This window comes from Stegodyphus dumicola, chromosome 4 (assembly GCF_044657685.1).
Source record: "Stegodyphus dumicola isolate Sdum_Otavi_A_Nest chromosome 4, ASM4465768v1".
NCBI classification, from domain to species: domain Eukaryota; kingdom Metazoa; phylum Arthropoda; class Arachnida; order Araneae; family Eresidae; genus Stegodyphus; species Stegodyphus dumicola.
The window spans coordinates 122,293,663-123,447,095 of record NC_140771.1 but is presented as its reverse complement, the minus strand read 5'-3'; the positions used below and the strand labels follow the sequence as shown (position 1 = coordinate 123,447,095).

The window sequence follows — 1,153,433 nt, the reverse complement described above, 5'->3', positions numbered from 1 at the left end:
TTGCGTGGCCCCAACTTACCCGCAACAATAGTAGTGACTGCTATGAACTGGAAAGTACACAAACTCTTAAGAAGGGTTTAACTCCCTTTTTATTCTACTTTAGAAGTTACAGATGCGTTCACTTGATGCTCACAAACTACGCCAACCCGGCGGTTAAATAAAAATAAGAAAGTACCACTAAAAATGAATAATAACAAGTCACTACCTACGAGGCTCTCTAAACGTGACTAACTTAACCGCGTTCTAAGATACAGCTGAGATTTCAGCAAACTTTCTAAATAAAAAGTTGAAAGATTCAACTAACTGCCGAAGCAAGCACACAGGCCGAAACGCGCGGTTCTTCAATTTCTACCTAGCAACCTTCACGCTCGTGAATCAAGAAAGCACACCTACAAACTCGTTCCCCTTCTATTTAACTCAAAATTACTTCCGCTGAAAATTTGAATATTTTGCGCGTTCTACTAAAATTTACATACTCTGGCATTGGCAATTCCAGGGGAAAGTAAGGCTTGACAGGAAAGATAGCTTAAACTTAAAATAAATGTTAGTTAAAATAAATATAAACGCTACATTTGCCGCTGCCAGAATTTGGTAAACTTGGAAGCAGGTCCTAGAAACGACCTGTTTAAAAGTTTCCACATTCTGATCTAAAATTCAAGAGCCTCGTTTACATAAACCAAACTGTTTTCTCACAAATTAAAATAAATTTCTGTAGATAATCATTTTACCATCTCTTCTTACAGCAACCTTTCCTGGACTTATGTAAAGATAGTTAAAGAAATATATTGCATATTTTATTAAAATAATTTAATAAAAAATAAATAATAGAAAAAGAAAAGTAATTTACACATTCGTAGCATTAATTCGTGCTCGAGGTGTCGCCTACTCTTCTATTAAGTGACAGATATGCGTTTGCATTTTTTTTTACACAAACTGTTGAAGTCTAGTCCTATATTATCTGCAGCCGCAAATCATATCCTACATTTAATTTGCTTCTATATTTCTTCTGTTGCAGTGCATTTTGTAAATGATTTATCGCTTAAATATATTGCTTCGAATGGCATTCAATTGTTTACAGCTGTGTGAGACACTTTTATTTATTTTGCATGAATCTGAAAAGGAGATGATCCTGATTAAATTTAGATTTTTTCGTCAAATATGTTGCTATGTCAATAAGTTTTCCTTTACCTTCATTATTAAATCTTCCAATCGTAGTACTCGAAAGGATTTTTCACCCAGCCGTCACTCTAACTGCACCTGCACCCCTCCTTCTTCCCACATTACCTTGTCCCAACCATGTTCGCCACAGCCGATGCACCGTGCTCGCATCCATGTGGGTATCAGCTGCGATTTGACGTAAGGACCAACCCGCCCTTCTCAGTCCGATCATATATCCCTCGTAAAATCGACTATCTGCTGGAAGTGCCTTCCTTGACAGCGGCCTGGCATTCTCTCCTATTACACGTATCCTCCGGGACAAAAGCCAACTTTCTTCGATAATTCATCTGGCAGAAATAACAACACGGATATTACACATTCTTCACGTTCCTTCCCTTATATCTTACTTCACGTGTGTCGGAGAGATGCGCATTTCACTCATTCGCATAACTCAGTGACGTGTGTCTACTGTAAAATTTGCATAAATTTCTGACCACTTCTTCTTGGTGTTGCATTTTCAATGTCCAGCAGTGTAAATAATATACAAAACGTATTCCTTTCTAATAACATGAAATCTAAAATATATAGCAAATTAAAATACCGTATATACCCACGTATACGTCGATACCGCGTATAAGTCGACCCCTCCACTTCGACATAAAAAATTCGTAGAAAATAAGAAACCCGCGTATGACCCCCCCCCTTCCGAAATCGATCGAGAAACTTCGAAAACAAATTTTTAAATACTACATTTATTCAAAATCATCTGAAAAAAAATAAATATACGATAAAAAATACCTTGGTAAATAAACAAAATTAAAATCCTTCAACGTCCGATTCATTGTCAGATTCGCCAAACATTTCATAGAACTCTTCTGCCGTCATTGGCTCGTCATACATATTTTCAGTCTCGAACTCTGTATTGTTACAATCACTACTAGAGCTTTCGTCGTCATTTTCACTTTCAAAAACAGTATCATCTTCCGTGCCGTCTAGTTCGTTGCTAATACAACATTTTTTAAATGATTTGATAATCATTTTAGAGGATATTTCGTTCCAAGCATCTTTAACCCACTGAGCAATTAATGTAATATCGGGCTTTTTAATGTTGCCTCCCTTTGTAAATGTTGGTCGACCGGAACTAATCCACTCTGCCCAATATTTTCTAACATTTACTTTGACGGGCTTATTGAGGCAGACATCTAGGGGTTGAATGACTGATGTCAATCCTCCCGGAATTACGGGCACAGTCGTTTTTAGGTGTTTTGTTACTTTTGTCACTTCTTCAGAAAAGTGTCCATGAAAAAAACGTATACTAAAAGAGAAGGTTTTTTGAAAGCTCTGTGATTAGTTCGACACATAATTTAAGTCATGAAATTACTTCAAGTAAGTGACTTATTTGATAAGTCGTCCAATTTGAGTGCGGGAAGAAAACAACTGCATTATATAAAGAAATTTTTGAACTTCCGATTCTTTTAATTTTTTATGGTCCCGCGTATAAGTCGACCCTGAAAAAGACTTTGAAGTCTTTTTTTGTCCAAAATATCTCGACTTATACGCGGGTATATACGGTACATGCATTATTCTGATATAATTTTAATCAAAAGCGAAACCACGACATGAAATTTCATTAAAATTGAAAAGTTCAAATTCATAAAATCCCTCATTCAGTCTAAATGTTCAGGGAGGAAAACGGTGTATCTTTCGCCTAATTTTACATATTCAACTATCTCATCTATTCCTACAAAACTTACATTTATTTGTATCACCAGAGGGTCTGATATCAGCGTTTTACGCCAGGTGCACCGAATACACACATCTGAAATCAAGACGATGTAGTTATTTTCTTTTCTGTCAGGAGAGGTATTTTTCCCCTTCCCCAAGACTGCTGTTTGGCACGCTTCTTTTCAATTTAGCAAGAAGTGGAAGAATAAAGATACATATATCTGCCAAAGAAAGGCAGCATTCAGTCCTCTTCACAGATATATCTTTCAAAATAAGGCAAGGGGTCATTGTATTTGAAAAATTAGATACTAAAGATGCTTAGAAACTTCAATAATGCTTCCCGATTCCTACACTACTTATTAATTTCTCCACATTTATTCATTAAAACCTCTCTGAGCTACTAATGTTTCATGATATTTCAGCTCTTTTTTAAGTAAAACTTTTGTTCAAAATCAGTTACTATATCTGAATGGTTTTGTTTTAAATGAGAGAAAAACTTTTAAGAATAAAACTCATGGATCATAAAGAGTCAAACTAGGGAGATATGTTTGTACTCTTATTTTGGGTAGAAGTTTATATAAAAGATGGTTATACACTTAAAAAAAATAACACTATTCATTATTTATGCACTTTAGTATATAATACCATAAGGTTAATAAATGACGTAATCAAGATTTTTTTTTCAGGGTCCAGCTTTCCATTTAACAAGATATTAGTACTAGGTTATACTTTTATATAAACTATAAGCACCTTTATAAGAGGTTAATTAATTATTTTTATACCATTTATTTATCAATAAATTTTAATTCCATTTACTTTTATAACCCCTTTAAACTTTAAACTAACAAAGCTTTGGATAGCTCCTAAAAGCCACTAAACAGATAGTGGCTCTTTTTTTGATTGTCTCTTCCATATATTTTGTGGAATATTTATATAAAATATTGTTCTGTAGGCTCCGATCTTACACTCCATCTAAAATAGTTTCTTCAAGAATATTTTATCATTGGTCTTAAATATTAAGGTAGTCATTTATTTCATCTGCAGACTCATTCACTTTATAAATTGTAATAGTTAACCCACCCACTAAATTATTTTGTAAATTATACTTGAAAAATCCGTTTTGTTTTAATGACTTGTTATTTATTGGTATTTGTGTTAAACGAGAGATCGAATATCAATGAATTGTTTAAAACAATAGCATTTCCGTTAATGAAGTTTTTTTTAAGAATCTATTTATTTCTCGAAATATATTTTGAATCATAATCGTTTTCCTGAAATAATTAACATTCAGTATTTACTATACATTACTCAGCGAATTTCTCTTAAATTTCTAAATCTGTTTAAAAAGGATTATTATGTTTTTTTTAGTAATATAGTAACGAAATCATCTGATGAAACTACGTTTCTCTCAATTATAGATAGCAAAATATGTTTCTATTTTGTTTGAGTACTTGGTAATCATTTTAGCTAGGTCGTTTGCAAATACATATCCCTGCTATCTGTTATATTTAATAAATCTTTATATCATCGATAATTTCTTTTGTGTTATGTTTCTGTTGATCATAATTTTAAACTTAAAAAATCAGTCCAGATTTCTTTTGTTCGATGTCTTGTCTGATCATCATCATTATTATTATTATTGTTGTGTTTTTGTAAAATGAAAACGAAAGCAAATTATAAGCATGAGCCCTTCACATGAAATGGCCTAGAGTGTGTTTTACTATATTAAGATGAACAGGCATTTCAATTTAAGGAAACTTCAGAATTAAATATAGGAAAAATACACAGTTATACTATTCCGGAGTCATCCAGTGGGTAAGTGGTTAGAAATGTTGTGCCATATCGATGGGTTTGGGTTTGAATCAAGGAGAAGGTATGAATATTTGTAAATCTGTTACGAAAGAGTCCGAGTAGTGTCCGTGAGGCAAGGAATCGTTGAAAATACACGATGAACCAAAAATCCTCTCAAGAAGTTGGTGGCTGAGTAAAAGGGCCCTTTAAAAGCCCTCCAGGGTGCACATAGTCAGTGCGATAAGACTGTACCTGTATGACCGATAATGAAATTTTGATGTCCCACCCTCTACTACCTGAACCTGTATCACTCAGATACAGGTAGAAGAGACAGAAGAGGTTAAAATGTCATGCAAATTTCATTCTGTGTGAAACTTTGACCACCTAAAGTATTAAATAACTAAAATTACTGATAGAATTAAAACTCATAACATAAGACGTGGTGGAAGGAAACTGAGTGTAGGCATTTTTAAAGCGATATCAAGCTAGATATTCAATTTCTAATTACGCCTGGCTGAAGACAAAATTAGTGTACCACTTCCCTCCTTTAATAAAAATACCACGTAAAATGCTTCACAAAATTAAATTTCGATGCATTTTTTTATCAGAACAATATTTATAAAAATAAATAAGATTAACGGCGTCAAAACTTGACATTTTAGTAAAAGTAAAATAAATAGCTCAAACAGTAACACAAAAGAAAAAGGTTTGTTGCGAGTTTGAAATATTTCTTTCTCTGAACTTTTGTGGCAACGCTGCGCAAGCGCGAGTAGAGATCGTCTAGGCAACGAGAAAGAGAGTTTCACTCTCGGCCCGTGCAGTCATTAGGCAACGATAGTTCAGTTCTCGGTACGAAACAATGTAACTGTAATTTCTGTAATTGTAAATAATTCTGTTCATTAAAGTTTGTGTTGTAAAACTAACTTACAGTCTACTAATTCGACGGATACACGTAACAAGGTTTTTCTCCAAAATGATATTGGATAAAGTGTTGACAAACACAACAGTGGATAAAAACTGATTCTTATTTACAATTAGTAATTTATTACAAGTACCAATGACAAAAGTGCAAAAAAGCGTTTTCTGTGCACAACGTTATCTTATTGTCAGATATCTGATTGTCATCATAAAATCTCAGGTTTAAGTTTTCTAATTGAACAAAAAAAGAAAATTTACTTATTTTTGAAACATTTTAAATAATTATGAATGAACCTGGAAACAGAAGATTTCATTCATCATATTAAGCCCACCAGCGGCCAAGCGGTTAAAATCGCTGAACATTGGTAGTTCGGTCCGAGGTTCGAATCTCGCGAACGGGCTGGCTGCATGAGAGTTTTCGTGGTTTTCACCATGTGTAACGTGTATACGAGCCAGTTTCCCTTAGAAAGTCCTCCACGAAGGCATTCCTCCCCTTAGGCAGATAGCCCTCGAGACTTTGCCATACACACTCATCATATTATTACTTTTTACATGTTCAAATGAGATAATTATATTAACAATGTTTTATTATTTTTGTGCGTTTAAAAAAACCTGTTATTAAATTAATTAACTCTACTACAATTTTTGCTGTAGTTTCAAATGACCGAAAACTGGTAACTTAATTCATTTTTCTGGGATGCCCAATATCCAAAAGTCATTTATCCAAATCATCGCCAAGAATATTGCCAAAGTGAACCACCGGTTGAAATCAAATCTACCCTTGCAACAGAGAGGGAATTCCACCTTTGATGCAGAACAGCCCGACAAAGATCAGAGGGTCTCATTCATTTTTTCTGTTACCAAGCCTCTCAAGAAGACTTTCGGCACATTTTATTTTCGAAATTTTGCGTTGCTGGAAACCAGATACGTGACCTATAAATCTCCCTTTAAATTGTGATGAAGAATCGAATTAAATCAAATGGGTGTCTCTTATAAGTGTATCACAGCGATAAACATTTCAAAAGGTTCTCGGTCTTCCGTGGCACGTGCATCAAGACTACATCACTATTGATGTGAAAGATTTACTCGAGTATAATAAAGGAGAAAGTGTTACAAAAAGAACTGTGTTAGAAACAGTGAGACAATTGTACGATGTGCTTGGTCTTCTAACGCCGTTTACAATCAGACTCAAATGTCTATTCCAAGAACTGTGGCTTAGGAAGTGTTCATGGGATGCAGAACTTCCAGCAGACCTTCTTCAAACGTATACTCAATGGAAGCTTGAGTTATCTGATATTACGAACTTACAAGTCCCTAGGATGATCCTCGACTGTAGCCTAGGTGATGCCAACGAACTTCAAATCCGCGTCTTTTCCGATGCCAGCCAAAGGGCATACGGAACTGCAGTATACTTAAAAGTTAAAAATATTGACAAAATCTCGGTAAACTTAATTGCTTCGAAGAGTCGTGTTGCCCCAGTAAAACAACTGACTCTACCAAAACTTAAACTCATGGGGGCTTTGCTCGCAGCCAGACTTACGAAAGTTATGGAACAGAATGTAAAACGAAAAGGGACACTTACAGTTCATTTTTGGACAGACTCCCAGATCACATTGTTCTGGATTAAAGAAAGTCATCATAAGTGGAAACAGTTTGTTTCCAATCATGTGAAAGAGATTCAGGCTCTTAGCAATCCTGAAGCTTGGTCACACATACCTGGTAAACTAAATATAGCTGACCTTGTAACAAGAGGGACTAGTGTAAAAGATCTTTTAAAAAATGAGACCTGGTGGTCAGGTCCTGAATTCTTAAGAAAAAAATGAAGTCTCAGTATTTCAGGGTAATAATTCTGTTCCTGAAGAATATTATATTTCAGAATTGAAAAAAGGTTCTTGTGTAGAAGAAGATATACCTCTATGTTTTGCTATAACTAACCAGCATGTTTTGTTTTATAATGATCTGCTTAAAATTACTAATAATTTTTCTAAACTTATTCGTATAGTTTCTTATGTTTTTAGATTTATTTATAACTCTAGAAATCCTAAACACAAAAAAGGTGGGTATCTGAAGTGTCAAGAGTTGAACAATTCAGAATTTATTCTCTTAAAACTTGCCTAAAGTGAGTATTCGGAAGAAATTTCTGCCTTAATGAAAGGTGAGAATGTAAAAGGTAAAAGTAAATTAGCTTCTCTTAATTGTTGTCATGATAAAAATGGTCTTATTCGCGTTGGAGGAAGAATAAGCAATTTTAGTGTTAACGATAACATTAAACAGCCTATTGTCCTCTAATCTAAACATCCCTTAACTTACATGATTGTAGAGTATTTCCATTTGAAATATTTGCATGCAGGATCCCAGACTTTGCTGTACCTAATACGGCAAAGGTATTGGCCGTTAAGCGGTAGGAAATTGTGCAAATTGGTAATACATAATTGTGTCACGGGCACAAAGAAAACAAACCAGTTGTAGAGCAACAGTTGATGGGCCAACTGCCTAAAGAACGCATAGAATGTTGTCCATCTACGGTTACCGGCATAGATTTTTGCGGACCCTTTTACGTGAAATTCAAAGGACAGAGGAAAGGGGTATTGAATAAGATATATGTAGCAATTTATGTATGTTTTTGTATTAAGGCACTACATCTAGACTTAGTGAGTGATTTAACATCAACATGTTTCATTGCTAATTTAAAAAGATTTTTCTCTAGGCGAGGCAAGGCTTCTAAGATTTTCACTGACAATGACGAAATTTCGTTGGCGCAGATGCCAAGCTAAAAAGACTTCTCAAAATCGTAAATTCTCCAGATGAACAATTGATTCAATATTTCACGGAGGAAACAATTGATTGGCATTTTAACCCTCCAGGATCTCCTAATTTTGGAGGATTGTACGAAGCCGGCGTAAAATCTTTTAAGTATAATTTAAAACGCATAGCCGGAAATTCTCATTTTACTCTGGAAGAATTCATTACAGTATTAGCAGAAATTGAAGGAGTTCTAAACTCCAGACCATTGACTCCATTGTCGGCTGATTTTGATAACTTTGAAACCGTAACTCCAGGGCATTTCCTTATTGGGAGACCCATCACTTCCATCGCAGAACCCTCACTTACAGATATCAATGAAAATAGGCTTAGGAAGTGGGAAAAGGTTTCCAGATGCTCTCAAAGAATCTGGAAGCTTTGGAAAAGAGATTACTTAAATAATTTGAAACAACGCCATAAGTGGCAGTTCGGTAAGAATAACGTAAAGGTTGGAACCTTGGTGCTGGTAAAGGAAGAAAACCTACCATGCACCAAGTGGTTAACAGGAAGAGTAGAAGGAATATTCATTGGAAGTGATGGGAAAGTAAGAGTTGTGAACATACGCTTGCCACAAGGCAAGATACTTAAAAGATCTGTACGATATATTTGTGTGTTACCTGTGTATTAGTTATTGTATTTAAGTTTCATTTCTATATTTAATATTAATTATGTACTTTGAGTGTAATTGCTGTATAACTTTCATTTAATTTTATATTGTATTGTTTTATAAATGATAAAAATATTGGATTGAGAATCCAATCGGCGGGGAGTGTTACGAGTTTGAAATATTTCTTTCTCTGAGCTTTTGTGGCAACGCTGCGCAAGCGCAAGTGGAGGTCGTCTAGGCAACGAGGAAGAGAGTTTAACTCTCGACCTACGCAGTCATTAAGCAACGATACTTCTGTTCTCGGTACGAAACAATGTAACTGTAATTTCTGTAATTGTAAATAATTCTGTTCATTAAAGTTTAAGTTGTAAAACTAACTTACAGTTTACTAATTCAGAGGATACACGTAACAAGGTTTTTCTCCAAAATGATATTGGATAAAGTATTGACAAATACAACAGTGGATGAAAACTGACAAAGTGCAAAAAAGCGTTTTTTGTGTACAACGTTATCTTATTGTCAGATATCTGATTGTCATCATAATATCTCAGGTTTAAGTTTTCTAATTGAACAAACAAAGAAAATTTACTTATTTTTGAAATATTTTAAATAATCATGAATGAAACATGAAACAGAAGATTTCATTCGTCATATTAAGCCCACCAGCGGCCGAGCGGTTAAAATCGCTGAACGCTGGTAGTTCGGTCTGAGGTTCGAATCCCGCGAACGGGCTGGCTGCATGGGAGTTTTCGTGGTTTCCACCATGTGTAACGTGTATACGAGCCAGTTTCCCTTAGAAAGTCCTCCACGAAAGCATTTCTCCCCTTAGGCAGATAGCCCTCGAGGCTTTGCCATACACACTCATCATATTATTGCTTTTTACATGTTCAAATGAGATAAATATATTAAAAATGTTTTATTATTTTTGTGCGTTTAAAAAACCTGTAACTAAATTAATTAGCACTACTACAATTTTTGCTGTAGTTTCAAATGACCGAAAACTGGTAACTTATTAATTTTTCTGGGATGCCCCATATCCAAAAGTCATTTATCCAAATCATCGCCAAGAATTGGCGATGATTTGGATGAATGACTTTTGGATGAACCACCGGAGTGAACCACCGGAGGAAATCAAATCTACCCTTGCTACAGAGAGGGAGTTCCAGCTTTGATGCAGAACAACCCGACGAAGATCAGAGGATCTCATTCATCTTTTTCTGTTACCAAACCTCTCGAGAAGACTTTCGGCAGATTTCATTCTCGCAATTTTGCGTTGTTGGAAACCAGATGCGTGACCTCTAAATCTCCCTTTAAATTGTGATGAAGAATCGAATTAAATCAAACGGGTGTCTCTTATAAGTGTATCACAGTGATAAACATTTAAAAGAAAGCTAAATTTATACTGTAGGGATTAGTTTAGAAGCTTATAATTCGTCTTTAAATTTTGTTTTTAAACATCTCTTGCGTGTGACTAATTCGATGCATTAATAGCGTGAATGAATATATAAAATAATATCATTCCAATTCTACTGGAATACAAAGTTTTATTTTTTGACAAGTGTTCAATTTGATTTTGAAGTTAAGTTGTATTACCATTATTTGAATTTCACTGCTAGACATTTGATATAAAAAACTGAAATATTGTACTAAGCAATGTAAATACATTAGAATTTTCTGTCGTTATTTGAATATGCCATTAGAAGTTCAAAGCAGGTCCAACAAAATGAAAACATAAGCAGCAAGCTTGGCGAAGAAAAAAAGCTTAAGTTGAATTGACATACTTTCTTTTCAAAAATAATCTGACAACAATTTCCCTCCATCGCTGGTGAGATTATGTTCCGGGCACAGCACGCATCGTGTTTGACGGAACGTGTCATTCAACTCCTCCTGCAGCTCGAGAAATATTGTCTACCTGTAAAGAAAACATACATATCTGAAAAAGCTTTAAGTTGCATATTTTTGACTAGACAACTCTGAAACTAGCATCGTTCCTCGCGAACTTCAAAGCTGGCCTGAATGTTGCATTGTTGCTAGTTATTGAGTCAGCTTCTGGCACGTGCAAAAATACGTTTGCAAATATTTATTTAAAAGTTTCGAAAACATTTTCTACATAGCCGTTGGTATTTAGATCAGTTAAGACCAAATTTCTTGAAATAATACACAATTTACAATCAACTAACTACCCTAAATAAGTTAAATGTGCTAATCCATTAACAATCAATTTTCTAAGCAGTTCACTTTCAGAGTTGATACCGTATGACTAATTTTACAATGCATACTTTAATTTTTTCTCCATTTTTCGGATGAATTAAAAAGTGGGTTGTTATATTCGAAATTATTCCTTCATTAAATCGTCACAGAGTGTTATAATATTATCAGATTGTTTTACACTCCGTAATCACATCAGACTTCAGTCTTCAGTTTTGTAGGTAGGCCTGGAATTTTAATTTAATTCTTGAATGAATTCGATAAATCTTATGAAGCGTCCAATTTCATTTCTTTTCAAGACGCAAACAATTTTGCTCTAAAGCGTGCTATGCTAACATCTATAAAATTATAATTTTTATGAAATTACATATGACTATTAGCGTTTCATGTTTCTTTTTTGTGATGACTTTTATACAAGTAAATTCCAAACAAAAGAGGTGCTTTATTTATTGTAAAAAATAGGAAAAGTACATTCGTATGGTTTTTTGTGACTTAAGCATTTATATTTAACTCAATATACTAAGTAATATATTATGCAATTAATACTTTAACTTATCAACTACATATAGTTGCATATATGCAGGCTTATTTTTTATGTAAGATCTCTGTGAATAGCTTTTAAATTTTTCCGCGCATTGGAGAATGAGCATGCGCATAGACTTCTTGCAGTCTTTCTGCAGAGTCCGATGGTATTTGTATTTGAGGCGTCCATCTGCACGCTTTGTAATGTGAGATTAAATTGTTAAAAAAAAAAAAAACCGAGCCTTCAGCCAACTGTGAAATACAATTGCAAGATACATCAAAACTTATTCATTTCCGTATGTATAGTCTTAAAGTTTTTTTTTAGCCAAAGGTGCAATTTTCCCAGAACGGCATGGAGGTAGGAAGTAAGATGGAGTCGCCCTAAACAAGTTTCTCCGTACCCTGCTCTGATGCACCGGCGATCCCTACGTGGTGACCTAAACATTGGGTCATTTACCATTGAGTTCTATGGGATTTGACGCGTTCGGGTGTAAATATTTTGTAATTACGTCGCAAATATACATATAAATGTATATATATTGTTTTTCTACAACACTTCAGAGTCCTAAGTATGTGAAAACAACATATTTTTAAACAACATTTCATTCTGAGCGGAATTAAATGCTATATTTTTCACAGGACAGTTTTCTCAGAATGGTTTAATTTGAATGAAATATTTTCACAAGTTTTCGTTAATTACATTAAAAAAAAATTAAGGTAATTCGATTTTATTCGGTTAAGGTACAAAAATTAAGATTAAAGGTTATTGTATTATTAATATTAAAATTATGCATTATTTCTTTTCTATTTATAGAGCTTCTTCCTAAAATACTTTCTTAAATATGACATGATTTTTTGGTTTCTTTTTAAATCGAAAAATGTAAGTCAATTTATAATTAATGCTCTATTCGGTTCATTTTAAATTAGAGAATTATTAGGAATTAGCGAAATACTTTAAATAAGTATTTCGCTAATTCCTAATAATTAAATAGGTATTAAATAGTATTTGACTTTCTCTGAACATTTCTGAAAGGGAATAAAATATGTTTTTTTTAAAGTATTATTTAAAACTTGTAACTGAGTTATTATAAAATGTAAAGGGAATAATTCTTTTAAATATACTTATTAGATTTTTTTTACCCTTCATTTCAACAATACATATTCCAAAACTCTTTATTACGTTCTTAAGTGCGCATCTCATAGCATTTGCTTTACAATACCTTTTAACAGATTGCTTTCCAATACGAACAATTCTTGCTTAAATAGTTTTATAACGTATTTGTCAACAGGATTTCAATTTATGTTTACAATTCAATATTAAGGTTATTATATATTTAGATAACATTTATAATCATTATAAATTAGATACATTTAATCATTAGATTTCTTCACAGTACTTTCACAGTTGTTTATAAGTGAATAAATTCTTCATTTCAAATACATTTATAAATAATTTAACGAATATTTAAGTATTTTGTCAAAGGCAGATACATGCTTTTTGCAAGCACATGCATAAATACCCGTACATATTTCCTATTTATAATTTCCGGCATGTGCAAATCTTTAATTTCTGTGCACTCACTATATTTTTCGTGTAAAGTAATTTACACTAATTTAGCATACACCCGAAAGTTTTACATAAAAAATATATATGAATATAATTTGAATGAAAATTATAAGTATTATTTTTAATACCCACTCAAAGGTCAGTTTTTCTTCAAAATTTCTCCACGATGGCATCTCTCTCTTTAGGCAGATAGCCCTTGCATGCGTTACTCTATTTAATAAAAACTTAATCTGACCTATGTGCCTAATTACAAACATTTTAACATACATAATTTTATATTTACATTTAGCCATCAAGTTTCAAACTTTTCAAATCTTCTAGAAAATAAATTTTGGCAGATCTCTTTTAGCAATTTTCTTAAAATCTATATTTTTGTAGTGCAACAGCTTAGAATTTTATAAAACAAATTCATAATCAAAATCGCTGTTGTTAGTTATCGAAAAATAACCAAGATGTGATTTTTGTGTAAATGTCAGTAAACTATACAAATTACTATTATCCATCACACTATGAATGTTTCTTTCATGCGAGAGTGTCCCTTTTTCGATTTCTATGGAACTGTTGTGTGTCGAAATACTATCAGAATCTTGTCAAGCGAGCTTCTGAATGTAAACAAAGAACACCCCGTCTGGTGACCCAAGCTTCAAAGCAGTGCTTCACTTCTAGCGCGGAATGGCCCTTCCTCCCTTTCCTACCTCCATGCAGAAGGGCTATTAATTTCATTTTAGCATTTTGCGTTGGTTCACTATAAACGGAATTTCACTTTTCATATTGTTGCCACCAAATATTAGAGCTCTGCATTATATTAAAAAAATAGATAATGAAGAATCTGCATGAATATATGTATGTTTCTCGCACAGTGAAAAGACAACGGTACCTAGGGACATCAAATTTTGAATAACGTAGTCCTCCACTCCAATACAGGCATCTGGAAGCCCAAATTTTCAATATGGAATATGTTTCATTATGTATTTCATATTTTGTAATACTTTAACATGTTTTAGATTAACAAATTCAACGATTTCAAAGGGGAAAATGTCAACAGTGTGCGGGGGAAAGAAAAACATGTTTATCTCCAGCCGGGGGGTGAGACCGTGCATCGGAAATTCTAAAGATATGCTCTTTTTAAAATATTTTTTGTAGCATTGCTGTTCAATTGAATTTTATGGTTTAAGTGCGAAGAGCATGATATTTAATAATAAAGATAACAGACGAAACGTTAAAAAAGTGACCCTTTTGGCGTAATAGTACAATCATTTCGTAGTTTTGTCTGGAAAGTTTTGCGGGAGTTTTCAAAATTCGTAATTTTATAGATTTAGATGTGCTCTTTCCGAATTTCAACTTTGCCATCTCGTATGTTTGCCGCTTACGCCGCTATATTGGAAAAATGGCGCCTAATAGCAGTTTTTAAACAATATCTGCTTTCCGACTCAGTTTACGATAAAAACATTTATATACAAAATTAAATAAAGAAAATTCCCTACAATTTATGTGTTACCATTTTTTGTAAAATCAATAGTTTTGGCTTACGAGCGTCGCAAAGTATACTTCAATGTGTGTTTTGACTAAAAAACTTATTTCCACGGCACCTTGAGGTAGAGCAAGTGGCGCGTTCCTTTTATCGTGGTATCCAAGGGAAGGCGGGAGATGCCGTTGCGATCGGACGTGTTTTTTTAGCTCCGTGCTTTCGTGTAATAACAGCGGAAAAAACCATCGGATCTTCTCAGAAGCAGTTGCTACTAACAGCTTATGCAATAAGGAATGCGTCGATATAAGTTTTATGTTCGTATGATGATTAGAAAATTACAAATTTTTACTAATTGTAACTACAGAAAAGAGCTATTTTCGCTGCTCTTTGTGGCCTTCTACAGAAGCCGTCGCGGGTTGGATCAGCCTCATTCTGGTATCTAAATGTAGCTTGAAATCTCCACTTCAACCAGATACAAGTTTGACGTCGCGACGATAAGAGCATAATTAATTATGAATTAATTACTGTTTCAAAACATGTATCAGAACAGGCTTCGACGGTTCGACCGTTAAAAAACGACCGTTGAATGATTCAACTTCCCCAAGGACATTCACTTCCTGCGAAAAATTTGGTAGTGTACTAATTAACACCATTCATCAATCTCGGCTTATAACCAAGGGATTTAGTTAGTTCCAACGTTGTTCTTCATTAAAACATCCCAGGAGTGCAGTATTCAAATTTTGTGCCAGTCGGACAATTAGAACCGGAATTACAAATTTGTGTTTTAATTTTTGGACTTGGCATTTCCTTCAATTTTTGTGTGCAATCCAGTGTGTGCTTCAATTTAACGGATTACCTTGGATTAATTCTGGACTGCCTAGCTATAAACAGATGAATAACAGATGAAGCTATGTATCCAAGTAGGATTCTCAATAGCTAATGAACCAATTAATTGCGTCACTCATTAACTGCAATAGTGTTCATTTTTTTCCCTCTATGAGAATTTGATTCTGTGATTCTATGTTTTAGAAATACAATAATAATTAAAGCGCAATTACTGTTTTAATTGATCTAGTAATTAATAATTCTTTAATGACTTCTTCCCCGTTCGGGACTTCTTCCTATCCTATTTAGTTAGAAGTTCAGATGGTTTTGCGCCAACATCTTTGCAATATAACGAACTGCACAGTCTTTTATGTTACCAAGTATTAGGTACAACAGTGTAGGTTCGTACATAGTGTAAGCCTGTCACCTAGCTGTTAATTGTGCAAATACTAGCGCAGCGAAATCAAGTGATTTTAGTGAAGTGTTTCAATATTAGTGTAGTGATATCAAGTGATTTTGGTGAAGTGTTTCAACAAACGTTCAGTGATAACAAGTGATAGTGCAACAATATCAAGTAATTTTAGTGAAGTATTTCAAATAATAGTGTAGTGATATGAAGTGATTTCAGTGAAGTGTTTCAGTAACAGTGCAGTAATATCAAGTGATAGTGCAGTGCAAATTATAGTGCAGAGATAACAAGTGATTTTAGTGAAGTGTCTCAAAACCGAAGACCGCAGTGTCACGGTTAACCTATTTGGATTGCCAAGCACCATCTATAGCACACACGGAATTTACAGCAATTCTGAGTAAGTTCCACAAAGCCATGACACGTCCCTCGGTTTTGCCAACTGACGTCGACGATTCCAAAACACAGAGCACCATCAATGCCTCAGCTATTCTGACTTTTGATCTACCGCACGTCGAAAAGGTCTCACTTCTTTACAAAGAAATCAAGCAAGCGGCAACTGCAACCAGGAGAACTAAATATCTCCTCCCATCCGATCTACATGTAAGACTCTTGGAGTCACTAGCTGCGTTGCAGACACTAGCCCTGGAAGGGACAGCATACGTTCTAAGCCACCAAAAATTGACACCGGGGTTAACACGTCCACCTTTCTCTGCTGTGCAATAGCGCATTCACAGCAACAACAAGCAGAAGGTCTAAGTCACCCAGCCTATCATAGCAGCACGCAACAACCTACAGTTACGAGTCAGAGGATTCCACAGAATCATACGTACGCGGAAGCCACTCGAAGGGCTCCAAAGCCAAGTCTCTTAATCCAACCAGCAGGGGAGACAACTTCGTCAACACTCAAGGAGCAACTTAAGGATAAGGTTCCTATCTCAAAGCTACCTGTCCACATCAACAAGATTGTATCCACACGTAAGGGTGGATATCAAGTATTCTGCGACACAGACGAAGATGTCGGCACACTGGAAAAAGAACTACAAAAAGCCGCCATCCCGGCCGATGTTAAGAGACCTGAAAAACGACTACCAAGATGCGTCGTGCACAACGTCCCCTCCAACATGCAGCCAAAGGACATCATTAGTGAAATCAGCGCCGTCACCAGTGCTCCAGCCAACCACTTCAAGGCACTCTATCACCTCAAGGAACGACGAGGGTATAGAGTCAAATGGGTATTTGAATGCCAACAAGCAGGATTTGCAGCAGCAATCAAGGCACGATGACTCTACTTGGGATGGGCCGACCACACCATAACCGAATATCACGGCAGCACCAGATGCTACAGGTGTCAGAGATTGGGCCACACACTGGCCAACTACAAAAGCCCAAAGCAGTACTGCGCCTATTGTGGTGAAGAACACGGTACTCGAGAATGCCGGGCAGAATTCCCCTCTTGTATCAACTATGGTGATGCAATCCATCGCATCGGTGCCAGACGGGATCATAAGCACCCTGCATACCACAGAGACTGTCCAGAATTTAAACTGGCAGTGCAGAGATACCGGGATTCAGTCCAATATTAGCATGGGCACCACCGCACCTCGTAAGGAGCCAGCAAGCAGCAATATAAGACCACAGTTGCCTAAAAGCATAATGAATGAAGTCAGACTACAAGAGTACACACCAATCAGTTGTATGCAGATAAACTTGCAACGGGCACACGGAGCAAGCGCCCATGCCACAGCATACGCTATCGAGAACAAAATAGACATCATATTTATCCAGGCAAGGAAAAGTGGTAGGGTTCCCCCTCAAGTGGGGTTTATTTCAGAAAGAGAATACGGAATTCCTTCCACGTACTGCCATCATCAACTGCAGTCCGGTGTGGTCGCTCAGTGTCATCAGCCAAGAGAGAGATCACATCGCAGTGCTCCTGGAGACGCATGAACTGCATTTAGTCCTCGTTACAACCTACTCCGCACCCACAGCTGCGATAGAACCAACAACAACTTTCATGGCATCCCTCCTCAGAGACTATGGCAAGGCCAATATCATCTTTACAGCAGACTTTAATGCCCACAATGTGTGCTGGGGCTATGCGGATACGGAGCCCAAGGGCAGACACCTGGAAGAGTTCTTCTCGGCTCACAACCTGGTTCTCCATAATTCCGCAGATGCAGTTGATAGGGTACACGCAAAAGGCTGGCCAGACTTAACAATATCCACCCCTAGTATTGCCCCCATGTTACAGGACTGGGAAGTGATAGAGGGGATAAGTCTGTCCGACCACAATTATGTGACATTCAAAATTGCGCACCGGACAACTACTTCTATTATAAGAAGGTATAATCTGCCTGCCAACAAGCTGAAGCGATTCATCCAGCGCTGTCAACACCATCTAGGCGAGTTGCGCTCCAGGATAGAGTTAGCAGCAACACAAGCAGAGCTTGAAAAACTTACCGAAAAAGTCGTCACGGTAATACAAGAAGCCTGCGAAGCAATTCTGCCGGTCAGAACCACCAAAAAGCCGCAAAGTCTGAGCTGGTGAACAAGCGACCTTAAAGTACAGCGAGAAAGGGCCCATTATAAAAGGATGGTCCTACAGGCAAAGCTCACCTCCTGGAGGTCTTTCTGCACAGAGAACACAGCTCCCTTTGGCATACATCACAAGCTGGCGACCGGGAAGATGTATGCACCTACTAAGTTTCATCTCCTCCATGCAATGACAGAAGATGAAAGCCCCACGGTCAGCACACTGAATGCGATACTAGATGCAGTGTTCCCGCAGGATGATATGACAGGAGATACAGCTGAAAAACAACAACAATGGACTACGGCAACAGATACTTCCATCCCAGATGACAAAGATATCACAGCACAGGAATTGATACAAATACTACGCTGCCTCCCCAAGGAAAAAGCTCCGGGGCCGGACGGACTAAATTATAACATCGTCAAGGCCGTCTTAAGTGCAAACATTTAATTCTTCACTTCACTCCTGAGCAGGCTTTAAACACTGGTACATTCCTGTGGTGTTTCAAAGTAGGGCAAGCAGTGTTCTTTCTAAAGAAAAATAGAGACCCCTCCAATCCAGACTCGTACAGACCCATCTGCCTCTTGTCTGCGTTGGGGAAGGTGTACGAAAAGATCATTATGAATCGGCTGAGGCATCACTTGCACCTCACTAATTACTTAAGCCCTAACCAGTATGGCTTCAGAACCGGTACATCAACGGTTCACGCACTGGCATAAATCAAAAATGAAATTTATAAAAATCAAGGGAACGGTTACCACACGCCGTTTATCAGCCTCGATCTAAAAAGCGCCTTCGACACGTTGTGGTGGCCAGCCATACTCAATGGGCTGGCAGAAGCTAAATGCCCATCGAACATGTACAGAACAATCCAGCATTCCTTGTCAGACCGAAGTGGACATAGTCGTCCACAACGGAGGTATACTCCAGAGGAGGCAGTCCCGCGGATGCCCACAAGGCTAATGCGCGGGCCCCCACCTCTGGAACATAACTTTCAACAGTGTTCTCTCTGTACAGTGGCCGGAGCGTACAAGGGTTATAACTTACGCGGACGACGCGGCCTTTATACTAAAAGGTCGCACGAGAGAGGAACTACAAGCGAACAGCAATCACACCTGCTCCCTGTTCAGCGAAAGATGTCAGAAGATAAAATTAATAATAGCGGAAAGCATGTCACAAATTCTGCTTTTCCCCAAAAAAGGAGGAACGCTGGTCAGACAGCCTCGCATTACCATCAATGGCCAGCAGATAAAAATAGTTAAGCAATTAAAATATCTGGGTCTACTGTTTGATAATAAATTGAACTGGATCCCACATGTAATCGACCTCGAAAAACGTACCGCGACCATTGCTAAGAACATGCGGTTAATGCAGGGTCACAGTTGGGGCCTCAATCCGCATATTCATAAGATCATCTATCAGACAGTTGCAGAAAAGATTGTAACGTATGCGGCGGCCGTATGGGCCCAGCCGATGCAAAGCCGTAAAGTGCGGCATCTTTCAAGTATACAAAGGCAATTTATGTTAAACATCACGAGGGCCTACCACACGACAGCAACTAGCGCACTGAACATTTTAGCAGGTCTCGTTCCCCTTCACATCAGCGCCGAAAGGGAGGCAGTCCTGCAACAAGTTAAGCAACTGCGGCAACCAGCTGCTTTATATGAAGAAACTGACTGGCCCAGAAATTATGAATTTCCATCCAATCCACTTGAGTTCCACCCAGCACAGTAGAGCGTAGGAGTACGAATCAACCTCAAAGGGCGACCTGAAGATATTAACAGGCTCAATACCCGTATCTTTACTGATGGGTCAAAAATGGATGACAACGTCGGATGTGCGTACGTAATGTTTCAAGGCCAAGAACAGGTCGCGCAATGGAAGGGCCATCTGAACAAAAACAACAGCGTCTTTCAAGGGGAGGTACTGGCAATTCAAAAGGCAGTACAACATATTGCTTACCATAACATCAGGAATGTAGCAATAGTTTCCGACAGCATGTCAGCCCTACAAGCCATCCAAAATCCGGCACACACGTCCACAATTTTCAAAGAAATTCAATACCATCTAAGGCAGACAGAGCATCTGTATGTTCGCCTGGCATGGACAAAAGCCCACGCAGAAGACATCAGCAACGAGGCAGCCGACCTCCTCGCGAAAGACGCAGCCCTCAACATAGAAGCGGAGGAATTGGAAATTCCATGGCCACACTCTACTTTGAAACGACATCTCCATCTGCAGGCTCTCGCTAAGTGGCAGGAAGAATGAGACACTGTACAAACAGGCAGGCCTACACACTACCATCTAATGCACGTAAACACTGCCCGGCTATGTTCTAATACGCACTTGGTGCTCTATATCACGGGCCATTGGCCTTTCCCAGAGTACTTTGCCAGGCATGGCGTGACTGACAAAGATCAGTGAAGTTGTGGCCACCTGGGCACTGCGGAGCATTATGTCACAACCTGCCCACTTAACCAGCGAACTGCACATGCGTATTCCAACTGTCAATACGCAGGCCTTCTGTAAATTCATGATTAAGCAGAAGCACCTGTTTCAACATATCATTAAAATTATGAATTTACTTGCCAGACACGGCACTGACCTTTGCGCAGTCGAATAATTAGTGCAAGGCCTGCATGGCTTTTGAGAAATGTCTCCTCAGATAACGCAAATATAGCGCTGAACAAGCAAACTCTACCAACAGTAAGCCAAACATGCCAAGTATACCACGTATGTGTACATGTACTGTTTATCCGAAGCGTACCGCAACATCTCAGCAGTACTAATCAAAATTCAAGCAATGTAAATAACTTAAGAACCATTATATAAAATAGTTCATGCACATCAGCAAGTATGCGCGAACATCTCCACTATTTTAACAGTGAATATTAATATGAATGACGTGTCAGACAAAGAAAATACCCAGCTGACTTCAGGCTCTGTCTAGACCTGAATTGCAAGTGTAATGCTACCTAATGCCCATCCCCATAAGTGGCTGCACGACCTAACTCCTTTAAATACGTGTATTTAAATGTAAATATCGCATCGGATGTACTGAACAGTCAAAGGACAATATCTTAGAATATGTATGCAAAAGCATATGTACAATACAATCCTGCGGATACCGCAGTGACATAGCAAGGTGCTCCTATGAACAGTAGAAATGTATACTGTAAATATAATATCACGTAACGCAAGTGTAACGTCATTTCTGAATAGTAATGTAAAGTCATATGTAATGATGTATCGAATTACGTAACATAATATAGAAAATACTTACAGTACCGCATTATATGCAAACACTGTTATAACTAAGTATCTATGTGTCTGTACAAAAATCTCACAGGTACAGCAGGACCTCAGATGTAGCTGCCTTGAGCACCTATAATGTCTATATATCAGGTCTGCCTGTACGCCATCCTAAAGCTCAATCACATAAAAGCAAGAGCAAATATAGTGTTATACATATGTTCTATATGCAATGTTGCTTCTGACAATGTATTTACAGAGTTGAATCTGCATAATGTAATTCGTAAATGTAATGTCAATAATGATAATGTAATATCACTATTATCTCATATATAATGTCAATGCCGTATCGCATAGTGTATATATAAGACATGTAATTTCATAATTATGTAAATATGTATATGCACAGCACTATTTATACGTGCACTGAAGTAATTTAGTTGCAACCGCCTTCTGCACACATGTAGTGCATATGTACTAGCCCTGCATGAAAGCTCCCCCAAGTTCTTTTGCGTAATTACAGGAATAAATATTATGTTCTATACGTTGCTATATACAATCTCAAGCCAACTTTAGATAAGGATGGACGTGGTGCTGTACTGATTAATCTTTACGGCAAAGGGACAGTGCCCACGTCCACCGTCACTTATCACTTATCGTGGTAGCCTCTGTAGACCTAATCCACATGTAATGCACAATTTCGAGATTCAGCGTAATCTTCTTCGCTTTGCTGTTCCTGATTGACCAGGCGTTGCGAGTTCGTCTTCGGTATCAGTTGAGACGTCACAGACCGAAATTTCATCCTCATCATTTTCCTCATCATTTTCGATGGGGTTATCAGATTCATCACAATCCTCTTCGCTTTCGATTTCATCATACGTTTGCTCGAAAAGAGTCTCCGTTTCTTCCTCTTCATCGCTATCATGTGATGGAACTTGCGAATAATCACAAGTATCACTACAGTTCGTGCATATAACGGAGCATTTTAACCCAGCCTTTTTGCATCCACAGACTTTCTGACATCCTCTTTGCATTTACAAGAAATAATTTTTAACAAGGTTTCTGGAGCTGGGTTTTGCTCATTACAAAACCATTGCTGAACATGGTGATAGGTTCGGAATGAATGTTTTTGTGCTTCTGCTTCTGTTGGTGGGTAGCGACGTAATATTGAATTTACATTTATATGCTGATTTTGCAAAGCATGCATATCTATAGTCGTTTAAAGACATGCTTTTCTTACATTTCACATCACTGCAACTGTATAATTCAAGAAAGAAGCGTTCTACATTTTTAGAAATGATCTCTGGATCAGCGTCTGGATCGATCTCGTTTGCATACAGACCTCTTCTTTTATATCTTCAGTTGGTGGTGCTTGGTACATTTTTTTCTTGCAGGAAGTGTGATACTGTGCAAAGGCTGTGACCAAATCATTACCATGCTCAAGACGCTCCACAACTGCTCAACTAAAATTATCATTACAAGCTCTAGCAAGTTCTGAAATACTATTTTTCAACGATAATCTACGTACAATCTACAAAACATTACAATTGCACAAGCGCGTCTGTTTTTGTTTTGCTATAAACTCTGCTGTTATCTCAACAGCGCATAAAATGCATTGATCTTTGACAGAGAATGTTGAATGCGAGGATTGCAGTAGTGGTTGAGGAATTGCAGTAGTGGTTGAGGAATTGGAGTCGTGACATTGCTTCCTCTACGCAATGACACAGCGATAACTTTTCATTATTATACCGTTTACAACATACATCTTGAACCACTATCGATTTTAGTCCCTCCAAATGTTTAACCTTATTGTCCTTTCTTTTAATACTTGACTTATGAAATGTCTACAATCCTTAATCTTCTAGTTTTTGATAATAAACTTACAATTAAATGACCAGCTATTTTTGCAGCTAACCGAATTGATAAAGTAAAAAGTCGAATTAAATGTCTACTTCTTTCAATTAGTACCATTAACGGTGCTAAAAGTAAAGGTTTCCTTCACAAGAATTGTTTCACTTTCTGGTAATGGATTATCACAAATAAAACAAATTACTTTATTAGAAGCCATGGATCTACAAACGCAAACAACACTGTGAAACGATAGACGTATACTGATGACTGAGACTGAACTAAATACTTCTATTCAGTTCCACCGTCGAATGTTTCGTAGAAGGTAGTGAAAGAGAGGCCCAACACAAATGCAAAGCATTCTCTTATACCTATTTTATTGTTCCTCCAACAATAGTAAAACATTTTTCGGAAAAGTACAAAAAATACATAGTGATGTAGATGAGTAATGGTTTACGGCGCTCGTACGCGAAAACTATAGATTTAAGAAAAAAGTTCTTAATACATAAATAGAAGGAAATCTTCTCTAGTTTAATTTTGCATATAAATGTCTTTATCGTAAAATGAGTCGTAAAGGAGATATTTTCCAAAAATTCGTATTAGGCACCATTTTTTCCAATATGGCGTCGCGAGCGGCAAAGATACGAAGTGGCAAAGTTGAAATTCAGAAAGAGCGCATCGAAATCTATAAAATTACCAATTTTCAAAACTTCCGGAAAACTTTCCAGGTAACCTCTTTTTTCGAACCAAATGACTATACTTTAATATAAATCTCAAAGCTTTCAGAATTTTAAAATTTTATTTATTTATTTACTTATTTTTAATTTTTAAGAGCCCAAAAGGGACTATTGGTCTTGAAATGGCCATTTGTGTTGATTGACGATAAACGGCGTACCAATTTCAAATTGTTGCCACGAAATGTTATCCCTCTGTATTATTTTTAATGAAATATAAATAATGAATAATCTGCATGCATATATGTATGTTTCTCGCATTGTGAAGAAACGACAGTATATAGAGCCATCAAAATTTTAATAACTTTATCCTTAACCCACAACACGTACACCTGGAAGCCCGAATTTTGTCTTTCAAATTTGTTTATTATTTATTTGATATTTTGTAAAAAAATAATGAATTTTTAATTAAAAAACTGAACACTTTCAAAGTGAGCAATGAAAACATTGTATGAAATAAAACATTTTTATGTTCAGCGTGCGAGACTGTTGCTATTCGTAATAATGTAAAATATTTATTTTTAACTAAGAAACTCCGCTTTATGAAAGCAGTGTGTTACTACCGCCGGAAATAAAATACTATTCCATGCACCAGGGTGTTGCCATTCAGTAAAGCCTAAGATACCTTCAAATTTTATCTGGAAAGTTATTGAGTAATAAAATAGGCGATTTAAAAGCAATAAGTACAGCTCTAAAGAATATTTTTTGAAAATTTTGAATGCGATTGATTTAGACAAACATGTATTAAAGTCATGAGATGTCTTGTTAGAAATATTCAGTATTTTTATAAAATCGTTCTAAATTGGCTCAGTAAAATCGTTGTACACTTTTTCTTTTTTATGATAACTATTTTAGGCGACTGACCGAACGAGCCGCTAATGGTTAAAAAATAATATAGCAAACACAAAATATGTATGGCAAATTGTAACACTCTAATGGGAATTCTAAGGGTATGTTATTTTTAAATATTTTGTTAATTTGCTGTTTAATGCAATTTGGCATGGCGTAAGGGCGAAGAACTTAATATTTAATAAGTAAAGTTAACACTAAAAACCTTAATAATGAAAAGACGAAAAACGTTTTGTTCATGATCTTAATAAGAAAACTGAGTAAAGAAAATGTACAATAGTTTCCTAACACTTGACACTGTATCGAGAATTTTCAACATATACCTCTATGCAGCTTCTAAATTTTTTATGATTTTATTGTTGAATTGCATGTGGCGTAAGTGTGAAGAAAACGACACTTAATGATAAGCCTAAAATGGCAAAGAAAAAAAAATGGTTAATAGGAGTGAGTGGAAGAACAGACTGGAGCTCAGTGAGAGCGTAGAAAGCTTAAAGAAACCCTTTTGAATTACCGTTAAAATCTGAAACCATTCATAACTTTTTAAGTTAAGTACCCTAGGCTACCGTTTTAAGCTAAGTACCTTTAGCAACCTCCTTCAGACAAAAATATCACATTCGGTTTAATACGATGACTGAGAACCAACCAATTAAGTGTCATTTCTTTGCCTTGTGCATACATTACATCTCAGAGACAAATTTTTATTCAGGTACTCTCTCGAATTGTCTCTATTTTTGAGGTAAAATCTGATACAGATATTCTTACTAAAGGTCTCGATAACGAACTCTGCGTTGGATAGTCGGACAACTGCCTTCTTCTAAGCGTGAGGCAGTTTCTTAGTATGTTTATCTAAATTCTTAAAATCATGTCTAGATGTATACGGTACCCAAAAAAAAAAACAGACATATGGAGTGCTTATGAAAACTTGAATATTGGAAATGAAATACCCATTATATGATGTCAGATTTGTACTGTTTTGGGATGAAAACGAAGTTTATCAAAGCAATCATTTTTAGTCTTGGGACCATGTCATATTTGAAAGATATAATTGTAGTATTTGTTTCGTTCAACGAGCTTTTAACACCGACATCAAATCGATCATGCAATCCAGGGAATTAATGTTACTGACAAGCACTTACGAGTTCAAATTGGTAGTTGTAATTCTGTCACCAGTTAATGGTACGACAAGTCCCACTTTCCTGAATGAATATCGATAATATGATGGTAATTGTTTAGAAGTCTGATATTGCAATTTCTCATTAGGTATTGTGCTCCAATAATAATCCTCAAAAACATGTCCTAAATACTTTGAAGTAATTTAAATTCCCATTCCCAAGTGGGAGCCTAGTTATGAGACACATAAAGATAGCTGCATGAATGACAGCAAAGAAAATACAGTATTTTGCTCAAGAGCTGTCAAATAGCATGTAACTAAAACTAATTTTCATTGACAGAGATTTTCCCTTGTTTACAGCATTCCTCAATCTGCTGTACTGCCTGTAGTAGCCTGGCTAGGTCATCATGATTTTTCCCAGTGGGTGTATCATCCGCACAGAGTTCGATCATATAAAGCTAATTATTATCAAAATATAAAATATTTTTACGAAATGTATAGGCGTGGTGAGATAGCTTCCCCGCAAAGCAGTTTTAGGGTTGCCATAAAATTACATGGGCAGGCAGAGTTGCCACATTTGGCGAAATTTGGCGAAAAAATTGGCGATATACCATGGACGGATGGAGAACCTTCTGGAACGAATTCTTACCGGTTTAGCCCAGAATGTTCTCGAACACAAGCCGAAAGCTATATAAATCCTACTGGTCCGCAGTCAGAATGAGTGTGTCTCGCCTAGCGAGCTGATAGTCAGTAATTAAGAGTGTGCCTCATCTAGAGGGTGAGGTAGTCTGCCTCGAGAAGTGCGAGGTAGTTGGTGTCTCGTCTAGCGAGTCAATCGTGCGGAGTCGACCGAGTTGACAGACACACCAGGCGAGGGACTTCCGTCCCAGGTCTTCATTATACGGGACTCATTCAGAGTTTGAGATATCCAACGCCCGTGGGACCTCGTTCTCGCGGGCGCAACCCCCGCAGTCCCCGTCCGGCTTTTACTAAGCATTGGACAGAACGAAAACTTTGCTAATTTGAAACTCTGTCACTTTGCCTTCGGGCCCCACTCCATTGGCAAAACCACATTGTAGAAAGGTGCTCTGTCCGCTTTGACAGTCCCGGCCACGAGAACTGAATGGGGTTAAACCCCCGGGAACTCAGTCGACAGCCGGGCAGCGAGTGCCGAGTGGGTCGCATCGAAAGAGTCTCTTCGTATATCGCGGTTAGTGCATCGTCGAGAGAGCGTGTTGAGTCCAGGAAATACTGAACCAAAGAGTCGGGAGCTGTTCTCTGTGTGTCATCGAGTGCATCGCGAGTTGTAGCTTGATGAGAATCGAGAGTACGTGGAGTTCCGAGAACGACCAAGCAGAGTCGGGAGATGTACTCTGGTGCTTTGCAGTGAAGCTGTCTTCATCGTTATAGCCTGATAACCTGAAGGCTGTGTCGCTGATTGTTCCAGCGAGTGTATAGTAGATCTTCGACGACTGTAAAACGTGACTATGGAGTTGTCCTGATTAGTAATGGCTAAATAAAGTGTGTTTCGATACTTAATCAAGTGTTCTTGTTATTTACTCCAAATCTACGAACTCCTAATGAACGTGAAAGAAGAAAATAACGCAACAACTGGTGTCAGAAGTGGGATTTGCGAGTTAATGGCAGAAACTCGCCTGCAGAGGGAAGCCATGGCGGAGGAAACGAAGACTTTAATGGACTTCTTAGCCGAGATAAAAGCCGGACAGGAAGAGATGAAAGACGAAATGAAAGAGATGAAAGCCGGACAGAAAAGAGATGAAAAACCGGACAGGAAGAGAATCCGAACAAGAAGTAATGAAAGCCGGACAGTAGGACATAAAGGCTGAGTTCAAGAGCGAAATAAAAGCCATTCAAGAAAAAAAGAAGAAAAATCGAACAGATGGAAGTGCAACAAGAAAAGATTAAAAGCGAGATCGTGGAGCTTAGACAGGATTCTGGAGCAAAAATAGCAGCTGTGGAAGAACGATTTGAAGAAAAGTTGAGAAAATTCCGAAAAGAAGTAGATGTTTCGAAAGAAAATCGGACTGAGCCCAAGAACGAACATGAAAATTTCAAGGTTTCCCCAATGTACTCTCCTACGGTAATCAAACCAAGCACATGCGATGGAAAATCATCATGGAGCGTAATATATAAGACCCGGCTTTCCATCGTGGTGGAAAATAACAAGTGTGACTCCCACATGAAGACTTCGCAGTTGGCTGCGTCACTCCTAGGAGATGCTGCGGACATCTTAGGGGTCCTCTCCGAAGACCAGATTTCAAACTTCAACGCTCTCTCGAATGCTCTGGAAATGAGATTCGGAGAAATGTGTGCAAAAGACTGTAGTCGTCTGCAGTTGAAATCTGGCCAGCAAAAATCACGGAAAGCCTTCAAGAACTGGCGACTGTAGAGGTTGGCGCATCAAGTATATCCGGACTGTCCGCATGATGTCCCAGAAAATCTGGCCTTGATGCATTTCGTCGATGCCGTTAAGGATGCGGAAATTCAGAAAGCTCTCAGATTGGCGGATCTGAAAGACCTGAAATCTGCCTTGGTCTACGCTATGAAGTTTGAGTCGGCTCAACAAGCAACTCGAAGAGATTGCCATCCTATCAGAGTGGCTCAAATAGAAGACCCAAATTTTGATATCTCGAAACTAAAAAAAGAAATAAAAGATATTCGGGAGGCGTTAAGAAGACCTAATAAAAACAATACTGGGAAGAAAATCGTCAAGTGCTGGAACTGCGGATTGGATGGACATCTCAGCAGGAACTGTCAGGTGAATCAAGACTGAAAGAGAGCTTCCGCGAAATAAAACCAGGGAAACTAAAATGCGGCAATCACACGGGGCGGAGGTTGGCAGGCAAAGATGCAGCACCTCTGAAAGTTCTTCAAACCCCTCCAATGAGCGGCGGAGATATTGGACTGCTCGTCGAAGGATACGTGAATGAGCATCTTTGTAAGATGATCATAGATGCGGGAGCAAATATAACCATCGTAAGAACAGATGTAGCTCGAGAATTGAACGAAACGTTGCGCTGGGCTCCGCCCTGTGTAACTTTTCAAACAGTGACAGATGATACGATTCCTATTGAAAGTAAAATTAACATCAACATTATTTTCGAAAATGAGACCTATTAGCACTTAGCTTCGGTCGCTAACATCGCGGACGAATTAATACTCGGACTGGACTTTTTGCGGAAGTACGACTTTACTTTGGACTTTAAAAGTAACCAAATGCGCTCTGCAAAAGAAGATATAACTGTGTTTGCTCTTCCCTCAGCTCACTAAGTAACAATAGAAAACAGATCTCACTATCGCTCCGATGACAGAGTTATTAATAGTCTGCTCCATAGAAAAGAATAGCTTCAAATTTGGACTAATTGAATACCCTGCAAATAGCCCAAGATAGGTATTAGTGGCTTCCTCATTAGTAGAACTTTAGAAAGATTTCATCTCTGTGAGACGGGCGAATGTTTGCCACAGACCGAGAAACATCCAAAAGGGCGAAGTGCTAGCAGCATGCACTCCAGTTACTTGCGTTTACAAAGCTCTACTTGAAATTCCGACTGAGGCAACTCGTAAATTAATGGAAGAACTTATGCAGAGTGCAAAATTAATCCACAAACAATAACGTGCGGCAGAGAAAACAATTGAATAATTTGAAGATATATTTTCTAGGACATCCAGAGATGTTGGTCGCACAAAACTGACGCAACATTGAATTTATAGGGGGATCACTATCCGATAAAGCAGCATTCCAGACGTCTAACATTAGCAAAACAAGATGTTGGAAAGCTGCTGAAGGATATGCCGGAAAATGATATCATCAAACCATCCACAAGTCTATGAGCATCTCCTATAGTTCTCATCCGGAAGAAAGATGGCTTGACAAGATTTTGTGTCGACTACGGAGACTAAATAATGTCACTAAGAAAGACAGTTACCCTTTTCCCAGGATTGACGATACTGTAGACACCCTATCAGGACAGAAGTGGTTTCCCACTCTGGGTCTCAAGAGTGGATACTGGCAAGTGGAAATTCACCCGATGATAGAGAGAAAATTGCGTTCCCTTCCGGTCAAGGACTCTGACAGTTTAAAGTCATGCCTTTTGGACTCTGTAACGCCCCTGCAACATTTGAACGCCTAATGGAGACAGTGCGTCGTAGTCTATCTTACGAATTCTGTCTGTTCTACCTAGACGACATCATTATAGTGGGCCGTACTCTCGAGGAACATCTAGAAAATATAAGGAAGGTGTTCCAGAAATTGAGAGATGCTAACCTTAAACTGAGTCCTTCGAAATGCAAGTTGTTCCGCAGTGAAGATACCTACCTATCTCGGGCACGTCATCTCTGCCGAAGGTCTCCGCACAGATCCAGAAAAGGTGTTGGCATTTAAGGACTGGGAACGTCCTGTGGATATTCATAAACTAAGGAGCTTCTTGGGACTCTGTACTTATTACAGAACATTTGTGAGGGGGTTCTCCAATATCGCAAGCCCTCTGCATAAATTAATAGAAAGTAAACAAAAATTCGTGTGGACTGAGGAGTGCGAGAAGTCCTTTAATCAGTTAAAGGCGGCATTAACATCTACGCCCGTGCTTGCTTATCCCCAGATCGACAATTTATATCAGACACAGATGCAAGCAACGAAAGTGTGGGAGCTGTCCTTTCTCAAATGATTAATGGTCAAGAACGAGTAATAACCTATTGGAGTAAATGATTGTCCAAACCGGAAAGGAATTATTGCGTCATCCGTAAAGAATTGCTCGGTATTGTAAAGGCCATAGAACATTTCCATCATTGTCTCTATGGCAGAAAATTCTTATTGCGGACTGACCATGCTTCTCTAACCTGGCTACGTAATTTAACTAATTAATTAATCCCGAAGGACAAATAGCCAGATGGATTCAAAAACTCCAGGAATATGACTTTGAGATAAAACATCGTAAAGGCTCCTCCCACGGAAATGCGGATGCTTTATTCAGGAAGCCTTGTCCTGCACACTGCAGACATTGTTCATGAGCCAAGGCTAAGTACGGGTTGGCGAATCCGAGTATCCGGCAAGTAAGATCTTCAAGATCAACTATCCAGATCCGTGGAATGACGAAAACGTTAGAGAAGACCAATTAGCGGATCCTGGCATTAGGCCAATAATAGAACTGAAGGAATCATCCAGTACAAAACCCAAGTGGCAGGGCATTTTCATTTTCAGTCCGACAACTAAAAGGTACTGAGCTCTCTGGGATTCACTAAACTTCCGAATTGGAGTCCTATATGGACTATGGGAAAACGACGATGGAACTAATAAGAGAAGGCAGCTGTTACTTCCTCGGAACCGAATAACTGATGTTCTGAAGAAAATACACAGCAGCTCAACACAAGGGCAATTCGTTTATATGAAGACACTAAAAAAGGTCCGAAAGCGTATCTTCTGGAGTTCGGCGAGAAACGATGTTGAGAAGTGGTGCCGATCTTGCAATTCTTGCGCAGCCAGGAAAGGACCTAAGGGACGTAGCCGAAAAAGGCTGCAGCGATACAATGTAGAAGCGCCTTTCGAGCGAATTGCCCTTGACATATTTGGACCATTTCCTCGGACCACGGATGGCAGCAAATACATCCTTGTTGTCATGGATTACTTTACGAAGTGGCCCGAAGCTTACCCAGTTCCAGATCAAGATACTGTCACGACAGCTGAAGTTGTACAGAATTGGGTGCCCAGATTTGGGAACCCCCTCCAGATTCATTCCGGCCCAGGCAGGAACTTCACATTTCGGCTGTCTTCAAGGGACTCTGCGACTTGTTGGAAATCAAGAAAACGCAGACTACCCCGTTACATCCGCAGTCTGATGGCATGATGGAGAGATTTAACCGTACAATCCTGAACCACCTCTCGTTTCCCAAAACCAAGAAGACTGGGATCGCAAGCTGCCCCTGTTCCTGCTTGCTTACCGTAGTGCCGTCCACGAAAGCACCGGCTATTCTCCATCACAGATGCTCTTCGGTCGCAATCTCCGTCTGCCAAGTGACCTGCTCTTCGGCCGCCCTCCGGATGTTTATTCCTCGCCTAAAGAGTACGTGCAAGACCTCCAGGCCCGGTTGGAAACAGTACATAGGTTTGCTCGAGAGCGGATCAACATCTCGATGGACAGGATGAAGAAGAGATACGACGCAAGAGCCACCAAACATGAATTCCAGGAAAACGACAAAGTGAGGCTGTGGAATTCAAGTCGTTGTAAGGGCATTTCTCCCAAACTGCAGTCGCATTGGAGGTCGTATTGGAGTCGCATCCTTATACAGTTCTCAATAGATTCAACGACGTCATGATACGGATCCGTAAATCCCCCAATTCCAAACCCAAGGTCGTTCATTAAGACAGATTAGCCCCATAGTATGACCATAGTACTTAATGCTTCAAATTCTTAGGGGTACTCATAATTCTTGCGCATGAGTTTTCTTACCTAGTTATTGTGTTAAGTTTGTATGTAATGTAAATGTTTGTTTCTCTAGTTATGTTATATGTATGTTTTAAAACATTTCGATTGTATCGAATTTGGCTTCTGACTAAGGGTTGTACTGCCCGGGACGTGCAATCCTTGGGAGGGGGCAGTGTTACGAAATGTACAGGCGCGGTGAGACTGCTTCCCCGCAAAGCAGTTTTAAAGTTGCCATAAAATGGCAAGGGAAGGCAGGGTTGCCACATTTGGCGAGAAATCGCCCATTTGGCGAAAAAATTGGTGATATGCCCCGAACGGATGGAGAACTTTCTAGAACGAATTTTTACCGGTTTAGCCCAAAATGTACTTGAACACAAGCCGACAGCAATATAAACCCTGCTGGTCCGCAATCAGAGTGAGTGTGCTTTGCCTAGCGAGTTGATAGTCAGTCATTGACAATGTGCCTCGTCGCGAGGGCGAGTGATTGTGCCTCGAGAAGTGCGAGATAGTTGGTGTCTCGTTTAGCGACTCAGTCCGTGCGGAGTCGATCGAGTTGACAAGTGAAGAATCCTCGACCTGGGATTTCTTACGAGGTTGCTATCCGGGTCACGTAGGACCCCTCAGTGGCGGCACAGGCCCTACAGTCCCTGCCCGGCTTTATACATATCCTCAGCAGTACGAGAAAATAAAATGTCGCTTATGCAATAAGATTAGAACGCTATGTCACCTTTGCTTCGGGGCACCACTCCCTCGGCAACGAATAAATTGATTTCGGTGCCCTGCTTTACTCTGTCAGTCCCCGTCACTGGGACTCTAACGGCTGAACCCCCACCGAGAAAACCGCTAAATTATCTAACTAAATAGCTCCACCACAGCCGGAGGAACAGACACGACAGTACCAGTACGGTCCCTGCCAAGCCTGAACCAACCTGAGTACAATACTCAGGCTCTAGTCCTGTGAAGTCAAATTAATTACCCCCGTGGTTGAGACTGCCTAGGTACAGATTCTAACCAGTACTAGCCGGGCAGCGAGTGCCGAGTGGGTTGTCGAGTGCATCGAAAGAGTCTCTTCGTATATCGCGGTTAGTGCATCGTCGAGAGAGCGTGTTGAGTCCGGGAACGACTGAACCAAAGAGTCGGGAGCTGTTCTCTGTGTGTCGTCGAGTGCATCACGCGTTGTACCATGGAGAGTCTCGAGAGTACGTGGAGTTCCGAGAACGACCAAGCAGAGTCGGGATCTGTACTCTGGTGCTTTGCAGTGAATCAGTCTTCACCGTTATAGTATGATAACCTGAAGGTTGTGTCCCCGATTGTTCCAGCGAGTGTATAGTAGATCTTCGACGACTTTAAAACGTGACTATGGAGGTGTCCTGATTAGTACTGGATAAATAAAGTGTGTTTCGATACTTCATCAAGTGTTGTCGTTATTCACTCCAAATCTACGAACCCCTAACGAACGTGAAGGAAGAAAATAACGTAACAATTGATGTCAGAAGAAAATAAGGCAAAAATATCATAAATATATAACAGGTATATTGTCCTAAGCATTTATCCCTCTGGCAGATAGTCGAGATAATTCTGTGTTGTTGTGTCTCACTTGTCTGACACCAGCATCAGAACAAGCCCACAAAATTCATCGTGACAAGGTGAACAAGATTGCACCTGTCGTTGGGAAGTCGTTGACTACCGTACGGGTGATAGTTTGACTTTCCTCAGTTCCGCCCCCAATTTTGATAAAGAAAAAGCACCTCGCGGAGGGGGGACGGGTCCGAGGATCTCTCGTCCGTCTTCTCTACAGCCAACCTCTCCAGAGAACTTTCTGTTCGCCGCGTGCTTAGAGCGCCTCATCATGCGGCGCAGACCCTATTAAAGTTTGCAGTTTACTTTTGACTTCTTCTTTAGATGTTTATTAACAGCGCTTCTTAATTTCTACTTTTCCGACAAGCTACCGAATAAAATTCTAAGCCACGCTTTCGATCTGTGCTATAATTATCTAAAAGTCAACCAATTAGTAATGACGGTTATTCCCTTACTAACGAACATCTAAAAGAAACTTGCAGTTTATTCTTTATTTGTTGTAAAATCCTCAAACTACTGAGTTAAAGCGCTAATTTTCATCTTGTATTTTTTTTTCCTTCAGTCACTTCACTCATTTCAGTAATTTAGAAGTGACACTATTTCTAACAATAAAAAAGTAACTTTTTTGTAATTATTGAGTTACGTTAAGTGAAAAAAAAGGCCTTTTTAAAAAGAAATTCTGAAGTTTTTTTATGCAACGTGAAGAACGTGCATAAAAAAATAGTAGCGAAAAATAATGTGTACTAAAATCAGGCATTCTCAGATTTTGCTAATAAAAAATTTTATCCTGAAATTATAAAATCGCTTAATTTTTTAGATTTTTCAATATTTTGTGCCTGTAGCAATTAATTTGATGGAGATCAATGGTTTGAGAATTCATTAATTTTATTGAACAAACAGAAACTCAAAGTGAGAGATGTTAAAACTTACTATGAAAATGCATAATGACATCGCCGCATATTATGAAAAATAGGCTTATCTCAGGCATCACAAAATATTCGTCTCATCAATTCCCGTTGCTTTTAACAAAGCTCTGTCGGACGATTGGACGCATTTATTAGTCATTTTATCCAGCTGTTTCAGATTGTGTTTAAGTATTCTACTCACTCGAAGCATAGTTTATCAGATTCCAGCCAACCATAAACGTGTAGAGACTATCAAGCAGATGTTTCAAACTTTGAGAGAGGAGAGAACAACAGAGTGCTTAAAAATTATGGGCTACACGAAATTGTTCTGCACCAATTTATTCTGACAAACAGAGCTCTTCAGTTTTGAAATGTATTGGTTCTATGTCCTTTCTTTTACTAGACTACTTTCCGTAATATTGTGATGTTAAACCTCATAATCATGTTTCTGTATGAATAGTTAAACAGGCATGTTGCTGCATGCTAAGATTTTACTTAAGGTTTTCAGAACAATATTCCTTTATTGATTATTCATATGTCCAACACTGACAACTTTACCTTTCTTTTTATTCCTCCCAAACAGACAGTACGGAAAGTTCCCCGAATGGAGTAAAATGTCCTATACTACATATTTTTTAATAGTTTATAACTAAAAGTGTGAAAATTGCTGAAATATGCTGCTACATGTTTTAAAAAAGTTCTTAAAATATCAACGCCTGGAGACTCAGAGAAATAAATGAGCAATTCCAAAATACTTAGAAGGGCCATAACTTAAATTTTAAAGAGCCATTTTTAAGCATTGGTGCTCAATATACGCACTCCATAAAAATGAATGGTTTAATAATTTTCTAAAAATGTATTGCATTATTGTTGATAATAATCTTTAACGAATTTGTATCAGCAAAGGTAAAAAAAAAAAAAAAAAAAAAAAAAAAAAAAAAAAAAAACCTTATATCCCTCTAGAATGAACTTTTCCGTACGTTGCTAAAATTGCGTACGTTGTTTTTATCAGTTTACAATACCCAAATTATCAAAAATTTATGTATCACTATTAATGTACAAATATGAGTCTTAGAGCAATTGAAATTGCAATAGATTAATTTATGCATTGTAACATTCCCTGTTTAAGATACAGAATGGAGGTTATCTATATTTAAAAATTATACAGTGAATCATTAACTGTTATTATTCTACTTGTAAAGCCAAACGGCAAATTTCTGAATTTCCCTTATTTATTCTAAATTTAGGATTAGACCAATTAGAGAATACTGCTTACCTGAAGATAAATATAGATAACATAAATCAAAGTATAATGAATAAATGGAATGAATACTTTGCAATGAAATACCTTGAATACTGTTGTAATGAAATACTTTGAAACAGAAAGCATTGTTTTTCCGAATTACGAAGATGAAATATTTTATCTGAATGTTAGAAGTAATTAATCAATTTAAAAAATTCTTTTCAATCCACCGTCAATTCAGATATTTGCTATTTATTTCAGTCGTTACTTGATGAACTTTAGGCAAAATAGCGACAAAGGTGAGGCAAGTAACGCACTTGCGTCAGGTAGGGGATAATTTATGTAAACAATCCATGAATACTTTTTAAACTAAGGTGGTTCACTTTCCTCCTAGAAACACCTAAAATTATATTTAAGCCATAAATTACTTTCTGAACACTGAGTTTCATTATTGGTACTTATAGCCAACAATTTTTTCCATTAATAATTTCCTCAGTCATCTACGCCTACCAGATGCCGAAAGATAAGATCACTAAACACTAGCAGTTCGGCCTAAAATGCAAATTGAACTGGCTTTTTTGTGGTCTCCCCTATACGTAAGTGAAAAACTAGCCAGCGTTCCTTAAGGGGACTCATACACCTTAAAACCCGTAAGATGTTCGAATAGGTGACTGTTGCAAGAATTGGGATAACTTATTTATTTTAAAAGCAATTATTACCAACTTTTTACAGCTGACTAAATAATATAGCTGCTTTCCGAAATAGTCATCAGAAAGTTTGTGTTGCCACAAATATTTTTATAATTTAATCCGTTTTGGGACAACATTTTCCGTCATGTTTCCAACTTGCGCGCACAGTTTAAAACATTATGTTTCATAATTTAATTCCATATTTAATATATAGCTTTTACAACATTTGGAAACTACTGTGAACCTAAAATTCTAAAAATTTCACGTTAAATTTTTATTTTATTTTGATTTGAGTTTATAAAATGTATTTTATTAAAATATTTTTTAATGTTTTCGTCCATAAAATTTTTCAATACTAAAATATTCATCAGATTGTTGGTTCAGTTAGAAAATAATGCCCATATAAAGAATTCCATCAAATTTCAAGTGTGTACCATTAGCCATTTTTAAAATATCATGCGCGCAAGGTGGAAACATGGCGAAATATTTTGTCACAAAGAGGATTAAATTACAAAAATATTTGTGGCAACACAAACTTTCTGGTTACAATTTACCAAAGCAGCTATATTATGTAGTCAGCTGTAAAAAGTTGGAAGTAATTGCTTTTAAAATAAATAAAATATCCCAATTCTCGCAACAGTCACATATTCGAAGATCATGAGGGGTTTAAGGTGTACGAGTCCCCTTAAAAGCCCTTTATGAAAGCAGCCCTGCTCTTGAGCAAATACATATCTATTGTACGTTTTGTTATAATATAAATGAAACTAAAATGTTTTCATTTTACTCAGAGTCAGAACAATTAACACATAATAACTTAAGTATTAATTGATTTTTTTTATTACATTCTCTCATGAATATCTTTTACAGTTGCATGAGATTAAACGCGAAATTCCCGATTCATTCGTTGCTCCCATTTTCAAATAAATTTACCATTGATGAAACTCATGGTTGGAATCTTTGATATCCTATTGTATCCATATTTAATTTGCATTCGAAATAGTGTAGTGTAGTTAGTTACACTTAATGATTACTGTCGAAATTTAAAATCGTTGTTGGTTGTTAGATAAATCGAAACCTAGTTTACAGGTGATTGGATTTTAAATTGGAGACGATCAATAGCAAATTCAGGAGTAAAGAAAAGTTTAATTGTATATTACCAGAATGGCAACAGAATATATTCCAACGAAATTTTATTAAATGTAACCGAGCAGTCTGCAATAGGTGGAGTACATAGAACTTATAAGAAATAGACTAACCCAAACGGGTTTTCTCCCTCTTCTGAGGCGTTGCCGGCTGTCACCCTGATCACATCTGGAGGAGTAGGGACGACTTGCGGAAATTTAACATTAGTTGCCTATTGCAGATTGCATAATTGTCAAGAAAAAGCTGATTGTAGCGCCTCATTTCACAAATTAGAATTTCTACATATATTTATTTTTGAAATTGAGATTGATTTTTAAAAATTTAGCATATTTATCAAGCAAAATTAACGTTCCAAATAATTATAAAGCTATTGCATGCTTTCAGGGCTGATATATTTTTTTAGCTTTTCCTATGCTGTAAGGAAATTTGTAACAACTTCTTTTAGAAAATAATATTTTAAATATGAACTAACAGAAAATTTCAAACAATTCTCTCTTGCAATTTTTATGCTTTTTATTGGTGTAAATAAGTAAAAAATACTAAAATATTTAAAAACGAATTTTTGAAATTTTTGTTTAAAATTCTAAATTTTGCTGCTTTTTTAAATTTATAGATGAGTATTATAGCACAATTTCTATAAAGGAATTTTATTTCAATTATATTTCATAATACATCATAGTGATAAGCACGTTTGACATCTTAATTTTTATACATTTATTTCTAATATTAAAATTGTATTTAACCGTAATAATTAATTTTGCTTGTATTTTATAGTGATTATTTTTTAAAATTTATTTTTAGTTCTACATAAGATTTTTTTTTATTTACTGATAATTTAATTTATTAAACCAAAGCGGCGGTACCCTAGAAAGGCTGTTAGTTTCGAAGCGTCATTTTTCGCTGTTTTACTACAAGTGTCCGTGTCTCCTTGCAAATTGTTGTTACCAAATATTATCGCCCTGTATTATATGTAAAGAAATTAAATAATATATAATCTGCATGAATACATGTATGTTTCTTGCACTGTGATAAAAACGACGGTATCTAGAGCCATCAAATTTTAAATAATGTAATCCTCCACTCGAACATGGGGAACTGGACGGCCGAATTTCGAATTTGTTTTAATCTATTTCATATTTTGTAAAACTTTAACGAATTTTTGATTAACAAACTCAGCGAGTTCAGAGCAAGCACTGCACGGAAAATAACAGTTTTACCTCCAGTGCAGAAATTCTAAAGATATGCTGTTTTCAAATGTATGTGGTTTACGGGCGAAGAACATGATATTCAATAAATATAGGTAGCACACAAAACTTTAAAAAAATGGTTCTTTTTGGGCGTAATATAAAATCTGAGTGCTTCTATATTTTATTTTATATATATATTTTTCCCGTCATTACGCTCAGAAAATTTTATGCTCCGAATCTTATGAATTATTAAAATAATTAATCCACTTTAATGTTAATAATTTAATGATCATATAATCAAATAAATATGATGGTTTTGTAATGTTATTATCGTTTGGAAAATCACTGCCTGAAAATGCTCATTAAGTTTTAAAAATTTATCAGATCTTGTTTAATTTTACCTTATTTATTTCAAATCATCACGTACTATCAATCTTATTTAATTTTACTTTATTTTCACGGAAAATTAAGTTCATAAATTTTGTGCTTACAGTTTTTACCGTTTTACCAAAGTAAAAATGTTTGTTCAAGAATTACGCGTGGAAAAAAATGCGCGAAATGCAGTAAAATGTGCTTTAATGAGATACACTGGTGTGCAAAAATTAAGGACGAAGTCGAAAAATTAGCATATCAGCTGAACGAAGAGGCAGAGCGGACAGAAAGACCAATCAGGAGATTAAGGAAGGTGATGTACGGTAGCACATGCGCAGATATGCAGGTAGACGTAATGGGGGAGTGTCTGAGTAGTATAAAGCATGTTGTCGGTGTAAGATCAGTATTTCTGGCAAAGAGATTGCACGCCGTATAGCAGTTAAAATCACACCGAGTTGCTGCCTGAGCGAGAAATGGCGAATGATCAATCTGTTAGACGACATCTGGATGCTTTTACCCGAGGTCGAATGAATGGGAAATTGGAGGAAGACCGCAGTGTGACAAGTGTGGCTGCAGAGTTCGGAATGGCTCACAGCATCGTTTCACGACTTTGGAGACAATTTCAAACTACAGGAACAGCTATCCGGGGGTTTAGAAGTGGTCGTCCACGGGGAAACACACCCGCAGATGACCGGTATATTGCCTTACAGGCCAGAAGAAACAGGCGGCAGACAGCGGGAGAAATCGCTAGACACACTTCACAGGCGACAGGTCGACCGATGTCGCGTTTTACCGTGGCCAGAAGACTGCACGGTGGTGGTCTGTTTGCACGATGCCCTGTACGGTGTGTACCTCTAATGCCTGCTCATCGGAGAAGGCGTTTTCTGTGGTGCCGGGAACACCGGAATTGGAGAGACAATGAATGGGGACGAGTACTCTTTACAGATGAGAACAGATTCAGTCTGAGTAGCGATTCTCATCGCATACTCATCTGGAGAGAGCGGGGAAGCCGCAATCATCTCTCGAACATCATTGAAAGGGACAGGTATGGAGGTGGCGGTATTCTCGTTTGGGGAGGCATCATGCTTGGTAGTCGTACGGACCTTCACATCTTCGACGCAGGTTCAGTCAACGGGACCCGTTATTGTAACGAGTTTCTTCTTCCATATGTGCCTCTTTTTAGAGGCGCTATGGGTCCGCAGTTCCTTTTCATGGACGACAATGCACCATGTCATCGCACAGTAGCTGCCGAACAGCTCTTAGAGAGTGAGGATATTGAACGTATGGATTGGCGGGCACGATCTCCGGATCTCAATCCCATCGAGCATGTATGGGATTTTCTAGGCAGACGCTTGGCAGCTCGTACCTTACCACCCGTAACGATCGCGGAGCTTCGATTGGCGCTGCAAGACGATTGGGCAGCAATGCCTCAACAACTCATTGACACCCTCATTCTCAGAATGGACAGACGCTGTGAAACCTGCCTAGCAGTCAGGGGAGATCATATCCCCTATTAAAGACCTGATGTTTCTTGCTGGACACCCATCACAGGGATGTTTCGGCCTTCAGTCGCATTGCGCTGCATGCTACTTTTTCAATAAAGCTTCTTTTTATCCCTCTGATTTCTCTTTTAGTAAGTGTTGCTTACATTACTCATGTCCTTACGTATTGGGGATCTTACGGTATTAAATGTGTCGATTTAGAAAGCTTTTGTACAAAGTTATATTGAAAAAACCGTCTCGTCCTTAATTTTTGCACACCAGTGTATATTAAATTCTATTTGGAAAAAACTGTGGCTTTCATAATCTCATCATTATACAACGTATCACATTTAATAATTAAAAAGAGTTAAAATTAGTTTATAATTAAAAAGAGTAATTTAATAATTAAAAAGAGTTAAACGCCATAAGTTTCAGTGTTAAAGTAAACCAGATCGTCCCTACACATTCTCGCCGACATGTCGGTGACGCGCGCCCCGCCCACTGGGTTAGTCTACCTCTTATAAGGTCCATGGTGAAGTAAGCATGACGTCACAAAAATGAAGCCAAAGATATGTCAACAACGTGATGTTAAGCCTTAACATGACCATTATACACGCACGGATAACACTACGAAACAAAATTATTAAATAAAATTACACTGACTCTGACAGCAAATATCAACGTCCGGAGACTCAGAAAAGTGTCTTTAGACATGATTTGCCTAAAATACTGTTGAAGCTTCCGTTGTTGTTCTTGGTTCTACCATGTCATATAGTTATCTAACTACACATACTCATGTACCTGTATTTTATTGAATTTGAAACAATTATTTGCAATCCTTGTGATTTTTTGTGTACTAAATAGAAAATAATTTATGTTAAGTATGAAAATTAGAACGGGACATTTATAAACATTCAATGATGAAAGCTAACACGTAGGTTGTAAAGATTATAAGGTAAACAAAATTAACCAAAATTTCGCTTATGGCAGAGGCCATGATAAGTCGTCACGTCATACCATGACGTTTCATAGCTTCATTTTTGTAGCACGGGGCATACGGAGAAGGCTTACTCCATTTATTCTAACTACCTTGAATGTAACTGATTAAATTTTTAAGATTGAACTCTGTAACTTGTTAATATTTTTGTGTTTGTAAAATAATAAAATTAAAATATGTCAATATTGTCAGAAATGATAATTTCTTTAGAAGAACCTCTAGAGATTTTAGTTGAAAAATCACTGAAAATACCTAGAAGATATATGTCGGCATTGAAAACATTTAATTACAACCTTGCGACGAGACTAAGTAAGATATTACTTCTATTCTTGAAATTGTAATTTTGTTTATAGGAAGCAATAACATCAAGTATTTAACATCGGAGTGGGGCAAAAAAGTTTTGAAATTTGCCTTGAAAAAACTGAGATAAATGACCTTGCTAATTCTAAGACAGTTGATGATAAAAGAATTTATTTTGAAAAAAAAAACAGTTCTGGTCTGCTTAATCTAAGGTGATTAATATAAAAGAAAATATTTTAAAATTTCATTTCGCATATTCTAGTGTAAGCTTAAATGAAAGAATATATTTTAAAAGGAATATGATTTTTGTAAAAAAAATTAACCATTCCAATTTCAGAAAGATAGTTACTTGCAGAAAGAAAAATAGATTTATGCTTTTGCAGTTATCTTTTTGAACAAAATGTATTCAGAGCTACAAATCAAATTTATAAAATTGAATGCATTTAATCCCCATGAGGCAGACGTTGACAAGTGCGAATAGAGAGATGAAATATGGAAAAAAAATTATATCATATCAATAACAAAATCGAAATTAAATTTTTATCTGCCATCCGCGATTGATAAAAAATTTCTTCAAATTCTTTCATTTAAGAGAGAAGTTTAGTGAATAATATTCTAAGATTACAGTCTCGTATTCATAAAATAAAATATTAGTTACATACAAAATATTACTTTTTAAATTAGATAAATAAAGCTGTATTATTCAAAAAGAAATCCTATTTATAATCTGAGATGCAGAATATTTAGTGCTATGTTTTGGCTAAATATGCAGTGCAAAGCGTTGTATATAATTCTTAAGACTAGATGTAGCAAGATAAACGAATATTATAAATCAAGAGGTCATATTTTTTTTTAGAGTTTTAATATATTACTGTTTCAAATTTTTTTATTATTTCTGTAAAATATTTAAAAAATATATCTTTATTTTTTTATTACGATCAACCATGTAAATTTATGTATTATTATTAAATTGTTGATTCTGATTAATTAATTTTTCGATTTGCGCATTTTATAAATTTCATTCCATAATAAATGACTTGCGATGTGCTCTTGTAATAAAATAAATTTTTATACACTTCCAATTCTCAGTTTCTTACCATGAAAATGTTTTTCTCCATTTTCATGGAGAATATGTATAAATAACATCAATATACATGTTTACTGTGGATACGAGTGAGTTTTTCATTATAAGACCTCCACGAAGGCATCCGTTCCCTTACGGGGCTAGCCTTTGCATGTTTTGCGAAATTTCCCATGCAAAATCAATGCTACTGGATTTGATGATTAAAGAATCAGTCTGTAATTTAGATATTTGAATGATGTAAGGCTGAAAAAAATTGTAGTTTTAAAATCCAAATAACTATAATAATTTCAGACTCTAAAATAGATCTAGAATCTCTTAAAGATAATTTACGAATCTGTTTTAGTTCAATTACATACTAATCTGAAAATTTCGCGTATGTAGTTTTATTAAAACTAATTTTAGTTTTGCCATTTGGTTGTATGTCTGGTTGGTTTCAGCGATTTCCCTATATGTAACGAGAAAAAAAAAAAAAAAAAAAAAAAAAAAAAAAAATTCTATTTCCGTTGGAAATGCCTCCACGGAAACACCCCTACTCTTACACAGATAGTCATCGTGTGCTTTGCCAACAATAGAAAAAATAATCAACGAAACATCCAGTTATTGTTGCAGAAGTAAAAGAAACTGCAGCTAATTTAAAAAAATAAATTATTATGTAACACCTCCATTTAGCCAAGCGATGCTGTCAAAAAAGGATATTCACTGCGTAAAACATGAATTAATGTAAAATGATTTTTAAATTAATTATTGAGGATTCGCTACTATAAATTATAAATTTAATTATAAAACAATTTCTTTAATATATTGCTAAATGCAGTGAAATGTCTTTTATATTAACAACATCCAGACTAATAACTTTCAAAGTTAGTTAATTTGACTGAATTATCAAATATATACTTTCTAATTATTTTCTATTTCAAAATGGTACACATTTTGTGCATAATGTTTCTGAATACTGCGATTAAATATTATTATAAAATTAACCCTATTATGATCTGAAACAATTATTGGATACAAAAACATACAGGTGCAATTAATTTGTATTTTATATAGGAGAGTAAATTGACCCTCTTTCCTAAGTTGAAAAAATGCTTAGTCACGGTTCTGACTGTCAAACATAGTCATAAAACCATAAAAAGTACTAGTTAGAGATTAATCAAAGTCAGAAAAAAACATGGTGTTGAATAACAGTTCTGCTTATTATTTTTCAACTTTTTTCATTGTTTTCCTTTTTGCAGCAGATTCTGTATACATTTGCATGACTTAAAGCACCCGCATAATGTTATATTACATCCTGCATCAATTGTAGGAAGAAGAAATGGCATCATAATTTTCTTCAGCTGGTGTCTTCATTTTTTGCTTCTTGTTGTTTTTATTAGCTTATTCATATGGAAAGAGCGCTGGTTCATAGAAAACGAGAAATGAAATATATTCTTGCACTGCATTACAACAAATGTTTCTTAGAGTAAAGTTACTGACCACTTTTTTATAAGTAATTTAATAATCAAATAATACTTAAAACATTAAGTTTATATTAGTCCTTATCAATAACTGAATTGTACATTTAAAGAAAAATTCGATGATATATGTAAAACATAATAATACTTCCTTAAATTTCCAAACCGTGTACATAATTAGCAAAAACATTCAGAATAAATTAACTAAAGTGTAAATTCTCTGCTTCTAAATCAAATTTTAATATTCTGCCAAAATTTTGGTTATGAAACGATATTGCACATTAGCTTAGCAACGCTAAGCCAAAGATGTAAAATTTTGCAAAATAACGATTAGGTTGAGAAAAAGTAGATTAGAATTATTTATCTGAGGATAGGAATGTCTTCATGGGGCAATCTTGAACGAAATTTACTATATTTCATTCTTAGACAGAAGAAAAACCACAGTACTCATAATGCTCGTTTTGTAGGGATATGAATCTGGGTCAGAAAACTACTGTTTTTCAGCCGTCTTCTCTACTCTACAATCTACTACTGGTAGGGTAAAAAAAAATGAATGATATATTTTTAATTTCCTAATTTTTGATGTAATACGAAACGAAGTTACCAGAGGATCTATAGCTTAAGGTTACAGCGCCTCATTAAAACTCAGAAAGTTTCCAAGTACATAATGGATCAGCGGGATTAAATCCATACTTTAATGAATGAGTATACCAAGAATTTTTGATTAGATGATATTCTTTTTCCAAACGGAAGATAATAAGAAGTCTAAATTTTTACATCGAATAATGGAATTTTGAAATAATAATTATCTAGCTATCTGTAATCCGAAATACGAAACCTAAGATGTTATCGATTGTGTTATCTTTCAACATTTAAAGATACTCAAGAACTTTTTTAACCATGATATTAAAATTTTGAAGTTATCTTATTGGGAGACTTAAAAATGCAAATTAATGAACAAAACTTTTACTCAATAAAAATTCATTAGAAGCATACGCGAATTTTCGAGCACAATTCTGTTAGAGAATAGTTTGCGTAAGCAATCATAATTAATAAAAATTAATAAAAAAAAACGGCTTAAATACAACCGGGGCTTCTCTTTCTTTAGAAATCTTTATATGACGAAGTTTAAGCATGGCACCTTTCAACGGACAGCTCTCCAAAGTCGATTTACTTTTAACAATGTTCTGGAAGCATTTTCATGCCTCATAGACGTTTTCAGTTGGCTTTGAGTCCACTCAACACTGATGTTGACTCCATCATTATACAAAAACGACAAAGTGTGTCTTACTGGTTTTGAGACTGAAGAGTGTAGCCACCTATTTATATTTTTTTTGGCAGTCTCTTTAGGTTTCTAAAATTCATCTCCTTCATAATGCAATTTTTTTACGCACAGTAGTTTTTACATTCCCAATACTGACTGAAAGGATCGAAGCAAGTTCTTTGATAATGATGCACCTATTCTAATACAATCAGTGTTTCTCGGCTGACACATGCCCTCTGCGTACTATTGTCCCTCAATGACGCAACTGTAACACTTACACTCATGAGTACTAGAAAGGCTTTCCCATACTAAGGAATGGAATTATTCACGGTGGCCGTTTCGCCGTCAGGATGTTTAGCCGATGGGACGTTTCGCCTTCAATACATATGATTCATTACATGACTGTATTATATCTTGTCGTACCGTATTATATTAAGTTGACTTAGTTTAATAACTATGTTTACCTATTGCATATTTCAGAGATTATTTTTCTTTATATGCCTATATTTTATCTTGCCATATTATATTTTTAAGTTTATTTAAGAATTTTATATACCTATTGTATACTTCTGTTTGTCTTAAATTAAAAAAAAAACTTTTGCAATTAAACACATCTTCTAAAATTACTAAATATTACCTAGAATTAATGACTTTTTCCCCGGTAAACAATTTATTTTGGAAACGGTTTTCGGTGTGATACTTAGGTGTACTGTCTATATAATAGTGAACTAGCCGATTAAAATTAAAGAAATATTGATGAATCATGTATTATACCTGCATAATTTTAAAATCAATATACCTTCTCTTACATCAAAAGTTTAGCCCAGTCTCTTTGATACTGACATAATTTTTCTAAGTAACTATGTGTAATTTCTTTATATGTCATATTTGTTAATAACTATATTATAAGCAACCTTTCTTACGCATACAAAAAGTAAACAGACTTATTAAATAAATTTAATACGAGTACAATATGGCAAGTTATAATAATACAGACATGTAAAGAAAAATATATTTTGAAAGCACCCCAACGGCGACACGTCCCGACGGCGAAACGTCCACCGTGAAATGGCGACGGTGAAAAGTCCTAGTCCCCTCATACCGTACTTTGAGTCTCTCCAAATTTCAGATGACTGTACGTCTTATTGAACGAAATATTTGTCACAGATTTGCTGCAGCTGTTGTTTGTTTAGCATTCCCATTTTCCTCGAGGTTTGACTATCTGTAGTTAGCAACTAAAAACACTTTTCAGTTGAAGTTGCGGTTTCAGTTGCAGTGTGATGCTTCTTGTGGATGCCCGGAAGCAACATGGAGTAAATACCAGATATGGTGGAAATAGTAGATCGGTCTTGTAGGACACTGGTGTGAGAACGCAAGTTTTCATGAAGTTTATCGTCACTTATCCAATCGTAATAGAAGAGCTGCACGTGAGAATAAATTCTCGCCGAATTGAATGGAGCGGAAGCCGAAAGGCGAGTGGGACGCACTCTCCACACAATTGAGTGTGGTAAGTCGACGTAGCTGACGCTTAACGAAAGCAGGGAGTATTCAGACGAGGAAAACGATTCGAGCTGCAATTTTCCAAAATTTTCCTGAATTTGATTCTGCTGCAATTGTTTGTGCATTCCATCATGTTAACGGACGCGTATGTGAGAAAACAGCGAGCGGCTAAGGATATCAAATGTTAGAAATTGACAGATGGGAATTTGTCAACTCAACGGATCCTACTACATGAAATAAACAACTAAATGAGATCAGTGTAACATCGAGAATTATGTGATAGGATGTGATTCCGGCTAAAAAAAATTAACAATGTTAACAGATTTTTTTCCAGATCCACTTTCATATATCTGGTGGTGGCTCAACCAACTGATGATGTCCTAATATTTATCCCTGTTTAATTAGTCAAGAAATGCAAATAATTCTATTCATTAAGTAATTAAATAGACTAATTTGATTGAAATAAATATGTGTATTTTCTGAAAGGCACTGTATAGTAATTGGGGTAAGTGAAATATTTTATTTATTCCTTTCCTACAGTGGCGCTCGAACTAAAAGGATGTTGGATGATGATTCTCAATACCCAGGATTTGGCGATTGGGTCCCCTGAAAACCGCAATCGCCCTTTAAAAGAGGGAATATATAAGGTATTTCTCCCGCCTTCGTGGTGTGTTGGTCTGCACCCTGGGCGCGTATTCCAGAGGTCTGTGTTTCGATTCCCGGCGAAGGCGTTGCTAATTTTTCACTTCTCCTGCTTCCAAAAATAATTAACCTAATGTCTCTACAGCTAAATTAAAAAGGTACTTTAAAATCCGTATTGTAGTACAATGCATTGTGATACAATGAAGAGGAAATCTAGTAAATCTAACAGAAAAACTTACATGCATAGAAAACGAATTAAATTAGATGTTAAGTACACTCCAGTTTTATTTAATATTAATAGATAAACGCATTATCTTAGTGGTCACAGAAACAAGTTAAGTTTAACGAGTTTGTTATCTTCAAATTAATTTTTATCTTCATCATTTTTTATCTTCAAATTCAGTAAAGTCTCTTTCGTTTCCTAGATTTATGTGCCATGCAGCTAAAGGGATGAGAAGAATATACATACATTAAAGAACAAGTTTTTTAAAACATTTTTTGCAGTGCATGCTTATTTACTGTGGAAATACAATGAACAACATCTAATTGTTTTGCATTTTTATTTGCATCATGATATATTTGAATTAAGAATGCTTAGAACAAAATGTTTGAAAAATATTTTATGTTTCAGTTTGAAACTTTGGATTAGCCTTTATTATAATGATCTAGAGATATGACGTTTGATGAGGAAAATATAATATCAACCAGTATGACAATTAAAAATATAAAGTTCAAATTGGCGGAATGAAAAGTACCAAGGTCCAAGAAGCAATCAAAAGACTGTTAAGAATCGCTGTTAGAATAGACAGAAACTTGTGTTAGATAAAGTAAAGATAGAAGGACTTTGCCTGAAAAATTAACTGCCGTGGATTTTCTGGACTTGCTAAATGTCTACATGCGGGTGCTTATCGTGACACAACCGTCATATCTTTATGGGGCTTCTGTGAAATCGTTGGTCCTGCATGGAGGAAAGTTGTAACCTATTAAATTATTGCACATAGTAAACTTTAAAAAAAATAAATAAAAAATAAAAAAATAATAAAGAGAGAGATTAAAAGATGATTAAAAAAATCCTAGCGCCCAAACATAATTTAACGCAGTTTACTTTTCATGTGCCTGACTCTTATGTAAGAACATTTAAAAGATTGTGTACCTGTTATCACTAAGATAACAAATTCCTGCATAATTTAGTTCTTTGCGCATACTTAAACTGTAGTTGTTTTCCAAATTGAACCATTCACCTACATTTTCTTTCGTAGTACTTGCAGACAGGATAATACATACATAAGTACAAAACTGAATATTAAAGTGAAAAACTAACATGATACTGAGTACAGAAATACAGAAAGCTGATCCCTAATGCCTGCATACATAACACTTAAAAATGCATACATAATACATGAAAACTAAAAATAAAACTGATAAGCATAATACATAAAACTGATCATTAAGTACTGCTATGTAGTCTAAATCCTAGCCAAGTACGAACTGACCTTCATAGTACATGCTGAGAAGGAATAAATACAGACTTGAGTACTTTAAAGTGAACATAAACAGAAAAGTACAGCACCATACTCAGTAAAACTGATATCTGATTCCAAACACTTGAATACATAATGCTGATACATAATTACAAAGAGAAACTTACCTACATTAATTCCATAGTTAGTTTTATCACCTTAGAACATGCACATAATTTATACAAAACATAATTAAGCACGTAATGCTGATCACTAGGGAAGAGATTCAAACATGCAATTGATCACATAAATACAGATATTTCTTCCCTAAGATTTGCATAAAAAGTTGAATATTTATTAAAATTAAGAAGGCAAAAATGCCATACCAATAATAATATCATTCATAAACTTGAGGTGATAACATAAGTTGACCTTGCCCTTCTTGAACCTATTTATCACAAACTTGTAATTTAAATACACGATTAGTAAGTGTAGAAAAAACTCATTGCTGTTGAAGATTTTACTGGCACGATCTGGTCTTGCGAATCCTAGACCTGTACATTAATTGCAAAAGTAAACATTATAAAGAATATAGGCAGGTTGTTGCCATAGTCCTAATTATCTAAGTTAGTCTTGGGTTGAGAGGTTCGAGGTGTGTGCCCAGATTGATTTAGTGTGATTTATACATTTTATGATTCAGAGCGCTAAGCACTTGATTATTTCTATTTGGGGACACTTATCGTCGTATTAGAGAATACTTTCTCTGACAATGGCTGATTACCGCTTGTAGCTTTTTATTTGCTGTTTTGTTTGTTCTCATATTTGCCGCCCATTGTGGCCAGTAAGCTTGACTTGGCTTTCTTATATGGTACTGTGCCGTGTTTGTGCAGTGGAAGACGTAGTGGTCTGGATCCCCCACCTCTCCACATTGACATCTTTCTGTGTCACTCAGGCTGAATCTATGCAGATAGGTCAGGAATGGGCCATGACCTGTATAAAACTGTGTCTGATTACCACTATTGCAGTTTAACTCTAGCGTTGTTTTTGGGAAGAACATATACGTTCTCCTTCCTGTATCTGCTGTGTCCCATCTGGCTTGCCATCTGTCTATCAGTTGTTTTAGAGTGATCGTTTTGAGATGAGACCTAGGTAATTTATCTGGCAGTTCTGTTCTTGAGACCTCCTTTGCCGCTTCTTTTGCCAGGGTGTCTGCTTCCTCATTGCCTTTAATGCCCACGTGAGCCGGAACCCACGTGAGGCATGGCCTTTCTGATGGTGGAAGACTGAGGAGGATTTTTCTAATTTCTTGGACATACTGGCTTCTACTTTTGTAACCTTTGATTGCGTCAAGGCTAGAGGCAGAATCACTGTAAATAGTAATGTGGAGAAGTCTGTTCCTCTTCACATAATTAATTGCTGCTTTAAGTGCTGCCAGCTCAGCTTAGAATACTGAGTTCCTACTGCCAAGTCTTCTTTTCCATTTATACACAGCTGTATTACCTTTTAGAACGCAGAAGGCACTGCCAGTACCCGTCTCGGATTTTGAGCCATCTGTAAATATAGCTGTGTGGTTATCTTTTGGTGTCACATAGTGGCCTAGAATACACTTTTTTGGATGTGTTTCAGCCGGATGTCCTTGAGTCACTGGCTTGTGTTTTTCAAAGTCTTCAGCAAAGTGGTGTTGTTCCCATAGAACTCCATCCTCACCTAGCCTTAACACTCTTGCAATTAACGACTCCCTTTCCGCTTGCAGGTCTAGCGGAGGAATTCCTGCTAGAACCTGCAGAGCTGTCGTTGAAGTAGTTCTGTAGCCCTTGCAGTTGAGCAAGAGTTGCAGCCTTTGCATGGACAGAAGTAATCTACGCATGCTTACGTTGAGTGTATTTCCCCAGATCGCTACGCCGTAGAGAACAATTCTTTCTGTTATTGCTTGGTACCACCTCTTAAGCACCCATGGTGGTGCTCCCCACTGCAGTCCTGTTGTGCGTAGCATTGTGTTTGTGAGTGCGATACATCTTTTCCTGAGTTCTTTTAAGTGGGGAATCCAAGAGAGATTATTGTTGAGGATAAATCCTAGGTATTTTATGTTTGAAGAGCATTTTATTGAGCTACCGTTGAGTCTAATGGTAGGATTTCTTTTCATTACTCTTTTACGCCCTATAAATAGCATGGTAGTTTTTTCTGCTGAGATCGTAAGTTTATGTGTTTGTGCCCTCTCTAAGAACCTATTTAGCGCATTTTGTGTAATTTTCTCGATATTCTTTCTTCCCGAAGTTACTAGAAGGAAATCATCCGCAAAAGCCTGCAGATGTATTTCGCTCTCCATCTCAAAAACTTGGAACGCTGAATTAGCTACTAGGTTCCACAGGGTTGGCCCTAGACAGGAACCCTGTGGACAGCCTTTCTCCAGTTTATGCTGGATTATTCCATCGTTTGTAGTTACTTGGACTTGTCTGTCTTCAAGGTAGCTCCTTATCAACTTTAAGATCTGAATTGGGCAGTTGATTGAATCTAATTCTTTTGTTACATCAGGCCACCAGACATTATCGAAGGCTCCCTTTATGTCAATAGATATTACTATTGAGTGATTGTCTTCCTCTCTGTTCTTTTTCAGCACTTTCAGGAGATCTGCTACTGCCTGTTCCGTAGATATTCCTTCACGGAAGCCATACTGTTTTTTTATTAATTACTGAACTTTTATTCAGGAAATAATTTAGCCTCATTAGAATGATTTTTTCTAGAACTTTGCTAATTGTGGAAAGGAGACTTACCGGGCGGTAGGAGGTCGGATCCGAGGGATCTTTCCCCTTTTTGTGAAACAGAGCGATCTCTGCCAGCTTCATATCTTTCGGAAAGTGTCCTACTTTCCAGCATGCTTTGCAGACTGAGTGGATCAGCTCTGGAAACTCATTATGCAGTGCCTTGAGTATGATATTGTCTAGGCCATCCGGCCCCGGTGCCTTTTTCCTTGCCAAATCATTTATGAGTAGGTCTACCTCCTCTATTGTTGGTGGGAGATAGTCTCCATTTATGGAAGACCAGAATTTTTCCTGAAATTGCGTCCTTATTAATGTATGCGTTTCTGAGTCATTGGCGGGATCATCTGAAGGAAAAACCGTTTTCAGTATTACCGAAAGAATATTTCTTGTATTTGGTGCGTCAGGGGCCACATTCGCAGTCAATTGAGTCGGTCTAAAGACCTTACCTGCGGCGATTTTTTGTATTTTCCCAAAAATTTCCGGTATTCTACTACAGTGTTCCTGCCAGGAGTCGGATTTGGCCTTTATTATCTGTAGTTTGTATTGCGCAAGTGCCTTCTTGTACGTCTGCATTTTTTGGTCCCTTTGTATGGAATCTGTTTCTGACTGTGCCAGTCTTCTGAGCGCCCGAACTCTGCTTCTGTTTGCCGTTAGTTTGTCATTCCACCAGGAAAGTTCTTTCTTCTGGTTGGGTGATTTTTTCTTATACGTTTGTTTTGCTGCACTTGTTAGAGTTCCAATTAAATGCCTGTAGGCATCATCCAGTCCGTCTATGGTGTTGCTTGCTTGGAAGTTGAAAATCAATTGACCTACATAAGGACGAAGCAAATTAAGGAACTTCTGATGTCCTCCATAAGCTGTCTTGAACCTCTGTTTCAGAGTATAAGTTAACTGAGCGCCCATTAGATAGCTGATTATTCTGTGGTCGCTCAGAGAGGGAATGTCCATAACATGCCATTCCGACATTTGATTTGCTAATTGGGAAGATACCATGGTTAAATCCGGCCAACCTTCCGCCCTTATAGTGCGAAAGGTGGGCGGTGAGTCTGACGTGTTTATGATGCTTAATCTGTTTGTCATTGCATATTCTAAAACCATTTTGCCTCTTACGTTTTCCACTCGCGCCCCCCATAAGGGACTTGAAGCATTGAAATCACCTGCTAATAAGATTTGGTTGTTCCCTTTTCTGACGACAGTGCTGATTTCTATTAATAGTGGATCTAATTCCTCACTTGGTGGAAAGTACACATTAGTAATTTGAAGGTGTCCCGTAGTTGTCTCTAGTTTAATGGTAACTGAGTGTTGCGTCTGAGATGTAAGGAGGGGAGATAGCGGACCATTAAAAATTATGACAGCGTGTTGAGAGGTTGACTGGAACGTCTTGCTTGTGGGTGGAATTCTTGGCAGATGACTATGTGCTAAGTACGGCTCTTGTATGAGGGCGATATCGGCATTTTCCTTTGTCATAATATCCATGAAGTTAAGTGTTGCAGATCTAGCTCTCTGCAGGTTTGCTTGGAGAAACCTGAGTCCTGTGACTTGTTGGCGGAATTGGTTACTGCCTACATCCGTTGTTGCTGTGTTTTGCTGCCTCGTTGCAGTTCCTGTCGGTACACAGGACATTTTGAAGAACTTGCCGGATGACTTGCGTCAAAGTCTGTGCTATTATGCGTATTGGAATGAACACAATTCGCACAATTTTCCTCTTCTGCCGTACAATCTTGTGTTAAATGACCTTTTCCGCACTTAGTACAGGCTGGTGGGAATCTGCAGTTTTTACTTAGGTGGCCAAAGGTTTGGCAGTTGTAGCAGCGGGTTATTTTTACGTCTTCTCTAAACGGACACGAAGTAAATCCAATATAAACCCGCTTGTGGTCGAGAAGCCTGTCTTTGAAATCTGCTGTCACTTCCAGTATCCAATTACAGGTAATTTCGTCCCTAGGTCTCGGGCCTTTTGGAAAGATAACTGGCGACCGCGTTTCTGGCAAAAGATCTTCAAATGCTGCTTTTATTTCGTCTGCCGTTATGTCACAGGGTACCCCAAATACTATAAGAGAGCTCCTAAACGGACGGGGAATCCTTAGTTCTAAGTGCTCTGTCAGCACACTAGACTCTTCAATTACTTTTTTAAGTTTGTGCAGGTGTGTGGCTTCTTTGCACCTAATCAAGAGTTCTTTAGATCTCGTGGCCCTCACTTGCTGTATGTTGATGCCAAGCTTATGAGGTTTGATGTTGTTTAGAACTTGCGCTTTCACACTATCTGGCGTGCGCTCTGAATCTTTCCCCTTGATAAGTAAAACATGCTCAGAAGGCTTTTGCTTGGGAATGGCTGTTGCTTGTATGGAAGGGGGCTTCTTTTTCTGAATCTTACCGGCCACAGTTGCGTAACTCCGGCGGTCTTGTTGTCCTGTAGGATGGTTTTCCTGTAGCTCCGGGACCTTAAAACTGTGCTGCTCTCTTGCTTAAGAGAAGAGACTGGCATTAAGTTGTCGTTCTAGTTGAAGTATTTGTCCCTCCTGTCGTGCAATTAAGATTTCCTGATTAGAAGCTATAGCCAGTATTTCTGTGATATAATTGGACACCGCTTCGTGGTCTGCGATTTTTAGTTTAGAACGGCCTCTGTACTCTGCTAAAAGTGACTTGATGTGCAAAGTGTTAATCCTATCTAATCTGGAAGATGGATGGTCTAATCTCACTGGGCTCACACACCTCGAGCTGGTAGTCCTAATTGATCTAGTTGGGGAGGTTTCTCTTGACCCCATTTAACATGAAATAGTAATATTAACTTAAGAATAAAATACTAAGTGAGTCTCCCAACCTGTTAAATTTCTAATCCTAGCACAGAGTGCTCACTCGTTCGATAAAGAGTAATATTAGCTTAAAAATAAAAAAACTCAGAGGATCTCTCAACCTGTTAAAGTTCTAATCCTTGCACAGAGTGCTCACTCGTTCGATGAAGAAAGTCGGAGGAACACAAAGCAAATGTAAGAACAGTATATAGCACTGAAGTTACTGTATTTTTTAGGTGAGAAAACTTCATATGCTTGCAAGAACTAGCGCTAATGGCAGGAAGATGAATACTAATAACGAAGAGGGGAAAAAAACCGTCCGCAGCGCACTATGAAAGGTTACAAGTCCTCCTTTCACGGAACTTTCTTTACATCCGTAGGCGCCGCAGCGAATAACCATTTTTACTTAAATTTTATGTGACCAAGCAGAGCAGCAGTCTTTCGTCCCATAGAAAGCAATGTAAAGTATTTCCGGACTTTCGGAATTCGCGCAGCAGTCACGTGACACTAATGTTGGAACCGGTTGAAGGTTGCAATACGCTCTCTACCGGTATACTATCTCGTTGGTTGGAACCAGTCAGAGGTTGCTATAAGCTCTCTACCAGTATATATCTCGTTGCTGTGCATGGGAGTAGCGTTTAGCCCTAGTATGGTTTATGCTTCACGCATGCGGAATAGGCATATTTTATCATGGTAACCTTCGTCGCTTGGCCAAAGAACATCTATGTATGTTTGGCTTAACGATGAATTCACAATTCAGACTTCAGCATTGCGTAAGTGAAGTGCAGCATAATGTGTGAAATTTGTTCACTCTGTGCCCATTTATGGGGCAATTATTTACTGGGGACTTAAAAAAGCGCAAGGTGTGAGCTTACCCAAATATGCGAGAATTTATTAAATGAGGAATTGAAAAAGCGTATGGGAAAATAGACGTTATTTTTTTTTACTCGTGTTGATGTTTATGAACTGCTTAAATTAATGCTGTAGGTTTTTGTAATGTGCAATAATCAATTAACCGTATTTACATTTATTTCCAAATGCATGTTTTGTTTGATATTTTATTTTATATTTAGTGTTATCACAAAATTTCATTTCAAATTCATGCTTTCCACAAAGGAGGGAGCTTAACATAATCAATTAATTTTAACTCATTTTACAAATTTGTTTTTTTATTTTATATTTACAGTTTACATAAAAGTTCATCTTTGTCTTTGAAATCTGCTGTCACTTCCAGTATCCAATTACAGGTAGTTTCGTCCCTAGGTCTCGGGCCTTTTGGAAAGATAACTGGCGACCGCGTTTCTGGCAAAAGATCTTCAAATGCTGCTTTTATTTCGTCTGCCGTTATGTCACAGGGTACCCCAAATACTATAAGAGAGCTCCTAAACGGACGGGGAATCCTTAGTTCTAAGTGCTCTGTCAGCACGCTAGACTCTTCAATTACTTTTTTAAGTTTGTGCAGGTGTGTGGCTTCTTTGCACCTAATCAAGAGTTCTTTAGATCTCGTAGCCCTCACTTGCTGTATGTTGATGCCAAGCTTATGAGGTTTGATGTTGTTTAGAACTTGCGCTTTCACACTATCTGGCGTGCGCTCTGAATCTTTCCCCTTGATAAGTAAAACGTGCTCAGAAGGCTTTTGCTTGGGAATGGCTGTTGCTTGTATGGAAGGGGGCTTCTTTTTCTGAATCTTACCGGCCACAGTTGCGTAACTCCGGCGGTCTTGTTGTCCTGTAGGATGGTTTTCCTGTAGCTCCGGGACCTTAAAACTGTGCTGCTCTCTTGCTTGAGAGAAGAGACTGGCATTAAGTTGTCGTTCTAGTTGAAGTATTTGTCCCTCCTGTCGTGCAATTAAGATTTCCTGATTAGAAGCTATAGCCAGTATTTCTGTGATATAATTGGACACCGCTTCGTGGTCTGCGATTTTTAGTTTAGAACGACCTCTGTACTCTGCTAAAAGTGACTTGATGTGCAAAGTGTTAATCCTATCTAATCTGGAAGATGGATGGTCTAATCTCACTGGGCTCACACACCTCGAGCTGGTAGTCCTAATTGATCTAGTTGGGGAGGTTTCTCTTGACCCCATTTAACATGAAATAGTAATATTAACTTAAGAATAAAATACTAAGTGAGTCTCTCAACCTGTTAAATTTCTAATCCTAGCACAGAGTGCTCACTCGTTCGATAAAGAGTAATATTAGCTTAAAAATAAAAAACTCAGAGGATCTCTCAACCTGTTAAAGTTCTAATCCTTGCACAGAGTGCTCACTCGTTCGATGAAGAAAGTCGGAGGAACACAAAGCAAATGTAAGAACAGTATATAGCACTGAAGTTACTGTATTTTTTAGGTGAGAAAACTTCATATGCTTGCAAGAACTAGCGCTAATGGCAGGAAGATGAATACTAATAACGAAGAGGGGAAAAAAACCGTCCGCAGCGCACTATGAAAGGTTACAAGTCCTCCTTTCACGGAACTTTCTTTACATCCGTAGGCGCCGCAGCGAATAACCATTTTTACTTAAATTTTATGTGACCAAGCAGAGCAGCAGTCTTTCGTCCCATAGAAAGCAATGTAAAGTATTTCCGGACTTTCGGAATTCGCGCAGCAGTCACGTGACACTAATGTTGGAACCGGTTGAAGGTTGCAATACGCTCTCTACCGGTATACTATCTCGTTGGTTGGAACCAGTCAGAGGTTGCTATAAGCTCTCTACCAGTATATATCTCGTTGCTGTGCATGGGAGTAGCGTTTAGCCCTAGTATGGTTTATGCTTCACGCATGCGGAATAGGCATATTTTATCATGGTAACCTTCGTCGCTTGGCCAAAGAACATCTATGTATGTTTGGCTTAACGATGAATTCACAATTCAGACTTCAGCATTGCGTAAGTGAAGTGCAGCATAATGTGTGAAATTTGTTCACTCTGTGCCCATTTATGGGGCAATTATTTACTGGGGACTTAAAAAAGCGCAAGGTGTGAGCTTACCCAAATATGCGAGAATTTATTAAATGAGGAATTGAAAAAGCGTATGGGAAAATAGACGTTATTTTTTTTACTCGTGTTGATGTTTATGAACTGCTTAAATTAATGCTGTAGGTTTTTGTAATGTGCAATAATCAATTAACCGTATTTACATTTATTTCCAAATGCATGTTTTGTTTGATATTTTATTTTATATTTAGTGTTATCACAAAATTTCATTTCAAATTCATGCTTTCCACAAAGGAGGGAGCTTAACATAATCAATTAATTTTAACTCATTTTACAAATTTGTTTTTTTATTTTATATTTACAGTTTACATAAAAGTTCATCTTTTAACAGGCATTCAGCAAAATAACTTACTTTGGTCCTTTCATTTCGTATTCTTGATTACATTATCTTACCTTAGTAGTAATGCAAAAGGTAATCGAAAATAGGTATTTCAACATTCCAAAACATGCAAAATTAAATTTCATTATAATCACGCTAAATATAAATAATCAGTAATAGCTTAATTTCTTCAACGCTTCAAGCTTCTTGTTCAGGCTCAACTTCTGCAACGTGACAAAATTTAGTGGAATAACATCATGTCTTTAGTTATCAATCTCATGATACATCGCCAATTCTGTATAATGGACGCCAGCCAATAGCGCCAACGAAGCTTGTCATTAGGCATGAGTGAAGCATAAACCATGTTAGAGCTAGACGCTACTGTCTATGGGTAGTGGTTTGCGAAGGAAACAGCTCCGGGCATATAATGAATGCTCTTATAAATTACGAATACCTTGAAAGTAAAGTCTAGCGTTTTTATCATGCAGACATTTCAAGCTTCAAATAGTGTAAAATGCAGTATGCAGAAATTTACATTTAAATGCACCTACATAAATATTTAACCAAAAATAAATATGTGCATCAAAACATTTTTTTTTTTTTGTTTTGTACGTGGTAATTTATCTAAGTAATTGTATCAGAATGCGTAAAAGTCTAACATTCCGGCAATTTCTGAACTTCAATTATGTCAAATAGACAAATAAAATATGCTGGGTTGTACAATTTACTAAAATAATGTGACTAAAAAGAGCTCTTTAAACTTTATAACCCATTGTAAAATTTCAAAACTGAAATCTTGTTAAAATATAAGCTAAGAATATGCAGATTTTATCATTTTTAATCAATTAACATTACTGAATCTCTTGTAATGTTGTTTCCTGAATATTTCAGTATTTAAATTTTAAGTATTAAATTATATCTATATAATATTTCAGTATTTAAATGTACAGCTACTTCAGATAACACTCTGTAAATTTCAAAAATGTAATTAATACTTCGCTAGCCTTTATACTAACGAATATTATTTACACCATTAAATAAAACATTCTCCGCACTTTTCCACTCTTTTTGAGACTAGCGGAAATTTCTACAATAGATTTATTTTTATCTACTTTAAGTCACTCAACAAATTCCGTTTACAGAAAGTATGATTAGAGAATTACTCGAAGGAAGACTCGAAGAAAGCAGTAATTCAGAAGAGTTAACCAGAAGTTTATGTATTTTCTCGTCAATCATGATCAACAAACAATCTTCTTATAGTCCTTCTCCATGTTTGAACTAGCGGAATTTTCCAGAATTTCTCATCTTGGGCTTTCTTAATCGACACAGAAAATTTCTTTTTCGGAATAATATTATTAGATATTGTTTAAAGAAGCACTTTGGAAAACTTTCAAGAACTTCGAACGCTTAATCATAAGGAAGCTCAAGAATTATCTGTTAATTAATAGAATTTTGCTGCATATCAGGCAGCCTAAAAGGATTGTGTGCCTGAAAGAAATACAAAATGTTTCCAATTATATACGAATGATATGCTAGTAGATTTCTCATACATCATTTCAGGCTTTCTACATGCTACATTTTTAAATGTACTAAAGTAAGGGTACCGAATGTTTGCTGTATTTAATTTCGCTCAAACATAACTGTTTCAGATCGACTTTATATCTTACGTCAAAATTTATCGAAGAAACCATACGTAGGATTCTTTAAATTTGAGGACGTAAAATGGAAACATCTTCTTATTTAATGTATATTATCATATTGAAAAATGTAGATTGATTTCACCAAAATTAAAAAACTGAAACAGAGAAACTTGCACTAAGAATATTTATAATTAAATTAGTTCTGTATTAGTCATAAGAGTTTGAATTTGAAATGAGATTTTATATATTTAACTAACAGAATTTATGAAAGACTATTTAGGATGAATTCGTTGACAGTCATCACCTTCATAAGATAATTGTTTGGCATAGTTACGCATATTATCCTCTAATACGTCTCTGTCATAATTATGAGAAAAAAATTCAACATGTAAAAAAAAATGTGAAAGATTTTAACTGTTTTCCAAAAGGTTTTTTTAAGGTCTTTTACGCTCTTGCTGAGTTTGCAGTCTTGCGGGCTGGTTGTGTGGGTGATTTCGTGGTTTTCCCATGTGTAACGTATATACCAGCCATTTTCCCTTAGAACGTCCTCCATGAAGACATCAGTGCCCTTGGTAAGATAGCCCCGTGTGCTTTGCGTAACCTCCTAAACAAAACTAAAGCATCTAACTACATTTATAAAGTATCACGCTCATGCACATGTTCTAGAACCCTAACAAATCCCATTGAAATTAATAAGGAATGACTGATTATTCTCTACAACTTGAATAAACATAATTTCAATCTCTAATAAGTGAAATGTTTTCATGAATTCAGAAAACTGAGTATTTATTCTTATATGCTTAAAAATTAGGTATTTATAGGTATCTGAGAAAAAATTAGAGCACTTCATTCCTTTAGTGCATGTAAAATTCCCTATAACTAAAATCAAAAAGAATACATGGGATTAGATTTGCATTTACCTATATTGCAATATATAAAGTACACAAGGTTTATTTACCTAAAAGAAGATGCGCTTTGTTGGAAAGCTTTCGAAGAAAAACTGTTTCGCATTCACGTTATACGTAAAAGAATGCGGCTATTAATGAAATGTTATTGGGAAACAAATTTAATTGGTACATGCATTTCTGCTGCCTTTTTTGTCAGGGGGGGGGGTGAGAAAGTGATTTTGACTTTTTTAATTGTTTTATTTTTAAATGTTTCAGAATCATTTGATTTTTAATGCTATCATAAAAGCAGCTTCTGCATTTTATTCACATTAGTTTCTGCTTTACAGCATCTTATTAAAGCTTTATATTAAATCAAAATACGAAAAAAGAAAGGAGGAAGCAAATGCTAACATTATGACAAAAATATAAAGTAAAATTGCAGCTGTTTTTTTAATATACTTTTCGTCAAAATTTGAAGATATAATTCATTAATTTAAAAAAAATAAAAAATAAAATAATTAGTCTATATGTATCCATCTTGCAAGTGTAATCTGCTTTGTCAGAATTCAATTAAATATGCAGTACAGCCTTAAATTAGATTTACGAGAAATCTGAAGAATAATTTTAGCTATTTATAAACATGATTCAATAATTTCCCCCCGATTTTGAAAACACAGCGAGTTTTTATCAAAATATCATTTATAAAATATTAAATACATATAAGCGTTTTCTTAATCCAATTTTATAATATTTTATTCGACATGTAAATAAAAAATTTACCTCTTGCCTATTCTAGAAGTTTAATTCTGAAAACAGCAAAATACGCTAAATCAAAATTTTAAATTAACAACAGAATTGGAGAAATTCTGTGTCTTCTTGATGGTGTGTGTGAGCTGGGAGTTATTTAAAATAGGATTTAAAAAGTATTAAATCAATATATTTTAATTTTTAGTTCATATTTCCTGCAATTTTTTATTTATTATTTTGCAGTAAACATATAAATTTTACTATGTCTGAGTTCATCTCATATGCCTATATTTAATTCTGAATCGCACGGGAATTTCGGTATATATTTATTAGATATGGTAAGAAAAATTCCAGCTTTCATTCCAAAGGAAGTTCATTGACAGAGGCAAAAATGTAAGGTGAGTTTTTCTTGCCTATTATTTTAAAGCTATAAAAACTGAATTTTTTCCTCGGCACGATAACTATATAATGCAAACTTTAATTATGACATTTTTTATTTCAAATGTCCACTGAACCATTATCTTCGAATTCTGTAAATGAATCAACGAATATCTGCAGGGTTCAAATAGCCGCAAGCCTTCAATGCTTTTAGGGCACCATCTAAACGTTTCTTCATAAGTGACTGCTAAATACTAAAATAACATTTCGCTTTCACTCACTAGCATGTGTAACTTACACTGGCTATCAACCTCTAATAATAGCCTAGGGATTTTCAAATACTAAAGTTGGTCTTGAATTTGATTAATTCAAAAACATGTAAGTTGTAAATTTGCTCATGTTAGTTTCAATCTTTTTCCTTTTATCAAATGAGCAGAGCAAAAGCACTGTGAACTTAAATAAACAAACTGAGAGCACTTTTCAATAATAGACCATGTACATGAAACGAAAACAATAGAATATCCTAATCGAAAATAGAATGATATTAAGAACAGGTAACACAGATAAATAATAAATAAAATGATGTTCAGAACAGGTAACACAGATACGAAGGCGGGTTGATAGCTTAAGTTTGAGCCGCATACTTTAAAGCTATGACCTAGATGAAATTCTGGAGTACAAGACTTTACACTAAAGGAAGTAATTAACATAAATTAGCATGAAATTTAACATGACATGTCATTAGCAACTATTCCCAATAATAAAGCACAGCATTAACATCAAGGTCTCGTTTGCGTTTTGCTCTTATCTTTCAAATAAAAGGGAAATATAACTAAAGCATACAAAGCTTGTTCAGAAGATTTCAGAATTCTATTTACTGTCAATTCAAATACTGATTAAAAAACAGATCATTTCATAATTATTATATTAAATATTATAGCTTATTTCCTTTAAATAAAGATTATTTTCCATTGCAATTGTGAAATTGTTTATTGGAAAAAATTGCGTTTCATACATTTTCCTCAAAATTGCATATGCAATTCGTATGTCTTTTCATATTTTAATATTTGAGTCTCAGTATATCAGGTTCAATGTTCCGTCTTACTTTCTTCGGGAACATGCAAGGACCTGACTAGGAACAGGGAGCTTACTAAAGCTACGTTCAATAACTGTGGGAAGTAGACAGGATACACAAGAAGGGTATACAAAACCCCTTATTTTTCTCTATTTACAATAACTTCCGTACTTCGGAATACAAAGACCCACTACTTGTGGTCTAAACGTAAAAATATAAAAATAAAACTAAACTCTTAACTTTGAAATAATAAACGTGGAAGATTGGCCTTATATTAACAGGAAGCCGTATGTAGTACAGAGAACTGTGACCACTACAATACGTTTAAAGTTATCAAGAGGATTAAACCTCTGGCCTGGAAGGCAACCAGCAACTGAGTAAAACTTCTAAGGTAAGCGGCCTGCTTCGACTAACTGCTTCCTCTCTCTCGCTTGGCAAAAAGCCACAACTTAAATACTTGGCGTTCGCCAGACAAACTTTGCATAAATACTTTAACGCTTATAATTCTGGCCGGAAGTAGAAAATAAGAAGTGATAGTAAAGATTTAAAATAAAATAAACGTTAGTAAAACTTAAGATCCTTACATACTTCCCGCCAGAATTAATTAGTTTGAAACTGAGGTCTAAAACGACCTTGTTGAAAACTTTTAGCTCTAGAATCTAACGCGAGGCGAATCTTTTACAAAAATTTTTCGCTAGAAACTAGAAATTTAAAAGAAAGAAATTTGTTTTTACAATAGCAGCTCCCAGGACACGCAATTTTTTCTTCTGTACTGCATCTAAACAGGAGCTTTTATTCAAATCTGGTTCCTTCCAGAGATCTGGAAGGAAAACTAGTTTAATGAAATGTTACACAATGAAATGGCAAGTAACATATATAATTATATTTCTGTTAACATTCTTATTTCATTCATGACTATTTTAATTATCTCTCCCCGTGCTCTCTGACATGTGTTGTAAAAGAACACCAAACACGAATGTGTTTATGTCTATGTGTTCAACACTTCCTCCTACAATCAAAGTACTAACGTGTTATAAATTCAACATACCAAGACCTCGTAACACACCCTAACTTCAACTCTAAACTCTGAGGTACTATTCTGAAAGTGGCTAACTCTGAAGTGTAGCGTCAGAGAGCCTAACTACATTCATTCAACCTTTAACACATATTCACCATGATTTAGTCTTTTTACAGTCACACGAATAAAAAAAAAATAACATTACTTTCACTTTTACCATATAACGGTATTTTTTAACATTTGAAATAACAGTTCACATTGTATATAAGAACATATTAACATGCCGTTAATTTTACGCATTTGACAACATACATTAGTAGTACATTGTTAACTTCTATTCTTTTCAAAGCAAGTGCCAATTTTTCTACATTGAAATACTACATTTCAAAAAGTCTTTCAGACTAAAACTTCTTTCTTGCCAGAAAGTTTTAAATAAAATTTATACAATAATTTTTACAATATTTAAGTCTTTACACATCGCTATTATACATCAACTTTAGTTTTACACGCGAGTAATTGAAAAACATAATACCAAAATCGGTAAGAACTCATTTCTCGCCCTTTTGGCGATAAAGGTAGACCTCGCATGAGGTAAAACTTCTTGAAATCTGCCACTTGCAGTAAGAATGAAAGATTAACTTAAGTTTGCAAAGTAACATAAAATTTTACTTATCTTTGTGGTATTCGGACATTCTTTTCTGAGCCCAGTCTTGGAAAGTAGCGTAGATTGTTGTTTGATTTATCCTCCTTCGTGTGCGGGCTCGCCCTTCAGTGCCTTCCTCTAGAAGCTTTCTTTTTTTTCCAGTTCGGTCACCCTTGAATACCTTCTTTTTCGCGTCTGCCTGTGGTCTTGGCCGTTTGATGGCAGCTGGTCTTGGCGGAATCGGGAAACTTCTTTCGTGTTCCTGCTTGGATCTCGTTGCTGGCCGTTCAAATTTTCCTTGTAACTTTTCCTCCGCCGCTGGTGGCCCTTCCGCAGTTCGGCGACATTTGCTGCGGAGAGTCCTGTCGGATGAGTAGATCTTCCATTTTAGAGCCGGGTTATAGTTGCCGTCATTTCTCCTGGCTCTCTTTGCATTCGTCGTCCTTCTCCCTTCTTCATTCTGGGGGTGTTCGTGAGCTGTCTTTTCTGGACGGTGGAACGGCTTCTTTTTCTTGTTACCTTCACTTTTCCCGCGGGGAAACTTTCTTTTCACTTGCTCCTGCCTCTTAATGGCTTGCCCTTGTACTTGTCGTTGTTCCACCTCTGGAGATTGTGCCTGCGGTGTCTGCCGTGCCGGATCCTGCAAAAGATCTGTAAATATTTGCATTTTATTACGATCATAGTAGGGTTTGATTTGATCAATGTTTGCGGAGCAGGTTTCACCATTTCTATCTTTTAACACTACTACAGCGTGAGTTATTTTTTCTATGACATATGGTCCTTCAAATCGTGGAAAAAATTTGGCAGTTTTATCTTCTGGTGCTGAAGAAAGTGAATGCTTAATTTTTAAAACTTCATCCCCTACTTTATAAGTTACTCCCCGTCGTTTCAAGTCATAATACAGTTTTTGTTTTCTCTGTGCTACTTCAGTATTCTTCTTTGCTTCTTTAATTAGTTTTTCTATATCACCCATTTTAAATTCTGGGGCTCTTTGTTGCACATAAAATAATTTATCTAACAGCGTTATAATCTTTCTGCCTTAAAATAACTCAGCAGGACTTTTGCCCGTTGTATCATGTTTTGCGGTCCTAAGGGCGAAAGCAAATTCATTGACATAGTTATCCCAGCTTTTATGAAAATTTTTAACATAACTACGGATAATTTTCACTATATTTCTATTGACCCGTTCTTCTATATTTGATTGCGGCCGATATGGGAACATTTTTAAATGACGTATGCCCAGTTTTTGGCACATGTCTTCAAATACATTACTTACAAATTGAGGACCATTATCCGATACAACTTTTAGGGGCGTCCCGTATTTTAAAATATATTTATTTAAAATAGAATCAGTAACTAATTTCGCGGAGGCTCGTTTTAAGGTAACAATTTCGGTCCATTTACTAAAATGATCAACCATAACAAGGAGATAGCGACTTTTATTTAACTGACTTTTTGGGAAAGGCCCCAATAAATCGATGCCAATTATTTCATTTGGAAATTCGGATTTAATACTATTTAGGAACCCGGCCGGGCGGAAATTAATATAATTAACTGCTTGACATGTTGGGCAGGACTGGACATACGCCCTTGTTAACTTTTGCAGTTAAGGAAAATAGACTGCCTCGCGTACGCGTTGGATAGCTTTTCGAATACCAGCATGAGAAGCTAAAGGGCTGTCATGGAGCTCCTGCAGGATATTTAATCTAAGACTAGCTGGGATAAAAGGTCGAAATTCGTTGTTGGAATTCGTAGTTTTTGTATAGAATAATAGACCATCTATTAGTTCGTAATGGGCTGCCCTATTTCTTATCGCCACAATATCTTGGTGGCTAAAATTTTCAGGATCCTTTAAATACTCATAAATGCTTCCAAACTCAGGATCCTTACCCAGTTCGGTTATTACAGTTTCTCGGGAATGTATTGTACAGGCTGTGAGCATTGCCACCCTTACGGTATAACCTTCTTCATCTATTTTAATTCTAGATATGGCATATGCTACGATATTTTCCTTTCCGGGGTATGCTTGATTACCAGATTATATTCTTGTAGCTTGAGTGCCCATCTTATTAACCTTGGGGATAAGTTCTTCCCTGAGTACAATCTAGTTACCGCCGCATGATCAGAGTACACTGTTATTGGCGTCTTTCCAAAATAGACTCGGAACTTTTGCACTGCTAACAGAACTGCAAGTGCCTCTGTCTCGGTCGCGGAATAGTTTCTTTGTGTTTGATTTAAAGTTCGGTTAAAAAATGCCACGGGCTGTTGGTTTTGCGAAAGTACCGCTCCTACCGCATAATCCGAAGCATCCGCTGAAATTTCTATATTCTCATCCTTTTCAGGAAATTTCAACACAGGGGCTTGCGTTAATGCTTGTTTTAATTTTTAAAAGCACTATTGGCTTCGGCCGTCCACGAGAATCTTGCCTTTTTCCTTTTTAATTATAACAATGGTTCAGCAATTGCTGCAAAGTCTTTTATAAAGGACCTATAATATGAACAAAGTCCTAGAAACGAAGAGAGCTTCTTTGCCGTGTTTGGTGTCGGATACTTTTGTACAGCGATTATTTTTGATTCATTTGTCTCGACTCTTTTTGAGATATTTTGAACCTAAATATTTTAATTCAGGTGCTGCAAATTTGCACTTTTCGACATTAACTTTTAGACCGGCCTCATTTAATAAAGAAAACACCTGTCTTAAATCCTGTACATGTTGGTCGAGATTATCACTAGTAATAATGATATCGTCTAAATAGATAAATGTGGACTTTCCAAGAACAGGCCTTAACACAATGTCCATACATCGCTGAAATGTTGCCGGCGCCCCTGAAAGGCCAAACGGCATACGCAAAAATGCATAAGTGCCAGACTTGGTTACAAAATCAGTCTTAGGCACGTCCTCAGGCCTAACCCCTATTTGAAAATAACCAGTCGTTAAGTCTAAAGTCGTCATATATTTGGTGGATGTTATGTTCCTTAGAATTTCTTCAATAATAGGTAACGGATATACCGGATATTTAGTTATGGAGTTTAATTTACGGTAGTCAATTGCGAATCTCCACCTTTTTGGATGTGTCAAAGGATAGTCATTATTTTTCTTACGTAAAACCACCGGGCTAGCATAACTACTTGAGATGGGCGTTATGATCTTTTTACGCAGCATATCGGTGATATGCCATTCTATAATTTTTTCCTTATTCTTATCATACCGGTATGCTTTGTGGCGAACTGGCATTGAATCTCCGGTGTCAATACTATGGTTATTAACCTGAGTAAATCCTGGAATATCACTAAATAACGAAGCAAATTCACTTACCACTTGTCGGATTCTTCGCTGTTCTTTATTAGGCAGGTGGTCAAGATTTAACATCGGCGGTTCAGCCTTTTCTCCACGAACTGGTTTCATCGTCAGCTTAAGGGACGCTTAATTAAAATCCAGCGTTGCTTGTGCCTCTGAAAGAAAATCTATTCCTAAGATTATATGTGCTTGCAGATTCTTTACTATAAAAAACATAACCTTTACTTGTTCGTCCTTGATACGGACATACAGGGGTAATTTACCTATACACTTACATTTTTCTCCTTGCGCCGCTAACACTGTCGTATTATCCGAATTATATATGCGGTATTTCCGAAAATACTTCCTAAAAAAATCTTCTGCCACACAGGAACACTGCGCGCCTGTATCCAGGAGTGCGGTGGCTGGGATATTATTCACCAACACTTCAATCTTCGGAAGAGTCAAATTTTTCACCATCACTGTATTTAACTTGAAGGAAGAGGGGTTTTCTTGGCCTTCGGATTTCCGCACCCTCCCGTCAGCAGAAATCCGTTTTAGTTTAAATCATTTTTCATTTCCATGCTTTCCTTCTTTTTCGACTGGCCTTGAGACTTTTTTCCTGGATTGCTATTGAACTGTCGACGTTCGCCGGCTGTTTTTGAATGCTCGGGTTTCTTGCCCACTGATTCGCTTTGCTTCCGTAGCCGTGTGCTTGAGTTTGCTGTAGTCTTGGCGCACAAAATTGGTTTCGCTGTTGATATTGGCGTCTTCTTTCAATGTCCGCCGTTCTTCTACTTTCAAACTGGAATGCTAGCTCAAATAACTTTTCCAGTGTAGTCGGATTTCTTAACTCAATAAAGTCTTGCACTTGGGGCAGTAACTTCGGCAAAATCACTTGAATTATCTCAGGATCCGGACGGTTTCCATACAAGAGTTCGAAGACGTGAATTTTTCTTAAAATAAAGCTTGAGAGATTTTCGATTCTTTGCTGATATATGCTGAAAGGTTCCGTTTCTAATTTCGCTCGATCCCTTACGACAGGGAAGGCTTTTACTAGGGCAGTCTTAAAATTTTCGTAAGTATAGGTGGGACTTCCTGCTTGACCCAAGAGACTTCTGCCTTTACATTTGAACCAATTAAGCGCTTGGCCCCTCAAAGCGCTGGTAGCTAAGTTAACTTTCTGGAACTCGTGCACGGGATGCATCATGAAGTGGTCCTTTAATTTTTCCAAAAACTGGTTACCGGTTAGTTTCCATTAAATGTTGCTTCTGGTTTCATCGAAGCGCGCATGGTCTGGGCGATGTAACCAAATCCTTCCAGGGCGGCAGCTGGCATTTCTGGATTCTGAGCCGCTTCTGAAGGCAGCACGGGTTCTTCTTGAAACTCGGCCATGGTTATTCTTCTTCGTTGGGCGCCACTATCAGGTTCAATGTTCCGTCTTACTTTCTTCGGGAACATGCAAGGACCTGACTCAGAAGAGAGAGCTTACTAAAGCTATGTTCAATAACTGTGGGAAGTAGACAGGATATCCTTTATTTTTCTCTATTTACAATAACTTCCGTACTTCGGAATACAAAGACCCACTACTTGTGGTCTAAACGTAAAAATATAAAAATAAAACTAAACTCTTAACTTTGAAATAATAAACGTGGAAGATTGGCCTTATATTAACAGGAAGCCGTATGTAGTACAGAGAACTGTGAACACTACAATACGTTTAAAGTTATCAAGAGGATTAAACCTCTGGCCTGGAAGCAACCAGCAACTGAGTAAAACTTCTAAGGTAAGCGGCCTGCTTCGACTAACTGCTTCCTCTCTCTCGCTTGGCAAAAAGCCACAACTTAAATACTTGGCCTTCGCCAGACAAACTTTGCATAAATACTTTAACGCTTATAATTCTGGCCGTAAGTAGAAAATAAGAAGTGATAGTAAAGATTTAAAATAAAATAAACGTTAGTAAAACTTAAGATCCTTACAAGTATTCATGCATAAATGTTATTAAGAGGACATTTATTCGTTTGTTATTAAGAGCTGCAATATTTGAGGCAAATGTTTGTTTCCATTACTTAATATTCAGTTATGTTTGCTTCGCCAGAAGCTGTCACATTTATATTTCTGAATCTGTTATGTTAGATTAAGATAGTTTGAATTCCTTTATGCTGCCTTAATTTACATATTTAAATGTTCATTCTCTACTAATAAATAACTCCTTCTTTCTGCAGAACAGCGTTTCCACTAAAATATAGAAGTTTAATCTTATTGCCATTTATTATGTGTTACACTGAACATTTTCGAAACTTCAGTTTTCCGAGAAATAGCCTGCTCCATGTTTCAAATCTATCATTTGAAATTTCATCTTGATCTTTCATCGTCTGTTAAACAAGGCTTAAAGTTTTACCAATCCGTATGAATAAATGGTCTATTTCATTTCCCATCATGAATATCTTTCTACGTTTTCTTCCCTTGTGAATATAGTTCATACCTTCTAGATTCATGCAAAAGGTAATAGTTAGATGGAATGTAAATTTATCTCGGAATTTTTTTTTCTTTTTAAAGTATTATTTCCTTTCTCCTTTACTATTCAATATTCATTCTTTAATGTTGCAAATGAAAATCTGAAGTTAGGCATATATCTTTAACTCCAGATACCATTCGAAAATAATTGCAAAGAGATTTAAAGAAGTATTCAATACGTTTAAGATTTATTATAGTGAAGCGAGTTAAATGTTTATTCTTCTCGAAGAAGAAATGATGATATAAGAACATTCAAGTGCCTTGTTAGGAAATCATTCGTTATGTAATTCTCACACAATTTATTTAATAGAAATAAATACATACAAACTGTGGCAGCACATTGTGAGCTCATTTCGTTTAGCAATTTCCGAATGTATATCGATCGAAGAAAAGGTTAATATCAAAAACAGAATCAGTGTTCGTTTTTTTTTTTTTTTTTTTTTTTTTTTTTTTTTTTTTTTTTTTCAAAATCAGATATAAAAATTATTTGTAAAATTTTCAGCTAGAGTATTCATATATATTGCCAAAATAGTCGCTTTTAATCACGTGACAAAAATTTATTACCGTACTTACTTGCATTTTTTCATCTTTTCCTACTAAATTTAATAACTGGAAATCGGGAATACAAAACTACGAGGTGTATATTATTTATGAAGAGACAGTTTAAATAGTAAACATATCACATTAAAAAGTACTCATAAAGCACAATTATAATATGCACATAACTATATACACAAAAAGATACGTTTATGCATTTTCAATGATTTATCGTTTGAAATGTATAAACGATAGAGAATTCGATAGTGCACCTCTGGGATTACCTTGGGAGACTTGCTGCTTTAAGTCATTTATATTTGATCTTGTTTGGATGGTATTGTCATTCCATGAGTCATGAGACTTTTGAATTACCCTCAATCTCTCGAAGAAATGGCAATTCAGACAAGTGTTATCATTCTAACTTATATTTTTAATTAAAACATAATTTTGTTTAAAAACTGAGAAACCTGAAAGCAGTACACGCACTTTTTCAATCTTTATTTTATTATTTTATATAATGTTTAATAGATGTATTAATTTATACTACATAAATCATATGATTTTTAATTTACATTTTAAAAAATTATGAGTGTTAACACCAATAATCGTATTAATGATAAATGTTATTAACCTCGGAAAAATAAACTAAAGGACCTTTTATAATTTTTTATTTATCATTATTTTAACAAAATATAGCTCTACAAGTAATGTTACATGAATGTCTTGAATCTGGAACTAAGGCCTCGTAAATAATACGTTTATTTTCAGACATGACAAACACGATTATGTGCATTTTCCCCTAAAGGCGAAAACGTAACATTTATATAATTCATAAAAATAGGAGTGCTAGGGAATGAAACTATCTAGATTTTATCTGATGATTAAAAATTTAAACATGTTATATGTGTCTTACGTAAATGTAGGATGGAAAAACTTTTAATTATCAACATTATATTGCAAATGGGCACAATTAAATCTAATCTACTGAGTTCAGGAATGGTATCTATGTCATAAATATTTACTTAGTGATAAATATTTACTATCTATGTAATAAATATTTACTTAAGCGCTTTTGTAAAAGATGCTTAAGCGTTAGAAAGAATTAATAATTTAAAAGCTAAACAGTTGTAATTCTATGATTTTTCTGAAGATTTCAATTTTACTTTCTATCTCCTTCAGAATGGAAATTAGGAATTTCTAATTAAAATAGAAAAAATACACTTTAAAATTCTCGCTGAAGCTCCAAAAATATCATTAATTGAAGAAAATATTAGAATGTTAAAGCTACTGTGCGTGTTGGAATATATGTTTTTAACCATAACTCCGAAATCAAATCATATCGGACGGGAAGAAGAACCTTGGTACGTATAATGCGCCTTAAACTAAAACTGAAATTGTGGTCTGATACTAGAGATTATTAACATGTGAAAACGCTTAAATCAACTCAAAAAAAGCAATAAACTTCAGCTCTCATAATGCGATTTATTTCCTTTAGATAGGTGGTAAAAAATTTCGTATAGAAGGGTGGCTTTCGTATTCATTACACATGAAAATCCCTGCCAACTTTAATGTTTCCGATTTCAGGTGGTATGTATATTGGAAGAACAGTAATCAATGTACAAAAAGTCGGTTTTTAATCAATGTAAAGAAACCACCATTTATTCTTGAAATTTTAGGAGCTTTGAAATACCATATAATATTAAAAATTTTGATAGCGTAGAAATGCTGATCCATAATAAATACAAAATGGCAGCCGAGGCAGATAAAATCTTTTATTTCAGAAAACATGCTACGGCCACAAACAACCTGGCACATTATTTGTGCCTGTTTCGAGAAGTTTACATTTTTGATAACTTTGCAGTAAGAAGGAAGCAGTAGACAGCAGTCCAGCTAGGTCGAAAAGTAGCGAACAAGCCCGTTATGTTCAGGTTGAAATCTTAATTTAGACTGAGCTAGTTTTTATTTTAAAATGCAGTTTAATTGTTTATCTTACACACAATTTTTTACGTGAATTAAAAATAAGTAAATGAAAAATTCGATCCATATAATACAAAACAAACATTTAAAAAGCATTATGATTTGCAGATGGTCGCTTCAAGTTGAAAAAGCTACGTGAGGGTACAATCAAGAATATAACGCTTAGTGGTACCAATATTACATATGTTACGGTCCTTGAAGACAAAACCGGTGTAGATAATAAGGGAATTTCCCATGGGCCAGTTAAGAATTATATTATCCAAGCGTTTTAACAAATATTTGAAAGTTACTGCGAAAATGCCTTAAGTTGTTTTCTTGCTGTATGATGTGAAGCAGATATTTTGTCATTGCAGCATACACTGTTGAGAGATAACGTTTCCAATGTGAGTCACTGGATATAGAATATTGAGAGGGTAATTAAAAGGATTGGAAGCAAGTCCTTTTGATGGTTAATCAGACATCTCAGTGCCTAAAATGGCGGAGCGTCCTGGTACCTAGCATATATATGGACGACTATTCTAAAGTACAGCAAGAAGTTTCCAAGTGATTTGCTGAATAAGTTTAAACTGTTGTATAAGTACTTTGGGAGAGCATCTGTTGCGATACTTGATGCTGAATCTCTCTCTATATATATATGGTACGGGATTGCTACTTTGTATATTAGAAATAGCCTCTGAAATTGCAAGAATTTCGGCCTAAAAGACCAATACTCGATTGGTTAAAATAAATAATTATGTAGATTGAATCTGTGTTGCCACGTTGAAAATATCTTATTGCATTAAATGTTACTTTACTCAAAGTGTACTTTTCGGGTCCTAGAGGATCCAGGAATCGCTGGGTGTGCTGCGATTTGATTGTCTAATAATACATTCTCCACATTTCAGTCCGATTGAGTTATGGTAATTATAAGTTTGCCAATCCATTCAAGTAATATCTTCTTTTCCCATGGATTTTGAAACAGACGCAGTTTCGAACGAACATTTTTATCGATTAGTAAACATTCTAGGCCAAGGGCATCTCAGCCTCTTTTGCTCCATGCACTCTTCTTATCATTCCTGGACAAAGATTTCCCTCCTTTTTTGCAAACCTAAAAAGTACACACACATTTATTTAAATTTAGATTATTGTAATATGCGTTATTAATTAAGCGAGTAAAAGTATTGAAAATGTATAAAATGTAAACAAGTATCAAAATTCGAATAAAAGTAGTTTTTGTATTCATAAACTGAAAATAAATAATTTACAGACAAATAAAGTCTGGCTGCATTTCCCTCTAGAACCAAGAAATTCGGACCTGGTTGAGAACCCCTCTTCTAGGCTATCAACACTCCTAAAAATCCTACATTCGTTTCTAAAAACCTGTCTACCTAACTATGACCTGTCGAAAGTCCACAAAAGATGTAAAGCTTGATGACGTCATTTTTAAAACTTTTAGTCTAAACTATGAAACCGCAGTCATAGAAACGGTATCTTTCATGTGGGAAAGTTTCATGGGGGGGGGGGAAATTACGTAGCATGTTCCTCTCTGCTTGCAGATCAAAAACTATCTGAGTACATATGGGCTTGTTAGTAAAGCTCAAAATCATCTTGCTCTATTGAACGTAATGGCGAAGACATTTTAAACAAGTCTGTCTCAAAATGAAGTATGTGGGACACAAATCCTTCTAGAAGTCCAAACTCTTGGAAGCTTCTTGCAGTGATCGAACTCCTGGTTTGTATTTTTGTGGCAAACTGCAGGTTTGAAACTAACTCTCCTGTAGCCGTCTTATGGTTTCTTCAAGCCTACACTAAAAAGAAAAATTTCAAATGCAGTTACTCTTGTCTCTGACTATTGTGTCTACTAAATGATCCATTATCTAAAAAACGTTCCTATGTTCATAATATGATACTTTAACTGATATTCAAATCTTAGTGTCCTGTATTTGTGTTAACCAGCCTTCTAGTCTATCAATTAATATCTAATTTTCTTTCTTTACTTCGAGTAATAACTAACGAATGCCTTCGAGTAATAATTAATGAATGCTGATATCTTCATTAAACAACACTAGAAACTGGAATTCTAAGAGGTGTCTGTTTCGCAAGATATTGCCAGTTGCCTAATTTGCATATTTCGTTTTCTAGCTTAGGCACAGAAGTCCAATACTGCATTAATTTTCATATAATTAACATAAATAATTGTACCACTAGACCAATGGTTTTCAACCTTTATTGCCCAATGCACACCTTTCACCATTGCTAGAAGATCATACCCGCCTCTTTACAAAAACTTCAAATTATATATATATGCTATATTCATTTCTTTAGATTTAGGTTGCTTTCTTCCGTGTTTCATAAATTAAACAACAAAAAGTGCAGGAAATGTTGGTAAAAGCAAAGCTGGAGAAAAGTTTTTTTTTTTCTTTTTATTCATGAACCAAACACTTCATAGTTAAATAAAATGCTGACCGTATTTCTTCCCTAAATGTAAGAAATTTCCCTGCAAGTGGGAAACTAGAAACTAGAACCTGCACTAGAAATTTCTAGAAAACATAAAACAGCACAGATATTTTTTTTCATATTATCCTTGAACTATCATAAACAGATACATACAGATATCATACAGACTTCTTTTGGATAGATATAACATGTATTAATTATTTCTCTATTTTATCTTCATGCGTCGTTAGCTGCATATTTTGCTTAAGATTAAGGTATTGTATCTGAACACACTAAAGATGAGAATGAAGTGTCACTAGTGCAATGAATCCTACTGAAGATTACCTCTCATCATTCCAAATGTTTCTGACCTTTCGTGTAACTGGTTGTGCTAGGAAGATTATGTTTGGTATTGTTGCTTATTATACTCTCAGTGCTGCATCTACTTTCATATCCCTGTGAAAGCAGTCATTATGAGACGGTTCACCTTAGTTAAATATAATATTTTAGTAATTTGGTGTTAAACTATATGCTTAAGAATATTAATTACGTATATATGTTACTAGAAAATATTACAACAGACTACGTAACTAGTTAAATATTAAAATTTTCTTTCTTTTCAATTGATATTGACATCAATATATTAATATTGACATATTTCAGAATCCAATCCTTTGATGAGTTGATCGATAGACCAATAGAATGCTTAACTACTTGGCAGAAGCCAGGTTTGTCACTGAACAGAAAATTAAATTTTCTTACCAACTTTTCAATTCTCTCCTTTTCTTCAAGCTTCAGGTGGTCTAAGCCCATTCCCGGCATGGAAACTTCATCTTCTTCCACGGGATCCATGAGCACCTGAAACGTAAAATTCTGGAAATTAAGATTCGCGCCGGATGCGCGTAAAAAATCGACCCTTAATATGACGGACGTGAGTAAATTTTTCACGACTAAAAAAAATAACTTTTGACACATCAGTTTTAATTTATACGTGCAGTGCGGTTTTTCCCAAACATACGTACTCTTTGCCTTGGGCGGCAATTACGTTTTGTCCCGTGGCTCTAAACAGTCTATAACGACGAAAATGCTTCTTGAAAAAATCTGAGAGAAATGAACACTGAGCCCCTGTGTCCAGGAGCGCAGTGATTGGTACATTATTTACAAGAATATGTATCTCTGGCATGGCTAGATTTTGTACCACTACTGTATTTAAATGAATTTCGAGGGGCTTTTCTCCCCACTCGGCGACCATTGCCTCTTCTCGATCACCAGTTTGCGTTTAAATTCAGGTTCCCCACCGCCTGTTTGCGCTCACTTTTCTTTCCGCAACCGTTTGATTTATTCGCACTGTTGTTATTAGAATTTCCACCTTTTCCACTCTGCCGATACGCATTCTGTTGAACTTGCGGTTTCGCCTGAGGAGTAAACCAGTTGGCTAAACTGGTTCGCACGTGCTTTCTTCGAGTTCTTTCAGCTTTGGAACTTTACAGCAAACTGAAATTGATCTTCTAACGTTTGCTGGTTACGGACTTTGAGGAAATCTTGAGCTGACGGTAGTAGACAGGGTAAAATCACTTCGATGAGTTCATTATTTGGCCTCTTCCCGTACAGTAAGTTGAAGATTTGGATTTTCCTTAGAATGAACTCCGTCAGCTCCTCGAAACTGATTTGGTATATACTATAAAATTCCGATTCTAGCTTTGCACGGTCTTTGACAAATGAGAACGTTTTCAGTAATGCGGACTTAAAATTTTCGCAGTTGTACGATTCCGATCCTAGGGCCTCCAACAAAAACTTTCCAATCTCTTTATACCAGCTGAGAGCTTGAACTCTTAAGTTTTTGCCGCGATGGTGACCTTCTACAGCTGATTAACTGGGTAAAATGCAGGTCCTTGTTCCACGAAGGTCATAGCTGAACCTTTACCGTTAAATATTGCGGCTGGTTTCATCGCAGCCCGTATTGTTTGAATAATGAATCCGAATCCTTCTATTAGAGTTGTGGACGTCTGAAGGACCTGAAGGGTTGGAGGGGGTCAACGTAAATTTCCCGGATTCTAACGACATCATCCTTTGTCGCTTTCGGGAGCCAATTGTAGAGTTCCTCACTTTGTAAATGCTAAATTACAGTTGAGCGTGAAGAATCTTAAGAACTAGTAAGCGAATAATCGCTTGAGTTCGTGTAGATGAAACAACTAGCACAAAGTGTAAAATAACCCATTATTATTCAGATAAAAGTTAACAGAACTCCATCTTGGAGTTTTACTATAAAGATGAACACTCGGGCTTTGAACTTAAGACATTAAAAACTAAACTAAACTTAACTAAAGAGATATAGCCGAAGCTCTCAAAGTTTTAATGCAGTTGGTTCCTTAAACACGAGATGGCTGCGAAGCTATCAAGGGCCTGAGTATGGCCGAGCGTAATAACAGCTTTGAGAGAGAGTAGCCAAAAGGCAGACACGCGCAAATAAAAAACTCTGATTCTCTCTAACTCAGCGAGTAGAATTTCGCTGTTAAATACCGCTCTTCCTCATTATGTATTCAGAGTGATTCTAAAACGACGTTCTGGACGGAAGACTTAAGTTGAAGTTAAAATTTGATAGGAAAGGAACTTAAAATTTAACTGTTAATAAAATTAGCATAATCCTTACAGATGAATTTTGATAATACGAAGAAAATGTGAATAATAATAATTGAAAGCAAAAATTATAAAATTTTAAAAGTTAGGAAAGAAAACAGAAATGGAAACGATACCTCTATATACTGATTTCACCTAGAGTGTTTGGGATGTATACATCTGCTTTACGTGTGGTGATTTTATTTCTTTTATAACGCGTTTTTCTTTTGAGTTTCTTAGTTGAGGAGTTCAGGAACGGTAACAAAAATTTGAATAAAATGTTAGTTAACTAAAGGAAACCCTACATTTTTATTCAACGTTTGTTTGTTGTTGGATTGGCCTGTCCCCTCATAGGCATATGGCAGGCTGCTAGATGAGCTGGGGGCCAGTGCTTAGAGCTAACTAACTAATCGTAGGAGCTAAGATCAGAATAATTGCTCTGTGTCATAATTCGGTGCAAAGAAGAACAGATGAAATATCTAAAGACGTTGAAATATTATTTCGATACTTGATACCATGAATAAGTTTTTTCAAGATGAAGAATTTTCCGTTCGTAATATTTTATCAGCTGCTGTCTACTATTTGGAATTCATATTGCATACCCAGAGCACCATATTTTATGGCAACCCTACTTGTTTTACCCCAAAACATTTTTATGGCAACGAAGAAAGCTGCTGATAGAATTTGAAAGTAGCAATCATAGTTTTTGGCTCAAAAATTCATTTATACACTATCTACTATTAAGTAGTATATGGACACCCGTGGGATAAAGAATAAACAGAAACATTTTTCATAATCAATAGTTGATAGAACTTCCCCGAGCGAACATTAAAATTGTTTAGAAAATTTTCAATTTGCTGAATTTGCAATTTGAAAATTTGCTGGGGAGGTTGCTGGTGGAAGGCAACCTTCCCAGGTATGCTTTCCACAAGTCCTTGTGTGACTGTTATTAGATATTTCCTCCACTTGAGCTGAAGAAGACATGTAAGTTCCTTCATTGATATTGGTCGGTTGTTGCACCCCTTAATTCAGTGATCCAATTCGTCTTAGATATTTTCAGTAGCGTTCAGGTCGGGGCTTTGGGCACATCTGTCCATTCGGTTAGTCTCATTATCACCATACAAATCCATGATTGACCTCGCAACATGAGAAATGGCAATGTAATCTTGAAAGTAACATGGGTTCGATCCATGAAACTACCATAACTTAGGAAGCGCAGTGTCATCCAAATTAGAGCATTACGCGTTGGTGTTGAGTTTACCATGAATTCGGACCAAGGATTCGGTTCGTACCAGGAGAAACACCTCCAGATAACAAGCCCCCTCTGCCGAACTTTATTGTGGGCACGATGCATTCTTGCACTTACTCCAGGCAGACCACAGACCCAGACCCTGCCATCCAAGCAAGTGAACGTTGATTCGTTTCTCCAGAGAACTCGTTTATTGTGATCAATGGTTCACTGTCAGGGTGCTTTGCACCACATTTACCGACCAGAGTAGTTGGACTTCGTGATCAAAGATTTATGGGTAGCAGCACGACCATGAACACCAAGAAGATGTACATTTTTACAGATGGTATTCATTGAAACAACAGACCCGTTGCCTGTTGAAACTCCTGGAATATGAAGGCCATCGATTGGGTGCGGTTCCTCCGAATTTCTCGACAGCACCCATCGGCCCCTATTTCACTAGTCTGCCGAATCGAAGCACATTCTGATAATCCTCTCTCACATTTCATTTCTGAATCACACAAGCCACTGTCGAATTTGGATAATTCAAATCACTAGATGTAATGATTGGCCGTTTTTGTGATATCCGATTACACCTTTCTCTAAATCATATAACAGTGCACTTTATGGTACTTTGCATGCCACTAATGCCACTGTTGTTTCTTACATGATAATTAATGGGCGAGGGCTTGACCCATCAGGACCGCAAATATTGGTATTTGCGTTGATGGCAAATTCATACGAAAGAAAATAATTAGAGGAAAATATGGGACAAATTGAGACTTTAATACTCCATACTCCTATATTTTGTACCATATGTAGTAAGTATACCCTGCTAATAAGCGGATATCAACAAATGAAATTTGGATTCATGCTTATAAAAAACACACAGTTAGAAGCTATAGGTATGGATAGAAATAAAATGTTCATAGTGGTAATCATAGCAAATGGGGAGGGGGAAGATATGTAGATATGTACTCTTAAAACTGAGGAAATAAGTGAAATAAATTTTATGTAATCATCTTTATTACATTTGCAGAATGACTGACTATGCAATTATCTTTATGACATTTGTATAATTAACTATGATCCTAATATATTTGTTATTGCATTTACTAATAGAAGTATTTTGAATAGGCATTGAAAATGAAAAATTCTTCTTTCGGTGAAGAGAAGTAAAATTTTCCTTTCGTGATTTCCATCATATGGTTTTAAAATACTTCTGGTGCAATTGCATTTGAATAAAGCAATTATTCAATGAAGCAGAAAATAATGGTAGGGAAATTCCTATTCCTATTACAATTTCATTTTCATTGGTTTTAGACGGGTATTAAATTCTTTTCCCTTTTTATTTAATAAAATGAAGTATTCAGTTTCTGAGGAGAACATTTTCTACCCCCTCAAAAAAGGCATTTTCAATTTAAAAGAGTCTTAGAATTTTGAAGTTGAGTAAGAGATGGGATATCTGAAATTGAGTTCTGGTCTATTACATGCCACTCAAAGCTTGCATTCATATCTGATCACTCGCTGCGTACTTGAAAGGATAAATATCTAATGAATAGGTCTATAAATATCTTGTAGAGTATATTTTCGTTTTATTTACTCTGAAGTCTCGTTATTAAATCTGATCTATATGCCTTAGGAATAATGAATTTCCCGAGGATTTTTATGATAAAATCTTTACTTTAAGGTTCAAGTCCAACATTTTATGGACATTAACACCCTGTAAAACCATTTTACTTTTCAAATTTAAGGAAGTTTTCATAACATAGTGCATTTCTGTATTTGTACCGTTCATTTATTTGCGCTTTCATTTTCTGCTGCAAACAGACATTAGAAATTGCAGTGGTACTGAAGTACACATCCTTAATCAGTCACTGATCCTTGCACGCAGACGAAATTTACTTTTCCAGTAAGAAATAAAAAGAAAATAATTAATGCAGTCTCATAAAAAATATCTTGTTGTTATCCTTGTTTAATAAAATGCAAATGGAAATTCATAAATGAAGTACTTCTCATTGTACTGTACATACATTTTTCTGAAGTCTAGATCAAAAGAATTTTTTAAATGTCCTAACGTTTCTAATTTTTTTTTCTTGGTAATCGATTTGACTCTTGCAGATTTATCAGATTTAATATAGCATCTTTGTTTTCCACAATCGCATAGACCATCATCCTGCTTGGTAAGCGGTATGTAATAGTCAAGGTTCGGCCCCCAAAGCATGCCATGTTCATACTTTTCAACAATGTGTTATTTTTTACCTCCGTGGTGATCCTAACAATTATCTTTCTTGTTTGAGTTTATCATTACATTTCATAAGCAATTTATTGTTAACGAATTTACCAAAACTTATTACGTTAAAAATGCAAAATCACTTTAGAATTATAGTAAGGGTTGTGTAATTTAATATTCCATAGCAACAGGCGTACTGACGTTCATAGGCAGACGCATGGATAAGTATACGGGTAGGGTGAAGTACGGCATATACGCATTCTTTAACTAAAGGCGAGGAGGATTTTGTTCAGCTGCACTAAATATCCTTAACAGGGCTCATTAGCCATGACGTGCTTATGCTCTAATGCATAGCTTCGTGTCTCTTGTGCAAGTTCATTACGTTTATGGTTTCTTTTCCGAGATATTTGTTCTTGATATTGTATCTTATAAAAGGATTTATTTCTGTTTCTGAGTTCGGAAGTTTTAAATAATGTTCAGCTGTGAGGGAGCATTTAAATAAGTAGTGTTCAAGGCTACTTCTTTCTTTACATACACACTGATATGATGTAGCTAAATTTCTTTGTATAAGACTGCATGGGAACGGGCCATGCCTCGACAGGAACCATGTCACTTACTGCCATGTCACCATGTTAAGGAAATGGATGCAGTGCCTACTTTTGGGAACAGTTTTGAAACGTCCTTCTTTCTTGTTCGGCATTGTTCCAACAGTTCTGCCATTCAGGTTTAGACTCGTTGGTTATGAGTGTTTTGAGATGCAAGCTAGACCATGGACCATACGTTTGTGCATTTTATACCTAATTGCTTCTTTGGCCTGATAGTTCTCTTTTGTTCGTTGCACGTACTTTGAGCCGAGTGACAAAATAATGTAGATTTTTACTTCTTTTACGAAGTAGAAAGGAAGTATTGTAATCGCGAAAAGTTTCAGCCGTCATATTTTAACGAAAACATCCATTTTTACCGCTATCGAATGCAATTTAACGAATGTTTTTGTGTGACATGTGTACGTAAGGACAGAATAAAGTACTCTTACCCCGCAAAAAAAAAAATATAAAACTGATTTAAAATGAATTCTTAAGAGAATTTTTTTTTTTATTTTATCAAAATTTGCCTTTAACAGATGTAATAGAAATAAGTTGTGATAAAAATTCTGAAAAATTCTGCGTAGATGGCGTCCTTGCGCTACGTACTCGCTGAGAATCGCAATCAGCAGCGTGTATGCACAATGCCTGCAAGATATATATAGGAGGCACTTGTATGCACACACGATCGGCGTCTAGAAGTGAACTTGTAAGGATCTTAAATTTTACTAACGTTTATTTTATTTTAAATCTTTACTATCACTTCTTATTTTCTACTTCCGGCCAGAATTAAAAGCTTTAACTTATTTATGCAAATTTGTTGTCGAACGCCAAGTACTTAAGTTGTGGCTTTTTGCCAAGCAAGAGAGAGGAAGGAGTTAGTAGAAGCAGGCCGCTTGCCTTAGCAGTTTTTACTCGGTTGCTGGTTGCCTTCCAGGCCAGAGGTTTAATCCTCTTGATAATTTTAAACGTATTGTAGTGTTAACAGTTCTCTGTACTACATACGGCTTCCTGTTAATATACGGCCAAACTTCTCAGAGGCCCTTGTTTGTTATTCCAAATTTAAGTTAGAGTTTAGTTAATATTTTTATATTCTTACGTTCAGACCACAAGTGGTTGGTCTCTGTATTCCGAAGTCCGGAAATCATTGTAAAGAGTGAAAAATAAAGGGTTTCGTATACCCTTCCTGTGTATCTTGTCTACTTCCCACATTTATTGAACATAGCTTTAGTAAGCTCCCTGTTCCGAGTCAGGTTTTTGAATGTTCCCAAAGCAAGTAACGAAAAACGCTGAACCTGATAGTGGCGCACGACGAAGAAGAATAACCATGGCCGAGTTTCAAGAAGAACCTGTGCTGCCTGCAGAAGCGGCTCAGAATCCAGAAATGCCAGCTGCCGCCCTGGAAGGATTTGGTTACATCGTCCAGACCATGCACGCAGCGATGAAACCAAAAGCAACATTTAATGGAAACTCACCGGTAACCAGTTTTTGGAAAACTTAAAGGACCACTTCATGATGCATCCCGTGCACGAGTTCCAGAAAGTTACCTTGGCTACCAGCGCTTTGAGGGGCCAAGCGCTTAATTGGTTCAAATGTAAAGGCAGAAGTCTCTTGGGTCAAGCAGGAAGTCCCACCTATACTTACGAAAATTTTAAGACTGCCCTAGTAAAATCCTTCCCTGTCGTAAGGGATCGTGCGAAATTAGAAACGGAACCTTTCAGCATATATCAGCAAAGAATCGAAAATCTCTCAAGCTTTATTTTAAGAAAAATTCACGTCTTCAAACTCTTGTATGGAAACCGTCCGGATCCTGAGATAATTCAAGTGATTTTGCCGAGGTTACTGCCCCAAGTGCAAGACTTTATTGAGTTAAGAAATCCGACTACACTGGAAAAGTTATTTGAGCTATCAATCCAGTTTGAAAGTAGAAGAACGGCGGACATTGAAAGAGGACGCCAATATCAACAACGAAACCAATTTGGTGGGCCAAGACCACAGCAAAGTCAAGCACACGGCTACGGAAGCAAAGCGAATCAGTGGGCAAGGAAACCCGAGCATTCAAAAACAGCCGGCGAACGTCGACAGTTCAATAGCAATCCAGGAAAAAAGTCTCAAGGCCAGTGGAAAAAGAATGAAAGCATGGAAATGAAAAATGATTTAAACTAAAACGGATTTCTGCTGACGGGAGGGTGCGAAAATCCGAAGGCCAAGAAAACCCCTCTTCCTTCAAGTTAAATACAGTGATGGTGAAAAATTTGACTCTTCCAAAGATTGAAGTGTTGGTGAATAACATCCCAGCCACCTCACTCCTGGATACAGGCGCGCACTGTTCCTGTGTGGCAGAAGATTTTTTTAGGAAGTATTTTCGGAAATATCGCATACATAATTCGGATAATACGACAGTGTTAGCTGCGCAAGGAGAACGATGTAAGTGCATAGGTAAATTACCGCTATACGTCCGTATCAAGGACGAACAAGTAAAGGTTATGTTTTTTATAGTAAAGAATCTGCAAGTACATATTATCTTAGGAATAGATTTTCTTTCAGAGGCAGAAGCAACGCTGGATTTTAATGAAGCGTCCCTTAAGCTGACGATGAAACCAGTTCGAGAAGAAAAAACGACACCGCCAATGTTAAACCTTGACCACCTGCCTAAGGAAGAGCAACAAAGAATCCGACAAGTGGTAAGTGAATTTGCTTCGTTATTTAGTGATATTCCAGGATTTACTCAAGTTACTAACCATAGTATCGACACCGGAGATTCACTGCCAGTTCGCCACAAAGCATACCGGTATGATAAGAATAAAGAAAAAAATTATAGAATGGCACATTAGAGATATGTTACGGAAAAAGATCATAACGCCGATCTCAAGTAGTTATGCTAGCCCGGTGGTTTCATGTAAGAAAAACAATGACTATCCATTAACACATCCAAAAAGGTGGCGTTTCGCGATTGATTATCGTAAATTAAACTCCATAACTAAATATCCGGCATATCTGTTACCTATTATTGAAGAAATTCTAAGGAACATAACGTCTACCAAATACATGACGACTTTAGACTTAACGACTGGTTATTTTCAAATAGATGTTAGACCGGAGGACGTGCTTAAGACTGCTTTTATAACCAAGTCTGGCACTTATGCATTCCTGCGTATGCCGTTTGGCCTTTCAGGGGCACCGGCAACATTTCAGCGATGTATGGACATTGTGCTAAGGCCTGTTCTTGGAAAGTCCACATTTATCTATTTAGTCGATATCATTATTACTAGGGATAATCTGGACCAACTTGTACAGGATTTAAGACAGGTGTTTTCATTATTAAATGAGGCCGGTCTAAAAGTTAATGTCGAAAAGTACAAATTTGCAGCCCCTGAATTAAAATATTTAGGTTACAAAATATCTCAGAAAGGAATCGAGACAGAGGAATCAAAAATAATCGCTGTGCAAAAGTATCCGCCGCCAAATACGACGAAGAAGCTCTCTTCTTATTTAGGACTTTGTTCATGTTATATGTCCTTTATAAAATATTTTGCAGCTATTCCTGAAACATTGTTAAAATTAAAAAGGAAAAAGGCAAGATTCTCGTGGACGGCCGAAGCCAATAGTGCTTTCGAAAAATTAAAGCAAGCATTAACGCAAGCCCCTTTGTTGAAATTTCCTGAAAAGGATGAGAATTTAGAAATTTCAGCGGATGCTTCGGATTATGCGGTAGGAGCGGTACTTTCGCAAAATCAGCAGCCCGTGGCAGTTTTTAGTCGAACTTTAAATCAAACACAAAGAAATTATTCCGAAACCGAGAGAGAGGCACTTGCAGTTCTCTTAGCAGTGCAAAAGTTCCGAGTCTATTTTGGAAGGGCTCCAATAACAGTGTATTCTGATCATGCGGCGGTAACTAGATTGTACTCAGGGAAAAACTTATCCCCAAGGTTAATAAGATGGGCACTCAAGTTACAAGAGTATAATCTGGTAATCAAGCACACCCCCGGAAAGGAAAATATCGTAGCAGATGCCCTATCCAGAATAAAAATAGATGAAGAAGGTAATACTGTAAAGGTGGCAATGCTCACAGCATGTACAATAAATTCCCGAGAATCTGTAATAACCGAACTGGGTAAGGATCCTGAGTTTGGAAACATTTATGAGTATTTAAAGGATCCTGAAAATTTTAGCGACCAAGATATTGTGGCGATAAGAAATAGGGCGGCCCATTACGAACTAATAGATGGTCTATTATTTTATACAAAAACTACAAATTCCAACAACGAATTTCGACCTGTTATCCCAGCTAGTCTTAGAATAAATATCCTGCAGGAGTTACACGACTCCCCATTAGCTTCTCATGCTGGTATTAAAAAAACTATCCACCGCGTACGCGAAGCAGTGTATTTTCCTGAACTGCAAAAGTTAATAAGGGCGTATGTCCAGCCCTGCCCAACATGTCAAGCATTTAATTATATTAATTTCCGCCCAGCCGGGTTTCTAAATAGTATTAAATCCGATTTTCCAAATGAAATAATTGGCATCGATTTATTGGGCCCTTTCCCAAAAAGTCAGTTAAATAAAAGTCGCTATCTCCTTGTTATGGGTGATCATTTTAGTAAGTGGACCGAAATTGTTCCCTTAAAACGAGCCTCCGCGAAATTAGTTACTGATTCTATTTTAAATAAATATATTTTAAAATACGGGCGCCCTTAAAAGTTATATCGGATAATGGTCCTCAATTTGTAAGTAATGTATTTGAAGACATGTGCCAAAAACTGGGCATACGTCATTTAAAAATGGTCCCGTATCGGCCGCAATCTAATACAGCAGAACGGGTCAATAGAAATATAGTGAAAATTATCCTTAGTTATGTTAAAAATTTTCATAAAAGCTGGAATAACTATGTCAATGAATTAGTTTTCGCCCTTAGGACCGCAAAACATGATACAACGGGCAAAACTCCTGCTGAGTTATTTTTAGGCAGAAAGATTATAACGCCGTTAGATAAATTATTTTATGTTCAACAAAGAGCCCCAGAATTTAAAATGGGTGATATAGAAAAATTAATTAAAGAAGCAAAAAAGAACACTGAAGTAGCACAGAGAAAACAAAAACTGTATTACGATATGAAACGACGGGGAGTATCTTATAAAGTAGGAGATGAATTATTAAAAATTAAGCATTGACTTTCTTCACCACCAGAAGATAAAACCGCCAAATTTTTTCCACGATTTGAAGGACCATATGTCATAGAAAAAATAACTCAGGCTGTAGTGGTGTTAAAAGCCAGGAATGGTGAAACATTCTCCGCAAACATTGACCAGATAAAACCATACCATGACAGTAATAAAATGCAACTATTTAAAGATCTTTTGCAGGATCCGGCACGGCAGGCACGGCAAGCACAAGCTCCAGAGGTGGAACAACGACAAGCACAAGGGCAAGCCATTACGAGGCAGGAGCAATTGAAAAGAAAGTTTCCCCGTTGGAAAATTGAAGGTAACAAGAAAAAGAAGCCGTTCCACCGACCAGAAAAGAGAGCGCACGACCACCCCCAGAATGAAGAAGGGAGAAGTACGACGAATGCAAAGAGAGCCAGGAGAAATAACGGCAACTATAATCCGGCTCCCAAACGGAAGATCTACTCATCGGACAGGACTCTACGCAGCAAATGTCGCCGAATTGCGGAAGGACCGCCAGCGGCGGAGGATAAGTGATAAGTGACGGAGGACGTGTGCACTGTCCCTTTACCTTAATGGTTAATCAGTAAAGCACCACGTCCGCCATTATCCAGAGCCGCCAATGGGGTTCGCTGCCGTCCAACTGCCCGGGTCCCAGTGTTTGTTGATATCTGAGAAAAATATAAGTACATGGCCATACAGGGACTTTTTTAACATGCTACTTTTACAATACGTTACGATACTAATGATTCAATTATAATACATTTAAAAACTAATTTTGCAGCATGCACTATATATTACGATACTGATTTATACAATTCATACATTACCAATTATACATTAGAGTACTAATTATGCAATTTCAATACATTATAATACTAATTATGCAGTACACACATAAACTTTACAGTGTATGTTACGATGAATAATAGAAACATTACCAATTATACAATTATTATACATTACAATACTAATTACATTACCAATTATACAAATATTATACATTACAATACTAATTACATTACCAATTATACAATTATTATACATTACAATACTAATTCAGTGCTCCTGAAAGTAATTCTGATAAATATTACACATAGTTATGCAGTAATTCTCAAATGTATTCTCAAGCATGTAAGTACATATAGATTCTACCAGTTCTAATTAGTGTTCCTCACTAATGATTTCAATCTTCACAATGTAATAGTGTTAAAGTGTGTGTTTCCCTCTGAATTACCTGAATTAATGCCTTTATCAAGAACAAATGAAATACTGCAGCCAAGGTAGGCATTTTGTTATTAATTAATCCAGCGGCGGAGGAAAAGATACAAGGAAAATTTGAACGGCTAGCAACGAGATCCAAGCAGGAACGAGAGAGAAGTGTCCCGGTTCCGCCAAGACCAGCGGCCATCAAACGGCCAAGACCACAGGCAGAGGCGAAAAAGAAGGTATTCAAGGGTGACCGAACTGGAAAAGAAAGCTCCTAGAGGAAGTAACTGAAGGGCGAGCCCGCACAAGAAGGAAGATAAATCAAACACGAATCTTCGCTACCTTCCAGGACTGGGCAGAAAAAAGAATGTCCTAATATCACAAAGATAAGTAAAACTTTATGTTACTTTACAATCTTAAGTTAATCTTTCATTCTTACCGCAAGTGGCAGATTTCAAGACGTTTTACCTCATGTGAGGTCTACCTTTATCGCCAAAAAGGCGAGAAATGAGTTGTTACCTATTTTGGTATTATGTTTTTCAATTACTCGCGAGTAAAACTAAAGTTGATGTGTAAATACTTGAATATTGTAAAAGTTATTGTATAAATTTTATTTAAAACATTCTGGCAAGAAAGAAGTTTTAGTCTGAAAGTCTTTTGAAATGTAGTATTTCAATGTAGAAGAATTGGCACTTGCTTGGAAAAGAATAGAAGTTAACAATGTACTACTAGTGTATGTTTTAAATTGCGTAAAATTAACGGCATGTTAATATGTCCTTATATACAATGTGAACTGTTATTTTAAATGTTAAGAAATACTGTGATATGGTAAAAGTGAAAGTAATGCCAAAAATTTTAAACTTATTCGTGTGACTCTAAAAAGACCAAATTATTGTGAATATGTGTTAAAGGTTGAATGAATGCAGTTAGGCTCTCTGACGCTACACATCAGAGTTAGCCACTTTCAGAATAGTACTTCAGGGTTTAGAGATGAAGATAAGGTGTGTTATGAGGCATTGTTATGTTGAATTTTTAACACGTTAGTGTTGTGATTGCAGGCGGTAGTGTTGAACACTTGTACATCAACACATTCGTGTTTGGTGTTTTCTTTTACAACACATGTCAGAGAGCACGGGGAGAGATAATTAAATAAAGTCATGAATGAAACAAGAATGTTAGGAGAAATATAAATATTCATGTTACTTGCCATTTAATTGTGTAACATTTCATTAAACTAGTTTTCCTTCCAGATCTCTGGAAGGAACCAGACTTCAACTAAAAGCTCTTGTTTAGATACAGTGCAGATGAAAAGGAATTGTCTATGGAGCTAATAATGTAAATTTTTTTTTTAATATCTAGTTTCTTGTGAAAAATGTTTGTAAAAGATTAGCCTCGCGTTAGATTCTAGAGCTAAAAGTTTTCAACAAGGTCGTTTTGGACCTCAGTTTCAAACTAATTAACTCTGGCGGGAAGTATGTAAGGATCTTAAGTTTTACTAACGTTTATTTTATTTTAAATCTTTACTATCACTTCTTATTTTCTACTTCCGGCCAGAATTAAAAGCTTTAACTTATTTATGCAAATTTGTTGGCGAACGCCAAGTACTTAAGTTGTGGCTTTTTGCCAAGCAAGAGAGAGGAAGGAGTTAGTAGAAGCAGGCCGCTTGCCTTAGCGGTTTTTACTCGGTTGCTGGTTGCCTTCCAGGCCAGAGGTTTAATCCTCTTGATAATTTTAAACATATTGTAGTGTTGACAGTTCTCTGTACTACATACGGCTTCCTGTTAATACACGGCCAATCTTCTCGGAGGCCCTTGTTTGTTATTCTAAAGTTAAGTTAGAGTTTAGTTAATATTTTTATATTCTTACGTTCAGACCACAAGTGCTTGGTCTCTGTATTCCGTAGTCCGGAAATCATTGTAAAGAGTGAAAAATAAAGAGTTTCGTATACCCTTCGTGTGTATCTTGTCTACTTCCCACATTTATTGAACATAGCTTTAGTAAGCTCCCTGTTCCGAGTCAGGTTCTTGAATGTTCCCAAAGCAAGTAAGGAGAAACGCTGAACCTGATAAACTAACTGGTTAAGGAGGATGATGTCACTACAACAGAAAAAAATTTCTGCACATAGGTTTTTCTCGCCTGTACCTACAATCAAAATATGGAGTTTTTCTAATTACTTTGGCGTAAAAGTAAGAATAACGATTTAATTAAAGAGCAGCATAATGAATTAAAATCAAGACTATTTTTTTCGATGATCTTGCATAAGCAAAGGATTATAAATGTAGAAAATAAAGACATTTTATAATATAGCATATTCTGCGTGGAAGCAATGAGTGACTTTTGATGACTTCAGTGAATAAAGTGCTGGACAGGCTAGTTTTTAGATTATTTTGATGCAGGGGTAACTAACATGAACACATACGAAATTTATCTAGGTTTTATTATTTAAAACTTTAACTACCATTTAAATATAAATTACATATTTCACTTTATGGCTAGTGATTTCGGTGCGCGAGAAGAATTTTAATAATGCGATTTGAAATATGGGACTCGATACTTTTGAATCATATTTCACCCTTCACTTTTCATTTGAGAAATGACTTTAAGAAATGGATCGTATCTGTCTCGCAATTTCGAAAATTTCCATTTCCATTACTTGGAGGATAATAATTTTTGAATATAGATCATATTTGTAAGAAGAGGAAAAGCATTTATCAAATGCAGATGCTGAAGGTCGCTTGAATTATAGGAATATTCAGGAAAGAAAATGAATCTGCCTGGAAGGAAGATAGATAGAGTTGAGATCCTTTTATCCAACAGTCATCCATACAAGAGAAGTTTTGGCTTAGTTGTAACCGAAACTGTCATTTTGTAAGTTTCAGATGCTGGTGTCAGGTTGTCGAGGGATTTCGAGAAACCACTAAATAAAGATTTAAGTTTAGATAAAGAAATCCAATTTCTGAAAAGTAGTAAATGCTTTGAAATATTGTAAAGATGTTTGCATTGCAGGCCACTTGTGTCGTACTGAATTCAAAATGTCGTATCTTCAGATATAGATGATGGTATTCATAACGATTTTCAGCTTATTCTTTTCTCTTTACATTAAATTTTTCTTTGAAATTTTTAGAAAATCCTATTGACAAAATATTATAGAAAATTTTAAGATATGAAGAAACAGATACTTTTTTATAATATTTTCTGCATCATTTAAATTTTAATTAAAGTGAAGATTATTTTAAAAATTGATCACAAAGTGAGTATATTGCATAATCAGCAAAAGATAATATAAAATTATTTGCAGTCATTTGATAGCTAGAATTCCTTCGGAACTGAATTCTTCATATTAATTTTAATAAATACTACATCTTAGTTCCTTGGTCTCAAGCCATGATCATTCAGAGACATTTAAAGACTTATTGCTTTTCATTTCTAATGTAGTAAACTTGTCGTCGGTTTGAAAATTGTTAATTTCCTGTTTTTCACAGAAAACATAATTTCGTTAACTGAGCATTTGCTTAAGGTAGGGGGGCATCTAAATACTTTGTAGTATTATCTCACAAATATACTGAGATTTCACGAAGATGTTTCATAAGCTGTGTTTCCTTTTAAATATTGATTATTAATAAACATTTCCAAATAAAACATCTTTTAAAGAAAATAACAAAGACAGAAAATAACTTCAACATTGAGAATGGGAGGTTTCTAATAGAGTAAAATCAACTTCTTTTTATTCCATCAAATAAATCCAATTATTAAATATTCATTATTCTTCAACTGATAAAAATCCGTTGTTTTGCATCGAAATTCGCTGATGCATTAACAAAATTGTTGGTTTATGGCTTTTCCCTAGGATGAAATATCTAGTTTCTAGATTATTAAAGCAGTCCGAATAGATTATTAATCAAATCTGCACTACAAGGACCATATAAAATATCTGACATTTTGTATAAATCTGTCTCTTCCATACAAGTTCCAAATAAAATTGTTTTTATGAAACTGTATAATTTATACTACGCGATTTTTAAAATCTTCAACAACTTTACCCGAAGAATGCTTTGGTAATTAATTTTCAGAGATAAAAATTTTTCTGCTTGTGAAAAACTCATGTTCATTTTCGTTGAAGAAAACGATCTTAAAATTAACAGCATAACCTGAAACTAAAACTTCAAATGATATGTTCCACACAATAGTCGAGTGCAATCGATTGAAAAAAAATTACATAAATTTTCACTGTAGTATTTTTACAAGTTTTGAAAATTTGGTAGGACCGACTTTGGAATTATCCTGTATTTGCGTGAAACAAGCTGTAAATAAAAGTGTTACAAAAAATAAAAGTAAATACCTTAGTGCCTAAATATAACGATAAAGCATGGTCTCAAACCCACTTTTCGGATGATGAAAGGAACTCAATGAAACAGCTTAATAAATGTAACACTTAACATATATTAAGTTGAAAACACGAAAAATGCAACTTTAATTTCTTATGACTTTCTCTTAAACTTCTTTTAAAAACACATTTTTCTGAATATTTCTGTATATTATTTTATAACTACACTGGCTGTAGCATTTGAAAGGTTAAAAATTTAAACCTGTACGTAATCTGAGCTAGGTATACTCCATTATGTAGAAATACTGCATCCTTGAATAAAATATAATGTTAATTTTGGTTACTCTCATAATTTAAGTAAAACGCATAGATATCCGACGTCTTTAAATGTTTAATGTTTATTGAGTTTTTTTTTTTTTTTTTAATTTTGCGTCTTGATTTATTTTACTATATCATGTTCATGTTCCCCTCGATGTTCTGAGTCTTCATCTCGCATAACGTTTGTTAATGTGCTTTGAAAGTTATGTATTTTTTTCATTCTATACTTTTTTTAAATATTCATTTACTAGCGTAAATTAATGTGCTATGGAAATATACACAACAAATTCTTTCTAACATAAATCACAAAAAGGTACATATACCATTTGCAAGTAAACTCTTTTCTCGCAAATAACTACCGAACTTTTAACAGTTTTGTTCTTTATCAAAATACAAATTATCTATTCATAAGATCAGTAGGTTATTTAAATGTATTCCACATAATTCTCCTTTGCTTTCATTTATAAATTAAAAATGTATGTAATGAAACAAAGGCCGTTTCTCTTCTCTGTACTGAAAAACCAACAGGGTGTGTTTGGCGTTCGTTACAAAGAATACAAGGCGATAACTCGCCATTCCGAAAATGACCGCCAAGGAGACGTTTCATCAAATAACAGCAGACCATAAATAAAAAGGTCTGGAGGATTTTTTTGTAAAGCTAGCACGGAGCTTCTAAAGAATGTTTCACTGGATCAGTAGCATCACTGGACAGTATCTGTAACATCATATAGTAAAGTCCTGGTGTCCCATATGCTAATACGTATACTATCATATGACATTTTTTCGACTAGATCGCTTAAGCACGGGATTTTCAACAGCAATTTTCCTAACTTTTCCTTCAAATTCTATTTATTCATGACTCGAAATTTGAGAAGTTAAAACCAATAACGAATGTCTTCGATATAATAACAACTATACGTTTTCCCAATTACTCTACGCTCTCTCACTTTCATGTTTATTTAATTTTCTACGTTTCCGAATGTGACTACCTGAGAAAAACTGTATAAAAATTCTAATCTATAAATTATTTTCTACAAAATGTGTATTAATAATTACATAACACAGAACTATTATTAAGACTATTCAACTATTCATCTGTTTCTATCACACAGCTATCCAGCTATTTATATCACAACTATTATTGAGAGGAATAGTATATGAATGATATAATCAGATATTATATTCCATATTTTCTCTAAAAATCTTACAAAATACTTGTTACCTGCATAATGCTACGCTTTAAAGATTAAAAAAAAAAGTATATTCGTTTTCAGATTTGACAATGGAAAAATACTTCTTTGAAGGATTAGTTTATAACGATTAGTTTTAACTCGAAATCCAAACTTTTAACACTTTCTCCTGAAAACTGAGCCCATTAATCAATATCTGGTTGGTTAGTGACTGGTGATTTTTTTTCTCGAGTACTTATTATAACTTAAACTTAATTATTCGATTAAATTTAGTGAATTTAAATTTCAGTGGGATTCAGGTTGGGTGTCTTTCTTTAAAAACAAAGTAATCGTGTGCTGTTGTCTTATAAGATATACCTTCAGGAAGAATTTTCATAGGCAAGCTGGTACTTCTTTAAATTATGTTCAAACAGCCCATTCTGTAAAAAAAAAAAAAAAAAAAAAAAAAAAAAAAAAAAAAAATTGTATCATCAAGGAGGCAGTGATTTATGGCTTTAATCCTTGTTTACTGACAATCCATTCGTACTTTATTCAGAATATTAATTATTTTATATTAGACACCAATTCTGTAAGGGATGGAATTAATGGCGCATACGGCTAGCTATTGTATGACTCGGGAATGAGAACGAGGCAAATATCCGCCATGGGAAATGAAAATGAGAAAATTAAAACGGAAAGCATAAATCCAATCTTAAAATCGAGTATACGCTTTGAAAATTGGAGGTACCATACGACAAAAATTGATCGGGATATTTAATTTCAATGTTTGCAATTTTTGATGTCGTTTTAGACTTACATTGATGAATCTGTTAATTAAGTTAGAATAATTCGAGGAAATAAATTTAAGTAAACTGCAGCAAAAATGGGAATAATTAAATTCCCCGTGCATGGAAGTCATGCAATGTCCACATCAGACTTTTTATTATAAGGTCAGAGTCTTCCTATTTATTTCAGACTGACTAATCACGGCAATCTAACACATTGTAAAAAAAGGAATACATTCTGCTAGGTTCTATATTACAAAATTCTTTCAATAGATATTTCTTCTAAGAATGCTTAATATAGCATTTTATTTCAAGAAAGAAACAGTTTTTCTGGTTAGAAAAATGTTTTCTTTCCTTTCAAGCATATGCGAAATTCTTATCTAATTTTAACTTAATGAATAATGGAGTCAATAATTTTCTTACGGTAACTAAAGAAAGCAAACCGAGGAGATTCCCTTATAAATTCTCTCAAACTTTACAGATTCTTAGAGTATATTAATTTGTTCACTCTTCTAAAAAGAGCTTGGTGCATTTAAATAGTTTTCTAATTTTTTTTCAACTTCGGACTTATTTTTTTGGCAGAAAAAATATTTTCTTTAATAATATTTTTATTGGATTAAATTTCTTACATATTTTTTCCTTAAAGAATATATTCCTTTATTTTGAGAACATTGTGGCATATTTTTTCAAACTGTGGTAATTCTTACATTTATTGTAATATCATGTACAGTTAGTCAGTCAACCAATAAACTGTGTATATGCTCTAACTCCAATTATTAAAAATAATACCTTTTAAATTAGAACATTTATAAAATTACTAACTATTATAAACATTTATTCAAATCTTATAAAACTAAGTAATGTGTATATAAATTGATTTTTTTATATTTTGTGCTTATGTACAGTTTACTTTAACTTCAGATTTGTTTATTGATTTATATACAACCAATAAAATATTGAAAATCTTGCAGAGGTATACATCAAAGCTACATGTACAATGCAGATTACTGACGGATGTACTCTTCAGTGCCTCAGAATCAATGTTATGCTTAGTTAGAAACTCAGACTAAAGAAGTAAAATATATCAGTATTAAACTTAACTAGAAACTCAGACTGAAAAATCTGTATCATACTTAATATAAAAGAAGGATTTTTTTATTATATCGATATGGAGATACGTTTCCCCCATAATACATGCATTAAAATTAAATACTTTGATGAACTAAATTTTTAACCTTCACTCACACGATCACAACATTTTATGCCAAATTATTCAAAGATTCTAGCTGAGATATATTCTAGCTGAGATATATGCAGGTACTCAGCGAAAATGAATTCCAGCTATAAAGTCAGAAATAATGCACTCATTTTTCCTTTCCAGTATTTTCATAAAGTATATACTAAGAAATATCTGAGTCCCAGTCTCACTTTACATTCTACATGCCGGTCTTACATTAATGAGTATAGTAAGTACAAACTTGTTTGACGTTCCAAAACAAACCTATTTAACACGTCCCAGGCAACTTGCATTCGTAAACTGCACGCGAAAAATACGCGCAATATATGAATGTTAATTTTTACAGAAAACGTAAATCTTGAACGTAAAAATATCATAAAAAGTGTCCGGGAAAAATAGTAGATATTTACATATATTTTTAAATTACAATATACGTACAATTTAGGTATATTCATGTAAGCCATCGCGCTTTATTCACAGTTTTTACATACAATATACGTACATTTTAAGGATTTACGTATATTTTTGGTGAAAACGTACGTATATTTAGCGCATATATGTAAATATTCACAATTTTTTACTTCGTATATTACAGAACATTACATTGTTTAAATGAAGCTGTTTTAACTCTTCTGCTAATTGAAGAGGTGTCAGGACTCGTATGTATTTTGACTTGTTTAGGGAATATGATGTGTCCTGAATAGGAACGGCGAGCTTACTCAAGCTATGTTCAAGTATGTGTGGAATTGAACGATACAAACAGGAAGGGTTTACTTTACTCTTTATTCTCTATAAGATTACAGGTATTCCCGCGCTTTGGGATACAGAGATCAACTATTTTGTGGTCTGAACGTAAGGATATAATACTACTAACTAAAATTCTAAATAAGAGTTAACTTTGCATTACTTTACAAATGCTTAGCACTAAGACTGGCCTTTTAAAAGATTACGTATGTAGTACGCAAACTGCCGAAACTACAATACGATTTCAATGTTAAGAGGATTAAACCTCTGGCCTTAAAGACAAGCAGCAACTGATTAAAAACTCGTACAAAATGCAGCAGCAAGGCGGCTCACTTTCTCTCTCTCTCTAACTCTTGGCAAAAAGCCACAACTTGGACGTTAGCAAGTACAATTTGCATAAACAAGTTAACACATTTAATTCTAGCCGGAAGTAGAAAATAAGAAGTTATAGTACAATTTGAAAATAAAATAAACGTTAGTAAAACTTAAGATCCTTACAGAGAAAGCTATGCCTTGCATTAATTTTATCACTCAATTTATGGTAGATAACGTAGGCTTCGTTCCTGCTAAATCCAGCATATTATAGAAAACATACATAGGCTATCTATGTGAAGCAGCTCGAACAGAATATTCGAACAGAATCCTCGAATGGTCAAGGATATCAACTCCACATTTTGTTGTAGACTGTTTCTGGAAGTTTATTCGTATTTTGTGAGTCAACACACAATTAAACTCCCGGATGTAAAGTGCTTAGTAGTAGGACATTTTTATTTTTTTTTTCAGTGTATTTTCACCATTCTTTAGCAAAACTATTTCAAATAGCCGGGATTCTGATTTTCTTACTTCATGCGGGATTTCTTTTCGATGTCTTCTTACCTTGCCCGTAAAACTTTTGCTTTTCATTTTAAGTCTTTTAGGTAATGATAGTGAGGAAAAATAATTGTCCGCAGTAGAATATCTACTTGAATTAAGATAACGACTTAGAAGACGCATTAGTGTATTTTCACAAATACTTTCAGTTTCACTTCTCGATGTAGATTTCCCATTTTATGGAAAAGCATAGCACATAAACTACATACTCTACATAGGCTAGCATCCAAAATTTGATACCGAATTTGTCTGGTTTATTCGGCATACAACATACATGTGCAACATTTACATACATGTACAAACTTACACTTGGCTTTGGAAGGAAATAACTCCTCATCCTCAATTATATTTTCTTCTGGCTCATAGGAAATCGCACAGTTCTGTATAAATGTTTATCTAATATCTGAAAAAAAGCAAACTTATCCGTTCCTAAACGGTGAGTTATATTTGACTTCAAATCCAATCTTAGATATTTCATAATACCTCGAAAACGATAGCAAAACATTGTTTCTCGAAAAAACGAAGAACCCGTCATTTCGCTTCTAGTGTTAATGATCATTTTATTTTCGTATTTATTTTACTGTTTCGTTAATTTAATGTCTCACAGCTAATGGTGTTTTCAAGATATAGCGAAACCTACCAGAAATTTTATTTTTTCTTTAAGTCATTTTTGTTGAGCCAATGCCTTAATATTATAAATATTTTGACCATTGAAAAATAATATATACTAATTGATGTAGTATCAGTCTCTAAAATTATGGTTTGATATGTCTCTTGTAAATTAAAATCCAGTTTAAATAAATAATAACAAAGAATACATAAATTAGAAATAGTGACTGCTTAAAAGACTTTTAATGTTATTATTCAGAGAAAAGTCAATAGAATTTAAAAGCCATTCAATGTAAACTAAAATGCACCCTACACATGGTGCTTTTTCATTCTTAACTTGGAATGATCCTCTTTTCAGTTCAACAAAAATAATAACAGTAATTATAAAAATACTCAATCCTAAAATGTATTATGTCATTTACATTTCTGTTCAATTGAATTTTATTTGTTTTAGGTACCTTAACGTAAAACATTATTATGAAAAGGACAATTTCATGTTTAATGCTTGGATAGGCTAATTTTTGAAAACTTAATGACGTGTTATGATTTCAGTGTTATTTCTAAAACCTTTAGAAAGAATGAATTATAATTAATGATTGATTATTCATATATTAAATTTGTTTCTAATTTTACCTGTTGTTATTAAAATGATGAAGCCATGATATTAACAGACATTATTTTAATTACCTACTTCTACATTAAATTTCAAAATTTTACAAGTCTTCACAAAAATATAAAAGCAATAGAAAACCAAATTCATTTTTCCAAATTCCTCATCTGAAATATAAGCAAAGACAATAATTAGTAAGATAAACCTTACCAAAATATTAATGAAAATTAATAAATATTGAAAATTGAAAATATTGAATATTGAAAACTGCTACATATATATTGTTCACTTTCACGCCTGTCAAATTAATTTCTACCTTTTCGTTGCCCTGCTTTGGCAACACGCTTTTGAGATTTGTCGTTCGTAGAATTCGGTCGCTAAAAGCGTAGCTGACCTGTAACTGTTATAAATTCTTATTGTATGCTTATCTGTACTGCTGAATTATTACTAAATCTTTACGTGTGAATTTTATATCATTAAATGTCTTCAGTTTGATTTAAATACACCAAGAGTCGTTGAATTTATTAAGGATATTTAAAAACGAAACTGCGTCATCCATGTTGGCGCCATTCTAATACGAGGAACGTAAACATATATATTTTTTTTAATTTCAGTAACAGCAAATTAAGCATTAAATATTAAATTCAAATGCTGACAGCGGAACTGGCATAACTAAGTTTTTATAGGAGTAGTAAATAATGTAACAAATGAATATAATGTTTATGCTACATATGCCAATAAATAATACTTCAGTGTAACTCGTATCCTTTCATAACAATACAAACAAGAATTATTTAACAACAAAACACCCTTTCTCACTGCCAAATACAGTAGAGGTAAAACATTCACCTTCCTTTAATGCTATGAATTATATTATAAACGAAAATAATTAATAGTATTCTCTAAATATCTCCCACATAATGGCTATTTTAACATTTATTCCTCTATTCTTTTATTCTGAGAATATTTAAATGCTTATTTAAATAAAAACCTCGTAGGGTTTATATTTATTTTAACTAACATTTATTTTAAGTATAAACTATCTTTCCTGTCAAGCCTTACTTTCCCCTGGAACTGCCAATGCCAGAGTATGTAAATTTTAGTAGAACGCGCAAGGATTCAAATTATCAGCGGAAGTATTCTGAGTTAAATAGAAAGGAATTGAGTTCGAGATGTGCTGTTCTTACTTCACGAGCGCGGAGGTAGTTAGCCAGAAATTGAAGAACCCCGCGTTTCGGTCTGTGTGCTTGCTTGCCTCGGAGAATTGTTAATCGTTCAACGTCATATTCAAAGTTTGCTGAATTAGCAGAGGTATTGTAAAACGCGGTGAGGTTAGTTACGTTTAGAGAGCCTCGTAGTTAGAGTCTTGTTATTATTTCTTTTCAAGTTCTTATTTTTATTTTACCGCCGGGTCGCCGTAGTTTGTGAGCGTCAAGAGCACGCAATTGTAATTTCTTAAGTTGAATAAAAAATGACTTAAACCCTTAGCAAGATTCTGTCTAAATTCCAGTTTCAACAGTCACCTCTTGGTTGCGTGCAGGTTGGAGGCGTGCAACTCTACATTGGCGCCCGAACACTTGTCGAACTGAAATGGCCGAAAATGGGATGGAAGCCGCGGGACAACACCAAGAAATGGCAAGCCAATTGGAGGGATTTGGATAGCTGGTCCAGACTTTGAGAGCGTCAATCAAGCCAAACGTCAATTTCGACGGAAAAAAATCGGTGGCGATATTTCTAGTAGGCCTAGAAAATCACTTTTAGCTCTACCCTGTGCCTGAAAGACAAAAAGTTGCCATCGCCACATCTGCACTAAGAGGACAGGCCGCGCTATGGTGGAAGAATATAGGCAAATCTTTATTAGGGGAATTTGGAAGCCAGACATATACATTTGAAAATTTCAAAAAATCGTTATTAAAGGCCTTCCCCATAGTGAAAGATCGAGCAAGGCTAGTTTGATAGAAATCGTTGATAGAAACTATACAGTTTCTATCAACGGAATATAGAAGAGTTGACGGACTTTATTCTGCGAAAAATTAAACTGACGGATATGCTGTATGGGAAGAAACCCGACGCGGAGATTATTGAAATAATCTTACCAAGATTGTTACCTGCTGTTCAAGACTACTTCGAAATTAGAAACCCATGCACATTGCAGGAGCTCTTCGAATTGGGGGTGAAGTTTCAAAATCGCAGAATAGCCGAAAAAGCTAGAGGGGCATCGTATTCTCAAAGTACCCGAAGGCAATCTTCAAATGAGCAAACCAGAAATGCAAATCGCTCTTATGGGGGAAAGAGCTATCAAGCTAACTCATCGAACCTCGAAGGTCAAGGCCCAAAATGGTAATTCGAAAACAAACATCCGCGTACCCAGAAGGCAGAAGTTGAAAGGAAAGCTTTAAACGAGTAGAGGGGCCTGTGAAAGCGAGGGTTCAGGCTCCGGAAGTTTTTAAAAACCCTCAAAAAGACATTTAAATACGGTCATAGTAAAGAAATCACATCTACCAATTATACAAGTCCTGGTTGGCGATGTACCAGTAGAAGCCCTCATCGATACAGGAGCAGAAGGTAATTTTATTAGCGAAACATTCTTCAAAAAGAATTTTTATAGGTTACGATTATTTAAAAACAAAAATACGGAAATTATAGCGGAGCAAGGAAAAACCTGTCACTGCATCGGGAAATTATCATTAAACATACAGGTAAAAGAGGAAAGCCTCAAAGTATTAATTTTCGTAGTGAAGAATCTGCAAAATCCTCTTATTTTAAATATGGAGTTTTTAAGGGCCGCGAGGGCCAAACTGAATTTTCAAGACAGTTCTGTTGTGCTGGTGATGGACCAGAGGGTGGTGGAACCTGTGGAACAACCGCAAGTTGACCTTAGCCATTTGAATGACCATGAAAGTCAAGCCATCCAGCAAATGGTGAGTAATTTTTCAAACTTGTTTTCAGAAAAGCCTGGTATCTGTCAAATAGTTACGCATGAGATACAGTTAACTGCCGAAAAACCTTGTAGGACTAAACCGTATCGTTATGATAAACACAAAGACATAATCATCGAAGAACATATTCAGGAGATGTTAAAGAATAAAATAATAAAGCCCATAAATAGTGAGTACGCGAGTCCAGTCGTACTATGTGGGAAAAAGAACGAGTTTCCTCCTTCGGATAAAAGGGCTTGGAGGTTTGCTAACGATTACAGAAAACTGAATAGTATTACTAAATTCCCAGTTTACCCTTTGCCGGTTGTAGAGGAAATTATTAGAAAGATCAAATCTACTAGATATATGACTACTTTGGACTTAACGTCTGGCTACTATCAAATAGCTATGAGACCCGAAGACATACATAAAACCGCGTTTATAACAAAATCGGGCACTTATGCATTTTTACGCATGGCCTTTGGGTTGTGTGGGGCCCCATCAACATTCCAGAGAGCTATGGACATTATTCTAAAGCCTGTCCTAGGAAAATTGACTTTAATCTATCTAGATGATATAATTATAACGAGTAGTACGTTGGAACTGTTAAAGATCAAGAAGAAATTTTTAAATTATTAAAAGAGGTCGGTCTTACAATTAACGCCTCAAAATGCAAGTTTGCAACAAAAGAACTTAAATATCTCGGTTATAAAATTTCGCAAAAGGGTATAGAAACGCAAGATTCAAAAATAAAAGCAATCAAGAATTTCCCACCGCCCAACACCGCCAAGAAACTTTCTTCTTTCCTTGGGTTATGTCATTTAGGGGTCAGAAAGACTTTAAAAAGGGTACGCGAGGCGGTATATTTCCCGCAATTAAACAAAATAGTAACTGCGTTTGTCAGGTCCTGCAATCAATGTCAGTTAATAAATGATATTAATTACAGCCCGGCCGGGTACTTAAATAGCATTCGCGCTACATTTCTGAATGAAATTTTAGGCATAGATCTTCTTGGTCCCTTCTCCCAGAGCGAGTTAAATAAAAATCGTTTTCTTTTAGTAATTGTAGATCACCTTGCAAAATGGACAGAAATTGTTCCACTTAAACGCGCGTCAGCCAAAACAGTCGCAGATGCATTCTTACACAGATACATCTTAAAATACGGTGCACCGATAAAATTCATTAGCGATAATGGAAAACAATTCATTAGTCAAATATTTGAAAACATATGCACTGGACTTGGCATACGCCATATCAAAATGATTCCGTATAAGACCACAGGCAAACATAGCAGAAAGAGTGAATAAAAACATTGTAAAAATAATTCGCAGTTACGTTAGCACACATCACAAGCGCTGGGATGGCTACATAAATGAATTAGCTTATGCTTTAAAAACGGCAAATCACGATACTACGGGAAAATCCCCAGCAGAATTATTTTTAGGCCGAATGTTAATTACGCCTTTAGATAAATTATTCTTTGTGCAACAAAGAGAGCAAGAGTTTAAACAGAAAGATGTGCAAAAACTTATTGATCAGGGACTTAAAATCTCGGATACGGCAAGAAATAAGCAAAAAATATATTACGATAGAAAACGCCGTGAAGCAGATTTTAAAGTTGGGGATAAAGTATTGAAGCGGAAATTTTGTTTATCAAGTGCCCCAGACAATTTTACTGCAAAGTTAGCTCCAAAATGTGAAGGCCCCTATGTAATTCCGGAAATCAAAGGAGTAGTATTGTACCTTAAGAACGAGAGAGGGGGAAATCTATATAGCAACTGCCGACCAGGTGAAAAAATACTATAATCAAAATGATTTTGAAATCCTTAAAATTTTCTTGCAGGACTCAAGCGTAAAAGAAGTAGAAGGTCCCGAAATAACGTCACTCGTTCCACCACCCAAGAAGCAGAGAACTGAAGAGAGACCTAGCCTTTCTGCAACCCAGGCGACGGTACCGAAAAGAAAAAACGAAAATTTTCAGACTCCAGCATTTAAGAAAAACAAGAATGGAAAGCCACTGCGTAAAGAAACCTTGGTAAAGAGGAAAACACCACCTACAACGTATCGCAGTAGAAATTATACATCAAGGAGAACGCTCCCACGGCGAAAGAGTCAATTGCAAACAAGGCCGCCGTTCCGGAAACTAAAAAGACAGCAGGAGGAACGAAAAGAACAGCAACAACAGAAGAAATTCAAGAAGGACTCCAGACCTGAGGACGTCAAGACCAGCCGTCCAAGGGAAAAACGAAAAAGACAGCAACCCGACGATTGCTACGCCAAGAGGCCAGCATGCAGAGGACGGAAAAGAAAAACTAATGTGGACGACACTCGGAGGTCAGTAAGGAGAAGATTGACGTCCATGAAACCTATAACGTGGGAACAGTTTTGCCAGAAAAGAATGACGGAGTTTCAATCATCGAAAACTCAAAGATAAGTTAAAATCTTCTATAATTTTTTTTTTCTTTTGTTCCGAAATGTTATGCGTAAATACGAAGTTCTATGTTTTGACGAAAGTCAATATGTCTCGGTTGAGACTTAGTTTTGTTTTACTTTATTTAGCTAAAGCAAAAGTATTATTTTCTTTAAGTATAAAATCTAAGAACAAGCATTTTCTGTTGGTCGAAAGACTAATTCTGTTATGTTAAAGCCAAAATTTGGCCGAAGATAAAAATAACTTCGTATTCTTGTATTAATAAGAATTTTAGTTTCAGTGCCGCCAGCTTGGCGAAGAATGAGTAAAGTAAAAATGTATTTTCTCTTATTCATTTTATGGTAAATTGTAAAAAGCGTATGTATTAAAATTTCGTAAATATACGTAAATACTTGAAAGTTATGTAAAAGTAGAATTTAGTCTAGAAGCATAAAATTTTAGATGCTAAAAGTAGATGCTTAAAAGCAATGAATTCGAATTTAAGTATTAAACTGTAGATAAAATCATGCTTTAGAGCGAAAGTCTGCATGTCTAAAGATGAATGACGGGGAAGTTAGAATGAATGTGTTTTGTAGGGTGCTCCACCTATAAGTATTAAACCCTAAGTATTAAACTGTAGATATAATCATGCTTTAGAGCGAAAGCCTGCATGTCTAAAGATGAATAAGGGGGAAGTTAGAATGAATGTGTTTTGTAGGGTTCTCCACCTACACTTCAATTTTAAGAATTTTAAAGTAGCTCATCGAGTTGTAGAATGTCGAGTAAGGTGTGTCTATTTGGTCGTTGAATTCTAACAAATCATGGTGGTTAGGGAAGTGTTGTAAAACTAAAACACGAATATTCCCGTTTTACACCACACATGGTGGAGAGCCAGGGTAAAGTTAAATTAATGTTTGAATAAGTGAATGAATGTGAATTAAGCAGTAACTAAGGAAAACGAATCGTTTAAAAACAAAAATTTATTCAGTGTCAAGAAAGTGTAAATTATAATGTATTTAGAAAGATACTGATACTTATTCCTTCCAGATGCTGGAAGGAAAAGAACAAGATTGATTGCTGAAGTCCAGGAAAAGTTGCTGTAAGAAGAGAGATTTATATAAAAATCTACAGAAATTTAGTATACCTTTTATTACATAAGATTTTTTTGTGTAAACGAGGCTCTTAAGAGTTAGTTCAGAATTGTAGAAACTTTACAACAGGTCGTTTGTAGGACCTGCTTTCAAGTTTTCCAAATTCTGGCAGCGGCAAATGTAGGGTTTATATTTATTTTAACTAACATTTATTTTAAGTTTAAACTATCTTTCCTGTCAAGCCTTACTTTCCCCTGGAACTGCCAATGCCAGAGTATGTAAATTTTAGTAGAACGTGCAAGGATTCAAATTATCAGCGGAAGTATTCTGAGTTAAATAGAAAGGAAACGAGTTCGAACTGTGCTGTTCTTACTTCACGAGCGCGGAGGTAGTTAGCCAGAAATTGAAGAACCCCGCGTTTTGGCCTGTGTGCTTGTCTCGGAGAATTGTTAATCGTTTAACGTGATATTCAAAGTTTGTTGAATTAGCAGCGGTATTGCAAAACGCGATGAGGTTAGTTACGTTTAGAGAGCCTCGTAGTTAGAGTCTTGTTAATATTTCTTTTCAGGTTCTTATTTTTATTTTACCGCCGGGTCGGCGTAGTTTGTGAGCGTCAAGAGCACGCAATTGTAATTTCTTAAGTTGAATAAAAAGGGACTTAAACCCTTAGCAAGATTCTGTCTAAATTCCAGTTTTAACAGTCACCTCTTGGTTGCGTGCAGGTTGGAGGCGCGCAACTCTACAACCTTAATACTAAGACAGACAGAATCTTCAATAGCTGAGAACGGACAGCTTCATTATGTTGCCAACACCTTTATGCAAGTCGGTCAATTTTTGAAACAGAGAAATTTTCATAAAAGTGCTACTACAAAACGGTTTTCTTACCCTCATGACGACCAGTTTGTAATTTGTAAAAAACAACCTTCATACGTTTGCTACCTGGGCAGCAGAATTAACTTGTTTTGCTTTGCAGATTACCGAAATAAATGAAAGATTTACTTACATTATGGAAATAAAGGTGGATACCAGGAAGGTAGCTTTTTGTATATATTAGAAAATAATTAGCATAAGGATGCAAATCCTAAAGTACAATTATGAAAATTTTCATAAATGTGACATTTTGAACATGGGTTGACTCAAATAAAAGTACTGTCATTATTATGAAGCGTTTCTCTAATAGTAAAAAGTAACTAAATGACACCATTCGCTATTCTATGCTCATTGGAACAGCAGTTATCACATCCTTAATTACATATAATAATCTGAGATATGCATTTTTATATGACTTAAATTACACTTAATATGTAATATTTGCACAATATAGGATTACTTTCTAGTACAGAAATATACATTAAATCAAGTTGAGTTTGTAGAGTAGAAATGAGGAAATTTTCAAAAAAAGAAATGATTTTTTTACTTCATTTGGTAATACTTAAATATTAAGAAATTATTTTAAAATACATTATTTAACCTTTTGAACAGAGCCAAAGAGAAACATTTCGCTTAGCATCACGATCATTTTACAAAAGGATGACTCAGTTAACATGTAGTTCTCCATATTACATGAAATGTATGAAAAGGAAATATTTTGACTTAATTTTTAGACAAGCAAATATTTTCTGTTTTTAAAATTGGCCTATCATGTATTAGAACAAAATAAGAATACCTTATAAATATACATACTGTGGTTGAAAATTTTATCTAAATATGTCATGCTTAAGTTTTACAGATATCAGAGTGAATTATTTTAATTAACTGCAAGGAGAGGCATGTACTAAATTAGCAACATGACCAATAGAACATTTGGATATGAAATGGACTAGAATGAAATTTGTTAGCAAAATGTAAGATCTTCATTTAATAAAATAATTTAAAGATAAAGAACTTAATATAAATCAAAGGATGCTTAAAAATGCTATAGTTAAAAGCATAGACACTAAAATTAATTTTCAGTTTCAAGTTAAATTCGCTTAAGGGGGAATTCATTGTTGTTTTGTCAAGAATATTAATACAAATTATAATAAAATTTTACACCTAAGATGTGCTAGAACTGCTTGCTTAGGAAATTAACTTATGAGGTTAAACAGAATGCAAATTCAAGAGCCTAATACTATCTGAACTAATATAAATTGATCATCTAGTACATGATGATGATTAAAATATTCTGGCTGTTTTATTTAAAACAGAAGTTACAAATAATTTAAATTACTACACTCCTGATGTTTTATGGTTAAAATTATCTTTTGTTTACTTTGCGTAAGTAATAAAAACATATTTATTACAGGAAATTTTATGCATTTATTAGTCATATATACGGTTGTTTTACGCATTTCAATAAACCAAAAAACAATACACAATTAAAAGTATTATAATAAGGGTATATCAGTTTGCAATATAAAATATTTTATGTCTACAATCATTAGCATTTTCAGTAAAATAAGAAAACAAACAGAAAAATGAATAACAATAAAATTATAAATTACCGTAAAATGTCGCGTAGCAAGGCTAAATGATTGAAGTCTTCTTTCAAAAATCAATTTAAATTCAAAACTTCCTCTTTTAACATCTCAAAATAGGGTTACTGATTTCACTATGTAGATTCCTTGTCTTGGCAAAATAAAAATTTTCATTTCACTCGCAGGAAATATTTGCTGTAAAATTTGTATGCAAATAATTTTTAATAATAAAAAACTTCACTTGTAGCTTAAATTTTTCCTTTATTAAATAAATAAAAAAATCCCATGTAATATTAATTTATGATCCACATGAATTTTCTTGCTCTGCCACTTGACGCAGCTATTTTAAATAGCTCATTTATGTAAAAATCACAAAATGTTGTAGCAGTATGAATAGGGTATAAATCATTAATACATTTTCTAAAAAACAGCCCACAAATTAATGTATTATATACCCAAAACATAGTTCTGCGTATGCATTTGCTTACACATACGTAAAATGAATTAAACACACAATAATTTAAGTGAAACAATGTGAGTAAAATGATACATTTTAATAGCTAATAGCCATTACCAAATTTTCCCTTAACATATTAACTTTAATAAATTCTTAATTATCAGGATGACTCAATTAAGATAAATTACGAAAGAAATCTACCTAGTGGAATAGTTTTAGGAAGGATATATTTAAAAGAAGCTTATCATGTTTACATTACACATGGCATCAACAAGGACAACTCCATGCAGCTGAACTATTTATAAGAAATAGAAGTTATGTCAAAGTACTAGTTCTGGGAGGCTTCACCTATTTGGGTGCAAAGAAGCTGTTCAGTTTAAAATAAAATATAAGCTAATAGTATTTGGTACTTTTTGAATTCTAGTTTAAATATTGAATTCTAGTAACACTAAATGCCGCAGTTTATTTGTATATTTCCCCTCTTTTCCTTAATTTTTCAGCATATCATTTAGAAATTGACACATGGTAACAATGTATACTATATACACAAATACCAAAGTATTTGTTTATATAAAAAGCTTATTGCTGAAATTGATAAGTCCTTCGAAATACATAATATATATTAGGGAAAAGGGGGATAGAATATGTGAGTAAATATGACAAATAAAGAGCGCGGTAACGAGGTCCGTGACCTCAATAGAAATGATAAATTAGATAATAATAATGAACAAATAACATAAAAATCTAAAACAAGAAATTTTATTTGAAGTTATTTTTTAACTCGTAGAAAGAAAGACAGTATTTCCAACTTTTTCAATTCAATTAAACTTTACCTTTGTCATTTTTAAATTAATATTTTGCATTTTTATTATATTTTTCATAAATTTACTCATATGGGGAATACTAAAAATTATCTGTAACAGTGTATTAAGGTTAACTGAGCTAATGCAGAATAGAAAATTACCTTGCAACGTATCCAACACGATTTCGTGGCTATACATAATACGAGTAGTATTATCTATAACATTCTTTGCTTCAATCTCTAGAAAAAAAATTAAATTATTATACTTGCACAAAAAATTCATATTTGCTATAGAAAAATATCATTAACTAAAATTACTAGAGCTGAATGCATATCTAATTTTACTGCATTCTTGAAAATTAGTTTATTATTAGTCCACAGGGGCTTAGTCCCTGAAGGATTATTGTTTTCGTTTTGCGAATTTGCGTTGACTTACTATAAACGGCCAAATGTTAGAGTCCTGCACTATATTTAAAGAAATTAATACTGACAAATCTGCATAAATGTATGTATATTTCTCGCATTGAAATAAAACAACGGTAGACAGGGCCATCGAATTTTGAATGACGTAATCCTCCTACGAATATGGGCATGTGGAAGACCAAATTTCAAATTTGTTCTTCCCTATGCCCATATTCCACATGCTACATGAAGTTTTATTATCGATTTTATAGTTTGTAAACCTTTAACGAATTTTTGAATAACAAACTCAACGATTTAAAATCGAGCAATGGCAACACTCTACGGCGAAAAAAAACACTTTTCATCTCCAGCGAGCGGAACTGCGTATCGGAAATTCTAAAGGTATGCTCATTTTAAAATTATTTTGCGACATTGCTATTGAACTGAATTTTATAGTTTAAGTGCAAATAAGGTGATATTTAATAAATAAAGGTAACACACAAAACGTTAATTAAACGCCCCTTTGGAAGTAATTTAAAATCTGAAACCTTTCCGATTTTTTTTTTTTTTAATTTAACTTTCAAATAATAAATAAATAAATAGTAAATATAGCTTGTAGCTACTTTTTGTTTTTTTTTTTCCTTGTAAAGAATAAACATGTAGAATATTTTTAGGAAATAATCAGTACTTAAAGCATGCATTTTCGACATATTTAGTACAAATAGTTCATTCTAGCTCTGTTGCAATACATTACAGGATTTACATTAATCAGAGTTTTATTAGAATTCTTAAATGTAGAAAATTTCATCTTCACTATCCAAAAATGTAGTTTTCTTATTTTTCTTAAAAATCTGAAATCATAGTTTCATTTCATACTGAAACTATATTAGGACAATCTCATTTAAATTATCCCCCTCCATTAACAGAACAGATTTTACAACCTTTTCTATTGCTACTGATTTCTATTCCTTAGAAAACTAATGCTATATTATACATATATTTTTTAAATGTGAAAATTTTAAGTTAACTTAGAATTTTTAATAATTCTTAAAAAATTTGATTCATGCGGATGTTGTTAGATCAATAAAATAACTTTCTTGTGCAAAACTAACATTCCGTACAACAACATGATTTTACATATCATCAACGTATACTGAGTGAAATACTATAAAGAGAAATTTTTGGTTGCATTATTTACATTTCGAAATTAATAGAATAGTAGAAAATAAATCATACCTTAGCTTATTAGAATCTACTTCTGTTACATTCATAAACAAACAGTATTAATTTAAGCAAATGTACCATTATGATTTCAGTCCAAATCTGCCTCTCTGATGGTCTGGTAGACAGGATATCCTGTTTACTGCAACTCAGCATAGCACTGACTCACCACACCAATTTGTAATTTTTTTTTTTTTTTTTAATTCACAAGGAAAGGGCAACAAAAATATCAGCAATTTCTTGATTTTATACAAGCATTTCTGCACATTTACAATTTAATTTTTTAAATATCCAGCTATATCAAAATACATAGATTTAATAAAATATAATTCAAACAATTTAAGATATTTTAGATCAAACACTAACTTTTCAATAAATATACTCTTTTGAAAAAAAAAAAAAAAGCAGTGAAGGAAGTGGTTGTTTTGGATGAAATTCAATATGTGTATAGCTCATACACAGATAAAAAAAAATATTAAAACTTCAAGGTCATAGTACATGTTCACGGCTCACAATCACCTACTGAGTAGTTGGTCGAAACGCCCCTGGCGGCAATGCATGCTTGAATTCGTCGAGGCAAGGAGTGATAGAGGTTCCTAATGACATTCTGCGACACTTTCTGCCAAGCATTCATCAGTCGTCGCTCCAGATCTGCGATATTTTGGGTTGCCTGAATCTGGCGGCCTACCATGTTTCAGACAAGGTGAAAGGTCTGGTGACCTTGCTGGCCAAGAAAGAGTATCAACCGCACGGAGGCAGTCCAGAGATATGCGAGCGGTATGCGGCCTGGCATTATCTTGTTGAAAAATGGCTCAGGATGGCGTGCCATGAAGGGTAATGCAACCGGCCGCAGGATGGTATCAACATATCGTTGAGCTGTAAAGATATACGGAGGATGACTAAAGATGACCTGCTGTCATAAGAAATAGCGCCGCACACTATCACGCCGAAGGTTATGGTTGTATGCCTTTGTAAAACAAAGGCTGATTGGGACCGTTGGCCCCGTCCTCTCCAGACACGAACACGGTGGTCATCTGCTTCAAGAGTGAAGCGGAATTCATCGCTGAACATTATACGATGTCAGTCTGATGGCAGTCATGATGTTCGGCTGCGACACCACTTCAGACGACTCCGCCGATGTTGTGGGTTCAAAGGCAAACGTCTTAAAGGCCTCTGTGAACGTAACCCCGCCTCAGACAAGCACCGTGAGATGGTGGACGGTACCACGGGAGGTATAGACATGACTGTAGTGCGTTGAATAATCGATAATGATACCGTTAAGGCGATACGGGCTCGACGAACAATGATCCTATCTTGCCTCGGATTTGTCATACTTGACCTTCCAGAACCTTCATTTCGTAAATAATTTCCTTCTAGCAACCATTGCTGCCAATATCTTTGCACAGCAGTGTCTGTACGCTGCAGGTGGTAGCCTATTGCTCGGTATGACCACCCAGCTTCACGCAACCCTACAGTGCGACCACGGTCGAAGTCGTTTAGTTGTTTGTAAGGTGTTCGATATCGTCGTAATGGCATCTTTAGTTGCTTCTTTACGGAATTACAATGTCAGCAACAAAAAAAAAAAAAAAAAAAAAAGATAAAGTTTCCGCCTCTGTTACTAGTTGTATGCTTTGCGAATTGCGCGCTATGATCGCAATTCCTGTTCATTTGCCTTGAAACTTTGATCATTTGCATATTCTATCAAGATGGTTTTGCATACCAAATTTCGTAACGATCGCAAAAGTCCTTCTTGATGCTGCCAGGTTTTTGCAAAAGAGTGTATTTTATGCATTTCTAATAATCGACATAGTCAAAGTTTTGACTTAAAATATTATGTGTAGAGAAACCTGAAGCTGCAGTAAATAGTAATAAATCTATTAATTTATTTAAAACTGAAAGGAAGGCAAGCTTACTTGAATTTATTTTATTTCTTTAACTATGGTAATTCATTTGAAACAACAAAAATCAGACAAACTAAAGTAGCAAAAGACGAATGGATTTATGAAGGACTTAAAGAAAACTTTATATATTTCAGTAATTACAAGTTCATGAAAATTCAGTATAAAAAAGAGGAACACAGATATGAAACAAAAGTACCTGTGTTTTATCACATAAAATTTCCTCTTTTAAAAGCACGATATCTCTGAGTTAAAGATTATACATTGAGATAAATATTTATAAAACTAAATTCAAAAATGAGAAATTAAATTATTTTTAGGAAAAATACTAAACAAATAAAAAATAGAATTTTACAAATAAATGAATGTTAAATATTTAGTCCAAAGGGATTTGAATCCCGAAGGACTATTAGTTTCGTTTTGGCATTTTGCGTCGGACTCATAAATGTCGGTTCACTTTTCAAACTGTTGCCACAAAATGTTAGAGTCCTGAATTATATTTGAAGAAATTAAATAATGAAAAATCTGCATAAATGTATGTATATTTCTCGTATTGTGATAAAACAACGGTACATAGAGTCATCGAATTTTGAATAACGTAATCCTCCAACGAATATGAGCATGTGGAAGACCAAATTTGAAATTTGAAATTTGTTTTATGATCGATTTCCTATTTTTTAAAACTTTGACGAATTTTTGATTAACAGACTCAAGGATTTCAAAGCGAGCAATGGCAACGTTGTGCAGAAAAAACATTTTTATCTCCAGCGCGTGAGTCTCTGTATCGGAAATTCTAAAGATATGCTCGTTTTAAAACTATTTTGCGATATTGCTGTTGCACTGGATCTTATGGTTTAAGTGCGAGGAACATGATATTTAATAAAGAAAGGTAACACACAAAATGTTAAAAAACGCCCCTTTGGACGTAATTTAAAATCTGAAACGTTTCAGATTTTTTTTTTTTTTTTTTTTTTTTTTTTTTTTTTTTTTTGACACAAGGGTTTCAAGGGCAGTTAGTGTATGTATTTTTCAGAACAGATTTCTGAACAATTAATCATGTTAAAATTGCCTTTCTTTTTCCATTAATCATCCATCCATCATCCTTCCTGCATAATTACAGTACGTTTTAAGATAAATATTAAAATGTTTGAGTAAAAGACAGTATTAGTAAATGAAAAACATACAAACAGGAGTGAAACAAACAGTAAGAAACACACAAACAAACACAAGTACAAAACAGGAAGTTTTAAATTTATTGATTTGGTATTTTATGTCATTAACTGTACCAAATGCTAAAAATGAATGATTCGGCACGTTTAGCAAAAAAAAAGTTTATAGGAAAATCACATTCCCTAGACTGTCTCTATTCATAAAACTGTACACAAATGAAGAAAGCATGATTATTAAACACTGAAAATATAAAATGCTTCAAATAATACTGTAATAACAGATCCGATATAGAACATCGCCATTACTCACAAACGCCGCCATTGCTGTTGTCTTGACAAATATCTCTCCACTCTGCCGGAAGTATGTTTGGTTCAGTGAACATGAATTACAACGCTTTTTTTCCCCTTTATAATTAAACATATTAAGAAAGTCTCTAAATTAGCACATGAAATAAATGAATTTTTGCATTGTCAAATTTATATTCACAGCATCTCTGTAGTAAAGTAATAATTAATTTTTTCTAAGAAAAACAGAAATATATGTCTGTGCGCATGCTCAGTGTACAATCGTAAAAGCAAGTAATTTTATAAGTTAACATAAAATTAGTTATCATAAAATTAGTCACATAAATTTTGAGTTCATTTTACTGGAAAAGTCGATCTTCATATTAAGAATATCCTTAATTGTTTCAGCAAAAATATAAATATAAGATAATTATTTATCTACATTATTTATTTTTTCTCTTATATAAAAATTTTTTAAATTTACTGTATCATTTTCTCCGTACATTAAAAAAATTAAAATTTTTTAAAATTTACTGTATCATTTTCTCCGTACATTAAACAAAATTAAAAATTTTTAGCATCATGTGATTTTTATAGCAATGATTAAAGGAGCTGAAATTTATGTAAAATATCAGGATTCAGCATACAATTTCGTAGTTATTATTATTATTATTATTATTATTATTATTATTATTATTATTATTATTATTATTAAATAAAAATATTAGTATTTGGCATTAAAACGCAATTAAAAGAACTTCTATTTTTGCACATACTTCCTCTTTTTTTTTTGTTCAAAAGGAAAAAAAACTATAAAATTAGAAATAAAACAAAAGATACTCTGAATCATAGATTTTTTGTTCGAAGAATTCGTATAGTATTCGTAAAAGTAACGAATAAAATGTACTATGGTGTCGACTGTTTTTAGCAGTACATTTCGTTTCGTAAAAATAACGTACGTAAAATATGATAAAGCGTCGATAGTATCTTCAGCTTTTTTTATTCTTAAAACGTTCGTAAAAATATTGTGCAAAAAATACCACACCCTTATTTCAAAATTATACAGCCTGACGGTTGCACAAACACATACCATAGCAGATCTTAACACCGCAGCTTGCGGGAATTCACAAAAAATACTCAAAACAAATTAAAATATGAAATATAAATTAAAATGAGCTTTAAATAAATTTTGACTAGGGCGTTCAGTAATCGCGAAGCAAATACAAGTTACCGGAACTAAAGCCGATGAATCAATTTACATAAAAATGAGTCGTAAGTAGAATAACAGGTCAGCAATATTTGCCTAGTACTCTCTCCCAAACTCAAGAATTTTGCGCTTTTGTATCTTAAATAATTTGTATTTTGGTGGGAGTTGATGAAATTGAGTGATAATGGAGTTGAGCGAGAACTAATCAGATAACAGGATTAACTAACATAAAAACTTTTTACGCTTAATATATCATGTAATAAATATTTGATTATCTTATAAGGAATTAGGGCATTCCTCTGTTGTGCTCTTGCGGTGTAATGAATAACACACGTTGCTTATTTTGAAAGTTCACAATTCAAGAAAATAGCTCACTTTGTTTTCAATAGTTTCTCTCTCCCAACTTTTTTCTCTTTCCAGTCTTTCAGAAGCTTTTATAAACAGAGTAACAATTAGACAATTCATCATCAAATGTGTATTCAGTTTTGGACTAATGTTGCTTCGTAAGTCCCTAGTATATTTTAATTAATTTAATTTAACGTTTAAAGCTATGAAATAAAAGGCTTACCAAATATCTGCCTATCTTTTACTCGGAAAGAAATAAGCGGTTGTCCAAAGTGGTTGACCCAATTTCAAGTGAAAGTAATTCGCACCTAGTGATTAGGTGTGATATACGTAAAATGAAAAGTTAAGCAAAATGTCTCCCGTCTTGAAAGAGAGGACTATATGCTGCAGTTAATTAGTAATTTGAAAGTTATGTGAACCCCACTCTATTTTAACATTACGAAAAAATAACTTAACCGGGACGAATGTTCGTTCTCTTTAACAGTTCGCCAGCCTAACAATTTCTAAAACCCAAGAAATATCAGAAATAGTCTGTATATTTTGTGTGAATAAAAGAAATAAAGTTTAAGGGAAACTTAATCATCCAAATATGAGATTAAGAAAGCAAAGCACGGCTATAAGGTTTGGCTCAAGCCTTCAATTTATGTGAGCAATATAGCTGGCAAAGCTAAAAGGAATTCACGTAATTCAAAATCTATGAGAATAGTAAAATCACAAAATGATGCTTAGAACCTCTCTCTAAGACTCCAAACCTCTCTCCTTAAATCAAGGAATTAATTTGAATAGATACAAGTAGATACAAGTAGACCTAGTAGATCTTGTTAAAAACTGACAAAAGTACACGTGATAACTATGAAGAGTTGGTTATAAGATAACCGTGTAACTAACGTAAAACTTTACAAGTTAACTTAAAATGTAATTTTCATAAAAAAATGAAAATATTCCATTTTTCAGTTCATAATAATGGAAAAAAGGAAATATTCAAATCATAAAATTTTAAAACTTCACAATATTCAACACAAAAATGACAACTACCATACCTGTATTTATGTTGACCGCAATGAATGAATAACCTTTTTTTTCAGAAAAAAAATTACGTATGATCCATATCCCGATTTTTAGTTTTGGCATCACGTAAAACACTAAAAGTACAAAGAACCAAATGTTCAGTTACAGCTAGCTTACATAATGGCACAAGAGCGAAGGCACACGCCTCACCAGCAGAGATGCTCTCCAGCCGGAGATATGTCATATGTTTTTTTCAGTTGCCGGTGTCCTAAAGTAGAGCTTGCAGGTATTGGTGACAGAGAAAAATATTGGGAGCTTAACTGAGAAGATAAATGTCAATAAACGAGTTAAAAAGGTAATGACAATTAATCGAGTTATGCTTCCTATAAATAAAGTGTTTTACTGTTTTCATGAAGAGCAATGAATCAGAACATAGCTGATTCGACGTGGTTCTATGGTAAGACAAATACATGTAAAAGCGGTATATATTGCTATTCACTGTAGTAATTCATTTCTAGAAAAAGTCTTGCCAATATAATGCCACTTCAGCCAAATTAATTCATTTGCATATTCTTCACAGATCTCTAGCTCAAACCAAAATAGATAATACAGCAAAGGAAGACTTTCATTATAACAAATTTTCCTAAATATTAGAAGTTTGTTAATCGATAATCTTGGCAAAGTATCAAGGAAATCAGAAAAAGCTTGACAGCCAGTTTTAATCCTTTGTTGTCCTGTCGTAGCATTAACGATACATTTTTATTTATTGACGGGAATCAGGAGTAAATATAGGAGTCGTAGTGTCTAACTAATTTATTCTGATGCATTAGTTAAAAATTTATCGCGATGTCCTGAAAAAAATTATTGCAAGTTGTTTCAAACTATTTTATAGATTAGAGTCCCATGGGAAACATTAAATCTAAACCGTTACTTTTTTAAGCAGAATGTTCTAAAATGTAACTGAAGTGAGTGGGTTATCTACAAAATGTGTGTGCAAAGAAAGTTTAGAATAATTGTTCTTACATTTGTGAAACGTAGCGTAGTTATTAACAAAGATGCAGGGTGTTAGCATATTCATCTCTTCTCGCCTTTTTTTTTAAAGGGCTTGATATTTTATATAAAACGAATTGCGCTCTGCGAATTTATTTTATTTTCACCTTGTACACTGACTACCAATAAGTATTTGGACACCTGTGATAGAAAAGAAAAACTAACTTTATTTAAAATCAATAGTTGTTAGAGCCTCCATGAGAGGTAATTACAGCGTGGACCCTCCGGGGCATACTTTCCACAAGTCTTTGTATGACAGCTAGTGGTATTTTCTTCCACTCGGGCTTGGAGAAGACATAGAAGTTCCTTCACCGATTTTGCACGGGTAGTGCACCCCTGAATTTGGCGATGCAACTCGTCGCAGAGGTTCTCGATAGGGTTCAGGTCTGGACTCTGGGCAGGCCAATCCCTTCTATGAACTCCATTGGCACCATACTAAGCCTTGGTTAACGTCGAAACATGACAACTGGCATTGTCGTCCTCGAAGTAACAGGGGTCCAACCCGTAAAACTGCCACAACGTAGGAAGCATATTGCCAAAATAGTGCAGTAGGCATCGGAGTTGAGCTTACCATGAATGAGGACCAAGGGTCCCAGCCCATACCAGGAGAAACACCCCCAGATCATAATTCCACCTCCGCCGAACTTGACTGTTGGCACAATGCATTCTGGCAGGAGACGTTCTCCAGGTAGACGCCAGACCCCGACCCTGCCATTCGAACGTTAAAGGGTGAACCTTGATTCGTCACTCCAAAGAACCCGTTTCCACTGATCTACGTTCCGATTTCGATGTGCTTTGCACCACGTTAACCGAGAAGCGCGGTTGGACTTTGTGATCAAAGGCTTATGGGCAGCAGCATAACCATGAAAACCAAGCAGATGTGCTTCCTAACGAATGATATTCATTGAAACAATACTCCCGAATGCCTGTTGAAACTCCTCGCGGATGAGGGCCATCGGTTGGGTGCGGTTCTTCCGAATTTCTCTGGACAGCACTTGTCGGTCTCTATCTCTCAGTTTCGTTGGTCTGCCGACTCGGGGCACATTCCGACAATCAACACTCCCCTTCCACTTCTTAATCACATAGGCCACTGTCGATTTTGGGTACTTCAGATCGCTAGATATGTCCCTTAAGGATCGGCCACATTTGTGATACCCGATAATTATACCTTTCTCGACATCAGAGAGCTCCAAACTGCGAGGCATCTTGCATGCGACTAAATCCGATGCTGTTTCCTACATGATATATACCGGCGGAGCCCGTGACGTACCTTAGGACCGCAGAGATCGTCATTTGTATAGGTGTCCAAATACTTATTGGTAGTCAGTGTAACACGCAACTTTTCTTTCTTTCCCGTTTTCAACCTACGCTTCCTTGCCAGAATATTAATGAGTTAGCGCGCGTGTGTTCAAATGAGGTAGAAAGAAGTAGTATTTAAGGGAAGGTTTTGGAAGGCGATTTAAGCGCGTGTTGTGTATGCTAAAATACTATGTAGTTGTCTTTGATTTATTAGCGATTAAAGTCCTGTGGCGTTTGAGCGGCGTAAACAAGTCATTCGGTTGTTTACGCCGACGTTTATGAGTCAGAACCTGCTTGCGAGTTAAGTAACCTATGAAAGGCCGTGATGCTAATCTAATTATACCTTATTTTACGTTACTTGTTACCTTTTGAGTTAAGTCAACAGTGTTGACTTCTGTAAGCCCGAGTCGGTGCCATCCGTGAAACATAAAATGGATTAATAAGGGGTTCTCTACACCCTTCTTTGAACTTTTTATTCTGCGGAATTTTTCGTTTGTTTCGTGTCCGGAATGTTCTTGTGCATGATTTGAGGATTATTTCCTCATGCTGGCTGCTTGCCTGTATGAGGCCTTGTTAGATTATGTTTGCTAAAAACACGAGATGCTATAGAGTGATACCAGAAGATATTTATTAAAATTATACTTTTGCTTTAATACAATATTAATTCGTTTTCAGATTCTGTTGTTGATGGACCTTCGTCATTTTCGAACTAATTTCTTAATGTCAATATAATACTTTTCCGGACATTTACAGGCGATATCGAAATAAATTTTACCTCAGAATTTATTCTTCATAAGAATTAATTTTAAAAAAATCATCATTTATAAAATTTTGTTTGTTAGAGCGACTGTCAAAAACAGCACTGCGAAGTTTCTAAAATATCTATATTAGAATTGAAGACCAAACGAATATTTATACCACATTTTAAATCTCTTATATGATGGGATCAGAAACACGTGTTGCCATACTTTCAGCTTGCATAATGCAAGCAGAATCTGAGAGTTGCATATTGTATTTAGTTTGCTATTTTTTTAGTAGAATTATTATCAAATTCTTCCATTTACCCGTGCAATGCTTCACGCACCAAGTTTTAAGACAAAGCTACGGCGAAAAAGAAAAAAATACAGGAGCACGCCCATTTAACATTTAATAAATAGATATCTTGTAATTATACTCTTTTGCAATCCAGAAAAGTCGAGAAGACACCGGAATGTTCTTGTGCATGATTAGAAAGCTTATAAAAACCGGATTAAAACATCTCAATTTAGTTGTTTACTTAGTGCTGTTATTGACTGTAGTGAATTCTCAGTGAGATCGGATTAGCTTTCTCGGTGTTTTAAATTGTGTTCTAGTCCACCTTTTATTAGTTTAAAATATAGCTAATGTGAGATATTGCTACATTGTACGAATATCTCTGGGGAAATTTCAGCATTTTTGTTTTATTTGTTGTGATATGAATACATTTTATTCACGTTTCATCGGACTTGTGCATTCAATCCACCCGAACGCGTGCGAACCCGTGCGCACGGAACAGTATTTTAATTTGCACTATTATTTGACTTTTATTACTAAATTTATCAAGTAATACATTGAAAGCATCGAGGAAGCATTTTTTCCAGAATTTTTACCTCAATAATTGGTCTAATATGTTTACGAAGTATATACTTTTGACTGGTTTATTTGATTATGGCAAAGCAGATTAGGGCTATCTGCCTAAAGCGAGGGATGCCTTCTTAGAAGACTTTCTAAGGAAAAGTGGTTCGTATAAACGTTACACATCGGGAAAACCACGAATAGGACCATCAACTTGGAATCAAACTCAGGTCGGAACTACCAGTGTTCAGTTATTTTATAGCTCGGCCAGTGACGGGCTCTTGCCAGGTAACAACATTCATAAGATGATCTTGTTACCGTTGCGTCTTATCATACATTTATTGTTATTTTATAGCTTTTGATTGAGGCAAAGATTTCTTAAAGAAATTTATTTTTTCACTTCTTATTAAATACCAGTGAGGAAACGTGTCACTAAATGATTTGAGTTTAAATTCATGATAAACGATTTTGTATATTTTTAACCTGACACTATCGCGTCAAAGTAAGCAACAAACTGCTGAACCGTGACCATTTTGAACAGCGCATTATTACTTTGCCTACTATCTCGAAATAATTTTTCGTCTGTTATTTTTCATTTATATTTTGAAGGTGTTAGGCAATTCTAATGAATAAAATGCTACGTATTACGTGCTTGAAATCAAAATAATCGAAAATCAAATTGCCGCGCATCGATGTAACTACATATATACTATACTTCGCGAATGCGTAACGAAAAATTAATTCGTTTCGTGCATAGAGGATTATTTATCTATAATCGTGCATTCGTAAGTGATTAATATTTTAAGAACTGTATTAGTGGCGTTACAAAATTAACGCTTTACAGAATGTTTAAAACTTCAATTTTAATATGGAATTGAAAATTTTTAAATTTTATTTCATCGACGTGAACCTTTACTTAAACGAGCATTTGTGAATGCATTTTGTTTCAGGCTGCGTATACTATAACATGTTCAAGTGGCATATGCATGCATGCATAATAATGCGGCTCGCAGGCCGCATGTTGAGTACAAATTCTCGAACCGAATCTTAACGATAACTACTGTAGCTCATGTAGCGACTTTTGGCAAACTGTCTTCCCTTTCAACAAATCTGGGAAATTGTGAAAGAATGCCTTTTCGAAGCCCTGTTTGAAACTTGTCTATAAAAGTGTAGAATTGCTTCCATTCCCCCGTAGCAACGTTATTAATAGAGAGCCCGAGCGTAAGCCGGTCAGTTAGTTCAATTTTAGTTTAAGTATTGAAGCATTTGTTTAATAATGATTGCTTTGCGAGCGATATTATTGAACGGTAATATTCCTAGCATGTTAAGAAGCGTTTTGCCCTACTTCTTTTTACTTCCTCTAAGACTATTTATTTTTCTTTATCTTGTTGCATGAATTGTTATTTTATAATTTAATATTTAAGTCTTTCTGTTCATAAAATCGGGTCCTTGAAAAAGTGTAACTATGTTTCAGTGATTACATTTCTTGTAATATATGAGTCATTTTTGTAATATATGAATTCATGAAGTAAGGAATTCCGCACGGTATTGATATTGTCCAGCATTACGGAAACTTTCGACTATGCTTAAAGCATGTGTTTGAGTATTTAAAATGGCATCTTCGATTGAGAAGCCTACCGACTGTGAAATACAATCCCTAAGCCGTTTTTTAAAAGTAAAGAAAAAAAATACCGTCTCAAATTCATCTTCAGATTAGTGACGTTAAAGAATAAATATTATGAGCTCTGAAATAATGAGAAAATGGTTTACAGCTTTTAAAGATGGCGGCACAAATTTTGTGGTAATGAATGAAGTGCGCGACCTTCTTTCGTTACTGAAGATTTGGTGCAAAATGCTGACGAAGTGAGTGAAACAAAACAGAAGCTTTGCTATTTCGTCACTATCTGGTGATTATCACTATCAAGTTACCAAATATTGGCAGAGGTGCACAAAAACCAAACGTTTAGGTAGGGCTTTAACTTTCCTTCAGCGGTACAGTGAGGAAGGTAATGATTTTTGGTGCCAAATTGTAACAAGTGACGAAACATGGGTGGCTTAGGCTACTCTAGAATCGAAGCAGTAATCCATAGAATGGCGGCAATCATCATCACCCAGAAAGTGATATTCAAGCAAATAAGGGTTTCTATTCAGAAAATCAGAGGTACTGCATTTTGGAAGAGGAAGGGGGTATTACTTGTTAATTGTTTTCCTCCTGGTGACACCTTTAGTTCTACGACAGAATGTGAGACCTTAAAAACTGCTCCGTGCAATCCAAGCCATAAGAAGTGACATGCTGAGTTGGGGATTCACTTTGTTTCATGACAGTGCTCGTGCACACGCAGCTAAAGGAATTCAATATTTTTATTAGGTCATTTCTCTGAATTGACCCTCCTTACAGTCCCGATCTAGTGAGCTACTACAACATATCTTTCATCTGAATAAGCATCTGGGCGGTCTTCGCCATAATGACGATCATGAGATCAAAACCATCATAATGTAGTTGGTGACAAATCCGGCGGCAGACTTCTACGAAGAGTGGTTAAAGTGGCTAAACACTGGTTTTACAATAAAATATGTGCTTTAATGTAGGCTAAAATTATATAGAAAATAGTTTGAGGTACAGGTTTCCAATCATTATAATAAAATAAAATTTCTAAGACATTTCTGATTGTTACATTTTTATTTACAAACAGTACTTATGAGTACTTTATAAACATGCCTCATATACACATGTTTCATTTGCAACAGGAACTGATGAAAATTTAATCAAATTATGAGATGTTCATCCATTAGACAAACATGAGCATGATTTTATTCAGTTTAATGATTTGTTACCTATAAGTTTTAACTTAGGCGTTTTACGTTTATAGCTAGAAATGCATCCCATCATACTTCTGAATTTAATATCAGTAATTATATAGAACTTCTGTGAATTCGGGTAATTGAAACAGGCTGGAAATTATTTGAGATTAACTGTGAATTATTAATTTCACGTTAAGCATCATTTCGAAATCATGCGTTTTAAATTACACTTCAGGGTAAATTTGAGTTGAAAATTTCAGTGTATTACGTTGAAAGATGATCTTTAGAAATATGTCAATTGAAATTCATTGCAATTAAACTACACTGCTGAAAGCAATTAAAGGATATTTTAAGTTTTATATAAAATAAAGATATAAGCGAAATTTTTTTGCCGAAAATGGAAGAAGGGAATCACAAATGCAAATGTTTCTCATTTTCAAACTGTGGAGTATGCTAATTTTGAGTTCCACGTCAAAAACGTCGCCTCAGCGGCAGCGAATGAAATTTGACTTTCAAGTGAACAAAAGACAATGAAGACAAGGATGATCGGCATTCAGTGACTGCTTTGTTTCGTGTCTCAGCGAAGTTATTTAACCGATTTAGAAGCTTGAAGAGTTGGTGGTAGGTTAGAAGGGGGCCAAACTCAAGCCGAATTATCACAAGCCATTGGAGTGTCACAAAGTATGATTTCCAGGATCTGGAACCATTTTTTGGAAACTGGAAGTGCAGGCCGAAGACCAGGGCAAGGTTGTAGACGGGCAACAACGCCCAATGAAGATCGTTATTTAGTGTCAACGACTCGGAGACACCAAAATATGAATGCAACTCTTCTCCAGCAACACTTTCGCTCGGCTACTGGCACCACGGTTTCACCTCAGACTGTCCGAAACTGACTCCATGGTGTAGGTCTGTATGCTCGCCGACAGATGGTATGTGTTAGACTAACATCAAGGAATCGTCGCGACCGCATGGAGTGGGCAAAAGAGCATGTGAACTGGAGGAGAAATGAATGGAGCAATGTTCTTTTTTCTGACGAGTCCTGTTTTTCTGTTCCTCCTGATAATAGGCGTATTTTCATCTGGAGGGACCGTGTCAGTAGGAATAATCCTGCGTTCGTGCACTAAAGTGTCAGATTTGGCGGTGGGGGAGTGTTGGTGTATGGTGGCATCTCCATTGATGGGCGCACAGACCTCTACATTATTCGAGGTGGACCTCTGACTGTTCGCCGATATAGGGATGAGATCCTCAGACCTATTGTAGTCCCTTACGCTGCAGCAATCGGAGATGACTTCATTTTAATGGACGATAACTGCAGGCCACATCGTGCTAACCTGATGGAGGATTTCCTTTTCGAGGAAGGAATCGTACGAATAGAATGGCCAGCGTGTTCTCCAGACATGAATTCAATAGAGCACGTTTGGGACGCTCTAGGAAGACGAGTTGCTGGCCGCCAACCACCCCCACAAACTCTCCAAGAACTGGAAAGAGCTTTTCTGGAAGAGTGGGACAGAAAACCCCAACTCGTCATTAATAGACTCATTGACTCCATGCCTCAAAGGTATTCAACGTTGCTGGCCGTCCGTGGAAACCATACCTCCTACTGAAAATGATTTCCTTTGAAGAAAACACCTTTTCTTATTCTTTTTTTCTCATATGCACAAATTGTGCTTTTTTCCTTTTGTACAAAAATGCGCAATAAAATGCATTTTTTTCTGCCAAACATGTGTAATTTATTCTCATATAACCTACTACGTCTGTCGACCATGTATCAATCAGCTAAAACTTTTCCCAGCCACAAGATCCACCTAAAACCGTAATATCCTTTAATTGTTTTGAGCAGTGTATAATATATAACATACAATTATAGTTTAAATTCCGTTTCAAAATTAACTTATGAAGTGGTAAACAAGTTAGAAAATATTGTTGTATGCGTACGGTTTCGTAATAGATTAAATGTACACAGGTCCGATGACAGTTGGATAAAATTTGTTTTATGAAAAGAAGAACTTCAGAGTTCTGAAGCTTTCTACAGAAATACCATACACGCGTTCATAGTATGACAGAGTACAATCAGTAGTTACACTTCAAACTCCTAAGAACGTTAAACACAACGCAATGCAAATTGCATTTAAACAGCAAAGCTAACCCATAAATATGTCAGTACTCATGCTGAACTAGTAGCTAACAACAACAACCGTGGTCAGATGCTCATTCCGGCCTTATATAGTGTTCACTCGGCCGCCGAGATATTTCTATTACTTTCTGCTTCTCCTAATTACTGGAAGGCGTATGAAGGCTAGATACGGTTACAGAATAGTGTCCAATTACGTTTGTTCAATTACAATACCTTTTACGTTGATACAGGGACCAGAACAAAATGTCACCAAGTTTGGTGACTTGAGGAATGAATACTGCTATGTTTCTTTTAAAATTTTGTGATTTTGCAGCTGAACTGTAATGTTGCGTAAATGAGAAGAAAATTATACTTAATAATAAAGCTAAAAAGACAAAAAAATGTGGGTTAGTAAAATCGAGTGTAACAGCAGACTGGTAAACTGCGAATTCAGCAAGAACGTAAGAAACCTTAATAAGCCCTTTAGGGGGCACATTAAAAATCTGAAGTCTTTCACAATTTTTTTATACTCCTTATAATATTGTGTACTTATTTTGCATACTCCTTATAATTTCGAGCCTACATTAGCTGTAGAAATATATACATTATAGGTAGATTTATTCATCTCCTAGTCAATATCCAAAACCACTATATAAAATGCAAGGTTATCATAATGTAAGCACTCTAACTATCAATAACATTTATTCAATTCTCCTTTGAACTGCTTTTTTTTAAAGGTATAAAATTTAACGAATTTTGCTGAGGAAACAATAAATATTTTCTTCGACGAAGAGTTTTCCAGTTATCTGTTTCTTGAAAACATATGACGCAATAGGAAAAAGACATATAACGGCAGTTTCTTCTTTCCAGGCAATCGTTTTCCGCAATCCATCAAGCTTAATATTTAGCTGAAGAAATGGGAATCTTCCGACTAGTCAAAATATAGGTCATAGTGGTTACAGAGCGGAGGTAATCTTTCAAGCTGAAAAATGAGGGTACCAGCAGAATTTGTAATAGGTCATGGTGTAACTGCATTTGTAGCGTTATTGTCTTTTTTCCAATATAGCTGTATCCGCCTGGGAGATAGGATGTAGCATAAAACCTAACTTCAATTACTTATATTAAATTTTTCATCTTGGATGTAACGAAGATAAATAGGAGATTTCTTTGGAAACTTTGTTGTTCGCTTTCCGTTCCTAAATGATATGTTCACTAATTCAGATACTTTTGTATCACAAAGACATAAACAAACTGAACAAAGAATCATGATTAAAATGTTTTGCACATAGTAGCGTTTAATAGCATAGACATCTTAAATAAAAAATTGGCTTTTATACATACTGTTCATAAGACAAGCAAAAATAACAAAACATTAAATACGCAATGGTACGCATAGAAATGAACATCTACACAACAGTTAAGAAGAATTACAATACTGAAAAGTATATATTCCTCTGTAGTGCTAGAACATCATATTACACATACCGATGTTTGTGTAAACGTCATGTATTCCATATATGATAAAGGAAAGGAATTTTAATTAAGGATTTGTATATTTGTATAATGCATGCTAGAATAGCTGTGCCTTTTTTTATTATTCACCATATAGTCTAAGCCTGAATGTTCTGTAAATTCCCTGTTTCGTTAAACTAGTGCATTCTAATCTTTACTAAAACCATATTTCAATGTAAAGAAATTTAAATTTCACTTCTTCGCAAACCAATAACTTGCTCTGTCATACATATCTAGAGAAAATCCATTTCGAATGCGCGAAAACTAAAGAATTTGATGGTCATCAACAATAGACAAATAAAATATGAAAAATAAGCAGAGGTAACAGGTCAAAAGAGGTAAGCAACCAATCTTTGTTCAATCCAACTTTTTATCACACAAAAGCGCTACTCATTTTAAATAGCAAAATAACGGTAGTATAGAGCCTCACCTCAACTTAGTAGCAGCTGAGGTGGAGTTTTTGGAATTAATTACACCCAAAAGGGCGTTTTTCTCAACGCTTTGTGCTTGTTCAACGTTTTTCAAAGCAGTTTATTTATCAAATATCATGTTATTTGCCCTTAAACCATAAAATTCAATTCAACAGAAATAGTACAAAATATTTAGAAAGAGTATATCTTTAAAATTTCCGATACACTGTCTCGCGCGATGGAGATATTTTTTTTTTTTTTCGTACAGTGTTGCCATTGCTCGCTTTGAAATCTTTGAGTCCGTTGATTAAAAATTCGTTAAAGGTTTATAAAATAGATAATAAAACAAATTTCAGACTCCAAATTTGGGCTTCGAGATGCCCATTTTCGAGTGGAGGACTACGTTATTCAAAATTTGATGTCTCTAGGTACCGTTGTTTTTTCACAATGCGAGAAACATTATTAACATACATTCATGCAGATTCTTCATTTTTTAATTTCTTTAAATATAATGCAGGGCTCTAATACTAAGTGGCAACAATCTGAAAAGTGAAACGCCGTTTTATAGTGGACGATGCAAAATAGCAAAACGAAATTAATATACCTTCAGGACAAATTGTCCCTTTGGGCTGAAAAGAGAGAGAAAAAGTTTTTTTTATTATGTACTGTAATTTACTTTGTATATTAGTGAAAACAACGTAACAAGGCTCAAAGAAGGAACAACATTTTTTAAAACATTCAGTAAATGATCAACGAAATTATATCTAGGTGTAACAAAGAAATTTTATAAATAGGTGAAAGTTAAACTAAAAATTATAATAACGAAAAAGTGTGTTTACGTAAATATTGCTAAAGTGCGACAACAATGTTTTAAATTTCTGTAACTTTCTTTGTCTTATTTGTAAATGATGTAAAATTACAATAGCTCAACATACCAAACTCGCACAGTACAAAAAAATTCTTTTATCGATTTATTTTTAGAAATTATTAAGGGAATTTTGAAAACATTGGAGGATACTCGCAAGTCCCAGGTTTTCTGATGAATCGAATCATCGAAACTCGCTATGGTATGAATTGTCTTGGAAAGAGAAGGGAAAATTAAGAAGTCGAGAATAAATCCAACTTCAAATTTTCACAAATTAATTTGAAACTTTTTGATAATCTTAAACGAAATTAAATGCCAAAAAATGGTATTAAGCAAGGATTAAAAGAAGGTATTTTGTTATCTTATTTTACAGCATAACTCAAACTTTGCCCAACAATAAGCAGTTAAAAAAACAATTTGGCAAATTATTCAAAAACTTTACTGTACACATTATTTCGTGTAGAAACATTGTTAAATATTAATAAATATTAACCGGCTGAGTGTGTCCACTCCAAGCGAATTTTATGCTTTGTCTTTTATAATATATGGTGAAGCCGGTAAATGGGGTAACAGTATTTTTATGAGCGTTTTAGCATTTTCTCTAGGAATAACGTGAGTGCGAATCAGTGCGCCTCAGAAAGTCCTTCATAAATGCATCTCTCATTTAAGCAGGTAGCCTTAATGCACTTTGTCATGATCCTTTAAATCCAGATCATTCCAGTCCTTAGAAATTCTTCCAGAAATGCAACAGCGACTAAATAAATAACTAAAGCATTTAATTTGATTCTTGGAGAGGGAAATAGCAGTTTTATGCCTTTTCTTTATTTGATGTTTATTTAAAATATTAAACAGCCAAATGTTTCTGGTATGATTATAAATAGCATGGACTATATTAAGAAAAACAGCATACAAGAGAAAATTTTATGCTATGAAATATTAGCAAACTTGGACACAGAAGAGAAATTAAAAAAAAAGAATTCTTTTTCAAGCATTTACACACTTGATTTTACGGAATTTACAAGCGACGAACAATTAATATAATTATCATTTTCGTTTATATAACAGATAGTGGCATTCATTCAATAAAGATTTGCATTCCATTTTGGGGTGCTTTAAAGTACTGCGCACTGACAAAACTTCGTAGTTCATATTCTTTGCCAGAGTGACGGAAAGCATTCGTTTAGTGAAATTATATGTGCAATTGTAGTATTTTGTTGTAAAATGTAACTTGAAAATCTAAAGAGGCGGTGCTCTGTCCTGTCTTATACAAGTAAAAATACAGAGGAAAGTCTATTTAACACTGAGTAAATTGCTATATCGCTAAATTAGGGAGATATCGCCCAACTGACGATGGTTTTGGCTAAACGTTTTGGCATCCAAATTTTGCAGGAAATTGGGCTGGCATTGCGAAGGCCAAATGGCATGTACAAGTACTCAAAGAGACCAAATGGTGTAGTGATGGTCGTTTTCGGAATGTCTGCGAGGTTAACAGGGATTTGGTGATAGGCACGGGTTAAATCAAGCGTTGAAAATATGTTCTTTCCTGATAACATTTGAGTGCAGTCCTGAATGTGGGGTACGAGATAACGATTCGGAATTATAACGACGTTTAAGCAACGATAATCGCCGCATGGTCTCCAGTCACCATTTGTCTTATGAAGTATATGCAGGGGGCTTACCCAAGGACAATTTGAAGGTTGAATGATGCCTGGTGATAGGAAAAAGTCAAACTCTTGACGTGCAGCTTGAAGTAATTCTGGAGATAATCTTCTAGGTTTTTCAGAAAATAGGGGGTCCTTTAGTTTCAATGTGATTGAAAACTGTTGACATTGGTGTCCGCTCAAAAGTTTGCGAAGAATACGTCAAGCTGGGGTAATCGGCAAGAATTTTGTCAAATTCTGAGTTACCCATCAAAATATGAATGCTAGTACTGAGCCGGTGTACATTGGGAAGTCTACCACAAGAATCTAGTTTTGTTTGTCCATCAACTAAACGGTTGTTTTTAACATTTATAAGTAAGTTGAATTTCGTGAGAAAGTCAACACCTGTGATGGGTTGATTGACGTCTGCCAGGACAAAAGGCCAAGTAAATGAGCGACGTAAGTTTAAATTGATGGTCAAAAGTTTGGCGCCATACGTTGCTATTTTGGTGCCGTTAGCAGCACAAAGTACCAATGCAGCTGGGTTTTTGGCATGCTGACTGTAACTCTTGGAAATGATAGATAAATCGGCTCGAAGTCGATTAAAAATGTGAGCTTTGACGATGGATCGGCCAAAAGAATTTCAATAATGTGGTGGTCGCAACGTTGACCGACAAGCGATCGTCGATCTAGTTTTTCGACTGCCGAAAATTGCATGGAGAAACACATTTCCTTGCATTGGAACCAAAATTAGTATGGTAGAAACAAATGCTGTTGCACGGTTGTTTATACTGTCGATAGCGTCCATTGGATCTATTACGTCTTCATTTGCGTTGGGAATGATTGTATCTTCGTTCACAGAAACGCTCACGGCTATTTTTGATGGCTAAAAAAATTCATTTACTTGCTTCGTCAGCTCTGCAACTTTCGGTGAAATGGGAGAGGCAGATACCGTAGCAGCACTATTTATGTGAGAGAGAGTTGTGAGATCTGTAATTTTATCAGCTACGACTGCGAGTTTTGGGAGATCATCACTTAAGGCAGCAAGAATAGTCTGTGTATTTTGAGGGAGACGGGATATCCATAGAGATTTCAACAAGGGTTCTCCAACGGTCTCTCCAGCGAGGTTTCGCATGCGGCAAAGTAATTGTGAAGAGCGTTGATCGCAAAGTTCTAGCCCCTGAAGAAGTGTACGTATCTTTGACTCCTCACTTTCAGAATACAACTCAATTAAGCGTGCTTTTAGTGTATCGTATTTGCCAGTCACTGGTGGGTGTAAAATGATATCGCAAACGCTATGGAGAATATCGGATTCGATTTCAGATATCACATGATTGAATTTCGTGGAGTCAACAGTGATTCCGGCGATATCAAACTGGGCCTCCAGTTGTGCAAACCACAAAGTGGGTTTGACCTTGCAAAATGTGGGAGGCTTGACGGAAAAACGTGAGATATTCAGATCGTCTGCAATGGGTTGTGGTGGAGCCACGATTCACAAAAACAAATATATATTGCCAATATGACACAATAAATACACAATAATCAGTCACTAATAAGTTCACATACGATACTAGTGGAAAATAAATAAAGTTAATACAAACATTAAAGTGAGAAAACCACCTTTTGTATATATGCTATCCGAATATAAGCATAAGTTTTAAAGTACTACTAACTAAGAATTTGCGTGGTTTATCTGCGAATTATATACGAGAAATGTTTGCTCAGTCAGCAGCAGATTCAGCATAACACAAATCACTTATAGAAAAATATTCCGAAAAACTTATTTTGTGATATGTAACCACGTTGTAGGATTTATATGTAGATCACTTCTAAGCACTCTGACGTTTTGCATGAGCCACATTCACAAGCACGTTGTTAAGAGACACAATTGTTTTTTACACTAATTTGAAGATAACACGAAAATAATGGTGGATTACGATATTAGTTTGCATTAACAGACGATATTTCCACTTCACAGCACATTATGAGCACAGAAATGGAGAATGCAAGCAGGTTCCAGGAGACACGTGTTCACTAACTTGATGAGTCATCATTTATGGCTTTCGTTTATGGATGCCATTCTGAGTGAGAAACTATACATATTTCAACACACGTTCACTTATACACAGTCACATTGATTGCAGTTCACACGATAAGCATTTTTACAGATAGCAATGGTAAAAAATAATGAAAGTCATAGTACAGCTACGCAGACATCACTAGGCGGAAGAGAGGTGAGCGCGTGCTTCCCCGACGGCAGCCAGGAACAGAATTAATGTTATCGTCGCGTACAGTTACGCGAAGCCTCACGTGACTACTGACGTCACTTCACTGATTACCAACTGGATTTGACAGCTGGTGCCATCTCTTGAATAGAATTTAAAGTATCTCTGAGACCGCCACAGATCCTTTATGTAGCTGTAACCGTATCCGGCCCTCATAGGCTTCGAGTCATTTCGAAAAGTACTAGAGATTTCTCGGCGGCGGGGAGAAAAATATATAAGACAGGACAGAGCATCAGTTTCTCACTTGTAAGTCTAGAGCTGAATTCGCAGTAATGTTCTATCATAGAGAGTGCATGTATGTTGTTGTTGTAGTCAAGTATTGGACATATCACCTAGCTAAATTATGACCTAGCTCATTAGGTGGGATGTAGTGAAGCTACATCCAACCTAGCTAAATTATGAGACCATTGTCTGCATCGTTACTGGAGTCTCCATATTTCTGAATAAATCTCATAAAATATGATCCTCCGTAGATTACGGGGCCGTTATATTGGAATCGTGTTGGATTTATTAACCCATGAATTGTAATATTCACCTTGATGTTTCACTACGATTTCGTGCTTTGTTTTAAAATATCGCATCAAAATTCGGATTTTATTTTTTACAAATGTTTGATTTTATTTGCTGTTTAGTTAAAGATTAACTAATTGTATGAATGTCAGTGATTAAACTTCTAATAATGAAATAAAATTAATAAAAATGGTCTGAACGTTGTCTTAAATTATTTTTGCCCCTCAAACTGTAGCTGACCGACAGAAAATCAGAAGAAATCAAGTGCTCTATTGTTGGGAAAGACTCAAAGTTCAGTTTAGCAGACTGGAATTTTCTTTTATGATATCCTCAGTTTTTTCGAATTGTGATCCATATCATCTGATTGTCCAAAAATTTAAATTATTTCTGTAATGCGGCTTTGAAAATGACATTTTACGTCATTTCTCTGTGAGGAATTTATCAATTGAACGTTTTCAACGCGATTAGATAAAGTAATTATAGCGTCCCGTCTTCAGTTAGTGGTATAAAACCAAGAATATAGATATCATGCATCTCTGAACTCTACAGATGAATGAAGAGTCGCAGACCTCAATTAAAATTCTGAACAAATTTCTTATACAAGCATCCGACTAAATGGATTTTGTCATCAATGTTTGCCCTCATACTTTCCCTCTTCAACTAAAAAAAGTAAAAGTAATGCATATAGGAAGCTATTTGTAGCAATTATGATTTATATTTACCTGTTCAATCAAGTATGACAAAGAATCAGAGTGTTATCACCTAAAGGAAGATATGCTGTGGTCGAGGACTTACTCAAGAAAACTGGCTCGTTTACCCGTTACATGTGATGGAAATCACGACAACGTCGGTGTAGCTAGTCTCTTCGCCGCGGTTCGGACTTACGTCGACTACCAGTTTTCAGCGATTTCATTTTATTGGACACTTTACGAATGAGAAGGAATTTAAAATATGTAAGTAATGCAATTTGGAATTTTACTTCTTCGAAATTTAATTAAGTATTGAGTTTAAAACCAAATTTTAGGAAAGAATCAACTGATTTTTAACGTTTACTTTTCATTTGATATTTCTAATATGCTTTCATAATCCAAGCCTGAAACTAAGTTTCTCTTCATAGTTCATAAAACAAAAGCAAATAATTTAAACTTATTTCCGAAATTTCTACCTCAGCATTCAATTTAATACCACGTGGAGAAAGCTTCACTCTTGTAACTCTTATGGTACAGTTTAACGGGAAAAAAATTGAAAAAACGTAATTACTAAATTATCTTTTTTTGTATTATATAATTATTCTTAATTCAATGATTAATGTTATTTACTTTTAAATGATATGAATTATTGAATATATGAAAAAAAAAAACGAACAGTGGTTTCACCGGGGTTCGAGATCCGAACCTCCTGATTACCAGAGTGACGTGTTTCCAATTACATAAAGATTGTAACAGTAAGTAACAGTAAGGAAGGAGAAAAATCTCTTATATTCTCTGCCACTTAAAGAACGACCCAATCGCTAAATCTTGTTGGTGAATTTTTTTTTTTTTTTTTTTTTTTTTTTTTAAAGCGAGGAGACATGAAATTTCGGTGAAGTCCTCGATTGCTAGGCAGACCTGCTTCCAGTTTCACCACTAAGGTTCACGGTAGGAAGGGAGGAAAACTGATTTTGCAGTTTTCAGGAAAAGAACAGTAACAGGAAGGAAAAGAAACATTTCGCTGCATTTTACGTATTTAGATTTTCTGAAATTTGTCATATATTATAATAAGCACCAATTATTTTAAATAGAAGCAAATCAAATCTTCACCTTTTAAGCCATTACGTGTAGAGTTATTAGAGTATTTTGAAGAAGGAGGCGTGAAAACTGAGCAATGCCTTCGCCGGGCTCGAACCTGTACCTCTCTAAACGCGCTGCATGTGCTACCGCCATGAAGACATGCTGGAAAGAGGGAAGGCATACCTTATAACCTTCATCTGCAACCTTTTGTTTCTAAAATTATTAATTAGTCTTTTCGGAAAAACCTTAATTACTAACATACTGTGTCAAGTGCGTAGTGTGATTGTTTTACATACATCGCTAACACATGTTTAGATTTTTTTTTTTTACTGTTAGGAGCGTAAAAATTTGTACTTGTGTTCCAAATTCGTGAAATAAAAATGATATGACGTATGCAAAAATATTACATAAGCAGGTCTATTGGGAAGAAATGTTTCGAAAGGTTTCAGAACAGATTTAATTTTCATTTTAGTTTCATATTTATTATCATGTTAGTTCCACAAACAAATCCATTCATGTTCAGCTTTTTATTTGTTTATATGAAGGCAAAGGCGACATTTATTGCTTTTTAACGTCGCATTTATTGCAATAAATGAAGCATAAATTCAAATAAAGAAAACGCAAATGCAGTAAATGACACATTTATTATGTTTTGGAAGGAATTTTCTGCGTTTTCTGTTTCCGTGTCGAACAATTTATCATAAGCAATCTCAGACTTGTAGAATAATGCCCGTTTTTCTAAAATATGCAATTGAATTGGCATTTTAAAAACTTACAAGGAGTATTAATATATTTGTTGTAATATTTTTTAAATGCAGCATTATTTTTTTCTTTTAAGGTATTTCCACCCATATCCCCGTCAAAGCTTTAAACCTGATATATAACTTAGAGTTGCATCTTGGCAATTAGAAAAATCAGTTAAAACATTTTTGAAAAATGCTGGCTTGGAAATTTGGCTGTAATTAAGATTGCATTTAGAATTCATATTTTAACGTTTTAAAGTAAATGGTAATATTTTTAATATCATATTTTAAACTCAACATAGTATATGTGTATGTAGAAAACAACTTTTTCTCAGAACAATTTTCTATCGAATTCAGCCCACCAGCGGCCGAGCGGTAAAGACGCTGAACACTGGTAGTTCGGTCCGAGGTTGGAATCCCGCGAACGGGCTGGCTGCATGGGCGTTTTCGTGGTTTTCCCCATGTGTAACGTGTATACGAGCCAGTTTCCCTTAGAAAGTCCTCCACAAAAGGCATCCCTCCCCTTAGGCAGATAGCCCTAGTGTGCTTTGCCATAATTAAATACACCACTACACCACTATTGAATTCAATTGTAATAATTTTCCTGCGCTCATATATATAGAATTTCAGAAAATCCAATAAAACCTGGACAAAACAAGAATGTCCATTTTAATTTCTCTACGAAAAAAACCTTGAGACAGCACTAAGCAACATTCAAAATTAAGGTTTTGGCTAAATGTTAATTAAATAGCTAGCCTTTTAATTTGTGTCAGTAAAATAATTGCTAAGCAGCATTTCAGTTTGCAGTTTAACAAAAATACAACCGCAAAAGGACAACTGAAACCTTATTGCTGTCTTTCCCATAAGTGTAAAATTATCAGTGTTACATATTAAGAGTTAAAGACTTAGCTGAAGTTCTCGTATATAACTGCTAAATTGTATGAATGAAAATGGTTAATAAACAAAAATCGTAAGGAAATTCTTACACAATCAAACTGTCACAAAAATAGTAAATTAATTAAAGAACATAAATTTCATTTTTCGGTTCTCCAGAACAAGCCTTTTTACTAGAATCAGCCATTTACATTTTCCGTTCTTAATGTCTTTAATGACAGAGGCTCCACATTCTTCTATGATAGATTGACCTGTTGGTTAGGGGGAAAAACACTGATGGGAATAAGTAGGAATTTTCCAAATGGAAAATTAAGTAATATCATATTTTTTATACATTGCGCGATTATTTTAATTTTTGAAGGATGCAGTTATATAAAGAACATAACAAATTAAATGCAGTCATCAACAAAATACTGGTGACTATTACAAAATTATTTCCTTAAAAGAAACCTACATTCGAATAATAATGCATAGAATTTTTAACGTTACGAAAACCTGACGAATATTGAGCTGATATCTGACGGAAAATAAGTAGGACGCGACCCTCCAATCGCGATGAGTCCGGCTTAGCGACCCTCCAATCGCGATGAGTCCGGCTTAATTACATTCTAAAGGACCTGAGAATGAATGAATCTTGAACATGAATGAATCTTGACCGCAATTCCCGGTAAGGACATCAGAGGAGCGAAGGAGAAGAGATAGAAAAAAAAGAAATGATCCACACTTCGAAAGACGGAAAACATCAGCAGTAGATTAGCTGCAATGAATTTGAACGTAAATAATAGGAGTAAAGTGAAATAAGATCTTTAGAACGTTACTTATGTCTGAGAACCCTTCTACGTCCGTGCAGCTTAACGAAGAATCTGCTCACCTTCAGCAGAGTGTGGCGAAAATTGTCCGATTATTTTTACATTTTCAAGACGTATTAAAATGCTAGGCGAAAAAACACGTAAAGAAAGAGGTGATCTTATGACACGGCTTGATATTTAAACGGATCCCATCGCAAACATCCTTCGCACAACTCGTCTCATTTTTAAATATCTCCCATTAACTACTGCAGAAGGATTGAAACTGAATATGGCTTATTCAATGTATGTTACTTGGATCAGTTCAAAGAAAATCTGAATAATATTGATCGGACAATTGTTCACATGCGACCCATAGTCCTAATGACGTTTCCATTTTTAAACTTCATCTACTCTTTCGTGATATGAATTAATATGATTCTGTGAATGCTTTTCCCCAATACGTGAACCAATATAAACATTTTCGTCAAGCGTGCATGTCATGCATTAGAAAATATATTTCTGGAATTTTTTTTCTTCCCTTAAACCATGTTCTTTTACTGTGTTTATAGTATTCTATATTCAAGAATCAAAATGCAGTACATAGTTTTCGTAATATTATGTATATACAAAACTTTGCATTATATATTCACTATGCTTAAAATTTCTTCAGCAAAATGTTTAAAGTACACTCAAAATATGCTTCACTCGAGGAAAAATTATTTGCTTGAAGTTTAAATGTGAAAACAAAATCTTTTCTCTTTATTCTTTCAATCGTTTGAAAACTTTTGATACATTGTAAAATTTACGATTTGTTTACATCATTATTTCATCCGCAAATTTAGGTTCTACATAGCAAACGATACTATATTTACACTCAGAAAATTTCTTTAGAAAATAGTTTTTACTTGAAAGGAATTTTATGAGATCTATGAAGCAAAAATATTACATCTTTTGTTCTCCGGAGAATTTTAACTGATATCTAGCTGGTTCAAAATGATAGAGGAAAATATTTTGTTTTGCTAAGAATTATTGGAAAATATATTTTTTATTAGCTTCTGCATGTTATTTATTTTAGAAACGCCCATGTTTTCTTATCTGGAAAAATATGAGATAAGAGAGAAAAAATATGATATTTTCATTCTTAAAGAAATTTCTCTTTGAAAGCAAATTATAACAACTTATTATATATGACTCTATTATTCCTAAATTGTGCGATGCTAATTTCTGAATATATACATAATTTATGAAAAATAATAATAATCAGATGTGTTTTTAAATTACACATAAAATGTTATAAATCTCTAATTACGTAAAAGAGATAAGAAATTCATACGAAAATTACGGAAGTTATCATATAGCTCTGCAACACGGTTTAATTTAGCACGCTAATTAACAAGCGTAAACCCTATTACAACCCTTTATGTATATAGACGTACTCTGATAACAAGATTTTTATTCAAATTAATAAATAACTAAAATCAAAGATATTAATTAAAAACTCTAAAATCGCTAATTCTCGCCCTCATTTTCCCACGTGTCAACAGTCTCGCACGCTGGAGATAAAAAAAAAAAACTGCTTTATTTCAAGAAACGTTGCCACTGCTCGCATTCAAATCGCACAGTTTGTTCATCAAAAATTTCTAGGTTGTATATAAAGATGAATGTCTGTTTGTGTGTTTGTTTGTTCGCGAAATTGATTTCTGATCAGTGTGATAAATATTTTGCCACGTTTCATCGACTAAAATTGAATACAGGGGAAATATTGGAGGGAATTTGAGCTTCTACGACCATTTCATTAAGAAGACGAAAATCATTAAAAACTACGTGCCTTTGTTACTGATAATGAGAGAAAATTAGTTTATTTTTCTATCGACATTTTTATGTGGGTTCTTTATCGCATCAGACTGAAAAATGTATTACTTTGAATCGTATTTTTTGCATCATTAGTAGAGAAGGATTTCAGCGGTATCGTTCTCCTTGTTAGATGCATTACTCTGCACCTAACGTAACTGGCACTGGGAACTTTTGCTAGTTAAAAAAAAAAATCGAAGGCAAATACATGTTTTAAAGATCATTCATATGCTTCAAATTCTGGAAATTTTTCAGTGTAATTTTATATGCTACCTTTATAATCAAGAAATTTAATTGAACGTTAGTATAGGATAGGGTTTATCTACTGAATGCATTCAGAATTTTAGAAATATCCACTTTAGTTCAGTTGCATTCAGGCATTAGCCCAGAAAGGGCTATTAATTTCGTTTTAGTATTTTGCATTGATTCACTATAAACGGCGAAACACTTTTGTTGCCACCGAATATTAGAGTCCTGTATTATATTTGAAGAAGTTAAATAATGAAAAATCTGCATAAATGTATGTATATTTCTCGCATTGTGATAAAACAACGGTACCTAGAGCCATCGAATTTTGAATGACGTAATCCTCCTACGAATATGGGCATGTGGAAGCCCAAATTTGAAATTCGGAATTTGTTGTATTATCAAATTCCTATTTTGTAAAACTTTAACGAATTTTTGATTAACAAGCTCAAGGATTTCAAAGCGAGCAACGGCAACGTTGTACAGAAGAAACATTTTTATCTCTAGCACGCGAGTCTCTGTATCGGAAATTCTAAAGACATGCTCATTTTAAAACTATTTTGCGATATTAATAAATAAAGGTAACACACAGAACGTTAGAAAAACACTCCTTTGGGTGTAATATAAAATCCGAAAACTTTCAGATTTTTTTTATGGAATGTTTTTGTTGTTAGATTAATTAAAAGTATTTTTCCTTTGATAGCTTTATATCTTTTGTTTGATGAATAAATGATAACCGACTGAAGAAAAAAATTAAATTTTTCACTTTCCCTGGAGTAAATTTGTGCTTCACATGAAAGGGGAAAAAATTTATTATTTGCATTCGTGTTTCCCGTAAAATGTCGTAGAAACGTTGCTGCGTGGAATTGATAGCCTCTCTGCTGGCTCACGATCGACGGCTCAAAAACGATTTCCATTCTATTCTGATGTCGATTTGTGACCAGTTTAGTCCATGCCAATGTCTACTAAATGCCCTATACCGATGTCGATCTTATTCTATATTAATGATATGCAGTGTAGACTTAATATAGTGTTCGGTTATATATGTAACGACTCTATGCATGTGACCCAAATGTAAATTAATCCTTATTTGTTACTACATTACTATCTGCAATTCATTTCACCTTGTAAACTTTGTGTTGATAAACAGTATTAATCGTTTACAGGTATCGATCACATACCGACGTCAAATTTACGCAGTGTCTGTTTTACAGAGTATCGATTCCACATGAGGTAGTTTTTAAATAAAAATGATCCAGGTTCTGTAAGCCAATTTTTCTATAAGACGCGTTTCTAGTTAAGATATTTGGATTTATACAGTACATAAACAAACTAGAAAACCAAAACTGAAAAAAAAATTCTCCTAAATGGTAATGTTTTCACACGTTTAGAGTTATATTTTTAGCTTATTTAACTCACTGACTTAAGGAACTGTACAGAGGTCTCTTTTTGTTAACTTTACCTATGAATTCGAAAAAAAAAAAAAAAAAAAAAAAAATTAGCAGTATGGGAGCTCATAACTTTTTTATTTTTTTCCTTAAATTCACAAAAGCTAAATATAAATAAATAAATAAATAAATAAATAAATAAAAATTAAAATCTGAAATGTTTCAGATTTTAAATTACGTCCAAAGGGGCGTTTTTTTTAACGTTTTGAGTGTTACCTTTATTTATTAAATATCATGTTCTTTGCACTTAAACCATAAAATTCAGTTCAAGAGCAATATCGCAAAATAATGTTAAATTAAGCATATCTTTAGAATTTCCGATATACACAGTCTCGCGAGCTGGAGATAAAAGTATTTTTTTTTATATATAACGTTGCCATTTCTCGCTTTTAAAGCATTGAGTTTGTAAATCAAAAATTCGTTAAAGTTTTACAAAATATAAAACCTATTCGCAGTAGGATTTCGTCATTCAAAATTCGATGGCTCTATGCACCATTGTTTTATCACAATGCGAGAAATAGACAATCATTTATGCAGATTTTCCATTATTTAATTTCTTCAAATATAATGCAGGACTCTAACATTTTGTGGCAACAGTTTGAAAAGTGAACCGACGTTTATGAGTCCGACGCAAAATCGCAAAACGAAAACAATAGTCCTTCAGGGACAAAGCCCCTTTGGACTAATAAATGATGATATGTTTCACATTCAAGAGGTCGGTTTTGTCTGGCTCCTTAAAACAGCGCGTGCATTAATTTAAATGCAAACATGAATGCCCGGAAGATTTCATTTAGAAGAAACGAATAGTAGTATGGAATTGGGAAATCATTCCTTTTTATTTATGAAAAATATTCTGAAAGTCTACAATTTTTATAGCTGTTAACAGTCTACAAAATGTGTGACAATTTGAAAATTCCGGAAAATGAAACATCAAACAGAAATGGCATTAAGAAATTAAAGCAAAACATGGCACTAAAATATTCAAAAATTCAAAAATGCAAGCCATTCCAGCTAATACGTTTTTCTTTATGTCAAAATGTCTTTCCTGGGTAATTCGACGTTTGTTTAAAAGAAAGACAATAATGCAAAAGTAACAATGTTAAAAAAAAAAAAAAAAAAAAAAAAAAAAACACTTGGAAACTTAAGATAAATGCAATCTTACAAGGCAAACATGTACTGTTTTTAACGTTATTTATTTTTATCAGAAATGATATTTCACATTGAGATTGTTGAAAGTATATGATTATGTTATAAAAAGTATATAATTATGTGATGAAAAATAATTCCACTTTTATTACATAATGTTAGAGAAAAATGCGTTACGTTTAAGCATGCGAAAAGTAACGCTTTGAACTGTGTTGCAAAAGTCTTTCCTTATTTTTTTAAGTGACTTTAATGTAAAATAAGTGTTAACCATTTTTGTTTCGCACTGTTAAAGTTATTAGGATAACATAAATTTTTCTCCTTTAACGGCGGGTTCTCCTGGATTGGAATGAATCCCATGCGGAGTATCTTCGCACGTTCCAACATTTAAAAAGGAATTTTAAATGCCATAGGTACGCTTATATATGTGAGATATCTGACAACTACTTTGTTTCACTTTATCAGAAATGCACGAAAATCTGTTTCTCGCTTTTAAGTAAAGAGTAGTCATGAAAGAAAAAATCAAAAAGGCATTCTCGCGGGTATAAATTTACATTTTGCATCTTCTACTACACAAATTTTATAATGTTTATGATTTAGTAACTGAAAGGTATATAAACAGCGTTTTCGATATTTTCTGTATATAGTAATGTGAAGTGAGCAACATTGTTTTAAATTAAGATCGCCTATGTAAGGAAAATTGGCGTTTTAATAAGACTATATAGCATGCAAAATTTCTTTTAGATTTGATCTTTGGCTAGCTCAATTTTCTTATTAATTTTATCATTAGACAAATTTCTGCAAATCTGGGGTAATAATATTCCATATTTCGGCTACGCAAAGTATAAAACTTTTAAATTTTAAACAAACCTATATAATTCATAAGGATACAAGGGCCCACGCCCGTCAACAACGAATTTGTGCTTAATTGCATTTTATTTGTTATCCTGGAGTAAGCATTATATATGATGCTTTTAATAATATTTTTAAATCAAAAAAGAATTTTAAGTAGCTTTAATTTTTAATCTTCGTAAATGCTTTTGACATAGTTAGATGCTCTGTGCCCCGTATTTTGGGAACCAAAGCCTTCTCATGGAAATGTGCTACGACCTTTGCCACGCAAATATGTTACACATTCTCTTTCACTAGTTTTATTAATTGGCAGAAAGATCTTATAATATAGAATCCTAAGAATAGAAGTTCAACAAGCACCTAATTTGGCTACTGTGTACCCTCCATTTATAGGAAAACCACAAGTTCTGAAGGAAAAGATTTGTTTTCCAGTTGTTTCAGTTCAAAACGTATTACATAAAGTGTTATGTTAAAGTATCGTACTACGTTGCAACGATAAATTGATTAAAATATTAAATTCTAATTTAATAATTCATGGAAACTTTTGAAATTTCGGTATCCAAAAGCTATTTATCATTTTGTTTCTGTGAAAAAAGAAATAAAATTTTACGAGATTTATGGTCATCCCACATTCACCAAAACAACTGGAAACTGTTATTTTAAAACCGGAGGTTGCATTCATTTTGGAAATTTAAGAAATATTTCTTTTAGATCATTTCAAAGGCTATTTTAAAACATTTAATTAACAGTTCAATAATGTTTGGATTTTTACCTCTGGCATGATTTCAACATTACATATTTCGTAAAAGACTAGTTCGCAAAATATATTACTTATTATCTCTAGAGTATTTTATGTCTGTTCTTTTGGGAGGGGGATTTCTATGTTTCATATTGTTTTACGCTGCTATTTGTGGCACTTGTTTAATTTCATGTATTTATTTACATTCCTGCAATTTATTTTACTTTTTAAATGGGCAAAATGAAAAATAAACTTGCTACTCGAAAACGAACTTTTCGTGTGAGTCGTGATATTCGTACTTCAAACACTACTGTTGAAAATGTAAATAATGGGAAGGAAATTAAAAATTAAAATGAAGAAATCGAAGATGAATATGGACTCAAGTATTCAGATTTATTTGGAAATCGTTTTATTGACAGCGAAATGTTTGCGAATCTGTTTAATTCCTTGTATTACTCATTATGTTTGTAGTCTTTGAAGATATACAATTCAGAATCTGGTTTGACATCAAATATCTAAGATGTCAAAAATATTTTTCTAAATTAAGTTTAAAAACTGTAACACTAAGATGTAAATAATCATAATACATTTTCGACTAACAAAAAAAAGCAAAGAATGAAATGGATGAAACAAACATTCAATTTGTTTTCGATATAAGAGTAAAAAAAAAAAGGATATCCAGTCAGTTTAAAAAAATGGAGGGATAAATCCGTATTATTTTCTTTTAAAATTATTATAAAGGTTTTGTTTCTTTGCATGTACAAATCAAATACAAAACTGGAAACCTTCTGCGAACTTATTTATTTTCGCCTTTTCAGCTTTAATGCCTCATTTTCTTCGTACTTACACAACAATTAATTAGCAATTCAACAGCAGAATTAAAAAAAAAATAACAACAGCAGAGTAGTAGATGTTTAGAATTACGGATGCAGTGTTAAGTCTACGCATACGTTTTGTAAAAATTTAACGAATTTTGGGTTAAAAGAACACAGCGATTTCAAAGCGAGCAGTGGCAATACTGTACGGAAAATGCACATACTTATCTCGAAGCCAGCGAAACTATCTATCGGACACTCTTAAGGTGTGCCGTTTTAAAATATTTTGTGAATTTGCTGTTGAATCTAATTTTATGTGCCGTAAGCGTCAAGAACGGGATATTTAATAAATAAAATAAATACACAAAATGTTATTAATAAAAAGATAAAAACGGTTTGTAAAGTTAAGTTAGTAAACAACTGCACATTGACTACGATAAAGGCTGAAAGCAACAGAAAAATGTATGCGAACATTTAAGGCTATATCTGTAATACTAAACGCATATACTGCTACGCTGCTTTTGAAATTTCCGTAATTTTTCTGTTGAGTTGCATATGGTGTAAGTGCAAAGAAAACTATGCTTTAATAATAAAGCTAAAAAGGCAAACAAAATGGGTTAATATGAGTGTAACAGCAGACTGGTAGATTGCGAGCTCAGCGAGAGCGTAAAAACCCTTAGCAAATCCTTTTGTGCGACATTCAATATCTGAAACCTTTCAGATTTTTATTAAATATTATGTTCTTCACACTAACTCCACGTAAAATTTAATTCACGAAATATTTAAAAATAGTATATCTTAAGAATTTCAGATATCGCAGCACGGAAATAAAAATGTTTTATTTCAAACTCCGCACAGTGCTGCCTCTGCTCGCTTTCATATCGTTTTGTTTGTTGCTAAAAATTTCAATAATGTATGCAAAGTATGAAACATAGAATTCGAAATTCAAATTCTATATTCAAAACTTTGAAAAAATTCCTGCTAATGTATGTATGTTGCGCTGATTTATGCTGCCTTAGCAACTCCATTAGGGTAACAGTTTTTAATTAAGCATTCAGTTTCGTTGATTTGAGAGAACTATGAGTAAACAATATAAAAAAATACGTTACAGTTCTTAAAAACCAAAATTTGTAAAAGCAAGAAGTAGGTATGTAGTTTGTCTTAGCAAAAGCAAATTTTCCTATATAAGTGTTATTGATTACCTTTAACGGAATCCATGAACACGTAATACTGATATTATCGTACTATGAGAAAAGACCATACCATCAGGCAATTTGAAACGCAAAGCGAGTGTGAGGAAACCTTTTTAGTTAGTGTTCTGACAGCCACGGCGTTCTTAAATTAGGATCGTCTAAGGTTGATAATGTTGTTTTAGAGGATAAAGGTGATTCCTAAGTCGAATATTTACACAATATCTAATGAAAAATAAACCTATAGGTTTTACCGAAATATGTAATTAAATATATACCATTTTCAAGAAGAAATGCTGCTAATTTATGCATTGTATAAAGATAATATTAATGAAAGTCATCTGATAAATATTAATGAAAATTAAGTTTTATTTAAAAAGTATAATAAACGCTTTAATATCAAGCTATGGAAGATAAGCAGTGGACTTTATTACCCTGATTCATATTTAGCCGTCAATTAAGTCTGTTGGGGACTTCTGCCTTAAATGCTATTTTACTTTTGAATTCTACCACGAACATTCTTGCATTTGGAGCTGACGTAATGTTGAAGATAGTGACTGAGAGAGAAAAGGCAGACCAAAAGAAAATGAATATCCAATTTTTTATAAAATAAAAATAAATGAGTAATTAAAAATTTGTGTAAAAATTCTCTAGACGGAAAAAAATTCATTGTTGAATTTCATCTGAACAAAAAAATTGGTTAGAATTGAAAATGCTTCCTATTTTCACACTTAAATTCTATTTTAAATCTTAAAATCGTTCTGGGTGTTCAAAATATTCCATATTCTTGTTGCATCCAATGTTGTATGTTACTCTCTATCTTGTTTATATTGGACTGATATTTCTCACATATTCCATGTACGAATATTGTTGGTACCGGATTCGTCTACGTAAGAAGCGGAACACATTTTGAGCTCAGAAAGATAATAAGAGCTATTTTAGCGTTCATTAACTTATTTGGTATTATATAACACTTATATATTATTGCCGTATATAATTATACATGTGTGATTTAAATTGTTTCACATTGCTTTTTCTAAATTTTTTAATAATTTTGGCTGCAAAGTTGTTACTGTTTGTTGTTTTATGTAATTTATATATTTGTTTAATTTTTGCATTTGGGCTAATAGTTTCAGATTTTATTATGTATGTAATTGAAATTTTGGATACATGCCTTCCATATAAATATTTATTATTTATGCAGAATTGTAGATATTTCAAATTTCAACCCAACAGCGTTTAAATTAAATAATAATAAAAAAAAAAGCTTTAACTAGAACATGAAAAAAAATTTCTGTTGGATCTTTGCGGCAATTTCCATCGCACGTTGGCGTTACTTGATAATTTCTTGTCAACTTGGAGAGTTTTTAGAAGACTCGGAAAAACGTATTTTTGAAACCTCTAAATAGTGATTTTTTTCATAGCTTCCAGAAATCCGTGCAACATCATATAAAGACGGCTTCGACAGCTAACTGTAGTCAGTTGTTAATCAGCTGTGAGTCTTTTCGGTTCAGAATTAGCAGAACTGCTTTTCAGAGTTTACTATAAGTGTGATTTTAGAAATTTAGGATATTTCTCGTGCGCTGAGGAGGAACTTCATGAGCTATTTACGCTTATCTGTTTTGCTATTCGTTATTATGATTTGTAACAAATTGTCAGTTTCTTATTGCTCTTCTGGAGAGATTATTTAAAGAGACATTCACAAACCCTAATTTGCAGCAATATGTTATCCTCCCACATAATGTTTTTTTCATTTGTTTCTGGAATCTTGGCCTTACTGCGGATTTGAGGCAAACAATTTAGCATAAAAATTAAAGAAATATGTGTCGTAGCTAGCTTTTAATTGCTGATTGCTGCTGTATGGAAAACTCGCACCTCCTTCCATAAGAAGTCTTTTTTAAGGGTCATAGTCGGTCTTCTTGGAACATTGGTGGAAAGCGGCAATTTTTTTTTTCCACAGGAAATTTCTCTATAGAACGCTGTTCTTTCAGTATCTTGTTCATTTTCATTCTTCATATCTGTAGTTGTTCGAATTTCTGGCATTCTTATTATACGTAAAACTTTTGAAAACTTTATCCAAGCTCCCAATATCTCAGTCATCTGTTTCTTTGTTAAAATATTTATTCGTCATTTTTTTTTTTTTTTCTGTATCAGCACTATTTTGGGTGTCTACCTATCCGAGTCATTTCTTCTCCACCCTTGCATGTTTTTTCTCTTTTCATCGGTGCATCATTCTGAATTTCCGTCTTTGCATATTCAGCCCAGCTTTTGTCATTTCTGCTTTTGGATCGAAGAATTCCTTGCAGTACTAGTTCATAAAAATCCTTCTTTGAATCTTCAGTACCTTTTAAAAGCAGAAGACATTTTCTACCTGCTCATCTAGTATTTTCTACAATTTTGAATTTAAATGTTCTGAATTTTCGTTTCGAGCCGAGGATCAGAAATATATTATTTTCAGAATTTTATTGTAATATTGGAAACTTCTCTTTCTATTCCATATCCTGTAATGTAGAAATGGCACATTTAATCTCTCGTTTTTCGACTTTGTAACGAAATTTGACTTTGGCTGATGATTGACTTTTATACGCTCTAAGTTCCATACTGTATAAATATTTTAAAATACGTTACTTAACTATCTCCAAACTAATATATAATATCCCTTTAAATGGACAGACGAACAGTAGCATAGTTACGAATATATATGATCATAATTTAGTTTTATTGTAGATAATTTGATATTAGATGAGTGCGTGACTAGGGAAGACACTAATTATTCTGAAGTCGAAAGTGGGCTGAAGTTAGAAGATGGCTGATATATCGACTACGTAGTAGAAGGTGCAGGGAGTTTTAAGGAATTACAAAATGATAATCCTAACATATCTTTAATACTTGTTAATTACTCTGTAGCATATTACATCTCAATGGTGACGATCTGCATCCCACAATTTTGATGATGACGCATTGCATTTTTAACGGAAGCAGACAAGAAAGAGAAACCTTTCAGCTAGTTAGTGTAAACAGAGAAAGAGAAAGACTGGTTGGATTGAAGTGGTGTTTACAGTAAAACGTTTTGCTAATCTGATAGGCTAAAAATCATACACGATGCAGAAGGTTAAGATGATATGATGCGGAATTCCTTTTATGATAAGATGCAGTTTCGAAAAATGTAATACTATCTTTAAATTAAAGAGGAGGAATTACGAACTAAAAAAAGAAATCAAGACCCAAACTAAAAAGAGGAATTAAAGGTCTATTGTTAATTTAAAGTACATTTCAGAGTTACATGTTTTTATTCTTACATATATATAAACAATATTAAATTGTAAATGAAGATATCAATCATTGTCTCATATTTCATGAAAAAGTAGACAATAGAAATGCTTTCCCTCTCATAGCGAAAAGCAAAGTGACAGCTGAACAATGAATAATACGGTAAAACATGTTTCTATTTTGCAATTATAAAAATGACTTCTTCTAGAAAAAGATGAAAATTAAATCAACAGAGCATTCCATATTTTGTGGGAAACGCTGAAACTCTTATCTCTTAATCTAGCCCTAAAATGACTTGATCTTATAGTAGTTTCTCCATTAGTTTGTATCTTCACTTAGTTATTCTACAGAGTTTGACTCAGTTTGAAAGCATACACTTGATTCAAAATCCTAACAAACATAAGTGAATTGCCGCTGCGTCTGAAATTATTTACAAAGTCTTTGAAAGATTTTAAAATAAACTTTTCTACTTAAACATAAACTTTGAACATGAATGCACTTCTTGTGTTTACGACAACCACCACTTGTGGCGATATAACTAACGTAGACTAGTAGCCATAAGTTTGTTGAAATTTCGGCAATGAATAACACAAAACTAAATAACTGCAAACTTACCAGAGATGTCAAAGCTAAAGAGTCTCCAGAGGCAGAAATGCGCTCTGCCTTAACAAACTAAAAACCCAGCTTAAATACTCTCTAACTTATTTGCATTTTAATAAAGAAACTGGAAAGAGAAATTATAGTAAATCCTGAAATTTTAAATATTTAGTTAATTTAAATAATAAATTTTACATCTTTCCCTACGAGAATTTAAGTAATTACAACACGTGTCTTTAACGACATTGCTAAGATTTTAAATTTTAAACCTAACCAGAGTCAAATTTTACATCCATGAAATTACAATCTTAAAAATAAATATAAATTTTACTGACCACTAGACATTTGTTCAAGACTGGTTGAACCAATGGAAAGTTCTTCAAGATATCAATTTTTTATACATGCACTCATCTCTTTCCAGGCTTCTGAAAGGAAAAAAATACTTTAAAAAACATATCTAAAACATTTCATATATTTCACCTGTCATTTCAGTTTCATGAAAATCTTTCATACATTTTGCAGTTTCTCTACAATAAAATTCTACCGCCGCTCCGCCGCTTTCCAGCATTTTATTGCATGTAAGAGCATGTATCCTTGTACAAAGTATTCCAACACTTACACCTGATCGAAATCCTACATGTTAATTGCTTAAAGACTTTAGACCTCTGCGAATACCTTAATTCGAGGTCTTACCAAATGTGCTAAGCTCAAAATTTCTAAACTTTAGTGTTAGCTAGAAAGCCTAACATTTAACCACTTACATTCACAAGTCTAGTTTTTACTTCACATTTTATCACTTGCCAGCTTGCACTTAAAGATCTCAAACATACCTGAGTAGTTTTGCATACTTTCAGGCTTTCTCGCCCCTCTGCAAACCTCTCTCTGCACCTGATATCTAATACGTTGAAGTTTAAATTGATGTCATTTATCACTCAGTTGGCCGTTGCATCTGCTGAAATTAGTCCTTTTCTTCTCCTTCTGGATTATTTCCTTTCTTGGCGTTCTGCCCCCTTTTTCCACTTTTGCGATTTACCTTTGCGATCGCAATTCGCGGGTAAACATTTCTTCCTATTATCTAAACGTCTACCGCCGTGTATTCTTGCCCTTCTTTTCCCGTTCCAGATCTACGCCTGTGTGCGCTCGATCTCTGCTCGTATCTCGATGTTCGTGTACTTTCGGATATTCGTTTACTTTATAATTAAATTACATCTAAAGGAAACTGTTCTAGCGTGCTTCGGTTTCGCAATTTAAAGACGTCCTTAATTGAAGGCTACAATCTAGGCAAAATAATTTGTGTAACCTCTACATCGATTGTTTTCCCCATACAACTTAACAACTTATATGGTATTAAATATGGTAATAAATACAACTTGTATGGTGTGTAAAATAGACGTTAACAACTTGTATTTTAACGCCCGTGTACGAAGTAAAGGAAGTATTGTTCTTAATATATACAGGTGGACAAAATTAAGAGATAGGAAACATTTCCCCTCATTCTTCCTAAAATAGCAAGCAAAACCTGGACAGTTGATTGCCATATAATAGCACTGTGGCGCTGGTGTCTCTTATATGAGCTTATGTGTTAGTGTGCGCGTCGCTACGCCATCAGGAGGTATAAAATTCCGCGTCCAGCTACAGAGCGCATTCCGCTCTGCACCACAGTAGTCAATTTTATTATCTTTCATCTTTTATGTTGTCTTTTTATATTTTTTAGGTGAAATGGGTACATATCCTCGCTTAAACTAAGGCATAAGATGGAGAATCGTAGGAAGATTTGAGACAGGCAATCCGAAACTTAGCTTGGAAGAAGTAGATGTAACACCAATCGTCATCTCTAATTTGTGAAACTTTAAAATCAGCGAGAAAGTTTCCAAAAGAGCAGGAAAAGGTCGCGCGGGAACGACCAATGACCACCGATAGTTGATACTTTCTGCCAAGCGCCAGAGGTCGTCTACAGCCACACAAATGTCTTGTGACTGGCTACTGTCACAGGACTTTCAGTTTTAAGGAAGACAGCTGTTAGAAGGCTCCATGATACAGAAATTTATGCCAAAAGGCCCGCTATTTGCATCCCACCCAATCCCTTCCACAAACAATAGAGTTTACAGTGGTGCATACAACACGAAAACTGGACACAGTCGGCTAATGTTCCTTCATGAATGAGTCCATATTCAGTTTCTACAACCTGATTATCGGTGATTATTGATATGGCGGGAACCTGGATCCGATACTATGCTAGCCACATCATTTAAAGGGACCATTATGGTGGTGGGGGAGTGATGGTGCAAGATATCCACACACCGCTCCATGCTTTTGACACTGGTTCTGTGAATGTTCAGAGGTATAGGCAGGAAACCCTAGAGCCCTATGTGCAACATTTCACGTTAGTTATTGCCCTGAGTTCATTTTGGCGAGGCAAATTTCCTCACCTAAGTCCTATTGAATATGCTTGGAATGCTCCTGAGAGGAGTAGTATTGCAATACGCAAAAACCAACTCAGAACCATTCAGGAGTTAAAAACTGTTCTGGTGGAGAAGGTTGGTGCAAATTCCACAGGCACTTCTGAACTCTCTTGTTAACAACATAGCTACTTTTGTGCATTTCATTTATTTCTATGCAAGATTTCCCGTGGTATTTGAACAAAATTAATTCATCTCTTAATTTTGTCTACCAGTGTAAATTATGAGAGTTTTTCGATCTGAGGTTGTAAGGATCTTAAGTTTTACTAACGTTTATTTTATTTTAAATCTTTACTATCACTTCTTATTTTCTACTTCCGGCCAGAATTAAAAGCGTTAACTTATTTATGCAAATTTGTCTGGCGAACGCCAAGTACTTAAGTTGTGGCTTTTTGCCAAGCGAAAGAGAGGAAGGAGTTAGTAGAAGCAGGCCGCTTGCCTTAGGAGATTTTACTCGGTTGCTGGTTGCCTTCCAGGCCAGAGTTTTAATCCTCTTAATAATTTTAAACGTATTGTAGTGTTAACAGTTCTCTGTACTACATACGGCTTCCTGTTAATATAAGGCCAATCTTCCACGTAGGCCCTTGTTTATTATTCCAAAGTTAAGTTAGAGTTTAGTTAATATTTTTATATTCTTACGTTCAGACCACAAGTGGTTGGTCTCTGTATTCCGAAGTCCGGAAATTATTGTAAAGAGTGAAAAATAAAGGGTTTCGTATACCCTTCCTGTGTATCTTGTCTACTTCCCACATTTATTGAACATAGCTTTAGTAAGCTCCCTGTTCCGAGTCAGGTTCTTGAATGTTCCCCAAGCAAGTAAGGCGGAAAACTGAACATGATAGTGGCGCCCGACGAAGAAGAATAACCATAGCCGAGTTTCAACAAGAACCTGTGCTGCCTGCAGAAGCGGCTCAGAATCCAGAAATGCCAGCTGCCGCCTTGGAAGGATTTGGTTACATCGTGCAGACCATGCACGCAGCGATGAAACTAGAAGCAACATTTAATGGAAACTCACCGGTAACCAGTTTTTTCGAAAAACTAGATGACCACTTCATGATGTATCCCGTGCAGGAGTTCCAAAAAGTCACCTTAGCTACCAGCGCTTTGAGGGGCCAAGCTCTTAATTGGTTCAAATGTAAAGGCAGAAGTCTCTTGGGTCAAGCGGGAAGTCCCACCTATACTTACGAAAATTTTAAGACTGCCCTAGTAAAAGCCTTCCCTGTCGTAAGGGATCGTGCGAAATTAGAAACGGAACTTTTCAGCATATATCAGCAAAGAATCGAAAATCTTTCCACCTTTATTTTAAGAAAAATTCACGTCTTCAAACTCTTGTATGGAAACCGTCCGGATCCTGAGATAATTCAAGTGATTTTGCCGAGGTTACTTCCCCAAGTGCAAGACTTTATTGAATTAAGGAATCCGACTACACTGGAAAATTTATTTGAGCTAGCAATCCAGTTTGAAAGTAGAAGAACAGCGGACATTGAAAGAAGACGCCAATATCAACAACGAAACCAATTTGGTGAGCCAAGACCACAGCAAAGTCAGGCACACGGCTACGGAAGCAAAGCGAATCAGTGGGCAAGGAAACCCGAGCATCCTAAAAACAGCCGGCGAACGTCGACAGTTCAATAGCAATCCAGGAAAAAAGTCTCAAGGCCAGTGAAAAAAGAGGGAAAGCATGGAAAGAAAAAAAGATTTAAACTAACACGGATTTCTGCTGACGGCAGGGTGCAGAAATCCGAAGGCCAAGAAAACCCCTCTTCCTACAAGTTAAATACAGTAATGGTGAAAAATTTGACTCTTCCGAAGATTGAAGTGTTGGTGAATAACATCCCAGCCACCGCACTCCTGGATACAGGCGCGCAGTGTTCCTGTGTGGCAGAAGATTTTTTTAGGAAGTATTTTCGGAAATACCGCATATATAATTCGGATAATACGACAGTGTTAGCTGCGCAAGGAGAAAGATGTAAGTGCATAGGCAAATTACCGCTATACGTTCGTATCAAGGACGATCAAGTAAAAATTATGTTTTTTATAGTAAAGAATCTGCAAGCATATATCATCTTAGGAATAGATTTTCTTTCAGAGGCAGAAGCAACGCTGGATTTTAATGAAACGTCCCTTAAGCTGACGATGAAACCAGTTCGAGATGGAAAAAACGGAACCGCCAATGTTAAACCTTGATCACCTGCCTAAGGAAGAGCAACAAAGAATCCGACAAGTGGTAAGTGAATTTGCTTCGTTATTTAGTGATATTCCAGGATTTACTCAAGTTACTAACCATAGTATTGACACCGGAGATTCAATGCCAGTTCGCCACAAAGCAAACCGGTATGATAAGAATAAAGAATAAATTATAGAATGGCACATTAGAGATATGTTACGGAAAAAGATCATAACGCCCATCTCAAGTAGTTATGCTAGCCCGTGGTTTTATGTAAGAAAAACAATGACTATCCATTAACACATCCAAAAAGGTGGCGTTTCGCCATTGACTATCGTAAATTAAACTCCATAACTAAATATCCGGTATAACCGTTACCTATTATTGAAGAAATTCTAAGGAACATAACGTCTACCAAATATATGACGACTTTAGACTTAACGACTGGTTATTTTCAAATAGGGGTTAGACCGGAGGACGTGTCTAAGACTGCTTTTATAACCAAGTCTGGCACTTATGCATTCCTGCGTATGTCCTTTGGCATTTCAGGGGCACCGGCAACATTTCAGCGATGTATGGACATTGTGCTAAGGCCTGTTCTTGGAAAGTCCACATTTATCTATTTAGACGATATCATTATTACTAGTGATAATCTGGACCAACGTGTACAGGATTTAAGACAGGTGTTTTCATTATTAAATGAGGCCGGTCTAAAAGTTAATGTCAAAAAGTGCAAATTTGCAGCCCCTGAATTAAAATACTTAGGTTACAAAATATCTCAGAAAGGAATCGAGACAGACGAATCGAAAATAATCGCTGTACAAAAGTATCCGCCGCCAAGTACGGCGAAGAAGCTCTCTTCTTTTCCAGGACTTTGTTCATGTTATATGTCCTTTATAAAATATTTTGCAGCTATTCCTGAAACATTGTTAAAATTAAAAAGGAAAAAGGCAAGATTCTCGTGCACAAGCTCCAGAGGTGGAACAACGACAAGTACAAGGGCAAGCCATTAGGAGGCAGGAGCAATTGAAAAGAAAGTTTTCCCGTTGGAAAATTGAAGGTAACAAGAAAAGAAGCCGTTCTACCGACCACAAAAGAGAGCGCACGACCACCCCCAGAATGAAGAACGGAGAAGTACGACGAATGCAAAGAGAGCCAGGAGAAATAACGGCAACTATAAACCGGCTCCCAAACGGAAGATCTACTCATCCGACAGGACTCTACGCAGCAAATGTCGCCGAATTGCGGAAGGACCACCTGCGGCAGAGGAAAAGATACAAGGAAAATTTGAAAGGCCAGCAACGAGATCCAAGCAGGAACGAGAGAGAAGTGTCCCGGTTCCGCCAAGACCAGCGGCCATCAAACGGCCAAGACCACAGGAAGAGGCGAAAAAGAAGGTATTCAAGGGTGACCGAACTGGAGGGAAAAGAAAGCTCCTAGAGGAAGGACTGAAGGGCGAGCCCGCACTAGAAGGAGGATAAATCAAACTCGAATCTTCGCTACCTTCCAGGACTGGGCAGAGAAAAGAATGTCCGAATATCACAAAGATAAGTAAAATTTTATGTTACTTTGCAAACTTAAGTTAATCTTTCATTCTTACTGCAAGTGGCAGATTTCAAGACGTTTTACCTCATGTGAGGGCTACCTTTATCGCCAAAAAGGCGAGAAATGTGTTGTTACCTATTTTGGTATTATGTTTTTCAATTACTCGCGAGTAAAACTAAAGTTGATGTATAATAAGAATGTTAAGAGAAATATAAATATTCATGTGACTTGCCATTTAATTGTGTAACATTTCATTAAACTAGTGGAAGGAACCAGATTTCAACTAAAAGCTCCTGTTTAGATGCAGTTCAGATGAAAAGTAATTGTCCATGGAGCTGATATGTAAAAACTATTTTTTTTTTAAATTTCTAGTTTCTAGTGAGGAATGTTTGTTTAGTTTAGTTTAGTTTAGTTTAGTGACGGAGGACGTGGGCACCATCCCTTTACCGTTATGGTTAATTGGTAATAGCACCACGTCCACCCTTATCTATAGACTAGTGGGACTACAGGTCATACATTACAGTACTTACGATATCGTACAATATAAATAAACCATACAATTTCCTACATATGCATGATACAGTATATAATCAAACAGGATTATTAAAGCATAATGCTGGTGCGTATACAGTTAAAATGCAAAAGTTAAGATGTAAAATACTAAGTATCGATTTAAGTTATATGATTAAATAATATTATATTATTCATGCATAAAAACCTTAAAAAATAAAATAAAAAATAAATAAATAAAATTTAAAAAAAAAAAAAAGAAAAAAAAATACAATATCCTACATATGCATGATACAGTATATAATCAAACAGGATTATTAAATCATAATGCTGGTGCTTATACAGCTAAAATGCAAAAGGTTAAAATGAAAAATACTAAGTATCAATTAATTATATGATTAAATATTATTATATTATTCATACATAAAAACCTTCAAAAAAATAAATAAATAAAAAAAATAAATAAAAATAAGTAAATAAATAATGCGCTGTATATATCTATATACATAGAATATGATATACAAAATAATACACATACACATTAGGAGCAGAATGTGGAATATAGGATCATACAAATACAGGATTAAGTCGTGAGGATCATTGAAAAGTACATACTTAATGTGCTTCACAAATTCAGCCATAAGTATCATTCATACAAACTTAAGCATTCTGGAACAACAAAAACCAATAATGGTGTACCCTCATATTTGCTACAATACACTACACTGGTACAGTAATTTCTTATGAAATATTTTACTTTTACATTTCAGAGACACAAAATTTGATAGAATTTGTACTGAGTGACTATTTGAAAGGGTACGTTAAGACTGTGGTAACTAATAAGCAAAGTAAACATATTGTTTTTCATAGGGGGTGCATAAGATACAGTACAATGATCATTTCATTAGATCAGTCCGTTATAAGAATATCACTAAAATCTATAAATGTAGCATTAAACCAGAGTTTACCACGAAGATTATGTACTTTGCATCAATACATTATGCCTATGAATGCTACACCTGGCACAGGTCTATTCCAAGACCTTTAACCTTTTCCATAACCTTGTTAATTTTATTAATCAAGTACCTCTGCTTGATTAGAAATTTGCAAAAGGCTTGACGATTTTGCGAAGGGAATTTGATATGTAAGCCTTCTGTAAGAGGGCATGTTTCAAGGTAATGCTCCGGAGAGCCTAACTCTCCGCATGTGCAAAAACTGGAATCGCTTATTTTAAATCTCTCAAAATAAAGAGGAAAAGGGCCATGCCCTGAAATATAACGTGTCAGATGGGGATTTCCACAGCATCTATCTTGTGTAACGTAAGAAATATGGTAATAAGTACGACGACCAGTGGTACTATAATCCCATTCTTCTTGCCACTTACTGATTGCTTTGAGACGTAGTGCAGATTTCAAATGTGAATGCGGCCAAGGTATGTGAATTTGTTCATCAGCAATTCCAAAAGCGGCCTCCTTGGCGAGAGTATCTGCAACTTCGTTTCCATATTCACCCATATGTGCCTTTATCCAAGCTAAGTGGATGTCATGGCGTTGATATTTTCTAAGATCTTGTTGAATATCTCTAATGATTTTGGATGGGTGTTCTGGATTACTAATCGCATAAATAGCTGAAAGGCTATCAGATTTTATAGTAGCCTTTAGGATTTGGTGGGTTAGCAAGTAGCGAATAGCTTGCGCTATTGCTACTGCTTCCCCTTGAAAGACACTGTTATTGTTAGCCAAATGGCCCTTCCATTGTGCAATGACACTATTTTCTTGTAAAACAGCAAATGCGCTCCCCACATTTCCTTCAATTTTAGATCCATCCGTATAAATTACTATACTCGAGGGACTACGGTATTCTGTAGGCGGAACATGTAGTCTAATGCCAACACCATAATCCGCAGGGTGAACGCTGTCAGATGTTAGTTTGGTTTCATATTCCTCCGAAGTAAAATTTTCTTCAGCAAATGCTATTGGCTTGTGTAGCTGTATTAACATTTGTCGTGCTGCTTCCTCCTCAGTTCTAATATGCAGTGGGAGCAAACCAGCCAAGACATTTATTGCATCAGTGGAAGTAGTAATATATGCACGAGTTATGCCTAAGGGAAAAGGGCGCTGAATAGTAGAGAGATGCTTGATTTTTCTCCTCTGCATAAGGAGAGCCCAAATTGCTGCAGCATAAGTTACTAACTTTTCTACAACCGTTGTATATAAGATCTTTTGAATGTGATTGTTCAAACCCCACTTGTATCCATAAAATTGTCTTAATTGTTTGGCGATGGCCAGGGTACGCTTTTTAATAGAGAGAATATGAGGAATCCACGTAAGTTTTTCATCAAAGGTAACACCAAGATATTTTAATTCTTTTACAATTTTGAGCCTCTGACCATTGAGTACAATACGCGGTCTCCTTGCCAAAGAGCCTCCCTTCTTAGGCACCAGTAAAATTTGACACTTATTTTCTGCTATGACTAATTTCAGTTCGTCACAATTTCGCTGGAAAATTTGACAGGCCTCATTGCAGTTCTTTTGCAATTCTTCACGAGAATGTCCCTTGACAACCAAAGCCGCGTCATCAGCATAGGCAAAAATGTTCGTATGCGCAGGCCAGGAAGCATTGAGTAGCTTATTGAAGGTTAAATTCCAGAGTTGAGGACCCGCGCAGGAACCCTGCGGGCATCCTCTAGTCTGTGACTTTTCAATAATTCCCGCTGAATGTATAATCATTATTCTTCGATCCTGTAGATAATGATTTATAGTATTAAAGATATTGCTTGGGCAGCCAGAACTTCTTAGAGCCTGCAAGATCGCTGGCCACCATAAGTTGTCAAATGCACTCTTCAGGTCTAAGCTGATGAGTGCTGTATGGAGACCGTGATATTTGTTGTCCATGATAGCCTCTTTGATATCATGCAAAGCGTGTAAAGTGGAAGTTCCTGGCCTAAATCCATATTGCCTGGGACTGAGGATATTATTAACGTGTAGATAATAGCGTAGTCTAGTCATAAGGAGTTTTTCAAACAGTTTACCAAGAGCCGGAAGTAAACAGATTGGTCGGAAAGATGTGGGTTCCGCTGGATTGCGATCTTTTTTCAAAAACAACACCACTTGTCCGATTTTAAACGATTTCGGGAATGTACCCGTAGCTAGTAATTTATTGAAAAATCTAACAAAGATTGTTGGCTTGGCCAAAACGACTGTTTTAACGATTGCATAATCAATGCCATCAGGGCCAGGGGCCTTTTTCTTCGGCAAATGCGCTAATATATGTTTTAGTTCTTTCAATGTAATATCCCTATCCGGTGGCACGTTGGTAGACATCTGTTCTGTACGTATAGTTGCTTGTTGCTTAGAATCTTCGGTTGGGTCATCCTGACTGAAGACGGAATCCAGGATTTTTATTAATGTTTCCCTTGTGTAGTCCTGAGTAACATTTATTCGTGTAGGGATGTGTAACTGGGCAGGCCTAAACAGCTTTCCAGTCATAATCTTATGATGAATACCATAGATGTTTTGTGATTCTGTACAAAATGCATGCCATGAATTGATTTTAGCCTGCAAAATTGAACGTTTGTACTTCGCTCTTGCCTGTTGATAAATTGGGAGGGTATTAGCTGGAAGGTTTAGTCTACGCTCAGTCTTTAACCTTCGACGTAATGCGCGACATTGCCTCTGCTGAATACGAAGTTCACTACTAGTCAGTTTTTTAGTACTACGCTGTGGCAATATGTCATCACACGCTTCCTGTATACACTTTTGTAGAGTCACTGTGAAATTCTCCAATTCGTCTCTAAAGTTCGCTTGAGTTAGCTGTTGTTCAATACCTTCAATCAAATTCTTGACTCTAGTAGTAAAAGCACGTTTACGCCTACCAGGTAGGTTGTAACGACGAATAATATTAATTGTCGTTGGTTGCTCTATTGAGAAAGTAATGTAACGATGGTCGCTTAAGCTAATTTCATCATTAACCTTCCAATTTTGTATTAATGGCGCAGCTGAGGCTGAACTGACCGTCAAATCAGGCCAGCCTTGTGCGTAGATTCTGTCATATGCCGGAGGCGCGTCTGCTGTGTTATGTAAAACAAGATGATTAGCAGACAGAACATCCTCCAGAAGGCTTCCTTCGTCATTCGTAGAAGCATACCCCCAAACCGTGTTGTGGGCATTATAATCGCCTGTAATTATTTTAAGAGGAATTTTAATCTTTTGCAGGGTATCTGTAAGAAACTGTGTAGTAGCCAAAATATCTGCAGAAGGAGGAGAGTATTGTGAGATAAACAGTAAAGATGCTTCTTGTGCTTCTATAATGATTGCAACATTATCGCGTTCAATTGCTACGATAGCCGGAGACCATTTTTTGTTGCAGTTAATAATAATGGCCCTAGGAGGATATTCTACATTTCCTTGTTGATAAATTGTCCATTGCAATGGAAATCACACTGCAATTCCGTCTCGCGTGTAAGGTTCCTGAGCCATTATCAGGTCAGCACCAAATTCTGCTGCAAATTGTGCTAGTTGAGCAACTGCTGCTTTTGCTCGCTGTAAATTGATTTGTATACATTTGATAGATAATGTACTCCATATTGTATCTTTATTTATGACGTTTGATAAATCAAGATTAGCAGTATTCTGTATTATCTCGGATTGACTGTACCTTGCGCTGGTATTGTGGGCATTCTGGAGCATAGGCTGGATGGAAGTAGCTGTATTTGGTGCCATAGCGGGAGTTGGCCTCACCACAGTTGATACACTGTGGTTGTTGGGCTGTGCAATCACGGTTCCCATGTTCTTCTGCACAGTAGGAGCAATATTGTTTTCTACTTCTACAGTCAGCTTGCTTATGCCCATATTGCTAGCATCTAAAACATCGCTGGAGGCCAATATGCTGTGAGACTCTATGAGCCTGCCAGCCGAGGAAGATTTTTCTGTGCTGCATGATGGCTGCAAAGCCTGTCGGCTCACACTCAAAAATCCACTTGATTTTGCCTTTACGACGTTCTTGTAATCGGAATAGGGGTTTAAAGTTGGTGCTAGGCATTCCAGTGACGCCGCTGAGTTCTGCGAGTACTTCTTCTGATTGTGTGGATACCGGCAAGTCATGGACGATGCATCTTGGCTTACGTTTCCATGGACGGGTGACTTCCGCTGGGATATCTTGTTGTTGAAGCTGTTGTTCGAGGACTTCGACATCTTCAGTGGATTTACAGACAACCTCGAAACCTCCTTTGTTGAGCTTAGAAATTCTTTCTATACCTGCCTGTAGCTTGGAAAGTGGTACTTTAGTGTTTAGCTGCGCCTTTAGCTCAGCCTCTGTGACGTCCGCTTTGGGACGTATGTATAGACTTGGATTCTTATGTTTCTTTATAATCTCTGCAAAAGTTGGTCGAGAAGCTGTTGGCAAAGGTGGAGGTGCCTGTAAATCAGGTGGTTTCTTTATAATCTCTGCAAAAGTTGGTCGAGAAGCTGTTGGCAAAGGTGGAGGTGCTTGTAAATCAGGTGGTTGTTGTGCTATCGGTAGAGGCTGAGAGTGAGCCAATTCACAGCAAAGCACTGTTGATGTATTAACACCTGTGTCTATCTTTGTTGGCTTGGCTGCTAATTCTGCACCTTGTAAGGCCAGCGTCTGCAACGCAACCAGGGAGTCTAATAGTCTGGTGCGGAGAATTGTAGGTAAAAGATAGTTAGTACTTCTGGTGGTGGCCGCTACCTGTCTAATATCCTCACACAAAATAGCTACTTTCTCTGCGTAAGGCAAATCAGAGGTCAATAAATTAGTGGCGTCTACGTCACTTTGTGAATGCGCGGAATCACTGTCAATTGGAATCACTGATTGACGGGACATGCTGTCCAAGAACTTTCTCAGAGTTGCAAATTATCACACTCGTAGTGTAACTCTTTATCAAATACTTAACGTAAAACAGCTATTGCTTATTGCTGTATAACAACCAATATATGATAAAATTTAGTAACAATAGGTCCCTTTCTCACCAAGTAACAAGAAATTACAGTAATTAAAATATGTAGTAGAATAAGTAAGATACTAAACATAATTAACAGATGAACTATGACTAAAAATTCTCTAAATACAATCAAACTGACTGATTTATAAGTGCAAGTAGAAACATAAAAATACAAGTAATTAAAATACAGCAATTAATACAGTAATTAAAAGATTAAATAAACATTGCAAGTAATTAAAGGTAAAATACAGAGTGCATAAAGAACAGTTCTCATGTAAAACACATCAAAAGCACGCAACTAGAGCTTTATAACTAAATTTTTAGAGTTTGTCGAACAGTGTTCAAAGTTATCGAAAAGTTATTCGACGACAAGAGCTATAATGTCGAAACTGAAGATGAAAACGATGGAATTAAAATCACTATGCAAGTCCTGTAAAAATGTTAATAATTTTGAGAAAAAAAAAAAAAAAAAAAAAACCCTACCAGTTCTTGAAATTCTTGATTGCAATGGATCCGAAGATATATACATATATTTTAATTAAAAACTAATTTCTGGACATGGAATATTTGGCCGACTTCCTAGGCCTACCAGGGGCACCACGTGGTAGCTAGGCGGGACCTTTCCGTTGTTGTAGCGGCAGAAGTGGTGAACAAAAACACGGTAAATTGCGACTGCCTATTTTCTTTTGTTAGAAGCACTAAAACACAAAAATCTGGAGAAATATCACTCACACACACTTAAACAATGTATCCAAGGATGCAGGAGACATTCACGCACATTTTGATATATAATACACACATCGCACTCAAAAACTTCCACTGAAAATTGGGCAAAAACCAAGAGCTCGGCGTGATGGCTTCCTTCCTCGTTGCTTGCTCCAAGCTCTCCCGAGGAATGTTTGTAAATGATTGGCCTCGCGTTAGATTCTAGAGCTAAAAGTTTTCAACAAGTTCGTTTTAGACCTCAGTTTCAAACTAATTAACTCTGGCGGGAAGTATGTAAGGATCTAAAGTTTTACCAACGTTTATTTTATTTTAAATCTTTACTATCACTTCTTATTTTCTACTTCCGGCCAGAATTAAAAGCGTTAACTTATTTATGCAAATTTGTCTGGCGAACGCTAAGTACTTAAGTTGTGGCTTTTTGCCAAGCGAAAGAGAGGAAGGAGTTAGTAGAAGCAGGCCGCTTGCCTTAGCAGTTTTTACTCGGTTGCTGGTTGCCTTCCAGGCCAGAGGTTTAATCCTCTTAATAATTTTAAACGTATTGTAGTGTTAACAGTTCTCTGTACTACATACGGCTTCCTGTTAATATACGGCCAATCTTCCACGTAGGTCCTTGTTTATTATTACAAAGTTAAGTTAGAGTTTAGTTAATATTTTTATATTCTTACCTTCAGACCACAAGTGGTTGGTCTCTGTATTCCGAAGTCCGGAAATTATTGTAAAGAGTGAAAAATAAAGGGTTTCGTATACCCTTCCTGTGTATCTTGTCTACTTCCCACATTTACTGAACATAGCTTTAGTAAGCTCCCTGTTCCGAGTCAGGTTCTTGAATGTTCCCCCAAGCAAGTAAGGCGGAACACTGAACCTGATAAGGTGTTCTGAACGCTTCAGGTTAAATAGAATACAGATACGAACCAGATACGAAACAGTTCTGGTTCCAATTTCGCTATTCGTTTCACCATGAGGAATTCTTTCATAAGGGCATTATTAAACACTTCAAAAAACTCCAGCTTAAGTACTCTCTAACTAATTTACATTTCTGGTGAGGAAACGGAAAGGAGAAGTTACAGTAAAAGCTGACATTTTAAGTAACCGGTTAATTTAAATAATGAATACTAAAAATCCATATCCGGTTCGCTCTTTAATGTACTCATAATTTAACCCCAAATACTTTTAAAACATTCACTTCAAGGGCTGTTATGATATCTAAGACATATGCTAGATCTCTTGAAGCGTTATTGCTTTAGATTGTGCATAAATCTAATTCAAACCATTTCTGAGCAACCTGATATCTATAAGATTATAAAATTTTCTTTGTGTAACTTTCTTTTAGAAACTTGAAAATATCCCTAGTAAAGACTGTTCGTACTGGAAGAGGAACAAAATCGGCTTCTACACAGATGGTAAAAGTTGAGATTAACGTGGAATGGGACATAGCTTCAAAGCACTGGTATGCACTGGTATGCACTGGCAAGCACTGGTGTTCTCGTTTGGCAGAGAGTCATTGCTTCGTTTTCAGATAATCGTTGCGAAATATTCTCCGATGTTACCTGTAAAAGCTTTCATTTGTGTAGAATTTGCTTTTATGTGATGCTGGCGCACCATTCCAATTCTCATTGCACTTTCTTCATTTGTTTTCCATCGTCGATTCGGAATGGCTATGGAATATGGAATATACTAGGGGGAGAAGAAGCACGTTTTAATTTGGACGGTTCAACAAATATTCACAACTACCGAATTTTTAGAAAATTCTTACTCGATCCTAGATATTCCTTTGCATTTTATAAGAAAGTTTCTTTGAATATAGCAAAGCAAACAAGGGTTAACTGTCTAAGGCGCAGGAATGACCTTTTGAAGGATTTTCTAGGAAAAACTGACTTGAATTCATCATATGCGTAAGGAACTCCAATCAAGCAGCAATCATTTTTGTCGTTTTTCCTAATTCCGAGTTCCAATCCTTGATAAAGCATGCATATAACTTTTACGAACAATTCTAAATTTCTGGTATCTCGACTACTTCTATCGGTACCAGATTGCCTGAACACATGTTCGACATCAGCATTCAGCAGTTTTTTCCATATTTCGTTTATACGACTCAAATTATGCCAAACCGCCAAGATTTGTTAAAATCGCGCGCGTAGGTTTTAAAAAATTAGTTCCTCAATGTTAATTGAATTCGATACATATTTATTAATATCATTTTTTTAATTAAACTTATTTGATTCTTCCTTTCATATTTTGAAATTTAGATTCATTTCAAATAAAATACGCCCTTTTTTTATGATTTATTTAAAAATTTCCATTTTAAAATATATTTTATAAATTTTTTGAAAAAACTTTGAAAGCCTGTAAAAGTTTAACATCATCTTAAAGTAGATGTATTTCTAGGCAGTGGTTCTATTCAAAAATTCGTAAGATATACATCAATTTACATTTTGGAGCGTTTTGAAATTTGGCGTATTTATTAGAAGAGATAATAACGAAAATATGGTTTACGCACTTTGTTAAAATTATTTGAAAGAATTAAGGATGACCTTTTTTCCGCTCGTGGACAATAAAAAATCTGATGTGTACACCACAGGACTTCCTTGTACGGAATATTAAATTATACGCATTTTTTCTTGCATTTCATTTAAACTTATTGTATTGAATTAAATCTACTTCGCCGACAGCGCATAAACCACAATAGAATAAATGCATTTTTTGAAATTCACTCTAGTACTTGTTTACCATAGCGACACTCTGGCACTAGATTCACTTAAAAGTATTAATAATTATATAACAGTTAACTTATATAATAATTATATAACGGAAACTAAGTTAACTGATATATAATCCAATAATTATATAACTGTTTACGTTATTGTGTTAGAAAAACGCCGACATGGATGACGCAGTTTCGATTTTAAATATACTTAATAAATTCAACGACTATTGATCTGTTTAAATCAAACTGAATACATTTAATAATATAACATTCACACGTAAACATTTAGTAATAACTGAGCAGTACAGATAAGCTTTAAAATAAGAATTACAACTGTTACAGGCCAGCTACGCTTTTAGCGACCGAATTCTACGAACGACAAATCTCAAAAGCGTGTTGCCAGCGCAGGGCAACGAAAAGGTAGAAATTAATTCGATAGGCGTGGAAGTGAACAATAACAGTTAACTTATATATTTCGTTCATATTATGAATCATAATGCACAAAATTTATATAATTTAAAGAATAGAATTATCTAATCGTTGCTACATGTTCTATTCGAATACTATAATAAAGCTAGAATGATGTATAAAAGTAATTAAGCAAACAAAATAAAAAAGAAACAGTTTTTCACAGACGATTGTGTATTTCTCATTCAATTAGTTCAGTTTTCACTTCGCGAGAAGGCAAAAATACATAAAATCTCAAAATATCTATATTAAAAATTACGAAGTAAATCTTAAACCTTATTTCTTCGAAAAAATTCCAGAAAGAATTAAGCATGATTTAATTGGCAATAATAAATTAATGCGTTATCTTTGTTGTTGCGAAGTTAAGTTTCTCTAGATTGACAACAAATCCACTAGTCTCCTGTTTCAAATGTAAACATCAATGGCCGCCATTAAAAAAAAGGCTTAGCGGCACTTAGGCAACTTTAAAATTGTTGATAATTCTAAAAGTATTTTGTTTACAGATTTACTAAAAGCATAAAAACCTTAACCGGAAGATAAAAACAACATAATACAATCATTTTTAAAGCAAAAAATGTACAATTTACAAACATATAAGAGTAAAGAAACTGAGATCACTGAGCCGGTTAACAGAGTGGATACAGAGTATATAAATATATAAATATTTATATACGTTTGGTGCGGCCGATTGCAACCAAAATACGAGGTGCACATCTGCATGTTATAGCAGTCCTACATACAAAATTTCAACGTCCTGAGGCTACTCGTTTTTGAGTTATGCGAGATACGTACGTACGTACATACGTTCGTACAGAAGCCACGAAAAATTCTCTTCAGAATTAATTTTAAAGCAGTTTTATAATTTTTTTGAAGGAAAAGAGTAATTTATTCTGTCCTTACATACAGATATCACGCAAAAACATCGTTAAATTGCATTCGACAGCGGTCAAAATGGATATTTTCGTTGAAATATGCTGCCTGAAACTTTTCGCGATTACAATACTTCCTTTTTACTTCGTACAAGGAAGTAAAACGGAAAAGAAAATTTGTTGCTATAAATTCAGAAGTTTGGCAAGTGGTTTATTCTTGGCTGAAACTGAAAAAATGCAGCAAGATAAATTTTTAAATTTATCCAAAAATTACGAAATTTAATATCTAGGCATAATCTGAGTCGTAGAATCGAAATATGGAAAAAAAATATTATGTTATTTCAGAAAATGTCCGATTTTGTGTCAAAATATCTACATTAGAGAAATGTTATATATAAATCTAATATATATCCTAAATCGCGCTTTCGAGGCATAAGACTCAAGTTGAATCTCGTCAATCGCCCAGTAGAACGGGAGATATAAAACTGGTCCCCCCCTTTCTTTTTCCGCCGTGTACTTCTGGTCACTTTACACAAGGTCGATCATCAGTTTGCAGTTTAGTTCTTTTATTATGGACAGTCCTCCTGATATCCAAACCTGAATTCATACTATTTATGGCTTTCGGTAAACTGATACATTTGGTCAAACGGAGCATTGCTACCTGATCTTTTTGCATTTAGCAACCGATATGTACACAACGTGTTCAGATTCACGCTTGGCTCTTTTGTGAAACATGGATGTTTATGATCGCGGCTGACAATTATTGTCGAGTATATTTTTCTGTAATGAAAACTGTGCAAACAGAATAATGTAGCTAAATATATATTTTATTAATAAAATGGGTTGTAGTAACGCTTTTTGAAATTCTCTTGTTATCAGCCAAATATGTTTTCCAGTCTTACACAAAGCTTCACACTTTCTTGATGAATGATTGCGTTTCTGTCTTAATAGGTGAAATGTAATTTAATACTGTAATTGTAAGGAGGAGTTATGGTATGGGGGTGTATGTCGTCCACTGGATTTGGTATTCTTGTTTTTATTAACAGTATAATGGCTCAGTACAAGTATATTGACATTTTAAATCAAAATTTGAAATCTTCAGCACGAAAATTGAACCTTCATAACGATTTTAAATTCTACCAGGATAATGACTCCAAGCACACTGCTTTGAACGTTAGACTCTGGCTACTGTATAACTGTCCTGAAATAATAAAAACACCACAACAATCTCCAAACTTAAATCCCATAGAGAATATTTGGCAAAAATTGGAATCAAGAATTCGCAAACACACCATTTCTTCAAAACAACAATTAAAATCGGTGCTTCAAGAAGAAGGGGGTAAAATCACTCCAGAAATCACAAAAATATTAGTCGAATCCATTCCATGAAGATTAAATCATGTTTTAAAAGTAAAAGGAAATCCAACAAAATATTAAAAGCTTTTAAAAAGTAAAATTTTTGGATAAATATTTGATGGAAAAGTAAGTGTCCCATCACTTATATGAGCCATTTTTTGCTCCGTTCTAAACAACTGTATTTTTATTAAATTAATATTTTTAATATTTTGAGAAAATGCATGTTATGTAATAATTGTTACTAAATTTAAGTATGAAACACGCCCACAAAAAAATTTTACATGTTTTTTTTTTTTATTTTTTTATTTTATTTTATTTTACTACAGTTTCCTTTTGTAAAGCACAAGTGTCCCATTACTTTTGCGAGACACTGTATGTATTAATTTATTCTTCGCATTGTAAGTCGATTTTTGTAACTTTTTTAGAATACATTGTAGCAACATTGTGGACTCATTTTCTTGAATGCGAGCGGATTATTAACAAAGACATTTTCTCAGAAATCACAGAAACTGCTCTAAAGATTACGCCAACAATGACTTTCTATGTATTCTTTTCTAGTTTGGTAAACTATACGTTTTCTTTTCGTATGCTATTGGAGACTTCCTTAGATTGATTGTTTACATTAACTATTATGAAATCTCAAAAAGGAATGAACGAAATAAGAGAAACGAATTTTATGACTAAAAAAATGCAAGCTATAGCACATTAAAATGCTAATAAAACTAAAGAGGTGCAAAATAGCTAATAAATATTTAAATTTACTTATTTATGCCAAAATAAGGTGTTTAATAATATAAGCATCCATCACCCAGTAAAAAAAAACAGTAAATTCAACAGTAAAAAAAATGAAAACTCACGCTTACGCAAAATTAGTACAAAGTGTAGAAACATGAGAATAAAAAGTAAACTACTTAATAAAAGCGAAAATGTGTTGTATTATAAAATACACGGGAAAAATGAATATTTGCTTTCAAATTGCAAAATATTTGATCTGAAACATTTAGAAAATAAAAAAACAATAAATAGAATTAAATGATCCTTCCAAATTTATCGTATTCTTTATTCATCGCAAAATCATAAATGGAAATAGATAGAAAGTTGTGGTTCCCGACAAAATGTTCATACACACTTAAAGATTTAGTAGCCGTTTAACAGAGTTTAGTGTGCGTGACTTCTGTAGCGTGCTGGACATCTACGCGATGGTCCATTTCGTCTCACGTCAGATCTAGCATGACCTCCATAACGTGTTCAAGTGCTACACCGATGCCAGCTCGCACTTCCTACAGGTCCCGCATTGGATTATTGTAAACAATATCCTTCACTATCAGACTCCAGAGAAAAGAAAAATATAACGGTGTTATGTCCAGAGATGTTGGAGGCGAGCCAATGTATCCTCCTCGACCAATTCAGCGACTGGGGAATATGTCATTCAAAAGCTCACCTAAAAATCGTGGCCCAATGAGGAGGCTACGATGCACATGTCTTCTAGAGCTCGTGAAATTGAAAAAGGACAAGGAGGAAGTGAAGAATTAGCTGGGACAGTCAAAGCTATGCTTTTGCTGAAGTCAGGAAAATATTACAAGATTCGAAATTTGTCTACAACCTCACACAATATCAAGTTGCAATTTTTTTACAAAGGAAATGCAAACTGTCCCAATATTTTCAGATAAATGACGCCACCGCAACGTGTAGGAATTCAGCTTCAGCTTCTTGTGTAGCAGCCTGTTCACCGTGGTCATTGGTAGCTGTAGCTGATGATCTTCTTTACGGATTTGTTTGGTTCGGATCCAGCCAAATACATGTTGCACCCATTCCATATCTGCTTCACTCGTGCTCTCATGTCCAGAGTTCGTTCCTATTCATGACACTTACGTTTTCCCTAAACCGCGGGTACCACAGCTGGATAGTCGGATGTGATGGGAGTGAGCTTCTGTAACGCGTCCGGGAATACCACTGAATCCGGGTGGCAGATTGTCTCTATCTACCATTTCACACACGGTGCCATCTTTTATAGGTGGCCCTTTTTATGTGTTTCACTTGCAAAGCCAAAACAAAAAGCAACAGAGATTAGAGAAGAAACATTTGTTGGATGTGTTGGTAGGTTTGTGTGAACATTATGCTGCAAATCGCATTTTTCTGTCTCTCCCCATTTCTGTCTTACACGCAATCAAAGTTGGAAAGATCATTTTAGGACTCCCTGTAACTTACTTGATAAATGCTTCCGGACAGAAAATATATCTATTGACGCAAATTTATAAATATCTGAAACTTTTAGCTGGAGGTTCAAGACATTATTGGTCCATAAAGTCCTGGTGTATTGAAGAGAGACCGTAGAACAATGGAAGCTACGTGAAGAGATCGTATATATCGATATCAAAATGCCGTGAATGTTTAACGACATGATTAATGAATTAATTTAATATCAGGCGTGAAACCATATTAAATACCACAACTTTTTTTCTTATTTTGATTGTTATTGCCAATTTATTTAAATTTAATTATTTACTTTGCAGTTTGCTTTTACTGGCTAGGTGCCCATTTAAAGAAACTTTGAATGCAGTTTCATTGATCGTATTTTCCGTTTACAGCACTTAGAATGGTTTTATGCTTGTTTACTAACCTTTTTAATCCATTTCAATTTTTGACATACATTCTTGTGATGCCAAAGAGTAGACTCATCAGTTCAATTGCTATTTGCATGAACATATTGTGTATTATTATTATTATTATTATTATTATTATTATTATTATTATTATTATTATTATTATTATTATTATTATTATTATTATTATTATTATTATGAATGAGCTGACGATGTCAGAAGCGCATATGGCAGCCCTTGTTGAGACAAATCTGTAATATCAACATCCATTATTTTCATTTTCGGGTTGCTACTGCGGTTATATTTTTTTTAAATAAAAATAATTTGTAATTTGTGTAAGACATGCACATCATAGCCTCGTCATTGGGCCGCGATTTTTAGGTGCGCTTTTGAATGACATATTCCTCGGTCGCTCAATTGGTCGAGGAGGATACATCGGATCGCCCCCAACATCTCTGGACATAACACCGTTATATTTTTTCTTTTCTTTGGAGTTTGTGATGGATGTTGTTTACAATAATCCAATGTGGGACCTGTAAGAGGTGCGAGCTAGCATCGATGTAGCACTTAAACACGTTATGGAGGTCATACTAGATCTGACGTGAGACGAAATGGGCCATCGCGTAGAGGTCCAGCACGCTACAGACGTCACGCACACTGAACTCTGTTAAACGGCTACTAAATCTTTAAAGTGTACATGAATATTTTCTCGGGAACCACAACTTTCTATCTATCTCCATTTATGATTTTGCGATGAATTTGGAACGCGATAAATTTGGAAGCATCATTTTGAAACACCCTCTGTATCTGCCAAATCTTTGACTTCGCAATTCGGACGGATTAAACGATTGACTGACACTATAAAATTTATGAAGATCGACAGTTCCAATCGCATGTGTTTTCAACAGTTGTTTTAATACTAGAAATAAGATAAATTCATTTTTCATCATTTTATTCTTCTTTGAACTGTCTAGTGGAACGATTCACCCGGGATCTCAAACAACCCATCAAATGGCATAGCCAAACATGTTGGATTGAATCCCTGCCTATAGTATTTGTTAGTCTGCGATACTTCTTTAAAACAGATTTCTTTGTTACATTTCCTTAAATTACACTGCTGTCCATTAAAATTGCAGTACCATGAAATGAAGCAAATAGAAAAAAAGATAATTATTGTACGTAAGCAGTATGGCATGAAGACAAAATGATTAAATTTGTAAGCAGTTTGTGGATTTACCGGGGTCCGAATTAGCAGAAACTGATAGCACACTTCGCAACTAAAACGGACCTTATCTGGTTAGGCATGGAGTCAAGCTGGGCTTGGATGACAGAAACGAGCAACTCATTCCATCCTGCTTCAAGTCTATGTCACACTTCATCAACCGTATTAGCTGGAGAGGGGTGGCGGGCGAATCTCTCAGCAACTCATGACCACATATTTTCAATAGACAACAAAGCTGGAGACTGTACAGGCCAGGGTAGCAATCAAATACCTTGTGTATCGAGGAGGGTCAGAACAAGAAGTGCAACATGTGGCTTTGCATTATCTTGTTGGACGATGGCGTTTGGCAGGCCTCGAAGACCAGGCAAAACCACTGGACCTAAGATTTTAGAAAATTACCGATCTGCGTTTAAATTCTCTTCGATCCGAACTAGATATGTGCGCATTGTGCACCCAATAGTTGCCCAAACCATTTCGCCAGGTGCATGGTCCCTATGGTGATATCGCATGCAAACAGGCGACATGCGGTCTCCTCGGAGCCTCTAGACGCGTATGCGGCCATCAGAATACTGCACGAAAAACCGGGACTCGTCTGAAAAGATGACGTTGTGCCACTCCTGAATCAAGCTTTGTAGTTCGGCGCACTATAGTCGGTGTCTCTCTATGCTTGCATTGTCAATGGAAGACGAAGTAATGGTCGTCGTGCTGATACTACACGCGGCTGCAAACGTCGACGCACCATACGAGCGGATACGAGGCGTGATGTAAACATGCCCATTTCCCGACTAATGGTCCGTAATGTGTTTGTATGGTTTTGCAGGGCTGACATCACAATATGTCTGTTCTCTCAGACGTTAGTCATGGGAGGACGTTGAGATCCTGTGTGCCGTTCAGTATGACTCTCAGCAACCCATTGATTACACATTCGTATGACAGTGGATGGATGTTGACCAGTGCGACGGGCGATATCACGGAACGATAATCTGTACTCTCGATAGGCAACGATCCTGCCCCTATTGCATTCCGACACTTGCTGGTAAGCATTTCTTGTTATCATTCGAGACAGTTAAGTAAAGGCATAAAACCCTTAACTGAAAGATAAGAACAGCATAATTCAATCATGTTTGAAGCAAAAAATGCACAGTTTACAAATATATAAGAATAAGGAAACTGAGCTCACTGAGCCGAGTAACAAAGTGGATATATATATATATATATATATATATATACATACATATATTTGTATACTTTTGTTGCCGGCGATTGCAACCAAAATAGGAGGTGCACATCTATATGTTACAGTAGTACTATATACAAAATTTCAACATTCTGAGGCTACTCGTTTTTAAGTTATGCGAGATAAATACGTACGTACAGACGTACAGACGCCACGAAAAAATCCCTTCAGAAATTATTTTAAATCAGTTTTATAATGTGTTTTGGAAAAGAAGTCCTTTATTCTGTTCTTACGTAAGGATGTCATGCAAAAACATCTTTAAATTGCATTCGATAGCGGTCAGAATGGATATTCTCGTTGAAATATGATACCCGAAATTTTCGCGATTACAATACTTCTTTTTTACTTCTTACAAGTAAGTTAAATCGCCTTGCAATTTACGTGTTTACTTGATAGTCATCGCGTGAAACTGACGCTTCGTGTTCATCTTTGAGCCAATTATTGCAATAAAATAACTAGAAAGACAGTTATTTGCCTGAAAGAGATTGAAGCAAATTAGTTTAAAACATGTTTCGAGGATTGGAGGAAAGCATTGTTGTATGAGCATCCAAGTCGGAGAATATTACGAGAAAGATATGGTGAAACGGAGAGAAAACTACTTTTATCATTTAAATGCCGATGACATCGAATATTGCAGTTTTCATCATTGGAAGATGACAATTTGTTAGATCAGCCAACGCCACTTGATAAAGGCAGTTAACCAGTGACTAAAATGAATGGTTGGATTCCAAAGACAATGAGCCAAATACTGTGCCTTTTACAAACGCCTACAGTGCCAAAACAAAAATATAAATTAATAAAAATAAATAATGTTTAATAAATTGAAATAAAAATTTTTAAATAAGTTTTAATAAATTTCATTGAACTGACTACATTTATTTTACAACGTTACTTCTGTCGGTCCCTAAGAATTGACGCCGGCCAAACAGAAATTTGACTGTCGAGCCCTCCGGCGAAATAAAAAATTTCAATATCGGTCATCAGGGACCGATCCGGCCAAATGAAAAGCTCACTATCTGCCCCCAGAGATTGACACCAATTTCAGCTTTTTTAATAAATGTTGCTCAATAAATTAAACACTTGTGTTTCATGGGATTACACACAGCAAAGTATTTATTACATTAGTATGAAAGGAATTATCTCACATCCCCATGCGTAATTTGTGATGTAAGGGATTAGTACGTCCCGCTGGCAACTAAATTGTCCACTGTTCAAAACCAGGCATAGACACTGTGGCTTTTTCATATTACCTGGATTCCAAAATTCTTAACAATCTGAAATAAAATGTGATGAATAATATTCTCCCTCACTTTCTTGTGGTCAATTTGATTCCATGCTTCTTCCCAGTCGTTCTTTAAAGGGTCGCTCACACTAGGATTTATCTGAGCTCACGAAGACATTTGACACAGCCGACACTTACGCACCGAATCGAACAAACTAGCTTCTCTTGACAACGAAGCTAGCTGAGAAATTTGAACTTCATGTATAGATGAGCTAGTCGATACATGAAACTGATTCCGTTATATCAGATAAACTCCAGTGTGAGTAGCCCTAAATTGATGGAGAATATAGAGAAATTGCTGCATTTCGCCATGCATGCTGTTGCAGTGTAAGTGGTTAGCACCGCTATTTGATAATCGGACGATGCGTATTTCGAATACCTGAGAAGGCTCAATTGAATTTCAAGTTACCTGGATTGAAAAACCAATAATCTCTGTAAGCCTGTCTGTGATATTTACTGAAAAAATCAAAATGTCGTTTTACATATTGTCATTGCTGCTGTGAGGCAGTTTCAAATTCCTAGTAATTCGAACTTCTACATCTTGAATAAATGGTCATTATAGAATGAATCATTTATTTAAGACTGAAGTGATATAATATCTTATAGTTCTGCCTTTGTGTTGTCTTATACTGTAAGATGTCAAGCGATAATGTTTCAGCTGACATTTATGGTCCAGATGATGGCATAGGAAAAACAAACCACCTAGAGAAAGTCATAGCCATGCAAATGTTTGTTTACATAATATTTTCTTTTACAATTTATTTTTCATTTATTTATGATAATATCATATCAGTTACAGGGGAACCTCGACCCATTTCTTCCATAGGAAGGAAAGTACGAAGTGCGATGAAAGAATTAAGTTGGAAAATCTATTACACAATTTGTTTTTTGAGTAGCATTATCAAGTTCAAAAAACGTTTGAAAATCCGTTATTAAATGAATGAAACATAAAACATATTTAGAAGAAATGAAGAATGAAACGTATTTATCTCTACTAAAATACGAACGTATCTAATAGCATAACTTTGTTGCGTACGTCTTCTAATGAAACTAAATTTTCACCGGAATGAAATGTTATCCGAGTAAAAAGGTTTCAAGAAAAACATGGATAAGATTTTTCAGCTAATGAAAGTAAGCAAACATATCAAATTTCAGTCGAAGCATTATTTTGTTAATACTTTAATTCTTCAGAGTAAGTTCCGAAGTCTGATTTTGTTATTTAACAGTATCTCTTCGCTCCATCGTCTAAGAAGATCTAAACATATTGAATTCCTTCACTAAAATGAAACCGCTTCAAATCAACTCCTTATAATAAGATAAGACGTGTTTATATTGAGCACATATTTATCAAGATATAGCATGTAAGAATGATATGGCACTGCTTTACCATTCATTTATAATTTATATTCCATACATGTTTATAGCTTATTCGTTCAACCAATATAATTTGTGGATATACATTTATATTGTAAACATAAACGTATTGAATCTATATATCAGATATTCTTAAATGTATTCACTTTTTTACTTTACAATACACGACAGTTAACTATAACTGAATCTTAGCTTTAAATCATTGAAATCTAAAATCAGTTCGAAAGTAATTTTTCCTTGGTGGATAGGAATACGTTGTTTGAAAATTAACAAGTGTTAAATTCATTTTTAATTTATAGAAGTGGTATTTTCAATATTTATTTTCTTAAAAATTAGCTACAAACATTACTGGAAGCTTAGAAACATATAAGATATTACTTATATGAATGATGAATATTTATGTACATGCTCAATAGTGTCGCTTGGGACATAATTTGACGAAATGTAATTAACCGCAATTACAACTGCACTGTAATTAAATTTAGATTACATAATTATAGCTACATTATTATTACAATTAGATTACTCATGACTTTGTAATAACAATAGAGTTTTGTAGTTATAATTACAATGTAACAGTGTATTCTGTCATAATTAAAATTGTTCGTGACAGATCAGTATAATTAAGAAATTAGGAAAGCAATTGCTCGCAACAGTTGCCTGAACACATTGTCTGAATGAATTTATACAAACATATACTACAAATGATGAACTATAGCCGCCCAGACGGTATAGTGGTTAGGGAAGGCTGACTGCGATACCGAAAGGCCTGGGTTCGAATCCCGGAGAAGGCATGGTTGTAACTGTCCGTCCCTTAATATCAGGCGATGGTAGCCCACATATTAGGTGTCTCCATAATAAAGAGACCACCACATCTGGCCTTTTATAGATTAATGGGATGGGTTACACTGTAACTGTTCACAATCAGCCACTGGAAAAAAATGATAAACTATGAAAAAAATTATTTATTATAAGCCTGATCGTAAAGATCTAATGTGACTAATTATATACTATGATAAAATTCAGCAAACCTTAAAAAAATGTGTTTCTGACAAAATTTGTACTACCAAAATTCTGGAAATGACTCCAAAGTTTGTAAGTGCAAAGGCACCCACTACAAACTATTATTTATAATAGATTAATACAAATGGAAGTGTAATAAGGCTATACCCATTTAGTTATAGGAAACATTGGGTGCTCTTTTACATTTCAACCTGTACCTGTCTGAAGGAATTACCTGCCTCAAGACAATTTAGTAGTCTTGGAAAATCATTATCATAATTTAAAATTGCATTAAAACTTAGTATATAAAAATTAGTTAACGAGTTATTAAACTGATACGAAGCGATAATCGCTTGTAATACTATATATCCGAAAGATGACTTCCGACCCAACCGCAAATATCAAGTTGAATTTGAACATCATCCTTCTCGAGAGAATTTAAATATCTTCTATTCCGCAGTCTAGGATGGGAATGGCAGGCCAGATCGTATTTGATGATGTGTTGAAGTATACAGTTAAACCAAAACTGAATTACATTTCTTAAAGTTAATGGTGTTACAAAGAAGTATAACTGTTGCATTAGCACAGTAACACATATTATGGAAATATGTAAAAAGGGTATAAACACATAATACATTATGCATACATATCTATTATCATGCCTTTAAAATTTGTTCAAAATAATAATAAAATGAGACTGTACATACATTCATTAGTGCACAGACGAATTTAAGTCAGAGAATGAGATTACGTTCCACAGGGCACAGCTAATGTACACACAATTAAGTACATCTGTGTGTGTATGCACACTTAAGGGAAATACATATATGCATACAGATATATTGAACACAAAGATTATAGATTACAGTAAAGAATTTTAAAAAATATGTAATTGAAAAAGTTAGTATAAAAGTAAAAAACTGCATGAAGGTAAGGGTCATACGTATAATAGTACAAAGAAGTTACGCAAAAGAAAAATTTCCACTATACTTACTACATAAATATATATGAGCATTATAAAACAGTAGAGTACAGAAGAGCAAGAAAACAGTATCTTATAACTTCTGGTCTTTGTCAAAAAAAGCTCAACCAAATGCGATTTGAAATCACCGTTATTACTGAAATTTTTACCACTTAGTGGAGTTTTGTAACTTCGAAATAAATGATAATCCGATGCTGTATGGATGATGCAACATCACTTCTGAATACAGATTGAACCATTGCGCATCTCTGTTTAAATGTATCCCTGTACAGTTAACCAAGCTGTTTTGTATAAGTTCAGTAAGAACTATTTTATGAATTCCTTTAGGTACATAATATTATATGCGAAGACGAGTTCTAGGAGGTTTGCATATCGTAATTGAAATTGCATATCGCAAAGTATACCTCAAAATTGATTTGTAAGCGTGGTGTATTCTATAGATGTGCATGAATTGTCTAAAGACCCATTCGACTAAACTTGTTTTATATAAGACATAGAAAATACGGGACAGCTAAATTATTTGTATATTTGCATGTTTCAGAGTGATATTCGTTTATGCAAATTTTCTAATATTTTGAAAATGTTAGGCTTCAATTTTAATTTTGTTCAGTTTATATATTTTTCTATAATATGTGTTCCAGGTAATGAATTTCTTTTGTAACCAAACTAAAATGTCCTGCTACTGAAATAAAACATAACCGTAGAGAAAGATTGAAGAAAGTCACCGAAAAACGTTAAATTACATATATTTGTATAAATTAAAAATTCACAAATGCTGTGAAACAAAACAGCATTCCAAATTCCATTCGTCTAAACATATGCATCGAAAGTTTATGGGTTTATGGGTATTTTCTACTTTAATAAACACCATTTTAAATATTAATTTTTACACTAGTTTTGCACTCTAAAAGTTTCTCTTATACAGAAGATAGGACACAAGTAGCTGGCAGATTTAAAAGGGAAATAGAGAAAAAAAATGCAGGCTATGAATAAATTTGTATTGGTATACCACTAATGTGCAAAGTTTCAAACTTTAGTGTTCTAACTTATGCTCAGGCTGCTCTCCAACTTCTCGTGGAAAATATAATATTTTAGATAAACTCTGCCATTCTTCATGCGTTGTTGAAGTGGGCCATGAAGCGTTTTATGATTAGTGCACGGACTCTTCATGTGCATCTTCTGCAATGGATTATTTTAACTTCACTTCTGTAAGGGAAATTTTTAATTTCTCGGATTATGCAATTGCTGTTATCTTGCAGTGTTATTAGCTTGCGTGTTTAGCAATTCTTATATATGTGTCCCTAAAAGAAAGAAAATAGAAGGAAAAATATCCGACGAATGTATAGAAACATATTCTGTCTCCAAACTGGGAAATCGCATGTCCTTGAAATAAATCGAAAACAGTAATCATACTGATACGCTGTCTGTGAATTTTGGCACTGTCGTGTTGGAACTACAATTTAATTCAATTAGGTAAGCACTGAAAATCGAGGCAAGAAATATAGTCATCATAGTGGTTAAGTAACGCTCGATTATTAATCGTACTGAATTGCCGTTATCATCTTTAGAAACATAAGACCTATGAAAGACAAGGGATGACAATGTAACACAGTAATCTTTGTTTCCTTTTGAATAGTTGTCACAGACTCTGTTTTCATGCAGACCTTCTACACAGCATCATGGCATTGCAGTGTCGAATGCATAGCATTAAATAGCATTAAGTTTGAACATTGCTGCTAACCCATGATATAGCCATATTTTAAAAACCGTTGGATGTTTCAACCGAATTTCATATAATTTTTAAGCTAAAATTGCTATGTTTTCCTTAAAAATATATTTTCTAGATAAAGCTAAATAGTTATAATCAAAAAAAAAAGTTATAATCAAAAAAGTTAAAACTTTTCCTGATTAGATTACAAAATGTTGGCTTTTAAGCTAATGAGAAATTTAAGTAACTTTTAATTTACTTAAATATCATATCCTGATCTACTCTTTAATTTTTAAGAATAAGTTTACTATATGAAATTCTAGAAAATTTAAACATTTATGTTTCTCATGCAAATAAAAAGTTTTAGGATTTAGACATTTCCTCCATTTGCTTTCGTAAAGAAACTACGAGCACATCCAAACAGGTAAAACAAAAAACTCTGGTAAAGACACTATTTTTTTAGATAACCATTCTATTCCCATATAGCTTTCTGCTCTCTGCTAAGCATCCGAGGTCAAAATAAAAGAATGTATGGCAAGTAATCCCTAGGGATTCAAATTCAAATCGTTCCATTCTTTTCGAGTTGCCTTTAGATGAGAAGAAAAATGAACTACAATAAAATTCATCTCGTGTGCTTTTCTGATGTAACAGCTAGCCAGTTAAACGGGACTATTTGGATGTTCTAAGTTAGATTTTTAGCAAGGTTTAAATTTTATGGCACACTTCAATAATTCCTCTTAAACAATTTCCTTTCTTCTCCATAAATTCCTCAATGTATATAATAGAATCATTCTGGAGAATTTCTTGAAGGATTACACATAGATTGTTTGCTACACACCAGTCTGTTAGTAATGAATATTCCTATCAAATATTTTTTAAATGAAAAATTACGTAAATGTTTAATATATGTATGTGATAATAATTTAGATGTAATAAAATTGTTCCATTATTGTGATAAGACTGCTTTATTAGATGAAATAAGATGACTTGTTAGGGAAAAGTTGCAACGGATTAGCGTTGCATCATAACTTGAAGATTTTGCTGCGTAGTTAGCAAGATGACACTTGAAGAACACACATAACGGTAAATTCCACACATAATTTTACTTTTATTGATAATGCACATTATCACTATGGGTGCGCTATGCACCTCCCAGGTTCCCACAGCTCACATTTCTTAAAGAATTGACTAAATTTAGAAATGTAAACTCTACGGGGCTAGCGGCAATGCAAAGCAACGACACGAAGCAAGAGAAAGGAAGGAAGAGAGAGAGAGTTGAGACGCAATTTACGTTTTTATACCAAATTCCATTTCAGATCACATGATGCTTTAATGTACAGTATTTTGGTTTCAGATTTCATCGGTAAGTTCGCATCTGAACTGCAGAGAGACAAATTTATTGCTGTTTTTTTTAGAATAAGTTAGTTACAGGGCTAATAATTTATTATTTGAAAGCTAGATTTTTATATTTTACATATCCCCTCCTTCAAGAAGAAAGTGGCTGGGTTAGAAACAGTTATTTTAGAGAAAAAGCGTTAAAGCATTGTCCAGTCATCTACATAGCAATTTTTCCGGCCATGACTAAAAGTGAATTGTTTTCATCTTCCGCCAAAAGTACAATTATTATCAGATGTATATACATATACAGTACCTCTTAATAAACTCGTTGATTAAGAAACTCAGATCAGACGTTCTGATTTTCGAGAGCCAAAAGAAGTATATACTAATCAATAGCAACATCGCCATTTGTTAAATTCATCTCCGCTGCTTATAAATTAAGTCTCCAATAAACTCTTTGTAGTTGCCAAAGTCTATTTATGGTCCAGATATATTTCAGTTACGCAGTGCTTCAATAAAATGCCTTTAGCTTAAATGTCGACCACTGTAAACCCACTGGGGGTCCAAGTCCCACTCAGGGGATTGAGGGATAACCTTCTTTAATCCCTGTGGGGCACTCTGTAAACTTTTTTCTCCAGATTAGAGCTGAGGACGACAGAATACCGTTTTCTTGTAATTAATAAAAGCAGACTCTAGAGGCTGTAGAGACATTACGTTTTTTAGAAGCATGAGACGCGAAAAATGTGCAATGCCGTCGCCGAGACTCGAAGCCGGTACCTCTCGAATACCCTTCGAGTATGCTTCCAGTTTCACCACGAAAGGAGGGAGAAAATACCTTATGAGAAAATTGAAAAACATTCTTTGATTGTAAATGATAAATGTTGCACAAGAATAAAGGAAAGATAGTGCTTAAGTGAGCATTGACTCCTTTTCTCGAACACCAGCTGCTAAGGGATTGAAGTGGATACAGACTTTTAGACGTTTGTAGGGTGCTCTCAAGAAACGTTACAAAATGCTTACTTCCATTATACTGCATTATCAATATCAATCTTTAATTGGAAAAGGAGAATAGTCGTTGTAGTTTGAAAACGAAGGAAAAGTGTTTTGATTACGCCTATAATAACCATGAAGTAACATCCGACTTGACAGTCAAAGTGCAATCTTCCTGCTAGCTAAAAGCGATAATTTTGTATTTGAGCAAATCACTGAAGAATTTTTTTTGTTTGTTGTGTGCGTGATTTGTAACATTTCGAAAGCGCCAAGAAAAAGACTTAAGCCTGAAAGAATAGGATAAACTGCTGAAAGATTATGTTAAGTTTAGTAAATGAAGCCAAAGGTAAGCAACATTTATAAAGAAGAATCTTCCACACATCATTGTGCAAATTACTTAAAAGAAGAACTAAACTGGATAAAGAACTAGTAAAAAGTACAAATGTCCCAAGGAAACACAAAAGGGATGGAAAATCGAGAGACTTGAAACAACTCTTCTAAGATGGTTTCAAGTTATGCCACTAAATCACATTCCAATTTCTAGACCTCATTTGAACACAAGAGCTAAAATGCTAGACGTAAATGTTGTGTTAAATGATGGATAACTCACAAGATGAAAAGAAAGAAATAACATTGATTATCGGCAACTGCATGGTAAGAAGCAAAAGAACATTCTCAACATCATTCGGTTTAGAACAGGCTAAAAGACATACTCCGTTTCCTAAAAGATTGGAAGCCATTGGTCTATTTTACAAAGCATTACAGAGACTAAAATAGCAACTTCGTTTAAAAAAGTTAAAGAGTTCGTTAATAAAAAGGTTTCTTTAAGAAATTAAGCGAACGAGTTACCATGTTATTAACGTGCAATATGGATGCAACAATTAAGAAGACGCACTGAGTATCGGAAAATGTAGAAAACTCTATATTGAAAAAATTCAAGAATTTGACTTTAACGTACCTTAATAACGGTTTTAAACCACCATTATATATGCAAGGTTATTATAAATTGGTTTTACAAATTTAGAGGAGTGATAGCACCCATCCAGAGGAGCAATAATTACCATAAAACATAGGGCCGCATTCCACACTGAGAGGCAGAAAAGAAGAATATCAGAGTTCCAACCTTAACTTACAACAGTGTTGGGAAAGCGAATGAACGTGACCAAAAAATGCGCAGTCAGATTTATTGTTTAGTGAAAAGTTATAGAATGTGCTCAAAATGCCGACCACGCGTGTCGTTGTCAGTTGACATCGGATGGAAAGACTGGGGCACCTTCCCGATGATTCCTGACGTCGTGTTAATTTTGCCCGCGGCAAAAACGCTTCTCGGCATGAGATCTTCAGCTGAGTCCACAAGCGTCTCGTACACTAAAGATTTCATCTGCCCCGAGAAGAAAACTTCCAGTGGGTTGAGGTTCGGTGAACTAGAAGGCCAAGCCACAGGTCCGCCACGTCCGATCCATCCTGCGGGATATGTGGCATTCAAAAAGTTACGGACCGTGACGGCAAAATGTGCTTCGGCTTTCGTGCATAAACCTCATGTCTCTGTGAATGGGGAGCGGAATAGCTTGCAATAGACTGGGAAGTACATGTTTGAAAAAACTACGGTATTTTGCGCCGGTCAAACAGTCTGGCAGGACGTAAGGGCTTGCCAGATAATCATTAAGATACCTGGCCTAATACGTGAATCGATGGTATGTCTTTTTCAAGGAGATCGTTTGCTCTGATGGGCTTTCCCCGGTTCCAACTAAGAGCAAAATGCTGCTTCTTCTCAGTACAAATTTGCATACGGTTAATTCTTAATAGTCTTAGGAGATAGATAGTCTCCTTGTCCTTCCTACTTTCCTCTTTTCTGCTTCTTAGAGTGGAATGCGACCCTATGTTCAATGGTAATTATTGCTCGTCTGGATGGGTACTACCACCCCTTATAATTTTCAAAAGAAATTTAGAATCTACCTCTTTATATAATAAATATATTATAAAAGCTTTCAAATGTCATTACAGGAAAGATGTCGTTCATTAAAAGATAAACAAATCTGAATGTGAAAATACGAGAACTTTGAGATAACTATGTTGATATCTTTGCTAGAAACTATGCATATTATTGGCAAAGCATGAGTAGCAGTTTTCAAAGCAGAGAAATTGTTTTAAGTAATGTAATTTTTATTTAGAATTGGACTCAGAGAAATTGCAAGGTATTTATAATATTTCGGATGTCAGTGAGAAAAACTACGAAGATTATATTTTAGCGTACGTTGCAAATGATGATAATAGTGAGTGAGCATGTGAAAAGACTAACTGCGATATTACAGAATTGCAGAAACTAAAACTGATAGCAAAACGGATACGCAAGAAAATGACTACACGCCAAACTTAGCTAAAACCAGAAAATCACTGCAAACATCAAGAAAAATTTTTGAATTGAAATCAAAAATCAGAAATTCTACCAGCAGCTTTACGAGCCTAAAAGTGCAATTGAAAGAGTGTACACGACAATAAAGTAGACAAATACAAGACATTTTAAAATCTGTCTTGCTCCATATTTGTTTACTTCATTCGAAAGTGTGAATACATTTGCTTTTAATTACATCTGCTTTGGGAAAACTCTACTGGGAAGATTTGAATTGCTGCATTCCATTATGTTAATAGTCACATTAAAATTTTCTTTTTTGATTTCTTTTTCTCCTTTATAAACATTAGGCATCAAAGCAGCAGGCATGGGGACATGACTGCATCTAAGATTTTTCGGCTTCACAGTGGTCAGCAAAAAAGAAATTTTTTGGAGATAAACCTTCTTTTATACTAGGATTTTCTCCTAAACTGTAAAATGCTTCCATTCCTAGTGTAACATACATTGGTTGTGATATAGGTAATATATATATGCAGTGTATTCATTTTGTAATGCAATTACTATGCAAGGAAAGGGTTTATTTATTTAAATTTGTACGTGCATTCAGGCACATATGTCATTGTGTATTCTTTAAGAGCAGTATTTTAGATGTAATAAATATTTTTATGATATTTTCTATCAGGCACTGTTCTGAATGTTCAGCATCTACCAACCATCCTCAAACATGTATTCATTAAAAATACCCATCTAAAGAAGATTTTGTAATGAAACTATGTTTATTAAAAACTATTCTTCATTCATTTTCATATCTTTATGAACATGATCAACATGATCTCCTTATTCTTAGCGACTGAGAAAAATATCAGACGTGAGTATAGAGAGTTTGTTTTCAAAGGATGAGTGACAGCCTAATTTTTCTTATTTTCTTCTGCTGCTTAACTAATAGATCTAATTTTTAACATCGCCACCTCATGGCCCCCTAAAGTTAAATAAGTGTTTTAAAATCTTCTAATTCTTAATCTATCTATGCAATATAGATACGGCAAAATCCATGTAGATTGTTTTTGCATCCAAGGCACAGTAAAAACGTGGTCATAATGGCTTACACTTGCAACTTAATGCATTCATCAAGAGTGGTCAATACCCATCAGTTGTTTAGCTGTCTCATTATCAAGAACATTGTCCAGGCTGAACCCATGAGAAAGGGTAAGTTCCTCTCAGTTATGATGGACAATATCCCAAGGGTCTCCTATCCTTCTTCCCCTACCACAAATCTTTTGACTAGCCTTCGGACCAGGCACTTTTAGAACCTAATGAGGTTCTTTGACCCATAGAATAGATCTTTGTAAAAGACTAAAATGTCATCAGGTATGCAATTATAAAAATTTTATATATAATAAATATATAAATTAATAAATTTACAAATTTTTCAAAAAGTTTAATTTTAACATTATATTCCAATTTATATTTTAGACACTAATTAGCATATTAATTTTTAGTTACCACCTTATTAAATTAGCTGAAATTTGATACCGCAGTTTGCAACACTGAAATGCCGTTTATTAAACTCAGCCGAAGTATGTAATGAAAAGTCCAGAGAAGGGTTAAATGTAAATGAAATGAAAAGTCCAGAGAAGGGTTAAACTCAGCCTTTATTATTTCAACTAAGAACACAGATAGCCCCTTTCTCGGGCTTAGAGATAAATTTCTACTTGGGCTTTGATTCAAAATAAAAAACAAGATTTGCACCTAATGCTAAACTAAGCCGAAGCTGTACATAATTATCTAACTCAAGTATGTTTGGAACAATAAACTCAAGTAAATAAACTCAAGTAATAAACTCAAGTATGTTTGGAACAGAAGGGCTTTTTAAAACCTTCTGATACGATATATCTATAAAGTAATAAGAAAACGATAAATACAGAATTTTCGCTTCTGTTCTTAAATGAGCATGATATGTAATTCTGCCAAATAGTGAAACTGATTTTTTATTATTGAAAAAAGTTAAAAGTCGAAATGGAGTCCAGGTTCTCCACCAGTAGCCGAGTGGATAAAGCAGCTGAACGTCGGCCGATTGGAGAATGTGGTGTGGTTAGCTATAGAGTGACGTCACACTATGCGTCTGTTCTATGACTTTATTCGCTTCAGATTTAAATATGGGAGTTTTGGTCAATGTTTAGATTATTTTGCTTTTAAAAATGCATAAGAATTGAATTTCCAGAAACTTACGGACAAACTTACATAAAAGGTTGTAAAGACATTAGATAATTTGGAAGCAGGCAAGATGAAAAATTAGCAACGCCTTCACCGGGAATCGAACCGCGGACCTCTGGAATACGCGCCCAGGGTGTAGACAACCACACCACGAAACCATGCGAATGCGAAGAAGGCAAAAAGAATTACCTTATATACTCACACTTTTAAAGGACGACTGTGGTTTCTAGAGCACCCAATCGCCAAATCCTGGGTGTGGAGAGTTATCATTCGCCACCCTTTTAGTTCGAGCGACACTGTACGTAATTTGAAAGCAGGAAAGATGAAAAATGAGCAACCGCCTTTTCCGGGAATCGAACCGCGGACCTCTGGATACGTGGCCAGTGGGCATACCACCACACCACGAAGGCATGACAAGAAGAAGGCGGCAGAAATACCTTATAAGGTCTTTTATTCTTTTGCAGTTAAGTTTAATAGTTTAAGATGCATTATTTAAAAAAATATTCACGAAGTATTCTTATTATATTTTACGATACATTGTACAATTACTTTTATGCTGTATAATAATGATTTTTTAGGATTTAAATTTGAAAGTTGTAATGTTTCTAACTGCTTTGTCTATCCTTAATTTAGTAGAAATCTAGTTGAACTATGAACTTATCGCTGAGTCCAACTGTGTAAATGAAAAGTCCAGAGAAGGGTTAAACTCAGCCTTTATTATTTCAACTAAGAACACAGATAGCCCCTTTCTCGGGCTTAGAGATAAGTTTCCACTTGGGCTTTAATTCAAAATAAAAAACAAGATTTGCATCTATTGCTAAACTAAACTTAGCCGAAGCTGTACATAATTATCTAACGCAGTTGGTCCTTAATTAAATTAACCTGCAAATATCAGCAGGCACGTACATAGTTAGCTTTAAACAAGAAACTAGCCGGACGGCAAACACGGGGCCAGTAAGGACTCCTAATCTTTTCTGCTGAAGTAAGTGAAACCTTCCTTTAAGTACCATTCCGACCTCATTTACATGCAACTCAATGTTAAAAACTTATTCTGATAGAGAACAGTAGGTGGGAAACTAGAATAGACAGTAAAGTATGTTTTAAAAATTAAACAACTTTTAGAAACTTAAAATAAACTCTACAAAGTCAATAAATAAAAGCTTGTTATTTATTAACAAGATAAATTTATATGGTTTGATTTTTCTTACTTCATTGAAATACTTAATAGAATTCTTTAATAAATATTCCTAAAAATATGTTTACAAAATTAACTATTGATTTTACTGATCACATATTTTGCAGGCTTAATTTCGCAGTCATGAAGGAAAGGGAAATTTCGGGAATGAAAAAATTCCAAAGTATAAATAATTCACTGACAAATCATAAACATTATTTTGCAAATTAAAAGATATAAAATGTATTTTTTATATTATTACAATATAATTATTTATTGATCTTTATTGTAGTTTTTAGTCTTAACTTAAATGAACGATATATAATAGTATATCCAATGCTTTAAAACTGTAGTACATACTATAGAGCTTCAAAAATATACAAATGTATTTTTAATTCATTTCAGTTGTTATCTAATTAAAATGACAGCAAATGGAAAGTCTAAAAATAATTTCATCTCCTGAAATCCTCTTGAAATTTCTGATATGAATTAAATAAACTGTAATTATGCTGCATCATTACAGCAAGCGAATTATTACTAGTGCAATGATATCTTTACAATTCGATAATAAGAAAGAAATCACAAAAGACTGAACAGATCCTGCTTCAATATTTTCAAGATTCTGAGCATCGCCAATTAATGTTTTTTCCTTTATATGGCATCTTCTTTTTCACATGAAATTTATCACTAAATTCACCAGTTTTTTCTGTTGCAGTAAAATTTTAGCTTTACGTTTTATATGTTTCCTACTAGCTTAACTGTCTTTCTATTCTGGTAACTAATTTAGCTCTACATAGAAGTTGATTGCCGTATTTTTTTAACAAGTAAACGTAACTATCAATTTCAACTTAAAAGCGAAAATAGCCTAACTACTTTACTCAGATTTCGTAATAAAAAATCACACCAATAATGACACACTGTAACGTTAATGAACAGAACAAAAACCTGACGTAGAAATTCTTCGTTTGCAGTGTCAACAGTGCATCGGTAAACGTGAAACTTCAGACGCCTTTCGTGACGTCAAATCACGTGGCCTTGGAGCTAATCAGGCCTTATAAATTCCCGAAGGACAGAGCTGGCACTTCGAGTAGAGTGTTCTATTCCATGTTCGAATTCCACAAGTGACCGAGTAGCTAAGCTGATTTCTGGTAGTTCGACCCGGGCTCGAATTCAAGAAAACGGGCTGGCTGCATTGTTGGTTATCGTGGGTGTTTCCTCATGTGTAACGTGAATTCAATCCAAATCCCTAAGAAGGTTCTCCACGAAGGCTTCCTTTTCCTTAGGCAAATAGCCTCAAAGCTATTAAAGCTATAGATAGTGCTATAGATGTGCTTTACCGTAATCAAATAACTTAATCGATTGAGTTGAAATCTCAGAGAATGAGTTGGCAGGAAGGTGTTTCCACAGTTTTCCCTTGTGTAATGTAAGTATAATCTAAAAATAATTTCATCTCCTGAAATCTTTTCGTTAGAAATTCTATCTGGAAGACATCCATTTGCTCAGACAGGTAACCCTACTCTGCTTCACCACATTTAAGTAATAAAATACGAATGGTAATGGTAAATAATGCTGGTAAGGAAAATCCGTTTGTTCTGCATTTTCTTTTTTGAGCTGAAAAGTATAAAAAGGAAAAATCAGAAATAGAAATATATAGAGAATTTTGAAAGTTATATGCCATTATAAATATCCTTAAAAATTTCGTTACGATCATTAAATTGTGTTCTACGTACTGATGATAGCATTCCCAAAGAGAAAAATTAGAAACTGTTGTCCACTAATTGGAGAGTATAAGAAACCTAAATCATCACATGTGTAGTATAAAATAGATTTTGTGGTAAACTATCGTCTTGAATTCCAGATAAAATTGCTTTTTAAATGATTTTTATTGCACTGAACAAAACATTTATATAATATTGATGAGAAATGATTTTTTTTTATTATCCCTCAGCAAAAATGTCAGTTTGTCACGGAAGTTACAAAAGGGTTTAAAAAAGAATATCGACTGTTTCCTTCACAACAGAAGAGCTCTCGCTATAACTAAATTACATTTATGATGTTTCACGTAATATAAATAATAGAAGCCGAATCTTCTCTTACTTGAAAAAACTATAATATATTGATGAAAAAAACCTCACAATATATTATTTAAGAACATTTTTCTATTGGATTAGTATTGTACTGCTTTTTAATATACTCCACTGGCTGCATTTAGTTTCCTCTACATTCGGATAAAAGCCTTTCTCTCTTACTCTAATGTAAACACAACTACAAAATTTGTTGGAAAAAGAATCAAGTACTAAAGCACTGAAATGTTTAGGAAAATATAAATTATAAAATAAAATTAAGCAAACATCGGTGGAGGTTTATTCCATTAAACAAACTTCTGCCCAAAAGTTTTGAAAGCATGAGCTAGAACTAATGTATAGGAAAATAAAATTGTGTGGGTTCTGTGAAAAATCGATTTTTGTTTACTATAGAAAATAAAATAAAGTAGGGAGACCAAAAAGAGAAGTAATCTTACACACTCAAACATTTTGTAAAAAAAACAAGATGGAAATGGCGCAAGTCGGTGATATAACTAGGAAATTGACTTTTTTACTTTCAAAACGATATATTAGTTTTTTGCTAGCGAAGAGTAGGCACCTTTACAGAAGCTTCATATTAATTAAAACAGTTAATGCATGCATTACTATTCTTTCTTTTCTTAAGGGGTTTGCAAAGGAGAGATTTAATCCAAATAATTTTCTTGAGCAGTATTTCAGTTTGCTCTGCCGCCCTCTTGAGGTTTTTCGTATAAGTGCAGCTTTATATTAAAGCAAATTAGGTTTTGTCAAGATTCATACTGCACCTTCTGAACTGGATTGCTCTCGATAGTAAAGATTAATATCTGCGAGAAAATGAATGCTAATTTTCTAAAAATAAAGTCATTACTCAGACTATCTCTCAGATTTATGTTAAGCTTACGTGGATTTCATAGAAAAATCGATTCATTTCTTACAGTATGCTCTAAGACAAGCATTAGTACATTTTAACAGTTAGTTAATTCTGGAAATAATATATATTTATGAATAAAATTAAGACGTTTTATGTAATATGCAATAATTTACTTCAATTTCATAATAATTTACTTCAGTTTTGTGCAATAATTCATAAACTTTTCAAATCTGTTTATATTTAAGCTCCCTTTTCCATTCGGGCTTTCCATTTTACTCAGTAAATCATTTCCAAGGCAAAGCAAGCGTTTGTAATTTAACGGAATTCAAAAAAGGCATGGGGATACCTTAAATATGATATATTACTAATATCATCTGCAAATGAGACCTGAGAGAATTCGTATTTTCAAGAAAAATGCTTTGTTGGGGACACCTTCATAACGGTTCCCTGTTTTAAAGGTTATGGCAGTTTAGTGCAAATCAATTCTTTGTGATTGCTCCGACATGAAGTGCAAACAATCATTTGTAAATCATTTTCTAAATTAAAAAAAGTAGCCTTCAGAAAAGTGCAGATGCCTTTATGGCGAAATATCACTGAGCAAGTTGAATTTTGATTCGATTTACTAATCACAGAACCAAACCTGAACTATACTTAATTAGTGTAAAATTATCCAAATTTATGAAACTTGCTTTTTTGAAACTAGAAATTGATGTACAGATGGATTAGGGACTTTTACGCTAGGGCTTCCTTATAAAGCTGAATGTCTTTTCGAATACTGGCCAGCTTGCATTAACCTTTAACTACTGTGACTTAAATTGTCGCATAACTACTGTGAGCGGCCTCTCAGACCGCTTCTGTTAAAAACAAAATAAGATATTATTTTACTTTTCTTATTTGAATAAATGTTATTTCATTTCATATATTTAACATTTTCATGAAGATATAAAGCAATTTTTATACTTAAATCAGTTCATTAGAATAAAATATATACTATGATAATAATTTCTTCACTTACGTATCTGGATGGAAGAAGTAAATTTTAAAATTCAACTTTTTTATTTTACATTAAAATTTGCGATAAGAATGCTTTAACCCTTTAAAGTCCACCACAAGAAATTTCCAAACAAAAAATTATTTGTTTGTTAAAAGAGTGTTATTTTAGGTTAAATAAAACAAACATGGTGAAAAATTGTGAAACAAAAATTCTTTTAAATGTTTTTTTAATGGTAGCAAATATGCTACCATGGGCAGATTAGGGTACAAATAAAGTGTTTTTCAAAATTTTCAAACGCATTTTTTTTAGATTTCGTGTAGTTTATGTACAGTTATTTACAAATGATAAGCTCTAAAACAGTTTCTGTCCTTGTTAAAACAAAGATATTTTTCACATTTGTCACATTTAACTTGAGTAAATATTCCTCTAGGGCATATGTGGCATCTTTGCCGTATGGAATAATTACACTCGCCAGTGTGTAGCTGAAGAGGTGCTTGCATTGTTTGCTGCATCCATGCGTCTTCTAATTTTTTCCCTTTAAACTGGTGCTGCTATCTATGCGTAAAATTTGTTAATAATACATGAGAAAGGTTCAATCTATAAATTTATGACATAAAAGTTACATTTCATGGCGTTCCTGGTATAAAAACGTGGCATTTAATATATGGTAGCAAATATACTACCATGGGCATTAGAGGGTTAATAAGAATATAGAAAATTAATTTTTATTTTAAAAATTATAATTCGAGCTGCATTTTATACATACTTTTCTACTACATTATAGCCACACTGGTTCGTTGCATTCTTTACATTTGAAAGCTTTTACATTTGAAAGCTCCTTTTTGCATTCTTACATTTGATACAAATTCTTACATTTGTTGCATTCTTACATTTGAAAGCCTTTACATTTGAAAGCTCCTTTTTTTTTTCTTTTTTCTTTTCTTTTCTTTTTTGGCTCGATGGACAAATATAGCACTTCCTTTGTTTATCTAATTTATCGTCTTCGATCGCAATGTTTCATTCATCATCATTTATTCTGAAAACTCTTCTTATTGCAAGTTTGAGTTCTTCAGGTAAAAATGATGAAGTTATCCTCCGTTTTACATGAGACTGCACCGACTGAATTGCTAATGAAATCTTTTCGTTTCATTCTCGGAGCCAATAGGATAAGATTTAAAAAATACGAATGCATTTATTGCACATATATCCAAGTTTCTGAAGAATATTGCCATAGGCCAACGTCGGGTTCTATGAGCAGTTGTATAGATTGAACGAAGAATAATATTGTGACTACGAGTTCGAACACCCTTGTTGGGCACTTGAATAGACTATTTGAATTCATTTTTTCCAATAAAAGAATCTCTTGCAGAAGGAGAACATGGATTTTCATTTTCATCGGCAGATATTTCTGAATTTGCGTCGTGGTCGCTCTCTATAATTTCATCATGGGAACTTTCATCAGAGAACTCTAAATTAGACCAATTTCGAATTATTTATTAAAATTGTTTTTGGGTAAGATATATAGAACGTTTCCTGCACGCATTTGAAGCAATTTCAAGAATATTTATAAAAAAGCGAAATATGTAACAACAACGAAAAGTGAACTATATCGGCCGAAATTTGACTCGTATCTGCTGTGATCGGTCCCACAGACCGCTGAGGGGGGAAAATTTTTAAAAAATAAAAGAATAAATAGAGCTAGCCAAACGCACAAACGCAACTTGGTATGTGACCTTGGACAACTGTTTTAGGAAGGTACTAAGAATGGCAATACCCATTAATTATTCTAAGAGGTGGAAGCATTTAATGGAAAATGTCGCGTGGTCTGACAGACCGCTCACAGCAGTTAAAAGTTAAATTGAGGGCACCTTTAAGACGGGTCAATGATATGAAGCAGTCTCATTTCCTGCACTTGCAAAAGAATATTTTAAAAATCAAGTAGCTGCTATAAAGAACGGAAATTAAGATAATTAATATTTGGTTCTAATATTATGTAGCTAGTAAATAGGATTAAGTAGCTATTGCAAGACTGGAAATTATGGTTCATCCGAAGTAGATTTCTATTTGATTGAAACAACTGCGGTGCGAAAATTATGAGGAATAGTAGCTTGCTTTCCTTCTAAGCTTGAGGGACTTTTTTCTCAGCCGTGAAGAGTCATCGTGAACATAGGTAATGAGTATAGAAATTTTGCTTTTGATATTTTTGTACCATGCAGTTTGAAGATTTCATGATTAAAGTTTAAAAGCCAGAAAGTGTTTAAAATGAACATCACATTCTACTGGCAACAGGTCACCCACAGATAATACCAACATTGCACTCATTTACTTTACATGATATCCAAGAAAGGTGTCCCTGATTTAAAAAATAAATTATTTCGAAAACAAAGATCAATAGAGAAATACATTAAACGGTATATTTATTGTGAAAATTGCAGTATAGTTACTGAGAAGTTTTAAGATAATAGCTACAAAAGATGGAAATATACGTCTCTGTAATCGCAATAAGTAGGGCGTGTAAATAGCACTCCAAGCTTTCCAGAAGAGGTAAAAGCAATACTTCTTTTGCGGTTCATTCATTTGAGGCTTGTAGCTGAGGTAATTATGCAAGTTTCCTTTAATGGGGTTACCTTAGGTACTCGTAAGAGTTAAAGTTCGCGCTGAGCCCAGCATAACAACAAGTATAAAAGTAAGAGCGATCAGTTCCACTCTGGAACATGAAAGTAGGTTAGCGTATAGAAAGAAGAGATTTAGGTATTCTATTGAACAATGTGCGTTTCTGGTATTGTAATACCAGATTTTAGATCACAGTCGTATGGCAACAAAGCGTAGTTTTCAAACACGTTTGAATGTTCTGAATGGACCCTACGTAAAAACCATTCACAACGTCCTCGCTAAATGTCCAACGAACAAGGTAGCACGGCCGATCATCTGGTAGGGAGTTTTGCCTGCAGGCAAACTGTATTTACTCGTGAAAATCTCGGAATTATTCAGTCTCTGGAATTATTCAGTAAAATCCAACAAAATCCATTCGAAGAGCTGCAGAAGTAACTGGTTTGAGGCGTCCAGCAGGCAGCAAACACTGAGAAACGGTCTAGACATATTTCTATTCAAAATCCAAAGTCACCAGGCGGCAGAGTACAGTGCCATATATTGGTTATTTTATAAGTAGAGTTGCGAAATTTCTATATTACAATCTAATAGCTTTCACAATAAATATGCTGCTTGTTGTATTCCTCTATCGACTTTTGTTTCAGAGATTTTTAATTTTGAAATCAGGGATTCTTTCGCTGGATATCCTGTACTTGAAGCTGTAGAAGTCTGTTCCTGCAGCTTCATTGATTTGAAAGTAAGCAATGTCGTTAAACTATTGATTTAAAATACGTATTGCGTTTACTAACAACTAGTTCGTAATTAAAACTAATTCTGAAAATTTTAATATACCTGACAATTAAATAAGATGGTGTTGCATGGAAAGTGGGTCATTTTTCAATTAACTAGGGTATATAAGGCATTCAGTACGACAAAATTATGAAACACTTGTAGTTTAGCCTTGATTCAAAGGAGGGGCTAATTGAAGTTTCTATATCTTATCTCTTGAACAATGTAAAAAAGAACCAGCCTTTCTTGAAAAAACTTCCACAAAACCATCCTTTACTTAGGTCTATATCTTTGTGTGTTTTCTCTTAATTATTTAATTTGGATCTATGTAGCTGTCCGAAAATGTATTTCTTAATAAAGTTATAGATATTGACTTATGATATGTGAAACGGCTGAAATTAGCCTCTAAGTCCCTTTTACTTTATTTCTTTTACTTATTTTCTGAAAATATGCGTACTGTTTAATGAAGAACTATTTCCTAATTTATGCCACTATTACAAAGCGCAATGCTTAAAAACATTAAGCAGAATGATTCCGGATTGAAAATACTAATATTCTAAAAATGCTAACGTTTCTGTTATAGTCGAACATTCCTTCATGATTTTTAACAAACTGTTATCCGAAATGTCTAACCATCTCGGTTTACTTGGTCTTATGCGATGGTTTTTAATTATGAACACGATTTTCCCAAGCTAAATAAATATAACTGGTTAGTACAATTACGTTTCTAATTGCACAATTATAATTATCTGTTGTGTTGCGGTGCTAAATGTAAAAATGAAATAGAATTAAGGGTAGTGAATTAGAATTACTTGAGCACCAAAAATAATCACAAGGCGTTTTTTGAATTAAAGGAACAGCAAATGTAAATTAAATGAATTGCTTACTTAGTAAATCGCGTTATGTAGCAATAACCCATAAATACTTACTAACGTGCAGATCAAAATGTGTGATCTAGAAGGAAATACGAAATCAAAGTACTTACCCCAAAGTATGACAACTGTATGTTACCAAATCAATTATATTTTATTCTTCATCTTTGATATTGAAATAAGCATTAATATAAATAAAATTATCAACATACAGACGAATAAATTTGAACATCAAGCACGAGTGATGCGCATCACCAGAATTAACGTTGCACTCAGAATAAAGTCAGTCTTTCTCCATCAGCTCGAAACAAAGTCTTGGTGTAAAAGGAACAATCAAATTTTGATGGCAGTCATTAAGCGTACTTGATTAATTACGGTATTTCTGCTTTTTCTTCTTTAAATCAGGAAATTTCAGATCTCACAAACACGTGCGCGTTCTCGAAAGTCTCGAGAGTTCTCGAAAGGAGGAAAAAGCTGAACAAAAATTATTTTCTGCAACGATGTACAGGAACCAGGAGTAATTATTTTCTTGAATCTTCATGTAAAAATCTCGCTAAAAGGATTTCCATGTATAGCAGACAGCATCGAAGGAACAGCAAAGAGAAGCAGGAAAATGGCACATCGCATCGGCCAGGGAGAGGACAGACCGAAGCCCGTCCTACACCCTCGAACGCCAGCAGCAGAAGAGCGAGAAACCGGTTGTTGCAATCTTTTTAGTGCTGTCCTTGAGCGGTTGCGGTTAGCACACCTGACGCTGAATGTAGTGGTTGTAGAGGGTTGCCTGGTTATGTTGTATTTATATTGAAGTATATTTAGATTATAAAATTGCAAATGCATTATAATTGTAAGTAAATTATATAATTACTTTTAAATCGGAGTTACACAGATACTGCAGTTTCAATTATAATCGCACTAGCAGTTTCGCTGTCAGCCTTCGTCTGGCTTTTAAATGTACCGGAAAAATTGTTGAAGGCAACATCAAACGTTAAACTTAAAAACTGCATAGAATTTTACTTTGCAGAAAAACTTCATAAAAAAGTTATTACGCATAACAAAATTACAGTGAAATAAGCAATATCCCTTAATACAAATATTGATTACCTAATAAATAAATTAACCAACTTCCCTTTGAAAACTCTTAAGAACTCAAATGATATAAAGGAGGTTAAGGACTTTGTTTCCTAAAAAAAATCACTCAAAACTTTTCAATATCTTAAAGACAGTGAAATGAGCAATAAATAACATAAAAGAATAAATATATATATATATATAAAAAGCAAATTGTAATTAATGATATTTTATCTTATATTTTCAAGAGAAAAAATTACAATGAAATAAGTTACATCCCTTAATACAAATATTAATTATCCTAATAAAAAATTAACCAACTTTCCGTTGAAGAAAAAAAAAATATGCAAAACTTTTCAATATCTTACAAATAGTGAAATAAGCAAAAAATAACATGAAAGAAACTCAAAACAAAAAATTCCGAGGAGAATTTTACTCTGCAGAACAACTTTATCAAAACAAAACAAATAAAAAAAATCAATAAAAATGTATTGTATATATATAAAAAATGACAATGAAATATGCCAATCTCTTAAAAACAGTGACATACGATGAAAAATTGGTGCCAAATCCAAATTTGTAAAAGAATGAAACTATTCAAAATGATGCGATTTCATCAAAAATCTATCAACAACAATAAGAAAGGAAAATTGTTGCCAAAATCACATTTTCAAAGATATGAGATGTGAGAAGTGTACTCGGAAGCTTCATTTAATTAAAAAAAAAAAAAATACAAAATATTATCATTTTTCCAAAATTCTTTTTGTAAAAGCAGTCGCAAGGATGAAAGTTTAACGTGTCCAAAAATCAAAGAAAAATAAACTGTACATTTTTTAAAATAAACTTTTTTAGAAAAAAGTCCCGTTGAAAAGGTGTTAAGCTCACTTTGTTAAATAAATTCGTATTTAATCTATTTATTGAAACACGAAATTTATTTTATGTTCGTAAAATAGCTAAGTGCCTACATTTCATGACGATGTGAAAATCAGGTGCGTAGAGTAAAATCTCGCTTTCCTATAGCCCATTATGTTTCAAAATGACGCGATTTCGTCACAAAACGTAAATAAAAAAAATTCGAATTTCGAAAAAATCGCTTCGAGGTGCCCTGGCTCTTGTCTAGATGCATCTATGTACCGAATTTCGTAGCCGTGGTAGCCGAACTTCGTAGCCGTATTAGCTTACGCGCAACGCGAACGAAAGACACACTCACACACACACAGACTCTTTCTTTTATTATACTAGCAGCTTCGCTGCCAGCCTTCGTCTGGCTTTTAAATGTACCAGAAAAATGGCTGAAGGGAACACCAAATGTTAAATTAGAAACTGCATAGAATTTTACACCGCAGAAAAACTTCATAAAAAAGTTATTACGTATAATAAAATTATAATGAAATAAGCAATTTCCCATAATGCAAATATTAATTATCCTAATAAATAAATTAACTAACTTCCCTTTGCAAAATCTTAAGAACTCAAATGGTATAAAGAAGGTTAACAACTTTGTTTCCTAAAAAAATCACTCAAAACTTTTCAATATCTTAAAAACAGTGATATGAGCAATAAATAACATAAAAGAATACAAAAAACAAAAAATTCTGAAAAGCAAAGTATAAGTAATGATATTTTATCTTATATTTTCAAGAGAAAAAAATTAGGTGATACTTTGGTAGACGGTTGCACGGATTTTTGGCGATTTACATTAGCGCAATTGTTGGCGCGGTTTTTATAGTCATCAGCCATCTTGAAAAATACTCTTTTTACGTATTTTACCCATATAGTATTAGGAACTTTAAAAAAATAAATATCGTTAAAAATAATGGATTTATTTTCGTTGAAAACGTTGTTTTTAAGATGGCTGGCAAATGTAAATAAATACATTTACTAAGAGTATAAAATGCTAAAGTAAGGTTAAATTATTACTTTCATATAATAGAATAAAAATAACCCTATAAAAACATTGTGCCAGCATTTAATTGGATTAAAGTATAACTTAAATTGAATATCGAGTTAAAAACATCATACCAACTTTTAAAAGAATTAAAATATTACTTAAATACTTTAAAATAAGTTTTATAGGATTTAATTATTTCACAATAAAATATATGTGGCAATAAATATATCAGGAATTTTTGAAAATATTGTATTAATTTTTTAATAAAAGTGCCAATTTTTTTTTATTTCGATACCAATAATTCCTTGTTAATTACCAATAATAACATTCATCATCGAAACGGACATATGCATTCCATTTGAAATCTGAGGAATTCGAAGAGATGAATAATAAAATTTTAAAATGGCGCGGTAATGCACAAATATTCAGTAACCAATCAGGGGGCTGATTACATCACGCATAGAATTAAAATTATTTAAATAATCATTCATAATAAAATCATTTTTAAAACAAATGCAAAATTAAATTGTATTTTAATATTTAACAGCCATAAATAATATTTAAAGCATTAGATTAAATTTATAGATATTAATAAAACCAATTACTTTTTAAGTAAGGTGACATCATTGATTACATCATCCACAACATAAAATTTTATAAAATATTATAAACAACAAAGTTTTTATTTCAAATAAAAATGCAAAATTAAATAGATTTTTAATATTTAGAAGCCATAAATAATTTTTAAAACACGGAATTAATGCATAATAAAACGCATTATTTTTTAAATAAAATGACAACAAAGTATCGGTTAGCATAAATAACTTATCCAGCAATGGGTTTACTATAAGTCGTATTACTCGCCAAAATCCGTGCAACCGTCTACCAAAGTAACACCAAAAATTACAATGAAATAAGCTATATCCCTTAATACAAATATTAATTAACCTAATAAAAAATTAACCAACTTTCCGTTGAAGAAAAAAAATCATGCAAAACTTTCCAATATCTTACAAACAGTGAAATAAGCAAAAAATAACATGAAAGCAACTCAAAAAACAAAACATTCCGTGCACAATTTTACTCTGCAGAACAACTTTATAAAAAACATCAATAAAATGTATTATATATATATAAAAAATGACAATGAAATATGCCAATCTCTTAAAAACAGTGACATAAAAAATACGATGAAATATTGTTGCCAAACCCATATTTCTAAAAGAATGAAACTATTCAAAATGATGCGATTTCGTTAAAAATCTATAAACAACAATAAGAAAGGAAAAATGTTTTCCAAAATCATATTTTTAAAGATATGAGATGTGAGAAGTGTACTCGGAAGCCTCATTGATTTTTTTTTTTTTTTAAATACAAAATATTATCATTTTTCCAAATTTCTTTTTGTAAAAGCAGTCGCAAGTATGAAAGTTTACGTGTCCAAAAATCAAGGAAGAGTAAACCGTACATTTTTAAAAATAAACTTTTTTAGAAAAAGTCCCGTTGAAAAGGTGTTAAGCTCACTTTGTTAAATAAATTCGTATTTAATCTATTTATTGAAACACGAAATGTTCGAAATGTTTTATGTTCGTAAAATAGCTAAGTGCCTACATTCATGACGATGTGTAAATGAGGTGCGTAGAGTAAAATCTCGCTTTCCTATAGCCCATTATGTCTCAAAATGAGGCGATTTCGTCATAAAGCATAAAATAAAAAAAAAAATTCGAATTCGAATTTCGAAAAAATCGCTTCGAGGTGCCGTGGTTCTTATCTAGATGCACCTATGTAACCGAATTTCGTAGCCGTGTGTCTATTAGCTTATGCGCAGCGCGAACGAAAGACACACAAACACACAGACAGACTCTTTGTTTTATTATATGTAGAGAAGATATAGAGATTATAATGATGCACTCAATTTTAAAATTATCTCTACATCCATGAAATCAGAAATTTCTCAGAAAGTGTGAATTATAATTTTAAGAATTTCTGTGGAAAGTAAGATAGTATTATAACACATAAATACAAAGAAAAAATTCTAAAAGTATTCGGTACCTAATAAAGCTAGCATGAAGCAACAAAAATGGTAATAGTATGCTAATTCGAAAAAAAAAATGAATAACTCAGAAAAGAATTAAGGCTTATGAAGCTAATATGGAATGCACTCTCCCTTGATTTGTACGCATATTTCGCAATCTGTTTTCATGTTTTAATAACGTTGTTAACAATATTTTAGAAAATTAACCTATTAACGTCTTTTGTTGTTGTTGTTAATATTTTATGAAAAAAGACCATTTTCGAATTATACTTGTTAGAATCAACTGAAAAAAAGATACCATATGTTTTCACATTTTTTTTTCACAAAAGATGGATCTATTAATAAGTCGCTGAGCAATTCAGCAAACAAAGGCAATTTTTAGAAAATACTTTTTTTTTTGTTAAAATATTTAGTTTTTACAATAATATTTGCTAAAACAGGTAATACCGAGAGTAACACTATATTTTTTTTCAATAAGGTCAGCTTTTGCAAGAAATGTATCAGCATCGTGTTTCTGTAGACCGTTTCCCAGGAAAATACCCATATTCGTTCGTTCATGATAAATCATTCACCATTCGGTACTTGTGATATTGGAAGTGGATTCAAACTTGAGATATATCACTGTAATTTCATATTTAAAATCCCTCGATATTATTGGTTTTTTCCATTGATTCTTCTGTATAATAGTAATTAATTTGTATCAATTATTCTGGTAAATAAACTCAAGTACCAGTTTTTGTTTCGAATTGCAATGCATTGCTCCTCCAAAGCCAGTCATGGTGTTCTACTCTCCTACATACATTAAATGTAGTTATGAATCAGTCTAGGTTGAGGAATTGTTCATACGACAGTTTTCTAAAGTAAGTACTCCATCAGAATAAGAGAGAGATAAAGTAATACCCATAAATATTTCATCCGATTACATTAAGGAAATCTGCTGGCAATGGGGTGAAAGCATGTAAGCGCATACGTCCATCGAACATTATTCTTTCCCACACCAGCATACCTGCACTAACTAAACTGTCACTAAATAATGTTCGAAGGGTGATTTCGTCTCTCCTGACTTCACACTCCAGATATAGACATGTTTAGAAACTGCTGCAAAATTAAATCTTGACTCATCAGTAAAGAGAACATAGGGACATTAGTGTTCAGTTCTTTTGTGATGTTTTTTACACCAATTGAAACGACCCCTTTCTTATTGTGAAGACAGTGAAACACATAATCTGGATTTCTGGCAAAAAGAGCCTATTTAGCAAGTATTATGTAGACAATTTGCCGTCATAAAATAAATCCTGTGGCAACTTCTGAACTGCCGGGCAACAGATTTCCTATTACGACAAACAGTTTTATCCACATATCGATCTTAACTGATAGGCGGATCGTTACTGCCAAATATGACAAGAAGTTACTGCAAGATTTAGATCTAGTTCTTATTCGCTTACAGTTTCGTGCAGACTAGCGTAGAGACTGTCTGTCCTGAAGTATTCACACATATCACTGCTTCTATGAACCTCTGCCCTTTTTCTAAACATCCAATACTTCGCCGCTATTCTTCCAAATGATATTTTTCAACCATCACAAACCGTTTTCAGTTCTTACGCATTCGGCGAAAGCGATAATGCAGAAATTCATTCATACACGCACTTTGGATAAAACGCTTGATTCACCACCAGACGATTAACGCCTTGATTTAAATGCCAGAAACCGTCTGATAACGTTTTATTGGGTAATTCTAATTAGACTTGTCTTTCACGCATTCCCTACAAAAGTAAATTGCATTAATTGGATATTCGTGGAATATTATTATTTTAGAGTATGAGAACATTAATTTCCTGGGCATTAGTGTATTTTGCAAAACAGTGGTATATACTAATTAAATTGCGGGGGAAAATCCGCATTAAAACAAGAAGGTGATATTTTTGTTATTTATATTTTTACATAGGTATAAATTAAAAGTAAATATATGTTTTAATTTTATTTGAAAGGCTCAGAATAGCTTGGCTGAAGTAAGTTATTTGTACTAAACTTGAATAGCAGCAGTTAAATTGAATTTAGAGTAAGGAATTCAGTTGCATCCTTTTTTTATATAATGCTGAGTTTACGAGATTATAATGCTTTATTCTCAGATTTACCTTTATTAGCTTTTTTTTTTCACCCTTACTCCGAACTTTCGTAATGTAAATAGAAACACGTCTGGCTAGCAATCGAAACCTCTAGTGTTCAGATTCCGAAGACGGCAAAGCACAATTTTCATGTCTCCTGCTTACAAAAAACAAACAAACAAAAAAAAAAAAAAAAAAAAAAAGACTTGAAGAAGAAAAGTGGCCGTGACACCAGGATTTGGCTGTTGGGTCTTCAGATAGTCATAGGGAAGCCCGATTTTCAAATCCCGGAGGAATCATTGCACATTTTTTATGTCTGCTGTTTCAAAAAATAAATAAATAAATAAATAAAAACTCAACGATTCTTCAGCGTTTCTGAATTGTGAAACATTGGATCGTTAGTAGCAAAGAAAACTATGATTTCATTAGTGTGTTCACATATTCTTTTCACATGGGGTATTTAAAAAAGTGTTTTCATTGGCTTCTAATTTAGCAGTATTCGCAGCAGATGTCTTTCATTTTTTTTTTACCCTTTAAATTCATGCCGCTCTTTCATTCAGTTAGAATGATAGCTCTGTGTCAACAATACATAAATTGTTCTTGCTATATGAAAAGTATTTTTCCCTTCGTCTTTAAAATTTAACGAGTTATTGAAATTTTTGTTTTGAAAGAAGAATATTTCTAATGTTTTAAAGGATTTGTTCGTTTTTAATAGATTATTTGATATTTACATGCTGAGTCTTAGCTATTTACAAATTCAAATGTAACTTTGAAAGAAAAATTACCGAGCGCTTGAAATACCATTCATTTTTTAGAATCAAAAGCATAAATTTTAGATTACTTTAAAAAAATTAAAAACATTCAAAAGAGTAAAACTTTAAATAAATGGAACAAGAGTGAAGATCATTTAGGAAAACAAGGATAGGAGAATAAACAATCATAGGAGAATAAAGCATTATAATCTCGTAAACTCAGCATTATATAAAAAAAGGATGCAACTGAATTCCTTACTCTAAATTCAATTTAACTGCTGCTATTCAAGTTTAGTACAAATAACTTACTTCAGCCAAGCTATTCTGAGCCTTTCAAATAAAATTAAAACATATATTTACTTTTAATTTATACCTATGTAAAAATATAAATAACAAAAATATCACCTTCTTGTTTTAATGCGGATTTTCCCCCACAATTTAATTAGTATATACCACTGTTTTGCAAAATACACTAATGCCCAGGAAATTAATGTTCTCATACTCTAAAATAATAATATTCCACGAATATCCAATTAATGCAATTTACTTTTGTAGGGAATGCGTGAAAGACAAGTCTAATTAGAATTACCCAATAAAACGTTATCAGACGGTTTCTGGCATTTAAATCAAGGCGTTAATCGTCTGGTGGTGAATCAAGCGTTTTATCCAAAGTGCGTGTATGAATGAATTTCTGCATTATCGCTTTCGCCGAATGCGTAAGAACTGAAAACGGTTTGTGATGGTTGAAAAATATCATTTGGAAGAATAGCGGCGAAGTATTGGATGTTTAGAAAAAGGGCAGAGGTTCATAGAAGCAGTGATATGTGTGAATACTTCAGGACAGACAGTCTCTACGCTAGTCTGCACGAAACTGTAAGCGAATAAGAACTAGATCTAAATCTTGCAGTAACTTCTTGTCATATTTGGCAGTAACGATCCGCCTATCAGTTAAGATCGATATGTGGATAAAACTGTTTGTCGTAATAGGAAATCTGTTGCCCGGCAGTTCAGAAGTTGCCACAGGATTTATTTTATGACGGCAAATTGTCTACATAATACTTGCTAAATAGGCTCTTTTTGCCAGAAATCCAGATTATGTGTTTCACTGTCTTCACAATAAGAAAGGGGTCGTTTCAATTGGTGTAAAAAACATCACAAAAGAACTGAACACTAATGTCCCTATGTTCTCTTTACTGATGAGTCAAGATTTAATTTTGCAGCAGTTTCTAAACATGTCTATATCTGGAGTGTGAAGTCAGGAGAGACGAAATCACCCTTCGAACATTATTTAGTGACAGTTTAGTTAGTGCAGGTATGCTGGTGTGGGAAAGAATAATGTTAACTTAAAAGTATTACATATATTATTACTATTTGAAAATCTATGTTCTCAGTCGCTTAAGTCTGAAGAGATAGTGATGTCTTTCATCATCTGGATTTATGCTTGTGTAAAGTGTTTGTTAACAGAAGGCTTACAAGTGTTATAGGAAACATAAGCATTTTACTATTCCATACTGCTTTCAGTAAATTTGAGGTTTCAGCTAAAATATAAACCTTTTTCGTTGCATAACTTAACTGGAAAAGCGCAATGATTGAAATGTATTGGAAAAACGCACTGACTGGTAATAAAAGTAAAAGAATTAGTCGTGAATTATTTTGTACTAATTTCGGTAATTCAAATGAATTACCAAAAAGTTGCATACGTGTGTTAAATATAACTTTTAGAAATTATAAGTTACGTTTGGAGAGAAAAAAGTGCCTAAAAGAAAACATATATGTTTATGATGTTTACCACATTTGCTTATTATCAGTATAAAGGAAAAATGTTTAAGGGATTTCGAAATACTATAACAAATCTTTCATTCAACAGCAAAGTTTCAGACTGAAATCCCAAAAGTTACTATTTAAGGTGGAACGTGTAAGAGAAAGCTAATGAATTAATTTTTGTGTAAAACTGATTTCTAATGAATTTCAAATCATTTACCTTACCCAATTACAGTCTGAAAGCAGTAATAGTAGATTACTACGTAAAGTAAGAAATTTATTTTGTGCGAGGAAGCAGTTTTAGGAAACTAAAGCTGAAACCTCATACAATTCGCTAAGCTATATGCGTTACGAGGAATGCAATTTGTGTTCATTCAAAGTGATAATTAGCCTCCGAATAACATGCATTTCCACAGCCATATTTACTTGAGGCACTGATCCTTTAAAATTGTTAATTTATTCAGATTGGGAACTAAGTGTGAATAACATGAGTAAAATTTACGAAGAGATGTTGCACGGCTTAGCTAAACTATTTAATGTGATACATGCATTTAGATTACAGCATCAAATATAAATCATTGTCGTCATTATTTGCTTGAGGATTTGGTCTCATTTATTGATGGCACTGAAATTAAAGCCCTTACGAAAATCTCAATTCTAGTTAGTAATTTTTAAGTTATAGCACGACTCAAGCAGTAAAAGTGACTAAAGATGATAATTCTGCTTTCATTATTTTTAATTTTTATTGGTTGCAAATTAATATGTATCGAAACATTTTAACATAATTATATGTATATATCCCATTTAAAGAATACCTTTAAATGGTAAATAAATATATTTTTATGATTTAAAAGTTTTCGGTTTCATAAAAAAAATCATATATATCCATATCGGTACCTGTTACTTTCAAACGACACATTTCTTCAACATCAGAGTTAAAAAAATGCTTAACTCATTTGTTCATGGCACATTTAATAAATAATAATTAAAATAAACTATGACTATTAGCATTTTTGTGTTCACAGTTATGACTATAGCACAGACATTGTGAATAACCCTTTTTGTGTACTTTGGAACGTCTACCTTTCCAAATCTGCATAAAACTAATGACATGAATTTATGAATGAATCTAAACTTTTAATCATAAAAATACAAATTGGAAGCGTTATTTTGTTTCTTCAAATAACATCAAAAAAACAGGAGCATTAATTTAGCCTTAATTTATGTTAATTATTTTTAAGTACACATTTATGCTTAATCAATTCAAGCTCAATAACTTACTTTAATTATTAATATTAAGTAAAGTGTTAAAAATGTGACAATAAGAGTTTGTTAATATTTGCCTTACCATTTCATTTACTGTTAACTTCTGTTACACATTATTTATGCTTCTGCAACATTGAGAGTTTTCATTAGGACATTTCTGAGGGTCATATTCGCTTAGAAACGTGCGACCAAATATTTACCCTTCGTTTTAAGCAAAACACTCTTTCAATAGTAAGTAAACGAAATATGATTTGCACAGAAGTACTATTAATACAGACGCTCCCAATTTTACGAACTTTTGCAAATATTAAAAAAGAAACATAAACAAGCAATACCATTGTCCTATTTAAATGGGAAGTAAAAGAAAATTTTTTTCCGACAAGTTTAGACACTTATTTTCTTAAGGAAAACATTTCAGAAATCGGTGTTGCATATCTAACAATGGCAACTCCTTTCACCTCTCACACAGCCTTCGTATCAAAAATATCCCCTTTACTTTTCGATGAGTCTTCAGAGGGCGAGTTAGACAATGATTCACTCCAGTCATCTTCAAAGATCTAGTGTTATTTTCATTCCATCCTGGCATGTCTCATGATTTTTTATTTATTATAATGTAATGTATTTAAAACGAAAATTATTTAAAAATATTTATTATTAAAAATATTTAAATTAATTTTTTAAATATTATTTATTATTTAAATATATTTAAATTTTTTATACTTTTAGTTTTTATTTGATAGTATTTATAGCGCTTTTTTCACGAACATTGTTAAGGGATATGCGCATCGAGCGTAGTAATATTTTGCGAACAAAGTCTTGGTATGAACAGCCGTTCGGAACGTAATTCGCTGGCAAAGTAAGGAGCGCCTGTACAGAAAAAAAAATCTACAATTTATAATAACGCAGAATTCAATTTTTTCAAGTCGCAACTTAAACTAAGAGAAAATACGCCATCAGTATTATGCATTTTAAGGATGTTCAACTTGATTTATTTGGACAATCGTTTTAAAACAAAATGGCTGAAAATGATTAAATGATACCTCTTTTTGAATGAAGATGCAATATTAAATATATTATCCGATAAATTATATAAATACTACTTATTGATTTCTATACGTCTTTCGCGAAGTCATCAGGTACTTTATTCAAGTATCTCCAGGCTCCTTTGCAGTTTTCCGGTGAGTTGTTCTCAATAAGTATACAAATTATGACTTTTGTATACAAATAAAGACATTTGTAGAAGATTTCTTGTTTTACATACGCATACAGCTGATTTTATCTTAAAGGGCTCCATTTCTGACGGAATGTAAGAAGGTTAAAAGAATTTGTTTTTTTGAAGAAAAGTATCTTAATAATGAAACAAACGGAAATAAATCATGGATAAAAATTGGATTTTGTGACTGGAAAATAAATGAAGAAAATATTTTCTTATTTCAAGTGTACTTTATATTATTTCTGAATCTCTATATTTGCTGTAAAGGGGCAGTAGCCGCGTATTAAATCTTCGCAACAGTTATTTGCAAATACGAATTCATAGCAGAATTTGGTTGTAAATAATGAAACTCAACGAAATATGAAATATACTTTCAAAAGAGATAATACTGAAATGTACTTTCATTTTCCCATTAAAATGAGATATTCCATTCTTGCTAAATTGTGCAGCGAAAATTGATTCCTAGCATTTAATAAAAAAATCAGCGCTGTTAACTATTTCAGTCAGTTTTCTTGAAATTGAAGTTTATAAAATTCGTTTTGGGTTGTTTTATTTTTTGTACCATTAGACCTCCATAGAAACTGAAATCATAATTAATATCATTATATCATAATTAAAACTCGAAGAAATAAAGATCCTTATATGCATTGCTCACATCATCGCGTAGGCCATCGGGGCTCATTTTGTCATTCAGACAGTAGGGAAACTGAATTACATTGAAAATCATAAAACATGTTTACGTTCCATTTGTAAACAGCGTATCTAAAAAATGATGTTTTAGCCCAAAATGGAAAACATATCTACTTTTGACTTATATCGAAGCATCAGACCCAAATTTATACAAGTAAAAAATAATCCTAAATCTTGTGTTTCCACATTTATGCATAAATGTAAAATGTCGCGCCTATGTCCCATTATAGGAAATATACTCGTACATAAAAGGTTTTTAAAACCTAAGTTTCAATTATACCATCTTCATTTTAAAATATGAATTCGAGTTCTAATTTTTCACTGACTCATCACAAACTTGGATATAGAATGAAACTGCTTGTAAACGTCATAAAAATTTTCCCGCCACTAAATAAAAAAGTAAACATAAAAGTAAAATAAATTAAATTCGATTCTCCGTCGCCTAGTTTAGATCATTATGAAAATTTTCCAACTATCAAAATATCAAGCGAAAGCATAAAAATGCAACTTGGACTTTCCAAAGACAGGTAAGCTTTCAGATTCCCAAATTATTGTTCTTGTTGGAAAAGCTTCTAAATTCAGCAAAACTTCGAAAAAAAGATTATTTAGAAGAAATCTGATAAAATTGTCGTAAGTGACACAGCAGCAAACTTCTTGCTAGTCCAAAAGGCATGTAATCGTAAGAATCTAACCCTCCTTCTGACTTTAATGCAATTAGTAACGGTTACCTAATCTTATCATTACGAGAATATCATACCGGACAAGAAAGGCTTCGTTAAACCTGTGTCGCCATCTACACTAATCTTATCATTACGAGAATATCATACCGGACAAGAAAGGCTTCCTTAAACCTGTATCGCCATCTACACCTACCCTCAACTACGCGTTGACTAAAAGAGATTTTGGGGATTTTGACATTCGGGATATCTTTCTCAGAAGTAAGTTCTTTCTGAGAAATCTGTGAGCACAGTTTTAAGCAAAACATTTTCAGCTCTTTAGCAAAATGTCTCGCGCAGCTAAACGGGACTTCGATTCTAACGAAACATATTTCGGCTGCAAACACTCCAATAGTAGAAGAAAGAGAAGTTTGCTTCTCGGTTAACTTTCTCCTAATCTCACGGGTCGTTCGTTGTAGTAATCTCCTTATATTCATAGTTATCCAGTTTAAAATCCTGCAGTTTATTTTGTAGTCTAACTTGTTTAAGGTCATAACTGTGTGAGGTTTTGTGTCTACGCTTATGATTACAATAATGGGAAGTTTCATGTCATTAGTTCGCTAGTGACCATAAAAATAACATTATGAAAGTACTGAATATTATTAAATGTACTAAGCTGCTCAATAATTTGACTATCTAGCTTTTAAATTCAGCATTATTTTTACCATAGCGTCGATAATATGCCAAGGTTACTTTATGGCTAGCCGATGTTAGTATACTGCAAATTTTATTTAAATGTAATATTAATCGCGACTAAAATTTATATAAATGTGTATATTTATACCATTTCAAAGGTGCTAATTTTTAAATACCAAATAAAACAAATGAATAAAATAGAATTATAACATGAAATAACAAAAAGAATCTTATCTTTTCTATCTTAAAAAATAATTAAACAATAAAATTAATATTGTCATTCGTAATTAAGGTTTTAAAAAAGTTACAAAAAACAAAATAAAATTATTATTTTTTTAAAGAATAAAAGAGACTGTACTATGATTCTAAACTAATGAGTGGACTATATAGCAAAAGAACTAACTAATTTATTTACAATAATTAACTAAATTCAGTTCTAATACATGCTCTGGCATGTTGCTTAGCCGAATCCAGATCGATAAGTAGGCGTTTCTCTCCCTATCCAATAGGTAGTGCTGTATTCTAACTTAACATGCCGCCGCCCGTTGAAATTACAAATTTCACCGTGTAAATTGCAAACAAACATACAATTTAACTATTCAAGAAAACTAATTCTACAATACAATATGAAAGCTAATAGATAATCTTTCATCATGAATATAATATAAAATTATACGAACATTCAAGAACATTAACAATCACTATGCTACAATCGAACTTACTCTTTAAACAGTTCCATTTAAATGTAAGGCACAATTTTCAATAACAACATAATGTAAACTAAGCATTATTATCCTGGGTAGGTAATAAACAAATTTTACTAATACATGGAATATACACACCATTTGATGTTTTCACTTTAACAACTCTGGCCTTATTATCTTTACCAGGTAAAACTTCTAGAATTCTAGCTAAAGACCATCTAAATGGAGGAAGATTATCTTCCTTTAACACAACTAACATACCTTCCTTTAAATTTTCTTTATTAATAAACCATTTTTGCGTTGTTGGAGATGATTTAAATAATCAGTTTGCCAACGTTTCCAAATAACTTGAATGAACTTGGTAATAACTTGCCATTTAGAAAGTCTATTATCTGTAAGATGAGACAAATCTGGTTCGGGATATGAAGCGTCCAATTAAGGAATGGAGCGTTAGGAGGAAGAAAGGTAATGGAGCGTCCAATTAAGGAATGACCCGGCGTTAAGGCTTAAAAGTCATTCGCATCTGTTGATAAAGGTAAAATTGGACGAGAATTGAGAATACCTTCAATCTGTGTGACAACAGTCCAAATTTCTTCTAAAGTTAATTTATAACTGCCGATTGTACGTTGAAGATGATATTTAAATGACTTAATACCTACTTCCCATAAACCACCAAAATTTGGCGCTCTAGGTGGAATCAGTTTCCAATTTATACCTTCAGATGTTAAGAAATCTGCTATGTCAGAATTAGATTTAAAGACTAAGCTATGCAATTTTTTTAGTTCTGATTTTGCACCAACCATATTAGTACCGTTATCTGACACTATGTTATTATATTTTCCACTTCTAGCAATAAATCTTTTAATAGTAGCAAGTAATGAATCTGTTGTTAAATCAGTTCCTACCTGTAAATGTTGTGTAATTCATATGTTCATAATATACTACTACATATTCATATGTAATAGTAATTCATATGTTTAGCTTTAGAAGCTAAACATATAAATATAGCAACGCACACTTTTGGATAATTACCCTTTCTATGACTTTTGTACTTGATGAGGAATGGACCAGAGAAATCGAGTCCACAAGTATTAAATACAAACCCTGGGTTAAGCCTTTCACTAGGTAAATTTCCCGTAGGTTGTTCACATACAATTGGTTTAACCTTAAAACATGTTACACATTCATGTACAACCTTTCGAGCTATATCTCGAACATTAATAACCCAAAACTCACTACGAACCTGATGCAATAGTGCTTGAGCACCAAGATGTAAGTATTTAACATGGTAATACTGGAAAATTAATTTAGTAAATGCATGATTAAGACACAATAACACGCCGAATAAATACTAATTCAGAAGTAAAACAACAAAAATCAGCGTTATATTTTCAAAATTTGTTTATACAAAAATCTACTTTAATACATTAGATACAAAATTCTACGTTTTGCTTGTGTAACTTTAAATATCTTTCCTATACAATAAATAAATTTAAAAAGAATGCTCTTCAGAGAAGAATAAACAACTGTAAAAAGCTGAGCATTTAAGCATTTGTTATCTTTTATATCTCAAAGTATTCATCATATATGTCAACTTCCAAGATTTTCTGTCCTCAGGAAGTCAATCGATCTAAAGTGAGTGCTAGTTTAAGATTTAGTTACTAAGTCTCAAAAATATTATTTAAATATAAAGTAAAATATTGCTTGAAAGTGCAAGAGTAAATAACATTCACTTTGAAGAGCAACATTACTTAAATACATAGTTTTAAAATATGTAAGTATTAGTCATTAATTATAAAACAAATCCCCCAACTCTCTCTAAATCCTCCTACTAAAAACATTAGGATGGTGGGTAAAATTTGATAAGTCTCGAACTTATGGTAAATAAGAAACAGTATGCCTAAGGATGAGTAAATCAACAAACAAATAAACATTTTCTTGCACTAGCATATTTATACAAATAGGACTCGATGAAAGAGAAGCAACTATAAATTCACGGAAAACTGTATCGCTGATAAAAACGAATATAACAGCGTCTGAAAAAAAAAAGGTTTATAAAAAATATCTTACATGCCATATATGTCTTAATATATGGCATATATGTCTTCTCGGTTAATATAAAAAAATAATCTAAGATTCAAAATTCAAAGCCTAAACAACTTATCAATGTATACCTTTTAATGCTACAAATTTTCTATTGAATTGAGAGGTCGTTTCGTCTATACCTAACATGAGCAGAAGCCAGTTTTCATTAAAGACTACTAACACAGCCGCCTTTTCCTAGATTGCTTTGCCGTAATCTAAACAATCTGATCCAATCCAATCCAGGAAACATCTCTTAATCAATAACACCGGTTTTTCGTCAGAATAATACGCACACAAAAATCCAAGTTTTTTTTTTTTTTAATTTGTGTGAACAAGGTTACATACGAAGCAAGTCCACTTTTACGTATACCCTCGTTATGGGGCAGATTGGTGTGTGTCGTTTAAACGGATTATGTTGCTTGGAACACAGTTATTTTTCCCCTTGGTGAGGCTGGAGTTTATTTTCAAAATAATGTACTGATCTTTTGAAATATTTTTATTTTGAATCTATTATTTCCTCTTCTAGGCATATTAAAGTTTTATCCTGCTGCTCAAATCTTTTCACATTTATATGGTTTCTCTGATGAGATTATCTGATTATATATGTTAAACGCCTTATATTTTAGGTAATCCTATTAAAATATTTCAACATTAGGAAGATTTACACTAATCCTATTTGTCCTAATCCTATGTTTGAAATATTTAATACATAATAAAATTTTCCTTTGCCTTATATAAATAAAACAATCTATATATAATAAAATTTCCTCTCTTGCGTTATATATAATAAACGACTTTCGCACAGGTGACAGGTGACGGAGGACGGGGACACCGGGTGTTTAACAGAGGTAAACAGGCATATGTCCGGCGCCCTCCCCTATCTGCCGGGAGTTTATTGAGATCTCAAAAGAATTATTACATTGCCATACAGGGGCAGATGAGAGATACATTGGCTATTTATGTTGTATAACAGATTTTAGGTTTGCAAGGTATACATTACATAACATACTGGTTACACGTAAAAAATACATTAACATAACACATACATGGCACATAAACACTATTAATAAAGGAGGTACATGCGCTTAGCAGAAGGAAGATACACATAACTAGCACATTAAGCACACATTTGTGTATAGTTTAGTACTTATGCTGAGGATAAATTTTGAACATGCATTGGATATACAGAATACATAATGCCAAATACACTTAATGTAGATATATTATTCATAATACTGAATACACTGATAATACTGCTTACGACTACTATATACAGAATAAACTTGTGATTACTATATACAGGATACATAATGCCAAGTACACTTAATGTAGATATGTTACTCATGATACTCAATACATTGATAATACTACTTACACCTGCTGCAGATACCTGACTCATATTACATTGCTATGCATTTAAATATATATGTTGCAGATACATATCATTTACGGTATGCTCGAGATTGCTATATACACGCTTTAGACTACTATATGCAGAGTACATACAGAATGCCATATACAGAATAAACTTTGGATTACTATATACAGAATACATAATGCTAAGTACACTTAGTATTGATATGTACTCATAATACTGGATACATTGTAAATACTGCTTACGCACACTGCAGATACCTGGCTAATATCACATTACTCTGCATTTACCTATACATGTTGCAGATACAGTACATTTTCGATATGCTTGAGATTGCTATGTACACGCTTGAGACTACTATATAAACAATACATGCAGAATACCATATACATAATAGACTTAAGATTTCTATATAAAGGGAACATAATGCTAAGTACACTTATTATAAATATTATACTTATAATACTGGATACATTAAAGAGACTGCTTACACACGCTGCAGATACCTGATTGATATTACTTTGGTATGCATTTAATATACATGCAGATACAGTTCATTTACGATATGCTCGAGATTGTTATACACACACTTGGGACTACTATTTACAGAATACATACATAATACCACATACAACTCAAAGCGACAGGGAGGCTCCCGCCCCAGCTTCAAAATATACCACATACAGAATAAACTTGGGATTAATATATACAGAATACATAATGCTAAGTACACATAATGTAGATAATTGAAAATACTGCATATTCACGCTGCATATGCATGACTCATATTATTTTTAAATATACATGTTGCAGATACAGTTCATTTACGATACACTTAAGATTACTATTACGATACGCTTAAGATACTTATTGCTTGAGACACTAAGTGCCCGTACTGCTAGTACACTTAATTATTACTAGGTATACACAGTCTGTGGTCGGTGCACAGAGTTCATGACTTTACACATACTGTACATAGTCAACATGTGTACTGTAGCGCTTTTCGGAATGTTCGTCGTCATGATAACACGTACATAGTACAGTTAGACTTCGTAATGTTCGCATTAGGAGGACATATTAGGAGTTAGTTTGTATACAGTCTCTGCGTACTTACTCAGAGTTCTTGTACTGAGGGTACCACGTTGCAATTCAAAGTTTGGTGACGTCTTATTGTTACAGAGGGATGATTAAAATTCTACCTGAGGATGGCAGGTTAAAATCTGTATTGCCTTAGATGCAGATGAGTACTATATTCACTTAAGACCCTGAATTAGTGGGGCTGGCATAGGTCTTGCCCCAGGGTGGTTATCTGGCTGATTATTCTGCAAATGGTATTCACTGTTCCTTTATTCTTAACGATGAATCGTTTGAAGGCTATTTGGTTGTCCGCTGGCAAGTGGAGGTGATTATCCTCCGTGAGCGGGCATTCAAAGATGTAATGGTCTGGAGTTCCGAGCGACCCGCAGACGCGCAAGCCTGTATCAGAGATACCGAATCGCTCAAAATAGCTGGGAAAGGGCCCGTGCCCCGAGATGTAATTAGTAGTGATGGGAGGTATGGAGTATTGGCGCTCCATTTTCACTCTAGGCAGAAATAAATTGGTTCTGCGACCCGTATCACAGGTCTCCCATTCAGCTTGCCACTTCTGCAGACCTTTTTCCTTGAGAGTTCTCTTGAGATACGAGGGTGGTACAGGACGAAGGCACTATCTGTACTCTCGTCGAGCTTGGATCCATCTGTATAGTACTGCATGGGGTACCGTGGATCCTGTATTGTAATTTGCTCGTCACTTCTGCTGACGTGAATCTTTATATTTCTTCCCTTGTGCGCAGGGTGCGTCTCCAGGTGATTCCTTGGATGTTCATACTGAACTGGACTATAAGTGTTTCCGCAGAAGGTAGCTTCCTTCTTTAAATGGATAACAGTAGCGTAAGCAGCTTCAGTCTCCGCGCGTATGTGCAGTGGCATTAGACCACATAATACCGCTGCTGCACTAGTGGCCGTTGTTCTGTAGGCCTTACACAAGAGTAAGGCGTAAGGTCGGTGTATAATTCCCAGCTGTTTGACTTTTCTACCACCCATCGGATTGGCCCATATTGCTGAAGCGTAAAGGGCTATTTTCTCTGAGACTGTGAGATAAAGAATTATCTGTATGTGGGGGTTTTGACCCCAGTTTTGCCCCTGAAATAGGCGAGCTTTCCTTGCTATTTCGGAAGTTCGCTACTTTGGAGGTGGAGGATCCATGTTAAACTTGTTGTCGAACATAAAGTCAAAGTACTTCAAGGTGCTATTGATTTTAATGTTCCTCTGCATTAATTTGATGCATTGTTTGCGTCTCAGGTTGGCTCTTTGCTTCGGTATGATCAGAGCACAGGACCTTTTCAGTAGATAGTTGAACTTTAAGTTTGCCGCAGAGTTCTGCAAAGAGTGCACAAGACTCGGTGCCATTTTTCTGAAGTACGTCGCGGGTTCTTCCTTGTACTAACAATGCGGCATCGTCAGCATAGGCGACGATGGACGTACAGTCTCGCCCATGTGGCCTCCAAGATGGTGTTGAAAGTAATCGTCCAAAGGATCGGTCCCTCACACCAGCCTTGCGGGCAGCCCCTTTCTTGGTGTTTAGTAGTAACTCCGTTGTTATGAGTTATTAGTAGACTTCCTGCAGGTAGTGGCTGAGGACGCTGTAGAGATTGATGGGACATTGCGCTTTCCTGAGTGCCTGCTTGATTGCTGGCCACCAGAGTGTATCAAAGGCACTCTGGAGGTCCAGCGAAATGAAGGCGGTGTGCAGGTTGCCTGATCTATTCCTTTGTATTTCCACCAAGATAGCGTGCAGAGCATGGGTGGTGGATTGTCCAACTCTAAAGCTGAATTGTCTATTGCTGAGGTAGCGGCTGCGATGAAGGTGAAATCTGAGTCTATTGACTACTAACTTCTCATATATCTTCCCTAGGGAGGATAGAAGGCATATTGGCCTGAAGGAGCGCGGATTTTCTGCATCTTTATTCTTTTTTTTAACAAGAGAACGACCTGTCCCTGTTTAAAGACGCGAGGTAAAACTCGATGGTGCCAGAGCTGGTTGAAGAATTTAGCAAAGAAGGGTGGTCTTGCCTTGTAGGCTATTCTAAGGATGTTATAATCGATGCCATCGGGTCTCGGTGCCTTTTTGAGAGGGAGATGGCGGCAGAAATGTCTGATCTCTGGATCACTGAAGGGCTCGTCGGCTGGAGTTGCTGGAGGTGTTGAGTCTGCACGTATCTCCTTTGCTCTGTTGTGTCCTGTGTTGGATCATCATTCGGGAACAATGCGTCTAAGTAGGTGGCAGCTTTGGCTCCTTTTTGTTGTAAGAGAGGGGTGGGCGAAGATCTGTGATGGCTGGTAGATTTTATTAGTCGACAATTTATGGAGGACGCTGTATGGATTGTTATTCTGCGTGCAGAAAATTTTCCAACTTGTTATCTTTGCTGTGAGGATGTTCGTTTTGTATGATGCCCTTTCCTTACGGAAAATTGAAAGGTAGTGCATTTTGGTGTCCTCGACGGTTTCTGTTCTTATTTGCGCCTTAGAGCACGACATTTCTGATGCTGTTGCCTGAGTTCTTTACTCCACCAGGAAATGCTGTGCCGTTTCTTGGCAGCTCGCGTCGGAAGCCAATTTCAGCAGATGGTCTTAATATTATCCAGAAGATGTTCTGTAAATTCTTCCATCTCGTCTTTGCCGTTGTAGGCTTCTAGTGTCTCCTCTTCTGCTGTTAATAAAGTAGAGAAGGCTGCTGTCAGAGGACGAATTTTGGCTTTTGGTAACTTAAAGCGCTTTAAAATACAGATGTTAGTGTCATAGTTGATTGTGAAGGTTATGTAACGGTGATCCGAGCAGCTTAGTTCGTCGCTAATTTTCCAGTCCTGTACTTGCGTAGAGCAGTTCCTGTTGCCTGGGTGACATCTGGCCAACCTTTGTAGTGAATATTATCATAGGTAGGGGGTGAGCCGCTGGTACTGACCAAATGTAGGTCGTTTGCAGTTAAGTAGTTCTCTAGCGCTTGTCCCTTGGGAGTGATGTCTTGGTATCCCCAGTTTATATGATGCGCATTAAGATCACCCCTATAGACTTGTGGCGTTGAATGGCATTTAGACCGGAAGTACGTTGCATTACCTACGAAATTGTCAATGGAATCTGTTGGGGAGGAGTACGCAGATATAAGAATCAGTTGTGCATTTTTGAGCACAATTAAAACGGCAACAAAGTCTCTGTCCTGTTTAATTAGCAGCGGATTTCAGGCTGGGTTACAATATATTAAACACGCTCTGGGCACTTGATCTTGATTCCTTGCTTTTGACTGGAAGACCTGCCATGCTCTAGGGAAACCTGCAATGCATTCCTCCTGGCAGTACGGCTCCTGGATCATCAGGAAGTCTACAAAATGTTCTGTTGCATGTTGTATCGCTGTGCGTATCAACCTCTGCTTTTTGCAGGTTCATCTGTGTGCAGCCGATTATCTGTGCTGTCGTAGGGCTATTTGATGCTGTGCGTATCTGTTGATTATTACTTGTTGCTATTAGTTGGCTGTTAGTAAGCTGTGCTGCATTGTTGCCGTTCAACATATCGTGCGTATGTCGGGCATGAGGCTGTGTATACTGCATGCGCGCTATTGATTTTACCGCGTATTCTGAAATTAAAATCGGCACAGTTGATGCAGGTTGGTCTGGTGGCTCTGCATTCCTTAACGCTATGACTTCATGAGCAGAAGGCGCAATGTTGCTGGAATTTACATTCAATTTGTAGGTGTCCGAATGCCTGACATCTATAGCACCGTCGCGTATTAAAATATTCTGAGATTCTGTAGACTCTCCATCCGAAGCTGATTTTTTTGAGTTGCATAAGTTTGTCGTATGCCGCAGGTTCGCATTGGATAATCCACTTTGTTCCATTTCGTCCTTCTTTTAGTCTGTACAGAACCTTTGCTGTGGACTTTGTAAGAGCAAATTCTGAAGCTAGAGTCCTTTCGACCTCCTCCTGCTGTACTGGCGGTACGTCGTGAATTGCAACCCTAGGATGCCTTTTTCCCGGGAGTTTCGTCTGTACAAGTATTTGACCCTCTTTACTTCCCAATGTATTGGCTAGTTTAGAGAGGTCTCCTTTTGTTGGGCAATCTACTGCCAGTCCTTCTTTTTGGATTTTCCTTATTGTATTAACTCTCATTCCTAAGGTAGCAAGGGGGAATTTTTCATTCAAGGTGGCTTTTAGATCTTTGCCTGTTCCTTTGGATTCTTGGGCCGGATAGATCAGCAGAGTATGGGTGCTGGGCTTTCTAGACTGGCTGGGCTTCTGAATCAGCTTTGCCGCCTCCGCAAAAGATCTTGGGATGGGCACCTGGAGAAATACAGCTGTTTCTATGTCAGTGAAAGGGCTTGGTGCTGCTGAATCACTTGGAGCTGCGTTATGTTGGAAGTGCACTAAGCCGCAACAGACGAAGGTAGATGTTGTTTGTGCCTGTCTCGTGTGTTGGCGGTTTTGGACTGAAATCTGGGCCTTCGAGTGCCAAGCCTTGTAGCAGTTCCAGTGAATTTTTGAGCCTGTTCCTTAAGACTTGGGTAAGAACGTGTGTGCCTCCTCGATAAATGTCGGCAATTAGACTGATGTCCTTTGATAGAGCTGCAATTCGGTCTTCGCGTGTAAACTCAGACGTCAATAAGGCCTCCGTATCCAAGTTATCATGTGAGGTAGTTCCTGCTTCGTCTGATAAAGTTGTCGGACGTGTCATGTCAGAGTGGAACACAGCACTGAGCAATTATGCGCTTAACACTAAAACACTAGCACTTCGAGATGACACTTGCGTTACACTTGGTGAACTTATAACACTTGACACACTTTAACACACTGTTAGCACTATTGCGCGATTACTTGTGCCTCTCTGGGTATCTTGGTAGTCAGACTTCTCTGTTCATCTGATATTAATTAGTTGTAATCTAATAATTGTAATCCACGGTAAATGTATTTGTAACTTTGACACACACACTTGCGCTATGTAAACACTGCACTGCACTGAATTATGCCAAGTCCAATAAATAGAGGAAAAATTGTATCTACGGATCTAATTGTCGGAATGACACCAAATTTGGAAACTTCTGTCTGCGAAGGTGAAGTATGAGTAATGGCGTTGGTCCCAGATTGATGCGTCGAGTTGTTCTTTAATTACTACGTCGATTAAAATGAACCACTTGATAAAAATTCACTGTTGTGAATGACCTTCGCGAACTTCCTGCTTGTCCCGGGGTGGGTGGGCACGATTTCCTTCAACGGTCGCTACAACGGTCGAAAAGTGGTTGCTCAGCGGAAATTCGCTAACGTATATTAGTAAATTAATTATAATTCATCATCCAGGTTAGCGATTGAGATAAAATCAATATTAATAGAAAGCTGAAGTAATCCTCTTTCCAATGATACCAGTATTGGGCTGCTGCGACTTCAGGTGGCTTCATGATGCAGTTGTGAAGATGGAATTCACGTCTAAAATGGCGTCAAGGAACGCTGATTAATGTTAAAAATTTGTAAAATCCACAATTAATGAACTAAAAGTCCTATACGCATAAAACTGATATCCACGTACTCCTGAGGGTATACGCTATTACGTGACAACTACTTTTGCGTTCGTAGAACGATTATTGCCGCTGCTGTAGATCAAAACGACGGAGCGCTATCCGAGCGTGCTTCCCACAGAAATGCGTCAAGGGGTACTTACTGTGACCTTTCGCACAGGAGAAATTAAAATATGTATGCAAGAACTTAATTATTTAGCTATTTTCATTAACAGGGGAGTTCACTGATTAATTTTTAAGACCACCCAGGACTTGCCGTTCAGGCATTCATTAAGAATTACGGTCAAATCTATCCGTTACTAAACCCCTCATATATAAAAGTGTACATCACAGAGGTGATCAAAACCGCATATACAGAAAAAAGAAGAAGAAGGGAAAAAAAAAAAAAAAAAAAAACATAACGAAATCTTATACTGGTGTCGAAACTCGTATTTTCTGTCTTAATTAGCAGTTAACTTTTGCTAATTTCAGTGCTATCCTGAACTTTTGTTAATGTTTATTTTAAAGGCAGGAAAAAAAAAATCTTACACCTTTCTTGCATTCAAATCCTTTGATATTTTTTACATTTCTGAAATAAATTATAAGCGCATTTATGTTATTTATGCTGTTTACGTTAAGATCATCAAGGAAAACACAGCTCAGATTTAAAAGGTAAAAGACGACGAGACAGATAAAACTTAGACGTGCGATGCTAGTTTGCTGGATTGAGTCCATCTGTGACCCTTGTTAGCGAAATCTTTCTTCCACAGGTATGATTCACTAATGATTTTAATTTAGCTTTTTTAATGGTAGATAATAACAGTCTTCAAAAATTTTCCTTCAGTTCTATAGTTTTATTTAAGTTACTTATGATGAGCTTCATTATGGTAATAGGAAAATAAGATTGTCCTTAAGAGAGTTTCAATTAAGTTACTACATTGTATTTGTAGATGGAATATTATTGCTGGACAAGTAAAATAAACAGCAACAAGCTTATTTCATTAAAGTGCAGTTACAGCAATTCTATATTTACAATGTGTAGAGGGTTTGTAGAGCAACGTTTGAAAAATTTGGGAATTTTTGAAGTGATGAAATCATTAGTCATCATTTTCCGGCGGAAAAGCTTTCACACCAAGGAAAAAGAATTAAGTCCTGATGAAAAATAAGAATAAATAACAATTTCATATTCCAGACTATGAATGGATTTGCTAATTTGCAAAGCAATAAAGCATCTAGTGTTATCTTGAATCAATATGATATTTATATACATAATGTGTTTAATACATTTTGGAGGTGAAACCTTGCAGAAGGCCTGAGTTTAACCTTGTAAGAAAAACTTACCCTAAGTCATGGCATCACATACCCATTTGTTTCGAACGATAAAAGAAAAATTAATTTAATTTAAAAAAAAATCTTCTACGTGTTTGACCGTTGAAAGGAGGAAGCACAATTTTTTTCTTCCCCATTAGTTTTGAGCAGCAAATCTACTAACAGCCATACAATCTCCCATCATCCAATCCCGCGGTTTCCACCATTTCCCATGGAGCGCTAATTTTCCCTTTACACAATAACCCCAAGGCGATCAATGGCGACTGGCTGTTTTATATCAAGTGATAAAGCAGAAAAATATACTAATTGAAAATTACGAAATTTTTTAATGAAATCTACAAACTCAATAAAGATTGCGATTTTGGGGGGAAATAAGAAAGAATTAGTGGTTTAGTTAGTGACAGCGTAAACTTACTGCACGAGTACTGATATCAAAGTTCTGAACACGAAAATCCATGTTTATATTTATTATAAAATTATAAAATTTTAGGCTGTAAAATGCTGTAAATAATTCAAGATTCTGTTACTGGTAATTATCGCATGTATTGTTATTTTATTTTATTTATATTTTGTTTCACATGCAATGCACAACATTTCAGAGTTTTAGGGAGCAGCCCTCCGATTAGCAGGCCCACCCGTAACAGCGGTCACCCTCTTTTACCTCCCTTCATCTCCTTATGCAGTACGGAACTGCAATTAAAAAATTATTATCTTTATGCGTCCACAATAGATGCACCATCTGGAAAAGCCAGAACACGCAGTGTCTGTACACATTAGAGCTTAATTTCTAAAATAAGAAGAGCTGTAGCACTATTGAAGCCCATTAATCTTTATTTTTGATTTAGATGTTTTTTGATTAAATTCAGTATCCGTTTCATTTAGAAACAGTTAATATTTAAATGAAAAACTCGATGTCCTAACTAGCATTTAACACAAATTAAATTATAATAAAACAGTTCAAAACTGTTACTAAAATTGTTAGATGTCAGCTAGAATGTAGTCAAAGAATTACTTTGGTCTGAGTAACCATTCCTTTTAAAAGCATAAAATAATGGATTCTTGATTTGCTCAGCCACTATATTTACCTTCTTCAGAATTGTTTGAGATGTATGTTTATCATAGTATTAATCTGAATATATTATTCTAAGAATTTTTAGTGTTTGAAATTAATAATAAATTATTGCTTTAAAAATGGGGTAACTGTAGAGAACAATAAAATCGGAAATTTCGAATTTTTTAAACCAGTTTGAAATAATTACCACAATGAACACATAACACTCTAGTTATGTTCCATTATGGTTAAGTTTGGTAAATTGGTTCAAATTGATTTAAACACATTTTCGTAATGGATGCAAATTTAATGCTTTATCGTATTTCGTGTATTTCTTTTCACTTTTTCTTTTGTTTAATACTGCTTATTTCTCGTGCAATTTTAAAGTTTTAACATTGTCAATTTCTTGCGAGATTTTATTTCTTCCAAGTTTTTTAGCCCAAAGGAGCATTAGCTCAGAAGTTTTGCATTGTTTAATTTAGTTTTGCATTTTGCGTCCGATTCACTATAAACGGAGAATCACTTTTGAAATTGTTGTCATCAAATATTATCGTCCTGTATTATATTCAATGAAATTAAATAATGAAAAAACAACGGTACCTAGAGCCATCAAATTTTGAATCACGTACGTCTCTATAAATAATATTGCATAACGTAATCCTCCACTCGAATATGGGCATCTGGAAGCCAAAATTTGGGATTTGTTTTGCTTTCTATTTTATAGTTTGCCAATCATGAGTTTTTGATTTAGAAACTCAACGATTTCAAAGCGAGCAATGGCAACACTGTACGGGGGGAAAAACATTTTTATCATGCAGCGCGCGAGGCTGTGTATCGGAAATTCTAAAGACATTATCTTTTAAATATATTGTGATATTGCCGTTGTATTGGATTTTTATGGTTTAAGTGCGAATAACTTGATATGTAGTAAATAAAGGTAACACAGAATACGTTAAAAAACGCCTCTTTGGGGGTAATATAAAATCTGAAATGTTACAGATTTTTTTTTTTTTTTCTTTACTTATAATGATTGACTTGCATAGATTTTTCACTCTTTTTATAAGAAGTATTCATCCTTTTACATTTATAATTATTCTTATTGTTACGATATCTACATGAAATTATTGAAAATAATTTTAATTTAAAATTTTAATAATTATTTACTGTAATAACTATATCTGAAGACAATACGTGCTGAAAAAAGACATTATTCAATAATAATTTTTTGACGAAATCATTAATTGCACTATCGGAATGGATATGAATTAAGTGTTTTATTTCCATTGATATATTTCTTGAATAAAAGTTTTATTTCTTTTCATGTATTTCTGGAATATTTTGTGTGAGTGTTCATCGGCAAAATGTCATCTGTTTAGTCAACACAATGCAACGTATATTATTTCTGTGATATTCAAACAGATAATTACAAGTTAAATTTTACTAAATATCTGGTACTGATAAGAAAGAAATTTAGAATTCGTATTTATTCGTCAGCTGAAATTTTTGTACTTTTCAGTGCAATGATAAACAAAGAAATCTTTCTGTCTTCTTGGAATAATACATAAGATTTAAGATTAAAAATTCCATTGTGATTTCTTTTTTACAAATTGTAAACGGCAAGTGAAAGAAACAGGAGAAAGCTTAACTAAGTAAACGAACAAACTAAGCACTGGAGCAACGATCTTTTGATGCGACGTCACGCATTCGTGCTCATGCCCTATAAATATTTCGAATGTGTTGGTAGCACTCATTGGACATCTGTGAGCATCCGCAATGGACGCCAACCAAGCAAAATTTCACAACAGCTGGAACAGGTGCCACTTCCAGTGTACAGCGGACATCTCAGGAAAGACCGGCTCTATATTTTCATTTGGTTCAAGAAAAGTTTACGTTTTACATTATTTACGTTTATATTGTTGGTTACATTACACTGCCTTTGTATAATATCACTTAATCCATTGATCAGATTAATTCGTTCTTCATTGCACAACGCTACATAAAATTTAATACTAAAACAATATAGTTCTAAATACTATCCTTATAAATAATTTTGAATAAGTAATACAATCCTAATGCAGTTAATGATATATAAAATAAAACACAATCCTAAAATTATATTTCAATTAAGACTAGAATTTCGGAAGCAATAATTTTGACCTCAAACGAAATTAAATTGTTTTTATTTTTAAATATTATAATCTTTTTTTATTTTTTCTATATACCGAGATGAGAAAATAATTCATTCGGCCTGTTTTACTTTTATATGACCGTACGCACCCAGAATTATGGCTAGCAATCATTTGCACCGCTCTGCTTCCTTGTTTAGTGAAAGGATAACTTGGTTTGCTGTAGAAGTTTTGACGCCATTTATTTGGTTTTTCATTTTATTTTCTTGCTACTCGGCAACTTATTGGAAAGCCAGAAATGAAGCACTCCTCATTGGCTCCATCTTCGCAAAATAGGATGGTTTCAAAAGTGTTTCATATTTTTCCTCTGAATGTTTTAAAATGTTCTTCATTTTGTTCTGCGTCATAGAGCGCTCTTCGTTTCGCCTGATATTTTTGGAGACTTTTGACCCCTTTTTATACCCCGTTTAGTAAGTTTTTCTTTTCTGTTAATCATGTCACGTTGTACCGTTATAAAAAATATCTGTTAGAAGAAGACTTAACAAGAATATAAGAATTATCCGACGAAAATTTTGACTTAAAAATTAGTTCTATGAAGATTCTAATACATAAATTTAATCTGCTTGATCCGATGAAGACTGAATTATTTCAGATACGACGCCATCCTACTCATTAAAGGATGTCCTATTATTCCTTCAAAAGAAATTGGCACATACCTTTGTTCATCTGATTCCAATTTGAAATAATTCCTTTCTTATTTCCATATTATATTGATTCTGAAAATAAAATTCTAAAAAAAAAGAAGTTGCAGATATCAAGGGATTTTGCATTGAAAGAAAGTATACTCCATAACCAAGAATTACTCCAGGACAAAAAAAGGAATATGCGTTGAACGAGCCATAATCTAATAAGGAAACAAAGACAAATTATAATGGTCGCACGAATGAAAGTCGCACTTCCGTGATTGTACCATCGTTTTTGCACATGCCCCTATAGAGGAACGAAGTGCTGGGAACGCATGCCATATTGTCAGATTATGACAAATGATTGTGTGATAGCGTATGAGCAAGCTAAGTGGTATCGTTCATATCATGGATACATCCAAACGTTGTCAACGTGCGTCGTGCAGTTTTTAACTGCTGCAAATGTGTGCTGGATAAATTTATCGTCACAGCAAAATTTGTATGGCACAGAGTGTATGCCACGTTGATCAGTACTCAGATGTATAGCGATTTTCGTAAAGGACGAAACAGTACAGATGCCAGGGCACGACCATGTCAAGCGCATGTAGTTACAACTTAGGAAGCAATTGCAGCTGTGGTCAGTCTCGCGGAAAATAATCAGTGAATCTCCACACGCGAGAGAGCGGATGGAATGTTTATCACCAAAAGGAAATGTTCACGCAATTCTGGATGAAAGATGGCAATACCGCAATGGGATACGAAATATCTCACAGAGGAGCAGAAGGGTTATTTCATGGGTGATTCTATGTAAAAACTTCATCGTTAACACGAAATGGGAAACAATTTTCTTTCTCGGATTATTGCCGTTGATGAAATACGGGATCATCACATTCATTCAGCCACCAAACGCGTGAACATGGAATGGTGACACCCTTCATCCCCGCGGCCAAAGAAAGCTCGTTTAACCATGAGACCTGGAAAAGTCATGTTTACGTGCTTATTCAACGTCGATGGCCTTTGCTGTTGGAATGGCTCAATCCGGGCATGACTGTCAATGCTACCAGCTACTGTGCCACATTACATAAAATGAGGAAAAAGTGCAAGATCCGGGAACGTCGCAAGTTGTCACGCGGGGCTATTCCACTTGCATGATAATTCTCGTCGTCTTGTGGCTAGTGCGTCCAAAACAATGCCAATGCAATTTCGCTGGGAGACTCTGGAACATCCCCGTACAGTTCTGATCCCTCATCTTGTGACTACTATGTCTCTGATCCACTCAAGAAAATGCTTAAGAGACAGCAGTTTGGAAACAATATTGAAAGCTGCCGTTGAAAACTAATTCCACAACCAACCCCAGAGTGTGTTTCAACTTCCTACGCAACTACGTCTAGCTTATATATTCTGTATGTATTATCTTTTATTTTGTGTATTTAAAATTGTGTTTTATTTTATGTAATTAAACTATTTATCACACCGACTGCAGTGCTACTTTCATTTGGGCGACCCTTACAGATGTTTGAAAAATGAAGAAAATCAATCAAAAGACAATGAAATAGCTAAAGATAATACAGACTATAAAAAGGAATTTAATTCAGCTAATTCATTTGGAACACTTCCTCTTTTAAACGTTTTGCGAGAAGCAAGTGGTCCAACTACTGTTGCGAAGAGAACAGTAATTTTTGGAAACTCAAGTTTCGCGCGCAGACTTTTATTAGCGAAAATAATATTGCGTCTTATACAAAAATGCACAAAAACAGAAGCACATCAAAAGTCGAAAAATCTAAATTGGAGCTTGTCACTTGATGAACCGGACGCTTTTATACTGGCGACTAGAGGACTTTCTGTTTTGAGTTTATATTCCAAATAATGGAAAAATAAATTTCTTTAATGAAACTATTAATAGGGATCGATCCTTGGAAGAAAAGAATTATTTGTGCTTTGACTTTGAGTCAACTAGATTGCAAAGATTACAACTTGGTCCATTTGCTCTTTGTTAAAGGTACGTAATTACTCAAATGTTTGCTCTTTATTGAGAATTATTCATTGCGTTAAACGCCAAATGAAAGTATTACAGTTAAAGAACAACTGTTCCCTGTAAAGGCAAGATGTAGTTTTATTCAGTGTTTTTCGCAAAAATTTGTTAAATTCGGCATAAAACATTTTTATAGTTGATGTAAAAGCAAAATACCTTGTAAATGGATATCCTTTTTTAGGAGAAATTAAAGGAGACTATTTGATGAAACTGTTGGAGAGCACGAAAATTATCGGCTATTTGAGCCCTTTCATAACACCGAACTACATATTATTGCAGAAAACGTTTTACTTCTTTGATTTAGTAAAAGATTTGAGGAATAATGAAATTAGTTAAATTAGCTATATTTGCACAGTCAATCTTCAGGAAAAAAAAGAGTCCCTTTTTCATTCAAAAATATGAAAAAAGAATTTAATTCCAGTAAAGTTGGCAATTAGGATTATATAAATCTCAGGTCATATTAGAGAAAAAAGGACCAAATTATCCTCCTTATGAAAAGAACACTGGAAGTTGCATCGGATGAGAAAAAAAGCACCGGAAGCTGTGAAGTTTCACACTAAGAGCAGCATTTTGAGATCAAAAATCACATTACAGATTGCTGCTCCAAAGTGGTGCATGCTGATAATGGAGCGGCTATTTTTACACTGATGCTGCTTCTTTCTTCAGTCATGTAGCACCATATTGCCACCTATTGGTCAGTCTTTGAGTCACAAGGATAATTCCTAGCAACTTACATTTTGATCAAACAACCTGTCTGAATTTTATTGTTTTATTTCAATCACCTATGTATTTAGACGAAATCTTGGGTATTTGGTCTCGCACTAAAAGCTCAGCTTTTACTTTAATTTCTTTATGACTTTAATTTAAAATTTTCACATTTACCGTTTTCATATTCAGAAAATAAAAATTAAATATCCGAAATTTTGATTCATGTTAAGAGTGTTTTATTTTACACTGAATAATGAAATCTTTAGATACATCCATAAATTCGAAATAACGAATTTGCATAGAATAAATTAAAATGTGCATGCTAAGTGAAATCGGTTTTTGTTTACTTAATTACTTCCTAATGGTAAATAAGCGTATGTTTCTAAAACAGAAATATTTAGTCAAACATCTTGAATATATGATTGCTATGGGATAGTTAAACTTTATCTATATTTTATTTTAAATTATTCCTTAAAAATTAAGAATTCTTATGAAATAAAAAGAGACAGAATTCGGTAGCTATTTAAACAAGAATTCTTTCATTTGCTTTTTTATTAAGGGAAAAAAGTGTTGCAAACGAAACAATAGAATTAAACCACTATGTCTTTCGATTTTACTAAATTTCGTTGTTAAATATTCAGTTCGTTCTACCATTTTCCTTTTTAATATAATAATATTCATGTTCATTATTTAACGTATATGAAACAAGAGATAAATCTAAGAGAAAAGAAAAAAATATTCAATTCCTTTTTACCAACTTTGAGAGGTATTGAATTTGCATAATTATCTCTCATATGTACCTCCAATATTCAAAATATTATTCTTCCAAAGGTATTTAGCCAGATCTTTAAAACCTTTTATTTACGTAAGAATTTATATCTATTGAGGAGAAAGAATAATAGGATTTCTAAATACAAAATGCATTTAATTGTTTACATATGCAGACTAATGAAGAAACGTATATATAATAAGTACACTGAGGTAAACAGTATCGGAACCAAAGCTAAGACATTTTTCAATTATAGAATACTTTGTGAAATTCTCTTGATGATAATCTTCCGAAAAAATATGTAGGTATTAAATAAACTTTACCATTTTGATTAAACCTGCCTACGCATAAGTTTAAATTGCAGAACCCCGCATCACGTTTGGACCACGTGAATCCCTTATTTATTGAATATGTAGGTATTATTTTTGTCGCATAATAGAAAGTCAAGTTTCATAATTTCAGCATTTATTAAAAGGTTTTATGACATTCATTTAGCGATTAAATCCATGTCTTTTGCGAGTTATATCAGAAATGGGAAAGCATACTTCTGGCAATCGACAGTGTATAAGATCTCCCGTTTACCTTCCATTTTGTAAGTGTGGGTGAATATCAACATTTCACAATTACTCATTTAAAAGAAGTTTCAGTGTATGTTTGAAATGCATTTTCATCAAAAGTTACTTTTCACCCTAAATATCATAAATAAAACATATTTCTATCCATATAAACATGATACTGACAGCGAAATTGCCACCTCTGCTTTTCCTGTACCCATCCACAATAAAACAGTATAACTCTTAGGAAATTATCTAGCAATATACACATTTCAGTCGTATGTACATATTTCCTTTTACTTCAAAAGAGGTATTCCATCTTATAATTTTTCAGTTTCTGTTACGTGGGCTCAAGGATTGGAGAAACAAACTTCGAAACTTTTAAAATTGAAATACTTACTGGGATGATTTTTAGTTTTAGTTAAAAATGCAGAAACAGTTTCACGAGTTAGCCAAAGATGATATAATCTTCAGTTAAGAAGATAAGCGAGCTATTTCTATGTGTCTTAAATATTGATTATATTTTAATACAATATTTTTATTAAAAAACTCTTTCCTGGGGTGACTGTTAGATTATAGTGTGATGCTTTATGATTGTAATTTACAAATTTAGCAGCTTTTTTACTTCTATTTAAAGAGTGATAAATGCCAATATAATACCTACCTTGATTAACTATCTATATAATAAATTAAGCTAAAATGAAACTTATAATATACATATTCATTAAAACTATTGTGGTTTAATTTTTAGTTTTTATTTCATACTATGAATGTTTGGAAATTAAAAAGACGAAGGTGTATAGAAATCAAATCAAAATTCAAAGAAATGTGATCAGTTTACTTGTTTTGACTCCATAAGCATTTATAGCGAAGTTTACAGCGTCTTTGCAAATGTTTTCACTGCATGAGACATACGATCTTTGATTTGTCTACTGCCTGACAGATTGTGACTGCTCAAAGAGATCTCTCTGAACATCCCGAAATATGGTTAATTTTTAAATTATTTATGATAAGTATTTTGAGGTTAGAACTATAAATAGAGATGCCTTTTCAAATCCAGGACATATTAAGCCGCGCTTATCCTTTGTGCGAAATACTTTACTCTAATGGTAAGATTATTATAATCCAGTAAACATTTATTATTCACGAGGCCTGCCATATGTTATACTTCTGAAATATATTATAAAATTTTTACTGTAACTCCTACGAAGCCTCGCAGGTAGCTAGTTCTCAGAGTATTGTGATTTTGAGACGAGAAAGACTTTTAATTTGCTTCCAAATTATAATGAGCATAATTAGCATTAACAGTTTATGTGTTGACGTTATTTTAATAATATATCATACTGATGTAGATCATAATAAATAAAAAAAAATATTCCTAGCCACATACTATATTGCATATATATGCGTAAAATAGCTTAGTTTATAGGTTTCTTCCATTTTAAGAGTCTAACCGTCTTTAAAAAGAGTTAATAAGAACTAATAAAGCTTTTCCAATAACGCAAAATATTTAAAATTATCAGGACTGGTGTTCCTCTTTACTTGCTTTGGAAACATTAACTGTCCTGACTCGGAACAGGGAGCTTACTCAAGCTATGTTCGATAAATTGTGAAGTAGACAATACACACAGGAAGGGTATACGAAACCCCTTATTATTCTATCTTTACAGAGCTTTCCGGAACTTCGGAATACAGAGACCAACCACTTGTGGTCTGAACGTAAGAATATAAAAATACTAACTAAAACTCTAACTAAACTAACTTTGGATTAATATACAAGTGCCTACTTTAAGATTGGCCGTAAATTAACAAAAAGCCGTATGTAGTACAGAGAGCTGCTAAAACTACGATACGTTTAAAATTATCACGAGGATTAAACCTCTGGCCTTGAAGGCAACCAGCAACCGAATAAAACTACTATGGCAAGCGGCCTGCTTCTAATAACTCCTTCCTCTCTCTTGCTTGGCAAAAAGCCACAACTTAAGTACTTGGCGTTAGCAAGACAAATTTGCATAGATAAGTTAAAAGCTTTTAATTCTGGCCATAAGTAGAAAATAAGAAGTGATAGTAAAGATTTAAAATAAAATAAACGTTAGTAAAACTTAGGATCCTTACAAAGTAAATGTGAAGCATGCAAAATTTAGATATATTCCTACAGCATCATTTTTAAATGAAAAATAAGGAGTTCTTTATTATAAACTTACATATTCAATAAAAAATAGAACTAAAATTACATTTAATTGCAAATGAAATTAAAAGTATAATTTACTGCTATCAAAATGAAGCAAAATACAAAGTCCTCAATCTGTAACTAAGCGCAATTATTTAATTATGTAATCTAAATTTCCTTCCTCTGCTAGGTTAAAAATTATTTAATAAGTAAAAAATACTATTGCCAATAAAACTTTGAAAACTTATTTAATAAATTGCATAAGAAAAATTATATTGATATCACTGAAGACATTTAAAAGCTAGCATAAATTTCCATTTATAATGAATATAGAAGGCAGCCTTCTGTACAAAATATTCCCGCCGTAACGCTGAGAGGGAAGCATATTGTGATCATGAAATATTTTTTTTTGATTATGGCGCAGAATATCAAATGGATTAAGGCATAATCGTATTTTTATTTAATTTTAATTTTAGGTTTCTTTATCATTAAAAATCAAAGTTTCCAACTTTTTATGGATTAAAAAAAAAAAAAAAAAAAAAAAAAACTGTATTTTCAGTTCAAGCCTATGTTCGCTATTTTACCAATTTGAGTAAGCTAGAATCTCTTGCTCTTGTTTATCAATCTGAGAACATCGCTTTTACGGACAGATCTATATCGCCTGAGATATCCAAAGATACAGATTATTTACTCTGGATAACTTCAGCGTTAACCCCAAGACTCACATAATTTTATCTTGACTAAATGATTCTGTCATGACATTAATGAAAGTTCCCTCATATTGTTTGTAAGAAACAAGATTCTATTTAAAAAAATCTTGTTTCATTGTACGTAGTCTTCCTTTTTAGGCAGAAGAAGCGTTAGCATAGAAGGGCTATTAGTCTCGAAATGGAATTTTGCGTCGAATCCCTATATCATTATATCACTATATGGCTGAATCACTTTCCAAAGGTTTGCCACCTACTATTATCGTCCTGTATTATTTTGAAAGAAATTAAATAAAGGAATATGTGCATTAATGTAGGTATGTTTCTCACAGTGTGAAAAAAACGACGATACCTAGAGCCATTCAATTTTGAATAACTTAGTCCTCCAACCAAACATAAGCACTTGGAAGCCCAAATTTGTTTTATTATCTATTCCACATTATGTAAAACTAAAGAATTTTTTATTAACAGCTCAACCATTTCAAAGCGAGCAATATGCTGTTTTTAAAATATTTTGTGATATTTTTGTTAAATTTAATTTTATGTGGTTTTCGAAGAACAAGATATTTAATAAATAAATGTAACACACAAAACGTTATAGAAGCGCCCCTTTGGGCGTAATATAAAATTCGAAAGATTCCAGTTTTTTTTTTGTTTTTTTTGTTTGTTGTGTTTTTTAGTAAATGTAAGAAAAGTAATATTTGAATACACATGTATTATTTTTTACTATGTAACCGACGTCACGATATCATCCTGTTATACGCATAAAAATAAATGCTTTATTTCTAAACTGATTGGCATATTAATGAAGAATGCACCTCAAATAGCTGTTCAATTCACACGGCAAGCAAAACACTTATGTGAAAATATTATGATATGTTTTTCTGCTGTTATTTTATAAATTAAATGTGAAAAAATGAAAGAAAAGGAAACAGAAAAGACGCTGAATTGTTTTCCCTACGTTAATTATCATCTGAAAAATTACTTAAATCTGCTAAGTTGAAATGAAAAGAATGGTGGATAGCTTAAGTGTATAGTCTTTTATCTTTAATGTAAAAAATGCCTAAAAGTTGTATAAAATTTTCCGTTCATTGTTAGTCTGATGCGAATTAATTTTATATTTCTCCTATTTTTTCAGAAAGGGTTACTTTTTTGATTTTATCCAAGCGACTATTCAGAGAGTGAAGCGTCGTACTTCTGGGTTTGCCAATTTTCCATTTAAGTTTATACTCCTGTTTTCAATGTTCTCCTTTTCTGCGCTAAGTGCATAACATTTTCCGATTCCCTTTTGATCTAGAACTGGTTTCTTGTGGTGATTTAAAATAATGATATTTTTATGCGTTGTATTTCTGCTTTTAAGAGTTTTACATAAAATTTCGCATGCGAAAGTTTAGTTCCTTTCAAATTCACATACACCTGCGGCACAACGTATATTCATGTATAAGTTAACTCATACGCATTTTTGTCATTCACTGATGCAGTTTGAATCTGATTGTATTTTTATATGTTTTCCCTCCTTTGATGTGCATTAACACGCTTTAAAATACTTAATCAGTAATAAAATGTTACCTATCGCAGCATTCCGACTGTTTCAAATGAATAATTTTAATGATTTTACGTATTTGAAAAAAATATGTTGAGAAGGTACTTTTATGTAGCTACTAAATCATTTGCATTTTCCAGACCACTACTCAAATATCTCTCTAAGCGTTTGAATGTAAAATGTTGCAACAAATTATTTCTGCATCTGAAGTTCATAATTTGAGCTGGAAGCAGTGGAGCAGCACACTACCTTGATCTGTTTTCATGGAAATCTTAATAAAGGTTACGAAAATGTATTTAAGTAAGGGAGGTCTTCATAAAGGCCGAGTAAATGAAAACAAATAAGTAATTGCTCAGGAAAATTAACCTTTCAGGGAGCTTTATTCATGGTACTGAGATTAATAGTTATGCATCAACATGGCTTAGTTTAAGAATTCCATCATGACAAATCAAAATGTTTTTTGCTAAAGTGAATTGAAACCGAAATTTGAATAAGTGATATTTTCTTGATTTTAATTAAAAAATGACTATCTCATTTTGTACCTTGATTCCTTTTCTTCTAATATATACATCCAAACCAAAATCAGATACATTTAAAAGCTAGCATAAATTTCCATTTATAATGAATATAGAAGGCAGCCTTCTGTACAAAATATTCCGGCCGTAACGCTGAGAGGGAAGCATATTGTGATCATGAAATATTTTTTTTTTGATTATGGCGCAGAATATCAAATGGATTAAGGCATAATCGTATTTTTATTTAATTTTAATTTTAGGTTTCTTTATCATTAAAAATCAAAGTTTCCAACTTTTTATGGATTAAAAAAAAAAAAAAAAAAAAAAAAAAAAACTGTATTTTCAGTTCAAGCCTATGTTCGCTATTTTACCAATTTGAGTAAGCTAGAATCTCTTGCTCTTGTTTCCAATACAATATGTAATGCAATATTAAGTAAAAGGAAGTAAAACGAGACTAAAATAAATATTGAGATTTGTGAAAGTACTCAAAATTAGAAGATAAGCTTTCGATTGCGAATTATTAAATCTAAGCACAAAATTTCATTCAGAGAAATTCACTTTGTATTAACATCACTAACATATCAACATCCTTCTTAGCTGTAAACTTTTGCAACAAGCAAAGCTTAAACTCATTTCCCAGTAACCAGCTTGCTTCACAAATTCAGGTTACTCATGCAAGTACAGGTCTCGAACATGTAGCATGAAACTCAATAAACTGATAAATGAAGATATTAGTAATTATTCTGTACCTCAATGTCCATTCCATTTTCCTGCAATTATGTATTATACACTGCTGGACATTAAAATTGGTATACCAAAAAATCTCAGAATCTTATTATTGTATATGTATACAGTATAATGTAAGGAAGTTGAATAAATCTGCACATTGTTTGCGATACACAGAGTACAGAATTAACTCTACAGGGCTGCCATCTCTTTAAGCAGCGACGTAATCCGGCTGGGCATCGAGTCGAAATCAATTTGGGCTACAGATACGAGTACTTCATTCCACGAGGTTTCAACTCAACAGAATTCACCAATCGTAGTGACTGGCAGGTGGGTGTGCCAGCCTCTCGGCAACCTATGACCAGATAACGGTTCTCAACAGTTAAAGAGATTTGGATAACGTGCGAGCGCGGGCAACAGTCGAACATCATCTACTATATCGAAGAAGATGAGGATAGCACGCGGACGTGCGGCTTGTTAGAAAAGCGGAGTCGCACAGATCTCGAAGATAGACACAACCACGGGCCTTAACACGCCAGAAATGTAATGACGACTATCTACATTACCAACTATGCGAACAACACGTGGCCACAATTTATACCCAATAGTATTCCTTGATACACATCAGGAAACATTATTGATAATATTTCCCATGTAATTTTCTAGATAGTTATCCGCTAACATACAATTTACCATTTACACGAATTGGGAAGTTATTGTTAATTAGTTATTGTTATTGAATTAAAAAATTAATTCTATACTTTTTCTGTAAATTTCAATTGTCTATAACACACTCTTTGAAATCGATTCAAATGATATTGATTTTTTATAAATATTTTGACACATATCTATTACACAATTTTACATTCAAAGTAAGAATTTCTTTTCTTTCTCGTTGGCAACCAGCATACTATTTTTATTTCAAAAAAAGAAATTAAACATTTTAATAATTTCGTGTCGTACTTGATTTACTGATCTGTAAACAAGTACGCTATAGTAAATATTTTTTCATCGAAAAATATTTAGAATTTGAATTACATTTCGTTTTAAAAATTTACGACTTACGGTACGAGACAATATATCTTATTGTGTAAAGGGTCAATTTTTCTTTTATGCAAGTTTACATTAACTTTCAAATGCTGTTAAGTTACGTTGTAGTTACAAATAAAAGCGTGATTTTTTAAAATTTTCTTAAATTTTTAATAATTGCTTAGTAAGAGATGCTATATTATGCGTTTTAAGCTGCTGCATTTGAAAATAAACTATACTTATTTGGCACACCCATGTATATATTTTATTTAAATAAGACAATATTTGGGTGCTATCATACTGGAGCTTGCGGACTTCTGAAATATTTCCTTACCATGGGGTTATGAGATTTTTAAAAAGGTAGTGTTTACGGATGCAATCTTTGCACAACTAAAGCACAAGAGTGGTAGTAAATTTCCCTAATCGTAAATTTCGATTAGGAATACAGTATGCGAGCCGAGGGAAAATTTCCAAGCATCATTTATTCAAAAACATGTCAAAATCACACATAGCCGTTTACAGTGTCTGAGAAATTTTCTGAATAAGTGTCTGAAATAAATAACTGTTTCGGTATATATCTTGAATTTTGATCGTTTTAGTGTCAGTAGTTTCTTAGTAGAAATGAAAATAGGATATGGCACGGATTTCATCTGGGAACATAAATTTTGTATTTCGAAACATATAGTTTTAGGCGAAGACGATCGGACAAAGTGTTGATTGCTCTCCATGAGACAATGCAAAAGTTTATCTTTCCTATAGATAGAGTCAAATGTAAAGCTGAGCAATGGAAAGACGAAAAGAAATATTGCAAACATTTTTAACACGTTTTGTTTGCCCAGTGTTAATAGATTAAGTGGTCCATTATATCTCGAAGTCTTTTAATCTAATAAAAAGTGTATCATTGATTTTATTACTTAAAACACTTCGTATATTTTAATTCAGTAGATACCATTGTAACGATTCGTTTTAAGAATGAAATAATAGATTTACTGCTTCCAATTTGAGTGACTGGCTTAATTTTAATATCTTGTTCACTACGAGAAAAACCCAAAATTTAATCATAAGAAATTAACTTTAATATAAATTTTAAAGGAGAAATAAATAAAGTTTTTTTTTTTTGATAATCGAATGCTGTAAAACAAATCCAACGTTATGAGATCAAAATAACTCAAAATATCCTTAATCAAAGCTCGTGGGGACAATATATTGATACTGATATGTAGAAGTAGAAAATTAAGTTTTGGTATGCACATTTGTTAAGGTTGGAATACTTTTAAGGTTTGCAGGTAAGCAACGTTCCTTAAAACAAATATAGATTTAAAAGTAAAACAAAGCAGGCTTATTAAATTTGAGGTGTGTTTGAAAAAACTAACGCAACAATGCATGAGATGATTAAACTACTCTACAAGGAAGGTATCTTCTCCAATATAAATGTTCTGAGTAGAAAAAAATGCTGAAAACGGTGAAAATACTTGGAAGTTGATCCAGAATCTGAGAAACCTTCAGTGTCGACTATAAATTTTAATGCAAAATCGATAGTCGAAATCCTAAACAAAAACAATTGAATGATTGAATGATACAACTGAGGATGAATCTAATCAGTCCAGATTCTTATTTTGATATCGTTAAAAGAAATTACTTGATGAATTGTTAAAAAGAACTTATTCTAGTTGATGAAATATTCTAATGCAATTATGTTAGGTTATCGAAACGATGGAGAACTTTTATAATCAGCGTAACTTACGCTATTTACTAATTTTCATTTTAAGAGGCGGTGACATGAAACTTTTCATTAATTAATAGAATGCTGTAATGGATATCCTAACAAAATTTCTTTTCGAAAAATTATTCCTAAATTGAATAAGATGGCAAAACCACACAATAAGGTAAAAGAGTATTTCGGAAAAATGAAAATGCAACATCATTTACAGCATTTGTATTTTGCATCACACATAAAGAATTCTCAAAATCACTTAAATCATTACGTGTATATAAATAAACTGAAGTAGTTCCGATAAAAAAATATGCATTAAAGAATATAATTTTTATGCCTTGCAATAAGAGGTACATCCAACATTTGGAACAACAGATATAATGCTGCAAACATTACTCAAATATGCCTTTTCCTTCTCATATTTGGCTTAGATTACCTGTTAGCACAAATTTAGGTATTTTGCATAATGAAATTCGAAAGGCATACGAAACGAACGTGCGCCAAGATATATATTGGCGAGAGAAAGTACAGTTCGTGTGCAATGCAGTATATTAGATTTTCACCCTAGCTACTTGTACCTGGCCCAAAGGTCTAATCCAGTAGTACTTTCTCTTTTTTCAGGTGCGGTGTCAAAGTATATTCCTGTTTCTTTTTCTTATTGCCTAAAATAGGTAAGCCTGGTGATATTTAGTACTGATGATGATTCTATGTAAGTTATTCTTTTGAATACTTCAATTTTATTATCTGTGAAGATTATTACTTTATTGTTATGCTTAAGTTAAGCAGAATTATCCTATTTTATTAAATAAAGATTTCGTAGTTAAAATTTTGACTTATGATTCTTTAATTAAAACTGTGCTTGAGGAAACGTACTCATTACGCCTTCACTGCTAATGCACAATTAACAAAAGATTATGAGACTGAAATTTTGTAATGTTGTAAGATTCCAGGGGCATAAAGTGTTAAAACTCTTTTGTTGAAAATACTAGTTATAAAGTTTAAAAGAATAATTGTAACAAATAATAATGTCTATTCTAAAAGAATCAATTTGTATAGAAAAGTTAACAGATGAAAATTATTCAGTGTGGAAATTTAAAATAGAACAACTTCTAATAAAAGAAGGTTTAGATGATGTTTTATTCGAAGAAAAACCGGAAACTGTTAGTGATATCTGGTTAAAGAATGATCGTAAAGCTAAAGCTTTAATATGTCTAAACATTTCGGATTCGCAAATTATTCATGTTTTACATAGTAAATCTGCAAAAGAAGTTTGGAAGAAGTTAAAATGTGTCCATGAACGTGTAAATTTAACAAATAAGTTATTTCTTCTTAGAAAATTATATTCCAATAGATATAATGAAAGTGCTAAAATGCAAGAACATATCAAAGGAGTACTAGAATTGGCTGAAAAGTTTCGTAGTATAGGTGAAGTAATTAAAGAAAATAACTTAATAGCAATATTACTATGTTCTTTACCAAATTCATACAACTCCTTAATAACTGCAATAGAAAGTAAATCGGAAGCTGAATTGTCGCTAGAATATGTTAAAAACAAACTAATAGATGAGTATAGTAGACGTGTGGAAACTAAGAAAGTTCAAAAATACGATTCAGTTGCTTTAAAAAGTAAAAGCGAAAATAAATCATACATAGTATGGTCCGAAGTATAGTACACAATATTGTACTTATTGTAAGAGAAATAACCATACGATAAATGACAGTTTTCGTTTAAAACGCAACACTAAGAATTCCCCGAAAACAGATGTAAGTAACAGTAAAGTAAGAAATTATTCTCAAAATTATAAAAGTAATGCATGCCAAATAGCAAATACGCAAAGTGTAGAAAACATAACAAAACTTAAAGAAAATAAATATCTTAAAAGTATTGAAACTGAAAATTCGCAGATTCAGTTTAATCAAGTTCTAAAAGTGGAAAATAAACATGAAAACACAAAAACGCAAGAATGGTTTATCGACTCAGGAGCCTCAACTCATATGACGAGTGATAAGAATTTTTTCTCTCAGTTAAATGACTCTAATAAACAAATAGTAACTGTAGCCAATGGTGCTAAATTAAATTCTTATGGTATTGGTGAAGGATATTTTAAAGTTCAAAACTTAAAGGGTCAGGTTACACAAATAAAAATTACAAAGTGTATTGTATGTACCAGGTTTAGATAGTAATTTACTTTCTGTTCAATCTGTTACCAATAAAGGTTGCATTGTTACATTTGATAGTAATAAGTGTTACATAAAGCGTAACAATATACTCGTAGCCGATGGCAACGCTCAGCAAGGTTTATATAAATTGACCGTAAACTCAATTGACAAGAAAGCATACTTAGCTAATGATGTTTCATATTCTAATACGAACTGCATACTAAAATGGCATCAAAGATTAGGCCACAGAAATATAGATGCCATAAAAACACTTGAGAAAAATGATTTGGCAGACGGCATTAAACTTGGCAAATGCACTCATAATGTGGAATGTTCTATTTGTGTAAAAGCGAAACTAACTGAAAAACCTTATCCCAAAACTAGTTTTAGATCTAAAAATCCACTGTATTTAGTGCACACAGCTGTGTGTGAGCCATTTGAAGTCAACAGCTTAGGAGGGAAGATATTTCGTAACTTTCATTGATGACTATTCGCGTTTTACTTAAATTTATTTTATTACTTCAAAAGATGAAGTATTTGACAAACTTAAACAGTATGTTGCATCGACAACAAATAAATTTAGAAAGAAAATAAAGGTTCTCAGATCCGACAACGGCACAGAATACTGTAACGAAACTACTGAAAATTAAAGAAACTCAGTATTTTTCAAAAAACTACGGTTCCTTATTGTCCAGCACAGAACGGCGTAGCAGAAAGGAAAAATCGCTCCTTAATAGAAATGACAAAAGCTATGCTAATAAACTCTAAATTACCGAAAAGATTGTGGGCCGAAGCAGCAGCTACTGCCGCATATCTTCAAAATAGCTTACCAATTAAAGCCACAGATAGAACACCATATAAATTGTGGAATGGTAGAAAACCAAACTTAAGTCACTTACGAGCATTTGGCTGTAAAGCATTTTATTATGTGAATAAACAAAAACGGCATAAATTCGACAACAGAGCCGAAGAAGGAATCTTCGTAGGATACGATTTACGAAGTAAGGGATACAGGATTTATGTAGGTGGAAGGAAAATAATAGTAAGTAGAACTGTTAAATTTTCAGAAAGCGAGTCTTTATCTGACAAACATGCAGAAAATAATGCTGAAGATTTAGAATTAGTTCACTTCAATAACTCGCAAGAAGGTGAAGAAAATAATGAAGAAACATCTCTTGGCGATGATTTTACAGAAGATTCAAAAAGTTCCGAAAGTTGCGAGTTATCTAATTAAATGTAAAGAAAATGTAGAAAGAAGGGTTTCTAGCAGATCAAACAAAGGATCCCACCGGAAAGATTCTCTCATAAAGCAGAAGACGAAGAATCAATCGTACCTAAAAATAAAGATTCAGAAAGCTTTGAAGAAATTCTAAACTTACCAAAACGTGAACAAGAAGCTTGGATCAAGGCTATGCAAGAAGAAATACATTCTCTAAAAGAAAATGAAACCTATACACTTACAGAATTACCACCAGGAAAACATGCAGTAGGCAGCAAATGGGTGTTTAAGACAAAATATGATGAAACTGGTAAAAATATAAAATACAAAGCACGCTTAATAGCCAAAGGATTTACTCAAAAATACGGCAGTGATTATAATGAAACATTTTCACCAGTAGTGAAACACACTACGATAATAGTTTTCTTAGCATGGGCAGCGTATAATAATGCCAAGGTGCATCAACTAGATGTTAAAACAGCTTTTTTGTATGGCAACTTAAATGAAGAAATATATATGTAACAACAAGAAGGATTCGTGGTTCCGGAAGAAAGACATAAAGTTTGTAAATTATAGAAGTCGATTTATGGTCTCAAACAAGCAGCTAGGTGCTGGAATGCAGAAATTGAAAATACATTGAAGAATCTTGGCTTCAGTCAAAGCAAAGCAGATCCGTGTCTTTTCACAAAAGTGGTTCGTGATAAAAGAAATAATTTAATAGTGTATGTTGATGACATCCTAATAAGTTCTACAGAAGAAGGACTAATTCTTCAAACAATTAATGATTTAAAGAAACGTTACCAAATAACGTATCTTGGTGAAGCTAAATATTTCTTAGGCATGGAAATAAATCGCAAGGAAAATGGAAGTTATTTCTTATCACAGAAAAATAAAATAAATCAACTTGTCAAGCAATTTCAACTTGAAGAAGCGAAACCCGCTAGCACACCAATTGAAACAAACTATTATAACCTAAACAAGAAAGAAATACTTCTAACTTCAAATGATAAATTTCACCAAGCTATTGGAAGTCTTTTGTATATATCGTCTATCACAAGACCAGATATCACAGCTTCAACTCACATACTCAGCAGAAGGTGTAATAATCCACGTCAAAAGGACTGGAATGCTGTTAAAAGAACCATTAGATACTTAAACACGACAAAGAATCTATCCTTACAAATTTCGTCAAATATAGAACCTAATATTACAGTTTATTCAGATGCTGATTGGGGACAAGATATTGAAGATAGAAAATCTACATCAGGAAGTGTTATTTTATTAGGAAGAAACTGTATTTCGTGGTTTTCAAGAAAACAAACTTGTGTTTCGTTATCCTCAGCAGAAGCTGAATATGTTGCACTATCGCAAGCTACGCAAGAACTGTTATGGCTATTAAAATTAACAGAAGATTTCAATCTACCCCAAACTCTACTGATAAAGGTATTTGAAGATAATCAGTCTACTATAAGACTTGTAGAATCTGAAAAATTCAGTTCACGCACAAAACATATTGATACAAAAGTTCATCATATACGCGACTTGAATAACAAAGGAATAGTAAAACTTGCTTATCTTTCGACAGAGCAAATTGTTGCTGATATTATGACTAAACCAATTCCTAAAGCTAAATTTCAGTTTTGCAGGAATGAATTGCAACTGATATGAGTTTCATTAGAAAAACAGGGGCATTGTTAGCATAAATTTAGGTATTTTGCATAATGAAATTCGAAAGGCATACGAAACGAACGTGCGCCAAGATATATATTGGCGAGAGAAAGTACAGTTCGTGTGCAATGCAGTATATTAGATTTTCACCCTAGCTACTTGTACCTGGCCCAAAGGTCTAATCCAGTAGTACTTTCTCTTTTTTCAGGTGCGGTGTCAAAGTATATTCCTGTTTCTTTTTCTTATTGCCTAAAATAGGTACGCCTGGTGATATTTAGTACTGATGATGATTCTATGTAAGTTATTCTTTTGAATACTTCAATTTTAATGTCTGTGAAGATTACTACTTTATTGTTATGCTTAAGTTAAGCAGAATTATCCTATTTTATTAAATAAAGATTTCGTAGTTAAATTTTTGACTTATGATTCTTTAATGAAAACTGTGCTTGAGGAAACGTACTCATTACGCCTTCAGTGCTAATGCACAACCAACATTACCCCCTTTCTACAAGAATAATGCTTATGTATATTGATTTTTTTTCAATGTCTGATTTCAAATATGTCTGATATTCTTTCAAATATTTCCCAGCTGCTAAATTCTGGAATAAACTTGAGTATTTAAGAATCACCTTATTAAAGATATAACAGTTTTCGAAATTCCCACTTTTTATTCAGGAGAAATAACCTACCTAAGATTCTTTTCAATCCCTAATCAATTTGTAATGTTCTGCAGGTTTTTTTTACGATAAATATAAACGAAGCACTAAAAAAGCATAGGAACATTTCATTGAATTACGTAAGCACAGTAATATTCTGCCATACTTTGCCATCTCTCAGGCAGCTAGAAAATTCCTTTTGAAAAATGTATTACATTATTTATTATTTGATGTATTACTTGACAATATCTAGAGAAGCAAATTACAGATATTCAGAAAATTTATGTAGAGCCCACCTTTGTCATGATGGAAGACAATACTTCAAAAAGATTGGGAAGTTCTGGGCGATTTGCTCCATTTACTGTTTTTACAACTGCCTTTTGGGAACAGTACTTTTCCGAATTTAATACCTTATTGTGGTAACAAATCATAGTCAAACAATCACTCTGTTGTCTTACCATGCATAAAGCATTACATTTTTGGATTGCAATCTTCCGCCCGATGAGTACCTGCCGATAACATCGTGACAAAAACATCGCGGACGAAAAAATTGCAGAGAAAACAAAGCAAGGCGAAAGCATAGTGGTAAAAAACATCTTGGATGAAAAGAAAGCCTTTCTACTTTTCTTCAGTTTAAAAGCATTGCCGTCAAAAATATCCTAGTAAAAAATAAAGCACTTAGAAATCATCGGATGACGATAACATCGCAGACATGTGTTTCTCAGGCTTTAAAAGTTGTAAATGCGTATTCGCAAAATGATTTGTGAGCACAAGAAAGAAAGAGATATTTTTACTCCTATATCTTTGAGTTAACTAATAATTTTTCTGGAAAACTGAAAAGAAAACTAAAGCATTCAAAATTTAAAATAAGTAGAAAATTAATACTGCTTACAGCAGTTAACATAATTTTGCAATTTGTTAATTAATTAAACAATTTTAATAGGGGGAACTAAGTGCAGTTACTCATCTTCCTTTTATACTCTTTTTTAGACTGTGTTTTCGATGAAAAATTACCAATAAAACTTGATAAAAAGATTGATTAATGGGCTTCATTACTTAACTATGTAAGTTTGAAATTATGTTATGTTCTATGAGTTACATTTATTTCCTACTCATTTTCAATTTTTAAATGCTTATGTTTCCTTCTTAATATTTTAGCAAAAATTAGGTAATTCAAAAATAGAAATATAAAGTAAAAATTCCTCTTTCCTTTTTGCGCTCATAGGTCATTACGCGAATATGCATTTACAACTTTTAAAGCCTAAATAACGTATATCTACTATATCATCTTCATGCGATGATTTGTGGATGATTTGTTTTTTTTACCACGGTGTTTTCGATGACGATGATTTTAAACTGCAAAGTTTTGAATCGCTTTATATTCAACGACTATATTTTGAATCACGGTTCTTTAGAACGGCGATGTCTTCGCTTTGCTTTCTTTTCACCCACGTTCTTTTGTATGACGACGTTTTCTTTTCGCGTTGTTTTTTCCGCGCCGTTTTCTTCCGCGATATTTTCCGCTGTAACCTCCCAATATAACAAAAGGAGGTTTTGTAGGCCCATGTTCTTTTTCTTTATGATGACTTTCGTATAGTATGCATTATTGTACTCGTATACTATCTACTCATCTCCACTAATAAGCTGTTTCAAAAGAGAAGTTTTTTTTTTTTATTTTTTTTAGCAAAGGACACATGCCAAAACTCAAGCAAGCACATTCTGCTGAGTTAAATCAAATATCATAACATAGATCATAGCAGCTCATATATCACAGCAGCTGTATAACCAAATTATGATATGCAACACATTTTGGGATACTGATTCTGTGTGATAGTTCCTGAATATATAACATGGATTTTCAGTCATAGCTTCATTGAACAGGTCATTGTTTTCAGAAAATGATCGTCAGAGCGGGCATCATGTTATAGGCTGAAAATTCCATTCTTAAATTTTAAATTTCTCATTATTATTTTTAAATTCATGTTTGATTACTAATAGCGTTAGCAGAGAAAGCGCTTTTTCCATATATTACATACATTTTAAGAGTAGTCTGATTAGCATTTCTGTTTTGCTTTTTTAAGATCAAAGAACATAATATAACGAAAAATAACTTTTGATTTCTCCATTCTTTACACTTCACTGAAACAAAACTTCTAAAGTACATAGCAGAGTTATGTAGCGTGAGCAGAGAAGACATTATTTAATAATACGCTTCAGCAGTAACAAAATAATTAGAAGTCAACGCGCTTCGATTCGAAAAGGCGAAGAAATTTTTAGATACTCTAATGCTCACTAACACTTTCATCAAATTGCAATCTGCTATCTTCAGGGTAATAAGCAGAAACCTAGTTTTCAAAAAGCCATCATTTCAGATAGCTAGCATAATATCAACTGAATTATCTAGCTATAAAGAACTATAAAGAAATGCGTATGACACTGGAATTCAACGAAATGTCTATCAGACTGAAATTACGAAACATATCTTCTGGATTTAACGGAATTTAGCAAGAAACACCAGAACTGCAGAGCTATTTAAAAACAAAAGCGTTTAAGATGTGTATCATATTTTTTGCAGTTACATACATGTTTGAAAACAATGCTTAAGTTTTTAAATACTACATTTACTGCTCAAAATTTTAACTTCTTTTAATTTTTTTATTTAATTTTCGTATACCTCATCCAGGAACAATTTCTTGACAATTTATAAGCCGTGTGGCCACGATTCACTTGGCACTCTAATTGTGCCTATTTCTAAAACATAGCGACTTGAGTTATTAAATATTAATCTATTATACACAATATAAAATGAAAGAGAAAGTTAATTTTAAAATAAATTCTAATATAGTTCACTCCTTAAAGCTTTTTAAAGAAGTTTACATCACTACTTTCACACATAAGCGTACGCTATAATTATTGGCTTTCGTCCAAAGTCTGTTTTGAATCAAATGATCTCAGAATATCTTTTTACCCGGAAGCATGAGACATATATACATTTGTTTCGTTCTCCAGAGAATTGAAAGATGGCTGGATGCTTTCATTTCCAGAGTCTTGACAGTGCGTAATCTTCAAAAGCGGATCCGTAGTTCTCTTCCACTCAGGTATACCTTGTGACTACCGAATCTCACAGAAAAATATACTTGCTGATATTTCAAAGAATTTTTCATGATTAGACTTTATCTATTTTATATATATAACAACACACTTCCTTATATATACATTGCATCTGAAAAGAAACCTTTCCTTTAAATGTGTGCCTTTTTTTAAAACTTGTTCTGTAAACACCATATATTTAATTATAATGTTTCGTATTCTGGTTGTATTAAATGAAAATTTATAGATTTATATTTTTTTTCCTTCTATGTACATATCGTTTTTTTTACAAATTTCATTTGCGATCATTATGCTTTCTAGATACAGATGATTCTTCGAATCCATTAAAAACAAATAAATTTATAAACAAATAAAATTATTTTAACTGCTAAAGTTAAAACAGACTTCTAATGTGTATTTCTTTTATCATAAGTATAAAAATTCACTAAAACATTAAATTAGGTTTTTATACATATTCAGAACTAAACGTTCTTACGTCTGAGGTATTTTTTCGGATATTTCCCGGTATTTCAGATCGTTGGACGTGCACTAAACTGAACGTATACCAAAACGAACTTTTCCAACAAGAAGTAATGAAAAATATTTAATAATTTCTTATAAAAAATCCTACCTTCATTATTATAACATTGTTTAATAATAAAATAAAAAATGAAATATTTGAAATATATAATGTATGTAAACGAAATACTCTACATAATACTGTAGAGACAAATAAAATAACATACAAAAATGTATCTGTATTATACAAATCAAAAGCAATTGCTCTAGTGTCTCTGAGCTTTGTCTGGTAATCGATTTTACGATACTATTATATTAAAAACTAAATTCAGTGGCGTAACAGCCCTAATGGCCCAGGGCCTGCAGACCCCGAAATCTACTTGCTTGATAGTGGGCCGGGGTGCATAAGCATATGCCCTGAACAAGCGGTCAGCTTGGGGTCGCATGATCCCCAGTGTTTAGTTTCCAAGCGAACTTGGTACTTATTTTATCGACCCAAGTGATGGAAATCAAAGGATGAAAGGCTGAGTCGACCTTGCCCAGCCCGGGAATTAAACCCCGGACCTGCGATGCAGCTGCGCGATGCGCCACCGGACCTCAATATTATAATAAACAATTATAAATTTTGCTTACTTCTTTAGTCTTAATTTAAATGTAATTTAAGAGTTTTCTCTAAGACAAGTATAATATGAAACTAGTATTCGTAGTTACAAGTTTAAAAAAATAAAATAATAAACTCCCTAGTATTTATCAAAACGAATAGGATTGAGATTATTTATATTATACGAAGGTAATTGTGGGCTATCTGGCTAAGGGAATGAATAGCCTTCGTGGAAAACTTTCTAAAAAGAATTAGTTTGTACCAACTCATGGGGAAAACTACGAAATCTTTTATACAGCTAGCTCCTTCCCTAGGGTTTGAATACGAGTCGAAATACAAACTTTCGGTGATTTTTCCCTCAAGTACTTCTATTAAAAATGAATACATATGTTCATTTAATGGAGTAGTCAGATTATTTTTGTCGAGTTTAGCGTTAGTTTTACTATAAGTTTCTAAGAATTGTTAGCGTGAAAATACTGTTGTACTTATTTATAAACAAAAATGAAGTGTATTTAAATATTATACTTCATTCATTTATATTTATATATTATTTGCATTTATATTAATGTGTAAAAGTGAATTTTATCTACAAAAATTTAGATATGATAAAAAAATACTACATATTCGTTAAAGTAATTTAAGGCAGTAATTGGTTCAAGATCAGATGTCAAACGTTAATATCGATTAAAACACCTCCCAGCACTTCAACGGAAGTTTTTCTTTTGTTTGTAGCAAATTATTCCTCAGCCAGTAGTTATTCTATTAATAACTTGAAGAAAGACGACCTTACTTTTCAAAGGAAGAGAAGATTTTACCAGAGCTTATCATTTGCATTCATGAATTAAGCAAATAAGGATTACTATGATTAATGACTGAACTGTACTCTTATATGAAAGCAAATATATATGATGCTCCAGCATAGTTTCTTTCTTTCTTTTTTTTTTTTTTTTTTTGTTTTTTGTTTTCCTATAATCATTTTTTGACGATTTCAGAAATCGCAGAAAATCTTTCGTTTAGAAATGCTGTAAACAATAATTTATCGCTGACTAGCTCATAAACCTAATTTGCATACTTTTTATTTAGTATGTAAGCAAGCTAACAACAGAGATAAATAAAAATTAGATATGAATAAGTAAATAAAAGAAACCCCATAAAAAAGAAGTTTATCCTAAAGATTATTCAAAATGATCTTTCAGTTAATCAATAAAAAGTAGACACAGGTATAGATAAACGAAGCTACATGAAGTTTATTTTAAGAATATTCAAACTGTAATTTTGATGATAATTTAAGATGCAAATCTCGGTACTTACGTACAATCGCAACTGGATTAATAGAAAGTCGCCAAATTTCCAAATGGGCAATTATACGCGTAACCATTCTTCAGGCAACCGTGACCATAACAATCCTGCAATCAAGCAACTTTTTCTTGCATTCCAAGTTACAGCAGGTTTTTTATAAGCAATTCATTATATAGTTTGCATAAATTTAAAAATACGTGCTTTTTAAATTTGCCAGCAACGAATAAAACTGAGGTAAGATGTCTACAGAAATATAGTATTTTACCACAAAAACGCTAAAACGCTACAAGTAAATAATGATGAGAAGCGTATAATAGCTGGTGCTCAATGCCAGACTGTGAGCGATGCTTAGTTTGTGAAATGCTCTGATTTTTTTAGTGGAAATGGTAATGGATGTATACATGTAGAGAAGAACAGCACAAAAAAATTATAGAAGAATTTCTCAAAAGATTGATGTGTTTTATTTATTAATGTATCCTGAAATCTTTAATTAATCTTTAAAATTCATATCTCCATTTTCTTAAGTTTGTTTTTTTACATGTTTATAATATTAGTACCAAACGTACCAAAGGTCGCAAACTTGCACCCAATAAGTAACTTTTACGCTTTCCTCTAAAAGTCGCCAAACTGCACCAAGGTGTTTGCTTTAATATGTAAATATCAAAATTTATACTGTTTAAATTTTAATTAAAATTTTCAATGAAATAATTTCAATATTATAACTTTTAGCATTCCATTCATTATCGAAAAACACATTAATCATAGTATACAAAATAAGATAAATTATTTTTCACTGTCTAAGTTTCAGTATATTAGGTAATGAGAATGTCAGTGGGTTGATAGATGTTGATAATCTATGAAATTCTATATACTATATGTTTAAAAATTTCTTCTGATACCAAACCTAGATATTGCTGAAATGATATCATAAAAGAACAGGCTCTCGAATCAATATTACCATTTCCACTTTTTTAAATGTAATTAATTTAGAACGTATCGACAATTTAGTACTTGCTTTGTTTCAAGAAATATTAATCTTTTGGATAAATGTTCAAGTTCATTTTTAGCTAACCAAATCTAGCAGTAACAAGTATTTAATTTAAAATACATTTTAAAATAAATTACTGTGTATAAATTCCCTGAAACGTTTAATTAGATTTTTAAACATATTCACAACTGAAAATTCTTAAGTCCGAGGTATGTTTCCAAGTATTCCAAGTACTAAATTAAAAATGCAACGTTAAAAATATACAGTGGTGGCCAAAATTGTGGACACTTTTGGAAATTTTTATGTTTTTGAACTTTGTATGCTTGTAGAAAATGTTACGTTTCGCAAAATGCGAACTTGTATATATAATTTTAAAGAGAATTTATTACCTAATTCAATACAAAACACAAAATTCAATTATTTGCAAGACAAAAAAGTTATATGTACTTTAATATAAATAAAAAAACACAGTTATGAAGTGGTTTGTAATGTCTAGCTTTCCTGGCCAATCACTGTTCTTCTTCTGAGAACAAATCAAATGTTAGTAACTGCCAGTAGAAGCTGACATCATGTTTACACTTGAAACAATTCATTATTTTGCTTTGCTCTGTAGAAGGAGAACGTATTTCTTATACACTGCAATTAAAAGTAGTAATTTTTGTAAAAATTTTTAATATTAAGTCAAGAAGCAATGACATCAAATAAAAGAGTAGACTGGACACCTAGAAAGAGATGTAATATTTTTATGTTACGAGAAAGTGGTCTTTCCTATGCTGAAATTGCAAGCCAGGTGGGTGGTTCAGTGACAACATCTGGAGTCCGAAAGTTTCGTTTACGATATCAGGAGACAAATTCAATAAAAAACATAGAAGGAAAAGGCCGAAAAAGGTGCACCACATCTATTGATGACAGAAGAATAAAAGGACTATGTCTCCAAGATAGAAAAATGTCATCAGCGGCCATCAGAAGTGATTTGAATGATGCTGGTGTTTCTGTCAGTTCAAGAACAATCAGAAGAAGATTAACAGATTTTGGACTGAGAGGTAGAATTCCCCTAAAAAGCCTTATCTTAATTTTCAGCAAAAAAAAAAAAAGACTACAGTGGGCAAAGGAACACATTAATTGCACAGATGATCAGTGGTCACAAGTTATATGGAGTGATGAAACTAAGATATCGTTATTCGGTAGTGATGGGCGAAAATATGTAAGACGTAGAATAGGAGAAGAGCTACATCCTGACTGCATTCAAACAACTTTGAAAAACCCAGTTAGTGTTATGATTTGGTCATGCATGTCAGCAGATGGTATTGGTCGCCTTCATGTCATCGATGGGACACTGAATGCCAGAAAATACATTGACACTATTCTAGAACCAAAACTTCTACCTTCCATCAGAGATCTCTTTCCCAACAATGCTTCGTTTATTTTTCAGCAGGATTCTGCTCCTTGCCACACGGCTAAAATATCGAATGAGTGGTTTCGTACAAAGAGCATTAAATTGTTGTCATGGCCAGGAAACAGTCCTGACCTCAATCCTATCGAAAATGTGGCACCGTTTGAAAACTGTTGTCCGAATGAGGCGCCCATCAAATAAAAGGGAACTAATTGAGGCTATAATTGTTTTCTGGCATCATGTAATAGCGAAAGAAGAGCTTAAAACTCTTGTCAGCTCAATGAAACGTCGATGTGAAGCTGTAATCAAAAATAAAGTGTACCCTACTATGAACTAATAACTCACTGCAATCAGCACTGTCTAATGTATATCGATAACTATTATCGTTTAACTTTTTTTTGTATTGCAAATAACTGAATTTTGTGTTTTGTATTGAATTCAGTAATAAATTGTCTTTAAAATGATATATACATGTTTGCATTTTGTGAAACGTAACGTTTTCTATAAGCATACAAAGTTCAAAAACATAAAAATTTCCAAAAGTGTCCACAATTTTAGCCACCACTGTATACTGTACATAAATGAAATGCTCTACATAATACTGCAGACAAATGAAATACCATACAAAAATGTATTTTTATTATCCAAATCAAAAGCAATTACTCTAATGTCTCTGATGTTTGTCTGGTTATTGATTTTATCCTCTTCGCAACATTAACTAATTTAATAGCTTCTCTGCTTTTCTCAATCGTATTTTTGGCTTGGTTTGTTTAATTATGGCAAAGAAATATCTGCGTAATGGAGGGATGCCTCCGCGGAAGACTTTCTAAAGGAAATTGGCTCTTATACACGTTTCACATAAAGAAAAACCACGAAAATGCCCATGCAGCCAGCCCGTTCAGCTGAATTTGGATCCCGGAGCGAAACATCGTACTCGACATACGATATGCAGTAGCCAAGTCCCAGATTCACATGCCATCTTCATACACGTCAACAGTCCCTTTATTCATTTTCACGGTGGTCGAAAAAATTTTCTTCGTTGCTTCACTCTTTTAATTAACGTTCTTAAAATTCAGTATTAATGAATTCAAGAAACATTTATGTGTAAAAATACAAAAATCACTTGAACATTTACAGTACGACATAAGTTGTTTACTGAATGGTAGCAATAGGTATACGACACCATGGACAGTTGTAGCATTGTCTCGAAAGAAGCAAACAAGTGCAGTTCGTGCTCATTGAAATCAAATAATATTTCAAAGAGGGGTTGCACATCAAAGACTCATATTGAATGTACACAAGTCCGATGATAAGCTGATTAAATTTATTTTATCAAAAGAAACACTTTAGAGTTCTGGAACTTTTCACAAAAATAGTCTTACAATTTATCACAGCATCACAGAGTAGAAGCAATAGCTACACTCCAGACTGCTAAGAATGTTAAACACAATGCAAAGCAAAGCGCATCTAAAGAGTGAAACTAACCTGGAGATATCTTAATACTTCGTACTCGCGCTGAACTAATAACGCACAACTTCTACTGAAGGCAAATGCTGTATTGGGCCTTATATAGTTTTCATCTGAACGCCAATATATTTTTAGTACTTTCTGCTTCTCAAAATTACTAGAAGGCGTATGGCGGCTGGATACTGTTACAAACAACATCAATTACAGTTATTCAGTTACAATATCCATTACAGTTTTACAGGGACCGGACCCAAATGTCGGCAAACGATCGCCAAGTTTGGCAACTTTTGAGAATCCCAAAATTTGGCAGTAAATATAAGTCGCCAAAACTGTTACCACCTTGGCGATATCTCACCAAATTAGCGAAATAGCTCAGCGTTAAATAGATTTGGCCCCGTATTGTTACTTTCCTAGCAGAGCATCGTCTCTCTAGATTTTCAAGTTATATTATACAGAAAAATACAATACTTTCACACATAATTTCAATAAAAATACAATAATTTCACACATAATTTCAATTAAAATACAATAATTTCACACATAATTTCAATTAAAATACAATAATTTCACACATAATTTCAATTAAAATACAATAATTTCACACATAATTTCAATTAAAATACAATAATTTCACACATAATTTTTAAAAAATACGCATATATGTACAAAATGCGCAACAATATCAATATATATATACAGGCAGTTTACCAACTTTGCAGGCACTCTTCTGTTCAGACCAGAAAATGAACTCACATGACATGTAAAAAATTATTTTGAACTGTTGGGGACTCCTGGGATAATTAAGGCATAGGGCCAGTTATGGTCAGATTGGTGGGCTGCTTCTCACAAACACAGAAACGAAACAAACAAAAAAGGACGCATACGAAGCTGTATTAAAGCAGTCGCTGTCGTAATAAAAACTTTTAAATATAACTTTATTTCAGTCTGAGAAACTCGGGGCGGAAGTTTCTTTCCAGACGGCGTAGCGCCAGTGGCGCTCTGCCGCGCATGCGTATCATTTATAAACAGTTGCTTCTTCGTGCCCGATTTAAAGTAAGTATGCATTTCAAATCGGATGTATGGCAAGTTAACACAGTGTATGGATTGCAGAAAAAATAAATCCATCCGAAGAGCTTAAACATGTCTGATTTGAAAATGATATTATTTAAAGCTTGACATTTTTAGAGATATTGAACAAATGCACCTATTAAATTGAAAACAGTAGTGGGTTAAATCTGGGAAATATATCTCCTTTCAGTGCCTTATCATACATATACAAATATAGACCGGTTGCCTAGAGTACTTCTGTGTCGGCAATGATAATGTTTTGCATATCACTTGCAAAAAGGTAATGATTGAGGGACATACATTATGAACATAAAAAAATGGAAAAGAAGCTTACCTTAAAGTTTGTAGAATGTGATAAAACAGATCTGAAAAGCGTAGAGTTATTTTTTAATTGTAAATGAAAAGAATGAAAGAGCAAATTGTTAAACAGTAGCAATACGCCCATTTCATTAAAACACAGCGTCTTTCCTATCCACAGTGGAAGTGCTAATGAACTTAAGAGAATTTACGGTAATTTAACAAAGGCATGCAAGGAAACGTTTAAAGCAGTCGCTGTCGTAATAAAAACTTTTAAATATAACTTTATTTCAGTCTCAGAAACTCGGGGCGAAAGTTTCTTTCCAGACAGCGTAGCGCCAGCGGCGCTCTGCCGCGCATGCGTATCATTTATAAACAGTTGCTCCTTCGTGCCCGATTTAAAGTAAGTCAGATCACTTCGGCGTGTCTCAGAGGAAGTGGCTACGTGCGTAATGACAGTGAATGGTCTCGTTCAGAGAGTGTATCTATGCATTGTGCTTTCGAACAGTGTCAATATAATTTCAAAAGTGTGATTTCTTGAACGTTTGCGCATGCTACTCTGCTTCACCTAGCTTGAAATAAGGTTTGATCATTCTGCAATTTTCTTAGATTTGAAACCATTTTCTGATTTATTACATTTAGTTGTTCTTGATCATAAGGAAAGAAGATAAATTAATGTTTTTATTGTGCGAAGTAAATCGATAATTTTCTTGATGTTGTAGAGTAACTTCTCCAATTCTTGATATAGGGTTTAAATTACTTACTTGCAATTTCTATTATGATTTCGAACATGAATTATGCTCTAAATTTAAAGCAGTGTAAGATAAGATGTTTGCACATAAAACACTATTTGAATCCTTAAGCAAAGTTAAAATATTACAACAACATCTTCAACTTAAATGAATCATTGCAAGAACACTGTCAAGTTGTGCATGGAGATGATAAGTAGAGGATTCGTTCAGACAACTGAGAAAAAAAATATGTTAAATTTGCTTTTACAGTTTTAAACGTAACATCTTGAATCCTGAATCATAAACACATATTTTTGCGAATCAGGGTTTTTTCTATAAACGTGGAGAATGGTTTGGAAACGAAATTTTATTTAAGTTGCAAAGTGTTTATAAACTATACTCATGTTTCGCTTGCAGCAGTGATAAATATGAAGAAAATCTGCTTTAAATTGATTCTGGAAAAGAATGAATTAGTTGCGATAAACATAAAGTACTTAACTCTCAAAACATTTAATATTATTTTGCTTTGTAGACCATTAACTGAAAAGATTCAATTTTCAGATAAATTTCAAAGTTAATGCGAAAATCTCAGAATTATATCGCATAAAATGCTGTGTATATATAAGACGTAGATTGTTCTTTTCAGATAGTAAATAAAAAAAATGTCACTGGTAAGAAAATTTGAATTACCTTTAAGAAATTGAGAAACAAAAGTTTAAAATATTTTTCTTTCTTTATTCAATGTTAAGAATTTTAATAAGTATTCATTATTTGAAACATTTGACAATACAAGTGTATTACTTTAAATCTCATCATAAGTGAAAAAGACATTGTTCGCGGCAGAGTGCAAAATTGTATATTATAGTTGAAAACTGAAATTTACGAACGTTAATCTTTTAATTCACATATGCAAGCCGTGATTTAATTTTAACCGATGAGATCAGAAGAAATGAAATCAATTCATTTCAGACTAACTTGATTAAAGGCAAGCATTTAAAAAATAACTCTTGGAATAAAAACGAACATAATGTGTTGAAAACTTCATTCTCACCCAATAAACATTTCCACTCCATTTTATCGAATCAGTGTTCGTAATGTATTTTCAAGCAGGCAATTTCAACAGCAGAACAGTACTTAAATTATATCTTCTGGTATTGATGGAAGTTCGATTTGAACCTGCAGCTTCGAGGAACTTTACGATGGGTTACCTAACAGGCTCGCAGAGACGACCTGGAAATAAAGGTTATCCAAGGCCAGGTCTAACTATATCTGGAGCCATAACGCTTGCCGTGGATGAAATCAACAAACACCATCCTCTAATAAACAACCATACATTGACATTCACAGTGGCTGAAACTTATGGCGAAGAATCCGAAAGCATTTACCAAACAGCACTGCTTTGGACGCAAAACATTGCCGTATATATAGGTTCGCAAGAAACTTGCATCCATGAAGCGAGGATGGCTTCCAGTTTCAACCTACCCATGATATCCTATGTGAGTAGATTCATTTAAAATTTATTTCAGTGTAATATTTTGTTTCTCAGTTTGAATTTATGATTAACAGTTAAATAGTTTATTTAAATCAAAAATATATTGCATGCATTACAGTCAGTTGTTATATAAAATATCCATATTTGGTTTCACGTTATAAACCTATTATTTCTGTTTTAATCTTTTATGTTTCACATGGATTTTATCTTTATTCTTTACTCGAGTTAAGTTCCAATGTAAAATAAATTATATGTATATATATATATATATATATATATATAATTTATTTTATATTGGAACTTAAATATATATAAATAAATATAATTTATTTTACATAAGAATATATATCTATGTATGTATTTTAAGAGGAAATTTTGTTTAACAAAGAATGATTTTTATAAGCACCCATTAAAATAGTATGAGGAATGCCGTGAGAAATGTTTTATGTGATGGGATAAACGTATCAGAGGTTTTTAAATTGCCATTCTTGATAGAGACAACGTTTCTCATTTTTCCAAATGAATATATACCATTTCATAAATTTATATAACTTATAAAATGTTACATTAAACACAATTATTAAATCTCTTTCATTAAATTCGTTAAAGGTTGTAAATATATTATCTTTCATAAATTTATTTATCTTACTGTCTCATACGTAAAAACGTATACAAAATTTTTATTCAAATCTTTTAAATTAACAACTTATATCACGCAGTATTATTATTGTGTACTAGCAGCTTTCGAACTCTTCCTTCTTATGCAACAATACGTTCTTTCGAAAGTACTAAAGAACGATATCATTCTAACTTTTGGCCAAAGATACGTAGAACAAAATCATGAGTATGGTACTATTAAAAGACACTGTAGTAGCATTAAATGCAGTTTAATATCCGGTCGTAGGTCATCGTTTAAGAATTAAGAGCAGTAGTAAACCCAAGTTTCCGGGGAAAATATTTGCCACTCCGGAAATCGTTACCTCTTATTAAGTAATCAGCATAAGAGAATGAATGCAGAAGAAATGCAGACAAATAAGTGTCCATAAGTGGATATTTTTTAACATTTTGCGTGGATTGTAGGGTCAAGATTTATTTTTAAGCAATCGATAAGTATGCAAGTTATATGACTGAATTTTCTATCCAATCATAATTGACTCTTGTGCTCATTAAAATATTTTTATATGTACTTAAATATAAAGAAACATGATTAAAGTTCAAGGTCTTTTTAAGTAGTATAGCTTCTCAGCGTCCAAGAATATTCCCTCCGAAACGTCGTTTCAAACATTTCATTTTCCTAATGTTAATGTTCATTTTTCTGGTTTGAAAGAGGACTGCTTTCGGCCTTTTTACTTTGAATTAGGGGATAAATATGCTAAAACTAAATTACCTAATTTTGAGTCAATATTTGGAAGCTTCAAAGATTTTAGCGCATTTTATATTCTTGTCTTCCTTTAAAGATAATTAATGATCACAAAACCGAAGTTATGATTAAATACGCATTCATCAGGAAAATAGAAGTTAATGTACATTAAATTTGTACATTTATTTTTATACATTTAATTTTGTGCTTTATATGTGACGTTTTTGCTTTAAATTTATCTTTATGACTGATTTATTTGTAATCCTTATAACTTTCATTTTCCCAACTTAAAAATATATTTTCTATTTTACTTGGATATTAATCATTTAATTTTTTGTCGTCATGGAAGCATGTTTAATGATAACGGAACACAAGCATAATAAAAATTAAAAAAGTCAACATAAACTTTAGCAAAATAAAACGTTTGAAATGTTCTCGAGGAAAAATTCTTAGACATGGAAAAGCTATACTACTTTGCATCTAAATTTATAAATAAATTCCATTTATGCCGTTGATTCTTGTATAAATGAATCTCTTAATTTATTAAATTTATTTCTTTGTTATTTTTTCATTTTTGTTGTTTTTGAAGTACGATGGTATTTTTTCATTTTTCTTGTTTTTGAAATACGATTGGGGTGGGGCAATATTCCTTTTGTTATGCGAAATTATACATGTTCTTAAGATCAAGATTCAGGTATCATGTTATAGATGAAAAGGAAGCTGCTGAATGAAATATTTAGTATTTGTTTTTATAACATCTGACATTAAACAAAATTATCCTCTCTCATAAAATAGCAGTAGATTGTTCCAATAAGTCATGAGACCAAAGCGTAAACAGTCATTTTAAGTCAAATAATAAACCCGTAACTATCAAACAAATGAATAGGTTATTATTTCATAAATTACGATAAAAATAAATAAAAATGCATAGTAATGAAAGTTCAAAAGCTGAACTATATTAAATTCCGCTAGTCAACTGAGTTTTCGATAGGGAAGAACACATTTCCCAAAACTATAATGAGAAGTAATTATTTCCTAGATTTATAATCAAAATGCCCCTGGTACTTTATACCTGAATTCTAATATATTGCCTTAATTTCTTCTACGCATGTTAAGATGCACTTTTTTTTTCAGACATCACCCAAAATATTAATTTTATACCTCTGATATGTCTTTCTATGCCTTTTTCTATGCTTCTCATCTTTCTTTCTATGTCTTCTTTTTGCCTCTGATATGTCTTTCTATGCCTTTTTCTATGCTTCTCATCTTTCTTTCTATGTCTTCTTTTTGCCTCTGATATGTCTTTCTATGCCTTTTTCTATGCTTCTGATCTTCCTTTCTATGTCTTTTTTATTCCTCTGATGTTTTCTATGCCTTTGACCGGTTGCTGGTCAAGAGGGTTAATTAAACTATCAGATTACGTGCATAAATATAAAGCATTGACTTCTGATTCCTCTAAAACCAAACTAAATAAAAATTATTGACACTGAAGAGACTTTTATGTTAATACAGGATAGAAATGCTCATTATGCATATATGTATCACACGAAAGAAGATAAATATAGATTAATTCATATTATTTTGTTATAAGTACTTACGAGGAAATTTTCATATACTGCTTATTATATACTCTAAGTGACAGAGCGCGTAGTGAGTAATGTTTAATTCAAATCTTCCTTTCGTTTTCAGCGCGTATGGTCAAGCTTCTACAGTATTTAGTTTATTATATTTCCTTATACTATAGTTCCAAAGTTCATTACTATAGTTTTAAACAACATATTTATTAGTCTTATTTTGCTATGCGCAAAAGTTTAAAAATTCTTGTTTTACTTAGGTACATGTAACACTTAAGTTAATCACAAAGATAGGATTAGAAAAGACATGTATCGTAATATTTAAGTTAGGAATAAGCATGAAAGAATAAATATACCTCGTATCCATCAAAATTCTTTCCTGGCATTGTAACAAAAATGTTTTAGATGACAGAAAGATCCATGTTCTTGCATTTTGTTAACTTGGCATAACTTGCATGCAGTTAACTTTGCATAAAATACAAAACAAAATTTAACTTTTTGCACGTTCCTACGGTTCCTCTAATTATATTTACGAAAAGTTTTTGCTTGTTATATAAAAATAAAACATTAAACGTTTGACACGCGTACTTCAAAAATTTTACCGAAATATTAAATTTCCGAAGTGACCGAAAATTTCAAATTTGCGATATTTGACGCCATTTTCAGTTCGCATTTTGGGTCGATTAAGGAATAAATTACATTGATTTGGGATTAATATTTTCCATTTAAATGCTGTTCAATATTTTCCTTTTCTGATTTATTAATGTCTTTATTTATAATTTTGTTACATTTGGTCATGCTCAATTTTCAATTAAGTAATTTCTAAGTTTTCAAAGTCTAAAAATAAGCTATAAATATTTTCATGAAGTTTTATTACTTTAAAGTTAAAATAATAAAACAATTAATTAAAGTACAAGTAGTTCACTTTTAATTTAATGCAAAAATATTATTGATTGTCTACGAGCCAATACTTAAGCATAACAGTGAGCACGATTTCTATGAGATTAATATTCTATGAGATATGTGAATAAGATCTTCGTTTAAAAAATTGTGTTAGTGAATATTTTTCACAATAATTTGCATAGTAGGTACTCGTTACGTAATCTCTCATCAGAAACATTTTTCTAAACGATATTTTATTTTTAGTTACGTGCAGATGCGAAGATTTCGCTTTTCAATTTGTGTACTGAATATGACTCTCTAGATGCATGAAGACGTTAAAATGTTTTTAAGATATGAATGATATGAATATGCATGACGACGCTAAAAGAAATTTCAGATTAAAATAACCTTTTGATTCACGAGAAAAGTGGTAGCAGATCCATGAAAAGAGAGGAAAAAAATGACAGCAGTTTACAAGGAAAAGGACATTTCTCTCTCTTTGCATGTCTTAATCTGGTTCTAATGCTCAGAAGCTCACAACACACTTCCGTTTCTGTTTTAACTTTTGCCAAACATGAATCAAAACTCTTGCTTAGCTGCATCCAGAGGTCTGATAGGTTACCTGAATATCCTAATTCCTCCCTCGTAGCAAATTAATACATTAGAATAGTGAGCGAAGTCGCCAGCAAATATCTTGATGCTTTTCCTACATTCCCTTTGTTTCACAACCGCCGCATTACTTCATACAACTATGTCCACTCCAAAGGAAATTACACAGCCTTCTCGTGTTTAGCTTTTACTATTATTATATACCACCTGAAAAATTTAACCTGAAGTACTTAAATTCTCTATTTAGATTTAGTTCCAGTGACAAACTACTCTTTCATAAAAAAATAAAAATACAATTTAAGCAAGCTACGAACTCTTTTATGCTTCTTTGAATAATAAATCCAGATATGCAGGAAGAACTAAATAATTTATTTGTAAAATAGACAGAATAGGCAATACACATACCACAGTAACACCTAGAAATATCTATAGGAGAACGAAGATACCCAGTAATTCCTTCTTAACACATGAAGTAAATCTTAAAATTCCTCACATAATTCTGAAGTTAAAATCTAACTCGTTATTCAGCTAATCGCAAAGTTTCACAGACGATTCAAGATTTGCCGCCTCAGGAGTGTATACGAATCTGATGAAGGATTAACAGAAATCATAACTTTACACACCTACGAACTTTTTTTATTTCCCGAGCATTCATTTCAGTTTTCAGCAGTTTGAAGCGATTAAAATATCTACTTTTCGAAGAATTAGCTAGTAAATGCTATATAACCAGTCATCAGAAAAAAAATCTTCCTTATAGGAATATATTCCTTAATATTGTATCAACAAAGTCCCTAACTGTAAATTATTACTTAATTTTGTATTTCATTTTGCTTTTAATTTGTAGAGACATTAGATATTTTTGGAAGCAGGCAAGATGAAAAATTAGCAACGACTTCGCCGGGAATCGAACCACGGAACTATGGAATACCGGCCCAGTGAGCAGAAACACTACACCACGAAGGCGATGAAATACCTTATATACTACCCCTCTTAAAGGGCGACTGGGGTTTTTAGGCGACCCAATCGCCAAATCCTGGGTGGGGAGAAACATCATCCACCACCATTTTAGTTCAGGCGCCAGTGTAGAGACATTAGGATTTTTATGGAAGCAGGCAAGATGAAAAATGAGCAATCACCTTCGCCGGAAATCGAATCACGGACCTCTGGAATACCGGCCCATCGTGCAGAACCACTACACCACGAATGCACGTCAAGAAGGTGGGAATATACCTTAAAAACTGATTGAAAATCTAGGAGATTCCTGAAATAGATCATATAGGAACCTTTGTTTTAAGGATAAAAGAAAAATAACAAACATTTGGAAGAAAATAAAATCAAAATTTTAATATGCATAGAGTTGAAATAAGAAATACGATTTACTCTGAGATTGGAAGAAATTCAGAGTTGGAACTGTTTTACAACGGATGAAAATAATAAAAACTGAAATAAACTAACTGGATGCTACTCTAAGATCATGCATTATAGATTCTTTCTCAACGAAGATTTTTATTTCTCTACCAAATTTAACATACGTGTGCGTTTTTAATATATATAATTATTTAGCCTATAATAACTGAAGTTAAGACTAGCATCTTTTTGGATTCTTTTCGCCAATTGATGAATAACGTTTTCTTATTTATTATCATATATTACAGTATTATTATTATTATTCAATAACATTTTTATTAATAATTAGTTCAATATAATTAATTAAATTACCTAAAACAATATTAAATTTGTTGCAATTTTACCACAAAACCGGTAAATCAATTTCAACATAGAAGTATTTTCATGTACTTTTAGCAAAATACATCTGTAATTTAATTTAGGGTAATTTTTTTTTTTTTTTTTTTTAATTTTTTGACCAAATTCTACAAAGTGTGAAAAATTCTTTCTTATGGATAATATCACAAAGCAAACAGCTCTTTGTCGTCAAAATACTAAAGGGAGGACTACACAGTGAATTCTAAAATATCAAATAACTCTTCTGCGAAGGGGAAAAAGTATTTAAATATACCACTCTTCAATTTTTCAGAGCATAGAAAAGAATAAAGTAAATAATGCATGCCTTTCCATGAAAACGACATAGCGCCACTTTGTGTCGTAAATAGTTGCAGGCAAACATAAGTAGCAAAGAATGAAAATAAAAATAATAATAATTAAAAAAACCTTTGCGAACAGAATGAAGCAATGAAACAGAAGCTGCTTCTTTAAGAGTTTAAAAGTAATTTTTAAGAATATGAAAAATATGCCTGTCCTTTAACAATTCTTAAAGAGAGAATCAGGGAAGAAAATGAATATAACCTGAGATATTCTGAACTCCACGACGGCGAATAAAAATAACGGAATGGCATAAATTCATTAAATTTACGATTCTAGGGCCAAACTTGTGAATATTTTAATAATTGTATTTTCGAATTTAATAAAGAATTGTAATTATATGGTTATAATCATACTGTATATTAATAATTGCATTTTTTGTATAGTTCGCAGGAATAAAATTAATTTTTTAAGACTGATTTGATATGTCTTTGAATGCAGTTTCTATACAAATTGATATTGACTTTCATTTACACCATTATACTCAACTCCACCCACACGTCAAACTTATTTATTAGGGCCGAAATGAAATTTATTTACATATATTTGCAAGCAAAGTTTGGGGGTCATTTCCCTTGTATTAAAATTTAAAATTTCTAAAATGTATGTTAAACTTTAAGTTAAACATGTCTCGAGAAAGATAAATTTATGACGCTCTGAGGAGGCCATAAATTTCTAGTCGCCCGATGAAATTTCTTTATCTTCTATATATGTATAATTATGTCGATTTTCAATGCGTTTTCATTTTCGATTACTTTAATTTCAGATGTAAATCTGTTAAATTTCAATATATTTAATGGCAGGAATGTGTTCTATAGAGACACGAAGACTGCCGCCAAAAATAGATCATTTCAGAACAAGTGTGAAAAGACGTTTTGTGTTTCTTAAACTGAACACAGTTCAACAACTTATTTGCTTGCCGTCAAAGTAGGATGTTAAAAATTATCATTATATTACGGAACATAAATCATTTAATGATATTTTCCCTGGCGGATCTTTAATGAGAAGTGAAATTTAATCTTTCTTGAAAATGTTCTGTCGGTGGAAATTTCACCAGATGAACATCACCTGACATTTCTGACCTATATGGCAAACAATTTACCATTTAATGGCGCGGCAATTGTGAAATAATGCTTCATTATTGTGTGCAATGTAATATTTTTAAATTAATCAACAAAAATCAAATAATTACGTAAATTACAATTATGAAACTCTATAAAATTTGATTTGTGTTAAGGACACCAAAAATATTGCAAAATACATTTATAATTCTATAATAGAAGATTTTAAAACTTGTATAAATTTTAGTTTGTGTTTTGATTCTACTACCGACATTTGAGCAACATCGCAGTGTTCTTGTTTCTTTAGATACTGGCGTCAACAAAATTTAATTTATGACGAGTTTAGACATTTCTTTCAAAGAAGAATCAAATCTTAGGTAAAGCTTATCCTAATATCATTAGTACGTTTCTGGAAAATAATTATATTCACATTAAGAAATAAGTGAATGTATACGGATGGATGTCTGTCAACGATGATATTTAAAACTGAATTTATTTTTTTAAAAATATTTCTTTTTGGAAATATCCACTCCCTACACTCTATCATTTACCAAAAACCTTTAACAGCACATGTCTTAATGCATGTACTATACTGAATGCTATTCGTTCACCAGAACTAAACCATAGAAAATTCAGAAATTTGTAGAAAGAAATCAACTCTAGTTAAGGTCAAGTTTTGTTTTGTTCGTACTTCGGTGGGACGACAGAGGAAAGTTTTTGGATCGTTTTTTTTTCCTTCTGGATCGGATCTTTTAGAATTTGTTTTGCGCCATCTTAAAAAAAATAACAATAATGTGGTTTACATGGTGAGAATAAAGTCATTTCTCAGGGGGTTAAACAAAGTATTTGCTATCTAAGAGAAATTAGGTTTTCTTTACAACGAAACACAAAAGCAAATGCTGTATAATTTTCAAATCATAAAAATAGCTCGAAAATAATGTTCATCTTCAGAAAATTTAATAATAATTTCAACTTATTTAACTGCTTTAACAAATAAACTTAAAAACAGATTTAAAGATTTCAGAAATACCAAGAATCGCCTGTTACAGAAAATCCCTGGAATGTAGAAACAGAAGTTGTTACAGAATACGCCGCATTGGGAACGATTATGAAACGCTATTTCATGAATTCATCGAGCTTAAAAGGTTATATTAAAAGAAAAAACAAGAATAGATTATATTTAAAAAAGACAGAGAAATGGTTATATTTACTAAATAAATAAATAAAAGGAGGATGCTATTTTTCGGGAATTAGTGACTAAAATATACAAGATTGTACAAATGTGTCCGCAAAGGTTGCTTAAATTTTTTGCATTAATATATTTTTGCAAGTCTTTTGAAAAATGTAATATGCGATGGGTTTATATAGAAATAATTTTACACTTTCTCCTTAATTATGTATTAAAAGTAGAAAACAGCTGTTATAAACTTGATTTGTCAACATAACAAAATGTTTGACACAATGCCAAAAATTTTGTTAATTTTTAGGTAAACATTTTTACACATTAAGGTTTATTGTTTACTTTTATATTATGTTGCAGGCCGCATTATGTAGTAACCAGAAATAGAAAACGCTGAGCATGGAGGATTAGATACCTCAGATTGTGAGATAAGTGCATAATTTAGTGCAAGGATCCTGTTCAGGATATGTTAAAAGGACTGTAATCTGTTAGTGTCTTGCATGGGACGGAGCAATTCTACCACAGAATCAACGATGGCTCTGGATCTGTTTTATATTAATACAGATTGATTTCATTGAAATTCTTGCCAGAATTGCTATTTTTCTGCAGTAGGCGATGGGTTATTCTTTTGAATTACAGCTCTGTTATGTCAGTCATCTCGAAACGATTCAGATGACATCAGTAGAGGGCATTATGTGGCAAATGTTGAAATTAAAAGTTTCGATGTTGTTCGTATGACATTTCTAATTTCTCTGACAAGATGCTACACTGATTCATTGGTGTCGATTGTATGCGTATGTAAGAACTGTGATTTCAAGACTTAACAGCATCACTTCGGCTCTAAAGCCGGCTGACAGATAGACTAGAGAACTGATCGTTTTCAAGTCCACCGACCAGTCCCTGATTCTTCGCTTTTAAACTTGTGCCACCTATTTATAAGTTGCACTGAGTTGTCCTATAACATGTGTAAGAATTATGTTAATTTTATTAACAATTAAATTTTGAGTTAAAATTCTTTCCTGTCAAATTCTTAACTTACTACTTCCGGTCACAACGTAGTTTTAGAATCACGTCTTATTACATAATGAAAAGGAGTGGTATTTAAACCGCGAAGTTCTTCGGTCTAAACGAGAGAGTTACCAGGTATTCTGTCTACATGCATTCGCCTTCTTTAGGCTACTCTCTCGTAAGCTATTATTACGCTTGGCCGTACTTGGGCCCTTGATAACTTCGCAGTCATCTCGTGTTTAAGGGGCGAACTATGTTAAAATCTTGATAGCTTCGTCTATATCTCTTTAGTTTAGATTAGTTTTAGTTTACTTCTTAGCCTCTTAAGTTCAAGTCCAAGTGTCGGCTTTTATTGTATACTCCAAGAGAAAGTTCTGTTAAATCTTATCTGAATAATAAAGGGTTATTTATCCTTCCATCTCGTTGTTTCTTGTCACACGAAGTCAAACGATTTTTCGCTTATCAGTTCTTAAGAGTCTTCACTTTCTACAGTAATTTACAATTACACTGTGAGGAATCCCGCACATCGTTTCTAAAGTTTTTAAACGGCAATCACCTAAATCTGAAAATAAGTTCTTTCAATCCCTCCAAATTATACTTATATTTTGCTATTTAGGAAATTATATTTATAACAGGATAATTTAGGCATTCAAAATAAGTAAAAATATGCATTTACATATTATGCATAAAAATGAGTTTAAATGGCTATGCTACTAGTTTTTATTCATAGCAATGTTCAGAAATTTGTTTATATTTCCATTAGTTAAAGTATCCATGAAATGATTCAATCAATTGATTGGAGGCATATAGTAATTTCATATACAATTATTATTTTTTACTTTTCAGAGGGATTAATTCAAGCAAAGGAAAATTTACAAATTTATTAGTTTCAATTCAAAGTCCTGATTTTGTTTTGCTTTTTCAATAAATCAAGACAATGTTTCGATACTTGTTATGTTCTTATCAAATCTTTGCATTGATGCTAAATGTATCTGCTATATGGGCTAGTCCAAATAGTGCTTCGCTTTTTTTCAAAAGTTTTAACTAAATCACATTTTATTTCATTTTTAGTGATGTAATTTCCTTGTATAATAAGTGCTTAGCATGCAGACATGGGAGAGCCAAGCCTTCTTTAATTTAGAAAGAAACACAGTATGAACGGCATCCATTTCTTCGTATGAAACACTAAAGTGTCAGTGATTAAGCGTTTGTCCTGTGATATAATTTACTTACTACATTAAACTGCAACAGTTAAATATTGTTTTAAATTACCTGGAAAAACCTTTGGATGCAGTGCAAGTGTGAAATGCTCTGTTATAAATCGAGACTTTTGTCTTGAGATTAAAAAAAAAAAAAAAAAAAAAATTGGTATTATCTCTGCAAATTGAGCTTATCGAATTCATATACTATATAAACTCCAGTAGCTCCCAAATAAAACGTTTTTCAATATTTACTTTTACCTTTATACGTCAGACAAATATCAGTATCTAGTAAGTGCAGTTATCAACATTAGTTGATTATCCAGTTGACTAGTTTCAGGCGATTGATATTATACTATTTGCAGTAAAACTCCAGCACTCAGGACTTGAATGAACCAATGTTCAATAACGAAATCTACCGAATTTTCATTTCTGTTTCAGAAAAAGCAATACAATTCTTGCAACTTAAAATACACATCCTGTTATCAATTAGTTCATCTACTGTATAAACTTTTCCTTTTCTTTGACATTGGTGTGGTATTTCAAAAGAAGCTTCTAACAAGTGCTTTTGAACAGAAGCAACGTCAAATTTGCGATAAAATTTTGAGATAGATTTGCTGGTATCAAATCGTTCCTTTTTAGGATTTAAGATATAAAGACTACGCCATGCTGATTTGCCCCCATGCTGTTTGTTGAAATACTATTTTTACAAAGTTAACGGCTTAAGATGGAAGTTTAAAAATATTTTTCAACGTAAAATGCATTGTTGTCTTTGAGACCCATTTTTTTCTGTTGTACAAATTAATCTGAAATCTGGTCGCTCTGTTATCATTTTTCCGACATAGAAAGAGTTTCTACAATAAAAAAGTCAAAATTATAATAAAAAAATTGCAAGAACTCTTAGGTAATTAGTTGATTATTCGCGGCATGGGCTTTATTGACCGATTAACATTCGTAAATTAAAAAAAAGCCATTCGTTTCTGCGTCAAAATATTTATGAAAATTTAACTGCTTCTTTCTTGAATTTGTGTGTTTCAATTTGCTCTTATTTTCAGATATCGAGTCATAAAATGTTTCATTGTCTTAAAGCTATTATGAGCTCTCCTAATTACGCAAAATTATCTTTATACCCTCTTAGACTGACAAGCGAATTGTCGCTGAAATATTATGATAAGATTAAAATAAACTTTCTGTTAATCAAAGTACCATGTGGATCTATAAATAAATTCTGTCATTTATCAGGTAATTAAAGGCATCGTAGTCTAGGACTTCTGAGACAGGCCTTCTTAAGTTGGCTCAGTATTTTAATGGCGAATTTTGCCGTCGGTTAGCAGATTGGCTGTAGCCGTATTATTAACTTCCAGTGTTGGGCGATAGAAGTTAAACTGTAAGTGCTTCTAACAGGAGCTCTGTATCTAAAACATTCAAAACTCTTGACAGCTATTGAAAAGTTATAGCCAAATTTTTAAATCGTAATAATTGGATATCTAACATAACATATTCTACAAATTTTGTATCAGACGCTACTTTCTCACTGGCGGCCTGGGGTGTAGTTTCAAGAAGAATTTAGAAATTTCACTTGTACCACTGTAAACGCTTTCTTACATTTCTAGAGGTGTCCCAGGAGAACCACCGTTTTATAATCGGTACATATCGGTCATAACTGCCTTTGAGTTCTAACGTTTCTTTTTAATTCAGCTAAATACACAGTTCCACACGTTATTTGTAACTGGTCGTGATTTTGGATTATTTGCGTATTCGAGCCTATAGTACTTGTTTATATATTCTCATCCAGATCATTCGACGTTTTCTAGATGCGACGATTGTTCTTCCAAAGTATTATTCGTTTTGTTACAAAATGTGATAACGAGTAAATAATTTTCAGTTTCTGATAGCTCAACATGAAATGGACTTCAAGTATTCTTTCAAGATTGGTAGCATGAAGGGACCATGCTTGTTTACCTGACTCTAAATATCTGTTGCCCACATCCATTCTTGGTGCTGTCTTGTCATTCCGTATTACAAGCCCTTTCAAAATGATAAACTGTGGTTTGCATCAATCAGTCAGTTACTATCTTGTTTGTTTTTTTTTTTACATTATCATATTTGGGATTCAATATTGATATTTTACATTTGAAAAGCCTCTTTGTCAAGAAAAGTGTATATTTAAACACGTTATTTTCCTTTAAGTTCTGTTTACACATTTTAAACAATGCAAGGGAACAGTAAACTTTATGAAAAGGAATATAGTATGTTTGTGGAATCTTTGTGTATGTGTTGAGATCGCCATTCTGGCAACTTGTGACAAACAACTCTATGCATGCTGAAATTTTGATTGCTTTGTTCATAAACTTAAAGCTTATTTGCATAAAAATGCATAAGCCAGCAGCAGTTTACAGCAATATGAAAGTTATTTTTTCGAGCGGAACCTTTATTGATTTATGCTTTGACATAAATTTGTTGAAACCATTTAAATCGTTTAAGATAACTTTATGAAATTTAATTTTGTGTTTATTTATTTGATTATATCAAACCATGTAGGGCTATCTGTTTTAGTGGAAGGATATTTCCGTGGAGGACTCTTTTAGAGAAACTAGCTTTCTCTTTGCGTTATAGGAAAGCCAAGTAAATCGTGAAGAACTTACTTGCCGGCATTTGAAGGTACTACAGCCAAATTAAAATGTCCCATCGCATTTATTCTGGAGCAATGACGTCAAGTTTTCTTGCTTGCCAAACACTAAATGACCTGCATATATTCGAAGACACCTGTATGGCGGTGCGACACTCTGGAGACATCCCTGTCTACTAATGCAACGTTAACTTGCAGTGCACAAGTATACAGATATAACTGACATTCAATATGCTGTTTATTTATGCATACATTGCTTACAGGAATCAAATAAAAAATGCATAATTTATGTTTTACTGATTTAATGTTAATAATTTATTGAAAGTAAAATTGCATCTTAACAGCTAAACTGATGGAAGGTAACGAATAATTATCATTTAAATCGACAGCTGGCGATTATAAAGAAAGTTGAAGAGATCCGTCTTTTTGAATGTCTTCTATTTACTATTTATTGTCTTTATTTAATGTCTTCTATTTTATTAATGTACATACTATTTTAGACAAGATTCATCAGTCGTTTTAGATTCGGAAATTAGTTTAAATAAACCAAGGCTCTTGAAATATAGTTATGTTAGGCGCTTGAAATATAGATATGCTTCAGTAATGCAGAGAAATTCCGTAAGTATGCCTTCGTCAACTATGTATGGGAAAGTTCATTGCTAGCGCTAACTCCATATTCCTTAAGTTCCTGCTTAAAATATTTAAAGTTGTCTGTGAATTCTTGAAATTAAATATATTAATGTAATGCAGTTTCATGAAAGCATGCAGAATAATTTTTATGAAACAGTGGAGGAGAAAACGTAATTTATTAATCATGCGAATCACTCAATATCTGCGAAATTAACAGATGAGGTATGCATGCACCATCTTTCAAGCAACGAAGTTTGCAGTGCTTACTTTCATCGCCTTAATGAAATTAGTACGTTCCTGTGAAATTTTGGTAAGCTGAAAGCTATCTTTGGTAAAGAAACAATTGTTAGTAACTGACGAGGGTAAAAACGTATAGTTAAAAAAAGTGCAGCTTCTAAAGGGAACAAAAACTTACCTATTTCATATCAAATAATGAATAAAATTTGATATATTTCCGAAAGAAAGATCCATACAACTTACAACCCAAATAAAGAAAATAACATATGTCTAGTGTAATTTTATTACTTCAAAATTTAGAATGATCGATAATCATAAAGACCTGGAAGCGGGGGGAGGGTCGTTACAATAGTACCATAAGGTGAGGCATTTTTTACTCTAACGACGGTGCCGAAAGTGAATGCCTTGAAATGAATTTTGATGATTAAGAGTAGACTGTAAAAGAGAGAATGTTGTTGTTTATACCCATCAAATTACTATGACTAAATTTCTCTGTCTGCTTAACTCTGAAGGAAGAGGAGGATTAGTATCTCATCTGTCTGATGTTAAATTTAAACACTATTAGTATACTTGATTGTTTATATCGAAACCATTTATGCATTTATCCCGTTGAAAGCAAAGAAATTGGTAAATTATAGTGTTTTTGAAAAGTTTTACGATACTCCTAGTAAATGCACTTTATATAATTATGGTATTCAAAGCCTATCTTTTTCAGATGGTATGCTTTATTAGAGTATTAATAATTACATTATATATCGATAAATTTAGTAACTGTACACGCAGCAAATCTGTTCTGCCTCTGACCTGAACCGTAACTGACTGTTTATTAACCATTCGACATTTGCGAATTTTTGTGAATTTTTAAAACTGCCACTAATGAGTGTTTGTATTCTTAGAACATATATAATCATGGCGTTAGCAAGGTGTTAAAATTTACGCAAAAGAAAATGTGTAAAAGGAGAAAACTCGAACGGTATTTCCTATTTACTTCCTAGAAAACGTGAAATAAGGATTTCAACACAAATTGAGTATTCTGCATATGATTGGGCAACACGATATTATCTGTTGGGATTACTATAGACATTAATTAAATTTGAGAGGTCTGGGAACATTTGCTAATGGATAAGTTTTTGAAATTTCGTAATCTAATGTGTCTTATTTCACGTTGTTTAGAAGCAACTCGTGAAAAATAGAAGTTAGATCTAAATAAGTGTTCCAAGAGTGGAAAAATATTTAGAAGATATTTTATCACTTTATTTACACTCAAATAGCTGAACTATACATTTACTTACGCTATATGCATGCATGGGAATCAAGTTAACCGTTCATTAATGAATTAATATAGTGACAAAACCGTTCTAAAAGTGTGTTCAGTTTCTCAGTTTTACTGTTAAATTTGATGAAACCGCAGTTTCCAAGTTTCACATCTGTTTCAGTTTATGCTTATAACTATAAATTATTTACACTGCGACAGATTTAAATCGTATATTAAAGATACACTATCTAGCCAAAAGTATCCGGACATCCCCGCTCCAAAGAAATGGATCTAGCAGATGACATAATTCGATGCGTAACCGAAAGTTATAAAAGTGTTGGCAGTGGTTTGCCAAGTCATATTTTTACGTTTGTGAGACAATGAGTAAGTCAAAGGTATGTGGTGACTTTAATCGTGGCAGAAGTGTTTAATGCAACCTCAGTGGGAAATCAGTTTCTGAAATTTCAGATATTCTACGGAAGCCAAGAGCCACTGTGAGTGATGTAATTAAGCAGTGGAAAGGAATGTAGTGAAACTGCAAACAAATGAAGTGGCAGCCCGAAAAAAGTGTGAACTTAAAAGGTCAGTGAAACAAAATCGTAAGTCCCCGTTAGTTGAAATTACTCAGGAGTTCCAAAGTTTATCACGCGTTAAGCAGCCGGACCCTTCGTCGAGAGCTCAAAAACTGGGATTCCATATGCAGCCGCTTAGAAGCCGAACATCACGCTCCAGAATGCGAAGCGTAGATTGCAGTGGGAAAATCTTACGTCATTCGACAGAGGGCATATGGAAAAGTTTTCCTTGGAGTGATAAATCTCGCTTTACAATCTGGCAGTCCGATGGATGCGTCTGAGTTTCGTGGATTCCCAGCGAGCGCTTCTGCATTGTGCCGATTGCATTGTGCTGATCTGCATTGTGCCGATTGCATTGTGCCGATTGCATTGTGCTGATCTGCATTGTGTCGATTGCAAGTGACTGCATTGTGCCGATTATAAAGTTTGGCGGTGGCAGTATCATGGTGTGAAGGTGATTTTCATAGTTTGGCCTGGATCGCTTAGTGTCTGTGGTTTTGGAAGCATGAAAACTCGATGTATGTGAACATTTTGGACAATGGTGCTGTCCCAGCTCTATGGCAATACTTCGGGGAAGGATCATTTCTGCAGGATAACTGCTCCATTCACAAATCGAGACTTACGCAGCCATGGTTTGACGAAATGGATGTTCGAAAACTGAACTAGCCTTTTTGGAGCCTTAATCTAAATCCCAAAGAAAACCTTTTGGACGAATTTGAACGCAGATTTTCCCGCCAGCCAAATCTCTGCCAGCACTCACTTCAACTGTGACGGACACCTGGAAGTCAATTCTTATGGTTATCTGGCGCACCAGCTGCCGAGCGGTAAAGTCGCTGAACACTGGTAGTTCGGTCCGAGGTTCGAATCCCGCGAACGGGCTGGCTGCATGGGCGTTTTCGTGGTTTTCCCCATGTGTAACGTGTATACGAGCCAGTTTCCCTTAAAAAGTCCTCCACGAAGGCATCCCTCCCCTTAAGCAGATAGCCCTCGAGGCTTTGCCATAATCACACACACTTATGGCTCTCTGTCAAAAAGTGGTGGAAAGTCTCCGCAGACGTGTGCAGGCTACCATCTATGCAAAAGGGGAAAAACCAATATATTAATATATGCCTCAGAACTCCCCTAGTCCGTATAGTTTTGGTCAGATAGTGTATTCGATATCCGTTCTGACATGTTCCGTTTTTTTTTTTTTTTTTTTTTCTTTCCAGGATTCAGTGAAGTATAGCATGCATATGCACTTACAATTAACTTTTCCAGTGAGAGCGAATTCTATAGCCAGTAAGCACAATAGTATTTTCTTGAAAATATATTTAAACAAACTGGAAAGAATTTGTCAATACTAAATCTGATAATTTAAAATTTTCTAGTTTTCCCCCTCTATTATTCTTCCATAAATCGAACATAATTATCGGAGTCATAATAAAACTGTCCCACATATTTATTCATTTTTAATAGTAATTTTGAAATCATTTTTTGACGTTTGTCAGGTATAAACTGTATGAAAGCAGATACAAAATTTTGTATGTATTCATCGAGAATAATAAACATGTTACTAAATAAATGTTTCATGTACTGCGCCTACAGAAACTCTAAGCTTTGAATACAAATAAAACAACGTGTGTGTAAATCTAGTATGCTTGTGCAAAGCTGAAAGGTATTTTAGTAACTAGACTAATTTAAACCTTCCGGCTCGAAGTAATCAGCGAGTGATTTCATCTAAGTTGACCCTCTGGTGCAGCAGCTGTTCCTCTTTGGTTTCGCTCAAGCTGTTCCTTTAGCGTCCCCTTCCGGTGGGCAGTCCTACTTTGAATTTTGCATTCTGATTTTTAATAATATCAACTGAACCAAATTATGACATGTAAATAACAAGAATGGAAAACTAATGATTATGCAATTAATGACTTCTTGCATTTTTAAAATCTGGAAAAAATAAAATTTAAATACTACATTTAGTTATTTTTTCTTTCGATAATAACCATATTTTAAGTGTATATATATGTTAGGAAAATGCTTTTTTTCCTGTTTCAGCGCATCTGTTTCTAAGTATGTTTTAGCAATATACATGAAAATTCTTTACATTAATACTTCCATTCTTTTTGAGAATACAAATTTCATTTCACGAAAACAGATTGAATTTGCAAAAAACTCCAAAAAATTTAATTATTAGTAGCCTTTTTTAAGAATCAATAAATATTTTCTACGCTGTATGTGTTACATATTTTGTGCTTGCAACAAAGTAGTTCAGATCAGAGAAAATTACGAGGAATATAAGAGTATCTGTACCTGTATGATGAATGAAAAGAATATCTGTAGTAATCATACTAAATCTGATAATTTAAAATTTTCTAGTTTTCCCCCTCTATTATTCTTCCATAAATCGAACATAATTTAGCGGAGTCAGAATAAAACTGTCCCACATATTTATTCATTTTTAATAGTAGTTTTAAAATCATTTTTTGACGTTTGTCAGGTATAAACTGTATGAAAGGAGATACAAAATTTTGTATGCATTCATCGAGAATAATAAACATGTTACTAAATAAATGTTTCATGTACTGCGCCTACAGAAACTCTAAGCTTTGAATCAAAAATATGTAAATCTAAATTGTTAATTTCTTTTTTAAAACTATTAGATTTATTTAGAACTAAATTAGATGGGTAAATACACTGTCCTTGTATTTTCTCAAAATCGTTTATCACAATAAATATCATCAAAATACTAAAAGTATTATTGAAATAAATTTTATCAATTTAATAGATTCTTTTTTAAATATGTAAAGGTTACAGACATGGATGGAGAGTGAAGTTTCCATAGGAATCCCGTTAATATGTTGAAATATAGGGTCTCTGAATTGGATGAGCTGTTAAAAAGTGCAAAACTGAGGGTTTTTTTTTCAGTTATCTTTCGAAATAAATAAGAATTCAAGGAAAAAGCTTAGGAAGAGCTTGAATGTTGAATTAAGTGGAAAGGAGTTCACAAATTTTCAAAATCGTCACAACTGATTTCTGTTACATACTTTAAAATTTTTAAGTGAAGAATGAACAGGAATGTTATTGTTAATAATCCACTTGTAACGATACTGTTTATTAACAGATTCAAAAATAACAATGCAAATTTTTAAGGCTGAGACCAGAAACAGTGTCTATTATATTTTTGTAATTGTTTGTACCATTACCAATAAAAAAAGGATTTGATAGGATTTTTATGAAATTTAGGCAAGGCAATTTTTTGCAGTCAAATTGGGCTGACATTTTTAGTCTCTTGTGAAAAGCTCTAATCTTACTGACTATAGATGAAACGCTAGATTTTATTTTATTATATTTAATAATCTGCTGAAGTTCTTTTTTAATAAGCGAACGGCAAAATTGTTTTCAAATTATGCTGAAATTTTTACTAGTTTTAAGAATTTGAGTGATAGTAAATTTCTGCTTAAGCTCTAGAACTTTATTTTAATTACAGTCCTGTTTAAGTCAAAATGCAATTTATTACATTGAGAAAATTTATTTTTTATACTACTGAAAAACTTGGCAAAACTCATAAACTTTCTGAAGTTAAGGTCTTTAATGATATTTCTTGGGATAATATGGCCATGGTATTTGTAAACAAAAGGAAAATTTTTAAGTAAATTGCAGAAACACTCGACATTAGGATCCAAATCGACATTTTGCTTAAACAGTGCACTGCTGTGTAATTGAAGTCTCTGTAACGTTGTTGATGAGATCTGAAAATGTTCCTGATTTTAATTCTATCGTAAAATGTAAGGAGAAAGTAAATTTGCCAGTAACTTTTATTAGACATTGTTTTACTGCTTTAAGAAAGGTACAAAAATCATTTATTTAACTTTTTATAATTTGAAAATCTTTATAATCATTTAGGAAAAATTTCTGAATTTGAATTTAAACTTTGTTATTAAATGTATGAAGAAACTTAAATATATATTTACTAATGAAAGCAGTGTTTAGTCATTTTCCAAAATTATTTTGCAGATTCGGTATGTTGACGACACTTTCGCACTTTTTGACGGTTATAAAGAGGATTTATCTGAGATTCTATCTATTATGAATTCAATTGATCCAGCTATCCAATTCACTCTTGAAATTGAATCCAACAATTCCCTCCCCTTCCTTGATATTCTTATAATCCGCAATGAAACTGATTTTAGCACCACTGTGTACCGTAAACCCTTTGCAGTTTGTTTACCACCCCATGCCAAGTCATGCCACTCTGTTAAGCAAGAAATGGCTTCTTTTTACTATTATGTATTCCGCGCGCTTAAAGTTTGTTCCTCTGAATATTTGCTTACCAATGAACTTAATTATTTGAGAGCAGTTGCGATTGACCGTGGATTTTCTCCCGTGATTATTGATAAAGCCGTTAAAAATTTTTCAAATTCCCATCAAAGAAGACATTCCACTGTTAGAAATAATATTAATGACATTGTCGTGCTTCCATTTTATCCTTCTGTTAGCTATAAAATTGCACAGATTCTCCAGAAATTCAATTTTCAAGTCGGTTTCTCCCCTATTAATAAAATTCACCCTTCGATTCTAAAAGATTGCGTTTCTGTCTTGAATTCTTGGAGAATTTATAGTATATCGTGTCAGTGTGGTTTAAGATATATCGGCCAAACGAAAAGAGCGTTGAAGTTTCGTATCAAGGAACATGAATCTTATGTCAGAAAAGGCGAAATTAACAAGTCTTCAATAGCGTATCATAGTTGGACTTTTAACCATAATTTTGATTTTGGATCTGCAAAAATTATTTAAAAGGCTTCTTCCATAAGTGAATTGGATTTTCTTGAGGCTTTTCACATTCACAAAGATTTAGCAGGTTTAGTTAATGATTTGAAGTCCAATCCAGTCCTTCCTAATGCCTTTAAAATTCTACTATCTTAATTCAGTTATTTTTGCCGATAGATGGCGTTACCTCCTCGCGTTTGGTACTACCAGAGGGTATAAAAATCCGTTCAGTGGTTGTTGAAGTTTAGATTTTGAGCGTAAGGTGCATTTGCCCCTCGCTCCCTATTTTAACTTCGCTAATTTTTCATGCTCGATCAGATAGCCTGGCTCAATAAAAGTAGGCGGCCAGTGCAACTCTGATTAAAAATCTAGTTATAACCACGTGCAGTGCTGATGAGGACCACGTGTTTCTGTGACTCCTCCTTTATTTTCTTCTTTCTATGTATTTCTTTCTCCTGATGAGGAGGGACCTTTAGCTGCCCTCGAAATCGATTGAGTGTTTCATTATACCTACGCTAAATACAAGGTTGTTTTTACGATTTTGATTGTCACATTAGCGGGTTTCTCTTCTAGTCTATTTTGCAGCTCTTTTGTATTAAAAGTCGAAAAAACAATTTAATATTTTTATTACCTCCTCTTCTCCCTATTACCGTTATAGTATTAAAAATTTTAAGTATGCTATAAAACAGTAGAGTTATTAGAAAATTTAGAATTTCGAACATATGTATTACGCTAATTTAATCTATATAGTTTTAAATTGTTTGGATGTGGAATTGTGGAAAGTTTTGCTTTACTGCTGGAAACATTACCTAAATGAAATTTTAATATCATTAAAATCATATATTTGAAAATGCTCGAGTTCTGCTTTAGTTTGTTCGATATTCTTAAATATATTGGGATGTTGATGAAATTTTTAATGTGTGAACTGTGATTATTTATTCCTAGAATGTGAGAGCTCTTACATGCTTAGATTGTGAGAGTGATGTGGTAAGTACAATAAGGTTTTGAAGGTATTGCTCTTTTTACTAGCCTGATTACTAAAAAGAGCAATTTAAATCAATGGCATTAAAACTACAGGAAACATTATATTTAGAATACAAGTATCACATTTAGAGTTTTTACATTGTGCTAGCTCAATTATATTTAAACAAGACACAGCTAAAATTAGCTGAGTTTTATTATGGAGAAACTAAACCTTCTTTCCCGGACAGTAATAATCTTGAAATAATCTTGTAAGATGTGTTCTGAAGATATTAGAAATAATATCAAAAGATTGATTTAAATCAAGAGAAAGTGTAAATAAAACATGTATGAAATAAATCTGGAAGATGTGAATCTAAGAATAAATTCACTTTACACAGTTATCTGAAATGCTGATTTATTCAAAGAAGATTTTAATAAAATAATTTCTTATTATCGAGATAGTATATTCAGAAGTTGATCTTAAAAATAAAAAGCATACACTCAGTTGTATCACATTAGTCAAGTAAAATATTTATTCAAGTAAGAAATTTCCTAATATTAATAAGATGAAAAAAAATGTTTCTATTCGAGTGAAAGCTTCAGAAACGCTTCTAAAACTTGTAACTTGAACAAAATTTCTTTCCAATAAGTAAACGTTGCTGCATCTATTATAAATTTCGACGGAAAATTTAACCATTATACGGAATGTTTTGAGAATATTTAACATTATAGTAGAAATTGAATAAACTTTGAGTAAAGTTTTTCTCATCAAGCAAATCTTGACGCAGTTATATTTCATATTGAATTTTAGCATGAATGAGTTTATAATTATCCGACAGGAAATTCAGATATTTGAGAATAATTAATATCTTGATTGAGCTTTCGCACTAAAACGCTTTACAAAAGTGACTCAGGAATAAAGCCTGAATATTATTTATAAGAATCGAATTCTTTAGAATATGACAAATTGCTGTCCGAGATTAAAAATATAATACTAAGTAGTATTTATTTTGATTTGCTTTATATAACATACAATTCTATTCCATTCATTTTATACATTTCTTTGCTTTGAATAAATTTTGTCTTACAAATTATATACAAGTCTCTTATTTACGTGATTTGATCACTCAAGTAAATGATCCTGCGTTATTGGCTCTAAGAAGCAAATGATTTGTTTCTTGCATTCTCTTAGCATAAATATGTTAATAGATCATTTTTTAAAGATTTATCGTAAGCGAGAAATATATTTTTCAATTTTACTATGACGTTTTCAATTTTACTATGACGTTACTTTAGTTTAATATCTGAAACTTCAATTTAAGCAAAAAAATATTAGGCCTGTTAACTGAAAAAGAAACATGCGAACGTAAAATTCAAAGTTAGGTAAAATATCAACTTTAGATTGAATTTTATTCAAAATCTACAATCTAAGTTAGGGTATTCGCCGAATTTAAAATACAGCGTAGATTTAATACCCGGATATTAAAGACAGAGTACGCGATATCTCATTTTTAAGGTGAAACTTTCAAAACGGCAGAAAAAATATAGTATTTATTTGTAACAAATAACGAATAAAGATTTCTTCTTCATTTGATTAATAAAGGTAATGTTTAATTATTCATGGAGCGACTGTGCATTTATTTTAGTAGATAGCTGAGACAGAAGGCAATGCTTTCTACTCAGGCAGGCTGGGGTATTTGAGAACTGAAATTAATAAACATCTCGAAAAGATTTCATTAAAACTTAAAATAAAATCTATATAGTCGCGCCCATTCTGGATATAATATAATGGATACATATGAATAATGTAACGTTTTTAGATGTACGAAAATTTCACAAACTAATGTTGAAGTCCAAGAAAGGGAATACAGTGGATGAGTATCATATATTTCAATTAATAAATGACAGTTTGCATATCTGTTTGAAGCAAAATATCAAATGAAGGAACTTGCCAGGTTCATTTCAATATCAATTACATAGCATAAGAGAAATAAATCGATACTGTAATGAGGTATAATTAAACTAATATATACACTTGTGTTTTTAAGATATCTGTGTTCTATAAGAATTAAAATTCGAATAATTTAAAACTAAGAAGTCATTTTAATTCTTAATTTAGTTAGTATTATTTCTTAGATGCAATTCTGATTGAAGTCAAATATTCAGTAAATATAATGTTGAGTTATTCTGTGCGGTTTTGAGACTATTTTTATAGATACGGAAATTCTATGACAAACCCTCTTTCACATTAAAGCACTTCTAGAAACGTTGCGAATGTTTAGAAGTTGAAGAATCAGCCATTGACAATGGTTTTGATAGACACACTTTGTATATGTACTTATTTACATCTCGGAAGTGTGGGTGGCCGTTTGAATGAAAGGCATTCTCGCGCTTTTTAGCCCTGAAAGAGTTAAATTTACACTATAATTCCTAGTTTACCAAATAAAACCTAAATCTTTTGTTATGTTGATGTATTTCGTTCTTCTTGCTTTGAAGAGACGATTCTAACTGGGTTTATGGACACCTTATCCGGTGAACATTGGCTATTGTACCAATGCAAAATTTTGGAAAATGGGTCAGTTGTTTCTATTGAACTACTGAGACAATAACTGGGAACAAGAATTCGATGCTGAAGAATAGTGTCATTGTGTTGTGTACACTGAAGATTTGTCTCTCTTCCTCGAAGAGCATAATATTTCTGTGAAACCAACGGCAGTCTAAAATTGAAATTTTTGCTAAATTACAATATCCGAAATATCTTGTAACCCTTGAAGGGAACATTAAATATGTGAATGTATATAATGCGACAGGGTATCGCCAGTTGTATCAGCGACAGGGTATCGCCACTTTTATTATTTAAAATGTCATATAAAGGCATATGTCAGTTTGGGTAGTATATAGTAATTCAGTATCAAGGTAGGTTAGAAAGAAAGGAAAGCAAAATGACGATCTGGCTGTAGGAACAGCGGCTGGACACATGCCAGAAAACGAGATAACCACAAGGCAAAATGAACACATAATAATAAATGGAGCAAAAATAAAAGGCACTCAAAAAATCAAACAGAAAATAAATAAAAGCAAACAAGCAATAAATAAACAGAATGCTGACAATTAAAAACAATCTGAGCTACATGATATTTCACTGACACGAAATCTTGCTGGCACAAACTCTCTTTCGAGTACTCAGGTCCTTTCAGCTACCTATACGCATCGAGCATTCTAATTGTCCATTTCGCTGAAGAGACGTATCAGGCTGAACGTATGGTGAAGATCCTCTGAGTGCAGACGATCCCAGTGGGACATCATATTTAATCGAAACTTCGCTTGTTGAAAATTTGAAATTATATTACTTATTTCACTTTTGGTCTCCGACAGCAGACTTGGAATGGCAAATATATATTTATCACATATTTATTGCAACCCAAAGCCTCCGGATTAAGAAGAATATCCAAATGTTTATGTCTTCTAAATCGAGAGCGTAACACAGTTGTGCTTCGATATCAGCCAATAGTACATTCCGAGATTTACTGCTTAGATGTGAAACCACGGATAATAGTGGCATCTTTGTAAAACCGGATATTCGTATCACAAACGCAATAATGGTGAGGTTTAGTTGATACGCTATGAACAATAAGAGATTATTAAAACAAAACAAATTATTAGAATAATAGTCTCTGTAATACGAATGCACTGCATACCGTAACTGTGTCTCATACTTAAAGATTGATTTAACATTTTAAAATTATCATCAATAGATGAGTGAGAAAAGTAGGAAAGCATTTCTAATACTGTGTGTAGCTGAACATACTCTTTCAACAATGATAAGTGAACACTTCTTTTTTTTATTAATACTGTTACGGTTTTTGTATTTATTTAGCTATTTTTAGTATAATTTGTAATTAAATTTGTTTTAGATTCCCGTGCAATGCAGCATGAGACTTAGAGAAAGCTACGCCGGAAAAATTAAAATACAGGAGCACGCGCATTTAACATTTTAATAAATAGTTATCTAGTAATTGTACTCTTTTGCTATCCCGAAAAATCGAGAAAATACCAGAACGTTCTCGTGCAGGATTAAAAGGATTATAAAAAATGGGAAGAAAACATCTCAATTAAGTTGTTTTATGAGTTGTTTACTTAGTTCTTGTTGTTGGCTGTAGTGAATTCGCTGTGAAATTGGATTAGCTTTGAATGTTTCTATTGAATTGGCTTCTATTGAATGTTTCAGTAGTTTAAAATATAACTACTGTGAGATATTGTACGAATATCTCTGAGGAAATTTAAGCATTTTGTATTTATTCTTGGGATAAAAATAAATTTTCTTAGTTTCTTATCGACTTGTGCATTCAATCCATTACAAACCCGTATGCACGCAACAATACTAGGCTGAAAGGTGTAGAAAGATTGGAAGACAGTATTGAATGTTTCATATGCTATATTTAAATTGTGCAACGGAATATAATCAAGTCGCTTGCATTTAGAAACTAGAGACGTACAGCTATTCTCCTACCCCCCTGTGCAGCTCTAAGTTCCAGATAAATGAGACTGCAGATACTGAATTGGAATCGGAGTATGTTATTCTCTTCGAAAAGACAAAGTACGGGATGTGTTTATTTAAATGTGTTGGAAATAAATGTGTCAGTGGGGCTTCAAGGAAAACCCTGGACATATATGAGGCGGATGAACCCTGGACATATATATTTGGACAGAGCCAAAAGTTACCGGGCACTTCATATTTTAGACATTTTATCGAATTTCTAGGCAGTGCTTGACGAATGCATCCATTAAATAATATGCATTAACTTGAACTTTCCAATGAAAATTCAGTCACGAACGCATGTAGGGAAACGAACAACAAAAATATAAATAAAGGTATTTTTGATCACCTTGAATAATAGAAATCACGAAACAATCTGTAACTTTCGCAAAAATATTATGAAAGCTGTGAACAATAATCGTCCGCAATTTCGGAAAAATAACATATATATTTTTGAAAATATAAATATTTAAATTCCGATTTTTTTCCGATTTTTTTTAAAATTCCGATTTTTTTCGCGTACCTTTTGTTTATGCATCATTTTCCCTAACGTTAACCAAATATCCAGACAACACAACAGCGTTCAAGAGAAAAACTAAATTTAAATTTGAAATGAAAACAGCGAATATTCGATGAGATATGAAAACTGAAACAAAATTGTTTTTAACTGCGCATTCGAGATACGACTACTATCAACATTTTATGTCATAATTTTGTGGCAAACTAGTAAGAGGTTAACTTATATAAACGTTCTATGCCAATATATACAAGTAAATATATATGGCGCACATTCAGAAAGATATCCATGGCATATTAAGCCACACTGTACTTACTCTGTGGAACTAGCACGGTGATTCTACAAATAGTTTTCTACAATTTTCACATTTTAATTTAATGTTTGTTTAGCCATTTTATGCTCGGAAAATTTTCTCTTCGTCTATATGGAATCAGGATTACTATGTTATCATTTATTACCATGTAAACATGTAAAAATACGTTGAATTACAAAAACGTTCAACGTTGTTTACGAGATTTGTATGATATTAGACTTAAAAATAATCTTCTAACCCTAGTATTTTTAGTGAAAATGTAAATGGGCGTCCAACAAATTAACAAAATAGACAGTTTATAGAATCTAGCTAGTGACAGAAGGTAACAGCGATAGCATTGATAGCTTTCTGAATTTGCATAGTTTTTCAATGGAAGTTTTATATAAATTACATTTATACTTGGATTTCACGCATGCGCAATTAAAATTTATTTTCTTTAAATGCTTATCATATCGAATATTTTCTCTAATTTTTCCAAATATTAGTCTAGCTTTCTATTAAAGGTTTCCTATAAATCTCGCTGAATTTGTTGAAATCCCTGTGTATTATGAGCAATAAACATGCGAAAAACTTTAACTCTCAAAAAGAAACCTTTACATATTCGTTTACACAAAATGTCACTTTTCGAAAATTAATGCGGAAATTGTATTCAGCATGCAAAGTACTTTGTGAAAGCTTGTGAATTATTTGAGTTTATGATATAGGGCGATCAAAAACATTCTTTAATCATTTTATTGTGGATTTCCTAAGTGCACACATAACAGAAATTTTGCACCTGAAATATCGGTGGATGGTGTCTATGTATCTCTCGAAATTCAAAAGTATTTTCAATACTGAGCGGACTGCAACATGTTATGAGAAGCTTTCAGGTAATATGCATATCACATGCTACAACTGTTGCATTTCTGACACAGATGGTTAATAACGGTTAATAACATCCTTGAATTTGTACTGCATTTATCAAAACGCTATACATTTCAATACTGATCGGACTGCAACATGTTATCAGAAGCTTTCAGGTAATATGCATATCACATGCTACAACTGTTGCATTTCTGACACAGATGGTTAATAACGGTTAATATCATCCTTGCTTTACAGGCCAACATTCTTGGCATTAGTCTTTCCATAGGTTAATTCTTGGGATGTCTTTTACATTCCAAGTTTAATTAGGGAACAAGCATGCCAAAGCATATGGAAAATTCTGAACTAGCAAAAGGTTTTTATTACGTCAAAACATGTCATCAGGTATTAGAGAAATTTATCTGTAACCATGCCTTTGTTACAAGCTAATGTTTACAAGGTATTCCATAATGAGTTCAGGTCCAAGAAATTCAAATAAGCTATTGTTGCGTGTCAAGCCATATATTAATGCCGATTAATATTTGATAATATTGCACAAATTCGTAATTGACGAGCGTCTAATAGCGCTGGTCAATTACGAATTAGATTCGATAAATTCCCTAATTTTCCATTTAGTGCTTCTATTTAGCGAATTTACAGGAACTTCATGTGTCCACTTAATTTTAATATAATTAGCATGAAACCGGTCATACAAATGTATTGTAAAATAGATGAATATGGACTGTGTGTATTAATGATGGAGTATACTACATGTGAAATTTATGCAAAGTAAATCGTAAGCATCATTTATACAAGCAATATATTTCGAAAGAAAGCAATATGTAAAAAATATGTTGTTTTCCTATGTCGATTTTGAACATTAATTTTTTATTTTATTTGTCATCTCATTTTGCGTCAACAGAATGTATAAGCGCAAATTTTTGAAGCCCAGGTTTTGCTATCTTCTATATCCTTTCATCGATCCTACAAAACGCTTTTCCGATATACAGTGTTACATGCCAATTCTAATGGCCGTTACACGCTATTAAAAACCTTGCTTGAAAAAATTAATGTTCTATATATATATATATATTTGTAATAACAAAATTCCATAGTCAAGAATACACTTAAAATTCTAACTGTATGTTCTTTTCATTTTTAATGGCGATGGTCTCTTATTTGAAAGTACGTGGAATTAAATCTACAGCCCCTTAGTCAAGTTGTTTTTCCCGCCTTTTCTACACATACAGTTTTAGAATGTTCTGGAGATATTTAAAGCGAACTGGATTGGCTGACGAGGCTGACGTCATTTCTTTGAAGCTACGCCTTTCCAGAGGCTATAAAAGGACTCGCAAAAGAATATCGGGGGCTTTTCTTAAATGTCACGATGCAGTAAACTTCATACAAAAAGTTATTAGTAATTCTTTTTTATTTACTCTGGATGTCTGATTTTGTAACTGCTATTTTCTCCTGAAATATAATAAATGCATCCTGTTTTTTAAAGCTTATCGTCTGATAATTTAAGCTACGACTACATCTATGATTCTTCATCAATCTTTCTATTCCGGACAAAAGCTGGTACATCACATATATATAAAAAAACTTATGTATACTTATATATATATATATAAGTATGTAAATCTAGTATATAAAAAGAAGTATTCAGAGTAGCTTGATTTTGAATTACCCTGTGTTACGTATATTCAAATCGTAATCTAATTTTTTGAAAGCGAAGATACTTGTCTTTTAAGTCAAAACAAAACAATGATTCATTAAAGAAGGTGGATTTGAGCGACCTGATTACATAAAATAATTTGTCTGCTAATGTTTACAAAATATACGCAAAACTGCTTGTTGAGCACACATTTATTGTTATAACAATACGTCACCGATCCAAAATGTATCAAAGATTATAAAGATGTAAAAACATTTGTAGAATTCATTTTGAAAATCTGAAGATAGCAGTTTATGTTTCTATAAAAAATTTTCCTAAATATAGTTTAATTAAATATAATGGATAGGGTGAATGTTTAAAATACAAATACCATGCATTATGTTTAATAGCAAATAAAATACTGAGAGAAACTGCATGATAAATAATATTGTAGAAATCGGTAAGTGCTATCATTTTATAATTTTTTTATCTAATGCTATCAAATTCCTTGCTCCGAGCTGACAGAGACAGAAACAGGATATTTTATAAGAGATTAAAAATTTCAAATTCTGAAAAGAAAGTTGATAAAATTATTTTTATAAAATAGATTGGGTAGATGAGAAGAAAATAAAGCTTCTTCCTTAACTTGCAATATTGGATTAAAATATTTATTTGCAGTTTAGATTTAGAAGATCTTCCATTTCTTGATAATAGATATCCAGTATTAAATATGATATAGCTCTTGATCTTTTGTGAAGGAATAATCGTCGAAAACTATCAAGTTATTTTTTTCTGTCGTAACTAACTCATTCATGCTATTCCTGTTGATAATTCTGTTTTCCATTAGCTTAAAGGAAATTCGGAAAGATTATTTTCTATGTACTCAGTAACACTAAACCTAATTTTCTAAGCTTTGAATTTGAATTTTTGTGAAGAAGTGAGTTCCTTCTTTCTCCTTATGCATACTCAGTTAGCTATATTGTATTAAATATTCAGTTTGAATGTTAGATCCTTATTACAGATAACAGGGGTAACAAATCTATTTATTAATTTTTCTATATACTTTAGGTATATAATGTAACCATTAGTATTTGGACTTTTCTAGCGGCTTTAGGTTTTTAGAAGCAGGAATTTGCAGTGTCTTCTTCGGGATTCCAACTTCGCACCTCCCGACTGCTAGCCGGAAGTGATTCAAACTAGACCACGAAAGAACACAGAAAGAAAAGAGAAAACTCCTTAAATTCTTCCCCGCTTAAAAAACGACTAGGAAGCCGGAGACCTAGTTACCAAATCTTTGTAATGACGAATTATCGTCTACCGTAAAGTAGTTGGGCGCCGCTGTAGGGTCATTTGGAATTTGCTTCGAAGTCAGAGAACTGAAAAAAATTCGCAGGTAGGAGGCATGTGTAAACAACGTTATTTATTTTCTCAACTTCTCTCTCCAAACTATTTTACCGCAGTAATGATTCTTTCATCTCTGAACTATATATCTGGTAACATGTTACTGTAGTAGAGCTTTACACGTTGCCTTCAGCTCTATGTCCGCGTTTATCAACTGCTGAAAATTTTCTCGCTGTAAATCTATTAGTTTATAGGCATTCGAAATTGATTTTCAGGTTATGTCTAAAAGGAATACAGAGGAAAAAAATATAGAATAATACAGAGGAAAAAAATATGGAATAATAAAAACTTATTAACTAACCTTGATATAACCCTCAAACTTAAAAAAAAGGTCTAAAGCAATTTCCTTTCTGCAATGCTACACGCAAGTGAACCGTGAAAGGTGTTTCATCTCGATTTTTTTAATTTTAAAATTAAACTATGCAAGAAGTTAAGAGTTAGAAGTTAAACTATGTAAGAAGTAAAGAGCTATATGTGAAGTTTTTTATGTTATGCATAAATTATGAAAATAATGAATATTGAATTTCATATTCTAAATACAATCATATAATTACAAATGTTTCAATTAAATATTTAATAGGTTCCCGTTTCAATTGTTTTTTCGCACTCACTGATTTTTCCCCTCCTTTTAACAGAATACTACAGGTTCCATTAAAGACTGTAATTCCACATTTACAGAAGTCCTGCATTTATCTAAATCTTTTTTTCTTCCAAGACCAATGAAAGCTATGCTGTTAAACTTGGTATAATTTTTTTAAACTAAAACCTAATTAATCAATATAGCATACATATTTTTTCAAAAGCTTAAATCAATTTATTTTGATGTTTATGAATTTTTATTTTTTATTTTCAATACAATGTAATTCATGATACCCTCAAAAAAGGAGGGGAGAAAATTTCTTAAACAAAAAGTATTCAAAATTATTTATTGTCAGTTAATAAGCTAATCAATTTATTTTTCTCATTAAATTCAATCGCATATCAATAGCATGCCAGACATATAACTTGAAAATGTCAAAATTTATAAGCTATATATAGTATATAGCTTATAAATTTTGACAGATACAAGTATCGACTGAATGCCGGCTTTCAGTTTTTTGTTTACTCTGTGAATCATTATTTAAAGTTAATATGTGTATCATTTCTAAGGGCAGAGTAAAGTAAAATTTCGCTTTGTCGTTATATCTGTAATCGCTTTGCGGTGGAAATTTCCGTATTTTCATGCAGTGTGATTACAGTCAGTCACTACTTTTTAGCTTGTAATATTTCACTCTGACCAAAACGCATCGGACATGATACCGTGACTCTCAGTATTTCAACTTATTGGTCAATATTTGTTATATTCTATTGGTAATAATTCCCCTACTTTTGCAATGCACTTTTGCTAACGTTTTCCTAATATTCGATAAATGGTTTAGTTGCATTATTTTGAAACAGAGTCAAAACTCTAAGTGTAGCTTCTTTCATTGTGCAAATATCCAATCTTTTTGTCTTGCCAGGTGGTTTCTTGCAAATTTCTTTACGCTAAAGTCAGCAAAGCGCTGACATAATATAGTTAAAGAGTTTGCGCATTTGTAAATTTCGTGACGCACAGCAGGACAGCAGTAAAAATAAATTAGCTTTACCAATATTGTTTATCCATATTTAAGGATTTTTATACATATTTCGAGAGTCATTCACATATTTTTTGGATATGGATTTATGTCGTTATTTCTGTCTCAAAAGTGTAGATCCATGTTTCATCTCTGGTAATTACACATCTTTAAAAGGCTCCCTCAAAATAAACCACCTTTCTGTGATAACCTGAACACGTTATCTTCGGGGAGGGGGAGGGGGGAGACTTTTTCGAACTTTTTTGGAACAATTAGAAGCAACTCTCCGTAAACTCAAATAGTGTTTCATAACTGCTTTATGTGTTACTCATTAGTTGCCATGGCTGCTTAATTAAAGTGTGATTTATCTTTGACTCATTCTGTGCCTCTCGTAAACATCATATACCACTTAGAAATTCTCTTTTACTTACAAAGCACTGTCTTCAAACTCTTTTTATAACAATTCACACCATTTTGCAAACCAATTCCATTGTGAAAACAAAATTTAATTCATGTTCTTTGTTTTGTTGTATTCGCTATTTTGGTATACGCCAAAGAAAAAATTCCGTAGCGATTAACAGATTGAGCCAGTTCCGGTTTCTGTTACGTTTTCGATAGGAACATAAATAATACAGTATGTCGAAATTTATAAAATAAAAAATTTATAAAATAAATAAAATTTTTCAATCGCTTCTAATTACGTAGAATGCATTCACAATCAGTAAGACACACGAGTATTTTACGTATTTTAATATACGAACCTAATAATATACACAATTAATACAATGTAACATGTTTCAAAGTGCGCAGTTAGATGTACGCGATTAATATTTTTCGCTTAACTGATTCTACGGCTTTGCTGGGATTCCCTAATCGAAGAATCAAAAACCATTATTACTCGCGCTTCATAGTAATTATCTTCTTTACCATATGCGCCATCTCATGGTAACTGAAGCGTTTTCTGTTCTTATATCTTTTCAGTTATGATTTTATGAAAATACATAAAATTGGGATAAAAGTCATTGTTCAGTGTATTAGTTTCCTTACACAAAATTTCGTTTGCAGTTTCTCTCGAAAACAAGATCATCTCTTTCTGATACCTCTAAAAGGTCTGACTATTTTATTAGACGAATAGAAGTCTGCCCGTTTTATTTAATTCTAGCCATTCTAGCATACCCGTCTGTACTTGTAAAGAAGTTTCTCTACTTTGGCTATCTCAAAGATGTCCCTTGTGGTTCTCCATACTCACTAATAGGGGTTGCTCTACACAGAAGTCTGGCCACCAGCAGCCGAATCGCTAAACACTGGTGTTTCGGTCCGAGGCTCGAATCCCACGAACGGGCTGGCTGCATGGGCGTTTTCGTGGTTTTCTCATATGTAACGTATATAAGAGCCAGTTTCCCTTAGAAAGCCATCCACGAAAATATTCCTTTCCTTAGCTCTCGAGTTCTTTGCCGTAATCAAATGAACCAAAGCAAACCTACGCAGAAGGCTCCATTTATACTTCTTGTTGTTTGTGTTAATTCTTATAAGTATTCGTTGCCGAAGAATCTTCACGACTCTACATATAATATCTCACTGTTATAATTTGTTGTATCAACATCTGCTACTCCACACCACTTTGCTTCCTGTAAGAACGTATTTAAGATTTATACTTTTTTCCTCCGAAAAAATTTCGCACTACACTGATATTCAATTCCTCATGGCTGAACAAAAGAAGAATGTAATCTTGACGATGAACTGTGAGAAAATACTTCGAGTCAAAAGCATTCAATATCTTAACTCTTCAGGGACGTAAATCAGAAGTTTGTCATTAACCTCACGCAAAGCAATACTGATATATTCACAGAAAATTGAGGAATATTCTAAAACTGTTACTAAAAGAGTCTTGATCGAAAACTTGTTAAATAATTTCCGCCATTCTCCCCACCAAGTAGCTGTGGGTGGAATGAATGCCTGTGTGATTGAAATACTAAAACTGGGCTATTATTTTGTAACCTTCATTATACTTGATTTCCTTCCAATTTATAACTCTCAGTACATTTTTAGCACAATGCTGTTACCGTTAATATTAAGCAGTTTATCATTAGAATATCTGGCAGACTGTTTACCATTTTGGCGAGTAGATTTTCTCAATGACTGAATAAATGCTTCTGAATTTAGAGCAGCAATACGCTTTAAATGCATAGCTCTATAAATAGCACATATACTTACACTTAATGCTGTAGTCCAGTTTTAAGGATAAGAAACCCACAAATACCTATCTTAATAATATCATATGCAGCAGAATCTTTACCTCTTTCTATGTGTAAATGGACAAGACATGCCTTTTGTAACTTTTCAATAAAGCCGTGACATTTTATACATTCTGAAGTAACTTTCCTGATAGTTCTTCTGGAATTAATGATCCATTATATCTGTCTCGGACTACCAAAAACTGTTCTACTCCTGCATGACAGTTCTTCAAATGGTATTTTGTAATTAAATATATAACTAAATGATGTCTTATATTAAGCCCTACACAATAACGAAAGAAGCATGTATCTTATCTTCCTGTAATTTTCATTTTTAACCAAAGCAAGTCATTTTCATCTTTAGCCATGAATTGTTAAATCACTAAAATTTTAGGCGTTTTATACTCTTAAAACTTTAACTCATCTTAACTCGCTTATGGTGACGGATACTAACTGAAAATCAATCATCATATATCACATCTTAAGAACAATCGTATTGTTACGAATTTGCTATTTAAAAAGCTAATGTTAGTTCAATTATAAATTAAATGGTTTTATTTCTCGCGCAGTGCAGCGCGTGACGAATATTAAAAGAAAGCTAAGCAGGAAAATTGAAAATACAAGAGCGCGTGCATTAAATAAATAAATATCTCTTTTTTGATTTCGAGAAAGTACTGGAAAATACTAGCGCGTGATTTTAAAAGCTTATAAAAGGAGGAAAACATCTCAGTTTGTAGGAGTTGCTTAGTTTGTTGTTATTTAGAAAACTGCCGTTGTTGATTATAGCGAATTCGCGGATTAGCGTTCTTTAGCTGTTTTGAATTACGTTCTATTGTACATTTGAGTAGTTAAAAGATAACTACTGTGAGATATTGTGATACTGCATGATAATTTGAGAAAATTTAAGCATTTCTGTTGTGATAATAATAAATTTTTGTTCATTTTTTCATCGGACTTGTGCATTCATTTCATAACGAACCCGTACGCACACAACAATTTTTGGTGTCAGAGGTGGGATTTGAATGCCAATAACAAGAGCGATGGAAGAGCAATTAAGGCATTTAATATCAGCCTTTGCCTCATTTAAAGAAGAAATGAAATTGGGCCAGGAATCCCTCAAGGAAGAAATGAAAGCGGCACAGGAACAAATGAAGTTGGGCCAGGAATCCGTTAAAGGAGAAATGAAAATGGGCCAGGAATCCGTTAAGGAAGAGATGAAATCTCTTAAAAATGAGATGAAAGCAGGTCAGGACGAAATGAAAAGAGAAATTACCTGCGTAATAGAAAATAAATTTGAGGCTATGGAAGGCAGAATAGACGCGGTTGAAACTAAAGTTGGACAAATAGAAGAAAGAGTTTCTTCGGTAAATGAACAAGTAGAAGAAAGAATTTCTTCTGTAAAAGAACATATAGAAGAGAGAGTTCCTGCCGTCGAACAACAAATTGATGATAGGGTTTCTGCTGCCGTCGCCAAAGAAGTTGACAGCCTAAAGAAGTGCATAGCGACGGTAGGAAACAATTCTGAAGGTTTCAAATTTTTATCGATGCCCGCTCGTTCCGTTCTGAAACTATCTACATATGATGGGAAGACCTCCTGGCAGGTGTATAGGACACAATTTTCTATCGTTGCGGATGCGAATGGATGGGATTCCCAAGCTAAGGCCTGTCATCTCGCCGCTTCTCTGAGAGCAGACGCAGCGGATATCCTGCAGACGCTTCCCGAAAATCAAAGGCTAGATTTCGAAGCTCTATCCGGCGCTTTGGAGCTGCGCTTCGGCGAGAAATGTTTAAAAGACTACAGCAGGCTCCAATTAAAATCTCGTCAACAGAAGCTCACCGAAACGCTTCAGGAGCTCGCCACGGATGTTGAAAGGCTGTCACATCACGCCTTTTCGGAGTGCCCGACAGAAACAAGGGAAATCCTGTCCCTGCAATATTTCATCGATGGCATCCGGGACCCTGAAATACAGAAAGCACTGCGAATGGCGGATGTTAAAGATCTGAAAAGCGCTTTAGTGTATGCCATGAAATTTGAGGCAGCCCAGCAAGCAACTAGTAGAGATCGCTACCCAGTTAGAGCTGTGCGAGTCCATGAGCCAGTGGATCAACTGATGGCTCGTTTAGATGATTTAGCCAGACAAGTCGAAGATTTGATACGGAGTAGGAGCGAGAAGAAAGTGGCTCTAAGGTGTTGGAGATGTGGTAGTGAAGGTCACCTAAGACGGAATTGCAGAATACCCCAGGGTACGGAATATAAAGCAGATGATTTTACCAGACAAGTCAGTGGCTTGAGACGGAACAGAAGTGAAAAGAAACTAATTCTAAAGTGCTGGAACTGCGGAGTTGAAGGCCACATACGAAGAAACTGCAGAACACCCCGAGGTACGGAAAATAAGACCATTTCCCAGCAACAACGCAGTAAACAAATTAGTGACCATATCGAGGAACGGAGGTTGCCAGATAGTGAAAAACCTTGTTTTAAAGCTCTTAAAATTTATACAGTGAGTGGCAACAATAACGGACTGTCCATCAATGGGAATATCGATGGAGTTCCTTGCAGTATGATCATTGACACAGGAGCTAATGTTACCATCATTAGGAAAGATTTAGCTGAACAGTTTAAAGATAAACTTATTTGGACGCCATCCTGTGTTACCCTTCAGACTGCGTCTGGTGACAAGATCGACATAACTGGGAAGTTAAACGTAAACATCACGTTTGGAAGTGCCGCCTACCATCACACGGCATATGTGGCGGATATTACAGATCCATGCATACTCGGATTGAACTTTTTAAGGAAATACAATTTTTCCTTAGACTTGAAAAACAACAAACTGCTTTCAGGATCTAAAGACATGACTATCCATCCTAAGAAGGGATCCTCACCTGGAAATGCCGACGCTTTTTCCGAAAGAACCAGCTCGAGAAACAGCCGAAATCATGCTAGGGTCGAAAAGAAACACCCGACTACCAGCTATTCTCCATCTCAGATGCTCTTCGGTCGAGACCTTCGTCTGCCTTGTGACCGCCTGTTTCATCGCCGTACGGATGCGCCTTCATCGCCTGAGGAACACATCCAAGATGTCAAGGCCCGTTTTGAAGTGATGCACCGTTCCGCACGAAAGCGAGTGAAGTTGGCGACGGAGAAAGTGAAGACCAGATACAACACGAGAGCTGCTGGACATAGATCCAACGAAGGAGACAAGGTGTGGTTGTGGAACCCGATTCGACGAAAAGGAGTCAGGCCTGATTTACAGTCACCTTGGGATGGTTCGCACTCAATCCTAAACAGGCTAAATGACGTCATGGTTCGGATCCGTGAGTCTTCGAACTCTTACGACAGGTTAGCTCATTACTATGGCCATAGTACGTAATGTAAATAATTGTAAATAGTATAAGACCATGGTCCATTTTGTTTTTAAATGTGTATTTGATTTGATTTGTATTTAGTATTTGATTTGCATTTAGTGTTTGATTCGTATTTGATAGCATTTGATTTGTTTTACTTATTGCATTTATTGTTCATGTTGTTTAATATTGTAATGTAATGCTTATTAATGCATTTATGCCACAGTTGTAAGTTTAGCTTCCTGTCCAGGGATTGTACTGCCCGGGACGTGCAGTCCTTGGGAAGGGGGCAGTGTTACGAATTTGCTATTTAAAAAGCTAATGTTAGTTCAATTATAAATTAAATGGTTTTATTTCTCGCGCAGTGCAGCGCGTGACGAATATTAAAAGAAAGCTAAGCAGGAAAATTGAAAATACAAGAGCGCGTGCATTAAATAAATAAATATCTCTTTGTTGATTTCGAGAAAGTACTGGAAAATTCTAGCGCGTGATTTTAAAAGCTTATAAAAGGAGGAAAACATCTCAGTTTGTAGGAGTTGCTTAGTTTGTTGTTATTTAGAAAACTGCCGTTGTTGATTATAGCGAATTCGCGGATTAGCGTTCTTTAGCTGTTTTGAATTACGTTCTATTGTACATTTGAGTAGTTAAAAGATAACTACTGTGAGATACTGTGATACTGCATGATAATTTGAGAAAATTTAAGCATTTCTGTTGTGATAATAATAAATTTTTCTTCATTTTTTCATCGGACTTGTGCATTCATTTCATAACGAACCCGTACGCACACAACAGTATAGTGGTAATGGGTTAGTACAATAGGGCGCGTTATGAAGCCCACTAGGGAAAAACAAAAATCCAAATTCAATAAAAGCTCCATGTTACTTAAAAAGCCTCCCGCCTCAAACAAAAGGAGGGACTTGACAGACCACCCAAAAATATAACACACAAGATAAAAAAAAAAAAAAAAAAGCAATTAAATTTTAAACATACATATTTATTGTTTTCTAGAATAATATTATATTACTAAATATTGGATAACTGATAAGTCAATCCTACTACATATTTAACTATGAAAAGTAACATATATTGTCACACATAATTACAGCTTACAATAATTAATAAACCTTAAAATGAAAAGTAACACTCATTAACGCAGTCATATTAATTTGTAAGTTACTAGTTTTGACATTCAATAGTTCACTAAATTAAGCTTGTAAACAAATCTTTAAACCTTCATTTACAGACTTTAAATTAACTGGTCATTATTCAAAATATTCTAATCACTTAGTAATTTATACATATAAAACAAATGTTTTTCTTCTAATTTGAAAAGATAGAGAGGTAGACAAATTTTAAAATCACTCACAGATTTTCCGGAACTTACAATCTCGAGGAAAAGCAACCTATTTTTCTCACGAAGGAAGTCTATTTCCTTGAGCCTACACCTTGATTACAGCTAATAAACTAACGCTCGTGCGTGGAAGTCCATTCTACAAAAGAATTTCTGGAAAACGGGGTTAAGTCCTTTTTTGTAAAATTAACCGCCCGATCAGGAAAAGATCGTTCTTCAGCAACATATTTCTGTGTGGAACGTCTATGAGTCAGGAACCACAGGAGCTGGATAGTAATAACTCACGTCGATCCGGAACTTACAAGTGTCAGGTATAATCACTAACAATCACGCGCTAAAGTAGTACTCAGGAACATTCTTTATCAGGAACGCTAACGCTTCAACAAAATCAAGACCCAAGGAAAACACAGGTATCGGAATGCTTCTTTTAAATCAGGAACAGTTTTTATCAGGAACGCCTTAGTAAGGACCAATCTGGAAAAACACTGGTCAGGAAAAAGTAGGGAATTCCAGGACGAACACTTGTATTAGGATCACCTTGAGAATGTCTAATTAAAGTTCTCGGAAAAATATAACGAAGTAGCAGCGAAGCTATATTCTGCGTAGAGCAATTTGTCTCAACTCGCGCAAAATTCTCATCAGGTGAAAGCCGAAAGAAATCCATGTCCGCAGCCCGCTCGTTCACGTCGCTGGCGACAGCAAGACCCGCAAGGATTCAAGCCCCACTCTTTTCTCTTCTTCCTTTTAGCTCGAAACTCTGAATCAGAATTAATTCTAACAAGGTGCAAGCCTCACAAGAAATCTCGGTCTCTCTGCCTCCGTAAGTTCATCGGCTTACAAAAAATCATAAAATTAAATCACAACAATACCAGAATTTTACTTTATCTTAAACTGAGAAATTTTCACCCCCACGAAAAATCAAAAACAAGCTAATCTGTCAATGAAACCAAACATCTGTACTCAGAAATGTGAGAAAGTAAAGTGGACTCCCAACTAACAAGCGGAAACTAGGCTATACGTTAATCCAATTACCTAAGCTTATAACAACCCACACAGTCTTGAAGTAAACAAATCGAAAGCAAGGACGATTTTCGTTTTAACACCATTAGTAAAAAGGCCACCAGCAAAGAAAGCGACAACACAACACCCTAACTGCGTTCACTGTCAGTAAAAGGACTTGCAACCGTTTCTTGGCTTTGTTACACTAAAGTTTCAAAAATAATGAGCTAAATTAAGCTTTAACAGTTTAAGAATACTCTTTTTACCATATTAAAATATACATGAGTACAAATAAAAATACTAGAATAATGATAACTTAAAATACATTAATATAATTAAAACTCGCGACATAACAGAATGGCCTGTTGATAAAAACGCTCAATTGGATATTTAAAAGAACAGAGTGCTTTGAATAGATCTTTCAACCAAAATATTTTAGTTATTTAGTTAATAAGTTTTGAAATTCATTAAAAAAAATTGCTTCATTATCCATTGAAATAAGTGTCCTTGTCAAGTCACAACAACTGACTTATTGTTCATCTGGATTTACCTCCGCAACAATCAAACTTTCTTCTCCAGTCTTAAGTCACATTGGACCTTTTAACCACTAACTATCCAAAAGTCGCTTTAGACTACATTCTGTTGATGGCCGATCAGCTGGATTTAAAGCTTCAAAAATAAAAGCCGAAATTTATGTACTAGAAATCTGGACATCTTTCGAACTCGATTTCCTACAACTCTATACCGCTGGTTGTTTTTTATAATCCAAGTGAAGGATATAACTGAATCTGTTAAAAAATGAATAGAAGATATTAGAAAGACTTTATTATTATACCGTATTTAGCAAGTCTATCTGGCTTTTAAGTTATAAGCAAGAAGTTCCTTACGGATAGCGTCTTTAAAGGATATTTTTGATGCCCTAAAAGTTTCCCTGTTACTTTATCTGTACCTTTACATCGTAAAAAATACAGCGGTATACGCATGTCGGCTTCCATCACAAATAGGTATGTAGCGACCCATCTTGCTGTTTTCTGCATACGATTAATTCTTTCGCCAAACTTCAGTTCTTTAAAATGCATCTACTCCTTGGTACCACCTAAATACACCGGTGTGCAAAAATTAAGGACGAAGTTGAAAAATTAGCATATCAAATGAACGAAGAGGCAGAGCGGACAGAAAGACCAATCAGGAGATTAAGGAAGGTGATGTACGGTAGCACATGCACAGATATGCAGGTAGACGTAATGGGGGAGTGTCTGAGTAGTATAAAGCATGTTGTCGGTGTAAGATCAGTATTTCTGGCAAAGAGATTGCACGCCGTACAGCAGTTAAAATCACACAGATTTGCTGCCTCAGCGAAAAATGGCGAATAATCAATCTGTTAGACGACATCTGGATGCTTTTACCCGAGGTCGAATCATTGGGAAGTTGGAGGAAGGCCGCAGTGTGACAAGTGTGGCTGCAGAGTTCGGAATTGCTCACAGCATCGTTTCACGACTTTGGAGACAATTTCAAACTACAGGAACAGCTATCCGGGAATTTAGTAGCGGTCGTCCACGAGGAACCACACCCGCAGATGACCGGTATATTGCCTTACAGGCCAGAAGAAAAAGGCGGCAGACAGCGGGAAAAACCGCTAGACACACGACACAGGCGACTGGACGACCGATATCGCGTTTTACCGTGGCCAGAAGACTGCACGGTGGTGGTCTGTTTGCACGACGCCCTGTACGGTGTGTACCTCTAAGCCTGCCCATCGGAGAAGGCGTTCTCTGTGGTGCCGGGAACACCGAAATTGGAGAGACAATGAATGGGGACGAGTACTCTTTACAGATGAGAGCAGATTCAGTCTGAGTAGCGATTCTCATCGCATACTCATCTGGAGAGAGCGGGGAAGCCGCAATCATCCCTCGAACATCATTGAAAGAGACAGATATGGAGGTGGCGGTGTTCTCGTTTGGGGAGGCATCATGCTTGGTAGTCGTACAGACCTTCACATCTTCGACGCAGGTTCAGTCAACGGGACCCGTTATTGTAACGAGACTCTTCTTCCATATGTGCGTCTTTTTAGAGGCGCTATGGGTCCGCAGTTCCTTTTCATGGACGACAATGCACCATGTCATCGCACAGTAGCTGCCGAACAGCTCTTAGAGAGTGAGGATATTGAACGTATGGATTGCCCGGCACGATCTCCGGATCTCAATCCCATCGAACATGTATGGGATTTTCTAGGCAGACGCTTGGCAGCTCGTACCTTACCACCAGTAACGATTCCGGAGCTTCGATTGGCGCTGCAAGACGAATGGGCAGCAATGCCTCAACAACTCATTGACACCCTCATTCTCAGAATGGACAGACGCTGTGAAACCTGCCTAGCAGTCAGGGGAGATCATATTCCCTATTAAAGACTGAATGTTTCTTGCTGGACACCCATCACAGGGATGCTTCGGCCTTCAGTCGCATTGCGCTCCATGCTACGTTTTCAATAAAGCTTCTTTTTATCCCTCTGATTTCTCATTTAGTAAGTGTTGCTTACATTACTCATGTCCTTACGTATTGGGGATCTTACGGTATTAAATGTGTTGATTTGAAAAGCTTTTGTACAAAGTTATATTGAAAAAACCGTCTCGTCCTTAATTTTTGCACACCAGTGTATAGTAGTTTCCTCGAATTCTTTCAGGTAGTTATTCTTCTCAATTCGACTTACTAGCCTAGTTTCAGTAGTTTAACTGATAACAACACTGGTACTTAAAATCTGTCAGGATAAAACATTAGCTCTGTGATACATAAAATACCCGTTTAAATATAATATCTTGAGGGTGAGTTTTAAATTAAATTACAGAGTATTATTCTTTCGATTCTACTGAAAACATAAAGGTAACAGGTTTTTTAAAATATGACTTTAAATGTAGTTTTTCCAAAAGGATTCCAAATTATTAGCAAGTAGTGTAAATCGCTTGAAATAAGCAATTCAGTCTTTGGACATTCCTTGGACTTAAGTCAGAAACAGTCAGTTGTGTAAATCTCCTCTCTCTCTCTCTCTCTCTCTATATATATATATATATGTGTGTGTGTGTGTAGCTTAAGGCAATTTTTTCAGTACTATTAATTTTCGTAAATTGCTGTCTGTTTAAAATTTTGCGCTATATCTATTGCATAAAATTAATAAATGAATTTCTTCAGTAGAATCCGAAACTGTTTTCCAAGAATGTAAATAAATTAATTTTATCCCAACTTTTGTTTCTGATCGCATTACCATAAAACGTTTATTTAACCATTTTGTTGAATCTTGTATAAAGCCTTTTTTCAGCTGTAGATTGAAAAAGTACCTAATTGACACATAATTAAATTATTATAACTGAGTTTAAGTGAGTCAAAAATAAATTAAACATTTAAAACTAAGATATATGTGTATGCAACTATCCTATTTTAAACTAATTTCCAGTTAAAAAAACTTTTTTTCCCTGTCTTCAAATAAGAAGAAAATGATACAAGGCAGAAATACTTCGAACGGCCTGAGACATGTTACGTCTTTATTTTCAAAGAGAGAGAGAGAGAGAAAAAAAAAAAAAAAAAAAAAACTTTTAAATTTAATGTGTATATGTGTATGCTTATATAAAAGGTTTACTTTTAAGAAAATTAAAGTTGTATTTTAATTCAAAATTCTCTTTTCATTATTCATTGTTAATAAATATATATATATTTTTTAATTTTATTTAAACTTACACTGATCCCCAATACTCATGAATGCTCATGTTCTTTAATGTTATGTGTCTTGTTAAGCTATTAACGACATTGTAAGATACCTGGATATTATTATTCCTCTTGGGACCGAAATTCGAAATGTGTCAGCTACAAGCACCATTTTCCTGTATAAAATGCCAATTCGACCCAGTTTTCTGTAGTATTTTCTACACGAAAGTATTCTATTTAAAGCAAATAGTCGTTGAATATTAATTACAAAACATAAAAATACCTAATTTTGAATATTATGTTTTCTGAAAAAGAATTCTAATTTTTTTGGGATATTTTTTGTAATATAAAGTTATTACATCCATACAGTGGAGTAGCGAGGGGGGGGCAAAAGGGTGCATAATGCCCTGGGCGCCGTTCGTAGAGGGGCGCCAAATGTTCTCCAAACAAGATTTTCCGGAAAATTTCAGTTTTTATTTTGATCGATTTCTGGAAAATATATTTAAAATTAATAACTATTGTAATATAATTAATTATTTACTTTCTTGATTTGTCTGATAAAATGGGTAATAAAATGTTTGCAGTACATCAACCAAAACGTTCTTTCTGACCATTTTATTTCTCCAAAGTAGAGATATATTTTTATTTTTTAAAACGGAATGTACGTATATCTCTCGCTCTTTATTTTAAAACGATAACACGACCTTGTCCCGAATTTCTTAAACATATCCAGTTTCCAAAATCCGATTCCATAATTTGGAAATCACATTTTGGGAAAATCCTAACGCTTCCGCTACAATGGATTGCGTTTGACTCTCCTGTAAACGACTGATGGCCTTCCAGTCTACCGATTCTACTAAGTAATCTTGCTGAGACATCGGACTGACTGCTAAAAACTGTCAACTCTTGTCAATTGTTTTTAATCTCCTACTACAAAAGGAATGCTGTAGGTCGCTTTTCACTCCTTAACTTAAACACATAGTTTTCGACGTCACAGACTAAATTTGCATATTCCCAACTTTTTAAACATTATACTTTCCCTTTATAATCTCTTCTATTTCCTTTTGTTCAAAAAGTTTATCGATTATATGGTTAGTTCATACCGAAACCACAATACACCTCATTTGTTTTCAGCAGTGAATGTGACTGCATGACGTTACTCCGCAGTAGAAAAGAAACGGAACCTAAAACTCCACTACAGATCTATAGAGAAAATGATTTTCCAAACCTAAGAGTCGCACTTCAAATACTGCTTATTATTTCATTATCTATGAACGTTCGTTCAGCAAATTAAAATAAATTTTCACATATTTACAACGATGGGCCAAGATCCCCTAAGTCATCTAGCATTGTAATCTAGCAAGTGTGGAAAGAGAAAAATTTGAAAGGATCGACTTTGATGAAGTAAATGATAAATATGCTTCATCCAAGGTAAGAAAAATGTATACATAGTAATTAATTGTATTCATGTATTATATTATTATTAATAAATATAAGTGCCCGACCAAGTCGACGTGCACGTGAATGAAGCGAGATGAGGGCAAATTAAACTTTTTAAGTTGGCTGGTGGTGTGTCTGACAATTTTAGATCTTTGGCACTCCAAGCACAAACGTGTCTGATTGGCTATGTCCTTTTGCATGCTAGGCCATACGAAACGTTGCTGTATCAGTTTCCTCGAAGCCTTGATGCCAGGATGTGACAGACAATGTAACTGACTAAAAATGGCATGGCGAAACCCGGAGAGAACATAAAGTAGAAATCTTGAATCTTGAACATCACAATAAAGTGATTTTCTAGGTGAAGTCTGCATAGGCTGCAAGTTGAGATTGGTGGAATAATTGCTTTTCGAAGGGGTTTGTAGTTCTGAATACCAGTGTTGTTCATCCGCAAGGGTAGCAAAGTTTATTGGCGAAGGAACGCCTAGTTGTTCAATACGAGACAAGGTGTCTGCAACAATATTCTGCGAACCCTCAATATAACGGCTAATTTTTTGTTTATTTATACAGCAAATATTTGTACAGCAAAATATCTATTATCTGTTTAAACGCAGAGAAACCTTTATGGAAGACTTTCTAAGGGAAAGTGGCTCACATTTACACTACGCTTAGAGAAATTCATGAATATGGATATGCAACCAACCTCTTCTCTGGGATTCCAACTTTCGCATCAAACTCCCAGTGTTTAGGGGTCTTTTCCATTCGGCTACTGGTTGTTCATATTTTAATAAATTTTAAAATTTAGATTTCTGCCTACTACATACTTAGTATACATATACATCTGTTTAGTCACATTTCCATCTATATGTGTAGAAAGATATATCTCTACATATAATAAAACAAAGAGTCTGTCTGTGTGTGTGTGTGTGTGTCTTTCGTTTGCGCTGCGCGTAAGCTAATAGACCCACGGCTACGAAATTTGGTACATAGGTGCATCTAGACAAGAGCCAGTGCACCTCGAAGCTATTTTTTCGAAATTCGAATTAGATTTTTTTTTTATTTTATTTTATGCTTTGTTGCGAAATCGCGTCATTTTGAGATATAATGGGCTATAGGAAAGCGATATTTTACTCTACGCACTCCATTTTCACATCGTCATGAAATGTAGGCACTTAGCTATTTTTCGAACTTAAAATAAATTTCGTGTTTCAATAAATCGATTAAATACGAATTTATTTAACAAAGTGAGTGAGCTTAGCACCTTTTCAACGGGATTTTTTCTAAAAAAGTTTATGTTTAAAAATGTACAGTTTATTCTTCTTTGATTTTTGGACACGTAAACTTTCATTCTTGGTACTGCTTTTACAAAAAGAAATTTGGAAATGTTTCGTATTTAAAAAAAAAAAAAAAAAAAAAAAATTCAATGAAGCTTCCGAGTACACTTCTCACATCTCACATCTTTAAAAATATGATTTTGGCAACAATTTTCCTTTCTTATTGTTGTTGATAGATTTTTGACGAAATCGCATCATTTTGAATAGTTTCATTCTTTTAGAAATATGGGTTTGGCAACAATTTTTCATCGTATTTCTTATGTCACTGTTTATAAGAGACTGGCATATTTCATTTTCAGTTTTTAATATATATAATACATTTTTATTGATGTTTTTTATAAAGTTGTTCTGCAGAGTAAAATTGTGCGCGGAATGTTTTGTTCTTTTAGTTGCTTTCATGTTATTTTTTGCTTATTTCACTGTTTGTAAGATATTGGGAAGTTTTGCATGATTTTTTTTCTTCAACGGAAAGTTGGTTAATTTTTTTATTAGGATAATAAATATTTGTATTAAGAGGGATATAGCTTATTTCATTCTAATTTTTGGTGTTACTTTGGTAGACGGTTGCACGGATTTTGGCGAGTAATACGACTTATGGTAAACCCATTGCTGGATAAGTTATGATAACCGATACTTTGTTGACATTTTATTTAAAAAATAATGCGTTTTATTATGCATTAATTGCGTGTTTTAAATATTATTTATGGCTTCTAAATATTAAAAATCAATTTAATTTTGCATTTTTATTTGAAATAAAAATTTTGTTGTTTATAATATTTTATGTAATTTTATGTTGTGGATGATGTAATCAATGACGTCACCTTACTTAAAAAGTAATTGGATTTATTAATTTTATTTATCTATAAATTTAATCTAGTATTTTATACATTATTTATGGCTGTTAAATATTAAAATACAATTTAATTTTGCATTTGTTTTAAAAATGATTTTATTATGAATGATTATTTAAATAATTTTAATTCTATGCGTGATGTAATCAGCTCCCTGATTGGTTACTGAATATTTGTGCATTACCGCGCCATTTTAAAATTTTATTATTAATCCCTTCGAATTCCTCAGATTTCAAATGGAATGGATATGCCCGTTTCGAAGATGAATGTTGTTATTCGTAATTACCAAGAATTATTGGTATCGTAATAAAAAAATTGCCCTTTGAGACCTTATTTTGGCCAATCTGCCTTTCCTATCAAAGATTTATTTATAAATTGTTAATAGAGTGAGAGGAAATTTATTTTAAATTTTTGGAGAAAACCTCGTTAATTTCTTCTTCAAAGTGCGAGAGATGTGGATCACAGATGAAGATCAATACAAGAACTTCTTTATTTATTTATTTTTTTTTATTTTATTTTTTTTGTGATACTTTACTGTTATACTTTAAAAAAAATGTAAGTACATAATTTTCTTTTATTTTATAATTGCATACTTCAACTTTCAGTAAAAAATTAATACAATATTTTAAAAAATTCCTGCGATATTTATTGCCACATATGTTTTAATGTTAAATAATTAAATCTTATAAAACTTATTTTAAAGTATTTAAGTAATATTTTAATTCTTTTAAACGTTGGTATGATGTTTTTAATTCGATATTCAATTTAAGTAATATTTTAATCCAATTAAATGTTGGCGCAATGTTTTTATAGGGTTATTTTTATTCTATTATATGAAAGTAATAAGTTAACCTTACTTCAGTATTTTATACTCTTAGTAAATGTATTTATTCACATTCGCCAGCCATCTTAAAAAACAACGTTTTCAACAAAAAATCAATCCATTATTTTTAACGATATTTATTTTTTTAAAGTTTCGAATACTTTACTATATGCGTAAAATACGTAAAAACAGCATTTTTCAAGATGGTTGATGACTTAAAATCCGCGCCAACAATTGCGCCAATGTAAATCGCCAAAAATCCGTGCAACCGTCTACCAAAGTAGCACCTTATTTTTTTCCTCTTGAAAATATGAGATAAAATATCATTAATTATATTTTGCATTTCAGAATTTTTTGTTTTTGTATTCTTTTATGTTATTTATTTCTCATTTCACTGTTTTTAAGTTATTGAAAATTTTTGAGTGATGTTTTTAGGAAACAAAGTTCGGATGTACTCCAACTGCGCCAATCAAAATTTCTACCCCTCATTGCCTACAGGATTACAATTTTACTCTTCGAAGCCAACTGTAGCCAAGAGGAAAATAAAAATAAAGAAATACAATTACATATTACAATCACAGGAACAAGTAAAGAATGTCTTAACAAGCAGGCTAATTACTTGAATTACAGTAATGAATGCGAGAGCTAACAAAGAAAATAAAAGGTATTGGTAAACATACACATTAGCATTAAAAACATCTTTCATTAATTACAATATTACAGGAAAGAGTATTAGAATAATATCATAAATCAAATAATTGTAAGGCATACATACTTTTGGTTAAAATATGCACTTCATTTTCTTTTAAAGAAGAACATTTCTAACAAAAGAAGAATTTATTAGAACTGAAACTGCCTCTATTGACTAGTAGGTGGCAAACAAGAGTAAGAAGACATTAACACTCATATGTACGTGGGTGATTTTGATTCTACGAATACCGGGGAATCCCCATAGTGCAGTGGAACCAGAGAAAGGAAAGAAGTGCAGTGCCCATGTAATCAGGCGCTTTCAAACTTGTTATGTTAAAGCTCGTATATTCTTCTCTTCTTTCTATTGGAATAGGTATAATCCTCGAACGAATTATTGATACGGTCTATCACCCACGCATCAGTGAATCAAATCTACATAATTAAAGATAAGTTAAGCGTAACTCGTATCTTATAAATTCACAGCTATTACATTACTTATAAAACCGGAACTGGTAGATTTTTAGTGATTTTGTGAATCATTAAACATAAGCGACGAGCTAGTTAAGATATTTTAAAACATGTTAGTGTTTAAACTTATTATTTTTATAAGCAAAAGGAATACTGTGGACTTAAATAAAAAGTTACGTGGCGTTGCAAGATCTTCCTTTGAGAAGACTCTGAATATTCTAAAAGAAGATCCTAAAGCGGAAGCAGAGAGATGCACACTTCAAGATAAGCTCACTAAACTGGAAAAAAATGCGCGGCGATTAGCAAGATCTTGAAAAAAAGGAAGTTGATCTTAAATTCTGAGGTAGGAAAAGAAGAGTCAGTAGTCAAAATGAGTGGCGACGAAGAATATTATGATAAGTATATTACTATCATAAGCTCAATGAAAATTTTCTGTAAACAGTTCTGAAAGGTCAGAAGTAAGAGATTACAAATTTCTAAAAATAACATTTAAAAGAAAGTTAATGAATTAATTAACAGGCTTAGCATTTGGTCCCAGGTTACGAAGCTGCACAAGGATGAGTGGCAAGTTTCGATTTATGCAATATTTACCCTTAGGTATGCATATAAAAGAATTTTGGGGAATTGTCCGCAAACATCAGCGATTTATAAAAGTGCAGTTACTGGTTTAGAGTCATTTCGGCAAAAGATATTTATTAGTCTATTTGTACGTTAGAGAACTGCTAAAGCCTGTATTTCTTAATGCACGAAACAAAGTTATCATCATTTGAGTTATTTGATAAATTAAAAAAGTCTATCTTAACCCTGGATTCCATACGAATACACCAGGAGGTTAGAACCTCATTGTGTTTACCTTACGGTGGAGTCTAACGAGTGTAGAACTTTCCGCTGTCGCCTTTTCGCCGACAGGACAATCTGTCCACAACTGATTTGCAATGGGCCATTTCTCCATCAGATGGAAATAAAATACGTAACAAAGGTTGCTTACCATATATATATTTTCTTGTTTACAAATATTGAATATTAAAAAATTACACTTAGTTAATTAGAATATTATAACAATATGAAATACAACAAAATTACCATATTTCATAATTTTGAGCTAAATCTCTGAGATATTTTGTTATATTATCGGTTCTAAAATTAGGCAGGTACAGTGCTTAGCTTAGGTGATTCGTCGAATTTTTTTGAAATATTGCACACAAAAGAATTTTATGGGCTATTCGAACGGTTTTAAGAAGTTGCAAACAGTTATACTTGTATTTATAATATTTCTTGCGTAAATATATTATTACTTACTGCGGTTGGGTGATTAGCATTTACCTTATGAACTACGCACCAGCTCAGTTGGTTTCGTTTTTACCTTCTCTCAGTTTAATATTCTAAATTTAAAGCAATACTAATGTTTAGTACTTATTTAAGGAAATTTATTTAAGTTACAAGCAGAATTTAATTTTTAACCTTCTTTTTAATTCGACTAAAGATGCGGTCTATCATCCACGCGTCCTGGTGTTTGACACCGTTAAACCGAGGACATAAATTTATACGGTTAAAACCATTTCTACGGCTTCAGAAAAGTGTTCCATATTTTTGGTTTCCTGATTCTGGGAGCTTTTTTCCATAAATTGTTACATGATTTTTAACACATATTTTGCTGCAGTAACGTTTAAGTAATTATAATTTACATGGACGTAAGACAAGAAGTGGTAATTTAAAGGGGGTTGAGTTGTTTATTGAATGTTACAAGTCTAGGTGTACGCTTTAAGATGTTTGAATATTCGCTTATTATTCACTTTCTTTTCTAAATATGCTGTATTCATATTTCTATTGTAGCGTACTATCCGTCAAAATTTACTAATTTTTACTATCAAAGCAATGAACTCTTGTGTTACTTTACGATGAATTAAGTTTTAATAAATTTATTATTTGTATATTTATTATTTATTTTTATTTATTTATTTATTTATTAAATATTTATAAAAGTATATTCATACTAAGTACTGAACTGAATTTTAGGATAAATGGGACAAGAAAACACTAGAATTAATATTGGCTGGACAGAATATTTTACCTGATCTTGCTGTGGCTGTGTTAAAGTAAAAATGGATTCCGTGTCTCATAGATTTATTATTCAGAGTTTCGAAAACACACGAAGTCTATAACTAGTAAGGGAACTACTAAAAGAAGTGATGTCTTTATTAAGAATATTTTAAGGGTAACTGGGTCACTCTCAATATTACACATCAAGAAAATCACAGAAACCCTCATTCAGCGAGGCCCATTTGAAGCTAATTTTACCAATGTTCAGTGTTTTTACCTCTTGGCCACTGGTGGGATATCAGCTAGATTTCTTCTGAAACTATATTGTATTATTTAAAAATTCTTAGTTGTATGTCTTCTGAATGTTTCGCGTGATCATGAGGCCATGTGTTCTCATCTGTTAATTTATATGCATAAAGAAAACAGATTTTGCATGAGAATTTCAAAGTCCCTTTAATTTATTTTTACCTACGGTTGACATTTTTAATATTACTGTACAGTTAACTGCATTTGTGCCTGAATTTCATTTTCTCACGTCTTTCCCTAAAATTATAAATATAAAATAAATGTGGCGTGCCAAGGAAATTTAAAGAAATGGAAACACCTTGGCTTTCCTTTTCATTGCAAAATCTAAATAAATTTTAAAATTAAAATATGCAATTTTAACATAATATTAGAAGTTGTTTTATTAATTTATTATAAAATTTATATTAGTAAGCAGACAATTTTTATTATTTAGTTACTTAAATATAAATAAAACCTAGCGAAAAATTTATCTTCTGTTTTCTGGGAAACCTTGTTGAAACTCCGACATTTGTATCTTAACAATTATAGTTAATTTCTAATTCATAATATCAAAACCTTTTCTTTTCTTCCAGCTAACATGATGCTTTAAAAATATCATGAATGACAGTATTGCGCCTTTTTGAAATTTTAATAGCCTAGAGGAACAAAATGTAATTTTATATCTTCCTGATTTCCTGACTCTTCTCTTATATGGTCATTTTATATTTTTCTGACATTAAAATATTTGCATAAAGTTAATATTGCTGATATTTATTAACATCTTATAGTATAAGGTGCATATTATAAAGTAAGTAACGTAGGTAATTAAAAAAAATAAAGTTACACAAAAGTGTTAAATTAGACTTACAATATCTCTAAAGCAATGATTATAGTAATCACTGAGGTAACACTGCTGGATTTAATTAAAAATATCTTCATTTTTTCAGATCTAGAGCTAGTAAATTGAAAATATTATATGTGCACTACTGGTAAAAGAAATTAAATATTAAGTAATGGTATCAACTATTGACAATTGAATGCAGATATTATCTCATTTCTTTTAATTTTAAAAATAAAAGAAAGAAATTCGAGATTTCGGACTAAATTTGTATAACCACGATGTTCTTGAAACAAAAGCAAAGGACTTCTTCAAAATGCTAAAGTAACTATGATACGTTTTGGCTAACATATAAACGTATCTCTGTAAGTGCAAAAAAAATTACCTTTTTAATGAATTTCCTCGTGTATAACATAAAAACACAAGCCAATTTCCCTTTACCCGTCCTTCAAGAAGACATCCTTTCCTGTAGGTCACCTTTGCGTGTTTTGCATTAGAAAATTGTCCAATCTATCGCATCAAATGGACATTTTTTCTCCGAAATTCTTTGCGTATTGTTAGTCAAAAGTTAGTCAGCATCATTGCTTTAAATCACACATAGCGAATAATATCGCAAAGATGTGAGAAAAAGGCTTTGGGAACGAATTTGACGATATACCACAAGTTTTGCTTTTTCACCGCACAACCAAATTAATGTTTTTAACATGATTAAAATTTTCACCGTTCATACATTATGATATTCACGATTTAAAAGTTTAGTCTCGGAAATTCTCAAAATTAAATCGCAAATGTTATTATATACAGTGTCATGTATCTGGCTGCGGTGAGCCAATCAGCTGCCTGGCAGAGCCCAGCAAGTGAGAGAGACGACAGTTGCATGTTAGCTTCAGAGGAAGCAGGTGGTAGATTAACTATGTTGTAAGAGCGAGGTAGTGCTTCTAGTTTACCATTATTCTTTGAACGTTAATTTTTTACCATTATTCTTTGAACGTTAATTTTTAATAAATGTTTGTTTCGTTCGCTCTCGTGCTGTAATGACCTTACGGATGAATAAGGCACCATAAGGAAAACGAAACAAACATTTATTAAAAATTAACGTCCAAAGAATAATGGTAAAAATTAACGTTCAAAGAATAATGGTAAAAATTAACGTTCAAAGGATAATGGTAAACTCGGAGCACTACCTCGCTCCTACAACATGGTTAATCTACCACCTGCCTCGTTTGAGGCTGACATGCAACTGTCGTCTCTCTCACTTGCTGGGATCTGCCAGGCAGCTGATTGTCTCACCGCAGCCAGATACATGACATACAGTATTAAGCATTACTTTAAAGTAGGGGTCTTAAACCTTTCAAGCCCGAGGACCACATCAATAAATTCACAAAGATCCGCAGGCCACATGTCTGTCAAAAATGTAGTGTAGTCAGAAAATGTGTATAAAAAAGGAAAGGTTTATTTTGCAAGACCACAACAAATTCTAAGAGAAGAGATAGTGTTACAAATAATCTCACATTAAAATATTTGCGTATATACATTGGTTCCAAAAAGTCAAATGGAAATCGGATTAAAATGTTTTGCAACTTTCTTAACTATGGAAAAAAAAAGTATAAAGATGATTGTACAAAACGATGTTACAAAATGCATTTACTATAAAAAAGAAAACAACTTGCATTGCTGGCGGGAGATGATAGTTAGTTTTAATGGGAAATTTGACATTGGTTTTGCTTGATTAAACCTTCAATGTCCGGTGCAATCTGTGTTGTTGCAATTCATAAAGTTTCCTCCAAATGTTTGTTTATCAGCCATGTTCTCGTTTTTCATTTTAGGATTTTCATTTTACTAAAACGCTGTTCACATACGCAGGTACTGTAAAAGATAGAAAACATGAAGGGAGCATGTTTACGAATTCCTGGATACTTGTCTTCGGTCACGTACTTCGAATAAAAATCAATTAATGTAGAATTTCCAAGAAACTTGCATTTAACTGCAGAGTCACACTGTAAACCTGTAAATTCTAATTGAAGTTCAGGCGGAACATTGCCAACGTCTACTGAAAATTGCGAGGAGAACATTCTGATAAAAATTTAATTTTCACGAAAATCGAAATATCTGCTTTTGAATTCCCCTTTCAAATTTGAAATGCATTGTACATCATTATTTGAATTCCATGTTGTAGAGTTCTTCACACTTCCATCAATTTTTGGAAAGTGAGTGGAATACTTATTTAGCAACTAACTCTACCACAGGATTAATTTTGTATCAAAAGCTTTCGCAAAGTAATAAAGATTATGAACAAATAGATCTTTTCCCAGTAAGTGGTAGTTCAAATCATTGCGATGACCTGTAATATCGACAAAAAAATACAAAATCTCTCAACAATTTTTCATCACTGAACTCTTGAATAGATTTCCCTTTAAATTTCCTGAATTGTTGAACTTCGCTTTTCAAAGAAAACAGGCGTTGAAGCATCTTTCCTCGGCTCAACCAACGTATTTCCACGTAATACACAACATTACCATATTCAGCTTCCAAATCACGCAAGTTACTTTAGTTGAAACTGTTGAAATTGCCTGTGATTAAGTCCTTTAGACCGAATAAAATTAACCACTTTTACAACAACATTCATCAAATGTTCAAAGTTTGAGAAGGACTTCTTGCACAATTTTCTTGGTGGATGATGCAGTGGAACGTCATCATAGTATTATTTCCACTTGCCTTCACATCAAATTTAAGTAATGTTGTTATTCCTATTTTTTCTCCAGCAATAGATTTAGCACTATTCGTTGTTATAGCAGATATGTTACTGAAGTCTAACTCACACATTCAAAGTTTGTGTCAGACTCGAATACAAATCTGTTCCTCGTGTACCTTTAAGTGCAACGACGCTGGCTAATTCCCCTAGAATTGTGAACTCTCTATCAACGCCACTCATAAAAATGGCTAATGTATCTGTATAAAAATGGCTAATGTATCTGTTGCATCTGTTGATTCATCCATCGCTACAGAATAACACTCAAATTTTTTGCGTTTATATTTAAATTTTCTGAATATATCTGTTGCCAGATCATATATGGATCTCACTACGGTCACACCATACCAACTAATATTCGATATGACTTGAGACTGTGATGGACAAAGCACATCAACTGCAGTCTGAAGCCACTCTTTTACAAATTCTCCATCAGCAAAGGTTTTTTCGCGATTAGCAATATTTTCTGCTATTATGTAACTAACACGAACACTATTTTCAGATTCTTTATTCGCTGTAGTGAAGAAAGACTGCTGGAAATTCAGTTTTGATTTTAATTCACTCAACTTATTACTTCGGAAATGACCTTCCAATGCGGAATATTTCTCACTGTGCTTAGTATCATAATGTCTCACTGTCGTTGCAAATAAGGCAAATTGCCTTACCCTTATGCACAACAAAATATAAAGATCTGACCACTTTTCTTGACAAAATAATCGCCCTTTTCCTTCAACGTTTCTTTTTTTGTTATCACGGCCTGCCATTGTGTACTCATCGAAAGATCATAAACGCTTCTGAATTTTAGAATGTGGAATGCGGGTGAGTAACCTAGCTTAAAAGCAACTGTAGAAAATCTATTTATCACCAAAATCACACTGGATGTTTAAGATCACCGTTCCCTTTGACAACTAATTGTAACATTAGGAGAAATAGAATTGGGTTAATTTATTTCCTCTCCGTTCTATTTATATCTCTCTCAACACGCTCAAAGTTACTTTTGGCGAAGTATTGACGAAAGATTGACATCTGTTGCAAACCTATTAAAGATAAGTATCTACCATTTTTATGGAATCGAGATTTTATGCGTAGTGAAGTTTTTTATTTTTAAAATCTTATCTTATCAGAAAATCTTATCTCATCAGAAAATCTTATCTCAAATAATATCAGGCATGCCAATAAAATGTTTAAAGTATCAAGAATAAGATGGAAAAAAGTTTTTTTTTACGACAAAAAGCTGACAAGGCAATTTTTCTTGAAATCAAAATTTCTTAAAAATCTTTAATTTTTCTTCTTATTCAAATGTGGGGCCACTAAAATGCCTTCAGCGGGCCACGGTTTGAAGACCCATCTTTAAAGAAACTGACTTTCCAGATTTTTCTTTAATCAGTGGCTACAATAAAAGTAAAATCGACTTTAATTCGAAATCACTTTAGCTTTATAAGCAAATATTCACCGTATTATTACAATGAATGAAAAAGAGTTCATTTTTAAATATCATTAATTTTTAAGGTGCTATCTTTACTAACCTTGAACTTCGGAATTTAATTTTGGTGATCGTATAGTATATAAATAAATATATCTAAACTAAAAGGTATTCTTTAAATTAAATTTAACGTTGATTAAATTACATATTCCGTAATTATACAGCGAATTTATTTTTTACAACATCTGACTTAAGTCACTTAAAATTTATGAATTATTTAAAGCTTACGTTCGTTTTATGGAATTGCTTTTGAACAGAAGCTTAAAAACAGGAAAAATATATATTTATCTTATTGTGTTCAATTTATTCAGCTAACTAATTTCAAAATCATTTGCACTAAATTAAAAAATCTGAAACGTTCAAAAGACGACATAATTTTTAAATATTCGCTTATTCAAAGGATAATTAAAACTAAACAGATTATGTTAATAGGAATCTTGCCATGAAAATAATTTATCGCGCAATATTCTTTCAAATAATAAACTTAAATTTTATACATATAAAAGGAATATTGTTGGATATTAAAATATTTATTTTAAATGTATATGTAAAATGTATGCAAAAACCGTTGCGTTTACTCCAGTTTTGAAATGAAGACTTAATTATGGTCTTAAGGAAAGATCTACCAATGAAAGACAAGTTCTGCCGCTTAAATGAATTGAAAATTAAAGCATATAGGAATAAATAAACAAATAATTAACAGATTGATGAATGCGATTTTATTTAAATCCGAATTGTTTCGTCATAAGACATAAATTATAATCTGCGTAAGATCTAATCTGCTTATTAGCATTTCAATTATTTTTAATTAAACATTACTATTCCCTATTCAATTGACTATGCAATATATAAAACCTGGCTCATATCTACTTTGCTATAGTTTTATACTCATAAAAAATATTGTTCCGAATTTTGTATATATGTAAATATTTTTTGCGAAATTACATTAAATTTTAGTATTTCTTATATAACATAACATGAAAGCGCTCAAAACCGATGCATTGCGAAAAAAGTATGATTTCAGAGAATAGTGGTATTTAACTCACTGAGGTAATTGACTAACTCGGCTACTTTTGCGAGCAAAATAGAGCTCAGCTAGCGATAATTTTAGCAACTTCTCTTTGTAACCAAATTTCGCGAGGAATCGCTAAAAGTCTTCAAGCTTAACAATGATTTTAGTCGAACTCCTATGTAATTGTAACTGAAATCCTGCCCTATGTAATTGTGTATAACTTCCATCAATTTCAAGAAATCCGATCTACACTAAATTACCGGTCGGATGTTGGAAAACTATATGAAACCGAAGAAAGCATCAATTTTTCAAATTAACTAAGATTATTGATAGTTCAGGGTATTTTTTTATGTACTTTGCATTGTCTTCTGTTCAACGTCCTTAGTTTGAAGTGTTTACAACTAATTGTGCTCTGTCATGACGAGAAGAGTTGTGAGAGTACTTTGTGTGAAAAGTTTCAGAACTATTATATGTCTTTTTAAAATAAATTACATCAAGCTTCGTGCATTCAATCCGTTTGGGACCCTTTAGTATGTAACAATTCTTGGTGTCAGAAGTAGGGTTGAATGCAGGAAACAAGAGCTGTGCTTTCCAATAAGGCATTAAAAGGAATGTATGTTTCCGTTAAAAAAGCGATGAAAACATGCTTTAAGCAAAGATGGTATGGAAGCTAGCCAAGAAAAGTGAAATGGGTTGTCAAGTCAATTTGAAAAAAAAAAAAAAAAAAAAAAAGAAGTAAATCAAGAGAAATTGAAAATTGAAATTACATCCATAATAGAAAACAAGTTAGAGGCTAGAAAAGGCAGAATACACATTTGAAAAAAAAGGTGAGGAAATCGAAGAAAGTGTTTTTGCAGTTGAACAACAAATCGATGATAAACTTGCTGCTGCTGCTGTGGCCAAGGAAGTTGGCAGCTTGGAGAAATTCATAATGCCAGCTGGACACAATTCTGATGCCTTTCAAATATCGCGTATATCTTCCCTACCCTCTCTAAATATATCGATGTATGATGGAGAGATCTTCTGGCAAGTATACAAGACTCAGTTCTCTATAGTAGCGGATGCAAATGGATGGGAGTCTTAAGCTAAGGCCTGCCAGCTTGCCGTTTCTCTGAGAGCAAACTCAACCAGATATCTTTCACACTCTGCCCGAAAACCAGATACTACGCTTGGAATCCGGCGCATTCGAGCTGCGCTTTGGCGAGAAGTGTTTAAGAAGCTATACCAGGCTGAAAAGCTGTTTAATCTTGCCTTTCAAGATTGCTCAGCAGAAACAAGAAAAATCCTGTCCTGCGGTATTTCATCCGATGTTTTGCCATACAGAAATACAAACGGCAACAGATGATAATTTCCTGCTACGCTAGACCGCACAGGGCTGGCTTCGTGGATGATTATATTCAGCAGCAAACAACTGAGCGCATGGAGTGTCCAGCTCGATCACCGGACCTGAATCCTATCAAGCATGTTTAGGATGCTTTAGGAAGAGATGTATAGCTGCTCTTAGTCCTCCTCTTCAGATTATTGCCACGCTAGCTACTGCTTTGCAATGGCTGTCACACGCTACGGAAATAAAACACTGCGTAACTGACAGCATTGTACATCGCTGTGTGTGTTGTGCTTCTAGGGAAGATCATATTCGATATCATAGGTAATTTTCCTACACCAAAACTAATACTTTCAATTTGTTCGTTTGATAAATATGCTAATTTCTATAACACCTTAATTGTTTGGTAATTTCTTTTCACATTTTTTATACCTTGCTATGTGTTTAATATTTTGGATCAGTATCATTAAATTCTACATGTAACGTTTTGAGTAATCATCATTTTGGTTATTTTTTCTTAATGATAACAGGGTACACTACAACCATTATCCTATTTGTATTTATTTATTGATCTAATATTTAATTTGTTGTTTGTTAGTTACTGAAATTATTACTTTAGTATTGCATTTAATGTTCAGTTATTGATTTTCATTAGTTATATATAAGTAAGGATACCTGTCAAGGGATCGAAGGGAGCAATCTTACGAATTTTGTGTGCATGCAAGTACTTTTAGTGAAGTTATATGGAAATGGTTGTATTTATTGCAACTGTAAATTGGAAATCCTCAGAAAAAAAAAGCATCGGCTCGAAAAAAGAATCGGAGTTACAAGGGTAAATGCATTTAATATTAAGGTAAATGATAAAGTTAAACTAGGTTTTGGCGAGTAATTTTGGTCGCCTAATTTGGTAAGAAATCGTCAAAAGTTGCAAGCTTGTCGACATTTTGTTCCCATCCCTGTGTAAACCTGCATCCAGCACTGTGTATCCGTAAGTGTGTATATCTTCCAGCAATTTTGAGATATCGGGGGGGGTACTAGAAATTTCGTGTGGACGGGGGAAAACTAAATAAGATCGGAGAGAGCATCAGTTTTCGGTTTAGCTTAGAGTAATTGAGAACTCATAATATTGAGAGATGACTTTCTTAGTAGTTTGAAGTGGTAACTACTGATTGTGCTCTGTCATACTGAGAAGAGCTGTGAGTTTACTTTTATGTGAAAGGTTGCAGATTGTAAAATGTTTTTGGGAAAATAAATTTCATCATGCTTGTAATTCATCACGCATACACACGTAACAATTAACAACTTTCGTAACAATAAGAAATCCTTTACCTTTTTGATAAAAACTAAAGACCGAGATGAAAACTATAGCTTTATAAATCAATTTCTACTACTGCATACTTGTAAACGAATGTATTTTTAAACAGGTATTTTGCATGTATTGCAACGAGTCCATTTCTTGTACTTTCTTCTCTGTAATGGAATACTGCTGTGGATATTTGGTTAGGAATGGCCACATTCGATTATTAGGTATTTCATAATAATAATTAAACAGATAGTTTATTATAGGGGGTACTTTTTATCTGATTTTTAAAATAAGATTTTTTTATTTCTTTATCATTTTATTTGTTTTCATGCTTAATAATGATAATTTTAACCTTAAATTATGCAATAGGATAATTCTACTTAGATTCTGAAGAGAAGCCTAAACGAACCATGAAATGAAAAGCCCTAAACTGTAAATTCACTTCTGAATGCTTTTATATCCACATTGTTCTTTTTCTTCGGAACTATCTATATTGTACTTGCTGCTCTCAGTAATCTTAAATGCGTCCTGTCGTATCGTATAAAACTGACTGCATAAAACTGACTGGTATAAATACCGCCTGCAAGGAAGTACGTCATTCTTTTTCTAGCATCGCCACTGCTAAGATAACCGATGCAGAGGTCGCTCTGCGATTCCGCTTGGCTACAATAGCAATATATCGATCTTCCGCGGGGGTTGTAACATTTGGGCGACCGGCTACGGGCCTTCGGACAACTGTCTGTGTGGTTTGGAATTGTTTCCATAAACGTGAAACTATAGAATGATGAACGCCGAAGAAAAGAGCAACATCTGTGCTCGACTGTACTGCTTCAATGCGCCCCACAGCACACCAGCGCTCAGAATCTTCCATTCGTCTTCTGGAAGTCATACAGAAACGCGAATGTCTTGAAAACAATTTGTATGAAAGTTTTAAACACCTTCTATCAGCACTTACAATCAATTTCTGTAACCCTTCCTAAAACTGGCTTATTATAAGACTGTCTTTTTTGCATATTTCTTGACATGAAAGCGCAATTCGCTGTTACCTAACATATTTGCACACTTCCATCTACCTCTGCAGCGAATTGCATCCTCAATTCTGATTGGCTTCCGGAAATTAGCATTTTCCTTTCTGTGCTTAACTTTTGGAATTGAGTGTAAAATGAATATTCAAAGTTTGCCATGACTGCAAGCTTCTACATTTTGTGCAACTATATTCTGTTTACAACTCTAACATGTCCAAGTTATTCTTCATCCCGAATAATCTGTTATTTTGTTCTTAAAGAACTATCTGCGTTATTCCGAAATCATCCACTCTGGTTATCACAAATAAACGAAAAAATCACAAAAATCACAATTACTGAAAAAGTTACATCTAGAATTTAATGAAACTTTATAAATATACAACACATAGTATATATACAACATATAGTAAGGTATCAAATAACATAAAAAGAAATTACCAGAAAAATATGGTAGTATAGAAAATAGCACATGTATAAAATGAACAAATCGAAGGTGTCAGTTTGCTATAGGAAAAATACCCTCAATATGGAATATGATCGTCTCTAGAAGCAATACAGCAAATACAGCGATGTGCGATGCTTTCAATTATGCTGTCTATCAGTTCCATATGAAGCGAAAGCCATTGCTCTTGCAAAGCAGTTGGAAGCGCGACAAGGGTTTGAGGGGGCGGATTGCGAGCAGCTGGACGTCTCCCTAAAGCATCCCAAAAGTGCTCGATAGGATTCAAGTCCAGGGATCGAGCTCGCTACTCCATGCGTATAATTTTTTTCCTGTTGAAGATAATCATCTACGATGAGAACCCTGTGTGGTCTTGCGTTGTCGTCCTGTAACAGGAAAGCATCACCTGTTGCCCCGGCATATGGGCGCACATAAACATCAAGGATGTCATCTCTATAAATCTGAGCATTCACGGTTCCCCATGGAAAGACATGGAGGTCTGTGCGTCCACCCAAAGAGATGCCACCCAAACACAGACACTGCCCCTTCCGTATGCATTTCTTTCACTGATGTTTGACGGATGATAACGGGATTTTGGTTCTCTCCAAATTAAATAACGCATACTATCGCTTTCTAGACTAAACCAGGACTCCATTGATCCATGAACTCCATGAACCGCCCTTCATTGATCAGGCGTCCAGTGGACACATTGTCGTGCCCACGGAAAACGGTCTGTCCAATGGCGAGACGTAATCGGCACACAAATGGCTGGTCGCCTCGCCATACAGACCACCTTCGTGAAGCCTTCTACGCACAGTTGACGTTGACACGAACCTTCCATTCCATTCCATTGACGGAAGACGCGAGCACTGTACCTTTACCATAGGGTGAATCAGTTCAGCACCGCGCCCCCCAAGATCTAGAGCAGCCAAAGAGGCCACATGAGAGCCGCGCACAGCGAGACCAGGCCCAACGCCGGATCCACCCAGGGCAGTTCAACGAACCAGAGGCCCATAGGGGACCCACACCCCGTCGCCCAGGCGTCAGATTTATAAAAGAAATATTTACATGGCCAAACAAGGGCATAGAGAGATACAATTAAGTACATTAATAATATATCAAGGATTGTACAAATTTAACAATAAGAGGTAAAGATTACAAGATTACAAGATAAAGCAAGTTACAGGAAAATGAGTACAGAACACAGAGGGCGTGTTATAAGTTAAGGGCATCACGATAAGACAGAATAGGCCTATTACTGGTTAATGACATCACAATAATACTAAATATGAATCAAAATTAAATATATTAAATAGGCCAGAGTACATTTGGGAGGATAAAGTAATGGCATGGGTACATAACAAATACAAATCAAAAATATGAGTGCATGTGAGTAATAGAAATATGAGTAAGTATAAGGGCAGTACACTATAAATGCGTTACCAATTCAGTATAGAACAATTCAGTATATGGGAATGCAGTTAATATTAATCAGCACATAACCGATACAATACAAAAAATAAATAAATAATATAAAAAGTCAGTATAAATTAGGTAATACAAAGTCAATGCGTAATAAATAGAATCAGAATGGATCAGCCCTTAACCAATACGAATAATATAAATATAAATAATACACTACAAATGACAATATGCAATAGATAACAGGTAAAACAAATCCAATGCTGTAAAAATGCAATCAAGATAAAAACGCACAGAACAAATACAAATAAAATAAATACAAATGCATTATAAATTCAGTATAGAACAAGTAATACAAATATAATAAGTGATACAAATTCAGTATAGAACAAGTAATACAAATATAATAAGTGATACAAATTCAGTGCATAATTAATCTAATCAAGATGAACTCATATAAATGCAAAATATAACAGGTAATGTAAATTCAGCGCAGGTGCGATACAAATTTAGTATATGAGAGGTAATACAATTCAGTATGTAATAAATGCAACCAAGATGAATCAGCACATATCTAGTATGAATAATATAAATAGAAATATAAGGGTAGTACACTACAAATGCAGTACAAATACAGTATATAACAATGTGATCAATAGAATTCAGCACATAACAAATACTGTGAATAGAAATATATACAGATTCAGTATATAATAGACAATACAAAGTCAGTGCATAATATGTGCAATCAGGATGAATCAGCACATTATAAAAATGAAGAATATAATATGAGGATAAGGGCAGGACACGACAAATTACTAATTCATTACTAATTCAGTATGTAACAATGCAATCTATATAAATCAGCATATAAGAAATACAAATACTATTAAATATGAATGCAACACAAATTCAGTACAGAACAGATGCATATATTATGAACCATTACTTAACTAATACAGATGATATAAATATTAGTACAAATGCAATATTTGAATATGAGTGCAATATAATTCTATATGCTATTAAATATGCTATTATAATATGCTATTAAATATAAATGCAACACTAATTATTGAAGATAAATGCAACACAAATTATTGAAGATAAATGCAACACAAATATGAATGCAACACAAAAATTATAATATGCTGTTAAATATGAATGCAACACAAATTCAGTACAGAACAGATGCATTTATGATGAACCAGTACTTAACTAATACAAATGATATAAATATGAGTACAAATGCAATACAGAAGAAACTGCAAATTAAGTATGCAGTAAATAATATGTGCAAGTAATAGAAATCACAGATAAATTGTGTTACATAGTGCAGCATAATTCGTATTACTAACAGTATTGAAACAATACTAGAGAATAAATGACAACATACTAATTCAAAATGCAAAGGATATGGTAACAATACAGCTAAATTAATTGATAAATGCAGTAAATGAAACAATTTGACATATAATATAGAAGGTGTAGGAACGGCAAGTAATTAGACAGGTTGACATAAGTCGGTACCAAGATGCATAAGTTTTGACATGATGGCAGTCAGTTTCCGAACAAGATGTCGTTGTTTGATTAAAAACTTACTAAAAGCCTGCTGATGTTGAGCAGGAAAAGGGATATGCAGTTCTCGTGTAAGTTCACAAGAGGATACATAATGCTCAGGCGTACCCGCCTGGCCACAAACACATTGATCAGTTGATGTGATGTTAAAGCGGGCAAAATATACGGGAAAAGGCCCGTGACCTGTGACATATCTTACCAATTGTGAATTGGCAAGAAGACGAGTCTCATCAACATAGCCCAGGTGATAATGCGCTCTGCGGCCAGTATCCTCTGCATCCCAGAGGACCTGCCATTGCATAACTGACTGGAGGTGCAGTTTCCGAAGAAAATGTGATATGGGCCAAGCTAAAGGAGAATTAATAGCATCATCGTTCATGGCCGCTTGCTTAGCTAATTCATCAGCAAGTTCATTTCCAATTGTGCCCATATGAGCACGTGTCCAAAACATTTGAATATTAAGGTGAGCACCTAATCGAAGTAGTTCTTGAAGTTGCGAAATTATTATTGATGGATGCACAGGATTCATTGCAGCAGCCAAGACCGACTGACTGTCCGTTACAATGCAGCAGTTCAATATTTGATGTTCCAGAATATATTTAGTGGCATTGACGATGGCAAAGCCTCTCCCTGGAACACGCTGTTATGTCCATGGAGGTGTGCTTTCCATTGATGCAATAAAGTGCCATGGTGAAAAACTGCAAATCACAACCAGTATTATCTTCTATTTTTGACCCATCAGTGTAAATGTAATAATCACCATCAGGCAGTTGTGTGGATTCACCTAATGTTACATGAACACCAAGTCCATAAGCAGCTGGATGGAGACTTAGTCGATTGTAGGGTCGTTCATAATCTTCAGGAGAATAATGTTCGCCATAGAAGGTGACCTGTTGATTTAGCAATTTAAGTAGTTGTCGTGCTCCCTCCTGTTCCGTTCGGAGATGGAGAGGCAGAAGACCAGTTATTACTTGTAGGGCACTAGTTGAAGTCGTTCGAAAGGCTTTAGATATATTGAGAAGAAAAGAACGTTGGATTGATTGGAGAGACCTTACTTTACGGCCCTGCATTGGTTGACTCCAAACAGCTGCCCCATAGGTCACAATGGGGACAATAACCGTTTGGTACAGAAGTTTCTGTATATGGGCGTTAAGCCCCCACTGAAAACCACTCATCTGTCGGAGCCTATATGCTATGTTATAAGTTTTCTTTTTAATGTGCAAAAGATGTTGAGCCAGTTCAATTTATCGTCAAAGACGATGCCAAGGTATTTTAACTGACGAACAATCTTTATTCTTTTATTATTAATATCGATGCGGGGTCGACGTGCCAGAGATCCACCCTTTTTCGGGATCAGGAGTATAAAAGATTTATCTTCAGAAATCTGTAGATTTATATTTAGACATAGTGTAGAAAAAAGGTTGCACGTTTCTTGAGCACGGCGTTGAAGCTCTTCTCTTGTTTTGCCACGGACAATAAAAGCGACATCGTCGGCATAGGCATAAGTAGATGTATGTGCAGGCCATTGTGCAGCTAGAATTTGATTGAAAGTGAGGGTCCATAAGTCAGGTCCCGCACAGGAGCCCTGTGGACAACCTCGATTCTGCAAACGATGTACTTGACCGTTATTATGGACAAAAATAAGAGAGCGTTCCGACAAATAATTGCTGAAGGTCTGGAAGAGATTAACAGGGCACTTGGCTTGTTGCAAGGCTTGAATAATGGCCGGCCACCACAAGGTATCGAAGGCGCACTTCAAATCGACACTGATAAAGGCCGTGTGGTAGCCAGCCAGTTTATTCGTATATATGGCATCGGCAACATCCTTCAGAGCATGCAATGTGGTCTTACCAGCACGAAAACCGTACTGTCGATCGGAAAGAAAATTGGTGTTATGAAGATGATGTTTAAGGCGTTGTACTATTAGCCGTTCAAACACCTTGCCCATATCAGACAAAAGGCAAATAGGACGGTATGATTTTGAGAGACGGGCATCCTTGTTCTTCTTCAAAAAGAGAATAACTTGACCAACCTTAAATTCAGGTGGAAATGTACCAGTGCGGAAAAGCTTGCTAAAGAAGTCACGGAAGAAGGATAGATTAGATAGGATAATAACTTTAATAATGCCATAATCCACACCATCCAATCCAGGTGCTTTCTTCTTTGGAAGATGATTAACTACATAAGAGGTTTCTGAAAGCGTGAAGTCAGGATCTGGTGTATTATTAGGAGGAGATGTATTCCGGCGAATGTCAGCTTGAAGATGTGTATCTGCTGAAGCATCATCCATTGGGAAAATGTCATCCAGAAGGTTAGAAATCATTTCCTCCGTAGAGCAGATCGTAGGTGAGGCTTGTGATGGTGGAGGAAAATGCAAAACCGCAGGTTTGAATCATTTATCCGTTGCTAACTTATGATGTAAACCATAAGTTTCGGTATTATTGGTGCAAAAATCACGCCAAGATTGAAGCCTAGCCTGTAGAATCATTTTTTTATATCGGGCGCGTTCGCGCCGGTAAACTTCTAATAGTCGGTCTGAGGTGCCGAGACGTCGCAATTGCTTGAGCTTCCGTCTCAAAGATCTGCATTTCTGCTGTTGTTGTCCTAAGGAAGAGTTCCACCAGGTAATTGATTGCAATTTCTTTGTATTTCGTTGCGGCAAAAGATCATTACAAATTGCCTGTATCGATGTCATTAGATGGATTGTGAATTCATTCAACTCCGTTGACGTCGTGCAACGATGCAAATGTGGAACTAAATTGCGAAGACATGCAGTAACACGACGACGAAAGACAGCAATTTTATGCCCAGTCAGCCGATAGCGACGGACAATAGATGTACTGGTTGTATGCTCTAATTGAAAGAGAATATACTTATGATCTGATAGGCCACTGATATCATCAACCGTCCAATTTTGTACATGGACAGCTGCTGGAGGCGTGGATATAGTGAGATCAGGCCATCCATATGTAGAAGCTTGTTCAAAGGTCGGAGAAGCATCAATAGTGTTATGAAGGACTAGGTTATTTGAGTTAAGAAAATCGTCTAGAAGACGACCTCTAACATCTGTTTGAGGATAACCCCATATTGTACTATGGGCATTAAAATCGCCCGCTATAATATTATGTGGCACTGGCTAATGTTGCCGGATATATTCTAGAAATAGAAGTGCTGATTCCAATGACGCTGTTGGTGGAGAATAAATGGAATAAAGGATAATTTTAATATCAATTAATTCCAGTAATATAGCCACATGGTCACGATCAGTCTTGAGAACAAGTGGAGACCATAAGGGATTAAGAATTAATATTGCTGCTCTAGGAGGCTCTGCCTTATTTACATGTTGATATATCGACCAGCGTAGTGGAAAGCCCACAATCTTACCATCCCTCGTGTAGGGTTCTTGAGCAATTAATATATCGGCTTTAGCATTAACCGCGTAACAACAGCATGTGCAGTAGCAGCAGGAGATTTTTGTAAATTGATCTGGATAAAATTAATACGTTCAAGAGCTGGAGTAAAATCTAGATTCATGGCAGAACTTTTGACACCAGAAGGAGTAGAGGAATTAGCATTACTGTGTGAAGGCAGTGTATTAGAAATTGTAGAAGAAGAGCTGGTAGAAGTACTTCTAGTATTGGGTGATACTTCGAATGTATTCTGCTGTGCGTTGATATGATGGACATTCTGAAGCATAGGTAGGGTGTCGGTAGTCATACAAGGTGCCATGATGGTGGTTGCTGTCTCGACAGTTGATACACTCCGGTAGTTCGGCGTGACAGTCTTTGAGACTGTGGGGGCCAGCGCAATAGGCACAGAACACGGTTGGTGATGTATAGCGCTCCTGCGTGTGCCCATATTGCTGGCACTTGTAACGTCTGAGGATGCCCAGAAATTCCGAGATGGGAAGTGCATTCCAACCGAAGAAGAGCTTTCAAAATGCGATGACTGCCTGGAAAGTGGTGGAGTCACATTCGACAATCCAGCGTACTCTTTTAGGAGTACGTTCTTTAACCTTTTCGCGACGGCGCACCTTTGTTTAAAACGCTCGTGCGGGACGGAAGAGAATCGAAGGCAGTCACCGTACAGGACGGAGGTTTTGCATCGTTAAGCCTAATTATATAACAAAAATCAGAAAAACAAAAGTTTCGCTTCTAGCATCGTAATTTTTGGTATCTTAACTTGAGCTCTTATATATGTTAAAATTAGCCCTTAAAACATTTATTTCTTTATTTTACATGGAAATATACTTAAAAGATTGCTTATCTTCCATAATACTTTTCGGAAGAGCTATTCAAATTATTCTAAAGTTTTAATTGATAAAATCCATCAATAAAGTTTAAAATTATTAAAAAGAACACAATAAAGACTATTTACAGTAAGAAGTAACAAAATTTAAAATGAAAACGAGCGTGGTAAATTTCGAAGCACAGAGAAGTATCACCTTGTAACTCTTAGAAAAAGTATCACTTTTTAACTCCTTAGAAAATGAATCAGTACTCTCATTTGCGTTAGTAAATGGTTCACTAACCATACTAGGGTATTCTTCCTCTGATAAATAGTCATAATAGACTAGAGTCATAATAGTCATAAAATCCTTCCCGTCATAATAGACTGGAGGTGAGGCTTTCCTAAATAAAAAAAGAAGGAACGGAAATATATCTGAAGGCAATGCAAAACGTAAAAAAACTCCGCACAGTAACCCTAAAAGACCGTACAAAGTAGAGGAAAAAAATAGAATAAAAAAGGAATTGAATATAAATCAGATACGAGAATGTTTTCAATAGCACGCAGCGATTTAAAGAGCCGAGCTGCGTTTGTTTACATTACGATTTCCCCCCTCCCCAGCCACAGCTGACAAGCAAAATACCAAAAACAGCCAGAATATAAACAATCTGAAGGTCAGAATACTAAAACTACGTTCAGTTTAAAAGTAATGGACACAGAGTGCCATCTAGTGGCTATTAAAAATTGTTTCAGCTTAAAATGCATATCTGCACTGCCCGTTCACTTGGCCAGTTCTCCAGGAGTGCACGGGTGAACCGCCCGGGCCTCACATGCGTCCGTACGAAATGCATATATGATTCGCCCGTCGCGAAGAGGCTAAGTTTAAACAAAGGTAGGATTCCATTGTTTTGTATATGAGCAGCTGCACTTAATTCAGCTATCAAATCGTCAGATGAAAGATCTTCAGGAACGTTTCGAATCACACACCTGGGCTTACGACGCTGGCGACGTGTTACAGCAATGTCCAGATTTGTATCTTGAAGTTTATGTTCAAGGCGAGAAATGTCAGATGGAGATCGACAAAAGACTTCTAAACCACCTTGAGGAAGAGAAGAAATACGTTGGACAGCAACTTGAAGCTTATTAAGCGGTGCGTGAACCTGTAGGTCCTGACGCAGTTGAGCAGCTGTTTTCTTTGATTTGGATTTTATTATAATGCTAGGTTGTACTGGCTGTCGAACCACTTCTGTATAAGTAAAAGGTCATTGGGCTGAAGAGACAGCAGATGATGCAGGTGCTACAGTCGAGGCAGAAGCCAAAGATTTAACAGGCGTGAGAACAGTGGAATCGTGTGTAGTTGCAATAGGCAGAGGTTGTTGATGCAGAAGTTCACAACACACCAAAGTAGAAGTATTTACTTCCGCGTCAGCTGTAGTCGGCGGAGGTATGTAATCCGGACCCTGTAAGGCAAGCTCTTTGAGAGCGTCTAAAGACCGGGTCAATTTATCTCGTAATTCAGATCGTAGAATATGCTTACCACCTCGGAATGCAGTAGCAATAGAGTGTATACAAGTGTACAATAGATTAACTTTATCACTATACAATTGTTCGGTAGTAATCAGTTCAAATGGGTCAAAGTCCTCAATAGGTACTGTGTCTACATGTGCAACAGATGATCGTGACATTGTTACACATATAAATCAAAATCTATATATATCGCATATAAATAAAAATCTATATATATCACTTATAACGCAAAGTATATAAGAACTCAAGCAAAAGTAAAGGAAAACTATGATGTTAAGCACCGTTACAACGATATAAAACAATAAAGTCTAATAAAAACAATTAAATGACATAAGAAATACAGTTCATAAGGAATAATATAAAACAGTCAAAAAGTCAATAAATATGCTGAAAACACTATTTTTATCAATATAAATGATAGAAAACAAGATTTCGACAAAAAGTTCTGCGTCTCGACAATGTTCAAATATTGACAAAAATGAAGTGCCAAAAGGACAAACCCTTAGGAGCTAACATAAATTAAAAGTAGAGTTAAGGCTAGTATACAAGGGTGCAAGGTAAATCAGAAGTAGACATAAATATAAAATTTATGACCTAACTCGTTAAACATCAATGATACAGTAATATAAATATTATACAAAGAAAGAACTTTTAATTTTGATCATTTTGATTAAAACCATGTAAAAATAACATAATTAGGTGCTGAGAAATTAATTTTTAAAAACAATTGACAAATTTCTGGTCATCGAAAAAGTCGAAATAGCAGTTCTATTCCTGCGTGCACATAATCTCAAATATCGGTCATCGGCGTTCGTCGTAGCAGTTGACCGTCCTTGGCTTAATCTCCTAGATGCCAAATCTGTGGTTTGAAATTGCCTCCAAGGTCTATGAACCACAGAAGGACTCACATTTAGCCATGTGGCCACTTCAGTTTGACTTTGTCCTTCCTCCAATCTCCCAATGGGTCTTCATCGCAGTTCTGCAGGCAAATGATGCCTGAAGGTCATTGTTTCGAATTGGTTATCTCAGATTTCTGATGTCACTGTCACAGTGAAATATGTGGGCTTGCTCTCAGACATGGACTTTTATGCTCCTCGCAGATGACGCACTGCGAGTGCAGCGCCACTAATTTGCATATCGCAGTTTTACTCAGCTACTCTTACTTGGCAACATATTCACATTTTTGGTTAAAATGCGGTTTAGCCCACTGCTTGGCGATTGTTTTTCAATGGGTAATAAACGCGCCAGCATGGCTAACCCGATGTTTTGAAGCTGTGTTGTTATTCTGTTGCCACTAAATTTTATCGCCCTGTGTTATATTTAAAGAAATTAAATATTGAAAAATCTGCATAAATGTTTCTCGCATTGTGATAAAACAACGGTACATAGAGCCATCAAATTTTGAATAACATACGTTTCCAACCTAATATGGGTATCTGGAAGCCCAAACTTGGAATTTTTTTTATTATCTGATTGATATTTTGTAATACTTGAACGAATTTTTGATTAGCAAACTCAAAGATTTCAAAGTGAGCAACGGCATCACAGTACGGGAAAAATAAAAAAAAAAAAAAACATTTTTACGTGCAGTGTGCAAAACTGTGTATCGGAAATTCTAAAGATATGCTCATTTTAAAATTATATTGCGATATTGCTGTTGAACTGAATTTTATGGTTTAAGTGTAAAAAGCATTATATTTGATAAAGAAAGGTAACACACAAAACGTTGAAAAAAACGCCCCTTTGGGCGTAATGTAAAATCTAAAAGCTTTCATTTTTTTAAATTTATTTATTTATTTATTTTTAATTTTACTTGTTAATTATGTTGCGGTTTGAATGTTCTTATGCGGTGGTTCTTTTTTTAATCGAGTGTTTTCCCCCCTGTGGGTTTTAGCCTTTTTTCTGCATATATTACGGAAACGGCGTATAAAACGTTAGTAAATTTATTCAAAGATGAGGAGGGATCCAAAAGGGTTTCCCCCTGAGTTAAATTCATATATAAAACCCCTCAAGACTTTACATTTTTCTTGAAAAGGGTAAGTGAAAAAGTTTTTCTTGTATGGTTCGTTTTAAGTTGCTTATTTTTAACATTTTTTATTTCTTTTTGGATCAATCCTAGAAGATTGGAAAAGCTGACGTTGTGCTATTCTCTGATGTTTTTTTAATGAAAATAGAAAGATATGTACATGGGCAAAGCCAATGCAGTGCGCAATGCCGACGTTGTGCGCGATGCCGAGTATGTGCAATTCTGGGATTTTTTTTAAGTGAAAATAGATCGATGTGCACATGGGCAAAGCCAATGTGGTGCGCAATGCCGAGTTTGTGCAATTCTGGGATTTTTTTTTAAGTGAAAATAGATCGATGTGCACATGGGCAAAGCCAATGTAGTGCGCAATGCCGAGGTTGTGCGCGATGCCGAGTTTGTGCAATTTTGGGATTTTTTTTAAGTGAAAATATTCGATGTGCACATGGGCAAAGCCAATGTAGTGCACAATGCCGAGGTTGTCATAATAGTCATAATACAGGGAAGACCCAATCTCCCTAGTCCCACTGGACAATATGACCATAAAGGATCGACCCCTCAAGACCACAAAAGGAAAGAAGAGAGAAAAAGAAGCTAATTAACTAAAAATAATTGGAGATTAATTAACGAACTAAAAATAAGGAATAGAGATACAAACAACGAGCACAACACCAAACGTTCAAAATCCAAAAACAATTAAAAACCCCACGGGCAAACAGAGTGGCGGAAACTCTCAAGAAATATTCATTCACATGAATTTTCGGAACAGGCACAGGCGGTCCAATGGCATCGAGGAATTCCCAATTTAAATAACCTGCAGAAGGTCAAACCGAATTCCCTACATTATTACTTTAATAGCATGTTATTTGTATATTCATAATTATATTTAAACTATTAATTTATTTTAAAAATTTACTTTAATAGTCCTACCACTATCTGAATTGAAATGTATTAATTATCTTTAATAATCATAGAAAAGAAGCTCCAGGACTGCCAACAACCAAAAATGGAAAAATCCAAGACCGCCATGCATCATACTAAAACTTTAGTTATTACTCCATTAAGAACAGAATATAAGAAAAATTTTAAAACTTTAAAATTTCAAAACATTTTAAAATCAAAAACTACGATTAAAAATTTAAGAAAAAATATAAAAATTCCATAAAATTTAAAAATAAATATCCTAAAACTCAAAACCACCATTAATTTCGATAATTTAAATCTGGCAATCCATCAGGATTCTCAACATTTGCAAGGCCATATCCATGTAACAATCAACTGCATCCCCTCGAAATGTGCAAAACATCTACAATGCATTAAATAAAACAGTACACAGAAAAATTTCAAAATTTTCGTAGTAAACCTATAAATACTCATAACTGAGAATATAATACATATAATCAAAAGATAAATATACACAATACTAAACAAATATTCCAAATTCAACTCTATTAGAATTAATAAACTCCATTGCACATTTAGAATATGTTTTTAAGATTTCCAAGTTCCATGACTTATCTCCCAAACATTTCTTTCTCAAATTTTCCAATAAGGAACAATGATTCAAGAAGTGATCTGCGTTACCAACTTGATGGCAATGACCACACAAGTCTGAACTTTGTAAATTAAATCTCGAGAGGTACGAGGGAAATCTTCCATACCCAGTTAAAAAGTGGTTTAAATTAATATTACTAATTGGTCGCATACCATTTTGAATGTTAATAGACTCACGCACCTCTCTGATTCATTCCATCTAGTATTCCAAATATCATTATAAAAATTTTTCATGTTTCTAATTGCAGAACTTCTTGAACCAGAAATTTCTATTATATTCACAATCATCATTAGTGGTCGCCTCTTTAGCCAGCACGTCGGCCCTTTCATTTCCAACAAAGCCAACATGAGCTTTTATCCAGTGTAAATGAATGCACATATTCTGCATCAAAAATTTCAATAGACATTTAATATCAAATATTAATAAATTAGTAGGACGGGCCGAGGTCAAGGATTGAAGCAAAGACATACAATCAGTATATATATGAATAGAATTAACACAAGTCAAATTTTTCTTAACCCATTGAAGGGCTTTAAGTAAAGCACATCATTCCGATTGAAATACAGAATTATAATTATTAAGCTTATATTTTTTATTTTCAATTTCAGTTCCATAATGATAAATCACAAATGCTGCACCCAATTTATCATGTTGCCTGGACCCGTCAGTATAAATATCCAATTCTCCAATTATTGGGAGTTTACAATCAAATTCAAAAACACATAAATCAGAAGGATGTACCAAAATATTATTAATTCTTTCAAACATACGCCTTGTAATCAAAATATCTTTATACAATTTAAAATCAAGTCTACCAGTTCTGAACAAAAAGTTTTCAAAATATAATTTATATAAAATTGAAAGAGGCGGCGTGCCGGCTAGAACGCAGAGCACCTCAGTTGCAGTACGGAAACATCTTGTAATCATTAAGCACCAGCTCCTCTGTATCGCATCGAGTTTGTTCCTTAACCTCACCAAATCCCCGGCTCTGGATCCCCAGGCACCAATTCCATAGAAAACTCTAGGGATAATTACATTATTCAAAATATCTTTAAGAATGCATGATTTGTTACAAAGTGTCTCACTAGAAAAAGATCTTCTGTAAAACATTAACATATCATCTGAGCGCCAATGAATTGTTTTAAAATGATCTGCGAAGGTCAACTTGCAATCAATCTTGACTCCCAAATATTTAATAACATCAACAAACTTTATTCTTTTTCCTTGATATCTAAATCGTGGAGCTCTCACTTTGATCCCAGCCCGCGGGAAAATGATTGCAAAAGTTTTTTCTAAATTGAATTCAAGACCTTCGCCGATTCTCCAGTTTTCCAGTTTTAACGTAACATTCTGAAATGATTTCTCGAGTTTTTCCAATGATGCACCATACATCAGAACAGCAAGATCATCTGCATATGCAATAAAGTTTGGGAATTCCATCATTGGGGAATTCCAAAATAAGAAATTTGTTTAATATGATATTCCAGATCAGGGGAGCACTGCAGGAGCCCTGCGGAAAACCAATGAAAATCTTTAGTTCTATCTCTGCAGTCTCATCCTTAAAAGCATTAAACAAGATTTTGCGATTGTTAAAATAACTCATATAACGTAACATTCTGAAATGATTTCTCGAGTTTTTCCAATGATGCACCATACATCAGAACAGCAAGATCATCTGCATATGCAATAAAGTTTGGGAATTCCATCATTGGGGAATTCCAAAATAAGAAATTTGTTTAATATGATATTCCAGATCAGGGGAGCACTGCAGGAGCCCTGCGGAAAACCAATGAAAATCTTTAGTTCTATCTCTGCAGTCTCATCCTTAAAAGCATTAAACAAGATTTTGCGATTGTTAAAATAACTCATATAACGTAACATTCTGAAATGATTTCTCGAGTTTTTCCAATGATGCACCATACATCAGAACAGCAAGATCATCTGCATATGCAATAAAGTTTGGGAATTCCATCATTGGGGAATTCCAAAATAAGAAATTTGTTTAATATGATATTCCAGATCAGGGGAGCATTGCAGGAGACCTGCGGAAAACCAATGAAAATCTCTAGTTCTATCTCTGCAGTCTCATCCTTAAAAGCATTAAACAAGATTTTGCGATTGTTAAAATAACTCATATAACATTGAATCAAATTCCTTGTCAATTTAAGTTTAATCATGGTTTGTAAAATAGAGTTCCAGCACACTGAATCGAATGCAGACGAAACATCCAAGGACAGCAGCACTACGTGATGCGAACTCTTATAGCTTCTAATAAAGTCAATAGCATCATATAATGCATCATCTGTAGAACAGACAGCTGTGAAACCATACTGTCGCCGACTGAGTATCATTCTACTATTCAGGTAAAACTTCAATCTCTCAACCAAGATTCTTTCATACACTCGGCATCCAAAAACACTCAAACGTACAATTGGTCTATATCTGTCATTCTGCTTTGGAATTAAAACAACTCGACCGATTTTCCAATTTCTTGGAAACACAAAAAATTTAAAACAGTAATTAAAAAGCAATGTAAAAATATCCAGATATGTAAAAATTAAAATCTGAACAAATATAGGATTAAAACAGTCCGGGCCCGGAGCGCTTCGACGCCTCATTTATTCAACTGCACTTCTGATCTCTGCCTCTGTAATTACAGCGTCATTCAATGGGCAATCAGAAAGTCTATCCTCATCTAATGAAATATCCCCAGGTGCTCCCAATTTGAGTGATTGCAAAAGCTTCTGTCTATTGAGTTCAATCAATGCTGAGTTTGTGCAATTCTAGGATGTTTTTTTAAGTGAAAATAGATCGATGTGCACATGGGCAAAGCCAATGTGGTGCGCGATGCCGAGTTTTTGCAATTCTGGGATGCTTTTTAAGTGAAAATAGATCGATGTACATATGGGCAAAGCCAATGTAGTGCGCAATGCCGAGGTTGTGCGCGATGCCGAGTTTATGCAATTCTGGGATGTTTTTTTTAAGTGAAAATAGATCGATGTACACATGGGCAAAACCAATGTGGTGCGCGATGCCGAGTTTGTGCAATTCTGGGATGTTTTTTTGAGTGAAAATAGATGGATGTGTACACGGGAAAAGCCAATGTACCGCGCAATGCCGAGTTTGTGCAATTCTCTAATGTTTTCTAAGTAAAAATAGATCGACTTGCACATGGACAAAGCCAAGGCAGTGCGCAATGCCAAGTTTGTGTAATTATCTGAAATTTTTAATCTTATTTAATTGACTTCAAATTGTATAGCAGGCTTTTCTATACACTGTTTCTGGTATGCATAGTGACTGATATCTCTTTAAGAAAATATGTATGCACGCAAATAAATTTTAACAAATGAATCCTTCGCATGATTGCATGATTTTGCGAGAAATAAGCTTCCATGTTTGAATGAAAAATGTTGTAAATTTTTACGAAGTTTAAACCTCTGGCATTTGTTGTGAATTACACGTAGCGTTTAAGCGAAACTAATGGTATTTTGTGTTTTAAACTTAAATTTCAGATATTATTTTGTTTTTTAATTTCATTATATTTGTTGTCTTTTATAAATTTCCTATCGTTGACAATATTACTTATGGTAGCTTTAGATATCGAAAAGCCATGGCTTTCACAGCGTTTTTTAATAACTAGATACGAATAAATTTCTTCGGAGAGAGCACAAATGTCCGAAGACAAATTGTCAAGTAGCAGACGATAATTTATGCTTTCAAAAATATATACTTGCAGTTAAAAAGAATTTCCAAGCAGACGATTTCTTTTGGAATTTTTACTTCGTAATTTGAGCACTTAATTCAGTTGCCGTTTGAATGTTCTTATTAGGTAGTTATCAATCGAGTGTTTTTATCTGTGTGTTTTTGCCATTTCTCTGCATATATTTCGTTAAATAACAGTCGCTATGAATTTATCTGTGATGCTGAAAGAGGTGAGTGATTGTACATGTAAATTTATTACTTTATTGGAAGTGCAAGGGAAACGTTCCGTCATTGAATGGTGTATGAAAGTTGGTTTGATTGCTACGTTTTTTGTTTGTTCGAAATGTGGTGAAAATATGCGTTTTTGTGAGAGAAAGGGAAGTATAGATGGATTTGAATGGCGATGTAGAAAGCAAGTAAAAGTAAATGCGCATGATGTTTGTAGGAGTATAAGGAAAGGTTCATGATTTAGTCATAGCCATTTGAGTATATGTGATATTTTGAGAATTACGAGGTGTTGGTTTTTGAAAATGGGAAATGAATCTGTGATTCAAGAAGTGAAAGTGCATGAACATGCTGTTGTTGATTGGTTTATGTTTTGCAGAGAAGTGTGTATGACGACTGTGACAAATGATAGTGTTCCAATTGGTGGTGAAGGAGTAATAGTTGAAGTGGATGAGAGCCAATTCGGGAAAATGAAGTACGGAAGAGGAAAGCATATGGACGGTCATTGGGTAATTGGTGGTATAGAGAGAGGAACGAACAGATGTTTTTTAGAGAGGTTGAGAATAGATCAAAGGAGAGTTTGGAGAGAGTGATAGTTGAATGGGTGTTGCCGGGATCAACTGTGGTTTCAGACTGCTGGAAGGCATATGGTGGACTAAAAAATTTAGGTTATGGCCATCTGACTGTCAGCCACAGTCTGTACTTCCGTGATCCCGAGTCCGGTGCGCACACTAATTCCATAGAAGGTACCTGGTCTGGAATCAAACGTCATTTACGTCGAAATACAAACCACGTAGATGGCGAATTTGATTAAGATTTAGCGGAATATATGTGGCCAAAATGGCACAACCACTCACTAAGTGATGAACATTATCGTGCCTTTTTAGCGGCAATCATAAAGATTTATCCCCGGAAACGGCCGATAAAACTGAGTAAATTTTCTTAAAGACGGGATTTAGGGAGGTTTTCCCCCGACATAAATAAAATAAAAAAAAAAAAAAATTGTTATTTTCCTGAAAAGGGTAAGTGAAAATATTTTTTCTTTTTAAAATTGCTTATTTTTAATATTTTCTTATGTTCTTCCACTGTGAGAAATTAGATTTTTTAAACTTATTAATGTGTAGAATTCTAATACGAGAGTATAGAACGTGGTTTAGGAACTTAAGAAACATTGAAATGAAAGCTGTGTATGATGTTGATATTCAATCATAAATATTTTTCTTATTTTATTAATGTAAAGCTTAAAAATTTTTAGAAAATAATGAAGATTGTTTACTTACTAGTATATAAGACATGGTGTCGTTACGTAGCAATAAGGTAATTTTGTAAAGATGATAAGTTAAAATGTTCCGCAATATGAAATTAAAATTTAAAAAAATCTGTTTTTATTTGTATAAATACTAAAGCTTAAAAATATTCGCCCTGTATGAGAGACTGAGACGTTGTTTACAGTTTTAATAATTGTTACAATTCACTTACCGTATTATAGTAGTTTGAAATACAAAAAATTTAGTATACTTATTTCTACATCTGTAGAGAATACATTGTGACGTCACAATCTTAGTCCCACCCATTTATGAACGTCACATAGCTCCACCTTCGCAACTTTGTTTATGCAACGTATTCTGATATTTTACTGGCGATTTTAAATCGCCAAGCTGGGGCCTAAAGCACATTTTCACCAAATTTTACACGGTTTGGCTTATTTTGAGGGAGTTATCTCTATTTTTGTGACTTTTCCTTAATTTATGATACCCAGTGTATATGTATATACATACATGGATAAGAAGATAAATACACCAATTAGTTTTTAATCATGGCCGAGATGGTTAACGATGTTGCTTGTGTACAGAAAGAAAGCGCTGTAGAATTAGTTGCCTTGAATTAAAAAGCATCAGCTTTGTATAATAAACTTTATTGATATTCTAAAACATGAAATATTTAAGAGAAAAATTGCCTGCAGCGCAGTGCGGCTAAGAACGCTGTTCTACTAAAACATAAACATGAACAACTGTTGCCATTCACACAAACTTAATAGTAAAATAAAGGATGTTGCCAGTAACAAGATTATTGTAAATAATAACATAAAATTAACCAGTGAGAAAATAAACTATACAAAGAAAAAAATAAATGCAAATATTAAATATACATCCAACATTAACTCCCACCCTTGCCATTGCATTAACAATCAGATCATTTCCGATGCAATGACAACGGTGAAAGTTTTACTACAGGTCTTTTAAAATAACCATTAACAGTTTTTACTGTAACAACTCTAAAATTGCCATTAATTGATTATTAGATGACAATTTATATCTGTGACAAACAATACATTTATGGATTAATAACCTGAATAAGTTTTTTACCATTTACAATCCAATAATTTTGCTTTAAAATGTTAGCTAGTAAACTGCGCTCTGCATGCATATAAGTTACATGATATTGTTTAACAAGTAACAAGGCAATCCTGTGTTGAACTGGGATAATTATGGGATGTTTAGCATTGAATGATAAGTTAGAATTTTGCAGCCGACCTCCCACTCGTAAAACACCATCATCATCTAGAAAAGGAAAAAGTGAGCTTAAAACACTTTTTGGATTTAAAGATGAATTATTTTTTAGATCCTATATATTTTTATGGAAGTGCACAAACTGTATCCATTTAATGATCAACTTCATAGCTGCTTCCCTTTCATCAGATGAAGGTACTACTGCAGGATTTTTTAACCTATTATCTTCAGAACCAAAGACCCGTTCTTTGCACCTAGAAATAAATCTTAAACAAAAATAAATTACATTAACTATTTTAAATAAAGAAGAACAGTTCTGAAATAAATTATCCAGAGTGTCATTAGTCAAACAAGCTATTTAACAAAAAATTAATTTTGTCTTTTGTTCAGCTAAAACAGTTGCATCACTAGTGGTTTCATTACTGACAGAACATTGTAGAGGCCACTTTGAACTGTCAAACGCTAAGAATGGTGGCCCATGCCACAATAGGGATATGTTCGATAGAAGTTTAGGATCGATTCCTCTAGAACAGTGGCTCTTAACCGGGGGAAGGTGCGGGAATGTATTCTTGGGGATGCGGGAGAAGCCCCTACCTAACCATAGAAATTATTAAATATAATTTATTAAATATCTTATAAAATATTTGAAATCTGCAATAGTGTCCCCAATATTGAAGCTCATAAAAATTGGTAGCCTTTAACTCACTTATCGGCAAAAGACGCGGGAAAGAACCGGTGCCGATGGGCGTATACACTACGCTACGAAAAGGCATGAAATGCTACAAACGAACGCGAACAGGCAGCTAGGTGACCGAGAAAAGAAAAAACCTTTGTAGGAATACAAGCAGAGAACGTTATTCCAGCTTGCGCATGCGCTGAGTTCAATATGTGCTACTCCAATGGAATCTACGGATTCACAGATTTGTATCTGCATCTACTGCGCCTGTGTTAGGTTGAGTCGAGTCAACTATTGTGTCCGCGACATGTGTATTGTGTATTCTGACTTGTCCAGAAAGCTCTTGATACTAATACATTCTTAATTGCCCGTTCAAGCCGAATAGGATTCAGTGATATTACAAACGTACGAACATTATATATATTATATTACATTATTTCTAAATAATTAAATCGATTATAGTGAAACCCAATATGTCAAAAAAAAAAAAAAGACAATGGAACGATGAGTATGCCGGTTATGGATTTACTTGCACAACCGAAAAAGATGGCACGCAACGACCGCAATCTTCCTTCTAGAGTCTAGAAAGGAAGGTCGACAGGATTCTGTTTCGACGAAATATAGCTCCACTGTTGATAGGGAATAGTATCTAATATTTCTGAAGTCCTGTTTGCCACAAAAGGCTTCCATTTTCGAGGATGAGCTGCTAACCAACAGAGAACAACCTTAGAGTCAGTCCAAGCATGAAAGGAAATTTCAGTGCTGGGGAAGGCTTTGCGGACAGCTTTGATTAATCTGGCAAGGAGCAATGCACCTAGGAGTTCCAGTCTAGGTATGGACACTTGTTTAATGGGAGCAACTTTGGTTTTAGCAACCACCGAATTGACTTCATTTCTGTCGTGAGATGTTGGTTGAACACAATAGATGACAGCAACGTAAGCAGATTCTGACGCGTCACAAAAACCATGCAGATATATGTGGTTAGATGTAATTTGAAGCAACCTCGAAATTTTAACATTTCTGAAAACCTTAAGATCTTCTTGAAGTCGTTGCAACTTCTCGTCCCATTCTTTAGGCAGTGGGGCATCCCAGTCAAGTTTTAAAAACCACAACTGTTGATAAAATATTTTCAACTTGACTGTACATGGTGATAGCAAGCCAAGAGGATCAAAGATTTTAGAAGATTGAGAAATTAACTTTCTTTTAGTAATTTCAGTCCCGAAAACCATAGAAATGTTAAATAAAAATACATCTTCTGTAGAGTTTCAAAACAGCTCTAAAGTTTTGGCACATTCATCTGAGTGAACTTCCAGGTCACCTTCTTCATGATTATCAATAGATAAATTTTCGAGAATCTCAGGGCAGTTTGATCTCCATTTCCCTAAATTGAATCCACGTTTCTCTAATATCTGTGAAAGCTTAGAACATAGGTCAACTGCTTCCTGTAATCTGTTTGCTCCAGATAAACAATCATCTACATAGAAATCGTTTTTAAGAACGGAAGATAAGTGACAATGATCCTGTTCTGCATCCAAAGCAATTTGCCACATACAGCGTGTTGCTAAAAATGGTGCAGATGCAGTGCCTAAGTAACTGTACATAATTTATATGTCTGCATTTTTGAATTAACAGATTATCTCCAAACAATTCTTTGCAAATGTTGATCCTCATTATCTACTAAAATCTGGCGGTAAATTTTTTCTATGTCAGCAGAAAAAGCTATTTTATGTATACGAAAGTTGAGCAATATTGAAAATATACCTCGTTGTAGTGTTGCACCTACCCCTAAAACAGAGCTCAAAGAAACTGAATTTTTAGGTTTACATGATCTGTCAAATACTACACGAAGTTTAGTGGTAGAGCTACTTGGTTTAACAATAGCATGATGCGGTAGATAATATACTTGCTTATTTTCATCAGTCTGAACAACTGGAACCATATGATTTAAAATTTCGTATTCTTGCGTGAACTCCTTGTATTGCCTACCAAGCTCTTTATCTAAATCAAATCTTCTCTCCATGGATAGAAGACGAAAAATAGCCAAAGGTTGAGAATCGCCTAACACTTCAGCTTTATTGAAGTCGGACAACAAATCTGCCGTTTTCGTTTACTCGAACGTTAATTCTTCCAACTCCCAAAAACGCTTAAGTGTTGCATCGACGTTATCCTCAATATGTAAACTAATGCGATTAACACTAATGGGATGCGGAGTATTGCCTTCTGTTTTAATTCTGCCCGATACAACCCAACCAAAAATAGTATTTTGTGCAATTACATTTTTATAGCCAACAATATGCCCTAGCTGAAGCAGAGAAAAGAAATAGTCAGTTCCAATTATCATGTCTATTTGTTTGGGCGTACTGAAATTCGGATCTGCAAGATTAATTGAATTCAAATAATCAAGCTCTTTGCTGTCAATCTTTACTGAAGGAAAATGCGAATTAATTTTTTTAAGAATATATGCTTGTATTAAAACACCATTTTTTTCCAACTCAGATTTTGGAAACAATTTTACATTTACATAACCACGAGTCAAAGCTGCTTCAGAATCACCAAGTCCCTTTACGCAAATACGAGTATTTTGTCTGCGTATATTTAATACTTGAATAAATGATTCACTGATTAAAGAAGCTTCACTTCCATTGTCAAAAAGAATGATACATTCATGACCTTGACCAGGAGAATCGTTAATTATTACTGCCGCCGTTGGTAAAAATGAAGTACTCTGATCCTGGATAGAAAAACTCGAAATATTATTTTGTTCGTCTGAATTAGAAACTTGTTCATCAGATGGAGATGAATTTGACACCACTACATTATTACTTTTAATATCTTCATGCCGTAAAGTATGGCGTTTTGCTTTACAAATAGAACACAAATTCTGCGATGAATTTTAATTGATGATTTCCGAAACAATTGAAGCATAATAAATTCTTCCGGATAATATTTTTCCTAGTCGTGATATATGCACCTTTAAATTTATAACACTTTGATAAAATATGAGACCCACTGCAGTGCTAACATTTTAGAATGGAATGTTTATTATTATTATGTGAAACATTCTTAGAAACAGAGCACTGATTGATTCAGAAGTCAAACAACAAAAATCAGCGTTAATTCACAAAATTTTCACAGGACTAGTTTCGATGGTTTTACCGAACCATCATCTTCAGCTGCAAAACCGCAAATGAACAAGATAGGAAATAATGTTTAGATAAGATAAGAAAGCCTGGACAAGAATAAGCAAGTGGCGCCATCTGTTGGCGAAACCAGAACTAAAACATAATTTCTCTAAAAGCCGAAGGCAAATTTGGATTGGAATTAGGATCGTTAACTAGAACAGAAAGAATTTTATGAATGTGAAATGCCTCTAGAAAATCCAGTTCTCCAATGAAAGATGTTTTTTGAATAATTTTGGCAGCAGAAAAATTGAAAGTGTGATTTTCGGACCAACAATGTTGAGCAACAGAAGACTTCTGTGTTTCCTTTTTTCTAACATATGCCTCATGTTCTTTGACGCGAAATTTTAAGGCTCTCTGAGTTTGGCCAATGTAAATTAAACCGCACTGGCAAGGAATCCTATAAATACCGCAGGAATTCATATCCGGAATGGGGTCCTTGAGTATAGAAGTTGGAATTTTATTGATGGGAGAGCAAACAACCCGAAAGTTAAATTTCTGCAAAATATGTGCAACTTTATAGCTAATTGATGGAAAGAAGGGAATGACAACAGAATTTTTATAATCTCCTAAAATAAGAGTGTGGCTTTTAGTGTGTTGAGATGAGAATTTTTTAACTGCTTGATTAATAATGTTGGGTGAAAAGCCCCTGTCAATAGCTATTGCTTTTAAATAATTTAGTTCTTCATCAAGGGCTAGTTTGGAGGAGCAAACTTGAAGAGCACGGAAAACATAGGAATAAAATGAAGCTAACTTTTGTTTAGTCGGATGACATGATTTAAAGTGTGGTGGAAGGCAAACCGATAAAGGTTTACGGGAAACTGTAGTACTGAAGTTGGATGTGTTACGTGTGACCAGAATGTCGAGAAACGGAAGAGAATTGCAAGTCTCAAGTTTAAAAGCGAACTGAATAGCAGGATCAATAGAATTCATTGTTGAAAGAACTTTATTTAAATCATCTTTATTACTCTCAAACAGGGTAAAAGTACCGTCTACGTAGTGGAAGCATACCGGGAAGTTTAAAGTTTCAAACAATTTTGATTCATAATAATGCATGTAGATATCAGCCAGGATGGGACTGAGGGGGCTTCTCATGGCTAATCCCTCAGTTTGCTTGTAATATTTATTTTGGAAGATAAAATGTGTTTGTTTCAAACAGAGTTGAGTGAGAGAAATTAGCTCATCAATTTCGATGCAAGAGAAATGAAATTCGCGAAGTCTGGTTTCTAGACATCTTAATGCACTCTTCATTGGAACATTGGTGAATAATGATTTTACATCAAAAGAAACCATGAGTAAATTACGAGGAGAAATGTTTTTAACCTTTTTTACAAACTCTATTGAATTTTTTATGGTGTAAATGTTATTGTCTAATAGAGTGGAAAATCTAGAAACTAAATATTTAGCTAATGGATACGAGGCAGTACCTAAATTTGATACAATAGGGCGGAAAGGAATACCACTTTTATGAATTTTGGGAAGAGCATATAATCTGGCACAATTCGCAACAGATGGGATAAGCGAATGTTTTAAGTTGCTTGAAATGATTTGCGAAGATTTGATCGCAGTTTTTATTTTGGATAAGTCCGAAGGTGAAGGATCTTTAGGGATCGGATTATATGGTCCTTCGTTTAAGAGTTTAGTGACACCATCGATGTAAGTGTTCTTATCCATGACGACTATCTGGCCGCCTTTGTCGGCCTTTGAAATGACAATATCCGGGTTAGAATGAATCTCGCGCATTGTAGCTCTTTCTCTCGCAGTTAGATTTGGTTTCAAAGGTTTATTATTGAATTTCACATTATGAGCGATAAGATGCCTAATCATTTCTTTCTGTGAATCTGAAACTTTACTGAACTTGAAAGCTTTTTCGATAGGAGCCAAAATCTTTGGATTCGAGGATTTACAGGTTTGTGAGAAGTTAAAATTATATTTTAGAATTCTCTCTTGTTCTTCTGAAAGACTAACATTAGAAATATTAACTATTGGCTTTATGTTTACAATGGGAAGATTTTTTGAACTACTTGAACTGGAAGACTGTAAAAGAAGTTTTTCGAATTTAACTGTTTCGAATTTAACTGTTAAATTCGAAACAGTTAAATTCGAAAAACTTCTTTTACAGTCTTCCAGTTCAAGTAGTTCAAAAAATCTTCCCATTGTAAACATAAAGCCAATAGTTAATATTTCTAATGTTAGTCTTTCAGAACAAGAGAGAATTCTAAAATATAATTTTAACTTCTCACAAACCTGTAAATCCTCGAATCCAAAGATTTTGGCTCCTATCGAAAAAGCTTTCAAGTTCAGTAAAGTTTCAGATTCACAGAAAGAAATGATTAGGCATCTTATCGCTCATAATGTGAAATTCAATAATAAACCTTTGAAACCAAATCTAACTGCGAGAGAAAGAGCTACAATGCGCGAGATTCATTCTAACCCGGATATTGTCATTTCAAAGGCCGACAAAGGCGGCCAGATAGTCGTCATGGATAAGAACACTTACATCGATGGTGTCACTAAACTCTTAAACGAAGGACCATATAATCCGATCCCTAAAGATCCTTCACCTTCGGACTTATCCAAAATAAAAACTGCGATCAAATCTTCGCAAATCATTTCAAGCAACTTAAAACATTCGCTTATCCCATCTGTTGCGAATTGTGCCAGATTATATGCTCTTCCCAAAATTCATAAAAGTGGTATTCCTTTCCGCCCTATTGTATCAAATTTAGGTACTGCCTCGTATCCATTAGCTAAATATTTAGTTTCTAGATTTTCCACTCTATTAGACAATAACATTTACACCATAAAAAATTCAATAGAGTTTGTAAAAAAGGTTAAAAACATTTCTCCTCGTAATTTACTCATGGTTTCTTTTGATGTAAAATCATTATTCACCAATGTTCCAATGAAGAGTGCATTAAGATGTCTAGAAACCAGACTTCGCGAATTTCATTTCTCTTGCATCGAAATTGATGAGCTAATTTCTCTCACTCAACTCTGTTTGAAACAAACACATTTTATCTTCCAAAATAAATATTACAAGCAAACTGAGGGATGAGCCATGGGAAGCCCCCTCAGTCCCATCCTGGCTGATATCTACATGCATTATTATGAATCAAAATTGTTTGAAACTTTAAACTTCCCGGTATGCTTCCACTACGTAGACGGTACTTTTACCCTGTTTGAGAGTAATAAAGATGATTTAAATAAAGTTCTTTCAACAATGAATTCTATTGATCCTGCTATTCAGTTCGCTTTTCAACTTGAGACTTGCAATTCTCTTCCGTTTCTCGACATTCTGGTCACACGTAACACATCCAACTTCAGTACTACAGTTTCCCGTAAACCTTCATCGGTTTGCCTTCCACCACACTTTAAATCATGTCATCCGACTAAACAAAAGTTAGCTTCATTTTATTCCTATGTTTTCCGTGCTCTTCAAGTTTGCTCCTCCAAACTAGCCCTTGATGAAGAACTAAATTATTTAAAAGCAATAGCTATTGACAGGGGCTTTTCACCCAACATTATTAATCAAGCAGTTAAAAAATTCTCATCTCAACACACTAAAAGCCACACTCTTATTTTAGGAGATTATAAAAATTCTGTTGTCATTCCCTTCTTTCCATCAATTAGCTATAAAGTTGCACATATTTTGCAGAAATTTAACTTTCGGGTTGTTTACTCTCCCATCAATAAAATTCCAACTTCTATACTCAAGGACCCCATTCCGGATATGAATTCCTGCGGTATTTACAGGATTCCTTGCCAGTGCGGTTTAATTTACATTGGCCAAACTAAGAGAGCCTTAAAATTTCGCGTCAAAGAACATGAGGCATATGTTAGAAAAAAGGAAACACAGAAGTCTTCTGTTGCTCAACATTGTTGGTCCGAAAATCACACTTTCAATTTTTCTGCTGCCAAAATTATTCAAAAAACATCTTCCATTGGAGAACTGGATTTTCTAGAGGCATTTCACATTCATAAAAATCTTTCTGTTCTAGTTAACGATCCTAATTCCAATCCAAATTTGCCTTCGGCTTTTAGAGAAATTATGTTTTAGTTCTGGTTTCGCCAACAGATGGCGCCACTTGCTTATTCTTCTCCAGGCTTTCTTATCTTATCTAAACATTATTTCCTATCTTGTTCATTTGCGGTTTTGCAGCTGAAGATGATGGTTCGGTAAAACCATCGAAACTAGTCCTGTGAAAATTTTGTGAATTAACGCTGATTTTTGTTGTGTGACTTCTGAATCAGTATTTATTCGGCGTGTTATTGTGTCTTAATTATAGAGCAGTGATTTTTATGCGATACTCGCTTTTCAGTATTTGAGTGTTTAACATTTCGAGTGAAACACATCTTGAGTTTAAGAATTCTAAAAAACATTCTAAGGTAGGAAATTCTTCTTTACCATTTTTTTTTTTGTGACCATAAATGACGAGTTTCCAGATCGACCTTTTCTAACAAAAAATAAATTAGCCAAACATCTCTAGACGAAGCCTTTTTGCCAAGAGATTTTAATCCACGGATAATTTCATCAGATGTATCAGATAATTTTCTTAGATTAACAGAATCAGCGACAGTAATTTTGGGTTGCTTAAGAAATGTTCTGACAAGCGGCATTACAATTTGATTTTTTCTATCATAACGATTCATCAGTTTGTCCCAAGCCTCATCATATGTAGTTTCGGAAATCGGAATGTGCTAAACAATAGCAGCTGGTTTCTCCGTTAAAAGTCCTATCAAATATTGGAATTTCTGAATTTTCGCTAATGACTGATTGGTATGAACTGCCGCCATGTACGGATCTTGAAAATTAAGCCAATTAGTATATTTACCTTTGAAACTCGGAATGTTTAAACGAGAATGTTTAAAGCTAGTCTCAACTGCACTGGGAATTGAAATCAAAACATTTCTGGCCGTTGCGGGTTTAATGGCGGATTGATAAATTACTTTCGTTTTAAAATATTTAGCTTCGAATTCAGCAATTTCAGAAGCTTCTTCGGGTAAAGCAGCATCATATTGATCAAAGTCCTTAAATATTTGTTCAATTCCTTTCTAATCGTGCTTTTAATTCCGTTAAATTTAGCTGATTACTGAAACTATTGTGAAGCCGCGTTAGGGTAGATTTCGTTCGTCCTCTTAATCTTTTAAAATCAGCTTCACTTAATTCTGTCATTATTACCATGAATAATGATTAATAAGCACAAATAACTTCAACAAGATACTTAAGCAGCAAAAAAATATTTCCGCTTATTTTTCTAACGTCACGCAGACGATTCGCAGTATCAGTACTTAAAAGTTCGTTAAACACAGTTCTAGAGCATATAATAATAATACATTAAATAGCATTAAATGCCTCACCTGGGGAACCAAATAGTTGCCTTGAACTAAAAAGCATCAGCTTTGTATAATAAACTTTATTGATATTCTACAACATGAAACATTTAAGAGAAAAATTGCCTGCAGCGCAGTGCGGCTAAGAACGCTATTCTACTGAAACATAAACATGAAAAACTGTTGCCATTCACACAAGCGTGATAGTAAAATAAAGCATGTTGCCAGTAACAAGGTTATTGTAAATCATAACATAAAATTAAACAGGGAGAAAATAAAATATACAAAGAAAAAATAAATGCAAATATTAAATATACATCCAACAAGAATAATAGACACAAACGTATTTGTAGGTTCTTTATATAATTTTTATTTCTTGGTAAAGCAACTCTGATTCGCATATCATCATGAGCGCAATCTGTAAACCACATTATGAAAGTTTAATCTACCTTTACACAATTAATAACAGACAGAAGCGAGCGACGATGTGTTACGTTGATGCAAGCAATCGGGAAAGTGCATAATTAACCAATATGGAGGCTTAGTTTAAAAGAAAGGTTTCAGATTGTAATTTATGAAAGCCTTAATCACTGAACGGTTAGAATATATCTGCATTGCAACCTTTGCTTTACATATTTTCATCCTATACGTACGTGTAGATATATGCAAGTGTATACATATATTTGTCAGCGTAAGTTTATGTGTGTGTGTGTGTATACCGATCATTTGCTTTTAGATTGCGTGTTTGGCCCGCATGCAAATTAGAGTTTGAAATCACTGCCGTATATTAACGTTATAGTACCTGTTGCCAAACCGAATTCCAGGAAATCCGAGAGCATATTTGAAACTGATTCAAGCCTTTTGGGTTAAGGAATTGACGCGTTGCGCAAAATTGGTATTTAAATACAAGTGTCGCGCCACTATCGAGAGGTAAGTTTCTCTGTTACGGAATGGCAACGAGAGAGATTGTTGTTCAGAAAAGATGGATGATCGAACTGCGTTGTAACGATCACTTTTGTGGATGTTGCGTATTGTAAAATGAACCTATTACACTGTGCTAAATAATATTAAAATGATATATATTAAAAGATCTTTCATCTGATCTAAATTTTAACAAACCGCTCATTATTTTCTCTTAAACTCACAATGTTCACGACATTTCTGGCGCCCCCGGGTGGGCGTGTTTGTTGGAAACATGTTGTATGAAAGAATAGATAGGGTAAGTTGATTACCTTATACTTCCGTTTTGAAGTTATTGATTATTGTTTTACTGAAGTTTAAAATACTTTTGCCTAATTTTATCTGAATATTTTAAACTTTTATGACAAAATGGAAGTGATGAAAAGAAACAAAACTGCGCAACGTTCAGCTTTTACTAAAGCATATAAAAGACTAGATGAACTTTTAAATGATGATAATGTTGATTATGAAGAAGCAGAAATGTGTTTTTATTTGTTCAAGAAAAAGGCAAAAACATTAGAATTGACGCACAGTGCTTATTTAGATACTATAACTGATGATAAAGAATTCGGAACAGAATTTGAAATAACAGAGGACTATCGAGAGAAAGCTGTTAGGATACAGTTAAAATCGGAACGATTTCTCGATAATATTAAGAGTAAATTAAACGAAATCCAAAATACATCGTCAGAGAGTAGTCAGAAATTAGTTACTGATGAAAATACATGTAAAACGTTGTGCCAACGCCTACCGAAAGTAGAACTTTATAAGTTCGCAGGTGATTTAAAAAATTGGTTTACGTTTTGGAATCAGTTTAAAAACATACATGAAAATAATAACTTAACGAATGCAGACAAATTCCATTATTTGATACAGTCAACAAAAATTAAATCAGAAGCTAGAGATATTGTAGAATCTTTTCCGGTAACGAACGAAAATTATCCTTTGGCTATAGAAAGCCTTACTGAGAGATATGGCCGTAAAGAACTTTTAATTGATTTTTATGTTCGAGAGTTAATAAAACTTGTTTTGGATAACGCAGCGAAAAAGAAGCAGGATTCTTTGAGTAGTTTGTATAACAAAATTTCAACACAACTTAGAGCCCTGAGCAGTCTTGGTGTAACGACTGATCAGTGTGGAACAATTTTATATCATCTTGTGGAAAGTGCTATTCCTATTCACGTATCGCGATCGTTTGAAAGACAACGAAAAATTACTGAATCTGAATGAAACATTTCGAGTCTTGATGCAATAATTGAATTTCTGAAAAGCGAAGTTCAGTCAGAAGAAAAAATAAAATTAAGCAGAGCGGATATTTTTTCTAAGTCTGATCGTAAGCACTTGGCAACTAGCCAAAATATTCCTTCCGCGTCGAATTTGATGAATCATGAAGCAATACCTTCTTGTTCGTTTTGTTTAACCCCTTAACTGCCGCGGGCGTATATATACGCCTTGCTCAGCCGATGCGTTAACTGCCCCAGGCGTATATATACGTCCTTCCAAACTGCTATTATTTGCTTTGCGCTGCTACACCTAAAATTATTCGCAAAGTTAACGCATCGGCTGCGCATCTGGGCGCATCTGGGGCAGTTAACGCATCGGCTGAGCAAGGCGTATATATACGTCCGCGGCAGTTAAGGGGTTAAAAGATCATGAAACGCGTAATTGTAAAAAGGCGTTTTATATTCCGTTAGATGAAAAAATGTCTGCGGTAAAAAAGAAAGGTTTATGCAGAATATGCTTGGTTAAAGGTCACCTCAGTAACCAGTGTCGATCAAGTGTTAAATGTCAGATTTGTTCAAAAAGGCATTTGAAATTTTTTTTGTCCTAGTCTTGAATGAAATAAGTCTAGCGAAATGCATAATCAGGAAAATGATGAGAAAAAAGAGAAAAGAATCGATTCTTTGCATTCGCGTGCTACGAATGAAGTTTTCCTTCAGACCCTAGTTGTAAACATAGAGGGTAAGAATAAAAGGCGTAAAGTTAGATTAATGATTGATACGGGTAGCGCAAAAAGTTATGTTTTAAAGTCTACCGCAGAAGAAACGGGTTTTGACTTGCAATGGGAGGAAGAATTTAGTCACTCTTTATTTGATGGAACGAAAACTGAAATTTATAAACATAAATGTTACAAGATTCATTTCAGTAGCCTTGATGGTAAATATTCGTGTAAATTAGATGTTGTAGATCATGATGTTATTTGTAATGCTATTTCAAGCATAAGATACGGTTCTTGGATTCGCGAATTAGGAAATAAAGGAATACGCTTAACTGATACCCAAGGGAATTCAGGCCCTATTGAAGTACTGTTAGGGGTAGACGTTGCAGGGAAGTTATTTACTGGCAAACGAGAACTAAGAACAGGTTTAGTGGCTATAGAAACAAAATTGGGTTGGACTTTGATGGGTAAACTACCTCAATCCGAACATCAGCACAATGTAAATATGACTATAGTTTCTATGTTATCTCAAGAAGACCTGCTTATTTCATCGTTGTGGGACTTAGAATTATTGGGTATTCAAGATCCTGTTGAACAAAAAACTAAAGAAGAGTCAAGAAGAGCTATTATGGTTCATTTCCAAGAAACAGTCCATAAATTAGAAAATGGTAGATAAGAAGTTAATATGCCTTGGAAGATTGAGCATGCAGTCTTACCTGACAATTATGACCTATCTTTGAAAAGACTAATCTACTACGGAAAAAATCGGATATCGTGAAAGGTATCATAAAGTTTTTAATGAATGGCTGCAGGAAGGAGTGATTGAAGAAGTTCCCCAAAAGGAGTTGTCTTTACCCGTTGTTCATTACCTCCCACATCGTCCAGTCATTAAGGAAACGTCCCCACTATCTTCCATGAAAATTAGACCCATTTTTGATGCTTCGGCAAAGCTTTCTAATCAGCCATCTCTAAATGATTGCTTAGAGACTGGAATTAATTTGATTGAAACTATTCCGTCTATTCTAGCAAGATTTCGCTTACATGAAATTGGTGTGATTTCAGATATCAGAAGAGCTTTTTTACAGATATCTCTAAATGAAAGAGATCGAGATTTTTTACGATTTCTTTGGTATGGTGATGATGGTAGAGTGAAGACATTTCGTCACACCCGTGTGGTATTTGGCATTCATTACTTGTAGTCCATTTTTGCTGATGGCGGTTATTGACCATCATTTATCCAAAGAAACGTGGAAAGAAAAATATTCTGAAGAATTTCTTAAAAAATTACAAAGTAGTTTTTATGTCGATAATTGCGTAACTAGTGTAGAAAATAATGATGAACTAGAAATATTCATCGAATCTGCAACTAATGTAATGAAAGAAGGAATGTTTGATCTCAGAGGATGGCAAAAGTTCTGGCATTCCTGCATTGTCAGAAAGTAAAACGTCACCGGTATTAGGACTGGTTTGGGACAAAGATTTAGATACCTTAGAAATAGACACCGCATTTTTGAAATTTAATGAAAGAGAAAAAGTAACTAAAAGGAAAATGCTTTCACTAGTTAGTCGAGTATTTGATCCCATAGGTTTCCTTGCACCTGTTATGATTCAGCCTAAGATTTTGCTGCAGGTCGCTTGGAAGAGCAAAGAATCATGGGATGATGAAATGAATGATGAAATAAAGAAAAAATTTTTTAAATGGGGAAAACAACTGAAATACCTCAAAAATATAAAAATTCCAAGATGGTTAGGTGTGATGAAGGAATCCAATTTAAGTATCCATACTTTTGTCGATGCCAGCAAGACAGCTTATGCGGCATGCATTTTCTTAAGAAGTGAATCCAGTATGGGTTCAGTGACTGTTCAATTACTTCAAGCCAAATCACGAATAACTCCAACGAAGACTATTACTATACCACGACTTGAACTAATGGCTGCTACCATAGGTGCTAGGCTGTTTAGTTCTGTGAAGCAAGCTCTAAAACTTTCCCACATCAAGACTTACTTTTGGGCAGATTCTTCCACAGTTCTTGTGTGGATAACTCGCCGAGAACAGTGGTCGGTATTCGTTACAAACAGAATAAGTGAAATTAGAAAATTGACAATTTCGGAAGATTGGTTCCATATTTCAACTGACCAGAATCCAGCAGACATTTTGTCAAGAGGTTGGGGACCTAGGCAACTTCAGAAACGCAAGTGGTGCAAGGGCCAGCCTGGTTGAAGAATCCGAAGGAGCAGTGGCCAAAGTCAGCTGTAAATATTAACGAAAAAGAAGTAGAGATAGAGAAACGAAAGTCAGTCATCTCTGCTAGTAACACAGAGCTAGAGTCAATTCCATTACAGTTAGCCAGAAGATTCTCTAGATTTTCAAAGATGATTAGAGTTATGGCTTGGATACTGGGTTTTCAACCAAAGGCCAAGGACTTAAGAAAATGTAAGGAACTTCAAAATAAAGAATTGTTAAATGCACAAAGGACTATTTTCTGTGTAATACAAAAGGAATGTTACTCTAATGAAGAAACACGAAAAAATTTGAAAGGTCTTCTAATATTTGAAGATGAAGAAGGAATTTTACGATTGAAGTCCAGATTGATAAATGAGGAAGAATCGAAAGATTTTATTTCTCCAATAATTCTACCATCGAAACACCTGGCAGTGAGAAGATTTGTAGCCCAAGAACATATTGCTAACAAGCATGCTGGGACATTAACTCTACTGACTATTTTACGGGAAAGATTTTGGATAGTGAAAGGGAAAAGAACTGTCCGGAGTGTTATCAAAGAATGCTTAACATGTAAAAGGCAAAAGGTAAAACATCTTGAGGTACCTTTTCCGCCTCTTCCAAAAGACCGAACAGAAGTAGCAGCAGTTTTTCAAGTATCAGGTGTAGATATAGCTGGACCTCTGTTGACTAAATCTAAACAAAAGGTGTGGATAGTACTTTTTACTTGCGCCGTATTTAGAGCTGTCCATCTTGAGCTACTAACTTCACTGAGTACCAATGACTTCATCCAAGCTATGCGTAGGTTTATAGGTAGAAGAGGACGAATTTCTGTGATGTATTCAGACAATGGTACTAATTTTACAGGACTAAATAATGCTCTGAAACAATTAGATTGGACTACAATTGAAAGTGAATTTAGAGTCAACGAAATTCGTTGGAAGTTTAACCCATCCTCCTCTCCATGGAGGGAGGCTTCTGGGAACGCTTGATTGGGATTTTGAAAGATCTTTTGAGAAAAAATCTTGGACGCTCCTGTTTGTCTTACGAGGAATTGCAGACTCTCGTCTGTGAATGCGAATCTATCATGAACAGCAGACCGTTAACTTACATATCCGAGTAACAAGATCTGAAGACCTTGACCCCCTCAATGTTTCTTTAGGACATTCCATTAAATGATGTTCCTGATTTGGATCAAATTCAAAAGACTAATATTGTTTTGAGATGGAGACATATTCAAAAGGTTCGTGAAAATCTAAAATGAAGGTTTAAAAGGGAGTATCTGGGTTTCCTTCGTTCTTCAGTTAACAAAAGAGAAGATAAAATATATGTAGGTGACATAGTGTTAATTGGTACAGATGATAAAAAGGGCTCCATTGGCTACCAGGGAGAGTACTGGAACTCTTTCCAGGAAAAGATGGAATCATCAGACTTGTGAAACTGCGAACTGAAAAGGGAAACATATTAAGACCAATCCAACGACTGTACCCTTTGGAATTGACCCCAAATTACGAGCAAGTCGTATCGGAACCTCAGAAGGTTCCGGAAGTGATAGCTGAAAAACCTGAGCTTAATACTGACTCTAATGAAACTGTTCGCGTGTCTCGCTCAGGACGAAAAATAAAACCAGTTAACAGACTGGACTTATAAACTTCTAAACAAACTTTTGAACTTTCTGTGTTTGAACTCTTAAAATACTGATTTCAATTTGCATTCTTATATTTTGAAATATTACTATTATTATTATTTACGTTATTGTTATCTCAAAATTGTATGTATGTATTCTCATTATATTACTGTTTTGAGTTTGTACCCCCAAACTCAAGGTGGGGAGAATGTCGCGCCACTATCGAACTCCATGAGAGGTAAGTTTCTCTGTTACGGAATGGCAACGAGAGAGATTGTTGTTCAGAAAAGATGGATGATCGAACTGCGTTGTAACGATCATTTTTGTGGATGTTGCGTATTGTAAAATGAACCGGTTACACTGTGCTAAATAGTATTAAAATGCTATATATTAAAAGATCTTTCATCTGATCTAAATTTTAACAAACCGCTCATTATTTTCTCTTAAACTCACAATGTTCACGACATTTCTGGCGCCCCGGGTGGGCGTGTTTGTTGGAAACATGTTGGATGAAAGAATAGGTAGGGTAAGTTTATTACCTTATACTTCCGTTTTGAAGTTATTGATTATTGTTTTACTGACACACTGATTATTGTTTTACTGTCACAAAGCTGATTAAATTACAAAAATATTTGTGGCAAAAGAAACTTTCTGGTTACTAGTTTCCAAAGCAGCTATATTATGTAGTCAGCTGTAAAAGGTTGGAGGTAATTACTTTTCAAATAAATAAAATATCTCAATTCTTGCAACAGTCACATAATTCAAAGCTCATAAGGGGTTTAAGGTGTATGAGCCCCCTTAAGAAGCAATTCCAGTATGTCTGGACACATCTTGGGACCTGAATGTAAACATTCATTTAATGACAAACAATTCTCCGCATGTTACGAAGCGTCAAAAACCACACGGAGTATTGCAGTTTCCTTGTTTTCTCTTGGCTTGATGTGGCATAAAATACGTTTTTGGTCCAATTTCAGTGTTAGTCTCTTCGGCGATTCCTTCTTTGAGTTCTTATCAATTACTTCGCGATATCTGTTATAGTACTGTTGATTATTCTGAAATCTACGACTTAAACTTTTAAATCTAATTTTAGCAATCTCCAGATTATCTCCTAGCTCATTTGAATTATTATTCCAGGGAAGGCGAACAATATAACGATTGTTTTCAAATTTCACAGATCTTTTAAAATTATCGAAAACTAAATTCTCTTCTAATTCGAGTTCCTTATCCGAATCATAATTTATCCCTATAGAATCGAGCTTCCAGATATTCTTCAGCAAACTAGACAGTGATTTATTCTGTGTACCTTTATTATTATGAACCACAACATTCATAGTATTCACATTACTTGGGAAAATTCCGTAAGCCCTTTCTGTTCCACTAATGGTCCAACCCAATTTTGTTTCAACCGCTATTAAGGAATTAGACAGCCTGTGAACCTTACCCGTAACTATTTTCCAATAAAAATCCGCTCCTATCAGCAAAGAAATTTTCGGCGGTTTATTCCCTGGTCCCCATTCATCGGAAAGTTGTATACCCTGTTTTTTAATAAGATTAACTATTTCATTTCTAGGGGAATGAATATATGATCCATTAATGACAGGAATAATTAAAGCTTCTATTTTGATTTCATATCGATACTTCGAATTACGCAAAATGGGCCTGGTCTTTTTAACATTCTGCGCTTCAGAAGTCGTGCAACCGAAAGAGAATATTTTTTATTTTTTCTTCTCCAATAACGGGAAGTTTTAATTTCTTACAGATGTCCTCTCTAATAAATGTTCGCTGCGATCCTAAATCAAACAACAAGCGAGCGCTTTGCTGGCGCCAATTGCCTGTGTTTATAATTTCAGCTCGTGCTGTCAGAAGAAATGAGTTATTTGCTGTTGCGCAATCGGAAACAGAAGAGACTACTACCCCTTGGACGGGACTCTTGTCTGACGCATTCGTTTCGTCAGAATGTATCAATGTATGATGTCGTCGATCGCAAATACCACAAGTTAGTTTCGATTTGCAGTTCCTGGCTAAATGATATCTTTTGAGACATATGAAACAGAAACCCCTTCGCTTTAACGCTTCCTTTTTTTCTGGCACAGTCTTTTGACATGATTCTGACGTATGATTTTCAGAACAGAATAAACAGCTATTAGATAGTGATGTGTTTAACGCTGCCGCTGAAGGAATTCTACCCTTATTATAATCCCGATATTTTCGCTGTCTCGAAAACGTTCTCCAAACTGCCGCTTATTTTCAAAATGGGATTTCCTTTCAGTGACTTCCGAATTTGTTGGCTTAACTAAAAATCCTGTACGTTCTCGACTTTCTTTTTTTTTTCTTAGAAAATTTAGCAAATTTGTAATTTTTGTCTGAATATCATCTTCATATTTCCCATTAAATTCTAGTGCTAAATCATTCGGAATAACTTTTATTAATATCAGGTACAATAAGGTACTGTAAGAATCCTGTAAAATATTACACGATTCTAATCCTCTAATTTGTACTTCAAAACGATCATATAATTTTCGAAGCGATGTCACATCGCAAGACCTTTTAACCAGTGTCAGAGTTAATAAATTGTTCATATGGGTATCTATTGTTAGTTCTTTGCGTCCGAAGTGATCTTTTAATATTTTCACAGCCTTTTCGTAATTCCCTGCTGTTAACGTCAACCCCTGTATTGCAGTTTCTGCATCGGAAGTAAGAATTGACTTTAAATAGTTAAATTTATCTACTGCATGTAGACTTTCGTTTTCGTGTACAGCTGTCTCAAATCGTGCCCAAAACCCGGCCAACTGCACACATCCTTTCCCGAAAATGTTCCCAGTGCCAATTTGGAGAGTTTAATTTTGTTCTGCGATTCAGTGAGAGTTCCATATGAAGTAGAATTAGCGCTATGTGGATTAGTATTTAAATATATTTTCGCGCGTAATTTCCAAACAATAATTTTACTTTTATACTCTTCTCTAGACATTATTTCATCTTCTAAATTTGCTACATCAATTAAAGCTTCAATACCATTATCCGCTAAGATTATGTTTTCTTCTTTACTAATTAACTGAGCAACCATTTCTTCAATTACATTTTTATCCCCCTCATTAGCAATTTCTGTTTCTATCTTATTTATCAGCCTCGTAACTACTGCTCTTATAGCAGAGCGTTTCTTTTTAAATTTTTCTAAATCCATGTTTTTGCTTAAGCAAAATCTATTAAATTTCAGTTCAAATTCGACCCAATGGCCCCACGTTATGGCGCCACAATATTATTATTTATATCCTTATCGTAATCGTTACTTCTAACTAATTAATCAAGGTAAAACAAAACTTCTTACCTTGTTCCAATGGTTTCTGCCAGGGCCACAGGGTGCATTCTTCTCATGGACTCTATCTGCAAATCTTGAAGGGGATAATCCATAAATGATATATACTTTCTTTACACAAACATATTTAATAAAGACGCAAGTGGTTACAGAATATTTACATAGGTGCTACTTTGGTAGACAGTTGCACGGATTTTAGCGATTTTTTGGCGATTATTTTTCGGCGAGCAATACGACTTATGGTAAACCCATTGCTAGACAAATTGTTTATGGTAACCGATACATTGTTATCATTTTATTTAAAAAATAATGCGTTTTATTATGCATAAATTCCGTGTTTTAAATATTATTTATGACTTAAAAATAATAAAAATGAATTTAATTTTGCATTCTTATTTGAAATAAAAATTTTATTGTTTATGATATTTTATGGAATTTTATGTTGTGAGTGATGTAATGAATGACGTCACCTTACTTAAAAAGTAATTGGTTTTATTAATATCTATAAATTTAATCTGATGTTTTAAACATTATTTATGGCTGTTAAATATTAAAATACAATTTAATTTTGCATTTTTTTAAATATAATTTTATTATGAATGATTATTTAAATAACTTTAATTCTATGCGTGATGTAATCAGCTCCCTGATTGGTTACTGAATATTTGTGCATTACCGCGCCATTTTAAAATTTTATTAGTCATCTCTCTATCTATCTATATAGTCATCTATCTTTTTATTAGTCAATTCCTCAGATTTCAAAGTGAATGGATGTGTCCGTTTCGAATATGAATGTTGTTATTGGTAATTGCCAAGATTATTGGTATCGGAATAAAAAAATTGCCATTTGAGAACTTATTTTGGCCAACCTTGCTTTCCTAATAAAAGATTTTTTTTATAAATTGTTAATAGCGTCAGAAGAAATTTATTTTAAATTTTTGGAGAAAACCTGGCTAATTGCTTCTTCAATGAAGTGTGAGAGATGTGGATCACACAGATGAAGATCGTTAGCGGAACGGTTTTATCAATATACGACAGGTTGAAAAATGTGAGTACATAATTTCCTTTTACTTCATAATTGTATGCTTCAATTCTTATTAAAAAATTAATACAATGTTTTAAAAAAATTCCTGAGATATTTATTGCAGCATATGTTTTAATGTTAAATAATTAAATCCTGCAAAACTTATTTTAAAGTATTTAAGTAATATTTTAATTCTTTTAAAAGTTGGTATGATGTTTTTAATTCGATATTCAATTTAAGTAATATTTTAATCCAATTAAATGTTGCGCAATGTTTTATAGCGGTGTTTTTATTCTATTATATGAAAGTAATAATTTAACCTTACTTTAGCATTTTATAGTCTTAGAAAATGTATTTATTTACATTTGCCAGCCATCTTAGAAAACAACGTTTTCACCAAAAAATTAATCCATTATTTTTTAAGATATTTATTTTTTTAAAGTTTCGAATACTTTACTATATGCGTAAAATACGTAAAAACAGCATTTTTTAAGATGGCTGACGACTGTAAAAACCGCGCCAACAATTGTGCGAATGTAAATCGCCAAAAATCTGTGCAACCGTCTACCAAAGTAGTACCTTTACATAATGAAAAAGGTTTAATTTTCGCACGACGCAGCGTGCGACTTCTCAGTTCCAAGGTCTCGTGTTCTGTAAGAGAAAGTTCATAGTTCGAGATGACGTCACTCAGCCATCGGATCTCAGCAAGATTTGAGTTGCAACAAGCTCTCAAATGGCGACATACAAAACGAGGAAAAAAAAAAAAAGAATTCTAACGTTTAAAAATAAATTACATTCTTCGTGCGAGAGTCGCACGTGTCACTCGAGCCTGGTTTAAAATATTGCCATTCACAAATACCTTAATGTTCATCTATTTAAATTATTTAAACTACAAGATTTTAATAATATTGAAAGCTGTTATAACCCCTCCCCCAACGGAGAGACTTTTTCCGAAGGGAAAAGTTCTGTAAAATTCGAAAGTTTATAAGCTCGGTTTGATTAATTGCTTAAAGAGAAAAGGTAATTTCTCTTATAAATTTCCAAATTTCAGGCCAAAAATTTTAAGTTTTAAACAAATACTTTTACATCACATTTCAATAGAAGAAATGGAGAATGTTCAAATACATCAGTTGAGCATACATTAAATAATAAAATAAATTCTAAACGTGGTTACATACACTAAGAGTTATTATATTACTTAATTCTACTCAGAACATCTACGTTCTTGTGCAAAGATCCTTTGCGATGAATGACCTTAAAATTATAAGGTTGCAATGAGAGTGCCCAGCGCATCAATCTAGAGTTACATTTGGCGTTGGATTGTAGCCAGACCAAAGGGTTATGATCAGTTTGAATCAAGAATTCTTGCTAACCATCCAGATAAAAATGCAGTTTCTTGATAGCGTAGATGATAGCAGCGCACTCCTTTTCAGTAGTACAATAATTCTTTTCAAATTTAGTAAATTTTTTTGCTTTTATACAAGATAGGATGCTCATGTTGTTCATCATCTAATTGGCATAGTACTATACCCATGCCATTATCTGAGGCATCGTTTTGTATAATAAACCTTTTATCAAAGTCGGGAGAATACAGAATTGGTTTCTTGCATAGCAACTCTTTTAAATTTTCAAAAGCTTTGTCACATACTTCAGACCATTATATATTATTTCCTTTTTTTGTTACCCCCTTCAAAGCGTCCGTGAGGGGTGAAGCAATTTCCGAAAATCTCGGTATGTACTGGCGATAATATCCTACTAGTCCTAAGAAAGCACGTACTTCTGTTTTGGTTTAGGTGTAGGATACTCCTTTACAGCCAGGATCTTTACTTCATCCGGGGTTCGTTGTCCTTGTCCCACAACATGGCCTAGGTATCTCACTTGATCTTGTGCAAATTTACATTTTGATGGTTTTAGTCGTAAGTTTGCTTTCTGTGTTCTAGAACAGAAGTTAGGTTTTTAAAGTGCTCTTCCCAGTTTTCTGAGTAAATGGCAATGTCATCCAGGTATGGTAGAGCGAATCCTTCGCATCCAGCCAGGACTTTAGTCATAACTTTGCTAAAAACATACGGGGCATTTTTTAATCCAAAGGGTAAACGTAGAGGCCTGAAACGTCCAAAACTAGTTACAAATGTTGAATATCTTTGGGCTCTTTCTGTTAACGGAATTTGCCAGTAGCCTCTAGATAAATTTAATAGGGTAATATATTTTGCTTTTGCTACAGTTTCGATACGTTCTTCAATATTAGGCAAAGGATAGTATTCAGTTTTAGTAACAGCATTGGGTTTACGATAGTTAATACAAGGCCGAGGATCCTTTAATGAAGATTCTATCAAAATCATGGGAGATGTATAGTCTGATTCTCCCGGCTCTATAATTTTAAGATCGAGCATTTTCTGGATTTCCTTTTTGAGAATTTCAGTCTGTCGGGGTGACAGTCTGTATGGCTTTATTTGTATTGATTCGTTATTTAATAGCTCAATATCGTGACAAACTAAGTTTGTTAGTCCAGGATTATTTGAAAAACAACCAGAATATTTCCATAAAACCTTTCGTAAATCTTCTATTTCGTCGGGTTTCAACCTTTTCTCGAGTTCATTCTCCCCTATGATGTCCGAGATATTTAATATACTTGGATTGGAAGGTAAGTCTCCTTCCACTTCAGTTATCATATTAATCATTTCTGGTATTATGGTTTAAGCATGTCTGGTTAATATGGTTTAAGCATGTTAATGTGATATACTTGATTTGGCTGATTTTGGTACTCGAAACTTACAATATAATTGGTTTCTGAAATTTTCTGCTCTATTTTTCCAGGTCCTTTCCATTGTACTTCTAGTTTACTTTGACGATTCGTTGATTAAACAAGAACTAAATCTCCTCTAGCAAATTTCCTTTTCACTGCTTTTCGATCGTACCATATTTTCCTCCGTTGTCGAGCTTCTTTCATGTTTTCCACGGCAAGTTCCTGGCATTTCTTCATTCGGTTAATAAGTTCGAAAACGTAACTGACAACATTATTACTTTCTTCAATCTTTCTAGCCATTGCTCATAAAGTAAAGTGACTGGCGTTCGTAGATTTTTGGCATGAACTAATTCTGCTGGTGTAAAACCAGTGCTTTCCTGTGTGACTGTTCTGAGAGCAAAAAGAACTGATGGTAGATAATTCTCCTAATCATAAGTCGCTCCTATACATACGACTCTTAACACCCTTTTTAGCGTTCTGTGGAATCGCTCAACGAGATTACTCTACGGATGATACACAGAGCTTCTTACATGTTTAATGTCGAAACTCTACAAAAATTCCTCTGATGATGAGGTCCCCTGATCTGTTTGGATCACTTTTGGTTAACCCATACGACTGAAAATCTGTAAGAAAGCATCAATCACAGATGGCGAAGGAATGTCTGTCACCGCAACAGCATCTGGATATTTGGACGACATACACAGAGCTGTAATAATATATTTTTTTCCAGTCTTTGAAGTAGGTAGCGGACCAACAGCATCGACATTTATTTTAGTGAATATTTCGGAAATTACTGGTACTTATGTCATTGGAGCCTTCTTTTTCCTTTTCCAGCTTCTTCTTCCTTTCCTTTTCCAGCGCGCTGACAAGCATCACAGGTTCTTACAAAATCTTCAGTTTCTTTGTAACACATCGTCCAGTAAAAATATCTAGCAAGTCTGTCTTTGGTCTTTTTGACACCAAAATGGCCAGAAGTTCCTTCGTGGCGCATCTTTATAATTGACGACTTGAGTTTTTCAGGTATAACGACAAGCTGTCTTTCAAAGCCCATTTTATCCGTCGTTTTTTAACTAAAAGCTTTTTTCTTGTCAGGCTATAGTTCTCATTTTTGCATGTACCTTCTTTAACTTCTTGGATGATTTTAGATAGTTCCTTATCAGTAAGCTGAAGTTGTGCAACCTCTTCTGAGTCAATGTTTACCAGTTTCATGAGAGCTTCATCTTCCGTATTTAGTTCCGGTAAATTATCTTCTTCAAAAACATCTCTGGATGCTTTATTTCCTTCCTTCATCGGTTCCAAGATCTTCTCTTCAGCTATTTCTCTTTTCCTTTGAGCTCTAGTAGAGACAGCATTAACCTGGTGAGGACAAGTATCAGACTGCTTTCCTTGTTTATTCAACTCCGCTTTTCTGCTTCTTCCTGTCTCCTCGATTCTTCTCTTTCCTCCCTCTCTTTCCGTTCTTCTCTTTCCTTCCTCTCTTTCCGTTCTTCTCTTTCCTCCCTCTCTTTCCGTTCTTCTATTATTGTGTCTAAAACTCCTTTGACGAATACTTCATCATAATCTCTACTTTCAACAATTTTCTGTTTTAAATCGACTATTTTCAAATCTGCAGTCACATGAACTCCCAGTTCAGCCGCGAGATTTTGCAAATCTTCCTTACGAGCTCTAAGTAAGACATTGTTTCTATGTTTAAAATTAACAAACACTGTGTTCTTTATACTTCCTCAAAATAGCTCAATTCAATTACTTTAAATAATTAATGCAGTCAGGAATCACGAAATTGTTAAATATGTATACCTCAAAAATGAAATATTTAAATTATAATGAAGTTCATACTCTCTACCACATTAATTGTCACTAAAATAAGAATAATAACATAGAGCAATATATATTTCTACCGTCTGGACAATTAAAATGAATATTAAAAATAATATCCAATACGGTAATAAAATAAGACATTTCAATATTAACAGAAAATAATAAACTGGTATCGCTAATATTGCGTTCAGTGATGAACTAATAAAATAAAGCAATTCAATATTAACAGGAAGTAATAATCTGGTATCACTAATATTGCGTTCAGTGATGAACTAATAAAATAAAGGGTGAAAATGTGCTTTAGCCCACTGCTTGGCGATTTTCAGTAGTGGCGATTTTTTGAAAATCGCCAGTAAAATCTCAGAATACGTTGCGTAAACAAAGTTGCTAAGGCAGAGCTAAAACAGTCCATAAATGGGTGGGACTAAAATTGTGACGTCACAATGTATTCTCTATAGATATAGAAATAAGTATAATAAATTCTTTATATTTTAAGTTATAATAATGCAGTAAGTGAATTGTACCAGTTATTAAAACGGTAAACAACGTCGAAATCTCTCATATTTGTATTTCATACAGCTTCAGTATTTTCAAAGATTTTAGAATTTATACAAATAAAAAAAGATTTTATTATTAAATTTATAGCGGCAATTATATCAGAATGTTGCAAATTATTGCGTGTCTTTTAAATAAAATATTATATACTCCAATTTACGTTAAATCTATTAATATAGGGGCTTAATAAATTTCAAGACTTACCCCTTTGATGGTTTTTTGATGCTGGATTATATTCCGGATAAAGTAAGATAAATCGTGCACATGATTTTGATTTTTTGGGGGGGGCCTATATTGACATAATATTATTTACGTTTTTAGTTTAAAAGGATAAGCATTTAAAGAACAATATCCGATTACAGCCGATTCAAAAACTACCTAAAATCGAGTTTAATTTCTTAAAAAAAAAGTGCCAGTTCTACGGTTTTCGTCTTGTTTCTCTCTGTTGCCAATACGCTCGAACTATTTCCCTCTTTTTTTTTTTTTTTCTTTCTTTTACGGGAGTAGCTGCCAACAAATTTAAATTCATATTATCGAACATTTTAATTTATCATTTTTACAAATTACCTTGTTGCTACGTAACGACACAATCCCTTAGATACTAGTAAGTAGACAATCTTCATTATTTTCTAAAAATTTAAAACTTTGCATTAATAAAAAATAATAAATATTTTTATTGCAGATCAACTTCATATACAACTTTCATATCACTGTTTCTTAAATCACGTCATATTCTATAGTCTTACTAGAATTCTATACATTCTACAAGTAAAAAATATCTAATTTCTCACAATGAAAGAAAATAAACACTACAAATTTGGAACACTAAGCAATGCTTCACACATACACACACACATATTATCAATGAACTCATATTATCAAGTGCAATTGCGATACCAAATACTACGTATTAAAATAAAAAAAAAGTATAAGTTATAGGGTCAAATGTTGCTACTCTTGAGTAGATCGTCGGATTATCGATATTTTTCGGAAAGCATTATCAACATATCAAAACCAAACAATTAAAAATTCAATAAAAAAAGATGTCTAAAGTATAACTTGCGATTAAAACAACAATGCAAATTTAAAATACACAAACGACACATTAAACATTGCATATAAAATACGTTACATTACAGCTCGGTATAACATACAGCCTCGCTTTGTTCATGTGCACAACGATCTGTATTAGCCCGAAAAACTTCAAATCGCAAAAACTTGGTGTCGATGTACACATTCATCTATTTTCACTAAAAAAAATCACAGAATAGCACAAACTTGGCATTGCGTATTGCCTTGGCTTTGTCCATGTGCAAGTCGATCTATTTTTATTTAGAAAACATTAGAGAAGTCAACAAACTCGGCATTTCGTGCTACATTTGCTTTCATGTACACATCCATTTATTTTCATTAAAAAAATCAGAGAATTACACAAACTTGACACTGCGCACTGCCTTGGCTTTACCCATGTGCAAGTCGATCTATTTTTACTTCGAAAACATTAGAGAATTGCACAAACTTGGCATTGTGTGCTACAGTGGCTTTGCCCATGTACACATCGATCTATTTTCACTTCAAAAAACATCCCAGAATTGCACAAACTCGGCATCGTGCACAACCTCGGCATTGCGCACCACATTAGCTTTGCCCATGTGCACATCGATCAATTTTCACTTCAAAAACATCCCAGAATTGCACAAACTCGGCATCACGCACAATCTCGGCATTGCGCACTGCATTGGCTTTACCCACGTACACATCGATCTATTTTCACTTAGAAAAACATCAGAGAATTGCACAAACTCGGCATCGCGCACAATCTCGGCATTACGAAACACATTGTCTTTGTCCATGTGCACGTCGATCTATTTTCACTTAAAAAACATCCCAGAGTTGCACAAACTCGGCATCGCGCACAACCTCGGCATTGCGCACCACATTGGCTTTGCCCATGTGCACATCGATCTATTTTCACTTCAAAAAAATACCAGAATTGCATAAACTCGGCATCGCGCACAACCTCGGCATTGCGGACCACATTCGCTTTGCCCATGTGCACATCGATCTATTTTCACTTAGAAAAACATCCCAGAATTGCACAATCTCGCCATCGCCACAACGTCGTCATTGCGCACCACATTAGCTTTGCCCATGTGCACAGCGATCTATTTTCAGTTCAAAAACATCCCAGAATTGCACAAACTCGGCATCGCGCACAACCTCGGCATTGCGCACTGCATTGGCTTTCCCCATGTACACATCGATCTATTTTCATTTAAAAATACATCAGAGAATTGCACAAACTTGGCATTGCGCACTGCATTGGCTTTGCTCATGTACTTATCGATCTATTTTCACTTCAAAAACATCAGAGAATTGCACAACCTCAGCTTTTGCAATGTTCTAGGATTGAGCCGAAAAGAAATACAAAATATTAAAAATAAGCAACTTTAAAACGAACCATGCAAGAAAATTTTTTTCATTTACCCTTTTCATGAAAAATGTAAAATCTTTTTGAGGGGTTTTATATATGTATATTGAATTTATCTCAGGAGGAAATCCTTTTGCACCCCCTCTAATAAATTTACTAACGACTTATATTCCGTTTCCATAATATATGCAGAAAAAAGGCAAAAACCCACAAGGGGAAAAATACTCGATTAAAAAAAAGAACCACCACATAAGAACATTCAAACTGCAACAGAATGAACTGGTCAAATTAACAAGTAAAAATTAAAAAAAAAAAAAAAAAAAAAAAAAAAAATATTCTTTCTAAATAAGCTTTTAGATTTTACATTACACCCAAAGGGGCTTTTTTTTTTAACATTTTGTGTGTTACCTCTCTTTATCAAATATGATGTTTTTTACACTTAAACCATAAAAAATCAGTTCAACAGCAATATTGCAAAATAATTTTAAAATCATCAAATCTTTAGAATTTCCGATACACAGTTTTGCGCTTTGCACGTAAATGATTTTTTTTTTTTTTTTTCCACGTACTATGTAGCCGTTGTTCGCTTTGAAATCTTTGAGTTTGTTAATCAAAAATTCGTTCAAGTTTTACAAAGTAGCAATCAGATAATAAAAAAATTCCAAATACAATTTTGGGCTTCCCGATGCCCATATTACACTCATGTCCATAAATTAAGGATAATTCGGAGTCACGCGGAAATCGAACTCTAAAATAAATATATCACCTGTAAAATCACTACACACATCTTTAAGAATCATATGCAAATTTCAGGAAGTAACCAGATGACACTGATGATACGTCACAATGACGAGAGTGTAAGAGACTGATATATAAGGAATACAGGCAAAGAAGTAAAATTGTTCGCAGGGTCTTTATAAGCATTTCAGCGCAATAACCGAATGGTTACGACACAAAGGACGCAATTGGATGATTTTTTGCGTGGTAGAATTATCGACCGTCTGGAATGTGGGCGTACCCAACTGGAAGTATCAGACGAACTTGGAATTGCCCAGAGTGTCATCTCCAGGCTTTGGCAAGGATTCCAAGATGATGGTAATGTGAGTAGACGTTACAGCACAGGTCGCCCCAGAGTTACAACGCCGAATGTGGACCGGTATTTGGCAGTTACTGCCAAAAGAAACAGGCGGAGCACAGCCTCAGACCTGTCTCGTCAGCTCTCTTCAGCCACTGGTACGACAATTTCAAGGCAGACCGTGTACAGACGCTTAGGGCAGATTGGTCTATATTCTCGTAGACCTGTCAGATGCGTTCCACTTACTGCAACTCACTGTCGCCTGCGGTTAGCCTGGAGTAAAGAGCATGCATTGTGGTCACCGCAACAGTGGGCTTGTGTGATGTTTTCCGACGAGTCCAGGTTTAGCTTGGAGTCTGATTCTCGCCGGACTTTCATATGGAGAGCTCCAGGTACCCGTTACCAACAAGAAAACATCATTGAACGATACCGTTACGGTGGTGCAGGAGTGCTCGTTTGGGGTGGAATTATTCTGGGTTCCAGAACTGACCTGCATGTTCAAATTGGAACCATGACAAGCAAAATCTTTCGGGACGTCATTTTGAAACAACATGTACGTTTGTTTCGGGGCGCCATGGGCGCACAATTTGTGTTTATGGCCATAAACACTAATTTGTGTTTATGGCCGTCCTCACCGTGCAAACATGGTAAGCGAATGCCTTCAATCGGAGGATATCACCCGTATGGACTGGCGAGTATTCTCACCGGACTTGAATCCAGTACAGCACGTGTGGGGCATGCTTGGCCGACGATTTGCAGCCCGTCAACCTTCTCCTACATGTCTGCCGGAACTTCGGAGAGCATTGCTTTTTGAGTGGTGTAATATCCCCCAAGATCAGATCGATAATTTGATACTCAGCATGCCTAGGCGTTGTACGGACTGTATTGCATCGTCTGGGAGACATACAATGTATTAACAATCATACCAACCGTGTAATATTGGTTTTTTGTAAATAGGTTTTTTTTTTTTTGTAATTTGCTCCAGGGAGAAAAAATCGCTAATTTTTTTAATAATATCAAGCATATAGCATCTTTTTTTGCTCTTTACATTTTGTTTAATAAATAAGCTTTACAAATAAGTCAAATTTGGTTTACTTCTAACTCTTCCTTTGCCTGATTTTGCATTATCCTTAATTTATGGACATGAGTGTAGTTTGGAATCGTATGTTATTCAAAATTTGATGGCTCTAGGTACCGTTGTTTTATCACAATGCGAGAAACATTTATGCAGATTTTTCAATATTTAATTTCTTTAAATATAACACAGGGCGATAACATCTAATGGCAACAGAATAACAACACAGCTTCAAAACATCGGGTTAGCCATGTTGGCACGTTTATTGCCCATTGAAAAACAATCGCCAAGCAGTGGGCTAAACCGCATTTCAACCAAATAAAGCAATTTTATATGAACAGGAAGTAATAATCTGGTATCACTAATATTATGTTCAGTGATGAACTAAAAATAAAAATACGCACGATTATTCGATGTCAGTCGGTGCCTCCAAAATAATTATGACTGTGATACTTCTTTGGCAATATGAAGCAACTCCAATGATGGAACACAGAAAAAACTTTATTTAGCACTCAAATGGCGACGTACAAAACAAGAAGATAAAAGAATTCTAACATTAAAAAAATAAATTACGTTATTCGTGCGAAAGTCGCACGTGGCACTCGAGCCTGGTTTCAGATATTGCCATTCATAAATACCTTAATGTTCATCTATTTAAATTATTTAAACTACAAGATTTCAATAATATTTAAAACTGTTACAAAACTCGGGTGTTACAAACAATATTAAGACAAAAACGAAATAAAAAGATATACTAAAATACATTGTGCACGGTCACAGAAATAAAGATGTATTATAGGTATAATAATGGCTTCTACAGCTTCTTATTAGACGCATACAAATGAATTTTTTTATGGTATACTTTGATTTATCCATTTTCATGATAATAGAAAATACGTCATCCGAAAAGAAAATGACATTCTGAAGAGGAAAAAAGGATGTTTTTACATCAAAATGTTTTCTTCTTCCGTAAAGTAATTTTTACTGACAGAAGTATGATTGATTACACAACATAGAAAATTAAAATGTACATTGTTAGTATGAACATTGATTTATCTTGGTGTATCATGCACGTATTTTTCCTTTCATCGCTTCTTTAAAAATGCATATATACATATTTTAATTAGCTCAACAGCTCAAAGCTTTATGATATTGTATTTTCTACCGTGTTAATACAATTAGGGAAAAATTTAATAGAAAGGCCAGGAAAAGTAGTTTCTTAAATGAACAACATAAATTTTACGAAGATATGAATTTAAAAATATTGTTAGATTGTGGAAAATTTTAATAACAATATAAACTTTACTCGTACAAATATATTAGCCCAAAATCATAACTTGTAAAAGCGTAAATTTCAGATAGTTTGTTGTTGTGACTTATCTCACTTGTCTGACAGTGACGTCACAACAAGTCCACGAAATTGGGAAGGAGAGCAAGATTGCGCATGTCCTTGGCAAGAGTTTTGAGCACCATACAGATGACAGTACAACTTCGCTCAGTTCGTCCCCAATTTTGATGGTGAAGAGACCAGGGGGACGGTTCCGAGGATCTCCACCACTTTCCCCTACCATCAACCTATCGAGAAGACTTTAGACTCGCCATATATTTAGAGTGCTCCTATGCAGCAAAGACACTAGACATTTAGAAACATCCATGCCTTCTCCGGGATTAAACCCAGGATTTTAGGTAACGCAGTAGGTTCCCCTAACCTCTATACCGTCTGGCCGGTTCAAATAGTGTTTTTTTTAATCTAAAGCCAGGTCAAACCAGAACGTGTTCTGCCTACCTGAAGGCCTCGTTGCTGTCCTTGATTTTCTAAAGGGATAGATTTCTGTGGCGTTCTTTCTTGCCATAAGGCTTGCTCACGCCCAATTTTCGAGTCAGAGACAGCTTGCGGGATATTTAATCCTGCGATGTCGGCAGGCTAATTTAAATTTATTTGATTTTAAGTTATTCATTGTTTTTTGAATTAAGCCAAAAGTGCTGGCTTCTGTAAGCAGCAGTGGTGTCATATATGAACTTTATTTGAATTAATAAAGGGTTCTTTACACCCTTTCCCGGACTTTGTCGTACTTGAAGACTGCGGAATTATTCTCTAAACAGTCTTCTTACACCGAGCTTAATTTATGATAAGAAACCATACAAGGCGTTATCTCTTTGTTTCATAAAAATAAAAATTTCTCTTTGCTATGTTAGGGAATGGCATCCTATACAATTATTTAACTTTGTTTTCAAAGAAAAATCTTTGGGTAGGAGAGTAATGCTCATTAAAACTTTTGAATTGTAAAACATCTTAAACAAAATATCTTTGCTTATTTATTCATGCTAAAATTGACTTGACTAATGTTGCATTTGGAATTAAAACAAGATAAAGACGTTAATTCATGGTGAGTGATGCGGTAAGAAGCATGCTTTAAATTTATAATTCACAGACTAATCTTTATCTATGAAAATATTGTTTAAAAACGTAAAAAATCATACTTTTTCGTTATGAAAAAAACACCTGAATTCATTTAAGTACCGAATTCACAGATCTAATTACTCAAGAGATCCGAATGTAAATCATGTTTGTTTTAGAACAAATTACATAAAAAATACTCAAGACGGAATACCAGATCAGAAAATTCTTCATGTAAATTCTAAAAGCAGCTGCAATAAATCAGTAAATTTTCTTCAGTATTGTTAGGACAGGCACTAGACGGTATGTCTCTGTAACAAAACGGAAGATCTGGTAGATATTCACCTATGCATTTAAAGGCGTTGTTGCGTCGCAATACTGTTCTAGCACAACATCCATCACGGAGCATACTGCTCCCCGTCTTGCGAACTAGCTCAGCGAGGAATCCACTACACAACGTGTAAGCGTTCTCACCTTTCCCCTACTGAGCGGCCCCTCCATGTTCCCGGTCTCCGTCACGCATTCTGCGACTCTTTATACACTGACTACCAATAAGTATTTGGACACCTGTGATAGAAAAGACAAACTAACTTTATTCAAAATCAATAGTTGGTAGAGCCTCCACGAGAGGTAATTACAGCGTGGACCCTCTGGGGTATACTTTCCAGAACTCTTTGTATGACAGCTAGTGGTATTTGCTTCCACTCGGCTTGGAGAAGACATAGAAGTTCCTTCACTGCTTTTGCACGGGTAGTACACCCCTGAATTCGGCGATGCAACTCGTCCCAAAGGTTCTCGATAGGGTTCAGGTCTGGATTCTGAGCAGGCCAGTCCATTCGATGAACTCCATTGGCACCATACCAAGCCTTGGTTAACATCGAAACATGACAAGTGGCATTGTCGTCCTGACAGTAACAGGGGTCCAACCCGTAAAACTGTCACAACGTAGGAAGCACATTGTCATCCAAAATAGTGCAGTAGGCATCGGAGTTGAGTTTACCATGAATGGGGACCAAGGGTCCCAACCCATACCAGGAGAAACACCCCCAGACCATAATTCCACCTCCGCCGAACTTGACTGTTGGCACAATGCATTCTGGCAGGAGACGTCCTCCAGGTAGACGTCGGACCCAGACCCTGCCATCCGAACGATGGCAGGGTCTGGGTCCGACGTCTAAAGAGTGAACCTTGATTCGTCACTCCAAAGAACCCGTTTCCACTGATCTACGGTCCAATTTCGATGTGCTTTGCACCACATTAACCGAACAGCGCGGTTGGACTTTGTGATCAAATGCTTATGGGCAGCAGCACGACCATGAAAACCAAGCAGATGTGCTTTCTTACGGATGGTATTAATTGAAACAATACTCCCGGATGCCTGTTGAAATTCCTCGCGGATGAGGGCCATCGGTTGGTTTCGGTTGTTCCGAATTTCTCTGGACAGCACTCGTTGGTCTCTATCTCCCAGTTTTGTCGGTCTGCCGACTTGAGGCACATTTCAACAATCACCGCTCACCTTCCATTTCTTAATCACATAGGCCACTGTGGATTTTGGGTACTTCAGATCACTAGCTATGGCCCTTAAGGATCGGCTACATTTGTGATACCCTATAATTATATTTTTCTCGAAATCAGAGAGCTCTGAACTGCGAGGCATCTTGCATGCGACTAAAGCCGTGAGCTGACAAATATATAATGCTCGAGATAGCCCCTTTTCCTACATATTCATATATCTTTTCCGCTAAGATTTCAAACAAAATGGTATGTGGAAAAGGAGCCAGGTTCCGTTATGGATAGCTTCATCAAGAAATTGTGTTACATGTGGTCATACGTGGGTGGGATTTAGGTATTTCATATACTCTTCTATCTTCTTCTGCTTCAATCCGTTCATTTTTCCAGCTTTAAAGTTTTCGTTTTTCAGTTGGTTCTTGGTATGTGTACCTGGAGTAGTATTTCTAGTGCAGGTAGTGATTCATTTTGTGCTGCTGCTTTGGTAAGAGTATCTGCGTTTACATTATACGCTTGAAGAGCATAAGCATTTATCCATTTTATTACTATTTTAGTACTGTTGGTTTCTAGTGCTAAATCGTAAATCACTTTTAAAACTGATGATTTATTTCTGTAATCGTCAATGGCCGGAAATGCTGCCTCACTGTTCGAAAAAAATGATAATTAGGTTGATGTTTCGATGTGTTGCACAAATAATTGCTCGTATTAATGCTGTCAGCTCAGCCTGGAAAACGCTGTTATATGCAGGTGGCCTTTCCAAATTTCTTCTTCATATTTTGAAATTAGAATAATATGGTAACTCCTGACTCCGTTGTTAATTTTTCGACCCGTTTGTATAGGCCATTTAATATTAGATTACAGCTTTAGTTTCTGCTTTGATGTTAGCAGAGTTAGTCCTTTAATGACGTAACTATTCTGCGATAGCATCTGAATATTCTCATTGAACATACTTGTAAGATTTAATTAATGGCGAAAACGTAAAATGAACATTTATAGTGGGCCACATTTGTTTTCAGACACTTGTACTTTCCAGTTTCATTTGTAAATAGCAGTTACTATATATTAGCGAAATCATTTGTCACATTAAATGCTTTCCTTTCATGTGTAAGATCGGCCTTCTATTTAAAATTTTTATTTGTTTTAGAAATAGCTATTCGAAACGTTTTTGGTAAAAAGAAAAAAAAAAAAAAAAAAAAAAAAAAAAAAGTTTATTTAAAAAATTCTGAAAACGAACTCCAGAATTTATCAGTCTTAAACTGATAAACATACTTTACACTTATAGACCTAACAGACGTGAAACGAGGTTTCGCTATATCTGAGATAAACGACAAAGTCTTAAGAAGGTTATAAGGTATTTCTCCTGCCTTCTTGGCGTGCCTTCGTGGTGTGGTGGTCTGCACTCTGGGCGGGTTGGTTTGATTCCCGGCGAAGGCTTTGCTCATTTATAACTTCTCCTGCTTCCAAAAATATACCTAATGTCTCTACAATGGCGCCCGAAGTAAAAGGGTGGTGGGTGATGATTCTCCGCATCCAGGATTTGGCGATTGGATCCCCTAAAAAACCCTTTCGCCCTTTAAAAGGGGGTGTATATAAAGTATTTCTCTCGCCTTCTTAATGACCCTTCTATCGGTTTCAGGGATACATTTTATTGCGAGTCGTTCTTCTAAATCCGCTGTAAGTTTCACAGTACTAATGTTTGAGACGTGTTTGGTTTTTCGCAGGATAAATCTACAATTCCTTGCTGTTAGCTTAAAATGTGGTCCAGACCTCAGTACATTTTAAACAGTTGTACGCATTTTCCGTCGTTTTAATATATCAAATATAATTAAACTTATGCATCAAAGATGATTTGAATATTTTGAGCTATTTTATTACCTTTAAAAAAAGGAATAGTAAGATTTCTAACAGAATTTATTGGTAGTTTGTAGCTACTTGCCATGTTCATTTTAGGTATAGAATAGGTTATGCCTTCGTAGTGTAGTGGTCTGCACGCTGGGCACGTATTCCAGAAGTCCGTGTTTCTATTCCCGGCGAAGGCGTTGCTCATTTTTCATCTCTCAGGCTTCGAAATAACCTAATGTCTCTATTAGGTTATAATATTTAAATAGAACTTGGAACATACGGGCACGCTATGGTGCTAAAACAGCCACAAGTCTTGGTGATGCAAATAAATAGAACAGTCAAATTTAAATTAAACGTTGAACAGTTACCAAAGACTACATAACTAAATAATAAACTGGAAACTGGCTCAAAATTTCTATCAGTCCGTCAAAACTGAAGCATCGCTCACGAGAGAATCGAAAAGTAAATAATCGCAACTGCTACAGCTGTCAAGAACTAACATAACGTGGAAATACCAGAAACACTCTTTTTCTTAAAACCAAAAATATCAGCTTAAATACTCACAATAGTTTGCATTTTAGTCAGAAAAATGAAAACTAAAATTACAATAGCTGGTTAATTGGCATAAGATACTTTATATATTTAATGAAAACATGACAATAAAGGGGCATCTAATACTACGTTGAATATCTTTTACCAATATTTACACTTTTCATGCGGTTTTGTCATTGGTTTAAAACTATTATGTCTTGTTCTATTCTTCCTTGAGAAAGCTTCGATGCGATTTAAATCCGAAGAAAATGAAGCAGTTTTGATAACTGCAGAATATTTGTATAATAACTACAAGCTAACGTTTAAGACTGTATGTTTTGGATTGTTATGCTGACAGAGAACTAGAATGTATTTTGCATTTCAAGCTTTCATGCAAATGTTTTCAGGTCTTCATTAAGAATATTTGTATATTTATACTGATCCATATCATTTTCTCCAAAAATTAATTCTGATATCCGAGAGTCAGCGAAATAGACCAAAACTATTATGCTTAACAGTAAACAAAAGATTATTCGGATTCAGTTCTTCATTTACCTGTCGCCACACAAAAGTTCCTATTACGAGCCCAAATAATATGTTAAATTTGGATTGTGACTGGTCTGCAGTTATAATATGATTTCAGTATGATAAATGTTCGCTTAATACATATTTTGCGAACGCCATGTATAATTTGTGTGTACGAAGATTTTTTATCTTGCTTGTATTGTAATGACCCTTCTATCGGTTTCAGGGATACATTTTATTACGAGTCGTTCTTCTAAATCCGCTGTAAGTTTCACAGTACTAATGTTTGAGACGTGTTTGGTTTTTCGCAGGATAAATCTACAATTCCTTGCTGTTAGCTTAAAATGTGGTCCAGACCTCAGTACATTTTAAACAGTTGTACGCATTTTCCGTCGTTTTAATATATCAAATATAATTAAACTTATGCATCAAAGATGATTTGAATATTTTGAGCTATTTTATTACCTTTAAAAAAAGGAATAGTAAGATTTCTAACAGAATTTATTGGTAGTTTGTAGCTACTTGCCATGTTCATTTTAGGTATAGAATAGGTTATATATTATGATAAACGAGTAATAATATACATATGCAAAAGGTAATTCTTGAGATGTTTTGTAATTTATAACGAAAAAAAAATCTCAAGAAGCATCGTCTTTCAAAAAATCTCAACAAATATTTCAAATGCCCTAATTAATATGTTGCTTATTAACATTCTTGAAATAAATTATTTTCTTACAAAGAATATTTTATTATATTTATTTTTTAACAACCAAATCTAAATGCAGTGAAAAAATAATATATTAAGAAATATTTTGGAGTCTATGTTTCAGTGTAAAACAAGATGTATGGAAATAAATTTCAAAAATGCAAGTGTCGAAAAATAAACATGGGCCACCGCAGGCAGAAAAATATTTGTTAGAATGGTAATTCTAAAAAAAAATAAACGAGATTTCTTTACATTTATAAGCTATTTTAGACAGAAAATGTGCATTTCTAAGCTGTTATTTCTCTCAAATGAAATGTCTGCATTAAAATTTCGAGTTAATGAACATTTATTGTATTTATTGAGACAAGAAGATTTTGAAAAATTATTAACTTAATAACCTTTTCTCTTGAAATAAATTTCACTGCTTCATTCTTTCATTTTTAATTTTAGGGTATTTTGTAGGATTTAATAACACCTATCTTCCTATTAAACGAAAAACTCTTTACGCTAATTCTTAATTTCTGAGGCAGTAGCGAAATAATCCGCAATAATAACATAAGTTTTCACCTTCAGAAAGAAAACAAAATGATGGTTACCTTTGTGTGAGTTGTGATTCCTTAATTTACAGTTTAATGAAACTTTATATTGTCCTGTTTTACACTTTTCGCAGTATATTCTGCGTTTTTATTTTCCGAATTATTCTAAGTTTGTCTCCTATTTTTCAAAACTTTTTACGATAGTGCTTTGTTTTTTCCCCTCATGTGTAAAGTAATCAAATCTAGAATTTTATTTCATAACATTTAATCAGCCGTTTCGTCATACTAAATTAAAAGAATTTGTATGCTACCCATCTTCAAGCATTTAAGTTTTTAGAGCAAGATGTTGAAGGTAGAAGGTGGTTCCGAGTTGTTGTCCCATCGAATCATCTCAAAATACTCCTCTGCTTTCTTACCGTATCTGCAGACATTGTACAGCCACCTAGTCACTGTAAAGCCATGTTTCTCAGCTAAATTCTTAAATTCTTCAATAAGCCCTGGTTTAGTGAAGGAAGAAGGGCATACACCTGTTTACCGTTGGTAGACGCTAGGTGCCCCGTTCTCTGTCATATGACATTTGCTTTCAGTATTCTTCTCAGGCCAAGTTTACGAATATGTTTCCTTCATCTTTCAGCATCGCCAACAGGATGTTTTCAGAGTGAGAAAAATAACAGTTCTAAATAACTTTGTCAACGATTACCTTAAACGTTTTTGGCAAGAATGAACTTTCCTTGAACATTCCGTGAATATGACGTGCTCCATATGTTGCTCTAGGGTTTTTTTTTTATTTCAAACCAGGATGGCACATAAACTTTTGTAACCCGTTCGACTAGTAGTTTCAAGTCGTTGGTTCAACGGCTGATACATAAACGTGAAGAATTCTGTTGGCTGTAATGAGTCATCTTGAGTTTACCATTTTCCCAGGACTCCTTTTTGATAGGCCTGAAGGGCACTCCCCCGAAGATACTACCCTAGAAATATCAAGAGGTTATTTTGAATCAGTACTGCAGCCGTTTTTGTCAATTTTGAATAAATCAACTGAAATATGGACATAATCTGTCACGGGAAAGGTTTCGCATGTTTATCCGCATTTTCCTATTGTACCAGAAACCTGTTGTGGACCATATGTATTTTCATCAATCTTCTGAACAAAATGGCAAAGATGCAATTCATTGTGTGTAACAAGAGTACATACCAATGCAGCTTATGACCAATAAAGATCTCAAAAAGATCCGTTTCTAGTTGATGCATAATGCCATAGTCTTACATGAAGAGTAATTGATTGAAGCTACGTGACTGCTTACCCCAAGCTGGAACCAATAATCACATTAGAACTCATTCTGTATCTTGTAGTATATTTTGGCATTAAATTTTATATTTTGTGTGGCAAGCAATTTCTCGCGCTAATATTGTCGTTTTTGAAAAAGTAATTTATGAAAAAGAGCATAAAACCATTGAAAAGTTCAGTACAGATATTCACTTGAGGCGTGGAAGCTCAAGATATCAATATTTTGGGCTGAAATTTGAACAGAATTTATTCTAGCTTGTTTGAAACCATATAATGACTCAGGCAATATGAATTTCAAAATTCATTTTTGAGATGCTTTTGATCTGAAATGATCTGTATTGCAAAATGATGTCTCAAGTATATTTTTGTAGAATAAAAGAAAAGTAACTAAAGAAAATCTTAATTGCATTTGAAAGCCCAGTTAATAGGGTCACAAAGCGCAGTCATGAATATAAGGTATCAGCGTGTACTTAAACGGGCACATTTCGACTCCCATTTCCTACTTGACTATTAGTACTGTCGTTTAATATTGTTTTCAGAGCAAGATGATTATTTATGTCTTGACATTGTAGCTACTTTGCACGGTGATCACAGATTTTGAACTAGTATTAGCTAATATACTGAAAATTTTCTTGCATGTTTTTCATGTAATTCCTTTTACTGTTGGTCGCTTTACTGTAATTGCATAATTACGTATCGCTTTCTGTACTAAATCGAAAGCAACAATAAATTGTTAAATGTTTGAAATTCAGCAGAAGCGTCCATAGTTTAATTTACAAGAGGCATTATTTAACGCAACGTATTTTGAAACAACCTTATGCTTCTTACTATATTACATAGGTTTTGAATGAGGATGGTGAAATTTTTAAGGGAATTTTAAATAAATTTTCATTTGTTAGCCTTAGAACGGAAGTAATGAATTATTTACTTCTTAGAGTATGAGAAAAAAATTATCTGGACGAAATGAGAAACAAAATAACATTTCGTGTGGAATTAAAAGCATAAGAGCTTTCTGTACGAATGAAATAAAGTAAACAAGTTCAAAAATTTTTCTTTGGACAAGGAAGGAAAAAATTAAAAAGATATTCCTTTTATATAGTTTTTATAAGTATATTGAAACAAATAGCAATAAATGTTTTAAAAACTAACTTAAAATTCCTAAAAACAAGACAAAATGTAGAAACAGCGTTCTAAAAATAAATATTTGTAAAATTGTCAATCCTTTAATTATTATTTAATTTTTCTTATGGTCTTACTCATTCTTCTCTTCATTTTTTTAATCTTTATCAGTGGGTCCAGGTTTTGTACTTAAGAAAGCCAATGTATGATTTCCTCTTGGTACTGGAAGCTGCAAAATACATATTATTTAATAAACATAAGGTGGCCCAATGTAAACTGAACCGGAAAGAAAATATACCGAAAAGCGTCAGTGTTTTCGATGTAGCAACAAGTAATAACACTTCCAAGTGTCAGACAGACAGCTATGACGCATGTGTCTCTCATCTACTTGTATAAATCGCCTTATATTTTGGGCTGTGCAATATAAGGGATAAGTTCCTGAAATATTAGGCATGGCTTATTTCGACATATTAGGTTGTACAATTAAGTTTTATTAACAATTAAGATTGAACTAATTCCTAGCCTATCCTACTTGCAATAAATCTATCCCCGAAGTATTCTTCAAGGAGGTGGAACACCTGTTCGGTGTGGTGTGATCGAACCCCATCTTGCATAAACCTCCAAGTGCCGGGTCGATCCTTCAATGCAATGAGTGGGGCGACAAATTTTCCAACATCTCATCGTAACGGTCATTTCTCACAAGAAGGGGCCAATAATACCTTTACTGGATACTTCAGCTCAAACAGTAACTTTTGGGGCATCTAGGAGCATTTCGTTCGTGAAGATTTTCTCTCTGTTGCACAGCTGAAACGGAAATGGCTTGTTGACATTGAATCTTGAACGAAAACATGTGCAGCCTATTTCCCAGTATTCTGTGCATGTTTCCTGAATAAGTGTAGAAACTATCGCGATATTTTCTGGAGTAACTACAGAGTGCCTGGGACAAACATTCCCCATAACAAATCAGGCACGCTTCCTGTTCATTGAAATTTATCAAAAAGCACAAGAATAGTTTTCGAATTGGGATGTTCCACAACGTTAACTGGGAATTGAAAATTGCGCCTTGTTGCAGTAGGACTGTAATTTGTCCTCCAGTATCATAAAAATATGTTGTTCCATGGAATACATGATTTCATGCATATCCTTCGATACCCTAATGTTTTTTCACGTTTTAGCAGTGAAACTGACCGCAGGCTGGTCGCTATGGACTTTAGATCACTCTTTATGGGACTCCTTTTTTGTAATACAGTGTAGAGCGCCACATATTGGCAACTTTTGTGACAAAATGGGAAAATTCTGTATCAGATTTTCACAGTTATCCCAATAAATATACCTTTTATTTCATTCTTCTATCGATCTTTGTTTTCGAGTTATCAGTTTTATAAGCGAGGGTCCTTTTTGGGACACCCTGTAAATGGCTTCCACATTTTCTAACAATTAATTTTACAATTCAAGAATTATGCAAATATAATACATTTAAAGAGAGAGAATAATGACCGATTTTATCAATCGTCCTAGTTCTTTTTATTTGAACATACTTGAGCTCTTAAAGTTCTTCTTCAAGATTTTATTTGTGATTGAATTTTGATTATTTATTGAATAAATATAAATATTAAATATTTTGATTATTTATTGAATAAATATTAAATATTTCGACAGTCAGTCTTATACTTCGATAACAGCCGGAATCATTTTTTTATTAAACCTTAATGCTGAAAAATAGCAGCGATCTGTGCAATGACCCACAACGAGCGAACACAACTGCGGGATATAATAATCGTAACATTATCACTCTGAAATGTATTTCACCTTCACGCTATATAATTGTGGGGCAAATATAATTTCTTTGACTGCTCACCGCTACCGTCTGGGGCCGTGTATCTCATGCAAGTAGCATCGATTATTTCCTGCTATTTGCTTCTACATACAGCGCATAGAATAACAAATCTGATCCAGTAAAATCTTTGATTCATTAGACTAGCATACATTTGTCGTCAGTTTCCAGTCCAACATGCAATACTTTGGCTAATGATTTTATATGAGTAGTGGGATATCTGATATGGTGTTGTAACTTATGATCTTTTTTCTTATTTTTATTATTTACATTTAGCAACATCGATAAATGAAATTTTGCTTACCTTTCTTAATGAATATCCACATGAACGCTTGGAATTCCTTTTCATTTTTATCACACAGAAGCTTTATTTAGAGCTATGTACAACATTTGTATGCTTACATTAGAACGTTCAACATGTTTTATTTATTTATTTATTTTTTTGGTTGCCAGTACATCTATCTCAAAAATCCGCAATGCAGTAAGAAAAATATAACAAGCTAAAAGTAAAACGCTGCGCCTTCTCTTGGCCAGCTACATAAACTGTAACATATGGCAACTGCTTCAGAATTCTATACTAAACGTGCTCTAAATATTGCAGTAGGACCATTATTCTTCAATGTAAAACATTAAACATTGTACTGCAGAGTCATTTTTTCGTGCTGACATTCATAGTTCGCAGTTCTATTTCCATTCAAATGGCCCAACGTATGGAAGAATTGTAACTTTAGGGATACCCTTCCATTAGTGATTGGAGTATTCAATAAACGTTCAGTCATACTTATGAATTTGTTTTTTCCAATAGCAGATTGTAAACATTTACAGTGTAACCCAGCCCATTAATCTATATAAGGCTAGGTGGTGTGGTCTTTTTATTATGGAGGCACCTAATAGGTGGGCCACCATCGCCTACTATGAAGGGACGGACAGTGACAACCCTGCTTTCTCCGGGATTCGAACCCAGACCCATCGGTATCGAACTCAGCTTCCCTAAACACTGTACCGAATGGGCAGCACTCATACTTATGGACTTGATCGTGAAAAACTAATTAATGTCTAAAAAACTTCAGAGTTTGAATTTTACAAATTAAATAAATTAATGCAAGTTTTAATATGGAACTTTGGTGTGGAAAATAAAATATATATATATTTTTTTTTTCATTTCCCACCTTACAAATATATTTTAATTATAAATTAATATATTTGTAACATATTTCTTGCCTTGCATCAGGTAAAAAAATCACTAAATGAGTTACACTTAGAGTTAAAATTATTTTATTCACCCAAACGATTATATATTTATGCCCAAAATAATTAAAAATTTGTTTTCGTATATTTTAAGAATTTTGCATCTGTTTCTATTTTTAACGTGGATATCTGTAACACTGCATTCAATATAGCACATGTGTGCACAAAAAATTAAAGTTGCTGAGAACGAGACTTTAGTTTTCACTGACAATGAGGCTGCCATCCACTGAGTTAAATTAGCATCTCGGCCATTAAACCCCATTATCAGAACTATTTATAAACTTAAGCTGCATGATTTTCTCCCTCGGTCCGTCATTAATAAATCAAGATAAAGGAACGTATCTACTTAATGTTGAGCCATTCAACTTGGTAATAGATCAAGATTCATGAATTGGGAAAAGGGAGATGTATTGTTACCTCTATGAATTGTTTACTAAATAAAATTTGTAACTTATTTCTGCTATGTGCAGAGACACTACTTATATTTACAGAAGTCAAGAAAGACCAGTCTTATCTTTCAATGCATTATCTTACGAAAGAAAGAGATATAGGAGTAAGGAAATAGGGAAATATGAATAAAATAATATGAACTGTAGAGAGAGAGGGAGAGGGAGAGAAAGCGATGGAATTTGAGGGCGGATCTAAGTAAAGTAGCTGAAAATAATACTAAGCGAGTAATAAGGAGGATAAACGCAAGAACATATGATGCCATTTAATTAGTAAATGCACCGCAGGTACAATTCTGAGAATGAGAGAGTTCCAGAAAAAAAAAATTAATCAAAATTTTACACTTGAGATTTTTCATTGTGTTTTGATAACCTTCTTCCTACCTTTCCCACGTGATGCCAAATGATATATTATGTTTTCATTTTGAATTATGGCTTCTCTCTGAAACATCACTGTCGCGGGAATCTCTTAGGTAAAGCTTTCGTACCATGTTAATGAAACGGAGCATTTAATAAGATGCGTAAAGATGTAAGATTGTTAAGGAAAAGAGCAAATTTCGTGAGTTAAAACATTAGTTAAGTTTCAGACTCTTGGACATCTCAGACAATGCATTAGTCTCGAATGAACTAACATTTCATTAAGAATTCAACGTGAGGAACAAATTAGAGTTTTAATCAGTTTATTTCGAAAGCAAAGCCGAGATATGAAGCTCGGTTTCATCATACAGTTAACAGATTACGTCAGGCAACTTTGAAATTTTCTCCTGCAATTTTTAATGATACAGACCAGACATTTTTGGTATAAAATATTTAAAACTTTGTCTGTAATTACCTGTTTCTGCTTTCAGTGCTAACTCAAGTTTAGAAAGAAAATGAACGAAAAATATAAAACATTGAATAAACAGGATTTTTTTTAAAGAATCAAAAACCAAAGTGCAAGTAACAGTTGATATTTCGTTTAAATTCGTTGAGAACTTTCGCCTTTAGTAAAATCTCAAATTTACATTATTACGGATTTCAGATAATTTTTTATAATAATATTGGACATAATATATCTGCCTGAAAGATAATTGAAAAAAATTCTGATAATTTGTTTTAACTTATTGAAAGAATTACACAATAACTAGGTAATCTAGAATTGTAGGTAAAATATTGATGTGAATAGGCTAGTAGCACTTGAGATAATTGAAAGGAAACGATTTGCTATCACTCACTGGACATTTATTTCCGGTAAAATAATGGCTTGAAACTGGCACTATAATCAAATGAAGTTTAGATGAATCTGGTAACCAGACAACTGCAATTGTTCAAAGGAAGTAGTTAAAATATTGTATGTATCTTAGACAATTAATAAGAGTTAACAATTTTGTGGGCAATAGAGATAATGAGAAACTTTTAAACTCAGTGATCAGTGAGATAATTAACAAATTTTTCCCATTAAATTGTAGAACATTTTCATATTACTTTAAGAAATTACATTCGTATAATTTAGATAAGAGACTTTTGGAATGAGGACTATTTTAAAAATTAATCTTGCCGTTTGCATAGAAGTTTTCACTTTTATTAGTGTGCTTATTTCACTTTATTAGTGAACATGGGATTTGTCACTTTATTAGTGTGCTCATGGTTACATCAAAACAGCTCTTAAGAAGCGAATTTTATTTCCTTGCATTCTACCCTTTTCCGTGTAATTAGGAGGCTAGATAACCAAATCTTGTCAAATGTCATGTCATGGTTCACGATTTTAGTCTGGATGCCACTTGAGGAATTGAAAATTGTTTTGAACGAGGGATCTTTGAAACAACATTTTGAATTACGTGTACAGTGTACATGATTCATTTCCATCCTAATCTGAAGTGACAGAATGAAAAAAAAAAACAATTTGACTAGATTCCGTAGATGATGATCGTTGTGAAGGTAAATCATTGATAGCATTGGCATAAGAAAACATTGTGAGTGTACAAAATGAGAGATAAGGGATTAAAATTTATTGAGACAGGAGGAAGACTGTTTTGCATATTCCACATGCATTCTCTGTAAGATTGGTACCAAAACTACCAACTCGTCAATAATATTCAGAAGCATGAGCTAGACTTCCTCTTATAGCACAGATTTAGCTCCAATTGATTATTGGCTGTTTTCTAAAATATGACCCTCGTGGAAAGAGATTTAATGATGATGATGACGAGAAAAGAAATGTTAGGGAACATTTTGAGAACTAACCTTCAGGTGGCTTTTCTAGGGGCAAATAGCAATGATCCGTCATGTTTTAAATGTAATCTTTAGAATCCTTACCTATTTTTTGTATTGCTTTTGTTTTAGTCCCTAAAATTGTGCTCTCAATTGTCCGAATGGGTGACACTGACAGCCAGTCTTGGTACGGCTCATGGCGAACGGGTTGAATGAGTACAACTTTCGAATTTTTCCCATGCGTAACTTGAATGCGAGATAGTGTTTTTCCATGAAAGCATCCCTTCGAAAGAAAAATAATACGTTTTATTTTAATCGATTAATTTAAGAAGTAGTCTTTGAAATAGGCATATCTTTTATCAGCCAAGTGTACTTTTATTGTAAGAAAAACTTATTTGAACTTGAGCAGAATATCATATACGAGCTAATTCTATTTTAATCGTGACCAACAGAACGCCTATCAGATAAAATTTGATAACGTACTGTTCTCGTCATATTCCTACAAAAAAAGCACTTTGAAAATTATTAAAATTTAATATATCTTCATGGCTTTCTCTCACTTTATCCCGCTTTATTAGTTAACTCTGCAGACTTCAGTATGTTAAATGTTGCGACTATTATAGGTGTTTCTATTAATTTATGTTTTTCTATTTATTATGTTTCCTATAGATTTCCATTCTAATAATTTCGCAACAATTAAAAAGTGTTCAGTCTAATTTATGTTCTAACTTATTTTCATGTTTTCGTTTCAGTTTTTCTAATTTTTAAAGCAATCGCTTTATAGCGTCCATTCTTTTCTCTTTCTTCAGGTTTCAGTTGTTTCAAAAACTGTGTTTATTAAAATGTCTTTAACAAGAAATGTTTTTAAGTATATTATTTCTATTCAGTTACTCCAGAATCAAAAGAATGAAACTGAGCATTTTAAAACTTGTTCTTTTATATCTATATCAGTTATATTAGAAGATGCCAGAATATCTTGTCTTAAATCATAAAAAATTCAAAATTCAAAATTTCCTTTTTTTATTTATTTGGTACTCATAAGAAAGAATTCATTTTATAGTTCCATTATAAAAATATTTCCCTCTTGAGTTTTATGTGGCAAATGCAAAGAAAGATATGTTTAATAATAAATTAAACAGGACAAAGTTGTATTAGCACTGGTGAGTCCAAAAGCAGACCGGTAAACTGCGAACTCAGGAAAAGCATAAAAACCTAACAAATTCTGTGGTGCGAAGTTAAAATTTGAAGTTTTTTAGATTTTCTTTTATTTATTTTATTTATGATTTCATTTGAATTATTCTATCCACTGAATATCTATGTAATTTTAAACAAAATAATAGAGATTTTATAGAATAATGCAAAGAATAAATAAAGAAAACACTTTTTTATGGTTTGAAAAGAATTTCCTTTCTGCGGGTTTACAAATTCAGAAGAACTTAACAGGACAAATTTATTTATCTGTTTCATAAACTAACTACTGAGGTATCATCTAGGCGTAGGTGAAATACTTAAAATTTTTCTTATATCATGATAATTTATAAATTTTAAATACATAAATTGTTTATCATTCAGCATACTTCTAGATGGAAAACAAATTCTTATCAAGCCTTCTGGAAAAAGTTTGCATCGATCATTTTGATATCAGTCTGGGTGTATTTTTGTACCTCTGCAACATATTTTGAGACACCATAATAATTTATAAATTTTAAACACGTGAATTGCTTATCATTCAGCATATCACTTGATGGTAACCACATTCTTATCATGCCTTCTGGAAAAGTCTACATCGATCATTTTAATTTCTAACTGAATGTTCTGTTGTATCTTGCAGTATATTTAGAGAAACGGGAGACAAGTATACAGCATCACTTAGCTCCACAGTTTAAGATTATCTGATGAAATGTCAATTAATGGTTAAGTGCAAAATTCAAGTTTCAGCAATATTAATTATAATGTAATATGATGTGATGTGTATGTGTTGTAAAAATAAAATATTTATTTTATATTTATCATATTTACCTACCCTCAGATACATTACACATCATGAATAGGTGTAAAAACGCGACATCCTCTATCATGAACAGGTGAAAAAAAGCGACAAAGTATTGCGTTCTTTTTGAACTACATAAACTATTTTCTTAAACTTCTCAGTCTCTTTCTTAAACTTCTTAGTCATCTTTTTCAAATACATATAATGTTTTTAGCTTCCATAAATAAAATTTAAATACGTAATTATATTCTTTAAAATCTTCTACCTATTTAATTAGAAGAAAAGTTTGGATACTCTTCCTAAATAATTTTGTCTGCCGTCGCAGGGTGCATCATATATATAAATTTGTAGCATTTCCTATTTTGATTATTTAAAATATTAAGTGGTCTGTTGCTTTAGAAATCTCTAAAACGCCTTTTAACGTAATTAACTCATTTTATACTCATTTTCCTAGTAAACAAAGTACAGTACACTCCCGATTATCCGCGGAAATGGATGGTGCGGCCGCCGCGGATAACAAAAATCGCGGATAATCCGAAAAAAGCTAAAAACTGGTATAGCAAAAGAGAAAACAGTCATTCCAACTTTGAAAAATCGTTTTATGTACAATAAAACGTAAAATAAACAGCAGAAAATGTTTATCTAACGCTTAATATTTTAGTATATCACTCAAAACTAACCTAAAATGCATTTTGTTAATGAAAACAGAAAAACTAATACTTATGTACTGTTTTAATGCTGTTATGTATTATGTAATTACAAAACATAACTGTAAAACTACACCTTTTTGAAGAAATCAGTCATTGCTTCTTGCTTTGGAAGCATTTTCTCTTGATCCGAGATTGCATTTTTCGTAGCATAAGTTTCTCGGCCAACTCCGCGTCGTCTTGTTTTCCCAAATAGCTCAGCAGTCCGTGGACTTGTTGCAAAGCCGCTTCGTGAGTCTTCCGCATCTCCACAGTGGGTTCTTCTTCGCCTTCACTTCGCTTTCCTTCATTCTCGGACTATCCTCCTGCTTTCTTCACAATTTCTTCACCTGTCCAGCGTTCGAAGCCAGGTTCGTTGACGTCACACTCCAACCACTCGTTAATGTTTTCAGCATCGACGTTCTCACCACCCGGAACTGTTTTCACCATAGCGGCAAGAATTGCCGTGGGCGTGTCTGCATCTCCATTCTCTTCTTCACAACTCAAAGGGGTTGTTGTTGGCTTCAACATTAGGCATGAGTTTTCTCCATGATTTTATGCGGGTTGACAGTTTCACCGAGTCCCATGCAGATGCAATATCGTAGATGCTGTCCAAGATTGTGTAGTGTTTCTAAAACTATTTCAGATCATAACCTTCTTCAATTTTGGTCATTAGCAGCTTGGTTCGGTATGTTCGCTTCATTGTTGCAATGACTCCTTGGTCCATGGGTTGGATTAAAAAGCACAAACAGTAACGTTTGTGCTTTTTAATCCAACCCATGGACCAATCAAAAAGCACAAACAGTAACGTTTGGGGGGAGAAACTTTGCAAAAAATTGTCCATCAGAAGACTTTAGCATGCTTGTTGCTGGCTGAGAAGGGGCGTTGTCGATCAATAGCACAACGTTTTCAGGCAAGTTTTTCGATTTACGATGTTTACGCACTTGAAGAACAAAGATTTTTTCGAACCATTCTTGAAAAATGTTTCGGTTCATCCATCCTTTTTTTTTTTGGTTAAAGTAATCAAATGGCAAATTTTCTATTCTTGTGCCTTTGAAAGATCTCGTTTTTTTTTTTTTTTTTTTTTTACTTTCCAATGACAACAAGTATAAGTTTATGTCCACCGGTAGCGTTACTGCAAGACATGATAGTGGTCCTTTCCTTGCTTCTTTTATGACCCGCCGCTTTACTTTCACTTTCAAATGCTAAAGTGCGAGTGGGAAGACATTTCCACAAAAGTCCCGATTCTTCGGCATTGTAAATGTGTTCATAAGCTAGCTCTTCTTTTAAAACAAATTATACAAATTCATGGTGGAAATCTTCGGCTGCTTGTTGGTAACCACTAAGTTTCTCCCTATGAAGTCCAATTTCTCGAATTCCATGTCGCTGCTTAAAACGAGTCAACCAGCCAGAAGACGCATCAAAATTTCCTTCAGGCCTAACAACTCAAAAAAGTTTTTTGCCTTCGCCGCAATGTGATAGGGCCATTTACAGGAGTACCCTCTTTTCGAACTTGAGCTAACCACTCTGTCAATGCCGTGTCTAGCTCATCAAAGGTAGAAAGAACCCTTCATAGTTTTTCGCGTTTTCATTGCGGAAGCACTGTCCGACATTGATGCAAAGTTCACCAGTTTGTCTTTTTGCTTTAGAATGTCATGCACTGTTGTTTCCGCGATTCCGTAATCCAATTCCATCTGCTGCCTTGTAGCGCTGTTTGCTACTTTGGAAATTAATTCTAGTTTTTGCGCAATCGTCAACACAACCTTCTTTCGTTTTCCTGACATTTTAAATCGGTAACGAAAAACACAAAATCAAAAAGCACAAACACTATCAGGCTTAAACTAACAATGGCGAGTGGGAGTAAGTGGACGTGTCAGTAAGATTAAGACGAGAGAGGGCGGTGGAGCGGGTACTGCAAGGGTGAGTAAGAAATCACTCCCTCGATGATGGAATCTTCCCGGGGAAGCTATTGGCTTAGTAAATATTTCAATTTAAGTTTTATTGGATATAAGAATTTACTTCCCTTTGGCAGTAATATTCCGAGAAGATTCCGAAAAGGCCACGGGGAAGGTCCCGAGAAGGCCGAGGGAATGGTTCCGAGAAAGCCTGGATATTTTAGCCATAAATAAGCACCATGTTAGCAAATTTAACTTTTCGCTTAGTTTTGTAATCATTTTATTATTAATGCTAATCTTATTATTAATATTAATTCAATAATAAGATAATTAATATAATTATATTATAATATAATTATATAATTATATTAGTCTCTAATAAATCAGACAGGATCGAACTTAAAGAAAGTAATAAACAGAGAGCGTCATTCCACACACCGTTTATTGACGAACACCAAAGGCGATCTAATACATGTACAGAATTATGACATCACAGTTTCTTTCTACAAACAAACACTACTGCCATCTATTGGCGATCGGAGGATACATAGTCATAAACTTATATTTAACACCTAGTGAATATGCAGTAGACGAAGAATTTGCTTTTTATAAGCAATTTTCACAGAACAATTAGTAAGTATTATTCTGCATACTTTCTACTAATTTTTGTTCTCGTTAATCCTTTATGTTGTATATTATCACTGAAATTATTCCGAAGGTCTGATGTATATCCGGTTGCTAATAATTTATGAATTCATAAAATGTGGTGTTGTTTTAGTACTGATATTACCTCTGAGAATACCTGCATACTCAGTAACTAATACTTTGTGATCCATGACTTATTATTTCTTTATCCCTGTTAAACTTCCATGTTAAAATGTCAAGAATCAAACATTTTTCTTAGTTGTTTTCGCGTTGTGTTTACATTTTGTTTAAAAGAACCTTAGGGCATTTAGAATTTCCTTTATCGTGTATAAATCTAAAGAAAAATTTTCCAAAGTAATCTTTCAGAATAACTTAGCAAAGTAAAAAGAACATGAAATGAGTGCCCTCAGTTTGGTACTAAAATAGTCACTCTCGCCTTAAGGGTTCAAATCAAATGTATCAAATGATACTCCGCTTAAGGGTTCTGAAGTAATTTCTTAGCAAAGTAGCTTGTAAGAAAAAAAAATATCTTTGTCTTTTTATTCACTATTTTTTCAGTTATTTTTTTAATCTATCATGCATAGAAAAATACATTCTGAACGCACTAAATAAAATTAACAAAGCATCATTTTCAATATATTCACAAAACTTGACTACATGTTTTTTTTCCTTAAATGTTGATCTTATGGCTGTAATTTTAGTTATAACATTTCTTAAAATAAAGATCAGAATTTTCTTTTTTCTAATTTAGTTTTAAGGAATAAGCTCATTTAGAAAAGGAACCAGCTCAAGACGAATTAAGATCATCTACTGATTTTTGATTAAAAATAAATTGGTGAAATTCGTTGATTTCTCAACAGAGTGCTTTATTCGTACTTTATTGCTATTGGCTTAGTAAATATTTCAATTTAAGTTTTATTGGATATAAGAATTTACTTCCCTTTTGCAGTAATATAAGACCATAATGAGAATTATAAACTCATCATCCGAGGGGGATTAATTTTGAAGTCATGCACTTTAGAAATATATATATACTATATATATATGTTAGAAGATGACCTTATATCCTGGGGAGACTTCAATGCTTAGTTAGAAAGAAGCTCAAACTCAAAGGAAATACTTGCAGATCGACGTGGCGAACTGAATTTACTCTCATTGGTGGATAAGAACTAATTATCAAAACCATATTCTCCATCACACATGGTCATGGGCGGAATACGCATACGACATTTAGATAATATCGTATATCATTTAGATATATACATTTAGATAATATCGCATATATATATACATTTAGATATATCGCATTTTAGATAATGGCACAGTTAGTAGAACGACAAAGCAAACGGAACGAAGAAGATCTTGACTGCTGGAGAGCTGAAGCTAAAAAGGGAGCAGTTAACCAATATGAAGACTCAGCAACAATAGGAGAAGAATATGAAGACTCAGCAACAATAGGTTTTGGCTTAGATCGATAGGTTTCAGTTCTCGAAATTTTGAGTTCAGGTTCCGAGTTTGCTATGTCATCAGCGTTATACAAGCCATGCAAGACGAATTGATCTGAAAATGTCGCAGTCCGGAAAAGCAATTATTATGACTTTTAGAGTAGAGAGGGAGAATTAAGGGATTATCTCTAGTTTGCATTATAATTTTTATTTACATTATTGTTATCTTACACACACACATATAATACATATATATATATATGTGTGTGTGTGTGTTTGTGTATACATATATGTATATATATATATATATATATATAGTCATTTTAAACTTATACTCCCTTATGTTTGTGTGTTTAAAATGATTCAAATTTCGAAATTGTTACATCAGTTTACTTATTCAGAAAATAAAAAAGATTCAGACCTTGGCCATAATTCATTTCTTTACATTTAACTTAAGGTTCACATTTACAAATTTTAGTTACATTAATTTTATTGTTTTTTTAATTACTCTTTCTATTATATTGAAGAGGTTGATTGCATCTAAATATTCATTGCTTCATTTAAAAATATTTTGTGCTTTGGTGAGTAATGGTTTTTTTCTTAATTACATTTTTTGTCTAATCTTAGCTGCTTTTGCGATTATAGTTTGAATGCCTGAGTTTCCATCTTTAATTCTAAATTGAATTTAAATAATTGCTTTTTACTCGTATATGAATAGTCCTTCAGTGCAGCAAAGCACTGAAAGAAGCAGCAACGATGATTTTATATGGATTCTTTCAAAGCAGCAAAGTCATATTGTATATATATAAACACCATTGGATATGCTGTTTATATATATATATATATACAATATTACTTTGCTGCTTTGAAAGAATAGAAGAAGAAAAGAATCATTTAAAGGTTCGAAGTTTTTTTTTTTTTTTTTGTCTTTTATCTCTCTGTCTTCAATAATCTCTTTCGTAATTTAATATTCTTTCTATTTCAGAATAGTGTTTTTTATAAGTTAGTAGGTCTTATTGTTTAGCTTGAAATGCTTTTCTGGGTTAAACACAAATGTGTGTACCAAGATCAGACATAAGTTTCTTTCTAAACTCCTAATTTTTATGCTTTTCAATTTTAAAATATTTTACATAAAATCTTTTCATAAATTCTAATAATAAACTCTTCGAGATATTAGACCGTAATCTGAAGTTCTTTGTAGCCCCTTTTTTGTTTTTCGGAAGGGGGGTGAGAGAAAAAAATAATTTTCTTCCCTTACAGATTCGAAATTATTTTCGTGATATTTTACACTTCAGTTTAAATACTTCACTTCATACACTTCAGTTATCTTTGGTACCTAGAATTATATATTTAAAACCAAAATTTAAGGAAATAAATTCTGTAACATCAATTATAAAAAAGATTTTAGATACAAATAATCATTGCTTAAATTAAAAAACTTCCGTCATTTGTATTTTTAAAGGTAGCATAGTTCAAGAAATACTTCTATATACTACATTCATTGCCTGCTGTGCTATCGTTTTTAAAGTTAACTGGATAGCTGTTACTGATAACAGGAAACGACTCGGTTGCATTTTCGAATTGATACCATTACCGGAAGCAAAGAAAAGCAGGATGTTGTACTTGGTTATTATATTTTTTTAACTGTTCCCTCCCCCCTTGATGAAAAGGGTATGGCTTTCTTTATATGTTTGAGTATGGGTGCAAAGAAGTATTACGTGTTTGCACAAACAATAGAATCTAATATTAAACTACCTGAGAAGTGAAGTTCAGATTATAGATTTTCTATTATGTATATGTAGAAGATTAGAGGTATTTTCTATTATATAGATATAGAAGATAAGAGATATATTTTATTATATAGATATAGAAGATAAGAGATATTTTCTAATATATAGATAGAGAAGATTATAGATATTCCATTCTATATAAAACAGCTAAGTAAAAATATAATTTTCACAATTGTTTTGGATTACCTGCTATTATTACTTTTACACGGACACAAACACTAATTTCTGAAAACCTCTTGAAAAAAATTAAATGAATGTTTAGAATGCTAAATATCATCTTAAAACAAAAATTCAAATTAAAATATGTCACACAATAAAAGGGTTATAAAAATAACTAAACTAAAATATTAAAACAAATAATAAACTAAAATAGCTTGTGAAAATGAAATTTTTTAAAAGTAAGTACCTTAGAAATGAATGTAGATTCTTAATATCAATATGGAATTTTGTCTCTTCTAACTCATGCATATATGACGCAGTTAGATTTCTTATTCTCAATTTAGTGGTGAAGTAAACAGCAGACCCGCTCAATTATGATCTTTGAAAGCTTGTTACAGATTCAAATCTGGAGGTGTGGTTAACCAATTAGCTCTCTAAGGGCTTTCATTGTCAAATTTTATCACTCAGCATTGCTACATTAGAACTATCATTGTCGTTCCTAAAACGGAAATTAGCTTTACCTGCACCTCTTAAATGCATTATAGTGTAAAGTTGCAAACCTTCATCTCTACATAGCTGGGCAGACGCAAATATGTTATTAACGACATGCATGCAAGCATGCCCAAGTGATAAACATTTCTCTCCATGCGATCACTATGCATACCTTTACTATTTAATGCTAATATAATTTAAAGTCGGTAAGATTTTCTCTTATTTGCGTTTCCTTCGAGGTGTAAAAGCATTTAGAATTAATGTTCAAGTGAAACTAAATTAGAGATTCCATCTCACGTGTTCTCTACTCATTTACCCGGATTCCGATAGATTGTCTTTCGTTGTGAAATTTCTTAAATCCTAATTATTGGCTTAATTGTACAAACGCAATTTTCAGTAAACATTTTTCTTGGAATTGACCTCAGCACATAAAATCTTTTTTGCGGCTGCAGTGCATGAACTCAAACAGTTAACTGTCGGTTTTTCTTTGCAGGTGGTAGATACAAATAAAACTCAGGGTTGAAAAAAATTGTTTTTGTTTTCTATGACTTTATCTTGACCTCTTAGTAGCAATTCCAGAGTTTGTTTCTAGCTAGTGAAGATTATGTTTCTTGAAACAATCAGGAACTAGCCATTTTCTTGTTATCTGCTCTTTCTAAAAGGCTTAAAGCTCTTCAGCTCAATCTTCCAAATGATACTTGGTACCATCACAAATATTTTCACTTTATAAACACTGAAACTTAGCCCTGAAATTTTAGAGTTTGATGCGAAACATACTTTCTGCAAAATGGATGTCACACCAATATTTACATTTGAAAAACAAATTGATCTAACTAAAGTGGATATTTATGATTATATTTTTTAATTCTAAAGAAATATAAATTATACTGATGTTTTTTTATGAAGTACCATTGTTTTTATATATGCAGATGTAATTTTGCACATCACTGAAAATAGTATTTACCAAGCGCAGATAAAAGGCAGGCGTATTTTGTATGTGTATTTAGCGGAGTTGTTTCTAAATTTGGGGGTCATAACGTAAGGTCTGGTTGCATCACGTACTGACCGTTTACTCATGAACACAACCCTGGTAAGTTTATTCGTTGCAATGGACATACTAATATCCCATAGTTATCTTCCACACGCCATAGTAAATTTTCTATTTCCAGTATGTTGCCATTCGAGACATAAGAGTATATATCTTTCAGATCATTTGAAATGGATAAGAACACTTAAATTATAAAAATATTCAGGTTGTAAAATTATAAGCATTTTCAGCTTTTTTGCAAATATTAAAAAGGCTTTTCTTATGCATTATATCGTATAAAACCGAATTCTTACTCACATAAAGGAATATAAACAAACATATACTTAAACTTTATAAATAAATAATGTTAACTAAATAATAAAAGCTTCGACATTTAAACGAAATCATCCTTTGCTTTTCCAATGTATGTAAGCTCGTCGTGAACATAAATAAAAATTATTTAATTCATTCTATTCAGTTCCAAATTATTCTCCTCTCAGGTGAATTCTCAGGTGAATGGGCTGAATTTTGAGGTTCATCCAATGAGTAATACCTTAAGAATATAAGAACTTATTAATCTTATAATAAATGAAATATTTACATTGCTTACTATAGATTATCATATTTTACCGAATAAATTAAATGGTAAATTTTTATATTATTTTAAATTATGAGTGCAATAAATCTCTGTTAGAATATAGTAAAAAACACGCAATTCATTAATTGCTATATCTTCTGCGCATTTATATATTGGAGGCTCAAAATTTATGATACCTTTTGTAATTGATGTCTTTCAATAAGTGTATTGCCGAGTTTAAATTAATAATTCAGGATTTCTGAAAATATTTTTGATAAACCCGTCGTAAATTTAAATAATTTTTTTAAACCAGAAGCAGAATAAACACTAATGAAATTTCTTTTAAATGTATAGTAAAAGAATTATGGTCCACCTCCTTAACCATACCAACAAAAATTAAATGTCCTGCAAAATCTAGTATAAAAAGTACTATTATTGTTGACGGGAGGCAATATTGCCATTTAACAATGTTGAGAGTGTGTCTAAATGCAGTGAGAGGGAGTCAACAAGCACTGTGGAATTTTGTGACTGGGTCTAATTTACTGTAAACAGTTACAAATTATTTTTTGATAGGTTAAAAATTATTTTTTGTTATTAATAATTTTGTTACATTACAAGAGACAAATATTTTCCTTATTTTTCTGTTGCTAAAGCACAATGAAACCTCCCGCCCTCTTCCAAAAAAATAATAACACATACCTCTACGAAATTAATTTGCATTTTCGTTTAGTAATTTCTCATTCCAACAGATATGGTGTGGCTTGGTTTATTTGATAATGGGGAAGAACTCGAGAGCATTCTCCCGGAGCGGAGGAACGATGTAGGAGCAACTCGATCGTATCTACATGACACATGGGGAAAACCCAAAAAATGTCCATGCAGCCAAGCCCCTTTGCTGGGGTTCGAATTCCGGATCAAACTAGGACTGTTCAGCGGCTTTACCCCTCGGCCGTTTGTGGGCTGACATGCACGGATTGGATGGTCAAGAATATGAAAGCTAAATTGGAGAAGGTATCTAAAGATTGGGGAAACAACAAAAATAAATTAATGTAAGTGTCTTTTCACCCATTGAAACTACCGACCGTTATAAAGTATCATGTCTGTCAAACAGTATTATCTCTAATGAATCATTAGCTTATTACGTTAGATTATTTGGATACAAAGAAGCACATGACTGTTGTCTTCCTATAAGATGCCTAAGTAGAGGAAGCTTTAGGGAAATCGGCTGGTTTGGATGAACCTCAAAATTCAGTCCATTCACCCGAGTTCCATATCCGAGTGGAACTACCAGTATTTAGCGATGATTATCGTGCGGTAATCATTCTTAAGATTTCTTGAATTGCCGTAAATGGGTCATTAGCGGATCGTAAACGACACAATCAAGTGGTTTGATTTGTCATATTTGGATGTGACAGAGTACTCGAATTTTAACTCCTAAGAGAAGAAATGCATTCTCAGATAACTTTCTAAAGAAAACTGGATTGTAAACAAGTTAAACATGGAAACAATTTTGCCGTTTGATGGCTAGTGAGCCGTCTTTAGGTACGTAAAATTGCGCACAAAAAAGTATTCCACAAAAAACTATAAAGACCAAAGAATTAGTAAATAAATAAAAGAAATAAAAACTAATCTGAAACCTGCAGGCATGTTTTCTTAACCGGAGATGTCAAATAGAATATGTTTGAACAGATAAGTTTATTTTTGTTGTATTTCCCAAAAAAACGTTTCCTGTTTTTCATTAAGAAGTTAATTTCTTGAACATCAATAAACAGTAATCTATAAAATTCCATTACAATGGAATGCCACGCTAACTGTTGCTTAAGTGCAAACATTCCACTTAAAAACGCACATAAGTATTCGCCGTTTGCCAGAAAAAAACTTTCTGCCACATATAGGCAATTTCCGTTTTATTAACGGCATTTGCATTCGATGTTGCTTACACAGGTTAATCATTTGGAAACGGTTAAATCAGTTTACACTCTATACTGAAATGCATACTTTAACTGACCTTTGTTACATTTATTATTTTCACATACGCTGTAGGGAAATAAAAAGAAATACCTTTCAGTGACCAAGCAGTCAAGTAGAGAATAAGAACGCTCAAAATGCAAAAATACAGTGTTTAGTAATTCTTTTGTTAATTTCAAGTTAAATTCATACCATTCTGTGTGCAAATAAATGTTCTGCATATATGATGCTTTGATTGCCATAAGGAGATGCAGAAATTAAATAATATTAAATGTTGATACTTTAAGGGTGGGTCACGTTTAGAACTGATCATATCACTGCAAACTGTACACATTTTAGAAGTATTAGTCAAGAGCGCAGTGCCATAAGACTAATTAATGATAATTTTGATTGAAAACTTCTAATTCTCAATGTGAATCAGATGTATGAGGATTAATTTCAAGTTAGTTCCAATTTGCATAATTTCTCATAACAATTTCAGTATTATAAAAGCAGCAGCATTATTGTGGTCCGAAATTTTACAATAATATTCGTGAACTGTAATGGATATTCTAAGATTTGGTGAATATTATTATTGATTTTTTGAATGCGACAGACCATACAAAGGTTATTTGGGTAGTGGAAGGGATGTCTTCGTGACAGACTTTCTAAGAAAAACTGACTCTTATTCATAATACACATCGGTAAGAGCACGGAAACCAACCGTACAGACTTGGATCACTTGGATTCGAACCCGGAACCAATTATCAGCATTCAGCAATTTTTTCAAAGCTCGGCTATGGGTTGTGATGAATATTAGATTTTTCCTCTAAATTCGAATAAATCCGAAATTTTTTTCTGATTACTTTTATTATTTATTACACTTAGTAGATCATTTTTACATTCAAATTGTTTTATATTCCGTTGCATCAGAATTTCGGCAATAATATGTTACTAAGTAAATTATATTTTAAAATTTCCAAATTAAACTATTAAATTACCATGGATTTTGCTGAACTTCTGGAATATTATAAAAAGACCATTTCCATAATTTGTCAATGACAAATAGTTTCGGTGCCCCAAGATCCATCTTATTTTAAAGTGTACTATAAGTCAGGAAAGAAAATCTCTGCCTAAAACCTCTTAAGCAGAAATGCTTTGCATAAATTAAATTTAAATCTTGGTTCAAAATAAAATGGTATAGAAATCATTTCTAGAGCTTGATTAGTTTATAAAAGGAATTTGAATTAAAAATGTATTAAAGTAATGTTTATTTAGTTACATACTAGTTACCATATTCACTCACATATTTAATTGCATCCCCCTTTTTTTACTAACTCACTTTACTAACATAACTTTATTCTTTTGTACGGTAAGTACAAAAGAAAAAATTATGTGAATAACTTAATTTCCGTGAACATAGTTTCAGCAAGCACATAATAAATAAAAATATTCATGGTTAAACTACTGACTATCAAAAAATCACTTATTCTAACAATAAAATGCAGAGTAATAATAACGATGTCTAATAAGATATCTTTATTTTTACTTTCCTGCGTCTTGAATCTCGCCAGCTGTTATTGCTGACAGCTACTTCCATACGCCTCATATCGTTTAATTTGTATTGGACTTGATTGTGTTATCTACTACAACTTGCGAGTCGTCGCCATCGTCACCAGTGTCTTCTCACCTCTCAGTTTGTCTTTCTAAGTGCAATGCTCTTCACAACAATCAAAAGTTTCAGATATCCCGTTTTTTTTTTTGAAGGTCTTTACTATTGTTGCTTCATCAGTTTGACACTATGCACGGAAAATACGCGAGAAAATCAATAAGTTCAATTAGCAATACAGAAACGATCACTGTGAGGACGAAACAATGTTAAAATTTATTGCAGCTCGCTTTATGAACTCCTTGAGAAAAGAGAAAATTTCGTGAATATTTGAAAAAAATTCAGAATCCTATGCTAAAACGTTTACAAAAATCCGTATTTTGCGTAATACGCAAATATTTATTAACTTGTTTCTATTACAGCTTCGCTTTTTTTAGCCGAGATGAGCTCTTATAATCTCGAAACAGGTTATCGGGTTGTTCCACATTAATGCGTTGTTTCACTTTTCATTCGAGTCTGTTGTCATTCGGAAAAAAACGTAAGATATTATTCTTTCATAATTAATATGTCTATTATTAATCAACAAACTAAACTATCTAAAAGCAATAGATGCATAAAAATAATAATTTTAAACACTTTTAAACTTAGATTTCTCTTTAATCTGATAGGTCTTTAATTTCTGATTAATTTAAATTAAATGCATTTAATTCTTGATATATCTAATTAAAAACATTAAATGTTTTTATAGAATTACTTTATAAATTTTGCACTTTTAAGTACGCTGAAGGTATATAAGGTTCTCATGTTAGTCTAATTGCATATTCATCTAATATTCGATAAAATCTTCTGCTATTTCACATGGGCCATTCCTATCGATGATCTCTACTGGTAAACCATAATATACTTTAAAAGAGACCTTCTGGGCAATCGTTAAAATTTGAGTGCTTTCAGATGTTTTTCCTTTTTTTTTTCCAGATATCCATAATGTGAAATGTTTGTTATAAATCCTCTGTCATAAAATGTTTAGAAAATTATTAATTAAGTAGAACGGTGGCGAATTTAACTTTTTTCCCTTGACACAAAATTACTGCCTTACTTATAAGAGTTTAAGCCTGACGGTATGTTATCAACAGGTATTTAGAAAGTTGCTACTACACAAGATTAATGCTCACTCTGCAGTAAGTAAAAGGAAATCTAAATGGCTTTCACGAATACACCTGGTGTATATCAAGTGGTATTTCAAAACCAAAGCTGGCGTATGAATTAAAACCAGAGTAATAAAAATTTAGACGATTAGAAGATAATAAAGCTGCTTTCTTTGAACTGAGTGATATTCTTTTAAAATATGAAGATGTTAAAATTAAATGTAAATTTTAATTACATGTGCAGAGAGAAAGATAAAGTATCTGAATGCATTCCTTTGACTTTTTTTAATCGCAAGAGATGATTCCCTATCTTCGACACAATCTTAGATCTTCATTTCCCAGCTTTTAGTGATAAGACTCATTTATCATGCAGCATACATATTTTAGCCAACCCAGAATTCAACACGTTTTTGACCGGCCAACCCAGAATTCAACCCCTGCCGTCTTGAATATGTTTTGATTACTTTGTGTAAAACACTTCTAATAGTAAATACAGAAAATCGTTCACACTTTATGGAAATGATTTTGGTGATTAATTTTTATGCATAAAGGGTGCATCTTGCGTCGATATGCTTCTATCTGATAGCCCTGATGAGTTCCGGCTCAAATATGCCAAGAATGACAATTTTATTCTATTCCTCTTTGAGTCTTTTTTTCAAAGTCCATTCAATGATCTTGGATGCTGTTTTCCTAAGGTTAGTTTTAGCAAACTGAAGCGCAGAAGTCCATAGGAATGGCGTCAGATGATTTTACAGACATTTCGTTAATGGGATACATTTTATTTCATTTCTAATTCTTTCTTTAGAAAATATGCGGCAATTTATTTAGATGTGCAACTATGCCTGTGTGATGCTCAAATTTATTGATGTCCTTACTCTATCAGGTTGCAATTTCTTCTTCAAAAATTGGTTCTGTAACTTTCTGATAATAGTAAAGTGAATTTAATTTAGCCTTACTTGATATTCGTTTAAGTTTTAATTCACCGTTGTAACATAATCCTGCAAATCATAAATTCAGCAAATCATAAATTTTCTGTACATTCATGAAACCATTTCCTACGGTTATTTTTGTCCATTGAGCAATAGAAACTGATCATGTTTTAAAATTACTTAAATATAGACATGCCTCATCACCGAGTATTAGCACAAATTTTTACTTTTTGGCAGCTAGGTTTTTTTTCAGGCAATTTCCTACAATTTGTTTTTCTTTTCGCAGTATGCTTTGGTAAAAGTAGATGAACTTTAAGCTAATATCTCTTTAATAACTTCAAATCTTTATGAATCATTTTACTTACAGTACCAAAAGACATTCCCAGCTCCAATGCAATGGATCGTTGAGATTGTGAACTTTCATTCAGAATCAGAGACTTCTCATTCTTGATATGTTTCTTGATGTTTATTCTAACAGTCTCAAAAGGTGGTTTTGCGAGCATCCTTTTTTTTACTGTCAATTAGACGCTTTCCGGTTTTTAATTTAATATATTTAAAATACCTTTCTGTGAAATGTAATAATCTCAATTTATGCACTGTTTTACAATTTGTTAATACGAATACTTTTCCTCCGAACTTGCATTTACGTAACCTTCGAACCATCTATCAGTTCAAAGAGTCATTTCTAAACTAAATCTCTTGTTCCGCATTTCAGTCAAAACAAAATTCTAGCAGACAATGATAATGATATTTCAAATCTTTGTCTCGAAATGCTAACCAGAACATTTAAATGCAAAATTGTTTCCATAAAGTTCAAAGGACGTACTTTAATACGACACCGTTTCGAAACTCTGTTAGCCAATACTAATGCATAAAATAATGCAAAATTCATTCTATATTTATATAAATATTTTCCCATATAGACAAGGAAAATAAATTTGGAGTTCTTGGAAGTCCTGCTTTATATTTGTTACCTAATTAATTCAATCAATGTATTAATTGAATCAATGTACATTAACAAAATTTGCCGCTTTAGTTATTCTTAATTCTTCAAGCTTAGTAACCTTATACTTGGCTACATTGATTAGATTTACAGCCAAGATGAAATTCCGTGAAATTTTCTGATAAGATTTATGAAAAATAATGTTTTCTAGAGAATTTATTTTGGTGAGTGAACAAGAGCTTGTGCTTGTCATTTGCGCTTGGTTCAACAATCTATAATACAGTGTCATTTAGGTCACTGCTAATATGCACTTGACACTTGTCTTCAAATTTTTACTATATATACTTTTTACTGTATATTATAATTTACTGTACTTACTTTGGTATAATTTTAATATCTTGCTAAGAAATCTCATGAAATTTTCAAAATTAGTGGTAGATTTTGTATAAATATAGTTAAGTATTACACGCGAAATTTTACAAATGCATGCTTTTGTATGATTCTATTATATTTTACACGTATCGATGCAGTCTGAATGATTTCTAATTTAAATGTTTAATTCTTTGGAGAGGATAATCAGTGTAGTTGCAGTTCACGAGAAATATTTTAACTTAGCTTTACTTAATTTTACTACGGCAAAAATAAACTATGATGAGGCTTTACTAAGGTGAAAATGAGATTTTCTTGAGCATTTAAAGGAATGAAAATGAGTTATTAGGAGTTGTATATTTTGCGATTTTCTCCGATAATTTTTAAACCATAACAAAACGTGAAAGTGAATACAAATATCTTTGAATTCCATACATTTGAAAAGCATAACCTTAATATACATCATGAAAGAGTTTATTGGTGCATAATTTAAACGCATTAAGAATGTGTTTATGTGAGTTCTGTTAATTCTGTTGCACGATGCTATTTTATTTTCTATCATAGCTTGTAGCTATCAGAAACTACTGAACGTAAAGTAGATATTGTTTTATGTAATAGGAATTTGCATATTGATTCGTCATCCAAACCTGTTAATTAACATTACTTGTTGTGATGAGTGTGATGTTTCTTTAGCTGAAACTGAACGATATATTTGAACTGCCTCCTGCAAAGAAAGCCAAGCAATTTTAAATCGTAGTTATAATTTACTCAGCAGTAGATGACTTTCAGATTTTCTTCTTTCAGAGATTAGTTATTCAACTAAAAAAATTGCGTTTGATATGTTAAGAATTCAGTGTACCCCAGTTTCATCTGAAACCAGATATGAAAATAATAATTTTCACAAGCAGTATTTACTACTCATTGATATTTTACTACTAGGTCCTCTTACTAAAAATATTATATCTATAAACTAACTACATCTTCTAATTATATTCTGCTATATCACGAATGGATGAGAGTAATTAGGTATGGTACTAGAATCTGGCCACTAAAGGCATAGTTCGCCACTACAAACATAGTTCTGTAGCACTATTCTGCTCTATAAAGATACTTCAAGCCACAATGAAAAGTTAAAGACAAATATACAGGACGTCTGGACTGTAGTACTAGCAATCAGTATCATGTCGTTTCGCACTGGAGGAAGATATGCTAGAGAGATTTTGAATACATCTCTGCGTTAGACAAAGAATACAAACACATATGTATATTCATTTCAGGGTAAATTACAAAAATTCATTAAAGTAAATCAAAATAAACACACACGCTTAAAAGAGTTCTTGGTATGTGTATATTTACGAGCTCATAAGATCGTAATTTTACCATACGAATGGCGCCATCATATGCGCTGCCATCGAATACATAATTAGTACGACGTACCTCGTAGGTTCTTGTCGCACTTAACCATTTTGCAGATCTTTATATACATGTCTTTATTAATACATCAACTGTTCTGTTTTGTCATATAATAGTATACCCGTGGGAGTATACCCATTGCGTTCCCCAATGTTTCATTAAATCTTTTGTTGAGCTACGTCTCGATGCGATAAAATTTGTAGACTTGTTCAAATGTTACTTTTAGACAAGTTACGGGTACATAATGTGACGACAGCACAATTTACAGGTGAGTATCTATGATTTTTATTTATTTCTTTAATGCAAAATATATTAAGATAATGCCACTTATTTGGGTCACATGTAGATTTTTCTGTGTATTATAATCTTAGAACTGATTCTTTGAGATCAGATTCGGCTTTACAGTACTTGTTAGATATTAGGCGGCAAACGAATAGCTAATGATAAATGCTCAATTTCAATGATATACACTTGGTTTATTAGATGTCATATTTCTTTCGATTAAAGCATTAAGTAGCATCATATCAACACACACACACATATATAGGTGTTAAAACACAATATAGGTGAATATGAAAGATAAGCTTAAGATAAACAAAACCATAAACATGAATGTTCATTAAATGGCCTATTAAAAATAAACATATATAGCACAAAATCAATTATCAGTTGTATTTTATCAGCTGTATTGTGTAATTACTGAATGCGACCTAGAATAGAATATCTACAGTAGATATCAGTGTTCTTATGATTTCAAATATGTAAGTAATGTTACTCCAAAACTGTAAAGTAACTTTTATTAAGATAAGTATTTCCTTTTCTTTCTCTTTCTTACAAATTTCTTACAAATTCAAAATGAATTTTTGCATCACTGGTTCATGATATGATTTGTTATAATCTGTTTTTATAATATCATGTTCATATATTTTGTAAATATAAAATAAATTAAAACTTTCCGGCGAAATAAAACCATGGAGAAATTTGGAAAAATGAATTTTTATGCGTAAAGTACATAAATCTTATAAAGAATTACCTACGCATAAAATTTTCTATTTTTAGATATTATATGTAACATTTGTAATAATATAGAATACATAGACTATGTACTCATAGAATTACCTATACATAGAATTGCTGTTCTATCTTATATAGAATTCTTCTTATTATCGAAAGATCTTAATAGAAATATGAATGCTGTAATGCTTTTTGATGCTTTTTAGTAAACATTTTTCCGTTAAATTTATTTCAACACTCAGTTTAAGTATCTGCTTTTCGCGATGCTGATATTGGCAAACAAGACATATTTGTTGCTAAAAGCTTCCGAAGATAAAATTTAAAAAGAGAAAAAGAGAAATTAAAAAGAGAAAAATGAGAATCCGACACACTCATTAGCGTGTTCGAGCCACGACAGGCCGGTGAGCCCTGTGATCTTTTGGACTTTCTCTAGATCAAAGTGGGGTGGGACTATACGTACATTACTTATAGTAAACATTGGGTGTCCCACTACATTTCTACCAGACCAGACCAGACACACGCGTGAGTAAAACTGTCTATTTTTTCACTTGTTAATGTAATATACTATTGCAGTTTTAGGTCATTAATTTATAATTTTAAGACATAGAAAGAACAATGTGAAAATTTTAAATAAGTAGCAGGCGAAATGGGAGTCTCACGTGCAAAGCAAGTAAAATTAACGTTTATATTATGAAAAGAAATGCGTCGAAATAGTTTCGTTTTTCCTTTGTCTGTATTGTCTTATCTTCATCTATTTTCAGATACATTTTGTAAAAATATTTGGTAACTGTAAAATTATTATAATAATTTAAAGAAATATCAAAAATTCTAAAATTTTTGGCGACAACTGCTGCAGGTCCTGCGAACCACCCACAGTTTAAGAAACTCTGATCTAGATGCAAATGGGCCTAGTCTGTAAACCACACTAGGCCGACATTGAAACCAGAAACATTAATCATTTCGAGCATCTTGTTAGGAAATCTTATCTCTTTGCCGTTCAGCTTGAAATGGTATAGCGTGCCGACATTGAACTTTGTGAGGAAACACATGCAATGTCTTCCACCTTCCACAGGATTCCGTAAGTGCTGGATGGCCTGATTCCGGATTCAGCTGCAAGTCTGCGGACAGATTTATTCGGATGACACCAATAACTGCAGAAAGTCTAGTTGCATTTTCGGGTGTAATGGTGGAGTGGATGGGACCCACACTTCCGACTAACGCATCGACAACTTGGCCTGTCTGTTGAAATTTTTTGAACATCTCACGAACTGCTTTCCCATCCGCACCTTTTGCGAGTTGAAATCGCGTTTGAAAACTTAAACTTGTAACAGTAGGGCTGTGATTTAATCGGCGATACTTCAACACAATAAAACACACATTTCTTCACGGAATACATCATTTCTGGAAATTTGTACTGCATTTTTCAGGTTTCTGTATCATATTCTTACGGTTTTCTTAATAAATATATATGGTATTTCTCTCGCCTTCTTGGAATGCCTTCGTGGTATGGTGGTCTGCACCCTGGGCGCGTGTTCCAGAGGTCCGTAGTTCGATTTCCAGCGAAGGCTTTGCTCATTTTTCATCTTATCTTCTTCCAAAAATACCTAATGTCTCTACAGAGGCGCCGAACTAAAAGGGTATTGGACGGTGATTCTCCACACCCAGAATTTGGCGATTGGGTTCCCTAAAAAATCCCAGTCGCCCTTTAAAAGGGGGAGTATATAAGGTTTTCTCCCGCCTTCTGCGAATGCGTTCGTAGTGTGGTGGTCACCTCTGGAACCTTCACCCTAGGCGCGTATTCCAGAGGTTCGTGGTTCTATTCCCGGCGAAGGCGTTCCTAATTTTACTCTTCTCCTTCATCCAAAATACCTAATGTCTCTTCAAATGTACCACCTGTTTAATGTTACCAGTCATAGTTTTCGAGTTATTTATTTTCAAAGTTAAGGGTCCTTCGTGAAACACGCTGTATTTATATATGTAATATGTATGTATATATAAATATAATATGTATATATATAATATGTATGTATATATATATATATATATATATATAATATATATAATATGTATGTATGCATCTCTTCTTGTTATTTACAGTGCTGGATGTAATGGTGTCATAAGTGTAAAAACTAAACAAATAAAAAAAAAAGTTGATAAAAAATAAAAATTTATACTAAAAAATGGGTTTAGTGGCTAAATTGTTAAAAATTAAAACTCTTAAAGCATTGAGTTATTTGATTTAGATAACATACAAAAATGGTACATATGTATTTTTATTTACATGCCGAAGAAAAAATTAATGAGCGAGCGAAAGAGACAAATTTGGCATTATTTGTTCTCAAGCTCCCACTTCGAATGTTTTCTCCGAAACCTTAATTTTTCCACAATTTATTATTTTTTGGTTTAATTATTGATTAATTAACGTACTAAAATTAATTGAAGTAAATGTAAGTTTAAAAATTCAATATTACGTTGGCAATATCTTTGAATTACAAAGCGTAATTAACAAAACTTTCTTGCGGTTTCATATAAAAATATACATAACTTCGAAATATTTTCTTTTCCATTATTATTTTTATTATTACTTTCTACTACGTTTTCGTAAATATTTAGTAGGAATAAAGAATTGTGGCTCCTTCGCAGCTCTTTCCAAATCGAGCATCAGCCCGCATGCAACTGAAACTGAGGTCACTGAGTTATTCACGAGACGCTTATTCGAGTAGATCCAAAAAATAGCATATGGGACAAAATTGTAAGACCCTCAATATTGTAAAACTTCCTAAAAGTGTAACATTTCCTTATATTTGAGATAAAATTTAGAACAATGTAGCACACATGCATATATAGGATGGTTTAACACTCTTTTAAAGTAGTTTAAAGCGGGAGGATTTGCGTTTATTCATAAAATTGGGAAAAAAGAAAAGGTTAGTATTTTTTTAATAAATATAGCCTAAAGGTACATATATTTTAAAATCTAAAACATTGTTATGTGAAAACCCGATAATGACATTTGTTAACAATTTTCATGAAATTGTACATGTTTCTTATTCGCAAATTAGAACATTTCACTTTACGCAGTAAATACGGAATTATGTCCCATGTCTTCTTTATAATTTCAGAGTTTTCTACTCTATATTCCTAAGATTCTATGAATAACAACGAAATACTTTCAGTATTTTTCGGATAGTTTAATAATGAATTAATCGTTCAGAGGCGTTTTAATTTGAAAAGAGCGTATGCTGTAGAGGGAAGCAAATTGTGTAATTAGAAAACTATTTAGCATTCTTTGAATTCTGAAATTCGAAAGAAGTCACTAAACCTAGGGCACAGAACTTTTACAATAACTGCTAGAGCGTGGAAATAATAGGATGCAAAACTTCCATATTTTTAAATTGCGAAGAATTCGTTTCTTTCATCACCAATTGTAATTATTTTCAATAACATATACCCAAATGTGTTGAGTGTTGATGCGTTTTTGCTTTTCATTCCAATTTATTATACATTTAACAACAAAATAACTCTTTATAACTAATAGAAATTAAAACATTCGAAATTTAAGTTATACGCGAGTTAGATAAAACTATCTAAATTTAGATTGATGCTTTTAAGTACCAATTTACTTTGCTTTATTGTTGTTTTTAAGTTATAAATTAAATCAATTTGCTTTATTGAGTAACTAGCAATGCTAATATTTTTCCTCGGAGGAGAACAGAGTGAACTATTTCAATACTAAACATAAAGTCACTGGTGTGACAAAAAAATAATCGTAATCTTACAAAGCATATGTATAAAAAAACTTAGACTACTTAAGACGAATACATTAAATACTAAAAAAACGTTTCTAGTTATCATAATTGTTATTGAAAATATATTACTGAACGTAGTGGAGTTGGTTACAGTGAAGAATTAAAAATGAAAATTGCAGAATGAATTTAAATGAATTGTATGCAATGAATTCTTACATGGTTCATTTCTCTGCTACGGCTTCTAATATTCTATAAATTGTTATTAGTGTCCCAGTACATATTTTAGCACATTTGTGTTTCATATTTTGTGTTATAGGATTTTATATTTATTGCCATATGACAGAAAAATTCTGTAGCTGAAATAATAATTTTTTAAGTAGTAGAGCATTTAGGTAAAATTGAGTAACATTAAATTTTTTACGTGTGTTGTACTTCTTTGTCATACTTTTAGTGAACATAAGGGGAAAGGTTAAAGGGAAATCACTATCTCGTAAACGTACGAAAGTTATTATTTCTAATCTGCACAACAACGAATCTGAATGACGCTGCTTTCCTGCAAAATGTTTCGAGCTAGCAGATGCAGTAAGATCAAAATCAAATGATTAAATTTGTGTTTGATTTTGAAATTCGATCTCATCACTTGCATGCAATGATATGTTATTTTACGCACGATGTAAAACAGATATTTAAGCAAAAATATTTAAAACTTTTATATATATATATATTTATATACATATATATATATACGCATATATATATATATATATATATATATATGCATTTAAGCATGAAAACATTTAAGCTTTTAAGAAAAGCAACATACATAAATTTAGAAAACGAAGAATAATAATATTAGATGTGCCTCTGGGTACCACTGTTTAACTGAAGTAATCACTAAAGTTCGAACGATTTTTATGAAAGTTTATCAACTGACACTTTTTAAGTATCCTGAATTTCAAATCCAAATTTTCCATCCCTAAATTTTAATTTTGATTATCAGAGTAATCTGAATTTTGTTCTTAAAACTTCTGTAAAACTGAAGAGAAAGTAGTCTGAGAACTAAATGCTTTCATCAGAACAGCTGAGCCGTGCTATTAATTTTTTAGCCTTTCAATAAATTAAATCTTTAATTTAACACGCTGAAGCTTCACATTCGTTTCAAATGGAAATCAAAAGCATTAAACAAATTTGAGAATGCAAAAACCTGTTCATAATTATCATATATTAGTATCAAGGATGCTAATGCCATTAAAGAAACATCTAGGGGTACTTAAAACTGTTCAAAGTATAATATTTTCTTTAATATGTTAAGAGTAATTTGGATGAATTTATTTTGTGTGGTAATGATAAACCGAATACTCATTGCGTTGTATGTTATGAAGTGCTTGTAAACAAGTTTATGAAATTCGAAAAATGGAAACGGCAGTTGCAGATCAAAGGTTTGCCATCTGAATTCAAAATCGCACAGCAGAATTTTCATTGGCATGACTCGCGAGCATAAATATATTCTTTATTATGAAGTTCTCTGGCTGTCAATGGGCAAGGTACTCACACAGTGTCGGATTAGGACATGAAGTTCTGTTATTTTTATGCAAAATAAACGAAGAATTTATACTCTATTTTGCTGATGACACATTGGCGTATCTTTGACGTATGTACCCAAAATTAAATGAATTAAATCTCTATATACAAGGTAAATATTTGACTGTATTCAAAGACCATGAGAAAATATATGAGTTTAAAAGTCAACTGGTTTGTGGGATAGTAGAGTAAAACAAAGAAATATTTCACCATTTCGAACCTTACGTTCCTTTTTAGGAGAAAATTAATTTGTTATTCTAAAAGAATTACACAATGACGTATGTTCACATTTCGAAACTCTGAAGTGTAATTTAAAACATATCTTCCACATGAAAAGTGTAACGAATTTTCTGGGATTTGTAATCATTACCATTGCGATATTGAAAATAATAGCTTCCTGTAAGTGTTACTGAGTGAAAGAGAAAACAGTTAATTGGACATTCGAATGATATTAAACTTAAATGAAATTCGGAGATATTGTTCATTTCTGGAGTTCATTGCCAGTGAGATTTGAAAACTGTGAATTGTACAATGATGCTTTAAAAATTTTAAGTAAGATTGCTTCTACGTATCTACATAAAATAAGACCTGCATCGCAATTTCAAACAGAGCAAAAATACATAAATCGACTTCATACATGGGCCGATCTCAGACTGAAGCTTACCATTGCTTACAAGCAAGTCAGTGATATACCTCTAGCTTATGATAGTAGCAATAACTCATGGCTGACAAGTAATATTTTTGCTGACTTTCTTTTGAAATAGAACAGAGAGCTGAAAACATAAAAATGTAGCTTTCCTGATTGGATAATTGTGCACGATATAGACCTCTCATCTGTTTCTGAGAATATTTATAACTATTCTTTCAAATGCATCTTGTAACATTTAACCTTTAGATCAGGATATCAGAAAAGCTTTTATTACAGAAAACATGTTCAGAAAATGTAGAATTTTGTGAAAATACAGGACTTCGAAGGAGACAAGTACATCGGTATCTCTGATAGATGCTTTGCATATTATAATCAATGTTATAGGTCTATCTATTATAGTGCAGTCGAAAACTGCTTCCGAAAACCTGTTTTTTTTTTTTTTTTTTTTAGAAGCCTCAAAGGCATTGCAAGCCATAACTAATGTTCCAGATGTAAATGATCAAAGTTACGAAGCATATTTCTTGAATTCTTGAAGATGTGTAAGTTGACGACAATACTGAGATAGATGTGTAAACACTGACAATTGTGTTATTGAAAGTAATAAAAGAGTTTTAAAAATTACCAGCGAAAATGATACAGAAAAAAGTGATGACATTCCAATATTAATCGAATATATAAAAGCACTGCAAATTCTAAGAAAACTCTTGAAGTGAAAGTTACTGATCAAAACGGTCACCAGCAGTTTTGCAAAATTGAGAATAAAAGTGACAAACTGCAGATGAAAAATTGCTTTCAAAATGATACACTTTCATCATAAGGTAATTAAAAAATATTTATATTAAAATTAATAAGTTTAAAAACAGGGTAAATAGTCTACTTTTAGCATTAATTTTTAATTGCTATTTTAAAATTAATTATTGAATTGGGTATTAGTTCTTATTTCAGTAGTTAAGCTTAAAATGGTTATCACAATTTTCAGTTCGCAAATCGCCTTCTGTTAACTTGAGGGTTTAAGAAACTGATATATATTTGGAACGCAAATTATTTTAATAAACGGCAGTTAGTCCTATCGTATCATCTGTTAAATTACTCTTATATCGTAATTTAATTGTAGCAACTTAATTTTCATTTGCTTTTGGAGTTATCTGTCAATTTATATTTGACTAAAGATATTCAACAGATGCATTTTCAAATTAACATAAGTTCCAGATTAATCAATAGACAATTAAGATAAATATTGGATACACAAAGGCTACAACAATCAGTGGCTTGTGCATAAGTTTACAGGACTAGTTTCAAAGTTTTGAATTGAAATTTCTTCAACTGGAGACGTGACGTGAAAAACTGCATTCTATTTCAATACTACTTCTGCAGCTGATGAAAATTGTATTCGGGGCCTTGGAAACTGGTCCTGTAAATTTATGAATCTTGCCTTGATTTTTTTTTGCCTTAGTATCTCCAACATTTATTTGTCGCTGTTATTTTAGTTAAAATAAGGCAATTGTCTAAGGCCCGAAATTGAGAGAAGCTTCATCACAAGTAAGAGAGGTAATTTTTAGTAAACATTTAATAAATTTGAACATTCAGGATATTATCTTTAAATAAAATTAATCAGAAGTTTTGATAATGTAGTAAAATTAGATCCAGTGCAACATACCATATACGTGTATATCTAATACGGTATGTGGCACCGAAACCGAAATCCTCAGATACACTAGCTTGGGGATTAATGTTACATTTTTCACAATTTCATTTTTTACAAAAATTTCACAGTGAACATATATGCACATTATAAATCCAAATATTCATAATGTGCATATATGCACATTGTGAAAATAAAAATGAAAACGGAGAAAAATTTTTCTGATTACACATGTGAGAAAAAATGCCGGTGGTACTGATATTGAATAACTGTAACGATAATGAGCTGACAACACTGGATGATATAACAAAATTTAATGTTATTAATGTTATTGTAGACGATCCATTTTTAATGATAATTATTTGAAATAGATTTTGAAGACCAATGATAATTATTTGAAATAGATTTTGAAGACCAATGATAATTATTTTAAAAAAAAATGTCGCTTACATTACGTTTCAGATGCGTTTCAATAATACTGGTTCAATTTCAGTCAATTCCTGTGGAACTTAAATATCGAGTTTCTTAGCGAATACAAGACATCTTATATGATTTTCAATTGTTGTATGTGATGCAGTTAACTTTTTTGCAAGATCTCGCACAGTTATATGACGATTCGATTCAATTATGGCTTTAAATGTGCTATCATCATCATCAGATCGTGGGCCAGAACAATGGTCATCTTCAAGTGAGAAATTTGCAGAGGGATTTTTTAAACCAATTCTGACACATGCATTCTGTTAAGCGATCAACGCTATGAACTGAACATATCTCTTGGAGAGCTTCAGCCGCTCTTTTGCCTTTATGAAAAGTTAAAAGTAAAATATGTCGAAAATGTTTATTTTGTACCCATGTTAAAACTGACAATAACAGCTGTAAACAAAACACGGAATTAGATTCTGTAGCTGCCAGGTCTCAAAGCAAAAGGGTAAGGTTGACAGAAGAGTAACAAAAGGAACATCTATTTGTGCAAACCGAATTCATTTTCTTGCCAACCCAATCAATTAATTTCCTGAAATAAAATCTAAAAATTAAAACCATAAATGCTTTAACAGTGACAAATACGGAACGTTTTGCTCTCAAGGAAAGCTTTAATATGCAATTATTATTGTATTAGTGTTTGTTATTTCTATTATTAATAAGAATTTTAAGCTGAATTATTTAAGAATTAATTAGAAGGAACCAATATGAATAGAACTTCAATTTAATGTTTGTTTAGGACCTTGCTAGAGGCTACGTCCAAACGTGTTTATTCTTGTACAACATACAAGTAGTATTGATCTGAGACAAATGGACTACTTATGAGTCGATTTTATCCTCACTAAAATACGAAATTTAATTTGAGTAATTCCTTTTTACCAAAATCAGTGTGTACTTAATATTCTTTTAAACTTATCAAATTATCGTTGCTGAAACCAATAATATTTACTTTTATCTACAGCCAAATATAAGAAATGGAAATGTAATGGTCATTATTGGAAATGTATGAGTAATCGAGAAATCGATTGATTCGATATGTATTTTCTTCCCTCTTTTTTTATCCATCCGTTTCTACATCGTAACGATCTGTTGAACTACTCTAACCACTTTAGTCGTTCAAAAGATTTTTGATATATTCAATGAGGTGCCTTAATCACTAAGGAGTATGTCAGTAAGGAAAAGGAAATGAGCTTTTATTCTTGTTTTAAAATAATCACTTTTTCTAAAACTGAAAGTTAATTTTATTTATCTGCTCATATTTTGATGTTTTCTGTGTGAAAGTTAACGATAGTTATATGCAGTAAATTTTGAAACGAATTTAAGTATTTTCATACATATTAATAATTATCATAGAAATGAGGAAAAAACGAGTATAACAGATGGACAAAAATATAATTAATGACGGCTATTATTTTTTTTAAGTTACGAGACATACAACATACACCCCTAACACACGTTTCATGATGAAATTGATGTAATGTTTTAGGCATTCATGGAGAAATGTTTTAGATATAACGCTGTGTAATTATATTATATACAGAAAACATCGCGTTTACTAGCCCATCCATTTCGTAAATATAGCTTGAATAATTTAGTGCTTAAGCTTTTAATCACTCGCCTACGTTTTGAGCCACTGCCGTTTGCATTTACATGCTCTAATTCCTTGTTAATTGTCTATTTAGTGCCAAAAATATAACACTGCATGTTTTCATATTTTCTTCCCGTACCTGTAGCCATTATACTGTTTGAAAATGTTTGAGCTATGGACTCTTCGTAATTAATCTTAATACAAGTTTTGCAGACGTTACCTATTTACAGTCTTTGTAATTTACCTATCTTGAATTACCATTTTTACGTTTATTTAATTATTTTTAAGTTTATCCAATTATTATTCTTCAAATTTGATGAAGAAGCATTTCAACAGCTCAAGGTACCTGAAATACCAAATTTCCTTTATTTAATATCTTTTCTGAAAGAAAAAAGGAGAATTATTTCAGATATTGGAAGGAAGGCTTTAAAATAAGAACTTTCAGATCATTTCTTAAAATTATGCCAGGGAAAATATGATGGAGGAATAGATAATTCTCCTAAAAAAGTATTAAATTCATTCCATTGCATATCTATTGCATTGCATTCATTTTTATTATTTTCTATAATAAAAAATATTTTCTGACTCACATGGTTTGTTGCTTCGGTAAGCAAATAAAGAAAGTACAATTGAATAAATAAAGAAATAAACGAATACATTTCTTCGGTTTAGGATATCTAAAAAAATATTCATCTACTTTACAAGTTCTAAATCACTTAATTCTCCTTCTTTTCAGTTTTAACTGATTATAAACAACAAATAGACCTAATAGAATCTATGACCATAGAAATATTATCCTAAAGCATTACCAAATGTTAAGAAATGTAGTTGTTAAACTACGAAATCAGTTTCAGAGAAATTTTAGACAGACCATTTACGTAACATGACATTACTAAATTTAAAGATAAATTTGGATGTGATGGATCAATTCAGAATACCAACATAAGTGTTCTGAAAAAGCCGAAGGTATCATCACGTTCCAAAGGCAAGAAACGTTGATAGAAACATTTAGCCAGAATTAAAGAAAATGTGTGAGGTAAGATAATCGTGAGATATGTATTTCAAAATAATTTGTCCATGTCGTGTGAATTCCTGTGACTGAAAGATTTACATTCCAATAATAGTTCATATTATTCTCTGTGAAAATTATTCATAAAGTTAAGTTTTGTATGTGGTATCTGTCAATATGTGAGTATATTGTTTCTTTGAAAAAGCTACTGGAATGATTATGCTAAACTAGAAAAGAGGCAGGAACAAAAGCATTTTTCATTTCTGTTGATTCTCTTAAGTTTTTAGAATAAACCCATATGTGAAAAACTTTAAACACTGACTTTATTATTACTCAACTTGCGTATACACTTTTTCGGTTCCTTCAAAATACGGCTTTTGTTAATGTGAATATGAAAGATTTTCATTGTCTTAAAAATGTTGTGGACACAAATTTATTTTCCAGGTGTTACCTGCTACCTTTAACGATTTAAAGTATCTTTTAAATCTACTAAGTAATTTAATTCAACTATCTTATATCCTTATGTTACACTGATGAAGAATGAAAGCTCAACATATAGAAGAAAATCAGTTTATAGGAATGAAATTTTGCTGGATAATATATTTATTCGATAAATAGTTCAAGGCCATCCTCTGCAGAAAGTTGTGTCAGTCTCAAATATATATGCATCAGTCTCAAATGTCACTAGCAGCCGGCTAATGCACTTGTGCATCGCCGCTTCCATTGATTTTCCAGACTGGTGTAATATGCACTTTCAAACATTTAACTTAATTTGCTTAGATTTACGAGCATATGATATAAAAGAAACAAAACCCAGCTACGTCCGCAGTTGGGTTCAAGTGATATAAACATTGAACAGTTTCTGACGCTTCAAATTTGTATGGGGGTGTAGCTGCGGTTTTAGGAACTCTGGTTTGTATTCAGTTTGCATCTTCTTTAGATAGCAGACGAAAGTTTTATGCATCGGTTAAGAAAGTTAAACTAGTAGTGCGATCGACGTCTAAGAGAAAGAAGCTTTTAACAGAAGATGAGTATATTCGAACTGTAAAGCCCATGAGCGTCCATTCGAGCCCATGAGTGACTATTTTGACTCCGAAACTCTATATTTTAAGTGAGAATAGCGGTTTTTGATACCGAAGATTTCTCAGAGACTGAATTGGAAGTTTGTCGTGCTTTCACCTCACAATCCGACAAGCTGCTCCATCATGAACTCAATCTGTTAAATAACTGAAGCCTTATGAATTTACGAGAATTGCAGAAGTAAACTTAATTCAAAGTTATGAAGTTGATTTTTTTCATTAATCTAATCACATTAGTTGAAGAAACTAAAACATTCTATGAACAAAAATTAATGAAAATCCATCTGCATCAAGAAACAACATACTCCTGTAGATGTGCCTGAAAAGAGGGGATTCCTAGGATTAATTATTCTGCTGCGAAGGAATTTAAAGGTTCGACGTGAAAATCTGTTTCATAACAAATGAAATGATAGTAACTAGATTATCAAACACTGTCTCTTTACTGAATCATTTAGAATATAATATTTAATCATATATTTTATTTCCTTTTACGTATGTTTAGACATAGACTTAAGTAATGCATATATGATACATTCGTCGTAATGGGGTTAATAACCGCGATAGTTGCTACCAATTTGAATGCAAGCATGAATACGGTCGTGCATTGTGTCGTATAGGTGCCGCATGTAAGTTTAAAGGTCGAATTTCATGTCTATTCCATACTTTGTCAGTGAAATCAGAAACAGTCCGTGCTGGTTGTGGATGACGCTGGGTTTGTCTTCCAATCATTTCCCATACGTCTTCGATGGGAGAACGAAATGATGATCTTGAAGACTAAGGTAACATGTCGACACTCGCTAAAGCAAGTTGAATGATTGCAGCGGTGTAGGGAAGAGCATTGTCCTGTTCTAAAATACCCCCTGTAACATTGTTCAAGAATGGGAGCCTAACCAACGTAATCTACAGTCTAACGTACGAATGTGCTGTAAGGTATGTGGGATAACAACCAGAGGTCTCCTAGTGTCATGGAAAACTGCTAACCAGACTATAACACCTAGAGTAGGTCCAATATATCTACGCTGCAGGCAGCTTGGCTCCAAGCGCTCACATAGCCTCGTTCAGCCAACATATGCAATGGCACCAAGACAGAAACGGCTTTCATCTGTGAACACAACTGAACTGAGAACGCAGATCTCAACTCTGCCTTCCGGTAAGTTATAGCTTGTCAATACTGAAGTCGTAGATGGTGGATTCTCGTAGCCCTATTACCCCCCGTTGTTCAACTTCAATAAGCAGCTAATACACCTATTCGTCTTCTTAAAAGAATTCTTTATTCATATCTCCGTAACAACACCTAATCGGAAAGATAAATAAAGTATTCAAAACTTAATCGGAAAGATAAATAAAGTATTCGAAACTTTAATTAGTAATCGGAAAGATAAACACCTTGACACTTTAACACCTAATCGGAAAGATAAATAAAGTATTTGAAACTTAATCAAGTATTTAAACTCGAGGACTACCTCGCGTACGAGGAGGGATGCCTTCGCTAAGGAATTTCTAATAGAAACTGGCTCATATGCACTTTACACATGGAGAAAACCACGAAAATGCCCATGCAGCCAACCCATTCCACAGGATTCGGAACAAACTAACAGAGTTCAGTGACAATACCGCTCGGCTGCTGGTGGGCGGCAAGGAGCGACGACTATATATATATCAAAAACCATGGCCTGAGTAAAGAAAACACCAATGTAGCACTACCTATTGAAGAAAGTATTAATGAAACATCAAAAATTAAGATATTAGAATTTAAAACCGTTAGAAAGAATTGGATTGGAATCGATGTCATTAACTAAAGAAGATACATTTTTGTGAATGCGAAAATGTTACAAAATTTCCAATCACTAAATGAAGAAGCTTTATTAATAATTTTAACGGACCAAAAGTCCAAATTAAAATTTTAACTGATTCGCTATTAAATGTTTGTTTATTTCTCCTTTTCGGACAAAAGATACAAGTTACTTGACGCGAAATTTCAATATTGTTTTAGTTTGGCCATCTCAAATCCTACTGACAAGATATGCTAAAAATTCCCCCACGTTTAAAGTCAGGCATTATGTTTTTAAGAATTGAACAAAGAATTTTTGCTTACATTAATTTCGATATCAAATCCAATCAATGAAATCAAATCCTATCGATTCTTTCCTAATGCTTTTATAGTTCTAATATCTCAATTTTTTTTTATCACAACCTTCTTTGAAAGACGACGCTATGTAAGTATTCTTCTTGCTCCACCCATTTGTTTTTATACAAATACAGTCGTCGCTCCTCTCTCTTTTGCAGAGTTTTTTAAATCCTAAAGAAGAGTGATTCCTCAAAATAGGCACCAAAATAAAGCTGCCCTTTAGCCTAATTCTAAATATCAGTCTTAATTAAATTAGTACATGTTATGCAATTTTTAAATGATTACAAACGTTTTACAACAAAGAATTTTTAAGTTTCGTGTCTGAATTCCAACCTAATTTTGCCTAATTATATTTGGATGATGAAACCAGAAGCCTTCGTGCGCTTTTTTCTACAATAACCTCTTCGGCAGAATTTTTCAATGCACAGGTTTTAAATTACTTCATTCCACAAAAACAATATTCACTAATAAATATCCTCACTTTATCTAGCAATCAGATTCCATTATACAAAGGCTATTTTTTTAGAGGCAGCATGTTAGCATGTTTGTATCTTAGATAGGCTTCATGTTTGTAGTATAATAAATTAAAGGAGGAGAACAGTGCATCTAATGGCTTTTCTCCGATCAATATTCGGACACCGCATTCATCAATCGAATGTAAAATAATTATATATATATAATTATATATATAATTATATATATATATATATATATATATATATATATATATATATTAATTTACTGAATATTTATATTTGAAGCTTTCGAAGTAGCGTTTGGAAGACGTTTTTCACAACAGTTGATTTTTCTTTCCTAAGGTTTCCAATTTCTCCAGAAAGGAACTTCCTAATAATAGCAGTGCTATAAAAGCACTATTTCACTGATTCATTTGCAATTTAATCAGCGTAGTTCAGACAGTTTGTGATCCCGTAATATGGTAAATCATGTTTACTGTAATTTGAGGAGGGATTTTATTTCTGCAGAACTCTTATTTGCTTTCCTCATCAACAATAAATATTGTGCGAAAAGACGTGGAGGATAAAATTTATATTTACCACTCGATCACGTTCGGTAAATTTTGAACACATCATGCAATAAAATAGAAAGTTTCTTCAAAGAAATTTCAAACATGTCCAATTTGAGAAGCTAATTAAAGTTTACAGAATATTTCCAGATTTTTCAGCCGAGAACACAGAAATATTTTAACTTAACTCATCTTTGAAGACATATAAATGTAAGATAGTTTGAGATTAGAATTAACACAATTAACTGAAAATTTTGCTCTCAGCCTAAATTAAATTTTAACCGAAGATGGACGAAAGCATTCTAATTTTCTGCATTCCTTAGGTAAACTTAAATAAGCAAGTCTATAAATTGAGTCCACTGAACTGTTTGGCGAATGACTGTTTGAATAAGGATTATTTGTTTATAATTGCTGTATTTTACTTAATATATCTGCACAAAAATAAATTATTTTCTTTAGATGAAAAGTTGACAAGTGTAAGAATTTAAATCTTCTGCAATATATGTGTTCTCTCTCCCGAGTTTTGTTTTATAAAGTACATAATTTAAGATGGTTTGCGGAACATTTTTTTTTCAATTCAAAATTTTATGTAACCTTTAATGAATATGCTTGCAGGTACAATATCTCTTTTATTCATTTCTTGACCCACCAGGATCTAAATTTTAGCAACCAATTAAAAATATTTTAAAATTATAAGGTATCATCTGCTATTATACCATTTAAAATATAGTCTTTTAAATTAAAGCCAGATTTTTACTATTTTTTTAAATATCTGTTTGATACAGTAAAACAGTTTTTAAAGATTTTGTTATAAGGGTATTCAGTATCTGTTTTCACCTTTGTGTGTTTGTTTATTATCTTGAATTTATGCTACATATTTTACATTGAGTGCTTTCTAATTAAATTCTTAGAAAAATATATGTAAAAAATTCATCTTTTTGGTTGCGTCATTATTGAAAGAATTACCTCTCCCTCCCTCATTCGTGGACAGTTGTCGTAGTGCAAAGAGTCTGCATGTCTAGATGACAAACTGAAGAACCGTCTGTCGAATTCAGAGAGTTCCTGTTGATGCAACTTCAAAAATTTTCAGTCATTGCATTTATTTATGAATCTTTAAATGTAGCTTTATATGATTACAAATTTTCCACACAGATAGATGATTTTAGCGCAATTTGAAACTGTTGTATTTTACTATGTAATGTTATATGACAAATTTAGAGAGACAAGCTCTACCGGAATAGTACCATTTAACATTGAGTAAACAGGTATTTCATTAATCTGGCGAGATATCGCAAAGCTGGCAATGGTATTGGTGACTTACTTCGTCTCCAGATTTGGGGAGAAATGGCGACCGTTTGGTGACACTTTGGTTCTGTCCCTGTATCACTATAATAAGTATTGTAATTGAATAAATACAATCGATTGCATCTGTAAATGTAACTATATTTGGTGCTCATATGCCTTCAAGTAATTTCGAGAAGCAGAAAGTACTAGAAATATCTCGGCGGTCGAGTGAAAACGATATAAGGCCGGAGAGAGCATCTACTATTAGTTGTTGTTATTGTTGCGAATTGTCAGTTCAGAGTGAGATAAAAGTACTGAGATATTTCTGCGTTAGCTTTCTCATTAGATGCGCTTTGCATTGAATTGTGTTTAACGTCTTCAGTTTTGAAGTGTAACTACTAATTGTATTGTGTGATACTGTGAACACTTGTACGGATATTTATGTGGAAAATTCGAGAAATCTGATATATTTCTTTTGATAAAAATAAATTTCATTATTTTATAATCGGACTTGTGTGCATTCAATCGATTACGAACCTTTATGCACGCAACAATATTATTATCAAACAGGCCATATGTAGCAATTAACATTAATTCTTAAATAAAATCTAACTGTTACACATTTAATGATTATTATTCATCACTAGTGGAATTGTTAAAGCCTTGAAATATCATTTTATATAGCCGAGAGTTCTAATTCCTTTCTGACGGATTGCTTTTATATGTATTTTCAATGAATGCCTGTGAGTTTTGGCTTTCGCTTACGTTTAAAGTAAAGACTAGAGCAGAGATTCTCAACCGGTGGTACGCAAGAGAAAAATAGATGGTACGCAAAGAAACAAAGTATTTTTAACTAATAAGTTCGTAAATCTCGTAAAGAAAAAGAAAAATTGATGGAAATTTCCTGTGGTCAACCTCGAACTGAAGATTCCAAAAATAACACCCTCGTTAACTTTTGGCTGAACCAAAGAAAAGAATTTAAAGGCATCTCAAGTAAAGTTATTAAATACTTATTGCTTTTTTGCACAACCAATTTATGCGAACAAGGATTTTCTTCATTTTCTTCCATGTTTTATTTGAAATATAAATACCGAACAAAATTAAAAGTGGATCCTAATTTATGGTTAAAGCGAAGAGAAATAACGTCAGACATAAAGAAATTGATATCACTTAAAAGACCCGAATTTCATAACTTAAATTTTGATAATTAAAATAGTAACCAATTTTTAATCTAACATTTTTATGTGTGAATATTTAATACAAATAGCCAATCAGTTGTACAAATGACAAAATATATTTTTTTTTAATATTTCCATTGAGAATTTGAAAAATAATCATTATAAAACGTAGCGGTGCTGCTAAAGTTTTTTTAATTTTTGATTATTAGAGGTACGCGTTAGTCAAAAGGTTGAGAACCGCTGGACTAGAGTATTTGTATCAGAACGTCTTTTAAGTAAGCATTTGTTCCCATAAATAGATAGGCTTTAAAATCTTTATCTTAATTGCTTAACACCAATCAGCTTAAAATCAATCATGTTCACAGCTTAATCATTTAGTCACAATTTTGTCATTAGTTTTGCGAATAATATTCGCAGATTACAACTGGAGAATTATATATTCATGAAGCTTTTCGTATACATAAAAATTCACCTTCTTTATTTAGTAAAATTAATTTCGATATAATTATTTCCAGTGATTTCAAAATTTTAATACCGTAACTTTTTCGATAGATGTCGCCATATTTTTTTTTTTTTTTTTTGTTTGTTTGTTTTTTGTTTTGTTTTTTGTTCAAATCTATTCATTTTAAGTATGGTTTTTGCTGCTCTCTCCATACAAAACGTTTTGCTTCTATACAAAAAGGAGCTATGTATTATTTCCCTTGTTTATTCAGAATTTGTGGCAATTTAAGACTGTATTTTTGCCTAATTTTAAGTTTGTGTTAGTGTGTTTCTCTTGAAGTTAAATCTTCTAAAATCTGAAATAATAGTGCGGAATAAAATGTAACAAACGTTTTCAAGTGCCGTTGCAATATTCTGTAAAACCACCTGCAGCTAACTGCATTTAGAAAATAATATTGTTGCACAATTTTTAAAGCTCAACCTTAGTTTTGTTAGTCGGTTATTTTTAACCTTGTTTCACATCTGGTTTTTAATTTAAACCTTGTTTCACATCTGGTGTTCGAATGGTTATTCAGTAAATTTTCTCAGGTACTTTCCAAAAATACTTTAGAAGTTTACTTCTGTTTATTCTCTGACTCAGAAATGCATCTCCAAATATGAATCAGAAATGCACCTCTTTATACTTTCACTTGGTATGAAATATTCATTACAGAATATTCTGGTGTATGGCTTATTTAAAGTGCCCAACGCAAAAATTCTGGTATATATTTTTCATGCATTTAAAATAAATAATTAATTTCCTCTACACCATTACCTTCTATTTCTCTCAGTTGAGAAAACTATGTTTCTCAAAATAAAATGTTAGTTGTATTCAGAACGATTGATCATAGTGTATCAGTTTCGTTTCGCTGTTATCTGCTATAATATAAATTATACCAAATGTTAACTTTTTTCTTTTATAATCATCACATTGAAGACATATTTAACTTTTCGACGGCAACACAGGGAATTTTTGTGAGTTTGTATCGACTTTTAATTCATGATAATTGAATTCAAATTATATGTGAATTTGAATAGTCCATTAGAGTAACATTTCAGTTACATGCGGTGAATTTAGTTTTAGTAGCAGATTATACTGAAAACATTTTGTGATTTACGTTTTACTGATTGTTTCAATTTAGACGTCAAAGAAAGTCAGGTAGCTGTAATTTCTTCTCAATTAAACGTAAAACTTAAAATGATCTGTCTTCTAGTGTTTAGAATGGAATGATATGAATGGAATGATAACCGCTACGGATAAAAATAAAATATGCTCTAAAATAGAAGCAAATAGAATTTTGAAGAAGCATAACAGAAGGAAATCTATCAGAACAAAATTAATAAATTAATGTATGACCTGGATGGAGATTCTGGCCATACTATCTAGTCTATCTATTGAACAATCGGACAGAACTCGACTACTTGGAACTGCGGCTTGGGCTTGATACGAATTTTGTATATATGTAAATTATGTAAGTTTTATAATTTTAGTAATATATAATTTTAGTAATATATGTAAAGTTGTATGTCTTGTATATTTAAAATAGTACCTCTTGTATAATATAACATGAAAAGGTTTAAGACATTGAAGCTTCGCCTGAAAAATAAGGTTACATGCCGTTCTAGTCCGTTTAACGCATGCTTATTTAAATGGCTATCTCACTAAAACCAAACTGGCGATGGTTTTGACGACTAATTCTGATCAGGAGATTTCGCGAAAAATTGCCGAAAGTCATGTTGATGATAAATCTGTTGTGCATTTGATTCAAATCCCTGTATAATTGTAACTGGTCTGATCCCTGTATGTAACTGCGAATGTATCTGACTCTATGTATACATGAACTATTTAAGCCTTCCAGCAATTTCGGGAAAATGAAGGTAACTGAAATTTTGAGGACGGGAGATCATTATATAAGATCGGAGAGAGCATCAGCTCTCATTTTAGTTCTGAGCTGAGCTTAGAATGTTGGGAGTATTGAGAGATCACTGCGCATTTGAAGCTTTTTATAATTGCTTGTATTTAATGTTCGTAGTTTTGAAGTGATAACCAGTGATAGTGCTCTATGTTACAGTGAATAACTGTATGAGTATTTTTGCGAAAATTTCCATGTTTTTTGGGGGAAAACATTTTATCAAGCTATCATCGATTCTGTGATCATTCAATCCATTACGAACCCGTTCGCACAAAACAGGCTTCTGTACTGAATACCACTCGGCCACCCGGGATTTCTGCTTCGAATAGCTCTCGGCCACTCAAAACTTCTGCTTCGAATTATAAGCACCGAATATTAGAATGTTTCCATGCTTCTCTTGAACCACTAGTCGCGTACTAGTGAGGCCTCCTATATGGCCTGCAGAAAGGAGAGAAGAAATCTTGACTAACGTCACTATATGAAAATTTATATCTATAGCTTGCTGATCGCCATTGTATGAAAGCAATCCGGAATACGAAAATGATCATCAGCCAGTACCTGACATTGATTAATTTTCATCCTAAGCAAAAGGTGGTTCTGTTTTAATGTTTAATTGTCTATGTTAGTAACGATAACTGTCCACTCATTATGTATACAATTCAATCCATTAATTCTTAGACCTTTTGCTATTGACCAATGCTTCTTATTCTATATCGTTGATCAAGAGGTTAAAAGTTTACAAGGCATGTTATTTTTCTCCTTTCGTACAACAGTGAATAATTTTGTTCTGCCTTTTAACATCAGGGTATTGTCTCCAAATCCAACACGATATCTACCTTTTATTTACTTCACCGAAGTTTGTAAGCCCTTTTGTTCATGTCTAATGACAGATCACAACACTGCAGAATACATTTTTGTCACATTAGTGTGATCTGAGATGTCACATTCTTCACGCCACGCTTAGATTAGCGATTTCAATTCAGACCTGCATCCATTAATAGAGGTAACGGGTATGCCTAGAAACAAACAGATAATAATTGTTATGATTTTTTCCTGATTGTGAGACTGTATTTTTTAGTAAAAAGCTGTATATACTGCTATTATATAAAAAATGTTTTTAACTATAATTACAAGCGAAATTTTAGACCATTCAGTTTTCTATTAAATATTCCAATTTCTAAAATCTTTCTGAAGACTACTCTTTTCTCACAAAGGTACTAACAACGCTTCTCAATGATCTTTTTCTTCAAAGAGAAAGCAACGATTTCTTTTTCCTCCCAACATTTGACTTTACAGCGTTGCTTAAAGACCGACACTAAGCCATACACGGTGTGATACACCCCTATAGTAATTTAATGAGGCATTTTTTGCCTCATGGGTTGCATACACACATCAGCATGAGTGTTTTACCATGTGGGCTGTAATCAGTGTGGTCTTTTATGGACGGACGCTTTTGCCTGTGAAGACATGGGAGTCGAGTGGGTAATCATGACTGCAGACTTTCTTCTGAGACTTTTATCGCATTGGCTTTCGCCGTGTGCACTTTTATTTATTCATCCACAAATGATACTGAATATTCTAAGAGTGAGAGTTTCTGTAGGAAAAAATGAGAGTTTCTGTAGGAAAAAAAAAATACAGTGATAAAGTAAAAACACATTTTTAATTATTGTAACTTAATGCTCCCATTGTTTACACTAATTTCGCAATATTTTTTTTAAATATGTATATCGTTGTTGATCACCTTGTATAAATCCATAATATACCCTGCATAAATCCATACATAAAGGAGTTTTTCCAATTTTTAATTTTATTTTTATCTCATAGCAATAAAAACGAGAAAGTTTGATCACCTGATGACTGATTGAGCAGAAGCTGAGATTTCCCAAGAAGAGTTAAAATATTTATTTATATTCCATTATTTGAAATAACTCAGGGCAATTTCCAATACTCTCAGTGCTGCTGCATATATTTTCGTTTCCAAGAAACGTGAAGAACAAGACGCATGTCTAGACGCATTATTGTTTCAATTTCCCTACGGACTGTATCCATCTGAGTTCATACGATATTGACTGTTCACTGACAATAACTGGCTCCATCTGAATAATAAACCCTCCTAAAGCCTTTAAGATGCCAGTTTAAGATGAGATGGTAAACGAGCAATGAGAGAATAGAGAAAATAAATAAATCAACATGGAGGTTTCCGCATAACAACGAATGCGAAATGCACGTTGGAGAATTCGGAATAAATTCGGGTAATACACTGCCTTTTGGCTTACCAAAACTTATTATTTTCTGTGGAGCATTGAGAAAATAGAATTTCTGTGAAGGTTTTCTGTAGTTTGAGTTGAACATTTTTCTTCCCAGAAATGTATTACCTTCGTATCCACAAATATGTACTTTGGTTAAGAATTTTCTCTATTTTTAATTCGTTGTTTTCAACCTGTGACCTATAACTTCGGCTATACTTAGTAGGTTTACTTTAGGATTATTTATACTCTTCTCTCTTTCTTTCTTTTTTTATACTCTTCACGTGTTAGTCATTTTTTCATAAAGTCTCAGCGAATGGGCTGATTGCATGTCTCTTCAGACCCTACTAGGCTGACAAAGCAATTATCGCTGCTTTCTGAATCAATATGACAAAGTCCTACAAACGTAAAATAACCTTTTTACTAACTCTTTAAATTTAACATAAGGCACGATTTTGCGCTTACAAAAGAAAACTTCGGCACTTGCGGGTATACTTGTATAAAATAAAATAAGTTTAAATTCAAGTAATGTAGTCGAAAACTACAAAAAGTGATATACTTAAACGCAGCCGGAGACTAATTGATTTACTTAAACTAAAATAAATAACGTCGGCCAGCAAAATGGCTAAAGCCGGTATAATCTTTGGTAGATCTGACGACAGGGCGTAACTGCAAGCGAGGCTGCCAAATGCTGTCACACTAAAACATTTAAACCCTCTCTTAAATAACTCGCGCAAATTATATGCATTCTTGTGAAGACCACGGAAGTAAGAAGTTATCGTAAAGGCTCAAATCATAATAATTAATTAATTAAGTTAAAATTCTGAAAATATTTTAATACTTACGAGTTTAAAATATAAAGAAAATATTTACCATAATTGTGTGCCATCTAAATATTTAATTTCAGTTATCAACTTCACAAATAAACTAGTAAATTTTTTTAAATATTTACGTTGAAACGTAACTTCGTAAACTGAAATAATTTTTCTCATAGGAACTAATATATTTCGGATAAATTGTTTTTTGTTCATAGGTGTTTGTATATTTAAACGTTACAACAGCACTTTGTGCTCAAGTTCATAACCAAGGAAAATCATTAAAGCAAAAAATAAACATATTATTAAGCAGGTAAACAAGATAAAGTTTTATTTGATTGTATCTGGACGAAAGAGACGGCACGAAAACCCCATGTAGCCAGTCCGTCCGTGGAATTCGGACATTCCACCGAACTACTAGTTGTTCAGCGAATTTAATGCTCTGCCGCTGTTGGGGATTTGTAAATCTATATATATAGTTTTAATATCTTATACCACTTACGATTGTATTTTCTGTTTTTCTAATTTTACGAATGTATTACATTTGCTGTAATACATTTGTTTTTCCCGTAAGTACCTCGGTAGCTAGTTATCTCGCTAATCCAGTCAGATTCCACGCACGTTGCAAGTGACTTCTGACTGCACCTCTCTTTCCTGCAGTCTCCGGATCGCCTCCTGCTTACCTTTCTCCGATTTTTTCTTTAGTGAGATCCCCACGGTCAGAAACGAGCTGTATAATCATTGTCATAGCCATCACAGATAACACTAAAGCAGACGACAAAATCGCACCTGGTTGCTGCAGATCGGTCACAATTCGCATCATTCAATTTCAAGTAGATGTCGTTTTCAGTGAGCTTGCTGGTCACAATAACAATAAGCCTATGAAATCACGCTTTGTTAATAAAGTTTTACCGCAGTAGCTGCTCTACGGAAGTTTCGAAATTTGAAGAAGAATCAGAGAGTCCAATGAAGTTTAATAGCCCTGGTAAAATGAGAATGTGGGCGAAGAGGCAGTATCGTTTTCTGTTTGTCCTGGAAGAGGAAAAAATACGTTTCTGTAGAGCCACTAAAGGAAGTTGCACTTCAGGTGTTAGAGAACACAGCCTCAAACTTCCAGGCTAGCATTAGTGTTAGGTTAGCAGTGTTAGGTTTCCAGGCTAGCAGAGGGTTTGGATGAGCCACTTTCAACTATCCATAAGATCTTGCAAAAAATCTTACGATATTTTCCTTGCAAAATTTTATTGGTGCTGATGATGCTTCCACATGATTTTGGCACTCAACAGGTTCTTATTTCTGTTTCTTGCTCGCTTGAGGTCGATTCAGAACGGCCGTGTTATACCCTCCTGATAGACGAAGTACATTTCCAGTTGGACGATGCTGTGAATGCTCACAACTGAGGAATTTTGGAACAGGTGACAGGTGACGGAGGACGGGGACGCCTGGCGTATAACATAGGTAAACAGGCATATGTCCCACGTCCTCCACTATCTCGAAGAAGCAACTCGCTGGAGCCCCGTGAGGCTGCACCGGGAGTTTACATGGCCATACAGGTGCTAGATGTCGGGTAGTTTTTACATAGGACGTTGTTAATAACACAAAGTAACTTAAAAAAGAATATAAAGGATAGCATTAAAACACTAAAACACTCATATAAGCTGAAACACATAGATATACAAAATTAAACGTAAAAGCATAAAAACACACTCGTAATTACGTAACATAAAGACATAAAAACACACATGAGAATACATATCATGACACAAAGAATACATATGGAAACACGTAGAGCACATAAATGCAAATATTACACACAGAAGAAACATATGAGACATAGTAACGTGTGCGTAAAGCAGTAGCGCTGTGCGGAAATATGCTCAGTTCACATAATACATAATGTACATACTTTCATTAGGGGCTTCTGTTGCATGAATTACATATTTCGTTGCATACACTACATTCGTGCATTGTACGGATATTATATATTTCGATTTACGATAACACATCATTCCATTGGGTGCCCAGTGCTTTACACTGATAAACATGTCAGTAACATTATTTCTGCAAGTTGGTGGCTATTGAAAGCAGATGTTAACACGAGGCTCGAAATTGAATGTGGAATGTGTATTACAGAATGTGTACATACTGCGAATATCTAATCGTTGAGTACATTGTCTGCAGTACCATGCTACTGTGGCTCGCAAATGTCTTGCCCTAGGGCGTTGATTTGCTGTACAACTGCGCAGATACTCCTTATAGCTGGCGGGTGTTTGATTATGAAACGATAGTAAAGTGTTCTATCATTCGTTGGATGTGGTAAGTGGTGGTTTGTTGTTAGACCGCAGTCAAATAGGTAGTGCTCGGGAGAACCTAGCATGCCACAGACACAATTGTCAGATGCTGAGATGCCATGACGCATAAAATAAGATGGAAATGGGCCATGACTCGTTATGTACTGTGTCAGTGGGGCTATTGTTATAAGACGTTCCGTGTCTACCTTTGGTAGGAAGTTATACGTCCTTCTCCCTGTGTCGCAACTATTCCATTCTTCTTGCCACTTTTCTTTACAGATATTACGCAGAGTTTTCTTGAGGTGGGAGACGGGGGTAGGGGCTCTTATAGTTTGAGCGAGGATGTTGTTGGCAGCCTCATTAGCCAGTCGGTCTGCGACGTCATTCCCTTCGTTGTCGGAGTGTCCTTTCACCCATGCCATGTTAAAGCGGGCTTGATGATTATTGCGTAAAAGTTGCTGTATATCTATGATGATGGGTGAAGTGTGGTGATGATCCCTGAGTGCGTGTAGCACTGACATGCTGTCCGTGTAAAAAGTCGCATTGGTAAGGGAAAGGTTGAGGGCATGTCGTAGCGCATTAAATATTGCTAGTGCCTCTGCTTGGAAGATACTATTGCTGTTAGTGAGATGTCCTTTCCATTCCTTTACTAGTGTGCCATGTTCGTAGTGAACAAACGCGCAGCCCACTCCCTGATCATGTTTTGATCCATCAGTGAACAGTTGTGTAATCGCAGAGGAAGTGTGTTGTCTGGAGTGCGATTGCTGATGTTGGATTTTGACATGGATCCCTCTACCTTTGATGGCAGGGTGGATGTGTTGCACACTGCCAGGGAGTTCATAGTCTGTTGTTCTGAACGTAATTCCTGCATATGTGGCTTCTTGTCTGTGATGGGTGATTCGTACATAGGTAGCCTCTGCCTCTGCCTTTATGTGTAATGGCAGCAGGCCTGCAAGTATCGTGGCGGCGCTGGACGCTGTTGTGCGATAACCTCCGCAGATGTTTAATGCAAACGGCCGTTGAATTGTGGTCAGTAGCTTGGTCTTTCGGCTGCTCAATGGTTGTGCCCATATGACTGCTGCGTAGAGAATTATTCTCTCTGCCACTGTCAGATATAATAGTTTCCTGATACGGGGGTTTTGTCCCCAATTTCTGCCTTGAAATTGCCTGGCTTTCCTTGCGATGGTCGATGTTTTTGTACGTATTTCTTGGAGGTGCGGTAACCAGGTGAGTCTTTGATCCCAAGTGACTCCTAGATATTTAATCGTCTTCGTTATTTTTAAGTTCTTGCCCAGTGGCTTTATACATGGACGTCTTGTGGGATTTGTGACAGGACGTGGAATTACGATGGCTGCGGACTTTTGTCGAGAGATGATTAACTTAAGTTTATTGCATAGGTCCGTGAATATCGAGCAGGTTTCTGTGGCATTCCGTTCCAGTTCATCTCTTGTGCGGCCAGACACCAGAAGAGCTACATCGTCGGCGTATGCTATGATATCTGTGTGCAAAGGCCATTCATGTTGTAGTATGGAGTTAAAGGTGATTATCCAGAGCAACGGACCGGCGCAAGAGCCTTGTGGACACCCTCTTTCCTGCCACTTGATAGTGAGGCCATTGTTGTTGGCTACTATGAGGCTACGTGCAGGTAGATAGTCCGTGATGATGTTAAAGATGTTTTTGGGACATTGTGCCTCTCTAAGTGCTTGCTTTATAGCAGGCCACCAGAGGGTGTCAAAGGCGCTTTGCAGGTCCAGGGATATGAATGCCGTGTGAAGATTTCCGCCTCTATTTTGTTCTATGCTATCTTTAAGATGACTCAGGGCATGCGTGGTTGACAAGCCAGTTCGGAACCCGTATTGCCGTGGGCTGAGGAAGTTAGTCTGCTGGAGATGGAATTTAAGTCTGTTTACCAGTAATTTTTCATAAATTTTTCCCAGAGACGAAAGTAGGCAAATTGGCCGAAACGAGCTTGGGTCATCTGGGGATCTCTGCTTCTTCAGGAACAGGACCACTTCTCCTTTTTTGAAAGCAGTAGGGAAGATCTGGTATTTTAAGAGCTTGCCGAAATATTTCTCGAAGAAGGTAGGGCGGGATGTGTAAGCCACCTTTGTTATTGCATAGTCTAGACCGTCTGGCCCCGGAGCCTTTTTTATGGGAAGAAAACGGAAGATTTGCTGTATTTCAGCTGAGTCGAAGGGTATGTCGTCTGGTTTGTCAGGAATGGAATGGTTGTTCCGTATCTTCTGTTGTTCTGTTGAGTCATCATCCGGGTTATCTGCTAGGAAGATTGCATTACGGATAGCAGATGCTGTTTTTTCTGCAAGATTGGTGTTGTTTGAGTTATTGGGTGATTGGGCATAAAGCTGGTCAGGCTTGTAAACTTTATTTTTAGCTAGTTTATGCAGGATTCCATAGACGTTGGTATTAGCTGTGCAAAATTTACGCCAGCTATTGACTTTGGCTCGTAGTATGCATTTTTTATAATGCGCTCTTTCCCTGCGGAATGTGGTCAGCAATGCCATTTTGGTGGCTTCGTCCATTACACCTCGGAGACGCCGTCTTAGGGCTCTGCACTTTTGCCGTAATTAGTTCCTTAGTCCACCAGCATATGCCTTGTATGCGTTTAGCAGTGCGAGTCTTCAGGAGCTTGTCGCAAATGCATCGCAATGTATTGGGGAGATGATCTGTATAAGTGTCTAATTCCTATGGGCTGTTTATTTGGTCTATTACTTCTTCTTCACTCTGTAGGGTATCCGAGAAAGCCTTTGTTAATGCACGCAGTTTATTGCCTGGGATCTTGTAGCGCTTAAGGATAGTGATGCTTGTGTCGGTATTAATTGCAAAGTGGATATATTTATGATCAGAGCAACTCTCGTCGTCTGTGACCCTCCAATCTGTTATATTGTTGGCTATGTTACTTGTAGCTATTGTTAAATCAGGCCATCCTTTGTTATATGAGTTGTCGAACGTCGGTGGGGCATTCTGAGTATTTATTAACTGTAGATTGGCTGTCATTATAAATTCTTCTAACGCTGTTCCTTTCGGTTAGGTATCTGGGTATCCCCAAATGACGTTGTGCGCATTTAGGTCTCCACTTATTACGTGAGGAATGGTAGCATGTTTTCTGTGTATTTCTGCAATACTATATACTGCATTGCTGATGTCTTCTGGTGGAGAGCTGTAGACGGATGATAGGATAATCTGGGAGTTATTATAATTCAGAAGAATTGCAACATGATCTCGTGCCTGCTTGATAATGAGTGGGGACCATTGTGGATTACAACAAATGATCGCCGCTCTCGGGGGTAGTTCGTTAAGTTGCGCTTTCCGCTGGAAGATCTTCCATGAGAGTGGTAGGCAGGCTATTGCGCCATTTCTGCAGTAAGGCTCTTGGAGAAGAATGATATCTATCTCATGATCGAGGACATGCTGCACTAGTTGCGTATTAACTGCTTCTGCCCGCTGGAGGTTAATTTGCGTGCATTTTATGGAGCCTGCTGAAAAATGAGTTAGAATCAGGTTGACTGGGTTGTCGATATTTGTCGGTAGGATCTCTTGTGAGAAAGTGTTGCATTTTCAGACGCATTAGGTAGTAACATAGCATTGGTAGGCTGCTGAGATGTTATAGCTTTAGTATTGTGTGTTGCAGCGTGTGTTGTAGACGGCTCTCTGGTACATCGGGCATTCCGGGTGGTATGTCGGATGTTCAAAGTAGTAGGAGGTGCCGTTGCGGTAGTTACGGTCCCCGCAGTTGATACAGGCTGGTGACTCTGCTTGACAGATTTTGGTGTTGTGCGACCCTGCGCAGAAGGCACAGAACTTTTTCTTGCTGCGGCAGAGATCCTGGGAGTGCCCGAATTGCTGGCATCTATAACATCTACGGATTCCCAAGAACTCCGTGATAGTATGAGCCTGCCATGCTGTGAACAGACGTCTGATGTTGATGGCGATTCCAAAGCTCTCCGTGGTACACTCGAGAACCCATTTGACTCTGTTTGCTCGGCGCTCTTTAAGTCGGAACAGGGGTTTGTATACTCTTGCTGATAGACCTGCTGTTGCGCTGAGCTCTGCGATGAGCTGTTCTGGTTTAACATGTTCTGGAACATTATGGATGGCTATTCTCGGCTGCCTCTTTTGCCTGAGACGAACCTCTGCCTGGACCTCAGCTTTTTTGATGTGCTCCTGTAACTTGAGTACCTCCTCGTTTGTATTACAAAAAACTTCTAGTCCGCCTTTTGGAGCCGGTTTGATAGCGTTGACGACAGCTGGGATCTCACTAAGTGGAACCTTTTCTTGTAACTGTGTTCTTAGATCACGTGGATGGATACTCCCTAAAGGGTTGATGATCAGACTGGGTTTACTGAACTGTTTAAGCACTGCCGCAAAGGTTGGTTTCTGGGGCACAATCGCTGATGGTGTTGTCGCTGACTTCAAGTGGCTATGCCTTTTCCCTGTGTACCTGGGAGCCTGCGTAGTTGCTGTTACTGGCAGGGAGTCCGTGTTTGTACTTGAATTAACCACCTCAGTGTAAGGGGTGTTAGTGCCAGTGGTACAGCGCGGGATTACAGAAGTGTTCACGTCTTTGTTGACTACTTCTGTTCCACGTAATGCGATGTCCCGAAAGATCTCTAGAGTGGCTATGAGGCGTGGTAATATATTTTTATTACCTCGAACTGTATTGGCTATTTGTACGCTCTCGTCGAAGACCGCTTTTACTTTTAATCTATATGAGAAGTCAGTTGAAACTAAGTGATTTGGCAAATCTGGATCACTGCAGTGTGTGGAGGTACGCATTTCAGACATACTGCATTGAGTCTATTGTATGAAATCACTAATGATAAATAAAAAATATATAAATTATTCTGCTATTCCACAGAGTCACTAATTACTATTGGAATCTTTAAAGTTATGCACTAAGTCTCTAATTTCACTGTGTAGACTATCTCACTGAATGCTGTAGAAATCTCTATATTATGGCAATTAGAGGCACTATACTGAGCACTAAATTGTGGCACTATAACAAGGAACTATCTTAAGGCACTGTAATCTCTGTATTAAAGCACTACTGTTGAAGTCTTATATTAGGAAGCTGTTGAGATCTCTATATTAAGGCACTGAGTCTCTAATTCACTGAATACACTAAATCACAAAGCCACTGCATAACTGTAGTTCACTTGAGCAGTGCTTAAAATTGAGCCCGCAGGAAGAATTACAATGTAAAGTGCACACAAATTATCACTTGCGCAGAACTTGAAACTGAGCACGTAGTGAGAGTTACAGTACACAACACAGCAAATGTGTGATGGAAGTAATTAATTATTAATGCACAAAAGTTTCAGTAAGCACAATAAATAGCAGTACACATGATATTTTGTAAGTATACACATATATTTAAGTGATAAACACGTAAACCGAGAGGTTGTAGTGGTATGCCAGAGGCCCGAAGAATGTTAATAAGTCAAAGATAGCAAAGAGAAGAGATGAGTGATGAAAAATGGGGGAGAATGTAAGGAATAGCTGAAACGTGAACAGAAGGAGAATCGCAGGTGCAGAAAGAGTAGTAATAGGAGAGCCTGGACCTTAAAGAGGTTGCGGGTTTACAACAGGAAGAATGTGGAGGTGTTTCCACTAGAGGAAACTAAAAAAAAAAAAAAAATCTTAAAATAGTTTCAAAAATTGCTCGAAAATAAAAAGGATTAATTAAAATATAAAAAAAGGTATGCGGAGGGTTGGGGTGGAAAGAAAGAGGGGGTCAGCAAAAGAAAAAAAAAAAAAGAAGGTAAAGTATCAAGAGGGGAAAATGAAAAGAGGGCGCTATCTAATGTAGTTAAGGAGAAAACTTAGAAATTAAAAGGGAATAACAGGATAACAAGGGGATGAAAAGAAGAGTTTGAGGCCGCTAAGTTACATAGAAGCGAAGTTATCAGAGAAATAAAAAGAAGGGGAAGTCAGTTAAAGGGTTAAAGAAGAGGGGAAAAGGCTTGAAGACAGCTTAACTAGAAAGTCATAGAGATTAACTAGAAAGTCATAGAGGAAATAAAATTAATGTTGGACTGAGAACTTATACTACCCGTAACTTAAGCCACAAAATACAGACATTTTAGTAGGAGAAAGAGAGAGAGGAAAAAAAATAAAAAAAAAAAAAGGTTAGAAAGTGCAAACACAAAATTATTAAATTTATATCAATAGTCAGTAATTTATAATACAATCAGTAAATTTCATTATCATTAATCAATAAATTTACATCTATAAAGTATAAAAGGATTGTAACATAAACATGAATGGGCGAATAAATGACAAAGTTGAAGTTCGAAAACAAAGCCGCGCGGTAAAAAGTTCTAATGTCACGGGTGTCAACAGGTTCTGTGCCAAGCGCGCATGCGCTTTGTAGGTGGAGGGGAAAGGTCGTTGTTAATATGCTAACCCTGAGGGGCTTCTTGAGAAAACAACAACCTTGCAACCCCTGCGTCGAAAGATTCGACTTGGAAGAAGTTAGTAGGGGGGAATACGAGTTACGGATTATAAAAATAACACAAAAGTGTGCATAGCAGATGAACTAATAAACATAAATTCAAAGCAAGGGTACCGAAATAAAGAGTACAAGAAGACCTACTTTGCCGATGATAAATGATGATGATATTCCAAATAGAAGCCGAGATATCCTAGAAGAAATCCGCAAAAATGACACTTTATGGACTCTAATTAAAATAATTATAACTCTGCTTAAACACACACCACAAACACAATTCTTACACCGTTAGAAAGCGGAATGCACCAGCTTTCTCCAGATATCTGTGTTGAGAACAGAAGGCAATTTGGTCGCGAGTAATCACTTAACAACGACGGAGCATAAAGCAGCACTTCATTTTCTTCTTCCGGTTCTTCATTCGAAAACATAGGCTCATGCGTAGACAATGGATGAGAATTTAAAAATTTCAATAACTCCGGAATTATAAGACGTAGGAACACAAATCAAGCATCAAAATTTGTAGCTTGTTGAGACCTTTACGATGTTACTAACCTTGTAGGCACACGACAAATATTACCGCGGTTATAACTCGTTCAACGAGGAGCTCCTAACACACTGCTCGCTCAGTGATCACACATGGCCTGCGGAGAGGAATTTTGGAACAAGAAGTCAGCACCTTATCTTAGAGGTTCCGCTCCGTTTGCCAACAGTTACAGTATAGTGTGGATTTTCTTCATCATTTATTCTCGGCCCATACTTCTTTGAAGGCTTACGTTCTACAGGTCCACTGACACGTACAATCTTTATGCATAATGGAGCAGTTCCAGCTATTTCATGGTGTGTTACAAATGTTTTTAAATGTCATGTTCTAGAAGAACGCATCATCAGACGGCATTTATATAAGGTGTGGTGTGTCCGATCCCAAGACTATACTCCAAGCGATTTTCGGCTTATATGGACATTTGAAACATCTGTGTGTCGTGAAATCTGAGAACTTTATATTAAAGCCGGCATTTCACGCCACGTGCTTAACATTTCCTAGCACACACTTCTGTCAACTGTACGACATATCATTTTGCTATTTCAGACGGTAGCTGGGAATGACAACCATCCTGTAGAACATGTGTTTTAATTAAAGTTGTAAAATTGTAAATCTATGGTAAAGGTGTAACTAAATGGATAATTCCTTAATCCAATGCCTTCTAGTGGCTCTATTGGTAATTAATTATTTTCTCTGAAAGTCTGTCCCATCTCTTCATTAATTCCACCACAAAATTTCACTATTTTTTATTACTGATTTCGGTTGTAGGTAGCTTTGAAGTAGGGTTCTTTAATTCTGGTCACTCTCTCTAAATATAATAAATCATTTAAATCTGTTCCATATTCTACCCTAAACAAACAATTAGAAGTAATAAGTTCCGATACTAATTGTATGAAAAGTTGCCAAAAACGTGTAAACCAGAAATGAAAACAGTAAAGGGAAAAATTTATTTGCATCTTTTGCCACATTTTCGTCATGGGAGTTGGTGTAACGAAAGAAGTAAATGAATCAGCCTGTTTCTGAACTTATAATGATAAAAATTTATGAATAAGAAATTTATACTTCAATTAATTGTATAAATTTAATCATAAAATATTTAGAAGCAGGCTGATTCATTTGCTTCTTTTGTTACATCAAGTTCCCTGACGACGGTGTAGCGAAGAAGGCAAATAATCCTTTTTCTATTTTCCTTTTCGGTTTACATATTTTTTCATCTTGTTATGCAATTAGTCTCTTATCAAAATTATTTGTACTATATTGTTCCGGGTAGAAGATAGGATGGGTTTAAATATCTTATCTTTCTTACAATATTACCACTAGTTGTTGCAGCTAACAGGGCATGGTTAGATTCGGTTTTGAACTGATTTGCGTTCCTTCACTGTATATATATATAGAGAGAGAGAAATTTATAGATTTAGATAGATATACAATGAATGAATGCAAAAAACTTATGTATAAATAATGAATGAGAAAATAATATATACACCGATATATATACATATAGAGTATTAATTTTTTTTTTTTTTTTTTTTTTTTTTTTTTTTTTGTTTAAAACCATAACTATTCCACGTACTTCTGCGCAGCTTGCTGCTGAAAATTGATGAATATAGATAAAGAAAATTTTTAACCTTTTTCCTACAAATACCCAATAGATGTGAAATTTAATACCATTAAATTTCAAAATACCCTATAAATATGTAAAAAATATGAAACAAAAGCCTAAAAATTACAAAAACCAGACAAAAATACCAAAACCAGAAAAAATACAATTAAGAGGAATTCAATTGTATTTGACTTAACGTTATGAAGAGGAGGATAGATCATAATAAATTAAAATGCCTCTTTCACTTAAAAAACACTGCGCTTCTGTATTGAAAATTAAATGATACACGATTTTTAAACTAATAAATTAAAACACTTCATTGAACTGTTCAGATTGGTGTAATTTTGGTTTGACTTTATTTTAATTGGATTTTTATGCAAGTGTCTGTGTCATTAGCTTTATTCAAGAATTATATGACATGGATTAATTTTGAAATAACGTATTTTAAAGCGACTTATAATAAGGATATTATTTTTAAGAGAGTAAACGGAAGTAATAAAATTGAAATGGACAGTTAAAGGGCTATTAAAAATAAGTAATTTTAGTTTAGAATGTGAGAGTGCAAGTAACACGCTGAAGAAGCAGACAACGATGTTGAGACCACTTAGTTAGGACAAGTTAGAATCTGACAGCAGCCCAAGCCATCTAGTGAACATAAGTTCACTTTATAGCCAAAAATGAGCTGCAGTCGCAAAAGAAATAAGGACAGTGCAAAAGAAAAGAGCACAGAAAATAAAGAAAGCTAACTCAAAATAAGGGATTTTATGCAATAAAATAGACTGGAAGAAAAAACGTAAAACGTAAAACTGGAAGATAGGGGCCGACGTGAGCTGCTCAGAAAAGTTCAAACGAACTGCACCCAACCGATGTCATTGATACTTCAGGAGCTTCAGCAGGCAACCGCGAAGGTTGTTTCGATGAATACGATCCACAAGAAAGTACATCTGCTTGGTTTTCATGGTCGTTCTGCTGCTGATAAGCCTTTAACCAAAATGTCCTAACCCGCTGCTTGCTAATGCGGTGCAATGCACGCCGACAATGGGCCATTGATCAGATGAAATGAGCTTTCTGAAGACAATGAACCAATATTCACATTTTAGAGTTCGAGTGCAGGATCAGAGCCTGGCGTCTGCCTCGAGATCCACCATAGATTGGTATGGTGACAATGGGGTTAACCGAATAGACTTTTCTACCCAAAGCCCAGATCTGAACGTTATCGAGAACCTTCTGGACGAGCTGGATCGTCGAAGTACGGGAAGAAACAACCGTCCAATATCGGTGAAGGAACTGACAAGTCGAGTGGAAGAAAATTCCAATAGCCGTCATATAAGGACTTGTGGAAAGCGCACCTTGAAGTGTTGAGGCCATAACTGCTGCATGTTGAGGCTCTACCAACTATTGAATTTGAATAAAATTTCTCTTCACAGGTGTCCAATTACGTATTCGTACATAATGTATGCACACACACACACACACACACTATATACTATATATATATATATATTACATGTGTGTGCGTGCATAAGATGCAGATTTTGAGGAAGATGAAACCAGTTCACTCTTAGTTATGGCCGAGAAGACCGTTGCTTAGATGATGACCGGTGCGGAAATCACAACTAAGCTTGATGGTTAAATCATCATTTCATTTTGAACAGGAATAATTTTTCAGAAATGTGTTTTTGCTTAAATTGGTGTCACACAAAAATGCTAAAAAGGGCTCACAATTTGGATATATGCAGTTTATATTTTGGGCAGTAAAGAAAGAAGGTGAAGCGAAAGATGTGTTTCCTCAGGCAAGTAGCAGGCAAGAAAAAGGAATGCACACTTACAGCGGTTGTATTTATAGCCTGAAAATATTTGTGTTAATCTTGAGCAGCGATTACAAAAAAGTTTTCCGAAGTGCTAATAATCTAGGGAAAAGAATGAGGTAACATTCTGCAGTGACAAAAAATGATGCAAAGCGTATCTTCAAAGAGGGGATTTGTTTAATTAAAGTTTATGAATTTGAAGGTATATTGACAATTGGTTTCAATTAAGTTTAATAATTTTCTTTCATATTTAATATTTTTACAATTAACACGTATATATATGTACATATATATATATATATGTGTGTGTTTGAGATAAAAAATACGTAAATAAAAATTATAAATTATCAATAGTCCTTAACTTTTCTGAACTGCGCTATTTCTAAATTAATCTACGTCATATGGCTTGCGTAACGCTAATGACGTATTTATTTTGAACTTGAACTGAAAATTTTTTGGACTGAAACCTTTCTAACCTAAACCAAAACCTTCACGTCCATGTTGGATAATTCCATTCTTTAGCTTCATCTTGTGTTCCGCTTAAACTCTGTTTAATTACGCTATCTTTCTATATCAACTGCATTAAAAATTTAAATATTCTGAAAAACAGTCGCGATTTGAGTGTCAAGTAACTTTTGGCCAAAAATGTCGATTGAAATAAAAGATGAATATGTTTCAATTGTTGTTTATCTATTGAAATAAAAGATTAACTCGGCTGCAAAGTTTTCCAGTCATTACGTGTTCAACATTTTAGCATTCTACTCAATCAGAATTCTTTCCCTTCAATATGCATCTACGTTCTAAGCTATCTACGTGTTACACTATCAACCCTGGTACCTCTTTTTCTTGTTTTCATCACAATGAAATCTTCTAACGTTCTATACCTCTTCTATGCAAAATAAAAAGTATGCAAATCAACTTTATAATTTATCAACAGCTCTTAATTCCCCATTTTTTATTTGCGTATTTTCTCTTATATTCCGAAAGTCGTAGTAACTTTTCTGAACTGTGTAGAGTTGCGCGCCTCCAACTTGCACGCAACCAAGCGGTGACTGTTGAAACTGGAAAATAGACAGAGTCTTGCTAAGGGTTTAAGTCCCTTTTTATATAACGTAATAAATTACAAGTGCGTGCTCTTGACGCTCACAAACTACGCCGACCTGGCGGTAAAATAAAAATAAGAACCTGAAAAGAAAATAATAACAAGACTCTAACTACGAGGCTCTCTAAAAGTAACTAACCTCACCGCGTTTTACAATACCGCTGCTAATTCAGCAAACTTTGAATATCACGTTGAACAATTAACAATTCTCCTAGGCAAGCACACAGGCCGAAACGCGGGGTTCTTCAATTTCTGGCTAACTACCTCCGCGCTCGTGAAGTAAGAACAGCACACTTCGAACTCGTTTCCTTGCTATTTAACAGAATACTTCCGCTGATAATTTGAATCCTCGCGTTCTACTAAAATTAACATATTCTGGCATTGGCAGTTCCAGGGAAAAGTAAGGCTTGACAGGAAAGATAGTTTAAACTTAAAATAAATGTTAGTTAAAATAAATATAAACCCTACATTTGCCGCTGCCAGAATTTGGAAAACTTGGAAGCAGGTCCTACAAACGACCTGTTGTAAAGTTTCTATAATTCTGAACTAACTGGTAAGAGCCTCGTTTACACAAAAAAAATCTTATGTAACAAAATGTATACTAAATTTCTGTCGATACTTATATAAATCTCTCTTCTTACAGCAACTTTTCCTGGACTTCATCAATCAATCTTGTTCTTTTCCGTCCAGCATCTGGAAGGAATAAGTATCAGTATCTTTCTATATACATTCTAATTTACACTTTCTTGACACTGAATAAATTTGTGTTTTTAAACGATTCGTTTTCCTTAGTTACTGCTTAATCCACATTCATTCAATTATTCAAACATTAATTTAACTTTAGCCTGGCTCTCCACCATGTGTGGTGTCAAACGGGAATATTTGTGTTTTAGTCTTACAACACTTCCCCTAACCACCATGATTTGTTAGAATTCAACGACCAAATAGACTCACCTTACTCGACATTCTACAACTCGATGAGCTACTTTAACATTCTTAAAAATTCAAGTGTAGGCGGAGAACCCTACAAAACACATTCATTCTAACTTCCCCCTCATTCATCTTTAGACATGCAGGCTTTCGCTCTAAAGCATGATTTTATCTACAGTTTAATACTTAAATTCGAATTCATTGCTTTTAAGCAGTTACTTTTAGCATCTAAAATTTTATGCTTCTAGACTAAATTGTACTTTTACATAACATTCAAGTATTTACGTACATTTACAAAATTTTAATACATATGATTTTTACAATTTAACATAAAATGAATAAGAGAAAATAAATTTTTACTTTACTCATTCTTCGCCAAGCTGGCGGCACTGAAACTAAAATTCTTATTAATACAAGAATACGAAGTTATTTTTATCTTCGGCCAATTTTTGGCTTTAACATAACAGAATTAGTCTTTCGACCAACAGAAAATGCTTGTTCTTAGCTTTTATACTTAAAGAATATAATACTTTTGCCTTAACTAAATAAAGTAAAACAAAATTAAGTCTCAACCGAGACATACTGACTTTCGTCAAAACACAGAACTTCGTACTTATGCATAACATTTCGGAACAAAAGAAAAAGAAATTTATAGAAGATTTTAACTTATCTTTGAGTTTTCGATGATTGAAACACCGTCATTCTTTTCTGGCAAAATCGTTCCCATGTTATAGGTTTCATGGACGTCAATCTTCTCCTTACTGACCTCCGAGTGTCGTCCACATTAGTTTTTTTTTTTTTTTTTTTTTTTTTTTTTTTTTTTTTTTTGCGTCCTCTGCATGCTGGCCTCTTGGCGGAGTAATCGTCGGGTTGTTGTCGTTTTCGTTTTTCCATTGGACAGCTGGTCTTGACGTCCTCCGGTCTGGAGTCCTTGAATTTCTTCTGTTTTTCCTGGTATTTTCGTTCCTCCTGCTGCCGTTTCAGTTTCCGGAACGGCGGCCTTGCTTGCACCTGACTCTCTGGCCCTGGGAGCGTTCTCCTTGATGTATAATTTCTACTGCGATACGTTGTAGGTGGTGTTTTCCTCTTTACCAAAGTTTCTTTACGCGGTGGCTTTTCATTCTTGTTTTTCTTAAATGCTGGTGTCCGAAAGTTTTCACTTTTTCTTTTTGGTACCGTCGTCTGGGTTGTAGAAGGGCTAGGTCTCTCTTCAGTTCTCTGCTTCTTGGGTGGTGGAACAATTGTCGTTAATTCTGAACCTTCTACTTCTTTTAGACTTGAGTCCTCCAAGAAACTGTTAAGGATTTCAAAATCATTTGGATTATAGTATTTTTTCACCTGGTCGGGACTTGCTTTACAGATCTCCCCTCTCTCGTTCTTAAGGTACAATACGACTCCTTTGATTTCCTGAATTACATAGTGGCCTTCAAATTTTGGAGCTAACTTTGCAGTAAAATTGTCTGGGGCACTTGATAAAGAAAATTTCCGCTTCAATACTTTACCCCCAACTTTAAAATCTGCTTCACGGCGTTTTCTATCGTAATACACTTTTTGCTTATTTCTTGCCGTATCCGAGCTTTTAAGCGCCTGATCAATAAGTTTTTGCACATCTTTCTGTTTAAACTCTTGCTCTCTTTGTTGCACAAAGAATAATTTATCTAAAGGCGTAATTAACTTTCTGCCTAAAAATAATTCTGCTGGGATTTTCCCCGTAGTATCGTGATTTGCCGTTCTTAAAGCATAAGCTAATTCATTTATGTAGCCATCAAAGCGCTTGTTATGTGTGCTAACGTAACTGCGAATTATTTTTACTATGTTTTTATTCACTCTTTCTGCTATGTTTGCCTGTGGTCTATACGGAACCATTTTGATATGGCGTATGCCAAGTCCAGTGCATATGTTTTCAAATATTTGACTAATGAATTGTTTTCCGTTATCGCTAATGACTTTTATCGGTGCACCGTATTGTAAAATGTATCTGTGTAAGAATGCATCTGCGACGGTTTTGGCTGACGCGCGTTTAAGTGGAACAATTTCTGTCCAGTTTGAAAAATGATTTACAATTACTAAAAGAAAACGATTTTTATTTAACTCTCTCTGGGGGAAAGGACCAAGAAGATCTATGCCTAAAATTTCATTCGAAAATGTAGCGCGAATGCTATTTAAGTACCCGGCCGGGCTGTAATTAATATCATTTATTAACTGACATTGATTGCAGGACCTGACATGCGCAGTTACTATTTTGTATAATTGCGGGAAATATACCGCCTCGCGTACCCTTTTTAAAGTTATCCTTAAATGACCCGCTGTTTTCGCGTCCCTAATGACCCGCTGATCCCTAAATGACCCGCTGATCCCTGTTGAATGAAAGCTGATCCCTAAATGACCCGCTGTTTTCGCGTCGTGTAATTCCTTCAAAATGCTTAATCGAAGCGAGGCTGAGATGACTGTTTTTTACTCGAGATTTTCGTTTGTTGTTTTCGTATTAAATAATAAATTATCTATTATTTCAGAGATTTCTGCTCTATTTCTTATCGCATCGATATTTGTGTCCTCAAAGCTTTCGGGGTCTTTCAAATATGCATAGATATTTCCAAATTCAGGATCAGCTTTAAGTTCATTGGTAATCGTATCTTTAGAATCTAAAATTTTTAAAGTCAACAAAGCGCATTTAAGTTCATTTCCTTCATCGTCCAGTTTTATACGAGAAAGTGCGTCAGCTACATTGGTTTCCTTACCCGGTTTATATTTGATTATGAGATTATATTCTTGGAGTTTTAAAGCCCATCTTATTAACCTGGGCGTTAGGTTTTTTCCCGAGTAAAGTCTACCAACAGCCGCATGATCCGAAAAGACTGTTACTGGCGCTTTGCCGAAATAAACTCGAAATTTGTGTACAGCCATTAATACGGCTAATGTTTCTCTCTCCGTAGCTGTATAATTCCTTTGTGTCTGATTCACCGTTTTACTAAAAAATGCCAGAGGATGGCTATTTTGTATAAGAACCGCACCCACCGCATAGTCCGACGCATCTGCTGCAATTTCCAGGTTTTCGTCCCCTCCGGGAATTTCAAGACAGGGGCATTGATGAGCGCTTCTTTTAATCTTTCAAATGCTGTATTTGCTTCCGCTGTCCACGTAAATTTAATTCTCTTTCTTTTGATTACTAAGAGTGGTTCGACAATATTAGCGAAATCTTTTATGAAAGACCGATAGTAAGACCCAAGGAAAGAAGAAAGTTTCTTGGCGGTGTTGGGCGGTGGAAAATTCTTGATTGCTTTTATTTTTGAATCTTGCGTTTCTATACCGTTTTGCGAAATTTTATAACCGAGATATTTAAGTTCTTTAGTTGCAAACTTTCATTTTGAGGCGTTAATTGTAAGACCGGCCTCTTTTAATAATTTAAAAACTTCTTCTAGATCTTTAATGTGTTGTTCCAACGTACTACTCGTTATAATTATATCATCTAGATAGATTAAAGTTGATTTTCCTAGGACAGGCTTTAGAACAATGTCCATAGCTCTCTGGAATGTTGATGGGGCCCCACACAACCCAAAGGGCATGCGTAAAAATGCATAAGTGCCCGATTTTGTTATAAACGCGGTTTTATGTATGTCTTCGTGTCTCATAGCTATTTGATAGTAGCCAGACGTTAAGTCCAAAGTAGACATGTATCTTGTAGATTTGATCTTTCTAATAATTTCCTCTATAACCGGCAAAGGGTAATCTGGGAATTTAGTAATACTATTTAGTCTTCTGTAATCGATAGCAAACCTCCAAGCCCTTTTATCCGAAGGAGGAAACTCATTCTTTTCCCTACATAGTACGACTGGACTCGCGTACTCACTATTTATGGGCGTTATTATTTTATTCTTTAACATCTCCTGAATATGTTCTTCGATGATTACGTCTTTTTGTTTGTCATAACGATAAGGATTTATCCTACAAGGTTTTTCGGTATTTAATTGTATCTGATGCGTAACTATTTGGCAATTACCAGGCTTTTCTGAAATCAAGTTAGAAAAATTACTCACCACTTGCTGGATGGCTTGACTTTCATGGTCATTCAGATGGCTGAGGTCAACTTCCGGTTTCTCCACAGGTTCCACCACCCTCTGGTCCATCTCCAGCACCACAGAACTATCTTGAATATTCAGCTTGGCCCTCGCGGCCCTTAAAAACTCCATACCTAAAATAAGAGGATTTTGCAGATTCTTCACTACAAAAATTAATACTTTGAGGCTTTCCTCTTTTACCTGTATGTTTAATGATAATTTCCCGATGCAGTGACATGTTTTTCCTTGCGCCGCTATAATTTCGGTATTTTTGGTTTTAAATAATCGTACCCTATAAAAATTCTTTTTGAAGAGTGTTTCGCTCATAAAATTTCCTTCTGCTCCTGTATCGATGAGGGCTTCTACTGGTACATCGCCAACCAGGACTTGTATAATTGGTAGATGTGAGTTTTTTATGATGACCGTATTTAAATGTCTTTTTGAGGGTTTTTTTAATACTTCCGGGGTCTGGACCCTCGCTTTCACAGGCCCCTCTACTCGTTTAAAGCTTTCCTTTCAATTTGTGCCTTCTGGGTACGCGGATGTTTATTTTCGAATTTTCTTTTTGGGCCTTGACCTTCGAGGTTCGATGAGTTAGCTTGATAGCTCTTTCCCTCATAAGAGCGATTTGCATTTCTGGTTTGCTCATTTGAAGATTTCCTTCGGGTACTTTGAGAATACGATGCCCTTCTAGCTTTTTCCGCTATTCTGCGATTTTGAAACTTGACCGCCAATTCGGAGAGCTCCTGCAATGTGCTTGGGTTTCTAATTTCGAAGTAGTCTTGAACAGCAGGTAACAATCTTGGTAAGATAATTTCAATAATCTCCGCATCGGGTTTCTTCCCACACAGCATATCCGCCAGCTTAATTTTTCGCAAAATAAAGTCCGTCAACTCTTCTATATCCCGTTGATAGAAACTATATAGTTCGGCTTCTAGCTTTCCTCGATCTTTCACCATGGGGAAGGCCTTTACTAACGATTTTTTGAAATTTTCAAATGTATATGTCTGGCTTCCAAATTCCCCTAATAAAAATTTACCTATATTCTTCCACCATAGCGCGGCCTGTCCTCTTAGTGCAGATGTGGCGATGGCAACATTTTGTCTTTCAGGCACAGGGTAGAGCTGAAAGTGATTTTCTAGGCCTTCTAGAAGTATCGCCACCGAATTTTTTCCGTCGAAATTAACGTTTGGCTAGATTGACGCTCTCAAAGTCTGGACCAGGTATCCAAATCCTTCCAATTGGCTTGCCATTTCTTGGTGTTGTCCTGCGGCTTCCATCCGATTTTCGGCCCTTTCAGTTCGATAAGTGTTCGGGCGCCAATGTAGAGTTGCGCGCCTCCAACTTGCACGCAACCAAGAGGTGACTGTTGAAACTAGAAAATAGACAGAGTCTTGCTAAGGGTTTAAGTCCCTTTTTATTCAACGTAATAAATTACAAGTGCGTGCTCTTGACGCTCACAAACTACGCCGACCCGGCGGTAAAATAAAAATAAGAACCTGAAAAGAAAATAACAAGACTCTAACTACGAGGCTCTCTAAAAGTAACTAACCTCACCGCGTTTTACAATACCGCTGCTAATTCAGCAAACTTTGAATATCACGTTGAACAATTAACAATTCTCCTAGGCAAGCACACAGGCCGAAACGCGGGGTTCTTCAATTTCTGGCTAACTACCTCCGCGCTCGTGAAGTAAGAACAGCACACTTCGATCTCGTGTCCTTTCTATTTAACAGAATACTTCCGCTGATAATTTGAATCCTTGCGCGTTCTACTAAAATTTACATACTCTGGCATTTGCAGTTCCAGGGGAAAGTAAGGCTTGACAGGAAAGATAGTTTAAACTTAAAATAAATGTTAGTTAAAATAAATATAAACCCTACAACTGCACCATCAATATTTCTGCTTTCCACGTTTCTACGTCTCAGCGTTTCGACATCAGTACTTCTAAATTCCTTTCTATCACTCTAAATAGGTATATATATGTATATATAATATAATTACCTATGTATATACATGCAAAATTCGCTATACGAAAGCTATCTAATTTAGTATTAATTAAAATTTCAAACGGTTTCTATGATTTCAATGCATAATATTCTAAATTATGTGTAAGGGAATGATTTTATATGCATTCTACTCAATTAATGAAAATTAAAGGATAACGAGAAAATTGTGTAGTTATTTACGTTAAATAAATACCATTGAATAAAAATTGCGCTTCCGTGCATACGTTAGCGCCTAAAATATGCGAATTTGGTGATTGATAATTTGGTGTACCATGGAAGCATTTTGAAATTTCAGTCTGTAGTGTTGTTTACAGAGAATGTATGCGACAAAGGCAGTGGTTTGTGTCCCACTCACTCTAGCTTCCAGATGGGCCTGTTTATCATGGTGCCGTTATCATGCTCATTTGGAGCCAAGACGACTGAAACCGAGTACTCATCCTGATATAGTCTGAACATCGATTCTAGCTATGCTTTGATATGAAGAGAAGAAGGAACGCGCAACTTTTATTGTCCGCGAAACATTCCGTTTCCGTTACTGTGGTTTAAAGAAAATGAGAAATGGAGAAATGATGACAAATAGAGGCAGACGAAATAATGACAAAAATCTGCACCATGCTACATATCTTTCAAGGAGGCTCTGTAGCCTCTCGGAGGTATGCAGAAGAGTTATTGTAGACCGCTGAGGATGCTGTTAGCTTAGAGGTTTAGCTATGTGGGATATGCCTTGCTTCGCTGAATTCTTCCCTGTATCCACCAGGAACTGAAAAATGCACCTTTAGAAGAATCCTTGCGCGTTCTACTAAAATTTACAATTCACAAAATTACGTGTAATTCCTCAAGACTTCATCAACACTGTGGTAAAGTCTGTGAAATCAAGACGTGAGGTAGGCATATCTGTCCAAGGTGACCATACACCATATTAAACATTTTTTTTCCCTACAAGAGTAGAAGACTTAAAATTTTTCTATTAATTTCCAGTGTCTATGAATATGATTTTAATTTCAATATTTTTCGAATAATCAACTGCCAAAAATTATAATTTATTTTAACTAAATGCTTTTGTACAAATGTCTATAATTAAATTTTCATATTACTTATCAGTTACTTTTTAGTTATGTCATTATCCTTTGATTTTGATGACCAGCGTAATACTTTAGCGCGTCTAGGGTGTGATAATTATCAAGAAATGTACCCAAATATGTAGATATTTTCTTCGTAAAACATATATACGTGAAATGTATAAAAATACATGTTTGATCTCTTGTGCTTTACAGTAAAACATATCATAGGGTACAATTTTCTCTATCAGCATGAAGGCACCTAGTTTTCTTACATATATTTCCAGAAGTATTATTTTTCACAATGCATTGCTTGCTTAGAAACGAAACATATTTCTCTGATATGCTAAAAGGATCTTCTTTTCTTGAATATAAATTCTAAGATGACAAAAAATAGCTGCGACGGAATAATATGGCAGCTTTTCTTGATACATTTTACCCTTTTTTCCAGCTATACAGTGAAGTAACAATAGAGAAAGAGAGAAAAGAAAACAAATTTTCAAAAGGAATTGCTAATTTTATTCAAGGTTACTTTCCTGTTACTTTATATATATACTCAGGCTTACTAAATTTTAGTTTCTTAATATAAATATTAAATATGAAGGTAAGAATTTCGATATTTCATTTATATCTCCAGAAATGTATTAAAGAATATTTGAGCATTTTATGGAGTAAAAAAATGACATCAATGTACACAAGACTTTTAACAGAAGATTTCTAAAATAGTAAATTCAAAATTATTTTTATCGCTTGCATATAAAATTTAATTAAACGCATACGGCAGCGAACATTAAAAATATTGCTTATAATTGTTATAATATTAATCATGAATATTTGAATCCTGTGGGTTTGTCACATATATACGATGTTTAGTGTATGAAAACATTCAACTGTATACTAGAAAAAGTGGAGTAGTTTGGAGCATTCAGCTGATCAATGTTTTTTTATGTTTAGAAAAGTGAAAATACTGAGAGCAGTAAAACTTTAAACTAGTTTCATGAGTTTATTTATTTCTTTAACTTTATTTTGCTGCTCATTGTTGCTTTATCTTGTTGCCTATTGTTGTGCAAAGTTTGAATTATGTTGTAAAATCAAACTATAAAAAAATTATCCACCTTCGTTTAATCTTTATTTAATTAAATGATTTCGTTTAATCTTATCTCCAATTCACAAAATGTATATGCAACTTTAATGTTGGATTTATTCTCTACTTTTTAATTCTCCCATTTATATTTTCGGATTAACTAGAAGAACATAGAAGCATTTAATAAAATTTAACATTACATCATCATTTCTATTTGCTTTCATAACAATGTGCTGCCAGATTCCCTAACATTGGTTACATATAGAGTAAGAAACATAATTGATAAATTACTTTAAACGTTCTAATCGCAGCTTATTTTATTATCTAGCCTGCTTAGCATCTGTATTTTAAACAAGGGCTGCATACTTCGTAAGTCTTAGACATCAAAGTCAAATTATGAAAGGCAGCTCTGCTGATGGTGATGCTGGTAATTCACAATTCCATTATCAAAAACCTTATTGAACAATTATAGATGGAGCAGTAACTTTCCGTCAACAATTTGTAATCCTTGAATATTTGTCAAACTCAGCAGTGTTCCATTTCTCAATTAGATCGTTTCACGGACATGGAATCCAGAAATCTAGTACTCTTCTTACATTTACACTCTTTTTTTTTAGGTTTATACATTGCTGATATTCAATATTTGTTTATTGAATGAAGCGACTACGAAAATCTGCGATAGGTCATCAGATCTGATCAATCTGATCAGTCGGGATCCTAAACATAGCTCGGTAAAATTCTTTAGGAAAAGAAACAAATGTGAAATGAAATTGCGAAAATTGACAAGATTGACAATTTATTTTAAAATTATAACTTCATTTGCTAAACATTTTACACCATTTAAAAGAAATAAATTCAGCTCTTAGCAATTTATATTTAGTAAGGTTTTGGCGTTAGAGGTGCTATTAGCTCAAACTTCACTTTTCTGTCTATATCACTTTCCAAATATTGCTATTAAATTTTATCGATATGCATTATTCTTAAAAAAATAACTTAGCAAATACATATATACAGTGGTGGCCAAAATTGTAGACACTTTGGAAATTTTTATGTTTTTGAACTTTGTATGCTTATAGAAAATGTTACGTTTCGCAAAATGCAAACTTGTATATATCATTTTAAAGAGAATTTATTACTGAATTTAATACAAAACACAAAAGTCAATTATTTGCAATACGAAAAAAATTATATGTACTTTAATATAAATAAAAAACACAGTTATGAAGTGGTTGGTAATGTCTAGCTTTCTTGGCCAATCATTGTTCTTGTTCTGAGAACCAATCAAATGTTAGTAACTGCCAGTAGAAGCTGACGTGATGTTTACACTTGAAACAATTCATTATTTTCCTTTGTTCTGTAGAAGGAGGACCTGTTTCTTATACACTACAAGTAGGAATTTTTGCAAAACTTTTTAATATTTAGTCAAGAAGCAATGACATCAAATAAAAGAGTAGATTGGACACCTAGAAAGAGATGTAATATTATTGTGTTACGAAAAAGTGGTCTTTCCTATGCTGAAATTGCAAGACAGGTGGGTGGTTCAGTGACTACATCTGGAGTCCGAAAGTTTTGTTTACGATATCAGGAGAAAAATTCAATAAAAAACAAAGAAGGAAAAGGCCGAAAAAAATGCACCACATCTATTGTTGACATAAGAATAAAATGACGATGTCTCCAAGATAGAAAAATATCATCAGCGGTCATCAGAAGTGATCTGAATGATGCTGGTGTTTCTGTCAGTTCAAGAACAATCAGGAGAAGATTAACAGATGTTGCACTGAGAGGTAGAATTCTACGAAAAAAGCCTTATCTTAATTTTCAGCAACGAAAAAAAAGACTACAGTGGGATTAATTGGACAGATGATCAGTGGTCACAAGTTATATGGAGTGATGAAACTAAGATATCGTTATTCGGTAGTGATGGGCGAAAATATGTAAGACGTAGAATAGGAGAAGAGCTACATCCTGACTGCATTCAAGCAACTGTGAAGAACACAGTTAGTGTTATGATTTGGTCATGCATGTCAGCAGATGGTACTGGTCGCCCTCATGTCATCGATGGGACACTGAATGCCAGAAAATACGAGGGTAAGTTGAAAAATAAGTTTCTCCTGTCGACTGTGGTCAGTTGTGTATGAAAGTCAAAAAATAGAATGAGACATTAAAGATATGACATACCTTTACTTTTCCACATAGGTACCAAGTACATTGAGACATTTGTCATATCGCTTGATAAGCTTCAAAAAGCCTTCCAGGAAAAAATCAGGGCTTTGCATATGGAAGAAGCGTTGGACGGCTTGTTTCACTTCAGTATTGCTACCAAAGCGCCTTTCCCCGAGATTTTTTTCAAAGCCGGAAACAGATGGAAGTCGCTTGGTGCGAGATCAGGACTGTATGGCGGATGGTGTAGGCGCTCCCAACCAAGAGTTGCAATATGGTTTTGCGTTGCCGTCGCCGAATATGGTCTGGCATTGTCATCCAACAGCAGAACGCCAGATGTGAGAAGGCCAGGCCGCTTTTTCCGAATCGCCTCTTTCAATTTCGACAGGGTGTCACAGTCGCGCGTAACATTGATGGTTCCAATCTCAAAAAAGTCCAGCAACAAAACTCCTTGGGCGTCCCAGAAAACTGTGAGGAGCACTTTACCTGCAGAGTTGTCTTGAACTTCTTTCGGACAGGTGATGACGGATGTTTCCATATGCAAAGCCCATATGCAAGGCCCTGATTTTTTCCTGGAGGGCGTTTTGAAGCTTATCAAACGATATGACAAATGTCTCAATGTACTTGGTACCTATGTGGAAAAAAAAAGGTATGTCATATCTTTAATGTCTCATTCTATTTTTTGACTTTCATACACAACTCTGACCACAGTCGACAGGGGAAGCTTATTTTTCAACTGACCTACGTACATTGACACTATTCTAGAACCAAAACTTCTACCTTCCATCAGAGATCTCTTTCCCAACAATGCTTCGTTTATTTTTCAGCAGGATTCTGCTCCTTGCCACACAGCCAAAATATCGAAAGAGTGGTTTCGTACAAAGAGCATTAAATTGTTGTCATGGCCAGGAAACAGTCCTGACCTCAATCCTATCGAAAAATCGGCACCGTTTGAAAATTCTTGTCCGAATAAGGCGCCCATCAAATAAAAGGGAACTAATTGAGGCTATAATTGTTTAATGGCCTCATGTAATAACGAAAGAAGAGCTTAAAACTCTTGTCAGCTCAATGAAACGTCGATGTGAAGCTGTAAACAAAAATAAAGGGTACCCTACTAAGTACTGATAACTCACTGCAATCATCACTATCTAATGTATATCGATAACTATTATCGTTTAACTTTTTTGTATTACAAATAATTGAATTTTGTGTTTTGTATGGAATTCAATAATAAATTGTCTTCAAAATGATATATACAAGTTTGCATTTTGTGAAACGTAACTTTTTCTATAAGCATACAAAGTTCAAAAGCATAAAAATTTCCAAATGTGTCCACAATTTTGGCCACCACTGTATATAAAGGCGTATGTGTACATAAATATATATATGGAAACATAAATGAAGAATGTTATAGCCATGAATTATTTTTCAAGAAATGTTAAAATGACCAATAACACGCTTTTGTTTACAACCCCAGTGGTCTGTCTCGAATATTTTTTTCGATGCATTAATATTGATGTTTACTCGTCGAGCTTTCGGAAAGAAATAAAGTTTTTGGCTGCTCAATGATATCTCTCAGAAAGTTTTCTATTATTCTCATTTTCGAAAACGGTACTTGTAAACATTGATCAAATGTGTGTGTCCACGCCACACTTCTCGCTTTTTCGCCCTTCTCTTCTGCCCTATTTTTACTTCTTCGCCTTTCTGAACCATATTAACGAAGATGCTGATGTCACTGCTGATACTAGAAATAAACGCTAAAGTAACAATAAATTGAAACTAAGAAAATCATAACTAAATTAGGCAAATCTTGCCTTGAAGTTCAGTCATCTAATAATATCTTAAACATCAAAACATTTGGCAGAGTGTAAATCATGATATCAGATCATAATAATAATGCTTATATTAGTCTATGGTTTGCATTATTGGAAGGTTAAAATTCACAGTTTTAAATATATGAAAGTGATATCTTACTGTTTTCCAAAATAAAGTTTTAAAACTTATGATTACACTTTAAGATGCTTTACAAACCGTTGCCATAGATAGCTTCAAATCAAATAACAGTTAAATTAAACAATGTGATATATGATAAGATGTTGTAACGTTCCAGAAGACCGGCATTCCCAAGTAGTCATTCTTAGAAAACACAAAGCAAAATGCAAGAGAACAATGATCAGACCTAAGCCAGTATCATGGGAAAATCTCTGAAGCAACACATGTAAGAAGGATACTGCTTTTAAAGTAGCTCTCGATAAGGTGGGCCATTCTTTAAATTCTGGTATTGATATCTAGACAGGTGATCCAAACGAAATAATTGTATTCTTTAAGAACTACCAGAGTTCACCGTATTTGTGCATTCAAACTCTGATAGACTCGTAGGCAACAAAAAACAGGAAGCAAAAATGAGCATGCAATTGTTGGGGTGTAAATGACTACCTTGCAAAATAAGTTCTTTTTCCTTGCTTAGAAATAATGCTTTTATTACATGTCACATTTAACGTACAATAACGTAACTATATGATAAATAATATATGAATGCTAATTTAGCTGTTATCATCAATTGATATTAAAACACATTGCTACATACTAAGGATTCATATAAATCGGATGAATCTATAGATGAGATTCAGTGGAAAATATGAACTCTTATCTGCAGCTCTGAACGGTAATAATTTTATAAATGAAGAAAAACAAATAAGATAGTTAATGAGTGTCCGAGGGATATCACTGCAGTTCTTCTTAAGAAAGAGCCAATTATCGCAACTATATTTACAGTTGTGGCAGAAAAATTTTTAGGAGAAATAACCGCTGTAATACTCTGGCAAAAAAGGGATCTAATGCTTTTGAAAATAAGACAAAATTGTCGCAAATGAATTCTAATAACTTTGGAAATTTCACGCATTTTACGAGAAATTACTCGTACCATATATCGCCAACACGGCGATCACATTTTGCTCACATGACTTAATAAGTCCTGACTTTCACCCGCTACACAACACAACTCCATCATGTATTATTACAGAGCCGTAGTTGCTACAAAATAATAAACCATTTAAACGTAAAAAATGCAGCTATTACATACATAATACAAAATAATTTAACATAAAATAAAAATAAAATAAAATACAAATTAAATAAGCAATACTCATAAGCGTATAAAAGAAATTACATTGATACAAAATCAGTAAAAGTCGGTATGCAATTAATAAACACAAGCATATTAATAAAAATGAGAGCAATTATTTTATGAGATATTATTTAAAATGAAACATAGTGTACTAAACATATTTAGGCTAAAACGCGTGTCGGGGTCTATATAAAATATCTTTTGACAACGTAAGGAGAAAATCTGTAATTATTTTTAGTCGCATATGTTCCGTAATTTAAACGTAATAAATACCTTAACACATTTATTGAGTACACTTATAAAATTTGTAAACAAAGAATTTCCCTCAGGTGAGTAAAAATTAGAAATTCATATATTCATATCTTTATCACTTTAAAGTTGAAATTGACCAAAATATATAAGGCCTGAGATCTTTATGTAAACATCAAAAGCATAGTTTTATGCCTCATTTAAAATTGGTTTTCATTTTTCCTTTCTCAAGAATAATAATATATTTTATGCATAAGAAATAAATATATTATTTAGTTTCAATATTTCAGACACCTGCTCATATTAATTCATGTATTTTTATATTAAATGTTAAATCCTTATATTTGTTTCCGTGTAAGTTTTTAAAGTGTTTTTAAACAAAAATAAGATTAAATTTCCTTCTGTTTCTTTGCAAAGGCTGCAAAAACATTTTACTTTATCTATAGTTAGCTTTTTAAAAATGTATTTCTAGAGAAAATAGTGGATAAATTCAAAAACATGTTTGTTTCTACCGAAGGAAAATAAACAAAACATATCAAATATGCAATCCTAAAAACGTCCATCTAAAAACTGCAGTTGCGCGTCTTGTTTTCTGATATTTTATTTAGCAGGCGAAGAACTTCAGCTTCTTAAACATGAATAGTTCAATAACTTCTAGCGTGTTTTCTTTATAAAATACGTTTAGTTCATTAAATATGATAAGATTTGTGCCATTATTTTAACGACTGAATAATCTTTATCTTAATTAAATAAACTTATTAATTATGTGAAAGCAACGTGCAAGCTTATGAAATGTATTATCTAGAACATTACTGTGTAATCCGTAATGAAGTTTTAAGTAATTTATACTTGTTTTCTGAATAAAATTGTAGTTTCCTCGAAAACCCAGACGGGTGCAAACTATTTTTCCGAGCAAAATTGAATTTAAAAATAATAAAAAGAAAAATATTGTTCTATTTCTTCCTTTAATAAGAAGTCTAATCTTTACATTATTTAAACGGTTAAAAGTAGTTAAATGTTTTTAAAAATATTTTAATAGTTCCTTTATTGTTAACAATCGGACTTTAACATTAAACGGATCCCAAAATTTGTTTCTGCAGTTGGAGGCACAAATTTGGAATGCAGCAATAAAGGCATATCAAAAGAAATATTCTTTTTAACCTCCCATTGTAACTGATATATTATCAAAATTGTTGAATATTTTGATTAATCCACCAAAAGCTGACAACACCACAACAATTAAAGACAGGTTCATTTCTATCGTCGGAGACACTGAAACCTAAAGGACTCAGAAGCTTTCAACTGAAATAGAATTGGGTGATAAGAAACTTTGACAGCTATTATGTGAAATGAAGAATTTGACTATGGTAAGGTGAATGAACCTTTTCTTAAAACGTTTTGAATTCAAAATTTAGCAGTAGAAATGACGAACATTTTATCAATCCGTAGTGATGGTTTATCGAAATTGGAGAGATTCCTCCCTTAATTTTCTACTGACGTTCCTTAACCGATACACAAAAAAGATACAGACCAGGAACTTATGTCCATACTGCAATAAAGCGTTATAGGGTCTTGTTAAAAGAAATGTTTTGTTTCCTCATTTAGATGGAGCATAAATGTATCACTTTTGTTTTTCAACAAAATTTGGACGATGCCTTCCCCAGACGGGCAAGACATTTGAGTTACATTACTCAATTTTCAACAAATATTCGATACGCCACAGGTGAAAAAATTTTGTAGCTGATATTCTTTTCGGAATTAATACTATTTCTACACCGTGTCCAACTGATTATGTAATAACCGAATTTCAAGATGGTGAAAATCTAACAATATTGAAAAATATCCCGAGCCTGAAAATGGTTCAAATTCTCATTCCTATATTGGGCAATTCCTGGCCAATAAAGATTATCAATTATGTTGTCGGGTATATTGATATTTGGCCAAATGAATCTTTACATGATTAGTTTTCTGGTACTTTAAATCCTTGGAGGTGACAGGATATGAATAGACGAAAATGTCTGTCTACAGAAATTTGAGGGAATGTTTGCGCGGTTACTGTTGGTGGAAGCTTCCAATAGATTGCTTTCTCGGTGCAGGAAGGAGACAATCTTTATTGGCCAAATATCAATAAAAATTGTCAATTATGGTATCCAGTATGTCTGGATACCATAATTGACAAAGTTCAAAGACATATGCAATCAGCTGTGTTGGACATTAAAATTCCACTCGAAAGTTTACAACACATCCGTATTTATATTGTGAACCCTTAACTGCATGCCAAGATTACAGATATTTGCTAATGATAATTGATCTTATTAAAGATGGTATGGAGATCCCTGTAACATATAAATTACTAGAAACAGTTGCAAAAGGCATTATTTCAACCTGGATATATCGTTTCGGAATGTCTCATCTATTACCTCTAACAAAATAAGATAGTTTGAAAGTCAATCTTTCTTTTTTTTTTTTCTTTTTTTTTTTTTTTTTTTTTTATCTTTGAGCATATATTTTGAATTTGAGACCAGTAGGAGTACTTCAGACTGTCTTTAGCCAAATGTGTTAATGAGCGGCAGAACAGAACTGTAAAAGCTAGCCTGAAGTGCCGTTTACGGAAAAAAAAATCTTGGGTAAACGTTTTACCATTTGTTCTTGGATTACGCACTGCTGTAAAAGGAGTATAGGATACACTTTAGCTGAGATCCTTTTTGAAAGTCTCTCTCTGTTTATCTAGACAGTTTGCTACCAAGATTTCGAATGTGAGAGGCTCAGATTTTGTTCAGAGGCTTATACGTGGCATGAAACCTTCTGCGAGGACTCATCATGGCATTGAAACTGTCTTTGTTTCAAAGCAACTTTGGAATTTCCCACATGTTTTCGAGTTCAATACCGCTGTTACTTCATCTTTACAATTTACAAATCTATGCAGTTTATCTTGGTCGTTATGGTATCAAACACTTAGCCATAAAACACTTCGATTTAGAAATTAATGGAACTGTCAAAAGAATAGAAATTGGTATAATAAAACCATTTTTTTATTCTAAATGACAACACAGAGCAGTCACTGGGAAGTTCTATGTCCGAGGATAATGCAAGCTCATCTCCCTTCCTCGAACTTCCGGAAGAAATTATGCCTAAGAACAAACTCTAATACACGCAGCGGAAGAACTGACATGTTTCCTCCTCATTTAAAAGAATATATCTCTTAATCGTTTTCCCTGGAGTGTGTAAGACCACCTATTGTTTTGTTTCTTTAAACTATTTCTCTTTTGTGAAGTGACAATTTTATTATTTTTCAGATCTTAAATAATATTAAAAATAAAGCTATTGTTCTTTTTCTTCCTGTTATCAAGTTCTCTCATTTTTATTTTTTTTAAACTGTTAAAAGGTAGGTGAAGGTTAAGATTTAATAAAATAAAATAAAAATATTATGTTAACACTCTCTTCATTTGTATATAATTTTATAAAGATAGGCAGATTCATTCCAGATATCTTGACCTGCAAAGAATTGTTAATGGAATTGTAACAAAGACTCAGACGTTTTGGTTATTATTTTTCCTTATTAAGCATGTTTATGTGCAAACTTTTTATGAATTGTTAGCACACAAAAAATGCAAACTCAGTATTTGGAAACAACGGAAAATCTCAAAATGTTTAATTTAATTATTCTCTGTAATGAACCTGAGTATCGCAACGATTTGTAAGAAATTTGATACGGAATCCTAAGTTTTATGGATTTTATTTTGGAAAAACTGGTAAGGTGTTATTTTTTATATATTTAAAATTGTGAATTTTGAAATTCCAATAATATAATTAAGAGGGGGTTATAAGTCGTATTATTATGATCTAATACTTTTTATTTGGATTCTACGAACTGTTTTGATGTTAGTTTCAAGATATTTTGAGATGAATCAGATTTAAAGCATCAGTTGCGTACTTTAAGTAATTTTTTTACATTAGTTAATAGGTATGATTAATTTAGCTATTATTTCCAGCGTTGGCAGTGACATCAACATCTTTGTTAATATGATGTTGGATAAAATGTTAAGTTTAAATTTGTATTTATTTTCTACTTTATAATCCTATGATTCTCATTCGCATGCAGTTAATGCAGTAGCAATTTTCACGCATTTGCTTATTCTATTCGTCAGAGAACCGAAAAATTATTCATAATAGCTTAAGGTAGCATAATATTTTGGATAAGCAAGCTAAAGAATAAATGTCAATTTCACTTACATTTCTCGGTAGTGTAGCAGAAACAGATTTAAAAAAAAAAATATATTTCCTTTCAGACTACTGGTGGTTGCCATGACCGGAGCCGGAGATAAGTGAAGCACTTGCTTTAGGGGAACGGCTAAGAGGGCCGACAAATGAACTGAGAATTTATGATATGTATTTAAAAATTGAATAATGTTTATAAACTTTACGGTTCTGTAGCAAAGGCAATAAAAAGGGCACTATATTCTTCAGCAATTTCGTGTACAAAAATTCTGCGCTTGATACAGCGATGGATCTAATACCAAATTCTGACAGATGGGTTACCTGCATGAAAACTTTTGTGGTTTCCTCCATGTATAACTTAAATACGAGCCAATTTCCGCTAGAAAGTTCTCCGCGAAGGAATACCTCTATTTAGGTAAATAAGTTTTGTGTGTTTTGCATATTTAAACAAGCAAATATACATAATAGAAGAAACATTTCTTTCTTTACAAAAAATGACAGGAAATATTCTTGCTAAGTGGGGAAATTTAGCTTTAAATATATATATAATAAGAAGAAAATATGAAAAAAGAAAGAAAAAAGAAAGGAAAAATGATTTTTTTTAAATCAGGTTTTCAATAATCAATTTTAAAAGAATTAATTTTGTCAGAAAAATATTTTTTGGACATAAAAATGAAATGAAAGGTGTTGTGTAGATAATTCTTTGATGGCGTTATAAAAACTAGGTGAATGATTTTCTGATTTAAGAAAATCTTAATTTTATTTGATTCTGAATTATTTATTTTAATGCTTTAATTTTGGGGAAAAACAGATGCTTCTGGGAATATTATTTAGTTTCAAAGAATATTATTTATTTTCCTTTTATTTGCAATTTTTGTCCAAGCTTTGATTCATTGTGAAAAGAAGCAGGAAAAGGAGGCGATTTTGCTAAGTCATGATTTCGCGCGTTTTGTCCTTTAGCTTGTTCTAGAAGAAATTTCTTTGTGCAATTGACCTTAGGAAAGGAAGTACGTGACAGAAGGGTCAGAGGTTGCCACTTAACTTTCGATGTAAGTCATTCAGGTTTGGCGATCGGGGGTCCGGTTGTTGGCTAATTGAAGAAGGGCGCGCATGCGCGATCACCCTTATTTCCTCATTCAGGGGTTGAAACGCAAATTTTGCCCAAATTAAGGGGGCGATAGTTGAAGCCATTGGGGGAGCCCGCCTTTGTGAAGGAGACTAAGAAAATTCGAGTTTGAATCACTTACTTTCTAGACTTACGCTTAAGACTTATTGTGTGAACTTACTCTTAAGACTTACTTACCTTTAAGACTGTAACTTCGAACTTCCTCTTGGGTTGAACGATAGAAGAGGAGATGTAAATTAGTCGTGTGTTTTCCGGCGGGGAGCAGCAAATATGCTCCCCGGCCGCGTTTTGGCTAAGAGGCGAGATTGAAGATGGGCGAGTTTTACTGAAATATTTAAAGAGACTTTTTGACCCGACTTTCGAAGGTGAGGTGTGAGAGTTAAGTTTCTGGTGATGAATGAAGGAGGATAGTTATTCACCCAGTTGTGCCTACGACAGTGAACGACAGTTATGCTATCCGGCCGCAGATTTGCTCTATGCCATTTTCTGAAAACCGAGGACAAGGTCTTTTGGTCTTGTATAAAAAATACCTCGCTTCATAGTCTATGATGTCCTGTTGGAGCGGTAAGTCCAGGCAGGCGTGCGGGGCAGCAATTCTCTTGCCTTCCAGAGTGAAAATTCTTCGTCGTTAGAAAAAGCAGTTACCGGCCGTGTGTTTCGCCTATAGTGCCAGGACAGGACGATGTCCTCTGAAACTTCGATTTGTAACCGAGGCCCAGTGACAAGAGCCTGGCCCCAGCCACCACCCATGTCCTTATTGGTTGCCGTTTATGACGTCAGGCTAAAAACATTCCATTATGTGTTTCATTTGAGTTACAACGTGGAGTGACATTCTTTGCTTATAGTGCTTTGGTTTTGATTATGTCCTGTATTAATGTGAATTTGTAGAATGTAACATAATATTCGCAATTAAAACAAACATAACAGTATAAGAAACTATGTGGCCACTTTTTATCTGAATTGTTAAATCATGTTAATTGGAATCGATAAAACTTTATGATGCGTTTGGCTTAGCATCAGTATTCAGTGCAATTCGTAGCACTGTACTAATATTTAAGAAATATATTAAATAACTTCATATAGCAGGATTTGCTTCTTCAGCAATGTGAACAGATAGCACTTAACTCTTACTGTGTAGAATAATCTTTTCTGCCGCAGTTTTCATGAACTAGCGGTTTATTTTACAAAAAAGTATTTTTAAAAGCGATATGAATTTAAAAACTAGTTATTTCTTCATAAAAATGAACGGTTTGTTAACTAATTAACCTTCCTTTCATTATTAATTGTTTGTTATATAGAGATTGTTTGGAATCATAATTGTTCGTAGTCAGATTAATTTTTTACTTTCTAATTCTACGTATTAATTTCTCTTCATTTATGGTTAAAAATTAGGGAAAGTTAGATGATATTTTTAAATCACTTATGACATCGTTTATTTAACTTTGTCAATTGGAAGTATCATGTTTTTTTTTTTTTTTTTTTTTTTTTTTTGCGTTGTTTTGTTTCTCAACTTTTATATCTTATATATAAAAAGTAAACTTGTAGGTTTGTAATGTTTTATTTTATTCCTGCTGTGTAGGTTTGCAATGTACGTGCAAACTCAATGTTATTTCTCAGTAGTTGGGTGTTCTTCTCTTATCAGGACTGGATTCAGAAATGTAGATATGCATGCACTTATGTGTGGATGTACATATACATATGCATACATACATTTCTGAATCCAGTACCAATAACGGAAGAGTACCAGCAGTTGTTTTTAAAAATTCAAAAGTCTACATTTGATTAAAATGTGATATTGCGCGATTGAATTAGGTAAGCTATATCTACATTAGAGTAATGTACACCAGATTATACACGCCCCATCAGTATGATATATGAAACTTTTTCTATCACCTTCTTCAAAGCCAAATTTAAATTGAAATGATTTTATGATGCCTTTTGTTCTAACTTTACTATTTTAAATTTTGTTTCCTGATAGATAATGTTTGATTTAATAATAATAATGTAGGAAAATAAATAAAAAATGAAATGCCTGAATATTGGCTAATTTGTCAAAATATGTGCAATTTTCTCTCAAATGTAAGTAACTAAATAAATATTTTAAATTCTATATATTAATTTTGTCTCATTCTTGCACATTTGTCAGAAATAAATTTTAATTTATCCTTTACAAGCACAGTTATAAACAAGTCATCATGGATGTTGCAAGGTAAAAAAAACACATATTTTCAATGTACTATATCAATTGTGTATTTTGAAATACATACGACTAGATATACAAACATACACCTTTTAAACCTAAAAACAAGTAAGAATTATTTACATTTTGCAAGGTTAAATCATTTTCAGCATATTTCCAAATCAAGTTTAGTTTTGTGTGACCTTGCATGAAAGGCACCAATAAACCTGTTTTAATAAATAATAAACCTGTTAAACCACCAATAAACCTGTTAAATGAGGCTTATAAAATCCAAATGAAAAAGTTAATCGCTGTAATGAATGATAAGTAATAGTCAGTATTATACAACATCATAATGAGTATTGATGTATTCCATATATTTTTCTTGTTAACATTTGCACTGCTAGAGTACATAATTTTTGTGCAGGTGTGTGGGAAGACAGTATTGCGCATGTTTGAACTTCTGTATTTCAGCTATGAATTGATTGCATTTTGAAACTTGTAATGTATGAAACTTAAGCAATCCCCTCCCACCTGCAGCCATATTGAATCAGTGGATATGAGGACATCACCATATAAATAAAATTCATAAAAAAGATGAATAAATTTAAAAAAAATATTATTGTTTATTTAATTTTTTTATGTTGATGAAGATTTTTACAGTACTGAATTCTTGAAGAAAAAAAAAACTATATATTTAGAATTGTGAGAAATTAAATATTCTCTCTAATGTATACCGTATTTGAAGAAAAGTTACTGTTAAATAAATACCAGCAAATATGACTTATGAAATAAAATTTGATAATTTTCTTTTTTCTATTATAAGAATTGCATGCTGATTAAGTTAATAAAATTATTATGCCTACTTCTCATTTAAGCTTATGATGTTAATACCAGCATTTAAAAATTAACACTTCAATGCCTTACTGAGTTTGCAAATGTTTTTACAATATTTCACTATAGGAATTGTGATATCAGCTTTTGTTAGTGTAGATTATGGAATGACTATACAATTTTAAGCCTGCAACTATGGAAAAAATGACATGTCATTTAGCATTCATATACTATATATATACTTTTTAAACTGATATCGAATGGTCATTCATTTGTATAATTATAAGAACTCCGTTAGACAAGAGCAGGATACTTTCTCTTTCTGACTATTAGGAAAAAACAATCAAACATTCATTTATTTCATTAGACATCTTCTTTATTAGAAAGTACATGTTTATATTCATAATGTCCTTTTAAGTTAGATACTGGAAAAGCTAAAAAATAGTATGATCAGACATTCTCAACACTTCAAAATGTTTCATTAAAAGAGTGAAAGTTGAATGAACTGAATTTCAATAATGAATTTAGATTTTAATAATATTAATATGAAATTAGATTTTAATAATGCGGTATGCAATTTATTCTATTATTATTTAGACGATTTTATAAGGCAAGCATTATTTCATCTGGTATATATTAACTCCAGTCTCCCTTTCTAACTATGTTAGTTGTAAAATAGACTGGCTATTGTTGCCAGTCTTAAACTGTGTTGCTCAGCAAACCCTTAATTCTGCTGCCCATTGTCTCCTTCTGAAAATTTTGCTTAGTGCTTCTCTGAATTCTAAAAATGTTGCAGCCCAAGCCAGGTGGTTCCAGAAAAAAATATTATAATATTGAGTTTATAAAGATGAGTCACAACTTAACAACGTTCATGTGATGTTTTGCAATTACTTTGAACAGTAAATTCTGATTCAGTTTTCATACAATATCAATTGTATTTATTTTCATACAATATCAACTTTACAACATTTTTTAACTCAAAGTTATTTGCTACTTTCAGTACTTATTAGTTTATGGAAAACATTAAAGACATTTGTAAATATTAATGAGAAAAAATTACATTTCAATCACTCATAAACTAATTCTGGATAATTAAACTGATCACAAGAACATTATTCAATACATAATTTCGATAGATTTATAGTTATTTATGTAAAAAACAATATTATCCAAAAATATTCATTAAAAAATATTCCTTCAAAGAAATTTCAGAGATAACATACATATAAAAATAAAACTTTATAAACAGAAATATAGTTAAATATATAATTTGTGATCGTTCAACTTAACAAATGCTACATAAAATTAAAACAAATTAATGGCATAGAGGTACAAACATTGTGTAAATTAGTGGGATAGCACATGTGTACATACAAAAAGAGAGCAAAATCTAATGAAATATATTATCGCCCATTAAACGATCATTTAAAATAATTACATGCAAAAAGCAAAATCATACATATTTCAGTAACTTTATTTGGAAATTAGAAAGGAAGAATTTTCAATCTGTAGACCCTCTTTTAAAATATAAATGATCATTAGAAGAATCAGTAATCACTAGTGGTTGGCCCATTAGTGTGTTTTTCAATTTTCTGCTTTCAGAATTAGATGGATTTGAAATTTTCATCTTTTTTGTTCGGTTTTGTTTCTTAACTGTGAAAAAGCGTTTTTGTTTGGTTAAAAGTTTATTTGCAGGTTCCAAATTGTTCTTAGTTGAGGTTTCCTCATGTGTGTTTAGAAGTTGGTTAATCTGCAATAAATGTTCAATGGCATTTAGGTGTTCCATCATCTTCTGAGCTGTCGTGCTATCAATATATTGTGCAGAATTTAATTTTGAATATAAGGAGTTGTACTTATTAATGACTCTATCTAAAGGAACTGAATTGTTTTTGCTTACTTCTAATGAAATACTTGCTGCAGGAGATTCATTTTGTATTTTGTTTAAAGGGCCTGTGTAATTACACTGTTGATTTTCTGACATGACAACAGCATGTATATGTTTGCACATGTTATTAGAAATTGTAAAATCAAAACAAGTACAGTCATATGCAAAGACACAACAACAACATATTCTACATGCAATTATGCATTTGTCATTACAAGAGTGATTTTTTTTTAATGTTATAAATGATTTTGTCGTTGCAAGAGTGATCTTTATGAATGGTTGAATCTGACAATATTTCCCAGCTATTACTGGATGATTTTTTACAGTAATGTATGAGAGATTTGGCAGTTTTATGTCGGTTAAAATTCATGGTGCACTTTTTTGTTATTTTACCTTTTTGTTCTTTTATAAATTTATCAAATTGCTTATCATTAACTAAATTAATTAATTCTGAAATACACTTATCTAGTCGTTTAACTTTTTTACCATCCAGATATATGTGTTTTAATGTCCTATGAAAGGACTCTACATGCATATTTGTGTTCAATTTTACATTCTTGCGAAAACAGTATGCCCACATTTTTATGCGTTTATGGTAGTATGTCAGAAAATAATTGTAAAAGTCTTTTGTTTCACAATCTTCCTCCAGCTGCTCCATAAATTTTTCAAGCATTAAACAAAATGAATTTTCATCTAATTCATAAAGCAATGTTTTTAAAGTTTTATACACAACTTCCTTTTTTTCTTTATTTTTAATGCAATTTAAATGTCCTGTCCAATCCCTGTCAACATGCCACGAACATAACAGCCTGTGCTCACAGATACCAAATACATTTTCCCATGCATTGTAAAACATTGGTGCATCGTCGCTCATGAAAGTACTGGGCTTCACATTTGGCACTACACTCTTTATGCATTGAAAAAAATACATAAGATTTGTGTACTTACACTTGATGATAAGTGATGAAAGTTTTATACACAACTTCCTTTTTTTCTTTATTTTTAATGCAATTTAAATGTCCTGTCCAAGCCTTGTCAACATGCCACGAACATAACAGCCTGTGCTCACAGATACCACATACATTTTCCCATGCATTGTAAAACATTGGTGCATCGTCGCTCATGAAAGTACTGGGCTTCACATTTGGCACTACACTCTTTATGCATTGAAAAAAAAATACATAATATTTGTGTACTTACACTTGATGATACACAAAATGCAACTGGTATGCCCTCCTCATATCCATCTATGACTATTAAAGTAATTAGTTCAAATGCATAGCTTGATATATTATGAGTTGAATCGATGCATAGTCTGTCAAAGCCTAAATTTTGTAAAATTTGCCTTTGAAATGCTGTCATCAGCACAAGAAAAAGTCCTGCTTCTTTAGTTCCAATAATTCTTGGCACATCTTGAAGAATTCTTTTCTCAGATACCCCTTGTAGCAATTTACCTGCAAAATGCACACAATCATTACAATATTTTTTTTTTAAATAGAAACACATCAAAATTATGAGACTAAATTTACATTATCTTAATTTACTTTTTAAAATGGAAGTGGTTAGGTTACTTCAGTATGGCAAAGCACATAAGGGCTATTTGCCTAAGGGGACTTTCTATGGGAAACTGTATTCACATTACACATAGGACAAAAGCATGCAGCCAGCTTGTTCTCTTCGGCTCGAACAGTCTTAATAATTCAGAAACTGGTGTGCTACTACTTTACTGTAAACTTAAGTAATATGCAAAGTCATAAAATTTAATACACAATATTTTTATTACACTTCTATTCTGTTATCAGACTACTGAGGATCCCTAGCAAAATAAAGTAATTCTATACAGGTTTACTATTGTAGAGAAAACTTTTTTTTTAAGGAAGAATAAAGAAAAGTCATCCATTCCTTCACCAAGTTTCAAACCACAAATCTTCTGACTACTATAATCTGTTATTTTAAAATAGGCGACCATTTCCTTTCTCCATCACCTTCATTCATGGGTTTTCATGAAGTGAAATATGCTAAACAAAAACAAAGTGAAACAAACCCATTAGAAGCTCAACTATCTGCACCAGCTGTCATTACCATGGTTATGAGCCAAGAGAAAAATGACTCAAAAGTGTCTGTTCTATAGTAACAGACTATAGGTAAATGTGTTGCCAGTTACACCATAAGAACACATACAGAGAAAAGCAATCATTTCTTATGTTTTACTCCACTTGAAGAATGACTGGGGACATAATAACAATATCCAGTTAGTCATGCATGAGAGCATGCACAGGCCAAGTAATAATTCATTATATTTTCTACACTTTATGGATTGAAGGGAAGAAAGGAATGAGGCCCAGTTAGCTAAATCTGGATGGTGATGATTCATCATTCACCACAATTTTAGTCGCGCCATTGTAAATGCATAAGGTTTTTAGCTTTGAATGTTAAGTTGTTAGTCACATGAAGAATGACTGGGGACATAATAACAATATCCAGTTAGTCATGCATGAGGAGCATGCACAGGCCAATAATAATTCATTATATTTTCTACACTTTATGGATGGAAGGGAAGAAAGGAGTGAGACCCAGTTAGCTAAATCTGGATGGTGATGATTCATCATCCACCACAATTTTAGTCGCGCCATTGTAAATGCATAAGGTTTTTAACTTTGAATGTTAAGTTGTTAGAGCTATTAAAGTTGTCAGAGTCATTAATGTTAAGTTACATAGTTGAGTTAGAAAATGTGATAAATCACATATGCCCTTGTTTAGATCCTAACCATGGAATTTCGAATTGCCAACCAGAGTAACTAATTTAAATTATTACATTTTTAAATTAAAACTTCCATATTTTGACATTGTATGAGACTGATGAGTACAGCTACTATAAAGTAAATTATAACAACATAATTCAGGTATATGAATTCATAAATAAAAAATACCTGCTATAATTTCTTTTTCTTGCTTTGAAAAAGGAAGATAACAAAAGGAGTTATCATGCTTATACTGGTCTTTGAAGTATGTAACTTCTAAGTGCGACTCAAAAATTTTCACATTAATGCTGGCTGGGCAGTGATATCCAATTTTTGATGTTCCTTGAGCCTTTAATTGTCTCTTGCCTAGCCCATCAGATTTAAATGTTCCAGATCTGTAAACTATAACAGAATAGCTATTGTATTTTCTCTCTCCTCTAGGTTTAACAAAATGAGTATTTGTACTCTGTTCCTCTTCATATAACCATTTCTCAAATTCTGCGAAAAAAAAGAACATGCTATTATTGAATTCATAAAATATTTAACTTTTAGGAAGTAAATAATTGTAATAAAATTGTAAATAAATTAAAGTAAAAATTTTTTGTTTGCTAAGCTCTATGTATATAACATAATAAAAGCAAGAAAAAAGTCGGAACACTGTTGATGCGTAGTTATTCTATATTGAAGAGGAAGTATTCTGATTGCGTCGTAAGCTTATGTGTTGACTTCATAAATAAAACTTGGCAGTCGAGGCGATTTTAATTCCATTTTTACTTTCAATTAATATTATGTGGCCACAGATCACTTGGCACCCTAATCGTGACTGTTCAAGAACATTTACATTATTGATATTATTGCAGCAGGAAGCAGTGTAGCGAAATTGCGTTCAAGCACAGCACAGACGGAAGCTGAAGAACGTAGTTGTGAAAGATGGAAGCACGCAAAGATAAAAGTTTTGGTTTACAATAGTAGTTTCAGTTCCCAATTATTATGTCATCAGAGCTGCGCAGGCCATAGAATGATCTAGAAATGACACAATCCAGGAAAGTTATTGCGATTTTTTTTAATAGAGGGATAATTAATGTTTTACCGTTAGTTTAAATTATAATTTTGATTCACATATAAACCATATTTCTTAGCTTCCAGTCATATGCCTTCTGAGTAAACTATAAAATTATAAATAAAAATTTGTATAAGTCATTTCCAGATCTTTACCTGTAGACAATATTTTTTAATATTTTACTTAGTAGTCAATTTAAACGATAAAGCAAGGAAAATAGATGAATTAAGTTTTTGTTTTTCCTTCTATATTTGATGTTCTAAGTTCTGTTTTTTAGCAAATTTAAATAATTTTATCATTTTTTAAATTAGAAATTCCTTTCTTTTTTAATTGTTAAATTATATCTTAATTTTTTAATGAATATTATTATATACTCAGCCTTTTTCTATCAAAATAATTATAAAGTCCTAGGAGATTACTGAATATTTTAATGTTTCGCAGGATAGAAATTGTGTTCTTAAAATGCGAGGAATCCAATTTAACTTAACTTTGGTCATGATGCAAAATCAATATCTGGAGGCTATTCTTTAAAAAATTATAATAAATATTTTAAATTTGTAATGATTTAACTATTCTAAGATTTTTTTTAAAAAAATAAACGATGCTTATTGAATGAAATGCTATCTTTTCCTTGTAGTTTTATGTCTTTGAAAGTAATATTTTTTGGCCATTTATAAAATTTATATCTATGGTTTGCTGTTGAATAAAAAAAGCTTATCAGTATAATAACATAAGAAAAGTATAGTTCTTTTAGAAATATGTGACAATTTTTTTGACTAACTTATTAATTACAGCACTTGAAAACTATCTTATTTCATTTAAAAACTGCAAATAGCAAATTTGAAAAATGAAAATAATTTAATTGCTGCTTCTAATAAAATTAAAATTTTTATTTAAAAAATACTTTTTTAGAACTTTTCAGAGAATTTATGTTAAGTAAAAAAGAATTTAAATTATGATAAATCCTATATAGCCCAAATAATTTGTTTTCGTTTAAATATTTTTGATAACACACGGTAATACATGACACATAAATTTCAATAATTTATAAATTTTTAAAATTTAAAAAAAAACTTTTTCAGTTTTTGTTTACTTAGCTCATATTATCAAGTATTAAACTATCTAGTAATAAATTACTGTTTTGTTACTGCGCCTTCTGTAATGCATTTTTCATCATTATTTTATTTTCCCCATTTTTACTGTTGTGCACACAAATATATGATATACATTAACAAACATACACGTCATAAAAATATGTAGTAAATTTTAATAGTACAAATATTAAAAAGTGATTTTATTTACCTTCTCTAGTTGAAAAAGTGAGAATTTCTTTTCCCTCAATCTTCAATCTATGATTATCTGCTAAATGACTTCAGACGATATTCGTCTAATGACAAACATATTGTTAAACAATTATCGGCTGCACATCGAGTAGTACCTTTTTTTTTAATCCCATGTATATTAACAATATGTTTCTGAAGCTGCTTTTTATTTTTGTAATTTTTTTCGCAAATATGACATATTATCCTATCGTTGTCCATCGCTTCGCCCGTTTTATCGCTAAAATGACCTCGGGTTTAAGCTTTTGGCGCGCAAAAATGCCTCGGGAAATCCATTTCGTCACTCTATGACATCACAAGTCATGTCCAATAAGAGCTTGGGGTGGTGGCTGGGGCCAGGCGCTTGTGGCCCAGTGCCGTTCGTCGACAGCTGGACATTAGGTTAACGAGTTCTCCACTTCAAGATGTCTACCCAAGATTAAGTTTTTTTTTTTTTTTTTTTTTTTTTGTGTGTGTGTTTGACGTATGCCTGAATTTTTAGTAAGGGTCCAGAAACTTCCTTGGAATTTAAAACCAACTTTGAATCTTTAAATTAATTCTAAAGAACTAAATTGCCTCCCTTTTCCCCTTCTTAATTTACCGAGACAAACCTGAAAGTCTTCATATGAAATAGGATGTAAAAATATAATTTGTTTATGTAATCATCCTTAAGAACAGATGTTGAATTGCAGATAATATGTTTCTTTTAACCTCTTAGTAATTACTGCAGTGGTTCATATTAAATTAAAAGAGTCATATAGTAGATTTGCAAATCATGGATTTAAATGTAACCAAAAAAAAAAAAAAAAAAAAAAAAAATGAGAAATTAAAAAATTCACCTGTGTCTAAAATAAGAAAATTGAATTGTAACTTAAATAAGAAAATTGAGTCTCTGATTAGGATAAGATTAATTTTAATTGTTGAGGAATTTGAATAAACTTGTATTTCAATCTGGAAACCTATTACTTATGTTTTCTTTATATCTTTTATGTGTTTTTCTTATATATATATTGATTTTACATCTTGTTTATTCGATCCTCTCACGGCACGGTCCCGGATGCATTTTCACAACGCAATGCACAAAAATTTCACTTATACAATCACTAAAAGTGTGGTAATTAGCTAACTCTGAAGAGTTTAGTTGTCAGTTGATATTTAGTTAGTTACGATTTCACCTGTCTGTTTTTGCATTAGTTTCCTCCCGAAGAGGAAGTAGTAACACAGCATTGGTGCCCTGATTTTCACGGCACAAGATAGAAACAGAAGAAAGGTATTTTAATTTCTCAACTAAAGTAGAGATATTAAAATATAAACGACATAACTTTCAATAACTTGTCTAACTGATGAAAAATTAATGTAATTGGAATTGAGTAGTGTGAAAATGAAGACTTTATTATTTAAATAACCAAAGAATGAAAATTATTTATATATTCCATCAAAAAAAATCTTTGTTTTGAAAACCATGTTAGTTTAAAAATTCTGGTAGCTAAAGCAAAATCAGATCCATTAAAGATAATTCAGAAATGCAGTGTAGTTCAATCATATCTGAAATTCGTAATTTTCATTGAGAATATTTCTCAACATTAGTACGTTTCCAAATACTAATGTTGAATTTAGGAAACTTTAACTAAAAATAAATATGGAAAAAAAATCTGCTCTTCTCCCTCTTCGACCCTTCCCGAAAGACTTTTAAATATCACTGTACAGAAAACAAATTAAATAATGAAGTACATTTTGAAAACAATTGTTGTTAAAAGCAAGACAATTTTATTACGAAAGAGCTTTATGATATTTTATTATATTTTTTTAAAATTTTAAATGTAGGACTATTTACATTATTTAAATGAGTAGTAACCCACGGTACTCGAGCGACGGAAGTGACGTCACAGAAAAGGGGCGTGGCTTCCGCCATTTTGAATTTCTGGAAGTGACGACACCAGCGCCATCTTGTATCACGTAATGGAATGACGTAATCATGTTGAGTTTCGTTTTGATTCTGTTTAACTGGAATACTACATTTCTTACTTTTTTACTACGAAGTTGGAGATACTCAGAACTTTTCCTTCTAATGTATTTTACTAACTATACAAAACTTTGTTGATTCCCTTTTACACATCTTACTTTTATTCAAAGGATTCACCAAACTATGTCTGAAAAATGTAATTTTTACACTTTCCATTTACACATTTACCCTTATATTTAACTTATAAAACATATTCATGCTGTATTTCTGATTCCTTTTCCCCATAATAAAAACAGACTTACACATGTTTCTTTATTGTAAGACCTACTGACTTTAAATAATTCTTATAAGGAGCAATAAATTTTCATGGTATGAAGCCACTCAAACCAATGCATGGAACATTTCTACCCAGCTAAGTTTAGATACATACCAATAGTACTTCATTTCTTCTTATTTTACTCTACAGACATTTATACATATATATTCAGAACACTCCCTTTTATTCAGTAAGATTCATTGATAATACTAACACAAATTTTGCTAACTCTTTGAAATATTTTACAAAAAATATCTTATATTTTCTTGCACACATCCTACTTAAATCACCAAACATACCCTGAACTTTCATTTTTCCTTCATATGAAAACCTCACTCGAATTTTTAATATGATTCCACCATTTACCGCAATACTTTATAAACACTACTCTATTTGAACTTATCACAGCCTAACTCTCTTAACAAAATATAGAAGATTGAATTATATTTTAACTACAGAGAAGAATATCCACATTGTAACGTATTATTTTAAATTTCAATTCTAGTCACATTTCGTGAAGGAGAATTTAAAGTCTATAATACACATGGAATTAATATTCAGCCGTGGAAATGAAACTTTATCGCCTTTTTCCCAATTTGGAATAAAACATTTGTTAACTTGGAATATTTTTAACGTATTCATTGTACCTTAACTGAAAAATACTCATATTTCACATTGTCAATAATTTATTTAGCACTGAACTCTTACAGCCTTTTGAGAACGAAATTTAATTTATCATACCTGACAAATGACTCCTACGTAGTTATGATACATTACACGAAATATTGAGTAGAGTTCCAAATAATGATCTAACATAGTAATTAACATAAACGACCTAACACAAATAATTTTAAGATAGAAATTTCAAACTGACATTGCTTAATAATGAACTTTTACAGCTTTTTTGACATTTAACTTCTCATAGATAATAAATAAAATTACACACAAATAATTATACAAAATAGCTAATAGTGCCAGAAAGTCCATATAATGATCTACTATAGTCACCAGCTTTAAAAATTTAATTCATTTTTAATATGTCATAAGAAACACCACACTTTTTTGAAAAGCATTATTTTAATTAAACATTGGAATCACGCAGTCCTGCGCACATGTATAACATTTTTTATTTATCATAAGTATGACACATAATAAGTAAATAAAATTTTCACAAAGTACGAAACACATTTCTCTTTTAACTGAACTGTACTCTTAAGAAAAATGCAGTATGGAATGCTTAGAACACTCAGGGCCACAGTTCCTCATTTCCCCACGCATTGACCAAAATATACATGTACTTTAAAATCACTTAAACAAATTCAAATGTTAGTATTCAAAGAGGAATACTTTACAAATTAGATGAAAGAAAGGTACACAATGAACTTGTGTGATAAATACAGAAAAGCATGTAAGGACCGAGAAAAAGATGTATTCGTGGAGAATTTTTTAAGATAAACTTGCTCTATTTTTTGCACATGGGTTACATTTTGCATTTCAGATTAAGTAAACATTTAAGATAATTCCTGTATAACTAGGGATTTTCACATGTTAGTAATGTAATTTATAAGAACAGTCAGAGATATATAGGACAAGTATGCCATTTCCAAGGAAAAGAATTTTCCCAAGCCAGACTTTAACAGTGAAATATAAAATGGAATAAGAAAATCCCATATTTCAAACAAAATTAGTATCTGAGTATGCAAAAACATGAACAAGAAATGAATATTTTTCTGAAAATGTTGCAAATGGTTTAAGTCAGGACTAGTTTCATGAACAGAGAATGAAAAATAATGATGAATTTTTAATTTTGTTTTGTCTGTAGTACATTTAGTTATGCTAAAATCTTCCATTTGGTTGACTGTACTTTACATTTAGACCTAAGTTGATAAATCAGAGTGATTTTGTGTTTTAAAGCTTCAGATTCAGAAATAGTACAATTTCAGAAATAATACAACTCAAAAGCAAAAAGATTAAAACGACAGGAGAATATACTGCAAGCAAGCGAACGTGATAAATGACATTTTTTGTCTGAATTTCATGAATTCATAGATTTTAATGCACTGTATATGAACTATTTTTCAAATGTACTACGATTACCAACTTTACATAGAATTTAAGTAAACATTTCATTTTAATTTACTATTATTTCCTGAGATTTATCTACCTATTTACTCAATTTTTGCATTTTGTTTATAAATATAATACCAAAAGGACATAAGAGAACATTTGTTTCATGAAAATGTCCATAATTTTACCCAACTGTTATTTCTTCCATAGCTTTGAAGTAACCAATTAAACATATAGTTATCTTGTGTTGACCAGACAGCCGTTGGTCTTGCCAATGTCTGAGTTAAGTCACAAAGCTAGGGAATTTAAGTGATATTTTACCAGTACGGAGAACTTCTTACGGCGTTTTTGATGAAAATTGACCAAATTTAGTAGTTCATTACTAACCTATGAGCCTTTAACTATTTTTTTTATTCGAAAAAAACACACCAGAAATTATCCTCAAGATTTTCCATACAGATTTTCTATGTACTACTTTTCATGAAATTACATTTCCAATGAAATTTGATTCATTGTCCAGATAGTTAAATGTTTGTTATTTTTTCGCATACGAATGCATTTCGTGTCTCACATACGCTCATTACATATGATTTAACAAAATTACAAACGATTTAGAAGTTAAGTGAATATTTCCTGAAACACTGTACATTTAATTTCGGAAAGTTTACACGAGTATCTTCATTTTGAATCCTTTAAAGTTTCTTTTCCTGCATCCAAAGTAAATTTAGAGTAAAAATTTTCAGTTTGGACGAAAGTTATTTACCGATGGTTGTGACGTGTTCGTGTTTTCATATACTGTTTTTTGTGAAGTACATTATCGATAACATTTTGAACACTTTGAATATTACGGCCTCTGCAAATCATTGAATTTTCATAAATTTTCTTATTTATCTTTTACAAGTCCTTGTAAAGATTTGGGAACAAATTTTTATGAAATAGTTGTATTGTATGATTTAATAACTTTTTACACGTTTGGAAGATTTAACTTCAACAACACTACCACATTGAATCAGAAATTAAGAAAGGAAATGGAATTTTTTTTATCTTAGTATACTACAGGAATAGATATTTTTTCTCTAATGTATTCGAATGTAGTAGATAATGGAGACTTTTAACACAGATCATACAGACTTTGAATATTTTCTCTAAGTCACCAAAAATTGCATTGTCATAGATTTTTCTCATAAAGCCTATTTCTTTCATAAAGAAGTTTATATACTAATTTCTTTAGAAACATATCTAAGAAAATATCTGACATTCATAAGAAAATCAGCGCTTGTTTCTTTACTAAATTTGTACTTTCTGACTTCATTCTACTGAAACGAAAATATTCATAAATTATTGCGAAGAAAAATGTTATACTTTTTGATTAATTTTCATACCATAATATTATCTTTGAATTTTTTTTTCCTAGTCCACTGCTAATATATTGCAAATTTTCGTACGTGACAAAAAAACTCAGTTTAGAAAGTTTTCTACTTAAAACCTTGTATTGCATTGCTGAACCGGGTCCATGCTTTCATTTTTATCACATATCATGCGAATATTTAAAAAAACGCATATTTTTTCCTTCTGTTAGCACAGTATTTAACCAACATTTTACTATTACAGAGACTTCTTTAGTAAAATCTCAAGTGTTAAATTGAACGTTTCATTACTAATTTTGAAGATTCTGGATATATCCTACTTAAAAGTTCATAACCGATTAGCAAAATAATTTATATATGTACTTCGTTGTTCTCTTGGTTAATTTTTAAATCGTTGTTCAACTATAACACTTGATTTCTAGTGAAGTATCGAAATGATTATTTACTTTCTGCTTTTTCCAAAGAATTTCGTAGACACATATGTTCAGTACAGAACATTTTCCTAACTTACCAGTATCATTACCAAAATAGAAAACATGAAAATTTAATCATTTCGATACTTAACTAGAAATCAAGTGTTATAGTTGAACAACGATTTAAAAATTAACCAAGAGCACAACGAAGTACATATATAAATTATTTTGCTAATCTGTTATGAACTTTTAAGTAGGATATATCCAGAATCTTCAAAATTAGTAACGAAACGTTCAATTTAACACTTGAGATTTTACTAAAGAAGTCTCTGTAATAGTAAAATGTTGGTTAAAAATTGTGCTAACAGAAGGAAAAAATATGCTTTTTTTAAAATATTCGCATGATATGTGATAAAAATGAAAGCATGGACCCGGTTCAGCAATGCAATACAAGGTTTTAAGTAGAAAAGTTTCTAAACTGAGTTTTTTTGTCACGTACGAAAATTAGCAATATATTAGTAGCGGAGTAGGAAAAAAAAATTCAAAGATAATACTGTGGTATGAAAATTAATCAAAAAGTATAACATTTTTCTTCGCAATAAGTTATGAATATTTTCGTTTCAGTAGAATGAAGTCAGAAAGTACAAATTTAGTAAAGAAACAAGCGCTGATTTTCTTATGAATGTCAGATATTTTTTTAGATATGTTTCTAATGAAATTAGTATATAAACTTATTTTAAGAAAGAAATAGGCTTTATGAGAAAAATCTATGACAATGCAATTTTTGGTGACTTAGAGAAAATATTCAAAGTCTGTATGATCTGTGTTAAAAGTCTCCATTATCTACTACATTCGAATACATTAGAGAAAAAATATCTATCCCTGTAGTATACTAAGATAAAAAAAAAATTCCGTTTCTTTTCTTAATTTCTGATTCTGTGTGGTAGTGTTGTTGAAGTTAAATCTTCCAAACGTGTAAAAAGTTATTAAATCATACAATACAACTATTTCATAAAAATTTGTTCCCAAATCTTTACAAGGACTTGTAAAAGATAAATAAGAAAATTTATGAAAATTCAATGATTTGCAGTGGCCGTAATATTCAAAGTGTTCAAAAGGTTATCGATAAGGTACTTCACAAAAAACAATATATGAAAACACGAACACGTCACAACCATCGGTAAATAACTTTCGTCTAAACTGAAAATTTTTTACTCTAAATTTACTTTGGATACAGGAAAAAGAAACATTAAAGGATTCAAAATGAAGATACTCGTGTAAACTTTCCGAAATCAAATGTACAGTATTTCAGGAAATATTCACTTAACTTCTAACTCGTTTGTAATTTTGTTAAATCATATGTAATGAGCGTATGTGAGACACGAAATGCATTCGTATGCGAAAAAATAACAAACATTTAACTATCTGGACAATGAATCAAATTTCATTGGAAATGTAATTTCATTAAAAGTAGTACATGGAAAATCTGTATGGAAAATCTTGAGGATAATTTCTGGTGTGTTTTTTTCGAATAAAAAAAATAGTTAAAGGCTCATAGGTTAGTAATGAACTACTAAATTCGGTCAATTTTCATCAAAAACGCCGTAAGAAGTTCTCCGTACTGGTAAAATATTACTTAAATTCCCTAGCTTTGTGACTTGACTCAGACATTGGCAAGACCGACGGCTGTCTGGTCAATGCAAGATAACTATATGTTTAATAGGTTACTTCAAAGCTATGAAAGAAATAGCAGTTGGGTAAAATTATGGACATTTTCAAGAAACAAATGTTCTCTTATGTCCTTTTGGTATTATATTTATAAACAAAATGCAAAAATTTTGTTTATAAATATAACCAAAAGTAAATATGTAAATACGTAGATATTAAATTAATAAATTAGTAAATGCGATAGATATTAAATTAGCAAATACGTAGATAAATCTTAGGAAAAAATGGTAAAATAACATGAAATGTTTACTTAAAGTCTATGTAAAGTTGGTGATCGTTATACATTTGAAAAATAGTTCATATACAGTGCATTAAAATTTTGCAGCCTATCTATGAATTCATGAAATTCAGCCAAAAAAGTCATTTATCACGTTCGCTTGCTTGCAGTATATTCTCTTGTCGTTTTAAACTTTTTGCTTTTGAGTTGTATTATTTCTGAAATTGTACTATTTCTGAATCTGAAGCTTTAAAACACAAAATCACTCTGATTTATCAACTTAGGTCTAAATGTAAAGTACAGTTAACCAAATGGAAGATTTTAGCATAAGTATATGTACTACAGACAAAACAAAATTAAAAATTCATCATTATTTTTCATGCTCTGTTCATGAAACTAGTCCTGACTTAAACCATTTGCAACATTTTCAGAAAAATATTCATTTCTTGTTCATGTTTTTGCACACTCAGATACTAATTTTGTTTGAAATATGGGATTTTATTCCATTTTAGGCCCACCAGCGGCCGAGCGGTAAAGTCGCTGAACAGTGGTAGTTGGGTCCGAGGTTCGAATCCTGCGAACGGGCTGGCTGCATGGGCGTTTTCGTGGTTTTCCCCGTGTGTAACGTGTATACGAGCCAGTTTCCCTTAGAAAGTCCTCCACGAAAGGCATCCCTCCCCTTAGGCAGATAGCCCTCGTGTGCTTTGCCATAATTAAATACACCAACACCTTATTCCATTTTATATTTCACTGTTAAAGTCTGGCTCGGAAAATTCTTTTCCTTGGAAATGGCATACTTGTCCTATATATCTCTGACTGTTCTTATAAATTACATTACTAACATGTCAAAATCCCTAGTTATACAGGAATTATCTTAAATGTTTACTTAATCTGAAATGCAAAATGTAACCCATGTGCAAAAAAATAGAGCAAGTTTATCTTAAAAAATTCTCCACGAATACATCTTTTTCTCGGTCCTTACATGCTTTTCTGTATTTATCACACAAGTTCATTGTGTACCTTTCTTTCATCTAATTAGTGAAGTATTCTTCTTTGAATACTAACATTTGAATTTGTTTAACTGATTTTAAAGTACATGTATATTTTGGTCAATGCGTGGGGAAATGAGGAACTGTGGCCCTGAGTGTTCTAAGCATTCTATACTGCATTTTTCTTAAGAGTACAGTTCAGTTAAAAGAGAAATGTGTTTCGTACTTTGTGAAAATTTTATTTACTTATTATGTGTCATGCTTATGATAAATAAAAAATGTTATACATGTGCGCAGGACTGCGTGATTCCAACGTTTAATTAAAATAATGCTTTTCAAAAAGGTGTGGTCTTTCTTATGACATATTAAAAATTCGTTAAAATTTTTTAATTTGGTGACTATAGTAGATCATTATATGGACTTTCTGTCATTATTACCTATTTTGTATAATTATTTATGTGTAATTTTATTTATTATCTATGAGAAGTTAAATGTCAAAAAAGCTGTAAAAGTTCATTATTAAGCAATGTCAGTTTGAAATTTCTATCTTAAAATTATTTGTGTTAGGTCTTTTATGTTAATTACTATGTTAGATCATTATTTGGAACTCTACTCAATATTTCGTGTAATGTAACATAACTATGTAGGAGTCATTTGTCAGGTATGATAAATTAAATTTCGTTCCCAAAAGGCTGTAAGAGTTCAGTGCTAAATAAATTATTGTCAATGTGAAATATGGGTCTTTTTCAGTTAAGTTACAATAAATACGTTAAAAATATTCCAAGTTAACAAATTTTTATATTCCAAATTGGGAAAAAGGCGATAAAGTTTCATTTCCATGGCTGAATATTCATTCCATGTGTATTATAGACATTAAGTTCTCCTTCACAAAATGTGACTATAATTCAAATGTAAATAATACGTTACAATGTGGATATTCTTCTTTGTAGTTAAAATATAATTCAATCTTCTGTACCTTGTTAAGAGAGTTAGGCTGTAAGTTCAAATAGAGTAGTGTTTATAAAGTTCTGCGGTAAATGGTGGAATCATATTAAGAATCCGAGTGACGTTTTCACATGAAGGAAAAAATCAACGTTTCAGTGTATGTTTGGTGATTTAAGTAGGATATGTGCAAGAAAATACAAGATATTTTTGTAAAATATTTCAAAGAGTTAGCAAAATTTGTGTTAGTAGTATAAATGAATCTTACTGAATAAAAGGGAGTGTTCTGAATATATATGTATAAATGTCTGTAGAGTAAAATAAGAAGAAATGAAGTACTATTGGTATGTATCTAAACTTAGCTGGGTAGAAAGGTTCCATGCATTGGTTTGAGTGGCTTCATACCATGAAAATTTATTGCTCCTTATAAGATTTATTTAAAGTCAGTAGGTCTTACAATAAAGAAACATGTGTAAGTCTGTTTTTATTATGGGGAAAAGGAATCAGAAATACAGCATGAATATGTTTTATAAGTTAAATATAAGGGTAAATGTGTAAATGGAAAGTGTAAAAATTACATTTGTCAGACATAGTTTGGTGAATCCTTTGAATAAAAGTAAGACGTGTAAAAGGGAATCAACAAAGTTTTGTATAGTTAGTAAAATACATTAGAAGGAAAAGTTCTGAGTATCTCCAACTTCGTAGTAAAAAAGTAAGAAATGTAGTATTCCAGTTAAACTATATAGAAGGAACATTATGTATATTGGTTTAAAATTACAGAAAATGTTATTTAGTGAAGTTATATACATGTAAATTCCAGCTTAAAATTTCAAAGACGGAGAAATGTAGGTAAGTTTACTTTTGGAGAAATGGAAGTGTAACATGATGTTGTATTTAAAACAAGGGGAAAAATAATTAAGGGTAAAATAAAAATGTAGCAAAAAAAAAAAAAATTAAAGGAAAGGGGAAAAGAAATAAAATTTACTTTTGGAAGTAAAATGCATAAGGGAAAAAACAAAGAACTGCATATGTGTAAACAAAAAGCTCAAAAAATTAAACTCATGAAACTAAATATTACTTTTGTAAAAAAAATAAAGTTAAAAAAGTAGTAACACCTTTTTTTAAATAAAAAGCGGAAAGGAAAAATTAAATTTGTAAAATTAGGTATTACTTTTGTAAAAAAAAAGTTTAAACAAAAAAAACTGTTTAAAGTAAAAAAGTTAAATGTAAATAAAAATAAAATAAAATAAAAATACAAAAAAGGAATAAATTTGAAAAAAAAAATTGCAAAAAAAGTGAAAAGGAAAAAAATAAATTCGTAAAAGTAAAATATTACTTTGGTAAAACCAAAAAAAAAAGTTAAATATAAAAAAAAATTAAAATAAAAATACAAAAAGGAATAAATTTGAAAAAAAAAAAAAAACTTTGCAAGATAAAAAGTAAAAAGAAAATTTAAATTCACTTTTATAGAAAAAAAACGTCAATTTGCGAAAGTTAAAAATAAAATTTATCTTTGGGAAAGGAAAAACATATTAAATCAAAAATTAATAAATTGAATAATAACTTAAAAAATAGTAAGAATGAGATGAAAAAATGAAAACAATTAAATATATCTTAATAATGAAAAATTTAAGAAGCCAAAAGCAATCGTAGCCATCGTGTAAAAACAAATGTGTGACGCTATTTTCATGTCAAAGTGCATGAGCAGACTTTCAGCCTTATGACATCAATGGTGCAAATAAGTCAATGGGACAAAGAGGACAAGATTCAAAAGATAAAGAATAGCCTTGAGGTAACGTGCTTTTCTCCCATGTAAGAGATGGCGAGTTCGAATCCCGCTCGTGGAGTTATTTTTAAAAGTGAGGGAAAGTAATATTAAATTCAATAAGAATTCATTAAAGTTAATAATTAAAATAATACTAAATAGTTAAAAATAATAGGTAATAATTAAAATAATGACGTATTGAATAATTAATCACGTGTCAAATAATTAAAAATAATAAATTAAAAGTGATGTCATGCCAAACACGTGGCTTCAGAGCTTGTTGCCACAAAAAATAAAAGCTTTGAAAACCTAAAATCGTTGCCACAGAATCAAAACGAAACTAAACATGATTACTTCATTCCATCACGTGATACAAGATGGCGCTGGTGTCGTCACTTCCGGAGAAATTCAAATTGGCGGAAGCCACGCCCCTTTTCTGTGACGTCCCTTCCGCCGCCCGAGTACCTTGTGTTACTACTTAAATGCTATTTGATATTTGTGAAAAAATTCATTTCTTAACATTTTCGTTCAGAATTTCTAAATTATTACATATATTAATTTTCTGAATAATTTTCTGAAGATTTATTAAAAATATTCTAAGAATTGTAGTGTGACTTTGTGTAGTTATCTTTGCTGAATATAGGCAGATACAGACAGGGTTAATTTGATTGTATATACTGGCGCTCATTTACTTCTTTGACTCAGACGAAAATATATCTAGTACAGCTCTGGCCATGACTACGACTTCATTAATTTCATGACAATGAATGACTTGCACTTGTATAGTAATGCTCTGGTTTTCTTACACATATAAGGTGATATGTCCTCCTATGTAAAATGGCTAGTTATGCAGCAAATGTAAATAATTGTATGTTATATTTTATACCCTGTTTACGTTTTTGGGTTATGCTGATTCTTCATCTCATAAGAGGAGCTAGCTTACAAGCCTACTAAAAGTGTAGAATTTTATAGAAACACTCTTAATGCTTGAGTAAACTTAATTTCGTAGGATCTATTTCTTTTCGCTTTCATAAAACATGACTAGATCTACATGTTAATCCTTGCGAATTCTCGCCGCGCTTGAAGAAGAGCACAACCAGGTGAATGGTGTAAAAGTTCCTTTTATTCAGCACAATATAATTTATAGAAGACACGTACTTACGTGCTTACAAGCACCGATCGCTTACGATCGCTTAAAACAGACGTAATACTAATTTAATGATAAGCGTAGTTAATCTAACAGGTTAATACAGAACCTACACTTGAGGATAATAATTCGGCGGCAAAAATGCATAGTTAATATTTAAGGTTAACAGCTAGAAAACGTAGCAACCTGCGCTTACAATAACGAAATTACGCTCTAGGTAAACATTTCACTCAAGAAGTTTAAATACATTCTCGTTCACTCTAACCTGCCGAAGAAGCTCGAAAGAAATCAGAAAGGACTGAAAAAGTTAATAACGCCAAATAGCTATTAGAAAGAATAATATATCTCATAATGTTCCAGAGATGGTACTGTGTCAGTAAATTCCTATAATAATAAAATAATATATTTTTTTATACCTAGGTGAAAATGAGAGAATCCATAATTTCACCCTCTTAAGCGTATATACCTTTAGTACGTTTTCAAGCTCTTATTTTACAAAATTTCAAAACGGTTTTTTTCCCCCAAGATCATTCATTAATCATCAAATCGAGCAGATTTTTTTCAGCTTTTCTCGAATCCTTTCCCAAATGAATTGAATCATTTCGATAACAAGCATAGAAAAAATGACATAATAAGTTTGTTCTTGAACATCTCTGAGGTACTTGCATGTAGATTAGGAAATCTTTTGTTTTTAAATAGTTGAGACATACTAGATACATGTTAGAATATTTCCTTTATGTAAACCATAAGAAAAGCTAATCATTGTTCTTAGTATTTTTTATTCCACAGCAATCAGACTGATTAAAAAAAGATATGCAATGTAAATTTATAAAGTTTTGAAATATGAAAATGAATACCGTCATTCTTCGATTCTAAGACGTGCCTTTTTCTTATAAAAAACTGTTTAGGAAAAAAAAACGCTCTCATGATTTACATTTTAAAATCATAATTCCTCCAATACTTTTGCTCTTCATTAGCAATGCTAAACAATTTGCTGTCATGCGCTATTTATTTATTAATGATAATACATCATCAATGATTTCAATATTTTATTAAAAGTATTACCTTAAGATAATAGACAACTCAGAACAAACCTATTCTTAATGTGAAGACTGCTCTGGCAAATGTAGATATTGACGGCTTCAAAAAATCAGATCCTTCAACTGATTGAAAAAGGAATGATGGTAACTGATACTCAGTTACCATCAGTTACCTGTACCTACTGGTAAACTGATATGATTGTTATCAATAAATTTAACTCTTTAGTTCGAAAATTTTTATTAGGAATGCTTTAGAATCCTATCTGTTTGATTTTCTTGAAAATCCTTTTTTTCCTCCTAGTGGGATAAAATTTAGAATCGACGATAATTTAGAAGAGGAAAAGAAATAGATTTAAAGAAATAATACCGTATCTACCTTTATCAAACAGGTTCAATAATGATTTATACAGATAAATTTCTTTGTCTTCTGCTACCAAAAGGAAAAGAGAAAATCTAAAATATATGATATTACAGAAGTAAAATATCCATCTTAAAGAAAAATGTCTCAAACTAAAGATGTTAAATTCTAGCATAAAACAAAAACCTAGGCAAGTAATAAAACCATAAATCTGATGACGTATTCTAGTATCTTAATTTAAAATCTATAATCCGTAACCTTTATATTCCAATTCCTACTGTTTTAAAGCCTCTGCTAGTGTTAAGAAACAAAACCGTTCTTCACAATAGCGTTCTTTTAATTAAAGAAAAAGGATCATGAAATAGTGAGTATTTCTCTTCAAAAGATCGAGATTTTAAATATGCCTTATACATAATTTGGAAATAATTATGATGAATACATGTGTCCCCTCATCTTCTTTGCCCTATTTCCATTAAGTTTTCCTAAACTGCGCTTTAATAACATTACTAATTTGAATCATTTCAAAATTGAATTATATTATATGCTATCGGGAAAATTAAACCAAGATTTATTCTGCTTTACACCTGATTAGATTTATTCTGCTTAGAAATAGTGTGAATGTAATGTTATACATATTTCTTACCTGAAGAATTATTCTAAGGTTTCTTACATTTTATGCTCTTTCAGCAGTAATTCTTCTCCAAAAATGAATATTTCTATTGCTCTGACAAAGTAGTCTCTTCTTTCTGTCTATTTCAGCTTTAAAATACCCGTCCAAATCTGGAGTTCTCAACCTTTTTTTTGCCCCATACACCACTTTCACCACTGCTAGAATTTCATCCGGCCGGCCGATCCAAAACTTAAAACCTACATTTGCATTTATTTAGATTTATATAATTTTTAACGTGTTGTATTAATTAAACAAAAATTATATAAAACAATAGGAAATACCAAAACTGGAATAAAAGTAATTCTTTACAATCATAATATAAAATTAAATACTAATTCAGAAGTCAAACAACAAAATCAGGGTTATACCTACAAAATACCTTACGTTATACCTTCTGTGAAAATTTTGTAGGTATAACGCTGATTTTTGTTGTTTGACTTCTGAATTAGTATTTATTCGGCGTGTTATTGTGTCTTAATTATAAAATTAAATATTGAACAGATAAATTGAAAGTTAATCACATTCCCCCCAGAAATTAGAAAACTACCCCCTGGTTAATGAAGTCTGGTCCCAATGAAGATAATTACAGAATAAAGTCTTGTTCAAGAGTGATAAGGGGTAGAAGTCGAAGTGTAAGACCTGTGTTTTAATTAATATTTTTAACAACCAAATTTGGGATCTGACTTATGACTTGTATTGTATCGCTAGGACGAAAAAATACATTATTTGCTTTATATTATGAAACAATTTTTGTAATCTGTAAACAATGTCTTCGAATCGAGTCCCAAGACTGTAGCTTCGTAGGAATACCGTATGAGTATCGTTATTGGGAAAAATTTTAGTTTTCGCAGGTTTTTGTGAAATCTGTGTGAATAAGATTTTTTTTGTTAACTCTAATTTTAGCTCCTCGGGCTCCACAGATTATGAGGCTTACACAAGTAACTCACAGCACCAGCAAAATAGATAAAAAATGTACAATGGCAAATGGGGAAAAATTATTTTAAAAATCTAAATAAAATAATAAATATATAAAAAATGAGTACTAGAAAGATAAAATTAAATAAAAAAGTAATAAAATAAAGTAAGCCCAATAATTTATATTGAGAATAAAACTCCGAAAAGCAGGAATAGTCACTTTAGTCCGAAAAGGCTGAACAATAATTGGTGGCAAAGTTATAAGGCGCATCAAAGTTGTCTGAAGTACCTTCCTCTGCTGGACATGATGAACGCACTCAAGAAGAATATGCTTTACATGTTACGCCTCTACCGCAGCTACACAAAGCACTTGAGACAAATCCAAATCGCTTTAAATAACATTTACAACTGCCATGTCCAGTCAAAAATTTAGTTAATTTAAAATCTGTTGAAATTTGATCAACTTTTATCCTATGAAAAATTGTAGAAAAAAACCCTTTGGTGAATTTTGCTTTTGGTGAGACTACATATTCTCTGTTCTAAACACAGATAGTATCATTTCCATAAAAGCGATTGCAGTGAGAAACAGGAACACAGAGATTTAAATTAATGTGATGTTTCATGGCTAGCTTTGCTAGAGCATCAGCTCTCTCATTTCCAAAATTTCCACAGCTTCCAGGAACGTAAGCAAAATGAATGTAGATATCAAGTTCTTTCAAGGTCGTAATAATAACCTGAATTTCAACAGCGAGTTTCTCTAAAACACTGATTTTCTCTAATAATTATAGGAAAGAAAAGAAATCAGTATATATTAAAATGTACATTGATCTCAAACCACTACGAGAAATTTGAATCCATTTCATATCAAGGTTTAAGCCTAGCAACTCATCCTGAATCACAGAACATTTACCACGAATTCTGTACAGTTTGAAATATCTTTCGTGTTTATCATCATAAACAACCAAAGCAAGGCCAGCATTATCATTTATCTTACTTCCTTCTGTAAAACTAATTTGTACTGTTCAAGAGCAGCATCGGAATAGTCAACAAATGGTATTGGATTTCAGAGGTATATACGATCTGATGGAAAAGCCAGTTATTTGGATTAGCACTTAGTATATACATAGCATTTATAACAAATTTTTTAACCTACGTGCAAGATTTGATAAAATAGATCTTATTTTAATAGTGCATATAGGATTTGATTGGGATTATTATTTGCAAATTTATTTTTTTGAAACTTCAGATATTGCCCTATAAGAATTCGAAGCTTAGTGATACCAAGTTTGAGGAACTACTTTGAAGCTCTGGTTAAAGGTTGAGAGCATTACGTGTCTTCAAGAAATATAAAAATAGCAGTGTTTAGTTTCAATATTTATTTGCCGCTAGTTAGTAGTAATATTTTCCTAAATGTGTCATTTGCATTATTTGCAGCAAAGATGATGCATTTATCAATGCGAGTTCTGAATTAGAGGCAACTCCAAAATATTTTTTAGATGTACATGAGTAAAATGACTGAATATAACTTTGAGGTGTCCCTGTTTTTCTAACAGACAGAAAATATTAATAGACGGTGACACTGAAATGTTTAATGAAATTTCTATAAAAAGCATTATTGTTAATTTTTGTCTCATTACTCTCTGGTTTCTTATGCGCAAATGGTGACTTCAAAATTAGCTAATACAAAGAAAAACAACAGGTAAGAATTAAACGCTTTGTAGGTTACTGATCATTTTAACATTTTATCTTGTTCTGAAACAAATTTTGATAATTATTACTAGCCAGTAAAAGATGACCAGCTGGAAATTTATAATAGTATGCAACTTCAAATATGATTTATTTATCAAAATTCATGTACATAGGTATAAAGTTAGAATGATTAACACGTTGACATCGGCCTGACCCACCGGTGGGTCATACTTGCCTGTTCCGTGGGGCGGCATGACCCACCGGTGGGTCATCCTTGATTGTTCCGCGGGCCGGCATGACTCACCGATGGGTCACGCTTGTATATCAAAAAATAAGTAGTACAAAATTTTATTTTATTTTAATTATTCAACAATATACATAAACATTTCAGCATTATAATCAAATTTTCAATACAATGCAAATCACTTGAAATGTAACTTATATACTAAATATAATTATTAATTTTTCTATGATTAAGAATATTTTCTTAACAATTTCTGGTAATGTGCTGTAGTTTAACACGTTGCGATGGCGCGGATATTTATTGTTCTTTTCTTGCGGCGCAGCGCCGCTCCACGAAACAGACCACTAAGTCAAGCGCCGCCACCCGAAAAGAACAACGAATATTCGCGTCGCCGTCAACGTCTTAAGTATCAAAACATAAGAGGTAAGAATTGTAAGAATTGGAGACTCCCTTTAGCACACCTGGACACAAGTGTCCCCATAACTCAAAAGAAGGGGCCCCGTATCTTCACAAACGAGGGCAGCCAGTAACCCAGCCACCCCAAAAAACATAAGAGGTGTCGAAACATAGAAATATTACTTTTTTTTAGTATTGTCTGTGAATAAATTACATATTCAGAGAGTACGGACGCATGCGGACATGTTCAAGGAAGCTCCTCTGATATCAACGTCAAATTCCAGTAAATATCGATGCACCATCCTATACGTGGGATCATCTAAATGATCATAAAAATAGATTTATGTGGAGACTAAATTTAAGTATATTGTGGCACCTAATTAAGGATTATTGTCTTTTAAAACGTATCGTCATTGTGTTTACTCCGACGCAGAGCTAAGAAGGAATACGGAAGGAAGTGCCTAGCAGGAACCATACTTCTTAAAGTATCGATATTTCACGACATCGTAAGTGCCATCCACTTTCAATCTCCATTCCAGCAGTTAGCTGGAGCTCTTCGGATTATTTTAAGACAAGATTTGTGTTTGTGCAATGATTGTGCGTGTTTTTATAGTGGCATACTGAAGTGTCACTAATCGACCATTTTTTCTGATTAATCCGATTATATCTTCAAGCCCATGTTCCATATCAACAAGTTCTTTATAGCCAACGTAGGCCTTTCAATTGCCTTCTTTTTGATTCTAATTTTCTTACAATAGCCCAATTAGTTTGCAAGTAATATAACTTTTAATTACCATTTAATCGCAAAAACTTCGTTTTCCCCCCATCGAACTAAGTAAGGGCTCGTCTTTTCGACCCAACGTTTCCCTGTCCCTCATCTCCTTACGATAATATCCTAACATTCCACAAGGTCAATGTTCCAATACTCATGCGCTAACTTATACAGTACCCCTCCTGGACTTTGGCCAAACTTATCCACGTGGCTTTATTTACATTTTTGACTTGTAATTTGTACTGATAGCTACATCATAACCCAATATTGTGTTTTGAATTCATTGTTCTTAATTTGATCTCCTCACTTTGCACAATGTATTAATGTTACAATGTATTAATGATATAATGTATAAATGTTATATTTTAATTCCTGAATTTCATTACCTTATTACAACCTGTCATACTATTTTGTAAATTTGTTTGATATTATAACTATTTTATGTTCGATTTATTATTAGCATTATCTCGCCTATTTAAATAATTAATGTCTTATTTAAACGGTGTAAATTAATTAGTTAAACTCTTATTATTCAGTGTCTAATATAAGAATCTATATTTCCGTGCTTTTAATATTCTGCATTATTTACTTATTATAATTCTCAAATGTTATGCTTATCGTATATTATAATTTTAATGTCTGCATTATTTAAACATTCTTAGTATATGTTTCACCAGACTAATTTGAGCGTCAAAGTAATTACAATCATTGTGCTATTGACTAATTTCATTACAACTTCCTAAGTAAAATTGCAGAATATTGACCATAAAATTTGAACGTAGACCATAAATAACTGTGCTTAAAATCTAGCGTTATACCAAGGATTACTTATGTCCCAACCCAACATTTACTTAGTCAGCTAACTAATCCTGTTTGTGAGTTTCCTTCGTTACTCGTGTTTTCCTCTGTGACTCAATCAGCAGCATTCAACCATATTTACATCTCCTTTTATTCAAGTTATAGTGTCAGCCTATCAGGATTCCTACAACAAATTACTACGTTAAAGATCTCTTCACGTGTAATTCTTTCGCATCAACTTTAGACTATTCACTTTAAGTTAAATCTTCATGATTGTGTCTGATTCTTATAGTACAACGAAAGCCTATTTAATTCACCACTGCAGACAAAGATCCCACGTCACAAACAGGCACTCAGCGTATTCAGTTGAAGTATCAGATTGTGTAATCAGCGTACTCAATGCACACCAGATTTCGGTGCTAATATTAATGTTGTGACCGGTTTTCAGTGCAACTTACCACTTTCAATCTCAAAATAGCACTTTTGATTGTGTTATTGTGTTCATTTCTTACGAGCATATAACTTCGACCAAATATGAGTTGTACTAGAGCAAAATCTGTACACTCAGTTGACGTCCTTGAAACATTCCCAAAAGATGTACCTAAAAGTGAAGCTGGATCAACATCGACAAATAATTTGCACTCCGCCCTTCCAAGCTATTACACTGATAGCAACGTTGACTGCTCCTCAAAAGAAGATAAAGAAGAGATGTCAATTCCATTTTTGAAAAGTGCATAGGTCTCCTAAACACGAGGAAAACACAAAGCCTCTTTTTCCAAAAGATCTTTTTGAGGAATTTATGCGCAGATAGTAGTAATGAAGAACTTGGCAATAGCAGTTTCGACGAACTACTAGCCAAGGCCCAATACTTCCCAAAAAGACGATTATCACAAATTTCACTGCTGCAGACATAGTAACCCCAAAAAGACAAAATAGACTGGCTGCAACCACACTGATTCCCAGCAAGAAAGGGACATACAGAGCAATGGCCAACATATGCCCAAATTGCCATGAGGAACATTGGCTACAAACGTCATAGAGGACCAGCACGTTTAATTACACCAAAAAGCAACAGCTCCAATGTAAACATTCAGGAAGAGTTAGAGAAGATATTCCCAATTTCGAGTCTTGGTATTAAGATTAAAGCAATCACCAAAATTCAAGTTAGCAGTTTCCTGCGAAAACGAGGAAGAAGTAAAGAAACTTCATGAGTCTCTAGACAAAATTCAAGACATCCACGAAAAATGTAATACGAAAATTCCCCAGAGAACAAGACCAAAGTCCGCATTTAGTAATATCCCTCACGGGGTATTACTAAATGGAATACCCCGTGAGGGGAGGAAATGCATAATATTATAACAGCAAACTTTCCCATAACGAACAATGACTTTAACGTAATATTTAAATTAAACGATAAACGAAACAATGCTATAAAATGGATTTTTTAATGCTCCTCATTAACATTCAAGTTAATGATGGAAAGAAAACAAATCTGCAGTGGTTGGAGAGAGCACCGAATCACTGAATATTTTGGCGTTAGAAGGTGCTTTACATGTCAAGACTTCAACCACTCTGCACGAGACTGTCCACACAGATAGTACTGTGCCTTCTGTGGGGGACAGTATGATATTAAGAATTGCAGAGTAGAGATGCCAACTTGCATTAACTGCAAACTTTTTAATAATGTGAATGACAGCGATTTCAATATAAATCATGCTGCATTCGCGTCGATCTGCCCGATATACCATCGTGAAATGCAAAAGATCAAAAAAAGAACGGACTACGGTACATCAAACTAAGGAAGAAAAAGTAGCGAGTCAGCAAAACAATGACTCCTCTCCCTTGAACCACACTAATAAAGAAAAAAAAATGCACCTAAAATCAAGATTCTCCAAATTAATTTGCAAAGAGCCTATCATCTACAAAACTCGAACTTTTCTTGGCAGAACACCATTATGATAAAGTGCTCGTTCAAGATCCTTATTGCTAAAGAGGTAAAGTTGGCGTATTCCGTCAAGCTGGAATTTAATCCAACACCAAGACGAAAACGAAAATCAAATAAGAGCAGCTATCATATGCTACAACAAGAATTGGTCCCCATCAACAATACTTACCTCTAAAGATTTAGTAACAATAGCCTTAAACACTTCAAAGGAAGAACTGCTCATCACTTCCTTCTGTAATTCTCCAGCAGAGGAACTCTCTACAAACCTTAACCAACTAGGTAACATCATCAATAGATTCCCCGGTTGTCTCCACATCATTGCAGGAGATTTTAATGTCCATAACCAAATATGGGATTACTCTCGTACTGACCCAAGGGGAGTAGAAGTTGAAGATTTTATTAATAGTTACAATCTAGCATTAATAAATGAAGATTCAGTCCCACCGACATTCGAAACAAGTTCTGGAAAAGGATGGCCCGACCTAACCTTTGCAAATAATGCTCTGGCCCACTGGATCATGAACTGGACGGTCATGCAGGATGAAGTAATTTCAGACCACAAATTAATATCATATGCACTTGTCGCACAGACTGTAGCCATAGCAAAAAAGCGTTTCAATACCACAAATAACAGGATCAAAGGATTTGTAAATTCAATCTCCTCGGAAGTACCTTTAATAATAAATGAACTCAAAAATTCTACTAATGAAGTTCTGTTAGATGACTTGACTACGAAACTGACCAAATCAATTCAAGCCCACTGTGAAAAATCCTTTGACATTAAAAATCCTAGTGATATAAAGAAAGTAGACTGGTGGACATCCTCACTTCGATCTGAACGCACAATAAAACCAGAGCTTTAAAGAGAAGAATGAAACAAACAAAAATAGAAGCAGATAGAACAGCAGCGTACATAATTTTCGCCAAACAGAGAGCTTTCTATAAAAAAGAAATTCGATCAGCAAAAATAAGCATGCTGGAAAAAATACATATCAAACATCAAAGACCCCTGTGGTCGGATTTACAAAATCTGCGGAAACAAAGTTTTCAAACCTTAACAAATAATAATTCCCCATTCAGTTTTACGTACCTCAGGGTCAGAGGATGCTACTGCAACTACAATAGAAAAAAAATATGGACGCCGTATTCCTAAACGACGCTGCAGAAAGTGATACAACAGCGCAAAGATCGAGCAGAGAAAATACCCAATCTCCTAGCACACAAGATGTCGCTCCCTTCACAGAATTCGAAATTAATATTATTAAAAATCTACCAAAGATAAAAGCTCCAGGTCCAGACGGGCTAGATAACGTAATAATAAAAATAATAAACAAACACTTCCCTTCTCTTATCCCGGTACTAATAAACAAATGCCTACAATGTGATATTTTCCCCTCCTGCTTCTGGATAGGGCAGATAATTCTGTTCAACAAGAAAGGTCAAGATGCATCCAATCCGAGCTCATATAGGCCAATAAACCTTCTCCCAGCGCTGGGAAAAGTTTTTGAAAGAGCTCTTGCAAATCGCCTCAGGCACCATCCGAGAAAATCAAATAGCATCAGTAACGTGCAATTTGGATTCACACCCAACAGAAGCACAATACATGCAAACAACGAAGCAATAATCCAAATTTCTAACAATAAAGCCCAAAATCTGCATTCCGCTCTGCTATGCTTAGACCTCAAAAAGGCCTTCGACTCACTCTGGTTTCCTAAGGTATTACGCACACTTAAAGAAATCAAATGCCCGAAGAACCTATTTAAAGAATTCCAAAACTATTTTTCCAACAGAAAGAGCATAATAATAACCAACAGCAGAACCATCGAGAGAAACCAAAAAAAGAGGCTGTCCGGAAGGCTCTTGTCTTAGCGCTGATTTCTGGAATTTAGCACTTAACAAAATAGTACAACATCAATGGCCAGACCACACAAAGTGCATTGCATTTGCTGATGATGCAGCCTTTGTAATCAGTGGAAGCTCTAGACAAATACTGGAGGCCAATGTTAATACCACTCTGGCAAAATTTAACGAAATTTGCAAGCACCAAAAACGAACAATATCACAGGAAAAATCTGAAGCCATGATATTTCATAAGCCTTCTCAAAAAGTAACCAGATTACCGAAATTTCACTTTGACAACACCAAAATCGAAATAGCCAAATCCTTAAGATATCTTGGGATTACAATAGGTAATAAACTTACCTTCATTGAGCACCTACAGCAAATTAAGAAGAAAACTTCCAGTATAGCTACCAACCTGAAAAGAATGCAAGGTGTCGGATGGAGCTTAAACCCCCAGATACAAAAGTTGTTGCATAACACTGTTTATATAAAAGTTAGCACTGTATGGTGCAGCGATATGGGCGTCGCCAATGACGGTGAGAAAACAAAAGCAACTCCACTCCATCCAAAGGCCCTTTCTTTTAAATTATTCGAGAGCTTACAAAACAACCTCAAATGCTGCACTGTTTCAACTCACCAACAGCACTCCCCAGTTCTTAGTTGCAGAGCAGGGACAGGCAAAGGCTTCAGTTCTTCAGCTAAGAAAAGACTTCAAAATTAAAAATGAGATAGTAGCTGCCAGCTCCTACACCTCACCGATCTATCTATATGAAAGACACCCAGCCAGCCGAAATAATATCACACTATGCATAAAGCAGAATAAATACCAAGCATTATTTCCGAAGATCTACACTGATGGTTCTGGCATAAGCAACGGAAAATGATGTGCTTTAAAAATATATCTCAGTGACCATGACACAAAAGATTCAAGTTCCAACTTGACAAAGAGGATAGCGTTTTTCAGTCGAAAATGTTCGCGATTTTGCAGGTGATCAACGTAAGCACACATCATCATTTTCCAAGGACCTTACATCTATGCAGATTGTCTCTCGGCAATGCATACACTCGCGAACACAAATAATGGATCAACTTTAGCTCAAGAAATTCTTATTAAGTGCTCCAATGCCCAAGGCCAACACTTTTTTATAATCTGGATCAAGGCCCATGTTGGTCATAAAGGAAACGAAGAGGCTTACATATTAGCCAAGGAGGCAGCACAGGGAATATCACACTATGAAAAAAATAAGCAAAGAAAATAAGCATCCCTTGGCCACCTTCTCAAACTAAAACTACACATCACAACTAAAGACTTATGGCAACAATGGTGGGACGCTGCAAATACAGGCAGAAGAGTTTACAACCTCTTCCCCAATGTTGACTCTCCTCCAATCCCTCTCTCCAGGCATATCACGTGGTTTATCACGGGGCACGGTCCCTTTCCCACGTACCTCTATGCAAGAAATCTCTCTTCATCAGACTCCTGTGTATGTGGGGAAATGGGTCACCCCGAACATTATCTATTTTCCTGCCCGTTTACAGATTCCCTTCATATAAAGAAGACAAATTCAGAAGAGGATTTATTCCCATTTCTAAGATATGCAGTTAAAAACAAGCACTTGAGGAATAAAATTGCGAAGGTTATTAACTTTTTGGCTGCTAGAAGTCAAGAGCTATGTAGAGTAATTTAGCCTTCAAAGAAATGTTTCGATAAGAAAATAAAAAAGCAAATATTTAGAAATATAGTTTTCCGGCAACAGCTTGTTCCTTGAAATAAGAAATATCGTCCGCTATTTATAAATTTACTAGAATGATTGAGTTTCAAAGCATTGGAACATTACTTTTGTGGAGCATCGTATGTAAATAAATGACATATAAAGAGAGTGTTTACACATTTTAGAATGGTTTCGATAAAAAAATAAAAAAGCATTTTTTTTTTTTGGGAATATAGGTTTCTGACAGCAGCTTGTTACTTGAAATATACTGTTCGCTATTTATAAATGTATTCTTCTTTCAAACTTTCGCATGTAAACGAGCTGTGTACTGAAGGAATTTTTGTTAGCTTTCCGAAGAGAAATATTCGTATTCCATAATTTAAAAACATTATTAAAAATTCGAAGTGAAAAATAAGGAACATTATTAATCGGAAGAGGAAACACCGTAAATTGTTATGAATACCCGAAAAAGGTATATACAGTTTATAAAGTTTCTTAAAATTAAGTCGTTGGTAACAAGAGAAAATTTGCTGAAACAGATATAAATTACAAAGTCTTTAAATGCATCTAAGTCAACAATAAATAATATAATAAACCCAGATTTACTACTTAGAAAAGCTAAAAATCATAATTATCTATTGTAACCCTTGGCGAATCAGGGTTTACCTAAGTGGCTGCATAAGATGGCAAGTCTATTCTTTATCAACAACTAAGTGACAAATGTGCAGACCTTTCTTCGACAATTTAAAGGAAGTTTCACTAAGGAGTTTATGATTGTCGCAAAATTCTTTTACAATGGGGAATTAAGAAAAGTGTAAAAATGTGTTAAAATAAATTCAACATATGACGAAGAAAAAAACACTCTTTTATGATAATGATTAAGAGTGAATTTTTATCAAGACAAAGCAACAAGTCATACTTCGAAAAGTACCATTTCTTGAATAAATAAAACCTGACAAAATTATTGCATATATAACTTTTCAATGCATTCCTGAAAAACCCTGGACGTTTCGGCTGTCGACTGATATGACTTTGGTTCTTGAAAGAACTTTCCCTAAAAACAAACCCACGACGAATTATGGACTCTGGAAAGCAATGACAAAGGAATGGAAATCTGTACCCCTGGAAATCTTACGAAAAACGCTTCTATCTAGGAAATCGTGATACATAGTCCAAAACGAAGGTTATGAGATCAAACATTTAAAAATATACTCCTTACGCTTTAAACATGATTAAACGCCCCCAAAATCGTCCATTCAAAAATTGTATAAACAAGTTCTTTATCTCTATATAAGACATGAGAACGAAACAAACCCCATGCAACCATTCCCGTGAAGACGTATTGATGTATTGGTGTATTTTATTATGGCAAAGCACACTAGGGCTATCTGCCTAAGGGGAGGGAGGCCTTTGTGGAGGACTTTCTAAGGGAAACTGGCTCGTATACACGTTACACATGGGGAAAACCACGAAAACACCCATACAGCCAACCCGTTCGCGGAATTCGAACCTCGGACCGAAATACCAGTCTTCAGCAAACTTTACCGCTCGGCCGCTGGTGGGCCTCCAGTGAAGACTAACCCAATTCAAATCAAATTTTCAATGTTCAGTGAAAGTTATTTATTCTGGCACGATTAAGTAATTTATTTTGAAGATCATATAAGAAAGTCATTTAATCAAGTGCATATATACATTTATTAAAAACTTATTAGTAAAATGTCTCTCATATAATGAATGGGATTTTCGTTAAACGTATTTCTGGAATTTCAAATGTGTGAATAAATAACGGATGAAATAGATATGGTCTTACGTATGCTATGTCTCTACTAATACATGGCATGCTGAGTTGTTTTCGATAGTGCAGTTTTATACAAAAACTTCAGAAAATAAATATGATATTTATTCACTGTTAAGCTTTTCCTATGAGGAAGAAAGAAGATTAAAAGAAATATGAAAAATTGCTTCTCTGCATGCTGACGATTCTTTTGAAGATTGATCACTGAAAGAACAGCTTCATCTGGTATCATAATATTTAGCTATTCATATCAAGTCCCCTAGTCCAATAAAATACTGCGCAGAAGGATTTCGTCATATAAAGCATGTTGCATCATTTGAAATTCTGTATAATATCCCATCCAGTCTTCTTCCTTTTGCTTCAGTTCTTTCTATATTTGAATTCAGGCTTATTTCAAATTTAAAAAAAATGCTTTTTGATATAAAATTTATTTTACCCTTTTCATCAATATTGAATGCAAATAAAACCAGGATTTTAGCATAAATACTTTTAAATTATTTGCTGGTTTGTATAAGTACAGCAACTGTTTTTTTAACATATTTTCTCTCCTTTTTTAGCCACTAGGTTTTAAAAATAATAAACGATAATAAAATAATAATTTTAATAATAGTGAAGAAATAATTTAAACCCCAGATGGTTCTCAATAATTCGTTATTAGTGAATTCTTAAGTTAACTGTAATGATTGGTGTTGGTTACGTGTTGACTGGTGTTGTTTACGAGTTTGCAATAAAATTGCACATTGAACATGTAACATATTTATTACAAATCTACAAGAACCTCTATTAACAATATAATAATGAAAGTTCGTATATAGTATTAAATAACTATCAGTAATTAAAAAATTACTGTATTACTGTCCTCACTATGTGAGAATAGTAATATAGTAGCCGCTAGCAAGAGGCCTCATTATGTGAGGACTATAGGTCTATTTAGAGAGAGTTTCAAACAGTGAGTACTTGCTCTATATGGAACATACTGGAGACTCAATGACTCACGCAAATTTAATTTTTCGGCCTGACGAATATTAATAACTACAATCGCGATGTGATAACGACAATTTTGATATCGATATCGATAAATCACGTCTTTTGTTTACGTGCTTTATGAATACCCAATATAAAAGATGAAAGGTTTCGTCACAGCTTTTTTGCATAACTTTGCGATTTTTAAAATAGGTGATAGTGTAGACTGGTTATCTACATATATTTTTGCATTTATTTGATATGCAGCGTTTAACTATTCTTTCCGCACTTATTTCTGCGTTACGCTGTACATTTTTGCTGTTTATCGAGTTGTCATGCATTTCCAAAAATTTTCAAATTTACATTTCGAGAGGAGGGAGAAAATTCCATGCACAAGGGGAGCTTCACAATTCAAACCTAATATATTATTCAAGAATTAAAATACTTAAATCTAAGCTTTCTCATTTTATCGTAGCTCTAGCGCATTTACAGTTAAGATTTTGGTCTTTTTTACTGTATTTCTGAACACCTTTTCTTCTATGCGTGGCTTTTGTATGTAATATTCATAATCACTCATGGTCTTTAATTCAAGTTCATCTGCAACATAATAAATTAGACTAGTTTCGAATTTCGGTTACTGCTGCCTTTTAAGAAGATGTATCGATTAAACGATTGACACGCTTTTTAAAATTATGACAGCTGAAAGAAATCTTAAGACACTCAGATGCTTTAAAAAGACATGTACTACTAGATTATGCAGAATACTTTTATCTGTTTTCAAAAACATGTTTGGCACTCTTGCGTTATTTTGAAGGTACAGAAAGACGGAAATGGTATTTTCGTTTTGCATAACATAACAGCTCAGCTTCGAACCCACATACTTGGATTATGGCTATCTGAATGAACCCTCACTACCATGAAAACAAAGTACGGTTGCATCGTACGAAAACTTTGCTTGCATATATGAACCACTGATATGCAATATCATACTAAACAGCGTAGAAAGCAAACATAAAGTATAAATTTTGTCTTTAGTATTCCAGTCGATTACTGGACGATGTCCTTTACAAAATTATCTCTGTTTTATATGCGCAGAGAAGTGTTCCAAAAATATTTGAAAACATAAATTAATGCCTAAATTTCGGCGATGGAAAACATATTATTATTAATATTTTCTTTCAAGAAATATAGTGCTCAGATCTTTCGTTATCTCTCACAATATCTCACAATATATCGTTATCTCTTTCGTTAGTACAGTTTCAAGCACCATAGCGCAGTTGAAAGTAGAGAGCGACAACCAGAATTTTTACAATAGTCACTGTACAGTATCCAGACCGATACCTGTAGAAATATGCAACCTTCTGGGTGCACTGAAAAGGTAGCATCGACCCTACGGAAACTAATTATGAGCAAAGGCTAACTCCGAATAAAATGGGATATCGGAAAAATTTGTTGAAATTGATAAAAAATAGTTGTAAGCAAGTAGGTAATAGAAGACAGTGTGTGTTAGCTAAAGAATTACACGTAAGCCCATGTAACAACTTACGGCAGTGTGTCAGGAATATAATCAGTTTGGAAAACTAAAATGTTTAAATTGGAGAACGATTTAAAAACAACTATATAGTAAGCAATACTGTAACAAAAATGTGGTGTTATTTGTAAAGAGATATATATAGTTATAGAATATAATTATATCTATAAAGAATCCCTCTTATACAGAATCTTGATTCTAATGAGTAAAATACTTAGCTGCCATTACAAATTTTAACAATATAAATAGATTATTGTACTTAAGATTAGAGTTTTCTATATTATATCATCTTCGGTATGACAATAAATAATACATGTAGTATATATTTCGGAAATATAAATACATTATCATGCTTATAATGTTGTGTGCTAAGGCTATCAAATAATTTTACATGTAGACATTACATCAGCACTGGAGAAAATTTGGAAAGGTTTCACAAGTTGTCTACTATGAAACTAATTCGACGCGACGCAAAATATAACATGGAGAAGAAGTCATACACATAGAAGCTTGTATGCTAGATATATAGAAAATCTGAAAATTTTCGGTCTTTTAACAGAGAATCCGGAGAATTTTATTAACCATTTCCAGTAGGCTATAGGGACCAATTTATGTATCAGGCCATTTAGTCAGCTACTTTTACAGGAAGGAGCGGAAAAATAAATCAGCAGAGTCTTACACTTCCTATTCCATGTAAAAGAGTAAACTTTAAATCTCCACTAAAATGGCTGAGCCATTGCAGGCACGAATAAAAAGGAGAATGTTGTTGCAATTACATAAATTATGTAGCTAAAAAGGGCAAAATACTAATATGCTTCTGAATAAGGCATTTACTCAGTGTATGTGCAATGGCGCCTGTAGCATTGGGTATAAAATGACTTATAAATTAATATATTGCCTAGCTACATAAATGAGAGTGAGTTGGAGTTGAAGTAAGATTATTTCAACAATTTCTAATTATTTTAAAATTGATTTATTCTTTATAAATGACAAAGTTCCAGAGCAGTAAACTTTTCACAGTATGTCTAATCATTAATATGAGCATCTGCTTTCCAGGGAGAAAGAGAATATTTTTCTGAATCTCAGTAATATTTTGAGTTCTTCACCAAGACACTAGAGTTGAGTGTTAGTGACGGGCACAAGGAGCTGGAATTATTAGGGTTCCCCATCTCCTGCACAATCCTCTGTATGCTTAGCTAACATTACATATGGGGAAATATGACGTAAATTACCTATGGATTATCAAAAAGGGAATTCCTGTGCTATAGACAAGTTTTCTGCGGAATTGGAAACTCGTACTTGAGATTTTGCAGATTCTTTTAGGCTTGCTCTCGCGGCCATGCCCGAGTCTTCATGACTCTATCACTCTGGTAAATGTCCCCGAACAAACTAGCAAAAAGGTATTGCACGGGAAAAGATTGTGCCCTATTCTTAAGCTATACAAGTCCTACTTGTTTCTTTGCTGAACACCTTTAAAGCGCAAGACAGTCTTGTATTTGGGATAATCAATACCTTTCTAATAGCAATTTCAGGCACAACATAAATTTCAATATGGGAAAAACATCATTCAATATAATGAATGCTGTTTAAATAGCAGGATACATCATATGAGGGAAAAAATACAGAACACTTAGCATAATGGAGTGTGGAAGTAAGCAAAAAATTTTGCCGAACCCGCTGGATTTTGAATTTCGAGCATCTAATATTATATTTATGCAACTGCATGTGCATTCATTAGATTTTAAATTTTATAACCGTTGTTCTTTTAAATTAATCATTCACTATTCTTTTGATGTCGTTTCGTGGGTCTATATTTAACTGAAAAAAAATTAAACATAAAAATTTAAGAGTAGCCCAATTGGATAGCGGGAGGTTTTTATGTATCTTTGATCATTAATGTTTAATATTATTCCCAATACTCAAAGACCCGCATTAGAAAGAATGCTAAATCTGGACTGTCAAGATAACATATATAAAAAAACTATTTCATTAAAAATTCAGAAATATTTAAAGGTATTGCTAAAATGTCAAACAAAAGTCATATTACTTTTAAGTTTATTTCATTCCTTTCTTTCACTGAATAAATGTATACTCAAATAAATAAAAAAATTCAGATTTATTTTCTATAATCTGCTTTATAGAGCATCTGGATTAAAATGTTAATATTTAATTAATTAAAGTAGAAACGAATGTGTAGTTTTTTACCAATATATAACTTATTTTCCTTTTGTCTTCATAAATCCTTTCTTTTTTGCAAATGAAGGTTATCATTTTGTAACTATTGCTTATCCCATAATGACACTTAAGATTTTACTTACGATATGATCTTAAAGATTATAGATTATTCAGCTTCTGTTAAAATACGATATATAAGATTCACCCTGTAAACTAAGAAGTAAAACAATGATGTACGTTCATTAACGCGTATTTCATGAAATCTTTCAAAAGAAATGATCTCAGATTTTTCCCGCACGGGCTATGAAAAAACGTAATTTTCTTACGCATTTCTTTTGTCATACTTTGATTTGTTATTTAGTTCATTTAGAAATGAATTTATAATTCATGGAATTATTTTAATAGCAGGCCGTAATATTCATATAATAAGAATATTTAGAGTTTTAGTAATGAAAAGGTAGTAATACGGAAAAATAGACTTCTGTAATTTTCTTGGATATACCATTAAATATTGGATAAAATATTATCCATTTTGGAAGGACTATTATTTGTGGAATCCTGTTAGTTTGTGAATAATTGTTTGTTTGTTAATAAAAAAGTTCCAGATATTATACATGATTCAAGTGAAAAACTTCTTTTTAACTTGATTAAAATCACGAAAGAACTACCGTAGGTGAGGAATACCTTCCTAAAAAGATATTTAAGCTTCAGCGGTTTTCCTGGGCTCCACATCCCAACGAAACATTACATTAATAGTCTGATAACCTCTAGTGTTCGTATAGTGACAAATGGTGGAGCAATTATTAATGATTGGCGAGTCGTCACTCAAGAACACGTAACACATTATTTCTCTCATCTTAAGTAAGAAAGTTTCTCAAAAGGAAAAGATTTCAGATTTATATTACGTATAAGAAAAGCTGGAAATCTCTCATGCAGCTAATCCATTTAGTTAATTAGAAACTAACACAGAGCGATTTACCTGTATTTTGATGTTTAGCGATTTTGTCCTTTTAATAAAATGTTTCATCTCTCTGTAGTTAAAACAAATTTTAAAATTTTAAAGAGTAGAACCTTTAATTTAAAAAACAAAATTAGCATTTTAAGTAGCAATATGCATGGTAACGATATTGATTTGCAAATAATTGTTGTATATTCTGAGCATAGTGATATCTTTAGGTTCACCGTCTTGCAGAGAATGTTATGTTCATAAAGTGCCGACACTCCACAATTTAAGAGCTCTCATTTTGCGAACTTTCATAAATACGAACAAATCTATTTTCAGAGAGTAAATTTTGATCGGGCTCGAAATGAAAATAAACAAATTAGAGCGAGTGATGCCATACAGTGCTATCAAATTATTTACGACGCCAGCACTATGTGCCATCATTCCCATAACTTTAAATATTTAGTTCTAGTACAAGATTCAATACCTGAAATACATTTTTGGCCCTAGTAATATACTGTTAATTATTATGTCCGCGTATGATTATGACATAAATGACACAAACAATGTTAAATGACCAAGGACAATTCTGAATGTAAATATAACTTAATAGGTAGCAAAATTAATTATCTTCTTGTCTTCTATTAACATTTACCTTGACATGTAGATCCTTTTGCTATTTGTACATTTTTACTCAGCAGTTTGCTTTAGGACTTTTAAAAGAATTTTAAGCCAAGCCCATTCTTGAGAGCTGATAAAATTCGCAATGAAAATCTCTTTGGACAGGGATAATGCCACGTGCACAGGCTGCACCATTCACTGAGATACGAGAGCTCGAGAGCTTTATTTTCTTAATCCTCCGAGCGTATGGCCGGCTTTATCCGGTCATGAGATATTTTGTTACTTGGTATATACTAGCTTCTGATCAGTGGAGTAGCGATCATAACTAGCGCCCGAAGCAAAATACCTTTTTGGCGCCCTGCCCCCGAGAAAACACAGTGATATGATGAAAATCTTGTTTGGAGACTATTTGGCGCCCTTCCGCGAGCGGCGCCCGGGGCATCATACACACTCTTGCCCCCCTTCGCTACGCCACTGTATCTGATTTAAGATATTTTGCTTTCTTTCAGTCATTAATAATATAAATGTCATCTTAATGAATGTAAGTTTACGAAAATAGAGACTCAAATAGGCATATATACAAATTTAGCTAATAAAGGATCTTTAGATACAGATCTTAATGACAGATCCAAAAACCCAGGCCGCTAGGAGGAAAGAAATGTATTGTTGGCCAACGGTGTTGCTGGCCAAATCCGTTTACCTCTCATAGAGCCTTCTCATCACAAATGTGCCGTTTACTTGTCGATGAGTCTGCAGAAGGCGAATTAGACGCTAATTCTCCCCCCCCAGGCAAGCAAGTATCTTCTAGCGTCATCCTTACTCCATCCTCACATGCCTTAGGGACGAGAATCCACGATACGTATAGTACAGTAAAATATTTTTTTATTTATTTAGGATTTTTTTATAATGTACTGTATTTAAAATCTATTATAGTTCTTAACGTTCTTAACCCACAAACATCATTCATGCCTGCAAACCTAGTACTAATTCATAAAAAATTCATAGTACAGATGGTAGCTTGAATTGCAACTCGTTCACAAGGTGGAAAGCGTGTGTAATTTAATTTATAAACATTTCTATAGCCATTATTTCTTCTATTATTTTAACAAATACTTTTCTTTTCCTTTTTTTTATTCAGTCGTACGCTTAAAAATTGCTACAGTTAAGTAATGATTAACATTTACCTAACGGAAACAAATATCCATTAAGTATTGTGATTCGGTTTTTAACTAAATGCAAAATGATTGCATTTAAATAACGTAACAAGCCGAATTTATCGGATAGGCGGCATTAAAGAAAAGTCCATATCGAATTCGCGTATCTCGGAATTAAATTTTGCATATTAAAATATGTGAATTTCAGTTAAATATGTCTAAAGGGTAAAAAGTACATACTTTAGATATTTATGAATTATATTGAAAATTACTAGGGTATTTTAGTAGACGGACTTGAGTTCTGATTGTTAACGAAAATTAGACTTGAGTCAATCACTGCTTTGTAAAGTTTGTAAAGCTTCAGTTTCATTTGAATCTGAAGAAAGAAAAATTCGATTAGAAACTAATACTACAGAGAAGGGAGAATAAAATTTAACTCATATTAGTTGTATATAGGATTATTAGGATAACTGATATTAGATTTTAGTTTTAATGAATTGAAAACTTTGAGTCTTCAGGAAATTAAAATTAGTTTCATTTACATGGAACATATAAGGGAAATTGTGATTGTTCTGGCTTGGTGATATTCTGAATTAATACAATTGTGGTAAATTAAATAGCTAAGTTAAACGTAGATATAATTAAGATTTACTCAACTGAGTATGAACTTTAAAAATTTACCCAGGTAATCCAAGTAAAGGTGTAGAGACCACAGACCTGTCAAATTAGCGTCGAGGAAGGTGATCACTACACTACGAACGCATGCTAAGAAGGCGGGAGAAATACCTTATAAAGGAAGAAAATAAATAGCTACATAATGGTGAATCAGATCAGATGAACCAGACAGTCGATCAACTTTTGTAAATATAAGCTTAAAGAATATTCAGATTTTGACCCTAAAATAATTTTAAATATTAGTTTATAATGCTTTTCTTTGGAAAATAATTCACATTTGGTTCTTCGATGTTCAATGTCTCCTTTTTCCCATTTACAAGAACAAGAGATCTAATTTCCCTGTTTTTGAATAATTCGTTCTATTACTGTTGATTTTGAAATATGCGTGGTTAGATAACTTTAATGCAGCAGCAAATTCCGATTGTGTTTGTCAAATCTTCGTCCTATAAACTTCAGAATTCTTCACTTTGGAAATTTGTGATTATTTTGCATACTATTTCTCATGTGGATTGAAACCATTATTTTCAAACCATATTTTGCAAAGTAACTCTTTGGAAGCTTTATTTGATGGAACTTAATTGCCGTAAATTTTGAACTCTAAACGACGTAGGTTTTCTGTAGGTTTCTTTGCAAAAACTCTCCTTACGCAATACTCCTTTCTTGGCACAAGACATTTTTATCGAGATAAAATGAATCATTGATTGCAATTAAAGATGATAGATACCAATTGTTACAGGTTCCTGTCAAAGCCATTCCAATATGAATGATCCCAGTTTCAGTTACAAGCAGGCACTTCTATTAATGAGGTTTATTAGAAAAAGACGGAATCACATTTATACACCCAATATCATATTGGTTACAGAGAGTACGTTATAGTATTTATGGAGGTTCCCCTATATTAAGTACAGCTGAAACGCCTCTGAATTCCATTTTTAATAATTAATTCTTCCAGAATTTCTTTATCTTTCTAAAAATATGTTAGCAGTGCTTCTGCCTGTTTTCTTGAATTCTACGCTATTATCCTATCTTATATTCATCAGTTTCACCTCTCATATGATTATATGAATTCATCTGAGAACTGTTTGGGATTTAACTGTTTAATTAAACTAATAGCTGACAAAATACTGGAAACCTCATTTCACTTCCTTGTAAATGTAAGACATCTTTTCTACACTATACGTATGAATAATTTTGGCTTCATTTCCACAATAAAACATGTGATCATATACTCCATCTTTATTCTTCAGGAATTAATATATATCTACTTCTTAAAAAGCTGTTTAAATATTTGTGAGAAATCCTTTTTCTCTTGGAAATAAAAGTCAGTAGAAATATAAAGAAACCATGGAGAAATACGATTCTAAATCAGAAAACTTATTCGTCATCTGGTTAATATACTAGGTAACTATGCTGGCAGCAAGTGATTGAGCAAAAAATAATGTTCGCGGATAGCGTGCATTGCCGATGAGATGACAACTTAAAAATCGTTTAATTATCTTTATAATTGGCAAGCATATTTCTGAATTGTGTAGTATACAAAAAGCATGTACTTCTTATTAGCAATGCGCTATATTTTAGTACAAATAATTTTAAAACAACTCGAAAAAGTAAATATTGTATTCAGTAGCCTGTCATGTGTGGGCTAGGCTTGTTTTGTAATACAGGGATGGTCAACCCACGGTACGCGTGCTACTATGCGGCGTGCGGAGTTTAAAGAGTGGCACGCGAAAACGTTTTGAAAAATTAAAAGATCAGAAAAAAAATAATAATATCGTTTGTATCAACTCCATGGATGGATGCACACAAAAACACATTGGAATAAATATAGTAATTCAATTTCTCTGCAAGATTTTAATTTTACTCAACTGAAATCCAAATCGAAATTAATGACCTACAGCAGCATACTACACCGAAAATCAAATATAAGCAACTTATTTTTAGTGATCCAAATTATAATGAATTGTGGAAATTTATACCAACAAGCAATTTTACAAATTTACAAGATTTGACTGCCAGATATTGTTGTAGGTTTGGATCAGCATATGATTGTGACAAATGTTTTCTATTATGAGCATAAAAAATCAAAATATCGCTCAAGATTAACTCATATGCACCACAAACACATAATTTTATTAGTATATCCAAGAACTAATCATAATGTAGAAGACTTAGTAAAAAAACTACATATTCAAAAACCACACTAATTAAGTACTGACTGTTTAATAGTTAATTAGAATTAAATGCTTCAAATTATTCATTTTTATTTTATACATAACCTGACTGAAACTTTAAACATGTTTATTAAAAATAAAACCGTGGTTTGTACCTTTGTTTTATTTATTATATTACTTTTAAATGATCACTACTCAGACTTACATAAAAAATGCGTTATTTACGCAAAAATCTCATAATTAGCTTATAAATAAAATGTTTATCGAATTTTTATAGTTTCGATGTGTTGGTAAAGTTGGAAGTCGCACGCATAATATTCTTTTTTCAAGATAGTGGCATTTTTCCCAAAACGGATGGTCACCCCTGCATTAGCACTTACAAGTATATTTTTACTTAATATTCAAAATCACGAAAAGCAACATAATTTTACATCTTTAAAGGCTTCGGCTGTTGCGAGATTAAGCAGTTCTTTATTACCAAATATATCTGTAAATTTGCATTGCGAGTTGCGTTGGTTTACGATCACTGCGAAGCATAACTAGAATGCAAGCTGAACTCGCTGATGTCCATTAAAAGTTTAAAACGGCACACTATGCTAATATAGGCGGGTTTTCGCGCGAAAAAGAGGAACTCGAATTGTGTTACCTCTACGCAAGAAGGAATAAGCCATGGACCTTATAAGAAATAGACTAACCCAAATGAGTTTTCTCCCTCATCTGAGGCATTCCCGGCTATCACCTTGATCACATCCGGAGGAGTAAGGACGACTTGCAGAAATTTAACAGTAGTTGCCTATTGCAGCGTGCATAATTGTCAAGAAAAAGCTGGTTGTAGCTCCTCATTTCACAAATCAGAATTTCTCCATATTTTTATTTTTGAAACCGAGATTGATTTTTAAAAATGTAGCATATTTATCAAGCATAATTAGCGTTCCAAATAATTATATAGCTGAAGCATGCTTTCAGGGCTGGATATTTTTTTACCTTTTCCTATGCTGTAAGGAAATTTGTAACTACTTTTTTTAGAAAATAGCATTTTAAATCGGAACTAATAGAAAATTTCAGACAAGCAATTTTTATGCTTTTTATTAGTGTAAATAAGTAAAAAATACTAAAATATTTAAAAACGAATTTTTGAAAGTTTTGTTTAAAATTCTAAATTGTGCTGCTTTTTTGAAATTATAGATGATTATTGTAGCACAATTTCTATAAAGGAATTTTATTTCAACTATATTTCATAATACATCATAGTGATAAACACTTTTGACTCCTTAAAAATGTTTATACATTTAATTCTAATATTAAAATTGTATTTAGCCGTAATAATTAATTTTGCTTGTATTTTATAGGATTATTTTTTTTAAATTTATTTTTAGTTCTGCATAAGGGTTTTTTTTTTTTTTTTTTTTTTTTTTTTTTTTTTTTTTTTTTTTAGTTACTGTTAATTTAATTTATTAGCCCAAAGGGGCGGTGGCCTAGAAAGGCTGTTAGTTTCGAAGCGACATTTTGCGCTGTTTTACAAGTGTCCGTGTCTCCTTGAAAATTGTTGTTACCAAATATTATCTCCCTGTATTATATTTAAAGAAATTAAATAATGAAGAATCTGCATGAATACATGTATGTTTCTCGCACTGTGACAAAAACGACAGTATCTAGAGCCATCAAATTTTGAATAATATAATCCTCCACTCGAACATGGGCGTATGGACGGCGAATTTCGAATTTGTTTTAAACTATTTGCTATTTTATAAAACTTTAACGAATTTTTGATTAACAAACTCAACGAGTTCAGAGGGAGCACTGTACGGAAAATAACAGTTTTATCTCCAGTGCGGAAATTCTAATGATATGCTGTATTCAAATGCATGTGGTTTACGGGCGAAGAATGTGATATTCAATAAATGTAAAAAACACACAACACGTTAAAAAAAGGTTCCTTTTGGGCGTAATATAAAATCTGAGTGCTTCTAAATTTTATTTTACCTTTCTTTCCCCTTCATTACACTCAGAAAATTTTATGCTCAGAATTTTATAAATTACTAAAATAAATATTCCACTTTAATGTTAATAAGTTAGTGACGATAGAATCAAACAAATGATTGTTTTGTAATGTTATTATAGTTTTGAAAATGGTCATTAAATTTAAAAAAATATCAGATCTTGTTTAATTTTACCATATTTATTCCAAAGCATCACGTACTATCAATCTTATTTGATTTTACATTATTTGTACGCAAAATTAAGTTCATAAATTTTGTGCTTAGAGTTTTTACCGTTTTACCAAAGTAAAGATGTTTGTACAAGAATTACGCGTGAAAAAAATGCGCGAAATGCAGTAAAAAGCGCTTTAATGAGATATATTAAATTCTATTTGGAAAAAACTGTGACTTTCATAATCTCATCACTATACAACGTATCACATTTAATAATTAAAAAGAGTTATGTGATACAAACACCATAGGTTTTTCAGTGTAAAAGTAAACCAGATCGTCCCTACTCTTTTTTCCCGACATGTCGGTGACGCGCGCCCCGCCCACTGGGTTAGTCTATCTCTTATAAAGTCCATGGAATAAGCTCACTATCACTTGCTCGCATAGCTGCCGTAGGCATTTTGTTAACGGCTGGTGGTACGTCATAAGAAAATTTAATTTTCTCGTGATTTTTATAAGCGAGATTAATTTAACTTTTAACGCTCAGTTTTAGTTCACCTGTAAGGATCTTAAGTTTTAGTAACGTTTATTTTATTTTAAATCTTTACTATCACTTCTTATTTTCTACTTCCGGCCAGAATTAAAAGCGTTAACTTATTTATGCAAAATTTGTCTGGCGAACGCCAAATACTTAAGTTGTGGCTTTTTGCCAAGCGAGAGAGAGGAAGGAGTTAGTCGAAGCAGGCCGCTTGCCTTAGAAGTTTTACTCGGTTGCTGTTTGCCTTCCAGGCCAGGGGTTTAATCCTCGTGATAATTTTAAACGTATTGTAGTGTTAACAGTTCTCTGTACTACATACGGCTTCCTGTTAATATAAGGCCAATCTTCCACGTTTATTATTCCAAAGTTAAGTTAGAGTTTAGTTATATTTTTATTCTTACGTTCAGACCACAAGTAGTTGGTCTCTGTATTCCGAAGTACGGAAATTATTGTAAAGAGTGAAAAATAAAGGGTTTTGTATACCCTTCCTGTGTATCTTGTCTACTTCCCACAGTTATTGAACATAGCTTTAGTAAGCTCCCTGTTCCGAGTCAGGTCTGTGCATGTTCCCAAAGAAAGTAAGACGGAACATTGAACCTGATACACCTTCCTGAAAACATTCTTCTGGTACGAGAAAGTATTCGAAATAAAATATATTGATGGAGTACCATTCAAGTTTAAAGTACGGAGAAGGAAGTGGTACGAAAAGGTAGTCCTAGTGCAAAATATGAAGAGAGCACAAGTAACCTCTGAAGCCATTTTAAGAGAATTCCCTCTTCAGTTGCTAGTCTCACAACCCTATTTTCTCGATCACTTGCCTATCGTATTCTTTGATATAGTATATGACACGAAAGTAATGATACAAGGTAGTTGTGCTCCGCATATTCTCATTTATGCAAGTAAGAACATTATACTCGTCATTTTGAACTTGAATATTATATAACTTCAAAATGATTAATTATGAAATTAACAAATAATCTGTTTAGTTGATCTTGGGCTCTTTCGTGTTAAAATGTTTTCTTTAATAATTGTTTATTACGACAGCCATCAGATTAAAAAATTATATTTTTTATTTAAGTACGATCATTTTGATTTTCCCTCTTTGTTTCATTTTCATAAATTTATCACGGCTTATTAATGTTTTGTATTCTTCACTCCTCAAATTATATTATTAGTCTTGGTATTCAAAATAATGGTACGGAGTTTGTTTTTATTTAGCTAATTTTAAAATAATTTGTAATTAAAATTGTTTCATATTCCCGTACAATTCATCACGAGACTTTTTTGAAGAGAAAGCTACGCCGGAAAAATTAAAATACAGGAGCACGCACATTTCACATTTTAATAAATAGATATCTCGCAATTGTACTCTTTTGCTATACAGAAAAATCGATATAATACCAGAATGTTCGTTTAAAAAGCTTATGCTGTTACTAAAAAAATGAGCCTATTTCATGACTTTAGTCTGTCTAATAGCTCTTGGACAGAGAAAATTCCTTTTCCTTTCTTAAATTCTTAATCATTGCGACACGATAATTAGCCAGAAATTAATTAACTTCCATTCACTAGTATTTTCAAAAAAATCTTAACAGACAGTTTCACTCAAATAAGAACTCCACATAATACATCCCTCAAAAATTCCGAGTCCCACCCACTACCATAAATTACTTCACCCAAGTCTTACCGACTGATATTATTCAAAGCCCCCACTGCCGGTAAGATTTCTCGGAGACCCTACACTTATGAATCAGACACGAAGAGAACACTTTGCCAAATCCCCACTAGAAAGAATGTAAGTTACTTAATACTTTTTCTGGCCTTTATATCGCCATGTACATTCACTGTTGTTATTATATTTTTATATTATTTTTTATTTGTTTTTACAAAGTTTGCATTATTTATCTTATTTTGTAATCTTCTGCTGGAGGAAAATAAAGCTGGAGGAAAATATCTCAATTCAGTTTGTTTACTTAGTGTTGTTATTGGTAGAATAATCGCAGTGAGCTTTCTCAGTATTTTCGATTGAGTTTTATTCAACGTTTTAGTACTTTAAACTATAGCTACTGTGAGATATTGCAATATTGTACGAATATCTCTGAGAAAATTTCAGCATTTTTGTTTTATTTGTTGTGATAATAATAATTTTATTCACTTGTCATTGGGCTTGTGCATTCAATTTATTACGATCATATACGCATGCAAAAATACAATAAATCATATCGTGGCAATCATGTCTCTAATACGACCATTTCTAAAAGTGACTAGCATTTTTAGGAACATAAAAAAATACTAGCAATGAATCTTATACCACTAAGACACCTACCACTATCGTTCGTAATCGTCTAATTAGAGATAATTATTATTTTTCTTTATACTTAATTCTCTTCAGTAAAAACCAAGGCAGTATAAAAAATATATATATATATTGCCATTCGAGTGTGTGTACGCAAGATATTTAATGAAATAAACGCGCTGTTATGTCTTAAAGAATTAATTAATTTTTCACATAAATATATGAACAAATCCCTACATGACGTTAATTTAAGTTGAAATATACCATAGCAACGTTTTTCCTTAATGCTGCTGTTTTCCAGAAGTTCATTTAAATAAAAAACTCAATGTTCCTCGCCTTTCATTTCTGTGGGACTAATTCTCAACTAAAAAGCTTATTGCAACTATTTAGATTAAATTTCTTTTAAGAGAAATCTGCATATTAAAATCAAATTTTATTTTTTAAATTTATGATTTATTTATTTTTCAATTAAAATATTGTTAAGCTTTTTATGCTAAGCTTTTTTAGGTGTTAGACTTAAATCTGAAGTTTTCAGATTGCAGTGCTTAATTAAATTAGTTTCTGGCTCTGTAGCTTCTAAATAGCTTATATTATAGTTTTAGACTTCGAAAAAAAATTATAGATTTTATTTTATTTTTATTTATTTATTACAGGCTTTTAGAATTCATTGATTCAGTACAATGAGGATTTTTAATTTCTTCATCAAAGAATATCACAGAGTTGTTGAACACGGCAGTTCTTAGCCTTTTAAAATGTGCTATTTTATATATGCAACAACTATTAACAAACAAGCTGATAAAAACCACTGAACTTCTGTATTTTTGCTCTGAATTGAGTTATGTAAAATGGATAAAGTGTATCTAGTTTTATATTTGCCATAATAAGTGCAAAAAGTTTTAAATTAATTTTATCCAAAGGTGAACAAGTATTCTTACTTCATTAAATGTATGTAAATTAGATGTATACACTGAAATCAAGTGCTCTATTTATTTCTCTAAAGTGAAGCGTGAGAGAAACATCGGATTTTTATAAATTTAAAAAGTGAAACGGAAAGCAAATATTTTATGTGTAATCTTTATCATTTCGTTTCCTCAAATGTTTAGTCAAAATGTATTGAAACTACCTTTTAGTTAGAAAACTGGATTCTCATGTTCATCGGGGAATTTACAAAAATGTACGCCCTTTAAAGGAAAACAAAATCAGACAGTTTTATTTTAAAATAAAGCAAAATAAAATAAACTACAGACAGACCTTCTATTTAATGATTTTACTATTCTCTATAGCATCAGAGAAAGTATTTTAAAGAATACCAGCTCAAAATAAATATTTTGAGACACCGACAATACACAGAAGAAAATAAATTACTTTTCTTCTAAAATTTACTTTCGAATAATCACACAAAGAAATAGTTATGATTGTTTATATTTAACGATCATAATAAGAACAGTTAATGAAATTTGATAACTTCAGTTTATGATCCATTTATCTTGTTAGAACGCTAAAATTAGAGCCAGCTAAAATTGGTACCTTATCTAAAAATGATATGCAGTGGTGACCGTTTTATATCTCCTATTATAGTTGGCTGTCAATGAAATAATGATTACCAACTAGCGTTCTTCATGTCTTGAAAGCGCGATATTAAATTTATATATATGTATATATATATATATATAACATATATATATATATATAATTTATTTCCTAAACAGTATTGATTAATTGATTATATTATCTCCTAAGTTTAATTAAAGTAGAATTATTTTAAAAGAGTGAATCCATACTGGTAAGTTATATTTTGAAAGATGTTTTGAAGTAACTTGAAAGTAAAATGTTAATAATGTTTTAACGGGGACTGGAATTAAATCATCATGAAGAACAAAATTTCAATTGTAAAAGGACAAATTAAATTAAAAACAAGTAATCATTGTCATTGATCGGAAATTAGTTGACTTTTCAAGGAGAACAAACCAACTCCCGTTCAATGAACAATAATTAATAAAAAATACGTAAATACGAAAGTGTTCCGTCTTTACTCGAGTTATAAGGTAAAGCCAAACCGGCAATTCTAGTCAAGCCAAATATTTCCGCGAATAGAAGGGATTACGAACCAATGCTGATACTCAAAGAACTTAATCTTATAAAGCATTTTAGTCAATTCAATTTGGAGTAAAAAGCAATTACTGTAGAGAAATCCGAAAAAACTCGAGTAACCGTCCCCGACACCCTCATGTTTATGCATTTGAGTTTTATATTATTTGTAAAAATTAAGCATTGGAAATTGTCATTATGAAATAGAATTAAAAGTAAAGTTGAAATAAACATAGAAGATTACAAAATAAGATAAATAATGCAAACTTTGTAAAAACAAACAAAAAATAATATAAAAATATAATAAGAACAGTGAATGTACATGGAGATATAAAGGCAGAAAAAGTATTAAGTAACTTACATTCTTTCTAGTGGGGATTTGGCAAAGTGTTCTCTTCGTGTCTGATTCATAAGTGTAGGGTCTCCGAAAAATCTTACCGGCAGTGGGGACTTTGAATAATATCAGTCGGTAAGACTTGGGTGAAGTAATTTATGGTAGTGGATGGGACTCGGAATTCTTGAGGGATGTATTATGTGGAGTTCTTATTAGAGTGAAACTGTCTGTTAAGACTTTTTTGAAAATAACTGGTGAATGGAAATTAATTAATTTCTGGCTAATTATCGTGTCGCAATGATTAAGAATTTAAGAAAGGAAAAAAGGAATTTTCTCTGTCCAAGAGCTATTAGACAGATTAAAGTCATGAAATAGGCTCATTTTTTTAGTAACAGCATAAGTCTGAAGACAATTAGCTTTTTACAATATATACAACTGAGTAATTACACTATATACAAATCCTTCAACTGATAGTCATCCAACTTATACCGCCTTCTCAGATTTAGGAACAAATTATCATATCCCTATCAGTTAAATGATTTAGAGTGAGTATTTAACGCCTGCTGTTTTAAGGCAATGGTTAATAAATTGAATGGGTATTAGATTATTTTTGAGAATTTTTATGAAGAGCAAAATTTCGCGTTCTAAACCTATTGTATCTGTGCATATAATTTTAATTCGTTGTATTTGATTTAATTATGGTATTGTTAATTTCTTTTTTGGATATGTTGGAGTTCCAATTTATTAATTTGTTAGTATTGAAATTGAAGTTTCTTGTTTTGTCAAAAAGTAATTTTTTTTTGTAGTTAATGATTTGAAGATCTAGAAAATCGATGCTATTTTGTGAATTATTAGTTTTATTAAGTGTAAGACAATTTGAATAAATCTCGGAGTGTTCAATTTTACCAAAATTATTAATTGTAATAAGGTCATCAATATATCTGTAGGTGTGTTTGTAGTAATTTAACTCTTGTGGTTGTAGATTTTTTTGGAAGTTAAATTCTTTGATAAATAAAAAGATATTACAGATCGAGGAGCTGGAATGTAAGCCCATTGGCAATCCTCTGACTTGTTTAAAAATTTCATTTTGAAACTTGATGTAGTTATGAAAAAGTGTGCATTTTAGGTAGGCTTTCCATTTGTCAAGAGTCATAATTTTGAGCGTATCTGGGAAGAGTTTAGGCAGATCAGGTAGACTGTTATAGATTTCTTCTAGAGGAAGTGAGGTATATAAGTTTTCAAAGTCATAGTAGTTAATGTTTTGGATGTTAATTGTTTGAATGGTATTAATGACAGGAGTGTTATTATGGATGATCCAGCAATAGTTATGATTAGTGTTCCAATCATTGAAAAAAAATTATAGATTTTATTAAGTTGAATTGAAAAATAATAGTCTACATTTTTCTTGTAAGTATTAGTTCCATTAGCTATAAATCTGAATTTTAATGGTGTTTTATGGAATTTGGGAATTGCATAAAGATTAGTAAATCTGTTGTAGTTTGTACTGAAAGTAATATTGAGTTTCTAATGAAAAGTTTTAATCCTGTTTATTATAGATGTTTCTGTAAGGTTGGCTAATTGATAAGTAGTTGCGTTGAGAAGTTCTTTATGAATAATTTCTGCGTAGAATTGTTTTCATATAATGCTAAAGTTATTAGTTGCTAGAGACTAATAACTTTAGTTAATGCTAAAGTTATTAGTTGCTATTTTTGTAATAGTAAAAAGCTGTTTTAATTTTTTAATATCTGATGTAAGTTGCGACCAATTCAGTGTACTTTTAAACTTGAGGTGACTTATTTCGGTGAATATGCGTTGAAGAATTTTAGCTTTCCGTTTTAAGAAGGTATCTATGGGTAAATTCAGTTGATAGCTTGCTTTAACTATAAATTCGTTGATGTTGGTTTCGAAAGTCTTGTAACAGTAATTTTTAGTTATGTTTCTGACTGGTCTAAATTTTGTACCATAACTCATTAGTGTTTTTAGTTGATGCTTTTGTATGATATTCAGGTTGCCAGTAATTATATGCTGGTGATGAGAATCTACGTAATTGCTGTAAACTGGCGTCTTATAATGTCATTCTGCTGTTTCATCTATTTCATGGTGGTTAGTGAGCAAGTTGCTTAAGGTCCTTTGATATTTAAATGCAACCATTGGTATTGTGTCAACTGCGGGGAAGTAATCTTTACAATCTCTGATGATTCTTGAGAAATGAATATTGTCAAACTGCGGATGCAGAAAATTGACTCTAAAATAAATTTTGCGTTGAGTGAGACTATTAGAAAATCTGAAAAGACTAAAATCGAGAATCATGTCTTTAACTCTTTCGCATCGAAGTCGCCCCAAACGCCCAAACATTCAGACATCGGCTGGACGCCCGAAACGCCTGAATAATTTCCTACCCAGTGCTTTCCCCCATCACGTTACTGCATTACTCATTGCTTTCAGGTGTTGTTAAATCACATGTCAATCATTCTTTTGAAGCTACTAAAAGTAGCTTCCTTGTTTCCTTTGTTCCTTCCTTTCCTTTGTTTACTGTCAGTGTTTAGCTTTTGATGCCCGAAGTTGCAATCCCGTCCCAAGGGGGAATTTCACATAGTGTCAAAGCGTCGAAGAAAGAAGTTCTCGCTTTACTTAAGTAAGGCTATTGTTAGCGCTGTAGTATTCAACTTGTCATGGGGGAAGGAAAAGCATTCCAGGAGAAATTCTTAGATACGGGCGTTTTCGATGCTTGGGGAATTGAGATTTTGCCCTCTCTCGATGCGAAAGAGTTAATGATTTGTATGTCGTCGTAGCTTTCTTGAATGAATTTTTTTAGTTTGATAAGGAATTTATTAGTACAGGAGTGTAACCAGTTGAGAAGTTTCTTGGGAAAGTTGTCTGAGTCAAAAAACATTTCAATTGTTTTTTCAATGCAAGTGTATACAAAGTGGATAAAAATCTCGCATTATTTTTTTATTTTTTTTCCTCTTTTTCCTCTCTGCGTTTTGTTGCTGTAGAGCTTAAATTGGCTGAAAATAGATTTTTTAGAAGTATCTCTATGACTATGTACATAAGTGTTAAATCCATATGGATAAAGTGAACGTTGTTTTAGTATATAGAGAGATTCCTGAAAAATTCGTGTTTTGTGATTGGGAATTATATCTAGTATCTGAAGTTGAATAGAGTAGAAGTCATGGTGTTTAAAGTGCTCTAATTCTGCTGTATTCAGTTGTGATGGTGTACTTATTTTAATGCTATTTTTTGTGCGTTGAATATTTTAATTTGAGCTCTATGGTTATTGATTCGAAAGTTAAGATTGGTTTTAGTCTGTCCTATACAATTCATATGTCAGGTGCCGCATGTAATCATGTAAATACAGTAAAATGTTTTTCATAGAAATTGTTTTTTGGGTTTGCCTGTATAACACACACATATATATATCCGTTTTATAATTATGTTTATTTTTGACATAAAACATACATTTTTAAATCTTAACGTGCCTGTATGCTCCCATAATTCGATTCTAAGCCACAAATTAAGCATAAGTACCAAGTTCTCTAAATTTCATAAAACCCTAAAATTCTAATCTCTAAATTCCGAGTTACGTTTAAAATTCGGTGCTATAAAATTTTCACCTGCTTCTAACTCTGACTTTTAACTCAATTTTTTAATCTCTTCAGTGAATGGCCATATGTTAACATTTTTCAGAACTTTAAAACTCGGGATTAATAACCTCTTTTAAACAGGAAATTGTTATAGCGCGTTATAATAAATGCTCTGTGTACCATGCTAATAGCATTGACAACCCTATATCCATTCGTTTCCAAAGAGTAAAATTTATAATAATTTTATGTAAAATTACAATAACAAAATTGTCTCCTAATATTAACTTGTTTAAATCCGCTCACAGTTGCATATTTATCAATGAAAAATTTTATTGAATATTTTCGATGCTAACTCTACTTTTGCAAATTTCATGTGCGAATAATTACAGATTTCAATAACTTAATAAATTATAAATTAAATTTGTCTTAACTATGGATTACAGCATGAAAGACTTTGATAGTATATCTTACGCTCGAAGGATATACGTAATCAAAAACATTTATACTTTAAAATAGCATTTTTTGACTAGACATCCTCTAAAAAGAACATGGGATAGGCTATGCATTTCTAGTATATGTTCGCAAACCTATAAAAATGCCATATATGTATAACTGTAAGATAAAAATTATGTGAATCAAAATTATAATTTAAACTAACAGCTAAACTTTAATTTTTCCTCTCTGTTTTAAAAATCGTAATAACTTCTCTAGATTGCGTCATTTCTAGATCATTCTCTGGCCTCCGCAGCTTTGATGACGTAATAATTGGGAACCAAAACTTTTCCCGCTACTTCCATATTGCTTAACTACGCACTTATTAGTATTTATGCTCTCTGCTAGGATGTAATTTTTCTGGCCTGCTTTCTATCTCAACAATATCAAAAATGTAAATTTTCTTGAACAGGCACGATCAGGGTGCCAAGCGATTGTGGCCACAAACGTCAACTGTTTTTTTTTAGATATTACGAACTCAACATTATTAGCATACTACGCAATCAGAATTCTTTCTCTTCAATATGGATCGACGATCTATACTACTTGGGTATTACACATCAACAATGTTCCGGCTTTTCCTCGCTTTTATTACTTCATATATATATATATATATATATATATATATATATACACACACACACACACACACACATATATATATATATATATATGTGTGTGTGTGTGTGTGTGTGTGTCACTTTAATTTCAATGCTATAGCTATTGTTATAATGGTGTCGCTTTAATTTCAGTGCTATGCCTATTGATAAATAGGTCACTTTAATTTCAATGCAGTAACTATTGATATGAAAGGTAGCTCGTTCTTCGATTGATTTATGTAATTCAATTAATAAAATAGGCAATGGTTTTGGTATTCTATTGTTTTTTTTTTTGGGGGGGGGAGAGCGCTGGCCAACTCTTTCACTTTCAGTACAGGAAAATTTCTTCGAATGAGATCGTTTTATATTTCTTCTTCAGGAATTGGGATGGAAAGTCTTTTAATTACCTCTATAATCGTCTTTCCATTTCCTAGTTGATAGGTGTGAAAAGATAAACCTTCAATTTGAAGATATCTAGTTATTTTTCTGTAATCGGTACAGTTCTTCGAGAATATGAAGATAAATTTCTTCTTCGCATTCACTTCGAATTGCTCTGAGCATTCGCTGAGGTGCGTATTGATCTTTATCCAGGCTAATTTTCTGTGATTTCAACAATCGGTATGTTACTTTGCCTATGGGCGATGTCCATTGGCTCATCTTTTTCAAGAACTTTTGCATATTTCCGTGAAGTATAGCAATTATTTTTGTTTTCATCAGGGTTTTGGTTATCTTAGTACAGAGTTAGGTTTCTTAGTACTTAAATTGTAGAGACATTAGGTTATTTAAAAGCAGGAGACATGAAAAATGAGCAGTGACCTCGCCGGGGCTCGAACCATGGACCTCTCTAATACGCGTCGAGCGTGCTTATCACTACACCACGAAGACATGCTAAGTAGGCAGGAGAAATACCTTCTATACTCATCCTTTTAAAAGGTGACGGGAGGATAAGGGGACCCAATCGCCTAACACTTGTGGTGGAGAATCATTATTCGCCACCTTTTTTAGTTCGAGTGTCACTGTAGAGACATTAGGTTATTTCGAAGTAGGCGACATGGAAAATGAGGAATGCCCTCGCCGGGATTTGAACCACGGACCTATCGAATATGTGTCCAGCTTGCTGAACACTACACCACGAAGGCATGCTAACAAGGCGGAAGAAATACCTTATAAAACGAGTTTCAGTTAATTTGATTTTCACTTTTTCGTAACCGAATTACTCTTATTAAGTTCTGCTAACTCTTGCATATATTGCTGCAGTTCGTACTTATCGAGTTTCTCTTTGATACTCTTTAAGCTAGGACTGACACGGAATCTTTCAGTAAAGTAGATTTCTGGATACATTTTCTTTTGTTATACTTTTGCTCTTCGTTATCAGAGCTCACAAATTTGAAATGATCACGTCATAGAGCGTTTTTAGCTGTCTTGGAGCTTCCTAAAATATCAGTATCAAAATAATTGTTATCATTATAAACGGTCGCGAAATTTTGCATTTTTCATTCATTACTCGCAGTTTCCTCGAAATGAGTCACAATCTTATAGATTATATGCCAAATCTGATCATTAATTTATTTTCAGTGTCGTTCACTGTAAATGTTCTGTTTCGCCTTTCATTTCAGCTGCTGCCATTGGCCGATATGTAAGATACTGATATTTCAATTTTAATCTGCGTTTTATGGAATAACAAACTATGTTTCAGTAATAGATGCAGTTCTTAAGAATATATTTTTTACTTTTTAATATAATCCATTTAAACTGAAAGCATTTCATTCATGATGCATTTAATTCAAAGCATTCAGTATTTTTACAAAATTTAGTTACGTACAGTTTACATTTTTCAAACGTGCAGAAGATATAATATCACATTAGTCTATGTACACTGCGCAAAAAAAAGGGACAGTTTTATATCTCCCGCTCTACTGGGCCGATTGACGAAATTCAACTTGCGTTTTTCATGTCTCGAAAGGGTGACTTAGGATATAAATTAGACTTAGATATAGCATTGTTCTAATATAGGTATTTGGACACAAAATCGGATATTTTTCTGAAATAACATACCAATTTTTTCCCATATTTCGATTCTACGACTCATATTACGTTTGCTATATATAAACTGCCAAGTTTTGTAAAAATCGCACTAGTAGTTTTTAAAAAATTAGCTCTCAAAATTTTAGCGCTTCAATGTTAATTGAGTTTGGTATATATTTATTAATCTCTCTTTTCTTATTAAACTTACTTGATTCTTCCTTTCACATTTCGAAATTAAGGTTCATTCCATGAGGTTCACCCATTTTTTATGATTTATTTTTAAAATTTGTATTTTTAAATAATTTTTATAAATATTTTAAAAACATTTTTGAATTATAATCTATAAAAATTTTACCATCATCTTAAAGTAGACATATTTCTAAGCATACTCGCAAAAAAATAGTTTATTATTCAAAATTTTCGAAGATATACGTGAATTTATATATTGGCGAGTTTTGAAATTTGGCATATTTGTTGAAAACGATAAAACATCAAATGTGGCTTAGACATTTTGCTAAAATTATTTGAAAATTAGAACGAAGTTACGTTTTTTCCTCTCATGTACAATGTAAAAATATAGGAACGAGGTGCCTTTTTTTCCGCTCCGGCATAATGGAAGGGAAAGGAAAATTTGCTGCGATTTATTAAGAAAGTCTCCAATTATTTCTTGGCGCAAACTGAAAAAATTGTGCTAAGATAAACTTTCGAATTTATCCGTAAATTTCGCACCAAATTTTACAAAATTTAATATCTGGGCATAATTTGAGTCGTAGAATCTAAATATGGAAAAAAACTGGTATGTTATTTCAGAAAAAGTCCGATTTTGTGTCAAAATACCTACTTGCTATATATAAATTTAATATATATCTTAAATCGCGCATGAAAATGCAACTTGAATTTTGTCAATAGGCCTAGTAGAACGGAATATTTTTTTTTTTTTTTTTTTACGCAGTGTACATTTATCTAGTAACCTATAAAATGTTTCGCTATTCCAGCTATTCCAGCAATCTCTGTTGAAAATCTCTATCGGTAAACCATATTAAAATTTAAAATACCCCAAAGCGGTTCTTTTTAAATTTTAAAAAAAGAATTCATATTAAACATCAAGCACTGCAACTTTTATAGATGTCAATGCTTTAATAAAACTGGATTAAATTCTAGCGAATGTATAGCGAGCGCTAATAGTTTGCTCAGTTGCCGATTATTATGTTGAACTTGTCCATTTATATAATTTTAAAATTATTTAACATAGTTATTTTCCACGAGAGTATAAAATTTCTTACGACAGCGAGGAAACCAAGAATAAATAAACACTTGGAATTTCATGTGGAAAACGCTTAATTTGAAAGAACTAAAATTCTAAAATGCATGTTCGCTGAATTGAGCAAAATATTATAAAGTACTCTAAAAACTGAAGAACGACTTACTCTACTGATTTATACATTTAATAACATTTAATCTGCACTTGTAAAGTAATGAAATAAATGATTTTTTCGTTTTAAATTTCTAATTGATGTAAAATTAACTTGCTGATGCATATGCGCTCGGTAAAACGCAGCTTTAATAACGACATGAATTTGAGCGAATTTCAGAAGATTTTTATGTCATTTTGTGAAAATACAGTTTGCTCACAAATGTTGAATAAATACATAAATTTCGAATTTTTCTATTGTTTTATTAGAATTAGTGTTTAGGTAATTTTTTTATTATTTATTTTTTTAAACCTTAGCTTCACAAAAATTAATACAGCAGTTTTATTAAAAATTTTCAACCGGAACTATGTTTAATCGCATGTATTGCAGTATGAAAATTTACCAGTAAACAATTAAATGTTACAATATACGTTTCTATAACTAAAAAATCAAATCTTGGGTTAGTATTTACATTTACTCATTTTTGTTTTCTAATTTGAGTAAATTGTACCCTAAATTTAGTTGTTATGTTGCCAAGATTATGATACAGTTTTGCCGAGATTTCTTTAAACTAACTTAAGTCAGATGATCAATAATAGTTGAACGAAACTAATTGTTCATAGAGGAGAGATTGTTCAAAAACAAATGCATAGTTAAAAAGAACGTTTTCCTTAACAAGTGAGAAATATCATAGATTATTAAAATTACTCGAGGAGCAGCAAACCAAAGCAGTAATCCCAGCGCTGAAACTCAACAATTTAAACTTATTCAGAGTTTCGGCACGTTACAAACTATTTGATTGCCGAGACTCTTTAATGTGTCCACGATCTCACTGCTTATAGTTTTTTTGTTCAGCAGGAAAAGTAAAGACTTCTAGGAGCTACGAGAAAAAATTTTCTTAATATTTCGGATATGCGTTTTACGAAAACACTCAAACTGTAGCTAAATTAGTGAAACATTTACAAATATCGTCGGATCGACAATAATAGCTCTTGATTTGTATAAGAGCATTGTCCTTGGACGGCTTTGGGCTTTACTCGAGCTATTCTTGCAATTCAATGATAATCGATTCAAAATTTAAAGATCGATTGTATAACACGTGAAATAAACACATGGAAAAATATTATATTCCTCAAAATCAAAATTAATGAAATATACAATAAATAAACTTATTGTTGTACAAAATATACGAAATAAATAAATGAAAGCAATGTAACAATATAAAAGTGCATAAAAGAAGTAACCATTATAAACACTTCCAAAAGTGTGAAATATTACTTTTAAAAATTTGAGTACTGAAAAAAGCAGTTGTTAATTTATTGCGTTGAACACAAATAATGCGAAATATTAGGCAAATTTGTATTTTAATATTGCGAAACAAAATACTTTTACACTTAATTATGTACCCTTATTATATTCTTTTCCGTTGGCATGCTCAATAAATGTACTATGAGAAGAGGAATCGGTCTTTATAAATTTTCGAATATGTCTTAATGATATGTTCAAATCGAAGAAAATTCATACATTTATTATGCGCATTAGACAATTCACTGACCTATGTTAATCTGGATTTGGAGTTTTGAAACAGTGTTTAACGAAACTTAATTATTGTACTCGTCATAACTCAGTGCCTAAACATTCAATGATAAATCATGTTGCTTAATGATGCAGTATTAAGTCATCATTTGGAAATCACGGGATACATTGCCCAATAAGCAAATGTAAGTTTGTTTATATTCACTGCTTTGGATAACTGAATACTCTGAATTACAGCACTGGTAATTTCCATCATCTGTTTCGTAAGGAATAGCATATAAATGATCATGAATGAAATTTAAGCTTTCTTTATAGCAAAACATTAGCATGAAAGCGAAATTCCGTAATCAGTTTAAAATATTAAGTATTAACTACTCATATTTTATTCCAGATTTATCCCTCTGGGTGCTTTCAGTCAAAATTTTAACGAAACAAAGACAGATTACCATCTGGTGCTTTGCCTTAATTGAATACTGAAATTATCCTAAATTGACGACTCCCATGAGACTTTATAGGTCCTGAAACGATAGTTAAATGTTCTATTAAAATACATTTTACATTCTTATTTTTAATTTTCTTATTTCATTTCTTATTTCTTATTTTACATTCTTATTATATGTCTTTATATTTCACATGAATACTTTTCTCACTTTAGAGTCATATTATGTTGACGTAATTTCTTAGTATTAAACGGTATATACTTACTCCTATGATTTGCATATGAGATAAGTCCATTATAAAATTGCTTTTTATTTCGTAGGAAACCGTATTGTTCTGCAAATTTTAATACTTTTTAAGTACTCAGTTGCATTCTTAAGGAAGCTGGATTGTTTCTAGAACTCATGCACAGCAATTATTGAATACTTTTCTTATAAACTTGATTATCAACACCGCTAAATTTCAAATGTTACTTTATGCTTTTCATCACAGCAGTAAAATGATGCGAATCATAAGTACATAGATTATTAACTTGATCTGGATAACCTTGGTCGATTAATAACGGATTATGAATTAGAAGGAAATGCAAATGAGAAAAAGTAAGAAAAGAAAAAAAAAATTGCATTTAAGTACATTTTTAAAAGATTAATGTTTCATTTCTTTTAACTACTAAAAAAAAGTATATACCTTTTGTGAATGTCATGCTATAAAATTGTGCTATACAGAATTTTTAAAAATATATGTAAAAAAAGTAACTATTCTTTTAACTATTCCACACAATCTTTTTACGTATAACGCATGTTATTTATGTAATTTAAATACGACATGCTATAGAGTTAAAATGTCTATCAGCATTTTACTCCAGACCTAATAGCCCTACTTAAAAACTAGAACATTTTCTCTCAGTGAAATGATTTTGCCCGCTCTCATTATTTAACCCACGACCGTATAAACTCTGCTCAAGAACTGCCAAAACAAAATAAAGTAAAAAAAGAAAGAAAAGAACCTGAAGTACTAGACAGATTCAAAACCTCAGAACGGACAGTAACCCTACTCTCTTTCCTCAAAATTATGATTACCGCAAATATATATCTTGAAATTATACCATAGCTATTTTGGAAACCAAAGTTTTGCAACCAATGTAATTGGAAAACAATGTTAGCTAAAAAAATGAAGTGTTTCTCAAACTTTTTAATATCGCAACCTACGTGCGATACACTACGTACGTGGATTGAAACCCATATTCATACACTTGCTCTAAAATATTAGCGAAAAAAAATTTCTAGAAAATATAAGGTAACAATAAAAATATAAATATTACCAATTACGTGATAAACTAATTTGTGACTGCAGACAATAACTTTACAATAAGGGGAAGAGTACTTCAATTTTTTTTCCACGTTCCACCGAAAGAAATTGTCTCCCTCCCACAATTGGGCTTCCACATCTATACTTCCTGAACCCCTGGTCTAAAATGAACGTGTTATTGGTATAAAATTCGGTGGCCATACGCACCTCTAAACCTTTTTGCATAAAACATTTATTAATATTAAAGGTAATATTATTTTGCTTAATTTTCTAATTCAGAGAAGCATTTTTCACTTGAATTTTGAATTCTATTTTTGTTGCCCCGTAATCTTATCAGGTTCTGAGCCAAAAATTACAACCAGCCAGTTCTCTTTTGTTGGAAGAGATCACATACGCCTATTTTGTTAATACGTATGCTTAATATTCATTAACATCAATAGTGAATGAGAGTGTATGATAAGGGGCAAGCGAGTGAATGTCAGAAAACGTTTGAATGTGCGAAGGAAGACACTATTCCCATTTGTTACAAAAGCACTCCAAGAAATCATGCTAGGATCCTGCAGCTAAGCTCTGATTCGATCCCCACTTTTCGCATATCATCTCATTTCCCGAAACTAGCTTTGGAGAAAACTGAGAAATGGGTAATAAAGGCCCCGTTGCTTCAAGCAAAGCTTCTATTTCTCTTGTCCCACTTCTGTTGAAGAGAAAGTATTACTACGCTATGCTCAATTAAACGCTACTGACTATTCCGTTAGCCTTCTTTCCTGCTATTTATTTTACAACATTTCTAATATCCCGTGGTAGTTTTCTCAAGTGTATTCATTTCATCTTTTCATTAGATATATATTTCAGCTGTTCTTAACTTAGAGAAGCGTAACCCGATGTGTTAATTTTAAACACTTAGAAATATTTCAAATATTACATGTAAGGAAGAAAATTTTTAAATCAATCATTGTAGCTAATTAAAACAGTATCAAAGTTGTTTCAGCTTTAATGAATGCAAATCATTGAAAACGATGTATCCCAAAAGGTCGTTACAAACGTTACATACTGATCTGTCAGACAATGCCGAACAAGTTTTATGTAGGGAGCTGTGTCCGAAAGCATTATAATCCGTTAGAGGACGATGTTTCCACGCGTACTAGACAGCGAAATGTGTGATCATTGCAGTATTAGGATGCATCGGTTCAGTTACGACGAACTGGACGATATGCATAGCATTTATGGGCCGTGGATGCGAATGCAAAAGCTGTGAGTTGCACGCAGTGGAAACGGCTTTTATACAAGTTTTCACAGTCACCTCTTGGTTGCGTGCAAGATGGAGGCGCGCAACGTTATATTGGCGCCCGAACAATTATTGAACTGAAATGGCCGAAAACTGGATGGAAGCCGCTGGACAACACCAAGAAATGACAACTCAGTTAGAAGGATTTGGATACCTGGTCCAGACTTTGAGAGCATCAATCAAGCCAAACGTCCATTTCGACGGAAAAAATTCGGTGGCGGTATTTCTCGAAGGTCTAGAAAACCACTTTCAGCTCTAACCTGTGCCTGAAAGACAAAAAGTTGCCATCGCCACATCAGCACTAAGAGGACAGGCCGCGCTATGGTGGAAAAATATAGGCAAATTTCTTCTAGGTGAATTTGGAAGCCCGACGTATACATTTGAAAATTTCAAAAAATCGTTAGTAAAAACCTTCCCCATAGTGAAAGACCGCGCACGGCTGGAAGCCGAACTATATAGTTTCTATCAACGGGATACAGCACAATTGACGGACTTTGTTTTACGAAAAATCAAGCTAACGGATATGCTGTATGGAAAAAAACCCGATGCGGAGATAATTGATATAATATTACCAAGATTGTTACCCGCTGTCCAAGACTACTTTGAAATTAGAAACCCAAGCACATTGCAAGAACTTTTCGAATTGGCGGTGAAGTTTCAAAATCGCAGAATAGCGGAAAAAGCGAGAGGGGAAACATATTCTCAAAGTACCCGAAGGAAGGAGGAAACCAGAAATGGAAATCGCTCTTATGGGGAAAAAAATTATCAAGCTAACGCATCGAAACTCGACGGTCAAGGCCCAAAAAGAAAATTTGAAAATAAACATCCGCGTACCCAGAAGACACAGATTGAAAGGAAAGCTTTAAACGACTAGAGGGGCCTGTGAAAGGGAGGGTCCAGACCCCGGAAGTTTTAAAAAAACCCTCAAATAGACATTTAAACACGGTCATCGTAAAAAACTCACAGCTACCAATTATACAAGTCCTGGTTGGCGATGTACCAGTAGAAGCCCTCATCGATACAGGAGCAGAAGGAAATTTTATGAGTGAAAAGTTCTTCAAAAAGAATTTTTATAGGATACGACTATTTAAAACCAAAAATACGGAAATTATAGCGGCGCAAGGAAAAACATGTCACTGCATCGGGAAATTATCATTAAACTTACAGGTAAAAGAGGAAAATCTCAAAGTATTAATTTTTGTGGTGAAAGACCTACAACACTCTCTTATTTTAGGTATGGACTTTTTAAGGGCCGCGAGGGCCAAATTAAATTTTCAAGATAGTTCCGTGGTGTTGGAGATGGACCAGAGGGTGGTGGAACCTGTGGAGACACCTGAATTGGACCTTAGCCATCGGAATGACCATGAAAGTAAAGCAATACAGCAAGTGGTGAGTAATTTTTCTCATTTGTTTTCAGAAAAACCAGGAAACTGCCAAATCGTGACTCACAAGATTCAATTAAATGCCGAAAAACCTTGTAGGACTAAACCGTATCGTTATGATAAACAAAAAGACCTAATCATCGAAGAACATATTCAGGAGATGTTAAAGAATAAAATAATAACGCCCATAAATAGTGAGTACGCGAGTCCAGTCGTACTATGTAGGAAAAAGAACGAGTTTCCTCCTTCGGACAAAAGGGCTTGGAGGTTTGCTATTGATTACAGAAAACTAAATAGTATTACTAAATTTCCAGTTTACCCTTTGCCGGTTATAGACGAGATCATTAGACAGAACAAATCGACAAGATATATGTCTACTTTGGACTTAACGTCTGGCTACTATCAAATAGCTATGAGACCCGAAGATATACATAAACCGCGTTTATAACAAAATCGGGGACTTATGCATTTTTACGCATGCCTTTTGGGTTGTGTGGGGCCCCATCAACATTCCAGAGAGCTATGGACATTGTTCTAAAGCCTGTCCTAGGAAAATCAACTTTAATTTATCTAGATGATATAATTATAACGAGTAGTACGTTGGAACAACACATTAATGACCTCGAACAAGTTTTCAAATTATTAAAAGAGGCCGGTCTTACAATTAACGCCTCAAAATGCAAGTTCGCAACTAAAGAACTTAAATATCTCGGTTATAAAATTTCGCAAAAGGGTATAGAAACGCAAGATTCAAAAATAAAAGCTATTAAGAATTTCCCATTGCCCAACACCGCCAAGAAACTTTCATCTTTCCTTGGATTATGTTCTTACTATCGATCTTTCATAAAAGATTTCGCTAATATTGTTGAACCACTCTTAGTAATCAAAAGAAAAAAGAGTAAATTTACGTGGACAGCGGAAGCTAACACAGATTTTGAAAGATTAAAAGAAGCGCTTATTAATGTCCCTGTTTTAAAATTCCCTGAGGGGGACGAAAACCTGGAAATTGCAGCAGATGCGTCAGACTATGCGGTGGGTGCGGTTCTTATGCAAAATAACCATCCGCTGGCATTTTTAGTATAACGTTGAATGAGACACAAAGGAATTATACAGCTACAGAAAGAGAAACATTAGCTGTATTAATGGCTGTACACAAATTTCGAGTTTATTTCGGCAAATCGCCAGTAACAGTCTTTTCGGATCATGCGGCTGTTGGTAGACTTTACACGGGAAAAAACCTAACGCCCAGGTTAATAAGATGGGCTTTAAAACTCCAAGAATATAATATCACAATAAAATATAAACCGGGTAAGGAAAACAATGTAGCTGACGCACTTTCTCGTATAAAACTGGACGACGAAGGAAATGAACTTAAATGCGCTGTGTTGACTTCAAAAATTTTAGATTCTAGAGATACGGTTATTACTGAACTGAAAGCTGATCCTGAATTTGGAAATATCTATGCTTATTTGAAAGACCCCGAAAGCTTTGAGCACACAGATATCGATGCGATAAGATATAGAGCAAAAAACTATGAAATAATAGATAATTTATTATTCTATACGAAAACAACAAACGAAAATCTTGAGTATAAGCCAGTCATCCCAGCCTCGCTTCGATTAAGCATTTTGAAGGAGTTGCACGAAGAAAAAACAGCGGGCCACCTCGGGGTCAGAAAGACTATAAAAAGGGTACGCGAGGCGGTATATTTCCCGCAATTATACAAAATAGTAACGGCGTATGTCAGGTCCTGCAATCAATGTCAGTTAATAAATGATATTAATTACAGCCCGGCCGGGTACTTAAATAGCATTCGCGCTACATTTCCGAATGAAATTTTAGGCATAGATCTCCTTGGTCCCTTCCCCCAGAGCGAGTTAAATAAAAATCGTTTTCTTTTAGTAATAGTAGATCATTTTTCAAAATGGATAGAAATTGTTCCACTTAAACGCCCGTCAGCCAAAACTGTCGCAGATGCATTCTTACACAGATACATTTTAAAATACGGTGCACCGATAAAAGTCATTAGCGATAACGGAAAACAATTCATTAGTCAAATATTTGAAAACATATGCAATGGACTTGGCATACGCCATATCAAAATGGTTCCGTATAGACCACAGGCTAACATAGCAGAAAGAGTTAATAAAAACATAGTAAAAATAATTCGCAGTTACGTGAGCACACATCACAAGCGCTGGGATGGCTACATAAATGAATTAGCTTATGCTTTAAGAACGGCACATCATGATACTACGGGAAAAACTCCAGCAGAATTATTTTTAGGCAGAAAGTTAATTACGCCTTTAGATAAATTATTCTTTGTGCAACAAAGAGAGCAGGAGTTTAAACAACAAGATGTGCAAAAATTGATTGATCAGGTGCTTAAAACCTCGGATACGGCAAGAAATAGGCAGAAACTTTATTATGATAGAAAACGCCGTGAAGCAGATTTTAAAGTTGGGGATAAAGTATTGAAGCGGAAATTTTCTTTATCAAGTGCCCCAGGCAATTTTATGGCAAAGCTAGCTCCAAAGTTTGAAGGCCCCTATGTAATTCAGGAAATCAAAGGGGTAGTATTATATCTTAAGAACGACAGAGGGGAAATCTGTAAAGCAAGTCCCGAACAGGTGAAAAAATACTATAATCCAAATGATTTTGAAATCCTTAAAAGTTTCTTGCAGGACTCAAGTCTAAACGAAGTAGAAGAATCAGAGACTACAACAACTATTCCACCACCCAAGAAACAGAGAACCTAGCACTTCTACAACCCGGACGTCGGTATCAAAAAGAAAAAATAATTTTCAAACTCCGGCATTTAAGAAAAACAAAAATACAGATGCACCGGGTAAAGAAGCCGTGGTAAAGAGAAAAACACCACCTACAAAGGATAGCAGGAGAAATTACACATCAAGGAGAACGCGCACACGGCCACAGAGTCAGGTGCCAGCAAGGCCGCCGTTCCGGAAACTGAAACGCCAGCAGGAGGCACAAAAATACGAGGAACAGAAGAAATTCAAGAAGGACTCAAGACCGGAGGACGTCAAGACCAGCCGTCCCAGGCAGAAACGGAAAGGCCAACAACCAGACGATTACTCCGCCAAGAGGCCAGCATGTAGAGGACGCAAAAGAAAAAGCAACGGGGACGACACTCGGAGATCAATAAGGAGAAGATTGACATCCATGAAACCTCTAACTTGGGATCAATTTTGCCAAAAACGGATGACGGAATTTCAAGCATCGAAAACTCAAAGATAAGTTAAAACCTTCTATAAATTTTTTTCTCTTTTGTTCCGAAATGTTATGCATAAGTACGAAGTTCTATGTTTTGACGAAAGTCAATATGTCTCGGTTGAGACTTAGTTTTGTTTTACTTTATTTAGCTAAGGCAAAAGTATTATTTTCTTTAAGTGTAAAAGCTAAAAACAAGCATTTTCTGTTGGTCGAAAGACTAATTCTGTTATGTTAAATCCAAAATTTGGCCGAAGATAAAAATAACTTCGTATTCTTGTATTAATAAGAATTTTACTTTCAGTGCCGCCAGCTTGGCGAAGAATGAGTAAAGTAAAAATTTATTTTCTCTTATTCATTTTATGGTAAATTGTAAAAAGCATATGTATTAAAAATTTGTAAATGTATGTAAATACTTGAAGGTTATGTAAAAGTAGAATTTAGTCTAGAAGCATAAAATTGTAGACGCTAAAAGTGAATGCTTAAAAGCAATGAAGCCAAAATTTAAGTAGTAAATTGTAGATAAAGTCATGCTTTAGAGCGAAAGCCTGCATGTTTAAAGATGAATGAGGGGGAAGTTAGAATGAATGTGTTTTGTAGGGTTCTCCACCTACATTTGAATTTTTAAGACTATTAAAGTAGCTCATTGAGTTGTAGAATGTCGAGTAAGGTGTGTCTATTTGGTCGTTGAATTCTAACAAATCATGGTGGTTAGGGGAAGTGTTGTAAGACTAAAACACGAATATTCCCGTTTGACACCACACACGGTGGAGAGCCAGTGTAAAGTTAAATTAATGCTTGAAAAATTGAATGAATGTGAAGTAATCAATAACTAAGAAAAACGAATCGTTTAAAAACAAAAATTTATTGTGTCAAGAAAGTGTAAATTATAATGTATTTAGAAAGATACTGATACTTATTCCTTCCAGATGCTGGAAGGAAAGACCAAGATTGATTGATGAAGTCCAGGAAAAGTTGCTGTAAGAAGAAAGTTATAACGAGCAACAGAATTTTAGTATATAATTGTTACATAAGATTTTTTTGTGTAAACGAGGTTCTCGCCAGTTAGTTCAGAATTAGAGAAACTTACAACAGGTCGTTTGTAGGACCTGCTTCCAAGTTTTCCAAATTCTGGCAGCGGCAAATGTAGGGTTTATATTTATTTTAACTAACATTTATTTTAAGTTAAACTATCTTTCCTGTCAAGCCTTACTTTCCCCTGGAACTGCCAATGCCAGAATATGTAAATTTGAGTAGAACGCGCAAGCATTCAAATTATCAGCGGAAGTATTCTGATTTAAATAGAAGGAAACGAGTTCGGTGTGATATTCTTACTTAGCGAGCGCGGAGGTAGTTAGCGAGAATTGAAGAACCCCGCGTTGCGGCCTATGTGCTTGGCGGGAAGTAGTGGTAATCGTTCCAGTGAGCTTCAAGTCTGCTGAATTAGCAGCGGTATTGTAAAACGCGGTGGGTTAGTTATTTTAGAGAGCCTCGTAGTTAGAATCTTGTCTTTACTTTCTTTTCAGGTTATTATTTTTATTTGACTGCCAAGTTGGCACAGTCTGTGAGCGTCAAGAGCACGCAATTGTAATTTTACTACGTTGAATAAAAAGGGACTTAAACCCTTCACAAGGCTCTATCTTTTATACAAGTTTTCACAGTCACCTCTTGGTTGCGTGCAAGTTGGAGGCGCGCAACGTTATAACTTTACCGACGCTTTGATTAGGGTCTGGGCACGATTTCATTTACTAGCACTGTTGTTGACACAATTTGCACATATAAGCACTAACGAAGCTTCAATCGTTGAGCTGTAGCACACACTTATCGTGAACTGAAGACTGGTGGTTATGCACTATCAGCTCACGTTGTAACACTGGATGTGACTCTAACCCCTTCGATCCGGGTAGCGAAAACGCGCGCTTATCGAGGAGGCCGGCAGTGTCTTCCACGAGCGTCTCTCCAGGGCCGGGGGCTTTTTTGCTACTAAGCCTAAATCCATGAAATTTCCGAAGAATCAACGCATTGTTTAATAATGCTCTATAGAGTATTTAAACGGCTTATGCTTTATAGATATTTTTATATATATACTTTAATTACCTTATTTCTTGTTTAAATGCATATTTTACACATTTTAATTTAATTACTCACCATTTTATGACTTTTAATATTATACATCTGAAAACTAAATATATTACTTAAAATTCTCTTTTCATATGAAAAATTTTAAAACAGGTATCTACACACAGTCCTATGTTACATTCCTTGAACTCGTAATAACTCATTTGCCGTTTTGGAGGATTTTTCCGGGAATGTGAACAAACGAAGCATCGTCGTCTCATTTTCTTATCGGTCTCTTCTGAACAAAGTTTTAGAAAATGTCTTTCAGTTAATCTTTCAGAATCAACATCAGAATATCAGAATTTCAGAATCAATATCTGAAATATTTTGCATCATTTCTGCTATTTCATGCTCTGTTAAACATTTTCGACGCTTCGACATTGAAACGGTAAAAACAGAAAGAATTCACATCTAAAAAGATCTAATTATTTTCTAAAAACTGAACTGTAAACCGAAATACTCAACACTTTAGCGCATATAAAACTTCCACTTACAATAAACAACTACCACGTGCGAATAAAGTGCGATTTAAAGAGACGTCATAAATCACGCCATTCGGAAACATTTAGTTCCCAGTTTGTTTATATAATCAAAAACACTTGTATGTGAGTCATGCTTCTCTCATTTCGAGTAGAAGGTCTAAAGTACATGTATCTGAAACCATATGGGCATACAGTGCCATCTTGTGGCAGAAATTATAGTTTGAAAAACGTTCCAAGGTACTGGCACAAATACGTGACATTCGGTAGAAAACGCAACATTGCTCTGGCACGCCTGCGTGTCGGCCGGTAGATAAGTGCGTTCGTTGCTGGCACGTATACGTGACAGTCGGCGTGAAGGGGCTAAATAACGCTTGTAAATTGTGGACTGAAGATAAGAAAATAAGATGCTAAACTATACTGAACATAACCTAACTGTACAAAATTGTCTAACGCATTTGGCTCTTAATTAAATTAAGCGGCGAATATCAGCAGGCACGTACAATACGGCCGAGCGTAGTTAGCTTTCAGCAACCACGTAGCTTGACGGCAAACACGCTCCACTAAGGACTCCTAAGGCTCTTCTGCTAAAGTAAGCGAAACCTTTCTTTAAATACTCATTCACATTCAGCATTTCTATCTCATTCACATTCAGCGCGATACTCTTCATAGATTTCGCCTAAGAGAGAGTGATCAATGTATTTGTGGCAGTACTGGTGACCAGTACTGGTGTGGCATCACTATCTGTTTGACTGCTAGCACACCGGAAATTTACATTTGAATAGACCAACTGCAATCAATATGCCAGCAAAATTCAAGAACACAATTAAGAATAAATATGCGCTCAGCCGCATTAGAGACTGCACTATCATTGCTAAAAGCATTGCTGACGATCTGGAGTGACTTCTTTCCTTGGACACCATGCCGTCAGCAGCCTGTTCTATACATATATTAATTTCCTTAATGTCTTGTGTTTTTTTGTTTTTTGTTTGTTTTGCTGTTTTTAATAATATTTAATATTATGACTAATCCAGAACTCATTTAATGTATTCCACAATTTGTAATGTATTTGGTTATTTTTACATCTGTACCTGATTTTTGTAGCACATCCATAATATAACTGTATGCCTGACATGTACGATAATGGTGAAATGTGTTCCGCTTAGTCTCAGCAGTCCCCACCATGCATCTTCTTTCTATGTTCTGGTCCTCACTTCAATGTTCCTCGTTTCGTGGCCAATCCCCGGAGGATACAGTACTAAGCTCTTTATTTATATTTATTCATGTATTTTTTTAAAATTCCATCGACGGGATCCAACAGGCTGAAAAGCACCTAACCCAGTGGGCCAGCTGTTCCGTCGATGGTGAAAAGAAAGAAAGTAGGTGGGAAACAAGATTAGACAGTAAACCATGTTTAAAAATTAAAATAATTGTTAGAAACTTAAATAACCTCTTTATCTTTAAGACATTTTAATATCTATTTATATTTCTGTTTTCTATAATTCTTATCTTCTTTCTTTTTTAAAACGATATATTTTACAAAATTATTTTAACCCTAGTTTATTTTTAAAAAGGCGGTTGTTAAAACAATTTTTTGAAATAAATTGAGATTTTTATAAAATTACATGTAGCTCTTGAAATGTTTACCATATATTAAAATAGCAGAGATATTAAAATACTTACCTCAATATTTAGGAAACGTATTTCAGAGTGTTTCTATCGGGTAATCATTAGGGCAATAACATTAAGTTGAATCAAATTTCCAGGATTATTGACATGAGTATTAGAGATATGATCATCAGATTTGCTGCGAACAGCAAATACATCTTGTATTGTAAGACTTTTTCTGTTATAATTATTAAATTAGTTTCAGATTTAAATAATTTTGACGTTTATTACCGTTAGTTTCTATAAACATACACTGTCAGTTAATCCGAATTTTAATCCAGACGAGAAGATTATTTTAGCCTAAACATACTTGAATTTGCGAAATGCGAGAAAATTTCGTTTCCCGAACTAACTTAACTTTCCTTCCGTTGCTTGTATTTGTCGGTAAACAAAGAAACTTCTTTCGAAAGGGCTATTTGATGAAGAAACGTTTTCAATCTACAAAATAATGTAATTTCCTAAATGTATCAAAATGACAAATACTGCATCTTGAAATACGCATACACTTAATTAAAAAAAAACTGAAATGTTTCAGATTTTAATGGCCGCCGAAATGGGTTTGAAAAGTTTTTTACGCTCATGCTGAGCTCGCAGTCTACCAGTCTGCTCTCGGAGTCGTTTTCTTGCCACTTAGGCCATATACAGCAAAATCAGAAAGTTTTTAAAAGCTGCATAGCAACACACGTTTAGAATTCCAGATGCAATGTTAAGTATGCGCATACAGTTTTATATTTTTGTCAGTCTTTTCCCAGTTTATTGTAGCAACATTCAGCTACCTTAGTAAGATAGCTGGAAATCGTTTTGTCTATTGATTATTAACAATTTATATATTAACTTTATTAAGCATCTCGCTCTTCGTATTTACGCCACATGAAACTGAATAAGCAGTAAAATCACAAAATTTTTAAAAACTGCATGTCTTTAGCAATCATAAAAAAATGTTAGAGGTTGCAATATATGTGTTTCTATTCGCTATTTTATTCTTTTAAAACTAGCGGCTGGCGCTTCCAGCCACTTAAATAGTTACCATGAAAAAGAAAAAGCAAATAATGATTTTGATAACTCAGTGTAATTTCATAAAAATATTGAATATTTCTAATCAGATGATTCTTATGATTTAATACATGTTTATTTAAATAAATCACGTTAAAATTAGAAAAATAATATTATTAAAAATTGTGTTCATAGCTTTTAAATCATTTAGTTTTTTTCCCCAATAAATTTCCAGATTGAATTTGAAAGTATCTTAGGCTTCATCGAATGGCTTAGATCCTAGGCTTTACAATAATGGCCACAAGCTGGCAAATTCGAAATTCAATATTTCGTCTTCCAGCTCTATACGTTCAGGTGGAGAACTACGTTATTCAAAACTGGATCGTTCCAGGTACCGTTGTTTTTACACTGAGAGGAGCATGCATATTGTTGGGTGGGTACGGGTTTCAAATAGATGGAATGCACTCAAGTCAGGATGATAGATTGATAAAAATATTTTATCAAAGGAAACATTTCAGAGTTTTCGAATTTTCCATAGAAATACTCGTACAGGTGTTCACAGTATCACAAAGTGTAATTACAATCAGTAGTTACACTTCAAACTACCAAGAACGTTAAACAAAATGCAGTGCAAATCGTATCTAAAGAAGAGGCTAACCTGGAGACATCTCAGAACTCTGAACTCACGTTGAACTAACAAGTCACAACAACAACTAAACAGATGCTGTCTCTGGTCTTGCGCAATTTTCATCCTTACGCTGAGATATTTCTAGTTATTTCTACCGAAATCGTTGCCAGATGGGCGACATCTCCCCAAATTAGCGAGATTTTCTCAATGTTAAATAGATTTACCCCTGTATTCTTACTCTTCATCAAGCTCGCTTCTTTAAATATTCATGTTACATTATAAGAAGAAATACAACGATTTCACTAAAATTATATATCTATATACAAAATATACGTACAAATTCCTCATTATTTAATTTCCTTCAAAATGGTATAGGACGATAATGTTTGGCGACAACACTTTGAAAAATGATACGCGATATATATAGGGAACCAACACATATCCCATTTTGAGAATATAGAAGTTAAAATTAGTTATTATTTAATTTCGAGGTGCTTTTCAAACTGTCTGTTATAGTGGAGCAAACAATACTTTAAACAATAATGCTATATTATTCAGTAATTCTGCAAAGAATAAAATAAAGATGAACTTTTTTTAAGAAATTCGTATTTAAGGAGTAATTAATTTTAACGATAATTTTAAGATCTTATGTTTTTTCGGAATGGAAATAATCTGAGAAATAGATGTTGCTATTCTACATGAATATAAATACTTGAAAGCTTACCTTCTGAAACGTGACAACATTTTTCAAGTCACTTGGATGATAAATGCTCGATAGCATAGTTTAACATAATGTAATAATCCAAATATTTTGGAAAGACTAACCTAAAAATACTTCTAATATTAAATATTCCGACTCTAACTAACGTCCCGTATCATCGCATTGGTATCACTGAGGATGTGGCTGTAATCACAGAGGCTATAATTGTAATAACTTGCATGTGAGTGCAGGTGAATTATCCCAGAGATTTCTACTGTCTCAGCAAAGTGCTCATGAACATGTGTGAAAATAATCAAAAATACTTGATGAATTGGATTGGATTATTCAGTTACGGCAAAGCACACAAGGGCTATCTGCCTAAAGGGAGGGATGCCTTCGTGGAGGACGTTCTAAAGAAAACTAGCTCGTATACACGTTACGCATGGGGAAAACCACGAAAGCGCCCATGCAGCCAGCTCGTTCGCGGGATTCGAGCCTCGGACCGAACTAACAGTGTTCAGCGTCTTTACCGCTCGGCCGCTAGTGAGCCAAAAGAATACTTGATGAGTTTGCCCCTGTTTCAGTACAACATAATTTTCATTCGAGTAATTTATTTTTTATGAATGTTTAATTAGTTTAAAAGAATGCTGAGTAACCTGTTATTAGGAAATACCACATATACACATTAGACTAGTTATATAGTTACTTACGTTATAGAATAAATGATTAATTACCAAATTGTTGACCGGCAGGGAAACAAAGGGAAAGTACACACACTTTCTTCTTTCTGGAGCTCGGAACAAACAAAATTTTCTTTTCCTTGTGAGCTGTGCTTTCTTTTACCCATAATCCGATAAGCAATTGTATCACATGACATTGACTCTTTCTTCGCAGTATGATGTAGAAGAAAAGCATTAGATATCCGAACTCAGTTTTCTTGCTCACAGCAGGATAAGACTTTTCTTACTTTCTAAATTCTTTATTTGTTTGTGTTAGTCGTAAATTGTAGTGATGGTTCAGTAAGTGCGAGACATTTCTATACGAAATCAGTGGTTCTTGGTTCTCCTTAAATAAATGAATTTTAAGATATATCTGAATTGTACGATTTGAATTTGGTAAATAAGGTTTTCTGTTCAGTACATTCAACTTAACCAAAGCGTATAAGAAATACAGCGGCTACAACAAAACTATTTCTAAGAAAACAGATATGATTGTCAAAAATTAAATACTACTTGATATGTCGTTTTAAATGACATAATGTATTATTTTAGATATAACATTTAGCCTATATTACTAACAGTTTAAAACAGAAATTTTATAAAATTGAGGTAACATTATAAAATCGACCAACAGAAATACGAAATATCCAACAAAATCTACCCGTGATTAGTGGTGGATTAGTGGATTAGTGGTGGTTATAAGTTAGGGATTTATGATTGTTAGTGTTTTAATTTCTTACTTCACTGTAATTACGTAATCCTAATAGATAATTAAATCGAAAAGTAAAGACTTTAGAATTAGCAATAATTGTCACAATTCTAAAAATTCAAAGAAATATAACTATGCTCTCCACTAATGCAAATAATCCAAATTAAATTAATTTAAATATAAGAAATAAGGAACTATGTTGAGAACCCAGCCATCAACAAAGTGTTGATGAATTCCTTGTTACATAATAGACGATTTAGTCAATGATTTTCACTTAATTTTACGGTAAAATATTAACTGCTAACAACAAATTAAAAATTAGAACGATTATAGGTAGCAAGTTCGGCTTTCTCTCAAATTACAAATCTATACATGACTTTTTTAGCCCACTAAATTAAATAATGAACACATATAGTATTTCAGTCATTATGTAGAAATATTTGAAATATTAAGAAATTCAAGAGAAATTATTTTCAACGATTTATCACCGAACTGGCACAGAATATTTCTCAAATGACGCACAGTACTGCAAATGGTATCAGCTACTTAAAGCCTCATCGTAGATGGAGCATTATGGCAATCAGTACAGCTACAAATATTTACAGGCCAAAAGAAGAATTGACAATAGTAATACAAACACATCCTCGAAACATTAACCCAAGGTTCGGTTTACATATACGGTTTACAATTCTTTAATTGCATCTGTCGCGAACAGAAACTATTATCCTAAATAAGCTCAGAATCTTAGCTACTAAATTATTCATTTTCTTTATAAACTTTCCGAAGTACCACAATAATATAATCACTCTACAATTCATTTTCTTTATAAACTTTCCTAAGTACCACAATAATATAATCACCCTACAACTAGAGGTGAAGGTACTTACGACTGCTGACTTCAGTGTGCCTCAAATCAAGACACAAAACAAATTTAGTGATGCAGTACGATAGCTTTCCGAGAACTAGACTGCAAATGAACTCATGAAACCTGTCCTTAACATTACAATACGTAAAGCAGTACGTAAAGTCACTTATAGTACATAAAGCAGTTAAATATTTCGTAACGTTCAACTGTTTACTTCGTCTTTAAATATGAGCTCCACCCCGTTTCTTCATAATACTTCACAGGTAAACAGGAACACAATGCCTAGATAGTTGCACGTCATCAGTAGGAGGCAGAAACCGATATTCTACGGGTGCAAAAAAGTATGTTTATTCTTCGAGAACAGGAACACACACAGGGGCCATCACACAGATCGTTGCATTTACTTCCTACAGGATTTATGAGTTTGTGTATTTTTATTATATCACACGATTAATCATTCAATAGAACTGATCATATTCCACGAGGCCCATACTTGTTTCTTAACTTTTATTCTATCTCATATGACAGTCGTCTTCGCTGTCATATGAGACAGAATAAAACTTAAGAAACTTTTCTGCTTTCTCTTCTGCATCGGCACGCCATTTTACCAGTTATCATCCACATTTTCTCTCTGCCTCCGTTTTTTACCTTCATCATTTTCGTTTAAAGTTACATCGGCCTCAAAACAGAACCAAGATAAAAATGAAATCCAACTTTGAGCACACTTCAACCTAAATCTCGCTCCTTTAACTTCTGTCTAATTATCAATTATACAGAATCTTCCGACACAACCACGCCTCATTTCAAATTAATTGGTCAATCGAAGTCTTCCACGATCTTTTCACAGCCAATTATAACTGCTCAAAAGTTAGAGTAGGCACAATACAACTTTCTAACAGCTTGAGAAAACGTCAGGGTAATTTTTTCTTCGTGGGGAAAAAATCGAAATACATCAAGCCTAGACAAAACGCCTCCTACGATGAGCGATACATTTGTCTGCAACTTTTATTCGCATCACAGATCAAGCAATCCATAGCAATGAATGGAGCCAATCTTCAAGTCAAGACTTATTTTACAAAAGGGGCCGCCTACACAGTAACAATCTAATTTTCTCCTCAAGTCCTAATCACCGCCGTAGGAAGTCTTTATCAAAGCGCCGGTTTCTGCAGGCCAGTGGCCAGGTTCTCATTCAGGGAAAGAAAAACAATCTCATTTTTTGTACACCAACACAAAAAGCAAAAAGGCACCTTTATTTTCTTATCTAGAATTTCCGACGCCATCTTCGTAGCCCAATCCCATATTTTGCCGACCAATTTCTTATCTAGGAATTCACAGTTAGAATTTCTACAGAACAGTATTATGCACTTTGGAAAAAAAAGTATTGTTACGTGCATAAAAGTTCGTAATGGATTGAATACACACAGAATCGACAAGAGCTTGATCAAATTTATTTTTGCAAAAATTCCTTTACAGTCCTGGAACTTTTCACAAAAGAATTCGTACAACTATTCTCAGTATGACAGAGCACAATCAGTAGTTATCATTTCAAGCTATTAAGAACGTCAGATATAAGACAATGTTAAAAAAAGAGAGTCACAGAGTAATATCTCAATACTCTCAATATTCTGAGCTGAACTCTGAACTGAGAACTAATCCTATCTCCGGTCTTATCTAGTTTTCCCCGTCCGGCGACAAATTCCCAGCACCATCGATTTCTCGAGATTGCCGTAAGGAATACACAGTTACAGTTACATAAGCCAGATACATACGGATTGGCCAAATGTACAGTTATACAGGGATCGGAACAAAATGTCGCCAAATGGCCGCTATATTTGGAGACATTTGGGGATTTCTCGCGAAATATGGCTACAAAAACTATTTGTCAAAAACCACTGTGAGCTTGGCGCTATCTCGCCAATCTACCGAGTGAGCCAATTACCTCCATGTGAAATGGACATTCCCTTGCAACCTTATTTTTCAACCAAATCTTTGCGTTCTTTATGTTGCATTATGCAAAAGATACTACAATTTACATGTAATTTCACTAAACTTATTTATATACATATATACGAAATTCGCCACAATATTATTACATTGCTTTTATTATTATTTTATTATTTTAAACTAAATGTCTAATTTTAAAGTGATGAATTTATATATTATTTTCCATTTCTTCAAAATGAATTCTTTTAATTGCACATTTAGTAAAATTTAGTATAAAACCGCGCATAGTCAAATAGGAAAAAAGAAAGTGCTAATGAATTGGAAATAAAGTACTGATGTAGGTATAATATTTTTCGGAGAAAACGAGGTCTTTGATGAGATGGTTATTCATCATTTCCAGTTAGACCTTAGAGAAAAATAAAACCAAAACTGACGGAAGAAATGCTTTTAACATTTAAGAATTTTACATTATTTTGGGGGTAAAATGATTGTTTTATTCATAGATCAATAAAATAGTAATTAAACACTGTACAAAATTTTTAAACTATTGTATAAATTCCTGATTTCTGAAAATAATATTGGTAGTTCTTACTTTTAGACTTTCACAATGGTAGGTTTCAACCCTTTTAAGATTACGTAAATATAAGCGCTTTTGGCTTTCAGATGATTTTAGTTTAATGAAAAGTGTCTTTCGTCCTTCTATAATTTGATGCTACTGAAATATTAATAACCCGTAAGCATTGGCTTTGGGATATAAATTACTCCAATTTGAGAAAACAAAATTCGTGTAAAGAAGTGAATGCGCTATCCAGTTCTTCTGGTTATCTGTGTAACTTTGAAGATCATTTACTGGTAGGTTAAAACGAAAAAATGTTTCGTTATATTCATTTACCTATCAGCCTTTCTTAAGAGTGATGTTTCAAAGTGTGGGAATGCGGGATATTTCTCAGTGCGAGTTGCTTCTAAAATCGCAGGAGGGAAAAAAAAAGCTTAAATGCGATATATTTTGATACAAATATAGTACTTTCTAAGGAAATTAACGGTAATTTTAGTTCTAAATATTAAACTGGATTCCTTCCATACTTTGAAATCTTCCAATTTTTATTCGCGATTTTTAAGGCGGTTTACTTTGGGTAAATATTTACCACTTGTGGGGACTAACATTTTACATACGCAAACGTGTGCCTTGGTTTCAAGGGCATGATGAATTATTTGATCTAACTCTAAATTTTTATTAAACTCAATTTTGCACAAAATGTATTGTATAGCAATAAGTTTTCTACATTTATTTACTGTCATTTAACTTCACACAAAAGGGTCTAGTAGGCAAAACGCATTCACGTCTTTTCTATAATGTCTGTTTCATTTTTCTCATCAAAAATTTATGAAGTTCTTTATATTTTCCTTTTACAGATGAGAAATATTTAGTCTCATAAATGATTAAATAGCATTAACTGAGAATTTTATGAAGAATTTTTGCTTTCACAATTACCTTTGAAAGGGAGTCTTGTAGGCCATGTCGTCAGAGAGTAATTATAATTAATAAGTGTGTTTCCGTTTGCATTCACTTTCTGAAAAAAAGCGAAGAGAAAGTAATTTAAAGCATCTTATTCCAGTTGGAAATATCCTAATTTCATTATTGTACCTTCAAGCAGAATTTCGTTACATTGACACATCACTGAAAACAAGTGCATTGAAATTCAATAAGAACATACATGCTTTGAAGGCATTGTAATGTTTGACAACAGGCACTCCGAATCTTCTCGTAAAGCGCCTAGGAAAGTCACTAGAGCAAATAACCCCAAAGCTATGAAAATGCAATTAGAAGAATGAGGAAAAATACATTCAGTTGTTACGATATTTGCATTGAAAGCGAAAGATTTATAGAGATAATTTAAAATATGGAAGTAATAATGGGCACTGAATAGAACGCATCAACTTTCGCCATCATATACTATTTTCAATAAACAGTTTTATTTTATACTTGAGAGTTTTGTCAAATTGTTCTTAACTTAAGCTTCTTTTAATATGATTTAATTTCAAAATTTGAAATTTTAGATCCGTGTAAGACGAATGTTAGCCACGGCCGTAACAAGAGATTTGGAGCCCCGGGGTAACAGATGACAGTGCAGCCTTCTCAGTATTGATTCGGGCTATTTTATCTACTTTCTCCTAGCTATGCTTGAACATTTCCTTTAACGGCTTTATAAATTTTAATGGAATGAGCATTTTTTCAATTAAATGTCTCTTTCATATGTGCTATTATATGTTGTTTCTGATTGCTGTTTAATCCTGCTAGTTCTGTTAAGTTAATGACATCCGAAGCTGTTAAACATCATACAGAGCGTAATGTGAAACGTCTGCAAAAAGAAATATGATGAATTGTTTACTAGAAAATGTATTTATACTTGAATTTGACGCAAAGATTACAAAACTCTTTGATTTTACTCTCAAGCAAGGAAGCAAGTTTTTTAATTACAGACAGTATTCATACAATTTTAGAACAGTTTTGGGAGTAGTTTAATTAATGCTTAAAATGTAAAAAATATTCATTCTAATACTTGAACTCATAGCTCATTTTCTGGATTATAAATCTGCATCGTGACAGAAGAGATTTTCGTAAAATTTGCAGAGGTATTGAATTCCATTCCTCATCAACTATTTGCATCGTGGTGGGTCATGAATCGTGATGGGTTTGCGTTTATAAAGAGCAAAGACCAAAGGCAATTCAAGGGACAAAAGGCACGAGGGTCAGTCAGAAAGTTAGTTACACTGCTTAAGAAAACAAATTAGGTTAAGAAAATAAGAAAGAAACTTTAATTTAATTTTATCTAATTTAAATAAATTTGCTTAAGATATTTTACAATAAATTTATTTGTATCTTAAAGTTCCATTCAAAATTTACTTTTCAACGTAATTACCTCCGTTGCATTTTTCGAGACGTGGTACAAGTTTTTCGATGCCATCTGGAAAGAAATTTCGTCCAATGCCTTATAACCATGCTTGGGGTGCAGCTTTCACCTCGTCATCCGAGTGGTATCGTTGCTTTCATGGGACCAAAAACATAGAAGTCACGCGTTGCAAAGTCTGGTCTACAAAGAGGATGATCCCACACTTCCCGCCTAAACTTTCCTAGAAGGTCGCGCGTTTGTTTTCCTACATGCGTTCTTGCATTGTCATACAGGAGCACAATGCCTTACTTGCTGTCGATTTTGAAGTGATTTTGGCAAGAGTTTTAGTGTTTCACAATAAGAAGATGCATTAATTGTGGCACGCTTCGGCGTGAACTCTGTATACACCAAACCTTCTCTGTCGAAAAACAGCGTCAGCATCATTTTTCCCGCAGATGGAACAGTTCGACACATTTTTCAGTCGGGGAAGTGGAATGTTTCCGCTCGAGGAAGCTGCGTTTTGTTTCGGGTGATAAGTAACGAATCCAAGACTCATCTCCAATCGCAATTTTGCCCTAAAACTCATTTCCTTCCTTTTAACGTTGCAGAAATTTCAAAATACTTTCGAATACTTCCCTTTATGCTCAGTAGTAGGAAAGCACCTATGAAAAACAAACTTTATGAAACTGAAGCTTATCGGTAATATTTTTATGCACACTTCCATGAGAAATATCCAGTTCATTAGATATTTCGTCTGTTGTCAAGAATACATTCATTTACCCGAGCAGCAATTTCAGAATGTCTGGCAGTTGATGGTCTTCGGTCAGCATCGTCAATATCTGCAAATCTCTCAAACATGTCGCTCCAATTTTGACACCACTTGCATATGTCGAGACATGTTTAAGACTGATTATCAGACAAACTAAACTTACCTCGTGAAAGACGCTATGTCACACGATACACCTAAATGTTCCCAGATAGTTTCATCCAAATAGCTTTTGACAGACAATTTTACGAAGGGGTGAAACTACCTTTTTGGCTGAGCTACGTCCTTAGGTGAAAATTCAGAGTACATCGTAGAAACATATTAAAAATATATAAATGCAATATACGTATCAATCTTCATTTTTTCAAGAAATGCAGTGGTACATTTCGAAGTATGATTCCAAAAATTTGTGGGAAGACATTTCTACCATTCTGATCTTCGTATGATCTTAATCAGCCGAGATATTAATTAAACACTCTGCAATCTCGATACTGTCAACAGAACATTTGTTTACGACTGGTTGTTGTGAGTTGCGCGATATATTAATTATTGACTGCTGCGGGATATTGCGAGATATTAAAAATTCTGAAAACGCTAATTTGGCAAAAAATAATATATTTACGAAATGGGTGTTTGCTTGAAAGGTCCGCTAATCTGGCAGGCTTGCCCGTTAGTTAATAATAATGTTTGATATTTCATCTTTCATTACAAATCACAAAAGTGAAACTCCTTTTCAAAGAAATATTCTTTAAAGTTATGCGATAAGACATAAACGGTATATTATCATTTTTTACTTCAATTTGATGTCATAGCAACTGTTTGTGAGTTAAAGAACTTTGAATTAAAAGAAATCATGAACTTTATAAAAATGATCATATCTATAACGATTTTTTGACACTTTTGGCTTTAGAATCTCATTTCATGCTAAAAGTAGATATTTCGTGATTCTAATATGAAAATGCTACAGAATTTTGACAAAATAGATAAAATTATCTACAAATTTACAGTTTTAAAATTTTTTATGCCAAATTCCGTTAAATAAATTAGCTAGGACCAAAAATCTTTATATTTTTTACATTTCCGTTATTTACAGTTTAGGTGATAAAGAATGTGACAGTACACTTCATTATAAATTCAAGGGGTATATGATACGCCTTCTTGTAGTCTCATATTTTTCAATTCATTGCCAAATGAATATCATGTCAAGTGGAAGTTTATTGCCTACAATGGCAAAACTGTAATATTACCGCTTGCGGGTTTATTCCGTTTCAAAAGCCCATGGTTTTTCTGTTGAGATTTCAATTATTTTATATCAAGTTTTCCTCCGAGCAAAACTACTATTATCATACTGTTAATTGCTTTCTCATTCTTATTTTTGTTTTCTTTATTATGTCCAGTCGGCTTCAAGGTGTTACTGAAGAAACTTAATTTCCTTGTAGGGAGGAATACTTAGTGCCTTTCGCCGACTCATAAAGTCTTTGTGTGGTAGGGCTTAAAAGTAAGATAGCATGTTTTCAGATATGACTCTGTACTTTGCATCTGTCAGGGTACACGCAGTGAATGAGCTTGGAATGAAACCAATGTTCAGTGTTTTCCCCTATCCTCCGATAACGCTCCACAGAGATCTGACCATGGATAACCACAGACCGACCCCTATCATTATTTGTATACATATTCAATAAGGATAAGAGATATGGGGAATGTTTTAAAATGTGTTTCTAATCTTAGAGGACACACAAAGCCACTTGTGCACGAGAAGGCACATGAGCTGTATTCATTTCTTTCCCGCATATGGGATTATATCATTCCGAAGCGCGAATAGGGGTGCTCTTTTTCACAATATTTGCGAAAGGTGAACGGAATAAGAAGAGTTTGAACTTCTGTATTTCACTGTATCCACTTGATATGCATTCTTCAAATTAAATAGGTCCTTTAGAAAAGGCTTTATCGAGAGCCATGGATGTAAGGATAGAATTACATAACCATGTTTTTACATAATCTGTAATAATATAAGTATCTAATTTTGTTTATAATAATATTTGCGTATAAACCTGGGTTAAACATACATGGATCACTTTATGTAAAGTTTATCAATAAGAATGATCTTTTATACGAGACCATTTTCGAGAAATTTATTACGTCTGTTGTGCCTGTAACAAAATAAAAGTAGAAGCTCTTGGTTCATTTAGAACAGATGTCAGATGTTAGTAGTGAGTCATTTTTAACGCATTGCTATCGCTCGCCGATAAGAAGGTAAAGTTCCTAAAAAAGCTTATTTTTTAATCATTAAGTAAATTTACTTTTAGTAATCAATGTTCTTTATATATATATAAATTTTCTTAGAGTAGCATCAAAATTTGGTGGTTAGAAAACTATTTAAGGCTGAAGATAGAGCATCTGCTCTCAGTTGCGTAGTTGTTGTTGCAAGTTGTAATTCCGCGTGAAGTGAGATAAATTCAAGTTAGCTTTTTCTTTAGATACTCTTTGCATTACGTTGTGTTTAAAGTTCTTATTAGTTTGAAGTGTAACTACTGATTATACTGTGCTATACTGTGAACATTTGTACGAATATTTCTTCTGATAAAAAATAAATTTTTATTAACCTATTATGGGACTTGTGCATTCAATGTATTAAGAACTCATACACACGCAACAATATGTTTAGAGTACGCGATGCAGTGTTAAGTGTTGGTATACATTCTTACACTTTTGTCAGTCTATTCTCGCCCACCAGCGGCCGAGCGGTAAAATCGCTGAACACTGGTAGTTCGGTCTGAGGTTCGAATCCCGCGAACGGGCTGGCTGCATGGGCGTTTTCGTGGTTTTCCCCATGTGTAACGTGTATACGAGCCAGTTTCCCTTAAAAAGTCCTCCACGAAGGCATCCCTCCTCTTAGGCAGATAGCCCTCGAGGCTTTGCCATAATCATACACACACACACACAGTCTTTTCTCAGTTCATGATATCAATATTCAGTTTTCTTAAATGGCTAATAAAATTTTTGTCTGCATTTATTAACATTTTATATGTTAATTATATTATTAAATATCACATTATTTGTACTTATACCACGTAATTCAATTCAACTGCAAAACATTAAAAGTAGTATATCATTAGAGTTTCCGATAGTTAGTCTCGCTCGCTGGAGATAAAAATGTTTTATTTCGAGCAGTATCGCCACTGATCGCTCTCTAATCGTTGAGTTCATTAATCAAAAATTCCTTAAAGTTTTACAAAATAAGAAACAAATAATAAAACTAATTTCAAGTTCATTGTTCAGACTTCTATGTGCGCATGTTCAGATAAAGGATTACGTTATTCAGAATTCGATGCTCTAGAACGCGTTGCTTTTTCGCATTGCGGGGAACATGCATATGTGCATCCAAATTCTTCATTATTCAATTTCCTTAAAAATAGTACATAGCGGTAATATATAGTGGCAATAATTTGAAAAGTGTTTAGCCGTTTATAGTGAACGGACACAAAGTCTCACTTTGAGATAAATATCCCCTTAATTAAAAAAACCCTGTAAAGTCTATGTCTCTTTGGGAACATAAACTTTTGAAAGGTCTGTTGAAGAATTATCTTATCAAGCCTTGTGACACAAAACAGAAATCAGAAGAAGAGTGTATAAGGCCCTTTTATTCAAGCATAAAGAATTGACCCAACTTGGGCTATAAGAAGCCAGCACTTCTTGCTTAACAGAAATGCATAACGAATAATAATTTCAAGGCGTGGCAGATTAGCCTAACCGGTCACAGAATACTTTAGCAAGCAGGAGGGGCACTGGTTTGTAGTAAACCGGCGAGACAAGCCTAATTGGCTATAACACTCAACGCCGCTAGCGCAAATCGCTAACAATCACAGCGAAACGTGGCCTGTAATAGGCAGACACGCTTTGAATTCCGAAACTATTGCTTAAATAGCACTTCATTCTACTTTAATCTGAATAAACTCTATCTCATTTACATTCTGCGAAGAAAAATGTGGGTTAAAGGGCAGTTAATGGGAAAGGATTTTCAACTTAAAATGAACTATTAGTTAAAATTAAATAGATAAACCTCACAATTTACTCTGCCAGAATTTAAGTACACGAAAAAGATAAAAGAGTTCCTTAATGACCTCGTAAAGAGCTTAAAGTCTATCTATCTAAATTACCTAACCTTATCTAAATTACCTCTGACAATAAGATTAGATAGTTGAGTGTAATTAAATCAAAAAATTCAAAATTTATATTACAGCATTTTGAATCTCTTCTTAGAATGTACAAATTTAGCTGCTCACATGCTTTTTTAGAAAATCTGGAAGTGGAAAAAACTTAAATAAACATTTACAAACCTGATATAAAATTTTCAAAACTTTTCATTAAATTTTCTTCATACTTCCATGCCATACATTTATTTCACAATTAAATGTTTTCCCTCATGCTCTCCAGAGGAACTGGAGTATAGAAGTGAAAATACTGTCTTTGGTAAGTGTCTTTACAGATACTACCAACTAACCAACAATATACGTGTTATTAGAATTTGACACTCGAAACCTCGAAGACACCCTATTTACAAAACTGCACCTAATGCGCTAAAGAAAGCGTAATTTAACTTTAAGTGTTGGCTGGACAGCCTAACTTACTCATGAACGAAACTAAATTTACTTTTAACTAAAGTTTCTCAATTTGACAATTTTTACTCAATTCCATTCATGCAATATAATTAAATTTGTATAACTAGGTAAGTCTTTAGAAAAAAAAAAAAAAAAAAAAAAAAAAAAAAAAAAAACATTAATATGCACGAGTTGCTTAGGATTCGCATTTGCGTTTCCCGACAGCAGTCTCGTGGACTAAAATTGCATTCTTATTTCATGATTATATTATCATAAACACAGAAAAGTACAATTTAACTTTTGAGCCAGTTTGCTCGTTAAATGAACTAGAATAATCTCATTTGATTTAAAACTTAAATGCAAGTAGTCCTTAAATACACCTTTTTTTTTTTTTTTTTTTTTTTTTTTTTTTTTTTTTTTTTTTTTTTTTTTAACATTTGAAACTTAGCAGAACAGTGAATTAAGTCAGTTTCTGCATCTTCAGTGTCTTTTGCCATCTGAAACCAAAAATAAACTTTCAGTTTTGTGCACCGAAAAATCTGCCTTCTTGCCCGCTGGTCGAATTATTTGTTTTTACTCAGAAACTCTAATTTTAATTTAAAAAATTGTTTTTTTTAATTGTTTTAAGTGCATTAGGTGTTTTATATTTTTCAATTTTTAATAAATGAATTTTGGGGTTTAGGTATTTTTGCCTTGCCGCGAAGTGAGAACTGAATTAATTGAAAAAGAAATATATATAATGAAATTCGAGGAAATAAGTTTAAATGAAATGCAGGGAAAAATGCGTATAATTTAACATTCCGTACAAGGACTTCATGTGGTTTACACATCAGATTTTTCATGTTCAAAAGTTTTTATGCATTTTTTTTTAGGTCTTCATACAACTTATAAATTTTGTTTTGGCCGCAGCTCGCTCATCTTGCGGGCTCGCCTGCTAGTAATCACTTCCAAAAGGAAAGCATACAGAAAGGAATGCGATACTCCTTTATATATTTACCTAATTTCGCTATATTTCAATTTATTTTCATCATAATTAAATTTAATAAAGAAAGACCTGCAATCTTATATTTTTCTGAATTGAGGATATTATTGTAACTTCCTATAACTATTAAAATTCCTTTTTAGTGCATTATTATTATAGTGCGTTATTACTGTTTTTGTATATTGCTATGATATTGCGTATTGTTTTATTTATTTATTTGTTTGATTTTTGCGTTAAAGTAATTGTTTTAGTCTTTCATTTGCAAGTAATTATACTTGTGGCTACATATTTTATATATGATTGTTTATTTCGTGACTAGAACTGTAGAGATTTCAAATTAGTTTCTATCAATGTTTATGTTGTTAAAAAAATTCATCTAGAAAGAGGGATATGTGCAAGAACACTCCTGAAGATTCTTGGAGACAATTTTTGGCCTCCGCTTTGATAATATTTGACCATTTCTATCCGGCTTGAACTAATTTTGTAACTTTCGGTAAAATATTTGCAGCCCTAGCACCGATGTTTCCCGAAGATTCGAGAAACCTGTGCAATACCATATAAATACCGGAAGTTCAGAATGAGTAAATTGTTACTCAGATGTGAGGCATTTCGATGCAAAGAGAGGTAGATGAATTGCGATTTAGATAAGTGAGTAATATCGGAAATATACTGTACTTCTTCATTGTGTTAAGGAGAGATTTACCGTAACCACGTTCTGCTGAGCTGTCTATAGCCATTTAGTTTGCCGCAGGATTTTACTAATTACTATAAGATTTCAGTTTCTTCCTGTTAATCTGGAGTGATTGTTTAAAGATATATTTAAAAACTGCAGTTTACAGTAATAAAATTTCTTTTATTTAGTCGAAGTTTGCAAATTAATTTATTCAAGCTGCATAAATCAATTTCATTGTAATTATGTGAAGGAGACTGGTCTCATCAGTAGTTCAGTCAGGAATCAACGAACAGAACGAGTAGCTTTTAAAGAAAGCAGACAAAAAATTAAATTAAATAGTAGCAACCCAAGTCATGACATTATGTCATGTTTAATCATCTGTTAGAGTTAATCGTTCCGTAAATAGTAACTGAACGCGACAGTGTATATTATATGATATTCACAAAATATAAATGATTATTGCATAGAGATTTTTCAAAGATCTTTAGAATTTAGGTGAAGACACAAAGTGTATTTAATTGTGATACAAACGTTATAATTTTAAGAATATTTCGTAATGAAATTGATAATTGATGGATAAACTCATTCGCAGAAGTTGAAAGGCTAGTCATTATTGTTACATTTATCGAAAGAAGAGAAATATTTTCCCTTTTACCACTTAACAGAATTACTATCAATGAGTAGATGATCTACAATGAAAAATGTTCTCCTCTTTTTTTTTTTTTTTTTTTTTTCTATTTACATAGATATCCTTCCTTTCGTATTTCCTTTCTTTCTTTGTTAGATTTTAATTTTTGTCTTGTATGTCTTGTTAACAGTGTAAAAGAATAATTCCAAAGCTTTTTCTTGTTTAACTTACACTGAAAGCAAATTCACATCGCAAGAAAGATGAATAATAAATTACGTACTTATCAGTTCTGTTTTATTTAATTTACTTTTGAACATTGTCGTAACGACTATACTTACATTGATATTCAAATAACATTAAAAAGGATTTATTTTATGTAAAAATATATTAGAAATTTAGAAATCCCTTTTTTTATTTACGTACTTTTCTTACCCATGCTAATTTTTGCGACTCTTTGAAATAATAGAAAAATACTTCTTTCTCAACCTTCGTTTCTGTGATTTAACATTCTTAGTATTTGTTCTTTGCAATAAGTTTTTATTTTGAAATTCAATTACTTGAGAGCTGCCGCTTATAAATGTCTCGTTTCTTATCCAATTTTCCTCCATCTCTTTATTACAAAACTGCTACAATTTTCCGTGTGATCTTTCAATGTGCATTCTGTGCTATTGATAAAATTTATGGCTCCGTCTTTGAAGAACAGAATACTTTATTGTAATTCAAGAGGAATTTAAAACTTTTACTCTCGAAAGCATTGTACTTACAACTGTGAACTGGAAGAGCTTTCGCAATTTTTATTTATTTAATGATTTAAATTTCATTCTATGCTTCCAGAAATTTTCAAATAAACTTGTTCTGTTTTAATTTAAAGCATTTTTCTTGTGATTTCACTAGATAAATCGTGTATAATAACTGTCCTTTCCTTTGTTTCCATATTTAGTTTGAACTGAAACGACGAAATTCTTCAAAACTGTACAAAATATTTTATTTTCGTAAACGATTCTCGTCAGATTAAATTATCAGATTCTCTCAAAATGCATGCAGAGACATTACCTTAGTTCGAAGCAGGAGACATGAAAAATGAGCAGTGCCCTCTCCGGAACTTCCGAATACGCCCGAGTGTGCTGACCACTGCAGCACGAAGGCATGCTAAGATGACGGAAGAAATATCTTATATACTACCCCTTTTAAAGGGCGACTGGGAATTAGATTACCCAGTCGCTTAATCCTGATGGTGGAGAATCATCATCCATCATCTTTTTTAGTTTGAGCGCCACTGTAGAGACATTAGATTATTTCGAAGCAGAAGACATGAAAATGAGCAATACAATCTCCGGGATTCGAATCTCGGACCTCTCGAATACGCGCCAAGGTTGCTGACCATTGCACCACGAAGGCATGCTCAGAAAGCGGGAGAAATACCTTATAGATGTGTCATTTAGTACAGTTTATTCATTAAAGTGAATCAGGAAGACTCTTCAAGCCAGCAAACTTCCATCTACTGCCAACCCCAGACATCTGAAACAACTTTACAGGAAACATGCTAGACGAAATCTTAAATACAGTCTTCACAACCGACGATCCTTCGAACGACACCCCTGCACACGCTGCAATACGCAACCTGCCAATAGCAATTGACACGCAAGATGACCCAGCATTTACCTGTAAAGAGATCCTGAACGTAGTGAGACAGCTTCCCCAGAAAAAGGCCCCATGCCCGGACGGAGTGGACTATCGGATTATCAAAGTAGTAATACGCACCAACATCGACCTGTTCTGTACCCTGTTTACCAAACTTATCAACACCGGTACGTTCCCCCGCTGTTTCAAAGTGGGTCAAGTGGTCCTTTTCTTGAAGAAACACAGAGATCCAACGCGAGCAGATTCCTATCGACCCATTTGCCTGCTCTCGGCAATGGGTAAGGCATATGAAAAACTCATTATGAACAGGCTCAGACACCACCTTCACAGGACTGATTTTCTAAGCCCTATGCAATTCGGGTTTAGAGCAGGTAAATCAACCCTTCATGCCCTGTTCGAAGTTAAAGAGCACATCCTGCAAAATAAAAACAGCGGCTACCACACAGCGTTCGTTAGTATAGATCTGAAAAGTGCTTTCGACACGCTGTGGTGGCACGCAATTCTACAAGCACTACGTGATGCAAGATGTCCCAGCAATACTATAGGACACTGGCCCATTACCTCTCGGATCGACGAATCATCTTTGTGCATAATGATGGGGTAATTAGACAAAAGCAAACAAAAGGCTGCCCGCAGGGGTCTTGTGCAGAGCCGCATTTGTGGAGTATTACCTACAACGCCGTCCTATCACAGCCTTGGCCCGAACATACTAAAGTAGTCGCCTATGCCGACGATACTGCCCTTATAATAAGAGGCAGAACAAGAGAGGAATTGCAGGCACATTCTAACCAGTCATGCGCCATTTTTCAACAACGTTGTGACGCCCTCAAACTAAAGATTGCAGATTTGAAATCACAAATAATGCTTATCCCGAAAAAAGGGGGCGGCTTAGTGCGCCAACCCTGCATTAAGATAAACGGGCAAAGAATAAAAATAGTTAAGGAGTTAAAATATTTAGGTTTAATCTTCGACCCAAAATTTAATTGGATTCCGCACGTAATGGAAATTAAGAAACGCACAAAAATAATAGCCCAGCAACTTCGACATATGCAAGGACATTTATGAGGTTTAAACCCATACATCCAAAAGACTCTCTATTTGACCGTGGCAGAAAAAATCGCAACCTACGGCGCAGTAATATGGGCCAACCCCATGCAGGGGAGAAAGGTACGACATTTACAGAGCTTACAGCGACCATTCCTGTTGAACATTACGAAGGCATTCAAGACCACTTCAACGGCGGCCCTAAATGTCATAGCAGGGATTATGCCTCTACATATCAGCGTAGAGCGGGAAGCAGCGCAGCAATTAGTGATCCAGCTGCACAAAATAGCAACATTCGGTGATGTCATCTATTCACCAGAAGACCTGGAGCGGGATTATGATCTATTGGATACCCACCCAGCAATGCAGTGTATAGGAGTTAATGTGAACCTGGAAAACAACGAACCAAAGACCAACAGGTACATTGAATTGTATACAGACGGATCGAAATTAGATGAGAACGTTGGCTGCGCGTATGCTGTTATACAGCACACGTGGAAAGGTCATTTACATGCAAATAATAGCGTATTTCAAGGCGAGGTCACAGCGATCGCACAGGCCCTGCTCTACGTAACTAGGAAGGAAATATGCAATGCCTTTATCATCACAGAATCACAGACTGCCTCTCATCCCTACATGCTATCCTAAATCCAGCACATAAGTCTCCAGCGATTGCCTCCATACAATCGACACTACGAGAACACCAGCACCTGCAGATAAAATTAGAATGGACTAAAGCTCACGTTGGAAACTTCGGGAATGAGCTGGCTGACAAATTGGCGAAAGAAGAAGCTAAAAATTTAAATGCAGCGCAAATAACAATCCCATGGCCGAAGTCATATGTCAAGAGAAGTCTCATGCTTGCCGCAACGTCCCTGTGGCAAGAAGAATGGGACAACGGTGCCACGGTACGTAGAGCACACTACCACATGTCATACGTGAACCGAGATCGTCTCGTAACGCACCCGCAACTGGTAAGATACATATCCGGACACGGTCCTTTTCCGGCCTATTATGCCAGACATAACATCACGAACACCGCACAGTGTTGCTGCGGAGAACGCGGCACCCCAGAGCACTATGTGGTGGAGTGCCCATTAACAGAGGGACTACACATACCAATCCCAACGGTAAACAGGCAGGCCTTCTGCAAATACGTTATAAAGCAGAGGCACCTCACTAAAATAATAGTCAAAATAATGAATAAGCTCAAGAACATAGGTACTGACCTATGCGCAGTGGACTAGTCCGTGTAAGCCATATCAGTAAATAACACAAAAAATGCTAAGCACATGTCAATGTGTAATGTATAATAAGCAGTAATAAATGTGTGTACCCAGGCAATCAGATTGATACGCAATAGTTAATGCAGTGAAGCAGTATATTAGACATAATGTACATAAGCAGGCGTAAATATAAGTGTGTATTGCAATAATAGTGTTCTAAACGTAATAATGTTTAAATGTAAAGCAAACAAGTAGATGTAAAAGCAAGAACGTTTTTAAAAATTAATGATAGTGTTTTTAAATGTTGTAATGTGTAATGTAATGTATATAGGCAGTTGTAAATGTCAGTGTGTACTTATGCAAACAGATTGACACGCAATGATTAACGTAGTGATTACCTGAAGCAGTGTATTAGACGTAATGAATGTCATAAATGTAAAGCAAGAGCGTCTCTTTTTATTATTATTATTATTATTATTATTATTATTATTATTATTATTATTATTATTATTATTATTATTATTATTATTATTATTATTATTATTATTATTATTATTATTATTATTATTATTATTATTATTAACGATAGTCTTTTTAAATATTTTAATGTGTATTGTAATATATGCAGCTGGAAATGTGTGTAATTATGCAAATAGATTGAAACACAATAATTAATGTAGTGATAAACTGAAGCAGTGTATTATACGTAATGTGCATAATCAGACGTAAATATGAGCGTGTATTGCAATAATAGTGTCTTAAACGTAAAAGTGTTGTTTTAATTGTAAAACAAACAAGTAGATGTAAAAGCAAGAGTGTTTCTAAAAATTAATGATATTTTTTTTTATTTGTCATGTGTAATGTATGTATGCAGTAGTAAATGTAAGTGTGTACTCAAGAAATTAGATTGAAATATAATAATTAATGCAGTGATTAACAGAAGCAGTGAATTAAACATAATGTACATAAGCTGATAGCAGACGTAAAAGTAAATGTGTATTGCAATTATAGAATTCTAAATGTGAAAGTGTTATAAATGTAAAGCAAACGAGTAGATGTAAAAGCAAGAGCGTATTAGAAATTAATGATAGTGCTTTTAAAAACAAAGTTGTAATGTGTAACATAATGTATATAAGCAGTTGTAAAATGTATGTGTGTATTGCAGTAACAGTCTTCCAAACGTAATAGTGTTTTAAATGTTAAGCACGTATTGCAGTAACAGTCTTCCAAACGTAATAGTGTTTTAAATGTTAAGCATGTATTGTCAAGTGTAGTAATACATTAAAAAATAATGTCAATGCAGTTGTGATAGGAATTACAAAATGTATCTCTAGATATAGGTGGACGTGGCGCTATACCAATTAACCTCAATGGTAGAGGCATGGTGCCCACGCCCTCCGTCGCATATCGCATATCGCATTAAAGTGAATTCATTAAAGTGTTTTCATTTAGTTCTGGATGTTATTATTTTATGTGAGATTTCTGCGAGATTCATTCTTCTTGTGCTCTTCCGCTTCTCATGTCTGTCCGTTAGTATTTCAAGCAATATACGCAGAAATAGTTTTAAGATTTTAACACATTTCTTATCTTACTATCTTGTGGTTTTGTAAATATATAGATATCAAGATATATACTCTCATAATAACAATTGTATGCTTAAAAATGGCCTTTTTAGTTGAAGAATTGTTGAAATAAATCCTAATGAAGATAGGACTGTAGTAAAATGTTTATGACTACAGTGGTTTCTACAGTGGTTTCCAAAATCCAAAATTTACTATCCGAAATTTATGAAACTATGTTTACTATCTAAAATTTATGAAAATAATCGCTTACTTTTAGAAAGCAATTATTTGTATTAATTCTAAATTCACTGTGTGACTTAAAAGTTTTAAAATTAGTGGTAATTTATAGCAGCTTTCCTTCTGAAAAACATTGGAACAAATACCTTGGAAGACACATCTTTCCGATACTTTTGGATTCTCAATAACCTTGTATAATCTTGGATCTTGATAGTTTTTGGAACTAATTCCTATTAAAATAATTTTAACTTATATTGCCATCAGTCAAAATTAGTCATCTAAGATGACTCTTACATTCTTAGCAGCAACTATAATATACGTGCATTCTAAATCGAGTATTACTTTAATGAGACGTTACACTTTACTGAAAAGCAATGGAATCCTACTTTAAGCAATTTAATCAAGACTCCTCTTTAATTTTCTATTTCGTATACATTTGTAAGGTTTATGTTAGTTAATCCATCATCTTATTATCTTTGGGTTCGTAATACATTCGCACACAGGTCCGATGATATACTAATAAAAATTTATTTTATTAAAATGAACACTTCAAAGTTCTGGAATTTTCTGCAGAAATACTCGTACAGGAGTTCACAGTATCGAAGAGTATGATCAGTAGTTACGCATCAAACTACTAAGAACGTCAAAAACAATGCACAGCAAAGCGCATCTAAAGAAGAAACTACCTCGTATATCTTAGTTCACGCGGAATTCACAACTCGCAACAACATTAACTAAGCAAATGAGAGCAGATACAATTTCTTCGGCTTTAAATGTTCGCCAAATTTGGCTAAAATTTGGCGAACATTTAAAGCCGAAGTTAATAAGTTGACAAAACCATTATTAGTTTGGCGATATCTCACCAAATTACCGTGATACTCATTTACTCAATGTTAAATGCACTTGTCCCTGCTTTCTTACTTTTCCGGCATATCTTCTCTTTAGATTTTTCACGTTACAAAACACACCAATTTTACTTATAATTCTACTAATGTCTAAGTACAAAATTAGTAGTATTATTTTACCTCTATTATCACTTTTACTCTCCTTAGCCAGGTTATAAATTAGCTATATGAATACAAGAAGAGTTTTTGCAGCAACGTTGACGTTCGCAATATTTCATCATTCAGTTCTGAGAAGTACTTTAAACAGGCGTAGCCTTTTGCTTGTCGAGTTTCACCCGCAATTAGAAAAGTATGGGAAAACACTTGATAGATTTTTACTCTCTGATTTTGTAATTGAATTTTTTAAATTTTTAATGAGCATTTTAAGTTTTAATTTACATGTTATGTAAGCTTAAATCCCACAAGCAACAGAGATTGAATTGCAAGCACAAGCTGCGTATTTTAAATTTTAAAGCTAAAATATAAAGGTGTCTTTAAACTTTCATCTGAGTTAAATTAGTTTTAATAGACGGAGCATTAGGTCACCTGACAGTCTTACAAGGAACAAAGTTGAGTTTAATAAGTTGTAGTTCTCTATACATTAACTCATTTATAAAGCAAGGGGGAGCAACCAAAGAAAAAAGTGAGTAGGAGAGGGGAATAAAAAGTTATAATTACTTGGAGAAAAATTGAAATTTCTAACAAATAAAAGCACACTGCATTTTACAAACTATTTTTGCAGCATAATTTTGCTTAAATTCCCGGAGTACAATAATAGCTATAAAATAGTTATCTACACATTTATTCTGAGAAAAGTTGCGGTTATAAAAAGATAATTCTTCTTACAGCAACCTCAGATTTTTATTCTAGTCTAAACTAATTCTCTAGCTGAGTCAATTCTGCAAGATGCGTCTCCGAAATATAATGATCAGTTAGGTAACTGATTAATTTTAGCTCTGCTCAGTGATCTGTTATCATGCCATGAAATGAGGTTCTATCATTTTAATGTTTATTATTCACCTAAAAAGCAATCTTAAATTGATTAAAACTATACTAACGACATTAATCTCCAATTCATCTTTCGAAACCATGAAAAAATGTCTTCCTGATACCAAAACAGAGTTTTTTTAATTACATTAATATTTTAAATGTCTTTAAACTCGTTTATTTTTAAATTTTAAAAAGGTTGACTTTGTTTCTTTAAAATAGAGGGTGCTATCTTGCAGTCTTATTATTCAGCTTGTATTAGTTCATTTAGTTAATTAATTAACATTTGCAATTCGGGGCCTGTATTTTTACTGAATTTGGTTTAAACTTTATTTTACAAGATAAAGTACATATTTTTCTTCATTTTTACTTCCTTGTACGAAGTATCGGATATCTTATTTCAACGGAAATAACTATTTTATCCGCTCTCGAAACCTCTGCATGTCATGGATTTAACATGAATTCAAAAGACATTTTTTCTTGACGTCTGCACAAATGTACAGACGTCAAGAAACATAGCTAGAAACATAGACGACAAGAAACATAGACGTCTAGCATTACTGAAAAACGAGTAGCCGTAGAACGTAGATCGTCACAATAAATAAGAAACTCCTTCTTACATAACAACATGAATTTGAATTAAGGTTTTTTTAATAATAACTTAGTCTTGTTCAAATTAGTGTATCAATATATATGTTTAAATGTCTAGTACCAAATTTTACCTGTCCCAATTAATTTAGAATGAGTGTTCAAAAAGCGCAAGTTTTTTACCTCAAGTGTATTATTATTCTCATAGAAAATTTCATTCCGTTATCTTAATGAATGAAGCTGGCTGGAATGTTTATTTCCTGGAAATTTAATCTTTAGTTTTACATATTACATAACGTACGTCCATTGTAAACTTTCATGGATGTTTAGCCTCCTAATTACTTTACTTTGAAATGGGTTATTAATTCTAGGACAATTTTCGAGCGTACCAACAATAGTGTTTATTTTTCAGAAGTTTGAGAAGTGAATGTTTATTCTGAAGATTTACATTGGAACACCAACGAATATGAATGATAGTTTATTTCTTGAAGGATTAAACTGGAACATGGGCAAACAAGACACAACATTTATTCTGCATTCTGAACACTTAGGCCACACTTTTCAAGCATTTAGAAGAAATTCTGTAGAATTCTGCAAAACAAGTTCATAGTTTTGCAGTTGTTGTAATTTTAATTTCTGCTTGATTTGAAATTTCAAAAATCATATTTCCATTATTTAGAAGCACAAACGATATAAATTTTATTCATATTTTTCCTTCATTTATGTATATAACTTCCTGAAAATCAGTTTTTATTTTTTTTAGATATTGCCACATATCACACATACCAGCAGATGATTAAATTATCCATTTAAAAGAAAACAATTTAGTAGAAGGTTCAAAGATTCAGCATAGTAAAAAAGTAATCGCAAGCAGAAATACCCGAAAGTAATCAAAAAGTGAAAGGAATGGAAAAACCCATAGAAAGAACATATTCATTAAGAGATAAATTTCCGAGCAAGAAATGCTAAAACATTTTCAATATTCTCTACTTAATACTTAATTTAGCAGAAGTTAATCAAACTGTCAAAAACGAAAACTTATTTTATTTCGAAAGTAATTATTTTTCAAGAACTCACTTTGTTTCTTTCAAAACTGATGTGTGGTGTTTAATTGTTTGAGTAATCCTATTACTCGATCAAAAAAAAAAAAAAAATAGCTAAGCAGTTCCTTTTCAAGCTACATTTATAAATATGATTCGCTCTTTTAGCATGCGTTTTATTAGCTAGTTTTCCTTTTATCTGATTCTTTATTGGAGAATGATTTTATTGTTAAGATAACTATTTAACATTTTTTCTGCATTCCTGCTTTTTTTTTCGATTTAATTCTTTGATTATCTGTAAAATTATTTACTCTTAACATTCTTCAAATTCTACTCTGTGCTATATAAAAAATATAGATAATCAATAAAATAAGCGGTGCAAAGAAAATATATAAATTTAAAAAATTAGTTCCAATAAGAACTTTAGTTACCATTATTGATCTAAGTAGTATTCGAGAACCTACAGCAAATGATGTAACCATTATCATAAAATTTTATGCAATGGACATTGATTTTAATTTGCAGGAAACTTTTAGGCTAAAGAAATTTCAATAAATAAATAAAAATACAATAATTGAAAAAGTGGAAAATTAATTAGGCTATAAGTCTATTATGCACCTAGAAAAGTTATATTTTTTTAAATGAAATTCTACTGTCCGCATTAATTTTTGTTTGAAATAAAATTGAGATTTTTTGGGGTAATTTATTGCTTTTTGGGTAATTATTGCTAATTTATTGTCTCTCGTTTGTCTGACCTAATCGGATGAAACCACGACCTAATCAGAATCCACGAATTTTAACGTGGTTGGTGTGCAAGACTGTGTCTATAGTTGGTATGAGGCTTGAGCACCATGTAGGTAACAATATGACTTTGCCCAGCTTCTTCCAGTTTTGAAGAAGAGTACCGCGATGGACTAGTCTGAGGGTCTCCTAACCATATCATCCTATCACAAAACGCTCGTGAGGGACTTTCGGTTCGTCGTATAGTTTGAGTGCTGATGAGCACGATAAATTTGAAAACTTATGTGGGTTCTCCGTGATTCGAACGCGAACTCAACGAGTGATACATCAACGAAGAGTTCTAACCACTATAACGATAGGGACGGCTTACTAGTTATTTGCTTGTGTGGAGCTCCATCTTCTTGAATCAGGATAGGAAACGATTAATGATTTTCTCCGTTTTGTTGGCTTTTGTTCCTACAGATATCAAACCCAAAAACAGATTACATTTTTATAGAATCAAAAAGCATATCGAAGCTGTCATGCCGTACCTTAATGTGTCATAAATATAATGAAATATCATTTTTGACTCATTTTTAAATTTAATCATGATATAAATATGTGAGAAATACAGATATGCATGTTCATTGAATGGCAAACCATTCAACAGGTTAAACGTATTTAGACCAATATAGAGAACTGTTTCATAATTAAGAAAATATAATGTTGAACTAGACCAGAAATTCCTGCAGGAAGAAAATAAATTAAAAGTTTGGTTCTCAATATAACTATTTAAATTAGCAAACTGAGTTCTGTATTTTATTTTCTTGCTGAATGTGAATGGTACTAGGTGGTTTTAAAATAGCTTTCTCCGTTTGGAGGCATCTGCATTTAAAACTAACAAACTGAATGAAACCAAATTTCGCATATAGAGAATGGAAATTAAGACTTATTTTTCCCAAAAGAGTAAAACAATAGCAACAAAAGTCGCCAGTAGGAGAGACTTTTGCTTTATCGGAACCGAAAAAGGGCCATTCATACATAATTCCAATGAATGCGTAGAAAATGAATTAAGCAAACTTTAATTAATGTTTCAGTAATGAAAAATGCCCATGCAGAAATAAATTATATATAGCAGGAAATAAAATAGTAGAAAGTAAAATAGAAATAGAATAGTAGAAAACATGTTTTATTCATCAACGTTAGGGGCTACTGGACACATCCCACATAGCACAAAAACATCCTTGGGATATCCCAAGGATGTTGCTCGCGGGATATGCGAACATCCTCAGGACATCCCGGAATATCCCGCAAACCTCCTAAACACCTCCTCCCGAGTGCTTAATGTCACATCCCAGGATATCCTCAGGACATCCTAACGAAGTCCCATCGACAGCGTGCGATATGTTATTAGGATATGAAATCCTACTTACTACATCCTCAGGACATCCCGGGATATCCCACAAACCTTCTAAACACATCCCATTATATCCTAAAAACATCCTATCTATGTCCCATCGACAGTGTATGGGATGTTATTAGGATTTTAAGTCCTACTTACTACATCCTCAGGACATCCCGTAATATCCCAATTTCCTCCTAAACTCATCCTCCTGAGTGCTTAATGTCACATCCCAGTATATCCTTAGGACATCCTATCTAGGTCCCACCGACAGCGTATGGGATGTTATCAGGATTTGAAATACTAGTTACAATACCCCTTTAACCTCTTAAATACATACTCTCAACTGCTTAGTGTCACATCCCAGTATATATACAGAGGAAACCTCCAGTGAAAGTATGTGAAGGTGTGATGATCTAAAACCTACTTATTTTACACAGATAGTCTCAAATCCTTCTCCTATGGTTACTATGGAAAAATCAGAAATGTTGAAAATATTTATGCAACTTTTTTTTGTTTTTAAATCTGAATTTTTGAATATATTAAAACTGGTCAAGGAAATTAAAATGAATTATTAATACAAAATATTAAAACTGAAAATTTTGTTTTTATATTTAAGATATTAAAAATCTTATATTTTTAAGATTAAATCTTTTAAGATTAAATCTTTTATTTTTATAATGCTATAGCCCCCAAATTGAATTATTCATAATTAAATTATTTTACAAAATCAGTTTCTAATTTCAGTTAATTTGTATTCAAAATTCAATAATAAATTTAGCCATTTAATAAACTTTACATAAATGTATCATCTTTCTTTAAAACATGTAAGGAATTTATAGTGTTTTGATGACACTGTTGGGAAATTGTTAAAAGGAATAAATTGTATTTTTAAAACTAAATCAATTCCTAGCCTCAGAATAAATATGTCTTCATAACATGAGAATGCTGCAGGCTTTTTTATATATTTAATATTTAGTTGTAAAAATTTGACATTATGTTAACAATTATTTATATCATTCAAAAAGTAACTCAAGAAGCTCTACTAAAATTCTATCTTTCTGATCACAGAATTAAAAAAAAAAAAATTAAAGCCCTCAGATTTTAGCAGTCACTCAAAAGGGCTCAAAGTTTATGAGTGCATAGATTATCAATACAGATGGGGCAGTGAAAATAGCAAAACATTTTATAAGATACTGACACCAGAAAGTTAAATATCTTCTATATATTTGAAAAGTGATGAACTATATCATGTAATTATATAAAAATATTAAATGTTTTCAATTAGATATATCATGAATTAAATGCATTTTAAATCAATCAGATTAAAAAATAAAAAAAATACATTGTTAAGAACTGTCTGTATTGCTTTTAAATAGCTTGGCTTGTTAATCGATAAGAGATTAAGATTTTTAAAGGTAAATATGTTAAATTTTGCCAAATGGCAAGACTTGAATGAAAAGTGAATCAAGTTTACGATTAACCACAACCAGGCTGTGACGATTGACGATATGAAGTCACATTTCGAGACTAATAGCCCTTTTGGATTAAAAAAAAAGTTCTGGAAATAATTTGCAATGGTTCATTGGTATTATTTTATGTAAAATTCAGTAAAATTAAATTTACCAGTTGAAATCAGCACCAAATTAAACTTCGTAAATTCTAGCGCATGTTAAAGGTTATCTCGTCCATAATTTTATTACTAACCATTCATTTCAGAGCAAAATAAAACAGTAATTGCCATTTATATGACAATCAATATAAAAAATTTAAATCTGCATTTTACGCAACATAGAAAAACTCCAAAAGATCTACTGTTTACCATGCAATTAAGGCACTTTATTCTGCAATCAACTCTACCAATTATTAATACTTCTAAGTATATTCAGTTTACTCTTTCTGCTCAATATATGCTATGTAAAATTTTCCATACATTTATTAATTCATTTTATTTTGAGGTGAGCTTTTATTCAACTCTCAATGTCAACGAGAATGTTTAGTTCATTTTTTATTCGGTCTCAAAATAGAACTCAAAATACGTGGATTTATGAATCAAAATACATGAGAAATCACAGTGAGAAAAGCACTGCTACCTTAAACTGTGATTAGATTATATATAACAAATGCAGTGAATTATAGTTAAAAAATAGTGAAAATATTTATATTTCTGAACTATTTCATATATAACATTTTCAGTTTCGCATATGTGGCAATTTAAGAACTTTTTATGTATACCAATTTTTTGAAATGTCTACAGATTTTTGTATTTGCAAGGAAAGCTTATTCTTTCACCTTTAGTATATAAGTAATGGTAATTTACCAGGTAAAATTACTTAATGGGGAATACAGAAAAATATCTAACCACTTACCTTTGTGACTTCATCTGCAGAGAGACTAAAAAAGTAGTTCAGCTAAATCTGCTATAATAAATATTTATAATAATGATAAATCTTGCAATATCTATTAATATGACACATTTTTGTAAACCTATTTATTTGGATGAAAAATAAACACATTCAGAAATTTATGGCACTATATTATGATTAACAGACGAAAAACACTTTTCAAAATTCAAAATAGTTTTTATTAATCCAATTTATCACATTTTATTTGAATTCCTGAAAAACAATCTTATATTCATGTATTTTTATGTATATAAGAACTTTTGATAAACTGGATCTCTGCCATTGCCTTTCACAGCACCTAAAATAAAAAAACACTCACAATTACTATATGTGAATATAATTCATAATTAAATTTAAACAAATGACTATTAGAATGCAAATTAAAGGAATCATTTAAAATATTTTAACATTTAGTACGTATAAACAGAGTAGCAGTTATTTGATTTTCCGATTATAGTAAAATAAACATGGGGGATGCCTTTTAAAATTTTTTATGTCAGAAAATAAACTCCAACCACCAGCTGAACATATGAGCAGCTTTATAAATCAGCCACTGGTAGGTAACCTGGATATCGAATCAATATATAAAGTTGCTAAGATAAAGAGAGAAACAAAATTATGATAATCACATCTTACCTAATCATAAAACTATTTTAAATTTAATGTGTAGGCCAAGTCCAAAAAGAGTGAGAATGAATTTATTTTGCGACACAATGTAAAGTCTTGCAGGAGCAAAAAAAAAAACTTGAGATTGGCAAGTAAAAAATAATTAACTGCATCTAGTAACATTTATCTGACAACACATAAGTAATTGTTAGCTACGTGCAGAAAATAAAATCTGATCATGATAAGCAATATGCAATTTTAAACTTTTGAATTTAACTGCAGAAATCTACCAAACAAGTGTATTTTATGTTGTAACAGTAGTAAATGAAGATGTGGCTAATCTTTACTGTATGGTACACCTTGGTTTCTGTCTGAAAAAAAATCGCAAAGTGGTATTTGTTGTTTGTGAAATGTGGAAGCCCATTGCGTGAAATAAGTTTTTCGGTAACCCTAATGTTGATAATGTTGGCGAAAGTAGCCTTTGGAAAAAAAAAAAAAAAAAAAAAAAAAAACTTTTTTTTGTCAATAAAAAGGAGTTATTTCTGCAAATATTGCCAACGTGTTGTGATAAATTTAGTTTTGGGCTACTTTTTGTAATAGTAAACCTTTTGTACGGACCCAGGTTTTTGTTTCTTACCATTCTTTTCAGTTGCTGTGTTTGGTTGCATGGAAGTGGTATGGTCTTGTATTTTGAACATGCTATTATTTTGGTGTGGGTACCATCGTTTGAGTATGTCTGAGGTGACTAAGAGACGAAATATTTAATTGAATTGCTTACCTGGAGGATGGAGGAGATGGTGGTGGGAAGCCTAAACGTATGCATGTGAAAAAAAAGGTATGTTAAAAAAATGACGTTTCAATTATTTTTTCGTCTCTGTGTGTTAATTTTTGTTAGATTTGTTGTTTAATGTTTTTATGTTAGGAAATATGTATTTTTGGTAACTTATTCCTCTCTGTTTGTGTATTTTTGGTTGTCTTTATGTGTTAAGACAGTGGCGAATTTTTTCTGGTAAACATGATATTTATAACTTTCTGATTTTCTTAAAGTGAAAATAGATCAATGTGTACAATGGACAAAGTTAAGGCAGTGCACAATGCCTAGTTTGTGCAGTTCTCTGTTTTTTTTTTTTTTTTTAAGTTAAAATACGTCGATGTGTACATGGACAACGAGTTTGTGTATGTCTTTCACTTCTTATTTTGGTTTTGTGTAGCGGCCATCTTGAAATTGGTGCCAATCCTCTCAGGTAACGATCTTGATGTAAAAAAAGAAACGATTCGCCAAGGTTACAGTAGAGTAAATTTTTACCAAATATGTTCTACCATAATCACCATTTCAGTGGTTTAAACACTAGTGGAGCAGTATGCAGAGAGATCTGAGTTTTGTTTACACAGCATGATGGTTTAGGCACTCCAGCCATTACAGTGAATAAGATTATAATAAACATAGCCACAATAATTATCTATAAATATTGATGTATAACACTGCATTAACTAATATATTTCTTATGCTAGTATATACAGAATCCTTAATCGAAGTGAAAATGAGAAGACTGTGCATGCATTTCCTTTAACTGAAACATGGATTTGACCATACAAATCTGTCTTACAGGACATGCCACACTATGCAAATAGACAGAAAAAGTGCTCGTGTTGTTTTTATTTGTTAGACGTATGAAATAAATATACTTCTACATTTTAATTTTTTCTTTTCTTGTTTTACATTTGGATTACCTATCAAAAAGTAAGGAATTTCGACATTATTACAATATCTGAGTTAAAATAACATTCCAAATAACAATTATTGGTAATGTTAAAATAATGAAAATTTTAAATTGGGTTAAAAACTAACCCTTAATGTGGCATATTTTTGAATTAAACTCTATCGACTTTAAGAACAACAAAACGTCCCTGGTACAACTCTAATATACGCCCTAATTTCACCAAATGTGGCGATATGTGTTCTGCGCTGGTTTTTGGCGCGATTGTGTGTTCTATGGCAACTTTGTTGACGTTGAAAGATCTTTCGCTGGAGCTCGTTGGTTCGCCTCTCTGTCTGAGAATGTGGGAGGGAAAGATAAAATGGTAGTTGTTGAATTGAAGTTCGGCAAAAGGAAATATGATTGTGGCTATCCTGTTGAGGGGTAGTGGGTATTTGGAAGTGTGGAAAGAGGGTTTGGGAGATTATTTTTAATGGCAGTGCATGATAGAAGTAGGGATTTGTAATTTTATTTATTTGTGAACTATAGTATAAATTTTCTGGATAGTGTGTCTGGCTGTCATGTAAATACGATAGTGATTACGTGGCGGCATGTTAAAGGCGGTATGAAATTTATATTTCTGCAATTCGAAAACGCATTAATTCATGGTAAGTGCATTTTATTTTATCCTTGTTCTTATTTTGTAGAATGTTATGTTCATTGGTTCTTTAGTATGAATTTCTGTCGATATTGTTGTTTTTTTTAAATTGTTTGAAATTTATTTTACTTTATTTTGTTGTTTAGTGTCTAGACTGTACAATTCGTAGATGTTTTTTTAAAGTTGAAACAGAACACTGTGTACATGGTATTATTTGAAATTTATTGTTGTTATGTTATTTTATTAAAGCGAGTAGTGCGTAGATCGTAGATTCCTTTCTTGCCTAAATTGTGCAATTCGTAGAATTTTTTTAAAGTTTAAACAGGATGCTGTGTACATGGTATTCTTTGAAATTTATTGTTGTTATGTTAATTTGTTAAAGCGAGGTGTGCGTAGTTTGTAGATTCGTTCGTTGCCTACATTGTGCAATTCGTAGATGTTTTTTTAAGTTAAAACATGTCGCTGTGTACATGGATTCTTGTCAAATATTTTTGATTAGAAACTTTACGTTTTTGCTATCTAAATTGTTTGTTTTTGTTTCGGATTTTTAGCTAAATTGTGTGTTTAAAATGTAGTTTCTGCATGTGCGAAAACCGCATTTTTGGAGACATTTTAGGCTAAAAGTTCAAAATGTAGACAAAAAATTTAGATAGTAATATGGCAGCGTGAAGTTTCTCACCAAAAATATTTGGCGAGAAATTTGGCGACTTGAGGGCGCATATCAGAGTAGTTCCACGTCCCTCTTTATTAAGGACTTTTATTAACTAATTTTAAATACGGAGCTATGCATGAATTTTTTCCCTTGCATGTTATAATAACTGTAACAAAATTACTCTGATACAGTCAAAATTCCTAAATACAAGTACATAAAATTTACTTTAGCAATTTAAAGAGATGAGACACACTGAACACATTAATAAATTTCTATCAAAGAATAATTTATTAAATGTGTCCCGTTCCATAGTAAACTTTAACCATTAGATTACATTATTACACCATGTTATCAGTTTGAAAAGCAAGTCATATGCGAGATCTTGGTTGTAAAAGAAATGCACAAAATAATATATAGTAAATTAAAATAATAATAATAATAATAATAATAATAATAATAATAATCAAAGAATGAATGTCATGAAAAATTTCAAAAACAAGCAGAATTTAATTTAGAAGACCTTTAGACACTTATGATAAATAAATTTGAGAATTCTTCACCCAAAATTAAATTATAATTAACTAAAACCAGTTTGACTGACCTTCTACAAAATCCTTCAGCTGCAATTTTTTCAAACTTGAAAACCAAATTCTTCTCCACATGGATCTTAACCAGTTTAAATTCCTACAGAAAGTTTGATAACACAATAATAGAATTAATAGAATAGAAAAATTAACACAAAAGTATAGAACATCGTTTAAACTTAACATTATTACAAATTTTGGTGCTTTCTGACTATCTGCAAAGCTGTGAAAATTGGCAAAATGGTTAGTTTATGGTTCATATCTACTGCTCTGTTCACAAGTAGTAATTCAAATAAGCACTCTATAAAAAACAAGAAATTTTAGGATGCACACACACAAAAATATATATATTGGGTCAATATTCACATATTTTTCATCCAATGGAATACTATTCAGAAATAAAGATTAAATATAAAGCATGTAAATACATGTGTGTGGTATGCATATTCATAGTTTGCTATTATCGTGTACATATTCTTGGAGTTTTAGCATAAGTTGAAGCTGTGAGGGCAGATGATCAGAAAGTATCAGAATTTTTCATGTATAAGAAAAGATTGCCCTGACAATAGTATATCAATTGTAATATATGTATAATAAAAAAATAATTGCATACTATTAATTCATTTTTTTAAATGCCAAACGTTAACAATTCTTTCACATATAATTAAACAGAATTCTTTCACATAAACATTAAAATCCATTCTTAACTAAAAAATAAATAATAAAACCATGTAAATTTCTTATGAAGCCCATCATTTCCGAAATGTCCACTTCTGAAAGTTCCCAGCATTTCTCAGCATATTATTAAATTACTAAACTAAGCTTCAATGATCGCCATGTTCGCTAATGTGACAATATCTTTCACACTTCTTTGTTACCACAAGTAACAAGTAGGCTTCTATAAATCTTTAACTGTTACATGCTATTTTCGTCTAAAATTTGTACAAATAATATTATTAAATGAGTTCTTTATAATATGCTCAAAGAAATAATTTTGTATGAAAATTTGTATGTTATATATTGGCCTGATTAATGATTCAGGAAATAATTCGGGTTTTCAAAGTGCTTCCAATAATTCAAATTTCACCTTATGTCAAAATAAAAACTATAACACAAAGATAAGCAAATTTCCTTATGAACAATGCATTTTAACATTATTCAATCACACAGTACTGATTGCTTCAATAAACATTACTGTAATTGTGTTATTTAAAAGACTGTAATGTTTTAATTATTTCCTTAATTAAAACATTACAGTCTTTTTCTCCTTCTAACACCAAAAGAAAGCCCAGATAAGAAATATAAAAATATCAGTAAAAATAAATTATATTATTGAATGATACTTTACATTAATTACACTTATGCATATATTATTTTATTATAAATTATTTCAAAATCAAAGAAGATAAAGGGGAAAAACTTTAATATTTGCATTTATAAAATGATATAAACATTAATCACTTAGTAAAGTTTATTATTTCAGGCAAAACGAATTCACTTTTCTGGATAGCATTTATATTTCCATCTCACTTTCAATGAAACATTAAAAGAAATGCATATAACTTAAACACCAGTTTATTTTATTTATCAGACAGATTATGTCAACTCAAAAAAACCTATCAATGATATTCGGTAGTAATAATTCTGAATGTTAGGCAACTTGCAAGATTCAACAAAAATTATCAAAACTTTTATTATAATGACAATACTACACTAACATGAACATAAAATTAAACTGCATATAACTATAAAATAAGCCAGCATATAATAATGGTGCATTGGTTTCTAAAACAATGGGCTGGATGAAGAAATTACATGTATTATGGTAGCCATTCATATTCGTCAGCTTTCCTAATATTCTCATGTTCACTTTACATAACTAAAGTATTTAAAATACAATAAAAATGCAAACAATATTTATGAGAAAATGTTAAAAGCAATCATAAGCATTTGATTGAATGACAATATTTTGTCTTCCTGCAAGTCGAATCTTAAAATGATATGCAGTTTGAAAAATGCTTAATCCTTTTATAAAATATTCAAAAAAGATTAAAAAAAGGTACTGTTCTGTTATCAGGACCGGGTTCAGAAATGTATTTATGTATGCTTGTATATTTGTATGTGTGTATGTCTACATATACACATCTATGCACATACTTACAAACACAGGTTCATACATTTCCGATTCTGGTCCCGATAACAGAACAGTACCCCCCCAAAAAAACTTAAAACTTCTAATTCTCCATGTTTTAAAATTGAATTACAAAGTAGATTAAGATAATGTTTCAACCATACATATTTGGGACAAAACAATGCAAACTCTTAATTGTCATACAATTATTCAAACTATTTAACATAAATTTATAGTTGCAATAAAATAATAAGCAATCTGATCACACATATTATTTTGAAACTGAATGCATAAACTAGACTAAAAAAAAATTCATTCATAAACATTTGGATAGAAGGGCAAATTAGATATTTGAAAAGACAGCCAGCCATTGAGATACTTTACACGTAATTCACGACAGAATGGAAACAATTCATAAAGCTGTGAAACATTTAACTGTCAAATGACATAAATAACATAAATTCGAAAAGCAAAAAAGGCTGATCTTTGGAATATGGTAACTGGTAGTTTGGCGACATTTTGGAGGCGATAAAGGTTACTACCTAGGATTTTGGTTATAATGTGAGAAGTACTCAGTTCCGATTACGCATTATTTTGTGTGAGGGAAATGAGAGATCATGAGATATGTCATGTGACATTAATGGACGAATTACATTTCTTTAATCGGAAAAGGGGGGAAATCGGGAAAAAATCTGGAAATTTTGTATTTAGCTTTATTCTGTGTTGTGTGAAACAGTGTTCGTTAATTTTTGGATCCCATGGCCCTAACTAAAGTGAATTCGAAATGGGTATTTAGTGGGATTGAAAGGGGTAGTAATAAGTGTTTCTATAAGATCGTGCGAGATAGAAGTAAAGATATTTTATTAAGTTATTTATTTTACCTGGTACCTTGCTGTGAACTATAAGTATGATTTTAAAGATCCTGAAACAGGCGCATATACGCTTGCTTTTTATTTAGCGGAGGAAATAAGAAAAGTTTATCGGACACGTAATCAAGATTCTGAAGAAGATTAGGGAAGTTAGTATTTTTAATTATTTGAGGATATCATTTTTATGCATTGTTCTAAATGTAAGGAGTAAATAAAATAATATGGTATTATTGGAAAATTGTTATTAGCAATGATTTTTATATTTTAAGTAGTGTTTTTGAATTTAATTATATTTTAATTAAATGATAGTTATTTTGTGAATCATATATTTGTAGGAATTTGGTATACGTTTGAGTGGAAGTAAACGTGCATGGAAATAATTTAAATATTTGACACTAACTATTTGTAACCATTTGTAATGTTTGCGGTATGAATTAGTTGGTGACGTTTGTAATATAATAGATAATGTAGAGGTAAAAGTTTTTGGATGTTTTATTTATTTTATACGGGGAAATGTTCATATTTGGAAAGGCTATATACTTTTTCGCGATCAGGTAATTTCATATATGTTCTTTTTACCGGATTTAAAGATTCAGAAAATTGTTATGCATTTTCGTGAAATTTTTCTAATTTATGAGAAAAAAGCAGTGTACATGGATATAGTGAAGAGTGTGCGCAATGTCATTTTTGTGCAATTCTGGGATGTTTTTTTAAGTAAAAGTAAGTCGACGTGTACATGGTTTAGTGATATTTTAATTAAATGATAGTTATTTTGTGAATTTTATGTTTGTAGGAATTTGGTATACGTTTAAGTTGAAGTAAACGTGCATGGAAATAATTTAAATATTTGACACTAAGTATTTGTAATGTTTGCGGTATGAATTCGTTGGCGACGTTTATAATATAATAGATAATTGAGAGGTAAAAGTTTTTGGATATTTTATTTATTTTATACGTGGAAATGTTCATATTTGGAAAGGGTATATACTTTTTCGCGGTCAGGTAATTTCATATATGTTCTTTTTACCGGGTTTAAAGATTTAGAAAATTGTTATGCATTTTCGTGAATTTTTTCTAATTTATGAGAAAAAGCAGTGTACATGGATATAGTGAAGAGTGGGCGCAATGCCATTTTTGTGCAATTCTGGGATGTTTTTTTAAGTAAAAATAAGTCGACGTGTACATGGTTTACGTGTATGTGTTATTTTGAAAAACGCGCAAGGAGTTTGCTATTGTGCACTTTTTCCCAATTTTGCAGTGAATATTTGTCATGATTAAGCAGTTTTGTTAGATAAAATTTCTAGCATAAGTGTAATTCGGCTAGTAGATTGTTGGAAAAAGTGTTCAGTAAATAAAAAGAAAAGAAACATGTCTTTACTTCGTGAAGACAAAATGGCGGCGGAAAAAAAAAGTAGAGGGTTGCTGTAGCAGAGTTGGTCGCCAAATTTTCGCCAAAAAATCTCCAAGTTACCATAATCCAAAGATCAACCGCAAAAAAAGTAAACATACAAGTATTGCAACTGAACTTATTTTTCATGCAACAAAAAATATCCATACAAGTAAACCTCATGGCGCAGCCATTTTGGATTTCGTTTCAAATCACACAGACGTTTACGGATTTGCGGAAGACTACGAGGAACTAGTAGTTTGCCGGATACAATAATAATAAATTAAATAAATAAATAAATAATTAAAATAAATAAATTATCAATCATATGAATATTTTTAGTGTGCAGCATTTAGAAACCACTTAATAAAATACATATGAAAATGAAATAATGTGCAAGTTTCAGATGTGCAATGTCAAAAAACTAAAACTGGTAAATTTGAGAACAAATATCCTCAGAGTGTTTGACAACCGAAGTCCCCTGGACAATGCAGTATGAATGTCCTCAGGATGTGAAATTGGTGAAGTCCTCAGGACATCTGAGAATCAACATCCTCAGGACATCCTTTCATATCCCGGGACATAGCGACTTAAATAAGACTTCCTCAGGATGTTAAATTATGATGTCCTCAAAACATCTGAGAATCAACATACTCAGGACATCCTAAGTATGTACCGGGTATTGCGACTTAAATAGGACATCCTGAGGATGTTTTGTGCTATGGGAGATGCAATATTTTCAATGTGCTAACCTGTTCTGTCTACAAGATATTATACCTAGTTTGCGACGTTATCTACTACTGCCCCAAAACAGTCAGTTTAGATGTTTGTGACAGCCTTTGTTCTCTTTTAAGGAACTCAGGTTTGTGACGCCAACAGTAAGCATTGTTTTTCCTATCTTTACTTACTGGACAAAAGTTTGGAACATTTGCCGATATTTCTGTCGGCAGCAGTGCAGTTAATAGGACGTGCTGTAATGATGTTCTTAAAGAAATATAATCATATTATGAAATGGGCCGTGAATCCATACACACGGTTAAACTTGTTGAATGCAGTGGCATTTGACAGATCGCTGTGGGCCTTTCAGATGTTCAGATGCCCAAGTTCGGCAGCTGTGAATATTGATGGAACCATTTATATAAGAAAATGTCTCCCCTCGATACGTTTAAGGACATTAATTGTCTATTTCTGTTCGGGCAAGTTACGTTAGTGAAAAGGTCAGACTCTATCATAAACTGTTTTTCTTCGATTTCGCACACAACTGATACGAGTAGATCTTACACGGTAGCCTTGACGAGCTGTTACACAAGCGCTTCTAGCACTTCTAGTCTCTGCGTCGTGAAACACTGTAGTGGCAACTTCTGTTATTGCATCGTCTGATGCGTCCTCTGCTGAATAGAACTCCTAGAGATCTAGTTCTAACGCATTTTTTACTCACACCTTATGACAGTATTGGGTGAAAGCAGAAACCGTTCGACTGCCATTCTTGCAGAGTTAAAATTAAAAATCTTACCTCTCAGTGCTGCAATAGACATTGGGCCCTATAGGCACGTTGTAATCGTTTGATACTGCTTTTAAATTCTGCAAAAATAGCCATAACATTTTACTGTCTAGTGCAAAACAACTTTACGAGTAAAACACGTTCAGGTAAGGTAGAATTCATATTGAACAATTAATGAAGAACTGCTGACTCCATCTTCGCTCTCCCATTTTTAAAACGAATGAGTTGCGCTGCTGTCACGTACACTCTAGGAAATATGTATAATCTACCTAGATTGTGCAGATCGGCGGCTTATGGTACTAAAATAGTTTTCTTGCAGGATTCGTTTCCCTGTGTTTTCCACAATCTCTATACGAAATCTGGTTTCATTCCATTTACAAGTTTTGTCTGCAAATGCCTTCAAACAAGAAAAGCTTTATTATAACCACACAACAGTATTCAAGCCGATTAAATTTCTAAATTTCTTCGCTATTAATTTCGTACAAATATAATTTTCTACAGAAATGAACATTTTTTACTCATGCTAGAGGAAGTATTTTTGTCATCAACGACAAACCTCCTATTTCTTCTTAGACTCGTGTATTTTTAAAGAGTGAGTTGTCAATGGAGTTTCAGAAGAACTAGATAAAATAAAACTTATTTTAATATATTATTAAATGTTTTTCAGTAATTTAATTTAGTAATATTATATTATTTTTTTAGTTTTAATTATTAGCTATTATTTTATCGATTTATTTCTGTTCAATGTTTCTATCTACTAGACTTCAATAGATCTCAAGATTTCTGCAATTTAAAAAATTACGTCTTGTCAACCCCAAGCATTGAAGAGATCTGTGAAAAGCCAGCATATTGATGTCAGCGCGATTTCTCAAGATTTTCTGTCCAGACACATTTCAATCTATTTTATTAAAGCTAAACAATAATACTCATTATGTTCATTAAGTACTTCAAATTGAATTTTTCTTGGCTTGTCATTTAAGTGTTGTAATAAGCTAATTAAAAATTTCGATTCCATGCGTATTGAATATTAAATTGAATAAAACAGGGTTTCTTAAACTGTGGGTCGCCAAAAATTTTAGCAGATTTGATTTTTAACAATTTTGATATTTTAGCAGTTTGGATAAAATTTTACAATTACCAAATATTTTTACACAATGTATCTGAAAATAGATACAGATAAGACAATAGAGGCAAAGAAAAAAAACAAAAACATTTCGACGGATTCTTTTTTATAATATAAACTTTCATTTTCCTTGGTTTGCACGTGACTCTGTCATTTCGTCTGTTACTTATTTAAAATTTACGCATTGTTCTATATCTTAAAATTAGAAATTAATGTTAATGAACTAAAACTTCAATAGTATATTAGAGTACAAGTGGAAAAATTGACAATTTCATTCACGCTTGTGTCGGATTTGCGGAATACGTATGGGGTCCCACAAAATTTTTGTATATATTATGGGGCCTGTGGGTCGCGAAAAAATCTCAGTGATAAAAAGGGGTCGCGACTGAAAGAAGTTTAAGAAACGATGGACTAAAACTAAAGTTGTAGGCAATGTTTTAAATTTTATTGTTAATGAGTTACAGAACATTTTTTTTTATTGGAAAGTGTTGGGAAACGCATTATATATTTATTTAATTCCCAAACGATGCCAAACAGCTCTATAAAAGTGGAGCAAGCTTTCCTCAGTCGATTCGACATCCTTCCAAACATTTTAATTTAATTTAATTAAGTGGTTTTGAAAATTATTGCCATAAATTACAAATTCATGTCGAAAGTAAAATATACGACTGAATTTAAGAAAATAAGGATGTTGTAAAATAAATTTCTAAAAGTTAGTCAAATAAAAGTAGTAACTTAATAACTTTACAGTGTTATTGATTGATCAAAGTACTGCCGTTCTATTAATGAATGACACTGAGAGAAATGAGGATTTAAAGTGCAGAAAAATAACAATATTTTTCCTACGCCAACTAACGTTTAATTTTATTATTAATTATGTTGTGACTTGTCTAACAGTAACAACAGAATAAGCCCACGAAATTCATCGTGGGTAGAAGTGCAAGATTGCGCCTCGTTCGCAAGAGCCTTGAGCACCATTCAGGTGACTGTACGAATTTGCTCAGTGCCCCTTCCCCGATTTTGAGGGCAAGCACCCCAGGGCGACGGGTCGGAGTGTCTCACCAACAACCTCTTGACATGTTTTTCGGCTGTGCGCGTATTTAGAACTCATTCTTCCGGCCCATACTGCACAGACAGTATCCATGCCATCTCCGGGATTCGAAACTGGTTCTTCGGTATGGCAGTCAGAGTCGCTAACCATTATTCCGTTTGGGCTGCTATTATTAATTATAAACAAGACTCCTTTTCTTTCTAAATGTAATATCAATTAATTCAAATATAACTATTTAAAAATTTAACATTTTATGAGTTTCACAAAATTTAGAATTTCGTCAGAGCATTTACTCGCCGAAATTCCCAAAACGTTTGCCACTAGTGATAAAAAAAATCTCATATTGATTGATTGATTGATTACCTATAGAATATTAACAGCTAATCCCTTCAATATTGTATATATACATAGTAACATCCAATAGTTTTCATGTCAGCTATCAATTATTGACAAAATCCATTCTTTACTTCTGATTCTCTCTTTTCCATTCTATATAAGAAGAATAACTTGATAAAGAAGTTAGCGTACGCGAGGATTTCCTCGATATTTACTCGACGTTGACAGGCGAGAGAAGAAAAATAAATTATCTGCATTTTATGGCTCTGATTTGTTTGCGTACGACTAAGATATTCTGAATATCGTGAGTGTCTGGAATAAAGGAATCTCGGGAAGATTTGTTCTCGTTCCGTTTTACCACGTTTCTTGGTTGAAATAATTATGAGCAAATTCGAGAAGGGATCTAACTTAATTCCCTTGCTTCATTACGTGGATTCTTCTCTAATTATTCTGAGATTTCTGTGAGCTTGATTAGCATCTCGGTTGTGAAAATAAGCTTGTTACACTTGAATATGCACTTCGGCATGTAATCAAACCAAGATTCTTAACAAATAAGTTGCTTGATTTTAACTGCCTATGTTTATTCCTGAATTTCAGATGATAGTACCAGAATTAGAAATCTCTTTGCCATACTAATCTATCTGAACACCTCCACTAAATTTTATTAATGTAAGGTTTCTAAAGAAAAGTCTCGATGGAATATGCATTAAAATTTACATTCGAATCCAGAATGAGAGTAACAATCACATGTTGTACCTTCATTGTGCAATAAAGTATTTTTAAAGCTACGGTGCTATCATATTCGTATGGAATTTCTGGTGCGCATCGGTTATAGTTAAGTCAGAAGTAAGCTTTAGTGAAAGGAAAATGTGGAAGCACACAAGAATTTAACGCGAGCACTGATATGCGAAATAAAATTATGTATCGCAGTATATTTAAGGTGTAGGAAACCCCCTTCCTGGGCTGTAGGGTATTTGCATAAATGATTAGTTAAAGCGAACAGCCACAATCCGAATCCAAGTTTAGTTGTCAAAACTCATACCATGTCATTTCATTTATTTAGACAGCTGGAGACTAGAATTGTCTGTCAAGAAACTCTTACGCATCCTTTGCGTACAAAAATATTCGTTTTCGTTTATATTATGAAAATAACATATCAATAAGTTTCTCAACTCTCTTACAAGTCCGCACTTACGGCAATTCAACTTATGAGAAATCTTTTATATTAACGGAGAGAAGTGTAAATAGCTTTTATGCAAAATATCCTTGAATCTTTTATTAAAATATAAAAGCCTGAAATATTAATTTTGATATGATCAGTTGAATGTATTCAACATACTGCATTTTTGTATTTTTATTCCCATAATTTGCATACAAAACGTAGCAAGATATCTATCGAAAACATGCCTTTATTAACATTAGCTAAGTTATGTTTTTCTTTTTACTAAAAGAAACAGACAGCAACTTATATCACTGATAAAGTTTTCGAAATATTATTATCATAAAAGGCCAACATTTGAGTATGTACTCTCATAAGCAAATGATTCGGATTAATTTACTCTTATTAAGAGATGAAACAGGTCAAAAGGTTTGTTAATATGCATCAATATTCTCTAATATGTACTAAATAAAGTGCACCTAATTTCGAAAGACAGTTTCAAAAGGTGCGGGTATTCACACATTGCATCGATTAGGAATAGTCTCAAAACGATAGCTATGCTAGCAGACAACTCTCTTCGTTTATTTCGACAGATATCAGAATTAGTACTTTAAACAAGTCAAAATTATTGTCACAGACCTGTATTAAACACATCCTTTATTTGAGTGTTATTTAAGAGCTTAATATATTCATTCAGCTTAGCTAATAAGAAAAGTTTTAAGTCATATATAGATGACTTTTGATTTTAAATCTTGACCTGGGTGGGGATAAAATGTCGGCTTTTTTTATAACTTTAGTTTTTCAGATGGATTAATACGAATCGAAGGTACGTTTTGCTGTTCTATGCTCAATGCATTTTGCGCCTATACCGGCTCATATTAAGCTGAGTATATCCCTAATACCTAATTCAATAGTATTCAATACGATAATATTTAGCTAGATACTCTGGCCATCCAAAGTACAATATTATGAAAAATCAAAGATATATAAATATTTAGTGTATAAATAATGCAAAATACAAGAGTGAAATAATTAATATTGCAGAACAGTTTGTTTTGTGAAAAGCGCATAAATCATTATTTTACGGATGGATGTAACTTCTGCAATATGCTATGGCATTGAAAGAAAGATGCCTTGTATGCACGCTTGGGATATGTCAGTTCTACGCGTTATCAAAGTTCATTTGGTACAGCCACGGATGATATACGCTTGGGCACTGGTTTGGCAGTCATTCAACCAGATGTATTAAAGGAGCGACAAATCGGGAGAACCATTAGTCGAAAGCAATAGTGCGTCATAATAGACGATGAAAAATTGCGTCAAATTTAATGAACGCGAGCAAGCTTTAGAGATGCTGCAGAAGGTTGCTGAATATTCCAGCATTCCAGCAAAGGGCAATTAAGATAATGGTCAAGCGAAAATCTTATTGAGTGGTTTTGTGGTAAGGTAAAGGACATGGGAGAGACTCGATCCCTCTTGGTGTTCTTCAACAGAGTTGGGGTGAAGCTATGTAGTTAATGTGGTGGGACTGTACCTGTTACAAAAAAATGTTGAGGTTCTGATTTCCCTCCCATTTCTCCCTCTTCCTTCCCTATGGCATATGAACCTTCCGTACCGGGCCACGGACGTAGGGGAAAGTCCGTGCTTGTGTCTGGACACATTTTCTGATGGCATCATTTTCTCTTCGTGTAATGACGTTTAAGCAGGAATTTTACTGTTTTGTTTTCGTTAAATGACGCGCATCAGTGACACGATAGTGTGAAAACTAGCGTTTGTTATTCTTCAGCAATAACGCCAGACGAAACAATTTCCATACAGAGTTCTGCAATGACTTCCTTCTTCATGCTCCTTTCATTTTATGTTCCTTTCATTTCCAGAACATATTTCCTTTGCAACAACTACGTATGTTATTTCTATGTCAATGTCCATGTTTTTCACATTTCCTGTATTTTCTTGCATTAAATAAAAGAAAACGTGCATTCAGTACTGTCGCTGAATTTAATACATGTGTATAAGAAAAGACAGCAGTTTTAAAGTTAACTACAAAAGATTTAACACCTTAAAAAGTTGGCAATATTCATAGAGTAATGTTATTCAATTTACACATGCCTTTATTTACACATTACCTTTATTTCTGTCATCCAAATCTGTAATAGTCTAACTTCAAAAATAATTTTTACTTTTTAAGACTGAGTAATAATATCGTGAATTTACTGTTTATTATGTTAGCTCCCAACATTTTTGAGCGCGAAAACTGACTTGTTTTTGTTAAAACTGACTTGTCTCATGCTTTCAGAGATTACATCTGCAGAGAACAGATATATAATGAACATGAAATAATGAATTAATAATCACAACACCTTTAATATAAACAATTTTAAATCAAGAATACGTTTACTAAAAACCTGTGCGCCTAATATTAATACACGTTTACATATTTAGCACACTAGAAGAAATAATGCTTTTTGTCCCGAGGCAAAAACAAACTTCTTACATTGTTTTATGTTAAATTCCCCACACTACAATGCCGTAAGAAGTGTAATCTCATGGTACCAAAAATACAACGAACGTCATTTACAATAATTATCTTTTCCGTGTTGCTATTGAAATGTAAACAAACGGTATGGAGGTGTACTTTCGAGCTCAAGTAAATTCAAGGCTTCCTAAGCGTAGAGGAATGATGTCATCGGAAGCCATATCCAATCACGAGAATGCACTTTTCCCCATGCGCATAGCGCGGTACGGAATGCTTATATGCATCCCGATGTTGCTGTGTTATCCTCACTTCCATGCGTTCTGTATGCATGACCTCTCTTTGGATGGTATGATGAGATCGATGTAATCGCTCCCTTCAGTCAGTTAGTTCCTTCTGTACCCACTAATTGCATATTCGCACATCGTGCCTTGATTTTGTCCAATACGAGCACCAGTTCGCAGTTTGTATAATCCATAATTTTAATCTTTCTGAAACTCATATTTGCTGGAATGACTACATTTTTCCTCTGATGACATTATATATTGAGGCTTCCCTGTCTAAGAGAAGGAGATTACTCTACTTTTATTACTTAATACAATATAAAACAACGCTTGAAATAAATTTAAAGATAAAATATAAATGAAAGTTGTTTAAATGGCGCATGAAATAAACTTAGAAATCTAGCACGACACAAAACTGCTTGCGTTCTGTCTTGCGAAACTGCTTTCGAATGTTTCTGTTCTGTCTTCAGAAGCAAAGAAGCTTTTTAGGATAACTTTAGCATTTTAAAATATTAGATTTATTTGATCATTTTATTTTTATTTATCTACTTTTGGTAATATGTATGTAAGTGTAAAACTTCCATTAATTCATATGTGCAATATTTTTATCGTTAAATGTACTATTGTTTAAACAAAAACAAATATTGCAGTTTATAGTAGACTTAGTCATACGTTCACTTTATTGGATTATGATGATGATGATACATTGGGCACTACACGTAACACTTTTGGGAATAAATATGCTTAAGTACAGTGTCGCCAAAATAAAACTGACTCGGAATAATCTCTTTAGAGTAACACTTAACGGGACCAGTTATGCTTGGACCACCCTATACGATAAGGTTATTTACAGAGAAGTAATAAAAATTGGTGTAGTGATGACTGTGAAAAAAACTGTAACTTTAGTGCATGAAACTCCAGAGCACTTTGAGGCCAATGCTTTCTCAGAGGATTTTCTATCAACAACTGGCCCATATTTATATTTATTGCACATGCGAAAAATCAACGAAAATGCTGATACAGTCATCCCGTTTCGCTCTCAGGAATGTAACCCGGGAGAGAACCATTAGAGTTTAGTAGTTCTTATCCACTTAGGCATTGTTAAGAGAGGGATGTTTAGTAGCAATTACACAGCATGTTTTACATTTTCGTTGTATTCCCTTTTGGAATATTCTCATCCATCATTCGTACTTTACACCAAATACTGTTAAAAAGCTTTTAGGATAACAGAAAGAATAAGTAAAGTTCTTTCTCTGTGATTAGTAGATGCATTTGTCAATACGTACATCCTAAAATAAAGTTGAAATTAATTTTTTAATTGCATTATAGAGAAATGTTGTTACATCTACTGTTGTCAGATATATTATTTTGCAAATTTCATTCACTAGAATTAGATACGTGAGGCGTAATTCTCTTATTATGTTCCAGCCCACCAGCGGCCGAGCTGTAAAGTCACATAACACTGGTAGTTCGGTCCGAGGTTCGAATCCCGCGAACGGGCTGGCTGCATTGCCGTTTTCGTGGTTTTCTGCATGTGTAACGTGTATAGAGTTTCCTTAGAATATCCTCCACGAAGGCATCCCTTCCTTTAGGCAGATAGCCCTCGAGGCTTTGCCATAATCACACACACACACACACTTATTATATTGCACTGTTACTATGTATACAAGCAAGACAAATAAAAATTTTAAAAAATCTTATGACACCATACAACTATCTATATTAATATTTTATTAACTTAAATGTAAGGAAATTAATCAAATTAAAAAGTTCTGAGTGATTAAATTACAAATATCCTGACACTGATTTCCTAGGAAAACTTATACTCAGTATTTAAATCTATCTATAAAAATCCACTGCCAAATTATTCTAAATTTATCTTAATTCGAAACTGAATTTAGTAAGGTTTAATACACTATTTTTTTGCAGTTTTAAAGTAATTAGTTAGTATCTGAGAATCCTTGATGGATATTAACCGATTAAATTCAAACATAGATTTTTAGTAGATAGAAAAATACAGAGCAATGCCTTCTATCCAAAAGAATTTTATAGAAAGTACCCATCCAGAGAGGATATTTATTTTGCCTTGAACTAAAGCCCGATCTCTTCCATATTCATTATTGAAATGTAAAAACAATTTCTTCTTGGCTTGAAAATCAAAATATGAAGTTAAAAACATCGTTACTCTTTGAAGATCTCGTGAATAATTTTAGATATTAGATAAGATCTTAAAGTTGAAATAATCACATTTCTTTTCATTTAACGTGAATCTTTGACCTTTCTTTTCATTTAACGTGAATCTTAACCCTTTGACGCGCGGTGGTCGCACCCTGAAACCATCATTTTCCGAATTTTTTTTCTCCTCTTTTTTCCGAAATTTTTTAGTGAAAATGAATAGATTACTGATCGTTTACATCTAAATAACACAAAAGGACTGTAGAACCATATGTGTTTTAGGTATTAATACTTCAGATCGGATGCCTTTTAAAATTCGTTTTCGATGAGACAAACTAACTTCCTTTTATTAATATAATCAACTTTAAATTTCAAAAGTTAGTCATCGCACATCATGATTTCTATCATAAACAATAAAAAATTGCAGTAATTAAACTGCATATATATATATAAAAAAAAAAAAAAAACTTCTATATGTATGGCATTTGCTATGTGGTTTCAGGGCGCGACCACAGCGCCACTAGAGCATTGTGTCACAATGCGCAAAATCCTCTAGAGGCTCGGTGGTCGCTCCTTGAAACCACTGCTCTTCTCAATGGCATTTGCTTGCTTTTCAAAAAGGAATGGTTATTTTTACCCGGATATAGATAAGGGGCTTTGAAACCACAGAGTTATTTTATTACTAAACAATACATGCACCTGCCAAGAAAAAGGTCTTTCTATTCCAAATACTTTTCTCTGACATCAACACACTTGCTCCCCAAGCTAGCATTGTGATTTTATAAATTATTTCCTGTGGTTTAAATTTAATGTAAATATACTTTGCTATAATTAAAAATAGAAGTTGCGTAAAAGTTTTATTTAAATTAAAAATATTTTCTGAATATTTTGGGACGAAATACGAATAAAATAAGTATGAATGGGAAACGAACGATCCGTACAAAGCCAAAAAGACCAAGTCCCCCCCCCCCCAATTAACATAAAAAAACCACAAATTTCATGTGCCAGATGAAAAGAAACTAAATAACGCTGGATATTTACCAGTGAATTTTAAATCCAGTCAGTGTAAATTTTGTAGCACAAGGAAGAAACCTCATAGAACAAGATGTATGTGAGAAACGTGCAATGTGGGTCTATGCATGTACCAAAGAGACAAAACATGCTTTGAACAGTGTCATAAAAAAATTTGTTCTTTGAAATTAAAAAAAAAAAAATACTGTGTTCTGTTTTTATCCTTATTTTATTGAGTTTTTAATCCATTTATCCAAGTGTCCTTATTATGTAGGTACTTATATTTTCACTGCTATAGAAAAATTACATAAATGTTTATTTTTTAATTTTTTCTGACGATTTACTTTGTAAAATAATGTAAAAAAAATATATAGAATACAATTCTTACATACTTTTTTTTTTTAATCCATTTCGTCATTTATTGGAAACGCGCGGAAAATGGTAAGTTTTTTTTCCTACTACCTCAGTAAGTTTCAAAGTCCCAGACGCGCGGTGGTTTCACAGTGCGACCACCACCCACAGAACAATGGGCAAGAGTATATTTTAATTCATATATTATTTTTCTCTAGGATCATAACATTCAATTTCTAGAGTTTTTAGTTAAAAAAATTATAAAAATAATATCGCGCGCGTCAAAGGGTTAAGCAGAAATAAATTGGAAACTGCGTATGTTGCATATGTTTTATTAATTTTTGTTTCCATATTCTAAGTTTCTTTCCGATAGTTTAAAAGAAAATAAAATATCAAAATCTAGGCTCAAGGGTTTCAGAAATTTGGGAGACAAATTTTAAATTATGTAGAAATATGGCAACAAACGTCGCTTAAAAGCCGGAAATGTTCAATTTTGTTTCTATTAGGACACGTTAAAGAGTCAGTTTTCATATCTGTGACACTGTACTTAACGATAGAAATATAAGTCATTGTGCATAAATAAATCTTTAAATATTTTTTTTAATAAATAAAACACTTTTGTATGATTAAATTGATTGAGGATATATTCGAAGTTTTACATTTTTTTAAGTTCTTATAACTACGATAGAAATTCAGTCTGAACAAAATTACATTTATTAATAGGTTAGTTTTGCTGTGTTTTTCGCCACTAATATAAAAAATATGCCTTAAGAGAAGTTTAAAAAATACCCATCCTGTTTTGTTTCGAAAGCAAGAATTCGCACTCTTGTTTTCTAGAAATAATGCAATAAATATTTCAAATACTCAAGTAACGGACCAAAAACTAAAAGAATTTTTTAAATGTGAAACGTTATTTTAACGAAAATAAATTTGGAAATAATTTTTCATATAAAATATCATGCAAGTAATTTTGAAAATGAAAACACAATGTGAACATTGGGAACTATTTATTTCAAACATCTTTCCAGTATGAAAAGAAAATCTTATTCTTATCGTGTTCCCAAATGTTTTACCATTTTGATTTGGGATTAGAAAAATATCGGAGAAGCTAGGTGTAGTGATTACGATTAAAATTTTGACTTTTGAATACAGTTTTTCAGCTTTTAAAATCTACGCAACAAAATTCCACGTAGTGTACATTTTTTATACCAAATTGTAGCCAAAGCATTCAAATTTTCTTTCACAAAATTCAGTGCTTTTGTTCTAAAATACATATTAGATAAAACAAATTCGTACATGGATGTGTATTTTTAAGTTCAGTTTTATTCACAGACAAATTAGTGACATTGCTAAAGAGGCTTACTCAAAGAAAATATTGACAAATATTTTGTCAGGGCAATTTGTGAGATTGAACGCAGGTAACTTGAATTAGAGAGATTTTTCTTCATCAGATTTTAAAATTAAACCAAACAAACTCTTAAAGAGGGTCAAAATATCTATAATGTTGATTTATTCGAAGGTCAAATAGTTGTATAAATGTTGCTAGATTATATTTATATAATAATATTGTATAAATATTTAAATATTTATGTAAATATTTTCTACTATTGCATAAATATTTCCTAAAATGTCATTCATATTTCGCAAACGCAGATATACCATGAACGCGTAACTCTTCATATTTCAATGAACATGCACAGATGTTCGATATGAAGGAATTTTGTAACATGTTAGACGTCTGCACAATACTTTAGTTCTTAAGCTCTTACCAAAGAGGTGTACAGATCCATCATATTCTAGTTGTTTGCCAATAAAGGCGATCAAACGACTTACCGTCTAGTCTTGAATTTTTAAGCGAATAACTCAGAAGAAATTTTAAAATAAATTATTGTCAGCATAACGATTACATAGTATAACTTTCCATTGGGTTACCTAAGCTATATACAAAGAATAAATCTCATATGGTGTCTGTAGGCAGAGGATACTTTGGAAAATAAAAGAGCAGACTATAAGGTATTTTCTCCTCCTTTCTGCATGTCTTTTTAGTGTAAGAGTTAGCACACTCGGCACGTATTCGAAAGCTTCAGGTCCGAGTCTCGGTGAGGGAATTACTCATTTTTCACATCATCAAAAATTCTAATGTCTCTATAGGGACCCTCCTGAACTAAAATAAAAAGGTGGTGAATGGTGATTATTCACCATCAGGATTTGGCGACTGGTCCCCTAATTCCCAGTCGCCTTTTAAAAAGGGAAATATATAAGGTAGTTTCTCCCTCCTTTCTGCATGTCTTCGTGGTGTAATGGTAGCACATTAGGCGCGTATTCGAGGGGCCAGGTTCGAGTCCCGGCGAGGGCACTGCACAATTTTACCATCTTCTCCTTTCAAAAAGTCCTAATTATTTTACAAGACCTAAAACCGTCTACGTGACAAATAAACTTTTACGATATCAAAATTCCATCTTATTGCCTGATATTTGTTGTGATCAAGCAACAGATCATTTTTCAACATTTTGTTTCGCCTACTAAGCTTTCAAGAAGGACTTGCCAGACGTACAGGATTATTGAAAATTAGGAATACAAAAAATATCAACAGATTAAAAGAAATGTAATGGTGGCATCAGAGCCGGGGAACCCGGTCCAGCTGCAGAGGGGCAGTATTAAGGGGTGAAAAATTTTAGATATGCCGGGCAGTAAAATTCCTCTAAAAGCTAGTGCGAGGTAGAAAGAAAGACGGTCATCAAACAAAAAGCCGAAAAATTTGAGAAAATATCACAAGCTAAAGAGATTTTACCAATATCAATATGCAATAATTCACAGAAACTTTGGAGAGGAGAGACGTTTGTGTTCTGCTGATACCTCATTGCTTGATGCAACGTTATTGATAGGGAGATTTGATAATTAAGGTGAAAGATCTCTATCTGGAATAATAATATTTGATAAAATGGAAATTCAGCGTTTTGACTTTAATTTAATTTGTCATTCCAGTGATTCTTACACAGACTAAATGAGCTCTGTATGGATTGGAAAGCGAAACAGGTTTCTTCAACAGTTAAGGACAGAATAAAAGTAGTACCCTACAATGAATAGCAAAACTTTCAGGTGGATCACAACTGTTGTGAACACCGGGATCACACAGGAAAGTAAGCAGATTCTACTTGAAGTAAAATTAACTTGAGAGAAAGAATAATTAAATAAAAATATCAGCATTACGTTTTATATTAACTTCATGTTAGTGTTACTGCGATGACCATTACCTGTTCAAAAAGTAACATATCCGGAATAGTAATTACCAGAAATGGAATTTTTGTAATGTTACTTATTTGTTGCTCTGACGATAAGCCAGCAGTGGACAAATCAAATTTCTCTATAGCTAATATCAGAAATTAAATTAGCAATTAATAAAGGAACATGGCACAGCATGCTTTCTATTTCAAATTCCATTTGTTTTAAAACATTAAGCTGTATTTATTCAAAACAAGCGCACTTCAGACGGCAAAGGATCGCGAGTAGCTCGCAAGGCGCAGTTTGGCCACGTCTGATTCAAATTAGGTAGAAACGAAGAATTATTTAAAGAAAGGTTTTGAGAGGCTGAAATCAAAACGTGTTCTGCCTGCTTGAAGGACATGTTGCTAAAATCTTTTCTCTAGCGATCAGTATTCTGCGGTGTTGAGTTATTTTTACTATTAGTACGAGTTGTATGTACGAATTATTGCCATTTTTTAAACTTCGTTTGGATAAATAAAAGGTCCTTTACATCCTTTCCTTATCTCTGTGATACTTATAAGAAACACTGAAAGAATGGATTACGTTTGAATTTCATTTAAAAACAAATTTTTAAAACGCAAGACATCTAATGATACGATAGAATATCAAGAAAAGAATCAAAATGTTTGCAGTAAGGGACAAGTCTGTTATGTAATTGCTGATGTTGGGTGAGTGTGTAATAAACGTAATGACAAATAATACGCAGTTTTATGTTAAATTAGTAAAACTTGTTTTTGAAGGTAGAACATGAGGATTGTTCTACCATGGATTGTTTTCTACTACTTGTTTTCTACTACTGCTTTCTACTATTACTTCATTTCTTCTACTGATGCTGATTACACGCCCACACCCAATACTGAAACTATGAAGAAAGTGCTTCTCGGACTTGTCGAAATCCGCAGCGAGTGTCCAGATCGAGAAAATGATAACAGACATATCGTATGCTAGGAACAGGTTCAGACTCGTCGAATAATTGTTTAGATACTCTTAGATCTTCAATTCTGAAATGCAAAAGTTTCGACTGTTAATCTGATCTTGTATTTTGTTGTGTATATAATTGTTTGATCGCGTTGTAAAAAAACAGGTGAATTATTTTTCTGATTTAAGAAAATCTTAATTGTATTTAAATCTGAATTATTATTTTAATGCTTTAATTTTGGGGAAAAACAGATGCTTCTTAGAATATTATTTATTTACCTTTTTGTTTAAATTTTTTTGTCCAAGATTCGGTTCATTAGGAAAAGAATTCGGGAAGGGAGGAGATTTTGCTAAGTCATGATTTCCCGGGTTGTTTTGTCCCTTGGAAATTTCTAGAACAAATTTCTTTTGTGCAATTGACCTTTTGGACAGGATGTGCGTGAAGGAAAGGTCAGAGGTTTCCACTTCATCTTTGATGTAAGTCATCTTGTTTGGTGATCGGTTAAGTGAGAGAGAAGTGTGCACATGCGTGGTGAACCTTATTACGGTCATTCAGGGTAGAAACGCGAATTTAGTCCCAAAACGGGGGGGGCGATAATTGAAGTGACTATGAGAGCCCGTGTTTGTGAAGGAGGCGAAGAAAGTCGAGTTTGAATCACTTTTTGACTGACACTCAGATTTTAGACTTGTTCTTGTTCTGAAGAGAACAAAAAAAGGATGTAGATTGTCTTTGAGCAGTGCTTACGGCGGGGAGCAGCAATTATGCTCCCTGGGCGCGTGTTTTAGCTAAAATTTTGAGAAGCGGATATTGAGTGGCGATAGACTAAACTGTTGAGCGAATAATAAAAAAATAACAGAGACTTTGGTCTTCAGCTGGATCTGTTAAAGCCAGGACTATGTCCTTTGAACTTCGACTTGAAACCGAAGGAAGGAATTATGTTACCGTAGACTAATGAAAACCTGCGTCAGCCGTTCTCTTAAATACCTAGCTTAATAGTCTACGTTTTCCCTTGTTAAATTGAAATTCTATTCCGACAGCCGTGCGGCACAAGCTCTTCTCCTGCCTTCCAGTGGGAAAATTTTTCTTTTATGGAAGCCAGTTGCAGGCGTTCTCCTCGGTTGAAATTGCTGTCTCCGTTACAGATAAGTTTTTTCCTGTGTTTTCATTTATTCCTATGAACTTTAAGGAAATTCCAGAACTTTCTTTGGGACTTTATACTTCATATCGAATCTCCAATTCAATTCTAAATGCCTGAAAATTCGCTCCTTTCCGATTTCTTTCTTTACAGAGACTAAAATGGAAAATCTTAATAAGTTAATTATGGTATAAAAATATAGTTTGTATTTGTGAATTTATTAGTACAGATGTTACAATTAGTACAGATGTTGAATTTCAGAGGTGTACCTGAAGAAAGTAATGCATTTTTGACCATCCTAGAATTTACTGCAGTAGTTCTGGTTACAGTTAAATTAAATGGGTCATAAAGGGAATTCTGAGACTAAATTCATTAAGTTAATCGAAAAAAAATTGTAAATCCTTAATTTGAATGCGTAAATGATATAGATTGACTAGTTCACATGTGTAACTGAAATAAGGAATTAAGTGCTAATTACCAATGAGATGAAATTTAATTAAAAATCTTGAGGAATCTGAATAAACTTGTATTTTCATCTGGAAACCTATTTTTATGTTTTTCTTGATATCTTATAAATGTTTTTCCTTATATATATTGTATTTACCTCTTGTTATCCGATCCTCTCACGGCGTAGTCCCGAATGCATAAAAAACACAGCGCAAATTTTCACTTGTTCGATCACTAAAAATATTAAAATTAAGTAGCTCTTAAGAGTTTATTTTCAGCTTGGAAGTTATTTAGTTAGTTACGGTTTCACCTGTATGTTTCTGTGTCGGTATTTACCTTTAGATACCGATATAGAAATAGAACAGTTTCGCAAATATTATATAAGTAGATAGAAAATGGGGGTTCACCTGCACGCGGTGTGCGGTGTGGGCGTGGCCAACGACGTCACACAGAGGGCGGGACCAAAGGCAACGTCATCACACTAGGAGGCGTGGTCACGAGTGGAGTTGAGGTGTTTTTAGATTGCTGATTGAGTTGTAGACCTCCTGCTTTTCATTTAAAGTTAGTTTTTTTTTAAATTGGCAACAGGAAATATTTTCTGCATCTTAATTTTGATGATATAGCAATGCTGCCCTCTATTAATGGAAAAGTGAATTATATGTTTTAGAAATATATTTTTTAAGTCTGGTGTTAAAATGATTCAATGCGCGACTCTGAAAACAATGTAAAAGAAACAAATATGAAAAAAAGACTTTCCTTTAATGATAGTTCATCATGTTATGAAAATGTAACTACAAGATAATTTTTTTTTATTACTCAATTTTATTCTGATACTTTTATCCTTTCTAGTTTTTCATGAAACTTTAACTTATTTCTCAGGTTTTCTGTTTCATAATAACGTATTCATTTACTGTCATATTTTTTAATACTTAACGTTTCTAATTTATTTGTAATATTTTATTTAATTTCCACATACTATTTTTTTTTCATACCTTTCATAAATGTCAGAATACCCTGATTTTTAACTTATACGTTATATTTCACAAACGTTCCCGCACGTGCTGTTTATTTGTTACATTACTTAATTTTAGATGCAATTTCACACTTTTTTAACGTTATAATGTTCAATATATTCTGAATTTTAACTTCATTTACTTTTTTTAAACCATTCTAGTATTCTATACATACTTTAACTTAGCGATATGAAATTGTATTTAAAAAGAAACGTTTATTTTTCGTGATCTTAGTTCTTTTACTAAATTTTCTACAGAATTTCTAATTTCTTTCACGTATTTAACAATATCTTCCTTACATTACCGAATATTTTAAAAAAAACTTAAGTCTATAACTGTTAATTGCTTTTCTTACGTTCATGATTTCCCTTCTGTGTTTATATTTCTTAATTCTAGCTTAACTTATTTATTATAATGTTTTTATTTCTATCTCATCACTCGTAATTCCAACATTTTATCCCTTTTTATTCATTTTAACGATATGAATTGTTTTCATTTACTCCATATTCAAGTATTTCCTTACAAATTTTATAATACTTGTTTTATTCCTCGATCATAATAGATCATAATAGATCATCTACAGGTTTTACTCAGAAATTTCCATTCACAACTTTACAGTTTAATACCATTTATATCTAAATGCATTTCTTTCTCATATAGTTTTATGGTCTTCAAAGTTTCTAACATCATGTTTAGTTTTAAATCCCGATTACCTTTAAGTGTGTTGATAATTTTCATTTCTAATTTTACAATCACGTTCAGTGTTTCATCCACACATACCAAAATATTTCTTACATTTTCTGATATTTAGTCTATGTCATATTTCAGTACTTCAAATGAATTTACACTGCTCACACTATTATTTTTTCATGTTTTAGAGACACTAATTATACTAATTTTACTATTTTTCCTGCACTAATTGCATCTATGTCAGCACTCATGATAAACTAGCAACTGTTCTGCATCAAATGCATAAAGAAATTCTTAAAACCAACTTTTTCAATATCGTACTCAAATTACTGTTTTCCAGATGGGAATTACCAGTATTCTTTGGTTTTACTCTGTTACATCTTTTTAAATTTTAACATCTTACTTTTAATTCTAACATACATCTTTTAAACAGTTTTTTCTTTTAATGATAGCCTTACCTTATTTGTTCAAATTAATTCTTTCATTCACCTTCTTTACTACCTTTCAGTACCTTCATAATTCACTATGCAAACGCAATGTCTTTCACTGACATTCTGTTTAATAATACCACAAGTTTCCTTAATTGACAAAAAGCGAATTATTTCTCATTTCTACTATTTATTTAGAACTCATTTATTTAGAACTACTATATTTTTGCACAAACATTACCTTTATCCATTCAAGCCACCCCTTAACCTGTAACTGACGTAGCGATAGGAAAGGAGATTCTTATCATATGCTCTTTCGACATTTGAGGTTTCTAGAACTTCTTTGACAAGTATATCAATACCATCAGAAAATATACTTAACACTTTTACCCAGTTTAAAGGCAACATACTGTTATAAGAATGTTTTTAGTTAAATTTATAACTCAAATAAACGCATTTTGTGCTAAATAGGCATAAACATTTAGATTCAGAATATTTCTTTTTAATCCGATGTAAGACTTGAATTTCATTCATGATACGGATTGTCTCTTGATTTTCTTTTTGTTTACCTTACACTAATAGAAAATTTTTATTTTACAAGTTCAGCTTTTAATGAAATAGAAATAAAAACTACGATACACATGCTGTTTTTAAGAAAAGGAACTTTGATATATTTCTGGAAATGTAAATGCTTTTAGAGTTTTCTTTCAATAACGTTGATTTTCATTACTTTACTAACTTCAATAATTCTCTTATTAGCTAATATGAATGAAAGAAGATTGTCAAAAATGTGACACAGTATAATTCTTACGAACATATGTACCTTTACCAGCATACAGATATTACCGATTGAAATGAAGAAAGATAGAGATATTTTACTCCAATCTACATTAAATTAAAAAAAAATATTTAAACTTTCATACATTCCAAAGAATAAACGAAAACTCAATAGATATTGTTATGTTTGTATATATGAGATAAAATTTTTATGAATGGTATCTAAAGTAATGCTTAGAACTTCATAAAAGTGAACATTCACTATGTTAATACACATATCATCAATTATTTACATAATTCAATGTAATATTAATCATTACATGTAATATATACATATGTATTTAAAGTTTAATTGTCTTACAACTGAATAATTAAATATTGAGAAAAAGAGGTTCCTTTCTTGCACTATTTAATTCACATGGAACAAATTTTCCCATCAACCACATTGAACCGCGTTTATTAAATTCGCCAAAGCTCTTTTATTTCGGCATTTTCACACTCACGACACATTTTAAATGAAACTATTGATTACCATTTCAAACACCGATATCATAACTCATGTAAAACTAAATCATAACTCATTTTTTCCCTACTAACTACAATTTTATATGTTCAAGAAGTACATCTAAGACATGATCATTTTCTATGTTCTAGCAAATCGATTCAATTGCGAACATACTACTAAGACTTGCGATTTTAGAAGATTTGCATGTATTAACGATGTCAACGTTTCTTCGTTTTTATAAGATTCGCATCAAATCATGTCGCATTCGAATGTGGTGTAAGAGATCACTTTTTCTTTTAAACACTTGTAAACAATGGATGCAATTTATAAGAAGAGAAGTATCATGCTGTTTCAAAACATCATCATCAGCATATTTCTGTTTCTTTTGACACCGGCAACATTTAAAAAAAAAGTTTCGTGAGATATTCTTCAAATTCTGTTTTACTTGAAAAAATGTCCGAACTTTCAATACGATGTAAAGTTTCATATTGTTTTAAATTCTTATGCTCACTAAATATTTTTTATCACGATTTACTCTTAAAAGTAACTTTATAAGTTTTCATATCCTTTTTACATGAAAAGAACTTGTGATTATTCACTACAAAATTCTAAGACGAGAAGCTTCGCGACTTTTCAAACTACAAACTTAAATTTCTTAGGATATACACTACATTTGATGTTTCTTTCATGAGATTTCAAATATCTCTTCAGATTACTCGTATTCAAGAAACCTTACAAATATATCACATAAGTTCAGCGAATAATCGCTTCATAAACTCTTAAATTTTCAACACGAGTGAATCACTTGAAGCATATACTGCACTGTAAACATACAATACTTAAAAAAATTGTTATAAAAAATAAAAATACATTCATTTCACCAAGAAGCTTTTCTATTTAAATACATTTATTTATTTCCAAAGAACAAGTTTCTGTATTATACATAAAATATACTTAGAATTTTCTTTCATTAGTTAATATCAAATTAACAACAATATCCATTTACTGATATTTGATATACATGTTTGCTTTAAAATTAAAACTAAAATTTCAATATATTTCTATTAAAAAAAAACATAATGAAAAAAAAAATACTCATAACATCAACCAAAGACAGAAATTTAAATAGAATAGCTGTACTTATATTAGTGCATTTTTATAATCTTCATAACATTTCGATTCAAAAAACCTATTACAAAATAAATGAAACATTTTTTTCTGCCTTAAAGAATCTCTTATATTTTTAAAATTAATACATAAAAATATATCTTCACCAATATATTTAATTCTGTCCTCAACACTTATTATAATGCAATCATGTCTTGTTTGTGAAGGATGATTTACAATGCAACCTTCGCATTTATATAGCTTTTTTATTACTGAATTTAATTCAGTTTTGATAGAGTTTATGAGTTCTTTAAAAAGGTCATCATCATCACTTACCATATCCGAACAATTGTTTTTACATTTGATTTGCAACGGTAAAATAATTTCAAAAATACTTTTATATAAAGTATTAGATACATCAGGAATAATTTCTTTCAATTTTTTTAAAATATCACAGTTTACTTTTAGGTATGTAGGTTTTAGTTTAAAAGAATTTTCATCTTGTTTAAAAACTTGTTGAAAAATACACTCACCTTCTTTGTTGAAAACTACCAACTCATTATTGCAAATGATGCTGGCACTCATATAGATAAGATTAAATTCATATATTTTTGAGGAAAATTCTTGCCATGTTGCAGGAGTTATAACAACACCGCGTGTAGTAGGGTATAATATTTTATTTTGTTCCACACATTCACGTAGATGAATGTTCATTCTGTTTTCAAACTGATTTATGGACACAAAATATCCCCAACCAAGAGTCCACTGTGCAATCAACTTCGAACTTTCTTTTTTCTGTTCTCGATTATTCGGCATGAAGATATTTTCAGGAACAGACTTCATATAGTGGGCAAACCAGTCATCCTCTGGAAGTTCATCCTCATTATCTTCCAAGCGTCGTTTTTTAATTTTCGAAATTTTTATGTTTCGGAATGTGATACTAATTCTAGGATCTTTAATGTCAGGTTGAGAGGGTATTCCGTGCATCCAAAATTGATTCGTTGGGGGTTTCATTACAAGGAGAGTTCCATGAGTTAAGTTCACGCTTCGAGATGTGAAATTTCGCCTGGTAAATACCATTTGACGTTTTGCACCTAAACTGATGATAGGTATATCACTTTCAGGTTCGAGACAAGTTTCATTGTCTTTATGCGTTGAAATTTTCGCCACTCCGTCAGGATAATAGTTCAATAAAGCAAAATTATATTTTTTGCCAGTTATCCTTTCAACATAATCTTTTACATTTAGAAGAGTTTGAGTCCATGGTTCTGCACAGATGCTCGTTCCAGAGAATTCGTAACTAAGTCCTTCATCACCAAACCCGAATACTTTTCTTCGTGGAACATACTGAGTCCCATTAATTTCAAAACTAATATTTTTAAAATCATAATTTGATAGTTCATCTAGCAAAATATCAGCTTCATTTCGTGAATAAAATTCTTCGTATAATTCCACATTTAACTCTGTATCACATATATTCCTCATATTCGCTTTTGAATCTAACGACAATTCTGAATGATATAGAAATACGTAGCATTCTTAAATAGCAAAAATTATCTAAAACATACATTAACGAAATGATTTCATCAACACTTATCGTAATACATTCTTGTCATGTCTTGTTTGTGAAGCCAGTCTTTCCGGCGTCATATGTGTAAAAATAATCATGATAGGATAGTGGGAAAGAGTTATAGTGTCCTAATGTTGTTATTCTGAACCTCGATATTACATATATGCATAAGGAAAATCTTAAAAGCATCATCCACTTATCATGATAGAGTAATGGAAAATTTCTAAAACTCTGATAATCATACGCGAAAGAATGTATTATCTTAAGATTGTTGTTGCTATTCCAAATTTGACAATACATACAGAAGTGAAGGAAGACGCTTGATAAGCGCTGCACGTTCGTGCAGCATAAGTATGTATAGAATACTAGAATGGTTTAAAAAAAGTAAATGAAGTTAAAATTCAGAATATATTGAACATTATAACGTTAAAAAAGTGTGAAATTGCATCTAAAATTAAGTAATGTAACAAATAAACAGCACGTGCGGGAACGTTTGTGAAATATAACGTATAAGTTAAAAATCAGGGTATTCTGACATTTATGAAAGGTATGAAAAAAAAAATAGTATGTGGAAATTAAATAAAATATTACAAATAAATTAGAAACGTTAAGTATTAAAAAAATATGACAGTAAATGAATATGTTATTATGAAACAGAAAACCTGAGAAATAAGTTAAAGTTTCATGAAAAACTAGAAAGGATAAAAGTATCAGAATAAAATTGAGTAATAAAAAAAAAATATCTTGTAGTTACATTTTCATAACATGATGAACTATCATTAAAGGAAAGTCTTTTTTTTCATATTTGTTTCTTTTACATTGTTTTCAGAGTCGCGCATTGAATCATTTTAACACCAGACTTAAAAAATATATTTCTAAAACATATAATTTACTTTTCCATTAATAGAGGGCAGCATTGCTATATCATCAAAATTAAGATGCAGAAAATATTTCCTGTTGCCAATTTAAAAAAAAACTAACTTTAAATGAAAAGCAGGAGGTCTACAACTCAATCAGTAATCTAAAAACACCTCAACTCCACTCGTGACCACGCCTCCTAGTGTGATGACGTTGCCTTTGGTCCCGCCCTCTGTGTGACGTCGTTGGCCACGCCCACACCGCACACCGCGTGCAGGTGAACCCCCATTTTCTATCTACTTATATATAACGAACGTAAAATTTAATTTGTGACTAAATAATATAATAATAATCAAATGGATGGAAATAAAGAAATTTTACACTTATTGTTTAATTTCTTATATCTAAGTAACAGAAATAATTTTCAGCTGATAATGTATATTTTTTCGCAAACTATGGGACTAAAATGCTCTCCAAAAAATGTTATAATATTTATAAAAGACATCTACATTCCTTTTATTGATTCCGTCTACTGTGTATATATTGTAAGGAATTAAAAAAGCACTCCATATATTGTTACTTTTATAAAAAGCGCTACTTTGTTTCACAACATATATGTACTCTCGTGTTACCAGCTATCGAACGAGAGGTTAATAGTTCTAAGCTTTGGGTCGGACATCGTATACCCTCTTATTGCGTACTTTAACTATGATACTGATACCATTATAAAGTTTTTATTTCGGGAACATCTTAAGTTTAAAAATCGCGAAAGGGCAAAATTTTTACATCCACAGTCACTGCTTACTGTGCAGTGCACCTTCTCAGCTTCTGTTGCTTTTACTAACATAGCAGAAAAAAAATATTATTTTGATTTACTTCAACGAACGAACTCAATGTAATTTAAATTTTGTAGTGTAATATACCTAGGTATATATACATAGTTGCCGTCGTTTTACCGCAATGCGAGAAATATACGCACATACATGCAGACTCATTATTATTTATTTTTACATTTTAAATAATTGGAAATGCAATTGGTGGCAACAATATTAAATGTAATTCGGATGCATGTCTGATACGTATCAAAATTGAGTTTCGACAGTAATACCACTTCTGGTGCTAATAAATATAATTACTTAAAAATTTGATTAGTATGATTTTGCATCAAAGGTACATTTGTTCACCCGCTAGCAGTTAAGTTAAAAGTGTTTTATTCAGTGCCAACCTCATTTGTTGGCAGACTCATTTGTTGTTTCTTCTATCAACAGCTAACCAGCACCTTCAGTAAAACCTAAACGCCATTTAAAAGAAAGTAAACTAATAAGACGGATGAAACTTGCGTCATAAATTTTGGCTAGTACTCCTTTTTTTTATTCAGTCGTATCTTCCAAACATCGGTGTAAGGATGTTTAGACTTCCGTGTTACTCAGTTATATTTAAGGATCTCCCCCAAAAAATGGGAAAGAACGAAGAGAGGTAAGTAACACATACTTTAGAACATAACGAAAGCCTTGTTCTCTTCTAGTACATCCCGAAACTACTTTTTTTATGTTACTAAATCGGGTGGTATACTTTTCATATACCGTTTGAAGTAGGAAGATATTTACATATGAATGAATTAAGAAACAGTTAGACAATAAAAATTATTCTTTACAGCTATACGGATAAATTTTCTTTGATTTAAAAAATATTTAATAACTCCGAACTTATTTTTGAAACAATATGTTCTTTTTATTTGTTTTGAGAAACGTTAAACTTAATTATCATATTTCTTCAATAGAAAGAAAGTATTGGGGTTTCGGATACTCTGGTTTTTCATAGAAGAGGTAAGACTTTTTTTAAACATTAAGTAAAAGGATAATTATGCTTCAGCTCTATTTTTGTTTCTATTAATTTACAATTTTGATATCTTACTATATAAAAGATATCTCACGCCTGCTTAGCATGCTTTCGTAGTGTAGTAGTGAGCACTCTCGGTGCGTATTCAAGAGGCTCGTGGTTCGAGTCCTGGCGAAGGCGTTGCTCATTTTTCATCTCTTCTTTCGAAATAACCTAATTCTTCTACTGTGGCGCTGGAACAAAAAGGGTGGTGGGTGATGATTCTCCCTCCCCAGGATTTGGCGATCGGGTCCCCTAATCTCCAGTCGTCCTTTAAAAGGGGGGAGTATATAAGGTATTTCTCCTGCTTTCTTAGCATGCCTTCGTAGTATAGTGGTCAGCACGCTCGGGGCGTATTCGAGAGGCCCGTGAATCGAGTCCCGGCGGAGGCGTTGCTCATTTTTCATCTCTTCTGCTTTCGAAAGAACCTAATGTCTCTACATCTATTAATAATAAATTATAATACAAAGAAAATTCAAAGGAATAACTACTAGTTTTTCATCAAACGATATCACATTATTGAGAAAGATGTTAGATTATCGTTTAGACTGCCCAAATGATTGTTTCTCTTAACCACAATATAGCTTAACCTAGAAAAATTGCTGTGAAGTTACGTAACATATTGAGAAACTTAGAAATAGTGAGATGCTGTAGAAGTGATTTTGCTGCACTGCTTTCCTCAAGAAATATTGACTTTCAAAATACTAAGAAATAAAGTAAACTCATGATTTATTCCCTGCGTCTGTAGACTGCCAGAATTGAAACATTGAAACGCGCATATTTCTTCTTCTGGAGGCTTGTGCCACGAATCTTAAAACACTATACTGAGTGAATCTGAACAAGAATGGAAAACTTTAGGACCTGACAGAAGGCAGCCATATGGGCAATATTCGTTATAGAATGTATGGTCGGAACGCAAACGGCGAACCGCTAGGTGGCATTGAAAATGCTATAAAAAGGGTCGGTCCTCTCACCCAACGGCATTTTCTACTGTGGATTGCCGAGACGATGGCTAGTTATACAAACCACAAAATTTCCAGGGAGATGTAACGGTCAAGGTGGTCCCATAGCTTGCCACTAAGATCTTCGGATCTCTCGTGTTTGAACTTTCTCCTGTGGGTGATATGAAAAGCCTAATCTACGAATGCCTCCGTTGAAACGAATATAGATCTAATCATCAGGTTTGCCGCTGTTGCCGGCAATATACGGGAAATGCCTAATATCTTCGCAAATGTGCGCCATTTCTTATTGCACAAGTGAAGGCTGCATTATAGCTGGAGGAAGGTCTGAACAATTTTTTTAGCATGTGCACTGCGGAAAAAATAAATAAATAAAAATAAAAGTTTTAAAAAGAGACAGTTTTGTGTCTTCTGTTCAACAGGGCTGATCGACGAAATTCAAACTGCGTTTTTCATATCTCGAAAGCGCGAATTTGGATATATATTAGATTCATATATAGCTTTGTTCTAATAAAAGCATTTTGACACAAAATCGTACTTTTTCTGAAATAACACACCAAATGTTTTTTCATATTTCGATTCTACGACTCAGATTATGCCTAAATATTAAATTTTGTGAAATTTGATGCAAAATTTACGGAGAAATTCAAAAATTTATCGAGGCGAATTTTTTTCAGACTGCGCCAAGAATAATTCATTTGGCGAACTTCTTAATTTATGGCAACCTATTTCTCTTTTTACAGTGTTCATGAGAGGAAAAAAATGTTACATCGCCTACTTTAAAATAATCTTAACAAAGTGCGTAAAGCGCATTAGATGTTATCACTTTCAACAAATATGTCAAATTCCAAAACGCGTCAATATATAAATTCACGTATATCTTCGGAAATTTTGAATAAAAAGCTCTAATTTTTTTGCAGTATGCTTAGAAATGCATACACTTTAAGATGATGGTAAAAATTTTATAGGTTTTTAATTCAAAATGTTTTTCGAAAAAATTATAAAAAATATTTAAAAGAATCAATTTTAAAAATAAATCATAAAAAATGGGTGAATTTTATTTTGAATGAACCTAAATTTCGAACTGTGAAAGAAGGAATCAAGTAAGAGTAATAAAAAAGAGATACTAATAAATACATACCAAACTGAATTAACATTAAAGTGCTAAAATTTTTAGCTAACGTTTTAAAAACTACTAGTCCCATTTTTACAAAACTTGGCAGTTTGGTATAATTTGGAACGTAAAATTGAAATAGGAAAAAACTATGTGATTTCAGAAAAAAGTCCTATTTTTGTCAAAATACCTATATTGGAACAATTCTATATATAAATATAATATATATCCTTAGTCGCGCTTTCAAGACATGAAAAATGCAAGCTGAATTTCGTCAATCGGCCCAGTAGAACTGGAGATATAGAACTGTCTCTTTTTAGTCCAAAGGGACAATTTCCCCTAAAGGAATATTATTTTCGTTGTGGTATTTTGCGTTGGTTCATTATAAATGTCCGATTCACTTTTCAAATTGTTGCCACCAAATATTATCGCGCCGTATTATATTTAAAGGAATTGAATAATGAAGAATCTGCAAAAATGTATATATGTTTCTCGCACTTCGATAAAACAATGGTACCTAGAGCCATCCAGTTTTGAATAGCGTACGTTTCCATCCGAATATGGGCATCTGGAAGACTAAATTTGGAATTTGTTTTATTATCTATTTCATATTTTGCAAAATTTTAAAAAAATTTTGATTAACAAACTCAACGATTTAAAAGCGAGCACTGGCAATACTGTACGAGGAAAAAAAATAACATAAATTAGATTAGTGTACATTAATTAGATTCCTGTTAATAAAATGTTTTCTGAAGTATGTATTCTATTTCTTGTAATAATTCTTTAAATATGACAGTGGGAAACTAAAATGTCCTCACGAAACTATCCCTTAATTTCCCACCGTTTGCGACTATAAATTCTGTGATGAATATTGCGCGTACAGCTGCCTTCTATCACCCCCGTAAAGTTTTGCCCTCTTGTTCAGATTTACCCTAGACACGAACTCATAGCGCACTTTCAGTTAACTTTGGACAATATAGTGTACTTCGGAAGCGGATTTTTCGTTAGTTGCGTTGCTCACACTCAAGGCTATACGTGAGAGTGTGTAAAAAACAAACACATGCTAGTCCGAACATGGTCGAAAAAAGGCTGAATTGTGTCTTTAAATTTTGTTTCAACGATTCCTCGTACAATTCATTCTGCAATGTGTGGAAGTGGAAGGCTTCGTTTTAGCTGATTATTGAGATTTTTTTCTCCTATGTATTTTCTTCTCAGTATTTTAGAATTTGATTTAAAAGCAAGCACGAAGAGCAAAAAATTTGTTTTGACAAAAATCAAAAATTAGCATTAAAGGATAAATTTATATTAATTAAAATATTTGAATATTTCTAATCGAGAAAACCTCGCTGAAGAATATGGAATTGGCGCATAAACTGTTCGTGAGACTGTTAAAAAAGAAAAAAAAAAGTTTAAAAAGAGATCATATAAGAAAGTCTGACAGCTTTCAGATTTTACATTACGCCCAAAGGGGCATTTTTAACGTTCTCTGTGTTACCTTTATTAAATATCATGTTCTTCGCAGTTAAACAATAGAAGTCAAATCAACAGCAATAAGCGCTGGAGATAAAAATATTTTTTTCTACCGTGCAGTGTTGGCATTGCTCGCTTTGAAATTGTTGATCAAAAATTCGTTAATGTTGTAAAGAACGCTTCTGAACTCTCTAGTAGAAAGACCTATGCTCTCGACTAGAGAGAACTTCGTTAGCAGACTCCTCACACGACGAGGACTATAATTCATTTTTAATACTTATTTTAAAGAACTGTGAATGGCAACGACCTAACTGAATAATGCGCATGTGTAAAGAGATGAGACTTCTGTCAGACGCCTGTCGGAAGGAGGTTGGGAAGCTCCGCCAGCGAGCTGAGGTGTGAATTCGTCCAGTGATGACGAGTGCCATCTTCGTTAACGTCTCTGATAGTGTCACCATCTCGGATATCTACTAAAGTTTTCTAAATGTATTAATTAAATGTTGTATGTGTGGTATGTGTTGTGAATAAAAAGTGATGCGTCACCGATACCAGCGTTAGTTCCGTTACCACTGAAGCATCCACTACGTCACAGACGTAAAAATAAGAAATTGGAGGTTCCACCGAGATCTGTGTGACAAGAGACCAGGTATGTGTTCTCCACAATATTCATTTCCAGGCCTGAAGAGTATAATGTAGTTATTTATTACTTATTCGGAAAATCAATTCCCAAAGCAGAAGTAGCACATTAGTGCATACGAGTTTAAACACTCAAAGTGTTTGGTTTATATATCTAACAAGATATTTTCCTTTTGTGGTATATTCGGGAAAACATTTACCCATTAACACGTAGCACATCAGTGCATAAGAGTGTTTTTTAAAACAAAATGTTGCATTTATATATCTAACGAGATATTTTTCTTTTGTATGATTATGGGAAAAATCCATTCCCGTAAATAAAAAGCATGTCAGTGTATTTATGTTTAACATTTCGCTATAAATTGATGTGATAGAATATGAACTGTTTATTTTGTGTATATGTGAAAGCACATCAGTGCAATATTGCAATTTTCATTTCTAAGTCATTAGAAAAAAATTTATGTTAAATTCTTGTGAAAGAAATAAGTTGTTGAATATATTAAAAACTTGTTACTTTGGGTTTCTCATGAAAGCATACCAGTGCTGTATTTTAATAGGATGTGTATTTTCTGATAAGTAGCATGTTAAATTTTATCTTTTCATTGTCTAAAAATTAAAGCTTTCAGTAGTAAAGAATTGTTCTAATAGTGTTCTGATTTAAACCTGCTGCGCCTATCGATTTACGTAGTATTTGCGTTGGCCATGTGGTTGCCAACGGAAGTAGCTGTCATGAAAACGATAGTTAATTAAAGGTGTTTATATTTATTGGCGCCACTCTGGTTTTTCTTTGTCTGGCTGTACTGAATGAAAATAATTTGTTATTACTTTTTTATACGAAATATTCAGTAAGATTATTTATTCGTTTTACGTTTTAATGGAAATAAATTCAAAATGATTAATGCTTTTATTAATCTTTTATTTTCATTTGCCTAATTTTGTAAGAAAGAAGAAAAGTTAGTGTTTTTTATATCTCTGATATATTTTTATGTGTATTATTTGTGAATAACTATTTGAGTTTTGATTTGTTTTGAGCGTACTTTTGTGAAAATGGCATTTTGGGGGGAAAGCTAATAAAAAGGATCCATTCCTTGTCGCGACAGAACTGGCCCACCAGCGGCCGAGCGGTAAAGTCGCTGAACACTGGTAGTTCGGTCCGAGGTTCGAATCCCGCGAACGGGCTGGCTGCATGGGCGTTTTCGTGGTTTTCCCCATGTGTAACGTGTATACGAGCCAGTTTCCCTTAGAAAGTCCCCCACGAAGGCATTCCTCCCTTTAGGCAGATAGCCCTCGAGGCTTTGCCATAATCACACACACACACACACACGCGCGCGCGCGACAGAACTTGGGGAAATAGCTTTAGAAGATATGAAAGTGATAGATTTAAAACAGTTAATAAAGAATATTAAAAATTATGAGGTAGAATCTGTTAAAAATTTGTTAGAAAGTATTATGACTGATACGATAGAAAAGGAAAACTTACAGAAGCAAACAAGAGTGAAAGAATTATAGTTAAAACAGGAAGCTAGGGAGAGGGAATTTCAGATACTACAACAAAATAAAGAAATTGAAAAGCAACAGTTAGAACTAGAATGCCTTAAAGCAAAACAGAACACTGAATCTGCTATATCTGGAGGTAAAACGGTATTTAATCAGAATTTTCAGAAACTTATGCCCAAGTTTAATTTAAAAACTGGTGATATCAATTTATTCTTATAACTTTTTGAGAGAGGCAAGCTAAAGTTTTAAAATTGCCTACTGATCAATGTGTGTTTTATCTCATTGGTGTCCTTCCGGTTGAGGTAAATAATATAATTGCTAGGGAGCCTGAAGAACAAGCTAGAGATTACCAACATATTAAAGAATTACTGCTTGAAAGATTTAAGTTAAGTGCGGAGAAGTTTCGTCAACTTCTTGTTAAGACTAAAAAAGTCCGTATTCTGCGTGGTACGATTTTTATCACGAAATTAAGGCATTATTAGATGGGTGGCTTAAGGGATTAAAAATCGAAACATTTGAGCAACTCAAGGATTTAATGTTGGTAGATCAGATTAAAAGGCGCACGCCTAATGAGTTTAAGGAACATTTTATGTTTAAGGAATGGGCAACGATCACTTCACCAAACAGTTGGTAGGTAAAATAGAGGAATTTGAAAATGCGAAAAATACAATGGTTGGAGAAACGAAATTGGGTGAACTGAAAACGAAAACATCAGGTAGACAAATGGGTGTTTTTCAGTCCACTGGTAACGTTTTCAAAAATAGGAAAACCCCTAAAGGCACACAATTTAAAAACGATGATGATGCACGCAATGCTGGGAAAACGTCGGACTCGAATTTTGTAGGAGAAAAGGACTCCAGTGTTATAAATGTGGATCTTTTGACCATTTGCGTCCTCAATGCCCTAATTTTAAAACACAAAAGGCAGATTTATATCGGATAAGCGGGAGATCAGAGAAGAATCTGTTAGATCCCTATACATTAAATGAAGAGTAAATGGTTTTGAAGTACCTATTCTAAGAGATACGGGAGCAACGGTAGATATTATTTGTCAGAAATATGTAGACAGAGATAGAATGAAGGGGAAACATGTGTGGGTTCGACATTTGCTGGATGATCATATGACTTGTTTACCTGTTGCTGAAGTAGATATTGAATGCGATTTGGGTACAGTAACCACCAAATCAGCTGTTATAGGAGACCACTTAGACCAAGGGCGATATATATTAGGCAACCAGACACCGGCTCTTCTCAGAGGAACTGAGAAACATTATTCGTCGTATGCCTGTAATGTTAATGCGGTCGTTACTCGATCTCAAGCACGACAATTTAAGGAAGCGGAAAATTTAAGTGAGACGAATGAAAATTCTGAGCAGAATAAGTTAGAATTGGAAGAGGATGACGATGATAATGAGAAGAATGAAAACAGAAAGATATTGCCTCCTGTCTACCTTTGTGTCCCCAAAAGTCATGCAATTCAAATTGACTCAAGTACTTTTATTGATGAACAACAAAAAAGTAAAGAACTTTCCCCTTTATTAGAACTAGTAAAAAGCGGAAGTAAAACAAGTTATGGGATTAGAAATGGAGTTTTAGTAAAAAAGAAAGTAAACAAGTTAGGAGGAGAAGAACATTTAATCGTTGTTCCAGAAAACCTCAGAGAGGAAATTAAAGCAATTTGTCATGAAGGAACTTCAGGTCATTTAGGAGTTTTGAAAACAAAAGACCGGTTTCTAAGACATTTTTTTCTGGCCAAATTGTTATAAAGACATTGAAGAATTCGTTAAAACATGCGACTCCTGTCAGAGTGTAGGAAAAGCAAGTGACAAAAAGAAAGCACCAATGGTAATGGTACCTGTGATATCTGAAGTCTTTAGTAAGGTTAATGTAGATGCTTGCGGGCCTATGCCTACATCTGCTGAAGGTAATAAATATCTTAGTTATGTGCTTAGCATCTAAATATCCTGACGCCGTCCCGGTACTGGATATAACGTCGAAATCTGTTGTAAGTGCACTCTTACAGGTATTTAGTCGGATGGGCTTTCCAAGGGAGGTTCAAACTGATCAAGGGAAATCTTTTATGAGTCGCTTAACCGTTGAATTTTTGAAGAGGTTTGGTATAAAAATTTCCAGAAGTTCGGTTTACCACCCCCAGAGCAATCCTGTGGAACGGTTTCATAGGTCAATAAAAAGGGTCTTAAAAGTATTGTGTATTGAAGCTGCCCCAAATTGGGAAATACAAGTCATTGCCGCTCTCTTTGCTCTGCGGACAGTAACTCATGATAGTACAGGATTTAGTCCAGGTGAATTAGTGTACGGGACCAACCTCAGAACACATGTCGCATTATTGTATGAGAAATGGTTAGATCCTCAGGAAAAAGAAGATACCGTAATAGAATATGTTTTCGAATTAATCAATAGGTTAAAGAAAAGTAGAGAATTAGCTACGGAGAAAATGGAAGAGGTGAGAGACAAAAGGAAGAAATGGTATGACAAAAATGCCGTGAAAAAGAAATTTCAGCAAGGAGATTCTGTATTAGTATTAGCAGTGAACGAACCCCATAAACTCGCATCTCAATGGAAAGGGCCGGGAAAAATAGAGAAAAGATTATCAGAAACAAACTATGTGGTTAGTTTTGAAGGGAATCAGGAAGGGAATAAAGTGTATCACATCAATATGTTAAAACCTTATCATAAGAGACCTGAACTTTTGAATATGGTGCTCCTTGACAACGAGGAGATAGTTGAACCCTCGGAATTAGAAGAGGATTTTCCTTATATTTTATCCGACCCCAATGTGTTTGATTTTAATGAAATAGTAGCAAAAGATAATCTTAAAGAAAGACTTAGTGATGAACAAATCCTGCAGTTGGGAAAGTTGTTGGGAAAGTTTTTGCTATATTTTCGAATATTCCAGGGAAAACAAATTTAGTCGAACATGATATCGAACTAATCAGTGACAAACGCGTACAGCACAAGCCTTATAGAATGACAAATCGACAGAACGAAATTCTTAAAGTCGAGATTGAAAAAATTTTATAATACAAGATTATTGAACCAGGGCCCTCTGAGTATACTTCACCCATGATCCTTGTTGAAGCACTAGGTAGGGATCCTAGGCCGTGTATTGATTACAGAAAGTTAAACGAAATAACGCGTACTGAGTTCTATTCGATCCCCAATATAGAGCAACGTGTTGAAACTTTTGCAGTAGCCAAATTTATCACCTTGATAAACTTGACCAAAGGTTATTGGCAAATTCCGCTGACCCCTAGGGCGCAGAAAATTGCTGCATGTGCTACAAATTTTGGCGTATATTGGCCTTTGCGCATGCCATTTGGGCTTAAAAATGCTTCTTATTATTTCAGTAAAATGATGAGCGAAATATTGAGCGGATGTGAGAAATATGCTACCGCTTATTTAGATGATATTGCTATTTTTTCCGAAACGTGGGAGAAACATTCACAACATTTACATGAAATTTTAGAAAGAATAAGAAAAGTCAATTTAACTATTAAACCCTCTAAGTGCAGGTTTGCACAAGAAGAAGTGCAATATCTCGGTCACATAGTAGGTCGAGGAAAACGCTGTCCAGCAGAACTAAAAATTGAAGCGGTTCAAAACTTTCCTGTTCCCACAACTAAAAGTGAGATTAGAGCTTTCTTAGGGTTAGTTGGGTACTACAGACAGTATATACCTATGTTTTCTGCTGTAGCCGCACCTTTGAAAGATTTGTTAAAAGGGAATAACAAAAGCGGTAAAATTGTTTGGAATGATGAATGTAATGAATCATTCAAATCCTTAAAAGAAAAGTTATCTAGTAGGCCTGTGCTACATGCACCCGATTTTTCTAAACCATTTATACTACAGACAGACGCATCAGATCAAGGATATGGTCACACTATATCCTTGATTGCCTTAGCGGAGAAGGATGATAAAGGAGAAGATAATCCCGTATTGTATTTCAGAAAAAAATTTACAGATAGTGAGCGGAAGTATTCCACCACTGAAAAAGAGTGTGCCGCAATTTTGTATGGAATAAAAAAACTGAAAGGGTATATAGATGGGCAGACTAAATTTTGAATTCAAACTGACCATAATCCCCTAGTATGGCTAAAAAGTAATGCAGGTAGAAATGATCGATTGTTACGCTGGGCCTTAGTCTTGCAATCTTATAATTTTACGATACATCATAAAAAAGGAAGTGACAACTTAAATGTAGACTGCTTAAGTAGAAACTCTGTACATGCCAGTTAAATAGACTAGTTATAATTTCTTTAATTTTTTTTTTGTTATTTGATTATATATATTGTATTTTTTTAATTCATACTATATAGTAAATTGTTAGCTTTATTCACAAAGACAAAATTTTTGTGTTGGTTTTTCATATATTGTATAAGTTCATGTATTGTTATATGTATTTTTTTATGATGGCCTAGTTATGAGAGTGGAGAACCTTTGTAACAGTGTGGTATAAAATTAACTGGTAAAATGTTGAACAATCTCTATTGAAACCAGAAACTGTGAACTGTAAAGGTTTACTTCTCCTGTGTCCGGAGAAACAAAAACTGGAGGCGGAAGGTGTTTGTGTGTAGCAAACGCCAACCTGAACTTGTATTTTATCCTGTAGGAACTTTAAAAAAAAAAGTTTTGTTTCCTCTGTGTCCGAGGAAAACAAAATCTGGAGGCGGAAGGAGTCAGTGTGTAAAGAACGCTCCTGAACTATCTACTAGAAAGACCTATGCTCTCGACTAGAGAGAATTTCGTTAGCAGACTCCTCACACGACGAGGACTATAATTCATTTTTAATACTTATTTTAAAGAACTGTGAATGGCAACGACCTAACTGAATAATGCGCATGTGTAAAGAGATGAGACTTCTGTCAGACGCCTGTTGGAAGGAGGTTGGGAAGCTCCGCCAGCAAGCTGAGGTGTGAATTCGTCCAGTGATGACGAGTGCCATCTTCGTTAACGTCTCTGATAGTGTCACCATCTCGGATATCTACTAAAGTTTTCTAAATGTATTAATTAAATGTTGTATGTGTGGTATGTGCTGTGAATAAAAAGTGATGCATCAGCGATACCAGCGTTAGTTCCGTTACCACTGAAGCATTAACGACGTCACAATGTCTTACAGAATATGAAATCTCTACATATAAATAAGAGTCTGTATGTCTTTCGTTGGTTTCGCGCGTAAGCTAATAAACCCAGGGCTACGAAGTGTGGTATATAGGTGCATCTAGACAAGAGCCAGTGCAGTTGGAAGCGATATTTTCAAAATTCGAATGAGATTTTTTTTAATTTTATCTTTTCGTTTTTATCGCATCATTTTGAATAGTTTCATTCTTTTAGAAATGTGGGTTTGGCAATAGGTTTTCATTCAGTTGTATACTGGACTGCTGACTGTTGAAAATCAGCGCTGTTGCCTCTTGGAAAAATGAGGGCGATCATTCTGTGCAGCTCTTAGATATAATATTTCTCTTGGATACTGGAAGTTTGTTGAGAGAAGGCAACGGAAATTTGGTTAATTTATTTATTAGGATAATTAATATTTGTATTAAGGGATATTGCTTATTTCATTGTAATTTTGTTATATGTAACAGTTTTTTTTAATTACTTGTGTGTGTTTTAAGTCCAAAGGGAATGTCTCTGAAGGACTTTGTTTTCGTTTTACAATTCTGCGTCGATTCACTACAAACGACGAATCACTTTTCAAACTGTTGCCACAAAGTATTATCGTCCTGTGTCATATTTAAAGAAATTAAATAATAGAAACTCTGCATAAATGTATGTATATTTCTCGCATTGTGATAAAACATAAAGCCATCGAATTTTGAATGACGTAATCCTCCTACGAATATGGGCATGCGGAAGACCAAATTTGAAATTTAAATTTTTTTTACCGATTTCTTATTTTATAAAACTTTAACGAATTTTTGATTAGCAAACTAAAGGATTAGGATTTCAAAGCAAGCAATGCCAACAGAAAAACATTTTTATCTCCAGCGCGTGAGTGTCTGTATCGGAAATAATAAAGATATGCTCATTTTAAAATTACTTTGCGATATTGCTGTTGAACTGAATTTTATGGTTAAATTGTGAAGAACGTGATATTTAATAAATAAATGTAATATGCAAAATATTAAAAGAACGCCCCTTTGGACGTAAGTTAAAATCTGAAACATTTCACATTTTTTAGTCCAAAGGGATTTGAATCCCGAAGGACTATTAGTTTCGTTTTGGCATTTTGCGTCGGACTCATAAATGTCGGTTCACTTTTCAAACTGTTGCCACAAAATGTTAGAGTCCTGCATTATATTTGAAGAAATTAAATAATGAAAAATCTGCATAAATGTATGTATATTTCTCGTATTGTGATAAAACAACGGTACATAGAGTCATCGAATTTTGAATAACGTAATCCTCCAACGAATATGAGCATGTGGAAGACCAAATTTGAAATTTGAAATTTGTTTTATGATCGATTTCCTATTTTTTAAAACTTTGACGAATTTTTGATTAACAGACTCAAGGATTTCAAAGCGAGCAATGGCAACGTTGTGCAGAAAAAACATTTTTATCTCCAGCGCGTGAGTCTCTGTATCGGAAATTCTAAAGATATGCTCGTTTTAAAACTATTTTGCGATATTGCTGTTGCACTGGATCTTATGGTTTAAGTGCGAGGAACATGATATTTAATAAAGAAAGGTAACACACAAAATGTTAAAAAACGCCCCTTTGGACGTAATTTAAAATCTGAAACATTTAAGATTTTTTTTTTTTTTAATATGATTTTTTTTTTTTTTTTTTTTTTTTTTTAAAGACCAAGGGGGTTTTATCCTTGAAGAACTATTGTTTTCGTTTTGTGATTTTGCGTTGATTCACTATAAATGTTCGTTTCACTTTTCAGACTGTTCCCACCAAATGTTAGAGTCCTGCATTATATTTGAAAAAATTAAATAATGAAAAATCTGCATAAATGTATGTATATTTCTTTCATTGTAGTAAAACAACGGTACATAGAGCCATCGAATTTTGAATGACGTAAACGAATTTTTGAGTAACCAACTCAACGATTTGAAAGCGAGCAATGGCAACAATCTACGGAGGGGGGGGGGGGATAAAAACTGTTTTTATCTCCAGCGCGCGGAACTGAGTATCCAAAATTCTAAAGAAAGGCTCTTTTTAAATTATTTAGCGACATTGCTATTGAACTGAAATTTATGGTTTAAGTGCGAAGAACATGATATTTTATAAAGGTAACACATAAAAAGTTAAAAAACGCCCCTTTGGATGTAATTTAAAATCTGAAACCCTTCAAATTTATATACACTGCTGGCCACCCAAATTGCAACATAAAAAAAGACAAGATGCAACACAACAAAATTTATTTAGTAGATAACATGTTGAACAAGTATCAAATGATTAAATTTATATACTTCTGTAAAGTGTGAATCCTTCCAGAATCAGTAGCCAATGTAGCCGCCCCCATTGTCGCACGCCTCGGCATTGATTCAAAGAGACTTTAGGTTGCCAAAGTTGATCTGGAGGAGCAGCTTGGGATGTAATCTGGGTCAATCGTTCAGCAACCATGAACCACATGTTTCTGTCGGCGAAAGATCCGGAAAGCGAGGAAAGCAATTCAATCTGGCGATTGAAGAGGAACATTTGGACAATGCGTGCGACGTGTGTGTCGCGCATTATTCTGTTAAAATATGGCTGTGTGTAAGCCCTAACGGTAAGGAAGGACAACTAGCTCCAACACCTCGGAGATGCAGCGCTGGATGTTTAAAGTACCGGCAATGCGTATTAGAGGAGTGCGAGAAAGATATCCAATACCGCCTCATAGCCATAATATCCGGTGCAGGACCAGTGTGGCGCTGCATAACGCAGCTGTTCACCATCCTCTCCCCACGGCGTCTCCAGACTCGAATCCGACCATCGTGATGTTATCAGGTTCAATGTTCCGCCTTACTTTCTTTGGGAACATGCACAGACCTGACTCGGAACAGGGAGCTTACTAAAGCTATGTTCAATAAATGTGGGAAGTAGACAAGATACACAGGAAGGGTATACGAAACCCTTTATTTTTCACTCTTTACAATAATTTCCGTAGTTCGGAATACAGAGACCAACTACTTGTGGTCTGAGCGTAAGAATATAAAAATATTAACTAAACTTTAACTTGACTTTGGAATAACAAACAAGGGTCTACGTGGAAGATTGGCCGTAAATTAACAGGAAGCCGTATGTAGTACAGAGAACTGTTAACACTACAATACGTTTAAAATTATCACGAGGATTAAACCTCTGGCCTGGAAGGCAACCAGAAACCGAGTAAAACTTCTAAGGCAAGCGGCCTGCTTCGACTAACTCCTTCCTCTCTCTCGCTTGGCAAAAAGCCACAACTTGGCGTTCGCCAGACAAATTTTGCATAAATAAGTTAACGCTTTTAATTCTGGCCGGAAGTAGAAAATAAGAAGTGATAGTAAAGATTTAAAATAAAATAAACTTTAGTAAAACTTAAGATCCTTACATACTTCCCGCCAGAGTTAATTAGTTTGAAACTGAGGTCTAAAATGACCTTGTTGAAAACTTTTAGCTCTATAATCTAACGCGAGGCCAAACTTTTACAAACATTTCTCACTAGAAACTAGAAATTTAAAAAAAAAATTGTTTTTACAATATCAGCTCCATGGACAACCAATTTTTCATCTGTACTGCATCTAAACAGGAGCTTTTATTCAAATCTGGTTCCTTCCAGAGATCTGGAAGGAAAACTAGTTTAATGAAATGTTACACAATGAAATGGCAAGTCAAATAAATATTTATATTTCTCTTAACATTCTTATTTCATTCATGACTTTATTTTAATTATCTCTCCCCGTGCTCTCTGACATGTGTTGTAAAAGAACACCAAACACGAATGTGTTTATGTATACGTGTTCAACACTGCCTCCTACAATCAAAGCACTAACGTGTTAAAAATTCAACATAACAAGACCTCGTAACACACCCTATCCTCAACTCTAAACCCTGAGGTACTATTCTGAAAGTGGCTAACTCTGAAGTGTAGCGTCAGAGAGCCTAACTACATTCATTACACCTTTAACACATATTCACCATAATTTGGTCTTTTTACAGTCACACGAATAAAAAAATTTTTTTTGGCATTACTCTAATATTTTTACTTTTAACATATCACAATATTTCTTAACTTTTAAGATAACAGTTCACATTGTATATAAGGACATATTAACATGCCGTTAATTTTACGCATTTTAAAACATACATTAGTAGTACATTGTTAACTTCTTTTCCAAGCAAGTGCCAATTCTTCTACATTGAAATACTACATTTCAAAAAGTCTTTCAGACTAAAACTTCTTTCTTGCCAGAATGTTTTAAATAAAATTTATACAATAACTTTTACAATATTTAAGTATTTACACATTCCTATTATACATCAACTTTAGTTTTACGCGCGAGTAATTGAAAAACATAATACCAAAATCGGTAACAACTCATTTCTCGCCTTTTTGGCGATAAAGGTAGACCTCACATGAGGTAAAACTTCTTGAAATCTGCCACTTGCAGTAAGAATGAAAGATTAACTTAAGTTTGCAAAGTAACATAAAATTTTACTTATCTTTGTGATATTCGGACATTCTTTTCTGAGCCCAGTCCTGGAAGGTAGCGCAGATTCTAGTTTGCTTTATCCTCCTTCTTGTGCGGGCTCGCCCTTCAGTGCCTTCCTCTAGAAGCTTTCTATTTCTTCCAGTTAGGTCACCCTTGAATACCTTCTTTTTCGCCTCTGCCTGTAATCTTGGCCGTTTGATGGCAGCTGGTCTTGGCGGAACCGGGAAACTTCTTTCGCGTTCCTGCTTGGACCTCGTTGCTGGCCGTTCAAATTTTCCTTGTAACTTTTCCTCCGCCGCTGGTGGCCCTTCCGCAGTTCGGCGACATTTGCTGCGGAGAGTCCTGTCCGATGAGTAGATCTTCCGTTTGGGAGCCGGGTTATAGTTGCCGTTATTTCTCCTGGCTTTCTTTGCATTCGTCGTACTTCTCCCTTCTTCATTCTGGGGGTGTTCGTGAGCTCTCTTTTCAGGACGGTGGAACGGCTTCTTTTTCTTGTTACCTTCAATTTTCCAGCGGGGAAACTTTCTTTTCAATTGCTCCTGCCTCCTAATGGCTTGCCCTTGTACTTGTCGTTGTTCCACCTCTGGAGCTTGTGCCTGCCGTGCCGGATCCTGCAAAAGATCTTTGAAAATTTGCATTTTATTACGATCATAGTAGGGTTTTATTTCATCAATGTTTGCGGAGCATGTTTCACCATTGCTGGCTTTTAACACCACTACAGCATGATTTATTTTTTCTATGACATATGGTCCTTCAAATCGTGGAAAAAATTTGGCGGTTTTATCTTCTGGTGCTGAAGAAAGTGAATGCTTAATTTTTAACACTTCATCCCCTACTTTATAAGTTACTCCCCGTCGTTTCAAATCATAATAAAGTTTTTGTTTTCTCTGTGCTACTTCAGTATTCTGTTTTGCTTCTTTAATTAATTTTTCTATATCACCCATTTTAAATTCTGGGGCTCTTTGTTGCACATAAAATAATTTATCTAACGGCGTTATAATCTTTCTGCCTAAAAATAACTCAGCAGGAGTTTTGCCCGTTGTATCATGTTTTGCGGTCCTAAGGGCGAAAGCAAATTCATTGACATAGTTATCCCTGCTTTTATGAAAATTTTTAACATAACTACGGATAATTTTCAATATATTTCTATTGACCCGTTCCGCTATATTTGATTGGCCGATACGGGCCGTAATATATTGGCCGATACGGGACCATTTTTAAATGACCTATGCCCAGTTTTTGGCACATGTCCTCAAATATATTACTTACAAATTGAGGACCATTATCCGATATAACTTTTAGGGGCGCCCCGTATTTTAAAATATATTTATTTAAAATAGAGTCAGTAACTAATTTCGCAGAGGCTCGTTTTAAGGGAACAATTTCGGTCCACTTACTAAAATGATCAACCATAACAAGGAGATAGCGATTTTTATTTAACTGACTTTTTGGGAAAGGGCCCAATAAATCGATGCCAATTATTTCATTTGGAAATTCGGATTTAATACTATTTAGAAACCCGGCCGGGGGAAATTAGTATAATTAACTGCTTCACATGTTGGGCAGGACTGGACATACGCCCTTGTTAACTTTTGCAGTTCAGCAAAATAGACTGCCTCGCGTACGCGTTGTATAGTTTTTCGAATACCAGCATGAGAAGCTAAAGGGCTGTCATGCAACTCCTGCAGGATATTTAATCTAAGACTAGCTGAGATAACAGGTCGAAATTCGTTGTTGGAATTCGTAGTTTTTATATAAAATAATAGACCATCTATTAGTTCGTAATGGGCCGCCCTATTTCTTATCGCCACAGTATCTTGGTGGCTAAAATTTTCAGGATCCTTCAAATACTCATAAATGCTTCCAAACTCAGGATCCTTACCCAGTTCTGTTATTACAGTTTCTCGGGAATTTATTGTACACGCTGTAAGCATTGCAACTTTTACGGTATTACCCTGTTCGTCTAATTTAATTCGTGATAGGGCATCTGCTACGATATTTTCCTTTCCGGGGGTATGCTTGATTACCAGATTATATTCTTGTAGCTTGAGTGCCCATCTTATTAACCTTGGGGATAAGTTTTTCCCTGAGTACAATCTAGTTACCGCCGCATGATCAGAGTACACTGTTATTGGCGCCTTTCCAAAATAGACTCGGAACTTTTGCACTGCTAACAGAACTGCAAGTGCCTCTCTCTCGGTCGCGGAATAGTTTCTTTGTGTTTGATTTAAAGTTCGGCTAAAAATGCAACGGGCTGCTGATTTTGCGAAAGTACCGCTCCTACCGCATAATCCGAAGCATCCGCTGAAATTTCTAAATTCTCATCCTTTTCAGGAAATTTCAGCACAGGGGCTTGCGTTAATGCTTGCTTTAATTTTTCGAACGCACTATTGGCTTCGGCCGTCCACGAGAATCTTGCCTTTTTCCTTTTTAATTTTAACAATGGTTCAGCAATAGCTGCAAAATCTTTTATAAAGGACCTATAATATGAACAATGTCCTAGAAAAGAAGAGAGCTTCTTCGCCGTGTTTGGAGTCGGATACTTTTGTACAGCGATTATTTTTGATTCGTCTGTCTCGATTCCTTTCTGAGATATTTTGTAACCTAAATATTTTAATTCAGGGGCTGCAAATTTGCACTTTTTGACATTAACTTTTAGACCGGCCTCATTTAATAAAGAAAACACCTGTCTTAAATCCTGTACATGTTGTTCCAGATTATCACTAGTAATAATGATATCGACTAAATAGATAAATGTGGACTTTCCAAGAACAGGCCTTAGCACAATGTCCATACATCGCTGAAATGTTGCCGGTGCCCCTGAAAGGCCAAACGGCATACGCAGAAATGCATAAGTGCCAGACTTGGTTATAAAAGCAGTCTTAGGCACGTCCTCAGGTCTAACCCCTATTTGAAAATAACCAGTCGTTAAGTCTAAAGTCGTCATATATTTGGTAGACGTTATGTTCCTTAGAATTTCTTCAATAATAGGTAACGGATATACTGGATATTTAGTTATGGAGTTTAATTTACGGTAGTCAATCGCGAATCGCCACCTTTTTGGATGTGTCAATGGATAGTCATTATTTTTCTTACATAAAACCACCGGGCTAGCATAACTACTTGAGATGGGCGTTATGATCTTTTTACGTAGCATATCGCTGATGTGCCATTCTATAATTTTTTTCTTATTCTTATCATACCGGTATGCTTTGTAGCGAACTGGCATTGAATCTCCGGTGTCAATACTATGGTTAGTAACTTGAGTAAATCCTGGAATATCACTAAATAACGAAGCAAATTCACTTACCACTTGTCGGATTCTTTGTTGTTCTTCATTAGGCAGGTGGTCAAGGTTTAACATCGGCGGCTCCGATTTTTCTTCTCGAACTGGTTTCATCGTCAACTTAAGGGGCACTTCATTAAAATCCAGTGTTGCTTGTGCCTCTGAAAGAAAATCTATTCCTAAGATAATATGTGCTTGCAGATTCTTTACTATAAAGAACATAACCTTTACTTGTTCGTCCTTGAAACGGACGTATAGCGGTAATTTACCTATGCACTTACATCTTTCTCCTTGCGCAGCTAACACTGTCGTATTATCCGAATTATATATGCGATATTTACGAAAATACTTCCTACAAAAATCTTCTGCCACACAGGAACACTGCGCGCCTGTATCCAGGAGTGCAGTGGCTGGGATATTATTCACCAACACTTCAATCTTCGGAAGAGTCAAATTTTTCACCATTACTGTATTTCACTTGAAGGAAGAGGGGTTTTCTTGGCCTTCGGATTTCCGCACCCTTCCGTCAGCAGAAATCCGTTTTAGTTTAAATCCTTTCTTCTTTCCGTGTTTTCCTTCTTTTTCCACTGGCCTTGAGACTTTTTTCCTGGATTGCTATTGAACTGTCGACGTTCGCCGGCTGTTTTTTGAATGCTCGGGTTTCCTTGCCCACTGATTCGCTTTGCTTCCGTAGCCGTGTGCTTGACTTTGCTGTGGTGTTGGCGCACCAAATTGGTTTCGTTGTTGATATTGGCGTCTTCTTTCAATGTCCGCCGTTCTTCTACTTTCAAACTGGATTGCTAGCTCAAATAATTTTTCCAGTGTAGTTGGATTTCTTAATTCAATAAAGTATTGTACTTGGGGAAGTAACCTCGGCAAAATCACTTGAATTATCTCAGGATCCGGACGGTTTCCATACAAGAGTTTGAAGACGTGAATTTTTCTTAAAATAAAGGTGGAAAGATTTTCGATTCTTTGCTGATATATGCTGAAAAGTTCCGTTTCTAATTTCGCACGATCCCTTACGACAGGGAAGGCTTTTACTAGGGCAGTCTTGAAATTTTCGTAAGTATAGGTGGGACTTCCTGCTTGACCCAAGAGACTTCTGCCTATACATTTGAACCAGTTCAGCGCTTGGCCCCTCAAAGCGCTGGTAGCTAAGGTGACTTTTTGGAACTCGTACACGGGATACATCATGAAGTGGTCCTCCAATTTTTCCAAAAAACTGGTTACCGGTGAGTTTCCATTAAATGTTGCTTCTGGTTTCATCGAAGCGCGCATGGTCTGGACGATGTAACCAAATCCTTCCAGGGCGGCAGCTGGCATTTCTGGATTCTGAGCCGCTTCTGCAGGCAGCACAGGTTCTTCTTGTAACTCGGCCATGGTTATTCTTCTTCGTTGGTCGCCACTATCAGGCTCAATGTTCCGCCTTACTTTCTTTGGGAACATGCACAGACCTGACTCGGAACAGGGAGCTTACTAAAGCTATGTTCAATAAATGTGGGAAGTAGACAAGATACACAGGAAGGGTATACGAAACCCTTTATTTTTCACTCTTTACAATAATTTCCGTTCTTCGGAATACAGAGACCAACTACTTGTGGTCTGAACGTAAGAATATAAAAATATTAACTAAACTTTAACTTGACTTTGGAATAACAAACAAGGGTCTACATGGAAGATTGGCCGTAAATTAACAGGAAGCCGTATGTAGTACAGAGAACTGTTAAAACTACAATACGTTTAAAATTATCACGAGGATTAAACATCTGGCCTGGAAGGCAACCAGCAACCGAGTAAAACTTCTAAGGCAAGCGGCCTGCTTCGACTAACTCCTTCCTCTCTCTCGCTTGGCAAAAAGCCACAACTTAAGTACTTGGCGTTCGCCAGACAAATTTTGCATAAATAAGTTAAAGCTTTTAATTCTCGCCGGAAGTAGAAAATAAGAAGTGATAGTAAAGATTTAAAATAAAAATAAACGTTAGTAAAATTTAAGATCCTTACAATGTTGCAGACAGAAGCGTGACTCGTCAGTAAAGAAAATTTTATTCCATTCTGCTGTCCACATCCTTCTTTCAACGCACCATTGGCGGCGGAGACGTCTGTGGTTCTGCATCAAGAGTAGACGAAGCAATGGACGTCTTGTGGACATACCACTCTGCTGTAAACGGCGTCGAACGGTACGCGCAGACACTGGATGATGAGTTACAGACTGAATGTGTCAGTTCGTGATGTGACTGAGCGTTCCGTCACTGCCATGCGCACAATGTTCGTGTCATCACGTGAAGTGGTGCACTGAGGTGGGGATGCGATCGAACACGTCGGTTCGTCGTACCCTCCTGCATCCAACGGTCACATATCCGCATTAAAGTTGTTTATTTTTGTCCAATACAACTATGGATTTCCGTGAAAGCTAATGCACATTCTCGGTAGGCCACTGTCCTTCCTCTCTCGAACTCGGATACTTGATAAAACGATGATCGCTGTTTATTACCAGGCATAATTGATCATTTTTTTGCAAAAAACCACAAGAAGAACTCAATTGCCGAACTTGAAATCGTCGAAACCTCCAAGCCTTAAATAGCGCTTTGAAGTGGCGCCACAGGCGCGCGTGATGTGCGTCTGCTCTGATATTCTAATCATTTGCATATCTCACCTCCGCTAATGCATGTTGTAAATTTCATGTTATTTGCATGCTTCATGCTTCCTTCAGGGTGTTGCATTTACGGTAGCCAGCAGTGTATATAAACATTTAATAATAATGTTGTTCTGCCGAGTAAAATTCTACGCAATTTTCGAATTTAACGTTTGTTATTCCCTTCAGGCATTTTTAGCCAGACGAAGGCTGGCCGTGTAGCTGCTGGTCTATAATAAAACAAATTTCAAATCCCACATTAGGGCTTCCAGACGCCCATATTCGGTGGAAGATTAAAATTATTCAAAATTGAGATTTTTAATTTTATCTGATATGGAAGCTTAAAATTAGCTAGGTATAGATGTTTTATCACAATGCGAGAAACATATTTACATTTATTCAGATTCTTCATTATGTAATTCCTTTAATTATAACATAGGGAAATAATATTTGGTGACAACAATTTGAAAAGTGAATTAACGTTTATAGCAAGCTGACGAAATGCCGAAACGAAATTAGTAGACCATAAATGTGCAAAACGATTTGTGTATTAATTTTATTTATTAAATTTCATGTTTTATGTACTCAAACAATAAAATTCAGTTCAACAGCAACACCGCAAATTAATTTTAAAATGAGCATATCTTTAGATTGTTCGATACAGAGGCTCGCGTGCTGGAGATAAAAAATGTTTTTTTTTTTTTTTTTTTTTTTTTTTTTTTTTTTTTTTTTTCGTAGAGTGTTACTATTGCTCGTAATGGAATTGCTCGTAATGGTCGTCGTCTATGGAAGATTACGTAATTCAAATTTTGATGGCTCTAGGTACCGTTGTTTTATCACAGTACGAGAATCATACTTACATTTATGCAGATTCTTCATTATTTAATTTCTATATAAGACAGGACAATAATATATGGTGGCAACGATTTGAAAAGTGATACAGCCTTTTAAAGTTTTCGACGCAAAATGTCAAAATGAATTAATAGTCCTTCAGGGCAAATTGCCCCTTTGGACTAAAACAAAAACACAAAAGAGATGTTAGAGGCTTTTACAAGATATAGCAACAGTGCGGCAGGTCGAGAATATCGTTTCAAATGTCGCATGAACTGGAGAGGCAGGGAGTAATACTAAAATTGCGACTGAAGAAGATGCTGACAATTACATTGGTCGTAAGACAACAACGACTTTTAAATAAAACTCTATTGAACTTTTTCGATCAAGATATTTCAAATATAGTGATAGAATAACACTGCATTCGAACACACTAGAAACATGCGTAGTAAAATTCGACATATAAATAAATTTTACCAAAATTAAGCTAATATTAAAGATTTGTTAAAAGATAAACACATACATTTTGCATGAAAACTGGTAGTTTGGATTATCCGTGTTTTTCAATTATTCTTGACCTACTTCCTCGGGATAAGCCGAATAATCGAGAGTACACTGCGTTTGGAAAATATCTGAAGTCGTGAAAGCAGCCGTCTTTGTGTATGTCGAGATACGACAATGCAACACCATTTGTATTGAGTTAATGGGCCACGATTTGAGTTCGTAATACGAGATACAGGTATGTTAGTTCGTGGTACTGAAGGCCCGTTTCCTTCATTCGCGTTTCTGGAAATGACATCCAAGATTTTGAAGTCGCATATTTTGAAGTCGTATAGCAGTGCGGCATAATCACTCCATTTTATTTCATGTTGCCTCAGAAGTACTCTATGTAATGTTGTCGAACTTTTCTGAGACAGCATGTATGTGACAATGAGATAGCAAAAGCATATTTCTTATATTTCGTAGACTGACAGTTTTTAACAAGAAAGACAACTAAATGATCTTATGCAAGAAGAATAGCAACTGCTATTTATTTTGATATGTCGCAGATTTTTCACGTGATGAAAATAATAATAATGATTTCAGTCCTGAACATGACAGCACTAATTGCTTAATATGAAAGAAAGCAATAGATACGATCGAAGTAATTTAAATAAACACAATTTTTAAAGGAAATAATTTTATAAATTTGTGTAATTTATTGGCAACGGACTTTTGCTCAATCATGTGAGTTAATACAACTACTTTAAATACGTGGAATACGGAAACCTTTTATTTATTCCATACGACATTTCTCCGAATATATAGTACATAATTTATGAAAACAAAAACGCATCACTAATAATATAATTATACTTTCGGAATTATGTTGTCTAGAATAACTGACACCATAAAAGTTCTTTTTTGCTGGAGTATGTAATGGATCGCCTATATACTGCAGACATCTAATGGAATCGTTAGTATTATCACAGTGAATGATAATATTTTATGACTTTTTAAATTCCTTTGGGGCAAAATGTACGCTTAAAGTTTTAAAACATTCAATAAATTAACATGTTCGTTGACAGCTAACTTTTGTAACAGAACTTCATTCGCGTTTCTGGCGAATGAAGAAATGTTGAAAAAAATTTAAAATTGCATATTTTGCGGTATGATATATGTAATTTTCGTAAACTATACTACTTAGAAAATGTTTCAGAATTTATTATTTCCTTTTCATATGTGAAACAGAAACAAAAGATATTGATGGATATGGTATGACATTTGTGTTAATAGGCAAGGCAAAATTAAAGCTTACTTTCAAATATCTATTTTATGTGTCAGGACGTTGTTCGTATCAACAAAAAATGAAATTTAGAAACGTCATTATTTTAGATTTTTGATGCATCTAATTAAAATTATACATTTTTTAGCTTTTTTGTAAAATATTTTATACTTTTAGTCTTTACGTCAATATCTTCGCGTCTTTGTTTTATAAATGACACTTCTGAATTAATTCTTTGATTTAGAAATTTAAGACATAGGAGCATCATCTAGAACCCATATAGGTTTACAATTTGATGATCCATTGAAACTGATCTTCGCTGCACAAAAATAGTGCCAATGGGAAATTTTATTTCCAAAAGGTGGAACCAGATGGAAGAATTACGATTTCATAACAGTTAGCATCAGTACCATACAGATAAGCATCACTAACTCACTTTATTCTGTCTAACAAAACCCATTGTTCTTCAGTAATACCTTTTATAAAAATCAGTTTCCATATTAGATTAATCGGCAAACTTAAGTTTTACCAGTTTTCAGAGTTTCGACTTATTCAAAAATGCACTTTCATTTTTATTTAGTAAATAATGATTATCTTGAGTTTCATGGAGATTTCTTTGCCCTAACAATAATAAATCTCTGAAATTAGAAACGGATACCTATTATCATCTGTAAAACAACTTTACCAAATCCGAAATTAATAATCGACAATGTAAAAGAAAATATAATTTTTTTCATAATTACATGTGGAATTTATAAAAATTAATATTATGTAAAACCTGAAGTTTCTAGATGTGCACCAAAAGATTCTCTCTCCGTTTGTAATCATAAACTAATAAAACGAAAAATATTACATAAAATGCTAAAATAATCTGAGATTTAGGTGTGCAACCGAAACATTTATTCACGTATTATTCGCAATGTATCTTAATTTATACATGCGCTTGCAATATCTAAGTCAAATCAATAGCTGATTAAGAAATTTAAAAATACAATTATCTGAAATGTTCAGAATATATTCCTTCTTTATTATATATGAATGTAAAAGGAAATGATATTTCCCATTTAAAATTTAAGGCTCATGTTTAATAATAATACACAAAACATCTTATGTTACACATAAGTTGAATCATTACATCTCAAGTTTGATAAGCATAAGGGTATTAATGTTTGGAAATACTTATCCGGAAATATATAAACGTAACATATCTCAATTTTTTCCTCATTTCTTCTCATAGTGAACTGATCCGTTACATTTTACCTTTCAAAAAAAATCTGATGTGTACACCACATGACTTCCTTGTACGGAATATTAAATTATACGCATTTTTTCTTGCATTTCATTTAAACTTATTGGATTGAATTATATCTACTTCGCCGACAGCGCATAAACCACAATAAAATAAATGCATTCTTTAAAATTCACTCTAGTATTTGTTTACAATAGCGACACTCTGGCGCTAGATTCACTTAACAGTAATATATTTCTTTCATATTATAACTCATAATGCAAAAATTTATATCATTTAAAGAATATAATTATCTAATCGTTGCCACATGTTCTATTCAAATACTATAATAAAGCTAGAACGATGTATAAAAGAAATTAAGCAAAGAAAACAAAAATGAAACAGTTTTTCACACACGATTGAGTATTTCTCATACATACGTTCGTACAGACGCCACGAAAAATTCTCTTCAGAATTCATTTTAAAGCAGTTTTATAATTTTTTTGGAAGAAAAAGTCTTTTATTCTGTCCTTACGTAGAGATATCACGCAAAACCATCGTTAAATTGCATTCGATAGCGGTCAAAATGGATATTTTCGTTGAAATATGCTGCCTGAAACTTTTCGCGATTACAATGCTTCCTTTTTACTTCGTACAAGGAAGTAAAAAATTGCTTCCTAGAAAAGACCTTTATCTCGAAAATCAGCCCATCTTATACATATAACCAACCCTTCGATCGACGAACAGAAATGCTCTAGAAAAAGCAGAATAGTGATAAAATAAAAACTGAACAACCGTACCCTTGATGCCAATAAAAATGAGTGTAAATATTATAGCTTTTACTTCCTTGTACGAAGTAAATAGGAAGTATTGTAATCGCGAAAAGTTTCAGGCAGCATATTTCAAAGAATATATCCATTTTGACCGCTATCGAATGCAATTTAACGATGTTTTTGCGTGATATCTGTACGTAAGAACAGAATAAAAGACTCGTTTCCTCCCAAAAAATTATAATTATTATTAAATTAAAATTAAATTAATTAAAATTAAAATTAATTAATTAAAATTAAAATTAATTCTGAAGAGAATTTTTCGTGGCGTCTGTTATGCGTACGTACCTCGCATAACACAAAAACGAGTAGCCTCAGAACGTTGAAATTTTGTATATAGGACTGCTATAACATGTAGATGTGCACCTCGTATTTTGGTTGCAATCGGCCGCACCAAACGTATATAAATATATTTATATACATATCCACTCTGTTACCCGGCTCAGTGATCTCAGTTTCTTTACTCATATATGTTTGTAAATTGTACACTTTTTGCTTTAAAAATGATTGAATTATGCTGTTTTTATTTTCCGTTTAAGGTCTTTATGCTTATAGTAAATCTGTATGCAATATTTTTAGAACTATCAACAATTTTAAAGTTGTTTAAGTGCCGCTAAGCCTTTTTTTATGGCGGCCATTGATTGTTCGCATTTGAAACAGCAAACTAGTGGATTTGTTGCCAATCTAGAGAAACTTAGCTTCGCAACAACAAAGATAACGCCTTTATTTATTATTGCCAATTAAATCATGCTTAATCGTTTCTGGAATGCTTTCGAGGAAATAAGTGTTTAAGATTTACTTCGTAATTTTTAATATAGATATTTTGAGTTTTTATGTATTTTTGCCTTCTCGCGAAGTGAGAACTGAATTAATTGAATGAGAAATACTCAATTGTCTGTGTGAAAAACTGTTTCTTTTTTGTTTTGTTTGCTTAATTTCTTTTATACATCATTCTAGCTTTATTATATTATTTGAATAGAACATGTGGCAACGATTAGACAATTCTATTCTTTAAATGACATAAATTTTGTGCATTATGGGTTCTAATATGAACGAAATATAATACTGTTAAGTGATTCTAGCGCCAGAGTGTCGCTATGGTAAACAAGTACCAGAGTGAATTTTAAAGAATGCATTTATACTATTGTGGTTTATGCGCTTTCGGCGAAGTAGATTTAATTCAATCCAATAAGTTTAAATGAAATGCAAGAAAAAATGCATATAATTTAATATTCCGTACAAGGAAGTCATGTGGTGTACGCATCAGATTTTTTTAAACTACTAGAGAAAGATCTTTTTCCCTTCTTTTTGAAATATCAAATCAGAAGGCTTCCATAAGTTTTCCTGCTTTACCACGAGTTTTAGATATTTTCTTTCGCTTTCGGGTATCACCTTACAGCATTTCTAAGATAGTGTATCTCTGAGCATTCTACAATTAGAAAGAAATATTCTTCAAAAATACTGGTCTGTCGTGGAAAGTCTGTAAGCATTTCATGTCACCATATAAATTATATAAATTTTGCTTAAGCTGATGCATATAGCATTACAAAATATAATTTTTTACTTTTCAGAATTTTTAGAAATAATATTTTCTGTACATTTTTACTTCCTTGTAAGAAGTAAAAAGGAAGTATTGTAATCGCTAATAGTGTCAGGCAGCATATTTCAAAGAAAATATCAATTTTGACCGTTATTGAATGCAATTTAACGATCGATGTTTTTCCGTGACATCTGTACGTAAGGACAGAATTCGTGGTGTCTGTACGTACGTATGCATCTCGCACAACTCAAAAACGAGTAGCCTAAGAACGTTGAAATTTTATATATAGGACTGCTATAATATGTAGATGTGCACTTCGTATTTTGGTTGCAATCGGCCGCACCAAACGTATATAAATATATATATATATATCTTTGTATATATATATATATATCCACTCTGTCACCCGGTTCAGTGATCTCAGTTTCTTTACTTTTATATATTTGTAAATTGTGCATTTTTTGCTTTAAAAATGACTGAATTATGGTGTTCTTATCTTCAGGTTAAGGCTTTTATGACTTTAGGAAATCTGTAAGCAATATTTGTAGAATTATCAACACTTTAAAAGCTGTTTAAGTGTGGTTAAGCCTAATTTTTAAGTAACATGGCGGACATGTTTGTTTACATTTGAAACAGCAAAATAGTATATTTGTTGCCAATCCAGAGAGACTATGCTTCGCAACAACAAAAATAACGCCTTCATTTATTATTGCGAATTAAATCATGCTTAATCCTTTCTGGAATTTTTCGAGGAAATAAGAGTTTAAGATTTACTTCGCAAATTTTAATATAGATATTTTGAGTTTTTATGTATTTTTGCCTTGTCGCGAAGTGAGAACTGAATTAACTGAATGAGGAATACTAAATCGTGTGTGAGAAACTGTTTCTTTTTTGTTTTGTTTGCTTAATTTCTTTTATACATCGTTCTAGATTTATTATAGTAATTGAATAGAACATGTGGCAACGATTAGATAATTCTTCAAATGATATAAATTTTGTGCATTCTGAGTTATAATATGAAACTAATCAGGAAATGCCTAAAAACTTTACAATTACAAAGTTAAGCAGAAAAACACGAAGGAAAATTTATCAGAAATCATTAACGTTTTCAAAGATCAGAAAACCCTTTATCTCATGAAATCAATAACCACAATAGCTCAAAGAATTAAATCAGCTAAATCAAATATACAGAAACTTTGTAAAGGTTATTAAGCCATCGAGATTATTTTGAACTCAATCAGTTCACAATTAATTCGCTACCTCTCTCAGGAAAAGCATAGCCGAGCGGCAGAAATCCTGAATTTACAGAACCTCATATAAAACCAAAAATGGCTCTACATTTCTACTACAATTTTCGCCAAAAGATGGCACCGCCCTTACGTCTCTTCTAAAGACTCTGCACTAGGTGCAAAAATTAGGTTTCATTTTACTGGATTCAACTCACCATTAAAGATACCCTATTTATGTTGTAGTTTGGTAGTTTGTTTCAGTAATTATCATACCGTTCAATAAATAAAATTAATTTTTAAGCGTGGCCTGGTTAAACTGTTTATATTAAGATATAATTCCAACCTTAATTTAATATAGCTTTATAAGTATATTTTTTATTTAGATATTTTTCCTTTCTATCTTTAAAATAGTAAAATGCTTATAGTAAATAATTTTTAAATGCGTTAAGTAATAAAATGCTTATAGAAGATAATTTTTAAATGCTTTAAATAGTAAAATGCTTATAGTGAATATTTTTAATGCGTTATTTTAAAATTAATCTGTGTCATGATTCTTATATATAATTGTAATGACACGAGCTGCCGTATATTGGGAAAATGAAAGTAAACATTATCGTTCAGTTTTGTTGAAGTCAAAATTTTAACTAAACCTCAAAAAAAGAAAAGAAAAAAAAAAAAAAAAACTATACTATGTTCCTCTGTTGATGAATTTATGAAATACCCAAGTTCTTAATTTGATTGTCGATAGCATAATTTTTACTGTTCTCAGATTTCCCCTTTGTCTTGAAAACATGTTGCCCATCACTCTTCCTCATTACAAATCTTTGCTCTTATGTATTGTTTTCATTTGGGAGAATTATGTAAACGCTACAACGGATCAATGAATATCCTTATGTGTGTATACATACATACATATATGCACATATATATATTGTTTCAAAAGAATATTGTAAAGTTGAATTAAATTTAAATTATTCTCTTGCGCCATTGCTGCAAGGAAAAATTTATATATATATACATACTATATATGCATGCATACACTCGTGTAAAGAATTAACTTAATTTGCAAATTATATCTATTTTTACGAAAAATATTGAAACAAAGTTATTCATTATGCCGCCGAAGAATTATGCAAAAATTCAGAGTGGAATGCGTAAGCATACACGTGGGCGTCTGTGAGCTGTGTAGGGGATATAAGAACACGAGGAGTTTGCAGTGATCTGGTAACTGCTGATTCTTCAAGACATTCACCGTGTTTCTCGTAAAAGTTAAAGAAATTTTATAAAATATCAGGTAAAATGTGGAGCTGCGGACGTATGTATGAAGTAATAAGACAGAGAATTATCGGTAGACTGGAGTGAAGCTAATCACAAGCGCTGGTGGCTAATGTAATGCCCAGGTTCACCTACTATTTGAGGAAACAGTTTCTTGGCATTGGATCCATACCTCGACACGAGAATCTGTATAAGGTTGACCAAGATCCATAACAACAAATGAGAAAAATTATTTGACACTTTCAGCGGGGTAACACAGGTCTGTTACACCTTCGTAGCTCACACGTTAGCAATATGCTGCCAATGAAACCCGAGTTTCATGGTCTATAGTTCCAAAAATTCTTCATGAGATAGGCTGTATGCCAAACGACCAGCTCTTTGATAATCCCTCATTGCCGTGCACAAAAGAGCGTGCTTTTGGGCCAGACTTCAGCAGAGCAATGTGCTTTTTCAGATGGGTTGAAATTTAGTCTGGACACTTCTTGGCATACCTGTATCTGTAGAGAGGCTGAAATACGGAACTATCTCTTCGTTGTCAAGGATATTGATCATTACAGTAGTGGAGGTGAAATGGTTTGAGTAGACATTATGTTGGAGGGCCACGTAGCCCTGCATGTGTTTGACAAAAGCTCTGTGGGTACTATGTATTATAGAGAGTAGATCGTAGATCACTATGTTCGACTTTTTAAAGGGCGCAATTGGTCCTGGGTTCCTGTTAATGAACGGCTGCGCTCATCCACATAGGGCTCATATGATAGCCGATTACCTGCACACACTACACGCTTAATACGCTTTTATACACAATTAATAAAGACTAGCCCAAGAGTTGAAATGAAATTTTAACTTAACATTTAATGAAGATTATCAACGATTTTTCCACACTATGAAAATGAACGATAGGAACATGAATATTTGCAGTAAATTTGTTACAATAAAGAAAAAAAAGTTCTGTCATTTGTATAACGCCGTATACGTGTTTATACGTTGACGGTTATGTTGCCATTATGTTGTCATGGCGGTCTCGTCTGCGTTTTCTCACGAAACCGTTCCATCAACTGGTATGCAGCGGCATCTTTAGGTCGTGAGAAATAACATCCTAAATATGCTTGTCCGTCCTGATAGCATGCGTTCCCGCGTGGTGCAGAAGTGATTATTATCTTCTGAGAATCTTTGAGAAAAAGATAAATTAAGTTTCGCTGAATTTTTCCTCAGTCAGCGTAGTCGTGGAATCTCATAATGGTTTTTCTCTCAAAACCTTATCGTTGTGGAATCTCTCGTCACGGAACGTCATCGTCGTGGAATTTGTTCTTCAACTTTGCCTGGGTAAGTCCGTCTGAATTTGTCTTCTTAAGTATCGCCTTCCTTAAGCCGTCTTCTTTAATACATTTCATCTTGAGACATCATCTGCAGTCTTGCTAAAACAGTTCACGTATTTTAAAATAATAGAGTATATGCCTGTAGGTTATTGGTCAGATCAGGAAAAATTTGTCAAGTTGGGAAAAAGACTAAATCAGGAATTATCAAAATTGGTGTTGCACTGTCAAAGATCGTCTGGCCATGGTTTCAGGTATTCAGCAGAGGTGCTGAATTCCAAGGTTCTTCCATAGATCAAATTTTATACACGTAATATGTGCTATCAACTTTCCCTCTTACGCTTTTGTATGGACTTGTTATAGAGCAGAAACTTGAATTTTGGCTTTACACCTTGTCCTCCCTGGGTGTGTTCAATAGATACTGTAACACAGACATTTCGTTTGTGAGGGAATGTGTGACTTTTAACATTCGTTTGGAGTACGACTCCAGTTTGAAAAGTCAAGTCTGCGCGCATTATAATGGTTTGCTTCTTTCGAGACAATGTTACGACTGTCCATGAGCCGTCCGTATGCATGTTACTACTATTCAGTAAAGAACCCGATCTATAATACAGAATTTTCAAGTTATTTTGTGTTTTTTCGCGTAATTATCTTCTATCCTTGTTAACAATAAATTTTAGAAAAGTTAATGAGTAGAATTAAGCAATGAGAAGAAAACTTTTCGGACCATCACTGAGGTGAAAAAAGAGATTGTTGAAAAGTATGAAGATAGTATGCGTATCCGGGATTTGGAACTATTGCATACCGTTCGTCGAGTCCGATGGTGTCTGTGACTGTAAAAATAATAAAAAGAAGAGAAGACTTGGTTAAATCCGCTAATGTTACGAAGGGCTGAAATCGATTATCAAGCAAAGATCAGAGATGTAAGAACATGCTGAACTATTGCTTTTGATATGGATAGCAGAAAAATATTTATCTACAATATAGACTGCAGAGCTTCATTTATGTACGGTGAATACTTAACCCACTGCATTTGTATTTTAGTGTTTAACAATGTATTAATAATTATAACATGAACTTTTTATAAGAAAGGATTATTAAATTATCCTTTTTTCTTACTGAAATAGGTTCGTTTGGCATATTTCCAAGGATCTGAAATGGATTAATGATATATACCAAGGTGCCACTGTTTTTTTAAACAGCTGATATTATTGAATTATTGACTTTCTACTTATGACTTTATGCATAAACAGAGGTTTCAAATTTATATCTTTATTAGAACAGAAACACGCTTATAACAGTATTATGCTTTCATTTCCAACTGCTGTAAAAAAAATTTAAATAGTGAGCAAGGCATTGAAATAGTTCCATTTTTTAAAATATATGACGGAAATGCAAATAATTTTTCGATTAAGCTGGGAGATTTTAAGAAATATTTTCTTTAGCTGATTGCTTTGATATTAAAATTCCATTTATAAATTAGAGATTATTTCCTGCTTAACATTTAGAATTTACTTTTGACAAACAGCCAAACAATAAATAAAATCAATAAAATTAAATTTCATTCTAGAAACCCTATTGCATAATTTTTCTTAATTGCAGTAAAAAAATACTTTTATTTCAAAATATATTTTAATCGTATTTTTCGTTAATTTTAATTTGGTTTAATGCATCATACATTTATCATATTTTCATTATTTCTTTTGATTTCGCAACTTAATCTAAATGAAAAAATGACATTAAATAAAATAACCAAAGTAAATTTCATGTAGCTGACTTAATAAAAATAAAAAATTCAGATAACATGATTGAATTATTCATTATTTCTATTTAACGAAAGACTTACTTTTTTCGATTTAAAATAAAACGAACGGTTTCCAAGTTGTCTTAGACAGTAATATAAGAATTTATTTCCTACTTTAATGCTCTTATTTAAACTAAAGTTATACCTTACACTCTGATTAAAAATACTGAATGTTGAAGAAGAGTTTTGATTTGTAATTTTAATTTATTTTAATGATCTTTAAAACATACTTCTCCTTTATTAGCAAGCAATACCGCACTTTTTTTTAAAATGTAAAAATAGCATTCAGATAAATGTATTAGAATTCTTAATTTAAAAACTGATTTTTAATGTATATATCACTTATTAAAATGAGAAAAAATTCTGTCTTAAAGGATAAAGTTCTCTTTTTTCATACTCAAACCAAATAATTATGTTTATTTCCAGCAACAAATGTCTGATGCTTTAGTAGGAAATACTTTTTTTTTTGTTGTTGTTGTATAAAATGAATATCGTTAGAAATAAACTTAAGCTTATAAATATTTTAAAAGTAATCTTCTCAGAAACCATGCTTGCGACATTTTCCAAATAAATTTGGCTGTTGTAACTCTTTCAGTTATATACTAAGACGCATATGAATTTTTAAGTAGCTTTAATATCCTAGCTGGATCAGCTTGCGTGATTAACGTCTTCATGAAGCAATCGATTCTTTCCCCGAAAGTATTTCTAAAATTAAAAGCAATATTTTGGTTTCGGACAGTAAGACAGTAAACTTGAAAGTAAAACATTATTCATTACATTATATCGATTGTTCCTTATCTGGGGGCAGTGCCAGTGAAATTTACGAAACCATCTTATTCAATAGTTCGATGGCTCTTTAGTATAATGAATAGTAAGTCCGCTGTCTAAAAGGTAAAAGTCAGTAAAAAGTCAAGAACTAAAAAATAAATCATCAAACATTTAAACAACGAGCCAATTAGGCGAAGTGAAAGAGAAAGTGTATATTATAGGAATATTGGGTACTTGAATGAATTTTCGTCATTTTTTGACATAAAAGACATATTTATTTTAATTGAATGCCATAAGATAATTTACAGAAAATATAGCTACAATTGTTAAAAATTTTTTCATCTTTGTACTATTACAATTTTTTGGTCATTAAATAGATAAGTGAAAGTTCACTTACCTTCTAAATAGGCTCTAACTGCCTTCTTTCCTTCTTGTCGGTATCCGTCTCTGATGAACTTCGATTCACTGCGGAACACAGCTATAAACTTTTTTAAGAAATTTTAATTCATATTAAAGATATCTACAAAATATTTACAAGTTATAATGAATACAAGCATTATGTATACGGAGACGGTCTATCGTTTCAACATCTGTTAGACGCATCAGCCGTTCAACTGACTACTTTTAGTCTCTTTCGCCAGAGGGCGTCCGTGGAAGTAAAGTTTTAGTAAGCAAACGCGACACTCCCACCTTGAGGTCCAGTATCAGCAGAGGATGGACCTCAACTGACCTGTAGTTCAAGTCTTTTGAGATTTCGTCATACGTCGAGTTCTGTACCTCACTTGCATATCCGACTCAGGTGTAAAGTTGAGTTCAAGAGGTTTGTGGTTCTTAGTAGGTCTTATAATCTCCCCTTGTGCAGTTTTCAGTTTCACTCATCTAATGTGTTCGTCGTGGGATGGAAAAATTCCCAGGATTCTAGCTAAAGGCCAGTTTATCCTTTTTCCGTTGTTGGACACAATTACAAGATCACCAACTTTCACAGAAGATGGTTCGCGGATGAATTTTGAGCTTTGTTTTAGTTGCCCTAAATATTCTGATCGAAATCTTTTTCGTAAATCTTTTCTCAATTTGGCTCTGTAAAGGTATCTTTTATTGATGGATTTAGAATCCAAAAAATCTAATTCAGGAACTCCAGTCTCTGGAATTTCTGTTAGAAACATTGCTGTGGTGAGAGCTCTTAAATCCTTTACGTCTTCAGACAAATACGTGAGAGGACGGTTGTTCATAATGCTCTCGCAGTCACAAATGATTGTCAACAATTCTTCGTAGTTCAGAGAAAATTTTCCTAGTACCTTTCGAAGAATTCTCTTTAGTACTCCAATTAATCTTTCCCACCACCCTCCCCACCATGGTAAGGAAGGGGGAATAAATTTCCATTCAATTTTCTTAACAGTTGCATTTTCTAAGATAGAATTCTAATCTATGGTCTTAAACAAATTATTTGATCCAACAAAATTGGTTCCATTGTCGGAGTATACAGTGTCTGGTCTACCCCTTCGAGCGATGAATCGCCTGAACGCGTGCAGGACACTTTCGGTTGATAGAGATGAGACTAGCTGTAAGTGAACTGCTCTATATATTGCATTAGTAAAAATGACGATCTATGTTTTTTGGCCTCCTTTTAAAATTATGGGACCCCTCAGATCAACACCAATAATCTCAAAAATTAAAGCATCTCTTATTCTGTCTTCAGGTAGTGGCGCTTGAGGAATCTTATATGAATCAGAGTCGAACCTTCGACATCGTACACAGCTTTGGATAACCTTGCGTACGGTCTTCCTACTATTTATGATCCAATATTTTTCACGCAAAGCGCACATAACGAATTGTACTCCAGCATGACTTAGCCTCTCATGTTCAGATTTGATCATTTTTAATACTAATGGATGCTCTGAGGGATGTAAAACTGGGTAACGAAAGTCAGCATCATCGTCTCTCTGAAAGATACGTGTCTTTGAAAGATACGTGTCTTTTATAAGGCCATTGGAGTCCATGATAGGTTCTAGAGCACGTATTCTTTTATCTTTCAATCCTTCAAAAGATTCTCGTTGATCAGTCGGAAAACCACTGTTTCATCTCCTTTTAGTTCCTCGACTGAAATTCTCCCATGAGTTCTTTCAGATGGTGGTGTTGTAGCATTTTTAATGAATCTAAAGATCCAAGATACGACCTTTATGATCTTTTCGAATTTTGAAATATTGTCAAAAAGGTTAAATTTATCTGTATTCGTGTTATTGCTGGCTGAAACCACAGTTCGTTTTCTCTCTCCATTTACTATATCGAAGTCAGGATGTTCTCCATCTGCAATAGGCCACTCTTCTGGAGGTCGATAAATCCAATCTGGTCTTTTCCACCATTCAGATTTCCTCAATTCTTTTACAGAGCAACCGCGTGATGGCAAATCCGAAGGATTAAACTTTCCGGGAATGTGATGCCAGTGATCTGGGTTACTCAATTTTCGAATCTCATTTACTCGATTGGCTACAAAAGTGGACCAATTTTCTTTCTGTTTATTCCAAAAGAGAGCATTTGTGGAATCCGTCCAGTAAAAAACTGGAACCTCTTTTAGTTTCAAGTCTTCTCTTATTGTATGAGAGATCCTGGCTCCAATAGTGCAAGCGACTATCTCTAGTCGAGGTATGGAAAGTGCTTTTAGGGGAGCAACTCTCGCTTTAGATTGTATCAATTGACAAGTGACTCCACTCTCACCGCTGTGTCTAAGGAAAATGCAGGTCGCATACGCGTCCTTGCTTGCGTCTGAAATACATGCAGAGTGGTATTTTCGTCTATTTTGGGAAGCAATCTAGGAATTTTGATATCTTTCAAATATTTTAACTGAGATGACTATGGGAAAAATTCCCTTGCTAGATCATTCGGCAGATTAGTATCCCAGTTAATTTTCTGTTTCCAGCACTCTTGCAGAATCAGTTTAGGCATGAGAGTAACTGGACTAGTAAACCCAATTGGGTCAAAGATTTTACTCAATTCGGAGAGAACAGATCTTTTGCTCAATACAGGGTTTTCTTCATATTTTACGTGACAAGACAAAGTATCGTCAAACAAGTCCCATTTCAATCCCAATACTGACACAACATCTTCATAATCTTTATCAGAAAGTTTTAGAATTGAAGTTTCATTTCTATTATGTTTCCATCCTCTTAGGTCAAATTTTGCAGTAGAAATTATTTCTCTAGATCCTTTGATAAATGAGTTTAATTCTTCAATTGATTTCACGCTCACTACGCAGTTATCCACATACATGGCTTTCTGTAGCTTTGAAGCTATTTCCTGATGTTGTTTTGGTACATATTCCAAATGGTAATTAATCGTGGCAGCGAGTAAAAAGGGGCTGGCGTTTACGCCGAATACAACCCTTCGGTGCCGATATATAGTCAGTTTTTCAGGCTGTCCTTCTCCCACCATAATAACCGGAGAAAGTCTCGATCCGCTGGGTTCACACCTATCTGAAAAAATGCTCTTTTTATATCCGAAATTACTCCATACTTCCCCTCTCGAAATTTTGTCAAAATTTTGGGGATCAATTCAAGATAATTAGGACCCTTTTCCAGGCAATCGTTCAGAGACACCGAATTTTTCTCCTTTGCAGATGCGTCGAACACTGGTCGAATTTTGGTAGTCGAATTTTCCCGAAACACTGTCTATGTGGCAGATAATGCCCTTTGATCTTTTCTGCCTCCGAAATATCGACAGGTTCAATTATTCCCTCTTCTACCCAATCCTTTAAAACAGTTTCGTAGGCTTCTAAGGAATTCTTAGTCTGAAGGGTTCTCATGCAAGACTTCAGACGCTTTTCTGTAAGGATTCTAATATCTGGCAACTCAGGATGAATTTGAATCATGGCGGTGATACCTGATACCTTCCAGCGTCATCTCTTTCTAAAGTACGGATGAAATAATTTTCTGTAGCCTTTTCTATTTCTTGTTTTGTTTGCGAAAGAGCTGGTTCAGTTATTCCGATAGAATCAAGAGACCACAAGTCACAAATTTTTCTGTCACTAATGTGTAGTGATAAAAGAATTTCATTAAAATTCTTTCCCTTTACCTTTGTTCTCCCTAATATTGTCCAACCAAGGTGTGTATTTATCGCTACTAAACTCTCCGTTACGTGTTTTATTTCTCCTGTAAAAAGTTTTACGGCATAATCTGCTCCTACAAGCATGTGTATTTCGTTAGGGTGTTTTTCAAATAAACAAGAATTCTCATTAGTTACATCACTGGGAAAAATTTTGTAACCTCTAAGTTTCTTTAAGCATTTCCTATCCTCCAATTTTGGAATATGTGAGCATATCGTTTTTTGGCTCAAAACTCCCATTTCGCATGTGAATCCTGTTTCTGGATTATTCAACTTAATTAGATACTTGTTGTGATTTTTCCTTTTTTCTATCCCTCCAAAAAGCCCATGAGACACACTTTCCTGACCTAAAGATTTTAGTTTTAATTTCTCCGCAAGAAATGTGCTGATACATGATCTGCTACTTCCGGTATCCAGAATTATTCGTATAAAATTGCTTTCACCATCTCCGTAAGCATTGACAATTAAAGTTTGCAAGATTACACTTTCATAGGATGAATTATTCGTTAAGGCCTTATTTTCAATTTGTTCTTCCTTAATTTCTCCGTTTTCGTTTTTAAAACACATTATAGTGGCATGTCGTTGTTTACATAATTCACATCTTATTCTGGAAGTGCATTTAATGCTAAGCTGCCGTGGGTGTAAACAGCGATAACAGATCACTTTCGTTGTGCATTTCTCCCTTTTTTTCTCAGTAGACCATAAAGATGCTTGTTTACACGTTATAGACTCGTGATCAGAAGAGTCGCAGAAAACACATGGTGTTTGTACCCCCCGCAAACTTGCATTCGTCAACTCCGAAGCTGTGTGTTTCGCAATAGGTCTGGTTTCACTCAGTTTGTTATGCTTTTGCGGCGCCGTCTTTGGCTGGACCGTCTGGAATGTACGTTCCCGCGCAACTAACTGTTCAGAAAGAAATTCCACTAGGTGATTCAAATCGGAATTTGATTTTCGAACTGTTTTATTATATTCCAAAACCAAATCTGCGGGCAATGTTTTAAGCAAAATAGGTGTTAATAAAGCTCCATATGTTTCTGAGGTCATATTTAATGATTCAAGACATCTAATATGTTTCTGTATATAATTGAATTACTTACGGAAATTCTGAATGTCTTTAGAATCCTTTAGAGGTCTTATTTTCAGTAATTTATCTATATGGGCGTTTATTAGTGCATCTTTATTTCCAAATCTTTCTGTGAGGAGTTTAACTGAAGTTTCGTAATTTTCTTCGGTTAAATCGAAACCGTCAAGCGTGTTATAAGCAGTACCTCCCAAAAAGGATTTCAAATAATTAAATTTGCTTATAGCGTCAAGCGTTTTATTTTGGTGTATGGCTGATGATAAAGTGTTCCAAAATGTCAGCCATTCGCAGCTCTCGCCATAAAACTTCGGAATCGTAAGTTTAGGAAGCTTCACATTATGACTTCGATTTTAAGATTTTCTTTAATACTTTCACTTAACTGTTCAGTGCTTCTTAACACACTCAATTTTTGTTGTTCTATATTAATTTCTTTCAATTTTTTGTTCGCTTTGTATTTAAAAGGTAGTTATTCTTTCACGATATTCGTCAACACCGTTTAATTCCTGATACTTTATGTCTATTAATTTTTCTATATCGGCATCTGTTCGAATCCCGCGAACGGGCTGGCTGCATGGGCGTTTTCGTGGTTTTCCCCATGTGTAACGTGTATACGAGCCAGTTTCCCTTAGAAAGTCCTCCACGAAAGGCATCCCTCCCCTTAGGCAGATAGCCCTAGTGTGCTTTGCCATAATTAAATACACCACACCACACCTATATCGGCATCTATTTGTTTTAACTCGTTCAATTTTTCATTTAAATGTTCCAAGGAAATTTCTAGTTCCTCTGCATTCATTTCTGTTTTTGGTAATTCAGTTTCGATTCGGCCAATTAATTTTGTAACGGCAGCCCTTATGTGGCCGCGTTTCCTTTTCAATGTATCGATGAATTCCGGCATTGTTTAATATTCAATAATTCAACAAGTATCAGCAATTCGCTAATTATTTATGCTTATGTATCATCTATATCAATGATATCAATTTAGACAGTTTCAATAGTTAGGAAAACAGCAGTTACTGGCAGTCCCTGTTCGGGCGCCATGTTAAAAATTTTATCATCTTTGTACTATTAAAATTTTTTTATCATTAAATAGATAAGTGAAAGTTCACTTACCTTCTAAATAGGGTTCCCTGAACTGCCTTCTTTCCTTCTTGTCGGTATCCGTCTCTATGATGAACTTCGATTCACTGCGGAACACAGCTATAACTTTTTAAGAAATTTTAATTCATATGAAAGATATCTACAAAATATTTATAAGTTATAATGAATACAAGCATTATGTATACGGAGACGGTCTATCGTTTCAACATCTGTTAGACGCGTCAGCCGTTCAACTGACTACTTTTAGTCTCTTTCGCCAGAGGGCGTCGGTGGAAGTAAAGTTTTAGTAAGCAAATGCGACAACAACCATTTTCCACTTTTCTGGTAACAAATACATTCCGCGTTAAGAGCAATTCAGGTTATTTTGAGGTCATCTACTCAAGGAGCTAGATTTTGAGATGGATAAAAGATGCGAAATGTTGTTCAGAAAGACCATGCTATATGGTGTATGGTGTATATGGCGTATGTGTGATTATGGCAAAGCCTTGAGGGCTATCTGCCTAAGGGGATGGATGCCTTTCGTGGAGGACTTTCTAAGGGAAACTGTCTCGTATACACGTTACACATGGGAAAAAGCACGAAAACGCCCATGCAGCCAGCCCGTTCGAGGGATTCGAACCTCGGACCGAACTAGTGTTCAGCGACTTTACCGCTCGGTCGCTGGTGGGCCCATGCTATATGGAATAAAACAAAACGTTATAGGAAGGGGCGATGTCTGATGAATATGGTGGGTAGGGAAAGACAGCCCGTTGAAGTGCATTTAAGGTTCCTTCACTCGGTTTCCAATATGTGGTTTGGCATTGTCATGAATCAGAGTAATTTTGTCATGTCTCTGAGCATACTGCGGGCGTTTTTCTTTAAGTGCGCGGTTCAGATTAAGTATTTGTGCTTCATTCCGTGTGGAAATTGGTTAGAAAACAATTAGCTGGGTCGCTCGATGAATTTTCGCACGAACACAACAGTTATTTCAGTTACCTTGATTATGTTCTTTACGTTTACTTTTCACTGAGAAAAATGGCGCAAAGAGAGATTGCGAGAATCGTATTTTTAAAATTAAAACTAAGTAATAATGTTTGATTGAGTTATAAATATTTCAGTAAATATATTTATGAATTGTATCTTAGTCTCGTCATTGAAGTGGGGTAAGACTAATTTTCTGCACCTGAGACGAAGTTGAGTTTTAATTACCTGAACCACTGAAGAATATTTAAATACGGCTGGATGCAGATTGAGTCTTTCGTCATAGCGTTCAGCAGTTACTGTTTGATCCGGTTACAGTAGCTCATGGTGCAATACACCTATTTTATTCCAAAACAAATGCGCACCATAATCTCAAAAAAAAAAAAAAAAAAAAAGACTTGCTCGTGCTTGTGCATTGTGTCATCTGAGAAGCAACACAAATGGTTAAGCGTTTCGCAACGTATCTCTGTCAATTCATGTGATACCCAGTTTCCCAATTTTTGAACCATCCCCATTCCTTTTAAATCCTTACTATCAGTTGACCCATCAACATTTATTATTTCAGACAAATGTATAAGCATCTGAGATGAATTTTCTGCTAGTAAATGTCTCTAACTGTCCATTGTCAAAATTTGAGTCAAGTTGTCCATCGTCAGTTGAGCAAGACGCATTTTGCCTCTCACCTCAAATCGTTGTCTTTAAATCGTCGATACCAAACTCTGCTCGTTTCCTCCGACACAGTTTTTCGTTTTCTCTGCTACCAAACGATGACTTTTCGCGGCAGATTTCTTGAGATTAAAGCAGAAAAGTAACACTTCTCGCAAATACTGTTTTGTAAGTACAAAACCCGACAATGTTCAAGACACTAAATATGTATGTTCTTGTCCCTATATTCCCTTCGAAATTTACTCACAGATCTGAAAGTCTGATGCTTGTCCTGTCAAATACGCCTCGTGTCGCAATCCTCTATAGTGCACCTGTACAACTACTGCCCTCTCTGCGTCAAAAACTAGGTTTAATGCAAGTTCCCATCAGGAAATCCCATGCGATCCATTTAACGTCGGCTGGCTGCTTAAGAGTTACGTAGCAGGCACGTGAGGCGACTAAGTAGGTTACGTGACGCAGAAAGCTGCAGCACTTATCTTGAAATTTCTTAAATCCTTAAGAATTTATTTTTAGGAAAAAATTAAGGAAATGTTAAACAGAAATTATGCAGTAAAGAACATTTTAAGCAACAATGAATATTTTAAGCCGGTTAAGATTATTTTTAAATTTATAAATAATCTTTAGGCAGGTATTCATATCCTTTGGGTTAATCAAACATAAAATGGAAAGCTTAGCCAAAATTTGTAAAGGATTTGAAAATCGAAATATTGCTCACGAAATTCGTAGTCTTTATGCCAATATCAGTTTTAGAAGTTTTCATGTCTTAGAAACATTTTAAATGAGTCTCACAAAGTCAAGGTATACACATCCTGTGAGTTAAGCAAACATAAAAGAGAAAGCTTGCCGCAAATTTCTGAAGGATTTGGCGCGAATTTGTTAAGGATTTAAAGTCGAAATATTGGTCACTCAAGAAATCGGTAGCCTTCATGCTAATATCAGTTTTTTTAAATCATGTCTGAGAAACATTTTAAATGAATAAACTAATAATTTTCACAATAGAATTCATTCATCTGACCATTTCGACTCGTGATTATTAGTTAAAATCAGGGTCTGTTGAACTGATTTCTCCAGATCAAAGAACATATTTTAGCGTAATTATTTTAACCTCTGTTAGAGTAAGTCATTGTTAAAAGATATTCTGCAGATATAAAGAATCAAACATTATTATGAGAGCCTGATTAGGTATATCCATATCGCACATATAAAATGGCATAATTAGAAATCATTGGAAAGCCAGTTCTAAAGAGAGAAGTCTTCGTGAATGATTATTTCCTAGTATATCATTGTTTCGATTTCCATGGAAGAAACGTCCCACTAATAGATTAATTTATATGGAAAAACCGCTGAAACAGCCCGCAATCAGCCCATTCCAGCTGAGTTTGAACATCAGGACAGCTCTTCGGCCACTTTCGTCATTGAATATGTTAGTGATTTATTATATTTCTACATATTCAAGATTGATTTAGTACACAAAAGTTGTTTACTATACTTCTTGTTCTTTTAATTTCTTTATAAAATCTGGAAATGAAAACAAATGTATAAAAAGTTTTGGATTTTAAATTATATAACAAAATTTGGACTTCCTTTTGAAACTGAAGTCCAAAGGAGCATGCTTCTTTTGTTGTTATATAAATCGGGGCGTGATTATAAGAAACTAAAATTCAATTAATTAATTCTTAAGCTTTCTGATACAAAAGCTTTCCCAGTTATTTTACCAAATTAGCATATACATGAAAAATTTACTGTTTTCAGAAACAATTTTAATATCTTCAAATATGTAATGATAAAAGTTTCATGGAAAAAGAATATGGGAAAATATTTTCTTGCTTAAGGAAAAAAGAAAGAAATTCAACTGATACGTCATTAATTCAGCTTCGTTTCTTGGAGATATATTACCACTCAGACACCGTGGATTCTCAGTCTTTGAGATTAGGAAGATTCCATTTTAAAATGTGTATATCACGCATTTAGCTCATTTTTCACGAGTCGTAAAAGAAACATAACACCTTATCTGTTTTCAAAAAACTTTTATTCCTATAAGGTTATGTTTTCCATTGCTTAAAATGTCACTCGAGATAAATGAAAAATTAAGGTAAAAGAATAAAAATTAAAAGTTATGAGAAAAGGAAGGAGACTTCCTAAAACTCTAAAGTTTAAAATAATTATAATACAACTGAAATAAGCTGTAATAAAATATTAGATTAGAAATATTAGCAATAACAAAACTTAGAGTTCTAAAACGTTAGAATTTTAAATAACTTTTAACTAGATCTTTTAGATGACGTATGTTTAGTCCTCTCAAATTAATTTACACTATTTCGTTTCTCTGCGTTCCCAACAGTCTTGGAATTTGTCGTCAATAGAATTCGGTCGCTAGAATCTAGATGACCTATACCTGTTCTAATACTTATTTAAAATTTAACTGTGTTTATTAGATTACTAGATGTTTACGTATGGATATTTCATTATTAAGTGTTTACATTTTGGTTTGAATAAACTGAGAGTAGCTAAATTTATTAAAGTTATTTCGGATCGAAATTACTCTTTCGATTTCCGCGACATTTGAATATAGGGACGTAAACAACGTATTTTCTCAATACAATCCGAAAAGCTTTGGGTACCCTATACGTAAATAGGAACTTTAAATTGTTTCATCTATAGCTTTAGTGCTTCAGAAAACCCCTAATGATATGATGGTGCAATAAATTAAATGCTTCAAATAAATTTACAACTTCAACTAAGTATAATATCAGGTAAATTTATAATTTCTTAATGGCTCCTATGCGTAAAATTAGCCAAGTGACTCAAGTCCCGAAAACAATTGCAGTTCGTCTCTGTTCAGTTGAATGGTATGATTACACAGGCATCTTGTGGTCTTGTCTATGTGTAACATACAAATAGCAATATGTTTCCTCGAGTGTGACTTTCCCCTAGTCACCTATTCTTAGTGTGTTTTTCCATGTATAAAAATATAATGTAAATCTCATGGCCACTAACACTAGAAACGACATGGCTATATAAACAAAACTAAGGTAGTCGCATACTTTCTTATGAAATATGACAAAATGCTTCCTATTTCAGATAAAATATGCTGGTTTGACCAATGCAGCTGCCAATAAATGTTTGGTAAATACTTATTTATGCTTATGGTCTTCACAAGTTAAAATGTAAGGAAAATGGATTAATTTTCCTATTTTCTAATGCATATGTGCGACACATTAAGGTCATAAAAAGCATCTGAATGATTCATTTAAAATCGTGAAAGAAGTTTCTAGAAATGTTTCAGAAGTTATTATAATTTCCATAATTATCTCGCAAAATAGGTATATTTTTGAACAAATTCCTATATCATTTGGATTTACAAATCATTTAGGCTTGATATTTGGCTTCTCGAGCTGTTCCAAAAATGTTAATTTTTTTCTGAAATCTGTAATGTGTTCAAATTCGCTTCAAGACTTGAATGAGATCCATGAAAAATAATTTAAAACACATTTCGAAGATTAGAAAAAGAGATAATACTATATATGCACTGCAGCTGAGGCAGGATTACTTGAAAGTGATCCAATAAATATTGACAAATAAATTAAAATTTCGCATTCTGTAAAATCATTAACCATACTTTCTGATCACAATAGTAAATATTTATATGGCAATTTCTTTGTTACTTCACGCAAGCTTACGATGTAGAGCACAGCTGCATGTATAAGTTATACTGTATGAATACTGAGTTTCAATATTTCATTGTTCAGTCATTTATCTATCAGTCTTAATACTTAGTCATGATTTCATAAATCTATTTATCTATTCCAGAGGTTTGTGGAATAGAAAAATATATATATATAAATAAATCACTGTAGCTTTTGTGTTGAGGTATGAAAGGAACACACTGGGTATACATAAATTTGTGAAACAAAAAAAAGAATTAATTTTGTTCACAGAAGCACAATTATAGACTAACTCAAGTTGCAACAGCGAGGGGCCTAAAAATCGTTAATTAACTCAAAAATTAATAATTATGTATCTATATAATTATGACATTAAAAACCAAGACCCCGAAACTGTTCGTGTGAAAAAAGTTCTCTTTCTCCCAAATCCGCTACTGATTTTGATACACATCAGCGAAGTAACAGATTGCTTCTACTAAAAACCCATAAAAACTGCTGTAGAGCAATTATTTTCATTAAATGTAGATAAAAATTATTCATATCCTCAATATACAAATGTATTAAAAATGTATGTTACATACTCTTGGACAGCAAACAAATGAATTCTTATTTAACAGGAATCGCAAGAGAATACAGTACTGTGAAAGATTATATTTAGAGTTTATTTCCGTCCAACAATTCGAGTCAACAGAAATGTCTTTCGAATTCTCTAGCGTATTTTAAAGTTATTTAGATGAGTCATCTGATACAGTATTTACTGCTGTGAAGGAATAAATAGTTGCCGTCGTCTATGTTGCGATGTACTTATTTTGAATGAAAAATGAAAGCGTACCAGCGCATACTTTGGGTTGGGAACTAAATCAATAGCTGGAAAAATAGTATGAATTTAAATAGCGCTAAAATACTTTAACAGAAGTATACCTTACTGACAAAAGTATTTTTGAACTACAAAAATTAAATTTTAATTTAAGGGCTCTAAGCTTTGTAGCTATATCTGAAATGCAAGCTGTAATCACTTATAATCAAATAACATAAATTACGCTATCAAATCTGAGACGCATGTTTATATGATTAAAAATAATCAAGTATATGACAACTATTTACAATTCACTTCCTTACGTGTATAGAAAAATGATTAAGAGTAACTAAAGTAATTAAATATATTGATTAAAAGTAATTAATGTAGTTATGTTCATTTCCTTTCTTACTAGAATACGCAATCTTGAAAATTAAACATTTTAAAAATTTATGCAAGCATGATACACAGTACTAATGTTTTACCACCAGATGATGTAAGGATGTGTGATTTCGAATTGCTGTTCATTTTTGCGTACTTCTTGTGCTATGTTTTCACTCTTCCGCCAATTTATCCTCATTTGTATGATACTTAATACGTTGGTTGTATTCCAAATTTGTGGTACTGAATCAAAAATCTTTGCGAGCACGATTAGATTTTTTTGGACAAGTCCAACATTTAATGAAAATGAAGTTACCTTGTTCAAATTAAAATCCAAGCTATCATTGTTTCCTAGTTCATTCAAAATATTGAAAATGATTTAAATAAATTCGGAATTTATCTCAATTGCATAAAGTACTAATTAAAAGCGTTATTAGCATGCTTTCAGACAATAAATTGCAGTTCTTTTGAGTAATTGTATGATGTAATGATTCAATGCCTGAATAAGCACTGTTTACATATTTAATGTAGCTGAAATTTAATGTCTCGTTGAAAAGTTTTCGTTCATTTTGGAGAAATATTTTTAATTATCTAAAATTTCTATTCTTTCTTAGCATCTACTATGGAAATCGGAAATGAAACATAAATGGAATAAACAAGTATATTATTTTACGGCTTTCTATCCCTATGAGAAATGGAACGCTCCAGCATTAACAATAACCTACTTAAGTAAAGCGACAACTTTCTTGGACGCTTTCAAACCTACTTAAGTAAAACATCCAAGATTCACACGTTGCGTGCAGTTTTCCTTTGGGACAGGATTGCAACTTCAGGCGTCAATAGCTAAACATTGACAATAAACAAAGGAAAAAGAAGGTGCATTAAAAGAACAGAACTACTTTTAGTAGCTTTAAAAGAAGATTGGCATGTCATTTAACTACTCCCGAAAGCAATGAGCAATGCACTTACGTGATGGAGGAAAGCACTCGGTAGAAAGTGATTCATGCGTTCGGGGGGGGGCGGCTCTCGATGTCTGAATGGTCGGGCCTTTTGGGCGACTTCGATGCGAAAAAGTTAATACATAAATGTGCACTGCTTAGAGAAAACGGATTTTAAAAGCCCACGTATCATATGTCTTCAAGCAAGTTTGTTTGTTTAGTTTTTAAAAATGAAATTACATCACTATCGTTAATGAGGGATATGTGCACATCTGATTACATGCTTCATCATATTAAACAAGTCTACTTAGTAGAAAAATCAATATGTCTTTTAAGTACTGCAGAAAAATACTTTCTTTAAAAACAATACTTTTGATTTAGAAGCATAAGTACTAGGTATCTATTATACCAAGATTTCGAACTGTTACGGATTTGATGATAGACGTAAGCAGCTATAAATTATGTTGCGGGTGGCTGTGTCACAGAGATAAGAAGGCCGCCACCTGGAAGTTGGATTCTGAATATTGCTTGAAAAATTTAATTCGAAATGAGAGCATCTAACACATGAATCTAAATTACAGTGTTTTAAAAGATAGTCTTGCAATTAGAGTATTTGTATTTTCATTCGCTAAGATAATAATGACATTTGAAATTCCAAAGGCCTGTTTATGACTTGCATATAATGCGCTTTCGATTTTCTTAAACTCAGAAATTTATATTTCGTATTTTGTATTTCAGTATTTATGAATCTGGCTTGGCACATTCAGTATGGATAATACTTGTACTAAGAACTTATTCTGACACCCGTTTCGAATGGTGTCCGACGCATTCTAAGATGAGAAATTTTCAATCCACAGCTGCAATGGCTATTGCCTTGTAAGGTTTATTCTAAGTTTTTAACAGTTATTTTAAGTTTGTCACACTTTCCTATGTCTTCTAATTTCAGCTTACAATTCCTTACAAGAATGAGTTTTTAGAATCGCGTTAAACACAGATGTGAAGGAGTAGTATTTAACTCGATGTTCCACTGATTTCAATAGAGAGAGTTAGATTTCTTGAATAGGGCGCGTTTGCCTTTTGGATACGTTTCTCTAAGCTGTTACTACACTCGGGCGTATTACGTGCCTTTGATAGCTTCGCTAACTAATTTAGAAATTGTGTTAGCTTCGGCTATATATTTGCAGTTAGTCATTAGTTAAGTCCTCATTTATTACATTTTTGAGTTTAAGCCCAAGTGGAGGCTTTGTTGTACGTCCTGAGAAAGGGACCGTCTGTACATCTTTACTATGAGCAATAAAGTGTAATTAACCCTTCTTGAGTTTTACGTTTCTGTTTCTGGACCTAAGCGATTATTCACTAAGTAGTTCACTAGGTTCCTCCACAGTAACAGATAAAAGGAAAGATCCCTACAGCATTATTTATTATTGTTTATGGAGACTTTTCCAGCAGGGCTTGATGTACATTAATTCTGCTTGTTTCACTTTTTTTGAGCATTTGGGCATATTAGTAAAGTGCTCTTGATACTTTTAGAATGAATGCATTTATCAGCAATGACTAGAACCTTCGACCACTATTCATAGAGACAATTAAAACTTATTCAAGTTATGCTGTAAGATTTGAAATAATAACAGGTTGTTAGCAATCCATTTTTACATTTATACAACAATATTTTCTTAATGAATAAAGATAAAAATATAAAGTGTGCAGTCGTGTTTTTTAAACAGTTTTAACTTAAACTTATATGCATCACATGCCTACTATCTCACAGAAGAATACTAAAAAAATGTCTAAGTGGCGGGTATCATCACCATATCACCAAAAGATAGCGCATATTATTCATTTGCTCATAATAAAATTCGATATTAATTCAGAAGTCAAACAACAAAAATCAGCGTTATATTTTCAAAATTTTCAGAGGACTAGTTTCGATGGTTTTGTCGAACCACCATCCTCAGCTGCAAAACCGCAAATGATTTGCGGTATAACGCAGATTTTTGTTGTAATATATAAATTACAACAAAATTATGTTATATTTGCGGTATAATAGTATTTGCGTTATACCGCAAATTTGCGGTATGACACAAATATAACGCTGATTTTTGTTGTTTGACTTCTGAATTAGTATTTATTCGGCGTGTTATTGGGTCTTAAATTTCGATATGTTTATTTTTAGATCACGAGCATACAATTTTGGGGAATCTAAAAATGTATGTCTTCCAAACTGAACCATCTCTTTATTGATCGGGGTATGTTATCAGTAACTGTTGATTGCACGAACATTTATATAGAAATGATTGATTATTATTTTCAAAGTGATTGAAATGCTCATCACCCAAAGATGCCCGAAATAAAAGCATTCATCTTCAATCTTCTCTATTTTTGTTAACTTTGAAAATGATTTCATAGGGACATGCGAGATCATTTCACCATCAATGGCATAGGGCTAAAAATGTTTCATTCCTTCATGGGCGAGTTTTCAAAGGAAAGTGATACGTATAAAAATGTCAATCATCTGAGGATTTATTCAACAAAAAGCGCATTACCACGCATTGTAGACTCCATGCATTCGTATTACTAGCGCCTGTTATCATTTTAAGCTCAGTTGAATTTAATTCAGATCTGATGTTTTATCAGATATAAATGTTTGGATAACACAGTCAACCGATCCCACCATTTTATCGCAGCCTGTGTAACAATTATCCAGTATATTAAATTCAAATTTATATCAGCAAAGTTTATATATATATATATATATATATATATGCTTTAGATTTTTGTATATGCTCTATTCAAAAACATTACTTTAAAAACAGTGGAATAGCTGGAGAGAGTAGGGGGGACATCTGCCGTCAGGTGCAGATTCCAGACGACCAAAACTTGATGTTACGAAATTTTAGAATTAAATGCTTTCTATTCTTGGCAAACAGAAGGGGCGTGAAATCTTCAGATTGCTCCTAGGCGCTGAAAGCCCCAGCTACGACTGTGTTTAAAACAACACGGAGTTGCGACGAAATGGTTTACTATTTTCTAAGAATGAAAATGTACTTAATTAGGCAAAACATAAAAAAATATTGTTGATTTAGTCAGCTTAACTCATTTTCATTCTTAAAATTCTCTTTTTAAAGGCTCATATAATTTTTCATATACCAAGCCTTGTTTTTCTCTGACGAGATTTTAATACGTAATCCTTAACTGATGGACTGTTTTGGGGGGGAGGAGGGAAATGCTTAATTAACCTAAAATATATTCGATTGTAACTCACTTTCCTTAGCGCACTGGCTTTTTCAAGTGAGAAAGATGTGGGTAAAATTATTTAAGTACTAAATAGATGGCAAATTTCCATCCAACTCTATAATCTGATATCGCTATAAGCTAATAATGTAGTTCGTTGACAGCATTTCTAGTACAAAAACTTACTTTTAGTACTGTTTGTAACAATGCATAAAATAAATATTTCTTCGTTTACAGTTACCTCAGCATTGGAAAAAAAACTCTAGCACTGTATTTTACAGTTATGTATAATATTATGTTACCTTATTAATTCAAGTGCTTATGTAAGAATGCTTCAGTACACAGTTTGCATTCGTTTTATTTGAACAATTCTGCTATGTATGACATATTACAAATAACATTGTTAGATTCGAGATATGATATTATATTGATCGAAACATACTTAGCTTCTGTGAACTAGTGTGGGGGGTCTGCCACATGCTGTTTACTCGTAGAGTAGGAAAAGCATGTCGAGGGAGCATGTTATGTAATTCTTGTTACTGGCAGCCCAGATAGAGGCTAAGCTATTTCACTTTGAATCAATAAAATATAAGACAAAGCAGGAGAAAATAAAAAGGTCTATGATATTACGCTTTCATTCGATATAGATTAAATTGCTCTAATAAATTATTTTATTGTATACGTTGAAAGAGGAGGTTGTATAGCAGGTCTGTATAATTTTTGTCTATATAATCTCCTTTAATTTCATTTTCTACTTTTCTCTTAATACGCTGATCTTCATAGTGTTTAGAAAAATGTGTTACGCGTTCATGTAATACGAAGATTATGAATAGCATAACGTTTGGTGTGTTTTGCAATCATTCAATAGTAGCCAAACTCTCTGGCAACGAATTATCACTAAGTAACAAATGAAACTTGAGAAAGCTGTAAAAGACCCATTATTTAAACTACATAAGAACAGAAGGCACAATCGTTGCTTACAACTCCGCCAACCACTTGTGGTGAGATACGTTAATGTAACAGAAAGTCAAATGTACAATTTAATTTAAGTAAGCTAATAGCACAGGCTACACAGATCAATTAACGTGAGATTCGCTTCATTCTTGATCGGCATGGATATTCAACTATCGACAATTATAATGCAAAGGGGAAGTCTACAGATTTTATCTAAAATAACAGCCTAGTAACGTGGTCTCGAGAGATAAAACAATCTAAAATCTGACAATCTGTAATCCTCACCTTAAATACACGTAAAATAATTTCCATCTTGTTGGAAAGCGAAAGGAAGAAAGTAAAGACCCAAGATATAAAATAAATGTTTCGGTTAACGTAAAGGAACCTTGCACAGTTCGTGAGTTTGCATGAGGAGCTTTTTATTATTAAAAAAATGTTTGCGAGTCATGTATTTTAAGAGAAGAAAATAACAACAAAAACTACCACTCTCTGTGCTGAAAATTTGCAGCGTGGAAGTTGTTAGCAAGGAAGAACGAATTCGCGTCGTCCAAACAACAGGTTTTATTATGTTGGGTAACCTAACCTAAGAACAGGTAATGCAAATTTAAAGAGAGAAGTTTACTTTTCTCATTTCATTCATGTTGTTTTCTGGAATGATTTAATAGCTATTGCATGCAGTTTGTAGAGTCACTGTCTTAAATGTTTATCTTTATTTTCACCTGAAAAGGAAAAAAAAATCTGAGCTTGAAACGCATTACTTTTGGTGAATTTTAACTGACTCGAAAAGACTTGCTTTGCTTAGAAAGTATTGCTTAACTTGCACGACGATTTCCTGCACGAGAAGAATACTGTTGTGAGTTTTTTTTTAATTTATTGGGCGCTGATATTTTAAAAATACTTGAGTAAAAGAAAGGAACAAAATGTCCAGGCATTTAACAATTCGACCATCCGGAAAGTTCTCCTGTTTTTCAAATCCAATCTAAAATCTGACGCGTTTTCTTCTAATTATTTTATTACAGTTGATAAGGAGTGATCTCGATGTAAGCGGATTAAAAAAAAAATTGCTAGTCAGACTGCTTGTAAAATTTCTGCTACAAAGCGACAAAGTGATGTTTCGAATGACACAGTATGAAAGCGGTTTAAGAAATTTCAAGCGTGGAAATTTACGTTTCGAATATGACGTCCGTTCTGTATAACCATCCAGTGTAAATAAGGACTTATTAAAATAAGCTTTTACTGAAAATCCACGTTATACAGTTCAGTAAGTTCAGACAGTCTAAATATACAGAAATTTACGTACGGTACCTGATAATTTGAAGCAGATTCGGTATTTAAGCTGCTACAATGCGATGAATGTCACACCAAAAACCTTTTCAGCATAATTGAGATGTTTAGTATCACCTCTCATATTCACTAGACATTCATTGTCCGATTTCAGGTCACTTCAAAATTCCTTGAACGGCCTGGTGTTCTTTACTTTGAAGACTGTCAAACAGCGTTTCGACAGCGTTTTACAAATAAAAACCTAAAACGTTTTTTTAAAGGAATCTTTTAGCTGCTAGAGAGATTACAAAAAAAAAAAAAAAAAAAAATCATAGAGCAAAACAATGTTTATGTGCTTAAATGAAATTTGCATATATTTATTGCACTGCTTCATTTGTATTTATCATCAAAATTCAGCAGAACTTTCCGGATGACCCTACATTACTCGTAGTTTTCGAAGAAAACAGAACTCCATGTTCATTTCTTCTGCTCTTAATAAATCATGCATCTTTATAAATATTAATATTCTTTTAAAGAGTTATACGACAACTCAGTAAGACACAGTAACAATTTTTCTCTTTGTTCTGATACTGTAATCATTTTAAATTCATTCTAAAATAATTCATTATTTTATCTTTATTAACTTAATATCTGCATTTTAATTATATATTTTTGGAATATTTCTAGATGTAATAAATATAATTCATTAGATTGTTTCCACATCTGTGGAGTTATACGTGAATAAGAAAATACATACAAAAAGGATTTTGCACGAAAATGTTTATTGTTTTGTTCTTTCCAGTTAAAAATATTAAGAAGCTCATGCTTTTAAATTTTGGTCAAAACGTGTACTAAATCTCAATTTTTAGTGCATTCTGATACATACATTTCTAATAAAAATATAAAGCATGACTAAATACTATGATTTTGTACTGTCCACCATTCATGTTTCCTGGATAGGGAAATTCAATATCGTGTATTAATATTAAACTGGAAAATAAATTAAAAGCATTATAAAATATAACTTTCTTAAAGTTTATAGAATTCTTCACTTTTATTCTATTAAACTAAGTGTCGAGGAATCTAGGGCACTGCTAAGCGAATAATCGCTTATGTCCAAGAACAGAAACGTAAACTCAAGAAGGGATAATTACCCTTTATTTCATTCCAAAATAAGATTTAACAGTCGGCCCCTTTCTCAGGGAGTACAGCAAAGCCTCCTCTTGTTCTTAAAATGTAAGAAGCAAGAACTAACTAATGACTAACTAAAGAGATTTAGCCGAAGTTAACACAATTCTAAACTAGTTGCCGCGTAATACTAAATTAGCCAGCGAAGCTATCAAAAGGCATGTAATACGGCCGAACGTATAAAGCGGGAATCACATCCAGGGACGCGCGCGGCTAAGCGGCACAATTCCGAGAAATAAGATTCTAAAAGTAGCATTCTTTAAACGGGAGGTTTCCGAAAAATGTTTCGTCTAGCTAGGCGCAACATTTCGCGGAAACCTCACGTTTAAACCACGTGGTACTAGAGCAAAATTTTGAAACCTTCCCGAAAATGTTCCGTTTCGAGCCGTGTTCCATGTAGAGATCAGTCAATCAGATGAAAGTTCTGCTTCTGAAGGATCACGGGTAATTTTCAATATGGCGATGGCTCTCGTTGTGAAATCATGGACGGTGGAAGCAAAAGCCCATTTAATTGAAGAAATACGGAAAAAGCCGTATATATATTGCTGCTTTGTTGTAGTATAACTGTCTAAGTCATTTTTAAATGTTTATATACTCATTAAACTTATAATCGTGGAAATTTCATAGTAAACAGTATTTTAGGACGTGCTCGGTGATGACGTGCTATTTCTGATAATTTGTTTTCAAATTATTCGTCGTCCAAAGTTCGCCAAATTGGTCGTATTTGGTGCTGTTCGTGTGAAAAGAATAGAATTTTTTAATTAAAGGGGATAATTTTTAAAAATATGTTTGTATATGCGCGGCTTTACTTTTCTGCTAATTATTTTTATTACTTTTAAATTGAAATTCCATAATCAGCGATTATTTATATTTATTATAACATATATTACGTAATAATGAGGATACGCATTAAATTTGTATGCTATTATTTTCATGTTATTAATGAAATGCTTTTTAGATGATACACACATTAAGAACTACATTTTTATTATAAATGCTACATATTGAAACATTGGAAATTTAAGGATTTATTATTATGAATGATGAAAAACGATCAGAAATATATACATTCATTAATATAAATATTATTCTTTACATTAATACTAATAAACATACATCAGCAACTTCTAAGCCATCGCATCTCTCCCTCTATGTGTATGTAAATATATGACTTATTAAATATGTATATGTATGAATACGAAAATGATTATTGCCAAAAAGTTTATTTGAAGTTACTTCTAATTCATATAACGATTATGTAATTGACAGCAACTGTAATCATCAGTACTTTGCACATAATCATGGATATGGAATACACAGTTGAAAAATAATAGCAGTGCATTTTGAGCATTAGGCTAGCCATTAAAATTCACCCACTTACACACTACCTTACCTTTGCAACTATACTTGAGAATTTAAACAAAAGATTGAGCAAGTAGCTTTCATGAAATATTTAACATTTTGGGAATGAAATAAAACTTTTTGACTCATCACAAAATAAAAATCAATAAATGACATTATACCATATATATAAAAGTTATTAAATAAATGTATGGATACAAAAATAACTATTTACAATAATAAAATCAAATATATACAATAGATCATTACAAAAAATCGGACTTCTCTTTGCACATTTTTTTTCTCTTTAGCTTTTAGAATCACGAGAATCGAGATAAAAGTGATTAGCTTAATAGCCACCACCTTTCTATTATTATTCATAACTAACAATAATGTTTAAAACGAAAAGAGTGTGAGAGATACAAATTATAACACGGAAAAGCAATTGTTACTTGAAAGGAAACGTCACTTTCGCCAATGTGAGCGATAACTGATTCTTGTTTAGCTTTCAGCCTGTTTACCAAGTGAAGATGGTAACCAGATTTCGCGGAAGCGCAGTTCCCAGAATCGTTCCTTCTAACGTTACGATCCGGCAACAAATAGTGTATGTGATAGCAGCATAATAGCAGTTTAGAGAGACGTAGCGCAAAGGCAAACGCGCGCTATTCAGAAATACTAACTCTCTCTAGCAAAGTCAGTGGAACTTGACTTAACTCCTTCGCATGTGCGTTTAATGCGATTCTAAAACCTTATTCTTGTAGGGAGTTATAATCTGAAGCTAGGAGAGACAAGAAAGAAGGATAAATTTAAAATAAATGTTATAAAATTAAAAAATACCTGAAAAAGTATTTGAAGTAAATACTAATGAGGACTTATCAGTTTAATATGCTAAGTTTAATGTGATTCTTTTTTCATGTTGATTTCATTTCTTTTCAGATGCTTCATTTAATACTTTAAAAAAAAAAGCATTAGAATTGCCTTAGAAATATATCACTTAGGATAATTCCTTCATTTAAGAAATATAAATTTAAATTATAATGTATTGATAAATCATGAAAATGATTCCCGAATGTCAGTTTTGAGAATGTGGTAATATTACAAATAAAATGCTAAGGAATATAGTCTAGTCAGTATTTCTTACAGGGATCTAAAAGTAAAGACGAAATATGAAAACGACGTATCTTAGCTATTCAAAGAAATTTCCATTTAAATTTCCTTTATATTTTTTTTTTATAAATGTGATAAAAATAAGCAGTTTAAAATAATGAAATATGAGATACGTGAAAAAATATATTCATTGCTGTGCTTTCTTAGGATAGATCCAAAATGTTGACATAAGCAAATGAAGTTCTATTTAAATTATTATTATTGCTTCAGGTTGTAACTTTGTACTTTATTAAGAATACTCATCATTAAAGCTTTGAATTTTAAATAGGCCCTTCAAGGCACTGGCTTTGTCAATACTTGTTATATTCTTATTATGCCCTTCCTTCCCAGGCTTTGTTGTTTTCTTCAATATTATCTACTAACCATTGCGTAAAAAAACAAAAATTTAGATGAAAAATCCATACCTGACATTAGTAAATGCGCATTTATAATTCATCAAATGTTTTTGTTTCCCTCTAGTTTAAAAATTACTTATTATAAATATTTTCCCAATAGCTCACAATGATATATAGTCAGGTCAGTTACTTTCAAACTTAATGAATCGGATTTTGAAATCAATTGTTTATTACGTTTTGTTAATATGAGGTATTGAAAATTAACTGTTGTCTTTCAGCAGTTTTTGCAGAAAACAAATATTTATTTTCTTCTGAAGTTTTATTATATTTTTACAATCATGGATGGTATATATGTTTTCCCGTGAATAAATAGAGGTGACTATGGTGACAAGTTGGTTTGAAATAATCATAACAAACTTGAATTTGATTTTTGCTTTCTAAAGACCAGCTGTAATGTGCTTTCCTAAGATTATTGCAAAATGCAATTTAACCAGATTATACTTGTGAAACTGCACTTAACCGAAGTTAAAAAATAACATCATTCAGTCATTCTGAAAACCCGTTACCTCACTTTTTATATCCACGTTTTCTTCTTCATTTCATTTTTTGGGAGAGGGGGATACAAATTTTGTAATGAATGTAAGTGATATCAGAACATTCTGTTAAAACATATTGTTACTTTCTATAAATAGCATGGTTGTTGAGGTAAAACATATAATGCGTTTATCAACTCCAGAATACATGTGTGTTTTCGGAGCCATATTATTTGATGCATTAAAATATAATCTTCAACTGCATATGAAAATAGTTGCTAACTGGTGAAAAGGATGGAAAATATGTTTAAATACCAGCAAAGTGAAGATACAGGAAGATGATCAGAATTAATACGATATTATCATTGACACTGACATTCTTCCTATGAAAAATTCTTACAAGTAACTCGGGATTAATCATCGACAATCTACTAAGTTTCAAAGAATATATCACTGCTACTTTAAACAAAAAAAAATCGAGCTTACAAGTCTATTTTTAATCTCACGAGAGGAAACTCCAAGCTGCATCTCGAAATTTAGCGAAAGATGTACCTTAGACTAATTCGCACAATAACGTTTCAACTGCGGGTAAAACGTCTCGAAAAAATTGGAATTTTTCTAAAATAAAATCCTTCATACTATAGTTAAAGTTTCCTGGTACGGGAGAAATTCTCAGACACACACTGAATTAAAAATCCTAACTCATGTAAATGAGATCTTCATGCGAACTTAAAAGGCGCAGTTGAAGACCAGTTCTGTAGAAGCAATAAAATCAGGAGTTCTACGTAATGCCGATAACTTTTAGTTATGATTCTGCAAATATTTTTGCATTATATCTATGTTTCATGGCTTAAAATAAAAGAGTTTACATAGAATAACAATCTCAAGTGAGTACCACTAAAATTCACTTTCACGCCAGCACCTCAACAGCAATATCAAGATTTTATATTGTACATTACATTCCTTGACATTGTTACTCTTATGACATTCTCCTTTCATCATTTGGATGACTGTGCAATTGCTCATAGTTTTTAAGTAGCACCATTATGATGGACTGGTAAATAGATTCTAATTTGGAATCCAATAGATGAAAGAAGTTCAAAATTCCTTAAATGAATATCAGACTGATTCGAAGTGAATAATCGTTAAATCTGAAAACAAATGGCTATGATGAATTATAAAAAAAATTCGAAATCCATTCTAAAGGGAATTTTAACCCTTTTAAAACTAATTCTGGATCATAAACTTTCGAAATTAATAGAGCACGATTCTTTCTATAACTTAAAAAAATATTCATTTTAAAGTTCTTTCCTAACAGCTTTTAGCATACCATTTTCCACCTCATGTGGAGAATAACCATTTAATATTTAAAAAAATAATTGTATTGAATATGGAGATTAAGAGATTTGTTTACTATGTTCCTTTCATGAATTAATTAAAACTGTATTTTACGCATAGCAGTTTGTAAAATTAATTAATCAGGGGCAAACGATATCCCCAAGTGAATTAGGATAACTTATCTTTTTATTAAATATACAATTATTTAAACTTCGTTATTACAAGATTTATGAAGGTAAAATATATTCTTTGCTGACTCTAGATAATGACAAAGATATAAAACTGGAGTAATTTCGAAGTAAAATTTGTGGTACTCATATCCCACGCTACATTTAATTAAAATAATCATATTTACGAAGATTCTTGTATATTCTTCGTATTGCTTTCATTTCTTTTCGAACAAAAAGTCACATTACGCTTCATGGAGATATAAAAACGAGTAGAATTATATTTAAAAGTTTAAAATGTTAAGGAAAATGTAGAAATTCGATGCTGCATTAAAGTACTTTACAGATCAGTGTTAATTATAGAAAAGAATGTAAAGATAAGGTTCAAATTAAAATAGAAAATGCATTGAATCAAATGAGAAATTATATTTTTTCTATTCATTACCTTCTATTTAAATTATTCATAATAACATATAATCCTTGAGGGAATATATCACTTATGAGGAGCTGGCCAATTAATTCAGCATAGTAATATGGTATTTACTGAAGCAATGAAAAATATGCCACTGGAAGAAATTATTAAAGCGAGATGAAATTTGGTTTGTGTAAAGACGTACGAATACTTTTATTAAATAAACGAATGCGTCATAAAAATATTTATAAAATTTTTTGCTGCCTTGTAATTCAATTCACAACCCGTTACCTTTAATAGGACTCGAGCTCAACTAATATCAACATCTTATTCAATGTTATAAATTATTTCTTTTAGAGAAAGAATGCTTTCAACATTTAACTTTAATTCTGAAAGAGCTTCTAATACATTCTGCGTACTGGAATGTAATATTTCTTCTAGCATTCAGATAAATTTACTCTATCCGTAATGTAGGTTTGTACAAAACTAATAATCCGACTTACACATTAGGGATATCAATCAAACGAATTCTTCTCTGTTGACAGATAGTTCTCTGCGTCAATTATTCATTTCTTTTTTCATTGATAGTTTTACTCGCATCACCATTGCAAAACATTTTGCATCTGAAAAACAGGGTTTTAGTCTGATCTTTCTTTTTGCTTCCCTCAGATATTAGATTTTAAATTAACCATAAATTCTAAGCATAACTGCCTTCAGCAGGCTGTGCAGATGTACATAAACACATTTCTAAAAACGCGTGAATATAGGGCATGCACAATTGGGAAAATTAGAAGACTACTCCTGCGCTTTAAAAAATCACGTTTTATTCATCAACAGGCATTTATTTTAAAGAAAACACACAGCATAAACATTTTGTTTCTTTGTAAGGAAAAAGGTTAGAGACTAGAGTAAAATGAGTTATTTCTATCTTTTGCTATTTTTAAATCTTAGCGCTATTTTAAAGAAAGGAAAAATTGGTACTGATATAAAATGAAATTTTTCAGATAAATATTTTGCAAAATCCCTTTTTTTTAAATGGTCTGTGTATAGTGTTTCTTTTATACGAAATGTAACATTTTAAACAAAGCTTTCTTTCATAGGCGCTAGCAAAAGATACAGAATATATGTATTTTTTATTATACGACAACAATTTATACAAGAATTTTTTTAGTCGCTGCAGAGACCTTTCATTGAGGATAGGCAATATATATATAAGAGCATCTATTTATATGTTAAGGTTTTTCTTTGTGAATAAAGAACTTGTATTTGTGACGTTAGGTGATAAAACTAATCCAACAGTGAACAGTGAATATTTTATAAGAACGTATAGTTAAAAGGCATATTTTTTAAAGTTCAGCTAATATAAGAAATCTGGAAAAATCACGCATATATACAATAAAAATCCTACTATAGATTAAAGTATTAGCATTCCTGAAGAGTAAAACCTCTTTCAGCTATTTGCAAATTCACCATATAGACATGATGATTTTACACCCTTAAAATAATTTAAACTTTTCTAGTTCAAATAATATATATTATTACGTAATATCATTTGAACTAGAAATTTCATAAGGTTACATTTTATATTAAATTAATAGTTGATGTAACTTACCTACGTTTTCTTAGTACACTAGTTATCATAAATTAAGGAAAAATCACAAAAATAGCAATAACTCCCTCAAAAATACGCCAAACCATGTAAAATTTGAATATGTTGGCAAATAAGAGTAGCTGAATGAAACTGCAATATGCAAATTAGTGGCGCTGCAGTCGGAATACGTCATCTGCGAGGAGCATAAAAGTCCATGTTTGAGAGCAAGCCTACATATTTCACTGTGATAGTGACATCAGAAATCTGAGATAGCCAATTCGTAACAATGACCCCCAGGCGTTATTTGCCTGCAAAACTATGATGGAGAGCCATTAGGACACTAGTGGCAGGACAAAGTCAAACAAAAGTGGCCAGATGGCTAATGTGAGTCCTTCTGTGGTTCATAGACTGTTCATAGACTTCTGTGGAGGCAATCTCAAACCATAGATTCGGCATCTAGGAGGTTCAGCCAAGGACGGCCAACTGCTACGACGAGCGCCGATGGCCCATATTTGACATTATGTGCACGCAGGAACGAAACCGCTACTCAGACTCTTCTTAGATCTTCCCTTGCTGCAGCCACAGGAAGGGACGTCAACGTCAACTGTGCGTAGAAGGCTTCACGAAGGTAGTCTGTACGCGAGACGTCCAGCCATTTGCGTGCCGCCACGTCATGCCATAGGAGGGACCGTTTGCAGTAGGCACGACAACATGTCCACTGGACGCCTGATCAATGGAGAACTGTTCTCTTTACGGATGAGTCCAGGTTTAGTCTAGAAAGCGATAGTAGGCGTTATTTGATATGTAGAGAATCTGGAATCCGTTATCATCCGTCAAACATCCTAGAAAGATATACAAACGGAAGAGGCAGTGTTTGTGTTTGGGGTGGCATCTGTTTGGGTGGACGTTCAAACCTCCATGTCTTTCCAAGGGAAACCGTGAATGCTCCGGTTTATAGAGATGACATCCTCCATGCTTATGTGCACCCATATGCCGCAGCAATAGGTGATGCTTTCCTGTTACAGGACGACAACGCAAAACCACACAGGGCTCGCATGATAGATGATTATCTTCAACAGGAAACAATTATCCGCATGGACTGGCCAGCTCGATCCCCAGACTTGAATTCTATCGATCACGTTTGGGATGCTTTAATAAAATGTCTAGCTGCTCTCCATCCGCCCCTCAGACCCTTGCCGCGCTTGCAACTGCTTTGCAAGAGCAATGGCTCTAACTTCCTTTGGAACTGATAGAGCGTATAAATGAAAACATCACACATCACTGTATGAGTTGCATTGCTTTTAGAGGCGACCATATTCCATATTGAAAGTACTTTCCTATAGCAAACTGACATCTTCGATTTGTTCATTTTATTACATGTGCTAATTTCTATATTACCATAATTGCCTGGTAATTAATTTTTATGTTATTTGATACCTTACTATGTGTTGTATATTGTTGGTACGTTTCATAAAATTATACATGTAACCTTTTCAGTAATCGTTATTTTTGTGATTTTTCCTTAATTTATGATAAACAGTGTACATCTGCATGTTTAAAATACTCTCAGCATCTACGGAAAATAGTTCGAATTAGTTTATATAAATCGGAGAAAACCTGTATGCCATATTAAAATTCAACTGATTGTTACAGATGTATTTTGTTGTAGTCACATGTTTAATTAAAATTATGAGTTATATAGTTGTGAAATTATAAATTAACAGTAAGTTACTTCCACTTAAACTATTCTTTTAAGAAAGTAACTATTGAATAAGCAAGGGTTCTTTGCAGAGGAGTCTTCTTATTAGTTACTGTGTGTTAATTTAGGAAAGTCAACTGTACTTTTTACATTTTGCAGTTGCGTAACTTCAGTTTAGTTAAAACTGGATTTTGTGTATATTTTGCCTTTCTCTTTATAATAGTGCAAAGTTTAAATTTAAAGTGAGTTTTACTTAAAGTGTTAACTTGCCTCAATCTAATAAAAAATCTAGCTAAATTTATCTTGTAACCATGATTGGTTAATTGTTTTTTTTTAAACCAAAGCATAGGTGGTGTTTTGGCCTCCTCGGTGATTGCGGTGATTTGTGCCCAGAGGGCGCACCGCACAAAAAGTTAGTTGCGTAACAGAACGTAAGGGAAGCGGACACGCCAAAATGTCGGGCGTATTACCGCTAATTGAGGTAATTGCATCGTAAAAAAAAAAATGTACGTATCCAAATGATCAGAAGGTTGTTGATGCTTGTTGCTTGATCTATTGCACCAAGATATTTTACTGTACATTTATTTACAATTTATTTACAAGTCGTATGCCACCTGGCATATTTACAAGCGTTATGCCTCCTGGCATGTACATGATAGACATATTCTGCCACCTGGCATGTGAATTGATACATCGTATTAGTTTTCTGCCACCTGACAGATACGATGCAATTACCTCAATTAGCGGTAATACGCCCGACATTTTGGCGTGTCCGCTTCCCTTACGTTCTGTTACGCAACTAACTTTTTGTGCGGTGCGCCCTCTGGGCACAAATCACCGCAATCACCGAGGAGGCCAAAACATCCTCCCCCCCCCCGATGAATTACATTCATCTTAATACAATCTTCGATATATGCAAACAAGTAAATGAAAAATATAGAAACTGAAAACATACAAAAAATCCATCTTGGAATTGCCGCCAAGCGGACAACAGGTGGGTTATCTGTCTAATTGAAATATCCCTTTGGAGGGTCTCCTAAATACTAAAACTATTTATGTGACAGTTAATGAAAATGAGGGTACTCATGAAACCAGCCCGTTTGGTTATTGAAATAGAACAATATCAACAACAACCTATTAGTTTTTCTTTTTTTCCGCTTCAGCGCTACTGTGGACTCCACTCTAACCACAAATTTTTCGTGGTTCCATTAATAAATATATGCTTTATATATGTGCCTCCAATACAAATATGTGGTTATTAAAAAAGAATCGACCAATTAAATTGAATTGCATTTAAGCAAAAGACCTTCGAATAAAACCAGAATTGTTCTTTCGATAACGATTCCTTTTCAGTACAAGTGTTCAAGTAGTTTGAGGGATAATAAACTCTTGGCTAGCTTGAGAGGCGAAACCTAAGGATTTAGTTTACGTCACAGATTTCTTTTTTTCTCAGAAACTCGCACTCTTCCAGTGCTCTGCTATTCTATGTCTTAAAACGGTCGAAATCACTGCCAAATGATCACGAACTCGAGAAACCAGAAGTCTTTTCTTTCAGACTTCTCCATTTGCCATTCTGAGTGTAAGAAAAAATAATAGCCCTCGAGGGGGAAATACGTATCCAGAACGTAACAGAGAACCCTGCTTGTAAGCATTCAAAATTTAGATACTTATCTTGTGGAAAGGTCGGCGATTCATTGCATGAAAATGCTTGAAGTCTACGAATTAGAACTTTGTAACTTCTTCATTGTTTACTTCCACGCCTATCGAATTAATTTCCACCTTTTCGTTGCCCTGCGTTAGCAACACGCTTTTGAGATTTGTCGTTCGTAGAATTCGGTCGCTAAAAGGGTAGCTGACCTGTAACGGTTGTAAATCTTATTCTAAAGCTTATCTGTACTGCTGAATTATTACTAAATGTTTACGTATAATGTTTTATTATTAAATGTGTTCAGTTTGGTTTAAATAGACCGAGAGTCGTTGAATTTATTAAGGATATTTAAAATCGAAACTACGTCATCCATTTCGGCGCCATTCTAACACAGGAACGTAAACAATTTTGGAGGCACCGGCGAGATCAGATCGAGAATTCGTCAGCCATTCAAGTACAGATAAGTGCTTTTTATTTCGATTTACATCTGAATTCGATTCTTGAAGTTTTATATCTATTTTGTATTGAATTTCATTTTGAACTTGAATACTTCGATTAAAAGTATTAAAAATTTAGATACTTATCTTGTGGAAAAGTCGGCGATTCATTGCATGAAAATGCTTGAAGTCTACGAATTAGGACTTCGTACCTTTTTTATAATCTTATAAGATATTTCTCCCGCCTTCTTGGCGTACCTTCGTAGTGTGGTGGTCTGCACGCTGAGCGCGTAATTGAGAGGTCTGTGGTTCGACTCCCGGCGAAGGCGTTGCATATTTTTCATCTCCCCTGCTTCCAAAATAAATCTAATGACAAGTTGATATCTGGCTGTTTCAGATTTTAGGGGGTAGATGTTACCACAATCACTCTTGCAATATGCTTCCATTTATAGCTTCCATTTATATCGCCTTTCTAGAAGACTATTCCTATAAGTTATGTTAAAATAACACGCCGAATATTAATTATTGGAGAAGTCAAACAATAAGAATCAACGCAATATTTGAAAATTTTGCAGAACTTGTTTCGATGGTTGTGTTGTTAAACCATCAAAATTAGTTCTGCAAAATTTACACATATTACGCTGATACTTTTTGTTTTACTTCTCCAATAAGAGCTATTGTTGTTGCTTATGCTCACTTGTATGACGTAGTCAGCCCAAGCCCACGAAATTCCTCGTGGCAAGGAGAACTAGATTACGTCTGACGTTGGCAACAAGCCTTGTGCATCTAACGGGTGACAGTGCGATTTGGCTCAGTTCCTCTCCCAGTTTTGATGGGAGTATGGGTACAAGGGTCTCCCACCTCTCTTCCCTTCTACCAAACCACACGAGAGGATTTTCGGGTCGCCGGACATTTGGAGTGCCCCCATGCTGCACAGACACTATACATTTACAAACATCCATGCTTTCTCCGGGATTCGAACCTGGGCACTTCAGTCAGCAACGCTAACCACTATACCGGTTGGATGGCCCAATAAGAGTTCTCCTGTTTATTAAAATTATATATATATATATATATACATAGCGTATAATAATAATAATGCATGAAATAACTGTTTCTTATCTTACTGCAATAGTAGTTCCGATAATAAAATTACAGTGTTACATTGTTTGGTTCGGTTACATCTATAATAGTGAATGAATTAAGATGGTAATACATTTATAAATATCAGACGTAAATATAATGTATTGGTAAACGTGACGATTTATCCCTTTTTATTAGAATAAAATTAGCTTTTTGAAGCAATTGGAAGATATACAAAATTTATTGTATTAAAAGGAAAGATAACTGAATTTTTAAAAAAATATCTTAGGTGTAACTGAAGGTGTTAGAAGTAAGTCTTCAATACGATGAGAATAAACTGAAAAGAAATAAAGAGGTGAAATTACGTTAAATTTTAAGAATGTCGATTGTACGCAAAGTAAGCGTTATAAATTGTAATCTAAATGTAAGTATAATTTGTATATTATCTTGGTTTAACTAGTTACAGGAAAGCACTCGAGGCCTATCTGCTTAATGGGGGTTGCCTTCATGGAAGATTTTTTGAAGGAAACTGACTCGTATATACGTTACACATGGGGTGCCACGAAAACGCTCATGCAGCCAGCCCATTCGCTAGATTCGAACCTAGGACCGAACTACCAGTGTTCAACGACTTTACCGCTGTGTCGCTGATAGGCCACAATATGTATATATTAAAGTCTTTAATATTAGAATACGACCATTTTCCAGCCGCTGAAACTAGAAATGAACTATCTAGGAAACCCTTAAGCATCGGTTAATGTAGCAAAATATTAACAGCAACATAAGACTAAAAAGTTCTGTTGTTACGTAAGTAGATTTTTAAATTCTGAGTGCTACCAATGACACTACGTTTATTTTGTAATTTTCCTCATTTGAACCCTCAACTAGATCAAATTTTATAGCGTCCGCAGGAACTGCACCTGTCATTGGCTTAGGCCCAAGGTACGTCATGGATGACAGTAAGAGTTGCCAAGCTCAATTCCAAATTGAAGAAAAATTCTTTTTGGGAGAGATCCTTTTAACATACCATCAAACAAATTACAATATGCCTCAAGGAAACTATACATTGTACGAAGAGATAGTCTTTCTTTAACATTCGTCCGTCCCTCTGGCTTCTTAAGATCACAGATAATAAATTTAAGATCACAGAGAATAAATTTAAGGAAGGCGACATATACTATTTTAAAATTAGGAAAAATATTAAAAACAGGAACTCGTTAGATTTATTGAAATAAAACTGATCACAACAATAAGCATAAGCGGAGAAGTAATTTTAAAATGTAATGTATAAATAAATTTGCATTATATAGAAGGCAAATTGATTGTTTCGGTAGATACTGTGTCCTTTTAAAGAAGATTGTGATAAAAGTATAAAAGTATAACTGTATAAAAGATTAATAAAAGTATAAAAGTATAACTGTATAAAAGATTAATAAAAGTATAAAAGTATAACTGTATAAAAGAATGATAAATGTATAAAAGTGCAATTGCATAAAATAATGCAATATTTCTTACAATGAAATTATATATATGCGAATTAACCTTTCATACACATGTAAATAGCGATATTTTAGGGTTTTTTTATATCGGTTAAACACTAGAAAAAGAAATATTGCTGAAATTTGAATTATAGATCAAGATGTTAAAAGTATAAAACTCTTTAATCGACATATATTTAAGTTTAACACTGCAGAAAACTGATTTCTTTTTATTTCAAATTTATAGAATATATAGCAGTTAACTAACTGAAAAAATTAAAGTTGAGTATCCAGGCTGTGCTCACTCGAAAAGACAGAAAAAATAAATGGAAATTTTATAAAAATCTTTGATTTTATTTTTGGAACTCAAAGATGTAATTTTTTTGGTAACTTTTAAACCAGTTTTGAAATTTTTCAAAGTACTATTTTATTCATTTAGGTTATTAATTTAAGAATTTATTAAAATATTAAACTTTATATTTGGAAAAGGCTATTTGCACATTGTATTGAAGAAGCGTAATTTAGTTTTTCTTTGTTCATGTTCTTTTTTGAAGAGATCTTTCTTGAAATCAACACCTTAATCAGAGTTAAGAAGCAAACATTATCGGTTTCACAACAAATACTGATTTTATACGATCTTATTGCTGAGAAACGTAACCTTAAATTCCATAACACAATTTATCTTTGTAAAATTCCTTCTCTGGTGTCATAAATGAATGGGATTTACATTTGAAATCTGGCAGAACTAGTATCTTTCAGTGGAAATCAACACGCCTTAAGTTTGTAATTTGCTTATATAAATTTTATATTTTTATCCAAAAATGAAGTAAATGTAATCTAAAGCTTAGTTTATCGTCCTGTTCTAAAACATTCTCTGCACGCAATAATAAAGACAATTTCATTCTTCAAGAAAATTACTCCTTAGTAGCAGTAAAGTGTACTAGTGGTAGTTTGAATGTTCTCTAACGTTTCATTGGTTTTTAAATTCCTTTTTGTGGTGATGACTTTGCAATGTTTAACGCTAATTTATGCTATATCTTTCTGATTTCGTTGCTTAAAAATGCTAATATATTCAAGACCACTCTATTATTTTTTAATAAAAAAGCATTTTCCATGCTCTCCACTTTTTAACTTGCACACTTGCGTTAAATTCATGCAACTGTCCAAGGCAAAAAATAGTACTTAGCATTAGTTAAATGTTTTAGTTAAATTCGGAAAATCAGTGTTTGAAAGCGCATTAAACTGAATGCGACGATCCAATTAACTTTATGATCGAGAGCATAATATATGGCGTTTAAAATAACTTTGATTAAATGCACTTGTAAATATATTCGTTAAATTACGTTTATGTATATAAATGTATGAATTATTATATATATCATACGTTTATATAAAATATCTCTTAAAATTCTTTTCTACTTTAAAAATATTACTTAACAATAAAGTAAAAACGAAAATGTCATTAAAATAAATTCAAAATATATATTCATTTTTTTTCAAAAAGAGTTTAAAAATGTATTCTAAAAGCATGTTTCTCTGCGTGCAATATATTTTTATATATTAAAATAAAACTGATTTATACAGGGGTGGCATAATTTCATGCAAAAATGGAAAAGCTAACTTATAGGCGCTTCCCACCTTATCAGCTATAGGTATACTGTTACTTATCAGTACTTTTCTTCTATGATATTAATAATATACTTGTGATGATGAAAAATTAAATTTCATATGTTACAAATATTTCTGAGGCGACTTTTTAACGTAGGCCTCTCATCTTATTTTTAGCAACTTACACTGCCATTTCTAATCCGTTTTTGTTTACTTTTCCCCAAATGTCTATTGGATTATTGAATTTATATATTTTTATATATGTCTCCATGCAGGTATTTAAGAAAATACAGAGAACAACGAATGATTTAAGGTTTTTATTTTTATTTTTTTCGAGATGTTTAACTTCTCAAATCATGATAAAACTCTGTGTGGTACAAAATAAAGATCAGCAGTTGTCTGGAATCGAGCTCTCAGTACTCCAGCGGTTTTAATCTGCAAACCGTTCCCACTGTACGGAGGAAAAAAACTATTTTTTCTACAGCGCACGAAATTGTGTATCGGAATATTGTCAATCGGCCCAGTAGAGCGGGAGAGATAAAACTGTCTCTTTTTAGTCCAAAGGGACAATTTGCCCTGAAGAACTATTATTTTCATTTTGGCATTTTGCGTTGGTTCACTATAAATGTCCGATTCACTATTTAAATTGTTCAAACCAAATATTTTAGCCCTGTATTATATTTAAAGAAATTTGATAATGAAGAATCTACCTCCAATTTTGAATAAAGTACGTTTCCACCCGAATATGGGCATCTGGAAGCCCAAATTTGGAATTTGGAATTTGTTTTATTATCAATTTCATATTTTGTAAAACTTTGGAGAAATTTTGATTAACAAACTCAACGATTTAAAAGCGAGCAATGGCAACACCCTACGGAAAAAAAAAAAAATGTTTTTATCTCCAGCTCGAGGAACTGTGTTTCTGAAATTCAAAAAAAATGCTCATTTTAAAATTATTTTGCGATATTGCTTTTGAACTGAATTTTATAGTTTTAGAGGGAAAAACATGATATTTAATAAATTTAATAAATAAAGTTAACACACAAAACGGTAAAAAAGCCCCTTTGGGCGTAATGTAAAATCTGAAAGCCTTCAGATTTTTTTTTTTTTTTGGGGGGGGGTTGTTGTTTCTGATGTAGTATATCATTTTTACGTTAACAAATTAATTACATAAATAAATGATATGACTTATAAAATTTAAACTGTTTTTTCAGTTCAGTTTCAATTTTGCCGTATACTGAAGGATTTCCTTTTAAGAATTGTAAATAAGTGTCGTTTGTTACTTGTGCTATTTTAATGTTGGCACATAAATAAATTAATGTTTGGAAACAAATATATCAAGATTTGAATATATATTTGATATTTGAAAAAAATATCGTGTGCTAAAGTGATAAGCCTTTAAAGGGTTTTTGTGGTTCTATATTTTCCAGATGGCAAATAATTATTTTGATTTGAATTTGAGATTTCAAGTACTCCATTTCATTTTGCATGGTTAAAATTTTTAAAAAAATGTGTGGATTATAACTATTCTTTTCAGGAAATTAAGATAAAAATAATTCGATATTTTTTAAATATTTTTACCTAAAATTTATCTTAAACTAATTCCATATATTTCAATATTAATTCAATATACATATAATTTATTATTAATTAAATTTTTTGTATGAATGGTAATAATTTTTTACAGAAAATTTAGATAAAGCTAATTCCATATTTTTAATGCTTTTACTTAAAATTTAGCTAAGACTGATTCTATGTATTTTAATATTTTAAAATTTTAATTTTACAATACATTTCAAAATTGTAGTTTACTATCCGAAATCAAAATATTATTTCTTTCATTTTCCCTTACTTCTGGTACAACACCTTGCTTGCATTTGATTCCAGGAAATACCTAGGACCATGCAATCAGGCCGCTCTAACCTTTGTAGGATTCACATCAAAAAATGTGCTTATTATTTTGTACTTAAGAATAGTATACTTAACAAGGTTTTTAAATTGCGTGGTAAACAGAAAACATATTAAAAAGTATTTTTTAATATGTAATAACATTGTTCTTATTTGAATTCTGCTTCAAGTAAAACATTCTTATGTCTTTGGAATTAAACCCCATAACTAATTTTAATAAATTTGTGTTTATTCTGATATTTACGATACCGCTATGACAACAAATAGAAAATTTTCCATTATGTGCGTATTCATTTGGGAAAACCGTTTCTGAATTAAACTTCTCATTCATGAATGAAGACTAAATTTCTTGAAGACTAAACCCTTTTGATGAAATTTAGTTAAACATGAAACTGTAATGTATGCTGCACTTCTCTAATGCAGTTTAAACATGTGAGAATTGTTTTTGCCTAATCTTCACTAGACACAAGACTAAAGGACTTTAGATTCGAAAAGATTTGTTTTGGGCGAATAATTACCACAAAATTCTTGCTACATATAGCTTATACTTTGCAAAAGCAGTGTTCTAATTTAATAAGTAAGGTAAGAATATTTTAGGTAAATTTGTTTTGGATAAAGATATAGTATCTTATCTGTAAAACGTATATATCAGAATTTTTGCACGACGAGAGAAGACGAAGAATGTAACTATTATAATTCATTTCCCTCATTATTCCATTAAAAATATATTTTTTTAATATGTTTTAAAATAAAAACAATGCATTGTGACTTACCAGATAGACAACTTCCGTCGACGACATAATCCTGCCCCGCATAGTTTTACAGCATTTACTAAGATTTAGCTTTTAAAAATCCTCCATTCCATTAGTATTCCTTTTCCGTTTCTAAAAACAAAAATAAATACCGCTCTGTTTATAAAAAAATTAATGTTTCATAACGTGAGAGCCTCTTCCGGTTTTATATTGCATACAGGTAAAAAGTGGCCATTGTTTTTTAATCAGTACTTCCTCAAATTATACTAATTTAACCTAATTTTAATTTTAGTCATAAGCGAAGTTTATACTTTATGTTTCGCTTGCTGGTAAATGTTAAAGAAAATGTAAATATATGTCGTTTGATTTCTTAAATTCTATATATAAGCGATTCTATAGCTTATATATTATAAGCGATTCTATGTAATATATGTAATCAAACTAAAAACAGAAGTGTAGTAAGTCCAAATTAAAACTAAAAACATAAGTTTTAGTGCACGCATTACATTCCTCGTAACTGACCCTCTAAAGAACACTATAAAAAACTAACACTTTAACGTGCATTTATTTTAGTTTACTTTGCTTCCATCACTTTCTTGTACGAAGTTTTAACTACTCCTTTAACTAATTTACTTTAAAATACTCAATATAAATGGACGCCTGAATGCCAAAGAGTCTTTTAAAATATGAAAGATGCTTTAACTTCAAGATCTACTTTGACTTACTTAGCCGAAAATATCCCTGTCATGTGTTTGCAGAACGTATAAAGAAGCTGTTGACGCAATTCTAAAACAAGAACATCTCGATAGTAATTTGCATCCCATAGCTGGCCACTGTAGGTGATTAAGATCTTATGAAAAAAATTAGCGCAATTAGTGAATTAGAGAGTTTAGCTTTTGTAGATGCTATTGATAAATTTTATTACTATTTACATGGTGACCATTTTAATGCACATACTGCATGCTGCCCTATTTAGGCTTAAAAATGTAAAACATCCTACAAGTAAACTATTTAGATTATCATTGAAATTATCTGTGTATGATTTTGATATAAAATATTAAACTGTTTCTACTAATGTTGAAGCTGATATGCTATATAGAAATCCCATTTTCCAACATTTATATGTATAAACTAATTTATTATCGTTAGAAGAAATTAAAGATAACAAATGCAGATAATGTTTTTAACCCTAAGTATAAGAAAATTAATTGTGTGTTAATTATAAAGATACAAAATTTCGTCCAAAATTTTAACTCCAATATGTCTTCGTACTAAATTCTTGAAAAAGCTCATGATGACTTTGGGCACACTGATGTCTCCTCACTGTTAAATATGTTGTTACTTCAGTATTATTGGGCAAGAATAATACAAGATATTCGAAAACATTGTGAAGTATGTAAACAAAAATTTGTTCTAATGCAAGCATTACCTTCTTTGTGTGAACCTTTCGATTTATTCTCTATTGACACTGCTGAGGGTTTAAATTATTATATTTCTACTAAAAAGCACGTTCGCAATATTATAGATCATGCTGCTCGATATACTATGGAGTTATGCTTTTAAACGTGTGACTACTGATAGTAATTGTTAATAACAAATTTTCTAATTCAAGTTATAAAGAAATCTAGATTTGTACCCAGGAATTGAAGAAGCTAGGAAAATTGCTCAAAATTGATTGGATGATTATCATAACATAAATAAAAATAAATATGATTTCCATTTTAAAACAAGTAATTTTAACATGTTGATTTATTAATGTCTGAGAAATTTCAGTACCCTAACACTAGAAAACCTTCACCTCATTTTTCAGGCTCTTATAAAACTTTAAAACAATATTCTGAAGTTACTTTTGAAATAGATAAACCATATTTCCTTATTAAAAAGAAATCAGAAATTGTCTATTCTAACAGGCTGAGACCTTTAAATCCAACAAAGGAATTTAAATTAATCAGAAATATTAGAATACATATTGTTTTTCAAAATTAAGTAAATTTAATTTTTCCTAATAATGAATTAGAAGTTCTTAATTAATTCTAACCGATGTGAGAATTTTAACTTTATAAAGATATTAACTCTTAGTTAGACAATTTATTTCCGAATTTGACCGTTTTTCCAGTCTGGCTGCTTACGGAGTAGGTGATGAGAAACTAATTTCTGTATCCCTGAAATACTATATTTGCTTTCTAATTGCACTGCTGTAAATATTCTCCACAATTTCTTTGCGAACACTATTGCCTTCTTCTCAAAAGACATTTTTAATGTTACTTCCGCCATGTTCTATGACATTTTACAGTTGTCACCATGGATCCTGTTATAACCTGTATATTTATTTCTTATACATGTTTATGAATATAAAATCAATTTACTTGAATACTAAGTAGATGATAAAAGCTAATGATTAACAAAATCGCAGAGATAAAATTAACGAAATCTCTGATTATTATTTTAAAAATGATATAAACTGATCAATGGCCAGCAGTTATAATGAATTTAATAACAGCCACTTCAATTTAGCTGTTTATTTATTTAAGGAACCGAAGCACAGCAGTTTAGCTCAGCTTTAATCTCTTTTATAACACTAAATGCTTTGGAACGGTCACAATAACAGCCTATTTTGGAATATGATAAACACTAAAAAATATCATGCAGTAAATTTATATTATTAAGTATCAGATCCTGTGCACTTTAACATTAAAACATAGTTTTACTATATTATATAAATCATATATTGCTATCGATTTTGTAGAAGTTATTGCCTCCAACAACAAATTTTTGTTTGCTGTAATGTAGCACTTGTAGAAGATAAATAAGCCTTTATCTTGAATAAAGATAAACAAAAATCGAATTTTTCAACTGTCATATATAAGTATTTCCTTTTATTATAAATTTATATTTATGAGATACAAATTGTCGTTTTTTTTATCCGTTAAAAATAATTTTTAACTTGTTATTGACATAATTATTTGTCTTTCAACAGGTGTTGTTTTAACTCGTCAGCACACGCGCTGGGGTAAAATCTACCCCACGTATAGTCTTTCCTTAGAAAATAAGGGAAGGTCGTACGTGACATTTCTAGTACTTCATGTACCTTTCAAGATCAAGGTTAGGAAGGGGTCGTCCAGAGGAATTTTTGTCGTGTCATTAGGATTTTGTGTTTTCGGAGAAAGAATGTGCAATGGGATTGTAGCTACCCCGCGCGTGTACTAACGTTTCACTTTTAGGGAGACATTCATTGAGATAAGTGCGTACGAGCGAGAACAGTAATGACTGCGGGCTCTTCTCGCTAGTGTTGAAACTGATAGTGAAATTGAAGATTCCGATTCTGAGTGCGATAATATTTATGAAAGTGCTCACGAAACTGATTCTGACCAGTAATATGATGATTCACATGATTTAAGGAGCGTATCTTCTTTTACATCAGATGATTTTTATGTTTGAAAAGATGGAACAAATTGAAGTAAAAAAAAAAACCCTCGAAAAACGTTCGGACACGGCCGCACAATCTAATGATACATTTACCTGCTGTCAAGAAAAGCTTTAGAAATTTGAAAAATTCAAATGAGTGTTTATTGCAAATTTTTTATGAATAAATAATGGAAGATTTGGTGAAATTAACAAACATTTACATTTCATCAATAAGAAACAAATTCTCTAGAGAACGTGATGCATAAGAGACAAACGTAGCTGAATTGAAGGCTTTGATTTTCCTATTATATTGCGCTGGACTGCTGAGAGCAGCACTTCTCAAAGCAAAGATTTGCGGTCAGCTGACGGATGCGAAATAACTGTTTTTCAAATAACAATGTCTATCAACCGATTCCACTTCCTTTTGAGGTGTATTAGGTTTGATGACATAAATTTACAAGCAGAGCGAAAGATGACGGCTAGACTTGCACTTATTAGAAATGTTTTTGAAATATTTATCAAAAATATACTAAAAATATATTCTTTATCTGAATATTGTACTATAGACGAAAAATTAGAAACCTTTCGAGAAATTTGTCAATTCAGACAATATATAAAACGTAAGCTCCCAAGATATGGAATAAACACTTTTGCTTTGTGCGATTCTCATACATTTTACGCATACAACCTAGAAATTTATGCAGGTCAGCAGCCTTTCGGATAATATAGACATTCAAATGTGGCATTGGATGATGTACAAAGACTTACTGCACCCATAAGTGGCACTGAAAGAAATATAACTATGGACAATTGGTACATGAGCATGCCTTTGACCAATGAATTATTGAAAAGCACAAATTGACGTGTTTTGGGACACTTCGAAAAGATAAGAGTGAAATTCCAGAAGAATTTCTGCTAAATAAAACAGGCTTCTGTACTCTTCGCGTTTTGGGTTTAGAGGTAAAGAATTAACTCTTACTCCATATGTTCCAAAAAAGAGTAAGTTGGTTCTTGTTCTATCATCCATGCATGAGGATAATCAAATCGATCCATTGTCTAAAGAGCAGCTCAAGCTCGAAATGATAACTTTTTTGCAATTCTACAAAAGGCGATCATTATACTGTTGATGAGTTACTGTCTGTCTACGGTAAGAACAGCTCTCGCCAGTTTGTCTGCGGCTGTCTGTTGCCATAGAAACGAGCCGTGACCCATTTTTCGTAGGGGTGTCTTGAAGATTTACTTCTCAGTTTGCCAACTTGGCATATTTAAAGATGATTTGGCGATATTCACATTTTGTTTTAGTTTCAAGTAAAATGCTTGTTGACCCTTTGCGTCGACCCCGACATTAAATTTCCGAAAATGAAAATTGATGGCGTAAATAAAGTTTTTGCAGTTAAGGAACGGTCTTTGATTTTGCCGAGTGAGGTGCGAGTCGCTGAATTTGCCATCTTTCTAGATGTACAATGAGTAAAAATATATCAAAATAACTTGTAGGGAAATGCATTTAAAAATCCGTGCTTATTTTTGAAGAAAAATGCTCTCAATAAATACTTTTTGCGAACATTTCTTCTTTTCCCATACCTTCAAACTAAACCAAAAGCTGGTCAATTGAATGACGAAAGGAAGCGAAGGTAAATTAAAATCAAAACTGTTTTTACTTAATTACCAGTGGTTTGGGTTGGTTTATATGATTACGAAAAGCCTCCAAGGTTAAATGCCTAAGAGGAGGGATGCATTCGTGGAGGGCTTGCTAAGGAAAACTGCCTCGTATACACGTTACACATGGGGAAAACACCCATGCAGCCAGCCCGTTCACGGGATTCAAACCTCGGACCGAACTACAAGTGTTCAGTGACTTTACCGATCGGCCGCTGCTGGGCCTCTTAATTACCAGCGCCCATTTATGCATCATGCTGCTTTTTATAGACACTGTAATAGCTTGTAACATAATAAAATGTTAAAATCAGAACAAAATTAAGGTCTCTTAAATTATTCAGTTACCTATTTTATATTTAAAATTATACGAAATTTATATAATTATACAAAATTTGGCTTTTATAACTGCAGTGAGCATTGTTCATTAATATAATTTTGTATTAATATTTTCATAATAAAACAAAACTTATTTAATTTCAATTAAAGATTAAAAATTATTTTCTAAGCAAATTATACCATGGCTTGTGGGTCCCCAAGAACACAGTAATGGGAAATGAAGCAACCATTCAGTGTTCTTTATTATCCACAGGGGGGGTTTCGCCTCTGCCGAAGGCTCATTGTTGCCCACTTTTGGTAATCTTTCATTTACATAGTGGCAAAGAAAATATTGAACCTAGAAATATCCTTACAACTTGACAAAGCTATCAGATGAAGAAGAGGAATGCCTTCGTGGAGGACTTTGGTATAACATCTGAAAAGTCATCTAGTCACTGTCGCAAGATTCCGTTTCTTCTGAATCAGAATCAGAATCGCTGCTGCCAGTTTGAATTATTAATCCATCCACTATCTCTTCTAAAAGTTCGTCCTTGTCCCAATAATAATTTTCAAGTTTTTCTACGTGGTTGCAGTGCGCCTGCCATTCTTGAGAAGTGACTTCATCCAAAGCTTTTTGTGTTAAATTTTTCAAATTTTCCAAGCTTAAGTCTCCAGTCACATTCCTTTCCCTGATCAGTCTTTTAACTGATGACCAAACGTATTCAATTGCGTTTAGATCACAGTGGTAAGGAGGGAGACGTACAACATGATGCCCATTTTCTTTTATGATGTTGTCAATTTTATATATTACTTTTTTAGGACGATTGCATTCTATTAAGCTGAACAGTTCCGCTTTTCGCATTTTGGGATCGGAGCATATCGTCTTCTTCATCAGCCAATTTACCATTGTTTGCTTTGTAGCATATTTCGTGGGTGTCGGATCTTCAATTTTTGTGTGATACGGGGCATTATCCATGCATACCACACTTTGAGGTCGTAAATTTGGAAGAAGCTTTTCCTACACCCATTTTTCAAAATTTTCATAGTTCATTTGCCCATGGTAATCCCCGCTTTGAGCTGATGCTTTATATATAAGTTGGGCACCTGGAATAAATCCTGCGGAAGAGCCATCATGGACAACAATCCTATTTTTGGAACTGACATTTATCTGTGCGCCCAAAACCGTATCATGCTGCCAACATTTCTTAAAAGTTAAATTGCTGTCAATCCATGTTTCATCGATGTAAACGATGTGGCGTCCACTTGCTCTGAGTTTCCTCATTTCGCGTAAATAATTGTTCCTCCAAAATACAATGTGAGGTCTTTCGATAAGAATTTTTCTTTTGTTAACACACTTCCTTGCAGCGAAAATTCATCGAACGCCAAACTTTGCACAATGAGTCTTTTTGCCACGGGAAGTCTATTTTTTGCCTCAAGACAGGCAATAATTTCCGCACAGATGGCACTTTCTTTTCTTTGATGTAAAAGTCTTGTATAGTCTGCCGTATAACGCATTTGTCAAAATCGTCAATTTCGCACTTATGATTAGCAGGGCTTTTTACGTTTCTTTCCAGGCGTATTTAGAAGTTGATCTTGCCCCATTGTTGATACTTCGCGCTTAATTTTTTTAATTGTATACTCCAATACTCCAGTAGCTTGCGATGTTCTCTTCAAAACTTGAGGAAGAGGAACTACTAAAGAGTTCGCCGAAGCTTCAGAAGCGCAAAATTCTGCGACATTGTACACTATTTGACGTGCCTGAGACTTTAAAGGTTGACCTTTCTTAAACTGGAAGGGCATTTTAAAAATTGGCGATTAACAAAGCACTACGAAATTCAAGCTAAATAGAAGCAAATTTGAACAAATACCAGTACAAAAGATATAACAACGAGAATAAAAATAGCTAATAGTAATAATATAAGGCTTAAGAAAAGATGCGTGCAGCTGGAATGAAACTAAGAAGACGAATGATAAACTCTTTTCCCTTCAGCCAACAGTCGCCAAAAACAAAATAACAATAAAGCAACCCTTGGTTCGTCCCTATTTGAAATATACTAGCCCTGTTGCTATAGCGACCGCCACCCGCCAGACACCGTGGCGGGAGGTGTTCTTACCGTAGACAGACAGTATGTGGAACTTAGTCTGTTTCAAGAAAATGCCACCGCTGGCCTCTAACGGTATTTCTGGACTAATGAACATTGCAGGTATAAATGCTTTTATTATTCATCGATCAAATAACGACCAAGTGAATATGAACCGAAGAGCTTTTCTCAAAGATTTAGCATTAGATCTTGTAAAAGAACATGTCCTAAAAAGGGGCTACAATTCTATCTCTCTCTAAAAACTCAAAACTGGAGTAAAAAGGTTGGCAGGAATAGAAGCAGCAGACCTTCACCTTTAAGAAATTGTTTGCAAAAATATGTTGTCACACTATGTGAGGATTATTCAAAACGAGATTATTTGAATAATAAACTCAGGTAAGAGGGGGCCGAAAACCTATGTGTTATTTATATTTTCTAATGTTCGTATTTAGAATATAATTTTTGATATGAATACTTGTATGACATTATATTGAGTTTTAAGGAAAAAAGCTAGTAAGAATGCAGCCTTTTTATATTCCTCTAGTGCTTTATCAAAACACTCTTTTTAAGAAACACTTATGTTTGTACATATGAAAACTGATTTTTCTAATATAAGAAGTCATTTATGTATCTTATATAAGTTAGTAATTTTGCATAAATTTCGATTTTTATGGCTTACTTTAGGTAACCAGTATGGAAATGTTTGTATAACTTAAAGTAAGATTATTTCGAATTATAACTGGAAAAAAGATTTTACAGAATTCAAAAAGCTATTAGTCATTTATACATTCATTTAAAACAAAGAAAATGCATTTATTTATACGTTGGGGGGTTGAATTCTGAAAAGCAAACACTGGGGTAAAATTTGTCAACCTCTCCAGAAAGTTAATCAGAAAATAAAACAGAATTAAAATTTTATAGTTTTAACAGATGATGATTGATTATTTTTTGCACTTCATTTCGTTCATCTTAAGATGTAAATTAGTTTATCTTTTATCTTCTTTACTAGCATTTGTAGTTACAGATTTGGAAAGTTTAACTTAATTCTGCTGCCTTTTCATGAGCGCTGGATATTAAGAAGATTTAAGTCATTTGTTTACAAGGAAATGTTGTTTAGAAGCAGCGAGTTATTTTAAATATTTAAGCAAACGTTCTTTAAGGAAAAACGTGTTAAGTAAACTAGGCGAACTTTGAATTTCGGCTAAAGTCGGGTTTTATTTTCGTGAGTAAGTAATTGCTTGATTGGAGCCCTAATGGATTGCATGTGACTATTTCTTTAGGTTTGAATTAAGAAATAATTTTAAGTGGTAATTGTATATTGGGATCCTTATTATAGGATAACGCTCTGTTGAGCAATCAATTCAACCTAAGTTATGAAGTATTTCTCCCGCCGTCTTAGCATGCCTTCGTGGTGTAGTGGTCAGAACACTCGACGCGTATTCGAGAGGTCCGTGGTTCGAGTCCCGGCGAGGGCATTGCTCTTTTTTCATCTCTCCTGCTTCCAAAATACCTAATGTCTCTACAAAGTAATACCTTTAGTGTGCAACGTATTCTAATACTTTGGAGTTCTAATTAAACGTGCAAATAACACTTTTGGACAATAGATTACTTTTGTAATTTTATTAACTTCTTGAGGTAAATATACAAATGTGTTGCTGTATTATTTTCGTGTTCTTCATTATAAATGTCTAGGAGTTCTCTGTCCTTTTACATTATTGCTCGGAATTCAGGTAATTTTGTAAGCATATTGTATTCAACAGCTGACGAATCATAGCAAGAATAATATATGATTAATTTCCTAGTTAATTTATTAAAACGCTTTTGTATCAAATTTTCGGAGAGGTGAAAAATGCGGAGAAATTTTACTGCAATAAGATGATGTTACATGTAGAACTTAAATCCCCATTTCTGGACTCAAATTAATAGAAGAACATTAATCTGCTGTTGAGTGTCTTTAAATATTTGAGCTCCTGAAACTTTCCCAGTAACGGTTGCAAGAAATAGTTAGTTTTCACTTATACTATAAGAGATAGTTTTAATTACAGTTAAATCTTACCTCTAATTTACCTCTATTTTATACTTATGTTTTATGCCACCGCCCAGATGGTATAATGGTTAGGGGAGCCGACTACAATACCTAAGGGCTCGGGTTCGAATTCCGGAGAAGTCGTGGTTATAACTCTCCGTCCATTTATAAGAGGTCCCTTTATAAGAGATTCCTTTATAAATCCGTCCCTTAAAGAGGTAAAGGTGCCTCCACAATAAAATGGCCGCCATGTCCGGCCTTAGGAGTGGCCAATGTCGAAAAAAGACAAAATATTGCCGTCAGATAAGGCGGCTAAATAAAGCTTAAAGAGGTGCAGTTAGATATTAATTACATTTAAACTTTCAAAGTTACGATATTTGTATAATTTCGCATTGAATAATTTTATATCTGGAAAACTAATGTACCGGAACTTATGTCTGCATATAAATCCAATATCCAAATATCCCGTTATTTAGAATATGTATCCAAATATCCCGTTATTTAGAAATTTTACTTATCTATCATTTCTATATATTGTACATGCTGCAAACATTATCTGTATAGGTAACTAAGGAGTTCCATAGCATATAGTCTGTCAATTTCATTTAATGCTTCAAATTAGATGTGACAAACGATCCCTTTTATAAACGCTTCATTTTAATTACTTCTCTTTATCATTTCATTTTAACAGACCGTATTAAATATTCTCTCTCACCTCTCACTTTCTGCTATTAGGAATTTTGTGAGTTTAAGATAAATTTTTATTCCAAAATTAAAAGAATAACACATTTTCCTCAAGTACTTTATAACCTCTTCTATTCTTAAAATTAATACCAAAAAGAACATAAATTCTTTGAAATTTGTTTCAGTTTGTATATATTAGTAGGCTCAATATTTTATCTAAATAAATCAAATGCTTTCAATTATTATTCACTTATAATTAAAGAATTGCAATATATTATCTTAGCTGTCTGGAAGCCTGATAACTGGCGATAATCTAACGATTTCTTTGTTAAAATTAAAGTAATTTATTGGATGACTGACATCGCTTTTAATCTAAACAACTGATATTTGGTTCCATTCTTTGATGATGTCTTCTGGATGCCAGCAGCTTGTCGTTATTGGTGGAGTTGAATACAGCGGATGATATTTAATGAAGCAGTCTCCACTTAAGGATATTTATAGAGGTCAATATGCTTGGTCTGCAACACTACGCTTTCCATCTAAATGCAAACCTGACGTCTGATACTCGTTTGTCTCCAGTCTGCTAATATTGCGTGCATCGGCACTATATGTAGACTTTATATTTTAGTCTAAATTGTGATAATGAATCATCAAAATATTTAAAAGCACACACTCATATTTTGTTCTTTAGATAATTTCAATTTTGAAATAGTCATATCGTATTTTTACAAAGCAAAATGCTTTGGTGCATCCTCTTAAAAAACGGCCATCTAAGTAAGTCGCCAAAATCGGAATATTAGTCGCCAGAACTGGCAAATTTAATCACTAGATTTTTTTAACCTGCAATGCACTTGATTCACGGTTTGTTTAGATTGCAATACTCGTTTATGAAAAAATAATTACCTTTTGGTATCACCAGTTCAATATTTCCTTTTTCAAACGCTTTACAATCAATTAAAAGATTTCAGCGTTCCTTTTTTTTTACAGCTTTGTGCTTCATATACTGTTGGACTGAAGAACCAGCTTCGATCAGATTGTGCAATAAACAATTAAATGTAGGTGAAAAGACAGCGGGTGATTGAAACTGCTATATGAGAGAAATTTTTCTTTGATCAATCACTTAAAAGATATAATTTGTTGACCTGAAAAATTTTTCGAGATTGAGGAAAATCTATTCGGAAAGCGAAAACCAAATAAAAGTGCCATATTATTGATGGTGATAATAACAGAACATGTACATGAAGGAAGGACATTACATTCGAAGAGCTGGAGTACTGACCAGAGCGATTAATTAACAATGACATGTTAGCGTCAATGAATTTCATTTTACTGTTAATCTTAAATGCAACTTCGTAGAACCAACAAAATGCAGTTACACAAATTGAATGGCACTAGTGTCGGGCCAAATGATAAAATAAATGACAAAGAGGAACAGATCGCCAACACTTCCATTTTTATTTATTACAATTGATGTAGCGGCAACGTGTAAGAACGTAAAAGCAAGAGGTTAGGTTATTTAATTACGGCAAAGCCTCGAGGGCTATCTGCCTAAGGGGAAGGATGCCTTCGTGGAGGACGTTCTAAGGGAAACTGGCTCGTATACACTGTAAAAGCAAGAGAAATTACATAATTCTGTTTTACTTTCTATAAGAAGCAGATTCTGATTTATGACCTTCATAAAGGTGAATAAGTGCTGTTCCCCCGCATATTTTTGCTTTTATATTTTTTTTTTTAAGATCACCATAGTGTTTTCTAGTTTTCGCCAATTTGATTTTAAATGGGGACAAGTTTGCCAAATCTTATGCTGTTTACGCTTTAACAGGGAAGTATCAATGTTTCTTTCTTCTTATTTATTTATTAGACTGTATTATTATGATGTAAAATTTCATTGAAAACGCTCTTAAAAATAGTCGGAAAATGCACATAAAAGTGGAAAAAATTCATTAAAAATAAAAAAGTCCCTTAAAAGTAAAAAATAACGAAATAGAAAATGACACTATTTACAAACATTGGTAAATGGATTAAAACTCAAAGAATTGCATATACATGTCGCTTGAATTTTATTTTTTCTTCCAAGTTTTCATTTTTACTTAAATATATTACAATAGCACTGAATTATTAAGTATTTTTGTATGCTTCTTCATGTTGAAAGTGAATTATCTTATGTTGTTAGTATATAAGTTTTCTTATAGTGAGAATCTTCTCGCTACATCTACTACAGTTATTGGAGCATATTTGAAAAGAAACAAAACTGCATCACTCATCATTAACTCTCCATCAGTTTCAAAAACGTCTGCTTTACCTGTTTCAAACGTCGCCCAATTACCAGTGTAATTTATTGAATCGACATGTTCCATATTTTACTCTTGCTTATTACGTAGTTTAACAGTTTAAATTTTGATCTTTAAACTGATTTGGGATGCACAAGATTTTTATAATTTTTTTCTGTAGAGAAAACATTTCATGGAATATGAATCGGAACAACATCATCCGCATGAACGCTTTTTTTATAACTGACTTCCCAGTTTGAAAAATTTAACTATTGCACGTGCATCTATTGAGTTATATTCTTCAACGTAATTTGACACGCTTCGGATGCAAAGCCAGATTAAGAGCTTAGGATTTAGAGCACTGTATACGATATGATGCTTTTAGGACCATTTTCCTTACGTTATATACAACCTTGTCAATATGGGGTAATTTTCACGGATTCCTTCAGCGAAACGATGCAACGCATGAGCAAGATAAATCGCATGCACTAGCTTGGGATAAAATCCCGTTATTGATTTTTCTGTTTCCGAATACGGAGAAGTATCCCTTAAAATGAGCAATACGGCACTGTGTTGTATGCCATTCGGCCACAAAATATTTAGTGGTATTTCAGTCAACTGAAACTGCAGAATGATTCACTTTTTCGAGTTCATCGACATTAAATAAAAATATCTTGCGAAGATTCTAAATTTTTTAAAAATATACTGCACGTTTCGGCGGTGCTTTCGAGTCAAAAGAATTGTTTGGCGAAACGTATGGTCGTGAACCGTCTGATAACGTCTAAAAGTGAGTTCAATAGAAGTTGAAACAGTGTTATTTTAAGGATAACATTACTTTTAAATTTTATTGCTAAGTATGTCTCAAAAGGCTCTGAAATGTCTCAAAACGTCCCTAAAACACCCCCAAAATTCACTTATGTTCTGGAAAAATGTTCGTGGTGTTTATGGAGCAAAATTCAACTGGTTTTCTTATAACTTTTGAAATAGATTTTATTTAAACCAAAACGTGTTCCATTATTATTGATAATGTTTCACCATCTTTTGAGTAGAGCCATGATGGCATCGGTGAAGAACTTCTGTGGTTTCTGGTTGAAAAGAAGCTGAGTCAAGTAGTTTTCACAGGCCTCTATTGAAACCAGCCTAATTCCACTGAGAGAGTTCTACAGAGATCGGAACAAATGAGAGTCTATGTCTCGAACTTGGTTAGTTGGATGCATCTTAACCTCCCAACCAAGTTGGCGCAGTTTTCGACGGGTCATCAAAGAAGTGTGTGGTCGGGTGTTGTCATGATGGAAGACAGCGCTAAACTTATTATTAATTTCTAGTCGGTTTCTTTCAATTGTCTCGCGTAACCTTTCTAGTTGTTTCGAGAAGAGTTGAAAATAAATCGTCTGACCAACTGGAAATAGTTAATGGTGGACGATTCCTTTAGAGCCCCACCACATACACAACAGTATCTTATTCGGCATTAATCTTGGCTTTGCTACAGCTTGTGACGGCTCCCCATTACTTATCCACGCTTCTTTATGCTTGCGATTGTCGCACGTGATCCACATTTCATCGCCGATTATGACACATTTGAGAAATGTCTCGAATTCATTGCCTTTCAGCTGCGCATTGCAGGTGTTATTTCGGTCTAGCATGTAACTTTCACGCTCAACTCATGCGGAACGCAGTCATCGAGCTTCTTTTTGCAGTCAGTTGTGTGTAAATGGTTCAAAACAGTCTTGTAGTCAATACCCAGCTCCATGCCAATGTTAACATTGCTGATATCTTAATAGACTTTTGAAAGAATTTCATCAGCTTTTTCACTGATTAGACGACCAGAGCGTGACTCATCTTTCACATCAAAATTACGAGAACGAAAGCGAGGAAACCATTTCTACGCACAATATTTTGATACGATAGTTTCAATGTGTACAGCACAAATTTTTCCACAAGCTTGCGCAGTGTTCTTCCCTTTATCATAATAATATTGCAAAATACAGCGTAATTTTTCCTTACTTTATTTCCATTATCAAATGCACACAACTTTTCACCCACTGTACCACGTTCGGTGTTTATACAATCGCAGTAACGTTCGAAGAATTACCTTTCCAACGAACGTTTAGTGGAGTCAGTGCAATCTGTTTTGCCCATGGAGGTAGGAAAGGGAGGAGGGGCCATTCCGCGCTAGAAGTGAAGCACTGCTTTGAAGCTTGGGTCACCAGACGGGGTGTTTTTTGTTTACATTCAGAAGCTCGCTTGACAAAATTCTGATAGTATTTCGACACACAACAGTTCCATAGAAATCGAAAAAGGGACACTCTCGCATGAAAGAAACATTCATAGTGTGATGGATAATAGCAATTTGTATAGTTTACTGACATTTACGCAAAAATCACATCTTGGTTATTTTTCGATAACTAACAACAGCGATTTTGATTATGAATTTGTTTTATAAAATTCTAAGCTGTTGCACTACAAAAATATAGATTTTAAGAAAATTGCTAAAAGAGATCTGCCAAAATTTATTTTCTAGAAGATTTGAAAAGTTTGAAACTTGATGGCTAAATGTAAATATAAAATTATGTATGTTAAAATATTTGTAATTAGGCACATAGGTCAGATTAAGTTTTTATTAAATAGAGTAACGCATGCAAGGGCTATCTGCCTAAAGAGAGAGATGCCATCGTGGGGGAATTTTGAAGAAAAACTGACCTTTGAGTGGGTATTAAAAATAATACTTATAATTTTCATTCAAATTATATTCATATTATAATATTTTTTATGTAAAATTTTCGAGTGTATGCTAAATTAGTGTAAATTACTTTACACGAAAAATATAGTGAATGCACAGAAATTAAAGATTTGCACATGCCAGAAATGATAAATAGGAAATATGTATGGGTATTTATGCATGTGCTTGCAAAAAGCATGTATCTGCCTTTGACAAAATACTTAAATATTCATTAAATTATTTATAAATGTATTTGAAATGAAGAATTTATTCACTTATAAACAACTGTGATAGTACTGTGAAGAAATCTAATGATTAAATGTATCTAATTTATAATGATTATAAATGTTATCTAAATATATAATAACCTTAATATTGAATTGTAAACATAAATTGAAATCCTGTTGACAAATAGGTTATAAAACTATTTAAGCAAGAATTGTTCGTATTGGAAAGCAATCTGTTAAAAGGTATTGTAAAGCAAATGCTATGAGATGCGCACTTAAGAACGTAATAAAGAGTTTTGGAATATGTATTGTTGAAATGAAGGGTTAAAAAAATCTGATAAGTATAATTAAAAGAATTATTCCCTTTACATTTTATAATAACTCAGTTACAAGTTTTAAATAATACTTAAAAAAAAACTTATTTTATTCCCTTTCAGAAATGTTCAGAGAAAGTCAAATACTATTTTCCTAATAATTCTCTAATTTAAAATGAACCGAATAGAGCATTAATTATAAATTGACTTACATTTTTCGATTTAAAAGAAGCCAAAAAATCATGTCATATTTAAGAAAGTATTTTAGGAAGAAGCTCTATAAATAGAAAAGAAATAATGCATAATTTTAATATTAATAATGCAATAAACTTTGATCTTAATTTTTGTACCTTAACCGAATAAAATCGAATTACCTTAATTTTTTTTCTAATGTAATTAACGAAAACTTGTGAAAATATTTCATTCAAATTTAACCATTCTGAGAAAAGTATAGCATTTAATTCCGTTCAGAATGAAATGTTGTTTTGAAAATATGTTGTTTTCACATACTTAGGACTCTGACGTGTTGTAGAAAAAGAAAATATATACATTTATATGTATATTTGTGACGTAATTACAAAATATTTACACCCGAACGCGTCAAATCCCATAGAACTCGATGGTAAATGACCCAATGTTTTGGTCACCACGTAGGGATCGCCGGTGCTTCAGAGCAGGGTACGGAGAAACTTGTTTAGGGCGACTCCTTCTTACTTCCTACCTCCATGGTTTTGCCTGAGTATTTTTTTTCCGTTGACGCCATCAATCGGGAAAAGCGCCACGAACGTTTTCTCAAACCTTAGAAAAATGCTTAAAAATTTCTTATTTTGTCAAAATTTGAGCCTTATTTATAAATATTCTAAATTACTTAAGAAAGTATAAGAAAACTTGTAAGCCCCTATTCTCTAACGAATCCAATAAGCGAACGCGGGAACTAACTACGGTATGAATTGCATGAGAATGAGAATAGGAGAATAAAAAGTAAATAATAAATCTAGGTCTGAAGTTGCATATACATGCTTGCTAATAAGATTAAACAAAATTAAATAGTAAATAAATAATGTTAAATAAAAATTAATCGAAGGTAGATAAATAACTTTATTGTTTTATTTTACAGCAAAACTCAGACTTTGAGCAACAGTGGGCAGTAAATGTAGCAGAAAGAAATCAACTGATGAAATTAATCAAAAAAATCACTGTACACAGTGCTTCGGTAAAAACATTGTTGAACATTAACAAACATGGATTAGCTGAATAAGTCCTTGTCACACACATTCTTTTTTCTCTTCGCTTTTATAATATATACTCTTCTTAGAATTATTAAGAAGTAGATGTTGTATATATATTTTTATATGTATACATGACAGCAAAAATTCAGAATTTTTTAAAAGTAAAAATAACAGTAAACCTTTGCCGAATGCGAATTTTCGGAACGTGATTTTGCACATACTCGATATCGTAATTTTTTCCATTTAATTTGTCCTACGCTAGAACTTCATTCATTACTCGGTACGCTGTGGAGCGTAAGGCGCGTAGTAAGAAATTTTTCACAGGACACGACCCGCGTGCGCTTTGCAATCCTGCTTGGCGCTGCCTCTAGCTTATTGAACGAAAAGCCCTTTTAACGTGGAAATCACGATGCAAACTTACGGTCCACAAAACGATCATAGATCGAACATAAAAAAAAAAAAAAAAAAAATCTGAAATGTTTCAGATTTTAAATTACGTCCAAAGGGGCGTTTTTTAACATTTTGTGTGTTATCTTTCTTTATTAAATATCATGTTCCTCGCACTTAAACCATAAGATCCAGTGCAACAGCAATATCGCAAAATAGTTTTAAAACGAGCATATCTTTAGAATTTCCGATACAGAGACTCACGCGCTGGAGATAAAAATGTTTTTTCTGCACAACGTTGCCATTGCTCGCTTTGAAATCCTTGAGTCTGTTAATCAAAAATTCGTCAAAGTTTTAAAAAATAGGAAATCGATCATAAAACAAATTTCAAATTTAGTCTTCCACATGCTCATATTCGTTGGAGGATTACGTTATTCAAAATTCGATGACTCTATGTACCGTTGTTTTATCACAATACGAGAAATATACATACATTTATGCAGATTTTTCATTATTTAATTTCTTCAAATATAATGCAGGACTCTAACATTTTGTGGCAACAGTTTGAAAAGTGAACCGACATTTATGAGTCCGACGCAAAATGCCAAAACGAAACTAATAGTCCTTCGGGATTCAAATCCCTTTAGACTAAAAAAAAAAAAAAAAAAAAAAAAAAAAACACTCTTTGCAATTTAAAAATTATACGGCCCCGTAATCGTTTTAAAAATGTTTTGTAAATATCTTCTGTATTATGCATACCGATATGCTTTGGCTGCAATAAAATTCAAAGGGCTGTTATGAACTGCAGATTCAGATCAAAATGATTAGTGAGAAAGACTTTTATAATGCGATATAAAAGACTTTTATAATCGTATTATAAGTTTCCCGAAAAATAAATAAATTGTAGTCTGTATATAACCCCCCCCAAAAAAAATAAGTTTTTCATCAGAGAATGACAATTTGCATTGCATTAGTTCACGTTTTGAAGCTTAATGAAATTCTGCTTAACTAGATTTACGTAGTTGTGCTCATGGAATAAGTTGTGAATCTTTTTCATAACCAGAAAGCTGATCGTCTGTTTTATAACACCCATTCAAAAAATGGAATATTCAGAATATCCTTGTTGAGCACTTGTAATGTAAATATGACTTTAACCTTAAATAGAAGAACCTCTAGGTTCCTCGCTTTGTAAGAGATTCGTATACTTATAGTTTCCATTATTAAATCTTTTAATGATATTGTTGCGAATTTTGCATACATGTAAATTGTTTTAGTGAGATAATATGCAATTTGTAGTGCCTCTTGTATAATACAAGATATATCTCGTATATAATGTAAGGCCTTAAGATGCGAATTGTTGCTGAAAAAATAAGGTTACAAGATCAAGTCCATTTAAGACCGAGGTGAACGGCTATCTCAACAAATTAATGAGATAGCGCCTGACGTTGGTTTTCGAGACTAATTTTTTGTCGCCAAATTAGACGAGAAGTAGCCAATATAGATGTCGGAAATTTTGGTCCGATGCCTAAGTAATATCAACTGAGTATGCCTTCCAGCAATTTGGAGAAATCGAAGTCATGGAGGTAGGAAGTAAGAAGGAGTCGCCTAAACAAGTTTCTCCGTACCCTGCTCTGAAGCACCGGCGATCCCTACGTGGTGACCAAATCATTGGGTCATTTACCATTGAGTTCTATGGGATTTGACGCGTTCGGGTGTAAATATTTTGTAATTACGTCGCAAATATACATATAAATATATATATTTTCTTTTTCTACAACACTTCAGAGTCCTAAGTATGTGAAAACAACATATTATTAAACAACATTTCATTCTGAACGGAATTAAATGCTATACTTTTCACAGGACAGTTTTCTCAGAATGGTTAAATTTGAATGAAATATTTTCACAAGTTTTCGTTAATTACATTAGAAAAAAAAATTAAGGTAATTCGATTTTATTCGGTTAAGGTACAAAAATTAAGATCAAAGTTTATTGTATTATTAATATTAAAATTATGCATTATTTCTTTTCTATTTATAGAGCTTCTTCCTAAAATACTTTCTTAAATATGACATGATTTTTTTGGCTTCTTTTAAATCGAAAAATGTAAGTCAATTTATAATTAATGCTCTATTCGGTTCATTTTAAATTAGAGAATTATTAGGAAAATAGTATTTGACTTTCTCTGAACATTTCTGAAAGGGAATAAAATAAATTTTTTTTTAAGTATTATTTAAAACTTGTAACTGAGTTATTATAAAATGTAAAGGGAATAATTCTTTTAATTATACTTATCAGATTTTTTTTAACCCTTCATTTCAACAATACATATTCCAAAACTCTTTATTACGTTCTTAAGTGCGCATCTCATAGCATTTGCTTTACAATACTTTTAACAGATTGCTTTCCAATACGAACAATTCTTGCTTAAATAGTTTTATAACCTATTTGTCAACAGGATTTCAATTTATGTTTACAATTCAATATTAAGGTTATTATATATTTAGATAACATTTATAATCATTATAAATTAGATACATTTAATCATTAGATTTCTTCACAGTACTATCACAGTTGTTTATAAGTGAATAAATTCTTCATTTCAAATACATTTATAAATAATTTAATGAATATTTAAGTATTTTGTCAAAGGCAGATACATGCTTTTTGCAAGCACATGCATAAATACACATGCATACATATTTCCTATTTATCATTTCCGGCATGTGCAAATCTTTAATTTCTGTGCATTCACTATATTTTTCGTGTAAAGTAATTTACACTAATTTAGCATACACCCGAAAGTTTTACATAAAAAATATATATGATTATAATTTGAATGAAGATTATAAGTATTATTTTTAATACCCACTCAAAGGTCAGTTTTTCTTCAAAATTCCTCCACGATGGCATCTCTCTCTTTAGGCAGATAGCCCTTGCATGCGTTACTCTATTTAATAAAAACTTAATCTGACCTATGTGCCTAATTACAAATATTTCAACATACATAATTTTATATTTACATTTAGCCATCAAGTTTCAAACTTTTCAAATCTTCTAGAAAATAAATTTTGGCAGATCTCTTTTAGCAATTTTCTTAAAATCTGTATTTTTGTAGTGCAACAGCTTAGAATTTTATAAAACAAATTCATAATCAAAATCGCTGTTGTTAGTTATCGAAAAATAACCAAGATGTGATTTTTGCGTAAATGTCAGTAAACTATACAAATTGCTATTATCCATCACACTATGAATGTTTCTTTCATGCGAGAGTGTCCCTTTTTCGATTTCTATGGAACTGTCGTGTGTCGAAATACTATCAGAATTTTGTCAAGCGAGCTTCTGAATGTAAACAAAAAAACACCCAGTCTGGTGACCCAAGCTTCAAAGCAGTGCTTCACTTCTAGCGCGGAATGCCCCTGCTCCCTTTCCTACCTCCATGATGCGTTCACATGGAGGTAGGAAGTAAGAAGGAGTCGCCCTAAACAAGTTTCTCCTTACCCTGCTCTGAAGCACCGGCGATCCCTACGTGGTGACCAAAACATTGGGTCATTTACCATAGAGTTCTATGGGACTTGACGCGTTCGGGTGTAAATATTTTGTAATTACGTCGCAAATATACATATAAATGTATATATTTTCTTTTTCTACAACACTTCAGAGTCCTAAGTATGTGAAAACAACATATTTTTAAACAACATTTCATTCTGAACGGAATTAAATGCTATACATTTCACAGGACAGTTTTCTCAGAATGGTTTAATTTGAATGAAATATTTTCACAAGTTTTCGTTAATTACATTAGAAAAAAAAATTAAGGTAATTCGATTTTATTCGGTTAAGGTACAAAAATTAAGATCAAAGTTTATTGTATTATTAATATTAAAATTATGCATTATTTCTTTTCTATTTATAGAGCTTCTTCCTAAAATACTTTCTTAAATATGACATGATTTTTTGGCTTCTTTTAAATCGAAAAATGTAAGTCAATTTATAATTAATGCTCTATTCGGTTCATTTTAAATTAGAGAATTATTAGGAATTAAATAGTATTTGACTTTCTCTGAATATTTCTGAAAGGGAATAAAATAAGTTTTTTTTTAAGTATTATTTAAAACTTGTAACTGAGTTATTATAAAATGTAAGGGGAATAATTCTTTTAATTATACTTATCAGATTTTTTTTTACCTTTCATTTCAACAATACATATTCCAAAACTCTTTGTTACGTTCTTAAGTGCTCATCTCATAGCATTTGCTTTACAATACCTTTTAACAGATTGCTTTCTAATACGAACAATTCTTGCTTAAATAGTTTTATAACGTATTTGTCAACAGGATTTCAATTTATGTTTACAACTCAATATTAAGGTTATTATATATTTAGATAACATTTATAATCATTATAAATTAGATACATTTATCATTAGATTTCTTCACAGTACTTTCACAGTTGTTTATAAGTGAATAAATTCTTCATTTCAAATACATTTATAAATAATTTAATGAATATTTAAGTATTTTGTCAAAGGCAGATACATGCTTTTTGCAAGCACATGCATAAATACCCATACATATAATTTTGACGAGGATTGCAGCATTTGATGGTAATTTTATTTTTAATTAACCCAAATAAGTAAAACGTGTAAGCCCAAAGTGATTATTTTTCAGATATATAAAATTAAAACGATGGGTTTATAATGAGCAGCAGTAAAGCCTCTTCTCTAAAAAATTTTAAAAGGTAAATGTTACAATAATATATGGATGTGAAAAAAATTTGTTTTATTTAAAACATTTTGACGTTTGGAAAATAAAATAAAAGTAGCGAATACTCTATCAAGGGTATTTAAGACGTATACAATTTTAAATGTACCGTAAGGTATTTTGAATCCTTTAAGCATAACATTTTTCTTAAAATCTATATTTTTTTGTGCAACAGCTTAGAATTTTATAAAACAAATTCATAATCAAAATCGCTGTTGTTAGTTATCTAAAAATGACCAAGATGGGATTTTTGCGTAAATGTCAGTAAACTATACAAATTGCTATTATCCATCACACTATGAATGTTTCTTTCATGCGAGAGTGTCCCTTTTTCGATTTCTATGGAACTGTCGTGTGTCGAAATACTATCAGAATCTTGTCAAGCGAGCTTCTGAATGTAAACAAAGAAACACCCCGTCTGGTGACCCAAGCTTCAAAGCAGTGCTTCACTTCTAGCGCGGAATGGCCCCTCCTCCCTTTCCTACCTCCATGATCGAAGTACTGGAAATACTTCGGTGGACGGGGGTAAACTATGTTCTTACATAGTTAAGCATCAGTATAGTTTATTTCAGAGTTTATCTTAGAATATTGATAGTATTGACAAATCATTCAGTGAGTTAACGCATTTGAGGCTTTTCATATTGTCATGTGTTTAACGGTCTTAGTTGTTTGAAATATTAGTATCTATTGATTGTTCTCCGTCCTAATGAGAAGAGCTATAGAAGTACTTTTGTGGAAAGTTCCAGAACTCTGAAGTTCTTCTTTTGGAATAATAAATTTTATCAATCTGTCATCGGATCTGTGTGCATTTGATCATTACAAACCCATACGCACGTAACATTACCAATGTTTAATCCGTGCAGGTTGATATAATGTGTCTATAACAATAGCTTTTTGATAAATGCAAATTATTATTTTCTTATAATTTTAATTTAATATACTGTAACAAATAAAGAAATTGTAAGCCTGAAACTCTTCAAAAATAATCATGTAAGTATTTTTTCTTTCTAGTTTTGCGCACATCACGAAACATCCGACAAGCAGTTGTACCCAACATTTTGCAGAACTAGACCTCCGGACACGCAAATATCAAAATCAGTTGCTTCTTTGCTTCTGACATTTGGCTGGATGAAAGTAGCTTTCCTGTACTCCACTACCCAGGACAGGAGCTTCCGAGAGGTATCCAAGACTATCATTAAAACCCTGGAAGAAGTGGGCATAGAAGTGCGCTACTTGGGTACATGGCCCGAAACATACCATTATGGCTATGGTGAAAATCCTTTTGATAAATTAGTCGAAAATTCTTACATGGATGCAAGAAGTAAGTAAGAACATTTTTTTTTTTTTTTTTTTTTTTTCCCTGAAAGACCTGATTTGGACTTTCGTCTGATGCTAAATCTAAATAGCCAGTTTACTCTGAAATTTGTTTTGAAAGCTACTGTCTCAAAAGTTTTTGCAAATTTCTTGAAGATTTGTATAATTAAATCAGTTAAACATTACGATGGGCGTATATATATATTCATCAGAAAAACATTACACTCTAGTCAGTTCTATTTACTGAAATGTCATTGAATATTTGCAAGCTTAATAAGTTAGGAATAATTTTCTTGACGTTTAGTTTAAATGATAATAACAAAACCATTACCAGGAACCGTTTTTTGAGCTCCCAAGTGTGATAAAAGTAATTCACTAAGATTTATTTTCATTTTGACTCTGAACATCTATCAGTGCCATTCGGCATTAACTTTTTAAAGTCAATTTTTGGCCATTTTCCAGATTCATCAAATGTACTTCTTAAAGTCTGAATTAAGTGTTACTTTTTTTAAACATTTAAAATACTAAGGAAGAAATAAATTTCTACTCGATTTTTAAGTGTTTTGAGGATTAATTACTGTCCTTTAATTTTGACATGCATATATTTTAGCACTGAGTAACGTTAAGATTTAATTAGCTCCTAAAGGACTAGAACAGGAAATGAAGAGGAAAAGGGTCTTTTATTCTCCACTCCCCTAGTGAAGAAGTAAAATTAATCAAACTGAATTAGAAATAAGGTCTCATTTTGCTTCTGTCTTACGTTAAATTATGCGTTAAGCTACATTAAATTACGCGTTTAAAAATAAAGGTACTTATATTAATTGCGAAAGTCTTTTTTCAAGATCATGTATAGGTGTTATTTTTTAAAGCAAGTAAGACGTATTAAAAGCTCTTTTGCTTAAAATAGAATTTTGCATGCTTTTAGTTTAAAGTAATAGAAGTGAAGAATAGGGGTTTCGAGGGAAAGCAGTTTGTAGGATTGATTAAATTCTGCAGCTATGATTTGGAGTGTATTTCATGTTCATTATACCGCGAAGTCCAAATAAATTACCTGCATATTTCATAAAATAATTTAGTAAAATATTTGATTATGTATAACTGTAGAGCATTAAATGAGTTGCTTTTATTTGTAAAAAAATACCTTAAAAAATGCGCGTTTCGAAATATTTGCCATTAATACCTCAACGGAGTGTAATTGTTTTCACGTAGCGTTTTTAAAAACAAATAAAGATTAGACCACTGCAAATAAAGATGACAATTTATTACCATTAGATCTTTCATTTTCCTTCAGTGTTATATAGAAGTGCAGTACTAAGCGTAACAAAGTAAATCATTCAAAACGAAATTCTTTCTGTGCTTCTTATTCATTTTTTGCAACAAGTATCATTGCATAATATTACTGTAATAAATGAAATAACTTTCTAACACCCCATAAAATGAAAATTACAAACAAATTGTTTAATACTAGTTTAAATTGTTTTGTCTTTTTTATCAAATATATAATCTAATGTTAATAATGAAATTAATATAGCAATTGCAATTTTTCTCAATTTTTTCCCTCAAGCATTTATATATTTTTACATTTGTCTGTTAATACAATTTTACATTCAAAGCATAAATGTAGAACCGAACACAAAATTTAAAAAATACTATTTTTTATTTAATACTAGCTGAGGTACCCCGAAGTTGCTCAATTTAGGTGAATAGAGGTAGTTTCTTCGAAATATCTGGGAGAGAATGATTTTCCTCCTATTTTGATTCAAAGTGAATTGTGCAAAATTCTATCAAACTCAAAATAACTGTAGATTACTGTGCACCAATACGACGTCCTGTAATGGTTTTAGTAAAAACTGATACTTGGTTTTTTTATCAGTTACGTCTTTTTTTTTTTTTTTTTTTCTAGAAATGAACTTTCCAAAACCTACCATCCACTTAGGCCTATTTCTTCACCTTTTTCGAAATATTCGCGAAAAAATGATAGGGAGCGTTTTAAATCCTGCTTTAAAGGGCTCTACGGTGTTTTGAAAGTTCTACACTATTATAAAAACTAACAGCGCCATTCAACCAGCGGAAACGAAACAACGGTGTCTTCAACCTACCATGTGTGTCGCCCTGGGGTGATTTTTCGAAATATTTTATAGACACTGGCTTTCCACTTGTTTCGAAGGTTAAATGCGCAAAATTTCATCAAAATCGGAATAACATTGTAGATTTGTATGAATGATACACATGTAAATAAACAAAAGGGTCCTCTCCATTACTTATTTAAATGAGGCAGACAGGTAAAGTAGAGAGATGTCTTGTTTTGCACCAGATAAATCTTTCTACTGCAGAGCGAAATGTCAAGCTTGCATGCGAAGAAGGCAATTTAATATTTCAGAGGAAGAAAAGAAAATTTCGCATTTTTGGACAGAAATTTGAAAGATCAGGCTCAAAAGAAGAGACAAAAAATAATTAATAAAAGCCGGTTTTTAACATAGTTGGTGAAAAAGGGGGGTTAGATTGAGAGAGGAGATTGTTCCAGAGAGGAAGACGAAGTAGAATATATTTAGAAGATGTTTGCAATGCTTCGTTTCAAAGGCTTGAATTTGTTCTGAAGCTGAAGTTCGGTTTAAAACTCCTGAACATTTACACTCCCACTCAAAAATTAGGCAAAAAAGGCAAAACTTGGATTAATAAAAAATATTTTAGTGGATATAAATTAATGAAATTGTTCTAAGAGGATGGTGTGGCATTAGTAGACCATATAGCAAACAATACAGCAAAGATATACAGAAACACAGAAGATCAAGAATTCTCGAAGCGAAATCCGAAACTGAATTTAGATCCATATCAAGAATTTAGAAACGTACTGTAGAACATAATTATCAATTTGAATAATTTGCTAATGTAGATTATTTGGAAAACCAAAAATGTGCCGTAAGTGCAAAGATTATGGGAAGAAACGTGAAGAACTTGTACATATTTGTCTTAGTAGAAGAGGTACCACAGAAGCAGTAAACATAGCCTTTGATAGTATTTCTTCCGAAATACTGGATAATACTTTTGTTTCATTTCAAGCAGCAGTGAAAAACGATGGATACAATAATTTTAAGCTCACGCGTATACAGAAAGCAATGCTTCGCTGCCAAGGGATCTATCTATCCTACAAATTTAAAATGCAGTAATGAAAATATTGAAAGATCCAGAAACTACCTGGAGACTCAAAATAAAAACTGGGTGTAATATTTTAAATGTATTGTTTAATTTATTCAGTTTTTGATAACAAATGCTGCATTTTACATTTTTTTTTCATTTGCCACTTTTATTATGTAAAAATTAAGTTCATAGTTAACTGCTACTATTATTATGGGAAGTGAAAGTGTAATACTTCAGAAAATGCAGGGTTATTCAAAAACAGTGTACCAATTACGAACGCCTATTTCCCAATCTTTAAGCATCTTCGAGGCAGAATAACTGACCATTTAAAAGAGTAGGTTTCTACTTTTTGAATAGTTAGAAGCAGGTCGCTCTGCCATGCTCTGGTTTAGTTATTCCCTCTCAACAGTCAGTTGCTTTTCACGGTAAGAATAGTGGAAACTGAGCAAAAATAGCTCTACAACTCTAAAAGGGCACGAGGTCGACAGTGGTTCCAGCATTTCTAGATAATGCAATTCTATTTAAAGGAACAAGTTTCAGATGGTCATGAGTTTCAGAGGTAAAAGTGGAGAAAATACGAGGCGCCTTTCAGCGAAGCCCACGGAAATCCACAATTCAATTTATCATCAGCGTATGACGCCTCAATCCATTTAAACATTTGTAATAATCCATTTAAACATTTTGTTGGGAATAAAACCTTACTATCAGTAAATCCCATTTTGCCTGGTTAAAGTCAGAAGTTCCCTTCCCTAACCAATGTAGCTTCATGAAATGGGTCATTCTTTTTGAATGATCTTGTATAATAAAACAAGAGTTCTCAAACGCTCCGGAATTTCTCCCTTAAAAGAAGAATTCCACGTTCTCGAGGGACAATTATTAGCCTTTAAGACTGTAGACAAAGAATATAACAAAACGCTTACGGTGGATTTACAACTCTCTTTTTTTGAAAGAACTAAATCAATACTTTTCATGACAGTCTTCACAGAAGTTAATCTATTAATATCAGAAAAAATTTTGAACTAATGTTTCATTTTAAATTACTTGTAAATAGAAACATTTCTCTCTTCCATTCGTGTTCAACTCGTAACACCATGGCAAACTTTTAAATTAAATGTCATGGCCAAACATTTTCGTAAGTGAGGCAAACGTTTTGCGTCATTTATTATTATTATGAGCATGAGCTTGACTGAAAGCAACTGAATGTTGAGATTTACAACTACAGGCACCGCACGAATGTTAGATTTCATAATTTTTCCGATTTATTTATTCTTTAAAGTTAAAAAAAAATCAAAACAGAAATATTCGCGAAATTTTAAACAGCTGTCATATTTCTTATAAAACTTTACATTTCTTGATTGTGCAATTAACTTTTGCTTCCTTGCACGAAATAAAGGAAGTACTGTCATCGCGTAACATTTCGGGTATCAAACTTCAACGGAAATATCCTTCTTGGAAGGTTTCCGAATCCATTTGAGTGATTTTTTGCGAGGCATCTGTACATATGTAAATAATAAAGGCATATTTTTTTAATTCGATTGTAAAATTATTTAAAATGAAATTCAAAAGAACTTTTCGTGACGTCTGTACTTACCTACGTAAGCATGCATTTCGCGTAACTCAAAAACGATTAGTCGTAGAACGTTAAAATTTTGTATTTAGAACTTCGGTAACATCTATTTATGCACGTCCGTTTTAATGCAATCTTACCAAACTCTCTCTCTCTCTCTCTCTCTCTCTATATATATATATATATATAATGTTGTATGAACTTAAATCCATTTAGTGCGAATACAAGTTATTATTACTTGCGCAATTGCTGCAAAGTTAGTTAATAATAATTTATTTTCTAAACAGTATTAATTAATTGATTATATTATCTCCTAAGTTTAATTAAAGTAGAATTATTTTAAAAGTGTGCATCCATAGTGGTAAGTTTATATATATATACGTAACTAGCCTCTTGCTCGACTTAAAAGTCTTTACCCGGTCTTTATTCTCGCAATCGTTGATCCTAGGCATGTGCTTCCAATTATAGAAGTATTTTAAATGACGAAAATATTCATGCTTTGGCAATGTCAAATTTAAAAACGAAGTAATAAATTCTCGATAAATAACAAATTCTAACTTAATGGGGTTTCTGTACTTATATCTCGGAAAATTTTCTACTCGTTACGGAAAAAAAAAAAAAAAAAAAAAAATTATACGAACTTTGATTCTTTTACGACAAAAATTGACCGGGGATATTTGATTTCAAAATTTGTAATTTTCGATGTCATTTTCAACCTGTCTTGAGGGATCGGTATTCAAGTTAGAGTATTCGAAAAAAAGGTCTAAATGAAGTGCAACAGAAAATATGTATAATTTAATAGGCTGTGCAAAGAAGTCATATGGTATCCACATGATCCTTTTTTTTTATTAAGTTCAAAAATCACAAAAAATTCATTTTCGTACCATTTAAAACACTTTTCTTATTTTGACATGGTCATAAGATTTTAAATGCTTTCGTATTTTGATTATATTGCTAAATGAAGTGATTTAAAAGCAAATACAGCAACTTGTAATATTTTAACTATTAGTTTTCGCTTATGTATCTCGTATCGAATATATGCATATATATATGTGTGTGTGTGTTTAATGAAACAATACATTTAAATGTAATGATATAGATGCATTGATAGCATAGAACATAGAATATTGAAAAACTTGCCAGGAGACTCAGATTACATATTTATGTTTATTTCAATTGGAATTTGCAGCCACAGTTCACTTGGCACTCCTATTCAAGAACATATACATTTTTGACACTGCTATGACAGGAAGAGAGCAGCGAGGCAGCGTCTTACAGAGAACAGAAGTAGAAGCAAAATTGCGCAGTTATCCAAGAGAAAGGTTTCAGTTCTCGAAATTTTGAGCTCAAATTACGAATTAGTTACGTCTTGAGCACTCATATGATATGGATTGATCTAGAAAGACTATTCCTGATTTAAATTGCAATTTCGATTTACATATATATATATATATATTTATCTTACATATCCCCCTTCAAAAAAAGAACACAGAACTTTGCAAAAACTTTGCACCAAGTATCACAATTACAAAAATATTTTAAAGTTTTAAATTTCACAACATAACTAATTTTCATTACTATAACATCATACATTTTAAAATAAAATTACTGAAATTATGGTTTTTGTTGCTGTTATTACATATCCAAATTTTTTATGGTACACAAAACTGGAACATTTCACAGCTTTTTGCAAATACAAACAAGTTGCAAACTTTTTGCAAATATGTTTGGCAATTCACTTAAACTGACTGACGTATAAATTCATCAATGGTTAAGGACTGCTTTGCAGTTACTTAAAATTCAGGTTCTTAAAGACTGCATTTTATTTTGCTAAGATCTCAACCGAGGTTTCAAACTATGTGTGTTACTCTTTGTATCCTCTCCTTTTAAGAGCATATAATCAGTGCCAGCACATTCCTCTAACCATAGCGTCAGCATAAAGTGCTACAACTCACACACACATACATTTTAATTTATTATTAATTATATTTATTATTATTGTAAGGTAATATCAGATTCAGAATACAAGTTATTTGTCTTATTTTAATTTGTATATATTTATTTGTATCACGAGTACGTAATGTAAAACAATTTTTAATGCTATAACGCTAAATGGAAACTTTGTCAGCCAGTACTAAAAACGAATTACCATTTATAAAGAAAAGTGGCTGTTATGCGTCATTGTTTTTAAGCATCCCACCACCATCAGGAGATTGTCACGATGATTCTCTTGTAGAGAACCTGCCATTTTTTGTCAAAATTTATTAATATATTTTTTGTTTGTTTTATATATTAAATATTACGCGCTGCTCTACAATAACAAAATTTGAATTTATTTTGTACTGTGTAAAATATAAATTTATTACTATATATTAGGAACATTTGGATATCATATTAATTATAGCATATGGTTTTACGAGAATTTTCAACTAACTGTAAAATTCATGATTTGATATTCAGGTTCCTTTTAAAGAACTCTGACCGTTTTCCCTTGGTTGATACTACATATTCAAGACATTTGGAAAAACTTCTTTAGCACTATATCAAGAATTTTACAAACTTATCTCTTAGAGATAGCAATTTAATGCTTTTGCATAGTTCAAACTCAATCGCTTTCATTAATTTTTCTTTTAGCCTGAAATGCGAAGTTTAAAGCAAAGGCAAATAACTGAATTGATGATATATTCTGATTATTTCTGTTACATTTTATACTAAGTTCATTTGCCATCCTTTGTTCCTAACTACGTCTCTCTTAAATTCTAAAAATGGAAACGTTTTAATAAATTGTGTAGGAAATTATTCACATAATATTCATGTTGTGATTTCTCAGCAATCAAGCCCAAAAATGCGGGCAAAAATTAATAAACTTATTTAAGGTTATTAAACATATTTAACTTTATTAATAAGAAATTAGGATCTTAAATTGGAAAAAAACAAAGATAAAGGTATTAAAATATTTATCACAAGAAGTTACTAAAATTATAAACAATTGGTTACTGAATAAGTAATTAAAATGAACTCCAGAATATGCGCATTGCGTATTTGTATTGCGTATTATTCACCTGCGTATTCAGTATTTTAGAGCTCTAGAATAATCTATCGAAAGTAGAAAATATTTCAGAAGGAAGAGTTAATAACTTAACAGTATCGTGTGATTCTTATTACATTATACAATTATCACTAAAAATCAGCTTTAATTCTAAATTTTATAAAACAGTTGTACACAGTCCATTTAATTATCTCCCAAGCAATTACTCACTCTCGAGAATAAATCTTAAATGTTCAAGATTCAAAGTTCGCCTTAATTTACTTAATACGCATTCTCTTAAAGGCTATTTGTTTAAATATTTAAAATAACTCGCTATTTCTAAACTGCACTTCTCTGTAACTGTATTCCTTTGTAAGTAAGTGACTCAATTCAAGTAAATAACATTCACTTCTCATGAGAGAGAACTGAATTGAATTTAATCCTCCCTCATCTTAAGCAACTACGACTGTTAGCCGAACAAAAATGTAAGATAAATTAATTTGCATCTTAGGATGTTCGAAACGCGTTTTAAGGAAAATAACCAGTTACTGTCCGTTAAATCTATGCTACTTTTATTTATTTTTATTTTCTAATTATTTGCCTGACCTGAACGTTACAGGATTTAAAGTGTCACTAAATGCAAAAGTTTTGCTTAAAGCAGAACCTTTTAAAATTAATTAATTATTCAACTTGCAAAACAAAAGAATAATCCCAATAAGGTGCTTTGATAAAGAAATCTGATTTCTAGAAAACTGAAATTTGGAAAACTAAAATTTTAATATTATGGATATGGTTTATTATAAAATAAAATAAATGCATGTCGTAATCTGAAATTACTACAACTAAAGTACATGATTTTCACAGAAAAGTGTATTTTTAAGATCAATGATATTAGAAAAGTTCATTGTCTAAAACAAACTTTCTGAAATAATATCTGCAACACTGAAAACAAGTATAATTTAAATGGTATAGAGTCTGTACCGCAGATTTTTAGGCGACTTTGCTTTGCCATAAAAAAATCGCCTGCGTTGAAAAGTTTTTTAACTACAGTTCTGTTTTTGAAAGTGTAAATTATCATCTGCTATTTGACAATTTTTTTTCATGCAAAATGGCGCTTTTAAAGAAGCAGTGGACGTAGGATATGTTTGTGCCATTTCCGAAGATAATCATTCGTATTTAGTTATTAACAAATGCTGTAAAAGCCATGATATTTTGGTATCTAAAGAAACGATAGGTAATATTGTCAATTAAGAAAAGAAAGAAAAAAGATTAAAAGCTTCAAGTAGAAGAATTGTTCAAAATACATATCCGAAGAAAAAACGGAATGTTTCGAATGTTGCAAAGATAGAAACTTTAATGTTAAAAGAAAATCTTCGAAGTCATAGTACAGTTGCATAACCATTAAAATGCTCAGTGCCAACTGTAAAAATGTGATTACTGCTGATTTGAATTTCAAAAACTCGACAAAACGTAATGTACATAGTCTTTCTCCACGCTCAAAAAGTTCCCAGTAGCTACTCACCATTTGTAGAATTATAGTAATTTGAACAATAGTAATTCATTTAGCTAATATCTCTCTGAGTTACCCGAACAGTACTTAGCATTTAAAGGAAATATGTTGTATTAAATTAAAAAAAAAATATTGGCTATCTTTTATGACATTTTGGTGGAACAATAATAAAAATAAATTATTTATATTATACTAACTTTATTTATATATGCATTTGTTTGAACGTGGCAAAATACTCAAAAGCTAAGGAAAGGGATATCTTTAGGTAGAATTTCTAAAACAAATGGACTGTATTTATATTACACAGTCCATACACACACACACACACACATATATATATATACGTATATTGATTCCAAATTTATGATACAAACTTGGAGGAGTGGTACAGAAGAAAGATACGAATAATATTAACATACGAAATCCAGGCGCAATCCATTTATTTAGTCATAAATAAAACGCATTTACAATAAGAAAATTTTAAATGAGATTGAGATCACATAACATCTCGTTTGAATTGCTTCATACGAAGAACAGCCAGCGCCCACAGAAACTTTTAGCACTCATTTAAAAAGATCTTACTTCAAACTACGGCACGGAACGCATTTTCATATTAGTAATTTCCATAAAAAAACACCGTTTCCAGTAGAGGACAGTAGGTGTGCATCTTAGTAAGGAAAGACACCGTTCAATATTGGGCTGTCGTCAGTGATGTTAGACTTTAGGAATGCTCAAAAAGCAGACATGCATTACTTGTACGAGAGTGCGATTGGCAACGCTAAAGCTGCGCTACGAATGTGTGAAGCGCAATTTCCGTATAGAGTGAGGATCACAGAATGTTTCAGCGGAATACTTGAATGACTTTTTATCGTACTCAAATTATATAATTTTTTGGAACTTCAATTCTCGGAGAAAACTAAAATTCGCTTCCTGCTCAGGTAGTTAGATAAACATGCAAATACGTTCAAAATTCAACTATAAAGAACGTATTTGGGACATGTCTTAAAATATTTGAATTTGATGTTATAAACTTTCGTGATATAGAAGTTCCAAAATATGGGCAAAGGGAGCTTAGTTATTTTTTTTCCTTCAAATACCTGTATAACATTACATAATATACTCAAAATAACCACAATATTAGTACATATGTTTACAGCCGAAAACATCGTAGACGAAAACGTCGCGGAGAAAACAGCGCAAGGCGAAAACGTCGTGCTACAAAACATCGTGGGAGAAAACATCGCAGTCCTAAAACATCGTCGTCGAAAATAAAGCGATTCAAAAACTTCGCAATTTAAAAACGTCGTCGTCGAAAATATCGTGGTAAAAAATAAAGTATCTACAAATCATCGCATGACGATAACATCGCAGACATGCTTCTTTCATACATCCTTTTCGCAAACATGCGTTAATAACTGTAAATGGATATCCCCATAATGATTTGTGAGTGCAAGATATAAAGAAGGATAATTTTGTTTTCACATTTTTGTATTAACTAATAAATTTTTCTGAAAAAGTAAGAAGGAAACTTAAACATAGCAAATTAATGCAACTTATAGCAATTAATAGAATTTTAAACCGACATAGTTAACTAACAAAGGCCATTAATAAATCATTTTTTATAAAGTTTTTACTGGTAATTTTTCATGAAACGTATAAGCTATAAGTTGCATTTAATTTTCTATGCTTAAGTTTCCTTCTTACTTTTTCAGCAAAAATTTATTAGTTAATAAAAAATGTGAAAGTAAAAATTATCCTTCTTTACATTTTGCGCTCACAAATCATTATGGGAATATTAATTTACAGTTATTAAAGCATGTTTTGAAAAAGCATGTCTGCGATGTTATCGTCATGCGATGATTTGTAGATACTTTATTTTTTACCACGATATTTTCGACGACGATGTTTTTAAACTGCGAAGTTTTTGAAGTTCTTTATTTTCGACGACAATGTTTTTTACCACGATGTTTTAGGACTGCGATGTTTTCTCTTTGCGATGTTTTCTCCCACGATGTTTTGTAGCATGACGTTTTCGCCTTGCGTTGTTTTCTCCGCGATATTTTCGTCCGCGATGTTTTTGCCGCGATGTTATCGGTGGACACCGTACATATGTATCGTCAATCAATTGATTCCTAAATCTGACGCCCACCAGCGGCCGAGCGGTAAAGTCGCTGAACACTGGTAGTTCGGTCCGAGGTTCGAATCCCGCTAACGGTCTGGCTGCATGGGTGTTTTCGTGGTTTTCCCCATGTGTATCGTGTATACTAGCCAGTTTCCCTTAGAAAGTCCTCCACGAAGGCATCCCTCCCCTTAGGCAGATAGCCCTCGAGGCTTTGCCGTAATTAAATAATCTAACCTAACCTAACCTAACCAAAATCTGACAGTATAATAAAATATATACGGTAACAAAAATATATACGGTAAAGCATTCGCAGAAAATATACAAATTGCACTACTTTGAGAGGAAATTAAATTGAATTTAAAAAGGAAATGTTATATTTTTATCACTTTACTCATACGTAAGAGGCTGATTTTAAGACTGACTATTAAACATATAAAATGAAACCCCCGTGATGTCATTTCTATACAGAAGCTTGAGAGTCAAATTAATAATTATAAATGTAATGATTTAGTAATTCTTTCTTTTTCTTTGTCGTTCTATTTTTTAAGAATCATAATGAATTTAACCAATGACATTTATTAAATTCCCAAAATATATTACCTACATTGCTAGATTGCAGTGTTTAAATTGCATATGTTATATCATATTTCATACACATATTTTACATCATATGTTCAAATGTATCAAATGTTTTTTTTTTCTAGCTTAAGACAATCTTTTCATTCTCTTATTTATTTAAATTTAGCGAGTAGAAGAGACTCGAAGTTGAATATTTTATTTACTTTTATTTTGCAATGGTTTGGATAGATTTTTGAGACCTTTACCCTGTAAATCTTTTACTGTTCTATTTGCATTCAATTCCTGTTCCTTGTTCAGGGGCTCGAATCCCATCTACGGATTGTCTGCATGAGCATTCATGATTTTCGCCGAGTATAATGTTTATACGAGCCAGTTTTTCTATATAAACTCTTCCACGAAGGCATCCCTGCCCGCATCAGGCCGTAATTAAATAAGCCAAACGAAACTACTCTTTGTTGAAGATAATTTTTGAATCAGTTTCATGATTATTTTGCATAGATTTAAAACATACTGAATTTCGCTTTATACTTTTAATAACATTTTATTTGCCTTCATTTCCTAAATTTTGTTGTAAATAATTCTTCCGATGTTGTTAAACATATATTCGTGATAAAAGTATACAGGCTAGCAAAATCAGTTTGTTTATGAGGTGAATCCTACAGTACCAAAGTTTCTTATGTTTGAACTGTTAGATGAAAATTTTCATTTTTAATCATTGTACGTTAACCTTAAAAACAATGCACAGCTAGAAGATATGATTTTTTTTTTAAGTTGCTACAATCGTTACGCTTTCCATTTGTACTTAAAAATTAGAGAGAGACAGAGGCACAAAATGTGTAGAAAAACAATTTACAACTGCTTCATCCCTGCAGTCGATAGATTTAATTCATTGTAACAGGTTTCTTAGTAAGGATGTTTACAAAAGATACGTAGTATACTGCAGAATTTTCTCAAAACTCATTTCTGAAACAACTGCACTTTTTCTCTTCCTACGTGTGAAACACGAATACATCTTCCAAGTAAAGTGTGCCTTCCTTCACAAAACTTTTAATTAAATTTTACTCTACTACTTATTCTCGAGATGGCACTGGAGGGACTCATTCATCTGCGCGCAAATGTGTGCGAAACATTTGCTCTCTAGCATTGACTGAAGCGAAACGTAAATCTAAACGGTCTAGCTTTTTGGAGCAATTTAAAGAGTTTCTTGACTAAATGAATCACTTAAGTAAGTTTCTTCCGAAAATGAAGCACTAAAGGCAACTATTTCTTAATTAATTCCTTCCTAATGCATAAGCTGTTTCAAATTGTTTAGAAATGATTCTGAAGCTAAAAACAAAGAAACAATGTATTTATGTATTTCCGAAAATGCTGAAAAGTTAATATGTGCTACTATTGTGAAATACAGCTATCGAGCATATTTGTAGAAAGGTCTGACTTATTGCGAATAATAAAATCAAAATATTTCTTTCGAAACGCACATTTAAAGAAGGATTAATAATATTTTACTTTCCTCTACGTTCCGTGTATTATCTGAATAATAAATATGATTCTCTATTTCAAAGATTTAATATAAAGCATTTAATGTAATTTCTTCAAAGATTTAATTGCATTTAAGTGCAGTAGGCGTCTGAGATTTCGATTCCTGTTTCTCAGGATTTATTAAAATTAAATTTATGATGCATTATGTTTGTAACATTTTCAATTTAAAATGTGCAATCAAATAGGAGTTCTCAAGATTATTGCATACTGTTTTCATATATTTATTAGTTTGTATTTATATACAGAGCCGCCACTAGATAATTTTTCACCTGAAACAAAAAGGTCAATAAATTCGCGTCCCTATCTATAATTATGTTAGCTGTAGTTGCATTAAACCTTTTTGTGAACTATAGGAGCCCATGTTTAGTACATTAGAGCTTTTAACAGAAAAGCGTAGTAAAACATATCGGCAGGGTCTTACCCTTCATATTCCGCATTAAGGAGCAAGTTTAAATCATCACAGTTTACTGAAATTTCTTAAAGACACATTTAAAGCAGCGAACGGGCGGGATAGACTATATAACGCAGCTACCAGAAAAAGGTTAAACAAAAGTAACCGAATTGAATCAAAACGTCATAATTCTTATAGCGTAATTATACCATAATTTTTAAAGTATATTTTAATCTATTATAGATATTTTAAGAATTATGGTTCTTAAAGTAGTACTTGTATCTTTTTATCTATTTATAGTAAATTCGAAAATATAATACATATAATTATTTATAATTTTCAATTGAAAATGCTGAAAGCTCCTTTTTTAATAATTAGAAAATAATTCTGAAACACTAGTAAACGTATTGATTAATTTTCATTTTTCTAATAATTTATATGCTTCTCTTATTTATATTGCTTACAAGCTAAGAAGCAAAATCGATAATAGACTTTTTACGTAATTTATGTTCACTAGTAAAAACTTCCGTGTTTAATTTTTTTTTAATCTAGGCAAGGTTTTGTGTATTATTTTATAAACTTAAATTTGCTGATGCTCTCTAATGATAATAACTTAAAGTTTAAAACATTACATAACTAAAGTTTAAAAACATTATAAACGTAGTTTTCGATTTTACGTAGCGCCCCCTTTAGGGATTCACCTGAAGAAAGTGTCTCATTCTCCTCACCCTTGTCCCGGCTCTGTCTGCTTATACACTTTTTGTGTTTAAATTAAAGGCAAAATTACATTTTAGTAATTAATGTCTTCCATTTTCTCTTTCAACAGAAAACCAAAAGAGAATTACGAATTTATAGATACGAATACTTTGATAGTACAATCCACCTTCAGGTATTTGGTTCACGTTGAATATATATCAGGGTGGGCAGAATAAAACACTTTTTTTTATTTTTCTGTACTTCGAAAAGGTTGCCTATAGCCTAGCCATGCAAAATGTAGCAAAAGGGTTTCCACAAAATAAATATTCCATTCGGCGGTCGAACTCAAAGTTTTGAAACAGTGAAATTTTGCTGTTTTACGTATTTATTTTTTTATAATTGCTAAGCTTATTGCTATCAAAATGCTGTTGTTCTTAATGTAAATTTCGGGAGGCGTGAGAAACATGGAAAAATTTAAAAATCGTAATTTTATATAAATTATTGGTTGCACAAAAGGCTTAAATACACAGATTTTTGTAAAAATAGCAATATTTGGGTTTTGCCATAAACCGTTTTAGACAGTCACTATAATTATCACATATTAAGTAACTATATTGTGTTTCTGATAAATTTTGGTTACAACAATAATTAATAACAAATGGTAAATATGTAGGGTGTCCCACCCGAAAGTGATTCTGAGTAAAGCTTGATAAAAGTCTTATAACGAGAGAAAATAAAGCCAAATTTTCACATAACCTGTCTTTATGTTTGAGAAATGAAAGTACATTACGAGAGGTGCTGGAACTGACCTACCCGCATTTGTATACACAGTTCATATATTTTGTAAATTATATATGTATTTGCAAAAACTAAATATGTAAAACATATATGCAAAAAGATAAAATCATAAAACATAAACACTTTGTAAATCATATATATATGCAAAAATTACCTATAATCATTTAATAATTTTTCAATTGGTCATTTGCGAAAGAATTGTCATACTCATTATTTTCAAATTACGAAAACAATCCTTTCCGTTTTCTATATTTCCACATAAATCTAAGAAATTACTCTTAAAAGGAATAATTAGTTATATAACTTTCCTTTTTATCCACTTAAATTGCTATACCTCATAAGTAGTAAAATTCAGTTGCAATTTAAATAAAAAAAAACACAAGATAAAGACAACAATAAATAATTTAAATGAGGATTTACAACATAAAATGTCACATTATTATTTAATATTCCATGATGAGTGACATGAAAACCCCCAGATAAAGACAATAACTTTCTTGAGGTTTCAAATTAGATTTTCAAAATTATCAATACAATTTAAAGTATTTTCAGATAATGCATTGACCTGATTACTTGTATCTGTAATAGTAGGAAAGTTATTATTCTTTATCGAGCATTTAACTTGAAATATTTTCATTTTTCAAGAAAAGTTTGATTTTGATTGGGGATTGATGCTAAGGCGGGATACTGATAATTTGGATATTTTATTGATGGTGGTCGAACATTTATTTCTCTGGACAGGATTTTGAGGCAAACAAGACCTAGGGAAATCTTGGAGTATTATATCTTGGATAATTAAAATATGGACGACGGTTCTGTCTAGAAACAGTAAATCTAGGCACATTGCTGGTGCTTTCTGGGTGTTAAGGTGAACATGAATTTGGAAATAACTTTCTTCCTAGGAAAATCCAATTCTGAAGCAAGCTTACATTTTGAATATCCAATAACATATGATATTACTCTGGCATATCTTGTGTTAAAGACTGAATTTTATAATTAAATACAATGCAGAAACTAATTTTAGTTTTTGAAGGAAATACTTATCACTATTTTTAAATCTGTTGTACATAACCTGAATAAAGTCATCAAATGCTGTATTTTCTGAAGTAGAAAAGTAAATTAAGAATTTTTCTTTTAATATATTCCAATCCTTAATTTCAACACATTCGCGGATACAAAATGACAAAGCATCGACATTTAAAAAGTCTAATTAATTTATCTTTGTCAGAAACACTATTTACACTACATCGTTTTTCACAAAACAAAATATCTATTTACGAAAAGATCGTTTGTAGAATCAAATATTTAACATCCCTTATCTGCAGATATTGTTAAAAATATAATGATCATGTGATGACAGCGTGATTAACTGTCTTCTGAATTCTTTCCCGGCAGGCCTTACGGCAAATGTATATGGAAACAAATCTTCAGAATTCTATGCAACTTATTTCTTGGCTTACTTAGGGTGGCCTTTTTATTTCCAGTTCTCGGATTAATTACGCTTGGATTTTTCAGTCTAATATGTTTTTTTGTGGGTGATGTGAATAAAAATAAGAAAAAACTGGACAACATGTTCTTCATTCAAGAATTTCGTTTAACATTCTAGTGATATCATTATTATATTTTCTTCACGGTGCCAAAACCCGCGAAGGCTGTTTGAATTATTTCTTTTGGATTGCACTAGGCTGAATTTTGAACGCTGGAATTGCAGTTTGTAATTTAATAAGTTATTTTTCACTTAAATTGTTATCACTTTCAATTTTGTTTTATATGAAACTCTTGATTGATTGAAAGTTGGAATTTAAGAGGAAAGTTATTAGAAGTGCTTGCACCAAATTAATTAATAGAATTGACTCATATTTTGATAGTCTGGATATTCATAAAGATGAAAGCGTTAAGGAGAATGTATCGGAATTTTTGTTAAGTTTAGAAGAAAAATCGAATGAACTTCTTTCTAACTTTAAACTGGAAAATCAAAGACCTAATTTATGGCAATACAATGATCGAAACGGAAATTTAAAGTTCATTCGAGTCACACATAAACCAAATAACATTCAAAATTGAACAAGTAACTCTTCCTAAGCCTTCTTAGAATTTTTCAATGCAAAATGAGAACTAGAATCAATTTTCGGCATACAACTTTCTAAATTAACACACCTAATTAATCAAAAATTCAATGAACTTAGAAATGTTAACACCTTTATGGGCAAAATGTATATTTTATTCCTAAATGTTCGAAGAACTAAATAGCTCAAGCAATATATAATTCACTAATTCATCTACTAATTAATCCATTAATTTCTTAATTTATATTTACTACTAATTATTTTCATTAAAATTTAAACTTTTCATCTAGCAAGCTAATCCCTCCCTCTTCCCGCCCCCTACTTTCGGCTACATTTCCAAATCTACATGGCAATGAAAAGGATCCCCTCCCCCTAGCACACAATGAATCTCTCGCCCAGCAATCATCCTCTTCGTCCGCAGTTGATGCTCGTACTTACTCCTCCCCAGTTTTAAGATTTTGCCGGAATCGCCAATAGATGACACAACTTATGCTTCTTTATTTACCAGCTCTACCCAGCTACACACTCAGTTCTTGCTAACCTTCAGATGTAAATATCTGTCGTACCCGTCTCTGTGCTTACTTTAGAACTCCTGTCAACAACATAGACTACTGCTATTAACTTCTTCATGGATTTTCACGTCTTTGTCCCATTAGTACGCTCGACAACATTCGAAAAGTGTAAAAAATTATGCTGTACTGGGATAGGGTTTTACTCGGGTGCCCGCGAAAACTGAACGTTTGGTTCACAGAGGCTAACGTCATGCTCGGGCATTTGTTTACATTGCAGCATTCATAATAGTTACAAATTAATGGTGCATAATTTGCATTACAGACAATATTGACATAAGATATACTTTACGGGTACTTTGCAGTAGCATGGATAAACACAATAAATACAATGGCTTAATAGAATAAGTTATTTACATTATTAGGGAACAGTAAAGGAGAGGGAAAAATGTGTTTTCTTTCGCGGCCATCCTAAAGGTTATAGTATGAGAATTTAGGCCAGGTTTTGTTAAGGCCAGATGTTGTGGTCATTTTATTATTGAGGCAACTAATAAGCGGTCCCCGTTGCCTCTTATGAAGGGACGGACCGTTATAACTATGCCTTCTCCAGGATTTGAACCCAGGCCCTTCCGTCCTGCATAATTTGCCATATCGGAAATCAGTTGAAAAAGTGTTTAGAAATTATGACTGATTGCTCTAAAAATCAGGAATTTCAAATTATAATACTTTTAAAGTGCAGAGTGAATTAGGCTCTTCGAAGGGCAGGAAATATTTGCTATGCCCTCGTCAGACTTCGAATTTTCGATATTACAATGACTAAGAGGATGTAGTATTACTTACATCAGGAATACATGCTGTGAGGAATTTCTAAATTTCTTGTAAACTAAAAAAAGAAGAAAAAAAATTACTCCAGAATCTGAACCATAATTATTTCCCCAAATAAATGCTATAACCATTATACTGTCAATAAAAACAAGATTACCAACTCCAGCGGACGACATACACCCCCATACCATAACTCTACCTCCACTATGTTTTACTGTTGGCACCAAGTTCTGTTTGCGAAATTCTTCCCTGGGTTTTCTCCACACCAAGATTCTACCGTCAGAACCAAATATATTAAATTTACTCTCATCAGCAAATATAACTTCATTCCAGTAATCACAATTCTTATTTATGTTGGATTTTGCGAAAGCCAGTCTGAGTTTTCTATTCTTTTCACTTACAAAGAATTTTTTCCTGGCTGCTCTACCGTGATATCCAGCAGATCGAATTACTCTTCTACTAGTCTCAAGATTAGCAATTACTCCGTATAGTGCTTGTAAATCAGCAGCAACTTTAGGAGCACTCATTCTTGGATTTTTTTTTAATATTTCGAACGATAATTCTCTTTATTCCATTGGATAGCTTTGATGGTCGGCCAGGTCTTCTTTTATAATGAAACATATGATTCCTTTTATATCGCTTAATGATATTGAAAACTGTTGAATGACTCAAGTTAACTGTTTCAGCAGTTTTTCTAATAGATTTTCCACGTTCAATATGCAAATTAATAACTAATTTTCGAATTTCAGGCAAAGTTTCTTTTCGTGTAGCATTCATGGATGCACAGAGCTAAAAAACACAAAAATTCCAAAACAAACTGGAGAGAAGCACTGAAGACGATTTTATAAATTATTGCCAATTGCTTTTGAGTAAAAATAACCCTCCCAAAAAAAATATTTTTATTTCTTACTTCAGACGATTTTTGTTGCATAGTACGTAGTTGTATCTAATGGTGTCCCATCACTTATGTGAGCCATTTTTTGCTCCGTTCTAAACAATTGTATTTTTATTAAATCAATATTTTAATATTTTGAGAAAATGTATGTTATGTAATAATTGTTACTAAATTTAAGTATGAAACATACCCATAAAAAATTGTTACATGTTTTTTTGTTTTTTTTAAATTTATTTTATTTCAGTTTCCTTTTGTAAAGCACAAGTGTCCCATCACTTTTGTGAAACACTGTATATTAAGAAAATGTAGAACTTACATATGCCGTTGCATTTTTTATTATACGATTCTTCACACATTTTTAGCATGTAAATTCACTGCAGTATAAAATAAGCATCCTTGGGATATGGAATATGAAATATTATAAAATAAATTCTAAATTATGAATTTTTAGATACATTGAAAATTCGAGAAAATACTTTGTGCTCTTAGAGGAAACAGCCAAAGAAGGTAAACTTTAAACTTTTAAGAATGTTTATATGTCAGTTTTATTTAAAACTTTAACAAATGTATGGCTTGTGCTTATAATTTAAATCTCTACTACTTGCGAGGTTTCAGATGTATGTAAACATAAATTCAAAGTACTCTGACACTGAAATATCCATTTCAGAGTGAATAATGTAAATATAATGTGTTTCTGTTATAAAATATAATCATAATATGCCAATATCCAGATAGAAGGTACAATATTTAATATATTTAATATATTTTCTTTTTATTTTGCAGTTTATGTTGTCCTCGGATACTATTTTGAACATCTTGGTTTGATGGTAAGCATGCAAAAAAGGGGTTTACTGGACAAAGGTGACTATTACGTTGTTGGAGTAGACATAGAACAATATGAAAGTCAAAATCCAAAGCGATATTTGAAAGGTTTGTACTAGAGGTTTTTTAATTCATATTTATATTTTTTGTGTTACTTTTCATGAATATTCTATAAAATATACAGAATAAAGATGAAGCAGAAAAGGAATTTTATGTATACTTCCAAAAAAGGTGTTCCTCGGTTGCTCAGCTAGTTAGATTTTATTCCCTCAGCACACCGAAAACTCCGTCTCCGTTAAATATGCTTTAATGGCTCACATAATACTGGTCGCCGAGAGAAGATCAGCTTGTGCATAGATTGCTGGTCCAAGTAAAACACGATACCCTGCTTCCAAGAGCATATTGTGTGTGTCTTATGATTTTATTCATTGTCTGCTATCGATATTTCTTCCTGTTTGAAAGGATACCAGTCTTAAGACGCCTTGGTCTCTCATAGCATTACTATACCTTTGGCGGGCTGTTCTTTCGTTTAAAATGTCATCCAAATTAGTGATGTGAAGCTTTGATCGATTCCGAACTCCCTGGTCCCACTAGTCAACTCCTTTCTCATCCATCTTCGCAATTATTCGATCTCCGATATGGTCTTTGGGATGCTGTTTGGTAGGGCTATCTGAGACAATAACTTAATGTTGTCAAACGGATGTGTAGTATATAATAAATTCGATCGAAATGCTGAGAATATTACTCATGAACTTTATAGCCTTCTTCCAGACAAACTCTTTATAATTTTGCATATGTATGTCCATTCTGTATTGTACCAAATCCCAGGCAACCTTTTATGATCGATCTTTGATAGACCCTGCCTGTTTATTCTGCTATTGCATTAATATCCTCATGAATATTTACTTTTTTGATCACCATTGTACTAGGAAGCAAGCAGAACACATCGTCTTGGACGTCATATGTGAAGCTGAGTTGTTTGAGCTTGTCTTAGACAGGCTCAAACAGACAGGCTATTGAACTAATGCAGACGCAAAGAAATCTACATGTACATCAGGATGTCTGAAGAGTTGGAACAAGGGCTGAAAGTTTTGACTCGTAAATTGTGACACTAGCTATACGATGATGGACTTCGAAATGTATAATGTACGTATTAATGTACACTGCGCAAAAAAAGGAACAATTCTATATCTTCCGTTCCACTGGACCGATTGACAAAATTCAAATTGCGTTTTCCATGTATCGAAAACGCGACTTAGGATATATATTAGATTTATGTATAGCATTGTTCTAACATAGATATTTTGACACAAAACCGGACTTTTTATGAAATAACATACCATTTTTTCACATTCAGATTCTACAACTTAAATTATACCTAGATATTAAATTTTGTAAAATTTGGCACGAAATTTACGGAGAAATCCAAAAATATATCTTGGCACAATTTTTACAGTTTGCGCCAAGGATAATTCACTTGACGAACTTCTTAATATATGGCAACCAATTTTGCTTTCCCTTCCATTATGCCAGAGCGGGGAAAAAGGTACCTCGTTCCTATCTTTTTAAATTGTGCATGAAGGGGGAAAAAAGTCCCATCGTTATAACTAAATAATTTTAGCAAAGTTTCTAAACCACATTTGATGTTTTATAGCTTTCAACAAATATGCCAAATTTCGAAACGCGCCAATATATAAATTTACGTATATCTTCGGAAATTTTGAATAAAAACTGTAAATATTTGCAGGTATGCTTAGAAATATGTCTACTTTAAAAATTTTCATAGATTATAATTCAAATTGTTTTTTGAAAAATTTATAAAAATTATTTAAAAATACAAATTTTAAAAACAAATCATAAAAAATTCGTGAATTTTATTTGGAAAGAACTTGAATTTCGACATGTGAAAGGATCAAAGTTTAATAAAAAAGAAAGCTTAATAAATATATACCAAACTCAATTAACATTCAGGAGATAAAATTTTTAGAGCTAATTTTGTTAAAACTTCTCGTGCGATTTTTACAAAACTTGGGAATTTGGCGTAATTTGTGTCGTAGAATCAAAATATGGAAAAAAAATTGGTATGTTATTATGTATGTTTCTGATTTTGTGTCAAAATACCTATATTAGAACAGTGCTATATATAAATCTAATACATATCCTAAGTTGTCCTTTCGAGACATGAAAAACGCAAGTTGAATTTCGTCAATCGGCCCAGTAGAACGGAAGCTAGAGAACTGTCCCTTTATTTATTTATTTTTATAATTATTTATTTATTTATTTTTGAGCAGTATACCTTCTTTCATACAATAGAAAAACCCTGCGCTAATGCTGTCCAATCACCGAAGTGGTAAAAGTTAATTTTGAGATACAGAAATTTTCAAAAATATTCGAAAAACTATTTAATAGAAGAGACCAAACAAAGAAGATATTCATTATTTGACAATACTGGGATGATCAACAGCATCATTTAAAACCTTTACATTTTTATTACTTGCTTAGTATTACCTAGACGTTCTTCACTAACATTTACCTCACTCACATGGATGAAGACTAGTGCTATTGAACTGATGCAGAGGCAAAGAAATCTTTATGTTTATCAGGATGTCTGAAGACTTGGAACAAGGGCTACAAATTGTAGCAGATAAAATCTGGTAATCTTCCCTTGCATTTATTATTTGAGAATAATCTGGATTTGGAGGGTCATGTTCTGCATATCTTAGTGCCATTGTTACACGCATCACGAAATTCTGTTGATATCACGCCCCATTTCAGTAGCTGTACGATGATAGACTTGGAAATACTGTTATTAAGGCAACATCTTTTTTATAAAATTGAAATACGCCGAGCTGATGTTGCCCAAGCACTGAGCATTGAGGGGCAAAAATGAATGTTTGGGATAGTGAAATTTTCAATAATTATTTAAGTAACTATTTAATTGAGTTCAAATGCAAAAGATACTTATTGTTTGACAATACTGGGATGCTCAACAATGTCCTTGAAGCCTTTATATTCGAATTTCTTGCATAGTATTACCTAGACTTTCGGCGCTAACAACATGACGAAGGATGCTTTACTTTTGGTACTGTATACAAAGTAATGAAACTTTATCATAAATTTTATATTTTATATAACCTATTAAACTACGTATTTGCATTAATACTGTGTCAAATAAAGATATGAAAATTAATATTATGACGTTTTTGGTGAAATATTCTAAATTCTATGCGAACTTAATAGCAAGTAATTCGTTTTCTGCATGGATACAAGAAATATACCTCCGATAATAAATGCTCCATTTCATTCTTATTTTCAACGAAAGCTGTCTGATTTAAACTAAAAAGAATTTGCTTTTTTTTTTTTTTTTTTTTTTTTTTTTTTTATTTGGCTAAATCTTTTCTACATTTTATGTATTTGTTACAAGTTTCTTTGAAAAAATAGAATGAAATCTCGAACTCTCTGAAATGTAAACATTAGTTTTTATTTTAAAGGTTTTAAATTAAATATATTAGCTTATTTTACGAAAATGTATTTTGAGAGTTAAAATAAATTCCAGATAGTACAGTCATATTTCCAGGAAACCAAATCTTCTTTCATGCTCTACGTAATGTAAATATTTAGCTGATTTTAATTCGGGAATGTATACATATGTATATAAATGAATTTAAGATCTTACAGCATTTATATATATATATACTATATGTGGGATGAGGTTAGGATTAAAATAGAGGAAGGCAGTGGCATTTTAAAGGTATTTTATGATGAAAGAATAAACATGATTATGGTATGTACTGATTGAAAGGAAGTAAGATAAAAATTTAGCTCCATAGCATAGGGTGGCATCACAGTAGTGGTAATCCTCACACCAAATGGGAATGTTTTTAAAGTCTCTAGCTACTACGTAATAGTTTTTAGGATCCGTTCACCACGTTGCTGTCGCAGCATCTCTCACGCGCAGAAGGGGAGAAGTCAACTTATCACACAGCTTCGAGAATCATCTAGCTGCTGATGCGGTTGCCAGGTGCAGGAAGGAGAAAGGTGGATACGTTGTAAGATCGAATGTCCACACACACACATATATATATATATATATATATATATATATAACCTGATTTTCCACCAACATTTATTTCTAATATGAATTACATTTTATTTGCCATAATTTAACTAATTAATTTCATTTGGTTCTTTTCTGAAACATGTCCAAGTGAGGCCTCAGCTACTTTAGGGCGTGACTTCTGCTTTTTAAATCTGTATATCCACTCTGAAAGATCTCATCTTCAGAGCCTTGAGTACTTTTTAATATTTAAAATGTTTCGCAATATTTCTACCAACCTGTATAAGAAAAGAAATTCATTCAAGAAAAGCAACGAGAATATATTCTACAAACTGGAATGCAGAATTAATCATTCGTAGTATAATTTACTTTTCAGGAAATATCAGGAATTAAATTTAAAAAAAATCGCACATGAATTGTGAAATATAGAAGGAAAATAAAGCACTTAATAGAAATGCAGAACATGTTAAATTTCAGATTAAATGCGTAAGGAAAGTGTTATGATTTAATTTTCAACTAGCTTTTAAGCGTTTAAGTATTTTAAGCTTTCATGTTGCTTATATGCAGGATCTTAGCAAATTTATTTGAGCTACATTTTATAAATTCATAACACAAACGTTAAAAGCAAATTTTCAAAACAGAGAGCATTTTTGTTTTTGTCATTCAAATTTTAAAATGCTAACATTTGAAGTAATGAAAAATTTAAAGTATTCATAAAAAGAAAATACTCTTTTTAATGTGATGAAAGCTATGACAAGCATAAAATATTCTATAATAAAATACAGTTGAATTAGATTAGTGTTAATATATTCAGATACATGACATCTTTATAAATTACGAAACTGCATTTAACAGAAGTTGTTGCGAAATAAATTTATGCATTACAGTTAATTCTTTATACGATTTTTTTATGTGTTCGCAGATTTAATAGTGTTTCTTCTTTTCGCGAATGCATTTTTACCAGTGATATCGATTTTCTATTCGTACAGACAACACAACATGCAGCTATTCTATATTATTTTAATCCTGACATAAATGGCCTAAATAAATCTTATATTTTTTTCACACTACTTAGGTATATCGTTTTTCCCATAATTTACCAATGGATAATACCGTAACGTGTTATCTTTTAAAAGAAAAGTATTTACATATTTAACTTTCCCAGAAAATTGCTACCTCTGAAATTTCCTCATGATCCAAAAACTACTTACTTTGTTCACCTCTCCCCCCCGGGAAATTTTTAAGTATTTTTTTTTTTTTTTTTTTTTTTTTTAAATTTTCAGAGTCGCTTTATTACTTTAAATGCTTCTATGTTCTCAAATTTGCATTACAGATTTTGATAGACACATTATAATTCTGGTTATTTGTATCAGTTGTCTCTATATATAGATTTGATTGTAATTTACGAAAGCCTAACTCTAATGGCCTTTTGTGTTCAAAATAATTTATTTTCTTTAATTCTCACTTGAGATGAAAGAAAGTACATTATTTTCTATCTATAAAATTTTTTGGTTTGGTTAAATTATGATTCCTCAACATCCTTCATTTTAATTCAATACTTATTTTGGATACTGATTCAGGTTTTAAGCAAATTATTTCACATTGTGAACAAAAGACTGCAGAACTTTGTTTTCATACTGTAGTAAATTTTTATTTTATTGCTTGTTGTGTCCAATGTGCGTATTTAATTTTTTAGCGTAGACAGTTTCTATAAGGAAGAATACATCAATCACATTAAACATATGTTTATATGACCTATACCACTTATAAATATTCACACTTAACACATTAATTAAACGTAAAGACAGACAAACTCTTTATTTTAATCGAAGGCTCTTGTAATCCTGAAATATTTCGAAGAAATGTGTGAAATCTCGAATTTATTGAGATATAAACTATAGTTTCGATCCCCCTGTTTAATTTAAAAACGTCGTGTTACGCATATGAAAATATGTTCTGAAATCTGTATATATAAAGATGAAAGTCTCTGTGTTTGCCCTTTAATTTAACTCAGTTACAACAATAGCTATCGTCACCAAGCTTTCTACGATTCTTTTCTGGGTCCTGAGAAAGTTCGACATCCACTTTTTTCTAAACAAAATTGGCTGAAATTATAAATGTTAATTAAGAACTTGGAAACACGATAAGTTTCGCCCTTATTTTTCCGAGTGGCAACAATTTCGCAAGCTGGAGATGGAAATCTGCTTGCTCTGAAAGTTGATGCCACTGCTCGCTGTCAAATCCTAGAGTTTGTTAAAAATTTCTAAGTTTTAAGAAGAAATAAAAATAGCTTTGTCAAACATTAAATACATTATTCCCGATTTCGAAAATTCGTGGGAAGCCATTTCTACTGTATTCCCATCTTCGTACGACAGTAATCAGCCGAAATACTCTGCTCGACATTTAAAATGCAACACCAAGAAGGAGTGGTCAGAAATGTATGCAAATTTTAGAGTATACGCACGTTACTGAGTTATGCGAATGATGTGAAATGCGTAGTTCTCCGACGAACGTGAAGTAAGATATACGTGAAGAAACGTGCAGAATGGGCAATATTCGTGTCGTTATTTCTGCAGACGAATTAGAGAAGAAAGTTGGTTTTTGTCCCTGAGGATACGTGTAACAGGAGAGCATGTCAAGCCGCCGTCAACGAAGGCACGTCCAGCAGATAGACGAATTTACGAGGGGTATGGTGATCGGACTGAGAAGGGCGGGTTGGTCTTTACGTCAAATCGCAGCTGATACCCACATGGATGCGATTCATCGGCTATGGCGAACATGGTTGGAACAGGGAAATGTGAGAAAAGGAGGGGTCCAGGTGCAGCCAGAGTGACGTCAGCACGCGAGCAACGACGCATCCGCCGACACGCTGTGGCGGTCCCGCAAGTCACTTGTACCGCGATTCTGCAGCATGTTCAAGATACCCTGGATGTTCCCGTGTCGACCAGAACCATTTCCCGTCGATTGGTTGAACGTTACCTGAACTCACGGCGTCCGTTAAGAAGACTGCCATTGACCCCAAAGTATAAACGCCAACGTTTAGAATGGTGCCATACTGGAGCGAAGCGGATGACAGAATGGCGAAACGGTGTGTTCTCAGATGAGTCACGCCTCTGTTTATAAAGTGACAGTCGCCGCATGCTTGTGTGGCATCGACGTGGAGACAGATCTAATCCGGCAATAACTGTGGAACGCCCCACCGCGCGACGACGTGACATAATGGTTTGGGGCGCTATTGCCTTCGATTCTAAGTCACCTCTAGTTCGTATTCCGGGTATTATGACGGCCTAACGATACTTGGATAATGTACTGCGGCCGGTGGCAATCCCGTACCTTCAGAGGCTGCCTAATGCAATTTTTCAGCAGGATAACGCCCCACCACACAGTACTCTCATCTGCCAAATGCTCTTCAAGGTATACAGATGCTTCCCTGGCCACCGTACTCTCCTGACCTGTCACCGATCGAGCAAGTGTGGGATGTGATTGGACGCCGTTTTCAGACTCTGCCCCTGCCTCGTTCAGAAGACGAACTGTGGCAAATGGATGAAAGGGAATGGAGAGCCATTCCTCAGGTCACTATCCGCACTCTTATTGACTCTATGCATAAACGCGTTTCTTCGTGCGTCGCTGTCCGCGGTGGTCCTACATCCTACTGAACCGATGCCGTTCTCTCTCTGTATTCTGACTATCATTTTGAAATACACTTATTGCTGCTTGCTGTCTCTGTCTTTTATCCAAATTTCTTCACTTTCTGACCACTCCTTCTTGGTGTTGCATTTTCAATGTCCAGTAGTGTATTAATTAAAAACTCTGAAAGCGCTAATTTCCATACTTATTTTTTCCGAGTGGCAACAGTCTCGTGCGTTGGAGATACAATACTTTATTTTGAAAATGTTGCTACTGTTCGCTTTCAGATCGTAGAGTTTGTTAATCGAAAATTTGTAAGTTTTACAAAATCTGTACATGTAAAGAAGAATATCTGTTGTGTTTGTTTGTTCACGTTATTGATTTCTGACGAATTATGATGTTTTGCCACATTTAATCGACTAAAATTGAATATAGGTGAAATATTGGATGAAACTTGAGCTTTTACGACCATTTGATTAGAACGACGAAAATAATTAAAAACTGCATGCCATTGTGATACTTCTTTGGCAATACGAAGCAACCCTAATGAAGGAACACAGAAAAATCTTTATTTAGCACTTAAATGGCGACATAGAAAACAAGAAGAAAAAAGAATTCTAACATTTAAAAATAAATTACATTCTTCGTGCGAGAGTCGCACATAGCACTCGAGTCTTGTTTCAAATATTGCCATTCACAAGTACCTTAAAGTTTATCTCTTTAAATTATTTAAACTACAAGATTTTAATACTATTTAAAGCTGTTACACCACTGTTGCTGATATAATGAGAGAAATTTAGTTTATTTTGCTATCGGCATTTTTATGAGGGTTCCATATCGCATCAGACTGAAATTTGTATGACTACGAATCGGATATTTGCATAGGTATTAGAGAAGTATTCCAACAGTGTCGTTCTCTCTATTGTTAGATACATTACTCTCAATCCAACTTAACTGGCATCGGGTGCTTCCACTAGTTGAAAATAAATTCTAAACATCAGAATCACCAATAATTATGTTTAATCTAGAATGTAAATTTTTTCTTTTTCTTTGTTCTTTATTCCTTTCAGCATTAGTGAAAATATTTATTTTGTTAGTAAAAGAACTTTTTAAACATACGTCGGAAATATATATAAATATATAGGGTGATTTTAAATTCATGGTACAAACTTGGAGGGGAGGTACAGGACAGATATGCGAATGATATTTTCATATGACTGGCGTACACTGCAAAGATGCCAGTATTTCATACACACATTCAGCTGCTACTGATATTCGAGCGACCAGATCCTCAGCTGAGTAAACTGGAGTCGCATAAAGAAGACTCTTCCGATGTCTCCAGGAAAAGTAACCGGAGTTCGAAAAATCGTGTGATCGGGCTGGCAATGGGACTGGTCCACCACAGCCAATCCATCTGCAACATTTCTAGTAACGCCTGTTTCAATAAAATAAGATAACGGCTATTCAGTGGCTGTGGCAGTAGGTATGGACGAATTGAAACATTGTGGACGATACTCGCTCACACATTCACACTGATTTATTGTTGAGACACAAGTGGTCGCGTTTCGTCTGAATCAGTTGCTTACACATGAGAATTGTGCTCATTAATTAGAACCTTGCATGTAAACATCACCTCATCTGCAAATAGCAAATGAGCTGTGTGGTCCAGCTGCAATGCAGATTGCTGCAGAAACTACTGGCAACATTTCAGGGGCGGATTCAAAACTTGTACTCGCTGAAAATAGAAGCGGTGTTAGATATTTTCGTTTAACACTCTGCAAATGGTATGTTGACTCAAACCTATGTTTTGTGCAACAACTGTTCTACTTAACTACTATCACCACATTGCTCAAGACGCTTTCTTCAATTCTTGGAGTGCTGACAGTTGTTCATTGTTGACCAGCACGCTGTCTGATAACGTGGATAAAACCTGTGGGGAGACTCTGGGGTTAATACATTCCTTGGCCGCTTCGCGAGATAAGGGAGAAAGTAATTTGAACTGGTCTGAACTTGTAATTGAAAAAAATGAAATTTTTTCTACTAATTTCTTCTCGATGTTTTTGAATGGGTTTTTTTTCCTATAATTGGTGATTCCACCGGAATGTTGAGGATGTTCGGATTAGAAACTGCGAGCAAGCTATTTTTTCGCTCTGTTGCCTTCTAGCTTCACTGCCTATTTTTTTGGTTTTTGTGTGAGCAGAACTTTCCGCTCGTATTTTCGTTATCACGGATTCTGTAACTTATTAACTAACTGGATTCTGTTTTCCTCGGAGATTTATCCAGGATGATACCTCTGCTTAAAATTAACTTCTTGCCCAACCATGAATATGGCTAATCTTCAATCTCACAGTAAATGAAGCCTCTTTACTATTGAGTCGTAATGCTCAGTTTCATCGTCTAGTTACCACCAGGGCAAATCTTCGATCCTTCCACTCTCGTTTGAATCCAGTAATGCATCATAGTAATATCCTCTGGAGCTGGTTCCGGATAACATCTGACCTCTATATCAGCGGTTGAATCCTGGAAGAAGGGATTTGCTGTGGACGTCTACAGAGCCGAGAATTCATATAGCTGACTTCTAAATTCAAAAGCTCTGTCAATTTTTCTTATACTGACGTGGACTGGGATCCTCGTTTTCTTCGGCAGATTCTGATGGCATGGAAGGAGTCGCGGACCGTCCAGCCCGGACCTTCAAGCTAAATTTTCGTTAATTTTTTATAAGTTCCTAGGAGGTATGTAGTTCTAAGCTTCTTCAGATAAGGTGTTCTAGGTCTGAATAGGTGTAATCGAAATAAAGTTGCAATAGTTACTTTTGTAGGAGTAATTATTGAGCATTTTTTAGGATTTAAAAAGAAAAGATTCAATGAAAGGTGAGGGAAACTTTTACTAAAAGATTTTTGATAGGGTTCTAAATTAAAACCTAAGTTTGAACCTTGAATCGGAATATGCATCTCTAAAATTCTTAAAGTTAATATTAGTCAGGATTCCTAAATTAACTTTTTTTAAAACTACTTTTCTTTAAAGTTATCTTATACTGTGCAATATAGTTATTCATTTTTTATAGAAATAGAAGGGGAATTGTTCGTTGTAAGTCAACTAATTGGATTTACGCCGATAGGATTTTACACTTCATTTTTTGTGTTTAGTTTTCATTAGTTAGATATATATTAATAATGTCTGTTTAATCGACTCCAAGTTATCCGGTAGTTGGCTTACCCCGCCGGAGCATTGTCAATTATATTTATGTGTCAGTCGGTGCAATATCATGTTTAGCTTTATACAATAGTTAATTTTAGCAAATAGGTATACCGGTCAATATAACGTTTTGAGTTATTAGCCTTTTTGTAGAAACCGGTTAATAGTAATTTTATATGAAATTATTTGTGTTTAGAAGTATGGAATGTACTTAATTTTTTCAATTATTCCTTCAACTCCCGGGAGCGTAGTGAGTAAATTGCATATTGTATCTTTAAATCTGTGCCTATATCTCATATACCTAATTCAAATAAACGTAAGCCTAGTTGAACTTTATGAAGTGTTTGTTTGAATTATTCATGACTTTGTGTTTTGTACGCTTTTGTAAACCACAGAGGTTGTTTAGATCTCACTTGCAATGCTGTTTCTGGAACGCTTTTTTTTTCTCAGGTACTGCTAATTCGTTCCCTTCCAGCCCCTTTGTTTCAAGGTACGATCATTTTTCCTTGGTCAATGTTATGGCACTTTTCGAATCTTAGTAATTTAACGTTGGCGCGCTGGTTTGATTTTAAATTAATTCGTGCGTTTGCGCGTTACAAAAGCAGTACTGTTTTACGGCATATAACATTTTGTACCATGTCAACGGATATAACACGAATGGATGGGATTCTCAAGCTAAGACATGCCATCTCACTGGTTTGCTGAGAGCAGACGCAAGAGGTATTCTTAAAACTGAAGTGGAAAGCTTGGTGCTGCGCGTTGGTGCTGCGGTTTAGTATAAAGTATTAATAGACTACATCTGGCTTCAATTAAATGTGGCAACAGAAGCCTACGAAAACACTCCGAGAGCTCGTCACAGATTTTAAAAGGTTGCCAATTCTCGCCTTTTCGGACTGCCAAGCAGAAACAAAGGAAATCCTGTCCCGACGGTACTTCATTCGATGAAATCGGGGATTCTGAGACATAGAAGGGCCTTGGAATGGCTGATATCAAATATATAAAAAATCGCTTTAGTGTACGCCATGAAATTCAAAGCGGCGGTCTCTATTAATTCCCATCAAGAAACTAATAGAGACCGCCGCCCATTCTTAGCTTTTCAAGTCCCGGAACCAGTGTGGACCGAATACGATTTAACCAAATACGATAACTGAATACGATTTAACCAAGCAGGTCAATTCCTTGACGAGAATAAGAGTCGTAACAAACAGACCTTAGAAGTGAGAGCCACGTACGACGGAACTGCAGATAACCATAAGCCACGGAAGCTAAAACCACTCCAGCAAGAAGGAATGAGACTAATTAGCGACATCTGGTAGGGCGGTGGCTGCCAGGTATTGACAACCCATTTTACAGCGCTTCAGATATCTTCAGTGAGTAGCGGAAGTAACATGCTAACATACTATTCACTATCATCGATTCTGTGTAAATGAAATCAATTAGGAACCTGTAGGTAGTGAACAGTATTATAATAATTTATCTTCGTCAAATACCGGAAATATAGGAAAGCAACGGTAGTTCAAAAGATGAGAAAACGTCCCATTCTTTTTAGTGGAGCCACATTTTAATTTCTGTTCATATTCACACTTCTTCAGTCTTAAAGTAAAATACAATTAAAAATGTTTTAATATAATATAAACTTTTATTTAAAATGGATGTTATTTAATGCACTGAAATGAGAAAAATAATTTATCACATATTTTAGTAGGTATAGTAGACGAAGTAATGTTAATTGCAGAATTGATATATAATTTTACATGACGAATAATGAAAGCGTGTAGGTCTTAAATAACGAAATATATTAGTTTGATTGAATTGTCAAATGTAAAATCAGATACCTTTTAAAATGTTCTATTCATTTAATTGAGTTCCAAGTGTATAAGCCATTAACTTCTTGAATTTATCATGGGCGCCTCACGCTTTTTTTACTCGTGATATAAAACTGTAGATGAATTCGGTAAATAATATTGTTTATTTTATTAAACTACATGCTAAATTAATTTTATCGTTTTAATGAATTAATTACCGCAACCATTTTAATTAGAAGCTTATTGTATAAAACCCTTTTTGTTAATTGCATTTTATTTTCTATTTTTTTAGTTTCCATTACACTTTGTCAACCAAAAAAATTATAATAAACGAATATTGCCAAATTATTATAAATTTCGCAAAGACGGCAAACTTCGTCATTAAGAGCGAGAAAATGGAAAACTCAGAAGCAATTTTTTCACTAAAAACGCTTTTTCTTCCTTTTCCTATTTTCAGCATGGTTCCGACTGAAATACATTATTTTTACGTAGAAAATTGCTCAATAAGTATTTTGTTTGTCATTCTTGTTTTAAAAAAAGAGCACCAAGTTTGTTATATTCTGTAAAAATTTCTAAACTTTATATCCGATGCATACTTAAATTTTGAAATTTTAAAATCATAAATTTCAAATTGTCTAAGAAATCGAGCGATTTTCTAAAATTTCCCAAACGTTCAGGAATTAAATTGCAATTTTCATACAAGTTTCATTGAAAACATTTTAAACTGCTTATTCGATAGTGCAAACAGTAAATTTCTAATATGTTTAATTTGTTCATTAAATGATATATATACGAAAAATAAACTAAATATTAAATAAAAAATTCCAAAAATTAATTTTGAAAATAACATTTCTCCATACTGCAATCTCTCTGACCAACAATATAGGTGCAAAATTATAATTAGTACCATTTTGCCTGCTTCCTGAATAGCTTATCAAGAAGCAGGTTAAAAATCTACGAATGAAACAACATGAATGACCTCTATAAATGCTTATAAAAAATTGCATTGTTTCACCTCTGTGGTGGTTCTAACAATTATTTTTCAGTGTTTGACTATAGTCATTATTTTTTCTGAAACTCATTGTTAAGGACTGACAAAACAATTACGCGAAAAAACACGAAATCATTTGAAAATGGGGAGTTATCTTTAAGTGTTAACTTAATAGTAATGACAGGTTCCACTAAACAAAAGGACGCTGGTAACCTATTTTTAATTTTCGGAAATTTAGGAACTGTTAGTTGATTGAAATCACCCTATATTACAGTTTCCACTCATTTTCTTCAGTACAAGAAATAATTTTAAAATGTAATGAGTGTCATCTAAGTACAATTGTAAACGTACTTTCGATTCTCAGAAGCGAAGGAATCGTAAAGGGGATAAGAAGAGAAGAAAAAGAAGAAAGACGTTAAAGCTTCATTTTATTGATTAAATAAATTATATTGTTAATGATATCGTGCATAAAATAAAGCAAAAGTGCTATCAAAGGCGAAATTTTAATATTCTTAGGTACTGATCATGGACTGGAACATTATTATAAATACACCACCTACAAATAATTGTGTAAATGTATTTGATGACAGAATATATAAAAGAAGGATTTTAAAGAACAGTTGCTTTAAAAAGAAATATGTCATATCAAAAGCAATTTCCATTATTTGTGTGGAGGGATATTTATCATTTATAATGCTATAACCGCAATTAAATTCAACAGCAGAAGTTTTGTAACTTTTTTACACAAATTATTCTTACGAGTAAAACTTCAGACTGCATGGAATCTCCTATTAGTTTAATTTACTTTCTTTTGTTTTCTGTTGATAATCAATTTCATGGAACTTAGTAATTCATTTTACTTTTACAGAGATATGATGAATGACGCGATTGATTCACAATTACAAATGATTTTTCTGGTTCTTTCTGCGAAAGAAATTCCTATTAAAAGTGTTCTCAGACATCATTCAAAGTTCGTTCTTAAGTTAAATTGGAACTTCAGAAATGTTTTAATGTTGCTTTTGAACAAAATAACTAGACGTAACGTTTATTAAAAGTACTGTAAATGAAAATTAATCGAAAGAATATATTTGTTTTATTAGCTTACTTATATCAACACGAACTATACCTTAAGAATATTTTATGATTATTGATATTCTTAGTATTTAAAGAAATAGTTATGCTTCTAGTTTACAGATAAACTTCCGGTTATGCCATTAATCCGTTCCAGATCCATAGATATATACCAAATAAAATTTTGCAATAGAAAATAAAAGGAAAATAATTAATTCGTTAAAAATACAATTATTACTGTTGTAACACTATTTAGTACTAAAATACAAATACAGTGAGCATAATATACATTGTACATAAACAAAGTACAGCACATAATATTGTATATAAACATTTTCAGCTATCCTGTTAAAAGCAGTTTTTCAGACTTGCTCTAAAATCTTAGTTCTCTGCTTGGCAATCTACCCTCTTTATGCAACATTAGCCGAATTTTAATAGCTTCTTTTTTTCCCACGGTCATAGACGCCATCTTACGTATTATGCGGTATACTATAACCAAGTCTCTGATAGGTATGTCAGCTTCATACTTTTCAGCAATCTCTTTGTTTTACCTCTATGGTGATCCTAACAATTATTTTTCAGTGTTTGACTATAGTCATTAATTTTTCTGAAACTCATTGTTAAGGACTGACAAAACAATTACGCGAAAAAAAACGAAATCATTTGAAAATGGGGAGTTATCTTCAAGTGTTAATTTAATAGTAATGACAGGTGCTCATGGTCGATCTAAGATTCTCTCGAAAGGGGAAACATGGATAGGGAGTGCAGTCGCGACTCGTCAAATTTGCATTTGTTGCGTCGTGTTCCGAAAAAATATCGCATAGCAAATAAGCATGTTAACGTCTAAACAAGACGAATACTAAGTTGGATGCATTTCAAAGCGGACGGTTAACGAAGTTCCGTTGTATATGCTATTATTCGAACGAAGAATATTTCTTTCCATTTACCTCAATAAGTTATGAAATATATTAAATATGTTATATTAGATGCTATGCTGATTTTATATGCAACTCGAATAATCTTTTTCTTCTTAATAACATTGTCATAAACTGTCTAACTCGTGAGAGATGTGCCAAAAATTTAATTTCACACGTTAAACACAGGATGAGGCGATGCCCAAGAACCTGCACAAGAAGTGACTTCGTCACCTAAAAGCCTGTAAATTTAAAGCCATATGTACAGTTCTCTTAACTGATCAGGTAGATTTCTATAATTCGCAATGTCTCAAGTGTTTTTGATTTTGCGTTAACATTTGATTAATTACAAACTCTTTAAAAAAATCTCCATATAAAAATTCATTTTAATTCGCTTTGACTCTATATAAAAATGCATTTGAGCTGGTTTCAGTTTCGTTTTATTTGTCCGTATAAAAATTCATTTCAGTTTATATCTAAATTATGATAAAAATGATTATAAGCTTTGTTATTTTTTAACGAGTCCAGTAATTTCGTTTTCATTTGCATTTTAAATCCTCTGAACCATGCATAAAATGCTTCTTTACACAATTCATATAAATACATATTTACACATGATAAAAAGTAAACTTACTTAGCATTTTTTTGTATGCATGTGTTAATTTAACAAATGAATGTGCTTACAAGATTCCGGGATAGTTGATTTCTTTTAAAATAAGGATTTCATAAAAATGTTATTTTCCTACCTGTGTGCTTGATTCCTCTGAATATTACATTTTAAAGAAATTTTGTTTGTGTAATATTTGTATGTGTATAAAATGAACAATTATTGTGCTTTTGATATATAGAACTATATTTGAATTTAAAATCATATGAGGATTTCGGCTAGCACGGTGCGGGAGATAATAGTAATATACATTTTGATACTGTATTTTTCCTTTTTCGTAAACAGCATAACGTTTCGTAAGTTTCGCAAACAGTTGTCATCGTTCATAATAACTTCATAAGCGGGGAACTAAGACTGTAATTCATAAATATGCAGTTTCAGTTCTTGTGAAAATGAATTCAATCCATATATATCATGGTGTAGCGGCAAGATAGAATTAATAACTGAAATAGGCATTAGAGAACCAATGTTTAGAACTCATGTTTAGTTCCTTTCACAAAATCAGGATTTTGCAAGATTAGTAAATAGCGCTGCAGTAGTTCCGGTTGTTCGACATTCTGTAAAGAATAAAATCTACGGATATACAAGAGATTTCATTACTGAGCGGCATTATGGAACCACGATTTGTTTCTGGATAAAATGAATAAAAATACATAATATAATAATTTGATTTCGATAAATATCCTCTCGAACTTCTGTACTCCTGATGATTCTCAAAATAGCGGAATCAGTAATTTTGCTGATAATTAAAAATACGCATCCGAGTTCATAGGTTCGTGGGATTCATTTCCTGATTTTAAACCTAGTGAGAAGACAACCATCTTCTGTATATAATGAAAAGATTTCAAAGGTTTTGAGCTGTTTCAAAGGCAAAACTTATACCCGTTTTCAATAACTTCAATACCAGTTTCATTTAGACATTTCTTGATTTTTATCGTTTTTATATATTCTAAGATCTTTTTAAATTTTATGATTCAAGAAACGTGTTTGATTCCTCTTATTTATAAATAATAGCTTACGAATGTACATTTCAACCAACTGAATTCCTCTTTGCTATTGAACACAATCATTGCTTTATCCGTAACTCAGTTGAATAGTTTCCCATTTGTTAATTTCGTTAAAATAGCAGCAGCCACAGCTTATCGAGAAGGAATATTTTTCTTCAACGCTTTAGCCGGAATAATACTTTTGGAATCGAGTTATAAGATAGAATTTGATAAAGAAAGGGGAAAAAAGACAGGAATATAAAAATAGAAATTTGATTTAATGTCTTGTAATGCTAATAACAACCTTTACGGGTGGTGTAATTTATTCATGATTTGATTATTATTATTAATGATAAATATTTATCATTTTCTTTTGTTGCAACATTTTTTCATATCATAAGGTTTCACTGTTTTTTTTACTTCCTTGTACGAAGTAAAGGGAGTAAAAAACCTGTGAAATTTTTATCCTTCCGATGAATTATAAAACTGATTTAAAGTGGATTCAGAATCGGTTTTTTTTCGTGGCGTCTGTACGTACGTACGTATATATGTATTTATATCACGTAAATCAAAAACGAATAGCCTCAGAACGTTGAAATTTTGTATATGGGACTGCTATAACATTTTGAAGTGCACCTCCCTTTTTTGGTGCAATCGGCCGCACCAAAAGTATATATATATATATATATATATATATATATATATTAGATAAATATATATAGATATAGATTGTGCATATATAGATATATATACATATATACCCATTCTGTTACTCGTCTCCGTGAGCTCAGTTTTTTATTCTTAGATGTTTGTAAATTGTGCAATTTGTGCTTTAAAAATCATTGAATTATGTTGTTCTTATCTTCTGGTTAACGTTTTAATTTTAGTTCACCTGCATGTTATAGTTGTAGAATTAGCAACAATTTAAAAGTCGTTAAAGTGCGGCTAAGCCTTTTTTTTAAACCATAGTAGCCATATTTTTTTTATATTTGAAACTTGGCAGAATAGTAGATTTGTTGCCAATTCAGAGAAAATAAACTTCGGAACAACAAAGATGACGACGTATTTTATTATTGCGAATTAAATGATGCTAAATCCATTGTGTAATTATCATTTAATTTATTAAATTATCCCATATATTGACTCAGCATAGCCTCCACAACAAATTAAGTCAGTTTCTGCGCTTTCAGTACCTTTTTTCCGACTAGGACCAAAAGGAGACTTTTGTGCCCGCAAAATCTGCCTTTTTTTCTGCTGGCTGAATCGCTTGTTTTTTCGTAGAAAATCTAATTTTAATTGCAAATTTGTTTTTGTTTGTTTCAACTGTATTTGGTGTTTTAAGGTTTTCTATATCTTTCAATTTTTAATGAAGATACACTGGTTATCATAAATTAAGGAAAAATCACAAAATTCACGATTACTGAAAAAGTTACATGTAGAATTTTATAAAGGTTACCCACAATATACAACATATAGTAAGGTATGAAATAACATAAAAAAAATTACCAGACAATTATGGTAGTATAGGAATTAACACATGTATAAAATGAACAAATCGAAGGTGTCAGTTTGCTATAGGAAAAGTACTTTCAATATGGAATATGGTCGCCTCTAGAAGCAATACAGCAAATACAGCGATGCGTGATGCTTTCAATTATGCGGTCAATCAGTTCCATAGGAAGCGAGAGCCATTGCTCTTGTAAAGCAGTTGCAAGAGCGGCAAGGGTCTGAGGGGGCAGAATGAGAGCAGTTAGACGTCTCTCTAAACCATCCCAAACGTGCTCGATAGTATTCAAGTCCAGGGATCGAGCTGGCTACTCCATACGCATAATTGTTTCCTGTTGAAGATAATCATCTACGATGAGAGCCCTCTGTGGTCTTGAGTTATCGTCCTGTAACAGGAAAACATCATCTATTGCCCCGGCACATGGGCGCACATAAGCATCAAGGATGTCATCTCTATAAACCGGAGCATTCACGGTTTCCGTTGGAAAAACATGGCAGTCTGTCCACCCAAAAAGATGCCACCCCAAACAAAGGCACTGCCTCTTCCGTATGTATCTCTTTAACGGATGTTTGACGGATGATAACGGGTTCCAGGTTCTCTCCATATCAAATAACGCCTACTATCATTTTCTAGACTAAACCTGGACTCATCCGTAAAGAGAACAGCCCTCCACTGATCAGGCATCCAGTGGACATGGTGTCGTGCCTACTGAAAATGGCGTGACGTGAGCGGCACGCAAATGTCTGGTCGTCTCGCATACAGACCACATTCGTGAAGCCTTCTACGCACAGTTGACGTTGACAACAACCTTCCAGTGGCTGCAGCAAGGAAGGAGTAGCGGTTCTATTCCTGCATGCACATACTGTCAAATATCGGTCATCAGCGCTCGTCGTAGCAGTTCGCCGTCCTTGGCTGAACCTCCTGAGGCCGGATCTGTGGTTTGAAATCGCCTCCAAAGTCTATGAACTACAGAAGGTACCACATTTAGCCATCTAGTCTAATCTAGTCCGTACGGTTATTGCCGAAATGTCGCGCTACTGCGCAACTTATCCGGCTCTTGAAAATAAGCCCGAAGGGTGCATGACGCTATCATTCATGACAATTTGGAGAGGTCAAAGGTGGTTTACAGGGAGCGACCATGAGTCGCAGAGTCATTGAGAGGCGAGCGCATCGAGAAATTCACGAAACAGGAGCCGTGAGGAATCTGTGTGACATGTTTGTGTTGTTTTATTAAAGAAGACACAGACAATATCCGACAATTTCTATCATGACATGTGAAATATTACATAACATAAATAAAATAAACATAATCGTGCAATATTGCTAATAATAACTACAAATAACCTAAAATTAAAATGATACAGAATATTGATGCAAAATACAATTGAGAACCTGAATATATGTATGTACACTGTATACACTATGTACAAGAACTGAGCACAATTATCATGATATATTAAGTAGGGAAATTTAAGTCCCGGGCGAGGTGGGCCCCGAGTGGTCGTAACGATGCATCTTCCTCTAGAATTACATAGTTCAAAACATTAAGATCCGACATATGATTACATTCTTGAGCCTTTTCAAAGAATTTAACATTGGCCTTATGCAGATACATTTCAATGGACTCCATTTTAAGGTCTCGATGTAGGGTCTGATTGGAGACATAATAATGTGCGTTGGTTATCATTCTTAAAACTTTGTTTTGAATAATTTGAAGCTTGCTTAACTCCTTTTTCTGAACTGTTGCCCAGGCGGGAGATGCGTACAACAGAGGAGTAACAGAGGAGGAAAATTTATCTTTTTTTGTTGCTGCCATTGTAATTCGGTAAAGAAGCAACTAAACATGCCGTTACGACTAAACGACTTCGAACGCGGTTGCATTGTAGAATTGCGTGAAGCTGGGTGGTCATACCGAGCAATAGGCCGTCACCTATTACCTCACAGCGTACAGACACTGCTGTGCAAAGTTGTTGAAAACAATGGTTGCTACAAGAAAATTGCCGACGAAATGAAGGCTCTTGAACGCCAAGGATCACAAATGCGAGGCAAGATAGGATGATTGTTTGCCAGTCCCGAACCGTAACAACGGTATCATTGTCGACCATTCAACGCACTCCAGTCACGTCTATACCTCCCGTGGTACCTTTCACCATCTCACGGCGCTTGTCTAAGGCGGGGTTACGCTCGCAGAGGCCTTTAAGTCGTTTGCCTTTGACCCCACAACATCGGCGGAGTAGTCTGAAGTCGTGTCGCAGCCGATCATCATGGCTGCTATCAGACTGACATTGTATAGTGTTCAGCGATAAATCCCGCTTCACTCTTGAAGCAGATGACCGCAGTGTTCGTGTCTGGAGAGGAAGGGGCCAGAGGTCCCAATCAGCCTTTGTTTTGCAAAGGCATACAGCCACAACTTCTGGTGTGATGTGTGGGGCATTATTTCTTATGACAGCAGATCATCTTTAATCATCCTCCGTACATCTTTAACAGCCCAACGATATGTTGATACCATCCTGCGGCCGGTTGCACTATCCTTCATGGCACGCCATCCCGGGGCCATTTTCGAACAAGATAATGCCAGGCCACATACCGCTCGCATATCTTTGGACTGTCTCCGTGCGTTTGATACTTTTCCTTGCCCAGCAAGATCACCAGACCTTTCACGAATCGAACATGTCTGTGACATGGTAGGCTGCCAGATTATATTATTATTTACCCACAAAATATCGCAGATCTGGAGCGACAAATGATGAATGCCTGGCAGAATGTGTCGCAGGATGACACTACGAACCTCTACCACTTCTTGCCTCGACGAATTCAAACATGCATTGCCGCCAGGGGCAGTTCGACCAACTACTAATTTGAACTCTCAATGGGTGATTGTGAGCCGTGCACAGGTACTATGACCTTGATATTTTAATTATTCTATTATATGCGTATGAGCTATACACATATTCAATTTCATCAAAAATAACCATTTCCTTCATGTTACTTCGATTTTTTCCAGAAGAGTGTATTTTCTGGTTAAAACAATTATTGAAATTATTGAACTTGTAAATAAAGGAGGTAAATTTATTTTAATCTACAAAAGCTTTCAATTTGTCTTCTTCATTTCTTAGGACTCCTACGGGATCAGATTGAAGACATCGCCAAGAAAGCTTTCCAGTCTTACCTAGGTGTGGTGGGATCGCCACCGGTTGGATTTGAAGATTTCACCATTAAAGTGAATAGATATATGCAGCTACCACCATTCAATTTCCCAAATCCTGTTAGCCGCCTGGGAGGCATGAAAAGGGTAAGAGAAAATTAGCATGTTCCTATCTTAAAGTTTCCATCTGTCTGAAATGTAGTGGCTGATAAATTTATCGCCTTTAGAATGAATTTGATTAATACAAGTGAAAACTTTATTAGCTGCTTCCTGATATAATTCCAATTAACATAACGCGTGAGCTGTAAACTTATTTTAAAACACAGAATGAATAAAATATGTGAGCCGCGAGAGGAAAATCTTTACTATGCGACAGTACCTGAGGAAAGATAAAGAGGAAAAATATTAAGCGCTTATAAAATTTAGATAAAGGAAATTTCGTTTTAAAACAGCTATTTCTTCCGTTAATCGATACAGGAATTGTTGAATTCTAGGAATCTTTTCACTGTATCTGAACCAAGCATTTTATTATTATCTATCGTCCTTAGGGAATTATTCTACAAAAGACCTGCAGAAAATATCAGAGTTATCTTTTATATTTTGTTGATCGACTTCCTTTCTTTGTTAATATATATATATATATTATATAGAATGAGTAAATGCAAGTAATTAATTAATTTCTTAAACAGAACTTTCCTTCCCTTAAACGAAATAAGTTATAAATATTCAAAATTTAATTGCATCCTTAATTTCCTTCATTTTCCTCTAAATTCCACTATTCGTAGTGTTAATTGTTTTAATTAGACTAGCATATTTTGTGGATGAAATTTTATTGACCAATAAAACTGTGTATAAGATTCAACTTCGCTGTCCTTCATCTTATTATTGAGCAACACACCATTTTATTAGGATATCGACGTTTTTTAAAATTAACTACAAAATGAAAAACATATCAAATGTTTTCAGAAAATTAGAAATTAGGCCTAAAAATAGGAATTCTTCTTATTTTAATTTCAAATAGAGACTAAATAAATATTTTCCTACATGATTAGTTGTAATTGAATAATTAGTTGTACATAATTAGTTGCATAACATTTCATAAAGCAATCAACTGCGTTTTTTATACAGGAATACAGCAGCTTAATTAAAGAAAGAAAGCTTAGTCATGCATTTAATACAGTTGAAAATGTTTTTCACTGTGTACAAATCATATAAACTATCATGCTATGAGAGCTCCCATGATTCTGGCCCATATTTCTCGTCGGTGTTTAAAATCCATTCGATTATATAATTTGCCGCGACAGAGGTATAAAATTATCATTTCTATAGAAGGGTAATTTGCAAGTCATTGATTCGTTGTTCAAAGGATTTTATGTAAAGAGGTATCTATTTGAAGACAGTTTCAAAGATTTCCGACCGAACTGACGTCTTTGAGATGATTGAAATAATGTCTTTGGTATCTAGATACTCATCTATCAATCTTGCTATGCGTGGATGAGCGTTACTGCCGTCAAATGGGAATTTCGATAAATTGCTGCAGCACAGAATCTTAAAAAACTCAAATATTGATGCCTTTCTTACCATCACAGTACCCTTTGGGAATCACGCCTAAGTCGTTGCCATATCGTAAATAAAATCCAGTCCATACGAATTAATTGCCGGCACGAAATATGTGATATTGAACAACAATGTCATTGGATATGTTGCTTCTACGACATTCTGTTCTGGCAGTTGCATTTTATACTTGTGATTTAGTTGAGATTAGTTGAGTTGCTAATCTTCCGTCATTTATGAAGAGAATATTGTGCTTGTATGCTAATTCTGCTTCTCTTTTGTTATAGTGCTCAAATGTGTGCAATCTCGCGCTGCTCAGATGATATTCTTCTGTTTTAAATACCACGCTTTATGATATCCTTAGTATTACACTATATATTTTAATAGTATAGCACATATGAGACGTCCAAAATATCACGCTATAAGATTAATGTTAAACTTTGCTTCTCTGTTATATAAATTTCAGAAGTAATGTAGATTCCCTTTTACTGTAGTTAGACATTTCCCGAGGTGGGTATCGGAATTATCGCTTGATGATTTTTTTTTCCGATCATAAAATGAAAATAAATTCATAACAGAATATATTAGCCCTGAGAGGACTTGGAATTAATTTTCATATAAAACCTTAACCATGAAACCTTTCAATCTCGCTTGTATATGGTTTTTTAATAAAAAATAACAAAATAACATGCTTGGAAAAAATTCTTGTCTTCGATAATTGACTGACTTGCCTCAAAATTTCCAAACCGCTCCTCAGCACTTAGAATCTTCCAGGAATGCTCTTATTTAGATGAATCATAACCAAATTAATCTAACCCCAAATCAATGGGAAACATCTTATAGAAAAACTTAAATTGAGCAATAAATTCATGGGCATATATTTATAGGTTTCACCGCAAGCCTAATTTTCTATTCTTTCAGGAATAAATATTTTTTTGAAGATGTCCTGTGATAGATACTTACGGCCTGTGACTTTTACAAAAAAATCGTTATATTTTTTGCCTTAAACGTTGTTTTAAAGCATGGGCTTAGGGAATTTGCCAGGAATCGAAGAAACTGCAGTAACATTTCTGCAAGAATACAGCACTTTGCTGAAAATTTTCTAAAGGGAACAAGGAGAAAATGCGTATCCTCGATAGCCGCTATTGCCGAAGATTGCACGAAGCCGAGTCTCTGCAATTATCTGATGCTTTTTTTAAGAGAAAACTGATTGCCCTTTACTTTGAGAGCAGAAAAGCGCAAAAAAATTACAGAAAGATTTGAAGAAGAATCCAAGTGTTTTATTTTTTAATTGTATCCCGTAATCCTTATTTATTAATTCAAATTTGCATTTTAAATTGCTAGACTGTGCTTTCTTTTTATACGTTGATAGTGTTTATTGACTTACGATTGATATCGATGGTTTAGGAAGCTTTCTAAAAAACAGCGCGAAAACCACCAACTTGTACCAGATAAGTATCTTTCACCTTTTCCATCTGTAAGAAAATTATCGAATTTCGCCAACATGGTTCTGTTAATACGTAAGTACCGTTTGATATTTATAGGTCCTCATTAAGAAAAACAGTGTGTTTCACTCGATTAAATTTATATACACGCTCCCAATCTGAGAAATTAATTACAACTCTTATCTAGTAAGAGGTACATTACGGAAAAAAAAAAAAAATTCTATATCTTCCTTTCCACCGGGCCCAATGACAAGATTCAAATTTCGATTTTCATGCCTCGAAAGAGCGACTTAGGATATATATTATATTTATAAACATAGGTATTTTGACCCAAAAGCGGATTTTTTCTGATTTGACATGCCCATTTTTTCCATAATTCGATTCTGTGGCACAAAATTTATCTTGCCGCATTTTTTTTTTTTTTTTTTTTTTTTTTCAGTTTGCACCAAGAATAATTCACTCGGCAAATTTCTTAACTTATAGCAACCTATTTTCGTTTGCTATTTTTCTTTGTGCTCGAGCGAGAAAAAAGGTTCATCGTTGATATTTTCAAATAATTTTAATAAAGTGCGTAAACCACATTTGACGTTACTATCGCTTATAACAGATATGCCAAATTTCAAAACGCTGTAGTATACAAATTTGTGTATATCATTGGAAAATTTGAATGAAAAATTCTAATTTTTTGCTGGTATGCTTAGAAATACATCTACTTTAAGTTAATGGTAAACATTTTATAGGTTATAATTCAAACGTTTTTTCGAAAATTAAAAAAAGAAAAAATATTTAAAAATACAAATTTTAAAAAAATATATAAAAAAATATGCGAATTATATTTGGATTAAGCCTTTAAATTTCGAATTCTGTAAGAAGGAATCAATTAAGTTTATTTAAAAAGGAGATATTAATAAATATATATGAAATTCAATTAACATCGAGGAGCTAAAATTTTGAGAGCTACTCGTGCAATTTTTTACAGAACTTGACAGTTTGGCATAACTTGAGTCGTAAAATCGAAATACGGGGGGGGGGGATTGGCATGCCCTTCCAGAAAAAGTTCGATTTTGTGTCAAAATATCTATATTAGATTAATGCTTTATATAAATCTAAGTCGCGCTTTCGAGATATGGAAAACGCAAGTTGAATTTCGTCAATCGGCCGAGTAGAACGGGAGGTATAAAACTGTCCCCTCCTTTTTTTAAAGTCCAAATGGGCTTTGTCCCTGAAGGACTATTGTTCTCGTTTTGCAATTTTGCGTCGGTTCATTATAAATGTCCGTTTAACTTTTCAAACTGTTGCCACCCAATGTCAGAGTCCTGCATTATATTTGAAGAAATTAAATAATGGAAAATGTGCATAAATGTATGTATATTTCTCGCATTGTGGTAAAACAACGGTACAGAGAGCGGTGGCTTGGCAAATGCGGTCGAGAGCAGGAGACTGACGTTAATTACGGAAGGGGAAAGTAAACGGCTATGTCAGGGATCATAAGGGGTGATATATTTTAAAAAAAGTGTTTTTAGGTCTCATTCAGTATCAGTATATCAGAAATAAATGATGCACATGGTATCAGAATGGAGACAAATTACATAAGATACGAAAAGTTATATTTATTTGTTTATTAACATTTCATTATTACATTATTTTCGTATAGGAATTTCCTTCCACCGCCTCTGAGCAATACAAACAGGTACATGTAAGTCGGCTGAAAAGCACTGCTATAAACAAATAATCCAACCCAATTCCAGTTGAACACCGCTTATTAATACTAATTGTTTACGGAAAGCATCCTAGTTTCTGAAAAGCTTCGTATCATCTAACATAAAATTAATTAATTAATCATCTTAAGAATGATTTTGTGTTGAATATGGCAAAACATATGAGGGTTGGCTAGGCATGATTTCATGGAGAATTTTCTAAGGAAAATGGGCTCATATTTACATATCTTAAGATTATAAGTATTGAGTAACATTTCCTATAACTACTTCTAATTGAGGCTTTCTAAGAGCAACCCCCTTAATTTTGACTCGCAGCTTTTAATTTTATACTAAAATATGAGCATAGAATCTACCTTTAAACAATGGGATTTGTTTTTAAACACTGTGGCATGATAGTGCCTAGTAATAATAGTTTTAGCGTCGCTAAGAATCATTTTCTGGATTCTCATATTGATTTTTTTCCAAAAGATATTAAAAGCTGCAATTGACAAGTATGAGCAATGCATAATACATACATATATAACGTAAGCATACCATAAAGAAAAATGAACTCCCAACAAAAGCTGATCGACTGCTATTGAACTCTAAAGAGGGGTTTATCAGAGGGAAAATGGCAATTAAAATCAATTAAAATTCCATTTAATTGATTTTAATTATTTATTTACTGTATCGATTTATTACTTATTGTAATGGATTGGAATATTTGAATATGAATTAGCTGAATATTTAAGAAAAATAATCTGACTGCGAGAATAGGAAAAAAAAAACATTTTTTGAATATTTACTTTCTTATAGAATGCAGATGAATTCATTTTTACTCAACGAAAATCAAAATTTAGTAGCTAATTAATCTGTCCTGTATCGACCACTTTAGTTCAGTGATTCGTATTAATGTGCGCCTTTTTTTAAAAAATAAATGCTTCAAGAATAATTAATTAGAAAAAGGCATAATTCTCTTCTTACCCTTAAATTCTTCAATAAAAAAACTGCATTTTCAGCTATAATTATAATTTTCTAAATATAATTCAAAGCATGAAAAATAAGGTACATAAACAGCTTGGAAATGGAACTAGCATTGAGATTCTCTTTAAGAAATATGGTGAAGCTTAACAAAAAGTCTACGAAGTGAAGTAATTCCGTAGAATATTTTCTATCTCTTTATGATTAAATTGCACTCAATTATACTTTATAAACGACATGTAAATACTATTTAATGTATATGTGTGGATGTGTGTGTGTGGCTCACTAGCGGCTGAGCTGTAAAGTCGTTGAACTCTGGCAGGTCGATCCGGGGTTTGAATCCGGATCAACGGGGATGGCTGTATTGGCGTTTTCGAGGTTTTCCCCACGTGTAACGTGCATAAGAGTCAGTTTTGCTTAGAAAGTTCTCCACGAGGCACCCTTACCCTTAGGCAAATAACAGTCGAATGCTTTGCTATAATCAAAGAAACCAGACCAAACAATAGATATAAGTAGCTTAAAAACTGCTATATTTACGTATACTTATCAAGTAATATTTCAATATGTATGACGATTAAAAGAAAGGAAAAGTAGGATCCTAACTGATTGTATATAATGTAATCCCTATGAAGGCCCTAACAATTCTTTCTCACTTAAAGTCGTAACCCAAAAAGAGAACAAATTAAACTTCAGATACGTATACAATACTGAATCTAATACAAAAAATACAAAATATAAAAATAAATTATATATTTACGAAACTTAACTAACTATTTATATTGATATTACGTAAATATACGTATGGTAATGAACATTGTATAATAAAGATATTTTATACCTTGTTCTATATTTGGTTCCATTTATATATACCTATACATAGATATATATAATTTAAGGATTCCATTTAAGGATTATAGTAGTAGTTAATACTACTACATATAAAACACAAAAGTGCATCAATAATGTATCTTTCAGTATTATTTAACTTCCTTCTTAAGAATTTTCTGCATTATAGTTTGTGTTATTTTATTCTAAGTCTCAAATAAAAACAACTATTGTTTATATGTCATTAGAAAATGAACCAAAAAGCAGCAACCACAATGTAATTGAGAAACAATCCTTAGCCGTGAAAAGGTTGAAAGCCATTCGGTTATGACTATTATCTCACATACTCAGCTACTTCGCATACGTGGAACATAGCATTCGAAATGAAAAACTCAATATTTACTACAAATTCATTCGTGTAACAAATATCTGTCTTTCTACACCTATGGCTTTAAAAAAAGATGTTACTTATCTTACAGTTTATCGTTAAGTAATACATTTTCATTGTACAAAATTGCATTCATTCGAAGAATTCAATTTGTATTTTCCTCTGTATAAAACTGAATGTAGAGAAGTTAGATGTTTAAACGACCCCTAAGACCCCGAGCAAGATTACTCCCTAGTTTTCAGCCTCCCTGTGAAAAACATGGAGGTAGGAAAGGGTACTCCTCCATGGTACCCTTTCCTACCTCCATGGTGAAAAAAGGGGTTCTAAATTTACGACCTGACCGCATATAAGGGTATTTCGCCACATGGACTCGTAAACTGCCTCCTGCTCAGTATGCTTGATTGGCTGTAAGAGGGGATTTCGATTCGATATCACAACGTGAATTTCAGACATCCCTGCACAATGAGCTTTACTGATAATCATGGGTACATAAAAAGACTTGTGAATGACACATCTCTTTCTCTGTTATAAACGTGTATTCATACCAAAGTTCATCAAAATCTGTCCAATAGTTTTCAAAAATTCGACATAATGTGTAAAATTTCGTAATTTTGCACACGAGTGTAGTATATGTTATAATAGAGAACCTAATTATATTTGTAACGTTTAATATTAATTAACTCATTATCTCATTATTTCATTTGCACGGTCACCTCGAATTTTGTCGGCTTGCACCAAGATGCAAATTATTTAGCAAATATGCAAGATGAGATTTCTTGAAGTTAGAGAGAGAGCTTTTGGCAGAGACATTAATTTTCATATTTATTCGGCCAGCTCTTAGAACTACTTAGTTCTGGTTTAGTCTTTTACGAGCTGTGTTGTTCCGAGTACAGGTTTTTTGAGCCAAAGCTTAATAGAAATTTGTCTAGTAAACTTCAAATGTTAAATACTAAAATTTTATAAGCAGTGGAACATATTGTTGTAAGCATCAGCTGTGCATTTTATTATGCTTAATGTTTCAATAAAACGTTTTTATTTAAGCCATGTTCTGAGTCGCAAATTTCGCAAATTAACTTATACGTTCAAAAACGAAAACTTTAACCATTCTGTCTTCTATAACACTTTTTTTTTTTATTTCATTTAATACTTTACTATTTTTAACTGCTTCATTTCTAAAGCATTTACCTCATATTTTTAAAACTTCAGTGTCATTTTTAGGGAATTTTAAAATAATGCCTGATATCTGACGTACTATGTCATGATCATTCTATTATAAAATCCGTGAAACAGTAAGACAGGCATTGACAATGACAGGAAAAGATATTAGACAGCTATCATTATTTGAACAATTTTACAGTTCAAAATAAACTAGCTTAATTTTACAGAAAAGGATTTGCCACATCTCATCGTGGTATATATTTTATCTCTGTATTAACTAAGTTTCAGGGGCATGCATTTTAATCAACTCTACGTTTTGTTATAGTTACTACACTGTCTCATTTCAGGATATATTTTGGCTGTCCAATTTTTAGCATGATTAACTCTGTATTTTAAAATATTTAAATACCCGCATGTCTGCTTTGATTGTATATAGTTTAGTACTATAAACTCGCATATTCTTAAAATGTATCTATGATATCTAATCGCATTATCTTGAGAGCATTTAACGAAAGCCTATTATCACTTCACATTGCAATTGTTTTCAATAATTATCCTATTGTGCACATCGAATTATATTTCCGAAAACTAAAAGCGAAATAATACTTAATGACAGTTTCAATGAAAGTTCAAGGACAGTAAAAATGACATAATTGGTAAGAAGGAACTTATTAAGTAAGAAATTGGATTTGGGTAATTGGTGAGTTTATTTGTAAGAGCAAATTTGTTTTTAAAATGGACACAAAGAACGAAAGTTTTATTTATTTACTTATTATTCTGAAATTGGTAGACCCAATGAAGCCTCGGATCATTAACGTTTCCCGTCCCGAACAATTCGGTTTAGGAACAAATTATTAGCACAAAAACGTCTAGGATGTTAAATGTTGTCTCGAATTGTAAACACTCATATAGGCTACAAATGATTTTTAAAAATTTTACGAACTAAGCTATGACACATAATTAACACTCAAGAAGTTCTAGAAACATCATTATAAAATTTTCCATTACTTAACTGTCCTGTAAGCAAGTGATTTGCAGGACCACATATTCGTCGTGAAGAAATCTATGACCAGATTTTGTTCCGAGCACAGCCATTGATAGCTCTGACATTGTGTAGCTTGGATTTTGCAAGCTAGACACTATCCAAGCTTGGCTTAAAGCAAACTGTGTTTGGGGATACTTAGACGCAAAAAGAATTCGTAAATATAGAAATGTACCAATTTTCTCTGTCGATAAGTTACTATTTACATATATTTAAGAAAATTCTTGAAAAAAGAACTATATTTAATGTATATTCGACCTTAAAATTTAATTTAAGCTTACATTTTATGCATACTGTATTTATGCCATAGCTATATTACTAGTTCAGGTATAAATGCGCATTTATTGTAATATGAGCTAAAATCTCGTCTCATATTGCCTATTACACAGTTCTTCAAAGCGTTTTGATTTTTAAGCGAATACTCAATCAAACTGTAGACTGAATCAGACACTCTCAAATCCAGAGTTAAAAGTCAGGTCTTCTCTTCTTTTCCGTTTTCAGCTGCGAGAAGCCGAAGAACCAGTCCTTTAGCTCTGAGTGGAGGGAAGGGGAGCTGTTTAGAAGGTTAGAGTGGACAATGGAATCAGTTGATCAGGCAGATTTTTCGGGTAGAAAATTCTTTACTCCTGCGTCAGTTGGTCAGCATGCTTTAAGTGGAGTGTTGTTTGCCATTTGCTCTATTAGTGTTTCCCTCAAGGCTGAAAATCAAAAGACATGTCAGACAAATCTGAAGACTTATTTCTTTGGAAAAAATTAACAATTTGCAATACTAACAGATTCTTATTTCGTTGGCAAAAATTAACAATTTGTTTCAAAATATATCTGGAAAGTGTTATTTATTCCAGATAGGAGTGTAAAATAAAGATATGATAGCACTAATTTTTATCTTAAATATTATGTACAGTTTGAATCTTTATAACTTTTTTAAATGTTTATTTTTTAAAAAATGGAGATAGAATTTTAAATGAACATGCTTTCTTACGTTTCCTATCTTTTTTATTTATTTATTTTTTTTTTATTAATCTCCTTGAAAGATGTATAGATATTGTTTTACTGGGTATGATTTTTAAAGACGAAGTTTTTGAAATTCAATTCATTCTGCAGTTTAATATCAGCTTTATTTTGAAAGCTGTGATAAAAATTTCTAGGAATCAAAAATAGCTAATTGAAAGTTACATCTGTTAGCTGAATTAGTTAAATGCTATGTAATATCCAAAATCCGCATTACTAACTTACTAAATTATTACTGAAAGAAAATAGCTCGCAATCTTATGCACCTGCATAGAAGTGTTAACAAATAAAATAAAGCGGAACGCTGGTTCTCTACAGAGGACAAGCAGTCAAAGAGAATGAATAATGGATCAATCATGTAACATCATCTGAGAAAGGAGTATAACTAGTTCTTTGATAGTAAAAAAACTAGCAGATAAGCTGAAAAATAAATAGCATTAGGTACACACATATTCTGTTGCCTTTTTAAAAGATTGAAGTTCGTGAAATTTGGGAAGAAAACGAATCGGGGTACAAGAATCTCTTATTCTATCCCTTGGAATATTTTGTACTAAATTGAGAGAAATAAGAATGGAAATAGAAAATAGACCTTGTGTACTTAGCCATGATTGAAGTAATCCCTCTCCAAACATCAAGAAAAGCATCCTACTGAATTTATGATCTGAGGCAGAATCCGAGATCTTAGAAATTGTAAGTTTTTTTTTTTTTTTTTTTTTTTTTTGTTTTTTTTTTGTTTTTTTTGTTTTTTTTTTTTTGTACATAAAATGCAGGTTACCCAATATATATTCATACACTGGAGAGATATATTCTTCCTACCGTCCATGAGGTCAAAAGTAGCAGTTCTGACAACATTTCTGCAACAAGAGTCATGCAGAGAGGCATGAGTAATAAAAGGTAATTTATTAATAGGATACTAACTTTTAAAAGAGGGTCAGATGCTAAAACTACGCGTTTACATTTATATGCGCGTTATATTATATACGTTATAGTATATACGCGTTATGCTAAAACTACGCGTTTAGAGATATATTTTGAAAAAACGTTTACAGAAATTTTTAACCAAGCTATAATTTACCGCTGGAGCTGAACTGAATGAAATGGCTTATACTTTCCATTTGATTTTTGTAGAATTACATTACAGTTTGAAAGTTCTTGCAATAGTTATTTTATTATTATTATTATTATTATCATTTGTGCCCCGAGATTTTAATATATGTATAATTTCATATAAAATAAATATAATATTATAATATATATATAATGTAATAACTAACTAAGTAAAATTCTCTTTCAACCGCTCGGTGAGTAACTTTGAACTATAGCTTGAGATAGCAATTTCTGTTGCAGGTTGAAATATATTACAGCATGTTATATTATTGCTTTAAATGAGCTACATAACTCGGGCATACCTCTTTTTAAAGCATTTTTAAATATTTCAGTCAATTTAATATATTTTGGGGATTTTACACTCTTACTTCTATACTTTTTATAGTACAAACTAATTCTGACTTTTGTCTGAAAAAACATTCCTTAATGGAAGTAAGATAGAAATAAAGTCTGTCTTACTTTTACTGAGCTATTATATGTTCTATTTATACATGCCAAAGCTATTTTATGCACAAATATTAATGTCGTTGGTAATTATATTATGTAATTGATGTTAATATAATATGGTTATATATATATTGGTACAAATATTAATGCTTGTTTTGACTCGATGTCAGTGAGTATTCCCAAGCAGCTTTCATCTTGGAATTCTTGATTCATTAGTTATCGACGTTTGAAATTCAATCTGCTTTATTTTTGTAACTGTCAGTTGGTACATTCAGTATTATTCAGTCAACTGGAACTATTGAATACAAATAATAATAGTCTTTATTTCATTGAAGATCGTACAAAATTTCGTGGAAAACTCTTAGATAGCAGAAAGCTCCAAAAGAAGGTTGCCAGCTTTACTCTCTCGTCCAGCAAGGGTGAATTTGTATTTGGACAAAGCAGTTCGTCGATGGCAGCCATTAGTAAATCATCGACGTGACCTCTCTCATTTCGCGTAATACAGGCTGACTTTCGAAATAGCGTATTTACTACCACTGTGAAATTCTGCTTTTGATTCTTCTTTGATTGTGTTGAATGACTTACATCTGATGTTTATCTTTGTTATTTTTGCATATTAGTTAAGGTAATAGATGTAAAATCAGGTATGTCATCTCCATACTTGCATTAACACATATCTCTAAGCACTGTAATATTGATTAAGGTAAGACGTCACAAGTCCTCTGAGCTTTAATCAGTAAATGTGGGTGAAAATTAATTAAAAAATATATTTCCATTTAATATTTTTATATTTAATTTACGCAATAAAACAGTCGTTATCCATGATTTCAGCTGTTCCTGAAAGTTCATTCATTATTAATTATTTTTTAAATCCTATAACTCACGAAATTTATGGTGTCCATTCATTTTATGCTACTTTGATGTTCGAAAATGAGTAAGATACTATCACTGGATGTTACTATTATGTTTTCCTTTGATAACTGAAATATTTTCTCTTTCCTGTCTCAAAAGCCTTATTCTTTACTTCAAAAGTACACATTCTTAAATTAATATTAAACATCCTGAATTTAGCGTCGGAACATCAGTTTTTTTTATTAGAATTTCTCTTGCTGATACATTTAAAACATAACCTTAGGCGATGAAACTTCGGTTTATAAGATTGAAAATCTTTATTTTTTCCCTTGAATAAAACATTATTTTTATTGAGGATACTTTCATGTGTCTACCTATGCAGCACGCTTGTGTGTTAAAAATAACTTGGCTTATTTTGTTAAATAATTTTTATGCACACTAGGTTTATCTGCCTTTGACTTCGAGAAGGGTATTATAAGAAATGTTATATAGTATTAGAGTTACTAATAGAGAGGAAAATATTTTTATAAATAGTATCTTTTCAATTAATTCAATAAATTAAGCTCAGAAACAGCGATGCGAGATACAGGTTTGTTGAGAACTATTTAAATAATTATTCCGTATGAGTAGAAAGAAAGAAATTTATTGTAACTAATAGGCGTAAACAGTAAAAATTATAGCTGTAAACGTGAGAAATATTGCAGATTTCAATCAGAAAGTGAACTCTAAAACGCAGTTTAGCTACTTTTTTGAACTATAGTCTGTAAAATAACTCATAACGAAACTGATCCTTGCACCTCAAGTACTGATTGGTTTGCCCTGCCCTCGAACGAAAATGCAGAGGAAAATCGCTCCTACAGTTTCGAAAATAATTTTTCCCGAAACTTCGAAAAGTATGTCATGTAGGCTACAAATAGGCACCTCTCGACAATTTGGCAACACAAGCTTTTTTCAAAGTCTGTGAAGAGGGTTTTTGTTTAGATCTTTAGCTCTAGTTGAAATATTTTCTTAGTTCAGACGTTAATGGATTTAGAACTACTAGGTCTACAATTCCATGCAAGAAAAACGACTTATATAGGAAATAATGTGGTCACAAATTGAATCGCAAAAAGTACACTTTAAAATCATTACCTAAATTATTACAATGCAAACGTTGCAAAACTAGTGAACTAAATTAACAATACAATCAAAATGATTACAATATTTTACAGGAATTTTTACGATTTCCTTTTATTATCATATTCCTATGTTTTCATTTCCCTTTTCCGTAATTTTTAATTTACTGTAAATTCCCGAATTCATTTATAGTCATAATTTTGCTGACTTACTTTCTTTTTATTTTTTGTTCCATTTCCAGATTTTTAAAGTAGAGGAGACTATTAATAGTACTTATATGGTAAATTATCTATATACGTTTTATAGCATGACCTATTTGAAAAGACCAACAATGAGGTGAACCATGCTGCTTTGCTAATGAATACTTTAGTATTATTCATTTCTAAATCTGACTTGCAAAATGCTAGCGGTGTTTAACAAGTAATTGTTTAGAATCTATATGCCAGTTCTTTATGAAGCTTAAAGGAAATCCAAAGTCTCTGAAGATGTGAATTTAGAGTAAGATCTAAAGAATGAGTAACATTGCTGAAACTCATAACAGCCAGTCCTTAACTAACAACTGCTAAATTTGCGATTATTAGCGTTAGCCCAAGAAGGGCTATTTGGCATTTTGCGTCAATTCAATTTTCTATGTCGATTCACTTTTCAAACTGTTGCCACCAAATATTACAGAGCTGTATTATATTTAAATAAATTAAATAATGAAGAATCTACATTAATGTATACATGTCCCTCGCAATGTGATAAAACAATGGTACCTAGAGCCATCAAATTTTAAATAACGTAATCCTCCACCGAATATGGGTATCTGAAAGCCCTTATTTGGAATTTGTTTTATTATCTATCTCGTATTTTGTCAGACAAAGAAATTTTATTAAGAACTCAACGATTTCAAAGCGAGCAATGGCAACACTGTACGAAAAAAAAAACATTTTTTTCTCCAGCTCTTGAGACTGTGTATCGGAAATTCTAAAGATATGCTCATTTTAAAATTATTTTTGGTTACTGCTCTTGAACTGAATTTTGTGATTTAAGTGAGAAGGACAAGATATTTAATAAACACAAAACGTTAAAAAAAAAGCTCCTTTGGGCGTAATGTAAAATCAGCTTTCAGATTTTTTTTTAATTTTTAATTTTGATTTATGCTTGTTTAGAAATGAGCCCCCCAAATGAAGGAAATATATTAAAATACTGTAAATACGAGAATATAAAATGTAAATGTCTTGTTCCAAACGCATCTGTAAACTGTAACTGAAATTAATAGATGCATTAGGACGAGTGACTAAAGCAACAACGCTCGTGGTACTTAAAAATTTGCTTGTAGCTGCTAAATACTGTTATTTAAAGGGGGAGAATATTTAATTAATTATTTATTTGTTTTCTTCAGCAGAATAATCAGGATTCCATGATCTGGGTGTGCTTGGTTATCCATTGATTGCTCGGATAATCATTCAGCATCATATTACTCAATTGATCTCTCCTTATTGTATAAAATCTAATCTGCGTTCATCTTAGAATCTGTATAGTGGCATTCAACCCCACTGTTAAATAACACGTATATTGTAGTGCTGCGCTCCCCGGAAAACGAGATTCCGCTAATTAGTTGAAAGTACACTGGTGTTTCCCGTCTAATGGAAGAGATGTCTTCGTGGAGTACTTTCCAAGCGAAATTGCATTGCATTTATCATATTAAACCATGTACGAGTATACGACAGAGGGATGAAAATGATCTATTTGAGCGAAGAATTTAACGAGCTGGTATAGCGAACTGCACGAAAAATGTTTATTACTTCCTTTATATATATATATATATATATATACCATTATATATAAGTGTTTTCCTAATTTCCAGAGAAGTCATCTAAAAAAGGCTCTCCCGCCTTACAAAAGCTAAGGAGTAAATACTAAATTTTGTTTTTCAAAGCCGAATAGTAGAAAAACAGAATAACAAAGGAGAAAAAAAAATGAAACAGAGAAATAGAAAATCACTCACTCTCTTGACCGCAAGTGTCAGAATTATGTTTTATCTTTCAGCAAAGATAATAGAATTAATATATCTCATTCGTTCCCGCAAAAAATAACCAAACACTCAATGAAATAAAAATTACTAAATATATTACTCCTATAATCATTTTAATAAAAATTGCTAATATATTTTTATATTAAACTAAATGAATTAAAATTTTATTTTATACGCCTATATGCACCCAGCACCGGTTTCTATTTCAACTGAAATAAAACAACGCCGTTAACATTAGAAATATATGACTAAATTAGCTAGCTTACCTTCATCTAACCTAAAACAAATTATCATTCAGAAAGATAACTAGACCTTTCAAATATCTGAACTCTGCATAACTATTTACTGTTTGCATATTATTCTGCATAAGTCATATTTGCGAAACAAGCGAAAAATGTACTAGCAGTTAAAATTAAATTAGGCAGATAGCCTTCGAGTTCTATTCCTTAATCAAACAAACCAAACCAAGAATTAAAAAATAATGATAAAAAATATAATCACTTGTCAAATGTCTGCATAATTGTCACAGCTAGAAATATTGAAGTATTGCAGAAAATAAAGGTTTCTTTTTCTTCCAAAATTAAGTTATTGTGAATGTCTTAAAATTCTGTTGCTACTTTTATATGCGAAGTTTTGTGAGAGTTTTATATGTATAATTTTACGATTTTTGAATTTTATTTTCGATAGTAATAGAATGAGTTTTATTTTTTCTACTACTTGTTTCATAAAATGTAAGCTTTCCCTATGCTCATCTTAGCACTGTTTAGTAGATTCTTTCCTTTTCCCTTTTCGGTTTTTCACTTTCTATTACCTTTCTCATTGCAGTGAATGTTTTACTATTCTATAATTAATTTAATTATTCAATGAAATAACATTCATATCATATTCCTGCGGTAAATCAATTATTACCAAATACAGATTAAACGTTTACTTTGCAAAAATGAAATTTGTTTTCGAATATAACTTCAGACTGTTTAGTAGATTCTTTCCTTTTCCCTTTTCGGTTATTCACTTTCTATTACCTTTCTCATTGCAGTGAATGTTTTACTATTCTATAATTAATTTAATTATTCAATGAAATAACATTCATATCATATTCCTGCGGTAAATCAATTATTACCAAATACAGATTAAACGTTTACTTTGCAAAAATGAAATTTGTTTTCGAATATAACTTCAGAATTCAGTAAAAGATATATTAGCTTCTGAAAATGTAATAATTATGTCATTATGAATATATATAATAATTTTGATATGGTAATTTAATTTAGCTTCTGAATACGTACAGTAATTATGATATATTAAATTAATACACGTTCTGAGTGTATATACTAATTGTGATATATTAGCTTAATAAAGATTCTAAAGCTTAAAACATATAATGCATAGAGAAGCTCATAACTTGTAAATCACAAGAGCTCATTATATTATAATTTGCAACACTTACAGATATCATTAGCCAATGTAGCGGTCATCTTTCTTTAAATATGAAAACCTAAACCTAGATTGGAAAATAAGCTGAAAACTGAAAATTAATCTGTACGAAAATCTTAGAAACATCTTTCTTAACTACAGGCATGATGAAGCTTTTATAGAATATTAATATAAATTGCCTGAATACAGTATAACAATATCTAACTTCTAATACACAACAATATCTAACTTCTAATACACAACAATATATGCAATAAAAACACACAGGTGGTCATCAAAATGTTTCTCCGATATACGAATCCCTAGTGACCTATCCTCTCAATCTATCGAAATGAAATTTCAGGTATTGTTATTTCAAGGCATGTGCTCGAGATTTTGATGATTTAAATTACGGTTTACGGTTGTAGTGAAATCATTCCGAATTTTTCGAACGGCAACGCCCAATTTGTTTCTTGCACAAATTGATATCTACATATTAATCTTCAGTTTTCAGCTTATAAAGCCCTTTTATCTTTTGGACGGGAGAATTTTGCCAGTTTATCGCAGTTTGGTCGTACGTAAAACCACAGTTCTCAAGCTTCTGCGCTGTGTTCTGCGGGTGTTTCCTTATCGATTCCAGGTCAGATGCCGTTTTGTATTCGCCGCACAATGGGCTTGTTCACGATTTTTCATTTCATTTTGTAAAAGAATTGACAAAATTCCATTTATAAAAATATTTGTCATTTTATAAAAATGGCAAAAATCCACATTTTACAAAAAAAAAAAAAAAAAAAAAAAAAATTAGAGGGTTGAAAGTTTCACTTTGAGGGAAACACTGTTTTAGAAAGTCCTCTCTCCGCACACACTCTTGGTGCTAACAAAACCAGTGCTTTCTCCGGGTTTGAATTTCGAGTCCCTCATTATGGCAGTCAGTAACCACTATACCGGCTGGGCGGCTTTTGAGAAACCACAGTCGTACCCTTTCAGTGGCCAAGCGGATAAAGCTGTAATCTGATCCCATCGGATAAGTAAATACCCTGGCTACGCGAGGTTTACTTGGTTTTTCGTATGTAAAGGCCAGATGCATATATTTTTGATTGCTTACTAATCGCCTAATGAGACAATGTGTGACATAATACTTAATAAAAGCATGCCAATCAGTAAAGAAAAAAAAAACATTCCGACTTTTCTAAATTAAATACGTAAATCTGGCCCTTACAGAAACCCCTCATCTATTACTTCAAAATAAGCATTTAAATATCGTAGTAACTTTGTACTCATTTGCGATCGTAACGCGCGTCATCATCACCGCGCAAAAGAAATTAGGCGATATTAGCAAATTAGTGGATTCGACCTTTTTCCATTGTGGACGTTGCCATGGTTATGAATCTCTGTTTGGGGAGGAAGAAATTGAAGTGTAATGTCTTTTCTAAAGTAACAAACCATGGTAACTGCGACTCCCTAAGTATGGGAGAAGGCACTATATTTCTATTTATATGTCAATGTTTTGACTGCCCACATATTTGAAGCCATTTGATCATATAATTTTCATTGTTAATTGCGAACTTATCGCACTTAAAAAATCTGATGTGACAGGACTTCCTTATATAGCTTATTAAATTATCGACATTTTGACTGCATTTCATTTAAACTTGTTTCCTCGAATTTCACTAAAGATATACTTCTCATTCAATTCATTAAGTTCACAGTTCGTGGTAAGGCAAAAATACATAAAATCTCAAAGCAACTTCATTAAAAATTGTAAAATGCAGAAAAATAGACAAAGTTAAAACAGTTTAAAAAAAAACTTTTACAATTAAAATTAATTTTTACTCAAAAGTAAGCAAATTTGCCAGCGGGTAGGAAGGTAGATATTTCGGTGCACAAAACTGAAAGTTTACTTTTGGTCCCACTCGGCAAGAAGACATTGAATGTGCAGAAACTGACTTAATTCACTATTGTGCTAAGTTTCAAATCTAAACAAATATGGCTGCTGTGTTAAAAGAATGAGGTTTAGCCGCACTTAAACAACTTTTAAATTGCTGATAATTATACAACTATTGCAAAAAGATTAACTAAAGGAATAAAAAGTTTAACTGGAACATAAGAACAACATAATTCAATCACTTTTAAAGCAAACATTTGGGCAGGTTACCGACATATAAGAATAAAACAAATCAGCCGATCCGAGAAGCAGAAGTTGGTACTTTCTCTGCGGCCGAAACTGTGGATACTTTCTGTGCGTCAGAGAATATACTTTCTCTGAGCCCGATTTCAACCAAAAAGAGAGATGCACAACTACATGTTACAGCAGTCCCATATACCAAATTTCAACATTCTGAGACTACTGGTTTTTAAGTTATGCGAGTCACATTCATAAGCAGGTACAATTCACGAAAAAAAAAAAAAAAAAAAAAAAAAAAAAACCCTCTTCTGAATCCATTTTAAATTCATTTTTTAATACGTTTTGTGAAAAAGAGACAATTATTCTGTCCGCGCATGTAAATGTCACGCAAAAATATCGTTCAGATGAATTTCGGAGTGGTCAAAATGGATATTTTCTATGAAATATGATACCCAACATTTTTCGCGAATACAATACTTGCTTTACTTCGTACATAGAAGTAAAAAATAGGAACATACTCCTTCATTGCCAAACATGAATATATAATTGTTTCGAAATTATATTTTCTTAACATGTCAATGGTAAGAAAACGCTTTCTATAATATCATCTACAGACGTGCGTTTCGCCACAGCTTAGCTAAATAAGCAAATTTATCGCAATCATTCTAATTCATTTCCTTACAAATTACCCGCAACGTTTCAATTAATATGAACTAGATTTTCATATTACTATCGAAATTAGATTATTTTAGAATGATCTGGCAATTATTTTGGATTAACGCTGTACCAGCTGAAATGATATTTTGAACTTTTTACATCGAAACAACTTGCCTTTTCATCTGACTATATTGTTAGCAAAATTTCACTTGTATCTCTAAAAAAAACAGCTTCTTAAAATTCACTCTGAATCATAAAAATACTTTTGATTTAGTGGTAAAGCTTCTTTAACAGAATCTTTCCCAATTTTTGGACCCCTTACTTTACATTTTGCCTGCAGGCATTCCTGTCTTTCCAAAGGCATTCCTGTCTTTTCACTTAGTGATCAAAGGCATTTGTTAAAAATCAGTCGTTTAGTCCCTTTACCACAGACAGCGTTGCTCAGGATGTACCAGGAAGACCGTTATTACAACTCAAGGCAGATGCAACTCGGGATGGGAAAACATGTATAATGTTATCCTTACACAATGAAACCGACCCACACTCCAGATTTCGAGCTATCAGAGGGCATTCTTTTTGCATCATACTATCCAAGGCGGCATCCTAATATTTATCATCCATGCGATTAGGCGTGCATTACCATTGCACGAGGTTTAAATTATTTATTTATTTTTCAGGATATGATTCTGTTGCTTAATAAACCGAAAGATTTAAAACAATAAGCGCTTTTCTAAAATTCTAAAATTTTATTATATTTTTGATGATAAGTGAGGGATGATATTGATAATAAGCCACCTTTAGTGATGTTATCTTATATGACTGTATCATTTATCATTCACATAACTTACTAAGTATTACCGTTGTGCTTATCAAATTGTGTGATGACGGGAATTACGTGCATATGGGTACTTTTCCAATAGTAATGCCACCTTAAATAGATGTTAAGATTTTATTCCAAAATGATTTTTCAAAATGTATTCACTGAATTGGTAAATGATAATAAGATTTATCCGTAGTTTATAAGGGTAAAAAATATCGTTAAAGTATGATAATTGTATTTCTGTCATGCACATCTTACATCCATACTTTTCAGAGTATCTGAACATCCTTCATCAGTACTTAAAATTTCAGAAAATAATTCAAATTGTTGAAACGCTCTATTTAGCAGATCATAAAGCGGTCTCATTTTGGAATACCGATCACTCAAATCAAGTTGCAAGTTATCATTAAAATGAAGATACCTTTTTATTGCGTAATATATGTTCTTTGGCATTACTTTTCTTACAGAATGCTTCATTGCTATTTGAAACTAAAATTTTTAGATCTTTAGATCTTACGTCATCACACATTATTTCTTCTATATTTCTTGTCTATGAATCATCAATCTCTTCTGCGTCGCTCAGTGCATCGGGTTCCGGAGGTAAAATCACTAACTCATCGTCTCTATCGATTGAATCGCTGCCATCTAAAGTCCACAAAAAATTCAATGCATCTTGCGCAATTAAAAATTTACGCGATGTTGTACTAACATCAAAATAATTTTCCAAAATAAAATGCAAAATTCAAACATGCTGAAACGAAAGAAATTTGGCCTACTTCGATGAATTTCAGAATACATGAGTCAGTGTTTGAAACATTTACTAAACATTCCTCCCACATTTCGCACACCTGTCTGTCACAATTGCCTGGGTTAGCTATAGAATAGCAATGTTCGTAATGTAACAGAGAAACAAAGGATTATCTCCATTACAAACTGATAGGGATTGGGGAGTAGTAGATTTTACTGTCGTCCAATTTTTAAGGCACTTAAAAATGGAAGGAAAATTTATCTTTTAGGTAAAATTTTTTGACGATGTTTTTTACTGGTATAAAAGTATGGAATATTACCTCAGTAAATTTATATGTATATTTTACTCGAAATTAAAATTTTAATAAATTTATAAGTTGAAAACGTAAGCAAAAATTTTTGCTAAATGGCTCATTTTAAAATTTAATTAAAATTATCTAAAATAATTCTAACTTGATATAAAGACATATATAATTAAATTACTCTTAAAATATAAATCGTCTTTAATTTGGATTAAATTATTTCAGATTATATAATAAAATTATGTGTGCCATTTATATGGCGCTCCCATTTTTAGGACGACGAGGAAATATGGGTTAAAAGGAGCTAGATGAAAATTATCAATGGACACTGAGTTACAGGTACTGAAAGATTGAAAAACGCTAGACTAGCGGCATTAAATTCTTTTTGCTGTGCAGTATACTGTTTTTCATAAATCGCAAGTGTAATATAATATTCTCATTTTGTTCGGAATTTAATATGTTATCTTAAAAAGGAGAGCTAAAATGCATTTTGGACTTTCAGATATGAATTTCTATTAAATAAAATATGGAATAGAGAGTAATTATCAAATATAATCCAGGATTTATCATTTTATTAGATTTTCTTGCATATTAACCCATGACCCTGAAACAGTCACTAAGCAGCGCGATTTAGCGCCATTTACGTATAAGCGTGACGTCACAACAAACTCACAACATCTGTGCTTTCATTTGGCATAACCTCTGCTGATTGTCGATAAGAGAACTTTCGTTTTTTTTTTATGAACAAGGATATGCATTTACTGTTACTTCTGTACTTGTTTTATTTTCATTTTAAATACAAATGAAATCGAGTGCTGAGAATCACATTTGTGACTTCATTTCGTTTCATTCAGAATTTATCTCTCGTGAAGAGGAAAAAGCAACAGCTATGTAATACACGCATTGCCAATTGTTAAACAATCTTTTCCACCACACTTCACAAAAGTCCATATATATTGATACAATCAGCAGTGGAAATTTTTACCCACAGCGTTCTGAACAGCGCTTGCTACCAGCTCGCAGCTATGGGCCAAGATATATGCGACGCGGCATAATCCCACAACGTCCGCCACTAACAGAAGTCAACATGCACATCACCCTGTGCTGCTAAATGTCACCGCGCTCGGCGTGCTCATACACTGAGCAACCTATGCGCTCCACAAATACATATTCGCCAGGACCTCTCCGTGTCCCCCATATCAATGTCCAGCAATCACGTGTTAATCTCATATTATGGCCCCTGGTCTGTAAACACACCTCACAATGTACAATATATGTATCTGACATGAGGTATATGTGTATTATTATTTTTAAGTGTGTTTTATTCGTCATAAGTCTTCAGTGTTAATCAAGTGCATAACTCCCCTCTCTTTTTTTCCTCCCTTTGTGTGTGTGTGTGTGTTTTCTGTACATTTTTATGTTTTTGTGTTTTCATACATTTAGTACTTATTTCTGAGCCCCTCATCTGTAAATCCGTCCCACAAGTCTCATATCTGTAATTATGTAATTAGTCAAGCAATGCCAATAAGTCGCTCCTGTTTGGCCATGTAAACTCCTGCGCTCATAATAAGCTACCGGTATGGCCTCTTGAGGCCACAGGGAGTTGTTGCCATTAGATAGTGGAAGGCGAGGGACACATGCCTGTTTGTCTCTGGTAGCCATCAGGCGTCCCCGTCTTCCGTCACATACCTACCTTTTAACGAAAGGCAAAAATGAACCATTTCAAGTACTACCGCAGAACCAGAGAGATCGAAAAGTGCTTTATTGGGAGAGCTGCATATAGGATTGCAGCTTAGAATTCTACAGACACGATCGCAGATTTTTGTTGAAATCTTCACTGTTGTTCATGAATTGATGTTAGCCAACTTTCAAAATCGACAGGATAATACGTAAGTACTGATTTTATTTTAAATGTACTTATAAGAGTATTAAATAGAGATGGTATTTACTTGAACTTGGAGTGTAAAATCTGAAGTGCATACATTTCTTCCGGTTTAGTTTTATAATATGAGAAAAGAATCGAAAGCGTGTCAAAATGAAAGCAAATGGGATTGTAATTAGATGAAAGTAGGTAGAAAACCACGAAAACACCTATGTTGTCAAACCGTTCGCTGGGATTTAAACCTAAATCTATAACAGTCAGTGCTTTAATTATTCAGCTGCTGTTGCATTCAAGGCACAGCAAATTAAACTTTAAAATAATTTAAATAAATTTAAATAATTTTAAATAAATAAATTTAAAATTAAAATTTGCTAATGGGGAAACAGAGATTAGGTTAATTTAATAAAAAATAAATGAGTGCTTTAATTTATAATATTATTAATAAATTAAACTTTTTGCTTTGAATTAGATAAAAATAAGAATCAAAAGTTACTTGATTAACTATTCTGACTAATTAAGAATTTAATTGATCACAAAAATCCGGTTAAAATATGGCTATTCTGAAAGAGATTATTCACTTTCTGGAAACTTTTCCGCCGAATTAACACACCCCAAGAGTTGAAGGTCCCCTGTGAGTTTGCTAAGCTTTTTAGCTAATTGCTTAATCTTCGCTTTTCACTTTTTTCATTTCATTTCTTAGTTTAGTTTTACTTAGGGGATTGCACCACCAATGAGAATACTCTGTTCCCCCCTTTTTTAATTTCTGCTTTAAGACACTCCATTTATCTCCGCAACTATTTGTCCATTTATTTGAAGTTTCGTATGGGTATCCTTTGTCTCTTCCTTGTGTCTCTTTAATGAGTGTTACAAATTGTTGGAATTCTGTAGAATTTCCATATTATCATGCCATCTTTGCTCAAAGGTTAATGATTAGCTATTTCGCTACTATTACTTTTTGATTAGACGTAAACAAGTGATATAAATTTAAGTTTACAGAATTATTAAGCAATTAAAAATGACACTGAATCACGTTAAACAACATTTTGGATATTATTTTAATAGCAATTTGGTTTAGTTGATAATTTATAAACATAGCGTAATGGAAGCTAAGGAAACTTAGTCAGAAATATTCACTTATTACATATAGTTCATTTATGATATATTTCTTCTGTATTCAATTAATTACTTACTTATTTTTCTTACTTAAATTTAAAGTATTTCATTAGTTTGTCTCGTGTGGTATACCCCGTTCAAACATGTCGTTTATGATACGCCTAACTGACCGATGGGTTAGGCCTACCTCCATGTACACTGCTCAAAAAAAAAAAAAAAAAAAAAGGACAGTGCTATATCTCCCGTTCTACTGGGCCGATTGACAAAATTAAAACTGCGTTTTTCATGTCTCGAAAGCGCGACTTAGGATATATATTAGATTTATATATCGCACTATTCTAACATAGGTATTTTGATACAAAATCGGACTTTTTCTGAAATAACATACCAATTTTTTTTCCATATTTCGATTCTACGACTCAAATTATGCCAGAATACCAAGTTTTGTAAAAATTGTACGACTAGTTTTTAAAATATTAGCTCTCAAAATTTTAGCTCCTCAATGTTAATTGAATTTGGCAAATATTTATTAATATCTCTTTTTTATTGAACTTTCTTGATTTTTTCTCTCACATTTCGAAATTTAGGTTCATTCCAAATAAAATTTACCCATTTTTTATGTTTTATTTTTAAAATTTCTATTTTTAAATAATTTTTATAAATTTTTCGAAAAACATTTTGAATTATAACCTATAAAATTTTTACCATCATCATAAAGTAGGTGTATTTTTAAGCATATCTTCAAAAAATTAGAATTTTTTATTCAAAATTTTCTAAGATATACACGAATTTACATATTTTCGCGTTTTGAAATTTGGCATCTTTTTTTGAGCGATAATAACGCCAAATGTGGTCTATGGATTTTTGTTAAACTGAATTGCCACAGCTATTTTTAACCTTAAATTTCAAGTAAAATTGTACGGAGAATTAATTATATGAAATTTTTTCCCTCAATAAGGCGTAATAAATATTTATTAATACTATATGAAAAGCTGTTTTTTAAATTATAGACTATATTATTCAAATTTTTAACAATTTTTTTAAATTTCTCTCTTTCTTCCTTTTTTTAAAAAAATAAGGGTGCATTTTTCTAAGAGATCTTAGAAATCTTTTCTTTTTACCTTCGACGTTTTATCGTCTGCTACTTTACTTCGTTTAAATCGAATTGTCTAAAAATGAGAATTTTCGTTTAATGTTTATTTAAATTTTATGAAAATATTTTATGACATTAACTGCATAATTTATTTCTAAACAAACTGTTGCTTTTGAAGTGGCTGAAAGAGCGGCAGATACTATCATCCATATTTTTAAAGCACAGTATAATTTTATAGAAACATAAGATTTAGAATAATCATTTATATAAGTCAAATTATGATATAAACATACAATCCTCTAGAGACTGATTTAGTGGAAGTTCAATGGTTATGTAGAAATGATCTGCAGCTACTTAATGGCTGGATAAGTGAGCAACTTCTGTGGACAAGTATGAATAATTATATAAACGACACACAACATTCTGGATTCAATTAACAACGAGGATACGATGTTTATTAAATGAATTTAAGAAGTTTTAAAACATAAAAAATCAACTCATTTTTTATCCTAAAATGTATTTTTGTGCGTAGCGTATTTTCATTATATCCTTAAAATTCTAATTTAGAATATAATTGTCAAGAACTGAATCCTAATCATCAGTAATATAATAAGTAATTATTACGGTTATTAATAAATCCTTCTTATAAAGTAATTGCAAATATTTAAAAAAAAACTTTCTGTCTGAATGCAAATATTTTTCTATGCAAAATTTTTAATTTTATATTAATCAAGATTGCACACGATATTATTTATTTGCACTTCAATTTTTACCGTCAGCTCTAGCAGAAGTTACAAATCAATTATATTTAATTAAGGATTGGATTGGATTATTCAATTATGGCAAAGCACACGAGGGCTATCTGTCTAAAGGGAGGGATGCCTTCGTGGAGGAGTTTCTAAGGTAAACTGCCTCGTATACACGTTACACATGAGGGAAGCCACGAAAACACTCATGCAGCCAGCCCGTTCGGGGGATTCGAACCTCAGACCGAACTACCAGTGCTCAGCGTCTTTACCGCTCGGCCGCTGGTGGGCTATTTAATTAAGGAATGACCATCTAAATTTAGAAACAGCGTACCGTAACAGCAATTCAATTATTGGCGCCGTATCTTTCATGTTACTCCCGATTGGCAAGCTACATGATTTTTAATGAGTATTCGGGTTTTGCTAGTAACTTCATTTGGAAATCGCGCTTAAACTAGGTTAGTTGGTTATTTGAACATAGAAAGAACATGGGAGCTATTTGGTTAAGATGCTTTCATAGAGAACCTTTGTAAAGAGAACCTAAAAAACTACGAAAACCAACCATGCAAGTTTGGGTTAGACTTCGCAACAAACAATTAGTATTTAACAATCTTCAAATGCTAAGCAACTGATGAGGCTCCAATTAAATCTCCAATTTAATTTGTAAGTATTTAAAATATTGTTGTATACTTAGACACAAGAAGCAGAATTTAAGTTTTGTTAACTCGGTTAGTAAACTACCAAGCCGTAGTGCAAATGAATATTCAATTTCTTTTGCAATAATTGTATTCACTTAATATTCTTGGAATATGAGCTAAAGAAGGAATGTTCTCGGAAGATTAAAGAAGTGTTTAAATCCAGTGATATAAGGTTTGTCTTACAAGCTCAGGATCAAAACGATTCTGCAATTGCCCCAGTAGTTGACTTGTAAATGGCTGTGAATTAAGCAGATGACTTTTAATCTTACGTTTTCAGTCAGACAACGTATTCAAAATGTTTTGTATTGCATGATAAATGCATCTTTTCATTATTCAATAACCAGTCGGAAAACCGCTTATGTTCCGAAAATAAGTATGTGTACTCAATCGTCCTGCATGTTTTTCAAATTTGCCTTCTTGTGATTTTTTTTTCTTTCCCAAAAACTAAAGTTGCCTCTCAAAGGAAAGTTTTTTGATATTGAAGAGACAAAAGAAGTATGACATCTACTTTTAGAGGCATGTCAAAAACAGATCTCTACAAGCCTTCTCTTCCATTACATGCTGTGCAGTCAGACAAAACGTTGCATCAGCGTAAATTCTATAATCTATTTTTATTACACTCTGATTACTTTATTAACATACAGTGAATATATAGTAAATCTTTTACTTCAGCTTAAGTAATTCGGAATTTTTGACGGAATTGTTGTCGGAACTAGGACTTAGAAGATAAGTCAAATTAAATATTTCGATAACCCAATAAATTCAAGGTCAAATTTCAATATTTTATTTTCGAAGGGAGGGGAAATGTTTTCAGTTTTGCTCCATTATCCTAAGTATATTTGTTTCGAATCTTTATTTTTTCATAAAAGCGAAAAATTTACATATGGTATACATATAACGCATAGCTTCAAATGAAAATTTAATAATAATTTTATAATTAAAGTTCCACATTGAAACGGTCATAAAACGAAAACTACTGTATCAAATGTTATCAAATTTGGTAATCGTGTAAAGGAGGTCATAGGAATTTATTTTCCGCGAAAAAAAGGAAGTTCCAAACCTCACCACCAGGGGGGAAATGGCACTGTATGCAATATTTTTAAACGAAATATGGGTCGGAGTCTAACTTAACCTTTTGTTACACGGGTTTAATATGTTGTATACCCTTAAGAACTTCTGAAGTAAGCAAATTACCATTTAAAGGCGTTAAATTCGATAAACGTTGAGTGCGCCATCCGTGTAAGTGAGAAATTCGTCCGTGAAAACCACGAATTAGCGATTAGAAAATGTGAGATCGCAAATGACTCTCACAAGTGCGTACAATCTGAAAATCGTTTTCTTACAGATCACTAATTTGTAATTTTTGAAGCCTGAATTCGGCACTAAACCATGAAGATACTGATTCAAAACGCTTTTAATCAATTTGGGCCAAAGATATCCCTCATGTTATCTATCTAGTACCATTGCATTCTCCTACTGCATTCGATTGTGTAGCAGTCATTCCGCACCGTTTAGTGTTGAATGACAGCTAGTCTTATAACTGAACCATTTTTCTCTTAAGAGCAGTCGACAGCTGGACCACTGTGATTGCAGCTCACTTAGAGTCAATGTTAAAATGTTTCGTGATACATGAACTGCAGTAACGTGGCATTTTAGATACTACGATTTTTATGCAGGGCTAGGCCCCACCTCACGTGTGTCGCACAGTTACTTAGGCAACATTTCACGAATGAACGTATTATGGGCCAACACTTTCCCTCTTCCCACCAGACCTCAACCTCTGTGACTTTTGGCTATTGGGTTATCTCAAAAGCACTGTTTATGGTGATAATCTAAACAACTTGGCAGAAATGAAAAATGTGATACACTGACATGTCCGTAACATTCCTTCTGATATGCTAAGAGCTGCTGTTGAGAATGCAGTAACAGGATTTAACTTGCTTTCGGAAAATGCTGGACGCTACATTGAACATGCTTCGTAGCACGTTTCGCAAAATATTAAACACATTTTAAACAGATGTTTTCGTGTCTTATTTCATTTAACAATATTGTATACAGCGCCATTTTTTCCCTGGTGGTGGGTTTTTGAACTCTTTTATTTCCCGCGGAAAATAAATTCCCATAACCTCCTTTACACGATTCCCAAGTTTGATAACATTTGGTCCGGTATTTTTCCTTTTATGACCATTTCAATATGGAACTTTAATTATAACCACCATGCAAATTAAACTTTAAAAGTTTGACAAGTTGGTTCAAGTCCCAGCTTTAAAAATATATGTATATAAATATAATCTTTTACATTAATTATCTTAGAAAGAATGTTTTAGGAAGCTAATCTTTATCTCGCGTTATAAATTGTATAAAAAAACATGATCTTTAATATGATTTAGATTGTTTCAGCTGATATAAGAATCGGGTTACTCGGTGGTTCAGAATAAATAATTTTATTTCTTTGTCATTTAGCAAAAATATTTTAATTAAAATATTTGTTCTTTGGACTTCGTTTTAAACTTAATTTATAGTTAAAATGACTAGAAAATGAAAAGCTGTTTTCAGCTGAATCGCAATTCATGTAATTGATATTTTAAAAAACTGACAAGAATGCAAAATTTATGGAAGTCTAGCAATCGAAAAATCTTAATTTTCTTGTGTGAGCACTGAAAATAACTGTAGAAGAAAAGAACAAAATTAGGGAGAAAAGTAAGCAAACATTTGCAGGGAAATTTGGCTGTCAGACATACCAAGATGTTTCAAAAAGTTGGACGCTTTTGAATATACTTTCAGGATACTTCAAAGAACTTAGGCGTTCAAAGAGAAAACACTTGAACGTGTACACCAGCAAATACCATCAATTGAGCTTGTGTTAGCAGAAAAGACAAAAACGATATCATTGCAGATTAAAATGAAGAGCGACTGGTTTTAGTCTATATGGTTGTATAAATTTAAACTCGTTATAGAACATCATATCGTATCATAAATGGGAATCCCATAATTTTCTCAGTCGAATTATTTGAAGATTCAGAAGTTTATCCAGTATTTTGTATGTGGATGTCACCTAAAGGCGTTTTCTTTCCCTCCTGATGAAACAGCGGCCGAGCGGTAAAGTCGCTGAACACTGGTAGTTCGGTCCGAGGTTCGAATCCCGCGAACGGGCTGGCTGCATGGGCGTTTTCGTGGTTTTCCCCATGCGTAACGTGTATACGAGCCAGTTTTCCTTAGAAAGTCCTCCACGAAGGCATCCCTTCCCTTAGGCAGATAGCCCTAGTGTGCTTTGTCATAATTAAATAAACAAAAACCTCTTGATGAAACCAGTCTTCCCTTTCATCTCATACCTTCGAAATGTTTAGTCTCTAAAGACTGATAAAACTCTAACGAAATACTTCGTGAAGAACTTTCTAAGAGAAACCAGCTGTAATACACGATACACATGAGAAAATCCACGAAAACGCCCATGCAACCAGCCCGTTTAGCGGGATTCGAACCCCGGAGTGAACAACCAGTGTTCACCGACTTTACCGCTTGGCTGTTTGTCGGCCTTTATGAAATGGAAGGCGATAACTTTATTTAAAATAATTGTCAGAAGTACCAAAATGTTTCGAAAAGTTGGATGCCTTTTTAATATACTTGCAGAATGCCTAAAGAAAAAGAGCAAGAATAAAGTAGAATGCCTGAAGAAAAAGAGAAGAAAAAATAAATTTTTGCGTAAAATTTAGTATTTGATTTTTTTTTTAATTTAAAACCTTTTAATCTTATGATATTTTATTCTTGCGATTTCAAAAATAAAATATTTGACTAAAATATGAATAACATTTTAAGAAACCAAATGTAGGATAAAATTGTGTAAAGCAATGGGCACAATGATAAAACTGTTTTAAGCAGTGTATGCAAGTCACCCTAAGTTAAAATGTCGTTTATACATCTATCTTATTTATATATCTCTTTTCTGAACGGAAGATTTAAAGGCGTGTTAACTGTGCTTTACTGTATTTTCTCTTTTAATATATGCAGGTTTCAAACGTATCGTAGTCTGGGTTACAAAGTATTCTTCCGAAAGAAACGCAATTCAAATAAATAAAATAAAATTCTGGAAAATTTATATTAATAAATATATTTAAAATGCTCAATTCGAAGGAATAAATAGAAAATTTTAAAGCAATTATCTGAAGAGAATACTTGCAGAATAATGCAACACAAACAATTAAAATAAAAGTATAAGAATTTAAAAATTACCTAAAATAATAACTATGACAAAAATATATATAAAGAAAACTATTTGAAAAAAAAATAAACGCTGCACCTTTATTTACGCAGTTCGAATAGGTAAATAGAAATTTTTAAAACAGTTACTTAAAAAAAATATGCAACTTAAACAATTAAAAAGAAATTCGAAAAAGAAAAAATTACTTAAAATAATAAGTTATAATTAAAAATATAATATAAAGAATATTATTTGGAAAAAAGGAACTATGGTGACTTTTTTTTCCTCTCACGGGAAAGGAAACTAGGTTGCTATATATTAAGAAGTTCGCCAAGTGAACTATTCTTGGCGCAAACTGACAAAAAATTGCCAACATAAATTTGTGAATTTCTCCGTAAATTTCGCTCCAAATTTTACAAAATTTCACATTTAGGCGTAATTTGAGTCGTAGAATCGAAATATGTAAAACAATTGGTATGTTATTTCAGAAGAAGTCCGATTTTGTGTCAAAATACCTATGTTAGAATAGTGCTATATATAAATCTAATATATATCCTAAGTTGCGCTTTCGAGACATGAAGAACGCAATTTGAATTTTGTCAATCGGCCCAGTAGATCGGGAGATATAGGACTGTCCCTTTTTTTTTTTTTTTTTTTTTTTTTTTTTTTTTTTTTTTTTTTTGATCAGTGTAAATTTAATAAGCAAATGTTTGGTCATTTGTCTCCCTTCAGAAAAAAAAAATAATGAATAAAAATAAGCCATGTATATTATATAAGCCATATATAAGTAATTTTACGAGAAGGGAGTACTTCTTAAAAAAGTAATTTTTAAGAAAGCTGCCGCAATGCTTTACCATTTCGGTACTATTCCGTTCTGAAAACCGTAAAAAATTTGCAGCGAAAATGTATACGCAAATGCGCCAAATCTAGCAAACGCGCCCTTTTAACAGCGCTCCAAATCTAGCGTACGCGCTGATTTCAAATTGCGTAAGTTTAGATAGTTCTCTAGATTTCTTAAGCCATTGAAATACTAGTTTAATTTTTAAATTCTTTCTTGATTTTAAATCCTTTTTTGATATCCTATGGTTTTTTAACAATTTGGGAATTCCCCATGACGAAAAGTCTGCAATAGAATTTTTTCAAAGAAAAGGCATCATTCATTATAGAAAATTATGTTTGAACAACCAACGAGATGAAATTATGCTTTAGCGATAACTCGGTAGCGAAATAGCGATGCAGGAATTCTTTCAGTTATGTTTGCCTTTTTTTTTATAAATTATAATAATGATTTCAAATAGTTATTTACTCTTATGTTTCCATTCAGTTATGTTTAGCCTTTTTTATATAATTATAATAATAATAATAAAGTATTTTATGAAATTAAACTTTCATCTAAATTAAAACAATAACATCTTATTACATATTTACTACCAGAAAACGCTGTTCTAGATATTATAAATTGTAATTAAAATGATTTGTGCAAAGGTGTCTGCTAATTTAAACTGAATTACCCAGGGCAGGCGGCGAGGATGCCCCTTTGCTTACTGCCCCACGGGGTTTCCCTCTTCTACTTGCTTAATTTCTTAAATTAGAGTGCAGTGAAGGAAACCACTGGCGGTACATTTCTTAAGAGCCACGCTAGCTCAATAAATAAAGGTGATTTAAATAATAAAATGTTAATTCACATGTCAAAGATCTTTTTGTGCACAGCATTTCTTGTGTAGATCTTTCCTTCATTTTTAAGCTCGTCTTGCAGAGGACCATCCATTATTTTTAATTTTACTTTGGTTCTTTCGCGAGCTCTTGAACAGGCAACATGAAGTTGACCGTGTCCAAATGCAGGCTCAGGTAAAAAAATGCCAACACGCTTAAGCGTTTGGCCCTGAGACTTATTGATGGTCATACCAAAAGCAAGTTTTACAGGAAATTGTCTACGTCTCAATTGAAACGGCATCCCTGTGCCGTGGCAACTTCACCCCATGGGCTAGTAGAGTTACGCAAGCAACTAATAAACTATCGGTGACAAAGAGACACTTATGCCGCATATATATATGGAGTTAAGTAAAATTTTCTCTTCCGAAACGGCTGGCTCCCGGGCTTAGCGAAGCACACCGTTGGATTCTGCAGGTCCGTGGCACGCCATTTTGACCATTCGCGTCTTCTTGGGACTCTAATTAGCCGAGATATTAATTAAAAACTATATTTCCCATACGTTTTCCCTGCAGTTTTACTTTCTTTCTTGGGTTTTCACCATTAGATGGATTTGGCTACGTGCCAAATTCTTTTTTCTCGAATATCTACTGAATGGCGCCGAGTTGAAATTCGAGACGCGTATCCTCGAATTCCAAAAAATTCTCCGAATCCATCGATACCGTTCTCATCTTCGTACGACTTTAATCAGTCGAGATATTAATTAAGAACTGCGGAAACCTTAATTCCCGCGCTCATTTTTCCGAGTGGCAATAATAAACTATCGGTGACACACACACTTTAGCCGCTTTATATATATAAAGACTATACTTCCTTTCTTGCGTTATGTTTGCCGCAATTATTTTTGGCACCACTGGCATCAACAATAGTTTGGCGATTTTTACGGTTCTCAGAATGGAATAGTACCGACATTTCTAACTGCAACTCTTCATAAAAACCTATTATACCTTTCTTGACATTTATGAAAATATTATTTAGATTACTAAATCTCCAAAATCTTGCATATTCTTAAAAGCATATTACATACCCCAAATTTTACGCAAAAGAAAAATCAATTTTATGCTTAGTTCGCAGATTCTTTTGGCTTTCGTTTGGAATTTTCTGGCAGTTTAAATGAACTGAATTTCCAGATTATTTTTAGTCATTAGTTTCGATTTTAATTTCTTGATAAATTTAAAGATGATACATTTATGTGCAATATAGATGATGATATTGCGTTTTGTTTATGATATCTGTTTTATCTACCGTAAAGTTTATTTAGAATGTAAAGTTATTGAAATGGGATTCAGGAGTGTATCTATGTATGTATGCAACTACGTGTTCATGTTTACATGCAGATATGTATGTGTGTGTATATTCACATATACATACGCACTTGTATACGAACTTACATTTCTGATTTCGGTGCCAATAAACCAAAAATACCAAATTTGTGTAGTTGCTTCGAAAATGCTATTTAGAAGTTTCCTGATCATTGATACTTAAATTACAGTTATTGTTTTGTTTCGGTTTTCGCACAGCAGGATTTTTATTATACATCCATACATGCTTACAGGTACGTAATATGGGAACGATACTGAAAGAAATATAAACAACAAAGAAATTACTTGCTAACAGTCTGTTTAATACTCTGGCCGTCTCAACTAAATTCATGCAATTTCACCCGCAAAGCAGCTATGCAAGGTTTTACTCATTTATATATATATATATATATATATATATATATATATATCTGCAATATATATATATATATATATATATATCTGCACACTACCTACCAACCACTTGGTTAAAAGAAAAATAAGATTTTTGCTGGAACAACAGCAATAACAAAATTTTATTTATTTATTTTTCGATATGTAAAAAATCAAATTAATACAATTAGTCAATCCACAAATTAATTGATAGAATCTAACACCAATCAATTAAAAAACTATAATAGAATGAATAAAATGGTTTAAAATATTATTACTATTAAGAAATTTAACATAATTTTATTTATTTTTCGATCTCTAGAGAATCAAGTTAATACAATTAAGAAAGGAAAGTTTTTTTATGAGATTACGGCAAAGCCTCGAAGGTCATCTGCCTGAGGGAAGGGATGCCTTCGTGAAAGACTTTCTAAGGGAAACTGACTCGGATACGTTACACTTGGGAAAACCAAGAAAATGCCCATGCAACCAGCCCATTCGCAGAATTTCAACATCGGACTGAACTACCAGTGTTCAGCGCTTTTTACTGCTCGGCTGCTGGTGAGCCGGGGAAGAGGGAATGGAAATGAGAGAAACAAACGGTAGAATTTTAACGATACGGAAGCCGTTATAGCCACATTACCTAGGTAAAATTCAAAAAATGCTTGATTCCGCAGAGCCAACTAGTTAATCTTCATATTAGTTAGGTAATGCACATTAACGATTTTCGAGTAATATACGTATGTGGATCCCTTTATCAACATTTAGAATGCTAACTTCATTTATTTATAAATAAATAAATTATTAATCAATATAAAATCAATACAATATATACATTACCTTTTAAGAAGAATTTACAAACATTAGTATCTATTTTTATTTTTCAAATGAATTATTATTATTAATTAAATATTAAAATGTATGTGTTTTTTTTTAAAAAATAGTATCCTTAGAAGTTTGCAATTTTAAGTAGAATTTTATAATAATGGAAATATTGATTAAAACTGTCAATTCCTATGTTCTTCCTAAAATTCTAGTGCTACTGCTATTACGTGCAGTTAAAATTATATTCAATAAATGCTCATATATACTGGAATACTCACTGTTTTGAATTGACATTTCAGCTTAATGTTTCCCGTAAATGTTGTCACATTTAAGACACAATAACACGCGGAATAAATACTAATTCAGAAGTCAAACAACAAAAATCAGCGTTATATTTTCAAAATTTTCACAGGACTAGTTTCGATGCTTTTGCCGAACCACCATCCTCAGCTGCAAAACTGCAAATGAAAAAGATAGGAAATAATGATTAGGTAAGATAAGAAAGCCTGGACAAGAATAAGCAAGTGGCGCCATTTGTTGGTGAAACCAGAACTAAAACATAATTTCTTTAAAGGCCGAAGGCAAAGATGGATTGGAATTAGGATCGTTAACTAGAACAGAAATAATTTTTTGAATGTGAAATACCTCTAGAATATCCAGTTCTCCAATGGAAGATGTTTTTTGAATAATTTTGGCAGCAGAACATTGAAAGTGTGATTTTCGGACCAACAATGTTGAGCAACAGAAGACTTCTGTGTTTCCTTTTTTCTAACATATGCCTCATATTACTTGACGCGAAACTTTAAGGCTCTCCTAGTTTGGCCAATGTAAATCAAACCACACTGGCAATGAATCCTATAAATACCCCAAGAATTCATATCCGGAATGGGGTCCTTGAGTATGGAACTCGGAATTTTATTGATGAGAAAATAAACAACCCAAAAGTTAAATTTCTGCAAAATATGTGCAACTTTATAGCTAATTGATGGAAAGAAGGAAATGACAACAGAATTTTTATAATCTAAAATAATAAAATGGCAGAAAATAAATAAAAAAAATTTTGAAAATATAACGCTGATTTTTGTTGTTTGACTTCCGATTTAGTTGTAACATTTGCTGTTAAGTTCAGTTTAGCGAGATTTTAACATCTGCATCTTATAAGCGAAACATACGCGGAAATAAATTTCAAATATCTAAATGAAAACATTTGACTTTTCATCTTCGTTAACACATGTGTTATTTTTACAAATGCGCATACTGCACATAGCATGTAAAATATTTCATAAAATTTAAAGATTATATTCGGTTTACGTATCATCGCAACCACCTTAGTAAAAATTGCCAAAGTTTCAGTATACAACCAAATTCTGGTAACCACGCGCATAACAATTATTTTGGCAACCAAGTTCAAGACAAATATTCAGTTTCCAAAGTCGTCATTTTCCTATGTGTTCTTTTTGTAGTATTCCAAGTTCGGCGTTTTTTATAGATAATTTATTACTCTTTGTCTTAAACACGATCTTAAAATTTGTGCTTATAGGGTTTTCCTGTAATAGAAAAGGACAGGTGAAATTTCTGCAGGAATGTATTATTTTGCCGGGAAATCGCTATAGGAACAGTGCTTCGAATTGTTTTTCGGAGCGATTCCTACGAAAAATTTCTACCTCAAAGAAAAACTCGTTTGTAACTAGGTTTACTGATTGTTTTTTGAAATACATATATAGTTGAAACCTAGAGTATATATATAATAATATGTGTGTATTAACATATAATGTTTTAACAGTAACTGTAATTGTTCTCTTGCTCCCATAAAATTCGCCGAACTGCACCAAGGTGATTGTGATAACACGTACCTTATTTTCTATGTTTTATGACGCAAGGTAAACACACATCCTTTTCCATTCCTTAATCATTTTGGTTTTCTCCGCCTAAATTTACCCATGACTGTGTGAGTTCAGGCATGTTGTTTAAATGCCATTATTACAGAACATTTCTTCAAAGTATTGCTCTAGAAACTCCACAATGATATCTAAAATGCAAATTTTGGTTGTATAGGTTCTTTTTTTTATTGTTGTCATGAGTTTTCTAAATTTACTTATATTTGCTTTCTTACAGAAGCGTTAACAGCTGTTTGCTGAAATTTAAAATTTAAATAAACATCTAACGCGAACTTCTGCTTCTACTTCTTACAGTTTTCCAGTAGTTTCCAGCAGCCTCTTACGGGACGATTGTTACAAAACTTCGTTATAATAAACATGTTTTTCACTTCTCGGAATAAGAATGAATGAAAGACTGACGATGCGTTTTTATTTCCTTTGCCAAATATAATTTCTGCCATTTATCTGCTTGTTTACCGACAGTTTTTCTTTCCTGCATTTAGGTACCTGCAGAAGGAGCTTATCTCTATGATGCCGTTTACGTGTATGCCCGAGCCCTAAATGAATGCTTGTTGCATGGTGAAGATCCTTTTGATGGTCGACAGATGATGAAATATATTACTGGAAGAACATATTTTAGTAAGTATATAATTGTAAAAGGGATTATTTGCTTAGAGAATTTATTTAACACTTTTTTTGGGGGGGGGGGGGTGTAGGTGTTTTTTTTTTTTTTTTTTTTTTTTTTTTTTGTGTGTGTGTGTGTGTGTCTGTGTGTGCATGTGTGTGTGTGTTTGTGTGTATAAAAATAAAAATTATAAATCTGTTATTAACAGTATCATTTTTAGAATTACAGTACAGTTCGTAGATTTATTTTGGATAAAACGGTTTTTACTTGTTTTCCTCTATACTATTATATATATTTCTACTTATTATCCTATCCATTTTCGTATGTCTTCTTCTTATAATTATATGCGATGGAAATATGAGATGTAATCAATTTCTTAAAAGACTATCAGAGGCCAGACGGTAAATTCACTGAACGAGCCAATTTCAAATCCCGTTTAAGGGGCTGACTGCATAGAAGCTGTCGTGATTTTTACGGTTTATTGCATTACACGGTTGTTATTTCCACCCAGAAATCTTTCAGAGTGGGAGTCGCTGTTTCATATTCTCTTCCAAAGAAACTACTCCCTAATTCCACTGTATTTCATTTCTTTAATAGATGTAAGTCAACTGACGTTAATGAACTTGAGCATTGGGAAAAGCATAACTTTATTTGTCTGATGACCTTGGTAAATTCGAGGCAATCTTTCTTAAAATATCCTCCACGAAGGCATCCTTTCATTTCGGCTGTTATTCTTCTCGTGCTTTAATCTAAGTAATTACTTACAGCAATCTGAATGATCACTAGCGGCCAAGTGGTAAAGTCGCTGAAAACTGATGGTTCAACGCAGAAGTCAAACGCCGTCCAATGTACTTGCTGCGTTGGATCTTTAATACATTTTTATATGTGTACTTTGAACACGAGCTAGTGTCTCTAAAAATGTCCTCCATGAAGGTAACTGTTCAATCTGATAGAATGTCATCAAGTTCTCTGCCATAATTTAAATAATCCTGTTTTGTTTTAAATATAATCTGCATTATATTTTACTGTTTTATTGTAAAATTTACTGTTTTATTGGGCTTACGCTTGTTTATTTCAAATATTTTGGATGTGTATTTCGGAATGCCGATATTTTGGACGGATCGTTATCGTTTTACACTATCTAGTTTATACACACCGGGGTCGTATACACTGGCTTAGTAGTTTTTGCTCGGGGCAGAAAGCCCGATTCCTACTATCAGAAGAGGCAACCTGTGCTATCCCTTCGGCCACTCGTGTGGGGCTACGATAACTGGTCCCTGATCGATTCCGCTTCCTGCGTTTCGCGTTGAGCTCTGCTAGCCCACGACTACTGCCTAAAAATGAGTGAATCAAATGTGTAGGTCGTTTAGTACGCTCCTTAAGTAACACACCGAAACCTTATACATTTATTGTATGTTTAATAATTAGTAATTTACTATAAGCTTATACATTTATTATTAAGCTTAATAATCTGAAGATTATCTTAAACATCTGCGGGCTTGTTTAGATACTTTCTCCTCCCCAAGTGTAAATCTTCAGTTATCTTATTTTTGTTTACAAAATATTCGCATTAAATAATAATTCGAAGATGGAGAAAAAATGAATATTTCGAGACTGCGTCTAAAAGAATTCTTCAGAAATATTTATCTTAATTACTAAATATGCTTGCTACGGAAGACTTTGAAAAACAAAAGGGAGCGGAAGAGGTTTTGGTTTATTTAATTACAGCAAAGCACACGAGGGCTATCTGCCTAAGGGAAGGGATGCCTTCGTTTAGGACTTTTTAAGGGAAACTGGCTCGTATACACGTTACACATGGGGAAAACCACGAAAACGCCCATGCAACCTCGGTCCGAACTACCAGTGTTCAGCGACGTTACCGCTCGGTTGTGGGCGGGAGCGAAAGAGAAAAACGTTCTACAAGAAACAAAATCCCTTCTTCTAACTGCATGAATTTCTTATTTATAAACAAATGGAGCATTGAATGAAAGGCTGGCTCTTGACAACTTCACTACGGAGGATCACTCAGCAAAAATCTACTATAGTTTGGATAAATTATTTAAAAATAATTTATATAATTACTGATAGTTACTTATTTTATCACAAAATGATAGAAATGTGTCACGTATGGTGCATCTCAGCAGCCATGTGTGACCTTAAAGTGTTGGACATAATTTATTATTAGTACTGTCCAAAAGTTTCCTATTTTTATTTCTGATACTAACTCTCGTGTAGCTTTTACTTTTTTTCCTTTTATAACTTCTATGCGGATAATCCGAGGCAAGAATATATGTGATTTTTGTCAATCCCCTCGTCTTATAAGCGCAAAATTTAACACTCCCTGTGGTGTACCCTAGACAGGCTGTTCATGAGACGGTTAAACTGCGAATGTGCTCGGCCATTGCTGACGAATATTTAAATTAGCAAGTGTCGAGCCACTGCATACAAAATAACAGCATTTAAAAAAATAATTACGCTTTGGAAAACCAGAAACCTCATGTTACTAACATTATCAGTTGCCGAGGTTCAGTCCCACGATGAACTACCCTAGCTTCGAAGTTTTAGCCAGTAGGCCATTGATGTTAATTACTGATTAAATAGCATACATAACTTATTAGGTCTTATCGGGTATTTATCATTATACACACGAGGAAGAATTTTAAAATTCTAACTATCGTTTTAAAAATGAGGTAGAAGATTTATTTATGGAATGCTAAGGTAATCGTAAGAACCGACAAGGTCGTGATTCTAAATTTAGCATTTATATTAATTAATTTACAGTTGCGGGTTTTTATAGTGTATTTAATTTACAGATAAATACTGCTGCCTATCAGTTTTGAGTTAGGAAATGTGTGACTACGTTAAGATAAGGCACTGAAATAGTTTAGCGTGTTCTGTGCTCTAATAATATGAAAAATTCAGGTAGAATTAGAGCTTTCAATAACCTAACTTCATCTTGAAACTCTAAACTTTAATTACATTCACTGTAGAACATAAATCACTTATTTCTTTTCGAACTTTCTTTTATTCCCTTCTCAGTTTGTTCTTTTCGCATCTAGTAAAGTTTCATAAATAAAATAGGAATGTTTGCGTATCAGAAGAGAAGATGTTTCTGTTCACGTTTCAGAAAGAGGAAAATAGTCTCTAAAGAGCCTGAATTGCATTTGTTCAGAACCTTATCTTAAAAGCGTATACATTCCATTCCTTTTCAAGTTGCAACTGTCTCAGCCTCGCTGCTCTGAAGTATCAGAGTTTTTTATTCATTATTGAAATTTTTCTACATCGAATTTTCGCGGCCTTTTGCGGAACTTGGAAAGCTATGCAAAAATCCTATTTTCGGATTCTAAAACAGGGTTAAAAAAAGAAGCATTTTACTCTCAAGTTCTTATAAGGGACACTTTTGTAATTTTATTAACCCCTTAACTGCCGCGGAAAACGTACAAGATTCATTTCCCAGTGCCACGGTTTTTCACACAGGCGCGAGCAGTTATGCGTTGTATTAGGGGGTAAATAAGTGCAAGTTTTACTTTCTAAAAACTGTTTACTTTCACAAAATAAAGAATAAAAGAAAAAAATGAATGCACAAAATTTGAGTAAAAGTATAATAAAAAGATGTAAGTATAATAAAAATCAGGGTTTTATAATAAAAAAAGTCCCTAAATGGAGTTTCGATCAATTCATTTTTAGACCAGTAAAGTCTAATATCAGGTTTCAGTGTTATACCTTGGGAAATCAAGTATGCCTAAAAAAACATATTTCTTCTGAACTGGTTGAATGCCACCATTTTGTTCTTGATTTTTTGTTTGCAAGGTGTTAGTTCATATATTCGTCTACAAAACGGTTAGTTTCAGTAACAGTATGAAGCACGAGCAGTTCAAAAAATAATTCAAAAAAGATAAATGGGTTTGAAACATCCGTTATATCTTTCTTTATTCCTGGAACCTACTACAAAAAGTAAACGAAAATGGAGGACACAGGTAAAAAAAAAAAAAAAAAAAAAAAATCGCATATTTTGTCAAGGTCATTGTGGTGTTGCATTCCAAAGCTTTGCGAAAAATTTTAGGTGTAGCAGCGCAAAGCAAATGATAGCAGTTTGGAAGGACGTATATATACGCCTTGGGCAGTTAACGTATCGGCTGAGCAAGGCGTATATATACGCCCGCGGCAGTTAAGGGGTTAAAGAACTTAATTTTAAAAAACCTATTAACTGCATATTCTGTAATAAAAGACTGAAATACGTCAAACTTTATTTTACGATGACATTCAGACAATAATACTTGCCCAAAATTTAGTTATGACAACAACTAAAGATGCTATCAAACTAACAAAAAGTGATTCAGTTAGAAACGAAACACAGCGATGCATAATTTTAAATTGAGTTAATTTGGCGCATATTTAGCAATAAAAGGTTGTTGTTTTTTATGTTTTTATGGAGACGCAAAAAAGGTTGTATGTGAAATTTTCCGTTTAACCAAGATGTTAAATGATCGGTAATCATATTACCGTCAACTAATAAACCTCATTTCATGTTTAGAACAGATTCTGCTCTTAAGTTTAATTTTGCTGACACCTTTGAAAAGTTTTTAAGTTATGTACAACAGCAAAACTTTCTATTAACGATCTTCGATTTTTTAATTCTTAAAAGTGCAAAACTTTATTTAGGGATATATTATTCTCAAAGCAATCAGATTTTTGTAAACTTGTCATAACATACTTGAAAACATTTATCCATTGTGTGAACAAAATTCATAATAATACGTTTGAGCAAATAATGAATTATGAATTTACAATATTACGATAATAAGTTATGAATTCATAATATGATGATGAATTATGAATTCATAATATTATGCAAATAATTAATTCATAATATTATGACTATTCTTATGAAAGTTCGCAATAATAAGGCAAAATAAATTTAATCGTCGCAGCGTGAAGAAGTGGATAAATTTTTTATATATAAATAGATACACAACTCATTATTTTAAGCGCGTAGCGCGACTTGTATAAAAACTATTAAGTTGACATTATAAAAGTGTTGAAAACGCTAAGTAGCTCTGATAAATGTAAGTACAGATCATGTGACTGCTACCAATGTATATTCAACTGGATGTGGAAGATAAATATAGTACTTCTAATACTTAGGTGAAATGAACGAACCAGTTATACTTGAAACTGATCTTGTATCATAAATTATAATACGACGTTTAGCTTAAGAGAGCTCTTCCTGACGCATGCGCCGTTCGCGTTTATCCGCGAGGTGATGACGTATCTGTTTAAATTATGTATGTATGCATGTAAGTTAATCTCTGTTATTAAAAATTTTCATTGATGTTACAATCTGTTTAGGTCCATCTATTTCTTCAATGGTTATGGGTCCAGGAACGTTTCGACTATGCCTAAGTATCAAAATAGTTTCATTAAAATAAACATTTGAAGTTTTCGAGCATTGAACTCGTAAACCTAATCCCTGTGCAAGAACTGTTAAAGAGTAAGAACTGATCAGCGTTCAATTAAGCCTATTTTTATATCGCTCTTTCTTGTTTTTTGGCTGTGAGAGACTATATTGCATTATGTTGCGTTTGACTACTATAGAAAAGCTCGGAAAAGATAATTTTGACAGTTGGAAATTACAAATAGAAGCAGTATTGATTAAAAAGGACCATTGGGATTATGTAACCGGTAAAGAGCTAAAACCTGCTGAAGGAACCGAAGACGAAAAGAAATGGCTCCAAGCTGATCCAAAAGCTCTCGCAGATATAATTCTTGTTATTAATCCTAGTGAACTGTGTTATATAAAGCATTGTGTGACATCAAATGCTGTGTGGAATAAACTCAAAGCCGTATATCAATGGAAAGGACCTGCGAAGAAGGCTACATTATTAAAACAGCTTTTATTTAGAAAAATGGCGGAAAGCGGAACGATGTCTGAAGATTTGAACAATTTCTTCGAAATAGTTTATAAGCTTAAACAAATGGAAATTGACATACCTGATGATTTATTATCGATTCTTCTGCTCTATAGTATTCCAGAAAACTTTGAAAGATCAGTTACCTAGTCCCGAATCTTTGAAAATCAAAATGATAGAAGAATGGGAAGCAAGAAAAGGGAAAACGTCTCAACATTCACAGAATGCATACTATACTGAAAATAAAAGACGAAATCAAGAACAGAAGAAAAATGAAAAATGGAAGGTAAATTCAAACAAAACATTTCCTGCTGAAGGAAATTTTCGAAACTTGAAGTGTAATTATTGTTCGAACTTAGGCACAAGGCATCTGAATGCAGAAAGAAAATAGCTGATAGAAATTATGCGCAATCAAATAAAGGAAATCAAGGTTCTATGATGGCTTCTAATTATGAAGAGCAGATTCGTTTAGCAGTAAACAATGCTTATCAGAACACCTCCTCATATTCCAAGACAATAATGAAGCTTGCCTAAATCTTTGACATGAAATTCTTTAGAAAGGTAATCTTTAAGTTCAGCATATAAATCACAACTATTTGTTGCTATTATTAAGTCATCCACATATAAAATTAGAATCAAATCAACCTGAGATGTTTTCAGCCTGTAAACATACTTATCTGATTGTAATCCGAAATTTTTGAGTTTTTTGTCTAATTTTTTATACCACTGACGTCCACTTTGTTTCAAACCATAAAGAGACTTTTGCAAGGCATAATCAGGATTATCTTGGTCTTCAAAACCTTTAGCTTGTTCCATGAAAATTTGTTCTTCTAAATCTCCGTTAACATAAGCCATTACAAAATCTAGTTGATATAAAATAAGGCCTGGTTCGCGTTATTTTGTTACTTTCATAGACGACAAATCGCATTATTTCGTAGTCAGTTTTCTTAAAACTAAAGACGAGGTGAAAAATGCATTCATTAAATACAAAGCTGCGTTGAAAATCATCTAGGGAAGAAAATAAAAATCCTTCGGACTGATAATGGACCAATGTAGCACCAAAAGTAATCTTCCCCAATCCTTTTTGGCTGAAGCTTTCCTTTCCTTTTTCCACTATTGACCTTGAATTGTTCTGTTAATATACGTAATCGTTGGCCCGAATCGAAGCCTGGGAGTACACAAAACAACATAGAGTTATTTTTTGGCATCAAGCCAACTGTGTCTCACTTTAAAGTATTCGGACAGAAATGTTTCGTTCTTAATAAAAGGCCTAAAGGGAAATTTGATCCTCGATCAGAAGAACGTATCTTTGTAGGATACTCAAATGAATCGAAAGCATATAAGCTGTGGAATAAAAATTTCAGAAAAATCGTTATAAGCCAAGATGTTAGATTCATTCATGAATTTGAAAACTGTACTAATTATGATAAAGATTTAAAAGTTTTATTTCTCGAAAATATTCCTGATGAAAATAAGGAAGAACCTTTGAATGTAAAGCAAATATCGGCTGATGAATTAACAGAAGACTTCTCAAATATGGCAGAAGCATCTGCTGAATCATCTGATAATGAAGATTCTGATTCTGAAGCAATACCTGAAATGCAGTTAAAAGGGGGCCAGGCCGTCCAAAGAAAATCAAGACTGGGAAGCCAGGAAGACCGACAAAGGAGTACCGCAATATGAACTTAAAAGAGGAAGAAGCACAACTTGCTGAAGAAGATACAAATCCGACATTAGAAGAAGCATTAAATGGAAGTTTTGCTGAAGAATGGCATAAGGCTATGCAAAGTGAGTATGAAGCAATTTTTAAAAATGGTGCATGGAAATTAGTAAAGTGACCACAGAACAAAAAGGTAATAGGATGTCGCTGGGTTCTTAGAGCGAAATGCAATGCAGATGGAACAGTTCAAAAGCGAAAAGCTCGATTGGTTGCTAGAGGATTTGCACAGGAACCTGAAATTGATTTTAATGAAACCTTTGCTCCAGTAGCCAGAGAAAGCTCTATAAAAACTGTGATGGCATACAGTGCTAAACAAGACCTTATTTTATATCAACTAGATTTTGTAATGACTTATGTTAACGGAGATTTAGAGGAACAAATTTTCATGGAACAAGCTAAAGGTTTTTAAGACCAAGATAATCCTGATTATGCCTTGCAAAAGTCTCTTTATGGTTTGAAACAAAGTGGACGTCAGTGGTATAAAAAATTAGACAAAAAACTCAAAAACTTCGGATTACAATCAGATAAGTATGTTTACAGGATGAAAACATCTCAGGTTGAGTTGATTCTAATTTTATATGTGGATGACTTAATGATAGCAACAAATAGCTGTGATTTATATGCTGAACTTAAAGATTACCTTTCTAAAGAATTTCATGTCAAAGATTTAGGCAAGCTTCATTATTGTCTTGGAATAGAATTTAGTCAAGATGTAAATAATAGTTTATCTCAGCAGAAATATGTTGATAATATTCTACGAAGGTTTAATATGCAAGATGCAAAACCAGTAGCAGATCCTTTAGATCCTAGTGTAAAATTAAGTAAAGAAATGTGTCCTTCTGAAACTGAAAAGGAAGAAATGAACAATGTACCTTATCGCTGTCTAATTAGTTCGCTTTGTGTTTTTCTTTGTTTACTTGGCCGGATATTACATACGCCGTCAGTCACCTGAGCCAATTTAATAACAATCATGGAAAATTACACTGCAAAGCGCGTTCTTCGATACTTAAAAGGAACTAAAAATTATTGTTTAAAATTTCGAAAAACTGGAAAAGCACTCATTGGATATACCGATGCCGACTGGGCGCCTGATGTTAATACTAGAAAATCATATACAGGTTACCTATTCAAGCTTGCTGGAAATCCAATAACATGAGAATCACGAAAGCAACATACCATTGCGTTATCAAGTACTGAAGCAGAGTACATCATTCTTTCAGAAAGTGCTAAAGAAGCAGTTTATTTACGTCGTTTTCTTAAAGAATTAAATTTTACTGCTAATTATCCAACCATTATATATTGTGATAATCAAGATGCACAGAAGCTTATGAAAAATGCTCTTTGTCACGCACGCACTAAACACATAGATATTAGACATTTCATACGTGAAATTTATGAAAGAAATGAAATAGACGTTAAATATGTGCCAACAGAGAAAATGCCTGCTGATGTACTGACGGAAACATTGCCTGCTTCGAAACATTCTAAGTGCTGTAAATCAATTGGAATAACTGTAAATGATTAATGTTTATTTTTTCTCAGCCGCCAAACGTCGAAAGAGGGATTGTTGTATCATAAATTATAATACTACGTTTAGCTTAAGAGTCTCCTGACGCACGCGCCGTTCGCGTTTATCCGCGCGGTGATGATGTATCTGTTTAAATTAGGTATGTATGTATATGAATACCATTCTTACTTCTTCGCCTTTTCTCTGCTATACGAAACTATGTTTAAGTTAATCTCTGTCATTAAAAATGTTCATTGATGTTACAATCTGTTTAGGCCCATTTATTTCTTCAGATCTCTTAGGAAAACTTTCTCTTCTGAGCTCTAGCTGCATGAAACCGTTGTACTATCTCAGCAACAGTTTATTTTGTCTCATCTCTTGGAATGTATAGCGTCCTAAATTTATTTATACTCACAAATTTTTATAAATAAACTAGTTCAATACTGAGAAATTTAAAATCATCGTATCATCTCGCATTTTATTAAGGATGCCGATCATCGTTGTCCATAGCACATTAAATGGTCTCACTGGATTCATCAGGTTCTTTAATCAGATATACTTAACATTAAGCGGCCGAGCGGTAAAGTCGCTGAACACTGGTAGTTCGGTCCGAGGTTCGAATCCCGCGAACGGGCTGGCTGCATGGGCGTTTTCGTGGTTTTCCCCATGTGTAACGTGTATACGAGCCAGTTTCCCTTAGAAAGTCCTCCACGAAGGCATCCCTCCCCTTAGGCAGATAGCCCTCGAGGCTTTGCCATAATCACACACACACACACACACACACACATACTTAACATTAAAATTTTCTTTATTTCAAGACGTCAAATGCGCAGCACTGGACTTGAAAGTTCCAATTTTCTCTGCGCTTCTACAAACACTTCGCTTTTGATTTGCCACGTTTATCAGCAGAATTACGAGGGTGCAAGACGCGCTCCGTATAGCGATGACCATGAAGTTGTTGAGGTCCAGTTTAGTCGCGTTCGAGATCACTCTCTTGATATTTCCGACGTTTTTAGCCGGGACTTTGATTCGAAGTCTTATTTTCGATCAGATCGTTTCTTAAGACACAGCGTTTTTATTGGCATTGCTGTTACATTGTTTATTTCTGATACTATAAGAAAGCGAGCATCATGTCACGTAATTTATCATATAAGGAGGAAATGTAAAAATTATTAGAAGGTATATCAGTTGGCGAAGAATCTGTTGAAGGAAATGGGGATGGAAGTGATCACGAAGTTTTCATTTGCGTGATAGTGTTTCAGAAACTCATATAGATTCTGAAAACGAAAATGAGAGTGACATAAATTACTTTATTGGAAAAACAAAATATCAGGGGAAAAAAAGATGCAGTGTTTGCCCAGTGAAAGGCACAGGAAAACGGAAACGTGCTGCCCCGAATGTGAAATTTGTGTTTGCAATACATGACAACACTTTGTTCAGTGTGCTGTTAACATTTGTTGTTGCACTTTTTCTCTGTGTCTGTAGTACTGTAGTGCCAATAAAGAAAATAATGAATCTAGATAGACTAAAGATATACTATTTTTTCCTACGCTAATACATTTTTCTATTCCTTTAAAAAATTTCATTTCACAAAAACATTGGGAGAAATTAAAAATTTTAATCTGCATATTTTTTAAGTTGGATCATAAAACAAAAACAAACACACACAAAAAAAAAAAAAAAAAAAACACGAGCCGGATATTTTGGACCTTGTGCGCGCACTCTTATAACACAAAAGAACTAGCATGATTCCGTATTTAATCCCGATGATATTCATAAAGCCGCAATATCTGCAATATTTTCAGTTTATTCGAAAATATCTGTCTACGGTTCGGCTTATGCAACGCATCAGGGACTTTTCAAACGCTTTGTAGACGAATTCACGCGAGATTTACAAGGTGTTTATGCTTTTGTTAATATCTTACTTCTAAGGATTCCGAGGAACAATGCAGGATTTGGAAGCCTTATTTTCAAAACCACAAGAATATGGACTTTGCACAAATGTTTAAAAAGGAAACCTTTGATCAAACATCTTTTGATTTCTCCGGTTTTCACCTTAGTGAAAACGGAATCAAACTTCTTCCTGACAGATTCAAATGTCTTTTATATTTCCCTCAGCCAGCAACCCATACTCAGCTTCCCCAATTTTTAGCCATGTTTAATTTTTACAGGTATTTCATACATAAAGTAGCACACATTCCTTCGCCTTTCAGAAAACTGTTGTAACGATATATCAGCAAAACGAAATCTGATTCTCGTGTTCAGGATTCATCCTCACAGTTAAACTGAAATGAATATGCCGAACAAGCGTTCATTACTGAAAAAAATGCCGTTGCTCAGGCTACTCTTTTGAAATACCCTATTCAGGAAGTTCAGTAAGCGTCTGGGTAGATGCTTCAGATATTGTAAACGGCGACACTCTTATGCAAGTTTCTTAGAAAACATGGGAAACTCCAGCATTTTTCTCAATGAAATTAAATAAAAGTCAATAGAAATGGTCCGAATACAATAGGGAATTATATTAAATTTATTCTGTGAATAAGAAACTCCACCACGTGTTAGAGAGTACAAATGTTCAAATTTATATGGTTCAGAAACTTTTAATGTGCGCTTTTAAAAAGAACCACCATAAATATTCACCACAGCATTTACGCCATTTAGATTTTATTTCCCAGTATTCTACTGATATTAGGCATGTGCAAGGTTCTAAAAACGTCATTGTTAACGCTCTTTCGAAAATCGAAACTGTTTCCGCAACAAATGTTTTGATTAAATTTTTGGATTTTTCAGAAACTTTCAAAGCTCAGCTGTACAAACTATTATCTAAAACAATAATAGTATGAATTGCTTGTATTAACTTTAAAACAATTTTTGAAGCTGGGATTCAAGGCGTGTCAATATGATGGCAATGTTCTTTGTGACATCTCTCCAGACGTTCTTTGTCCTTCTGTCCCAAATTCCTTTTGCAGACTAATCTTTAATCATCTGCTTAAACCATCACGTCCGAATCACCATTATGGAATGGGGCCGATCTTCGTTGTCCATAGCACATTAAGTATTCTCATTGAATTCACCAAAAACTTCATCCAGACTTTATTAACATTATTTCTTTTTAAATTCAAATTTGAGACATAATTACGCATTAAAAATTCTTCTTTATCTCAAGAATTGAAATTCGCACCACCCGGCAGACGATCACTATTATCTAAATGGTTCTACAAAAATATATCCTAAATGTTGCGTATTTATCGGCAGCAACGTGGGCGCAAGACGAGCTTCTTATCACTATCACCACAATACCAGAGTACTTAATGCGTTTTAAAAATTGAAAAAAAAAAAAAAAAAAAAAAAAGAAAGAACGATATGGACACCACATGGCTTCCTTGTATGGCCTATTAAACAATAAAATTTTTTTTAAACTTCACATCTTTTAAGTTTGTATCCTCGAATTTCATTAGTGGTATATTTCTCATTCGGTAAATTCAATTCTCACTTCGCCATAAGATAAAAATACAGAAACCTCGAAACATCTTCAATAAAAACTGTAAAATACAAAAAAAGCCTGAAGTCCGAAATGCAGTTAAAAGTAGTTAAATTCTTTTTCCAATTAAAGTTATATCTTCTACGCCAAAATAACTTTCGGCCCCACTGGACAAAAAGACACTGAAGTTGGTGAACTAATGGACTTAATTCACTATTCCACAAAGAGTTTCATATGTAAACAAATGGAGCCCTTATTAGGCCTAACGCAAGTTACACTAATAAATTGGGGTTAATTTTACAACTATTGCATTCAGAGTAACTCTTAGAAACCTTAACCGGGATATAAGAACAAAACAGTACAATCACTTTCGAACAAAGAATGCACAATTTACCAATATATAAATTAAAAAAATAGAGTTCATTGAGCAAGGTAAGATGATGGTGATCTATGCTTAGTGAGCCGATTTCAACAAAAATTTGAGGTGCGCAGCTAGAGGTTATAGCAGTCTCATATACAAAATTTCAATATTTTACGGTGAAACATTATGAATTATGCGTGACACATAGATACATACCTACGTATAGACGTCTCAAAAAAATTCGCTCCTGAATTCGTATTAAATCCCTTTTACAATCTGATTTGGATAAGACAGCCCTTTATTCTGTCCGTACGTAGAGACATCACACACACACACACACACACACACACACACAAAAAAAAAAAAAAAAAAAAAAAAGTCATCTAAATGAATTATATGCCAGTCAAAATAGATATTTCTTTTTTTAATATTATACTCAAATTTTTCGCAATTTCAAAATTTTCTTTGCGTCTTAAGTATAAAAGATAGATTTTACATGCTTGGAAGACTATTACTTTTTCCTGTAAAAATGTCTTTACCCATTCTAAGGGACATCTGCTTGTTGTTCTTCCTCTTGCGCAGATAATCATGTGTAAAGATGTTGTGTGTATGAGCTCAGTAAAGCCTCTTTTGTTTGATTTCCTAATGAATGAATTGTATTCATTTTTACGCAACTATGCTCTCGTCATTGTTTAAATACAAAATGCTGTCTCTTATTTCTGAATTTCATGTCTTTCAGATGATTTCTCGTAGCGTTATGGCAAAACGAACAATTGTTGCTTACGTTTTGCACACCGGTGTATATAACAATGTTAGTACTTGATTCAGGGTGATTGAATCCTAGTGTATCATTTCTTTCCCGTTGCCTTTTCGGTAAATTAACTATGAGATGAATATCCTTCAAATGAAAAAGTGGCCATCAGTTGCTAAATGATTAAAACTAAAATACAGGAGTAGTTTGCCACGCAATCACTCATTCTTGAAACTCAAAAACAAACTGTATAATTTTAATCAAATTGGGTAGAGACGTATCCTATGGCGATAACTAGGGGCTTTGCCAAAACCTATGATCTCATCCCAACAGAATTATTTAGTAAAATTTTGAAAACGAGGGAAAGCCTTTATACTTTTGCCTATTTTCTGCTTAACTGAAGTGAAGTCTACATTAGCAAACATTTAAGGTACTAATTATATTACGCTTCTCTTGCTGAAATCGTAAATTGTACAAAAATTGCCACAGAGAGCAATATTTTTCTATTTTACTCATTTATGCTTTTGCTTGACATAGTTGTTAGTTTTATTTCACTTTCTTCATTCTTCTGCTTCCAAAGATATTCTTAGTTTTCGTATCTTCGATTGAATTAACTGGTTACTTAAGCCACTTTCTTAGATTGTTTTAACATTAAAAGGTTAGGAAAGAAAGTTTCTGTATTTAGGCTATTTGGAATCTGATGGAGCGCATGCATTTAACTGTACCGGAAATCATGCTGTTAATCCAAATAATTCCTAATGTTGAATTGTTTCTGAATCATATTTAATAATTTTTAGATATAAGCTAGAATAAGTTATTTATGTATTTTATCTTTCTCATTTTCTTGTTACTTCCTTGTACAAAGTGAAAACGAAGTAATGTAATCGCGAAAAATTTCGTGTATCATATTTCAAAGAAAATATCCATTTTGACCGCTATCGAATGCTATGTAACGATGCTTTTGCGTCATATCTATACGTAACGACATACTAAAGGACTCGTTTTCCACAAACGAATTATAAAACTGATTTAAAATGAATTCAGAAGAAATATTTTCGTGGCATCTGTACTTACGTATGTATGTGTGTATCTCGAATAACTCAAAAACGAATAGCCTCAGAACGTTGAAATTTTGCATGTGGGACTGTTATAACATGTAGATGTGCACCTCTCTTTTTGGTTGCAATCGGCCGCAAAAGTACATAAATATACGTATATATATATATATATATATATATATACACGTATATTTATGTACTTTTGTTATAACTACTACAGTATATATATATATATATATATATATCCACTCGGCTCAGTGAGCTCAGTTTCTTTATTCTTACATGTTTTCAAATTGTTCATTTTTTTGTTTTAAAAAAATTTTTGAATTATGTTGTTCTTATCTTCAGGTTAGGTTTGTTTAATTTCTTTTATACATCGTTTTAGGTTTATTATAGAATTTATTCTATAATATTTGAATAGAATATGTGGAAACGATTAGATGCTTCAGATCATATAATTTTTTTATTGCATTCTGAGTTATAAAATGAATTAGATGTAGCGCTGTGAAATGTGACTAGCTTCAAAGTATCGCTATGATAAACAAATACAGTGAATTTTATAAAGCTTATTTATTCTATTTTGGTTTATGCGCTGTCGACGAAGTAGATTTAATTCAGTAAGTTTAAATGACATGCAATAAAAATGCGTATAATTTAATATTCCGAACAAGAAAGTCATGCTGTGTACGTATCAGATAATTTTTTCTTAAGTCATTATACCTAGGCACGATTTTTAAGTTTTGATATAAGTCATTCTAACCTTTCAGGAATCACAAGCAATTCTCTCATTTGGCTTTGCATTGCAATTATTAGTACATCCAACTAATAAATAAAATGTCTCGGGTCCGTTTCTTGACCAAATTGCGATTACTTTTATGAAGACTTCAACTCGCAAAACCCCAATGATTTTACTGTGTTAACTAGAATGTAGTTAACGATACCTTGGTTTGGCCGTTAGAACCTCGCCTTTCCCTCAGTTAGGAAGATGTTACAGGAAATACAAAAAAATCAAATGCATTCCATCCGTAGTTTCTTGCGGCTGATGCACACGCACATTCAGCCTGTAAATGAAAGGTCTTATGTTCCCCAGCGATGGCACAGTTGATTTCTCGAGATTCTTATTGCCCCCCCCCCTCTTTTCACACATTTACAAACACTGAAATCAGAAATATGTCTCCGATAAAAAATCAACATATTTTTTATTTTTAAATTTTTTATTTTTATTATATTATTTTATTTGAGTGGTCATGCTTTTTCTTCGGGTTTTGATGTATGTTCTTACTGTTAAGCTGATAATGATCAATTTTGATTTAATTATTATATGTTGATTATTTAATTATTTTCGTAGCATACTGCGCGACTTCCTTAAATTTTTAATTTTAGTTTCGAAATCTCTAAACTCTTTTTTGTATTTATATACATATGTAAGATATAACAAAATACGATAGCTGCTTTAAGAATGATTGGCGACCTCAAAATTTACTATTCTAGATTTGGTGTTCTCCCCCTAAGTTCATTTGTTTTCCCACATTCGAGGGTCTTTCATTTTATATAGCAACCTAAAATTTACTAATCATAGCTTATCTCTACAATTGCGTGTACTTTGGTATAAATACCGCTGGTGAGTTAATCACGTCATTCTTCCCTTCCCTAACTGCTGCTCTGCGAACACCGCGCTACATGTACAAACGCTACATGTTCTCAAATGTGTACGTATTTCTATTAAAAAACAATTTACGTAGAAATTTATCATATTGTTGCGTGCGTACGGGTTCGTTATGAAATGAATGTACAAGTCCGATGAAAATTGAACAAAAATTTATTATTATCACAACAAAAATTCTTAAATTTTCTCAAATTATCATGCAGTATGACAATATCTCACAGTAGTTATCTTTTAACTACTCAAATGTCCAACAGAACGTAATTCAAAACAGCTAAAGAACGCTAATCCCCGAATTCGCTACAATCAACAAGAGCAGTTTTCTAAACAACAACAAACTAAGCAACTACTACAAACTGAGATGTTTTCCTCCTTTTATAAGATTTTAAAATCACGCGCTAGAATTTTCCAGTACTTTCTCGAAATCAAAAAGAGATATTTATTTATTTAATGCACGCGCTCTTGTATTTTCAATTTTCCGGCTTAGCTTTCTTTTAATATTCGTCACGCGCTGCACTGCGCGAGAAATAAAACCATTTAATATATAATTGAACTAACATTAGCTTTTTAAATACCAAATTCGTAACAATATTTAATAATGATTGAATTAATGTCTGCCAAACTAATTGGATATGTGTGAAAATAAAGATTCGTGATTTCTCGAAATCCTGTTTCATCATGACGTCTGCTATGCTTTTCTGGTGCTGTGTTTACTCTTTTTATTGAACAGAGGTGTTTTCGCTAAATTGTGACGTCGATCCCAAAAGAGAAATGTGAAAATAAGTATAGTGTGTGTGCGCGTAACATGTGATTAGTGAAATGTGTGCTGTCAGATATTCAAGATTGGTTCTTCAAATTGGTTAATAAGTGAAAAGTGATGATTTTACAAATTCTTTAGAAATTTCAGTGCGTGAATAGTGTGATGTAATTTCGAGTTTTGATATAATGTGAAATCTCAATGGTGTGTTCTATTATTATGTATGCAAACTAGATCTAAAACAAAAATGTTCATATGGGCATAGGAACGACATAAGCAGGGAACCAACGTCAAACTGACAGCAACAGGCAGTGGCTAAAATTAGTGGGGGTGCTGTTCCAAAAAAAAAAATAACCTTTGTTTTAAAATTATGCAAAAGGAAACAAACATGTATAAAAAGAAAATTTATTTGAAACTTCATGAAATCTTACAAGAAAAAAATTTAACATTTAATTACTTTAACCAAAATTATTACAGTTCAATCTTTGTCTAGTCATTTAAAAATGAAATCCATTCCTCTTGTTTTAATTTGCGCGAAAAGATCAATAATATTCTCCTTAATCTCTGGATGACAACTGAGGAAATTTTTTTTATTGAAAGCAATGCAAGCGCATTTAGTCTTTCCGAATTCCTAGTGTTTCTTAGAAAAGTTTACATTCTTTTCAATGTTGAAAAGCAGCGTTCTGCCTCTGATGTAGTCATGGGAACTCTCAAGAGAATTTTTATCAGTTTCGTAATTTCACTAAAAACATCATCTAGATTATTTTCGAAGATAAATTTCAGTAGCTCAATTAATTTGCAGTATTCATGGATATCAAACCTACAATAAAATACTTTTAGTTCAGTTTCAAGCTTTTCTTTTCCAATCATTGGATATGCTTCAGTGGTCAGTACTATTTCTTCTGTAGAATGTTCATTCCTGAAACTAAGCATTGCTTTTTAAACAATTTAGCAGCTCCTAAGTGTTTAGTGTAAGATTATCTGTGCATTATATCAATACACAGTATAAAGTCACATATTTCCTTAGCTTCTGCCATCAGTCTTTGAAAAAATTTTTACAGTACTTTGAGTTTCTTAATTCTAAAATAGCAGTTTTGAAAACTTTAAACACACTAATTTCTCTGGATTGCATTTAGTTGTATATTATTTCAGCATGAGGTATCTGATAAAAAAATCTCTAACCAAAACTTGAAATTATCATCATTTAGATATTTTTAAATTCCTGTTGCTTTTGCAATAGTTTGATCTGCATTTGATGTTGACTGAATTTCAGTAAGGCAATTTTTTAAAATTTGCAAATTTTCATGAACTCTGTTTATGGTCCGTATGCTGAAGTTTCACCTTGTGGAGGAATCACGTTTATGGTCCGTATGCTGAAGTTTCACCTTGTGGAGGAGTAAAAAGAAATCACGTTTTCAGCAACATGCCAGAATTTCGGCACTGCAAGAGCGACAGTGCTCTTCTCGCTACCCAGCTCGCGTGCTGCTTTCTGTTGTAGTCATGTGCGCATGCGCACATGACTACAACAGAACAGCCCAACACCACGTTGCTGGAACTGTTAAGCGCGCAGTTTCAAACAAAGACTTTCGTACCTTTTTCACAAAGTGGGGGATAGCTAATGACATTAAGCTTAAGGATTATGTATTGTAGAAGTATAAAGAAAGAATTAAAGACTAAAGGGCACACTATATTAAATATTAAAAATAATAATAAGTGGAAATAGGGGGTGCTGCAGTTCCACAGTGCTTGTTACGAGACGCCACTGGCAACAGGCCATCCACATTATCGCTTATCAATAGCACTGCCGTATGACAAAGAGAGAAAGATTTTCACTAAATTTTGTTTTCTTAAAATATATACATAGGATCGACAGCACGAGTGGATTCCAGATTCGGTAGCATTGACAAAAGGATCATCAACGACATATAATCGATATTGCCATACCATAGATTAAGCTTATCGTTAGTAATGACGTACTGTGAAGAGGAAGTGAATTTCATTAAAATTTGTTTTCTTAAGTGATATGCATAAGATTGCCACCAATGAAAGACCAATACTGGCGCCAGGATAGGAAACTTTTTGATCTGCTGTGTCAGTGTTATGCTAGCAGAGAAGCCGTCGATACTACGCATTTTTCAACATTAAAATTTAGCCAAGTTCTCAAACGGTGAAAAATTCCAGTCAAAGGGTTGGATTTGATAGTCTCAGGGAAGAATGGTTTTGTTTGAGATTGGTAGACTTAAACTGCAACAAAATGCTCGAGATACAGAAAGCCTAAAAAGTAACTGAAATCACAGGGCTTAAAATAAAGTGCAGTGAAATGGAAAGAACCTTTTTTTATATATGTAGTAATTATAATAATGGTTAATGTATTATATATTTGTTAACTATAATGAGAATTAATTTTATGTTTAACTTTATAAAATATTGAAATTTAAAAAATATATATATTAGTTTAAGATTTTACACATTGGCTCAAATACATCACTTAAAAGGAAAAGAAAAATATTGGAAAGAAAATAATAGTGTGTAACTTGGTGGGAAATGTGGAAAGATGCAGTAAAGTTTAATAATCAATGGGTTTATTAAACTGTTGTATTTCCTACCTCTCTCGTACTCGTCTATAAACTTAAATTTATCAGATCCAGTAACAAGGTTTACTTACATTATTTGTTGAAGTGATACGTTTCGAAGTTTTCCTAAAACTGATATAATTGAGTGTATTTCCGTCAGCAACAATCTTTTAACTGAGGGTGCATACCTATGCATATTTTTTTTGCAACGAAAATAATTGTAAATTTACTAAATATAATTACAAAGACGTAAAAAGAAGCGGAGATACTTCAAAAGCGTAATTAATACAGAAATCTTTACATGCTGAGACCTCAAGTACTGGTTCCGAAACGAAATAATCCAATTACTTTGAGAAGTGCTTGAATGGTGTAAAAATATATTACTTATATTCCCTTGGTAAAATATGCATTATTTTATTCTCACATCCCCTTTATTGATATAGAAATTATTTTGTCTGTAAGTATTACTATTTATTATTTTATATTTGATACTTTTCTTTACGAAATTCAATAATAGTGCTTATATAGATCATTTTAATGCACCTAAATATTTCAGCTTTAGGAACTGCGGATGCATATATATGCATATAAACGAAAACATTTTCAAATTTATCTAGCATAATTACAAAGGCGTTAGAACAAAAGGAGGTACATTAAAAGCCTAATTAGTAAAAAAATCTTTACAGAATGAGAAGTCGAGGGCTATATCTGAGACGAAATAATCCAATTATTTTTTGAAGCGCTTGATGATGGAAACAAAAATTAACTATATTCGTTTGAAAAATAAGGCATGATTTTATCCTCACACCCTCTATATTGATACAGAAAATATTTTGTCTCTAACTACAACTATTTATATAATTTTATCTTTGGTAATTTTTCTATGAAAATATGGTAAATAACTAGAAAATTATTTTACTCTATCAGTTTAAATAGCTTAATAATTTTGCAACGCCTTTAAAACTTCTGTCTACTTACCAGATAATTAAAGTGTCAATTAAAGATTTTTAAAAGGAACACGTAATTTGCGATAATTAAAAGATTATATTACGAAGCTACTTAGAATCCGGAGCTACTTATATGGAAAAGAAGGGAAATTTACGTAGTCGCTATTAAAAGTTCGCTCAATTTATCAAATAATAAAAGTAGTAAAAGTATTGTTGAAATAAACTAAATACAATTACCTAAATAACCATAGTTAATTGCTTATATCTCGAAATGTGAAGCTGTTCAGGAGGTGTTAGTAGAAGCAAAATTCACTCAGACAGTTTTTCTATTGGATTTCATGAAAATGTTTGACAAAGCATGAGTGACATCTATCCTAAACGCAGTGACGTTCTCTCGCCAGAAAGTATAATTCATTTCTTTGCAGTACGTTCTATAATTTCCCCAAAATATCGCATAGTTTGGGATTTCGTATTTATCCTTATTTTAAATTAGTAGTATCTGCTTTTACGAAAGTTATAAAAGAAAGCTAGATTTTACTGATGCTGAAGCTAAAAAATCTCATAATTTAAGAAAAATGGCAAATTTCACATACAGACTTTAAAACAAGGGTGCTGATTTCATTACATGATTCCGTAACAGTGAGTTTGGGAGACACAATTTTAATAGTTAGTAAATTAACCAAATTTTATCTTACATATAAGTTACCTATTTATCTTCACCTATTTTGTTCTCAGATTTTCTAAAATTCTAGTAAAAGAATTTCAAGTTTCCTTAAAAATTTTGAAAGCATTTGCATCCTTCATGAGACGAAATTTCTATATTTTCATATCAATGCAATCAAAGTGAAATCTTTAAAAATGAAGTGAAAGTTCCTCTGAAACTGAAACGTATTATTTATAAACATGCCACACTATTTCCAGTATGTTACTGTACATATATTTCTAGCATACGAAGGAATTAACTAAAATACTTTTTAATACCGGCAAAAAATAATAAATGTTTTTTTTTTCCTTTTGATTAAATACTGCAAACCTTGCCCTTTATATGCGCAGTTTTGCATTTAAATAATATACTGAAATAATGTATTACTTATGCCTTAAAATTATTATTTCAAGAAAATATGTATATTTAGTTTTGTTCAAGATCTTCTGTGTAGACTATATAATAGCACTTCTCATAGAAAACGTTCAGAAATTCACCTAGAATTCGCCACCCCTTTATTATTATTATAATTGATTTATTGATTCTTTGTTACTGTAAATATATATTTCAAAAGGTAAGATCGTCTTAGGACTTCTGGTTCAAAGGTCAATACTATAAATTAATGATAACTAATTTAATGTTATTGCACTGGTATCATTGCATTAAACAGTATCTAAATTGAATTTGATCTTCTTAGCAGAAACCATGATATGAATTATTGCTCATTACTATATAAAAACTTTGAGTGGAAACTTTAACGGGGCAACGATATTTTGTACGAATTTGATAAACTAAAATACACGCTTATAAATATGTTTTGATTTTGATAGACAGATTTTGGCATATCTCCCTTGAAATAGACATAAGTTTCATATGCAGGCTTAAAAATAACCTATCATAATTAATTTCATTAAAAACTGACTTTAAAATTAACCCTTTAAAACGATTTATTTTTGAGTCATTATTTAGATTAAAATCTATATTTTTCTAAACAGATATATACATTTATGGCAGCAGATTTATAGTACTATTTATAGAAATAAAAATATCCATGAAAAAATTCTCTTTTTAAGGTATTTTGTTTGCATTTCATATGTGTTCTGTAAACATGACAACGGTCCGATCCTCAATGTTTTTTTCGCTCGTCACTGCAGTTCATGGATCACATTCCTTCAAACCAATTTTGAACAAGAGCTAGTCATACAATGATATTAGAGAGACATATGGAAGGATTCGGTAATAGATTATTCTGGAATTTTTGGGGGTACTTTTGTATTACATTGCAAAAGTAAAATGTTACAAAACCTCTTAAATAGGGTTTTCTGAGTAAAGGAAGGTTCATCTATTTAATGTTTCTTTGGCAATAGTAGAAGCAGATGTTACTTTTGTATAAAATAGATAAACATTCTAAACAGATGTAAAATTTTGTATTGCGTACTTTTAAGTTAGGCTTAAAGTTGAAGAATCTTAAGAACTGGTAAGCGACTAATCGCTTGAGTTCGTGATATAGAGACAACACGTAAGAAGGGTGAAATTACCCTTTATTATTCCAATAAAGTTTAACAAAACTTCGTCTTGGAATTTTACAATAAAGTCGCCACTCGGGCTTGAACTTAGGAAACTAAGAACTAAACTAATCTTAACTAAAACGATATAGCCCCTTAAAGCTGAATAACGGCGAAGCTATCAAGGGCCTAAAGTACGGCCGAGCGTAATAATAACTTATGAGAGAGTAGCTTAAAAAGGCGGGGGCGTGCTAGCCAGAATACCTGGTTCTCTCTGACGAAGACAGTAGAACTCCTGGCGGTTAAATACTTCTCCTCAATTTCTAAAAATACGTTCTGGCCGGAAGTTGTAAGTTGAAATTCAGGAAGACTGGAAAGGGACTTTAACTCAAAATTTAACGGTTGGGAAATTTAAGATAGTCCTTACACAGAAATTAACCTGGAAAGTTTCTTTTTGATCTGGGATCCTAATGGTTTCCCTGTGGATATTTATAGCTGTGACGTCAGATGAAATATTTTTATAGAATTACATATGCGTTTGTTTTTTTGGGAGAAATAATCCCCAGTATGTTTTTCTAAAGCATATAAGTTAATTCCCTGTTTATTACTTGAGTGAACCTTTAAAAGATCAATGTTTTTCAAATGGCAAGAAAATTTCTAACAGTTCTAGAGGCTCTTGAATATATGAATCCTTTTTCCATTGAAGAAATCGATGAGTCTGAAATAATAATTATTATCCCTGAATCTGATTACGTTAGGGATGAAAAACAGATAGGTAAAGCTGCCACAAACTGTAACATATCAGTAACATGTGGAGAAGCTGAAATAGAAGATACCGCAGGAACATATTTTATCAAAAAGCTATGAAGAACGTAATTTTGGTGTAAAAGCACCTAAATGAAAAAAAAAACGGGAACCACAATTTATGCTTTAACGAAGCTGTATTCCTTTTCAAGACTATCAAAATATTCTAAATGTGGTGTCAGGAAAACCTCCAGCTGAACGTTTTTACACGATGACTGTTGATATGATATCACTAGTTAACTAACCAGTATGTAAAAGAAGCAAATAATCATTCTTTTAGTGTTATTGAAACTGAAATTAAGCAATTTCTAGGTGTCTTATTTTACAGTGGATATCGTAGGAAGCACAGGATATTATAAAATTTCGAAGATTTTATACCAGGATTTACTTAGGCGAGGCAGTACTTAGCCACAGCATTAGGCAACGCGGTTCGATGCAAAATAATAAAGAGCTCCTCTGTCTCGGCAAGCGAGCACGTATGGATAAAAAATCGCGAGGAAAGCCAGAGATGATGGGAGTTTTTTAAAAAAAAAAAAAAAGTGAAAACCTATAACAATTTATAAATTACGCAATATTTGACGTTGTATTGACTGTTTTCCCATATTTCATTTCTAATCGCCTCTTAAGTAAGCATAACTTTTGTAAAATTTAGTAGTGTATTAGACCGTTGTCCTATTAATAGGACAGCCTGTAACTTAATAAAATACAAACAATATCTGAAAATTTTTGATTCACATGTGCTACTAGCTCACATTATTGATAGCTCTGAAGTGTTACATTTTTCAGGCGGAAATGTTTTAGAGTGGTCCAATATGGGTTAAGCAGGTATCCCTTTAGTTTTACGAATACTTTCCTATGCGCTGTACTTTCCTATCTCCAAAGCCACATGCGCGCAACTTCAGTCATTTATGAAAAGGAAAATGTCCACAGCGAGATCCATGTTAGCAGACATTGAGCTAGGCCTTGCCAAACATCCTTTTCTGAAAGGACAATACTTTAATCGGATGTTCTTTGTCCTTTTTTTTTAATTTAGAAAAATGCTAAATGTACTTTATTTCAAAACAAAAAATCTGTTGCAGCTGAATGAGATCATTTGGCGTAATTTTAACACCTGGCACATAGAGGTGCCCAATTCCCAATTGGCTGCGATTGGTGACGTGGTTCTCCCTATATAGTAGCCGAATGATTCGTTAGTTCCGAAATATTTCCATATGAAGAGAAATGCTTTATCTTTCAAGTTCATCAAAATGAAAAAAATAGATAATGCAGATTCTCAAAACATTATCGACGACTTTAAATTGTTTCTGTCTTCAGTAATAATTTATTTAAAAGAATATTTTGATTAAAATTCTACATTTGGCAAATTTTAAATTTTAAGTGTATTAAATAATTTATTTGTAACATACCAGAAATTTTGTTAGTGTTATTGAAAATTCGAAGCTAAAAGAAAAGCTGTATTTAAATATGGATGACCTTACTGATAAAGTAACATTAATACAAAAAACAAAATTTGACTCTCTTCGAAGTTCTTGCATGCAAGAAAATCCAAAATAGCAAATGAGGTATGATTTTAGAGAGTGTTGATTATAAATGTATGAACACTTATAAAATAGTTTCGCATTTATTTCAAGTCCTACAATATCAGCATATACTGCAAGAACTTTTAGTGTCATAGCAATTAAGGTATTCAGTTGAACTTACGAGAAATAAATTATTTATATATTTTAATTAGGAAGAAAGTTGTTCATAATTTGCCTCCGAAATAAAAAGGAATGCATAACTCTCAAATCTGCCAAATATTAGAATAAGTGTAATTTTAAGAACTAAAATTACACTTATTCATTTTTCAGTTTTTATTCAGATTTTCAGATTTCAATTTTTAAGTATTCTTTAAATTTTTCCACAAATTTTAATCAACATTTTTAAACTGAATTTGGACGATTATTCTATTAATTAGTGTTTAATAAGTCGATACATTGTTAATTCAACTAAAGTAATTTTAAAATTTTCTTTCGAAGTTTTAAGAAATTCTTCGTTCACATGAACATTAATTCTAAAATTGTGCTTCAATAATTTGCAATAATAAAGAAAAGGGATAAAGATATTTTGCAGGGTTCTTCATTGCAACTCTAAAGAGGTGACAAGCATACAATCATCAGATCATTACATTACCTTCATTCTTTGTTCTAAAAATCGATTGTGCGAGCAGCATTCTCGAAATATCCGAAAAGTGCCTGGTGTCGGGAATGAAACAATGCATGTCCATTTACTAACCAGATTTCCGTAGATCCCTGAAAGAGCTGTTCCTTAAGGTTGCGTTCACACGTTGGTATAAATGTCATACCTGGTTTAAGCCGGACTTCGTTACTGCGTAACTAGACCTTGCACATGATGAAAACTGGTTTAGGGCTTTGGGCATAAAGTTCGAAGTTTCCAACTTTATTCACAGTTGTTACAAAAGTCAACCAATCAGAGCGTGCATGGGAAGCCTATTGAGCGGAAAAACTGTAGACACATCCACGCATCCGAAAATTTAGCTTCGCTTAATTGGCTAAGGCTTAGGCCTTGTCTCGCAGGTGTGAAAGAAACTCTTGCATGTTATGCCCTATGACTAAGCCTCTATGACATCTATACGATTTGTCTAAGGCATTTATATATCTATACACCTAAAAGGAGCCTAAAGAACTTTATGTTCCTTAAAGAACTATAGTATTAGGTCAAATTTTACGTATATAATCAGTTTTTAAGTACATCATTTAAATATGAATGTTTCTAAAGGACTTAAAGAATCATATATTTCTTAAAGAATGAAACATTTTAAAGAACTTCAGTATTAGATAAGATTTTGAATACATCATGAAGCATGACCTTTCTCTTGCTGCCCGCAGTCATAGTCCATTTTAAATACATCATGAAGCATGGCCTTTCTCTTGCAACCCACAGTCTTCTATACTAAGGACAATTTGGTGTACATAAAACTCTGAGTTTGACATGCCTTGTGTGGGAAGTCACAAGACTCATCACCACATATTGTGGTCTTTCAAAACATAATTGTTACTTCAAAATAGAGTTTAAAATAAGCCTGCTTTTTGTAACTTGACAAGCTGCTACAACTACAAAATAAAATCACCACTGCTTGAGGGATTTAAGCTAACCAAAAACTAAGTAATCAAAGTATGCTAGAAGAAGGTCAGCATTTATTGCCAAAAAATTCTCCCTTAAATTAAAGAACTCTTTTTTTTTAATGTACGTTAAACTAATTTACATCATGTTGGAAGCCGACGAAAGTAGAAGTGACAGTAAAAGTTAAAACAATAAGATAAATTGTTCATAAATATAAAAACCTAATAAAATAACACTCGATTGCCAGGATATTTACTTCCAAAGTATTCATTTCGAAAATAAAACTAAAGTCAGGTCTGAGAATTAGTGAAATTTGAGAACATCGGTCACTCTACAGTGCTTATGTTACATAACAAATGCTTATGCTATAGAATAATATACTGGTTAAAGTAATATTTGAAAATAATTTAGAACAAATAAAAATTGAAACGAAAATTAAAACTTTTAAAAAGTATAATTTTGTTTCAATTTTATCAAAAGTTATATTTAACAAACACTTTTTTGAAAAAAATGTTTTGAAAATTTTATTTAAAGATATTTTTTTCATATGCAGATAAGTGACCATTTCTTCGGAAATCAGAGTTGACATTCCTGTTATAAATATTATATTAACTTATCAGTAGTATTTAAATTTTAGTATTATAACTTTAGTGGTATTCATAGTATTTACTATTAAATGTAATTATATTCAACATTCAAATAAAGAAATTGTATCTAAAAGCTAAATTAAATCTAGATATATAAATTGCAACTGAAAATATCCTGTTTCTCATTTCTGCTGCCTATATTTTTCTAATATATATATAAGAAAAGCTAACTGTAAAATAGAATAAAACGAGAAATTCATAAGTATTACAGTAATATTTAATTAGTTTTACATTAATTATGTTCATTAGTGTTTTAATAATATTTCTGTGGGATATATTCCTAATACTTTTTATTCTAAGTAAATATTCTACTGCTACTGAAGCATCTAGTAAAATTTAGTAATCCTGAACAATTTACGTCTGGTTTTCATTGTAAATATTACTTAAATAAGAATAAATTATATAAAATGACTTTATCGTTTTAGGTGCAATGGGATATATGGTATACATGGATGAGAACGGAGATGCAGAAGGAAATTACACTCTGATTGCCAGAAAGCCATTTCCTGGAATTCAAGGAGAATATGGACTGTATCCTGTGGGAGTGTTCCAGCTGCACGAAAACCGCTCAGCCATGCCTGTAAATAAAAGGAATTTTCATTATAGACACAGCCACAATTTATGCAAAGAGCCCATACGTAATTCTAACCTGCCATGCATAAATGAAGAAGGGTCTAGGAACGTATTGGGATGCACGTCTAATACCTGAAGGAAATGAGGAAATGAGGTGCACCCGTTGAACTCTTAAGAGATTAAATGATCCCGCTTGTTTTCCGAAAATGAAATAATATATTACTGAAGCGGAATAAAGCAATTAGTCCAAACGCATGACAGCAATAAATGAACTTAGCACACACATCTTATACCTGATGGTCAGTCTCATGGCATATATGTGCTAAGCTCACAAATGCCGTGAGACCGGCTTCTGTCTGTAGTGGCTTGGGTTTACTGTGATATGCTGGCTCATGCATGCTGTGATTTAGGTGTATTGGTATAACATAAAAAATAATTCCTTAAATGCGTCTTATACTTTCAGAATTAAAAATGATGTTTCACAAGCTGAAGAAGATTCGTTTATCAACTTGAGCAACGGAAATTTAGACTAGAATTCAAGAATGCACAAATCGTGCGTTATATAGCCTTCTAACCAATTTTACGATATCCATTAATTCAGTTGCTTTTATTATTCACGGAACAAACAGCAGAATCAAATCCAGCGAGAGTTTGTATTATTATTTGATGTAGTGAATATTTTCGCTGAATGTTAATAGCAAGCTTTTGCTGTATTGTGCTATTATATAGAGTTCGGAAAATATTGTTATTTCGATTTTTGGTAAAGTTGGGTACATTTCTTTGCATATTTCTCAGTTTGCTCAACCCCTATATCACATTTATTGTACTTAATGCCTACAAGAGTTTTTGTCTCTTTCAGTACATTATTTTTAATAATCTTGAAATATTAGGGAAAGTACTTTTACTTTTATTAGTACTCGGATGATTTTACATTAGTTATCGTTGGCATACCTACATCAAAATGAGCTTTACGTGCAATATACATTAACTTTTCTGATATAACTTTTCAGACTATGTATGAATATAAATTTAGACAAAAGCTATTTTTATAGGGATAGTGGTATTTTAAGGATAACTACGGTTTGATTCTTAACAGTATTTTATTCATGAAGCGACATTTTCTGAATAATATTTAGTATGTCCGCTTTATAATCTCTGTGGTGACGAAAATAATGCAGAGAAACCTATTGCAGAGTAATTATTAATTTTGAAGGGCAGTATTATCTGTTATGTGTAAGTAACATAGGACTGCAAGCACTTCACTTTGATGTAACTTATTTCGGAAAGGCAGTTATTTATTAATTATACATGCTTAATAGGCACGGGTATAGGTATGAGTAAGAGTATGGGGGAATACCAGCGACGTACCATGCGTTAACTGGCAATGCCTTCCCGTACTAAAAAGGAAGAAAAAAGAAATAAATATAAATAAATAAATAAATGTAAATTTTTTTACTAGTTTACGAAGAACCATTGAGGAAAAAGCAACTGAAGCTTTCCAGAGGATCTAGAGTTTACATTTTATGGACATCTTGCAATCCCACGTACACCCCGCATCCAGTAATTATTCATAATAATGATTTAGGACATACAGAGATTACAAAATATTTCAATACAATTTGAATTTCACAAATTAAATTTAACATCTGTTTTAGTGCTACAAAAATAAGAGATAAACATAATAAGTAACAGATAAATATAGTAAGTACTGGGAACACAAAGTGAAAATGAACTGTAATAATACTACTAAAGAGGTGTCTACCAGGTTTATTACAATTTATTAAGTTGAAAAATTGATTCCTTTTGAACATATTCACAAGAAGTAAAAGATTATTAAATTTTTGCAGTATGAGAATTTACATTAGACAAAGGTATAAGCCCTAAGACGAGAGTGGTTGCATAATTTTTTAACCTTTATCTTTAATTAGAAACCTTTGGAATAGCAGAAAATCAGTTTGTTGGGATTTTATGTGATTATCCTCACTTAAAGGGCATAAGAAAGTGTAATGATCTGGAGTTTCCTGTCCCCCATATATGCAGATATTGGAGTTCGCCACCTTCCTTGTGTAGGAATATGTGAGGAAGGATATGCGCCCTGTTATATAGTAATTTCACGAAGGATTAGAGTACAGAGATGCGCAGCATACATTGAGAATCAAGTTATAATTGCGTCTTCCCTGCGAAGCATTATTCCACAAATCTTGTCAATATTTTGAAGAAAGTTGTGTTAGTTGGTACTTTAAATTTCAGCAAGCCCATGAAAGGATGATTTCAATACTATCTTTATTAAGAGGTGCTTCTTTGACTAATTCATCTGCCTGATCATTACCAAAATGACCACTATGTCCTTTGATCCATGAAATTTGAATTTTGTAGTTTAAAATTAAAGCAAGAGGAGATTTATGTTGGAAATCAATGGAGAGGAAGGTAAAGGATTCTGAATCGTTAAAGTAGCTGCTTAGGAGTCAGATTTTATGGTAAATTCGTTGAGTTTTCTAAGAATGGCTATTTCAATATCTGTTTTTATGGCCGACAATTCCGCTTGGAATACACTATGATTATTATGGGGATGACCTTTCCATTTGATGATATTTGAAGGGGCAATTAAAACTAGACTTCTGAACTAAATTTTCTTTCAATTTTTGATCCATAACCATATGCAATAGCAGATGAATTTGACATGAGTTTTCGTCAGACATGGGGAATTTTATTATGCCTAAGCGAAGCGCTGGGTGAATAAGATTAGGATTAATTTTCTTTTCATAGTTGGAGGGCAGAAAGCTTTGGTTGCTAAATTCTGCAGCTTGGGTAAGCTGAAGGTTTTTCATGTAGGTGCTTTCGATTTCTTCACTGACTGATAGTGGAAGAGTACGAGCTAAAGTATCAAGAGATATGCTGTGCGATACGCCAGAGTAATGCAAAGGGTGAAAGCCCTCTGAATAGAATTTTAACATTTAATCTTTCTCACTGACCATGTTTGTGCCCAACGTCCATTTTTGATATAACTGTTTGTGTATTTACCATTTTTGATATAAATGTTTTAGAAGAATCCCTGTTATATGGAGATTTAAGCCTCAGTTATATCCATGCATATGTCGTAGGCAGTTAGCAACTGACGTTGCACGAAGTTTGATATTTTATAGATGAGGAATCTAGGCGAATTTCTTGTCTATTGTTAACCCAAGGTACTTGACTGTATTCAAAGACTGGATCTTTTGACTATCAGGTTTTAGAACTAAAGTTTTAGCTATGTTTTACCCTGGTTTATGGATTACTACGCCTTGCGATTTAAGATGTGAGATTTGCATGTTTTGAATTTCGCTGTGTTGGTTAAATATCTGAAGTGTTTCATTACAATTATCCTGTGAAATATTTCTGGACGACCAATTGTAATAGAAGCAATGTCGTCTGCAAAACGACAATAAGTGGTTTAGCCATAGATTGGCAATGATGTTGTTGAAACTGTTATTTCAGAGATCTGCAGTGAAAGCCATAGCAGTTTCTAATCTGACAATTTAGTGAAAACTTCGAAGTAAACGAGATTCAGAATGAATTTATCTTTGTTAGGAGTAGCTGATGGGCTTGAGCAGGTCAATGTTGCTCTTCCCTCCCAGAAATGTTCGAGCATATAACCTCACTGTTTTCACTGTGAGTCTACTCCTAGGCTGTTTTAAAGCAACTATTCCCTTGGGAAACTAAATTGTGTTTCCGATTTTCCTACTAAGATATTAATATTTTCTCGAGCATCAATTGAAGTTGTTGAACTCGAATATTGAGAAGAACATAGCCTTCGACTGAACTTGGAGCAACCTTTTTTTTCTAAATTGGCGTTTATTCTTTGTAGTTCGAGTAATTTAAAAAGCGACATTAAAAACAAAGTAGATAATCAACCTTTATTGTAAAAATTTATTTCACTTCCTTCTCCTGACATTCAATGTATTTATGTGATTAGCTTAATAAACCAAATTTTAGCAGCAGAAACAATCGAGATCGCTCATAATAGTTAATCGAGAACCCTAATATTTCAAAAGAAACTTGAGTTAAATTCCAGTGTAGGATTATTGCTCTATAAAGATATCAGTTCACTCTAAGGTCTGTATACACAGGCATTGGCTTATTGGTAGTGCAAGACTCAACACTCAATGCCATGATTCAGTGCATAAGCATGGTAACTGAATATCTTAAAATAAAGTTTGGAAGCGGTGCCAACTATATATCTTTACAGTAGATTATTGTTAACGTAGTTATAATGGATGCTTGATGAATTAATGGAGATGAATGTAGATCGTGCCAGTAGCTTTAATGCATTTGAGGTGTTATACAGATATGCTTGAATATTCCTTAGCATTTTGTAGAATTTTGCTTAAAATTCTCAGTTTTGAATTGATAAGGAATGTTGAGTTTACTTATAATTTTTTCTTGTGTATTTCATTCAATGATGCTTCTTCTTTTTCATATCTTCCCGAAGATAATTTCAGCTTAAACTTGTAATAATCTTGGATAATATTTGGATCCGTCTGATGTATGAAGAAATTAGTTTCATTTTCTACTGTCACCATGTACAGTTACCAAATGTAATCTAATAAAATGCGCTTCATGTAATCGAAATCACTGCTTTTAACTAAGATTTTGTAGTTTCATACTGATCTTTTGCAGGATGATTCTTAAAATATAATTTTTATTTGAAACAGTCAGCGATACTGATCTATAAACAATTCGAAATATCACAAAATCTGCTAAGCTGGTTTTTTATAGAATAATACTGAGTGGCTTATGAATTTTTCCTAAAATTTCACTTTACAGAATGTACAATAATCAATTAGATATCTGAGGCAATGGCTATATGTCCATCTTTTTGCAACTCGAAAGACATTAAGTTCTACGTATAAATCCAAGAGATTTATCAAGGACATTTGTGTCCTTTTTATAAATAAGTTAATGATATAACGCACTATATAAAAACACATCTATATTAATCTCTTGTTTTTGAGTAGATTTCTGCTTCGAAGCATATTATTCTATGAATTAAGTTCATGAAGTTTTAGAAACAGAAATACGCGGTATAATTTCTTGCATTATGTTATTTAATGATAGTTCGGAAAATTATTATTATATTTAATATTAAAGATTTCTCCTACCTTGTCTTATTAAGATATTACTGGTGTTCTGAATACTAAATATCATATTTTTTGCAGACAGTAATTTCAATAGAAATGTTCTTTTCGTGGTTGGCATTTTCGAACTTTCTGCAGAATGTTCCCATTAAGATCAGTTGCGCTTTAGTGAAGGATGCATCTCCTGAAATTGCAAATACAAACTCATTAATAATGATCAAGAGAAATTTAGTAATATGTATCTATAATAACATATTTGCGTAGGAACACTTTTTTGATAAATTAATCAGTTTTGTTTCCTTATTTTGCTTCTTTTTGTCAGAATTTGCTATTTTCTCTCAACAAGCAAACGATTTCGAGTTTTACGGAGGTGAGAATAGATGAGTGAATAAGGGAAGCATTTTGATTCTAAAATGGTGCTCTGCAAATTAAGTGTCCAGTCAAATTTCGCAAACGGATATTAAAAAAGTAATAATTGCTAAATAAAAATAACACGAGATAATTTTCAGGTTTCAAAATAGCTTATTTAATTAACAATATAAATTAAAATGCATAATTTATTCTCTTATAATTATCTAACATTAAACCATAAAGGAAGTTTAAAATTTAAATCAGCACTTTCTTAAATTTGCTGTTTATTCTTATGCTTTAACAATGATATAAGTGATGAATTATAAATCAGGTTTATACAAATTATGAAATTAGATTGAAGTAAAATTAATGTCATGTTTTTCTTTCTCTTTTTTTCTTTTCGAGGGTTTCTGTAATGACAGCATTACGTTTTCTATGGAAAAAGAATTGAAATCTTTACCAAAATAATTCAGGTTTTAAAATCCACTTTTAATATCAAAAGTCAAATTGCCGGCAACTGTATTTTAAAGAGTCTATAATAGATAGAGATTTTAAAGATTTATGAATTTTTTTTACTGGTGTTTGCGAGTATCTCATGAAAGATATGAGCTTATGTGAGTCTTGTCTGGGTTTGACTTACTAATTGAAACATGCATAAATATTGCATGCAATACTTTTATAAACTTTCATATTCTATTATGATTAGATTCGCCACTATATATTCTGTCATACAATAAGAAAACATTTTCTTAGCTATATTCTTCACCTTAAAAAGAGCTAAAAGACATGAATATTCGAAAGACTAATTGTAATTTTCTTCATTGATAACTACTACTAACTGTAGTATGAAGTTGTAAAGGAAGTATTTTTGGAATAAATTAATAATGTATTGCGTGAAATACTAAAGTTTTAAAGGAAATTTTAGTTTCGAAAAGATAATTACCGATTTCATATATTCCATTTTAGCGCTATTGAGAAGATATTAATAATTTATGCTTTGCTTCAAGATTATTGTTGTTTAAGTCACATCATAACAACTATCGTATATTTTAGTGAGGGAAATTTAAATTTCAAGGAACATTTATTTTAATGATATTTGTTGAAATTACTACAGACCTTCAAATTTTTCATAGAGTCAATTTGCGATTTACCGGGCGTGAAATAATAAGGCCCTATCTTAAAATTTTCTTCATAGCAAAAGGAGGAAAAATTTGCTATTAAAAATCAGCAAAGTAAAACAAAAATAACTACGAAAAAGACAACGTGCAGAAGATTGCATTAGTGATAGAAATTTAAGTTATAGTATGTGGGAGTCATTTTTATACACAACAATGGGTAACTTGTTAATGCGTTATCCAAAATTTATAAACATTACTACAGGCAATAGTCTTCTCTTTCATACTGATTCCCATCGAAATGAAAGAGTGACGTAAACAAAAATAAACAACAGGTGCGCATGAAGTGAGGAAGAAACATGGAGAAAAGGAAGAAAGATCATCGATCTTAAGAGAAAACTTTGCCAAAAAAAAAAAAAAAAAAAAAAACATTTTAAGCGATTCTTTTACGCGATTTTGAACTCGTTGATATTGCTCTTGTTTTGTTGTAAATATAGTTCTTAAATTTCATTTGCAAATAAGTTTTTTTAAATATATTTCTAACTGTGTTTATTTTTCCGTTATTTTTAAACTGTCCTTTTCATTAGCCCAAAAGAGTTAGCCTCAAAATATTTTGCTTTGATTCGCTTTAAATGTCCACTGTCAATGCGTTGTGTCACTTTTCATTCGAGTCTGTTGCCATCTGAGAAAATGCAAGGTATTATCTTTCAGATTTCAACAGACTAAGCTATTTCAGAGCAACAGATGCAATTCTTAAGAATATTATTTTTTAACTTTTTTAATCTGAGTGATTTAAATAAAAATATCTATATTGCATGCTATAACTAATTAAAACAGTCAATATTTTTATAGAATTATGTTATACATTCATTCATTTTTTAAATATACATAAGATATAACTTTCGCATGTTAATATAAATGTATATTAATCTAATGTGTGGCTTATAAAATGCTTCGCTGTTTCACACGGTCCATCTCTATTGATAATCTCTACCGATTAAATGTATTAAATTATAAAAGAGCGCTTTGGGGTGGCTGTTAAAATGTCAACGCTTTAATTACTTTTTTTCTATTTTTTAAGGCCTGAGGTTCCTGTTAGCCTCGATCCTCACTTTCCGGTCCGCATCTCTCTGGTATTCGTTTCACTTTTAAAATCGCTGCCATCAAATATTATCTTAATGTATTATTTTTGAAGAAATAATACAGGGAATATAAAAAGAATGTGTGTTCACACTTAACACTATATCGGGAATTCTAAAGGTATACTTTTTTTAAAAATTTTGTGATTTTGCTGTTAAATTTTAAATACTGTAAATGCGAAGAACATTAAAAAATGAAAAAGACAGCAAATGTTGCATTAGGAGCGAAGAGAGCAGATCGGTAAAATGCGAGCTCGGCGACAGCTTAGAAAAACTTATAACACCCTCTGATACGATGTTAAATTCAGAATCTTTCAGATTTTCCTTTTGATCCCCGCTTTCTTTTTTAAAACAAATATTTATTTAATTTGCGCAAACAGTTGAACATATTGTCTCGATAAACTTTTTGAAAGCATGGGGAAATTATTATGAATATCCTTCTGTTAATTACTATCTGGATTATTTTCCTTTCCACAATTTAACTGTTCTCGGAATAAATGTGATTTTGAATTAACCATAGATATCCTCCGAATGTTTTACCCCGGTTACTCGAAAGTCGACTGCATTTTAATTTCAGAATTATGTGAAACTGATCATTAAAAAAGATTTTTCGCTAATTTGCATCAATAAAATTTTGTCAGTTATTGCATCTGACTCTATTAAAGGAGCTAGATAATACAAGTGTAATAAATTATCTTGCATTACCTAGCTAATATTCTCTTTAGGAGTCAGACTGCACACTTAGCCGGTGAGACTTTCGTGCATAGGATAGCTTGAGAAGAAACATGAATGACCGATTTATTAATCAATTGATTACCAACAATGGTCAATTTTTTAATTATCAGAATGGATTCTTACGGGAAATGGTGAAATGCAGTTGTACTTTTTTTTTTTAATTCTTTTTATTATTATTATTAATATGCATTCACTTAGGCATACAAGTCGAGAAATTCATTAAAGCACCATTTTGAAGAATAACTTATGATTAAATTTTTCCTAAAATTGTTTCCCTATAGTAATTTTGCTAAAGCATTCCAAGATTAATCATGATATTTATTTTAAAAGTATAGATGAAATCATAATCTGGAGATATAACTTCGGTATTTTAATTCCTTTGAAAGTTAATCACAGTATGCATTCTTTGCATGTGTATCCACAAAATTATTATTGTTATGGTTACTAAGCTGATATTTGGCAACTAAAAATTTGAAATAAAATAAGGAAACCATTTATAAAATGATTTTATGTCAAAGACTACATTATGCGCTTTCTGTTAGCCTTTTTGGATAAGCTGGGATAGGTGGATATCTTGTATAACTATTTTAGCAGGTGAAAAAATGACGTCATAAACAGTTTTAAATTTGCTTCAGAATTAATTACATGCGTAGTATAAAATAGCTTTTTTTATTTCGCAAAATATACTTGATAGTTATGCAACGAATCATATCCACGTGGATAGTGTATATTCAGATCAAAATTATTTCCTTCGGTAATGGCATGAACAGATTTCAGTAGATTTTGTACATTAGACTTAACAGTAATTTTGTCTCTATTAAACATGCCGACTTTTTAATATCAGTTCCGCGTCAATTTTCCTGCTATTTAGTTTTGTACCTCCAATACTTGCTTAAATAAAATTCCTGGCAATATCTTAATACTAATACTTCTGAAAAGAACATTAATTAATGTACGTGACTGTCAATTTTTAAACGCATATTCCTATCATTCACGGTAACAGCTCTTTCATTTACAGTAACAACTCCTATTCATAGTAATAGCACCATCTTATTCAAAAGAATTTCAGATTTAGTTCGGTACATACATTTGCTTATATTTGGTCATACTTGATTATTTATCTTTTCGAAACTGTCTTGTTAAGAACTTTCAGAACTTTCATAATGACCTAGTATACTTTCTTAATACAATCTGATTTAAGACGCTTTATTTTGTCTCAGGTTCTCCAAGTTCTGACAGACATTGATTGGGTTGGAAGAAGTCCACCAAGTGATGAACCGCCTTGCGGCTTTCATGGAGAGAAATGTGTCAGTGAGTACAGAAAACTCTGCTCTTATAATGATAAATGGAAAAATAAAAGCATGAATATTTTGAATCAAACATAATTGTATACCCACAAGTAGATTGAAGTGTGATTTTAGCTATTTATTCCAAATTTTATCTATAAAATTTGTGCATTATGAATACGAATAGTTTTAGTATGTAAAAGTATTGTTTAAAAAATAAAAATATTTTGTTCATTAAGTTGTTTATAAAGGCAAACAAGTATAGAATTTTACACATAAACTGAATTTTACACATAATATGGAATTTTACACATAAACACATACGTTAAATTAAACCAGAGATACCAAAATTAAAAATAAAGTTAAATGCAAAAGAAATATGCATAACATTAGGATAAATTAAGACATCAAAACAAATGTATTCAATAATGTAAAGTAAATGTAAATAAATACTAAATGGTACAAAATAAGTAAGCAGTAAATATACTTGTATAAGCAAATATCTATAAAATTATACAGTATAATTAAAAAAGAAACAGCAAATGCTAAATAGAAATGCATATAATATTCTAAAACATTATTTCGAATGTTCTCGTCTTTTAATTTGAGATTGTACGCTTTTGATTAAATGAATGGAAGAAATGAGAGTAAAAGAAATCTGAAGGCAAAATATGCTTGTAACATTTTTCTATACGGAATTAGTTTAGATGTTTATTAACTAGAATCTTCAGTAACGCTATAAGGTATTTCTCCCGCCTTCTTAGCAGGCCTTCGTAGTGTAGTGGTCAGCACGCTGGGCGCATATTCCAGAGGTCCGTGGTTCGATTCCCGGCGAAGGCGTTGCTAATTTTTTACTCTCTCCGGCTTCCAAAAAATACCTAATGTCTCTACAGTGGCGCCCGAACTGAAAGGGTTCTGGCTGATGATTCTCCACACCCAGGATTTGGGTCCCCTAAAAACCCCAGTCGCCCTTTAAAAGGGGGAGTATATAAGGTATTTCTTCCGATTTCTACGCATGCCATCGTGGTGGGGTGGACTGCACTGGGCGCGTATTCTAGAGGTCCGTGGTTCGATTCCTGGCGAAGGTGTTGCTCAGTTTTCCTGTCTTCGGCTTCCAAAAAATGTCTAATGTCTCTACAACGCATTTAAAATTCAGCATCCTTTTTCTAATATCAAATCAGATTCTATGCAGACAGATGAGCAAACCGAAGCGGAAGAAAATCTGATAATAGTAAGGAACATATACCTCTGATTATTTTCACTTTTATTACAGAAGCGAAGAAAAAGGCTTAACAGTTGAAATCTGGGCCAAATGTACCGATCTTTCACGCTGAGTCATGGCGTAGAATGTTGAATTTACAACTGGACGTTTTGCTGAAATGTGGATATATTATCGAGGCCATATCTCAATAAAAGGTTTTCCATATATCGCAAAGTCAATCGCCAAATCCTGGGTGTGGATAATCATCAGCCAGAACCCTTTCAGTTCGGGCGCCACTGTAGAGACATTAGGTATTTTTTGAAAGCCGGAGAGAGTAAAAAATGAGCAACGCCTTCGCCGGGAATCGAACCACGGACCTCTAATAATATAACTAAATCGCGCAAAATGATCATGCATTTTATATTTACACGATGCATTAAAAATTATCATTTGTTATCATCACTTGAAAAAATTCGAAAGATTTAAATATTAAAAATGGACACTGCTTTGAAAAACTGAAATATTCAATCCTTTATGTTCGTAGACTTGGATTATAATGTATTTATATCTATTGGTTCATATAATATGTAGTAGGTATATGACTCGAAAGAATACAAGTAGCATAATATGTAAATTAATGTCTGTATTTAATTCTGAAGCTCCAAGAAAACAGTGAAAATCTGTATTCCTTATGATGAGCCAGAAGGCTTCGCAAATATGTGTCTCATTTCTTTAGACTATTTCTGAATTATCAAACTGATTTCAGCATTTAATACAGAAAGAAAAGCCACGAATCCTAAACGCCTTCCATCGGAGAACTTTTCTTAGAAAAGTTTTTCTTTCTGTTTTGCGAGTCTTTCAAGAAAAAATTATATATTTAAAATATTTAAAAAAATGAATATAAGTTTCTTTCAAACAAAAATTTAAAAGAAACACGGAAAATTTAATGTTATGATATTAGAAAAAAATAATAATTAATTTATTCTCTTCTTAGTATGTATATCTTTTGTTGTGAGAAGTCTGGGTACAACGATGTTGATGGTGCTGCCTCTTTCTATCCTCAGCTTCTTAGTTAAAAGACTGTTTTAACTAAGAAGTTAAAACCCATCAAACTTCTAAGAAGTTAAAACCACCAAACTTCTTAGTTAAAACCCATCGTAATAGCCTAGGATTAGTCTCAGTGTTTTTATGCAAGAACACAAAGAGATTATGATCAGCCTGAATGATGAATTTATGAGGTCCATCTAGGGAGAATTTTAACTATTGTATGACAAAGGCAGCATACTCTCTCTTCATCGTACTGTTACTTCTGTTCAGTGGATAAAAATGTTTTGCTACGAAACATTATTATATGTTCTTCGACATTAGCATTTATCTGCGACAATACAACGGGAATACCAATATTTGAAGCATCGCGCTGAACGATAAATGGCTGATAAAAGTTCAGAATGTGTAAGAACTTGTTCCGTTAATCATTTCCATAACTTTCTGCATTTTCCGTTAACCGTTTCTTGAATTCCCCAAAAGCTCTTTTGGCAATCATTAGTTGCATCAGTCGTCCAGTTTTATGGTTGGTTTGCAACATTTGCCTTTTAGCAGATCTGTTAGTGATGCAGGAATCACACAAAAATTTGGATATACCTTCGATAATATCCCGCAAGCATATAAGCATTCTGTACCGCGCCACGCACATAAGAAAAAAATCCGTTCTTGTGGTTGGATTTGGCTTCCGATGACATCATTTTGCCGACGCTTAGGAACGTCTTCACTTTTCTTGGGCTCGGGAGCACACCTCTATACCCTTTGTTTACATTTTGATAGCAATATCGAAAAGATTATTACTTGCGTTGTATTTTTGTTGCTATGACATTTACACTTCTTGTAACACTGCAGCGTGGTGAATTTAATATAAAAAATGTAGCTGTTTTTGTTGCCTAGAGAGAAAGTATTACTTTTATTTATTATGTGCTATCTCCGTAAATGTGTATTAGTTGCAGAGAATTTTAATAAATGTATCCTTATTTTAAAATCGTTCATATTAAAGCTGTTGTGTTTATTAATTAATTATTCCATGTTTATTATATATCCATTCTGTACAGGTATAATCTCCGAAAGCATGAGAAAAGTCAGTTTTCGGGAATAGCAAAAACGATGTTGGGAGATAGCATAGTGCACAGTAAATTCACAATATTTATAATTGGTTCGAAAAAGTAAAATTTACTTTTGAAGTTGGACTAATATAGATTTGAAAACAGAGAAATAGGAATACGTATTTTAAATTGAATAATATTACTTTATGAATATTGTCCATTTTTTAATGTGTAACATCTTTAATACCTTTGCATAAAAATAGTGTTTGTCAGAGAAGGGAATTTCTTTTCTTATACACGTGTATTAAATTTAGTGACAATACTGAAAGCACTTTTTTCTTTCATTTAAGGCAACGTAATGTTAGAAATGTGAAAGTTATGGACATTAACATGGAAATAACATAAGCTTTGGAAAAGGAAATATTTTCAGCAATGTGAAAGGAACAGAATAGCCATAGCAGTAATAATATAATTACTAGCACACAATGCCTTTACGGTTGGATCGAGATCGTCGTGGTTTGGTTTACGCATTAAATTCATGAACTCGCCTATTTATATAACATATGCGCTTAAGGTTCCTTCTGATTTTAACAGCATCTTTGGAAGATTTTATAATTATATTATTCCATGAAACAGGATGCCATATGCAGAAAGCTGCAGTTAAATGTTTTCGCTTCAAAGGAAAAAAAAAAACTATAATTTCACGCTTCTGTGTCACTCATGTGCGTCATTCAACGAAAGAAAAGCCTTAAGAATCGCACCTAAAAGTCATTACGCTAAGAGAAAATGTTGTCATTGGAAAGTATGTCCAGTCACAAGTACGAATTTTACCCTATGCGCATGGTGCGGTACAGAATGCTTATATGCATCCCGCAAGTCTTAAGAATGATCTGACCTGTGTTTTCGTAGTAGGTCTAGGGAAGTCTTTTATAGCTTAGACTTACTCCCTCCGGCCGCCCAGACGGCATAGAGGTTAGAGGAGCCTACTGCGGTACCGAAGGGCCCGGATTCGAATCCCGGAGAAGGCATGGATATTTGTAAATGTGTAGTGTCTTTACGGCATGGGGGCACTCTAAGTATATGGCCAGCTGAACGTCCTCTTGTGTGGACTGGTGTTAGGGGAGAGGGGTGGGAGATCCTCGGACCACCTCTTGGGGTGCTTTTCCTCAAAAGTAGGGTGGAAATAGACGTCCAACCTCACTGAGGCTCTAGCAAACTTTCTGCCATGAAATTCATGGACAAGACAACAGCAACACCTTACTTCTCCTAGTTTTCCTTGACTTTAACCTACTATATGATCTAGATACTTCATGCTTGTTTGACCACATCGACATTTAGATAGCTTAATACCCAGTTAAGCAACTTCTAAATCTTCTATGAGATAAGTTCTAGGTATTTCAAATTTCAAATATGTTCTCAGATTTGCAATAATACTTGGGTATCGTCAATATACGGTAAAGCTAATCCTCACAATTTCCTAATATTTCTGACATCAAACGAATTCAGTTATTTGGAGCACTTTTTTTTAGCCCGAACGGTAACATTAAGTGTTTGAAAGTGAAAAAAACCTTGTCATAAAACCAATATAATCCTCTTCTTTTAAAATTAAAATTAAATTTCAAAATATAAATGTCCTCGACAAATTTCAGTTCAGTGATACAATCAAATAGAGCAGATGATATAGTTTAGCTTCGATTTTGAAACGAAGCATTCTGCGCAATTTCTCGTTTTGATGAATTTTTCCAAGAAAATTTTAGTTTCGAATATATATCAAAGTTTTCGCAGATTTTTAAATACCGGAATTAGCTGCAGAATATTTCTTCATCAGGATTCTTGTACTATTGTTAAAGTATGTGAGGTATGGACGTCGAATTCTCAAAGTAAATATATTTCACGTATGAAAATTGCATTCCTGTTTTCTGGGCTAGTAAAATTTTCCTTCGGCTTAGATTAAAGTTTCTAAATAAGTGCTTAAAAAATAAAGCGTTCTCGAAGAGAAAAGAAAAATGTAAAACGCACTCCTCGCCTTTTTTGCGGTTCTGATTTATCGATTTGCTATACAAAGAATCCCAATGCATTTCTCTCTGTTACATTTAACATATTAGTTTTAACATATTAGTTTTATAATGCGCGAAAAAAATTAGTAATATTATTTTACTTAATAAGCCTTTCTCATGCTGCAAGGGAATTTAGAAATCTTTTTTATTATTAACGCGCTTTTCCTTACAGTCATGTATTGTGTTAACACATTTGCAAGTTTAATTAATTAAAGATCAGAAATATTGGCAATTTTCTCATGAAAAGTGTTTATAGTTCAATATCGAGATACAAAAATAGATATCTGATCGCCATACTGAACTAATTTACCTAGCATGCGATAAGTAATAAGACATATGAAGCTGTTTAAAGAGTGGCATTGATAAAATTGGGTCAGTTGCAGTAGTTAGTATGAGACAATAAAAATAATCATACAAATTTTTCAAGTTTCCATGGTAACAGTGATTCATTTCCTTCAAAATAATAGTTAAATGCTGTAAAATAGTACCTTATTAATTGAATCTTATTACAAATGAAATAAAACATTTGAATAATTCTAATACTAACAGAGGTAAAAATTGATGATTTTAAATATAACGACTATAATTTAGGTAAAAATAGCACGTCGAACAAATATTAATTTAGAAGACAAACAACAAAACATCAGCTTTATATATTAACGATAAAGATTTCTGAATCACCTTAACGTTTTACTAAAGTAAACGTAAGCCGAACGTAAAAAATTGATCCTCAATTTCATTCAAATTAAATCTAATGAAAAATTTTCCACTTGTGTTTCAAGAAATCTCTTAAACTGCAAACTTGCCTTGCTTTGGTCCATCATAAGAGATACATGTCAACAGTTATCCAAAATTGAACTTGACCTATATAATCTTCATTTGGAACTCGCTAACTCATATCCAAAATTCACTGCCATTGGAACAAAAGTCTTGATCTAGAACTCACAATGTGGTTAACCGTAAAAAAAAAATACCCTTGCATTTTAAATTCCAAAACCTTCTTACAGTCTTCCAATTTAAGTAATTCAAAAAATCTTCCCATCGTAAATATTAAGCCAATAGTTAATATTTCCAGTGTTAGTTTGTCAGAAAAACAAGAGAGAATTCTAAAACATAGTTTTAACTTCTCACAAACCTCAAAACCCTCAATTCCAAAGATTTTGGCTCCTATAGAAAAAGCTTTCAAATTCAGTAAAGTGTCAGATACAGAAAGAAATAATTAATCATCTGATAGCCCATAATGTGAAATCCAACAATAAGCCTCCGAAATCAAATGTAAATGCAAGAGAAAAAGTGTTACAATGCGCGAAATTCATTTTAACCCGGATATTATTTCAAAGGCCGACAAAGGTGGCCAGATAGTTGTCATGGACAAGAACACTTACATCCATGGTGTCATTAAACTCTTAAAGAAAGTACCATATAATCCGATCACTGAAGACCCATCACCTTGGGACTTCTCAAAAGTAAAAACTGCGATCAAATCGTTAGAAATTCTTTCGAGTAACATAAAACAGTCCCTTATCCCATCTGTTGCGAATTGTGCCAGATTATATGCTCTTCCCAAAATTCGGAAAAGTGGTATTCATTTCCGCCGTATAGCATCAAATTTAAGCGTTGCCTCGTACCCGTTAGCTAAATATTTAGTTTCTAGATATTCAACTCTATTAAATAATAACATTTACACAATAAAAATTCAATAGAGTTTATAAAAAGAGTTAATTTACTTGTTAATTTATTCATGTTTCCTTTTGATGTAAAATCATTATTCACCAATATTCCAATGGAGGGTGCATTATAATGTCTAGAAACTACAGGTATGGTTCTGCTACGTAGACGATACTTTTATCCTAGTTGACGGTAATGAAAATGATTTATATAAAGTCCTTTCAGTAATGAATTCCATTGATCCTGCTATTCAGTTCACTTTTGAACTAGAAACATGCAATTTTCTTCCGCTCCTCGACATTTTGTAACACGTCCAACTTCAGTAACCTTCCGTTTACCGTAAACCTTCATCGGTTGCCTTCCAGCACACGTCAAATCATGTCATCCGACTAAACAAAAGTTAGCTCCATTTTATTTCTTTGTTTTCCGTGCACTTCAGGTTATTATTTCAGGTTTGCTCCTGTAAACTGGCTCTTGATCAAGAACTAAATTATTTAGAAAGAGTAGCTATTGATAGGGATTTTTCATCCAACATTATTAACCAAGCAGTTAAAAAATTCTTCTCTCAATACACCAAAAAGCACACTTTTGTTTTAGGAGATTATAAGAATTATGTTGTCATTTCTTCAATTAGATATAAAAATACACGTATTTTACAGAAATTTAATAATCGGGTCGTTTATTCTCTTATCGATAAAATTCTGATATCCATACTTAAGGACCCCATTCCGGATATGAATTCCTGGGGTCCTTATAGGATTCCTTACCAGTGTGGTTTAATTTACATTGGTCAAATTAAGAGAGACTTAAAATTTTACGTTGAAGAACATGAGACATATGTTAGGAAAAAGGAAACACAAAGGTCCTCCGTTGTCCAGCATTGTTGGTCCGAAAATCACACCTCCCATTTTTTTGCAGCAAACCTTATTAAAAAAACTTCCTTTGATGAATTAGATTTTCTAGAGGCGTTTCAAATTTAAAAAAATCTTTTAGTTAACTACCCTAATTCCAATTCATATTTACCTTCAGCCTTTATGGAAATTATGTTTTAGTTCTTGTTTCATCAATAGATGGCGTCAGTAGCTTAACTCCCGTCCAGCCATTCTTATCTTATCACTATATCTTATCTCGTTCATTTGCTCTTTGGCAGCTGAGGCTGATGGTTCAGTGAAACATCGAAACTAGTCCTCTCAAAATCTGCAAATATAACGCTGATTTTTAGCTGTTTAACTTCTAAATTAATAATGACTATAGTAAAATATGTAAATTTAGCTACTCGATTTCAGAAAAGAAAGAACAAATGAATAGTTAAAAAAATCTGAAAACTTTCTTATTTAGCATTACGCAAAGGGCCAATTTTTTAACGTTTTACGTGTTACCTTCTTGAACCATGAAATTCAATTCAACAAAAATATCGCCAAATATTTAAAAAAAGCATATCCTTAGAATTTCCGATACCACAGTCTCGCGCGCTGGACAAAAAAATGTTTTTTGTTTCGTACAGTGTTGCCATTGCTCAGCTTGAAATCTGAGATTTTTAATAAAAAATTCGTTAAAGTTTTACAGAATATGAAATAGATAATAAAACAAATTCTAAGTTTAGGCTTACAGATGCTCATACTCTAGTAGAGGGCAACTTATTGAAAATTTTATATCTCTAGGTACCATTGTTTTTTCGCAGCACATCATGGAAGTTTGTATTTGTTCAATATCTGTGTGGCATAGACGCACTCAAAACAGTGTAGAGCCAAAAGCTAGGAAAGGAGGGGAGAGGCCCTCGGATTGTCCTCCGAAATGCTGTCTATCAAAAATTAGTGCAAGGCTGCATAGTTAGTGTAGTGGGAATATATCTGTATAACAAAAGGTGAAACTTTAGTGTCTCACCCATTTGTATCAATACCTGTCATTCTACTCAGTTGATTCATTACAGAGCCCGTAGGGATTCGATTTAAAGGAACGGACGTTGTTTCTTAAATGCCTTGTGCTTGATTTTCCGATATCTAGTAGTTTTGAGAAAAACATTCTTTCATGTGTTGATCTTTATTTATTGTATTAGAATTAATGTTGAACCTGGAAAGTAAGAGTAAGCAGATGTAATGTGTGCGGGACCTAGCTTTTCCGAAAACCACTATCACATCTAGCGACACATTTGGCTAAGTGGGTCATTTCCGAGAAACGAGATTCTGGTAGCGCTAATTTAAACGGGAGGGTTCCGAGAAAAACCAGGGTGACTGGAGGCGATGTTCCGCCTAGCCGAGGAAACGATGTTGCGGCTCCGAAGAACATTTTGAAACTTTGCCCGAAAATGTTTCATTTGCAGCTGTGTTACACGTATAGATAAACCAATCAGGCGAATGTTCTGCTTCTGAAGGATCACGGGTAATTTTCAATATGGCGATGGCTAGCTGTAACTGTGAGATCCTGGACGTTCGAAATAGAAGCCGATTTAATTGAAGAAATACGGAAAAAGCCGTATATATATATTGCTGTTGTAGTATAACAGTCTAAGTCATTTTTAAAATGTTTATATATTCATTAAATTTACAACCGTGAAAATTTCAAAGTAGACAGTATTTTATGACGTGGTTGTACTTTTGATGAATCGTCTACAAATTATTCATCGCCAAAAGTTTGCCAGTTTTGTCGTATTTCTTCCTGATCGTATGAAAAGTAACGTTATAATTGTTATATAACAGAAATTTTTAAATAAATTTATGTTGAATAATTTTTTTTAAATATTTTTGTATAAGCACGAGTTTACTTTTCTACTAATTACTTATCTTTTAAATTGTTTATGGCGTAATCATCGACATACTGTAAACAACATAAAAGGTGCATAAAAAGGAACGCATACCTTATGTAATAATGAGAAAACACATTTGTAACCAATCCTTTAACATAAACTGTTGGACTAACTGTGACAACAAGGCTGCCCTCTCGTGAGAAGTCAGAGATATACTTCAGTAAAAGCCAAGGCTCCCACTTGATAGATTGTATCAACCTGTTGCTCTGTAATTTTGTCTTAAAGCTAAATGCAATATCCGTGTGTAACTTAAACCTGTTAATAAATATTTGTTACACTATACCGGACTCTTCTATGACCCTATCTAAAACGACCCCTTTACAAAGTGACGCCCAACGTTAATGTTTAGTTTTAAGAATTTTCCTTGGCTTTTGCTTATTTTCTTTTTCAGAAACAGTACTTGCAGCCACACCCGCTGGATCTAACTCCTACAACTTTAGGAAAGGAGAAAGCTTTTGCTTTTCAAACTGCACGCAAACAGAGAGAAGTGCCACTTCGCTTCTTCTCGTGTGAAATATTTGGGTTTTTGGATCACACCAAAAGGAATCGAAGTTGATCCAGAAAAAGTTTCCTCTATCCAGAGCATTCCACCTCCCAAAAACGTCAAGGAACTCCAATCCTTCCTTCAAACGTGTTCTTGGTTTAGACGATATATACAAAACTTCGCGGAAATATCACGACGTCTTAGTGATTTGACGAAGAAGAAAGTCCAATGGGAATGGGGTTTCAACCAGCAAAAAGCATTTGAAATTTTAAAAAACTGCCTCATAACACCTCCTGTGTTGAAACAAGCAAATGGAACTCAACGGTATATTCTTCGAACAGATGCAAGCAATTATGCTCTCAGAGCCGTTTTACTTCAAGGGGAAGGGTCGAAAGAGCACCCTATCAAATATGCCAGCCGACTGCTTTCTCCAGCTGAACGAAACTATTCGACGACTGAACGAGAAGCCCTTGCTGTAGTCTGGGCTCTGAAAAAATTCCGTTACGTGGTTACGTCGAAGGATCGGAAGTAACGATAGCATCCGATCATCAACCTTTAAAATGGCTTTTAAACCTCAAGTCTCCGACCGGAAGACTTGCTAGATGGACTCTTGAAATTCAGTCTTTCAACCTGAAAATACAATGCATTCCTGGAAATTCAAACGTCATCGCTGACTTGCTGTCCAGTCCAAGCTCCGAACATGAAGTTTCACCTTGCGAGATTTCAAATATATCTATAGTGGACATGCCCACAAGAACTCCAAAAGAGATGCGGGAATCTTAACTTAAAGATGAAAACTTAAAAAAGATTGTAGAACGTTTCGAATCCACTCAGAAAACTGAAGAATGTGCCATCTGGACTGAACGGGGATTCTTAATGAATCAAGGTGTTCTCTACCGATATGCCCCTGACTCTGATTCAGAAGAGGCCCAATTAGTAATTCCAACTGCCGAGCCTGAATCAATCATGCGAAAGCACCATGATGATCCAATGGCTGGACATTATGGAGAGAAAAGAACATTAAAAAAATTTGCCAGACGCTATTATTGGACTGGTATGAAAAAGTACATATCCGACTATGTGAAAAAGCTGTCCTGAATGCAACCGCTACAAGGCTACCAACCAAAAGTCAGCTGGTCTGCTAAGAACTCCTGTCTATTCGCAACGTTTTGAGATAATATCTATTGATTTGTTTGGGCCACTGCCAAAAACTGACACTGGAAAACAATGGATCTTCATTGTCGAAGATTGTGCTACGCGATGGATTGAATTATTTCTTCTTTCTCAAGCTGCAGCACGCGACTGTGCTATAACCGTCATCGAAGACGTATTCATGCGGCATGGTATACCACGAAGAATCATCAGCGATAACGGCACCCAGTTTATTAGTGCAGTCATGCAACAAGTTTGCTGCACATTAAATATCAATCAAAACTTAATACCAGTTTTGTTTCCTCAATCAAATCCTGTAGAACGGAAAAATAGAGACATAAAACCTTGTCTTGCAATCTTAGTAGGAGATGCACATGACAACTGGCATTCGAAACTCCCAGTTATTCTCTTCGCTATGAATACAGCCGTTTGTAACACTACAGGCCATACGCCAGCATTCCTAATGTTTGGAAAAGAGCTGAGGACTGTCGACGACGTTGTTCACGATTTCAGAGCTGTGGTTGAAAATGATAACTTTGTTCCTGAAATCTCCCTTATCTTAAACGATATTACAAAGGGCATACGAGAGCGTATCGAAATAAAGCAAGATCAACGTAAAAAGCAATATGATAAAGGAAGGCGACAATTGTTTTATTCACCAAGTGATAAGGTCTGGGTCAATTTACATCCCGTTAGCAATGCAAAAACCAAAAAGATTCAAAGTTCATACCAAAGCGTCATACCAAAGCGTGACGGTCCATACTTGGTACTGACACAGAAATCACCTACTTCCTATGTCATTTCAAGCCTTCATAAACCATCCGAACCATTAGGAACGTACCATACGTCTGCACTAACACCTTTCAAAGACCCTTACACTTCTCCCATTCTTCCGCTCAGGAAGAGAGGTAGACTGCCAAAAGTTGCTTTGCATTCCCGAAATAATCAAGAACTTGTGGTTCCGAACAGTGCTTCGAAGAGAGGTCCCCTTGCCCAGGAAACAAAAAAAAAAAAACAAAAAAAAAAAAACGAGACTAGAGACAATGTTACAAGAAATCCCAAATCCTCCAGTTCTGTCTCCTTGCCGGGTCGTCGGCTGAGCCAGAGGGGGAGTTTGTAATCAATCCTTTAACATAAACTGTTCGCCTAACTGCGACAACAAGGCTGTCCTCTGGTGAGCAGCCAGATAAATGCTTCAGTAAAAGCCAAGGCTCCTACTTGATAGGTTGTACCAGACTGTTGCTCTGTAATTTTTCTTAAAGTTAAATGTAATATCCGTGTGTAACTTAAACCTGTTAATAAATATTTGTTACACTATACCGGACTCTTCTATGACCCTATCTAAAACGACCCCTTAACACGTTAAATTTGTATGCTACAATTTTCATGTTATTAATGAAATTCTTTTTAGATTATAAATGCATTAGAAACTATATTTTTATTATAAATGTAACATATTGAAACATTGTAAATTTTTGTATTTATTATTATGCATGATGAAAAACTTTTGCATATACATTCATTAATATAAAACTTATTCATTATATTAATACTAATAAACATATATCAACTAGTTCTAAACCATCGCATCTCTATGTATATGTAAATATATGACTCATTAGATGTATATATATATATAAAGGAATATAAAAATGAACATTGGCAAAAAGTTCATTTGAAGTCACTTCTAATTCAGATAACAATCATGTAATTTTAACAGCAACTGTAGTCATCATTTCTTTGCACATTATCCTGGATATGTATTACACAGTTAAAAAATAATTGAATTAGTAATTGAAGTGCATTAGGCTAGTCATTAAAATTCACCCATTTACATACAGCGTTTGCGTTTGTAATTAAACTTAAGAATTTAAATTAAAAAAAAAATTGAGCAAGTAGCTTTTACGGAATATTTAACATTTTGGGGATAAAATAAATATTTTTGACTCATTACAAAACACATATCAGTAAATAGCATTATATTGTGTACATAAAAGTCATTAAATAAATATATTGATTCAAAAATGCTATTTTCAATAATAGGACCCGAAGTAATGAGAAATCACTGAATGTATGATGTAAAAGTATTTACAAAAATATATACAACAGATCATTACAAAAACACGGAGTAAAAAAACATATAATTTAGAAGTAACAATTAATGTAATAAACGCATGCCATTTGGCCAAGGTACTGAGCCGACAGTATTAAAATAATTACAAAATATGTTTCGTATATACACATAATTTGAAAGCAAACGTCGCTTTCGCCAATCTGAGCCATTTTGCTTTGAAGTCTGTTTACCAAGTGAAGACGGTAACCGAACTACGTAGGTTTCGTGAAAATGGGGGTTCTGAGAAATGTTTTTTTCTATGCCGTGTTCCAGCTAGGAATAATATCTGTGATAGCTGTTTAAGAATCGTTTCAATGATGCGAAAGAAGTAGATCTTCATAAAATTATTAACATAAAAATGTGTTAATTAAAATAAACCACATGAGTTACGTTGCCCATTTTTTGTCGTTTACTATTGCTTTTATTTATGTCAATTAAGAATGAAAAGATATAACTTTGTAAAATGAATATACAAAATTTTTCAACTTTAAAACATGAAAAAAAAAAAAAAAAAAATCTGGAACATTCTAAATGCGCATCAGGTTCAAAAATGTTTTCAAAAAAATTCCTTTCCTTACAATAATCTGACATTAGTCTAATAATGCAGCAAATAAAGAAAATAATTGGAAAAAACGTCGCTTTCGCCAATCTGAGCCATTCCTGGTGCCGATTTTGCTTTGAAGTGTGTTTACCAAGACGGTAAACCAACTACGTAGGTTTTGTGAAAATAGGGGTTCTGAGAAATGTTTCTTTCTAAGCTCAATACTTGAATGGTATTAAAGCATGTTAGTTAATTTTCCAATATTTATGTAGCAACGATAAAATGATTTTACCGCTCATTTTTTTCCCTTTTTCAAACTTTAAAAGCACGTTAATGATATATTATAGCAAACATTTATTTGAATTTGGCAAATCTCTTTTCCAGATTTGTAGCATGCAGAACGCAGAAACCAGATTAAGTATTATAACGAAATTTAATACCGTAGCGTAGTAACGCTGGAATGCATGCTTTTAATATCGTACCTTAACAAACATTTGCCATCGACAAGCAGTGTAATAAGAAAACAAAAGAGATGCGAATTTGATCTATGAATTAGTGTATAATTTGTTTCAGTTCCAAGTACATCTGAAGAATTAGAACTGCTATGAAAAATATTTTTTGTCCAATATTGATATAAACTGAAACACTAAAATTACCTCATCATCATTGAGTCAAAGATTAAAAAGATAGCCAGAAGCGAAAATAATGTATTATATTTATAATTAAATATTAGGAACTTCTCAAAAATTTTGAATTATCTTTGTATCTTTGAATTAAAAATTCATAAAGAAGTGCATTTTCATCTCTACTAGCGTAGGAAATAAAAATTGCTTTGAAAGTAATACCTTGTAAGTACACTGCTAAAAAATTGCTAAGGGGCAAAACGGTATCACCATAGCAACCGTAAAATGTATAGAAGCAAAATGTTTAAACTGGAATAAGTACAGGAAGAAGACTTGTCCGTATGGAAATTTAATTTCCTCGTATGTTCATCACGTGATAAATCTGATAAAAGGTTTTAATTATTTGACGTGTGCAGGCAGTTCTATCAAGTGAAAGTTCTGCTGAAAAGCTTAGATGATGTCCTTGAACGTGTCATTATGTCTACCCGATATCACTTACATTTAGTTGACTTGATACGTGGACGTGGTCGTATCATTGGAAAGATCGAAACAGGGGGAAAATTAATAGATGTTACCAGAGTTTAACATAGCATACAGCATTATTTCACGCCTGTGAAAGTATTTAAAACAACTGGAATGAATAGTCAACTTCACGGAGGAGGTCGTATTATATGTACGATGCCTGCAGTTAATAGGTACATTGCTCCATCGGCAAAAGGGATAATAACATCACAGCCCAGCAGATGGTGTATGCGTTTCTTGTTACCACAGGACGGCGGATCGTCGGAGAAACTGTATTCAGACGTCAGGAAGAGTATCTGCAAACTTGTTATGTTCAGGCAGCAACGTACAACCCGTTTGAAATGGTGTCGTGTTCAACGCCATTGTGCTGAAAAACACTGAGCTCTAATTCTATTTTCATATGAGTGTAGGTTTAGTCTGCCTTCAGATTGTAAACGTCAACTGATTCGACGTGAGAGTTGTACTGCTTACCGTGCAGAAAATATCCAGAAAAGTACCGATATCCGAGATGCAGAATCATGGTATGGGCAGGCATACTGATCAGTACATTAGGGAGAAGGGATTAACAGACCTGTCTTTCACTTAAGATGCCTTACGTGGTTATAATGGTCCACCCGTACAGGCGATCGAAAGAAGCATAACTTTCAATCAACCCAGCAGGACAATTTTGATGCACTTGTGCATCAAAATATTAAGTATAATAAGATGATTATGCACAATCATCTTATATTTTGATGCACAAGTGAAACTTGAACGTCAAGCATCCAACAACAAAGAGAACGTAGATACGTCATGCACCGTCTGCCAGCGTTGACTAAGGAAAGCCAAACTCCGAAGACAACCTTCGATATCAAACCATGTAACGTCTCCATAACAGGTGCAGGCAAGACAGGACCAGTACATTTACTGCCGAATCTCAACCTACCACTGAATAAATGATGATTCTAGTCAATCTGAAGACTGTTTACTTATCCCAGATGCCGAGTCTGTCTAGATATAAGTCCAATGTAGAACGCCGGGAGTTGCTCCCAGTTGACCCTCGGAGGAAAACATGCAATACCGGCGTAGTGATCAATAGCCGCACGCCCCTACATGTGATTCCAACTGAAACTATGAACAGCCAATGAAACATTAATGAAGTTCTACTGCCTCGTATTCGGCTTTCAATGATAAACCCTTATCATGGATGACAAAGCACCATGTCATCGGACACTCGCTTTTCAGGATTGTCTAGACAGCCAGTCAATGTCTCATATAGTGACACGTTCTTTAAATCTAAATCACATTTAAAATGTTTGCGATACTCTGGGGAGATAATCTGCTGGTCGAAAATGCCCTTCGAAGAAAAAGAACACCCTCATGCGGGGAATGGGATCAATTGCGCCAACAGCTGCTGGATAGCAGTAAAATATTTCGGCTGCTGCTTGAAAAAGACCAAATAATATCAACTGTTATTTATTCATTTTTTATTTCATCTGTTATGTTTATATCGTTTTGATTTATTTTTTTTTTAATTTTCATTTAGTAAGTTTACCACTTTTGAATGATTTTAATTACATTAATTATTTCTTAATTGTACATGCATATATGTGTTTGCGTATAAATATGGAAATACATATGGATAAATTTTCTTTTAAAGTTTGATAAATCAATCAAAATTTCATAAAGATTACTGATCAAAATGATGTAAAATATTACTAAAGATGATTTCTAAATTGCAAGAGCTTTTTTGTCACTCGAAAGATAAAATGTATTTAAGTTGTAAAGTACACATTACCATATGAAGCAAAAAAATAAAACCTGATAAACGAAAGATGGAGAAAAAGGGGTGTGAAAGGTGGAAAGGTGAAAAAAGAACTTCTAACATTAGATAGAAGAAAACATTGATAATAAAAATTATCTGTTATGCGTTGTCTCATCCCGAGGGCGGGCCATATTAAAACAATTGGATGAAAATAGTAGATGAAACTCAACGAAGGATATATCTATGAAAACTTTCAAACAGCTATGATATTTTTAATTGACTAAAAAAGAACCGTATATATATATGTTTTCGTGTGTGTATGTGTGCGTGTAAAACTTTCAAAGCATAGCCTTGAAGGAATTTTGTTTAATAGAGCAAAAAATATTATGCGGGTAAGTGACAAAAACTTCTTTTACGAAATTAATTTCATAAATAATTAATTGGTTAGTAAAATAAATTGTGTATAACCGGAGGTAGGTCCTCTAAAATTTCCAGAAACCTGGTTAGGCAACAAACCGTAAAAATGAGAAAAAGCCATCACCCCACCATAGATGCGTTCATAAACAAAATAGAGCAATTAATTTGCAGAGACATTGAAAAAGTACAGTGTTTCACAAAAGTGAAGGGACACTTGTGCTTTACAAAAGGAAATTGTAATAAAATAAATTAAAAAAACATGTAAAAATTTTTTGTGGGTGTGTTTCATACTTAAATTTAGTAACAATTATTACATAACATACATTTTCTCAAAATATTAAAATATTAATTTAATAAAAATGCAGTTGTTTAGAACGGAGCAAAAAATGGCCCACATAAGTGATGGGACACCATTAAATACTACTACGTACTACAATAAAAATATTTTTGGGTTTTTTTATTTTTACTCAAAAGAATTGGCAATAATTTATAAAATCGTCTGCAGTATTTCTCTCCAGTTTGTTTTGGAATTTTTGTGTTTTTTTAGCTCTGTGCAGCCATGAATGTTAAACGAAAAGAAACTTTGCCTGAAATTCGAAAATTAGTTATTAATTTGCGTATTGAACGTGGAAAATCTATTAGAGAAACTCCTGAAACAGTTAACTCGAGTCATTCAACAGTTTACAATATCATTAAACGATATAAAAAGAATCATATGATTCAGGATAAAAAAAGACCTGGCCGACCATCAAAGCTATCGAATGGAATAAAGCGAATTATTGTTCGAAATATTTAAAAAAATCCAAGAATGAGTGCTCCTAAAGTTGCTGCTGATTTACAAGAATTATATGGAGTAATTAATCCTGAGACTAATAGAAGAGTAATTTCATCTACTGGATATCACGGTAGAGCAGCCAGGAAAAAATTCTTCGTAAGTGAAACGAAAGAAAACTCAGACTGGCTTTCTCAAAATCCAACATAAATAAGAATTTTGATTACTGGAATAAAGTTATATCTGCTGATGAGAGTAAATTTAATATATTTGATTCTGACGGTAGAATCTTGGTGTGGAGAAAACCCTGGGAAGAATTTCGCAAACAGAACTTCGTGCCAACAGTAAAACATGCTGGAGGAGGAGTTATGGTTTGGGCGTGTATGTCGTCCGCTGGAGTTGGAGTCTTGTTTTTATTGACAGTATAATGGATAATTACAAGTATATTGGCATTTTAAATCAAAATTTGAAATCTTCAGCTCGAAAATTGAACCTTCTACCAGGACAATGACCCCAAGCATACTGCTTTGAACGTTAGACACTGGCTGCTGTATAACTGTCCTGAAATAATAAAAACACTACCACAATCTCCAGACTTAAATCCCATACAGAATATTTGGCAAGAATTGGAATCAAGAATTCGCAAACATACCATTTTTTCAAAACAACAATTAAAATCGGTGCTGCAAGAAGAATGGGGTAAAAGCACTCCAGAAGTCACAAAAAAATAGTCAAATCCATCCCAAGAAGATTAAATCATGTTTTTAAAGTGAAAGGAAATCCAACAAAATATTAAAACCTTTTAAAAAGTAAAATTTTTGGATAAATATTTGATGGAAAATTAAGTGTCCCATCACTTATTTGAGCCATTTTTTGCTCCGTTCTAAACAACTGTATTTTTATTAAATTAATATTTTAATATTTTGAGAAAATGTATGTGATGTAATAATTGTTACTAAATTTAAGTATGAAACACACCCACAAAAAATGTATTTGATGTAATAATTGTTACTAAATTTAAGTATGAAACACACCCACAAAAAATTTGTACATGTCTTTTTAACTTATTTTCCCATAGTTTCCTTTTGTAAAGCACAAGGGTCCCATCACTTTTGTGAGACACTGTATAATAAAGTATGTGGTGAGATGTAAATGAATTAGATACACATCCTCTTTTTTAAACACTAAACTTATATTAAATACTTAACATATAAGTATAAACAAGAAAATGGCATATAAAACTTGTAAATGCGAGAACAGAACAAAAATTATGAAAAATAGCAGCATTCTAGCTGCCTTGCGAATGTGATCGTCTGAGTACGACAGTTCAAGTGAGTTAATGTTCTTTGGCATAGTGCCAAAAGCGAAACAGTCAGGTTGAGTTGTTCTGTTCCTGTGTACCGGAACAGTATGAAAAGGATAAATATCAACTTATTAATGAAAAGGATAAATATCAGCATGTATTAATCCTGAAATTGAAAGAATGTTTTTCGAAACCAGAAACTGAGTAAACAACCAAAAATTGCTTAATTACTAAGGAACCAATCAAATTTAGTAAACACAGATTAAGGAGTTGAAACTTAACAATTAATTTAAAAAAAATTAAACTTTTAAATAAAAATTGAGTAGTGGATATAAAATGCTTTATCGGGGAGCTATAGATATTTTGCTCTACTATGGACAGGTTTTGTCATTCTGTATGCCTAGTGGTTTAGAACTAATGCAAAAAACTTGAAGGAGTAGCAAAATACAAAAAGCTTTTAGCACAAAAGGGGTTATTTGACTCGAAATAGGATTTTGCATCGGGTCATTATAAAAGACGTTATCACTCTTTCGAATTGCCGCTACCAAATATTATCGTCCTATATTATTTTTAACTCTTTCACAGCGAAGTCGCTCGAAACGTCCATACACTCAGATATCGGCATGTCCAACGAACTCTTGCGTTCATTTTCTACCTGATGGTTTCACTATTAATTTAGTGTATGGCTCACTGGTTTCTGGAGTTCTTAAATGACATGCGAATCATTCTTTTGAAGAAACTAAAAGTAGCTCATTTATTTCAATGCAGTTTCCCTCTCCTTGTTTAGCGTCAACATTTAGCTACTGATTCGCAGTTATAATCCTGTCCTAAGGAGAAACTTCACGCAATGAGTGAAACTGCACAAAGATCTCAAAGAAAGAAGTAATCGCTTCACTTAAGTAAATTATTGTTAACGCTGTAGCATTCTACCCTGTACTGGGTGAAGAAAATCCATTCCAAGAAAAATTCGAATACACGGGCGTTTCATATGTTTGAGTTTAATATATCGATTTTGGCTTCTATCGACGTAAAAATGTTAAAGAAATTAAATTATGAAGAATCAGCATGCATGTGTGTATGTATGATCCTCGCATTTAGAAAAACACGGTTTTCATCAAATTTTGAATAACGTAATCCTCCACCCGAACATGTGCACATGGAAGGCAGAATTTTGAATTGGTTTTATTGTTTATTTCATATTTCGTAAAACTTTAATGAATTTTTGATTAACAAAACAAATAGAAAGCGAGCAGTGGCAGCACTCTACCGAATAAAATATTTTTATCTCCAGCGCTCGAGATTGGCAATCGGGAATTCTTAAAGTATGCTGTTATTAAATGTTTTATGATTGTACTCTTGAATTTGATATTATGTGGCGTAAGTTCGAAGAACGTGATATTTAATAAAGTTAACATATAAAAAGTTAATAATGTAAAGAAAAGCCCGCTTAATAAGAAAATTTAATACGATAAGCAGAGAAAAGACTGGCAAAAATCTAAATATATATGCCAACACTTAACAATGCATCGAGAAACCTAAACATATCCTGCTATGCAGCTTTTGAAAATGTCATAATTATGTTAAAATACTGTGACACAAGTACAAAGAAAACTATGCTTAATAATAAAGCTGATCAAAAAAAAAAATTATCGGGCGTGAGGGAAAGAGGAGGACGAGCTCAACGAGAGCGTAATAAATATTAAAAGACCCTTTCGGGAGATCTTTAAAATCTGAAACGTTCCAGATTTATTTAATAATTTATAAATTAATTTTTTATTTAATTTAATTTATTTTTTAATTTGCTTTTATTTATTTATTCGTGTGTGTATGTATGAAGGAATATATAGGCGCAAACACAAACACAAGAAATAAAGCATGGAAGGAAGTATCACAGTAGTATTTACAATAACCGCTAAAAACTACTTCCGTCAACAGTAATAGTATATGCTTGGTAAATCATGATAGATTAACTGGCTTGTATTATTCTAGTAGCATCAGCAGCAATACGGTTGTGTCAGAAGAGTAGTGTAGGGAAACTACACACGAATACCGTCGCCATAGTCGTTTCTTAGATGCCAACAAACAATAAGGATATCCAGACGTGAAATTCATCTTGAACTCTGTGGACGGCAGACGCAAATACAAAAACTATTACACGTCTTCTAGGTGCAAATTAACCGATGGTCTGCAGAGTATTAAGCGAAGAACGATTACATTCGCAGCATTTTTAGAAAGCTCAAGCTTTGGAATCGGAAGAGAACTCTCTACACGGAAGATACTGCCAGTGGATTTTCCTACTGCGTGCTATTCACAAATAAGGCGATTTCTATGTACGAATGCATTTTCAGCGTGCACAGTTGTCTTGTGTGAGTAAATACGATACACGTCCACATGATTTCCAAGAATGAAATTCTTTGAATTTATAGGCGGGTATTGTTGAACAACTGATTACCCCATATTTACTGCCAATGCGAATTGTTGGTACATGTTATCATATTTTTCTGCAAGTTTGCTTACCGCAGTTGTTTCAAGATATCCAGATGCTGTTCGTAATTGACTGTTGTTTCATAATGATACACCGGTCCATTTCAGAGTCGATATTCGCAAGAACCTAGATGCAACTTTCGGAGTTCGATAAATTGGCCACTTTGGTCACCCGATTTTTCACGCCTTGGTAACTTGAGCGGACATTAAAGGTACTCGTTTGTGAAAATCCAGTTGATTTGTCGCTCGAACATCGTGCTGGAAAAAACTGATATTTTTGAAACTATTCGAATCACTTCATTGATGTTACCAACGATGTACAACTTTTGGTGAACGCGACATTGGAACAATTATTGTAAATATTGCCTTAATGAAAAACTTGTTAATGATGTTGTAAATAAATAATATTTCTTCGGATATTTTATTTTTTGTGCTTCAGACATTAGCATGTCGTTTTCGCTGATTCTGTTCAATGACGGTCTTTGTGGTAGTTTGCTGTAATATATCTTAAATTCATTCTGATACGATTTACGTTGTACAGACTGGTTATAATTAAAGTAACCCTATTCAGATCCCTCTAGAACCTGTTCTACTTATTGAACTTTGAAGAAATTTGGTATATGTGTTATACGGACCATGGAAAATGATTTCTGCAATTAGTTCAAATTTTGACACCGGCGCCTAAAGAAGGAGAAAAGTCTGTCAGAATCATTACAATTTATTCAATTACAGAATGTGCTCAGTGTGTGTTCCATTGACATGAATCACGTGTTGAAAGCGCATTATAGCGTGTCCAGTGTTAGCGCGAAGTAACTCTCAAGGGATTTCAGCAAGTTGACGTGTAATGCTGGTTTCAACTCAGGTAAAATCCTAAATCCTCCTCCATAAACACGGTTTTTCAGGAATCCCCATAACCAAAAATTACAAAAATTTAAGTCGGGTGAACGTGGAGGCCAGGCATCCGGAAAAGCTCTGTATATTACACGATTCTCGCCAAAGTTAGCACGAAGCAGTTCTTTGACTTCACGCCCAAGGTGGGGAGTTGCTCCATGTTGCATGATGGTATTTGGTGTTTTTAATTATGGCAAAGCACACGAGGGCTATCTGGCTAAGGGAAGGGGTGTCTTTGTGGAGAACTTTCTAAGGGAAACTGCCTCGTATACACGTTACACGTGGGGAAAACCACGAAAACGCCCATGCAGCCAGCCCGTTAGCGGGATTCGAACGTCTCTAGCGAACTACCAGTGTTCAGCGACTTTACCGCTCGGCCGCTGGTAGGCTCCATCTTGCATGAAAACAGTGGTCTTCAAACATTGCCTATCCTGGAAAGCAGGATTGATTTGCTGTCGAAGGAGTTCACTGTACCGTGAACTCGTGACAGAGCACGTTTTAGGACATTAAGAACCGAGAGTTTCAAAGAAAAACAGTCCGAGGATAAAATTAGCAGGAAATAATACACACCATGCAGTCACATAATCAGAATGCAGTGGTTGTTGGTGCAGGATATTAGGAGGTAAAGCCCTCCCCCATATGCGGCAATTTTGGTTATTTACAGCTCTAACTAAAGAAAAGTGCGCTTCATCTGACCATATAATTTTCCAACGCCACGTATCATCAATATCCATTCTCGTCAAAAATAGGCAAGCAGATTCAGAGCGTGTTTGGGGGTCTTGAGGTTGCAGCATTTGCGCCAAGTGGATCTTATACGGATAGCATTTTAAAATGGATTGCAGAATTTTTCGTACTGACGACCAAGGAATCGCCAACTCGCGTGACACCAATCGAGCACTTCCCGAAGAATAGTAGGAACTGGAGGCAGGTTCAACTACAGCAGTAGCGACTTCTTCGACAGTTTCATTCGCAACCGGGTTTCGCCCTCTTCCTAACAGTACACACAAGTCTCCACTCTCTTCAAATTTTATAATCATCTTCCTCAAACCATTCTTCGACATGGACCCTTTTCGCAATCCCATTAAAGGATGATATTCACGCAATGCAGCGAAGCTAGTGCTGCCGTTCTGATAAAACAGTTGTAAGGTCCCTCACTTGAAATCTAAGTTAATGTTGGAAGTGAGGAACCTAGGAACTGATAAGCGAATAATCGCTAGAGTTCGGAGACAGGAAACAACAAGATAGAAGGGTAAATAACCCTTTATTATTTCTATAAGATTTCACAAAACTCCGCCTGGGAGTGAATAAATAAAGTCCGCACCTTGGACTTGAACTTAAAAGACTAAGAATTAAACTAAAACTAAGATTAACTAAGTATAGCCAAAGCTATCAAGGTACAATGAGAGTTAGCCCCTTAACCTATTTTACTACGAAGCTTAGCAAGGGCCTGAGTACGGCCGAGCGTATAACAGCTTTGAGAGAGAGAGAGCGGCTAAAAAGGCAGACGCGCATAGTTCAGGAACTCTATTTCTCTTTCTGTCTCGGTAAGTAATTTCGTGGTTTAAGTACCTCTCCTTCTCATTAAATATTCAGAAAATTCCAAAACTACGTTCTGGCCGGAAGTAGTAAGTTGAAGTTAAGAATTTGACAGGAAAGGAACTTTAACTTAAAATTTAACTGTTAATAAAATTAACATAATCCTTACATAGCTTCCGGCCAGACTTTAAATACTCGAAAATAAGGTTTCAAAACGACCTTGTTTAAGACTTTAAAGTATCGATGACCCGAAACATCTGAACTGCTAATAACACAGCGAGCATTTCTCGCTCAGTAGCGGAATAGTTCCTTTGTGTAGCATTCAAGGTTTTCGAAAAGAAAGCTATAGGTTGCCCATTTTGGGAGAGCACCGCTCCAACTGCATAATCGGATGCATCCGCTGAAATTTCTAGACCTTGCTCGCCTTCTGGGGATTTAAGGACTGGGGCATTGATTAGGGCATTCTTTAATTGTTCAAACGCGGTGTTCGCTTCGGCTGTCCGAGAAAATCTACTTTTCTTTCTTTTTAGCACTAGAAGAGGCTCAACTATTTTCGCGAACTCTTTTATAAACTTTCTATAGTAGGAACATAAGCCCAAAAATGAAGACAATTTCTTAGCCGTATTTGGGGAAGGATAACTTTTAATTGACTTAATTTTTGAATCATCAGTCTCTATTCCCTTATTCGAGATTTTGTACCCGAGGTATCGTAATTCCTTCGCCGCAAACTTGCATTTTCTTGCATTTATTTTAAAACCGGCCTCGTTAAGTAAAGAAAAAACTTCTTCCAGATGTTTCAAATGTTCCTCTAATGTTTCGCTGGTAATTATGATATCGTCAAGATAAATTACTGTACTTTTACCTAAAACTGGCTTTAAGACTATGTCCATAGCTTTTTGGAATGTAGCTGGCGCTCCGCTCAAACCAAAGGGCATTCTTAAAAAAGCATAGACGCCTGACTTTGTTATAAACGCGGTCTTCTGAACATCCTCCGGCTTCACGGCTATTCGAAAGTAACCCGACGTGAGGTCTAGGGTTGTCATAAATTTAGTCGAGCTAATATTTCTGATGATTTCATCAATTATTGGTAGGGGATATGTGGGATATTTTTTTATACTGTTTAACTTACGATAATCAACTGCAAACCTATACGCGTCCGGGTGTTCAGGCGGTAGCCAGTTCTTTTTCTACAAAGGACCACCGGACTTGCGTAAGGGCTCGTGCTTGGTACAATTATTTTATTCTTTAACATATTTTTATATGGGTTTCCAAAATTTCTTTACTTTATCGTAACGGTAAGGTTTTGACTGGACTGGAGGGGCATTCCCAGTGTCTATGGAATGACTAACTACCTGACAAAACCCAGGTTTTTCGTTAAACAAAGAATTAAATTTTCTTACCAATTCTTCAATCTTCTTTTTTCTTCTAACTTCAAATGATCCAGATTCAATTCCGGCATGGAACCTTCACCTTCTTGTACCGGGTCCATGTGCACCTGAAACGTAGAATTCTGAAAATTAAGATTTGCGCCGGATGCGTGCAAAAAATCGATCCCCAATATCACTGATGTAAGTAAATTTTTCACGACTAAAACATTAATTTTTAGGACCTCGTTTTTAATCTGAACATGCAGTGCGGTTTTCCCCAAACATACGCACTGTTTGCCTTGGGCGGCGATTACTTTCTGTCCCGTGGCTTTAAACAGTCTGTAACGACGAAAATGTTTTTTGAAAAAATTTTCCGATAGGAATGAACATTGTGCCCCTGTGTCCAGGAGTGCAGTGGTTGGTACATTATTTACCAAAATCTGTATCTCCGGTATAGCAAGATTTTGTACTACGACCATATTTAGACAAATTTCTGAGGGATCTTCTGTCCTACTCGGTGACCGTTGCCCCTTCTCGATCACCGGTTTGCGTTTAAAGTCTGATTTCCTGCCGCCTCTTTTCGCTGATTTTTATATCCACCGCTTAGATTTATCTGCGCTCTTGCTATTAAACTTTTCACTTTTTCCCTTCTGCCGATATGCCTTGTATTGAACTTGTGGTTTCTTTTGCGGAGTAATTCTTGAGTACTGGCCAAACGGACTTGCACGCGCTTTCTCTGCGTTTCTTCTACTTTGAAATTTCATTGCAAGCTGGAACAGAATTTCCAACGTTTGCGGATTACGCACTTTGAGAAAATCTTTCGCTGACGGTAGAAGACGCGGTAGAATTAGTTCGATAATTTCTTTATCGGGCTTTATCCCGTATAATAGATTAAAAATATGTACCTTTCTTAAAATGAACTCTGTCAAATCCTCAAAACCGCTTTGGTGTTTACTATACAGTTCTGATTCAAGCTTCGCACGATCTTTAACCACTGGAAATGCTTTTATTAATACAGATTTGAAATTTTCCCAGTTATATGATTCAGATCCTGGGTCCCCCAACAAGAACTTTCCTATACTCCTCTGCCAGCTAAGGGCTTGACCTTTTAAGGCTGTCGTAGCGATGATCAAGTTTTGTAGCTGATTCACAGCATGTAAAGTAAAATGTAGGTCTAGTTGCTCCAAAAATGTCAGGACTGAGCCCTTGCCATCGAAAGTGGCTGTGGGTTTCATGGCTGTGTGCAGCGTTTCCACGAGGAATCCAAACCTTTCTACTGGATTTGTGGATGTTGTAGGGACCTGAAAGGTCGGAGGGGTCAACGTAAACTTCCCGGACTCTAACGACATGGTCCGTTTAGAATTCTTTTCCGGCGCCAATTGTAAAGTCCCTCACTTGAAATTTAAGTTAATGTTGGAAGTGAGGAACCTAGGAACTGATATGCGAATAATCGCTAGAGTTCGAAGACAGGAAACAACAAGACAGAAGGGTAAATAACCCTTTATTATTTCTATAAGATTTCACAAAACTCCGCTTGGGAGTGAACAAATAAAGTCTGCACCTTGGACTTGAACTTAAAAGACTAAGAATTAAACTAAAACTAAGATTAACTAACTAAGTATAACCAAAGCTATCAAGGTACAATGAGAGTTGGCCACTTAACCTATTTTACTACGAAGCTTAGCAAGGGCCTGAGTACGGCCGAGCGCATAACAGCTTTGAGAGAGAGAACGGCCAAAAAGGCAGACGCGCGTAGTTCAGAAACTCTGTTTCTCTCTCTGTCTCGGTAAGTAGCTTCGTGGTTTAAATACCGCTCCTTCTCATTAAATATTCAGCAAATTCCAAAACTACGTTCTGGTCGGAAGTAGTAAGTTGAAGTTAAGAATTTGACAGGAAAGGAACTTTAACTTAAAATTTAACTGTTAATAAAATTAACATAATCCTTACACAGTTTTATCAGTAAAGCTCGATGTTTCTTCTGTAAGGTTATGATTAACGATGACAAAGGCATGCAGAATGATTTTCTGGCTCTGATTGAACGTTTCTTTATAGGCTTGACTAATTTGCATAACGAAGTTTTGAAAATTACCATCTGGTGGTCAAAATGTGAACTATTTTTATTGCAGAAATCATTTCCCCTATAGTCCATATACCGAGTATATACCGAGTTTCATCAAAATCCGATGAGTAGAACGGGTTTTACAGGGGTCTGAATAGGGTAATTTTAATTATAACCACCCTGTGTATAAATATATTCTCAAATAAGGTAAAATGAAGTGTTCTGTAATGTGAGTTTTCTTTGTTAAAGCTAGCTGTAGATGCATAAATATTCTTAAGCATAATTATAAATGTGTAATAATGAGGAAACATGCTAATAAAATGTAAAATATGACAAACTGGAATAAATTACACGAAATTGGAAACTTGTGCACTTTGAAATAAATATCAAAATCACACAGTAAAAACGAAAACAGTCCTCACATTTCTTCTTTTTTTAAAATTCAAAGGGAGGAACAGTCTGGTAACTTGAAACCAATATATGACGGAAGTACACATATGTCTCAGGGGGCAGCTGATGTTTTAGCTGCATTACTGACTTCACCAATTCACTTATGACACTTTTGCGGAAGTTTTTCAAATTTTATCTAGGTATAAACAGCCAAAATATCACAATAATAGCAAAGGAGCTGTTGAATAGATTTCTACTCTGCAGAAAAGTGATTGTTGCAATGATTAATAGAATGTGAAAAACAAAAAGATTAATAGAATGTGAAAAACAAAAATAAAACGAAAAAAGTGTAGAAATTGCTAAATTTAGGCCTGCAATAACACTGGGCAGTAAAGTGAAAACTCAGAATGATATAAAAGAATCTACTAATACATGAAATGTACATAAAAAAGCAACGATTATACATCAAGACTATAAAAATAAAAAAAAACATAATTAATTATTAAATTAAAGTAAATTTGTAATTAGTTATAAAGATAAACAGAAAAAAAAAGTATTCATGCTTAGCTACTTCTTCGCACCAGTGTTTTCCAAAATAACGACGAGAATAAGCATTCGAAAAGTGTAGTATTACTTGCAGTTATTTTAGTGTTAAAATTAACCAAGTATTCTCATGTTATATTCTGTTATCGGCTTTTGTATCACATCAAGGTACATGACTTATGCACAGAGTTAAAAAAAAATGCAATGCACAGTTATTCAATTAATGTAACTTGACTCCGCTTTACCTCGGTTTAACAGGAAGTTACTACCATACGTAGCAGTTACTAACTAAACAATATTTCGTGGATTTTTAAAATTGTTACTTCTACTTTATGAAGGAACAATTATGTAAAGAAGTAGAAACGTTATCATAAAGCTGTTATTACATATGGCTTTATTGGAAAGATCAATCCAAACATATAAAACAGCTCAAGTATCACAATGATAACAATGATAAATTATAAAAATGAACAAACATTTATAAAGTAAGAATAAATAGAACATGGGAACAAAAGTAAAACGTTAAAAATTTAAACAACAAGGAAAAGAACATAAGAGATGTAGTTTTTATAAGGAGTTCATGAAAGGTCCTGGCATTCCAATATAGTTTACTTATCTCACCACGTTTCTGAGACCCTTTATCCCTATTATTGCATATGTTCCGAATAATTTATTTTGCTAATTATTATAACTCTGGGTTTTAATTTTAGCTCATATAGTATTTTTGCATTTTATAAAAAATAAATATAAAAAAAGCTTTTATTCCAAGCTATCTCCTTTTTTTTCTTTATTAGGCCCACCAGCGGCCGAGCGGTAAAGTCGCTGAACACTGGTAGTTCGGTCCGAGGTTCGAATCCCGCGAACAGGCTGGCTGCATGGGCGTTTTCGTGGTTTTCCCCATGTGTAACGTGTATACGAGCCAGTTTCCCTTAGAAAGTCCTCCACGAAAGGCATCCCTTCCCTTAGGCAGATAGCCCTCGTGTGCTTTGCCATAATTAAATACACCAACACCTTTTTATTATCTCCAGAATTACATTATTGTTTCCTTAATACATGCGGATTTTATATCTTGGCAAAATCACTTGCAAGAAAAATTTCTTGTGAACCTCATATGTAAGCAAACCGATTTCACAAATATGTTTCATAAAGTAACGATTATATATATATTTTATTAAATAAATGCAATAAGTTTCTCGTGGGGTTAATACATTAATAGAGTAATTTTCTATCTAGTTTCTCCTCTTCGTCATTTTGAAAAGCTCAACTTAAATATATGATTTTTATAGTCTAAACCTTGAATCCTGGGATTTAATTCCTAAAGGAAAAGCCTATTAAACTTGTTTAATTTAAAAAATTCGGTCTTTGAATTGAAAATTTAATATGAAAATAAAAAAATTTTTTTAATATTCTTTATTTATTTGTTTATCTTTAAATATAATGTCTTTCACTGAGAGGTTAGATTGCTGCTTTAAGACTTCAGATGGCATTTTTAATTTTTTAAAATACTGCTTCTTTACTTGTGTTAATCATTCAAATTATTTCGCAGATGTTTGTTATAGTGGTGGATATAACGTCTAAATAGTTTACCATTATAATAGATGAATTAATGCCAAAATGGTTTGTTAGAGTTTCAAGCTTGCCTACAAGCTCATATTTACTCTCGGTAGCTATTGCAAAGGCATTTAATAAATGCATTCTGCCCTTTCACTTTGTTCTGTACCTCAAATTTAATTTAACTGGAGCTTATTTGACAAGTTAGATTTAATTTAATTTAACTGGAAAACAGGTCAGAGATTTAGATGTTCTAACTCTCCATTCTCTTTATCTTGAGTGCCTAGTAATTTACGTTTTCTTTATGTGAATCTCCTTATATTATTTTGCTTTAAATTTTCATTATGCCGTAAACACTTTGCCTAGCTCTAAGCCAAAGCTTCCTATAAGCCAAAGCTTCCAACAAATGCTCTCTCGTAGTTTGTTTTCAATATACGAGCCTAATTATAAAAACGTATCCGACTTTGTCACTAGTAAAACCTTCGGTAGAACCACAACAATTTAGTTCAATAAAGGGAATTACAGAAGTTCATAAAGCAAGCAGTACATTTTGCAGCATAATAGGAATTTAATACCCTTTTGTATTAATAGGAATTTTATACTTTTTGTATTTTGAAATAAAGCAGAAAGAAAACATAATAATAGACATCCCTCATGGTTTCACCAAAAATAAATCTATTATATAATGTACAATTACCTGATATCTCTCTTTGATTTCGTTTATTTGTTTCCAGAGATTTTAAATAAAGAAAATTATCTAAAATAATTACATTCTAATTCTAGTTTCTGAGACACAGAAAAGAGTTTTTAAGGTTCAAAATATTTGAAAGAAATGCAAATTAGAACAAGAAAATATCCTACAAAAGCTTGATGTATTTGATGCCGAGCACAACAAATTTGATAATATCAGACTCCTCCTTCCCGTCCTTCCAAAAAATATCAGATTAGATTTATCTTAACAATATCTAGTTGAGTGGATAAAACAGCATGAAAAATTGTATTTTTTTTCAGTGGATCCCCAAATTCGGAACTAAAATCTGCGCAACCGTTTTAAGAATTGGATTACAATTAATTTCAATGAACACATTTTAGTGTCTAACAAGATGAAAAGTTTGCTAATTTTTCTTGAAGAATTTCTTGAAGGCTGTCGGAAGGAAAGATTTCTTAAAACTCAATAAATCCGGGACAGAAAGCCAATTTTGACAATTAAAACGTTTTGCTTGTTTTATTTCATATACAGACACTGAGCTATTAACTATTAAGTCAATCGCTCTCTTTTTTGAAAGTGTAGTATCCAATGTGGTTTCCTCTAAGACCCGTTTAAAGTTTACCAAAGAGCAGATTGCAATTTTGAAGAAAAACGAACTGTTTTCAATAAAACATTGCAATTATTGGAAATAAAGCAATTATACATAAGACATATACATCCTATTTCGCTTTTAAAAGTATGCAATGGTTAGAAAGAGACGCCTAAGTGTAAATACGAAATTGATAATCAGTTTTTAAGAATTTACGATGTTTATTGCTGTCATTGAAGAGGAGATGCTTGCAGTCTTCCAAATCATTGGGAAAAGACCTTGTTTCTGGAACTTGCTGGGCAAAGTACATGTCACTGATGCTGCGGCGTTGTAATGGTCTGAGGTGCCGAGTCTGTCTGCTCCATTTCTAGATGTGCACGATTGATTCCATTCGCCTGCTTTCTAGAGATAGATCGGGATGAGACATTTTTTATGAAAACAACTCTCCACATTTTAAAGGCATATTCATGTATATTAACTATTGCTCAAAAACTCTTAGAACATCTACTTGATCAGAAAGATCGCCACATAAATAAGTGCGCATTTGCGTTTAAAATCCTAATTGGTGCCCGTACTACAAGAACCGAATATTTGGGCGCTCGGATATTGTAAAAGTTTAAATGCTCTTATTCGGGATACAGTCCAGAATCAATATCCAAATGCATGGCTTTATAGATTCAAAGCTGCATGGGACAACGTGCTGCAGGTGGATAATCGTTCTAACTGAAACACTCGTTCGCTGATCCTTCATCTTCGAAATTATTCAATGAGTATTTGAACACAAATATTGTGGCTTTTAGTTATTCAGTAAATACTGGACCAGTAAGGGTCATTCTGCACTTAAACAAATAAAGGTAAGCAATGCAAATTCTATTTAAGTCCAAAAGTGTCTATTTGCCTCAAATGAGATTTTGCATTGGTTCACTATAAAGGGTATATAACTTTTGAAATTGTTGCCACCAGATATTATCGCTCTGCATTATTTTTACATCCTTGTACGAAATAAAAGAAGTATTGTAGTAGCAAAAAAAAAAAAAAAAATCGGCTATCATATTTCAATGAAAAAATCCATTTTGACCGCTATCGAATGCAATTTAACGCAGGTTTTTGCGTGACATCTGAATGCACCGACAAAATAAACGTCTCTTTTTCCCAGAATGGGGTAAAAAAAAATATTTTAAATGGAGAGCTTTTCTTGATGTCTGTACGTACATAAGCACGTACATATGTATGTAGCTCGCATAACAAGAACGAGTAGCCTCATAATGTGTAAATTTTGTATATGAGACTGCTATAACATGTAGTTGTGCTTCTTCCTTTTACGTTGCAATCTACTGCACCAATATACATACATATTTTCTCACACTGTTACCTGGCTCGGTGAGCTTAGCTTTTTTTATTCTTATACGTTGCTAAATCGTGCATTTTTTGCTTCAAAACTGATTGAAGTATGTGATTTTTATACGTTCCAGTCAAGGCTTTTATGACTTTAGCTTATCTGCATGCAACAGTCATAGAATTATCAACAATTTAAAAGTTTAAGTGGCTAGTTAAGCCTAATGAATCGCCATTTGTTTACATTTGAAAACTCTTAGCAGAGTAGTGAATTAAGTAAGTTTCCGCACCTTCAGTGTCTTTTTGTCAAATGAGACCAAAATTAAACTTTGAGTTTTGTGCACCGAAAGATCTGCCTTTCAGCGCGCTGGACGAATTGCTTGTTTTTGCGAAGAAAGTCTAATTTTAATCATGAAAACTGTTTTAACTGTATTTGTTGTTTTATAGTTTGAAAAAATTTTGAATTTTTACTGAAGATGTTTTCAGGTTTCATGTATTTTTGTCATGGAGCGATGTGAGAATTGAATTAATTGAATGGGAAATATATCTGCAATGAAATTGGGGAGAAAATGTGTACAATTTAACATGGAAGTCATGTGGTGTCCACATCAGATTTTTTAAGATATTAAATAATGAAGAATCTGCATATATTTATATATGTTCCTTGCTTTCAAAAAGCGATGCTACCTAAGGACTTCGAATTTTGAATAACATAGTCCTCCACCCGAACAGACACAAAGCCCCAATTTTGAATTTCGAATTTGTTTTATTATTTATTTCATATTTTGTTAAACTTTAATGAATTTTTGATAAGGAAACTCAACATTTTGAAAGAGATCAGTGGCAACATTCTTCGAAATAAAACATTTCATATCCAGCTCCAGAACCGTTGCCATTCGGAAAAATGTAAGATATTTATCTTTCAGTTTTGATTAACAAATTCGGCTGCTTGAAAGCAATAACCGCTGCCGGTTATGAAATACTTTTATCTTCGAAACGCCAACGTGTTGCCATTCAGTAAAGCCTATCTTCAAATTGAGACGGTTAAAATATAGACGGTTAGCCTCCCAGATCGGCTTCGTTTTACAGAAATAAGGTGGCAAATATAAAAATATGTATGGCAACCTCTAACACTCTGTCGAAATTAAGACACAATAACACGCCGAATAAATACTAATTCAGAAGTCAAACAACAAAAATCAGCGTTATATTTTCAAAATTTTCACAGGACTATTTTCGATGATTTTACCATTTTGCGGTTTTGCAGCTGAGGATGGTGGTTCGGTATAACCATCGAAACTAGTCCTACGAAAATTTTGAAAATATAACGCTGATTTTTGTTGTTTGACTTCTGAATTAGTACTCTGTCGCAAATTGCAAATATATGTTGTTTTAAAATATTTTGTGATTTTGCTGTTGAATAGAATATTATGTGGCGTATGGGCGAAGAACATGATATTTAATGAATAAAGTTAACACATCAGAAGTTAATAATACAAAGACAAAAAATTTGTCTTTTAGCCATCTTTATAAGAAAACTGATGATTGATATGATAAACTGGTAAAAGACCGAATATAAGTATGCATGCATCGGATATGCAGCACCTAACACTGCATTCGAAATTCTAAGCATATGCTTCTATGCAAATTTTATTTATTTATTTATTTATTTATTATTATTATTATTATTTTCACTATATGAGGGCAAGCGCAAATAAACGATGCTTGACCCCCTCCCCAAAAAAAATTTTTACGAAAGTGAATGTAATTGCAGACTTGTTGATCGAAGACTCAGCGTAAGAAACCATAACAAACCCTTTTGAGCGACCATTAAATTCTGAAATATTTCAGACTTTATTTATTTATTTGTTTCTTTTCTTAAACTAGCTTGATTTAATTCAGAAGTCAAACAACAAAAATCAGCGTTATATTCACAAAATTTTCACAGGACTAGTTTCGATGGTTCGGTAAAACCATCGAAACTAGTCCTGTGAAAATTTTGTGAATATAACGCTGATTTTTGTTGTTTGACTTATGAATTAGTATTTGTTCGGCGTGTTATTGTGTCTTAATTAGCTTGATTTAGTTTGTGTGCTTACTATTACAAATACTGTTAGTTTATAACTTTTTATCATTTTCAATATGTACAAACAGAAAATACTCACTATGGCATTGAGTAAACCTACCAGTAAATTTAAAATAATTATTTCAAAAGCTCTGAAATCTCTGGAAACAAAATCTTCCTCCGTAAAATGCTTTGTTTTCGAAAATTTTCAATAGCCATCCTGTCAATTTAACAGTCGTCATGATTAAGTCTTCTGTTAAAATAACGGATTCAATACTTGTCTCCTATACATTTTGAATAATTTGCAATAAAATTAGAATTAATTTTCGTCATTTAATTTGTTAAACATTAATAATAGAAACTAAACAATAAACAAACAAATAAATAACTTACTGTAATTAAATATGATCAACTGAAGATTGAGTCGACGTTATTGCAATTAGGTTTTATTCCCTTGGTTGTTTAGATTATTTTTTCCCTTGCTGAAAAATAATAGCCTTTGAGTAATTAAGAAACACTGAGTTCTTTATGTGAATGTAAAGTGAACAAAACATTTAATTAATAATTTCCCTCATTAAACGATCTTACAAGATTATGGTTATAGAGATTTCAGTTTCAGGTTTATATTCAGTTGGCTTTAAACAAAATCAGTTACTGGAAACCCGACATTTTAATGAAAAAAAGGGATATTTAATTATGCTGCTTAATTTTGCGTATGTATCAACATTTGTGTGCGTGCAGACAGTTTCTGTCAAGAATATAGCGTCAGTGAGATTTTAGTAACTTACAGTGATGATGTCTAGACAGCAGGATGTCCGAATGTTAAATTTAATTGTTCCTATTTGATTGGCTCCTCTGTTCTCCATGCATTGCCATAAATGCGGTTTGCAAAAGTCATGGTAATGAGCACCTCAAATGATGGATGCGTTAGATGAGAAATTGTACAAGTAAGATTCAGAATACCTGAGTTTACTTTTACCGTTTATGTTGAAACCAGTGCAAAAACTCTTAATTTTAAAACGAGTTTAGATATCTACCAATCGGAACGGTCAAAAGCAGAATTAAAATCTATCTCCAATCTAAATACAACTTACGATACCTTATATTCTAACGATTTTAAACAGTACTGTTCGTGCGTACGGGTTCGTAATAGATTGAATGCACAAGTATGCTAAAAGGTTAATAAAACTTATTCTTATAAAAAAAAAAATATAAGAAAACGCTGGAATTTTCCTCAGAGATATTGTACAAATGTTCACAATATCAGGCAGTAATAGTCTGTAGAACTCAAATACATTAAATAGAACGCAACTTACAGCGCATTTAAAGAGAAAGCTCATCTGATCTCATTGTAGTTTGCTGGACATTTCTGGAAATCATTGCATTTCACATGTACTTCATTGACCCTAACCCACAAAACTTTGAGAAAAATAATTGTTTTGCATTTTAAATTCGTCTGAACTTTCAAGATGCCCTTTAAGGTAAGTCGTATGTAGACTTCTTCCAAAAACACGCTCCCATTTTCTGTGATAATTTATCATGCTTCCGTCTTCAACACTTTTAACGCAAGTAAACTTGTTCATTTAAAATGCTTTTTAAGTGTCCTTTGAAGAACATTAGGACAACATCCATTTTCTATAGGGCGCTTATTTTATTTATTTAAATTTTCTGATCAAGTATTCGAAAACCAGCTACTCTTTTAACTTTTAAGTTCAGTAGTTCTGTTTACAGTTACGTTGTAAGGATCTTAAGTTTTACTAACGTTTATTTTATTTTAAATCTTTACTATCACTTCTTATTTTCTACTTCCGGTCAGAATTATAAGCGTTAAGGTTTTTATGCAAAGTTTGTCTGGCGAACGCCAAGTATTTAAGTTGTGGCTTTTTGCCAAGCGGGAGAGAGGAAGCAGTGAGTCGAAGCAGACCGCTTACCTTATAAGTTACGCAGTTGCTTGTTGCCTTCCAGGCCAGAGGTTTTAATCCTCTTGATAAATTTTAAACGTATTGTAATGTTAACAGTTCTCTGTACTACATACGCTTCCTGTTAATATAAGGCCAATCTTCCACGTTATTATTCTAAAGTTAAATTAGAGTTTAGTTTTATTTTTATACTTTTACGTTTTGACCCCAAGTAGCGGGTCGGTGTATTCCGAAGTACGGAAGTCATTGTAAATAGAGAAAAATAAAGGGTTTTGTATACCCTTCTTGTGTATCCTGTTTACTTCCCACAGTTTTGAACATAGCTTTAGTAAGCTCTCTGTTCCGAGTCAGGTCCTTGCATGTTCCCGAAAAAGGTTAGAAGGAACAGTGAACCTGATAACGTAAAACGAGATCGAAAGAAATACTCTTTTTTTCTGGGAACATCTCTTCTAAATCCGTGTTTATAGTTAATGTTGTCATAGAAGAAAGAAAGGAGCTGACCTCTTTAGTGTCAGGATTGATGGATTGCGGCCCATACCCCTTTAATGCCTGTAATAGTTTTAAATGCACATTTGCTTCGTCAAATGTTGATCGTAAACACAAAATCGAGAATGTGACTTGAAAAATGACTTTTTAGCCGATGAAACCATATAAGTGTAGATTACTTCTCTTTTAAAGTTGCTACAAAAGATGATTGAGGGAAATACCTGTCATTTCGTTTTATCCTCGAATATGGATAAGACCTGAATTAATATGGATTAATATGGATAAGGGTATTTTCTTAATGATTAAGTGCCCTTCACAATATTTTAATAATATAAAGCCGTCTTTAAAATAGTGCTGAAAAGATTATTCTATAGCGATGCAGATACTTGTATATAAATTTTAAGACGTATTGTATTTATTAGTTTCACTAATGGTGCGAACATTTATAAAGGTTATCAAGCTAATCATATGTGGTTAATAGTCATATAAAATCAAGTGAGTTATAAATCACATTATTTTAACATTTGATAAACTGCATCAGTCATAGGTATTATTACAATAGAATTAAAGTATATTTTACTAAGAAGGGTATATATTAGTTAGTAATGTATAACTTTTATTTAAAAAATAAATATGTTAAGGAACTTCGAAAATCAGAGCTTCTGGGAACTAATTCACACCAGATCCAGTGTGTGATAAATTGTTTTTTTTTTTTTTTTTTTTTTTTTTTTTTTTTTTTTTTTTCTTATTATTACGAAAAAGCAACACTTTCAAGAGTTAATTAATGATAGATGTCCAAGAAGCGTAACAAAGTTTAACGAACACAAAGCAAAAATTACTTGACTGTATATTTTTCTAGGGAGAAGAAAAGAAATCAAATTTGCTGCTTTAAAGAAAAAGGTTAAAATTAATTCTTGAATTTTAATACGTAATTTTTCAGTAGAATTTTCTGCTCAAGTTTTATAAAATTAAATACCTTTTTAATTAGATGCTTACCGCCATTTTTTTCATTTAAGAAGATATTTCTTAATGCTAAACCAGTTTCATGTCTGAATACTGAAATTAATCGTCACGTTTTATGAACTCATGATTCATGTACATACGTGTCATTTAAAAATATTTTGAATTATTCTTCTCTTAAAATCTTCGATAACATAAAAAGAAACATGAGACAAATTTCCACAGGTAAATGGAATTTTGCAGGCCACCTTCCAATTCATTTTATGAGTTAATTTTGGAAAGATGTTTATAATGAATTTATTTTTAATAACTAATCATTTGTGGTATGGGTTACTGAGCTTAATTTGAAGACGATAAAGCAAATCATTTTTACATGTTATGGAAGGTCTCCATATGTTTATATCACCAAGACAGTACTTGAATTTCTGAATGAATAATCCAATAATACCATACTCTTTTCCTGCACGGAATATGAAATATCACGCTTAATAGAAACAATGTAAATAGTTACAATATAACTGTAATATCGCTTAAAGTACCATCAATGTTCTGTGAAACAACAAAATACCGAATTTACCGGTAATGATTTTGGAACTTTCTATTGCACAGCACTGAATTATTGCAAGGTTGGAAATATGTTCAAACCATTGATGATAAAAAATGCATTAAACCTTCCCAGTAAATAAACGCACACATTTTTACTGACAGCAAAATGAATATACCAGACTTGAAAACAAGATTATTAACTGAGCAACGCTGCTGTTCTCCTAATGCATGATAGTGGTGAAGAAAACAAATCAAATGATTTTTATATATCGATATGTATTTTTCTACTAGTCAAAAAAGCTTTTCTCAGAAGGTTAAATAATCTTCGAATATATTTCGCCATCTTTCTTCAATTTATACCAGCTATTCGATATACTTAAAAACCGATGTTACTAAGGTAATTAAACAAACTGTGATTAAATTATCCCTTATTTCTGAAATTAAGCTGTATTGCTTACAAACAATTGCTCTAAACCGCAAAAATTCGATCCCGCAAATGTCGAGATATATGACAAAGTATGTTTCTTTCGCAACATTTTGCTTTAACGTGACGACTTCGAGCACCACAACTTGGATTTTGATGACCTAAAAATTCATTCAAAAGGCCCTTAAGAAGAGCCGAAAATGCACTTCAAAGGAAAAAAAAGGGCTCTTAAAAATGTTCCCCCAAAGTAAACTAATAATATAAAAAATCACACAATTGAAAAAGCTGACAGATAATTAAAATCCAAACAGTTATACATATTGTCAATTGAATTTTATTTATCTTTCGTATTTTCAGCCTTACAATGATGTATTAATATTGCTCCGAATTAGCTGAAGTACTCACTATTGTTTTCGAAAGTGAAGGATCTTTTGCTTTCAGCATAAATGTTTTCGTGTCACTAGATGCTTAGTTACAAAATAGGCCATTTCTTCGGTCAAGATGAGAAGTATTTTTCGCGTAGTTTGGAAACTATAGTTTTTAGTCAAACAGCATTAAAGTTGGAAAATTCAGTATTTGAAACTCTGCCTTTCGTCTTTGTTAAAACATCTCCTAACTTAGTGTAACTCCTAGCTTTTGTAAGGATTTCATAGTTAAAATTACGATCTTGAAAGTGCATCTGATGTATGCAAGATTTCTTTCAATTCAATTTCCTCCAATAAAAAATGGAAAGGTCGGGGTTTTTTCACTAACTTACGGCGGCGGACTGCACCAGCTGAGCAAAAAAAGAGAAAGAAGGGTATTTTATCCAGATAGAAAAGGTATTGTACACAACCTTTCTAATTCTAAGAATATTTCTGTGAAATAGCATTTTCCTTCTGCATGTAATTATGTGGTACTGATCATGCCCAAAATGCTTAAAGAACTAAGAAATGCTGTTATGGAAAAATTCTTAGAACTAATTTATTCATGTTTGCGGAAAGCGCTTATCGTGATAGATAGGAATAACATATTACATAACCAGTATTTAGGAACAACTGAAGCTATCTCTGAATTTGCAGTTCCGTTATTTCATGTGAATTCCAGTTCAGTTTGTTCAATAAATTGCAGCTCAGTTATTTAAATAAATTGCAGTTTAGTTATTTCATTGTGGCTCAGAATGCTCTGAAGTGCCACAAAAATGTCCTAAAAAGCACCGCAAATATTCTAAAACATTTTAAAATGCTTTGAAAGAGGAAAATGCTCAAAATCTTCCATCAAATTCCACTTGCTGATCACTGTGTTTCTGTGGAAATATAGAATAGTCAGATGATTACATAATAAAATGTCCCTTAAAGAAATAATATCAAGTTAAATTCCCCGCAGCTAATCACAATTATTTCACAATATTATTTGCTAAATAAAGACATCTTGTTCTGAAAATTTTTAAAATCATATTTTCTGTCTAGTGGTAAGATAGTTGTGAGGCAAATTTAAATATCGACAGCTGCATATTTGTCTACAATTATCAAGTTTCATTATATATATATATATATATATGTAAGATATAAGAAAATTATATTAGCTGCTTTAAGAATAACTGGCGACCTCAAAATTAACATTCTAAATTTGGTACTCTTCCGTTAACTTCATCTGTTCTCCCAAATTTAATATCCTTCTATGTTGTATACCACTACTTGAAAACGGGTAACTAAAACTAATATTAATCAATCATAGCTTGTCTATACAATTGCATATACTTCGATATAAACAACGCTGGCGATTAATTGCATCATTCTTCCCTTCCCTAACTGCTGCTCTGCCAATACCGCGCTGCTTCGCTTCTCGAATGCCTACATCATTTCTTTTAAAAAAACAATGTACATAGAAATTTATCATATTTAATTATGATTGAATAAGTGTCTGCCAAACTAATTGGATATGTGTGAAAATAAAGATTGGTGATTTATTAAAAAATAGTTTCGTCATCTTCGTCTTTACGCTTTCAACCCCGATCATGACGACTGCCAGCTGATTCCTCATACGCATTAAATTATGATATTATATTGGGGAAATGTAAGGCAAAGGATTTGTAAACAAAAATTCTAACTTTAATTTGAAGTAAGTAGTCCCTTTGTTCTCTATTTTAATTTTGACATTTCCTTTCTGCGCTCTCTCCGCTTATAAATAAGTCTGTATATTATGTCATTTCCTGTTTAGTCTATAAAAAATGACGCCTACTTAACGCTGCTGTCACTTAAATAAACGCTTCAGCAAATAAGATTTCAATCAGCATCGAAAATTTTTAATATTTTTTAATCAAAATAATATTAAATATTCAATATGGTAACATTTTAGGTCTATTCCAGGCTTTCTCCTTCATTTTGAATGCATTGCGTTCTTGTTTTTGTTTTTGTTTGCTTTCTATTAAGAAGTCATTGTTTACCTCTCTAATACATCAATCATACTATTGTAAAATTTAGATTATACAAAGGTGTGACCAATGCGGCTTTGCAGATCGCTCTTAATGCCATGTGTGATTTATAATACGAATATTGATTTATTTTCAAGATTATTTCAAGATTTCAAGATATATTATATTCAAGATTTATTTTGTCGAGAAAGAAAATGTTTTTAATGAAATGTGTGCAGAACAATGGCTAGTAATATGACTAATGTTAGCGGTGACCATCCTCTCTCTCTCTATATATATATATAAATATATGCTTTATATCTATATAAACTTGTAAAAAACGTATTAACTTAAATTATGTAGTGGGATTTGAAAAATTAAAAATGTGGTATAATTTGGTAACAAACTGTACTTAATGATGGTTTTGGGGCAAAACTTCTCAACCACTTGTAAAAAACAGATGTTTCTATTCATTATGAACTGAATTGAATATTAAATTGTAACAGAACTGTTGCATACTAGAATTCGATATAAATAAATACATAAATAAATCAGTTTATTCAGTTTTATACAATAAAAAATACTGGACCCAAATTTATATCAATACTAAAGAAATAGAAAAGAATATTTGCCATAACTCGTAACGGTACAGAGGTGCCTAAAACCTTTGCTTTAAAGGGTAAGTTTAAAATCATTAACTCAAACACGTAATTGTATCTTTGAATCGAGGATTTATTTTAATTATAATATTTCTCTTTTAGTGTGGAAATTGGCAATCGGCGTGACGGGAGGCCTAGTCTTAGTGCTACTTGTAGGGATTTTAGTGGCATATAAGTAAGTTGCTAAGCAGTCTTTTATAATGGTTTCTTTTCTTTATTTTCTTGAAAGTTTCAAATTTTTCCGTACAGGATTGTTTTTAAGCTGTTCATTTTTGTATAACTTTAACACTTTTTATAACCTTTGTTACTTTGTAGGGTTTATATTTATTTTAACTAACATTTATTTTAAGTTTAAACTATCTTTCCTGTCAAGCCTTACTTTCCCCTGGAACTGCCAATGCCAGAATATGTAAATTTGAGTAGAACGCGCAAGCATTCAAATTATCAGCGGAAGTAGTATGATTTAAATAGAAGGAAACGAGTTCGGTGAGAGAGTTATTCTTACTTAGCGAGCGCGGAGGTAGAAATCGAGAATAGAAGAACCCCGCGTTGCGGCCTATGTGCTTGGCGGGAAGTAGTTGCAATTGTTCCAGTGAGCTTCAAGTCTGCTGTATTAGCAGCCGTATTGTAAAACGCGGTGAGTTAGTTATTTGAGAGAGCCTCGTAGTTAGAATATTGTCTTTAATTTCTTTTCAGGTTTTTATTTTTATTTTGACTGCCGAGTTGGCACCGTTTGTAAGCGTCAAGAGAACGCAATTGTAATTCATTACGTTGAATAAAAAGGGACTTAAACCCTTTACAAGACTCTGTGGTTTATACAAGCTTTCACAATCACCCTTGGTTGCGTGCAAGTTGTAGGCGCGCAACGTTATAACTTTGCACATAAATACAGCGCAAAAGTCGAAATATTTTATGCTCTCGAAATTTAGAATATTAGAATATTTATTTAGAACATTTATTTCAAAATATGGGAATGACCATAAAGTTTTATAAATGTAAACATAGGGACCGGAGGACCGTAGAAAATGTTATCGCAAATTTAATATTTTTTTTTTATTTTAAAATGTAAGTACGTTTATGAACATTTGCGTTATCTGAAGAATTTTTGTAATTTAGAGTATGTTAGAGTACAGCAGTTCACTTCCGAACTGATTCGAAAGATCGATTCACTTTACTGAGCGAGCGAACGTGATTCGCTAAAATTAGAGCATTAAAATTCGCTAAAAATAGAGCGCTAACAGTTCAGAGTTCACCAATCGAAAATTCTAACTGGAAGCACACCAAGAAAATCCACTTCATACATTAGGGTAAAAAGCTAATTATTCCTTTTTTCGCTCATATTAAAAGTCTTAATTTTTATCATTCGCGAAGTATTTTAACATTTTTCATTCCAGAATTGTATTGTTAGTTATATGTAAAAATGAATTTAATATGAAAAGGAATTTTATGTTAAGGAATCTCAAAACTGCGGTTGAAAGGAATCAGTCCAGGAACGGTTCGATTGAATTGATTCTTCTAATTCCACTGCTACTTCAATTATTTCCCTTCTTCACTTGATCGTTGCCGATCTTTCTTTTCGTTGCCGATCTTTTGATCCGTAAAAAAGCGGTTTTGTCCTTTACTATAGTATATGTCTATGACCAACGACTGCAAAAATAAAGGCCATATAAGTACTTTTTCAAAGACGTATATATATTTGTTTAGTCAAATAAGGAGAATCAAGTGAGGGATATTTGTAAAGAGAGATGCTGTCTTGATGACTTCTAAGGAAATTTGTCTCATGTTTATGTTACGCTTGCAAAATTCATGGAAAAATCCATAAAGCCAGCCTCTCCCACGGGTTCGGATTTGGATCAATCTGCCATTTCCAGTAGTTAAACTTTTACAAATATATGTTTGGCTTCGTTTTCATAAAGAGTGTAATTATGTATCGTTGTTTTTAGCAATATATTACGTTTAAAATTTAATTTATTATTTTCAAATAAAATAAAATTTTAATTTTTTTTAAATTTATGTTTGAGTTGGACAATTCTTTTAACATCCATTAGAAAATTCTCTTTTAAGTTTTTTATACATTTTCTGCTGGGCTTTAACACCAGAATTTCTTACTGGAATCTAAACCTTTGCATGTTTATCGATATTTTTTCTCAAACAGAGTTAAATGCAATTAGTTATTAAGCTAATTTATTCACCTATATTAAAAAAAAACACTTTTCTTTTATCTGAACTGTCTTAGAAAGAAAGTTAAAACCTTGATAGCATATTATGCTTTATTCTGTTTTAATGCCAGTTTAGCCAATTAGAGACATAACTAATTCAAGTATTTGAACTGAGATAAAATTATTTGTATGTTCAAGTAACTGAGATAAAATTATTTGAGTAACGCAAGTTAAACATGAACAAATTTTGATTTTTTTCATGTTTAATTTTATTTTAGCTTCAGTTGTATTAACAGGTTTCGAATTACTTCCAAAACTTATGCATAATGAATTTCTTTTGTAAATAAATTCCCTTTTCGTAATTAAACCGATCAAAAATTTTTTTCATAACTTATTCTGTTTAAACATTTTTTCCACCAGGAACTGGGCATATGAACAAGAACTGGATAGCCTTATATGGAAAATAGATTACAAAGATATAGAAATAAATGAATATACTCCGACTGCGACTCTTGGAAGAATTTCAAGGGTAAGTTTCAAATTTATTTTAGATAGAATAGCGAGTTTAACATTTTTTAAAAAAGAAAATGGAAGTATAATTAAAATAAGTGAAATATAAAACAACTCCCCACTACACGTTCTCTCACCTAAATTTAATTCTACATAGTAATAACTGAACTGGAATATACAGCTGGATAGTCAGCTACATGATGAGATAGCATTATGTCAGCTAGTTTTATTACCAGGTTGCAAATTTTTTCGTCCCTATTAACTCAGTTTGCGTAACAATGGAATGCGCAAGTGGTTGTAAAAATATATGTAGGTACATGGCAATTTAAATATGTCTGGTAAATTAGAAATTAAAAAGAGAGGTAACGAATTAAATATTACAAACTATATATTTAGATCATATTTTAAACTTTAAATAGCATTTTAACTTGATAAAAATATTTAAGTTTTTAAAGACTTTCAATTATAGAAATAAATTATCTATAATTGTGCATTTATTTAATAAATTATTGAAATCCGAAAGCAAAAATGTATCAACATTTGCATTAAGAGAAACAACAAAGAAAGAAATTAAATATAGAAGTAATTTTGCTTCTTTTAGAACTATTTGTTTTAATTTTTTATCCTTCCATTATCAGACGATAAATTTACTTCGAATTATGTTATTTAACATATATTATTTCTTATTTATTACATAATTTAAGATCCTTTTTCAAAAATGCCTTCAGTATGACATCTAATTTATAATTCATTACACAGAAAATAGATACAAAATTGAAAGCATTATAATTTTATCAATATTAGAGACATTATTCTTTTACTTCTTTTCTCGCTTCCCCGCAAATAATGTTTATACATTTGAATTTAAATATGTACTGATAAAAATAAAATTAGTTTCACCTGAAATTTTGTTTTATAATAGTTTAAATATTCAAGAATGTTAAAATGAGATTACGATTAAGTGTATATTCATTTTATCTGTTTGTCTCATATTTTAAATAAGGCTGAAAAATTCTGAAGTAATAGAAGAAATGTAACTTGAGTCTTGGGAATCAGCATGTTTAATAAATTTGTATTAGTGCTCGTTTTCTTGCCAATGCTTTCAAAAGTTTTACAAAACATTCTGCGAATCAAAACTATATTATTTATACGGATCTATTAGAAAAAGATAAAATTAACATTTATATATAGAGCCGGAAAGGAAGAAGTGGGCTGGACACCACAATTTCATCGTTGGTTGTATGAGTGTAACCCCACTGCATAAACTATACGCCTCCATCCCAGTCCCTCATGCCGCAGAAACACTGTATATATATGGGGTTATTACATCTAACGGCGTGTGAGGTTAGGGAAAATTTTCACGAAAAAACGAGCTTTTCGATCTCTACCGTTCTCAGAACAAGGCTTCATGAGTGAAACGTAAAATCATCAGATAAACTGTTTAGCTGTAAATATTTGGTGCAAAGCCAAGACATAACATTGTTTCGCTATGTTTTGTAAATAAAATGCATATTATGAATATTTTATCATTTTGTATTATAATTTAAATAATGGTACGGTTCAATTAAATGGAATACAGTGATAAAGAGATTTTTGTGATTTGTCCAGATCTTCTAGTCAGAGATGGATGGAGATCTGGTGTGCAGATTAAAATTAAACAAGCATAGCCAAGAGGTTTCTGCTTTAGATCTTTAGTCGAAGGTCTACAATATTATGCTCTGACCTTTTATTCTCCCGCCTAATAATGAGTCCACAATAACCAACTGCCGAGTACGGAACATTTTATAATCGAGCAGAAAATGTTTCGCTTGAAGCTTTTTCTCTCGTAGGATTTCTCCAAAATTCTAGTTTTCGAATGCGTCAACCAACCAGATATCCCGAAAACGAAAATTCCAGAAATGTTATTTTGATGTCGAGTTGTAGATGTGATACCCATTGTATCAACATCCATGCCATCTCCAGATTTCAAACCCAGGCTTACCTGCCATCAGCCAGCGTCACTAACCAAATTCCGATCACTGCGACAAACATTCTATATAGTTCAATCAAACCAAAAATGTTTTTTAAAGTCTGAAATCTTTTTATGTTACGCCCAAAGGGACTTTTTTTTTTCATTAACACAAACGCACACATGATTCAAGAGCATTTGGGCTAACGCCCCTTTGGGCTAAAAATATTTAGAAAAAGTATGTCTTCAGAGTTTAGGATAGGCAGTCTCGCTCGCTTTAGATAAAAATATTTTATCCCGTACAGTGTTGTAAATACTTGCTTTGAAATCGTTAAGTATTTTTAATCAAACATTCATTAAAGTTTTAGAAATTTGAAATAGATGATGTAACTAATTCGAAATCTAAAATTCGCGCATTTGGGTGGAGTACAATGTTTTACAAAATTTGATGGCTGTAGGTATCATTGTATTTTCACAGTGCCAGAAACATAGATACTGTAATGTCTTTGCGTTGCTACACTACCCATCATAATTATCAGCGAGAAATGTAAAGAAACCTCGAGCATAAAATATCCGCGCTTAAAATGTTTTTCAGTTTTTTTCTTTCACTAATAAAGTTGGTTGTTCGCTCAAAATTGCGAGATTTCTTTGAAACTTCATTACTATACATTCATCAATATTCTTCATTATTTAATTTCTTTCGATACAATGCAGGACGATAATAATTTGTGGCCACAATTTGAAAAGTAATTCAATGCGCTTAGTGATTCGACGCAAGATATCATTTCGAGACTAATAGCCCTTCTGTGTTAATGCCCCTTCGGGATAATAATAATAATGAAGAATTTAAAAAAAAAAAATGAAAGCTTTAGATTTTATATTTCGGCCAAAGAGGCGTTTTTTACACGGGGAATTCAAAACTGGATTTCAAAAAATGATAGACATTCGAAGTCATTCGACGGAAAATACCATTAGATACTGTAATGCCTTTGCTTTGCAACGCTACCAACATAATACCAGTAAGAAATGTAAAGAAACCTGGCGCATAAAAAATCCGTGCTTGTAGATGCACACGATGAATTACACATTAATGAAACGCTTTAAAATTGTTGAGTTTATTAATCTAAAGTTCGTTAAAGTTTTACAAAATATGAAATAGATAATAAAACAAATTCCAGATTCCATATTCGAGTGAAGGACTACGTTATTCAAAATTTGATCTCTCTAAGTACCATTGTTTTTGCCCCATATTAGAAACCTACATACATTCAGCAGATTCTTCATTATTTAATCTCTTTGAATATAATGCGGAGTTCTAATAGTTGGTGGCATAAATTTGAAAATTTATGCAGACTTTTATAGTGAACCAATGCAAAATGCCAAAACGAAATTAGTAGCCCTTCGAACAAATTTCTCCTTTGGGATAGAAATTTCTACCCGAATAATAATATTTGTCTTACAGGTAAGCAAAGCTATTATGTTCTAAATGATTGTAATGTGATATAACTATATTTTACGAAGGCTACAAGATAAAGTGTAGATTATGCGTATGTGTTGCAAAAATTTATACCGGCAAATAAGCAGCATTAAATGTTGTTAATTATTTAGAGAGAAATATTTTAATTGTTTTTCTGCAATGCTAACGCAATTATCCCGAATGAAGAGAATATTAACTCGTAACTGGGGACTTGGGGCGGTCTCAGAGACCGCTACAGGTGTTGTTCCTATCACCCCTATTCTATATTTAGTCTGACTGAGTGGATTCTCCTGCTACCTTCTCCTTTTGTGTCCTTGATAATTCTTCTCTGTCAGTGTTACGATTTCTGTCCCAGGTGGAAACATGGCTCTGAGACTCAGTCCGAGAAATATCATATATCCTTCTAATTCGCGTTATGCAGAAGTGCTGTAAAGAATTCTTGATGAAGTGGAAAGTGAATTTAGCGATGAAGATGAATGCCAAGAAGATTTTTCAAATGAAAGTTCGCATTCCACGACATCAGAATTTTCTGAATCTGACAATGAATACACTAAACCAGAGACTGAATCCATTTCATCTATAAAATATTATTATGTTAGGAACCGCTTCAAGTGGTCATCTATTGAACCTCAACGAAATGTGAGAACTCCCGCGCATAATATAGTTCATCTTCCAGGATTAAGAGTATATGGAAAATTGGGTGAAAATACGGATCCTAAAAGCATTTGGAAAGTCTTATTCACAAACGAAATATTAGAGAAAAAGAAAGAACTGAAAACTTCGTATTTATGCTTAAGTTGTAAAACGCCAATTTGTTTGGTATATACACAAAAATTATGTCACGAATGTGCACAAGAATATGCTGAGTAAGTTGATATCTTTTGCAAGAACACAATGGTATTACTGATAGTAAGGTACTGTCATTTTTTATGTTTCGTACAATATTTATATTTTTCATCTGAATATATCTATCACATGTTAAATTAATGGAAAATAATTATTATTCATAAAAATAATAGTTCTTCTGGTTTGTTTTGCATAATTTACATTTGCAAGTGGTTTTTCATAAAAAAAAAGTTCATGTTGCAGAAAAGATGTTCCTAGTGTTGACTAATTTCTTTGCAAAATATTTTTTTTTGTTCGAAGATATGTGTTTATAGAATGTATGGGTAAAATAAAATTTTAATATTTTGATTAGGACATTTTATTTAAACCATAACGAGACGCGGTTTTTGTGACTGCACGTCCCCGGTTATGTCCCAATATTTGACCTCCCGTGCTACGGGGTGTCAATAACCTTGATTCCGTTGAGTCTCAATAACCTTTGATAAAAGATACATCTTGATTTACCCATGTATTTTACCCCCTCCCAAAAAAAAAATCTGAAATTCTTCAGATTTTAAATTACGTCCAAAGGGGCGTTTTTTTAACGTTTTGAGTGTTACCTTTATTTATTAAATATCATGTTCTTTGCACTTAAACCATAAAATTCAGTTCAAGAGCAATATCGCAAAATAATGTTAAATTAAGCATATCTTTAGAATTTCCGATATACACAGTCTCGCGAGCTGGAGATAAAAGTATTTTTTTTTTATATATAACGTTGCCATTTCTCGCTTTTAAAGCATTGAGTTTGTAAATCAAAAGTTCGTTAAAGTTTTACAAAATATAAAATCTATAATAAAACAAATTCCAAATTTGGGATTTCAGATGCCCATATACGCAGTAGGATTTCGTCATTCAAAATTCGATGGCTCTATGTACCATTGTTTTATCACAATGCGAGAAATAGACAATCATTTATGCAGATTTTTCATTATTTAATTTCTTCAAATATAATGCAGGACTCTAACATTTTGTGGCAACAGTTTGAAAAGTGAACCGACGTTTATGAGTCCGACGCAAAATGCCAAAACGAAAGCAACAGTCCTTCGGGACTGAAATCCCTTTGGACGAAAAAAAAGAACGAGTAATATCTCCACCTGTGAAATATGTATTTCTATATAACATTGATGTTGCAATATAAATTTAGATAATATTTGGCCATAAGAACGTAGATAACACTAATCACCAAATGACATTCGTGAGTTCGTCATTAGAAGAATAGGACATCGAAGGAAGTGCAATCTTGAAACGTCGCAAAAGTCACCAATTAAATTTCGAAGTCATGCTTGCATGTATCTGCAGGATTTGGTAGGAATGAAAAATATTCAACGATTTTCTAAAAAAAAGTGCTCTGTTTTGTTGATCTCTTTCATAGGTATGAATACAAGTCATTGTGTGAAGAAGTGCGAAGACTTGCTGAAGAAACTGTAGCGCCGAATCGGTGTAGGCGAAAAGTTACCAGACGTGTCTTGCAGCCTTCATTCACGCTTGCGAGAGTAACATTAATTAAATATATGAGTACCCAATTTAAGGATAAAATTCAACAGAATGTCAAACGATTTGACATCAGAATATCACAGCTCCTTAATTGGGTGTAATGAACATTATAAGTAAGAAAATGTTAATTCAGAATTAAGAAAATGTTCATTCAGAAATTTCAGTGGGGAACTGAAATTCGGAGTGAAAATGTGAGGACGTGGTCTTCACACCATGTTAATATTTTTGTTAAACTGAACGAATGTGGTCGGCGGATACGAATTTGGTTGTTGCTGAATATGTCGGATAATCCAATAACCTCATCATATAAATTTTGAAACTAAAATTTCGTACATGGCAGAATAATAAATCAGAGAAATATAAGATGCAGGTGAAAATCTGAAAATTTCGAGAACTTTTGACAAAGAACTGGGTGAAGTTTGCAATAGTGCTAACATTTTAAAACAGTGAATATTCAAGTTTTGTAAAGTTAGTTCAAATGGAATCTCTATGCCAAGAAATGAAGTTTTTGCTGATGATTCAGAATATCAGTCTTATTTGTGAACGAACTCCTTTCATCAGCAGAAGGTGCAATATTAGACTTGTCTTGAATTTCTGTGTCAGATAAAATAAAGAGAAAAATTACGTAAACATTAAGAATCTTTCGAATTGGGCATAGATCAGGCTGTGCATACAAGAAAATCTTTGCTAAAGGAAAATGTTCTCCTCTTTTCTGATATGGAATGTCTTAAAGATCAACTATGCCGCCCCCAAATATTATAAACCTTTTACAATAGGTTAGCTTTAAAGCATCTGTTTATTAAATATATGGATATCCACGTTAACAATAAAATATTCCAGAATGACGAAATGTCAAGAGATAGGACATGAAAATATAGTTTCTTAATTGGCTGTTATGTATATTATAAATGAGGTAAATAAAATTGATCTGCGTGCCGAAACTTGGTGGAGAATGTCACATATTTAGTAGCCAGTAGCTCCTTGTATTAAAAAAGTATATACTGAGAGTTTTGTTTTTTAATTAATCTGATTTTACCTAAATAAATCTGTTTTGTTATAACGATTCTTTTCACGCTTGGAAAGGAATGCGCTGCTAAATATTTAGAATGAAACAATTGAAAACGAAGTTTTCACGAAAGTCTTTTCAAAGTTTCAAATAAAGTATCAGTTCTGGTTTATTAATTTCAAAGAAAATGTAACATGTTATGTACTGAAATAATCAACTGAAAAAGTTTTGAATAAAAACCCTTATAAAAATGAATAAAAGTTCCATATACAAATTTTGAATGCTAAAAAGGTTTGGATTTTATTACAGTTTTTCATTAAAAAATGTTATGGGCTTCAAGAAAAATAATTTTTCTGTTGTTCAGATTGTAGTTCCTCACTCTTTTTTTACTAAAATGAACTTTGAGGAATCTAATGAACTTGTTAGCGACTTATCGCTGAGTTCAAACATTTAAGACGTAGACTCAAGAAGGGTTAAATACCCTTTATTTCACTCAAAATTAGATGAAAATTTGGCCCCTTTTTTCTTGCTTACAAGAAAGTTTCCACTCGCGCTTGAACTCAAAATAAGAATTAAATTAAAGCTAACTAAAATAGACTTAGCCTAAGCTAACACAAATCTGACGTTGTTGGCCCTTAATTAAACTAGTCAGTGAATATCAAAAGGCACGTAATATACGGCCGAGCGTGGCAGCTTCTAGAGACACTTAGCCCGAAGGCAGACATGCGCTACTCAGAATTCCTAGCTCTCTCTCACGAATTTGAACCTTTCTTTAATACTATTTCTAACTCTTTTGCATTCAAAGCGGTTATAAAACCTCATTCTGGTAGGGAGTTGTAAGATGCATCAAAAATCGATAGGAAAGCCCACTTAATTTAAAATTACTGTTATAAAATTAACATATACCTTACAAGTTTCACTCAAAATATATTCATGTCTTTAAATGATTGCAAAACGGTCAAATACGGTGTCATGACGTGATGACCACGCATGCGCAGTTTAGCCGAACGGCCTGCAACGCCTCTCTCTCTCATGAGACTTACTAGAGAAGAGTAATTAGTAGCGAAGTAACGAAGGAAACGTGTTGTATGTCAGCTTAGATGCAAGATACGAAGCTATACTTGTGTGTTAATCGTTTGTACTTATTATTTTTATTTGTGTGTTAATAAAATTTTGTGCCGTTAAAATGGCTGTTTTATGCAACGCACACAATACGATACGTCTACGGTAGGACATAAATACATATCCAGAAGCTACACGCCCAAGAAAAGAAGGATATGACATACGGAGAAAGTGTTTTTTTTTTCGGAGGGGGAGTTTGATATGAGAGTTGTTGTGGACGAAAAATACACACGTGCAGATAGACATTGTAAAAACAGTAAAAAGCAAGCTTTAAAAGCTCCTCTCATTAACCTAACTTTAGTAATGTATTCTGAAAATGATAAATTTATATCACCTATTTTTATAACATTTGCAATGGTGGATAAATTATGTAATAATTTACTCTTGTCGTTAAGTGCTGTTAATGAGTTAAGGGGAGATGATAAAAGAAAGTTTAATTTTGAATGTAAAAATGTGAACATTGCTACTGATAGTTTCGGTGAAATGCCTTTTCATGAAACTGAAAATTTTGACGAAATACTTAACCATTATAGGGAAAACCTAATTAATGAAAAATGTAAGGAAATTGTTAAGAAGATAATAGAATGTTGTGCGCTTGTATATGAAGATACAGGTAAGGATGATTCCAAAGGTAGCACGGGACACGATCAATGTGTTTCGGATTCAGAACTGTTTCGAGTGCAACAAATGAATGACCCATCTTTAAAAACATGCTGGCAAAACGTTAAGAACGGAAGTAATAACTTTATTGTTATTGACAACTTTTTGTATCATAAAGATAAAGTTCTAGGAGAAAGAGTTTACCAGTTAGTCGTTCCTAAGGAAAGAAGAAAACAAATTTTGGACTTAGCTCATTCTAGCTTATGGGGAAGTCACCTGCGAACCAAGAAGACAGCTGAACGTTTGAGATATTCGTTCTTTTGGCCTGAAATCAAGAAAGATGTAAATGAATACTGCAGTGCTTGTACTTCTTCTCAACTTCAAGCGAAAAAGCGTCCCTTTGATGAAGTTCCGATTACGCCAGTAACACGTCCTAAAGAACCATTCCAGGTAATTAATGTGGATATCCTAGGACCTGTAGAGCCAAGCTGTAGAGGTTACAAATATTTTCTGTGTGCTGTTGATCAATGTACAAGGTGGCCCGAAGCGGTGCCATTGAAGAATTTTAATGCCAAAGCAACATGCGATGCATTGTTGCAAATCTTTTCACGCACAGGAATTCCTCAAATCGTTGCTTCAGATCAAGGAACTAATTTTACTGCTTCGTTGACCCAAGAGCTTTTGAAAAGGATCGGATCGTCCCCAAGGTTCTCGACTCCTTATCATCGAAGTTCAAATGGCCTGGTAGAAAGATTTAATGCACCGAAACTTGGTGGAGAATGATACATCATACCGTTAGAGAACATTCGAAAGATTGGGAGAAACATCTACCGTATTTACTTTGGGCTTACCGAGAAGTTCCTAATTCTACGACTGGTGTTATTCCGTTTCAAATGCTTTATGGAAGACGTCCTAATGGCCCGTTGTCTATTTTGAAATCGTCATGGACTAATGAAACTCCTGTTCCTCATGGACAGTTAAGTTCAGTTACCGATTATCTGAATGATTTGAAGACGAAATTGGAAAAAGCTGCTGAATACGCAGGACTTACAGATGTTGAAAAGCAACAATCTTATGCATTCTACCGTAACCGAAAGACTCGTCATAAAGAATTCAAGGAAGGTGACAGGGTTATAGTTTTAATCCCTGAAAGCCAAAACAAAGTTTAAGCCAGATGTACGGGACCTGCTACGATCATCAAAAAACATACTGATTATAGTTACATAGTACAAATGCCTGACAATTCATCTAAGCACGTTCACGCAAACAAGATACGAGAGTTCAATACCGCTGTGAATAATGTCGATGTGATATATGATACAGATATTGATTTCGGCGAAGTTGAAAACGTTCCAAGAATTGTTCCACGGAAACCAAAAGAACACTATTCTAATGAGGAATGTGATTTTACACACTTTGAACCGCATAAGAAGAAAGAACTTATGGAAATTTTAAGAAGGCATAAGAACCTAAGAACTGGTATTCCGAAAATCGCCAATATGGGAGAACACAGCATCAAACTGAAACCTAGAAGTATACCAGGAAAGCAGAAACCGTATCGAATACCTGAAGTTCTAAGAAATGAAGCTGATCGTCAAATAGATAAGCTTTTACAGCTAAAGCCAATCGTTGAATCAGAAAGTGAATACGTGCATCCAGTAATTTATGCGTTAACAAAATGGAACAGTAACATTATGTGTAGACAAAAAGACCATGCTGAGTTTATTGATGACGTGACTTAAAATGACATGATTATATTTCCCAGTGAGTGAAGCATGACTGACGTTATGAACTATGAACTATAAGACATTCTGACTGCTTAGTTTCATTTTTTTTTTTTTTTTTTTTTTTTTTTGCTAAAATGCTAATTTTTTTTCTAACGGTAGGTAATGTGTTTAAAGATTTAGCTAGGGTTTGCTAAAGTATTATGTTTAATGTTAACGATTGACTTGTATTGTCTCGTTTATATGATAACTGCTTATATGATTATGATTATGTGAAGGATTTAAGTTTGAAATGTTAATTGAATGTTACATCTTTTTAAATGAATAGGATTACTGAATTTATGTTGAAGTAATTTTAATTTAAAATGGTAAGAATTGGTTAATTAAGTTCGAAAATTTCATGAATGTTATTTTATTTTGTTTTAAGAAATGTTTATATATGTGGATTTGACAGGTCATTGAAAGACGCAATCAAATCTTTTCGAGGGGAGGTGTCATGACGTGATGACCACGCATGCGCAATTTAGCCGAACGGCCTGCAACGCCTCTCTCTCATGAGACTTACTAGAGAAGAGTAGTTAGTAGGTAGTAGCGAAGTAACGAAGGAAACGTGTTGTATGTCAGCTTAGATGCAAAATACGAAGTTATACTTGTGTGTTAATCGTTTGTAATTATTATTTTTATTTGTGTGTTAATAAAATTTTGTGCCGTTAAAATGGCTGTTTTATGCAACGCACACAATACGATACATCTACGGTAGGACATAAATACATATCCAGAAGCTACACGCCCAAGAAAAGAAGGATATGACATACGGAGAAAGTGTTTTTTTTTTTTCGGAGGGGGAGTTTGACATGAGAGTTGTTGTGGACGAAAAATACACACGTGCAGATAGACATTGTAAAAACAGTAAAAAGCTATAGTGGGAACCCTAATTTGTGCTTATTCAAGGAAAACTATCTATCCCGTTTTTAGGCCAAAAACATTACCGCTCTTACCTATGTATATAGGTTGTCTATAGGTAACAATATAATTTTGTAAAAAATTAATTTCGACGGGTGTTAATTTTGTCAGTCGGTGAGCCTTCGATTTTCGTGTCAGAGCTAGGATTTCTAAAGTTATCGTTACGCTGTGAGCTGTTACTTCTTAACTACAACTGCAAATTTCCAGATCAGAATTTCGACTTCGGGCCAAACAGAATGAAAAAGATAGCACCCTTATACTCTCTGTGAAGAAAGAATAAAACAAGCATACTTAAAACAATCGCTTTATCATTATGCAATTTGATAAAATAAACAAACAGAGACGTAAAAACAGACACTGAATTCATTCATGAAAAAATATAAATTTGGAAGCATCATACATAATTATAATCTCTTTGACTGCAATGTGTGAGAAAGTTTTGCTTGGAAGGAACTCAAAGAACGTCGAATGCTGTCCTGCACCAAATTCTGTAATTGCTCAATAAGTTCTTAGGAAGATTGTCTATAATTGACGTCCTACCATACCCTATATATGCTTGTTTGGGAGATGGTCTACAGAATAGTTAGAACATATTCTTAATATTCTTTGAAGACATTCTCAGTGTGCGATCAAACACTAGCAGGAAAGATGTCCCTGATAGAAATGAAATATAGGATATAGTTCACGTATCCTTAATGTAATATCAACATGATGTACCAAATGTAATGAGGGAATGTGGATAAAGAAATATAAAATTAAAGTAACTTACCCCCAAAGGATGACATTTCAAATAATGTGAACTAAATAATATTTATTATAACTTGACATCATAAAATTTTGAATTAATACCAGCATAAATTAAGTAAATATCGCCAGACAGAAGCTTATTAACTGTGAGCATACAGCGGCAGAAAGAAACAGTCCTACCATTTTGAAATCTAACCTTTCGTACAAGAAATGCATAATATTCCAATCAAAGTAAATCTCAGTGCATCGTCTTTAAACAAAGTTTCATGATAAAAAAAATCAAATTTTATAACGGAGGAATTTGATTTGACTGGTTATTCCAATATATTTTTGAAGAAACACGAGGCGAATATTCGTATCATCAGGAAAGTGGTACATGTGCACATGAAGTCCTTTCGAGGATATTTCAAGTCGTAGAATATCATTAATTTACTGCAGAAGTCAGCATCTAGATAATTTTAGTTGAATCTTCAGTACTAATTTCTATTTTCTAGAAGAAATGCATTACTCTACATACAATATGGAGATGGCAGTCAAAACAGGAACGAAAAGAACAAAATGGCATACAAGCGTCATCCAGGGTGAGAACGGCCAGAAGGTCCTACACCTTCGGAGCCCAGCAGCAGAAGAAGGAGAAACCGGTTGTAGCCGTCAATTTCGCTCTGTTATTGAGCGGTCGCAGTGAACAGACTTGATGTTTAATAAATATGGAGGCCTGCACACTTTCGAAAGCGAAGGATCTTTGACGATGACCGGCTGTGAAAAGATCAGTATTAGTAGCCATGCACTATATGTAATACCTTCCAAAATGTTCACGTCGGATGTAATATATGTATAACTGTCCTAATGAGTGAGGGGAGCAGCAGAGCTGTTTCGTATACGGGGAATTATCGGGTCATCTGCATCAAGCAAAACCCATGACAACATCTGGCTGCAAATCGATACATTATTTATTTCGCAAATGTGATAGCAGAATAAAAATTACTGTTCATGCCTTGGGTTTAGTTTCCAAATTTTCCGATGATGTCTTCCAGCCACTTCAAAACTTCTTGCAGTGTTCTTCGTCAATACTGCACGTCCAACACATGGGCACATTGGTTCTCATTTCAGATAATGAAGATGTCTGTGCCATAGCATATCTCAAAAGTAGACAATTTCTCTGAAAAGCTGTAAGCTTAGATCTGTAGCACTCTCACGATAATTATGGGTTTCAAGCTTGTACTAAAAGAATACAGCGTCTGATTTTATATCGTTACGATTTTCATGCGGTTCTTCAATATGTCGAGTCTCTAAGTCTCTGATGAGATCTTGAATTTCAGTTGGCTATACCTTTTATTTCGTTATACCCTCGTTCGATGGATTTTTGCGGCATTTTCAATTCTAGTTCAAAAAGAACAAACGCGTAAGCTGTCCGAACTTTGAAACTTCCGATCCACGTATCCCACATATACCTTAGAATATGCGTTTCTTATTAACTAGATTTCTTTTGAACGTTTCTTATGAACGCTCTGTATTTTATTGATCGTGCATTTTCTTTTTCGATTCCACAGCCTTGTTTAGTCAAGAAGTACCTGCATACTAGATTTCAAGATTTTCGGGTGAATTTTTAGTTCCACAGGCTAGTTGTGTTTAAAAGAATTCTCGTAGGTTCTTTTTAAATTTTGTATATTCTCAATAAATAAAGTGCATTTAGTTTAGTGTATTTAAGAAACATTGGCGAAGATGAAATGGTAAATAATCTTGAAAAAGAAACTTAGTACAATTTAGTTAGTAAAGTTTCCTTGTTATAAGCAAAAATCTTAATTGATTTTTTCACTAGCGATATAACCTAAAAAGATAATTTTAGTGAGTGGATATGGATAAGGGATTGCATTCCGCGTAAGTGCAGCTAAGGGGTGAAAAAATAACGTTGTTATCCGTGGATTCAAAATTTGGCTGATCTTTGGAATATGGTAACAGGTAGTTTGGCGACATTTTGGAGGCGATAAAGGTTACTACCTAGGACTTTGTTAATAATGTGAGAAGTACTCAGTTCCGATTACGCATTATTTTGTGTGAGGAAAATGAGAGATCATGTGATATGTCATGTGACATTAATGGACGAATTACAGTTCTTTAATCGGAAAAGGAGGTAAAAAAATTTGGAAAAATTTCTGTAGTACTATATTATTTTGTATTAAGCTTCATTGTGTGTTGTGTGAAATAGTGTTGATTAATTTTCGGATTGCATGGCGCTATCTAAAGTGAATTCTAAATTTTTAATAAGTTTATCTGATAATTCAAAAGAATTGATTGAATGGTGTATGAGTGTAGGTTTAATTGCGGATAAGTATGAATGTCCAAAATGTGGAAATGAAATGAGATTGTGTGAAAGGAAGGATATTACCCATAAGTTTGAATGGCGGTGCAAGAAATCTGGTGAAAATGGACATTTTGTGAAACGGAGTGTAAGGAAGGGTACGTGGTTTGCTGAAAGTAGTTTGAGTATGGGTGAAATTTTATTAATTTCTTATTACTGGGTGAATAGACTGCCAGTTGACTACTGGATTTCGGATTTAGAAATTAGCAGTAGTACTGCAGCCGATTGGAACTCTTTCTGTAGGGAAGTGTGCGTGCCACGTAATGAAGATTCTGAAGAATATTAGGTAAGTTAGTATTTTTAATCATTTGAGGATATTACTTTTATGAATTGTTCTAAATGTAAGGAGTAAATAAATTAATATGGTATTATTGGAAAATTGTTATTAGCAATGATTTAGTTTAAAGTAATTAGGATTGTAATCTAATTTTTATTAATTTAATGTATGTGCTTATTTATATTTTAAGTAGTGTTTTTTAATTTAATTATATTTTAATTTAATGATCGTGATTTTGTGAGTTATATGTTTGTAGTATTTTGGAATACGTTTGAGTAGTATACGTTGAGTATTTTCATGCATTTTCGTGAAAATTTTTAATTTATGAGAAAAAAGCAGTGTACATGGATATAGTGAAGAGTGTGCGCAATGCCATTTTTGTGCAATTCTGGGATGTTTTTTAAGTAAAAATAAGTCGACGTGTACATGGTTTAGTGATATTTTAATTAAATGATAGTTATTTTGTGAATTTTATGTTTGTAGCAATTTGGTATACGTTTTAGTTGAAGTAAACGTGTATGGAAATAATTTAAATATTTGACACTAAGTATTTGTAACTATTTTTAATGTTTGCGGTATAAATTCTTTGGTGACGTTTATAATATAATAGATAATTTAGAGGTAAAAGTTTTTGGGATATTTTATTTATTTTATACGTGGAAATGTTCATCCTTGGAAAGTGTATATACTTTTTCGCGATCAGGTAATTTCATATATGTGCTTTTTTACCGAGTTTAAAGATTCACAAAATTTTCTTGAATTTTCGTGCAAATGTTTGTAAATTATGAGAAAATAGCAGTGTAGATGGATAAAGTTAAGAGTGTGTGCAATGCCATTTTTGTGCAATTCTGTGATGTTTTTTTAAGTAAAAATAAGTCGACGTGCAAATGGTTTATGTGTATGTGCTATTCTGAAAAACGCGCAAAGGAGTTTGCGATTGTGTACTTTTCCCAATTTTGCAGTTAATATTTGTCATGATTAAGCAGTTTTGTTGCATAAAATTTCTAGCATAAGTGTAATTCGGCTAGTAGATTGTTGGAAAAAGTGTTGAGTAAATAAAAAGAAAAGAAACATGTCTTTACTTCGTGATGACAAAATGGCGGCGAAAAAAAAAATAGAGGGTTGCAGTAGGAGAGTTGGTCACCAAAAAAATCGCCAAGTTACCATAATCTAAAGATCAACCCAAACTTTAATAGGAATCAAATCCTGTATCAAAATATAATTGAAATATAATTAGTTTAGGATGTACCCTTTGAAATATTCCTTGAAATTTCGCCCAATTGACTGACTTTTTCCCTTCAGCACAGAGAAGATATATATCTGTTTCATCAATTTTAATTTATGCTCCGTACTGTTGAATTTTAGGTGTTTTTGAGTGACTTTGTGAGAACTGTTTTATTTGTTTCCATTATAGGGTCTTCATCCCTTTATACGTTCGAGTCAAGTATCTCTTAGTTCAAATGCAGAAGCCGATTTTCGTTATACTAGCATCTTCACGACAGTTGGTATCTACAAAGGACGTATGTTTGCTATCAAAAGACTTCGTAAAAAGAGTATTGACATCACCCGAAAAATGAAAAAAGAATTAAAAACAGTAAGTGTGTTAAAGTACCATTCTAAATTAAACGGTTAATTGCAAGAAAAAACTCAGTTACATGGTTTTCTGAATTAAGGTATATGCTATGTTGCTCATAACATATAAAATAATATAGATTGTTCAATTTATTAAAACATAAGTATATTTCTTTATATCAAAAGTTATATCTTTTGCTACAAAAGTCTCCAAGAAAGTAAATTTTAATTCTTTATTATTCATTAAACCAAGTATTTTGCTTCTGACTGGAGAACATTATTAATATTCTTCTGTCACAAACACAATATTTGGGGCTCTTTTAGATATAATGTTTTGCAGATATAATATTTACACAATTATATAAAATCTTTAACAATTCTAATCAGCCATTTCAGAGAAATCATACACGCAAATAGAAAAGATAAATTTTTATGAAAACTTAATTAAGAATGAAATCATTTTGTAATTTGGTAAAAACAAAATTTTAATAAATATATAGATAGAAAAGGTATTATAATAACTTTATGTGTATCTATATATGTAAAAGAGTATACAGAAAGTTTCACGTATATAGTAGTTTAGATGATTTAATATGAGGAATTTGCTGAATTGCGTTCCTTAAACGGCAGGAACTGAAAGCTGTTCTTACCACAACGCTGGTTCTAGAGCGTATTCTACACGAGGGTTTATTTTAAAAATTCTTCTAATTATTGGAATATTAATATTATAAAAAAATATTTATTTAATTACATATGTTTTTGTTTTTGAAAGTAGTTAATCCCTTAAAGAGAAAACATAAAAATAAATTAATTAAATTTACCTTTGGAAATTTAAATATCTTATATTCTGTTGAATAATTCAGTGGTATTTATTTTATTGAAATTTCAATTCAACGATTTTAAGAAGCTTAAATACACAGTAATCAATCAGGACTTTATATTTTTAAATTCCTGATGATTGACGTTAATTTAAGAAAGGAAATATTTTATCTTGCGTTTTGTTTTTCAGTCGATGAAGAAAATCATACTTCCCTCCTGTTCATTGCAATATCTGCAGGATAGATAGCTGATTTTGCTGTGGTAATCTTATGTTGACTAATGTTGTCAACAAATATGAGATGTGTTAGCGCCCTAACAACAAGAAATAAATCATTAAAGATATTGCATGCATTTATGTGAAAATATTGGTAAACTTCCTAGCCCCAAACCACAAAATATTACACAAGAAACTGAATGCTTTTTTGCACATTGATATAACACTAAAAAGGCATGCAACAATTAGTAAGAAGTTTGTAAGCTTTTATTTTTTAAATATTTAGAATACATTGAAAAATCATTTACATGATGTTATTAAATCTTATGGGGGGTGACTCTATGTGATATGTAGAATAATGTTAATTTTTTTTGATAAACTTAAATGAGCAAAACATTGTGCAAAATGTAAGAAAGCGAAATCTGTTATTTAGAAAATATGTTATATATATATACTTAAGGAAATAAGATGTAGTTAAGCAAAGTGACCTCATATTAGAATTATTAAGCGCTGTCTTCTAACCAATACCTGGTAGGTTCATGTTTTAATGTTTGATGAGAGCGTGAATCAGCATTATCATTCACTCTGCAAGGAATTTGGAATATAATAGAAGAAATATGTAATGATGTGACGTGCAAGACATTTTGTAGCAAGAGTACGGGAAATGTCCAGTCGCTGCAGATGGATTCGAAAACAACCACGATTGTCTTCTGAGCGAAGATTCCTATCGAAGATTACGATCAACCTATACTCCAGAAATATTCTTAGAAACTGTACAGGTTTTATGCTTTCCAAATTCCTACAATTATTTTACTCAAACATACATATACTTCTTTGGTCCAATACTCTTTGGAGTAGAGTATTTGCTTGTTGTTAATCTCTTCCTCATCTCTAGGCGTTAAAATGTTAATCGCGTTGTTATATTTGTAGACTAGTATACTCACTCCATGAGAGGGGCATTGATATTTGACAGGGGCAACTTGAAGCTTATTGCAATCACAATTCTTTTACATTGATTCTCCTATGTATTTGCGTTAGCCATTCACGTCACAATTATTTTACTCACTGTGCTCAATCATTTCTTTTAACTTTTGTCAGCATTAATATAATTCTTCTATTTATACTATGTTCTTTAAACATAGGCATTTTACAGTCGTACTCACCTTCTTCTCATTTTTAATCTTAAGGTATGTCGCCATCACAGCAAAGTGGGGATTAGGAAATTTTAACGAATTACCTTAACAACAGTCATCGATCAACAAATTCACAGTTACGTGATACTTAGGCATAACGCTTCCATCTCTACGTCATCAATTAGGTTTACATTTACAATAAATATAGGGATTCCGCAAATAGGTAAAATTTTGAATCGAACGAAAATGCTAAAGAATTTCATATATGCACTGCCTTTGCAAGAACTGTAACTATCATAAGAACAGCAATATAAACCTAGCAAAATATTTGATTCCGAAGTTTCAGAAGAAACATATTAAAGATCCGGTAATCTGCCATAGCAGTGGCTAGCATCATCACGAGCCAAGTCAGAGCGGGAAAAATACACTTGCAGTGCTTATTTTAATGTGACAGGTTATAAACACCGTTTAGTTGTCGTTAATCTAAACTATGAACAATCAAAGTAGCTTTGGCTACTTTAACATGTGACATGTGCAGATTATGCATTTGATATATCTCAATGCATTGATATTGATATTTGATTTTTCAGCTTTTCAAATATGCGGAACAAATCTTCGATACAGTACCTCTTGAAACACTAAACACCTCGGCTACCTTGCTTACAGAAGCACCTACCATACGTGCTCCAACAATTTGCCCACGTTCGAAGTCTGTTAACTCTGACATAATGCAATGACAAACTCACATAACAGTACTCCGACAACAACTGAACTATTTAGCACATTTACGAAGTTGTATAGGTGGCGTCAGTAGTCAAAAACGCCAGCGCCACCTACATATTTCATTAAAATCAATCTTTCTTTTGAAACATGCATTTCGCAAGGTGTTTCCATATTTTTGTCCATCCACTGTATCTCAAATGTATACTATCTATTTTGATGAGTTTTTAATCTTTTAACAGCACATTGTTCCAGTTTTATTAATGATAGTATGCTCTCAAAATTTCATATTATCGATAACATCAGTCCTGCTATTTTTTAGCATTTTGTAATTCTAGGGCAACATCAACTCAATGACGTTAGTATCTTAATTCAGTGTGCTTTATTTAAATATGAATTATTTTATGATTAAAAATCTGATGTGAGCACCATACGACTTTTACGACCCGTTAAATTGTACGCATTTTTGTCTCACTTCATTTAAACTTATTTCCTCGAATTATTAATTAACAGATCTCTTAACAGATAACTTAATTAACAGATCTCTCAAGCCAAATTGAAAATGATATTAAAACTGCAACTTTTGGAATCAAATATACCTTTTAATTTTTGTGGTACGGGAGTCACACTTCTTGTATTTTTAGTTTTTCATAATTTTCATAATGCGTATAAAACTTTCCTAAACATCAGTATAAAACTGGGAGATCGCATTAAAAGTTAGATTTTGTATATTTGCCCAACATTTTTTATTACTATTATTTTATTTGAGATTGCCAAAACATGAATATTTTCCTTACTTGAAATACATAAGTTAGAAGTATATGACTACCACCAACGATTGCGAAAATAAAAGCCAGGTAAGGGAGCTAGTTATATATATATATATATATATAAATAATCAAAAACTTCAATTTGATAATTTAATGGAAGTATATCTAGGAAAGTTCTAAAATTGTATTAAAATAAACCTATTAAATATTAAAAACAAAAGCAAAATTTAAGACGATACCATACTATATTGAAAAAATTATTTTATTTAAAATAAACTTATAAATCATATGAAAATTATAAGATACATTTTAAATTATTCATTTTCAGACTCCAGACCGACTTCTCAAGTCAATAATAAATAAATATATGAAACATGAAAACCTGAATAATCCCAAAGAACTGGATCACGTTTTATTTCGTATTACCTTTTGAGCAATTAAAGGTTAAAATAAAAGGAAATTAAATTAGAAAATGGAAAAATTATATGCAATATTTAAATCCGATGCCCAAAAATGTCGCAATTACCCCGAGATGAAACAGAATCGCAAATATACATTATGCACGCAGTCACACACACACACGCACACATACATATATATATATATAACATTGAAATTTTGCTTATGGGACAGCTGTATCATCTAGTTATGCACCTCCCTTTTTTACTGTATATATATTAATTATGCGAGACACGTATACTGAAAAAAAAAAAAAAAAAAGAATTGCGACAGTTCTATATCTCTCGTTCTACTGGGCCGATTGACGAAATTCCTCGTAAGCCCGACTTAGGATATGTATTAGCTTTACATACAGCATTGTTCTAATGTAGGTATTTTGACACAAAATCAGATCGCAAGAGCAGTTTTTTAAAAAATTAGCTCTCAAAATTTTAGCTCCTCAATGTTAATTGAGTTTGGTATATATTTATTAATATCTTTTTTTTTATTAAACGTATTTTATTCTTCCTTTCACATTTCGAAATTCAGGTTCATTCCAAATAAAATTCACCCATTTTTTATGATTTATTTTTAAAATTTGTATTTCTAAATAATTTTTATAAATTTTTCAAAAAAATATAATCTATAAATTTTTACCATCATCATCTTAAAGTAGACGTATTTCTAAGCATACCTGCAAAAAATCACAGTTTTTTATTCAAAATTTCCGATGGTATACGTGAATTTATATATTGGCGCGTTTTGAAATTTGGCATCTTTTTTTTTGAGCGATAATTTCAGAAAATGTCCGTTTTATGTCAAAATATCTATGTTAGAACAATAATATATATAAATCTAATATATATCCTAAGTCGCGCTGTCGAGACATGAAAAACGCAATTTGAATTTTGCCAATTGGCCCAGTAGAACGAGAGATATATAACTGTCCCTCCCCTTTTTTTTTTTTTTTTTTTTTTTTCTAGTGTACATACACTAGAGTCGAGGTAAAAAACTTTTTTTTTCTTCTAGTGTACATACACTAGAGTCGAGGTAAAATTTTTTTTTTTTTTTTTTTTTTTTTTTCCTAGTGTACATACACTAGAGTCGAGGTAAAAAACTTTTTTTTTTTTAAGTTCGTATTGCCGGAGTCATTATATGGCTCCAAATAGACTAGAGCAAATTGTGTTTAAATGTCGGCGCAAAATATTAATATTCTATTCTGAGGCTCCACACATCAAGTGAATATCTGTATTGCCTTTTTTGCAGTTTTATGCTTCTTTTCATGAATTGCTTTGTCAAAAACGCCATTATTAGCACGAAAAATTGCTTCCTAAACCAAAATATCGAATTTAATGCCAAAATATGATACTAAATTGCAGAAATGGTTCTAATCGGACTATTTATTCTAGCTTGGGGTAAGCAATCAGGTAACTTCCAGATCTTTCAATACTTTTTATTGTTAATTAATTGGTTGTTCGGTGTGTTTTGACAATCCTGCTTTATCCGTCAGTTGTTTATGTTGGATTAAGATGATGTCAACTATAAATACATCTTTTTGTAATGTCTTTGGAACTCAGTACAACTTAAAGAGACAGTTTTACCAAGGTATGTTGATGTTATGAAGCATTTCCTTTGGGTCATCAATGGGTTATTGTGGAAAGGAAACAATAAAAACACACCAGACAAGGACATTACCGAAAATGTTTTTTCAGATCTTTCAAGAATTTGGAAGAAAATCTCCATATCTCAGGTAAGTCAACAAGAAATTATTCGACTTAAAAAAAAAATAAAATATAAAGTACAAAAATATAAAATGAATACCAAAATCTCGGAAGGGCGCTCATAAAATTTAAAAAGATTTCTCCTATCATACAAAAAGTACTTTTTTTGATATTTCTGCATGGAAATGTTTGAATTGCAAACAATGTAAATGCTCCTAAAATATTCTAAGCATAGAGCAAAATTTCTTACACACCAACAGCAGGAAAGAAATATTACTATCGATCGACTTTTCTGAAAGCCGAAAATTGCAACGTATAGGAGAAAGACATCAAAGAAGGGAGAATCAGGATAAAGCAAAGGCATATAAAAGCAATGCATGTTTGTCTATGACAATTGGAGACTTAGAAGCGAATACCGTCCTAGGGTCTGAATCAGAAGACATTTCTGAACATGATGACGACGATTATGGTAGTCAAGAAGCCACACGTCTAAAAGAAACTAATTCACAAATTTTTTCAACCTCCAAAAGACAGGCGAAATGACAATACATCTGCCAAATTTAGCTGTTGCTTGTCATTGAGCGGGAGTATCGGGTAGTTGTGGTGTTGTTGGTGTGACTGCCTAAATGTAACGATACTAAGAGTATCAAATACGAATTAATTCTGCATAAATAGTTAAACTAATATTTAGTGGTTAGTACATTGCATGATCTTTAATAATAAGAATAAAATGACTTACTCAATAAGGCATGCATGAGTCGGTAGCTGTCTTTTAAATATACATTTATTAAATCACAAAACAAACTTTTCTTGATTAGCCTAGATTATATAGGTTACAAAAAAAAAAACATTCATGAAGGATTTTCAGCATGTCTACTTGTTAGTCCTACGGGACTCTCACAGCGCTCATTTCTTACTGTATAGTGTAATTCCTAATCCTAAAGCATCGATGACACACTACTTATCAGCATCTTGCAAAAGGCTTAATTAATAGGCGTTGCACTTATTCGCGAGAGAAGAGAGAAAGTTTTTTATACAAATGCTTGAATTTGGCGCACATGGTCGTCACTTCGAAAAATCCAGTTATCAGTATTATACACGTTGAATCACAGCATAGGAACAATTTTACCTCGCAGCATAACCAGTAAAGTTTACCTGATTTCTTATAGTTCATTTATGCAGCTTTCTTCGTGCAAGAACATGTTTCTCTTCCATCTTATGCAAAGGAATATCAGCTCTATTCCATGATATTTTACAGAGAACGAAGGCCCACACACTCGTTAACACGACGTCAGGCAGAAGAAGAAAAAGACAAACTAGTCCTTCCAGTTTTTATTCCATGCGACGCACGTGGCAGCGCGCGATAACGATTCAAGTATCGATGATGATATACTGTTCACCGTGAGAATTCTGTGTTCTCACATTCCCTTCGGCCGAAGGAAAAAAAAAAAAGTCCGTTCACTGCACACATGACATCACTTTCCAAAACTGAACACATCTGAGCACTACCTCCACATTTCATATTCCTTGAAAATAACTTCACTCTATGCACTTCGGTTGCATTATTCACATATTTCACATTACTTGAGAAAACACAGCACTTTAAACATTTTGTGATACACAATTTTTACATTCCTAAATTAATATTATTCTTTTACGTACTATTTTACTGTTTACACTTACCTAAAATATCACTACAGATGTAATTCCGTAAAAGAAATTTTGTAATATATAATTTATAACTCGCATGTGATAAAATTCAATTTATCACCTACTAATGATATTGCATTATCAATTTGATGTTACTCCTCTTAACCATTGTTTACCTTTGTTTACCTTATCTTATTCTTTACATTTTAGAATCACAAACACTATTTCATTACTTAGCTACTTTTATCATTTGATCATATTCATTTCACATACCAATATGTCATGACATTGTTACAAGCGACATTTGTATTAGATCCACTACTAAATTGCATACCTTCAATTTGATTCAGCAGTAAGACAAGGAGATTTGAACGACACTATCTTTTTTTTTCTTTTTTTAATCTGCTACCTAGTAATCAATGAGACCCCGCATAATACAATTCAATTCTTCTGGTATATGGACCAGCCAACTCTACCAAAATCGTGCAATAAGCGCTTTATTACACTAAATTGACCCATACCACACATGATCATCATTTATTGTCTAGTTTGTACACATGCTACATTCTTATCATAACCACAACTTCTTTACACTTTTTTTTTATTTGCTGATCTACAATTTACAATTGTGTTACGCTCCTAATCCTCATTTTGTGTTGAATCTATTGTTGAAAAACAATTTGCTTACGTGAACTTTAGTGGTTTTATTATCTAATTGTATTATATAATTATCATTTCGTAACTTTTTAATGATCTCATATCGTCCCTTGTATATTGGATGTAACATCCTTCTATCGGTAAATTCCTGCATAAAACTTTATCCCCTGGTTTCAATTCTGGAATTGTTCTCCCTTTCAAATATGTTTTTGCACAATTAAAGTATTCATCCTCATTTTATTTTACTTGTTGCTTATCTCTACTCAATTGTTCCTTTAGTCTTTTAGAATACTCTTGGAAATCTGCTAATTTAAGAGGATCATTGCTATCTATGGGAGTATTTAATGTTCTACCAAAAAATAGTTCTGCTGGTGAAAATTAAGTTACAGAATGTTTAGCGTTATTATAATACAATTTAAACATCAGTATTTTTGTGGCCATTTAAATATTTTGTTTGATATTGCTGCAATTGATTCCTTCATCACCCTGTGTACTCTTTCAATCGACCCATTGGACTGTGGATAATAAATTGAATTTTTTCTGTGTTCTATTATAAGCGATTTTAAAAATTTATTAAATTCTGTGGAACGAAAATAGGAACCGTTGTCTGATAACAAAATTTTTGGAATGCCAAATCTGGCAAAATAATCATTTAAACATTTTATGATGGATGATGGATTTTATGATTTACAGGTTTTAATTTTATCATTACTACATCTGTATGACTATCAATAAAATATTGTTCTACACTTTCTTTGTGGTTATCCTGTATTTTTTATAATTGATTTTATGTATGGATCACTTTGCTGTTTAATAATTATGTTTTGAATAGACAAATTATCATTGGTCCTAAATATATTTACATTGTTTACCACTACATCCTCTGAAACTCTTGACAAGTAATCTGCTGGGTTTTTTAAACCAGGGATATGATCCATCGTATATTGAAATTCCTGTAGATACAACAACCAGCGTGCTACAATATCTGGTTGTTTGCCAAGATTAATATGGAAAGTCAGAGGTTTAGCATCCGTTAATACTATAAATTTTTTTCATACAGATGTTCGTGAAATTGTTTTACTGATCTGAAGATTGCATAAAGTTCTCTCCTAATTGAAGGATATCTAGCCTCAGCAGGTGTTAAAATCTTTGAGTAAAATTGTACTGAGAAAAACTTATCATCATTTTGTTTGCATTAATATGCCACAAATGGCTGATCTAGAAGCATCGGTTACTAAATACAAAGGTTTATCATTTTTTATGTTTTTTATTGGGTTTTTTTCTAAAATTAATTCTTGTATTTTATCTAACGCATTTTGGCATCTCTCGTTCCAGAGGAATGGTATATTCCTTCTTGTTAAATTTACTATTGGCTTGACAATTTCTGCATAATTAAAAATTAAGTGTCTAAAATAATTTACCATGCCTATGAATGTTTGAACGTCTTTCACATTTCTTGGCCTAGTAAATTTGGCTACTTTCTGAATATTCTCCTCTGAAGGAGCAAAACCATTCTTATTAACAGAAAAACCTAAATACGTAATATCTTGTTTACATAACTGCAATTTGGCTGGGTCTAACGTTAAATTAATTTTTTTTTTAACTTGTCAAACACATTTTGTATAATAATTACTAGTTCATTTATACTGTTGCGTGCGTACGGGTTCGTTATGAAATGAATGCACAAGTCCGATGAAAAATGAACAAGAATTTATTATTATCACAACAAAAATGCTTAAATTTTCTCAAATTATCATGCAGTATTACAATATCTCACAGTAGTTATCTTTTAACTACTCAAATGTCCAATAGAACGTAATTCAAAACAGCTAAAGAACGCTAATCCGTGAATTCGCTACAATCAACAAGAGCAGTTTTTCTAAACAACAACAAACTAAGCAACAACTACTACAAACTGAGATGTTTTCCTCCTTTTATAAGATTTTAAAATCACGCGCTAGAATTTTCCAGTACTTTCTCGAAATGAAAAAGAGATATTTATTTATTTAATGCACGCGCTCTTGTATTTTCAATTTTCCGGCTTAGCTTTCTTTTAATATTCGTCACGCGCTGCACTGCGCGAGAAATAAAACCATTTAATTTATAATTGAACTAACATTAACTTTTTAAATACCAAATTCGTAACAATACTGTTAGCTGCAACAATTATGTCATCTAGAAAATATTGTAAATTTTGACCATGCAATTCACCTAAACATTTTGATATCAGAGTATGGAAATAAGCAGATGAATTTTTGCACCAAAAGGTAACCGAGTTGGTTGAAAATTGCCAAGTTCCGTGCAAAAGGCTAATTTTTCTTTATCCTTCTGATCTAATTTTATTTGAAAAAATGCTGACTTAAGATCTAGCACACAATAATAACTTTTACCTGCTATATTATGCAAAATATCTGAAATCTTAGGGAGACATATTTGATATGATTCAGTTAAGCAATTTAGCAATCTATAATCTACTGACGTTCTAAATTTTAATTTACTAGGATCAGTATTAGGTGGTGATTTCTTTTTGACAAAAATTACTGGAAAACTGTAACTCGATGTCGATGGCTCTATAATACCCGCTTCTAACAATTTGGCTATATCCTCTTGGGCATATGTTTTAGCAATGTGAGGAACAGTGTATGGTCTAGTTTGAACTGGAAAGTTATGTAACAAATTAAATTGTGGCACGACAGCATCAGTCTCACCCAGAGCGGTGTAAGATTTTGAAAACGCAGCTGAATTTTTCAGCATTTCAATAATCTTATTTTTTTGTTCTGCTTCTAAATGACTTAAATCATCTGGGTTTCATTCCTCCTTTCTTAATTTTTAAATTTCTTTTAAGGTTATATGTTTAATCTGCACATTTTGTAGCTCTCAAGGTTTTTCAAATTGTTTTTCTTCTACTTTATATACCTTACCAATCTTTTCACCCTTTCGTAAAATAATTGTGGAATTGGAATTGTTTTCAATTATGGTGAATTATTGAATTATGGTATTGCCTGTCACTTATCTCATGAATTGAGTCCGTCATACCTATCTTGCCCTCTTTCTGCATATTAATTGGAATGCTTAACTTTACTATCTCTGCTGTATTTGGCGAAATTCTGGTATTTAATACTACTCTTACAATACCCGACTCGTCTGGTCTACTACGCTTGTTTACCTTTTTTGCATTAATGTTAGTACAATTTTTTCTTTTGTCTAGGAGATCAAAATATGTGTTATCAATGATTAACTGACTTTTATTTGCATCTATAAGTATCTTATTTTTTTGAATGAAATCATACCCTAAAATCATTTGATAATTTGTGTTCCAATTATGTTGTGTAACAAAAAATTGGTTGGCAAGCCATTTATTTCCTAAACGAAATTTTAAGTTTACAGCAGATAAATATGGGATAGTAGCATTATTTAGCGTATGTATTCTTGCAGATCTGCTTAAGTAATAAATCTTTGTATAATTTTTTATTACCTGCAAGGTGTATGGCTGTATCAAGCTTAAATTTGCACCTGTATCGAGCAATGCTTCTACAAAAAAGTCGCGAAATTTGATTTCTATTATTGGTAATTCTGTGATACTATTAGTCTGGCAAGAAGCTAACAATTTTTGTTCACTACTTTCTTTAATTTTGTTCCGGAACCTTTCATGTGTATTTGGCCTATTTGAGTTCCTTATTTTCTTAATTTTGTCTTGTTTCACCCAAATTCTTTTATGGGCACTTGAGTAATACTTTGTGTATCTGGGAGATCTGCAAGTACCCTTCACTAGTTTAAATTATTCCTACGAGTATTGTATCTTCTGTATTGTGGCCTATTTCTACTACTGTTCTGTAGTCTATTACCTCGAGTGAAAGCATACTGACTATTATATCTATTCCTTCTATTAATAAAGTTACCCCTATAGAAATTTGCCCTGTGGTTGTTTCTAGCCTGTCTATAATATTGAAAATTATTGTTTGAAGGAAAATAAGGACACTCTGTAGTCCAATGATTCTGTTGGCAAATGTGACAAGACTCTCTATTATTACGACCTTGTGTAACATTATTTTCTAGTCTAGTTACATTGTTTACATTACCATTAGGTAAAATTTCATTAAAGGTTTTTGACAAATCCTCAATGGCTCTATTATTTTGCATTTGTTGCACAATTAATGTATTTATTTCAGGTCAAAGATCATGTGTCTGTGAGCTATCACCAGAATCCTCCAATGCTTTTTCTATGATATTTGTCTGTTTAACAGCACTAGCAAAATCAACAGGTCCTAGTTTTTTAACCTCCAGTCTTAAATCTAGTCTGAGAGCTTCTATGAATTTTGAAAGCATTGCCTTTTGAGTGAGGTTATGTACCTCTTCACTTGAACTAGGATAGCACCCAAAATATTTTGTAGCATAAGCATTCACTTTATCAGCTAAGTCCTCGACTGACTGATTTGGGGGTCTGTCTAATTGAGGAAAAGTTATTTTGAATCGTGTCAAATGACTGAGAGTTTTCAAATTTGTTACTTAGTAATACTTTTAAATCATCAAATGACATATCTTTACATGATTCATTATCCATTACAAATTTTAATGCTTTACCCCTCAATTGAATTTTTAACGCCAAACTTTTTCTGTGCTCATTCCAGTTCTCTAAACTTGCCAGACATAACTGATCTAGAAAAAATGTTATATTTTCGTCATGCTCCTCTGAAAAAGTAGGCAGAGCAGTAGCCGGACTCATGTTCATTATATTATTTTTCTTAGCCATTCTAAATTAATTTACTATCCTTTAGTTCCACTATAAATTACTATTATCATTACTCCTAATACATAGTACATTCATAAATACACTATTGTAACTTTTATCGAAATTTTTCACCTGCATGGATACAATTTATTACATACTCATTTTCACACAATATGATATACATTCAGGAATACTTTCTTAAATACTGACCAATTTTGAACTGATATTACCATTTTCACATATCTATTTTTCATCATTAAATTATTTCACATTAGCAGTAAACATAGTCATATGGAATTCTATTTTTTCATACATATGCAATTTTCAACATAATCTTTCTTAATGATTCATATCAGATAATCAGAAAATTTTAAATTTTATCCAATCGTCAATAATATTCACTTATTTGATATCAGACATAATCACAAAATTCAAGACATTTAAGCAATCATCAATAATATTCGTACTGGAATCACATGTGTAGCTATATTAGTAGGCATATGCATAAAATGGTTCTCTACCTGAAATCAAACAAGACCTCTTTAACAGGACCAAAAGTTAAAACTCAAATTCTTTTTTTTTTTTTTTTTTTTGTTTTTTGTCACGCCACCATTAATGTGGTGTTGTTGGTGTGACTGCCTAAATGTAACGATACTAAGAGTATCAAATACAAATTAATTCCGCGTAAATAGTTAAACTAATATTTAGTGGTTAGTACATTGCATGATCTTTAATAATAAGAATAAAATGACTTACTCAATAAGGCATGCATGAGTCGGTAGCTGTCTTTTAAATATACATTTATTAAATCACAAAACAAACTTTTCTTGATTAGCCTAGATTATATAGGTTACAAAAAAAACAACATTCATGAAGGATTTTCAGCATGTCTACTTGTTAGTCCTACGGGACTCTCACAGCGCTCATTTCTTACTGTATAGTGTAATTCCTAATCCTAAAGCATCGATGACACACTACTTATCAGCATCTTGCAAAAGGCTTAATTAATAGGCGGTGCACGTATTCGCGAGAGAAGAGAGAAAGTTTTTTATACAAATGCTTGAATTTGGCGCACATGGTCGTCACTTCGAAAAATCCAGTTATCAGTATTATACACGTTGAATCACAGCATAGGAACAATTTTACCTCGCAGCATAACCAGTAAAGTTTACCTTATTTCTTATAGTTCATTTATGCAGCTTTCTTCGTACAAGAACATGTTTCTCTTCCATCTTATGCAAAGGAATATCAGCTCTATTCCATGATATTTTACAGAGAACGAAGGCCCACATACTCGTTAACACGCCGTCAGGCAGAAGAACAGAAAGACAAACTAGTCCTTGCAGTTTTTATCACATGCGTCGCTCGTGGCAACGCGCGATAACGATTCAAGTATCGATGATGATATACTGTTCACCGTGAGAATTCTGTGTTCTCACAGTAGGTCAGCTGTTGTCATTGCATCCTCTGTACTCCAGGATCTGGGAATTGTTTCTAAAGCTACGCCAGCTAAAGTTATTTAAAGAGTTAAGTTGCAGACAGAACGTCATAAGGTACAGTCCTAGCTTCAGTCAATGGCTAGACCCAGTTATACCAATAATACAGTCTTTTTATGTCATCTACTTTGATGGCAAGAAGGACCAAACTATAATGTTTGAAAAGAGGGTAAATTATACTGGACTACAGCTGAGCAAGAGCATTTTGTTCTCTTGTGAGAACCTCGCTCTCCTTATACAGGATATATAATTACGGATTCTGGTTCCAGTGCAGATATTACAGAAAGCATCATCAACATTGTTACACAGAAAGAGAGCAAACTTCTCGATTTTGTTGCTGTTAGGTGTGATGGAGCGTCAGCACTGGAGGGAAAAAGGGCTTAATCAGACGTCTTGAAATCATTGTTGGTCATAAACTGCATTGATTTGTATGCTTGTTGCACACCAATGAAGTGCCTGTTCGTCATCTTTTCCAGAAGATTGATGTAAATACACCTGGGTCACAAAAGTTTTCTGGAATAATAGAATAATAGGTAAATCCCTGAAAGCATGTTAAACTCTTCCTGTGACATATTATGTTCCTATTCCAGTTGATCTATCCAAAATTGACAAGAAAGACATCAGTGCTGATAAAAAAATTCCTCCTTTATATTTCTAAGGGAGTATCCTCAGGGAAGTGCTCTTCAGACCTAGCAAACAGGAGTCCTGGGAAGATGGCCCACTCAAGATGGCTCAATAGAATTCTTTGCTTTTTTGTATCAAGCGCCGAACCAACAGACGGCTTGCAGCTACTAGCCGAATATGTAATAAAAGTTAATGTGCCATCCTGGTTTGAAATAAGGAAAATCCCAAAAGCAACACACGGAGCACGTCATTTTCACGGAATATTCAGGAAACGTTAATTCTTGCAAGAAAATTTTAAGGCAATCTTTCACGAAGTTATTCAGAGAAACTGTTATTTTGCTTCATCTAAAAATATCCTGTTGCCGATGCTGGAAGACGAACGAGCACATATTTGTGAACATGGCCCGAGAAGAATACTGAAAGCAAGAAAAAACTGACTGGAAAGGTAAAATACGACAGTGTATTTCCTAAATTGAATTTCAAAGCTTGAGAGTATTTTGAGAAGATTCACTGAAACAATCCCTTGAAACCACCGGCACCCTTGAACCTCAGCGACGTAAACCTAAGATTGATTAGAAGCGGTTCTTAGTTAAAAGCTCCGTTGCCATTCTCATGTAGTACAGAGAATGTGAGACTGGTGACAGAAGCGTCATTAGGAAAATATGCAGAAGCCAGCGGTGGATTTATACGCAGTAGAATCATCAAGTGCCCGAACGAAATTACGAAGTTGTACACCGAGATGAATTTCTTCGGTTCTCTTGTGGAACTTGAAGATGACGAGTGATTAAGATGAAATTTTTTAATGGCATTGTTTTACCACAAATGTTGTAAAAATTATTTTGATGGTTTCATTAACATCAACCGTGATTTTTTATTTACCTCATGTGTATCGTGGAGATAACAAGCGATTGAACTGCAGTTTACTGTTTTTTTTTTTTTTTTTTTTTTTTTTTTTTTTTTTTTTTTTTCATAGAGCAGAAACATTTGTTGGGTCAGGAAATAATAAAAGTTTTAAAAAAGTATTTTTTGCCTTTTTCACTCCATTCTAACGTACAAATGTCACGAAAAAGTCCATTTGGAGTCCTTTATTAAAAATGAGTCCTTTATTCAAATCGTACGCATAGATATCATGCAAAGAAATAGACAAAATAGATCCGGACACTGTTAAAACAGTTATTTCTTTTGAAGTCTCATAACCATAATTTTTTCCATATTTCATTTACTTCGTACAAAGAAGTGAAATTGTATTTTCAATTGTATTTTTGATGAGTACAAACAAGAAGAATGGTATGAAATAAGTTCTATGATGAATATATAGTAATTATTGCCTTGTATCTAATAAAAATCGTTGATTAAATGTTGACTTTGGTTAAAGCAGATTAGGCATAAAAATACTCCTTTGATTTTGAGGTTCTATGCTGAGGTAAGGAAAGTGCTGGGTATTTTATTACATAAATATCAAAACTGCTAAACAAACCTCGTTATGTTTTTCTTTTATCAACATAAAAGTTTTTATATTAGCAAACTTTATTTGTAAAATATCTGGTATCGTACAATCGGAATAGATTTATCCATTGCCTGTTGTATCCCAAATTATATTATGATAAATGAACCAATTGTATGCCTAGAGTTATGCAAAATATCATCCATCTACTCTATCAGAGGAAAATCCCTTCTATTTCAAATTTAATTTTACATTTAAAAATTTTTGTTTAAAAACTAAATTTCTGAATCAATTAATTTTTTTACTCCAAGACTGTTATTATAGTTAGCTCATGCGAACATGGAACCGTGCAATATGAGATACGTACGTATTTAATTTTATTCTATACAGAAACCAAAAGGCAAAATTTCCAATGCCAGAACTGGGTTTAATGAGACAGCAATCGTATTTTACTAAATACTTATAAGTTTGTAGCCCATAATCAGTAATTAAATGTTCTCCCTCCCCTTCATATGTCATAGAAACAAAATATCCACACGCACTCACCCAGTTACGTATTTATATTGTGTTCTTTTTCATATAAGCCTGTTTTATCTTGCGAAAGCTGTACAAAAGTAAATTAAACTTTTGTTTCTTCTGGTTTGTTTTCGCAAAACCTTTAGCCGATAATTAAAAGCATTAGAAAAAATGGCTTTAAGGAATAAGAAGGAAATGTTTGAAAGTATTACTGATTCGAACGGAAATCATTAGAGAGCATGTTAGATTTCTGAAGGACTAATTTGTTGGAATATATCGATTTAATGGAAGTTTTTCCATGTTGTTTTCAAAGGGGCCGGAAGCAAAACATTTTGTTTCATTATTGTGTTGCTGAATCAGAACACAAGAAAATACTGAAGACGATCCTGATTTATTTACATATTTTCTTTTTTGTAGTTCTTAAGCTATGCATAGCAGTTTGAATACTCCGCTCAGAACGTTTTTATGCACTAAATAACACAAAAACACACACGGTTTATCTTGATGCAGGAATTACTGAACTAGTTTTTATTTTATAATGAGGTAAATAAAAAAAGCCGTAAGACATTCTTAGAAAGTTTAGCTTTGTTTAAATGATATATTTCTGTTTAGCATAAAATTTCCGCAAATAATGAAAGCATTCAAGTAAAAAAAAGATTAAAAGTCGCAAACGTAAAACACCAACATTAATGTAACTAATTTCAAAGAGCTTTATCCTCTTTTTATCTTTCTTAATCTTGATTTATATCCTTGTTGAGTACTGCGCTCGCAAGTGACTTGGATTTGGGATCATTCTGCTGTCGCAGGCATCTAGATAATTTTATTTTAATTTGTCTTGATGCATGCATATTCAGTACCTTTGAGTACCTAGAGTCATTACGTTATTTCGAAGCAGGAGACATGAAAAATGTGCAATGCCTTCGCTGGGACTCGAACCTCGGACCTCTCGAATACGCGTCGAGTGAATGCTAACAAGCACGAACGCATTCTAAGAAGGCGAGAGAAATACCTTATTTATTCCCCCTTTTAAAGAGCGACTGGGGATTAGAGGTCACAATCGCCAAATCCTGGTGGTGGAGAATCATTATCCACCACCTTTTTTTAAATCGGGCACCACTGTAGATACATTAGGTTATTTAGAATCAGGAGACATGCAAAATGTGTGCAATGTCTTCGCCAGGTCTCGAATCTCTCGAATACGGGCCGAGCATGCTGACTACTACACCACGAAGGCATGCTAAGAAGGCTGTTAAAATACCTTATACCTTAAGGCGATAGTGTGTATAGAAAATAAATATTGTATACACCACTTATCTGTGAAATAATAAACTGTGTTATCGAACTAGTGATATAGTGCACGTAGCACCAAACAATGATTCTGGAACTACTGCATTTCTTGTACACCTAGAATTACCGGGGTGGGTTATAGCTGACCCATGGACTTCAGTGATGTTATTTTTAATTTGTATGGGAGATACATACAGAAAATAAAGTGTTTCATGATTTTAATTAATGATTTATACAATTTAGCTTCTAGAACGTTACATAATATGAGATTTAGTTACTAGTACCATCACAGAAAATTAAAATTTTTAATTTCAGAATTGAAATTGATACTTTGAGATTTTGGCAGCTCATATAAAATGAAATAAAATATTTTTTTTAAAAATAATTTGCATTTGAATTTCATAATGTTCCTATAGATTAATAAGTAATTACATCACAGTAAAAATTAAATATGCATGACACTTACATTATACGAATCTCTCTGGACACAGAATTATAGTCTTTGTTTCTATTTTTGCTGTACATAAACCACACACAAATTTAGAACATTTATCATAAACAGTATTAGTTTTATTTCCTTTGGATTGTTTTATCTGGCAACGTTTTCGTTTGTTGGAGACTTCTGAGATAATCCGTGGACGGATAACTTCTGACTCATTTGCAATATATTTCTCTCTTAGCTCCTCCGCTAATTTTAGAATATAGTCTCTTCTGCTCAGATTAGAAACTGTTGTCCCTTCAAAACTAACCTTGCATTGATCACCGTTAGATCTAAAATATTGGGGAAAAAAACAAGCATTCGCCAACGCTTTAATGCAGATTTCACGGAATATTTCCTTGCCATCTGATCTACAACGTGGACTCCAAATTTTGTGGAATTGTAGAAATTTATTATTTCAGGAGGTTTCTTCTCATTTTGAGTAATTTCTAATTAAGAATGCAGTGTACTAAGAAGTACATTTTTGTGCTTTTACATTGGTAGGAAGCAAGAAGGGTGGTATTGTGTGTCATGAAGGTCGTTGAATATAATAACTTTTTTCGTTTTCTTCAAGAAATTTGGAACTTCTATTTTCTCCCTATTGATTGTTCCGACATGGTTCAAACTGCTTTCTCTTAGGCTTTCTATAAGTTTTACAGATCTAAGAAAAATTATCACTTACCCTATTTCGTCTTGTCTTGAGGTAAGGCTTTGCTAACCGAAAAGTAGCATTTTCGCCAACACTTAGATAATTTAATTCGGAATCATCTTTTCCTAAATATGAAAATGCGTCGATTATTTACTTTCAAATCATATCTCCAGCCAAGCAAAATTTGATGAAAAATTTATCTGGTTTATGTGGCATATATTACAAAAGTCTACAGCGTGTCTTTGACGGAAAAAGCTGCTCATTTATAGTAATGTTTTCTCCTGTTTTGTAACATTTAAAAGAGTTTTCTATGAAAATATTCTAAACATCTGATATTAATGCAAATTTGTCATCTTTCATTCTATCTGATCTTGAAATTTTTAAGTCAAAACGCGTATATCGCATGATTTCTACAAATCTGTTCTGGCTCATTTTTGAAGGGGAAAATTTGTGACCCCAGCTCTTTGACCAAGGCTTAGTGACGGGGACCCCTTTTTCATCTAAATCTCCTCGAACATATAATATTGCAATAAAGGAATTCAGTTCATCAACAAAAGTGCTCCAAGTTTCATTATCAATTTTGATCTTGCTGCCACTTCCGTACATTTCTTTATGATATTCAAAATTTCATCCTTTATGAAAAGTCTTCAGAAAGTTATCGGACCGTTATCAGCAATATTCCTTTTGGAGTATGGTGTAGGTCCTGGATTTTTCAGACTTTTTTGAATAGGTTGTCGACCAAAAGAAATGTAATACTGCTGACGTATTTTCTATATAGTTTCATTTTCCCTTTCTTCCAAATCACTTTGAAGGGGTGATTGCTCTGCTTTAGTTTTTATTTTTTTTTCTTAATACTTTAACAATTTTCTGTTGTTTTATAAACTCCTGAACTGCATTTACTTGGAATATTTTCATTCAGCTCGCTATCACTTGAACTGGATACGGAAGATGGGATTATAATTCCAATAGTTCCTTTGTCATTTATAACAAAATTTTCATAATCATCAGATGCTTTCTCGACGCAAGAATCATTATCTGAAAGTTCATTTAGCAATTTCAAATTTCTTCTTTCGGAAGACCTCTCCTGTTGGGTGTCATACCTAAACGTGTGCAAAACTGGAATACCACTAATTTTTCTTTCCTTCCGCGCAGTTTACAACAGGGAAAAATTATTTTTACTTAGTTTCTAGCATATAAGAGAGATAAGAATATTCTACAATATTCGAAAACAAAGCTACAATAGCTTCCAATCACAAACGTTCACACATCTGCCTAGCACGTGCACGCTATTGTGTGGACCCGCCCCCTTCCCACTTTCATTCTATTTTAAAAAGCATGCGCAGTACCTTTTCTTATACTATTCTTTTGTAACTGAAAAATGTACAGTTGAAATCTTTGTTGAAATAAAAGAAAAATATTATCTTGGTCGGGTCAGCTGTGACCAGCTATAGTAAGTAGTTCTTGGTATACAGATATGTAATTAAAAAAATAATCGTTGGAACTCAACTAAATTCGTATTAAGTCATTATACTGAATGTTTAAGAAAAGTCCAGAAATTTGAAAACTTAATTTTGAAATCAAACTGTAGAGTCAGCAAAAAAACATATCTTGGGCACATATGACCCGCCTTAGCAATTCTAGTGTTAAACGGAGCATAGTGGTGAAATAAGATTTTTAACGCTCATAATTATAATAAATAATACATCGAGTTTGAAAACAAAATCAAATCTCATGTCTTAATCCGCTAATTTAAATTTTCCTATGTTATGAAACTTTTGGTTTTAAAAGAATTAATGTATTACAGAAAACAGAACTTTATGCACACTGATTACTTCAAGCTAATCTTGAAAATAAGCATTATTTGCGAAGCAAAAACTTAAATTTATTCTGGAAATCATCGACTTTTGTACGGTAAATACACAAGTAAATGTTGTGTGAAACAAAACTGATCGTCTAATACAATGCCATTTTTACTCTGACACGAGCTTGAAACTTCAGAAGAAAACATAAAGTACTGAAGTGCGTAAGTACTAAATACTTTATTTATTTTCCTTCCTTTATTGAGTTCATTTTTAGTCTCGTGGTAAATTCTGTGTCAGTTCTCATTCGGCCGTGTTGTGTTATTTAAGTGCATTAATTTTGTTTTTATTATCATTATTTTTTTTTTACTTTTAGCAACCGCATTCCTGAAACATACTTATTGAAAATAATGCAAAAAATATCTTAACACAAAAAATTTGTAAGAGACAGTTTTTATTTATTTTAACTTACCGTATACTATTACAATTTTTTTTGCAGCTGGTAGTATAATTATCTTAAAATATCGGAAAAATAAAATATTTTTCGCATCAGGAATGTTGAATTAACGATGACTTAAAGCAATTTAATTTTTTAAGGGGGGGATATTTCTTATCCCATATACCATTCAGGATATTTAATTTTCCTCTGTTTTTCAGCATTGTTACACAAGACAAAAAGTAACAAAATATTTTTGTTAATATTTTGGCAGCATTTTCAGGATGAAAAAAGGCAAGAAGGGGCAAGTGTATTCACATAAACTTCTAAAGCAATGCAAGTGCAAAATTACTAGAGAACGGAAAGTAGGAAAAGGAATGGGAATCAATGTAAAGTTACAACATGTCATAAGCATGTAGGCCTATTATTTAAATTATAGTTTTTATAATTTCAGTCTTTATTAAACTTCTCCTTTTGGTTTTCCTCACCAGAATGGAAATGAGATATCTATTATTTAAATTGAGGTGTTCGGAGTTTTAGAACAGAGCCTGTGTTCTGGCTTCGCGTGCACGTTACCTGTTAGTTTCCTACTAGCTCTGATAGTTGTAATTGTTTAGTTTTGCGATAAATCGCTGCCGATATATTGGTTTTGACACTCCGGTCGAATTATTGAACACGAGTAATATTAAATTGCGTAGTGTTTTACTACTGTTCAACTTTTAACTTGAATTTGACTTTTTCTTTAGTTGCATCACCACGAGCTGTTGCTGATATTACTAACGCAAGGGTGCATTCATGTTCAAATTCTGTGAGATGAATGAAGTAGGTTATTTAAAACCTCCATACGACTTTGTAGTTGCTTCAGACATAGTGAGAGTTAGCCTCGTTTCTTTTAGGGTTTTTAGACTAATTAATATTACCAGAGTAAGTAAAACCCCACAAGAGATAAAAACGTTTCAAAACTATTTCTCGCGAGTAATTATTTGCCGCAGCTGCTAGATAAAATTCTCCAACGATGATCTTAAAAGAAAAATCTACCGTCTTTATATTGATTAAAAAGCTACAAGAACGGCACGAGCGGGTTTTCTGCGATGAATATTTATATTTAAAATTAAAAATTAAGGATTTCGAAAACATCTGTAAAGACTAAGCGATAGATTCGAGATTTGATTTCAGGAATACCAGTTAGCACAGTGAAAACTATTGTATCGCTGTGCTAACTATATACTGTGCTATATACCGAAATACTGTCCAGAAACTCGGCCAAAAGAAAGTGCAATGATTTAAATCGCACCTAGAGCTTTAAGTCTCTGGTTTTAGCTTATTTCTGAGAGGGGCGAGCTCTCCGCCGCAATTTAAGCTAGAAAATCTTCTTCTTCGACAAATCCGCTTTGCAGATTTAAATGACAATGCAAACAAATTTTAGGTGTTTTTTCACTGTTGAAGAATAATAGCAGTAAACAGCACATAATTGGAGCAAAATAGAGCTCTGGGTGAGATTTTAGGTTTTACCATCCCATACTTTTTTTTAATTATTTGTTAATGGGTATTATTATATTTGATTAAAGAATTTCACCATTCTTTGTAACCATCCTTTTGGAGTTCATTGAAATAAAAAATAAGTACCTATAAAAATGAAAATAACTGAACTTGAAAAAAATATCCGGAGCACAGGAATTTTTGACAAGAAAACATTTTAAAAAAGTGCCTAAGTGATATTAAATTTTGTAAAGTTGCATTAAAATAAATCCTGTAAAAGGTATCATAAACTGTGTTTTCATTTATACCTTTTTGCAAACTCTCAATCAACAGTGAAATCACACGATTTCAGTAAACTTTTTTGTTGAAATAAGCAAATCAAACTAAAAAAACTGAAAGTAGGTTTAAAAACTGAAGATCAGTCAAAATTTATTTGTAATATTTGGCAAAATTTTATTACGGTCAAGGTATTAGTATAATTTTGGCAATGTTGCATAAAGTACTTGCGTATAAAGATTTCACAAAATTAAGGAAATTCAGGGGAGAAAAAAAGCTTAAAAAGCATCAAATGCTAGATAAACAAAAGTAACAAAGTGAACCACCCCTTTCCTGACGCGTTCACATGTCAAGTACCTTCTTCGTGACAACGAAGATGAAAACTGACTTTTAAAGGACATTTTATCTGTTTACTTTGAAAAGATAGATCATTTGGGGAAGGTAGAAAAGTCATTTTGAATAAGCATTCTTTTGTATCTTCTGGATTTTATTTCTGCATCCCACATTATCAAGCGCATATATTTCAAATTATTTCTAGATGAGATTTATATCAAAGCTGTATTTTTATCTACTTTATTTATTAATACCGCTATAATTTTGTTTGATGTACAACAGCAATCAAATTTATAAGCTATATAATGCAATTGTATTTAATCTCCAAAAATAGCTGCGGATCAAAAGAAAACGTAAAGCTTCCTTCTAGTTTTCTGGAAATCTTAGTTAATAAATCTGATGTGGCCAGGACATGACTTCCAGCCATTTTCACGTCTTAAATTTCTAAGTGTCAAAGTAGTAGTAAAGTATGACTTCCGGTTGATGGTTTGTAAATAAATTTAATTTGTTTTTCCAATAAATAGAAAGCTATCGTATACGAAATTTCGGATTATATTTTATTAAATATAATTTCCATGTATACAAACTGGGTTTTCTAAATTTATACCAAAATAATAAAATGTTTTCACCTTTATTAAAAATTGTATTTTACAGGGCGATTGAATATCATATAATTTAATTGGTTTTTAATTAAAGAAATCTGAGTATTTATAATATATTTAAAATATACTTTAAAATAAATACCATAATTAAATTTTTCTGTGTTATTTTTATAGTATCAAGAAATCTAAATTCATTTTGATCTACATATATATCCTCACGATATTTAGGTATCAGTAAACAACACTTATTTAACTGTAACAATATTTTAAGTCTTATATATGCAACAATATGTTATACTGATTGCTGGAAACCTGGCTGGACTTCAAGTAAAGTACCACTTGCGAATGTCCATTAAAAATGTTATGGGCATCAAGTACCACTTCCAGGTTGTCTAGTTTTGCGTGTGTGTGTGATTATGGCAAAGCCTCGAGGGTTATCTGCCTAAGGGGAGGGATGCCTTCGTGGAGGACTTTCTAAGCAAAACTGGCTCGTACACACGTTGCACATGGGATAAAACCACGAAAACGCCCATGCAGCCAGCCCGTTCGAGGGATTCGAACCTCGGACCGAACTAGTGTTCAGCGACTTTACCGCTCGGCTGCTGGTACGCCTGGTTGTCTAGTTTTACCCAATAACTAATCTGCTGTTTATATAAAAGCAGAAAACTGAATAATGAAAATAGACATCGTTTTATCATGGGCGAAAAAAACCGTCAAACACATACACCCAGACGAACACAGACGGAATAACATCATTGTAAAAATAGTAAAAATATTTTTGGGGACCCTCCATTCGTGCTCATTCACTGAAAACTCGGACCACCAGCAGCCTAGCGGTAAAATCGCTGAACACTGGTAGTTCGGTCCGAGGTTCGAATCCCGCGAACGGGCTGGCTGCATGGGCGTTTTCGTGGTTTTTCCCATGTGTACCGTGCATACGAGCCAGTTTTCCTTAGAAAGTCCTCCACGAAGGCATCCCTCCCCTTAGGCAGATAGCCCTAGTGTGCTTAGCCATATTTTCGTAACACCACTACCACCACCACTGAAAACTCAGTATCGGATCAAAAATTTGGATCGAAAATATTACCTCCCATGCATATGTATAAAATTTGGCGAGGGATAAAAAGCAAATACTTCATATACTCTTCTGTTCGAAAGGTTCGCAGAAGAAGCTTGTGCATTGTTTTAAATGTGAAAAATTCATTGTTTAGTCACCTGCAAATAAACGTATGATAACACACATACACGATCCAGCGGCATTGGTATAGCCAAAGCGTTTTCTGCCTGCACTCCAAAAAGAGTGTAAAATGTAAAACAAAACGAAGGAAAGCAATAAAAGTGCTGTTTTATTTGCTTTACGAGCAAAATCGTGAAACTGAAAAATGCAAAATTGTCGAATTATTCGAAGGGCGAAATATCTTCCGAAAGGCTTACAGTTCCATTTCCATAAATAAATAAAATAAAATGCGCCTTCAAACTATGATAATTATAGTTTATTACACATTTGAGTAAACAAACAAACAAATTTTTAATTTATTTGAGTAAACATTTTATTGCATGCTCTCGATGCAAAGAAATTTTCAGCGATTGGTCATTAACCTACTGAAGATTTTTTTGAACCCAAACTGCTCCGTGATATGCAAAATATACCGACAAAAAGTTACCAAAATTCATAAACTTTAGGCCATTTCAGATGAAGACTTAAATCCATATTTCGGGTAGTAAAAAACTGAATATTATTCAATACAATATTCAATATTCCAAATTTTAGCAATTCTACAATTATTAATTTAATTTTTACAATAGTAATTTTTAGATACGTGCATTCGAAGTCTTCGCATATGTTGATCTCTATAGAACTTCTTATTTACGAACCCCATAATTGCTATTAATAATATCTTGGATAATATTGACTTTGTGAGAAAAGTAAACTCCTCCCTCTTTCTTGCTTTATTTGTTGTTTAATTAATATGTTGCTTGTAGTCATTTTTCTTGTTGATATTTTCTTTAAACTCAAGACAGTTTTAAAAGTTTTTATTAAAAGTTATCATGCGACAAAAACTGTCGTAATCTCAGGGCCTATCTTATTTTATTCAGTTCTTAAAATTAAAGGAAAATTTTTGCGAGCAATCGAGATGTCGTTAGTCTCTCAATCTTCAAAGCATCCTCTCTATATGCTTATGTGATACCTGATTGTTGTGATAACTATATGTTTATGTAATAACTGAACGTAATGACGTGGAAAGAAGAGGATTATCTGTATGCCTTATAGTCATCATGGTTTAGATACATACTTTTGTTGAATAAGGGCAATGACATTTAAGCAATATAAATGCAGAGAACTCATACGCTCGATGTTGAATAGTTTCACATAAATATTTTAAATATTATATTAATGCAGCTTGAGATAAACAACAGTTTACAAATTAGCAGGACAGAGACGGATTTGAGAAGAGAAAGATTCAATTATTTTATGTTAGATTAATAATGGTGAACTTACTTTAATTCCCAGCAGACCAACATATTGTTGTTTTATTAACTATTGGTTACTTAAACGTTTCAGTTTAATTCTGAATACATACAAAAATCTTAAATTTTTATTTTTCATTGCGTAAATGAAAAGAATGAGTTTTAAAATGATGCATTAATGGTATTATGAAATGCAAAGATATGTCTCACTGCATTTTCTAAATTTTATGAACACTTTTCAACGCCTTTCTAAAATGACCCATTCCTGAAAGTGAGCAGTATTTTTAGAACATAATTACAAATAGCAATTGAAGTCAGCAAATTTTTGTGAAGTCGTTACCAAGTTAAAAGCCCAAATTCGTATAGAATTATGGGTAAATGTGCTAAAAAGATTTTACTGTAATTATTTTTGGTGACAAGCGTTTCGTGAAGAGCGTAACTTGAACCTAAAAAGATAAAACACATTTCAATAATTAATTTTTTTGAAACGGGATTCTCATTTACTTTTCTTTCGTTTTTTCTTCCAGATGCGTGATTTACGTCACGATAATTTAAATCCTTTCATTGGGGCTTGCATTGACCCTCCCAACATCTGTATTGTGACGGAATACTGTTCCAGGGGAAGTCTCAAGGTAAATATTCACTTCTTTCGTTAACCTCTGAATATTGTTTTTCACTGTTATCTAAAATTTTAAAAATCAAGCTTAATATATTAATCATTATAAGAAAGCTAAAGTTTAATTAATTTTTAAGGAAAGTATTAAATTTTGCAATTTGAAATTCTTCGAGAAGGTTGAATAGTTGAAATAATTAATAATTGATACTGAAATCCTTCTTCGTGTTGAGTAAGAATTTTTGTGTTTTTGAAAATGTTAAATATTTGTTAGAGGATTCAGTATGATTCATATCGTTTCATTAATGGATTTGTTTTAAATTCTATTATAAATCAATTTTCAACGTTAAGTATTTTGAGATAAATTTCAGCTGTAATAGAGTAATGCTCTAGCAACAAAATTATGCTCACTTAAATTTTTTAATACTTTTTCTCATCATTACATGTATTTGCATTTTCATTCCTTCGTTTCAGTTGCTCATTCGTGTATGTTAATGTCATTTTTAGATACTGGTTTTAATTTTAAAATATTTGAAAGAGAGACCACAAATCTGTGGCGCAAAATTCTTTTGAATAGCAAATGAAAAGTATATTACTTTTTTTATAAATGTGTTAGAGAACTAAATAACATGAAAATAAAATAATTATGGTTCATTTTGACAATCGAAAGAAGTATTGATAAAATAATTACGTTATTGTACATCGTTGTACTGCCTAAACCAGAAATGAACATTTTAAGAAATGACGACAGTTCGTTATCATAAGCACTCCATTAGCTATTTAATATAAATAAATACATTCTTCAGAATTTTCTGAATAAACTACTTGATTTGTTACCTCATTTCGAAATAAATACTTAGAATCAGTATAAATGCTATTGAAAGTTTATCCGATTTCATCTCAAATCTAATTACCACTCCGTCAAGTGAATGTTTTCAATTAACAGTACGCGTTAAACTGTTGGCAAAATTTCCAAACGACATGCTATACTGCATATTGCATTTAATCTCTTAAACTGACATTCGGACTATCTCCATGGTAATAATGTGATTTCTGCTTTCAAATAAAGGATATGCGTAAGAAAATTAATATCAATATATTTCATTTAACTACTTAATATCTGATTGAATGCTACGCTGATTGAGTATTGATCATACTGATTGAAAGAAATATAATTAAATATATTCTAATGCATTATGTACGTAACAATGATTAGTTACGTATGCGAGAATGTAATCTTTGCATATGTGAAAATGATTAGTTATTTATTGATTAGTTATTTATTTAATGATTAGTTATTTATCCACACCCAGGATTTGGCGACTAGGTCCCCTAAAACCCTAGTCGCCCTTTAAAAAGGGAAGTATATATGGTATTTCTCCCACTTCCCTAGCGTGCCTTCGTGGTGTAACGGTAGCCCGCTGGGCCAGTATTCCAGACGTCCGTGGTTCTATTCCCGGCGAAGGCGGTTGCATATTTTTCATCTTTTCTGCTTCCAATTAACCTAATGACTCTACAAGATTCTGAGGAGCAAACTTTGACAGCGCGGAGTACATAACAGTAAAAAGAAGCCTTTTTTTGCTTAGCTCCAAAAGAAAACCATTTATCATTTAACTTGACAGAAAACTAATAGAAATCTTTTATGAAAAGCCTCAGTTTACTCATTTCATGTAGGCTATTCGAATGCGCTTGAATTCCTCCTTGCATTACAATACAGTAGACTCCCGATTATCCGCGCCTGCCGCACAATTTTTTTTTTTTTTTTTTTTTTTTTTTTTTTTTTTTTTTTTAACAAGCGTAAAGCAAATAAAATAAAAAATGTTCACAAAACTGAGCGAAAATTTAAATTTTCTGACATCGTGCTTATTTATGGCAAAAATATCCAGGCCTTCTCGGAACCATTCTCTCGGCCTTCTCGGAACCTTCCCCTCTGATGAGTAAGTGATTTGTTACTCAACCTTGCAGTGTCCGCTCCACCGCCCTCTCTCGTCTTAATCTTACTGACACGTCCACTTCTTCGCTTTCGCCATTGTTACTTTAAGCCTGATAGTGTTTGCGAACCGGTCGAATTTAATTTCTTATCTTTTATTGTGTTCAGTGCTTGTGCTTTTCGGTTTTGTGTTTTTCATTACCGATTTAAAATGTCAGGAAAACGAAAGAAGGTTGCGTTGACGATTGCGCAAAAACTAGAATTAATTTCCAAAGTAGCAAACGGCGCTACAAGGCAGCAGATAAAATTGGATTACGGATTCGCCGAAACAACAGTGCGTGATATTCTAAAGCAAAAAGACAAACTGGTGAACTTTGCATCAATGTCGGACAGTGCTTCCGCAATTAAAACGCAAAAAACTATAAAGGGTTCTACCTTTGATGAGCTAGACATGGCATTGGCAGAGTGGTTAGCTCAAGTTCGAAAAGAGGGTACTCCTGTAAATGGCCCCACCATTGCGGCGAAGGCAAAAACTTTTTTGAGTTGTTAGGCCTGAAAGGAAATTTTGATACGTCTTCTGGCTGGTTGACTCGTTTTAAGCAGCGACATGGAATTCGAGAATTTGGACTTCATGGGAAGAACCTTAATGGTGACCAGCAAGCAGCCGATTATTTCCACCATGAATTTGAAGAATTTGTTATAAAAGAAGAGCTACCTTTTGAACAAATTTACAATGCCGACGAATCGGGAATTTTGTGGAATTGTCTTCCCACTCGCACTTTAGCATTTGAAAAAGAAAGTTAAGCGGCGGGTTATAAAAGCAGCAAGGAAAGGATCACTGCTATGTCTTGCAGTAACACTACCCGGCGGACATAAACATATACTTGTTGTCATTGGAAAGTTAAAAAAACCGAGATCTTTCAAAGGCACAAGGATAGAAAATTTGTCCGTTGATTATTTTAAACAAAAAAAGAAAAAAGAAAAAAAAAAAAAAAAAAAAGATGGATGAACCGAAACATTTTTCAAGAATTGTTCGAAAAAATCTTTGTTCTTCAAGTGCGTAAACACTTTAAATCGAAAAACCTGCCTGAAAAAACTGTGCTATTGATCGACAAAGTACCTTCTCACCCAGCAACAAGCGTGCTTCTGATGGACAATTTTTTACAATGTTTCTCACGCCAAACGTTGCTGCGCTAATCCAACCCATGGACCAAGGAGTCATTGCAACAATGAAGAGAACATACCGAATCAAGCTGCTAGTGACCAAAATTTAAGAAGGTTATGATCTGAAAGAGTTTTGGAAACACAACACAATCTTGGACAGCATCTACGATATTGCATCTGCATGGAACTCGGTGAAACCGTCAACCCTCATAAAATCATGGAGAAAACTCATGCCTAATGTTGAAGGCAACAACAACCTAACAACAACCCCTTTGAGTTTTGTAGAAGGGAATGAAGATGTAGACACGCCCACGGGATCTCTTGCCGATATGGTGAAAACAGTTACGGGTGGTGAGAACGTCGATGCTGAAAACATTAACGAGTAGTTGGAGTGTGACGTCAACAAACCTGGCTTCGAACGCTTGACAGATGACGAAATTGTGAAGAAAGCAAGAGGAGAGACCGAGAATGAAGGAAAGCGAAGTGAAGGCGAAGAAGAGCCTATTGTGCAGATGCGGAAGACTCACGAAGCGGCGGCCCATCAGCGGGCGAGCGGTAAAGTCGCTGAACACTTGTAGTTCGGTCCGAGGTTCGAATCCCGCGAACGGGCTGGCTGAATGGGAGTTTTCGTGCTTTTCCTCGTGTATAACGTGTATACGAGCCAGTTTCCCTTAGAAAGTCCTCCACGAAGGCATCCCTCCCCTTAGGCAGATCGCCCTCGAGGCTTTGCCATAATCACACATACACGAAGCGGCTTTGCAACAAGTCGACGGACTACTGAGCTATTTGGAAGAACAAGACGACGCGGAGTTGGCCGAGAAACTTATGCTACGAAAAATGCAATCTCGGATCAAGAGAAAATGTTTCCAAAACAAGAAGCAATGACTGATTTCTTCAAAAAGTTGTAGTTTTACAGTTATGTTTCGTAATTACATAATGCATTACAGTACTAAAACAGTACATATGTATTAATTTTTCTGTGAAATTCTTGACGCCTCTCGTAAGTACAAAGCACTTTTCTGTTTTCATTAACAAAATGCATTTTAGATTACTTTTGAGTGATATACTAAAATATTAAGCGTTAGTTAAACATTTTCTGCTGTTTATTTCACGTTTTATTGTACATAAAACGATTTTTCAAAGTTGGAATGACTTTTTTTCTCTTTTGCTATACCCGTTTTTAGCTTTTTTCGGATTATCCGCGATTTTTGTTATCCGCGGCGGCCGCGCCACCCAAATCCGCGAATAATCGGGAGTGTATTGTACTATAAAACTTTAACTATTTGTTCCTTGTTTATTGTAAGAGATAAGATATATGAAACTCCTTTTACGGGCAACTTGAAATCTTTTTCAGTAGTATAAAATGAGTCACTGGAGTATTTTGATCAATAAACTTTACTGAAATAAACCAGCTGAGTGTGTTAAATAACTTCCGAATTTTCATTCTCGTAGGATATTCTGGAGAACGAAGACGTGAAGTTAGACAATATGTTTAATGCGTCGCTGATTGGAGATATAGTCAGGGTAAGTACCAAGTGAGTATCCTAAAAATAAATTTTAGTTCGTTAATGCAGAACGAAATTGTAATGATTTATGTAGAAGACGATATAATTGTACATCTTTAAAAAGCCGAAATTATGTTTCTGCTTGGCCGTAAATATTTATAAATTTATTTTAAAAACTTAGGAATTATATATCAGCAGTGTATGGATTTTATAAATGATTTCATAATGTTTAGAGAATAATCTAATTGTCCTTCCAAAGCAATGCATTCTTCCAGAATTTACCCCCGTATGTGAAATTCATTGTTTATTTTAGGTTTTCCTTTTTTCCTGTCTTTTCCCTTAAGGAATTAGATCGAGCTGCAAAATATTTTTTGTTTTCGTGAGTTTTCCCGTAAAAAGAAAAACAAATTTTTGTTCCTTGCTAGGAAGTAAACTTGCTGTACTCGCGATGGGGTTTTTGCATCTACTAAATTTTGCATCTTCCGGATGCTTACGGCGTGAAGTAGGAGAACGTTCGAATCCAGACTTAGTAAGTTTGACTCTTTGCTCTCCTTTTATGCTCTTTACGCAAAAATGCCAGGAGATTTGAAAGACATGATCCTGCATTACTGAACAGAATGCTTCTCTGCCGTACCCGAAGCAACTCAGCTGACAGACAGGACTCGATCATGGGGTGTAAGGAGGACGCATAAGTATTCATGGTTAAGTCTACAGAGTCTGGAGATCTGAAGCACAGTTCGATTTTGTCAAATAGTAACATTAGAGGTAACTTATCCTTCTTTTGCAAGCGTGCATTTTGGATAATTTATTTTAGTAACTCCCTCACATATATTCAATTAAACTTTCCCTGTTGCCCAAACGCTCCTTAAATATAGAAATAGCTTTCAGGTAATTTTCTGCCTCTAAAGAGTAACTATCTATCAACTTGTGAGGATCAATTTATTTATTTTGACTAATAGTTAATTTTGAGTTAAATCAGCTTTCCTGTCGCTCTCCTTTTCACCCATGCTTTTCATGCCAGAATGTAAATGAGATAGCGCACGTTTATTCAGTTTAAGAGGAAAAGAAGTCTGTTTGAGGCCAAGCTGTTACCATGTCTTATTAACGATTTGATTCTATGGCGTGGAATGCTTCTAGGCTTTAGGCTTGACTCGCCAGATTCCACGAGCCAGAGCCAGCCAGCCTTCCTGCGCGTTTACTTTATCCTGCGAGACGTTAGGCTAGTCTAATTTCATTTTAAGTTCAACATTACTTGTTTAAGTTAAGCCAGATGTGTTGGCTTATGTAAAGACAAAGTGGGGTCGACTGTTAATTCTCTGTTAATTCTTGTGATTGAATAAAAGGGACAATTGTTTCAAGACTGTAGAATACTAATGGAAGGCATAAAAATTTATATTATTCATTTCTGCCTCTTTAGTCTTTTTATCAGAAGCCTAAATAATTTTAGATCTCAATGAAACAAAATGTTTTTCGCATTTATATATTCTACTGAAATTTAACGAATTTCAAACGCAGAAGCAGTGAACTCAACGACGTAAAATGAATCCGCACTAATAACCATTTCTTACTAAATTAATTTTTTTTATTTTCTTCCTATTCTTGTTTTCCATTTTCTTGTGTATTAAAAGTTACATGTAAATATTTCTAATACATCAGAAAGCTCGCATATTAAAGCTCGCACAGTGTTTTATTTCATAAATTATTGTAACACTCAAATATGACCTTAAGACTTTAAAGAATCACCCTCTGTTATATTTTTGAAATTTTCTGCGTGTAATTGCTCAAGGAATTTTCAAACTGCTGAATAGAGAAAATGAAAGAATTCTCTGTTTTAACAACATAAAAGAATATCACAAAAATATCGCTAATTCGAATTCAGTTATTTATATTCCTTGTCTCAAACTTAATTTTGATGCTGAATGTCATTTAGTTATCGTAAACGAAAAAGGGATAATCAGCGCTGAGTGAAAACAAAACATAAATTATGACCCTATTTTATTATACATACATTCATATCAAGATCATAATTAAATGTTGGACATATTCTCTATACAAATTAAAAAAACCAATCGAAGATAATGACATAATGTTTTAAATTATGACATTGTTTCATAAATTGATATTTATTTCTCAAACTCTACTTGAACTCTAAACGTATAAAAAATACTAATGCGGAAACATTTTGCTGGTAGTCATTTGCATGATTATCTACTTAAATTATCAAAGGAATGTTGATTCTTATTTAACACAAATACTGCACTGATGATATGATTCACCTCTTACGGTTAAAAAAATTTTACTTTTGAGTTTTAAAAAAATTATAATTAGTTCTTGTTATAAGTTTTTGTTGTATCATAAATTATAATACGACGTTTAGCTTAAGAGAGCTTCTCCTGACGCATGCGCCGTTCGCGTTTATCCGCGCGGTGATGATGACGTAACTGTTTATTACGTATCTATGTATATGTATATCTTTCTTACTTCTTCGCCTTTTTTCTCTGCTGTACGCAACTATGTTTAAGTTAATCTCTGTCATTAAAAATGTTCATTGATATTAAAATCTATTTAGGCTCAGTTATTTCTTTAATGGTTATGGGCCCAGGAACGTCTCAACTGTGCCTAATTAGCAAAATACTTATTTTAAAATGAACATTTTGAAGTTTTCGAGCATTGAACTCTTAAGCCTAATTCAGTGCAAGAACTGTTACGTCTAATCAACAGTAAGAACTGATCATCGTTCAGTTAAGCCTATTTTTATAGCGCTCAATCTTTTTTTTTTTTTTTTTTTTTTTTTTTTTTTGGGCTGTGAGAGACTGTATTACATTATGTCGCATTTGACTACTATAGAAAAGCTCGGAAAAGATAATTTTGACAGTTGGAAATTACAAATAGAAGCAGTATTGATTAAAAACGACCATTGGGATTATGTGACAGGTAAAGCGCTAAAACCTGCTGAAAGAACCGAAGACGAAAAGAAATGGCTCCAAGCTGATCAAAAAGCTCGCGCAGATATAATTCTTGCTATTAAGCCTAGTGAACTGTGTCATATAAAGCATTGTGTGACATCAAATGCTGTGTGGAATAAACTCAAAGCCGTATATGAACCGAAAGGACCTGCGAAGAAGGCTACATTATTAAAACAGCTTTTATTTAGAAAAATGGCGGAAAGCGAAACGATGTCTGAACATTTGAATAATTTCTTCGAACTAGTTGATAAGCTTAAACAAATGGAACATAGCTGATGATTTATTATCTCTGCTCTATAGTATTCCAGAAAATTTTGAAAATTTTAGATGCGCCATCGAATTAAGTGATCAGTTACCTAGTCCCGAATCTTTGAAAATCAAAATGTTAGAAGAATGGGAAGCAAGAAAAGGGAAATCGTCTCAAGATTCACAAAATGCATACTATACTGATTATAAAAGAAGAAATCAAGAACAGAAGAAAAGTGAAAAATGGAAGGTAAATTCAAACAAAAATTTTCCAGCTGAAAGAAATTTTCGAAACTTGAAGTGTAATTACTGCTCCAAAATTGGGCACAAGGCATCTGAATGCAGAAAGAAAATAGCTGATAGAAAATATGCGCAATCAAATAAGGGAAATCAAGGTTCTATTATGGCTTCTAATTATGAAGAGCAGATTAGTTTAGCTGTAAAAAATGCTTATCAGAACACCTCCTCATGGTGCTTAGATAGTGGCTGTACATCTCACATGTGCAATGACAGAAGGTTATTTTCAGAATTTCACCCTCGAACGAATTCAATCATACAGTTAGCAGTTGACAAAACAGCAAAAATTACAGGAATTGGAATTGTCCTTATAACAGTACCTAACGGAAATAAGCCAATTAAACTTACGCTCAAAAATGTGTTATGTGTTCCGGAATTAAAATGTAATTTGCTGTCAACATCTAAAGCTACTGCAAATAATCGTTCAGTGATTTTTACAGAACAACATGCTAGAATAATAGAACCAAATGGATCTATACTGGTTCAGGCTATTCGTCATGGTGATCTTTATTATATACATCCAAGCACTGAAACAGCTGCAATAGCACAGGTAAGTGATTTTGTAAAGTGGCATCTTAAATTAGGTCATTTAAATGAGTCTGATTTGAAAAGACTTAAGTCTGATTACATGGTTAGAAATTTAAATTTTAATAACACTGAATCTCTAAAAGACTGCAAAGTCTGTATCCGAGGTAAACAAACTGTGCAACCTTTTCAAAAAGAATCAAAATTTCAAAGTGATGAATTACTGAACTTGATTCACTCAGATTTGTGTGGACCTATGAGAGTACCATCTCATGCTGGTTCGCGTTATTTTGTTACTTTCATAGACGACAAATCGCGTTATGTCGAAGTCAGTTTTCTTGAAATTAAAGATGAAGTGAAAAATGCATTCATTAAATACAAAGCTGCGGTCGAAAATCGTCTAGGAAAGAAAATAAAAATCCTTCGGACTGATAACGGTCTCGAATATCGCGGAGAAGAATTTAATAAATATATTCAAGAATGCGAGATTAAACGAGAATTCTCTGCACCAATGACTCCTCAACAGAATTCGAGAGCTGAACGCATGAACTGCACTTTAACTGAAATGGCCAGATGTTTGTTACTACAAAGTAATTTTCCCCAATCCTTTTGGGCTGAAGCCTTGAACTGTGCTATTTATATTCGTAATCGTTGCCCGAATCGAAGCCTTGGAGTAAACAAAACACCTTATGAGTTATTTTTTGGCATCAAGCCAACTGTATCTCACTTCAAAGTATTCGGACAAAAATGTTTTGTACTTAATAAAAGGTCTAAAGGGAAATTCGATCCTCGATCAGAAGAACATATATTTGTAGGATACTCAAATGAATCGAAAGCATACAGGCTGTGGAATAAAAATTCCAGAAAAATCGTTATAAGCCGAGATCTTAGATTCATTGATGAATTTGAAAACTGTACTAATTATGATAAAGATTTAGAAGTTTTATTTCTCGAAAACATTCCTGATAAAAAGAAGGAAGAACCTCTGAATGTAAAGCAAATATCGGCTGATGAAATAACTGAAGACCCCTCAAATATGGCAGAAGCATCTGCTGAATCATCTGATAATGAAGATTCTGATTCCGAAGCAATACCTGAAATGCAGATTAAAAGGGGGCCAGGTCGTCCAAAGAAAGTCAAGACTGGGAAGCTAGGAAGACCAAAAAAGGAGTACCACAATATAAACATAGAAAAGGAAGAAGCACAAATTGCTGAAGAAGATACAAATCCGACATTAGAAGAAGCATTAAATGGAAGTTATGCTGAAGAATGGCATAAGGCTATGCAAAGTGAGTATGAAGCACTTGTTAAAAATGGTGCATGGAAATTAGTAAAGCGACCACAGAACAAAAAGGTAATAGGATGTCGCTGGGTTCTTAGAACGAAATATAATGCAGATGGAACAGTTCAAAAGAGAAAAGCTTGATTGGTTGCTAGAGGATTTGCACAGGAACCTGGAATTGATTTCAATGAAACCTTTGCTCCAGTATCCAGAGCATGCTCTATAAGAACTGTGATCGCATACAGTGCTGAACAAGACCTTATGTTATATCAACTAGATTTTGTTATGGCTTATGTTAACGGTGATTTAAAAGAAGAAATTTTCATGGAACAAGCTAAAGGTTTTGAAGACCAAAATAATCCTGATTATGTTTATGCTTTGCAAAAGTCTCTTTATGGTTTGAAACAAAGTAGACGACAGTGGTATGAAAAATTAGACAAAAAACTCAAAAACTTTGGATTACAACCATTACAATCAGATAAGTGTGTATACAGGATGAAAACATCTCAAGTGAGTTAATTCTAATTTTATATGTGGATGACTTAATAATAGCAACAAATAGCTGTGATTTATATGCTGAACTTAAAGGTTATCTTTCTAAAGAATTTCATGTTAAAGATTTAGGCAAACTTCATTATTGTCTTGGAATAGAATTTAATCAAGATGTAAATAATAATTCTGTTAGTTTATCTCAGCAGAAATATGTTGATAATATTCTACGAAGGTTTAATATGCAAGATGCAAAACCATTAGCAACTCCTTTAAATCCTAGTGTAAAATTAAGTAAAGAAATGTGTCCTTCTGAAACTGAAAAGGAAGAAAGGAACAATGTACCTTATCGTCGTCTAATTGGTTCGCTTATATATCTTTCTGTGTTTACTAGGCCGGATATTACATATGCCGTCAGTCACCTAAGCCAATTTAATAACAATCCTGGAAAATTACACTGGTTGGCTGCAAAGCGCGTTTTTCAATACTTAAAAGGAACTAAAAATTATTGTTTAAAATTTCGAAAGACTGGAAAAGAACTTATTGGATATACCGATGCCGATTGGGCGTCTGATGTTAATACTAGAAAATCGTATGCAGGTTACCTATTCAAGCTTGCTGGAAATCCGATAACATGGGAATCACGAAAGCAACAAACTGTTGCATTATCAACAGAGTACATCAGTCTTTCAGAAAGTGCCAAAGAAGCAGTTTATTTACGTCGTTTTCTTAAAGGATTAAATTTTACTGCTGATTATCCAACCATTATATATTGTGATAATTAAGGTGCACAGAAGCTTATGAAAAATGCTGTTTATCACTCACGCACTAAACACATAGATATCATTTCATTCGTGAAATTTATGAAAGAAATGAAATAGACGTTAAATATGTGCCAACAGAGAAAATGCCTGCTGATGTACTGACAGAAACATTGCCTTCTTCGAAACGTTCTAAGTGCTGTAAATCAATTGGAATAACTGTAAATGATTAATGTTTATTTTTTCTAAGCCGCCAAACGTCGAAAGGGGGATTGTTGTATCATAAATTATAATACGACGTTTAGCTTACGAGAGCTTCTCCTGACGCATGCGCCGTTCGCGTTTATCCGCGCGGTGATGATGACGTAACTGTTTATTACGTATCTATGTATATGTATATCTTTCTTACTTCGCCTTTTTTCTCTGCTGTACGAAATTATGTTTAAGTTAATCTCTGTCATTAAAAATGTCCATTGATATTAAAATCTATTTAGGCTCATTTATTTCTTCAGTTTTACATCTTTCAGAAACAGAATCGATATTTATGTGTCCGCAAATGAACTATATAACTATTAACCTGAAGAAAACAGTAATCGTTCCTCCATTTAGTTCCTCCAACATTTGGTAAGCGAAATAACTCACTATCTTTTCCACTAATTTGACCCAGCACAGTGACCTGCATTTTGCATAAACGTGATCTGAGATCATGTTTTTTCCGAGTATTTCTATATTTCAATAGAAACTTAGCAGGGATTTGCTTTCATTATCAGTTAAACTTTACTTTTGTTCATTTTCCTAGCAAAAACGGATTATATCAAATGAATATTTCATGGAATATCATTATTTGTGTGCGTGTAAAGATAAATTTGGGCTTGAAGGTAATTAGTCCAGAAGGTAATTAGGACCATCCTATTTATTCAGATTACAGATGAAAAATATTAACAATGCTAAAGTATCATCCACGGTGATACAGAGGCTGACTGCTAGCCTAGAGCTAAGGGTATGAATCTCCTCAGTCATAACAACGTTCTAAGAATATATACAAAGAAACGCACGTTTCTTGTACCTCTAGGTTGAAGAGATATTTCTAGCAGAAACAGTTCCTCTAAATGATTTTTTACACGAACGTACTTGAAACTCTGGGCGAATGACTTAAATGAACTCAGTCACAGGGCCATGCGCCTAGGCGGTTGCCCCATCCTGTGTAAAACTGTGTAGCGAAGTGAACATATAAATGAAAATAAGATTTTCTCCATGTATAACGTAAATATGAAACAAGACACCAGCAAAACCTCCATGATGGCATTCATTCTCATAAGGACATATTGCCCATGGGTTTGCTCTATTCAAATAACCTTGCAGTCTGCAAAGACCTTGCAAAATACTTCAAAAGATTGCAAAGACTGGAAAAAGGCCTTGCAGTCTGCTGATTCAAGCAGCTCCAGTCTATTGCAGTTTGCCCTAATTTTAATGATTTACTTTGGTCTTTGGTTCGGGCATTGATACTCATATACCTTCTTCATTCCGCCTTTTTCATGCGTTGTCGGAGGCCGCTATTTGTATGATTAAATCTTTTTTTAATCGACATTTACATATCTGATACAAGAGAAATTTTATCCGAATCGAACCACGTCCCGGATATGCATCTTTCGCTTCATAAGTTTTTATTAATTTACTTGTTTATCTGTTAAATAACGTACTTAACATAATTTCTTATGGTAGGTTAGATATTTTTAAAATACATAAATAAAAATTTATTAATTCATCGGCATCTTTTTAGCTTCTTTTTAACTTTGAAAATAAAATGAGCATTTCTTCAGTACTTTTGATCATGAAATGTTTTACAGCTGTTTTATTTTTCACGATGTTGGTTTGAACGATGTCGTTTCGAAATTCCCCCTCCACCTGCTTATTTTTATCTATTGCAATGTTTCGTAAGATAATAATTTAAAATTATGAGATTCTTTTCGCATCGTTTACGATGACAGAAAGAAATATCTTTCACAAGGTTGTATACCCGAAATTTTCAGTTTTATTCCTTACACTTTATTAATATATTTTTCGTTTACGTTTCCTTTTCCTCCCATTTTTTGTTCTCTAAAGTGTTTCTGCAATATTAACAGCAGGTATTTACCTTTTTCCTTTCAGTTCTTCATCCTTTCTAATGGTTTGAATAATGCTGTAGTTTCTTTTTCTCTCTTAGTTCAAGTTACTTTGTGGAATGAAACATTTTACTAACTTCAACTAAAGGAAAGCAAACAATATTTAATCTATCTGTAAAAGGTTTGTTTCTTATGTATAGTAATTCTTACTTTCATACATATTCGTGCCAATCTGGAGTTAAACTTCTAAAATACATAAAAAGCTTAAGTTAAACATTCAAAATATTTAAAAAGCTGGATAAACACACTCCCAAAAATGCGGTTTGGATGTAGAATACAAACCGGATTTGAGAGTTAAATATTCAACATAATTAGATGTATTCCATAAATAATACAGTATCTTGTCTTTCATAGAGGGTCTTTTAAATTATTTCATCTATTTATGATATTTTATAAGATTTAATCTCAACATTCAATTGTCGTGCACGGTTTTGTTTTTATCCAAAGGGGCTTTGTCCCTAAGGGACTATTGTTTTCGTTTTGCGATTTTGCTATTGAATTGAATTTTATGGTTCGAGTGCGCAGAACATGATATTTAATAAATAAAGGTAACATACAAAACGTTAAATAAACGCCCCTTTGGAAGTAATTTAAAATCTGAAACCTTTCAGAATCTTTTTTCAAAGTTTATTATTATTTATTTATTTGTATGTTTCTACATTTAGCTCAACTATGCTGGGGTTGGTTGGTAACGGAGGACGGGGACACCTGATGTCTAACAGACGTAAACAGGCATGTGTCCCTCGCCCTTCAGGAACAACTCCATGAGGCTTCAAGAGGCCACCTCGGGAGCTTTTTAGGATGTTAAAAAAGAGTATTTACATGGCCATAGAAGGGCAGATCGCATTTGTTTTACTGTTTTGACATTTGTTGTTGCAATTTGCTATGATAATTTTGCATATTCATAATAAAATTCAAACACCTTTAAATCAGATTTGGATTGAGTCAAAGCCGGCACCTGCGCATTTCCATATGTGTATATTAGGTATCGCCCAGCCTTGCTAACTGTCCACTCCTGTTTTGAGGCGGAACACCCAGGTGCCGGTCTCCTACCCATTTTCTTCTAACCTCAGTTTCTCGAAAGGACTTTTGTTTCTTTGGTACTTTGAATGTCCACTTGCCGCACAGACACTAAAAGCTTATAACAAGGGTTCTCAGCTAGACGATGATTACTCCTGGGAGGGGGGCGGGATTTCATATTTTAGGGGAGATATGGCCAACTCTTTATTTAAGTATTTGGTTTTAATTTAAGAATATAAAAACAAAATTTTATCTACATTTTGATATTTGTCAACATTTTGTTCACTTGTTTAATTTGCAAAACACATTAAAAAATAATCTAAATAAAATAAATACATATGTATTTTTCAAATTTCCGCAAGCAGGAGGATGGAATTGATCTTCTAGCAATAGCCATAAGTGGTGCGTGGGGCAGGAAAGCTTGAGAACCACTGACTTACAAGCATACTTTCCTTCTCTAGAATTCGAGACCAGACCAATCGGTGCGACAATTAGGCGTGACTGATCACTATATCCTGGACGGCTCCTTTTTATGACAATGTAAGAAAACGAAATGTACGTTAAGGTAGAAGATTAAAAAAGAACCTAGTTAGTTTACAATTACAGTAGAAGCCAAAGTAATTGCAATCTATTACAAATGTTAAAAACTCTCACGTTTTAAGACGGGACAGATGTCAAGATAACATCTAATTCTATTATATACGTGTTATGCAATAAGCGTAATGGTAATTTGGAACAAAATTTCGGAAATAATTGCCTTCAGTACATTGCGATTCATCATTTAGCCTTAATCGCTGCTGCACATCATTTGGACATTAATTCATAAAGAGGATAAATCAAGTTTCGATGTGGTAATTACAGATGTTGATTAGAAATTTCTGTAATTTTGATCTGCTTCATTTGTTCTATCGTAAAATGATCACAAACTGCACACTTCATTGTTCAACGCAATATTTTAACACAATAGCAGTCTTCATAATTTACTCGAAGAAATATGAATGTGCATTTCGACTTCAAGAGCAACATCCCGAGATAGACATTTGATTAACAAGACGTTTAATACTACAGTCGAGATGAAGGTTTTGATCGAAGATACTGTCTTTTCCTACGAAATTATATATATATTAGGTGAGAAAGCTATCATTTTCCTCGCTTTAGAGCATGGTTTATGTTAATCAGCCCATTACAGTCAGTCTGCTCCATAACTATCATCAAAAGTAGCTAAATTGTATGCCAAATTGTATAAAAGCTTTTTTCATTAATTCTTTTTAATTTCATCATTATACTATATGTGTGTGTAAAATATAAAATATCTACCAAAACTGTGACAACTGACCTTAAAATTTCTGATTTAAAATATATAAGGAATCCGCATCGTCCTCCAGTATTTCGCATAGTGAATACTCTTGCCTACGGCTATCTAGAACTCAAACAAAACATTAGTTACCCACAAATACTTCAGCTGCCATCTGCGTATTCTCATTTGGAAGCTACGCTTGCTCGCTAAAGGATGTCTCTTAGCTTCGCTGCTTCCGTTCATTATTAAAAGTGTAATAAATCATAATTAAAATTGCAGGGGAAAGATTGGCCCTATTGCACAGTGCCATGTAATGTGACATGTTGATAGATTTGTTGTTAAGAATCGATACGTAATAAAGAGATGTTCGTATTTTGTGATTCTTCAAAGAAGTTCCAGTTATCTACTATGTCACAGAGTTAAGACTAAAATATCTCAAAAACATCGTGGACCAAAACGAAACAACCAAGGCGAAAATGTCGCATAGAAAACATCGTGTGAGAAAAGAAGGCAAGAAGAAAACATCGCAGTTCTAAAACATCGTTATCGAAAATAAAGCGATTCAAAAACTTCGCAGTTTAAAAATATCGTTGTCGAAAATAGCACGTAAAAAATTAATCACTTACAAATCATCGCACGGTGATGACATCGCAGACACGTGTTTTCCATGGTTTAAAAGCTGTAAGTGCACATTCGCACAAGGAGTTTTGAAAGCAAAAGGAATGAGTAATATTTTTACTTTAATGCTTTTGAACTAATAAATTTTTGTTGAAAAATTCAGAAAGAGTCATAAGTATTAAAAAACTGATTTTATAATTTTATAATATGATAATTAATTAATCAATTTTAATAGATGTAAACACACGCAGTAACGTTTCAGCAAAATTGTGTTAATTAATTCAAAAATATAAAAGTAAAAACTTTCCTCATTCCTTCTTGCGATCACAAATCATTATGCGAATTTTTAAAGATTATGTATGCGACTATATCTTCTTTTTTAAGTTCATTCATAAAAGATAATCATTGAACACACCATAACTGTTTGGGAAATCCTACCCTACTACATAATTTTAATAAAGCTTTCATTATAAGTTTTTATCCGATATATGTTACCCCGAACTGCATCTAGATATTTTGAGGATAAACAGATCGCAGTAACGAATTACTTTTAATAATCTTGCCAGCAGATTTCTAGGAAAAATCCACAATTATGTGTATTTATTTTCGAAAATAATATATACTATTGAGGTAATTTTTAGAAAAACTTTCGTTTTATGTTTTGTCTTCGCTGCTTTTTGTCAGTGATCAAAATATTTCACAAGATTTCTATTAGCATAAACCAATTTAACAGAAAATAATAGCCCACCAGCGGCCGAGCGGTAAAGTCGCTGAACACTGGTAGTTCGGTCCGAGGTTCGAATCCCGCGAACGGGCTGGCTGCATGGGTGTTTTCGTGGTTTTCCCCATGTGTAACGTGTATACGAGCCAGTTTCCCTTAGAAAGTCCTCCACGAAGGCATCCCTCCCCTTAGGCAGATAGCCCTAGTGTGCTTTGCCATAATTAAATACACCAACACCAGAAAGTAATATTTGACGTAAAATGACGTTTCAGTCACTCTTCAGGTCACCACTTAAGTGATAATTTTTTTTTGGGGGGGGCACCAGTATTTCAGATGTTGTCTATCCTCAATATTATGTTTCACTAGACGCCTGATCTTTTCTTTTACGGTTCACAAGAATATAGTTTTCAAAAATAAAAACCATCCTGGAAATCACTTTTAGTTATAAGAGAAAGCAACTGAAAATTGATAAGTGATTAACCTGGTTTCTTATTGGACCGAGAGGAAAGCGTCTGGATTTATTTCTATCCAGACAAAGCTTAATCTGCATTTGGGCTTTAAGTAGTTAAAATCTCAGCATCTTCGTTACTCTGTTCTAGATACTGCTCTTCCTCTTAAGCTGGCGCTTTTCATTCATTTTCGTAGATACTGACCTCTTCTTTTACTTTGTGACTTTCAATTTAGTTTGAATAGTTTTGAATCGATGGTGAGTTAGAGTGGAAATTTTTCCCGTTGAGATATATATCTATTCAACAGTCTAATTCCCTTGACTTAAATAGAGTAACTAATAAAGGCCAATTCAGAAGTCAAACAACAAAAAGCAGCGTTATATTTTCAAATTTGCGAGGACTAGTTTCGATGGTTTTACCGAACCACCATCGTCAGATAAGGATATAATGATCAGATAAAAAAAAGAAAACCTGGACAGAAAATAAACTAGTGGCGCCGTCTGTTGATGAAACCAGAACTAAACATAATCTCTTTAGAGGCCGAAGGCAAAGATGGATTGGAATTAGGATCGTTAACTAGAACAGAAAGATTTTTTGAACGTGAAATGCCTCTAGAAAATCCAGTTCTCCAATGGAAGATGTTTTTTGAATAATTTTGGCAGCAGAAAAATTGAAAATGTGATTTTCGGACCAACAATGTTAGTCAAAAGAAGACTTCTGTATTTCCTTTTTTCTAACATATGCTTCATGTTCCTTGACGCGAAATTTTAAGGCTCTCTTAGTTTGTCCAATGTAAAATAAACCACACTGGCAAGGAATCCTATAAATAACCCAGGAATTCATATCCGGAATGGGGTTTTTGAGTATGGAACTCGGAATTTTATTGATGGGAGAATAAACGACCCGAAAGTTAAATTTCTGCAAAATATGTGCAAATTTATAGCTAATTGATGGAAAGAAGGGAATAACAACAGAATTTTTATGATCTCCTAAAACAAGAATGTGCCTTTTAGTGTGTTGAGATAAGAATTTTTTAACTGCTTGATTAATAATGTTGGGTGAAAAGCCCCTGTCAACAGCTATTGCTTTTAAATAATTTAGTTCATCATCAAGGGATAGTTTGGAGGAGCAAACTTGAAGAGCACGGAAAACATAGGAATAAAATGAAGCAACTTTTGTTTAGTCGGATGACATGATTTTAAGTGTGGTGGAAGGCAAACCGATAAAGGTTTACGGTAAACCGTAGTCCTGAAGTTGGATGTGTTACGTGTGACCAGAATGTCGAGAAACGGAAGAGAATTGCAAGTCTCAAGTTCAAAAGTGAATTGAATAGCAGGATCAATAAAATTCATTGTTGATAGAACATTATTTAAATCATTTTTATTACTCTCAAACAGGGTAAAAGTATTATTTACGTAGCGGAACCATACCGGGAAGTTTAAAGTTTCAAACAATATTGATTCATAATAATACATGTAAATATCAGCCAGAATGGGACTGAGGGGGCTTTCCATGACTAATCCCTCAGTTTGCTTGTAATATTTATTTTGGAAAATAAAATGTTTGTTTCAAACAGAATTGAGTGAGAGAAATTAGCTCATCAATTTCGATGCAACAGAAATGAAATTCGCGAAGTCTGGATTCTAGAAATATGAATGTACCCTCCACTGGAACATTGGTGAATAATGATTTTACATCAAAAGAAACCTTGAGTAAATTTCTAGGAGAAATGTTTTTAACCTTTTTTTACAAACTCTATTGAATTTTTTATGGTGTAATTGTTATTGTCTAATAGACTTGAAAATCTAGAAACCTTAACATTTAGTTAGTGGATACGAGGCAGTGCTTGAAATAAGGAAAAGAATAATTTCAAGCAACTTAAAACATTCGCTTATCCCATCTATTGCGAATTGTGCCAGATTATATGCTCTTCCCAAAATTCAACAAAGTGGTATTCCTTTCCTCCCTATTGTATCAAATTTAGGTACTGCCTCGTATCCATTAGCTAAATATTTAGTTCCTAGATTTTCAACTCTATTAGACAATAACATTTACACCATAAAATTTCAATAGAGTTTGTAAAAAAGGTTAAAAACATTTCTCCTAGGAATTTACACATGGTTTCTTTTTATGTAAAATCATTATTCACCAATGTTCCAATGAAGAGTGCATTAAGATGTCTAGAAACTAGACTTCGCGAATTTGATTTCTCTTGCATCGAAATTGATGAGCTAATTTCTCTCACTCAACTCTGTTTGAAACAAACACATTTTATTTTCCAAAATAAATATTACAAGCAAACTGAGGGATTAGCCATGAGAAGCCCCCTCAGTCCCATCCTGGCTGATATCTACATGCATTATTATGAATCAAAATTGTTTGAAAATTTAAACTTCCCGGTATGCTTCCACTACGTAGACGGTACTTTTACCCTGTTTGAGAGTAATAAAGATGATTTAAATAAAGTTCTTTCAACAATGAATTCTATTGATCCTGCTATTCAGTTCACTTTTGAACTTGAGACTTGCAATTCTCTTCCATTTCTCGACATTCTGGTCAACGTAACACATCCAACGGGAAAAATTGTAGTTACTGTTTCTGAATAATTCTTCATGGAATGTCCTTTAGTGCTGGCAGAGCCTTTCATTTTCTTCATGAATATATTCCATGGATTTGGCAGCTGCGATAACGCAAGGCATACCCTTCTAAATAAAATTTTCAGATTTACATTGGAAAAATTCAGAAAATCTCTGTTCTTCTTTACAGCAAACACAACGAGATTGAAGATGGGAGAGGAGTTGAAGTATAAGATACTGGATATGACACAATATTTGAAATATTTTCCCCATTTATCAGTTGAGCGGAATTTAACGTCAAACTCTTAATAATAATGCATACTTAGTGTTGAAAACAGCTTCATCAACTTTATTTGATTCAGATTTAACAAAATTCTTTTTTATAGTTCGATTTCGCTTGCTAGTATGATACAGTGTAAGAAATTCTTCTTCTAAAAGATCTTCCAAAGTTTCCTTCTAGCCCATATCTCTTAGCAATGCTTTCAGGAATGACTTAGTTTTCGTGGCGTTATCTTACTTTCTAATTATGACGCATATATTTCTCTGTTGGCATGTTTGCTTCAAAATCATTGGTACAAACAGAAGGTTGAAGTAGAAGGATTATTGGTAGAAGTGGTTTATTGTTCATTTCTTCGTAATGATAGCGACTGCCGAATTTTTGTCATCTGTAGCGTTGATTGTTTCATCATCATACGTCGTAAGCCGATAAAACTGTTGGAAACAAAATAAAGTTTTGCTGTCCTTAATCTATTCATCTACTATCTCTGAGAATTTTGGCCTTTTATTGGTGAAATCCAAGTGTCTTCGTCAGAGTACTTCTTTATACTCCAAACGACAGTTTCTGATGCAAATTTCTGAATTCAGTGACCTCAGATTTAATAACTATAGATTTGTCATTTGTGCATCAGTATATGTTTTCATCATACAGCATTTTCGTCTGTCCCAACACCAATTTTGAATTCACTTTCTTATTTTAACTTCCATTGCACTTTTGTTGCCCATTACACCTTTGTGAGTTGCCATTTTTCTTAGATTCATAGGATTTCAGAGTCTCATGTTTAGAGTTCTCAGCAACAACTTTCTTGTACTTGAATATTTAAATGGTAATCTGTAATTTAGCTCAAAATAACACACCGAATATTGATTACTTGGGAAGTCATACAACAAGAATCAGCGTAATATTTGTGAATTTTGCAGGACTAGTTTCGATAGTTTCCTGCAAAATTAAAAAATATTACGCTGATTTTGGTTGTTTGCCTTCTCCAATATTAATTTTTAAAGTAATTTAATAATTTTCAAGGTACGCATTTTGTTGCCTTAATTGAATTTGTAATCTTTTTAAGATAATAGAATTGTTTAGTAATTACCTTTCGTTTATACATCATTTTTATTCTTCATGAACTCTGCTTTAATTGTCCGTATACTTAGCTAAGACATCTGTATCGGTAAGGCAGTCTTTCCTGATGAGATCGTGAGGTCACATCATTCGTATGACTTCACTTGCAGTTTTCTTTTTATCAAATCTAATGCTGGAGTTCTCAGCCAAGGAAAACGAATTGGTCTGATCATTGTGCTCACCAGACATGTTGGTCAAAACATTTCAGGTCTTGGATCCTCTGTTTCTTAGTGTTTGGTGGTAAAACCATTTTACTATGAAAATAAACCAACTAATCCATTGTGTTTGAGAAGAATGGGAAATCTAAGAAACTATGCTTCAAGTGATGCTGCTGCAGCAAGAATGAAAATAAAATATTATAAATTACCTTTATATACACACGTTTCTAGACATGTTAGGGCTTCTTATACTCAACTCATGTACCCCTTATAAGAAGAAAAACGAAGCTTGAATTTAAGCATCGTACCAAATGGAAGCGAAGTCGAAATTCCCGAAACTTAAGAAAAAAGCTTTTGCGAAAATAAAACGAATTCCCAAAGTTACTTCTGTTACGAAAATGTGCTCTTTTATATATAAGAGGGATCCAGTTGACGCATCAGTCCATGTATTTGATACAATATCCGGCATTCATAGTGTATTGGATTATGTTCGCTTTGGCGGAACAAGATGGAGAAGAATTGCAATAACGTTGAAAAAATTTTCACCGCTGCTCCATACCCTGCTTTTGGAAATTCTGAAGGAAACTTTAGTTTACTATTCTATATTATTTAATAAAATAGTGTTAATATGCAGAGTAATTGCACTTGTAAGCGAATAAATCTGTTTAAATCCCTAGCGTTTCAAGAAAGCCGATTTGATAACGGTGTTATTATTAGACTAGATAGCTAGTACTTCTATGTTTCTTTCATAGATTAATTGCTTTTATTTATATTGTTTTCTTTACATCTAGATCCCTCAACTTCCAAGCTTTTGAAATATAATGTTTATATTTTAATTCTGCTAGTAATGGAAAAACGTAATCGCCGTGCATCGTAATGATCTAGCTTTCCAGCTGACTTGCTACAAAAGATTATAAATTTAACGATTTGCTATGTAAAAGCTGAGAAAAGAAAGAAAATCTATGAAAATTGTTTGCAAAAAATGTAGACTTCTGTAATTTAAATAATGTTATTGGCGAAAGTCTAAAAATAGTCAAAGACTTAAATGTGTAATCGATATTTAGTTTCGACATAAACGCATCTGTGGATGCACTTGAAACTGAATATTGATTTCCTAGTCTTCATGAATATAAAATATATCGAGGAAAACTTACCACGTTTTTCGAAACTATTTTTTCTGTAGGATAATGGAATTCTGAAAACTATTTTGAAAATAACCAATATTTTTGCATACATACATATTTTTAAGCAAATGTTTGAAATATGCCAAAAAGATTTGTGCGCAAAATTTGAAGATGGGGAAAAACATTTAAGAGGTGAATGCGACTCGAGAATATTTTTGTACATATTCTACGTTAGCCTACTCTTTTGGATAAATCATGAGCATATGAATTGGTAAAGCAGGTTAAGTAAAAATTTTTATGGAGATGAAAATCATTGGTGACAAATGGCTTGCGTAGAAACCGGTGATTGACAGATACATTTCCATGTCTTAAAAGGCATGCAACCAGCCTGATCGCACATATTTGTATGTATGTTGAGACTATCAGTGTTCTAACAGCTTATCCACTCGGCCACTGGTAAGATTATGTAGAATTCGAAAGCACGAATAAACTTGTCATCTTACTCCACACACATAGCTGTTATAGCAAAGGTGGAATCAAGCTCAAAATAGAAATGAATGTATTCATTAAAATTTCTTTTAAATGTCAATCAACATATTCAAAATGTTATAATTGCTGTTCTAATGTTCGTAAAATCGTAATTCTAACCAGTCACAGAAATTAATTTTTAATTTGTTCAAAATTTGTGAAGCATTTCTTTTAATTAAGGTTTTAACTATATTTTGAAAAATTATAGCTAATCACTGGAAAATGGAGAGCATGGTGAGAGAAAAAAAAGGATAAAATTCATTTCAAATGTATATTATGCTCAGTTGTATTGATCATTATAAATAAATGCCCAAAAATTAATAGAATTTACAGTTCGTGAGTCCTGCGTATATTATTATGTAATACTTTCATGTTATATAATACATTTTAATATCCTAGCTAAAGCTCTTTGAAAGCTAGAGTACTGAAGAGTTATGTAGCGGCTATTCGCCGAGTTCTTGTAGGCAAGTAAAAGCTCCAAAGAAAAAAAAGTTAAAATACCCTTTATTTAAAAAAAAAGTTAAAATACCCTTTATTTTCATTAAAAAATAGATTGACTGTCGCACTTGGGCTTTAACTCAAAATGCAAAATATAAAACTAATAAATAAATTTAATCAGCCTCAAACTCACAGAATCAAACTCACGTAGTTGACCCTTAATCTAAGAATCATCGGCGTACGTTAACAAGCACACTCTAAATACGGCCGCAGAAATAGCAAGCTTTAACTAGTAGCAACAACATGGCCGAAGTCAGAACACGCTCTCTAACTGAAGTAACTCAAACATTAGCTTAAATACTAGATTCTACATTATTTGCAATGTAAAATGTTGCAAATAATGTAGAATAAAAACTTTTATGTTAATTGTTTGAAAAATTTGAGCGATAAATCATATTCATTGATGATTTGCTAGAATCTCAGGCGCAATCGTTCATATTGTTGCGAAATGTACAGGCGCCGTAAGATAGCTTCCCCGCAAAGCAGGTTTAGAATGGGGAAAATGGCAAGGAAAGCAGGGTTCCCACCTTTGCTGAGAAATCGCCCATTTGGCGACAAAATTGGCGGTATGCCATGGACGGATGGAGAACCTTCTAAAACGAATTTTTACCTGTTTAGCCCAGAATGTTCTCGAACACAGTGCGAGATAGTTAGTGTCTCGAGTTAGTCAGTCTGTGCGGAGTCGATCGAGTTGACAGCCGCGCAACGAGTGCCAAGTGGATCGTCGAGTGCATCGAAGAGTCTCTTAGTGTATCGCGGTTAGTGCATCGTCGAGAGAGTGTGTTAAGCTCCGGGAACGACTGAACCGAAGAGTCGGGAGCCGTGCTCTGTGTGTCGTCGAGTGCATCGCGTGTTGTAGCGTGGGGAGTCTCGAGAGTGCGTGGAGTTTCGAGAACGACCGAGCAGAGCCGGGAGCTTTACTCTGGTACTTTGCAGTGCAGCTGTCTCCACCGTTATTGCCTGACAGTGTGAAGTATGTGTCGCTGATTTTTCCAGCGTGTTTATAGTAGATTTTCGACGACTGTAAAAGTGTTTTGGAACAGTCCTGATTAATATTGGCTAATAAAGTGTGTTTCGGTACTTCATCAAGTGTCGTCGTTATTCACTCCAAATCTACGAACCCTGTACGAACGTGAAGGAAGAAAATAACGTAACAGCTGGTGTCAGAAGATAACTTAACAATATATTATGGCGTGACATAAAGCCTTAAACAAGCAACCTAAAAACTTACTTAATCACTGGCGCACATACAATCGAACTTGCTATAAGGAGTTTCAAGGGCCCTAAAGTTTGCTTCCCTATATCCGATCCTATGACAAAAGTGTACTTTTTTACTGAATTAATTTTTTTAAATTGTTAAATATAAATATATTATAAAAAATTAAAAATTTTTACTAAATTAAAAGTAAAAAAATGAAAAAAAAAAACTAATCAACATTTTCATATCTATCTAAAGCAATGCGTATTGAAATTATTAATATGTGAAGTTATCAGATTTGTTTGTTTTTTCCAATCTTGACAAAGCGTCTGGCAAATTCATTTGCCTTTATTTATGGCATTTGTCCAAATACTGGGTGCTGATTATGGCTTTTTTGAATGCGAACTATTTCAGAAATGCGTCTTCAACATCTCTACGCTCCAGCTTCTTAAATTCTTGCTTGTATCCATTTTTTTCAGTAAGCAGAAATTTTTTCCCGTTACGGTACCACCCAACTAGCACAAGAACGTTCAGAGAACGTTTAGTGCAGGTGCTTCAGAAACGTGTCGGGAACATTCAAGCAGAACGTTCAAAATGCCATCTATATGTTACAGTTCTAAGACGGGCAATAACACGTCAAATACTTGTGTTTGTAACACTTTCATGCAACGTGTCATTAACGTTCTAGTACAACGTTTTTGGCACATTTTACCTGAACGTTCAGAACCACGTCCATGTATTGCAGTTCAATAACGGACAGTAGTACGTCAAAAGTGGTACTACTATCACTTTTTTATAACGTTCTATGAATGTTCTTCTAACGTTCTAACAGAACGTTCCTTTAACGTTCTGGCAGAACGTGGTGAATCACGTCAATATGTTACAGTTCAATAACGGGCAGTAGAACGTCAAAAAATGGTGTTACTAACAATTTTATAAAACGTCCCTTGAACGTTATATGGAAGCTCCGTTAACCTTCTAACAGAACGTTCCTTCAACGTTCTAGCAGAACGTTTCTTTAACGTTCAGGCAAAACGTTCTGAATTACGTCCAAAATATGGTACTGGTAGCAATTTTATATAACGTTCCTACAACGTTCTATGAAAGTTTCTATAACGTGCTAGAGGAACGTTATATTAACGTTTGGGCAGACGTTCTGAATGACGTCTATAGATTACAGGTTTATAACTAGCAATAGCACGTCAAATACTTGTACTGTTAACACTTCTGTATAACATGCAAAGAACGTTCTGAATTACGTGTAACTAGAACGTTCTGAATCCCGTCTATACGGACGGACTTATGAATACGTGAAATGTTTGTGTTTGTAATACTTGCATATAATGTGCCAGACCAAGTTGTAAATTCACATAATAATTTACAGTTTTTTAATAGAAGAGAACATATTTTCTGGAAAAGACGTTATCTGTTTGAAGAGTTGAGCTTGAAATGTTACATTTACAGATATATCTCATGCTTTATATATGCATCAAAATTCAAACTCTATTATTTTGTCACATTCTCTTAGTTCATTATAGACATGCCATTTATTAATGAAATTTTACACTTTTTCTCTACATTTATATGTAGTTCCTGCAATGCAATATTATCCAGACTTACTTCCATGAAAATTTTACACACAATACCTATTAATTATATATAAGAACAAGATTGGTTACAATTCTTTTTTTTATGATAGAAATGTATCTTAAGCTTTATAAATTAACCAAGAAATCAAGTTCCTGTTCTTACTGGAAGGAAAAGGAATCAGAGCCACAAATCATGATTTTTAATATATGGCTAATATAATTGTAATTTTCCAAATTCTGAAACCTTATTCTCGTGATCATATGCACCAAACTATTTTAATGTGAGACTGTATTATATTCGGGACGAAATAATTATTTCTTATTAAACATCATCCTCAGTACATTTTTGCAGTAAATTAAAATAATTTTTTTCCTTTCAACATTAATAAGCTTTGATATGCCGGTTTAGTAATTTTATTTAAAGTTTGTATGAGACTTCTGCTGTCTAGAGTTTATGTCATGCTAGCAGCCTAACAGTATCAGGATGATGGGAATTTAAGGTGAATATCTGGATATTTCTTGCCATTAAAATAAATTTAAATATTTGCATTTAAATGTATGTGAATTTAAAAAATAATAAATATTTTTCTTATGTTCTGTTTACAAGCAAAATAGCTGTACTAAGCAGTTCACTGTAAAAATTATTTCTGTTCATGTAATTTGTTTACAAAATTAGAAGACTTGTATTGGAAGTTAATAAACAAATAAAATGATATACATCTTTCTAGTTCAGTGTGACTCCAGTCAATGGACAAGGATCTTAAAAGCAATTTTCAGTTAAAATATAATTATTGTTATAATTTAAAATTTGAAGCATTTATTGCAAACGGTTTTCAATTTAATTCAGCTATTAGGAATGCTTTACATTTCCCAAATACATAAATTGATACTTTTGTATTATTTCATAAAATTTTAAAGCAAAATTTAAAGTATTAAAGAAAATATAATAAAATTAATTTTAATATTGAATATTCATATGATAAATTTATAGTAATCTAAGTATTCATCAAAGTTATGAAACAAACTGAACAATCAATAACTTTAATTACAGTATTATCATACAAGATATTGTACAAATTTTTTATTCCATTTTTTACAAACTTCCTTCTATTGTAAATTTTCCTTTTTGTTTGTGATAATTTTCTCGAAATGAAGCATGCTTTAACCAGTCTTTTATAATGTTTTCAATAACGTTGCAAGGTACCTCTCTGGTGGCCCGATTTTCTTTGAAGGCACCTAAAGAAATGAAAAAGTATTTTTTAAACTAAATAATCAAGAAATAATAAATTTTCTCAAACTTTAATAAAACTGATGCTGCTTCATACTATGTGGTCGGTTTATAAATATATGTTATATTGAAATAGTACTAAATAATGCTTCAAAAATTTAGTGTTTGATATTTCGCCGTTAGACTTGATTTAAAAAAAAATCAAAATTTTACATAAATTTCATTTTTTTGCTAATTAAACAATTGTAAATTGAATTGGCATTTAGAAAATGGGAATTAAAAATGCATTGGAATTAAGAAAAAGGATTTTTTGAACAGATATTTTGTATTGAAGATTTTGAGCTTTGCAATAAAAATATCTCATCGTTTGGCAATCTCAGATAGCATTATTAACAATAAAAAATGAAATTTGTTGCCTCGCTAAAAAAGAAACGAAAATGATTATTTAAATTATGAAATGCTGGTCTAGTTAAATATGTTTGAAAAGAATGAAATTGTCATAAAATTTTCAAATTTAAGTGAAATAAATGATGATTCTTTTCCTCACTGACAGCCAGCAATGCTGAAGGATTTAACACATATTTTATAACTGGCTTGTTCTTATTAGGAAACAGTGGCGTAGCTAGGGTGGGGCAAGGGGGGACATCTGTCCCCGGGCGCAGCATTCAGGGGGCGACAAATTGATCAATTAACAGTAGAGATAACAGTAGAGATTAACAGTAGAGATAAAGAGTGTTGATCTGCGAAGGGGAAACAAATACAGGAACTTTTATTAAAAAAAAAAAAAAAATGTGGAGTTCTGTTTCTTTAAAGTAGCTGTGAATGGCACTTTTTCCCATTTAGTTTCTCTAGTAAGAAATGGTAACATATATTGCAGAAGAGATTCGATTCTGGAACATTAATTTTCTTTCTTTCTTTTTATTTTGGCAATAAGATAAACCGTACTCATAATTTAAAAATAACAGAGTCAGTGTAACCATGATAAAAATGTAACTACATGTCTATATGTATGTAAAGATAAATGTTTTACATATATATATATATATATATATACGCGTATATATGTATACACATTATATATGCAATTAGTATGAATGCCAAGGGAATTAAACAGAATAAATAGATTTTGGAAGAAAAACCTTGCATGTTGCTTTGATTCACAAACAAAAATATCTTACAATGACTTTTCCCCAAAATATTTTTGAATTTATTACACATATGATAAATAGAACTATTAAATTGAGAAATTTCAATTTAAATATTATTTGTTAGTTACATTTTACATTTATTAATACATTTCAGTAATCTGAATAGCTTTTCATCATAGTGTTTTATTCAAATTTAGATTTAATTTAGTATTACAGATTTTCTAATGATTAGTTAGAATTGTGTCATTATCTGTTGTTAATGTGCTTTATTTTTATTAAGTTTGCGCAAGTATCTAATTAAACTTGAAATAATCTTAACAAAAAAGTGAAGTATTTAATCATGAAAATTTATCAACTTAAATGGGGAAGTGTATAAGTGAAAAAAATTTTTAACATGTAATGCTATTAATTCCTACAAATATGTATTTAGGAATTTTGGCACCCTTGTTTTACATAAAATAGAGCATTTTGCTATAGACTTTTTATTGTGTAGCCAAATTTTTGGACAATAATTACATTAATATAATAATTATGCTAAAGATATTTCACGATTCATTTAATGAGTACTTATAATTTTAAACCTGTAATGGAGAAAAACTCCAAGAAATGCAACTTACTCATTAGATTCTACTAAAATAGATAAAATTAACCACTAAAGACTTTTAATGAGCCATGTTTATATATATATATATATATATATAAAGCTATACATATGTATATAATGAATAAATATAAAGTAAAAGAATGAATATAGGTTATTCCAGAAATGACTAAAGGGTTTTAAAGGTTCCAAAGGGAAACAGTAAGTAAATTATGACACTTACTAAAATTAATCTTGCAGAAGATAATTATATGGGGTCAAGAATTGTTTTTAGTACTAAACGTCACCAACAAACAGCGTTTCAGTTTCTTATACTGTCAGTCATGTCAAAATGCTCTCGAAATGTTCACCATTTGAAGCAATCATTTTCGAGACTTAAATGGGGAAGTCTCGAAAAATTAGCACAAAATTAGCCCATTCTGTAATGTCTCTATTTGAATTTAGTTAAATTCAGTTGGAATTAATGTATATATTCCTTGAAGAAAATCATTGGAATATTTCTTTGGTTCTTATGTGTTTTGAAATAACTATTTGGTCTGAAAGATCATGTTAAGTGAAATATTAGAAGTGAGGGTATTTTTGATTTTAAAATTTTAATGCTTGAAAGTTCTCAAACATTCAAGTATAATTTATTAAAATATCATAATACTTACATAATATCAAAGAAGCTGTTTTTAGTTCTCTGAAACTTTTTTGGGGTTTCTTTCCTGCCCAATTATATTCTTGAGCTAATTTGTTTGTAATTAAGTCAGCTAAAAGTCTTCTTGTTGAATGGCTGACATCAGCACCTACTCGGCACGAAAACAATTTTACCTGTTGTAAAAGAAAAAGTATTTAATATTTAAGGATAAAATATTAAAGCATAATACCAATAACTCTTAACACAAATTTAGATACTATCATAGTATTTATTCGGCGTGTTATTGTGTCTTAACAAATTTAGATGTTAGCTTATATCTAATACAGAATTTTTTTTCATTGTTTTAAATAAAATCAGTGCTCGCTGTAATGATATTACAATTTACAACGACGGGTGGAATGTTCCCAGTTGAAAAGAATGTATTAAGTCCATTTTCATTACAGTTAACACTCGTGATGATGTCTTTTTTTTTCTGTAGAATATGAAAAGTCAATATACAGCATATACCTGCTTGACTGTTTGTGTTCAACGCTATAATGCAGCGGCTCTGAAACATTTATGCTTCAGATACTTTTTGGGAATGTACCAGAAACTCATATGTACAGGATAAGATTACGTAACCTTTTTATAGGTAGATAAAATTACAAATACAAATGAACTAAAACGTGTTTGTATGTAGTATATATATATATATATGTTACTATACTATATATGTAGTATATATCTATATCTATATATATTTATTAAAGAAATATTGATTATATTATCTCCTAATATTAATTTTAGTAGAACTATCTAAAAAGAGTGAACCCATAGGTAGGAGTTTAATTCCGAAAATTGTTTTAAAGTAACTTGAATGATAATTTTTCATTAGTTCTTTTTAGATACTTCTACTAAAATTAATATTAGGAGATAATATAATCAATATTTCTTCAGTAAATAAATATTATTGTCTTACTTTGCAGCTATTGCGCAAGTATTGAAGTAACTAGTTTTCGAACTTAGAGAATTTAAGATCATACAACATCTATCTATCTATTATATATATATGTATATATAAAGAGAGAGAGAGATGTGAGATAAAACATATAGAATTGATATAAGCCCATAATAGTGAACTCTGTAAAAATGAGGCACATAGCAAAAGATGAATCAAAAACATGGGAAATAAAATTGAAGCAAAAGTTAATCAATACATACATAAAAAAAATAATTATTATTTCATAAAATAATTAAAAATATCTTCGGTCTTTGTCAAAGAGCAGCTGAGAGAATTATAAACGGAGAGTTCTAAATTATATCTGGGTAAATAGTACAAATAAATTAAAGAATCTTTGAATTAAAAGAACAAAAACATTAATTCAAAATTTAAATTTTTCAAAAAATTTAATATGTTTAAAAATTAATATAATGATTATTTACGGATACTCGAATATAACAAAGCGCACAAGTGATATCTGCCTAAAGGAGGCAATGAATTCGTGAAGAAATTTCTAAGGAAAACTGTCTTGTATTCATGCTACTCATCGGGAAATAAAAACTTTGTAACAAAGTTTTAAAAAAAGGAAACTTTGTTAATTTGAAAGTTAGAAACTTTTTATAAAAATAGTAACTTAAAAAAATGCAAAGCTAAAGAGCACAAGCCAAATGGAAAAGGGCAAATGTAGAATCCAAAAACCTTATAACAAGCAAAATTTTCCAAACTTTCAAAATGTAAAATTTTTCAAATATAAAATTTCAAAATAAAATTTAACTTAGATAAATAAAAAAACAATCAGCAAGCAAAATTAATATAATGGAATTAAACATATAAATTCGACTTAAATATAAAGAAATAAAAACTGAAATAAATTATTAAAAACATTTTTTACTTCTGAAATTAATATAAATAAGTAAAGAAGCTTAGAAAATTGTAGGAAAATTTAATTCACTACTTCATGGGGAAAAATTAAAACGAATTTTTTAATTTAACTCTAATTAAATGAAAACAAGGATTTGTTCTAGTTTACAATCAGGATATTTAAGACAAGCTTAAGAGCTAAAATGTTTTGTCTACCCACAATGGATTGATTTTGAGTTGAAAGATAATTAAAATATATCTATTGAAGAAATGATATTTACTTACATAAACTGTAACAAAAAAGGCATGTTTTTAGTTCGCTTTTGTTTAAAATTATATTTCGCTTTTAACTGAATCTGAATTATTAAGACAGTAATTATTTCTTTTTAACAAATATCAGTGCTGAGTGATAATCTGTAAAATTGCTTGCAGATCGAAATATTCTCTATAAAAGACTTGGAACTTATTGTAAGATATTAATATACTGAATTTAGTAATCTCAGTACTTTATACATGTTTTTCCTTATTCGTAAATGTTCTATGTGTTTGCTCTCTCAGATTTTTCTAATAGTAATTAAGATGAAAAACATTTCGCAAACAAATTACCTTCAATCACAGTAGAGATCTTCTGTATCATTTATACGAATGATGCCAGGTAGCTTTATTTCAAACAGCCGTATTTTGATTCAGAGGGGGAAAACACTTACCTTATATTAATTATGCTTTTATCAATCATCTGCTTGTTTGTTTAAAGGTAGATCATTTAAAGATTATCTGCTTAAAAGTATAAATATATTTGTCGAAGGATTTTTCAAAAGGAAACTAGCTCCTATTCATATAACACATATAAATTCGCTGAGATTCAAACTCGAGCTCTTTAGTGGACACAGGCATCTGTTAAATGGGCGTCTTATAACTGTTGATTATTCTTAACATTTCATACTTTAGATCTAAACAAAACTCATTTATATTTATTGTAAAAGACTAGTTTTTATGTCAATGCTAAATTTAATCCCTCTAAGTATTAGTCTAAAAGTACTAGTAAACCAGTACAGTTATCAATATTATGCACAAAATTTGCCATCATCAAGCAAGGTTAGTTATTTGTGGCTAAACACTCAATGGCTATATAATATTTAAGAGAAAACATTTTATATTAAGAAAAATATCTTATAATTACATTAAAATTTAAATTACATTTAAATTTAAATTTGTTTAAAATTATAATTACATTACATATGGGGAAAACAGCAAAATAAAGAAGAGATTAGTTCTTGTTCTAGAAACATCAAAATTTGCAACAAATGAAGATAAGGGAAAAGTAGGTAAACTTACGGTATTACTAAATGACGAAGCATCATTTAGATAGGATTCCCACTCCTCCAACTCTGCTGGAGAATCCGCTGGAACTTTTGGCATGTTTCCAGGGGAATCATTTTCATCCGCAGTTAACTTGCACAATAATAATGTATGGTGCTTGAGAATGTTTTGAATTTCTTTTTGGGTTGCTTTTATGTCTACAAGCATACTTAAAATATGCTTCTGCCATTCTGGAAGAATTGGGTAGATCAAAATAACAATTAATTCATTGTAATAGATGCAAACTTAATTTTAGTTACACTTGAAAGTGATGCTTTATGTTAGTTCTTAAAAATTTATGAGGAAATCTTACCAGATGGTTCAGCTTCATTCACTGCAGCATCTATCTCTTTACAAATTGAGTAATGTGATTCTGTTTGCTCAGAAATAATGGGAGCAGGAGGTAATTCTGTTTTGTTTCTCTCTGCATTTAATTCATCATCCGAGGAATCAACTTTCTCATACCTGTATATATTAGGCCTCTTTCGCTTCTGTTTCGGTGTTTCAAATTCTGAATCTGTATCTAAATTTGATGTCTCCAAAGCCTTTTTGCACTTAGTTTCGGCTGTAGCATAATTAACTACAAAAATATATACATTTTTCATTAGATAAAGTCTCATCTTTAACTCAACAGCATATTTTATGTTTAGAATCGTTAATCACTTTAAAATTTCTTATAGAAAACTCAAATCTTATTATTAAAAATTGCATTTTTATTCAGATTTTTAAATGAAATATATAGGCATTTTTTAAAATAAATTTAAACACACTGGAGCCTGATTCATGAATTCACTCAATGGAAATGAATGTGACATTTATATTGGTCCTCAGGCTAAAAATTCTCTCATTAAGGCTCTCTTTGAGCATCCATTATTTTATATCTGGCTAAGGTTTTGAGGAGGTTGTACTAAAATTCACAAAATAAAAATGTTTATTGAATATTAGAGCGTTACATTGAAACGTAATAGATATGATTTATTTCAGAACAATACTATTAAAAAATAAACTGATGTAATATGAGCACAATTATTTAGAGAGAATAAGGATAAATAATATATATTTTTTTTAATTAAAGTATACCTTATTCATTTTCCTAGGCATCGAAACATTATTTTATTTTATTTTTTTTATTTTAAACCAAATTATTTCAATTTAATACTCGCGAGAAAACTTCCTACCAATTAAACTAATAAGGAAAAACAGAAATAAAGTTCATTTATAAAATACTTACAATATTCTTCCATGACAACAATTTCGAAATTTTTCCAGGATGTATCTGGTTCTTTGTGTTCCAGAACCGCTCTTTTCATGTGACTTCTTCTTTATACGAAGGCAGACGCATGTCTTTTTATCATCTGACACCCATTTGCTTGAACGACAGCCACTTCATCAGTCGTTAGGAAATGTACAATGTCGTTAGGAAATGTAACGCTAAATGCCATGTTCTATGAATGTAATGAAATAAATCCGTAAAAGTTCTTAGACTGGTTCAAGCAATCTTACTTTATATGTAATTAATTATCAACTTTAAAACGTTTGTCTTATACAAATTTAACTTTCGTGACACAAACGTTCACTGAAATGTTTATCATTTATAGATTAGCTTCATGAACATCTCTAGATCATGCAGTTTGAGAAAAATTATAAAACTATTGCTTACATCACAACTCAGATTAAATGAAATTCGATGATAAAACTTAAGGTCAATAAAATTAATAAGAAAAAATATAACATACAGTTACAAATATAACATACAGTGTTGTGAAAGTTTAACAAGAAGAATTGTTATGGAAATCATTACAGGCAGACGAATACAATTTGCCTAACTAAAAGTTTAATTATTTCGATAAATTTCTTCTTTTTCTGGGAAAAATTTTCTTTAGTAAATTCTTTTAAAATCTTTAGTAAATTTTAAAATCTCGAAATTCAGTAATTTACCGGGGGGAGATGCAAGTGCCTTTTCTCGTGTTTATTTTTTTTTATTTATTTATTTTTTTTTTAAATTTTGGTTATTTATTTACCCGAGCCTGGCAGCTATGATACGTTCATTTCATTGAGATAAACAACATTTGAAGTTTTTTGACATATACAAAACAATTTTAGCAAACTTTTATTATTAAAAATAAGATTAAAAATGGGAAAATATGCATACTTACACTTTTAGTACAGCGACGAACAGAGCGGATAAAACAAAGACACCAATACTACTCTTCGATCTATAATAACATTAGCTGTATTCTTGATGACCTCACACCCTGGTCCTTCGAATCACTCTTCTTTAAGCCTGTCTGATGTCAGAATTCAGCCGAAGGTTAGCAATTTCAGGATTTGATTGGTTACATACGTTTTTTGTACCGCAAGGGATGGGGAGAGTACCGTGAGAAAAAAATAGCGATTTCTTTCTTGAGAAAAATAGTGCTGTTGGCCCACATATGGAGAAGCGGGAAGAGCTCCAGTCTAGAGCCCACTGTATGCAGATCTATAAGCCAAGTGAAATAATAAAAAAAAAAGTAAATATATAGAAAATGTTTTGTTTTGCTTAATCCATCGACCAAAAATTAAGATTTTACTAGGCACTGTACAGTTTAAAACACATTCAAACACATTCACTGCCAGAGACTGTTTGGCTTTTTGATGGTGATTTTATAAGGTAATAGTTTAACAGTTAAGCGAAAAAGCGGAGTTAATTTTAAAACTTTTCATTAAATCAAGAATTTATCTAGAAGCTTTCCTTGCAAGTGCTAAAAGTTCCACACAGTGTAAAAGTTACTTTTAGTTTCAAAATGTAATCTGATAATTATGGCAGAAAACCAAAATATTTTTCTATTCACGTCGACATCAAAAAATGTTTTCTTAATTTTAGAAAAGGTATTATGTAAAAATCAACGTATCATAGCGCAACTGTTTTGAAATATTTTATATCTGATAGTAAACAAAAGTTGGTTAAAAAAGTATATTCGAATAATTGGAAATATATCCAATATATCTGGAAATTAAACTGATCTTCGTCATTGGAAGAGAGTAGGAAATTTAAATACATTAACATTGAAATATTAATTAGAGTGTTCTCGTGTTTAATTATTTTTTATTTTATTTATTTATTTATTGGGAATGCTTGTGTGTGTGTTTGGGTTCTGCATCTGAATGTTTCATGGGAAAGCATTCTTTTATTTTTCAGCTTTTTTTTTTAAAATACATTGTGAAACATCAAACGTTATAAATAAAGCATACGTCTTTATTTATAACATCATTATGATATTTAAAGTAACATTAATATTAGAAAATTAGGAATTAATATTTCAAAGGATCATTTGCTTAATAATATATTAAACAATTTGCACTTTTATTTAAAATATTCTTAAGAGAAAATAATGAACATTATACATAAATATAGCAAAAAGGTACACTTCGTGGACATATACACCGTTCCATGTGACACGTTTTAGGTGCATTATTACGTAAACTTTTATACTTTCTTTACATGTAACGGAAACTGCTACGTGCGATTATATGGAAAAAAAGCTGTAAAATATAGACATACTTTAGAGCGTTTTTGTAAAATGTTCCTGACAGCACCGTGAATAACACCTGCTTTACATTTTCTGAACGTGATGCTGTTATTTGTGTCATTGGTTATTATTTGAGTCGATTATATAAGTAACAGAGTAGCAGGATCAGTTACGATATCTTTGCGTCATTAGGTTAAATCGATGCACGAAACGTGAAAAATGTGAGGAAGAGACTCTGTGAGGAAGAGAAGACTTATATAATTCAACTTTTAAAGGGTGACTATGTATTAGGTGACCCAGTCGTCAAATTCTGGTAGTGACAAATTGTCGTCCATCGCCGTTTATTTCGGGCCCCCCTTGTAAAGCTTTTTAGAACTAACGACATTGAAGAAATTCGCAATGCTCTGGCCAGGATTCGAATTCCGAATACGTATTAGCGTGCATTCAATTACACTACGAAGGTATGCGGAAAGAAGGGCGAAAAAAACTTAAACAGCAGAAAAACTGTTCTCCGCAATTAGGTATAACGTATTTTGCTATCAGGGTAGATTTAATTAATTTTGGTGGTGCTTATAAGCTGGATCGTAGGGCCCTTAACAGGGTTGCTCTTTTAAATTACATGTTTAGATTATCACCTAATTTATTACCTTTAATCTTATTATTTCGAAATTAAAAATTGAAGTTTCATTATTTTCAAATTTTAAGTAATTTTCAAAATTATGTCGTTTTCCATAGCCAAATAGAAAAGAAGCACAGTAAGAAAACTCCTCAAATGGTGATACTTTCTTCCTGTAAATTGCGGTTTCTAATTGCAACCCTTCCTGCTGAACTATTTTATTAACTTTATTGAAATGAAAATAAGTATTAGACAAAATCTTAAGATGTAAATAAAATTTAAACACTGCAATTTATTTTAACTAGACGTCTCACAGAAACAGATGGAATTTATTTTAAAATTTTCTTTAAACTCTCTTAAAATATATATTATTATACTTTTAAGTTCTCACTTATCAGCTCTCAAGGAGCACGTATAATACTGACGCGTCGGAAGTCCTTTCGAGTGTTTGCTGGCGAGGAAAGAGAGATGAGAGTCCGTCGGAGTGTTCTCCGCCAAAACATGCAACGAAACTTTTCCCTTTTCTCATGGCAGAAGATCGATCACACTCATAGAAATGTTCTCGGCGATGGAATGCCTAAATAACTGATGAAGACTGGCCGTTCCTAAGGAATGTATAAAGTTACAAATGCCCAGAATTTGAGACAGCTTCAGTTCTCATTTTTCAACTAGTTGTTTCAGCATGAATTGTACATGACTATCAGAATTTCTCCCGCTTCATAGATGCAGAAAATAAAATTAAAAATATCTGTCCTTTACTAATAAATAAATAAATAAATAAATAAATAAATAATGCAATTCATTCATGCTATGAGCATAAATAGATACAACGAGTTTCTGTGTTTTCCTGAAAAATTCGTGCGTGTGTCCCATTTTGTTTTACCTTTCATGTATTCCATCATCATATATGACTCTATACGACAATCTGCAAGGTATCCAAAGATCAGGTAATAAATAAAATTGTAATTCAGCGAACATTTTTCCAACATATGTGATGCATTACAGTTTCAAAATATCGAAATAATGCTAATTGAAGTAGAACGCACATCATCACTCTTAAAATCACATTCAACTTTTCTTTGACGTAATTACGTCTAGCGTGCAATATAGACCAAATGAATAATATTTTTTAAACATTATTTTCATAACATTGTACATTTTTTTATTTTGAATTGAATTATGTTATTTACATTTCATGTACCTTTGATACTCATTTTAACGACATTTTCTAAGGTGCGAAATGACTTTCTAACGATCATTAGCTTCATATAAATATGCAAATAATAAATTTTCCTCTTAACAAAAGATTTTTATGGTCATACATCATTTAAATGCACCGTATGCCATTTAAATTAAAATTTTTATGACCAAGTATAATTTAAATGGCACGGAATGCATTCAGTAATATTAGCTGTTAAGTTGGAATTTGCAGGATCAGATTGCAACTTTTATGAAAATTTCATAATTTTTATTACAAAAGATATATTAATGTTTAATAGGTTTCGAATGATGTTATGCATATGCATGTAGACGTATTGTGCAACAATTTAAAGTACTATAGTGGCAAAAGGATTTTTTGAGTATTTATTTGAAGTTTTATATGTGCACATGTATATTAAAAATATAAAATCTTTATAGATATTATCACATTGCACCATTTAAGTGTAAGTTTCTTTCCTCTTTTCTTTCTTTTTTTTTTTTTTTTTTTTTTTGGGAGGGGGGGATATTTTAACAATGAATATTCTTAAAATACTTTACTGAAAATTTTAATTAATTATCTGTGAACATTTATGTAATAGTAATAAATATGAGCAATAGTTAAATAAGAGCATATTCTGTTTCATAATTAACGTTTGGATTAACGCATGTAGAACATGGTTCCACACATAGATTATTTACTATATGTGGAACTAATTACGGATACGAAACAAGTACTTTAGAACTGCAAATATTCAGAGTTTTGGTACTTGATATTGAGTTCTTTTAAACTGAAAAATCTGGGTAGTTCTTTAAATCGTCCCTTTGTAGGCTAAATGCGATTATTGTTCTACAAGTGAATAAATGTTTTACATATCAAGGTTTGTTTCATCAGAGATAAAAGAGCTAAGAGAAAAGTAAAACATTTCCTATTCCTTAAAAGCCGGATACAAAACACAATTCTTTCTTTAAAAACAAAAATTACGTAGAGTTCAGGTATTGGAGTTCTTTTGTAATGAATGATGTTACGCCATCCATTGCTCGCCGAAAAAGCGCGCTCCTGATATTCGTATAAAGCTAAAAATAATTTATTTCTACTTTTAAATTAATGAAGTTTTCCGCGATTGTGTTTCAGAGATGTGGCAACACGCGATTATTTTTATTGTAATTGTGTTCTAAAGATATAAGTGAATTGTGTTTCAAGTTTGTACGTTGAGCAAGAGTAAAATATTTATGATATTTATTGTGTAGAGTTTTGATTTCCAGCCCATTCCACAAAGAGGTGAACATAACAAATGATGATAGCAATAATAAGAGTAAGTACTGAAAGGGATATAGTTATAAGAAAGAAATAAAATGCACTTCAGATTTAATTGAAAAGCTGTATATATCTGGAATTGGATATATGGAACTTCCCATTGTTATAACCCAAACCAAAAATTCTTAATCATCTAATATCTTGAAACGGTCCAATTGTTGTTTTACTCGGTGTGCGGAAAAAATGTCACCCGGAAAATAGGGAAACGGAAAGAATGTCCCTGGAAAATAAGGAACGGAAAAAATGTCACTCGGAAAAAAAGGAACTCTAAAATTTCGCCAAATAATGTCGCCGATTGGAGATGGGGAAACCTGCCAAACGGGCAGGGTTATAGAGGGCCCTCTTGAGGGAGGTTTTAAGGGTAAGACGTTGAGCTGGCTGCAGCTGAGCAAGGTCATTTCGATAGCAGGTTTTTCCAACTTGCCTGCGGGAAAATCGTATGTTCTCCCCCGTGGTTTGCTTCACCCGTTTCCTTAAAGAAACCGACCCACCTCACCCGGAAGGAAAGAATTCACGGGGAGCAAATGTTTCTCCTCTGTTAAATAATAATTGCCGGTCTTTAAACTAAATTTCATCCATCCCTAACTGGAAGCTAACAGCTTGTTCACATTAAAGTGTTGATAAATGACGAATTTTCAGTAAAGACGGCACACGAAAGCTGCTAAACAGAACTATTGGCGTAGTATAGTTTGTTATCTTTTATTACGGTTTAACGAATCTAGCAATAATATTATATTATGCATTCCGTTATTATTTAATCTATCCGTAATATGAAATATAATTTTCTAAACACTAACGGTTTATCATCAGTTAATTTATAAAACGACAGATATTTTATAGTGTCATTTTTTTTCCCCACTTTAACGGTTTATCATTAGGTGTAAGAGACTTTGATCCTGGAGGACCATTCTTTTCGTTTTGCGATTTTGCGTTGAATCACTATAAACGGCGAATCACTTTTCAAACTGTTGCCACCAAATGTTAGAGTCCTGCATTATATTCGAAGAAATTAAATAATGAAAAATTGAAAAATGTGCATAAATATATGCATATTTCTCGCATTGTGATAAAACAACGGTACATGGAGCCATCGAATTTTGAATGACGTAATCCACCTGCGAATATGGGCATCTGGAAGCCCAAATTTGAAATTTGTTTTATTATCTATTTCATATTTTGTAAAACTTTAACGAATTTTTGATTAACAAACTCAACGATTTAAAAGCGAGGAATGGCAACACTATACGAAAAAAAAATTACCTCCAGCGCGCGGAACTGTGTATCGGAAATTCTTCTAAAGATATGCTTTTTTTAAAATTCTTTTGCGACATTGCTATTTAAATGAATTTTATGGTTTAAGTGCAAGAATATGATATTTAATAAATAAAGGTAGCACACAAAACGTTAAAAAAAACGCCCTCTTTGGACGTAGTTTAAAACTTTAAAACCTGAAACCTTTGAGATTTTTTGTTTGTTATTAATATGAATGATGGTCCCTCAGCCGACTTCGACTTGACCAGAAGCAGTTGTCACTTTATTATGCAGTCACCTAATAGGTGGGCCACCTTTGCCTCCTATGAAGAGACGGACCATTAGAACTATGCATTTCCCTGGATTCGAACCCAAGCCGTTAGGTATCGAAGTTGGCTTCCCTAACCACTACACCGTCTGAGCGGCATTTATCATTGGTTAGTTTATAGAATATTATATTCTATACTAATTAATATAGTTATTTTAAAATAATTAGCTAAACCGGCTTGGCTAGTTCCCCCCCCCTGCCAAATACTTACTTATTCGAGGAAATAATTATACGCTTTAACGGTAACATATATTTTACACTATATTTATTTTATATTAAAATTTTTCCTATATATAAATAGATACGGCCATACACGCAATCGAATCGGCTTAATGTACTTTCATTTATAGAATAATGCACTTCCGAATGTGAACAGTGAACTTTCTTCTGGTGATTATCTTCCTATGATGATCAGTATTTCTGAGAACTTGGACATCGGTGCTGAGAGCTATTTCTCTAATTCGCAAAAGCCCCAAATCTTATGAACCTTTGGTCATCTTAGAAAGGATTTACTGTACTTTCTGTCTCTAACTGTGGCAATTTATTGGTATGAAAAAATTTCTTATAGTAGAATATAATCCATTCATGCAAGCCCTAAGAATAATTTAATAAAAAAGCAAAATTATCATTTTATTCAAAATTGCATTTTTCGAGCGAGGTAGTAAAGAGTTCTGACTTTCTTATCGGTTAAATGTTGTTATTTCTGACTTTTAACTTGCTAATCTAACATTTATTTATTTTAAGCCCAAAGGGGCGTTAGACCCAAAGGGCTATTAGTCTCAAAACGACATTTTGCGTGGTTTCACTTTCTGCATTGATTCACTTTTCAAACTGTTGCTACAAAATATTATTGCCATGCATTATATTTAAAGAAACTAAATAATGAAGATTCTGCATGAATGCATGAATGTTTCCGCATTTTCAAAAAACAACAGTACCTACTAGAGCCATCCAATTTTGAATAACGCAGTACTCCAACCAAACATGAGCACTTGAAATTCCGAATTTGGAATTTGCTTTATTAGCTATTCCCAATTTTGCAACACATTAACGAATTTTTTAATTAACAAACTCATCGATTTAAAAGCGTGCAACGGGAATACTGTACGAAAAAAGAAATGTATCTCCAGCGCCCGAAACTGTGTATTGGAAATTCTTAAATTTTGCGCTTTTTAAATATTTTGTGATGTTGTTGTGGAATTGAATTTTATGGTAAAGTGCGAAGAACATTATATTTAATAAATAAAGGTACCACACAAAACGTTAAAAAAATCCTTTTGGGCGCAATATGAAATATGAAAGCTTTCAGATTTTCCTTTAAATAATGAAAAATCTGCATAAATGTATGTATATTTCTCGCATTGTGATAAAACAACGGTACATAGAGCCATCGAATTTTGAATGACGTAATCCTCCTACGAATATGGGCATGTGGAAGACCAAATTTCAAATTTGGAATTTGATTTATTATCGATTTTATATTTTGCAAAACTTTAACGAATTTTTGAGCAACAAACTCAGCGATTTAAAAGGGAGCAATGGCAACACTCTACGGCTGGGAAAAACCTTTTTGTCTCCAGTGCGCGGAAGTGTGTATGGGAAATTCTAAAGATATGCTGCGGCATTGCTATTGAATTGAATTTTATGGTTTAAGTGCAAAGAACATGATATTTAATAAATAAAGGTAACACACAAAATGTTAAAAAAAACGCCCTTTGGACGTAATTGAAAATCTGAAAACTCAGATATTTTTTTTTTTTTTTTTTCCCCAGTGGCGTGGTAAAATGAATCATTAAAAACGAAGCTGAGCTTCTTAATTACATTTTGCAGCTTTAGAATGATACCGCTAATTTGATTATCCGGAACTCGAAATATTGAATAAGTTAGAGTTAAATAAAATTCAAAATTAATGGGAAAGAATTTGTTTTAGCAAATTTCGTGAGATAGAAGATTATGTTCTGCTGTTCTGTAATTTTTAATTAGGACCGTAAAAGAAATGCATCTTGACGAAGAGGTGAAAACTGTTGAAAACAGTCAATTTCCTATTTATGAGAAAACTTTATTATGACTTTGGAGATTAAAAAGTACATATAAATATTATAGTTCTCATTTTTCATATTTAAATAATTAGTAATGAATATGGATTCTAATGCAGCAATTGTAGTGTAATTCTAAATGAACTATTTATAACATTGTTATCAATGAAGCAACAATCGTATAATTAAAAAAATGAATGCAAAATTCTATTCTTATTGTTTTGAGCTCAAGTTCTATGTTTCAAGAGCTTTCAAGTCTGAATTAATTACTTTTCAGACTTAAAATTGCAGTATAACTTTTGTATTTAAAATTTTGTTAGCAGTTTGTTAGCAGTTCTAAAACAAATATCATGCAGAATTTTAGCAGTATTAGAAAAGGACTCAAAAAGAGCTGACAAGGAAACTTCCTATCTTTTGGCTTTTTTAATTGTTGAAGTGTATGGAATCAAAATTAAAGCTACTAACAACCAGTTTTTAAGGTTGTTATTAATTAAAACATCTGTAATTTTTAATAAGCATCATGTTTATGAGGAAATGACAATTCAGATAATAAGTATTATCTGAATTATCGTTTCCTAGTCATTCCTAGTATCATCAGGGCCGGTGCCAGAGCATATGCAATCGGTGCGGCCGCACCGGCCGGCAGAATTGAGAGAACGCAAAATTTTTAGAACTTTGGAAAGAGCTGGGCGGCAGAATTTTGAAGTTGTAAAGCAGGCACCGTGCGGCAAAACGTCTAGCGCCGGCCTTGAGCATCATTCGAAGTCTTAGTAAATCAGCTTAGAATAATTAGAACTGATTTATAGGAATTTAGCAAAACTGCGCTACAGTAACATATCATTGATAAAAGTATATCCCAGGAGAAAATATTCTTATTATTATACTATAATGTTCCCTTAAAAAGAATGTAATATTTAGCAATCATACTTAGTATTGCCGATTTTTCAAGAAAAACAAAATTCACAAGGTTTTGCAAGCGAGTACACCATTCAATACTTTACAAATGAGTCGCACTTGATCAAACAAACCATAGGTTTATACACAACCGTCCAGGAGTAATTTAGTCAGGTATTTTTAAAATGTTAATATGCAAAATATAGAATTAATACTAAATATGCATAAATTTTAGACTTCAGCCTTCTTGACATGCTTTCGTGGTGTAGTGGTCTGCACGCTTGGCGCGTATTCCAGAGATCCGCAGTTCGATTCCCGGAGAGGGGGTTGCTCATTTTTCAAGTCTCCTGCTTCCATAAAATATCGAATGTCTCTGCAATCTAAGTGAAGAAATATTCGACATAACAGACATTTAACTTTTTCTTATAATATAAATTTTGCGTGGGAACAGTTTTACATTGAGCTGAAAATAAGTTTATGTATTCTGCAGTAAAAATTTACATTCATTCAATTAATTATTTATATGTACTGAAAATTGTTTTTTCATTTTATGTAAAATTTATCTGGCGAAATTGAATTTAGAAATTTTCTGCATTGGCTATAATTTTCTTCCTTCTGCAAAGAATATATACGTATATATATATATACGTAAACGAGACATATTTTGTCGAATGCCGTAACAGCATTGCCGTATCCTTTTGTGTTAATATATTCAAAAATTTTAAATGCTATTACGTAAACTACAGCATTATATGTTACATGAAGGGGATTAAATTGAATCCAAATTCAAAATATTTACATGTCTTTTCACTCATATTTCTAACAATTTTATTTTCATAGAGAAAGTTACCAAACACTGATGATATAATAAAATTGACAGTCATTTGTGTTCTATATTCTTAAGCAGAATACATAATGCAGCTCATCAGCGCTCCAGCGGTCGCCAGGGCCGTAGCTAGAAGGGGGCAAAGGAGGCATCTGTCCCCGGGCGCAGAATCCAAGGGGCGCCAAACTGATATTACGACATTGTAGAATTAATCTTGTCCCTGGGCGCTGAAAACCATAGCTAACTCTGGCGGTCGCTTAACTTTGAAATCATTTCTTGAGTACCAATTCCAGGGAGTTCTAAATCACCGAGAGTTCTTAAATGTTAAATAACTTCAGTACCTTTAATTGAGTCTGAAAATTGGATTGATGGAGTTGAATTTTTTGAATTTTAAAATTTGCATTTTGCTAGAAAAGACGAATTTTCTGCTCAAGTGCTTGCAACAATATTGAAAATTCAAAATTTGCGAATCTATGGAAGACGTACGTCATTAATTACATCAAATGCTTCTAATAATTCTTCTAATAACTATTTTAGAGTTTAACATAAAAACTCTAAAATTGCAGGGACTGTAAATAATCTAAAGATATTTAGAAATACAACAAGATTTGACAGTTGAGGAAAATTGAAAAATACACTAATTATCATAAAAGATGAACTGAAAATAATTATAATGTAAGAAAGAAAAATTTTCTCCTTTCTTTTCGTTTATTTTCACAATTTAAAAAAAAAAATGATATAAATCTAAAATTTGGTTACTTAGGGAAATTGCTATAAATTAAGCATAAAACAAATCAGTGCGAGAATGGTTTTGCATACGAACTGCGACTGCAACACATTTCAACCAGTTTTAACCAGCTTCAGATGTTAAAAAGTTCCAGAATTAAGACCTTCTTATTGTAAATGCACAAAGTTTAAATCTTGGCATAAAATTAAATAACTTGGGCATTTAAAGCCCGAATATTGGAAAATATCATAATTAAGAATTTTAAAATTTTTGCAATAGCATAATGATCAACAATGATCAACAATTAACAAAATAATGATCAACAATTAATTCAAGGCTTTCATACGAATACAATAATCCGAATGGAATGTAAAAGATTATTACTATTCTAATTTATATTGAAAGTTGTTACACGACCTTGAAAAATCAATATTATAATTTATAAAGCAGACATGTAACTGAAATTATTAAATGCCACAAAAATGCAAATATAATGAGACTTTTCTAATGCGACCACTAACGGCGGCTTCAAGCGATTTTTAGGCCACTTATATAGATGGTTGCATTAGAGAGGCAAATGTATAAAAGCCTGTTTATTTATGTTGTAGGAAACACTTTTAGAGTTCGCCGTCATGAGATTCTCTGTACTTATATGTAAAACAGTTACAAATAATACGTCTTACTAAAACGATCTGACATATTTAGGCTTCTAAAATGATGTGAAAAATTTCAAAAAGGAAATCTAACAGAAAAAAATCCTGATTTGGTTAATTTAAAGCAGTTAACACAGTTTATGATAAATAAAACATTAATTAAAGCATCACAGGATTCAGTATGAGAAAAAATTAGCATAATCATCAAATCAGATTATTTAGGTTATGGCAAAGTACCATAAGATTATCTTCCGAAGTGAATATGGATGCCTTCATGGAGGACTGTTTATAGCGAGTAGTTGACAAAAATTATTTCATACGTCTGATAGAAACTGCCTCGTATTTATGTTACACATGGAGAAAAACACGAAAATTTCCTGGTAAGCGAAAATTTCCATGGTTTGAACGCCATGGCGGATGTGCTGCTTACCAGGAAATTATCGTGGCGTGCCAGTCGAACTACCAATATTCAACTATTTTTACCTCTCGGCTGCTAGTGGTCAAAGGTCATTTAAGTTATTCTCTGAATTTAAAAGTTATCTGTCTATGCTTTATTACACATTTATTCATTTGGAAACAAGAGATAAATTAAAAACTGGAATTCTAGATAACCAAGTTAAATAATGAAATTTATTTAATTTCCCCATTTTGATAAGTTTTACGTTATGAATACGAAAAGCTCCCACGTATGACTTATTTGGAGCTCAATTTGGAGAGTAGAATAAATAAGCTTCTTTAATTTGGTTTGGTTTACTTGACTATAACAAAGCGCACGAAAGGTATCTGCCTAAGAGAATGGTTGCCTTCGTGGAGGGCTTCCTAAGGAAAACTAGCTCGTAACCACGTTATATAGGGGAAAAACCACGAAAAGCTGCTTTGCTAGGAATCGTACCCAGATATAACAACCAGGATATTCAGCAACTTAACCGCTCGGCCGCTTTTAAGTGTCCATAAGCTCTACACGTAATTGTAATTAATATAACTACTATAAGTTACTAAAAATCCTTTCTAAGATATCCATCAGCCATCCATCAGATTTCAGCCTTTCAGCGGCCGAGCGGTAAAGACGCTGAACACTGGTAGTTTGGTCCGAGATTCCAATCCAGCGAACGGGCTGGTTGCATGGGCACTTTCGTGGTTTTCCCCATGTGTAATATGTATACGAGCCAGTTTCCCTTAGAAAGTTCTCCACGAAGGCATCCCTCCCTTTAGGTAGATAGCCTCCTGCGCTTTGCCATAATTGAATAATCCTAATCCATCCATGTTTCTAGTTGATTTTTGATATCTGTGAAGATCACCACCCTAGAAAGATGATATTCAGTGCAAGTGTTTGTTTATACCTATCGAAATGCCGGTCACTTTTGGAAGTGATCGTCTTAAGGAGATGGTCGCCAATCGTTTATGGGCTACTAGATGGTCCGGCTCTGAGTAGGTTACGCATTGGTGCATTGTAAAATGCATTAAATCCTCTCTAATACGATCATCTACGTTTCTAATTATTTTGGTCTTTGGTGGAAGTGGTCATTTAAAGAGATAATGCTCGGTACAAGTGTTAATTTCTACTCTGAGAAATTATTTTGGAAGAGGTCGCCATAAGAGGGTTCATTGCATATTAAATGTTTAAATCCAGATCGCGTGGTTATGGGATCCATTTTAATTAGATTTTAAAATTTTAGTAAAATAAAAAATCTGAAAGGTTTCAGATTTTAAATTACGTCAAAAGGGGCCTTTTTTTAACATTTTGTGTGTTACCTTTATTTATTAAATATCATATTCTTCGCATTTAAACCATAAAATTCAGTTCAAGAGCAGTATCGCAAAATAATTTTAAATTGAGCACATTTTTAGAATTTCCGATTCACAGTCTCACGCGCTGGAGATAAAAATGTTTTTTCTGTACAACATTGCCATGGCTCGCTTTGAAATTCTTGAGTTTGTTAATCAAAAATTCGTTACAAAAAATAAAATCGATAATAAAACGAATTCCAAATTTCAAATTTGGGCTTCCAGTTGCCCATATTCGCAGTAGGATTACGTCATTCGAAACTCGATGGCTGTAGGTACCGTTGTTTTATCACAATATTTGGTGGCAACAGTTTGAAAAGTGAAACGGACATTCAGAGTGATTCGACGCAAAATGAAAACATTAGTCCCTCAGAGACTAATAATTTTAAAATAAACCTCTTAATTTTAATAACTGTGGTATTCTTGTTTTCAAACTTAAGTGCAAATTTAAACAAATGTTTCCTGTGCAGATGCGTTACTTTTAATTAAAATCAAATGAGAAAAAAAAAAATATGCGAAAATCAATTAGGTAAAAAATTTAGTCCTATTCTTATCGCAAACCGTAACTTGAAATTGCATCTACAACTGTTTCTTATACCAAAGCTCAGGATGAATTAGTTTTCTGTTGTGCGTCAATAAATGTTTCACTAAACCGCAGCTTAAGGCTATAACTACATGCAGTGCGAGGAGAGTAATTACTAAAGACCTGACAATGACCGACGCTGGACAACCCGCCTTTGCCCCTGGCGTCCATCGCGAAAGCTTCCCTCTCTAAACAACCCTCTATTTTCAACCTTAGCGAAGAAACTATGGAGGTAGGCTCCATGGAAGAAACAAGCAGCCAACACATCTTCTTGCTTCTACTCGCACATGTTTCCGGTCATCCGAAGTTACGGTTGTTCAGATAAAACTTTTATCACCCAGATTGGCGACTTTCTAAACATGCCTTATATTTCCCATTGCAAACGAAGGGTGACATTTTTTCCGTTCCTTATTTTCCGGGGATATTCTTTCCGTTTCCCTTTTTTCCGGGTGACATTTTTTCCTACAACCGTTTTACTCGTATATTGGCAATGGAAGTAAACATTTTTGTATACGGTGAAAAGGAAGTAAAGCGTCGGTAACCGGAAAGATCAGCTTATTGTTAACAGACGTGGCCACAGGCGAAGGAAGCACTTGGCGCCCCACAATGTCTTGAAAGCCAGTTTGAGAATGGTCAAAAGCAGCGGGAACCTGAGGCCTTTCAAGTTTGGTGTAAATGAATCTTCAAGAATGAGTCACAGTCACTGAGGGAAACTTTAAGGAAATGAAAAACATGTGCGCATTCTGCGAGAAAAACTTTCGAAAATAAAGTAAAATATTATTTCCCATGTTTACCGAATGTGCATAAGCTTTGATGTACGATGCATTTATCCTTGGTCTACATTGCACGATTATTCCAGAAAGGAAGCGTTTTTCAAGAATATTTTGTTTACATATTATTGCCAATAGGTGAGCAATGCAAATAAAATTTGCTTTTCATTAAAACAGCGAATATTTACTAAATGCAGAAAATATCAGAAGAAATAGCTTCTAGTTAATTGGATGATAGGATTTTCATACAGGAAATCAAATTCTCAGTCAAAAGTTGATATGAAGAAAGGACAAATTTATATAAAAGAAACTATATAAATGCATTTGAAAATCTACAGATGAATAATATTCGTAACAATTTCGATACATATATACATAAATTTCTCGCATGTAATTAAAAATCATTGATAAATTTTAGCTTCATATATGTGATCTTCCGAATAATGATTAAATTATTTAAATTTGTGAAAAATAACAGGATTAAATTTTCATTTTCGCAGAGTTTTTAAACAGAAAAAAATTTAAAGCAACAAATATATAGAGCAGGGGTAGCCAAAGTGCGGCTCGCGATTCTGATACGGCTCTCGCAGGCAATTTGTGCGACTCGTGCACATAAAATATATGTATGAAATATGGTAAAATAAAACTATTCAGTGTCCGAAAAGAAGTAATTAATTATTTTAGACTCTTTTTACAACGCTATCAGGGATTTCTTTCTATTTAAATCCTCCTCCACTACTTCTATAATGATGTAAATATGAACTTGTGGCTTTCAGAAAATCTAGATGCGGCTCTCGAACATTCCTGAATTCAAACGTGCGGCTTTTACTGACATGAAGTTTGACCAACCCTGATATAGAATATGAAATTAAAATGCTGTTCAAAAAACTATCTTTTGCATACTCTTCTTTTTTCATGTCAATGAAAATGGATAACAAATGTAAAATATCGACAAATTCTGAATTCATAGATTTCTTATTTTGCCTAATTTCCAATTTTTAATTTTTCTATGAAAATGTAATTGTGTACATATGAATCATTTGATGATCACTTGGAAGGAATTCCATTTGTGGCATATTTTAGAGATCCGAATCTTGCAATAATCCCAAGCCCTTTGCTTTTCTTCCAAAGAAAAGCAAGTAAGCATTAGCGTGTACTAGATAAGAAGAATGGCTAGTAAAATATCTTTGTTAGCATTTACTAATGCTTGTTATATAATGGTCTTCTATTGATGTCATTCACTTTTCAGTTTTCACTATGATTGATATTCGGTAACTCACTGACCAATTACTTAGTGCGCCCTTCTAATATGTGGGACATGTGTAGTTAATTATTTCACATGCGCTCGAAAATAAGTTTGATTTTAAATTGACTTATTTTTATCCTAAATTTTATATAGCATTACGCTGTTTTATTGTAAATCTTGTACAATATCACAGATTATTGCAATATGTGAAGGAGGGGGAGAATAGTGGAAAATATTCAAGCCAAAAAGTGGATTATGTTGAACCAAATTTGTATCTTTTATTATTAATATCATAATTATTATTGTGTTCGTGTTTACGTGTTTGCAAAATTAACAAAATTTATCAAACAATTTTCTTAAACAAAAATAAAATTAATTAAAAAAAAAAAAAACCCCGAAAAGTTTCAGATTTTAAATTACGTCCTAATTACGTCCTTTTTAACGTTTTGTATGTTACCTTTACTTATTAAATATCATGTTCTCCGCATTTAAACCATAAAATTCCTTTCAAGAGCAATATCGCAAAAAAATTTTAAAACGAGCATATGTTTAGAATTTCCGATACACAGTCTCTCGAGCTAGAGATAAAAATGTTTTTTTCTGTACGTTGCCATTGCTCGCTTTAAAATCCGTGAGTTTGTTAATCAAGAATTCGTTAAAGTTTTACAAAATATGAAATCGATAACAAAACAATTTCCAAATTTCAAATTTGGGATTTCAGATGCCCATATTCGGAGGAGGATTACGTTATTGAAAATTTTATGGCTGTAGGTACCGTTGTTTTATCACAATGTGAAAAAAATACATACATTTATGCAGATTCTTCATGATTTAATTTTTTAAATATAATAGAGGGCGATAATATTTGGTGGCAACAATTTGAAAAATGAATCAACACAAAATGCCGAAACGAAATTAATAGTCCTTCTCTGCAGGGGCGTAGCTAGAGTTTCCAGCGCCCGGGGACAACTGAAGAATCTGCGCCCCTACCTGTGTGTCAATAATAGAAAACATTTTATTAAAAAATTACGTAGCATCAATTTGGCGCCCCTTGGATGCTGCGCCGGGGGACAGATTTTCCCCCTTGCCCCACCCTAGCTACGCCACTGCTTCTGGGCAAATTGGCCCTTTGGCTTTGGTCTAATAAAAATCATTGAGTGTTTTTTTTTTTTTTTTTTTTCCATCTTCGACTTGAAAGGAACAGTTTGTCATCAACCACATTTAACACTTATAATGCGAGTAATATGTACATTTTAGAGGGAAAAAATAGCACACTGACAAACGTACCAGTATTGTACTTTCCTGAAAACCAACAAAACACTATTCGGAACGCAGTGTAGAACATTTTTCATTCCTAACATCATCATAATTCTGTTGCTATTCTAAATATGTACTTTGGTATTTATAACGCGAATAACATGTAGTTTTTTACCCCATGTTCCAAATGTTATGGAAGATACCAATATCGCACATAGAAATCTACATACACTGTTGTTCACACTGTTGTTCTACTAGAAAGTTCATGGCACGTTTTATGAATGTACTAGAAACACAAGTATTTGATGTTATTGTCCATATTAGAACTGTAACATATACAATTAATTTAGAATGATTTGCTTCAAAGTTTTCGAGACGTTCGTGAAGCACTTGTTTTAAACGTCCTCTGAACGTTCTTGTGGTAATTGGTAGTTGGAATAGAACGAATGGCACGTTTGTGTTCAAAGGGGGAACATTTCGAGAACGTTCTGTTGTTACTCCGGAACAGTTTATTCATACCAAAATAACTGAACATCGATTCGCCAAGTGGACTTCGAAATGGCTTTACGTTCGGTCGAAGAGTATAACAGTTATTTCAAGAACTAGGGATCTGCTAGTATCAAAATGCCGCGAAAGACTACATTCATACAGGTCTTTTTACATTATTCCATAATTCAAAATTCTTTTTTGCCGCATTTTCTATACCTTATAGATAAATTACCATACGGTAGTTAATACTTAATAATAATGATTTTATTCTTATTAAAATGTGGAGCGATGCCAATATGACTCAAGTGAACAAGCACTCTCAGTGTGATCAATTAAGGAAATTACTTTTGAAAGTAAGCAACATTTTTGAGGCTATAAATAAATTAAACAGCTTTTCTTTAAAGAGAGCCACCACTACAAAAGACCAAACATTCTTCTCATTCAAACTGGATGGTTACCACAAAGACTTTATTTTGCTTCGAAATTATCGCATGACTTTAATAACAGTGTTAAGACATTAATTCCTTTAACTTTAGAGATGTCCTTCTACTTATGCGAAATAGTTGCATTACCAACTTTTTAATTTAATTCTTTAAATAGTTAGACTTCTACAATATTTCAGTGTTTTGAATATTTTTGCTCCAATTACTTTTTAATCAAGCAATTTCAAATTTTATTTTTAAATAACTGGTTCTATTTATATGATTAATGTGAAATAAAAAAAAGTCGACATCATTTCATCTGAAATATAAAGGAACTTTTAAATATATATATATATATATATATATTTAAAATTCTAAATAACTTGCATTAAATAAAGATACTACAGTTTTTAAGTAACGTTATTTTATCTATTTTTGGAATAAAAGCCATACGAATAAAACTGTCGTTACAATACATATTTAATGAAAATGTTTTTCTATAACTAATACTGCGGCAAAATAAATGTTATTAAAGTATTTATTGAAAGTGAATAATTTAACGTTTGCCTGAAAGCTAAGTAATTACTATAATTGTAACCTGAGTAGCGTGTACTTTATACTACGCCAAACGTTTTAACAAAGACCATGATACAACACTGCAATGTTATACATTAAAAATGTACATAAGAACACAGGTGTAACACGCACGTCATGTAGAATGCATTTGATAGCATGCTGTGAGCGATTCGAAAATTAATTCTTCTGAAAAGAACATCCTAAGAACACTGTGTAATTAGCTTTAGCACGTCATGCATAATGTAATTTATAGCACATGTTTTTTATTATTATTATTATTATTATTATTATTATTTTTATTTACGTGCTCCGCTCTTAGGCACTACACGGAAGGGGGATGCCTTCGTGAAGAATGGTGGTGTGGTGTGGTGTGTGTGATTATGGCAAAGCCTCGAGGGCTATCTGCCTAAGGGGAGGGATGCCTTCGTGGAGGGCTTTCTAAAGAAACTGGCTCGTATACACGTTACACATGGGGAAAACCACGAAAACGCCCATGCAGCCAGCCCGTTCGCGGGATTCGAACCTCGGACCGAACTACCAGTGTTCAGCGACTTTACCGCTCGGCCGCTGGTGGGCCCCGTGAAGAATAGAAACTGGCTCGTATACACATTACACATGGGAAAAACACGAAAACGTCCATGCAACCAGCCTGTTCGCGGGAATCGAACCTCAGACCGAACTACAAGTGTTCAGTTACTTACTGCTCGGCCGCTGGATGGCCCTACTGGTTTTGAAAAATACCATTATTGTATGTCGAAATGTACGTTGCAAGAACATAGTTGTAAACCACACCTCTATAACACGTCATGCAGAACGTACTTTACAGCACATCTGGGAACGTTTCGAAAAGTACCAGTATTGTACTTTAAAAATGTACGTCCTAAGGACACGGTTATAATATGCACAGATTTAGAACGTCCTGTAGAACGTACTTTATAGCACATGTTGAGAACTTCGAAAAGTACCAGTGCTGTACGTTGAAATATACGTTCTAAGAACACGGTTATAATACGCACCGCCTTAGCACGACGTTTAGAACGCTTTTCATAGTACCTGTTGAGAACGTTTCGAAATGTACCAGGATTGTACGTTCAAATGTACATTTGAAGAATACGGTTATAATATGCACCGCTTTAGCACGTCGTTTAGAACGTATTTTATAGCACATGTTGAGAACGTTTCGAAAAGTACTAGTATTCTACGTTCAAATGTACGTCCTAAGAACACGGTTCTAACACACACAACTTTAGCACGTTATGTCGAACGTATTTTATAACACATTCTGGGAACGTTTTAAAAAACACCAGTGTTGTACGTCGAAATGTACGTACTAAAAGCAAGGTTGTTACACGCACCGCTTTAGCACGTCGTTTAAAAAATTTTTCATAGTACATGTTGAGAACGTTTCGAAAAGTACCGGCGCTGTACGTTGAAATATACGTTCTAAAAACACGGTTATAATACGCACCGCCTTAGCACGTCGTTTAGAACGCTTTTCATAGTACCTGTTGAGAACGTTTCGAAATGTACCAGGATTGTATGTTCAAATGTACATTTTAAGAATACGGTTATAATATGCACCGCTTTAGCACGTCGATTAGAACGTATTTTATAGCACATGTTGAGAACGTTTCGAAAAGTACTAGTATTCTACGTTGAAATGTACGTCCTAAGAACACGGTTCTAACACGCACAACTTTAACACGCTATGTCGAACGTATTTTATAACACATTCTGGGAACGTTTCAAAAACACCAGTGTTGTACGTCGAAATGTACGTACTAAAAGCACGGTTGTTACACGCACCACTTTAGCACGTTGTGTAGAACGTGCTAAATACACCTAACACCGTTATAGAACGGTGGGACACGGTTTCTGAACGTTTTCGGAACGTTCCGGTGCTGCTTGCAGATTTGAATAAATTGTGTTTCTGACAGATAGCTAGACTGCATCCGTTTTATGTTTTTCGTTTTGTGCTTAATTTTCATCTTTTTTCTATGCAGAAGCTTTACGTTCGCAGTTTGCCATGCAGAAGAATTTTTCACAAACAGACTGCAAAGTATTTGATCAAAGAATATGTGAGAGTTTAGCTTTTTTGGAAAAAATTAGAAAGGAAAGTAATTGCGTCTTATGCAAAGTCTCTTTGGAAAACATACTATTGATTTAAATATGGATTTTACTTTAATGGTTTCAATTCGCCGAGAAATTTGAACTCCAATGTGACACAGCCAAGTGCGGCATTTTAGGTATTCCAAATAAAATATATATGATTAATCCCAGTTTAAATATTAGAGGTATTACACGTAAGGATGTTAAAAAGTTAAAATATCTTGACTTCGTTACATTGGAATTTTCGTTACATCACTTTGCCATTAGCCACGTAGAGTTTTACCGGCTGCGCCATTATTGTAATAAAGTTACAACGGATTGGCGTTGTAGAGGCTGTACTGCGTATTTAGAAAGATGACACTAGAAGACGAACAAAATCGTAAATTCCATACATAATTTTATTCCTTGATAATTCACATCATCACTTTGGGTGCGCTATGTACCTCACTATTTTATGCAGCTTGCATCTTAAACAATGAACAAATACTGTAAAATTAAACTCTGCATGACTAACGGCTTTTGTTATCAACGGACTTTAAGATAAAATGTCTACCATCTCCATGCAATGGTTTTTGAATGCTGAATTTAATTTACTAAATCTTCCTGTTGCTGATCTATTTCTGGCTAATTCTACACTCTCAATACTAGTTTGCAAAAGGAAAATTGCATTCTCGCGTCTGAAATCTAAAAGAGACTTTATATTTCCAGTAGTAAAAAGTGGTGATATTTAGTAAGTTTAGATACGGTCTCAGCTCATATAATTTATCAGTATTGTCAATTTGACTATTGTAAAATGCAAATTCTGCTTCATATTCCTGTACTGCAAACGTAATATCGATTCTTGTACAACAGGAACAGAAATGTCCTTATCAAAAGACCAATGCATTTTTTCTTGAGGTAAAGAATGATATACTGTAAGCAATGTAAGCAATGATATTCCAATAAATCTTCTCATATAGGCTTCAGATGCAATAAATTCTGGGCTTTTTTTTTTTTTTTTTTTTTTTTTTTTTTTTTCTGAGCGTATATATTTGTCTGTTTAACAAGAAAAGAGTAAATGTGTAAACCAAAAAGAAAATCGAAAATATGTGCACCAGTTTTACCTTGTGTTTTGTCTTTTATAATTTCTCTTCTATTTCTTTCTTCATGTTCTTCCTGAGACATAGCTAACAGTTCCTTTTTTATCCATTTCAAGATTTCAGTCTTCTGCTTTTTAAAATTTTAGTATGACTATAACTGCTTTTTAAAGGCTGAAACTTACTTCTTACGTGAATTTCAACTTCCCCAGCAGTATCATTTGGTAAAATATCATTATTATTATTTAAAACATTGCCATTCCTTTCTTCTTCGTCACTAGCCTCTGCAATTTCTGGGGGAACAACAACAATATCAGTTTCATTCTGGTCATTATTAACATTATCATCATCTGTTTCTTCATCAAAAAATTTTTGAAGGGCTTCTTCTAATGTAAGATACCTCGTTCTAGGCATTTTTAAACAACCAGAACATGAATCAGAACATCGAAAGGAATGAGTGGAAAAGGAGATTGACTACCCGTTTCCTGCTGACGTTGCGTCAACGCAACACCTGTTCTCCCTCCCTTCTTAACATTATTGGCTTTTTATTGGTTTTTTTAGAACTCGATTACAGTTTAATAATGCCGATAGATGTAGCCGTGAGCTCAGACTGTATTTGTTCTTGTTCTGTTGTAGTAGCAGATCCGATCCTGGGGCTATTATGGCTACGACATGAAGTCTTGGATGACGGAGCTAAATTCTCTTCCTAGCTTAAGTACTTCAAATACTGATATATTTTCACTATGAACGAAGGCGCATTCTGGCAGTTCAAGGCTTAAAACTTAAAATGATAAATTTAAAACGACCAGTTAAAAACAACAATATTTATTTTTAAGATTAATTTTTATTAATGGTTTAAAAAAGAGTGTGCATTAAACGAAGACCTACAGAAGGAATACCCGTTTGTTGGTAAAATTATAAGCGATTCCGATTTCCAGTGCAATATGTGTTCTTGAAAATTCTTACTAAACCATGGTGGACGTACAGATATTAAACTTCATATAAATAGTAATAAATATAAAATGTCAAGCTCTGCTGTTGCATGTAGCTCGTCAATAAAAAAATTCTTCAGACAGGAGAAAGTGGGTGATAAGGAAGACGAATTAACTGCAGTAGAAGCTACTTTTGCATGCCATACTATTTGCCACAACCATAGCTTTAAGTCCATGGATTGTACGTCCAAACTGCTTCATGCGGCATGAGCCTAAATTTACATGTGAGCGAACTAAAGCAAATTTACATGTGCGCGAACCAAGATCGAATCAATAATACTAAATGTTTTCATGCCTTAGGCTTTAAGAGTTGCACAATAATTTGGAGAAATGCTCGCTTGTTTCAATCTTAACTGATATGTCCAATCACAAAGAAATAAACTTTTTCCATTATTGTTAGATTTACAGATTCGAGTTATGGAGTTGGACTAAAAATTTTAGAATTTAAATCCTTACCTGATGAAACATCCAATATTGTCAACAACTATTTAATTACCTGTCTTGAAGAACATACTTTAGAAGAAAAATTATTGTAGGAATCGATAGTACGAATAGTGCGAATCGATAATACGAATTCTTACTTTTGAGGATTGAAGTCGGATATGCAGCGCATATTATCCATAACAGTATGAAAACATTAGCTGATGTTTTGCCAGTTGATATAGAAATGATTATTTCAAAGGTATACTTTAAATATTATACTATTAGAGTAGAAACATTTGAAAAATTTCTCAATTTCGTAGAAACCAATTTTTTATTTCAAATTTTTTTGAATATCCAGTGGCAGAAGACTGGCTACATTTTACTAACTGTCAGCCTTCAATGTTACAAATTTGAAAAACAAACTGCGCCTGTAGTTGATGTAATTTCTTCAACGGATGCTCTGAAAGCTACAATATTGAGTAAGGTAGAGGATAATAAATGCTAAAAAATTCTAGAAAAACTCGAAGATAATGGAGAAATGTCACAGTTCGAAGTTATTGAATTTCGAGAAGCTAATGTTTCATTTTATCATTCTGCTCTTATTTAATTTTATCAGTCTATAAATTTATTTCAGGTGATGGAAACGAAGAGCTGGATCATATTAAATGAAAATCCTTCCAAGTTGAAACAGCCTTTTTGTTACTTAATAAAAGTTAGACGAAATCAGAAATTATTAAAAACTGATATATATGAGACATATGTGTACCTTAAACGATGTTTCACGGAAAAAAATGTTGCGATGATAAAAAAGAGAAAGATGTGCCCAGTTCAGAGATGAATGGAAATAACTGTATATTGTAATAAGAATCAGATTCCTTGTTCAAATGTTTTAAAATTGGCGGAGTTTTTCTTTTAACTTCCTGGCACAAATGCTGCAACTTAATGTGTATTTGGCATTATGAATAGTTTTTGAACTAGTGATAAGGTATAGCTTAAAGTGGACAATTTGAAGGCCATGTTAATCACCAAAAGAAATGTTTAATTTTGATGCAATTTCCCTCAAAATGAATTTTTATGAATTGCACGGACTCTTATAAAAAGTCAAAAATAGAAAAATATATTTTAAGAAATATTCATGCTTCATAGAAATATATGGTTACTTCATCAAAATAATTTGGAAGGGTTACAAATTCATTATTTTGTTTAAAAATGAATACTGCGTTTTGATTTATTCTTGATTTATTAAAAAATATTATATAGCACTATTAAAAATAAAATTCATTTATTTTGATTTACATATATATATTAACTTACATACTACCTCCACCGCAATAACAATAATAATAAAATAATTTATTTGCATAAAAAATGTTAAAAAAATCATATGTACGTATGGCGTCCCGAATTTCGAACTTCGAAATCTGGTCACCTTAGGTTATATTTGCTTAATTTTATTCCAACTCTTGCAACGGGACAACTTCCGTCCTAAAGCTATTGCCAATCGGAATTAAGTGCCGCCCCGCAATTATTTATCTAATATGTTGGACCCCACGGCCCAGGGGCAGACGCGACAGTACCAGTACCGTCCCTGCCGAGCCTACACCGGCCCGAGTAAACTCAGGCACAGCCTGTGAAAACTGTTTTTCTACACTCGTGGTTGAGACTAAGTAAAAATCATAGCCAGTACTTCTCAGGAATTCTCCTGTATCAACCCCCGAGGGGAATAATTTTAATAATAATTTTATTCCAGTAGATCTAAATTTTTATATTGATTTAATTTTATTCCAGTAGATCTAAATTTTTATATTGATTTAATTTTATTCCAGTAGATCTAAATTTTTATATTGATTTAATTTTATTCCGGTAGAGCTAATGATGACGTGAACTTAATTCATATATTGTTTATTTGGGTCTTCCTACATGATCGTTACATTTTCCTGTGATGTATACCTTATTCCAAAAATGAAGTTATTTACATATAAGGTAGAAAATAATCTATAATAACATAACTTTAATGTAAAGACGTTAGAACTGGGGCAATTTTATTCCCTTTTAAACGGTAGTTATTGGAGAAGCAATAATAACATAGAAAAATGGGCTTTTTCTTTTTCTAGAGCAATTTTTTGTTTTCATCTGAAAAATAAATATAATTAGGTATCATTAGTTACCTAGCAATTGTGACGTTAATTATTATTCCTATTAATCTGGAGACTTACTCATGCCTGATTAATTATCTTCTATAACTGCTGAAGATTTTGTTCGTTGCGTTCTAGCATGCTTAAAGATAACTGGGTTTAGATTATGTTCTTTTTTTTTATTATTATTGTTAAGAATCGATGTTTGATATTTAGGTTTGCTTCTCCTAATTTTTATAATTACAAAATTGGAAGATGATCCTCTCTCGTTAAATTTCCTCTTAAAACCACTTAACGCTTCTTTCTTTCGCGACAATAACAAATATATATAATGTATTTTTTTACAAGATCCAGTGTCCCATTATTTCGTAATTTTTTTTTTTTTTTTTTTTTTTTTTTTTAAACTCTCATCATGCTTGCTTCAACATTTATCATTCGTTCAGATAATCGGTTATCATTTTCTCCTTGGAGCTTTTACCATTTATTAATTTTAAATTATACAGGTACAAATGGGAAAAATTGTTTGCTTATTTGTTCAGTTACAGCAAAGCATTAGAGCAAATTGAGGGAAATTATGCAAGAACGATATTGATAACATACGAAGGAGACTCCCGATTTGATATTTTTCATCGTAGCTAAGATTTTATGAGGTAATAATTCTCACTAATAACAGAAACACTGATGGAATTCATTCTTTTTCAACACACAACTTTAATTTTTGTGTTTTATTTTTATTTATAAGCTATTTTCTCCTTCCTTTCCGCATGCCTTCATGGTGTAATTAAAAGCAAACTCGACTGATATTCGAGAGATCCAGGGTTCGAGTCCCGGTGAGGGCATCGCACACTTTTTCCCATCTCCTGCTTCAAAACAACCTAATTTCTTTACAAGTGACGCCCGAAATAAAATTCTTCAGCACGAGGATTTGGCGACTAAATCCCTTTATTCCCAGTCGCTTTTTAAAAGGAAGAGTATATAAGGTATTTTCTCCCTCCTTTACGCTTGTCTTCATCGATATCAAAGCATAGATAGTTGAAAGCATGCTCGACGCGTATTCGAACGGTCCAGGGTTCGAGTCCGGCAGGGCACTGCACATTTCCCGGCGAAGGCGTTGCATATTTTTCATCATCAAAAAATTGAAAGGAATCTCTTTAAAGGAATTCAGTTATTTTCAGCTCTCAGATTTTGTGTCCTGGCAAGTGACCATCAGCAACAGAGAGGAAAATTCTCTGAACGTTTACTGTTCGACTTGGGTTCGATTCTGGAGAATGGTTCCATAAGAATTTCCTGTAGTGTATGAATTTCCTCCATGTGTAGTATGGAATCTAGACATTGCTAGAGGCCTTTATAAACGTAAAAGGCCTCCACAAAGGCAACTCCATTAGGTTGATAGCCCTTTACTTTAATCAAAGAAACGAAAGCAGCCATGTCCTGGCAAATAAAAAGTATATCCTTTCGATAAAAATATTCTTTGCAAGTTTCATGCCCCAAAACATCCGATGAAGGAAATTTTTCGCTTTATCTTAAACAATTAAACTTTATTTTTATTAAATGAGAACACAAGTCTCAATGCGGAGGTAAATTTATAATGAAAGAATATTATAGAAAGTGTTTTCCTACACATTGACATTAGTATTTTAAACAGGTAGTTTTAAATATAGGATTTTATTTTCTATATTTTGAGCTTCTGAGGGTTTAATTCTTAAACTAATAAGATAAATATAACTATTATGGTTAATATTGTTCTCGATTTTAATAAGCATATGAATGAGAGCTAATACTTTTTCGAAATTTTACAGTTTTATATTTTTTAAAATTTCTGATTTCTTTGTTAATATATTAAAACTTTAACAGGTTTCGAGTTATAAGTTCTCTGTGATCCGAAATTTTCAGTTCGCAGTTTTTTTATTTATTTCTTTGTATTATTCACTAATGTTTCATTTTTTAAATTGAAATGTTTTTACGGTTCATGTAAACGCATTAAATTACTTTTATGATCTTCTACGGAATAAACGCTAAAAATATACCAGATTAAATATCTTCTTCTGAATAATCCATTTTAAATCGTGAAATTATTATTTCAGTGTTATCAGTTTCAAGCATTATTTATAGAAAAGTTATGATTTGAAATTCTCTGTTTAATCAAATTCGGTTTCATGTAATATCTGTACCGATATTCTTTTATTCAGAAGAACATGGTTTGAAATTCATAGCTTTGACAGTTACGTTTTATTGCCAGTCGTATATATTCTTAATGGAAATTTAATTCCGCTCGAAAAAAGTATTTTAGTATTATCCCACTGAAATCGTTTTTCGGATCCGAGGAGGATATCCTGCTCATAACATGTAAATTTGGTAAAATAATAAAAACATTTTAGTAACTGAAACGGTTTTTACAAAAACCGTTTCTAAAAACTTAAATTTCGTATATTTTTACTAAAACATGTAACGTGACCAAAATTAGAGTATTCTAAAAATCTGTGTCTAATTCATTTCTCGAATGCACCTATCACTACCATCACTTGAATCTGCTACTATCACTTGAGGAGATATTTATTCATGCAATATCTATTAATATCCGTTTACCTATTTGCAATCGCAGCCTGATAAACGTTATTGATATGGCAACTTTCGTTATGTTACATCAGAACGAAATACACACAAATGCACCTTAATGTAAAAAAAATTGCATATATAGCACTCTGAAATAAAATACTGTGATGTTTCAAGTGTGTAATTCAAACGCCTTAAGACAGTGTACGACAATTGGAATCTTTCCCGTTGTCAGGCTAGCCATAGACGATTGGCAGTGGATTTATCCGTGCTTATGAGGTATCTGTCTTACATTCAGAGTACATTATAGACGGAAGCGTTCAGTGTTTAACGCGTACATAGAATTATTACATTATTCTTCATTGAGTTAACGAGTACCACCGAAGAAATTAACACAGTCGGCAGAGAAGCATTAAACTAAAAGGAATAACGTTTTTCAGTCTTTTGACTCCTCCACAGCATGGTATGGATTTCATGTCGAAAAGACACACCTCATGGCAGCCATCCGTGACTTTTGATCCTGGTGATCATGGTTTCAACAGTCAGCGCTAATGGTATCCTTGAATTCCATTAAATTTTAAAAATTTATATGCATTATACCAATTGGTATAATAGCACATTATATTACATTATAGCAGTGATTTCATACGTTGACGGGCTAGTAACCATAAGTCACTAGTATATAATCAGTAAATAACGTATGGACAACCACTGATGGTACCTTTCATGGCACTAGTGTCCTTTGATTTAATTTTTATATAAAATTTATTCAAAGATACACTCATGTCCATAAATTAAGGATAATGCAAAATCAGGCAAAGGAAGAGTTAGAAGCAAAACAAATTTGACTTATTTGTAAACTTATTTATTAAACAAAAGGTAAAGAGAAAAAAAAAGATGCTATATGTTTGATATTATTAAAAAATTAGCGATTTTTTCTCCCTGGAGCAAATTACAAAAAAAAAAACCTATTTACAAAAAACCAATATTACATGGTTGGTATGATTGTTAATACATTACAGTCCGTACAACGCCTAGGCATGCTAGGTATCAAATTATCGATCTGATCTTAGGGGATATTACACCACTCAAAAAGCAGTGCTCTCCGAAGTTCCGGTAGACATGCAGGAGGAGGTTGACGGGCTGCAACTCGTCGGCCAAGCCTGTCCCACACGTGCTCTACTGGATTAAAGTCCGGTGAGAATGCTGGCCAGTCCATACGGGAGATATCCTCCGATTGAAGGCATTCGCTTACGATGTTTGCACGGTGAGGACGGGCGTTGCCATCTATAAACACAAATTGTGCGCCCCGAAACAAACGTACATGTTGTTTCAGAATGACGTCCCGATAGATTTGGCTTATTATGGTTCCAATTTGAACATACAGTAAGTTCTGAATCCCAGAATAATTCCACCCCAAACGAGCAGTCCTGCATCACCGTAACGGTATCGTTCTGTGATGTTTTCTTGGTGGTAACGGGTACCTGGAGCTCTCCATATGAACGTCCGGCGAGAATCAGACTGCAAGCTAAACCTGGACTCGTCGGAAAACATCACACAAGCCCACTGTTGCGGTGTCCACAATGCATGCTCTTTATTCCAGGCTAACCGCAGGCGACAGTGAGTTGCAGTAAGTGGACGCATCTGACAGGTCTACGAGCATCTGCCCTAAGCGTCTGTACACGGTCTGCCTTGAAATCGTCGTACCAGTGGCTGAAGAGTGCTGAAGAGACAGGTCTGAGGCTGTGCTCCGCCTGTTTCTTTTGGCAGTAACTGCCAAATACCGGTCCTCATTCGGCGTTGTAACTCTGGGGCGGCCTGTGCTGTAACGTCTACTCACATTACCATCATCTTGGAATCGTTGCCAAAGCCTGGAGATGACACTCGGGGAAATTCCAGGTTCGTCTGATACTTCCAGTTGGGTACGCCCACATTCCAAACGGCCGATAATTCTACCACGTAAAAAGTCATCCAAATGCGTCCTTTGTGTCATAACTATTCGGTTATTGCACTAAAATGCTTATAAAGCGCCTGCGAACAATTTTGCTTCTTTGCCTGTATTCCTTTTATATCACTCTCTTACACTCTCGTCATTGTGACGTACCATCGGTGTCATCTGGTTACTTCCTGAAATTTGCATATGATTCTTGAAGATGTGTGTAATGATTTTACACGTGATATATTTATTTTAGATTTCGATTTCCGCGTGACTCCGAATTATCCTTAATTTATGGACATGAATGTAATTTGCTGCCCTTAAGTCATGGTCTGCGTGTTAATTTCTGGTGATCATAAAATATAGTGGTCTACGACTGACGATTTTCATTTTCATTTTAAAAATCTATCTAAATAACATAATGTGTTAAAGCGTTTTATTTATTGTCAATGCCCTATGCCTTTCTCAAAGTTTTGCTACCTTGCGAAATATAAGTTGTTCATTTTGACTTTCAGACACCTCGCGTATAACCAGTTCTCAGAGTAGTGCCATTCGACAAAACGTAAGATATTCAATTTCTTTTCTTAATTTAAGCCCTCTGAATTAATTAATAGCTTAAATTTATCAAACATTTTAATAATATAGCTAATTCGTGTAAATTAAAATACATTGAATGTTATAAAATATGTTATTGTTATAAGGTATTTTCTCATCCCTTTCTGAATGCCTTCGTGGTGTAACAGTAGCACACACGGCACGTATTCGAGAGGTCCATGTTCGAGTTCCGGCGAGGGCATTGCTCTTTTTTCATGTTTCTTACTTCAAAATAACCTAATGACTATACAGTGGCGCCCCAACTAAAAAGGTGATTCTTCACCACCAGGATTTGGAGATGCCCAGTCGCCCAGTTGCCTAATGACCAGTCACCCTTTAAAAGAGGGAGTATATAAGGTATTTTCTCTATACGTTTTGGTATTTTCTCTATACTTTTTGTATGCCTTTGTAGTGTAACTGTAGCACACTCCACGCGTATTAGAGAAGTCCAGGTTGGAGTTCCGGCGAAGGCATTACTCATTTTTCACATAGTCTTGCTTTAAAAAATCTTAATGACCCTATATTGTAATCAGTAAGAGACATTTCTAAGACTTTGCGCATCAGGTGCATAGTTATTTGTTGATTTCAAATTTAATCGCCACTTCAATGTTTTCATCAGAATGAGTTAACTAATAATTAATAATAAATTTTGACCTACAGTAATGTATTCCAATATTCGTAAGATTTAAGCTCTTAAAAGTGTAAAATATTCTTTGTATTCTATTAATTTTGTTTCTTTTACTGTCCATTTAGGGTCGACTAAATGTTGATATTCAATTGGTAGTTTCGTTTAGCTTTCCCTTCTAAAAGTTCAGTGTAACTTGAATTTTCTAATGTAGAAAAATTTGTGTTATACCTTTATCATGCTATGTAAATAAAGGTATGATTTATAATTGAATTATATAGTCAGTTCTGATTACTTAAACCAACAGCGTTTTTTCGTTCTCATATTAGGATATTCTGAAATATCAGTCTTCCATCATTTTGTGTGATGATCTATTTTAAGTTAGAACTAAGTTGAAAAGCTTTTTAAATAGTCACATATTACACACTTAACATAATTTTGCTAGTATCATATGATTTATTGCTACTTCAAGATCACATTTTTAGAAACTAGTTTGCAAAAAGTATCCAAAGTGAAGACGTTAAAAACAAAGTGGAGTTAAACTAAATTCAGGTTCCTGGAAAGGCGTATTGTGTTATTGATTGCATTTTAGCATATTCGAGGAAGTCTCCATTTTTATCCCATCGCCTTTAAAAGATGCCTAATTATTATGTTTTCTTTATAGAATAATGCATTAGTATATTTATATGAATAGAGATTATTAACAAACTTTTATACTTCTGAAATGAGGAACAAAGTATTGAACTTTTATTTAATTTTTTTTATTTTTATTTCCGAGTTTAATTTCAACTGTACACTTTAAACTGCAATATTAATTTCCACAGGGTATGACATATCTTCACGACAGCACGCTGCGTTCACATGGTAATTTAAAGTCTTCAAACTGTTTGGTGGATAGTCGATGGGTCGTAAAAATAACAGATTTTGGCCTTCACGAACTTAAATTTGGATCGGATTCCGGAGATGATGATACTACCGATTTTGAAAAACAGTGCGAAAGTAAGTGTTAATTTCAATGCATGTCATTTTCTTATTCATTATCAGTACTATTTTTATTATTATTTGCTTGTGCGTTCGAGAGAATGATTTATTATAATTTAACTGTAATAATATTTCTGATAATTATGAACTTTTAATATATTTAAAAATATATAAAATTTATAAACTTTTGTAATTTTGCTGTTAAACTGTATACGCCGTAAGTCCGAAGAAAACGTTGCTTGATAATAAAGCTAAAATGACAAAAGGAAAAAAAAAAGATATGAGTTGGAAGCAGTGAGTGCAAAAGCAGGCGAGCTCAGGATTGCGTAGGAAACCTTACCCTTTTGGACTACCGTTAAAATCTGAAGTATTTCAGATTTCTTATTTATTTTATATTTTATTCCATTAATATGGGATATATTTTCGTACGTATTTTTATAATTTATGCTTAATTTATGAAAGCTATAAATTTTAACGTTCAGTATAACATTTTTATAGTTTATATTATTTTATCAACTATTTGGCTTGTGTTTGTGCTTTGCAGTGTTAAAATAATCTAGCCTAACGTAGATTGGGTTTCTTAACGTTTGTATGTTAATGAGTTACTTAGAAAAGGGAAATTTTCGAAGTATTGTACATGTTAACTATATATGTCATAAGAAAAGTATAAATTGTATGGAATTAATAACCTCTTATTGTGGTAAACATATTAACGGAAAAGCATACAATAATGTATTCCAAAAACATTTTAATCAAAACTTTTTTAAACTTAATTTTAAGCAAACATAAATTCATACACTTTAACAAAATTCACATAATATGAAAAATGAGTTAAAAATTCTTTGGTTTTTGTCAAAAAGCAGACGAAGGGAATTTCAACAGAACAACAGTTTTAAATTATATCTGGATGAGAAAAAAAACTAATTTAAGAAATTAAATTTAAAAGAATAAATTGAAAGATCAGAAATAACTAACTAAATGAGAATAAATTAATAGATTTTAAAGAAATTAAAAGAATTTTAATAATATAAAATTTGATATTTGCATTCATTAAACAAGATAAAACATTACTGTTATGACTTAAAATTAATTACAAAGTACAAAAAGGTTAAAAGTCAAATAATTTTGATCAAGAAGAAAATTACTTTAGTCCGTATCTTGTAAAAGCAATATTTTACATTGCAGAAGTCGTCGAGAAAAATACAAATGTTGAATCCAAAACCGCAAAAAAACGAAAAATTGTCTAAATTGTGTAAATGTGAAATTTTTTAAGATAAAATTCGAATGTATTTTTTTTTAAATTTAAATCTAGTAGAAATAGTCAAAAATGAAAAATAAATTAGTAAGACAGATATGGCTCCAAGCTTAAGCAAAACGGAAATTGATGAAAACCAAAGAAATGTCTTTCAAGCCAGTTGTTTCTGATGTGATTAGACAGTATAAAACTTTTTAGGAAGAAAATTAGAAAATTATTTTAATAATTTTAAAAAATAACAACATGTAAAGCTCATTTAGCATAATGTACACGCAGCTAAGCAAAATATAAATGTAAAAACCACAGAATAGGCAAAGATATTTAAACTGCAAATGTGAAAATAGCAAATTAAAATAAAAATTAAATTAGCTTGATTATGGAATACATAAACACAATTTCTCCCAAACAGTTAAAAGTAATATACATTTCCAGAAAACAATTACAAGTTATTTACAAAACAACAGAAAATGAAAACTGAAAATTAGAATCAATTTTACTTTCTTATTCCCGAACGACTAAGAAATCAACTGACTTAGTGTATTGTAAAAAATGCAATAAAAATTAGAAATACTCATGTCAAATAGTCAAATAGTGGGTTTTTTTTTTTTTTTTTTTTTTTTTTTTTTTTTTTTTTTTTTCAAAACAAGTAAGGGGAGAATATGTGTTTTCTCTCTGCAACAATTTAGAACGCCCTGTGTAAATTGTGAGGTGAATTTTCAGTCGATTTGCTAACTCCTAGGCTCGTTCCATTCCATTTCTACCTTCGTCCATAGACCTATTTAAGGAAAACACTTTCATATTGCATTCAAAAACGTTGCGTTAAAACGCTCTGCCTAGGGTAAATTGAAATAGATAGATTTGGGCAAACAGTTACGGGTAAATAAAAAGAACAATATTTAGAAGACATTTGAGGATTATTACTACTTGGTGTAGCGACTATAAATGATATGAAGTGGTTTAAAGTAAAAAAAAATGATTATAATAAAATTATTCAACCAATCAAAATGACAGTCAATCTTCACTAAAACTCAGTTAACACAAACAAATGATAGAATCTTTCCTCTCATCTATTTAATATGTGCCTACATTTTGAAAATCAAGCATTGCACCCATTCTGCTTTGACAGAATCGTTGTAGGAATCTTCGCAACTTAAGCAAAGCTACTTTTCTCTTTCAAACACCCTGGCTGACTTCCAGTAGATACCTGTTCATAGTGGCATCGAGGGAAATGAATGAACCGATTTCCTGGCAAAGAAAGAAACGACTATTCTACAAACCACTAATAGCCATATGACTTTTAATTATGCAAAACTGCTAATTAAAGTAAAATTTAAGAAGAGGTTTGTTTGTTGCCTATCAAATGTAGCTAAGGGAAAGGCATGGGAGTGTGTCATTAGTTCAAAGCTAGTTATTCCAGATTTTCCTTGTCTTTTAGCAGTGGCGTTATTTCGGCTTTTAACTGTCTTATAACTTTTAACGATTGTCTGAATGCCCATGTTTTTAAAATTCCACTTAAAGTCTCTTTTATATGTACTCTTTATAATTCTAGATAGTCCATAGATAAGGAGAATATCAAAAAATGCGTTACACTGTTATCTTTTAATGCTATTGCTCTTAAGTACTGAGAAGCAAGATCAAGGCTAATAATAGCTTAGTGGCCAATTGAAAATTGCGAAATCCAAAAAATTTCAAAAATGTCTGGTATTTATGTAAATAACTAGCTTTTCTCTTTCAGAATCTGTATCTGAATTCAAACCACTTCTTTCCCCTATTTTATCGCTTGTCTTTCTTTTCGGAATTTTTTTTCTGTAACCTTTGCCTTTCTTTTATCTTTCCTAATTATTTCTTTCCGTATTAATTATCCTTTTATATTTTTTTCTCCTATGTTTCTCCTTCCAATACGTCGGTTAGAACGGTAGATTTCCTTTCACGTCGGCCTCTGTTACACTGTTTCCGAGGTGAAACATTTAGGAAAGATCTAATCTTTAAATATTAAAAATCAATTTCTCTATTTGGGAAAAGAAAACTAGGTATAAGAATATAATTTGCGTATTAAAATTTAAAGAAGGACGTCTAAATACATGAATCAAGATCTCGGGGTCAATTGTACTTTACACCTCCTCTGTGGAACGGTGCTTGCTACACCATATAGGACTTGCTTGGCCCATGGAATACTTTGGTTGTAGAATTGCGGGTTGCTTCGAATTTTGGTCTTTCATGTGAACAAGACTGCGTTTGTTTTGTCCACATTAACTGCAATCTTCCATTTGGCTAGCCAAATCTCTAGCGAATGTATATAGTTTTGTAAACGTTGGATGACTGGACCAATAAGTGCACTTTGTGTTAGGATCGCTGTGTCCTCTGCATACATAGTAAGTGTTGTGTCATGTGTGGTAGGAATGTCATTCACTTAAATATTAAAATAAGTAGGTCCAAGCAAGTACCCCGTACTTTACAACTGGCCCCATCGTATGATTTCGCAATTTTTTTTATTTATATAAATATACTACGTTTAGTACAAAGAAAAAAAAATAAAGCAGCATTTTAAAACTTAATATAGACAGAATAAATAGGTAAACCATTTTTTAAACAAAAGATCAGTTAATATATCAAATCCAAATTTAAGAAATATTTTTTTCCATTAATTAGCGAAGAAGAAGCATGTGCACGTAACATCTCACTATCTGTTGTGGTGGGCCACTGAACTATGCTTACATAATAGGGCCCGTCATAAGAATCACTTTTAGTAAAAATTCTTATCTAAAATTTTAAAACCCACAGCATTACGGCATTACGTGCCTGTTACTCCTTATCCCTGTTACAACTAGTCCCTTGGCCCACATATTGAAGAATATGTATGTGGATATTGTATGGTAAGTTGAGAAAGCCATAATAATATAACAACGCCGACATGCAAGATATTATACTACTCCGTTCATTTTACAAGAGTTAACTGAAGGACAAATCCTACCCCTAAGGAAGACGCACACATTATGATATCCAATAGTATACATTCCACAATTAACACGCTTTATCAGAGAAGACGGACCCTTACTGTAGATTCGGGATTTCAAACAGTGCATATGCGGGGAGCAAAGACTAGAAGCACTATTTAACAAACACCAGAAGTACTGCACATAAAGTTTCCAAAAAAAAAAGTACGCAAGCATTTAGGAGATATTCAATTAAGGAAACATCACTTTAAATAGAAAATCTGCAAGATAATAGATGCCTTCTTCCAGGATTAGAAAACTGTGTTGCGCTGCGTAATAAAATAACTCAGGCACAATAATTTACTACTGCATTTATTTTATAGCATAAAAGTAATTCTTAAGTGGATAATGCGCTAATGGACGTTTCATATATAGTTATCCTATGCACGAAATCGTATCATAGTATCTCATATATTAGTAAGCCATATTATGCAGGTTATCTCATACATGTAGATCTCTGTAACACGAAGTTATATGAAATATTTGGCTTGACTCACACATGTGAGCTGATGTTTCAAGTCTTGAGTTTTATTCCATATTAATTTAACACTTTACGTATAATCAAAAATCTAGTTTGTTTTTATACCTTCATATATTAATTGCATATACGTATTGCACATAATCAAACATTTATATATTAATTGCATATACGTATTGCACATAATCAAACATTTATATATTAATTGCATATACGTTCTATTGTGTGAATTCTGTTGTATTTTACTGCATAGTTTCATTATTGTATTTTGATGTATATTACTGTATTCTTTTGTATATTATGCATATAATATTAGCATCATTCAAGGTAAGTATGTAATCTATAGTGCTGGAAAAATGGAAATAATTGCAGATATGCGCCTTTGCTCGCCTACTATGGCCGCTTGCCATCTCATCGGGCGATTGCGCGTTTGATAGTGGTGGATCTCGGGCAAAACCGGCTAACCTATTGCAAACACACGGTGCTTCCGTCCTCCGTCAACAGTCTAAGCTAAGAAGTAATTTCTTGTTGTGTTGAATGAATTTTTTTCAAAAATTCTTAAAGAGTAGGCGAATGGAAAACTATATAATTAAAATTGGAAAACTATAGTCGATGACATCATAAGCGTAAAACAATAATTCTTAGTCACTTTTTTCCCTCCAATTTGGAGTGAATTCTTTATTTTTTATTTTTAGTAACTTAAGCTCATTTACTATATTTTAGGCTTTAGTTCATTTTTATTTCAATCTTTCAAATTAAGTTTCAGAATATTTATTATATTGCAATTTTTTTCCTTTTATAACATAAATTTCATCACATTTTGTTTCATCTTGCAATTGTACAGTTCAATCCGAGTTCCTTAAAATATTTCCGTTGTTGTAATGTCTTATTCTGTTTTGAAAAATTTGAATTTCGTTTAAATTTCAAACTTTGTTCTAATTTATTTTCTTTCAATTTAAGTTGCAATCTGTATTTGCCTTTACATCATAGTTCTCTTCATTACTTCTCATTTCTATTTAATATAATTCGCTCAGTAATTCTTATATAATATATGCATACCAATTTTCATACCGCCTTTAATTTCGCAACCGTTGGTCGTAGACAAATACAAACAGTTAGAAAATGTTTAAATGATACTGTAGGGTTTATATTTATTTTAACTAACATTTATTTTAAGTTTAAACTATCTTTCCTGTCAAGCCTTACTTTCCCCTGGAACTGCCAATGCCAGAATATGTAAATTTGAGTAGAACGCGCAAGCATTCAAATTATCAGCGGAAGTATTCTGATTTAAATAGAAGGAAACGAGTTCGGTGTGATATTCTTACTTAGCGAGAATTGAAGAACCCCGCGTCGCGGCCTATGTGCTTGGCGGGAAGTAGTGGAAATTGTTCCAGTGAGCTTCAAGTCTGCTGAATTAGCAGCGGTATTGTAAAACGCGGTGAGTTAGTTATTTTAGAGAGCCTCGTAGTTAGAACCTTGTCTTTACTTTCTTTTCAGGTTATTATTTTTATTTGACTGCCAAGTTGGCACCGTTTGTAAGCGTCAAGAGAACGCAATTGTAATTTATTACGTTGAATAAAAAGGGACTTAAACCCTTCACAAGGTTCTATCTTTTATACAAGTTCTCACAGTCACCTCTTGGTTGCGTGCAGGTTGGAGGCGCGCAACGTTATATTGGCGCCCGAACACTTATCGAACTGAAATGGCCGAAAACTGGATGGAAGCCGCTGACAACACCAAGAAATGACAACGCAGTTAGAAGGATTTGGATACCTGGTCCAGACTTTGAGAGCATCAATCAAGCCAAACGTCTATTTCGACGGAAAAAATTCGGTGTCCGTATTTTTAGAAGGTATAGAAAACCACTTTCAGCTCTACCCTGTGCCTGAAAGACAAAAAGTTGCCATCGCCACATCAGCACTAAGAGGACAGGCCGCGCTATGGTGGAAAATATAGGCAAATTTCTTCTAGGTGAATTTGGAAGCCCGACGTATACATTTGAAAATTTCAAAAAATCGTTAGTAAAGGCCTTCCCCATAGTGAAAGATCGCGCACGGCTGGAAGCCGAACTATATAGTTTCTACCAACGGGATACAGCAGAATTGACGGACTTTATTTTACGAAAAATCAAGCTAACGGATATGCTGTATGGGAAAAAACCCGATGCGGAGATAATTGAAATAATATTACCAAGATTGTTACCCGCTGTCCAAGACTACTTTGAAATTAGAAACCCGAGCACATTGCAGGAACTTTTCGAACTGGCGGTGAAGTTTCAAAATCGCAGAATAGCGGAAAAAGCGAGAGGGGAAACATATTCTCAACATACCCGAAGGAAGGAGGAAACCAGAAATGGAAATCGCTCATATGGGGTAAAGAACTATCAAACTAACACATCGAAACTCGAAGGTCAAGGCCCAAAAAGAAAATTTGAAAATAAACATCTGCGTACCCAGAAGACACAGATTGAAAGGAAAGCTTTAAACGACTAGAGGGGCCTGTGAAAGGGAGGGTCCAGACCCCGGAAGTTTTAAAAAAACCCTCAAATAGACATTTAAATACAGTCATCGTAAAAAACTCACAGCTACCAATTATACAAGTCCTGGTTGGCGATGTACCAGTAGAAGCCCTCATCGATACAGGAGCAGAAGGAAATTTCATGAATGAAAAGTTCTTCAAAAAGAATTTTTATAGGATACGACTATTTAAAACCAGAAATACGGAAATTATAGCGGCGCAAGGAAAAACATGTCACTGCATCGGGAAAGTATCATTAAACGTACAGGTAAAAGAGGAAAATCTCAAAGTATTAATTTTTGTGGTAAAACACCTGCAACACTCTCTTATTTTAGGTATGGATTTTTTAAGGGCCGCGAGGGCCAAATTAAATTTTCAAGATAGTTCCGTGGTGCTGGAGATGGACCAGAGGGTGGTGGAACCTGTGGAGACACCTGAATTGGACCTTAGCCATTTGAATGACCAGGAAAGTGAAGCAATACAGCAAGTGGTGAGTAATTTTTCTCATTTGTTTTCAGAAAAACCAGGAAACTGTCAAATCGTGACTCACAAGATTCAATTAAATGCCGAAAAACCTTGTAGGACTAAACCGTATCGCTATGATAAACAAAAACACTTAATCATCGAAGAACATATTCAGGAGATGTTAAAGAATAAAATAATAACGCCCATAAATAGTGAGTACGCGAGTCCAGTCGTACTATGTAGGAAAAAGAACGAGTTTCCTCCTTCGGATAAAAGGGCTTGGAGGTTTGCTATCGATTACAGAAAACTAAATAGCATTACTAAATTTCCAGTTTACCCTTTGCCGGTTATAGACGAGATCATTAGACAGATCAAATCGACGAGATATATGTCTACTTTGGACTTAACGTCTGGCTACTATCAAATAGCTATGAGACCCGAAGATATACACAAAACCGCGTTTATAACAAAATCAGGCACTTATGCATTTTTACGCATGCCTTTTGGGTTGTGTGGGGCCCCATCAACATTCCAGAGAGCTATGGACATTGTTCTAAAGCCTGTCCTAGGAAAATCAACTTTAATTTATCTAGATGATATAATTATAACGAGTAGTACGTTGGAACAACACATTAATGACCTCGAACAAGTTTTTAAATTATTAAAAGAGGCCGGTCTTACAATTAACGCCTCAAAATGCAAGTTCGCAACTAAAGAACTTAAATATCTCGGTTATAAAATTTCGCAAAAGGGTATAGAAACGCAAGATTCAAAAATAAAAGCTATTAAGAATTTCCCACCGCCCAACTCCGCCAAGAAACTTTCGTCTTTCCTTGGATTATGTTCTTACTATCGATCTTTCATAAAAGATTTCGCTAATATTGTTGAACCACTCTTAGTAATCAAAAGAAAAAAGAGTAAATTTACGTGGACAGCGGAAGCTAACACAGCTTTTGAAAGATTAAAAGAAGCGCTTATTAATGCCCCTGTTTTAAAATTCCCTGAGGGGGACGAAAACCTGGAAATTGCGGCAGATGCGTCAGACCATGCGGTGGGTGCGGTTCTTATGCAAAATAACCATCCGCTGGCATTTTTTAGTAAAACATTGAATCAGACACAAAGGAATTATACAGCTACAGAAAGAGAAACATTAGCCGTATTTATGGCTGTACACAAATTTCGAGTTTATTTCGGCAAATCGCCAGTAACAGTCTTTTCGGATCATGCGGCTGTTGGTAGACTTTACTCGGGAAAAAACCTAACGCCCAGGTTAATAAGATGGGCTTTAAAACTCCAAGAATATAATTTCACAATAAAATATAAACCGGGTAAGGAAAACAATGTAGCTGACGCACTTTCTCGTATAAAACTGGACGACGAAGGAAATGAACTTAAATGCGCTGTGTTGACTTCAAAAATTTTAGATTCTAGAGATACGGTTATTACTGAACTGAAAGCTGATCCTGAATTTGGAAATATCTATGCTTATTTGAAAGACCCCGAAAGCTTTGAGCATACAGATATCGATGCGATAAGAAATAGAGCAAAAAAGTATGAAATAATAGATAATTTATTATTCTATACGAAAACAACAAACGAAAATCTTGAGTATAAGCCAGTCATCCCAGCCTCGCTTCGATTAAGCATTTTGAGGGAGTTGCACGAAAAAAAAACAGCGGGCCACCTCGGGGTCAGAAAGACTATAAAAAGGGTACGCGAGGCGGTATATTTCCCGCAATTATACAAAATAGTAACGGCGTATGTCAGGTCCTGCAATCAATGTCAGTTAATAAATGATATTAATTACAGCCCGGCCGGGTACTTAAATAGCATTCGCGCTACATTTCCGAATGAAATTTTAGGCATAGATCTCCTTGGTCCCTTGCCCCAGAGCGAGTTAAATAAAAATCGTTTTCTTTTAATAATAGTAGATCATTTTTCAAAATGGATAGAAATTGTTCCACTTAAACGCGCGTCAGCCAAAACAGTCGCAGATGCATTCTTACACAGATACATTTTAAAATACGGTGCACCGATAAAAGTCATTAGCGATAACGGAAAACAATTCATTAGTCAAATATTTGAAAACATATGCAATGGACTTGGCATACGCCATATCAAAATGGTTCCGTATAGACCACAGGCTAACATAGCAGAAAGAGTTAATAAAAACATTGTAAAAATAATTCGCAGTTACGTGAGCACACATCACAAGCGCTGGGATGGCTACATAAATGAATTAGCTTATGCTTTAAGAACGGCACATCATGATACTACGGGAAAAACTCCAGCAGAATTATTTTTAGGCAGAAAGTTAATTACGCCTTTAGATAAATTATTCTTTGTGCAACAAAGAGAGCAGGAGTTTAAACAACAAGATGTGCAAAAGTTGCTTGATCAGGCGCTTAAAACCTCGGATACGGCAAGAAATAGACAAAAGTTATATTATGATAGAAAACGCCGTGAAGCAGATTTTAAAGTTGGGGATAAAGTATTGAAGCGGAAATTTTCCTTATCAAGTGCCCCAGACAATTTTATGGCAAAGCTAGCTCCAAAGTTTGAAGGCCCCTATGTGATTCAGGAAATCAAAGGAGTAGTCTTATATCTTAAAAACGAGAGAGGGGAAATCTGTAAAGCAAGTCCCGACCAGGTGAAAAAATACTATAATCCAAATGATTTTGAAATCCTTAAAAGTTTCTTGCAGGACTCAAGTCTAAACGAAATAGAAGGGCCAGAGACTGCAACAACTATTCCACCACCCAAGAAACGGAGAACTGAAGAGAGACCTAGCACTTCTGCAACCCGGACGTCGGTATCAAAAAGAAAAAATGATTTTCAAACTCCGGCGTTTAAGAAAAACAAAAATACAGATGAACCGGGTAAAGAAACCGTGGTAAAGACGAAAACACCACCTACAAAGGATGGCAGGAGAAATTACACATCAAGGAGAACGCGCACACGGCCACAGAGTCAGGTGCCAGCAAGGCCGCCTTTCCGGAAACTGAAACGCCAACAGGAGGCACAAAAATACGAGGAACAGAAGAAATTCAAGAGGGACTCCAGACCGGAGGACGTCAAGACCAGCCGTCCCAGGCAGAAACGCAAAGGCCAACAACCAGACGATTACTCCGTCAAGAGGCCAGCATGTAGAGGACGCAAAAGAAAAAGCAACGGGGACGACACTCGGAGATCAATAAGGAGAAGATTGACAGCCATGAAACCTCTAACTTGGGATCAATTTTGCCAAAAACGGATGACGGAATTTCAAGCATCGAAAACTCAAAGATAAGTTAAAACCTTCTATAAATTTTTCTTTCTGTTTTGTTCCGAAATGTTATGCATAAGTACGAAGTTCTATGTTTTGACGAAAGTCAATATGTCTCGGTTGAGACTTAGTTTTGTTTTACTTTATTTAGCTAAGGCAAAAGTATTATTTTCTTTAAGTGTAAAAGCTAAAAACAAGCATTTTCTGTTGGTCGAAAGACTAATTCTGTTATGTTAAAGCCAAAATTTGGCCGAAGATAAAAATAACTTCGTATTCTTGTATTAATAAGAATTTTACTTTCAGTGCCGCCAGCTGGGCGAAGAATGAGTAAAGTAAAAATTTATTTTCTCTTATTCATTTTATGGTAAATTGTAAAAAGCATATGTATTAAAATTTTGTAAATGTATGTAAATACTTGAAGGTTTTGTAAAAGTAGAATTTAGTCTAGAAGCATAAAATTGTAGATGCTAAAAGTGAATGCTTAAAAGCAATGAAGTCAAAATTTAAGTATTAAACTGTAAAGTCATGCTTTAGAGCGAAAGCCTGCATGTTTAAAGATGAATGAGGGGGAAGTTAGAATGAATGTGTTTTGTAGGGTTCTCCACCTACATTTGAATTTTTAAGACTATTAAAGTAGCTCATTGAGTTGTAGAATGTCGAGTAAGATGTGTCTATTTGGTTGTTGAATTCTAACAAATCATGGTGGTTAGGGGAAGTTTTGTAAGACTAAAACACGAATATTCCCGTTTGACACCACACACGGTGGAGAGCCAGGGTAAAGTTAAATTAATGCTTGAAAAATTGAATGAATGTGAATTAAGCAATAACTTAAGAAAAACGAATCGTTTAAAAACAAAAATTTATTGTGTCAAGAAAGTGTAAATTATAATGTATGTAGAAAGATACTGATACTTATTCCTTCCAGATGCTGGAAGGAAAGACCAAGATTGATTGATGAAGTCCAGGAAAAGTTGCTGTAAGAAGAAAGCTTTGTAACGAGCAAAAGAATTTTAGTATATAATTGTTACATAAGATTTTTTTTTTGTGTAAACGAGGCTTTCGCCAGTTAGTTCAGAATTAGATAAACTTACAACAGGTCGTTTGTAGGACCTGCTTCCAAGTTTTCCAAATTCTGGCAGCGGCAAATGTAGGGTTTATATTTATTTTAACTAACATTTATTTTAAGTTTAAACTATCTTTCCTGTCAAGCCTTTCTTTCCCCTGGAACTGCCAATGCCAGAATATGTAAATTTGAGTAGAACGCGCAAGCATTCAAATTATCAGCGGAAGTATTCTGATTTAAATAGAAGGAAACGAGTTCGGTGTGATATTCTTACTTAGCGAGAATTGAAGAACCCCGCGTCGCGGCCTATGTGCTTGGCGGGAAGTAGTGGAAATTGTTCCAGTGAGCTTCAAGTCTGCTGAATTAGCAGCGGTATTGTAAAACGCGGTGAGTTAGTTATTTTAGAGAGCCTCGTAGTTAGAACCTTGTCTTTACTTTCTTTTCAGGTTATTATTTTTATTTGACTGCCAAGTTGGCACCGTTTGTAAGCGTCAAGAGAACGCAATTGTAATTTATTACGTTGAATAAAAAGGGACTTAAACCCTTCACAAGGTTCTATCTTTTATACAAGTTCTCACAGTCACCTCTTGGTTGCGTGCAGGTTGGAGGCGCGCAACGTTAAAATACAACTATCAATGCATTACCGTTTTTTAATCTGAAATTCTGTTTTGTTAAAAATTCAAAAGCTAATTTTTTTGTACCTACCCCCCGATCCATACAGTTATATTTCCTAATGGTTTATACTTATTATAAAATATAACTGGATCATTTAAAACATTTTTCGATTGAAAGTATATGTCTGCAACCAAAATTTGCAGAACTAAAAACCGTTAAGTAACTCTGTGGACATCGTATTTTGGGGCAGATTGTTCGTAATTTTCCAGATTTAGTATTTATTATTTTAACATAACGTTTATTTATTTATTTATTTATTTATTTATTTTGTTTATCTTTTTTTTTCCTTTCTCGTTAGATTTTACTTATTAGCATTAAACTAGCTTTGTTTTCCAGTTTCAGTCTATTTTATACTACTGTTTTTATATTTATTAGTACAGTTTTTAACTATTTTCTGACAACATATATTTATTACAAATCAAATTTCGATGTGAATCCCATGCCTTTAGTTGCATGGCTAGATTTTATATTAAAAATCTCTGTTGTATTTTTTATTAAGAAATTTAATACATTAATGTTTTTCATAACTTTTTTTTTACTTTTCATGCTCTATATCTTTAATCCTTTTATTTACAGTGTTTAATTTAGTTATTTTAATTGCATTCATTCACTTTACCCATGAGCAAAAAATGAATGTTTAATTATTTTACCGAAATGGAATTAAAATGTGTGTTAATTTCGCTTGCAATTTTTTACTTCTTATATTTTAACTTTAGTAGTTATCTTTATTTGAAAATTGTTTACTGTGTTATATTTAACTTTTTTATATCTTCTTATTAAACAGTTTGCTTGTATTTTTTAAAATTTATTTCGTATCTATAACTGCAATTATTCCAACTTAATTGTTTTCCTCCTTAATTAAAATTCATTTGCATTCTATTTTTTTTCACATCTGTCACTGCAGTTATTTCCTGATAAAGCAAAATATTTCGCTTATTTCTATTATCAAAAAATACCAGATTTCATTTATTCTAAATGATTTTGTTTTCATGAAGTGTAATTTTAAGCATAAATCAATGCGACCATAACTTTGCAATATTTTTCCGGCCTTGTTTATTACTCAACGTTTTAATAGTACATTCTTTTTATTAAAGCTCTTGTTTAAAACCCATAATACCCACTAACAGCCGAACGGTAGGACTGCTGTATACTAGTAATTTCATCCGAGGTCAAAACTTGAAGAATGGGCTAGTTGGATAAGAGCTTATGTTTTCGACACTGTGTAACATAAGTACGAATTGATTTCGCTTAAAACGTCCTTCACGAAAAGTATACAGCCACCTCATAGATATACAGTCCTTTTGCGTTTTGCTCTTACCAAAGTTATCTCTTAAGATTGCAAAAGGATACTTGTTCGAATACTTTCCCAAAGCTGCATATTCTATCTTAAATCTTTAATAAAATGCTTCAAAATGCAATAGTGAAACCTACGAGTCTTTCTCAGCTTCAGATGACAAATATGCTATTTAACTAGGTATCCTGGGACTGAATGGCTAAATTCTGAAAATAAATGTTTTCATTTCTGAAAAATTATCTATTCTGTGAGAATGTACAAAATATCAACTATACCTTTCGTAGAAGGAAAACAATGATCAACTTTGTCAACTGTATAACTATAGATGCGCAGGAACTTCTCATCTGGGAGGCAGTGAAATGATAGGGTTCATAAAGGCGCGCTCTCATTGAGGTGAGGCGTTGTCATCTACAAAAAAGACTCAGTCATCGGTACCAATATATAAATTACGAACAAAGAGTCTACCAATTCTACTTTTATATTTTTAGTAGTCAGGATCATATTTTGAATAGCGAACAGCTACCTAATTTCGATTGAAATTAGGTAAGTGTGTCTCTGTGCAATAAAGCACAATGTTTTCCAGCAGAAAGGAGATCTTTCATAGACTTGCGCTGAGGTGTGTGCCAAGCTCCCTGCAGATCAGATGTCATCGATTATTTCGCTCAAAGATCTGGAATGATTGGAAAAGAGTGGAAGGATTCCAGTTGTTCCGGTTTGACTAGAAACTTTCACTATGCCGATGTTCCGGTTTGATTCGAAACAAACTTTTCTCTGCCTCGAACTGGCAACAGTGAGAACTTGACTTTCGATTTGTTATGACGCAGCTAGAACGCTGCTCCTGAAATGTAACATTAGATTCGATTCTAGATTCTAGATTAGGTTAATTTTAGTATTTTAATAAATCCCTTTAAAACTAGATTGAGTATTTGATCATAGAATTATAGCTGAACCACCGCTTGCAGAAATTTAGATGTGGCATTTAGATAGGTCATTAGATTCATGTTAGAGATGTTAGTTAGATGCGTAGGCAGCGAGATTCGTGATTCGAATAGTGTACATTAGTGCGTACATAAACATTTTTGGTGCTATATGCCGGGAATTTGGCTAATATTCGAAAATATGGATTCGTAAGTATGGATTAGCACGGTGTGAAGTGTGCGAAGCCTGCAAATGGTAGGATAAGTTTTCTATTTAAAGTGTAATTATGGAAGATCCTGTCGCTAAGCTTAAATCGAAACGCAAAGTATTAAGGACCGCAGTGTAAGGTACTAAAGAAAATTGAGACAGAATTAAGCAAAAATGACGTTAGTATAAATGTACTAGAAGAAACTTTAGACATATTAAACGAAAAGGCAAAAACTCTGAGTGATTTAAACACTCAAATAGAACAGGATTTGAAGGTCCCAGAGGATGAATTTGAACTTGAAGTTTCATCCGCTCTAGAATATGAAGAAAAAATTCAACTGTGGCAATTTAGAGCAAGAATAAAATTGAGGAAATTACACAATCTCGAAAATTCGGATCCTAATGAAACCGCATGAGATTCCAAACTAGAAAATAATAAAATCATTCGCCTTCCAAAATTGACTATCGCTAAATTTTTTGGTGATTCTAGCAATTGGTAGGAATTTTGGAGTCAGTTCGAGGCAGCTATCCATAACAATGACTCATTATCGAAAGTAAATAAGTTCAGTTACTTAAAGTCATTACTAGGTAGGGTAGCTTATAATGCCGTTTCCGGACTCTCGCTTACAAATGAGAACTACGATTCAGCTATAGAACTGTTAATTAGCAGGTTTGGGAGAAAAGATTTTGTAATAAATGCTCACATGAATAAACTGTTAAATCTTTCCCCTGTTAGAAATGTAAGGGATATAGAAAATCTTAGGAATTTATATGATCAGTGTGAAACTCAAATTAGATGCTTAAAGTCAATGAACGTCGTATCAGAAACTTACGGTAGTTTACTTTGCCCAATATTGTTAAAATTAATTCCATCAGAGATAACATTAGAATACAATCGCAGTAGAAACAGTGACCAAACATGGAACGTTAACGAATTAATGGAATTTATTCGTAAAGAAATAGAAAGCCGCGAAAGAGCTACGCAGTTAAATGAAAGTAGAGAAACAAAAACAAAACACCGAGCGGGAATGATTCATAACTGGAGGCATAAATCAAACGATCGTCTCCACTCCGCTCACGATAATGTAAACAACAAGCACAGTAAACAGTTTGAAAGAAGTTCGCCTAAAACGTATGAATATGTTGCTCCAGTCGCTAGCAGTAAATGCATATATATTGTGACGAACTACACGATTCGGAGAGCTGCGAAATTAAAACCGTGGAGGAGAAAAGAAATATTTTAAAATCTCAAGCCCGATGTTTTTTGTGTTTACAATCTCAGCATAAAATTAAGCAGTGTAAGGAAAGAAAAATGTGCGAAATATGTAATAAAAAACACAATAGGTCTATTTGTTTCCAACTCGAAATCAAATCGGAGAAAAACAAGGTCGTGTCGACAATTCCATCCAGTAAAGAAGATGTTCAGCTTAGTCAATTAAAAACCGAAACTTTCCGCAGTGCATTGCTACAAACGTCTACTGTGATGATACGTCCATTTTCTGAGAAGGATAATTCAGAACCAGTTCGTATTCTATTAGACAATGGATCGATGAGAAGTTTTATAATTCGGGACATTTCAGAGAAATGTAAATTACCTGTTATTCGAAAGGAGACTTTGTCCGCATTTGCCTTTGGGGTTAACCAGGCAACAGAACAAACTTACAATGTTGTGAAAGTTAAACTAGAAAACAGAAGTAAACCATCCCTAAATATAGAAATTGAAGCTTTAGAAACTAACCAAATATGTGCAACTAATTTAGCTTTCCCTGATATCCCAGTTTCCAAAATTAACAAAGAGTTAATAGGATTACAATTAGCTGATTCTTGTGAATTCAGTGATAAAAATATTGCTGTTTTGATCGGAGCAGATTACTATCATGAAGTAATAACTAGTAGACTTAAACGTTTTAAAAATAAACTTATAGCTTCCGAAACAATATTTGGATGGTGCCTTCAAGGCCGGACTGATTCTAACGGTGAATTGTTAAACATGGACATTATTGTTGACGACAAATTGGTCTCAACACAGTTAAAGCAGTTTTGGGAATTAGAAACATTGGGAATTGAACAAGGGAAGGAAATTAGTAAAATAGATAATGACATTTTAGAGAATTTTAACAGAACTATCAAATTTAAAGAAAAGCGATATGAGGTTAAACTCCCTTGGAATGAACATTCGTCTGAATTAAAGACGAATTACGTAAATTCAGAAGTTCGCTTTAATAAACTGGTTAAAAGGTTAAGAAGTGATCCACTGCTTCGTCAGCAGTATCACTCAGTTATAGAACAGCATTTAAAAATGGGTATAGCTGAGAAAATTGATCCAAGTTCTGAAGAAACAGGAAGAATGTATTACATGCCTCACCAGCCAGTTATCCGACTTGACAAACCTGTGAGAGTTTTATTTGATGCATCCAGCCATTCGAAAAATGAATACTCTTTAAACGATTCTCTCATTCCGGTCCTAATTTAAATCCACCATTGTTAGAGATATTAATACAATTTCGTACACATAGCATAGCATTTACTGCCGACATTGAACAAGCCTTTCTCCAGCTTTCTCTGTCACCTGAAGATAGGGATGCTGTAAGATTTTTGTGAGCAAATAACCTTACAGATAAGGATGGGAAACCTAACACGAAAATACTTAGGATGACTCGCGTTTTGTTTGGAGCTACATCCAGCCCATTTTTGCTTGCCGCTACTATCAAACATCACATAAATACCTTTAAAGAAACAAATCGGAAAGCAGTTAAACTATTGAACGAATGTTTATACGTAGAAGATTTAATAGGTGGGGATGAAGACGAAAATGAAGCTAAACTCATATATGAAGATATTAGATATATATTGAAGGCTGCTGGTTTCAACATGCGAAAATGGAAAACAAATTGTGGGAATCTGCAGGAAGTTTTTGACGAATACGAAAATGGTGAAATCCAGAAAGTTCTGGAACAGAAGGTATTGAGATATAAATGGAATTACAAGGAAGACCTTCTGAAGATAGAATCACAAAATCTAACTAATCAAAGGAAAACAAAGTTAATGACAAAAAGAGTTCTTAAAACCATTGGAAAGCTTTACGATCCCATTGGATTTATAAGTCCATTCACTATTAGGGCAAAAATACTAAAGCAGGAAATTTGGCAACTTGGAGTAGATTGGGATGATCCGTTACCATTGGACTTTGAAAACAGAATGAAAAAATGGATTAATGAACTGTCAGCGATTCAGGATGTAAAAATTCCGCGACATTACTTCCGAAAGACTAACAAGTCTGAATTGAGAGATATTCAAATGCATTGCTTTACCGACGCAAGTCAGAAGGCATATGGAGCTGTGATATATTTGCGATACGTCACGACGGACAGTGAAATAGGAAGTAATTTTGTCATTTCCAAAACCAGAGTAGCTCCACGAAGCTGTCCCTTCCAAGATTAGAGCTGATGGGGGCGCTCATCGGAGCAAGATTAGCCTCGAATGTGAAAGAACAGTTAGAGAAAAGACTCCAGACGAAGGTATATTTTTGGTCAGACTCTTCTGTTACGTTACATTGGATAAAGGGCGATTTAAATAAATGGAAGCCATTCATCCAACATCGAGTAACGGAAATACGAGAGAAAACATCACCTGAGTCCTGGAATTATTGCCCTGGAGATGAAAATCCGGCTGATATGCTGACCAGAGGAAAAAAGACGAAATCCACGTGTTACGAAGCGAATAACGATATATAATGCGTAGTTCGAAAGGCTAGTAATAACTTGACTATTCTTGTTCGAACTATATTTTGTTTAAACGAGTTTGCATCAGTGGTAAATTTGATCTTGATTTGGATACAAAATATTCATGACGATATCTTTCATTTATATTTAATGAAAACACCAAATATATCTCAGTAATACACACACATCGCAATGGCGAACTACAGTTACATAATGTAAAAAAAAAAAAAAAAAAAAAAAAAAAAAAAAACATAATTCCTCTGGCGCAAAAGCGCCCTCTATCCTATGAAAAGTTCTAACACACCCCACCTGTGCTCTTTTAAGCGCACATTAAATTTACATATCAATAATATATTTAGATATAATCAAAATCAATATGCACAAATTAATACTGAAAACTACATTGCAAATTAAATACAATACATGAAACAAACATATATATTGTTGCGTGCGTACGGGTTCTTTATGAAATGAATGCACAAGTCCCAATGAAATGAAAAAAAAAATTATTATTATTACAACAAAAATGCTTAAATTTTCTCAAATTATCACGCAGTATTACAATATCTCACAGTAGTTTTCTTTTAACTACTCAAATGTCCAATAGAACGTAATTCAAAACAGCTAAAGAACGCTAATCCGCGAATTCGCTACAATCAACAACAGTAGTTTTCTAAACAACAACAAACTAAGCAACTACTACAAACTGAGATGTTTTCCTTCTTTTATAAGATTTTAAAATCACGCGCTAGAATTTTCCAGTACTTTCTCGAAATCAAAAAGAGATATTTATTTATTTAATGCACGCGCTCTTGTATTTTCAATTTTCCGCTTAGCTTTCTTTTAATATTCGTCACGCGCTGCACTGCGTGAGAAATAAAACCATTTAATTTGTAACTGAACTAACATTAGCTTTCTAAATACCAAATTCGTAACACTGCCCCCTTCCCAAGGACTGCACGTCTCTGGCAGTACAATCCCTGGACAGGAAGCTAAACTTACAACTGTGGCATAAATGCAACTGAGGCATAAACATTACATCACAATATCAAACAACATGAACAATAAATGCAATAACTAACTTAAACAAATCAAATGCTATCAAATACTAAATACAAAACAAATACTAAATACAAATCAAATCAAATACACATTTAAAAACATAAAGGACCATGGTCTGATACTATTTACAATTATTTACATTACGTACTATGGCCATAGTAATAAGCTAACCTGTCTAAGAGTTCGAAGACTCGCGGATCCGAACCACGACGTCATTCGTGTTCAGCACTATATATGGACCATCCGAAGGTGACTGTAATTTAGGACTCAGTCCTTTTCGTTGAATTGGGTTCCACAACCACACCTTGTCTCCTTTGTTGGATCTCTGTCTAGTAGCTATTGTGTCGCATCTGTCTTCATTTTTCTCCGTCGCCAAGTTGACTCGCTTTCGTGCAGAACGGTGTATCCCCTCAAACCGGGCCTGGGCATCTTGGATGTGTTCCTCAGGCGATGAAGACGCATCCGTAGGGCGACTAAACAGGCGGTCACAAGGCAGACGAAGATCTCGACGGAAGAGCTTCTGGGATGGAGAATAGCTGGTAGTCTTGAGTTTCTTTTCGACCCTGGTATGATTTCAGCAGCTTCCCGGGCTCGATCTTTCGGACAAGGCATCGACATTTCCAGGCGAGGATCCCTTTTGAGGATGGATAGTCATGCCATCAGATGCTGAAAGCAGCTTATTGTTTTTGAAATCTAAGGAAAAATTGTATTTCCTTAAAAAGTCCAATCCGAGTATGCATGGATCTGTAATATCCGCCACATATGCCGTGTGATGGTAGACGGCACTTCCAAACGTGATGCTTACGTTTAACTTCCCAGTTATGTCGATCTTATCACCAGACGCAGTCTGAAGGGTAACACAGGATGGCGTCCAAATAAGTTTATCTTTAAACTGTACAGCTAAATCTTTCCTAATGACGGTAACATTAGCTCCTGTGTCAATGATCATATTGCAAGGAACTCTATCGATATTCCCATTAATGGACAGTCCGTTACTGTTGCCACTCACTGTATAAATTTTAAGCGCTTTAAAACAAGGTTTCTCATTCTCTGGTACCCTCTGTTCCTCGATATGGTCATTAATTTATTTCCTGCGTCGTTGCTCAGAAATTGTCTCAATTTTCGTACCCTGGGGTGTTCTGCAATTCTTTCGTACGTGGCCTTCAGCTCCACAGTTCCAGCACTTTGGTTTCTTGTCAGTCCTTTTCCTTCCCGTGGCATTTAATTGTCTGTTTAAATCGTATGCCTTATTTTCCGTGCTCTGGGGAGTTCTGCAGTTCCTTCGTAGGTGGCCTTCAACACCGCAATTCCAGCACTTTAGGGTCGGTTTTGTTTCACCACTATTCCGTCTTAAAGCATTCACTGGTCTTGTCAACTCATCCGTTTCATTATCCATGCCCTGGGGTGTTCTGCAATGCCGTCGTAGGTGACCTTCAAAACCACATCTCCAACATCTTACAGCCACTTTGTTCTCACTGCTACTCCGTATCAAAGCATCGACTTGTCTGGATAAATCATCTAAACGAGCCATCAATTGGTCCCCTGGGTCGTGGACTCGCACAGCTCTGACCGGGTAGCGATCCCTAAGAGTTGCTTGCTGGGCTGCCTCCAATTTCACGGCGTACAACAGAGCGCTTTTTACATCCTTTACATCTGCCATTCGCAGAGCTTTCTGTATTTCAGGGTCCCAGATGCCATCGATGAAATATTGCAGCGACAGAATTTCCCTCGTTTCTCTCGGGCACTCCGTAAATGCGAGGTGGGACAGCCTTTCAACATCCGTGGCGAGTTCCTGGAGTGATTCATTGGGCTTCTGTTGACGGGATTTTAATTGAAGCCTGCTGTAGTCCTTTAAACATTTCTCGCCAAAGCGCAGCTCCAATGCGCCGGATAGAGCTTCGAAGTCATGTCTTTGGTTTTCTGGAAGCGTCTGCAGGATATCCTCGGCGTCTGCTGTCAGAGAAGCGGCGAGATGACAGGCCTTAGTTTGGGAATCCCATCCATTCGCATCCGCAACGATGGAAAACTGGGTCTTATACACTTGCCAGGATGTCTTCCCATCATATGTGGATAGCTTCAGAGATGGACGAGCAGGCATCGGTAAGAATTTAAAATCATCACTCCCGCTCTCTGCCGACGCTACGAATTTCTTTAAAGTATCCATTTCTTTGGCAACTGCAGAAACTCTCTCATCAATTTGTTGTTCGATTTGGTGTTGGATGGCACAAACTATTCCTTCAATTCGTTCCTCCACAGCAGAAACTCTCCCTTCTATATGTTCTTTTACAGAAGAAACTCTTTCTTCTATTTCTTCTTTCACCGAAGAAACTCTTTCTTCAATATGATCTTTTACGGAAGAAACTTTTTCTTCAGTATGTCCAACTTTATTTTCAACTGCGTCAATTCTGCCCTCCATAGCTTCAAATTTATTTTCTATTATGCAAGTAATTTCTCTTTTCATTTCTTCTTGACCAGCTTGAACGGCTTTCATTTCGTCCTTAACGGATTCCTGGCCCAATTTCATTTCTTCCTTAACGGATTCCTGGCCCAATTTCATTTCCTCTTTAATTTCTTCTTTAAATGAGGCAAAGGCTGATATTAACTGCCTTAATTGTTCTTCCATCACTCTTGTTATTGGCATTCAAATCCCACTTCTGACACCAAAAATTGTTGCGTGCGTACGGGTTCGTTATGAAATGAATGCACAAGTCCGATGAAAAATGAACAAAAATTTATTATTATCACAACAAAAATGCTTACATTTTCTCAAATTATCATGCAGTATTACAATATCTCACAGTAGTTATCTTTTAACTACTCAAATGTCCAATAGAACGTAATTCAAAACAGCTAAAGAACGCTAATCCGCGAATTCGCTACAATCAACAACAGTAGTTTTCTAAACAACAACAAACTAAGCAACTACTACAAACGGAGATGTTTTCCTCCTTTTATAAGATTTTAAAATCACGCGCTAGAATTTTCCAGTACTTTCTCGAAATGAAAAAGAGATATTTATTTATTTAATGCACTCGCTCTTGTATTTTCAATTTTCCGGCTTAGCTTTCTTTTAATATTCGTCACGCGCTGCACTGCGCGAGAAATAAAACCATTTAATTTGTAATTGAACTAACATTAGCTTTTTAAATACCAAATTCGTAACAATATATAACTTTAAACTTCAAAAGGATAGATTAATTGGACGGGTCTTCGATAAAGTCCTTGAGAAGTACGAATCAAACATGAACGCACATACCCATCCCTACCTTTATATACTTCTTCTATAATTCCAATAGGCCATAAAAATTTTGATTTCGTCGACCCCTCCAGCAATACAACCTCACCCTTTTTAAGATTCCTTTCAGGAGATGGATTTAGAAAAGTATGCGCAGACCGTAATTCGAGGAGATAATTCTCCTTCCACTTTTTCCAAATTTGTATCAAAAGATTAGTTTGATACAATTTTCTCCTGGTCAAAGTCTGCCTGTTCAATGGTTCATTCCTGAAAAGGTCGACGAAATGTACAGGATAAGAAATATTTTCTTGCCCTGGAAACAAGAAATGGGCAGGTGTAAGAGCTTCTGGCTCTTTTATTGCATTATGGACATAAGTAAGAGGTCTATGATTTAAAACTAACTCAATTTCTGATAGAATAGTCATCATTTCCTCAAAGTTAAGAAGAGCCCTTCCGAGAACCTTTCTCAAAGGATCTTTGATACTTTTCATAAGCCTTTCATAAAAACCACCCCACCAAGGCGCGTGAGGCGCAATATATTGCCAAGTTATGCCGTTTATTGATATGAAATCTTTCAATTTTGAATCTATTATAATTTTTGCTAATTCTTTAAGAATTTCATTAGTGGCTCTAGAGCTCTTAGCATTGTCGGAAATGATAACTTTACAATTTCCTCTCCTAATTAAAAATCTTCTTAATGACAAAATAAAATTTTTTTGTTGACATATTTGTGATTAATTATATGTGCACAGCTCTAGTAACACTGCATGTAAATAATGTTATGTAAGCCTTTTGAGGCGTATCCTTTCCGGATTTTATTAAAACTGGACTAGTGAAATCTATGCCAGTTACAGTAAAAGGAGGGTTTTCAGTAATTCTACATTTAGGTAGTTGACTAGTTATTTGTTTAGATGGTTTCAACTTATACTTTCGACAAATTAGGCAGTTACCTAATACTCTTTTTATAATTTGTCTACCTCGTGGAATCCAAAATCTAGACCTAATTTTGGCTAGCGTAAATGTAACTCCACCATGAAAAATTTTATTATGTTCTCGAATAATAATTAACTCTGTAAATTTAAACTGCTTAGGAAGAAGTACAGGATGAGCTTCATCCTTTGTAAATGCTCCTTCTTTTAATCTTCCTTTTATGCGCAATACACCACAACTGTCGAGAAATGGAGCTAAATTTGAAAGTGGTGAGTTTTTAGGAATCGACTTACCATTTTTAAGGTTCTGTAATTCTAAGTTGAACTCTATGTTTTGCTCATGTTTTATCCAGTCTATTTCAGCATTTTGAATTTCTTCTACTGTGAGGTGACCTGCAATCGTTTGTCGTTTTTGAAGTTTATTAACAAACCGTTTAACTAGTGCAGTTACTCTTAGTACTTTTAACAAACAACTATATTTCCATAAATCTAAAATAAATTTCGAATTTTCTACCAAACAGTTATTTTGCACTGTACTTTCAAATTCCTTTTTTAGCTCTAAGTCTACGTCTGTAGATTTTAAGTGCTCTCTTTCAGTAGGCCAGTATTCAGGTGATCGGCTTAGCCATGGTGGACCTTGCCACCAAAGATGGTTTGTAGCTAAATTTGCTGCAGAAATTCCTCTGGACAAGATATCTGCAGGGTTATCCTTACCAGGGCAATGAGCCCAATTATTGGTATCTGATAAAGATTGAATTTCTTCTATTCTATTTTTTACGAAAGTTTTGTATTTACTAGCTTGTCCCTTAATCCAACATAATGTAATCATCGAGTCGGTCCAAAAATAACTAGAAGTATTAAATTTAAGACATTTACTTACTTGATGGACTAATCTTGCGGACAATAAAGCTCCCATTAATTCCAGTCTTGGTAATGTAAGACCTTTCAAAGGAGCTACACGACTTTTAGAACAAATAAAACTGATACTTATCCTCCCATATTCAGATATAGCTCTTAAATACAATACAGTTCCATAGGCTAAAGGAGATGAATCTGAAAAAGAATGAATTTCAAATGAAATAAATTTACAGTTCAAATTTGAAAAATAACATCTAGGAATTTGGAGATCTTCTAAGTGTTCGATTTCACTGCACCACAACTGCCACTTGTGATCCAGTGACGATGGAAGTTTATCATCCCAGTCTATGTCATGACTCCACAGTTCCTGTAGAATGCACTTCAGCTTTATGATGAAAGGCCCAAGAAATCCGATAGGATCATAAATACGACCCACTACTCGAAGAATAAACCTTTTCGAAGCAGTTCCGTTCTTGACAAACTTTGATAATTCTTCCACGTTAAAAGATATACTGTCCGCATCTGGATCCCAAACTAGACCCAACACCTTGGATGGTGAGTCAAGTCCCGTACTTGAGCTCGTTTCCTCATCGATGTCGAACTCAGCATCTTTCCACAGCTTACGCAGTTCCATGGAATTGGTTTTCCATTTTCGTAATATCATGCCACATCTTTTGAGAATTTCTACACTTTCAGTCGTAATTTTCAAAGCCGCTTTCAAGTCTTCTTCGCCTCCAATCAAATCGTCGACATAAAACCATTCTGACAGTAATTTGCAAGTATCAGGAAATTCTTCTTTACATTTATCAAAATGATATTTCAGAGTTGCAGCTAACAAATATGGACTTGGTTTTAGTCCAAATAAAACTCTACTAAAGTTCATTTCTTGATATGAATTAGAACCGATATCATCAGTCCAGAAGAATCTAGTAAATTTTCTATCACTAGGATCGATCAAAATTTGTAGATACGCTTGCTTTATATCCGCTGTGAAGGCGATTGTATTTTGTCGAAACTTTAAAATCATTTCAAATAGATTTGGATACAAGTTTAGTTCTTTAAATAAACAGTCATTAATTGAAAGTTGTCCTCCTTTACGAGAAGAACCATCAAACACGATTCGAAGTCGACTAGTAGATTTGTCCTCGCGAATGACAGCGTGGTGGGGTAAGTAGAATGACTGCTCAGAATATGACACTTCAGTATCTGACGACGAATTCTCAATGATACCTTCCTTACGATAATCATCAATTACCTTTTTGTAATCCTCATAAAAAGCTGTATCATTTCTAAATCTCCTAACCAGACCATCGAAACGTTTCCGAGCCACTTCTCTATTATTTGCTAATTTCTCCTGCATACCTGGTTTCCACGGCAACTTTACACAATACCTTCCATCTACGAACCCAACAGAATTATTAAATTTATCAAGTATCTCCTGTTCCAAGTCAAACACTCCGCTTCCTCGTTTTCAATACCTCAATACCTAAACTTTCCAGTTCCCAGAAACGCCTGAGTTCAGCTGATACAGTGCTTTGATCACCTAAGTTCACAGCAGCCGTTTTACTCATATCACCACAATTTCCCTGCAAGGACCATCCAAGTTCTGTGTTTACAGCTACCAAAGACGTATTTAACCTTTCAAAACCTTTTGTCAAATTCCAATAAAAAGCTATACCTATTAACAAGGAAATTTCATTATCATCTGACGCTTGATTATAACCCCACGTTAAATTTAATCCCTTGGCTTCCATTTCAGCTCTTGTACGCTCATTCGGCAAATTAATCGCCGCCCTCGAAATTTCATCTGTTTCCAACGCCTGTATTACGACTTCATTTCCATCTAAAATATTTCGCAATCTCACTTCAACTCTGCGACATGTTTGCAACCTAGGATCCTTTGCTCCAAATGAATAAATCTTTAATGTTTCTGACCCTAGACATTTTAATCCCAGCTTCATAGATACATTTCTTTTAATAAAACTCTTCTCACTACCGTTATCAAACATTGCAATAACTGTACCTGACGATTTACGACCAACAATTTCTGTCCTAACACACTGCAATAAAATCACATTCCTATCATTTACAACTGAATTCGAAATAGTAGGCTGAATTTCTAATTCCTTTGGTTTTTCTTCTTCCGGTTTTGAATTAGATTTACACTTGCTAGAATTTTCAAATTTAAAACAAATAGCTTTGGCGTGTCTACCAAAGCAGAATGAACACTGTTTAGCATTACATTTTTTCACAAAACAGTTTGTGTTACAACATAACAGACATCTCCTTTCCTTAATTAATTTATCCTTTTTTTGCTGTACAGTCATGCTTTCACATTCAGTCTTACAGTGACCTTGACCACAGAATAAACAAACCTCGGAAGTTTTCGCCATAAATTCTGTTACTGACGCGTGTTGATTATTGCGACTCGGAGGGAAGTTTCGTTTCTGATTTCGAAAATTGTTTTGTTTGTGTTGGTTAGAATGAAAATTATTATATGAAGATACATTATTAGAATTAATACGAAATGCCTTTTCTCTTGCACTAATAGCATTGTGTAAAAACTTCATCAATTCCTGTAAATCATGACAATTATTTACATTTTGCTTCGAAAATTCAAGAGTCAATTCTCCTGGCAGATTTTTTAGTATTATGTTAGTCAGTATTGTTGTGTATGTTTCCGATTTGACATTTAATTCCTCTAAACATCTAATTTGAGTTTGGGCTTCAAAATAAAGGTTACGAAGGGCTTGAATGTTAGAAGCATTTTTTACAGGTGCCAGATTTAATAAATTTGACAAGTGAGCATTTATTAAAATGTCTCTTTGGCCAAATGTTTCAGAAATCAATTTAACAGCCTTTTTATAATTCTCTGGAGTAATTGAGAATCCTTTAATGCTAGCTAGAGCTTTACCACCTAATAACGACTTTAAATAGCAAAATTTGTCAACCTCAGTTAAATTAGAATTATTATGCACAGAATTCTCAAACTGATTCCAAAACTCTAAATATTCTGAAGGCTCACCATAGAATCGAGGAAGCGAAAGTTTAGGAAGTTTAGTTCTGTTTCCTAAAGTTTTATTTTCTACGTGAACATTTTCTGGATTTACTGTTTGTTCACCTGACTGATATGGAACTTTTTCAATTGATTTAATTTTGTTTTGCAACTTTACTTTAACTGGTATTATTTTTTCGTTATATTCATCTACTGTGTTAATTTCATCCTTAATTTCTTGTTCTTCTTTCAACAATTCATCAATGTCACTATTTAGTATGTTAATAATTTCAATTTTACTATTCAACTGTTCTAAATATGAATCACATACATCTATGTCAATATCTGATTCATTCAAATATATGTTTATTTTTTCTACTAACTTTAATGTTTGTTCACGATGTGTGTCACGCTTAGTTCGAAGCTTTAACAATTTAGCCATTTTCACAGTTTCTAGCAACAAATTTTACCCCTCAAATACTTTAACAATAAATTCTAATTGTAGAATTCTAAGAAAACAAACTGCAATTTTCAACAACAAATCACACTTCAAGCATTAACAGCAAATTCTAATTTTAAGAAAGCACAACATTTTCTTACTTGCAAATACCAATGCAAATATTCAGTAAATGCGAAACCTAGAGTTGTAAATTTTTACCAAACAAGATCAACAACATCAAACAACCCTACTACTTCAACAATTACAAAATATTCTATTCAACCAAATTTTCAACAAAACTATTTACTCACCCCACCATTACGATAATTCCCGGCGACAGCACCACATGTTACGAAGCGAATAACGATATCTAATGCGTAGTTCGAAAGGCTAGTAATAACTTGACTATTCTTGTTCGAACTATATTTTGTTTAAACGAGTTTGCATCAGTGGTAAATTTGATCTTGATTTGGATACAAAATATTCATGACGATATCTTTCATTTATATTTAATGAAAACACCAAATATATCTCAGTAATACACACACATCGCAATGGCGAACTACAGTTACATAATGTAAAAAAAAAAAAAAAAAACAGAATTCCTTTGGCGCAACAGCGCCCTCTATCCTATGAAAAGTTCTAACACCACGAAAGGAATAACGTTATCTGAACTACGAAATAGTGACATGTGGTGGCATGGACATAAGTAGCTATTACAGAGCATCGATTCGTGGCCTAAACTTGCAGAATCAGTAAGAGATTTCAAGGATAATGAAGAGCTTGAACTTCGAAGGGGAGCTGTATTGAACTCAACAGTCACAGGTGAAAATTCCATTGAGAACGAATTCATTAAAAGGTATTCGTCATTCAGCAAATTGATTAGAACTACTGCGTGGTGTTTAAGGTTTGCGAACAACTGTAGAACCAATCCACCATTAAGAAAAGAAAGTTTTTTGAGTGCTTCTGAACTACAGAATGCAACAAAGGTGCTAGTCAAATGTGTACAACATTCTGAATTTTAAACCTGAAATTAAGTGCCTGCAGTTGAAACGATCAGTTCCAAGTAATAGTAAGGTTTTATCCTTAAATGTATTTCTGGATGAAGATGAACTTTTACGAGTTGGTGGGAGACTACGTTTCTCCAATCTTTCAGAAGACCAGAAACATCAACTTCTTTTACCCAAAAGACATCATTTCATTGAATTACTCATAGATTATTATCACAAAAAATCTCTTCATTCGGGCGTTCAAACAACACTTTCTCTTATTAGACAATTATACTGCATACCTTCCAGACAAGATAGAGTTAGATGCGTTATAAGTAAATGCATGACGTGCTTTCGAACAAGGAACCAAACCATAAACCAAATGATGGGAGACTTACCTAGAGATAGAGTTGTAATAACTAGACCATTCGAAAAAAGGTGTCCGCCGATAACATCGCGGCAAAAACATCGCGGACGAAAACGTCGCGGAGAAAACAACGCAAGACGAAAACGTCGTGCTACAAAACATCGTGGGAGAAAACATCGCAAAGAGAAAACATCGTGCTACAAAACATCGTCGTCGAAAATAAAGCGGTTCAAAAACTTCGCAGTTTAAAAACATCGTCATCGAAAATATCGTGGTAAAAAATAAAGTATCTACAAATCATCGCATGACGATAACTTCGCAGACATGCTTTTTTCAGGTTTTAATTATTGTAAATGGATATTCCCATAATGATTTGTGTGTGCAGTATGTAAAGAAGGATAATTTTTATTTTCACATATTTTATTAACTAATAAATGTTTGCTGAAAAAGTAAGAAGGAAACTTAAGCATAAAAAATTAAATGCAAATTATAGATTATACTTTTCATGAAAAATTACCAGTAAAAACTTTATAAAAATGATTTATTAATGGCCTTTGTTAGTTAACTATGTCGGTTTAAAATTCTATTAAGTGCTATAAGTTGCGTTAATTTTCTATGCTTAAGTTTCGTTCTTATTTTCTCAGCAAAAATTTATTAGTTAATAAAAAGTATGAAAGTAAAAATTATCCTTCTTTCCATCTTGCGATCACAAATCAATATGGGAATATCCATTTACAGTTATTAAAGCCTGAAAGAAGCATGTCTGCGATGTTATCGTCATGCGATAATTTGTAGATACTTTATTTTTTACCACACTATTTTCGACGACGATGTTTTTAAACTGCGAAGTTTTTGAACCGCTTTATTTTCGACGACGATGTTTTGTACCACGATGTTTTCTCGTTGCGATGTTTTCTCCCACGATGTTTTGTAGCACGACGTTTTTGCCTTGCGTTGTTTTCTCCGCGACGTTTTCGTCCGCGATGTTTTCGGCTGTAACCCGAAAAAATAGGACTGGACTTTGCAGGTCCAGTTATCACCAAGCCTAATTTGAAAAGATCTAGAGTTACGTTAAAACCATACATCGCGATATTTATTTGCTTTAGTACAAAGGCTATTCATCTAGAAGTAGTATCGGATTTGTCTACTGAAGCCTTTCTAGCATTTCTTAGAAGGTTTATTGCCAGACGATCTAAACCATCCATTGTTTGGAGTGATAACGCTTCAAACTTCAAGGGAACGAAGAATGTTCTTGACAAACTCTTTAGAAGTTGTACATCGGATCCTATTCAGCGCTTTAGTTCCGAAGAAGGTATAACGTGGAGATTTATTCCTCCTTCTTCGCCGCATTTTGGCGGATTATGGGAGGCTAATATAAAATCAATGAAGAGAATTTTGACAAAGGTCGCGAAAACGACAATTTTAAAGTTTGAAGAGCTGTATACATTAATTACACAAATAGAAGCCTGCTTGAACTCTCGACCTCTATCACCTATTTCGGCTGATCCAACAGATCTTCAGCCTTTTACTCCAGGTCATTTCCTAATAGGAGCTCCACTTTTGTCGATACCAGAACCGAATGATTCTGTAGATTCTTTGACCTTGTCTTCTAGATGGACCTCAATTCACAAACTTAGAGCTAATTTCTGGAACCGTTGGAGCGCGGAATATCTTACACATTTGCAGAACCGTTCAAAATGGAATCAAGTGAGGTCCAATCTCAAGGCAGGACAACTAGTCTTGTTAAAGGATAAAAACAAGACACCCATGAACTAGGTCGCATCGAACTAGGCCCATGAACTAGGTCGCATCGAGGAAACCTTTCCTGGTCCACATAGACTAGTACGAGTTGTAGACGTCAGAACTTCAGATGGAATTTTTCGCCGAGCCGTCTCCAATATCAGTCCACTCCCATTTCCAAATGATGTTGAACAATCGTCCAACGGGGGCCGGGATGTTCCGGTTTGACTAGAAACTTTCACTATGCCGATGTTCCGGTTTGATTAGAAACAAACTTTTCTCTGCCTCGAAATGGCAACAGTGAGAACTTGACTTTCGATTTGTTATGACGCAGCTAGAACGCTGCTCCTGAAATGTAACATTAGATTCGATTCTAGATTCTAGATTAGGTTAATTTTAGTATTTTAATAAATCCCTTTAAAACTAGATTGAGTATTTGATCATAGAATTATAGCTGAACCACCGCTTGCAGAAATTTAGATGTGGCATTTAGATAGGTCATTAGATTCATAGGTAGATGCGTAGGCAGCGAGATTCGTGATTCGAATAGTGTACATTAGTGCGTGCATAAACACCAGTCATAGTGTTCTTTTGCCTAGTGTTTTGCAGTTCTTGGGTGCTACAAAGTCATTTGGACACACACCACCGGCCAACGGGCTTACAGTCCATGTCTGAAAATAGCATCCACAAAGGCATCTTTGAACTCTTTGTGGGGATTACTCTACCATTAAAAAGTAGCTGTGAAGCTCACTAATATTATGGCATTTGTTCTGAATGGCTTCAACTGACAAAATCTCCGATGGTGACTTACGAACCTTGACACTTTCCACCTGAAACCTTCTTCGAAACACTTCCCACCTCTTGGAGCAAACTCTACAAGCGTGCAGTTATACTTCCGCTTATTCCCATGAGCGGAAGTATGACTGCGCGCTTGTAGAGAAATGCAATTCCGATCATTCGGACGCTGCTATCCATTAATTTTGATCCATTTCCAATCTTCCAATAGTTACCGCGCGGTTAGCGTTCTTTCAAATTGGATTGATTCTGTACACTCGCATGAGATAGAAGCAACAATTTGCCTTTATGACAAGCGGTCTAAGAATACATTTTCAGCACTCTCGCCCACCCCGTTTTTATATGATTTTTGCATTAACGTCCAATTTGACGTTATTATTGCTAATTTGAATTTTTACTTGGTTTCTACGGCCCTCCTTTTATTATTCGGGGAGATAATAGCTGGATAACATTTTACCTAACTGTTTGGATAAAATCATTCGACAAAAGAGTGCTTCCCTTTCTTTTATTGACCAGTTAGCAACGCATATAAATTTGTGGATTTATTTTTATTAAGTATCTGCCGTTAATTACAGTTATAGTTTTTCTTTGTTCCAAGCTCAGTCCGGAATATGTATGAATATGTCAGTTGTATGAAGGCTTGGAAATTCCGTAATTGTCACAGGACGAACAGCATTTTATCTTGTAAAACGTCTCTGGACGATTCTGACAGGCAACGCTTTGCAAAGCTATCAAGTTCTACGAAAAATTGTTTCTCCAACTAAACTGCTTACAAGATTCTCTACGGAACAGATTTTTATTCCAGACATCCACCAGTTTGTTTCTCGTTCATTTCTAAGCCTAGGTAGGCACTTTTATAGTAGGGACTACACAGGAATCTCATTGTTTTTCAAATATTATGGATCTGCAATTATTATCCATCGAAGATAATGTGTATTCTTATGAGTATCGGCTGGTCAAAAATTTAATCAAATTTATTAATTTTTTGGAAGAAATGCAGCAGTCACAAATATTTTTGGATATGCATAGTCCTGGGAATGAGTGCATTAATATCCTTCTGGAGTTCAAAGTATTTCTGCTTCAGGAATGGATCATTTTGCATATCACCTAATACTATGCACCATAGAAATTATATAATACCGTTATATCATTTATTTAAAAATGCATAGTTCTGTTAAATGCCCTAGTTTTCTTGATATTTTAATGGCCTATTCCAGAAGATGCGCTCTAATTATTTGGATTCGTCAATGTTTCGCAAAATTTTCGCACAAATACAAGAATTATGTTTTAATTTGAAGCACCACTGCAGTATAATGTTAATGGAAACTATAGTGTAACTATTATGATTGATTATTATCATCAAATACTTTTATTAGAGTACTCGTAATACAAGCAGTATTTTGTTGCGCCGTGTAATGCAAATGATGAAATCGAGTGATGGATAATGATCGATGATAATCGATGTGATCCGCATATACATTTTAAGATGTTACAGTCAGACGTAAGATAGAATAAGTTGGGAATTTTGACAAAAGTCTTCAAATATTTGTAGCTATATAACACAGGGGTTGAAATTAACTTTGATACGTTCACTGATTCGCAGCTACCACAACTTTAATCGTAATCAGTAATAATTTATAATTATTTAAAATATTTTTTAAAAATTTGTTTTGTTGCAATCAATGAGTAATTCAATTTAAATGATTTAAATGGTATATACGTTAATGATCTGTTTTTGCTTAAACTACATTTCGTAAATTTAAACCATGTACTGTGGCAAAAAGTCATTTTGTTGTCTAGAAATAACCAAATCTAAACGACCTCGACCATAATCTAAAGCCGAATAATTTCAATCTTATCAGAGCTGGTGAAACCTAGTAACGTGTCTCGAGAAGTAAAAAAAGCTTACAATCCCAAATCCTCAGCTTAAATACTCTCTAAACTGATTTCATTCTGGTGAGGAAAAGGAAAGGAGGAGTAATAGTAAAAATTGAAATTTTAAATAACTGGTTAATACAAAAAAAATTGTAACCGCACAAAATATTTCAACTTTAATTAATTTCTTCTGCGATTATCATATTATTATTCTAAAATAATAAAACTGCATGAGAATGCATAATTTAGCATTTGAAAACTTCAAATCTTTTGGCAGAGAATGCGTAACAAAATCATAAGTTATAGAATAATGCACACTAGTAAATAACAGAGGACTATCATATCACTGAATGACATTAAAGCGGAAAAACATTCAGCGTCAAATATTCTAATTTAACCAGCTAGTAGGGAAAAAAAAGAATGATATAAAAAATCCCAAAATTCGGAAATAAATATATCGCTGAATTTTTGTCGTACTGAAATTAAACATTTTATATTTTATTTTTTATAATGCTATAATGAGTACCAATGTGTTCTAGAATTGTTCAAAAATGACCCCCAATTGCAATGCATGCAATACCTTGACATTGAAATGCATGCATACATACTCTACACTAATTACAATACATAGACGATGAAGTAACTGGCCTACACTTTAAAAAAGCTGTCATGTAACGTATTTCAGCAGTAACAATGCTGCTTCTAAAGACAGTCTTTAGAAAAGTCACTTTGTATCTCCTTAATGAAATAAGCATCGTTATGATTTACGTACTCCAGTTGATGGTCGTTTATTTAAGCAAACCTTGTAAATGCCAAGCATTAATTTTGTAAATATCCCATCAATTCTTGTAAATATACTAACAAAGACCTGGCAATGCTGTAGAGACATTAGGTATTTCTGAAGCAGGAGTATATGAAAAATGAGCAAACCCTCGCCGGGACTCGAACCATGGACCTCTCGAATACGCGCCGAGTGCACTGACTACTACACCAGGAAGGCATGCTACGAAGGCGGGAGAAATACCTTATATACTCTTCCTTTTAAAAGGCGACTGGGGATTAGGGGACCCAATCGCCAAATCCTGGTGGTGGAGAATCATCAACTACCACCCGTTTTAGTTCGAGCGCCACTTTAGTGACATTAGGGTTTTTTGAAGCAGGAGTCATGAAAAATTAGCATTTCCATAGCCAGGACTCGAACCAAGGCCCTCTCGAATACGCGTTGAGTGTGCTGACTACTACACTACGAAGGCATGCTAAGAAGGCGTGAGAAATACCTTATATACTTCCCCTTTTGAAGGAAGAGTGGGGATTAGGGGACCAATTTGCACAACCCTGGTGGTGAATAATCATCATTTACCACCTTTTAGTTATTTCGGGTGCCACTGCAGAGACATTAGAATACTTTTTTTAATGCAGGAAACATGAAAAATGAGCAGTGCCCTCGCCTTAACTCGAACTACGGATCTCTCGAATACTCGCCGAGTGTGCTGACCACTACACCACGAAGACATGCTAAGAAGACAAGACAAAATACCTTATAATGCTAAACAGCATTATTCATCTCAATTCATAAGTAAATGGCAGAAGAGTTAAAAAAGCCACAAAATAATTAATTTTAAATTAAATTTTTAAAGTAATATTGTTATGGTGTTTTGAAATTTTCCTTTTAAATTTTCCTAAGTACCAAAAGGTACCCTACTAATTGACCATAACACCAGAAATACTCTTACCACAGAAAAATACTTGTAACAATAAAGTTGAAAATTTTTGCGTTGTGTTTATTCCGTATTAACCCTTAAAATCCATTTGAGTAAAGACTGGTAAAATCATGAACACACAAAATAAATTTAACCATTGAAAGATCTAGAAAAACTTAATTTATTTAACTATTAAAGCAAATGACTGATATATCCATTATTTAAAAAAATCTAAATATATTGCACAAAAGTTGTACTATTGTTTTCACACATCCAACATTTCTGAGAAATTACTTTTCTTTCAATGTATATCATCCTTGTAGTTATTATTAAATTTAATATTGCAACAACAGGTAAAACATACCAAAAAAAAATTATACTATAAATTTATAAACAATACCCTTCCCGGGGAGCAAAAAAAAAAAAAAAAAAAAAAAATTAAATTAAAAAAATAATTTACACTTTCCAAAAAAATATTTATTTACAATAATAAATTTAAATAAATTTAAATAATTTTTATTTACACTTTCCAAAAAAAAAATGAAACACTTCACACAGAATAATCAATAGAAAAATATATTGCATACTATACTATTGCACTCAATCACATCAGTTATGATACTGCTATTGCACATAATAATTTTCTCTTTACTCCTTTTTTTTTTCTTAAAGTATAGTTTAACCGCATAAATATTAAGTATTTACGCTATTACGATCCTACCAACAAAGTTAATCCCTGAGAGTAGCAGAGAGGCTCAAACAAAGATATTACAAATCAATCCTCACCAAGCAGGCACTCCAAAGTTGAATTACATAATTACATGAAGAACTTATTTTTCTTTTACAATTAAGTTAAGTTACAATAATAAAAAAATTAAATTCTTAGTCAATTTAATACTTTACTTAATCGACACACAAAAATGATTTCTATAGAGTTAGGTTAACTTGGTCAACTACAAAAAAAATTTTAATGCTCAACACATCAATTAATTCAATCATTTAACTGCAGATTTCTATATCATTTATCTAACTGGGAAAGAAAACATAAAAAAAAAGAAAACTTATCTGAGGCAAGCAGTTGCTGAGTAGCAGGCAAAATCAAACCATATGAAAAAAAATTGTCCCTCGAAGCTCAGGAGTAAAGCCGGCAGCAAGTTGCAGGAAAGGTGTTCGTCGATTATATGGAGGTTATCACGGGAGCCGAGGAGATTTTCTATTTGATACAGGATGAACAAGGAAGATCCCATCTTTTAGGATGGTTGAAATACAGTCCAGGACTTGGAAACGACAGCTGTCAGCAAGGAGAAAATTTCGGCTCAGGAATCTGTCGGTGGAAAAGGCGAGTCCGACTTCTAACTTCATAGAAGCAGCGGGTGTTGACCAACCAAATAAAATAAACTATCGTCTGAGGAAGCAAGAAGCTAATGAAGCATTTCTAAGGTAGAGAACTAGGTAGAGACATCCTTCTAGACGAGAATTTTCAGCATTATATTTCTTGAGAACTTAAATGTAGATAACAATGATGCTACGAAGAATTAGGTGGAGACAAAGATACGCGTAAACCAGGGCCCGCGCTCAAGGCGCGGAGGCACGCGGCCCGTAACATTATCGGTTAAGAAAATAATTTTCTCGGCAGAATCTGCTGCCGTCGCGTACAGCATCAGAAAGGAATTCAAACGAGTAGAAGACGTGTCAAAAAAGTGTGTTCGTCCCACAAAACAACCCGTTAAAAGGGAGGGCGCTGGACTGCAAGTTGGCACAACCCACTCTTCGCCAAAAGTTAAAATAGTTGCAACAACGGCATTCCCTCATGTTAGCAAACTCGCCAAATCCACTACTTTGAAACCTCAACGGAAATTCTATGTCGCCAAACCCTCGCCAAATACACACCACCTGTGGAAGGGATAAAATTAGGAATTTCAACAACCCTGCAAGCGGTCCCAACGAAAGAACGCTGAAACTCGCAAAAAGTGACTTTTCAACCGGAAAGAGGGCATTTCATACCCCTTTAACTAAATCACAAGCAAACGAAGAAAAATCTACTAAAGCTCATAACTGAATTGCAATTAAAGTTAGAAAAACGAAAGTTATGTCAAATTAAAGAGCTAATTTTTCTGCAACTAATGATATTAAATACTAAGAAATCAAATTAATTTTTGACATGAAAAACTGAGTTTATTACGTAAAAAAAAATTCACCTATCCATTGTTTGCGTGTACAAGATTGAAGACACAGTTCGCGTAAACTCGGAAAGCCAAAATATATTACACTAGAATTAATAAGCCAAGAAAAAATATAACCAAACTTGTGTAGCTCAAATTTTGAATAATTACAAATTAAAATTTTGATTTTTATGAATCACTTAATTAAATTAAATTCGCTACACAACAATATTTGCGGAAATTAAATAAAAATTTTATAAAAGTTCATTACCAGAATTAATTTAGAATGAAATCGTGAGTCCAAAAGACAAAAATCCCAACCGAAAGCAATGTGTCATCCAGTCAAAAATTTAAAATTCAAAAATAATACAAAAATAGCAGCACGAGGATATTTTTGAGCCAGAGCACTTTTCCTTGGCAAAGAGGGGTGTCGAAAAAAGTTCAATTAAACTGAATGTAATTTCATATTTTTCATTAATCAAAAGAGTTTGAAAGGAAGGGGATGTCACTTTCTTTGCTGCTACGCTGATTAGAGAGATTAATCTCCCTGTTTTCAGAAGCAGTATTTATTTATTTATTATATTCCTCTATCAGAAAGAATTTTAAAATGCAGCTATAAAATTTTTAATAGATGCATTATTTTAAACGTTTTCCAGCACTATATAACAGAGGAGGAAACTAAAAGCGCAGAGCGCGCATGAAAAATATGTTTTGGAACTTAAAAAGAATTTCAAGGGGAAATAGACCTGCGATTGATAGAAATTACTTATTTAAGCATGATTACAAAATAAAATTTCAAATCAATGAAATTCAATATAAATTTTTATTTGATAATTTCGATTTAAATATCGATCACTGGTAGAGTCTCGCGATTTTTACTTTTAAACTAAAATTTTGTCATAATTAAACGAAATTATTTTTTTTATTTTAACAATTTTAGCTCTAAATTGTATAATTTACCGTTTTCTTTTATAATTCTGAACCTAAATTCTTTTATATTTATAATTTTGTTAATTTTAATTATAGTTTAGAGTAAATATTTCGATTTATCAGTTAACAATAGGTATTATTTATTTAAGAGTAAATGTGCTAAAATGTTGTCTTTATTTATTTAAATGATAATTTAGACTTTTCAATGTTTATATTCTTCAAACGCCTTTTTCACATAAAGACTGAAAATAAACAGTAACAGTTTTTGTAATGGCCACAACACCTCCAGATATTAAGGTACCTGCATATGCCTACCGAAGAACATATGGATCACGAATAGGATACGGGTTATCCGTATCCTATTCGTCTATTAATAACCCGTATCCTATTCGTCATCCATATGTTCTTCGGTAGGCGTATGCAGGTCTTTCCCTCAGGGCAACTTTGACTGCAGTAAACTCTTAAAAACGAAAATAGAAAACTAAAAAAGGAATAAAATTCGAACTCATAACGATAAAAAATTTCTCTCTTGAAATTAATCTTGCTGAATGTATTTATCAATTCTATCAGCCTCGGAAGCCGCATTAAGAAAATGGATAGGCATGCCCCTCCTAAAGAGCACATAAATATCGAAATTAAAACTCAAATTATACAAACCACAATTCCATAAAAAACATTTTTAATTTTTATTCCTTTAAAACATTTATAGAAATAAAATTAATAGCTATTATCGCTAAATTTCAAATTTCTCCTGAAAACTAAGAGAAAAATTATAATGGTTGGATCTTCCTTAAAAGAACTTGCGGAACTACCGAAAATGAAGAAAGACGAGTGGACATCCCCTAGAACAACAGATCTGAACACCATTGAAGAAACAGAAACAAATCAAAATTTAGGAAACAAAATATAAACCGAAGGAAAAATCCACCTAGTTGTTTTTGCGCAGAATGCGATAGACTAGATTACAGTAAATGGTATTTAAAGAGAAATATGCAGCGATTATCATGAAGCTGAAATTATTTAATCTTTGTTTTTTTAAACAATATTCCAGACTACCGGAATCCTACCAGAAAGAAAATATCCTCATCAGTCATATCAGTTGAGCAGCGGAAAGGATGTTAGAGCAGTGCTTAAAAATGTGCCGAATTCGGTTACCGAAGAGTCTAATTTTGAAGATTTAACTAGACGTAATTTACCATTCATAAAGGTTTGACAGCTGAAAAAATTCCAAGAACAATGATTTTGAAGAATCCTCATTATATTTTCAAAACTTAAAAGCTCCGGGTAACTCTACATTTAGTTTAATGTCTTTATAACTCTATATTTAACTTAGCGTTAATTTTCAATATTGAAAAATACTTCGCAGTGGAATAAACCACGCAATGTAACCGTTATCTGGAATATGGTCATACGAAACATTTACGTTTTAATACTGAACGGTGCTGTCAATGTGGAGAAGAATACAGAAGATTTCTTTGCCTAAAGAAATCAGAAGGAAAAAACCATTTGTTATTTCTGTGGTGAGAAACATATGAGCAGTAACAAGGACTGCAAATACTACAAAAACGTTTTGAAAAATCGGGAAAAAGTTAAGATGCCTGAAAATAAGAAAACAGCGTTATTAAATATTTAACACTCCTTTAATCACTAATCATTAGACTGAAGAATCATCATATATGGAGAAATTAATCATAAAGCAAGCGCCGATAATATAACTGAAGGAATAACCTGGATAAAATATCAGAGAATCCAATACTTTTTAAGTAGCATCATTCACTCAATACAGAAAACTCGCATAGCTAAAAGTACTGTTGAAAAATTTATAGAAAGTGTAAAAGCAGCTCACTGCTCATGAGATTTTCAACGGATTAATTTCTCATTTCTTACCAAAGCCTCACAGCAGAACCACGCTTGTGACGATAGCTACGAAGCGCGTCCATCTCACTTTTCTTTTTTACAAATATGTGTGCGAGAATTTATTTATGGATGTTTTTTGCTTTGCATGGCAAAGGAATAGCTTTTTTTAGGACTTTTCACGAACCAACTTTCTGATACACATAGAACAGTGGTTCTCAACTTTTTTTTGGCCCGTTCACCACTTTCAGACTTGCTAGACGATCATTCCCCCTCCTTTCGAAATCTGCATTAAAAATAGATAAATTTGAATAAAAAGTATTTTTTTTTTCATAAATTAAAACTAAATACTTAACAGGTAAATAAAAGGCTCATCACTTTCCTGCTCTTAAACTATGAAATTTGCCTTCCAGAGAGGCATTCCCCCTGGTCGATAACCCCTATCTTGGATGATAAATGCAGTAGTAGAGCCAATATAAGTCCTTAGGCTATTCAAATGAGTGCTGATATCCTAGCGTCAATCTGAAGTATTTTTAATCTATGCTAGCACTTTTTTATGTCTATTTGTTTCATTTTTATTTTATTTTATCTATTTGTATAATTACCCGTTTAGATACTTATCTACCAAGAAATATTAGAGTACCAGTGACAAAGTCATTAAACTATTTAACATTATCATTTCGTACAGTGTTTGCAAGTTTCTGTTGAATAAGATAATAGCATATAGAATAAGATAGTAGTGTTAATAGTTGAATTCATTTTACATTATTGAAAATGGGAGATGGCTTCATTCTCAAATATAATCTCTTCATATGAGGTGGGTTCACTTGCCTCTTCTGCACTATTACAATATGTTATCGCAACTCTATTATCCTACTAAGCTTCTTTTGTTTGATGACATATGTGATCGCCTATTTGAAGCACGGCCATCTTGTGTGCCTTCATTTTCTTAACTCGTTCACTTACCAAAGAGTACTGCATGTTTGATATACATAACCATGCCTTAATGTATTTTGAAATATCAACCCGGGACAATCCGCAAGTTCAGCTTCTTGATGTCTAATAATATCTTGACAAAAGAAATACTAATGAAACCATACATTAACAACACTTTCTAAAGCATAGCCAGAAATGTAGCAATTACACTCCCATATATACAAATGAATTTATACAATGAGTCGAATTCTAACTTATAATACTGGAATGTTGTTTGTAATTGAAAATCATATAAAAGGAGTAAGGTTGTCTGATACTCGCTATAAAAACGTAGGATGTAAGAACTATTGTTTCAGTATCAAAAAGGAGTCTTTTTACCTCCGAATTAATAGTTCGTTTTACCTTCTGATACAAAATGGCTAACACCAGTATGAGTGAATGTAAGAGTATATTTTTCATAGAATTATTTTTTTACCAAGCACTGAATTGGTAGTAGAGAAAGAGAGGTGGAAGATCGTTAGATCCGTCCTTCGGGAGATTCTCCTTCAAACTCCAACGGGAGTTGGAAAAGTCGTACTTTCACAAAGAAGGTACCTATGCCCGTGCAGGCGATATACACAAGCTTGTGCTGCTCGCTACGATAAAATTCATGGTTTTATTTAGGTGTTACTGTCAGGCAAATTCACAACGAAATAATTGTGTTCCTTTTTAAAGTATATAATGGTTAAAATTTATACTCTTCAATTTTCAAAATAATTTTTCAGTTTATATTCTTATTCAGTCATAAGCTCTAAATTTATTATTGGGTGTTTTAGTCGGCAGCGTTATGTGAAAGAAATATGATATGGATCAATCTAAAAACGACCCGGTCCAGAATAAGTTATTATTAGTTGTTGCTACTTATAGAATAGAGAGAGAAAATATTCAAATTAAAATTAAGAATTAAGAGGCTATTGCTAATTTAAGATAAAATTCTGATATACATATTTTTATCTCACATAAATCACAAACACAAACACACACATTATATATATATATATATATATATATCCATGTTATTACATATATGTATTACGAGCGAATATACATATGCAATTTAATTACATTGACGTAGAAAAAAAGAAGAGGATGTCAGATTCTTGGTGATGAAAATTCTCCATAATATTATAGAGCCAATCAATATACTGTTGAATGCTGCAAGAGGCGGGCTCATTCGTTACCTTAATTGAAAGCATATATTTCCCATATATGTCGTATTATAATAAGGCAACAGTAGAAAGAAAACTTAGCAAACTACAGACTACATGTCAAATTGATAAACGCTAAGCGTAAGATATTCGAAGGTTATACTACTGCTTATTAGCATATGAAAGATTTAAAAGAAGAAAATAATAGCTGTAGTAAAACTTCAAAAGTTTATGTTCTTGATGAAAATTTATTTTTCTGTTTCACAAGTTTTGACGCACTACATGGAATATCTTAGGTTTTCATCTTATGCATTAATTATTTGTTCGCTCTCCATTTTTCTCACGTTTTGCTTTCGGCCTTAAGAAAGAAAAAAAACTTTTCTATCGCCAACTTTTTTTATCTTTTTGAAGGGAGTATATGCAAAATAAAATTCTAACTTCAGTGGACAGTAGCTAATTAAGTCTCCTTTTAATTTATTTATTTTCTGTTCCTCTCGTAAAAATAGTAATATGCTTATAATGTGTGTTTCTTAAAAGTGCAATTTCAAAATCATTTTCTGTTATATGGCCCTTCTCTAACCCTAACTACGCATATAATTAAAGAATGGCAAAAGTGGGTAAAATATATTATATACAACTGCAATTAGATTGAAACTGTAACACAACCAAGAGTGAAAAATAATACTGCGCCTTCTTACTGAAAATTATAATGTAAAACTTCACTTTCTTAATCTACCCTGCTTAAAATGCACCACACAAACTAGTAAAACTTTCTATTCCCTGTAGTATTCGACTAGTGACTACTGACTTTTACTGTTTACTATTTATCTCTATCTTTCCTTTCCTGTTATCAATAGAATCTTATCGATAACTATATTCTGTTCATTTACGAATTCTGTTTCTTATATACCCATACTCGTATATGGGTATATAAGAATTGCCCTACTGACATCAGTATACCACTTCTAAACAATGAAAGCTTATGCAAATTACTACTGGTATCAGTAAAGCAAAAAATTCACTGGTATTCATTTCGTCTATTGATTGTTTCAAAACTTCTGTAGTTTATTTATTTATTTCCTTATTTATCTTTACTACTGCTGAGAATAAGGTTAATTTAGTTTTGTAAACAAAAGAAACGATTAAAGTTTTAAAAAATATAACAAAACCTCATGCAACGACTACTTCTCTAAGATGACCACCTATGAATGCGGTCTGTGTTTATATTAATATAAATAAACATCATTAAACATGACCACGCTAATACAATACTTAAATTATATATATATATATAAAGTAATTATTAGTAATAAATTGTAAACAATAAAGCTTGCGCTAAAGCTTAAAAGCAAGTTAATATATCAATTTATTTTCTAGTAGATTATTGAATATATTATCTCTTTTGAAGGTAAAATAGTTAGAATTCTATTGCAATGTATTTACGCATTAGCATATTTAAAACTAAATTAATGAATTAATAAAAAGTAATAATAAAAAGCCAAAGTGCAACGAACAAACGAAGTAATCGTCATTTACCGGAAATTAGTTGACTTTTCAAAAAAAAAAAAAAAAAAAAAAAAAAAAGACTACTAACTTCTGATCAAATAACAAGATAATTAAAAGATGCAAAAGTGTTTCGTCTTTTTCTTTTTTTTGGTCTTGATTTTTACTTGAGCAAAAGAGGAAACACTTTCGCATATATATAGTTATTGTTAATTTATCTTGTTCCCCTTAAAAGTCAACTAACTCCCGGGCAATGGCGGTAATTACTTCGTTTGTTTGTTGCATTTTCGCTTTCAACTATTCCTTTTCATTAATTCAATTTTAAATATCCTAATGAGTAATTTTTTTCAATAAAATTCTAGCTACTTTATTTTCAAAGGAGATAATATATTCAATAATCTACTAGAATTTATGTACACCGACACGCAATGAAGTTTCTTGATCCAGAATTGTTCTCTTTACAGATGATGGTCGCCTTAGAAACATCATGTTCATTGCCGATATTTACTTAATGTTCTCAGAAGTACTGGTTTCTTTTAGAGACGGTTCTCCTCTTTTTCCGTTTTATACCTTTACCTTTTTTTTTACTACCTTATATTTATAATGCTATGAATATATGCTATACCTTATATTATGGAATACTGAGCGCAAATCTTGCAGATTTATCTATATATAGTATATATTGGACATATATTGGATATCTAGTGTGGCTGGACAATACCCACATTGCCAATGGGTTAACCAATGGGTGTCCACCACATTTCTCCATATCCATATCCATATATATATATATATATATACAATTCAAGAATGTTATGTCAATAATATAATTACATATGAGATAAAAATATGTAAAGCAAACTTATAATTTTAATTTTGCAATTGTCTCTTAACATTTAAATTTAATTTCATTCTTTTCCATCTCCATCCATTTCATGCCACTGAATGTCGCAGCTGATTCGGAAATTGTAATCTAAAATTTGTTAATCAAAATTTGTAAATCAAGAACTTTTGTTCTTTTGGACTAGCCATCCATACTGATATGACGCGCATTTTCCCATCTCTTCTAGCTAGACGCCCTGTCACTACTCTCAAACAAAAATGTAAATTCCGGATATTCCTCTTACTGCAGCTACATTATTATCATTGGCTTATCGAAATTTTTCGTCAAGTAAACAAAATGAAATATCTAAATCTGTCACGCCTGCTTCTTGTTGCATCTACATAATTTCAAGTATTTCTAAAAAAGTATGGAACAACATTTACTCGATCAACTTTCTACATTGTAACTATTTAAGAATAATAGTCACGTTTTTTCCTGACACCAGTTGTTACGTTATTTTCTTCTTTCACGTTCGTACGGGGTTCGAGAGGATTTGGAGTGAATAATGACAATACTACTTGATGAAGTATCGAAACACACCTTATTAGCCAGCACTGTCAGGACAGCTCCAGTTCGTACACCACTCTGTAATTTATTCACATCGTGTGTACAGTTCTTCTCAGTAATTTTAGCGGATGGTACATGCTTATTTACCTCTATTTCTTGAATGCCAGTTCCGATGTTTGCACCAGGGTCGCCAGTAGAATCCGATCCTTTACAAGCAGAAGTATCCAGGTTGAGAATCAAGTTCTTGTCTGTACAACCTGCACTATGAAGCACACACCTGGTTTGTGAGGTGGGTGAATTTTCTTGCAATACTGGAGCACACTGCTTCAGCTGTATATCAGCTTCTTCAATCTCAGCACCACATAAACTTTCAGATGGTTCAACACTTGCTAACTGCGACTTCGTAACTTCAGTATGAGTTTCTGCGAACTTAACAGTCGCATTTTCACTTTCATCTATCTCTACTTCAGGCACGTGAGAATCAAAATCGTCTTTCCTGTCTTCTATTTCTTCATGTTTTCGTTGTTTTCCTTTAATCCCGTTAGATGCTTCATCCATCATTTCTTGATCTTTTTCAGGCAATTCATTAGCTACTTCCTTCATTTCTTCATCCTTTCATTCTTCAGATGCCACTTCTCTCATTTGCACATCGTCTTTCATGGCTCTAGTTTCTGTCGGAGTTTCTGTCGACAACATCTGTCGGAGTTGCTCTCGCACCTTTTCTTGGCCGACATTTATTTCTTTTCTTCGGGTTTTCTTCTCTTCTAGTCCGCCTTTCATCTCTTTCAGTCCGGTTTTGATCTCAGCTGTCATGTCTTTATATCCAGCTTTTATCTTATCATATCCGTCTTTTAAAGTTTTCAGTTCGGCTTTCATCTCGTCCTGTCTGGCTTTCATTTCAGCTTTCATCTCTTCTTGTCCGGCTCTGATTTTGGCTAAGAAGTCCACCAAAGTCTTCGTTTCCTCCGCCATGACTTTCCTCTGCAGACGGATCATTGGCATTCTCTCGCAAACCCCACATCTGACACCAGTTGTTACGTTTTTCTTTTCTGACACCAGTTGTTACGTTATTTTCTTCTTTCACGTTCATACGGGGTTCGTGAGGATTTGGAGTGAATAATAACAATACTACTTGATGAAGTATCGAAACACACTTTATTAGCCAGCACTGTCAGGACAGCTCCAAAACACATTTTTACAGTCGTCGATAAACTACTATAAACACGCTGACACGATCAGCAACACAGCCTCCAGGTTACCAGGCTATCACGGTGGAGACAACTTCACGGCAAAGCACTAGAGTACAGCTCCCGACTTTGCTTGGTCGTTCTCGGAACTCCACGTACTCTCTAGATTCTCCACGCTACAACTCGCGATGCACTCGACGACACGCAGAACACAGCTCCCGACTCTTCGGTTCAGTTGTTCCCGGCGCTCAACACACACTCGCACTCTATGCGAGGCACACCCTGACTGCGGACTAGCAGGCTTTATATAGCTTCCGGCTTGTGCTCGAGAATATTCTGGGCTAAACCGGTAAGAATTCGTTCGAGAAGGTTCTCCAACCGTACGTGGCATATCGCCAATTTTGTCGCCAAATATGGCAACCTTGCCTTCCCTGCTATTTTATGACAACCCTAAAACTGCTTTGCGCGGAAGCTATCTTACCGCACCTGGACATTTCGTAACAATATGTATGTATATGTCTGTGTGTGTGAGAGAGAGAGAGATGAAAAGTGTTTTCAAGTTCGAGGACATAAATGCAAGATAGCACAGCGTGTGCACGTAATAAAAATTTTGATGTCGATGGCGTAGATCCAACATGGCGGTGCTTGTGCATAAAGTTATAGAAGCAGTCGGAATGGGTTTAAAGCATTTTATTTCTTGTTGATAAAACATTCTTGAATCTCTACAGTTTTCTTTTTAATATATTTTCTGAATTACTCGTAGCGATAATAGCGAAAAAACAGTTGACAGTTTTGCAGCACAGCCACCGAGAGAAGAATGACATATGTTACACTCTGAAAGTTGTAAGAATGTTACATGTATGATTCTTCTCAGTTTCTAAAGATTTCAGTTTTTCAAATTTAATGTTATTTTTGACTGAAGCGCTGGGTACATCTGTCATGAACGTTAACTAAGAAGTATATGATAAGAATCAGTTTTGAAATCATGCAAGTTAGTGCGATTTATTATAAGCTCTTTTTACTATATATATATATATATATATAAAAAAAATTAATACGTTAAAATACAGAAGTAAATATTATTTCAAACAATATCTACAAATCCAAAGTACTATTGACTGCTTATAAAAAAGAAGGAAATTCTAAGTTTTATTATTTAAATAACTTTATTTCTGTGATATTAAAACAGAGTGGAAACCTATAAATGAATCAATATTCTTTGAAAATATGAAACTGAATATTTTGAACAGGTTAGTTTAATGACTTCTTTTCTCGTAAGTCACCTGGCTGAATAATTCATTTAAGCGATGCACTTTAACTTTCTTCCAGAGAAAAATCACTGTTTTTTAACAAAGCTTTTAAATTCTTATTCTCTGTCATTAAAGGTAAGATATTTGAAACTGCATATAAATCTTAATTGGAGGAACACCAAAGAAGTAAATTTATTGTCCAAGGTAATTAAGTTTCAGGTAGTCTCATTTCGTAAAAGTATTCTGGATTTCAATTAGGAAATTGGAGCACGGTTATAATTCCTCTTACTTTAAAATTTATCTTCAAGCATAAAATCATTTAAAAGATATAAAAATAAAAGATTTTCTTAAGTGAGCAATTTGAAGTGGTTGTATGCTCAAATCTAAAACAAATTTGTTGCTATAAAATGAATGTTTTAATAATTATACCTGCTTCTTAATCTCTCTGTTCAATAGCGCTTTCTCTAGACTGAATTCGTAACTTGATTTTGGTGGTAAGAATGGATGAATTAGAGATATCCAATTATATTTTTCTCCTTTCTCTTTTTCCTTTGAATTTGATTCAATATTTTTCGTCAGCCTATAGAAAAGCATTATTTGTTTCCTACCAAAATCATAATGTTCCATTAAATAACATCAAGATTCTCAAAGAACATTAAAAATAAGATAAGCAAGTGATAACATTCGCTTTTTCTCATTTGTTTAAACTTGTACAGAGATATTAGATGCATATCTAATTGTCTATTACTGCTATATCATGGTTGTATCTTTAGTGATTGATGGCTTTGCGTGTAAAGAGACGGAATATCTTCTTTTATATAATGAGCTAAAATAGTATTTTGATAATACGAATTTTGGAATTTTAGCACTTATTTCGCCCCATTAAATTTTATTTTTGGCTTTATGAGCAATAAACAACAGTTATAAGCTTCTTAAAATAATTTTCTGTATTTTCTTGATACAGTAAGTGCTCCTTAATGTAACCACGTATGTTAACGGCTATTGTGATAACATCAACCGAATAATAACATTAAACGACTAGGAAAAATATAGCCTTCAAAACAGCAATATAGCTTAAATAATTTAATATAAATACAACAAGAAACATATAAGTACCACTGGACCATTGTACTTTCAGAGAGTTTTAATCAGGAAGATGCAAAAATGTTTTTACGAACTGCTCATAATAACTTTAACGCCGAATTCATTTTTGAACTATTTGTTTGGTAATAAATACGAGCGATCAATTACGAGAGACATTGACGCTGGTTCGAAATAAAACTAACTAAATTCGGCTACACAAGTATTTAATTATTTACATAATGTACAAATTTACAAGTTAGGTGCACTATTAACACAGACAAAGTGGAACGAGCGAACGCATCATAGGTCCGCTTCATACATTCTTCAGCTGCTAATTAAACTAAATTTGGTTTCTATCATAATAGGGCGCTGTCTTAAATAGAATTCTGTTCATAAACACTTTTGGAAACTGTTTGAACATGTCTCATTCATTGGAACAGCAATTGGCAAAAAAATAATTTTAATTTAATAGTTTGTCGCATATTCTCTTTTAAAATACCAGCAGGAGAAATTCTTCAGAAATTTTTCTTAAAAGATCAGGACCTTGATTATCTTCAGAATCAGTAGAATTATTCAAAATGTGCGCCAAAACAAGGTTGCTTAAAGAAGGTAGACTTTGATCCCCCTCAAAATAAATTATTCAACATCTAATCCATTTCAAGTTTGTTGCTTTTGTGCCTACTTCTATTTCGTATATGATACAGCAACAAAGACATAAAGGAAGTCTTTTAAATATTTTAAACAACGGCAATGCCAATATTAATATACATATAAAAAATTTTCCGAAATATATAGTACCTTCCAGTTGCTTATAAACTTTGACTTTTAAGTCGGACTCAAAACTGTCATCCATTGCTATAAAACAACCATCAAAAGGATATGGGAGACTCATAAGCCACTTTGCGACATAAAACAATCAGAATAAAATGCTTCTTGGCAAGGTACACAAAATCTTACTTAGTCATCTGTTACCAAACTCCACTAAAAATAAAATGCTAAGATGCTTTCATGTCTGTGAAAATTACACTTCGGAACGAGATATTTATGAGGACATTATTAGCGTCTATAGTAAAAGTTTCCTATTTCCGCAATCTCTTTCAACCATAAATTTTTATCACCAGTCGTTTAGGTTGACGCAGTGAGTGCACAGTACGTCGAGGAGGAAGTTTCTTTCTTGTGCAACATGACATCCATTTGATGAGTTTTCTTGCAGCTTAATACTTCGAACATCGTAAGCGAGACATACTTTTATGTGCTGTTATACCTAAGAATGTAGAGTGGAATACTCTTAAATTTAAGGACAGTATTATAAGTCCCATTCCTCTGCTGCTTATGTTTCGAAACAACCCTATTTTTGGACTGCCTTAGACAGTAGATTATAGCTAAAGGCACAATGTGTATTTGCATTGTGAAAATGTGACATTATTTTCTTAAACAAAAATGATTTAAGTATTATGCATGATTATAACTATGGACTTAGATGTACAATGAATACTTAATTTTGTCGAAATCTGAAATTTAAGCCCACCAGTTACGGTAAGAGCGGTAAGAGCCGTTGAATACTGGTGGGTCGGACTGGGATTCGAGTCTCGGTAAACGGTCTGGCTTCTTGGACGTTTTGTTGTTTTTCCTATGTGTAACTTTGGATACGAGATATTTTCCCTTAAATACCCTCTACGAGACTTTCCGAGTATTGCCTAATGACGTAGCAATTAATAAATAAAAAGGATTCTAATCCTAAACTTTTCTCAGAGCTCTCGAAAATTTCTTGTAAGAAGAGGAAAAGAAGAAAATTTTAATGTTAACATATTTTAACCAGAGCAAAATTTGGATTCTGCGTTCAATGTAAAACACATTTAAGCATATATTTTTATAGATCTATAATTACTAAAAAGACATAAAACAAATTTTAAAACTAAAGTGCAAAATACGTTATTAAAATTCTAGAATTATTTTAAAATTAATGTTCTCAATATAAACCTTTTTAATTTAACATCTTTAAAGCCTTTTTAATCCTGTAAAAAACAACTATCAAAAAGGTGCAATTACACACAATGTACAGAAGCGTTGTATTTCTTTTCACCTACTCTCGTGTTTTTAGCTTCATTATTTCCTGTTTCGCGCTTTTATTGGAATATATTTTTGTTATTCGGCTAACGGTCAATGAATTTTACGCAAATATAAAATTCCTTCCTTAACTACATCTTTGCCTGTTATAAAACAAAAAATTAATTTTGACTCAACGCAGCCGCATTGCAGCTCAAAGGCAGCCGAAACCCAGCCACTGATATGTAAAAACATTATGACCGTCCCCACATTTTTCAATGAATTTGTGTGGTTGATGTGCAGGGCATGTGATTAACTAATCACATGCCCTGATAAACGGATGGTATTTAACTGCTGCTGGAGAAGGTTAGGAATTATTCTTGCACTTACTTTTGCGAGTGATAGGAAAGGCTGCTGATCTAAGCAGATTTGATTAAGGGCAGCTTATAATGGCCCGAAGATTCGGACCAAGTTTCTTTGAAACTGAGCAACTGATAGGTTGTTTCGATCTGCAATTATTAGTATTTATGAAAAGTGCATAAATGGCGGTGAGACCAACAGTAGACACGAAGGTGTTAGACGTCCACGCATTATCACAGGAAAAGGACGTCGGAGACTATCTCGCTTGATACAGCAACTTCGACGTATGGCAGTGGCTCAGATGAACGCCCAGTACAATGTAGATCAAAGTGCAAGTGCTTCGAAACACACAGGTCAGAGGATACAGATGAATATGGAACTGCGCAACAAACCTTCCACTCCTGTGCCTCTGTTGACCAAGTATCAGTGTCAACTATGCCGACAGTGATCCCGGGAACAACTAAACTGGGCCATGGAGAAGTGGAAGACAGTTGCTTGGTCCGATGAATCACGATTTCTCATTTATCATGTCTATGGTCGTGCAGGGTACGCAGTCTTCTAGGCGAACAGATCCTCCTCTTTCTGTGCATCGTGTCAGACACAGGCTTGTAGGTGATGGTTTTATGTTTTTGGGGACATTCTCATGGGCGGCTCTGGGATCCTTAGTTCTGATAGAACAGACCATGAAAGCTGCGGCTTATCTCGACATATCTGCAGATCAGATGCACCCTTACATGGCTGATGTCTTCCCAAATAGAATTTTCCAACAAGAAAACGCCCTATGTTCTATGTTGTTCCAAGGCTCTAATTACGTTAGAGTGGTTCGAAGAGCGTAAGAATGAATTCAAATTAATGTTTTTGCCACCTAACTCGACGGATCTTAACCCTATAGAGCACATTTGGGATGGGATATCATTCAGCAGCAACTAAGAGCTCAAACGTCACTATTTCGGAATATCTCGACTTTGCGTGACCGCTCAGACATTTGGTCCAACCTATCTGCAGTCCAATGAAAAACTTGTGGCATCCATGCCAATGGGAGTTGCAACATTTTGCAGGCCAAAGGTCGTACAATGCGTTATGTGTAGGTGGTCATAATATTTTGGCTCTTCAGTGTATTTACAAACGTTGACGAAAAATCAGTTTGTTTATAATGCAACTAGAAAGCCCGGCGGTCATACGAAATGACCGCTATTCTAGGTATTATAAATCGTAATTAAAATGATTTGTGCGAAGGTGTCTGCTAATTCAAACTCAATTACTCAGGGCAGGCGGCGAGGACGCCCCTTTGCTTACTGCCCCACGGGATTTCCTCCTTCTACTTGCTTAATTGCTTAAAGTAGCGGGGAATGAAGGAAACCACTGGCGATACATTTCTTAAGAGCCACCGCTAGCTCAATAAATAAAGGTGATTTAAATAATAAAATGCTAATTCACATTTCAAAGATCTCTTTGTACACAACATTTCTTGTGTAGAACTTTCCATCATTTTTAAGCTCGCCCTGCAGAGGACCATCAATTATTTTTAATTTTACGTCCGTCCGTTCTTTCACGAACTCTTGAACAGGCGACATAAAGCTGACCGTGTCCAAATGCAGAATCAGGTAAAAAAATGCCAACACGCTTCAGCGTTTTGCCCTTACTTATTGATGATCACTTACTTATTGATGGTCATAACAAAGGCTTATTGATGGTTACTTATTGATGGTCATAACAAAGGCAGGTTTTACAGGAAATTGTCTACGTCTCCATTGAAACAGCAACCCTGTACCGTGGCAACTTCACCCCATTGGCTAGTACAGTTGCGCAAGCAACCAATAACCTATCGGCGACAAGCAGACACTTAAGCCGGGGGTGAAGTAACATCATCTCCTCCGAAACGGCTGACTGCCGGGCTTAGCGAAGCACACCGTTGGATTCCACAGGTCCGTGGCACGCCATTTTGACCATTTGCATCTTCGTGGGACTTTAATTAGCCAAGATATTAATTAAAAACTAATTTCCCCCTACGTTTTCCCTACATTTTCCACTTTCTTTCTTGGGTTTTCCCTATTAGAGGGATTTGGCTACGTGCCAAATTCGTTTTTCTCGAATATCTACGGAACGGTGCCGAGTTGAAATTCGAGACGCTTATCCTCGGATTCCAAAAATTTCTCCGAATACATCGATACCATTCTCATCTTCGTTTCTTGGGTTTTCCATATTAGAAGGATTTGGCTACGTGCCAAATTCGTTTTTCTCGAATATCTACGGAAAGGTGCCGAGTTGAAATTCGAGACGCGTATCCTCGGATTCCACAAAAATCTCCGAATCCATCGATACCATTCTCATCTTCGTACGACTTTAATCGGCCGAAATATTAATTAAAAATTGCAGAAACATTAATTTCCGTACTCATTCTTCCGAGTGGCAACAATAAACTATCGGCTACACACACTTAAGCCGCTTATATATCTAAAGATTCTTCATTAACGGTACCAAAGCGATCGCATCTTTTCATGATAAAGCCGTTCGTAAGGATTTCAACGGTAAATATCTACTCAGGTGTGCTTTACCCAAACACAAATTTCACTCATTGATATCTTCTGAAAAAGTAGGTGGACCAAGCAGTTATTTAACCCTAAAAAATGAAGTAAAGAATCACACAGAAGCATCCTTCAAAGTAAGCTGCATTCTTGCATCACATAAAAAGGCATATTCAGACGGGCCATTGTAAAGGAATCTGTGTTGGCAATGTCAGAGTCTTTATTTTACGAATTAAAATATAAATGTAATCTCAGCTATAATAGATGTGCCTCTGTCATGAAGCACGTTGGCACAACGAGTGCACATTATGACGAACGATAGCTATATGCAAAAGAAATATAATTTGGAAAAATGAATTCATTTTTCCCGGCATTTTGATAAAGCCACTGATGTTACTGACTCTCCACAACTTCTAAGGCTCACAAAAAGTGTTTCCAGATTTCTTCATGAAAGAATTATTGTTGACAAGGTGGGCCTTTTCAAAACACACTCTAGGGTTAGACAGGTGACAGGTGACGGAGGACGGGGACGCCTGGTGTTTAACTGAGGTAAACAGGCATATGTTCCACGCCCTCACCTATATAGATACAAGAACTCCCTGGGGTCCCACAAGAGCGCACCGGGAGTTACTGAGCCTTCATGAAAAAGTTTACATGGCCATACAGGGGCTATTCCAGTTTGACATTGGTTCTGTACAGATTCTTATGTTAATGGTTGACCTGGGTGTTCATAGGCCATAATGCATACATGAAACATAACATTACATACATGATATATGACATGACATTAAACTTATACATAATATTTGCATGAATTAGTACATACATACTTTACACTTCACATGACATTAGACTACACATACATAATGCATGACATTAATCTACACTTATTAGAGTTATAACCTGACTGTATACTACGTTAAGCTAATTGTATTGCGAACTTGCTAAGTTACTTTATAACTGGATTACTTATAGTTTACATTATTGCTATTACTTCTTAAATGACATTATGCTATATAACAAGATAGGCGCACATACTTTGCCTTATAATCATACATGCGTTACTTAAAATAATACACATGGGGCACGCGTTACACGCGCTAATGACTACATTACCGATTACGTTATGTTAAAAGTACACATAGTACGACGTACACTCATTGATAAAATTACTTACATTACACTATTACTTACATTACTTACATTACACAGTTACTTATACACTTACATATTTACAATTTTAGACATAACACCTGCTAAGTTACAATAGAGACATAGAATTATTGCGCTGTGTATGCTATTATTCCTATGTTGGTTGGCAGACATCCTGCCCTAGAGCGCTCAGCTGCTGTATAATTTTACATATATTTCTTATCGCAGGTGCGTGTTTGATGATGAACCTCTTGTAAGGTACTATATCCGTAGTGGGATATGGTAGGTGATGGCTCGTCGTGAGGCTACAGTTGAACACGTAGTGGTCGGGGGAGCCAATTCCCCCCCCACACACACACGCTTCTGTCATGGAAATAGCACGCTTATAAAAGAAGGTGGGAAAAGGGCCATGCCTCGTGATATAGTTTACTAAAGGGGGTATGGCCTGTAAGCGTTTTTTATCTACTACAGGGTAGAACTCGAAAGTCCTTCTGCCGGTATCTCCATTCTCCCATTCGTGTTGCCATTGTTTATTCCCTATGTCTCTTAGTTGTCTTTTTAAAAATGACGGCGGGATTAGTGCTGAGACAGCCTGTGCATTATTGTTGATTGCTGCCTCATTGGCCAGTTGATCTGCCATCTCATTGCCTGCGATCCCAGAGTGGCCTCTTACCCATTTTAGCTTGATGTTAGATTGCTGGTTGCTATGCAATGTCTGTTGGATTTGCAGGATTATGGGAGATGTGTGATGATGATTCTTTAATGCCTGCAGCACTGACATGCTGTCTGTGCAGATTTCTGTTCGTGCAAGTTGTATGTCATGTGCGTACTGTATTGCCGCTTCAATTGCTATGGCCTTCTAGGGTTAGACATGTATGACGCCATTAAAAACTTCAATACCAAAGAGAACATACAAATAAAAAATAAAAAAGCTTATCGTAATCACAACCGACGTTGCGCTGGGTATGATCTGGAATAATACCGTGTTTATTGTTCTCAGTAAGCACCATAGCACATTTTCTAAATTTAATTTATACCACTGAGTTATTCATTAAGAAAATCTGTCTTCTAAACAGCTCAAACTCAATCACGTTATGACTGTTAACTATGCACATAGTGAATTTTATCTGAGAACGGCCTTTGACACATCGACCTTTTAAAGCTCTGTTTGATGAGCAAGATACCAAGGTTATGTCGATGTAATTTACCATGCAGGTAGTAAGGTGACTGAGTCGAGGAAACGTTTTAACAAGATTTGATGGAATGCTGTAGGAATTTAAAATTTTCTCATATCCAAAGATAATTATGAAAAAAAATTAGATAATATGTAGTGTCTTGTTAACTTTAAATTTTTAACCGGTACCATTACAAAGTTTATCAATATAAATATCACGTTACAAGAAAAAAAAACACGTATAGGAAATGATGAGCTCAATATCTGCTTTTATAGCAGAATTTGATGTGAGGAAGAACATCTTATTGGAGAAAGACTGGCAACATTTTTCGTCATTTTTTACAATCTCTGTAGACCCGGAATTTATTTCGGAGCATAATCCATCTAAGCTTGTTGAAAACCTTCTGTTACTTATCTTAGAATTTTAAAAAACTCCAAGCCATGTTTTCTATTTTATTGTTCACAAAAATTCCTTCCTTAGAATTAGACATAAGTGTAGTTATGGAAAAATGTGTTTTATTAACAGATCGGAAGCTGACTTAGAGATTCTTACTCGTCGGACTAATATAACACTGAAAAGACTACAAAATAAAAATGATGAAGTTTTTGAATTCAGAGATAATAGAAAAAATAAAACCTGTTAAATACAAAAATAGATTTGGGTGTGCATTAACAGTGAAATTATTTTTTTGGCTTAACACACCTCTTCTTCACAACTTAAATTACTAAACAGCGAAAAGAGAAATATGGTGACTCCAGTATATGTGAAAAATAACATGCTGTGTACACCAAATTTTAATGTATATCGTCGGAGAATATTACTAATTAAATATATTATTAGTTATCACCATAAGTAAGTTAATAATATAATGCAGTATAGATATCATGAGATATTTTACGGTTTTAAAATTTAAGAGTTACATTTTCTTATATTTAGTTAAACAGTATGGGATTTTCTTAGTTTTCTAATTTGAAACAAAATTAGCCTGGAACTTTTCCTTCATCTGCCTTTATCGAAAAATTGTAAGAACAAATAATATGATATAACAACATGTAATACTTAATAATAAAACAATGATATAATAACTTTAATTATAATAAGGATAGAAGGAGGGTTGCTCACGTCAATTAGTGTTTATTTCAGGTAGAAACTGTTTGCCTATTGTCAACAATTAAACAAATCTAAAAATAATGATGTTTATTTTGTTCTTGATGTTTCAAAAATTATTATTTTTCTAAAATAAAGAACAGGAGCTCTCGAGGCTCGGCTGAAATTTAAAAGTTGCTCTTAAGGCAAAATCGGTTAGACATCACTAATTTTTTATGACTACCTGAACTTTCAAAAATAGTGTGAATTTCTATCTTAGAATACTACTTGTAAATTTCGTTACTTATGCCCTTCAATTGAGCAGTTACATTAATATTTATATTGCGCTTGAACGAGGAATTTTTAATCCTTAAAAGTCAAATAAAAGTTTACTATTGTTCTCTTCTCCATAAATTAAAAAGCTTCCACTTCATCATTTCGTTTTAAACCCCTAATGAATTGGCATGCAGTTAGAATGCTAGCTTATAATTTCTGTGGTACATTAAGTGTCAGTAGTGGACGAGAAGCTGAAAGCGTTGAAATGTAAAATGCGGTTGATACTTTCCATTTTCCATTTCTTGAGGCACCGCTGAATCAGGTAGAGAATAAATTAATTTACACATGCATGTCCACCATACATTTTTCAAGTATTAAACTCTCACAGTTTTACCGTTTAAACACATAAAGGTTACATTATTTTTCATTATTTGATAGCATCTGATTTTAACCTTTTTTATTATTAATTTATTTCAAATCAATTCGTGCAATAAAAATTGCAGAAATTTGTTTCTTCTGTATAGAGCACTAAGATAACTAGAAAGATAAAAAAAAATCTGTTTAACTCTTCATACCTTGATGTAATTTGGGTGATTGCAAGATCACCTATGTGGTATTTTTTTCTCGGGTATCTTAAAAAGCACCATTTCTCGAGTAACGCAAAAAAACCCTTTTGAAATGCTTTAATATTCTTTCACTGAAACGAGAGGAGACCTGTGGTAGAGAATTCAACTAGCGAAATCTTAATTACGATAAACTGCCTCAAATTCCTTTTTTGAAGGCTGATAGGTAGTACAGCAGATGCAGAGATAGTAAATGCGTCGCTCTCTCATTTGAGCTTGCGAGTAAAAACGGAAGCGACAAGTCTGCGAGGGGATGACACTTCACACTGGTCCTGAAATATTTGCAAACAGATGCAGTAACACTTAAAATATAAAGAATATCTTGGAGAAACCGAAAGTGCAAAAGTGTAAAAATGCAGAATATGTACATTGAACAGACACTTATTACGAATGCAAATGGGAGCGAATGGGATGCATTGTTTTTGGACAAAGAAGTGTATTCTTCTAATATAAGATAATCAAGGATATTAGTAAAATATAGTGTATTGTTAATCCAGGTCCTTTTAGAAAGGTTCTTAATTCTCATTGGTGACATAATATTCAGCTGGAGAAATCTTCAGGTCTATGCAGGGATGAATTTCATGTGAAGTGGTTAGTTGTAGTAACGAGTCGAAGGAACTTTTCGGCAGTGTCTAAAGGATTTCAACATTGGTCTGGCAAGCACGGTCTGAGCACGCTTGCTAAGTGCAGTTGGCTGAAGATATTATTAGTTCTTTTAAATTTCTTCATGAGAAACAGCTTAAATATATCCGAGTTAATGTCATTCTTTCACTTTTTACGTCAAGATTTTATTACATGCACTTAGTTTTAAAAGTTGTTTGTGGCATGATTAACCGACTTTGATTTTAAATTATGGCTGAATCGTCAGCATAGCACATTGGAAGGTAGCTGTTGTTATTTCCGAAATCTGAGATATCATGCCCGTAAAACAAAGGTGCAACACGAAACCCAAAGTGGAACCATGAGATATACTCTTGTGTTAATATTTTGGAATTAAAGCTAAAGTTATGATACTTTTATAATTCTATGAAATTCAGCAAAGGAGTTATTAAGAATTCTTCTTTAACATAAATTAGTTATGTTGTCTGTCCTGGAGGCTATCCTTATACTTAGATTTTTTTATAATTTTCTTAGTCTTCCTCAGGCTTGGTAAAATTGGTGCAGTAAACTGCCGAGTCTGCGTTACACCAGTTGTAGATGCCAGTCGTCACTTTGATTTCGAAGCTGCGATTGGCAGAAACATCATTGGATGTACAGCTGGTTAACCTTTTATAAGAAATACGCCCTCCATTGTTAAACAAAGACCAGATCATGCCTCTAAACATCTATAGTAGGCTCAAGAAATCCAATTATTATTAACTATGCAAATTAATTTCAATTCTGATAATATTTCACAAGCATAAACATATTTATCTTATAAATTCCGAAAGATGCAGAGGCTTTCCACTTTTAGAAGATTTTCATTGTATTTGCTGTAATATTTTACCTAAAATGTTTGAGTCTTAAATATTCCGTTTTCTAACCCTTATTCTTCATTATCTTTCTACACCGTAATTTCAATGACAGTAAAGCCTTTTTAGTATCGAAAGAGGATATGTCATGAAGAAAGACGTTACGTTTCTTTCGCCTTTTTACGATTCAAGTTAACCACTTTGTTTATAGCTGACATTGAGCATTTTAATGATTATGCAATTGTGCTTCGCAGATTTTTTTTTAACATTGCTTTTAACAAGTTCTTATCATTGTAACAATCGAAGCATTCCGTTATTTTCATGTATATGTATTTTTAACAGTTTTTCTCCTTGAAGCCAAACTTTGACGTTTTTTTCCTTTCTTATTGACAATATCGTCTATCGTTGCTTTAGATACCGAAACCTCATGGCTTTCACATCATTTTTTAATAATTAAATACGAATAATGTCCTTCGTAAACAGCACAAACATAACCTCCCGTCCATTGCTTGTTTAAAAGCGCCATTTTGCATGACAACAAAATTTTCAAGTAGCAGACGATAATTTACACTTACAAAAATGTAGCTACAGTTAAAAAATTTTCCAAACAGGCGTAGTTTTTATAAAAAAGCAAATTTTCTCCAAACATGTCTAAACATCCTGCATATTTATAAACCGATATAAGCATATGTTTGGACACAATTGAAATCTTATTAAATAATACGCTATTTGACGAGTTAGTTAAACGATTCTATGTTCAGTATATGCTAACCCAATTTCTTAAAAGCTGGATGTGTTAGACTTCTCATTTCGAGAGGTTTGGTTTCATGTAATTTTGTTACTCGAGTTTCAAACGAGAATTGAAGTTACGTGATTTTTCTTGGTAGACTTCCCCTTCATCCTGTCAAGTGGTAATAATTCTTGAAGAAATTCAGCTCTTGTTGGTCATTCATCTGAGTTGCATCCATCAGTTCACTAACCTGGTTCATTCTCACCGCAGACCACCTCACTCCAACAGACTTTTCCTTTAAAGATGAAATAAATAGAACATATATCGAAGAAAATCTACAACTTGATAAACTGGAAGGTACCTAGTAACGTTGCATAAGTTACACATAAGATCACGACGGCGAATAAACGCCAGCTGTAGAACAGTGTCTTAAGAAACAAACAAAAAAATGTAAAACTCTTATTTGCACTAATTTACAGTTTTTTACTTGAAATGCACTGTACACTAACACACTAAATGTTATATTGCAAAACTGGAACTATTATATATCCTAAAGAGCTAACATATAATTTTTCAAATCAAATAGAAACATAACTTACCTCCAACTATCAAAATTCAATTTTTATAGTTTGATAGTTTTAACAATATGCGATCATAAACAGCGCAACAAATAAAAATTTACAACAGGAAATCAAACTGATGACAAAGGCAAAAAATCACTAGTCTTAACTTGCATTTAAGGATAAGAGTTATACAAAGCTCATTGCTCTCAATTAAAATTTGCAAGGTTTTCTGAAATGGAAGAACTTTTCTTTACGAAGAGCGATAATAAAAAGAAATGAGAAGAAAATATTTAATTCTGTTGGCAAATCAGCATTATTGTCACATTTTAATTACCATATTAATAGTCATTTCTATTCCAATTGGTAAGTATGGAATACTACTTTTCTTTGCGTTTTGCATTAATAATTTGTTCAGCTTTTTCGCCATTCTGTATTTACTGCATCTTTTATTATTTATTACTCATCCTTCTTAAATATTAGTCCGCTTCATTTATAAGTTTTCTAATTTTGAATTTCTTCAAGTCTTTTTTTCAAATTTCCTACTTTTTCTCGAAAATTGAGAGGGAGATGACTAATTTTTAATTTTTACAGTAATATCGAACGAAAAGCATAATTATTTTGTAAGAAAATATATTTGACAAAATAAGGCAATTTTAATTTGGAGAAATTCAGACGACGTTTCACAATCTGAGCGATTAAATGAGAGAAACCATTTAACCTGTGCCACAGATTTCACAAATTAGAAAATAAATTTCAGAAATATACGAATCTTAAATGGGTACTTTTCTAAGATCTTGACAAGTAAATTTTTTTAATATGGTAGGACACTTTTCTCTATCAGACAGCAAAGGAGAGGAAGTAAATGGATTCCCTCCTTAAAAAATTAGTATTATTTAATTAAACAAATGCCACGCCAATGACCATCAGATCATTAAGCAATGAGCTGTCTAATACGTTTTAACAATACAGCCCAAATCATTTAATGCAGAATACTTGTCCAGATGAGGAGCAGTAATGCCTTCTCCGGAGCCACTGACTAATTTACCACACATTTAGGTAAATTAGTCAGTTTAAAACGATGCAAATAGGCACTAAGACAATCGTGTCCTGTCAAATGTCCAAAATCAGCCGCAGCGAAGCAGGAGGTGAATCCATTCCAGGACAATGTGAGTACCACGAGGCACTTTCAACAGCTTGGGAAGATTTGCAAAGAAAAGATTGCTTGAAAATTCTCTTTATTTCTAACTTAGCAGAGTGGAGCGGAAGGTCACTATAAAACTTTTGGAGAATACCAGATCCGTTTTTTCCCAACCGGTCTGCCATCTTGTTTCCTTTTAGAGCAGAATATGATATACATATGATGGCACCCAAAGCAAAATATTCCTGAATCTCTTTCAGAAGCTCCTTGCAACTCTGCGTACGGGAACCCGCATTCTTCTGATTGCTTGCCAAAGCCTTAACAGCAGAGATAGAATGTGAACAAATACAGCCTTCTCAAGAGGAGAAAGACAAACAGCAATTTGTTGCTGGGCTATATAAATAGCTTTAAGTTCTTCATCAAAGTGAGTTGTAAATGAGCCATATACAGGGAAAATGAAAGGAGGTCACTAAAACCACTAGCACAGTCACCCTATGCAAAATCGATACAGACTAATCAACGGAAATGTGAAGCCCTCGTCAGAAGAAAAACGATTGTTAATAATTTCTAAAGCTTAGATCTTAGATTAAGGCTTTCTTGACCTTAGACTAAAGTCACGTTTTCTCACAAGTAGAAATAAATCCAATCCCACATCGAATATCATGTATTTCAAAGGACTAAAAAAGATAATAATTCATTGGGCACATATGAATAACGTTATAATGAGCATTCTCACGAAGGCATTGGATAAAGCCACTCTGAGGCTTTAGATTATATGTTGTGCCACATTAGATCACGTGTTTCTCCACACCAGAAAGGATTATTTGGGAGTCTGATTAGTTTATTAAAGAGAATAGGTGCATTCTTCTGAATTAGATTAGCTATTGTCTTAATTTAGAATTCAAACAAAAAGATCAGCGTTATAGTTTCAAATTTTCACATGTTTTACTGTGAAATTTTGCAAGTATAACGTTCTAATTTTTATTGTTTGACTTCTAAATTAATATTTGTTCAGCATGTTATTTTACCTTAGCTATTGTCTGTTATCCACAAAATAACTGCATAGCAATCCCAGAATAGACTTTCCCAGTGATCATGTGTAGCACTTGGCTTTGTAAAGTACCAAAACGTTTCAATAATGTAAAAGAATCTGTCATGAACGCCGATCGAAAAGCATTGCTCCTGTGCATATTTTGAATCCAGCCACATACTGCGTAGATGCAAAATTCAGTAACAGCGTTTAGAATTTTTTAAAGTCACCGCACATTTTGTGTACACAGTGTGTTTATAAACACTCTGCGAACGGGAAATTTTGTTTCGTGCTTCATCATGAAACGCCTTTCTCAATAAGCATCGACAATTCGCGATACTCGCGAATTAAATCTATGCAGGCAATGATTAACATTATGTCGTTAAGATATGATTATAGTAAAATGTGACTTACCGGAAGTTGGTTAAAAATAATTATGTAATACCAAAATCAAAATTTCTTTAGCATGTTTTTTGGGGAATAATAGGGAAATATTATTAAGTGGTATTTATTTGTACATACTTTTTTATCAAGTCATGATTATGATTACATACAGTTTGAGCACTGAAAAGAGAGCTGATACGTTAACGACAAAATCATAATATTTGAATGTCTCCTTTTTAAAAGCGGATATTTTCGTGGATTTAATGACTGGAAATGAAAAACCATCAAAACATGCCATTGATTTTTATGATATTCTGATTAAACGGAAACCAACCACAACTGCAATGAGAGAAAAAAATAGTATTATTAATGAAATATCGTAAGCATCTTTTTGAAATTTAAATGCAATTAAATAATGCATTATAAAACATAAACTTGAACTAAATATCCAGTTTATATAACTTAATATCCAGTTTGTTAATTATAAATTTTTATCTACATAGGCAGCTAAAATATTTTTTTTTTACTTTAATTTATGAAAAAATAAACTTATTTATTAAAAATTTACTTTATTATTTATTTATTATTTTGACATTTTATAGATTCTAAGAACTTTGATTCAAGTTTTTACCGGAAATATTATGACTGCTATTCGAAAAATGGAAAACATTTAAAGAGCTCCTTTGAAAATACTTTAGCTTGATTATTCTTAGAACAAAATAAATTTCGAATTTATTTCTTAAAATATATCTTTAATCCTTCTATTCTGTTCCACGTCCAAATATAAGTCAAAATATAGGCAGTGCAATGCTGATTTGAAATATGGTTTTATTCAATCTTCTTTAGTACAATACTACTATGTCTACTGTAGCAGAAAGTTTTCTCAAATAAGCTATGAATCGTTCCAGACTCATAAATATTTATCGAACGTCAATCCAAATAAAAGCATCACAAATGTGCATTATTTTCAAGAATTCATACGGAAGTTTGTAAACAGCCTACATTGGCAAAACGTTTTTTTAATAGCATTAGAAAATAAGATGACGCTAGATGCGGGCTCATAATTTTGCTTTATTTATTGTGTAGTGGGGAAAAACTCATTCTACCAGCCTTAAAGGAGGTATTACGGTTTATGCATTTTACGGTATTACGGTACATAAGAGACCATCTGAATCATTAAAAAGATCTATTTAAGTATCTTTTTAGTCCTAAAAATAATAGGTTGAGATGGTTGGAAACTAATAAAAATACGCCTCATTTTTCAGTACAGTTTGATGACTCAGTAATGCCACAGAATAAAGTTTTACGTTTTGCTAAATTTGCGATCCATAAGGTATTTACAAATCTTCCCAGAGTTATTATCTCGAAATTAACAAATTAATATTAACGGTTAATCGTTGTTTCATACCATGAAAGACACTATTTTTTGTTTTGTTTTCCTTTTTAATATAAAGAAATAGCCCTTATTAGATATTCTTAGTTGATGCTGCAGCAATAGTTGGATGCTGGGATGGTTTCTCGGCACATTTGAAAGCAGAGGTACGAAACATACTGACTGTGTTATTCATCGGTAACATCTAGAAGCGAAAAATCTGAGTGAAGGCTTATATAGGTCACTTTATTTCGTCAATAGAGCAGTGAATAAAATCAGAAGTAAAGCTTTGAATGGCAGGTTGTTTAGGAAACTCTGTATATAAAATAATTAAAACTTCAGTCGTCTGCTTCTTAAGACCAAATTTCATAGAGAACAGGTTTCAGCTGTTTTCCAAATTTTTCAATCACCACTTTTGGAGGTTTGGGAAGACAGAATGATGCTTTAAGAGGAGATTTGGCAAATTCAGAAACATATGTTTCTTATTTGACAGGTTTTTTAATAAATCCGATGAATGGAAACTTTACGTCCACTGGGATGACCTAAATCTGATAAAATCTAGAAGTGAAATTTCTATGTGGCAAAGTTAAGAATATGCAGAATTAAGATATAAGTAATAAATTGAAAAAAAAATAAATTGAAAAAAATATTTGTACATTTCTGGCAAACTCAGATATACAAAGCAGTGCTTATAACAGGGAACATTTAGCCACTTTCCAAATTTATGAACTGTAGAAAAAATGATGGAGATATATTTGAAAGTTGCCAAGATTTGGATCTGGTACCGGACTTCAAGAATCGATTTTCTAGATATTTAAAAATGAAACACGAAGTAATCGATTGGCATTTGGATCCATTTCTCTACGCAAATAAAGATAAGAACAAATTAAGAGCTAAAATTAAAATTAAAATTTCCATACCAATAGTTTGGATAACTGCAGAAGCAGATATCCAAACTTTGTCCTGATTTTTTTTAATATTGTAAGAATTCTCATAACATTTTCTTCTTCTTAGTTAGAAGAAGATTTTTACAAAAAATCATCATATTTAAAATTTTCATTTTATTGAATAGTATTACAAATCGAAACGGTGATATAGGGATTTTCAACAAACTTTTATGTTTGTTTAAAAGTGCATAAATTTACTAAAAATCATTGTATCCAAAAACGCCTAATTCAGGCTCTCAAGTATATAATGAAAAAGAGTTATGCCAAATTTTATATGAATTGATCGAAGACTGTTTCTGTTATCCCTTTTTAAATGCTGAAATATGTGCGAAAATGTTATTTCTCAGAAAATGCATTTAAAAAAAAGTATAAATCAACTTAAAGTAGTAACTTATTAAAAAGTATAAATTTACTTATCCAAAGCATATTTCTTTCTTTTATACAATTAAAAGCACCCACATTTATATTTTACACTTTGTACTCTCTCAATTTTAGAAGAATTTGACTTTCTTTTACCTCTCAGGTTTTCCCTGTCATGTTTTGCTATTGGTAATGAATGTCGTTTAGAGTCGACAATACGTTCATTAATCAAGAGTTTTGAATCCGTCGATAGTAAAAGGGCCAGGAGTAATATTTAATGCTCTTAACATAATCAAGATTCCTTGAAATCCTTCATTAAAATGCACGGCAACAATATATGCACCTAGAGTAAATGTCGAGAGCTCGACGAACACATCTTTTGGCACAATTTGCCATAAACATCCATTGAAAATTTCATTTGCATTTTGAGTTTTCCCATGAAGGCATTTTTTCAGCAGCTTTTGGTCACAAAGTTCAAAATACAAAGGCTTTACAGAGTTAATACTTTTTGCAAGGTCATTAGACTTTTCAGTATATTTTTGGCTTTAGCTACAGAACGTTGATATTTGCACCTACTACGGGTGCCCTTTGGTCAGTATCCATGCATTATGAGTCCAAAGGGGCTTTGTCCCTGAAGGACTATTGTTTTCGTTTTGCGATTTTGCGTTGAATCACTATAAATGTCCCTTTCACTTTTTAAACTGTTACCACCAAATGTTAGAGTCCTGCATTACGTTTGAAGAAATTAAATAATGAAAAGTCTGCATTAATGTATGTATATTTCTCGCATTGTGATAAAACAACGGTACATAGAGCCATCGAATTTTGAATGTTGTGATCCTCCTACGAATACGGGTGTGTGGAAGATCAAAATTTGGAATTTGTTTTATGATCGATTTCATATTTTGTAAAACTTTAGCGAATTTCTGAGTAACAAACTCAACGACTCAAAAGCGAGCAATGGCAACACTCTACGGCGAAAAAAAAAACCTTTTTATCTCCAACGCGCGGAGCTGTGTATCGGAAATCTCAAAGATATGCTCATTTTAAAATTATTTTGCGACATTGCTATTGAGCTGAAAGTTTTGATTTAAGTGCAAAGAACGTGATATTTAATAGATAAAGGTAAAACACAAACAGTTAAAAAAATGCCCCTTTGGATGTAATTTAAAATCTGAAACCTTTCAGATATTTTTATTACTATTTTATGCCATTTCGTACAGCTTGTTATTATTTTTTTATTCATAACTTTAATTACTATTCTGTTACTTACACGACCTTATATATTTTCAAAGTCGCCATTAGAAACACATGACGTGAAGACTTTTTAATTTACTAACATAATTCCTTTACTTTCTCTTTTATTTACTCCCGAAGAACTGTTATAAAAGGCTGCTACAATCGCAGTCTCCAATGCAAGCAGATTATTTGAATTGCTACGATTAGCAATTCCATAGTAGATTTGCAATTTATTTATAAATTTGTCTGTCAGTTTCCCTCTACCCCCTACTAAAAATGCCCCGTAGAAACCCATAAAAAATTTTAAGGGAAATTGGCCTACGGGTACCCATACAGCTCTGCGGGTACCCGTAGGCCAAGTCCCCGTAAAACCCCATAAAAACTCGTACAGCTGTACGGGTAGGTACAGCTGTACAGCTGTAGGCCAAATCGCGAAATATAATTAATACAATTTTTGCTCTTTTTGCTCGGCCACCTCACATTAGTCGAAAAATTTAAAATTTAATCATGCAAGATCATTTTTAAGTAAAGTATGCTCAAATTTATTAGTACATAATATTCAGATGTTAAAGCATCTACATGAACAAGCTTTAAAAAGTATTTCTAAACTGTAATCAAAGAAACAAAATTTCCAAAATACAGTTTCAGTAGAATGCAAACACTATATTTCTGCATCTGATCTAAACACACTGAACCAAATTATCAAGTTTGAAATTATCACTTTTCGGTCTTTAAGCACATTATTTTTCAAGTTAAAAGTAAAGATGGAAAATCAATTTCACTCACAGAAACTCCATTTCACAACTATTCAGCTATCAGTAAAGTTCTCTCAAACATTAGACACGATTACACGTGCACGGCTTTAGAGGTATTTGCTTTCATATTCATAGTCAGTGGTGGTATTTTATTAATTATTACAAATTTATAAACAGTAAAACATAGTAATATTTGCAATACAGTAAATTATAGTAAATTATATATTGCATTACTACATCCACGAAGAAAATAGCACCACCATCGCACAACAATAACTAGCAGGGCGCCATATTGCTTGTTTGGGAAACTTCTGAGAGTGGGGGAGGGAGTATGGGAGGGAGGGGGAATTCTTTTCCTCACGTCAGCGTTAACACGGAGAAAAGTTTTGCGATTGTGAATGAACTTGGTCACGTTAAAGAGATGTTGGTTGATACCGGTGTTTATTTGTAATATCAGAAATGTAAGTGCTTATGTGTGTGTATTCGGAGAACCAACTCGTAGCAAAAACCACCTCCCTAAGACGACCGCCTCTGAAAGAGACCAGTATTATTGAAAACATAAGTATATTTTTGTATTGAATATTCCCTAGGCGACCATTCACAAAGAAAATTGTGCAAGTGTGTCTGGGTCGCCTTAGAGAGATTCATTTCGTAGATGCAATCTCCCTAAGACGACTACCTCTAAAAGATAAACGTATTTCTGAGAACGTGAGTGTATATTGGTATTGAGAATCACCTCTCTAAGGCGACCACTTGCAAAGATAAATTTTTATTTGCGGCTGGTCACCTTAGAGAGACCTGTTATGTCTGAAAATTTTTGTTTTTAATACTTTTAACTTTAAACTTTGATTCATGGTGCCGGACAAAATTAACAAAAAAAATCAAATATAAAATAATTCACATTCAAAATCTAATTCATAATATTCATATATCATTTCGACATTCTTACAAACATTCGTATAGTGATAGTACAATTTAACTTTAGGTTTGCGTTGTGAGTAACCTATGCCAAGGAAAAATCAGTAACCCCAAATTCAATTAAACTCCATGTTTCTTAAAAGCCTTCCGGCTCAAACAAATGGAGGGACATGACAGACCACAGTAAAATATACTCAACATAAATACACAAATACAATTAAATTTTAAACACACATTTATTAAATTCTTGAATATATTATATAACTAAATAATGGATAACTGATCAGTAATACATATTTTTCTAAGCAAAATAACACATAATACTACACCAAATTACAGCTTACATTAATTAAGATTAACATTATCAAACTCTACTGTATCATAAGTGTAACACTAGTATTTTCTCCCATATGTCTTCTAACTTTAAGTATTTATCATGGTAATTCACTTTAAGAATGATAATTTCCACATCGATTAATTAATTTAAGTAATTGCTCAAATTTCAACAAACATTAACATGACGACTCTTGCTTGAGTATTAAGATAATTATTAAAGTAAAAAAAAAAAATCACTCACGGGGTGAAGTCCAAACCGCAACACTCACTTTACTCGGGAATACCTTCGTATACTGATTTAATACGGTGATTTGACAGCTCCACAGATCGTCCAGCGTCCAAAGTTTACTCGAGCACCACATTATTCCTGCTGTCTTTATTCACAAAATCATTGTTAATGGAGGCAGACAGTTCTTGCGAATTCTAAAGATGACTTGGTTGCAGCACCACTGAAGCTGTCCTTATAATAAATAAATTCCAGAGCATGGAATGATAAAAAAATCGACGCAGCTGACACAGGCAGAATAAACAGCAACGCACACCTTACACGGGTCCTACACGAGTCTCTTTCATTCTGGAAGCCCCGAAACTCACCATAAGCGTAGAGCACCTTTGGAAAAAAATCTAATTAGGAAGTCAAAGTCGGTAAAAAACAGGAATACCGCATCAGGATGTCAGGATCACCAAGAGAATCTGCCGTACAATTCTTGGAATAAGAGAATCGAAATTCTTCTGCTGAGCTGTATGCCTTATGCCAACGCAAATTCTCGCACGCTAACAGCCGAGAGAAAAATCATACCCGCTGCCGGCTGTTCACGCGACTCGCGAGTAGCAAGACCCGAAGAGTCAAGTCCCCACTTTTCTCCTGTTATATTTCTTGAAAATCAGAATGAGAATCATCTCTAGCCTGGTGCAAGCACCCAGGAAATCTCAGTTTCTCCGCCTCTGTGAGTTCATAGGCCTTCAAAAAAATCATAAAATTAAATCTTACTAATGCCGGAATTTTATGTTATCTAAATTGAGAAAATGACACACCCATGACGAATCAAACACCAGAAAATCTGACAATGAAATCCGAAAAACATCTGTACACATAATGTGAGGAAAAAAATAGACCCCCAACTAACAAGCGAAAGTAAGCTTTACGAGCATCCAATTATCTAACTTAGTACACCTCCCACTGTCTTGAAGTAAGAAAACTGCAACCTTAACAAAGCGACAAGACGAACGATTTCCGTTTCACACGCATTAGCTAAAAGGGTGACACACCAACCTACTGCCTCCACTGTTAGTGAAAAGGCCATAAACCAGATGGCTCTTGCAACCGTTTCCCGCCTTAGTTACAATTCCTACTACGCCTTAGTTAAACAACACCTTAAGAGCCTAAGAATACTTTTTTCGAGATTAAAATACACATGAACACAAATAAAAATATTAGAATAATAATAACTTGAAACACATATTAATAATTGAAATTCGCGACATAACAGACCTCGTTTTGTGTGGTGTATATGATTACTGTTACAGTTTCCGAAAAAAATTTTTTTAATTCAAATAAGTAAGCGTATTTAGTAAAAGCCCTCTCTAAAACGACCACCTGCGTTTTCAGGTTACTCTGATAGTCTTAAAGAGATCATATTTTCATTCTGTTAATTTTATTGTTTACAAGAAGTCTATTAACGTCCGATAGAAAAATAGCGTAAACCCATATAAACCAACAAAAGATTTATTATTATATTGATACCAATAAGAAGAACAGTAAAAGTCAATATAAACCAATACAAACCAGTAGAAAGTTCTGACATTGATGTTGGTTGTATGAGTGTCAATTGATACCAGTAAGAAAAACCCACAGAGATGAATAGAAACCAGTAAAAGTCAGTAGAGATCAACAAAAGTTCTATAGGTACCAGTAGAAAGTTTTAATAGTTTCTATGGGTAAGTTTGAAAGCAGTAAGAAAAACCCACAGAGACCAACAGAAACCAGTCAATAGAAACCAATAAAATCTTATGAGTACCCATAAAAAGTTTTACTGGTTTCGCATTTTTAGCAAAGCCCCCTATCCCTTTATGATTAGCTTTGAATTTACGCAGACGTGTCCCAACTCTTTTTTGTATATGCCAAATGCATTCATATTTTGTGACGCTGTCTTTTGCATATATATCCTTGACAGCTGAATATTGTTGAGAATCACCATCACCATAAAATTATATATAATTCAATTACCTCGAGCGTTCAAATGTCCTGTATGCACCGACTGCCTTTATACTCGATGATGAGATGATGAATCAGAGCGGTTTGAAGAACACATATGGTCTTTAGTTTCGTGCATTTTACATAATCGATTACAAATCATACAGCTTTTAGATATTACTTCGATATCTAGGACTTTACCTGTGTCAATCGATAAAACAGCGACACAGCCATTCAAAAAAGAATGTCCTCGACGTTGTCAAGTGCCGTCGACAAACTGTTTCAGAATCATCATTTGCTTTCAAGCTCTTGATTTCTGATGCAACTTCATTCATCGAATCTTGAGCAACAACTGAAGCAATATGAAAAAGCTTTTTTTACAACTTCTATAACCTGCCTTTGACGTGCAGAGCATATTCAATGTTGCACACAGTTTTTTGCTAGCTGAATATCCTTTTCCTATTAGCCTCATAGCAGAAACAAACTTCATATTAGTGTTATTAATTTCATTTTGTTTTTTACTTGCGGCAAATGAATTACAAAACATGTAGTTTTTACATTTGATAGAGATATTTGAAGTCAAACCGAAAGTGGAATCTTCTGCTAGCTCTAAACATGTCGATGAACATAATAGGCAACACAATGTTTTAAGTACATCTGCAAGTATTTCGATGTCAATTATACGATTTCCAAAGAAATTAGATTTATTAATCTTATTTTCATCTTTAATTTCCTCAATAGATTTAATTTTTGTTTCACTCGCTGTATTTATATTTTCAATAACAGTATTTGATATGGCAGTACGATTATCAGGGTCAATGTTCCTTCTTACCTTCTTCGGGAACATACAAGGACCTGACTCGGAACAGAGAGCTTACTAAACCTATGTTCACTAATTGTGGTAAGTAGACAGGATACACATGAAGGGTATACAAAACCCTTTATTTTTCTCTATATACAATAACTTCCGTACTTCGGAATACACTGACCCGCTACTTGGGGTCTAACGTAAAAGTATAAAAATAAAACTAAACTCTAATTTAACTTTAGAATAATAAACGTGGAAGATTGGCCTTATATTAACAGGAAGCGTATGTAGTACAGAGAACTGTGAACACTACAATACGTTTAAAATTTATCAAGAGGATTAAAACCTCTGGCCTGGAAGGCAAACAGCAACTGCGTAACTTCTAAGGTAAGCGGCCTGCTTTGACTCAACTGCTTCCTCTCTTTCGCTTGGCAAAAAGCCACAACTTAAATACTTGGCGTTCGCCAGACAAACTTTGCATAAAAACCTTAACGCTTATAATTCTGGCCGGAAGTAGAAAACAAGAAGTGATAGTAAAGATTTAAAATAAAATAAACGTTAGTAAACTTAAGATCCTTACATACTTCCCGCCAGAGTTAATTAGTTTGAAACGACCTTGTTGAAAACTTTTAGCTCTAGAATCTAACGCGAGGCCAAACTTTTACAAATATTTTTCGCTAGAAACTAGAAATTTAAAAGAAAGAAATTTGTTTTTACAATAGCAGCTCCCAGGATACACAATTCTTTTCATCTGTACTGCATCTAAACAGGAGCTTTTATTCAATTCTGGTTCCTTCCAGAGATCTGGAAGGAAAACTAGTTTAATGAAATGTTACACAATGAAATGGCAAGTAACATGTATAATTCTACTTCTCTTAACATTCTTATTTCATTCATGACTATTTTAATTATCTCTCCCCGTGCTCTCTGACATGTGTTGTAAATGAACACCAAATACGAATGTGTTTCTGTCTACGTGTTCCACACTTCCTCCTACAATCAAAACACTAACGTGTTGAAATTCAACATAACAAGACCTCTTAACACACCCTAATTTCAACTCTAAACCCTGAGGTACTATTCTAAAAGTGGCTAACTCTAAAGTGTAGCGTCAGAGAGCCTAACTACATCATTCAACCTTTAACACATATTCTCCATGATTTAGTCTTTTTGCAGTCACACGACTAAAAAATTTTAACATTCACTTTTACCATATCACGGTATTTCTTAACATTTAAAATAACAGTTCACGTTGTATATAAGAACATATCAACATGCCGTTAATTTTACACATTTGAAAACATACATTAGTAGTACATTGTTAACTTCTATTCTTTTCAAAGCAAGTGCCAATTCTTTATACATTGAAATACTACATTTCAAAAAGTCTTTCAGACTAAACTTCTTTCTTGCTAGAATGTTTTAAATAAAATTTATACAATAACTTTTTACAATATTTAAGTCTTTACACAACGCTACTATACATCAACTTTAGTTTTACGCGCGAGTAATTGAAAAACATACTACCAAAATCGGTAAGAACTCATTTCTCGCCCTTTTGGCGATAAAGGTAGACCTCGCATGAGGTAAAACTTCTTGAAATCTGCCACTGATAATGAAAGATTAACTTAAGTTTGCAAAGTAACATAAAATTTTACTTATCTTTGTGATATTCGGACATCCTTTTCTGGGCCCAGTCTTTAAAGGTATTGCAGATAGTAGTTTGATTTATCCTCCTTCTTGTACGGGCTCGCCCTTCAGTTCTTTCCTCTGGAAGCTTCCTTTTTTCACCAGTTCGGTCACCTTTGAATACCTTCTTTTTCTCCTCTGCTTGTGGTGTTGGCCGTTTGATGGCAGCTGGTCTTGGCGGGACCGGGAAACTTCTGTCGTGTTCCTGCTTGGACCTCGTTACTGGCCGTTCAAATTTTCCTTGTAACTTTTTCTCCGCCGCTGATGGCCCTTCCGCAGTTCGGCGACTTTTGCTGCGGAGAGTCCTGTCGGATGAGTAGATCTTCCGTTTTAGAGCCGGGTTATAGTTGCCGTCATTTCTCCTGGTTCTCTTCACATACGTCGTCCTTCTCCTTTCTTCATTCTGGGGGTGTTCGTGAACTCTGTTTTCTGGACGGTGGAACGGCTTCTTTTTCTTGCTACCTTCAATTTTTCCGCGGGGCAATTTTCTTTTCACTTGCTCCTGCCTCTTATTGGCTTGCCCTTGTACTTGTCGTTTTTCCACCTCTGGAGCTTGTGCCTGCGGTGTCTGCCGTGACGGATCCTGCAAAAGATCTGAAAATATTTGCATTTTATTACGATCGAAGTAGGGCTTGACTTGATCAATGTTTGCGGAACAGGTTTCACCATTTCTGGCTTTTAACACTACTACAGCGTGAGTTATTTTTTCTATAACATATGGTCCTTCAAATCGTGGAAAAAATTTGGCAGTTTTATCTTCTGGTGCTGAAGAAAGTGAATGCTTAATTTTTAAAACTTCATCCCCTACTTTATAAGTTACTCCCCGTCGTTTCAAATCATAATAGAGCTTCTGTTTTCTTTGTGCTACTTCCGTATTCTTCTTTGCTTCCTTAATTAGTTTTTCTATATCACCCATTTTAAATTCTGGGGCTCTTTGTTGCACATAAAATAATTTATCTAACGGTGTTATAATCTTTCTGCCTAGAAATAACTCAGCAGGAGTTTTGCCCGTTGTATCATGTTTTGCGGTCCTAAGGGCGAAAGCAAATTCATTGACATGGTTATCCCAGCTTTTATGAAAATTTTTAACATAACTACGGATAATTTTCACTATATTTCTATTGACCCGTTCCGCTATATTTGATTGCGGCCGATACGGGACCATTTTTAAATGACGTATGCCCAGTTTTTGGCACATGTCTTCAAATATATTACTTACAAATTGAGGACCATTATCCGATATAACTTTTAGGGGCGCCCCTTATTTTAAAATATATTTATTTAAAATAGAATCAGTAACTAATTTCGCGGAGGCTCGTTTTAAGGGAACAATTTCGGTCCATTTACTAAAATGATCAACCATAACAAGGAGATAGCGACTTTTATTTAACTGACTTTTTGGGAAAGGGCCCAATAAATCGATGCCAATTATTTCATTTGGAAATTCGGATTTAATACTATTTAGAAACCCGGCCGGGCGGAAATTAATATAATTAACTGCTTGACATGTTGGGCAGGACTGGATATACGCCCTTGTTAACTTTTGCAGTTCAGGAAAGTAGACTGCCTCGCGTACGCGTTGGATAGTTTTTCGAATACCAGAAGCTAAAGGGCTGTCATGGAGCTCCTGCAGGATATTTAATCTAAGACTAGCTGGGATAACAGGTCGAAATTCGTTGTTGGAATTCGTAGTTTTTGTATAGAATAATAGACCATCTATTAGTTCGTAATGGGCCGCCCTATTTCTTATCGCCACAATATCTTGGTGGCTAAAATTTTCAGGATCCTTCAAATACTCATAAATGCTTCCAAACTCAGGATCCTTACCCAGTTCGGTTATTACAGTTTCTCGGGAATTTATTGTACATGCTGTAAGCATTGCCACCTTTACGGTATTTCCTTGTTCGTCTATTTTAATTCTTGATAGGGCATCTGCTACGATATTTTCCTTTCCAGGGGTATGCTTGATTACCAGATTATATTCTTGCAGCTTGAGTGCCCATCTTATTAACCTGGGGGATAAATTTTCCCCTGAGTACAATCTAGTTACCGCCGCATGATCAGAGTACACTGTTATCGGCGCCTTTCCAAAATAGACTCGGAACTTTTGCACTGCTAACAGAACTGCAAGTGCCTCTCTCTCGGTCGCGGAATAGTTTCTTTGTGTTTGATTTAAAGTTCGGCTAAAAAATGCCACGGGCTGCTGATTCTGCGAAAGTACCGCTCCTACCGCATAATCCGAAGCATCCGCTGAAATTTCTAAATTCTCATCCTTTTCAGGAAATTTCAACACAGGGGCTTGCGTTAATGCTTGTTTTAATTTTTCGAAAGCACTATTGGCTTCGGCCGTCCACGAGAATCTTGCCTTTTTCCTTTTTAATTTTAACAATGGCTCAGCGATAGCCGCAAAATCTTTTATAAAGGACCTATAATATGAACAAAGTCCTAGAAAAGAAGAGAGCTTCTTTCCCGTGTTTGGAGTCGGATACTTTTGTACAGCGATTATTTTTGATTCATCTGTCTCGATCCCTTTTTGAGATATTTTGTAACCTAAATATTTTAATTCAGGGGCTGCAAATTTGCACTTTTCGACATTAACTTTTAGACCGGCCTCATTTAATAAAGAAAACACCTGTCTTAAATCCTGTACATGTTGGTCGAGATTATCACTAGTAATAATGATATCGTCTAAATAGATAAATGTGGACTTTCCAAGAACAGGTCTTAACACAATGTCCATGCATCGCTGAAATGTTGCCGGGGCCCCTGAAAGGCCAAACGGCATACGCAAAAATGCATAAGTGCCAGACTTGGTTATAAAAGCAGTCTTAGGCACGTCCTCAGGCCTAACCCCTATTTTAAAATAACCAGTATGATCGGTAACGGATATACCGGATATTTAGCTATGGAGTTTAATTTACGGCAATCAATAGCGAATCTCCATCTTTTTGGATGCGTCAAAGGATAGTCATTATTTTTCTTACATAAAACCACCGGGCTAGCATAACTACTTGAGATGGACGTTATGATCTTTTTACGTAGCATATCGGTAATATGCTATTCTATAATTTTTTCCTTATTCTTATCATACCGGTATGGTTTTTAACATCGGCGGTTCAGCCTTTTCTGTACGAACTGGTTTCATTGTCAGCTTAAGGGACGCTTCATTAAAATCCAGCGTAGCTTGTGCTTCTGAAAGAAAATATATTCCTAAAATTAAATGTGCTTGCAGATTCTTTACTATAAAAAACATCACCTTTACTTGTTCGTCCTTGATACGGATATACAAAGGTACTTTACCTACGCACTTACATTTTTCTCCTTGCGCCGCTAACACTGTCGTATTATCCGCATTATATATGCGGTATTTGCGAAAATACTTCCTAAAAAAATCTTCTGCCACACAGGAACACTGCGCGCCGGTATCCAGGAGTGCGGTGGCTGGGATATTATTCACCAAGTCTTCAATCTTCGGAAGAGTCAAATTTTTCACCATTACTGTATTTAACTTGTAGGAAGAGGGGTTTTCGTGGCCTTCGGATTTCCGCACCCTCTCGTCAGCAGAAATCCGTTTTAGTTTAAATTATTTTTCCTTTCCGTGCTTTCCTTCTTTTTCCACTGGCCTTGAGACTTTTTTCCTGGGTTGCTATTGAACTGTCCACGTTCGCCGGCTGTTTTTGAATGCTCGGGTTTCCTTGCCCACTGATTCGCTTTTTCTCCGTAGCCGTGTGCTTGAGTTTGCTGTAGTCTTGGCGTACCAAATTGGTTTCGCTGTTTATACTGGCGTCTTCTTTCGACGTCCGCCGTTCTTCTACTTTCAAACTGGATTGCTAGCTCAAATAACTTTTCCAGTGTAGTCGGATTTCTTAATTCAATAAAGTCTTGCACTTGGGGCAGTAACCTCGGCAAAATCACTTGAATTATTTCAGGATCCGGACGGTTTCCATACAAGAGTTTGAAAACGTGAATTTTTCTTAAAATAAAGCTCGAGAGGTTTTCGATTCTTTGTTGATATATACTGAAAAGTTCCGTTTCTAATTTCGCACGATTCCTCACAACAGGGAAGGCTCTTAGTAGGGCAGTCTTGAAATTTTCGTAAGTATAGGTGGGACTTCCTGCTTGACCCAAGAGACTTCTGCCTATACATTTGAACCAGTTAAGCGCTTGGCTCCTCAAAGCGCTGGTAGCTAAGGTAACTTTTTGAAACTCGTGCACGGGGTAGAGCATGAAGTGGTCATCCAAGTTTTCCAAAAAACTGGTTACCGGTGAGTTTCCATTAAATGTTGCTTCTGGTTTCATCGAAGCGCGCATGGTCTGGACGATGTAACCAAATCCTTCCAGGGCGGCAGCTGGCATTTCTGGATTCTGAGCCGTTTCTGCAGGCAGCACAGGTTCTTCTTGAAACTCGGCCATGGTTATTCTTCTTCGTTGGGCGCCACTATCAGGGTCAATGTTCCTTCTTACCTTCTTCGGGAACATACAAGGACCTGACTCGGAACAGAGAGCTTACTAAAGCTATGTTCACTAATTGTGGTAAGTAGACAGGATACACATGAAGGGTATACAAAAGCCTTTATTTTCTCTATATACAATAACTTCCGTACTTCGGAATACACTGACCCGCTACTTGGGGTCTAACGTAAAAGTATAAAAATAAAACTAAACTCTAATTTAACTTTAGAATAATAAACGTGGAAGATTGGCCTTATATTAACAGGAAGCGTATGTAGTACAGAGAACTGTGAACACTACAATACGTTTAAAATTTATCAAGAGGATTAAAACCTCTGGCCTGGAAGGCAAACAGCAACTGCGTAACTTCTAAGGTAAGTGGCCTGCTTTGACTCAACTGCTTCTTCTCTCTCGCTTGGCAAAAAGCCACAACTTAAATACTTGGCGTTCGCCAGACAAACTTTGCATAAAAACCTTAACGCTTATAATTCTGGCCGGAAGTAGAAAATAAGAAGTGATAGTAAAGATTTAAAATAAAATAAACGTTAGTAAAACTTAAGATCCTTACACGATGTCTATGAAATTTTCGCTTCCGAGTCACACGCTTATTTTTTGCGTTACCCATGTTAAAATTAAAACAAAAGTACAGAAAAGAAAGTAAAAGATTAAATTCAATAACTTACATAAATTTTACTAAATACAAAACGACTGAATCATAAATAAAATTTAATATCAATCATCAAACTCCAAGCAAATCGCATACACTACGCTAGAAATAATAAGGAACATTTGATGTTGCCAAACAGTATTTCAGAAATTATAAAAGGTTAAAATGAAGCCAAACCTGAAAATACAAGCATTATGGAGATATTACTTAAACCTTTTAAAATTTCGCTTAAATATAAAGAAAACACAAATAAATTATCCAAATGACAACAACTTCCGGTTGTTTTGACAGCTACCGTCTTGCACTAAAATCCTGATTTTATTGCCACAAGTTGATCGAAAATCTCATGGAAATATCGCTTTTTAATAGAAAAGTAAATCAAGGAAAGAATATCATGGAAGAAATGAAATTAAAATTCAGGACCTTACCTTTTGATTTTAATGTTTAATAAAATGTATATATATAATACATTATAATATCAAAAACAAAATACTTATTATTTATTACTGTCCGTCTTAAAATTTGATTCTACTAAAATAAGAGTTTAGCTGAGATAGTAGCTGTTTTATGAAATCGATTTACGAACTATAGATTGTTATGTAAACCAAAGTACTTAAAACAGTTGAATTAAATTTGTTCTTTCTTAATCCATACCAGTATAATCACATTTTTAAAGGCTTTACATTGTCTAATGATTTCTTATAAATGAGAATTAGTTGAAAACAATATAATGTTTTAATTGCAAACAGGAAAAATTTCCAGACTTCTCGTTTTCTTTCCTTATCCTCCCAAAAAAATGTTTCTTTTTTTGTGGTACGAGCTTGTTTAATATTTTTCTCTCTAAAATTCTGAAATTTAATAAAATTACTTACAATTTTCAACTTAATGAACCTATTTAAGTTAAACTTAGAGATTTTTATTTTTATTAAAACAAATACGTTGCTGTTTTTAAAATCAAATTTTTAGATTTCTCCAAAATGATTATCGAATGTTATGTAAGGCAATTACTCCCTCTATCCCATAATAATTGTAGCAAATGAATATTTAAACTTGAATTATTGACGAATGTAGTTGTAAGTTGATTGTAGCGAAAAATTGCAAAGCTTTCGATCAAAATCAATGTTTCATGACGTCTATCATTTGTTTTGACACATCTTTCAATTTTTAGGTTAACCTAATTATTATTAATTATAACAATGTTTCAAATTTCCTCCGCTGATCGAAGTCAGTTAATTTTCGGAGTTGAATATAAATACATTGTAAAATCAATGTGAAAAAAAGGCAGTTTTCAAACAAAGATCTGGAAAATGCCATGGAGAATTATGGGGCAAATAAATGCTAATTTCTAGTTATGGTGAAAAACTTGAAAATTTAGACATACTGTTGCTCACAGTAGAAAAGGCACGACAAAAGCAGTAAACGTGACCTTTGATAATATTTCTCTGAAATACTGGATAATTTCACTTGAAATTCTGGCCGTTTCTGTCACCTCAACAAGTTATGCTGGAAGCAGTGAAAAACAATTGCTCCAATAAATTTACGTTCACGCATATTGGGAAAGCAAAGTTCATCAGCCCAGAGATCCTACTTACACGTTTATAATGCCTGAACGAAAATTTTGGGAAATCCATAAACTATCTGACACTCAAAATAAAAATTAAGAATAATATTTTTAATGTATTGTTTCATTTAATCTAGTTTTTTGATAATGAATGTTGCGTTCTATACTTATTTCTTTTGCTGCTATTATTATGGGCCAATATAAACTCATCAACTCTAATATTATTATGAGACAGAGGGGATAAATAATAAAATAATTGTAAAACAAACACTTCTTAAAGAAAATCATTGGAACTTAGATGTTATGTATGTTAACGTATATATGTAATTTCATAAACATGAAGCATAGCTTAGTTTGTTATCTCCTATTTTTCTTATAACTGTAGCAACTATTCTTTTCTGATTATATCTGTAATTTATGGTATTCGTTTCCTAGACAAACCCTAATAAATTAGGATCTCATAAATCCTGCTTAAATGAAAGATCGCTTTCGTCGTGGAGAACAAATGTGACATTCACTTGCTTTACATTTATTGGTCCAGTATATAAAGAAATTTTAGCACAGCAACACAGAATTTATGTTGCTTTTTCTGTCATTTTGTATGCTTTTACATTTGGAATTGTATAACATTTCTCTGTTTCTTCCCTCTCATTTGAATTTATTTTAAAAACGAAAGCAAAGTTACTGGAGATTTAAAACCTCAAATGCAATATCTGATTTCTTTGGAATAATTTGATTTTCCAGTCATAAGTTTCATATTATAATAATTTAGCAGAGTGCATGAACGTTGAAGAGAATGTTACATATTTTATAATATATGGGTTTTTTTCTTTTAAGTGCAACATTTTGCAACGAATTATGAACGTATGTATACGACATCTCTACACATTATATTAGCTCTGCATTTCAGTTTTTTCAGTTTATATGAACAATGGCAATGGGAGAGAAATAAAGTTTTTCGAATTGTAAGCTCTAGAAAATTCTGAGATATTTATAAAATTTTAACCCGGCAGAAGGCGCGCACCCAACACTGACGTTGGAGATCGCGCGGGGTGACAGCGTCACCCCAATCAGTTTCATTAGGAAAATGTGTTATATATTTTATAGAAATCATTTGATTATAAACAATAATTGACATATTTCATTTAGAAACTATACTTCTTTACTTAAAAAACTTATTTCAATATTTAAGGAAAAAAATTCATTCAAAATAAGCATATACCTAATCAGGAGTCAGAAGCTAACATACACTTCTGTCAAACATAGGAGGAATGAATTTTACATGAAAAATTATCACATATTTTGCAAGAAATTGTAGTTTTATTGTCTTTGGATCTTGGACACATAGCACGTCGGCCTTTGTCGAGTTTTAGTTTCTTTGATGGGCGTTCTTCTGATACACTAGAAGTCGCATTATCGATGCTTTCACGAACCACTTTAGGAAACATTGACATATTTTTTGTAATCTCTATCTAAGGCGCTGTATAAGAGATTTAGCCAAATGTTATAGGAATTTTCTACTATTTCCATATTGTAAGGGGGGTCTTTGTTGGGAATAAAGCAACTCAGGTATTTATTGCAGTGACGTTCAACACAGTAAAAGACGACCATCGGCCATCTGTTAGTTTTTCGAGATGTCGAATATAACGATAACATTTCATCAACTTTATCTACACCACCTTTTGTTGCATTATGAAAGTAAGTTATTTCTGGTTTCTTCGTATCATAACTTTTATCAATGGCATCATCGCAATGCATTGTAGATAACAAAACTACACATTTTGATTTTTTAGGCACGTACGATTCTATTGTCGCGTTCTTTTAGAACCCAAATATAGATAAATAACCGTTCCTAGTTTTTGTTTGGACGAACTTGGTGGGAATTTCAGCCTTGTTTCTGTTCCTACAATAGTTAACTTCTTTGACAAAAGTTCTTTTGCTAGCGGATAACTCGTATACCAATTATCCATTGTTACATTTCTGCCCAAACAAAGGGGTGCACAGGCGTTTTGTAATTTCAAATGAAGAATTTTCAAATCTAAAGGGACCTTCCGACTGTTGTCTTGCGTATATCTTCATGTTATAGCTGCAGAAAGTTCTTGAATCTACTAAGGCAAATATTTTGATTCCATACTATACCAGCAACCCATCAAATTTCGAGGGCGGTGTTCCTTTTGTCAATAGATATTGACAAAAGGAACACCGCCTTCGAAATTTCTCTAATTTTTCTTTGATAGTAACATATTTACCAATAAGGTATATCTTTTGGCAATTTTCATTGAAATCGGTAAAAAATTCTCTCGCAGCCGCCAGTTTGTCCAATTTTTTCCGAGCTTCACGATTGGTCACATTGTCTAACCGTAGACACCTGCGAAGAAATTTAAATCTTTTATATGACATTGTGTTCCGTAAAATTTCAATGCCTGTTTCAATTTTCAGTAGCCCACAAATCTTGCGTATTTTTATGTGACGATTTATGCAAGCCGTACAGATGTAAAAGCCCAAAAAGTGCTCTAATTTCCACATCATTTGTCGTAATATTTTTCCACTCTAAATATTTGTACACTTCATAATAGATTGTATCATTTTAGCATTGAAAAACAATTCTCAACTTTCTAGAAGCTCCTTTATATTATGTGAAGTTTCTTTTAATCCTGCTAAATGAGTTATTATAATTTGAGAAGACCTTTTTCACTTTTTGATTTGGTTTTCCATTCCGCCAAACTCTTATTTTTGCTAATAAAAATACTTTTTACTAAATCAGGATTTCCGTCGTCTTCATCATTCTGCTCAAATTCTCTTTCGCTGTTGTGAGAACTGTATATTTCTTTATCAGATTCATTTTTACTATCTTGATCAAATTCTCCTTCAGAAGACTCAACTTCATCTAATACAGTTCTCAAACGTTGCATCTCTTTTTCATGTTCGGTAAATTTACGTTTGTAAACCATTATCTATCAAATAATCCAACAGAACCACAACGGCAACACTCGAGAGCACGAAGCTAAACTTCTACTAATGAAAATTTTCGAAGCAGTAACGGTCGCACGGGGTGACTCAGTCACCCCATTCCCTCATGGATTCCAAGAAACGATTGCTTCTCTCGCAGAAAAGAAAAACAAGCAAAAATAACAATACACATTCCAAGGGGAGTGTCAAACAGGAGGATACTAAAAGGATGATTCATTAAAATGAAATATTTCCGGTTAGGATCGTTGATTTTTGACGCATGGGGTGACTCTGTGCCCCGCGCGACTTCTCCCGGGTTAATCCATACTATTTCATGAAAAAATTTTACTATTTTCTTTCCTTGTGGTTTTGCCTATTTATGTCTTTTTATGAAGATAAGGTGAGCCCCTAAGTAATATTTAGTAAGCAACTGACTCGTAATTTCTTAGCTTAAAATAATTTCAGTGTACATTTAAGTGTATCATTTCAGTGCACCAATAGTTTACCTGTTCTCAACAAAAAAGTTTAATAATATGTTAATATTGTTCTTGCCATCAACTCTTACGAAAACGATTTTGTAAATTTTCATAAACATCAATGATCGGAATAAATTTCAGAACAATAAAACAGCAATGGAAGTTTCCAAAAATGGAATACTTGTTTTAAATGGCTTCATAACCTATTCTTTAATTTAAAATTTTTGTGTCTTACTATAATCCAAAAGTAATTAAAAACATGCTTTACATGTGTTCTTTTTGTGCAGTAGTCAGCATATCAGACCAATAATAGGAAAATTTGTTTAATTATGGTTGAAAGCTAATGGATTTCGTCTGGTTTGTTTACTTTATAAGTTAATAATTTTTAATTTGTCACATTTCAATATTACAGGAATATTTATGCATTTTAAAAATTTGTAGCAAATAATTACCGATTTCGAATTGAAATTGAGGGAAAAAATCGCAAAATTTTCTAAATTTTTACAATTAGTCAGGTGACAGGTGAGAGCGGATCCGGACACCCGGGCGGCTTACTAGGACTATTCGGGTATCGTCCGGAATCCGCAACTGTACAACACGATAATTCTTTGGCGCCCCAAAAGCCCGGCGTCAGAAGCTTAATCGAAACTTTTGTTGGTGCTGTATATTGAAATTTGAGCATTTTAAACTGATATTTAAACATTTTACAATAATTGTAATTTACAATACAATAATTGTATTGCAGCCACATTGCAGCTGTTGCATAAATATTATACATTTAACGTGGTGCATTTTATGTGCACCTAGGTTTAAACACTGGAAATAAATTGTTACAATAATATTTGTTTTGCACATACGTGCGTTATTGCACTTACATAAACATTTCACACTAATAATTAAACAATTTACTCTTGGTTACAGGCCAGTTCTAGAATGATACATGCATATATACATAAATAAATAAACACACATAAGTTATCGTGGTGCATTTTACTTATAAAGTAGCTTTGGATAAGTTAGTTACTTTAGAGTGTTCAAGTACGTGGCTCCATCATACACACACTAAATAGCACACTAACATACCGCGCAAGAGCACTAGTACCATACAACGAGGCACTCAGGAATAAGGCAGTTAGTACTGAAGACTGGGTAGGAGTCTGTAGTGCACTAGGTGACATGACAAAGGTTCTGTCCCAAAGCCTGCAGTTTTTCCATTATGAGTTTTAGTTTTCTGAGCAGAGCACGCTGCTTAATAAAGAAGCGCATGAATGGTTCATCATCGACTGGTAGCCGCATGTACCCCTCTCTGTGAGTGGGCATGCTGTTACGTAATGGTATGGAGTACCAGCCTCACCGCACACACAGAGGTTAGATGAGACAAATCCCCTGTTACAGAAATACTCTGGAAACGGTCCGTGGCCAGTTACAAATCTTGTTACAAAGGGTGCCGAGATAAGTTATATAATAAAATATAACCTTGAGGAGCTGTATCCAATTCCTCTTGCCATTGTTTTAATGCCATCTCCCAGATCTGTCTCTTGAGATGAGATATAGGTAGCAGAATGGGCACAGGCTGAGCATTGATGTTTCTTACTGCTTCTTTGGCGAGTTCATCGGCTTCTTCGTTCTCCTGGTATCTAGCATGTGCCTTTATCCAGGAGATATGAGTAGTACTTCGACTCTCGATCTCTCTAAGCAAAGCTTGGATATCAGCTATCTGAGTAGAGGAATGGTAGGGATTACGGATTGCATAAATAGCAGAAAGGCTGTCTGGGAAGATGCGGAATGCGTGTCCATCAAATTGCTCCGTCACTGCGATGGCCGGTCTAATTGCGGCCGCTTTAGCTTGAAATATCGTTTTTTCTAATTATAAGTGCCCTTTCCATGTTTGTAAAACTTCATCGTTACATTTTATTACAGCACTGCATCCAACTCCTCCATCGAGTTTGGAACCGTCTGTATATATGCAAATTGCATTTTCCGAAATATTTTGGCAATTGAGCATCATTAGGTGGGCATGAATACCTGCGCCATGTTGCGCTGGATGTACAATTAGCAGCGACCTCTTGCGCTCATAATCGGCTGGATTAAAGTGAAGATCTCTGTAACTTGCCTGTGTTTTAAGCATTGTGACGGTTGTTATTGCTGACTCCATGACTGCCCTAATGTGCAGAGGTATTGGGCCTGCTAGAACCGTGGCAGCTGCAGTAGCTGTAGAACGATATGCTTTGGTAATGGCAAAGGCGAACGAGCGTTGTGTACTACTTAAGATCTTGATTTTACGTGTATTAATGGGGTTGGCCCATATTGCCGCCCCGTACGTAATAATTTTTTCCACTACTATACTGTAAATTATTTTGCGAATATGTGGTCTTAGGCCTCAATCAGAACCTTGAATGTTTTTAAGGTTATTTGCTATGCGCAAAACTTTCGTTTTCTGTTCTCGCAGATGCGATATCCAACTTAAGTCTTCATTTATAACAAGGCCCAGGAGTTTGAGTTCCTGGTTCGTTTCAGTCGTTAACCGTTCATTTCTATTAATGGGTTTCTTTGGATAGTTTGACCAGGTTTCTGAAAAATAATGTACCTGGATTTCGCTTCCGAGATTTTAAGACGTTTCTGGCAACTGGTCTTCACTGATACGGCAACCTTGTATGCAGGTCTGTCTCCAGAATTTTGAGCACATTAAGCTATCTCTAGCGGACCCTAATAAATTAAGCATGTCATTAATTCAAAGCAAAATATACTTTTATATAGGTGTCTCTTTTGATAACAATTTAGTTGGCGCCCCCAAAAAACTGAAGTCTAGGCGGCTGCCTAAGCCGACTTTGTGTGTGATTGGGAAAATTTACTTAAATATGGAAAAGGTGAGGATGCTTCAGTTGTTAATTTTCCTGATCACTAAAATAACATAATCGGGACCATTTGCATGAGTATATAAGTCACAATTTGTCGTAAAGACGTTTTGCATGTGTATCTCAGTTAAAATTTACCTCAGTTTACCACTAAGGTTAATACGATGCGCAGGACTAGAAGATAACAAGATCATGCAACTATACCAGGCTTTGGATGTAATATCATATAATCTTTCTTGTGTCCGTTTATCAAGGACTTATATTTGTAGTCTCTTTCCGGACTACAAATATAGTAGGAAACTTGCAACCGTTTGTCAGATACTGTGGCTGTGGTCATTCGCAGTAAATGTCACATCTGTGAGACGAAAATATTCATCGCATAAATAACCACTGTATCTAGAAAGGTGAAAAGGCTGATAACATAAAAAATATATTAAAAGTTTTTTTTTTTTTTTTTTAAATCTGAAAGGTTTCAGATTTTAAATTACGTCCAAAGGGGCGCTTTTTTAACGTTTTGTGTTTACCTTTATTTATTAAATATCACGTTCTTTTCACTTAAATCAAAACTTTCAGCTCAACAGTAATGTCGAAAAATATTTTTTAAATGAGCATATCTTTAAAATTTCCGATACACAGTTTCGCGCGCTGGAAATAAAAAGTTTTTCCCCCGTAGAGTGTTGCCATTGCTCGTTTTTAAATCGTTAAGTTTGTTAATCAAAACTTCGTTAAAGCTTTACAAAATAAGAAATCAATAGTAAAACCAATTCAAAATTTCACGTTTGGTCTTCCACATGCCCATATTCGGAGGATTGCATCATTCAAAATTCGATGGCTCTATGTACCGTTGTTTTATCTCAATGCGAGAAACATACATACATTTATGCAGATTTTTCATTATTTAATTTCTTCAAATATAATGCAGTACTCTAACATTCGGTGGCAACAGTTTGAAAAGTGAAACGGACATTTATAGGGATTCAACGCAAAATCGCAAAACGAAAACATTAGTCCTTAAGAACTATTACGAAGGATCCTTACGAAGCCCCTTTGGACTACGAAACTTCATAAGCATGTTTCTATTTCAGTTAAATAAAATTTAATATCGTTTTTTCTCTTAATTTTTATGAATTGTCGAAATGATTCACGGCCATATGAAGAGCCTTGTATTATTGAATTCTCAAATTTTAACGGAATAAATTATAATTGATAAAAGAACGACTGTTACTAACGAGCACTGCAGTAAGGCAAACACAAGGGCACACAGAGAAATGTACTCATTTTTAAAGTACTGCACATTAAATTTAATACCAAGTTTTATAATTCATGTTGAAATAAGTGTGGAAAGGAACGCTATTTTTGCTACGTAGAGAAAATTACATCTGTTAGGAGATATCCGTCTTCCACAGTAATCGCCTTTGGTTTTAAGTGGAGAGCTGAAGCTGCTTAACATGCTTTCAAACAATCTTACGCGTTTAAAGTAAGATTGTTTTCAATATTGTGTTAACTGATTTCTGTACCAAATATAATGTTAATCAGCGGCGCCGAACCGAATGGCACGGAGGAATGTTGGGATTTTTCAATACTCATTTAACTGATTTCTGTTCCAAAAGTAATGTTAATTAGTGGCACAGAACCGAATGGCAAGGACAAAAAGTACTGTTCACCACATTCACTTGGGTTCTCACTGTGTGCTCATAGAAGAAGGCTAATTTTTATTTTCATATATTTTATTAACTAATAAATATTTGCTAAATATGTAAAATGGAAACTTAAGCATAGAAAATTAATGAAACTTATAGCACTGAATATAATTGTAAGCTGACATAGTTAACTAGCAAAAGTCATTAATAAATTATTTTTTTATAAAATTTTACTGGTGATTTTTCATGAAACGTATAATCTAAAATAGATTAGAAAAAAGAAAGATAAGTAACTGCATGTTTTTATCTATAAAAAAATGCTAAGTTAATTCTGAGATTATTTTCTTCACTTTTGTTAATCTTGACACTCTTATAGTGTAAATTATTTCTTGTTTTGTTTAAATCTCTTGTTTTGCTTTCATAAATTTATTAGTTAATAAAAATATGAAAGTAAAAATTATCCTTCTTTTCAACTTGATCTCACAAATCACTATGTGAATATTCATTTACAATTATTAAAGCCTCAAAAACGCATGTCTGCGATGTTATCGCCATGCGATGAATTATAGGTGCTGTTACCACTATACCACTATATTTTCATCGACGATGACTGCGACGCTTTATTTTCGACGACGATATTTTGCACCGCGACGTTTTCGCCTTGCGTTGTTTTCTCCGCGACGTCTTCGTCTACGATGTTTTCGGCTGTAACCATTCTACAACAACAATAATACAATTTGGTGTTATACAATGTTCATTTAAAAATTATTGTGTCACACCCTACAATGCAAATGTGACAAGAATTGGCCTTAAATATATAGGCAAATAATATATGTTTGTTTCATTTATTTTATTCGATTTTTAATTAATAATCCATTATATTAATAACCTATTTAATTAAAAACCCATTAAATTAATAATCCTTTAAATTCAATAATCCGTTAAAGCGCATTGGCAAAAGGGAGAAATAAGTTATTCTGTGAAATCCGATCGCTACAGCTTTTTTCAGGATGCGAGTTTTGTTATATCCGTTATTATATCTCTTATCTCGATCCTTAGCTGTTCATTGGGCAATATATTAAATTTAGAGAGCTGTATCATTTGGAAATCTGCTACGGTTCAGATATAAAATTATAAAATTAGATATATTTTCAATTTGTTATTCTGTGTTTTATTTAGAACTTTTGTGGAAAGCTCCAGAATTGCTGCGAGATCCCAACGCACCTCCAGCCGGAACTCAGAAAAGCGATATATATTCTTTCGGGATTATTTTATATGAAATTATTGGACGAAATGGGCCCTATGGACAAATCGAGAAAACTCCATCAGGTAATAATTTCCTCCGAGGTAATAAAAAATTATTTCATAGAGTAATTTTTAAATTATTATTGCCATTGTGAATACAAAGTCATGTAATTTAAATATATAGTCTTGTACTGTGATATAATAAAAATATTAAATATTATTTCAATTATTAAATTTGAGTTTTATTGAAGATACCAATAAATGATACGCCCTTAACGTACTACATTAAGTCTGCATTTTGAAATTATTAAATTTCCTTGAAATATTAATGTTAGTCAGTCTAATATTTGCTTCCAAGGTTCAAAAGTAAGGATATCTTAAAGTTCCTAAGCACTGTAGAATTTCCTTCCACAATAGAAATCCAAATATCTGGAGCTTTTGTTATTTTGACGGCTTTTCGCTTTTTCTTGGACAAATTAGGCTCAGCTTGCTTCGCAATATTCTTTTAACTTTTAGTTACTATATAACATTATAAAAATACTGAAATGTAGAAACTGTTAAAAATATTGCCCAAGGATTGGTTGAATATGACTAATACAGAACTTTTTTCACAGTATTTGAAAAGTCTGTATCATATTAAGTCAAATGCAAAAGCAATGTTCCTAAGCACTGTAGAATTCCAGTCCACTGTAAAAATCCAAATATTTTGAGCTTTTGATACTCTGTTAGCTTGTCCTCCTTCCTTGGCCAAATTAATCTCAGCTTGTCGTTTCGTTTCTCATCGATCTTTTAACTTTCCGTTGATGTAAATAATAATGCTAAAATTATGCAAGGTAGAAAATTTTGATACTATTACTCAAAGATTCGATGAATATGAGTAATGCGGAACTTTGCTTATAGTATTTCATGAATATGTAGTCCATTAAGTTGAATGGAAAAGAATTAATATTTGTGTATAGGCCTACGGTTCTTAATTCACTTCCTAAGTCTTTGTCTAAGTGCAGGAAAAGGTTTTTTTGCTAAAGACAGACTAAAGAAGTATGGGTATGTTCTCGTAATATTCTTCCTACCCAATAAATGTTGACTTCACATTGAAGAGAGAGGAGAAAGGAAGAAGAAACCACGATTTTACCATTAGCAGTATGATATAATTTTATCATACTGTTGTCTCTATCAAGGCATAATGATAATATAGGGTAATTAAGCAGGGCACCGTAAAAGAACCATTTCCTAGATCACTGTTATATTAGAGGCAACAATGGAGTACACATGTATTTCGAGTATGCTATAAAAATATGTCAGGAAATTCAGAAAAGTAATGGTACATGCTTTAAAAGATTTCTTGTTGTACACATATTTGTGAGTTATTGAGAAACAGATTATTCCATATTAGGCGCATCGTCATATAAAGATTCGTCGCATATGTAGTTAGTGCAAGAGTCTTATCTAATATGGCCATTTTAGACAATTTTAAATAAATGCCTTTATTGTGTAAGGTATTTCTCCCTCCTTCCTAGAATGCCTTCTTGGTGTAGTGGTCAGCACACTGAGCTGGTTTTTCAGATGTCCGTGGTTCGATTCCCGGCGATTGCTAATTTTTCATCTCGTCTGCTTCCAAAAACTTCCTACAGTGGCGCCCGAACTAAAAGGGTGTTGGATGATGATTCTCCTCACCCAGGATTTGGCGATTGGTTCCCCTAAAACCCCAGTCGCCCTTTAAAAGGGCGACTGGGGTTTGTATGTAAGGTATGTAAGGTATTTCTCCCACCTTCCTAGAGTGCCTTCGTAGTGTAGTGGTCAACACACTCAGCCGATATTTCAAAGGTCCGTGGTTCGATTCCCGGCGAAGGCGATTGATAATTTTTCATCTCGTCTGCTTCCAAAAAATTACCCAATGTTTCTACAATTGGTATACACAAAATATGAACTATTACGGTTTTACTTTGCTGTTACAAATGCGTAGTAACTGAAAGCTTGCTCTGTTGTCCGCTTGAGCTGTTATTAATCCTTGCATCTTAAGCAATAGACCTTGTTAAATGAATTATGTATACATTTTGTTGCATGTATTTTTGGCATAAATTTTCACGGTTGTGAGTTTTAAAATGCTTTTGGAGTTTTTGTTGCGAAATAAAATTATACTGAAAATAAATTTTAATAAACTGTAATATCAGAGTTCGGTTTTTCAATTTATTTTAATATCAAATGGTAATCAAAAGCGTTACAATCTGTTCTAATGTTCTTTTATACCAAAATATGCAGCGTAACTGTAGTCAATTACTATCTATAGCCCTGTGGTGAATGTCATATTTTTTATTTGGTGAGTGTACCTTCCTCCTTATAGAATGTAATAAGAAAAGTTTCCAACAAAGTTAAACACAATTTTCGAATTTTTTATTCAGTTTGCAATTAATGTTACGCAAATTATATTAAAACTCTGTTTTGCAGAAATAATAAAGAGAATAATGAGAAGGGACCAGTCTCCTCCATTTCGGCCTCAAGTTGCTAAGCTCGAGGATTCTTTTGATTGCATTGTGGATTGCATGCAAGAGTGTTGGGCGGAAGATCCCGAAACCAGACCTGACTTTAAGTCAATTAGAACGAAACTGAGACCCATGAGGAAAGGAATGTAAGTATTTCTTTTAGTATTGCTATGAATAGTATAAATATGTGTATGTATTATTTATCTTTTTTTAAGGTCAGGCACTCGCTTATAACGGCATTAGCTGTTAGTAATGCCAGAAGTGGTCGCCATTTTATTGTGGAGGCACTTAATAAGCAGCCATCGCTACCTCCTATGAAGGTACAGACAATTCTACATCCATGCCTTCTCCGGGATTTAAACCCGGGCTGTTTGGTATCGCAGTCAGGCTCCCCTAGCCACTGAGGGGCGGCGTCTGGGCAATGTTTGGGAGGCATAATTTGGTTTCTTCATATTTTTGTAGCGTTGCTTATTTTTATTTATTAATTTGTTTATGGTGTCTGCCAGCGCCTGAGCATTAAAATCGCTGAATACTAGGTAGTTCGACAAGGCTTCGATTCTAGTGCAATTTGACCAGTCCATTCCAATTTGGCTGCACGAGCGTTTCGAATGTGGATCTGGGCCAATTTTCCTTAGAAAGTCATTTTTAAAGTCATCCCGTATTTTCGAAACTTTACGTGCGACTTTCCTCGTAGCTTCCAGGCATGCATTCCCTACACCTTTTTTTTATATAAATAAGAGGCTGTGAGTGGCCAGCAATTACTTAATTCAGTTTAGAGTTTACATTGGTAAGCTTGTGCTCGATGATTGTTGTTTTAAGTTTGGTGATTTGCGGCGTCGCCCATAACTAGATAGTAATCAGTGACACTGACCGCTTTACCAAAAGGCCTGGTTTCGAGTCCCAGAGAAAGCATGAAAATTTTTGAACACATAGTGTTTGTGCGGCAAGGGGGTGCTCAAAATACACGGCCAACCAAGATCCTTTCAAGAGGTGTGGTAGTGGAAGAAAGGTGGGACTCCCCCGAGGCCCGACACTTAACAATTGGCTAACACAGCTATATCTCAATCACATATGATACGTGCCCAACTGGGATAGTGGTCAGTACGACGCTAACTACCGTACCGAAATGCATGCCCAGAGAAGTGTGTTATATTGTCTGTGCGGCATTAGGGCACTCTAAATATGAGGCGAGCCGAAAGTCCTATCGACAAGTTGATGGTAGCGCAAGAGGCTGGAAGATCCTCGGACCAGTCCCTCAGGAAGCTCTTTTTCAAAACTGTAGGGGGGGATGCAAAGCTGAGCAAAGTCGTACTGTCCCCTGTATGGAGCTCAAAGCAGGCGCAATTCTGCACTCCTTACCACGAGGAAATTTATGGGCTTGTTCTGATGTTACTGTCAGAAAAGTGAGATAAGTCACAACAACCTATGATACTACGAAAGTATTGGCGTAGCTTCTACCTTCTATTTTTCGTCCCTCGCGTGCAACAGGACCAAATGGGACACTTGCCTCATTAGACTATTGAATAAAAAAACTTGACTTTGTATTGATGCACGAACAGTATATTATTATTATTATGTGTATTTTGTATAATTTTGTACGAATATAATACTATATTCGCCTTGTAAGTTCCTCAAAAATGAAATAATTAAATAAAAATTATTCATGTAATTACATTTCTCCAATCTTTGCCCCTCCAAGAAAAATGTCCTGCAGACGCTAAAAATCTTTGCATGTAAAGAAGTAATTGCTTTATATCTATTCTTTTTCACGGGTTATTTATAGTTGTTTATCCTACCATACGAGTCCTTATTTATTTTAATAAACATTTGAATCTTACTAATAATCAGATTAAGTCATTTAAGGAAATCTCCTCAAACTCGTAGATTATAACGTTATTCATTCAGGAAGTTATTGTCTAGAGAATAAGGACCCTTAATAAGTAAAACTACATTTTCTCAGAATGCTACTTATTTTCTCCAATTTAATTAGTAAGTCATTATATTAGTACTATATATACTACTTATAATAAAGTATTAATCTGTTATATTTTGGGGCTTAAAGAAATTTTAAAAAAATGAAAATTTCTCTTTTTTCTGAAATTTTAGTTTCCAATCGATTTTATAGTTAAATAAAATGAAAACACCTACTCATGTTCAGAAGTGAAACTAAATATTTAGTCCTAAATATAATTAAAACTCTAGTAAGGATTTTAGTTTTAAAAATGTAATGTTTTTTTCTACTTTACATTCTTTACACTTATTTAGTAAAATAAATATCAGCATATTAAAAAGTGCATACCTTTTTCGAAAACGGATAATACCGTCTGAATAATATTAATAAAATTATGTACCAAGGACTTAAGTCTATATATCTTATTATAAAATTCATCACTATTCTTCCTTCTCTTATCAAAACTATAATGTATACGAGAAATTACGTTTTCATAATATTATAAAATGTTAGACACGTATTTATTTATTACACTAATGATATAACGTAACATTTGTTGTAAAATGTTATTAAAAATGTAAAATTATTTTTTAAATGATTTACTGTATAATGCTAATGAGCAATGTTTCTTTAAAATATAGAATGAAAATGAAATATTTTAGGCCTCGTCGATCTTTCTTCAATGTCAATCAACTTATCGTCTTTATCCGTAATCCTTACAGAGCACTAAGTGGTAACAGTAACAACACTGCTTCGTGTTTTTAAAAATTCGTGTAATAAATAAAGTTGGTGAGTTTCTTTGTAGAAAATCCTTAGTATCTTAAGAATACTAAGGATCCTTGGAAATCTTAAGACATTTTTATATCTTAAGATTTCTCAAAAATAAATAAATAAATAAATAAAATATTTATTATTGAGTGTATTTAAAGTTTAAATGTACGGAGCAGAATTAACAATGGTTTGATCAGATTTCTAATCATGCTGCGACTAATGCAAGATACAATTCAAATATTGAATGCATCCAGTATTTTCATTGGAACAAATAACTACATTAATAACATTAACACATGGCATACTGCATATTATTTATTGAAATCGGGTTATATAATCTAAATGAATAATTAAATTAGCATTTTCGAATAAACATTGATATCAATTTAAAATATTTTAATTCTTTAAAAAAATGGTAGTATTCAAATATTTTAGTTCTTATTAAAATTACTTTTCTACATTTGTTATTCTATTTAGATTTAATTTGTTTACGTATTTTTAACAACTTTACGTCTGAACTAAAAACTGAAAAACTGAATTTTGAACAGAAGAAGTGTAATATTTTATTTTTGTACGAGCAGTTTATTTCAGAGCAACCGAATATTAAATTTGTTGCTGAATGCCAAACAAACTTTCAGTATTAATAGTGCTTATCGCTGTAAGTATACAAATGGAAAATAAATTTCTTTCTTTAAAACAAATTTCCTGAATACTATATTTGATATAAATAAATATTAATCATTATAATAATGCATCTCTGTCTGTACATAATTTTAAATAAAATATGAAAAAGAGGTTATATAGACAGTTAAATTGAAAATCTAACGATAACACAGCTAAGTTTAAATTAATTTGATTAATAACATTATTGATTATGAAACCTGGATTAGTGTAAATAAACCTGTGTGAAAAACTGTTGTAAACTTAAAGTTAAAATTATTGCACTGAAATTTATTAAAAAGGAATTAATTAATTTTTTATCCATAATAATAATAATAAATTAATTATTAATGATTTAATGAAACAAGGCAGATGTCATCAGGTGCTAAACCTTTCAATAATTAGGGAATACTGATTAATGTTGCCGTCATTCTAGACTATTTGAGAAAACGTTTAAAATTTATGTATGTAATTAATTGCAATTAAATCTCAGAAAGCCCAGAAAATACCCCCACCTTAATTCAGCCTTCTAAATTTAAAAATTGTTTGCATTAAGTAAAAATATAAAAATGAAGTAAATTGATAAACATAAGGTACAAGTTGAAATACAATTGATAAAAGGAAAAATGTAGATTAATGTGATGTCAATTGTTACAAAATAAGCGATGGATAATTTAGTTAGTGTTACCCTATTTTTAAGTGTTACTTATTTATTATTATTATTATTATTTTGTGTAGAAAATGGCGGCTCGAAAAATTTTAATGACCATCGTCTTTATAGTTTAGCAGTGTCGTACTACTTACTGAAAGCAGTAATTTTTGGCCAAAAACTTTAAATAAGTTCTTAGTTGCAAACACGTCTCGGCTAATAAAATTGTTATTCTATTTTGTAGAGATCTGTTGGCAAACTGGGTAAATAAGTTTAAAAGTTCAAGAATTTTTTTTTAATAATTACTAATTATTTATGTAAGTTTCTTTATATAGTTTCTTTATATTATTTCTGTAAGTTTCTTTATATAGTTTCTTTATATTATTTCTGTAAGTTTCTTTATATAGTTTCTTTATATTATTTCTGTAAGTTTCTTTATATAGTTTCTTTATATTATTTCTGTAAGTTTCTTTATATAGTTTCTTTATATTATTTCTGTAAGTTTCTTTATATAGTTTCTTTATATTATTTCTGTAATTTTCTTTCTTTATGTACTTTTTTACTAAAAGGCTAATTTAATTTCAAAAGACGTTATAAAAGCCAATATAGTGTGAAGAGTATTTGCCATTGTCTGTTTATTTTCTGTTTCTCTAAATTTCGCCAGAAACAGTTTTATAAAAAAAGTGTCTACCTGAACATTTTAGTAAATAATCTTTCTTTTTGTGTTACATAAATCAGTCAGCAATATTCTGTAACATGAATTTTATTCGGGAAGTTTGCCAACAACATTCTGCATAAATATAGTATGAGTTTTGTTAGCCAAGAAGTGCAAGAAGTAAGAAATTAGCTGAAAAGTTTTAGCCAAAAACTAGCTGCTTATAATAGTACAACACTGCTAAACTACAAAACTGAAGGTCGTTACAGATTTTCGAGCCGCCATTTTGCACGAAAAACATGTATCCAAAAATTATTTTCTTTGTGCTTTTTAGAACTACCTAATCTTTTAAATCTTGGAAATAATATTTAGAAAAGCAGAAGTACTACAGTAACACTTATTGCTTATTTTGTAATTTTTGCAACAACTGATGTGATTTTAATCTAGATTTTTCATTTATGAATTGTGTTTCAACTTATGTTTATCTTTTATTTTAATTCATTTTATTTAAATATGTTTACTTAATGTAAGCAATTTTAAATTTAGACGTGTGAATTAAGTTAGGGGTATTTTCTAGGCTTTCTGAGATTTAATTAGAATAAATTAGATATAGTATATAAATTTTTAATATTCTCTCAAATAGTACAGAATGACAGAACAGTTAATGAGTACCGTTAAATGTTAGCTAATAATTGAAAGGTCTAATGAAAAAAAAAATCTTACACCCCTGAAGAATTCATCCTTGTTTCATTAACTGATTATTATTTTGATGCAATTTGAATTAATTCAATTGCACTTAAATTTCAGTATAATAATTTTAGCCTTCACTAATTTTACGGTAATTTAATACGAGTTTTTTCACGCACGTTTATTTACGCAAATTATCCGGGTTTAATAATCTACAATTTTATTACTGTTATATATATATATATGATTGTAAAACATAAAACTATGAAAGAGAATCACTAACAAATTACAAACTTAATTGGCAATAACCCTTTTAATTCCTGGTTATGTTTCTGTTACCTCCCCCTTCAAAGATTGTGCCTCTGACGCCATTTTTTCATCATGAGTCATCTTCAGTGTGAAAGTTCCTATCCAATCTCCAATCACTGTTCAGAATTCAAGCAAAGGATTTTGCCACTATATATATTCCAGCTGTTAATACGTAGCCACTTTCCCCCCTCTGCTGTAGCTATAACCGTTTTATATCTTTCATCTATTATTTAATGATGTTATATGCGCGTATAAAATTGTAGGGCGCTCCTAGAATCCATAGTGTTGTGTAAATTAAGAAGAGATGTAGGGAAAGGGGCACAGGACCTTTGGGCTCGTCGAAACGGTCATAAAAATCCTCAAACTCGAAACACAAAAACTCACATTATATGATTAAAAGGTTACACTTTTTTTTACTTTATACCTTAAATAGATATGCCTTATTAGACTGTATATGAAATGAAAATTGTAAATAAATAAATAATTTGTAAATTAAAATTTTTTAAATGTACATAAGAGACATGTAAATAAAAATTATCAAATGTCGCGCGCATCATAAATTTGAAAATATTGCATATAGAAGAAAATTTTGGGTAAAAATGTATTCGAAATACATTCACTTCTAATGTAAAACCAAAATATATTATAAAATGAATCTTAAATTTTAAAAATTAAGAAAAATTTTTTTAAATCTAAAAATATGTAATTTTTTTAGAATTTTTAGGTAAATATATATATATATATTAATATATGTAATTTTTTTGGTTTTAGCATGCAGAGTAACAACAGTAGCATACACAGTTAAATTTTCATGGGCATAGCATATATGGTTTGAATAACACTGCGCGCAAACTTGAAAATTACCAATTTGAGAAAATCCAATTTAAAGATACAATATCACTTTTCTCTAATTTATATTTTTCAAAACAAATTTAAAATGCACCAGAAGCTTAAACTACTTCTTCATAAACAATTATGAAGCTCATGAGCTTTCTTTTTTCCCTACTTTTGGTAATTCGAGCCTCTAAAGTATTGTCCTGGGCTAGTTTCTGTGCCAATATTATACGAATTCTATTTGCTTCTTCCGCAAATGTTACACAGTTAGTTCCAAGTATACATTTTAATTCTTTCATGATGAACAGCGTTGCCTGTTTTCCATCATTAAAGTTGGCTACTGCTTAATTTGCAGAAATTTCTACAATTTTACTACTATTGTTTGTTGTTTTCGGACAAAACGTCCAGATCAACGAATTTAGCGACTCGTTCACATTTTGTGTTCGACCACCAATGCATCTCTTTAGCAAGGCTGGGTGGGACAAATCTTTAAATACGGGTTTTATAGCATCCATAATTGCTACAGGAACTGAATTTGTTTAAAGTTTTTATTTGTGCCACTTACAACTGCTCTTTTGTATGCGAGCACCAAGAATCAACACCACCGGGGCAAAAGTCATGAGTTACTTCATTATCATTTGAACATTTATGGTACTAAACAGCCCATATAGCGTTTTGCATAACGTGGTAGTTGTAAAAATGCTTCCTAATGGCATTACCATAATATGTTGTAAGTTGACCTATCAACACATCTGTAAGTCGATCTTTACCGCTAAGAGGTTAATTGTCATACAGTTTCTTGGCACGGAATTTCTGATTTAGTTCCCCAAACGGGCACCTATTCGTTTTTGAATGTGGCTCACACATCCTATCTTCGAAATCGGAACATTATACGGGTTATCCTTTGTAAGGGCTAAGAAAGCTTTACAATCTCCATCACCAATATAATTAACGTAACGAAGACTATACTTTTCTTCGAATCGCGAAAACATACTCAACATGCCATTCGCTTCCAATTGCATAGATGAGCCTGAATGATTCTTATTGCATACTTTGTTATGTTCTATTTTCCATTTCAAATAGCTTTCTTTTGAGGATATATTTTTTTCCAGTCTCACAACCTTTGTAGTAAGAACTTGAAACATAACGATGAATAACTTTACCCGTTTCACCACCAATAACGGAAGTTAACCGAAATGTGAAGAATGACCTCTGGTTTCCCATGTGCCATTTCCGCTAACGGTCAAATCTGAAGAAACAGTCATTTTTATTTCTTCGTCAGCTGCTATCTTCATACTATTTTCCACAATATTACGTGTAGCAGCATGCATATGACTCACAATTTTGTGGTATGACTAGTGTGTTACAGCTGGTGGTAGATCCTTAATTCCACAAAATGTTCTGGATTCTGTCAATCATTTTCCAATACACCTCATTATTAAAGTAAATCTTCTGTTTAAATCAGAAGCATTTTGCTTTTCACCTACAAACTTGGAATTTCTTATAGATGTTAGTGCTTCACAAGAGCAGCATGAAATATTTATTTTTATGGTTAAACCATATACTACTTCAAAAGTAATACTAATTTTATTATGGCAAATATGACAGCATAAGTATTCTTCTAATACAGAAAATAATAAACTTTTAATAATTGCATACGCTTTAAATTCGCTGTCACCAGAAACTACTAAATGATCTAGAAGTTTTTTTGCTGATGCAGAGACATTTGCATCTTTATCATTACTTCTTGTGCACTGATTTCCAAAACAATTATTCCTTTTCTTCGGTCTTTAACCTGAAGCTCTTTTCATATTATTATTCATTTTTAAATTTCAAAACAAATATCTTTACATAAACGTTTACTCAGAAAAAAAAAAAAAAAAAAACTTGATACGAAAGACCGAAATAGAAACATTCAAAACGACGTTAGATTCAGCGTGGAAATAAGAATTATCATGTAAACAAACTACCAGCATTGAAGTTGAGTAGTTGCCATCCTTCTTCCCCTACACCAACAGGTAATTAAAAAAAAAACAGTATTAAATATTTCTGTGTATAATAATAAAAATATGAGCTCGTATACAGCGTAACCAAAATGTAAACAACCACCATATTTATCCCTTTACACAAGCGTCGCTGGTTTACTATCCGATATAAACTTTCATAACTCAAGAAATAATCCGAATTTTAGAACGCAGTTTTTTGCATTTTGTTCAGAAATATTCATATATTCATAAAATGTAAAAATCTGAAAATCGATTTTTTGAAGATTTAAAGGTCCTGTGCCCTCTTAAGATATGTCAAAATTATTCGTCAAAAGAATAAATGATGTGATTATGAAGCTAGTAGGGCTTTTCGAAATTACAGTCATCTAATACCGAATTGTGTGGCCTGCTGTATTTATCATTATTTAGGCCATGATTAAAATGTTAATGGGAGCCTTCTTTCAGTCGCAACTAAATCATGATATATATGATAAAAATTAGTAAAATCATCTTTGATGAAAACTGAACTAAAATATTGTGGCGTAGATGAGGGTATCTTACAAATGAACAGGCAAGTACAAGTCTAAACTCAAGACTTTTTATTAACTCGAACTGAAAGAAGAGCTACTTAGATACAGCTGGTGAACATGCTGAATCATTCCAGACTTGGAATGTTCTGGAAGAATAAGAAGGAAGTTTACATAAAAACCAGTTATCAGGCATCTTGCCGTTGATGGGTTTCGAGTCCTGCGCCTTCTCCGCTAAGCTCTGAGAAGCTCGGTCGAAAAGAGCAATTTTCGCTACAATATAGTATATCAGATGCATGAAGGAAATATTTAGATTATCGACTCATCAATAAGGAAATTGTTCAACATATGTTTAGCGATATTTATTGTTTTTTCTTAGAATAGATGGGAAAATTTTGATCTGAATACTTTATAGTAACTTCAGTGAATTCTAATGCTTTTACGAGTCTAATGATGAATTTAAATAAGCTGTATTCTGCATCATTCCTTTAAATTTACCAAAATTATTGATTTCATTTATTTATTTAACATTTCTGTTTTATACAGGAAACCCAATATTTTCGATAATATGCTAGCCATGATGGAAAAGTATGCTAACAATCTCGAAGCACTTGTGGATGAAAGAACAGACCAGTTGATAGAAGAAAAGAAAAAAACGGACGCGTTACTCTATGAAATGCTTCCAAAGCAAGTATATATGTTTTTTCTGTGTGGTAAAGAATGTTAAACTTGCAATTAAGATAGATTAAGATAGATTACATTCACATTATTAAAAAGAGCTTACATAGTTACTGAAGCTTTGAATTATTAAAATAACAATCACGAAGATCTGGCTAATTACCATTTCAGATTTTTTTAGGGCCCTAGCGAACTGTATGTGAAACGTGCTGTTATTAAAATCTGTTTGCAATACGAACAGCCAAAAATTAAAATTTAGACTGAAATCGTATTAATGTAATCGTAATGTTTGACGTAGAAATTGTTGGAGGGAAATGGAATAGGGAACAGGGTTATCCACGCATTGAACAAAGGACGGAATGGAAGCAACACTGCTCATGAAATTAATGTGGAGAAAAATATTCAAAGCTTCTAAGATAGTGGTTCGTAACCTATCTTGCCTCATACTCTCCTTTCAACATTTCTAGATAATTATTCCTGTCCCTCCTTATGAAGTTAAAAAAATATACATATGCATTTATTAAAACTTAGATTATTTTCTTAATATCTTTTTATAAGTTTAAAAACAAAAAATACAAAACAATTTTAATACATATTTAATAAACTTAAATAAAATTAGCTTTTTATATTCATAAACAAACTAAATGCTTAAAAGCTAAATTAAAGGCTGCCTACATCCTTTCCTAAAACTTTGAAATTCCTCTAGGAGAAAATTTTCTTCTGGGTGAGAAATTCTATTCTAAGAAAACTGAACTGAGGGGTGAATTATATCGAACGATAAATTTGGCCTGCACAAAAATCAAAATTAATGTTTATTATTTAAATAACCGAAGTAATTAAAGTTTTGTTTTACTTCCTCCTGCTTAACATACCATATGCGCATATCGTGTTCTGAATTTCAAATATAATACATTTGTTCTGTGTATGCAAAACCTTATCCATCATGAATTTTAAAAATCCCCTTTGAACGAAGACGAAATAATTCATCTTTATAATTTGATTTTATTGTAAACACATCTATATTTTTTTTGCTTTTATTGAAACCACATCTGGTTTCTGATAAACACTACAATTTTTGCAGCAAACACTGCAATTATTACTATACTCAGTATGGTAATAGCAATGCTTTGGAGTGTGTTTCAATGTAACTGCAACCAGAGTTCATTTTCTTTCCTTACTTGTGCTAAATATCATGCTGAATTTCTATATTTGTTTATTCTCAAACTGCCCAAAGCCATTTCCCTCAAGCAAAGATTTTACTCTTTTAAAAAAAGGTTCGAAGAAAATCAACATAAGCTGTCGGAATTTATTCTTCTATCTGAAGATTTTGAATGCACATATCTAAAATGGTAGGCGATATCTTTTCAAGATCTTAGCGAAAGTAGCTAACGATTCTTCCTTTCTTTTTTGACTTCTCATTTAGAAATTTGCATAATTACTAGTCTGAAAGAATTTCACTTTTATCGAAAACTGTAATCATTGAAAAAAAGATTTAAGTCGAGCTTAAAATTTAAGATTTTTTTTTTTAATTACCTGTTATGTTACATTATAGTATTAAGTGAGTCATTATCGATTAGTGGGAGTTAAAACTGCAGGTTCTGAGATAAACTACAGCATGTTTAGCTCTTTTGAATATATTACTTGAAATATTAATTTTCAAACAAGGCGGAGTGTATGTCTGGACGTATTAAAACATCTGAGAAAATAAACACTTGTCAGACTTCAGTTTAAATGTAATTAATTCTTGCAAAGGAAATCACAAAAGAGCCTTAATTATTTTGAGATGATAGATTTTGGGATAAGCAGTAGCCCAGATGGGTAAAGTGGTGACTACGCTCACTGCTGTATTGAAGGACCCGGCTCAAACCACGGAAAAAATATGGACGTAGTAATTTGCCTGTCCCTTCATCGGAGGCAACAGTAAACCACGTTTTAGGTGCCTCAGTAATAAAGGGACCACAGCTTTCGGTCTTAGTAGTGGTTAACACTTTTAAACTACGACATCCGATTACTAAAAAAAAAATGTCTTTGGAGTGAAAGCTAAGTTCAATAGAAAAATGCAAAAGGAGGAAGAAATTTAAATTGCGTGAAAGGATGTGAATATTGTCTTATGAGCATAAAAAATTATGCCAATCATAAGTAAATCCAACATTGCCGCTACGCTTTCCCATTAAATTGTTCGACGTAATGTTCTAATAACTTATGTGCATATAAAATCATGAATTGCCACTAGTCAGTAATGTTTGTACTCTTTTTGCCCATAATGAATAATAGTTAAAAATAATATAACAAAGAGAAGTTAAAATAATCTCTTATATTTTAAGAAACATGATTGGTAAAAAATTGTAAATAGAACTCTTTGTTACATACTTCACAAAATTACTTATATTCTTCTCTAATAATTTACAGGAGGCAAATAATTCTTCACGTTTTACTGCTGATATTAATTGACTTCACATAAACCAATTATCTTTGCAGCGAATTGGATTTTGATTCTGGAAGAAATTTTCTGCCTTAACGTGTAGAGACATTAAATAATTTTAGAAGCAGGCAAGATGAAAAAATAGCAAACGCCTTCGCCAGGAATCGAACCACAGACCTCTGGAATACGGACCACTACATAATGAAGGCACGCCAGGAAGGCGGGAGAAATACCTTATAAACGTGTAGCTATAAGCACATATTTACCATTTACACCATTTATCAAAACTGGCACAAATACTTTTGGGAGCTACTTTTCAGTCATTTACAACTAGATGGGATATTCAGTTTGAAAATCTTGAAAATATTAGTTTAATTTTCTTATTCTGAGTAACGTAACTTAGGACATGTAAAATGTATTTTTGGGCTCATTTTCTCTACTTCATCTGCATTAATACGAGAAGTTACAAACGGGCTTTACAATAGAGAATCTCGCTATTTTGAATAGAACATAGAATATTTATAAATGGGTTATTTTCAATATTTTATTTTCAAAATCATATAACAGTCGGTAATTAATAATAAAAACTGAACACTCGTAGCGAAACCAAATCCGCCCACACGTGAAGAAAATTAAAACGCATTAGAAATGTCTTCTCTTAGAATACGCTCGTGATCACGCCAATCTGTTTTCTACAAAGTGAAAAATCTTCACTTGTGTTATTGGCTTGCGACATTCACACATCTCGTGATTCCATAGCATTGCGTATTTAACTGCCCCTGACATCGCCGTCCTCATTGGTACAATAGTTAGCGATGCTGGCTGTCGTAACTTTGGGCACAGGTTCGGATCCCTTACTACGCATAGAAGTTAGTAAAGTGTACAGTGTTTTTGCTTCATAGGTGCACCTAAATTTTTGTTTAGTCCACATTCTATTGGAGTGGTTTGGTGGTGGAGAAATTAGGATGGATCCGTCCAGGAGTGTTCGCCTTTAAGATTATGGCGGAGTTTTACAGTTTGTGCGGAGGCTGCTCCGTTCACTTCTTCCCCCTTCTTTCCATTTCCTATTTGTTCACTAATGTGACCAAATGGGAAAAGGAAAATTGGTACACTATACACTAATCATATGTTTAATGACATGACCTATGGCGATGAAATTCTTACGGAATCACTAGGTTCATAATATAGGAACTTAATATTCATGAACATATTTGTGAGTTACTGAAAGAAGTAGTAAATATGTGCATTTCAAAACTGTTTTCCATATGTATTTTCATTTACATTTATTCAAAATAGGTGGTACAACATAGTTCTGATTAATAATAGTATGTCTCAGGTGTCCTACAGACTTTTCTCTCTTATCATACCGTCTCACAGTCGTGCTAAAATGAATATGCGATGGCTGTAGCCACATTATGTGCCGCGTTGGCCAAGTATTACGTACGTAACACATTTACGAAAGTAAATAGGTGCTTGTCTCTTCGTTACTTCTTTCAGTCATACATCTTAACTCTTGGAAGGGCAACGGTTATTTACAGTAACAGTCTTTTCTATTGAACATCTTACTCACTTGTGTGAGTGGTTTTGAAGACTGACCGTTTCGGAAGCTCCCTTGTAGCTCACTAGATGGCGATCAAGAAACAAAAGCCAGTAGTTGATGCAACAATTCGTCAAGAAAATAAGCATCAGCCATTGAAGACATCACGAAAATGTGCACTCTGTAGCACCATGAAAAAGCCTGCTAGAACAGTGTGGGAATGCAGCACATGTAAAGTTGCACTGTGCTTGAAAAAGAAAAAGTGCGTTCATGAGTGCTATAAAGATTGATTTATAGGGATGTGCTCTGTGTGCGGTGGTGACTGACACTAACCACCAGAAGTGGTAATTTGTTTTAAGCGTCTTAAACAAAATATGTATAATTGTCGCAAAAAATTTCATTGTAACACCTGATACAGTAAATAAAACAAGAGTTTTACTGAACAAGTTAATTGCCTTTTCCTGCCCCTCAAAGATTTAAGGCATAAAAATCATTGAATTTATTCATACCTGTTTTAGCAAGGTTTAAGCTCCAGCCGGTCAGGGAAGGGAAAGTAGCACATGCCTAAATGTGTAGCAGACTCAGCGAAACCATCTACTGGTGTTTGCTTCACTGTGATTGGTCGGCTCTTATATCAGGTGGCACAAAGTTGAGAAGTAGAATATTTAGGTAAAATCCTTAAACGAATTTTTCTGTTGTAGCAAGGTCAAGTTGCCTAGAATTGGTAATTGCCTAGCACTGAAACTTTATAATAAATGTCATAACCTATACTATTCCCCGGATTGCTATAAACAAGGACAGATTATCATCTTTTCAAAAAAGAACAAAAATCCAGAAAACCCTCACTTGTACCGACACAGAAACCTATTATCAGTCATGGGAAAACTCTTGGGAAGATTGCTGATCAACAGAATCAAACATCACGTGCGCAAAGACAACAAAATCAGTATGCATCAATATGGTTTTAAAGCCTAAGAGCTCAACTATTCACGCACTCGATGCTGCACTCTCCCAAATTCACAGCAATAAAAGCAACCACATGCACTCAGCCCTCCTCTGTCTGGATTTAAAGAATGCATTCAACTCTCTCTGGTGGCCAGCTGTACGGCAAGCCTTCAGGGAGATGCAATGCCCAAGAAATCTCTACCTCTTGACAACCGACTACCTACAAAATAGAATCAGCCTAATTGTTTATAACAACACTGTAATCTCCAGAAAGCAAGCAAGAGGATGTCCTCAGGGGTCGTGTATGAGCGCAGACCTCTGGAACATTACCATTGATCACAACTGGCCAAGTACACCGGAGTTGTAGCGTTCATTGTACAAGGTAGCACGCGGGACCAGCTCTAAGATAACTGCAACACCACGCTCAGCTTATTTAATGACCTCTGCAATAGTTTAAAGCTAGAAATTTCACACATCAAATTCCAAGCAAATCCAAGCCTGGACAAACATTAACAAGGAAACCTATCCTGCGAATTGGCCAAAATAGATTAAAATGCATCAAACCTATCAAGTATCTTGGTCTAATTGCAGTTCAAAAATTTACCTGGATACCTCATCTCCAAGCTAAAAAATTAACAACCCTCAAAATGGCACACGCACTAAGATCAATGAGATGTTATTCCTGGGGCCTCAACTCGCATATTATGAAAATGCTGTTGACAACAGTCGTAAATAAGATCATCACGTATGAAGCTGCCATCTAGGTCCTGCCAATGACGGCTAGGAAATGTCGCACTCTCAATGGCATCCATTCTTAATTAACATCACCCGTGCGTTTAAAACAACCTCCACCAACGCCCTACAAGTTCTGGCAGGCCTGACTCCTTTGCCACTTCAAGCTGAAATTGAATTCTTCAAAATTCTCCAAAATTCTTCAGCTGAAGAAATCTGCAAGCTACAATGATATAATTTTCAATTCACAAGACTACGAGGATACACCACGGAAGTACATTAGACACCCGAGTAACTTTCTTCATAACTTGCACTTCAACCTCAACAACCCTCCACCATCTACTAAATTCACAGCATATACTGATGGATCGAAGATGGAGGACAAAATAGGCTGCGGAATCATTATAAATTCCGGGACAAAAACCTACACTGATCCGAATCGTTTGTTCCTCCCCCTTCTCCTTCGTTACTCCGATACCTTTTGGAACTGAAGTCAATATTTGTTCATGTGTTACGCCCCTAAGTAGCTCAGTTACCGTCAGACATCAGTTGTAATATTTTTATTGCTATGGATTATTATTTGAATAAAAGTATCTTTTAAAGAAGGAATACTGTGATAGCTACTAGAATTTTATGCATGAATACTTTTCATTTGTTATGTTCGTACTCTAACCGCCTTCTTTGGAAACTAAATTACTGGCATATTTTTACCCTCTTGATTTTTTTCGGACTATCAAATTATCAAAGAAAAGAGAAAAAGAGGAAATACATTATTAGTCAATTTCCATTGAAAAATCCTCCATAAATGCATCTTTTTTCGTAAAAAAAATAAATAATCATCACATGCTTTAACATAATGAACTAACCATTTATAAAGTCCCTCACAAAGGCATTTCTTTTAAAGCAGCTAGCCCTCGCATGCTATATCGTGATAAATTGACTAACCAACTAAAACCAACTCATTTTATACGTGCGAAACAGCATCTCTCACATCGCTTTAACTGGTATGTTCAGTTGCATTGCAAAACAGTAAAAGAACCAAAGTAATGTGGCGGCCTTTTACAGCAGATTAGTAGGTGTATAAATGCAATAATTATTTCTCTATTGAAAGGTGTTTGTGATGGTTAGAATAACCTTCTGCAGATTTGGGTAGAGGCAATAGGCCAAAACTTCCCTGCAACACTCAGAATTCAGATTTTCCTGAAACAGATTTTGAGGTATTCATATCATTTTTGCGATTAAATTAAAATTTATCCCATCAGGTACGCAAACCCCAGTTATCAATCTAGTGCATGAAGAAACGAAAGGTCGTCAGTCCGAAAGGCCATGAGAGGAGTTGACTGAATTGTTACAAAACATAAAATCATCGTATTCATTTTATATAAGGAATGTTAGTCTATTAAAAATAAAATACAGTGGATCTTTTCTAAGCTGATTTCTATCCACAATTCCAAGCGATTTTCGTTTTCGAGGGAGCTTTGAAATATCCTTATTTAATGTTACTGAAATATCTTACTCTAAGTTTAATTTCTTGATATTTGTCAAATCCAAGGGGGAAGAACGGCTGATGTGCGTGCGAAATATTTGATGTCGAAGTTAATGCGAAAAATTATAGTAATTAGGTCCAATGCGCAAATAAAATGTCTTGCCACCACTTGAACATCAGTTTTCTATTCGATAAAAAGCAATATGCAGGGAATTAATAAATACGTAGCATAAACAATTAAGCAATATGATAATACAAGTACTTAATTATCAGTATCTAAAACTATTCGTGCTTTAGAGCGCGAATACTAACCCCTTCCAGAAGCTGCCAACTAAGGAAAGGGGACGACACGAGGAGATTCTTTGTATTTTTAATTTTTTTAATTTTAAATTCTCTGACATTTTTTCCTTACTTTGAAAACTGATAAAAGTAGAAAAAACTATAATGATTTTTATAAATTTCTCATACATGAAACATATCGTATAGTGTTCCTGTTTTCCAGTCTCAAATTTCCGAGTAGAAAAGGACTCTTAATCTCTTCGTCGGTAACCAAAATGGTACTTCTTGAAGAATGATACGAATATACTTCTTGAAACACAGCATAATGTTGCACAAAATACACTTTATAATTTGCTTTCTTTCAACACAGTTTTCAGAGGACCAAACATTTTGCATTCATGACTATGTATTTGATTCAACATGTTGCAATATTATGAAAATTTAAACCCATTCTGTTACAGTTTCTGAAGCTGACAATGATATTTAACTAGTTATTCTCTTATGGGCTGTGCGATTAAATCTCAGAAAAATAAAAACGCTGATAAAATGAATTGCTGCAGTTTCGATTCCCAGCAGAAGAATCGGTTGGCTTCAAGGATAAGTTTCCTATATGCATAAGTATAAATAAGCACGTTTCTCTTATACATTTCTCATGAAAATCATCATTTCCTTAAGCCAATACGTTTTGTTCTTTCCCTGTAACTAATTAACCATTAAACCAACTGAAACATCTGTACTTTCATGATCAGTTTTTGTTCAGCTTGAAGCTGTTGATAACGTTATCTACGCTCATTTTAAGACACAATAACACGCCGAATAAATACTAATTCAGAAGTCAAACAACAAAAATCAGCGTTAATTTACAAAATTTTCACAGGACCAGTTTCGATGGTTTTACCGAACCATCATCTTCAGCTGCGAAACCGCAAATGAACAAGATAGGAAATAATGTTTAGATAAGATAAGAAAGCCTGGACAAGAATAAGCAAGTGGCGCCATCTGTTGGCGAAACCAGAACTAAAACATAATTTCTCTAAAAGCCGAAGGCAAATTTGGATTGGAATTAGGATCGTTAACTAGAACAGAAAGACTTTTATGAATGTAAAATGCCTCTAGAAAATCCAGTTCTCCAATGGAAGATGTTTTTTGAATAATTTTGGCAGCAGAAAAATTGAAAGTGTGATTTTCGGACCAACAATGTTGAGCAACAGAAGACTTCTGTGTTTCCTTTTTTCTAACATATGCCTCATGTTCTTTGACGCGAAATTTTAAGGCTCTCTTAGTTTGGCCAATGTAAATTAAACCGCACTGGCAAGGAATCCTATAAATACCCTAGGAATTCATATCCGGAATGGGGTTCTTGAGTATAGAAGTTGGAATTTTATTGATGGGAGAGTAAACAACCCGAAAGTTAAATTTCTGCAAAATATGTGCAACTTTATAGCTAATTGATGGAAAGAAGGGAATGACAACAGAATTTTTATAATCTCCTAAAATAAGAGTGTGGCTTTTAGTGTGTTGAGATGAGAATTTTTTAACTGCTTGATTAATAATGTTGGGTGAAAAGCCCCTGTCAATAGCTATTGCTTTTAAATAATTTAGTTCTTCATCAAGGGCTAGTTTGGAGGAGCAAACTTGAAGAGCACGGAAAACATAGGAATAAAATGAAGCTAACTTTTGTTTAGTCGGATGACATGATTTAAAGTGTGGTGGAAGGCAAACCGATGAAGGTTTACGGTAAACTGTAGTACTGAAGTTGGATGTGTTACGTGTGACCAGAATGTCGAGAAACGGAAGAGAATTGCAAGTCTCAAGTTGAAAAGTGAACTGAATAGCAGGATCAATAGAATTCATTGTTGAAAGAACTCTATTTAAATCATCTTTATTACTTTCAAACAGGGTAAATGTATCGTCTACGTAGCGGAACCATGCCGGGAAGTTTAAAGTTTCAAACAATTTTGATTCATAATAATGCATGTAGATATCAGCCAGGATGGGACTGAGGGGGCTTCCCATGGCTAATCCCTCAGTTTGCTTGTAATATTTATTTTGGAAAACAAAATGTGCTTGTTTCAAACAGAGTTGAGTGAGAGAAATTAGCTCATCAATTTCGATGCAAGAGAAATGAAATTCGCGAAGTCTGGTTTCTAGACATCTTAATTCACCCTCCACTGGGACATTGGTGAATAATGATTTTACATCAAAAGAAACCATGAGTAAATTACGAGGAGAAATGTTTTTAACCTTTTTTACAAACTCTATTGAATTTTTTATGGTGTAAATGTTATTGTCTAATAGAGTGGAAAATCTAGAAACTAAATATTTAGCTAATGGATACGAGGCAGTACCTAAATTTGATGCAATAGGGCGGAAAGGAATACCACTTTTTTGAATTTTGGGAAGAGCATATAATCTGGCACAATTCGCAACAGATGGGATAAGCGAATGTTTTTAGTTGCTTGAAATGATTTGCGAAGATTTGATCGCACTTTTTATTTTGGATAAGTCCGAAGGTGAAGGATCTTTAGGGATCGGATTATATGGTCCTTCGTTTAAGAGTTTAGTGACACCATCGATGTAAGTGTTCTTATCCATGACGACTATCTGGCCACCTTTGTCGGCCTTTGAAATGACAATATCCGGGTTAGAATGAATCTCGCGCATTGTAGCTCTTTCTCTCGCAGTTAGATTTGGTTTCAAAGGTTTATTATTGAATTTCACATTATGAGCGATAAGATGCCTAATCATTTCTTTCTGTGAATCTGAAACTTTACTGAACTTGAAAGCTTTTTCGATAGGAGCCAAAATCTTTGGAATCGAGGGTTTACAGGTTTGTGAGAAGTTAAAATTATATTTTAGAATTCTCTCTTGTTCTTCTGAAAGACTAACATTAGAAATATTAACTATTGGCTTGATGTTTACAATGGGAAGATTTTTTGAACTACTTGGACTGGAAGACTGTAAAAGAAGTTTTTCGAATTTAACTGCAAGGGTGTTTTTATGACGGTTAACTGCATTCTCCGTTCTAGACCAAGACTTTTGTTCAAGGCCAGTGAATTTTGGATAAGTTTTAGCGAGTTCCAGATGAAGCTTATAGAGTTCATGTTCAATTTTGGACAATTGTTGACGTGTATCCCTTATCACGGACCGAAGTAAGGCAAGTTTGCAATTTAACAGAATTCTTGAAACGCGACCAATTGTCCAAAATTGAACATGAACTTTATAAGCTTCATCTGGAACTCGCTAAAACTTATCCAAAATTCACTGCCCTTGAACAAAAGTCTTGGTCTAGAACGGAGAATGCAGTTAACCGTCATAAAAACACCCTTGCAGTTAAACCCTTGCAGTTTTGCTTTACTAAAGTAAAATAATAAGCATCTGCGAAGAAATGCAGTACGTGATTATTATAGTTTCCAAAGAAAATATTAGAAATACCATCTTAAAATCCAGTTATATTTTTAGAAAGATTGTTGCCTGAAATATGCTAGAGAAAAGAGCAAAGGTTTCCAGGATGCAAGATTTATCTGACAGGTGGCCAATTATTTAAAGGAGTAAAAACATATTTTTAATAGTTGCGCATATAATCTCAATGTTTTACATTCAGAATACATAACAATATTTTTTTGTTTTATGCCGTTTTGTGCAAAAAAGTGCATATATTTTTTGAGAAAAGAAATGAAAACTGCGATACACTTGTATTTTGCTTATGGGTCTATAATATGTATTTTTCTGTGAAAATGTGTAACATTATTGGATCTTTCTTTTTCGCTCTCTCTCCCGACTTTCTCGATTGTGTTTATCGTAGTAATTGCGTTTTTGACTTTATCTTAGCGTTTTGGCACTGCTGTTTCTTTGCTTTCAATTAACTCTGCATATTAGCGTATAAAATATTATGCACGCAAAATGTATTTCGTTTTTAGAGGAGGCCTTTAGCAGTTCGTAATATATTTCAACATAATGAATAAAAAATGTTTCTTTTGTCCCTACCAAAAGAAAAGGAAATTGGCAATATAAAAGAAGGTGGCATAGTTCGATAGACAGAATACGCTTTCTCTTTAGATTAAAATAAACTACATTTTTTCTTATATTATTAGATTTAAAAGGAAAATTTTTGTACCAAATCTCTTATAGGGAAAATGTCATAATTTTAATACTTAGATTTAAAACTAAAATGCTTAACGGAAACAAGTTTTCAAGGCTTTCAAAGGCATATCTGATATTTCGTGCATTTAACTCACTTAAGGCGTTTAAATACGCTGCTCTCTTATATAACACAGTTTCGTTAAAGAATTATTAGTTAGAATAATTATAAAATCTTTATTTATCAAGTTAGAGAGTTTGCTTAACTCAGATGAAACACAAATCAAAGTTAACCAACGTTCATCGACTTTACCGCTCGGCCGCTGGTGAGACTTGCCTAAGAGAATGGATGCCGTCGCGAAGGACTTGTTAAGAGAAATTGGCTGGATATACACGTTACACACTTCCCAATGTAATTAACTGCATCAAAAGTTATTTATGTTTTCTTTTTCCAATGATTCATTCTCCAGCATATTTCTCTCTGTTTAAGCTTCTGTATGCCTTAGTTTTATATTTTCCACTATTTTGCTACTTGTAACTGTTTCATTGATTTCGTTTCCTTTTAATCTTTCAATTTGTAGAAGGTTATATACTGTAACGCATTATCGATTTATCTTTCGATCAGATGTTTCAATTCTATTCCAAAAGCGGAAGAAAGTGTTATGATCTGTCGAATCATCTGGCACAACTTCACAGCATAATTACACTCACTCGTTTTCATACTAACTTTACAAATATTTATAGCATTTCCTTAAAATTAAAAGTCAATAAATAAGTTCTTCAATTTACGTTTATTTTTATAAATTGAATGAAAATTTATCGTCATAGTCTGTCTTCGTAGAAGCTCATTAGTGCGTCTTTTCTCTCTGTAATTTTGCAGAATAAGGTTCCCACCAGTGTTCCTAAATTGCACTAGAAATGTAAAAATATATTTAGTGCTATTACTTGAATGTAAACAAAATATAAGGGGATGAGATGCGATGAATTGCAACCAAATATAATTTCTGCCTTCAGTAGCAATTCCATCAAAACCATCAGTTTTGAATTGATTCAGCTGACAACCATTCATTAAACAGAAAAGCATCCATATAAACATTTGCGAGGCCTTATAATAAATGGCTGATTGTCTAAAATTCTTACAAAAAGTAGAATCTGAGCCTTCCTAATGCATTTTTACAAAATGTCACTGACACATTTTAACCAATAATGTTTACTTATCATAATGTTTCTAATATTTTCCAAAACAAAAGAGGGGGTTAAAACTGTGTGACTGTTTTATATTGTACAGTTTATCAGGATAAAGTCAGCACGTAAAATAAAAAAAAAGCATTTTTAGAAATGCCTTTTAAAGACAATGAAGTGAAAATATGCATTTATGATGTTTGGTATGTCCCTCGCCATGAACATACCAGATAACTTTGGCGCATTTTCCATTTTGAAGATCATCCCTCACTTACGTTATTTCTCACGCTATAGCACTCCGGGGCCTCTGTTTTGGAATAAATATCTTCCTGGAAGGTTTTGTTAGCAAAGCTGACTGGTATATGTTACTCACGGGAACATATGCCACCATCCCTTTCCATTAATGCCACTTGACCTAGAAAGGACCAGTGAATATTTATCTTAACTAATAGGCCATGCTTGTTAGTAGCTAAGCATTCTTTTGTTCTGTAAAATGTTTTATGCAAGTGTACTGCATTTTCCTTGAAAATCGAGCCCTGTAGGGATTTCTTGAAAATCGATTCTCATCTGTAAGTATTCATGCAAGACTCACATCTCTTTCGCTTTTCACGTGCCCATATCTGTCCATGATTCTTTTATTTTTATCTCAGTGCAGAAGTTTGCGTATTCTTCCCTCAGTCATTAATTTTACTTTATTCAACAGATTAGATTTAACGCTTGGCTACCATCTAAATGCTCATCTTTAATAATTTTATTTCACTTTTTTAACTATGTATCACGTATTCTTGGATATGCATTTGGCATTTATATAATTTTAAACGTTTATAAATTGACGACGCTGTAACTGAAGTTACGACCAACTCACTGTCCTTTTTCCAAAACTTCTTTTAACCTTTTATCTGCCTAATTCAATAGCAGGTAATTGGGAACACACATATCACTGTTATAAGGAAAAGGAACTCTGCACATTTTATGTTTTTAATGCTCCCATTTGTGAATATATCCGGCACAAATAAATAAATTTTTTCCAATTTATTTGAAGTTTTACTATGTTTTTCGCATCAGGAAGCTAACATCAAAGTCGCAGTGTATAATTATGCTGCAAAAACTGTTAATTTAGAATGAAGATTATAAATACTGGCAATATTAAATATAAATGATATTTAATTTAGAATAAATATTAAATATTAATGACTTTTAATTTAGAATGAATATTAAATATTAATGTTTACTAATGCAAATCAGTTTCATTTAAACAGCATAAAAGAAATGAACAGTTCTTTGAAATTTTAAAATGATTTCTTTTAACTAGTAATTGAATAAAATCGATGATTTATTAAAATTTCAAAAGTGAATTAAATACTTTTTATAAATTATCCGCTTCAAGACAACGGCATGTAAAATTAACTCTTCTTTAGGACTTTTAACTCCGGAAATTCGATTCACAGAAAAATGTTTAAACGATAGTATATGCAATAAAAGTTAAATTGCAGGCATTTTACTTTTCTTTACTCGGAAATGGCGATAACTTTATAAGAAATGTAAGTATTTATATATGAACAATGAAAGTTAATAATTGTGTCTTTTATAGTATTAAATGCAAAATTTAAAGTAACGTAAGGAAATTTCTAATTGTCATTGTATTTCGCTGTTCTTAAAAATTCGAAATTGCTTCCGTCAGTGACTGGAGACATTTGGGATAAAAATATTTAAAAACAGAATATCTTTAGAATTTCCAATAAAGGGTCTCGCGCGCTGGAGATAAAAATGTTTTATTCCCTACAGTATTGCCACTGCTCACTTTGAATGTGTTGAGTTTTTTAATATAAAACTCGTTAAAGTTTTACAAAATATGAAACAGACAAAACAAATTCGAAATTTCAAATTCGGGCTTCTAGGTTCCCATGTTCAAGTAGAGAACTATGTTATTCAAAATTTGATGACTCTAGACACCATTGTTTTTTCACATTGTGAGAAACATTCATACATTCCTGCAGATTCTTCATTATTTAGTTCCTTTAAATATAATACATGTTGACAACATTTGGTAGCAACAACTGAAAACTGATATATCGCATTTCAGTGATTCAATACAAAATGTCGTTTCAAGACTAATAACCCTTCTGGCCTAATAAATAAATAATGCACAGTACTTTCGGAAACGTTACCTGAATTAAAATCTACGAAAATGCATTTTAAGGCTAAATTATTAAATAAGGATGACAATAAGCAATCAGATTAAAATAATTTTGTTGTAGTAACAAAAGTGGGATTATAATTTAAACGCAAACTATTAGAATGTCTTTAAGACGGCAAAGCGCATTAAAATTATGCTGTAGCGCATTAGAATTCGACAGATATTTAAACATTCTCAAAAAGAAAGTAAAATTACTGAATGTTTAAAAAAAATAAGCATACAATATGCATGAAAACTAATGGCTTGGATTATCCGTGTTCTACTTTTCCGGCATTCCTCCGGATAATCCAGAGTTCCCTATAAAGAAAATTTTTATAGATTAAAAAAAGGCAAGAAAATAAACGAAACGGAAATAAATTTATTCCTCCGATGGTTGGAAACATTATCTTGACATCATGTACCACGTAAGTTAATAGCTTTTTATTAGGAACAATATCGAAAACTAGCGCAATATCGAAAACAATATGCCTTTTTGGTCGTTTTCTATTCCTTTCTACACCAAACCATGGATTTAATTATTGTATCAGCATGATCCCATTTAATTAATTTCTTAGGAAACAGCATTCTTTAATAGTAAAAATAGTTTTCTCCTTCCATTCAGTAACCTAGCAATGAACATTCTCAAAGGTAATTTATTTCTATGAATGTACTTTCCTAGGTTGCTGGACTGTCTTTAAAGACCACTAAATGTTTCTTTTATGAAATTTCTTGATTCTGCGCGAGTAAAATGTTTTCATATCATCTTCATTTGATTTAAAAATACTAAACCTTTTTGTTTCTTTCTCTTTTTTATTTTTCTTCTTTCTCCTATTTCCTTATTTGTTCCCGTTTTTATCATTCCTGAGTTTGTATCTACAAAAAACTTTTAATTGGTCTACCTTCAACCAAGACACTTTGAGCCGAATTACTTTGCATTTTCTTCTTATTAAGTCCAAACTAGCTTCGAACTTTTCAAGTTTTAACTGCAAACTATCTTAGCTCTATTAACTATGTTATACATACTTTTACTGTGTTCAAAACGTTCATGGAAAATTCTTACTATGTTCGCACGCGAAACATGCGCTACATTTTTGTCTCTTAAAAGTTATTAGCTTACTCTGTATGAAATTAATTTATGATACAATATGCCCATTACAGATAGCTAAGCTTTGCTTTCTTTGATAAGGAACAGATTCCTGCCGTGTCACAATGCATATTGTTTGCTTTATTTCTCATCTCCTGTGCTGGTTATTCTGTCTTATCAGGATGGTAATAAGGATTCAATATTTCCAGACAATTCGAACTATCCGTATCGACGTGGCGGCTAGGCATTGTACTAGGGCTTCTGAGAATATCAGGAACACCAAAGAAAATGTGTATGTTTGGATGAATGTTGCTTGAAAGCGACTAAGTAATAAATTTTTGCATTTCGAACAGAACTGCGTTATAAGCATTTTCTGCCAAATTTTCTGCGTAAGAATATACATTTAAATAGCTATAAAGTGTAACCGTAAAGCAATATTAGTTTATTTTAAGCTAAATTTCATCAACTCTTTTCGTCACCCGTTAAACGTTTGTAGAGATTACATTCTCAACATTCAATAGCACGAACAGTAATTCAGGAGCTAAACAATAACAATAAAAAGGGATAATATACACGATTATATCAAAATCATTTTAAAACTTCAATTATATCATCTAGTAACTTCTTTAATAGCTAAGAGCTTTATTTATTAGGAAAGCTATTATGTAGTAATACAGGGTGAATAAAATGTGTGCAAAGAAACTTATTATTGACGATAGAGAAGTTAATTTACACTCAGTATATAAAATTTATTACTAGAACATATGTAGCTGAATTTGGTTCTTTCTGTTTCTTTTTTTCTGCACAAACAATAATTCAGTAGCTAAACAACAATAATAAAAAAGGAGAATATACACTATTGTATCAAAATCATTTTATAACTGTCAATCTAGTGATTTCTTTAGTAGCTAAGAAGTTTAATTATTAGGAAAGCTATTATATAGTAATACAGGATGAATCCAATGTGTGCAAAGAAAGTTATTATAACGATAGAGAAGTTAATTTACACTCAGTATATAAATTTTATTACTAGAACATTATGTAGCTGAATTTAGTGCTTTCTGTTTCTTTTCTGCTTTATCTTTGACCTTTTCTCTCTCTGTTACCTAAATAAGATATCTGACAGTAATCAAATATTAAAAGAAAATAAACTTTTTTTTTATTTTAATAAACAGGTGTTCATATTTTGGTGTTTGAAAAATGTAGCTTTATTCATTTGTATGATATTAAAAGAAAGTATTAAAAAAGGGGAATTTATTTGTAGTCCTTTCGCTTTAATGCTACGCCAGGAAATGTAAAACTTCAACTTCAGTACTATTTTCATGCTTCGAATTTATTTTTTCTTCTGAGACAGAGAACATATTTTAATATGTTTCTTTCTTGGATTATGCAGCATTGTAGCAACTATATTTTTAAATATTTCTTTACTGGAATACGCAGCGTAATAGAAACATTCATATTAACACTTTTATTTGCACTTCCTGCCAAAAACATTAATAATCCTCAGCTATCAAATCCTTAATTTCCTGTAAAAGAAAGATTCTCTTCAAACTCGTGATGCAGCTTTGCATTATTTTCTATTGTATTGAAACATTTTTACTACCTCGAAATCAGACCCTTGTAACATATTTATTTTTTCCCTCAGCTACAGGGCTTTACTAATATTTACTACTCTAAATAAAAACTTGGATGAATTAATGTCACAATTTGAGAAACAAATAACAAGGTCTTAGTTAATGCAATACGTGTACTATCAAGTATTTATTCACGTATCCCATTCCTCTTTAATGTAATGGTCATTCGAGGTTCAAGAAAAAGAGAAAGAAATAAAGAGCAAATAACAAAAAATCGTGTAATAAATTCATGCAGTAATTCATGTAGTTTAACAGTCTTAAATATTATAAGACTTAAGCTCGTTTATAAAAAATGACTGATGAACAAAATTTGTTTGCATATTGTTCAAAATCGGAAATGCTTTTATTTTATTTTTTCGTTTTGAGATGAAAATAGACATCATTCACGTTACATATAATTGTACATTGAAGCCGCAGAAAATTTCTGCGAAATTCTAATGAAAAGGTTAATTTTCGCTTAAGTACTAAAGTTAATAAAAACACTGTAGGGTTTATATTTATTTTAACTAACGTTTATTTTAAGTTTAAACTATCTTTCCTGTCAAGCCTTTCTTTCCCCTGGAATTGCCAATGCCGAGCGTGGAGGTGGCTAGTTAGAAATTGAAGAACCACGCGTTTCGGCCTGTGTGCTTGCCTCGGCAGTTTGTTAATCTTTCAACGTAATATTCAGAAGTTTGCTGAATTATCAGCGGTATCTTAGAACGCGGTGAGGTTAGTTACGTTTAGAGAGCCTCGTAGTTAGTCACTTGTTATTATCTCTTTTCAGTTTAATATTTTTATTTTACCGACGGGTCGGCATAGTTTGTGAGCGTCAAGAGCACGCATTTGTAATTTCTAAAGTTGAATAAAAAGGGACTTAAACCCTTCTCAAGACTTTGTCTACGTTCTAGTTCTCAGCAGTCACCATTATTGTTGCATGCAGGTTGGAAGCGCGCAACGTTACATTGGCGCCCGAACACTTGTCGAACTGAAATGGCCGAAAATTGGATGGAAGTTGCTGGACAACAACAAGAAATGGCAAGCCAATTGGAAGGATTTGGATACCTGGTCCAGACGATGAGAGCGTCAATTAAGCCAAACGTCAATTTCGACGGAAAAAATTCCGTGGCGATATTTCTAGAAAGCCTCGACAATCACTTCCAGCTCTACCCTGTGCCTGAAAGACAAAAAGTTGCCATCGCCACATCTGCACTAAAAGGACAGGCCGCGCTATGGTGGAAGAATATAAGCAAATTTTTATTAGGGGAATTCGGTGGCCAGACATATACATTTGAAAATTTCAAAAAATCGTTATTAAAGGCTTTCCCCATAGTGAAAGATCGAGCAAGGCTAGAAGCCGAACTATATAGTTTTTATCAACGGGATATAGAAGAGTTGACGGACTTTATTCTGCGAAAAATTAAGCTGACGGATATGATGTATGGGAAGAAACCCGACGCGGAGATTATTGAAATAATCTTACCAAGATTGTTACCTGCTGTTCAAGACTACTTCGAAATTAGAAACCCAAGCACATTGCAGGAGCTCTTCGAATTGGCGGTCAAGTTTCAAAATCGCAGAATAGCGGAAAAGCTAGAGGGGCAGCGCATTCTCAAAGTATCCGAAGGCAATCTTCAAATGAGCAGACCAGAAATGCAAACCGCTCTTATGGGGAAAAGAGCTATCAAGCTAACTCATCGAAGCTCGAAGGTCAAGGCCCAAAAAGGAAATTTGAAAACAAACGTCTGCGTACCCAGAAGGCAGAAGTTGAAAGGAAAGCTTTAAACGAGTAGAGGGGCCTGTGAAAGCGAGGGTCCAGACCCCGGAAGTATTAAAAAAACCCTCAAAAAGACATTTAAATACGGTCATCGTAAAAAACTCACATCTACCAATTGTTTGAAATATAGATAATAATACCAATTGTTTGAGATATAGAAGTCCTGATTGGCGATGTACCAGTAGAAGCCCTCATTGATACAGGAGCAGAAGGAAATTTTATGAGTGATATTTTTTTTAAGAAGAACTTTAATATGTTTCGATTATTTAAAAATAAAGTCACAGAAATCATAGCAGCGCAAGGACAAAATTGTCAATGTATCGGAAAACTATCTTTAAAGATACAGGTCCAAAATGAAAGCCTTAAAGTATTAATTTTTGTAGTAAAAAATTTGCAAAATCCACTTATTTTAGGTATGGAGTTTTTAAAAGCCGCGAAGGCCAAACTGAATTTTCAGAACAGTTCTATTGTGCTGGAGATGACCGGAGGGTGGTGGAACCAGTGGAACAACCGCAAGTTGACCTTAACCATTTGAATGACCATGAAAGTCAAGCCATCCAGCAAGTGGTGAGTACTTTTTCAAACTTGTTTTCAGAACGGCCTGGTAGCTGTCAAATAGTTACGCATGAGATACAGTTAACTGCCGACAAACCCTGTAGGACTAAACCTTATCGCTATGATAAACAGAAAGAGCTAATCATAGAAGAACATATTCAGGAAATGTTAAAGAACAAAATAATAACGCCCATAAATAGTGAGTACGCCAGTCCAGTCGTACTATGTAGGAAAAAGAACGAGTTTCCTCCTTCGGATAAAAGGGCTAGGAGGTTTGCTATCGATTACAGAAAACTGAATAGTATTACTAAATTCCCAGTTTACCCTTTGCCGGTTATAGAGGAAATTATTAGAAAGATTAAATCTGCTAGACACATGACTATTTTGGACTTAACGTCTGGCTACTATCAAATAGCTATGAGACCCGAAGACATACATAAAACCGCGTTTATAACAAAATCGGGCACTTATGCATTTTTACGCATGCCCTTTGGGTTGTATGGGGCCCCATCAACATTCCAGAAAGCTATGGACATTGTTCTAAAGCCTGTCCTAGGAAAATCGACTTTAATCTATCTAGATGATATAATTATAACGAATAGTACGTTGGAACAACATATTAAAGATCTAGAAGAAGTTTTTAAATTATTAAAAGAGGCCGGTCTTACAATTAACGCCTCAAAATGCAAGTTCGCAACTAAAGAACTTAAATATCTCGGTTATAAAATTTCGCAAAAGGGTATAGAAACACTAGATTCAAAAATAAAAGCAATCAAGAATTTCCCACCTCCCAACACCGCCAAGAAACTTTCTTCTTTCCTTGGGTTATGTTCTTATTATCGGTCATTCATAAAAGATTTTGCTAATATTGTTGAACACTTGTTAGTAATTAAAAGAAAAAAGAGTAAATTTACGTGGACAGCGGAAGCTAACACAGCTTTTGAAAGATTAAAAGAAGCGCTTATTAATGCCCCTGTTTTAAAATTCCCTGAGGGGGACGAAAACCTGGAAATTGCGGCAGATGCGTCGGACTATGCAGTGGGTGCGGTTCTTATGCAAAATGGCCATCCTTTGGCATTTTTTAGTAAAACGTTGAATCATACACAAAGGAATTATACAGCTACAGAGAGAGAAACATTAACCGTATTAATGGCTGTACACAAATTTCGAGTTAATTTCGGAAAAGCGGCATTAACAGTCTTTTCGCATCATGCGGCTGTTGGTAGACTTTACTCGGGGAAAAACCTAACGCCCAGTTTAATAAGTTGGGCTTTCAAACTTCAAGAATATAATCTAATAATTAAATATAAACCGGGTAAAGAAAACAATGTTGCTGATGCACTATTTCGAATAAAACTAGATGATGAAGGCAATGAACTCAAATGGGCTGTGTTGACTTCAAAAATTTTAGATTCTAGAGAAACAATTATTTCTGAATTGAAAACTGATCGAATTTGGAAGGATCTATGCGTATTTTAAAGACCCCGAAAGCTTTGAACACACAGATATCGATGCAATAAGAAGTAGAGCAGAAAACTATGAAATAATAGATAATTTATTATTTTATACGAAAACAACAAACGAAAATCTCGAGTACAAACCAGTCATCTCAGCCTCGCTTCGATTAAGCATTTTGAAGGAATTACACGACGCGAAAACAGCGGGTCATTTAGGGGTCAGAAAGACTTTAAAAAGGGTACGCGAGGGGTATATTTCCCGCAATTATACAAAATAGTAACTGCGTATGTCAGGTCCTGCAATCAATGTCAGTTAATAAATGATATTATTTACAGCCCGGCCGGGTACTTAAATAGCATTAGCGCTACGTTTCCGAATGAAATTTTAGGCATAGATCTTCTTGGTCCTTTCCCCCAGTGTGAGTTAAATAAAAATCGTTTTCTTTTAGTAATTGTAGATCATTTTTCAAAATGGACGGAAATTGTTCCAATTAAACGCGCGTCAGCCAAAACAGTCGCAGATGCATTCTTACACAGATACATTTTAAAATACGGTGCACCGATAAAAGTCATTAGCTATAACGGTAAACAGTTCGTCAGCCAAATATTTGAAAACATATGCACTGGACTTGGCATACGCCATATCAAAATGGTTCCGTATAGACCACAGGCAAACATAGCAGAAAGAGTTAATAAAAACATTGTAAAAATAATTCGAAGTTATGTTAGCACACATCACAAGCGCTGGGATGGCTACATAAATGAGTTAGCTTATGCTTTAAGAACGGCAAATCAGGATACTACGGGAAAAACCCCAGCAGGACAGAAGTTCATTAGGACGGAAGTTCATTACGTCACTAGATAAATTATTCTTTGTGCAACAAAGAGAAGAAGAATTCAAACAAAAGACGTGCAAACATTTATTAACCAGGCGGTTAAAAGCTCGGATACGGCAAGAAATAGACAAAAGTTATATTATGATAGAAAACGCCGTGAAGCACATTTTAAAGTTGGGGATAATGTGTTGAAGCGGAAAATTTCTTTACCAAGTGCCCCAGACAATTTTACTGCAAAGTTAGCTCCAAAATTTGAAGGCCCCTATGTAATTCAGGAAATCAAGGGAGTCGTATTGTACATTAAGAACGAGAGAGGGAAATCTGTAAAGCAAGTCCCGACCAGGTGAAAAATATTATAATCAAAATGATTTTGAAATCCTTAAACGTTTCTTGCAAGACTCAAGCGTAAAAGAAGTAGAAGGTCCAGAAGTAACGTCTCTCGTTCCAACACCCAAGAAGCAGAGAACTGAAGAGAAACCTAGCCCTTCTACAACACATGCGACGGTACCGAAAAGAAGAAATGAAAACTTTCAGACTCCAGCATTTAAGAAATACAGGAAAGCAAAGCCGCCGCGTAAAGAAACCTTGGTAAAGAGGAAAACACCACTTACAACGTATCGCAGTAGAAATTCTACATCGAGGAGAACGCTTCCAGGGCCAGAGAGTCGGGTGCAAACAAGGCCGCCGTTGCCGAGAACGAAAAGACAGCAGGAGGAACGAAAAGACAACCACCAACGGAAGAAATTCAAGCAGGATTCAAGACCGGAGGACGCTAAGACCAGCCGTCCAAGGGAAAAACGGAAAAGACAGCAACCCGACGACTACCACTCCAAGAGGCCAGCATGCAGAGGACGAAAAAGAAAAAGCAACGTGAACGACACTTGGAGGACACTAAGGAGAAGACTGACGTCGATGAAACCTATAACGTGGGAGCAGTTCTGCCAGAAGAGGATGTCGGAGTTCCAATCATCGAAAACTCAAAGATAAGTTAAAATCTTCTATATTTTTTTTCTTTTGTTCCGAAATGTTATGCGTAAATACGAAGTTCTATGTTTTGACGGAAGTCAATGTGTCTCGGTTGAGACTTAGTTTTGTTTTACTTTATTTAGCTAAGGCAAAAGTATTATTTTCTTTAAGTATAAAATCTAAGAACAAGCAGTTTCTGTCGGTCGAAAGACTAATTCTGTTATGTTAAAGCCAAAATTTGGCCGAAGATAAAAATAACTTCGTATTCTTGTATTAATAACAACTTAAGTTTCAGTGCCGCCAGCTTGGCGAAGAATGAGTAAAGCAAAAATTTATTTTTCTCTTATTCATCTTATGGTAAATTGTAAAAATCATATGTATTAGAATTTTGTAAATATACGTAAATACTTGAAAGTTATGTAAAAGTAGAATTTAGTCCAGAAGCATAAAATTTTAGATGCTAAAAGTAAATGCCCGAAAGAAATGAATTCAAATTTAAGTATTAAACTGCAGATAAAATCATGCTTTAGAGCGAAAGCCTGCATGTCTAAAGATGAATGAGGGGGAATTTAGAATGAATGTGTTTTGTAGGGTTCTCCACCTACACTTGAATTTTAAGAATGTTAAAGTAGCTCATCGAGTTGTAGAATGTCGAGTAAGGTGTGTCTATTTGGTCGTTAAATTCTAACTAATCATTGTGGTTAGGGGAAGTGTTGCAATACTAAGACACGAATATTCCCGTTTGACACCACACATGGTGGAGAGCCAGGGTAAAGTTAAATTCATGTTTGAATACTTGAATGAATGTGAATTAAGGAGTAACTAAGGAAAATAAATCGTTCAAAAACAAAAACTTATTCAGTGTCAAGAAAGTGTAAATTATAATGTATTTAGAAAGATACTGATACTTATTCCTTCCAGATGCTGGAAGGAAGAGAATAGATTGATTTCTGAAGTCCAGGAAAGGTTGCTGTAAGAAGAGAGAATTAAATAAGTATCTACAGAAATGTATTCTACCTTTTGTGAGATAACAGATTTTTTTATGTAAACGAGGCTCTTAAAATTTTGTTCAGAATTGTGGAAACTTTTCAACAGGTCGTTTCTAGGACCTGCTTCCAAGTTTACCAAATTCTGGCAGCGGCAAATGTAGGGTTTATATTTATATTAACTAACATTTATTTTAAGTTTAAACTATCTTTCCTGTCAAGCCTTACTTTCCCCTGGAATTGCCAATGCCAGAGTATGTAAATTTAAGTAGAACGCGCAAGGATTCAAACTGTCAGCGGAAGTAATTGAGTTAAATAGAAGGGAAACGAGTTCGAAAGTGTGCTTTCTTGCTTCACGAGCGTGGAGGTGGCTAGTTAGAAATTGGAGAACCACGGGTTTCGGCCTATGTGCTTGCCTCGGCAGTTTGTTAATATTTCAACGTAACATTCAGAAGTTTGCTTTCTTGCTTCACGAGCGTGGAGGTGGCTAGTTAGAAATTGGAGAACCACGGGTTTCGGCCTATGTGCTTGCCTCGGCAGTTTGTTAATATTTCAACGTAACATTCAGAAGTTTGCTGAATTATCAGCGGTATCTTAGAACGCGGTGAGGTTAGTTACGTTTAGAGAGCCTCGTAGTTAGTCACTTGTTATTATCTCTTTTCAGTTTCTTATTTTTATTTTACCGCCGGGTCGGCGTAGTTTGTGAGCGTCAAGAGCACGCATTTGTAATTTCTAAAGTTGAATAAAAAGGGACTTAAACCCTTCTCAAGACTTTGTCTACTTTCCAGTTCTCAGCGGTCACCACTATTGTTGCGTGGAGGTTGGAAGCGCGCAACATTACAAAACTAAAATTTGTTTCTTAACTTTTTAAGATGCTCATGAAATAATAAAAATACAAAAATAATATGAATATTTTTATAATTTTTTAAAATTTTACGTGCACATACATATATAGAGGTACATTCTTGACTCTTTGAGAATGGGGTGTAAAAAGGTTTGCTCTATTTTTTTAATATTTCTTTATAGATGTTTAATTGCTTATCAAATAGAAGGACTAAACGCATTTTCAGAACTCCTGAATTATCCGAGTATAATTTTTGAGATAATTTGTCCATGATGGGTCTATCTCAAACATTAAATTATAAATAATTAAAATGCAGTTTGTCATAAAATATTATTGCAGGATTTTTTAATGTTTTTTAATTCTTAATTTAAAATTAAAAAAAATCAGTTTACTTTGCTTATTTCTAATTTTTATTTTGCTTAATTTTAATTTCTATTTTGTTTCCTAAATCATTTTACTAGTTACAATAACATCTTGTACTTTTCCAAACAGTATAATTATTAATTTGCATAAATAATATATATATAATAGTAAAGAATAATTCCTAAAAAGAACAAAAATACAGTTTTAAAATCAAGCGCTAAAGCTGCTTGTGATTAATTAGAAGATAAAAGATTGTACGATCCTGAAAAACTTTTTTATTCGAAATTTAAATTTAATAAATGAAACTTAAAGAAATTTTTAACTTTAGAATGTAGTATTACACAAATTTATACATAAAAGTGTCTGCAATTTAAAGGTACGAATATCAGTTTATACTGATTTTTTTTTATTTTTAAAAACGTAAAAAAAATGAAAATGTAAATTAATTATTCATATTTTAATATTTCAGATCGACTCGTAAAGAGATAATAATATAAATATATCTATTTTTATTTTTATTTTAATTTTATTTTTATAATTTTCGTTTTAGCTGAAAATGTTAAATGGAATTAAACGTTGTTTCAGTGCTCCTTAATTATTCAGGTTTTAATGCTTTAAATTAATATTCCTTAACGAGTCGGTTTGAAGCATTAAAATATGAATAATTAATTTTCATTTTCGTTTTTTTTAAGTTTTTAAGTATTTCAATTTTTTTTTCAGTTTATTCATACCTCTCAATTTGCATAACACTCCGTTCTAAAATTTAATATTTTCTCTAAATTTTCCTTATTTTATATTTCAAATAAAAAAACATTTTCCTGAATATAAAATTCAAATAAAAAAACATTTTCCTGAATTCCTTTCTATAATCTTTTTCACCCTAATTTTTAGAAACTAAACTTTCATATATATATATATATTGAACTGTAATTGTGGATACAATTCCTAGAAAAGTGTGAATATTTCTTTTATTCAGATGATCAAATTTCAAGTTTACATAAACACAATAAATTTCGAAGCTTTAAAACATTTGAAATTTTCTTACCTAAACGACTATTTATGAATAATAAAAGTAGTGTTAAAAATTACTGCTTTATTGGTAAACACAAAAAATTGATAGCTGTTCCCTAAATCGCGATTTTTTACCCTACTAGTTTGATATGTAGAATTAACGTATGGAGAAAATTTTGTTTTGCTTAAATATCTGAATTGCTGGCAAATATTTATGTTAGATTCCATTATATATAAATGTCATAAATTTCTGAAGTTAGCCGCTTGAGATATGGAAACCAGTTTCACTTTTTGTTGTTAAAATGGACTATCCCCCCCCAATGTCCCAATTCTACTTTTTATAAGAGTGGTGGCATGTTGACGTATTTAAAGAAGATGCAGATGGAAAATGCTTCTTCCGTCGCAGAATTTTCTGATCAAAAATTTAAAACTGCCTGGAATTCAATTATCAGAACCTTCCAAAGACAAGAAATCCTTTACATGGATTTAACTTCTGAATACAGAACGGCCGAAGTATACAAAAAAAAAAAAAAAAAAAAAAAAAAAACTTGAAACGTTTACTATGAAGATGATAACATTTTCTAAAATTTCTTTAGAATACATTTATAAAGTTAAAAAAAAAAATATCACCTTTTAATTTAAATTCTCAAAGTGAAATTGATATGTTTAGATTAAAGACATAAAATTCTTTATTTAAAACTTAATGCTAATTAGGGAATTTCAGATTTACACTGCCAAACATGACCAAATTATAAAAGTAAGTTTTCATTTCCATTCATTATTTGTTGATGAAACTTTGGATATAACAATGTAATTCTTGAAATTTATTGTTAATTAATGTAATTCTTGAAATTTATTGTTGTTTTCATTATTGCTTATAAGTGCTGTATTGAAACTTTATTTTAGTTTCAGTATTTTTTTGTCTTAATAAAACTCATTCATAATATGTCCATACCTTTTCTGAAGGCAATTAGCCTGAGAAACTTAAAAAACCAAATACGCATAGGAGTGTCTCATCCATTGTGAGATGAAGAGAAACTTAGCAGAGAGAGTTCAACAACAGAATTTCATTCGAAATCACCGTGCTCTTTTTAGGCGCTATCAAGCAATCCTGTAAGATTAGCTCATGTGGAATCTTAGTCACGTTGAAGATATAGTAGGAAACCTGACTGGCAACATACTTTCTATTAAATATACAGAAACCTATTGCTGGGAATTATTCAGTTATGGCTGCATGTAAGTAACATTCCATGCGTATTGCTTTCAACTCTGCTGAGAATATAAATAGCTTCTATGCCATAGAGAAAGCAAAAGTAAAACATTCCGTGAATTACAGTTATTCACCATTTATGTTATGGCGTAACTCCGGAAGCAGACTTTGATAGTATGTTCAAATTTGAAGCAATGACGTTTTCTGGAACTAACAATAAGTGAAACTGGAAATAAATGTTCCGCTTTTCTTCTAGAATATAACTTGTGAAGGTTAGATTATGATGAAACACTTTAGACTGAACGTTAGTATGTGTTGTGTCAGAGTTGTATCATGGTAACTAAAACAATAGAAAATTAAAAGCTGTAAGACTACAGGCAATATTTAAAAGCATTTCATTTAAAAGTGCAGACACACACATATGTAGATATATTTAATAACAAGGAAATTGAGCAACTTAAGAGTTTGATTCACAGGTTTTTGGGCTTCACGGAAATTGTATGCAGTCCGCTTATCTCTTTGTTACTGCTAAAGCCAAATAATCAAGTGATTAGACAAGCCTGAAAAATCTTCTTTTTGGCGCTAAACAGAAAAAAGAACATTCAGACAAAAATTCTCTGACAAACTAACAAAAACTTCTTTGCTGCATAATTACTATTAAAACTTAAATGTTACATCTCGCTCAAAATGTTTTTAAAATACAAAAATTCAGAACATTCATTCATTCGAATAAAAGGCTGATTTATAAATTACATTCTTAATGTACAGAAAAAATAACGACCAGAATTACTAAGGGGTATCATTGTCAACAGTATTCATCATAGAGAAATATGTTCAAAATTCTCATCTGAAAATTATGAAACAAGTTTTTATGTATTTCTCTTAAAATTCTTAAAACTACAGGAGTCACAATTTTACCCTATTTCAGAATATTCTAAATTTGTTTGTTTTGTTTTACGTTGATTATTGAATGATTGGAATAAAAAACATTCTAAGTTTTAGTGGCCTATACTCAGTTCATTAAAACTAAAATTTCACTGTTATAGAATTTATTCCTGATATTCTAGTATCCCAGATCCACTAGCGCCTGAGTAGTAATGTCGTTGAACATTACTGCTCAGGTCCGAGATTCGAATCCCGGCGAACGGGCTGACTGTATTTGTGTATACGAGCTAGTTTCCCTTAGGAAGTCTTCCACGAAAGCATCCGTCCCATTTAGGCGGATAGCCTTCGAGTGAGCAGCCTTACTCAAATAAGCCAAGATATCTAGAATCTTCACCAAAAGTTTTTTTTTTTTTTTCATAATATGATCTTTCCAACTTTAAGAAGATAATTATTTAGAGTTCTGAAATCGACTAGCTTGTGGAAAGCAAATTCAATTACTAAAATAATTAATATATTTTTAAAAGATGTTTTTGTCTTGCTGGGCTTTAAATGTTTGTGGAAGTGATATTTCCATGACCCATATTACATGACTGTAATTAGGGTTCATTTGATGTCTGAGTTCTCGAATAGTGAACAAAATTCGATATTCGAAGCTTCGAATCCTTGAACGTTTTTCGTCATTCGAATCTTCCGAATTCTAGCGTAAATAAATATTAAACATTCTAGCCCAAAACATCGGAAAGATTAGCTTTATTGGCATCCAATAGAAAAATTTATTAATTAAAGAACGCTGTTGTTGTAATTTCCGTGAACCTGAATAATTAACATTACTTCATTGACCCCTTAAATGCCACATTTTTAATTTTGTAGAATAAACATATCTTTTCCTGTTTAAAGTGCATCTACTTTAATTTTTAAAATAGTCTTCTGTTTTCTTTACACGCTTTGATTTAGAAAGCTTCTCGGAAAATACTAAAACTAAAACTCAAGTACCTTTTAAGAAATTATGTTAAAAATATGAATCTAAAGACTGGAGTGTGTTTTTATGCATAAACTTAACTTTCTAAATTTCGCATATATCGCGTACATATTTGTGGTGTACAACAAATAACCAGTTCTTAACAAGTTAATGTTTTTATTTAATTCTTAAAGCGACAGACGAACACTGCTTGTGCGACAAGACTCTGTGTGTACGACAAAACACTGCTTGTACGACAGAAGAACTTCCGCTGATTGCGAAACAGATGCCACTGATGTAGTCGGAGACTACGCATAAAATTGCCTACTTAAAAAAAAAAAAAAAAAAAAAAAAAAAAAAAAACCTGCCTGAAGATAATTACCGGTGCATATTTTAAATGTCGGCGTGAAAGATTCTAAAGCCGGAAGTAAACTTAGGCAGAGATGGCAATAGTAAATAAGAGTAAGGTGTGATAAGCCTTAACTCAAGACATTCAATTCCTAGGCTTAAACTCGTAAACAGTTATTTTGCATTCTCGTGAAGATTTCTTAAAGAAGAAGTTATAGTAATGATTCAAATTTTAATAACTTATTAATTAGCATAAGAGCCTTGAACCTTGTAAATATTAGTGTATTTTTAAAACCTGTAGTGTCAAATTTGTGTTTCAATAAACACAGAATTTAAATTTTCCTTTAATTAAAATTTTATTCTTAATGTTACGAAATGTCCAGCTGCGGTAAGACAGCTTCCCTGCAAAGCGGATTTAGAGTTGCCAGAAAATGGCAAAAAAGGCAGAGTTGCCATGTTTAGCGCTAAATCGCCCATTTGGCGACATTTGGCGACAAAATTGGCGCTATGTCATAGACGGAGCGAGAGAACATTCTAAAATTAATTTCTTATCGATTTACTCCATAATGTTGTCGAAGGCAAATCAAAAGCTATATAAATCCTGCTTGTACGCGGAGTAGCATTGTATTGTGAGTTTTATCGTCAGTGTATCTTAAGAGAGTATCAAGAGTTCGTTAAGTACACAAGTAGTGCCTTGAGCTTCGAGAAAGATCGACCGAATCGGGAGTTGTTTTTTAGTGTTTTGCCGTGAAGGTGTCTTCACCGTTATAGCCTCATAGCCTGAAGGCTCTGTTGCTTATTGTTTCAGCGTGTTTATCGTAGTTTCTCGACGACTGTGATGTGTCTTTGGAACCGTCCTGTGTAATATTGACGAATAAATTGTGTTTAGAGTATTCATTAAGTGTTTTTATCAATCACTCCAAATGCACGAGCCCGTAGAACGCAACAATATTAAATAAAAGCCTTTTTCCCCTTTTCTTATTATTTTTCTGGATTAAGGATTCGAGAAATTTGATATTCGATATATAAATTTGATATGATATCCTTTTCGAATATCAAATTAGGATTGAATTTAAAGATCCGTCCCATCTTTAATTTTAACAGTATACCTATGAATATATTAGAGGACATATCTGAAATTCTGTTAATTTGATTAATTTATTTAATGTGGCAAACCGCGTTAAGCTTATTTCTCAAGAGAAGGTGGACCTTCGTAAACGTTTTCAGACTAGAAACTGGCTTGTATCCATGTTACGTGTATGAAAAGTCATGAAAACTCCAATGCAGCCAGTCCTTTCACCGCGATCTGAACCCTGATCAAAGAACTGATTTTTCACAGAGATTTTCAAATTGATACTATTATATCAAAAGACTTGCAACATTTTTTCCTTTCTGTACCATTACATCCAAACAGCTGTATCAGTTCTTTGCGACGCTCACCTTTTCCTAGAGAAAAACACAAATATCCTTCGGATATTCTTACGTAACATTTTGCTAATTATTTGAAGTACACTTACTACCTTACTGATTCAGCTTTTTTTCCCATTGCTTGTCTATTTTCATTCATTTCATCTCTCTTCGCCGACTGATGGCGGCTAAGTGAAATATCCCATTCTACCATCTCGATTCTTCTTATCATGCTTTTGTTGTTCCAGACATTATTTTATCTGATGCACAATAAAAGCGCGCTGTCACTCTCTTTCCATTCGACACAAGCACAAAATCCACGAAGATTTTAAATTTGCTTTTGCTGTGTATTTCTTGATAAAGTTAGTAAAAAATCGTAAATCAGTTAAACTGATCTATTTTATTTCTATTTGCACGGCACCATTTCGCATTATAAAGCATTAATATTTCTCAACTTTCTTATTTAAACATAAAGAAAGCTATTTAGATTCATTGGTGTCAGGAATAATTTACACAAGTTCATTGTCATTGTTTCTCCCTCTGATTGGAATTACTTCAGCTGACGGGAAGATGAAAGCTGTCTGCTCCTCCTTAATTCTGAAGATATGTCTAGCATGATAGCTTTCAAGCGAAGTCTCGCTTTCAGCATTAAAAAATTTCTTTGTTATAACCTTTTTATTTTAAGCTTAAGAGTTTTCAATACATAACATTTGCTCTGTATAACTAACTGCTATACAGATATATTTGAAAGAACACTGAATATTTTAACTTCGGATGTCTGTAAGAGGCTCTGTGACTATTCTTCTCTATTCTTTAGTGCGTAAGTCTGACAAAACGTAACTTGTTAATGACAAATATTAAAACAATACAAATCCCAGTAAAGAATATATGACTATACAGTGTTATATGCTAAATTAAGCGGCTGAAATGGATTTTCAGGACAGTTGCATTTATAACTCATTGTTAAAAGTACACGTGATCGGTTATTTTGTAATTAAACGTTAGTAAATATTTCAAGATTGGTAAAATTCACATGTATATTATAATAGGCTTAATAATAGGCAATAAGATCAGCAGCGAAAGGTTTTATTTTACGTATTTGTTTACTTAAAGAGAGAACATTTTTGAAGAAGCATATAATTATGTGATTGCAGCAAATAAATGTTAATAATGTTGCTCACATAAATGTTTTAGAAAACTTTTAAAAAAGTTTCAGAAAACTTCTTTTACAAAAGTTAAATTACGGAGGAATCACGACCGCGATGCCATTTTAAAAGGCTTTGTCCATGCATTTCTACCATATGCTAATGCCTAGCTTTGAGAAAAAGGTACGTACTTTTTCGAAAGTTATTTAATTATGATTAAATGTCATTCTATACGGAATATGTATCATTATACCTGATGTAACAATAACATGAAAACTATTTTATGTCTTACAATATACGGTATTTTTTATATTATTCGAGTGACATTACGCATTATGGATAACGAACTATTTATTTTATTGCTATGATATCACTTTTGCTAAGCTGACAATCAATAAATGATATCGAATTATTTCATTCATTTTAAACGTGATGAGACATTTCTATGTCATAAAGCGAAAGATTTTGTTTTGGGCCCTCGCATCAGGAAATGTGTGCTTTGACATCGCAGTAATTTTTGTAAATGTGCGCATCAAAATATTTCATTAAATGTAAATATCTTTTCAAAAAATATTTTGAACACAATTATTTTTGACATATTATCATGATCAAAACGTTTCGCAATTGATTGTACAAAGCATAGTGTTTCAAGTTACTGATCAATATTTATTTCACTCCTTCCCAGTAATACCCTCCGATTATAATGTTTTTGTGAAAGGATTTTTCCAATCCTAAGAAGCATACTTTTAAAAACACTAGCACAAAATCCATTAAGGATTTACATCGAATGTTTTTTGTTGCATTTATAAAGTTAGTCTAATACTGGAACTTTAGTCCTGTAATTTTACTAAACATGTAGCGAATTATTGCTATGCCTAAAATATCATGACAAACTTACAGAGGTCTTCAATAACCTTTTATGGAACAAAGCGTTTAACAAAACCGGGCACGGCTCGTGCTTGTGGCAATTCAAATTAAATAAAAACCAGTGTTAAACGTTGATTCCTAGTCTAAGACTATACTGTTAAATTCTAAGATACAAGCTGGCTAAAATAATCTTACCACGTGTAAATTTAAAGTAGAGATTGTTAGAGCGTGCAAAACCGAGATAATTGCATTTAGTTAATGCTGGTAGAAATCTAATTGCGCAGCGTGAATGCCATGAACTCTCTTACTCTCTCTTCCTCAAGATCCAAAACTACAGTTTAAATACACTACACGCTAATTTGCATTCTAATTCGAAATGCGGAAAAAAAGAAGTAAAATTAAAGATCAAAATCATAGAAAATGGGAAGCTTTAAATGAGAGTCTTATAATACATTGTAGGGTTAGGACGAAGACCTCGAAGCGAGAGTTATAACCGTAGAAGTAAGGAAACGTTAAATGGTGTTATTTACCTATTTCTTAAAAGCGAAAGAAGCCTCCAATTCTTACAATTCTTATGGAGCTTACAGACCCATATTTGTTGAATCTTTGGCCATAGTTTGAACAAGACTATTAGGACATAGTTTATTACCGTGGTGCGAAATCAAGTCAACTTGCCACTATTCAATTGCTTTTCGTACGAATTGCTAAATGTAGATGACGGCACATAATTAATGTTATTTGTTAACAGTCTGGCCCACTACTCATGAAACTACGAAAATTGGAAAAAAATAGGAAAATGTCTCTTTTACATTGATTTTTAATCCAATGTCAAGTGGTCTTCTCGAGCTTCTTCCTCATTTAGAGATCATTCCTCTTGAATAATGAGCTGTTTCTAGATCAAAAGTCATAAAAAAAAAGATCAAAAGTCTAAATTCATTTTTCAGATTTAGTAATAATGCGCTTTAAGAACTGGCCTTGTGAAAGTTTCTCCAGGCCACTTGAGCTCAAGCCCAAGGAATCTCTTAAAGTTGTTCGCCAAGATTCAAATTATATAATGATTAGAAACTAACGTGTTGACTAACTTCCTTTAATTGTTAAAAGATCCCTATGCACTAAATATCTGAATTGATCATCAACGTGTTACTCATTGGTTTGAATTGCACGAAAATCATTATCGATGCATGGCGTGCGTTCTTTAAATCTTCTAATTATTGAAAAGCTCCTGTTTTTGATGAAGCATTGTCAGAAAAGACCTTTTTTAAGCCTTTAAATAGTTTTTGTAGCGGAAATTTCATTTCAAATACAAAATACAATTCATGTGTTTTGCTCAATTACATTTATCATTTTGGGAACTCATTAAAACAAAGTTCTTTCCTTCGTAAAGTCCCACCTGCGGCCTGGCGGTAAAGTCGCTTTGTACTGGTAGTTCGTCCGGGGGTTCGATTCCCGGCGAACGGGCTGGCTACATGGGCGTTTACGTGGTTTTCCCATGTGTAACGGGTAAACGAGTCAGGTACCCTAGAAAGCCCACCACAAAGGTATCCTTCCATATAGGCCTTTGATTACGGCAAAGCCTTTGAATGCTTTGCTGTAATCAAATAATCCGAACCAAACCTTTCTTCAGTAAGAAAGAATTTATTTGTAATCAATAAAAGGAAATGAAATGCGGATTATTACCAAATGTTGATTCGTAATACTTCTGAAAAAAATCTTCAATCTTCAATTTGAAATAGGCGGTGCAAGCGATTCCTTGCACCGCCTATTTGAAATGAATTCATTCCCCATACCTTTTCACTACAATAGTATTTATTCTTACGGAAGAAAGTTATACATATCTGAATATCCTGAAAGCGTAAATTCATAGCTTTGTTCAAAAATTCTCTGGTATATTCTTTATTAATATATCAAAAGGGTAGAAATTTTTTCTGATTGTCTTCGAGAACAGTTTCACAGATTTATTTTTTGCTGAATATTCACGAATCAAATTTTAAACTCCATTTATTTATCTGATGACATGTGAGTTTCTAACATAATTTTTAATGCTTTTTGACTTCTCTTAAATTACTAAACATTTGGATAAAGCTTTTAGATTTTAAATGTTTTTCCAAGCAGCACTATATAACATACTTAATATTCATTAAAATTTTTTTATAATATTTGTAATTCCAAAGCATTATGAAAAGTGCTGCAAAACGTCCCTCAATGGCGTCTTCTTTGGATATAGTAATCCCGAATGACCATTCTTTCTCAGAACAAAAACTACACTGAACATTACCAAGAATTAAGTTCTCTTTTATCTAAAATTTTTATGATTGCCTTAGAATGTATATAGTAAAGCCTTTATTACCTATAACTATGAGCATCACTGTCAGGAAATTAACTAATTTTTAACATTGTTTAACCTGTTGAATATAAAAATAACAGGTTGTTAACTTTTATGACTTTTAAAACCTTAAACTCGCTATATCATAAGAACAATCGTATAGTGGCTGGTACAATAGGGCGCGTTGTGAAGCCCACTAGGAAAAATCAATAACACTAAATTCAATAAAGCTCCATGTTTCTTAAAAAGCCTCTCGGCTCAAAAAAAAATGGAGTGACATGACAGACCACCCAAAAAAATACTCACAAAAGATAAATATACAAATGCAATTAAATTTTATACACACACATTTATTGATTTCTAGAATAATATAACATAAGTTAACTGGGTAAACTGATCAGTTCCCTACCATAATAATACTATACAGAATAACGCAGAATATCACATCAAATTACAGCTGACATTAATTAAGTTCACATTTTCAAATCCTGCAGTATCATAAATGTAACACTAATATTTTACTCTTGTCATTTTTGACACCAAGTATTAATCAAGATAATTTCCTTTAAGAATAATGAAATTTGCAGTGTAACGATTAATTAATTTTTAAGCAAATTTAACCCTACGATATCATATTCAAATTTCAGCAAACATTAAGCTGACAACTCTAGCCGCCTGGTTATTAAGAATAATCATTACGGTAATTCAAAATAAATAAAAACAATTTTAAAATCACTCAAAGATTTTCTGGAACATATAATCCTTCTACTCACAGAGAAAAGTATATTTCCTTTTCGTGAATTCATCTCTTAGATTTCTTCCGAAACATACAATCCTTCAACTCACAGAGAAAAGTCTCTTTCTTTTTCGTGGATTCATCTCTTAGATTTCTTCCGAAACATACAAGGCTTCTACTCACAGAGAACGTCTCTTTTCTTTTCGTGGATTCATCTGTTAGATTTCTTCCGAAACATACAATCCTTCTACTCACAAAGCAAGTCTCTTTCCTTTCTCTGTCCTTGAGACAGAGAAAGTCTCTTTCGTTAAAGTCACAACTCTGTTGCGGGAGGTAGTCAACATAACCGGTAGACAGGTGAGCCTTAGTAATCCAAACCTTTCATATTTTCCTTAGACCTTCTAAGAATCGTTGTCGAAACCCGCACCGTGCCGGCTACTCCTCACGGATTTTAAATTGATTCGCCTTCAACGCTACTTTCATAACAGCAGAGTGTTCTCAAAAGAATAAAAAAGAAGATACAAGAAGTAATCAGTGCTAAAGGTTGTCGATAAAGTACTCTTGGAAATTAGCACTTTATTTTAAATCTTTCTAGAAGAAAATGCTCTTCTAGTAACCTAGTCAACACAATCCTGACGCGGTTGGGCCGAAACCAGCCGCATGGTGAAAACCCCCTCGTAATCTTATGAGACTTAAAATGCTGCAACTCAAATCACTCTATATCGGACTCCGCTCCGAAATCTGAATCAACAGCCGGCGCTCGCCCCTCGAAGGGGAAGCCCCGCCGCCGCTTTCTGCTTCTCCATTTTCTTTTTGCTCAAAGTCAGAATCCGAATGAATGCTCAAGACTAAGACTAAAGACTAACTTCTAACATAATGCAGGCTTCGAAGTAAACTCGTCTCTTTGGCCCTGAAAATTTCATAGGCTTACCAAAAAAATAATAAAGTTAAATCTCACCAATCCTAGTATGTTACTTTTTCTTTAACTGAGAAAATTACACCCCCACAACGAATCAAAATAACGAATCAATCCGAACAATGCAGTCCTGATCATCTGTACTCTGAACGTGGAAAGTAAAGTGGACCCCCAGCTAACAAGCAGAAACTAAGCGATAAGAGAAATCCAATTACCTTAGCTTACAACAACCCCCACTGTCTTGAAGTAAACATTGCAAATATAACAAAACGAAAGCAAGTTGGAATGAGAAAGCCGATTTTCGTTTTAGCGCCATTAGCAAAAGGAGTTAGGACATAAACTAAGTGTCCCCTGTCTTTGTTACACTACAGTTTCAAGAACTACCAGCTAAATAAAGCTTTAACAATTAAAGAATACTCTTTTTACCAGATTAAAATATACATAAGTACAAATAAAAAAACTAGAACAGTGACAAATCAAAACAAACATTAATATAATTTAAATTCGTGACATAACAAACGATTAAACAAAAAGTAATTTCTATGGATAAAACTCCTTCGTATTAAAGTACTTCGAATTATACTTTATAAGTGCGAATATGAAAACGGAATTTTTATTTAACGTTGTTATGGAAGTTGAATAATTTCTTAGGTTATTTCATTCTTTTATTAAAAAATAAATAAATAAAATAAGTAAAGGAATTTAAATGAAATATACTTCATATATCTTTATTTAAGAGCTACCAGTTTGAATGCAAAGCACTTTTTAAGTATACAGCTAAGAATTATATAATGTGCTTGAAAGTTTCCATCTGTCATTTATATAACTTTTTCTATATTTTATGAATAACAGGATTGGTATAAAAATTTGGACTTCTTTTACTTTAAGGTAAAACTATTTTCCGTTGCTCCACAAGCATGTTCCTTAATCTTATCTAAAAACTTTTGCTTGCATTCCATTTCTCCGAAAAGTATAAACGGATGAGGAAATTAAAAGTTTTGTAATTTTTCCCTTTTGCTTAATTTTACAAAAGTGCTAATGTTATTTCATTTCTTTCAAATAACAAGAAAGTCTGAAAAAGTATTCTAGTATTTTAGAACTGTTTTCTTCCTTTTTTAGAGCTAAATAAAGTATTTTAAACTCTCCAATTATTAAAATGGAATTTGCGTCTTTATTTTTCCCTTAATAGCGTAATACGTTTTCAACGCCCTTTAGGTTTAATACGTATAAAATGATTTTAATTATTTTTTTCTTGTTCTTAAGATATGTGCCTACATACGAAGCACTTTTTTTTAAATACATAAAATTTTAATTAAACACACATGTTTTTGAGTAAGATGGGATATAAAACTATGAATTTAAATGGTATTTTATGGAACATTTCATTAATTTTTTTAAATATATGCAATATTTAGTAAAATTTTAGTGAAAATTTTCATATACGCCAGATCTCCTGTAAGAGATTCTAATGAATATACTTCAATAATCTTTCCACAGTATATAAATAACATACTTACTTGTGTTCTGTAGCAAAAGATTTGCTGTACTTATAAAATTTTTTGAAATATTCTAAACTTCTCAAATCAATTCTAAACAAAAACTCAAAATTAAAACAAAAAAAAATCCTCTTTTCTTCAAAATACTGTCAATAAAATAAATAAATAAATACAAAGAGGTCAGATTTTGCTACAGAGTACAGCTAAAGATGAATAAAACATTTTGGCAAAATTTCATTTCAGTATTCTGAATACACTTTGAGAAATTTACGTAATCGCAATCAAAAGTAACGAAAAACACAATTCCTCAGAAAATGCATTTAAAGATTTTAATACAGCACAAAAAAAAATTTGTAGCCACTTTAGGTCTTTAAAACTCGCCGTATTTGTATGTTAGGGCCTTTTTTACTTCATTCTTAACTAATTTTGACTTTCTTTTAGCACTTTTCTGGATAACTGTGTTGCTTGTAGAGATTGGTGTTTCGATTTCTGAATTCGCTGTTTGGCTATTTCCATGTAGCTTTCAAGCATAATGGGATTCATTTCTATTTCTATATACCTGAAAATAGATAAAAGTTCTAAATATCTTAAATTAAATAATAATACAGCAATGTGTGCACTTGAAAGCAATGTTTTCAGTTGGACAAAAGTTTCTTTAGATAAAATAGTCCTCAAAAGGTTATTTAAAACGTTATTGTTTTGAGTCTTCCCATGTACGCATTTTATCAGAAACTTGTCACACAGTGAAAGATGTGTTGCTTTTACAGCTCTTATATTGTTTAATAATTAGAAAGTAGTTGTTTAACCCATTAGCCGCTAGTGTTGCGTTGACGCAACGGTCAAAATAAATGCGTATATAAATATAACTACCTAAGATATTTTATACCAGCAGGTATAGTATAAAAAAATAAAAAAGGAACTGCATTTTGTGTAGGGAATATTATGAAGATTATTTCTGTAAAAAAATATTTGCCTTCAACAATCATTTTGTTTATAATAATTAATCTCATACTTTAAGCAAAATTTAAGCAAAACTTTCAACCGGGTGTTTTTGCTGAAAATATTTAAGGAAAGAATCACCGTCTTTATGAGTGATCTATTTGTAGTCAAGGTCACCGTTTATCAGAACATTACATCGGTCAGATGTTTATATTTGTGTTGGGAAGGAAAGGAAAACAGGTGTTGCGTTGACGCAACGTCAGCAGGAAACGGGTATTCAATCTGCTTTTTCACTCATTCCTTTCGATGTTCTGGTTCATGTTCTGGTTACTTAAAAATGCCTAGAACGAGGTATCTTACATTAGAAGAAGCCCTTCAAAGATTTTTTGATGAAAAAAGAGATGATGATCATGTTAATAATGACCAGAATGAAACTGATATTGTTGTTGTTCCCCCAGAAATTGCAGAGGCTAGTGACGAAGAAGAAAGGAATGGCAATGTTTTAAATAATGATAATGATATTTTACCAAATGATACTGCTGCGGAAGTTGAAATTCACGTAAGAAGTAAGTTTCAGCCTTCTAAAAGCAGTTATAGTCATACTAAAAAATTTAAAAAGCAGAAGACTGAAATCTTGAAGCGGATAAAAAAGGAACTGTTAGTTATGTCTCAGGACGAACGTGAAGAAAAAGATAGAAGAGAAATTATAAAAGACAAAACACAAGGTAAAACTAGTGCACAGATTTTCGATTTTCTTTTTGGTTTAGACATTTACTCTCTTCTCGTTGAACGGACAAATATATACTCTCAGGGAAAAAAAAAAAAAAAAGAAAAAGAATGCCCAGAATTTATTGCATCTGAAGCCCATATGAGAAAATTTATTGGAATATCATTGCTTACAGGATATCATTCTTTACCTCAAGAAAAAATGTATTGGTCTTTTGATAAGGACATTTCTGTCGCTGTTGCACGAGAATTGATATCACGTTTGCAGTACAGGAATATGAAGCAGAATTTGCATTTGACAATAGTCAAATTGACAATACTGATAAATTATATGAGGTGAGACCGTCACTAAACTTACTAAATATCACCACTTTTTACTACTGAAAATATAAAGTCTCTTTTAGATTTCAAACGCGAGAATGCTTTATTCCTTTTGCAAACTTTTATGAGTGTAGAATTAGTCAGAAATAGATCAGCAACAGGAAGACCTAGTAAATTCAGCATTCAAAAACCATTGCATGGAAATGGTAGACATTTTATCGTAAAGTCCGTTGATAACAGAAGTGTTGTAAAGAGTAGCATAGCCAGACTGTTTATAGATGCAAACTATGTAATGTAGCTTTACATCATGATTGTAATCAAGCTTTTCATGTTTGAATCTTTGAAATGAAATAATCTGTATTTGTAAAAGAAATACAACGTATATTTTAATATTAAATTAATTACAAGTAAAGTGATTTGTAGATTTATAAAACGTTATACAGCTAAAAAGTAATCCTGCGCTCCACTCAAAAGAAACATCACACGAGTACAATCCTACTCACTAGTAGTCTTATTCCGCTGACGTTGCGCGAACGCAACACTCGCTTTTTCCGCAGGTAAGAGCATTTTTTAAATTTTCAATGTAAATTTATGTTATAAATGCTTAATTTAATATTTGTTATTATTTTCATAAGAAAAGAAACATCTCTTGTAGTTTTGGCGGTTAATGGATTAAACTTATTGTTTACATTTTTACGACCATTTAAATGCCAACTTCCGGCATCCAAAATTCACTTCCGGTTTATTTTTTTTTATACTATAACTTTGCTTCTAGTTATCTTAAAACAAAAATAAAGCATTTTTGGAAACCTAAATGTATGGCCTGTAAAATGAATAAATAAAATATTTTCGAAAATGTTCACCAAAACGACGAATTTAGGGTAGGCACTTACTTCAAGGCTTCCTGTTGAATTTATTTTACTCTTGAAAGGAATTTACTCTTGTTTCGCTTCAAAGCATCAAAGTAGAGAAGAAAATTTTTATTTTTGTTTGGATATTTAAAAATAAACTTCATACTAAATATATCAATGAAATTAAATGCCATTAAATATTATGTTTTGTGGGGCAAGTTATTTTTAAATATTGATGCATGCGCCGAATTATAATTATAATACGCTCAATCAATCATTGCAACATTATCATAGTGAAATAATCCGAAAATTTTTAGAAATGTTTTAAAATATAAATGAAAATGGTTTTCGTGTAACTTTAATAAGTAAATATAATAAAATGGTATGAATGAAATCCTATAGATATTTCTATGATCCGCAAGTCTACGAATTCTTTTCCGATTTCTAAAATGTTTGTAGCATTCTAAAAATATCATTTTAAATCATGATGTTTTATTTTTCCAGATACGTAGCAGACCAGCTTAAGAAAGGCAACAAAGTTGAGGCTGAGTCATTCGATTGCGTAACTATTTATTTCAGTGACATAGTGGGTTTCACTACTATGTCTGCACAGAGCAGTCCCTTACAGGTAATTTTGACCAAGTGACTAATTTGTTTTAAATGCCAAATACTACTTTATTGATACTACGTTTCATTCTAGTATTATTAAATTAGTATTTGAACTATAAAGTAACGACATAATTAAGTTTTCATAGAATATTACTGTATTCCTAAATTAGGTGAAGTATTTATTATTTTTTGTACGATGGTTAGAGTCCTCCATGTAGTGTAAAAAATTATAGTTTTTAAAGGTCTTTGAATAAACAGGCCAGATAAAAAGAAAAAATGTAATCCCTTATTTCACTTATTTCCTTATTTCACGCTTACAGAACTGCTAAATCGTTCAATGAACAAAGTCGTAAATTAGCAAAAATATTACTAAATCTCCCAAAGAACAATGCTTTAAAATCCACTACAGAACTACTAAATCGACCAAAGAACACTGTTGTGCTAAATCATTAATGAACTGCTAAATCATTCAAAGAGCAAGACTTTTAAATACTTCACTGAATTGCTAAATCACTCAAAGGACAAAATTTTAATTTATTGATTAGTTAATGCAAAGCACTTAGCAAACAAGCTAATCTAAACTCTCACCTGGTTGACGACTCTTAGCAGCCTCCTAATATACGTCAATGAAGGATGGAACTACCAGAACATTTTACAAAAATTTAATCTTGAAGTTTAAAAAAATATTGACATTTTTTAATGGTACGAAGTTCGTGTGATATATCTAAATGCCACTACTGGCGATAAAATTTCGCTTTCAAGTCTGCGAGGTCAGCAGCTTATATCTTCGATTTCCGTTGCGATATTTCTGAAATTCCAATAGGTACTTACACAGAATTAATTATATAATATAGTAGTAAAAAAAAGCATGTGCATTAAGTGTCTTCCACTAAGAAGTTACAAAACCGTACCCAAAAATATACACAATATTGCAATCAATAATTCGAAAATTAAATAAATAGCAGCAAATTCACAGTAATACCAAACATATAAACACCGCTATACGTAATATAAAAGCAGTCATAAAAAGGGAAAATCTATCATAAGGCTCAGAAATGATTACTTTAGATTTCTAATTTGTTCTGTGCTGTAAAAAAACGTATAAAATATCAATTAATTTTTACATATTTCAAATTTAACAAAAATGTAATTGCAGATGAATAATAGAAGAAAGATATCAATATTAATAAATCAAATATTAGAAAACTTAGAGGTTATGAATATAAATGAATGCAATGCATCTGTAATGGTTTTATAATAAGCACGACAATCAGCAACATTTGAAGTTTTCTTAAAGCTTCTGATGTATTTGCTCACAGAATGAAATATAATTTTTACTCTAAAGTGTATCGAGTTTCCAAACTTATATTTTGTTTGTATTTTTAAATAAATTTTCTTCTCAAACATTTTCTGCTAAGTAGATGCTTACTTAAGTCACCACAATTTGCAAATTTTTCATTATGCTCAGAGTTTCCTTGAGCTTATTTTACATAACTTTAAAATGTATTTCCATTTGTTCTATATTCAGTTTTATTTCATTTACATATACAGGTGGTGGATTTTTTGAATGACTTGTACACTTGTTTTGATTCAATCATCGAGAATTATGATGTGTATAAAGTGGAAACCATTGGAGACGCCTATATGGTTGTGAGTGGACTTCCCATTAAAAATGGTGACAACCATGCAGCTGAGATTGCATCTATGGCTCTCCACCTGCTCGAGGCTATAAAGAAGTTTACCATACGTCATCGGCCAAATGATACATTGATGCTTAGAATTGGAATACATTCAGGTAAATCGCCAATCTTGTTTTCTTATTGATATTATATATCGCCCTTACAAAAAGAATACGTGCCGGCCAGCCGGTACAGTAGTCAGCGTCACTGACTGCCCTGCCTAAGAGCCCAGATTCGAATCCTGGAGAGGAAGGCATAGATGTTTGTAAATGTATACTGTCCATGCGTCATGGGGGCACTCGAAATATGCGCCGAGCCGAAAGTTCTCTCGAGAGGTTGATGGTATGGGAAGAAGAGTGGGAGACCCTCTTACCCGTACCCCGGAGTGCTGTCCATCAAAATTGGGGGCGGAACTGAGCTAAATCGCTGTGTCACATGTAAGGTGCTCAAGGCTGTTGCCAATGACAGGCATAAACTTGCGCTCCTTGCCATGAAGAATTTCATGGGCAGGGGCTGATTATAGGTCAGACAAGTGAATATTAGCAACAACATAACAACAAAAGGATAGTTTAAAAACTTTAAATGCAGAATATGAAATAAAGCTAACATTCATTTTAATCAAATTTGGCATACTGAACTTCAGTTAGCAAACACAAAAATGAAACTCAACTAAAACTCTATTCGCCTTCGTACATTTTACAATAAACCTCAAAACTTCATGAAACTGTCCATCTTTCACTTTCGGGGTTCAAATAAACAAAAATATTAAATCACAAGAAGATGGTAAGAAATATATAGGTACAATATTTGGAACCATTACAATTTATATCTGACTAGAGCTAAACTATAAACAGACATATAATAATTAACCAAACGTCTTCAAGGCAGCTGCTAGTAAATGTGTAGCTTGAATGTTACTGTATCACAGTGTTATGTATATCACTAACATTGACAATCCCTGTGCTTTAAAACTGCTTTAAATTCCCTATTTAAACTGAAACTGCCAAGGATTTGTCGTTCATTTGTATAAGGCAAACCGAGTAAACATAAACAATACTTTATAAATAAGATGAATAGAAATATTTCGCTTCTACTATATAGTTCTGAAAGGCAAGAGTATTTCGTTCGTTGTTGAAATGCATGAAGGAAGAAAATTGTAGCATTCAATTTGTATTTTTTTGATTTTCAATCTTAATGTTTTTGCTGCATTCGTGCAAAATGCACGCAGTAACGAAAAAATGGAAACAATTTTCATTAACCTACGCGCTACATTGTGTACCCTGTACAACAAATGAAATTCGGAAATAAAAATTTACTGAAGGAAACATTTTAATACGTGTTAGAAGAGGAATTTGCTTATGAGGAAAACTAAATCAAACCAATTTTTTTCACTGCACCATATGTAATCGTGCATTTATCCGAAAATTTCAACACAAATTTGACTGTGTAAAATTTAAATGCAAATATCCAAGTGCAGGTATTACACGGGATATTCAGTCAATATATTCTTGATTGCACTTATTCAATAACTGAAAGCTTATAAAAACAAAACGTGTGTAAAATGAAAATACTGATCATTAAATGCTTTATACAACAAATTTTAATTCTTGCTCACATACGAAAGCAGTTTCGGGTTATTTACATCGAACTGAGCAGCAGACGCAAGTACTCAGCAACATTTTTATAAAAATATTTAAACATATTCCTTAAACCTGATTTTACTGCTTACATTTTACTCTAAAATACATTTTAATACATTTAAAAGCAGAATATTAAGTGCTTTGGCGGCGATTGCAAGGATCAGCAGTGGTATTTTTTTTAGTAGTTCATTTCTGAAAATTAAAGTGCAGGCATTGCATAAATAATTGTATATATGATATGTTCTTTTTGTACGTTCAAGCAAATGAATTAAAAAGTACAGGTACTTCCGCAAATAAAAGTTCTTTAATTACTCTTAATAGACTCTTAAATATTTGTTCATGCTAATAACCAAAAAACGCCGGAAACGGTAACATAAGCTGCTTAACATTTTCTTTAAAGAATCACGAGAGTTGAATAAGTTGAGTCCAAAGTGTTATAAATTTTTTACACCATATTTGTTGTAGAATTTTATAGCAGCCACAAATAAACCGTCAGGAGTAAATTGAAATACCATTTTCTGAGCTAAAAGCTATAGTGATTAATATTAAACAAGATTCAAAGCCTAAAATCGGGTAATAACAATTCGTAAATTGAGATCATTTTCATTCTGTTTTTGAATTTCGTCGGACAAATAATATATGCAGTTGGCTAATTTCCAATAGCGTCATAACAAAAAATTAGCATACTGTTATAGTTGAACAGCAGTTCTTTCCTGTTTACATTCTTTTTTCTAAAAATATATATTCAACGCCAGAAATATATAGACAAAATATGAAATTTTTATTTGTCTCTTTTTATAAAGATACGTTATTACGTACGATTACGTCCTCATACATACTTCTGATTTATTATCTTTCAAAATTATCATTCAAACTGACTGACTTATTACCTTTCAAAGCACTTCAAAACGATCAAACATGTTTAAACGTATTCTCTAAGGAACATGAAGAAGTCTGCAGTTTATTGTTCAATTTAATATTGTAGAGACATTAGGTTATTTGGAAGCAGGAGATGTGAAAAATGAGCAACACCTTCGCCGGGAATCGAACCACGGACCTCTCGAATACGCGCCGAGCGTGCTGACCACTACACTATGAAGGCATGCTAAGACGGCGGGAGGCATACCTTATACTATCACTAAATAATGAATTGAGTATTCTAATTAAATACATATTCTAAATACATAATTAAAAATATGCACTAAAAGTAGTGATTAATTTTGTACAAGGGTCAGTTATAAAATTAATTATAACTTTTATAGCTGGAGTGAATTTAAGTTTCGGTTTCATTTTAAAATCTGAATTCTAAAATTCTAAATATCATTGCATTTGCAAAGAGTTTAATAATTCTGAAGATATTTTTCTAACTTTCATCTAAGTTACCTTAACTGAGATTATCTTGAAAGGTACCTCTTAATTGGTATCTTATAAGCACACTGAAACTGTATTGACACACTAAAGCTTATGAGATTTCAGGAAAACCGAAAATATCTGCAGTTTGTTCTTTCATTCGTTATTTTAGGTGAGACATACTTCTAATTAAAAAAGATTGGCTTTGAAGTGAGGCTGTTTATTCCTCGGCTGCATTTTAAAAGCGATATTAATAAAATTCTACAGCTTATTTCATTTTAATATAGCTCAGAAACTCTAAAGATTTATTTTACAGATTTTAATTTAAAATTCTTCCACTAAGATAATGAGATATTTTACCAGACATGTTTTCCACTTTATGTCCTGCGAAACGTGCCTTAAGATCCATTTATGCAAGATTTTTGAAGCGAATGCTCACGAAATTAAGTGAAAGTGATATTCTAATGCGTATTCGCAAAATGATGGATTATTCTGTGAAACAAAATAAAATCTCTTTAATAATTTGATGAAACTCTTAAAGAGATTTTTTCCATGATAACTCAGGAATCCAAAAATAATAATCTTTGCTTTTAAGCTCCTATTTTAACGATATTTCAACAACGTTTTGTTGATGATGAAACAAAAAGGAAGGTAAGTAAACTTCACACTGCATTAAATTTGGAATCACATGGACAAATTCTCTACATATCATCATTCTTCAACATATCATCATTCTTCAACACATCATCATTCTTCATGAAAAAGTTAAGATATGAAATAAACTGATTATACAACACAAAAAATGTGTGGCTCTGTGTTATTCAGTTTAATTCTATACAAAGTGATAAGAGTTTAAATTATATTTGAATAACCCCCTTCTCATTTTTTCTTGTTGCATAGTACCGAAACTTTAATATTGGTTACACATTTAAAAATTTGCTACCAAATACAACATCGAAATTAATTTTTTAAAAATATTTTAGCATTTTAGCACGCATTGAAAATAAGTTTACTTTTTAAGGGAAAATCCTGCGTTATAAGTTTAAGAGGTTTCGTAAAATATATGTATGAAAGGAATTAAATTAAACTCTTTTAAACGTAAACAGTGTTACAGAATTCAGCTTGTCACAAATAATAAGAATTTCAATCAATGCTTTGGATTAAAATATGAATTAAAATCCATTACAAGAAGTCGAAATAGTACATAATTACGCTCCAAAAACTAAATATCAATGTTATTAAATATTGAAATACTATTAAAGCAGATGAAATGCTTTCGTTTTATTTATCTACATTAAGTAATGATAAACGATAAACTGTTGCACATCTCTCAGAAATAACTTAGCTTTTTGAAAGTTTCAGCACCATAAAGCATTCTTCAGAAGTGAATGAAATTTTTCTACTTACTAAATACAGTGATAGAAAGAAAGTATAATTTTACAGAGAACTACAAAAATATTAAAAGCTAGCGTTGCAATAAAAGCTCATATTCATCGTGGGCATTGACTCAAACAGGTTTTGAATGCGTATCTGAGAAACACTATTCGGTATTGCTTGTATTATTCCATATTGCGTATTGTAGAGGTATAAAGCTAGTAAAAAGAAGGAATATATGAGTAAATATGGTATTTTAATGGTTCGTATGACTCAGCGCCACCTGTCGATGAAACTCGGAACTAGGTATTTATTCGAGAGAACTTCGTTACTGTTTTGTTGTGAGGACCGGTTTCAGAAATGTATGTATGGATGCATACGGATGTGTATGTTCATGTAGTCAAATGCATGTATATATAAGTACACATGAATGTATATGTATACACACATGTATAAGCACATACATACATACACATGTGCATACATATATACTTTCGGATTCCGGTTCTTACAACAGAAGAGTACTCAAACTTCGACCACTTTGCGATTTCTTCTGCGAAAAACCGCACTATGTTGCACGTGTTATATTCGTTTTTCTGATTTTCATGAATTTTTGAAATCGTTACAGATATTTCTTTAACTGCTTATAGACTATTAATAGTATGACTACTACGGATTAAATTAAAATGCAATATTCCTTCATGACTTTATAAGAAAGTGTAGGGCAGCTATGAAAACACAGCAGAGTTTCTGCTATAATCAGAATATCCAATAGACAATTTTGTGAACGAGAATTACTTACTGTCAAGAAGAAACTCCATCAAACAACTGAATTTAACATGACTTAGTGACAAATACGGAAACAAATAGCCATTTTAGATCTAAGTATGTATTTGAAATTCATGAGAATCTTTTGTTAAAACTGTGCTATCAGCTAACTAAGCTCTCCAGCCCAGTTCTGTTTTCAATAATTAGTTCCTATCTAAATAGTTTTCATATTTGGGGGGGGAATCTGACATATAACGCTCATTAAGGTTATAGTATCATTTTTATAACATTACCGGTTTTAAGAAATTAAATATTATGTCATAAAATATTGTCTTAAAATGTTGTTAAAGAGTCTTAAAGTAAATTTATATCTTGTAGTTTACCTCTGCTATTTCAGAAGCATGTAAAACGTGGTATGCTTATGAATCCATAATGTATTTGAAATTCATGCATGTATATATATATGCATTTATATATACAATAAGGTAAGTAGTTTCAATGAAATTTAATGCTTTTAATCTAATATAATAATAGCATGTCATCCGCAGGAGCTGTCTGTGCTGGAGTAGTTGGTCAAAAGATGCCGAGGTACTGCCTATTTGGAGATACGGTGAATACAGCTTCAAGAATGGAATCTACTGGATTGCGTGAGTTAATATTTTTAGTTATTCGTAAAGTTAAAATTCGGCATATGTCATCTTAATTATGAGAATTTGGTAAATCCTTAACAGCAAGACTTGATCTCAGAATCCGCCAGATTCAGATTTGAAAAACATTCAAAAATTCAGTTCAGATTAAAAAATTTAATCTGAACACTTTATTGATCACTTTATGATTTAAGTCGGAATTTTTTTTTTAATTATTATTTTCCCATTTTACGAAATTTTATATACTTTGCAATTTTTGCTTTCCTTTGGAATTGGTCAAAATTATAGCTTGTACATTTAAGTAATCAGTGTGAAATTTACATGGTTCCCGTATGGTGGAGTTGTTCGTGTTTCTAGTTTATACATTTTCCACAACGTTTCAACCTTTTTCAACAGAGTGTCTGAGAAAACTGTCATCAATATTGTTTTCAACCGTTCTAAACTGTACTATAATCTTTTTGTTCGGTTCCTTTTTATGTTTTCTTCAATGTATTCATTTTCGGTGCCTTAGAAATTGATTACCTGTTTCCATGATAATCTTCGATAAACATCATCTTTTGAAGACCAGCGAATTATCAGTAAGTTTTTAATAGTTCAATTTCTGTTAAGCACTATCTATATGTTTCGCTGTCAGTGATTGAAAGAAATAAAATTACCATACCACTCTTTGTAACAAATTTTTTTAAAAAATGTATGTTGCCTCACTATAACTCGAAGCTGCACGGTGTCCAAAGAGATTTTAAGAGTGAACAGGACACATTGCATATTCGGCACGATGATTAATTTCTTTAATACAGACTTTTACTCTAATAAATTTCTGACACGTTGTTGGTATTGTTGTGAGACTGACTCGGCAGTTTAAGACATTTACTTTCAAATCGGGAACAACTCCTCTGAAACTTTGGTCAATTCCAATGATTTATATCCAGCAGTTAATAAAAAAGAGTAAAAGAAAAAGAACTTGCTTCTTAAACATTGTTGTCTTGCACATATCTGCCGCCAAAAACAATTTGTATGGTCCCAGGCTCTTTTTCCAATTTTTATGTTTTTTGCTTTTATTAGACAAAAGAAGATAGAGCAGAACAAATGACTCTCTTGTCATTCATAAATTCCGTTACTGGAGGAGCCAATTATTTCATTAGAACCTCATAAGGAAAATCAAAAACTAATTAACGTTTTTATTACTGAAACTTCTTTTCTTTAAAATTTCTTACCAGTAACTGATTTATTCATTAATTCGGTACTATCAGTTTGAATTTTTGTTTTCAGACCCTCTGTTTCTTTAATTTAATATACAGTATTTGTGAAACTGGTCGCATACATATTTTTCAGCTTGGATTTTAAAATTCTCCCAATCAACAACTTCTATAAACCCATACTGATATGTCCTTTAAATCCCCCACTGATCCTTTAATTTAAAGCATCCTGCATAGATATTTTAAATAAACGACACGTTTCCCCAAAAAGACTTATTCAGTACTTCATGAGTATGTAAGACATAATCGTTGTATTTTACCACAGTTTATAATTTTTTCAACAAATATGTTATAATGGAAATATCAGTCTGAATTCGCTTGTATTTATGAAAAGTCATTTCCTTATTTGAGCTGAATCCATAAACAGCGAAATAGTTGATAAATGAATCGTTTGTAACCCCTTTTTTTGGATTCTTTTCAAGAATTGTAAAGAATTTTAGCATTTCTGCACCAGTGCTGTCGTGGTGTAAAAGATCAGCACATTGGAAAGTCCGTCTTTCGTGTCCCGGTGAAGGATTAGACGCATGTTCATATTTCACACTTAAAAAAAGAATCCCTACAAAGTATTAAACACATTTTCTTCGATCACAGTTAAGATTTGGTTATTTAGTTATAAAAGATATTTATAATTTAGATTTGTCAGATGTCCTATATTCTTTCTTTATTGCCAATTTCACCCAGAAGCTTATTTTATTTTAATTTTCTTCGTTTGACTATGACTTGAACCTAGGATGGTTCCTTCTGAGTAAAGCTTTTTTCCGTAGCAAGATGTAGTCAAGTTACAAAGAGTGGAAGCCGTCTTTTTATATTTGAGACGTCGTTATTTTCGAGTCCAGGCGAGGGTATGGCTCATTTTTCATGTCTCCAGCATCAAAAATATCCTAAGCAAAATATTTTACAGATAAATATTTCAAACGCCTTTTAAAAAAAATTATGTTTTTCGGATTTTACTGTATTCGCTTTTCAGGATTCTTTAAAAATTAGACTTTGATCATTCTGATACGCATTATCTGATTTTCGTTTTTGAAGAAAGGTTATGAACACAAAAATTTCATTTAACTACATTATCATTCAGAATTTTCTTCGGGATACGCTTCATAAGTGTGTCCTGTTAGAAGGAATGTCGACACCGCTATGCAAAATGAGCTGAAAGACCTTTACAAGAGTGCCCTCACTAAAGGCGACCACATCCTTACGGAACACTCGTTTGAACTTGAAATAAAGCAATCTTATAAAAAAGAAAGCACTTTTAAGCAGAAGCACCATTATGCAAGCTAGATTTAATTTCTATTTTGATGAATCAAGCAAAAGATATCCTATTTGCATGGTCTCCCCGGCACAAAGAGGTTGGCATACTAATGAAGGTTGCTTTCCTTGAGGCTTAAAATAGATCTTCATAAATGTGTAGACACCTTTACATCGGAGTATCCTTGTGAAGCTTTCGGTCTTCAAGAACAATGCGCGACTTGAATAGAGATGACCTTTTTAAAGGAATACTATTATGAAGGCGTTCTTTTACTTCTTTAAGATTCTAGATGAACATTTTTGATTGTGGAAAAATCTGTTTCCTTTTCTTAATTATTTTGTGTATTATCATACATTATTAATCAGCTGGCATTTTAGCAGGATGCATTTTAGCATTTTCTTCATAATAATTATCAAATCCTTCAAGATACATGTGGCAGTTTCATTTACATTAAATGTTTCAGTAAGATAATTTTCAGGCATTTGTATACATTTAGAAGTTATCGCTATTTATATTTACATTTTGAATTTCTTTTAGCTCTAAAAATTCACTGTAGTGAAATCTGTAAGAAACTCTTGGATAAACTGGGTGGCTATAAATTTGAAGAAAGAGGTGTCATAAGCATTAAGGTAAGAAATTCAAAAGAACAATCTTAAACTTTCAAAAGTTATCTTGAAAATAAATTTGATATTGTGAAATGATCTAATAAAAACTTAATTAGCTAATGTCGGGTTAATAAAAAGCAAAGTAGTTAAACTAATTAGTTTTCTATTCCCAAAATAAATTAAAATTATTAAAAAGGTTTCATTCCTCTCTAGTGCTTTGGTATTCAATCAAAATATACTTTATCAATAATGCTTCATGTCTGTTCAAAACCTGCTGTCTCTGCTTCATGAAAGTGTCTATAATATAATTATCTGGAAACACTTAATTGACATATAATATCAATAAAGAATATTATTCAAAAACCAGAGATAGTTTAAATATAGCCCTTAAAACATGTCCATATAACAGTAATTCAAAAAATTAAATACTTTAGAAAAAAAGAATTATCACGTGCTAAACCAATCATCTGTTCTTAAAACATACAAATTCAAATTCATCAGTTATTTATAATTTAAGTTTCTAGTTTGAGAAATAAAGAAGTGTAGCTCAATATGATCCCAATGTTTATTTAAATTTGTGTGCTATATTTTGCTTTTATATAGTGTAACGATAACAGTGACAAAAACGAAGTCACAAGCGCAAGTCAATAAACGTAGATTTTGATTTGCTGTTGTCTGAACAAGATGTCAGCACCCAAGATATTGTTTTAATCGATTGCATTCTAAATGTAATTATTACACTCCCCGAATGCTTTTTCAATAATCATTTCATCATTTAAGAATTCAAATCGTGTGTTCCTTTCTATTGAAATATATAGGTATTGTATTTCACTTCTTTTAGGGAAAAGGTGAAATGTCTACTTACTGGTTGGTTGGTCAAGAAGCGTACCGGAAAAAGAAAGTTCAGAAACATAACAGTTCCATACAGACCCCTGATGTCCTCCGATCAGTAACTCGATCATCTCTAAGACACTCAAAATATTCGAAATTCAATCCAAATCGTAGGTTATCCCTGGAATCTCAGAAGAAACTCCGTTTTGCCCCAAGCAGTCCAAAAACTTTCGCCTTTAAAGTCCCATCTACTGAAAAGACAATGGCGCAACAAAACATTGAACCAGGAGGAAAATTCGACGACAAAAATCAACAGCAGTATGCAAGTATTTTCTCTGCCTCCTCTTCCTACAGCATACCAAAACGAAATTCTTGCCCGTGTCTCGGTGAAGACTGTGCTATATGCTCACATTCGCAGAGAGAAAATTCCGGCTTACAAACACTGGCAGCGAGAACAGAAAGCCTAACCCAGGATGAAAAGCCAACAATTTATACAAACTCTTCTCACAGGAATGTGCCAAGCTGGAGACGAATGGCGAGATTTTCTTCCTTCGTTTCCTGTCTCGGTTCTGGAGAAGTCAGAGATTTTGTTGTTCATGATAAGATAGAACTTGGATGGAAAGAAAATAAACGGCTCTCTATTATTGGACATTCAGAAAGTGAGCCGTTTCTTCCTCAGCTGTGTTATAATTACCAGTCTGATAAAAGTGATGAAGCCGTTTAAAGGCATTTAATGCATCCTTGCTCCTCTCAGGACGTACGAAATGATTATCACTTGCTGTAAAACTCATCCATTAACAACATTTATACAGTTGATGTTAAATGCCTAATGTGATATAAAAGTATTGATTTAATTGGGTTATACTTTAAATATTTTAGTCCTTCTCATATTGCAACATTTTCTGCCTTAAAAACGTATTTTGCATAGCATATATTCCGCATAAAATATTCTCTATTTCATTCACGTGACTTCCATATCCTTATAATGTGATTATTTCACTAATAAATGGATATAGAAAGCAAACCACTATTTTACACAAGCATAAGTGTGATTGAAATATTTTGATATCATGTACTAACGTCGTCGTAAAATAAGAAATATCTATTTCATTTATAATTAATGAACACTGCTGAAACATTTTTTGATAATTTATATGCTAGAGTATATGCTTCACAATATTTGATCCTCACATCAAAAGTAAATTTTTAACTACAATCTAGAGTAGAAAACAGTAAAAAATTCTAGTTTAAACTAAATTAAATACGCACTGTATTCTTACATTATTTATGTTATGTACATTTAAGAGCAGAAAATTATAAAATACTGCTACAAAATTGTATTATTTATGAATATAGGACTGCAAACGCTGAATATACAGAATTGATACTTACAGGAATAATTTTCATGATCTTCTAAATTTTGTATTCAATGTATGCAAAATATATTTCCTATATTTTTAATTGCTTGGCTATATGTATTTGTTATCATTCAATAATTTAAATCTACTTAGTCATAATTTGAAAAAAATTATGACTAATTTTTCTATATTAAAATGCTTGCTGAATATTGATTCTATAAGTGTACAGTATTATGTTATCAAATATATCTATTCTCACATATGTTTTTATTCACTGTATTGGTTCGGATATAAGACTTAAAATTCGGTATTAGGTGCTGCATAAAATACATAAACTTTCAATATGTTGAAGGCATAGGTAAAATTATCTCCAAATATACATTAACATAAAACTAAGACTATTATATTTTTAAAGCGGCAGGAAATTAGTATCAATAATATGATATTTTTGTTTGTTTGTTTGCTCATTTGCTTCAAATACTCGTAGGTTTCCTGAATGTTTTGCTGATAGAACATCGTAACCAAATATAAGATTGCTCGCATAACAAAACTAAAAACAATTTTGTGTACAAAGTTTCTACATAAAATACTTAAACTTTCAGGCTTAAAATGTTATATTTATACAAGTTACCCAACGCAAGATAAGTGCTCATGTGAGCCAGGGAATTCACCACTACCAGTTTTCAGTTACATATTATCGGAATTCTGAATGTGAACTGTGCTTGTCTACCTGCCGTATATTTGTGCAGTACACATTAAAAGAGAAAAATATGAAAACAACTACTGTTTATTTCCAAATATTAAGTATAAGCCGTACCCATGTATAAGCCGAGAGGTAAAATCTTTTGTAAAATTCCAAGGAAAGTTGAAAGTAAGTGTAAACGAAACTTAAAATCACCCATATCGCAAGAATATATCACAAAAAAGTCAATAATTGGTTATTTAACATTACTAAAGTGAATGACAATTCCTCATCTGTTCGAAAAAAGCCCAGAGATCCGAAAACGTCCACTCATTCTGAAAGTGTTACGTCAGCACTGCTTTGGACGGAACGGAAGTTGATATCTATGAGATAAATAATTACGATATTAATGGTGAAATGGAGGAAGATGACATTTAACTGAACTTACATGGAGCTGGGAGAGAACTGAATACCGATATTGAGAAAGTTAATTACTATATTATGGTTAGATTAAAAAATAACAATATGTATCTTTTAATTATTAGCCTACAGTGTCTTTTTTATTTTATTTATTTATTTATTTATTGTGATCGCCTTATTTGTAAATCGTTTTGAACCCGTATAGAAGCCGATCCTAAAATTTCAGTAACTAACATTAAGCTAAAATTTCTCAGCTTTTATACACAGAAATATAAAGGCCCACATTAAGATAAAAATAGCAATAATACACTTTACTTACCATTCCATGGCTTATTAAATGGCCACCTATGAAAGAGGTAAAAGGATAAATTATACTTTGCATGTGAGCTTGCGGAAGTTATTTGTTTATGATTTTAAAAAATGAGCATCTCAGGATAAAGACTTAATCATATATTCGAACCAAGTTGCATGATAAATTGAAAAATTTCACCTTCTTTTGATATTAATTTTAATAAAATTTAAGAGCAACAGGGTTTAAAAACTTAAGTCTCTTCTATCCAAAACGTCTTAAAAATAGTTGAGTTTTCCTAAATTTTTAAATTCTAAGATAGTATCATCTTTTGTATTTTTCACATGTATAAATAAATGACCTCACTTATTTTTCCCTACTTAGAAATGTTTATTTTCATTTCTACTTTTTATTTTCTTTTGCGAAAGCTAATGAAGTACTACGTATTGTGAAATAGTTAAAATAAATAATTTCTTGAACTTGAAGTTGTACTTTTATCCCTAAACCGCAAGCATTTTCTTTCTGTTAACGAGCAAAACCTTTTTCATGAATACGAAATGATGTAGTTGTTTCATACGAATTACAGAATGCAATTGGCATGTTCATAATCTTTACAAGGTGGGTTTACTAAATTTTTTAGCAGAATAAATTGATTTCTATGTATAATTCTTTTCATTAATGTAATCACGAAATCTTACTACTAAATTATTTTAATCCATTCTGCGGACGTTTATTTAACTTTTAATGAATTTTAAGAATCGTGTTTACACTAGTATTTAATTTTAATTGCATCTTTCTGACAGTTGTAATGTATATTATTTCAGTCATTACCTGATGCCAGATATTTTGTTAATAAAATTATATTTTGTATTATACAATAAAATTTACTTCATTCCTAAATGAGAGAAACCTGTTCTTTCTTTTCACATTTTTTATATGACGTGAAGAAAGGGAGAAGAAATCAAAATCATCTGAACCATTAAGGCTAGAGAGTCACTTGTTGCTAGAATCGTGTTTAATTATCTTCATCATTAGTGATCAGGTAAAATGATGAGATTCTGGGCATTTCACTAACGCCTTTTTAAAACGTTTTAAAACATTTTTAAATTGAAACTTACAAAATTAAAGGCACTCATTTGTAATTATTTGCTTTAATTTTATTTAGTATTTTAAGTTTTTCAAAGTAATAATAATAACAATAATTTAATAGACGCATGTTCATATTGTTCACAAGTACATAACTGATGGCATATCATATGGATAAGTTAAAATCTTATTAAATTGCAGTCTTTAAAAGTACAAAAATATTTTAAGGTTGGTTGCTTGAAGTGATTATGACAAAGCCTCGAGGGCTATCTGCTTAAGGAGATGGATGCCTTCGTGAAAGACTTTCTAAAGGAAACTGGCTCGCATACAGGGTACACATGGGGAAAATCACGAAAACGCCCATTCAGCCAGCACATTTGTGGGATTCGAACCTCGGACTGAAGTACCAGTGTTCAGCGACTTTACCGCTCAGCCGCTGGGGGACCAAAATTGCTTTTAACTAGATTTCTATAAATTTATTATTTTAAAAAGTAGTTCTGAAATGTTTTAACTGCACATTCCGGACGAAAGGTATGTAAAACCTAATATTTTTATTAACTTGGCACATCAGGTTTTAAATTGAAATGCGGCTTTGCATAAGGGTAACACAAATGCTCTAAAAATTTCACTGTGAAACTAATTACTTTATAAAATTATGTGACTAAGTCTTGAAACTATCTTTAAAGTGTTATTTCTTATTAAAGATCATGTTTTTCAGATTTAGATCGCTGTCGTATTTATTTATTATTACTTTATTGATTTAAATAAGAATAATTTATCGAAATATAAATGCAATTGTTTTCTACCATTTTATCGTGATAACGAGGATCTGTCTAGTTGAGAGTTCAAGAGCATTCTCTGGGTCTCTCTAGATGAAAGTTCAGGGGCATTCTGACGTGTTGTTCCGATGAAAAAAAAATCTTCAGACTGAATTATTCACGCCTCCTAAATTTTTCAATAATATTTTACATTCTCTCATTCGTTATATCTGGAAAGAATTATTGCGTCTGTGATGTCAGAACTATGTCCTGTGACACGTCGTAATATCCTACAAACAATGACTTGCGGAGACTGCACATATAATTTTATCATCTCTGTGTGGTCCGCCGCAAACTCTTTTAATACATTTACTACCCAGGAATGTACGCTGATCAGCACAAACATTATGACCTCCCCCCCCCCGCAATATGTTACCGTAATGCTCTAACTAAGCGTTCAAAGCAGTTGCACCTATCATGGCTTGAATTTTCCTGATCCTCAAGTGTTTGGGAAAGATTGTATCGAAATTAAAAGCAAAAATCACGCAGTTCTCGTTAATTACGAAAAGATGATTGATGATTTCTAACGTACACGATTGGCGTTCCTTGACACCTCAGATGTTTTAAGTAGAATGTTCTCGGTGAGTTAAGAGATCGGAAAGTCGAAGGAAATACACTGCCCTCCAAAAGTTAAGGAATAGCACGTTTTTGTGTGTCTAATTTGAGAATGAAGCACCATAGAAACAAGAAATTTAAAGGACATGTTCATTCTTAAACAGTACTTTAATAAATGCGACACAGAATATTTCAAATGTTCAACACAAACAGGAATTCCAACAAAAAGTTGCACTCTTGGCAGACAAAATCTAGTCGTGGAGAAACAGTATATCAAAGTTTTTTTGAAGGAAAAGGGGGTGGTAACATTACAAAAATGGTTCAAATAAGGAATCTTTCCAACCCTAGCTGCAATACATTGGTGGCACTGACTTCCGTGCTGTCAATTAAGTTGTCGATCAATGAAATGCGAAGCAATGACCAGAAACGGAGTAATCCTTGTTCAAGCTCATCTAACTACCTTGGAGGAGGATTTAAAGCAGTAAACTGTCTCCCAAAGTAGTCCCACAGATGTTCTATCGGATTCAGGTCTGGGGATTGAGCTGGTCGTTCCATCCGCTCCATACCATCAGCAACCCGAGGTCAGTGCGGTCCCGCATTGTTGTCCATCATAAGACATCCAGGACCCATTGTTTACAGGTCCAGGAGACGTGTTCTCTTGCCCAACGTAAACGGACACCTCATTAAAAAAAATTGTATCCTCGGGTAAAAGGGACACAAACAGCTGTAAACGCCTGCACAATACCAGTCTGTCTTGCATACAGACTGGTATTGTGCAGGCGTTTACGCATGGTAGTAGCTGAGATTCTTGTTCCTGTTGCCACTAAATGATCTGCCATGAGCTGAGGCATAGTAATGTTACGCCTCCTTCGGGCCGAAAGAGCTATAATAATCTCCCGCAGGTGTTGTAACTCTAGGTCTCCCTGGAACATATCTTCTAGACACAGAGTCTTCAGATTCAAAGTGATTCTAAAGACTGTGGGCTACACTACGAGAGTCATTGAGACGTCTAGCAGCACCAGCTTGGGACATCCCCATTTCCATCTATCGATCGCTCGTCATCTCAACGAATCGGGCAAACGTCTTCTCCTGGATATTGTCCACGAAACTCTAATAAAAACTGAAGATCAACACTCGTGAACAAAAATTGCAGTTTTTGCATTTTCTCTCAGATCCTATTTAAGTATTCATTTCTATAAAATAAAAGTGGTGGCTATTGTTTTAGCATATATTTTCTTAACCTTCGTTACTGTCATGCATATGAACTACGAATTTAAACGTTCCTGACATTTTTGTAATGATGAGCTTGAAAAACATGTTGTTCCTTAGCTTTTGGAGGGCAATGTATATCAGAATATCGGAATATCTTCCACGCCATTTTCGCGTTTAATCTTGGACTGACGCTCTTTGGTCACAGATATTGTAAGGCGAACGAGTTGTCGATAGCTTCTACTTCCTCGTAGTCATTTGGATGTCTATAGCTTATTGCTTTTATTGAAGCACTTTTCGGATGGCGAAGGTACTAAATTGTACCTTTTCTTTGCACAAAAAGGAGTTTGCCAATTTTCAGTAGCTGCATCCCTAAAGGAGATAATAATGTTATTTTTAATGAAGATGCTTTCGTAATTTTCTATAGAATGTCTAAAGAACAGCTTTGTATTTTATTTCGTGGAAACAGGTTTGTATTTTATTTCGTGGAAACAGGTTTGTGAGTGAGATCACGTGCGGCTTAAGCTCTGAAACCTTATGAGCCATTAAATAGCTTTACCACCTTCCCCAGTGCATTTACGCCATTCCAATGAACACATTTTTATATTGTAGAGGTGGTCATAATGCTTTCATTGGTCAGTGTCCTCTGAGCATATATACTTCCTTTACTGCATGTTTTGAAAAATCTTAGGATTTAAGTTTATGATATTTTGTAATTAGAAATATTGAGAGCGGAATAAAATTGTTTCCACTTAAATAAATCATGTACAAGAAAGGCAGGCAAAAATTGACTCTAAAGTACTTTTCATTTATACCATCCATTAACTGACCTTGAAATGCACCTTGAAAGACCTTTCCTTAACATATTGGTGAGTACTTCTTGTTCAGTTCCCAATAGATGTGCAACTATACTATTCGCAAAAATCGTAGGTCACGTAAAAGCGGAGATTTGTTTAGACCTTTTTAAAGCAGCCACCTGAGTCATCAGCCAAAACCTTAATCGCCACAATTTACAAAACATATAAGATATTTCTCCTGCCTTTTTAGCATGCCTTCAAAGTGTAGTGGTCAGCACGCTCGGCGAGTACTCGAGAGGCCCGTGGTTCGAGCCCCGGCAAAAGCGTTGCTCATTTTTCATCTTTCCTGCTTCGAAATTACCTAATGTCTCTACACTGGCCCCCGAACTAAAAGGGTGGTAGATAATGATTCTCCACACCCATGATTTGGCGGCTGGGTACCCTAAACCACACTTCTTAGCATGTATTCGTAGTGTGGTAGTCTGCACGATGGGCGCGTATTCCAGAGATCCGTGTTTCGATTCCCGACGTGGGCGTTACTCATTTTTCAACACTCTTGCTTTAAAAATAACCTAATGACTTTAAGTGGCGTCCGAACTAAAAGTGGTGAATGATTAGCCTTCACCACCTGGATTTGGCGATTGGATCCCCTAAAACCCCAGTCGCCCTTTAAACGGGGGAGTATATAAGGTATTTCTCCCGCCTTCTTAGCATGTGTTCGTAGTGTAGTGGTCAGTCAGCGCTTATTCGAGAGGCCCGTGGTTCGAGTCCTGGCGAAGGCGTTCCTCATTTTTCATCTTTCCTGCTTTCAAAAAATAATGTTTTAATTAATAATTGGCGATTTTTTAACATGCAACGTCCACGTAGTATCATCGATCCAGCTCGCTTCTTCCTTTAAAATCTTAACTAATTTTATTTTATAATGATTTGGAAAAGGAGTGGTAATTTTTTGAAATATTTACAATACATATATATATATATATATATATATATATATATATATTAAGATATTTTAAATTTTCACGCTTGTTTTATACAGCATGATATTGTTCCTCCTCTACTTGTTCTTCCCTCTAATTTGTTAGCCCGTTTTAATTTTCTTTCAAGTGGAAAATAAGCAGTAGCTTCTTCGCGATATTGTTCATCTTTCGTATTTTTCGCTATATTTTCCTCTAAAATATTAACCGTATTTAAAATAACGTCAACTGAGAAACTGTATTTTTAAGTAACCCCTTCTTCTTTTTCTTTTTTTTTTTTTTTTTTTTTTTTTTTTTTTTTACGGATTTTGCTTTCTGAACTGCAAAGGTTCAGTAATAGCTAGCATTTTTAAAAATGTAAAGTGTTTGGAGATGAAAATGATAAACTGCAGAAGGAAAGAATTGTTCGTGCCGAAAATTTGTTTCATGCCTTCAGGTTTTCTTTTTTTGTACTTTTGGGCTTAAGAACTAACTTTCGTAAGATGGTGAAAAAGGCCTTTAAGTAGGATGAAATTCTATAATAGCAGCAGTTGCCGAATTATGGTTTCCACAATGATAAACAAATGCTATTGTTTTTCGTATATTTCGATTTTTCATTTTAAGATTGTTTCTTTCTATCTGTTGTCTTTTTTTTTTTTTTTTTTTTTTTTTTTTTTTTTTTCGATTTCACGAACTTAATTTTAAATTTCGTCAAAATTCGCCAAATGCTCGTGGTGGCCGCTTTAATAAGGAAATACCACTCTCATTGTTTCGACATATTAAGACTCATTTTCCCGATTTAAAGCTGTGTTGTTCACGCCACAGAACCAGCTCCGCTCTCTTTAGAAGCGTGTTATGCTCATTCCAAGTAAAAATATGTTTAAATTTCTATTTAATTTGCTTCAGATCTTAAGCAAGTACACCATACTAGGGTAGCAGTAATAGACTGAATTAATTGAGTTTGTACTGAGCTGTTAGACGCTCCATCAGTAACCGAGCCCCATTGATCAGTGATAATTACTTTTAGGTAATGTATTGAAATATGCATATGTATTATGCACAGAATATTAATTTTTTTCTTACAATTAATTGATTTTTCAATGCCGGTCACACAGTTTTATTAATAGTAGGATAAGAAAACAAATAGGTTATCGGATTCAGAAAAGCATGTTATTTTAGTTTATAGCGTTGAATTTATATAAGAATTATTAGTCTGAAATTTTACACAGCTCTGTTCCATATGTTCCTAATTTTGTCATTATGCTATTTGTTTTTGCTATCGGTTGTGGAGGATCAGGAATCTTTTGCAAGGCTCTATTAAGTAGCGAAATAAGAAGTAATGAGGTATGGCTCGTCCTTGCGGAATTCGTGGTGCGACGGGAAAATGCAAGGACGGGAAAATGCATTTGAAGCCATATTAAAAAGTCTCAGAAATATAATAGCCAGGAATTGTATGCAGGAAGTAAACACGAAATTGACGATAACCTTGATGTCATTATGGCGAGGACCATAAAGATATTGAAGTACCAACTGAATTTCTTGAGGTAGAGAATTTCGCATTTAAGTATTTTTATAAAGGGAATTTAATGCACATGCTATTGTATAACCATTTACCTGATGTAAAAGAAATTTTTAAGTTGATACGTTTGAAAGATGAAGATACATAATAGTCTTTAATGTCTTCTCGCAACATTTTAAAAGTAAGAGTATATTTGTGATGACATACCGGTTTCCATCGTGTATCATGTTGCATAATTTATATACTTAGAGTATAAACCTTCCACTGCCATCTGTTAACTGGCTTTTATTTTGTTTCTTTGTTAATGTTTCTTTGTTTCTTTGTTTATTACTGTAACATATGTTAAAGCGTCTTACATGTTCTAAGCTCCGACGCATAACTAATTACTACATATACAAGTTTTTCATTAAAATCTAATCTAAATCTGTAAGACAATGTAATCTGTAATCTCCTTACCGCGTGCTTTTGTGATGTAACTAAAAACACATACGGGTAGCATCAGAAAATGCGATGTTCGATTCCTGGCAAGTGTGCTGCTGATTTTTCTTGTTTACTATCCCGATAAATACCTGATGGCTCTCGAACTAAAATGTGATGAACAATACACAAGGATTTGGGAATAGGATCCCCTAGGGGTAAATGTTATAAGTAAATGGCTGAATGAAATTAAACAAGAGTCTCTATCAACTTTTCTGAGGGCATGTGAATGGTATTTTAATGTCATGTTAAGTCACAACAACCATTGCCACTATTTAGTGATACATTTACTGACAATGGTTAAAACAATAAGTTCTAAACTCTGCAGATACACTGAATACATTATTACTATTGGTAGTTCTTATCTGAATCATAACGCTGATTATTAATAATCAGTTCAAAAAGCTGTTAAAGAGAAGAAAAGAGACAACAGTTTTCAACAAAATTCTTGAAAGTAAAAATTAATATGCATACTCAAAGAAAATGAGATAGACATTTTGAAAATTGTTGTAGCATTTGCAAAGACGATGAGGGTGGATGTGATTGAAAGGCAAAATGCCATCTTAACTGGCAATAAAGGGATTTGACGATAAATGGTAAAGGGGATGGGAAATGTAATTTCCCCAACAGATGAAATATTAAAGAGAACTGCAATTCTGAACTTTTCGCTCTATCTTTCTAAAATTGTAAATAAAATCTTTGATTACATAGCTGATACATTTAGGAGTTATCTGAAAAGCGTTACATGGTGCCCTCTGAGGAAAAAAAAAAATAAATAAATCTTTGTTTCCGAGTTTCGACATCACCTAAAGTCCACCATCTAAGTAATGCAAAATGTAAAAAAAAAGGGGAAAATATTGCATTCCTATTCTGCTTAGTCAATCGGATACGACTTAGTTCTACCATTTTTAAATATTCCTTTTCTCGAAAAATGCATTATATACATACGACAATTTTATGCTCGTATTTTACAGATGGCGGCACTTTTGCAACATCAGCATTTACTTTTAAGGTTGCTTTCAGTTTAAAATAAAAAGATTAATGGCACTGAAAAGAAAGAAATACTTTTTTATACGTTTTGCTAGAGTAATTTGTGCATAAATAACGAGAATATCAATTCTCGAGTATAAACAAATAATTTTTATGAAATAAAAATTTAAAAGGGTTTTTCTTTATTTGATATAAAAAACAATGTTTTGTTTCAAACACTTTTTACCCTAAAAAATTTCCCTTGCAATGAAATATCTTATTTACTAACTTGTTTTCTCCCCTTTTTATTAATTTTAGCCCTTGAAATTCGAGAGAGGAAAATTACGTTATGTGCATTATTTGTGAGAGTAATTTTTAAAGGAAGAATCTAAGGCATTAAAAATGTATATGAATAGATGTACTAATAATTACTGTAAAAATTAAAAGATGTTCATTTAAAAAATAATCACTTTAATTTTCCAATACAGTTTCCGGTTTGAGCATACATTTTACAGTGCTATCAATTTTAATCACGTAAAGGTGAGTAGATAAAAAAATCTGCTTACAGGAGGGTACTGTAAGCCTCTAAGCCTGCATACTTTTACTTAATTTTACTTTAGCCAATAAACTCGGTCCTATTTAATAAACTGAATTTACATGGATTTAATGTAATGCTTATAAATGAGTAAAATATTAGTGTTCACCTAAAAAAAAACACGCCACATCCTTTCCGTTACTAATGACGAAAGAGCAATGGAAAGGCAAATTTATTTATCTTACAGCATTACTTTATAATTTGATGTATATATAATGATGGTTAATATACGGTTTTGTTAATAAAATTAATGAACGGTTATATAAAAGTTACAGATTTCTTGAATGATTTGCTAATCGGAGGAGTTAAACGATCTCTTTGTATGCATGTATCCGAATTACAGAGAAGTTACTAAAAGGTACAGTAGAAGTTCAAATAATTTCGTATTTTTTAAAATTTTCTATTTAAAAGACGTTTTTTACTGGATTATAAGCCTGCATCGTAATTTGCATTATAGAAGGGCTTATTCGTAAAATTTCCAGGGGTATTAGTAAAACTCTCAGGGGACAGCCGGGCAGAGAGTGCCGAGTGAGTCTTCGAGTGCACCGAAAGAGTCTCGTAGTGTATGGCGGTTAGGGCATCGTCGAGAGAGCGTGTTGAGCTCCGGGAACGATTGAACCGAAGAGTAGGGACTGTGCTCTGTGTGTCGTGGAGTCATCGCGAGTTGTAGCGTGGAGAGGCTCGAGAATACGTGGAGTTCCGAGAACGACCAAACAGAATGTACTCTAGTGCTTTGCCGTGAAACTGTCTCCACCTTGATAGCCTGATAACCTAGAGCTTGTGTCGCTGATTGTGTCAGCGTGTTAATAGTAATTCATCGACGACTGTAAAAACGTGTTTTGGAGCTGTCCTGACAATACTGGCCAATAAAGTGTGTTTCGATACTTCATCGAGTGTCATCGTTTCTCAATCCAAATCTACAAACCCCGTACCAACGTGAAGGAAGAAAATAACGTCTAATATGAGAAATAACTGGTGTCAGAAAGGAAAAACGCAACAATATTATAGGTTTCACACAGGATTCTAAAAACTGTTCTGCGTCGAGCCCTATACCTCGGCAAAAGCCTTGTGTAAACATAGCGTGTGTTAGCTTTTTCAAGTTTTAAATCCTAATTCATTGTTTTATTTATTGTTGCTGCAGATACATTTAAGTGATTTGCAATGGATTACTGTGTACCAACGATTTAACTTCAGAAATGTCAGAAACAGTGTCTCCCTATTTCGGGTGTAACGTTTCCCTTCTCTGAAGACCATTTGGTCACCCGCCCTAAAAGAAGGGACAGAGAACCCTCTGCTCTCTTCGGCCGGAAGAGGGGAGTGGATTTACTCCCCTGGTCGCTGGTGGGAGATTGAGATGTGAAAGAAAAAAAGAGCAGACGCTGGCTTGCGCGCTGTACTGAAGTCAAAATGTATTTTAAAGTATTTCTAAATTGTAATCTGTACATAGTTGTATATAAAGATAAATATTTAGGCTAGAACAGGTCTTGTTTATTTGACGGAGATACGACTATGATGCACGGGTATTCGTTTGGAGACTTCGTTCCATGTAAAAGTAATGACATATTTTTCTCTTTTAAAATTAATAATGTTACTTATTTTGCACTATGAAAATTAATAAACTTTTAATTATGGAATAGGACTATTCCATAATTCAAAACTATTGCATAATGCACAGTATTTCTTTTCGAAAATCGCAAAAACATATCATTCAATCCGCAGCTTAAGAAGAAATTTAAAAGTAGCAGACGAAATTTCTTATTTCAAATAATAAGCTGTTACTAGAAATTCTTATTCTAAATATTTGCTTTTTTAAAATTATTTTCAAATACCTTCCGTGTATGTGTTCTATAATTACTTCGAGTAAAGGTGGTAGTTCGCGTAAAACAATAACGAATTACAGAGTGAGAAACTTCTGCTATTAGATGGCTACTAAAATGTACAGTATTGGCTAAATTTTATGTAGACTTCCTGTTTAAGAGATTGCTTCATGCTTTTAAAATTGCTTTATAAAAATCAGATGGCTTCCTTATATCACTATCTCTACATATACATAAACTGGATTTATTGAAGTTGTTAAGTGAGAATGAAGATGAAATCATTTAAATATAACACTTTGAGGGAAAAAATAAGCATGTATTATTTCAAGTTCAAGTTAAAGAATATAGATTAAATTACCTTAATATAATTTTCTGTTACTTAGCTGTGCGTGTATGATTGACATGATTTCCAGAATTGCATTTTAACATAATTTTCAATTGATTAATAATTTTAAAATTAACTGTGACTAAAACAATGAAAAACAAAAATCAAATTAAACTCCTTTTCATTGTCAAGAAAAAAGTAATTCTCAGTGTATACCAGATTAACAATCGTCAACACTCTAATCGCTATTCTTTTTTGAATTTCAGTCTTTTAATAGACATAAGAGATGGCGCCACTTTAGCTTCCCCTCAGCATTATTGTAGTTAACTGTTTTAGGCTAATCAAACCCATATAATGTGAATATTCATCAGATCGTCTAAACAAAACTTCAAAATCCAGCTAATTAATGTAGCAGTATTTTTAAAACATCTTGCACGTATTTTATTTTTCTTTCAAAAAGTATTGTCAGTCTTACTGCCGATGTCTTTCCTTCTCCGTAGGGAAAAAAAAAAAAAAAAAAAAAAACATTACTGCATTTTATTTAGGAATGTCAGTGATATTCCACTGAGGGATGGTTGTTATTGAAGGTAGTATATTAGTTGATTTGATTCCATAATTTAATGAAACAGCATTCAATACAAAAATATATTTTATTATACACACAGAAATAAGTCTCGTACTGGGAGCATTGCGTAGCGATCTTTTTTCTCCAACGGTGCCAAAAGGAGGCTGTGAGGCGAGACAGAAGTTGTGACTTCTCTTGCTAATTGGCTACACCACCTTTTCTAACAGACAGCGATAAAAATCAAGCTTGTAATTTTGTTATGAATTTCAATGAAATAAACTTGCCAGTGTAATGCTTCTTAAATTATAAATCTAGTGAAGCAAAATAATGGCACAACTTTCTAAATATTATTCAACTCTATTATCATTTCGCATTGATATTTTCCTTAATTTTACTCTAAAAAGAAAAAGTACTGTTTTCTCATTTTATTCACCTTTTTTGTTGTAATAATTTTATGAAATGACATTTTATACTCCCGTATGGAGAACTCCAGTTCAAGCATTTCTCTACCTTCAGCGCTCTTATTAGTAGCATCTAAATCAAGACAGCCGGAAGACAGCACGTAATTACTGCGTGCTAATCGCGGTTTAGAGAGGAACTTGGAACTTGGAATGGAGAACTCACTGCATCATATGTCAGACCCAATCGGGATTCTCTAAGGATACTGGCAAGAGCAGGAACGAATAATCCTGCTGAATGCCAGGAAGAACACCAAAGCATCATGTGCTCAATATCATAAAGAAAATTTTAGATTTATGTTTGAACAGCACATTTCTAAAATTACCCACAATACGTTTCCCCATATTTCTTTTTTCCCATATTTCGAAGTATAAACTACTGATCTATACAGGCATTCCCATTCATGCAGTCAAAAAGCTAATTGCAATTCTTAACATTTCATATTTGCAGTAATTAGCGGGAAAAAATAAGAGTTCTTTGAATACCATTATTCAAGCTATGTAATAAGTATGGAATTCAAAGAATTAATATCAGTGAAATTTATGCTTCGAATTGAGCATTACATTAAAAATGAATTTAAATGTCTTATTCTGCTACTAAATGTCTGCACCAATCAAGAGCATTGCAGTAGCCCTATTAAATATGACATGCAAGCAGAGTCGTAGCTAGGGTTTTCAGCGCCCAGGGACAACTGAAGATTTCGCGCCCCCTACTGCTTGCCAAGGATGGAAAATATTTAATTCTAAAATGTCGTAACATCAGTTTGGCGCCCCTTGGATTCTGCGCCCGGGGACAGATGCCACCCTTGCCCCCTTTAGCTACGCCCCTGCATGCAAGTTTGCTCGGTATTTAATAATTTGTTTCTAAATTATATTTAAGAAAGCTAATTCTTTTATAAAGTATAACAGTAATATAAAAACTAATTATAATACTGAAATTATTTTATTAGTAAAATTTTACATTCTAATTAACAGACAAATAAATTTTATTCTTTCTAAATTGTATGGTCCAGAAAATGAGGTTTGTGATTGACTGCTCTAATAACCCATTACGTTTTCCAGTCTTCGTTCTTACCAATTGCTAGTCTACCAGATCACCCATAGATGGCGCCAGGTAGCAAACTATGTTTTCCTATCACAAGACTCAGAAAACTCAAGAAACCTATTTATCCCTGTTTCTAAATCATGTTAATGAATGGTCGTTGCAAGGAGCTCCTGGGCCAGAAGCCCTATCCCCATCTAAATGCTGGATTATTTTTCGAACATTGGCATAATGATAAGTGATTGAAGATGTAAGCAATTGTGATTATTTTCATATCCTGATTTTTACCATGAAAAAAAATTTTTTTTTTAAACTAACATATTTATTTAGAAAAACAGAAAACATAATTTAATTAATTATTAAAAAACAATGTATCATCATTAACATAGTGTAACACTTCGTAAATAAATAAGAATCAGTCAGCCGATTAGGCCGAGAACCTGAATTTGTTACTATGTAGTTTGCTTATAAAGAAATTCTCTCTTCAGTCCGTAACTTCTATACCAAGTGTCAGAAGCAGAAAATCAGCTTTCATTCGAAACATTGGAAGTTACAATTATTTGATCAAACAGCCGTTAAAATGTCATAGAACAGTTGCTAGATGTTAAGTATGTATATAGTTTATTATTCTACTGTTTATTGCTCAAGACTTTCAAAATTTGTTTTTATTATTCAAGATGTATCTTATGCGGCCGATAGATGACGCCACCTCTGTGACCTAAATTAAATTCTTACTTCAAATGAGTCACTGTCCCTTGGTGGCATTCTTCAATTTTAACAGACTACATATGCCCAATGAGAAAATTGCGACATAAGGTCGTGTACCGTCGGAATGACACTTAACCCTTTCCGGCACAGTGTGTCCGGTCTGGACACACCTAAAAATGTCCTTCTGTACGCACAGAAAATTTGAATGAAAAAGGATTTATAGGTTACTCTGAATCTTCTTTATTTATAGTAGATCGCAGCTCAACACAATCCAGTATCCAGTCCATATATTTTAGCCATGTTTAGTTTTTTAAGTTCCTCATTTTTCAAAGAAATCTTCCAGATTTTTTTATGGTATAAAAGGAATTGTTTGAAAAGAAATTTCTATGTTATTTTTTGGTTATATGCTAATCTCCTTATTCTATATTAGTTTTAAATTTTTACCTTGAAATCTTGCCTAAAATCAAACGGCGAACCCTATGTGTGTCCAGACCGGGCTCACCGATCATCTAGGACAACTGAGAGTCTGTATTCTTTGTTTCTCCGCATCTCATCGGTCAGTTCATGGACAACAATGCTCGTTTCAGCAGTCTTTTCGAAGCTCTATTCAGTCAGTGTGCCCAATTTGGGCACACCCACATAATTAAAACGATAAGTCCTATCTTCACAAAATTTTACTTGTGTACTCCTCTAGGCCTAATTAGACTGCCTACCTTTTTTTTTTTTTTTTTTTTTTTAATCAAAACTCTAACTTTGAAAGTTAGCGTGCCTGAAAGGGCTAACCAAAGTTATAGCTTGACTTTGGCAAAATGCCAAACATAGCAGCAAATGAAACGGTTTGGTTTGGTTTGGTTTATTAGATTACGGCAAAGCACTCGAGGGCTATCTGCCTTAAGGGAGGGATGCCTTCGTGGAGGACTTTTTAAGGGAAACTGGCTCGTATACGCGTTACACATGGGGAAAACCATGAAAACACCCATGCAGCCAGCCCGTTCGCGGGATTCGAACCTCGGACCGAACTACCAGTGTTCAGCGACGTTACCGCTCGGCCGCTTAGCAAATGAAACGAGCATGAAAAAAAAGTAATTAACGGGGCTTTGTTCGAGGTGAAATAAAATTTCGTAACAATTTGAAAACGGTTATATTCAATCTATAGATCATTAGATCCAACGGAGGACACCAGTGAAGACAGCATGTTATTCTAATACTAAAATGTAAAACGAAAGTTAAAAAGTGAAAAAAAAATTAAAAAATAGTATATTAATAAAATAGAATTTAAATGAAAACGACCTTTTTCAACTTAACTTATAAAATGCAATTTTAGCGAAGTCGAAAAAAAATTTAGAATCCAGAATTCAAATATGGTATATCTGTGTACTTGAGATTGGAGTTAATTTTCCTATGTAACATGGTTTGTTGTGAGAGTTAAGCAGTTTAAGTGCTATTTCTAGAACTATTTTAAAAACACGTAGTAGGAAGATTTTTAAACTGGAAGTGGCAAACAAAATGCATTCACCTTTTACAAACAGAGCATGCGTAGATGCATAACTTTTTTTTTTTTTTTTTTTTTTTTAAAGCTGCATTAAAAAATTTGCAGCAAAAAGAAAGGTATGAAAAATAAATGTTGCTGCTTTAAAGGTGTCATCGCAATTTTTATGGACCTGGTAATGTTTTCTTAAGCAACACTACTATTTAATAAAACAAAAGAGGGGTACTTTTTAAAATTTATTTAATATTTTTAGCATTAAAATATTTTTATCCCTAACACTTATTTTCCTCTCTCGTTGTATAGAATTTTACGGAAATAGAATCATTTAGCAAACTTTAATAACGTGTTTTTACTTCAATTATGCGCAGTTTTCAGAAACTAGCACTTTGGTTGCTCAAGGTGATCATGGCTGTATGTACATGCTGTTCTGGCTGTATGTATATGCCACGTCCATTAAGAGTTGATACCACATATCAGCACGAATATGCATATCCTAATTCTAGCCAAAATTGTCTGTTGCATGTATATATGCAACAAACTATCTAAAAATCTCATTTATTTGCCTGACTGATAATTTATATTAACTTTTGCACTATTATTGTAATGATTAGAACATGCTTCAATATCATGTAATTTATACATCTGTGCAGAATAATAATTTGCTTGAGGCCTAAGAATGAGCCATCATTTCAGTTGCAATTAGAAAAGAATTATAAAATTGTAAGCAAAAAAGTTTAATTGTTTACTTTTTATTTTTATTTTAAAATTTTAAATAAACAAAAACTTTAATAACTGTGCTTAATTTTTGCTGAAGTAGGACACTTCTTGCATCTCATTTTGCTTACATAAACAGTAATATCTGTATGAAGTTTTACTTAGTAAATAAAAAATTTAACTTTTGCTTAAATAGCATTTTTTTTATTTAATAGCTGAACTTCAATAAAACAGCTTACTAATATCATCAATAAATCTGTTTTCCTGGGTGAATGTTATGTTCCTAAAATTTGAATTTTATGTGTTCCTGCTGATCAACAAGTAAGAGCTTTAGTGAGATATTGGGGCAACGAAAATAAATAAATGAAAACAAAATCAATTTAAAGTTCAATTATTTTTTCTCAGACTTTTTTTGGGGTAAAAAATTACAAAAGTAATTTTAAAGATTGTTCATTTCATACAAGATACTGAGTTTCAATTCCTAATAAACTTTAAGAAATGCACGCTTAACGCTTATTGGAATAAAACCGGGAATTAAAATTGGGTTTTAAAATATTTTACAAATAATTTTCGCATCACTGTGTTCACAAATGAGCATATTTTACTTACTATTAAAAAAAAAAAAAAAAAAAAAAAAAAAAAAAAAAAGTAATGAATCTTATTTTCTTCTCATTTATTAGCTCAAAGGGGTCATTTACCCGAAAGGACTCTTAATTTCATGACGAAAATATTCGTTATTTTGCAAGGCCAAAATTAAAAAACAAATAGTAATAGTAATAATAGTAATTTTAATACTCATTTTTGGGAAAGTCTTATACTCGTCATGAAAAAATAAATTTACAAGAAGTCTGGCTCCGTATGACCAATTTGACGGATGTATTTAATTTCTAGATTTGCAGTTTTTGATGTCATTTTCAACTTGGATTGAGCGATCGTTTAATTAAGTTAGAATAATTCGAGGAAATAAGTTTAAATAAAGTGTAGCAAAAAACGTGTATAATCTGCGTAAATGTGTAGGCTGCATAAATCATATAGTATCAACATAAGAATTTTTAATAATAATAATCTCCAAACTCATCTCCCACGATTTGAATGAGGTTACCAAGTTTATAAGCAAAAGATTTTCGAAGCATTAATATTGCCTTCATCTTGAATCGTAAATTACACACACAGGTATTTCTTTTATTTGCGCAGCATTCTACTGTTGTCAGAACGCGATCTTAATATAATTTCGCCTTTTCAATATTTAATTATTTATAGCTTGCATTGAATAATTTGATATTCATTCGTTAAAACGAATGCAATATAATATTTATACTGGAGGAGAGGAATATTCTAAATTTGCTAATTTATTTCTGTTTGTTTACTTTAATTCTTTTTCACTCCAGCAAAATGTTTTGTCTTCTAGGTCCACATATAGATGGCGCCACAAGTTTTAAATAGTGCGTTTGAGGATTTCTGAAGAATTCCGGACAGTAATCCGAAAGATTTCTTTGCCACATTCAGTTTGTGCATTAAAAGACATCCGGGCAACTAGACTATTTCATTTCTAGATTTAAACACATAAATGCAAGGGAAAATATTATATTTTTTACCTGCTTTTATATTTCCATAAATTAAGCTGCCAAAGGCAGTTGTTGAGGCAAAATTATAGCATATAATTATTTTTATTTGTTAGCTAACCAAAATAAAGCACAGAAATTGATTTTTGTTTCAGCAGACCTAAAATAACACATTAATGTACCTAGACGTTTTCGCTGTTAAATGAAAAATGTTTATTTAAAAGCTGGTTTGTTTACTTAAGTAAAACATCATAAAAATACTGCTGTTTGCTTAAGTAAAACGAAGAGCTGTCTTAATTAATCAAAAATTAAGCACAATCATTACTGCACATCACAAGCACAATTATCTTAATTTAAAATTTAAAATTAGCATCGAAATAGAAATTGTTAGCCTAAAGAAGCGTTAGCTCAGAAGGGCTATTAGTCTCAAAATAGAATTTTGTGGCGTTTCGCTATTAACGGCGAATCACTTTTAAATTGTTGCTACCAAATATTATCCCCATGTATTACATTTAAAGAAATTAAATAATGAAGTATCTGCATGAATGCAGGTATTGTGAAAAAGAGACATCAAATTTTTAATAACGTACGTTTCCACCCGAATATGGCAACTGGACGCCCGAATTTTTTATTTCGAATTCGTGTTTATTTTCCATTTCATATTTTGTACAACGAATTTTTACAAGTCAAAGATTTTGTACAAGTCAAAGATTTCAAAGCGAGCAATGGTAATATTGTGCGGGAAGAAAAAACATTTTTTAACTCTAGTGCGTGGTACTCTATCGGTAATTCTAAAGATGAGTTGCTTTTAAATATTTTGTGATATTGCTGTTGAATTGGATTTTATGTGGTGTAAGTGCGAAGAATATGATATTTCATAAATAAAGGTAAGACACAAAAACGCCCCTTTGGGCGTATGCATAAAAATGAAAATATATGTAAATAAATAAAAATATTCGTGTAATTTGCATCTATTTCTGTTAGATATGCATAAGAATTGCTGTTTACAAATTACTTTTCTGAAATATAAGCCACTGTCAGGTATTAAAATGCGTTGTAATTTTAACAATGATTACAAACTTCCGCGACTTTGGAAAAAGATGGCAATATGCAAACTAAATTTAGTTCCTAGTGTAAAGAAAAATAATACGAGACTACTAAAACGAGGTATTGTGATAACCGCAAAAGCACAAGGCCAAAAAAATTTCGTTCGCATTTGTTATTAAATACGTGCGAGATATGATACTTGTTACAAGCGATTGAGCGTATTATTGAAAGCTGTTGAGTTACTTATTAGTCAAAAAGCAGCAAGGCAAATTAAATAAAGTACTGGGTACATGGAAGGTTCCTGCGTTCATTATATACATAGTTACACTTCGCTTTTAGTGAGAGATTGCCCACCTAGTGGCTGAGCTATGAAGTTGCTGAACAGTAGTTAAATCGCAATCACATTATGTTTCTGCTACGAGGAACTGGACGTCAAAGGAGACAATTCTCAGAACCCGCACATTTCCAGGAAACCGACGCAGCTAGGTTACCATTTTCACTTACTACAACGACTTGAACGCCAAACAGTTGTAGATTATCGCTCAGATTGAGATCACGTAATCATTCAGAAGCAGGACTTACGTCTGATTGGTTGATCTCTACGTGGTTCAGAGCTCCAGCCCAAACATTTTCGGCGAGGGGTCAGAAAATCTCGCGTAGCCGGTACATCGTTTCAGTAGCTGGGCGGGACTTGGCTTCCAGAGGTGCTATTTTTTCTAGGAATTCTCCCGTTTAAACCAGTGCTAGCAGAATCTGGTTTACCAGAAAAGTCCCACCTAGCAGAGACCGTCGCTAGATGTGATAACCTCTTTACAAATCTAAATGAATGTGTTCACTGCATGGAAGTTTGCATGGTTCTACCTACGTGTAACGTAGATATTATCCAATTTTCTAAGAAAATCATCCACGAAGGCATCTTTCCCTATTGGCAGTCACCCCCTGGAGTTTCTTTGTCTGAAAGAATCAATCTAATCTGTCCTAAAACCCTCCAAGGCAATTTATGGACAATAAAAAGCGATTGCTCAAGAAACCTATGTCTTCGCCTGATTTATATCCTTGGAATATCTGGCTAGTTCTTAAATTAAAATTTATGTCAAAGGGACGAATATTTTGCAGTATAACTGAAGTGCAATAGAACAAAAGACAAGACACTAAGACGTTTTGGAAAATGAGCTCCAGTTCTGTTTTCAAAAATCAGAACTAGTTCATAGATGTAGAAGGGGTGCGTACGGGTTCGTAATAGATTGAATGCGCAAATCCAATAATAGGTTAATACAAATTTGTTTTTATCAAAAGAAATATTTTCCAAAGAAATATTCGTACAATTGTTCACAGTATCACGCAGTATAATCAGTAGTTACACTTCAAACTAATACAACTTAAACATACTAAATACAACGCAATGCAAAGCGTATCTAAAGAGTAAGCTAATCCACTCTCACGCTGAACTCACTACAATAACAAGAGTAGCTAACTAAATAATTGAAAGCAGATGTATTTTGTATCTTGGATATAAAATTTCATAGGCCAGTCTTCGACCTGACGGCCTTTACCACCATAAATTATCATCATTCATTGGGTAGTCATTATTGCAACATCTTAAAATCCAGAAAATGGAACTAAAAGTGTGGGAATCTGTGCCTGAAGACAGCGTTGTTGGATAAGCAATTATTGCAGGACAGCAATTATACCAATAATCTTCGGTGAAAGTCTTGAATTACATAATCTTCAGTGAATGCCTTGAATTGTGTGCATAAGTAAAAACTATAGTAGATAAAACAGTAAAATTCAATATAAGTAAAATAAAATAACATGTACAAATCCCAAATTAATTTAGTTAACTGTATGAAGATTATAGACAACAGATGCTCTCTCTTCGTTCTTACATAGTTTTCAACCGGGTGCAAGAGACATTTCTAGTACGTTCTGCTTCTGAAAATTACTGGAAAACAATACGAGGGTGGAATTACAGTTGTAGTTAATATAGCGGTGAAATATATTTATTCAATTTCAATATAAATTACTGAGGCATCCTTTGCTCAATGTTAAATGTACATGCTCCTGTATTCTTACTTTTCCGGCATAACTTTCTCTTAAAATTTCTCTCGCGCTACGTTACACAGAAAAATATAACAATTTTAATTATAATTCTACTAAAATTACCTGTCTAAATACAAAACTCGTGACATTGCCCCCTTCCCAAAGACTGCACGTCTCGGGTAATAAAATCCCTGGACAGGAAGCCATACTTGCAACTAAAGTATCAATGCAATAATGAACATTGCAATACAATAACAAACAAAATAAACAATAATTGCAACAAGTAACTAAAAACAGATCAAAGACTAAAACAATAAATGAATGCACAAATTTATAAAATTAGAAACAAATAGGACCATGGTCTTTTACTGTTTATATTATATACATTACGTACTATGGGCATAGTAAGGAGCTATCCGAACTACGACGTCGTTCAACCTATTTAGGAATGTGTAAACACCATGCCAAGGTGATTGCAGTTTAGGAAAGAAACAATGGCGTCGAATCGGATTCCACAACCATAGCTTGTCTCCTTCTTTTAACCGATGTCCTGTATCTCTCGTGTCGTGTCGGGTCGGGTCTTCTCTGTCGCCAAGTTGATTCGCTCTCGTGCAAAACTGGGCATCACTTCAAACCGTGCCTGAAAATCTTAGATGTATTCTTCAGGAGATGAATCCGCACGGCGACCAAACAAAAGAACACAAGGCAGACGAATGTCACGTCCGAAAAGCATCTAAGATGGGGAATAGTGCGTATTCTCGTGGACAGCAATGCGGTAAGCCAGTAAAAAAAGGTAACTTCTTGTCAAAGTCCTGTTGATTTCTACAAACTACTAGCGAGAGGTTATTAAGGATGGTTCAATTAAACTTCTCTACTATCTCGTCTGACTGAGGATGCCAAGGTGTCGTTTTGGTTTCGTCGATACCAAATAGTTTGAGGGGTTCCTAAATTACACCCGAGGTAAAATTTCTCCCTTGATCGGAATGTAGCTGAAGAAACACACCGAACCTGTAAATCCGATGCTGTATCATTACCTCTGCTAAAGTGACAGCCTCTTGATCAGGAATAGGATACGTTTCAGGCCCCTGGTGAAGTAATCAAACAAGAATGTATTTGTTGTCATAAGTAATTCGTGGCAGAGGTCCCAAGATGTCAAAGGCGATGCGGTCAAAAGCACTCTTACATTCTAAGGTTGTAGCTTCCCTCGGCTGCGTATCTTCGGTCCCTTTCAATTCGGATAGGCATCAGAAGATTGGAGCCAC

At 33.3% G+C, this 1,153,433-nt stretch overlaps 1 protein-coding gene, 1 long non-coding RNA gene, 1 other non-coding gene and 1 pseudogene across 3 annotated transcripts; 2 read left to right on the top strand and 2 right to left on the bottom strand.

The window, feature by feature from the left end:
• Positions 1-99,785: 99,785 nt before the first annotated feature.
• On the bottom strand, positions 99,786-111,600 carry LOC118182057 (uncharacterized). The gene is made up of 4 exons (XR_004756998.2): positions 111,504-111,600; positions 110,028-110,105; positions 108,634-108,801; positions 99,786-99,898 (listed from the first exon to the last, which is right to left on the bottom strand). It is a non-coding gene; the product is annotated as an uncharacterized LOC118182057 (long non-coding RNA).
• Positions 111,601-255,634: 144,034 nt separating this feature from the next.
• LOC118199247 (guanylate cyclase 32E-like) lies at positions 255,635-1,132,316 on the top strand. The gene is made up of 21 exons (XM_085815399.1): positions 255,635-257,424; positions 698,147-698,456; positions 718,896-719,042; positions 740,871-741,046; positions 778,943-779,078; positions 806,999-807,153; positions 816,821-816,911; positions 859,384-859,456; positions 861,861-861,969; positions 877,970-878,149; positions 905,394-905,498; positions 910,026-910,097; positions 972,545-972,719; positions 1,062,959-1,063,108; positions 1,065,470-1,065,650; positions 1,075,079-1,075,219; positions 1,117,174-1,117,297; positions 1,118,830-1,119,073; positions 1,124,638-1,124,736; positions 1,127,776-1,127,867; positions 1,128,685-1,132,316. Exons 1-21 carry the CDS (start codon positions 257,023-257,025, stop codon positions 1,129,396-1,129,398), a joined length of 3,876 nt encoding a protein of 1,291 aa, XP_085671525.1. The 5' UTR covers positions 255,635-257,022; the 3' UTR covers positions 1,129,399-1,132,316.
• Positions 680,872-681,486, bottom strand: LOC146997667 (uncharacterized; annotated as a pseudogene).
• TRNAM-CAU (transfer RNA methionine (anticodon CAU)) lies at positions 817,654-817,726 on the top strand. Its single transcript has one exon. It is a non-coding gene; the product is annotated as a tRNA-Met (tRNA).
• Positions 1,132,317-1,153,433: the final 21,117 nt, after the last annotated feature.

What these genes read in the sequence shown, in the direction of transcription:
- LOC118199247 (XM_085815399.1), top strand. Translation starts at nt 257,023, where the DNA reads ATGTATTTTCAAGCAGGCAATTTCAACAGCAGAACAGTACTTAAATTA. An exon ending in TCCAAAGCGATATTTGAAAG is followed by an intron (nt 719,043 to 740,870) that starts GTTTGTACTAGA and finishes TTCATTTCTTAG; the next exon opens with GACTCCTACGGGATCAGATT. An exon ending in AATGGAATCTACTGGATTGC is followed by an intron (nt 1,124,737 to 1,127,775) that starts GTGAGTTAATAT and finishes AATTTCTTTTAG; the next exon opens with CTCTAAAAATTCACTGTAGT.